The sequence below is a fragment of the Mytilus californianus genome, unplaced genomic scaffold (genome assembly GCF_021869535.1).
Source record: "Mytilus californianus isolate M0D057914Y unplaced genomic scaffold, xbMytCali1.0.p SCAF_43, whole genome shotgun sequence".
Lineage (NCBI taxonomy): Eukaryota > Metazoa > Mollusca > Bivalvia > Mytilida > Mytilidae > Mytilus > Mytilus californianus.
The window spans coordinates 150,202-1,282,639 of record NW_026262694.1 but is presented as its reverse complement, the minus strand read 5'-3'; the positions used below and the strand labels follow the sequence as shown (position 1 = coordinate 1,282,639).

At 32.1% G+C, this 1,132,438-nt stretch overlaps 4 protein-coding genes and 6 long non-coding RNA genes across 10 annotated transcripts; all 10 read right to left on the bottom strand.

Annotated features, from left to right (window-relative positions):
• Positions 1 to 33,758: 33,758 nt before the first annotated feature.
• On the bottom strand, positions 33,759 to 50,099 carry LOC127699884 (uncharacterized). The gene is made up of 6 exons (XM_052203289.1): positions 49,999 to 50,099; positions 46,837 to 48,081; positions 46,319 to 46,349; positions 43,690 to 43,976; positions 42,426 to 42,453; positions 33,759 to 36,903 (listed from the first exon to the last, which is right to left on the bottom strand). Exons 1-6 carry the CDS (start codon positions 50,044 to 50,046, stop codon positions 36,608 to 36,610), a joined length of 1,935 nt encoding a protein of 644 aa, XP_052059249.1. The 5' UTR covers positions 50,047 to 50,099; the 3' UTR covers positions 33,759 to 36,607.
• Positions 50,100 to 183,993: 133,894 nt separating this feature from the next.
• Positions 183,994 to 230,369, bottom strand: LOC127699885 (uncharacterized). Its single transcript, XM_052203290.1, has 5 exons — positions 230,074 to 230,369; positions 224,100 to 224,130; positions 210,380 to 210,466; positions 187,258 to 187,359; positions 183,994 to 184,444 (listed from the first exon to the last, which is right to left on the bottom strand). Exons 2-5 carry the CDS (start codon positions 224,121 to 224,123, stop codon positions 184,397 to 184,399), a joined length of 261 nt encoding a protein of 86 aa, XP_052059250.1. The 5' UTR covers positions 224,124 to 224,130; positions 230,074 to 230,369; the 3' UTR covers positions 183,994 to 184,396.
• A 73,772-nt stretch (positions 230,370 to 304,141) lies between these two features.
• On the bottom strand, positions 304,142 to 306,928 carry LOC127699902 (uncharacterized). The gene is made up of 3 exons (XM_052203295.1): positions 306,690 to 306,928; positions 304,493 to 305,347; positions 304,142 to 304,188 (listed from the first exon to the last, which is right to left on the bottom strand). Exons 1-3 carry the CDS (start codon positions 306,847 to 306,849, stop codon positions 304,142 to 304,144), a joined length of 1,062 nt encoding a protein of 353 aa, XP_052059255.1. The 5' UTR covers positions 306,850 to 306,928.
• Positions 306,929 to 333,625: 26,697 nt separating this feature from the next.
• On the bottom strand, positions 333,626 to 973,520 carry LOC127699901 (putative ankyrin repeat protein RBE_0317). The gene is made up of 12 exons (XM_052203294.1): positions 973,420 to 973,520; positions 960,884 to 960,985; positions 735,843 to 735,944; positions 427,985 to 428,086; positions 426,836 to 426,937; positions 412,933 to 413,034; positions 404,280 to 404,381; positions 365,174 to 365,275; positions 364,637 to 364,738; positions 359,354 to 359,455; positions 334,651 to 334,752; positions 333,626 to 333,754 (listed from the first exon to the last, which is right to left on the bottom strand). The coding sequence occupies exons 6-12, from the start codon at positions 412,984 to 412,986 to the stop codon at positions 333,626 to 333,628; spliced, it is 693 nt and encodes a 230-aa protein (XP_052059254.1). The 5' UTR covers positions 412,987 to 413,034; positions 426,836 to 426,937; positions 427,985 to 428,086; positions 735,843 to 735,944; positions 960,884 to 960,985; positions 973,420 to 973,520.
• LOC127699896 (uncharacterized) lies at positions 463,678 to 507,120 on the bottom strand. The gene is made up of 4 exons (XR_007981280.1): positions 506,989 to 507,120; positions 502,141 to 502,171; positions 467,461 to 467,491; positions 463,678 to 463,758 (listed from the first exon to the last, which is right to left on the bottom strand). It is a non-coding gene; the product is annotated as an uncharacterized LOC127699896 (long non-coding RNA).
• On the bottom strand, positions 468,418 to 474,693 carry LOC127699890 (uncharacterized). Its single transcript, XR_007981274.1, has 3 exons — positions 473,141 to 474,693; positions 472,190 to 472,287; positions 468,418 to 469,561 (listed from the first exon to the last, which is right to left on the bottom strand). It is a non-coding gene; the product is annotated as an uncharacterized LOC127699890 (long non-coding RNA).
• LOC127699888 (uncharacterized) lies at positions 477,325 to 486,402 on the bottom strand. The gene is made up of 4 exons (XR_007981271.1): positions 485,917 to 486,402; positions 484,005 to 484,180; positions 481,115 to 481,211; positions 477,325 to 478,398 (listed from the first exon to the last, which is right to left on the bottom strand). It is a non-coding gene; the product is annotated as an uncharacterized LOC127699888 (long non-coding RNA).
• Positions 541,696 to 544,010, bottom strand: LOC127699892 (uncharacterized). The gene is made up of 3 exons (XR_007981276.1): positions 543,742 to 544,010; positions 543,010 to 543,037; positions 541,696 to 541,834 (listed from the first exon to the last, which is right to left on the bottom strand). It is a non-coding gene; the product is annotated as an uncharacterized LOC127699892 (long non-coding RNA).
• On the bottom strand, positions 590,982 to 594,017 carry LOC127699893 (uncharacterized). The gene is made up of 3 exons (XR_007981277.1): positions 593,770 to 594,017; positions 592,843 to 592,870; positions 590,982 to 591,120 (listed from the first exon to the last, which is right to left on the bottom strand). It is a non-coding gene; the product is annotated as an uncharacterized LOC127699893 (long non-coding RNA).
• On the bottom strand, positions 862,184 to 867,042 carry LOC127699894 (uncharacterized). Its single transcript, XR_007981278.1, has 2 exons — positions 866,701 to 867,042; positions 862,184 to 863,020 (listed from the first exon to the last, which is right to left on the bottom strand). It is a non-coding gene; the product is annotated as an uncharacterized LOC127699894 (long non-coding RNA).
• Positions 973,521 to 1,132,438: the final 158,918 nt, after the last annotated feature.

Sequence of the window (1,132,438 nt, the reverse complement as noted above, 5' to 3'; positions counted from 1 at the left end):
AAAGAGCTTGGCAAGCCTCACGTTTTAAATATTAAAATTTGACTGTCTCGTGTGGACAAATTTCGTAAATCACTTGTTGCAGTGATGAAATCTATATGTACACCATTCGATCTTTCCATATACTTAATATAGTTGACCTATTGCTTATAGTATGGTGATGATGATGATAATGATTATGACAACAACGACGATGATGCATTGTGTGTAATTTCCAGTGGCAAATAGTATATTCATTTTAGGATGGGAAAATGTTAATGTGATATGGATATGAATTTGCTTTGTAGCAGACTGACACATCCCATTGGATTTTAGCGTGCTAGTTCACATAGGGAACAGGATGCAGGAAGACATGTCACCCTCTGCTAGCATCATTCTGCCTCTGAACCGACCAGTATTTGCTCTTTCTACTTTATCCTGCATGTGTAGCAGAAAGCATAATATAACAATATGAAGATAACGTGAAGAGGTATGATTGCCAATGAGACAACTATCACCAAAGTCTGCAAGGTATATTTTTGGCCCTGCAAGGGATCAAAACCTGTAAAATCTCGCACTTGAAACAAATTTATATATTTCAAAATGTTGTCTCATAAATAAAGCAAGAGAAACAAAATTCAATGATGTGCATCAAAACTGTATATTCAGAATGACTGGTTTTAATGCATAAATTAAAAAGTTCATAGCTTATATCTAGGGCAAAAATATAAAAAACAATGTCCAATGTGTTTCAAGCCACATAGAAGGATAGATTTATAATGTTCTGTTGTTCTAAAACTCTCCTGTGATGTCCATTGTTACGTACTCCTTATTTAAGCATGTATTAATAGATATTTCGAATTTAGACAGATGGTATGTAAATTGCAATCATCTTTTTTCCAAGATCCAATGTCTTAAAAAATTGTAATAGTCAGATCTTCTTAACATCAATTCTCTTTCTTCTCTTTAAGTTTTCTGGTCCTCAGTGGATTTTCTTTACATTTCTTGTAAACTGTGGGCAATTCAAAATCTCTGATGATGCTTTCCTGAAAAGAAGAACATATACATGAAGAATTTCTAGTATCTTATTGTATCAATCAGAATGTTGCCATATTTTTCAATTATCTCTTGGTTTTTTTTTCTTATAATCTTTATAGTATATGATTCCCTCAGTTTAAATTTCATTTGAATTTTCAAACAAAGCAAATTCAATATGGCTATCTGTAGGTATTTTTAAGAGATTTGTCTTTCAGGTTTATTTCTTTTCCTTGTTTGGCCTTATAAACTAACAACAAATAACTTGAACAAATATGAACAGCATTACTCATTAGTCTTTAGTTGTCTATGTTGTGTTTTGTGTACTATTGTTTGTGTTTGTCTTTTTCTTTTTTAGTCATGGCTTTGTCAGTTTTGTTTTCGATTTATAAGTTTGAATATGCCTCTGATATCTTTCGCCCCTCTTTCATAAAAGTTCATTTTAAATTTTGACAGACAAAAAAAGATTCTAGGTTTCAATCTATCACCAAAAGAACCTGTCAATAACGACGCAATGTACAATAGCTACGTCCGACTTCTGTGACATAAATGTTCCAGGCCTGACAAAAATCACAAAGGTAGGCATTGAAAGGGAAGATAGTGATTGTTCATAAATTTAGTTTCTACTTTTTTCAAGGATCTCATCAGAATATAAAGCCTAGGTGGGGCATAAAAAGGGGCACAGATAGTGTCACTAATAGCATCACATGATGGTATCATTTAATTTAATTTTCAAAAAGTTTTTATGTCTGGTAGATCTTACAAAATTTTAGACTTAAATTTACTTATATCTCTTCTCACAGTGCATGTTCAAAAAACTTTGAATAGATTGCTTGCACAAGTTGTTTGAATGTTTGCTGAAGCATAATACTCAATATCATCATGATTATCAACAATAACTTCCTATGACACAGATGGAATTGTAATCAAATTATAAAGATTATATTGGACCAAATTCTTTTATTTTCATGGGGACAAATTTTCTTGGATAGGTTTCGAAAGATTCTTCATACCAGCCTATAGGCAATTTGTACTTCGTGGAATACTTAAATCTATGGTTCACTAAATCCATGAATATTAAAAACCACAGTTACTAATGTGTTCAATTTAGATGCAACATATGAGTTAGTGTAAACATATTTTATCAAAGAATTTGTTATGTATAGCTACAGAGTAAACAAATATGGAATATACAAGAAATCTAAACATTGGGATTGAGAAACAAGAGCAGTGTTCTTATATAAATACCTATCCCTAATGAACTAACTTCCTAATTAAATTGGTATTTCACTTGGTACCCACATCTTACATAATATATTTTTCTTAAATGCCTTAATAAATCAAAGAATGATTACAAAACTAAGGTTCCATCCCCCTATGCATGCTAAGGCAAAGTTGATCCTAGATGAAATTGATTATTGCCAGATTTCAATGATGTGAATATAAATAAACTATAAATAATAACTATAAATATATCAAAACCTCTGTACATTCTTTGAAAGACAACCTTTAGTAGAAATCTATATAATCTTACCTTTGTCCAACATCTGGAAACTTTGCGACATCTATTTTACCAAATTTCAAATTTTCTAAACTGTAGCTGAAAAACAAAAATGAAATGCATTTGTCACAGGTAAGAACTAATGTTTTCATAGAAACAATCATATATACTTGGAAAACTAATTCTGAAAGTACTGTACATGTGAAATTTCTTCCAATGCTACCACCAACCCTAATGTTACCTGTGAAATGTCCCCAAGGATGCTACCAAACCCAATGTTACCTGTGAAATGTCTCCTAATGCTGCCACAAACCCAATCTTACCTGTGAAATGTCTCCCAATGCTGTCACCAAACCCGATATTACCTGTGAAATGTCTCCCAGTGTTGCCATCAAACCAAATATTAACTGTGAAATGTCTCCCAATGCTGCCACCAAACCCGATATTACCTGTGAAATGTCTCCCAGTGCTGCCATCAAACCCAACATTACCTGTGAAATGTCACCCAATGCTACCACAAAACCCAATATTACTTGTGAAACTTTCTAACGTTGCCTATACCATGTGTGAAACTGGGACATTAACTTCGGAATGATAAGAGAAATTATATTGAACTGAGTTTAGGCAACACATCATCGAAGTGTCGAATAATCATGCAAAGTTCATCCTTTAACTCCAAGAGATTTTAACCCGTATGTTGGAAAAAAAGTTTACTCCTTTTCATTTAAGTGCTTATAATACGGGAACAAATATTCCCGTTTCTGTAACACCTCACTATTACAATGAACTGTAAACAGTGTTTTCCTTAAAATAGAAATATTTAGGGTATTCCATAGATTCTGTTTAATTTGTTTATCAATATTTTCCAGGGCAATGTATATGAAGTTGGCTTATGACGTCATTGTTTTCTCACTCTACTCAACTGAGGAAATCACTATCAGTCGGAAAATTATCACACAAATAGAACGATGCAAAATTTAAGAAAAAAAGCAATAGACTTGTATCTCCTATCAGTGTGATCACAAAATATAGAAATAATATTTGTTAACAGATTCTCGCTTTCAACAAAGAAACTGTTCATTATTGTCTGTCTTAATGCTCTACAGTTGTTCTTTATCATTGACTAACAAAAACAGTAGGCATAATAACAATCACAGTAAACATAATATCAGCTACAATAGTCAATGCTATACTTACTTATTTGATATATCACTAAAAATAGAAGAAACAGACCCACATGGTGGAGACCAGAGAGCAAACAATGTTTCAACCCAAGTAATTCTCTTCTCTCTCTCTTATTCTTCCTGAAACATCTATTTATATATTACTTATTCACCGATATGTGTATAATCAGGTCTAATGATATAATAGTGAACTTATAGCGTTTTTGTTCTGTCAGATTTTCTCTTTTATGGTTTTCAAGATGTAATACAAACACTTGCATTTTAACTTTAAGTTCTATTTTTTCACATGGTGGTAATGTTGGTTTGTAAGATAGGACAAAACAGCATAATTTTAGTTTTGTCTTCATGCAAAGTTTGCTTGAAATGAATCATGTGGTTTCAACAGACATTTTGAAATAAAATTATGATCAAGGGAACATGACTGACACTAAATGATGGCAAGAACTAACATGGCTCAATGGACAAAGTAAGCCAGAATTGTTTCCCTAGTTTTAAACTTTTCACTTTAAAATGTTTCACCATGTTTTAATATTCTTCATTACATTTGCTTCTGTTTTCAAATTTACTGCTCATAAATTTGATGATTATGGGATAAAAACTTTACCTCAAGATGAGGTCCTCTGAAGTATGTAATCTGTTCAGGTTCTGGGAAGAAAATCATCTGCACTGAAATATCAACAGAAATAATCAAAGCACTATAAGTACTGTCAGCCCGCCAATCTGACTTGACCATACAAAACAATGTATCCATTCATGTATCATTACATTCAATCATTATTTTACAAATTATATATCAAAAGTATTAAAAAGCATCGACATGCACCACGGTTAGACAATTTCTTACTTTTGTTAATTCTCTTCTAACAAATAAATAAAATGTTTATTATTCTAAATGAAACATAATCAACGGGAGTTAAGTAAAGATATCAAAGGGATATTCATAGTTTATTAGTTGAAGAGAAACTAACATGATAGCAATACACTTTTTTCTTATATATTTACATAATAAATTACTGAGATTGAAATTAGTTCCCCTTTGTATTCTGTTGGAACTTATTTTATTTATAAGCATGCGTAAATTTGTTTGAATACTTAAACAGTTAAGCACAATATTACTATATTCATGCCACTTCTAGTAATATTGCAGTTTATGAATGGTTTCATTATTTCCAAATATATCCTATTTAGACTTCAGCTTAGTATTTAGCCAAGTCAATCTTTGTAGCAAATAATTAAACACCATTAACATTACAGCAGAAAGTACTTGTTGTGTTTAGGATGACATCATGCTTATAATATAAAAACTATATCAAGGAAATAATGATGGAATTTAATGAATTTTGATTACAATCGTCATGTTTTAATAAAATTCCATAAAAGATGAGACATTTTTATATTTATGTCATGAATTTAGCAAAATTTTAAATACAAGGTGAAATATTACAAACATGATTGTATAAGGAAACTGGCAAAATATCAAAACAAAAAATTATTATTTTAAGTTTAAAACTAAGATTGTTATCATGAAATCAGGAAACCAGAATATTTGTCAAATGAAATCTATTTGAAACATCACTGATATGATTGTATAAGGAAACACAAAATTGCATAACCATAAATAAGTAATTTGAACTGAAAAATATACGATTTTTATCAAAAGTCTCGGAAAACAGGAAACAAGACAATATTTCAAATATAGTGCAAATAAACTTAAAGAAATTTTAGTTAGTATTACCCAATATATATATATGTACTGAAAAATATGAAATAGTTAAAATTTCTGACAACAAAATATTTATAAGCTTCCTTTAGTCAATGATTAAAAGAATGGAAAATTGAAATACAATTTATCTATGAAACAAATATTGCATCAGATCTCTATGATTGAATTCTTTTGAGCATTATATAGGCATCAGGTTTAAAGGAATAAGAGAGAGGCGAAAGATATTGAAGGAACATTCAAACTCATATGTCAAAAATAAACACAATAGCTAAAAAAGAAAAAGACAAACAGACAAACAACAGTTCACAAAACAGATAACAGTATAGCAAATAATGCTCCTCCAACATGAGACCATAAAATATCTAAGTTAAGATGTCCTCAATTCAAATTATGCAGATCCTGAAATATTTTGAGAGGTCCCAAATGATTGATGAATATGTTTCAATAAGGATATGTTGGCCATGAAATATTTTAGGAGGTCTTTCAGTACAATAGTTTTGACTAATTCTGCGCTAAACAGACGAAATCAAACAAAAGATAAAAATGTCACGCACAATAAACAAATTGAAGAGCTTAAATAAAAAGAGGAAACAATACAAAAAAAAAAAAAAAAACAGAAAGAAGAAAAAAGATAAAAAACGATTGTATAAACAGGTGTCGTATCCCCATAAGAGACATCAAATTGAAACTATTCTACATATTACAAGAAAGAAAACATATATGCTAGGGATACCTGATGATGATAGGCCTAGGTCTACATGACCATAACCGAAACACCTTTTTTAGTATCAGAAACCCAGACCTGATCTGGTTTCCTATTCTAAAAATACACACACAATAATTATACTACAAACATGCAAGTGTGAAATTCTAGAAAAATATGAAAATAAATGCAGAAGAATGTATTCCATAACCAGAAATATTTATCATACACCGAGTTTACCAGCTCTAAATTACCTTAATGCACATAGAAAATGGAATTAATGACGAAGGATTATAATAAGATATACTGTTATAGACCCGATCGTGATGACCCTAAACATATATTTGTATTTTTCAGTGACAGTAACAATAAAGTTATATATGGTTTAATATATTTAGATGGACACTGACATACTTGTGATAATGTTATGCTTCCCTGTGAATTCTGTGATGAACATCCCAGCATCAGCTACAGAGTGCAAGCAGTAGTAACGGATGAAATAATGCACACTCAACATGCTCAAGTTGAACTTTTGTATAGCAAACCCATTTGGGGAAGAATTAAAAGATACACAACTTACCGCAGAACACTGTTCAAAAAACTAAATCTACCCTTCCTTTCAGTTGAAACATCCCTTGTCTTAGTAATAGAATAGATGAATCAAATATTGAATAGATCTTTTAAGTTGTTCTGAAGGAAAGTCATTTCTGTATTGTATAAGTAAGCAGGAGTACATGTAAAGACCTTATAAAGAAATGTGCTATTTTTTAATGGACGATTTATTTTTGTTTTACTTTCCTCGTTATAATTCAGAACTGCAGTTTGTGAAGAAAACATATATTGGGATAGTTTGTTTTCCAAATAATGTGTACTGATGCAGTGTTCGCCATTTGATGCTATTTAAGATATTTGTTTTGTTTTTAAATCTATATCCTTTTATATATTATTGTTTTTCTAGAGGACACATGATGTGTTTGCTATTGTAGAATGAAATTAGATTATCTGTGTCATTTAGTCTCGTGTGGAGAGTTGTCTCATTGGCAATCATATCACATCTTCTTATTTTTATATTTAGCATTAAAATTGATCTAATATATCCATCAAGTTCTAATTCCTTTCCATGTTTAGTTTATAAACTGTTATTATGTTCTAGTAGATGTAATTTAACTATTTGTGTATTCTAGTTAATTGAAAATTTAGTCATGTATTTCTTAAGTTACATTAATAGTTATTGAGATACAAGGACATCTTTCAGATTTCTTGCAAGACCACCTTGTTCTGGCATGTTTAACTACTTATATATTTTTTATCTCTTTTCCAATAAAAAAAAAGAATTTTTCTACCTTCCTTTCCTTACCCAATAGACAAAAGTAGAATACTTCAGTTACTTTAAAATCATTTTTTTAATGGGCTGTTTTATTTTACAATACTATGAACATTCAACAGGTACTCTCATCATTAATTTATGAAAAATTTCTGAAATCTTCACAATTTTAGCATTTGTGCTAATTTTAGACGTTTGTTGTCTAAAATGGATATGGCCACTTTTGTTCAGTCTTGATATTTAAATACATGTTGTATTTGATGATATTACATACACATATAAAAATTGAGACAGGGTGCTTCTTACCTAAAAAAGGGGATCCATTTAATCTTTATAAGCTTTTTGTCAAATATCAAGCAGATGCTGAGAAAAGTGTTACTTAAATTTTGTGATGCTGACATGAATGACAGATAGTGATCCCTATGTAGCTTCTGGGATAACAGTCGACATAACAACAATGATAAGTTTCCTCATAGAATGTAGTCTCCAATAACTTGAGGTATGTGAATAAGACATGTAAGATGTAGTTAGCCTATTACTACCACAGACAAACAAAAATATTTCAAATGGAAATAAAATTTATTTTATACCTACATGAATAAAAACAAATATACAGATACATGGTTCAACTGTGGTGCAGACATTTTCATTAAAATGGTTAATTATAATTATTCAGACTGTTTGTTTATAATTTTACTGTCATATAATATTAGCGAAGTCTGCCATAAAGAGAAACATGCAAAACGGTCTGAATACATGCAAACAGTGATAAGATCTAAAGCCAGGTTGGATGACTATCCAGGTCTAAGTTAGTAAGTAAGCATCAATAAGAGCTTCAGTCAAAACATCCTTGTTGTAATATTGACTGTGTTTCGTCTGTTTTCCTCTTTTCTACTACAGATCAGAAAACTTTATCGACTTGTATTGTGCAGGTACAATATAATTCAAAATCAAATCAATAATTTCTGATGATAATTTTGTAGAAAAAGCCGTTGTACTTTTGATACATCATCCCATGCCAGATTCAATTGGTTCCTAAATGGTGGATACTTTCCATTTCAAAGGAAATGCAAGCCTCTGTTGAGTTTCTCCCGGTCAGAAATGTAATATGTTTCCCAATCTGATGCTAAATATCATGAACAATTAGTTGATGCTGTGAATATACTCCTATGAGAACCTGAGCATCTTTAATTTGGCTTTCATCTCCATCTAAAAAGATAAAAAATAAATCTACAAATGTACTTTAAAAAAATAATATATCCCTTATTATTTTAAAGATGAATGAATTCTCAAATATACAATGTCCATGATATATGAGATAACTATGAAATCTATTTGGTTGGGACCCAATGAAAAAATATATAAGATATCTCAACTGGTGGAGTAAAATCATTGCTTTACCACATCTAGTATATCTGATAAAACCTCAATGTCTTAATGCAAAAACTTAACCAAACCATTCATGCAGAAATTGTAGGCCAAAGTGACCTTATCAATAGTAACCATGTTGTACTACCCAAGATATCTATCCACTAGCTTTAGTCAAGTATCAATGTAATACCATGTCTATTATCTTACAGAGAGACCTAAACACACAAAATTAACAAAGTTGCTCAAGTGGATAATGTAGGTCAACATTACCTTTATAAAAGTGAATCATGTTGGACTATCAAAAATCAATACACTGGTTAAGTGTCAAAGCTATACAATTTTGTACCCGAGATATTGATCTTAATGCAAACAACTTAACCATGTCACTCATGTGGAAAATGTAGGTCAAGGTGACATAATTTTTATCATTTACCCTATTTCTCTACCCAAAACCTATCCACTGGTCAAATATCATAGCTATACTACATGTTTTATGACTATATCTAGTGTCACTTAAGTGAAAATGTAGGTCATAATGACCTAATTATAAATGTTTATTAGGAAATTCTAATATGAGGTCCTTGATTGAATCCAAGTCCATGATAAAACTAATACAAAGCTATACCCAGTACTGTAAATTCAGAAATTATTGCGTCCATTAATAACTGCGATTTTATTATGTAATTTTAAGACTGATATGCGAATTTAATTTTTGCAATATTCAGAAAAATCCTGTTTAATTCATATAAATGATATAGTAAATTTCAAAATGCGAGTTTAAATTAGTGCGATTATAACCCTGTCATATTTTTCGCGATAATAAAAACATCGATATAATTTCAGAATTTACAGTAATATTTTTGACATAATCACTTTTTTGGTAATGGTTAAAAGTTTTACCACTGGTCGTCTCATGATTCCCTAACCTCCACCCATTCCAACTAAATGTATCTTTGTACATTTTACAATCAGTTTAAAATTTTCAAAATGCCTTTCAATAGCCCCTGTAAATAAACTATGTGGGGATGTATAAGAACCCTGCCACATCCGATCTCTGATTTTGTTAGATGTATTTATGCTTTGTGTCAATCTGATGAGTTAAGCCTCAACTGACACATGACCGATGTCTTATGTTGTACTGTTACACTACTGTCCCAGGTTAGATGAGGGTTGGTGCCTTCAAACGAATTTAACCTCAAAGTGATTGTTGTTTGTTGCTGTATACCATATTTGTTTTTCGTTCATTGTTTTGTACATATATTTACTCATTCTAAATAGTTTAACATTTGTGATTTCTGGGCCTTTGATAGCTGACTATGCAGTATGGGCTTTGTTCATTGTTGAAGGCCATACAGTGACCTATAGTTGTTAATTTTTATGTCATCTAGTCTCTTGTGGAGCATTGTCACATTTGTCATCAATTCAAATCACTACCTTTTTTTATAAATGCAATAACATTCTCAAACATGTATGTTTTCTTACCATAATCTTTTTTGTGTATCAAATATGATTCCTCCATCAGCTACTGTTTGTTTAATCTTGGTATAACACTGCTTGCAGAGACCTACAATGTATGCCTTTTTGAAAAATGGAATAATGCAGCCTGTCAATGGTACCATACACACTAAAGCATCAATAAAACACGATCATGTCAATGTCCAGATGAACAATGTTTCAGGTGTGACCAATCAATCACTGTATAAACCTGTTGTTCTACGGCATGATGATAGTGAATAAATTATAATAGACAAATCTGTTTTATCAAATTAAAGGTTAAAACTAATTTATTTACAAAAAGGCATGCCTCATTCGAATACATGGACAAGATGGAGACATTATTAAAGTCAGTAAGCAGAATGAATATCAAGACTACATGTAAAACGTCATACAACTTCAAGTGAGAAACTCACACCCTATAAAAACCTAGATTTTGTGCTTTCATTTCAGACAAATAAAAGGGGAATTGAGATTTTAGTGACAAAAACAAAACAAATTTAACCTCAATACATTTATGTGTGCCCTTTCCAACTAAGGAATATATTGTAGGTTGGTTTTTACATGTAGTACCGCCGGTATGTCCTTGCTTCAATAGAAATCTATATTTTACAATTTTTGGTATCTTGACCATATATACATGTACATGTAGTGCAAGTTGATATTTTTTTTTATTTAATGACTCATTTCTGGTAATGTACAGCTCGCAATTAGATGGTGGTTATGCGTGTTGCATATATCACATATCTACATGTATTAGAAATAAATGTCTTTTTCCATAATATACATGTATATATGCTCATTGTATCACATAATTATTTACCTTGCCACTACATGCACTATGTCATGCATATGTGGCAGTTTTAAAAATGAATCTTTATATAATACAGTGGTGGATCCATCCAGGTAGGGATTGGTGGTCAAAATAATTATGACGTCATGAAAGGCCATTTTATCTTATGGCTATGCCTATGGCGCCTGCGTCGCAGTAAGGCGTCAAACATGTCAAAGCAAAACAAATAAAATAGCCTTTCAAGACGTCATTTATATTTGGACTAGGGACCAGTTGGTTAGAACCTTCGGATCTCCTGTAGTTGGTGATCGCAATACTGGTATACTAGTATTGTGCACAATACTGGTATACAAATTTTGTACCAGTATTGTATTCCAGTATTGTACCAGTATTGTGTTTTTTTAAAATAAACAATACATATAGGTAATTAATTTTTTATTAAAGGTGTCACATATATATGCATAATGATATTAACATATGACATGACAATGTTATATTGAATAATTGTATGTTTAACTGATGATGCCATTGATGGTACACTGTGATTGTAATCAAAGAAAGTTTTAAATCTTTTGATGTTTTTTGTCGAGCCTGCGACTTTTGTCGCAAAAGCGAGACATAGCGATCCTACATTCCGTCGGCGTCGTGATGATTTAATTACAATAATCTTTTGTTTATTTGTACAAGTATAGTTATTATTTTTAACTGGTTGTTAATTGATTTGACAATTATCCTCTATAATCTTCAGAGTTCATTTAATCTCCCTTTGATCTTCAATATCGAATTTTGCTTAGAATTCATTTTTCATTATACACCTTAACGTATAGTGAACAATACAACTACATTACTGGTTATCAGTAATGTACCAGTATTGCTGTTTTTTTTTTTAAAGTTACAATACTGGTACAAAATTTATACCAGTATTGTCCACAATACTGGTATACCAGTATTGCGATCACCAACTACAGGAGATCCGAACCTTCCCTTTTTTTGCTAAGTAATGCTTTTGAATAGGGACATATGGATGGACCTCCCTGTCTATCCTGCTATGAACCACCCCCCCCCCCCCCCCCCCCTTTTTTTTAAATTGGCTAGATCCACTCCTGTCATAATTAACTTATTTATTTTTGTAGTTTACCTGACACTTTTGGAATAAGTTGTCATTACGAAAGTCAGTATTCCTATGATAGGGTTAGTGTGGTTCCACCATCACTATCAGCTTTTCGCCTTTTGGAGTTTTTCCTTAATATCAGCAGGACGATCTTTGAATCCATACTTTGTTGAATAGTCCGCAAATATATCCCAAAAAAGTCTCTGTGCCATCGGCATGGACATATTGATAATTTTATAGCAGCACGATCAACAGAAAACAATGTCACTTATGTGTATAAAATAGTCCTCCTGGAACATGTGAAAAGTTTGATAAACAGGCCTCACTGCCCTCAGTGCTGTGGATAAATTCAAGGTGGTGGTTGTGTCCTTTGTACAAAGATAAACCTTGTCTAACAGATGAGTTGCATAGTGCTTTGATTGTCCACAACAACCTCCAAGATTAGAAAAATCGGACCGAACAAAGACGTCTGCATTTCCTCACTGGAAGCTGCCATATTGCCAGCTTAAGGGAGACAGTTTAACCACAAATATAACATTGAGGCTACCTTTGGGTAACTTAATGTTAAATTTTGCAAATTAACAAGAAAAAAACCATACATTTAGCCAGAAATATTTTTCAACATAAAATAAATCAATTTTAGCCCACTTACCACCTACTTTAAGCAATTTTAATTAAATAACAAGAAACAAAAACTATTAGAATTATTGCATTTTATGGTTATTTTAAGAGTATTTTTGATCAACTTTCCATTATTTGCCAAGCTTAAATTTTTTACCTGTCTTAGAACTGATATACACCTTTCAAAATATTATAAAAGTTAAGAATACAAAATATGATCTTAAGAGAAAACTGCTATTGAGTACATGTAGTATATACAAGTTGTTTATTACATCTGTTGCACGAACTTTCTGGCAACCTGCCAAAAGATCCGAAATTCTCAAAAAGCTATTTTCTTGGTTATTAACAAATGTTACTTCAAAATATGATAAAAATAATATTTCATTTAAGAGCTATATCAATTATCCGGACCCTTAAAAAGTACCTAAATAAGGTGTATTTTTTAGCCATTTTTTTAAATAATTCATTAATATGCAAATTAGGCGGTTTAATGGAAAATAGCGCAAATTAACAAAAAAATTTTTTTTATCTTAACTCCTGAATACTTAAAGTTTTTGGAAATATATATAATTTTGGCAAGTTGTAACTACCAATTTGGACGAAATTTGGGATTTTGCATGGTTTTATGGCAGACTGGCTCTTAAATATGAACCTCATTAAATTCGAACCCAAAATTGTCATTTTAAAGGAATATAATTAAAAAGTATAAATAAAGTCTAAATAAATTTCATTGAGCCCATACCTAATCCAAATCCGATGTCAAATATTTGAAGATTCAAAAATACATTTATTTTTGGCCAGAAATTTACAACAAAATGATTATTTTTTTTGACATTGAATCACTGATTTAAGATAGATATTGTATACAAAATATCATAAACTATTCCCAATTTAAGAAATGAGAAACACTTTGTATTTCATATTTTGAACAAAGTTGTTAATACATGTAGATCATTTAAGTTGCAATTGCAAGGTCAGTGGCGGATTCAGGGGGTGAACAGGCCGTATGCTACCACTTTGATTGGAAAATACTTCATACATAAGCATAAAATCGTCAAATTTGTTTCAGCGTCATTACGCTCGGTGGTATTTTTCCTATGTATATTACAGCTAGTGAGTCAGTCTAAGTTTCCCTCAAATGTACATGTATAATTCTATTTCTTTTTCAAAACTTATTTATTTGTAATATATATTTTTTTCTATGTTCAAGCCCTCAGTAGCAATAACATCCTTTTGATGTTCAATACTTTATCGAAAAACTATAGCATCGACAGTGTTCAAGCATCAACACACGCATACTTGTTTTATATGACAGCTAATTGGATAAAAATGATTTATTACCACGCCTACATCACACTGATGTCCAATCAAATGCCTGTCAATGAAAAAATAATTACTACAAACATGGATAAGTTAGAGATTTGGTTGTGTAATCGATATTGGAAAAAATTCAAGATAGTTACTATGCGTTCAACATTAAATTGCTAAGAAAGTGTCGTGAAAAAAACACCTGACCAAGCCCCCCCCCCCCTTTTTCCAACCCACGCCTTTTTCGTTTCATACTATCTTAAACGAAAAAATATAAAACATGACTGTACTGCAAGTTTCGGATTTTTTAGAAGAAATTCTATACAACGACATGTGATTCCTGGGATCATCATAATTTCAAGATATGACAAACCTCTAAATAAAATTTTCCTCTACCATGTGCAGTAAAAAAAAATACCTTTTTTAATCAAATTGTAATAAGATTTAGAATAATTGTAAAACCGTACTAAAAATCTTCTGAAATGTATTTGAATAGAAAAAAAAGTATGCTATTGAAAAATGTTTTTCATTTTATTTTTTACCTATTTGCAAAAGACGAATAATGCTCCTTAACACTGTAAACTATTGAAAGACAGACTAAGGGTAAAATACAAGTTTGAACCACCATTTAGCAGGTTAGGAACACTACCTTATATGACAATGCATAAATTAGCATAGTTATGTCCTCATACAAGTCTGTAATTGTTTATTTACGAATGCATGATGGACTACTACGTGTTTACGATCAACCAAGAACTCGTTTTATTTACTGAAAAGCAACACATTTCTTCATGCATTGCGGGATTAACAATTTCACTTAGTTTTTCATTTTTTGTATCCACATTTATAGTCCGTGATATAAAGTATTTGTTCCATGCTCAGTTAACAAAGAGCTGTTTCTATGCGAAGAAACGAGTGTTTGAAATACCCGAAATATAGCCATTAATATGATTGATGATTACACGAAGATTTCAGGTATTCGTCCAGAAGACAGCAACGAAACAACATTGAAAACCACAATTACCCATAAAGCAAACTTTAATTCAGACTGTTAAGAAAATAAGGGATCCTTGAATTTTTGGTACGTAAAAAAAAGGGATACATATAGAGTGTGTCAAATGTTTGTTTGGGTCACTAACATTTCCCAACTTTTCACCAAAATTGATGTCATGATATTGTACCTTCTTTTATGACTACAAAGTCATTTAAATCGAGAAAGGGATTGTATTTATTAATTTGTCTTTAAGAAACAAACACGTGTAATCACCAATCGGGGCTTTTATAGCCGACCATACGGTATGTTTTTGTTTTCATTGTGTAAGGCCTTACGGTTGCCTATAATTGCTAACATCCACTTTTTTTTAAATTTGGTGGATAGTTGTCTCATTAGAAATCATACCACATCTCCTTATATTTATTTGTAAACACCCTTCAGAAAGATTGGTTTCCATAATCTTGAAAAGAGATATTTACTATAGGATACTGTGTTTAGAATTTGACAGGTACAGAACATGAATAAAACCTATATCATCTATCATATTTCATCATAACTGCTTTTTCTTAATTCTTGTCTTAGAATGTTGACAAAATCAATAAGTTTTGATTTTTTGGCATGTCATTTTTTTTATACTTTTTTTCTATTTCAAACTGTTCCCTTTGTTCTGAAGGTAATGAAGCAATATTTTCCTCAATCATTGCAAACAGCTGTAGTTTCATTTTGTTTTCGTCTTAGCAAAGTTCGTTTTCTTCTAAAGTGGATATTGGATTTTTTTGTAATTTTAACGGATTCGGATATTTGCTAATCTTGATAAAATCATTTATGATGCTATCCATGTTCATGTGCGACAAGGACGTGAACTTCGATATGTTTTGTGAAAATTGGAGCGTTGGATCTATACCTTTTATATTTCTCCCATTTATTGGATACTTTCTCTTCTCGTTTTTAATATAAATTAGGCCGTTTTTTTATGTTTGAATTGTTTTACACTTGTCATGTTTTGTCCCTTTATAGCTTACTTTTCAGCGTTGAAGATCGTCCTGTAACCTATGATTGCTTTCTTTACTAGATATAGTCTTGGATGGAGAGATGTCTTATTTGGTACTCACACCTCATCTTCTTATTTCTATATACAAAGCACGTTTTAGAAAACCTAAATGGGCAACATGGCACCCACTATGATCCGGAGTTTTTAAATGATTGAAGACATTGCACATAAGTCAAAAGGACAGCAGCCGAACGATAAAAATACCTCTTAGGTATATTTTGGGAGCCAAATTATTAACAGACGGACTTCATCGATGGACAAAAGTATACACAATATGTTAAGCTATTTACCGTCCCCGCTTTTTATAACACATTGTTTTGAGAATACTGAATATGATGTACTTATTTTTAGATCAGGTCCTGATAAAAAGTTTACACACCCAGTGCAGATATAAGTTTGCGTCTGTCGTTACATCCATATTGCCGGGCAGCCTGTAACGCCACAACGGGAACATGTTTGAAATTAAGCAGTGTTTTCAGTGCCATGATCTTTGTGTTTTTAGAAGCAGCAATGTTTTTGGAATGGAATTATACAGGTTTTAAAGAGCTACAATTAATTTTATCCTGGACAGTGATCACTTCATTGCCAATTTAAATGTTTCACGTGAAATTAAGCACAGGTACAATGCATATCAATGGACAAAACCTGTTCAACTACTTTTACAAGGCGAAAACGAAAGTCGAATAATGAAGTCAGTAAACAATATTTTTTCATCTGAGCATGCGAATTGAAGATTATGTTATATATTTTACATAAAACACATTCGCTGAACAAAAACATTTATTATGAGAGTCCCAGACACTATATTAGTTCACAGTTTTCCCACTAATTTCTCGTGTTTTTAAGTGGTAGTAAACTCGTAGTAGCCCACAATGCACTGTAGTTTATTGAGTCGATTGGTCAGCTTGTCAAGGCCCTGTTTACCTTCTATCTGGGAAATTACTATGTAAATATAGGCTGACGTCAGGAAATCTAGAGTTCCCGACCTGTTTAGGGAAACGAGTTTTTTTTCAAACCTCGATTGTGTTAGCAAAGATGAAACAAAAAATGAACTTTTTTTTCAAACAAGTAACAATTGAATAAAGAAATTAGATCGAAATTAGAATATATGCACAACTTTCTAGGAAAAGTGGCAAAAACTCGCATATAGAGTTACGAAGAAGAAAATTATTAATTATATTATGATAATACTTAACAAAAAATTTAAGATTGAAGAAATACTGGTAGAACACGACCTGACACACCATTCATGATTTCCCATTAAAAATAGTTATTTGGAAATTACCAGCATGCATAACTTTATTATAAAAATATAACTGATGCACTTATTCTATATAACAATCATCATTGGTAATCTCGGCAGCTGACTCTCTGCCGAGTGCGGGAGGTGTTTTGTTCAACAATCCAGCACTCATTCGAGATTGAAGTTTACCTCTTTTCCACACTCACGCATTATTTATGAATACAGTTGGAACAGAGGTCAATTTTGTTCGGATTCACAACAACTTCTTCTAGTAGACTTGACATATTGTCGACATGTGCTCACCGTATCATGTCTCTTGTGTCTTTTTGTCATCATCAATGATTTAAAAGATATAAATACAGGTTACAATTGCAGCATGATGAACTGTATTTGAACTTAATCTAACTCTCATTTTATGTTCCATCAGTTGAACATCTAAGTGGTCATCGATGTGTAATACTTGACACTGGATGTTAAATTTGCAATCGATAACATGCAGTTTATGTATGTCTATCAATCAAATACGTATAGTTTAAGACTTTTAATTGTAACATTATGATACAAGTGCCTTTAATTTACATTATTTGCATATTCTTTTATCAGAATAATATCATGTTTTCTATCGGTAAATTGATACAAATGTTACTGAACTAATTCTGGTTTGAATGGTTGTACATTTGACGTTTCGGGCTATTTATAGCTGACTAGGCGGGAAGGGTTTTACTGATTGTTGAAGGCCGTACGGTGACCTATATTTGTTAAATTCTGTGTCAGTTGGTCTCTTGTGGAGCGTTGTCTCATTGGCAGTCATACCACATCTTCTTATTTTTATAATGGTGCATTTTGTTATTTGACCGTCTAATCATCTAGTATTTAAATCATTGAAAACGTTGCTGTACATGATCTACATTGAGTAAGTTAGGATAGGTGAATACATCAATGTTAAATAAAAAAAAATACCCTAGGCCTATTCTCCCCAACAAGGCAGGCATAATTTTGTTTAGAAAACATAACTGTTGCTACTCTATCATTTAAACAACATAGTGTTATAGATAGTTGTTTTTTAACCTTTTCCTGCTTTCTGTTTGAAAGGAAGCGTCATATAACGGCTACATCTTTGCCTAATATTTTGGGAAAAAAGGGATACCATTTGGATACACAAACTCATTTTGAATTTGTCAAATCACATGCATATTGCACTAATTTGACAGCTGGTGGATTATAAGTGCCTTACATAACTATGAAGATACACATTTCATGTTTGCGTTTGTCCATGCATATGCTGGTAAAAAAAGGGAGTGTGTCTCAAGACATTAATGTACCGTACAATACAAACTCAAGTACGTACTACTAGGTTTCTTTAGATAAATATAACATGTTATAGATATAAGAAGATGTGGTATGAGTGCCAATGAGACAACTCTCCATCCAAGTCAAAATTTAAAAAAAGTAAACTATTATAGGTCAAAGTACGGTCTTCAACAGGGAACCTTGGCTCACACCGAACAGTAAGCTATAAAGGGTCTCAAGAATTACTAGTGTAAAACCATTCAAACGGAAAAACCAACGGTCTTTCATTGTTTTATCTCGTTCCTAGATATCTAAAATAATGGTACATCAACATAATACAAAAAGAAAAGACAAAAAAAGCAAAGGAGGACTTCAACACTGAGCACATAAATACTATGACCTCTCTGCAAGTTCAGACGGCCTAGCACTTTATTCAGTAGTTTTATCAAAATATCGTGCTGTTCGAATTACTTTGTGCCCTATTCATCAGTGAAAGAGAGACGAAAGATACCAGAGGTACAGTCAGACTCATAGATCGAAAACAAACTGACAACGCCATGGCCAAAAATAAAAAGACAAAGAGACAAATGAAATATGTGCCACTTGACATTACGTACTCAAACGTATATGTTAATTCAATACACAGTTTTAAATATCATTGCCTAGATACAATGTATAACACATTGCTGCATGTTAAAAAAAGCGAATATGTTTCTCTTCGGTTTTTTATATTTTATTTGTATTTCTTGATTTATGTCTGCCTAACAGCCTCTATGAAATGAATTGTGCATATTCAGGACGAAACAAAACCAACAGTTAAAACAATATATAAATTTTACAAGGTAGCTTTCTTACAACAACTTTGTGCGGGGTCTATATGTGTCCCGTTGAAGTAAAAAAAAATGACGCCTATCCGAGTTGTATTCAAGCGGGAGTTCTGCCTTCAAACCGGTAAGACCTCATTGCGGAACCTACTTTTTGGACTTGTTGTCAATTTGTTCTCGGTAAAAACTACATGACATATTTGTGTATTCTCGACGATTAGACAACAATCAATCATTTGCAAACATATTAATTTTAATAGAATGAAACTAAATGTTTTTGATTTATTTCAAAATACTTGATCGTTTCGGTCAACCAGGTTGTGATGGTGAACGTAAATCATTTGTAATGTCATCATAAATCTGTTGGATGAGATTTTGTGATAGGAAAAAGTAAATTAATGATGATACCGAACTCCAAGGAAAAATCAAAACGGAAAGTCCCTAATCAAATGGCAATATCAAAAGCTCAAACACATCAAACGAATGAATAACAACTGTCATATTCCTGACTGGGGAAAGGCATTTTCTTATGTAGAAAATGGTGGATTAAATCTGGTTTTATAGCTAGCTAAATTTCTCACTTGTATGACAGTCGCATACAATTCCATTATATTGACAACAATGTGTGGACAAAACAAACAGACATTATAGGTAAACATGTCAAAAATAGGGGTACATCAGTCAACATTCAGTTATACTCTTAATCACTATAAAAACAAACAAATATGTAAACAAAGAAAAACAAAAAAGGCATATAGACAAAGCACATTAGCAAAAACGAGAGACAAGAATACAAAAAATTACCATAGCAAAATAACACAATGACAGAATGTATAAGTACCGAGCCAAGTTAAATGGTTATTACCAAAAAAAGACTGAACAGTAAAAGTAATAATTTACAAAGGCAAACAACAGAACACTATAACACGTAATTAAGAAGATAAACAACGTCAGTACCTAGAATCTATACTTCAAGACCATCGTGTATTTTTTGTGAAGTTGATACGGAATATTCATCGACAAGGTCTTGGTATCTTCCAATAAACATTTTTACAACTTTCTGCTCAGACACGGGTGACGATTTACAAAGTTTGAGTACCAGCTGCAAGCCCTTGAATACCGTGTGAGTTGGGAAATGTATATCCCATATGCAGATAAAATTGGTATATTGCTACTCAGGTGGGGGAAATTGATAATTTCAAAATTAAATCGTCTTGTTTGTCGAAGATTCTGGTACTGAGATGACCGCTTATGTCAAATTCGAGGTATCACTCTAAAATTGAGGCAGAAGAAGCCGTGTCTGTTGTTTCTTTAATTTCTCAATGTATCTGAATGTGAAACTAAAAAATCTGGCTTCCTTGATATTCTAGTTTTTGACAAGTGTGTGAAGGAACTCCTACTCATATTAAAATAGGAAGAGGTCGGCACGGGAGGCGCACAGTTCGTTCCCATAGGAATGCCGACAATTTTTTTTTAAAAGTCTACCGTCAAATTCAACACATATGTTGTCAATGAGAAACTCCAGCATACTGATCACTTGTTCTTCTGTGTAGCATGTTTTACCTTTTTGTTCACTATTAACAAAATATGCCGTATGGTATCCCAAACTAATGAATTTATAGCGTATGTTACTATTTTTATGATGGAGAGCATTGTGGATTATTTCCTTTAGACATTTTTTTTTCAATTTCACATGGGGAATGGTGGTATACAGGGTTGAAAAATCAAATGTTTTGATAGAACTAATTTCAGAGAAAGATCGAAATTTAAAATTATCCAGAAGTTAATATACCTCTTTAACACGATGTGTCCAAAAACGCTTATCTGGATTTACATTCTCATCAATACTCAAACCAAAACAGGATGTTATCCAACATTGTATAAATAATTGATTACTTAAGGAGCTAGATAACCTATAAAATAGCAAAATCAATGTAGGTCTGTTTTGCCAGCGGAAATTAAAATCTTAATTTCTGAAAAATGTCAATACATATCAACAGAGAATAACAAGGTTTATTACAAAGCATGTCAGTGGCTTGCAAACACTGTAAGTTCACAAGTTCTTTAAGAATTATTTACAAATAAAAACTTATAAAAGTTCTTTATTACATTAATGTCATGCAATTTTGCATGGGGATTGGTACATCCATGCTGAAATTGTAAACTCCGTATTGCTGTGTGTTTGTTTATTCTACATAGGCTAGGCGTATAGGGACAGGGTTGATATCTCACAAAACATGTTTAACTTCGCCGCATTTTTGCGCCTGTTCCAAGTCAGGAGCATCTGGCCTTTGTTATTCTTGTATGTTTTTTTTTAATTTATGTTCATTTATATGTTTCGGAGTTAAGTGTGACGTCTATTTTCACTAAACTTGTACACATTTTTGTGTAGGGGCCAGCGGAAGCCCGCCTCCGGGTGCCGGGTTTTCTCGATGTGTTGAAGACCCATTGGTGGCCTTTGGCTGTGTTCTCCTGTTTGGTCGGGTTGTTGTCTCTTTGACACATTCCCCATTTCCATTCTCAATTTTATCCGCTATTGGCAATACCACTGAAAGCTATTTACTGCAATGAATTTTGTCAATCAGTAAAACAACCAATTTAAAAGGATCACCTTCACAGCATGATTAAGTCCACAGATGTGCTATCAGTGATAACCTATCTCTGACAGTATTTGTTTATACTTTACGTAAATGTGATCATCACTAGATCTTTATTTTCAATAGTGGAATGCTAATGTCTTTTTGTAGGCGGCTATCAACAGATTGGATAAAATTAAAAGTCCTACGGCATTTGTTTTATTCATACAAGTATCAATTTATTATGCATCTGTCGAGGAACTTTAACAGCTGTGTTTATATATTCGTTACTTTTTTTTTGTTTGACAACTTGTTAAGTTCTGGTATTATTACGTTCAATAAAGCATTACTTTTTTAACATCAAGATAAACAATACTTCTTCTACATGTTCTAGAATAGAACAAAAAATCGCTTTCACTATTTGTGTAGTGTTTTAAAAATCAAAATAACAATGCAATATTTGATTCAATGTAATGTATAGTGTTGTAATTCCTTGCGTCGGTATGTTAAGGCAATTTGTTAAATTGTATGTCAAGGACAGAAACCGAGTAAAAACTAATTACATATTCAAACTGGTGATAGCGATGATTTCAATGTCGGAATTCTATCAAATACGACATACCAGCAAAAAAATAGAAAATATGATTTATACGAGTATGATGCATTTTTTTTTTGGTTCAGCCATTTCTGTAATTTCTTGTGTTTCTGGAAATTTTATTTGAGGTGTAATATCGTGTTATTTATACTGTCTGTCTTTGTCGTAACTCCTCCCACTTCTGTTATTTGACCCAATAAGATAAAGATTGCTGTCAAATATGTGCTTTGTACATTGGTGGACAGAAAAACACTTGCTTGGCCATAATTTGCATTTTGTTTTCTTCAAAAATTAGTCCGTATTCACACCAAACGCTGCGTACTGTAAACCAGTTTACAATTAGTTCCATGTAATAAACACTGGTTTCACATTTAATTTGTTCTCATCTGTACATCGGTTTTAATGACATGTACATGGAAATTGTTCACACCAGTAAACAACATGTGCACGTAATTTACACGTAAAATAACAAAAAATATCGAACTCTGAGGAAAATTCAAATCGGAAAGTTCCATATCAAATGGCATAATGGAAAACAGCTGTCATATTCCTGACTTTGTACAGACATTTCCTTATGTAGAAAATGGTTGATTGAACCTGGATTTATAGCTAGCTAAACCTCTCACTTGTATGACAATTGCATAAAATTTCATTTTATTGACAACAATGTGTGAACAAAAAAAAAAACAGACATAATAGGTAAAAATGTCAAAAATAGGGATACAGCAGTCAACATTGTGTTATAATCTTAATCACTATAAAAACAAACCAAAATGTCAATAAAAAAAAAATGGCATTTAGACAAAGCACATCAGCAAAAATGAAAAACAAGAATACAAAAAATGACCACAGCGCAACAACACATTGGCAGGAAGCATAAGTACCGAGTCACATAAAAAAAGATATTACAAAAAAAAAAACTCAAATTATCTTTTTTTTATATCAAAAGTAAAGGTTAATAATTTACAAAGACAAATACAAGAACACTATAACATGTAATTAAAATAGAGGCGAAAAATACTAGAGGGACAGTCAAACTCATAAGTCGAAAATAAACTGACAACGCCATGGCTAAAAAAGAATGCATTTTTTTTTGTTCCGGCGTTTTCGTAATTTCTGTGTTTCTGGTTATTTTATTTATATTTGTTTCAGGAGGGAAGCGAGAAAAAATGTTCGATACCTTGAAAATGAAGGGCGGGGTTTCAAGAGGGAGTTAAAACAAATGTTCTTGTATGTTATTGAAAAAAATTGTTTGCTGTTTATTACAGTTATACAAAAACATGATTTGTCCAACGAGGATGAATGGTCGGTACCTCAAGTATTTGTATAGTAAATCTCACAATAAAAATCGTATTATTGATTGGAGAAGTTTGAGAGTTCAAAGATGTCACGATTACGCAGACTATACAGTGTTACAATAGGCGAAAAAGGAAGAAGATCCAAGTGACCATATTTCTCTTCCCCAGTCACACATGGGGTGATTTTTGAAATGCACAGTCTGGACTGGTACTACATGTAAAATAAACCTTGTCCAAGACATGATGAAAATGAATATTTTGTCCTACAAAATGCGGGACTTTGCAAAAAGTAAAATCACAAAAATACTGAACTCCGTGGAAAATTCAAAAAGGAAAGTCCATAATCAAGTGGCAAAATCAAAAGCTCAAACACATCAAACGAATGGATAACAACTGTCATGTTCCTAACTTGGTACAGACTTTTTCTAATGTAGAAAATGGTGGATTGAACCTGGTTTTATAGCTAGCAAACAACAGTTGTGAACAAAAAGTGAAAATAATTTCGCGCTCAAATAAATGAGCCGTACTATCAACCGGTATATCGTCCAGAACACGCATGAAATATTTGCCACCGGACATTATGCAACCAACAATCAATCAATCAACAAGGTGTTCTATCAGAAAAAAATCCCCACCCATTGAAAATCAAATGGTCCACCAGGGCTTTTAACTTCAATCATGTTTTTACGGCGCAATTTTTTAGTTTCTGTCATGTAGATAGGTACATAACTTAATTCATAAAAACATTATTATCAATTTTATCCAGTATATGTATCATCCTTAAATATTTACAATACAATCCTCGTTCTTTATATCTAGTTTGATGAACACGTTTAATCCCGCTGCAAATGTTTGCACCTGTCCTTAGTCAGGAATCTGATTACAGTAGTTGTCGTCCGTTTATGTAGTTCATACGTGTTTCTCGTTTCTCGTTTCTCGTTTCTCGTTTATATAGATTAGACCGTTGGTTTTTCCGTTTGAATGGTTTTAAATTAGTGTTGTGTGGGGCCCTTTATAGCTTGGTGTTCGGTGTGAGCCAATGATCCGTGTTGAAGGCCGTACCTTGACCTATAATGGTTAACTTTTATAAATTGTAACTTGGATGGAGAGTTGTCTCATTGGCACTCAAACCACATCTTCCTATATCTATTTAACCAGGTTTTAAGCCACCATTTCCTACATAAGGAAATGCCTGTTAGGAATATGACAGTTGTTTTTCATCGTTTGATGTGTTTGGGACTTTCCAATTAGAAGGCTATCATGTAGTCAAAACCTGTTGTAAACTACATGTAAACATTAAATAATGTGTATCAATGGGAACGTAATACAGTTTGCATTAAGTGTAGAGTACACATACACCACCCTGAGTTCTGCTCAATGTGAACACGGCCTTTGACCCATGTCGGAACGGTCATCGTAAACATGGTAAAGGCAGAAGAATATAAGAAAAGTACGAGACTAATTTTATGACATACCTGTTTAATGTTTTGTCCAGTAAATATAAATGCATGTTCTCAAAGATCTGTTATTCGTATTTCTATTTCTGATTGCACTTATATCAATACACATATTGTCAAATGAGGCGGAGCTAAACCCTAATAAGTTGTTATGTTATAATCAACATCACGTATATGACTACACATATTGTCAAAAGAGGCCGAGCTAAATCCTAATAAATTGTTATAATCATCATCACTGATGAATGAATCACAAAAAAAAACCAGCAATTCGCTTATTTTTAGTTTTTCAAGGATATTTCTCTGGTTTGTTTTAATAAGTTGATGATGTCAGTCCTATGTAAATCATTTTCAGACTTGAGCTCAGATAGTCATGTCATAACAACTCATTTAACGCTTCACCGTCATAATGTCCAGGAAAGCATCTGGACCCATCTTCAATAATGATACTATTTATAACCCCTATTTCTGAAACATGATGAAACAACACTCTTTTAATGTAATGCAATGTGTTTAGAGAACAAATAATTTCAATTACCTTCTTCTTTGAGGAGGGTTGAAAACTTGTTCATAACAGACGCTGATCGAAGATCAACAGTGATATATGTAGGTTTGTATGCCACGTTTTGCTACGTGAAATACCAGCTTCCTAAACATTGGGCATGCAGATTTTAAACAAGTACTTTCTATAACTTGTGTTAGCATCTCCACACATATTCATTCCTTCGGTTGGTTGATTTTGTTTCTGGTTGTAATTAAACGAGAAACTACGAGAACAATATTCTGACGTTTAAACTCTAGGAATCAAGATTCGAAGTAAGTAAAGATGCCAGTCTGAGATTTATAGCGTGTAAGCAGATACTTGAGACTGATCAGTGCCATTACAAAAATAATATTAATGTAGGTTCAAATCGAGTTAAAAGTGTCGCGAATATCAAACATATTTCAAGTGAGGAAATGCAAGGAATAAGTAATAACATAATAATAAACGCTAAAAAGGCATTGCCAGTAGCAATATTTCTGTCAACTTATATTGAAGTTACTTGTATATTCTTAAAATAAGAAGGAAATGCGATAGAATAGCTAACTATTAGCCAGACACTATAAGCGGTAGATTTGTTTTCTGTCCCAAAAGTATGTTTGAATCAAAGTGTTTGGGTGGAAATAGTGGACACTTTGTTTTACGATGACACACACAAAATAATAACGAGATAGATACACCATAGTTAGATTCCAATAACGCTATGTAACATTGGAATAAAAATGTATGAAAAGTATATACACTGAGGAAATAGGAAAGTAAATTACCGATGTTCGAATCTCGTAAATCGGATAAGAATAGACAAATCAAGGTAACAACCAAAAAATGAGGGAATAGATGAAATCCGAAAGCAGCAAGACCGGATGTGTCGACGGGGTCTGCGTCTCCAGCTCTGTCTAAATCACCCGCCATGCAATTTAGGTCTACGCACAAATTACAGATCACACGACTATACTGGTATCTAAAGATCTAAGTAAACTCATCACAGATACCAGGATTCAAATTGTATGACTATGACAATGATTAGACCACGACATTACGTCGTTAGTGTCACCAGCGATTTTAAACACAGTAACATGGTATCCTTCAACCAATGTGTGGTAGTGACCGCACTACTTCTGCAATGTCGAATTCTGTTGTTCTTCGTAATAACTCTGTTTGATAAATGTTTGTGTTAGAAGGACATCCCCTGTTAACGAAGTCTGCATAGTGTGAACATGCCTGAAATAAACGTATTAACTGTGATATGTATAACAAATAAGACCACGTTTATTTACAGATAAATGGTGAAAAGATCTGGATAAGGATTTGATTTTGATTTTTGGTGTTTTAACGCCACTTTTAAGCACCGCTTTTGGGCTATTTCGTGGCGGCCAGTTTATTTTGGTGGAGGAAGCCGGAGTTCCTGGAGAAAACCACCGACCTTCGATAGGAAAATCTGGATAAGAAAACTAGGTACAGGAATGCCATATGGTTGCAATGATAACATCAAAGGAGTTGGAAATTTGTCAAGTCCAGCCTGCAGTGATGTAAATGTAATGCGCTTATTTAATACTACTTTGAGATACCAGTGTAGTCATGGGCAAAAACATAAACATCGGCCCAATGTAAAGAAGTCCTCCAGATCTAGATCGCCCTCTCAGAGCTTTGGTGACCTTTTTTCATATCTTTTTCATCCGCTAGGGTTACCTTACATTACAACTATTCTTTATTCACTGACTGTTACTTTTCCACAATGTTTAAGAGATTATGTACATGACAACTGATGCATTTTCTCCAGTTTACAGACTGGACAGTATAATTTGTGATGTAGCTCATTTCCGTCTTTTTAAACCAGTAAGATCGGAACCTTTACATGATGAAAAGAGGACTTTTCTTCCAGTTAAATTTACGAATAAAGGAATTGATGCAATCAACATCAGCAACGTTTTTCATCACATCTAAAGTTTAACTTTATTTTCAAAATCAATCTGTTTTTATTATATCCTATAATTACAATAAAACCATTTCACCTAAAGTATTTAACTATAAGCAAGTATTGCAGGACTTTGATTTAAAACAGTACCTAAACAAACATCTGACATGTGACTATTCCCAGCCGCCTTATAGTTACAACCCCTCTGGCCACGTTATTAAAGGGATCTAAACATAATTCAACATAAACATCTCCGAAAAGTAATATCTCATGATTCTAAGTTCAAAGAACCTCAAAACATCAATTGGAACCATAACTTAAAAATAAGTATGGATTCCATTGAGGACTACGACAGAGCATGGGCTAAACGAGAAGAAGTTGAACTGGACTTTTTGTCAGAATGTGTAAAAACAATCAGGTCTTTGATAAAACATCGAATTTATAAGTTGAAAAACTGCGTGAATGATCGACCAAAGTCCGTTTTCAGAGACGAAGATGATGTGAAATGTCTATCAACTCTTCACGATCAATGTGTTATTGTTCCTGCGGACAAAGCTTCAAATACTATAATCTTTGTATGTAAATTGTACTTACTAACAGTGTTTTGTAAAGAAATAAGGAATAAATGAGCACTCAGGTAATCCCACATACAAAAACATATCATTAAACAAGGATGAGATTTTGGTAAATCATAAGTCCTTCATGGCTTCAGTGAACATTACAATGAACAGCAAATCTGAGGACTTACCTGCGGTGTTTGTATTGGATACCTTAGCTTCACTAAATTCCGTACACACAACGGTATATTGCCGGCTCATCTGCATGTTCTACAAAGGAAATGTCCATTAAATTGACAAAAAAATATGTCCGCAGTGAAAGAGGGTCTTCCAAAATACTGTGAAACTGTTCACCCCGTAATGTTATCAATCATATGTGGATTCTAAAAAACTTAAAGAACTTCCGGTTAGTTGTAAATTTCGATCTCTCTCTCTGAAATTAATTCAACCAAAACTTTTGATTTTCAACCATGTATACAACCACACCCTATGTGAAATTAAAAACATCTTCAAAAAGAAATAATCCACAATGCTTTTCAATATAGAAATGGTATCATACGCTACAAATTTATTACTTTTGGATACTAAACGACATATTTTGTTCATAGTGAACAAAAAGGTAAAACATGCTACAAACAGGATCAAGTGATCTGTATCTTGGAGTTTCTTATTGACAGCATATCTGCTGAATATGCAGGTATACTTTTCAAACATTTTTCGAAATTCCTATGGGAACGAACTGTTCGCCTCTCCTTGCCGACCTCTTCTTATTTTCACATGAGTGGGAGATCCTCAGACACTTGTCAAAAACAAGAAGATAAAAAAAGCCAGATCATTTAATTTCACATTCAGATATATTGATGATGTTCTATCCATTTACAATTCAAAATTTTCTGATTGGGTTCTATAAATATATCCTCTCGAACTAGACAAAACAACAGACACGGCTTCCTCCGCCTCATGTTTAGACTTATACCTTTAGCTAGACATAAGCGGTCATCTCAGTACCAGAATCTATAACAAACGAGACGAATGTAATTTTGAAAATATAATTTTCTCCAACTTAGTAGCAATATACCAACATCACCTGCATATTGGATATACATTTCCTAACTCATTCGGTATTCAAGAGCTTTCAGCTGCTACTCAGACATTATAAAACATCACCAGTGTCTAAGCAGAAAGTTGACAAACCAGGGTTATGTCAAATAATGTCTCGTCCTATTTCTACAAGAGTTCATCGGAAGATACCAATACCTTGTTGATAAATATTCCGTATAACTTCACAAATAAAACATGATGGTTTTGAAGTATAGATTATAAGTCCTGACGTTGTTTATCATCTTAATTACGTGGTATAGTGTTCTTTAATTTGTCTTTATAAATTATGAACATTTACTGTTTAGTCCATTTTTTGGTAATATCCTTTTGGCGTGGTTCGGTACTTATGCATCCCGCAAATGTCTTGTTTTGCAGTTGTCATTTTTTTTGTATTCTTGTCTTTCATTTTTGCTGGTGTTCTTTGTCTATATGCCACTTTGGTTTTTTTGTTGTTGACATATTTGTGTGTTGTTATAGTGATTAAGATTATAACACAATGTTGACTGCTGTACCCCTATTTTTGACATTTTTACCTACTATGTCGGTTTTTTGTTGTTGTTTTTTTGTTGGATTTTTTTTCACACATTGTTGTCAATATAATGTCATACATGTGAGAGGTTTAGCAAGCTATGAAGGCCGTACCTTGACCTATAATGGTTTACTTTTATAAATTGTAACTTGGATGGAGAGTTGTCTCATTGGCACTCATACCACATCTTCCTATATCTATGAAACCAGGTTTTAAGCCACCATTTCCTACATAAGGAAATGCCTGTTAGGAATATGACAGTTGTTTTTCATCGTTTGATGTGTTTGGGACTTTCCAATTAGAATGTTCCTTGGAGTACGGTATTTTTGTTATTTTTATCTTTATTAATATTAACTGGTATGTAAACTATTTGATTTTCAAGCAAGTGTGTTGTCTGCCATTTGGTTTAATACTATGTCAGTTCGCTAAAAAACTTAATTTAAAGTTTTAAAATGACTGATGATGTGTTAAGGGTATACAATACAGTTGAAGGGAGGTAATGACGTGCTGACAGACCTTCACATAAAAGTTGGTCATTCCTAACTGTAGAAAAAGTATGACATAGTTATGGTTCAGCACAGAGAGCAATATATGTAAAAATGACTCGTCTTGTTAAATGTTATTTAATTGAAACCTTATAATTGAAAATCCAAAGGTGAAAAATGCCATTGATATACAATACCGGAGGTATTTTTTTCTCTCTCGATTTTAGAATTTTTGCTTTCCAATGCTCTTCATATTTCTAATTTATTATGCCTTACAGCTGTTTAAAATCCAGCGGTACTGATGAGTCTTTTATTGATAAAATACGTGTCTGGGTATACACAATTATAAATCTGTTATATTTAATGCCCATGTACAACCACTGGGTTGATCCAGTGTTGGTGGACGTTTCGCACCCGTTGGTACCCCAGGCCAGTAGTCAGAACTCATGCACTGACATGAAAACGATTGACATGTCATTTTTAGTATATGCATTACTCATTCAAGCTTTTGAATTGTTCGATGCATGAACGATCTAAACCAGATTTAGAGCAACTTGTTTTAATTGTTCTTTCCATCAATGCTTTTAAAAATCTTCCTGGATTCACCATCAATTTGAATGCAATTGCATCTATTTCTTTTTTATATAATGTGATGTGTTTGGAATATCACAACCAATATTTATCTATGTATTTTTGTATGACGCTACGCTGTGTGCATACTTACGCCATCAGGACTTCATTCACACGGTATGCTTATAACACAATACTTGGCACTGAAGTTGGAGGAATAACGACTGATGTCGAAATTATATACGTTTTTGGTCATCCACACCAATGGAAATGACTTGTACGATGTATGGTCCTAAGGTACCAGAAACGTTTTCTGATTTGTTAACTGTTATTTACTATCGATACACTTTGACCTAGTCTGTATTTGCATGGGGGTGATGCATGAATAGCAAAACAGGTTTGGATCTTTTTAAATTTGACGCAATTCCATTCTTTGGATTGTATTTTCGATTTCGATTTAACTGATTTCAAAATGGGAAACCTCATATCACCTTTTATTTATCCAAGAATGTTATTTCATACAGTAACTGAAATAAGTATGGTTACATTTGTTTTTAAATGAGCGTGTATATTTCATTCAATAAACAAATCTGTATTTAAAACTATCTTCTATCTCAATTTGTGTTACATATTAGATATCGCCGATTTGTACTGCGGCGTCAAGCAAACACCATTTAATTAATATTAAATATGCATACGAACTGTGCTCGTTTTGTATGTTTCATTAACGTTTAAGCAATAGTGAAAACAATTTTTTGTCCCATTGATCGACAATTAGAAAATAGAAACAAAATGTTCGAATGAATAAAATGAGATGCAACACAGTATTTAAACGACAAAACACCACAAACATCAATATTGAGAGATGAAGTCTTCTTCTCCTCTACAGTTTTCTAATAAAGGTATAGATGGCCTACGCCGTATTTTGCACACAGTTTCGATATTTTTGGTTTTGAATGCTGTTCGACTTTGTATTTGACTTGACATGCAATCTAATTTGAATCGAGTGACTCTGATTAGTTTGAAGTATTAGTACACGTAACGCGCTTCTAAAATAACACTTTGAAAGTCTGGTATCTTGTGATATAATTGTTTGTATAATATGCCAAGCTTAACTATCACATGAATGAAACCGACCTTGCACCAAACACATTATTATTTATTTGTGGTATTTGCATTCATGACACATAGACCAGTAATTAATAGTTTATTGAAATCAGAGAAACCGATGGCAAGGATCAAGATTATCGAATACAACGGGTGCCCTAACATGCAAATTTCTAAATTAAGTCTACGCCTCTTAAGCTGTTTGTTTGATTTACACATTATGTGGTGAAGAAAATGCTTAGCACTCTTATTTATATCAGGTCATTTATTTAATACGTATCATTACGGAATGATCTGTTGAGAAAGATTATCTCTGTGGTAAAACTTATTTCTCAACCAACATGACCAACCTCAACGTCATTTGTTTTATGTTATTTAAGACTTGGGAGCTACGGTTCATTATCGTGTGTCTTCTTAAGTTGCAATAATATATGTTGTACTATAATGTTTGTGTCCACTAAAGAACAGTTTACAAATAACAAGACTAAGTAGAAGCCACACTTGTATTGCAAAATCTTATACAACATTTTAGGAGGGTTGAACCAAACTAGTCAAGTGGATATAACGTTCCTGATGAAGGTAAATCCAGAAAAGCGCTTCGGACGCATGAAATATTTAAACGTGTTGTTTTCAATTTTTTACATGTTCATTCAAAATAAGTTAATTTACTATGCAACTTTTCTTCAACAATTTTTTTGTTATCTAAATATATTGCAAAAGAATAAAAGAATATTCATTTAGTTATACTTTTCTTTCATTGTTTTCCCACCTACATTGTTGCGTCAATAGTTGTCAAAATCATGTATGACATTACGCTACTGTTTAATATGGGTGCAAAGTTTTACGATAAGATATGATACGGATATTGATAAATAAATTGAAATTCCATTCTGATCTATGCATGCTTCGCCATCATTCGAATCCAGAGTTCGAATAAGGAATAAAACCCATTTGGAGTATTGATTGTCGGCGGTTGAAACATCGTATTATTTATTCGTCATTGTGACGATTGAACTAGATTAGTTTTATTATTTCAATTGTGTTCATTTATCATGTTTATTGCTTAGATGATTAATTGAGCAGAAAACATTTAAGTCACAAAAATACTGAACTCCGAGGAAAATCCAAAACGGAAAGTCCCTAATCAAATGGCAAAATCAAAAGCTCAAACACATCAAACGAATTGACAACAACTATCATATTTCCTGACTTGGTACAGGCATTTACTTATGTAGAAACTGGTAGATTGAACCTGGTTTTATAGCGCTAAACCTCTCACTTGTACGACAGTCACATCAAATTCCATTATATTGACAAGGATGCGTGAATAAGACAAACAGACATAATAGGTAAAAATGTAAAATAGGGGTACAGCAGTCAACAAAGTGTCACAATCTTAATCACAACAAAAACGAACAAATATTTAACAAAGCAGCACAAAAAAGCATATATTACATTACATATAACACACACTACCTAATGAGGTCATAAAATGTTTTTAAAAACGTCCTTGCGAAATGATTCAATAAAACATGCAAACCCCAAGTACGAAAATGGCAAAATCTAATTTGTCACATTTGTCATATATTATAATTGAAAGTTATCAATCTGTGTCCTTTTCAACCAAATTATCATACTAATTTGCTCGATTTGATGGTATCAATCATGTAAAGATTAATTTGATATATATATAAAAAAAATATATATATATATGATATGCAAGCACTTATTGACATGTGAATTAGTATTTTCCTATTTTGTCCTGTTCTCTTTTGTGACAATTTAACACAGTGAAAATTTGCATGACTGATGAAAGATGCCTAGTAGGAAACGCTCGACCTGTCGTCGCATCCGGCCACGCTTCTTTTAATGAATGTGATTCTCTCAGTTTATAATCGTTACCTTGATTAATTTCTTTTCAATCGAATAACGAGAGTTGAACATTGGTTGACTGATTAGTGTATTAAGAAACAACACACAATCAATAGTGTGAACATTGATCCAAAGGACTTGCAAAATGCTTTTAGTTTTTGTTTTAGAAAACTTAGATGTTTTTTTTCAATTTTCAAAAACAGATAAATGTTTACTATTATTTTAAAAACGAAACAGGAAACCATGATGTCTGTATACTCCTTTTTTGTTAATATATCTTATATGCTAAAAATACATTAAACAATTTGTATGCTTTGATACTGATAGAGCTGTTACACTAAAATACATCTAAAGATCTTATACAATCTTGTTATGAACAAAAATGTGAAATTCACAAAAACAAGTCAATTTCTGTTAATAGTTAGATCTCATTTATGCAGACTATATCCGTGGTAGTTGTATGCAAATGTATACTAATCACTTGATAAGACTTATTTAAACATTGTTTGGTAAGACCTCGTAGACTCAAGCATATATTACAAATATTTACAACAATACAACTATAACTATAACTACAAAAACAGTACACTGGCTTTTATCTACACGAAGCATCATTCATGTTTGACAAAAAAAGGTCAGTTCATGACTTTACCTACTTTATTAATGATTTGATAATCTATTTGATAAAACAAACAAATTATTCTAGAACCGTGCAGTTCAATAAACGCCACCCGAATAAAGAATTATGCAAACATGAATTCACATCACTTAATTTAGTGTTAGTTAGTTTAATGAAAGATATTTTTCATTTGCTATTAAACGGTTGCACTTGTACCGCCAGAAGTCTCTCAGAAGTTTCATTAAACCTATTCGTAACTCATAGTTTCATCTTTTTTGTCTTAAACTTCATGTCAAATTCCAACGACAGTACCGAACAAGATGTATGGCTTTCATATATAATACTGATTACATTTTATCAATTTAATTCATACGAAGCGCTTTCTAGACTGACTTCGATAAATCCGCTCAAATAAAGCCAGCAACATGATTATGTAATAAAAAATGCATCCGTTCAAAGTATTAAGGTGGTTTTAATTAGCTAATTTATATATTTTGGCTCTTTTCAAATTATAAGTATTGTACAAATACGATTGTACTATACCAGATACGTATCTGGAGAAATGATATGATTTATGTGATGAGGCTAAAATATTGTCTATCAGAAACGGAAAACTCATACGACAGGTTATATGCTATAACCAAACAAGACTTATCAATTGGACAAGAAAAACAAAGCTATGCATATCATATACATTAAATCAAACACTTACACTTTCTTAGTGAAAGATGTTTTTTCTATCAAAAATTAAATGAGAATGTTAATACAAATATTTGTAATATAGTCTTTCAAAACCTGAATGACGGATGAACATAATATACCATCTTACATCATATTATTTATATTCAAAGTAAACAAACTATATACAAACAATTTAGACAGTTTCAACTTTCAGTGTTCATTCTGATCAGATTTTAAACCGAGCATGATTGGAACAAAAATATAAATGGACACCAGTTTGAATGTGACAAGAATGACATTAATTAATTTTACTTATGAACATAAAACAGATTCCTGCTTGTCCGGTTTTGGATTGTGCTTGGTACTTTAAGGTTAAATGAGCGATTCAACCATCATGTGTTGAGTCTCACTAAATATACATGGTTTCTTCCATTTATCATATGTTGCTGTACGAGTTGTACTTTTTGCATGTTATAATTATGTATTATATATTGTATACATATGACTTCAGTTATATTTATACACAACACAATTGTAGGTAAACAGAACAACAATCAAGGTACATGTTTCATTTGAACTTCGTACAACAGAGTATAGTAAAAGAATAAACGTTATCCCAAATAAAGAATTTGAAAACTTAACACAGACATACATACTGTTTCTCAATCTCTGATTGTACAAAGAATATATGTTCTGTTTTCCCATGTTCTTTATTTAACGAATACACTCGAATATACCCAGTAGTGTAAACAGCACTATATAATTATTTATTTTGTATTATAAATTTCTTAATTGTTTAATCTATACTGAATTTATTTTATGTTGAAATCTTACAAGAAGAAATACTATAGTAAATTATTTGACTTATATAGTATTGAAATATAGTAGAAACATAAAAATTAGAGGTTGGTTGATCATTTTCCTGGGTTTTTTTTCATCAAGGAGTTGTTATATTGCAATACCATATAGGCATAAACATAAAAAGTGTTTTCGCCTTCCACATTTTTATCAATTTTTATTATTTTTCAGTTATATTTTTCTGTAGAATTATTTGATAGATTTGACTTTTAATTTGATTGATATTAAAAACGGCATCTTGTGAAGTTAAGAGAGACATCTTATGATTAATATTCAGAATGTATTGAATATGAACACTAATTACTGTCCAATGTAGATACCCTTTAAATATTCCAACCCTCCAGTATGTACGCGTTCCAGAGCTAGCATTAACCTGTATATTGTAGGTTTTACTTCTCTTGAAGTTTTCCATTTTCTCAGGATGTCTTCTATCTGATTGTACATGTCCCTTGGATGCCGTGTCAATGTCTCCTCTATCGAACTTATACTAACTCCTAGCTCGATTCCGAGTTGTATGGCGCAGTTTCCAAGGTTTTTGGGCAGATCTTTCAAAACATTATCGTGTGGAACTTCTTGTAGTCGAATTTCTGCAATATCTGTCAAAATATATGCATACATTTTGATATGTTAAATTCATTGACGTTGTTATAGGAGGAATGTCGATGAACATATTTGTAGACAATACGAAACAACAAATCAGTTTCATATGATGCACTATCGCTACGATTTTTTTCATTGAATGTATTAATCAATATCAGAGGAGTAGTGACTAAAGAAGTTACTGGCAAAAACATTGACCAATGAATTAAAAGACAAAAGACAAAAATGCTAACGGACAAAGCCCCAGCTCAGGCACATACTCACTATATATATATATATATATATAATGGTATTTTCGAATTATCGTCACCATTTGAAGTTTTAGTGACAAATAAATGCCCACAAAAGTGTTTATACAGAGGTAAACCTGGAGTTGATATAATGGAATGGATTATTTATTCCATACAAATGCAAGTTACTGGCCACATGTGGAGCAGGATCTGCTTACCCTTCCGGAGCACCTGAGATCACCCCCAGTGTTTGGTGGGGTTCGTGTTGCTTAGTCTTTGGTTTTCTATGTTGTGTCATCTGTACTATTGTTTGTATGTTTGTCTTTTAATTTTTGACCATGGCGTTGTCAGCTTGTGTTCGATCTATGAGTTTGACTGTCCCTCTGGTATCTTTCTTCCCTCTTTTAAAAGCAGTGTTATTTCAAACTTCAAATACGACAAAGAAATAAAGTACACGCATGTTCAAATCTCACAGGTCGACTTATAAGAGACAAATCAAGGTAATAAATGCAAACTGAGGGAATCGCATGTACACCAAGTGTAGCAAACTGGGTACGACAATAGGGTAAACGTCTCCTGCTATGCATGCATCAGTCCTCATGCAAACCGGCAAGAAGTCATGATGGCGACGGTATAACTAATAAATGGATACTTTCAGTCACTCCTCCTGTAAACATTAGCACGTTCTATAACTATAAATTGATCCATCTTAATTTAATGCAAATCGTCTTGTCACTATTATGGTACATTGACAATACCACAAGTATTACGTTTACAGTTTATCAAAATGAATAATTTTATAGAGAGGTGTATTTCTGATATTGATATAAAAGAGAAAATATCAACGTTATTCGAAGAGAGAGAACTGAAACAGCTCGTATTATTAAAAAAAAAGAAAATAAACATTAAATTTAGTTTGATAGTCATCGCACTAACCATAAAAGCTGAAAATATAACATAGCTTGTTTTAATGGGAGACGAATCGCCTATATGCATTAATTCAGATTTGAAAAAAAACAATCATCAGCATATGTTCTGCTTTTTTAGTTTCAATTTGCATGGACACAGTTAGGCTGTGCACAAAAAAAATGTTGATTTCCTAAGATAAAATTCTCAACTTTATTGAGCAATTATGTTAAGAAACAATTATCTTTCCAGTTAAAATATACAATACCTTTTTATGTCAAATCTATGAATAGTTATGTCTAAATCAGTTCCGCGTTGTAAGATACATACGTTTTATGGTCACCATAAAACATTGGATGATCGATACGTTATGTATTCAGCTATTTGTCTCAAATCTATAGCTTAGATCTTTAGATACCAAAATGTTTGTTAGATCAATAACATGCAGAGTGCCTCCCGGTTTTGATACAATAAAAAGTATTACCCTTCAACTTATTGGATTTAGGATAAAATAATTGTGATGAAGAAAGAGAACTAGAGAAACACGTGTGTAGTGTAACTATTACTTTGCCGGGACTTAAACTGATACTCATGAGAAGCTGTTTTAATGCAGTGACTAAGAATTTTCCAACGAGGAATATTCATGCATTGTAAATATTTTGGGCTTGATTGTTCATGATGAAAGTCAATCCAGACATGCACTTGACATGCTCAAAATTTATGAAGTGCTATTTTCATTCGTTAGACTAATTAATAAGTCAGACCAGCAAACAAGTAGACAGCTGTGCTTTCAATAGGATCAGAGAAGCAACAATGTGTTAATATGGCAGGGTTTAACAAAGGGACAGTGGTATCAGTTTATTACCTCCTGACATACTTGTGTTATCATTAAAAGTGTCACTCTTCCACACATCAACATATATTTTAAATAAAATTTTATAAAACTAGTCTTTGATCTTACTGAAATAGTTTACTATATACATAGTGTGTTAAGCATTGGGAATATTGAACGTACTATCAGTAAACAAATACATGCACATTTATTACCCCTTTGTATTCAGGTAATCGTCATATTACTCATGTTGTTACGACCAGAAGAAAATTTGAATAAAAGATACAATCAATACACATTAAACTTAACTATCAGTATGTCATAACGAATCTAGCACATCCGTTTATTCAATATAAAGCTAATTTGGACTGTTGTGGAATATAAATTATATAAGCATTTCCTGATGTAGGAAATGGTGGATTATAATATGACGTGCTTCTTTCGCTTTGAAAACAACACCGTGATAAAATTCTCGATATACCTATACTGATCGCAGACTCAGAAATGTGCATATTGGTGGCAGTTATTATTTACCTCCCACGTAAATACACATGTTTCGAAACCTATGTGCAAACACTATGTTAATCTCGTTGTGTTCAATTTGAAATTGAAAAAAAAAACAACAACAACAGAACCGTTATTCCTTTTCTAATGCATAACACAAAGAATCAATGCACAAGAGCTTAAAAAATGTATAAAATCAAAATAAAATAAAATTCCGCGAAATTTCATGATTGATCTCGGCACATTTACGTCATGTCATAACATGACGTCATACGAATGAAAACTTTCAAGCTGAAGGTTTTCCGTTACGTATACGCCATAAGTTCGGATAATATTGCATTAAAATAGAGCTTCGAAGTAGGTGTTGTTTCACTTTCGGTTCTATTGCATTATTCGCACATTTGTGGATTTCAGCAAGCCAAAATGGCGGCTCACTCATTTGTTACGACATGTCAACTCTTGATTTGACAATAAATAGTAGCTATAGAAAACAAAATGTTTGGTTATGAATTATGAGAATTAAACACATTTTTGCTAGATGTTATTTGAGAAATAATTCATGTAAGACTTAGGTTTATTTGAAATTTGTATCTTTTTTAGCTCAGGATAAAATTCGAATATCACGGCTCTGGCCATTTGTAAATGTCCAACAAATCTATGGCTTCCATGAATTATTTCTTAATTAAAACTGGTTTTATAGCTAGCTAAACTTCTCATTTGTATGAAAACAACAATAACGTCACAAACCCGCAAATAAGCATGTAAATACTTTTGCATCCGTGTCCGTTATTGTCTTCACATATAAAGCTCCGGTAAAAGCTGCACCTGTGTCGTAAAATTTCCGGTCTCGTAATCCTCAGCTGTGTTCTGGTATGCCTTTGTAAACAATGTCTGTTATTTAACTTTTTTTTCAATAGTTAGTATTGCAATTGTTCATACATGCATTGATTCCTATTGAATAAAGTGTCAAGAACTATTCAATCTCTGTCTCCTTAAATTGATGTGTGGAAAAGTATTTCAAAAGAACTGTCAATGTTGAAGGCTGGGTGATAGTTCTACTGATTGGTCCTGATAACAAGTTCTCACCATTGAATGGACAGCGGTTTATCCTTACACATGCAAGTTTTGCTTACTTTATATTTACATGCTTTCACGTCAAATTCACCTCAAACGAGTCTATTCGTTAACCTTACAAGAATACTTTCACATGAATTTCACGTGATTTGAGTACTCTACAAAACAATGGAATTTCAGTTTTTTTAATCAAATTTGAAAATTGGATGTTATTTGAATAACGAATTTAACGTGAACAATTTGATGTGATTTCTAAATGAAATTCACGTGAGCTTCACATTAGAGTCACATCAGATTCATATTAGATTCACGTGAATTTCACATGATATTCACATGAATCTAAGTTCACATGAGTAGACTTTCTCTGTGTATCATTTAATAACTTGGTCCTTGGTAGTTTACAATAGTAGTTCGCGCCTATTAGTGAGTCAATTTCACAACTTTTGCTTTTTGCACAGAATGTGCAACTTGAAGTGCTTGTAATATGCGAAATTTTATCTGAATCGGGACTGCAACCTGTGTAACAATGGATGTGTTGATACGGGAATATTCTCATTGTCGGTCTGTAGTTGAAGTGTTTAAATGTTTAAGTTTGGAACATTGTGAGATAAATCCTCGAAAACAGACAGATATATGCAGAACCGTCGTTCATATTTCCAATAACCGCGTATTTCTGAAAAAAATCATTATACATCCTCGTCAAACAAGCTGTTAGATTCTACGTTATAATCGTTATACATAAATGGTGCAATATATATTTTAAGGAGCATTTTGTGACTTTGATTTGATGAATACATCAACACTTGCCTTGTCTGCGTTAATTGCACCTGTGTCGTACCTGTAATGCACTGAAATGGCATCTATTATTGTACACATGCGTGATGCATTCCGCTACACTTTGCATCGTATTATAAAATTACATACGGGCAATCGGTGTGACTCTTCATTAGTGCACTCTGCCGGAAAGTGTTAATCTAAAGAAAAAAATACACGTATGTGTATTTACTTTCTGTCATTCTTACGTGTTTCTGTATATTTGACCTTGTTGTATGATCTTTATTTTGGTTGCGTTTCAGTGAAAGATGTAGTGGCGTGCTATCTTGCCTGACTACTTGACGCATTGTCCTGCTTCGAGTAATTCAATCTCCAAACATCGCCAAAACCAATAAGATAAAAGGAGAACTCTTTCTATCAAATAAAAGATATCCTGGTATCTGAAAATCCAAGACTTCGAAATATTGTCTCTAGTGATTTGAGACACAGACATATGGGATTAACCAAGCAATTCCTGATGGTGACCGCAAAAAGTATATAGTACACATCATAGAACTAATTTAGATATGATTATTATAAATTCGATAACAACAAAATAGGATTTTTTTTATCACGCATAAATGGCTACCTGTTTCTTAACATAATGGCTCGATTCAGCTCTGACTTTTTTGTGGACAAAAAGTACCCTAGGTATTATATCACGTTTGTTTAAACAACCTATCTGTAATGCAAATTTAAATTAAAAGAGTGAAAGATATAATGATCAAACTTTTTGCTTTCATCTGTAAAATGTTAAATCCTAATTCATACATAAGTATAGACTCGTCTGCTATTACAGCTATATTCTCAACTTTTATATGAATGGTGTTTTAAACTAAGTATCAAACTTAATATAATGTTGCTTTTTTTGTATATGCATAGCAAAATGGTAGATTCGTCAAAGTGGTTCCACCGAAATAAAGGACGGAACTGTCACGTGAAAAAGACGAGATGGATAGGAGTAGATATATGGACTTGAAACAGGTCACTAACGAACACCTTACAAAGTTGTTGCAAGGCTTCTGTAGGCATAAAAAAAGGTATGTTTTACCCTCCAGTCAAGCATTGGGACTGAATGGAGAGACTGACAAGGGACTATGCGTATTGTATTATAAAACACATACAAAGAGATAATTGTGTTAACAATGCTTAATCTTACCTAATAAATGCGTGTCTTCTCTGAACACCTGAAAGGAAATGTATCGATACAGTTATTGGGTTAGTACAAAAACATGCGTGTATGATAATAAATCTGTTATGCACACTAAATATCATAATTACGACATGCAACCAAAACTATAAACTATATGTGTACCTGAACAAATATTGTGAGAACTAATTGCCTTTTTCCATACTTTAATTGCAGTTAAATATAGATCCTTAATAATACTTTTTTAACGTTTTTGATCTGAGCCTCACTGGTAAGTCTTTTGTAGAGGAAACGCGCATCTGGGGAACAACATTTTATCCTGCTATCTTTGATGAGTTTATTAGAAAAAATGCATTGCTGTTATAACCGATAATAGGTTCATTTAAGTTGTTGTTAAGTGCACCATCTTTGTTGTACATGCGTCAAGGAACCGTTCTTTCATAAATTGTATCTTACTCTGCAATCAGTTTTTGATTGAAGATGGTAAATTGATGAGATCATAGTTGTTATATAATTCCTGGTTTTATTGTTTTGATGACCTGTAGCAGACAGTCTGAATGACCGTTGCATTTAATGTATGATGCAGCTGTGTTTTTATTTTAATCATTTCTCATTCCAAGATGTATATTTCATTTCTTTGTTTGTTTATATCCTGTCCCTGTAGTTGTGTGGTCAAACATGAATGATCCTTTGATGTGTGTAAGAATGTGTTTAAAGGCTGATGTCGAAGAATGATAAAAAAATGAGAATGTTGACATCCAGATAGGAGGAATGAATAAGCGTAGAGAACAGACGTGTTTTTGTATAAATATGTTATAATAGTATTGTAAATATATATGGACTTGTATATAATAAATATACATACATTATGTTACATGATCATAGTTGTAAACATGTTTTTATTTCTCTCTTGATTATATTAACCACAAAACGAAAATATAATTATAATTAATTCTACAACAATCATCCACTAAGTTAATGATGATGGGTAATTTGTAACATGTCTTACATTTGTAAAATAAATATGCCTTATCAAAACGAAAATTGACTCAGAGGAACGAAACAAAATTTGTGTCCCAATCTCGCCAATGACCATCTGAAAGAGTGGTGCATATTAATTTGGGAAATCATTCTATATAGATCTGAAACGATTCAACGCCTAACAGAAATAAAAGGAATAGAAAAACATGGTAGTAAAAACTGTCAACACAGTATGATAAACATAGATGTACTTATTGAAAAAACTAGAAAACAAAATAAAAGCTGTCCAAACCTTGCAAAGCAAATGTCTTTCATCGCCCACTGCCTTAAGTGCATCCAGCAAGTCGTGGAATGACTTTGTGGGTTTACCCCTTATGCTTTTTGTTCTCCAGAAATTGAATGCCATGATTTTGATGACAAGAGGCATCCTTGTGTAACTGTAATCAATATCATTCCAATCATTCAGTTGTAACCCTAGATGAATCATCACCTCTCTACAACTATTAATATCTAGGTGATATGCAAGTCGTGAGAGATGTTGCTCGCTTGGTGACATTGTCAGGGCAGTGTTTCCAAGACCTGAATATTTTGAAAAGATGAAACAAGCTCATAAAAAAATAATCATCATGAGAATAAAATGAAAAATAATAATTCTGATTGCTATCGAACAATAAATAATAAGACCTCAATAAAAAAAAAAAACATGTTTTGCATAGCTAACAACAGTCATGAAACGATTTGAGATAAGACATATTATGTTCCTCCTAATGTTGTAAAGCCTCAATAGACTAAATAGCCACGCCCCCGTTAAAATAGCCGAACCCCTGTTAAATACTGTAATCTTCGTCTCCCCACGTCTTAGTAAGGAAAAACATCGTTAAGCAGATTAACTGATAACCATTGATTCAACTATATTTATATTAAGTCCAACAGAATTGATATTTATAACTAAAATTCGATACAATAAAATATTACACGGAGACAACATTACTCAAATTCAACATAAGTAAATTAAGACATTAAGGATTTTTTTCTTGTATGTACGATTTTTAAAATGGTTACTTGCTCTTAACATGAATAACATATCATGTGTAGGTCTTAACTATTCGTGTAAAACGTCGCTTAGACATCTTTGTGGCGTATCCTTATGGAAGCTAACAGGGCAGTGATTGAGCATGCAGGTCTTATTTGGATACATTGTGAATACCTTACAAAGTCCAACACCAAAACATTTCTATGACAACTGACATCCTCATGTGTTTACCCGTGCGTTTTCTTTTTCTTCTTCTTCCAAAACTACAGTTGACTTAGCACGTTTCAAATATCGCTATGGCTATATCGTTCATGACCAGTCCGTATAATTTCCCAAGAAAAACCTAAGGAAACCCCAAAATACCCTAAACAACTTTTATCTAATAGACTTACAAATTCAATGTATTGGAAAATATACTATACGGGTTTTAGTTTGAAATGTCAGGGTTGTCCAAGATATTCGTCCGTCTTTCTAAGTTTCGACTTATGTCCTGGTTCGTTAATACAATAAAACCAGATTTGTGGTTATTTGCCATGTCATTAATAAATAAATGATGTGATATCGCCAATGTACATACATGTACACGGAGCTAATTTACTGTGGATTTAAGCAAATTGGATCGATAACTTTTTGAAAATTACCCGGGCTTAAATAAGTTCAGTTGCAATTTGCCATACCTCACTGTTAAGCAATACAGAATGTTTTGGCGAATCTAAAAAACACCTTTTTGAAGAAAAAACAAAACTCATTTAAAACCAAGGATTGTGATAAAGTACTTCGTGTAACCTTTACATTGGCCAACATTTATGAAAAAAAAAATTCTGTAGACACTCCTTTCACCTAAAAAAAACCACGTTAAAACCTGTTCGTAGTATTGTAATTGCCTTCAATCTGGCATAAGTCTTTAAAATCTTTGCTGCTCACGCTAGGTTAGAGAATTACACGTACGCTGATATGAACGATTTCCAAAATTTTGGAGTGTTCCTATCCAACAGTTATTATATATATATAAGATTAACAGTTTGTTTTGCAATCACAGAACCGCTAGATATTTCTCAATGTTTTAATATTGATTTCAAAGTTTTTTCCATTATTTTGTTTTCCAATTTTTCGAAAAGACATTTTTTTAAAAGCGATGATTGCTTCTGAAAATGCATTTTACATTTTTATAGATTCAGAAAAAAAGTGGTTTCTGATAATGTGTGATTTGTATATCTGTGGTCACCAGAAATCGATTCGACATGTTCGATACTGCATGTGAATTTTTTTTGCAAATCAGAAAGAGAAAAACATGTCTATGCAATATACAAAATATTTGATATCCAAAATTTATTTGTCAATTTTCACAAAAATAATATACCTACTCTTCGTTTCATGCACAACGACTGTGTAAAATTGAATAAGTGTCATATCCATAATCTTGATTTGCTTTTAGAAGATAAAAAAAATAATCTAAAACTTGTTTCCACTCTTTTGCGGATATTGATTGAGTCAGATGACAAATCTAAGTGTCCGAAAAATCATTCATAAGACAACACTATTGGTTCAATGGTTCATTTATATATCCAACAGAACATCCTTGGAATAAGAACAAGAAGAAGGATGCCAATATTGGAGCATGATTTGCAGATATAACCGGAAAAGTTAAGTTATACAATGTACTCCACCAGTTTGTTTTAAATGTTTCTTGCTGCTACTTTTGTTTGTTTTCGGTTACTGTTGTTTGTAATTTGACTAGATGTCTATATACTTTGATTTATAATATTTGATTTACCCTCAGACTTTTAGGAGAATTTGCCATACATTCACCATAGCTGGGTATCATAAATTATACACCTTAAATGGATCCTAATTATGTATTATAAATGATGAACTGAAATAAATTTACCTGGACAATTGGATGGGCATTCTTCCTGTGTCTGAAAAACATTTATTAAATAATGAAACAGGGTTTCTCATGATCTATATTACAATATAATTCGATGTATCATTACCTAAGACAACATCACAATTTTTAATTGCCTTCGTTTCGTATCTTTTATCTTCTGTTTGTTTTTCCCTTTACATTTAAGATAAGTGACGAAGTTAAATAAAATGTTAGTTGGATACAGTCTTAATTTTACTGAACATAAAATATACTCTACAGAATCATATTATTGGTATGCCATACGGGCGTTTTTTCTTCTATATGCGGCTCATCAGTTGCACTCGAATCATCATAGTTGGAGATTCAGTACTAAGTTTAAGCGCACGGAACATAGATAATTTCAAATCATTGGTGCCAACTACGTCTAAAATAATACGTAAACAATGTTTGATACTTTGAGATAGAAAATATTTCATGCTATGAATAGTTCAATTGAAAACATCCTTCGTCGGTTTATATGGCTAACGTATATGGGATACCTTGTTAAAAAACCACAGTAAAGATCTTCTGGAGCAGTGTTTATTCCCACGCTCACACACCCAGTAGGAGGTTTGTTTCGCCTTTGAAATGGATATCACGCATGGAGATCTGCCACAAACCTCTCCTACTTCAATGCTAAAGAGATTTGTCAAATTCACTTTTTTCTGGTTCTTTCCAATGCTGATAAGATAAAATTTCAAAACAGCTTGTAAAGTCACGGTCAGGCATTCTTGAATGCTGGCAGCAATATCTGGGGAGATGTAAGATCTAGAAGATATGTTCGTAAGATAGACAACGACTCTCGTTTCTTCTACCATTATTCTAAACTCGGTGTTGCTGTCAACACATAGTACGGCTGATGAATGATATATTAATGGACGTCCGTTGACCTCCTTGATAGGCCAAATACCACTAACCGCACCAACCAGTTTAAAAGACAATGCTGATGGTATGGATGACTTCTGTATTTGATAGACCAACGCAATTGTCCTGTTTGCAAATGATTTGTCATCTAGAAAGGACATCGGCATCTTGTGTTTTACAGTGCATGGAACTAAGAAATAATCGACGAGCGTGACACTCTTGTCAACGTATTGTTTCGGTAGGACCAAAACATCGAGATGCACTAGAACCTGGATAATGAACTCTTTGGAGTCATCCTCTTGTATATGATGAACGAATGGTTCCTGTTGCCATAGTTGAAGGAGATCTCTTTTATGTAATTTTCCAGTTTCTCTCATTCTTCTTAGAATACCTTTAAGGGTCTCATTCTTGGGCCAAAATATTTCATCTGTGATGAATGATCGAAGGATGTTGACCAATGCAGGAGGATAAAGAATGACAAAATTGTTAAGTTCTGGTTGATTAAAGTACATTATTTTGCCTAAAGAATGTTGTGTTAAGAGAAAATCTTCCAGTTGTCTTTCTGACAGGGCTAGGTCTTTGTTCATTGTGTTTGCTTCAGCTAACTGTATTTTCGGTATTATATGGATGTTATCTTTGATCATATTATCAATCAGAAGCTCAAGGGGAACCCAAAGCATCGGTCGCCGTAGTCCCCAAGATGGCTGGTTCCGGGCAATAGTGACAAGTTGGTTTTTTAAATTCTGAATTCCATGATCGTCTTTGTCTGTACCATTTATAAAGAAAACTGGTTCGAAGACAATGTGTTTCTTCATTTCATGGGTACCAAACATTTCAGTGATTTTCTTTACAAATTTCATGTTCATCTTCTTCTGCATATCCTTGTGAGTAAATGATACAGAAAAAAAAACGATTAAAAAAACAACAACTGTATCCTATCGATACTTATATTTTGGCATTGCACAAGAAGCCTGTATACCACATACCTTTTATGTGTAACAATTGCTTATTTGGTTTTAGATACATGATATATTATACAATAAGCTGTTATTGGTTAACTACTCTGTTATTTGACTTGATAAGATGAAAACAGCCTGTGCTATATACAAATGTTAATTCGGCCAATATTGATTTTTTTTCCGTATTGGCCGAGTTCTGATCCGGGCAATTCAGGATTTCACAATGTGCCTGTTTTTTTTTTTTATAGAAAGTCATGATGAACACCAACGTAATGTAAAGTGTTATTTGGAAGAAGCTGTTTTATTTACACAATAAACATACCGAAACGTTTAGTGAGGCAACCATTTAAAGCTGAAGACGGTCACATTCATCTAAAAGGCTTTTTGTAAGCAAATAATTTACCTATTTCAGGTTTGGACAACAAGTCTGAGGATTATCACAGAACTCATATTCACTCGTCACCTCATTACTATTTAAACTATTTTATCAGTTTAACGGGTGCGAATTGGTTAACTGTTTACTTTTGCTTCTCATGTTTCTGTAAGGTGTCATTTATTTTTCAACCCGAACCCGGTAGTGAATTGTTAAAGAGTGACCTGTAATTGTTCTTTGGTCAGTTGGTCTATTGATTTTTGTCTCATTAGTAATCATATTCAACTCCTAGTTTTATTTAATCTTTTCGTTTCTGCATATCTCATGCAATGGCAGAACCTCTCCAATTACTATTTATGTGTTGCGTCAAAATATGATTTGTAACACTTGTAGTGAGAGCAAAGAGAGAACAAATCATTACAAAATGTAGAGAACACCTCGAAAAACCACCAGATTATTTGACATTGCAGCTTATAAAAGGAAACTCAGATTTGAATAGTTTCATTTCAAGATAAAATATGTTAAAGAAAAATAAATTATACAATAAACAGGGAAACACTGTAGTTAATAAATAAAGATATCATTACGTATAAAGATAAGAAGATGTATATTTGCTAATGAGAGACTAAATGACACAGAGATTAACTATAGGTCACTGTACAACATTCAACAATGAGTAAAACGTGACTATTTCTATATTGGCTTTCTTATTTGTCCTCGGCTAGCTACATTGGCCTTCGAAATCGTGAATTGCTTTGTTTCTCGTTTAATTCATTTTACATGTTGTCATTTAAGGGCATTTTATAAGATTTTAACTCCCTCAGGCAAAGTTGGCCTTAGACGGATTTGGCTAATTTTTAGTTCTTTTTTAGTTATATAGCTTTTCAACTGTTTCGGTTTTCTGCTTCCTTGACTTTCAAATATTCGGCTTTGAACGTTCTTGATGAAGGTAAATCGAGAAAAGCGCTTCAGACGCATGAAATTTATAATTTGTTGTTTTCATTTTGATAGCTTGCTATATGTTATGGGATTTACAGATTGTTGACTATGATCTTTACATGCTTCTTTCATTTGATCTGTGAAGGATAGTTGTCTTATAGGAAATCATACCACATCTTTTCTGCTTGTATTTTGTTATGTTTACTAAATTATACTGTGATCAACTGCAGAAGGAGATTTGCATTTGTCCCGTAATAAGTTTTATCCATCAATGTAAAATATAAAATGTAGTTAATATACTATATTTAGAGCCACATGATATGTTTGCAGCGGCAGATGTTAACTCTTCCACATTTAACGCGATATGTTGGCAACGTTGCCAACTATTTAAAAATATTTTGAACGTTATTCAGAGAAAAAAAAAGGCTAATTATGCCATGTGTACGAACTTATTTTACTTTTCTGTTTAAAAAATGCGTCTATGATATCAATTTAAGAATGCTATATGTAACTGATTAAATACTTACATCTGAGAGAAGGTCACTATGCGTTGCAGCAAACAATATTTTTGGCATGACATCATTATCATCCACACAGTAGGTAAGTATTGAATTCACCCAATGTTTCACAATAGCTTAAAGATAAATATGCATACTACAACAATGTCCTTCTTACCCTTTTTTATCTAAGAGATGATTACAAATGCAATTAGCATGTGTTCACCTAACATCTTTATATAAAATCTTACTATTAAGACACTTTAAAACTGTGTATGTAAAACTAATGAAAACATAACGTTTAGCCGCCTTTATTAAATTACAATTGCCAGTTGTAAATCTACCAAGGAAATTATAATAGGACACTTTGGAATATCGAATGAACTGGAAATATATAGGCACCGCTTTTGGGCTATTTGTTGGCGGCCAGTTTTTATTGTTGGAGGAAGCCGGAGTGCCCTGAGAAAGCCACCGGCCTTTGATAGGAAAACTGACAATCCTAGTCAATTAAGATTGGAGTCGAGTGCACCCGCACGAGCAGGGTTCAAACTCACAACCTCAGTGTTGACTGGTTGGTGATTACAGTAGTAACTACTTAGACCACTCGGCCACCGAGGCCCCCAGGGTAGATGGATGTCAAAAGAAAAACAGATGTAATTGTGTTTATGTTTTGCCAAAAATAAATTTAATGTCATGCTACTTAAAGAATGTATATAAAAAAGTCTGGGTATTTCGGATCTTTTTTATTGAGCTATAAGTTCTGTATCAGATTTTGTAAATATTATTCATAATAAAACATTTGTAAAAAGCTCTTTTATGTGATTTGAAAAAAAAACCTAAACGATATATTTTTTTAAAAATAAGATTAAAACACAAAATTAATTGAAACCCTTTGTTATTATAAGGAACTGTCCCAGAATATAACATGGAATGCTTATATGCTGTAACTAAACTATAATAGTATTTCTACTAACCTTGCAATTTTGTAAAATGTATATCGTCTACTAACATCTACTAACAATGATAATGCATTGTATCATACTAATGTAAATGAAACCTGGTGTAAGGTACCGGTATATTATGTGGGTATAAAAAATGTCAACTCTAAATAAAAAAAAAAAAGGATCGCATGAACTTCATTACCTGAGAGCTTATACCGTATACCTCAGTAATACAGCAAACTAACCACGCTTAATCATTTATAGTGACCTATAACTAAATAAGTTTCGTATTGCATATAGTTTGTTTATATAACACGTGGTAATTGTTTCTCAGGTAATGAAACCATTTCTGTCATTAAGGCTGGGGCAGTTTTTTTCGTAAATACAGGAATGACACTGACACTTTGAAATGTGTTGTATTCTAGAAGTATATGATTTCTTTATTAGTTGTTATTGGAGTTTAGTTAGCCTTTAAATAACTGCGATATTTCTTTAAGATCTGTAATTTGTGTCTGTTGTCTGTTAGTTAATTGCTGTTTGTGATTTGTGTCGATCTAAAGGGTGAATCCAATTCTAACTGATTTTTACTGTTTCGTCTGATATTGTGCTTCAACAGTTACTCTCACAGGTAAAAAGGATAGTTTTAGATAAAAAAAAAAACTGTTTAATCTGGCCACATTGTATATGTGACTGTCCCAAATCAGATGCCTGTAGTTCATTGGTTGTGTTTGGTCACTGTATGTCATATTTGGTTTTAGTCTATTGTTCCGATCATACTCCCACGTCATATGCTTTTTCTGAATGAGCAACCCGACGTCAATCGGTGTAAACATAAACGTTGTACGGGAAAATGCAAGGTACGCCAACAGATGTTAAATATGTGGTCAAATTACATAATGAAATGTATTTCTTGTACATATTTGTAAAATGAGATATTCTTCATTGTCATGCGGCTATACTTACAATCATTAGAAATATCCCCCGTAGGGTATTCTGTCAGCGGTTCTTGAAAATCCCTACTGCCATCAAACATCACCACAAATGTTCCGCCGTGCTGAACAAATAACTGATGGGTCATGTCATATGATCGTTGACCACCAAAGTCAACTAAATCTGAAGGTGCAATCTTAATTTTGTATTGACCACTCTTAACTTCTTTTAAAATGTCGTCATGTACTGCATATGCCTCAACTTTTTTTAACTGAGGCAGACTTATTGATGTATCCTTTTTCATTTCAGGTGTGGTTGTCTTTTCATTCTGTATGTGTTTAACTTGTCTAATGTAAGCCTCGGGTGACACAGAAGCTTTTGAACTAAAACTAGTACTTTTCTTTGTAACCTGTAGATTTAGTTTTGGATGATCCGTCAAATATGGCGCGATGCACCGCTCCTGTTTTGTATCAGCGCTTTGGCGTGTAAGTATCTCACGATTTGGCTTTCCGATGATTAACTTCGTCATTACATTATGACCTCTATCTTCTGCAAAATAGAATTATCATTATAAATTTCTCACTGAAAGGAAATTTAGTGATACAGAATAGGATTGTTCTAAAACAATTAAATATGTAATGCTTAACAAACAAATAAAGAGAAACAACAACGGAATGTGTTCCTTAAGGTTATTAGGTAGACTAAATATAAGAACATTTCAGGTAGACAAAACATAAATTACTATTCAACATAGAGGTAGTAAACACTTTTCTTAATACAAAGTACAGGCTTTTAGTATAAGATGTGTCAAGTATGTAAGTGTTATCAAGCCAACTATATACAATGTTTGAGGAACAATGAGAGAGAAAAAGAGAACCAATCAAAAACTATATATCAAGAAAAAACAGACAACACTATTAAAAAAAAAACAAAGACGAACAGTCTACCAAACAGTGCATATAGAAAGCAAATACAAACATTAACTTGACGGTGACCACCACGATATCGAGTTTAATCGTGCTGCATATTTAATATTCTATATAAAAACAACACGTCAATGCAAACAGAAAAAGTATAGAAATATAATTATCAAAAATAAATTATGTTAATGCATTTACAACGTGAGTTGTCTTTTTTTGTAGTAAGATTTTAGAAAATAATGTTCTGGTTGTTAAGAGTTCACTTAGAGTGCCATCATTTGTGAGATCACCAACACCGAGAAGGCCGACGTAAAGATTCAATACTGTTTAAGCTCACCCTACATATGAGAGTTGTAACATTAGTGTAAGTACCGTAACATAATTGAGTAGGCTGATATTTGCAGAAACAATGTAATATTAACGTCCAATATTTTTCAAATAAGATATTTGCTTTGCCTAATAGCATCGTCATCAAATTATAGTGTAGCGAGTATACATGTCTCAATCGCAAGCTAATATGCTAACCAGTACTGCTTTAAATGTATGGAACTATGGAATGAGCGCCAGTGTGACGACTACCAATGAAAACGAAAGGAGCAGGAAGTTTACAATCAAATGTAACTGTATGTAATAACTAGCAATAATTGAGGTTACCGTAACATTAGTCTAAATAAAAGTACTGTACATGACATTATAATGTATTTCTTTTTTCTTTACATTAAGTTAAAATAAAAAAATACCGACTCAATTACAATCAATTAACGAGTAAAAAGCAACTATCTGTGTGCCTATAATTTGTATGTGAGGCGATTGTTTGTAATTCTTCCCGATCTATTAAGTAATTTTCAACTGATTTTTACAGCTTGTTCTTATACTGTGCTGCTAAATTACAGTCCCAGGTTAGGGTGAAGATTGAGCGGTCACAAGCATGTTTAACCCTGCCACATTGTAGATTGTTAAACATTTGAATGCTTTTATGCTGTTGTTTGTAGCCAAATACTTTGATTTTAGGTTTGTAGTAATTTTTTATTGTACCACCAAAGTCAACAAGACTGTGTTTTCAAGAATCCACATATGTATGTTCCTGTCCAAAGTCGAGACTGTAGTTCAGTGGTTGTGGTTGGTTAATGTCTGGTAATTTGTTCTTCAGAAATTGTATTGCTATAAATTAGGTTGTTAATTTTATTGTTTGATTTTTTTTTCAAACTTATCATGTAGGGGCATTATTTAGCTGACTAAACGGCATGGGTCTTTTCATTGCTGAAGGTCGTAGTGAGTCCTATGATTGTTTATATCGACGTCATTTGAACTTTGGTAGATAATGCTCTCATCGACAATCATACCGCATCTCATATTTTTTATTTAGATCCCATTCCGGACATTATAAGAAAAAATGGTGTCTACACTATACCGACATATATAGTATACAATGTCATTTGACATTTTTTGTTCTTTCTGCAGCAGGTTCTACAGCAGCAGCATGCTGGTGGCCACTATTCAATGTTTCCCTTGATCATCTAGAGCACCTGCGATAATGTCCGTTTTTTTGTTGGGGTTCGTATTGCTCAATCTATAGTTATCTATGTTGTGTTTTGTGTACTGTTGTTAAACTTATTGTCGTTTTTTGTTTTTTGCTATTCTTTCTATTTTATGAAAAACTGCACCGCAGGAAACTGCTACGACCGGGCAAACAAGTAAGATTTGGGTATTGGCTTTAAAAAAAATGTAGCCTGCAGTTATGCCGGTCCATTAATGTCGTTAAATAAGCACCCTTTTTCTTGATTGGTCAACCCACTATATCGCATTTACAGTGTGTTTTCGACGTATGGGTTTGAATATCCACAGTCTCTCTTTTATAGTACACTGATTGAACCATGGTTGCTATATAAAAACAACATTCAATGCCCACAACAACAGTTGTATCTTTAGTGACACTCGAGACAAAAAACTTTTCAATGGTTATCTTCAGTTAATATTGTCGAGGGAATTTAATGTTTAATATTTTTATAATATTAATCTCTGCATGTCTTGTTAGTCAACAGGTTGCTATGCATCGTTGAAATTCCTATTTAAATTGAAGTAATATGCTGAAATAAATTAAGATCCTAAAAACGAATGATGTGCATTCGATATCAAACTAAGGAGATGTGGTTTCATTGCCAATATGGCAACTCTCCTTCACAGACCAAAAGGACGATAAGGCTAGCAACTATGGGTCACCCTACGACATTTAACAATGAACAAAACTCATACCGCATATAGCAAGCTATACTGAATTGACTGCAAGCAAATTGTCCAAACAGTACCGAATTTACCGTAGTGGATAAGTTTACTGAAAGACTGAACATCTCTTAATAATGTATTGTTCAAACTTTTCACATGACGTTCAGATTAAAATTACCATCTATTTAAGACTAATATTCGTTTATGTGTGTGATCCTCTCCTTCATAAATCATACCATGAAAAACAGAATTAAGCTTTACATTAAAAGAACATGTGAAATGCATGATAAAAACACACATTCTATATAAATAAAGGCAACAGTAGTATACCGCTATTCGAAATTCATAAATCGATTGAGAAAAAGACAAATCCGGGTTACAAACTAACACTGAGGGAAACACATCAAATATAAGTGGAGAACAACGATACAACAGAAACACATTACCCACAGAAACGAACTATAATATAACAATGGCCATTTTCCCGACTTGGTACAGGACCTTTAAAAAAAAAAATGGTGGGTTGAACCTGGTTTTGTGGCTAGCCAAACCTCCCGCTTTTATGGCAATGTTAAATATAACATTAAAATGACATGATTACATGACAGGACTACAATAAAAATAAATGGGAGAACATACAGGACAAAGACACACACAAATATTAGCTATCAAAAGGTACCACGCTTATAATTTAATCCGCCAGACGCGCGTTTCGTCTACATAAGACCCATCACTGACGCTCAGATAAAAAAAGTTCGAAAGCCAAAACAAGTACACAATTCAATATGAAAATATACATATAACGTGAAAGAATGTTAGATATATGTATCAGCTATATAAAAAAGAAATGCGAAACATACCAAAGGGACGCTCAAACTCATTAGTCGAAAAAAAAAATTGACAACGCCATGACAAAACACGAAAAAGACAAAAAGACAAACAGACAAAAAAAACGGTATACAAAACATAGAAAACTACAGACTGAGCAATATATAAACTATGTATAACACGGTTGTATTGATTAACCATTTCAATACTGGCCATTAGGCTGGTGATATCAACGGTGACTTACAGTCCACCATCAGAGGTATCGACCCAGTGGTAGTAATAACATTAACGGTACGTAGTTTTCTGCACCAGATTATTTTCTCGACATAACGTGTCACTTCTGTAATGCTCGAGGTTAAAATATATGAAAGAACAATTCTTTTATTTCTGCAACTGTTAATTAAATTGCTATATAAATATACTATATGATTTAACAATATCGACGTCCTAAATGTGCAAGTTATGTTACCTTCTTTTAAGGGAACCATATCATAAGTTTCCAAGTTGATACCGTTCCTTCCAAAGTGTATGACTAACCCATCTGTTGATTTCCACGTAAGCGGTATTGGACTACCAATTAGAACACTTGCAAGGGTAGATTTTCCACATGCACAACTTCCACAAAGAAAAACTCTATTTTCATACGATTCATATGTTCCAGTGGACAGTAATATGTGGAAATCTTCGGACGTACCAGCAAAAGGAAGTAAATCCTGATTTACTAAAAGCATAAACTGAGAATCATCATCAGTTCATTGTTTTGTGTAATTAATATGTCAATTTACGAAGAATCGAGTGTGCTATATTCATGAATTAATGTAAATTTTATATATTATAACGAAAGGCTTCTTTTATATAATAGTAAGGTTCGAAAACGGAGCCAAAAAATTGCTTGCAGTTGACAATAAATACACTATTTTATTACAAAACATTTATCTCAACAATAATGTTTCACACATTAAAATAAATAAAACGTTTCAGTAATTTGCATATGATGTTCATTGTATAGATTATGTCAAAGCTATATGTTTAGATTTAATATGAAGCGATACTTGGTGATAAGTTTATTTAAAAAAGGGCCTGTTTCTAAAATAAATATTAGAAAACCCGTAAGTCAGAAACATTTGATTGCATAATTAGATGTTGGTAAAAACCCTTACACAAAACATGTTGATAGATTAATGCGGCCGTTATTGCCTCTGGAATCTCTCATAATTCAGTTGAACCAATGATGACAAATTATGATATAATATGTAATAACATCGACATGATATTGGTCAGGGGATTAGCAATATGTTGGTCTTTGCAGATAGATGTTGCAAAAATGTTCACACATTATGTTTGGTTTTTTAAATTCTGATTAATATATAAATATCAACGACTTTACAGCCATGATCTCATACTTCTACTTTTCTATTTTTAGTTAATTTTTTGGCATAATTCCCAACCAAATCATTTTGTTATAGTTATGTTTCAATATAATGCTCATGCTATTTTTATTCTCTGGATACCACATTTGATGTGGCGAAGATTTATGAGTATGAAAGTGTTTTATTCCAAAGAGGAATATTCGTCTCTTTCGGGATTTATCTGAAGACTAAAATGTAATTCTTATAAGTGACATTATTATTTGAAAATTAAATAACAGTAATCAATCGTCTTCAATGGTTCAATGCAACATTTGGGTAAAACAAAGTTCTGGCAACTTTTTAGTAGCAATAAATAATTGTATGTTTTTTTTTGCCAGTCCAACAATTGAAAGAAAACAAAAGATTACACGCATCTGTTTTTTTTTTAAATACCAGAAGGTCAATGATGTCTTTATTCGAGAATAACATAGTCATGTCAATCAGAGACCTTACTTTTCTAGATAAGGTGAAAATGATTGTGTTTTGAAAATACCTTGCGCGACCATCAACTTACAACGTTAAATAACATATGTTTTCATAGACGTACACAAAGTATAGCCAACATATAGTTTGTAGTATTAGTTACTGCATTCCGACAGGGCATTTGCAAGCAATACCCTTATGTCTTGGTATATATGCAAAGACAACAGTACTGAACGAATCGATTTATATGCTACTCACGAAATGCAAATGAGACACAAATCAATCATTAAAAGGTAGATGTTGTAATATATCTTACCTCCTTCGTGTTCAGACGTCTCTTGAGGTGAATCGTCTTGTTCCAGAACTGTAGTAGTGTTTTTAGGGACACTTCTTTCTTTGGTCATATAAGTCTACAATAAATTGATATTTAGCTTAAAATCAGACCACACTTAAATGAGTAAAATCAATTTTGTTAAAACTATATATTTGGTTGAAATAAGGAGATGATGGTAATTATAAAGCATATAACAGAATGTGACCTACCGAATTATACTGATCACTGGGTTAGTACTTACGTAAGCAACACGATGGGTGCCACATGTGGAGCAGGATGTGCTTACCCTTCCGGAGCAGATGAGATCATCCCCAGTTTTTGGTTGGGCTCGTGTTGCTCAGTTTATTTTTCTATGTTGTGTTGTTTGTCTTTTTCGTTTTTAGCCATAACGTTGTCAGTTTATTTTTGACTCGTGAGTTTGAATGTCCCTTTGGTATCTTTCGCCTCTCTTTTACTGGTACCTGTTTCCAATTTCTTTTCTATCGCAAATACTTATTTTGTGGTAATACTCAACATTGTTGAGGTACAATAATTTACTTATACAACGGTTGTCTCTATTTTAGAGTAGTAACACATTTTAATTTTGTTCGTATGAACTCAAAGAAGCGACTTTGATAAAAGCAGTGACATGCATAATTACAGAAAATAGGCTTTAATACTACATCAAACTAAATGTTTAATATGGGTTGCGGTCAAAGTTTTAAGTACAATACAAAGACTTTGACTCTAATCCTTTCCCATATATACTAGTTTATAGCATAGTATTTTCTTTTTTACTCGCAGCAACATTCAACCTCAAGTTGAGCTAATGAAATGTCTTTCATCTTATCTTCTTTAATGAAATACATATACGGGTTCGTATGTGTAACTTTCTGATATACTAATATTTTCAGCATGATATGAATATTTGTTAAATGATTTGTAAAGATATTTATATTTGGTAGATATGCAATTGACAATTTTATTTTTACTTTTACTCCGATATTTATCTGATCTATGAAATCTATTGCATTGGTGTTCTTTAGCTGGTGTTTCGTCCCTTTTGAAGTAATTCACGATAAATTGCCCAAACGTTTAATTCCTTTGGGGTTTCTTTTTGTTGTAGTTCTGCATCATTAAATATAAATATATGGACAATGACATTGCATACATAAGTCATATTATTCAAGGCTATCAAAATAGTGCTAATTTCATTTTTTTAAAGAAACAGACCAATATGAGCCAAGGGATACTTATAACAGCCAAAACAATACTTTAGCGACAAAAAAGAGGCCAAATACACCAAAGAGACATTTAAAATCTAAAATAAACTGACACTTATATATTAACCAATATCAATTATAAGTCATAGTGCGAACCCTGGTGTTTCATCTGTTACATACGATATTAAGTAATTTCTAGTAATTAATACAAAAACAAACCAATTAAAACCAAAAGTTGATTATTAGTTGTCCTAACTTAAGAAATCACGAAGTTTACAATCGATCGGTCATACTATTTATATTTAACTGGAACTTGAAAGTTAACAATGGAACAAACAGCTTGCAACGATTGGGGAAATAACTTATATCTTGAAAAAATGACATAACATACATCATAAAACTTAAGCGAAACCAATCCAAACTCTTTAATATCAAACACGCGTTGGATCTAAAAGAGATACACAATTCATGTTTCAAAGTGGCACTTTTCGTACTCATCATACAACGTTAAATGCAGACGATAAGTAAAATTTGTTCTTACCAAATTCTTGGAAAAAAAGTACTATATATGGGTTACGACAAGTGGGACATATTCGTGGTTATGATTGACCTAGGTATTCCACAGCAATTGTCATGTCATGATTATGTCGGTCTTCAATGAGATCATTTGATCAGAAAATTTACCTTTCTTCAATTATCATTATTCACGAAATGAAACTTTTATTCTTTACAATACATTGCAAAACAAATTTTGCAAATAGCTTACTAGTATATTTTTTTCTTTCACTAAAACATACAGTTTTTAGATTGAAAAACTACCCATTTGTAATATCGATACAATAGTTTTAACAGTTGAACTTCAGACTATGATTATAACTTTAATTTATTTCCGGCCGACTAATAATATTAGAAGTGATGAGTTAACCACCATATAAATATTATAGCCATTTGTTATTATATTAGTCAAATAGTTTTATGTAATATAAAAACTTTCAACCATTTGAAGTTGCTGCTATACAATTTAGGAACATGATGGTGACATTGTCAGCCTTGATAATCTCCTGCAATTCTTCTCTCGGTAATTATATGTTAAACATGTAAATGTGTTTTTCTTATGTTAACAGGTTTTTTTAAGGTTCCAAAACTGACCATTTGTAAATAAAAAGAAATATTTCGAATAAAGCAGTTAAATTTCGGCATTTAAGATAACCTATTTTAAATTTAAACTGACTTTCTTACAAAAATGACATATGTATAGAGATTGAACCAATACTGTTTTTAGGCGATAAGACTATTCATAGTCCATGGATGTCAAGTATGTTTAATGAAACAATGGTCTGTCATAGATGTCATTTGATTGCGACACAATTTTGACAACTTGTATGTTAAAAAAATTATAATACTTTCTCGAACAGACTAATAAAACTACCAATTTTTTATGCCGGTCTAAATCGGCTAAATATTTTTAATCATATAATGACATATACAATGATATATATATATATATATAATGTATCTAAAAGAAAGTCCAAATAACTGTCCACTCCTGGGAAATAATGGAGCGGAGGCCTGTATTATAATATTTTCTGAAATAAAGTTTTCAGTGACAGTTTTTGTGGCTAGATATATATAAAAAATAGTATACATTTACTAAAGCTAGTCAATTTGCAATGACAAATCAATACTTTCAAATAAAACAGTTTAGAAAATTCTGCCTTTTTTATATGTTGAGCAAGCAATTGTCAAAATATCACCAAACTGTTTAAGGGCAATAACACGATTCATTTTAAATGCTAAGAAAAAAAAAAAAAACAATCAACTTTGAGATGTGTCAGGTGATTGCCTGTCTTTATCAGTCTAACTATTCCAATAAGAAAAATTGTCAATCTTTATACTCTGCTGCGATACTCTTTTGGCTGATTTTATGCTAAACAAATTGTTTGTCTAAAGCCAATCATTTTAGGTATCAAAACTAAGTCCATCATTTTAAATGAAGCATTTACATTCCAGCCTTTATAATGCCTTGCTAGTTTTTCATACAAATGATTTCAATTTAACGAAAACAGACTTATCTAGGGAAGCTATTTTTTTTTTAGCAATGATTTATTGGTTGAAAAAAGAGAACAAGTAGAAACACAACAAATCTGGTTTATCTTCAAAAACTTTAATAAAATTAACTCAAATAAAAAGTTTTATAATTAGTTCATGAAGATTGAGAAAAAAATCCTGGGCCTTAAATATGATGACTCAGCATACATTCAAAGTAAACGGGATAATTTACCTAAAGCCGTATATGGAAAGAAATTCCATAATATATGCATATATGTAATTTAAATTGTTAAGCAGTTCTTATATTTACTCTTCCCAGTCATTAAAACTCATTTGCTAAACATTGGTGTTGGTTTTGTTTTTTGTCCTTTGGAAAACCCATAAGTAAGCCGTTACACCTGACTGTGTTTTCTTGTGATTTCGGCATAAACAGATACAAGCTAGAGATACAAAAAATGCCTCCATAAAAATGATAATGGTGTGTTTTATCCTTAAAATATACTAAATATCCCATATTCGCAGAAACAGCAGAATTATTTAACAAATTTGAGGCCCTAATGGCAAAAAAAAAACAACAAAAAAACAACAGAAAACAATCCCTAACTTCTGGGTCATAAAACAGATAATTTAACCTGTAAAGGGTATGATTGTATTAGTATAAAGGTCTTTTTTTTTAAGAAAACGATTAACTTGTTCTGAAATTATGTAAACAAACAAACAGATTTTAGCAGTCAGTACTATAAAAATCTCTAACGAATTTAGATATCAAACTGGTAGCTTCATACATACAAAGTTTGCAAATATGGCTTTGTTTAAACACTTTTAGTTTATATATTAGCCAAAATATGTTAGATATATGGTTAGAGATGATATTATTGTGATAAGATTTCTAAACTGACCCTCTGAGGCAGAAATTGTGAACGATAAATGTGTATTCAGTAAGAAGTAGACAGGAGACAGAGGTAGGATTGGATACCTTATATAATCTTGAATGTTTGAATGATTAACTATTACACTTTACATTTATAGTTGAAGTTTTTAAAATAAAATAATGCATTTTCATGTATGCAGTACATTCTGACACAATTTCACCAACTTGTTTGTTTATAACATTATAAAGTTGTTCTCAAACACACCATTCCGGTGTAATAAAAGTATTAATTTGCCATGCCAGACTATGTTAGTGGAATATATGCATTCAGATAATAAAACATTCAGCCTTAATAATTTGTTCAGGTACTTTTTTGGCTAATGTTATGTTAAAAATAGGAATACTTTCCTAAAGCAAACCATGTTTAGGTATCAAAACTTCCAGTTTGCAATATAAATCCATTATTTTAGATAAAACAGTTAAAGATTTGTAAATATAACTATAAAAAAACTGGATTGTTCTTAAGCTAAAAACTATTAATTTGCACTGCTGTAAAGTGCTTTTAAAATAAAGCACTGAACCTTAGATGTGTGAGTTGATTGCGACACAGTTTAAGAAACTATCATGTTTAAAAATGAAAATAATATGTTCGCAAACAGACCATTATACGTAAACTGCAAATTGTTTATGCCGGTAACATATTTTAGATAACAAAATCTTTAGCTTTTATAATCTGTTGCAATGCTTTTTGGCTAATTTGATGTGAGAAATAGTAAACATTTTGAAAAAAGCAAACAATTTTAAGGTATTAAAACTACTCATTTGCATTATTAGTCCATTATCTTAAAAAAAAACAGTGTAATTTCAACCTTTATGATGACTTTTTCTTTTATCTTGAGTTAGTATTTTTTATTAAAATCTTATCAGTGTTAACTAAATAGACTGTTCTAGGGCCATTCATTTCATATGCTGGCAATTTTTTTAAATATAGTTATAAAGATTAGACCGTTGGTTTTCCCGTTTGAACACTGTTTGGTTTTATACTAGTAACTTTTGGGGACCTTTATAGCATTCTGTTCGGTGTGAGCCAAGGTTCCGTGTTGTAGACTGTACTTTGACCTATAATGGTTTACTTTTATAAATTTTGACTTGGAATGAGGGTTGTCTCATTGGCACTCATACCACAACTTCTTATATCTATATAAGTCATTATGTTACCTGTATTACTTCTTTTGCATCTCTTTTTTCTTCCGAATCAATCCAGTAGTTTTCGACAACATCGTATGGTGTGTTGCCCCGCTAAAACAGCAATGTATAAGTACGCAGGGATATCTATGTATGACATGCATACTGCAAGTACTGTAAACTACTAATTTTCGCAAACGCTTATTTTTGCGATAATGTGGTTGCTAGACAATTCAGCGCTGAATCATTTACATATTAATCTAATTTTAATTTTTATTCAAGACGAGATATACATTTACATATCAGTGACGAATACTATTTGAGTTATTTTCCTATTTGCGGAAGTAAAATCGCTTGCTGAAATCAGTTGACAAGACCCTTTCAGACCAAATAGCTGGTAAGAAACATATTTCAATAGCAAACAAATATTAGTCTTAATGTCATGCTGGTCTGTGTCGGCTAAATATTTTTAATCAGATATTGATATATTCAGACTGTATGTTATAGAGAAAGTAAAAACAAATGTCCGTTCCTGGTAAACAATGGAGCAGAGGGCTATATCATAACATTTTCTCAAATAGGCCATTCAAAGATAAGAAAAGTTCAACTGTATTATTCCGGTCTACTTCAATCAAATATTTGTATTAACATATGACATTTTCAGTCTTAATAATCTGTTGTGACTTTTTTTGTACCTAAAAACGTCATGTTAGAGTCCAAAAAAATTCAAATATTTTCTTGTTGTAAAGCTGGTTTAGTTTAGACATTCGAATTATCAATCTACAAACGAAAACTCTTCATATGTTTATAAGACATTAGCCTGTGATATATAGATATTTTTTAATTTAATCTTACATATTTGCAAAAAGGCTTCAATCTTTTTGAACAATGTGCAAATTGTAAAAGTGCAAACATTGTCATAATATTACGATAGGATTCAAAACTCCAAACTAATTGCGTTTTTTTACAAATTTTATAATATTATTTCAGTTGTTTTTTGCCTAAAATCTATGTGTAACATGGCCATTTTATGTCAAATATGTCAGCTAAACATTTCAATGTTACGAAACACTCAAGAGAATATGTGCAAAGATGGATGAAATCAACATAATTTTGAATGGCTTGAGTAGTTGGGTAATTTTGCTATTTCCATGGATTAATTAATGTTTCTTATCATACCTCCTCCTTTTACGAACAGATGTAGGTATAATACAAGGGTTTTAGTATCTTAAGTATACATATTCACACCTGATTTTTTTCAGTTGGATCCATATTTGTTCTCTCTAACAACAGTTTGACTATTTCGAGATTTCCTCTACGAGCACCCGAGTGTAGTGCGGTGTCACCATACTAAATATAGAAAGGTTGCAGTGTTCAGAGTACTAACATAAAATTAACAATGCACGCATAGAAGTCACATTTTGAAATTAAACAACAAATTGTTGATTTTGCATACATTGTTGCTTCTGCAATTAAACACATTAGTTTCCTAAAAAAGACAATAACAATTTGTGATTTGAGATACGGCATTTTGAAAAAAAATCATGTTCGGAAAACATATCTTAAACTGTGAGCCAAATCAAATAGGAGAGGACAACAATTCACTATTTTAAACCGAATATGGATTTGATATATCAGTAGAAAAAATAAATATTGATAAACATAGATGTTTGGTTCCAAATAACAACACATGTATACTAGTATATATTATACTTGAATGAAATATCCAGGCTAATCCTGCTTTTTGACAGGGTATATGAACCAATATATCCTGTGAACAAAAACAAATATCAGAATAGTAAATAATATTAAAATCAGGACAACAGTATAATATAATTGTTATTTTGGATTCAGAGGGGATATGAGCTCATATTCCTTGTCATAAGCCTACAACCCCTTTTGCTCGACGGCTCAGAAGATATAAATCACATAAAGGGAATATGAGCCCATACCCCCTGTGAAGATACCGAATTACATGAAAAGACATCCTTCAGTTTTCATTTTTATGAAAGTCATAGTTTTGTGGGTACAATATGCCATTTTAATTATTCTTTGACTCATCTGGTCATTGTTTTCACGCTAGTTAAAGTAAAGTACAAACGATGGCAATGGCATAACTTAATTGTGTTTATTCATGTTAAAAAATGACAGAAATAGACCGGACAGCCTGATCTGTACATGTAAACATTCTTTTGATTTCCTACGAAAGTATAAGCAACAGTGGTTTACCGATTTTCAACTCTCATCTATCGATTAACATGACACGTCAAGGTAATACACTACAACCGTGAAAATCGAACGAACTCCAAAAGGAAGGAAACCGGGTGCGTCGGCAGGGTATCCTATCCTGCTATGAATACATCACCCGCCATGCAAATCAATTCATCAAAGATATCAGGCTCATATTTATATACGCCAAACACGCGTTTCGTATTCAAGATTCTTCAGTGAGGCTTAAATAAAAATAATGAAGTATGAATTTGAAGATCACTGAGCACCCAAAATGCCGAAAAGTTCTGCCAACAAAAGAGCTAAGGAAATATTTTCCTTGTGTATGAAATCCTTTGTATTTCGCACAATGCAAAGTTTTGTGAACAGCTATTTTATAAATGTAATAATTTTTTTGACAATTAACAAACACTCAGTCCATATGTTGCAATTTAGTAGAAGACATACTCTGTAGATTAAACTACTATTCTAGTATCTAAAGATATAAGACTGCGCAAACATGTCGCACATACTTCACTTCTTACCATATTTTTTTCAGTTGGATCTACAACTGTTCTATCTAATATCAATTTGACTACTTCGGGATTTTTTCCAAAAATAGCTGACTGTAAAATAGTGTCACCGTTCTGAAATACAAAGGGTAAATTATTCATAACATTTACATTAAGCTTAACAATGTATGCACACCTTATAAATTGTGATAAAGAACGGGAAATCAAACATACATTCGTGCTGCTTCATATGCTAAATAAAAAAGTTAAGCTTCGCAATTGTGTGGAGCATAACATAACAATAAGAAAGGTCTAACACATTAGAAGAGACAGATGACATAAGATGATAAACAACTTTATTGAGATTGCAATAAGAAATGTGTTTTTATTAACATACAGTGCCAATAATTGTAAAAAACATCCACACTAGGAACAGTAATTGGTTTCATTTGACAATTCCCATTAGCATTGAATTTGTGATTCCATGCAGAACTATACATTGATTTGTGTTCAATGCCTATGTGTTAGCCTAAATGTTGATTATGAGCTTACATAATTTATATATCTGAAATCACAGAATTGAATATATATTCATTCATATGGTATCCAAAATAAGTTTTAAGATATTTTTTTTAAATCATGCTACTGACTACTGATATATGTTATATGCCATCGATGGTTGACAGATTATTACAAGCTTGCATACCGTTTTATGTTCTATTACCTTGTGACAGGTTAATATAAATATGGGGATGCTACAATTACTGTTTAAGATATCAACTCTCCAAGTTTTTAATTTCGATCTGTTAATTAAAATCAAATTTAGAAGAGTCGATATTGATGAGTTTGTTTCAATGTTATCATACCCGTTTTAGAAGTCCTTTGTTTTATTTATAAATGCACATACCGCTAGTATTTGATTTTTAGTCATTTTGGACTACAATTCATCTAAAAAGTCTGAACAATAAATTATCAAGTCATATTTAGTCTTGTAGTCGTATCTAAAGTGGTAAATTCAACACTGTTAAGACAATTCGCTTGCAGTCAATTCAGTCAAGAGCGATTCAAACATATTACAAAATTAATTGTATTGGCCGTTTATGATTGGAACACTACAGCTATGTAAACATCAATCTTTATTTTTTTTCATATACATTGCCATGGCAACAGTCCAGACAACATGGTATTGCATTTATAGGTGGAAGAAGTAACATTTAAAAATTAGGGAAAGTAAAAGTACTATGTAAATAACATTAATCAAAAAACACAATAACAAGGTACTTTGTTGAAATACAACACACTAACTTATCAAATGAATGTAAATAAATGTAGTTTATAATTAGTTTCCATAGCAATCGTTTATGAATATGTAAATAAAGGCAATAGTAGTATACCGTTGTTCAATAGTCATCAATCGATTTAACTGAAACAAATCCGGGTCACAAACCAAATCTGAGGAAAACACATCAACTATAAGAGAAAACAAAACGGAACAACAGAAACACTGAACTGCTTCAAAAAACAAACGCCAACATACATAGAAACGGACTATGTGATAATAACTGCCATATTCCTGACTTGGTACAGGACATTTTAAGAACAAATGGTGGGTTGAACCTGGTTGTATGGCTAGCCAAACCTCCCGCTTATATGACATTGTTAAAAATATCGCTGAAATGACAACATTACGTGACAGGAATAAAATGTGTATATGAATAAAAATAGAAAATTTTACTTTGTGTTGGTGTTTATCTCCAAATAGTGACATCAAGTTCAAAAATTATAATACATTTTGAAATACGACTGATTAGATTTTGTTTTCAGTAATGTATTCAAAAAAGTGCTGATTGACAAAAATAGAGATTGCCATACATACGAACAGTCAAACATCTTTGACTCGATAAGCCAATGTCTTCTATTAAATTACTATTCCTGACATACCTCCATGACAAATGTTATGTTGTTGACGCAGATAAAACCCCTTACAACTGTAATTTACATAACATAAGCTGCATGATAAAGGAATCATGTATTGGCAATTGACTTAGAAACTCAACCTAGCTTCCAACGACATTTACAAAAAGATGACATCGAGAAGTCATAGATTTTTCTATGTTCTTTGGGAATGTTAACCAAAGAAAAAACCTGGACCGAATACCTACATACAAATGTCTCTTTTAAAACAACGTCAAGCGTCTCGTGTACAGAGTTAAAAGCCTTGTATATTTGTTTTATATTTCTAGGTGTGCCAAATACGTACAACAATAAACCTCGTTTCAAACTATTCACATCAATTTATTAGCAATTAAAGCCGGGATTACGCGTTACTGTGAAACTACCTAATATATTGGCGGTGTGAACCAGATGTTGACCCTAACAAATTCGGTACATACAATATTGGTCTCTTCCCTCTTGCAATAGAATAAAACATTTGTCATTATTTCTGGTAAAAAATCGGTACATAAGTTAAATGAACAAAGTTAACAAAGAATCAGAGTATATACAAGGACAATAGTTTTGGACTTTAACTGTACTTAACCCAAAATGGTCACTAATTTGTTAGACAAGATGAGAAAACGTAAGGTTGGTAGCTCTACAAGACAGGAAACAGAACTATATATTTTTATTTATCCGTCACCATACAAAATGGGTATGATATTAACTGTTTTTTTCGTTTAAATTCTAAATAGTTACAATTGTATTGAGAATGTATCGAGACAGGATTAAGGAATTGTAAATTCTTAACTTTCTTTATATTTTGTTTAGGAATGATGATATGAGGTATGATTGACAATGAGGAACTATCAACTAGAAACTAATTTAGGCTTTTACATAATGAACATAAACCATATCTGAAAATAATCTTTAAAAGGCCCATGAACTGACAAACGTTAAAGCAATTAACAAATGAAAAGCAATTGTATGATTTGATGTATGTATATGCAAATAATCAAATATCAAATATAATTGTATTTAACTTTTATAGAAGATTACACTGTAATTATTTAAAGTCATATGACACTTCACAAACAAAACAAAGTTAAATATGTTTTATATACTTAAATTGCTAAGTTTTACTATAAAACAAGTGCATGACGTGTACGTGAACTTTCTTCTAAATATAATCCTTTATATTATCAAAATCTATATAAATGTACTGCTATTGAATTATTGTCTTCTAGTACACTAATTCGCAAATATTTTCCCGTATGCAGTGACCTTAACTACGAGATCTCTCGTTAAAACTGCGGCCACCGCACAGCGCAAGTGTAAAGGGAAACACATATATGAAATAATGTAAACAAAAGTGCATTGGAAGGTAAAAGATAAGAATTTATTCTTACAGAACAAATTTAATACACCAAATCAATTAACAACTTTTAAGAACAAAAAATAGAAACGAATGGAAAATATATATAAAAAAAATCATGACTCTATCAATTTACTTATGTTTCATGTGCTTCACGTGCTCTGTGTTGATTGTTTTTTAATGTCACGATCCGGTAAATGTTGGCAAAACTAAAATGTTAGTTAGCTTGCGATCAACAATCACTTAATGAAATAATATTTGTCGATAATACGTTTTAGATTCGTAATGAATGTAAGAAACTTGCATACAGGACTTAGTTTAGTGTATATGTATGCATTGGTTTGATAATTTTGATAACATTATATTTACAAAAAAACTCGTTTCAAATGCCTTTAAATTACAAAAAAACCTGGAAACATTTAAATCATCATTGCTACCTTGACAACAATGCCAGGATAAATAATAAACTATACAAGGAACGTTAGTCCTTCCAATACAATAATTATTAATAAAAAAAAAAAAAACAGAAGGGCTTGTTTTAAGATAAGAGGACAATTGTTTGAGATCATCCCTGCAGTCTATTCAAAAATTATTTGACACTTAAGTTGTCCCAATCACTCTTTATGGAAGTTCCGATCCCTTCGTACATCTATATTGACAATGTATAACAGACATTGCAGAATCACAGTAAAGAATAACAAAAGTATACAAACAGATCTCATCTGCACTTACAAATGCAACTGTCAGCTAAAGAATGTCCTAATCATTTAATTTTACTGATGCATTGGTTTATAAAATATATAAAAATGTAGGGTAAACCTGTGAACGGATCAACATTGTTAAAAACTGAGTAAACACATTCCGATTTGGCCATCTAAAATTGGATTCCAATAATATGAAATTTTATATTACTACTGTTCAACAAATGATCATTGATTAGGCTCAACAACAATTGTTCAATCTTATACGTGAAATGATGAATTTCTTTCATTATATTCATTAAGGTAGAAACCGGTTTTTGAGCTTTTGACTTTGCCATTTGCTTAGAGACTTTCCGTTTAAATTTTCCTCGGAGTTCGGAATTTTTTTATTTTAATTTTTAACACATTAACTGAAGCAAAGACCGTAAAAGAAAATCAATAATTGTCGTTGACGATTGAATCATCATTCCATCTTTAAAAAGCAACTTGATCACGTATACCTTTAAAATATTTAATCGTCCATACCTTATTCTTTTGATTTGGATCTATTTTATATGATTCCAATAACAATTTCACCATTTCGAGCTCTCCTCTTCCAGCAGCTTTGTGTAAAACAGTATTCCCATCCTGACATATAAAGGTTGGAATTTTCACATTACTTATATGCAACATGTAAAAATGCACTAACCGTACATATATCTTGTTAACTGTAATAATCAATTAACAGGTAGGGAACAGATCCATAAAAAATATTCGCACATGGTAGGAAGTTATACAATGTATTTGTACAAGCGTGGAAGCAGAGATATGGTCGCCGAGCTATTCTCCTGTTTCGTAGCCAGTACAAATACATTTTATTCTTTTCAATAATGCACACATGTTGTTTTTATCCTGCAAAAAAGCACTCACGATCAACTGTATAGTTGTATTCCCTTTTCAGCCGTTGGATATGTTTCTAAATGAAATCAGCATGACTTAAAGCGTACCGCGATGAGGACCCCGAATTTTAACTGTATTTGTTTATAGGAAAGTTAGTTTCAGGATAAATTGATAACGTATAATGTTATACAAACGTTTGTATTATGTCAGTAAGGTATGCACGTTATGTTGGCATTATTTTTTGGAAATTAAATTTGATGATTGTCTGAACCATATACGATTACTAAACCTGCTTCGAATTCTTAATTTTTTTTTTTTTATTTTTCATTTTTAAGACCACCTTTGTCCACCTTAAGCAACTGAGTTTAAAAGGTCCAGACATTGTGGACGCCTTTGCATTCTGCTTGTTTACATTGCGTCTTTTTTCGAGTGCAGTTTAAGGTTTACTTGAATGGTGGGAACACATGTTGATACGTGGACATTGATTTTGATATTTGTCTTGTTCAATTAAGCAATGGTTGAAAATCCTATCAAGTAACGTATAGCGGGTAATTTTTGCAAAGTGATAATTTTTCGATTATTTTGGCGGATAAATAGAAATGGCGAAAATAAATTCCACGCAAATGTATGCATATGTTGGGTACTTTCTAATAGGTAATTCTACACCCTTTTTAATTAGTGTCAAATAATATAAGAGTGATAGGTACTCTTTATAATTTAAGAACTTAATCAGTACATCAAAGGTCTGGTCAATTATGTAAATAATCATCCGTAACATTTACAAGAAGTTTGTACACCTGTGACAACTATCTTAGTTACGGTATTCTATTAATTAACTCCATTTTTTTTCTAAAGTTCAAAACAACTGTTTACCTCAAATATTGTTTTTCATTAACGATATGTAATTCTTTTTACTATTCAAATTATTTTTCTTCTAATTACTTTCTTGTATATACAAAAATACCCAAGTTTAACTGTTTTTATCCTGTCAGTTTTGACAACTTTGTAACTGCACTAATTTCAGTTTCGGCCAAAATATTTAATAGGGTATTAAGAATCCGCCAAAATAAAAAGCACCAAAATTTTTCGTATACTCTGTTGCTCCTAAATCGCGAAATTTCACACCCAGGAAAAAAAAACCGCATTACGGTAATATATTTCATACCTTATATACTCTTGATGGATCTATAGTTGTTTTTTCTAGTAACAATTTACATAGTTTGAATCGCTCTTCTTCAGCAGCTAGGTCAAATGCAGTGTTACCGTCCTTAAATAGAAATGTTACAATGTTCAGAGAACTAATAGAAAAGCACAAATTGTACGAATCGTAATCAAATGATATTGTAGACCACACATTATTGTTATATAATTTTTTAAAAGAAAAGCAAATAAAACAATAATTTAATTAAGAATAGTTGATACAATTTAAAAAAAAAACAGCAGTTTAATTAAATCATGAAGTCTTGTTAAGTCAATAATGGATGATCTATCAAGTCTACCAAATTAAACAAGAAGAGAAACCGTTGGGAATGTTTTGTAAAAAGGACTAGTAATTCAAGAGTGGGTTATATCAATGCATGGCACACAATCATTACACTCGCTTGATAACCAAAGTTAAGATTGGTGATATCATATATTGTTTAAGGGAAAAACACTATGTTATGATACTTTATATGTTGGATCAATTAGAAGAACTAATGTATAGCAATATTAAAGATAACTAGGTTTAAACGGACCATTATAGAACTTGACGTCTACCTTGTTAATAAAAGTGAGATATAAAGAGGTTAATTGTCAGTCATGACATTATGTTCTTGTAGCTAGCAATCCCCTTCACCACTCAGAATATGTAGAGTTGGAATAAAATATATATAAGAAGATGTGGTATGAGTACCTATGAGACAACTCTCCATCCAAGTCAAAATTTATAAAAGTAAACCATTATAGGTCAAAATACGGTCTTCAACACGGAGCCTTGGCTCACACCGAACAGCAAGCTATAAAGGGCCCCAAAAATTACTAGTGTAAAACCATTCAAACGGGAAAACCAACAGTCTAATCTATATAAAAAACGAGAAACGAGAAAAACTGTTGAACCAAATCAACAAACGACAACTACTGAACATCAGATTCCTGACTTAGGATAGGTGCAAACAATTGCAGCGTGTTTAAACGTTTTAATGGTACCAAACCTTTACCCTTATCTGCAACAATAGTGTAACATCACAACATAGAAAGACACACTATAAAATATCAACTGAAATGGTTTAACTCAATTAAACGACATATGAACACCAGTGAACATACACTGAACAAATAAATTTGATCTATGATACAATGTAAATACAAAATAAATAAGCAAAGGGAATAATAATAAAAGTAACATGTTATACCGCTGTGAAATGTTAAATAATTTAAGAAAAACAATATGTCCGAACAAAAATATCAGCCATTTACAATTTAAGAAAAACAATATGCTCGAACAAAAATATCAGCCATTTGCAATTACTTTAAACACAGGTAAATGAAAATAATTTTGTTGTTAGGTATACGTGTATAGTTCAACTAGAGAAAGGAAATATTTTTACAAAGTAAATAATTTTGATGTTCATAGTACGAAGTGAAAATATATAGTAATACCAAATACTTATCAAAGCTGATAAAACCATACATAAGGAACATGACAGTATGATCCAACGTTTTTTTGCGATACTTGCTTCCAATGAATTCAAAATATACCGTGTAATTAAATATATTGTCACGACCAATTGTTGAATGTATAAATTGGTAGATTTCAAGCCGATAAGGATATAAAAAGACTGCAACCAATTGATTATATACTTGCATTATATTAGAATCAAAAATGACAAATAGTAAGTAATTAGGTTATCATTGAAAGATTGCAAACAGAGAGTCTGTATTCCTATGTCAATGCATCTCTTCTCTTACAGAGTTGGTTCTGTACTTGTTCTGTACTTGTTCGAGGTAAATCACATACAAACATTTTATTCTAAATTATTACATAACATATTACTAGTAACTAACGACTGTGCAAAACTTACCGCTTAAATGACCGACGGTAATCACAGGTGCTCCAGAAAGTACATGAATAAGTTCATTTTCTTTCTTTTTTTTTTTATTGTGTTATATAACTTCGTTTAACCTTTGACATCCGATTAACGTAAGAAAGATTGATCAAGTTGTTATTGAAAGTTTTTCTTGATGTTAATGGTTGTCGTTGACAATTTAATCATCATACCATCTTAAACAAACCAAGTTGATCCAGTTTACCCTTGAAAAACCTAAATACCTTATTCTTTTGATTTGGATCTTTTTTTGATGATTCCAATAACAATTTCACCACTTCGAGTTCTCCTCTTCCAACAGCTTTGTGCAAAACAGTATTCCCATTCTGACATATAAAGTTTGGAATTTTCACACTACTTATGCAATCGTGTAAAAATGCACTAACCGTACATATATTCTGTTAACTATTATAATCAATTTACAGGTAGGGAACAGATCCCTAAACAATATTTGCACATGGTAGGAAGTTATACAATGCATGTGTGCAAGTCAAAGAAACAGATAAGTGGTCGCCAACTTTTCTCCTGTTTCGTAGCCAGTACAAATACATTTTACATTTTTCCGCAATGTACACATAATGTTTTTATCCTACAATTTAATATTCATGTTTAAACGTATAGTGTTCTTGTTCTTTTTAACCGTTGGATATGTTTCTTAATGACTTAATGCGGACCGCGATGAGGAAATGGTAATTTCTATATATCGGAAGCAGAATACCAGTAGACTATACAATTCTACTATACGCTTAACGCTTCGTGTTATCTGTCAACTGTATGTGTATATTATAAAGGTCGGTTACAGGATAAATTGATAAAGTACAATCGTATACAAACGTTTGCATTATTTTAGATGTTCACGTTATGTTAGCCTTATTTTGTGGACATTACATTTGATGGTTGTTTGAACCGATTTACGATGACTATACCTGCTTCGAATTTGTAGTTTTGTTTTATTCAAAAGACCTCCTCCTTTGCCCATCGTAAGCAACCGAGATTAAAAGGCATTTTGCTTGGTCACTGTGCGTCTTTTTTCGAGTGAGGTTCAATGTTTAATTTTTAACCTGTGGGAACAATTGGAAAAGGACAAGTTTTTAAAAAGTAGGTTGTATCAATGCAAGGCACAACCAACACTTAATAATAGATAAAATAAATTATATGCGATTAAATACAATTATTTGTATCATATACATTACATGTATACGTTATGCCGTCAACATTTTATTTGTGAATATCAAATTTTGATTCCACCTGACTCGAATTTTCAATTGAAACTTAACTTTTCTTCATAACGCCACTATTTGTCAACAACTCTTGAGTTTGAAAGGATCAAATAATGTGGATGACTGTACATACTTTGTCTGTTTCCCTTTAAAGTATATTTGTAAGGTTGGTACATATATGAAGAATAAGGTTGACGGTTGTTAAAGCCGACTAAGCAACGGTTGAAAATCCACTAAAGTAGTACATTCCATACCTTATATACTCTTTTTGGATCTATAGTTGTTCTTTCTAATAACAATTTGACTATTTTGAATCGTTCATGTTTTGCAGCTATGTCAAATGGAGTGTATCCATCCTAAAAAAAAAATGCAATACGATGTTCAGAGAACTAACAGAAAACGCAAGAACATGCACGAATCTTATTCAAATAATATTGTAGGTCATAATTTATTTCAATATTTCAATGAGTATAATAAATGAAATTCAAATTAGAATCACTTTTATATATGAAGTCTTGTTCAATCAGTAATGCTTAATGCATCCAAAACTATTGAAAAATAAGAAGATAGGCCGAAGGGATTTTGAAATGGAGTTGAAAAAAATAGGGTGTAGCAAAGCAGAGCACACAATCTCTACACACGCGTGATAACCAAAACCAAATAATTCTAGAATTATATTTTTGCCAAAAACATATGTGTTTCGATACGTCATATGAAATGCATAAGAATAACCAATGATTTTAAGAATAAAGAAATGCAAGACATAAACAAACCAGATGTAAAGTTGACATCTACCCTTTTAAAAAATTGAGAAATACAGAGGTTACTTGGCTAATCCAAAGTTTTTGCAAGATTGACGTTTAAGTGAAACTCAAGATGTCATTTAATAAAATGTCGTCTTACTATAGCTGGTCGGATGTAAATAGATATAAAGGCGTCTAGCCGCAAAGAGTCTCAAAATATTGTAGCCCAATATTTCTGTAATGATATTATATTAATTTGAATGAAATTGACAAACGTCGAATAAAGTGTGTCTAAATCCTTATCATGCATTGGATAAAATGCATCTGTGCAAATGAACAACTCGAAAAAAAAAACATGAAAAGGACTATTAACTAAATAACGCTTTTTAGTTACTTAAAAATTACCCTTTCACAGAGTGTAAATGGGATGAAGATATTTGTGTTGGAGCATTCTATTGAAATTATTTAGTACACCTTTTCCCTTTGAGTATTTAGGTATGTTGCCGATTAAACAAACGTTATGAATCCTGGTGAGAACAACATTCCGTACCTTATTCACTTTATTTGGATCTATATCTGTTATTCCTAATAACAACTGTACTATAGCGAGGTGTCCATCTTTAACAGCACAGTGTAAGGGAGTGTTACCGTACTGAAATAGAAAAGTTGACATTGTCATAGTATTTATACAAAAGTATAGAAATGAACGATTTTGAAGAAATAATTTGATAATGAAAAAATATTCACTCTTAGCTAACACTGTGTACAGCATACTGAGTTTCTCTTTGGATTTGGATTTTTCGCACTGGATAAGTAAGTATATAGTATGTGCACGTATGCACGTTGCGGTTGTTTTCAATATTTTCCGGATTGCATTCTACCAGATTTTTACAAACTCAATTTCCTTTATTGAAAAAATACATCCTTATAGTTTTTAATCAACAAAATCAGGTTCGCAAAAATGTATTGATAAAATGCGTAGGACTAGAAAGGTGTTTCAGTATCTTGCGAAATAAATTTATTGGCAACATTGTGTTGACATTGATTTGAATGGTTGTCAGAGATGATTTAACAAAGTTTGACAGTCCTGTTAAAAACTGCGTTCTTTACCCGATTGCTTTCCTTACCGCTAAGTAAGTTTATCGGTTTAAAGTTTATATATATTGTCTCTTGAAACTGTAAATTTTCATTAAGTTGATAACGTGTGTAAATAAAACATGCTCATGGTGAGGTGTTTTTGACTCTCGTCTAAATCGACAAAGAGTGTCAGTTTCCCAGCCGAAGGTCGATGGTTATTCTGTTACGCCGTTCCTCAATGTATATAGTTCGTTTGATTATATTCTTAATCTGGTTATGTGTTCTAGTTTAGGAGGATTATTCATTTCTAACCTTATAAGAGATTGTTAGAACTTTAAACATCGTATCATCGTTACCTTTCCCTTTCTTACACGTATCTCGAACTGAATTGCAAGGTCATCCCAGTATTGGAGAACATTCTAAGGACAAACAACATCTTGGATACAATTCGTGGCTAACCACAGAATGAGTTAATTTTATGACATTGTATCTGAAGCCTTTAAATTGCTCTTCATATAATTGAACCTTTTCACCGTGAAATACTGGAAATTTAACCGTTTTTGAAAGAACAACATGTTCTCGCATTCAACGGACTGTGCTATCAATTATATTTGACGTTTCGTTCATCTTAACATTTATTCTACACATTGTAAATTCGTATTTAATTTTGTATTTCAGCTTTTAACCATATGTCAGATGAGTTCATTATTAAAGTATCAACACCTGATAGTCTTTTCTGCTTGAGCCCAATCGTCGGTTATACTAGATGGTCAGGCCATTACAGTGGTTTTTACTCCAGCCCCATCCGCCTAATGAAATTGGTCGCAATGATAAAGCCAATGTCACTGAACGTGGCGTTAAAAACCAACAAACAAAAATATCAAGTCAGGGACCTGTAATTCAGTGGTTATCGTTGGTTTATGTTTGTCATATGTTTTTCGTAAATTGTTTTGTGATAAATTAGGCCGTTAGTTTTTCTCAATGGAATCGTTTCACCGTTATGGAATAACCGTTTCACAGATGATATCGGATATGTTCCTTGTGTCGTAACTACAATACCCTCCCTTTTCACGAATGTGACTTACCGAATTAGACTATTTACCGGATTTGTAATAACATAAGCAACACGACGGGTGCCACATGTGGAGCAGGATCTGCTTACCCTTTCGGAGCACCTTAGATCACCCCCAGTTTTTGGTGGGGTTCGTGTTGCATAGTCTTTGGTTTTCTATGTTGTGTCATCTGTACTATTCTTAGTCTGTTTGTCTTTTTTTTTTTGGTCATGGCGTTGTCAGTTTGTTTTCTATGAGTTTGACTGTCCCCCTGGTATCTTTCGTCCCTCTTTTTCAATTATTTCATGTCGGGGCCTTGTATAGCCGACTACAGGGTATGTGTTTTTCTCATTGTTGATGGCCGTACGGTTGCCTATAATTGTTAGCATCCACTTCATTTGAACGTTGGTGGATAGTTGTCCCGTTTCCAATCATACCACATCTCATTATGTTAACAATACCTTGTTTATACTAATATTATAATTGATGATATCACTACGGGCAGACGTCAAGACAGAGGTATCAGTGAAGCCAATACAAATAGTAGATACATGAATTATCAATCGGATTTGATGGTTACATTCATGTTACTATAAGTGAAACAACCATTATTTAAAATGAGTAATGATACAATATATGAGTCAGATGGTTTGTCAACAGACCTTTTATTTTTCTATTAAATGTTTTGGAAAGATTTTAAATCTTTCGGGTTTTTTTTTTAAATATTAAACAGACGAAGCAAATTAAGTAACGGTGGAGACCTTAACTGTATACAAAAATGGTTTAGAGGTAATTGCTTACACAATCAAAAATAACACATTGATTTATTTTGACCAGATTTGTTTAAATACTAGAAAACAGTAGATTAATATTACAGTACGTAGAACATAACGAGCATTTGCTCTTATTTGATTTGACAATATCTGGAATCCTAAAATTTCTCCGGAACAAAGGTAGAGCAATAGCAACACTCGCTTATCATGTTAATACAACTGCTTCCTATTTGGATAAAATATTAACATTGAGACCGTTAATGACTGCAGCTACCCAAAATATTGTAAACAAAAACATTAACGCAGCTCATTAAATTCGAAACTAAAACAAACAATTATAAAAAAGTGATCAACTAAGTTCCTTGATATAGAATAACATGAACTGAATCAGAATAGTACAGATAGAAATGTGATACCGATATGATGTAAGTTATCACATTTTGCTGATGATATAATTTTGATTTTGAATGAAGGTCCAAAATCCTTAACTGAAGCTTCAGTTGACCATTGGCACTGCTATTTTTGGCAGGTCCCTTTTTGTCATATAACTCTTAAACTGTGTTGGGTCTTAAACATCTTTAGCTTTCAAATATTCGGCTTTGAATGTTCCTGATGAAGGTAAATCCGGAAAAGCGCTTCAGACGCATGCAGTTTATGGTCTGTGGTTTCCTTTTTTACAGCGCTGGGTCGAAACCTCTGCTGAAGAGATATCAGTCTCGATGGTGTCATAAACTAGGTAGCCAGTTATTCTGTACTGCCATGATTTATACCAAACCTTTCTGAATTGTCCGTTTATAAATTTTAAAATTGTAAAGAAACTAAAGTGTCAAATCCCTCAAGCAAAGTTGACCTGAAATGGATTTGGTAATTTTGCAGTTTTTTTTTGTTATATTGTTCTTCCACTGTTTCGGGTCTTATACATCATTTGCTTTCAAATGATGTGGTATTTTCATTTTTTAGCTGATTTAAGATTGTATGCTTGATATTAATTCAAAAATTGGATTTTAATTAGAAATGTAGTAGAGATTTTCTTATTCCAAAGTTGATAATCAGCGTGGGCCACAATAACTCTCTAGATAATGGGTATTATCGGGTAAGTTGATCTGGATAACATTATTAAGTTTTACTGATTAAAGATCTAATTTAGATATAGCCAAAAAGAAATCATTCATTAATAAGTAAACAGATGTAAAAAAATTACCCTTTACACTTACAGATGGACGCAGTCCTAACCTGTACAACAAGTTAACTTGCTAACCAGTCAATTTGACTAGTCAAAGTAATCTAAGGCAGGATTTAAGACTGCTCCGTCCGGTCCTAGGACTACATTCAAATTGACTTGAAAAGCGGACTTGGTCCTAGGACTGTTCTCTGACTGCCAACAAAAGTTAACTTTAGGCAGGTTTGCAACTAAAGTTAACGTCGATACCAGTCCTGCAATAAGTTAACTTCGATTTTGACAACTCCGATTGAACCAGGCTTGAACAATATTGGTGTGCAGATACTAAAATTTATGGTCGGCTTAAATTCGGAGTACCAACAATTCTACTTTTTCTTTTTTTGCATTAATTTAGAGTGCCAGCATGTCCTATTTTTATTCAAAACAATGAATCGTAACCAAATATTAGAAGTTTTAATATCTCAGGCTGTGTCTTATAACAAAAATATTTGACCGCTTCCACCAAAACTGACCATATTTGTACTTTATTATGAAAATTAAATAGCCATATATTAAATCAGCGAATTTGTTAAGTCAGGATGGATAATATAATTCAAATTGACAGCAATATTCGAACACAATGACTACAAAACTGTGTCCGCATAAATTAAGAGTGCCAGCATGTTCTCTACTTTTTTTATAAAATATCAACCGTCACACAAAATCAGTAGTTTTAATAGCTCAAGCTAGCTCATATAACAAAAATATTTATCGTATCAACTAATACTGACCATATTTGCACTATATTAAGAAAATGTATATAGCCGCACAATTAATCAGTATTTTTTTATAACTAAGGATCTATTGTATGATACAAATGACAGCACTATTATAAAACAATGACTACAACATTTTGTTTGCATCAATTTAGAGTGTCAGAATGTCCTCTTTTTACTCAAAATACTGACTTGTCACTTAAAATCAGAAGTTTTGATATCACAGGCTGGCACGTATAACAAAATATTTGACCGCATGAACTAAAACTAGCCATCTTTGCACTCTATTATGAAAATGTATATAGCCGCATAATAAATCAGTACATTTGTTCACTCAGGATGGATTGCATAATTCAAATGACAGCAATATAGGAACACAATGACGACAACATTAGTCTGCGTCTATTTAGAGTGCCAGCATGTCCGTTTTATAAGTAATATTGACTCTTCATAAACAATCAGTAGTTTTGATATCTGAGGCTGGCTCGTAGAGCAAAAATATTTGAGCGCATCAACCAAAACTGACCATGTTTGCACTTTATTATGACAAGATATGTAGCCGCATAATACATCAGTAAAATTTGTTAACTCAGGATGGATTGTATAATACAAACGACAGCAATATTGGAACACAATGACTACAAAATTAGTCTGCATCAATTTAGAGTCACAGTATGTCCTCTTTTAATTCAAAATAATGAATCGTTAGCAAAAATCAGTAGTTTTTATATCTCAGGCTGGTTTGTATATCAAAGCCATTTGACCACATCAACAAAAACTGACCATATGCACTTTATTATGAAAATATATATATAACCGCATAATAAATCAGTAAATTTGTTAACTCAGGATGGACTGATTAATACAAATAACAGCAATATTGGAACACAATGACTACACAATTTTGTTCGCTTCAATTTAGAGAGCCAGTATTTCCTCTTAGCATATAACATATTGAACGTTCACTAAAGTCAGCAGTTTTAATATTTCAGGATGGTTTTTATAACAAAACTATTTGACCGCATCATCCAACACTGACCATATTTGTACTTCATAAAACAAAGTATTAGAAGGTATCATCTGGGAATAGTAAACTGACTGATTGTTAGTATATTGTGTCGGTTGATCGATTGGTTGTTGGTTACTAAACGTCCAGGGGCAATTTTCATTTATGTTCAAGATGAGTTTATTACTTCGGACGTCCTAGTAATCATTTATAATCGGTAATGATGAATCGGCGGAAATTGACGAGATGGTTCAAATATAATGGTAAATCAATGGCAAACAAAGAGAATTACATTTATAAATCCATGTAGTGCATAGAATTATGTTTAGGAAGAGACTGTACAAATAAGGGAACGAAGCAACGTATACAATGTATACAATAGAATTTCAAATGTGACGTCATTTTGTGCGTTGAGGCTTTGGCTGTGTATTTTTATATGTTGGATTAAGTTGCTCAGTCTGTTTCAGACAAAAACATATACTTGTATCAGTAAATATGAAACACAAATGTTAGCATAGTGGTTTACGTCTTTGTTAGTAATTGTCCAACAAAGCGTCGATTGTATGTCATATGAGACAGAAGTAATTAATATTTTTAAATGGTCCTGCTGCTACTAATTACGGATTATTGATTAAAGTCTAGTTGCAAATAGTACAAGCATATCAATATAACATGTGAATCAGGTTTGAATTTGAACACTATTTTGTTCAAAGCCGCCACACGGAGCCCGGTGTTAAACGTGCTAATATAAATTTGTAAAAGAGGATGGGACAATTTGTACTGACAATTATGTAAAGGGAAGGGGCGACTGTTTTAGTTTATGTGGATTGCAACATGATTTTCGAAAAGTAGGATCTATGAAACAAATATATAGAAACAAGGCACTGCTGTTTTGTTCACATAGTCTCCATATGTAGTAACTATATGGAATAGTTTTTTTTTGTTATCATAAATTCGAGAATTTTTCTTTTGTTTTTAAAGTGTATTTGCCAAACATTTTGAAAGGAAAAGTGCAGGACTGAGAGGATTGACCCAGAAATGTTTAAATACACAAACCTCTTGTAAATTGCATGGCATTTCTTATGAAAACCCCAGTAAAGATATTAATCTTATAATTTGGCACGCCATCCCGCATTTCGTCTACATAAGATTCAATTGTGGCCCTCAAATAAAAATAGTCAGAAGGCCAAATAAAAACAGATGTTGACGAGCATTGTTGAAAAACCACCAATTCTAAAAAGTTGTGCTTACACGCCTATGTTCATCAAAATAAAATCAGGAAAAATGAGGCATGATGACCCTGTATAGTTACACAAAATACAAGACAGCAGGGATGTTAGGTGTAATACCACCAATTCATTGTACGTCACATCCAGTTTTATACAAATAGGGTCGAACAAAAATGTTCTCTTGAATTTGACAAATGTAGAAAATTTACCTTGCAATTCACTCATGCAAAATATTTATTTATTTGAAAGAAAGATAAATTCTGGACAATTTTTTGAAAAGTGCAAATTTGACAAAAACTAAAAGGGGAACACATAATGGTAGTATTACTCCTAAAGTCTAGAATAAATCGGCATATAGTGTGTTAAAATACAATAAAAATAGCCTTTCCAATTTATACTTTTTGTACTTGTAAGCCAAGAAACTACAAAAAAAAAAAAAATCAAAATTAAAGAAATAAATATTACAGGATATAGAATAAAGACCGTTGAATTTGACCTATAACAAGTTTAATTCATATACCTATTTAAATATGTAAAAGGTGTATGTACAAACAAAAATGTATTTGACACAGATCATACTAGTACATACATGTACATGTACACATACAGAACATTTAAACTCCTTTTTTAGAAGGCGATGTTCCTTTGGTACCGTCTTACGGTGTTTATATATCCCAACTCGTTCGCTATGCCCGTGTCTGTAGTGACGTTTTGGATTTCAATGAGCGATTACCATGTTTACTATATTCTCACATAGATCCAAAGATTTTGTTGGTAAGTTTGGCTGTACTGTAAAAAACTTATTTCTAACGGAATAGCACATCCTAAATTTTACGGTGATGTTGTTAACCGACCCCGGAAATTAATATACGATCCGGGTAAACGTAACATTCCTTTAAATAAAAGAATTCTAAAAGATTACTAATTCAACACTGTAATTGAATCTTTGAATATTGTTTTATTGGTATAAATGTAGATTTTGTTATCAGTAAATTAAAACCATACTAAATATTACACATATGTACGTTCACGGTACCTATAGTTTGTCATTGCACAAGATCATGTTTTTCTCCGACTGTTAATGACGTATTTACACTAAATCCATTGGATGTTGGATGTGAACTGATTAATATTTTAGTCTTAGATACATGATTTTATTTTATTAGTTGTTATTGGCTTTGAACTAGCTGTCAGTAACTGCTAGTACTCTCAGATCTGTACTTAGTTTCTGCTTTGTTTTTAGGGATGATGGATAGATATTTACCCTGTCACGCCCTATCTATGTTTTTGTTTGATGTTTTTTTTTTGTATTGATCTGATGAGTTAAGCATTTTTTCAACTGCTTATCATAGTTTGTTTTTATGCTGTGCTGTTACACCACTGTCCCAGGTTAGGGGAGGGTTGAGCGCGTACAGATATGTTTAACTCCGCCACATTCTGTATGTGCCTGTCCCAAGTCATGAGCCTGTAGTTCCGTGGTTGCTGTTGGTTCATGTCTGTCATATTTGTATTTCGTTAATTGTTTTGTCATAAATTAGGGCGTTAGTTTTCTCAATTTTTCATGTCGGGTCCTTTTATAGCCGACTATACGGTATGGACTGTTCTCATTGTTGAGGTATTTGCATTTAAAATAGATTATGTGTTTGGTGACGAAAAATACAAATTACCCAAATAATGCCCCTTGCCTTTGTTAGTTTAGTATGTTTTTTTTTAAATTCTAGTTCATTTATATGTTTTGGAGTTTAGTGTGACAGCCCTTTTCACTGAACTAGCACACAATTTTATTTAGGGGCCAGCTGAGGACAGCCTCCGGGTGCGAGATTTTCTCGCTGCATTAAAGACCCATGGGTGGCCTTCGGCTGTTGTCTGCTCTTTGGTCGGGATGTTGTCTCTTTGACATATTCCCGATTTCCATTCTCAATTTTATGTAATTGGCCAATGGAATTTGATTTTTGAGACACATTTTATACAAGGACATACAAAAACAGGGAAAGACACAATTATTCAGTTAACATGAATAAATATTATAAAAGAAAAATAATAAATATGTAGGATCCTAAAGTGCGATTGGGACGCTACAACGCGGTGGTCACGCTTAAGTGCGATGGCCTACTCTTAAGTGCGACGGTTTGATACACTAAAGTGCGATGGTCTGTGCTATTTAATGGAACACGCTTAATTCCGATGCCGTGATACGCTTAAGTGCGTTTTTCCGCGAAAGTGCGTTTGTTTGCGAAATGATGGACGTTTGCAATGTTAGATAGTACTGCAACGCTACATACCGTTTGTGCAATCAAAAATGGACATGCCGGTAAACGAGAATGTATTTGCAGATGAAGGTTTTTTACTAGACAAGAAAATAGAAACAAATGATCCGAATCCGGAACATTTTTGGTCGGTGCTAAAAGAGTTTGTATGCGGAGGAGTTATTTCCCAAAAAATCATACACAGTAACAGAAATGCAAACGTTTGATCACGCTGTGTCGGCGGGGACAAACGTGTTTCTGTCAGGATACTGAAAAGAAATACTTCTCATAAACACAGAAACTGAAGATAGAAAGGGGAAGGTATATACCGTAAAAGAGAGCGAAAACGGCAGAATACACCAAGTGTCAAAGTATTTAATTCGTCCAAATTTAATTTAGAAATTCCTTCTATGCTTTTAATCCCATGTTATTTACTTGCATGACATAAAAGCTACTTTTGAATTTTCTAATTGAATTATTAAAAAAAAATATTTTACAATATGGTTTCGTCATGTCTGTTAAAGAGATGTATACTCGTCAACAAGACAGTAACATAACGACCAGAGGTGTAGTATTTTAATATGATTACGGATACTAATGCATTTTATGTAGATCATGTAATTGTTCAATAAAATATGCTTTATATATATATACATTTTACATGGTCACAATTTGTAAAAGAAACCATTGTAGGTCAAACTACGGCCTTCAACACGGAACCTTGGCTCGCACCGAACAGCAAGCTATAAAGAGCCCCAAACTGACTAGTGTAAAACAATTCAAACAGAAAAACCAACGGTCTAATCTATATAAAAACTGAGAAACGAGAAACATTTATGAACCACATCAACAAACCACAACCACTGAACAACAGGTTCCTGACTTAGGACATGTGCAAACAAATGCAGCGGGTTAAAATATACATTTTATGTACACCATATACTATTCAAAAGAATATAACTTTAAGCTATAACTATACATTTTATGTAGACTCTGTATTTGTTCAATAAATAATATCTATAAACATGTATTTGGTCAATAAATGTTGGTATTATACCATGCATGTATTTGGATATTACATGTTGGTAAGAAACCATGTATTTGATCAGTAGATGTTTTTATACCATCTTTTTGGTTATTACATGTTATTTACCGACCATGTATTTGGTTAATAACATTTGATATGTAATTAAACATTACAAGATCATGTTTTGGTCCATATCTGTTATACCAGATAACTTGTCAATAGATGTTATTTACAAACCATGTTTTTGGTCATTAGATGTTTTTTAGACCATGCTTTTGGTCAATAAATGTTGGTAACAGACCATGTATTCGGTCATTACATGTTACATATATACAATGTATTTGATCAATAGATGTTGGTAACAGATCATGTATTTTATCATTACATGTTACTTATAGACCATGTAGTTGGTCAATAGATGTTGGTAACAGACTACGAATTTGTTCAAAAGAGATGTTACTTATAGATCATGTAATTGGTACATATAATTTGATATTTAGTTATACATTGCAATGTACATGTATACAAACAATGTTTGTTGGTCAATATCTGTTATACCAGATAATTTTCAATAGATTTTATTTACAGACCATGTATTTGGTCAATAGATAGTACTGATATACCATGTGTTTGGTCAATTATGTTTGTAATAGACCATGTGTATTATCAATAGAGTATACTTTTTAGATAGATACATTGTATGTAGATCCGGTATTTGTTCAATAGAATATGATTTTTGGATTTACACATTTTAAGTGGACCATATACTTAAGATAGTTATGTTATGTAGACCATGTAAATTGTCAATAGGATATGGTTTTTTAGACATATACATTTTATGTAAACCATGTCCTTGTTCAATATAATATGATGTGTAGATATATTCATTGTATGTAGACCTTGATAAATTATCTAATCTGTAGTATATAATTTTTTCATGTAACATTTTATGTAGACCATGTATTTGTTCAATAGAACATTTAAGATTTGTAGAGATATACATTTCCGTTTAACCATTTATTTGTTAAAAAAGATATGATTATTTGTATATACGTTTAATGTAGACCATGCACATGCATTTTTTCAATAGATTTTTATTATAAATATGTATTTGTTCAATAGATTTTAATTATAAATATGTGTTTGTTCAATATATTTTAATTATAAATATGTATATGTTTAATAGATTTTAATTATAAATATGTATTTATTCAATAGATTTTAATTATGAATATGTATTTGTTCAATAGATTTTAATTATAAATATGTATTTGGTCAATACGTTGGTAACAGACCATGTATTTGGCCAATAAATATTGGTAACAGTCCATGTATTATTTATTTCTATTCCGTTATATTTGGATTTTCCCCTTTCTATTTCTATCGTTAGTAACTGTGGAACAAGTTGGTAGATCTAGTTTGTAGAACTAATTTGATTAGTATCTAATTATAAGTCTTTGATTAGTATTACACGGGGATTCTACCATTTAGAAATACAAGTGCTATTTTAAGAAGTTTGAAAAGTGGTGCAATTCATGTTTGCTTCAGTGTTCACCTGCGACGATCACAACAGTTTCGCTCTATTTAGGTGGACTAATTCAACAGGGATTCAGTGTCGCAATTTTAGATTCCAGCTTTTTCTCAATTAAATGGTTTCATGATTTGCATTTCAAATATAATCCTTGTTGAGATAAATTTCTAGGTCTTATTTATGAAGGAGGCAGGAGATTGTTAAGCAAATCTAAATTTAAAAAAGAGCCTATTACGCCTTATGTATTAAAGAGAATTGTTTGGAAATTTGGAGATTCCAATAATCTTACAAAATTGAGAGTAATAGTTTTATTTTTGTTAGGTTTTTCTAGTTTTTTTTGAGATATAGCGAATTAGCTAATATCAAGATAAACAATATTGAATTCAATGACAGTCATATACAAAATTGTATTGAGAAAACAGAAGGGGTAAGTCTGTTGTTATAATTATAACTTCTACGGGTACAGATTTATGTCCTGTTATATGGTTAAAAAGGTATATCGGATTAGCTAAGTTGGATTTGAATTCAGATAATTATATTTTCAGCGCGCTTTCTTTCTTTTAATCTTAAGCTTATACATTATGCAGTATTAATAATCCATTATCGTATACTAGAGCTAGGGACATTTTGTTAGAGAGTTTTGCAGACATTGGTCTAGGTAAGTCTAAGTTTGGGCTTCATAGTTTAAGAAGAGGTGGCGCCTCTACTTTTGCAAATCAAGGTGTTTCTGATAGGCTACTTAAAGCGCATGATATATGGACTTCTGATACAGCCAAAGATAGGTATATTAAAGACACTTTAAGAAAGCAGATGGCTGTATCTTTGAATATTGGCATATTATTCAAATAAAACATTTCTTTCCTTCGTTAAATCGAAGTTACTGCGAGCAAACCAAGCCTACATTTTGACTTGGCTCTTATTTAGCCATTTATATAGATTAGAAATGTTTTGAATTCGGACGAATTTATGAGGAAGATTTTAATGGTCATTACATGTTACGTATAGACCATGTATTTGGTCAATAGATTTTGGTAACAGACCAAGTTCTTGGTCAATAAATGTTACTTATAAACCATGTTTTTGGTCTACACATTTTGGTTATAAACTAGGTTTTTGTTCTGTGAATTTTACTAATAGACTGTGCATTTGGTCAATAGATGTAGGTAATGGACCATGTAACTGGTCAGTAAATGTTGGTAATAGACCATATATTTGATCATTTGATGTTACATATACACCAATGATGTATCTGGTCAATAGATGTTGGTAATAGACCAATAATTTACTTTTTTATGCACAAAAAATAAATCGGTCGTAGCAGAAGGCTATCATGCTAATATAATCAAACTAAACTACTTGGGCCGTTAATAGATATAGGAAGTTACAATTTATAGAAATAAACCATTATAGGTCAAGGTACGGCCTTCAACACGGAGCATTGGCTCACACCGAACAGCAAGCTATAAAGGGCCCCAAAAAATTACTAGTGTAAAACCATTCAAACGGGAAAACCAACGGTCTAGTTTATATAAAAAACGAGAAATGAGGAAAACGTATGAACTAAATCAAGAAACGACAACTACTGTAATCAGATTTCTGACTTAGGACAGGTACAAACATTTGCAGCGGGATTAAACGTGTTAATGGTACCAAACTTTCTCCCTTTTCTGAAACAATAGTATAACATCACAACATAGAAAAACCCACTATAAAATATCAATTGGAAGGCTTAACTCAATCAAAAAAACGTAAATTAACACACAATGAACGAATAAATTTGACCTGTGACACCTGAATGCAAATACACAGTTAATAAACAAATACAAGGGATAAATAATTAAAGTCTTTTTTACAAAATGCATGCTTAATTTAATCTCTTACCCATGCATTTGCTAATATTTATTGCTAGCCCAGTTCTTTTTAATTATGCGAAAGCAGCTTTATATTGAGGTTAATCAAATATCAAATATTATTCATTACATTCGGTATTTTCACTGTCTGTTTGTTTTATTTTGTTAAAAGCAGTTCATCATTAAAGGTGAATATTGTAATGTAGTTGCTGTAAATATGGCTGACATGGACATTGTCTCAACGTTTATTTTGCAGTATTTGCTTGGGCTGGTATTGTATCCCTACTTAAAACTGTTCAAATATTATCCATCACATCCAGTATTTTCACTGTTTGTTCGTTTTATTTATTCAAAAACAGTTTATTATTGAAAGTTAATATTGTGATATAGTTGTTGTAAAAATTGTTAAGAAGGACATTGCCTTAATGTGTATTTTGCAGTACTTGCTTGGGCTGGTATTTTACCACTACTTAAAACTATTCAAATATTATTTGTCACGTTCAGTTTTTTAACTGTTAGTTTAGACATAGATTGAGCTTGAACTAATTTAGCTAATATGACAAATTGATCAATTTGTTTTTGAATAAATCACTTTTGAACAGCAGTTATGACTGTCGTTTACCATATGGGTATGCATTAAGCTTTTTGCCAAGTGCTTGGCATGTGTGGGGTAGGACAGATTTATTGCATTATGTCTTTCCTGGTGGCTTAGTTGACCCCTTTCTAGGCAAAGCTATTGTATTCTGTATTATTGTATCATAATTTCGTTTTTTTTCATTCATTATTATCTTCTTGTACAAATGTAAATGAACACTGAATATATTGTTTATTTTTATATGAGAACAATTTTTACTCTGAATAAGTAAACATATCGCAATTCACAATCTTGACAGAGAGAATTAAATCTCATTTCCTTAAAAAATTAAGTAGAATGGAATAAAATTTGCCCAAAAGTATAATTTAAAGTATCAACTTTAAAGATTACATCACAGAAATTGCAGTTTTTTGTCTCTCAACTTGAACACGTAAACAACTGGGAACAAGTCAACGAAAAATGTAACGACCAAATAAGATCTTCAAACACATGTCATAACGGACATTGTTTGTTGACTCCTGAAGGAGTTATTGGGCTTGATTGACACTTTTTGTCTTTGCATATTGTTGATCAATGTCCTGAATACTGTTTTAGAAAGAGACAATTGTAATCAACAATAATGATCACTAAACCAAAATGTGTTTTGCAAATATAGAAACATTATCTTATGAATTATTGCCCTTAAAAGCCTATTTTGACAGAGAAACAGTAAGTAGCAATAATCATGACGTTGAACATCAGAACAAAGTTTTTAATTAAGTAAATGTGAAGAACAGACTTAATTCAAACTCTCCTACAAAAGTTAAATCTAATAACAGCTTGAGTTTCCTACGTTTTGTCTGATTAATAATGCTTTATTAGTTAAACATTTCTCAAGGATTCAGTTAACAACTTGTATACACAAAACATACTCTATCCATACGGTCTGATTTTGTTCAAGTATACAAATATCTCATATTTGTAAAAGAAAAAAGTAATTGAAATAAAAGTCTTTACTTATATAAACTCATATTTTATTATTTTTATTAACTTTGTAGGATAACATTTATTTCAAAATTTTATTTCTGCACTGCGACAAAGGCCATTATAATTTTAGTTGTAACGTAACTCTATTGTAACTTTTATTAGACATGTATACCAAATTACATTTTGAGTCTTTCAAGTTAGGACGTCATCATTCAATCGAATTGTAAACTACCATGTTACTGCTTTGTAGAAATAACGTATTCAATTCTTTCTAGATGATTTAACTTTGACAAATCAACCTTTGAGTAGTAGTGTCATTTGTAAGTACAACGTTGTATTAAAAGCAAACATACACTTTGAATTGCGATCAGTTGTGGTCCATCAAAATAAAAATCACAATAGCGGACTATAGAATTTGATATAATCATGTAGTAATTGTTTTCGTCATTGCTTAGTTATGTACCTCGTATATTGCAAAAAAAAAAAAAATTTGTTTTATGGTATTTTGACTTGATTAATGTTATGTGATAGAAAGTGATGACTAACATATACGTTTTCCGCTAGTCGTTGTGTATATTCTTATATATAACAGCTACGGCGTATCTATTCCTCATATACATTGTCACCACCTGCTTTTGGTGTGGTCCGTGTTGTTTTGTATTTTAAAGTTTTTTAAGTAGTGTTTATAAACCATTTTTTTAGGGAAAAGGGGGGTGGGGTGGGGGTAGAGGAGGGTTGATTTTTGGACGTACTCAGTGAGAGAAGATTTTTCATTTTTCCTTCGGATATATTGTTTTCAGTGTTCTTCCACTCAATGTGACATGATTCTAAGTTTTGTTTATGATACGTCCGAATTTATGAATCGAATTTGACAGCCTTTAAGAAAAATTTACCTGAACTAGATTTTTGTGCAATATGTTTATGTTTAATATATTTTTTTAGCATGATGAATGTACAAACATTTATTTTGGAACTGTTAACATATACAAACATGTATTTTGGAACTGTTAACATATACAAATATTTATTTTTTCAACTGTTAACATATGCAAACATTTATTTTGGAACTGTTAACATATGCAAACATTTATTTTGGAACTGTTAACATATACAAAAATTTATTTTGGAACTGTTAACATATACAAACATTTATTTTGGAACTGTTAACATATGCAAACATTTATTTAGGAACTGTTAAAATGTACAAGCATTTATTTAGGAACTGTTAGAATGTACAAACATTTATTTCGGAATTAGAATGTAAAACATTTATTTAGGAACTGTTAGAATGTGCAGACATTCCTTGATCAGATTGATTGGTTTCTTTTGTCAAATTGTATAAGTATTCAATTTACAATTAAAAGTTGCATGTTTGGTGATATTATAAAATCGTAAAGGACAGGCGATAATGTTGAATCGATTGTTTACTTAAAGGAATAATATAGTTTCAATTGTAAACCTTAAAAGAAGACAACCAATTGCTGTTAAAAATAAAACTGTAGAAGTAGTTTAACAAAAAGTTGGCTTACATTTGCCACAATTTCCAATGATTGATACGTTATTTTCATAATTAGGTATGTGCATCTAACATAGAAGTATATACGTTGGTCTATGTATTTGTTCAGGTATGAGAACTTATCATGAACATTAATCTAAACAATTAAAATTTCAAAAAATAGAAATAAAACAAACTTTTAAATAAACATTGTCCCACTTAACAACCTCTTTTTTTCAAGTCTGTAATAATATATGCATATTACTAACAAGAGAATATACTTTATTTTTACAAATATGTACAGATATCTAACTTGGTAATAGACACAAACTAATCACACATTGGTTCTCGAACGAGAATGTATTATACATTCATATGGGCAACTAAAAAAAAGACAAACACAATAAAGAAAAGGACTTAACAGATTAATATAATTTAGTACTTATACAAATTCTTATTCACAACTGAGTATTAATGAGCAGACGAAATAATATATAAGCTTGCGAAGGTGTGTACAAATGTTAGCGACATTATATTTATTTTGAATTAACTGATAGTCTGGGACAACATGGCTGGTTAACCGATACCATGTGTGGGTGTCTCAACTCGTTAGGGACAAGTTGTGTGGTTTTAGATCTTAAGGTAACACTAAATTCCATAAATGATTTATTGTGTTTGGATGTATGTCTGGTATTTATGGTGATAATTGGGCTATGTCGAAATGTCAACCTATAGCAGCATTGTGCGGGGTAGTGTTTCCAAACCTAAATAGAAAGGTTGTAATTTTCCAGCTATTTATAAACTAGTATAAACAATGAACAACTGTATCTAGTTAATTTGATTATGAATCTCATAAATAACCCAATGCTATATTAACATATGAAAAAAGCATCACAAAAATACCGAACTCCAAGGTAAATTAAAAAGAAGGGGAATTCCATAAGACTAGACAAAATCAAACGCTCGACTACATGTATATCAATCAATGGAACGGATTCAAAACAAGAATAGTTGGTTGAACCTTGTTTAATAACTAATTCAACATTTCTATGTCCTGACAGTTGTTTATAGTTAATTTATTTTTACAGTTCAGGTCTTGTTATCAAACTAAAAAGAAAATAACAAGAAGTTTGGATTTGTAATAAGAAATATAGGAGATAAAATTTAAGTCAACACAGAAATTTACCCTCGGCCAGAATAATTTTTAAAATATTGGGTATTATGTTTCTGTTGATTTGGATAAAATCATTACATATAATGAAATAGTTTCACAAATTAAATTGTTATTAAGAAACAGTCAAACAAAAATCTTACAATAAAAAGTAGATTTAAAAAAGAAGGTCTCTCCACATCAATTTTCTAAATAATTCATAAGAAGCTACTGCTTGTTTACTCAAAGTTACTATTGGCGTCCAATCATATGTTTATTCAAACTGATTCAATAAATATATGGTTCTATATACTTTTGCCTGAAATGAGGGAGATAAGTGCCAACTTCCGGTTTAGAAAATGTCACTTCCAGTCTCATATAATAGCTTTATTTACACTGGTTCCAAAAATATGGTTTATATATACTTTTGCCTGTAAAAAGGGAGGTTATTTGCTACTTCCCGTTTAGAAAATGTCACTTCCGGTCTCATATGATAGCTTTTTTACACTGAATCCAAACATATATAGTTTGTATATACTTATGCCTGTAATAAGGAAGATAATATGCTACTTCCGGTTTATAAAATGTCACTTCCAGTCTCAAAAGATAGGTTTATGTAATCCCATTTGAAAAATATTTTCAATTGCCTCTACCAAGTCAGGAATATGACAGTTGTTGTCCATAAGCTTGATGTATTTGTGCTTTTGATTTTGCCATTTGATTAGGGACTTTCCGTTTTGAATTTTCCTCTGAGTTCAGTATTTTTGTGATTTAATTTTTTTCAGACCAAATGTATCATATCTTCATCACAATAAAACAAACATTTTGCACTAGTTCTTTTATATATGCCGTTAAAAATATCTGAGAAAATGCAAAAACAAGCAAAAGACAAAATTCAGAACATGACCTTGACCTTTGACCTTTACCTCATTTTCTAAGTCAGGCCCCAAGAACCTCAGATAAAAGGATTATAGGTTTATAGGGTTTACGGTTTATGAGTTACAAAAAAATAACGACAAATTTATTTTATAAAGGTAGATAACTCCTATAAAATTTTGTCGGATCGCTTCGATCCAAATCAGCTAAAAATTACTGAGGATGTAAAGAACAAATATAAAAAAGAATTTTGTCGTTATCTTTTTTGGTTACGGAGGAGATACACTCACATGAAAAAACAGTGTTTGAGGAGATAACTCTTACAATAAAAAAAAGTCTTCGCCGTAAAGAGATAAGTTTAAAAAGCGCAATAACTGTTCGATATAATATTCAAAACATCTAAGCGACATCCTGTGAAACAACTTTATACCGCAATAAAAGGGTTTGGCGGAAGAAGAAAAAAAAACATTGGCAATCATACCACATCTTCTTTTTTATATTAACATATTTTATTTTCTCAAAGGAATTGAATTATTTTGTTTTTAAGCATTTACACTAAGGGTCAAACTTTGGATAAGTAGAACACTTAACAATAGTTGTATATATACATATAATTGGTGCATGGTTAATTGCACTTCTTTTTATTATTTAAAGAAAAATGTAGGCAAAGTGATTGATTTTAATCAAACTCAAAAACTGTAAATTAATGTATGCTGTTTTACAGAATACAGAACAAACCGACTATACAGTTTTATTTCAAGTTGAAAAAAAACCCAGATACTTATAGATAATTGGAATTTGTTCTTATCAGTATTATATGTTCAGTTTAGTGAATTTATATGGTTCCGTTAATGTTTTCTGCAACAGTATCATATCTAAACTATCTGTAGACTGTATGCCAATAAAAATTGGCGGTATATACATGACTTAATGAATGACGTATGCTTTGATATCGTCTATTTTTGTTTTGGTTACATAGCGTTTTTTCGCCTCCAATATTAAGTATTTTGCTGTGATGTGAATTGACTGTATAAGCAACATTATGTTGACATTTATTTTGATTGAAGATTGGAAAAAGTTGGACACTTCTGTAAATAACGTCATCCCGTACCTTATTTTCTTTATTTATATCTATATCTTCTCTTTTTAATAACAATTGAACTATGTCGAGGTGTCCATCTCTAACAGCTAAGTTTAATGGAGTGTAACCGTACTGAAATAAAACAAAGCTGCAATGTTCGAAGTATTATACGAATATATAAAATAGAAAAACCTGACAATAGAGAACAAAACATAGCGTTCGCCCACAATTTCTAAGGTAAACTTATCAATTTAAAGATCGTTTTTATAAATCGCATTTCTTTTAAAACTGTAAGTTTGCATTAGTTTATAACCATTTCAAATAAAACATGCTCATGATGATGTGTGTTAGACTCCCATCTAAATGGACAAAGATTTTAAGTTGTTCAGCCGAATTCAAATTTCAATAAATTTACAGTGGATATTTTACAGAATGGGTTTTTGCTTGTGAGAGAGTTTCTACTGTTAGTTTTTATTATGACATTTGTTCTATATTTTTAAATTTATCATAATAACCAACTTCTTCGGTTTTAATAAAACTGTGTTTGTTATATGTGTGGTATGTTTTACACATGGTTTAACGTCGGATAGTTGGTTCGAAGACACAGTTAACGTCCTTTGATTTTTGTTGTCTGTGCAAATGAACAGCTCGAAAAACAAAAACATAACAACACGAAGAAATGGACCATAAACTCAATAACTCTTTATAGTTCCTGAGAAATCACCCCTTTTACAACTAAGAGTAAATGGGCTGATGATAATAGTGTTTTCGCATTATATTTAATTTATTCATTACACCTTTTTCGCTTTGAATATTTAGGGATGTTGCGAATGTGTGTACACATTAATCTAAGAACATTGTGTGGATATTGAATTTGATTGTTGTCTGTTCAAAAACGTGTTAACTTTTATCTAAACAGATATTTATCTCTGCCTTTTGACTGAAGCAATGAATATTTAAATTAGTTCTTGGCTTTTTTAGTTGCACGAATGTTCTTTCCATCATTGTCCGTTATTATTACTCTGACAGAAAATTGAAAAACATTGCTTTTCAATATACAAATGGTAGCATACGCTTTAAATATATTGCTTTGGGATACCATACGGCATTTTTTGTTAATAGTGACCAAAAAGGTAAAACATGCTACACAGAGGAACAAGTGATCAGTATGCTGGAGTTTCTTATTTACAACATATTTGTTGCATTCAGAGGTAGACTGTTTCAACAAATTGTCGGCATTCCACGGGAACTGTGCGACACTCCTGGCCGACCCCTTCTTGGTTTCATATGTTATCAAAAACAAGAAGATCAGAGAAGTCAGATCATTTAATTTTACTTTCACTTTCCATTAACAATCCAAACTTTTCTTATAAGGTTATTTACATATATTCTCCAGAACTTTAAATATAAGAAAAAACAGACACGGTTTCCTCCGCCTCATTTGTAGACTTATACCTGGAATTTGATATAAGTGGTCATCTCAGTGCTCAGACTTTATAAAACGTCACTAGTGTCTGAGCAAAAAGGTTGATGAACCAGGGTTATGTCAAAGAACGTCTGGTCCTTTTTTCTAAAAAAGTTCCTCGGAAGATACCAAGACCTTGTTGATAAATATTCCGTATCAACTTCACAAGTAATACATGTAGGTCTTAAAGTATAGATTCTAGGTATTGACGTTTTTTATCATCTTAATTACATGTTATAGTGCAATGTTATTTTTATAAGTCTTTGTATATTTTTAACCTTTACTGTTTAGTCCATAGTTGGTATATGCTTTTGGCGTGGCTAGGTATTTATACATCCCGCAATTGTGTGATTGTGCTATGATCATTTTTTGTATTATTGTCTTTCATTTGTGCTGATGTACTTTGTCTATAGAATGGCAACATGCCATTTTGTTTTTCTTTGTTGAAATAGGTACGTGTTTGTATAGTGATTAAGATTATAACACAATGTTGACTGCTGTACCCTAATATTGACATTTTTACCTGTTATGTCTGTTTGTTTTACTCACACATTGTTGTCAATATAATTGAATTATATATGACTGTCATACAAGTGAGAGGTTTAGCTAGCTATATAACCAGGTTTATTCCACCATTTTCTTCCTAAGGGCATGTCTGTACAACGTCAGGAATATGAAAGTTTTTTTTCATTCGTTTGATGTGTTTTAGCTTTTGATTTTTGCCATTTGATAACGGATTTTTCGTCTTGAATTTCCCTTATACTTTGGTAGTTTTGTTTTTTTTACTTTTCTATAAAAACTGTTTTTCTAAAACGTTTTACGATTGATGTAAGATAACACAACTACAGTCGTTTACATTTTTCGTTGCTGATTCCGCATGTTTATAGAAAATTTAGAAGTTGGGTTGATATGTATGAATACTTCTAAATTTGTGAGTATAACTCTTATTTTCCTTCCGACTAGAACCGGCGAATTCGTCATTGTTACCCTTTTGCTCCCGTGTTGTATATACGACAAGCAATCGTCATAATATAGAAAGAATACATTTCTAGACTAAAACCTGTGATCGTGTCGATACTCAACTCTTTAATAAAGAAAAGGAGTCTATCAAAGAAATGTTGAAATCACTAAAAATAGAAAGGCTTTATTATGATAAGGGGCTGGAATGAATTTTTGAAAAGACTGTGGATATGAAAAAGGAAGGTTGTGCAATAAGAACCCAAAATGTAACAACATTTAATGGAATCCGACGCTTGTAAAAGCAGTTTGGGTCCATCACTGATATGGGTTGGAATTGGATCAAATTTTGTTAGAAACAAAATACAAAATAAAAAACTGCATAGAGGTTTACTAATCTAGAGATATCTCGTTTATGGAAAATCCTCAAATCTTTATTTTGTGTACAAAATTGAAATAAGAGGCATTCAAGATATATATGTATGAATATTTATAGGTAAAAACAAACAACATCTCAAGATATGCTGTTTACCAAAGAAACAGAAAGGATAGGAATTATGAATTCAAAACAGTTGAATAGCTTTTACAGTATTTTAAATTCAGACACATATCAATAGAATGCAATAGGTAAATACTGGTTAATTTTACAAGACGGAAAATTTGATAAAGACTACTTTTTCGTTCTTGTTCAAGCAAAAGCATTTGGCAAATAAGAATGGTCACATATTATAAAAATAGCACAGTTTACTTCTTGCGGAATAAATAAAGTAAACGATAATTAGGACTTTAGTACTAAATTGTTTAAAATTGCTGTCCAAATTTTTAACAATATAGCCGAATTAAGCTTCATGAACGCCTATACAAATCGACCAGATAAGAAAATAGAATTACAACCTTTAAAAAAAACTACGAAAAATGAAGTTCTTTTTTTATGATTCAGACTTTGGTAGATACATTATTGTTTGCTTTGTCAAGTTATTGTAATGACCACATCAGCAATCACCATTGTACTAGTATACTCCACACTCTTCATGTAATATGTCTATTCTATCATTTGCATAAATAACGTGTGTTGCATACTTGTAACAAAGGCACAGTATGCCAAAATGTACAAATTTAAAACAAATATGTATGCACGAAAGTTCTGAAATAATTCTTCTTAATAAAATAAAATAGAAATTCTGTGTTTTTTTTTATGAAAGACATACATTTCCTTCCAACTTAACATGCTTAACGATTAGCACTGGCAAAACACACTTCGACAGAAATGTGTAATAGTAATTAGCACCGCAACTGTAAGAAGATGAATGTTACTAAAGTGGAAAATATATATATAGATATATATATTATAATTAAGATCTATTTTGTTACATCTGGTGGTCCGTTTATTTGGCAATCGCCAATGGCAGTCAGCAGGGTTAAGGAACATCAGTTGTTCGACCTGCTAGTCAAATGCGTTTTGTTGAAATATACTTTTTCACTCATTTGGTCTTTTGGAAAATGTTGTGTGTGCTGTATTTAGACCCTTCTACCTAGAAATTTGTTTTGCATGAACACGTATAAAAATTACGGTTTTTATCCAACGCAATCATAGGTTTGAACGTTGTTTTCAATTAAGACTCGTATATATATATGTATATGTATATACTAGTATATAAAGTGCCTAGAAAATCAAACTAACGATGTTAGAGTAGATCTGTTTCTTTACTTCCTCCCCAGGCAGGACTGGAACCTGTACTTTTTTTATTTCTAACTTCAACGACAACACCGCCTAGCATTGCGGAGACACCTTATTCCCTCCTCTAACTATAGCTGATAAAAATCAGCTTTCGTTTCGGGAGGTGTTACCTTCTCGTAGGAATTACACAAGGATATCTGTTACAATACACGAATTATTCTTTTAGTGTACAAACATGATCATCTACTCATCTCTTCAGCATAAATACAGGATGCTAATCTATTTTTAGAAGCAAACAATTACTATAAATTAATATATGTATATGTCTGCCTATGTGTAGTGACAACTGCAAATTATACCTTGTCCGTCGGATTTCTCATGATTAAGAAATACCAGGTGTTAGAATATGTATAAAGTGCCTAGAAAATCAACCTAACGATATTAGAATAGATCTGTTTCTTTACTTCCTCTCCGAGCAGGACTGGAACCTGTACCTTTTATTTCTAACAACGACAACACCGACTACCATTGCGCAGATACCTTATCCCCTCTTGTAACTATAGCTGATTAAAATCAGCTTTCGTTTCGGGAGGTGTTACAGTACTTGCAACCTTAGGCGTTACTGTTTGAAGTGAACTTGACTGATCGATGACTGATCGGTGATCGATGACCCATATAATCCGTTAGATACGTCAAATAAGCTACTAGTATGTGAGAGTTACCGTGACAACGGTCATCGATCGAACAGTAAATTAATTATATGCCCGGATCGGACGGATCCGTATATAGTTAAAATTATTATGTAAAACGAACTCCAAAGTATTTACATTCGATAAACGCGGACCTCTACGAAGACACCTTCACTCGTTAATTTGTAATCAACTTGGTCGCAATAACACATATATAAATTACTTTTCACGCATTATATGTATTACTTCATATTCTCTTATTTTGATAGAGAATGCAATCATTTCTTTATTGTAATGAAAGTTATTGACCGCCATTGGATTTTTGTATTTTTTATAGTTTAGGATTGTGTTTTTTTTTCTTCATAAAAGTAAAAGAATATCAGAGAAAATATACTAAAATGTTGTTCGCGTTGTTCAAAATTACCAATTTTTCTTCTTTTGATAAAAAATAATGCAATGTTATTTGTAACTAGTTATTTCAAAGGCCTCAAGATAAGATTTTTTTATAAGAATTTTAATAGTGTAAGGAGAATAATACTTAAAATATGCTGAATTTAAGGGAAAAAATACTAATTTTTTGTTCGCGTTGCTAAAAATGCAAATAACTCTTCTTTTAAATCAGAAGTAATGCAACATCAATTGCAATCAGTCATTATAGATGCATTTAGATAAGTAATTTTGTATAAGATGTGAATAATTTATAGATGAATATGCATTGATTTTTTGTTTTTGTTGAATACAAATACAATCATTTCTTTTTTAATGGAAATTATTGACCGCCATTGGATTTTTGTACTTTTTAGGATTGGTTATTTTTTCGTAGAATTAAAAGAATATAAGTGCAAATATTCTAGAATGATGTTCGCATTATTTAAAATTACCAATTTTTCTTCTTTTGATAAAAAACAATGCTATGTTTTTTGTAACTAGTTATTTCAAAGGTCTCAAGATAAGATTTTTTATGAGAATTTTAAATATATAAGGCCTATACTTTTGCTTGTTTTGAATATGAATGCCATAATTTCTTTATTTTGATAGAAATAATGAACCGCCATTTGATTTCAGTACTTTTTGTACATCAGGATTGGTTGTTTTTCATAAAATATTCTGAATTGAAGGGAAAAAATACTAAAGTTTTGTTTGTGTTTCTTAAAAATGCAAATACTTCTTCTTTTATATCAGAAATAATGCAACGTCAATTGCAATCAGTCTTTATAAATGCCTTTAGATAAGTAATTTTGTATAAAATGTGAATAATTGAAGGATAGATATGCATAAACTTTTGTTTTTGTTGAATAAGAATGCAATCATTTCTTTATTTTAATAGAAATTATTGGCCGCCATTGGATTTTTGTACTTATTATAGTTCAGGATTGGTTGTTTTTCCTAAAATTAAAAGAATATCAGAGAAAATATGCTAAAATGTTGTTCGGATTGTTTAAAATTTTCAATTTTTCTTTTTTTGATCAAAAACAAAATGCAATATTTTTGTAACTAGTTATTTCAAAGGCCTCAAGATAAGATTGTTTATGAGAATTTTAAATATATAAGGCTTAAACTTTTGCTTGTGTTGAATATGAATGCAATAATTTCTATATTTTGATAGAAATTATGAACCGCCATTTGATTTCAGTACTTTTTGTACATCAGGATTGGTGTTTTTCATAAATTCTGCTGAATTTCAGGGAAAAGATATTAAATTTTTGTTTGCGTTGCTTAAAAAAGCAAATATTTCTTCTTTTATTTAAGAAATAATGCAACGTCAATTGCAATCAGTCATTATAAATGACTTTAGATAAGTAATTTTGTATAAAATGTGAATAATTGAAGGATAGATATGTATAAACTTTTGTTTTTGTTGAATACAAATGTAATAATTTCTATATTTTGATAGACATTATGAACAGCCATTAGATTTCAATATTTGTTGTACATCAGGATTGAATGTTTTTCATAAAATATGCTGAATTTAAGGGAAAAGATACTAAATTTTTGTTCGTGTTGCTTTAAAATGAAAATATTTCTTCTTTTACATCAGAAATAATGCAACGTCAATTGCAATCAGACATTATAAATGCATTTAGATCAGTACTTTTGTATAAGATGTGAATAATATAAGGATATTTATGCATAAACTTTTGTTTTTGTTGAACAAGAATGCAATCATTTTTTCATTGTACTGGAAATTATTGACCGCCATTGGATTTTTGTAAATTTTTTAATTCAGGATTAGTTGTTTTTCATAAAATTAAAAGAATATCAGAGAAAATATAATAAAATGTTGTTCGCATTGTTTAAAATTTTCAATTTTTCTTTTTTTTATCAAAAAAAAAATGCAATGTTTTTTGTAACTATTTATTTCAACGGCCTCAAGATGAGATTTTTTATGAGAATTTTAAATATATAAGGCTTAAACTTTTGCTTGTGTTGAATATGAATGCATATTTCTTTATTTTGGTAGAAATTATGAACCACCATTTGAATTCAGTACTTTTTGTACACCAGGATTGGTGTTTTTCATAAATTCTGTTGCATTTCAGGGAAAAGATACTAAATTTTTGTTGTGTTGCTTAAAAATGCAAATATTTCTTCTTTTATTTAAGAAATAATGCAACGTCAATTGCAATCAGTCATTATAAATCACTTTAGATAAGTAATTTTGTATAAAATGTGAATAATTGAAGGATAGATATGCATAAACTTTTGTTTTTGTTGAATAACAGTGCAATCATTTCTTTATTTTAATAGAAATTATTAACCGCCATTGGATTTTTGTACTTTTTGTAGTTCAGGATTGGTTGTTTTTCATAAAATTAAAAGAATATCAGAGAAAATATACTAAAATGTTATTCGCATTGTTTAAAATTTTCAATTTTTCTTTTTTTGATAACAAAAAATGCAATGTTTTTTGTAACTAGTTATTTCAAAGGCCTCAAGATAAGATTTTTTATGATAATTTTAAATACATAAGGCTTAAACTTTTGCTGGTGTTGAAGATGAATGCAATACTTTCTTTATTTTGATAGAAATTATGAACCGCCACGTGTTAACTTCGCGTAGGAATTACAAAAAGATATCTGATACAATAAACGACGTATTCTTTTAGTGTACAGAAATGATCATATACTCATCTAATCAGTATATATATATATATATATGTCACGATATCTCAGTAGCATGAGTTCGAATCCCAGCTAGGGAAGAACAAAAAAATTGCAAAAGCAAATTTACTGAACTAATATTGTTGGGCTGATGTTTAGACGAGTTGTATATACAGAATGAACACAGCCATGTATCACCATCACTGCTGGTGATCCGTTGATAAATCTGTTGTACAGTTGTCACTGGTTCAGATGTACTTATTAATATAATTATTTCTGTGGCTGTATCTTGCATTAATTTTTAGGATCCTTTACAATAGATATTTCAGCTGATCTGTAACAATTCTATCTGCTTGCCTTATATATCATGTACAGTACGCTAGATTAAAACTGACGAGGAAAGGTAACACCCGGCCACCGAAAGCTTTATTATGAAGTCTAGGTGGTCGAGTGGTCTAGCGCGTCGGATACAGTGCAGGCCATTTGTTGTCACGATAAATCAGTAGCATAAGTTCGAATCCCGGCGAGGGAAGAACAAAACATTTACAGATCTAACATTGTTGGGCTTATGTTTAGACGAGTTGTATATATATAGTCTAAATTGAAAACAACGTTCAAACCTATGATTGCGTTGGATAAAAACCGCAATTTTTATACGTGTGCCTGTAAAGCAAATTTCGGGGTAGAGGGGTCTAAATACAGCACAAACAACAATGTCCAAAAGACCAAAAAAAAGTGAAAAAGTCTATTTTAACAAAACGCATTTGACTAACAGGTCGAACAACTGATGTTCTTAAACCCTGCTGACTGCAATTGGCGATTGCCAAATAAATTGATCACCAGATCTAACAAAATGGATCTTAATATTAAATTTAATACCAAACAGAAAACAATAAACTTGTGGAAAAGATGGTATACCACAAACATGAGGTGCAAAAATTTGTACACCATATCCGGATTTCGACAATTAATGTCTCTTCAGTGATGTTAGGGATCGAAACGGTATTTGGAAGGCCATATAATATACCTCAATTTAGGAAAGACTCTTGAATTTTAAAGAGTCGAAATAGGATGAACGGATCATATAAACCTGAAGGAAAATATAATACAAGCCCAAACGAAAAAATATATAAAAGTCTAAATTGAAAACAACGTTCAAACCTATGATTGCGTTGGATAAAAACCGCAATTTTCATACGTGTGCATGTAAAACAAATTTCGTGGTAGAGGGGTCTAAATACAGCACAAACAACAATTTCCAAAAGACCAAAAAAAGTGAAAAAGTCTATTTTAACAAAACGCATTTGACTAACAGGTCGAACAACTGATGTTCTTAAACCCTGCTGACTGCCATTGGCGATTGCCAAATAAATTGATCACCAGATCTAACAAAATGGATCTTAATATTCATTTAATACCAAACAGAAAACAATAAACTTGTGGAAAAGATGGTATACCACAAACATGAGGTGCAAAAATTTGTACACCATATCCGAATTTCGACAATTAATGTCTCTTCAGTGATGTTAGGAATCGAAACGGTATTTGGAAGGCCATATAATTTACCTCAATTTAGGAAAGACTCTTGAATTTTAAAGAGTCGAAATAGGATGAACGGATCATATAAACCTGAAGGAAAATAAATACAAGCCCAAACGAAAAAATATATAAAAGTCTAAATTGAAAACAACGTTCAAACCTATGATTGCGTTGGATAAAAACCGCAATTTTTATACGTGTGCATGTAAAACAAATTTCGTGGTAGAGGGGTCTAAATACAGCACAAACAACAATTTCCAAAAGACCAAAAAAAGTGAAAAAAGTCTATTTTAACAAAACGAATTTGACTAACAGGTCGAACAACTGATGTTCTTAAACCCTGCTGACTGCCATTGGCGATTGCCAAATAAATTGATCACCAGATCTAACAAAATGGATATTAATATAATTCAATACCAAACAGAAAACAATAAACTTGTGGAAAAGATGGTATACCACAAACATGAGGTGTAAAAATTTGTACACCATATCCGGATTTCGACAATTAATGTCTCTTCAGTGATGTTAGGGATCGAAACGATATTTGGAAGGCCATATAATTTACCTCAATTTAGGAAAGACTCTTGAATTTTAAAGAGTCGAAATAGGATGAACGGATCATATAAACCTGAAGGAAAATATAATACAAGCCCAAACGAAAAAATATATAAAAGTCTAAATTGAAAACAACGTTCAAACCTATGATTGCGTTAGATAAAAACCGCAATTTTATACGTGTGCATGTAAAACAAATTTCGTGGTAGAGGGGTCTAAATACAGCACAAACAACAATTTCCAAAAGACCAAAAAAAGTGAAAAAAATCTATTTTAACAAAACGCATTTGACTAACAGGTCGAACAACTGTTGTTCTTAAACCCTGCTGACTGCCATTGGCGATTGCCAAATAAATTGATCACCAGATCTAACAAAATGGATCTTAATATTAATTTAATACCAAACAGAAATCAATAAACTTGTGGAAAAGATGGTATACCACATACATGAGGTGCAAAAATGTGTACACCATATCCGGATTTCGACAATTAATGTCTCTTCAGTGATGTTAGGGATCGAAACGGTATTTGGAAGGCCATATAATTTACCTCAATTTAGGAAAGACTCTTGAATTTTAAAGAGTCGAAATAGGATGAACGGATCATATAAACCTGAAGGAAAATATAATACAAGCCCAAACGAAAAAAATATATAAAAGTCTAAATTGAAAACAACGTTCAAACCTATGAATGGTTGGATAAAAACCGCAATTTTTATACGTGTGCCTGTAAAACAAATTTCGTGGTAGAGGGGTCTAAATACAGCACAAACAACAATTTCCAAAAGACCAAAAAAAAGTGAAAAAGTATATTTTAACAAAACGCATTTGACTAACAGGTCGAACAACTGATGTTCTTAAACCCTGCTGACTGCCATTGGCGATTGCCAAATAAATTGATCACCAGATCTAACAAAATGGATCTTAATATTAATTTAATACCAAACAGAAAAAATTAAATTTGTGGAAAAGATGGTATACCACAAACATGAGGTGCAAGAATTGGTACACCATATCCGGATTTCGACAATTAATGTCTCTTCAGTGATGTTAGGGATCGAAACGGTATTTGGAAGGCCATATACTTACCTCAATTTAGGAAAGACTCTTGAATTTTAAAGAGTCGAAATAGGATGAACGGATCATATAAACCTGGAGGAAAATATAATACAAGCCCAAACGAAAAAATATATAAAAGTCTAAATTGAAAACAACGTTCAAACCTATGATTGCGTTGGATAAAAACCGCAATTTTTATACGTGTGCATGTAAAACAAATTTCGTGGTAGAGGGGTCTAAATACAGCATAAACAACAATTTCAAAAAGACCAAAAAAAGTGAAAAAAGTCTATTTTAACAAAACGAATTTGACTAACAGGTCGAACAACTGATGTTCTTAAACCCTGCTGACTGCCATTGGCGATTGCCAAATAAATTGATCACCAGATCTAACAAAATGGATATTAATATAATTCAATACCAAACAGAAAACAATAAACTTGTGGAAAAGATGGTATACCACAAACATGAGGTGTAAAAATTTGTACACCATATCCGGATTTCGACAATTAATGTCTCTTCAGTGATGTTAGGGATCGAAACGATATTTGGAAGGCCATATAATTTACCTCAATTTAGGAAAGACTCTTGAATTTTAAAGAGTCGAAATAGGATGAACGGATCATATAAACCTGAAGGAAAATATAATACAAGCCCAAACGAAAAAATATATAAAAGTCTAAATTGAAAACAACGTTCAAACCTATGATTGCGTTAGATAAAAACCGCAATTTTATACGTGTGCATGTAAAACAAATTTCGTGGTAGAGGGGTCTAAATACAGCACAAACAACAATTTCCAAAAGACCAAAAAAAGTGAAAAAAATCTATTTTAACAAAACGCATTTGACTAACAGGTCGAACAACTGTTGTTCTTAAACCCTGCTGACTGCCATTGGCGATTGCCAAATAAATTGATCACCAGATCTAACAAAATGGATCTTAATATTAATTTAATACCAAACAGAAATCAATAAACTTGTGGAAAAGATGGTATACCACATACATGAGGTGCAAAAATGTGTACACCATATCCGGATTTCGACAATTAATGTCTCTTCAGTGATGTTAGGGATCGAAACGGTATTTGGAAGGCCATATAATTTACCTCAATTTAGGAAAGACTCTTGAATTTTAAAGAGTCGAAATAGGATGAACGGATCATATAAACCTGAAGGAAAATATAATACAAGCCCAAACGAAAAAAATATATAAAAGTCTAAATTGAAAACATCGTTCAAACCTATGAATGGTTGGATAAAAACCGCAATTTTTATACGTGTGCCTGTAAAACAAATTTCGTGGTAGAGGGGTCTAAATACAGCACAAACAACAATTTCCAAAAGACCAAAAAAAAGTGAAAAAGTATATTTTAACAAAACGCATTTGACTAACAGGTCGAACAACTGATGTTCTTAAACCCTGCTGACTGCCATTGGCGATTGCCAAATAAATTGATCACCAGATCTAACAAAATGGATCTTAATATTAATTTAATACCAAACAGAAAAAATTAAATTTGTGGAAAAGATGGTATACCACAAACATGAGGTGCAAGAATTGGTACACCATATCCGGATTTCGACAATTAATGTCTCTTCAGTGATGTTAGGGATCGAAACGGTATTTGGAAGGCCATATAATTACCTCAATTTAGGAAAGACTCTTGAATTTTAAAGAGTCGAAATAGGATGAACGGATCATATAAACCTGGAGGAAAATATAATACAAGCCCAAACGAAAAAATATATAAAAGTCTAAATTGAAAACAACGTTCAAACCTATGATTGCGTTGGATAAAAACCGCAATTTTTATACGTGTGCATGTAAAACAAATTTCGTGGTAGAGGGGTCTAAATACAGCACAAACAATAATTTCCAAAAGACCAAAAAAAGTGAAAAGGTCTATTTTAACAAAACGCATTTGACTAACAGGTCGAACAACTGGTGTTCTTAAACCCTGCTGACTGCCATTGGCGATTGCCAAATAAATTGATCACCAGATCTACCAAAATAGATCTTAATATTAATTTAATACCAAACAGAAAACAATAAACTTGTGGAAAAGATGGTATACCACAAACATGAGGTGCAAAAATGTGTACACCATATCCGGATTTCGACAATTAATGTCTCTTCAGTGATGTTAGGGATCGAAACGGTATTTGGAAGGCCATATAATTTACCTCAATTTAGGAAAGACTCTTGAATTTTAAAGAGTCGAAATAGGATGAACGGATCATATAAACCTGAAGGAAAATATAATACAAGCCCAAACGAAAAAAATATATAAAAGTCTAAATTGAAAACAACGTTCAAACCTATGAATGGTTGGATAAAAACAGCAATTTTTATACGTGTGCATGTAAAACAAATTTCGTGGTAGAGGGACTAAATACAGCACAAACAACAATTTCCAAAAGACCAAAAAAAAGTGAAAAAGTATATTTTAACAAAACACATTTGACTAACAGGTCGAACAACTGATGTTCTTAAACCCTGCTGACTGCCATTGGCGATTGCCAAATAAATTGATCACCAGATCTAACAAAATGGATCTTAATATTAATTTAATACCAAACAGAAAACAATAAACTTGTGGAAAAGATGGTATACCACAAACATGAGGTGCAAGAATTTGTACACCATATCCGGATTTCGGCAATTAATGTCTCTTCAGTGATGTTAGGGATCGAAACGGTATTTGGAAGGCCATATAATTTACCTCAATTTAGGAAAGACTCTTGAATTTTAAAGAGTCGAAATAGGATGAACGGATCATATAAACCTGAAGGAAAATATAATACAAGCCCAAACGAAAAAATATATAAAAGTCTAAATTGAAAACAACGTTCAAACCTATGTTTGCGTTGGATAAAAACCGCAATTTTTATACGTGTGCATGTAAAACAAATTTCGTGGTAGAGGGGTCTAAATACAGCACAAACAACAATTTCCAAAAGACCAAAAAAAGTGAAAAGGTCTATTTTAACAAAACGCATTTGACTAACAGGTCGAACAACTGATGTTCTTAAACCCTGCTGACTGCCATTGGCGATTGCCAAATAAATTGATCACCAGATCTAACAAAATGGATCTTAATATTAATTTAATTCCAACAGAAAACAATAAACTTGTGGAAAAGATGGTATACCACAAACATGAGGTGCAAAAATTTGTACACCATATCCGGATTTCGACAATTAATGTCTCTTCAGTGATGTTAGGGATCGAAACGGTATTTGGAAGGCCATATAATTTACCTCAATTTAGGAAAGACTCTTGAATTTTAAAGAGTCGAAATAGGATGAACGGATCATATAAACCTGAAGGAAAATATAATACAAGCCCAAACGAAAAAAATATATAAAAGTCTAAATTGAAAACAACGTTCAAACCTATGAATGGTTGGATAAAAACCGCAATTTTTATACGTGTGCCTGTAAAACAAATTTCGTGGTAGAGGGGTCTAAATACAGCACAAACAACAATTTCCAAAAGACCAAAAAAAAGTGAAAAGTATATTTTAACAAAACGCATTTGACTAACTGGTCGAACAACTGATGTTCTTAAACCCTGCTGACTGCCATTGGCGATTGCCAAATAAATTGATCACCAGATCTAACAAAATGGATCTTAATATTAATTTAATACCAAACAGAAAAAATGAAATTTGTGGAAAAGATGGTATACCACAAACATGAGGTGCAAGAATTGGTACACCATATCCGGATTTCGACAATTAATGTCTTTTCAGTGATGTTAGGGATCGAAACGGTATTTGGAAGGCCATATAATTACCTCAATTTAGGAAAGACTCTTGAATTTTAAAGAGTCGAAATAGGATGAACGGATCATATAAACCTGGAGGAAAATATAATACAAGCCCAAACGAAAAAATATATAAAAGTCTAAATTGAAAACAACGTTCAAACCTATGATTGCGTTGGATAAAAACCGCAATTTTTATACGTGTGCATGTAAAACAAATTTCGTGGTAGAGGGGTCTAAATACAGCACAAACAATAATTTCCAAAAGACCAAAAAAAGTGAAAAGGTCTATTTTAACAAAACGCATTTGACTAACAGTTCGAACAACTGATGTTCTTTAACCCTGCTGACTGCCATTGGCGATTGCCAAATAAATTGATCACCAGATCTACCAAAATAGATCTTAATATTAATTTAATACCAAACAAAAAACAATAAACTTGTGGAAAAAATGGTATACCACATACATGAGGTGCAAAAATTTGTACACCATATCCGGATTTCGACAATTAATGTCTCTTCAGTGATGTTAGGGATCGAAACGGTATTTGGAAGGCCATATAATTTACCTCAATTTAGGAAAGACTCTTGAATTTTAAAGAGTAGAAATAGGATGAACGGATCATATAAACCTAAAGGAAAATATAATACAAGCCCAAACGAAAAAATATATAAAAGTCTAAATTGAAAACAACGTTCAAACCTATGATTGCGTTGGATAAAAACCGCATTTTTTATACGTGTGCATGTAAAACAAATTTCGTGGTAGAGGGGTCTAAATACAGCACAAACAACAATTTCCAAAAGACCAAAAAAAGTGAAAAAGTCTATTTTAACAAAACGCATTTGACTAACAGGTCGAACAACTGATGTTCTTAAACCCTGCTGACTGCCATTGGCGATTGCCAAATAAATTGATCACCAGATCTAACAAAATAGATCTTAATATTAATTTAATATCAAACAGAAAACAATAAACTTGTGGAAAAGATGGTATACCACAAACATGAGGTGCAAAAATTTGTACACCATATCCGGATTTCGACAATTAATGTCTCTTCAGTGATGTTAGGGATCGAAACGGTATTTGGAAGGCCATAAAATTTACCTCAATTTAGGAAAGACTCTTGAATTTTAAAGAGTCGAAATAGGATGAACGGATCATATAAACCTGAAGGAAAATATAATACAAGCCCAAACGAAAAAATATATAAAAGTCAAAATTGAAAACAACGTTCAAACCTATGATTGCGTTGGATAAAAACCGTAATTTTCAAACGTGTGCATGTAAAACAAATTTCGTGGTAGAGGGGTCTAAATACAGCACAAACAACAATTTCCAAAAGACCAAAAAAAGTGAAAAGGTCTATTTTAACAAAACGCATTTGACTAACAGGTCGAACAACTGATGTTCTTAAACCCTGCTGACTGCCATTGGTGATTGCCAAATAAATTGATCACCAGATCTAACAAAATGGATCTTAATATTAATATAATACCAAACAGAAATCAATAAACTTGTGGAAAAGATGGTATACCACAAACATGAGGTGCAAGAATTTGTACACCATATCCGGATTTCGACAATTAATGTCTCTTCAGTGATGTTAGGGATCGACACGGTATTTGGAAGGCCATATAATTTACCTCAATTTAGGAAAGACTCTTGAATTTTAAAGAGTCGAAATAGGATGAACGGATCATATAAACCTGAAGGAAAATATAATACAAGCCGAAACGAAAAAATATATAAAAGTCTAAATTGAAAACAACGTTCAAACCTATGATTCGTTGGATAAAAACCGCAATTTTTATAAGTGTGCATGCAAAACAAATTTCGTGGTACATGGGTCTAAATACAGCACAACCAACATTTTCCAAAAGACCAAAAAAAGTGAAAAAGTCTATTTTAACAAAACGCATTTGACTAACAGGTCGAACAACTGATGTTCTTAAACCCTGCTGACTGCCATTGGCGATTGCCAAATAAATTGATCACCAGATCTAACAAAATGAATCTTAATATTAATTTAATACCAAACAGAAAACAATAAACTTGTGGAAAAGATGGTATACCACAAACATGAGGTGCAAAAATTTGTACACCATATCCGGATTTCGACAATTAATGTCTCTTCAGTGATGTTAGGGATCGAAACGGTATTTGGAAGGCCATATAATTTACCTCAATTTAGGAAAGACTCTTGAATTTTAAAGAGTCGAAATAGGATGAACGGATCATATAAACCTGAAGGAAAATATAATACAAGCCCAAACGAAAAAATATATAAAAGTCTAAATTGAAAACAACGTTCAAACCTATGATTGCATTGGATAAAAACCGCAATTTTTATACGTGTGCATGTAAAACAAATTATATATATATATATATAAGTAAGTCTTATGAAGTGACAATTCTACGACAGATCCATCATTAGAATACCAGTGAAGGTGATACACGGCTGAAAACACATATTATATTCATAATTCATAAATATCAGCACAACAATGTTAAATCTGCAAATTTGCGGAAGCAAATTTCTGTTCTTCCCTCGCCGTGATTCGAACTCATGCTATTTGGGATATCGAAACAACACCGCCTGCACTGCAATCTAGACCACTCGGCCACCTAGACTGAACTTACAATTCAGCTTTCGGTGGACTAGTCTAACCTAGAGTTCGAATATTGGCGACGGAAGAACAAAAATTGTTTCCGCAAATTTGCAAATTTAACATTGTTGTGCTGATATTTAGAGTAATTATGAATATAATATGTGTTTTCAGCCATGTATGACCTTCGATATTGATCCAATGGGTTGATATGTCGTAGAGTTGTCACTTGTTTAGAGGTACTTATCAAATAATTATTTCTGTGACTGCATCTTACGATCTTTTACGACAGATATTTTAGCTAATCTGCAATCAATTCCATCTTCATGCTTAATATATTATATAACCAGTCTAAAAGGGTACAACATCACCAAAAAATGACAATAAACGAACAAATGTAACTATAAATATTTCGGATAACAGATATCCTTCATCAATATGAGCACGATGTAAAATGAATCAGATAAATCTATTCTGTTATTATTAAACTATAACAATCTTGAATTCTATACAATAAAAAAAGTGAAACAGTTTCACCCGAACATCATATGTAGAGACGCTAATAATTTTAAGCTGTTTGTCATATTTTACCAGCTTATATCGATCAGTGCTGTTCTTTTGGGAATTTATTTACACGCAGTTGTTGTAACATCTTAACTGACGTCATTTTGGAATTTTAAAGTTGTGCCAGTTCATATCTATAATTACTATTTTCATTTTAGGCATGTCTTTGAGTCGTTTTTTGGAAATTTTAAAAATTTATTAGCGTCTCTACATATGATGTTCGGGTGAAACTGTTTCACTTTTTTTATTGTATAGAATTCAAGATTGCTATAGTTTAATAATCAGAATAGATTTATCTGATTCATTTTACATCGTGCTCATATTGATGAAGGATATCTGTTATCCGAAATATTTATAGATACATTTGTTCGTTTATTGTCATTTTTTTGGTGATGTTGTACCCTTTTAGACTGGTTATATATTATATTTTGTAGTGTACTGTATCATATTTATATGATCCATCGCCCCGTAAGATTTATCGTTGGCTATTATTCAGTCATTTTATATATATATATATATATATATATATATATATAAGTCTGAAAATTACACCCAACAGTGTTAGAATTAGACTTTTATGCTGACAAATTTTTGTCCCTCAACGGGATTCGAACTCACACCTTTGATACACTACAGCACCAATCGCTTAGCCTCATGTCCAGCGCTCTAGACCACACGACCACATCCGCTATATAAAAATATAACTTCAATAGTCGTAGTGTTACCTTGTCACGTAAGGCGAATCTAGAGATAGACATAAGACATGTGTTTTAAGCGTGTGAAGATGTTATATTATTATTAAATACACAATGTATTTGTTATTTGTCAGCAATCTAACTCAACAATTTTATATATATATATATATATATATATATATATATATATATATATATATATACTCTAAAAAATATACGTATACCAATGTTTATATATGATGGGATATAAAAATAAATACATCGGGAATGATTACTATAATGTGATTTTGTTTTCTTTCTTATTTTAATTTCCACCTGCAGATGAGAGTGGTTATAATACGTGGACCCTGTGATGATTTCAATTAAATATGTTTAAAGGATTTCAAATAGTACTCCATAAGATACAAAAGGGACAACCAAAAACCATAAGTCGGAGAAAAAACTGACAACACAATGGCATAAACTAAAGAAAAAAAAACACGTTTAAAAAACACTGCAAAGAAACTTAAGACTGAGGAAAACAAATCCAATTGAAAAAAGTGGTGGTAATCTCCGGTGCTCCTGAAGTGTTGTGAGTTCCATATTTTCCTTTTGTTACAAAATTTAAATTTAACCTGTGTTATCGTAAATACTTGGAAATGATTGGTACAGCTTTAATGAAAAGTCTTTTGAGCTGGCAATGGTTACCTGAGACGATTTTATAAACAAACCATGCGACACAGTGGAAGTTGACAACCCATGGAAATACTTTATACCTCATACATCATACCTTATTCCTTTGATTGGGATCTATAGTTGATGTTTCGAGTAACAATTGAACCATTTTGAAATCTGCCCTTCTAGCAGCTTTGTGTAAAACAGTGTTCCCATCCTGAAATACAGGGTTAAAGTGTTCACAGTTTTTACGGAAAAAATGTAAAATGCAATAATTACAGGTATGAAAAGAATAAAATAAATAAAATGCAATTACAAACAAAAGATTGTATTACATAAATTACGTGTATAAATTATGCTGTCAACAAATTGTGGATATTAAGTTTAATTGCTGATTGAAGGTGATTCAACCTGACTCGAATTTTCAATTAAATACTACTTTTCATTTATAAAACCATCATTGCCTAACACAAAATGAGTTTGAAAGGATTACACAATATGAATGAACTTGCATACTTTGTGTTTACTTTATGTCTGTTTCCCTCTAAGGTTAAACGTTTATTTGTAAGGTGGGTACACATATGAAGATCAAGGTTGATGATTGTTTAGACCGACTAAGCGATGGTTGAAAATCCTTTTTAAAAGTACATTTCATACCGTATATACTCTTTTTGTATCTATAGTTGTTCTTTCCAATAACAATTTGACTATTTTAAATCGTTCTTTTTCTGCAGCTATGTCAAATGGAGTGTACCCATCCTAAAAAGAATGTAACGATGTTCAGAGAACTAAAAGAAAAAGCAAGAACATGTACGTATCATATTCAAATAATGTTTTATGCATTGATTCAGTTTAATATTTCAGTATAATAAGGCAAATAGCACAATCATTTAATATAGAAAATATAATGAAAATCAAAATAGAATCCCTTTCATAAAATTAATGAAGTCTTGTTCAATCAGTAATGTTTAATGTATCCAAAACTATTGAAAAATACGAAGATAGGCCGGATGGATCAATGTTGAAATGGAATACAAAAGCAAATAGGATGTATCAATGCATAGCACACGATCACTACACACGCACGATGACCAAAAACCAATAATTCTAGAATTATGTTGTTTGCCAGAAAAAAATATGTGTGGATAATTCATATGCAATGAATAAGTATAAATAATGTTCAGAAGATAAGAAGAATGCAAGACATAAATAAACCAGAGTAATTTGTAAATAAACCCTGTTGAAAATAATGAGAAATAAAGAAAAAAAGAGGTTACTTGGATAAGCTAAGTTTGTGAAAGATTGACGGGTGAGTTAAACTCAAGATACCATTTAATAAAATGTCGTTTTAATTCAGCTGGTCGAATGCAAATATATGTAAACCTCGAGCCAAAGAGAGCATCAAAGGACTATTGCCAATTGATTCTGTAATGGCAGTGTGTTAATTTGAATGAAATTGTCAAACGTCAAAAAAAAAAACGTTTTTCTAAATCATTATGGTTGAGAGGTTCCAAATGTTTTTTTGTTTTTTTTTTGTTCGGTCCACTTGTTGTTGCTTTTTTTTCAGTTTTCAAGTTTGAACGTGCTCTTTATCCTTTGAGAACGTGGATTTTAGCATCTGGTGCGAGTGTTCTTTTAATGTGAACATGTTTCTTCTTTTTTTTATATGAAGGACTGGGCTGTGCTCATCAAAAACAAAAAATCTGAATCCTATTTTCATTGACATCTTGTCTGTTGTTTAGTCCCCTATGGTATGATCAACTCAGTAGTCGATTGATTTATTACACATTTAAATATTTTCCGTTGATAATTAAGATTGTTGTAAGAAACTATGGTTCAAACTCCCTTAGGCAAAGTTGGCCTTCATTGATGTTGGCCTATTTGTAGGTGCCTTTTGGACATATAAGATCTTACACATCCTTCTCTTTCAAATGTATGGGTTTGAGCGTTCTGTTCTGGTGAAGTTTATTTAAGAAAAGTCATTTGGACGCACGATTTTAATACTGTTATTTTTTAATCATCCAGTTAAGGCATTATTAAACAAACATGTTTCATTGGCAGGGAAAAGTAAAATAACCAAAACACCGAACTCCTTGAATGTCGCAATATTGGTTCATGATAATTTAGTCTTAGATGCATGATTTTTTTTATTAGTTGTTAGTGGCTTTGAACTAGCTGTCAGTAACTGCGAGTATTTTCAGATCTGTACTTAGTGTCGTTTTGTTGTTTGGATGTACAAGTACCCGGCCACGTCCACTTGTATTTGTAGTATTTGTATTCTTATCCATCTGATGAGTTAAGCCTCTTTCAAATGATTTTTATAGTTCGTTCTTATGATGTACTGTTACACCACTGTCCCCGGTTAAGAGGAGGGTTTGGATCCCGCTAACATATTTAACCCCGCCACATTCTGTATGTATGTGCCTGTACCAAGTCAGGAGCCTGTAATTCAGTGGTTGTCGTTTGTTAATGTGTTACATTTTTTGTACATAAATTAGGCCGTTAGTTTTCTCGTTTGAATTGTTTTACATTGTCATTTTGAGGCCTTTTATAGCTGACTGTGCGGTATGGGCTTTGTTCATTGTTGAAGGCCGTACGGTGACCTATAGTTGTTAATTTCTGTGTCATTTGGTCTCTTGTCGAGAGTTGTCTCATTGGCAATCATACCACATCTTCTTTTTCATAATAACGAAGGAGATTTTGATATAACTTGATATTACGTAGAGTTATTTGATTTCAATATAATGATAAACTGGCCTTTCGTGAGTATATCATTACAATTCAAATTAAATAACGAGAGTTGATATGAAGCGATATCCAATTCTAACGAGTTGTTTAAAATATTTGCATAATGGTAAACTTTCTATTTGTTGTTAAATAGAAGAGTCTGTGAATCATGGATCAGGTCTTTTGTCGATACAATTATGACGTCATATATCTGGTTACGTTGTCAAACTTTAATAACTGACATTTCAAATTTTTTTGTACGCTTTAGAATACAATGAATACAATGAAAATTGACAAAAGAAAGATTTTCAGGTGAAAATGGTGAGAGTTCTGTATACTTTTGAAAAAATCGCTTATTTTGGTTGTCATTAAGGAAATGTACAAAGTTTCGACCGTTGAAAGTCATCAATGACCTAACGATTAAGCAATGGGAACGTCGCAATATTGGTTCATGATGCTGGATAAGCCACGCAAAATAACGCATATTTCGAATTACTTTTTCGTACCACATGCACATGATGCACTCCGTTCAGTGTGACACGAAAAATATCTCCTCATGCGAGAAATATATAAAAGGCCAAAACCATAAAAGAACAGATTTTCCATTCTGAATGGCCTGTATAACTTGATTGCTGACAAATGTAGATGACTATTCTGATTGTTTATTATAGAAGTATAATCGATAAACTTTATATTTAAAAACCTGCACGTTCTTAGATTGTAACAAAATACAAACATGATTGTAAATTGCATTTCGTTCAATAAAATGAAGATTGATTTACCTTTTCCTTATATTGTGGAGTATGAAACATATTCGTACATTAGATTAACATACGTGTTTTGGCCGCTGTATGTTTATGCATACAGTATAGTTTGTGTGTGCAAAAACATTCTATATTATAGTGACAGTTCCTTATTTTCATAACCGGGAGAAACCTTCCACATTATGAAGGTATTAGCTTATTCAAAATCCATTATTTTTCCTTAATTTCCTCTTATCCACTGAACAAGGAGATACGTCTTACAAAACCAAATAAATATTATGTGATTTTGTCTTTTCGTCATTTTTCGTTTTTTGCTATGGCATTGTCAGTTCGTTATTGACTTATATTTCGGAATATCGCTTTGGTATCTTCCGCATCTTTATCATCCTTCCTTCTGAATACTTTCTACAGAAATTTTCAAATTCTGGACAAAATGGAATATGAAAATTTCTGATATCAATGTGAAACGCATTGCACATAAGTTTTCTCATTTTTCAGGTGACACTTCATTAATTTTGAATGGGGGTCAACAGCCCTTTAAGCTGTACCTGATTAAGTTAGTATGCAAAATTGTAAGGTCTTGATACAACTGTTTTTAAAACACGTAGTGTGGACTGGTAATAAGTAATAAAGAAAGGGTATTATTTGTGAGAACAAAGATATGTTCTATCAATCTATATTTCTTATCAATAACGTTGTATCAGAAAATAAAAAGAAAATATATGTTTCCAAGTTACAAGCAAAGTCTATCATTGACAACAAGCAATGGAATATAATAGCATTTTTACAAAACTTACTGAAAAGTGCGAAGCATAATTTTTTATAACCTTTTGTTTTCATTCGTTCTTGTATTCGTCAAATTAGTTTGAATAGGGCAAGGAGAATTACAGATATGTATTCACAACCTAATGAGTAACAATATAGTTGCAAACAGTGAGACAACAAGGGATATGATTTTACTTTAGAGTTACAAAACAGAAGTCTATAGTGGTTACAGTGAAGAATAAATCAGACTATTGTTTGTAAAAATACATTTAAAATAATCGTTTTGTTTTACAATCCAAACAGTGATTTTGCTACAAAGACGGGTGTATAAACAAACATGTATTTATGAAAAAGGGACGAAAGATACCAGATGGACAGTCAAACACATAGATCGAAAACAAACTGACAATGTCATGGCCAAAACTAAAAAGACAAACAGACAAATAATAGTACAGATAACACAACATAGAAAACTAAAGACTAAGCAACAGGAACCCCATGAATTGTTAAAATGAACAAATATTTATTGATGAGCTGCTCCCCATACTTTATAAAACGGCACCAGAGCAGAATGTTGATAATCCAGGGTTATGTCACAGAACGTCTGGTCCTTTTGTTAAAAAAGGTTCATTGGAAGATACCAAGACTTTGTTGATAAATATTCTGTATCAACTTCACAAATAATAAATGATGGTCTTGAAGTATAGATCATATGTTCTGACGTTGTTTATCATCTTAATTACGTGTTACAGTGTTCTTTTTATATGTTTTTGTATATTTTTAACCTTTACTGTTTAGTCCAATTTTTGTAATATACTTGTGGAGTGGCTCGGCATTCATACATCCAGCCGTGTGTTATTGTCCTATGGACATTTTTGTATTCTTGTCCCTCACTTTTGTTTATATGCCATTTTTGTTTTTTTGTTGTTGAAATAATCAAAAACAGACTTGTCATCCTACCCGATCACATTATTCTAAATTCGAACCAAACAGTCTTTGTTTCTACTTTCAATGTCGCATGTTAAGCAGAAATGTTCTCGGCCGTTGATCTAACACAACACTATGCACTCGAGGTATGCAGGTAAAAACTTAACCAACAAGGCCATTTTGACTTAATTAAAGTTAGGTCATATTCGATAAATTTATAGTAATATAAGTATTAATTCTTTAGGAAAGCTAATTGGTCGGTCCTCCCTATTCTTAGCATTATACTTATTTTAACATTTAAGACTCAAAAACGTATCCTTCCTCTCGAATGTGTCAAATCCCCAACAACGTCTCAAGTCGGCATCACTATATCGCAAAACATTGCTTTATGTTTGGAAGCTGCAACATAAGTCGACGTCACTGTCTCCAAACACATGGCTTCATTGTTTTTGATGCTGCAACGCGTCAACTCAAACATTCAATCATGGGTAAGTTTTGAACGCCAAAACATATCCATCTATTTAAAAGACGACTCCGTTATCATGACGTAAAAGCCAGAAAAGTGGATTTTGTCACTGGGGCAAAAATAAATCAATATTCTATATTTTATAACTTAAAGAAGATTAACATTATTAATTGAATGATCTTCCAAATAAATTGTCGAAATGATTAGCATCTGAACTGAAATTGTTCTTTCTTTTTTTGTTATGACACTTTTTCCCTAATTTGACATCTATTCATTAAAAAACAAAATCCCGTCTGTCATGAAACGATATGTGTAATAGCAAAATACATGGGCTATATTGGATTAGACTGTTCCCTTTCTGATGCATTTGGCTTCCAAATCTGCGACAGAGTTATGATAAAAACACGATTGAAAAAGTAACTGTGTATATTTTACAATCACAATCACTTATTTTTTTACCAATACAAGGTTTCAGTGTCTCATATCACTAGCACATGTTTTCGCGGTCTTAGATATGTATATACCAATATAGTCGTCCTATCTGAAATATTACCGATAGTGACATTTTGACTTAATGTGGATTCTAATATGACGTCCTTCTTTCGCTTTGGAAACAAAGCCATGTTCTAATTACAATAAAAATGGGCTGCACGTGAATGACGTCACGGAGGTCGAAATGGTCAGTTTTGTTGGTGTTGCTCGCTAGGATATTAAAAAATATCAATCGAAAAGTAAGTTAATTTTCTATCGTTCAACTGTTGATTTTCTTCAACGGTTTTGGTTCATCAAATCAAAATGGCTGCCTTTTGAATGTGTATCGTGGGTCCGCTACGAAGTACAAAAGTTGTAAATATTTCTATCAGAATCGAAATAATTCTAGCATGCCATGCTTTATGCTTATTTTAACATGGGTAGGCATTATATTTGTCAATATTTTTCACCTCGCTTACGCTCGGTATAAAGATATTGACAAATATAATGCCTACCTATGTAAAATTGAGCATAAAGCATGGCATGAAAGAAGTATTTCTTAACTAGAATGGCGGATGAAGCATGTATAGCAGAAGACGCTAACTCTGTCGAAATAACCAGTCTTGCTCCTTTGAAAGTTCATGCCATTCTCTCAGTTTTTGTATTGTCACCTTGATTTTCCTCTTCTACATTTAGTATCTGTTATGATTGTAAGCCCATTTTAAATTAAAGCCTCAAAATCGATTTTCTGTCATGTTGCATAAAGTGGTAATTTGTAATGGTGAATGCTAATTACTAACAAACATATCCACATACATGAACATATCCACATACATGAACATATCCACATCTCCTTATTCTTATTGATGATATGTTTACCAATATTTATTGGAACCTAGCATAACAGTAGAATGATCATTATCATACATTGTATGAGCAATAATTATTATTGCATCTGTGCAAATGAACAACGCTAAAAAACAAAAAACTAAAAAAACAAAGAAAAGAACTATTCACTTAATCACTCTTTCTAGTTCCTTAAAATAACCTGTAATTCTATAAAAAATTATTAAAGTCACTTTTCCCCCTTTGAATATTTAGGTATGTTGCGAAGGTGTGAAAATATTAAATTAAAGACATTGTTTGAAAATTAAATTTGATTGATGTCTGAGCCGGTCAAACATACGTTGAGATTCCTGGTAAGAAAAACATTCCATACCTGATTTACTTTGTTTGGTTCTATATATGTTCTTCCTAATAATAATTGGACTATGTCGATATTCCCACCTTCAACAGCATAGTGTAGGGGAGAGTAACCGGACTGAAATGGAAAGGTTGACATTTTCATAGTATTTATACAAAAGTATATAAATGAACGCGTTACCGGACTTAAGTTGATTATGAAAAAAATATTCATTCTTAGCCAACAATAAGCTAAGGAAACCTCTGAAATGGGAGATGTTTTTTATAAATCACAATTTCTCTGGAACTGTTTATTGGCATAAGGTTAACAGTTTGTGAACATAAACCATTCATTTAGAATAACCTTTTTTCAGCTTTGAAGGAATCACCTATTCAAGTCTGTACACTTTTTTCTTCTTTTTTTTGTTTTTTTGTGTTTTTTTTTTTGCTGTTAAACATCTCCCATCGCGTAGGAAAGGCATTTGCGAGTTAAAGTCTTCTCAACCGACAAATGTAAAATATACATTGTCGGCAAATGCGGTCCATAAGAAGAAGACGTTTCATGCACAATTATAGTGAATTACAGTTTATTATATTATAACTTAGCAAATGATATCACCATTTTTAAGAATTGTACTCACTTATTTTAGTCTCAAACAACGATATATATTAATATTATTAATTGTTGAACGTATGTTCATAACTCCATTTAATTTGATTTATCATACACCGTAAATAAGTTGATAACTAGAATAGTTTGCTTTTCGCTATCATTTAGTGATATTTTTATTGTAGTTTCTGATGTAGACAGTTTATCTGGAAAATGATTCTAAAACGGCCATATGAATAATAATCTGATCCTTATCAAAGCAATTACAAATACAAATTCAAATAAAACAAAGATAATGTGCCGTGTTAAGTTATTTGTATAACGATTTCTGTACAGCATACTGAGTTTCTCTTTTTTTTAATATTTTCCGGATATAATTCTACCATATTTTTACAAACTCAATTTAAGCCTGATAAGATGCATGGGCCTAGACAGGTCTTTCAGTATCTTGCAAAGGAGTGTAAAGAAATGCATGGGCAACATTTTGTTGACATTGATTTTGATGATTGTAGGAGATGATAAAACAAAGTGCTGTTAAAAACTACGTTCCGTACACGATTGTCTTTATTTGGATCTAACGCTGTTCTTTCTAATAACAATTGGACTATATTGGGGTGATAACCACTAACATCTGAGTGTAAGAGAGTGTCCCCATTATAAAAAAAAAGGGTTGTAATATTCATATAGTCATAGGAAGGTTTACAATGCCATCATTCAACAATTCGCAAAGTTAGTTAAAGACCGTTTTTTTATAAATAAAAATTTGCATATAGGTAATAACTTGAAGGTGCATACACCATTCTCATGGTAAGGTGTTTTAGGCTATTTTCTAAATTAACGAATATGGCCAGTTTCCCAGCCGATGATCGGTCGTGTTGTCTGTTAACTGCAGCTCCCTCCGTCGAATGAAACTGGTAGTCATGATGTAGCCAAATACATTGGTTATACTCGTATTATGACAGTTGATATCATTTTGGGCAGACTTCAAGATAGAGGTCTCAGTAAAATCAATGGACATATCATAAGATGTAACTTAAGCTGTCCGAAGTATATGGCAGAAACAGACACGTTGTTTTATCTACCTTATCTGGTTCTTGGTGGAAAGTTGTCGTATAGGCAATCATATCATATATTCTTATTTTCATATAGATCAGAATATGTGTATACTTAACATCATTTTACTTTCGATACATAACTGTATCTTCTTTTTTCAAACCCTAAGGTAGATTCATGGTATACCGCCATCTTGGATTGTACAATCGCAGTACAAAATAGTTCTAGTTATTTGTCTAAATCTGCAAATTTGGAGACAGATTTGCAATTTAATGGTTAGACTGTTTATTTATATAAAGAAAACATGGTGAAATATTGTATTATTCAAAATATTTAAACAAATATCATTTTATTTGTTTTTAGAATCATTTTTCTCAAATGAGCCATTTAAGGAGAGATAACTCTTTTAGTAAAAAAAATATACTAGACTGATAGGGAAATTTTTAATTTTTACTTGTAGCAAGAAAACAAGTTCGGTGACACCATTTTTTCTTTTTATTTTCTTAAAACGTATTATAAAACCTATCTTCTCACAATTTATTACAAAATTCTATCTCATAGAATTTTTTTTATGCACACAAATGTGTTTTTTCATGAACAATCTAACCAAATTAAGGCGATTTTCAACGACTCATAGCTTGAAAAATAGTACGGTGACCCATACTTTTTATTATTTTTTTGAAAAAAGCATAGTAAAATCGTCATTCTAACAAAGTATAAGAAAATTCTGTCTCAAAACATATATACTTATCATCTACCTTAAGTACATTAGGAAATTGGGTCCATATAATATTAATAACATTTTGATGGCTATATACAGTTGTCCTCTTCCATTTTCAGCAGCTATGTTTAAAACAAAGTTGCAGAAATGAAATGTAAATGTTGCCATATTCAAAGTTCCTACCCAAAGGCTTTGAAGTGCACGAACATAAATGATATACTGTCGTTATTCACATTTTAAGTAAAAGTTAATCACACATCGAAATAATAAAATACTATTTAAATATAGACATATTAAATATGAAGGTATGATGTGAATAGTAAAGTTGTTTTCATCTTAAATTATTCAATGTTAAATGCAAAGTAATTCCAAAATTAGAACGGAATGATGGGGAAAAATATTACAAATATTTCGATATTTCAGCTTTATACAAAATTGGTATGTAATTAAAGTTAGTGATTAAAAAAAAAACTGTAAGATTAAAAATTAAAATTTTAATACATTCCCGAGCGGATTTAGATGGTGACATACACGTAACTATAAGTGAAACAAACACTTAGCATGAGTAATAATACATTGCATGAGTCAGATAGTTTGTCAACAGACCTTTTATTATGTTAATGTTTTGGAAATATTTTAAATCTTCGTTTTTAGCATTTAACAGACGACTTAAATTTAGTTACGGTGGAGACTTTACTGTATACTTAAATATTTCAGAGGCAATTGCTTGCAGAATTATAAATATTTTAAGCAAATTGATTTATTTTTATCAGACTTGTGTAATTAATGGAAAACAAAAGTAGATTAATGCTACAGTCTTCTTACTTGTTCCGAGCGTTATCGATTTTAGTCAGATACGTACTTCTAACAAATATTCACAATTAAAAGGAAATAATGACAAATACACGTGTAAACTAAGTAATCTATAGTTTATGATTCCATATTTTTTAAATGCATCTAAAAAGTAATTAGTTATTTGTCTTTTATTTGTACACATGCAGTAGCTCTAGAGATAAAAAAAAAAGTGACTGTGATATGAAAACTAGCGTCATCTAAGTTATTTTGCTAAAAAAAAAAAGCGAGAAATCTGGGAGTTATTTAATAGCCAATAAATGGACTAATGTCAAAAGGAACAGAAAGTATTCATTATTTACATCAATCGATATATCTTATCTTTTAGGTTGAAAACATTTTTACAATTACCGACTAATAAAACAGTATTATCTAAAAAAAAAAAATGTTTTTTTTTAAATAAAAAAAAAAAATCGTGAAAATGTTAAAATTCTAGAGTTTATTCCGTCATCAGTTTAGACTTGTTGAAAGTAAGTTCTGTTAAATATGAAAATAAGAGGATGTGGTATGATTGCCAAAAGAGACTACTCTCCATCATACACTTTAACAACTAAAGGTTATCGTTAGGCCTTCAACAATTAGTAAACGCTAACCGTTAAAGTTGTTATATTTATCACTGGTGCAAAAAGTTGTGTACATGAGAAAAGGCTTTAAATATCAAAATGGAACTTTTAAAATTGAAGCTCGATTATAAGAATTTGGTTTGGGGAATGTCGTACAGGTTGTATGCAATCCTTTTTTTTCCAAACAGGTCTGCATACCGTTTTGTTAAGTGTCAGTTAAATGTTCAACCCAACATTTTTGTCGACACTTAAACCGAACTAAATTGACTTACGAACCAAATGTTTTATTAGATTTTTTCGGCGAACTCAACATGCTTGATAAATGCCACTGGATATTGTACGCAGACATTAATCTATATACAGGAATCGTCCTATCAAAAATGTAGTTTCATCATCTGTACTATTATTTGTCTGTTTGTCTTTTTATTTTTGGCCATGACGTTGTCAGTTTGTTTTCGATCTATGAGTTTGACTGTCCCTCTGGTATCTTTCGTCCCTCTTTTTTTCATCGAGAATATGCATAAAATATTTGCCACGGTACGTTAAGCAAATTTAATTGAACCAATTCCGTCTCGAACTTTTAAAAATTCAAATTTAAACACACCTTTTTTTGTTTGTTTAATTTACCTGGAAAATTAAAATTTCGTATAGCTTAAACAGTTAAATACGCCACGTACTATTATATCTGATACCAAATATACTGAAAAACTGTTTGTTTCGAGTCCGACAGTGATATGCTAGTCATTACTAAATTCATACGTGCAAAACTATAAAATTTTACTTATCTGCTCGAGAAATAAACAATTTCATTCTAATATAATACCTGAGACTTCTTTAGATCATATAAACGTGTTTAAGTTAGTGGTCTCGGATTGAACACACCGACCAAGGATAATTTAAATGACTGACGCCAAAATTAGATTTGAGAAAAACGTGCAACTATTTTTTCGTACAGTGTCAGTTAATAATATTTGTTCAACAAGTACATCTGGAAAAATTATCGACTAACAATTGTATACAATAAAATCGAAAATGTGTGTGTTTACCATTGTATTTTTTATTCGTCATTGTGAAACGTTAGAAGTGTGTTCTTTTTCTTTTTCTCAGTAGAGACGTACTTTCAATGTGCCACCCGAGCAAAAAAAAAAAAAAATAAAAAATGGAAATATCAGTATAAAAACGTTTAAAATTGAATAAGAAAGTGAAGTCATGTGTTATAGGACTAACTAACCCGGACACGTTATTCTAACTCCGAGCAGACCAATATTTGCTCTTCCTCTTTAATGCTGCTTTTTTAAGTTTCTGGTTTGATCCAGCCGGGTATCAAACCCACGGCCTCCTTAACTACATGTATCACATGTTTGTCACGCTTGATCGGGTAGACATGACACGTGCACACAGGTGAAAGACTTGTCGACAATATCGGCGCGTAACTACCAATTTACAGGGATATAGGTAACCTTACATAGACACATTCGGAAACCCGAGACAACACCGTCTCTTTCTTAACATAAAAGCAACAATCATAAATTGTAGTGAAATCTGATTTAACAGTGGCGGATTTACCAGGGGCACAGGAGGCACGTGCGTCCCCAGTTCATGTCACAAAAAAAAAGTGTTTCTTACATAATTATATTGCTACTAAATCTGCGTATCTAGAGGGGAAATTATTCACCTGTGTGTAATCTCTTTTTAGTAAAATACATGTACATGATGAGTGGTATAGTACGAATATTCATTGTTTTTAATACAATACACATTAAGGTCGATTACGAGGTGAAATCTTCTGATCAGGAAAGATATTATCCGGTACCTCTAAACACTGCTACGGCTCCTTAGTGCTCTAATAATTAATAATATGCCACTAAGGACTAGACGGGGTGCTGTTACATGTACATTGCTTTCATATTATGGTAGAGATTGATATTTAATACATAAATTCCAAAAGAACCACAAATAAATGAATAATTGAACACTATTGATGCACGTGCCGGTTTTTCTTTGATATTGCCGAAAATCAGTGAAGCGGTTGACACGAGCCAACTTAAGCCCCGGTACGATTTCTTGTCGTGGAAGATCTATACATTAGTTGTCGTGGAACACTGTCGTGCAAAATGTCAAAAAAAATATTTCGATTTTCCAAACATTCATTCCCGCCGAATTGTATTCTCCTAAATAAAACAAAAGTAATATTGCACGACGAACGTACCACTGTCGTACGACAGACAACCAATGTTGTGCGAGCATCGTACGAAATTTGGTATTCGTGAGACAATCGTGCGACTGTATCACGAGTGTTTTGCGCCAGTCGTAGGATTGTCGTGCGACAGTCGAGCAACAGTCGTACGATTGTTTTTATTAAAATAGTTTATTTTGGTACCCACGACAATGTGTTTATCGCACGACAGTCGCACGACAGTCGCACGACTGTGGTAAGACACTCTCACGACAGCCACAAGACAGTGAAACGACAAAAAATCGAAGAGCAAAAAAGGTGCATGTCCAATTTTCGTCCCGCGACACACGACAGCGCCACGATGCTCAAAATACCGTGCAACTGTCGTACGACGATCACAAATGACCCGCTATTTGACCAAATTGCATGTCGTGGCAATGCATAGATGTGTCGTGGGTTCGGTGTGACCAGGGCTTAACATAACAATCATAATATTTTTTTTTATTTTAAGTAATTAACAATTGTAAAGACTACTAATGCTAAATATGTATAATCAAATGTGTTGTACTTATTCAAAATGATTACAAGGACAAATAATTTTGCTTTTGTTTTATTTCTCTTCCGATAAAGTTATTTGCGGGATTTGATGTACGTCAACAAAGCTAGAAGTTAGAATGTTGTCAGCTTGTTAAAATGTTTATGTATTAAAAATGTTTTATCGAGATAAATGGAGTACAAATATCGACAGGTATAACATTTGATATTCTAAGCCCAAAAGAGAAGATGTGGTATGAGTTCACATATTACAGTTGAATTTTGCAATGAAGGAAAAAGCGTTCCTCATCATCTAAAATTTACAAACTTTACGCCGGGGGGGGGGGGGGGGGGGGGTTGTAGGTGGTGGGGGGTAGGGGGTTACTTTGAGATTTGTCGGTAGGGATGTGCCTTTGTTAATATAACATTCACTGAAATTCAGTTCCTATAATTATATAAGTATTTAAGAAAGATTGACCAACACTGATATACAAATCAGGACATAAATGTCCGGGGTTTATTTGGGAATTTATTTGAAAGGTGAACTTTCAAATAAATTGGTGTATTCAATAATATATTTACCATTAATATTTTTCGAATAGCATATTTATATATGAAATGAAGATCATACATACCCCAAATCAAAATACTGTTATCAAATGTGAATGCATTTTAATATGATATGTTATAAAAAGGAAGGTCATGTTTATATAAAACATCGCAAAATTATGACCCATATTTTGGCACATCCCCGTACACCCAATTATAGAAAGTGACCCCCAGGCTTTACACACTCAGTGTTCTCTTTGATTTTTTTAAATCGACCTATTTCAATTTACAAATTATGGTCATTTACGCTGAATTTTTTTAAAAGTTGACGAATTCTAAAATTGTTGATAGGCTAAAGTACTGCCTTCAACACGGAGCCTTGGCTCACACCGAACAGCAAGCTATAAGGAGCCCCAAAAATGACTAGTGTAAAACCATTCAAACAGGAAAACCAACGGTCTAATCAGTAAGAAAAACGAAAAACACTTTTGAACTACATCAATAAGCGACAACCACTGAACAGCAGGTTCCTGACGTAGGGCAGGTGCAAACAAATGCAGCGGAGTTCGAAATCCCTAATATACTAATAATTGTTGAGACTCAAGTTACAATGTTCTTAAAATGATCAGAACCATATTAATTTAAGGGAAAAGATATAATTTTGTCAGAAAAAAATATGACATGTCCATTTTAATAGCCAAGAAAATATCCATTTGCCAAATGATGATAACATTTTAACATTTGTTATACCTAATACTTCATAATCTATTTCTGAAACGACTTCTCGTCCTGAAAATGCATGAAATGTTTGCCACTGGACGCTAATCAACCAACAATCGATCAAACAAATCTTTCTTTAAAAATGAATTAAACAATATAAACCACAAGTATGTTAATAAATTCATAGGGTATCTTGTTCGTAGTCTGTTAGGCCTCGGTCTCCAAATTTAGCCCTCACTTAGTAAATGACCAATCATAAAGGGGCGGGGGGGGGAGGTATTCTCGGGACAAACATTTTTCTTTAAAAACAAAAATTAACAATTTTCTATAGTCTATCATTCAATTAACCGATGTACACTTAAGATTTCAACTACTGGTGTTGAATTAAAAAAAAAATAAAAACCATTATAAATCCCAAAGTATTTTGATGGCAACCATATCTAATTTTTCATTTTTTTTAAAGATAATAGAGTAATCAGATATGTAATTTGACACGTGTCTTACGGTTCACCGGTTTTCGTCAAAATCAAAGAAAACCAGCACGTACCTAAACATTGTTAAATTATTCAGTTATTTGTGATTCTTTTTCGATAATATTTTAAAAATCTGTGTTTTAAAGAATAGTTACAAATATATGTTTAGTGTTCAGAATGTTGATACTGTATTAAAATATGGAACATGTCTTCATACCAAAATAGAGTACTCACATTAAAATTTCTTGTAAATGAAATTTGGAATGGAAATGGGGAATGTGTCAAAGAGACAACAACCCGACCAAAGAGTGGAACACAGCCGAAGGCCACCAATGGGTCTTCAATACAGCCAGCAAATCCCGCACCCGGAGGCGTTCAAGAGCTGGCCCCTAAACACAAATGTGAACTAGTTCATGATCAGTGATAATGGACGTCATACTGAACTCCGAAATATATAAAAGAAAAACAAAATCATACAAGACTAACAAAGGCCAGAGGCTCCTGATTTGGGACAGGCGCAAAAATGCGGCGCGGTTAAACTTGTTTATATTTTTTTTTTCGAAATTGTCCTTTTTGTGAAATTATCTAGCAACAAATTAATCTATTTATTTTTTAATACCATACAAGATTTTTTTTAACGAACAGAAGTATTTTTTCCTCCCGTATTTTCAAAGGAAATCACCAATTTGTTTCCAAAAAAAAATACGTCCCCCCCTGGTACAGAAAAAAATGAATTGACATCTTTATGATATATATATATATATATATATATACATGTATATATTATGTATACATGTATAATCATAAATAAACTGCTATTGTCTTTTTTAAGATCTACATTTTAACAGAATCGGGGACTAATACATTTCTCTAAAAGCCCAAGCATACACTTATATTTGTATTTTTCTTGTTTCAATTACCATTTACATGTATGCGGCTATAAATGGGCCACCATTTATAAGTATATGAATGGGGTTTACAGATTTAAGAGTAATATGCAAAAAGGTTAGATTAGAAGCGAGGCCAAAAAAATATAGATAACAGAATATAGAGGTGATGAAATAAAGAAAAAAGATATTGATTAGATTTCCGGAAAGAAGAGCATGTTCCCTGATGTTTAAATGTTGTCATCCTTTCTTTAAACAAAGGTAGAGATATATGAAATTGTTGACCTTTTGTTTCTATAGTATGATATAGCATTGTTCCGGGTAACACATGATTTTACACTTGCTCCAGTACAAAAATTCAGATATTTATACGTCTTTTTCGTTTCAATTGACAATTTTGGGACAGAATTGACAATTTTATGAAAGTTGACATTAATAGCAATTTTTCCGGATAAAACAGTTTTAAAAAAAAAAAATTGTATCAAACTTTAACATCGTAATCTGAAAAATTCAACGAGCCTTTTTTACCTTGAAAATGCATCGTTAAGTTCGAACTGTTTCAAAATTATTAAGCAATTTAGAATAAAATACATTTTTTTACAAAAATTCCAAATGTCAAAAACACTTTAAGTATTGTAACAGATCATATAAAATTCAAACTAAATTAGAACTGTCGCATCTCAAATCGGTCAATGTTACTCATTAGATAAAATTGAGAATGAAAATGGGGAATGTGTCAAAGAGACAACAACCCGACCATAGAGCAGACAACAGCCGAAGGCCACCAATGGGTCTCCAATGCAGCGAGAAACTCCCGCACCCGGAGACGTCCTTCAGCTGGCCCCTAAACAAATATGTATACTAGTTCAGTGATAATGGACGTCATACTAAACTCCAAATTATACACAAGAAACTAAAATTAAAAATGATACAAGACTAACAAAGGCCAGAGGCTCCTGACTTGGGACAGGCGCAAAAATGCGGCGGGGTTAAACATGTTTTTTATTTCTACTTGAAATACTGACACACTACTTATAGTTTGCCTAACGCTAATTTGATTTGTAAGAAATTAAACTGACTTATAAAACTTGAAGTATCAAAATTGGATTGCATAAACTAAAAAAAAGTACATTGTGTATATATATTATTTTCATCAGCTTTGCAAATGACCTTAATAATCTATACCTTTCAAATAATTTTTCGATAGAATGTTATATATCTTCTCTCTGGTCATTAAATTGCCCTAAAGCTAAATGTCACCGTCAGATGTATAATAGAAAGCGAAAAACGCTTAGTTGTTAATTTCTGTGTTATTTGGTCTCTTGACGAGAGATTATATCACAACTCCTTATTTTTATATGTGTTTTTTTAGATTTATTTGTGTTTAATGTCTAAACAATGCAAACACAGAATGCAGAATCTTTAAAATGTCCTGCCTTGGAGCCTTTATATCAGGAGACTGATTTAACGGGAGCGTCTAAACACTACCTAGGCCGCCTTGGTGCACTAAGCCCGTGAAACTGCACTAAGCCCACGATGGGATGGTGTTATGAATAAAAAAAAAACCTACCGTCGAATGTAGTTTTTCAACAATATAATATATTATCTGATTTTGTTTGTCAGTACATATTGTTTTTTTGTCGTAATTTTATGTTTCTGTCGTCAAACGTTTTGTGCGTCGGCACGTGCCAGTACTTAACAGGTAATACAATTACTGATCAATGAAGAAAAAAAGTTACATGTCTATTACATAATTACATCTTTTTGTTTGTCCTGTTATATTTTGTTGATGCGTTTATGGGCGGAAGAGGTCAGTCTGAAACATACAAGTGTAAAAAATTGAAATTTCATGGTTAAAAAAAGTTCCAGGAACTTGAATTGGTTGACTTTTGCAATACCAACTCTAATAATAATAAAAAAATATGTTTGTTGATACAGTCATGTCAAACATATTGGATGAATATATTGATGAATGGAAAAGCAATGAGGAATGTCAATGCATCCTCTTCCAGCAGGGGGAAATGGGCGTACCATGTTGAAAACGTATACTGTTTTAAAGCAGAATTGTTTAGAAGAAAACTACTGCAAACTGTTGATACCTTTTAGAAAGATTGCCTTTGCAAACGTTAGATTTGGGTTGGCTCCTATTAGGCTTGAAACTGGAAGGTATGAACACTTGTCAATGGAAGACCGATGTTTTTTTAATTGTTTTGATACGGTTGAAGATGAATGTCATGTTATTTTACATTGTCCTCTTTAAAATTATCTTTGACAAGTAATTTTTACTGAATCTCTTAAAATTTTAATAAAGTGGTGCAACTGAGTGCATCCCTAAATAAATAATAATAACCATAAATCAGACAGCAACATACACATAAGGAGATGTGGTATGATTGCCATTTAGACAACTATTCACCAAAGTTGATATGAAGCGGATGTAAGCAATTATAGGCAACCCTACAATATAGGCAACCGTACGACCTTTAACAATGAGACACACCTATATCGTCGAGTCGGCTATAAAAGACCCGGACATGAAAACTATGAAACAACTTCAATTGAGAAAACAAACGATCTAATTTATATCAAAACAATTTACGAAAAACAAATATGGCAGATACGACCCAATGACAACCCCTGAACTGTATACTGGTCGATACTGACTTGTGATAAGCACATACAAAATGTAGGGGGGCTAAACATGTATGTGAGTGCTCAATCCTCCCCTAACCCTGGATAGTGGTTAAACAGTACAACATAAGAACAAACTATAAAAGTTAGTTGAAAAAGGCATAATGCTTGTTTGTTCTTTAATGTTATTCAGGGTTATATCTGGTCTATATACCAGCTTTGATAAGTGTTTGGTATTACTATAAATTTTCACTTCTTCGTACTATGAACATCAAAATTATTTATTTTGTAAAAAATATTTCCTTTCTCCATTTGAACTGTACACGTATGCCTAACAACAGAATTATTTTTATTTACCTGTGTTTAAAGTAATTGCAAATGGCTGATATTTTTTTTCAAGCATATTGTTTTTCTTAAATTGTTTAACATTTCACAGCGGTATAACATGTTACTTTAATTATTCTTCCCTTAGTTTTTTATTTTGTATTAACATTGTATCATAGATCAAATTTATTTGTTCAGTGTATGTTCACTGGTGTTTATATGTCTTTTGATTGAGTTAAGCCATTTCAATTGATATTTTTTAGTGTGTCTTTCTATGTTGTGATTGTACAGTATTGTTTCAGATTAGGGTGAAGGTTTGGTACCATTTAAACGTTTAACACGCTGCAGTTCTTTGCACCTGTCCTAAGTCCGGAATCTGATGTTCAGTAGTTGTCGTTTGTTGATGTGGTTCATAAGTGTTTTTCGTTTCTCGTAGATTAGACCGTTGGTTTTCCCGTTTAAATGGTTTAACACTAGTAGTTTTTGGGGCCCTTTATAGCTTGCTTTTCGATGTAAGCCTAGGTTCCGTGTTGAAGACCGTACTTTGACCTATAATGGTTAACTTTTATAAATTTTGACTTGGCGGAGAGTTGTCTCATTGGCACTCATACCACATCTTCTTATATCTATTAACTCTTCAGATCGATTAAAAAAATACATTCAAAAACACAGACCGGACGTGGCTGGGTATTTATCCATCCCTCATCTGTAACAGCAACCAAAAAAAAAACAGTAACCAAATAAAAAAGCGAACAGAAAATAGTGATCAATAATTAACATTCGCCAGCAATACGCGATGATTTTTTCGGTCTTTTCCGCCGCAATAAAACATGGTAATTAAGGAGATGTGAATACAGTAAAAGAGACTACCATTAGTTTGCTATCAATCCCAAATGCTTGATGGGTGAACATAGCGTATTCGGGTGTTACTTATTTTTTATTAAACAATTTTTCAAAAAGAAAATTTAATGATGAAGCCCGGAAGTATTTCCAAGAAACTGATTTCTCTGTTTTCGAAGCTTTCTTTCTTGCATGCACATTGACACCTGTATTAACTTTCAGGAATTCTGAGTTCTTATGTATAAAAGTTATCTGTATACTTCTTTCAACTTGATTTCAATAATTTCGAACACTTATTGATAAAGTATTCAGGATAGAACACTGTACTGTAATACTCTAGCTTTGTAGTATAGTTATAACTATATGTTCCGAGGGTATAGCCCGAGGAAAATATAATGTTTTTTTAGAGGAACAAAAATCTCTATAACTGGAGAAAAAACGATTTGAAATGGAAATATAACTCATAACAAGAATATGTTTAAATTACAGAAAGCATCCATTTAAATCATACAATTAATGCATTTTATTTATAAAATGATCGTTTGATATAAAATTTGTTTAAAATATATTAATGAAAATAATCTATTTACATAAGAAAAGCTAGGTATTCGTGTGCATGGCTGACTGAAAAACATGTACACTCATTTCCCATTTTTTCTGCCTCTTTACTGCAGTGTAAATGGTGTAAAGCTGCATTTGTTAAATGAAGCTTTTTATCTACACAATATAATAAAACTTGGATTAGATGGATTAATAATTTAATCGGTTGTTTAACGTCCAGTTGCAACTTTTAGATGACTTATTATGGAGAGAATACTAGTATTCGATATGATTTAAATATGAACAAAGATATATGTACGTGCAGTTTTTAACTTTTACTTTAAACGACAGCGTTCTCGGAAATTTGTTATTTTAATAATGAAATGCGTTCCGGATTCACTCCATATTTCTGAATTTATCCAAATTATGAAATCAAGACTAAAAAATTTCAAATGTTCAGGCAAAACTAGTAATATCTTTTAAAGTCAAAATGATCCTTATGAATGGATGCACACAAGAGCTAACAGTTCACCTTCTGTTATGTTATGTGGTTGAGTTGTCTCTTTGGTGTATCTATCACATCTCCTTTTAATATGTACGCGACTTAAATATCGTCATTCACACAATACTTCACTATTCGTTTTATTTTCTTATTTTGACATTATTAATATACAAATAAGAAGATGTGGTATAATTGACTAATTCAAGTATCTGTAGTATATAACATCGGTGGTGTCATGATCACAAAACTTTTCAATATATGTGACATTGATCTTCAGTTATATATCACAATTTTGGTAACTTGAGTTATAGAAAAAACAATCGCAGTTCTTTATTTGTAGCACGTTCCTTTGTTCACATTTCCGCAAAAAAAAGCACTTTAACTGCCCTTTTCCAGTATTATTTTCAAAAGAATTTAATAACAATTTATCTACATTATGAAATCAAGATGAAACAATTTCAGTAGGTCCCTGAAAATGGCGGTATTTGCTGAATACAGCGAGTTAACTTGTTTGTGCGATATTCACAATAAAACATCGTATTATATCACTCCTTTTTTTTGTAAGTTCCAATGTGAATGTACTTTTTGCACCAGTGACACATATATTACATGTTTAGCTGAACATTTCATAGTTAACTAATTTGTTACATGTAATAGCTTTAAACAAGACTAAATTGATTAAGAAATAAATTTTAAAATTTGATTTCAACCTTTTCAAAATCAATATTTCTATCTAAAAACGAATATTTTTTTGTTTTATAAAATACCAACAACAATAGATCGCACTGTTGCCTAATATGTTGATAGTCGTCTCATTTGGCAATCATACCACATTTCCTTATTTCTACTAGTACACTGTTTTCATTGGCGGTAATTGGTGATCTATAGTTGTTAACTTTTATATGTCATGTGGTCTGTAGTGGAGAGTTGGAAATCTTACTACATCTTTTTTTTTTTTTTTTTTATTTACTATTTCCTGTTATATGATTTCCCTGAACAGCATTTACGAAAAAGTTTGGTTGTGTGAGTAGAATCATTGAAATGTTATTTTTCTAAATTCTATTTTACTTTTACCAGAGACATATTACCAATGTATTTTCAACTGATCGGGCGGAGCTTACTTTTCAATTTGCATAAGGACAGTCTATTTGAAGATGTGTGTGTGATAAGGATGATTGCCGTTATAATTATTACTGATATCTAATCTTCTATCAGTGTCATCACAACATTACTGAACAACGACATATGTAAATTTTGCAACTTCTGTCGTAATAGTTTTACTCTCATATCCACAAATTCCAAAATGTGACAATGTTTACATGTTTTTAAACTGCGCTTTACAAGAAAATCAACGGCTGTGTCTCATTAATTATTTTGCAAATACACATATATTGTCTACAATAGAATCAAATACCACAAATATTTACTTCTATATAAATGTATGCGTATGGAAGCACAAATGTACCTAGTTCAAAAGTTTAAACTGAAATCAAATAATAATCTTTACTCCTTGAGAGGTGTCACTCAAGGTAATCTTATAGTTCCTAAGCCAAAAGCTGAGCTATTTAAGAAATTTTTTGTTTATTCTGGATCAGTGTTATGGAATGGACTACCACGCAAAATGCGTAAAGCTCAAAACACTTATACTTTTAAACAAAGTATCAAGAAGTACTTAACACAGTCTTGATAAGATTATGTTTTCTACAATGTATTTGTATATTTTTTTATTTTTTTATTTTTATTTTATTTTTTGACTACATGTACATTTTGAACAGCTTTATATCTTATCATGTTAACACTATTACATTGAACTACTTGACTGTAAATTAACTATGTGTAAATATCTGTTTTAGATTGTATTGTAATTTGTATGTGAGGGCCTCAGGGAAGATTAGTTTATTGTAACTAACTGAGTTTATCCTCTTTATTTAAAGAATATATTATTATTATTGTTACATATTCTAACCGGATCAATGACCATAACTGGACACTTCGTTGATGAGTTTATCCCAAAACACCTGTCTATAGATGAACTGGTCTATAATGAGCGAACGTGTCAAACTCCGCTCAGTCAAGTGAAATAAATCAAGTAATATATGTGTATTTAATTCTCTGCGTTGACACTTTTGTGTATCCGATTGAGACATGAACACGGACTTTAATGAGAACACCTGGATTGAAAGTTTGCAAACGTTTCGGCCAATGGAATTCATTTGAATATGTAACGCGAACTTCAACGAGAGCACCTAAATGAAATATTTGATATAGAATAGCCAATTTTTTTTAATTGCTAATTACCGCTAAAATATACCTTATAAAATTATATGACAGCAAGATTGCGGAAATGCCTGATTTTTATTCTTGCTTTACAATGTTTATGTTAACTTGTAGTCTGTATAATTATATTGAATGCCGCAAACATAAAAATAAGTTTTATTAAATGCATCAAAAGGCGTAAGCCATACACAATGAATACTTTCTGTTACTTTAATGTGCGTGTCTACATCAAAATAACGACTACGTCAATATAGGAAAACAGAAAAAAAGAGAAAAGGTAAATATTCAGGTATACATTAATTCTACGCATATAATAAGGACAAATTTAGACAGAAATATAAGTGATCATTTCACCTCACATATTTATTTCAATCTATTTATTTTCTATTGATTTTTTTTAAAAACATCTTTCACTTCTAGGCTCGCAATAAGTAAATTACGACCTTCTAATTATCTTTCCGATTTTTATTTTTCGCAAATATATTTACGAGACCTCACGTTACTTACATGCCACGAGTTTTCATATCAGTTAGCAATATTGGAAACGAATATGTGAGATAAAGAGCTACTGTATTAGGGCAATTTAAAATGATGTTATACATCTAACTAATTTATTTTTTAACAGATTCACAAGTTTTGCTTTTTTAAATCATGCATCAATAAGTTTTTTAATTTACTTATATGTATTGTTTATTCATTTTTTAGTTGTGAAGCATGCACGTTTATATCTAAAATCGATAAAGATTGAAACAAATAAACGATAGATACATCAAGGCTGTTCTGCTGGAGTTATTTACCTGTACAAAGATCGGGTCTCAACACTGTTTAAAAGGACTTATTGCCAGTTTGAAATGGTTTAACGGGGGCGTGGCCAATTAGTTTGACAGTTTAACCATATCTGAAACTAACTTGAATGACCGCAAGGGAATCTATTTGACTGGCATTAAAATAATTTGATATGGATTGAAACGGATTAAAAACAATTTTCAATATGTCAATCTTTATCTAATGTTCATTTATCTTTTTATAATAGCGTTAATATCTTTTTGGCCGTTTTAGCTAAATTCGGGTTACTAGTGTATGCAACAAGTTCCGGGTTTGATATCAATCTAAAAAAAAAAAATATTAGAATTCTAGTAGACATTGTCGTATGTCAAAATAGATGTTTACCGTTAGCCACAATGACTATTGTGTATGTTGATCTGGATAAAATTATCTAGTTTTACAGATTAACGATCTAATTTAGATGTGGTAAAAAAAAATTAAACTTATTCGAAATCACCACATGATAAACTATTACTATGCCTGTCCTTAATCACGTAATCATTAATTTGCCTAAAAAAAACAAAAACTAACTATGTCAGGGAATATGAATGAATGAGGAATGAAAGATACCAGAGGGACAGTCACACTCATAGATCGAAAACAAACTGACAACGCCATGGCAAAAAATAAAAAGACAAACAGACAAATAATAGTACAGATGACACAACATAGAAAACTAAAGACTAAGCAACACGAACCCCACCAAAAAATGAACTTTTGTTTAACGTTATTTGAAATTTTAAAACATGTAAAAAGACTTAACACAAGAGGATGCAAGGAATATCAATACATCTGTCAACCTATTTCGGGTTGAATACAATATCAATGGAAAACATGTTTTGGTTTGAAAATTAAGTTGTCACAGGAACCCTACACAACAGACAGAAAAAAATCCTCTTTTGTTTCGTATTTGATTGTTCCAAAATCAATCAAAGTTTTATATATATACATATTTACGTTTACGGGCATACGTGGAAATCCTAACCGGTGCATAACTAACTTATTCTGTTGCAAAACAACTATAGTGAAGGTAAGTTGAAAATGATAGCCCTAAAGAGTAAAACAGACAGATATATAATATTGCTTGACAATAAAGATATGTCCAGTAAACAAGTGACGTGTTAAAAGTAAGGTTATATTGTTTTGAATTAAACGATGTCTTGGTTTTATAACTATTTTGATCTGAGCGCCACTGATGAGTCTTATGTAGACGAAACGCGCGTCTGGCGTATTAAATTATAATCCTGGTACCTTTGATAACTAATTAAGCAAACATTTCCAAAATAAAAAAAGAGACAATAGGGAAACGTATTACTAACCATTTTTTTATTTGAAATGAGGAAAACATAGAAAAAACAAATAAAAAAACACATGGAAATGGATGTAAAATTGCGATTAAGAAAGAGCCTTATATATTTTAAGATATTTATTACCAGTGGTTCAACAGGTGAAAGAGGTAGGAATTTAAATGAAATTGTCAAGATTAAAAGTATTTAAACACCTGGGTCATATGATGTTTTATAAGACTCTTATTTTTTTTTTAGAAGGAATTGAAATATTCTGTTTTCAAACATTTACATGTAGGGTCGAACTTTGGATAAAGAGAGCACTTTACAATATATTGGTCTTTTGGAAAATGTTGTTTGTGCTGTATTTAGACCCCTCTACCAAGAAATTTGTTTTGCATGCACACGCATAAAATTTGCGGTTTTTATCCAACGCAATCATAGGTTTGAATGTTGTTTTCAATTTAGAGTTGTTTATATATATATTGATATATATAATTTGTTTATAGGTTGTTTAATTTAAATAAAAAAGTTTAGCCTATTTGATTGATTGTAATCAGACTCGTGCAATTATTCGAAAACAGATAACTAATTTATACTTTTCAACAGAATACAAAAGAAAACGAAATTAACGTGTGTTTTGTTTACATAAAAAGCATTTGCTTATAAAGTATGTTTTTTTAATATGTATCATATATTCAGTTTTGATGAATTTAATTTTCGTGTCAATGTTTGTTGCAACAATATGACATGTTCATTTATGTGGGGTTACTTTCTTTAGACTTTATTCAAACACGTAGTGGCGATTTTTATATGACTTCATGAATGACATTTGTCTTGATATTTGTGTTTTTGTTGTTGTTGCTCCATAGCCCCTTTTCCCCTCTGAAATTACATATTCTGCGGAGATATGTATTGATTTCATAAGCATAATTGTGCTGACTGGATTATTCAACAAAGTTCGACAATCCATAACAAATTGTATTCAGTACCTTATTTTCTATATTTGGATCTATATCTGCTCTTTCTAATAACAATTGAACTATGTCGAGATGTCTACCACTAATAGATGAGTGTAAGGGAGTATCACCATCCTGAAATAAAATGTTCTAATAAACTTATGAATTTAAAGACCGTTTTTATAAATCACATTTCTCATTAAAACTGTAAGTTTGCATTTAGTTAATAACTTGTGTACATAAAACATGTTGTGTGTTAGACACCGATCTAAATGGAAAAAGATTACAAATTGTTCAGCGAATGATCAGTTGCTATCTTTATTTACTACAGTTTATTCCACCAACAATAACTTGTCGTCATGGTAATAACCATTATAAATGAACGTGGCTTTAAACACGTACAGACAAATGAACAAACAATAGCATTGTAAGTTGGTATTCATATTATTAAACCACATTCTTGATATAAATTCCACTGCCGCTAATCGAAATGCACCTTCTAAATTTATAAATAAGAAGATGTGGTATGAGTGCCAATGAGACAACTATCATCCAAGTCACAATGTGTAAAAAGTAACAATTATATGTAAAAGTACGGCCTTCAACACGGAGCCTTGGCTCACACCGACCAGCAAAGCTATAAAGAGCCCAGAAATGACTAGTGTAAAACAATACAAACAGGAAACCAAACGGTCTAATCTATATAAAAAAACGAGAAACGAGCAACACTTATAAACCACACCAACAAACGACAACCACTGAAAAAACAGGCTCCTGACTTAGGACAGGTGCATACAAATGCAACGGGTTTAAACGTTTTAACATGCGCCAACCTTCATCCTAACATGAAACAGTAGTGTAATATTACAACACAAAAAGAAACACAATAAAATACCAATTGAAATGGCTTAACTCGATCAAGAAGACATATTCACAAAAACAAGTAAATATTTCACAATTGTGTTAAGGGATGTAATGCATCTGCATCTAGATTGTTCAACAAACGCGCAAGTGGATATCTACACATATTTTCGTGTAATGCCAGAAAATGACAAACCTGCTCCAGATCATTTTCAGATATGCTGTTAGGTCATCAGTGAACGGAAAAATCTTGTTTCCCTCTTTTTCATATTGCATTGCTCGAGAAACCCAAAACCGGAATGCAGTATTCAATATGTAGCGCAAACTGGACGCAGATTGTTTAAACGAACACAAGAACATCTATACCGCTTCCGCTGACTTAAGACATTCAAAAGTTTAATTTACCAATATTTAGAAAGAGCGCAAACATAATATCAAATTTATAGAATTTTAACCACTTCAGACTGTCCAAACACAACCAGGACAATCACATAAACAGTTTGAAGATTCCCATGAACATCGCAAACTGAATACAGGTAGTGTTTCATATTTGTTACGTTTGGAGAACGTGCTTTTCAACATACAATCTTCATTTCCATGGGAATCAACTGTTCCCCTCTTCTTGCCGACTTGTTCCTGTATTCATATGAGGCTGACTTCATACAGGAACTTCTTAGGAAAAAAGAAAAGAAGTTAGCAGTATCATTTAACTTTACTTTCCGCTATATATATGATGTTCTCTCACAAAATAATTCAAAATTTGGTGACTATGTTGAATGCATCTATCCCATCGAACTTGAGATAAACAGATACAGTTAAGTCTGCCTCATATCTTGACTTACACCTAAGATTAACAGTGAAGGGCGGTTGAAAACTAAACTTAACGACATAATGGACGATTGCAGCTTCCCGATTGTGATTTTCCATTTCTATGTAGCAACATTCCAGCAGCGCCTGCATACGGAGTATATATCTCTCAATTGATACGATATTCCAAGGCTTGCATTTCATATCTTGATTTCCATGATAAAAGGTTGCTGCTCACAAGGAAGCTATTAAACCAAGAGTTCCAAGTGGTGAAGTTGAACCCTAAGAAATAAGAGAACTCGAACTGAGTTCAATAAGAATGTAAATCACTAGTTAAACTACTAATAATTCTGAGATTTTATATTTTAAAACAGACAAAAATAATACCGCAGTATCAATTGATAAAATAATTACACAAGAGCTGGAGAAAATCACCTACGTAGCATTTATTACGTGGAACTAATAGTATTGCATCTATTAGTAAACAAACATTGAAGAGATAATTAAGAATTTTTTTTTTTCAAAAAGAAATATATTTTAAAACATATACTTTTCTGACACAGAGAAATAATCCAAAACATGGGCACATGTATTCCCTACCTAAACTTCACAATATGAACCCAGAGTTAGTTAAAGATATCATTAAACAAGGTTTTAGCCAGTCAAATGTTGAGGTTGCCTATAGACCCAGTGTCAATAAAATCAATTCCTCAACTTGTAGAATTGAAAAATCCTAAGATCTAATTGTAGACCATTATTGAGAAAAGATCCATTCTTCATTCAAGACTCTAAAGATTTTAATTTAAAATTAGAGAAAGAAAAGATAGAAAACAAATGTTTTCTGATTGCCTATGATGTTACTTCGATGTATACAAACATGCAAATAAAAGATTTGCAAGAAACATTAATCAACATATAGAAAGAATTGACAGACTATCATATGATATTTAAATCCTCTATTTAGCAGATTTAGCTCAGCTGATTAAAATAGTATTAGAAAAAAACGAATTTGAATTAAATGGACACATATGTAAACAGATAATAGGCGCCCCCATGGGATGCATTTTATCGCCTATATGCACAGATTTACATGTGGCCTGATGATATTAGATAAATTCCAGAACAGAACACTCATTAAATTGGAGTATCAATACAGAGATGATGGCTTTATAGTTTTCAGTGGTAATATGTTACAAATTAAGGAATTGTTTAGCATTGCTAATACGATCGACACTGTTAAAATTTTCATATGAAGTATCTAACGATTGAGAGGTTTATAAAGGTGATAGATTTCGTATAAATGGAATCATGGATGTCAAATCTCACATTAAGAAGACAGAAACTTATCATATTTTGCCACCTTATAGCTCTCATCCACAGATTACCATTAACAGTATCACCTTGGGGAAAACTAAACGGTATATAGGAAATATTAATAAAGAAATTGATTTTAACAAGCACCTGTTTAACCTTGAACAAACATTAGTAAATAGAGGATATAATGAACGCATTACTAGTGATCTAATTTCAGACACCCGCTACAAAGGGTTGCAATGCATTAACTAGACAGACCATTAAGAAATATATTCCTTTGACTCTAATAATTAAATATAACCCGGCAGCTAAAGGGCTGAGTAGAGCATTAAGAAAGTCCGGGGATAATTTACAGTCAGATGAGTTATGCAGACAAATATTTAAACAAGTGCCTATCATTGCATACAGTGCCTGCAAACGAAGTAAATATCCCCAGTTGATACGATATTTCAGGACTTGTATTTCCTAGCATGCTTTCCTTGATAGAAGGTTTCTTCTCACACGGAAACTATTAAACCAAGAGTTCTAAGTGGTGAAGTTGAGATCATCCCTTCGTAAATATAACGGACGCCATCATGAGTTGGTTGACCGTTATGAAATATCCGTTTAACAAATGATAGCGCACATGTTCCAAATGTCGTAACTATAATCCCGTCTCCTTTTCCCCAAATAAGACCTTCCGAATAAGACTTATAACCGGGTTTATACTAACAAACTTACCCTTCCGGAACATATGAGATCACCAACAGTTTTTGGTGGGGTTCGTATTGCTTAGTCCTCAGTTTTCTATGTTGTGTTTTGTGTACTATAGTTTGTCTGTTGGAATTTTTCTTTTTTAGCTATAGCGTTGTCAGTTTATTTTCGACTTATGGGTTTGAATGTCACTTTGGTATCTTTAGCCTCTCTTTTTACCCTAGGTCGAAATAACAATATCATGATATCGCTACTCTTGTTGACAACGCAGTCATAGGTCTCATGGTTATCAACGTAAAGAGAAAAATGACCAAAATATCGTCCACCTTCGAAAATGAACGATTAACAGGTCATTAACGGTGCTCTCTCATCCAATTGTAAAAATGTGTTTTAACGGGAGAAATCTGACAAAAAGTCTCTAATTTTACCTATTTTAATGAATGTCTTAATATTGTTAATGTCCGCATATCATATTTTGAAAATAATTAGGAAATAAAAAACACAGAAAGTAATACGCCTATTCATGGTATTAAAAACAAAATTCAAGTACTCGCAAAGCTTTTTGTGTTTGTACCGGCCGACAATGCAGCTAACAATGTGATAGTGATATGACTTAAATACTAAACCGAAGTCCTTAAAATGAAAGTATACATTTAACTACATTAAAATCCGTGCGCTCAACCGAGGTTTAAATAGTATACAATCATGTTACTACAACTTCTAAGCTAAAGGCCTCCTCTGAACATTTGAAGGTCCCCAATGTATTAGTTGCCTAAAATACAGAAAAAAAACCGTAAAAATTGTTTCATCTCGGCCTCTAGTAAATGCTTTACTGCTAATCTCTCGGTGATTTTAAATAGTTCCCTAACTACTACCAAGGAACGTGTCAATTTTGTAATAAAACATATACAACTAGTGGAATTAACTATTTTGTCAAGGTAAAACATTAACTAAATGTTTTAAATACATAACGTCCTTTCTATGATCTTTTTTGATTGGGTTGACAGTTTTGACTTTTCCTTTCTTTCTTGATACTACACTTTCACCCAATCTTAGTAAACAAACGTTTTCCTATTTAATAAAATGGTAGTTTGAAAAATCTTATTGCAAATTGTTTTGCTGCAACTAATCTAAAGCCTTTTTTCTTTAATGAGAAAGGTAAATATGCTAAATATACTAACCGGATGAGTGATGAGTTGATTAAAGCTGTAAAAGTTTTCCTTGAAGACATTTAGGTACGTCTAAGCAATACAGTGTATCGACAGGTTGTAGGTATTCCTGTGGGTGCAAATTGTGCCCCTTTACTAGCAGACTTGTACCTGCACTGTTGTGAATCACAGTTTATGGCCAAACTCAGTAAAATCCGTCTTAATTCCATTTAATTAATACATTCATCTACACTGAACGTTATCTTGATTATATTTGTTTGTTAAATAAACAAGAATTCGCTAAATATAATGCCGAAATTTACCAAAAGGAACTAACTTTTAATTAAAAACCAATTGTTCAGAGAACAATTGAAGGTCTTTCCACATCCGTTTTCAAAGTTATTGAAAAGAAGCTAGTTCCGGTTTACTCAAAGTTAAAATTGGTATCCAATCATAAGTTTCTTCAAACTGATGCGATAAATGAATGGTTTCTATATACTTTTGAGTGAAATAAGGGAGATAATGTGCTACTTCTTGTGAAGTGAACGTCCATTCCGGTCTCATTTGATAGTTTCTTTTACACTGATTCCAAAAATATATAGTTTCTATATAATTGTGCATGTAAAACAGGAGATAAGTGGCCACTTCCGGTTTATCGAAAGTCACTTCTGGTCTTTAGTGATAAGTTTATGTATTTATATTACAAAAAATATGGATTCTGGGTACTTTTCCATGAAAAAAGTGCAAAAAAGGCTATTTTCGGTTTTCTCAAGGTCACTTCCGGTTGACATTTTTCAAGGTCAAATGTCACTCAACCTTTTGTAAAAGGTCATATGGCTTTATAATGAACCAAGTTGAAGTAATAATCAATTAACCTTATAATTAGACATTTCAGGGGCACTAACTCCTATAAGATGCCATTAGATTGTTTCAAACCAAATGTAACATATCTTCATTACAATAAAGCAAACATTCTGCACTTGTTCTTTCATATATATCTTTAAAAGTGTTGGAGAAAATGCAAAAAAAAGGAAAAGTCAAAATTTAGAACTTGACCTTGCTTGACCTTTGACCTTCACTACATTTTCTAAGTTAGGACCTAAGGGCCTCAAATAAAAAGATTCCAGGGTTATACGGTTAAAGGTTTATGAGTTAAAAAAACATACCGACAAATTTGTTTGGTAAAGGTAGATAACTCCTATCAAATTTCATCGAATCGCTTCGATCCAAATTAGCATAAAATTCCTGAGGATGTAACGAACAATTTAGAAAAAGAATTTTGTCGATATCTCTTTTTGTTACGAAGGAGATGCACACACTTGATAAACAGCGAATAGGGAGATAACTCTTACAAAGATAATTGTTCGGCTTAGCAGGGTGAAATTTAAGCGCATAATTTATACGATACAATATGAGAAATATCTAAGCGAAATATTGTGAAACAAACATTTATCGCAAAAACAAAATTTTGCGGAAGAAAAAAAAAAAAAAAAAAAAAAAAATAATAATAATAATCAGAACAAATACAATAGGTCTTTCAACCGAAAAGTGGAAAGACCTAATAATAATAATAATAATCAGAACAAATACAATAAGTCTTTCCACCGAAAAGTAGAGAGACCTAATAATAATAATCAGAACAAATACAATAGGTCTTTCCACAGAAAAGTGGAAAGACCTAAAAATAATAATAATAATAATAATTCAAAGAACACTTGAAGGTCTTTCCACATCAATTTTCTAAATAATTGATAGGAAGCCACTTCTGGTTTACTCAAAGTTATTAATAGCGTCGAAGTATAGATTTCTTCATACTAATTCAATAAATAAATGGTATCTATATACTTTTGCCTGAAATAAGGGAGATAATTGCCAACTTCCGGTTTAGAAAATGTCACTTCCGGTCTCATATGATAGCTTTATTCACACTGATTTCAAAAATATATAGTTTGTATATACTTATGCCTGTTATAAGGAAGATAATATGCAAATTCCGGTTTAGAAAATGTCACTTCCGGTCTCAAAAGATAGGTTAACACTATGATCATTCAAAACATATATGGTTTCTAGGTACTTTTCCGTGAAATAAGTGCAAAAAATACTACTTCCGGTTCACTCAAGGTCACTTCCGGTTGACATTTTTCAAGGTCATATGTCAACCAACAGTTTGCAAAAGACCCTATGGCTTTATCATGTACCAAGTTGGAGTAATGATCAATTAACCTAAAATGGAATCATTTCAGGGACAATAAATCCTATAAGATGTCATTGGATTGTTTCAGACCAAATGTATCATATCTTAATCACAATTAGGCAAAAAATTTGCACTTGTTTTTTAATTTGTATTTTTAAAAGTGACAGAGGAGATCAAATAACAAGAAAAGTCAAAATTTTGAATATGACCTTGACCTTTGACTTTGGCCTCAATTTCATTTAAATGAACCAAGGAACTCAAATCAATAGACCTTAGGTCTCTATCACTTACCATTCATGCTATACATTTATATATCCCTTATGTCAAATACAGAAGGGGAAATAACTCTCATATGGAGTTTACGTATCGCTTCGGTCAAAATTGGACAAAACATCCTGAGGATATAACGAGCAATTTGTTAAAATAAATTTGTCGCTTTCTTTTACGGTTACGGAGGAGATGCAGTCACAAGGAAAACAATGTTCAGGGAGATAACTCCTACAAAGAAAATTGTTCGGCTTAGAATGGGTGAAAATAAAAAGCGCATAAACTGCATGATACTATATAAGAAATATCTAAGCGACATCTTTCGAAACAAAAATTTTACGCGAGAACAAATAAGGCGGAAGAAAAAAATAATAATAAGGTCTTTCCTCCCATAAAGATCAATGTTGATATAGAACTATTAAAATTCAGTTTGATATAGCATATCCAGCGTCAAATGATAGCTTATTGTACACTGATTTCAAAAATATATGGTTTCTATACATTTTTTTCTAAATAAGGGAGATAAATTGTTACTTCCGGTTTGAAATATGTCACTTCCGGTTGTATTCGATAGTTTACTTGATACTGATTCCAAAAATATATGGTTCACTATACTTTAACATTAAATAAGTACAAAACATAGCTACTTCCGGTTTACACCAGGTCACTTCCGGTTGGCTTTTCCATGGTCAAGTGGCTTGCAACGTAATGCAAAAAGTTCCATGGCTTTATCATGTATACATATGAGGTAAAAGCAATGGTCAAAATCTAGAACGTCAATTTTACCTATGACCTTGAGCTCAATTTCAAGGTCATAAACCAAGGGCTTCAAATCAAAAGACTATAGGTCTTAATTATACATGGTTAATGAGTTATATCACAATATGTCTAATTTTTAATATAAAAGGGGAGACAACTCATACGGTTTCTGAAAAGAATTGAAAATAAGCCAAAATCAAAATTTAAAATATGACCTTGACCTCTGACCTTGACTTAATTTTCTTATTTTTGGATCTAGGACCTCAAATCAAAAGATCCTAGGTCTCTATCACTTATGGTTTACAAGATAGAAATGAATATCACTTATATCAAATGCATAAGGGGAAATGACTCTCATATGGAGTGTTCCTATCGCTTCGGTCAAAATAGGAGAAAATCATGCACAGGATATAACGAGCAATTGTATAAAATAAATTTGTCGCTTTCTTTTACGGTTACGGAGGAGATGCAGTCACAAGGAAAACAGTGTTCAGGGAGATAACTCCTACAAAGAAAATTGTTCGGCTTAGAATGGGTGAAATTAAAAAGTGCATAAACTGTATTATACTATATAAGAAATATCTAAGCGACATCTTGTGAAACAAAAATTTTACGCGAGAACAAAATTAGGTGGAAGAAGCAAAAAAAAAAATATTAATAATCAGAACAAATACAATAGGTCTTTCCACAGAAAAGTGGAAAGACCTAATCATCAGAACAAATACAATAGGTCTTTCCACAGAAAAGTGGACAGACCTTATAATAATAATAATAATCAGAACAAATACAATAGGTCTTTCCACCGTAAAGTGGAAAGACCTAATAAATCAAAATTTAACAGCAATAACTGTCCTTTCTCAGATATTTCAGATTAACCATGTTTACACGAGTAACTTTACTATGACCGTGTATGTTGTGACGCTTTGGAATTCAACGACCGTAATATATGAACTACTGTCAAATTATCAAGTCGGGAATTTAATTACCACATTTACTTAAAACCTTTACTAAATTATTTAATAGATACACAAATTTGGTTTGGAAGTTTGGCTGTACCTGTATAAAAGTCATTTCATACGGAATACCACATTCTTCTTTGTACGGTGAATCGAAAATGGAACCGGGGAAGATGTCAGAGAGACAAAACACCCGACCAAAGAGCAGAAAACAGTCAAAGGCCATATATTGGTCTTCAACGCAGCGTGCACATTCCGCACCCAGTGTTTTTGACAATTCATATGAAATGTTTGATACGAAGATGGATGAAAAAATAATCATTTATTTCGGAACTGTTAGAATGTACAAACATTCATTTATCAGATTAATTGTTTGCTTGTGTCAAATTATATAAGTGTTCAATTTACAATGGAAAGTTGTATGCTTGATGATATTATAACATTGTCAAGAAGAAGGGGTGCTGTTTAATGGATTGTTTACCCAAACGAATAATATAGTTTCAACTGCAAATCGTAACAAAAGACAGAACATTGCAAGGAGTGCACAGAAAATCTGATCCCGTATGCTTTGCATTGAAAAAAAGATACTGTTTGAATAAAATAGTAGATGTATTTTAACAAACGATGATTTACATTAGCCACAATTGTCAGTGTTTTATACTTTATTTTTATAGGTATGTATGCAGTACTTGATAAATTGCATGCATATATTGGTGATTTTGAATCTGTTCAACATTTTGATTTTTCTACCCTATATACCACTTTGCCTCATATTCTTATTAAGAAAATATTCACACACCTAATTGAATGGGCATTTAAAAAGTCGGAATGCGAATACATATGTTCAAACTCTTTTAGGTCATTTTTTATTAGCAACAAACAAAAGAGCTATGTCAATTGGACATGCTTTGATACTATATCTGCCCTTGAATGTTTACTTGATAACATTTTTGTTCGCTTTGGAGATTCCGTAGATCGTCAAGTTATCGGAATTCCAATGGGGACTAACTGTGCACCACTTATTGCGGACCTGTTTTTGTATTGTTATGAGTTACAATGTATGACTAAAATCAGCAAAGACCCATCGAAACATCTGATACAAAAATTTAACAATACTTTTAGATATTTGATGATATATTGGTTCTCAATAATGACGACTTCAGTGTGTATACTAAAGAAATTTATCCTGTTGAACTTACTTTAAATAAAGCTAATACTAACAATGACCACTGTCCTTTCCTCGATCTTGATATCTCTATCATTAACGGGAAGCTTAATACAAACATTTATGATAAAAGAGATGATTTTTCATTTCCTATCGTTAATTATCCATTTTTAGATAGTGACGTTCCCTTGTCACTATCTTATGGTATTATATATCACAACTTGTACGATTCGCTCGTGTATGTAACAACGTATTAGATTTTAGCGAGAGAAATTTATGTATTACTGAAAAATTATTACACCAGGGTTTTCTATATCATAAACTAGTCAAAACATTTACTAAATTTTATCATCGGTATACGGACATCATTCTTAAATATAACTCAACATGCAGACATCTTATACGTTCGGGTATTTCACATCCAATCTTTTATGGTAATATTCTTTACAAAGCACAAAAATGTCAGTATTCACCTCAAAAGCTAACAAAACCTTTAAACAGACTTATTAAGAAGGGATATAGTTACGATACTGTTGTCGGGTCATTAAAGATTGCATATTTTGGCTTTAATATTGATTCACTTATAGGGTCTTTGATTCGGAATTAAACATATTTATTCTAAAACCAGTTGTTGGCATGACACGGGGTATGTTCTTCTCATATATTTTATGATGGTATAATACTAAATCCCTAACAGGAGGGATTGTGCCTGATATTCAGATGATGAAGACATAATCTTTCAATCAGTTTAATTGAGGTCTGGAGCTGGCATGTCAGTAACTGCTAGTAGTCTGTTGTTATTTATGTATTATTGTCATTTTGTTTATTTTCTTTTGTTTCCTATTCTGACATCGGACTCGGACTACTCTTAAACTGAGTTTTACTGTGCGTACTGTTGTACGTTTGTTTTATCTACATTGGCTAGAGGTATAGGGGGAGGGTTGAGATCTCAAAAAACATGTTTAACCCCGCAGCATTTTTGCGCCTGTCCCAAGTCAGGAGCCTCTGGCCTTTGTTAGTCTTGTATCATTTTTAATTTTAGTTTCTTGTGTATAATTTGGAGTTTAGTATGACGTCCATTATCACTAAACTAGTATACATATTTGTTTAGCGGCCAGCTGAAGAAGGACGTCTCCGGGTGCGGGAGTTTCTCGCTTCATTGAAGACCCATTGGTGGCCTTCGGCTGTTGTCTGCTCTATGGTCGGGTTGTTGTCTCTTTGACACATTCCCCATTTCCATTCTCAATGTTAGCATATAACATAGACGTAGGTACATAGTTAACGTTTGTTGTTCATTTATGAGAACTTATTATATATATTTTCATCTGAACAATTAAAAAAGGAAAAATTTAAAACAACAAAAAAAACCTTTGAAATATCCTTGCCCCATTTTACATGTTTAACAACCTCTATTTTTAAGATTAACAATGACCAACTTTATCGAACTTATTTGATTATGAAATTAATAAATAACCCTATGCTAAGACAACATATGAAAAAAAAGTATCAGCAAATTCAAAAGTAAAAACACAAAGGTGGAATTTCATAAAACCTGAAAAAATCAAACGCAATACTTAATCAACCAACTGAAAAACAATTCTGATATTCCTGACTTGGCACATACATTTTCCGAAATAACATTTGTTAAAGCTGGTTTTATAGCTTGTCAAACCTACCTATTTCATGGCAGTTGTTTTTAGTTTCGTAATATTGACAAAACTGGGTGTGCAACCAAAACAGACGTAATTGGTTAACATGACAATAACCAGTCGAAACTGTGTAAACATACATCACAGACATATATATTAAAAGTGTTGGAATAATCTAAACAAACATACAAAAAGATCTGACAAAGACACCATAAACAACCTAAAAAATGTCGATTTATGTTATAAATCACAATTCCTTTCAAAATGTAGATCGGGATTAAGTTAATAGAGTGTGTACGTAAACCATGGTATGTCCATAATGTTTACATTGTTACTTTAAACCAGTTGCTGAGTGTTTTTATTTCTAAAATAAATAAACTTGGATACAAAATCTGAAGCATCACAACTGACAGTTGATGTTTGTACACATTATATTCTGTATAATCATAATTAGATTTCAAACCTATTAATTGGCTACTTAGATATTTTCTTATATGCCCATTCGTATTTTAGTTCATATGACGTAAATATGTATGCCTTCTTAGTGACAAATATAACTTTTCACGTATCACATTTTACAGATGATATTTCATTCATTTTAAATGAAGGTCAACAGTCCTTTAAAAAACTTTTCCTGAAAAGATGTGTATGCAAAAAGTCCAGGTCTTGATATCAATTTAAAAACAAAATCAAGAAGCTTGAATTTGTAATAAGAAATATAGGAGATATGATTTAAGTCAACACAGTAATAGTATCCTCGGCAATAATAACTTATACGATATTGGGTATTATGTTTGATTTGATTTCGATAAAATATTTACATACAAGGAGATAGTTTCACAAATCAAAAATGTAATTAAGAAATACTCAAAAATAAATCATACAATAAAAAGTAAAACTACAGATGTGAAAAATCTATTTATACCAGTCTCAAATAACCGACGAGTTCGTTTTCATGTGGTGATGGCTAGACAAGATGATTCAGTGGGACCTCGATTCAACAGTTAAATGGATATGTTTTATCAATGAGTTAATTATATTGGCGAAGGCACTCACAATTCACATTTTTGTTAAAGCAGGTAGTTGCTTTATTTAAAAATAATCAGTATTATTTTTGCTTAAGTTAAGGAAGATTAACTATGGTAATTGAATGAAGTCCGAAATGGATTTGCATAATGATCAACACATGAACTGACATTTGTGAACAATAAAGGCAACAGTAGATTATTTTGAGAATCTTTTCCTAATTTGACATCTTTTCATCTAAAAACCAAACCCCGTTAGTGATGAAACGATATGTGTAAAGTCAGGTATATTGGTTAATAGTGTTCCCTTTCAGAAATTGTTCACTAAATCGTTCAACTGGATACATTGAGGCACGTTTGAAGTGTTCTGTAAGTCCATGTATAAGAACTTTTGAAATATATTTGACATCCAAAACTCCGACATAGTTATGATGGAAAAAAAACGATTGAAATCGAAACTGGATATGTTTTACGGTCACAATCACGTATAAGTTGACCAGTACAAGGTTGCGTTGTTTCATATCACTACCAACATATTTTCGCGGTCTTAGATATGTATATACCAATATAGTCGTCTGATTTGAAATATTACCGATTGTGACTTTTTGACTGAGTGTGGATTAGAATGGCGGATGAAGCATGTATAGCAGAAGACGCTAAATCTGTCAATGCAACCTGTCTGGCTCCTTTAAAAGTTCGTGTCATTCTCACAGTTTTCTATTTCTTACCTTGATTTTTCTCTTCTAAATCTACTATATGTTCTATGTGATTATTCTGAATGTAGACCCATTTCAACATAAAGCATCCAAATTGATGTTCCGGCATGTTGTATTAAGTTTGTAATTTGTAAATGATGGATGTATTTTACTTACAAACATAGCTACATATATAAACGTATCCACGTCTCCTTATTCTTATTTACGTTATTTTTACAAATATGTATGGATATCTAACAAAGCAGTAGAAACATACTAATCATACACAGGCACATGTATGAGAAATTATTATAAATGCATCAGTGCAAATGAACTACGCGAATTAAAAAAAAAATGGACTCTAAACTTAATAACTCGTTCTAGTTCCATAAAAATCATTTCTTCACAGCTGATTGTAAATGGGCTGATGATATTTATGTATCCGCATTCTATTGATTTTTTTTATTACACTTTTTTCCCTTCGAAGATTTAAGTAGGTTGCAAATGTGTGTAAATACTAAACTAAGAGCATTGTGTTGAACATGAATTTGACTGTTGTCAAAGTTGAGAATCCCGGTAGGAACAACATTGCATACCTTATTTGTTTTGTTTGGATCTATATCCGTTCGGTTTAGTAACAACTGGACTATACCGAGATGTCCATCCATTACAGCCCAATGTAAGGGAGTGTTACCGAACTGAAATAAAAAGGTTGACATTTGCATAGTAGTTATACAAAAGTATAAAAAAGAACGATTTTCCAGAAATAATTTAATAATGAAAAATCTATTCAATCTTAGCCAGCAATACAGTAAAAAAATTTCTGAATTTGGAGATGTTTTTTGTTTGTAAATCACAATACCTGTAAAACTGTTTATTGAAATAAGGTTAACAATTTGTGAATATAAACTACTGATTTTTTTAATCTTTGAAACAAAGATCTATTCGATTGTCTGTACATTGTTTTTGATCTGAAAAAATCTTCCATCGATGAGGAAAGGCATGTGGGAGTAGACGTCTCATGCACATTAATAGAGAATTTTAGTTTTTTTATATTATAATCTAGTAAACTATGTCACCATTGTTAAGTATTGTACTCACTAATTTTTCTCAAACAAAAATATCAGTACTTATTTTATCTTGTTGATGGTGGTTACACGTTATTGACTTGATTCATGTTATACAAATCATTAAAGTAACCAGGCTTATAATTTAGAACGCCAAGGTGCAAAAATGTGTTATACATATGTAAGCCTCAAATCTATGTCTTTTCCGCAAATCTATGTCCTTTTTAATATTGAATCATAGACGTTCCAGATGAATGTCTTTTATTGTCTCAAATTTATGTCTTTTATTGTGTCAAATCTATGTTTTTTATTGTCTCAAATCTATGTCCTATATTGTCTTAAATCTATGTCTTTTATTAACTCAAATCTATGGCCATTTTTGTCACAAATATATGTCCTTTATCGAAATGATTCGACGTAAGACATAGCAAGACGTAATCAAGTAAAACAATATGTGTAGTTTCATTCTTGAAGGCACATTAATAAAGTAACATGTATGCTCGTTATGCCAATTATTTGTACACAGAATTGTGATGTGGTTGTTGAATGTTGATGTCATGGTACACAATGGATTTTTAAAAATACATAGATTCGAAACCGGAGTAGTTTCGCCAGAAAAAAAAACCTTTTTTAATAAGATAGTGGCACAAAATGTCGTTGTTAAACCGGCAATAAATTATACCCTAAACATTTTTATGTGATACCTATATATTGAAACATTGAACAAATAGGTGTATGTGTTTACAGTTTACGATACAGAATAGGTTCAATTCATTGTTGAAGTCCATACATGTATCTTTTGTTGATTGTATACAGATGTCATTTTGTCTCAGGTTGTTTATTACCTTATATTTCGTATTTGTTTTCAAGACGTAATGAGTAAAGGGAAGTAACGATAATTACTACAGAACAATTAAACAAGGGATCAAGAAAAGCAAACAATTTGGAAATTTTGTAGTTTTACAATAAAATGTAAATCATACAATAATTACACACGCATGTAAAATTTTTAAACACACACATGGAGAACACATCCCAACTTAACATTGCATTATGGGAAATGACTTAATATGAGGCCGTATCTTTTTTAACGGACATAGATAAGCGATTGACGTCACGATGGGGCACAGATTTGAGAAACGGACACAAATTTGAGGCCGTACACAGATCTGAGGTTTACACATATGTAACCATTGGTTGGTGTAAATTATTGAATTGTCACCCCCGGTTTTAGCGGGGTTTACGATGTTCAATTATGATTGTTGTGTAGTATATGGAAAACTTAGTTTGTTTTTCTTTTGGTGTGTGTGTATTGTTTCCTTCTTTTCTTTCTTGTTTGTGGTGTTTCCTGTCGTATTTGCATTTTGAGTATTCCCCCATTTGTCGTCAATTTCATTATCCATTACTAGGGTACTACTTCAACAATTATAATTGAATACAGTTAATAATACTCAATTTCAAACACTATATTGTTTAATACTTCATATGTTGATTTGAGCATTAATGATTACGGAAATTGAAAATAAAACGATCGTTACTTTTGAATAAAACATATCATTCTTACGTAAAGTAGCCTGTGTCGGTCTGACAAATATGGCTTTCCTAATTTCTCAACGTATATTGATTACTCAACTTAGTTTGATTTTGTTATACAGACTGAAGTACTTAATTAGATTTTTTTCTATCATCTAGTGATTTTTACATTGCAGTTTTTGGTATTGGTAAATTTATCTGGAAATTAATGTAAAACGGAGGTATGAATTATTATCTTATCATTATCAAAACAATTGCAAATACAAATATAAATAGAACAAAGATGAGGAAACGTTTTAAGTTTTATGCACTACGAGTTGTGCACAGCATACTGCTTTTCTCTTTGGATTTGGTTTTTATTTTTACTGTTTTACTGGATAAGTAATTACATATTTTGCGTACGTATGTACATTGCGGTCGTTTTCAATATTTTCTAGACTAATTTTACTATATTTTACAAACTCAATTTAAGCCAAAAGATCCAATATCCCATAATGAAAAAAAAAAAAAAATCTTTTGAGTGTTTAATCAGCAAAAATAGATCCGCGAAAATGTTTTGATAACATGCGTAAAACAAGATAGGTCTTTCAGTATCTTGCAAAGGTGTGTAACTATGTTTATGAGAAATATTGAGTTGACATTGATGTTTATGGTTGTCATAGCTGATTTAACAAAGTTTGACTGTCATGTTAACACCTACGTTCCTTACCCGATTGACTGTATTTGGATCTATTTCTGGTCTTTCCAATAACAATTGAACTATGCTGAGGTGTTTACCACTAACAGCTGAGTTTAATGGAGTGTCCCTATTCTGGAAAAAATGTTATAATATCAAATGTATCAAACAAAGGTACAACAGCCAATGCAACAATTGGCAAAGTTAATGTATGAATTTAAAAACCGTGTGTATATATTTCATTTCTCTTGCCGATTTAACTTTGCATTAAGTTGATAATTTGTGTACATAAAGCATGCTCATTATGAGGTGTTTTCGACTCTCGTCTAAAATGACAAAGATTGCCAGTTTCATAGCCGAAGATCGGTGGTTTTCTCTGTTTATTCCATCCTCTTCAAACAAATAACACTGGTCGCAATGATGTCGCCAATGTCATTGGTAATACTCCTATTCTGACAGTTGATATACTAACGACTGACTTCAAAACAGAGGTCTCAGTAAAGGTAATAATATACAGTCCGCCAACAGTAAAGCACCACCGAAATATAACTGGCAATAATTTTTTAACTATTGCAAAAAAAATAATAATGTTTGGTGTTATGAATTGCCTTTAACATACACTAAGAGAATTCATTACGACCACAAAGATTGAACGCCGATAAACCCGTCAAGCAACTTTTTATTAAAGGTCAGCTGCACTGCTACGAATACACTGTTTCGATACCTTTAAATCATCTTCCTACTGTCCCACGTATAGGTGAATTTGACCTCCATCAAGTCATTGTGTTATATGGCAAGGCGTAAGTTATTTGTGGCTGAACGTTGGCAAGCAATTGGCATGTCAAAAACCGAAAGGATCACTAGGAGCATAGGTTATCATTCCAATGGTAAATTGAACCGTCATTGCCACACTTTTACAACGTCATGTAATTTATAGACAAAGGTCCGAAAGACACTGTTTAACTACCCGTCGTGATGACAGACTGCTTAGTTGTCGTGCTAAAGCCAATCCATTCACTCCTGCCCCACAATTTAGACACCACTGGCCTCCAGGTGGTCGTGTTAATGTTCAAAGAAGCAACATAAGAGCATGTCATGTTGTCAAGAGACCTGCCTCCTTAACAGCCATGCACTGTAAAATCTGGTTTCAATGGGCTAATGACCATCGATACTGGAACATGATAAGCTGACAAAAAAATCGTTGGTAAGATGAGAGTCGGTTTCTGTTACGACCAGTAGACGGCAGAATACGAATTTCGCGGGAAAATAAAACTGCCTATGACCAAAACAACATTTGCCCAACGACTGAATTCGGTGCTGGTGGTGTTGCAGTATGGGGTTGCTTCTCATATCGTTGTAAGCTGGTTTTGCATATTCTGCAGGGTAACATGAATGAACAGAAATAAAGGGATTTCGTGCTTAGAAACATTGTAGTCACTCATTTTGATAATCCCCCACTTACGTCAAGACCCTTGTACAAGGACGACAACACTAGACCGTACAGGGCAAGAATTATAACCGAGTACAAAGAGCAAGAAGCCATTGACACTATCTTTTGGCCTTCCGTGTCTCAAGACATGAACCTTTTCAAACATCTCTGGAGACCATTTTCAGAAATCTCAATCGCAGAGATAAACCTTTTCAAAATCTTGGCGATTTAAGTGTAGCAATTGTTGATGAATGGAATAGATGTCCTTAACTAAAGCTCAGAGGGAGTGTACAGAGTATGAGACGCCGTGTTAAGGAACTGTACCGGGAGAGGGGTTGTTACACACCCTATTGACTCAAACTATTTCTATGAACGCAAAACTTCAATTCATAAAACCTTCATTAATGACCAAACTTAAGTTTATGGTTTGTTTATGGGATATGTTAGCAAAATTGCTATATGAATGTTTTCTCTTTTTCGAGGAGTAATTGATTTTTTAAAATGAAAAAAATGTTGATGCAATAAAAATAGGTGGTGCTTAACTTTTGGCGGACTGTATATATAGCAGTTGGGTACCTGGTGCAAAACTGTCTCATTGATAATCATATCACATTTTCTTATTTTCATATAAATCAGAATATGTCTTTACTTTAACATTCGTTTTTATTTTAGTACATAACTTTATCTTCTTTTTTTCAAACCTTAAGCACATTGAATGAATGGGTGCATATTATGTTGACAACATTTTTATCGCTATTTTCATTTCTCCTGTTCCGTTTTCAGCAGTTATGTGTAAATAAACTCATCATAGATACCAGGATAAAATTTTGTACTTACGCCAGACGCGCGTTTGTCTTCAAAAGACTCATCAGTGACTCTCGAATCCAAAAAAGTTTGAAAAGCCAAATAAAGTACGAAGTTGAAGAGCATTGAGGACCAAAATTCCTAAACGTTTAGCCAAATACAGCTAAGGTAATCTATTTCTGAGGTAGAAAAGCTTTAGTATTTTAAAAATTCAAAAACACAGTTGCAGTCATAAAATATATATGTTGGCATGTTCTAAGTTTCTCAGCAAAAGCGTTTAAGTGTACAAACCTAAATGCTATACTGTTGTTATTCACATGTTAAGTATAGGTAAATCACACATACAAATAATTAAATACTATATACACATAGAAATAATAAGTATAAATGTTAGATGTGGGGAGTAAAGTTGTCCTCGTCGTGAATTATGCAATTTTAAAGCCAAATCATAAAAAAAAAACCAGAACGGAATGATGGGGACATGAATTACTAACTAATTCAATATTTCAAACGAGGACAACATTTTACAAAATTGGTATGGAGTTAAATTTATTGATTATAACACTTTTCCCCTCTGATATTAAGTATTTCACGGAGATTTGTATTGATTTTATAAGAAACAATGAGCTGACATTCACTAGTTGAAAGATTTTAGCCTGAAATTGTCATTTTGGTCTGATCAAGTCCGAATCGACCTGATTTACCGCAAGGGTAAAACGATAAGATTTTGTTCAGACTTTCAGACGCTGTTTCGATCTATAGTGATCAGTCTGTTCGGTCATGTCAAGATAAACAAGACGGAAGGCTCTAGCGTGCGAATAAGATCTGTTAAGACATTTTTCAGATTGGGTTAGATGCGTTCACTGTGTCAGTATGATATTAGGTGTTACGCCCCTTCTGGTTAATGCTACATTTTCAATATAGAAAATGGATAAATATGCTAGAATAAATGTGTAACTTTTGAATAATTAAAAATAAAATCATCTGTTGATTTTTTTATTTCTGTTGTTTCTTTTAAGACATAAGGGAATTAATCTATCTAAAAATAATGTTAATTTGTTTTGTTGAGGAAATAGATTATTCGTCTATAACTTTTCCTGGTTTTATTTTTCTAATTTAAGTTAATTTATCCATTAATCTACTTATCATTTATAATTGTATATTGTGGTGGTATAGTTATCTTAAATTATATTAACATGCGGTAATTGACGACTTATAATTGTATTGTAACATGAAAGGAGCTTGACGCATGGACCTATTTGTTCTTTTCTCTTGTTGTGTTTTAAATCTTCTCTTAATTGTTTTGATATTTCGAATTAGTATTCCTTTTATCTTACAATAAATGTAGTTTATACGTACTGCGAGACGAAAAATCCATAGTTGCCCTCTAGATGACGTCTGGATGTGTGTTTTTTTTTCATGGTTTGCTTGCTATATCGTTATCGTAAAACCGACAACTCAGATTATTCGTATATATAAGACGTACTTAAGAATGAAGTATGAGATTGCAGGTTTTATTAATGGTCATTACAGAGCCACACAATTAAAAACAAATACAAATATAATTGTTACAGTTACAGTCATGTAGTTTTTTTTTCTTGTATTGAAACATCCGTTTTTAATGTTTTTTTTATTTGAGCGAGCCCGATGCAAAATGACACCGCCTCTATGGTCTCGTGGTAACGTGGTTGCCACGAATGCAAGAAGTCGTGGGTCTGATCCCTGATCATGTCAAATAAAAGACTTTACAATTGATATGTTCGGCGACTCCGCTCAGTACGCGGTATTTAGGAATAAGAACAGATTGTTCGGTCTGGAGTAAGAATAATATGTCCGGGTATCGTCACATGTCTTCCTGTGGACTATTATCTTGTAAAGTAGCACGTTGAAAATCCGGCTCTTGTGTCGGTCTAGTACAAGGCAGGCTTTATGTTCATATCACATCAACATGTCCTCGTTCCGAATATAATTTATTTATTTTATTTATTTATTTATTTATTTATTTATTTATTTATTTATTTATTTATTTATTTATTTATTTATTTTTTTTTTATTTATTTATTTATTAAATTATTTATTAATTTATTTATTTATTTATTTATTTATTTATTTATTTATCTATTTATTTATGTATTTATTTATTTATTTATTTTATTAATTTTTTTATTTTATTTCTGTATTTATTTCTGTATTTTTCTTCTTTATTTCTTTTTTCATTTATTTGCGTGATGATTATCCTGAGGCACTTCAATGTTCTCCCTAACTTGAACCACACTATGTTAACGCACGTGTATTTTGAATATCCTGAAGCATAACATCTAGTCATAGCAGGGTACCATTTTGATACATGTGTCATTTTTTTTGTATTTCAGTTGCATAGGTGCAAAGACGTTTGAACATAACCGAAAAAAAGTCAACAGCGTCAACTAAAACATATTTAAAACTTTTTAGCGCTATTGTCATATATCGAAAATAAAATAAAAAATAATTGAAAATAACCACAAATAAGCTTTTTGCGATTTCCCCGTTTCACCATAAAAAAAGTTTTGACACATGCTATATGTATTGGTTATTGTTTTAAATACTCTTTTTATCCAAAACAATGACAAAATACTGGAAATTATTTTTCTGAAAGAGAATATTTCTACATGTATTAGCTTTGCCTCTAAATTTCAATTTTGCACTGCAGTAATTCGTAAAAACTAGTCAATCTTGTACTTGAAACCCATGGATTCGTAAATAATGTATTTTTCTTGGCTATACCGATCAGAAATTTGAAAAAAACAATGACAAGCCAAACTGTAGTTTTGTTTTCAATGTTATAACCAACAAATAAACGGGACAAGAAGCCGGGTCAAATGATAGGATTTTTTTTTTAAATGCAAAAACCGTAAAGTTTATCTTGGACATACTATTTTATACCATTCCTATAATTTATACACTTTCAATGTGAGGAATACAAATGTACATGCACAATGTATTTATCTATTCAATGAATCATAATATATATACATATAATTAAAGTCTAAATTGAAAACAACGTTCAAACCTATGATTGCGTTGGATAAAAACCGCAATTTTTATACGTGTGCATGTAAAACAAATGTCTTGGTAAAGGGGTCTAAATACAGCACAAACAACAATTTCCAAAAGACCAAAAAGGTGAAAAAGTCTATTTTAACAAAACGCATTTGACTAACAGGTCGAACAACTGATGTTCATAAACCCCGCTGACTGCCATTGGCGATTGCCAACTAAATTGATCACCAGATCTAACGAAGTGGATCTTTAATATTAATTTAATACCAAACAGAAAACAATAAACTTGTGGAAAAGATGGTATACCACAAACATGAGGTGCAAAAATTTGTACACCATATCCGGATTACGACAATTAATGTCTCTTCAGTAATGTTAGGGATCGAAACGGTATTTGGAAGGCTATAAACCCGAAGGAAAATATAATACAAGCCCAAACGAAAAAATATATAAAAGTCTAAATTGAAAACAACGTTCAAACCTTTGATTATATATATATATATAAAACAAATATCACGGCTTGCCTTTTTGGCACATTATATCACTTATTATTCCAGAGCTTCATTATGCGGTATGGGGTTTTGCCCATAGTGAAGTCCGTACGTTGACCCATGGTTGATAACTTCTGTTATGTCTACGTCATTTGGTCTCTTGTTGAAAGTTGTCTCATTTGCAATCACATGTGCACACCACGTCTACTTATTTTAGTACATTAAAAAACATAGATAACATTTCTTAGACTGTCTTCTTGTGTAGATATTGTAAAGATATATTTGTTGTTGTTGTTGAAAACTACATGTACATGAAGGTGTTGCTGCGGGGTTGTTCATTTCTGTATGTTTTTTTATTTTTCTGGCCATTTTTGTCTCTCATCTTTGTTTTTCTGTTCGTCCCTTTTTGTCTATCATTAATGTTTTGACCATTTGTTCTCTATTCTTTATTTTTTTGGCCTATTTTTCTGCAGTATTGACACATAATTCTCTATTCTGTCAACCCCATCCAGACATTCGTAGATGATGTTTTTTTTTTTAGTTGTTGGGTTGATTGCTCATCACAGTAGTTTACTTGATGCATGTTTTTATAATCATGTGAATAGTCATGGTTATAGTCTTTGTGTTTACTATCAGCGAAGTTGATATAGTAGCACTGCATTCACCAAGGATATCAAGAAGTTTACTTCTTTGTACGGTCATCAGAAGAAAATTCACACATTCTCATCCTTCCTCCCGAGGCGACTTTTTAAAGATCATTTTTTTTTATTTCTGGCTAATTTCTTCCTTTTGCTATAGAAACTTTCAAAAACAATAGCACAACATGAAAAATAAAATTCGCTTCTGCCAAAAAAAATAAATGAAATAAAAATTTTGGGGACATGACCATCTACGAAGTATAAGATCATAGCCTTAACTGATTCAATATTTATAAAAATGTGAATTGCGGCGCTACATGGTGACCTCTATCAACACTGGTATAGTCACTGGTTGTCTTCTTGTAATTATTGTTTGTCTCGCCTGCGACGAATTCCACTGAATGCGAGACTTATGTATTACTATCCAGCGCCGTTGGCGTAAGCTAGTTGTATGAACTAAGCTTTATATTTCAGAGGGTAGAATACCTAGATGATTCATTTGTATTCAGATTCCTTATGTTACTAAGTAGATGAGGATTTAGGAGGGACAGGGGGCTCGGCCCCCCTTATGGAGCCTTTTCAAAATCCTTGATCCGCACCTGCTAAGTTTCCGTCTGTCATATGTCCATTGTCTTCACTAGTAGCAAGCCTTCAATCTGAAACGGTCATTTTGGTCTGATCAAGTGTTAATCGACTGGATTTACCGCTAGAGAAAAACGTCAAGACTTTTTCAGACTTTCAGGCGCTGTGACGATATATCGTGTTAAGTCTGTTCAATCATGTCAAGATAAACAAGACAAATTATGCTTGCGTCCGTTTCAGTCTGTTAAGACGGTTTCAGACGAAATCAGACCAAACCTAAAAAAATCCTTTCAAATATGTCAGACCGTGTTTAGATCCGTTCAGTTAGCTGTATAATACTACGAGTTACGCTCCTTCTGATTGATGATACATTTTAAATTGAGAAATATTTGCTAGAATTAAAAGCGTAACTTTCGAATAAATAAATGAAGAAAATCATCTGATGATTATTTATTGTTGTTGTTGTTTTGTTGAGGACTTAAAAAAATATTTGACTATAAATGTCGTTGTTTTTTTCTTCAAATTAATCTTAGTTTATTTTAATTATTTATTAATTGTATATCGGCGAATAAAAGTTTACTATTATTTGCTGAAACTTGTTTTTAAAAATATAGTATTTATACATGTATATTTACTAAGGATTATAAAAATTACCCTCATAATTTACCATTTTAAACATATGTGAAATAGACGGAAATTGCGGGTATTTGAGAAATCGTTTTTTTTTTTGTATGCAATCGTTACATTGTTACTTACAAAACATGTATGTTATACACTTAGCCCTAACATGTTGTTAACCCGGCAGGTAACAAATGTAGTCGTTATCCCACATAAAATGTGTACGAATATTGATTTTTGTCTTTGAAAAAAAGTAACTGCACTAAAACATTTCAACTTAAAAATTTAAATTTAAGGAGATGTGGTATGTTTGCCAATGAGAGAACTATCTGTCATATTTCAAGTGAAGTCAACGTTAGCAATTTTTATTAGCACATATTTAGTATGTTTTATGTCAGTTGGTACAATTCGTTATCTGTTGATACTTTCCTCGTATTAAAAATTGAAATTTACTTTAGAGCATTTTAAACTTGTTACTTTCGTGCGGGTTACTTTGTAAAACTTGGACAATTTTCTATTTTCTTAGTTTGTATTGTACAATATTTTTCTTAACAATGATTTACATCACACAGTTGTGCATCTAAACGCTACTAAGGCCGCCTAGGTGCATCAAGCTTCTAAAACTGTACTTAGCCCGTGATGAGACAGTATTAAAATCATAAATAAAATAACACCGGATAAAGCTTTTCATTAAAACAATATTCTTATTTTTTTTTTTCAGTACCCATACTAATAATTAATCAATGATTCATATAGTAAGATAAAACGATAACACACGAGATTCTGATCCCTCTTACTATACAAATCCTTGTCGTAATTAAGTATGTTTTGTTTTAAAGATTGAGATCAATGGCACGTGCTAGTAATCAATCGGGTCAACAGGTAATAAATCCAATGATCCATAACGCATGAAAGATTGGCAATTACATGAAAATTTTACCATTACATCTATCATAGTATCATAGCTCAGTGTATGTAGTTTAAGGTTCGAACAATATTATAATTGCTTCTTTCTGAACACTACAGAAGAAGAAGATTTTATTTTTAATGATGGGTCCCAAAGGTCATAAACATTACAACATCAATAATTTGTATAATACAATACAAACAATGAGATAAAAAAAAAAGATTAATTAAAAATCAAGGTCTTTCCACCCCAAACGATATATTTTGTGATAAAAAAATATTGAAATACGGTTTAAAAAACCAGTTCCAGTGTCAAATGATATCTCATTGATTGCTGATTCCAAAAATATATGGTTTCTATACATTTTTGTTTAAATAAGGGAGGTAATTTGTTACTTCCGGTCTGAAGAATGTCATTTCCGGTATTATTTGATAGTTAATTTGACACTGCTTTCAAGCATATACATATACATTTTTAAACATATACTTTTACATGAAATAAGTACCAAAACTAGCCACTTCCGCTTTACAAAAGGTCACTTCCGATTTGATTTTCTAGGTCATGTCTTGAAACCTAATGCATAATATCCTTTTGGTTTATGATGTCTAAATATGAATTTAAAGCAAAGGTCAAAATCTAGAACGTCAAATTTACATATGACCTTGACCTTAATTTCAAGGTCATGAACCAAGGACCTCAAATCAAAAGACCCTAGGTCTTTATAATATATTATTAATGAGCTATATCATCATACGCGTAATATTAAATATACGAGGGGCGAAAACTCTAATAGAATGTTTACGTACCCTTTCAACTAAAATTTGCGAGTTACAACATGTTGCAACTAACAATTCTGCAAAATATTTTGTCGATATCTTATAAGATGTCAGAAAATAAGTGATAACAATCCAAAATCAAAATTTTGAACATGACCTTGACCTTTGACCTCGACCTTATTTTAATTTTTATGGACCAAGGACCTTAAATCAAAAGACCCTAGGTCTCTATCACTTATGGTTTGCCAGTTAGAAATACATTTCACTTATATCAAATACAGAAGGGGAAATAACTCTCATATGGATTCTCTATATGGCTTCGGTCAAAATTAAACAAAACATCCTGAGGTTATAATGAGCAATTTGGAAAAATAAATTTGTCGGTTTCTAATACGGTTGCGAAGTATTAGAAATAACAAGAACAACAGTGTTCGGGGGGATAACTCTTACATGGGAAAGTATTCGGTTAAGCAGTGTCAGTTTGAAAAGCATATAAACCATTCGATATCATATTCCAAATATCTAAGCGACATCTTGCGAATCAACAAAACATCGAAGGAAAAAAATTAGGCGGAAGAAAAAATGAAAATTATTTAAGTTTTAAAGAATATGTAGATACAGAATCCATAATATTGTTTTTAAATATCTTTGCAAGTGATTCGGACACTTTAAAACAACGTAATGGTAACATGTCATCTGACAGATGCTAAGTACATGTACTTAGACTAAATGTTTGTGTTCTTACAAAATACGGCATCTTAGGGAACAGGAATTAACAAATATATTAGTTTCAAATTTGCAAATCCAATTCACACGGAAAATCACTGTCATTATCGTTGACCACTGATTCATCACCTGATTTAACACAGATCACATGCATACGATTTTCAAAATAGAAATATATTCCAACAATATCATACAACTTAGGCACGCATATGATTATGAAGCCTTTTCGTTATTTTAAAAATACGTATTCAAAATTGTATGCAATACAAATATTGTATATTTGATACTACTGTTCTGGCATAGATACATCTCTTACTTATCCAAGACGTTTTTGAATCTCACTTCAAATTTGCAATTGTATTAATACGGATGACAACACAAGACTAAAGTAAAGACGATAAATTCCGGTGGAAATTTCAAGCCCAGAGGTGTTAATAAAAACAGAAAACTGTTCGTTTGTTACAAAACAATCTCGACACATTGGTAAGATAATACTGATTGATTGATTGTTGGTGTTTAACGCCACTTTCAGCGCTATTGTGCCATATCGTGACGGTTATTTTATTTGGGGAGGAAGCCTAAATGCCCGGAAGGAACCGCAGATCTTCGTTAGGAAAACTGACAATCCTAATCAATTAAGACTTAAGTCGAGGGCTCCTGCCAAGTGCAGAATTCGACAGGCTAGTGACACAATAGTCCGCCTACTTGGATTACTTGTCCACCGAAGCCGGTTATGTAATACGGAATGGTGACCCTAAAATTATTCTTATTTTGTTTTCATTTTTAAATTGCCATTCGCGACGTTTCCAACATGATTAAACTAGGTATGACGGCTGTGACTCGTTTAACGTTCAGCGAACAATATCACTTGCTATACAGTTTGACATCTATCTAAATGATAATACATTTATATAGATAGTCGCAATTTAGAATATATACATGTATATTGAATATAACAGAGAAACACCCAGAACCAATCTGATTTAAATACAGGTCGAAATCTAACTTGCGTTGGTTCGTCGAAGTTATGGACATAGTAAAATCACAGATTTATATTTCAATTAGATTGTTCTCGAACAGTTTAAGAAATTCGTCATCCTCCCAATTGATGGCTATAATGTATAATAATGTGAACATGGTTCTAACAGTACCAATTGTCAATTTTCCTGTTCCGACATGCATGTAATATATGCCACTGGACGTACAATGATCTCCAAAAAGCCTATTTGAAGAAATAAAGATACTTCACTCTGTATAGACTGATTGTAGATGTATTAACGTCTGATCAGCTAGAGGGTTAATTAATTTATTTAGTTACATTGTTAGGGAATAACTCATTCCCAATATTGCTCTTATGCATTAAATATTAAATGAGAGTAATAAGAAAAAATATAAATACGAAAAGTCGCGGATCTGTTATTTCTTGTATTTGTATAGTTGGTATTAGTCCCGAATATAAACTGAAACTTAATTCAAAGAATGAAACAAAAACGAGTATTTGATTTGATTTATGGACATGATGTACACTACATGTCGTACGAAATACCGGTATGTCCACCGGATTGAGCAGGTAAATAACATGAATAACGGGACAAATTATTATATTCTCCGCAAAAAATTACAATTTCCAAATTCGTTGATCATGTAGGAAAATTGTATAATAATTACAACTGTGTTTCAGTGCTCATTTTTATAATTTCGAACAACAGATTTGAGTGTCCAGGTGATGTTTACACCATAGATATAATTGCCATGGCATGGCTATTATATCTATGTTCACACCATGACGGACTAGTAACAAATGACACATATCACTGCGACCATGGAAGTATTATGTTGAAGGACGACACTCTGCGCGCAGATTTCTGTCGGTCGCAGCATGGAAGTACAATAGATATCTCTCGGTCGCAGCATGGAAGTATAATAGATTTATCTCGGTCGCAGCATAGAAGTATAATAGATTTCTCTCGGTCGCAGCATGGAAGTATAATACTTCGACCGAGAGAAATCTGCGTGCAGAGTGTCGTCCCTCCTCTGACTTGACATACTACACATCTATAGAGTCTTAATATTGCGACCATGACAAGTAAGTCAGGCACCTTATATTGTCCTACAACTGTTTGACACTATATTATCATATGAATCTAGGATCTAAATAAAGCTTTACCTCAAACAAAGACAAAATAAATAACATAAGATTATTCTTTTAAAAGAAAAAAGTTATGCATGTATATAGATATAAGAAGATGTGGTATGAGTGCCAATAAGACAAATCTCCATCCAAGTCAAAATTTATAAAAGTAAACCATTATAAGTCAAAGTACGGTATTCAACACGGAGCCTTGGCTCACACCGAACAGCAAGCTATAAAGGGCGCCAAAATTACTAGTGAAAACACATTTAAACGGGAAAACCAACGGTCTAATATATATTAAAAAACGAGAAATATGCCTTGATTTGGGACTATTATACTAAAAAATATAATAGTCCAAGCCTTGATTCTAAATTTCATGAACTTGTAGATACTTTACTTGTTTCGCTATATTGGTCAGAAATTCGAAGATAAATAACAAGTAAAAATTGTTTTTTTTTTAAATTTTATAACCAACAAAAATACGGGACAAGAAACTGTGCAACGAATACGATTTTTTACTGCAAAACCTTGAAAGTTTATATGAGGCATACTATTTTATTTTTTTCCCACAATTTATGACTTTAAAACACAGAGTTAAAATTTCTAAAACGGGTAAAGATATTTGGTGTTTGTCCAGTGGCGGATTTACCGGGGGCACAGGGGGCACGTGCCCCCTAGTCCATGTAACCAAAACAGTTTCTATTGCCACTGAATCTGCTTATCTAAAGCGGAAAGTAATCACAGCTTGATTTGACTTGTCGTTTGCAGTACTAGGTTTCAAAACGGTTAAATATACCGTTCATACGCTAATGTGAAAGATCGGAAATGTTTACACTAAAATCATCGTAAACAATGTTTTCCCTACGTGAAACGAAATAAGAAGATTTTTATCTATTTTTTTAAAAAACTTAATAGGCGTTAGTTTAATAATTTACAAACATGAATAAGGTCATTCATTTCTTTAATAAAGAAAACAATGCAAATTGATTGATGTGGATAACGAAAAAGATTGACACACAAATGTTTTGAAAGCTTAATATAATATATTCTTTTAATTTTAACCAGGTATAGCGACTGCCACTTAATTATGTTTCTGAGATACTTCGTAAATTTGTTCACGTCTTTCCGATGTACATCTCACTAACTAATATGAAGATTCCTAAGAAAAAATAAATAGAAAAAAATGACAATAGTAATAACTTTAGTAATAAAAAAGAATAATAAAATAAATAATGTGCGTGTCAAATTTTTTATACAAGTAATATATTTTTTTAAGAACTCGTATGACTAGCCGGCAAAAGAAGAGAAGATATTTTGATATTTAGATTGATCTTTATAGTCTTTCATAATTTATATATATATTTTTTATATTACTATTTATCTATTCATTTCAGACTTATCATTTTTATTTTAAAAGCAATAACGAAATAATGTTATGAATAAAACTATTCATTAACAAATAATGAGTAGTATAATTTACCGATTAACTTTAGTACAATTATTTGTTTCATTTGGAAATCTGAAAACTAGCATAATCGCCAAACAACCAATCAGGTTAGATAGTATCGTTTCTGAACGGAACATGTTTGTTTACACGGAATATACTGATCGTTTCGTTCGTTTCGTTCACACACACGACTTTGAGCGGCAAAACACGATTTGACTTCAATAAACGAAATGAGTGGAGATACACGATTCTGACTGATTTAACTCGTTCGTTCTCGTTTCATTCTATTCGCGTGTTCGTTCCGTGTTCGTTCCGTGTAAGAGGGAACGTTGAGTGGTTAAGTAGCTGTAAATGGCATTTTATTAGATGTAAACTATATACAGGTATATGTTGATTGGAAAAGTACGAATATTTTTATTGGTTTTTGATACAATATCACAGATTAATCTTTTGATCAGGAAAAAAATTACTAACTAAAATCTGTGTTTTAAACAAATATGTACAAATAAATGTTTAGTGTCAAGAATGTGAGTATCGATATATGGAATATGTCTTCATAACACAATTTTCACATTACCATTTTTGTGATTTTTCTTTCTTCAAAACTGACTTTTTAGTGACTTTATTCAACAATAAACTTTTTTTTCAAACAAGACTTTTTTTAAACTGAATGTCGTATTTTCATTTCACTTCTATTTTTAAAAAAAACCAACAATTTATTTTCATAAAACTGCCCCCTTCCTTCGTTCCATAAAAAAAATGAGTGTCATTGTCTAATATATAAACATTAATAAAACGCAAGTGTATGTTATAAAACATAATCTGGAACTAATGCCATAACTGTTATCCATTAGTCCAAGCATACAGTAATATATGACAGTAATTTTTCCTGTTTCAATTACCACGTACATACATGTATGAGGATAGGAATGGGTCACCATTTATAAGTATATGAATAGGGTTACTGATGGGGTTTACAGAAAAGAGAATAATGGGACCAATAAATATAAATAAATATAAATAACAGAATAAAGAGGGGATTGTTGGTTGCTTAATTTCCAGTGGCAAACATTGCATGAATGTTTAGGACAATTATAATACAGATCAATTGGCAGAAGAATAAACAACAAAAACAATTTAAAGATATAGAACTATACAAACGATGACCCCAAACCATTACCACCCACACTCGCATATATACATCTCTAAATAAATATTTAATTTTGGTCTCATGGTTCCCCCCAGACATCAAAATTCTGGATCCGCCCGTGTTTGTTGTTGATATAGGTCGAAGACACCAAATAAATGAATATTTGAAAGATGTTTAAGCACGTGCCGGTTTTTCTTTGATTTTGCCGAAAATCCGTGAACCGTAAGACACGTGTCAAATTACATAACTGGTTACACTATTATCTTAAATAAAATGAAAATTTAATGATTTGCATGAATAAATAACCCAGACATTAGATTTGTTTACCACAAAAATACTTAGGGATGTATCATTGTTTTTAAATCTTTTTTTTTAATTCAACTTCTATAGTTTAAATCTAAAGTATACATCGGTTAATGTACGATAAAATATAGAAAATTGTTTAGTGTTTTTTTAGTAAAGAACAAATGTTTGTCCCGAGAGAAAAAAAAATTCACCCCTATGCTTGGTCATTACTTAAGTGGAGAAAAAATTTAAAGATCGAGGCCTGACTGCCATAAACAACAGACAACGGACACATGAACAGCAAACAGTGGATACAACATTTGATATGCATGAAAGACGACGACGGACACAAAATGATTGCACTGAATAATTGGAACTACCACATAACCCTATGCATATATTTACATACTTGAACTCGTTTAAGGAATATATTTCTTGACAAAAACAAATTCAGTATGGTAACGGTACACACAGACAACAGACACCAAGTGATGGTTACAATTGTAGCTTATATTGTTAACTTCATTTTTAAGAGCAAACTTTGGTTGATTGAGTGTTGACTGCTTAATGTCAATCGGCAAACATTTCATGCATATTCTGGACGAGAAGTTGTGTCAGAGATAGATTATGAAGTAATAAGTATTACAAATTAAAAATAGTTTCTCATCATTTGGTAAAAGGATATTTTCTAAGCTATTTAAATTTGTATGAATCATATTTTTTTCTGACAAAATTATATCTTTTGCCCTCAATTAACACATACGATTCTGAAAATATCAAAAACATTTTAACGTAAGTCTCGTATATTATTCGTATAATAAGGCTTTTGAATATCTTTTTTAACTCGCTGCATTTGTTTGCACCTATACTAAGTCAGGAACCTGTTGTTCAGTTGTTGTCGTTTGTTGATGTGGTTCATAAGTGTTTTTCGTTTCTCAATTATACCGTTTGTTTTCATGTTTGAACTGGTTTTACACTAGTCATATGGGGCTCTTTATAGCTTGCTGTTCGGTGAAGGCCAAAATTTGACCGATAATGGTTTACTTTTTACAAATTGAGACTTGGATGGAGAGTTGACTAATTAGCACTCATACCACAACTTCTTATATCTATTTGAGCATAGAATATCATGTTGTTTTATTGTCGACATTTCTATTCTTTTTGTCTTGATAAGTCTTTAATATATAAACATTTTGAAAACTGACCACATTCTAATTTAATAGTTGATGCACATCAAAGCCATGCACGCATATAACTTTATCGGAAGAGAAATAAAACAAAAACAAAATGATTTGTCTTTTTAATCTTTGTAAATAAGAACAAAATATTTAGCACTAGTCTTTACAATTGTTAATTATTTAAAATGAAAAAGATTATGATTGTTTAACAGTTGTTATATAAGTTGGCTCGTGTCAATCGTTTCTCTGATTTTTGGCAATATCAAAGAAAAAACGGCACTTGCCACTATATATTGTTGAATTACTCATTTATGTGTGGTTCTATTTCTATAAAATTTGGAATTGATGTATTTAATATCAATCTCTACCATAATATGAAAACAATGTGCATGTAACAGCACCCCTTCTAATTGTTAATCACGTTTATTTATAGTTTCTATTATGGTGGGTTGGTCCATTGTGACTCTAGTTTAAAATACAAAATAGCTTGTTTCCTACTTTTGATTATGGTTATACACTAATAGCTTGTATTTAACTTGTAATCATGATTACACTAGGACAAATAGTCACAGGACAAAACATCACAAACAAAATGTCACGGACAAACAGTCATAATTCAGTTATAAGATTATTTTCAACTACTTCAAAAAAATTAAATGCAGTCATATCAAAAAAAAAAAATACTGACGAGAGAGAGAGAGAGAGAGAGAGAGAGAGAGAGAGAGGGGAAAAATACGCAATTTCACCTTAAGTGTCGATTCGCAATATTCTGTCCGCTGGACAACGTTTAATATGCTATAGTTATTGAGCAAGGAAATCGGTGTATGTCATTTAATCTGTATGGTTCTTATATGTTCATTAGTTGTTTTTGCTGTTCGATTGCTCTAATATTTACGTATATCCCACATCTCCAACAATTTGAGTTCCGTTTGATAACTTTTAAATCATAACTGTAAGGGTTATCGAGTTAATTTCCCTCAAGCCATGAATATACTCAGTGGAAGATAAATATAGGTATAAATGTTGTCTATTTTTATATGACAAGACCACAGTAGCAACAACATCCTTTACATGTAGAATTCATTATAAAAAAAACTATGCAGATAATAAATGACACTGTTCAATTCAAGCATCAGGTTTGTTTTATAAGACAGCTGATTGGATAAAAATGATACATTGCCACGCCTTCATTAATCTGATGTCCAATCAAATGCCTCCAGAAACTTGTCAATAAAACAATTACTGCTAAAAAATGACAAGTTAGAGATTTGATTGTGTATTCGATATTTGTAAAAAAAAGTAAGATAGTTTCTATTTGTTCAACATTTAATTGAGAAGAACGTATCGTGTAACAACCCTCCCCCTTTTCCCGTTTTCACCTTCTTATTTTAACACGTTCTTTTTAAACGGAGAGATATAAAATATAACCGTACTGCAAGTTTCTGAATTTCGCAAGAATGATATGTAGCAACGTGTGATCCACGGAATTGTTATATTTTCAAGACCTCTGAAAGAAGTTAGATCATACAATTTTCAATGTGCAAAAAAAAAAACCACCAAATTATATTTGCAAATAAGAAAAAATTAAAAATAGTGGTATATCCGTACTAAAAATCATCTGCAATTATATGAAATAAAACAAAAAATATGTTTCTCTCTGCCTGAATGCAATCGAAAACAAATTTTCTTTTTATTCTTTATCTATAATTTGCAAAAGATGAAAACATTATCAAAAGACAGACTAAGGTTAATATTACCATCCAGTTAAATGAGTTTTCCATAAAGTAACTAATCCTGAATTCACAGCCGTCAATGTACTTGCAAAACTCTCGATTTGATTTTTTGTATTTACCTGATAGATAGATTATAAAAACATATCTATCAAAAAATAAACAATAAATGTGTTTTTTTTAAGACGAGTAGCAAATTGAAGGAGGAAATTTTGTTGAAAGAAAATCGAAATATATATATATATACAAATGAGAATGACTGATGTAACAATTAGCATTGGTAGTCTCGTCAGCTTTCTCTCCCTGAGTGCGGGAGGTCATTTCTAACGGACACAGTTATATAGTCACAGAACAGAAAGTTACAAATTTTATAGGCCAAAAGTCACAAATAATTTGCTGACAATTGATTGAATGTATAAGAGAAAAATCTTGAACAAATTACGTTTTATTACACGTTTTTTTTTTTACAGTTTGGGAAATTGTTCATCAGCCTTGAAAATGAAGATCTATTAAATTTTAATTATTAAAAGGATATATTTTTTGAAGCACCATGAAGCCGCTTAGGTACCAAGCCACTTTGACATTTTTGTTTTTTAAATGAGAAGTAACACGGGTGCTATAAAAAACAAATCTGCTACGAAACAGAAATATAAACTGTAAACTAGATATATAATTATGTACATGTTCTTTTTACCAATCATTCCTTAACTTATTCCATTTTATATTTTACTATAATATAGTTTATTCTTTTATTAGTTCTTGCATTCTTGTTGCATTTATTTTGAAATAATGTTTAATAATGTGTAAATGTAATAATGTTATCCGGTGTATCCTTATATATGATAGAATATGGAAATATAGTTCACTTAACTTTCATGGATAAAACAGCCACAGCATTGCACGGGTATTTATAATTATTAAGATAGTGTTTGACAACCCGTTTTGGTTGACTGCTCAGATAATCCGTATATTGAAATGTAAATAACCTTCACCAAACATCTGTCATCTGTCAAACATTTAACAAATATAAAGTTAATATTAAAGATACTCAGAATATATTTTCCATGACAAATGTTATATGGCTTAGAACAATTAGTTTAAATCACAGACGAAATTTTTTTAAGATCATTTTTGATATTTATTACAATCTTTATATTTTTACAGACGGAATGAATAAAGTAAATTATTTAATGCCAGAAAGCACAACTGCAAAGTTTTTATGACTTACACATTTCTCCGGTTACAACAATTATTTTTTTGTATTATAACCAATTAAATGTTGACTTGAAACAAACATCAGAAAAAAATGAATTGCAAGTTTGCAAACGCTATGTAATTAATAGACATACACTATAACATTAAAAGACCACAACAGAATACCCTCCATTCTTTGCCGATGTTATCCATAAAGGAGGAACAACACCTGGTAAACACAAAGAAAATGTCGCCCGTTTTGCATGCGATTTTTTAAAATCTTAACACGATTAAACACGATCTTACATAATCTAAACAGCATTTTTACCTTTGGTCTGATTTGATCTGAAACATGGTCTGATCAAGTCGTAATCGGATGCAAGCGGAATCTGTCTTGTTTATCTTGACATGACTGAACGGACTTAACACAGTATAGCGTGACAGCGTCTGAAAGTCTGAAAAAGTCTTGACGTTTTTCGCTAGCAGTAAATCCAGTCGATTAAGACTTGATCAGACCAAAATGACCGTTTCAGACTTAAATATTGCTACTAGTGCTTTGATCTCATGTTTATGGTTGATCAACTGCTTGAACATTTTATTTAGCTTCGTTTAACATGTGAAGTACTCACTTATTATGAGTAATAGGATAACTATGTTTGGCATATGGAATCCATGCAAGGCTAACGTGTCCGTCAGACAGAGTTCACCTGACATCGACTAAATTTCATAGATCAGTGATCAAGGTTAAGTTCAGTGGTTAAGTCCGTATCTCAGATACTATAAGCAATACATGTATGTCAACTATATTTGGTGTATGGAATGATTGTAAGGTGTACATACTCGATTGGCAGGTTTCATCTGACCTTGAACTCATGTCCATGGTTCATTGCTAAATGTTACGTTTTCGTGGCTTTGTCTTGTAATCGGACACTATAAGTAATAGGTCTACTGTATTTGTTGAATGAAAGGAAAGGTAAGGGCTAGTTTTGGCCTAAAATTCGAAGTACATCTGATGAAAGATTTTTGACATTTTTTAAACACTTAAGTAGATATAAGAAGATGTGGTATGAGTGCCAATGAGACAACTTAATTGTCTACTTCAGTCGATTCAATTAGTTTATATCAAAGATTTGAACTGATTTGGTCATTAAAGACGCTCAAATTCAAGCTTTAATATGAAAGATCTATCAAATATGCCTTAAAACGTCATTTTTGTCTAAAATGCAAGTGGCCGCATTCGTGTTCAGTCTCAAACTTTTATATATGTTATGTATTATCATCAATTACAACATATATCTAAATATAAAGACTGAACACAAATGCGTCTTAAAATTAGCACAAATGCTAAAAGTGTGACGATTTCAGTGATTTTACATGAATTTATGATGCTAGTACCTAATACATGTGCATCGTATTGTCAAAAACACACAGTCCATTTTTATGGAACATAAGTATTCTATTTTCCAATAAATAGCTAAAAGTTTACATAACAACAAATTTGTAAAAATGCTAAATTTTGGGGCCAAAACGGGGTCTTACAGGGCCTACTCCTTTTCTGTTGAAAATCGGTTTTATGCAAGTTTGAATATACTATTATATATGTAACGTATTTCAACTAGAAGCGTTAGTTAACTTGACATATTGAAATGACAATTGCGTATTGCTGACGAATGCAAAATATTGATCATTTGATTTTTATTTTTTTTTATTAAGTTGTTAGTTGTCCGTTAGCTGACGCATACCCGCCATTTTATTGTTTTTATCTATTGTTAAGGGGTTATTTTAAGTCAGAATAATGTGTTCAGGTAAGGTTACATGTCTTCCTCCGGAATGTAAAATTGTGAACTAGCACGTTCAGACTCCGGCTAAGCGCGTCGGTCTAGTACACAGCAGGGTTTATATTTATGCTACTTTAACATGTTCTCGTCCTGAATATCCATTTAATTTGCCTCTAGACGTTAAGCAATTCATCGCCGCGACGTGGCCTTAAAATCGCAGTTACTTCAAATATACATGTTCTCCGAAAATTTTAGGAAAGACCAAACAAGTTCTTGTAATTGAATTCGGAACAATTGTGTGTTGAAAGGAAAGGGTTCTCTTTCGGTAAACTATGGCCTTAGATTTCAACTTTTTAGATTATAAAAGGCCACAATTTAATTCTTGAATATTAGGTCTTTTTTAAAGACCTTAATACTAGGTAAAACAATCTCCTGATATAGACCCCAAAGTCAGCACATGTTTAATGCTTTGTTAAATTACAATGATTTTGTGAACTAAAAGCTTTAGGAAAAACCTTGGCCGCAACGTACAATCCAAAATTTTCTATATAAATATATAGTATACATGTCTCTGGCTCTACGAAATAAAATACAGAGCGAAAAACTGTTTCAGAAGATATGTTCTTATAATAAAGCATTAGTTCATTGAAAAAATTAACATTAGGAGATATGTTTTCTCTTTTGTATATGCTTTGTCGTAAAAGAGACGTGGTCCTTAGATTTTTATTTTTTTTGTAATTTAATGTCCTCGCAATATAAGTTTAAAAGAAGAAAACAATCCCCTAATTATTATGGATTTATTGTGCAACGCATTTTTTTTTTTTATTCAACTATATTTAAAATTTTAATGACAATTAAATATCATCAAATTCGTTATAGGTACAGTTTGTTGAAAAATAAAAATAAAATTCAGTACGGGAAATTTTTAACATCACGAATAAATCGTAAACAAACAAATGTATTCTTGTCGTCAGATTAAAATATCTTTTAAAAACATTGCCAGTGCAGGAATGCAATTTAAATGTATATTCTACTGAAGTTACCAAATCGATAAATTTACATTCGTAATTATTACGTCATACAAAAACTTTTTAGATGTGTGCCAATGTAAGAAGTAAAAACAGATGGTAAATATTACAAAATGTTTATTGCCTTCCATTATACAAATGACGATGACATTAAGCATGAGGGCAATAGAGAAGATCAAATGTTAAAATGTAAAACATTTTGTTGAACAAAATAATTATACAGGTAAAAGTTATTACGGTCGCATCATTAAAAAATGATGAAAATAATGACATACTTAGAATGCAATGTTATATTAATAATTAAAGTTTTTTTTAAAATAAGAGTTTCATGTCTGACAATCTAAACTTTTTTAGTTAATGTAAATTGTTTTTCTCTGCAAAGAAATAAAAACATGACACCTTTTAGGCATCAAGATTTATTAGCGTAAGGAATAGTATACGTAATTGGCCAGTATTTCAAATGTTGATGAAACTATTATATATAGTGTCTAAAAATAGCAGCAATCAACATTCAATCTATGTAGGCGTATATATATATATATATATATATATATATATAAACGCCTAAAAAGTGTGCACAACAACACCAATAACAAAAAAAGGAACTATAAAATGTAATTATTTCTAAATATTTCGGATAACAGATATCCTTCATCAGTAAATATGATTGTGATGTTGAATGAATTATATATCAGTCTACTTAGATTAAACTATAACAATCTTGAAATGTATACAATAAAAAAAGTCCAACCGAACATCAGGTAAGACGCTTGCACAATTCTAAATATGTGTTAAACACGACATAGGTTATATGACTAGTTACAACAGAGAGTTCAAATATATGCTTTAAATAAAAATAATAATGTGCGATATGAACTAGCACAATTCTAAAGCTTTAACGGTGACGACAGTTATGATGTTACAAGAACGATTGCGTCAATAAGAATTCCAAATAAACAGCACTGAACGATCTAAATGTGTAAATATTTCAAATTTGACAACGGTAGAGTAGTTACAACAGAGTCTGCGTATTTAAACATCGCAAAGAAACGGCCGTTAAAATATAATAATATATTTTGACTAAGGTTAACTAGTTGAACGTGGCTTGGTACTTTTACATCCCTCAAAAAATTCAGCAATTTAAATTGGTATATTCACAGTGCTTCACATTTGGGTTATATTACTTCTTATTACAGTCTCTGTTTCTATTTCTTTACCTTACTCATCTCTAAAATAAATCTGTTGAATATACCAATTTAAATTGCTGACTTTTTTTAGGGATGTAAAAGTACCAAGCCACGTTCAACTAGTTAACCTTAGTCAAAATTTATTATTATATTTTAACGGCTTTTTGTTTGCAATGTTTAAATACGCAGACTCTGTTGTAACTACTCTATCGTTGTCAAATTTGAAATATTTACAAATTTAGATCGTTCAGTGCTGTTTATTTGGAATTCTTATTGACGCAATCGTTCTTGTAACATCATAACTGTCGTCACCGTTAAAGCTTACGAATTGTGCTAGTTCATATCGCACATTATTATTTTTATTTAAAGCATATATTTGAACTCTCTGTTGTAATTAGTCATATAACCTGTGTCGTGTTTAACACATATTTAGAATTGTGCAAGCGTCTTACCTGATGTTCGGTTGGACTTTTTTATAATACATTTCAAGATTGTTATAGTTTAATCTAAGTAGACTGATATATGATTCATTTAACATCACAGTCATATTTACTGATGAAGGATATCTGTTATCCGAAACATTTATAAATAATTACATTTTATATTTAATTTTTTTGTTATTGGTGTTGTTGTGTACACTTTTTAGGCGTTTATATAATTTATTTATTGTGTACATGTATCGTTACTCGTAACGATCCAGCGCCCTTGTGGGAAAAATCGTTGACTATTATTCAGACGTTTTATATATATAAACAAGTCTAAATTGAAAACGACGTTCAAACCTATGATTGCGTTGGATAAAAACCGCAATTGTTATACGTGTGCATGTAAAACATGTAAGATCAATTTATTTGGCAATCGCCAATAGCAGTAAGCAGGGTTTAAGAACATCAGTTGTTCGACCTGTTAGTCAAATGCGTTTTGTTAAAATAGACTTTCTCACTTTTTTTGGTCTTTTGGAAATTGTTGTTTCTGCTGTATTTAGACCCCTCTACCAAGACATTTGTTTTACATGCACACGTATAACAATTGCGGTTTTTATCCAACGCAATCATAGGTTTGAACGTTGTTTTCAATTTAGACACGTATTATATATATATAAATATATATATATATATATATATATATATATATATATATATATAGAGAGAGAGAGAGAGAGAGAGAGAGAGAGAGAGAGAGAGAGAGAGAGACTATTAATGTATATAAAGTATGTCGATTTTTAATATTCTGTCCGCTGGATTTTGTTTAATATGTTATAATTATTGAACAATCAAATCGTAATATTCCATCTTATCTGCACGGTTCGGGTGACCCTTTTCCTGTTTTAACACATGACGCCTTCAATTTACATAAAAGTTTGGGAAATATGCGGACGATATTCTATCCATGACTCATGGGAAAGTTCTCTCGTAGGGTAAAGAAAGGGGAAACCAGTAAAAGGAAAGAAGGGAAAGTAGTAAAAGATTGGTACTTTATAAATTATTATTTTATTTTTACATTCAGACTTTCTCCTAAAATGTTACATTATTTTAAGAAGTGCGTTTTAATGGCAGATCTTTGATTATTTTTGTTAAATGTATTCACACATTTTATATTAATTCGTGACGATTGAGAACTTGACATATTTTGTAGACACTTGTTTCTTGTTGAAGACTTTATGCTACCCTCAATCTGTTCTTATTTTGTTTGTGTCGTTTGATTGCTGTCACATTGACGTATAACCCACATCTCCTACTGGTTGAGTTCCGTTTGATGTACTTTTAAGTCGGTTTATAACAAATCATAACTGAAAGGGTGATTAAGTATAAATTAATTGCTTCTCTTTCCCTTGAGCCATGAATTTACTCATTAATTAGGAAAATTAATCGAAGAGAGATGTACCTTGATTTATTGTACAAAGTTAAAAGAAATCAAGTTTAACTTTTCAATCCTTAACTTCTCCCTCCTCCAACAATTTTTTAACTGTATAAATTGTAAAGACATGTCGCATCCACACGAAGTCTGGATGATTTGCAACTTATACTAGTATTTGTGTACCTGTTTTGTCACATACTTAAATATTAACCTCGTTAAATTCGATCACAAAATACTAGATATAAAGGAATACATGTTTTATTATATTTTAGTCTAAATAAATTCCATTGATTACAAAACTAATCAAAATCCGATTTCAATTATTTGCTGATTCAAAAAAACGTTTATTTTTTTTTTGCTGAAATTACAGAATTTGTTTTTTTTTCATATCTTGTTTGACTTTGAAACACTGGTTTTAAGATTTGCATTATCCACAAATTATCATAAAATGTTCCCAGTTTAAGGAATAAGAAACACTTTCTATTTCATATGTTTCTACAAATTGATCAACTATGTCATAATTGCTAGACAATGACGGATTCAGGGGGCGAACAGGGCATAAGCTCCCCCTTTAATTGGAAAATATATGTTTTTTTAAGCATAAAATCGTCAAATTCGGTTTAGCCTCGTTACTTTCGGTGTTATTTCTTTTTCTGTATACCACAGCCGGTTCGTTCCATAAAATGTATAGTAATATTTCACTTTCAAATTTGTTTAATTCTAACAATATATATAAGCGTTGTCTATTGTTTGGTATATGACAAGCCCAGCATCCTTTTGATATGACCATACTGCAAGTTTCGGAATTTTACGAGAATTCAATACTGAGACGTGTGATTCCCGGGATCGTAATATTTTTCAGACCTCTGAAAAAAAAGTTGAATAATACAATGTTTATCTACCATGTGCAGGAAAAAAAAAACAAATCATATATTCAAATTGGAACAAGGTTCATGTTAAATTAATATTAATACTAATACTCTTCTGTAATTATTTGAATTTAAAAGAAAAAAAAATGTTTCTCTCTGCCTGTATGCAATCGAAAAAGGGTTTAAATTTTATTCTTTATCTATTTGCAAAAGATGAATTACGCTCCTTAAACTGTAAATAATTAAGACAGACTGAGGATGAATTGCAAGTTTGTACAACCATCCACGGAAATGAGTTGTCATTACAGAACCTAATCCTTGATTCACATCCGTTCATTTACATGCAAAACTCTAGATTCTTTTTTGATATTTACCTGAGAGATCATAAAAGACATATCTATCAAGAACTTCGATGGCAAAAATGAAATAAAATATGTTGATTTTTTTTAAGACAAGTGTTAAATGGAATAAGGAATGCACATCTTTCTAAGTAAAGTGGCAAAAACACGCATATAGAGTAACGTCGATGCAAAATGATAATTATATTGATAATAGTTAACGTCAATCTAATAAATTAGATGATAATAGGTAGAACACGACACACGATTCATGATTTCCCATGTAAATAAATTAAAAACAGTTTGTATACTTGTATCTACACATTGCATTACGTAAACATGCTCGGCTTTGATCGCTGACCATTCAGCGAACAATAGTACATGATATGCAGGATGATATCAAGCGAAAACAAAAGAGAAAGATTGATTGGTAAAATCAGAGCATTCCTTAAATTCAACAATCAAAATAGTTTTTTTGAAAACACCACCATGCATATTCTGATTATATAAATATGACTGATGAATTAGCATTGGAAGTCTCGGTAGCTTTCTGTCCCCGTGTGCAGGGGATTTGTTGTTCAACAACCGAAACGCATTCTTTTGAGATTGATATTAACTTCTTTTCCACAAGCACGCATTATTTATGAGTAAAGTTGGAACATTGGTCAATTTGGCTTGGATTCACAACAATGTCTTCTGGTAGACATGACATATTTGGCTAGACCAAATCAATGCATATTCGTGTCACTCGAGTCTTTGTTCTCGACATGCATGTTTAAAAATATAAATAATAATTACAATTGTAGCGTAATGAACTGCATTAGAACTTTATCTAACTTTAAATTTCTGTTGAATCAGTTGACCATCTAAGCGGTCATCGATGTGTAATACTTGACACTGGACATTAATTTTACGATCGATACACTACAATCAATGTATTTCTATCAATCATTTACTTACAGTTAAAGACTTTTGAATGTAACAGCATGATACAAATTCCTTAATTTTACTTAATTTGCATTTTTTTTTTATCGAAATGAAAATTTTATAAACTGCTCCCGGTTATTGGTACACGTCAATTCTTTACATTATTTCATAGCTCTTGCATCAATTCCGAAGAATCACATGATTATGTACATTTTCATTTTATCAAACGTTTCTTAACTTATGCCTGTTTGTATTTTTCCATGATATCATTTAGTATGTAAATTTTTATTATGTTATTTAATAATGTACAATCAATATGTGACACAATAATAAAATAACATTTATTTATTTTATGCTGCACTGTGAGCCATGGTTATTTTTAATTGTTAAGATGGTGTGTGACAATCCATTTCGGTTTGACTGCTATGATAATCCCTTTATTAAAATGAAAATACCTTTCAGCAAACATCTGTCAAAAGTTAAAAACAAAAAGTAAATCAGATACCCAGAATATATTTTCCTTGAAAAATTTTACATGACTAAGAACAATTATTTTGAACTATTCATAGATAGGACGAAGTGGTTTGATAATACTTTTTGGAATTTGTACACGTACAAACAATTCCTAAAACAGTTATTTTCCATTCGATTGATGTGTTTTAGTTTTTGATTTTGCCGTTTCCCCTTGGGACTTCCGTTTAGTTTATTTCTCGGAGTTAGATTTTTTTTGTTATTTTACTTTTTTCCATAATGGCAAAAATATTAAAGATTAATATGCATTAAAGGATAAATAGAAATCACGCCCTTTTTGAAGCAGATTTTTAAAGTTTATATCGAATCGCAAAGGCGAAAATTTGTTAAAGAACATTTTTGTGATATATTACTAATCATTATATCTGTACAGACGAAATTAATAGATACAGGATTATTAAAATGTCAGAAAGAACGACTGCACAGTTCTTATCATGACTTACACACTTTTTCGGGTTATAACAACTATTCTGTCCTTATATAACCAATTTAATGTTAAAAATGCTATCGAAAATATTCTTTATTAATTGTAAATTTGCATACGTTATTTAATTAAATAGGCATACAATATTACACTAAAAGACCACAAAAGAACATTCTTCAAGCTATGCCGATTTTATTCATAAAGGGGGGATACTCCCTGATACACACAGATAACTAGTCGCCCGTGTTTCACCCGAATATTTAAAATCTTAACACGACTGCACACGATCTCAAAAAATCTAAACAGCATTTTTACCTTTGGTCTGAACGTGGTCTGTTTAAGTCTTAATCGAACCTAGAACAATCTGTCTTGTTTATCTTGACATGACTGAACGGACTGAACACTTTAGATCGGAAAAGCGTCTGAAAGTCTGAAAAAGTCTTAACGATTTTGTCTTGCGGTAAATTCAGTCGATTAAGACTTGATAAGACCAAAATGAACGTGTCAGACTGAAATCTTGCTAGTAGTAAATGATATTGATGGATGATTTTGCAAAGTCGGACAATCCTGTAATGAACTTCATTCCGTACCTCATTTTCTCTATCTGGATCTATATCTCCTCTTTCTAATAACAATTGAACTATTTCGACATGTCCACCTCTAACAGCTAAGTGTAAGGGAGTTGCATCATACTGAAATAAAAAGTAGAATTGTTCATAATACTGTACGTAGGTATAGAATAGAACACCATATAGCAATACTGTCAGAACAATAAATTATATTAGCCATGTTATTTGACCGAATCAACCAAAAACTGACCATATTTGCACTTTATTATGTAAATGTATATGGCCACATAATAAATCAGTATTTTTTGTTTATGTCAGGATGGATTGTGTAATAAAAATGACAGCAATATTGGAACACAATGACTATAAATAATTGTCCGCATCAGTTTAGAGTGCCAGCATGTCCTCTTTTTTTCAACATGTTTAAAATATTGACTCTCCACGAAATATCAGTAGTTTTGATATATCAGTCTGCCTTGATCACACATTATCATAAACCAAAACTGACCATATTTGCACTTTATTATGTAAATTTATATGGCCGTATAATAAATCAGTATTTGTTTATGTCAGGATGGGTTGTATAATACAAATGACAGCAATATTGGAACACAATGACTTCTAAATTTTGTCCGCATCAATTTAAAGAGTCAGCATGTCCTCTTTTTATTCAACATGTTCAAAATATTGACTCGCCTCAAAAAATCAGTAGTTTTGATATCTCAGGCTGCCTCGTATCACAAAATCATTTGACTCCATTAACCAAAACTGACCACATTTGTACTTTATTTTGTAAATTGATATGACTGCATAATAAATCAGTAATGTTTGTTATGTCAGAATGGATTATATAATGCAAATGACAGCAATATTAGAACCCAGTGACTACAAAATTTTGTCCGCATCAATTTAGAGTGCCAGCATGTCTTCTTTTTTATTCAAGATATTGACTCGTAATGAAAATTCAGTAGTGTTGATACCTCATGCTGGCTCGTATAACAAAATTAGTTGACGGCAACAACCAAAACTAACCATATTTACACTTTATGTAAATTTATATAGCCGCATAATAAATCAGTATTTTTTTGTCAGGATTGATTGTTCAATAAAAATGACAGCAATATTGGAACACAATGACTACAAAATTTGGTCCGCATCAATTTAGAGTGCCAGCGTGTCTTCATTTTATTCAAAATATTGACTTGTAACAAAAATTCAGTAGTTTTGATACCTCTGGTTCTTATACATCAATATTTGACAGCATCAACCAAAACTAACCATATTTGCACTTTATTATGTAAATTTATACGGCTGCATCATAAATCAGTGTTCTTTTTTTGATGTCAGGATGGATTATATAAAACTAATGATACAAATGACAGCAATATTGGAACACAATGACCACAAAAGTGTGTCCGCATCAGTTTAGAGAGCCAGCATGTCTTATTATTCAACATGTTCAAAATATTGACTCGCCATAAAAAAAATCAGTTGTTTTGATATCTCTGGCTGCCTTGAATCACAAAATTACTTGACCGCATCAACCAAAACCGACCATATTTGCACTGTATTATGTAAATTGATATGGCTGCATAATAAATCAATGTTTTTTTTATGTCAGGATAGATTGTATAATGAAAATGACAGCTATATTGGAACACATAGACTATAAAATTTTGTACGCATCAATTTAGAATGCCAGCGTATCCGCTTTTCATTCAAAAAATTGACGCGTCACAAAAAATCAGTACAGTTAATATCTCAGGCTGGCTCGTATAACAAAAATATTTGACAGCATCAATTAACACTGACCATATTCGTAATTTATAATAAACATGGTAAAACAAATTTATAGCCGCATCATACATCATAATTTTGTTAACTCATGGTGGATTGTACAAAACAAATGACAGCAATATTGGTACACAATGGCCATGATGAAAACAAAATACTATCCACATGAATTTAAAGTGCCAGCATTTCCTCTTCGTATTCATAATATTTAACCGTCACTTAAGTCAGTAATTCAGAATGGTTTGTATAACAAAACTATTTGACTGCATCATTCAACACTGACATGACTGATTATATTTGTACTTTATAATGAAAAGTATGAGAAGTTTTCATCTGGGAGTAGTATACTGACTGATTGTTAGTATATTATGTTAGTTGGTGGATTTTGTTGGTAGGTAGACGTCCAAGGGCAAATATTTTATTCAAGTTCAGAACGAGTATATTTTTTCGGACGTCCTAGATATCATTTATAATCAGTAAAGATGAATCTGCCGAAATTGACGAGATGGTTCATAACTATACAACACCGTGTATATCCGGACAATGCACAATTTTCGTTTGAACATTTTGTGAAAAACAGAATCGTAAATCCAAGGCAAACAAGGTGAATTACGATGAATAATCCATGTGATGCATAGAGTTTTATTTGGGAAGAAATTGTAAAAAAAATGGGAAACGAAGCAACGTAAACAATGATGTTTATATCTCATCATATACAAATATTTTTCCGATGCGTTGGATAACCTTTTTTTCCGCCTTCCAATTAAAAAAAAACTTTCCTTTTTTATGATAGCTGCATGTATATTTGTCGATCAACAAGTGTGAAGTTGTGTAGCCATTATTTAATGTATATAAGAATATGAAATGAAACAAGAAATTTTTAATGTGTTTAATACATGTAATATGTACACAGAGTCACTAACGAGTATAGTTATTTGCTATACTGGGGAAAAAGAACAATAAGATTTTTGTTTACATAATAAAAGCTAAGGTCTAATATGAAAAGTATTAAATACGATAATCTGTCATAAGCAGACCTGTCCTGAGGTCTGGTCAGTAGCAGACCTGTCCTCAGGACTGGTCCATAGCAGACTTGTCAAAAGGTCTGCAGCCGTCCTAAAAAAAGCAGACCTAGGTCTGATCTACCAACGACGAAGTTAACTTGATGTCTGCTTAAAATTTATCAAGTTAACTTGGAAAGTAGTCAAAAAGTCTGCTTCAAGTTAACTTTTGGACAGGTTGGGACTGCACCCATCTGTAAAACTAAAAAAAAAAACCAAAAGATAAAGAAGATAATATAAATTTCACCAACAAAGTCGTTACAGTATTAGACTTGGTATTTAGTATAAATAAAACAGAATGTGAAAAATAAAAATTGGAAAATAAGTTTGGAAAAGCAAAAAAAGACATCTTATTATTATCAGTAAAATTGTAATAATCACATCACCTATAATTCCACGATTTACATACGAAGCAAGTATGACAGTCATAAACAAAACGTATATTTGTAGTTTAAAAAGAGAAATGTTTAACTTCATTTAGAACGGAAAACATTATAAAGTAAAACGATCAACTCTAATATCAGATAAGGGTAAAGGGGGACTCATTACGATTGATATCGACTGTTACTTTATCACACTTAAGAGTCAGTCCGCCGTAAAACCTTGCAAAATCCCAAAATTTGTCCAAATTGCTTATTAATACTTGACAAAATTATATATATTTCCAAAAACCTTGGGTATTCAGGAGTTAATATACATTTTTTTTTTTCATTAATTTGCACTATTTTTCATTAACAGCCTTATTTGCATATTAGTGCATTATTTTAAAAAAATGGCGACAAAAAAAAACCATATTTAGATTCTTTTTACAGGTCTAGATTAATGATACATCTCTGAAATAAAATATTCCTTTTATTATATTTTACAAAGAACTTCATTTAATAACTAAAACAAATACTTTTTGAGAATTGTTAACCTTTTGGCAGATTGCCAGAAAGGTGTGTGCAACAGATGTAATACATAACTTGCATATAGTACCTGTACTCAATAGCAGTTTTCTTTTAAGATCATATTTTTTATTTTTTACTTTTATTATATTTTGAAAGGTACATATCAGTTCTAAGACAAGTAAACAACATTAGCTTGGCAAATAATGAAATGTTGTTGAAAAATGCTCCCAAGATATCCATAAATGACAATAATTCTCATAGTTTCGGCTAACTATTAGTTTTTTTTTTCTTTCTTATTTATAAAATATAACATTAAGTTATCCAAAGGTAGCCTCGATTTTTTTTTGTGGTTGAATTGTCTCCCTTAGTGGAAATCTTTTGGTGGCAAGATGACAGCTTCCAGTGATGGAAACGCAGACGTCTCTATTCGGTGCAATTTTTCACATCTTGGAAGCTGTTGCGGACAATCCAAGCACTATACATTTAATCTTTTAGACAAGGTTTATCTTTGTACAAAGGACACAACCACCCACCTTAACTTTCATCACAGCACTGATGCCTCTTAAAGAAACTTTCAAGAAGGACATTTAATTTGATATAGAAGATGCATTTTTTCTTTTGATCGTGCTGTTGTAAACTTGTCAATATGTCCATGGTAGACTTTTTGGGGATTTATTGGCAGGACAGTTCAACAAAGTGTAGATTAAAAGAACATCCTGCTGACAGTGAGGCAAAAGCTGATAGGGGAACCTCACCAACCTTGCCAAAACAATACTGGCTTTTGAAAAGAGAACTAATCCCAATAGGATCAGGTAAAAGTCAAATATAAAAGTTTTTTGCTAATTATGATGAATAGGTTCCCTTTTAAAACTGCCACACATGCAATAAATAGTTTTTTTTTCAAGGATATCGACCATAAACCTTAGCATTTGTAACATAAACATGTATTAATATACAAAAATCAGTTGACAAGGGCTTAACTCATTAGATCGATACACAGCAGAAATACATCTAACAAAAACACAGACCGGACGTGGCAGGGTACTTATACATATACAACATTTTTATCAAAAGGAAATTCCGAATAAAAACGCTAGGAATATTAGCAAAGTTCTCTGGAATCTTTTCAAATTTACTATCAATTACTTTCTTTTTTTTTTATTTTGAAGCTGCAGAAAAGAGTCATGAAGTTCTAGATTAAGATTAAAATGCCACTATATTGTAAAACAGAGTTTTTTTTTCTCTAGTCAATATAGTTGTGTACTGTGATACATTAGGTAGTATGAATTATAAGATTGCTTATTTTTTTACAGATTTGTATCTGCTACTGCAGATAAAAATGCTTATTTTTTTACAGATTTGTATCAGATACTGCAGATAAAAATGGCATGTACCATTAATGATGAGTAAGAGAAAGTTTGTGAAGAAAATGAATCGGGGACATGCGTATATAATCTAGTATATAAAGGCAACAATAGTATACCGCTGTTCAATAGACATAAATCGATTAAACTGAAACTAATCCGGGTCACAAACCAAAACCGAGGGAAACACATAAACTATATGAGGAAAACAACGGAACAACAGAAACACTCAACTGCTACAAAAACAAACGCCAACATACATAGAAACGGACTATTTGATAACAACTGCCATATTTCTGACTTGGTACAGGACATTTTAAGAAACAAATGGTGGGTTGAAAAATAATTGGTTAGGATTGAATTTTGATGATGAATTATGTTCTATTGACATTCAGAAGTTCAGTTGGGAAATTCTTTAACATTCTTTGTAAACAAAAATAATGGGGAATTTTCAACTTGAATGTGCTAAATTGCCCATGGGCCCCTATAATCACGATAATCCTAATTATCCTAATTACTGAAAAGTTTGTCCATGTTTGTCAAGGACATTTTATTTGCTGCTCATGAATTATATTTATTGGTGATTTCTAGTATTATCCATTTTTCTGAACTGCCTGATATATCCAATCTTAGTGGACAGGCCTTGATACCAAAAATACCAGGTCAGCTTCAAGGAAGGCATGGCATTGCAATACTTGACCTCATTCATTTATTATCATACTGTATTTTATGAATGAACAGAAAGGTACAACATTCACATAATTGTATTATATACAACCACACTGCCTCTGCTGAAATAGCCAAAATGATAGATATTCATTAAAAATAATAATTTGTTTAATAAAAAATAATTATAACTCAATTTCAAATTCCCAATTAAAGAAATATAGAAACAATGATAGTGTAAGATCAGATCCTTTGTTAAGCTACTAGACATGGCCAGTAGATATATCTTTAATATAACAACATGTGCACTATTAATTACGTCACCATGACCTACATTTTCCACTTGAAAGACTAGGTTAAGTTTTTTGTTCTAAGGTTAATTTCTCAGATACTAGATATAAACATGATAGTATAGCAATGAAATTTGACCAGCAGATAGGTTAGGTAGTGCAATAGGGGTCATAATATTAATTAGGTCACCTTGACCTACATTTTCCACATGAGTGACATGGTTAAGTTGATGCATTTAGGTCAATATCTCAGATACTAGACATGGTAGAGCATTGATACTTAACAGGTGGATAGATCTTGGGTAGCTCAACATGACTCACTATTAAACGGTCATGTTGATCCCTTTTTCACTTGAGCAACTTAGTTAATTTTGTGTGTGTAGGTCTCTCTTGCTAAGATAATATATATGGTATTGCATTGATACTTGACCGGTGGATAGATGTCTTGGGTAGTACAACATGGTTACTATTGATAAGGTCACTTTGACTTACATTTTCCGCTTGAGTGATTTGGTTAATTTATTTTTGCATTTAGTCGATTTAGGTCTTATCTTATAAACTTGATGTGGTATAGCAATGACTGCACTTGTTGATAGATTTGATATAGTTTGTCCAGTCGGCCTCGACCAAATGGATTTCATATTCTAAGGCAATATATAATGGACATTGTATCTTTGAGAATTTATTTAACTTTAATCTAATAAGGGATATATATATATTTCTAAAAAGTAGATTGATTTCGTATCTTTTTAGATGGAGATGAAAACCACAATGCAAATGAAGATTCAGAGAGGAGTATATTCACGGCATCAACTAATTTTTCGCAATCTTCTGCATCAGATCGGGATGCCGATAACATTTTTGACAAGGAGAAACTCAACAGAGCCTTTCATATCCTTTGTAATGGAAAGTTTCCACCCTTTAGGAACCAATTAAATCTGGCATGGGATGATGCACCAAAAGTACGAAGGCTTTTTATACAAAATTAGCATCAGAAATTATTGATTTAGTTTTGATTTATATTGTACCTGAACAAGTCGATAAAGTGTTCTCATCTGTAGTAGAAAAGAGGAAAACAGACGAAATACAGTCAAATTTGCAACTGAATGTTATGACCGAAGCTCTTATTAAAGCATTCATAGACCAGAATGGTCTTCAGACTCGGCTTCAGATCTTACCACTGTTTCCCCACAAATTCACAAAACAAAAACTCACGACTTTAATTCCCGGTTTAACTATGTCAAAAATTGATGCTGCCAGAAAGCTTGCAAATTTGGAAAAACCAGGCCAAATTCTCAACATTTATACAAAAATATATAGAATGCGCTTGAGTCAACCACAACTTATGCATTTTGTTGAGTTTATATCAATCCCTATGTATCACCAAGCTGTAGGCTATGGACCTAAAACATTACAGCTTTCTTCTGGCTTAGAGATGACAATTCCGAAAGTAGTGAGAAATATAGAACATCTAGATTAATCAAATGTTAAACTGCATACTGCAAGGACCGGGGTTATGAAACATTCAGTAGATCAACATGATTCAACATCCTGAATTGTTGTGTAGCTTCTCGGAAAAATAATCTGCATGGACTAGACAATATAACAGCTGATGGGATGAAAGCAGTTGAAAATTTATCAGAAGTGATATCTAGACTACAATATTTGGGCTAGAGGAAGAAAAGGCTGATAAACTAAGACAGATTGTTTTTTTAGTGCAAACCAACACTTAAAGTTTGAGATGAAAGGCCATTTGTCATCTGAATCAACATGTGTCGATCATTGTACAGTCCATAGTCTAAGTGATGCATCATCAGTTAACTTTAGGCCAAAGTGTAACCACGAACATACCGATGGATATAACGATTGCTGTCTTGTGAACAATTTCTTTAATATAATGGAATTTGATGCGACTGTCATACAAGTGAGAGGTTTAGCTAACTATAAAAACCAGGTTCATCCAATATTTGTCTACATAAGAAAATGCCTGTACCAAGTCAGGAATATGACAGTTGTTATCCATTCGTTTGATGTGTTTGGGCTTTTGATTTTGCCATTTGATTAGGGACTTTCCTTTTTGAATGTTTCTCAGAGTTCAGTATTTTTGTGATTTTACTTTTTAATCAGATTGAAACCACATTCAAAAGTCGAGCATCCTTACAAACTGATGTTGTTGATGGATCAACAGAGCATTTGTTTTGTTACTAAGCTCAAGCAGGATAGAAATGGCAGGCGATAATTCAAATTATACCTGTGTATATGCTTTGTACAAATATTTACTTTTTTTTATTTTGAGACCATGTACATATATATTTTATCTACAATGTATATTTAGCAACTACACACCTTGACCAACTTAACAATCACACCTGTGTCCTTATAATATATTGTTAGAGATCCTGTCAGTGGCAATCAAGTGGATATATTATAAGCAGGACTAAGCGGTATGTGTTTTGCTCATTGTTGAAGGCTGTACGGTGACCTACAGTTGTTTTAAAATTTCTGTATCATTTGGTCTCTTGTTGAGAGTTGTCTCATTGGCAATCATACCACATTTTCTTTTTTTTATAAGAAATGCAAATCAGTATGTGACATGTCTAGTCATCATATTATTCATACAAGGAAGGGGGTTGTAAATTGATGATATGTAATTTGTATCTTGTATTAAGATCTTTGATACAACATATACATACTTTACTCCATAAAGAAACTAAAATCCATGGATTTATATTTCAAAGACCTCCACTCTTGGTTTTAAATTTTCTAACGAAAGAAAACAAACAAACACTGTTTTTTTATGAATCATTGATCATAAACAAATATTAATGCAATTTTTTGACAATGAAGTATCTTTCATAATAACAGATGAATTGGGTCACAATAACTTGTGCTATAAACTACCTATTCATTGAGTAATATCAACTAAGAATGTCCAGTGTCATCTTAAAATTGAATTGTAGCCTGGTTTAATATATTTTTAAAGTGTAGCTTCAGTATGAAACATTTCATAAAAAATAACATCTGTACTACATGCATTAAGTTGTCCTAGTTCTTGATCCTTTTCATTAATTCTGTCTTGAATGTCACAGAGATTGTCTTTTTCTCCAGAGATGCGTCTTATTCTATCTGACCAGTGCCAAAGAAGTGTAAGAATATGAAATTTAGGCAACACATAGATCATTGTAAATAGTAACTGGGAAGGTACACTCAGGTATTGAGTAAAGCTGAAATAGAAAAAAAAAATACAACAATTGATAATCACATAAACTAGAACACAGAACATTATCCCACAAGCAGTAAACAGAATGCAAGTACAGCAATCTAAACATACAAGTAAAAATATAGGCAACAGACCAACTGTGTCAATAATGCATTTAAAAACAAACCCCAAACTGTTCGTGTTATGCCCCATTCAAAGAAGAGTTTGAGAGGGAAGTGATTGTCCTTCCAATGTCAGTCCACCCTATATAGGGTTAATGGTTTGTTCATTGAGCAAGTCCTCATTTTTAAGGATAAAACTTTTTACATTATAAAAGGCATCAGTAAATATATTACTGTTGTGCATTTTATCAGGATTCATTTTCTTTCTTTATATTTTCGTCAAAAGACGGAAATTTGAACTTTCAACTTTTAAAGTTGGTGAAATTGTTCATGCTAGGTACCTGTACATGGTTTTCCAAGCACACACTTGCAATTTTTAAATTATAATTTTACTACTTTGCAGGATGTTTGTTCTTTAACAATACATGCAGATCAATAGTTGGTATATAATCAGGATTTTTATTTTCTATTAATTTTCCACAAAATTAGAACTAGTAATTTTCCTCATGCAGTAATGAAAAGTTCTGTAATTTACCTTTGTCCTAGCTATACATGCTATAGCTAGTAAACAAACAAAAATATCATACAGATGCACATTTTTTAAGATGAAAGTATCCGAACTATAGAACACCAGAATCAAAATTGTAAATAACAAGCAATCTGTGAGTATTGCATGGCAATACATGTTTTATGTCCAAGGACCATAACTGTGCACAAAATCATCAGACCGGAACAAAATTCAAATTAGATCTGTAACTTGTCATGATGAAACTATATACCAATTATCAATTTAATATTTTCAAGCATTACGAAAAAAAGTGCGGAAAACTGATTATTTGAGTAAAGTTTCTAAGTCAAAGGACCATAACTCTGCACAAAATCATCAGACCGGAACAACATTTAAACTTGATCTGTAACTTGTGTTGATAAAACAATACACCAAATATCAAATCAATATCTTTAAGGACAAAGAAAAAAAATGAGGAAAACTGATTTGCCGGACTGACGGATGGACAGACAGACATACAGTCAGACAGACAGACAGACGGACGGACAGACAGACAGACGAATGGAGTGCAAACCTAAAGTCCCCTTCGACTTCGTCGGTAGGGGGCTAATAAAAACATTTTTCATAAATTGTTAATGTGCAAAACATGAAATATTGCTTATCATGTAAAATATAAAGTCCCATAACTCTTAAACGAAATTAGTGGAAATTAATACAATGCCTAATTCTTTATAATTTGGTCAATTTAACTGACTATAATGGTTGTTCATTGACGGACATATTAAAAAGAGCAGGGTGTCAGATAAAATACTCATTCACTGTAGTGGTGAAACAGGCTATGTCATTTGACCTGAAAAGTTCTCAATTCGACCCAAAAAAGACAAAATGTTTTTAAAGTCTTTTTCTTTTGTTGTCTGTATTTAATAACAAATAATTATGATAACATCACACTTTTGTTACAACCACGTACCCTGGAACAGTTACTGAGTCCAGATTATGGAAATGAATGCACTACTAGCCCATCTGACTCCTTATGTACATTTTTTGCAAGACCGCTCATCAATCATCAGGCTTTCAGATGAATTGAAGAGGGATACAAATCTACATTCATTCATATCTGTTTCCTAAATTAAAAAAAAAGATATAGATAATTGCAAATAACTGTAAAAAATCTTATCCTAATCCAGATTTGAGCATATCTATTACAAGAACCTATATATATATACTAATGTAAATTCAAAAATTATTGCATGCATTTATTATTGCAACTATTGAAAACAGAACAAAAATGCAAGATTAATTATTGCTATTTCAGGAAAATATGCATACAGTAATATGTATCGCGATCAGAATGTGATTCTCACCAAGTTGCATTTTATATTCAGATTTATAAAAATAATTTCTGAATTTACAGCATACACTATTCTTACATTGTAAGAAAACCAAAAAATATTTACACAAATTATAAAACAGGAAGAAAAGCAAGGTTTGCATAGCATTTCTCCTATTTCATAGCATTGGCTTTAATGTGGACTGCAAAGACCCAAAATTGAGCAAAATAAAAAGCAATTTGAACATAACTGTTTCCAAGCAACAGAAGCAGGATACCAGAAGATTATATATTCCTATAATATAGCTTTATTCTTTCAGATTATCTATACACCTGTTTTTGTATGATAAAATGTTCAATAATATTTAAATATGGGCTTCTGAATTTAAACGAAATCTATTGAATGTGTACCGATGATTTATTTTTTGTCTTAGAAACATGCCTCTTCCATAAGTTGTAATTAGATTTAAACTAGCTTTCAGTAACTGCATGTACTTTGTGCCTTTTTTGTGCTATATGTTGCTTTGACGAGTCAGAGTCTAGCCTTTTTCACTATCTTTTACCATTGTTTACAGTTTGTTCTTATGTTGTTATGTTACACTACTGTCCAAGATAAGGAGAAAAAGGAAAAGGGGGAGGAGGTGTTTGAATGGTATAACATTTTTGTCAAGGCCTTTTATAGCTTAATATGGTATGGGTTTTGCTTATTGTTGAAGACAGCAAAGCAACCTATATATACATGCATGCATCTAGATCACTTGGTCTCTGGTAGATAGTAGTCTCATTGACAGTCATACCACACCTTCTTATCTTTATATTAATAGATTTTCTTATGTAACTATTTGTTATATGAATGTGATGCTCCATATATGCATATATAAAAATAAGATGTGGTATGATTGCCAATGAGACAACTCTCTACCAGAGACAAATGGCCATAGAAGTTAACAACTATAGGTCACTGTACGGCCTGATTTATGTATAATAACAATAAATAAAAAAACAAATATGATATACAGAAACAAAGGATAACCAGTTTTAATAAGGACCAAAAAGAAAACATGTATCAATTTACCTGCTAAATAAAAAAGCTTTCCTAGTTCCAACCATTCCTTTAAATATTTCATTAAAGTGGGAATGACACTCTGTATCTTGTATTTGACAGGTCAACTAAAAATAAGAGAACGAAATTATTTAATACACATACAGGTACTTTTTTTTTACATAAGAAACAGATTAATTACAATGAATGATACATACATAAATATAATATATAAAATAAAGAAATTACAGCAACCCTAAATTGATATCTGAATTTCCTTCATAGAAATAATGCCGATTTGTTTCTTGCTTTTCTAGAACGTTTGCTTTATCATATTCAAAATACAAAGATGTGCAATGAGCGCATGATATGCCAGTCTTCCTTTTAGTTCGTCTTTATGCTTTAAATCAATTCTATGATCAAGTAGAAATAAACACTATCAACACTGCTCAAATACACACCCCCCCCCCCCCCTTCCAAAAAAAAAAAAGAAAAAAATAAAAAAAACATGCACACACAATGATACCCATTGACATGAAACATGAATAATTCTTATGAATAAAATCCCATAACTCGAAAACATAAAAATCAAAAATAGAAAAAAATCGAAAAGGAACTTAAGTTAAAAAAAATTAACATTTCACCAAAGTTTCAAGAAAATTGGTGAAAACAGTTTTGAGTTATTGTCCGAAAAAACAAGAAACCCCCCCCCCCCCACTTTTTCTATGAATAAAGTCCCAATACTCTAAAACGTGAAATCCAAAATTTTTAAAATGGAAAGGGAACCTATGTCAATAAATAATATGTATGAAATATACACAATTCACCAATTTTTTTTTTATAAAAATTGGTGAAAGCATTTTTGAAATTTTTGAGTTGTAGAAAAAAAACTGGAAAATCTCCTATTTTTTTATGATGAAATCCCATAACTTGGAAACGTAAAATATAAAATTTGAATTGAAAGAACGCTTATGTCAATAGATATAAACAATTCACCAATGTTGACGACAAACGGACGGACAGACAATAATAAATCATGTCGTTAAAGACAGACGTACATGTATAACGACTGCAGGCTTTATTTTGAACATTTCTGATTGATCCGTTTCAAATACCAACTTGTCTATTAAGAATTGACAGAATCTGATTTCATGGCTGTCATGGTTTAATTTAGATATTGACAACTGGACAAGGGAAACATGAGTTCTAGAAATCTTTTTTCCCTAGTGGTCCTTAAAGAAAATCTGCTGGTTCTCACTTTTATTTCTATTTCAAAATACCAAACTTGCGTCAGTCCTTTGAAAATAATTGGTGGTCAAAACCTGCAGACATTCACTTTTTTTAGAACTCTGGTATTTTAATGTTATTTGTAAAAACGAAACCCTACACCAACCTTTGTTTAAATATATATTAAATATAAAACAACGGCAACCATAAATAATTTGCTTATCAAAATATTGATGTTTCGACATGCTTTATGTTGCTTATAGTTTTTTGTGTTGTTGGGTTACTGGCTAATTAAAAAAAACCTTTATACATGTATATTCAGTATATGTCCAATATGGTTTCAGACGTTTCAAGCTCCATTCTGTTACCTTTCATATTCATCTAATACAACATATGCAAAGTAATCACAAACATGTTTTTGAATATACAGTTTTATTCTTATATCTATATATTTAAAAAATAGTGAGTTAATGTAATGTAACATAGACACCACGATTATTCTATCACGTTTTCATGAAATTGATATTGACAATTAATGTTGTGTAACTCTGCAACTAAAGAGCAGAACATCAACAAAATTGAGAGGGAGCTTCCTTTTACCAATAACAACAATAATGTAAACATGGTAAAGTACATGTATTGGGCAAACTTGGGTTAATGCATGATGTGTGAAAAATTACCTTAATTCAAACTGTTAAAGGAGGGTATATGAATACTCTTTATCGTCAAGCGTCAAACGTCTATTTTCCACAACCGTTAGCGTCAAATAAGCCTTAATTTGTTATCCTCATATCACATTTCGTAGCTACTTGGCATCAAATAGAGTAAAATGTTTATCTTCAACTATATTTAAACAAATATTCTATTCTCATTCGTCATGTGGGGTACCCAATTCCTACCCTTTTAAAGTCCTTTAACTCTAAAATGACAGCCACAATTTTTAAAAAATAAAAATCTTGATGTTGTGATCAAATTAGATCAAATTTAAGTTATCGTATACAGTGTTGACAGACAGATGGACATTGGTAAACAATTAATATGTCCTGTATTCGACAAGCGTAAAAAAAGGCATGTGTTTGAAAATTTAGTAACATGAACCATGTCTATAGAGATCATTTTGGAACAAAAATCACTCTACAATAAAAGAAGAATGTCTAAGGACACGAAGCCCCCGCTCAAGCTTTGCAATTTTCCAAGTGAAAAAGGGGCATAACTCTAGACCGGTAAACGACTCACAACCCAAATTCTGTTTGCGTGTTGTGGTTCTTAGCATTGTGTATGAGTTTTATAAAATTTGCATGAGACAAACCAAAGTTAGAGTGTGGAAACTAAAATTGGGCTAGACAGACAGTCAAGGGTAACACTTAATGCCCCCGTTGCCTAGGGCGGGGCATAAAAAACACCCACAGATATTTGCAATTCCTGTGTCCCAAGTAATTAGTATGTTCTTAGGGAACAACGTTAACCTTTACAAGAAACTCCAAACCTACATGTATAATAAAGTACTACATTTTTTACACCATTTAACAAAAAAATGAAGGCACTCATTTTATGTTTCATTGTCAAGTCCAAAATGGTCTGACTTTTGTTTTATTATATGGCAGCACAAATTCCATTTAAGGATAGTTCCTGGCCTAATGATTTAGGAAATTTTGGCGCCTGGTTTTGTTTTAATGTACAAATAATACATGTATGTGGTTTGATTACCGATGAGACAACTATCCACCAGAAACCAAATAACGTAGATGTTAGCAACATTATGTCACTGTATATCATGTACTTGTATAAACGTATTCTTTAATTTTGTCGTTCTCTATGGCCTATAGTGCTTGAGTTTTTCCAACAACTATATAAGATTAAGAAAAAACTACAAGCAATGTTTAGTGTTAATTTATAACTTCCTCAAATTAAGCAAGCCTAGATTGTTCATATTTAAGCCCAGACTTAACAGGCTGGTACATGTAGCTCTGCTGCATGATTCTACCAAAAAGAAATATATACAAAGAATACATTGTATATATACCCAGTTCAAAATTGATTGTACTTAGAAAAAACATACCCCTCCCCCCCTCCACAAAAATAATATAAAGATGAATGGTTGGTATATCAAATACTTGTCAAAGTAAAAAAATAAGCTTTCTCTTGACCTTTCCTGTTAATAAATCCTGTGGCTGAATTTTAGTGCCCTATTTTTCTAATTCAATATCAGATATATATATAAGAAAGTTATACATAACTAGTTATAATAGTTGTTTCTTAATTTTTACTGTAAATTCTTAAATTATTGTGCTTTTATAATTGTGATTCAAGAAAATCTGCATCAGGTACATATACTACAGATACATGTACATGCATCTGATACCAGAATGTGAGTTTTTATTATTGCAATACTCATCCAGCCGCATTATTCGCATTCATGAAAATCTCGCAATTCTTTCTGAATTTACAGTACTAAACAATATAAGTCCAAATAATTATGACGTCTCGGAAAGAATGCTGTTTTTAATATTGCTTTGACGCCTTCAACTTCACGTAAGGATCTATAAAAAATTGAGTGTTGAAAAATACCGACAGCACTCAGTACAAAATATTATAATCAGGACTTAAGACTAGAATTGGGGGATAACACGGCCTGTGGGCTCCAAATTAAAGGATCAGGGTTCCTTTTGAGCAAGTTGGTGTGCCCCAGGCTCCAAATTAGGGGCTCGTGATTAATTCGAACAAGGTTTTGTGCCCCAGGCTCCAGTGATGAGACTCCACGCTTTGGAGATTGGGATCCCGGCTCAAGCAACGTGGACTCAGTGCTCCAAAGGAACTATGAAGGCAGTGATAAAATTTACCCCGACATGATGCCTGCAAAACGTAAATTAGAAACAAATTTCAGGATGAGTATTGAGAATGGGATCTTGGCAAGATGCAGGGAACTTATTTCATTTACTGACTGGATTCTATAAATTATTTTAATTTCATATATTTTTTTGCAGACTAGTTTCGTTATGACCACGTGTATACCATGCTTGTCAACACTGAACTCGTTTTTTTTTCTTATACTGTGCCTTTTTTCGCCATCTGATACGAATGATTATCAAAAGAAACAACGTATGTTTCATAAATTTTACATATTTGGTGTCTTACACTTACTTTTCTTGTTAGATTTTCACGTAGAAGTGAAAATAATTTCCGCTGCAAGGTGCTTTCCATTCTGCAAACCACAAGCATCTTTCCGACGGCGATCGTATTCTGATTGGTTGATCCACAAAAGGAGGCGGGGTCCCGCAAGCCGACAATCTCGGCAAGAAGAAAAGCTATTGCAACCGTTTACGAAATAATTAAGGCACAAACATACAATATTCGCGTTTCGGTAAATAAATTACATCATATTAATACCCGTTTTTAATTCAAATGCATGTATGTAATATGTTATCATACATTTGTATCGATAGACGCAGCTTACGAGATCTCCGCAATTAATGAATATATGATTTTGTAATGAGGTCCTTGTAGGGTTACCTCCCCCTGACCACATCTAATCGAAATTGCCTTAACATCACTGCGGAAGCCCTTTCTCGATCCCAAATTCGAAGTCTCTTAGCACATTATGGTTAACTTTGTTCACCCGTAGTGGTAAAATCAGATATAAGTGAAGATGATGAGGATACTTACAATGTTCTGCAGGAAATCGAGACCCTTGAATACCATAATGAAATTTCAGAGTTGGTAACAACTATTGGTTCTCAGTTTGAGTAACCTTGAATTCACCATAGAACAATACCTGTTTATCTGTAATGTGAATTAATGGTATCACTTTGAGACCATCATTGTCTGTAGAGGTTGTTAACATACTTTTAAACTTCAGAATATCTTTCTCTTTGAAACTACTGATTTGAATGAAACCAATTATAAGCACATTCACTCAAAGGGTGATAGATTAAAAAGATGTGTCTATTAGTGTGTATGTAAAAGAACATGGCCAACAGTTCTTTCTTTTTGGAAATGAATATAGGTGCCATACAGAAGTTTTTGGCTTGTATATAAATTAATTTCAGATAAAAGAAAATTGAGGTGACCCTACTTCTTTGAAATCAAAAGCTCTTCCGAAATTATTGATCTTTAAATTTAAATAATTACCTCCCCAAGGACCTTCTATTTCCTGTTTGCCGATGCTTTGAAATTTTGAATTTTTCATCACACTTTTCTCAACTCTTATGCTGCAAAATTAGTTGATATTTGGTATATAGCTTTATAGTGATGACTTTTAATGTGTAAGCACTTTTCTATCAACCTTTTACTTCCTGTTTGCCGATACCTCCAGTCGTGACTAAAAACTTGTATTCAGATGATTTTGCATGCTTTTCTTAATGGTAGACTTCGTTAATATTATATAATCAGTAAAATTATAAGCAAACAGCCTGAATAATTATATAACCATTATAATGACAATTTCTGCATCACAGTTTAACTATTTATCTGTGTATATTTGTTTTTATTACATGTGGGTATAACATAAAATTAATGTAATTGCAATTTGAAATATTTTTGTTTATATATGATAGTAGTTTCTTGATATGAAGTAGACAATTAAGTGTTTAAAAACAGACTTGAAAGTGTAAGTAATTTAATATAGGATTGATTGATTGATTATTGAATTCTTTACCATGTTTACGCCGCATCGACACAAAAAGGCTATATCGAGGCTAGAGCGAATTCAAATATTTAAACAAAAGACAGTTTTTGAAATCAGACAAATGGTCCTTCAATTTACTAAAACTTTAGTTTAAAGCAAAATTATCTATGTACATAGAAAATTCACAAATAAGATAAATTAATAAAACTATAAAATCATATTACACTTATACAATATATTATAGTTTGGAATATATTCCAATTTCTTTTAGAACAAAAACAATATCTTCAACAGGAATATTATTGAATAAATCATACATATCATTTACATTAAAATGTTCTTTTCCGGATATCGGAAAAGTCAATACATTCAATTAAGATATGTTTAATTGTATACTTGCAATCGCAAGGTATACATACCGGTTGAATTGCTAGCATATCAAATACGGCATCTACAAATAACACACTGATATTTCCTGCATATACATTTGTTTAAAGGTTTGCATATGTTTGGTTTAATTTCATGCAATTTATTGCCGTTCCTTTTACTCCAAGCATTTTTCCATATATTTTAAACATATTCCCTTAAATAAGATTTAAAATCAGTATATTATATGTTATTTCACATTTAGATATTGGGTCGTGCAAGGCATTCTTTGCTTCCTGATCTACAACTGTATTTCCGTGGATGCCTGTATGATTTGGCACCTATAGAAATATAATTTCATTATTGAGAATTTTCAAATTTCTCATTACGTAAAGGATTTTTAGAATTAACGGGTTTTTATTTTTGGTATTTTGTATTGCTTTTAAACATGTTAACGAATCAGAACATTAGTTCAGCAGATCGGTGAGACAATTGTGGGTTCGATGATCAAAGCACCAAATACTGGTAATAGTTCTGGGTGTTTCAAACAATTTTTGCTATTGACCAACCATGAAATTTCAAAATGGCGGATAATTCCAAGATGGCCGCAGTAAAATATCAAAATCAAAATATATCCCTTATATAACGTCACATTTAAGGTCAAATGTGGCATGATAGTAGTGTTGGTTGTTTCGAAAAATATTAGCTATGAACCCACCTTGAAATTTCAATATGGCGGCATATTCCAAGATGGCCGCCACAAAATATCAAAATATCCCTTGTATTAGTTCAAATTTGTCATCTTAGTAGTGCTTGGTGCTTCGAACAATATAAGCTATGGACCCAAATTGAAATTTCAATATGGCAGTATTTTCCAAGATGGCCGCCATAAGTTATCAAAATCAACAAATATCCCTTATAGGTTATAAAGTGTTTTGTTTTGACGTACCTTCAGTAAAACTAAGTACCCTATAATAAAAAGCGTATGCCACTTTTATAACCTAAAGGCAAACTTTAAAAGATTTTGTGAGGAAAGTATAGAAAATCGTTACTACGGCACCATTCTTGCAGAATAGTAGCCTATAACGAGGGATTACGTATAGACACTAGCATAATTTCAAAATGTAAGCTAGACTTAATTAGAATGTATACTTCTCGACTCTAAAAGTGTTCTTCATGATCAACTGAAAGAGAACATAGTAATCATCTAAAAAATTGCAGTAATGTCAGGCTTGGCAGGCCATTTACAAAGCAGGTACTTGCTTCTTCTGTTTACTGATTATTTTGGTGTTACAATTAACAAGCAAGCGCTATAACCTGTTTAACAACGATACCTGAAAAATCTGCACATGCAGGTAGTTCAAAAAGATACGATGTAGGCTATAATTAGACAATTGTCTAACCAGAAATAAATGTTTGCCGACCTGGTATAATTAGACAATTGTCTAAACAGAAATAAATGTATGCCGACCTGGTATAATTAGACAATTGTGCAACTCTATCCTTACATGGTATAATTAAGTTAACAAAATGATTACGCAGACTACTTGAAGCAGTTTATAATGAAAACATTAAATATGTCTTGACAGCATTCCACGCATGTAGAGCCAAGATAAATGGTCACCCGCCTTTATACATCTGTCCGTATTGACCAATGTTTGAGGAAGGGATCAAATCTGTAACAACCATTCTACATTCCATGAAAAGAATCCAAATATGTGTTTTTTTTTTCCGAGACATGTATCAATTACCATAATGATCAATCTTTTTTTTTCCTTTTGCAAAATTGGAACAGCGGAACTGGGCACACATATTTCTAGCAGAACAAACAAATAGTTTTGTTTCAAGTCTTCATATTCATGATATAGAAATGATATCGAACCTTATGTGATTAGTTAGAAAACAGTGGGTGAACAAATATTAAAGAAAACATAGTACTTCATGAATAGCAGATTATTTTTTAAAGGCCATTATGCATCATCAACAAAACACTCCCATGAGGTTACAATCGGTGTACTTCTCATTCCTATGCAAAGATCCTAACTTAATTTTTACTTGGGGACGAGACCCTTGTAAGAACTATGTAACATTCAAAGAATGAATTTATTAGAGGGAAATTGAGAGTCCACTGAACCACAACTGGTCTGTAACATTAAATATTGAACTTGACATGCTGATGTGAAATCATTAAGAGAATGTTCCTTCTGGGTGTATTGAGATTCCATTATACAGCTTATTTATTGGTTCTTTGAATATTTTTTCCAAATTATCGCTTCCAGTACCCGTGCGCGATATAATGTCATTTAACCATACAGTTTAAGTGTTGCAAACGTAATTTAAAAATGGTACACGTAGATCAAGCCAATGAGTAGAATTACACACTTGTAAAAGGAGAAGGAAGGGCAATCCAATTGACCATCAAATCCGCACATCTACGGCATTTAATGGTGTTTTGTCTAGGAACGGCCTTAGTAATTAACAAGTTTCAATCCACCTTTGAATTAGTATAACGTCATCAGAAAAACCCAAATGATGTTCTTCATCAGGAACGGTTTAGAAGCAAACACACACCATTCTCAAAGCATGTGAAAGCTTGAGGCTGGGGAATGTTTCGGCCTTTTATCAAGAATGCTACTTTGAGTAAATGTGGATAGTATATACACTATTGGACATTTATCACAAAGGTATCAACATTTTGTAATGAGCTAATAAAATGTGATTGGCAAAAATAAAACGGATGTCACAGTAGATGGAAATGCTCGCGGACAATGATGTTATATACGGTGCTGTTTAAAGGGTAGTGGAGAGTGGGGCAAAAACTGCATGTGTTGTCTTTGAGAAACATGTTGAAAACTACATCGATAATATGTTCTGTTTAGATCATAAAAAAGAGGGATAAGATACTTAGGTACTCAAACATCATTAATAAAACAAAACAGATAAGAATATGGATAAAAAAAAAACGCAAGATTAGACTAACATCAGTCAGGAATCAAAACACACAAATCTAACAATTAAGCAACACCAACTCCACTAAAAAACGGGAATGATTGAAAGACTGGTCAGCAGTCCCTTTTCAACAAAAAGTAAAATAACAAAAATACCGAACTCCGAGGAAAATCAAAAGCTCAAACACATCAAACGATTGGATAACAACTGTCATATTCCAGACTTGGTACATGCATTTTCTTATGTAGAAAATGGTGGTTAAAACCTAGCTTTATAGCTAGCTAAACCTCTCACTTGCATGACAGTCGCATGAAATTCCGTTATATTGACAGCGATGTGTGAACAAAACAAACAGACATAATAGGTAAAAATGTCAAAAATGTCAACATGTTACATCAGAGTGGGTTCATAGCTTACATTGACTACCAATTATATATCTTCAATTGTGCAAAGCTTCATGCTTTAATCACCAAACCCACAATTCTTCTAAAAATATACAAGAATCAGCTGGACTACATATGATAAACGTTGACTTGTCAAAAGTAGCAATAAACTGCAAGGCCATAATTATTGCTTTAATTTCTGCAGTAAAGAATGATGTTGCAGGAGGCAAGCGGAGAGTTGCAGCTCTTTAATATCGGAAATGTCATTGCTATTGTAACAATGGTATTTATTTAACCACTGTTAACATTTGTCGTGTATTACGTTCAATCACAAATACACTTGCACAAAGAAGATATAGATACAATGTAGTTTTTTCTTCTCTTTTGAAGATGTTTTAAATAAGGTACGCACTCTTCCTTTTCTAACATTTGCATTATCATCTATAGTATTTTTCCAGTAAATCCTATATCTACTAATTCAAATATGTTCAACCTTTTCAACGACAAATTTTGTTTATATCAACATAAAAACATCTTAAAATATATACAATACTAGAATACCGAAAGAACTCATTACATTTGTGAGTGTCCATACTTGTGAACAGGGCTTGTTTAAACAAATAACCCTCTTCTAAATTAGTAAGTCTTTGTAAAACTTTTAAATTTAACAAATAAGGTCAATGTGCAATAGAGTACGCCCTAGCCTTTCCATAACAGTTAAATTGCATGATTTTTTTACTAACACCGAGAATGTTTTTGTAGAACTTTTAACTTAAGTTTTCGGAATCAAATTTACTAATTGTTTTTCTATTTTAAAAAAGACTGTCTGTTTAGCGTTTTAAAATTTGAAAGTACTATTTCTCCAGTTTCTGAGCTATATGATACAATCGGCGTTATCGTGTGGTCAAAGATATGTAAACAACTATCAATGTTCGGGATATTTTCACCGAAAGTACTTTATAACTTGAAGAACGCCTTTAACCCCTTTTGATACAAATCATATCGAGCCCTATAAAAATTCTCCTAGAAACAGAAAAAACACCCAAATATTTATAATTTCTAACATTTTCAATGGGGTCACCATCAAAACAAAAGTTACATTTAATTAGTGTACAACCTTTGTTAAAAATTACAATTTTTTTATTTTTCCATAATTACATACGATCATCAGTTGACCCCGAGAAGATCGACATTTCCAGAAAATTAGAATTATAGATGAAGTGTATAGGAAAAAAATAAGATTTGGACATTTGTTATTCATTATTCTTTGTCGTATCGTTGAATACCACTTTATTTTCTCATTGAACTTTTTATTATATGTTTCTCACCCACACACTATCGTTTATATCTGCACCTTCGACAAGACAATTTCTGACTTTTTCCAAATTCCCGGCTGCAGCTGCCTCACCCAGACCCTGTAAGAAAAAACATGTATATTCCATTTGACCAGTATTCTCAATTCTAAATAACAATGGTTTTGTACTTTAGTATCAAGTATGTCATTTAGATGTCTTTGTAAAATACAAATGCAATAGTTGACGATATGCTATCTAGTCTTTGTGTATAACATGTATAAATATATTAGAATACATAACAGTAGAGCATTTCTGATGATTTGATTTTCATCTTGACCTATATTGCATCATATTGATTATTGCCTTATATACTTCGTCTTAAAAGTTTGGTACGCACCAGAGAGATTCGGAGTAACACGACATGTGCATGCAATCGGATCGCAGATAAACAAAATGGCGGAAATGTAAATTGCACCCTGCTGCAGGCATCAGAGTTGCAGGAATTGGATGACAAATCATATATGTTGCTGAAATAGTTGGTACTATGTTAGTACTCGCAAACTCGTTCATTATGATATACTGATTGGGACAATATATCTCATTATTAATGCAATAGCTCTATAATATAAAAAACAAAAATTTTCAAGAAAAAAAAAAAGATGAAAGCGGGTATAAACATTATTCGTATTTAGAAGTTCAATTGCATTTTGGTTTAAAAGTGTCATCATGTACACACTAACCATATATCAACTGATTTTAATTAATAACAAGTGACAGGCAGATGTTTCTCTAGTGCAATTAACTGCGTACTCCTGAAGGCATAATTATCCTTCAATTCAGTCTTTCCTCTTTCATATCATCAAAACACAAATATCAAAACACGTATAAGTAAAGCATATATACATAAATAAGTTAGGTACTAACATTCGACTAGATTGTTACCTTACATTATTAACAACACATTCAGAACTTGTATGTCTAAAGAAATATACAAAGGCGACTGAGCATCCAAATTGTAGATTATAAAATATACTGTATGTTGGTAATAAACATACCTCTCTCCATATTTCATAATATTCCATGTAGGTTTGACAAAGTTATTGATGTCTAGAAAAAAGTTAACATCAGACTAAATCTGAATGTTATCTGTAAAAAAACTAAGTTCATTTATCAGTAAAATACAGAAAAATGAAAACTAAAAAGTTTCGCTTGTTTCTGTCTTGTAGTGATAAACAAGCTTCCGGGTAAATTTAATAAAATTCCATGAAGGTTTGACAAAGTTATTGAAAAACTTTAATCACACACTGAACCTAAATGTTGACGCCGCAGACACTGACGACGGAATCGAAGATCGCCATGTCTCGCTTTCGCGTAATAAATGTCGCACGCTCGACAAAAAATTAACAATAATTGGATCCAAAGTAAAAGCGTTATTTCTGAATAATTTATCGTATTATTTGCGATACACATAAGCCCGATAAAAGACTTTAAACGTGATGTTCGAACGATCCACAATGTTTAAGGAATGTCAGATATGTTGTTGATCTCCGTTAGTGAGAATGATCTGCCCGAGTCACGTTTAACCTTGGATTCGTTTAAATTTACAGCAAGACAGTTAAAGAATTGTCACAGTTTTCATAGTTGGGAAACCTCGTTATTTTAGATATATCAACATATTAAAAAAAAAGCAATTATATAGTTGACCTTCAGACTGAATATGTTTTGAAAGTTCTAAAAACGGAGCTGTTTGTTATATTAAGTCCTGGAATATAATAACGGTAGCAAAATTGTCTAATGCTGATTGTTAATACACGGAAAAGAAGGATACTCGTCAATGAAGATAAGACAAATACAACAAAATGTATCTAATGATATTTTTGTCAAACAACAATTTACAGTCCGTCTTTCACACAGTCTGATGAATCTCGGTCAGTAACCGAAAGCCAACATAATTTACCTGAAAACTGATTTTCAGTTCTGAATTGAAAACAACACATTATTTATTTCATGCGTCCGAAGCGCTTTTCTGATTTACCTTCATCAAAACCGAATACTTGAAAGCCAAGGATGTATAAGAATCGAAACTGTGGAAGAGTTATATGACATAAAAGGACATACAAGGATAGCCAAATCCATCTTTGTTATCTTTGCCTGAGGGAGTTGATACCTTAGTTTCTTTATAATTTTAAAATTTTTAACGGACACTTTTAGAAAAAGTTTGATATAAATCATGCTAGTACCGAATTAAATGTAACAGGTGCAATAAAGAAAAATCAGCAGGTAAGGCCAGACGTAGCTGATTAAGAGTAATAATACGTATTATCATACTTCACGTACAAATGCAATATTTTGATTGGCTTATACGAGGGTGTTTATTTACTCTATTATATGGTAAATACTCTATTACCCTTCACGGAGACGCTTGATCAAGTGTGCGCTTTATTAAATACGATTCTATCCTATGGCAAATGCTCTATCTCCCTTCACGGAGACGCTTGATCAAGTGTGCGCTTTATTAAAAACGGATGGTTGTTATGCTCAATACGTCATAGTTTATTACTTTGAATTTAGAATTTAATCGACAGTTATAACAGAACATTCAGTATAATAAATTAAATAACACATATCTGAGAGGGTGATAAAGCAGATTGTTGCCCCTCGAAAAGACATTGTCAACCTTGGCTTCGCCTCAGCTGACAATGTTTTCTCGGGGTAACAATCTGCTCTATCACCCTCTCAGCTATGTGTTATTTATATAATGAAGAATCTGGTATATCACAGGTAAAGTCACGTACTTGACAGGAAGAAAACAAATGCTATTTTAACTACGTATGTCATGTATGTGAAGGAAGCGGAAGGTTCGATATTTGTTATTTGAGATTTTAAAAGAATTGTATTCTTTAAAGTACAACATTTTATGGACAGATATGTATTTAATAATTATAGCCAGAACGGACATATCAATTTTGGAATACTATTCAAAATAAAGACTACCAGGCACGGCTTAAAAGACAGTTAGATCTTCGTTATCAATTATTTCAGTTATCTTTTCTTATAGAACATGTTTTTTTTATTTTCATTCGATAAAAAAAAATGTGTATGTAAAACAATATATATTTGCATGAGATTATATTATAATTTTTTTCTTTTTTCTTTTGAAAAGGAGTCCTACAAATTAATTTCAAATATCTCGACATGTGTTTGCAGCATTTTACAATCAAAGAATACTTCAGACACCCGATTTACCCTAAAACGTTTTTCAACCGACATAATTATTTAAACAAAACAATATCAAACCAGAACAATGACTCACCATAATCAGTCTCACAAATCAACACGTATACGGACGTGAAAGAAACTTCTGTTCACTGATGATACAAACTGTTGTATATAATTCCTTATTGAAGGAATTCAATATTTTGGTCGACAAATTGAAAAGTTAGTACCTTGAACCATATGCCAATAAAAAATCAGCACTATTTGCATATGTTACCTTCGAGTTTCCTTTAATCTTGACGTATCCATATTGATTATCTATATCTTACACACAACTCGTCAAAAATACAAGTTTTATACTTTGTTATGCCAGACACGAGTCTCATCAGTAATGATTCGAAACAGACGGAATGCCAAGTAGCGTTTAATTAAATCTTTGCCTAACAGTAAAATATCATCAGCCTTTCGAATAATTCAACGTTTCATAAATAGTTAATTTACCAACATATGGATATAGTACTATTGGATGATAGGTCAAAACAACTGAGCTTGTGATACCCTCGGTTAAGAAACGTCCATCAGCAGTGGCATCGACCCAGTGGTTATACAATGTCATCAAAGATACAAGGTGTGTTACTTGGTACGTCAGTAGCATGTTTCGTCTACACGCGTCAAAACAAAAAAGGCAGCCAGCAAAAATACAAAAACAAAACAAACAAAAACAAACTTGGGTGCAAGTCACTAGACAGAAAACAAAAGTCTGTACAATAAGAACTGTAAAGAAAAATCAGGATAAATTCATAATATCCGTAATGGTAAACATTACACGCTGCATTGCTGACCGCGTTCACTTTTCTTCTACTTGATTCGATATCAGAGTAGGATAAAATGCAGTATGTATAATTCTTTGATACCACTTGCTTAAGCGTACCATAATACCTGCGTGATCAAGACTTGTTAAGGAAACCGAGTGTTGAAGTTGTGCCAAAGGATAGAAACATACATTAACAAATAGATACGACATATGCACTGATAAATACAAAAATCTCATAATATGGACAGAAAAGTGGATTGCAATCTAAAAGCGTTAAGTTACATCTAGTGTTCATAAAGTACAACATGTATCTATTCCACAAGTGACACCCATTGTGTTGCTGACGAGTTATAGTCTCATGATAAGTCACATTTGGTTTTAATCATAAATTTTTCAATTTACATACCGTATACCGGGTTCTTTTCGCGGGTGTAAAATATCGAGATTTAGGGGCAACAAAGTATACGAAAAATATAAGCGGTTGTTAATTTGGCGGATTCTAAATTCCCAATTAAATATTTTGGCAGACACTGAATTGGTTGCTCTTAAAAAGTTGTAAAAGGTGACAGGAAGAAAACAGTGAAACATGTCTTTGCTGAATGACGTCTTATTTATTGATCATATTCAGTTACAGTTAATCAATAGAATATCGTTAACTTAGATATTTGTCACAGGTGTACAAACTTCTTTTTAATGTTAGTATGATTAGTTACGAAATTGAGTGGACCTTTGATGTACTAATTAGGTTATACAATTATCATGAGTGACTTACAACTCTTATATCATGTATATAATTTTACACTTATTAATCAGAGTACCTTACTCGCTTATATTATTTGACAGTAAATCAAAACGGTATGCATATACATTTTTTTATTAGCACTCATGACGTCTTTTTATAAAATACATGTATATACAGTGCCCTTTGGCACTATTGTTGTTCAAACAAACACATACTGTTATTGACCTGCCGACCGGAATAACATTGATCATTCACAAAACGATATATAACAATCAGAATGTACCAAATGTATGCATATATTTTCGCGATTTTCATTTATCCGCCAAAATAAGCGAAAATAAACGCCCCGCGAAAAAAAAACCCTGCTATACGGCAAATGGTCTCATTAGGACTAAATGGTGGCTTTGATGTAATTTCTGCTGAAATATGTCTGGAAATTTGACACAAGGATCATGTCCCCCCACCCCCCTCCCAAACTTATTTTCCATATTTTTTTTATGAACGTATTGTTGGGATCAACTGTGCAAAGTTTAAGAAAAATCTATCATATTTTATTCACACCCCAGTACTATTTTGGAGGTACGATAACTATTTTTCAATTTTCAACCCAGATGCAACCATCTATCCATGCAAGACGAGCAATGTTTGTTAAAGTGTACAAAAGAGAACGAAATTTATGGAGACTGCCTTCAAAGATTATTGCAATCAATGTTGGAATCACTAAAACTAATAACTAAAAAAAAAAAAAATAGAATTGAAGTCCTATGGAAGTTGCATATAGAAGATATGTTAATTGTGACAAATTACAATTGTAGAAATGGTTTTGTCCATGCTTTACCATGCATGCTATGAAAACTTTATATGTTTTGTGGGAGGCTCTATTTTGAATTAAATATGCAAAATATACATATGAAAATGGCAGGGAACTGGATATTGCAGCTGCCTATCCCTACCATATATGACTAAAGTGCCCCCCCCTTCCACAACACACACATAAACTGAAACCAGAAGATAGTTAACCATGTGGTAATACTAACCATCACAGCCTAACTACTGAACTGGATACGCAAATGCTTACATTAATCTATGCCTGTTCCATGTACTCAATGTCTTATTTACACCATATCACATGGTGGTACTCCTCAGAAAGGAGATATATTGAGAACACACAAATAGCTAAGTTCTTGTTTTACCACAGTTGCCCACAAAGTCAGTTTGGTAAATAACAATTCTATATGCTATTTGTTTATCTACAAATGATACTTAAAATAATCCTATGAGGTTTTAATTAATTCTTACAAATGGAAATACCAAGCGACATGTTGATGACATTTGAAATAGAGTAATCATGGCTTAGTCCGTGTTTTACCATGGGAAACCCCTAAAATCAACTTTTGTTTCTGCAAATCGTACCTAATTATCCTCCCAAATTTTATCAAATTCCCTTGGAAACCTAAACAGATATGTTGATATCAAACTTCTCAATTCATACAAATTGCCTTTTTTCTGAATTGTTACTTTTGGTCTGTTTCCATGGTAAGTCAGTCATCAAAAATAAATTATTTTTCTTATATTGCCGGTGACCCCCAATAATTTTTATCCAAATATATAAGTTAGAGGCATTAATCTTTTCAGTATGAAAAAATAAGCAACTTCTGTCATTTTTTTGCTGTGGATATTCAATCAAAGAGGTTTTATGTCCATTTTACCTATATATCCATTGAGAAATTAGCCTATTTGTACTCATTTTCAGAGGTCAAAAAATCTCTTGGATGACCAGTGACCCCCAAATTTTATTCAAATTTTATAAAATTTAGACATCAAGCTTTTCAGTATGAAAAAAAGAGCAACTTCTGTCATTTTTTGTTTGCTGTGAATATTCAATCAAAGATATTTTATGTCCATTTTTCCTAAATATCCACTGAGAAATTAGCCTATTTGCACTCATTTTCAGAGGTAAAAAAATCTCTTGGATGGCCGGTGACCCCCAATTTTTGTTTGCATTTTTTAGATTACCATGCTTCAAAGTTTAAGTTTACAAAGTATAAGAAAATTCTGTCATTTTTTTATATACCCCTGAACTACCTTAAATCATGTACATTCAAGTAAATTCATCTTCAGTAACACGCTGGACTGTTTAATGTTTCAATCGTGTACCGTTTAATATTGTTTTACCTTCATTACCAACAAACGCTCTGACGACGCGATAGGTACTCCTTGGAACAATTGCGGACAAAACTCAATTCCGGAAAAGTATAAATGCCGCGTATTTGAAACGATGGACTTTATACAATGGTTTTGTTTGTATTAACTTATATCGGAGATATATTTTTTTCGTTTATTCATTAAATATATATGTTTGCAACTTTGATCATTGTAAAAATAAAAAAATAAATAATTTGTTTTCACAACAGTATTTTCCAAGATCAGTCGGGAGTTTGCTTTTAGATGTGCATTTTTTTTTATTATATTGTTGGTGAATTTAATTCAATTAAAGTTAACATGGGATACATTTGTGAGAATAATTGTAGAGTCTCGCCTGTGATTGCAGTTATCAGTGTAAAAGTGAAATGTTGACTGCCAAAATTTAGGCTATCTCAGATCATGGCATCCATTGTTAAAATACAAAAAAAGAAAAGAAAAGCGATATCGAAATGTTCTTTACAAATGCTATTTCTTGAACTTGAAAAAAACTGGTGTCCAGGTTTCACAGCATTTCATAAAGCACCCTAATACCCCCATCCCTCACTCACCCCCAACCCCCACCCCCCTTCCACCCCACACCCCCCAACCCCCTCCCCTCTGCCCTATGTAGTAAAACGTAAACTGAAAAAACAAAGTCCATTTATCAGTAAATTTCGAACTTAAAAATAAAGTTTAAAACTGTGCTAGATATTATCTCATATATATCAATAACAGAGCTAATCTGCCAAATAATAAAAAGATATGAAGGTTGGAGACTATGTCATAATGTTAACGGTAAAAAAGTCTTCATCCGTTAAATAATTTTTTTTTTTTTTTTCAAAATTTGGCTATCGTTCTGTCCCAAGTTTCTTAAAACTCGGCTTTTCGAATTGTGCAACACCTACCTGAATCCAGTCATATTCGTATTTGTCTGAATATTTGCCTGGATTACAGTTGACCTGCATTAACATCATTAAAGTAGTCATATAGTCTGCATTTTTTAGACAATGTTTTTCAGCAGACATCACTTTCAAAGTCAGTGTGAAAAATCCTTTACTTTTGTAAATGTTTGAAGTGGCAGAAATTGACGCCACGCGATTATGGGTAATGGAAAAGAGAAATGTATGGAAGAATCACACAACTAAGCTAGGCTCTCAGAAAATATAAATTGTTTGCTGCACTATAAAACACCCCCGCAACTGATTCGGTTGTTCTTTTTAAATTATATTTTCTACTCCACTGATCCAGCAAAATTTACACTGCTCAAGAGTTTCATTTAATACACTGAAACTATGTGGTCAATATTCAAGTGAAATTTATATTGCAACTAATTTTTACAGTTTGTTCTATGCTGTGTTGCACTACTGTCCCAGGTTTGAGCACACACAAATATATTTAACCCTACCACATTCTTTATGTGCCTGTCCCAAGTCACGAGCTTTTGGTTCAGTGGTTGTCGTTGTTTAATGTCCGTCTTTTTTTTTAATTGTATCACATTTTCCAGGTAGGGGCCTTTAATAGCTGATTATACAGTATGGGTTTTTCTCATTTTACAGTGGTTTGAATATAGCAAAGTGCTCTCAACCAATGAAAATGTAGGATTTGATGTCTCTAAATTGTGAAGAATGAATGTGAATCATGTTCTTAGTAAAGGGGTTATCCTATTATTTGGGTCTTTTTACAGTTCAAAACAAAATGTTTATATACATGATTTACAACTGCCCTGAAGCACAATTATCAGATTGAAAGAATTTGGTGCAGTATAATTTGTACCTTTAATGTTATTATGAATATATTAATAACTTCAAATTACTAAAAACAAATAACAATATCAAAGCAATGCAAAAAAAAAAGAAAGAAACAAGTTTTAAAATAAAATAATAACCTAAATCTTTAGCTTTCAAAAACTCTGATTACTGGACCAGTAGTTGGGAAGAATACTTATTTCCAATATTCTGATAAAATGAAAAAAAGAAGAAGAAAGAACGGAAATTTGATTTCAGTTTTGAATATATTTAAAACTTTTAAAGGCATTTTATTAGAACATTTCCCTGACATATTAAAATAGTATTTGATTTAAAAAGTCGGAACAAAATATTGACTGTGAAATACAATTAGTCGTCACACAAATGCATTTATTGATTTAAACTGTAAATTAAAAAAGGATAGATCCACACTAAATTATTACATGATTTACATTTATACTCACAATCAGGAAACATATACAATTCCTACCTTTTCTTTGTACTGTTGTGCCACCTAATGTCTATAACGCATTTTTTTTAAAAATATTTCCCAAATACTAGTAATAAGAAAGTCCTTACATCTGACACTAAAACTAACCCATCAATGAAATGCTGAAAAATGAAGTCATGCATCGATTATAAACATTACACCGGCAATATAACTAATTCTTGAATACAACCAATTAAGAGATCATTTGATCCTTGAGCACTTTACAATATCTAAGTTTGTAAGATAAATTAAATCTACAATGTATATTTAGCAACTACACACCTTGACCAACTTAACAATAACACCTTTGTCTTTATAATATTTTTTTAGAGATCCTTTCAATCATATCACCTCATTATTTTTATGCCCAACCAATATCAATAAAAAAGTACAATGTGGACATACTATAAGCAGGACTAAGCGGTATGGGTTTTACTCGTTGTTGCAGGCCGTACGGTGAACTACAGTTGATTTAAAATTTCTGTGTCATTTGGTCTCTTGTGGAGAGTTGACACATTGGCAATCATACATGTTTTTCTTATTTTTATAAGAAATGCAGTTCATTATGTGACATATATGTCATCAAAGTGTTCATACAAGGAAGGGGGTTGAAAATTGATATGAAATGTGTATCTTGTATTAAGATATTTGATACAACATATACATGATATACCATTTTACTCCATCAAGAAAGAAAATCCATGGATTTATATTTCAAAGACCTTCACTCTTGGTCTCAAATTTTCTAAAGAAAATAAACAAACAAACACTGTTTTTCTGAATCCTTGATCATAAACAAATATTAATGCAATTTTTTCGACAATGAAGTATTTATCATAATAACAGATGAATTGAGTCACAATACCTACAGTTGGGTGCAGACCAAGTATTACATAAAGTAAACGCACGTTAGCCGCGTGCACATATTTCGTTAGTTAACTTCAAATTTCGCGTTTACTAGTAAACGCACGTTTACTAGTAAACGCGCGTTTATTATAATTACGTTAACGCGGTCAAAATGGAAATTTCTAATGTCTACCCGAGTAAACGCGCGTTTACTCTGTGTCCGTTTAGTCAGTAGTAAACGGGCGTTAACTTCAGATTTCACAAGTTTACTTTTACGTGCACTTAAAAGTAAACGGGCGTTTACTACAGATTTCACAAGTGTATATTTACCTACACTTGAAAGTAAACGCGCGTTTTCTTTTCGCGTTAACTGATTGTGTAAATTATGAAATACACTTCCAATTTTGTTCGTGTACATTCGTACATTTATTTTGTTTTTATTTTATTAAAACGACTTTTATCTTAATATTTTACGTATATGTGTTTAAAACCAAAACAATTCAAAAACACTTTTAATTCGAATTATTAACTTTTATTAATTGCAAAAAAAAAAAATCAGTTCCAATAACTTTAAGTAGCGGATTTTCAATATTTTCTTTTTAAAACTTACATGTACAAATATCGACTTACAAAAATATTTCCACTATGACGGAAACGTCGGAAAATGCATATAAACCCTTTCTAGAAACTTGAACATTATCTGATCGTACCAACTCATCTCTAACGTCTGTAATGATTTTGCCAGATTCTTCAGTTAACTGGAGAAATTTTAAGCAGACAATCAAGTTAACTTAGTCGTTGGTAGACTAGACCTATGTCTGCTTTTTTTTTTAGGAATATTGCAGACCTATCGGCAAGTCTTCTCCAGACCAGACCTATGGACAAATTACTATACTCGTTAGACTCTGTATAGATATTAAACACATTAACACATTCTTTTTCATTTCATATTATTATACACATTAACAATTGGCTATAAAATTACACACTTTTGATCGACAAATATACATGCAGCTATCATAAAAGAAAGGTTATCCAACGCATCGGAAAACTATTTTTATATGATGGGATATAAACATCATGGTTTACGTTGCTTCGTTCCCCATTTTTAACAGTCCCTTCCTAAATTTAACTCTCTGCATTTAATATATGAACTTTGCATCGTAATTCACCTTGTTTGCCTTTGATTTACGATTCTGTTTTTGCCAAATGTTCAAACGAAAATTGTACAGTGAAGGGTTATTAATAAGGTGTTGTATAGTTATGTACCTGTAACCATCTCGTCAATTTAGAAAGACTTGTCATCCCGATTATAAATGATATCTAGGACGTCCGAAAAAAAAATACTCGTTCTGAACATGAATGAAATATTTGCCCCATGGACGTTTAGCTACAAACAAAATCAAACAACCGACATGATATACGAACATTATACTATTCCAAGAAGAGAACTTATCATACTTTTCATTGTAAAGTACAAATCAAATCAGTCATGTCAGTCTTGGATGATGCCGTTAAATAGTTTCGTTTTAAATACAAAACATCCCAAACTACTGATTTTAGTGACGGTTCATTATAATGGATACAGAGAGGAAAAATATAAGATTTACCTACTAAAGTTCAAATATGGTCAGTTTTGGTTGATGCGGACAATTAATTTTGTTATACGAGTCAGCCTGAGGTATCAAAACTACCGAAATTTGTTTACGATCCAATATTTTGAATAAAAAGAGGACACGCTGGCACTCTAAATTGATGCAAACAACATTTTGTAGTCATGGTTTTCCAATATTGCTGTCATTTGTATTATACAACTCATCCTGACATAAACATATTACTGATTTACAATGCGGCTATATAGATTTACATAATAAAGTGCAAATGTGGTCAGTTTTGGTTCATGCAGTCAAATAATTTTGTAACGTGTTTTTTTGCTTATCAAAGATTAAAAAATCCAATAGCCCGACGCCCAGGACTGGAGCATTTACGCCTCGGGTAATCAAAACTTGGAACCCCATATACCCGACGGACTAGTAACAAAAACTATTGGTGTTTCCAAAATAGAAAGTGGAAAATCCCTTTATCACTGTTCTATCTTAGCCAATCAGATTCAATTACGTCATCCGGAATTCCAAGAATTTCAACTGATATTGTACATGTTTTAAAAATAGAACAAATAACTCTGGGTGGCCGGTAATATGTATTGATCGCAATTCCCATACTTTCAATATCGATTTCTTGGACAGCTGTTGAGCACGTAACCATGCAACAATAATGTAAACATGATAGAGTACATGTATTGAGCATAGTGGTGTTAGTGCATGTGTGAAAACTTACCACAATTTAAACTGTTAAAGGAGGGTATATGAATGCTCTTGATCGTCAAGCGTCAAACATTTATTTTTCGCTACTGTTAGCGTCGAATGAGCCTTCATTTTTTGTCCTCATATCTCATGTTGTAGCTACTTGGTATCAAATGGAATAAAATGTATATCTTCAACGTTATTTAAACACATATTCGTTACGTGGGGTGCCCCATTCCTACCCTCCTGTAACTCTGGAATGACACGGGCATTTTTTTCAAAAATAAAAATCTTGATGTTGTGATCAAATTACATAAAATTTAAGTTATCTTACAAAGTGCTGACAGACAGATAGACATTGGTAGACAATTAATATGTCCTGTCTTCGACAAGCGTATAAAAAGTCATGTGTTTGAAAATTTGGTAACAGGAACCATATCTATTGACATCATTTTGGAACAACAATCACTCTACAATAAAAGAAGAATGTCTGAGGACACGAATGCCCCCGCTCAAGCTTTGCAATTTTCCAAGTTAAACAGGGGCATAACTCCAGAACGGTACATGACTCAGAACCAAAACTCTATCTGCTTGTTGTGATTCTTAGCATTGTGTACGAGTTACATCAGATTTGCATGAGTGCGGAAACTAAAATTGGGCTTAACAGACAGTCAGCGGTAACACTTAATGCCCCCGTTGCCTTGTGCGGGGCATATAAAAAATATCCACATATATTTGCAATTCCTGTATCTCAAGTAATTAGTATGTTTTTAGGGAACAATGTTAACCTTTACTAAGATTATGAAAAACTCCAAGCACCTTTAAACATTTATAAAAAAGTACTACATTTTTTAAACCATTTAACAAAAAATTTACGCACAAATTTTATATTTCATTGTAAAGACCAAAACTAATTTCCGCTGCAAGGTGCTTTCTATTCTGCAACTTCTGCAAACCACAAGCATCTTTCCGACGGCAAGCGTCTTCTGATTGGTTGATATACAAAAAGAGGCGGGTTCCTTCAAGCTGACAAATCTCGGCAAGAAAGACAGCCATTGCAACCGTTTACAATATAATTAAGGCACAAACATACATATTCGCGTTTCAGTAAATAAATCACACTCGTTTTTATTTCAAATGCATGTATGCAATTTGTTATTATACATTTTAATCGATGAACGCAGCTTACTGGCTCTCTGTCATTAATGAATATATGAATATTTAATGCGGTCCTTGCAGGGTTACCTCCCCCTGACCAAATCTGATCGAAATTGCCTTAACTTTACTGCGCAAAACCAATGTTAAGTAAAATCTGAATTCGGAATACTATATAAATATGATTTTAATGAAGCAATGATATCGTTTCATGCTAAATACGAATAATATTATTTTCAGTTACTATAATATAATTACTTGATTTAGAGAGTCTTTGTCCATCTCCTACCTGTAAAAGAAAATACAACATTACTGTGTGTGTGAAATATTTTCAGAAAACCGTTTTGTTAGAGACGTACTTTAACATAAAGACCGGTTGACCCAAAAGACTAGTCTTAACTGTTAGCATACACGACGCTGTAGGAAAGATGAAGAGCATTGCAAACAAAAATATCTTAACGGTGTGCAAGACCTTACATAGACCTTCCATGCCTTAAAGTAAGGCACCTTAGTATGTTGAATGTTTTGTTCAGTTCGAATATAATCTCATCATAGATACAATGATTTAAATGTTCTACACCAGACACGTCGACAAAAGACTCATCAGTGACGCTCGAATACACAAAATTAAAAAGGCCAGACAGAGTACACAGTTGAAGAGCATTGAGGACATATAATTAACAGTTTGAACTGATATTTCATGTCAGCACATGAGTATAACTGATTACTGGGCTGGTGATATACTCGGGGACGAAATGTAAAAAAGCATTTGCATCAGCCCAGTTCTGTTAAAAATTTCCAAAGATACCATAACTTCTTAACCAACTAATCCTACTTTTTTCTCAGAAAGAATGGCCAACTTAGATAAACATATCTTATTAAATAATTGTAAGGATGTTCGCTAGTCTTGTTTTTTATTTTTTTTTTTTGGTATTCGAAATCCTCTGGTTTCATCTATGTAGTGTCATCAACAATTTTTCATGTAACACCTACTTTTCTTTTCATAATATTATTATATAAAAAAAATTATAGTTTAGATAATTTCATAAAATCTTTGCTATTTTATTTTATAGTTTTTTGAAAGACAAATATGCTTATGTTGAATGTATGAAAGATATATGAAAAATTTAGAGCAAATTATTTCCCGACAAATTGGCAATGGCTTATATCGCATGCAAGGATATGGATCTTTCATTTTCTTCTGCTTTTTTGTTCCCTTATTTATATACTATCAATGTATAACTGTCTTTTTAAAGCTTGTTATATTGAAACAGAGCAGCGAACATTCTTAAGGAAGTGGAAAATATACTTTTAAGACAATAACCCTTATTCAAACAAATTTAAGATAACAATGCTTGGTTTGTTTATTGACCATACATTCGTTACGTGTTGTTGACGTCAATCAACAATCGGTACTCGTATGGGGAACAACTATGCTTTTATTCTTGTTGACTTCTTTTTGGACAATCCATGGCTAACCAATGTGAGTTAGACCAATAACACTTCATCTAATGTGGTCACGTCATTTGTTAATCATTTATACATACTTTGTTTTATATATCACTGTGTTATTATTGCAAACTGTATTCCTCATTCACGGGGCCGTGATATTATTGTATTACTAGTACTTCTTTCAACATAACATTAATTGTAACATAGTTCCAAAGCTTATTTCAATATGTTCACCGTTAAACAGAATATCCTTACTCATCAAATTTGACTTCTCAAAGTATATTGACCTGAAAAACACGACAGTGCCATCCGTGGAGCAACAACTACTAACCCTGCATTTTTTTGGTGGGTAAATGTTGCTCTATCTTTTAGTTTTGTTCTGTCTAGTGTGTTTTACCTATTTTCTGCCACTGTGTTTTCTATAGGCCTTTGGGTTTTGATTTTCCTATGGTATTTTCACTTTTTACCAAGAACGATATTGTCTAAATTGCGTTAATAAAAATGTAATATGTAAACTATACTAGCGATATCAACCGGATGTGATTTTATCAAATTAAAAAAAATCTACTCCGAAATCTTCAATAATAAATTATAACCATTTTATCCTAATACTAAACTTTTGATTATTCAGCTCCCTACCTTTCTATTCTTCCTTTCCAATTACAATATAGGTTGTATCGTTTAATGAAACAATGCGATTTTATACATAATTTGGAATCGTAGGCGCAAGTTCTTTATCAAAATGGCATAAACATTATTACTTTGTGAAGAACCATAACAAATACTCCAAATATCATATTGTCTGAACACTGGACTTTTTAATCATGACATTAATTTTGTAAAAAGCAAAATGTTTCCAGTGGGTACTATATGTGCAAATCTTCTGATCGACTTTTTAATGTACTTATTTGAAACAAAATTCATACAAAATTTTCACTAACAATGCCTCTTGGCAAGGTTATTAGATTTGCATATATATCAGTAACTTGAAATAAATTTCAACACCCAAACAAAAAGCTCTGTTTAATAGCATACAGTTCTCTATTAGATTGATAGATAGTTTTAGTTTTCACATTACTCTAGTATTATCATCCCATTGCAGTAAAAAAACAAATCGTCAAAAGTATCAGACATTTACTAGTGTACGTCAGACGTGCGTTTCATCTACAAACAAATCATCATTTAACATTACAAAGGGACAAACAAAAAAGTGATTTTGAACAGCATACCATCTGTTACCTCGTAAAGTGTTTGCACTTGTCAATAACGTTACGCGCGTGTTTGTACAAAATACACGACCTCATTAACAGGAATATGCTCCTACCGCAAAATAATTCCCCTGTACGTAATATAACTCGCGGTCATCAACACGAATGAGTTAATCAATTCGATGTGAATGTATGTCACCTTATACAAAAGATATGTTTTGCTGTCTGCTAACCGCATCGACGTACTCGTTCTTGCTCTGTTGAGAGTTTAAGCGGTTCTCGCATATGTTAAGCCCTGTACATTCGGGACCGTAGGGACTGTAGGTTTGCACAATGTTTATTCGTTATTCCATCAGTACTACCGCTATTCCGAATGTGAGTGAGTCAATCTATATGGTATCTTTTCCGACCTTTTTATTGTATTGCTATATTCTATTGATAAGGTTTTTGTTTAGAGTCAAATAATGAGGATTTACAGAAAGAGTTAGATTTTAGTTCCAAATGACTGATTTTAAAGAGGTTGTGGACATAGAAGATAGAAAACTATTTTTACACATTTTCTTGTAGTTTTTGAACCGACTGATTAGGTGTTTGGCGATCATATATGAGAAAATGTTTAGTTTGGTTCCGTTTTAAAGATTGTTGCAAAAGTTATGTTTTTAACATAGGAAAAAGTTGAATCACAACAATATTGATCTCCGAGGAAAATTCAAAAACGGAAATTGCATTAGAATATCACAAATGTGTCAAAGATCAAACAGTAATAAACTTTAAACACACAGCAACATATACACTTTTTTCGAGAACTAACAGTTATCGGTTCAATCACGCTTTTCATATGAATACCCCGCCTAATTCTAATTCTTTCCAGAATTGTTTTATCCAATACGGATCTCGACAAAATAGAAGAGACAGATAACTCATTGTTTCTACAGAACAAAACACTGATGAATTTAAAAGGAGAGCTATAATCAGTAGTTTTGAAACAGAGGTAAACAAATATTCAACGCCCATAATTTTGTATTTCGCTACAATGTTTAATATGTTACCACTGAAACCATGAACAAACAATATAAAAGTTATTGAGAGATGTATTATGAATAAAAAAAACAATGACAGTTAAGGTAGATGGGGGTTTGAATTAAAATCCATAGAATATTTTAATGATTTGTCGAAATGTAGTTTACATCATTGTTTTTTTCTCAAAAATATATTAAAAAGTTCAACCGGGCTTTTTTTCCCGCTACAAACCCAATTTTGTGCGATAAAAAGAAAACTAAACAATAGAATGTTTAGATAAAATATGAGAAGATAGCTGTAATAATATGCTATCAGATAATAACAAGAACAAATGGGGTCATCAGACTCGTTTTTCTTGCTACATGATAAAATAGGTAAATCCATAACACATTCTATTATAAAAGTTACTTTATCTAGGTTATCTCCCAATCATAGGCAAGCATACATATTAAGTATTTCGATTGCATAGTAAACTAAACACTGTGATTGTGGTGCATATTTTAAGACTATTTGTATTTCGTCTTGTGTGTAAATTTTTATGCAATAATCATAAATAGTTTCTTACATACGGCGCGACATGCGAAAACCCCCCCTTTTTTTTACAAAAAAACTCAATATTTCTAAAATAAAATTTTGAATCAAAACCAAAAAGTATACAGATCTTAAGATTAATATAACTAAGAAGTGTGTAAAAGTTTAAGCAATAATCATAAATCTTTTTTGAGATAAGGCGCGACATGTGAAAAAAAAACACATACCTGTTTTAGTTACTTAGTCCCGTAACTCAAAAAGTTTTAATCTTATTTTCACCAAAAAGTATACAGATCGTTTGACCATCATAAAAAACAACTATGTACAGTTTCATGAAATTTGGATAAGTCGTTCTCAAGTTACGGTGCGACATGTTTACGCTGGTAAGACAGACGGAGAGACGGACAGACGGACAGACGACAATCGTATACTATAATACGTCCCATCAAAATGTTGACGGGCGTATAAAAATGACCTATTTCCCTCACACTTGAAGCCATTCGACAACACAATTACCAAAGTGATTGGTAACTTTACCGCCGATTATCAAATTATTACAATTACCTTTTTACGGCAATCTGAAAAATAATTATCTGTCAAAATCTAAACGCGTTATGAGTTCAAGATGAAAAGCAGAGTGTTGACAAATATGGGAAAAGTAAGAGACCACTGAATTAATAAAACAAATGCATAGAAACCATCAAACCATTAAAATGCTTTCGCTAAAAGGTTTCACCAGATTAGTTTCGCCTGAATTAAGTGTTTGCACAAAGTTGGATAAAGGCGACCTCTAACAATGTTCTTGATACATTGATTTTGATTGTACCACTTGTAACAGAAACATTGAACTGGTACAAAAACAAACGGCAACATACATAGAAACGGACTATTTGATAACAACTGCCATATTCCTGACTTGGTACAGGACATTATAAGAAACAAATGGTGGGTTGAACATGGTTTTATTGCTCGCCAAACCTCCCGCTTATATGGCACTGTTAAAAATACCGCTAAAATGACAACATTATGTGACAGGAATACAGTACAAATAAATGCAAGAACATTCAGGACAGAGAACTACATAAATAAATAAAAGTACATTTTTACATGTAAACCACAGAATAACAACGAACACCTAAAATTAATTTACGACAGAATATAAATACAGCACAATAGAATATATCAACGCCACAAAAAGTGACGTCCTAGGTAAAATTCTAAAAAAAGAATAAAAAATTGGGATTAAGTTTGTAATGGTGTTATTTGATGTATTTTCTAACCATTACACGAATATTATTAAAGAATTGTGTTAGTAATGGTGTAATTATTTGTATGTTATAACCATGTCGGTTTGTTTCTTCTAAATCAAATAATCAAACTGTGTAAAAACAAATAAATCCTGTGCAAATAGTTGCTTTAAACTAAAAACCACATAACTGAACTAAGTGATTAATATCTTTACTTTTACATGCATATAGAAAAAAAAGAATGAATTAAAACCACAAACGATAAGATATAAAACAACATCCAACCAGAATTACAAATGAAACATCATACCTATATACATGAATGTTGGAATAAACACAATGAAATAGTTCCGTCTTTATCTCCATTAAATCTATTGAAACATCGGAACTATAATCCTATCATGATAATCCATTTTTTTTTCTTCATTTTAGTATAAATTGCAGGTTGTTACAAGAATATATCCGTCTAAATATATCATTAATGTAATTAGAAGTCAAGAAAAATCATTTACAACATTTTTACTTGCAAACATTCACTTTTGCACACCGAGTTATTTCCAATATCCCTTTAAACAATGCATTCAAATTGTTTTAATAAAGATAATAACTTTTATCTCCCCGTCATCGATAATATAACACCATTATTGCACAATGAAATGACATATATAGACAATCAAAAACAATATGTCTATTATAAGTGTAATATTACCTTAAATATTGTAAAGTTAAGAAATGTTTCCTTCTTATATAAACTAAAATGAAATAAAAACTTACCTCACACTTTTATTTTCTAACTCATCTTTAAAAACTTGCTTTATGACTAACTATGTCTATGTAAGATTATTTTGTTAAATTCAATGTCGATCGATAAAAAGTTAAATCACAAAAATACTGAACTCCGAGGAAAATTCAAAACGGAAAGTCCCTAATCAAATGGCACAATCAAAAGCACAAACACATAAAACGAATGGACAACAGCTGTCATATTCCTGACTTGGTACAGGCAATAGATGTATGTACAAATCAAACTTTTGAAGTAACTTGCACCGTATGTGTGTAAAACTTTTAACTTGACCAAAAGACGACAGCAGATTTAAAATACATATTTATACTTTGTTACAGATAAGTAAATGTCTTTGTTAATTAAAATACTAGATCCTATAATTGGTGTGTTTATACGTGAATTGTCTTATGATTTAAAACCTGTTGTGTAGCAGGTCAAATGTGTTATGATAGATAAACTCGTGCAGATTGTATTAGTATTTAAAATACTAGATCCTATAAATGGTGTGTTCATGCTTGAGTTATGTAATGATTTAAAACCTGATGTATAGCAGGTCATATTTGTTATTGTAGAGAAACGCGTTCGGAGATTGTATTAGTCATTAGAATGCCGCACAACCAACAACTATTTATTGTTTCATCAGTGTTATCAGTATTCTGTCCAATAATCTTTAAGAACAACATAAAGTAGGATTGTTAGTACCTTTCGTCTTTGAATGAAAAGATATTCGGTGGATATATCAATTGCTTAGCAAGGTAACGACGCATACGCACAAAATGAAAAACATGTCTTTGTTGAAAATTTGGCAGACTTACTCCTTTTCAATTTGCCTTGCAGCTTGGTAGTTTTTAATACTTTTTTTTTAAATTAAGGTATAAACAAAGATTTGCTGAATAATTTTTTCCTATCAACACAAAATCTTAATGTTTTGACTTGACAGACGAAATACTTGGATTTAGAAAAAACATATGCGTCTTAAAAAAAAAGAGATACGAATAGACAATCAATTCCAAAGTCGTAGTGTGATAATAATAATTTCTTTATTTAAAGAATGTACACACAGTTAGTAACACTTACTATTACTAGTAAGACTGACAACGCCATGGTCATACGGAATCAAACAAGACAAGACAGACACAGAGACAGAAAGCACTACCCGTAAACATGTAACTATATATCAAGAAGAAAAAAAACCTCACCAAAATCTTGAAATATCTTGAAACTTGATGAGTAAAAGTAATTGATAAGTGATTAGTCTTCATGCTAAAGTGAATTGTGGTATATCTCAGTTTTTTTCGTCATTTGTACCAGTCACTATGTTGATATTGGAAAAGAGTGAAATCAAAGGACAAGTTAATCCTTTGAAAAGTCTTGGTTATATTACTCAGCAGTGTCCCTTACCTTTTCAAATATTTGACAAATTGAATTAATTTTCAGTTGCTTATTTTACTGTTGATGACAATGTCTATTAAACTTTGGTTGATTTTGAATACTACTACTACGGGATATGTATCGACATTGACAACCAATAAAAGAGGGACGAAAGATACCGGAGGGACAGTCCAACTCATAGATCGAAAACAAACCGACAACGCCATGGCCAAAAATAAAAAAGACATACAGACAAATATTAGTACAGATGACACAACATAGAAAACTAAAGACTAAGCAACACGAACCCCACCAAAAACTGGGGGTGATCTGAGGTGCTCCGGTAGGGTAAGCAGATCCTGCTCCACATGTGGCATCCGTCGTGTTGCTTATGTTATTACAAAGCCGGTAAATAGTCTAATTTGGTAGGTCACATTCGTGAAAAGGGAAGGGTATTGTAGTTACGACATAAGGAACATATCCGATATCATCTGTGAAACGGTTATTCCATAACGGTGAACCAACTCGTGATGGCGTCCGTAAAATTTACGAAGGGATGATTTAAACTTCACCATTTGGAACTCTTGGTTTAATAGCTTCCTTGTGAGCAGCAATCCTCTATCAAGGAAACCATGATAGGAAATACAAGCCCGGGAATATCGTATCAATTGGGAGATATATACTTCGTATGCAGGCGCTGCTGGAATGTTGCTACATAGAAATGGAAAGTTTACAATTGGGAAGCTGAAATCATCTCTTTTGTCGTAAAATTTTGTTTTCAACCGTCCCTCATTGTCAATTTCTAGATGTAAGTCAAGATATGAGGCAGACTTAACTGTATCTGCAGTATCCTTTATCTCTAGTTCGATGGGATAGATTCGTTCAACATAGTCACCAAATTTTGTATTATTTAGTGAGAGAACATCATCTATATAGCGGAACGCAAAGTTAGAGGATATTGCTAACTTCTTATTTTTCTTCCTAAGAAGTTCCTGTATGAAGTCAACTCATAATAATAAAGAAACAAGTCGGCTAGAAGAGGGGCACAATTGGTTCCCATAGAAATTCTGACAGTCTGTTGAAAAACTCGTCCTCCAAACGTAACAAATATGTTGTCAACCAAGAAATCAAGCATCTTGATAATGTCAGTTTCAAAGAATTTTTTGTTTGAATCAGAATGATTCTTTACAAAGTAGGATGTATCTCTCCCCAAGACAAGATACTTGTATCTACGTTCGCCATTCTTTTTAATGAAACAAAGTAATACCAACTCTTTCAATTTGTCTTTTAGTTTGGAATGGGGAATACTTGTGTAAAGTGTAGAAAAGTCAAATGTTTTAATACTATTGCAAGATGAGAGAGTCTTAGATTGTATGCATTCTAAAAGATCTTTGGAATTTTTTAGTATCCACATCTGATTCACGCCATCTCTAGTATAGGCAGTTTAACAATATCTTTGGAGCCCGGCTTTGATTGCTGATAAAGTAGATGTTAATAATTTTGAAAGAGGTTTCGTGGAGCACTTGGAAGACCCAGCAATATACCGTTGTTTGTAAGGACACTTATTTAGTTTAGGTATCATATACAGTGATGGCAGATCCAGTTCTTCATCTTTGGTTGAAATTCCAAAGGAACATAGAACAGACTTATGATTATCCAGGATTTCCTCTTTGGTAAATGTCGTGAGGGTATATGTTGAGTTTCCAAATGAATTGTCAATACCTAATCAAGCAGTTTATGTAATGATATTTACACACACAAACGATGTTGTTTGGGGCTTTATCTGCGGGGACAACAACAAATTTGTAATGGAAGTAAGAGAAGTGTTTTGCAACATTTGGGTCTTTAAAAATTGACGTGGGGATGCGTGGGTATTCGAAAAGAGTATCTACGTCTTATTTCTCGCGTTTCAGTGAATAAGTGTAACGCATGGTTGGTTCAAACACATTGCATAGAAGGAGGCTAACAAGATTTCAATCTGATTCATCAAGTCTGTCTACTCCCCTCAAACAGCAAGGTGTGTATACTTATGTCAAAGTAACATGTCATCATCATGCTATGCATGTAATATTTGTCGCTGAACATTTAACACAAATCATATCATCCGATTCATTGTTGTTGTAGATATAGAAAACATGATAAAACCCAATATCAGTACGTCAGATTGTTTGTTTGTTTTTTTTATTTTGTAAGCATTTCTGAGTTTAATTTTCAATGAGAAATTTTGAAGTGAACATATGAAAAGTAATTAAAAAATGTAAATATTTGAAAAAAATGGGTTTCGTATAGCGACCAAAACGAACTTGTCAAAGTTTTGTGTCAGAAAATAATGAGTGTCAGTACTGGGTAAATAATTAAAATGTGTGACAATGTTAATTGAATATAAATGAATCAGTAGCAACATGATTAGGCTAATAGTATGGATCTTAGTACAAACACATTTTCTTTTGTCATACAAGTCATATATTCTTGAAATATATTCCTCTTTTGCAGGACTTGTAGTAAATGTAAGTATAATATACAATGGTTTCTCTACATTTTTGGACTTATAATGTGAATGCATGCTAACTATGGTGAGCTCTACTTGAAACATTGGCATACGCAACTCAAGCTATGCAAGAAAGACATTATTCGCAGTTGTTTAAGTCATAGATTCGATCTGAATGCTTAGGAGACAATCTGCAAGTTCCAACCTGAAATAATTAGTTTGACCCGTCACGAGACAAACGAGGCACAAATGTCTTAAACGGTGACCTAACAGTTAAGTTTTGTTTCATTGCTCCGATACAATACTGATAAATGATTTCTACAGAATTTGATCTTCTTTATTTGGCTTCATTGTGGATCTTCGTATACAAAATATACTGTTAATCAAATAAAAGGACTGTTATTTTTCTTGCTATCCTTGATGATTTCATAAATGGAATCCCATTGCCTTTTTCGTATCTTCCACCTTTTTTCCTGTAACACGTTCAGATAGTCTCAAATTACTAAACTTAGTTATTTCGTGTTAGAAACTCATGATGGGTCTGTGTTTTGAATTTTCAATAGCAGTTGATGTTTTAATACTAATCAATCAGGAAATTAACGCACACGAAAAAGAGGTCACTAAATAATAGAAAAACACAAATATAGTAAAGACACATAGCTCTGATAGCTAATCTACATCTTGCTACACGATACAAGATTTTAAATGAAAATAACACTTTACAAATTTCGTGCGTACGAAGCGCTTCCCTGGATTAACTTTCATTAGGGACGCTTTAAGCTAATCAATTGACAGCCATGGGTGTTTAACCACGTAGAAGCGTAAGGAACTATTAGACTAAAAGTGATCTATAAAAAATAGCCAAATAATTTTATATGCAATAAAGACATGTGGTATGATTGCAAACGAGAAAAATATTCAAGAGAGAGACGAAAGATACCAAAGTAACATTCAATCTCATAAATCTTGCATAAACTGATACACAACGGCTCAAAAAGGGCAAAAGACATAACGACACACGACAGTACACAAAAGACAGCATAGAAACTTTACCCTTAGCAACACAAAACCCGCTAAAAACTTTGGGTGATCTCAGGTGCTCCGGCAGGGAATGAAAATATTGCTCCACTTGTAACACCCGTCATGTTACTCCTATGTCCAACAGAGTAAACTTAGACACTTAATGGAAAAAAAGTATAACCCTGTATTTTATAATAACTAGATATAAAACCCATATTTAAGGGAAAAAAGTATTATAAAACACTGATAGTTATTGCAGTTTGACGAAGATTCTAATGTTTAAACAATAGTTGCGTATATCAAACAGATATGTCTTGAGTAAAAAAAATGAAATAAAGTATAACCATCCAAAGCGTAAACTGAAAACGCACTCAATTATTGTCTGGTCCTGTTGAGTAATATGGGGTGAGTGGTTACATGGATGTTTCATAATCACAAACTGTGCATTAACTGCCAGTACAACTAAAGAAGATAATATATTCAAATCAGACTCCGATGGTACTGTTTTGATGGTAGATTAGCTGTTAAAAACTTGTTGCCAGAAACTTAAATTCACTTGTTTTCACCATCCGTCTCAAAACTTATCTCCGGATATAAAAGAGAGGTGAAAGATACCAAAGAGACATACAAACCCATCAGTCAAACATAAACTGACAACACTATGGCAAAAAAAAAAGAAAAGACCAAAAGACAAACAACAGTATACAAAACATATCATTGAAAACTAACGATGGATTAACACGAACCTCTCCAAAACAGGGGGTGATATCTGGTGTTCCTGAAAAGTTGGCAGATCCTGTTTCACATGTGGCACCCGTTGTATGTATCATGTAAGTACGAACCCGGTTATATGTATAATTCGGAAGGTCACATTCTTGGAAAAGAGGACGTGCTCATATTCGTCGTCATCTATGAAACAGATTGGCGTCCGTACAATTTACGACTTTGAACTCTAAATTTTAGCTATTGAAAATACATTTGAAATATACTAAAGCTCCATCACTCAGCACCAGCAAAAGTTGCCGTTACATCCCCTTTAAACATTTCTGTACAAACCAATTAAGTCTACAAAAAACTATGTGCTACAACACTTTATTTACACTTAAGACAATACATTGACAGAGAAAAGTTGAGACAATTAGCATGCTATCGTGTCATACAGAAGAGAGATCGAAGATTCCAAAGGAACATTCGAGCTTATAAGTCGAAGACACACTGACAACGTTTCAAATTTCATAAGGGACATGTTTTCGTCGTCGCTAAAATAGCCGTCATTTGATCTGTAATGTTACTGATTTATTATTATTCCATATTCTGACATTTTGCGTGAGATTAGATTTGCAAACAGATCGGCATGGGCATACATAGCAGGGAACAATTAAATAAATAATCCGTATCAACTTCACAAATAATACACGATGGTCTTGAAGTATAGATTCTGCGTACTGACGTTGTTTGTCATCTTAGTACGTGTTATAGTATTCTTTCATTTGTCTTTTTTAATATTATTTCGACTGTTTGGTCTGCTTTTGGTGATATTCATTTGACTTGGCTCTGTACTTATATATCCCGTCATTGTGTTGTTTGTATTATCTCTCATTTTTGCTTTGTCCGTGTGACGTTTTTTGTTTCTTTGATACATATGACGTGGCTCTGAACTTAAACATCGTTGTTCTATTATAATTTTTGTATTCTGGTCTTTATTATTTATATTGTGATCGAGAAAATTATTTTATATCTCTACCTGTGTGAATTTACATTCTGAAGTCAAACGCACGATTCTAAGCCAGAGTCAATGTTAATCTAATCAATCGGTCCCAGTACTTACAATATTTCAATCGTTTATAGGGGGATTCAACATATATAATTAAAATTCAAAAATAACAATAGACCAACATATATATGGTTTCTTTATGTTTGCTTGCACTTACGAGATAATGTGCTACTTCCAGGTTGCAAAATATCACTTCCTGTTCATATGATTCTGAAAATATGTAATTGTAAGGTACGTTACATCAAATATGTGCAAAAACAGTTACTTCCGAATTACACAAGGTCAGTTCTGGATGATCGTTGTCAAGGTCATGTGTTGTCCAGTCTAATGCAAAGAAAAAGTTGTGACTTTATCATGTTCCAGTAATATGATGCAGGTTTTACATGCGTAAGAGGACGAAGTCTTTTATCTAGCCAGGTACACCAGTCTTACTTATTTTTTTCAAAAATAATTTGATTAGATAATGTTGATCTCTATTTTTAAGGACATCATTAGTTTTTTAATGGCATTTAAAAAAAACAATAAACAATAACCAGATAAACGAACTAGAAATACCATATGTCATGATCGTCATAATTGAGGCCTAAATTAAAAACTTGAAGGTTTACCGAATTTCTTGCATGTTTGTTCAAAAGTAAGCTGAATCAAGAATATCGCCACTAATGTTGGTCTGTCAATTCGCATTTGACTTATGACGTCATTAGAAACATGGTCTACACTGTTTGCGATAACAAGTATATTTTAAAATTGATACCACGGCATTGATTTTTGAACCTCAATCTACTGCATATTAATCAAGGATATTATATCTAAAGCCTCTAGGTCTTTATGTTTTATTGTTGTTGTGTTACGTTGAAATACCATCAGTGTCAAACAATGACGGCTTCGGTCTAAATTTTAAAAATCCTCTCGAAAAAGTAACACAAATTTTGAAGACAACTATTGAGCGATAACTTTTACACTTTTTGAAGGGGAGCGATTACTAGAAGACAGTATACGGGGAGATTACTCCGACATGGAAAAATGTTCGGTTTAAAAGGGTGAGTTCAATAATTGTTTGATATCATATCGTAAATTGGGTTATTTTGGTTGTAGTTTTATTTTGGTTTATTTGGCGCCTCCAATGCAAGTGCCAAAATTAAACAAACAAAAAAAAAAGCAAGCGCTAAAAATTGAAACGCCAAAATCGTGTACCGATCTGACAATATCGTAATCTTAATTTGTTGGGAAAAATATTTTATGCTATTATATCTTCCGTATATTTCCTACAACTCTATACATAGCCAACTATTCAAATAGATACCGGATATAGTTTGACAATAACACTATATGATTTTAACTTAATTGTCAATTTTCTAATATTGTTAAGAAAACACAATACCGTATGAATTTCTACTGAAACATGTCATATATATGCCAGGCTTATTAACATTTCTGATTAGACGCCGTTATGATCACTATAATATCAACAGTTCTTATAATTCTTGATATTCCATGAATTAACATGTACTGCTAGATGTATAAGGGTTAGAATGGTCAATAGATAAACATTTACCGCAAAAGAGATGATGATTAAAGTTTATTTCATATGATATTTGTGATCAAAATAAATAATCTATTTTAAAAGTTAGTTTTATGTTTTAGATTTTATGGTCAATAAAATGTATAAATCTTATTTTCATATTTTCTTTCAGCTTTCAAACCCGGAGATACGGAATTATTTTCAATTACATTCGTATCCCATTCCTTCATTTAGTTAACTTTGTCGTGTTCCTATTTTGTGTAAGTCATTGATATGTTGTCAATAAACGGGTAAATAAAGGTTAATATGAATGACTTTACTCACTACCAATGTCCCAAGATTAAACACATCAATTGGACGAAGCACCAAATTTATACACATGCCTTTTGAGAGAAAACCGCCGAAATATCCCGACGCCAAAATTTCCCAATTTACCGTATACCAAATATCTTGGATATATGTTGCGAAAAAAAAGCCACATTTTAGAAACAAAAGTAGCCAAAAGAATGAAAAGTCAGATCCAAATCAAAAGGTTGGTCCAAGGAAAGGTGGAAAGACATGAAGAACAAAAACATAAAACAAAAGCAAAACAAAACAAACTTAGTGTTTAATGGCATATATACAATTACAAATATTTGCTAACACGAACTTGGCTCGATCCATTCAAACTTTTAAACTAAAAATAAGTACACAAAGTACCGATCTAGAAATACTCACAGCTACTGAAAGCTATTCTACAGCCGATTTCGAACTAATGAATGAGGTCAAGTTTTCCCAGACTGAAGTTTCATTTATCACACCGATGACGGATGAAGTGTGGAACTGTCATACACAGCCTGAGAAAAGCAGGATCACGTACACTACATTTTGAGAACAATTTATCGTATTGTGTATCCTAGTATAATCTACATTTAAGTTGTTGTCAAGGTTTTTAGTATCATCTTGTACTGTTTAAAATTATATCTCCCGCAGGCAATCGATTTTGCCAATTATTTGTAAAGCTTTAATAAATTCTATAACTGTTGGCTTTGGAAATTTTGTTTGGCTCCAAACTCGTAATATTTCTTTATTCTGATGTAACAGTTTACAGCTGAGATCGTTCTGAATTCATTCAATCTCAACGCTCTGCAATCCAAGTTCTACTCCCAGCTGTATGCCGCTATTTCCTATATGATTGGACAATTCCTGTTATGTAATGTTTGTTGGTGTTTTGTTCGTTTGATCTTCTAGAATACACGGAAGTAAGGGTACACTTCATAATAATTTCATTCATATCCTTACATTTGATATTTCAAATTATACAAATACTGTACTCCTGGAGAAATGTAATTTACCTTAAGAAATGAGCTGCGCCGGATAGAAATCGACCTTATGCGAGTATACGTACACATGTACATTTATAAGACTCTGATTGATTTCGAAACATTCATATTCGAAAAAAAAGATGAATTTTGGTCCGTTTTGTAGCGTTTCTTAACAACCCAATTTGCAAACAGTCGCAGACTTTCCGTTGATTTTTTTTTTTTTTTTTTCGAAACCGAAATAGGTTAACAGATGTAATGATGTTGATTTGCATCAGGTAGATTTCTATCCGACGCAGCTCAAATGAAGGCATTACTTGATAGATATTACGTGTCCGAAGCGCTGTTCTGGATTTAGCTCATAGCCGAATATTTAAAAGCAAAGGATATATAAGAACCGAAACACTTGGAAAGCTGTTTGACAAAAAAAGGACATACAAATAATAGCAAAAATTAATTTAAGATTAATTTTCCTGAATAAACGTCAACTTGATATACAATACATATTTAACAGTCTTTCCTCGATCAATCAAAATTCTAGTATTCATTGCAGCAGTTTGTGAACGGCTGATTATTATACCACAGTGTCCCGTTTAGGCACCTGCATGTAATGCTGCCAAATAAGTTGATTATATTTCAATGAAAAATACTAGAAAGATAAAAAGGTCAAATCAATACAAAGATTTTGATTATTTGAATTAAATCATTACATACCTGTTGCGTTTTTTTTTATTTCGGTGGACAAAGTGTTGTAGAATTTTATTCTGGTAAAGTGTTTTACCTTACATAGGAGCATTGTTGAATAACAAATAATTCCATGATTATCAGAAAACATAACTTAAATGATCACTACAGTTGTGCTACAGTTAATAACTATAATTTACACTACACATCGATACAAGTCAGAAATGGGCAGTATTTGCACTCGACTTTATTGATTTTACTCGACAATTCTCAATTGATTTGTATTTTTTTCTCGCTATTAATTGACTGTAGTCTGAACCATACTTAACTGTTTGAACCATACTCGACCAATTCTGAAACCTTACTCGACCAAATAACAACAATCCTTGACATATTTGCAATCTCTCTGTCTTATTTTTTTTTCTTTTTAGTCTACCTTTAGCAAAAATTGTTTGCTTTGAAAGGAAATTTTGATAACAGGTATTCTATCAAGTCCTATGGTCGAGTATTGTTAAGACATTGAAAACAGGTTGATAACTGTCTAAGTATTGGTCAAGAATGGGGTTAGACCGTTTCAACCTGGTCGAGTATGAGTTCTGAATTATCAGTAGCATGAGTAAGAGCAGGGGTCCAGTACAAATTCAGACTGTTTTGCAATGGTTAAGATTACAGTCGAGTAACATCAAGAACAATTCGGACCAATTCAGAATGGTCGAGTAAAAATCATTACATTCGAGTACAAAACGTGTCCATTTCAGACCTTTACTGGTTTGTAGTGTTATTGATAGTTCACCAATATAACTATGCAGGTCAAATACCAAGCGTATGTGCTTCTACATTATTACTTCTTATGTCATAAGCCTTTCAGTTACCTGTTTACGTTCTTGGTTTTCTTATATTCGGCTTTGAGTGTTCCTGCTGACGGTAAATCCATTAAAACGCTTCGGATGCATGCAATTATGAACTGGTATTTTTATTTTGTTTCCTTCAATAGTTGACTACCATGTTTTGGTGGTTTTATTAAATGGATGTTGAAGACATAATTTGTTTTTAGTAGACCATAACTAAATACCTCATCTGTACACCAACGAAGACTCAATCAAACAACGTGTCCACTGGATTAGGTGAGACATCAGCGTATTGTGTTTATCATTACAGAAATCAAATACCAATAAATAATGGAGTTTAAAATATCGCCTCCCCATAGGTACAAGCTGGTTAACAGTGCAAATAAACTCATATATACCAGAATGACAATGACGTATGCCAGACGAGCATTTTGTCTCCATAAGACTCATCAGTGAGGCTCTTATAAGAAAAGGTCCAAATAATGTATGAAGTCAAATAGCCAAAATTCCGAACGAATTTGTAAAATACAACTATTCAACCTTCATAATATGTTATGTCTTACGAATTAAAACCGTATTGAACTTAAATACAAATTATTTGCAATAGAATGTTACACACATGGCTCTTTGAATAGGTCGTGTCCACGAGTACGTAAAAGATTATTATTTTTTTCTATTTAGTCTACCTTTTGCAAAATTTGTTTCCACAGGTATTCTATCAAGTCCTATGGTCAAGTATTGTTGAGACATTGAAAACAGGTTGATAACTGTCTAAGAACAGATCGAGACTGGGTTAAGACCGTGTCAACCTGGTCGAGTATGGATTCTGATTTATCAGAGTGCGTAAGAGCAGGGTCCAATACAAATTCAGACTGTTTGGCATGTTTGGAATGGTTAAGATTACAGTTAAGTAATATCAAGAAAAATTCAGACCAATTCAGAATGGTCGAGTAAAAATCAGTACATTCGAGTACAAAAATTGCCCATTTCAGACTTTAACTGGTTTGTAGTGTTATTGATTGAACTACCCATGTCAAATACCAAGCTTCTGATATTCTACATGTTTACCGCTTATGTCATAAGCCTTCCTGTTTATGCCATTGGCTTTCGTATACTCGGAATTAAGCGTTCCTGCTGACGATAAATCAAGAAACTGTTGATTACCATGTAGTTGTTGTTTTAACATCGACGTTGAAATCATAATTTTTATTTTAATAACAGAACTAAATAGCTCATCAGTACAACAACGAAGACTCAACCAAGCAATGCGTCCAATTGATTATTAAGTGAGACCTCAGCTCATTGTGTTTATCATTACAGAAATCACATACTAATATATAATGGAATTTGAAATATCGCCTCCCCATAGCTACAGGCTGGTTAATAGTGCAAATGAACTCATCACCAAATTACAATGACGTATTTCAGACGAACATTTTGTCCCCATGAGATTCATCAGTGAGGCTCATATAAAAAAAGGTCAATGAGTCCAAATCATCTATGAAGTCAAAGATCTAAAATTTCGAAAGGATTTTTCAAATACAACAAGTCAACCTTCATAATATGTTATGTATTACGAATCAAAATCGTACTAAACTTAAATACAAACTAATTGCACTAGAATGTTATACATATTGCCCTTGGATTTTGTACTTGTCACGAATACGTAGACGATTATCATTATTATTTAGAGAACATGATGTCCGCAAATAAGCACATGGTCAACCCACTTTGTTTGTTAAGTTAGCTAGGATTTCTCCTCCATCTTGAATTGTATAACAGGAGACAACACTTGGTCCAGATCTTTAACGAAATGTGCAAATTTTTTTGCTCCTTTAGTACATTCTCCCCCTTTCCTTTGAATACCACTTCATATACCTTGAATTTCATAATCAACCAATGAAAACTGTATTTAATCAATTTTTACAACACATAGGCATGCATAAAAGGGGGTACAATGGCTCGATAACACAATTAATTTGTATTTATTTCTTTTGAATAATAATTGCAAATTAAATAAATCGTACTGCATTTTCTCAATAATATTTTTACAGTGTGTTGTACTACTTTAGGGAGAAATAATATCAAAATTAGAGGAAACTTCTTCTACTCTAACTCAAAATATGGATCTTTTCATGTTGAGGAGGTCATGAATTCAGTGTGACAGTTTATACATACTAATTGTTTACCATTTTTAGTTTACTTTACCTTAACAATTATTGCCCATTTTTTTTCACAATGTGATTTCATTCCTCTACACGAGGCATAACACATGAAGAAATAAATTAGTACTTAACCTTAACATGTATTGCCCAATTTTTTCAAAATGTGATTTCATCACTCTACATGAGCCATAAAGCATGAAGAAATAAATTCGGAAGATGAAATAAAAAATATCTGAAAGTAATACTCTGCCAACACTTGTAGGTAACGGTAGATAAGGGCAATATTTGTTAAGTCAGGCCCACCATCAATGTTATACCTATGCTAAAATTATCATATACTGTTTAGAATTAACATGTACAAACAAAAACCTATTTTATCTGGAATTGTCTTTTCGCGAATTGTTTACATGGCTGTCGAATTCTTCATGTGTTATTATGTAACGATTCACAAATTTTTCCTATATGTGCTAACAAAAAAATCCATACACAGTATAAATATAATTTAAAACTTAGTAAACATCGTCAGTACGTCATCTACAATCTACATTTACATCTCTAAACACCTGAAATTAAAGGAGCGAATTTAGAAATCAATTATGAAATAAACTTTTTAAATATATAAGCTGGTAAGAGGAATGTAATTCAAACAATATAAGTCGTTCTCCTGAAGAAAAAAGACGTCATCACATATGAAATAGGTAACGTGATAGATTTTACATGACATAGGAAAACGTTTGAGCATTATATCATGTGTCTTCGTACATTTAGTACAGTATGAAGAACAATCAAGGACATAGCACAAGTAAATATAGTCATGTTTGTAACAAGATGCACAATCGAAAGAATGAATTCATCGAAAGTCACCGCCTTGAGTGCGAGAGGTTGTGGGTTCGAACTATGGCAGGGTCACACCAAAGAATCGTAGATATGTATTGGCTGCTTCTACGCGAATCATGCAAGATTTACGAGTAAGAGCAAAGACGGGTCGGATCAGAGTCAGAATAATGTGTCCTTGAAGTATGACATGTCACTATAACCTGATTAATTAGCACGTTAACAACCTGGCTCAAGATGATATTCCAAAGAAGGTCCATATCTAATATCACACAATCTTATTCTGATTCTAAAAATGAATTTAATTTTACACTTGACGTTAAACAGCCATCCATCCATCATCGAAATTAAAAGACATGTTTTCCATGCATCTCTGCATAATTATAAGTTTGTGTTATGTCAATCTACAGGAATCACTCGCCCAAATAATCTATATGAAATTATAGGTTTCGTAAGTAAATTCAGAAAACCAAAACTCGACTTACTCATTTTTCGGAAATTGACATATGTAACAAACATAGCTACTTCTTTGCAAGCACAACCAAATACAATGAAAGTTCCAACTATGTACTGGCTTCCGAAGCTGCACAAAACACCTTACAAATATAGATTTATTACGCCTTCAAACCATTGTTCCACTACTTAACTGTCTATTCTTCTTACTAGTACACTTGGTACAATTAAAAACCTTGTAATAAATTGTTCAAATAAGGTATTTGAAAATAGTGAAATCAATTATTTTTTGAGTGTCAAAAATTCGTTGGAAGTATTTGATAAATTGCACGCTTATATTGGTGATTTCGAATCTGTTCAAACTTTTGAATTTTCTACTCTATATAACACTTTGCCTCATAATCTTATGAAGAAAACATTCACACACCTTATTAAATGGGCATTTAAAAAGACAGAATACGAATTTATATGTTCAAACTCTTTTAGGTCATTTTTTTAGTAACAACAGACAAAAGAACTATGTCAATTGCAATAGACCTGCTTTGATACTATAACTGCCCTTGAATTTTTACTAGATTACATTTTTGTTCGCTATGGAGATTCCGTATATCGTCAAGTTATCGGAATTCAAATGGGAACCAACTGTGTATAACTTATTGTGGACCTGTTTCTGTATTATTATGCGTTACAATGTATGACTAAAATCAGCAAAGACCCATCGAAACAACAGCTGATACAAACATTTAATAATTGGATGATATATTGACTCTCAATAATGACGACTTCAGTATGCACACTAAAGAGATTTATCCCGCTGAACTGACTTTGAATAAAGCTACTTCTAACAGTGAACCCTGCCCTTTCCTGGATCTTGATATTTATATTTTTAACGGGACGCTTAATACCAAAATGTATGATAAAAGTGATGTACTTTCATTTCCTATTGTTAATTATCCATTTTTAGATGGTGACGATCTCTTGTCACAATCTTATTGTGTTTATATATCTCAACTTGTTCGATTCGCTCGTGTAAGTAACAACGTGTTTGAATTTAACAAAATAAATCTCTGTAATACGGAAAAATTAATACACCACAAACAGGTCAAAACATTTACTAAATTTTATCATCGGTACAAAGACATCATTCGTAAATATAAATCAACATGGAGACGTCTTATACGTTCAGGTATCTCACATCCAATTTTTATAATTAGTTACAAAGCACAAAAATGTCGGCATTTACCTCAAAAGCTAACCAAACCTTTAAACAGACTTCTTCAGAAAGTATATAGTTACGATATTGTTGTCAAGACACTAGAGATAGCATATTTTTGTATTAATATTAAGTCATTCATAGGGTCTTTGCATCGGAAATAAACACATTTATTCTAAAACCAGTTGTTGGCATGATACGGGTTACGTTCTTCTCATATATTTTATGAAGGTAAGATACTAAACCCCTAACGAGAGGGATTGTGCTTGATTTTCATTTGATGAAGACATTATCTCTCAATCAGTTTAATTGAGGTCAGGAGCTGGCATGTCAGAAACTGCTAGTAGTTTTTTTTTGTGTTTGTTAATTTATGTATCATTGTCATTTTGCTTAGTTTGATGTGTTACCTATTTTGACATCGGACTCGGACTTCTTTTAAACTGAGTTTTACTGTGCGTAATGATGTGTGTTTGTTTGTTTTATTTTTTTTTTGTTGGCTAGAGGTATCAGGGGGAGATCTCACAAACATGTTTAACCCCACCGCATGTGTGCGCCTGTCGCAAGTCAGGAGCCTCTGGCCTTTGTATTTATGGTATGATGTGTAAGTTTAGTTCATTCATATGTTTTGGAGTTTAGTATGACTTCCATTTTCACTGAACTAGTACACATTTTTATTTAGGGGTCAGCTGAAGCCCGCCTCAGAGTGAAGGATAGTCTCGCTGTGTTGAAGACCCATTGGTTGCCTACGGCTAATTGTTTGCTCTTTGGTCGGGTTGTTGTGTCTTTGACACATTCCCCATTTCCATTCTCAATTGTATTACATGGCTTTCATTTGTATTTAAATGTAATCATATATATAGGTTCAACGAAGCTATTTCACTTTGTACGTATAAACCGTACTGTCTCGTCTATTCCAAGCAAAGCTTTGTAATCGAGTGGTAGTAGTAGATAGCTTTCTCTCATCAAGTTTTTGCCTTTCATAGTTTATCATGAAGTTTCAGTTTGTTCAATATTGAAGGCATTATCATGATCTGAAATTGTTCGAGTCCTTGTCTTTTGGTCTTTTTTTATATAGTTTTCGAATTTTCAATCATATCACATATCTTCACCACTATGCAATGGTTGCACACTGTGTTAATTGGAACGTTACTTTTGTGTTATGCTTATGAAAATTAAGAGGATTTTGTATGGTTGCCAATGAGACATTTCTGCACAAGAGACCAAATGACACTGAAATTAACATATATCGGTCACCGTACGGCCTTCAACAATTAGCAAAGCCCACATCGCATAGTCAGCTATAAAAGGCCCCAAAAGGACAAATGTAAAACAATTCAAACGAGAAAACTAACGTCCTTATTTAAATAAGATAATAAACAATACAAAAATATGTTACATATGCAACAAACGACAACCACTGAATAACAAGCTCCTGACAGACATATACAGAATGTGGCGGAGTTAAACTAATTAAATGGCGTCAAACCCTCCCCTTACCTGGGACACTGGTGTAACGGTACAACATAAGAACAAACTGTAAAAATCAGTTGAAAAAGGCTTAACTCATCAGATGGTTACACTTAGAAATATGTATAACACAGAGTGGATGTGGACGGGTACTTATATATCTACACAACAGAATGATACTGAATACAGATCTGAGAGTACTCGCAGCTACGGACAGCTAGTTGAAAGACAATATCAACTAATAAAAGAAATCAGGCATCTAAGACTAAAAATCCAACATCCATTGGATTAAGTGTAAAGACGTCATAAACAGTCAGACAACAAACATGACTTTTAGTCTGTATTCATCTATATTATATTTAGTTGTAAATGAGACGATACGTAGCTTACGATTATTCATTTCTCACACAGTAAGTGTTTGTCAGTTTCAGCAAACGCATCTTGAATTATCGTGAAGGACGAATCAGTCACACTTCACTTCCATCTTAACATGGCTGTATATTTGAAATCATTTTCGTGAAAACGAGAAGCAACAAATTTGTCTTGCACACCATGCAATACCTTTGCGTCTAATCCAAGTCTTATCAACAATTCCCGACAATCTTTAACTTCAAGATTAGAAGCCAGTCGTCTTAGGTGTTAGTTCGATTGAGATTGTTATATTTCAAGTCTGCCTAACCCTGTTGACAAATTAAAGACAAAGCAATATATTAGAGGCTTTATAATTTATGAATATGTGACTTTACAATTATCAAACCAAAATGAATACAGTTGTTCCTGTATAGAATGATTCTTATTAAAACAAAACGAAAATGAAAGTTAAATCCAGAATCAAAAAAATCTAGATTTTAGTAAGAGATAAGAGAAACACATACCTTACTTTCTCATCCGGTTACTGTCATTTTCGATTGTTTAATCTTTTAAAAGCTATATACAAATTGTATACGTATAAAACTATATTCAAATGCTAAACGTATAAATACTTGTTAGCCTATGCCTATGTAACAGATGATATAACATTCAAAGAGAACACAACCACGATTCAATCAACGACGATACAGACAAGCGCGATATAAATATAGAAAGAATGCACAATGTACAATGCAAGCACGATGAGTTATATGCATTACACGGACGGTGAACGATCGCTGAGGGATAAATGTAACATGAGTGATTTTCACGTACTGATTGAACTAGGCATCAACCTTAATCTTAAAAAATGTTTAATTTGAACCATTACATTATCAACTTTAACATGTTGAATCTTGGAGATATGATTGCGAACTATGTGATGTACTGCTCAGGTTTTCGGATAAATGACGTGAACTACACAAGGTTTTTGGATAAATAACATGAACGCAAGAGTTACCAAACTGGAAAGGACGGAGGGACGGAAGGGATATATATAATGTCATTCTCATTCGTGATTGCGTTATACAATCCTTACAAGTGGTTTATTAGGGCTACATTTGTTTTTTGAGATATGCTGTTTACAATTTAATGTGTTTTGTTTAGTTGAAACGACGTTCGGTCGATCTTGTGAAAGAGCAAAAAGTTTGATGCTTGGTGTACGTTGCCCTCTCTGTATCATTTTTATACCAGACCATGAGTAAGAATAAACATTTATGTAAACCTTGTCCTTCATTCTGACCGCTCCGATTATATTTCTTTTGGTCAAATTCTAAGGATAGTACATGTTTTTTTATTGTCAGATTTTGTCTCTTTAAAGTCTAATATTCCAAGATGTAAGTCAATAATCTGAAGATTAAACTTTTCAGTCGGAATATATTCAAGAAGAAGTTCGTTAATTCGGATATTAATGTTGATAAATTCGAGATTTAACGAGATAATATCAAAATTAATGTTGACGCTATCAAGAAACTATCAAGATTAAAGTCGATAATCGTAGACTATAGCTGATAATCGTGACTAAAGTTTAAAGTTTTTAGATTTAAGTCAATAATGGAATGATTGGAAATTGATGTTATCATGATTAAAGTTGGCAATTGCAAGATATAAGTCGACATTAGAAACAAATTTATACAATTGTGACCCTAATCCGCTTTGTAATTGTACCTGTCAGAAAGGAGACAAAATGTGACTCGTAATTGAGGAGCATTTATAATGATATTGATAAAAACTTAAGTTGAATAACATTTTGACAAAAAACCAAATGCACGTTTTAGAATAATTTCCCAATAGAAGTGATCTAATACTCGTACCTAAATCATAAGAACATGTCCAATAAAATGTGAAAACCTATGTTTTTAAAGTTTTTGCATCATTTATGTTAAAAGAGGTCCGTTACTCTGAATTGAAGAAAGGATTAGGAATTATCCGTTCCAATATTAACCGATTTTGTCCATTTTGGTTTTATCAGCTATTCAATATTTTGATGAATTTAAAATTTCAAACATTTTGGCCTCGAACATCATTGAAGAGACATTAATTGGCGAAATGTGGATCTAATGCAGTACAATTGATACCATTTATATTATTTTAATTGACTCCTTCATACTATGACCTCAGTAAAATAACGAGATCACATAATCAGGAAGACCAAAAACAGGGGTTATGCCCCTTACAGAAAGTTCAAATATCTTTGGTCAAACTGTAACAAAGTTGCGCCCTAATGACCCAAACATTTACCACTATTCAAAACTTCTGTAAGTATAATGATTTCTGAGATTATTTCATGACAACGTGTTAGGTCAAAGGTCAAGTTCAACATACAAATTTGACCTTGAGATATTTTTCAAAGTCACATCAATTGATGATCATTGGTGAAGATCCTAGGTGGCTACGACTTATGGTTTCTGAGTTTAAGTGGCCAACCGACATCGGTTAATTTTCACAGGGGCATATCCTGCCAATGAGCCGTTGAATCTTTTCGATCCAAATGTAACGAAGAACCAGGGTCTGGCCCAGAACAAATTTCACCCTTCGGTTTTTTTCTACCTATTACAGTTACGGTGTTTGAATGATAACACGGTTGTTAGGTTTTGGAGGGATAACTCCGGATCGACAAAATTTTACGACTGAAAGGGTGAGTTCTGGATAGGTATTTATGAAACCGAATACAAAGTATGAACCTCAAAGCGACACGTCTTACATTTAATGCTGCTAACTTCGTCAAAGTTTGGCTGAAAAAGAATAATAATAATAATAAGAAGTATAAGAGCAATTCCAAATAGATGGAAAAGTATGACAGGAGGACGCTCTAAATTGGATAATATTGATAATATTGATAATAAATTGGTAGATGAAATTAAAAAGGAACTAAAATCTTGTTAATTTTTCTATAAACTATTTTTGGACGATAATAACATGTGTTAACTTAATCTTCCCTTAATAAATGGAAAATAGATCTAGATATGCAGATTGAAGATTGGAATACTGTTTACTCCATGCCTTTTATTACAACCAGAAATTCGTTTTTACAAAAATTTCAGTTTAAGATTGTTCATAGGATTTTACCATGTAATTCATTTTTATTGAAATGTAGATTAAAAGAAACTGAACTGAACTGTGTACATTTTGTTCAGAAATCAGAGAAAATATTTTTCACAATTTCTGGCTATCTATTGTAGATTGGATTAAAAATTATGATATTTTCTTGTCCTTCAGCGCAAAAAAAAAGTCATTTTAGGTGTGTTTGAGGATTTTGTCAACAGTAAAACCGTTAATAATATATTGTTGTTATTTAAATACTATATATACAAATGTTGATGTAAGAATATATTCCCCACAGAATATGGTGGGATTGAATATTTGAAATATTGGATTAATATAGAAAAATACTCTGTATGTTTCTTAACCCCTGCATAAAAAATAAAAATGGATCAGAAGTGGCAATTTGTTGAAGCAGCTTTTAATTAACAAAATCAATTGTAATATTTTTATCTTATTATACCCTTACGATTTAATAGAACTTACACGTGTTACTTATTTTTTTTTGTGTCTGATATTGTATTACGTAATTTCATATGTTTCATCTTGAAAAATAAAAAAAAACATTACCAAAAAAAAAAAAACTCCAGAGAGTGAGTCCCTTTGGACAAAAGTCCAATTGAAGGCTGTCATTGTATTTTACGAACAGATTATACTGTATAATATAGTGATTTAATGGAAGGCGATCAGTTGTCAGATAAACTTATTTGTAAAGTTTAAAAAACGGCGGGAAAATCATAGTCAGTTCTTTGATTGTCACGTTTAATTAATAGAATTTATAGGTTTCCAAATTGTTCAATGTTCAAAATTCTGTTAAATTCACATACAGAATTGACAATAGAAAGACATGGCAAAATAATGTACTTTAGATAAAAAAAAATCTATTTCTTAACACAATGTGTAAGTTAAAAATCATTCAAAAATGAAAAGAAAAAATAATAAGAGGGGCGAAAGATAACAGAGGGACAGTCATACTCATAGATCGAAAATAAACTGACAACGCCATGGCTAAAAAAGAAAAAGACAACATAAATATATATCATTTATCCATGTGAACTTGAAATTAAGGATCCCACCAAAACTAGAGATGAACTTAATGTCTTGATGTGTTCATACATATTGACACAGATGGAAGACTTCATACTAGAATTATTGACAAACCTAATAATGTCAATTTTCCTATGTCAACTTCGCCTTTCTTTGCAGTATCATACCTTCTGTTCAATCTTATTGTGTTTGTATATCTCAATTGATACGTTACGCTCGTGTATGTTCACCACAACGAATTGGTTGACCTGTACGACCCGTTTGTGTCTTATCTCACAATATAGGTATCGGAAAAGCTTCAAATCTATAATTTTATCGATCGTGTCTGCCTCCCGATTGTGATATTTGGACTGAGTGTGGATTCGCATGGCGAGTGGACGCATGCATGGCAGTATAAGCATACCTTGTGAACGCACCGGTCGCTCCCCTTTTTGAGTTTTTGCGAGTTATTAAATTTTTGTTGGTTACCTTTATTTGTCTTCTTAATCAATTTATGAAACTTAAACCTCAATAAACTGCAGTTGCCTTGAATTGTTGTCGCTACTACAGATCTAAAACTGTGGTTGAGAACTTCAAATTCCTTTTGAAATCTAATATCTTACTTAAAAATTTGTTCTTTTATACTTGTTATCCATTTCATAGGACCATTTCACTCTGTATTTGTTTTACTCACACCGTCAAAATCGCTAAATTATTGAATAATATCGAACTTTAATTTTAGATACAATCATTACCTTAATTATATATCTTAAACACATTTTCAACAATATTGTATTTATATCTTTTAAATATTTAAGTTGTTTATCATCACCCATTGTTACTCCATGTACCTTTGAAACATTATTGCAAAATTACGTTTTTGAAAAATCTTTCATCGATCACGAAAAAGGCAATACAATAGCCTTGATGAGTTTATTTTGGTGTTATATTGCCACTTTTAAAAACCGCTTTCGGACTATTTCGTGGCGGCCAGTTTTAATTGGTGGAGGAAGCCGGAGTGCCCGGAGAAAACCACCGACCTTCGATAGGAAAACTGACGATTCTTGTCAATTAAGATTGGAGTAGAGTGCACCTACAAAACTTTGAATTATTGAAATACTAAGGCTTTTCTACCTAAGGAATAGATAACATTATGTGTATAAGGCAAAACTTTAAGAAACTTTTGGTTCTCAATGCTCTTCAACTTCGTACTTTATTTGGCCGTTTAACATTTTTTTTTATTCAAGCGTCACTGATGAGTCTTATGTAGACGAAACGCGCATCTGACGCAAATACTAAATTTCAATCCTGGTATCTATGATAAGTTTATGTACACGAAGCTCTTCAAAACATACACAAGGTCAATGTTTCAGAAGCCACAATTATACTACTTTTTTTGAAAATGAAAAAACATTAATAGTTATATATTTATCCGCCTAAAATACTGTCAAATATAAAGTAAAATCTCATATCACAATCTATTTGACAACATTCAAAAACAAATCATTTGCTTATAAAACTTACCTGCATAATGACATTCATTATAATGGGGCTGAATGCTTTGTGACTTATTTGAAAAGTTTTCAGACATGGCGAAAAAGGATAAGATTACCAATTATATATTAATTGGTGGGATCTGTTCCAGAATATGTTCATTTTCCTAAGGGTTAAGGTGACAAACAAAAGTTACAATTATCAAAGGGATTCATCTTTCTTAGCAAATTTAATACTCATCAATTTTATCATTTGATATTTTGGGTCATGGGAATTGTCTGTTTCAGAATCTAAAGAACTATGGGTAATTTAATTGTTCGTACCCCAAAAATATAATTACGTCAAATCATTGGTTGAATGTCCATTGTTTAGGACGTTTTTAACTAATCAAGACGTTTTTGTCCGTCCTTTGGAGTTCGGTAATATCTTTCTATATTTTGTGAGATAGGTTAATCCTGGTTTAAAATATTAATATGTATTATATTGTTTCAAAATATGAAATGTGGTTATTTTGACATGAATTACTAGCTGCTATTATTTTTGATGAATTGAAATGATTACAAATAATAGGTAATAAGTAATCAGATAATGAATATAAACTTGCTAATAGAAAGAAAATACATTCACTTTTTTTGTTTTTAGAATCTCTAACGAATGCAGCTTTGAAAATATCTTTTGAAGTTCCAATATGGAAAATATTCTAAAATAGTTACCAGGAATATAATTTAATACGCCAGGCGCGCGTTTTGTCTACATAAGACTCATCAGTGACGCTCAGATCAAAATAGTTATAAAGTCAAACAAGTACACAGTTGAAGAGCATTGAGGACCCAAAATTCCAAAAAGTTGTGCCAAATACTGCTAAGGTAATCTATTCCTGGGATCAGAAAATCCTTAGTTTTTCGAAATATTCAAAGTTTTGTAACAGGAATTTTATAAAAATGACCATATAATTGATACTCATGTCAACACCGAAGTGCTGACTACTTGGCTGGTGATACCCTAGGGGACGTAACGTCCACCAGCAGTGGCATCGACCCAGTGGTGTAAATAGTTATCAAAGGTACCAGGATTATAATTTAATACGCCAGACGCGCTTTTCGTCTACATAAGACTCATCAGTGACGCTCAGATCAAAATAGTTATAAAGCCAAACAAGTACAAAGTTGAAGAGCATTGAGGACCCAAAATTCCAAAAAGTTGTGCCAAATACGGCTAAGGTAATCTATTCCTAGGATAATAAAATCCTTAGTTTTTCGAAATATTCAAAGTTTTGTAACAGGAAGTTTATAAAAATGACCATATAATTGATATTCATGTCAACACCGACGTGCTGACTACTTGGCTGGTGATAACTAGGAACAAAATATAAATAAACAATAGGGGAGCTCATAACTGAGGAAATCAATAAAACCCGACAAAACCAAACATGCGACTATATCGACCAACGGAACGACTGGAAAACAACTCTCATAGTTTGTACAGGCATGTTACGAAGAAAATGGTGGTCGAAACACGAATTTATAGCAAGTTAATCATCTCACTTGTATGACAGTTGTTTATAGTTTCGTTATATACAAACACATTTATGTGACCAACCTCAGCAGATATAATTGGTGATAATTAAAAATAAGCTGGATCTCAAACCAAAATTATGTAAACAGACATTATCAATATCAAAAGCAACTTACTTAAAAAACCAAACAAACAACTTAATCGAACAAAGACGCCAACACATTTTGTTGTGAAGTTGATAGTGCAGTATAGTTATTGCAACTCTATCTTATCTTTAATCTAAGTAATGCATTGCTTTTATCATAAGTTTACTTTGTCGAGGGTTAATAGGAGGAGGTTGGTGGAGGGAGTCTAAGTTGAGGGCGGACGAAAAGTAGTATTTTCATGTACAGGTACGAAATGAAAAAGAGATTGGAAATAAGACAATAAAACAAGAAAAAAAATGTGTTGTCCGCATTTCAAGTCATTGTTGTATGTTTTAGATAAATATTTGCTTACTTCAAGACTGGCGTTAATTATAAAGTAGTTTTACTTCATAATATCAAACATTTATATAACTTCATTTGGAAAGAATGCATACGTGAATTCTAGAATAAGGCAGTAAATATATAGTGTACTAGTTTTTAATTAATAGTTAAATTATGAAAGTTAAAATGTTATCTCGCAATTTTTTTCAGTAAATCTTAGTTCCATCCTTTTGAAGTTTGAACTGGCTCTGGCTGTTCTTTGATTGATTTTTTGGTACATTATCTCACTGAAAATTGTACTAAGTATTGGCTTTATGGATGATTTTTCTTCGAGCATCACTGATGAAAATAATTTGTCATAATTCGCGTTTGTTTTAGTACAATGAATACCAATGTATTATTATTTGGATAAGTATATTGAAAAGAAAATTAGAATACATTTAACGTATAATTGATTCACTATAAAAAAAATATCTTTTGAGTATTTTGGGGAGTCCTTCGTGTCTTTCCGTTATGAACCAATTGGCAAAACAGACGACAGCGAGTGCATTGTGAATGTTCCGACAAATGTAGCCTTTAATTGGAAAAATCTAAATACTTAATCCCAGGCAAACATAGTTTAAAATGTGTGACCTCCCTCCTCTTTTTTTTAATGTGTTTTGAATGGTCCAGTAGCGGTCTCGTTGACACCACATGTTGGTTTTTTTTTTGTGAGTAGTTATGATGACTAGAACGTACCCTTGTTTAAATACAGTAACTTAGCTAGAATCGACAAATAGGCAGCATGTGAACATGAAGAACTATATAGCCCAGTATGAACATGGTAAATTAATTGGTTCGGTGTTGACATGTTCAACTAATAGGTTACGTTTAAACATGAAACAATAATTAGTTCAATGTGAATATGGAAGAACTAACTGGCTCAGCATGAACATGAATAACTGAATGGTTCAGTGGGAATATGATACTAATTAATTAAGTGTGAAGATGAAGAACTAATTGGTTCAGTGTGAACATGGACAACTAATTAGTTCAGTGAGACATGAAATCTAATTAGTTCAGGGTGAACATGCACAACTAATTGGTTCAGTGTGACATGAAAAACTAATTTGTTCAGTGTGAACATGCACACACAATTGGTTAAGTGGGAACACGAACAACTAATTGGTTCAGTGTTAACATGAAGAACTATACAGTTCAGTCTGAACATGAAGAACTATATGGTTCAGTGTGAACATGAAGAACACATTGGTTCAGTATGCACATAAAGAACTAAATGGTTCAGTGTGAACATGAAAAACTAACTGGTTCATTGTGAACATGAATAACTAATTGGTTCATTGTGAACATGAAGAACTAGATGGATCAGTGTGAAAATGAAGAACTAATTGTTTTAGTGTGAACATAAATAACTAATCAGTTCAGTGTGAACATGAATAACTATTTAGTTCAGTGTGAACATGAAGAACTAATTGGTTCAGTGTGAACATGAAGAACTCATCAGTTCAATAAATATTATCCCATTGAATCTTACAATATTTTATAAAAGAATAGAAATATATACACAGAGAATTACAATTTGCTGAGCACATATGAATAGCGGCATAATTATATTAATGTACATAATATGTATAAACGATAATATGTCAGACTGCTTCTGAAATTTTCAGATATGGAAAAGTCAGATATGTCCTTTCTAGAAAATATCTTTCTAGAATATATGATATTTGTAACGAATACTATATCCGTTTATCAGACTATTCAAAAAGAGAGGCGAAAGATACCAAAGGAACATTCAAACTCATAAGTCGAAAATAAACTGACAACGCCATGGCAAAAAAAGAAAAAGACCAAAAAGACAAACAACAGTATACAAAACACAACATAGAAAACGAAAGACTGAGCAACGCAAAACTCACCATAAACCGAGGGTGGTCTCAGGTGTCTTACAGTATTATCATATATATGTTTATATAATATGTATATATATGTCTCTGGTGTGAGGTAATAGTGAACATTGTAAAATTGTATTTAATTCTGCTGTCAGTATTTACGTAATATGTGTTTTTGTATATTAGAATACATGGATGGAAATGCAAAATAAAGCACTATTGTAATAAGAAGTAACACACATATATACAAAAACACCATTATTTCATAAATACTGAACTGTGAAAAAATACACTTTTCAATGTGAAGCAGATTTTAAATAGTGCTATATTCATTATTTCCGTGCATTTGACGTAATTTTACTTTTAGAAAAATATCATCAAATATTTTCATCATATATTGTATGATATTCACATGATACTGGTATATCCTGAACATGCATGACATATTTGCCACTGGACTTTAAGCAACCTTCAATCATCAATTGTTTTATTATGTTAATTCCTAATACAAAAGAGATAGCAACACACAGAGTTGCCTTCATTTTTACTATTACAAGTAACAAAAATAGTTGTGGGTACACTTAAACCTCAATGTTAAACTGGTTGTAAAATGATTAGCCCCCTATTTATTTTTTGTTTTTATAACACTTAATCTGTTATATTTTATTCAACCTATGCCAACACTTTTTCATACAATTTTATACCTAAATTTCAAAATGTTGGCATAGGTTGAATGAACCATTAAATGTTAGAACTAAATATACACAGGTAACTTTCAACCGACTGTAACATGTGATTTAAAGTCCGAGGTGGACATCCTTGATTGGGTTGGCGATTAGCTTTTTTGTTAATTTGTCTGATACATGCATGTATAGTGTGCGCCGATACGGGTCACCGAACACTAAACACCTGGTTATCGAATTAGCCTTATTCGGCCACTAACATTACGGTACGTCTAAATACCGCTCAGAACATAAAAAGTGCACTCAGGACATGTAATTGATGTTTTAGTGTGCGTTAAGGGTATGCATTCGATAGATAATTAAATTGTTGATCTTTTAATTTTTGTTTTCATAAAATCAATTCAATATTTGAAAAGTTATTTAAGTTTTTATCGACACGTGCCGTTTTTGGGGATATGCATAACCAATTATCATGTTGATTAGGTCGTTTGATCTTTAATAATTAGGAGTTTCACTGTGATAAGTGATGGTAATAAACACATACAAGTAAACTTGGCAAACAAAAAAGGTTTCCCTTTGAAAAATAATAAACATACTGTTTTTGCAAAAATGTTAAATAAACTTTTCATTTGCTTGTAAATATTGAAGCCAATTGATAAATCTTCACAAAGCCGGGAAATTTTCAATTCAATTTATTTCATTTGAAAACGTTAAAAAATATCGATAAAATTCATTGCAAAATGTGGCGTTCTTGGGGGTCAAAACACCCGTTTAAACAGCGTTTGTCTCTTTTTGTCTATTGCCGAACATTCTAAAAAATAATGAAACTCGTCGCCAATATCACCGGAATTACATAAAGTACAAATAAAGTTTTCTCTCTTATTATTTTGCCATCTACCAATTTCAATAGAAATTTTTGTGTTCAAAGTTCTAAATCTACAAAAAGAATCACTATTTTTTGTCATAAAGAATATCAAAGTAGGCTTCGCAAGTAAGACTGTTTTTGCATAGTCTTTAATCGTCTCCCCCCCCCCCCCCCCCACCCCCCTCTAAAATGAGAAGGTCCTGTAAGGGCTAATTTTGGCCTAAAATTTGACTTACATCTGATGAAAGATTTTTTGTATTTTTTAAACACTTAAGTGTCTACTTCAGTCGATTCAATTAGTTTTTTGTAAAATATTTTAACTGATTTGGTCATTATAGACGCTGAAATTCAAGCTTAAGTATGAAAATCTATCAAATATGCCATAAAACGTCACTTTTCAGATTTTTGTTGTTGTCTAAAATGAAAGTGGCCGCATTCGTGTTCAGTCTCAACCTTGATATATCTGATGTAATATCATCAAATACAACATATATCTAAATATTAAGACTGAACACAAGTGCGACCACTTTTAATTTAGAGAAAAACCGTCTAAAAATTAGCACAAATGTTAAAATTGTGAAAATTCTAATAATTTTGCATGAATTAATGATGCTAGTACCTGATGCATGTGCATTGTATGGTAAAAAACAACCAATATTTATGTAACGAAAGTATTATGCTTTCCAATAAATAGCTAAAAGCTTAAATTTTAACAAATTTGTAAAAATGCTATATTTTGGGGCCAAAATGGGGTCTTACCGGGTCTACTCCTTTCTTGTAACCCCTGATAGTGTTGAACATTATTAATAGACAGCTTACATATGTAAATTTTATCTAAAAAAATATTTCCTCATTAAATCTCATTCTTGTCCAGTAATACATTTCTTGAACTTGCTCTACTTATCAAAATTCGATTTTCATATGATCAAATCTCATATAGTAAGATTTAATTTCTTATTAAAATTGTTCTTGTCCAGTATTACAAGCCTTGAATGAATTTAAATAAATTCTGAAATATTAATTTATCTCCGTTTTCCTCTCAGTTTCTGTCATTTAACATATTTAGGTATTTTTCTAATAATCAAACTTTAAGTTTTTTGTATCACACTCCGTGCAGTGTGATACGAGAAATATGTCTTCATGCAAGAAATATATAACAGGTCACGATCATTAGAGAAACTGTATTAAAATGCATTGAAAGGGTGTTTTTATTTTTTACTTCATAATCGTAAAAATGCACTACGCATAAAGTAAATTTGATACATGTAACATTAAACAATTCCGAAACAACTTAAAAACATCGTATAACATATATTATTCAATTTTATTCAAAACACTGTTCTAATAACATAATATTTATAAACAATAAGGATAATCCAATCAATTTTGTTGATTTGATAATTCACGGCTGAGTAGTTGTGTAATCAGTGACACGTGCCCTCATTATTTTATAAATATAATAAATATCTCTCAAAGTTCGTTTTCAAAATCTACCAAAATTTACTACTAAAATAAATTTGCTAGTTGCTATTCAGCTTTATTAGTCTAAAGCTATATACATGTAGATGTATTTAGAATATCTTTAACAAATTTAATCATTCAAATATGAAAAAGGTCCAATTTGCTCATATAGCTCCTCGTGTAATTTGTTCATAGGGACAGATAATTAAAGGGGGTTATGTTTTTTTTTTCCTGAAAACAAAATGATCCGGGAGAAAGAAAAAGAACTAGTCAGATTGAAAGTATTTGCCATTCATTTTAATCTTTAATTTATATAAAAAAAAATCACGACATGAGGTTTGCAAAGTAAGTCAACCGTGATGAAGAGCAAATATTTTAACCGTCATCCGTCAAAGTATCCGTCAAAGTATTATGTGGGAAGTGAGTGCCCTGCAACATATCATTTTAGGACCCCTCAAAAGTGTTCTTGCAAAGGTTTGTATGTGTCCATGCACTGGCTTTACCCCGCCGGTGCATCAGGTGTAATGTCTCTGGCCATTTTATCCTGTTGATTAAAAATCAAGTGTATCAAATAAAGGAATCCCCTCTTTTACACACACAAACAAAAAAGTAATTTGCTATGAATAAAAAGGTAGACTTGTCCAGGATTTTAACACGCGTGATCATCCTATATACATTGTTTTTCATTATTATTATTAGTTGTTATTGGCTTTGAATTAGGTGTCAGTAACTGCTGAGTACAGATCTGACTTTTTGGGGGATATATAAATACCATGCCACGTCGAGTCTGTGTTTTTGTTAGATGTTTTTTCTACTTTGTATTGATCTGCTGAGTTAAGACTTTTTTGATTGATTTTTATATTTTGTTCTTATGTTGTACTGTTACACCACTGCCCTAGGTAAAAAAAACAGGGGGGGGGGGGGGGGGGGGGGGCTGTGTGGCACCTTCAAACACGTTTAACCCCGCCTGTAGTTCGGTGGTTGTTGTTGGTTCATGTCTGTCATATTTGTGTTTGGTAAATTGTTTTTCTCAATTTATTTATTCATATTTTTCATTTCGGGGCCTATTATATGGGTTTTTCTCATTTTTGGAGGCCGCGTGGTTGCCTATAATTGTTTACATCCACTTCCGATGAACTTAGGTGGATTGGTGTTTCATTGGCAATCATACCACATCTCCTTATTTTAAATATACCGTGCTTGGATGGATACAAATATATGTCCGACACAAAAACTCTTGTGAGTGATTTTGATAGACGTAAACCTGTTTCAAAGAAAGAAACTGACGATCGTCTCAGATTTTTGATTGTTTTTGTTTGACTTATGCACAATTTGATAATGACATTAATACACATTAAATTATTAACATGTTGTTGTCATTTTTTTTATAAACTTTGGACGATTTAGAGCTTGCTATACCGGTATTCTATCATGTCTATATACTCCGGTCTTTTGTTGGAATACTCCATGCTGCTCTCAAGATGTCTTTTGTCATTCGGTTGCTGCCATACTGACGTGTAACCCATAGAAATGCCGAACTAGCTTATACCGATATATTATTCATTCTGTTACATGTAACAGCGAACGGACAATTTTACCTTGTTTGGAATTTATTAAATTGTCACATATATTTGGTTATTTATTTCTTATTGTTACTCTTTGCGGATAATCATAGCCCGTGTCTTGTATGGATGGAAACAGATTTTAAAAGAAAATAGGATATGTCATCTATGTTATCAAAATATTGGCGACGAATATCATTATATGTGTGTTTGTTCACATCCTAGTGTGTCACTTCCTAGACAAAATCTCGTACCTAATTATTACTTACAATATCCTTCAAGGCAGAAATTAATCGGTTTACTTTCATTGTGCAACATAAAGGTGTAAAGGAAAGTACGTACTTTTCTTAGAAAGATTACTTATGTGTTGTAGATACAATTTTTATACATTATATATATATATATATTTAGGTACTCACAATCACTGAATAGATAGGAAGATATCTGTACAAATGTAATCCTTTAAACTTAATAGGGAACATATAATGTATATATCTCAATGTCATGAAAATCACGTGCTATTATACATTACTCTGCTGTCGATTTATGTGTATACTTTATCATGTTTTGACCTCTTGTACACGTTTGTGTCTTAGGAAATAAAATATTTTGTCTTTGTCTTGTCTTGTATTTATTGGGGTTTCCTTTCACAAATTATTTACAAAAAATAATTTAAATTCTGTTAACTGATTTCATTTGTTTTGCTTTTGGCATCCGATGGCATAACTGTAGTGAATATTAAGTTTGCGGCAAATTAAATGTGTTTAGTTTAAACAGTATTTATTAATGAAAAATTATAACAATTAAGGAGTACAATGGTACATGAAATTCAAATATGGGATTCGGAAACAAGTTTGGAAAAACTTTTATAAATCCGTCTCCCGAAAATGTGTTTGTTGTAGTTATAAGTGGTTTCTGTTAATATGGTTGACAAGGAAACAGATATTAACAACATATTTGTACATGATTAAAAATATATGCATAAATGCTTAAACACCATAAACCATTTGTAAACGTTTGGTGGTACATACAATTGTATTTTTAGGTGTTCGTTTTCGGTAAAAGAGTAAGGAGGAACGTGGTTACATGAACCGGTAAAATCAGATGAAAACTGAAATTTTATTCACTACAAATGCAAATTGAAAGGTCTATGTATCGTGTGAATCTCTACGAGACTCAAATAAGAAACACAGTGCATGTATAGTCCTATGATTAATGTAAGACTTCGGAGTTTCATATCATTTACATTCAACGAGAAACCCGTTTCAACATTGATAGTAAAACAAAAATTATCCGATAAAAAACGTTGAATGTAAATTATATGAAACTCCGAAGTCTTATATTATAGGACCAAGTGCATGTAATGAATCATAATCGAGATAAAATAGGTTATTTTACAAAATTACAGTCGGGGAGGTTCAATCAAGTTCGTGACCAACTTTTCTTTGGAGAAAATATGCTGTTTGGGTTTTACAAAGGATTTATATATACATTCTTGATTTGACTCACTGCTGTATGCCGTACGGTGAACTATATATAGTTGTCTGTTGGTAACTTCTAGGTCATCTAGTCTCTGGTGGGTTTTTGTCTCATTGGCAACTATACCACATCTATTTTTTTTTTATTCTCTAGTTAAAATTTCCAAAAAACTTTTTTATAAGTATGTGTTGACCTTAAGACATTTGTTAATTTTTGGTTGATGGGTAGATGTCTGCTTCTTTGGATTCATTAGTGTTTGGGATACCAAATATTGGATTTCATGGTAATAGATAAAGCACAAAATTAAATGTTCAACGAAGTACACATTTTCTAAAGAATTATATTTAGACTTGGCAAACCCACTAAATTAAATATCCACAAGAATACAATTTTTCCTGAAGGAAATTTGCTAAAAATATAAGACTCCGCAGTAATGTAGGTCTGGATGGGGTTAAATCAATCTAGAATAATGGCAAAAAAAATTACTACAGACTACAAGAAAGTTTTGGACTTCTTCAATCCGGTCAAATATTGGAACATACTATTACCATCTATGCATTACTGGTATTGTATCATAGCCTTAACTGAACTGTTTTTATAATGTGACTTCGACCCCAGCTGGTGACCTCTATTAACACTGGTATTCACATGTTTTTTTTTGTTTTGTTCCAATGAATGAAGGTGGCTTTACATCAATGGCAAACACTATGCATATTATGGACACCATTTTTATACATGTATGTAAGAAACTTGCTTTAATTTGTAGTAGACCGATCTAGGTTTAACTAGATTTTAAGCATGCTACCTCAAAACAGAAATAGTTTGCTGAAAGACATTCAGCTCTTTTTTTGAATGCTACATGCTTCGTCATGTATACTGAGGAGTAGCAAATACTAATTTTAAGTCTAGAATAAGAAACTAACTTACAATCACCCTTCCTTAAATTTGGTAGGCACATTTTTAGCAGTTGTTTGTTGCAACATCATATTTGGTCTCTGGTTGATAGTTATCTCACTGGCAATCATACCACATCTCCTTAATTTATATTATACAAGACTACAATATCATGAATATAATTACATGTACATGTAATTGAATATTTATTGTTGTCTGAATTTTGTTTAATAGCAAACATAGCTGTGATCAATGGTCATATTAATAAAGTGATACTTTGAAGTATTGTTTGACCAGAATAAAATGCCAGTTTGGTTATAAACAGTGCATTAGTAATTAAGATTATCAGAAATACATGTATCGGTACACATTTAGACTTTAAGCACAGTAAGCAGTCAATTGGCGGTAAACATTGCAACATATCCAGAAAATTCAGGTGTACTATAATATAAATATTCACTGAATCTATGAAATTTTATTATTCCAAGGCACGATTAAATTCAGATACATGTATGAGCATGATGATGCACTACAAATATATGCACTAAGACTTTGAATACTTATAATTCCAAATTGCTATTTCAAATGAATAATTATCCAAGGTATTAACAGCCATCCAGTTGTATGATCTTTCTAACAAATTATTAGTGTGCTATTTATTCAATGACATATTTGCTTCTTGTCCAGTTTAATCCCAACATTACTTCATGGTACTGTACAATGCTGTTTGAGCTATTCATTTTTCCAAAAACAATAAATAATATACACAAAATTATGAATTCATCCACAATTGACATCCGTCTATATTTCCTACAAATCATAAGCATGATAAGTGCACATTTATCATTTGTAGACTGCTTCATTTTTCTAGCTAGGAATCATCTACAAAGAGAACATATATATGATATTAAGAATGGACTTGTTTCTTTAGTTTATATATGTTTTGTGTAACAAATATTGTAAGTACTACTACTCTAAAATTATATTCCAAGAAGAAAATCACAATTACAACAACTTTTATTTAGGTAGGAGAAAGCATTCAAGCATGGCCCTTGAACACAGTTATTTCATACTGCATTTCAATTAGACAATAAATGAAAATTAAATAAAATGCTTCGCTGAGTGCAGCCTGATACGACCGCAGAGGTCGAACCCAGAACAGTTGGGGCAAGTTTGGACACAATATTCAAGCTGGATACTGTCTGAATTTGGATTGTGATCAAATGTTTGACATAATATAGGTTTCTGACACAAAATAAATGTGGTCAATGATCTTAAACATTTGAAATGGGACATTTAATTTACTTTGAATGGTCTGATATCCAAAATCTAACAACATGGTTAGATTCAGCATATAAAAAAATCACCAATAATTCAATTTTAGTTGAAATCAAATCAAAGTTTAATTTTGGACCCTTCAAACCTTCACTACAAACTGCTCTGAGTCTGAAAAGACCAGTTTTTGTGCTCGACCAGTAAAGTCGAGCACACATTTTACTCGACTAGTCTCGACATTGTCTCGACAGTACTTAACTGTATTTAATTGTACTCGACTAGGTCTCGACTTTACTTAATTAGTCTGATTCAGTACTTGATGATCTTGGTGTAGTCTGAAATGGTCTCGACCAAGGCTCGACCTGTCTCAACCAGTCTCGACCTGTCTCGACTAGTCTAGACCTTCAAATTTAGTCTTCACTGGTGTAAATCAGCTCATCTAACTAAATTATATATAGATCTTACAAAATACCAGTCTATTTGGTAGTTTGATTCATTGCTGTGAAATGAAAGATTTAATCAATAGGTAAAAAATAAAATTAAATTCAGATAGTACACTTTATTTTTTTTATAACTTTTTCAAATCAACTTGTTTTTTTTTTATCAAACTGTACAGCTATATTAGTAATATATCAATCTTACTGAAACCCAGGTCATTGTGTAGTTTGGTGTAATGCTGTCAAATTTAAGAATTTAATTAATCTAGATAAAAAAAGCTAGGATATTTGAAATATATCTGTTATTATAATTTGGGATAAAGAATATATGATATAGTTATATAATTTCTTAAATGTTTTATCCCTTTTTTATATATATAATATGAATATATCAAAAAGGGATCAAACTTTAAAGAAATTATTAAAATATTTCTTCTGATAAGTGGTGATGTATAAAGCAATACCTCCTGCTTGGGGAAACTTATTAAAAAGATCACACCTACCAGAGAGTTTTAAATTCTAAATAACATTCATTCAAAATTGCAACATCCTGTTAAACTTAAATCGCAGGGCTTTTTGATTTCACTAGATAAGTAATACACGAGTTTAAGAAAAGTAGGGCTTTCTTTTTACCTGTAAAACTCACTTGTACTGAGGTAATTAAACCATATCAAAGTGGTTCTCGTATGCCATGTCTTTAAATTTGACAAAAATTATTTTTAGATATGATTAAAATACATTTTTACTGTAACTTTGGAACACATTTCCTTTTTTTAAAAGGTTATCATGGATTGTTATGAAAGTTCATGATATTAAATTCTTGTTTTAACAAAAAAGGTGTCTTTTTTTTTTAAATTTCATAACCTTTTTCAAATCAGCTTGGTTTTTTATCAAACTTTTCAGCTATCTTTATTATATATTTATCATGCAAAAAAACAGGTTGTTTTGTATATTGGTGTATTACTGTCAAATTTAATGACCTAGTTAATAGGTAAAAAAAGGCTAAAATTTTCAGTTTTGACAAAATTCAGATAGATACCTATAATTTAGATATTTAAATTTGACAGCAATAAACCAATTTACCAAATAACCTGTTTTTTTGTAAGAATAATATATAATAAAGATAGCTATAGATTTGGATGAAAATCCAAGTTGCTTCTAAAGTGTACCATCTGAATATAGTCAGAATTGCAAATTCTAGCTTTTTGACCTAGATTAATTTAATCCTTAAATTTGACAGCAATACACCAAACTACATAATGACCTATGATTCAGTAGGATCAATATATTACTAAGATAGCTGTATAGTTTGATGAAAATCCTAGTTGATTGAAAAAGTTATAAAACAAATTAAAGTGTACTATCTCTATTTTGTCTGAACTGCAAATCCTAGCTTTTTGGACCTAGATTAATTTAATCCTTAAATTTGACAGCAATACACCAAACTACATAATGAACTATGGTTCAGTAAGATCAATATATTACTAAGATAGCTGTATAGTTTGATGAAAATCCTAGTTGATTTGAAAAAGTTATAAAAAAAATTAAAGTACTATCTGAATATAGTCCGAACTGCAATTTCAATCTTTTTTTACCTAGATTAATTTAATTCTTAAATTTGACAGCAATACACCAAACTACATAATGACCTGTGATTCAGTAAGATCAATATATTACTAATATAGCTGCATAGTTTGATGAAAATCCAAGTTGATTTGAAAAAGTTATAAAAAAATTAAAGTGTACTATCTAAATTTTGTCCAAAATTGCAAATCCTAGCTTTTTTTGACCTAGATTAAACTTGACAGCAATAAACCAAACTACATAATGACCTTTGATTTAGTAAGATCAATATATTACCAAGGTAGCTGTATAGTTTGATGAAAATCCAAGTTGATTTGAAAAAGTTATAGAAAGATTTAAAGTGTACTATCTGAATATAGTCCGAAATGCAAATTCAAGCTTTTTTTACCTAGATTAATTTAATCCTTAAATTTTACAACAATACACCAAACTACATAATGACCTATGATTCAGTAAGATCAATATATTACTAAGATAGCTGTATAGTTTAATGAAAATCTTAGTTGATTTGAAAAAGTTATAAAAAAAATTAAAGTGTACTATCTCTATTTTGTCCGAACTGCAAATCCTAGCTTTTTTTACCTAGATTAATTTAATTCTTAAATTTGACAGCAATACACCAAACTTCCTAACAACCTGGGATTCAGTAAGATTAATATATTACCAAGGTAGCTGTATAGTTAGATGAAAATCCAAGTTGATTTGAAAAAGTTATAAAAAAAATTAAAGATGCCTATCTGAATTTAATCATTTTTTATTTTACCTATTAATTAAATTCTTTCATTTCACAGCAATGAATCAAACTAACAAATAAACTGGAATTTTGTAAGATCTTTATTTAATTTAGTTAGATGGGCTGATTTCTTTTCAAGATAATTATGAACATGATGAATTTTATGACAAATAAGTAGATATCAAAGTTGTTTTACATATAATTGTTCAAGAAAATACGAAATATACTTAAAACATATAAATATGGTAAATCAAAGACAAATTATCTCAAAACTTAATGATCTCTTCTACAGTACCCTTTTGTCTAGGGCAACTGGTAATGAACATGGATATAGTAGATAAGGAGATGTTGTATGATTGTAAATGAGAAACTATCCACCCGAGACTAAAGGACGAGGATGTTAACAACTATAAGGCACTGTACAATAATCAACAATGACCAGAACCCATACCGTATTGTGTGGTGAGAATGAAAGGCACAGCATGACAAATTCTGAAATTTTCATAAGAGAAAACTAATGCCATGAGTTAAATTATGTTCTAATTTATTTGAAAATCTGGAGATGTGGCATGATTGCCAATGAGACAACCATAAACCAGAGTTCAAATGGCAAAGATATAAGCAATTACGTGTATAAGTCACCGTACGACCTTCAACAATGAAAACCCCCATAATGTATTATAATATATATAGTCAGCTATAAAATGTCCAACATGAAAAATGCGAAACAGTTTAAACATGTTAAATGAGAAAACTAAAGGCCTTTGATATTATGTTATAATTTAAATCATGCTTTATCTCAAGTGCACTATTTAAAATATTATAAAGAGATGTGGTATGATCTCCAATGAGACTATCTTCCAGACTGATCATTTAATAGCTAGTGAACAGATTGATGTACAGTTCGTCTTCACAGGAAATTCATAAATTTCAAAAACATATAAAGAATTAGGCGTGATGCTAAATTCTTCAATAAACTAAACAGCCTTCTCTTCTTCTGTGTATCATTGTGTGTTCTTTTCCTCATACAAATTTAAAAATCATCGAGTATTGAAAACACATAATTTCCTATAGGTTTAGATTAACAAACAAAATAGGTCAGTGTAGGTAAACAAATTCCTGAAAAGAATTATAGATATATTTTGATTGATTGGTGTTTAACGCCACTTTCAGCACTATTATGACTATTGTCATGATTGTTCTATTTCCTGGAGGTCTGTGTATATTGGTGGAGGAAGTTGGAGTGCCATGAGAGAACCACCAAACCTTTGCTAGTAAAACTGACAATCCTAGACAATTAAGATTGGAATATAATTTAGTAGCATGCTAAATAGACAGGTAGATCTATAGGTTAAAGTTGCCACTTTTACATAACAAAGTGATTTTTTTTACATCAAAATAGAGGACTATCGAGTTTATGCACTTTCCAGTAAATTTCATATGTCACAATGCTTATGTTAATATGTCACAGTAGGAACCGATTGCGCGGGGCAGCTGTTCGGTAACTCCTTCTTAAAAAAAACTTGAGATTGGTGTATAAAGATAAAACTTTGATTTCTGATATTGTATAAATAAAATGTTGAAAAACCATTGAAAGAAAATGCTTTACTTAATCCATATAAAACAATGTTAAGTTCTATTCGTCCGATTTTGGACTATTACACTAATAAAATAGTCTACATGGTCTAGGTCCGACAGACAGCTCCCTTGTTAAATTATGCTTGTCACTGATAATGTTACCCAGCTGAGCCAGAGGCGGATTTAGGGGGTGGGGGGCAGGGGGCCTGGGCCCCGCCTTTTGTGGGAAAAAAATTGGTTGATTATACATGTAAAGGGAATCACTGAAGCATGACTGGAGTGGAGCCCCCTCTTAGGCAGTCAGACTGGACCCCTACCTATGAAAATTTCTGGATCCGCCACTGTGAGCTGCCCAGTGTATCAAATTAATATGAGAATATGTTGGAACCCCCCTTTTTTGACGATCAATGCTTTTGAATGGGGACATAAGGTTGGAACCCCCTTTATCCTGAGTATGGAACCCCCTTTTAGAAATGGCTGGATCCGCCCCTGCTGTCCATGTTTATTTTGATGTTAAGGCTAAATTTTATACTATTAATGCTTGATATTGATCAGCTGCTCGTTTTAGATTATTTTCTTTTAAATGTCGAAGAACAGGAATTTCAATGAACAGATGTATTATAACCAAACCCCCTTTCTTGTGAAAGTCGTCGATATAAACAGATAATGATCATTCAACTAGTTCACAAATCAAACAAACACTCTTGTAAAGCAAGGATATGTATAGCAAATCCTTGTGTAAAGTAAGGAATGTATATCAATCGAAACTGTCAAAATGTTTTCAGAATATATACTTACGTTAATTCAGTCGGACACTGAAAAAACTACTAAAAGACCAGACAAACGGCGCGAAATCATAGCGTTGATATTTTCGAAAGCTATCGGGATTTTTCATCATTCTAATTTTTACGGAAATCGATTTACAGCTGTAGTCTCAGTTTACAGTCATCACTATTTTATATTTGCATAACCATTAAAGAATAATTATTAGAATGTTATTTGGTTATTGCTATTTTCATACAAATATTTTAACAGTTATTATCTATGTTATAAATTACCAATTTATGAAAATGAAACGCATGTTAACAAAACCGTATATCTACAGTCCCGTTGCCGATCATGTTTCTTTATATTTATTTATTCAATTTTTTTTTCGCTTTTTTTTATTTTTTTTTTTCGATTCCTCTGCTGATCAAAGGGAAGCTATCCTTATATTATTTTGATACACTGAAAAGTACTGGACAACGATTCTATCGATGAACTGAAGGTATACTAAAATGTACTTGTCAGTACTAGATTTAACGCTAGGCTTTTTTTCTTAATTACGTGAACCAGTACTGACTGGTACTTAATCGATCGCAGTAGTTAGTGTACTGAACATGAACTGAACAACTGAAAAAGATCTTGACATTTTTCCTTGCAGTAAATTCAGGCATTTAAGAGATGTTCAGTTTAAAATGACCGTTTCAGTAGTAAAACCCGTTACTTGTGCAATTTTGAGTAGATTATGAAATGGTAAATATAAGTACACTCATGCAGACACCTTTCAAATATTAAATATGCATAAAAGCTCTCAGAAAGTTTCTCTATAGTTATTATGTTATAATTGCTACTTACCGGGAGAAGCGTTTTTTACAGAATATATATAACTGAAAAATGAGTAAAGTCATCATTTTATTCATGTTTGTTCCTGTCCCAAGTCAGGAGCCTCTGGTCTTTGTTAGTCTTGTGTTATTTTCAATTTTAGTTTCTTTTATATATTTCGGAGTTATGTGTGACGTCCATTATCACTGAACTAGTATACATTTTTTTAGGTGCCAGGTGAAGCACACCTCAGGGTGCGGGATTTTCTCGCTGTGTTGAAGACCCATTTGTGGCCTTCGGCGGTTTTCTGCTCTTTTGGTTGGGTTGTCTCTTTGACACATTCCGTATTTCCATTCTCAATTTTATTGTGTACGCGTTTTCCACAGAGGATGTCTGAATGTAAAAGTCTACAGTGTCTTTATAATGGTGAAATTGGCAAATATTGTGATGTTAGCAGGACATAAAATTTACACGAAAAACAATAACAAATCATTAGTTAAAAAAATCATCATGACCACACACAAAAAAACGACAAAAATCCAAACAACAATACTGTCAAACATTATTTAATTACACGATCCTCAACATTAACCGGGTGTTCCGAAAGGGTATTGCAAACATTTGCATTTATAAGATAATGCATCGTCATGGAAAATATATGCATATGTATTTGAAGTATTTTACAAACAAACAACCAAAAAAGGCAAGACAAACGCACCTTATCCCATAATTCTAATGTGATCAATTGCGTCCTGGGTTTAAAACTAGGAATGCATACAGGTTAAACAAAACTCAATGTCTTTAATGTCACAAACTTGACCTGTTCATTACTGGCAATATCATGTATTGTAAATGCTTGTCTCGGTGTACTAACGACTAGTTGCATCCATTTTTATAACTCGGTTGCATCTTTCGAATTCAAATACATAATATCAATATCAAGATAATTTCTAAACAGGCTAAAACCAAAGGGTAAAACACAGTATGCATACAGCTACATGTAACGCTTACTATTAAATGATAATGTTTGTTGAATTGTTGCATAATTGCAGTAGAAGTATTCAACATTTGGACAGCTATGTTGTGTACTTACTATCGAAGGGGAAGCAAATATATCAATACACATAAGGAAATGCCTTTACCAAGTCAGGAATATGACAGTTATTTCAACTCGTTTGATGTGTTTGGGCTTTTGATTTTGTCATTTTATAAAGGACTTTCCGTTTTGAATTTCCCTTGGAGTTCGGTCTTTATGTTAATTTTCTTTTGACATACCAACAAAAATATCATTGATATGATAATCAAGACGTTTAATACAACACGTCTGGGATTAAACAAAATCAAGATCTCTATTCATGCATCAACATTGGAGTATTTCTAGATTAGCATTGTCCGCTTCACGTGTGCCTGACTTTGGTACTTCATAAGGGAAATAAATAGGTAGAAGTGCTATGTGCAAAGTCAGCGATTCCTTTCTTGTCAATGCAAAATGGTCTCATGTTGGCAATGGTATTCGCTGTACCCTTAAGATTTTAACATCAGTCCATTTAACCATCATACAATTACAAAATGCCGTACAAAATCAAATTGTGTTATGGTTTTTATTTCGGTTCGCATAAAAAAGGTTATAGTTTTACTTTCGGTTCGCATAAAATGCGTACTTATTTTCCTTTCGGTTCACATACAATGGGTAATTGTTTTGCTTTCGGTAGACATCCAATGAGTAATTGTTTTCCATTCGGTAGACATGCAATGAGTAATTGTGTTGCTTTCGGTACACATGCAATGAGTAATTGTTTTCCTTTCGGTAGACATGCACAATTTAATTGTTCTCGTTTCGGTACACATGCAATGAGTTACTGTTATCCAGTAGGTAGACATGCAATGAATGTTTTTTCTTTCGGTAGACATGAAATGGGTAACGGTTTTCTATTCGGTAGACATGCAATGAGTAATTGTTTTCTTTTCCGTACAAATGCAATCGGCAATTGTTTTCCTTTCAGTTCACATGCAATGAGTAACTGTTATCCAGTCGGTTGACATGAAATGTATGTTTACCTTTCGGTAGACATGCAATGGGTAACGGTTTTCCATTCTGTAGACATTCTGTAGACATGCAATTAGTAATTGTTTTCCTTTCGGTAGACATGAAATGAGTAAAAGTTTTCCTTTCGGTAGACATGAAATGATTGATTATTTTCCTTTCGGTAGACATGAAATGAGTAGAAGTTTTCCTTTCGGTACACATGCAATGGGTAACGGTGTCCCTTGGGTAGACATGCAATGAGTAATTGTCTTCCTTTTGGTAGACATGCAATGAGCAATTGTTTTCCATTCGGTAGACATGCAATGAGTAATTATTTTTCTTCAAGTATACATGCAATGTATTACGAATTTCCATTCGGCAGACATGCAAGGGGTAATGCATTTTCCTTCCAGCACACATAACATGAGTAATTCTTTGTGTTTCGGTAGACATGTAATGAGTAATTGTTTCCTTTCTGTAGACATGAAATGAATAATTGTTTTCCATTCGGTAGAAATGCCATGAGTAATTTTTATCCTTTCGGTAGACATGCAATGGGTAACGGTTTTCCATTTGGTAGACATGCAAGGGACAATAGTTTTTTTCTTTCGGCACACATGAAATGAGTACATTTTTTTGTTTCGGTAGATATGCAATGAGTTATTGTTTTCCTTTCGTTAGACATGCAATGAATAATTCTTTCCTTTCGGTAGACATGCAATGAATAATTCTTTCCTTTCGGTAGACATGCACTGAGTAATTATGTTCCTTTCGGTACACATGGAGTAGGTAACGGTTTTCCTTTTGGTAGACATGAAATTAGTAATTGTTTTCCTTTCGGTAGACATTTAATCGGTTCAAATTCAGAGATCAACGATCAAGCATCAATACACCAATAAATGAAAGTAATGTAAATCCGTTAGCACAATGTTTATACACGTGTCTGGTCTGGATGACAGCTGCATCTGTAAAAAATATAAAAAGACTATCGTTTTGGTGATGTCTGCTTCTTCGTGACGTTCCAACCGGGGAGAAACTTGATTCCCTATTTAACAGGTTTAACCCACTGTTTTTTTTTCGGAAATTGCCTGTACCAAGTCATAAATATGTCACTTCATTTTCACACGTTCCGTTGGTTGATAAAGCTTGATTTAGGCGTAATCATGGACTTTTTGTGATAATTCAGTAATACGGGAAAGAAAACAGCAAAAAAAATAATCATTATTATAAAGTAAACAAAAATTACAAACGCATAAACACCAATTCATCATAATGGAAAATTACCTTTTCCGTGGAAAAAATTGGTATTTTTTTTTTCTCTATGGTTCAATCAACCTTTATTTTGCAAACCAGATTATATACTTAATCTTAATTTGGCAGAAATTATGTAGAATTACTTATTATATATTTTTAACAGCTTTTACTATTTTGCAATTAAATTCACATCTGAAAAAAATATTGATGTTAAATGTAGTATTGCCGGTTCCGAATATACAATACATTTACTGTATTCTAAATAATCAGTTGTCATTGCTTTATGTATATAACCACTAAAGCAGTCCCGGTCAAAAAGTAGTACATTTTTTAAAACAAAATCGTTCCTTCGCATATCGGTAACCTTGTCAATAAGTACAAAATTGGGGTTATTTTGATATCAAATGTCAGCTTAAGGACTTCGGAATACCGTAGAACCCTTTCAAATATTTAAAATATTTATATATATATTGAATTTGAATAAAAGGTCACATTTGCCCTGTTGCTCAGATCAGAAGAACCAGATTTTGTACTACCAATCATCCGGAAACCAGTGTGCTTTAATATGCAATTAACGTTATGTTGACTTATTTAGTACAATTCAAGATAAGGTATTGTTTTGACATGAATTGAGTGTCATTTTATTTGAACTTTAGACAAAATAGCTAAGGATGCTTGATGTTGCAGAATTTAATTCAATTGCTTTGTAATGTCGTTAGTAAACGCAAATTAATACAACAATGTCTTACATTGGCAAACGAGATGACTTTTGTTTATGTTTTCTTGCGAACACTGCAAGTTCCGTAGTAGTTAACTGTTGTTTTTTTTAACACACATACAACATCCTTAAAATGAAATTATTTTAACAGTCGAATGTAATAAAATAGTTTTATATAGAATTATTTTAGTCTATCAGAATTCTTTTTTTTTTAATTGGATTAAATAATGTTATTGTACTTCTTTTTTTAACAACATTGTAATTTTATTCATCAAATATTCCTTGTTACAAAATACTAACACGATTTCAAGCTTCTCTTGACGTACCCTGTTACACTCCAATGACTACCCAGGGAAGAATCAGCTGATCAGATTTATTGACCTATTTTACATTTTGTAAAGTTAACATTAGAATAACAATACTATAAAATTATTCATTTTATTATGTTCCTTTTTATTTTTAATAACATTGGACTAATTATCTTATGATCATTTGTGTCTACTCTCTAAGTATATTCATTCCCAAAAATTATGTAGACATCTATATTTTTTGTTTTCTGTTTCCATTTGAAAATTTCGAATTCATTTCCAGTTAAATGTTCAAAAAAAAGTTATACAATGATCTCATATTTGGAGTTTCTTACAGTGATATAACTTAAAGCCACTTGTTTATCCCTACTGATGATTCCTTTATTTTGCTCACGAGTGAATCATATAACATTTTATTTGAAAAACATGTGGTCTCAAAATAACGATCTTTCCATGTGAACTTATTTCTCTGGACTTTTACTGTACTTTTACTGTACTTTTACTGTACTTTTACTGTACTTTTACTGTACTTTTACTGTACTTTTACTGTACTTTTAACAGAATCTTCTTTTTTAACAATATGAATCCAATTATGTGGAATAGAATGTTTCAATTTATGAAATTCAGCAATCCAGTTTACCTTACACTTTGATTGTTTAAAATTATGTTTTCTGATATTGACATAGTGTCATCCAGAATGTCATTTAAGTATATTATACTATTCTTAATCCAGTTTTCAAATATAGTTGGTTCTTTATGAAATGTAATAGATTTATTCTTCCATATTATTTGCTTTCTTATATCAAAATATGTAACTGGTTGCTTTGTTTGTCCACCCCCAGTCAAAATCCAAGACTTTATTACTTCTCTATAAAAATCTGGAACACTCTTGAAATATTCTAAATGTTTTGTATCATTTACATTCAATGTTTAATATAAACAAAATATTATTAGACACTTTTAGATATTTAAAAGGTATAAGCCTCCAGTTGGCAAATTTACCATTAACAAGTCTATATACCCATGATGCCTTTAGCGACATAAAATAACTTTTAAAATCAACCATTTGTAAGCCTCCTTTTTTATATGGACGTATTATCAGGTTTCTTTTTACTTTGTCAGGCTTCCCATCCCAAATAAGTTTAAAGCTTCGTGTTTCTAGTTCTTTAAAATAACTTTCGGGAATGATGCAAACGCTTTCCAAGAATGCAAATATAGGCAAGATAAGTGTTTTTATAATAAGTATTTTACCTAAAATTGAAAGATTTTCTTTTTCTTACGTCTTGAACATTTTTATCATTTTTTTTCTATTTTACAATCCTAATTTATTTTTTTTTCATTCCTCTTTATCATGCCCAAAAACAGCCCCAAAGCTTTGATTGGTTTATCCCCCAATTTATCTGGGCTGTTTTATCTTTACATGATTTCAATTTCCCAATCCATAATTCTTCTGTTTTATTTCTATTTATCAATAAACCTGAAAAAGAACCAAAAATTTCTATTTCATTCATTCCATTAAAACATCGTGTATATCTTTACAAAATAAGGTTAAGGTTGTGTCATCTGCTAATTGCGAAATCTGAATACTGTGACTTTTCCTATCTAATTTAATAGTGATGCCTTTTACTTCGTTGCTATTTCTCAATGCTAGAGCCATAATTTCAACCGCCAAAACATACAAAAAAATGATAAAGGACAGCCTTGTCGGATTACCCGTATTTTTTTCAAATTGTCTGATACCCACCGATTATTCATGACACATGTTTGAAAGTCTAAAATTGAGAATGGAAATGGGGAATGTGTCAAAGAAACAACAACCCGACCATAGAGCAGACAACAGCCGAAGTCCACCAATGGGTCTTCAATGCAGCGAGAAACTCCCTCACCCGGAGGCGTCCTTCAGCTGGCCCCTAAACAAATATGTATACTAGTTCAGTGATAATGGACGTCATACTAAACTCCAAATTATACACAGGAAACTAAAATTAAAAATGATACAATACTAACAAAGGCCAGAGGCTCTTGACTTGGGACAGGCGCAAAAATGCGGCAGGGTTAAACATTTATACATAGTTTTAACCCACTTAATAAATGATTCATTAAAACCAAAATGTTTCAAAATTCCAAGCATAAAATCCCATTCTAACGAATAAAATGCTTTCGGAAAATCTATAAAAACAATTTCTCCCTCAATTTTGTATGTTTCTGCGTAGTCTATAACATCTTGGATTTTTCTCCGATTAAACCCAATAAATCTAGTTTAAAAATAAGCAGTTTGGTCCTCATTTATAATTTTTGGAAGTACCTTTTTTAAACTATGAGCAAGAACATATAACTATATTTTAAAATCTATATTTAGAAGAGATATTGGACGAAAGTTTTCCAAAAGTAATAGGGTCCCTTTTTTGGAATATCAAAGTTAATAGACTAGTATAGTAGTTAATTGTTAAAGAATTATTTTCAAAATAATAACTTTCGTTTTTAACATTAATGTTATGTTGGTTTGCATGGGGATTGGTACATTCATGCAGAAAATATATGTATGAATCGGAGGTACGATGGGTCGGTCAAGTGTGATGGTCACGCTGAAAAGCAATAGTCTTCGCCAAAGTTTTGCATTCATTGTTGTCCATTATTTAAACAATTATGGACTTTCGGTATCGATGAAATATTTGTGTATGGTTGAAAATAAAAAAATCGATAAAATAGTTATTACCCTGCAATAAGTATAGATGATAACATGGGCATTTCCATATTGGCCCTGGTATCATCCCGAGACTCCCATATCGTTCTGAAGCTTAAGCCGAGGGCCGATATGGGTCGAGGGATGATACCAGGGCCAGTATGGAAAAGACACGTTATAATCTATGTATCACATATTTAAGTTCTGTAGAAAAGAGAAAAAAAAAATCAATTATAACAATGAAACATAACAGGTGAAATCTAAATGATGTATCACAAATGTTTTTAAATTAATTTTTTATCATTTACTCAGTGACATTTATTGTTATATTTCCACTTATTTTGGAATATGGTAATACACAAAAGCGTGAATTTGGCATAACTGCCTGGAGCTAAATCGATAACAGTTGGTTGTGCAATGTTACTAGTTCGCCATTGTCGTTATGGACGCAATGACGTCACGTCATTTGGAATCAGGGCACAATAACCACTAACCACTTTTTTGCCCCGGACAATTTTGAGGCTATTACATATGCAAAACCAACGTATTCGTAACAAATGTGTGATAAGCGAATTTAAAATAATGCGATAATCATATAATATTTCAATATCATCTTTAAGTACTCTGCTAATATTGAATTTGCATTTATATCTTGCATTCCTTTAATACGCATCCCTTTAAACTGCGGGTTTGCAAAATTTGAAATAAAACAATATTTTTCATGTTAGGTATATCCTTAGTTTCATTCTAAATGAGAAATCGTTCTATCTAATTTGACTGCCATCTCTCGAATATTTACTAAAAAATCTGAAAATATTCTTTGAACAGACGTCTATATTGACATGTGAACATGAAAGACATTGAAACTATAGTTTATGTTAACCATCGCACTTCAGCGGTACCACCAACCCACTTCGGCGTAGCTATCAACAAGATAGCGCCACCATGCCACCAGTGCACTTCAACGTGATTAAAAATAAGCTTCAGCGTCAAACCATCGCACTTCAGCGTGACCATTGCTGTTTTGGAGTACCATTTCGGTTCATAATCCTACATTTACTCCGCAGTTGACTTTAGCACTGAAAGCTATTTTTACAGAAAATTGTCCCCATCAGTAAATGTCAGCATGAAAAAAGCCTCCAACAGATGTGCGATCTGTAACATCAAATGTTATATTGTATTCGTTTAAGGTCATATAAAACGAGATATTTGTAATTTTGATGTTATCGTAATAATTGGACCAATGCATCCATATATACTAAACAAAATTTTGTATGCACGTTTTTTTTTTATATGTATGACGAATCTATAACATATTGGACAAAGAATATTTCATTCAGTGATTGTTGATCGCAAGCTTATTAACTTTCTAGTTTTTCGCCGAAGCTTACCGGATCGTGAAATTGATAAACAATCAACACAGAGCATGTGGAGCATATGACATATACATTAATATGATCTTTTTTTTTTTTCTCTGCATTTAAATTTTGTTATCAAATTTTTCCCTATCAGTTGTTGAAAGATTTGTTCTTGAAGAATCCGTTACTACGATTTACTTTCCAGTGCATGTTTGTTTACATTCTTTTATCACGGTTTACCCCTCGCACTTGCGCTGTGTGATGGTCGAACCTCTAACAAGAGTTCTCGTAGTGAAGGTCACTGCATTCAGGAAAATATTGGCGAATTGGTGTACGGCAAGACAATAATTCAATACCAGTACATTTATGAGGTTTTGATCATATAATGATTTGCTTTTACAAGAAAATTCACGTACACTTGTTTTAAAGTAAAACTTCAAGTACATAAAACATATTCAACTTGTTTTTTTGTTTATTTGAAGTTTCATATGACTTTAAACTTGAAATAAACATAAATATGATCATTGAATATAAAGTCATCATCGATACCACAATTAAAATTGTATACGCCAGACGCTCGTTTTGTCTTAAAAAAAAGTCATCAGTGACGCTCGAATCAAAAAAGTTAGAAAACAAAGAAGTACAGGTTGCACTTTGTTAATACAGCTGTTTAACAACCCACGACTCTTTTGGGGAGATATATTATATTCATAGATATTTTTTTTTTTTTTTTACGTTCTGGTTCCCTGATATGCTTTCTATGTTTGATCTCATAGACACATAATTTGGGAATGTTAGCGCTATAAAACCAGGTTCAATCCATCATTTTCTACACTAGAAAATGCCTGTACCAAGTCTGGAATATGACAGTTGTTGTACATTCCTTTGATGTGCTTTTGATTTAGCCATTTGATTGGGGACTTTCCGTTTTGAATTTTCCTCGGAGTTCAGTATTTTTGTGATTTTACTAACCAGTATAAATACATATGTATAGCGGCAAATTTTAATTCTGAAGAAGAATCAAAGTGAAGGGAGGGGTAGTATATAATTTTATTATAAGTTTAAACTCTTAGAAGTTTGACTCATATAAATGTTGAAAATATGCCTATGTTTTGACTTTGAAGAAGACCCAAAGTGAAAGGATATGTAGTACAGAATGTTATAATAAGTTTAAACTCTTAGAAGTTTGACTCATATAAATGTTGAAAATATGCATATGTTTTGACTTTTGAATAAAATAGTAGTGCATATCAAATTTCCATTCTGGGATATAATTGTTGACGAAACTGCATAGTTAAAGTTTTAGCCATGAAGGGAGTACCTATGGGAAATTGCATTGACTATATTTATTGAAGTGTAACCTACAAATAATCATATGTGTTCTATACCGGTATTGCTGTGTCTTTTTGTAGACGACTATCTAACATATTGGATAGAATGGTGATATCTTATGTTTTTGTATTTATCCACACAAGGATCAATCTAATAAGCATTTGTCGAGGAATTTTAACATATTTTTTTTGTATATTCCTGGCTGTGTTTGACAACTAGTAAAATTCTGATATAATTATTTTTTTCGATAGCATTGCTTTTTCTTGTAAATAAAAAAAACAAAAATACTACTGCAGAAGAACAAAATAAGTTGCTTTCTTTGTTATCGTTGATTTTTTATTATTTAGATTCTTTTTTGAAAATCAATTAGATTTGATGAACATGGTATGAACAAACAATGAATACAACATGTATTAACCCTCTTACATATATAATATTTCCACTTTTCAAGGAACCAAAGTAACAATACAATATGTAGTTCAATGTAGTGTACAGTATTATGATTCCTTACGCAGGTAGCTTAAGGCTATTTGTTAATTGTATTTCAAGGAAAGTAATTCACTCAAAACTAATTACATATTAAAAATTTCAGGATCGATAGTTTCAGCGTTGGAATTTGTTCGAATACGACATACCAGCAAACGAATATATAATAAAAGTATACTATATGATGCATGTATAACTCCTTTGCAATTTGTGTAGTTCAAACAATCATATTTAAGGCGTAATTCTGTGTTATACGTTGTGTTCGTTTTCGTTGTAACTCCTCTCATCTCTGTATGTTGAACCAACTAAATAAAGGGCGCTGTCAAATAGTTGTCGTGTAGACTTTAACTACAATATACAAAAACACCAAACTTCAAGGAAAATTCAAAATGGAAAGTCCATTATCACATGGCAAAACTAAAAGCTCAAACATATCAAACAAGTTGAAAAAAACCTGTCGTATTCTATTATATTGACAACAATGTGTAAATAAAATAAACAGACATAATCGGTAAAAATGTCAAAAATTGGGGTACAGCAGTCAACATTGGGTAAAAACCTTAATCAGTATGAAAACAACCAACTATGTCAACAAAATGGCATATAAACACCCTATAGACAAAACACATTATCAAAAATGAAAAACGAGAATACAATACAAGACTAAAGCACAATAACACAGTGTTGCTGTTTCTACTAAAAAACGGCCACACTAAAAAACCTGATTAGACTGCAGTAACCTTGGTGCACATCTGGACAACAAACTGTAAAAATACTTAGACTGCCTGAAGCACAACAATAAATTAAAAAGAAACAAAGCACATACACAATATACAGATTTTGGAGTATTCTCAGTAACTGAAAGCTAGATCAAAGGCAATTACAACTAGTAAGTAAACAAATTCAGATAATAAAATGTACATCGGTACATATCCAACAGAATAAACATGAAGACATTATAAACTGTCCTAGAAATGCATGACCTTGTCGAATATAAAGTAACATACATCAATCAACACAATGACAGCAAAATAAACATGCACGGTTCAAATAGTGTATCCGTAGCTGTGTATCATGATTATTTTCATTTGTTTAAGTTTAAAATGCATTTTTTCAAAATTCCAAATCAATAGAATTGAGAATGAAAACGGTGAATGTGTCATAGAGACAACAACCCCACAAAAGAGCAGAAAACAACTCATGGTCACCAATGGGTCTTCAACACAGCGAGAAAAGCCCACAACAAGAATAACAATGGAAAATTATACCAAACAGTGATAATTTGTTAAGATAACGGCAGATATCAACATTCGGCTCCAGTTTATCATTTTTAGTTTTTACATGTTTCAATAGTCTTGATTTCAGATGGGACAGAAAAATAAACAATGTGAGCCATAGTTAAAAAGTAAGTATGCGTTGTGGGTTTTTATCCTTGTTGAAGGCCGTACGGTGACCTATAGTTGTAAGCATTCTATTTCATTTGTTCTCTTGTGGAGCGTTGTCTCGTTGGCAATTATACCCCATCTTCTTAAGTAACGTTCAGGTATTATCAGTTTCATAAAACAACGAACAACGATTCTACTAATATTTACAGTCACCATTACAAACTAGAAAAAAAAAAACGATATTATATCTTTGTGTCTCAGTAAACGAGAACATTGTATCCTGGTCTGTGAATACCAATTTAATAACATTTCAGGCAGGCATGAGACACAAGTTATAGTTTTGCATAGTAGAAACACATCACGAATGATAATTTGTAAGCTTGTTTGAAATGATTTAAACAAACATGGGAATTTTCATGGCAGATGATGCATGCAAGAGAAGTTTAATCTGTCAACGCATCCGGTCTCGTTCCGTTTTGGGTTGCACCTGATTACCTCAGTCTTTGATTGTTGCCCTGATTTGTATCTCCTTATTGATTGTATCTCCTATTTGATTTGTATCTCCTTATTGATTGTATCTCCTTATTGATTGTATCTCCTTATTGATTGTTTCTCCTTATTGTTTGTATCTCCTTATTGATTTGTATCTCCTTATTGATTTGTATCTCCTTATTGATTTGTATCTCCTTATTGATTGTATCTCCTTATTGATTTGTATCTCCTTATTGATTGTATCTCCTCATTGATTTGTATCTCCCTGTTGATTAATGAGATTAGAACATCGATAAACAACTGTCGCCTAAGAACATCTTAATTGAACAAAACAGCTAGAATATTTAATTTCACATTCAGGTAGATTGGTGATCTTTGTATTAAGAATCTAAAATTTTCTGATTGGGTTCCCAGTAAATCCTTGTGATATAGATATAGATATAGATTTGAAAAAAAACACAGATAGAGATTCATCCCTCTCACTTCTAGACATATACCTTGAATTACTACAGCTGTCAGCTTTAGCAGCGATTTACCAACTTCAGCCGCGTAAGGAGTACATAATTATCAAATGATATGGTATTCAAAAGGTTACAGACTAAAACGTCATCACTGTAAGAGCAAACAATTCATGAGCCAGGGTTTTGTCAAAGAACGACAGGTCCTTTTTCTACAAAAAGTTCATTGAATCGTACCAAGACCTAATAGATACAATTTCAGGGTCTATTTCACAAATAACAAGAAGGACTTGAGTTATAAATTCTATGTGCTGAAGTTTTATATCATTTGTAACTTTAAAAGAGTGGCAATAATATTGAAATCGAAGAATTTTGATTACTTTATTATAAAAGCAGTTATGATAAATCAGCATATGCAAAAAAAGATGCAATGATATAGTATCATATCAAACAGCAAACCAACATCTAATCATATCATATGTTAACAATATATGCTTCAAAATACAAGAAGGTAGAATGACAAATAAAACAAAAATGTAAAGGATACATGGAGATTAGGTTTTGGTACAAATATCGATACAATTCTTTCACGCAGCTATTGTGGTTTACAATTAATTTTTGAAAATGAAAAAAATTAAAAATTAAAAAAAATACTAAATTGAAATTATATATTGTTGCCATCAGATCCTTAAGTGTAGATCAAAATATTGACCATGAATATTTGTATAAATGTGTCGAAATTATAGCAAATAACTGTTTACTTCAATTCATACGGTGGTACTTCCAAAAAAGAAAACCCGTTATTGAATCGGGATTCATTGCTGTGCACTTACTGACGATCGTATTAAGCGTGTTTCCGGATACACAATATAAGAGTGATAAAAAAAACGAACTTCATTCAGAATTTCTAAGAAATTTATAATAATTTGAAGATTTGTGGTTTGATCAAAATTGCTTATAAGTACTGTATTGAATAATGATAAACGAAAATAAGGTGTTGGAATTATGTAAATGAAAAAGCAACTTCAAGACAAAAACAACCAAAATACATCTATTGGGATACATACAGTGTTTGACATCGACAGGTTTCGATACAATAAACCTAGTTCTGAATCGTTCCTACCCAGAAATCAATGTAAATGAGCATCCAAAATATAAATATGAATCCAGTTTCTCAACAGATTTATTTCGTGAAACAAATGGTCTTCTGCAAAAGACGAGTGTCTATACTATTTGCAAGCACACATACGTGTTGAAAAACTGTGAGTCATTTAAATATAGGCCAAAACCCGATATTAAGAATAATTGTTTAAATGACAGTATTTCATAGAACAAACACATTCAATTATGACGGTCACGAGTTGATACACGTATTGTGTTATGCGGTATGGGATTTGATTCTATCAGTATGTTTAATACTGCATCTCCATACTGTTGAGGAAGATGCCAAAACAAAAAGACAAAGCGTATTTTACTCTAATATAACATTGACCTAACTTGAACTAAACAAATAATACAATTTATTTGAACTATTATTAGCATGATGTTGCATACTTATTGCAATCCTCTTTTGTTTTTACGTTGTCAAGATTTTTTACGAATTTGTCATTTAACCTAAATATAAATAATGTGGTTTATAGTAAAGGCGCCACATGGCTACTGTGAAATACACATACGGAGTGTCTACTCTTTTTACTGATGGTAGCTAACACGATTAATCAAAGCCGTCAAAGAACTTTATATTAGGAAAGATATATGTATGAAATATGAAAAAAAGTTATTTTTGCTCGAAAAATCTTCAAATCTTCAAATCGTTTAAACATTCACCACCAACAATAACAATAATTACCAATTATTTGGTTTAATTGATTGTGTACGCTATATATTTTAACAAGCAACAATTTTTGTCAGTACTCTTTAGTCGTCTCTGTACTTGTGTGATAGAAAATTATAGAACAACTTATTTTTTATCTTAGACATATTTTTCTCATTTTCGTTAATGTTGAATGCTGATCAGGGACGAAACATTCGGGTTTTGACGTCCTATTGCATTGATACGATAACCAATTAAAATTACATTTGTAAACTAGAATCCCCATTAACTTCTTTTCCGTTTTTGTCTGTTGTTAAACATCCGCATTTATCAAGTTATTGCCAACAATAGCTTTTTCATGTTTATTACCGTATAATTAATTCACCTTTTTATCAATTAAGAAATCTATTCTAGAAATTGCCAAAACGCAGACCCTACAAAATGTTTCAGGAAAACAAAAGGTTCCATTAAATAAATAAAATTCATATCTAAGAATTAGTAGAACAAAAGATACGTATATTCATCAAAAAGATTAAAAGAAATGGATATATATATATATAATGAAAATAACATAGCAATATAAAACAGATCAATACAATCTATCATGTAAACAAGTTGTATCTGAATGCACACAAAACATTACAGTTTTTTTTTTTTTTTTTTTTTTTTGTTTAGTTAACATTCTAATTAACAATACAAGCATGATGTCTGACTTAAACAAGTTATAAATTGTTAGCCCTATTCCTCGTAGAGTATATTGTGTTTACAGGATATCTCCCTACACTTCATTGTGTTCTGTTGGTTTTAGTTTACAGCCTATTACAGTACATTACAAAAATAACATTACAGTCTACAATACACTTCAAGGTCTGCACCTGGTATGTTCAGGTTATCGTCGTTCACTTAATTACACCTGTAATAGGTGCTGTTTATAAGGATCATAGATAATACTACAAGATTAATGTTAATATGTTATCATCCTTTATTTCTATGGTAAGAATAATAGGCTATAAAACAGGGAGTAAATTAACAAAGGTATATAATTATAGTCTATAATACATGGCGTAAAATGACAAAGGTAAATGACAATAAGCTATAATATATGGACTACAATGACAAAAGGTTAATGATAAAAGGTATAATACGTAGAGTACAATAACAAAAGCAGGCAAAGGGCCATTACATTGCAATGTAATGCATTACATTACAATTACTTTGTGATTCTTCCATTACAATTACAATTACAATTACATTTATTCTCACATGTAATGCATAACATTACAATTACTTTGCCTGTGTAATGCATTACATTACAGTACTTGCAACCTTAGGCGTTACTGTTTTAGCGATCAATCAGCGGTCATAGATCAGTCACCATACAGTCAAGTTCGCGTCAAACTCACATCACCAATCCGTCAGACTTATAGTAAAAGTAATTGACTGATCGGACGGATCGGACGGATAGGACCGATTGACCTATCTGACGGATTGAACTCTACTACGTCACATGATATACTAATACAAATTACGGAATCTTAGTTTCGTTTAATTTAATTAAAATGGCGACATGTACAATACGAAACGTTCAAGTACAACTGATCAACATTTTGTATTAATAATTCAGAAAAGTTTAATAAATTCAAGTGAAAAGAAAAATACAGATAAAACCTAAAGTTGAATATTATCATTAAAGAATGGTCCTTTGATTTTTATTTAGGTTATATATTTTCAAACTCGGAGAGTTCTAAAACGGTGTTTATATCGCGATTTTGATTTTATTAATTTCCGAAAATACTCCGGAAAATAAAACGAAACGATCCGTTATTGAAAATTTTGGTGTTTTATTTTCAATATCTTAAAGTTTTGTATCCTTATAATCTTAAAATTTAAAACAAAAACTTATCTCAATCGAGGCAATTAAAATAACAAATTACAAATAAAATTGCTGCGTTTTCTCTAAAGATAAGACATATTGGTAATTTTAAACAACGCGAACAACATTTTAGTATGTTTTCTCTGATATTCTTTTGATTTTATGAAAAACAACCAATCCGAAACTATAAAAAGTACAAAAATCCAATGGCAGTCAATAATTTCCATTAAAATGAAGAAATGATTACATTCTTGTTCAACAAAAACAAAAGTTAATGCATATTTATCCTTCAAAAATTCACATTTTATGCAAAATTACTTATCAAATGGCATTTATATATAACGAGTGATTGCAATTGATAATGCATTATTTCAATTATTAGAAGAAATATCTGCATATAGGCAACGCGTACAAAAAGTTCAGCATATTTTATGAAAAACAACCAATCCTGATGTACAAAAAGTACTGAAATCTTATGATGGTTTATAATTTGTATTAATATAAAGCAATAACCGCATTCTTATTTTACAAAAACAAAAGTTCAAGTATTGTAATTCTAACTAAATTCTACAAATAGACTTATCTTGAGGCCTTAAAATAACTAATCGCAAATAAAATAGCATCATTGTTTATCAAAAGAAGAATAGCTTTGGTAATTTTAAACAACGCGAACAACATTTGAGTATGTTTTCTCTGATACTCTTTTAATTTTATGAAAATCAATCAGTCCTGATGTACAAAAAGTACTGAGATCTTATGGCGGTTTACAATTTGTATTCAAATCAAGCAAAAACTGCATTCTTATTCCACAAAAACAAAAGTCTAAGTTTTTTTTAATTCTGTTTATATCTAAATTCGAAAAAAAAACTTATCTTGAGACCTTTAAGATAAGTAATCATCAATAAAATAGCTTCATTTTTTTATCAAAAGAAGAATAATTTTGGTAATTTTAAACAATGCGAACAACATTGTAGTATGTTTTCTGTGTTATTCTTTTAATTTTATGAAAAACAAATAATCCGAAACTATAAACAGTACAAAAATCCAATGGCAGTCAATAATTTCCATTAAAATGAAGACATGATTGCACTCTTGTTCAACAAAAACAAAAAATAAATGCATATTTATTCTTCAAATATTCACATTTTATACAAAATGAGTTATCAAAATGCATTTATAGAGACTGATTGCAATTGACGTTGCATTATTTCAAATATGATGAGAAATATTTGCATTTTAGGCAATACGTACAAAAATTTAGTATCTTTTCCCAAAAATTCAGCATATTTTATGAAACTCAACCAATCTTGATGTAGATAAAGTACTGAAATCTTATGGCGGTTTACAAATTGTATTAAAAGAAAGCAATAACTGCATTCTTATTCCACAATAACAAAAGTTTAAGTATTTCAATTCTGATTATATCTAAAATCTAAATAAAGACTTATCTTGACGCCTTTAAAATAACTAATCACAAATTAAATAGCATCATATTTATCAAAAGAGGAATAATTTTTGTAATTTTAAACAATGCGAACACACTTTTAGTATATTTTCTCTGATAATCTTTTATTTTATGAAAAAACAACTAATCCTAAACTATAAAAGTACAAAAATCCATTTGCGGTCATTAATTTCCATTAAAATGAAGAAATGATTGCATTCTTGTTCAACAAAAACAAAAGTTTATGCATATTTGTCCTTCAATTATTCACATTTTATACAAAATTACTTATCTAAAGGCATTTATAGGCACTTATTGCAATTGACATTGCATCATTGCCAATGTGAGAAGATAAATTTGCATTTTAAGCAACGCGTATACACATTTAGTATTTTTTCAATAAAATTCAGCATATTTTATGAAAAACAACCAATCCTGAGGTACAATAAGTACTGAAATCCTATAGCGGTTTATAATTTGTATTAAAACAAAGAAATAGCTGCATTCTTATTCCACAAAAAAAAAACAAAAGTTTATGCATATCAATCCTTCATTTATTCACATTTTATACAAATTGCTTATTAAAAGGCATTTATAACGATTTATTGGAATTGACGTTGCATTATTTCAAATATGAGAAGAAATATTTGCATTTAAGGCTATGCGTACAAAAATTTAGTATCTTTTCCCTAAAAGTCAGCATATTTTATGAAAAGCAACCAATCCTGATGTAGAAAAAGTACTGGAATCTTATGGCGGTTTATAATTTGTATTAAAATAAAGCAATAACTGCATTCTTATTCCACAAAAACAAAAGTTTAAGTATTCTAATTCTGATTATATCTTAAATTTAAATAAAGACTTATCTTCAGGCCTTTAAAATAACTAATCACAAATTAAATAGCATCATTTTTTATCAAAAGAAGAATAATTTTGGTAATTTTAAACAATGCGAAATTTTTTTTAGTATATATCTCTTATAATCTTTGTTTTATGAAAAACAACCAATTCTAAACTATAAATAGTTCAAAAATCCAATTGCGGTCAATAATTTCTTTTAAAATGAAGAAATGATTGCATTCTTGTTCAACTAAAAACTAAAAACATTTCAAAAACAGATTTTTTTATAAGAAATTGATAAATATTACCGGGGTATATGTACACATATATACACTGTTAGTGACATAGACTTCAAATACTGGTTTATTAACATGTCCATTGCACTTTATCATCATAAGTGTTTCAAACGTGCTGTCATTAAGAGAACAGCGATCTGTGGGTTGGTAAAATTTTGTTACTTTAGCTGATAATGATTTCTGTTGGGTTTCTTTATTTTCTATCACTGTGTTTTCTTTGAAAAATAAATAAATTATCATATAATTTTGTTTCTAACATTGTTCACTTAATCATTAAGACATCATAAAGGGATTTCAAAGGGATATAATAAATGTGTCTTTAAAGAATTATCTTGTTAAATGCCTAAGGGCTCTGTGAGGACAAACAGAAGTTGATTTGAATACAATAAACACATTTTGATATTAATTAGGTGAAATAACAAAACAGACAGGACCCAAACCACATTTTGGTGTAAAAATGTTGATTGACATATTCAATCTTTCATTGAAATGCATGTAAGGTGTGTATAGAATTATGAAAATTTCATCTTCATATTTTTTCCATTCATCTATATAGTTTTGTTTAATAATTTCTTTAGAAGATTTTTCATGGACCACCCAACACAACAAATAATTCCCGATATCAGTTTATACAAATATCAGAAATCAACATCAAGACTTGATAATTTACACCATCAACACCCCCCCCCCCCCCCCCCCCCCCAGAAAATGCATAAAAAAAAATGTAATATTACAATGCATTTGAATTACAAATTACCATTACCCCAGGCCTGAACAAAAGGCATATAATAATAGGCTATAATACATGGAGTACACTGACAAAAGGTAAATGATAAAAGGCTATAATACATGGAGTACAATAATAAAAGGTAAATGATACAAGGCTATAATACATGGAGTACACTGGTAAAAGTAAATAAGAATGCACTGTAAAACATGGAGTACAATAATAAAAGGTAAATAATAATAGGCTATAATAAATGGAGTACAATGACAAAGGTTATTAACAATAGGCTATAATACATGGAGTACAATGACAAAAGTTATTAACAGTAGGCTATAATACATGGAGTACACAGGCAAAGGTAAATAACAATGCACTGTAAAACATGGAGTACAATAACAAAAGGTAAACAATAATAGGCTATAATAAATGGAGTACAATAACAAAGGTTATTAACAATAGGCTATAATACATGGAGTACAATGACAAAGGTTATTAACAGTAGGCTATGATACATGGAGTACAATGACGAAGGTTAATAACAATGCAGTGTAAAACATGGAATACACTGACAAAGGTAAATAGCAATGTACTGTAAAACGCGGAGTACAATGACATAGGTAAATAAAAATAGACTATAATACACGGAGTACAATGACAAAGGTAAATAACAATAAGCTGTAATACTTGGAGCACAATGACAAAGGTAAATAACAATAGGCTATAATACATGGAGCACAATGACAAAGGTAAATAACAATGCACTGTAAAACATGGAGTGCAATGACAAATATCTACAAAAGAGGGACGAAAGAAGACTATAAAGATCTTACATATGGACACGTTTCGTGTGTTAATTTTATCTCTTAGCTTGGTTTGGTCACTAGCGTACCAGAATATTCTTTATGTGGATTTGAAATATCTATTTGATTTTTATGATACTAGTATGCAAAATGCATAAAACGCTTTGCCATTGAGAAGGAATTATGATAACCTTTTTATAAAAGGGTTATCGTTTTCACTTAAACGTTCGTGAACTTATCGTAGATTTTTGACAGATCACTAAGAAAAAAGTTAGCATACATTTATTTTCCTTACCGTATGGAGATAAGACGATTTGTTCACAAAAGGTTGTTTATATTTACCTCGGGCATCGTATTTTGCTCTCTTACTTGAAAATATAGTATTCATTTTTGTTCACAATATCCTTTGCATTTGTAACCAGTAAAAGATGCTCGCGGAATCGCGGTACAATTCAGAATTGGGCAAGTGTTAAAACAAAGAGTTTTTAAATTACGCGGGCACTACGACAGCTGAGCATGCCCGAAAGCGTATAAGACACGGATCGATAAAGGTCTCCGAAATTGGATATTTTCTGGAAAAAAGGCGTTTTCTGTGGAAAAATGATTGTTTCAAAGACACATTTAGGAAGTACAAACTGCTATATATATATATACGTCATATCACAACTATTTCCGACTTTGTATGGCTTCAGGGGAGTTGCGGCTCAATGAAATCGGTCTTTTCCTTTAGTAGTATAGATACAGAGCATACACTATATAATCACATATTTATCTATTGTATGTTTTTCCTTTTTATAATTTACATCTGCTGTAATAATAAACATGGTACAATTGCTATGTAAAATCGATGAAACGGTACACGAACCAATCGTGACGTCGTATGATATACCCCGAGGATCAGAGGCGAATTTTAGGCAGAACGGAATATTCAATTTTGTTTTCAGTGTCACGTTTGATAGTCTCAACTAGTCATATATTGGTTACGTTATCAATATGCACATACAGTGGAAAATTATTTGTAATCAATTGATGTTTATGTGAAATCAATACTATTGATAAACTTATATACACATAAAAAAGCAAAGAAGTAAATCGAGTCAGAGGGAGAGGGTGGTTTCAATAACTTTAACATCTTTTCCAATGTTTTTGTATGCTTGGGCGATCATCCGCATTGTTGGTCTTACGTTGTTTTCTTTACAAAACTTCAGCCATTTGTCCAAAATTTCCTTGTTCAGTTTCACTAAATCATTTTTCATCTCACAATGTCTCTGGTGTATATCTTCCCATATACAGAAATCCATACCAAGTTCAATCAGATACAGTAAGGATTTGTTTCCAATCAAAGGCGCCATTTTGTCAATATCTTTATCAGTTGGAACAAGGTCCCATTTCTCTGGGTCAGTCTCTATAATATCATTAAAACAATTGGTTAGTACATATGACCTTATACTCGAAATATTTATTTTTTATTACGACTTGTCAAAAATTTACACCAAAAGTTTACGAATCAATCAAACAACCCTAAAAAAAACTCAAACAAACAAACCGACAGGAAACAACAAAGAAAGATGAAAAAACACATTCACTTATATATACATGTATGTAAGCAATTAACAGTATTGCCAATTCAGAACGACGGCCTTGGTGATATCAGGTGCACTTAATATAAGGTCATATATCAAATCTTAATTGCTTGAAAATTGGTTTGAATTTAAACGAAAATACTACATTTATGTATTCAAAATATGTATTTGATGTAGCCAAAATCTGTATATGATGTAGCTAAATATTTATTTGATCTAGAAATTGACAATGAGAGTCGGTTGAAAAAAAAACGCTTTATGACAACAGAGATGTTTTCAGCTTCCTAATTGTGAACTTTCCATTTTCTTCACTTGTTCATCTCGAATGCGACCTACCGAATTTAACATATTACCGGGTTTGTACTTACAAGAGCATCACGATGGGTGCCACATGCGGAGCAGGATCTGCTTACCCTTCCGAAGCATCTGATATCACCCCCAGTTTTTGGTAGGGTTCGTGTTGCTCAGTCTTTAGTTTTCTATGTTGTGCTTTGTGTACTATTGTTTGTCTGTTTGGTTTTTCTTTTTTAGCTATGGTGTTTATTTTCGACGTATGAGTTTGAATGTCCCTTTGGTATCTTTCGCCCCTCTTCTATAACATGTACACACATGCATGGATATTATTAATAGTAGCTAAAAATTGCTAATATGAGAATGTTACATTGCAATTCGATTCAAAAATCTAATTTTGAGAGCTTTTACATATTTTTTATACGTACATAAGCAATCTCCTTATGATATATTTTGGGCAGACAACTTATATTCATACGTATCTTCTAAATATGTGGTGATATATTAATTGCTTACTTTCGCAATGTGTCTTGTTAATTTTTGGTCTTTGGAAAAATAATGTGATTAGATATCATTCATGCGTTAATTGTTTTTATTTGCCTTTGCATATCAGCTGAATATTTGTGAGGCATATTTACGAAATGAGGTTTTTATACCATTTACAATACCAGGTTTTTCAAACAGAAATACTGATACATATGTATTGTGGTGTTGCTGAATTACAATGTGTCGATAAGCACATGACAGTGTTGCATGTAAACATAGATGTGGTAAGGTGAAGCAAGGAATGAATGTCTGATCAAATACACAATTTGTTTTAAACAGACTTTCTTGGATTAATACCCAAACCACGATAATGTTTGAGATACTCTAGAATTACATGTGTTATACGTTCGATTTATCTTTTGGTAGTCTCAAATTTAAACGATTTATTTACAGATTCAGGTTTTTTGTAGAAAACCTATGATCCAAAGAGTGGCTGTTTCAATGAAGAAACCAGTTTTAGTGTCTTCATAACAAATTGATAGCATCAGTTTCGGTTTGCGTTTTTTGTACCCATTTGTATTGGTGTTTCAACTTATCTTATTCAAAAGCAAACGTTTTACTGACCACCACATGGTCACAAATTTCCTAAATATGTAGGATAAACATACAAAAATGTATTTATCTGCAATATGAAAATAATATATAATCAATTATTTACAGATGGGAGAATCTTTGCTGTACAAACATTTTGCTTAGAGTACTTCATTAAGTTAAATCGAGAACAATCTTCATTAGTAAACCAAATTTAACTTATATGGCTCGTTTTAAAGTCGGAATAGTTAATTATCATATCTTGTTCAGTCTTTCAGTCAATTTTCAGACTTTCCACTGCAATCAGTTCCATACAGTTCAATAAATTTCCCTGCAGTCAGTATTTCGACAACATTCTTTAGTTACAGATTATCGTTGGTGATCTCAACGATATTGATTATCTTGCCTGAGCGGCAAAAGTAAGAAAAGCAATCGAGTTAGGATGACCAATGATAATGTGTTCATCGCTATTTTGCCTATGACGACGTCGATGTTTAATTTGACAACGGCACGTGCGCCCTAAGTTTCTAGCGATAATTTTTCATACCACTCTACTGTGATGAGAAAGGAAATTAACGGTCACTAAGATCAAAGGAAAATTTCGTAAAATAGCGATAATAGTAGTTATTTTGGTGAACGAATCAAAACAATACTGAATTGTTTGAAATGTTACTGAACAGTACTGGATTTACTACAAGCAAAGTGTCTGCGTATAACTAAATTTACAACATGTAAATGTCTGAATAATACCTTAACTGTGTTTATCATTTTTTACGTTTAGATCGTTAAAGATCATAATTCGTGTACAAGACGCACTCGTGTACATGCACAAACAATTGGAAGCAGTCCTCTTACTTAGCGTAGTTCAAATAGTAGCTTTTACATACATGCGACATACAATCAAAAACAGTTCGGAAGGTTTACTTACCAAAGTCTACAGATGCTCCTTTCATTACCTATAAGAAACATTGTCCATGTTGTTAGTGTAGCAAATAACATTTTAAACACAATAACCAGTTGATAAATATGAGGTAAAAGTAATGTACTGAAGTTCAAATTTTATAAATCTGTTAAAAAATACAAATCAAAATAAAAAAACACATAAACCAAGAGAATCAGATAAACTGCAAACGTATTGAAAACATGTTTGACTGCCATCTAATAAAAATAGAGCTTGGACACCAGATCTGTATTGAAAATCAGATTGTCAAGAATTGTATGAAATCTCTTTTAAAACGATACAAATCAATGCTATTAGTATTAGTGTTACTATGAAAGTCTCTATTTAAGTCAGATGTGGATACTCAAAAATCCAAAGGTCAGTAATAATACATACAATTTAAATACCATGTATCTTGCAATAGAATTAACATATATGGGTTTTTACCCTTTACACCAGGGTGCTCAATTCAGAGCTTACATACATTATAAAGGAATATGTCAATTTTTAAGGCAACAGTAAATTACCACGATTTCTCAAAATGAGGGAGACTGGGGCACTCGTTCATAAATCTTTACTCAGTACTCGGAGTACAAAGATTGTGCTCGAAACACTAAATCGAGTATTTTGATTGGTTGTTTTCTGAGTCTGAGTATGATGATCGTGCTCGAAAGTTAAATGACCGCAAAACCGGACGCGTCGACAGGGTAAGCGTCTCAAGCTATGCAACCATAACATAATATGCAAATAAAGAATTAGTAAAAATGTCACAATCGGTAAATTACAAATCACTCAACTATATTAGTATCTAAAGATCTATAACCCCGAAAACATGTTGCGAGTGAGTTGAGACGCCAACAAATCATCGCGGTTGACCGTATAACTTGCGTAGTGTCGATTGTAGTCATTCTTCTCCGTACTAGTAACTCTGAGGGAGCAGTTTTTGTGTAAGAATCACACTCCTGTAAACGCGTCCGTATTTTGCGAAAAAAATTAAAAGGAAACTTTATAAATGTCATGCGTGCGAGGCACTTTTCTGAATGTATATTAATCAGAAAGTCAAATGCTTGAAAACCAAAGATGTATACGAACCGAACAGTTGAAGATCGAGTAGACAAAATGTACCTAAAATAATAGTAAAATCCATGTAATGCCATCTTTGCCGGAGGGAGTGAGGACAGATGACACGACAGCCAACAAAAACATTCAATAACGTAACGTATTAACTGAGATATATGAACGATAGAACAAAGGTGATGTAACCGTTGACAAATTTGCAGTTGACAACTGAAAAGTTGAAATCCTTACATTTTTCAAAATTCTACATGTTTTATTTAAAGTTGTCAATCTGTGTCAGTATCTTGAAAAATATCAAAAATAAAGCAGACACTCTTCCTACTGTTGTATACCTGATTTCAAATTCACTGGGTTATATAAAAAATGTAAACACTCCTTGAAATGTGAGTCATTGAGTGACAGAAAATCATCAATAAATCAAAATGTGAAATTAAAGAACTTTGTAAAAAAAAAATTTGTCGTTAAGAAATTTCTGTATGAACTCGGCTTCGTATGAATACAACAAACTAGTCGGTCAGTATTATAATACAAAAAATACTCATTGGATTACCGACTGTCGGCTGAAATATAATTCTATTAATCACTACAAATATGTTGTCAATCAAAATGTCTAAAAAATTTTATGATCTCACTTTCGGTGTGTTTGTTGTTGAAATCAGTATTGTTCTTCACATAGTAGGATTTGTCATGACCTTAAACAAGGAATTTGTTTCTACATTTCCATTGTTTATAGAAAAAGCTCTGTTTAATGAGATATTGGGGTTGATCTTTCAAATAAGCATGGGGAATAGTATTGTAAAGCTTGTAATAATGAAAGTTGATGGTAATACTGCAGAATTGTAATGTTTGTGATTTAGAAATGTAAACTAGGTCTTTATAACTTTTAAGAATGCACTTACTGAACAACATAAAATCATCATAGCCCTGAAAAAATAATAAAGGCAAATGGTAAGATACAAAACTTTTACCTTGCAAAGGGTATGAGGAGTTTGTATGTGTCCTTCCTCTACAGCTTCCTTAATTTTTCTGAATGTCAGAGTTGATTTCTCGTGACACCGACGCAGTACTTTGAATTTCAGTACTTCTGGTTCACTTTCAAATTGATAGCAATCGCTCCAGTTAATGTATGGAAGTCCAAGATAGGTAACCAATTCCCGAATCTCATTTAAATTGTACAATGAGGAAAGCCGACACAAATGAAGGGCTGTCGGAATTTCGCTCAAGAACGCTTCATGTGTAACTGTAAAAATATAGCATAATAGTAATATGAGTAAGGCGCAATTATAGTGTTTTATGATTGTGTCGGAGTAACAGGTTTTCTGTGTTTTTAAATTTTAACTCGTCCGAACATGTTCTTAAGAAAGGGTAAAAAGCCTACCTTTGATGTTAAAAAGGTTAAGACAGGTTAAGTCAGTACATACAGTATTTAGTATTTCACCTTTCTGCATTAAATGAGTTACTTATATGGCAGACTACAGAGAACAATTAGATCTATAATTAAGATATAACACATAAAACTGATAATTTGCGTGCTTTATTTCAATGCCGCCTAAAAACAAGAGACACAAATCACCGATATAAGAGTACTCGAATGTACTGAAATATAGCTTAACGCAAATAACAACTTACAAATAAATCATGTTTTCCAGGATTAAAGTTCAATACCTTATGCACAAGTGTGCTAAGTTTCATTTTGCTGTGAACACAATTAAAATGGAAAACTACTTTACCAATAGTTTGTCAATACAAGGGAACTATAAACAACTGCCATGCATGCAAATGGAATGTTTGGCTTGTTATAATACTAGGTTGAACAGAACAATTTTTCTCTGCGGAAAATGCCTGTACCAAATCAAGAATAAAGCAGTTGTTTTTCATTTGTTTCTTTGGTTGATAACTTTCTTTTTTGTCATTTTTATGGACTTAGGCCTTAGAGTTCGATAATTTTGTTTTACCTTTGTACCTAACAAGTTTAACCTTTAGTTAAAGGACTGTTTTCTTTGCAATTGATATCTATCACTATTGTTGAACAACCAGACCTATCGAAGAGTATTTCATTTTTATAGGGCTTTTCATTCGGTGTCAACAAACCTATTTAAAGAAGTATACACCCCAGTACAATGACCATTTATTATGAACTGTATAATAAATAAACGCTGACTTGTACTGGTAAGTTGGTAGCTGTACGGTTACCAGCTTGGTGCAGTATGCTTGGCGAAAATAAATCAGAGCGTACCTTATTCAGAAGGAAATCGCATTAACTCCAAAAGGAGCCAGAACGGTTGCGTTTACAAGCTCAGTCAGAATGTCTCAATCGGTAAAATTACAGATCAAACCATCAACCTGATATATAAGGATCTAATAAAAAACAAAAATATAATTTTGAAACTTTGGTTTTCTTTTTTTTTCTTTTTTATGCTGTTTTCTCTTGTTTGTTTGATAAAAATGGTCATTTAACACATATTTGTTTTTTTTTAAACAAAATCGATATGAACCAATGCTTCACCCACAAAAGTAGTTCATACACATGATTATCTATATAAAAGTGAGGCGAAAGAAACCAAAGGGACATTCAAACTCATCAATTTTGATAAGAAATACAAGCCCTGGAATATTGTATCAATTGGGAGATATATACTCCGTATGCAGACCTGCTGGAGTGTTGCTACATAGAAATAGAAAGTTCACAATTAATACATTCTAAATATAAACAATTTGTTCAGGTAGAGATTAATTTAAATGGTAAGATGAGGCTATTTTGTCAGTTTTCTACTTTTATGAACACATGAAGAATGATTTTTTGATTTTGTCGATTTCAAAGGGACAACATTTGCATGATCGAACCTTCTCCTTTGCAAATATGATTTATGTGTGAGCAAGTTTACGTAAAATTATTTCTAGAAAATACATTAGAAAACTGTTATATTGTCGGTGATGAATAAAAGCTGGATTTTTGCAATACCAGCTGTAAAAATAGGTAGGATAGTCTGCCTGCACTTCAAACTATGGCTGAATAGTTACCTACCTGGACAGTTTAATGCACACTGTATTTCTGACTCCTAAAATACAAGGAGAAATCATTGAAATTGTGCAATTTGTTAAATTGATAAAGAAAAGTGAAAACAAATCTTAAAAAAGGCGACACGTTCATTAAGACCATATATAATTAAAACTGTTTGCAAATATTATCGAAATGTTGCGCTCTCTGTTCATAAAATTGGTGTATTTTAAAAGATTGACTAAATAATGCGTACATTTCCAACCAACAGTTGTAGCAAAAGTTTTAAAAACCAGGTATGGAGTAATCGTAATCTGTAATCGTAACCGATAGTAATTGATTATTTTTTGTCCAGTGATTGACAGTAATCTGTAATCAAAGACATGTTTGATTAAATATAATCTTAATTCAATCCATTACAGCCAAACATATGATATAATCATCGATTATTTTTCGATACAATTCGATAACTTTAGTAAAATAGTTTGATGAAATACAACATAGTTTAAATGAAAATATATATGTATTCATCACTTTATAGTACAGATAAAATATTCATTTTAAAAAGAGTTTATGAAATGCCTTATTTCTATATATTGTCTCTTGCTGCATTATGATCAACCAGATCTCCTACCAAATTTTACTGTACATCCAGCTTTCGAAACACATGACTGTACTTAATCATCTATAATTTAAGACCTTTTATTTCCAAATAAGAAACAATATTTAAAGTAATAAAATATCCCCATTTTAAGTTCTGTACTACATTGAAGTAGTAAGCTTATTTGTATTCAAATTCCTTAAAGCATAATTTTCAATTACAAATGGAATGTTAGCTTAAAATAGATAAATAGTTGATTCGTCATATGGTATGATACAAATAACTATCTGCAGCATTACATGTATTATATGTAGCTTAATTTTCAGTATAACATTTGTTATGTGTAACTGAATCTTCAGTATAACATGTAGTATATGAGATAAATCGTCAGGATTATATTCATTACGTGTAGCTTAATCTTCAGTATAACATGTATTATGTGTATCAAGAACGCCTTAAACAAACCACTTGGCTTTAGTACAAAATAAATAGTTTAGATTTTCCTTATTCATCATTTATGTAACAGATATAGAATGCACTAAGAGTAGTTAATAGAAATATTTAATTACCTTTTCTGTTATCCAACGAGACAGCACAAACTGTTCGTGTTCTATTTCATGTTTTGGACATATCCAACTCTCATCGATGTTGTTTAATTCCTCAATGGATAGCACACATGGATCTTCAACAGCACTGCAGCAAATGTTCAGTTGAAAAGACCTTGCGTTAACATCACACTTCTCACTGCTGGTTTGAATATAAAGATGGCTGATGTTCTGAATGGCAGATTTCAAACATTCACAGATACTTGAAACCAGGTCTTTCATTATAAGAATTTTCTTTCTAGCATGAACAAGACGGACAAAAATCCTTTCATCCTCGCATAGAATATGGATATCTAATGACGGATCAATCGTAAATACTGCAGATCTATGGAAAAGCATGTCATCGTTTGTCTCGCCGTATTTCTTCACATCAAAAATACTGAGGCAGTAAGTGATAAACCTGAATGATAAAGCCGGAGGTATTATTGCAGTATTTGAATTGAATGATATTGCAATGTTTCTTTCACTGAAGGATGGAGACTGAAGGTACCCAGTATCATCTTTAGCCTGGACCATGCTTGCTACATAGTAAAAATCAGCCGGTATTCGATTGTGATTAGGATCATATCTTTTTGGTTCGACTAGTATATCAAAGTGAGTCATCACTGCTAATAAGTAGTCCTTGCGTTTTTCAAACATGCGATATTTCCTTTTTCTCCAAAGTTCTTCTATTGCAAATTTGGAGATGACTCCTTTCTGGCTCATCAGATTCCACAAATCCTCTCTTAATTTTTCGCCTTTACAGAAACTTTTATCGGTGATTATTGATTTAAAAGCATCAATGAGATACGTTGGCAAAAGTGTAACATGTTGATCCAACCCAGGTTCATCAAAGTATAGAATTTTGCCAATAGCATGCTGGAATTTCAGGAAAACCTTGAGTTCAGCATCTGTCAATGGTCTTATAGGATGCTGAGTGTTAATCTTTCTCAAATCGTCAAATGTTATTACATTTATATCCTTTCGGATAAGATTTTCGAATTCTAATTCTAGAGGGATAAAGCATTTTGGTAAGTTCTGCCCCCATGTTGGTTGGAGCTTGGACTCTCGTATAATACTTGTTTTGATCTTTGCCATTTCTGGGTCATTTTTGTTTTTAGCATTTACGAAGATTCTGTCTTCAATAACCAAATGTGACATCAGAGGGGATCCCTGAAACATGCTCTTTACATCTTCGAATAGTTGTCTTCTCGTTGTTTCAACTTCACCCTTAAAGAATGATACATTGTTTACTAATCATTTCCGTCTGAAATTAAAACTAAACGTAACATTAGGAATTTAAAATCAATCATTTGTTTCTTAAATTCTTACGTTTCTGTCAGTAAAAGGTATAAAACGTGCATATATTTAAATATCAATAAAAGAGCAGCATCACCTTTATTCACATAATAAACACATCTCTATCTATCAATAAATTAAATTAAAAGACAATGACGCTAAATATGATTAACCAAACAAGGAAAATGAATCAAATCAGTGAGATAAAAACCGCATTCACTTTCATTGCATAAACTGAAGTTGTGTATACTTACATGTTTAATCTTGTCTTTATGAGTAAAAACGATCATAATCTTGGGAAATCCATGCTTGCTGTCCTTGCAGTATGTCACAATTGTATTTATCCAGAATCGCAGGTAATCTGTAAACAAGGACATTTAAAATAATTATGAAAGATAGGTATTTTCATTCTTTAGGGAAAATTGCATTTTTGTTTGTATTTATCAGCTCGAAATAAAACAATTTGGCAATAATCATAATAAATAATACATGTGTTCATTGAAATTATAAATTTTCAGCTTCAACTGTCACTTCCAATGTAAAACCCATTAGTTGAGTATCAAGATACAACAACATGACAACATTAAATGACAATTAGAAAAAGAAGCAATTAAATGTGCAAACAATACTCGAAGGGAACAAAACGTTTAATGACATGAATGCCATAGTCTTTCTTATATACATTTCCTTCATTCTTATCGTCACATGGTTGGTAATAAACAATTCTATTAGCTCATCAAAGATATGTCAAAGGTCACTAAAAAAAACTAATATGGCTGGGGTTTGCAACATTATGTAAATGTACACTTTCAGCCAGTTAAATGTTGAACTGAAAGTTGTGTACAAACGTATACACTACAATACATTCATCAATAAACAGACATATCACTTGTAGTCAGTTAAGATCTATTCAGTCTATATTCAGACTTGATCAGTTTTGTTATTAATCTTCACTTCATACTGTTCAGATGATGTTAAGATCAATCTATCGTTAACGGCTAAACTTCTTTTAAATGTGCAAAATTGGACTGTGCATACAAATTTTAAAATGTTATGATACTTATGCTTTCTCATTTTAAAGAAACTTATATTTATACATAAACTTTCAAATAATGGTATACATGTACAAAAAGGTCGATGTGGTACAGTATGAATGCCAATGAGACAACTATTTCCAAATGATTTGGAAGTAACAAATTAAAGGCAACCATACAGTCTTCAATAATAAACAAAACCAATAATGGATAGTCGGCTGTAAAAGGCTAGATGATGGTTTCTATTAAAAAGTGGTCTCAATGGCGATCTAACAACAGCTTCTGATGTTATAAGGCATTGACAGCTGTCAATTTTCTGTAGCAGAGAGAGTGTTGACGTATTACATGTCTTTCTATTGATAGAGTTGTTGGACTTCTGTGTTAATGATACATTCATACATCTCCCTGTATTCCTACTAACTGTATAAGTTGGCTGTTGATCAAGAGTCAGACGGAAATTCTTTTTATCTTTATTTTGAAAAGGGTAGTTTCGGATGAGGTTGTTCATATGTACAGTGAAAAAACTCCTACAAATGTCTTCTAATATACTGGTGAATCAGTTAATACTTGAGCGAATTTATTGTTTTTCCCTTGACATGGTGTTATTTTTCAATCAAAGAGATCATGCTGCATATATTGAAAGCTGCCCCAAGAAACTCTCATAATTAGTCTGAATTGAAGAAAAAAAAAAAATCCTTTGTTTGGTTGATAACATATTTGAAAAACTACTTAGGGTCGCATAATTATTCGTTCGTTTGAAATTAAAAAAAATATTTTTATATGTTGTACATGTTGTAGTATACTTTTGAATGTGCATTACGTATAGATACATACTTTGCAGTGTTTAATCTTTAGGAAAAAAAATATATTTCTCTTCTGGTTATTTGTACAAACTGTTTACCTCTCGCTGTTTTCCGTCCACTTCTTCCAGGCAGATATTCATCAAATTGACAAAGGTCATCAAGGGTCCTACTTCCATCCAGTACAATCAAATATATAGCTCTATAGGACAGGAAACTTTGGTGCGTGGAGTAAAATATATCTTGACCCCCAAAGTCCCATATTATTACCGGAGCTACATGTCTTTGGTGCAATTTTTTCTTTCCTACCCTTAGAGACTGCTTCAAGATGTGTTCTTGTGTAACTGATACCTTTATTTCTTTCACTTCTTTTGAAACTCCGAAGAATCTTTTAAGTTTTGTAATAAATCTAGGGTTAGTAACAGATTCTACAGAATGTGTCAACCCAGTTGTTGCTTGCTCTGTTACAGATGACTTTGACAATGATTCCGTTTGTTCTTGAACGAGTGAATCGTTCATAGAAAAACTGCTTTGCTTTTTACCACCAGAAACCAATGGCGATCCATGATTTGGCTTATTTTCTTTTGATTCATCTTCTGTTGCAGCATTTACCTTAGTTTGGTGAACCGTCATCGGTATAGCATCCATGACGTCTTCCAATCGGGTGTCTTCGTGGGAATAATTCAATTGATCATCTGAACATTCTAGATTACTTGCCATTGCCTTGTTGTTGTGAAGATCTCTGTGTTGACTATCTATATCAGACAAAATATTTATCAGTATGTCGTATTGCAACATTTCGTTTTGCTTTTCTTCAGTAAAAATGAAATTTGGCATTGGTCTGTCATCTTTATTATATTCTTCTTGTTCATGTAAACATAACGGTTGATTTTGAAATTTATCTTTGTCCTTTGAGACCCTCGGTGGTGTATCTGAATCAAATAGGACATTTGGTATTGGTATTTCGTCTAAATAATGACCATGTTGTGTATCTGCATCAAGAAGGACTTTTGGCACAGGTCCTTTGTCCTGCCGATGATCTTGTTGTTTATTTAGATCCAGTGGCACATTAAGAACTAGCATTTCATGATCATCTTGTTGTTTGTCTCGATCAAAATAAGCTTTAGGCACTTGTTTTTTGTCTTTGGAATCATATATTGTTTTATCTAAATCAAGAGGGATATTCGGTAATTGTGTTTCGTCTTGAGGGTGGCCGTGTTGTTTTTGCACTGGTATTTCGTTTTCATTTGGATCACCTTGGTGTTTATACAAATCAAGAGAAACATTTGTGATTGCTTTGTCGTCTGGGATACGTTTCGTTGGTTTATTGACATTTCCTTGTTCTCTTAATCTGCTTGCATACTTTTCGGTTGGAACACGTGGCATTTTATATCTATCCTTATCGACTACTTGTTGTTCGTTAAATCGAACAGAGGCACTTGATGTCGGACTCTTATCATGCTTTTTGGTTAAATCAGTGTACAATTCAGTTGAATGACTGCTAATTGGAAGACCAAGTGGTTTCTGTCTTAACGACCTGCTGATGGTTAAGTCTGCTAAAGAGAAATCTGGGGAAAAAAAACTTCAATATAGTGTTATTCGTAATTGGCACAACGTTTGGAAATGTTGGGTTTGCAATATTCCCCAACTTAGTTTTTGATTTGGCTACCCAACTGTGTTGATTTGAATACCACTGATGAGTCTTATGTAAAAGGAACGCGCGCCTGGCGTAAAAAAGAAATGATAGGCCTGTAATCTATTATGAGTTTGTACCTGTCAAATAGATCCTATGTAATCGACAAATGGATACAGCTTAACGATAAATAGGATATTTATTTTAAATAAATTAAAATCCATGTGTTACATTTATTTTGCTTTTCAATAAAGGTGCAGAATTAACCTCAATATAACATCACCTCCTTTTTAGTATATTGCTATTTATAATATACTGTTGTGAACGTGACTTCGTATGTTTCTCTTTATTTGAATTTTGAGAAGACAGTAGTCAATAAACATTCGTTGAACTACCAATGATTCATTCAGACACATTCAGACACATTCTGTATTTCGGCAGTTTTTTATTTTTTGAATTTTTCTATCGACGTTTTCAGTTGTTTCCACAATCGATTTCATGTACTTTTGTTTTCAAATTGAATAATTAATTTTAAAGTAGTAGTACCAATTTTTATCATGAACATGTATTATTCGGGGTAAACATATCATAAGTGTCTTAAATATTTTAACATTGATTGAATAGACTATTTTCAGAGAATAACAGCATTAATAATTGTTTTACGTCAGCATAACAGTATGGACAGTTCTTGTGAAGTTCTGGCGAAGGCGATCCATGTCTGTGATAGAATACTTACAGCATAATTGATATAATAAAGCGATGCTGTTTTCAATATCTTAAAAGAATCACTTTTTTATATTGTATACAATAATACAAACATGATACATTGAGTTATTGCTCACACATTGCTATCTGCTAACATCGATGGTACAATACATATGTCATATAGCACGGCAATGCCAGATAAATCTAGATTCGTTGCTAAGAAAAAAAAACGACATAAAATATGTTACAGACAGATGAACGTACGGTGAGACGGACAGTCATACGCTTTGAGAGGGGTGTTGTGATAACTAAAAATCGCTCTGATTGCATATGATATCCTCTTTATAGTTCGACCTTACAAATCAGCAGTTTGAAGTTTTGTCTCAAATACATCTCTTGTGACATTGTTTTAAATATACTTAATTTGAAAAGATACAGTATCATCTCTATGTGTTATTGTACAGCCTGGTTTGGATCATTTAAACATTTATTTCATAGCATATAAACATATTCGTTTTAGAGAAAAGCAGTTGTATTACACTGCAACATATGTAATCATCATAATCATGTACCTTGTTTGCCATTCAACCATATCTCCGTTTCTCTGTCCATATACGACAAGCCTGTATATAGACCGATCCCGTCAGTGGATTTTCGCACACTCGTTGGTCCCTTGCCAACCAGATATCGAGCTATTGTTGTTTTTCCAGTTCCCGGCTCGCCCGCTAACATTACTCGTGATTCAAAATGAGGGTAACTTTCTTCCTCTAGTAAATGAGTGAACACTTTTGCTGAGTCTTTATCAAGAGCTCTGATTTCAGCTGGTAAACCTTTAACAATTTATAAGAATAAAAGATACTACTTAAATATCCTCACAATGCAAACATAATTCACACAATATACAGATTTGAATATAAATAAGATCTAGGTGTGTAGTTCACATGAGATATTCATAACAACTATATGATATTATAGACTTGTTGATTGGTGAATGTCTGGTGTCTGATAACCTAATATATGACTTAATGTAAATATGGCAACAGGCTTACGAAAAAAAAAAAACAGTTTTTCATACAAAGAATAAGATAAACTATACCAATAATGAAAATATTTCTTTCTAAATTTGCTGCATATGAATCGTTTTTCTGGATTAATGTTCATCAGAAACGCTAAACCAAAAAAGTAAAATATAAAGAATGTATAAGTACATAAACACAGAGAGAGCGACTTAACCAGCAAGGACCTAAAATAGTAAAATCAATCTAAGGTCAACTTTTTCCTATGGAGTCAAAACCTTAGATTTTTTTGATGATTTCTGACTTTTTCAACTATGAGTAAAAAAGTTGAGTTATACATGATGTCATCACGAACGCGCAAACCCCACTTATTACAAAGTATAGCGAATTTATTTCCTTTAAATAGTTAATGAGGAAATAAATATCATAACCACAATAGTTTTCCAGAAGAAAGCTAATTAAATGTTCCAGGTAAATTCATACACATATCATGGACGTTATAAAATACGTTCGTAAAACGGATCTCCGTATTACAGACGTTCGTATTCTTTCGTTTAACACACCTATTTTTTCAAACATCCGTATAACGGCTGTAAAACCACATTATTTTTTTTTCATTAAACAATATATTGTAAAATATTTACATTATACATTTTTTTCATTGTTATATTGATTAATTTGGAACATAAACGTGTAAAAATGATTATAAAGAAAATATAATGTTTCGATGTATTAAAAAGTTAGATTTTTGTTTACATCTCGTTATTAATTAAAGGTATACTACCCTGCAAAAATAACATGTACTTGTCTGTTGGGTTTTTGTATTACTGTTGTGCTGTCTCATAGTAAATTTGCCAGGCATGATGTGTATTCGAAGGTCAATACAAAAAGGTCAGATATATGTATATATTTGTGAACCTCATGTTTGCGGTATACCATCTTTTCCGCAAGTTTACTGTTTTCTGTATTGTATTAAATTAATAATTAAGATCTATTTTTACATCTGGTGATCCGTTTATTTGGCAATCGCCATGGCAGTCAGCAGGGATTAAGAACATCCGTTGTTCGACCTGCTAGTCAAATGCGTTTTGCTAAAATATACCTTTTCTCTTTTTTGGTCTTTTGGAAAATGTTGTTTGTGCTGTATTTAGAACACTCTACGAAGAAATTTGTTTTGCATGCACACGTATAAAATGTTGGTTTTTATCCAACGCAATCAGAGGTTTAAACATTGTTTTCAATTTAGACTTGTTTATATTTTTTCGTTTGGGCTTGTATTATATTTGCCTTCGGGTTTATATGATCCGTTCATCCTATTTCAACTCTTCAAAATTCAATTGTCAATCCCAAATTCAGATAAATGTTATGACCTTCCAAATACCGTTTTGATTCCTAATATCACTGAAGAGACATTAATTGTCGAAATCCGGATATGGTGTTCAAAATGTTTGCATCTCATGTTTGCGGTATACCATCTTTTCTGCAAGTTTATTGTTTTCTGTTTGGTATTAAATTATTAATTAAGATCCATTTTTACATCTGGTGATCCGTTTATTTGATAATCGCCAATGGCAGTCAGCAGGGTTTAAGAACATCCGATGTTCGACCTGCTAGTCAAATGCGTTTTGTTAAAATATACTTTTTTCACTATTTTGGTCTTTTGGAAAATGTTGTTTGTGCTGTATTTAGACCACTCTACCATGCATGCACACGTATAAAAATTGCGTTTTTTATCCAACGCTTCGTTTGGGCTTGTATTATATTTGCCATCGGGTTTATATGATCCGTTCATCCTATTTCGACTTTTCAATATTCAAGACTCAATCCCAAATTGAGGTAAATGTTATGGCCTTCCAAATACCGTGTCGATTCCTTACATCACTGAAGAGACATTAGTTGTTGAAATCCGGATATGGTGTACAAAATTTTGGCACCTCATGTTTGCGGTATACCATCTTTTCCGCAAGTTTATTGTTTTCTGTTTGGTATTAAATAAATAATTAAGATCCATTTTTACATCTGGTGATCCGTTTATTTGGCAATCCCTATGGCAATCAGCAGGGGTTAAAAACATCCGTTTTTCGACCTGCTAGTCAAATGCGTTTTATTAAAATGTATTTTTTCACTTTTTTGATATTTTGGAAAATGTTGTTTGTGCGGTATTTAGACCACTCTTTCAAGAAATTTGTTTTACATGCACACGTATAAAAATTGCGGTTTTTATCCAACGCATTCATAGGTTTGAACGTTGTTTTCAATTTAGACTTGTTTATATTTTTTCGTTTGGGCTTGTATCATATTTGCCTTCGGGTTTATATGATCCGTTCATCCTATTTCGACTCTTCAAAATTCCAGAGTCAATCCCAAATTGAGGTAAATTTTATGGCCTTCGAAATACCGTTTTGATTCCTAACATCACTGAAGAGACATTATTTGTCGAAATCTGGATATGGTATACAAAATTTGTCCACCTCATGTTTGCGATATACCATCTTTTCCGCAAGTTTATTGTTTTCTGTTTGGTATCAAATTAATAATTAAGATCCATTTTTACATCTGGTGATCCGTTTATTTGGCAATCAAACATCCGTTGTTCAACCTGCTAGTCAAATGCGTTTTGTTAAAATGTACTTTTTTTCACTTTTTTGGTCTTTTGGAAAATGTTGTTTGTGCTGTATTTAGACCACTCTACCAAGAAATTTGTTTTGCGTGCACACGTATACAAATTGCGGTTTTTATCCAACGTAATCATAGGTTTGAACGTTGTTTTAAATTTAAACTTGTTTATATTTTTTTTGTAAATTTTTAGATAATTTTGTTTTATATAACTTTAGATTTTCATTAAATGCAAAACAAAAGGATTTGTCTCAAAGTTTATCATCTGTTTATTTTAATCACACTTTGGACAACAGGATACACATTTGAATGTATTTATACCTATATGTATATACCTAGTTATTTCTTTTTTTAGAACGGCACGTCTGTCTTTTGACGAACCAACCCGGACGATACCAAGTTTCAATTGAATGTGCTTTAAGCCATAAAAAAATAACCTGGTTAAAATGTTAGCTACTGTTGTTTTAAAAAAAAATTAATTGATTTGTTAAATTGAAATTTTACTGTACAGTTTTCCATATTATGTACGCTTTAAGATTAATTGTTTAGGCATAAACAATCTGTTTCTCCGTTTATTAGACTAGTATACTTCCTTAATTCATAATATTTGAAACAGATAATCGTATTCAAATCAAACTATGACCTATGTATGTCCATGGGTCCAAGTACATTACGATGTTGTGCAGTCTTCGTGCGAAATCGTGATTGTTTTACAAGAATAAATACTTTTGATAAACCCTTATCAAATTGAGTGTCGTAGCTGGGCCCTTATTTTAAGTTTGGCATTTGATTTGAAGAGTGGGAATCAATGTCTCAGCGTGGTTCAAGACCATGGTGCGGCTTTACAGTGGATGTGCTCCCTACGGTTGGTCTTTTGTTTGATCTATCATGACACCCTTCGAAGTGTTTACGACAAGAAAAACATTAAAATATGCATTACTGTTATATACATTTTTTATACACCCAAACACAAAAGACGTTTCTCAAAATCTGCGATTTTTTTCTCTATCAAACACTTATTTTTTATTCTATATTTGAACAGGAGTAAAAATTTGTAATAGCATATTATACCTGTATATCAATTTTAAATCCTAACATACAAAGACGATTTTCAAAGTTACGGATTTGTAACAAAAACGGGTAGTTTATACCACTTACTTAAAGTTTGTGGTACCTTCGATCACTTTGAAATTATATATTAGCAACATGCGACACATTATGTTTTTGAGTTGCACCCATGTGAATCATTTAAAAAACATACAAGCATAAGAAGACATTTTAAAACAGATGTGATATTCTACAAAAAATAAGTTTGCCAACATTAAATGTTATCCACGCCTTTATATAAAAGACAAAACAAAACAAAATTTGACACCTTGAAACAATCTTAAATAGCATACTATACAAAAAATTCATATTTTTCTTGAAATAAAAACACAAATAAATTTCAAAAAATGTAAGAATTGTAACAGAATACATGTCTTTACCGTGCTTTAACATTTTAAGAAATTGTAAATTTAGAATAAAACAACCAGTATCTTTATTATTCATTAAATTTCATCCTCTTCTTTAAAAAAAACCCAACTAATTTCGACATTTGGAAACAATTCTAAATAGCATAAGCCACCTATGTATATATATATATCTCAATCGACTGGCCATTACAATCATTGACCACAACTCTGCTAAAATAGATCCAGTTTAACTTTAGAAATTAACTAATGTGCATGGAAATTTCTGTAATACGTTTTGCATACACATTCTTAAAAGCAACACTATATGAACGAACGCAAATACCTTTGTGTAGTGATTAAGCTTGAAACACAATGTTGACTGCTGTATCTCAATGTTTGACATAATTACCTATTATGTGTGATTGTTGTGCTCACACAACGTTGTCAATATAATGGAAATGTATGCGACTGTCATACATTTGATAGGTTAACCTAGCTATAAAACCAATTTTTCCCCACCGTTTTCTACATAAAGAAATGCCGGTACCAAGTCAGGAATACGACAGTTGCTTTCACTAAACATATGTATCGGTGTGACTGGTATTAAACACATACAAAAAAGAAAATCGAATTAAAAGCCATGCAATTTGTGACTGTTTTCAAAAGTTCGTTAAGGTTGGATAACACACAAGCAGCATTTCCATCCAAATACTTGTACTAGGTTAGTTGATGAGTATGTTATCTTATGATATGTATACACGGTCGTAAGACCAATAATACTTTTAAAAAATGGCTAATATCATTTATTCTCCACTTTGTGACTTTTTTCAAAAGTTCGTTAAGGTTGGATAACACACAAGCAGCATTTCCATCCACATACTTGTACTAGGTTAGTTGATGAGTATGTTATCTATGACATGTATACACGGTCGTAAGACCAATAATACTTTAAAAAAATGGCTAATATCATTTATTCTCCACTTTTTATTTTTATATTATTGTTTAGTTGCATAACGAGTTTACTTACCTAAGCTATGACACTGAAACAAAACAAAATGAATAAAAAGGCAAATTTCTACCGCTTGTATAGTCATGTGATCTTTGTTACAACATCTATAACTAAAAAATGGTCATGGTAAATTTTACGGTATCATATTTGCTCATTGTTCTGGTTTTAGTATAACTTATCTTCACAAATGATACATGATGGTCTTAAAGTATAGATTCTAGGTACTGCCGTTGTTTATCATCTTTATTGCATGTAAAAGATTTTACCAATTATATATGTTTGTTTTGCTCACACATTGTTGTCAATATGATGGAATTATATGCGACTGTCATACAAGTGAGAGGTTTTGGAAGCTACAAAACCAGGTTTATTCAACCATTTTCTACACAAGGAAATGTCTGTACCAAGTCAGGAATATGACAATTGTTTTCCATTCGTTAGATGTAATTGACATTCAGATTTTGCCATTATATAACGGACTTTCCGTTTTGAATTTCCTTTGAATTCGGAATTTTTGTTATTTGACTTTTTACCTCACACCCTATTATTCTATGATAATATAATTGGTAAACTTACGGTTATTACCTAACAAATAAACCATACCCTCATGGAGTTACAATTTACTGGGGATGTTCGTCACTCAATAAAAATAAAGGGCAAGTAAGACAAAGCAATATATTTTTTTTTTTACTCTTAATGCCCTTTCCTAAGATTTGTTCTCATCACAGGCAGAAATGTTAAAAGCAGAAGAGCCATAAACATCTCGTCTAAAACAAACAATATAATTGGTACTACGCTTCTAATTTTCCTGTGAATAACACATGTTACTCAAGACGGGTAGTCAACTTGCAGTAGATTCGAACTGTAGGTATAAAATTATTTGAGATTGACGTGTGTTTTAACATTTACATTGACATGTTCGTTCAGACAAAACGCTTGAAAGCCATTCTGAATGGATTGTGTGCAAAACTTGATCTTACAATGCCTCCACAACATATTTAGCGTAAATTCAGCTAATTTACAAAAAGTCAGAACATAATATGATATATTAGCATTTTTAGATCGACAGATATTACTATGACCAAAATACAAGTGACCAAAAAGAACAAACGCATAGTACACAAGTTATCCAATTAAACGGAACAACTAGAACCCAATCAGAGGCAATTAGTCGTTACTTTCATCGACGCATCGGCTCATGTTCCTTTCCTGAATTTGAATCATGAAACACATCAAACAGTGTGCTAAGCTATGATACAGGAGATTATACATTCGTATTCAATATTTTAATTATTTTCTTCTGTTTTCATATAATGCAGCTTGTTTTCCATTTTTCTATTCTTTTCCTAAGTATTTTATTATCTGTAAGTCCAACACATACTTTCATACCACCAGTGATAACTAAACAAGTGATCGCCAAGAACATGCGTGAAACTATTTCCAACGCATGAAATAAATAACAATTAAGTAAACCAAATGTAGATTAAGCTCTCATATGCTAAACTTCTAAAAAATGTTAGATTATAACATGACTCATCAATAATGCAGTATTTTAAACAACTATGTTTGATCGTGGTGATATAATAATTATGTATAAATGGAATAATTTTACAAATTTACCTTGAACAGTTCTTGCAATGCTTGTTTTGTTTGGACATCTTCTTCTATTCTCCGGTATCGTACCTCAAAAACATTGATTGCTGTCTTATTATCCTGAAATGAAATCAAGACACTATTACTGTGTAATAATCCCATGGTATAAATATATATGTGTGCATGTATTACACTACTATGGCTGTGTACTGAAAAGAGCAAATTTAATAATTCCGTTGTAAACTAAATTACACTGTATGTATCTGCAAGTCGTTAAATAAAAGGAAGAAAACAAATCGAATCCTCATACGATAGCAATCATAGATTACCATAAACTGACAAATGGCAAAGAGGTCAGTGTCAAGAACTGACAGATGATAAGACAAAAAGTCTGCATTTGATAAAATACAAACACAAGTTATTATATACTGACATTGTGTAAGATTAGGCTGTAAAGGAACGAACAACTACATGTACACCTGTGTTGAATGTCACAAATAAATATCCAATACAAAACGTGATCCAAATGAAAAGTAAAAACTGAAAGCAGATTGTCAACATATTGAATAAATATACCTTTTTGACCTTTGGACCTTTCTATGTACCAACACCCAAGCAGCTCTTACATATGAATCATATACTTAAAGGCAAATACGCTATTACAGGACTATCATGTTTATGCCTTTTTGTACATGTTACAGACTTTTTGTTTATTAAGGCATTTTGGTCAAATGACAGAAATTTGTTAAGCAAAAATTCACAAATTGCCTGTTAAGTTTCATGTTATTTGTAGAATACATGAGACACATTATCATGACCATAAACACTATACTGTGAAAAGAACTAAAGGTTCAGTTATATAAGTTCATTCTTTAGATACCAGCTTGGAAATCATTATTCATATAATATGATTTTATTTTTATGTTAAACTATGTTTAGTATGCATTCGCTCTGTATTTCAACAGTGCACCTACGAAACAGCAAATCAATTTTTAACATGCAGAAAGTGTGGTGTACTGGCTAAATTTGAGAACAAAAACATCGTTGCCTATGTTGAATGTTTTGGTAATTAGTTATATTCTATGATTCGATGCAAGTTACTCTCCTTTTATAGTGATGATTCTCGTAATGGAATTTGCACAAATTATGATTAGTGAAAATCTTTCATTTACGATGAAAATAAGGAATACTAGAGCCTATATGGTATGTTTTTTTGATCTATTTTGGATTAATTACATGTATCTTACTTGTAGTCTTAAAATGTTAAAAGTTCAACATGTTGAATTAAATAAATGTAATACTGAAAGAACTTGATATTTTAGCAATTATTTAGCGTACATGCTTATAATATTTATGTTTCGAAGGAGAACACGTGTATGTTTCTACCGTAAATGTTCTAATAGTTGCACTTGTGTATTATATTATAGTTCAGAAAGTGAATGTGAAGTTTGCAGTCGGTTCGTTATTCGTTATTCGATATTGAATATCCAACCGGCTGCTAGCAGTCGGTTCGATATTCAAATTTTCTAAGATGAATGTAAAAAAAATTAAACATTCGATAACATTCAAAACATGATAGTTATTAGTTAAACGTTGTAAAAATTAAGTGATATAGGAAATCTTTTTTTTTTACCAATTCAAGTTATCGTAAATTCTAGTTGTCCTCAAATATAAACCCTTATTTAAATCGAATATTTCTCTTTATAACCTATAGATTTTTATCAATAGAATATTATCAATATTGAACATTTAAAAGATGATATGTCAACAAAAAAAGAAACGACCCCTCTATGAAAACTTAAAAATATATAAATAGAAACAACTATGGAAAGCCAAACAAACTACATTTTCAATTGACTAAATATTCAGCTATATCCAGGAACGAGGGCCAAGGCTAGATCTCTCTGATCTCTCAGTCTTCATATCTTTATATTTACTAATTTTCTGCATAACTTTATGAAAATAGAGAGATCAGGGAGATCTATTCATCGACCAGTGTCCTTTTACCTAAATTTTTGACGATTTTTAACTGAAAAGTAACAATTTAAGCCCTCCGTACATATCGACGATGACATTATTCTAGGAAATCCTTTCGATACGATCTGTTTATATATAAGGATCATTGAACATCATGGACATTGAACGACCAGGGGGTCTCACCGTCATTTAAGCGGTCTCCTGTAGGTTTTCACTATATATTTTGTACATTAATTGGCACTTTGAGCCCCCCGTAAGCATATAAGACAAGAAGATTACCCATATCTTTTTTTTTATTTTGGCTATCCATAGTATTTATATTTACATTATTCAATGTGATGTTATTAGAGTGATCGTTTTTTTTTTGGGGGGGGGGGGGGGGGTTTCAAAAAATGTAATGTATAAACGTACATCTTTGACTGCATTTTATTTATAAAAATCTATATTTCATAAAACAAATGTGCAATTTACATAAGAGTTTACTCTTGACAATGAGACGTTAGGACAGCTTGGAGTGGTCTTAAAACTTGTTACTACATATCTTTTTACTTCCTTTTTTACTACGACTATCATGCTTTTAATGTTTTCGAGTATTAACATTTCTATCATTTTCAACTAAGAAATTAGAATATCGAACCGACTGCTAGCAGCCAGTTTGATATGGAATATCGAATAACGAATAACGAACCGGTCGCTAACTTCACTTCCATCTATAAATGAACCTAATATGACCATGGTATTTAGCATAACATCTCACAATAATATGAACAATTTACAGATTTAAGTGGATTCTGTCATTTTAATTGGCGAACATGCATATAGTGCAGCAATTCAACAGTTAGAAGAACGATATGGAGATACGATACCAGCCGTATATTGATAGGTTCTCCCTACTTTTGATTGAATGGGAAAACGCAGATGAAAGAATGGAAGCTATGTGTATTCTAGAATATTCTAAAAACATAAGAACATTAAACGGCTCCTGATTTAATTACCGTTTTACTTTCATGATCGATGGAGAAATGTAGTTATGCGAACACAGACAAAGAAAGAGTCAGTGGCATTTACACACTGTGTGCAGTTTGTGAAACAGGAAGCTAAAAAGGCCAATTCAAAACCGTTATTAACAGTTAATGCCATTGTTTTGGTTATCTCAGAATAGGAAACAGGACATTTAACTGTAGATTGCGAGACTCGTGTCTCATTTGTTACATAAAACATTTTACTTCACGGTATCAAGGGATATTACAATGAAACAGATGCAATGTTCTACAAAGATTGAAAACAAGATCGTGAAACAGAGAAAAAGTTCGACAGAAGTTGATTGCAAGACCATCGCATACACAAGCTATTTCTCACATACTAACGGCCAAATAGGGACCGGAGATAAGTCACAGCAATAACTATAATACCAGAAAGGATAGAACAAAGCACCTTTTGTATAGTCAAATGCATTCTTTGATTCAGGAGGTGTCGTGTCATTCTGTACAGAAAAAAACTGTTACATAAGATCGGCGGAAATGGTAAAAGAATAACACTAAATACTATGAAAGACCGTACAAGATGACTACTTATTCAGTTTCTGGAATAAAATTACTGGACCTAGAAATGAATGATCTTGTAGAAATCCCAAAAGTCTCCAACAAAGATGAGATGCCAGTATCAATGGATCAGATTCCGAAAAAAGAAGAGAAGAAATATTTTCCGGAACGAGATGGCCTCATTTTGATGCTAGTATTGGACTTATTGTAGTCAATAATGTCCCAGATGCATCAACATCGTTTGACTCAGTGAATCCCGACACGCGAGACGCACTACATTAGAAAGGATTATATAGGATCTGATTCGAGAATATCCCGGAATTAATAAAGTCGTTAATCGAGTACAGTTGTCTGCGATTCATGACAAAGAGCATTTAAGGCTTAACGAGCTAGTTGGAAAATCTAAAAACTTTGATTTCTAAGAAAGCATGATATAAAAAAGAAGGAGATGCGGTATGATTTTCAATGAGACAACTATCGACCTACATTCAAGCCAAGTGAATTTAAGCAGTTGAAGGCAACATAATTCCTTCAACAATGTGCGACAACCCATCCCATAAAGTCGGCTATAAGGGCCTCGACAGAAAAAATATGAAACAATTCAAATGAGAAAAAACTAACGGCCCAATTTATAACAAAACAATCTACAAAAAAAAAGCAAATATAATTGACATGAACCAACAACAACCACTGAACTACAAGCTCCATACTTGGTACAAGCACATACATAATGTGGCGGGGTTAAACATGTGTGTGAGGCTCAATCTTTTCCCTAACCTGGGACAGTGGTGTTCAGCAGAACACAAAACCAAACTATAAAAACAAGTTAAAAAGCATGACCTGTTGCAATGCCAACATGAAGTTATCGACAGCTTGGAGTACCGTGGAAGTGCTGATATGTATAACAATATTATCGTTTTGTTTTAATAACTGATACTACAATAAATATTTATACCAATAAAAACAATGTTCAAAGATTTATTTACAGTGTTGAATTGGGAACCGTTTGAAATAAGTTTATTTAAAGAATTGATAAGTTAACCCGGATTCCTTCTAGTCTGTATTTGTTTAATGTTTAAGTATTTGTTCTCACTTTGTTATTTTTTACCCATTATTTCCTAAATTTTTTTGTTTAAGCAACCCGTTATTATCTGTTCTTTATATTAAAACAACCAATTATTCTATGGTTTTTTTATTCTGTTTGCCCATTTTTCTATATTTTGCGTTATTTGTTGTCCCATTATGATCTATTCTGTTAACCCTTTCTAGACCATGATACAGTTTTGAGCTTGATTGTATTGTACACTTAAGATTATTGTTAAAAGAGACATATCAAGAGAGCTAAAATAATAATTGTTTGTGCATAATTAAAAAGGAAACGTTTAGGCGTCCTTTAGCAGCTAGACATGTTTGGTAGATCATTGATCTTGGACATTTTCTTGAGTGTTACATATTTAAAAAAAAAAAATCAAAACAAAATTGGAACAGAACCTGCCATTCAAACATTTTATGAAGTATGAAATGATTGTCGAAATTTTAATAATTAAGTCATAATTATTTATTATTATTACAATGCTTTAAATGGAAGTGTTCATATTCAGTAAATGTCACAGATAAAAGCTGCTCCATTATTTAGTACCAAAATCCTAATCCTATGCATTGAACATTATTTGAAAGTTTTACGTTTTTACAGAATCAGAACTATTACTGCATTACATATAAAGCATATTGGGTCGATTTGTTTAGAATGCTAGTTAACAATTGGTAACATAACCCAGCCATGTATATCTGTGATCGAACATCCTTTTAAAGATATCGATTTTAAAAAAAAAAACGTGTATTTGTGTACATGGTCATGTGATTATAAAAATCAAATATCATAGTTGTATTTGGCACAAAATTCCGTAATATTTAGTTTGTAATGACCTTCAATTTCGTGTTTGTTTTGTTCCTAAACTTTTCCAATCGGGCCTCCATTTATGACTAGCTAAACACACAGCTAAAATAATAAAGAACAACAACGTTAACTGAGGTCCTTTGATAAACATTTTCGTTTAGGGGACAGCTGAATCCCGACTCCATCTAAGTTGTTTTCCATTCGTTTGATGTCTTTTTAACTTTTGATAAGGGACTTTCCGTTTTGAATTTTCCTTGGAGTTAAGTATTTGTGTTAATTTACTTTTTATATATCACGTCTGTATATTAGATTAAAATATGAATTAACCATGTTAACAACTAATACGAAATAACATAGTGTCAACTGATGAGAAAAATAGAATATAATTGTACGTTCAAATGATACTGCTTAACATGAAATTTTAAAGTAACATGTTATAGTCAAAATACACAGAAATCTTCAGTTATTAGTGTATTCAATAAATCAGTTATTAAATGTACAAATACGTTTTGAAATATAATTAGTGTTTTTGACAACCTTAACTGTACTTTACATAATCTTACAATCAGTTTAATTGAGGTCTGGAGCTGGCATGTCAGTAACTGCTAGTAGTCCCTTGTTAATTGTATTATTGTCATTTTGATTAGTGTCTTCTGGTACCTATTCAAACATAGGACTCTAACTTCTTTTAAACTGAGTTGTATGGTTCATATTGCTGTGTATTTGTTTATTCTACATTGGCTAGAGGTATAGGGGAGGGATGAGATCTCAAAAACACTTGTTTAACTCCACCGCATTTTTGCACCTGTCCCAAGTCAGGAACCTCTAGTCATTGTGAGTCTTGTATGTTTGTTTTTAATTTCGGTTCTTGTACATGTTTCGCTGTTTAGTGTCATGTCGAATGTATAAAAGTTTTTTGATGAGATTGATTTTTGGTTTTTGTCTGCGTTATAAGTGTTAGATTGAAAAAAATACTATCATGACTATAAGAAAATTATATTGGGGAAATTTCAAAATCATTTTAGAGGAGGATAGCATAATAAACGTGCATCCGTTAAAGTTACTATGATTTCCTCTTTGCAGATATAAAACAGCAAAGAAAATAAAAAAGGACCTGTTTACTATTGAATTATATTTCGTTCCATTAAAAGCACCCTTTTGAAGCTGAATGTTAGAGACGATATGTGTATCTCAGAATAAAATTGTCAGCTTCATTTTGCCAAATTTCCCTTGAAGGATTTATAATAAAGGGAAAGTGTAAAATATCTAATTGGATAAATGTGTAGACATTGAATTTTATAACTGACTGAACCAATGTAACAAAGAATGATATACCTGATTTACTATGTTTGGATCTGTATCTCCTCTTTCTAATAACAATTTGACCATCTCGAGGTTTTGATCTTTAACAGCTGTGTGTAAAGGAGTATTGCCATTGGACTAAAATAAAAACATTAAGTCGATTTAGACTTTTAAATCAACATCATAATAACATGAATAACATTATTATCATAAAAATCGCCTTTTCAAAAATTGATATTCAAACATGAAAATGATCAAAGTCAAAGTAAAAGTATGCATTGATATACAGTCCCACATCTGGATAGTCATCAAACACAAAACTAAACATTAATTATTAATGTCATACATATGCATGTAAATTTAGAAACGTTTTGAAAAATACGTATTTGTCTGTATGCTTTTCTCTTAAGATATAATTATTCAAATTATAATTATATAAACTATGTAATTCGTATAAAATATAAGGGTATACATTATTATTTAACTAAGTGAATTTGGCATACAATTTGTTACAAACATTAAGAAATAGATATGTAAGAAAAATACAAAGCTTATTGTTCTTTATAAAACCATTGGAAAAACGCTTTAAGGGGATTTGGGGGTACGTATTTCACCTGTTGCGAAATAATGTATCCTCACCTTTCTATCATAATATTGTTTCAAATTAATTTGTACTAATGCAAATTTCCGCCCTTCTTCCCTGATATCCTACATGTCTTGTTGATAGAGGGAAATGTAAATTGCAAACATGGTCAGCCAGACTAGATCTTAAAATAAGTCAAAATGATCAAAAGATAGAAAGATAGAAATTTATAAAAACAATGTTAGCTAGATCTTAAAATAAGGATATGGCTTAAATTGTCTGTCACTTTCTTTGACGAATATTACCCATTTTGAATTCTTGGCTGCAAATTAGAGACAACCAGACACTTTAACAATATAATTAATGGTCAGCAAGACCAGGTCTTCAAACAGTTAAACGGCCATAATATCAGCTGATTCCTTTTTGAAATTATTTTCCTTAAAGACGGTTTGATCCTTTGCTACTTTTGATGAAAACTATATTATATACAGAGAAACTTAAATACAGGCAACAGAAGTATAACGCTGTTCAAAAGTCTTAAATCGATTGAGAGAAAACAAATCCGGGTAACAAACTAAAACCGAGGGAAACACATCAACTATAAGAGGAAAACAACGGAACAACAGAAACACTGAAGTAAAACAGCATTTTGTTTTCACCTAGAAAAGATCCGCAAATCAATCGTTATGACTTAGATCGTTATTCGAATCAATATATGACGAATTTGTCGGTTGTCCTTGTTTGCCTTGATAGGAAACATTGTAATCCTTGTTCACAATATTTTTCAAAAAGAGTTTGGGGGTAATCAAAAATACTACTACAATAATTTGACAACACATTTAACAGATGTTTAGGTCAATAAACGGGATCTGATGATAGACAAGTGTCAATACATATTTCAATGAGTAGACTACTTGTAAACAAATTGAACAGATGAAATGGACGTTTAACTAGCAAAACAAATTACAAAATGAAACATCACTACAGATGTCCTTGCTAATGGACACGATGGAGAAAAAAATATAAAAGGACATGCAGAGTTTAAAAACTATTTATCAATTATCCCATTTCTGGTCTTCAGTCACATTTAAATTAGTCACATTTTTTGTCGCTGAATACTCTTTTACTCATCGACATGTATATTTTAGAATTGGTACAGTTGAAAATCCGAAACAAAATAACCATTTTAATTGAGTTTTATATAATATTCAGCTGGTTGTTAAGGTCAAGGAACAGTTAATTGGCTATGCCACTGATTTTGGTAAGCTTTTGCTTTTTTTCGAAAAAATGATGCATTTATCACTTTTATGTTCTGAAATATTGCTGACGGAAATCTGTCACAATAAGTGAACATGTGTATAGAAAGCATGTACAATCGACCAACATTGTTCTTATATTTGTCTTAAAATAATGTAAATTCAAATTTCTAGTAAATAGATTTTTTTTAAATGCATGTTGTTGAAATATAAATGTCCATTTTAATGATAAAAAAAAAGGATAGGTTCGCCGACTTTGTTGTCGGTGCATTGACTAATCTGTAACCTAGTCGGTATTGAAAAACGTCAAAAATCGACGTTTTACGGCTTATCACTTAATGCCGTTACGCTTATTTCTACGTTCTGTTGTATTTTTTTTTTTCCCACCGAAAACACCACTTTGAATCTGCAACACATAAAACGAAGTCGGGGACCCAATTACTAGTAAATTGTTAAGTCAGGGATTTCTTGACCACAAAACCTCAAACCTAAATTAAATTCTGCCATAGATACACAAATTCGATTTGCAAGTTTGGCTGTACCTGTAGAACAATTATTGTAAACGGAATGGCACATCCTAATTTTTACGGTGATGTCAATGACCGAGGCTTGAAATTTAGATACGATCCGGGTAAACTGATAAATTCTTAAAATACAACTTTTCTAATATAATATTGTTTGTATTGGTATAAATATTGATTTTGTTATCGGTCAATTTTAAACCAAACTCAAGGTCATGTTTTTCTCTGACTGTTAATGAAGTCTTTACACTAAATCCGTTGGATGTTGGCTGTGAACTGGTTGATATTTCAGCCTAAGATAAATTATTTGTTATAAATTGTCATTGTATTTGAACTAACTGTCAGTAACTGTTGGTAAATTTAATTCTGTAATTTGTATATATAAAAAAGAAGATGTTGTATAATTGCCAATGAAACAACTCTCCACAAGAGACCAAATGACACAGAAATTAACAACTAAAGGTCACCGTACAGCCTTCAACAATGAGAAAAGCCCACACCGCATAGGCAGCTATAATAGGCTCCGAAATAACAAATGTTAAACAATTCAAACGAGAAAACTAACGGACTAATTAATGTACAAAAAAAAATGAACGAAACACAAATATGTAACACAGCAACAAACGACGCTTCTGACTTGGGACATGCACATACATACAGTATGTTGCGGGGTTAAACATGTTAGCGGGATCCCATCCCTCCCCTTTACCCGGGACAGTGATGTTACAATACAACATAAGTACGAACTATAAAAATCAGTTGAAAAAGACTTAACCCATCAGATTGATACAAATAGAAATACATATAACAAATACATTGAGTGGACGTGACCGGGTACTTGTACATCCCAACAACAAAAAGACACTAAGTACAGATCTGAGAGTATTGGCAGGTTGTGTCTTTTTTGGTTGTTAGGGATGGAGAATGGTAATCTACCATGCCACGTCCTGTCTGTGGTTTGTGTTTGATGGTTTTGTTTTGTATTGACCTGATGAGTTAATGTAAATAAGAAGATGTGGTATGAGTGCCAATGAGACAACTCTCCACACAAGTCATAATGTTTTTAAAGGTGAACAATTATAAGTCAAAGTAAGGCCTTCAACACGGGGTCGTGGCTCACACCGAACAGCAAGCTATAAAGGGCCCCAAAATTACTAGTGTTTAACAATTCAAACAGGAAAACCAAATTTCTAATCTACATAAAAAGTCGAGAAACGAGAAACAATAATGAACCACATTAACAAACGACAACCATCGAACAGAATGCTTACTTAGGACAGGTGCATAAAAATATTCCGGGGTGAAACGTTTTAACAGGCGCCAACCTTCACCCTCACATGTCACATTATTGTAATATTACAACATGAAAAACACACTATAAAATATCAATTTAAATAGCGATCAAAAAGACATATAGACAAAAACAAATAAACATACACTTAACGAATAATTTTGATCTATGACACAATATAAATACAATATTAACAAACAAGATCTAAAACAATGTCAAAAAGACAGCTCTAACCGGGACAAAATGGCGTAAAATAAACTTTGCAACTGATTTTTATAGTTTTTTCCTATGTTGTGATGTTACATTACTGTCCTCGGTTAAAGAGATGGGTGGGTTGAGCGCTTACAATCATGTTTAACCAAGCAACAAGTCTTTATGTGCCTGCCCCAAGTAAGAATGTTGTAGTTCAGTGGTTGTCGTTTGTTCTTGTCTGTCAGTTTTGTTTTCCGTAAATTGTTTTGTTATAAACTAGGCCATTTATTTTTCTCAATTGAATTGTTTGTTATTTTTTAAATCGGGGTTTTTTATAGCCAACTATACGGTATGGGTTTTTCTCATTAGGCCGCAAGGTTACCAATAATTGCTTACATCCACTTTATTTGAACTTTGGTGGATAGCGGTCTCATTCGGAATCATACCACATCCTGCTGTTTTTATTTTCATATGCAATTATAAGAAATTAATGCTTTTTTTTGTAATTTGATATGTATTTAAAATCGTTGATCGAGCGCTCATGTTTGTGTATGAAGCTCTTCCTCCTTAAATTTGTCCTATGATCAAAGTCTTATAAGCGTTAAAAGTCAACGTATATCAAATTAAATTTGTATGGTTAAATGTGTAATGTTGAAACAAACACAATTTGAACCGTAATTGTCAAAGATCAGCAGTTTATTGTGGATTTGCATGGCAGGTGATGCATGTATAGCACAACATCTAGCTCGTGTTTGGGTTCATACGATTCCTTTAGTCTTTATTTATTACATTGAGTTGTCTCTTCTCACTCGGTTTAAGAGATTCAAAAATGGAAAATCTTCTGTCGCCTAAACTTAATGATAATCAATCACTAGTCCAAGCACATCATCTTAATTATTTTGGGAGTTTGAATATATCAATCGGTTACAGATTTTAAGATAGCAATAACTGACATTAGTACACTGATCTTTAAAATAATCTTAAACTATCATTTGCATTCTAATATGATCATTATAAAAAAGTCTTCAAACAACATATTAAGTTTTGTTTAAAAATGAAAGTCATTATTGTCGAGCCTGCGACTTTTGTTGCAGAAAGCTCGACATAGGGATAGTGATCCGGCGGCGGCGGCGGCGGCGGCGGCGTTAGCTAACTTCTTAAAAGCTTTATATTTTAGAAGGTGGAAGACATGGATGCTTCATACTTTGTATATTGATGCCTCATGTTACGAAGTTTCCGTCAGTCACATGTCCAATGTCCTTGACCTCATTTTCATGGTTCAGTGACTACTTGAAAAAAAAGTTAAGATTTTTTATAATGTTAAATTCTCTCTTATTATATGTAATAGGATAACTATATTTGGTATGTGCGTACCTTGCAAGGTCCTCATGCCTGTCAGACAGTTTTCACTTGACCTCGACCTCATTTCATGGATCAGTGAACAAGGTTAAGTTTTGGTGGTCAAGTCCATATCTGAGATACTATAAGCAATAGGTCTAGTATATTCAGTGTATGGAAGGACTGTAAGGTTACATGTCCAACTGGCAGGTGTCATCTGACCTTTTGTGTTTTGGTCTGTTTTTCTTATACTGTATGCAATAGGTCTACTATATTTGGTGTATGGAATGATTGTAAGGTGTACATGTCTAGCTGGCAGGTGTCATCTGACCTTTTGTGTTTTGGTCTGTTTTTCTTATACTGTATGCAATAGGTCTACTATATTTGGTGTATGGAATGATTGTAAGGTGTACATGTCTAGCTGGCAGGTGTCATCTGACCTTGACCTCATTTTCATGGTTCATTGGTTATAGTTAAGTTTTTGTGTTTTGGTCCGTTTTTCTTATAGTTTATGCAATAGGTCTACTATATTTGGTGTATGGAATGATTGTAAGGTGTACATGTCTAGCTGGCAGGTGTCATCTGACCTTGACCTCATTTTCATGGTTCATTGGTTATAGTTAAGTTTTTGAGTTTTGGTCTTTTTTCTTATACTATATTCAATAAGTCAACTATATTTGGTGTATGGAAATATTCTATGATGTACATGTCAGTCTCGCAGGTTTTATTTGACCTTGACCTCATTTTCACGGTTCATTGCTCAGTGTTAAGTTTATGTGATTCAGTCTGTTTTTCTTAAACTTTAAGCAATAGGTCAGCTATGTTGTATGGAAGGATTGTAAGCTGTTCATGTCTGCCTGGCAGCGATCATCTGACTTTGACCTCATTTTCACGATTCATTGGTCAGTGTTTAGTTTTCTTGGTTAAGTCTGTTTCTTAGAAACTATAAGCAATAGGTCAACTATATTTAGTGTATTGAATGATTGTAAGGTGTACATGTATTTCTCGTTTGGTTTATATGACCTTGACTTCATTTTCTTGGATCATGTTAAGTTTATGTAATAGTTGTAGTAAAGCTTTCATTTAGGACTATCAACATAATATCAATGGTTAGTAAAGAAGGCGAGACATTTCAGCGTGTGCACTCTTGTTTTGATATTTTATAGAAAAAAGTCATGTTGCAAGAGACAATTTTGAAGCGTTAATTGTTCACTTATTAAAAAACACAGATTGAAGTGAATGTGTATTATACATTTGGTTGTCAAGTGTTATCAGACATAACACATATATTTTATTTTTCGTTTAAATACTTTACACACCATAAGCTTTTTATTTAGGGTTTGTAGAAATATGAGTTTTAAAGAATAAGATAAAAATAGTTACATGCTTTTCTTAGTTCTGTTGAAATGAACATATCTTCAGTAATTAATCTTAATACGTAGAATTGCGAACATGTATTGATAAAATTAGCAGATTTGAAAGGTCGTTCAGACTTTTCACGAAGTTATTTTAGAGCAATACAATTGTGTTCCCTACTTTAACTACATTGTTCTATTGAAACCAATAAACGGAACTGCTCCGAATAAGAACAATCTATTAAATTGACAATATCAAGATGCAAAAATTCAACGGCTCCAGCATGTAGAGTACATACTGTAAACCAACGCATATATATCGCTCAGAATATGTAAAACTTACATCTTTCCTTCATCAACTACATCAAGTAAATTTGAAAAATCGCTCGAAGTGAGCTAGAAAGGAATACACGCGAAATAAAGTATCCCCAAAAGAAGCTAGTTTACAGTAAAACTCCAAGTTGATACATAATTCTAGAGCTTGCGTTCCTCATATTCGTTCCTTAATAGTTAGTTGCTGCGTACAAAGAAGCTATTGAATCAAGAATTCCTTGTGACCAAGTTGAAGGCATTCTTTCGTTACACTGACGCCATCACAAGTTGGTTGGCAGTTATGGATGATCTGTGTCACAGATGACATAGGATATGTTCTAATTATTATTATAACCCCAATTTGGTACTCTGTTCTTTAAATGCAACATTGCCGAATGTGTACGTACATGAGCAGCATGAAGGCTTCAACGCGTAAAATAAATAGTGTCACCCTTTTTTGGTTGGTTTCTATTGGATTAGTCTTTAGTTTTTTTCATGCATTGTTTTATAGACTTGTGTATGTCCAATCTTGCTTTCGAGAAGGCACAGGAGTCACCTACTACCGTATGAGCAGTAGAGGAGCCTGAACTTATAGTATTAGACAATGGGCCTGACAGTTGACATTTCAACGCAGAAGATGCTACATCAAAAGCCGAAGAAATTTCCTCATAAAATGTTACTCTCACAGCTCTCCTGCAAAATTAATCTTGATGCGACAAGAAAAGAAAACCCTCGAAAAAAAGAAGAAAGAAACCTGTAAGTCAATTCGTTTGCTGTAACAGTGAAAAATATGACAAATGTAGTACAAAACAAGTTCCCATCTTATTAAACAGCATCAGTATTGATTTAGATTCGTTTGAAAGTTATTAAACTGTTTTCGTTCAATATTGTCGTTTCGCATATTTTAAGTCAAATTAAATAATGAAAACAACAACTCCTATAAAACATAGGTTTAATCCACCATTTTTTACATAAGAAATTTCCTGTACCAAGTCAAGAACATGACAGTTATTTTGCAATCGTTAGATGTGTAAGCGTTTTTGGTTTTGCCATTTGATAAAGGACTTTGCATTTTGAATTTTCCTTAGAGTTCGGTATTTTTGTTATTTTACTTTTTCCTATTTATTTATTACTAGAGAAAATGAAATGGAGAATTCTTAACATATCAATCATAAGCATTTAACCTATGTGTATTTGTTAAACGGTTCCTGTTTTCTGGAAGAACGATTTGCGAAAAGTAAAATACAAATACAGAATTCTTAATATTTGTTCCAAAAAAATAAAATACCAATTAGTATGGCTACATTTATCAAATGAAGTATTTTGCACTCAAATCACATTCGCCTACATGAACCTTCCGTGTTCCTCCTAAACACTATCTCATCCCGTACGTTTTTTTGATTCTTTCGTTCCTTAATATTTCATTTCGATCTATGTAACGGGTGATATATTGTCAATACTTTGCGTTTGTCAAGGTTTGTTTCGTTTGCTACTCAATTTTAGTTGTTTCTTCTGAAATTGTTTGAAGACATTCTAACAAAAGACACTCTTTCTTTTGATATTCAAATAACAAATTCTAAAATACAACTGCTAACTGAAAATATGAAATGTTAATGATCCAGTAGAATTGTATATTGGAAAAAAAGTGGAGCCTCGTATGTTTATCTGTCAGAATAATTTATGTAAACTTCAAAATTTAGACAAATAGATGCAAGCTAACTTGACAAGGATGATGATTGGAATGGTTTATAAGATTAACGAATCGAATATATGTCAATTGAATATTGAAAAGGATTCACATAGCATGGAGACAGTTCTTTCTCATCAAAATCAATGCAAACAGGAGTAAGAATTACAATTCGCTCGCAACAAAAACGTATATACCTACGTCAAAATGTTCAATGTTTGATGCAATTAGCAATTATTTAATTGAAAATGTTTATCCTGCCCTCCAAGACTAAATGTATTCACATATAAACAAATAGCACCCCTTCAAAAACAAAAAGAATAATAGTATAACCCAATTCCCATTTAAATAATTTTTCAGTTAGGAAATAGATATAAGAAGATGTGGTAAGGCCATTTAAGCTAAAAAAGGGATAATTATTTTAATGTAAAAGATTAAACTTATTAGACAACATGAGCAAAAAATTGCTGTTGTGAAAGTTTATAAGTTCGGAACATATCTAGAAGCGAACGTCAATGAAAATGGTTTTGTCCTACATTTATTACCACGCAAAGATTGAGCCCGCTAAAATCAATTAGCGTACACATTACTTTGAGATTGCCTCTACAGCTTATCTGTATAATTTGTAGTTTTTACTCGTACTCTGACTTGGGAGTCCAACAGTTATTGTAAAACTCTATTGATTAAGACAGCACAACTAACTGATTGCGATCATGCTGGTTTAATCAGTACAATAATCGTTCCAGTTATGAATATGACAATTGTTTCCATTCATTTGATATGTTTGAGTTTTTGATTTTTCTATTTGATTAGGGACTTTCTGTTTTGAATTTTCCTCGGAGTTCGGTATTTTTGTTATTTTTCTTTTTTCCTAAATAGATTTGTATGCCAAAAGCCTTGATATCAATTTAAAAAAAGAAATATTTGAATTAAGAAATATGGCAGATATAACTTACCTTATCACCATTTATTTTTGGCCAAAATCATTTATCAATTAATAAATTATCATTTGATATTTGGGATTATTTTTATGTTGGTTTGAATATAATTGGTATGTACAATGAGACTTTTTCATTGATTTCAAATATAACTATGATATAGTCAAATAAAAATCATATCATAAAAAGAAAAGATACAGGTGTGAAAGTTTAAATAATACCAGTTCAAATAACTTCATCGGTATATTGCCAATTCGAATGACTGCCCACTGCATTCACCAAAGAAAGTCTCTTAAAAATTAACTTTGATATGTATTGCAGTAATGGTACATTGCAGTAAGTGATAATTATCAACAATTTATAGACCGCAAAACCGCTAGAAATTGTGTGTGTTTTTTGTTTTGAAGAGGATCACTTTTTAAAAAAAAAACATGAAAATTGAATTCCAGTTGTTGTAGGAAATTAAGGTATTGAACTATTTGGTGCAAATACAAATCACCAAACAAACAACCAGAATCAAGCTTTGAGTCATTATTAAAGGAAAGTAATGGTTTATCATAAATAAAAACGTACAACAGTTAACTTGGATGGACAAGATCAATTGCAGGTGAACAAAATAGATTATATGTTGACTTGTTACAATTTTAGACCTAAAATTGATTGATCACGGAAAACTTCCTTTACGCAAACTTATCCTAAAAGGTTACATATTGAACACTGTAATTAGACCTCAGAATATTGCTTTTATTTGTATTAATATTGATTTTGTTATCAGTAAATTAAAATCAAACTCAATATTATTGCTATATACATATGAACTTTCATGACTCTACAATCTGTCGATACTTACATTCCCAGGTAAGAGGAGGGTTGGCGCCTCCAAACGAGTTTAACCCCGCCACATTATGTATGTGCCTGTCCCAAGTTAGAGCCTGTAATTCAGTGGTTGTCGTTTGTTGCTATGTAACATATTTGTTTTTCGTCCATTAGTTTTTACATAAATTAGGCCGATGGTTTTTTCGTTTGAATGGTTTTACATTTGTCATTTCGGGGCCTTTTGTAGCTGACTTTGAAGTATGTGCTTTGCTTATTGTTGAAGGACGTACGGTGCCCTATATTTGTTAGTTTCTCTGTCATTTGGTCTCTTGTGAAAAATCTGCTAATCTGCTTTGTCTGTATTCCCTTTTTGTGTTTCTTTGTTACATATGACGTGGCTCTGTACTAATACATCCCGTCATTGTGTCATTGTGCTATAGTAAAATTGTGCATCCTTGTTTTTCATTTTTGCTAATGTTCTTTACCTATATGCCTTTTTGTGCTTCTTTGTAACATATTTGTGTGTTTTTATAGTGATTAAGATTATAGCACTATGTTGACTGCTGTACCCCTATTTTTGACATGTTTATCTATTATGTGTGTTTGTTTTGTTCACACATCATTGTCAATGTAATGAAATTGTATACGACTGTCATACAAGTGAGAGGTTTAACTAGCTATAAAACTAGGTTTAGTCCCCCATTTTCTACATAAGAAAATGCCTGTACCAAGTCAGGAATATGACAGTTGTTATCCATTCGTTTGATGTGTTTGAGCTTTTTATTGTGCCTTTTGATTATGGCCTTGCCGTTTTGAATGTTCCTCGGAGTTCAGTATTTCTCATTGGCAATCATACCACATCTTCTTTTTATATTGGAAATTAACACGTCATAGATACCCAGATTTATATTTTGTTCACCAGACGAGCATGTTGTCTACCCATCAGTGACGCTCGAATAAAAAAAGTTATAAATTTTAAAACCTTTGAGAACCCAGAATTGTAAACTTTTTGCCAAATACAGCTAAAGTAATTTATTCCTGTGGTAGAAAATTCTCAGCATTTCATAAAACAAATCCAGATTTTAGAAACAGTTTATTTATAACTATGACCATGACAAACAAATTAATCCTGCAACGATTCAATATACTGATCATTTGGGTGTTTGTTTTTAAACGGATGCATCGGAAAAGGGTTTATTTTCTAACAGCAATAAACTTTGAAAAATAGAAATTTAATAAATAATTGTACTACTGACTTTTAAATCAAAGCTACACTAGACATATAAATTGCCGGTTTTTTTTTGTTCAATATTAAAACTTTAACCCTTAATTAAAAGCGATACATTAAGATATTACAAATTCAAACGCTAAATGAAAAAAAAGTGAAGTCTCACACATCTTAGAAAAAAAGCTATTGGTGCAAAAGTAAGAGCAAAAATAAAAGGGGTTACATTTGTAAAAAAAAAAATGCAATTTTTTTAAGACTAATTGAGAGATCGACAAATAGCAAATATCAATTCGACAGATAAACCAGTAAAAACAATTTGGAATTTATTTTGTGAACGATAGAGTAGAATGCAAGAAATTAATTTTGAAATTAAACATGTTAAAAAAGAGGAAATAGGCAAATTTTGTAATTTCTCTGGACAAAGCGAAATCTTACTGTTTTTTAACTATCAAATCTATGATAATACAATATCTAAACTTTTAAGCTGGCTCATGAGTATTTCCAAAAAAATGAAAAAGAAAGTAAAAAAAGGAAACGAATAAGATTTATCTGGATTGACAAACCAACTAAAATTAAATGCAAAACGGCGGTTGATATATCAAAGTTTTGGGAAAAGAAATGACGGAACATCATTGCTTATTATGTCACGCATTTCCCAATCTGATAAGTATTCATTTGAAAACAAAATACAGTTGGTTCAATTTGTGTAATAGTCAAATATATTGGATTAGAATTGTCATCTTTCATAGATTGTTCACTAAATTGTTACACTGTGTACATCGAGGTACGTAATTCCATGGTTAATTACTTTTAAGATATATCTGGCTTCCAAAACCCCGACAGAGATAGGATATCATATCAGTAGCAACATTTGTCCGTGGTCTTGTATATACAAATATAGTCGTCTGGTCTGCACAATTTATCTATTGTGACTTTTTCACTGAGTGTAGATTTGAATGGCGGATGATGCATACATCATGTACATAGAAGGAGACTTAAACTCTGTCGACGAACCCCGTGTTATTCCGTTAATAGTACACACTCCGTTTGTTTTGGATTTTTTACTTGATTTTGCTCCTTTACATTTATTTATGATTGTAGACCCATTCTAAATTAAAGCTTCTAAGTTCATTTCCAGGCATGTTGTATTAAGTTTGTGGTTCGTAATGGTGAATGCATTTTATTAACAAACATAGCCAGATAATAACCATACCCACATCTCCTTATTCTTATTAACGTTTCTTTTTACAAATATGTATGGGTATCTAACATAATAGTAGAAACATACTTATCATACTTTGGCTCATATATGAGATATTATTATTAATGCGTCAGTGCAAACGAACAACGCGACACACAACTAAAAAAGGACTATTAACTTCATAGCTCTTTTTAGCTCCTTTAAAACAGCTGAGTTTAGATGGGCTGATGATATTTATAAATTCGCATTCTATTTAATTTATTCTTTACACCTTTTCCCCTTTGAACATTTATGTATGTTGCGAAGCTGGGTAAAAAATTACACTAAGAACATTGTGTGGAAAATGCATTTGATTGTTGTCTGAGCCGATTATACGAACGTTAATTTATCTGGTCAGAACAAAATTCCATACCTTATTTACTTTGTTTGGGTCTATATCTGTTCTTCTTAATAACAAATGAACTATGTCTGAATGTCCATTTAAAACGGCATAATGTAAGGGAGTGTTATTGGACTGAAATAGAAAGGTTGACATGTTTATAATAATAATACAAAAGTATAAAAATGAACGATTTTCCAGAAATAATTTGAATATGAAAACATTTATTATTATTTTCACTTTTCTCAAACAATACGGTAATTAAATTTTTTTTCATAAATCACAATTCCTCTAGAACTGTTTATTTACATAAAGTTAACAGTTTATGAACTTAAATAATTTATTTTTAACACGCTTTATTCAGCTTTGAGGGAATCGCCTATTCAATTCTCTGTTCAATTTTGTTTTTGCTCTAAAAAGCCTGCCACCACGTAGGAATGGCATTTGCAAGTAAAATTCTTGTCAAACAACTATTGTTAAAATGTACATTGCAAATTGGGTCCAAAGGAGAAAAAGTTTCAGGCACAATAATATTAGATTATAGTTTGTGATATTATAATCTAGTGAATTTTATCACCATTGTTAAGTAGTCACCTATTTTGGTCAAACAAATATATCCATACTATATGTTTGTTTTATCTTGTTGATGATGTTAACACGTTATTGACTTGATTCAACTTATAAAAATCATCAAAGATACTACGCCAAGGTAAACAAATACGTCTTACACATATGTACCCTTTGGTTAATTCTTAACTTGTTACCCCATGATGTTGACGAGGATGTAATATAATTCTACCATATTTTGACAAACTCAATTTAAGCCAACAGTTCCTGATTTTGAAAACAATACATGTTTTGAGTTTTTAATCAACAAAAGCATGTTCTCAACATGTATTGATAACATGTATAGGACTAGTTATTTTGCGGAGGTTTGTAAACAATTGTATGAGTAACATCGTGTTGACATTGATTTTGGTGGTTGTGACAGAGCTGATGTACTAGTGTTCTGTAAACACTACTCTCCTTACCCGATTGTCTTTATTTGGATCTATGTCTGTTCTTTCTAATAATAACTGGACTATATCGAGATGTTTACCTCTAACAGCTGAATATAAAGGAGTATCCCCATTCTAAAAAAAAAAGAGTTGTAATATTCATATAATCATATGAAGGTATACAAACCCATCATTCAACAATTCGAGAAGTTAGTTTATGATTTTAAAGACCGTTTTTATATATTTCATTTCTCTTGAAAATGTAAATATGTTATAGATAATGCATATTTTAAGGTTTTTCTGTTGCATAACACGCCGTAGGGGCGTAATTATGTGGACAATCCGGGAGTAGTATACCGGTGTTCAAAAGTCATAAATCGTTTGAGAGAAAACAAATTCGGGTTACAAACTAAAACCGAGGGTAACACATCATCTATAAGAGGGAAACTGAAGTGCAACAAAAACAAACACCAACATACATAGACACGAACTATTTGATAACAACTGCCATATTCCTGACTTTGAACAGGGCGTTTTAGGAAAAAATGGTGGGAATATTACTTGCACATATATCTATTTATACTTTCTTAACTTATTTCTTTATATTTTATGCAGGAAAAATAAAGAAGGCCGATGAAATTATATGTTTTTTTATAACTTTCGGTGATGAATCATTATCTTTAGGTAAAGTAATGATCTGGTTTAGTTTAATAAGGTCAAAAGGTAGTATGCTTGAAAATGTCATAACAAATTAGATATCTCCGTTACATGAATTTGTCCATAGTTTTAGTCAGAGCTGGTAAATATCTTTTTGAGATAGAGCAGGAGTGATTTTTCTTATTTGAATTTATTGTCTTAAACAAATGCACAACGAAATGAATGTGTTCTAGGGTTAAATACAGTAAATTTCAGTTTTTATTAGAATTCTTCGACTGCAACACTTTTGTCTCTTCGTCCCTTAAATATGATCCGAATTCAAAGCTTTGACTTTCGGCATCTTTCATTTATCTACTTTGTAACAATATGATATCATCAATTCAAGAAACGGTAAAATAACAAATAAACTTTACACACTTGGAATATCGATTTTTTTTTTCGAATATCCACGTGCTTACAAAAACGCTTCCTAATATAGATTCAACTGCCGAAAATCGAAATTCACCTCCAAAATTTAGCACATCTCACACTTGTTTTAAAGGAAGCAATGCCTCTGCAGCTAGATTATTAAAAAAAAAAACGCACGTGGATATCCATAAATATTCCCGTGCAAAGCCAGAAAATGACAAACATGCTCCAGATTATCTTCAGATAATACCGTTCAGTCATCAGTGAATGAAATACTTGTTTCTCTTTCCTTTTCATATGACATTACTTGAAAAACTCAAAGCCCAATATATATTGTAACATGAACAAATCGAAATGTAGTATTCAATATGTAGGGCAAACTGGACGTGAATTTTTCAAACGAACACAAAAACATCTATACCGCTTCTGCAGACCTAAGAAATTCAAAATTTTAATTTCCCAGCATTTAGAAAATCACAAACACCATACTAAATGTAGAAAATTCCAACCACTTCAAACCGTCCAAAATCAACCAGGACAATCAAATAAACAGTTTGAAGATTCCCGTACAATTTCCGAACTGTCTTGGATTAAGCCAATACAGACGGCGTACCCCCTAAGTCATAATGAAAATATCATGGGCCAAGGGAACATATCTAAATATTCCTCTTTTGATATCATGACTATTGTTGATAAAAGATAACGCGATCATAGGTCTCATGGCAATTGCATTTACCGGAATCATTGAAAAAAAAAATCGTTCTAATTTTACACTTGATGATTATTTATCTATTTTTAAAAACAATCGTAGACATCAATTAGTATGCGTGTAGGTCAAATACCAATTAGTCAATTACATATTATGTATAACGTATACAAAAACAGTAGAATTTTTATTTTTAATTATACGCCAGTTACATCAGACGTCAATATAGAAAATAATGCTCCTTCAACATGAAACTGTGAAACATCGAAGTTTAGATATGATCCAAGAGCGAGAGGTTGTAAACTTTCAGAAAAAAAAAAATATATTGTCCACCGTCGAAAATAAATTTGGAAGAGTGTCATCAGGTTACTAAAGAAGTTCATTCATCCTTTTGTAAAAGGGAGAAATCTGACAAAAAGTCGCTTGATTCCCATCTAAGAAAATGTCGGAAAATTGATGAAATTCGCATATCACATTTCGAAAATAATTTAGAAATAAATAAAAGAATAAGTAAAACGCCCATTTCCCAAAATACAAAATTCAAGAACTCGCAAAGCCTTTTGTGTTCGTACCGGCCAACAAAGCATGCCGACAATGTGGTGCTGGTGTGACGTAAATACTACACGGAAGTCCAAAAGAATGAAATCCTACATTACACTACAACCAAGGCCGTACGCTCAACAGAGAGCCATATGGTAAATAATCATGTCACTACCATAGCTCAGATGAAGGACTGCTCTAAACATTTGAAGGTCCCCACTATGTATTGGCTACCTAAACTACACAAAAAAAAACGTAAAATATCGTTTCACCTCGGCCTCCAGTAAGTGTCCTACTTCTAATATTTCGGTTCTTTTAACGAGTTCCTTTACTACTATCAAAGAACTTCAAATTAATTTTGTAATAAATCATATGGAAATAGTGGAATTAATCATTTTTGGAGTGTAAAAAATACTTTGGATGCTTTAGATAAAATACGTGATCTTGATGGTCCTTTTGATTCGGTTGACATTTTTCACTATTCCACGCTTTATACTACACTTCCACACAATCTAATCAAACAAAAGTTATCCTATTAATTAAATGGGCGTTTGAAAATCTGATTTTAAATTTATCTGCTGCAACCCATATAGCGCCTTTTTCTCTAATGTGATAGGTAAATATGCTCCATATAGCTAATGGGGTTGTGAAGAGATGATTGAAGCCGTAAATTTTCTCTTTGGCAACATCAATCTGTAGTGACGTAATACCAACAAAAATTGTTATGTTTTTGTTTTGGTTCGTGACCCGGATTTGTTTCTTTTAAATCGATGCATGACTTTTGAACAGCGGTATACATTTTTTGCCTTTATCTATGTCACATCCGGTTTCATACGAACAAGGGTCAAAACAAATATTTCCTTGAATTTGACAGTTGTAGGAAATTTACCTTTTATTTCATTGCAGAAAAAAAAATATTTTGGAGTGATAGTATAATATAATATATGTTAGTCAAAGCGTCATTTTTTTTATATTTGGTGTTTCTATAAAATATTTTGGAGACTTGAGGTTATATGATTACTAAAGCTTGTAAACAGGAAAACAGTGGTAAACATTTGATTTGTTAACTTCCAATGATGATTATTATCTTATATGCAACGAAATGTTGTGTGAAATTTTGTCTGTCGTACCGAACAGTATTAGACTTTACTCATGAAAGTATTTATTTATTTGAAACAAAGATAAATTCTGACATTTTTTTGAAAAGTGAAAATATAACTAAGACTAATACGGAAAAAATATTGGTGGTATTACTTCCTCCTAAAATCTAGAACATATCAGCAAATACAAGTAGCCTTTCCAAATTGTACATTTTGTCCTTTTTTGCAAAGAAACTGATAAATCAAAAGTATCACACAAAAGTATTCAATTAAACAAAAATAATTTGACAATCGTAGCAAAAAATACGCGAAGTAAACCTGAAAATTAAGAGACTATTGTTTTATTCTGGCACAAAGGTGCTTTGAGTACTGTATCACGAATCTAAGTCTAATTAATTAAACAGTTGTAGGAAATTTATCCTGCATTTCATTAGAGAAAAAAGATATTGCGGAGTCAAACACATATATCCTTGATGATTCTCAAAGCACATTTTTTTTTTAATTTCAATTGGTGTTTCTATACAATATTTTAAAAACTTGAGGTTACATAATTACCTTAGAAACTGAAAAACCAAAAGAATCATACAAATGTGTTAAATTGAACGACTCCATCAGAATATTTTGACAATAGTAGCAACAAATACGCGAAGTAGACCTTTCTCTTTCATTCACTTTTCATTGCAGTCAACTGTGATCCTTCAAAATCTAAATCAAAATAGCGCATTATAGAATTTGATATAATCATTTGGTAATTGTTTTCATCATTGCTTTGCTATGTGCTACTTATATCGATAAAACGGATTTATCTTGTTGATTGTGTTTTGACTTGATTAATGTTTTGCGATTCAAAATCATGAATAACATATACACGCCTCCGGGTGCGGGAGATTCTCGCTGCATTGAAGACCCATTGGTGGCCTGCGGCTGTTGTCTGCTCTATGGTCGGGTTGATGTCTCTTTGACACATTCCCCATTTCCATTCTCAATTTTATTTATCCGGTAGTTGTCGTGTATGTTCTCGTATATTACAGCTACTGCGTATCAATTCCACATATGAGTTGTCACACGTGTGTTGGCGTGGTCCATGTTTTTTTGTATTTTAGAGGGTTTTTTTTTGGTATAGTATTTTTGAACTTTTTTGGGGGTAGGATTGATCTACGTACTCAGTTGGAGTAGGTTTTCATTTTTTCTTCGGATATAATGTTTTCAGTCTTCTTCCATTCGATGTGACATGAATCTAAGTTATAATGTTTTGCCAATGATACGACCGAATTAATGAATCGACTTCAACAGCCTTTAAGAAAATTTTACCTGATTTTTATGCAATATATATAGGTCTAATATCATTTTTAAACATGTTCGGATTTGTAATTAGAAATATAGCCGAGAATATATTATGCCCCAAAAAGTTGTGCTTAACACTATATCTTTTTTTTTAAGTTTTTTTTTTTTTTTTTATTTCAATGTGGATTTAAATAAACTTATTAATTAAAAAGGTTACAAGACAGTTTTGGAAAGTTAATAAAAAGTGTTCAAAAAGGTTTATTGGTTACAATGTTATAGTATACGAAAATGAACAATTCCAAGTTACAATCACAATTCCCGCAGGGCAACTAGTTTGTTTTTCATGAATCAACGCTTATTATTGTATCTATAACTTAAAATACTGTGTTGATGTCTTTTCAAAATTAAAGTCTCTTCTTAGTTAATATAAATAACCCTGTTATCATGTTCAACGATGCATTACAGTTCACAATTAATTGATTAGAGAAATACAAATTGAACATAACGCGTCTGTCTTTAAACTATTATGCATCTGAATATTATCCGTAGTTTACAAAATAAGACAAATTCGAACTTATTTTTAAAGATATTTTATAAGTATATTACCAATATTTCTAGCAAGAAACCTAATTCTAGGCACATCACAATTTACTCGCATAGGTATTTGCAAATAAACATTTGCAAAGATATGTAGTAAAACAGATGACATCATACTATATATATAAAACCAAAATACACAAATTGAATGTAATAATATTTTTTTCAAGTACATGAATTGGCCAATAATAATCCAAAAATTAACTCGAAAACCCGCTACTATTACAAAAATATCCACAGTAACATACAAAATAAGAAAAACGGAAAAACTAAAGTAAAGGGACAACAAAGAGAAAACAGGGATCCGAACCTAAAACGACAAGTCTCTATTTCTAACTTAACACTTTAAATCACGGATTTTAATCTCGCGGCTACCAACTTATACTATACGATTGTCTATTATGTATATATAAAGGTACAAACCCTGTGTGTCCGTTGTACCGATGTGTATCATATGTTCATTTATATATATACAATATACATTTAGATTGCAACCCATGGGTAGCCGAGAGGTTTTATCGATGTGTTGATGTCAGTCACACATAACATATTTCAAGGAGTGGTTCGATTCCCAGTTAAGGCATATACAAATTACAAAAGTTAAAGGTAAGTTTTTAAATTAATTCCATTAAGGAACGGAAATCAGTAAATTAGCTAATTCAAATTTTATAAAATTAGGCACAGAAAGGAAACAGTTGAATATGATTTGGTGAGTCCATTTCAGCGACAGATTTAGGAAGCGTTGATTCTAGAAAAAAGAATCAACGGTAAGTGAATAGGCTGACGTCACGGCAATGGTTTAAATGTTTATATACTTTTCTATTCATTTATTCCGTAATCGCCAAATTGTTTGTTTTGGTTTTTGTTTTGTTCGAACTACAAAAATATTCAAAACGGAAAGTCCTTAAAGAATATTGTGTTTGACATACCAATCTATACTGTTTTCTAAGAACAAGGATGAACCATTAAACATGTATTTCGAAACTGTTAAAATGTACAACCATTCATTGATCAGATTGATGGTTTGCGTTTGTCATATTATATATTAGTGTTCAATTTACAATGGAAAGTTGTATGTTTGGTGATATTATCAAATTGTCAAGGAGAGGGGGTAATGCTTAATCGATTGTTTACTCATAAGAATAATATAGCTTCAATTGTACACCATAAAAAGAGACAGAATATTGCAAGCTGAGCAAACATTAATTTAATCCCGTATACTTTTAATTAAGAAACCAATTGCTGTTAAAATAAAACAATAAATATAGTTTATCAAAAGATGACATATAATTGCCACAATTTTTTATTGATTAAGACGTAAATTATTTTTATCATTACGTATATGCATCTAACATAGAGGTAGATACATATTTATCGTATATTGGTTCATGTATGTAAACTTGTTACATATATTTATCGATCAACAGGAAAAGGAAAATTAGAAACAAAACAAACTTTTAAATAAACTTTTTCCCACTTAATAACCTCTATTTGTAAGTATGTAATGATAGATGCATATTACTAACAACAGAATATACTTTACACATATGGAAAGTAGACATATACAAATCAGACATTGGTTCTCGAATGAGAAATTAGTATACATTCAAATGGGCAATTACAAAACGACAAATCAAGACAAATCAATGAAAAGGACTTTACAGATTATTTTAGTATAGTTCCTATAAAAATCCTATGTTCACAACTGAGTATTAATGAGCAAAAGACATAATAGTGAAGTTTGAGAAGGTGTGTACAATTTTAGCGACATTGTATGTACATTGAATTTGACGATTGTCTGGGAAATAAAGCTGGTTAACCGATACGATGATTGGTTGTTTCAACTCATTAGCGACAAGTTTAAGCAGTCTAGGAATTGTAGGTAATACTACATTCCATAACTGATTGATTATATTTAGATGTATATCTGTTATTTCATGTGACAATTAGTCTTTGTCGACATGTCAGCCCATAGCAGCATTGTGTGAGAAAGTATTTACAAATCGAAATAGAAAAGTTGTAATTTTTAAGCTATTTATAAACAAGTATAAACAATGAACAACTATATCTAATTAATTTGATTATGAAACGCATGAATAACCATATGCTTAGTCAATTTGAAATTATATCGCGTCAGAACACTTCCGGTATAAGATGAGGTAGTATTGCGCAACTGCAACCTCAATGTGTTGCTAACTTGGCTATCGAGCGGATGTGGTTTGTCTCGATGTGCATCCTCTAGGGAAGATTTATATAAAGCTATATTAAGTCAATGTGATTGACTTGTACATATATATTATATATAATGAATAACAGTATATGTCTTTATAAAGAGTACTTTTTAACAATTTCGTTTTTGAAACGACACTGGTCATTTGACAAAGATGGCGGACACCATATTCAACAAGGAGAAAGTAGAAAAAACTCCTAAATCTTCTTTTGAAAATGATTTACTTAGGTTGAATGAAGAAGAACAAGCATTAGAAGGAAAGGGTAAAGGTATCGTTAAACGAAAATGCTCACAAAACTATTAAATGTAGTACAGTTAGAGGTTCAAAGATCAATAACAATGACGCTAAGTGGAAGAACGTTGTAAACAAAGGCCTAGAGGTGTCCTCTTCTACTTCAGATAGCAATTGAAATTATCAATTCAATCCAATGAAGAGTAAATTGTTGATATAGAAATCGAAAACTTTCTTAAAGTGAATGTTATTCAAGAAGGTGAATCTGAAGTAAATGAATTTATTTTCTCAATTTTTGTAAGACCAAAAAAGAATGGTGAATAAAGAATTATACTTATTTGAAAGAATTGAATAAACACATTGAATATAAACTTTTCAAAAGTGATTCTTTTGAAAGCGCTCTAAATTTAATTTAAAAAAACTTATCCATATCAAGTGTACATGTGCATCTTAAAAATGCTTTTTATTCTGTGAATATTGCTGAACAGCATTGAACATATTTAAATTTGTTTGCAAAGGAAACTGTTTTCAATATTCCTGCTTACCAAATGGTTTGGCTATTGCAAAAAAGCTTTTTTACGAAAATTATGAAAGTTGTATACGCAAGTTTGCGTAAAATAGATTGTGTTAATGTTCAATTGACGATTCACTACTATTAGGTGATACTGAATTTGAATGCAAAAACAATGTTACAGAAACTGTTAATTTGGTGTCAAGCCTTAAAATCATAGTACACCAATATCAGTCAGTTTGTATTCCCAAAAAGCACATTATTTTATTTTATATTTTTTCATTAACTCCGAAACAATGATAGTTACTTTACCAGTGTGAAAATAAAACACTATAGCCAATGAAAGCAAACTATTAAAAACAAAACTAAATGTAAAATTAGAGAAGTAGCTAGACTCCTTGGGATACTCATATCTGTTTTACAGAAAAATACAAAGCATTACATTTAGCTATGGAAGATTTTTATTCTGAAACATTTGTAACTTCAGAAAAAAAAAAAAAAAAAACTGCATTGGTGATCTGAACACATTCATAATCAAAAGAGGAAATTTAATAGAGCTAACCCACAGGTTACAAATCAGACAGACGCCTCAAATTTAGGTTCGAGAGCTGTTTTGAACGAACAAAAAAAATTTTATATCAGATTGAGCAAAGATGAACATGATAATTATATTAATTGTTTAGAATTTGTAGCTGTTTATTACTTTCCTTTTTGAATTTTCTCGGAGTTCAGTATTTTTGTGATTTTACTTGTTATGCTATCAAATCTTTTAAGGATAGTGTGCATACTGTTGAACATGCAAAAAGTCTTATAGACAATACAACTGCTTTAAACTGTATATATATGTATTGGTGGTATAAGGTCTATCTAATACAATAAAATTGCTAGAAAACTTGTATTTGGTGTATAAAACAACAAAGCTGGTTAACAGCTACTCACATAACAGGAAAGTAAAATACAGAAGCCGACTATCAGTCAAGAACAGTTGATGATCAGATAGAATGGCAACTGAATAGAAACAATTTTGAAAAAGGAAGTTTGTATTATGAACTAAATCAGAAATAAACTGATTTGCTTCACATATTCATACTCCGTTACCAATTGTTTTTTTTTATGGAAAGCTGATCCAGAATAATCTTTTGTTGATGCTGTTACTCTTGATTGGGGTTAATATTCATATAGTCATGTATCACGGATTACAAAAGTGTCGAGTTCTGTGATTGGATAACGACAAAGAGATGTCAGTATATATTCAGAATACCAAATCAGCATCATTGTCAGCAATTGTGAATATGCTTAAACCATCAACATCTCGTACCTTTGACGATTATTCTGATTTAGTATTCTGTCCTCACATTAGGAAACACCTGGAAACTGTAGAGTGGATGTAGTCTGGGATGCGTACATACACAATAGTTTGAAGGCTGCTACAAGAAGCAAGAGGGGAAGAGAATACGCAGACGAGTCCAAGGTCAAAACAAAATTCCTCAAAATTGGCAAAGTTTTCTGAGAGATGACGACAATAAGAAAGAACTTTTTATTTTTCTTTCACAGCAGCTTGCTCAACAAAATTTTGAGTGATGATGTTTCAAGTTTATCACCATATTCACATGAAGAGGCTGACACTAGAATCATGGTGCATGTGTATGATGCAGTGAAACACGGACTTTAACAAGTCATGATTCGAACAGTCGATACTGATGTTGCTGTCATTGCTGTTTCGCTACTCCGTGACATAGGGGCAGACGAACTATGGCTTGAGTTTTGGAGTGGAAAAGGCTTTAGATATATATCTATCCTTAACTTTTCAAATGCACTAGGCATTGAGCGATCACACACACTTCCTGTGTTCCATGTCTTTACCGGTTGGGATACGGTATCTTCGATTGCTAGAAAAGGAAAAGGCATGCACGGGAGACATGGATGGCATTTGAAGATGTGACTTTAGCATTTAGAATGATGATTAATCAGCCTACATCACCAGATATGGATTTGATAAGTTCATTGATAGAACGATACATGATTTTTATGAACGATCGAACAAACTCATCAGATGGGGTTAACGAAGCAAGAAAACAACTGTTTGCGCAAAAGGGAAGACTAATTGAGGTTATTCCGCAGACTCGGTCTAGTCTTTTCTAGCATGTAAAACGTCCATACCAAGGCGGGTGTGTATGGGGAACGAACTTGGAATTGGTTCCTATGCTACCTAGTCCAGGCGCTTATGGATGGGAAGGGACAAAGATGATCAGTGAGAACCCTTTTGGACAGCTCTTTCTGAGGCTTCGTCATCTTGTCATGAGATTGTACATTGTGGATGTAAGAAAGGATGCCGCGGTCGTTGTAAATATGGAAAATCGGGTCTCCTTGACATGTATTTGCGGCCATATAGTAATACTTTTAAAGATGTTTTAGTAATTTAGAGACTTTATCTTTTTTTAATCAATCTATCCAAAACTCTACATCGAGGATACAGATTGAGTACTCATCTCTGAAATTTACGCCATATTGTTTTTACCAGAAGTGTTAACTTTGTATTAAGTGCTTGTCTCACATAAAAACATGCAAAATTGTAAAAATTGTCCAGAAGGGTGGTTTGAAATTTTCCTACTTAGGTTGATTTTTCAGTTCATAGATGTCTAAGGAATTAAAAAAAAATATTTCAGACTTTTCTGAGTTGAGGCTATATATAGTAACAACCTAATTTGCATATTTCAGTGATAAAGGTCGGAAATACCATTAAAAATTGGTAATGTTTGAGACCTCTAAAATCACCAAATGCCATTTCCACCTAATTTTTAGTTTATGATTTGATTAAGATATATATTGTAGATTATGAAAAGCAATATAATGAAAGAATTCCATCATCAGTATTGTGTATAGGATGCTATTTATGAAGCCCAGATTTATATATTTCATTTTTACGTAAAGTTTTAGACCCTGGTTCTCCATAAATGTTGAAAAAAAATGAATGAAATATCTTTCGTATTAAATTTTGATCTTAGTTTTACAAAATATAAAAAAAATCTACCGATGGCAAATTGTTTAAAATACCTGAAATTTTCAGCTAAAATACCCCTCAACACCCATTACCACCTACTTTATTTTTGTTAAATATTTCCAAAATATTCAATAATAAATGATTTAAAAACATGAAAAATATCAGATTGCTTAAATATTAATTTTTATAAATCCGTATTTTATAAGTAAATAAGAATAATCAAAATAAAATAATATTTTGACACTTCACCTACATTGTATGTGCACCAAAATTTAGTTCCCCTGAATTAAATATCCAACTACAAGTACAGAAAGGCAATAATGACAACAGCAGACCAAAATGAGGAATCCATGTAACGTTTTAACATTATGTAACACAGTATGTTCTGGTCCTTCTATCCAACTATTCCACTGTGATAGGGACACAAGTTCTCATTTGTCACTTTTGCAATGCTCCGAGAAAAATCCAGACAGGTGCATGCAGTTTTATGACATCCCTGAGGCCTTTCTGATTTTGTATAGAACTGGAATATTCTCCATTGACAGTTCGGCATTGAAAGCTAATATGTGTGCGTCACATAGAGAATATTTTGGTATTCAATGGAGGAGGAAGCAAATCCGTTGCATTTACCAAAGCCATAGTGAGAAGAGCAGATCTAATGCAGATCGAGGAGCATGTCCTACTCTGTGCAAGCTGTACTGGTTGAATACAAGACAGATACTTCCAGTAGGAGCAGGTAAACTTATATTTTCATCACATTCTGTAGTAGGGGTTAGCCTACAGGATGCCTTTAACTCGAGATCCAACTAACCCCAGAACCGTAAGGGAGCAACCATTTCAGAGTTCTCAAAATCTTTTTATCTGCTTGACCACAATACTATTTCATCACATTGGGGATCAGAATATTTTTCAGGAAAATAACACAACCCCATCCCCTTCTTAAGTTAAATGGTCGTTCCCTAACTACATGTTTACATCACATATATATTACACAGTCACTACAATGTCAGAAGCATATATAGCACTCAATACGGAGCCATCCAAGAAGGCGGGTATACACTTTTCTGATCTGGACCTTTTTAGTAAGCCTTGCACTGCTTTACATATGAATATGTGAGCTTTTAAGTAATAATAAATAATGCCCCCCCCCCCTTTTGTGCGAAAAAAATGATTGATTATAAAGGGAATCGCTGAAGCGGGCCCTCTCTTAGGCAGTCAGTGGGCCCCACTTATGAAAATAATCTGTCACTACAATCTGTAGCCATGGATTTTGTTTATCGAACCGTTGTGAATTGGGGACTGGTAGGACTTGCCTATTTACAAACAGTATATCAATAAAGCACAATATTGAATGAAGTAAAATTGTTGTAAATTGTCAGAATGGTAAATATTTTATATTCAATTTCCTAATTACCCTAAATTTCAGATGATCAAATATTTAAAAAAGTATAAAAATCTAAAAGTTGACTATGGCTATACATGTATATATGTGCATTTATTTCCAACTAAAATGCCCTTTTCACCTACAAATGTATTTAAAATTAAAACTAAGTTTAACAGCAATAAACCAAAATGAAAATTATCTGTGCAATTTGTAATAACAGTATTATATAAATGATAATAGAAGTGACAGTTTTATGATTTGAAAAATTGACATAAAATTTTAAAAGTTGACTGATTTTCATGTGAACTAAAAAGTCTACCTTTTTCATATATTAATTGAAATGTTATTAATGACAGCTATAAAAATCCAAGGTGATTTGAATAGTTTAAAAGTTGACTTACCATCTATTTTTATTTGTTATCTGAGGACATCAAATTTAATTTAGTACCTTATCATAATATGTAGGATTGAAATAGTGCAGTTAATAACTTTTTTCCTTTTTAACATTTTCAGGATTATGCAAGAAATGTGCCACTTTATTTAGAAAAGATGTTTGTAATGAGCAATTGAATTTTGAGAATGAATTGGGTAAGTTAAAGATAATATGGTAATGTATTACAGATACAATTAAGAGATAACTATATTGTATTTGAAGCTTTGCGGACGTCCATCGGTAGTTTTACTGTCGCAAATTTAGTTTACCTGGCGAAGCGTAATTAATTCCTTTAATAAATGCCAAACAAAATATGCCACTGCTATAAACTCACTCACTTTTGTATTTTAAATGAAGTCAAATTTGGCAAAAAAAAAAGGGGGATGAGTAAGTAATGCGGTAGGTTGTTCTGCTTGGGTACATAGACAATAAGGATTAAAATTTGTATACAATACACAGAAGTTAGATTTAATGACTATAACTGGGTTTCACATTCATTAGTTATGTTCACTTATATTTTAGGACATATAACATCTCTATTAAGGAAGTTCATTTGGTAACCTCCATAAATGTACTACCATACAATTAATCCCCTTGCCAACGCATATACATATAGATCCCCTCAAGTAAGGTAGAGCTTAGACTTGTTACATGTCCCTTTCTTATTATTGTTTTTTCAATTTTGCCGCTTTAACAATTTTACCGCTTAACTAGGAGATTACCATTATACTGACATCTCCAAGGGCAATCAGTATACTGGCAGTTATCAGTGAACAAATAAATTAGTAAGAAAGAAATAAAAGTAAGGGAATTGTAGTATGTCTAGGTAGAGCTATAATGCCTAATCCTACTTTAAAGGACCCACAACATTTGTGCATTTTAATAAACAAACCTCATCTAAGATTACATATTGATCACAATATAGGAAAATTAACATTCATTTTTTTAAATCAAAATTAATTATCTGTCATTATTCCTTTTTTACAGAAGCATTTTATGAAGGAAAAGGGTTATTTGGTAGACCCAAAAGCAGAATAGAACAAGAGCATAACCAAGATAATTTGTTAATGTGTTAATATTATCAACTGGTTAAATTTGAGCTCAAATGGACTATTGACATTAAATTAGCATCAAAAACCACTGAAGTGTAGCATGATATATAGAAACAAGTTGATACTGAATTTTGAACCTCACATGGACACATTTGTGTGGCCTCGCTTATATAACATAAATTATGACAAAATTTGTTAAAGATAATTCATCTGAACTGATTTGAGTAGAAATGATCTCTGAAATCCTGTTATGTCAATTTAAAAATAGAACTTGTATAGCTGACTATGGGAAATGGGCTTTGTTCATTGTTAAAGGCAGTATAGTGACCTATAGTTGTTAATTTCTGTGTCATTTGGTCTCTTGTGGAGAATTATCTCATTGCAACCATTTGTTATCTTTATTTGAATGATGTAAATGTACACATCTATTTATACAAAAGTGTGTTGCTTTAAAGTTATACATTACTGGTATAATATATTTTTTCAGATGTTAACAGCAAAGATGATCAAGACATGGAACTTGCTTACAGTCAGTCCAGTGTGACAGGTAAAAACTTGCCCTGTATTGTATTTACTATAATATGTACTAAGAGGGGGAGGTAACTCTTTTAATATTATTATAACTGCCTTTAAAAGGAGGGGGTGTACTGTTTTACCCCTGCCTGTCTGTCAGTCTGTCAGTCTGTCCCCTGAAATCTTTGTTAAACTCTTCTCAGAAACTACATTTCAGGGCTTGCAAAAATGAAGAGTCATTTATGAGGAAGCTAAACCACATGATATGTTTCTAATGCATCACTCAACAACATCTTCATTACCGAACAATTATGTATTCTTACATTTAAAAGCCAACAAGAAAATTTTCATCCCATTTTCCTCAGGAATTACACTTGAAGGCTATCAGAAAATTAGAATCAAGGTTCATGAGACAAATTGTCCTGTACATGTGCCATGATTTAACCTTTAACTTTGATCTCAAAGTAAAACATTTTAGTCTTAGAACTAGGCATGTGCATGTATTTTTACAATCTTTCCATGAAACACAACTTTTTTACCTTTTGACATATGCTTTTGATATATTGAAGCAAGAATGCAGCATGGTAAGACGATGACTTTCTACCTTCAATGTCACAAAACTAATTTAAATGTAGGAAATATACTCGTTTTGGGTTCTAATAAGATAACGTCATATATTTAATGTGGAAATTACACAGCTTCATGAAAGTCTCTGATTTATTTTGTTAATCACTTCCCTTTTTTAACTCACCTGGCCCAAACGGGCCAAGTGAGCTTTTCTCATCACTATGCATCCGTCGTTCGTTAATTTTTACAAAAATTCTTCTTCTCTGAAACTACTGGGCATAAAAAAAACAAACTTGGTTTACATTATTCTTCGGATATCTAGTTTATAAAATGTATCCGATGACCCCGCCCATCAACCAAGATGGCTGCCATGGCTAAAGATAGAACATGGGGGTAAAATCAGTTTTTGGCTTATATCTCTGAAACTAAAGCATTTAGAGCAAATCTTACATTGATAAAAATGTTCATTGGATCAAGATCTATCTGTCTTGAAATTATCACATGCATCAGACAATCTGTTGTTGGGTTGCTGCCCCCAAATTAGTAAGTTTACAGAGATTTTGCAGTTTTTATTTATTATCTTGAATATTATAATAGCTAGAGATAAACTGCAACCAGCAAAATTGTTCAGCAAAGTAAGATCTACAAATATGTACAAAATTGTCAATTGACCCCATAAAGAGTTATTGCCCTTTAAAGTCAATTATAAATTTTTGTAATCTTTTACAAAAATCTTCTCCTCTGAAACTACTAGGCCAAATAAAACCAAACTTAGCCCGAATCATCCTTAGGGTATTGGGTTTTAAAATGTATCCAATAACCCCGCCCAACAACCGAGATGGCCGCCATGGCTAAAGATAGAACATGGGGTAAAATAAGTCGATTTCTCTGAAACTACTGGGCCAAGTTCATTACAAATAGAGATAATTGTAAACAGCAAGAATGGTCAGTAAATTAAGACCTACAAACAAGTTACCATCACCAAAACAGAGAATTTTGTCATGAATTCTATTCTTGTCTATAATGTGTGTCCTTTGTTTTATATGCACATAGACCAAGGTGAGCGACACAGCTCTTTAGAGCCTCTAGTTTGTAAGTATCATGCATTAATGAACACTTAACTATTGATGTCACAGATATATTGAATCTTTCTTCTCATTTAATTTGGTAATTCTTTTTTGCAGACAAATTTGAAGGATTTTCTGAGCTATCCTCACAAGCAGCAACAATGTCAAGCCAGGACTGGCTTGAAACACAAATGGACACCAAAGATAGATTTAATGCAGCTATGAAGATGTTATCACATTCATTTGAACCTCTTAATTGCCAGTTGTCAAAACCATGGAGTACACTTAGTAAAAGTTCAAGATCATATTATTCGAAAAAGACACAGGAGTCAATTAGCTTGATTTTAAATGTTATTGCACCTGGACAAGAGGATGTGCTATTAGATAATTTACAGCAAAAAGAGGTTTCGATTGATTCCACTACTAGATGCATAATTGATGCTTTCCACAATGCTAGTAACTCAAGAACACAGATTCAAATTCTTTCTCTAATTGTTAACAAATTTACCAAAATAGATTATCTGTGGCAAAAATTGATGGTGCTAGAAAACATTCATTTGTTGTTGGAGCAGGAAACCTTGTTAATCCACCCAAAATATACCGAACTTAATTAACAAAGCCAAGAGTAACACATTTCATTCAATTCGTTATGAATCCATTATATTCTACCATTATTGGTTTTGGACAAACTATGTTAAAGTTATCAACTAATGAAAAAATGGAAATTCCTAGAGTAATAAGAAATGTAATAAATGCAAGAATTATAAGTAACTACCAAAATTATTGTGAAGAAAATAACTTTGAATCATACAGCAGACCAACATTATACCAAATTCTCAAAGTATGTGTAGCATCTAAAAAAAAAGCTTTACAAGGTCTTGACAATACAACTTCTGGTGGAATGGGAGCAAATGACACATTGCTTCAACTGGTGACAAAACTTGAGACATTTGGTAAAAGTCATGAAAGTGTGGAAAAATTTAAAGACATTTGCATGTAATTAACCTGTTTTTGAAATTTGAATACAAACTGCATTTGAATAAATTAGATGGTTGTACAGATCACTGCACTACATACGCTTTAAGTTACCCTTCAGTTTTTTGCTTTGCTTCTAGTTGTGGACATCAGCATAATGCTAATTGTAATAAATGCAGTCTTGTTGACAATGTGCTTGACCTAATTACAACAGAGCTTTCTAACGTTCAAGTAAACGAATCGGTACAAGATGATATTGACTTTGATCTTAACAGTGCAACAAAGAATTTATTGAAATGGAAAAGGCACCTATTAAAAACTGTGCATCAAGATGCTGCAAGAAATGATATTTTGAAGAATTTAACACCTAATTAGAGTTTGATCATTATGGATTGGGCAATGAAGTTTTTGCCTGTACAATTCCGTGAGACTCAGTCAGAATTTTTCGGAAAGAAAGGTCTTAGTTGGCACATTTCATGTTCAGTTACAAGGTCAGCATCATCAGATGAGTTAGATCTCAACTGTTACATTCACATACTTGAAAATGGGACACTAGGCTGGTTTTCTATTGCAAATATTTTGCTCCATTTGCTGGAACAACTCAAGTGTAAGAAACAGTCTCTGGAAGAAATTTATCTCAAAAGTGATAATGCTGCATGTTACCACTGTGTGAACCTTATAAGCTTCATAAAGCAGAACAACTCAACCTTCCCAATAAGAATCAAAGAATACAACTTTAGTGAGGCTCAATCAGGGAAAGACCTGTGTGACAGTAAAACAGGGTCCTCGAGGTTGCACAGGTATGCAAATGAAGGACACAATGTTCTAAATGCAGGAGACATGAAAAAAACCCTTGAAAGCTATGGAGGTGTTAAAGGAACAAATGTTTGTGTTGTTTCGATTGACCAGGCTTCTGAGCCTAAGATTAAAAGTAAAATTCCTGGGATTAGTGTATTGAACAATTTTGCTTTCACTGAAATTGGAATTGTTGCAAGAAAGGCCTATCAAGTTGGTTCTGGACAGCTTATACAAACATCAGAACTATCTGACCAAACCCTTTCTACAGAAAGGGTGTTTAATCTGGAGGTAAGTGTTAGAAATAGATTTAATTAAAAATTATACAAAAAGGGTGCACTGAAAAGCAAATTAACTTCTGAAATGTTTTCCAAATTTTTTCTGGATTAAACAATATTATATATCTACCAACAAATGATGCGTTAAATAAGCATGGACTTTGAATGTAAAAGGCAAGACATTTCAATATTTATTCTAAGTTCAAGATATCTTATAAACTTTATAAAATATACCATATAGTTAATAACTTAAATATATTTAATATAGTTTATAAGATATATTATATATAGTTTATAAGTTATCTCTTATAAGTTATAAGATATCTTGTATAATTTTTAAGGTATTATAAAAATTACACATTATAAAATTATAAAAATTATATGAAATATTTTATAAACTATTATATGGGAAACCTTATAAACTATATAAGCTATCTTAAATTTTATGAGATATGATAAAGTATATAAAGTATAAAATATATCATCTAAAAAATATATTTATAAGATAAATTTATAATTAACTTTATAAGTTATCTCATATAATATATAAGATACAATGTATCTTATGTTACCTAGTTTATACGATATCTTATGAAGAAATTTATAAAAGAATCTTATAAATTGTATAAGATATCTCATGTATAATATAAGATATCTTATGAAGAAAATATACAAGATTTCTTAAAAATTGTATAAGATATCTCGTATATAATATATAAGATATCTCATATATAATATATAAGATATCTCATATATAATATATAAGATATCTCATATGGTATATAAGATATCTCATAAAATATATAAGATATCTCATATAATAATATATAAGATATCTTAAATATATGAGATATTTCATAATAATATAGTTCTAATGCCAACTTCAGATGGAATGTGGAATGAATAGTTTCTTAATATAACTATACATTTTGTTATTGTCCATCTTGTTAGCAGGAATTTTAGGAGCATTATCCTCACCATTGAAAGCGTAAGTATTAATTATTCACAACAAAATCTTCACAAGTTAGCAAGGAGAGTGTTGTGTTGAATATGACATAGATATTTGAGATGGTGTTGGGTAAGTACCACTTGATATATTTATGGACTGCAATAACCTAGGAACTATTGAAGCGGCTGAATGTAATGTTTGGTCTTCATTCATAGTTATTGTCTCAATTTCCATTCCAATTTATGGCAATAGTTAGCCAGATAGATTTGAAATAGCTAGCTGCTTGAATGGCTTCAGACATTGATATTTAAGTAATGAACCCTACACTTGATTCTCCCTGCCTTACTGTTTCCGTATGAATGATTATTCATTATGTTTTTTTGGCTGAAATATACGTCGTTTTCAATCCATGAAGAAGGAAGCAGGAATATTTTACCAAAGAAAAGACATGACAAAGGTTTTTTGAGAACAAGCAAATCTTCCTGGATGTCACAAATCAGGCAATGATAAGCTTTCTTGTAAAACTCATTGTGTAGTGTAGTGAATGGCATTGGTTTTAATAATAAATTCTTGTGAAAAAAAGAGTACTTTTAATTCTGAATCTCGTTTGTTTTCCGATAATATCATTAGTTTTCGGAGTATTTCATCAGCTTCGGAATAACGTAGATGTTTGTCGCGTTTGTACTATTTGCGCTTGCAGAAAATACAAGCAGTCCATTCAAAAGGTAAGGACATTATTCTGGTCAGAACCGACTAGAATCAACATGTTTGATCATCGGCATGGACAGAATCTGCATGACCATCTAAAATATCAGGCTGTGTTAACTTTTCTAAATTGACCATATTAGTGTATGATTTGTTACAAAATTTGTGATAATGATACCTTTCTATACCACCATCATCAAATGAACTATACAAACTTCATGGAGTCGGTGGTACACATCCTCTTTGCTTGTATTCACACAATTACAAAGTCTTATGGTTCCTTTTGCAGTTAGACATGAACGGGTTTTACTTGCTTAAATCAGATATTTAATTAAAAAAATCCAGATGTTTGAAACACGGTTTCGTTTAGCTTTCGAAGATGTCTGTAGTTGACTGGACTGCTTGTATGTTATACAAGCACACAAAGTACAAACGCGACAAACATCTACGTTATACTGAAGCTGATGAAGGACTCATAAAGCTGATAAAATTATAGTGAACAAACCATAAAATATATTTTAGACAAAATATATCAGTCAAAAACTTTTAAAAACATTGTTCAATAAACATGTGATACGCAAATATCACTTCTTTCATATTTGATTGACCTAAACACGAACAATGGTATATTGCAGTGCCGAAGCGATTTGTCAATAAAAAGTAAATTTTCTTCGTATCGGGTGGAGAAAATGATCAGGAAATTCACTGATTTATTATGTCTACTACAAATATGTAAAAAAAATTGTGAATTTATTTGAAAAACTGAACCGGAGTGGTCTTAAAACTTTACAAAAATGTAATTTTTGACTTTTTACCTCGAAAAAATTGAAAGATACGATGCAATTTAAATTACCAAATGTCTTTACAACTCTGTGGATATTAAACACAGTTCAAATTTTCAAAAGTGAGTGAAAACGACCATAATAAAGCTAAATAGAGAGAATTATAGTATTACAATATGGATACGCACTCAAACACTTCATTAAATGCCAAAATCAGGAGTTTGAGGACTATATCAAAGAAAGTAACTTAAGATATATCATCAAGTACATTTTCAATGAAAAAGAAATCAACATTTCTTTTTCTTTTATGAAAAACTGCACCATAGGAAATGGCTACCACCGGGCAAAAAAGGTAGTCTTATCACGAAGTTAACACTGATTTGCAAACAATCTTAAAACTATAACTTTGAAAAATCGACCTTTGAGTAGTTATATCATTTGAGAGTAAACGTTTGTAATGTTTAACTAAAGCGTAAAATGTGAATGACTGTCAATTGTGGTTCATCGAAAAAAAAAAAAATTACAATAGCGGATTATAGAATTTGATAGAATTATTTGGTAATAGTTTTCATGATTGCGTAGTTAGCTACCTACTTGTAATGCTAAAACGGATTTATCTCGTTGGTGGTATTTAGGCTTGATTTATGTTATGAGAAATAAAGTGGTGCCTAACATATACGTTATCCCCTGGTTGTCGTGTATTCTTTTATATATAACAGCTATGCTGTATCAATTCCTGAGATAAATTGTCACCGCCCTTTTTTTAACTGTTGTCCGTGTTGTTTTATATTCTTAAGCGTTTTTGTGTAGTGTTGAGGAACCTTTTTCGTCGGGAGGTGACTTTTTACTTATTCGGTGGGAGAAGGTTGTTTTTTTTTTCATTTCATCTTCTGATATAGTGTTTTCTGTTTTTCTTCCACCCACTGTGACATGATTGAAAATGATAATGTTTGCCGATGATACGTCCGAGTTTATGGTTCGAAGTCAACAGCCTTTTAAGAAAACTTTACATAAAAAAGTTTGGTATGCATCATGCTTGGGATACCGCCTCGGTGGTCTCGTTGCAGCGTGTTTGCTTTGAATGCGAGAGGTCGTGGGTTTTAACCCCGGCCGGGTCAAACCAAAGACTTCGCAAAGCAGAGTAAATATTCGTATTACATTAACATGTTCTCGTCCTAATTATGCATATTAATTTGCCTCTGGGCGTTAAGCAGCCATTCAACATCATCATCAGTATGCTTAGGTTAATATCCTGTTTAAACAAGTAGTTTTAATTTGTAATTTTAAATGTAGCTGAGATGTTTGATGCCAAAAATTTGTACTGAACACTTTAACTTGTAAGATGTTTTGTTCATTGTAATTTGGATTTGAATGAACTTATTAATGAAACATGTAAAAAGAAAGTGTTGAAAGTAAGTGCAAACTTATTCAAAGAAGTATATATTTTTTTTCAATTTAAATGAATCAGAAAATGAAAAAAATATTATTCACTTCCAAGTTACAGTCACTGTTATTTGTTAACAAAATGTTAAGGAATATATTCTATTGCTGTATAGTGTTTTGCATATTTTTTTATACACTTTCCAATGAATTTTCCAAACTGTTCTGTTTGGTACGAAGAAGGATGAACAATTAAACATGTATCTCGGAAATGTTAGAATGTACAAACATTTATTTTTTGGTTTTGTCAAATTATGTAAGTATTCAATTTACAATGGGAAGTTGTATGCTTGGTGATATTATAAATTCATCAAGTAGAAAGGGTGCTGTTGATTCGATTGTTGACCAAAACAAATAATATAGTTTCAACTGCAAATCGCTAAAAAAAAAACCAGAACATTGCGAGCAGTACAAAGTAAATCTGATCCCGTATACTTTGCATTGAACAGCCAATTGCCACAATTTTCAATAAATAATACGTCATTTTTACAAATCTGTATATACATCTAACATAGAGGTATATACATAGATATCGTATATTGTTTCATGTATGAGAACTAATTATATATGTTCATTTGAACAATTACAAAAAGGAAAAATAAAAGCAAAACAAACTTTTTAATAAATCATGTCCGACTGAACAACTTACATGTTTAACTATGTAATGTTATATGCATATTGTATAATTCTTTCGACTTAAACCGGTGAATTCGTCATGGTTCCCCTTTTGTTTCTATGTTATATAATTATACTGCAAGCAGATTCATTAACATAGAAAGAATACATTTTCCTACTAAAACCGATGATCCTGTTGATACTCAACTCTTTGATAAAAAAAAAGAGTCAATCAAAGAAATATTTAAATAAATACAAATAAAAAGGCTTTAGCGTGTTCAGGAGCTAGAATGAATTTCTGACAAAAAAAACTTTGGGCAGTTATTAGGGAGGTGGCGCAATACGAAACATAATTCAACAATATTAAATGGAACTTGCGACTTGTAACAGCAGTATTGGTTCAACACTGATATGGGGCAGATTTGGATCAAATTTGGTTAAATAACACATAACAACATAAAACGTTGCATAGAGGTTTAAAAATCAAGATATCTCTCATTTATGGAAAAACTATTAAATCTACATTTGTTGTCTTTGATTGTGTATCAACTTGAACTAAGAGGCATTCCAGATATTTATATAAAACAACTTACGCATATTTAGAGTTGTCCTTTTCAGAGACGGAAAAAACAAACAAAAGCTCAAGGTATGTTGTTTACCGATGTAAGAGGATGGATAGGCATTATCAATTTAAGGGACTTATAAAATCAAAACAGTTGAATAGCTTGTACAGTATTATGAATTCAGAAACATCACCAATAGAAAGCAATAGGTAAATACTGTTTTACTTCACTAGACGAACAATTTGACAAACCTACTTTTTGTATTCTTGTTCAAGCAGACGTTTTTGTTATACGTTCTTGTTCAAGCAGAAGCATTTGGCAAATATAAGTGGCCATAGGTTATACTAATATTAACATCCTTAGTTTTATATTATGCACAGTTTAATTCTTGTGGAATAAATAAAGTAAAAGATAACTAGGACTTGAATACTAATGATTACATATATAAACAGATAGAAGAAACTGAATAGTTCAATGTTGCCGATTATGCTTTATGAACGCCTGCACAAATTGACCTGATAAAATAATAGGACTCTAATCTTTTGAACAAAGTACGAAAAATGAAGCCCTTTCTGTTATGATTTTGACTTTGGTAGAAACATAATATTTTGCCTGGTCAAGTTATTGTAATGACCACATCATCTACCACTATTGTACAATTATGTACACAACACCCGCTATGTAATATGTCTACTATATTGTTCACATAAATAATACATCTCCTTTCAACTTAATAGGCTTAATTTGTAATAGTAGTTAGAATAGCAAAAGTACGAACATAATTGTTATTAAAGTTAAAAATATAAATACGCATAACACGATTGAATTAATGATGTATAGATAAATACACTTGGAATGATCAATATAATATGATTTGCTTTTTCTTTCTCGTTTTAATTTCCACACGGTAATGAGAGTGTTATAATACGTGGACCCTGTGGGTTTACGTAACAGAGGATTTAAAGTTGAAACAAAAGGATCTCAAATAGTTTTTCAAAAGATACCAAAGGAACAACCAAAAACCATAAGTAGAAGACAAACTGACAACACAATGTCATAAACTAACGAAAAAAAACCGTTTACAAAACATTGCATATAAACTTAGGACACAGCAACACGAAACAAATAAAAATACCGGGGGTAATTGCAGGTGATCCGGGATGGTATGGAGATCCACACACTTAAGCATAACTTTTCCTTTTATTATAAAATCTAATTGCACCTGTGTTATCGTAAAAACTTAGAAAAGATTGGTACATCTGTTATGAAAAATATTCTGAGACGATTTAATAAACAAACCATATGACACAGTGCAAGTAGACAAAACATACTTTATTCCTCATACTTCATACCTTATCCTCTTGATTGGGATCTATATTTGATGTTTCGAGTAACAGTTTGACCATTTTGAGTTCTCCACGTCTTGCAGCTTTGTGTAAAACAGTGTTCCCATCCTGAAATACACCGTTAAAATATTTACAGTTCTTACCAATATTCTGTTAGAAAATTAAATTTTATTACAGGTATGTAAGAGATTAAATCAATTCATTAAATAATAAACTCAGTTTTGTAATACATGAATATAAGTTACGTGTCAACAATTTGTGGGTATCGAGTTTGATTGCTGATTAAATTTGATTCCACCTCACTCGAATATCCAATTGAATGTGTATTTTTCTTCATAAAACCACCATGCCAAACAGCAACTGAATTACACACTGTAGATGACTTTGAATTTGTTGTGAATATTGTACGTCTGTTTCCCTTTGAGGTTTAAAGATTAGTTGTAAGTGTGTACTAATATGTAAATTAAGGCTGACAATTGTTTAGGTCGACCACGCAACGTTTGACAATCCTCTTAAGTGGTACAATCCATACCTTATATAATTTTTTTGGATCTATAGTTGTTCTTTCTAATAACAATTTTACTATTTTGAAATGTTCTCTTTCTACAGCTATGTCAAATGGAGTGTTCCCATCCTAAAAAAGAAATGCTACGATGTTCAGAGAACTAAAAGAAAATGAAGAAACATGTACGAATCTTATCTGAATAATGTTGTAGGCAATAATTCATTTTGATATTTCAATAAAATAAGGCAAATGACACAATCATTTAATTCAGAATATATAAAATAAAATCATGTTCACTTAACATGTTTTAATACATTGCATTTCTTTTGTATTAATCTAATTTTGTAACTTCTGTACACAAAACATGGTCATTGTGAAGTGTTTTCCCCTCTCGTCTAAATTGACAAAGATTGCAAGTTTCCCAACCGAAGGTCGGTGGTTGTCTTTGTTAAGTCCAGCTCTCTCCACTAAATAATACTGGTCGCCTTGATATGGCTACTATCACTAAACGTGGTATTAAACATGTTATTCACCAAAAAACTAATGAACCAACAAAACTTTGGTAACACTCATATTGTTGGTATCATTACGGCCAGACCTCAAGAAAGAATTATCAGTGAAGGCAATATAAATAGGATAAGATGAAACTTAAGCTGTCGAAAGTATATAGCAGAAACAAACAAATTGCCTTATCTACGTCATTTGATACCAGGTGGAAAGTTATTTCATTGAGAATCATATCACATCTTCTAATTCTAATATAGATTAGCATGTGTGTATATTTTAACATTATTTTTCTTTTGATATATAACTGTATCTTCTGTTTTTCAAACCTTAAGTACAGAAGGGAACGAGGTGCATATTATATTGACAACATTGTTTTTGCTATATCCAGTTGTCATCTTCCGTTTTGAGCAGCTACGTGTAGAATAATGTTGCAGTCATAAAATATAAATTTTACCATATTCAAAGTTCCTCCGCGAAAGCGTTGAAGTGCACGAACATGAATGGTATACTGTCGTTATTCACAAGTTAAATAAATGTAAATCCCACATCGAAATAGCAAAATACTATTTATTCATAGACATATTATATACGAAGATATGATGTGAAAAGTAAAGTTATCGTCGTCTTGATTTGACAAATTCTGGAATGCTAAAAGTTCTGCTGAAGAAAGGTAGAGTAATAGGAACACTTGATAAAGCATTTACTGATATTAGGTCTCTTGTGAAGAGTTGTCTCATTGGGAATCATACCACATCTTCTTTTTTATATATATACTTCCTTTTAAAACGGATTTATCACGTTGGTTGTATTAAGGCTTGATTTATGTAATGCGAAATAAAGTGATGCCTAACATATACGTTATCCCCTGGTTGTCGTGTATTCTTTTATATATAACAGCTATGGTGTATCCATTCCTGAGATAAATTGTCACCCCCTTTTTTTTGGTGTTGTCCGTGTTGTTTTCTATTCTTAAGTGTTATTGTGTAGTGTTGTGGAAACTTTTTCGTCGGGAGGGTGACTTTTTACTTATTCAGTGGGAGAAGTTTTTTATTTTTTTTCATTTCATCTTCTGATATAGTGTTTTCAGTTTTTTTCCTACCCAATTTGACATGATTCTAAGTGATATTGTTTGCCGATGATACGTCCGAGTTTATAGATCAAAGTCAACAGCCTTTTAAGAAAACTTTACATGAATTAGATTGGTATGCATCATGCTTAGGATACCGCCTCGGTGGTCTCGTGGCAGTGTGTTTGATTCGAGTGCGAGAGGTTGTGGGTTTAAATCCCGTCTGGGTCAAACCAAAGACTTAAAAATTGGTATTTGCTGCTTCTCCGCTAAGCAGGCGGCATTAAGGAGTAAGAATAATGTGTCCTGGTTAGGTGATATGTCTTCTTGCGGATTGTTACCTTGTGAACTTGCACGTTGAAAATCCGGCTCACCGTTTCGGTCTCATGCAAAGCAGGGTTAATATTCATATTACATTAACATGTTCTCGTCTTAAATATGCAAATTAATTTGCCTCTGGACGTTAAGCAGTCATTCATCATCATCATCAGTAAGAGGTTAATATCCTGTTTAAACAAGTAGTTTGAATTTGTAATTATAAATATAGCTCAGATGTTTGATGCCAAAAATTTGTACTGAACACTATACCTCGTTTTGTTTATTGTAATTTGGATTTAAATGCACTTATTAATGAAACATGTAACGAGAAAGTATTTAAAGTAAATGCAAACTTATTCAAAGAAGTATATATATTTTTGTTCAATTTAGATTAATCAGAAAATGAAAATATTAATCACTTGCTAGTTACAGTCACTATTATCTGTTAACAACATGTTGAGAAATATATTGTATTGCTGTAAAGTGGTGTGCATACACTTTCCAATTAATTGGCCAAACTGTTCTGTTTGCCATGAAGAAGGATAAACAATTAAACATATATCTCGGAAATGTTAAAATGTACAAACGTTCATTGTTTGATTTTGTCAAATTATGTAAATATTCAATTTACAATGGGAAGTTGTATGCTTGGTGATATTATAAAACCATCAAGGAGAAGGGCTGATGTTAATTCGATTGTTTACCAAAACGAATAATATAGTTTTGACTGCAAATCGCTAAAAAAAACCAGAACATTGCGAGCAGTACAAAGTAAATCTGATCCCGTATACTTTGCATTGAACAGCCATTTGCCACAATTTTCAATAATTAATACGTCATTTTTACAAATCTGTTTATACATCTAACATAGAGGTATATACATAGTTATCGTATATTGTTTCTTGTATGAGAACTTATTATATATATTCATTTGAACAATTACAAAAAGGAAAAATAAAAGCAAAACAAACGTTCAAATAAATCATGTCCGACTGAACAACTTACATGTTTAACTATGTAATGTTATATGCATATTCTATAATTCTTTCGACTTAAACCGGTGAATTCGTCAAGGTTCCGCTTTTGCTTCTATGTTATATAATTATACTGCAAGCAGAATCATTAACATAGACAGAATACATTTTCCTACTAAAACCGATGATCCTGTTGATACTCAACTCTTTGATAAAAAAAGAAAGTGTCAATCAAAGAAATATTTGAATAAATACAAATAAAAAGGCTTTAGCATGTTCAGGAGCTAGAATGAATTTCTGACAAAAAAACTTTGGGCAGTTATTAGGGGGGTGGCGCAATACGAAACAAAATTTAACAATATTAAAAGGAACCCGCGACTTGTAATAGCAGTATTGGTTCAGCACTGATATGGGGCAGAGTTGGGTCAAATTTGGTTAAATAACACATAACAACATAAAACGTTGCATAGAGGTTTAAAAATCAAGATATCTCTCATTTATGGAAAAACTTTTAAATCTACATTTGTTGTCTTTGATTGTGTATAAACTTGAACTAAGAGGCATTCCAGATATACATATAAAAAAAAAACTTACGCATATTTAGAATTGTCCTTTTCAGGGACGGAAAAAACAAACAAAAGCTCAAGGTATGTTGTTTGCGGATGAAAGAGGATGGATAGGCATTATCAATTTAAAGGACTTATAAAATCAAAACAGTTGAATAGCTTGTACAGTATTATGAATTCAGAAACATCACCAATAGAAAGCAATAGGTAAATACTGTTTTACCTCACTAGACGAACAATTTGACAAACCTACTTTTTATATTCTTATTCAAGCAGACGTTTTCGTTATACGTTCTTGTTTAAGCAGAAGCATTTGGTAAATATAAGTGGCCACATGTTATAAAAATATTAACTTCCTTAGTTTTATATTATGCACAGTTTAATTCTTGTGGAATAAATACAGTAAACGATAACTAGGACTTGATTACTATTGATTAAATATATAAACAGATAGAAGAAACTGAATAGTTCAATGTTGCCGATTAAGCTTTATGAACGCCTGCATAAATTGACCTGATAAAATAATAGGACTCTAATCTTTTGAACAAAGTACGAAAAATGAAGCCCTTTCTGTTATGATTTTGACTTTGGTAGATACATAATATTTTACCTGGTCAAGTTATTGTAATGACCACATCATCTACCACTATTGTACAATTATGTACACAACACCCGCTTTGTAATAGTCTACTATATTGTTCACATAAATAATAGATCTCCTTTCAACTTAATAGGCTTAATTTGTAATAGTAATTAGAATAGCAAAAGTACGAAAATAATTGTTATTAAAGTTAAAAATATAAATACGCATTACACGATTAAATTAATGATGTATAGATAAATACACTTGGAATGATTAATATGATTTGATTTGCTTTTTTTTTCTCATTTTAATTTCCACCCGGTAATGAGAGTGTTATAATACGTGGACTCTGTGGGTTTATGTAACAGAGGATTTAAAGTTGAAAAAAAAGATCTCAAATAGTTTTTCAAAGGATACCAAAAGAACAACCAAAAACCATAAGTAGAAGACAGGCTGACAACACAATGGCATAAACTAAAGAAAAAAAGACCGTTTACAAAACATTTTATAGAAACTTAGGACTAAGCAACACGAAACAAATACAAATACCGGGGGTAAACGCAGGTGATCCGAGATGGTATGGAGATCCATAGACTTATGCATAACTTTAATTTTGTTATACAATTTAATTGCACCTGTGTTATCGTAAAAACTTAGAAAAGATTGATACATCTCTTATGAAAAATATTCTGAGACGATTTAATAAACAAACCATATGACACAGTGCAAGTAGACAACACCTAGACATACTTTTTCCTCATACTTCATACCTTATTCTCTTGATTGGGATCTATATTTGATGTTTCTAGTAACAGTTTGACCTTTTCGAGTTCTCCACGTCTTGCAGCTTTGTGTAAAACAGTGTTCCCATCCTGAAATAAACAGATGAAATATTTACAGTTCTTACCAATATTCTGTTAAAAAAAAAATTTATTACAGGTATGTAACAGATTAAATAAATACAATAAATAATAAACTCGGTTTTGTAATACATGAATATAAGTTACGTGTATACGTTGTTGTCAACAATTTGTGGGTATCGAGTTTGATTGCTGATGCAATTTGATTCCACCTCACTCGAATATCCAATTGAATGTGTATTTTTCTTCATAAAACCGCCATTGCCCAACAGTAACGGAGTCACACAATGTGTGTGACTGTGCATTCCTTGTGAATATTGTGCGATTGTTTCCCTTTGAGGTTTAAAAATTAGTTGTTAGTGGGTACTTGTATGTAGATTAAGGCTGACAATTGTTTAGGTTGACCACGCAACATTTGAAAATCCTCTTAAGTGGTACATTCCATACCTTATACACTTTTTTTGGATCTATAGTTGTTCTTTCTAATAACAATTTTGCTATTTTGAGTCGTCCTTTTTCTGCAGCTATTTCAAATGGCGTGTTCCCATCCTAAAAAAGAAATGCTACGATGTTCAGAAACTAAAAGAAAATGAAGAAGCATGTACGAATCTGATCACGTTGTAGGCAATAATTCATGTTGATATTTCAATAAAATAAGGCAAATGACACAATAATGTAATTTATACTTTATAAAATAAAATCATGTTCACTTAACATGTTTTAATACAGTGCATTTCTTTTGAAACAGTACATTTGTATTAATCTAGTTTTGTAACTTAAGTAAACAAAACATGGTCATGGTGAGGTGTTTTCAACACTCGTCTAAATTGACAAAGATTCCCAGTTTCCGAACCGAAGCTTGGTGGTTTTCTATGGTTACTCCAGCTCTCTCCACCAACATGATACTGGTCGCCTTGATGTGGCTACTATCACTAAACGTGGTATAAAACATGTTATTCACCAACAAACCAATGGAACAACAAAACCTTGGTAACACTCATATAATGAGAGTCGGTATCATTACGGCCAGACTTCAAGACAGAGTTATCAGTGAAGGCAATATAAATAAGATAAGATGAAACTTAAGCTGTCAAAAGTATATAGCAGAAACAAACAAATTGCCTTATCTACGTCGTTTGATACCAGATGGAAAGTTATTTCATTGGGAATCAAATCACATCTTCTAATTTTTATATAGATCAGCATTTGTGTATACTTTAACATTATTTTTCTTTTGATATATTACTGTATCTTTGGTTTTTAAACCTTAAGTACAGAAGAGAACGAGGTGCATATTATATTGACATTGTTTTTGCTATATCCAGTTTTCATCTTCCGTTTTCAGCAGCTACGTGTAGAACAATGTTGCAGTCATAAAATATAAATGTAACCATATTCAAAGTTCCTCCGCGAAAGAGTTGAAGTGCACGAACATGAATGGTATACTGTCGTTATTCACAAGTTAAATAAATGTAAATCCCACATCAAAATAGCTAAATACTATTTAATCATAGACATATTAAATATGAAGATATGATGCGAAAAGGAAAGTAGTCTTCGTCTCGATTTGACAAATTCTGGAATGCTAAAAGTTCTGCTGAAGAAAGGTAGAGTAATAGGAACACTTGATAAAGCAGTCACTGATATTTGGTCTCTTGTGAAGAGTTGTCTCATTGGCAATCATACCACTTTTTTTTTATATATATACTTTCTTTTTAGAAAAATATCTAAAGTCAGAAACCGTTAATGACTACCGCTGTGCGCAATATTGTAAAAAAAAAATTAACAAAGTTTATTAAATTTGAAACCAGAAATAAAACATTATAAAAAGTGATCAATTTAGTTCCTTGAGATCAAAAAGATGAATTGAATAAGAACAACACCGAAAGAAACGGCACATCGAGTTATATCATATATCATAGTTTGCAGATATTACAATTTTGATTTTAAATGAAGGTCTTAAATCAATTAAGAAAGCTTTAGCTGGATAAGATTGTATGCAACAATTTCCGGGCTTGCAATCTATTCAAAAATCGGATTTCTCATTTGAAAACTGGTAGATATTTTCTATTCTCAAAATATATATATATATCGTGGGCATCAACTATTAAGTTTTACCTATAAACGATCTATGGTAAATAAAAAGAAACAATTCAGTAATAGTTAACAACATTTAAAAATTATATTCAAACTTATTCTAAATCACATCATCATAATGAATTAGAAATCATTCCTCCCAAACCATCATTTATATCCTATCTTTCTATTGCATTCTTATAATAGTTTGACATTTTTTCCAATTTTCCTTTTTTATTTTCAAAGATTTTGTGTAAATCACACATACAATAAACTAAATACTATTCAAACATACACATTTTAAAAATGAAGGTAAGCTACTAAGAGTAAAGTTGTTTTCGCCTAGAATTATTCAATGTCAAAAGCCAAAAATAATTCTAAAACAGAACGGAATGGTGGGGAACATTATTACTAATTCATTCGATAATTCAAATGTTGCCAATTTTATACAATATGATTATTGATGTTATAAGTGGATTTAGATGGTGACATTACTTTAAGTGCCGTAGGCATGATTCCAAATAAATTATAATACATCATGAGTCAGATGGTTTGTCAACTGACGTTTGATTGTTTAAATGTTCTGGAAAGTTGGAAATATTTCATTTTTAAGCATTTCGAAGTAAAACTCAAAATTCAAGTTAACATACCGAATGTTAGAGCCGTTTATCTGTTAAACAACACAGATACTATAATAAACTATGTTTGCATAATATGCACGGGATATAATTATTGATCAAGAAGAAAACAATATAAGTGAATATTGTTAGCAAGTCAACTGTGGATAACTAAACGTATAACAATTATATTCTGGCGGGTGATAAACATGTGGCGCTGAAATTATCCACCCTTAAGGAGCACATGATTTCAACCCCATTTCGTTGGTGAGGTTCGTGTTGCTCATTCTTGTTTTTTCTATATAAAGGCAACAGTAGAATACCGCTGTTCAGTGTTTTGTGGACTTGTTCGTCTTTCCTTTTTTTCCGTGTTTTGCCTTGCCATTGTTTGTTTTTCTTCGACTGATGAGTTTTTAATCACCCTTTGGAATCGTTCGCCTCTTTTTCATACAAAAATATGCACTTGTAGTAGTAAATATAAAAAACAAAATGTTATTATTGTGGTGTAAGTCGTTGTTAATAATCATCTAGATGTTTCAGATAACAAAACATCGATTGTGTGTCATATGAGACAGAAGTAATTGACATTTTTCAAATGACCTAATGCAACTTATTACGGACTATTGATTATAAAGACCAGTTGTACATATTACATGCAAAATAAAATGTTAATGAAATTTGAATAAGACCACTGTTTTTTTAAAGCCGATACATGGAGCCCAATGATTAACATGATAATAGATATGTTTAAAAGAGGTGGAAATAATTTTTACTGTCAATTATATAACGGGAAGTAGCGACTGTCAACAGCCTTAAAGAAAACTTAACCTGAACCAGATTGATATGCAATATGTTAAGGTCTAATAATATTGTTTAATTATTTCGGATTTGTTATTTAAAATAAAGCTGAGATATTTTATGCCAAAACCTTTTGCGCTGGATACTATAACTTTTTAGACAATTTTGTATAGTTAACTTGTTCAAAAAGTTTGTATTTATTAATTACAATGTACTAGTTTATCAAAATAACAAATTGTCGACTTCCAAGTTACAGTCACAATAATTTACTAATATTTAAAAAAAGATTATGAAATATATATTGTTTCCTCGCAAACCTTGCTGTAAAGTTCTGTGCGTATGTGTTTATACACTTTTCAATTCATTTATTCCGTAATCGCCAAATTGTTTGTGTTTAATAGTTCTAGGGACTTAAAATGTGTATTAAGTTACTTGTGAGAGATGATTTACATTTTTTTAGTTTCAGTTAGGCAAATAATAGGATATAAGTCTAGGTTCGGGTTAAACCGTGTATTTACCATAAATATTGAATTGAAAACTACAGGACATGTTTAAATGCTTAGGCCCCTTATACATTACAAAACATTTCGTATGTTTACCCCAGTAAGGATATTAGGCTTAAAAGTTGGTAAGCCAGGCGGGCATTTCGTCAACATACGATTCATAAGTGGCGCTGGAATCAAAATAGTTGGGAGGCCTAAAGAAGTTGACAAGCACTGCTTAAAAAACCACAAATTCCAAAAAGTTGTGCCTATTTTGCTTTGGCAATTAGAAAATAATGAGGTAAAATGAAATAGGATTTCATGTTCAGATACAACAACTAGAGAGAAAGTTCCGAATGATTTAGAATATACCATCATAGGTGTACACATACATGTTGAAAAAAAGGTAGCCTTTTTTATACTTTTTCCCAAGGAGGAGGAAAAATCAAAAGTATTACAAAGTATAAAAATGAACGACTTTATCAAAATAATTTGAAAATCTTAGCAATCAATACGCGAACTAAACTTGAACATTTTGAGACTATCACTTACTCGGTGCCATGGGTGGCTGAGTACTTTATGACGAAGCTACGTCTGAATTGCAAAAAAATCTTCTAAATATACTTGTTTCAAACTAACACAAATAAAAAAAGAATCATGCTTTTTTACGTTTTAATACAAACCACCATGTGTAGTATACAACTTGAGTCGAAATTTGTAAATGTTTTGCATCACTCATCAATAAAGCAGTATAAAATGCTTCTGGTTCTGTTTTGATACTGTAAACCAACATATTTTCGCGGATACTTTTTTTCGCGTTTAGCCATTACAAGCCCATTTTACGCTGATTAAATTCCGTTATTTTCAAATTTTCTTAAATAAGGAAAGATCCAGGTTTTACATATTCCCAACGATTTATATTCGCGCTATGTTTCTACTCGCGAAAGTCATGAAAAAAATTGCTCGCGAAAATAAGTTGATTGACAATATAACGTCCCACATTTTCATATACAAACGTACACCACAAGACGAACAGACACAACTTAATTCATGTTCCAATAGTGATCTCCCCTTACTTCTTTTCATAGTCTAAGTATGTGTTCAACAAACTCGACAAACTGGTCTGTTAAAAAGACTAATTGACTTAGCTATTCCAAAAGAGAAAAACAGAATTACGGCATTCATTTTTTTTTTTTTTTTGTAAACTTAAGTTCATTGCTACCATTATTTTTAAAAAACAAGGTTTGCTAAAAAAAACTGTTAGCAAATTTTGTTTTTCTCGTAATGAACGCTATTCTCAATATATCTCCTGCCGTAAAAAACAAAGATATTGGTAAGCTCAGTCTGTTCATCCATTATATTTAATTGAGAGTGTGAACTATTGTCATTATATTCCGTCCCACGTCTGGCAGTCCCTCCGTTAACTTAAAAACAAAATAGAATTCTCTAAAAGTAGAATTGAATGAAATTTGCCAAAAGGTATCTTCTTAGATATTATATAACAAAATATCCAGTTTTCTGCTCTCAACTTGAAAACGTAAGCAACTAGAAACTAGAGAGAACTAGCCAACGAAAAACTTCATTAACTTTGTAGGATAACATGGTCATTTATTTTTGCAGTGAGACATAGGCCATTATAATTTAAGTTATGATTGGTTGATTGTTGGTTGCTTAACGTCCAGTTGCAAATATTCCATGCATATTCAGGACGAGAACAAGTTAACAATAAATACAATAGGTAGGTCCTGTAATAGAGGCCGTCCTGGATGAAGGTCGGGGAAATTTGGACTGCCACGGGAACATGAGGGTATATTGGATAAGGACAGAAATTTAGCCATGCAACAGGCCACCTACGGACCCCTCAAAGAGTTGTTGCAAGGGTTCTTAACGTGCAAAGAACGTGGCACTCTCTTTACACGAGGCATCGGATTTAACGTCCCCGTTCTGACCGGACGTGACTGCAAATTTATACATCCCGCACAGCCAAACAGACGCCCCACTTTAGCGAGGGTTTTACCGCCGGTCGGAGGAAGACCAATGGTGACCATATTTCTATTCCACAGTCACCCTTGGGGGGAATTTAAGTTATGAAGTATATACATCTATGTACTAACTTTCATTAGACAGTATATGGTACACTGCATTTGCATAATCACGGATTATGTAGAAACCCTGATTTTTCAGGAAATTTGCATAATCACTAAAACATTAGTATTATATATAATCCATGAAAATGGCCCGTGATTTCTTATAATCCCTGAAAATGTTAAGAACTATTCTACAAATTCCCTGAAATGATTTCAGGGATTACCAATAATGAAAGAAGTTCTCTGTTCTGGTAAAAATATATATCAAATACTGACTAATAAATCCCAGGTATAACCCCTTTATCGTTTAAGTGGACAGTTTTCATTTTCTATGTAACTATCAAATCTTATTCAAGTAAAATGAACAGTGTTGCTGGTGATATTCTATTTAACAGTGTTAAACCACATTAACTCATAAACAAAAAACAATTTGAAATTAATAATACGAACATAAATTTCCTTGAAAGTTAAGTAACATGGAATTCAAACTAAGCACTAAGCAAAGAAATGCAACAAAACGTCGAGAAACACAAATAGAACACATGCTTGATAAATTGAACATAATTTTGGAGGAGGATGTGATACCGATTCGGCATATTGATCGTGTGGAAAGGGAGATCCCAACAATATAATGGTCATCCATCATAAAAGGGCTGAAAAGGATAATGACTGACTACGAAGTAGGAAATTATGCTCAGATAATATACAAGGAATATTTTTCATGGGTAGATGTACTTTGTCAACATTTGTTGTTTTCATTGTAAATATCGAGGTTGCAGTTGCGCATTACTACCTCATCTAACACCTCCAGTGTTATCCTATGTCTTCATAGAATTACACTTTAACTTCAACTTGACCAAGGTGAGTATAGTTTGGGAAGCAACCGTCATATCTTGACTTTGCACGAACATTTTCCGAAAAAAAAGTTGGTTTAACCTTGTTTGATAACTAGCTAAACATTCTACAATACTTGCAACCTTAGGCGTTACTATTTTAGCGATCAACCAGCGGTCATCGATCAGTCACCTGTCAGTCAAGTTCGCGTCAAACTAACGTCACTAATCCGTCAGACATATAGTAAACATCTTTGACTGATCGGACGTATCGGACGGATCGGACGGATTGAAGTTTCTGACGGATTGAACTCTACTACGTCACATGTTGAACTCTTACAAATTACGGAATCTTAGTTACGTTGCATTTAATTAAAATGGCGCCACTGAAAAATATGAAATGTTCAAGTACAGAAGCTCGACATTTTATTATTACATATTCAGCAAAGTTATAAGAATTAAAAGAGAAGAGAAATATGCAGATAAAACTAAATTTACACATTATTAAAAAATTATGATTGTCGTTTATATTTAGGCTATTTTTTTTCAAACCCGATGAGTGCTTTTACGGTGTTTATCGCGACTGTTTAATACATTTTCCGAAAATGCTCTAAAAAATGAGATGAAAAGATCATTCATTGAACAATTCGTTGTATCATTTTCAATAAAATTTAGAAATATGCATGTTGGACACTCACAAATAATGCAAACAAAATATAAAGTATATTTTCCCTCAAAATTCAACATATTTTTTTGGGGAACAACCCAACAAAAATTTATTATATCCAATGATGGTTTTTATGTAATTAAATCTTCATGAAATGAAAAAAAAATGCACTCTTATTCAACACAGAAAAGAGTTTAAATATCTTAATCTCAATATTATCAAAATATATAAAAAGTAACTTATCCAAATTCAATTAAAATAACTGATTGCTTACAACAGTGCATTAATTTTGATAAAAAGAAGAAATATTGGTACTTTTAAACAATGACATCATTGAAATAGAGAAATAATTGCATTCAATTCAACACAATATTGCTAATTTCAAACTATGCGAACAATATTTTACTATCTTTTCTCTGATATTCATTTCATTTTGTGAAAAACAACCTTTCCTGATGTACAAAAAGTACAAAAAAAAACAATGGCGGTCAATAATTTCTATTCGCATAAAGAAGTGATTTCATTTTTAATCAACAAAAACAAAAGTTTATGCATATTTTTCCTTAAATTATTCACATAAAAAAAAATATTCATAGGCATTTAAAATGACTGATAGCAATTAACATAATAGCATTATTTTGGATAAAAAGAAGAAATATTTGCATATTTAAATGATGCAAACACAATTTTAGTATTTTTTCTCTGATATATATCATCATTTGTAAAAAACAACCCATCGTGATGTACAAAAACTTCTAAATTCCAATGGCGGTTCATGATTTCTATTAAAATAATGAAATAATTGAATTATTTTTCAGCTCAAACAAAAACATAAGTATCTTTATCCTTATATTATTCACATTTTATACAAAATTGCTTATCTTAAGGCATTCATAATGACTGATTGCAAATGACTTTGCATTTTTTCTGACATACAAGAAGAAATATTGGCATGTTTAAGTAATGCAAACAACATTTTAGTATCTTTTCCCTAAACTTCAGCATATTTTATAAAAAAAAACAACAGCCAATTCTGATGTACAAGAAGTACTAAAATCAAATTGCGGTTCATAATTTCTATTAAAAAAAGAAATTATAACATTCTTATTCAATACAAACAAAATATTTAGTATTTTCATCCTTATTTTATTAAAATTTTATCAAAATAAACCTATCTTGAGGCCTTTGAAATAACCAGTTACAAATAACATTGCATTATTTTTGATGAAAAGAAGAAATATTGGTCATTTTAAACTATGCGAACAACATTTTACTATCTTTTCTCTGATATTCATTTAAGTTGGTGAAAAACAACCTTTCTTGATGTACAAAAAGTCAAAAAAAAAAAAAAAAAAAAAAACCAATGGCGGTCAATAATTTCTATTCATATAAAAAAGTGATTTCGTTTTTAATCAACAAAAACAAAAGTGTATGCATATTTTTCCTTATATTATTCATATAAAAAAAATATTCAGAGGCATTCAAAATGACTGATAGCAATTAACATAATAGCATGATTTTGGATAAAAAGAAGAAATATTTGCATATTTAAATGATGCGAACACAATTTTAGTATTTTTTCTCTGATATATATCATCATTTGTAAAAAACCCATCGTGATGTACAAAAACTTCTAAATTCCAATGGCGGTTCATGATTTCTATAAAAATAAAGAAATAATTGAATTATTTTTCAGCTCAAACAAAAACATAAGTATCTTTATCCTTATATTATTCACATCTTATACACAATTACTTATCTTAAGGCATTCATAATGACTGCTTGTAAATGATGTTGCATTATTTCTGATATACAAGAAGAAATATTGGCATGTTTAAGTAATCCAAACAACATTTTAGTATCTTTTCCCTTTCTTTTTTATAAAAAAAACAGCCAATCCTGATGTACAAGAAGTACTAAAATCAAATTGCGGTTCATAATTTCTATTAAAAAAGTAATTATTACATTCTTTTTCAACACAAACAAAAGTTTAAGTATTTTCATCCTTATTTTTTTTTAAATGTTATCAAAATAAACTTATCTTGAGGCCATTGAAATAACCAGTTACAAAAAAAAATCATTGCATTATTTTTGATGAAAAGAAGAAATATTAGTAATTTCAAACTTAGCGAACAACATTTTACTATCTTTTCTCTGACATTTCTTTAATTTAAGAAATGATTGTACTCGTAATCTATCAAAACCTAGCTTTAAGTATCTTTACTGGTATAAATTAATATTTTCATTTTCATCTTCAAGTGACATTAAAATGCATATTTGCTACATAAATAACAACATTTTATCTCTTTTTAGTGATACAGAACTGAGAAACATTCTGAGCATGACCTTATTCTACACTTATGTAATTTATTTGGCAGAAAAGAAAAAAAAAACATATAATGCGTGAAAAGTAATTTATATTTTGTTTTATGTGTTATTGCGACCAAGTTGATTCTTATTGCTTTCTTCCTTTCTTATGTATAAGCTTCCCTAACTTAGGAACACCCCTTACTGGGTAAAAGAGAATATTTACACGAATACGTAAGAGGGGAAAATTTTTTTAAAAAGATTAAGACATAAATTTAAAAATAAAAACACCGTGATCCAGCAGACGTGCTCTGTACAATTTGTGCAAATGCAAAAGATAAAACATTTGGGAATGAATATATGTTCAAGGGAGCTTAGATAATGTATATGTTTGAAATCTTAAAATCTAAGACCATCTTATTTATCATATGTTGATTACAAATTAACGAGTAAAAGTGTCTTCGTAGAGGTGGTGATGAAAGTGTTTAATGACCTTGACTGGCTTTACAGCCCTCGCACGGTTCGTAGAGGTCCGCGTTTATGGCATTTAAATACGGTGGAGTTCGTTTTACATAAGAATTTTAATTATATACGTATCCGACCGATCCGTGCATATAATTAATTTGCTGATCGATCGCTGACCGTTGTCACAGTAACTCTCATATAGCTTATTTGACGTATCTGACGAATTCTATGGGTCATCGATCACCGATCATTCATTGATCAGTCAAACATCCGTCAGCGATCATTCACCAATCAGTCAAGTTCCCGTCTAACAGTAACGCCTAAGGTTTCAAGTACTGTATGTCATGACAGTTGTTCATATTTATATTTATATTTACAAAATCGACAACAAATGCAGTCGACGATTCTATCAATTTGAAAACAACAACAAAAAAAAGAAGTTTGTAATAAGAAATATAGCAGATATAATTTAAGTCAACACAGCAATGTATTCTCTGCCAGAATAATTTATAAAATATTGGGTATTATGTTTATGTTGTTTTGGATAAAATCATTGCATATAAAATTTAAAAATGTAATTAAGCTACAGTCAAAATTAAATCGTATCATAAAAGGTTGAATTACAATTGTCAATCTCATATAACCTCATCTTTATATTGCCTAATCGAAACCAAGAACTTTGCATGCATAACAGTAAATGTTTTAAAAGATCTCTTCTGTGCATTAAACATTGTATTGATCAAAAAGAAAACTACCCATGTGAATATTTTCATGTCAATATTTTTGAATACATATTACTTTGTCTCATTATGATATTTTAAAATGAATCGTTGTTAATTGTTCTGTATCTGTCGTTCCCACTTCTGAATATGGATGGGTACGTCACAGATTCCTTTCGGCTATTGTGTGACAGGTTGGTCTGCGCACAAGTTAGTCGCGCTTGCTGAGGAGTGCTAATTTAAACTCCTCGGTTGTAGTGACGCACACTATTGAGTCCTCCAGATGGTTCCAATCTACTGCAGTGCGCACATAAATAGAGTTTGTGAACTGGTCGGTCTTACTATTTGGAACTATGACCGCTCGTTTGTTGATACGGACTTGTTGGTCTATAATGTTCTTAGTAACAAAGTTATTGTAAGTTGTTGCTCTAATTTCTTGTTTAGGTCTGTGGAATTTAATAAGGTTGTCCGGAGGGAGCGCTGGTATCTTCCCCTCAACCACTTTGAAAAAGAAAATCAGTCGTTGCTGTTGACGTCTTGATTGTAATGACGGAAGCTGAAGTTCTAATAGCATTTTTGTCATACATCCTTCATCTCTTGATTTTTAGTCTTTGGTGATAAATCTAGCCCCTCTCTTGTTGTTTTGTAATTTCAAATTACAGAAATCGTGGATTGTGTCTGATATAGAAGTTATTTAGAGTTTTAAAAATTGACCAACGATAATGATGAGGGATTGTGTTTAAGTCCAGTTGCAAGTGTTGAATAAACAGTCTTTATTTTTGCTTTCAATGTCGCTTGCACAATCAAACACCATGCACTGGAGGTAAGCACGTTACAATTTAACCACCAAGGCCATTTTGACTTATTTGAAATTAAACTTTGGAAGAAAGTCATAGTGACTTAAGTTACATGTTACATGTTAATGCCCTAGGAAAAAAAACACTTGGGCGTTCTTCTGCATCTTTAGCATTCTAATTTAATTTAACATTTAACACCTAGAAACGTTTCCATCCCTTCAAATGTGTCAAATCCCTCAAAATGTGCCAAGTCGACGTGACTGTATTCCAAAACATTGCATTCGTGTTGTCTGATCCGATTAAACGAACGTAGAGATTCCTGGTAAGAACAACATTCCATACCTGATTTACTTTGTTTGGATCTATATTTGTTCTTCCTAATAACAAATGGACTATGACGATGTGTCCATCTTTTACAGAACAATGTAAGGGAGTTTAACCGGACTGACATATAAAGGTTGACATGTTCATAGTATTTATACAATCATATAAAAATGAGCTATATGTCAGAAATAATTTGATTATGAAAAAACTATTCACTCTCAGCCAACAATGCGCAAATTCATCTTCTGAATTTGAAGATCCCTTTTTTTTTTTATTAATTACAATTACTATGAAACTGATTATGGCCGTAAGGTTGATAACTTGTGAACACGAACCATTTATTCAGAACAAGCTTTCAAAATATTATACTCAGAACGGAATGATTTGGAAAAACATAACTAACTAATTCGATATTTCAAATGAGGTCATATTTATTAAAAGAATGGTATGGAGTTAAAGTAAGGGATTACAGATAAACTTTGAGATTTACATTTTAATTTTTAATAAATTATCAAGCGGATTTAGATGGTGACATACACATGATATATGTAAAGACCTTTAATGTAAACACAAAAAATTCAGAGATAATTACTGCCACGGATTAATTCATTTAGATCCGATTGTTTAGATACTGGAAAACAGTAGATTTATGCTACAGTATACAGAAGAAATCAAATATTTGCTTAATCTGATTTGACAACTGGAATGCTAAAATTTCTACTGAAAATATACATAGGTTGAGTTTTTGGAACACTTGTTTATACAGCCACTTTGTATTGGAAACAAATCTGAATATAGAAAACTCCAAAATATTGTGGAAAAAACATTAACACTGTTCATTAAATTCGAAACCATATATAGAAAATTATAAAAAAAGTGATCAAATAAATTCCTTGATATAGAATACAATGAATTGAATAATAAAAGTACAGGTAAAAATGACACACCGATATAGTATAAATAATCACATTCGGTAATGATACAGTTTTAATTTTGAAGAAAGATCCAAAATCCTTAAGGGAATCTTTAGCTGAATAAAATTGTTCAGAGCTTGGTATACATTGAAAAGTAGGATTCTTAATTAGAAATCTAGTAGAGATGTTCTTATGTCACATTGAATATTTATAGTGAGCCACAATAACTATTATGTATGTTGATATGGATAAAATTAATTAGTTTTACCGGTTTATGATCTGATTGAGAAATGGTAAAAAAGAAACCATTTAGTAATAGAAAAAAAGATAAAAAACATATTTAAACTTATTCTAAATCACCTCTTCATAAACTCTAATTATACCTGTCCAAAATAACCTCATCATTGACTTGCCTATATGATATGAACACTATGTTTAAGACTATTAATGAACTTTTGTTCACATGATTTGAAATTAACCTGCAAACAGACTTAAACGAAAATCTGTTACAAAACAACTATAGTGCAGGTAGGTTGAAAATGATAGCTCTAAAGAGCAAAACATACAAATAATCAAATATTGTTTGAAAGTAAAGACATTTCTAGTATACAAGTGTCGTGTTCAGAGTCAAGATATATTGGTTTGAATTAAACGATGTTACAAGCAAAAATTTCCGAAAGAAAGTAACAACAAAGACAATGAGAAAACGTATTACCAACCAATGTTATATTTAAAATGAAGAATATATAAAACAAATAATAATGGATGCAAAATTGCGATTAATAAAAAGCCTTATCAGATTTAAATTTTAAGACATTATTACCAGTAGTTTAACAAGTAAGTTTAGGCCTAGGTACTTTTACAAATGAAACTGTCAAGATGTGAATTGAAATAATTTGTTTTGAATACAATTGAGAATGGAAACGGGGAATGTGTCAAAGTGACAACAACCCGACAAAAGAGCAGAAAACAGCCCAAGGACACCAATGGGTCTTCAGCACAGGGAGAAATCCCGCACCCGGTGGCGGGCTTCAGCTGGCCTCTATACCAAAATTTGTACTAGTTTATAGAAAATGGACGTCACACTAAACCCCGATCCGTATAAATGAACCGAAATTAAAAAAAAAAAACATACAAGACTATCAAAGGCCAGAGGTTACTGACTTGGGACAGGTGCAAAAATGCTATGAGATCCAAACGCTCTCCCTATACCTCTAGCCAATGTTGAATAAACAGACACACAGCAACACGCACATTAAAATTTAGTTTAAAAGAAGCTTCAAGCATTTACATTTAGGGTCTAACATTGGATAAATAGAACACATTACAATATATCTATCCATATGTATAATTGGTGAATGAGTTATAGCTAGTTTTTTGTTTAATTTAAAAACAAGTTGAGCCTAATTGATTGATTTTGATCAGACTCGTGTAATTATTAGAAACAGCTAATCAATAAATGCTGTTCTACAGACTACAAAAGAAAACAAAATTAACAGGTTTTTTTTTACTTTTAAAAAAAACATTTGCTTATTTCAGATAGGACTTGTTTATTTTTATTTGTATCATATGTTCAGTTTTGTAGAATTTAATTTGTTACGTTCATTTTTTTTTTTTGCAACACTATTACATCTTTAGTTATGCAGGGTTACCAACTTTAGACTTTAATCAAAAATGTAGTGGCTGTATATACATGACTTCATTAATGACGTTTGTCTTAGTTTTTGTTTTGTTTTTGTTGTTGTTGAAATATAACTGTTTTTACCCCTCTGGTATTTAGTATTTTGCGGAAATGTGTATTGATTTTTATAAGTAACATTGTGTTGACATTGATTTTGATGGACAATTTAACAAAGTCGGACGATCATGTAAAGAACCTCATTCAATACCTTATATTCTCTGTTTGGATCGATTGTTGTTCTTTCTAATAACAACTGAAGTATGTTGAGGTGTCTACCTCTAGCAGCTGAGTGTAAAAGAGTGTCACCAGCATGAAATAAATAGGTTGCAATGTTCATTGTATATTACGTTGGTATAACAAAATACTCGTAGAAATGATTTGAGAACACAAAATTAAAATAGTCATGCTTGTCATAGATTCTTGTACTGAGATGACCGCTGATGTCAAATTCGATGAATAAGTCTAAAAATGAGACAAATGAAGCGTATCTGTTGTTTCTTTAATTTCTAGTTCTGGAGGATATATTAATGGAACCAAATCAGAAAAGTTTGGACTGTTTATTGAAAGAACATTCTCAATATATCTGAATGTGAAATTAATGATCTAGCTTTTTATCTTCTTGTTTTTCACAAGTGTGTGAAGGAACTCCGACTCATATGAAACAAAGAAGAGGTCGACAAGGATAGGTGCACATTTCGTTCCCATAGGAATGCCGACAATTTGTTGAAGAAGCCAATCTCTAAATTCAACAAATATGGTGTCAATAAGAAACCCCAGCATACTGATCACTTGTACCTCTGTGTAGCATGTTTTACCTTTTTGTTCACTATATTAACATAATATGCCGTATGGTATCTCAAAAGAATACATTTATAGCGTATGCTACCATTTTTATATTGAAAAGCATTGTTGATCATTTCTTTTAGACGATTTTTCAATTTCACATTGGGAATGTGTCCTTCCACTCAAATGTGTCAAATCCCCTAAACCGTGACAAGTCGACGTCACTGTATCCAAAAAAAAAAAAAAAACATTGCATGCTTGTTTTGATGTTGCAACCTGTCCTTTCACTAACGTCCAATCATGTTTTTCAAAACAGTTAGACTTTCAATGGAAGTTAATTAATAAATTCGAAGGCACTTACAATTGACATTATTAAGTAGATGTTAAATGAGGTAGTTGCTTTGTTTCAACAAAATTCGATTTTATTCTTTTTTTTTTTTTACTGAAAGGAAGATTTATTATGGTGATTAAAGAACTCTGAAATTGATTTGCGTAATAATCAGCACATGCACTAAAATTTGTGAAAATATTTTATTATGAGACTATTTACCCAAATTGAAAAATCTATTCATTAAAAAATGAATCCCGTTAGACATCAAACGATATGTGTAATAAACAAAAACATTTGGGTAAAGTATTCTCTTTCGGGGATTGTTCCCTTAATTGTTCCATTGGATAAACTGAGGCACGCTTTGAATGTTTTGTAATTAATTCCATGGATTTGGCTTCCAAAAATCCGATAGAGTTATGTTAAAAAACGATTGAAACCGCAATTGTGTATATGTATTCTTATCATGTTTTCCTTGATAGGGGGTTGCTGTCCACAAGGAAACTATTAAACCATGAGTTCTAAGTGGTAAAGTTAAAATCATCCCTTCGTAAATTTAACTGACGCCATCTCGAGTTGGTTGACCGCTTCGGATTATCCGTTTTACAGATAATAGCGGATACGGACGCATAAAATTATTAAACGTCATGAACGTGTCGTTTTCATTTTGATTCCTAATGTCGTAACTACAATCCCGTCCCTTTTCCCCGAATCTGCCCTACCGAATAAGATTTATTACCGGGTTTGTACGAACATGAGCAACACGACGGGTGCCACATGTAGAGCAGGATCTGCTTACCCTTCCGGAGCACCTGATATCAACACGACGGGTGCCACTTATAGGGCAGGATCTGCTTACCCTTCCGGTGTACCTGAGATCAAAACGACGGGTGCCACATGTAGAGCAGGATCTGCTTACCCTTCCAGAGCACCTGAGATCACCCTCAGTTTTTGGTGGGGTTCGTGTTGCTCTGTCTCTAATTTACTATGTTGTGCTTTGTGTACAATTGTTTGTCTGTTGGTCTTTTTCTTTTTTAGCAATGGCGTTGTCAGTTTATTTTCGACTCTATGTCAATCACAATTACGTGTTTGTTTACCAATACAATGTTTCGGTGTCTCATATCACTAGCAACATGTTTCGCGATCTTAAAAGTGTATATACAAATAATGTCGTCTCTTCTGAAATATTACAGATTATGACCTTATGACTGAGTGTGGATTCGAATGCCAGATGACATATGCAAACAGTAGACGCTTACTCTGTCGATACACTCGGTTTTTAATCCTTTTAAATTTCCCGCCATTCACTCATTTTTTTTCTGACCTGGATTTGTCTCTTCTAAATTTGATATCTGTTCTATATGATTATTAGGGTTGTAGACCCATTTCAAACTTAAAACATCAAAATAGATTGTTCTGCATATTGTATATAGGTTGTAATTTGTAATGGTGAATGTATTTTACTAATACACATATTCACATACATAAACATATCCATCTCTGCTTATTTTTAGTTACGTTATTTTTACATATATATGGATTGGAACCTAACACAGCAAAAGAACGATAACTATCAATTGTTATAAGTGCATCTGTGCAAATGAACAAAGCATAACAAAACTGGACAAACACTTTTAAATTAATAACTTTTGTATTTTCTTGAAAATCACACTTTTACAGCTGAGTGTAAATAGGTTAAAGATATTCATGTCTTTGCATACAAGTGAGAGATATAGCTAGCTATAAAACCAGGTTTAATCTACCATTTTCTACATAAGAAAATCCTGTACCAAGTCAGGAATATGACAGTTGTCATCCATTCATGTGATGTGTTTGAACTTTTGATTTTGCCATTTGCTTAGGGACTTTCTGTTCAGAATTTACCTCGGAGTTCAGTATTTTTGTTATTTTACTTTTGATTTTATTTTTATACCTTTTTCCCTTTGAATATTTAGGTATGTTGCGAAGGTGTGTAAATATTAAGTTAAAAACATTGTGTTAAAAATTAATTTGATTGTTGTCTAAGTCGATTAATAAATAAACTCATCATAGATACCAGGATTGAAATTATGTATTTGCGCCAGACGCGCGTTTTGTCTACAAAAGTCTCATCAGTGACGCTCGAATCGAAAAAAGTTAAAAAGACCAAATAAAGTACGAAGTTGAAGAGCATTTAGGATAAAAAATTACTAAAAGTTTTGCCAAATACAGCTAAGGTAATCTATTCCTGAGGTAGAAAAGCCTTAGTATTTCAAAAATTCAAAGTTTTGTAAACAGTTGATTTATAATTATATGACCATATCAATGATAATTCATGTCAACACAGAAAAGCTGACTACTGGGCTGGTGATACCCTCGGGGAATAAAAACTCCACCAGCAGTGGAATCGACCCAGTGGTTGTAAATAAACTCATCATAGATACCAGGATTGAGATTTTGTATTTGCGCCAGACGCGCGTTTCGTCTACAAAAGACTCATCAGTGACGCTCGAATAAAAAAAAGTTAAAAAGGCCAAATAAAGTACGAAGTTGAAAGCATTTAGGACCAAAAACTCCTAAAAGTTTTGCCAAATACAGCTAAGGTAATCTATTCCTGAGGTAGAAAAGCCTTAGTATTTCAAAATTCAAAGTTTTGTAAACAGTTAATTTATAATTATGACCAAATAAATGATAATTCATGTCAACACATAAGTATTGACTACTGGGCTAGTGATACCCTCGGGGAATAAAAACTCCACCAGCAGTGGCATCGACCCAGTGGTTGTAAATAAACTCATTATAGATACCAGGATTGACATTTTGTATTTGCGAGACCTGCGTTTCGTCTACAAAAGACTCATCAGTGACGCTCGAATCGAAAAAAGTTAAAAAGGCCAAATAAAGTAGGAAGTTGAAGAGCATTTAGGACCAAAACTTCCTAAAAGTTTTGCCAAATACATCTAAGGTAATCTATTCCTGAGGTAGAAAAGCCTTAAACGAACGTAGAGATTCCTATTAAGAACAACTTTCCGTACCTTTTTTTACTTTGTTTGGACCTGTTTCTGTTCTTCCTAATAACAATTGGACTATGACAATGTGTCCTTCTTTTACAGAACAATGTAAGGGAATGTCACCGTATTTAAATAGAAAGGTTGACATGTTCATAGCATCTATACAAACATATAAAAATTGGTGATTTTCCAGAAATAGCACTCTCAGCAACAATACGCTAAGTCGACAACTGAATTACTCTGAAACTGTGTATGGCCATATGCTTGATAGTTTGTGAACACGAACCATTGATTTAGAGCAAGCTTTCAAAATATTTACTCAGAACGGAATGATTTGGAAAAACATAACTAATTCGATATTTCAAATGAGGTCAACTTTATACAAACTTGGTATGTAGTTAAAGTTAGTGATTAAAGAGATACTTTAAGATTAACATTTTAAATTTTAATAAATTATCAAGCGGATTTACATGGTGACATACGCATGATAAAGGTAGAGACCTTTAATGTTAACACAAATAATTCAGAGATAATTACTTGCACAGATTAATTCATTTTCGTCCGACTTGTTTAATTACTGGAAAACAGTAGATCAATGCTACAGTATACAGAAAAAAAAAAACAAATAATTGCTTTTATCTGATATGGCATTTTGAATGCTAAAACTTCTGCTGAAAATATACAGAACTTGTTTATACAGCCACTGTGTATTCGAAACAAATCTGAAAATAGAAACCGTTAATGACAGCAGCTGTGCAAAATATTGTGGAAAAAACATTAACGCTGTTCATTAAATTCGAAACCAAATATAGAAAATTATAAAAAGTTATCTCATAAGTTCCTTGATATAGAATACAATGAATTGGTTAGGATTAGTCCAGCTACATATACTATAAGTTAACACATTTTGCTGATAATACAATTTTAATTTTGAAGGAAAGTCCAAAATCCTTAAGGGAAGCTTTAGCTGAATAGCATTGTATGCAACAAGATCAGGGCTTGATATCAAATCTAAAATTGGATTCTCAATTAAAATTCTAGTAGAAATTTTCTCTTATGTCAAAATAGATATGTATGGTGGGCCACAATAACTATTGTGTATGTTGATATGGATAACATTACTTATTTGAACCGGTTTACGAGCTGATTGAGAAATGAAAAACCATTATGTTAAAGATAAATAAAAAAAAATTAAACTTATTCTAAATCACCTCTTCATAAACTTGTATTATACCTGTCCTAAATCACCTCATCATTAACTTGCCTAAATCAAATGTAAACTATGTTAGAGACTATTAATGAACTTATGTTCACATGATTGGAAATTAAAATGCAAACAGACTTAAACAAAATCTGTTGCAAAACAGCAATAGTGAAGGTAAGTTGAAAATGAAAGCCCTCAAGACAAAACATACAAATAATCAAATATTGTTTGAAAGTAAAGATATTTCGTGTATACGAGTGTCGTGTTCAGAGTAAATTTATATTGGTTTGAATTAAACGATTTTACAAGCACACATTTCCAAAAAGAAAAAAACAAAAGGAGACAATGGGAAAACGTATTAATAACCAATGTTATATTTGAAATGAGGAATATATAAAACAAATAGTAATGAATGTAAAACTGCGATTAAGGAAGAGCCTTGTCAGATTTAAAATTTAAAATTTTAATTACCAGTAGTTCAACAGGTGAGTTAATGCCTAGGTACTTGTACTAACTGTCAACATGAACAATAATAAACCAATGAGCATATGTTTTTTTTTTTTGTTTTTTTTTTGTTTTTTTTTATCAAACTAGCAAATTTTATGTTCTCGAATGAATTGAAAATGGAAACGGGGAATGTGTCAAATAGACAACAACCCGACCGAAGAGCAGAAAACATCACAAGGCCACCAATGGGTCTTCAGCACAGGGAGAAAATCCCGCACCCGGAGGCGGGCTTCAGCTGGCCCCTATACAAAAATTTGTACTAGTTTATAGAAAATGGACGTCACACCGATCCATATAAATGAACCGAAATAAAAAAAACATACAAGACTATCAAAGGCCAGAGGTTACTGACTTGGGACAGGTGCAAAAATGCTATGAGATCCAAACGCTCTCCCTATACCTCTAGCCAATGTTGAATAAACAGACACACAGCAACACGCACATTAAAATTTAGTTTAAAAGAAGCTTCAAGCATTTACATTTAGGGTCTAACATTGGATAAATAGAACACATTACAATATATCTATCCATATGTATAATTGGTGAATGAGTTATAGCTAGTTTTTTGTTTAATTTAAAAACAAGTTGAGCCTAATTGATTGATTTTGATCAGACTCGTGTAATTATTAGAAACAGCTAATCAATAAATGCTGTTCTATAGACTACAAAAGAAAACAAAATTAACAGGTTTTTTTTACTTTTAAAAATCATTTGGTTATTTCTGATAGGACTTGTTTTTTTTCTAAATCTGTATCATATGTTCAGTTTCGCTTAATTCAATTTGTTACCAAATTTTTTTTTTGCAACACTATCACATCTTTAGTTATGAAGGGTTACCAACTTAAGACTTTAATCAAAAAAGTAGTGGATGTATATACATGACTTAATGAAGGACGTTTGTCTTGGTATTTGTTTGTTCTTTTTTTTGTTGAAATATAATTGCTTTTCCCCCTCTGATATTTAGTATTTTGCGGAAATGTGTATTGATTTTTATAAGTAACATTGTGTTGACATTGAATTTGATGGAAAATCATGTAAAGAACCTCATTCAATACCTATTTTGATCTTTTTTTTGTTCTTTCTAATAACAATTGAAGTATGTTGAGGTGTCCACCTCTAGCAGCTGAGTGTAAGAGAGTGTCACCATCCCGAAATAGAAAGGTTGCAATGTTCATAGTATCAAACATGGGTATGAATAACCAACCTTGTTGAAATGATTGAAAACAAAAAATAGCATTCGCCAACCATTTCCAAAGTAAATTTATGGATTTAAGGACCGTTTGTATCAATCACATTTTTCTTAAAACAGTTAATTTGCATTAAGTGAATAACTTTTGTACACAGAAAATTCTTAGGAGGTTGTGTCATAAAATCCAATATAAATGGACACAGGTTGCAAGTTATTTAGCCGAAGATACGTTGTTCTCTACGTACACCACATCTTCCTCCACCAACAGAAACTGGTCGCCATGATAATAGCCAATACCATCGAACGTAGCTTTAAACACCAACAAACAAATAAACAAACAATATCAAGGTAAATTGTATTATACTCATATTATAGCATACAGTATAGTATAGGCAGACATCAAGACAGAGGTCTCAATGAAGGCAATATATATATAAGATTGACGTAAACGAGGGACATTCAAACTCATAGATCGAAAATAAACTGACAACGCCATGGCTAAAAAAGAAAAAGACAAACAGACAAATAATAGTACACAAGACACAACATAAAAACCTAAAGACTAAGCAACACGAACCCCACCAAAAACTGGGGTTGATCTCAGGTGTTCCGGAAGGGTGAGCAAAACGGATCCACATGAAAGCTGTCAAAAGTATATAGCAGAAAAACACACAACTTGCTAAATTCACGTCACGTCATTTTGGTACCTTGTGGAAAGTTGACTCATTGGAATCAAATCACATCTTCTTATTTTCATAATGATCAAAATATGTATATACTTTAACATCATTTTTTTGTTGTTGCATAACTTTTATTCTTTTTTCAAACCTCAGTATATTTAAAAAAAATGGTGCTTAGTTTTATTGCTATCAAGTTTGACGGTTCTCTCAAACGATTTATTAATGATACCACCCAACCTTTCAATCCATACCCTATATTTTGTATTCTATTCTTACGTCCTAACAACAATTATTGGACTACTTCAAGTGTTCCTTCTCTATTTTAAGCGGCTATGTGCAAAGTTGTAGTCATTACATATAGTTGTTGACATTCTCACAGTTTCTTTGCACACGCGTTGAAATGCACGACCATGAATGATGGACTGTCGTTATTCACATTTTAATTATACGTACAATTAATTACTTGTAAATACTATTTAAACATACACATATTAAATATGATAGTTAAGAGTAAATTGGTCTTCGTCTTGAATTATGCAATGTTTTAAGCAAAATAATTTCAAAAACCAAAACGAAATGCTCGGGAAAAGTATTGCAAACTAATTCAATATTTCAAATGAAGCTTACTGAACCACCGACTTTTTATTATCTAATGTTCTTTACAGATTACATTTCGCTCTTTTTCAAGCATTACACAGATAAGCCAATTTAGTTACGATGGAGATATTAACTGTGTCTACAATGCTAATATAATAAAAGACAAAAAGACCAATTGATCAATTTTGATCAGACTGCTTTAATCGCTGGAAATGGTAGATTAATTGAAACTGTTCACAAGTACACAAATACATTTATTACAGATTATTTATTAAAGTCCAGTTGTATATTTTGAAGATGCATATCAAACTAACATGTTAATGAGATTTGAATATGAATCAGTTTTTGTTTTGTTTAAAGACGATACTCGGGGCCGGATGTTTAAGGGGGTATACAACACCCAAGAAAGATAACCCTAACTCATGGTCTGTTTCATTGCAGTGTTTTTAAATCACATGCAATTTGCAAGAACTTGACAGATCCTGATCAGAATGTTTACTTTGTTTTTAAGAGCAGATGTATACCTATTGTTGTTCATTTAATCTTTAAATCCATTAATAGTTACACATTTTCCATAAATGAATCTTCAAAGAGACAAAAAAAAAGGAAAATTTCAAATTAAAATAAATTTACAAAAGAAAACCAGGAGGTTCGGTTTTTTCAAAGTGGCAAATGAAGGTAAACAGAAAGGACCATAACTGTTTTCGTTGTTTGACCTAGGCCTTACATATAATATAATAAAGTATACAGTATAAAAAGTAAAAAGCCTAACCATAAAATCATAACCAAATAAATAAATAAATCAAGGACAATTATGCTTCTATTCGTGCCAAATTGATTAAAACCAAACCAGAATTGATTCCACGATACTTTTTTTTTTGAAAACCACAGTTTTGAATGAAATACACTTCATAGTGTGAAATTGTAGGTTACGAATAATTTATACATGACATGTGTATTTGTTTGTTGAGAAAACACATAGCCAGATATAAAAGGCTCCGAAATCTTAGATGTAAAACAATTCAAACGAGAAAACTAACAGCATAGTTCATGTACGAAAAACAAATATGTAACACAGCAACAAACGACAACCACTGAATTACAGGCTCCTGTCTTGGGACAGGCACATACATAAAGAACATGGCGGGGCTAAACATGTTAGCTGGATCCCAACCCTCCCCCTAATCTGGGACAGTGGTGTAAAAGTACAAAATAAGAACGAACTATACAAATCAGTTAGAAAAGGCTTAGTTCATCAGATGGATACAAGTGGAAATACATATAACAGAAACATAGAGTTGACGTGGTTCGTTGCTCATTTTTGAATTGTTTATCTTTTGTTTTTAAATCTGTAGACCAACAAAATTGAGAAACTTGTTCATGCAAAAAATCTGCCGTATGTGAAATTAAGAAATACATTTTGTGGAGTAGTTAAATACGTACACTTCGCTTCACTAGAAACTAGCTTTTTCGAATTCTTTATGTAACTACATGTCTTTTATGTATTCTTTGTGCATGAAATTTGTTGATATGCCATAATGTGTGTCCATATTGTTGTATGGTAGATTAGAGCTTGCGTAGTATGTATTTGTTAACTAAATATTTACTCTAAATAAAACTTTGACTTCAATAGAATCGAATTAACAAGCCAAAAATCCCAGGCCTTGGTCAAAAGACAAATGTCATGGCCTGCACAAGTGTGTCTTGCCAAAAATACAGTTATCGTCCTCGAGGTCAAAGTTCAAGGTCACATAAAGGTCACAACTGTAATGGGCACAACACTTCATGATGATACATCCACATGCCAAAGATGTAAGGTATAGGTCAAAAGACGAAGAAGTTATTGCCTGGTTATGTTTCTTGCAAACACATACATTAAGTTGACCTCGAGGTCAAATTTGAAGGTCACATGAAGGATTCGTGATACAAGACACTTAACCTCATGACTATACATCCACATGCCAAATATGTATGGCCTAGATCAAAAGACAAGACAGTTTTGGCCCATATGTACTATCAGAACGGAACTTGCTCTTATTTATTGAGGGTGGGGGTATATTTTAATTTTGAATTTTAAACAATTTGACGTTCAAATTGTTATAAATCTTTGCGAGAATAACAGACTGATATAGTACTACAAATGGTTAGTTTAAAAAAAAAAAGAAACGACACATTTTTTTTTATAATTAACATTTTTATCTAACATTATTTGACCAATTAAAGTCATTTTTGGTTCCTTCATCTTAGACCCCCCTTTTTATTTCAAACTAACATTTAAATTCAGAAACACAAACTTACAAGTAAAGAGTATCAATCAAACTCAAAATTGCCTGATTCATCACTATTAACTATGCTTTTGTCAATTTAGGCTTAATTAAAAAAAAAAAATAACATGTATACCCCTATACCCATATTTCTGGAACTTCAAAAATCGACCGAAATTAGCATGTGATCGATGCCATATGTTGGTGGCCGTATCTTTTTTACCAACGGTTCAAATCTCTAAATATTTTTACATGATGTTCAGCTAGGCTTAACATGCTAGTTAAATCCGCTGCAATTGTTTGCACTTGTCCTAAGTCAGGAATCTGATGTTCAGTAGTTGTCGTTTGTTGATGTGGTTCATAAGTGGTTCTCGTTTCTCGTTTTTTATATAGATTAGACCGTTAGTTTTTTCCCGTTTGAATGGTTTTACACTAGTAATTGTTGGGGCCCTTTATAGCTTGCTGTTCGATGTGAGCCAATGCTCCGTGTTAAAGACCGTGCTTTGACCTATAATGGTTTACTTTTATAAATTTTGACTTGGATGGAGAGTTGTCTCATTGGCACTCATACCACATCTTCTTATATCTAGTAAATGTTATAAAAAGGGACAGGGGACAACGTGTACTGACTATTATTTAAAGGGAGGGAGCGCTTGTTCTTTGTGTTATGTGAATTGAAATATGACTTTCAAAAAGGTGGAACTATGAAACAAATATATAGAAATAAAGCATAGCTATTATTTTAAAATAGCCTCTGCATGTAACAACTATATGACAACTATATGACAAGGATGTGTTGTAATCATTCATTCGAGAACAAATCTGTTTTAAAAGTGTATTTACCATACGTATTTGAACGACAACTACAGGACGCAGAGGCTTGGTCCATAAATGTTTAAATAGATAAACCTCTTGTAAATTGCATGGGGTTTCGTATGAAACCACCAATATTGATATTAAGCTAATACTTTGGTACGCGAGACGAGGGTTCCGTCTACATAATATTAATTAAGAGGAAAACCACTAATTTTATAAAGTTGTGCTAATATTACTATGGTCATCAACAAATTATGAGGAAAAATGATAAATAATTTCAGGTTCAGATGAAATGACTGGAGACAAATTTCAAAATGGCCTTGTATAGTTACACAAAATACAAGACAGCCGGAGTTTAAGTCTAGAATATATCAGCATATAGGTGTACAAATACATGTTGAAATATAAGTAGCCTTTTTGTTACTCCAAACTGTATTTTTTGCAAAGGAGGATGAAAAATTAAAAAAAATATCATACAAAATATTAAATAATTTGACAATCATAGCAAATAATACGCAAACTAAACCTTATATTCAGAGGTTATTGTTTACTGAGGACCAAATGTGGTTTGAGTTCTCTAATCTCGAAGCTAAGTCTGAATTGCAAACAATCTTCAAACTATCACCTTGAACAATCGACTTTTGAGTAGTAATGTCATTTGAAAGTAACAGTTTGTTTAAACACAAGCGTAAGATTTGAATTGCCGTCAATTGTGGTTCATCGGGAAAAACTACAATAACGGAATATAGAATTTGATAAATTACTTTGTTAATAGTTTTCATCATTGCTTAGTGATCTGCCTATTGGTATTGCTAAAACGGATTTATCTTGTTGCTAGTGTTTTTGCTTGATTATGTTATGAGATAGAAAGTGATGCCTTAGATATACGTTATCCGCTAGTTGTCGTGTATTCTTTCATATATAACAGGTAAGTGTATCAATTCTTCAGATAAATTGTCACCACCTTTTTTTTTGTGTTGTCCGAGTTGTTTTGTATTCTTAAGTGTGTAGTGTTGAGGAATCTTTTTCGGGGGGATTTGATTTTTTACTTATTCAGTAAGAGAAGGTTTTTTTTCATTATTTTCTTCGCATAGAGTGTTTTAAGTTTTGATCCACTCAATGTGACATGATAATACGTTATTATGTTTGCCGATAATACGTCCGAGTTTATGAATTGAAGTCAAAAGACTTTAAAAAAACTTGAATTAGATTGGTATGCATTATGCTTATGATACCTCCTTGGTGGTCATTTTCTTCGCATAGAGTGTTTTAAGTTTTGATCCACTCAATGTGACATGATAATACGTTATTATGTTTGCCGATAATACGTCCGAGTTTATGAATTGAAGTCAAAAGACTTTAAAAAAACTTGAATTAGATTGGTATGCCTTATGCTTATGATACCTCCTTGGTGGTCTCGTCGTATCGTGTTCGCGAGTAAGGGAGGTCGTGGGTTCAAACCCAGGCCGGGTCAAACCACAGACTTGAAAATTGGTATTTGCTGCAGCACTCAGGAGAAAGAGCAACGACTGGTCGGCTCAGAGTTAGAATAATGTGTCCGGGTAAGGTGATATGTCTTCTTGTGGACTTTTACTTTGTGAACTGGCACGTTAAAGATCCGGCTCAGCGTTTCGGTCTAGTGCAAATCATGGTTGGTATTCATATTATATTAACATCTTATCGTCCTGAATATGCATATTAATTGGACGCTGGACGTTAAGCAACCATCCATCATGATCATCATTATGCTTAGGTTTAATATCCTATTTAAACATGTTGTTTTGATTTGAAATTAAACAAATAGCTCAGAGTTTGATGCCACAAATTTGTATTGAACACTATGACTTGTTAGATTTTTGTTTTATTGTAATTTGAATTTGAAAGATATTATTATCTAAACATGTAATATAACAGCTTTGAAAGTAAACTTAATAAAAAAATATATTTCCTATCAATTAAAATGTATCAGAAAATGAAAATATTTATCTTTTTCAAGTTACAGTCACAATTATACGTTCACAAAATGTTTAAGAAATATACATAAGTGCTGTAAAGTGCTGTGCATATGTTTGTATACACTTTCCAATTACAATTTAATTTGCAAAACTGTTCTGCTTGCTACGAAGAAGGATGAACAATTAAACCTATATATTGGAAATGTTAGAATGTACAAACATTCATTGATCGGAATAATTGTTCGCTTTTCAGTAGGACAACCGGAAGCGCCTGAGTAAGGATTTCGGTGCTCAGTGATACGGTTCACTAGACGACGTTGTCAACACGTAATGGTGGCCATTATTTGACGTTGGATTTAGCATTCCACTCTGTGTTTGCATTTATGCCATTCTTGGATGCTTAAACTTTATGCCACACAACATAAAAGGTAAAGGTTTATTTCAGATATTCAGTTAATTTTTTTCAAATAATTCGGATCCCAAGAAATGATTTACACGGCAAAAACAAAGTGTAAAATTATATGAAACATGAAAATTAAAATCCCATTTTTCATCATTTCCTTTTCATATATTGAATCCACTATTTACACCAATCACTGGTGAATTACATTCGGATTTCGGACTTAGGTATCCGCCCTTGTCTCCGGAAATATCATAACCACACAAGTTGTCAACATCCGTTTTCAAACTGGTCAAAGTGTTCCTCACGATCTTCCTGGAAAATATTCACGCTATCACTTCGTGCTCAGATAATAGAACATTGTAAACCTCTAACAGCAAATACGGACCAAAATGAATCAAATTTTAAAGCACGGATGATCACGTTTCATGCTTGACTGTAAGTTTTCTAAAAAGGGGGGTAATTTTTCCCCCAAATATACTGAGGCTACATGAATTTTGCTGAACTTCTCAGGTTCAACTAAAAAGTCCATGTAGCAAATCATTAGAATGTAAGACATATTCACTTTAACTGTTGGCTATTTTATACCTGGTCTAATATAAATAGATTCGTCCCATTTCATATACACCAAAATGTAATATTTATTAAAACTTCCATGAACATAAAATACAAAGGGAAAGCGATCACAGGCACTTGTTTCTGTCAATGGGCGTTCACTATCCATACTCGTACGAACAATTAAATTTTTATGTGGGAGGGTCATTTGGTTTGAGGAATTTAATGGGACATAATATTCATTTTTTTATTTTGCTATTATGGCTTGTTAATTTATTTTCAAACTGTACACAATTATTTCCTGCATTTCATTGGACATAATATTCATTTTCATCCTGTGTCAGCAATCTTGATTAAAGTTTATTTTATGTTCAGTTTTATGATTTAATACATGGACATGTACCAGATCAGAACATGCATTACCATTAGACTCCTGCCCTCCTCTTTCCCATAAAAAAAATAGATTAGATAGCCATCCTCTAAATGCATTTCTCTGAAATCACATTGAAATTAGCCAATCACCCACCCATTTAAAAGCTTACACATGCATTACATGTATCCCCAGAATCTAACAAATTTAAAATGCCTGTACAATTTCTTTATATCTGACATGTTATATTTTTCCAATAATTATATATACAATCTAATTAGAAATGATAATCCATTGACAATATTACTTTCTTAAACTTCATTAATATTATCAAATTCAAAGTGTCAATGTAGAGTCAATACAGTCATGACAGTGGTGGTTCCAGGATTTAAATTTAAAAAAAAAACTGGGTTGTGAGTGCCCCCCAGAATGTATGAAATTTCAACTTGCATTATTCAATGGTCATGTTATTATGATTATGTACACTATCAAATACAAAAATGTTATCAAAAAATTGGGTATAACAAAAATTTGCTCAATGTTAAACCTAAAATTAGTTTTCAAGAATTTGAAATGTTTTCTTTTAATACTTAATAAATACATGTACAGGTATTTTCTTTTTTTCTTTCAAATTTGTATTCATGTGTTGATAATAACAATGCAAAGTTCAATTCTGCTTTGAATAATTTAGTATATACATTTAGTAATCGTATATACATGTTCATTTGCTTCATATTTACAGGATGGAGAAAGATGTTCACTATGGATCAAAAATTCAAAACAGAGGATTTTTATATATAAACACAAACACTTGTGCATGTATGATATACAAACAACAAGAAAACAGTAATCAAATGGAATGTCGACGACGAGTGATGTTGGAAGCAAAATTGTTTTTGTTAATAGAAAATATTATATTAAGGGTAAGTAATACAAAAGTGTCTGTTTAGGGTTACAACAGTGGGTTATTAACAATATGTTATGATTTCAATCCCCCAAATATGAAACAAAAAACATAATATGTATGGTATTCAAACTGGTATTCATAAGGAAATAGACTGAAAATATTCTACATTTAACAGTCAGATATGAAAGTTGCCAATGGAATAAATTGGGACTGGAACTTAAAATTTATAGGATATAGGTCAAGGAATCATACACAGACTTTAACGTCAAATGGTATACTTTTAATAGTTTAAAGATTTTATTCTATTATCTATGCTGTATAAATGTCAAAATTGTTTTATTTGGATTTAAAACCTTATTTCAAGAATGAAGGGTACAGTAATTTAAAATTAATCTATATGATGAAAAACGATGTAAGGGAATTAACTTTTACATGATGTGCATCATATCCTAATGAAGCGTTTTAATTAATTTGACAATTTTTTTCAGTTAAGAGAATGACTTTAGCAGACCGTATTGAGGTCATAGATGGCCATAACAATGAATTACAATATATTATAATTATCATTCTTCATTACTTTTTGATTGAAATAACAAACTGAATTTAATAATATTTTCTTTTTTTCAGTACACAACACATCCTGTCAGAAGAATAATTTTACTGGAGGATAAACATTTTGATACCTGGAATCAGCAATTTATATGAAATTTGTTAAGAGAGATATATTCATGTACAGAATGGTAACCCACCAGATAACACAAGTGGTTCGAGTGATTATTAGCAGACATTTTTGTTGAACTAATGCAGGATTTAATAAATGAAACTTTAGCAGACTTTGGACTCAAAAGTGCAGTAATAAGAGGATTTTTAAATATGTGAGACTCATCAACATTAAAATGTGCATACGTGAAATGTTACAATATTTAGTTAAACAATTTAGATTATTGACTCAGTTGTTTTCATGAAATTTTTTCTCAAAGCAATATCATTGTTATATAATTAATAATATTCTATATGTTTTATTTTATACTTTTGACAACTGAATATATCTTCCCTCTGGCCTCAAGTGTTTCCCTTTTATTTTGCATGAGTGTAATTTAAAGAAAGCTTATTTTTGCTTTTGGCAAATTCAAGTTTTGCCATTCTAGAATTATTGGAACTCAATTTTGCTTTGATACTTTTTCAAGAAATTTATCACAAGGCTAGATTTGATAAAATAAGCTCACTTTTGAATATTTATCACATATCACATACTTAAATAATCTATAAAATTGAGAATGGGAATGGGGAATGTGTCAAAGAGACAACAACCCGACCAAAGAACAGAAAACATGAGCAGAACCAATAGTATGCTTAGATTGATTTCCTTCACTTTTTCCCTATTGTTGAGATTGAGTGAAAGAATTTAATTATTTTATCCCTATCAATTTGGGGGTGGGGGTCTATGCTCCATCGGGACAAGCATTCAACACTGCATAACTATATCCTATCACAATTTATGATACAGCCAACCATACAACATAGCCCCTGGCATCGAAAGGAGAAAAGAGGTGCACAACATACAAAAAATATTTCATATGGCTAGCTATATTGTATCCTTTAAAATATTTCGTTGATTTTTTTTTTATGTGTAATTGTTTTTTGTAAGTACCGGTAGTTATTTATTAAAAGTACTACAGATCCTTTTCAGTTTGCCTGCTTAAGACTTGATTACAGTTCCAATATAAAAATAAGAAGTTGGGATATGATTGCCAATGAGACAACTCTTCACCAGGTACCTAATGACGAAAATTTGAATACTGAATATCGGTCTCTGACAGCCTTCAATAATGAGCAGAACCAATAACGCATAGTAAGCTACATGTATAAAAGGTCCCTAAATAACATGATACAAGACAGGCTCAAAATGAAAAGTCTGCATCTGTATGCAGAAGTGAAAATATATTTAGAAATAAAAGCATGTGTAGCAATAGATGCACATAAATAGTCAATCCAGATAAAAATCCTACTACCTCCCACGTTATGGCTTATACGTTTTTTTCACGAAATTCTCAACAAACTTTTACGCACCTCATGCAAATAATTTAAATTAAACAAGACAACAAAATAAAAGAAAAGAACAGGGCGAATTGGTATAAGGGCAAAAGGACCAAGGGCGAACAAGTACTAGTGCGAACGGACCAGGATTCCCTTCCCACCACCTACCTAGAATAGCAAGTGGTCGTCCCCCCTCCCCTATGCATAGATATATAATAATACTAATAGTCATTATATAAATGCCCTAAGAAAATGCACATTGAATTTTTAAAAAGTAGTCCTGAAGAGTTTGAACCTACACTGCAAACCAGAAATTGAGAATCATGAGCCCCTAAAAATGACACATGCCTTTGAGTAAATTAAATTTAAAAGAGACCCCCCCCCCCCTCTCGCATTTTTTCAAAAAAGAAACGAAACATAAAAAACAAAGATAACTGTATTAACGAAAGGAAAATCGATAGCTTTTCTATGACCTATTCAGGTTAAATGTTCATTAAAAACTCATCGGCCGGTAACAATTTTCACGAAATAAATATGAATCAACGAAGTACGATGTCAAAAATATATATTGTTTATCAACAAATCAATCCAATGATGATGTAGGCCTAAAACTGTTAGTTTACCATGCTCGGCCTGTTTTGGTATAACGTTGATATGGATTCAATATATCGCATGACTTCCTTGACATTAAAATAAACAAAATTGCTACAAAGAAGAAAAGAATCCAACTTTTAATGACATTTTACGTTGACATTTTCGGCGCCGGAAATTGACAACGTTGATATATATACTGACACAACTTCGGTTGAGGTCGATTCCGGCAAAACTGCTTCAAAAAATCACAAGCAGTTAAAATGTATTGATGTCTTAAAATATATTTGTTATGTTTCAATAATTTTAAGTGGATAATTATTTTCGAGAGACAATAGCTATCGTGTACTTCAGAAACAAGGTTAACGGAGGATAACGACCCCATAGTGGGGACAGACACAATAAGGATGACCGTTCTCCATTTCTACTCGATAGAAGTGCCTAATGTTTTCATAACATATACATTATGTGCCAAAGATTATTATATGAAAGTATAAAAAAAAATCGAGGCGGAGATTTTTTAGAAACATCTAATAATTATATCAGATCAATAGACGTAAATGAAAAATAGACGAATAGATGGCCCTTCATCAATTTCGAAAAAAATCTATAATTTTACAATTTACTGACACATATTGTTATTTTTAAAGGGGTTCTATATCCAAGGATTCACCTTTTCATGATATTTGAATGAGTATTACCTTTAAAAACAAAAATTCATCCAATTTCTAAATCTACTGACCATGCTAGGAAAATCCTATTAAAATTGAGACAAAAAATGGGAACAAATATTTGCCCTGGCTTGAACACCCCTGTTCTTTACGAATTGCGATGTCAAAAACTAGCGAGAATAGGATGTAAAAATGTTTAGAAAATCGAAAGATATGCATTTTTGTGTTCCCATTTGTATTATAGCCATTTAATCCTACAGTGCAGAAAATCAAAATCCGAAATTCTATGTTCAAATATAAAAAAAATAAGATTTCCCTTTATTTTAATGTTCCAAAATGAAAAAAAAAAAAAAATATGTTAACTCATATATTTTTCTCATATAGACGTGCTTACAATCAACAGTATTTATCGTCGGTACTTTGCCGTAAACGAATAAAAAAAAATTAAAAAGCGCGCCATTTTTCAGTTGACGTCGGCCGACGCAAAATAGTCCAATTTTGCGCGTAGGACTACTGAGCGCCGCCGAATCACATTTTGGCCCAAAAGGCACATCCGGTTGTCCTACTGTTTGTCAGATTATATAAGTGTCCAATTTTCAATAGAAAGTTGTATGCTTAGAGATATTATAAAATCATAAAGGAGAAGGGGTGCTGTTAATTCGATTGTTTACCTAAACAAATAATATAGTTTTAACTGCAAATCGTTAAAAAAACAGAACAGTGGAAAGTAAGTTTAAGCCATTATACTTTGGACTGAACAGCCAATTTTCAATAATGAATACGTTATTTTTACAAATCTGTATATGCAACTAACATAGAGGTTGACACATAGTTATCGTATATTGTTTCATGTAAGAGAACTTATTGTATATATTCATTTGAACAATTACAAAAAGGAAAAATAGAAACAAAACAAAGTTTTAAATAATCTTGAACAACTTATATTCTAAGTATGTAATGTTATATGCATTGTACTATTATTCTTCCGACTAAAACCGCTGAATTCGTCATGGTTACAATGTTGCTTCCGTGTTATATACACTGCAAGCAAAACCCCTTATTACAACTAACCCTAACATAGAAAGGGTACACTTTCCTACTAAAACCGATGATCAATGAGTCAATCAAAGAAATATTTATATCAATACAAATATAAGCTTTAGCATCTTCAGGGGCTAGAAAGAATTTCCGAAAAAAAACCTTTTTTTCCAGTAATAAGGGAGGTAGCGCAATATGAAACCAAAAGTCAACAACATTAAATGTAATCCACGGCCTGAAAAAGCAGCAGGGGTCAGCCCTAATATGGGGCAGAGTTGATTCAAATGTGGTTGTAAACACAACACAGAATCAAACGGTGCATAGAGGTTTTGAAATGAAGAGATATCTGATTTATGGAAAAACTATCAAATATAAATAGAAGATGTGGTATGATTGCCAATGAGACAATTCTCCACAAGAGACCAAATGACAAAATCTTCATTTTTTTTTGTCTTTGATTGTGTACAAAATTGAAATAAGAGGCATTCCAGATATACACATAGAAAAAAAACTTATGCATAATTATAGTTGTCCTTTTCTGGGACGGTAAAAACAAACAAAAGCTCAAGGTATGCTGTTTACCGATGTAAGTGGAGGGATAGAAATTATCAATTAAAGGTAGATTCACTGCATGCCACTATCTTGGATTGTACAATAGCAGTACACAATCGGTCTACCTCTTTGTCTAAATCTGGAGATTTTGAGACAGATTTGCTATTTATGTGTAAGAATGTTTATTTGTATAAAGAAAAAACAGTGATTTATTGCATAATCCAAAATGATAAACAAAGACTAAATATTCGTGTTTTTTAGAATCAATTGTCCAACTTAGCCATTGAAGGGGAGATAACTCTTATAGTAAAAATTGTATACCGGAATGAAATTTTTATTTTCATTTGTTTACTTGTAGCAAGAAAATAAGTTCGGTGACACAATTTTGTCTTTTTATTTTTTTAAAAATAAAATTGAGAATAGAAATGGGGAATCTGTCAAAGAGATAACAACCCGACCAAAAAGCAGAACACAGCCGAAGGCCACCAATGGGTCTTCAAAGAGCGAGAAAATCGAGCACCCGGAGGTGGGCTTCAGTTGGCCCCTAGATAACAAAATGTGAACTAGTTCAGTGAAAATGGACGTCATACTAAACTCCTAAACATAATAAATGAACTAAAATTAAAAAAAAAAAAAAATACAAGACCAACAAAGGCTCCTGACTTGGGACAGACACAAAAATGCGGCGGGGGTTAATCATGTTTTGTGAGATCCCAATCCTCACCCTATATCTCTAGCCAATGTAGAATAAACAAACACACAGCAATACGCACAGTAAAACTCAGTTTAAAAGAAGTCCGAGTCCGATGTAAAAATAGGTAACAAAATAAACTAAGCACAATGACGATGATACATAAATTATCAAAGGACTACTAGCAGAAACTGAAATGCTAGCTCCAGACTTCAATTAAACTGATTGAAAGACTATGTCTTCATCATATGAAAAGCAAGAACAATCCATCCCGTTAGAGGTTTAGTATCATACCTTCATACATTATATGAGAAGAACATAACCCGTATCATGCCAACAACTGGTTGTAGAACAACTGTGTTTATTTCCGATGCAAAGATCCTATGAGATGAATCAATATAAACACCAAAATACGCCATCTTCAATGACCTGGCAACAGTATCGTAACTATATCCCTTCTGAATAAGTCTGTTTTAAGGTTTGGTTAGCTTGTGAGGTGAAAGCCGACATTTTTGTGCTTTGTAAAGAATATTACCATAAAAGATCGGATTTGAAACATCTGAACATATAAAATGTCTGCATGTTGATTTATCTTTAAGAATAATGTCCTTGTACCGATGATAACATTTAGTAAATGTTTTCACTAGTTTGTGATATTGAAAACCCTGGTGTAATACTTATTCAGTAATACAGAGATTTCTTTCATTTAAATCAAATACGTTGTTTCATACACGTCCGAATCGAACAAGTTGAATAATATATAAACACCATAAGATCGTGACAAGGGAACGTCACCATCTAAAAATGGATAGTTAACAATAGGAAATGAAAAATCATCTTTTTTTATTAAAAAAAAATGGTATTAAAAGAAGGGCGAAAGATACCAGAGGGACATTCAAACTCATTGATCGAAAATAAACTGACAACGCCATGGCTAAAAAAGAAAACGGCTAACAGACAAATAATAGTACACAAGACACAACATAGAAAACTGAAGACTAAGTAACACGAACCCCACCAAAAACTGGGGTTGATCCCAGGTGCTCCGGAAGGGTAGGCAGTTATTAAGGTATTAAGTTTCCCCGTTAAAGATATAGATATCAAGATACAGGAAAGAGCAGTGTTCATTGTTAGTATCAGCTTTTTTTAAATTCAGTTCAGCAGGATAATTCTCTTTAGTGTATATACTGAAGTCGTCATTATTGAGAGCCAATAGATAATCAAAATATCTAAAAGTGTTATTAAATTTTAGTATCAGGAGTCGGTTTCACAAAAAAACTTACGACTAAGATTGATCGTAAGTATACTGAATTGTTCATGACTTACGATCAATCTTAGTCGTGATTTTTTTTTGTGAAACTGACTCCAGATGTTTTTTTCGATGGGTCTTTGCTGATTTTAGTCATACATTGTAACTCGTAACAATCCAGAAACAGGTCCGCAATAAGTGGTGCACAGTTAGTCCCCATTGGAATTTCGATAACTTGACGATATATGGAATCTCCACAGCGAACAAAAATGTTATCTAGTAAAAATTTTAGGGCAGTTATAGTATTAACGCAGGTCCAATTGACATAGTTCTTTTGTTGGTTGTTTCTAAAAAAATGAACTTAAAGGGTTTGAACATATATATTTGCATTCTGACATTTTAATGCCCATCTAATTAGGTGTGTGATTTTTTTCTTAATATGATTATGAGGCAAAGTGGTATATAGGGTAGAACAATCTAAACTTTGAAAAGATTCGAAATCACCAATATAAGCATGCAATTTATCAAGTACTACCAAAGAATTTTTGACACTCCAACAATTAATAAATAAGGCATATAATAAAAAGAATTTAGAATGGAAATGGGGAATATGTCAAAGAGACAACAACCCGACCAAAGAGCAGACAACAGCCGAAGGCCACCAATGGGTCTTCAACGCAACGAGAACCTATCTTCTCATTTTTTTTTTTTTCAAAATTCTATCTCATAGATTACTTATTATTCGCAAAAATGTGCCTTTTCATGAACAATCTATGCAAATGTGGGCAATGTTGCCCGACTTGTCGCTTGAAAAATATCACGGTGACCCATATTTGTTATTATATTTATGAAAAAAAAGCATTGTAAAATCTTCGTTTTTGCAAAGTATTAGTAAATTGTATCTGAGGAAATATATACTGATGATCCACATTAAGGGACTTACAAAATCAAAACAGTTGAATAGCTTATACAGTACTATGAATTCACAAACATCACCAATAGAAAACAATAGGTAAAATCTGTTTAACCTCACTAGACGAAAAAAGTTGATAAAACAAAACTTGTTATCTTGTTCAAGCAGACGTTTGCTTTATACGTTCTTATTCAGGCAGACGAATTTGGCAAATGAAAGTGGCCATGTGTTATAAAAATATTCACTTCCTTAGTTTTATATAATGCACAGTTTACTTCTTGTTGAATAAATAAAGTAAAAGATAGCTAGGACTCAGTTTACTTCGATTACAAATATAAACAGATAAAAGAAACTAGATAGTTCAATACATCCGATTAAAGCCTGCACAAATTATATTTTGCCTGGTCAAGTTATTGTTATTAGAAGATCATCTATCACTATTGTACAATTACATGTATATAGACAACATCCGCTATGTAATATGTCTATTATATTGTTCACATAAATAATGTGTGTTACATACTCGTAACAAAGACATAGTATGCCAACATGTTCAAATGTAAAACAAATAGTTACGCACGAAAGTTCAGAAATAACTTCTTTTAATACAGTAACATAGAAATACTATATAAACATATATATATAAGAAGATGTGGTATGGGTGCCGATAAAACAACTCATAATTTGTAAAAGTAAACAATTATAGGTCAAAGTACGGTCTTCGACATGGAACCTTGGTTCACATCGAACAGCAAGCTATAAAAGGCCCCCAAAATGACTAGTGTAAAACCATTCAATATGTCTGTATGAATGACTAATACATTTTCTTTCAACTTTATATTCTTAACGATTGGATTGTGTGCAATAGTAATTATGATAGCAAAAGTACGCAAGTAGTTGTTATTAAAGTTGAAAATATAAATATGTATAAACAGATCAAATTAATGCTTGTACCAATGATCATACATAATGGGATGTATAGATAAATACATAGGGAATGATCAACATAATATAATTTGCTTTTTCTTTCTCGTTTTAATTTCCAAAAGGAATTTAGAGTGTTATGATACGTGGACCCTGTGGGTTTATGTAACAGAAGGTTTAAAGATATGAAATTGTTCTTCTAAAGATACCAAAGGGACGACCAAAAAATAAAAGTCGAAAACAAACTGACAAAAAAATGGTATAAACTAAAAAAAACAACGTTTACAAAACATTGAATAGAAACTTAAGACTGAGCAACACGGATCTCATTCAAAAGCAAGGGATACGCTCATGTGCTTCAGAAAATTATGATATCTACATAATTTAGCTTTATTTTACCTTTTTTGGCAACATTCAATTTCACTTGTTTAATTTATCGTAAGTACTTAGAAAAGATTGGTACAGCTAATATGAAAATCATTTTGAGATGTTAATGGTTGCCTCAACGATTTAATAAACATAACATATGACACAGTTACAACACATAGACATAATTTATTCCTCATACTTCATACCTTATTCGTTTGATTGGGATCTATATTTGATGTTTCGAGTAACAGTTTGACCATTACGAGTTCTCCACTTCTAGCAGCAGTGTGTAAAACAGTGTCCCAATCCTGAAATAAACAGTTGAAATATTTACAGTTCTTACCAATATTCTATATGTCGCAGGCATGATTCCAAATGAATTATAATACATTACATGAGTCAGATGGTTTGTCAACAGACGTTTGATTGTTTAAATGTTCTGAAGAGATTTGAAATATTTCATTTTAAGCATTCCAAAGTAAAACACAAAAATCAAGATAGCATACTGAATTTTAGAGGCGTTTATGATGAGTCTTATGTAGACGAAACGCGCGTCTTGCGTATCAAATTATAAGCCTGGTACCTTTGATAACTATTATCTGTCAAACAACACAGATACTATAATAAACTATGTTTGCATAATATGCACAGGATATAATTATTGATCAAGAAGAAAACAATATGAGTGAATATTGTTAGCAAGTCAACTGTGGATAACTAAACGTATAACAAGTATATTCTGGCGGGTGATAAACATGTGGCGCTGAAGTTATTCATCCTTAAGGAGCACATGATTTCAACCCCATTTCTTTGGTGAGGTTTGGGTTGCTCATTCTTGTTTTTTTCTATATAAAGGCAACAGTAGTAAACCGCTGTTAAGTGTTTTTATGGACTTGTTCGTGTTTTCCTCTTTTTTCCGTATTTTGCCTTGACATTGTCAGTTTTTCTTCGACTAATAAGTTTTTAATGTCCCTTTGGTATCTTTCGCCTTTTTTTTCATACAAAAATATGCACTTGTAGTAGTAAATATGAAAAACAAAATGTTATCATTGTGGTGTAAGTCGTTGTTAATAATTGTCTAGATGTTTCAAATAACAAAACATCGATTGTGTGTCATACGAGACAGAAGTAGTTGACATTTTTCAAATGGACCTAAAACTAATTATTACGGATTATTCATTAAAGTCCAGTTGCACATATTACATGCAAGATAAACTGTTAATGAAATTTGAATATGAACGCTGTTTTGTTTAAAGCCGATACATGGAGCCCAATGATTAACGTGATGATAGATATGTTTAAAAGGAGGCGGAGATAATTTGTACTATCAATTATATAACGGGAAGGAGCGACTGTCAACAGCCTTAAAGAAAACTTAACCTAACTTAACAAGGCAGTACTCGCACTCGCAAAGTGGAAAGGGGTTTATAAAAGTTGCAATAACTTGTTTCCCAATCCACTATAAATAAATATGTTTAAACTAAACTAAAACTTAACCTGAACAAGATTGATATACAATATGTTTAGGTCTTATAATATTGTTTAATTATTTTGGATTTGTAATTTAAAATTAAGCTGACATTTATTATGCCAAAACTTTTTGCGCTGGATACTATAACTTTTTAGACAGTTTTGGATAGGAAACTTGTTAAAAAAGTGTTTATTGTTAATTGCAATGTACTAGTTTGCCAAAATGAGAAATGGACTTCCAAGTTACAGTCACAATAATTTACTTATATTAAAAAAAAAATGAAATATATATATTGTTTTCTCGCAAACCTTGCTGTAAAGTTCTGTGCATATGTGTTTATACACTTTTTAATTCATTTATTACGTAATCGCCAAATTGTTAATTTTTAATAGTTCTAGGGACTTAAAATGTGTATTAAGTTACTTGTGAGAGATGATTTACATTTTTGTAGTTTCAATTAGGCAAATAATAGGATATAAGTCTAGGTTCGGGTAAAACCGTGTATTTATCATAACTAATGAATGGAAAACTACAGCACATAAACTCTTGACCTAAAGCTGTTTAAATACTTAGGCCCCTTGTACGTTGCAAAGCATTTCGTATGTTAACCCTAGTAAAGATATGAGGCTTAAAATTTGACCAGGCGAGCATTTCGTCTACATACGGTTCATAAGTGGCGCTGGAATCAAAATAGTTGGGAAGCCTAACGAAGTTGACGAGCATTGCTTAAAACACCACCAATTCCAAAAAATTGTGCCTATTTGGCTATGGCCATTAAAAAATAAATGAAATGTGATTTCATGTTCAGATAAAACGACAAGAGAGAAATTTCCAAATGATATAGAATTGTATTTTTTCCCAAGGAGGAGGAAAAATCAAAAGTATTACAAAGTATAAAAAATGAACGACTTTATTAAAATGATTTGACAATCTTAGCAAACAATACGCGAACTAAACTTGAACATTTTGAGACTATCACTCACTCAGTGCCATGGGTGGCTGAGTACTTTATCACGAAGCTACGTCTGAATTGCAAATAAATCTTCTAAATATACTTGTTTCAAACTAACACAAATAACAAAAAAGAATCATGCTTTTGTACGTTTTAATACAAAACACCATGCGTAGCATACAACTTGAGTCGAAATTTGTAAATGTTTTGCATCACTCATCAATAAAGCAGTATAAAATGCTTCTGGTTCTTTTTTGATACGGTAAACCAACATATTTTCGCGGATACTTTATTTCGCGTTTAGCCATTACAAGCCCTTCACGGAGATTCCGTTATTTTCAAATTTTCTTAAATAAGGAACGATCCAGGTTTTACATATTCCCAACGATTTATATTCGCGTTATTTTTCTACTCGCGAAAGTCATGAAAAAAAATCGCTAGCGAAAATAAGTTGATTTACAATATAACGTCCTACATTTTCATGTACAAACGTACATCACAAGACGAACAGACACAACTGAATTCATGTTCCACTAGTGATCTCATCTTACTTGTTTTCATAGTCTAAGTATGTGTTCAACAAACTCGACAAACTGGTCTGTTAAAAAGACTAATTGACCTAGCTATTCCAACTGAGAAAAAGAGAATTACGGCATTCATTTTTTTTTTTTTTTTGTAATTTTAAGTTCATTGCTTTCATTATTTTCAGAAAAAAAGGTTTAATAAAAAACTCTTAGCAAATTTAGTTTTTCTCGTTATGAACGCTATTCTCAATATATCTCCTGCCGTAAAAGACAAAGATATTGGTACATGTGGTAAGATCAGTCTGTTCATCCGTTATATTTAATTGACAGTGTGAACTATTGTCATTATATTCCGTCCCACGTCTGCCAGTCCTTCCGTTAACTTAAAAACAAAATAGAATTATCTAAAAGTAGAATTGAATGGAATTTGCCAACAGGTATCTTCTTAAATATTATATCACAAAATATGCAGTTTTCTGCTCTCAACTTGAAAACGTAAACAACTAGAAACTAGAGAAAACTAGCCAACGAAAAACTTCTTTAACTTTGTAGGAGAACATGGTCATTTATTTTTGCAGTGAGACATCGGCCATTATAATTTAAGTTATGACGTATATACATGTATGTACTAACTTTCATTGGACATTATATGTTACACTGCATTTGTATAATCAGTGATTATGTAGAAACTCTGATTTTTCAGGAAATTTGCATAATCACTAAAACATTAGTATTATATATAATCCATGAAAATGACCCGTGATTTCTTATAATCCATGAAAATGTTAAGAATTATTCTACAAATTTCCTGAAATGATTTCAGGAATTACCAATAATAAAAGAAGTTCTCTGTTCTGGTAAAAATATATATCAAATACTGACTAATAAATCACAGGTATAACATCTTTATGGTTTAAGTGGACAGTTTTCATTTTCTATTTAACTATCAAATCTTATTCAAGTAAAATGAACAGTGTTGCTGGTGATGTTCTATTTAACAGTGTTAAACCACATTAACTCATAAACAAAAAAGAATTTGAAATTAATAACACGAACAATAAATTTCCTTGAAAGTTAAGTAACATCGAATTTAAACTAAGCACTAAGCAAAGAAATGCAACAAAACGTCGAGAAACACATATAAAACACATGCTTGATAAATTGAACATAATTTTGGAGGAGGATGTGATACCGATTCGGCATATTGATCGTGTGGAAAGGGAAACCCCAACAATGTAATGGTCATCCTTCATAAAAGGGCTGAAAAGGATAATGACTGACTAAGAAGCAGGAAATTATGCTCAGATAATATACAAGGAATATTTTTCATGGGTAGATGTACTTTGTCAACAATTTTTGTTTTCATTGTAAATATCGAGGTTGCAGTTGCGCATTACTACCCCATCTAACACCTCCAGTGTTATCCCATGTCTTCAAAGAATTACACTTAAACTTCAATTTGACCAAGGTGAGTATAGTTCGGTAAGCAACCGTCATATTCCTGACTTCGCACGGACATTTTCCGAAAAAAAGTTGGTTTAACCTTGTTTGATAACTAGCTAAACATCCTACAGTATTTGCAGCCTTAGGCGTTACTATTTTAGCGATCAATCAGCGGTCATCGATCAGTCACCGATCAGTCAAGTTCGCGTCAAACTCACGTCACCAATCCGTCCGACTTATAGTAAAAATCTTTGACTGATCGGACGGATCGGAGGATCGGACGGATTGACCTTTCTGACGGATTGAACTCTACTACGTCACATGTTGAACTCATACAAATTACGGAATCTTAGTTTCGTTTTATTTAATTAAAATGGCGCCACGGAAAAATACGAAACGTTCAAGTACAGAAGCTCGACATTTTATTATTATTTATTCAGCAAAATTATAAGAATTAAAAGAGAAGAGAAATATGCAGATAAAACTAAACTTAGACATTATTAAAGAATTATGATTGTCGTTTATATTTAGGCTATTTTTTCAAACCCGATGAGTGCTTAGACGGTGTTTATCGCGACTTTTAAATAAATTTCCCGAAAATGCTCTAAAAAATGAGATGAAATGATTATTAATTGAAAATTTCGTTGTATCATTTTCAATAAAATAAAGAAATATGCATGTTGGACACTCGAAAATGATGCAAACAAAATATAAAGTATAATTTCCCTCAAAATTCAACATATTTTTTTGGGGAACAACCCAACAAAAATTTATTATATCCAATGATGGTTTTTATGTAATCAAATCTTCATGAAATGAAAAAAATTGCACCCTTATTCAACACAGAAAAGAGTTTAAATATCTTAATCTCTATATTATTTAAATATATAAAAAGTAACTTATCCAAATTAAATTGAAATAACTGATTGCTTACAAAAGTGCATTATTTTGTTACATAACTTTTATTCTTTTTTTTTTAAACCTTAAGAACATTCAGAACATTGGTGCTTATCATTTCAACAACATTTGTATTGCTATCAAGTTTGATGACTGTCTCAAACGATTTATCATTCATAGTACCCGACCCATCCATTCATACCCAATCTTTTTTATTCCATTCGTATGTTCTTATAACAATTGGACTGTTTCCAGTGTTCCTCTTCTTTTTTCAGCAGCTATGTGTAAAACAAAGCTGCAGTCATTGCATATTATTGTTGACATGCTCACAGTTTCTTTGCAAAGGCGTTGAAACACAGGAACTTTAATGTTGGACTGTTGTTATTCACATTTCAAGTATATGTAAATCACACGTAAGATTAGTTAATTCTAAAATAAGAACGGAATGATGGGAAAAAGTAATTATAACGAGTATTTTGAGTGAGGCCAACTTTATACAAAACAATAATTTATGTAAAGTTAGTGATTAAAAAAGAAACTTTACTTTTTAGATTTTAGTAAATTTAGTGGATTTAAATGGCGACATAGCAATAGAAAAGGGGGATACTATTCATAATGATTAATAATACATCACATGAGTCAGATAACTTCAATGAACTTTTCAACAGACTTTTTTTTCTATTTTATCATTCTTGATACTTTTAAATCTTTCGTTTTCTAGCTTTAACAGACAAAGCAAAATTACATAGTTACGGTGGAGACCTTTACTGTATACAAAAATAGTTCAGAAGCAATTGATTGCAGAATAAATAATATTTCAGATTTGTTTAAATACTGTAAAAACAGTAGATAAATGCAACGGAATACAAATGAAAACGAATGCTTGCTCATTTTAGATGTAATAATATCTGGAATGATATAATTTCTCCTAAAAAGTATAGAAAGGAAGAATAATAGGTAAAATGATCAAATTTGGTAAATGTTTGACAAGTTTGTGATATTGAAAACCCTGGTGTAATATGTTTTTTAGTAATACAGAGATTTCTTTGGTTAACATCAAAAACATTGTTACATACAGGAAAGAATCTAACAAGTTCAGATATATAAACACCATAAGATGGTGTCAAAGGAACATCATCATTTTAAGAATGAATAGTTAACAATAGGAAATGAAAAACCATATCTTTTATCGGTAATTTGATATTAAGCTTCCCGTGAGAGATATAGATATCAATATCCAAGAAAGGACAGTGTTCATTGTTAGTATGAGCTTAATTCAAAATCAGTTCAGCAGGATAAATCTCTTTATTGTACATACTGAAGTCGTCATTATTGATAGCCAATATAGCATCTAAATATTTAAAAGTGTCAGTAAATGCTGATGGGTGAATATGCACTAAATTATAATTTCAACGTAAAGGGTATCATTAAGGCTCTTAAATATTCGTTTTAAAAATATCAGATTCTAACCCTACACATGAAATAATTCAGCAAATAATCAAAGGGTGATATATTTTTCATCAATTTCAGATCTAAATATTATATGAGAATAAAACTGTCCGAAGTGAAATGAAAACGGTTTGTCACCAGCTTTCAGATAAGCGAGGAAAACCGGAGGAAAAACTCTTATTCATTCGTTTAATTATTATTATCTGTTAGAAATAAAGGCAACAGTAGTATACCGCTGTTCGAAATTCATAAATCGATTGAGAAAAAAACAAATCCGGGTTACAAACTAAAACTGAGGGAAACACATCAAATATAAGAAGAGAACTACGACACAACAGAAACTCAACATTAAAATGTAACACACACAGAAACGAACTATAATATAACAATGGCCATTTTCCTGACTTGGCACAGGACATGTTAAGAAATTACTAATTACAACTAACCCTAACATAGAAAGGATATTAAAATAATAATCAAAGACATATTTGAATCAATACACATATAAAGGTTTTAGCATGTTCAGGGGCTAGAATGAATTTCTGACAAAAACGTTGGGCATTAATTAAATGGAATCCGCGGCCTGTAAAAGTAGTAAGGGTTCAGCACTGATATGAAGCAGAGATTAATCAAATTTGGTTAGAAACAAAAAACAACATAAAACGTTGCGTAGAGGTTTTAAAATCAAGAGATCTCTCATTTATGGAAAAACTATTAAATCTACATTTTTTGTCTTTGATTGTGTATAAACTTGAACTAAGAGGCATTCCAGATATACATATAAAAAAAACCTTAAGAATATTTAGAGTTGTCCTTTTCAGGGACGAAAAAAACAAACAAAAGCTCAAGGTATGCTGTTTACCGATGAAAGAGGATGGATAGTTATTATTATTTTAAGGGACTTATAAAATCAAAACAGTCGAATAGCTTGTACAGTATTATGAATTCAGAAACATCACCAATAGAAAACAATAGGTAAATACTGTTTAACCTCACTAGACAAACAATTTGACAAAAAATACTTTTTATATTCTTGTTCAAGCAGACGTTTACTTTATACGTTCTTGTTCAAGCAGAAGCATTTGGCAAATAAAAGTGGCCATAGGTTATACTAATATTAACTTCCGTAGTTTTATATTATGCACAGTTTAATTCTTGTGGAATAAATAAAGTAAAAGATAACTAGGACTTGAATACTATTGATTACATATATAAACAGATAGAAGAAACTGAATAGTTCAATATTGCCGATTAAAGCTTTATGAACGCCTGCACAAATTGACCTGATAAAATAATAGGACTTTAATCTTTTGAACAAAGTACGAAAAATGAAGCCCTTTCTGTTATGATTTTGACTTTGGTAGATACCTAATATTTTGCCTGGTCAAGTTATTGTAATTCCCACATCATCTACCACTATTGTACAATTATGTACACAACACCCGCTATGTAATATGTCTACTATATTGTTCACATAAATAATACATCTCCTTTCAACTCAATATGCTTAATGTGTAATAGTAATTAGAATAGCAAAAGTACGAAAATAATTATTATTAAAGTTAAAAATATAAAAATATACCAAGATTAAATAAATGATGTATAGATAAATCCACTTGGAATGATTAATATAATATGATTTGCTTTTTCTTTCTCATTTTAATTTCCACCCGTAAATGAGAGTGTTATAATACGTGGACCCTGTGGGTTTACGTAACAGAGGATTTACAGTTGAAAAAAAGGATCTCAAATAGTTTTTCAAAAGATACCAAAGGAACAACCAAAAACCATAAGTAGAAGACAAACTGACAACACAATGGCATACACTAAAGACAAAAGACCGTTTACAAAACATTGCATAGAAACTTAGGACTAAACAACACGAAACAAATAAAAATACCGGGGGTAAACGCAGGTGATCCGGGATGGTATGGAGATACACACACTTATGCATAACTTTTCGTTTTATTATTAAACTTAATTGCACCTGTGTTATCGTAAAAACTTAGAAAAGATTGGTACATCTCTTATGAAAAATATTCTGAGACGATTTAATAAACAAACCATATGACACAGTGATGGTAGACAGCACATAGACATACTTTATTCCTCATTCTTCATACCTTATTCTCTTGATTGGGATCTATATTTGATGTTTCGAGTAACAGTTTGACCATTTCGAGTTCTCCACTACTAGCAGCTTTGTGTAAAACAGTGTTCCCATCCTGAAATAAACAGTTGAAATATTTTTAATTCTAAAAACAGAACGAAATGGTGGGGAAAAGTATAACTAATTCATTCGATAATTCAAATGTGGCCAATGTTATACAATATGATTATTGATGCTATAAGTGGATTTAGATGGTGACATTACTATAAGTGCCGTAGGCATGATTCCAGATGAATTATAATACATCATGAGTCAGATGGTGTGTCAACTGACGTTTGATTGTTTAAATGTTCTGGAAAGTTTGAAATATTTCATTTTTAAGCATTCCGAAGTAAAACTCAAAAATCAAGATAACATACTGAATTTTAGAGCCGTTTATCTGTTAAACAACAGAGATCCTATAATAAACTATGTTTGCATAATATGCACGGGATATAATTATTGATCAAGAAGAAAACAATATGAGTGAATATTGTCAGCAAGTCAACTGCGGATAACTAAACGTATGACAAGTATATTCTGGCGGGTGAAAAACATGTGATGCTGAAGTTATCCACCCTTAAGGAGCACATGATTTCAATCCTATTTCGTTGGTGAGGTTCGTGTTGCTCATTCTTGTGTTTTCTATATAAAGGCAACAGTATTATACCGCTGTTCAGTGTTGTGTGGACTTGTTCGTCTTTCCTCTTATTTCCGTGTTTTACCTTGACATTGTTAGTTTTTCTTCGACTAATGAGTTTTGAATGTCCCTTTGGTATCTTTTGCCTCTTTTTTCATACAAAAATATGCACTTGTAGTAGTAAATATGAAAAACAAAATGTTATCATTGTGGTGTAAGTCGTTGTTAATAATTGTCTAGATGTTTCAGATAACAAAACATCGATTGTGTGTCATATGAGACCTTAAGCTACTTATTACGGATTATCGATTAAAGACCAGTTGTACATATTACATGCAAAATAAAATGTTAATGACATTTTAATATGACTACTGTTTTTTAAAGCTGATACATGGAGCCCAATGATTAACGTGATAATAGATGTGTTTAAAAGGAGGCGGAGATAATTTTTACTGTCAATTATATAACGGGAAGTAGCGAGTGTCAACAGCCTTAAAGAGAACTTAACCTGAACAAGATTGATATGCAATATGTTAATGTCTAACAATATTGTTTAATTATTTCGGATTTGTAATTTAAAATAAAGCTGAGATATTTTATGCCAAAACATTTTGCGCTGGATACTATAACTGTTTAGACAGTTTTGGATAGTTAACCTGTTCAAAAAGTTTTTATTTATTAATTACAATGTACTAGTTCATCAAAATAACAAATTGTCGGCTTCCAAGTTACAGTCACAATAATTTACTAATATTTAAAAAAAAAAATTATGAAATATATATTGTTTCCTCGCAAACCTTGCTGTAAAGTTCTGTGCGTATGTGTTTATACACTTTTTAATTCATTTATTCCGTAATCGCCAAATTGTTTGTTTTTAATAGTTCTAGGGACTTAAAATGTGTATTAAGTTACTTGTGAGAGATAATTTACATTTTTGTAGTTTCAGTTAGGCAAATAATAGGATATAAGTCTAGGTTCGGGTTAAACCGTGTATTTATCATACATATTGAATTGAAAACTACAGGGCATAGACTCTTGACCTAAGGATGTTTAAATACTTAGGCCCCTTGTATGTTGCAAAGCATTTCGTATGTTTACCCCAGTAAAGATATTAGGCTTATAATTTGGTACGCCAGGCGGGCATTTCGTCTACATACGATTCATAAGTGGCGCTGAAATCAAAATAGTTGGAAGACTTAACGAAGTTGACAAACACTGCTTAAAAAACCACCAATTCCAACAAGTTGTGCCTATTTAGCTATGGCCATTAAAAAATAATGAGATAAAACAACTAGAGAAAAATTTCCAAATGATATAGAATATACCATCATAGGTGTACACATACATGTTGAAATAAAAGTAGCCTTTTTGATATTTTAAATTGTATTTTTCCCAAGGGAGGAGGAAAAATCAAAAGTATTACAAAGTATAAAAAATGAACGACTTTATTAAAATAATTTGACAATCTTAGCAAGCAATACGCGAACTAAACTTGAACATTTTGAGACTATCACTTACTCAGTGCCATGGGTGGCTGAGTTCTTTATCACGAAGCTACGTCTGAATTGCAAATACATCTTCTAAATATACTTGTTTCAAACTAATACAAATTAAAAAAAAGAATCATGCTTTTTTACGTTTTAATACAAAACACCATGCGTAGCATACAACTTGAGTCGAAATTTGTAAATGTTTTGCATCACTCATCAATAAAGCAGTATAAAATGCTTCTGGTTCTTTTTCATACTGTAAACCAACATATTTTCGCGGAAAGTTTATTTCGCGTTTAGCCCTTACAAGCCCATTTCACGGAGATTAAATTCCGTTATTTTCAAATTTCCTTAAATAAGGAAAGATCCAGGTTTTACATATTCCCAACGATTTATATTCGCGTTATTTTTCTACTAGCTAAAGTCATGAAAAAAATTGCTCGCGAAAATAAGTTGATTTACAATATAACGTCCTACATTTTCATGTACAAACGTACATCACAAGACGAACAGACACAACTGAATTCATGTTCCACTAGTGATCTCATCTTACTTGTTTTCATAGTCTAAGTATGTGTTCAACAAACTCGACAAACTGGTCTGTTAAAAAGACTAATTGACCTAGCTATTCCAACTGAGAAAAAGAGAATGACGGCATTCATTTTTTTTTTTTTTTTTTTTGTAATTTTAAGTTCATTGCTTCCATTATTTTCCGAAAAAAAGGTTTAATAAAAAACTCTTAGCAAATTTAGTTTTTTCTCGTTATGAACGCTATTCTCAATATATCTCCTGCCGTAAAAGACAAAGATATTGGTACATGTGGTAAGCTCAGTCTGTTCATCCGTTATATTTAATTGACAGTGTGAACTATTGTCATTATATTCCGTCCCACGTCTGCCAGTCCTTCCGTTAACTTAAAAACAAAATATAATTCTCTAAAAGTAGAATTGAATGAAATTTGCCAAAAGGTATCTTCTTAAATATTATATCACAAAATATGCAGTTTTCTGCTCTCAACTTAAACTTAAACGTAAACAACTAGAAACTAGAGAGAACTAGCCAACGAAAAACTTCATTAACTTTGTAGGAGAACATGGTCATTTATTTTTGCAGTGAGACATAGGCCATTACAATTTAAGTTATGACGTATATACATGTATATACTAACTTTCATTGGACATTATATGTTACACTGCATTTGTATAATCAGGGATTATGTAGAAACCCTGATTTTTCAGGAAATTTGCATAATCACTAAAACATTAGTATTATATATAATCCATGAAAATGACCCGTGAATTCTTATAATCCCTGAAAATGTTAAGAATTATTCTACAAATTTCCTGAAATGATTTCAGGGATTACCAATAATAAAAGAAGTTCTCTGTTCTGGTAAAAATATATATCAAATACTGACTAATAAATCACAGGTATAACCTCTTTATGGTTTAAGTGGACAGTTTTTATTTTCTGTTTAACTATCAAATCTTATTCAAGTAAAATGAACAGTGTTGCTGATGATATTCTATTTAACAGTGTTAAACCACATCATAAACAAAAAAGAATTTGAAATCCATAATACGAACAATAAATTTCCTGGAAAATTAAAAAACATTGAATTCAAACTAAGCACTAAGCAAAGAAATGCAACAAAACGTCGAGAAACACATATAAAACACATGCTTGATAAATTGAACATAATTTAGGAGGAAGATGTGATACCGATTCGGCATATTGATCGTGTGGAAAGGGAGACCCCAACAATACAATGGTCATCCTTCATTAAAGGGTTGAAAAGGATAATGACTGACTAAGAAGCAGGAAATTATGCTCAGATAATATACAAGGAATATTTTTCATGGGTAGATGTACTTTGTCAACAGTTTTTGTTTTCATTGTAAATATCGAGGTTGCAGTTGCGCATCACTACCTCATCTAACACCTCCAGTGTTATCCTATGTCTTCATAGAATTACACTTACACTTCAATTTGACCAAGGTGAGTATAGTTCGGTAAGCAACCGTCATATTCCTGACTTCGCACGGACATTTTCCGAAAAGAAGTTGGTTTAACCTTGTTTGATAACTAGCTTAACATCCTACAGTTTTTGCAGCCTTAGGCGTTACTATTTTAGCGATCAATCAGCGGTCATCGATCAGTCACCGATCAGTCAAGTTCGCGTCAAACTCACGTCACCAATCCGTCCGACTTATAGTAAAAATCTTTGACTGATCGGACGGATCGGAGGATCGGACGGATTGACCTTTCTGACGGATTGAACTCTACTACGTCATATGTTGAACTCATACAAATTACGGAATCTTAGTTTCGTTTTATTTAATTAAAATGGCGCCACGGAAAAATACGAAACGTTCAAGTACAGAAGCTCGACATTTTATTATTATTTATTCAGCAAAATTATAAGAATTAAAGGAGAAGAGAAATATGCAGATAAAACTAAACTTAGACATTATTAACATGATTAAAGAATTATGATTGTCGTTTATATTTAGGCTATTTTTCCAAACCCGATGAGTGCTTAGACGGTGTTTATCGCGACTTTTTAATAAATTTCCCGAAAATGCTCTAAAAAATGAGATGAAATGATCATTCATTGAAAATATCGTTGTATCATTTTCAATAAAATAAAGAAATATGCATGTTGGACACTCGAAAATGATGCAAACAAAATATAAAGTATATTTTCCCTCAAAATTCAACATATTTTTTTGGGGAACAACCCAACAAAAATTTATTATATCCAATGATGGTTTTTATGTAATCAAATCTTCATGAAATGAAAAAAATTGCACCCTTATTCAACACAGAAAAGAGTTTAAATATGTTAATCTCAATATTATTAAAATATATAAAAAGTAACTTATCCAAATTAGATTGAAATAACTGATTGCTTACAACAGTGTATTGTTTTGTTACATAACTTTTATTCTTTTTTTCAAACCTTAAGAACATTCAGAACATTGGTGCTTATCATTTCAACAACATTTGTATTGCTATCAAGTTTGATGACTGTCTCAAACGATTTATCATTCATAGTACCCGACCTATCCATTCATACCCAATCTTTTTTATTCCATTTGTATGTCCTTATAACAATTGGACTGTTTCCAGTGTTCTTCTTCTTTTTCCAGCAGCTATGTGTAAAACAAAGCTGCAGTCATTGCATATTACTGTTGACATGCTCACAGTTTCTTTGCAAAGACGTTGAAATACAGGAACTTTAATGACTGTTGTCATTCTCATTTCAAGTATATGTAAATCACACGTAAGATTAGTTAATTCTAACGAGTATTTTGAGTGAGGCCAACTTTATACAAAACAATAATTTATGTAAAGTTAGCGATTAAAAAAGAAACTTTACTTTTTAGATTTTAGTAAGTTTAGTGGATTTAAATGGCGACAGAGCAATAGAAAAGGGGGATACTATTCAAAATGATTTATAATACATCACATAAGTCAGATAACTTCAATGAACTTTTCAACAGACTTTTTACTATTTTATCTTTCTTGATACTTTTAAATCTTTCGTTTTCTAGCATTAAACATCCAAAGCAAAATTACATAGTTACGGTGGAGACCTTTATTGTATACAAAAATAGTTCAGAAGCAATTGATTGCAGAGTAAATAATATTTCAGATTTGTTTAAATACTGTAAAACAGTAGATAAATGCAACGGAATACAAATGAAAACGAATACTTGCTCTTATTAGATATGAGATCTGGAATGATATAATTTCTCCTAAAAAGTATAGAAAGGAAGAGTGAAAGGAACACTGGTTTATACAGCTATTTCCTATTGGAAAACAATCTGATTATAGAAAATGTTAATGACTGCAGATGTGCAAAATATTGTTATAAAAAGTAAAATCACAAAAATACTGAACTCCGAGGAAAATTCAAAAAGGAAAGTGCCTAATCAAATGGCAAAATCAAAAGGTGAATGACGACATGTTTGCGCTTTATATTGAATATTACCATAAAAGATGGGATGTCAAATAACTGAAAGTCTGCATGTTGATATATATTGATGAATTATGTCCTTGCACCGGTGATAAAATTTGGTAAATGTTTGACAAGTTTGTGATATTGAAAACCCTGGTGTAATATGTTTTTAGTAATACAGAGATTTCTTTGGTTAAAATCAAAAACATTGTTACATACAGGAAAGAATCTAACAAGTTCAGATATATAAACACCATAAGATGGTGCCAAAGGAACATCATCATTTTAAGAATGGATAGTTAACAATAGGAAATGAAAAATCATATCTTTTATCGTTAATTTGATATTAAGCTTCCCGTGAGAGATAAAGATATCAATATCCAAGAAAGGGCAGTGTTCATTGTTAGTATTAGCTTTATTCAAAATCAGTTCAGCAGGATAAATCTCTTTATTGGACATACTGAAGTCGTCATTATTGATAGCCAATATAGCATCTAAATATTCAAAAGTGTCAGTAAATGCTGATGGATAAATATGCACTAAATTATGATTTCAACGTAAAGGGTATCATTAAGACTCTTAAATATTCGTTTTAAAAATATCAGATTCTAACCCTACACATGAAATATTTCAGCAAATAATCAAAGGGTGAAATATTTTTCATCAACTTCAGATCTAAATATTATATGAGAATAAAACTGTCCGAAGTGAAATGAAAACGGTTTGTCACCAGCTTTCAGATAAGCGAGGAAAACCGGAGGAAAAACTCTTATTCATTCGAAGGATTCTAATAGTCTTGAAAAATCTAGAACGTCAAATTTAACTTTAACCTTGACATCAATTTCAATGTTATAAAGCAAGGACCTCAAATCAAAAGACCTAAGGTCCCTACTGTATGTGTTTCATGAGTTATAACAACATACATCTAATTATGAATACAAAAGGGGAGAAAACTCCCATTAAATGTCAACGTACCCTTTCAACCAAAAATGTATGTTTAAGGACATGTCGTAACTTACAATTAAGAAAAAAGTTATTTGTCGCTACCTTCTACGGTTTCTTATGATAAGTGATAATTAGCAAAAAATAAAAAAATATAATATGACCTTGACCTTATTTTCATTTTGATGAACCAAGGACCTCAAATCAAAAGACCCTGAGATATTGAGGATGGCGACAGGGCAGTGCGTACTCTTTTAGACACTGCTAGTTTTTGGACTTTTAGTACGTTTAAAACCACTTAAATCAGATATAGTGACCGATAATAGATGTAAACCTGAAGACTTGGGATATTACGCATGTACAAATCTATCCTTCTTGACGAAATGGGACTTAATCCTAAAAAACGTTTGCCCTGACCCTGTAACAGAACATAAAATTGCCTACAACAAGAATGACATACAAGCAACAAAAGCAACAAATATCTTTTTACAATGCGGTTTTACCTTACTTATCCTCATGAGCGGTGATATTGCACAAAATCCAGGCCCAATAAAATAACCATGTGGATATGCTGTAAACCAACAAAGCCAAATCAGTGGGCTATCCAATGTAAAGATTGTCTGTTCTGGCACCACATTAAATGTATTAACATGCCTATACGCGAATATAATGACCTATCTAAAAACATGATTTTGCAAATCATGTATATAACCAAACTTTACGAATTCTTTTTTCGAGCTGTCAATCAACGAGGAAACAGCTGATATGAATTATCTCCCCTTTCATTCAACCACGTTTTCCGGATCGACAGATGTAAACATTGGGAAATCATTTGCAAATGGTAACATGCATGAAGATGTTTTTTAAGACCTAAAGAAAGTTCGGAGCAGTAACATCAGCAACTTAATGTGTGGGTATTTGAATATCAGTAACCTTAGTTATAAATTTGAACCCATTAAAAACTTATTACTTCGAAATCTCGTAGTTAATCTCTTTTTATCAGAAACTAAAATTGATGAATCTTTTCCCAATGCCCAGTTTTGTGTCGATAATTTTACAACATGGCGTGCTGATAGAAATCAACACGGTGGAGGTCTTATTGCATATGCTGAACTGATCTTGCAGCTGATAGAAAAAATCAACTAGAATTCTTAGATGTTGAATCTATTGGTATAGATGTAGCGATTGGAAACAAAAAAAATCGTTCTTTTTTGGGATATATAAGCCTCCTAGTATGTCAACTGACCATTTCAAAACAGATTTTACCAAAATTATTGACAAAATATGACATTTATAGAACAAAATTCAGTGGTAGTAAGAACAGGGAAGCATATAGACGTCAACGCAATTATGTTACAAAACTCAAACAAATAAGTTTATTAACCAATATTTAGTGCTAAGGGCCCAAAATCTTAAGATTTCTGACCAACAGTGAAACCTCTTCTTACAAATAAAGGTAATGTACACCAAAAGGAAACTGTACATGTCCTCTCTGAAAATAATGTTTTAATAACAAAACAAGATAATAACTATTTTTGTTGATGATGATCACCCGAGTATTTTGGCCATTAAAGATAATCTTCCCGATCTTGACCAAAACAGTTTTACCTTTTCCCCTATTGATCAAGACTTTGTTGAGGAACGTTTACGTAAAATTAATGTTTAAAAAGCCACTGGAATAGATGGTATGTCACCCAAATTACTACATTTTGCTAAGCCCGCTATTGTAAAACCTCTTACAGATATTGCTTATTTATCATTATCATCATCAACCTTCCCTGAGCATCTTAAGAAAGCTCATGTTGCACATATTCACAAAAAGAATAGTGTATTAGAAAAAAGATATAATAGACCGGAAAGTATGTTACCGCCCATTTCAAAACTTTTAGACAATGCCATATAAGTACGAATAGTACAGTACTTTAATAATATCTTCAATCCATTTTGACAGCTTTTAGATCAGGCTTTGAATGTCAGTCAACTTTATTAAGAGTGATTGAAGATTGAAAATAAGCCTTAGACCAATAAAAATACCTTACTTATCAAAAGCTTTTGACTGTCTCCCCCATGACTTACTGCTACTGAAACTAAAAGCTTATGGTCTTTCAAAATCCTCACTTGATATGTTTTTTAGTTAATTAACAAAGAAAAAACAGTGTGTGAAAGTAAACCAAAATTTAAGTGGTATGCTTGACATATTTAAAGGGGTACCAAAAGGTTCCATCCGTGGACCCATCCTTGGACCCATCCTATTTAAAATGTTTATAAATGATTTGTTCTTTATATAATTTTGCTGATGACAATACTTTGTCAAAGTCTGGAAATTCCTTACAAGATGTCATTTCTGCTCTTGAGGAAGACAGACATTATTGAATACAGCGGTTTTCTTCAATTAAAATGCAGGCCAACCCAGAGAAAAGCCAAGCTATTTCTTTTGCCAAAACACAGATGATAACAAGATTGTGTTTGATTTGGATGGTATTTCTATATCATGTAATGATGAGGTAAAACTACTTGGAGTTACAATTGATTTCAAATTAAACTTCAATTTACATATTTCAAATATTTTTAAAAAGGCTGCAAGGCAATTAAATGGTTTGAAGTGAATTGGGGAAACACCTAAACAAACTGAGTAAACTTAAAATTTATTACTCATTTGTTGTGTCAAATTTTAGTTACTGCCCTTTGACTTGTCATTTCAGTGGGGAACAAAATACAATGAAAATAGAAAGACTACAAGAGCGATCGCTTTGTTTCATTTATGAAGACCATCAGAAGTCGTACGAAACACTCCTGCAGATTTCAAAACTTCCATCGCTAGTAGAATACGCTCAATTGCCTTGGATACCTTTAAAATAATTAATAAAAAATGATCCTGTATTTATTCAAGATCTAGTTGTTATAAAAAACAATTCATGCAATTTCAGGTATGTGAACACTGCTGAGGGACATAGATTAAGAACCTCGAGTTATGGTGAAAGATCTTTATCTGTTATTATGTATATATGTATTACTCAAATCTATGGTGGGTTCCAGATCTATGGCAAATTCCTAATCTATGGTAAATAAGACGTCACAAACGCCAAACAAATCATACATCTATGGCAGTTTTTTGTTTTTTCCAAATCTATGGCAGATTTTGATATTACGTAATTTTCCGATACAATTAAACAACGTCACGTAACGTCCAAACCGCCGCTAACGATGACGGTTTTGTTAAATAGAAGAATATTAAAGGCCAGTTTTCAAGGACTCTAATTCATAAATTAAATTATATTTCAGAATCCGAGTTTACGTTAACGGAAATCCCTGCAAATGAGAAAATGAAATCATCGGATTCGGATGAAATAAGAATATTAGCGAACAAACCCATAGTCATTCGTAGCAGCAAAATCGCTGGTGCAGGCAATTTCACACAAACGAATATGTTTTTAGTGCTTTCAGTGTTAATGTTTTGTGTTTGTTTTCTCTTGCTTGTTTTCTTGTTCTTATGTTCCTCGTGTTGTCCCTTAAAATTACGAATTTTTGCTGTGCATTTTGGTTTGCATTTTGCTTTTCTTTCATAATTTTTCGTTGTGATATGCTGTGTTCTTGTTATTTTTTTTATCCCTATGGTCTCTTTAATTTTTCTTTTACATGTAACATAACCCATAGCATTTTGTCAACTATATAACAGTGACTACCTGTACTATTGTAGCAAATACTCTTTCTTGAGATTTGGAAACAAACAAAAATCTGTCACAGATTTCTAATAAAACTGTACTGTTGGAGAAAGAAGGATTTTTTTAAGAAAACCACGTGTTTGAGGCAAGTCATTGTTCATTACAGGACTTCGACTTAAAATCCTCATCCGTTAAAAAAAGATTTATTAACGCTCATATAAATACTTGGTAAATGTCAAGCTGCTTTTTAGGTTGTTAAAGGACTTGGTTAAATGAAGGGTCAAACAGGTACCATGCACAGAGTAGGAAATGCTTATTTTTCCGGGGCACACCATTTCACCCCTTAAGTCTGTGTTCATTTCACAAATGCTTATGGGTATGCTTCCTAGTTGTACTCCTAATCCGTTTTTCTTATACTGGCTTTTACTTAAAAGCAGCTTTTTCGCTACCTTTGGACATTTCGACTTGTTTAAGGCAACTTGGAAATCATTGGTCAGATATGTACTGACTGGTCCTTCATTTGCAGAAAATCTGCCATAGATTTGAAAACTAGAAGTTCGCCATAGAATAGGAAAATAAAAAATTGCCATAGATTAGGATTCTTAACAATCTGCCATAGATTGGGGATGGCATGACGTCATATTTACCATAGATTAGGAATCTGCCATAGATCTGGAACCCACCTTAAATTTGAGTCCTACATATATATGCCGACTTTAAATAAAATTTACTTACTAACTTATCACTTATGGTTTGCCGGTTACAAATACATATCACTTATATCAAATGCATAAGGGGAAATAACTCTCATATGGAGTCTCCGGATTTCTAAGGTCAAAATTATTCTCCATATCCTTAAGATATAACGAGCAATTTGGTAAAATAAATTTGTTTTAATCTTTTACGGTTGCGAAGGAGTAGTCAGAACAAGAAAAACAGTGTTCGGGGAGATAACTTTTACAAAGTAAATAGTTCGGTTAAACATTGTCAGATTTAAAAGCGTATAAACTGTTCGATATCATATACCAAATATCTAAGCGACAACTTTTGAAACAACAATACTGCGCAAGAAAAAAAAATGGCGGAAGAAAAGAAAAAATAAAAACCAATTGTTAGAGAATAATTTAAGGTCTTTCCACCCCAAAAAAAAACAAATCTAGACAGGAAAATAGTCAATCAACTATATATCACGTAATTAAGATGACAAATAATGTCAGTACCTAAATTCTATACTTCAAGACCATCATGTATTATTTGTGAAGTTGATACGAAATATTTATCAACAAGGTCTTGGTATCTTCCGATGATTCTCTTTAGAAAAGGGACGAGGCGTTTTTTTACATAACCCTAGTTCATCAACTTGCTGCTGACGTTTAATAAAGTCTGAGGTAATCTAAAAATATCATAAAATCTAATCTAATCAGGTTTAAAAAGCATTTGATTATACACCATATAATGTATTATAATTTTGATTCTAAAATAGAACCTTTCTTATAAGAATTAAATTTTATGATATTAATTAGCAGTAATTCAACAGGTGTGAAAATTATGTAATATAAATGATATTTTCAAGATGTAAAACATTAAATCACCTAGGTCATATAGTTTTGTCATCAGACTAACATATTTCATTTCCTGGAAAGCAACAACAATTTAGATCAAACATTCGATGAATAGAACACTTTGAAATATATATATCATTGGTTAATGGGTTAAATCTTTTTATTTGAAAAGAAATTTAGCAAAATTGCTTGATTTTAATCAGACTCGGTCAATCATATGCTGTTCTTCGGGTTTAAAAAACTGTTGATTATTAAGCATGGAATGTATTATAATCGGCATCATGATGAATTTAATTAACTGAGTAAATATTTTTTTGCAATAATACTACATCTACAGTCATCAAGGATTCCCGTTTTCAGACTTTATTCAAATAATTATTGATTGTATATACATGCCTTCATGAATGACAAATCCTTGCTTTAATGTATCTGTGCAATTGGAATACAAAATAAACCTAAACTAAGAAAAAGTTTTAATCACAAAAATACTGAACTCCGAGAAAAATTCAAAAAGGAAAGTCCCTAATCAAATGGCAAAATGAAAAGCTCAAACACATCAAACGAATGGATAACAACTGTCATATTCCTGACTTGGTACAGGCTTTTTCTTATGTAGAAAATGGTGGATTGAACCTGGTTTTATAGCTAGCTAAACCTCTCACTTGTATAACAGTCTCATCAAATTCCATTGTATTGACAACGTTGCGTGAACAAAACAAACAGACACAATAGGTAAAAATGTCAAAAATAGGGGTACAGCAGTCAACATGTGTTATCATCTTAATCACTATAAAAACAAACAAATGTAAAAAAGAAGCACAAAAAGGCATACATCAAATTTAACATCCTCATTTTGCTTTTTTATTATACGATTTTATTTATCTATGTAAAATCCACCCATAAAGGATGGAAGGTTTAAGTACTGGCGTAGAATCGCGCGTTTGACGGCACACAGGTAGATATAAAATAATGTTGTCATTCAAAGTATGACGGGATACATAAGTACGGAGTCACGTCAAATGGATATCACAAAAAAAAAGACTTAACAGTAAAAGTAATATAAATAAAAAATAAATTTTTGTCGTTCAAAGTATGACGGGATACATAAGTACAGAGTCACGTCATATGGATATCACAAAAAAACAATCTCAATGATTTGCACTAAGTATGTCTTGGCATTTCGAATATTTTGGATACATAACGCTTTTTTCACTCTGAAGATTAAAGTATTTTGCCAAGATGTGTATAGATTTTATAAGCAAAATTATGTTGACATTGATTTTGATGAAAGATTCAACAAAGTTTGACAACTATGTACAAAACGTCAACTCGTACCTTATTTTCTCTATTTGGATCTATATCTGCTCTTTCTAATAACAATTGCACTATGTCGAGATTTCCACCACAAGCAGGATGTTTCAAACGATTTAGCAATTATACTACTCGACCAATATATTCATACCCTATCTTCTTTTTTTTTTGGGGGGGGGGGGGGGGGGGGGGGGGGAATGAGAAATGTGTATATTTTAATAATAATGTTTTAAGTTCTCTTCTTCTTTAGTTTTGATGGAAGATTTAACAAAATTGGACACTGCTGTGTAGAACGTCATTTCTTACCTTATTTCCTTTGTTTTGATCTATATCTGTTCTTTTCAATAACAACTGAACTATTTCGAGCTGTTTACCACTAACAGCTGAGTGTAAGGGAGTATCACCATACTGTAAAAATACCATAATACTGAAATAAACGGCTAAAAGACTATACATATGCATTAAGTATATAACTTGTGTACATACACCATCCTTATAGTGATGAGTAATGGAATCCCTTTTAAATTGACAAAGATAGCCAGTTTTTTCCAGGCGAAAGTTGGTTGTTCTGGCTGTTTACTCCAGCTTCCTCCACCAACACAAAACTGGTACCCATGGTATAACCAATATCACTGATAGTGGCATTCAACTCTATAAATCGCATGTTTGTTAAACTGTTAAATAAATGTGTTTTATGTTAGAAACTGGTGTACATAAAACATTGTCATGGTGATGTGTATTTGATTCGAATCTCATTTAAATTGACAGATTTCCAGTTTTCCAGAAAGTCGATTGTTATGTCTGTTTACTCCAAATTCTTCCACCAACATTAACTGATCGCCTTGGTATAACCATTATAATTATATGTGGCGTTTAACTCAACAAACAAATCCATGAACATTATCATGGTGAGTTGTATCACACTCATAGTATAACCAATGATCTCATTGCGGGCAGATTTCAATAAAGTGGTCTCACTCAAGGCAATTGAAATATGATATGATGTAGTTAAAGCTGTCAAAATAATATTGCAAAAACAAACAAACTGCTTACACCTACGTCATTTGTGACGTAGTTGAAAGTTGTCTCATTCGCAATCACCATTCGTTTGATGTGTTTGAACTTTTGATTTTGCCATTTGATTGGGGACTTTCCTTTTTGAATTTTCCTCGGAGTTCAGTATTTTTTGTGATTTTAATTTTCACATCACATTTACTTTTCCAATATGTATCAGGATATTTGTAATTTTAACATCATATTTCTTTTTTATTATTGGATATTTCAAACGATTTAGCGATTATACTACTCGACCAATATATTCATACCCTACCTTTTTTTTTTTGGGGGGGGGGGGGGGGGGATGGGAAATGTGTATATTTTCAGTTCTCTTCTTCTTTGGTTTTGATGGAAGCTTTAACAAAATTAGACACTCCTGTGAAGAACGTCATTTCTTACCTTATTTCCTTTGTTTGGATCTATATCTGTTCTTTTCAATAACAACTGAACTATTTCGAGCTGTTTATCACTAACAGCTGAGTGTAAGGGAGTATCACCATTCTGTAAAAATACCATAATACTGAAATAAACGGCATGCAATGTTCGTATTTTCCAACAGAGGTATAAAAAAATATTTCATACAAATGATTAGAGTACAAAAAAGCATTGGCCAACAATTCGAGATTAATGCATATCAAAATCGTTTTTTTAAATTGCATTTTGATGAAACTGTACATATTAAGTATATAACTTGTGTACATACTCCATCCTTATAGTGATGAGTAATGAAATTCCTTTTAAATTGACAAAGATAGCCAGTTTTCCAGGCGAAAGTCGGTTGCTCTGGCTGTTTACTCAGCTTCCTCCACCAACACAAAACTGGTACCCATGGTATAACCAATATCACTGAACGTGGCATTAAACTCTATAAATCGCATGTTTGTTTAACTGTTAAATAAATGTGGTTTATGTTAGAAACTGGTGTACATAAAACATTGTCATGGTGATGTGTATTCGATTCGAATCTCATTTAAATTGACAGATTTCCAGTTTTCCAGAAAGTCGGTTGTTCTGTCTGTTTACTCCAGATTCTTCCACCAACAAAAACTGATCGCCTTGGTATAACCATTATAATTATATGTGGCGTTTAACTCAACAAACAAATACACGAACATTATCATGTGAGTTGTATCACACTTATAGTATAACAAATGATCTCATTGCGGGCAGATTTCAATAAAGTGGTCTCACTCAAGGCAATTGAAATATGATATGATGTAGTTAAAGCTGTCAAAATAATATTGCAAAAACAAACAATATGCTAACATCTACGATATTTGTAACGTAGTGGAAATTTCTCTCATTGGCAATCATATCACATCTTATATTCATAAAGAGAAGAATATGTATTTACTTTAACATCATTTTTCTTTTTTAACTTGACTTTTGTTTCAAACCTTATGTATAGTAAGAAAAAAAGGAAAGCGATACTTTTTAAATTTCAATGCGTCCGATGCGAATTTCTTGATTTTCCTTCATCAAGAACGCTCAAAGCCGAATATTTGAAAGCTAATTATTGAACTTGTATTTCCTTGTAATAATTGGACTATTGTCAGTTCTCCTTTTCTATTTTCAACAGCTATAATATGTATGTGTAAAACAAAGTCGCAGTCAAAAAATGAATAGAAATAATAAGATGTTTTAAGCTAATACAAACATACATTGGAATATTCGAACCTTGATGATATGCTGTAGTTCACTTTTTAAAGTAAAAGTACTTCACATATATAATTAATTTAATACTATTAAATATAAACAAACTTAGATAAGAAGGTTACATGTTTACTTTAGTACTATAATGACATACAAGGAAAGAATACAAAACTGCAATAGCCTAATAACGACATTTAAAAGTGTACACACTTCAATTAAGATAAAGAGTTATAAAACATCAGTTGTGACATTAATTCAGCTCCAAATCCATGGTGTTTGATTGTTTGTTTATTTGGTAGGTGAGTGTTGTTACGCAAGTGTCTCTGTAATATACACATCTTCTTTTATTCATATGTCATTGTATGGACATATAAGTGTAAATGTCTTGGAAGATTAGAACTTACTATAATTAACATATGTTCATTCACGCGGCTTTCATTCATTAATTTTAAAGTTCAAAATTTGAACATGCAATATGGAGCCAATGCGTATGAACAGTTTCAATATTTTTTTAAATGTCATAGATAAATTCAGTAATTGATTCAGATGAATTGTTCGAAAACAAATCTGAACTTTCTTCTATATACAATGCAACTTAAGTAGATTTTTCATGTTGATGTATATTGAAAAAGGTTGAGACAAATTCACCAAAATATATTTTATGTCAGGGTCATCTTCAAAACGTTTTCAAATCTTTTCTTAAATATCCAGTTTCAAACAACATTAAGGGGTAATTCTTAACATATTACCAAATAATAGATCAAAGCTGCAGCTTCGCAAATATGAGTATTTACCGCAAACAAGGAGAATGGTTACCGTTTTCTTTTCAAAACCAAATTATTTTGTCTTTCAAATACAAATTAATTGATATTTTCCAATGAAGAAAAAAAAACATCTAAAAGTTAGTATATGGTATTGTCGACAGCAGTGAATATCGCTAAATAAAATTTGAATACAATTGAGAATGGAAACGGGGAATGTGTCAAAAAGACAAAAAAAAAGAAAACGACCAAAGAGCAATAAAACAGCCCAAGGTACCAATGGGTCTTCAACAAAAAATCCCCCACCCGGTGGTTAGCTTCAGCTGGTCCTAAACAATATTGTATACTTATTCAGCGAAAATGGACGTCACACTAAACTCCGAAACATATACATGAACCAAAATAAAATAAAAAAAAAAAAATACAAGGCGAACAAAGGCCAGAGGTTCCTGATTTGAAACAGGCGGAAAAATGAGGCGAGTTTACAATGTTTTGTGACATCTCAACCCTCCCCCTATACCTCTAGCCAATGTGGAATAAACAAACACACAGCAATACGCATAGTAAAACTTAGTCTGAGTCCGTTATTAGAATAGGTAACAGAGGAAACTAAGCAAAATGACAATAATCAAAAGGACTACTAGCAGTTACTGACATGCCAGCTCCAGACCTCAATTAAACTGATTTAACTGATTGAAAGATTATGTCTTCATGATATGAAAATCAAGCACAATCCCTCCCGTAAGGGGTCAATTCTCATTCCATTATAAAATATACGAGAAATACATAATCCGTATCATGCCAACAAGTGGTTTTAGAATAAATATGTTCATTTCCGATGAAAAGACCCTATGAGTGTCTCAATATTTATTAAAAGTATGCCATCTTTAATGACCTGTCAACAGTATAGTAACTGATTTGGTCTGTTTAAAGGTTTTGGTTAGGGTTTGAGATGAATGACGACATGTTTGCGCTTTGTATAGAATATTACTATAAAAGATGGGATGTGAAATACCTGAACGTATAAGATGTCTGCACGTTGATTTATATTTACGAATGATTCTTTGTACCGATGATTTTAGTAAATGTTTTGACAAGTTGTGATATCGAAAACCCTGGTGTAATAATTTTTAAGTCATACAGAGATTTATTTCGTTAAAATCAAATACATTATTACGTACACGACCGAATCGAACAAGCTGGGATATATAAACACCATTAGATGGTGCCAAGGAAACATCACCATCTAAAAATGGATAATTAATAATATGAAATGAAAAATCATCTCTTTTTATCGTAAATGTAGTATTAAGCTTCCCGTGAGAGATACAGATGTCAAAATCATTAGTTCAATAGCTGATCGCAGTTCAACCTTTAAAAACGAGATTGTTGGGTATGGATTAGGATTGATGACTTTCAATATGTTGCACGTTGACCACTAAAAGAGTATGATTTTAAGTTCAGACAGGCACTTTCATAACAAAGCATCACATTTTAAGATGATACATATATATCACACGAAGGATTCTAAAAGTCTTGCATTTACACTGAAGTTCTGGGGAAGCTGGATGTCTAAAAGTTTGTAGTTCGTTATTTTTATTCTCAAAATTACTGGCACTGACATTTCTGTTCATAGAAAAAAAATAATACAGTTTCTATTTAGATGCTAAAAGTGTTATCACGGCTTACAACTTTCTAATAATGAATATCAGTTTTGGGATCGTGAAATAAGCGTAAAGTCTAGGGGGGTTGCAAAATTTTAAGAAAATAATAATTTAAAAATCAACACTACTTTCCTGAAAATAAAAATGATTTCAATTATATTATTAGCGTACCAATAATAGGCACCCTGATCCCCCTTGGAAGGTAATAGTGTGTACATGATGTTCAGTTTTTCTTAACTTCGGTATAGATTGAATGAAATAACAAAGATAAAAAAAAAATATAGAAAATCATTTGTTCAGAGACATATTTTAATCGAAAAATATGCACTGTCCGATTAAAATGTCAATTCTTGTGTCAGAAAATACATTTTAGCTTAATTTACGTTGTTTCTAAAAAAATATATGATTTCTGTATATTTTTTCTAAAAAGAAAGGAGACAAGTAAGTACTTCCGGTTTACAAAATTATACATTCGGTTTTATGTAAACCTTTCTTTAAACTGATTTTAAAAATATAACGTTCTTGTTACTTTAACATGAATTTAATGCAATTTAGTAAAAGTTATTTGTCGCTACCTTCTACGGTTTCTTATGATAAGTGTTAATAAGCAAAAAACAAAATATATAACATGACCTTGGCCTTTGACATTGACCTTATTTTTATTTTGATGGATCAAGGACCTCAAATCAAAAGACCCTGAGACATTGAGGATGGCGACAGGGCATGGCGTACTTGTTTGGACACTGCTAGTTTTTGGACTTTTATTACGTTTAAAACCACCTAAATCAGATATACTGACCAAATAATAGATGTAAACCTGAAGGCTTGGGATATTACGCATGTACAAATCTATCCTTTTTGACGAAATGTGACTTAATCCTGAAAAACTTTTGCCCTCACTCTGTCGCAGAACATAAAATGGCCGAGAAGAAGAATGCCATACAAGCAACAAAAGCAACAAATAACATTTTTACAATGCGGTTTTACCTTACTTATCCTCATGAGCGGTGATATTGCACAAAATCCAGGCCCAATAAAATATCCATGTGGGATATGCTGTAAACCAACAAAGAAAAATCAGCGAGCTATCCAATGTGAAGATTGTCTGTTCTGGCACCACATCAAATGTATTAACATGCCTATACGCGAATATAATGAACCTATCTAATAACATAAGAGAGAGTTGGTTCTGCAAATCATGTATTTCACCAACCTTTACGAATTCTTTTTTCGAGCTGTCAATCAACGAGGAAACAGCTCATTTGAATTATTCTCCCTGTCATTCAAGCACGTTTTCCGGATCGACAGATGTAAACATTGGGATATCATTTGCAAATGACAACATGCATGATAATGTTTTTGAAGAGCTAAAGAAAGTTCGGAGCGGTAACATCAGCAACATAATGTGTGGGTATTTGAATATCAATAGCCTTCGTTATAAATTTGAACCCATTAAAAACTTATTACATCGAAATCTCGTAGATATTCTCTTTTTATCAGAAACTAAAATTGATGAATCTTTTCCCAATGCCCAGTTTTGTGTCGATAATTTTACAATGTGGCATGCTGATAGAAATCAACACGGTGGAGGTCTTATTGCATATTGTCAGATCTGATCTTGCAGCTGATATTGAATACATTGGTATAGAGGTAGCATTTGAAAACAAAAAAAATGGTTCTTTTGTCGGATATAAAAGCCTCCTAATATGCCAAATGACCATTTCACTACAGATTGTACCAAAACTATTTACAAAATTATATCCAAATATGACAATTATATGTTTATTGGTTACTTTAATTATGACATGTTTAACTGTGATAAGAGGGCAAAGATAAGAGAAATCTGTGATATTTTTAATTTGAAAAACATAATTAAGAAAGCTACATGTTTTACGAAAATTTCTAATGCAACCCTTTTAGATTTGATTTAAATGAATCATGACTGGGATTTTGAAAAGATATTCCGTTTCATCTCCGCATCTAGTAAGTGTTCTACTACTAATCTGTCAGTGCTTCTAACTACCCCCCTTACTACTTTGAAAGAACTTGTTGTTAACTTTTGTAATCAAGCTTATGAAAACAATGATATTAATTATTTTTGGAGTGTTAAAAATTCTTTAGAGGTTTTAGATAAAATACATGCTTTTGATGGTCCTTTTTTATTCTGTTGACATTTATGATTAGTCTACTCTCTACACTACACTTCCACACAATCTTATCAAGAAAAACAAATCATATTTTATTAATGTGAAGATATAATTGAAGCTTTACATTTTCTCCTGGACAATATATATGTACGTTTCGGCGATAAAGTGTATCGACAGGTAGTAGGTATACCTTTGGGCACAAATTGCACCCCTGTAATGGCAGATTTATTCCAGTATTGCTATGAATCTCAGTTTATGACCAAACTCAGTAAAGACACGTCATTATTACATTTGGTTGCTACATTCAACAATACCTACCGTTATCTTGACGATATTTTTTCGTTAAATAATCCAGAGTTCTCAAAATATACTACCGAAATTTACCCAAAGGAACTTACTTTAAATTAATCTAACATAAACAGCAGCAGTTGTCCTTCTCTAGATTTAGATATTTCAATTTCTAAAGGAAACTCCAAACTACAATTAACGACAAAAGAGACGATTTTTCATTCCCTATTGTTAATTTTCCTTTTTTAGACGGCGATGTTACTTTGGCTCCATCATACAGTGTTTATATATCCCAGCTCGTTCGTTATGCCCATGTGTGTACTGATGTCATAGATTTTAACGAACGTAATAAATGCATCACTGGTAAATTATTAAGTCAGGGATTTCGTTACTATAAATTACTTTAAACTTTTACTAAATTCGTTCGTACATTGTAGATACAAAGATTTGATTAGTAAATTTGGCTGTACATTGTAGAAAACTTATTACAAACGGTGTTGCACCTCCTAAATTTTACGGTAATATTGTACTAAAAGCGCGGAAATCACTATGTGATCCGTGTAAACTCATCGAACCTTTAAACAAACTTATTAGTAAAAGTTACCTTACCAATGTTGTAATTAGATCTTTGAATATGGTTTACATTGGCAAAAATATCGATTTTGTCATTAGCAAATTAAAACATAACTAAATTTGTATTCTTTTCAAACTGTTGATTTGGGATGTATCAATACACATTCACGTTCATTTTCTATATAGAGATTACTCTTACTATCTGTATATAACATTATACATATTTATTAAAAGGTTAACTCCTAACTATCCTACTGCCTGTCGATAATTTATTTTGGCATTGCACGAGGCATGTCTTCTTTGACTGTCCATGAAGTTGAAATACTTAATCCCTAGGATGTGTCTTAGTTGGTTTTAGTCTCTGATGCATGATTTTTTTTTATTAATTGTATTTTGGCTTTTAACTAGTTTTCAGTAACTGCGAGTACTCTCAATAAAGGCAACAGTAGTATACCGCTGTTCAAAAGTCATAAATCGATTGAGAGAAAACAAATCCGGGTTACAAACTAAAACCGAGGGAACACATCAACTAAAAGAGGAAAACAAAGGAACAACAGGAACACTGAAGTGCAACAAAAACAAACGCCAACATACCTAGAAACGAATCGTACTTTCGTGTTAATTTGACCTGTTGATACAATTTGTAATGCATTTTTGTTGTTTAATGTTTACTTATTTAGTGTTATAACTCATTTCACTATTTTAGATATATATCACCTTTGATAAGTGTTTGGTATGACGATAAATTATCACTTCTATTCTCGTACTATGAACAACAAACTTATTTATTTTGTCAAAAATATTTCCGTACTCCATGTATACCTTACAACAAAATTATTTTTATCTACCTCTGTACGCTATTTTATTTGGCGGCATTTTGTCCAAGGTTATAGTTGTCTTTCTGATATTGTTTTACATCTCACCCCTTTTTTTTTTTATTAATTTTGTATTTACATTGTGTTAAAGATAAAAAATAATCGTTCAGTGTATGTTCACTTGTTTTTGTTGATATGTCTTTTGATTAAGTTAAGCCATTTCAATTGATATTTTACAGTGTGTCTTTCTATGTTGTGATGTTACACTATTTGTTCAGGTTAGTGTAAACGTTTGCGCCTATTAAAACGTTTAAACCTGCTGCATTTGTTTGCACCTGTTCTAAGTCAGGAACCTAATGTTCAGTGGTTGTCGTTTGTTGATGTGGTTCATTAGTGTTTCTCGTTTTTTTTGTTTTTTTTTTATATAGATTAGACCGTTGGGTTTCCTTTTTGAATGGTTTTACACTAGTCATTTTTTGGGCCCTTTATAGCTTGCTGTTCGGTGTGAGCCAAGGCTCCGCATTGAAGGCCGTACTTTGACCTATAATGGTTTACTTTTACTAAATGTGACATGGATGGTGAGTTGTCTCATTGGCACTCATACCACATCTTCTTATATCTATGTAATTTTGGTACAGGAATTAGTGATGTGCACAACTTTATATCTGTGCAGCTAAAATGTGATTTACCAAACATTTTACCAAAAAGAAGATATGCAGTAGTTTTAAGAATGTTGATGATTCAAATTTTTAAAAAGATTTAGAAAATCAGAATTTTGATACATCTGAATTTAATAATGTAAATGCAGCATATGATCATTTTAGTAAACGTGTCATTGAGGTAGTGACACACATGCACCTTTGAAGGAAAGAAACATATTTCCAAATCAGGTACCACATATGAATACAGAGCTTAAAAGTGCCATTTATAGAATAAATAATTCAGTGGCATTAAGAACTGGGAAGCATATAGACAAAAACGCAACTATGTTACAAAACTAAATAAATAAGTCTATTAACCAATATCTTGTGCTGGGGGCCCTAAATCTAAAGATTTCTGGTCAACAGTGCAACCTTTTCTTATAAATAAAGGTAATGTACACCAAAAAGAAACTGTCCTCTCTGAAAATAATGTTTTAATTACAAAACAAGATAACAATAATTTTTAAAGTATGACAAGATTAATGGAAGCAATCAAATGAAAGTTGATGATGTTCACCCGAGTATTTTTACCATTAAACATAATCTTTATGATCTTGGCCAAAACAGTTTTACCTTTTCCCCTATTGATCAAGACTTTGTTGAGGAACGTTTACGTAAAATTATCGGTAAAAAAGCCACTGGAATAGATGGTATGTCACCCAAATTACTACATTTTGCTAAACCTGCTATTGTAAAACCTCTTACAGATATAGTTAATTTATCATTATCGTCATCAACCTTCCCTGAGCATCTTAATAAAGCTCAAGTTTCACCTGTTTACAAAAAGAATAGTGTATTAGAAAAAGGAAAGTATAGACTGGAAAGTATGTTACCGGCCATTTCTAAAATTTTAGAAAATGCCATAGAAGTACAATTAATACAGTACTTTGATAATATCTTCAATCCATTTTTTGGCAGCTTTTATATCAGGCTTTGGATGTCAGTCAACTTTTATAAGAGTGATTGAAGATTGGAAATTAATCATGGACCAAAATAAATACCTTGCTTTTGACTGTTTCCCCCATGACTTACTGCTACTTAAACTAAAAGCTTATGGTCATTCAAAATCCTCACTTGATATGTTACATAGTTATTTAACAAAAAGAAAACAGTGTGTGAAATTAAACGAAAATTTAAGAGGTATGCTTGGCATATTTGAAGGAGTACCAAAAGGTTCCATCCTTGGACCCACCTTATTTAAAATTTTTATAAATGATTTGTTCTTTTTTGTTAAAAAAATGTTCTTTATATACTTATGCTGATGACAATACTTTGTCAACGTCTGGAAATTCCTTACAAGATGTAATGTATCCACTTGAGGAAGACAGCAATTTTTTAATACAATTGATTTTAAATTTAATTTCAATTTACCTATTTCAAATATTTGTAAAAAGGCTGCAAGGCAATTAAACGTTTTGAAAAGAATTAGGAAACACCTAAACAAACTGAGTAAAATTGAATTTTTACACTCATTCGTTATGTCAAACTTTAGTTAGTGCCCTTTGACTTGGCATTTTTGTGCGGAACAAAATACAATAAAAATAGAAAAAAATAAAAGATCGAGCGCTTTGTTTTTCTTTAAGAATACCATCAGAACTCGTTCGAAACACTACTGCAGATTTCAAACCTTCCTTTACTAAAAACTAGTAGAATACGCTCAAATGCCTTGGAGATCTTTAAAATAATTAATAAAAAATGTCTTATTTATTCAAGATCTAGTTGTTATATAAAACAATTCAGAATACATTCAGAGGCAGCACAAGAATGGATTCCCTTCCCAATGAGGCTAGAACTATGATCTCTTTTGACCAATTTAGGAATTATATAAATTGCTGGTGTGGGGTCAAAAATACAACTGCAGTTCATGCCGTTTCCATCCAGTGCTGCCTCATAGCTGAAATTTCTTTTTTTTTTCTTGTCTGGCCTTTTGCTCTGCTTTTCTATGCACTGGTATATAGCTGCTATTAAATGACAGTGCTTAATTAATTTATTTATGTATGCTTTTTAGTCTTTTAGTATTTTATGATATTTAAGTGATTGCTGGTTCCCTCATTCAATGCACATAGAGGCGTTTGACGCATGGGCAGTGACCCTGGAGATTCAGAAATCAAAATTAATTTGCTTTCATTATATTTGCATTTTTTTTTTTTTTTTTATTTATTAGTATTTACATGAAGCTGCATGATTTTATATATGATAGTCGGTTAAAGAGCTCACCAGAGCTCCTATTGTATCTGCTATTATGTATATATATATGCCGACTTGAAATAAAATTTGCCTACTTACTTACTTACATATCACTTATATCAAATGCATAAGGGGAAATAACTCTCATATGGAGTCTCCGGATCTCTACGGTCAAAATTATTCTCCATACCCTTAGGATATAACCAGCAATTTGGTAAAATAAATGTGTCGTTATCTTTTACGGTTGCGAAGGAGTAGTCCGAACAAGAAATGGGTGTTCGGGAAAATAACTCTTACAAAGTAAAGGGTTCGGTTAAACATTGTCAGATTTAAAAGCGTATAAACTGTTCGATATTATAAACCATATAAGTCTTAGGTATAAGCCTAATTATATCATAAAATCTAATCTCATCAGGTTTAAAAAGCATTTGATTATACAGCATAGAATGATTTCTAATTTTTATTCTGCAAGTGATGGATGTAAAATGACATTTAGAAAGAACAATTCTTATAAGAATTAGATTTTATGATATCAATTAGCAGTAGTTCAACATGTGAATTAAGGAAAATTGTGTAATGTAAATGAAATTTTCAAGATGTAAAACAATAAATCACCTAGGTCATATAATTTTGTCATCAGACTAACATATTTCATTTCCTGGAAAGCAACAACAATTTAGATTAAACATTCGATAAATACAACACTTTGAAATATATATATATATCATTGGTAAATGGGTTAAATCTTTTTATTTAAAAATAAATTTAGCAAAATTGCTTGATTTAAATCAGACTCGGTCAATCATATGCTGTTTTTATATGGTACAAAAAAAACCCATATATTCTTCGGGTTTAAAAAACAGTTGATTATACAGCATGGAATGGATTATAATCGGCCTCATGGTGAATATAATTAACTGAGTAAATTTTTTTTTGCAATAATACTACATCTACATTCATCAAGGATTCCCGTTTTCAGACTTTATTCAAATAGTTAGTGGTTGTATATACATGCGTTAATGAATGACAAATCCTTGTTTTAATGTATCTGTGCAATTGGAATACAAAATAAACTTACAGACTTTTTCTTATGTAGAAAATGGTGGATTGAACCTGGTTTTATAGCTAGCTAAACCTCTCACTTGTATGACAGTCGCACCAAATTCCATTATATTGACAACGATGCGTGAACAAAACAAACAGACACAATAGGTAAAAATGTCAAAAATAGGGGTACAGCAGTCAACATTGTGTTATCATCTTAATCACTATAAAAACAACCAAATGTAACAAAGAAGCACAAAGAGACATACATCAAATTTAACATCCTCATTTTGCTTTTTTATTATACGATTTTATTTATCTGTGTAAAATCCACCCAACAACAGTTGGAAGTTTTTAACGACCTTGACTGGCTATACAGCCCTTGCACGGTCGGTAATCCACCCATAAAGGATGGAAGGTTTTAAGTTCTGGTGTAGCATCGTGCGTTTGACGTCACACAGGTAGATATAAAATAATTTTGTCGTTCAAAGTATAACGGGATACATAAGTACAGAGTCACGTCAAATGGATATCACACAAAAAATGACTTAACAGTAAAAGTAATATTAATAAAATAAAATAATTTTGTCGTTCAAAGTATGACTGGATACATAAGTACAGAGTCACGTCAAATGGATATCACAAAAAAAAGACTTAACAGTAAAAGTAATATTAATAAAATAAAATAATGTTGTCGTTCAAAGTATGACGGGATACATAAGTACAGAGTCACGTCAAATAGATATCACAAAAAAACAGACTTAACATTAAAAGTAATATTAATAAAACGAAATAATTTTGTCGTTCAAAGTTTGACGGGATACATAAGTACAGACTTCGGCTGCTATCTGCTCTTTTGTCGAGTTGTTGTCTCTTTGAAATATTCCCCATTTCCATTCTCAAATTTATTAACAGTGATTCGAATCTTAATTGATTATTTATCTTTGATTCCTATAAAATCTCAATGATTTGGGATTAAGTATGTCTTGTAGTTAAAAGTTGTCTCATTGGCAATAATATCACATTTTCTGTTTTTCCATATATATCATGATATGTGTAATTTTAACATCATTTAACTTCTTTTTTCTGATGTCCCAATGATACTATCCCACCAATCTATTTATACACTTTTTTTATTTGTATAATTCCTCTTTGATGGAAGATTTAACAAAGTGGGACAATACTGTAAAGAACGTAATCCCGTACCTTAGTTTGATTATTTGGATCTATATCTGCTTTTTCTAATAACAATTTAACAATGTTGATGAATCCACGGCTAGCAGCTGCGTGTAAGGGAGTAAAACCACACTAAAATAAAAAGTTTGCAATGTTCGTATTATCCTACAGAGGTATAACACAACAATGTCATACAAATGATTAGAGTACAAAAAGAGCATTGGCTAACAGTTGGAGATTAATGAATTACAAAACCGTTTTTATACATCACATTTTTTTATGAAACTGTACATGTGGATTGAGTGAATAACTTTTGTACATAAAAAAAACATGTTCATTGTGATGTGTATTCGAATTCCTTTTCAATTGACAAAGATTGCCAGTTTTCCAGAAAGTAGGATGTTCTGTCGGGATACATAAGTACAGAGTCACGTCAAATGGATATCACAAAAAAACAGACTTAACAGTAAAAGTAATATTAATAAAACAAAATAATTTTGTCGTTCAAAGTATGACGCGATACATAAGTACAGAGTCACGTCAAATGGATATCACAAAAAACAGACTTCGGCTGTTATCTGTTCTTCGGTCGGGTTGTTGTCTCTTTGACATATTCCTCATTTCCATTCTCAATTTTATTAACAGTAAATCGAATCTAAATTGATTACTTATCTTTGACTCCTATAAAATCTCAATGATTTTGGGTATAAGTATGTCTTGGCATTTCGAATATTTTGGATGCATAACGCTTTTTCACTCTGAAGATTAAAGTATTTTGCCAAGATATGTATAGATTTTATGAGTAAAATTATGTTGACATTGATTTTGATGAAAGATTCAACAAAGTTTGACAATTAAGTACAAAACGTCAACTCGTACCTCATTTTCTCTATTTGGATCTGTATCTGCTCTTTCTAATAACAATTGCACTATGTCGAGATTTCCACCAATAGCAGCTAAATGTAAGGGAGTATTACCACTAAACTGAAATTAAAAAGCTTGCACTGCTCATTGCATCATATGAACATGATTAAAGCTAAAACATGTTCATAGTGATGTGTATTCAAATTCCATTTACATTGACAAAGTTTGCCTGTTTTACAGAAGTTCTGTTGTTCTGTGTGTTTATTCCAACTTCCTCCACCAACAAAAACCTGTTCGCAATGGTATACCCAATATCACTGAACGAAGCTTTATATTCCAACAAAACAAATACACGAAAAATATCATCGTTATTTGTACCACACTAATTGTATAACAGTTGGTATCATTACGGGCAGATTTCAAGAAAGAGATCTCAGTCAATGCTATCGAAATAAGATAAGATAAAGTTAAAGTTGTCAAAATAATATTGCAAAAACAAACAATCTGCTAACATCTACGACATTTGTTACGTAGTTAATAGTTGTCTCATTGGCAATAATATCACATTTTCTGTCTTTCCATATATATCATGATATGTGTAATTTTAACATCATTTAACTTCTTTTTTCTGATGTCCCATTGATAATATCCCACCAATCTATTTATAGCCTTTTTTTATTTGTATTATTCCTCTTTGATGGAAGATTTAACAAAGTTGGACAATACTGTAAAGAACGTCATCCCGTACCTCAGTTTGTTTATTTGGATCTATATCTGCTCTTTCTAATAAAAATTTAACTATGTTGATAAATCCACGGCTAGCAGCTGCGTGTAAGGGAGTATCACCATACTGAAATGAAAAGTTTGCAATGTTCGTATTATCCAACAGAGATATAACACAACCATGTCATACAAATGATTAGAGTAAAAACAAAAACATTGGCTAACAATTGGAGATTAATAAATTACAAAACCGTTTTTATACATCACATTTGTTGATGGAACTGTACATGTGGATTGAGTGAATAACTTTTGTACATAAAAACAAAACATGTTCATGTTGATGTGTATTCAAATTCCTTTTCAATTGACAAAGATTGCCAGTTTTCCAGAAAGTCGGATGTTCTGTCTGTTTACCACAGGTTCCTCCACCAACAAAAACTGGTCGCCATAATATAACCAATATCACTGAACGAAGCTTTATATTCCAACAAAATAAATACACGAACAATATCATGGTACAATTATCACACTAATAGTATAACAGTTGATATTATTACGGACATATTTCAAGAAAGAGGTCTCAGTCAAGGCAATCGAAATATGATAAGATATAGTTAAAGCTGTGAAAATAATATTGCAATAACCAACAATCTGCTTACATCTACGACATTTGTAATGTAGTTGAAAGTTCTCTCATTGGAAATCATATCACATCTTATATTCATAAAGATAAAACTATGTATTTACTTTAACATCATTTTTCTTTATTAACTTAAGTTGTGTTTCAAACCTTATGTACAGTAAGAAAAAAGGGAAAGCGATACTTTCTAAATGTTCATACGTCCGATGCGAATTTCTTGATTTTCCTTGACCAAGAACGCTCAAAGCCGAATATTTGAAAGCCAAATATTGAACTTGTATTTTCTTGTATTAATTGGACTATTGTCAGTTCTCCTTTTGTATTTTCAACAGCTATAATATGTATGTGTAAAACAAAGTCGCAGTCATAAAATGAATAGAAATGATAACATGTTTAAAGCTAATACGAACATACGTTGGAATATACGAACCTTAATGATATACTGTAGTTATTCACTTTTTAAAGTAAAAGTACATCACATATTTAATTAATTAAATACTATTAGATATACAAAACTTAGATATGAAGGTTACATAGATATAAGAAGATGAGACAACTGTCCATCCAAGTCACAATTTATAAAAGTAAACCATTATAGGTCAAAGTAAGGTCTTCAACACGGAGCCTTGGCTCACACTGCACAGCAAGCTATAAAGGTACCCAAAAATTACTAGGGTAAAACCATTCAAACAGGAAAACCAACGGTCTAATCTATATAAAAAAAGAGAAACGAGAAACACTTATGAACCACATCAACAAACGACAACTACAGAACATCAGATTCCTGACTTAGGACAGGTGCAAACAATTGCAGCGGATTTTAACGTTTTAATGGTACCAAACCTTCACCCTTATCTGAAACAATAGTGTAACATCATAACATAGAAAGATACACAATAAAATACCAATTGAAATGGCTTAACTCAATCAAAAGACATATTAACACAAGTGAACATACACTGAACGAATAAATTTGATCTATGATACAATGTAAATACAACATCAATAAAATAAGGGATGAATAATTAAAGTAACAGTATTATACCGCTGTGAAATGTTAAACAATTTCAGAAAAAACAACAATAACCTTAAAAAAAAATCCGCCATTTACAATAATATTATACACAGGTAAATGAAAATAATTTTGTTGTTAGGTATACATTTTAAAAGGAGAAAGGAAATATGTTTACAAAATAAACAATTTTAATGTTCATAGTTTACTTTTATTCGTTTTTACAGAATCCGGAAACCAAACGTGTCTGCTGTAGGTATAAAAAGACGAAGTGATCATGATTACTAGTTCATGTTTATACAGCCTTTTCTTATTGGAAAACAATCTGACGATAGAAACCGTTAATGACTGCAGATGTGTTGAATATTGATTAAACCAATTACGTAAAAATAAGAACAGTACATCCACAAACGTATACCATTAGAAGGCATTATCAAACAAACACATACCTATGCCGAAACAAATTGTTCCATGTAGTATTGTAAATAAACAGTAGTTTGCAAATACCAATACAGATAACTAAGATTTTCGTTGTCATTGAAATCATGCTTTAAGATTATTAGATACAAAAAATGTACTAACCTAAATATCGAACTCCACGGTAAAATCAAAAAGGTGAAGTCCGTAAAAACTGACAAAAACCAAATTCTCGACTTTATTAACAAATGGAAAGACCTGACAACAACTGACATATTCTTGACTTGGTATTGGCATTTTCCGAAGAAAACAATGGCGTTAATGTGGTTTTTTAGCTCGCTTAACCTCCCACTTGTATGATAATTGTATATAGTTTCATTATATTGACAATATTGCGTGAGCAATCCAAACAGGCAAACTTGGTTAACGTGACAATAATTGGGATCCAGCAGCACATATTGCACATATACATCATATATATATACAATATCACTTTTTTTTTTTTATCTAGACAAACAAACAGATACATCTAGTAGAGACGTCAACAAACAACAACTGTTTCTAGACGATAGTTTATATAATGTAGTACATTATACTCAAACATAAAACAACGCGACATATACACACGTTCCCGATACAGTATGGTTTAAGTAAAATAGTAATACAAGGGTAAACACAATGAAATTACGCTATACAAATTTCATGCGTCCGAGTCACCCCTCTAGATCCAGCACAATCAGGAAAGCCATCAAGCCAAAAACATATACATAGTCACGTCAGGAGTCATACGACCATAAGGGACATAATAGTAAGAATACAAATAAACAGAAAACTGCAAAAGTAATGACATGATACACAACGTCAACACCTGAAATCAATAACTCAAGACCATCCTGTATTATTTGTGAGGTTGACACTCAATATTTGGCTTTAAGATCGTGGTACGTTTCGTGGATTTTTTTGAGACCATGGCTCATAAATGTTTCGCTAAGACACCATTGACGTTTTATAAAGCCTGAATAGCAGCTGAAAACTCTCGAAAATCGTATTAGTTGAGAAATGCATACGCAAAACGCGGGTAAATCTGATATATTTGCTGAAATGCATGCTTCGATGAAGGAAATATATGATTTCAAAATCGAAATCATCTTGTATGTCATTGACTTTGGTACTGAGATGACCTGCGTAGTCACATTCGAGGTATATGTCAAAATATGAGGTACAGGAAGCTGTGTCTGTGGTTTTTGAAATCTCTAATTGCGAACTATATATTAATGTGATCCAATTAGAAACAAATTTGAATTGTTAATTGAGAGAACATCATCAATATACATGTATATGAAATTAGAAAATGTAGCGTGTCTGATTTACTTGATTTTTACAAGTGTCTGAAGAAACTACGACTCATATGAAATTTACAAAAAGTTAAGAAGAGGAGGCGCCCAGTATGTTCCCATAAGAATGCCGAAAACCTCCTGGGAAATCTTAGCATTTACTCCACATTCAAATTATTTACAAGCATCAAGTGGTTAGATCCGTCTTCACTGCTGTCGGTCTATCAAACGGACCATTCCTTGGTAGAACATGACAAATTGATTTGTTGACTGTATTTTGCTTTACTCAACCTCAGCACAAAAAGACTATATCGTGTCTAGAGCTATTTCAAATATGTTTGCGGAGGTAGTTTTAAAAATTAGACATAAGGCCCTTCATATACTATAACTCAAGTGTAAAGCAAAATTAAGTGTTTACAAATAAAAATTCAACACTAAGATAAAGTGATAAAAGTTGTAATCTTTTTAAACTGAAACAACATATTTGTATTATATGTAATACATTCTATATTCTTTCAAAAATGAACCATCTATTATGTATGTTGGCGTCGGTTTTGTTGCAGTGTTCCTGTTGTTCCGTTGTTTTCATCTGATAGTAGATGTGTTTCCCTCGGTTTTAGTTTGTAACACGGATTTGTTTTCCCTTAATCGATTTATAGATATAGGAATATGTGGTATGAGTGCCAGTGAGACAACTCTCCATCCTTTAAACAGTATACTACTGTTGCCTTTATTTTGCATTCAAAGCAAGATTTAACTTCATTTTTTAGAAGATACTCGTGTGTTATTCTGACGCTTATAATAGTCACGAGTTGATCAGTTCTCAGCTCAACTTGTTGACAAAAATAAGAGGAAAAGTTTCATTATAACAAACCTTGTGAACTTGATTTTGTGTACTTGTTTAGTTATTTTCTAAATTTTCCGACTTTCCGAAAGTGCACTTGTTAACCTCTTTTGAACAAGTGTACTTTGACAAAGTGAACGAAAAATAAACACTCGCCTTGTGTACATTGTCTTTGTTCACTTGTAACATACAACTAGTCTGATAGTTGCATTGCAACAAACCTTGTATATTTCATTTTGTTTACAAGTGGAGTTATTATCTAAACTTTCCGACTTACCGAAAGAACACTTGTTAACTTCTCCTGAACTTTATATTAACAAAATTAAAGTGAACAAAATGTATATTCTCATCTTGTGGTGTTGTTTTTGTTCACTTTCCTTGCTAATAATGTTTACTTGTCGAGTTGTTTCTCATCTTTCTCATTTACTGAAAATATACTTGTATTGTTTGTATCTAGCTAATTGTACTTTTCACAAATAAACTTGATATCAAAATATTGCAAGTTATCTTGTTGAAAGTCAACTTGGTCTGAAATCTGTCGGCAGGGCTTAATATTTTAACCACGTGGTCTCAGTGTATATTTTGCTTACAACTCTATCCTGTCTGGAAGCATGGCAAAGAATTATATATTAAAGGTAAATATTCAAATGTCTGTATCACACCTTAGTTAGGAAATGCATGAGTGTTATATCCCTAATCTGTCATTTGTGCATTCAATTTTGAAATCAGAGCAATTGCTGAACGATTTGAGATAGAAATCATACTCGATGTGCTCGTCAACGAAAAATATGGCCACCATTGCGAAGACACATTTTAGTTATAGTCACATACATTTATCGCTTACCTATTCATGATTACATTATCTCGTTAAATAAAAATTATTATGCAGCCGCTAAGCAAGCAAGGCGGAATATGGGTCATTTTCAAAATCCGTCCTTATTCTTGTCCGGCTAACCTTTGAGAAAAATACGACTGTATCATTATTTGAATTTTGGTGTCCATGCAACGTAGATTTGTAGGTTCTACTACTTGCAGAAGAAAAATAAGGAATAGGTACCAGTATTTTCTTGGAACTCGAACTCACAGCTCTAAAATGACCGTAAATTGCATGTACCAAAAATACCAATTTATCGTTATAAAATAGACATCTTTATAATTATTACAAAAATCATACAATTTTCTGTTTAATGATATAAAATACAATGTAGAATGATATCATAAAGGCATTAAATAGTAGTTGGCAATGGTTTCAGATTTATTTTATTTGTTTATAGTGTCCTTGATATATTTTGTCAACTACATGTGAAATGAGCACGTTTTTGCTTGCCAAATATTTCTTCTGACACCCATTTTCAACTAGAAAGTGCATCAGCATTAACTTAACTTACATATCATAATAATAATGGAAGCATAAAAATATCAACAATTATTGGCATTTAAGTAAGTAGAGGTAGCCCCGTTTTTTTTTTTTAACTAAGAATAAAGAATGGAAACGGAGAATGTATCAAAGAGACATCAATTCGACCAAATGTACAAAACAACCCAAGGCCATCAATAAGCCCTCAACACAGCTAGAAATCCCTCACCCAGAGGCGGGCTTGAGAAGGTCCGAAAACACTAGTGACGTATACTAGATCGGGAAAATGAACGCCACTCTACACTACGAAGCATAGAGATGAACCAAAATAAAAAAAAACATGCAATTCTAACAAATTAAGGTTACAGGTTCCTGACAGGCGCAAAAATGCTGTAGGGTTAAACATGTTTTGGGAGATCTCACTTGGTAAAAGAGAGGCGAAAGATACCAAAGGGACTATCCAACTCAAATGTGGGAACACACTGACAAAGCCATGGCAAGAAATGAAAAAAAAGACAAACACCAACACACAACACAAACTATAAAAATAAAAACTGAGCAACACGAACCCCACAAAAAACCGGGGTAATCCCATGTGCTTCGAAAGGGTAAGCAGATCCTGCTCCAAATGTGGCAACCGTCGTATTGCTCAACATACGTATAAATTCGGTTAATACAAGTCTCATATGGTGCTGTCATTTTAAAGAAAAGAGTAGTTATACTTTCATAAATATATTAAGTGTAACGGCCAACTACAATTGTATTATGTTATGGTCATTTTTGTTGTGTGGTTGACAATATCGTTATGAAGGTGACAAAAAGCAAATGTCAAAATCGGTCGTTGAACACTGTAATAATCGAAGTAATTAGAAAAAAAAATATCTTATGATATTTAAGAAAGAGTCATCATTTATTAGTCCTTAACATTTAGATATCAACATAATATTACTATATGTAGTTGACAAATTCCGTAATTTCTAATATATTAAATTGCATTTAAAATAATCTTCCAAGTTTCATTAAGATTGCATATTTTAGATTTTGTTCATATACATAAGAGTTCATTAATAATATTAACATCGAATTAAATTGATAAAATATTTTCTCAATTTCTATCTCAAATATTGACAGATTTTGAAAATGACCCATATAGTGTCTCTGATGTCCGTACGTCCGTCTGTTGACCTCCTTTTTGTATCCATATTTTTTAGCCATACATTGAATTTACTAGTAATAGAAGTCGACCTGCGTGATTTTTGAAGATTCGTGTAGCATAACATTGACTAAATCCTATTTTAGCAAGTGGTACCAATATTGTAATTATCAATCTTTAAATATCGCTTTTCGGGATTTCTATGTAACTTTTACAGACACTTAGCCATATTTGGAATACAGATACATGTACTTCATATTTTTGATTTTATTCAACAAAGCAAAAATATTTTTGGGGGTCTTCTACAGCATAATATAGATCTTCATTATTTGAGCTGTGCATCAATAGTGATCTGTATTCACTGGATTTCTAGATTACATATTGTATCAGCACTATATTGAAAACAACTGTAACATTCATACAATACTCGGGTATAACTACCATGATTTTTTTGAGAAAAAAAAATCCAGTTACCGAAAAGGTGATGTACCGCTGGCGGATAGCTTGCAAACCTGCCCGCTCGATATCACATTGTACATAACTTTCTCAAAATATATCCTACAGTTCAGCCATTTCGCCCGTTTAACAGGGGTAGAATTAACCTAAGTCGTATAGGGTCAATGTACCTTGTTTTCATACTGATACTGAGTGCAAGTAACGCAGAAAAGTATCAAATCACATCACGAGGTTTCCCGCGTATTTCGAGGGAAGCAAACTCCAATATGCACACGTAATCAAAAGAAATCATGTATTAGTTCCTATTTTAAACTTTATATAAAAATTGCAGTATGTGTAAGGTTTGTTGTTTGTACTTTGTCTATTTAAGGACTATTTTATTGTAGAATCCCATATTCACATATCTCTTAAAACGTTTTCTCATAAAAGACACTACACAAGAAACGATAATGAACAAGAAAATTTGTCTATAGTACACTGATACCCTATTCCTTGACCACAATTTATATATCTTTATACTTTGTGGACTTTCTGTAATAATATATTTATACTTATTTTCAGGTTGTCGTAACAGTATTGATTGTCCTACACGGCGTTATTGCGTATCCTTATACAGGCGATGATACATCAACCGAAAATTTAGTTAAATATTATTTCTGTTGTTTATATACAAGAGAGATTTGTGGGTTTCTCATGCTGTGTCATGGTATTTTTGTAAGTGTGTCAACAATAGAACGAATCAAAAGAATATTAGGACTACGTAGACGCCAAAACCACAGTCCTACATTTCTTGTTCAGGAGAAGATATTAGAGCTCTGTTCGGAAGGTTATGCAAATCTTGGTAATAGATCCATGTGGAGATTACTTAACTCGCAGTACAATTTAACTGTCCCACAAGAAACTGTCAGACCTTGTTTACGTTCTATTGACAGTGTAGGTGAAGAATCCAGAAGAAGGCATCGATTACACAGAAGAAGTTATTTCAACAGTGGACCAAACTATCCGATACACATCGATAGCTACGATAAGTTGAAGTCATGTGGTATAGCGATTCATTGAGCTATTGACGAATATTCAAGACGAATCTTATGGTTAAAGGCAGGGCCATCAAATAACAATCCTAGATACATAGCCAAGTTTTATTTAAATTTTGTGAAGGAATCCAGAAGAATACCTCGTGTCGTACGAGCGGATGCTGGTACTGAGAATGTCATAGTTAGAGACCTACAAATAGCTTTACGTTTTGATCATGGTGATGCAATGTCTGGATTACGAAGTTTCTCAACTGGAAGGTCTACTGGAAATGAACGTATTGAAAGGTCATGGAGAAATCTTTCGGAAAGTCTTTCTGGAGGAATAAATTCGCGTACGTGCGTGATGCTTACATTTTTTGTACCGCCGAACCATTTCATATCGAGTGTATCATATACTGTTTCCTTCCACTGATATGTAGGCAGCTTCAAGAATTCATGGAAACTTGGAATGAACATCGAGTAAAAAGACAGCGTCAATTTCAAGCTCACACATGCATCCCTAACGTACTTCACTTTCAGCCTCAAATGTTTGTTACATTTGACTATTCATTTCCCTTATAATGTAGCGTAGAAACATTGGACGAATTGGCTGTTGAATATTCAGAGGAATGGCCCATAAGAGGATGTTCCGAAAATTTGTTAGAATTGATTCGATACTTTACAGGCGAAGAATCAACACTATCCCTTATCCCACAGGACATGCACGAATCTTTACAAAATTTCTGTGTATTGATATATATAAGTGATTCTATTACAAGTCGCATTCTCCAAATGATATGCATTTGTAACACGGTAGCAACATTGCATATCCCCGCGCCACAGTTGTTTCGAACAAATTATAAAATGAAATGATTTAAAGGAAATGACATCAAAATAAAAAACAAATCAGTTTAATTTTGGAAATATAATCATTTGCTATATACAGCTGATGTTGTTATATTGTTAACAAACTTGTTATATTTCTAAGGTATACTTTTCCAACAAATAAGGGTTTTAAAAATCTTTTTCCAAAGTTGGAATTCCATCTTTTAATATTGAATGATTACCTTAACTTTTGTGACATAATCCTTTTTCTTCTTCCAAGTAAGAAACCGAATTCATATTTAATGTGTATGGTCCCGCGAAAACTTTGCGTAGTGCTGGGCAACAAAGCAAGTCTTCTTAAAGTTATTTACATTTAAATCATTCACCAATTTACAATTGAAATTATATACAGGCTGTGCTGTTTACTTCCTTTCAGAGCCTGCTTACAGAGCAGCTCTGAATCCCTCTTTCGTGTCAGCCGAGGTTGTTTTAGATGGAAGTTGATTCCAATCCCTGATGGTCTTTGGGAAGAATGACTGTCCATAGGTGTCAGTTTTTGTTTTTTTTCTTGGTAAAAGCGGCCTATACCTCTGGTCCTGCTGTCGTTGGGGAATAGATATTGTTGTCTGTCTATATCGGTTAGGCCATGATGATTTTAAATAGCATACATTGTCTGTTGGCTTTCCTACGTTCTTCCAGGCTTTCCCTCTGTAGTTGTTTAACCATGTGTGTTACACAGCCATGTGTTCGGTCTGAGTAGTTGTTATGAGCAAATCTTGCTGCTCTTTTTTGAACTTGTTCTAATGATTTGATCTTTTTTTGGCTTGATGGGTCCCAAACTGTGCAGGCATATTCCACTGAAGGTCTTTCCATGGCTGTATATGCTGCTGCTTTTACTGGTTTAGTGCAGTCTTTCAGATTTCTTCGAATAAATCCCAATGTTGTATTTTCTTTGCCTACAATGTTATCTATGTGTCTATCCCAGGATAGGTTGTTGCTGATAGTTACGGCTAAGTATTTGTTGGCATCAACGTTGCCTTGTGTATGTCCGTGAAGCTTGTATGATGTATCTATTGCTTCTTTGTTCTTCTGTGTTATTCTGATAACTGTGCATTTTTTTTGCGTTAAAGCTCATTTGCCAATGTCTGCCATTTATTCTCCCATTCTTCTAATGATGTTAAGTCTTATTGCAAAAGGTCACTGTCTGCCTGGTTATTGATTGTTCTAAAGAGTAGGCTAACGTCTGCAAATAGTTTTGTTTTAGATGACGTTGATGTTTCTGGCATGTCATTTATGTAGGTCAAAAACAATAGAGGTCCAAGAACTGTGCCTTGGGGAACGCCTGATAGTACCGAGACTTGAGAGGAGACAGCTCTTTCTAATATTACGCTCTGCATTCTGTTTTCAAGGTTGATAATATGAATGGTTTCCACTCTATAAAAAGTCTGAGAGGCTTTCAGCAAAATTTAACAGAGTTAGAAGTATTTTTTTAATCCAATTTTGCTATTTAACAGCAATTGTTTTACTACTGTCTGAACGTATGGATCATTGATTATTTTCCCAAATCAATAATAGAATAGAAAATGGAAACGGGGTCAACAACTCGATCAAAGAGCAGAAAACAGCCCAAGGCCGACAATGGTCTTCAATGCAACGAGAAATCCCGCAACCAGAGGCGGGCTTGAGCTTGCCCCTCAAAAATAATGTATACTAAAAATGTAGTTCAGCAAAATGGACGCCACTATACGCTTTGAAGCATAGAAATGAACCAAAATTCAAAAAAGAACAAGACTACCAAGGTTATTAATAAGTTACTTTTCCAGAATATTTTGTTAGTCCCTAGGATTAATTTTAAAATGCTGAAACTTTCTAGGCAAATGTTAAAGTGCTATTGTAATGCACCATTTTTATGTTTCTATCGCTTAATGTGTAAGAGAAGTTCTAGGACAAAATATTTAGGATCTTGTACTCTCTTGTTGCTATGCCCCGAAATTTCAAAAAAAAAAAGATGATGCCACTGACTTTTGAATTTTGCATATGTTATTTATATACCATGTTTTTCAAAGTTGTTTGATTTTCAGCATTGTAGTCTGAATAGATTTGAAGATTTCACTATTTACTTGACATCGCGAAATCCATTTTTCTGCTCATAGATATGGCCAAAAGGCAAATTCGAATTTCGTGATTTATTGCTATAACTAACGTTACCGACAAATAAAAAGAAATGATTGCATGCAATCACTCAGACAAAGCCGTGAATCTTTAAAAAATGTATATTGTCAAGACTTTTTACGTGTAAATTACTTTCAATTGGTGTTAGGTACATCCTTCTACTCTGAAATCAGAGGTGTGCTTTTGGAAGGCAGGATATTGAAGGCTTGGAAAGTAAATTGAAAATCTTAAAGATCGCCATTAGAATCTATCTATGGTTAATTCTGTATAGTTGGTCGACCAGGCTGAAGGAATGAAAAACTATGACGGAAGCAGATTTTTCGGAGTCTTGAACATGTGCTTTAAAGTTTTATTATGTTCAGAGAGCGCGGAACTCCTTTTTCACAAGTCATTTGAAAAGCAGACCCAATTCTCCAATGACGTGGATGCCGTATTTATGCACTCTGAACAACCAAACTGCCGCTTTTTAATGGTTTTCGTGTCGTGTCTTGTCCGGGTTGTGACCATATTTCTATACAAGCGATAAATCATTGATAAATATTATAAACAGTAAAGGTTCTAATATGGAACCTTGTGTTACTCCTGATTGAACCTCTCGGAAATAAGATTCAATATCATTGATCATTATCTTCTGAAATCTTCATGATAAATCCAATCAATAGCATGATCATCACAATGATACATTTTTCAATTTGCTGAATAAAATATTATGATTAACAATATGAAATGCTTTGCTAAAGTCTAGAAAAAAAGTACACATGTCAAAATCCCTTTATCCATTCCACTTAGCCATTCATCAATTAATTTAAGTAGTGAGGTGTTACATGAATGTCCAGAACTAAAGCCCAATTACTGCCTTAAAAGAAGTTTTAATTTGACGAAATATGCATATGGTTGCTTAAATTTTAGAAATGGTCGGGAGTATAGATATATAGACTCTTACTTTGATACCAATGGATTATCGGATTTATCCAATCGAGATAGTTAAATTATTAATTTTTAAGTCCGAGCCTTATTATTTATAATTTAACTATCGAGATTGTATAAATCCGATAATCCACGAGTAAGAATATGTTTCTCTAATGATTAAAAAATAAATTTTACTTTTTTGCTAAACTGAAATCCCCTTTGAGTCTTCGAGTGCCTTTCACTTTCAACAAAGTTGTCAATTTCATTAACACCTGTTAGCATATTTTGATTTATCCAGTGAGCTGATAAAGGTTATGACCCTTAAACTTATCCAATCATCTTCTAAGATCACTCGCAACCACACGTTGATTAATTTTTTTTATACAATTAATTCGGAAAGGGATACATTTCCATAGAATTAGAGAAATTGGTCTATAATTGTTCGCATCAGTAGCGTCGCCACCCTTGTGAAGTGATATAACCCTAGCTTCCTTCAGCTCATCAGGAAAAATACATGTACAGTGCACGCGACTCGGGTATAATTGGCGAGGATAGTTTTAGGATACGAGGTCCAACTTCATCAAGCCCTGTTGACTTACTGACTTACGTCTAGTTTAATAAGTTTATTGTATACTTCAGATATTGAAACAGAATAGAGGTAAAATGATTCATTTCCATTTATCCTACTCTTTACACACGATGCTAAACAATCTGTAGAGAAAGTGGTTTTGGGTTTAGGCACACATTTATGACCGACAGAACTAAAGTTATCATTAAGATGTTGAAAAATATCTGTCAAATTTGTTATATAATCAAATTATTATTATTATAAGGTTTTGATGACAGAAAAATAGAGACAATTACAATTTCATTCTAAATTCTAAAACTATGCATCTAACTTCTTCTGCAAGTGTTTCTGCATCTGGAAAATTTGAGACAATAACACTTTTTCACGTTTTATCCAAACTACTTGCTGTTTTTAGAACAAGAAAAAAGAAAAAAAAAATTATTGCTTTTATTTAAATCAGACACCCTTCCGATATGAGAGGGTTACATACATCTAATACAAAGACAGAACATAATTTGGAAGCCATGTTGCATGTATTTTTCCCTTATCTTCAAACTTCAAGAAATTAGCACGGACAAGCAATACAATACCGGTTTGTAAATATTAGATACACAACGAAGCCGTTAGCCCAAGTTGGTGTATCTAATTTACACCCCAAATATTATGATCAATGTAAATGATAGATTTTTAATTCATGAGAGGGGGGGGGGGGGTCTTTCACCAATGTTACCTTATTGTATTGGAAAGCATGATAAGATTATAAGTAGTATAGTGACATAAAAAATACAATACATTATTCAAAACATAACTTCCCGGCCAAGTCGCAAAGATGTCGTGTGATGAAAATAAGTTTCTAATGTTTACATGATAGCGTATTGTCTACCCAATGATTACTTGGTTTATGGAAAACAATTATTTGTGTTATTGGGAGAAAACTCTAGCATAGAAGAATACCACATGTATTGCTGATTAAAGATGCTTTGTTATAAGGTCTTATCATAATGAAAGGATACCATTTTTTTAACTGCTGTGTCGAATAATGATATAAAGATAAGAAGATGCGGTCTTCAACGTGGCGCATTGACTCACACCGCAACGTAAGCTATAAATGTCCCTAAATGACTAGTGTAAAAGAGGGGCGACAGATACCAGAGGGACATTCAAACTCATAGATCGAAAATAAGCTGACAACGTCATGGCTAAAAAGGAAAAAGACAAACAGACAAATAATAGTACACAAGACACAACATAGAAAACTTAAGACTAAGCAACACGAACCCCACCAAAAACAGGGGTGATCTCATGTGGCACCCATCGTGTTGCTCATGTTATATGTTACAAACCCAGTAAATAGTCTAATTTGGTAGGTCACATTCGATCGTGAAAAGGGAACGGATTGAAGTTACGACATAAGGAACATATCCGATATCATCTGTGAAACGGATATTCCATAACGAGCAATCAACTGGTGATGGCGTCCGTTAAATTTACGATGGGATGATTTCAACTTCACCATTTGGAACTCTTGGTTTAATAGCTTCCTTGAGAGCAGCAACCCTCTATCAAGGAAATCATGATAGGAAATACAAGCCCGGGAATATCGTATCTATTGGGAGATATACACTCCGTTTGCAGGTGCTTCTGGAATGTTGCTACATAGAAATGGAAAGTTCACAGTTGGGAAGCTGAAATCATCTCTTTTGTCGTAAAGTTTTGTTTTCAACCGACCCTCATTGTCAATTTCTAGAGGAAAGTCAAGATATGAGGCAGACCTAACTGTATCTGTTGTATCCTTTATCTCTAGTTTGATGGGATAGATAAAACAATTAAGACGGGACAAACCAACGGTCAGATTTATATAAAAAAAAAAACGATACACGAAAAACGGTGTCAGTCGAGGCTCCACGTTGATCGCCGTACTGTGACCTATACTTGTTCAAAGAGATAAGGCCTTTTCCCACTGATGTTTTTTATTTGATTAGGTAGGTTAATCATTTTTTTAAATAGCCCGATAGATGCTAATTATAGTACATGAAAATACGTCACACCATCTATTTTCATACCTTGAACAGGTATTCTTACAATTAATAAGGCCAAGACTATTGATGTTTTGGTTTATCAAAACCAATATTGATTTTGTTTGTCAACGCCAATGAGGAGCATGAGATAACATACGGCATACCACGTAACCTGTCAAGAAGCCGTATAATATCCGCGATGCGTTTTCCGAGGATGTTGTTTTCCTCAATCTGGATGTATATTTGTTCCAATTTTTAAGGTTTTACAGTCTATAGGAACCGAACAACATCTTACACCAGTTGGTACTAGAACTCCTTGTGTTACAAACACACATAATCTGACCTTTTCTGGCATTGTAACAAATGGACCCTTTGTTGTGGTTTACCTACAGTCACGATTGGTAGTGTAATTGATTCGTTCAGTGGTGTTATTTTATTTTCTGATGACTTAGGTACCGGTGCAAGGACGGTGGTAACAATGTCAGTACTAGTATCTTCACATTTGGTGGATTGGCGATACGTTGCTGTGTACATTTGTTACATATAATACAATTTTCAAAAACGTTCTTGTTCAATGTTTCGAAAAATTGTTTGTGTTGTTTTGAATTTGTTCTGTTATGACCTTTTTTTGATTATGTGTATATTTACACACACATTTAGGCTTCATTGCTATTTAATCAATTATCGTGTTATAGGTTATGTACAGGCACCTTCTTCAGTTTGACGGCAATTGTTCCTTGCATATATATAATAAATGTAAACACAGGAATAGGAAATAAGAAAAAAGTATGGCAAGTAATAGGAGAACACACAATTAGCAACACATTATTTTCTTTAATGAAATAATATGGAGTCAAAATGATCCATGATGACTCTATGAATTAAACAAACATCCGATAAAATATGATAGAAACATTACAATTTGATATTTCAATGCAAAAAAATGCAAAAAATCTGATTTGAACCTCTTCCTAAAAGTAATCTACTATTTACAGTTCTATACCAATGAGACCACGGCGACTTTTGGAGAAAACAATGATATTAAGCAGATATATAGGTACAATTTAGTGAAGTTCCACTTTTTTGTATTAAAAACGTTGTTTTTAAGTATTAAGGACACACTAAACCAATTTTATTTTTGAAGAAAAAGGTTGTAAAAATTACAACAACAACAACAAACATCACTTTGTTTTGGTTTTAAATGTCCTTCTTGGGGGATTCCCTATTTTACCCATCTAAAAACACGGTAATTCCGCATATTTGACTTTCATCCTTTTATGGGGGGTTAATTAACTATTTTGCAGACATATCATGATATATAAAAATCGAGATATTGATAAAAAAACATTTTTATTTCTTGTTTTTATCGTAAATTTTATTCTTTCAGCCCTTTTTGAAGTTGACCCTTCTGTGAAAAAAAAAATCAAGGGAAATTGGCCCTACCTCTTGAATACTTTAGGAGTTTAGGTCTTGGAAGGAGAGTTGTCTCATTGGCAATCATACCAACACATTTTCGTGTTAACAATTGATCCATATTCTTTAAACAAAATTCTTGTTAGGAAATTTCAGAGAATATAAAACCACAGTGGCATAATCTTAAAATTCATCTGGAAAAATAGTGGAAAACAGTTCAATATTTGACAAAAGGGGCGACAAAAGACGACCCATCTTGAAATTTCCAGGTACCAAGTGGACAATTTTGAAGTTATTAAAAGCACAAAATATTATCGTTTGTCAGTACGTGTTTGCATAGAAAATTAAAGTTATTTACATCAGTTAAACATTCGATAAGCGTTAACCTCATCAAACCGATAGAAGTGGTTCAAACAAAGGAAATACAACTGTCTTTATCTTATTTTGTCTTTGCACTTCGCTGCGGTGGTACCCTATTTCTGATGGCGATGCTACACAATGTTTAACGCTGATTTCATTTCATCTCTTGTTACGTCTTTATTTTCATGGGGCGTGTTTGTATTGGATACTGCATCGCGTTTGGTATACGAACGCCATCATCTTGATGCGTCAAAGGTTTTACTGCCGAACAGATGGACCATGTACCACATTTAAAAAAAATAAACCAAGAGTGGTCTTTGATATATAGTTCAAATCATATCTAGATATGGATACCTTTTAACTATTCACAATTAACTAATTTCAACTTTTCATAATAAAGTAATAATAATTCCAACGATTCGTAATGATCTATATGAAAAATTGTTTACTCAGTATTGCGTAATAGTACGTTATTGCGCAACAGCAAGGTATTGCGCAACATCATGGTTTTTGCGCTATTACAAGAAATAAATACATAATTCTGTTAACAAATTTCAATGGGGATTGATTTGAAGACTTCAATTGTTTGGGTTCTTACCGTTTAGGAATTAGGGGCACAAAAGTTGGGAACAATGATTTTCAAGTTTCCAGACAATTCCTTGAGTTTAAGTCATTTGATCTCTATAAAATTGAACCACAAGGTTCTGAAAACTGATATACTCAGTAGTGCGCAACAGCACGATATCGAGCAACAACAAGAAATCTTAAATTGAATATAAATACAAATCTCTTAAAAATTTTCAATGGGGGATTAGTTTAAAGACCTAAATTGTTCAGGTTCTTATCGTGTTTTCGATTATGATATTGGGCCCCGTTTGAAATTAGTCCACATTGAGGTCCAAAGGGTTCAAAATTGAACTTCGTTTGATTTCATCAAAAACTGAATCTTTGTGGCTTTATCCCAGATACGCTGAATCTAACCGTGTATTTGGATATTGGACCGTAATAGGTAAATGCCTAATTTCAAATTTTTAAATTCTTCTTTCACATTCAGTCTGTACCAAAACCCTATGCTGTGTCAAACATTTAATCACAATCAAAATTCAGATCTTTATCAAGCTTGAATTTTGTCTCTATATTTGCCCCTACTTTTCAGGGTTCGACCTCTGCGGTCTTATCAAGCTGCGGCCGGCGGATCATTTTATTTATATTGTTGGAGGTGGTGTGGTTTGAATAGTTAAACACTGACACAAGGCTATAATTCATAAAAACTTGAATTTGTGGAACTTTTATCACGAAACAGGGTATTTTACCATGCCACTGAGATTCAAATTGAATGTATATGTGCTGGTTAAAATTCAAGTTTGGTACTCTAATCAAGACATTAATTACGAAGTCCAATGTACAGGGACACGTCATTCCCTGTGCATGTAAAAGTTATATACATTTCATGTTGTTCATGTTTTACTGCTGTCTCAGGTTAGGTTTAAGGTTGGTGCGCCTGTCAACACGTTTAAACCCGCTGCATATTTTATATGCCCCTGTCCTAATGAGTCAGGAGCCTGTTGTTCAGTGGTTGCCGTTTGTTGCTGTGGTTCATATGTGTATTTCGTTTCTCGTATTTTATATTATATAGTTTAGACCGTTGGTTTTCCTGTTTGAATTGTTTTACACTGGTCATTTTGGAGTCCTTGATAGCTTGCTGTTCGGTGTGAGCCAAATCTCCGTGTTGAAGGCCGTACTTTGATCTATAATTGTTAACTTAAAATACATTGTTACTTGGATGGAGAGTTGTCTCATTGGCACTCATACCACATCTTATTTATATATGTAAATAACCGTCGGATTAATGGTCACCTTTGAACTTTTTTTCAAACAAAATCATTGGCATCAGCTATGCCTTTATTTTATACATTTAGGTTTTTTGCAATATGCAAGGATAACCGTCGGATTAATGGTCTTTAAAATTTTTATGTCTCAATTCTCATTTTTGGACATTTATACCTGAAATGATATCGTTTATTTTTATTTGCGGCATTATACCCGTTTATTCATTGGTTGCTTACTTTATGATACATGGTACAGGTCTGATGAGTTAAACCTTTTTAAAAAGTGATGCAACACTGTCCCAGGTTACAGGGATGGTTTGGGTCCAGCAAATACTTTTAACCTCGCTGCATATATACTATATGTACCGGTCCCAAATTCAGGAGCCTGTAATGTTAGTGCTTGTCGCTTGTTGCTGTGTGTTATATTTGTTTTTCGTTTATTGTGTTTTAAATAAGTATGGCTGTTGGTTTGTCCCGTCTGAATGTTTTACACTAGTCAAATATTGTCATGTATAGCTTACTTTGCGGTGCGAGTCAAGGCTCCATGTTAAAAGCCGTACTGTATTTGCAGATCATGTTGACTTTTAACAAGTAAACTTGCAATATTTCCAAAGCAATGGTATTGGTAAAAAAGTACACTTAGTTAAATGCAAACAATACAAGTATACTTTCAGTAAATGAAAAAGGTGAGAAACAACTCGACAAGTAAACATTATTAGCAAGGAAAGTGCACAAAATACAACACCACAAAATGAGAATAAACATTTTGTTCACTTTGTTAATATAAACTTGTAGAGAAGAAGTTATCCAGTGCACTTTTAGAAAGTAGACAGTTTAGAAAATAACTCCACTTGTAAACAAAATGAAGTATACAAGGTTTGTTATAATGGAACTATCAGACTAGTTGTAGTATGTAACAAGTGAACAAATACCATGTACACAATGCGAGTCTTTGCGTTTTGTTCACTTTGTTAAAGTAAACTTGTTCGAAAGAAATTAACAAGTGCACTTTTGGAAGGTCGCAAAGTTTAGAAAATAACCAAACAAGTACACAAAATTAAGTTCACAAGGTTTGTATAATAATGCAACTTTACCACTTATTTTTTCAACAAGTTGAGCTGAGAACTGATCAACTCGTGACTATTATAAGCCTCCATAGTTTCATTTTATTATGTGACAAGAATACTTAACTAAGTGACAAGTAGACTAAATTAGCTGACAAGTCGGCTTATTTAGCTTATTATGACGACTTAACTGAGTGACAAGTAGGGGCAGATATATGCCACCATAGTTTCTCATGTACTGTAAGCAATAGATCACCATAATTTGTTCTCTCGAATGACAGTACAGTGTGCCTGTCCGTCTACTATGGTTCAAATTACCTTGACCTCATTGTCATGGTTCAGTGGTTAATATTTACTTTAATTGCGTATGCCTATTTCAGAAACTACTAGCAACAGTTCGTACGCTATATGTTGTATATGATTGTAAAGCTACATGTCCATCTGACCTTGACCTCATTTTCATGGTCAATGGGTCAATATGAAATGTTCCTGGTTTTAAACGACTGTTTCGCTCTGATACTTTTAGATATAGGCCAACTATTTGTATTGGAACATTATAAGGTGTACATGTCAGTGTGGTTGTATTGAACAGACCATGACCTCATTACCAATGATCATTGCTTATGGTACCTATAGTAAAATGTTGCCTATACTTTGAAATTTAATCGAGATGATAACAACTGCTAGACATTTCAGCAGTTGCACTATTGTTTGTTGTTTTTTGGTTCATTATGAAATTGTTTGGCTTGTCGTTCTAGAGTTATTGAAATCAAACTGTTAGATCAATGGAAATGTTTTACATATCACTGATCACTACGTAGAGTATGCTCTGATCGATTAACTTTGATGTTAACAACGTAGCCAGGAATGGTAACGGTACATTTATATTAATCAAACAGAACAGCAAGCATAATTCATGATAAGAATTGAAAACAAATTAACAACACATATCAACCTTTCTTAACAGACTTTACCATGTATTTTGTAGCAATTCAAATGAAGTTCTTATACTAAAATCTATCCATCTATGAAATGAAAAGAGACTATCACCGTCAGATAAAATATGTTACATTTTACATTAAATTATTCAAAATAGAATAAATACAAACATCTGTATACCTCATTACCGCCAAATAAAGAAGCTACATTTTGTCATTCCGGCATCTTTCAACAAATTGGTTAAAACCTAATCAATACGCATTAAAACATAGGTTTGAAGAATAATCTTTTTATGTAACACAATATGTATAGAAAAAAGTATAGAAACAATACCGAACTTAAAGGTAAAATCAAAAAGGGGAAAGCACATACAAATGACAAAATCAAACGCAATCAACCAAAGGAACGAATAAAAAAAGAACTGTAATATTCCTGACTTGGTAGAGGCATTTTCCTTAGAAAATGGTGGGTTAACTCAATTTGTATGGCTGGCAAAACATTCATATTGTATGACAGTTGTTAACAGTTGCATTATATTGACAAAATTGATTGAGCACCCCAAACATACATATTTGGTTAATGTGACAATAATTGGGATCCAGCACGACTGTGTAAACATACATCACAGACATATAACACAACTGACTGAAAATTCAAACAAACATACGAATATATCTAACAAAGACGCAAAAAAAAAAAGAAGGTTGCTACAGTTAATAATAAAATCGGCTACATATATAAAACAATTGTGGTGACGAATACTTATGGTCGTTGAGGTGAACGCAGTAAAAACAAGCTCAAACCTTCATTTGGCATTTTTTTTGTGTGTAGTAACTAGATAGTTAGTAAATATAACCTCAGTCGATATTGATTCTTAAAAAATAGAGAAACAATAAGAACAATTGTCTTGCTATTCTGAAATATCTAAAATCTGGTTATATACACCATTTACGCTTGCAAGCGACTGTTGCAAGTCATGGCCGTTATTATATTCAATCACCATTTGATCCCAAGAACATCGTAATAAAAAAAAAATAGAAGTATAGATGAATTATTGGGAAGAATGAAGATTAATACTATTTTCATTCTTTGTCAATTGCTTGTTATCTTGTTATCGTGTAATACAGTTTATTTTATTCATTCAGATGTCTATGATATTATGCTCACCCAGTCTACATCGTTAATATCTGCACCTTTGACAAGATAATTCCTGACCTTTTCTAAATCTCCGGCATAAGCTGCGTCTTGGAGAGCCTGTTAAAAAAAAAAAAAAAAAACCAGGTATATTTCATTTAACCACTTTTTGTACAATAGTATCAAATATATTTTGTTTCTATCTTTGGTAATACAAATGCAATATTTGCCGATATTTTTACTGGTCTATCTTATGAATAGTATAGACTTCCTAAACGTTGAGCATTTATTTTCATCTTGACAGATATTGCATTTTATGCTTTATCCTTAAAGTTTTGTACACACAAGAGATGTTCGGAGCAACACGGTATTTGCTCGCAAACAAAATTACTATTACATTTCAAACAATTAACCTGCACATCAATTGGTTTACAATTAACAATCTGCTTACCTTATCAAAAGACTTTCATTTGTTTGAGATATGTCTTACGTTTGCGGCATATGCATTAAAGCCAATGATTAAAGTAAACACAACGTCCGACAAGTGTGCTACGATATCATTGTTTAAATGATATAAAACAGAATCTCCATTCGAAATTATATCAACGCGTGTTATAAATGTTTATTTTGTCTTCACTATGACAAATAAAGGCAACAGCAGTTGAACGAGGTTCAAAATATACAAAGGCTGTTGATCATCAAAAATGTAGTTTATAAAAAGAGTAGGAATTAAACAACTGGACATTCAAAACTAATAAGTCAAAGAGAAACGGACAACGCTATGGCAAAACAACAAAAAACTAATAAATAAATAACAAGTCTACACAACACTACAAAGAAAACTAAAGGCTAAGCAACACAAACCCAAACAGAAACCGATGATGACCTGAGTTAAATAAGGATGAATAAGCACACCATTTCCTTCTGGTGACACCGTCCTGTGAGAGAAATCATTAAGACAGGAATACAAATGAAGAGTAAAAAGATCCAAGTACAAAGTGGTATATCTAACCATTAGTCGTATTATTTGCAAAAAAAAAGCCCAACAAAAGATTTTAAACATTTTGTTTGAACGCTCTATTATGTTTTTTTTAGATGTCAGATATGTGATGATGTTGATCTTCATTAATTAAAGTGATTTGTCCGAGTCATGTCAACACCTGTATTTTTATATTAAATTTATCATCAAGGCAGTATCAGGAGTATTAGTCTTCAAAGTTGGGGGAACTCGTTATTTTGAGAAAATCAGAATATATCAACATATTTAAAAAAAAAACAAAATAATTTATTTGTATTTCCCAAAACTGAACGTTTGGGATGTAAACTTTATAGAATCAAAGAAGACATATATGACCTGACTAACTACCAATGCTTGGATAGCGTTTGTTTTAATTAAAATAAACAGCTGATAATAAGATATATGCAATTAGATATAAAGTCAGGTAAGGCCAAACAAACGTATTAAGAAAAATAATGCGTATTGTAGGATCTGGATTATCACATGTAAAATCGCCAATTACGTAATGAACAGGAAGGAAGAAATACTCGTTTATTTCCATATGTAAAGTAAGAAGCCTATTCGTTATTCAAAATTCAAATATTCTGAGTAAAAGATAATAAAGATTAATATGTGTTTAAAAGAAGTGATCAATCAGAAACTGTATCCCTAAAATAGGACATTTTATGAACATGTATGTATTTACATATATTCCGGAATTAAGTGTGGCGTAACTCGCTGCGTTGAAGAACCGTTGGTGATCATGGGCTGTTTTGTGCTCCATGGTCCGGTTGTTGTATTTTTGACACATTCCCCGTTTCTATTCTCATTTCTTTCGAACAATTAATGCTAGAACGGACATTTTCATTTGGGTTTAATATTAAACACATATTGCAACAGACAACTAGAAATGGCTTAAATGACAATGAAATCTTCGTATTCAATTATTTGGGTTATATTTCATTTCTAGAAAAATTTGTATTAATTTTCAATCGATAAAATCAATGGGTTTTTTGTATTATGATATATATTTTGCTTGAGATAATATGATATTGCTTTTTTTTTAATGAAAAATCTTACAAATAAATTACACGTCAGTATACAATTTGTAAATTTCGGTTAAATCTCTACATTCATTTATTCGAATGTAACACGGTATCAAAAATATCTAACCAATAAACTGATAAATAAAATAAAACATAATATTAGACAAAGAAGTGAAGTGAAGTCAATTAAAAACGTCAAGTTACATCAAATAGTCTGAATGGACAACATTTATCTTGTTAACATGTGACACCCGTTGTGTTTCTAACCAGGTATATCCTAGTGATAAGTCACTTCGGTTTAAATCATAACCTATGAAAATTGTCAGAAAATTTACGATTAACATAATTGGATTTATAAACAGTTTGAAATAACACTGGTTGCGGTGTTTGTGACGTGGTTGTTTAAAATCAAATCAGAACAATTTAAGAACTACCCCAGTTCAAAAATTAGGATTGTACTTTTGAGGTTATTCTTATATATTTTGGGTCAGACTATCAGAACAACTTTAAAGTAGCATTGTAAAAATGGGATGGGTCTGAAAGGCTTTTCTGAATTTGCCTTCATCAGAAATGCTTAAATCCAAATATTGCAAAGGCAAGGGTGTATAAGTACAGAATCACTGACCTAAATCATAAGTTTAACCACATTGTTATTTCCACAAGCCATTCTGTTCACTAACTACTTTGTCACTAGAGCATATTTGACAGGCACCAATCCATGCAATAAGTCATACATTCAAAAATGCAATAAATTCTATTATTATACTGTATGTCAAAATGCCAGATTTTCATTCGGTAATACGAGGGAGACAATTTACTCTATCCCATGGCAAATACTCTATTACCATTCACAGAGACGCTTGCTCAAGTTTGTGCTTTGATAAATACGGAGGATTGTTATGTACAAGACAACATAGTTTATAACTTTGAATTTGAAATTTAACAGCTGAACATTGAGTATAATAAATTAAATAACACATATCTGAGAGGGTGATAGACCAGATTGTTACTCCTCGAACAAACATTGTCAACCTTGGCTTCGCCTCAGTTGACAATGTTTTCTCGGGGTAACAATCTGCTCTATCACCCTCTCAGCTATGTGTTATTTATATAATGACTTACACGGGTAGTTCACACGGACTGGATTGAATGACAAATGTTTCTTTAAAACGATAGAAATATAGCCAATCTTATTTGTTTCAAATTACAATAATGTGAAAGAAATTAATTGTTAGGAGTGTTTATAATTATAAACTTTTCAAAATCTAACTAAGACTAATAATACTTTTCCACATCTTTGTAACATAAACGTAATAACATGTTTCTTCAAAAAATTTCGTTAACTAAGCTTTTTACAAAAAATGTTGTGAATAAGGCAATCATGCATTTCAAATGATAACAAAATACACAAAGCAGAGTAATCATTTGGACAGCATCCAACAACATCTTGAAAGGGTTTTTTTTTTTAATTAATTATAATTGACCATGATACTCTGTTTAATATAATGTAAAATAATAATAACGATAATAGGAAGCAGCGAACACAATGTTATGGAATGAAAACGACACTTTATAAATAATATATAAATGTATGCCAATCTTTAGCTAAAATCAGATATATTGAATAGGTCTATAAACTCGGATAAATTGAAATAAAACTGATGTTACGTCAAAACCTGAATTCGGAATACATTATAACTGATTTTCTTTTTAATGAAAAAGGATAACGCTTTATAACAAATACGAATAATAAGATTTCTCTCATTTGATAAAACCTACCCGATTTAGCTGCCAACTTGCCATCTTCTATCTGTAAAATAAACATACACATTAATTATGAGTGTTAAATCTTTTCAGAAAACCGTTTTAATAGCAACAATAAAAACAATTTTTTGTTTGTCAATCAAGACGCTTTGAGGAGCAGAACAATTACAGTTTAATCAAAGTATACAAATAATTGTGATGTTTTTTTTTCACTTAAAATTACAACAAACCGAAATGTATTACTATATATGAAAAGGGAGACAATGCAAGTAGTGTATTCTCAAAGATAATGAGTGAGTGAACACAATCAGTACCGTTGTACTACTTAAGAGCCAATCTGCCAGAAAACCATGCAAAACCGTCCGAATGTCACTTTTTCCAAATGAGTTCATATTTGGCATATTGGTGCACCTTAGTAATGTAAATAACCACACAAATTTTTTTGGGAAAATATTAAACCGATCTGGATATTTTTTGAGCGCCATGTTTTAACAGATGAAATTGCTCGAAAACAGCAAAAATAAGCCTTTTTTGGCATATTTCGCTGGTTTAAATAAAGAAATATGGTAACATTTATAATTTTTTGATAGTTGTTCCTAGTAATACATCACTGAAAGTGTAAGAATGCATAGAATTAACAATGCTGTCTATTAAGTGTATGTATAATCTAACTGTTTCAATATGTCTTATTTAGCTACATGTCCAAAATGGCTGATTTTGGTCATTTTTCAGAGCCAAAATACTCCAAGACCCGTTTATTATTGTAAAACAACTTATCCACTTGCAAAGTATAACTATATATACCCAATCAAAAAAAATTTCAAGCTCGGCAAATAATGTTGGTTTCTGGTATATGCCACAACAAAATGGGGTAACCTGCATATTCAAATTTTCTCAATTTTGCCGTCTAATTTGTAACTACTGACATATGATAGGATCTGGACTTATACATAAGTATAACAACAAATGGAAAAGAATAATTAATGTTTCATTTAATACATTAAGAAAATAATCATACATAAATACAAATTATTCATTATAAATCTAGAGGCTCCCAGGAGCCGAAATAGATCCTATTGACAAATTGTGCACCTAAAACGATAACAAACACATATTTCAAATGCAATCAATTTAAATTAGAAGTTAAACAATTCAGAATAAGTTCAGACTGTAAAAAAAAAGTTTCTTCTGACCACTTTTGCAATTTATTCTTATAATATATTGATATAGTTGTCGGATAGTAGCAGAAAACTGTGAAAATTTGTAAATTTACACATTTCAGGGACAATAGCTCATAGATGTTATGTCCAATTTTTCAAAAAAAAATTGGGTATTTAGATCTTGTCATGTTGATAGTTTTTATCAATATATATATATATATATATATATATTGAAAAGTTTTTAAATTTTGTATACATATATATATATGTATGACACTTCTTCTAAAGTTATTAAGATGATGGTTTAAAAGTGAAAACTGTAAACAGATGATTTTAACAGACACTTAGTGATGGAAATTTTTTTATGACCCTTTGAGCCTAGTATGCTAACAAGGGAAGATTTGCCAGGTACCTATATCTAGGTTGCTGCAATGTGGTCAATACAAACATGAAAATCATAAATGCTTCTAAAAAAAATTCCATAACTAGACGAAAAACAAATTACTTAGTCTATATATACCAGTGCAAAATTTATAAGAATTTTGAATGAAATTGGATAGCTGTTAAGATTACTGTACCTATAATGCTCTACATCACATCCTCGGAGATAACAGAATTAAAATAAGTCATGAATCTTCAAATTTCAATAAAGTTGAATGTGTTTTTTTTATACTTGAACGGCTATAGGATTTACTATAAAACAAGTGTACATTAACTTTCTTGTAAAAGAAAAACCATAACATTAAAATCTCCATAAATGATAAACTGTTATTTTTTGAGACATCATCCCATGGAAGATTTAACTGATGTTTTAAAGTTGGAAAGTTTCTGTTGCTTGTTTGGTTGGTTGAAATTGTTTCTGTTAGAAGCATTATCAGTCTCCCAATCTGATGTTGACTGTTGTGAAAGTTCAGTTGTTGTTGACACTGACAGAAAGGTTAGCTGCGAGTCTAGATCTGAAAACCACAAAACATACATACATAAATCAGGCTGTTAGTTTTCATTTTCTTATTTTGGGGCCTTTTATGGCTGAATATATATGCAGTATAGGTCTTGCTCATTGTTGAAGGCCATATGGCATATGAAGACCTATAGCTTTACTTCTATGTCATTTGTTCTCATTGGCAATCATACCACATTTTTTTTTAATTTCATATATACCACTGACAGGAAATAAAATTGACAACTTTTACTGTAAGTGGATGCAGTTACAAAATTCTCCCAACTTAAAGCCAAATCATTTTTGCAGAATAGTTATTATCCACTCCTTTTAAGCATGTCCAAATAGCCCTTAACATCTTTACAACAATAAAAATTGCCTCCATTTGGATTGGCATGTCAAATTACCACTCAATATAATTTTACATTGAAAACAGACAATGGTGATAATTTGACCGCTTTTAGTGACAATCTTTGAAATGGTGGCCATCTTTATATCTGTTCTCTGTGTCAAAGTACAGCTAAATATCAATATTCTTTAAAATCAAACTCAACAAAATTGAAAATTTAACCCTTTATTTGCTGTGTCCATCTTTAAAAAAAAATTTCATTGTTTTGTTGGCATGTCAAAAGTGCTATAATTCCTTAATGTCAATTTTCATATAAGGCCATCTTGAAAATGTTTGCCATTTTGGAAGAAAAAACAACCTTACTTTGTTTAGCAAGTCAAACTACCACGACTATCCCTAATTAACAATTTTCATTAAATTAACCAGTGTTGAAATTTGTGCCATCCTTGGTGGCCATCTTGAAAATGTTTGACATCAGATAATCATCCACATATTGTGCTTTTCTTTTCACTAAAGTTTCATTAAAAAAGATAACACCAGTTATCTCAGAAAAGGACAAATTTTGTGGAAGATGAAGAAAAAATGCTATAACAGCTCTAAATTTGTAATGGGATTAAATATATGACAAAGAATAGGTTTCTAACACAGAATAAATATGGTATAAAGATAAAGTTTAATAGATTCAGCATATCAGAGAACCCCAAGATCAAATTAAGATTTGAAATTTAGTTTAATTTTGGACCCTTTGGACCTCAATGTAAACCAATTTCATAATAGGGCCCAAAAACTAAATACAGGTTAGATTCAGGCTGAATCAGCATCTTTAAAATTATTGTTGAAATCAAACACAGTTAAATTATGGACCCCATTTGAACCAACTTAAAAACTGGGACCAAAATCATAAATCTAAGTACATATTTATATTCAGGATATTTGAGTATTTCTATTTATCATTCAAAGAACCCTAATTCATTGTAATTAGAGTTCAAGTTTTGTTAAAATTAAACTAAGTTAACATTTGGACCCTTTGGACTTTAAAATGTGGACAAATTTGAAAACCGGACCAAAATTAAAAATCTAAATATAAAACATTTGCATTTTGTATATCAAAAGAACCTCAAGAATTCAAGTTGTGTAGAAATAAGAAAAAAAATTTTGGACCGTTTTGAAATCAATGTGAACCAATTTAAAATGGGGCCCAATTGCAACATCTTGAATTATTTAAATACATTGTTAGATTTAGCATATTAAGAACCCAAATAATGTATTTATTTTAATTTGTTCTTGTCCTAAACATGCATGAACTATTTGCCATTGGACATTAGCATTACCAACAACCAATCAATTAATCGAACAGGTGAAATATCTTCAAAAGTACCAATAAAAATCTCCCCCTTTTATATTTGAAAAAGTAAAATCACAAAAATACTGAACTCCGAGGAAAATTCAAAAAGGAAAGTCCCCAATCAAATGGCAAAATCAAAAGTTCAAACATATCAAACGAATGGATAACAACTGTCATATTCCTGACTTGGTACAGGCATTTTCTTATGTAGAAAATGGTGGTTTGAACCTGGTTTTATAGCTAGATAATAAACCTCTCACTTGTATGACAGTCGCATCAAATTCCATTATATTGACAACGAGTCTTGAACAAAACAAAAAGACACAATAGGTAAAATTGTCAAAAATAGGGGTACAGCAGTCCACATTGTGTTATCATCTTAATCACTATAAAAACAAACAAATGTAACGAAGAAGCACAAAAAGGCATACATCAAATTTAACATCCTCATTTTGCTTATATTATACGATTTTATATATCTATGTTAAATCCACCCATAAAGGATGGAAGGTTTTAAGTACTGGCGTAAAATCGCGCGTTTGAAATTCGCACAGGTAGACATAAAATAATTTTGTCGTTCAAAGTATGACAGGATACATAAATATAGAGTCACGTAAAATGGATATCACAAAAAACTGCTTAACAGTAAAAGTAATACGTATTAATAAATAAAATAATTGAAATGGAACGTATGAACAGTTCATTAGTCATTGTTAGTTATTGAATGGAAACTATAGGAGCCGCCCAATATAGTACTACAAATTAAAATTAGCAAAGTGATTTTTCAATGGGAAAACCAAGTTAACAAAGACCTGTTTAATAAAACTGATGTACAAATGTATAACATGTTATTGTATAATTATGTTATTATATAAGTGATTACATATACTTTGTATGATTACCATGTTATACAAACAGTTAAATTAATATATAAGTTAATAATAACTTACCAATATCTTCTTCTATACATGTATTTAGTTTGACCTGGCTATTGCAACTTTTACAAAAATTCATCTTAATTGAGCATTGCTTGCATATATATATAGCCCTACAAAATAAAAAGTGTTAAACTATAAAATAATTCTTCAAATTTGTTTTACATGAAATAAAATATATCAGACAGGAAATGTAGGGTAGTGTAGCATCACTGTGCATGTAGTTTAAATGTATGTTTTTTCTTTTAAAAAGGGCTCTATAAGTAATCTACATACATGTACATGTAGGGTCCTAAAATTGAACTTTACAAAAGTTTGCAATGCTTTTGATTTTTTTAGTCTCCATGGCCTATTAGTTCATTAAAAAAATATTATTCTCTGGATAAAGTTGTCTAGTGTTACATGTACAGTATGTTGTATGTAAAACATGTATTTGTAGGAGGCTTTTCCACGAGATAAAAGTTTTTTCAGTAGACAAAGAGCTGAACAACTTCCAGTAAGAACTGAAAATATAACTTAGGGGAAGAGAATAAAAACCTGACCTGCTAAACGTTGATTATGTTGAAATAGATTTTGATTATTATCATGATTCTGGTCTATAAATTGATTTTTTAAAGCAGAAAATAAATATATATTGTACTCTGGTTAATAGCTTGAAAATTAAAATTCTGTCCTAAGCTGACATGGACATAAATATTTTGACCATTCTAACCCTCCCCCTTGCTTTTTTAATCAAATGGTCCCAAGACAGAACAATGTATATACGGATATATATTATTTGCTTGCACTTTGCCATAGGAAATAAATAAGATGTCTTAGAAACAGGTCAGGTGTAAAAGAATATTCACATGCCCCTTCAACACCCACCCCCCCCCTTTTTTTAATCTAGCTAATGTATCAATTGTTGGTCCCCTAATTTCAGATTGACTATATGGAACAAATGAAAATTGATTGTAAGATTTGTACCTGTTCCTACTGGAATAACTCGTCCTGTATACAGCCTGTTTTGAAAGGGTGAAGATCCTTGGTCAGTTTTGGCTTTGCTGGAAGAGGGTTGGACGAGCTGTTGACATCTTGCTTGATTATCATGTCAATGAATTCCATAAAAGTCCCTGTACTTCGAGCATATTTAAAGACAAGATGATGTAACAACCATGGGAAAATAAACCACTCCTTGTCTTATATAAAATAAGGAGTCCTGTTGGAAATTCTACACCATAGTTTTCAGTATTATTCAGACTTCCTAAATGTAGATGAATGGTAGTCTGTATCTGTATGAATATGTTTGGTTACCAATGCTGGTTTCAATACCACGGTAGAGAGAGTGTCGTTGATTTATTGATGGTGCGCCAGAGCAGTTTTGACACTCTCAATCTCAATTTTGGTGCGAGCAAGGTGGTTCCACTCGCTCACTTTTTTTTTTTACGAAGAATGATTTAGAATACTTTTGTTTTGCTCGTTGAAATCTAAAAACACTTTTTGCTGTTCATGGACTTATTTTTCCAATCAATATTTATAATGTTTATTCACTAAATTATTGTCATGATTGTCAAATTTCTTGGCAGTAATTATTTTTTTTGGAAATGCTGTTTTGGTCTTTAGTGCATTCAGATATCTTAAATAGTTTGTAATATGTAGATGTATAAGGCTGGGATAGCCCACATGCTCATCCTAGGTTATTAAAGTCACAAACTTCACGGTAAACATTTGTCTGCCAAACCATCACTGGGAGCTGACATGTTTCAGATCTTACCCAAGGGAGATAAGTCAATGGAAGAGCATAAAAGATGGACTCCCTGGTTTCAGACAATTTATTGATTTTTGGACTTGCAGTACAAATACGTCTTATTTCATTTTTCAGACAAATTGATTTTACTTGTTCGAATGATTTTATGAGCCATTTTAGTACCAATTGTGTTTAGAATTTAATTAAAATCAAAATCAAAATGTGTCAATTTGGGACTAAAATCACCATTCTTCCAAGGCATAAATTAACATATAATAGTCATTTGCCAAGCTTAATATTTTGTTTTGATATAAAACATACCCCATAGTTAAAACCGATATAAGTTGCAAACAAATTCGGAATGGGTCTTGCAAGATAGAAGCGAATGAAAACCACGTAAATTCATGTATGAAAAACCCCGCCTTTGTCTCCCTGCTCCTGGCAATGTGCCAAATCGTTTAAATTTTCATTTGTATTGATCATAACATAGTAAAATGGATGAGTTTCAGCTGACATTACTCTAAAAACTCAACTACCCCATTTAATATGCTTCTGGGTCATTCTTAAAAGGCATAAAAAAGTTGGATTTTTCCTTGGTTTCATTATGAATTTACAGAATTATGCAAATGAGGCTGTTACTAAAAATAGATACGATTCTGGGAAAAATTAAGTGGTCAAATTCTTTTATTTTATGTCAAGGATTAAGATGATGTATAAAAATTTGTCAAGTTGTGATTGTCGATTTGGACGATTTTCTGAATATTGCATGGTTTTCTGGCGGATTGGCTCTTAAGAAAGATCTGACGGGTCACTCATGACTTATTACTTAAGTTTGCATTTCTATACTTAGTCACACTATTTATAATTTTTATCATAATAGCATTAACTATTGAATTTTTATTTGACATCAACCATATAAATTATTGATTTATCAGCAAATATGGATGATGGAACTAAAATGAAACTAGACCCTTTTAGTTTTATGCGACGGACATCGAAGAAGTCATGAATTTCATTCTCCACAATGTCATTGTAACGTAATTTACAAAATCTGTTGTTTAGAGGTATTACGTTGTGTCTTCCTTTTTCTATTTCAAGTTCATGAGCACTGATTCTAAATTTGGTTAACTCATTATTGTTTGACAACATTTTTTTAATAGAAAATATTTTTCAAGACCAATATCATTTTAAAACAATCTATATTCTTTACAAAGCACAAAAATGTCGGCATTCACCTCAAAAGCTAACCAAACCTGTAAACAGACTTATTCGGAAAGGATATAGTTACGATACTGTTGTCAGGTCATTAAGAATTGCATATTCTGGTTTTAGTATTGATTCACTCATAGGGTCTTTGCATCGGAAATAAACAATATTATTCTAAAACCAGTTGTTGGCATGATACGGGCTATGTTTTTCTCATATATGTTATGATGGTATGATACTTAACCCCTAACGGGAGGGATTGTACTTGATTTTCATATGATGAAGACATAATCTTTCAATCAGTTTAATTGAGGTCTGGAGCTGGCATGTCAGTAACTGCTAGTAGTCCTTTGTTAATTTATGTCTCATTGTCATTTTGCTTAGTTTCTTTTGTTACCTATTCTAACATCGGACTCGGACTTCTTTTGAACTGAGTTTTACTGTGCGTAATGCATTGTGTTTCTTTATTCTACATTGGCTAGAGGTATAGGGGGAGGGTTGAGATCTCACAAAACATGTTTAACCCCGCCGCATTTTTGCGCCTGTCCAAAGTCAGGAGCCTCTGGGCTTTGTTATATATATGTTTTTTTTTTAATTTTAGTTCATTTATATGTTTTGGATTTTAGTGTGACGTCCATTTTCACTGAACTAGTACACACTTTTATTTAGGGGCCAGCTGAGGACCACCTCCGGGTGCGGGATTTTCTCGCTGCGTTGAAGACCCATTGGTGGCCTTCGGCTGTTGTCTGCTCTTTGGTCGGGTTGTTGTCTATTTGACATATTCCCCATTTCCATTCTCAATTTTATAACATGTATAAGTTCTTAATTTAATTCCTTGCACAATGCCAAGTTTGTCATTATTTTAATTGATAAAACAAAATTCATCATATTTAATTCTGAGTCTTTTTCTGTTAATTGACCTTATATACAATTTGTGATTAAACAAATATTCTGGTGTTACATTAAAATTTTTAATAATGTATAGGTGTTACTCAACCAGTTGTCGCTACATTTGTTAAATTCTTCAGATGCCTCTTTAATGAGGAAGTTATTTTGTTCTGATAGTCTGACCATAAATATAGACTAAAGAATAACCTAAAGAGGGTATTGCCCGTTACTGCTATGTTAGTTGATCTTCTAGGTGCCTGTAGATAATATTTACAAAATTTAAAAAGCAATTTTTCAATAACTAAATCTTTACTGATTTGGAAAAATAGTTATTTCCTTTTGATTGTAACTAATTTTGAGAGAATTGTTACTAATTTTCTTAGCCATAAAATAAAATTAGCTTCAGTATGAAGACGTACTTTAACATAAAGACCGGTTGGCAAAAATAAGTGATCAAATATACCAGACAAATGTTAGTACATACTCATTTGTGGCGCTTGCATCAAAACAGTTAACATGTTAAGTCAACTAGGAAGTTGAGCAGCACTGAAAACCTCTAGTTTCAAATAATTAGCGAAATGCCAAAAAATGACTTGAAGTAAAAAACATATTGGCATTTCGAATGATGCTTAATATTTTGGAACATAAAGTTTACAACACCGAGGATTCATCAATATTTGTAGGTTAACAGCATACGTGGTTTTCGTGGATAAGGCAATCGACGATTTTTAATACTGGGTAAAATTAAATATGTTAAGCTTCTTTGATAGGTATATCAAGTGTTTCTTTAACCACAAACATGGATTTCAATATGATATACAGTTACGGCTTTCTTAGGAGGAGGATAATAAAAATTGTCAACCCTACTGAGGGTTATTTTCCCGAGGGTTTTCTTCCGACAAATAGAGCCGTTACTGTTTTATTATACCGAACAAATATTAATCTCATTGGCGTCGAATACTACATAGGAAAAATTGCAACATATGTTTTCATATGTTTAACATATGTTTTTCATATGATTGAAAACATATGTAAACATATGTTTAGGCCCGACATGAAAACATATGTTTTCGAACATATGAAAAACATATGGAAAACATATGAAAAACATATGTTTTTAAAATCATATGAAAAACATATGTTTTTAAAATCATATGAAAAACATATGTTTTTCATACATGTAAACATATGGAAAACATGTTTTTCATATGTTTTTTACAAACATATGTTTTTCATATGTTTTCATACCTGGCCTTAACATATGTTTTCATATGTTTGTCCTAAACATATGTTTTCACATGTTTGGCCCAAACATATGTTTTCATATGATTTAATCTTGGTCCTAAATATATATTTTTTATATGTTTTTAATTGTTCAAATGCATTTATTTTCTCATAGATTCTAAACATGGTTTGTATATATATGTATTTTTTTTTTTTGCGGTAGGTTTTTTAAAGTTATGTTTTGATGCTTTAATATGTTTTTCTTCGTTATTTTTTTTTTTCTGTCAGGAACTCATTTTGAGTGTAAATACTTCAGTGTGGTGAGTTGTTGCTTTAAAAAGTAAATAACCCAAAATACCAAACTCCACAGAAAATACATGGCAAAATCAAAAGCTCAAACAAATAAAAAACAACTGTATACAGGCATTCCTTTATGCAGAAAAATAACAGTGCTCCATAATTTTTATATCAAGTAGAATTCTTTTTTTATTAACTTGTTGTCTCTTCTATTTTCATATTTTTGTCTCTTTGACATACCACATTTCTATTGTCTAGTATATTTTATTTTGTTTTGTTTGTCTCTTCGACATCCACCATTTCTATTGTCTATATTCTATTTTCATATGTTTCTCTCTTTGACATGCCCCATTTCTATTGTCTATATTCTATTTTCATATGTTTGTCTCTTTGGCATACCCCATTTCTTTTGTCTGTATTCTATTTTTAATATTTTTGTCTCTTTGTCATACCCAAATTCTATTGTCTACGTTCTATTTTCATATGTTTGTCTCTTTGATATACCCTATTTCTATTGTCTATATTCTATTTTCATGTTAGTCTCTTTGACATACCCCAATTTTATTGTCTATATTCTATTTTCATATGTGTGTCTCTTTGACATACTCCATTTCTACTGTCTATATTCTTTTTTCATATGTGTGTCTCTTTGACATACTCCATTTCTATTTCCCTATGATGTATGTGATATTTCTATTGCTATATCACCATACACAGATATTTAATTGTCTCAACTGCTGGCTATTACTGGTGCATGTGTATGCAGCCGCTTTTTTGGAAATATCCTGTATGATTAAGAAAGATAACTAAATTGACTTTGAGTTCAATATTGTATTAATCCAAAATTAATGTTCTTTGGTTCTGTTTCTTTACTTTTCAGTTCCTGCAAGTAAACATAAAAGAACAGAGTTTCAATGTCCACCTAGTCGTACATTTTTTACCTATCAAGGGGCAATATTAAAAAAAAACCATGTTTTTTTGTTCTCAAAAATATTGATAAATAAAAAATGTGCTTGGGGGAAAAAAAGTTCTTTTTCTTGTATACTAAATATTTCAAACCGACCTTCAAGGGCATTACTATAATAGTATACTACATGTATAAGTTTAATAAAAAAAAAATGAGAGCATTTACGAGGCCATTTTCCATAAATTTATTATTTCCAAGGGGCAAAAAAGTTGAAAAAAGTTGATCGGCCAAATTTATAAAACTTGACTAGGATTATGCTGATATTAACCTATAGAATAAGTTTTAAAAAATCTGGCAAGAATTGTACCTGCAAGACAAATATAAACACCCTACAATTATTCCATAAACATTAAAGTAGTTCACCTATACTTTTAGTATCTAAAAAAAAGACCAAATCAAGAGAAATTTAATACTGACCAATGAACCATGAAAATAAGGTTAAGGTCAGATGAAGCCTGCAAGATAAATGTAAAGTTTAACCTAAACACCTTACAATTTCAATCTACAATCATTCCAGAAACCAAATATAGTTCACCTTTACCTTATAGTATCTGGAAAACAGACTAAGCAAGAAAAAGATATCCAATGAACCATGAAGATGAGGTCAAGTTCGGGTGATTACTGTCAGACCCACTGGTGGCCTTTGGCTGTTTTCTGCTCTTTGGTCGGGTTGTTGTCTCTTTGACACATTCTCCATTTCCATTCTCAATTTTACATCAGTACACCTTACAAACATTCCATACACCAAATATAATTGACTGAATGCTTATAGTATCCAAAAATTAGACCAAAACATAAAGACTTATTACTGAACCATTAAAATGAGGTCAAGGCCAGATTACAACTACCAGTTGGACAACTACACCTTACAATAATTCCATACACCAAATATAATTGACTGAATGCTTATAAGTATCCAAAAATTAGACCAAAACATAAAAACTTATTACTGAACCATTAAAATGAGGTCAAGGCCAGATTACAACTACCAGTTGGACATCTACACCTTACAATAATTCCATACACCAAATATAGTAGACTTATTGCTTATAATACCTGAGATATTGAATTGACCACGAAAACTTTCTGACAGAGTAGACAGACACTAGGACCTTGCAAGATATCCACATACGAAGTAAATATAAATATCCTATTACCATGAATACTATAAATAATATTAATAAGAGAGAAATTATGAGAGAAATTAACATTACAAAAAACCTTTATTTTTTCAAGTAATCACTGAACCATAAAAATGAGTTCAAGGACAATGGACAGTTGACTGACAGAAACTTCATAACATACATATGCATCTATAGACATTGTACATAGTATGAAGCATCCGTGTCTTCCACCATCCCTATGTCGAGCTTTCTGCAGCGGAAGTCGCAAGCTCATCAAAAAAACTAAGCCCATTTATTAGTTCAAATACGGAAAAATGAAAAAGAATATTTTCAAAATTTTGCCTTGGATACTGTAGTTTGGTCATTAAGAAGCTTCGAATATTCTGTCTCAATTTCACAAAATCCCATGTCTGTTTGACAAAGTTATCGATGTTCAAAAAAAATTTAACCTCAGACTGAACCTAAATTTTAGGACAGCGACGCCGCCTCTGGCAGAATCTAGGATCACTGTCTCGCTTTCGTGAAATAAATTTGCAAGCTTGACAAAAAGCAGAACATGTATTTCAGATATTGAAATTCTAAGCAATTATAAATACTTATATGCTGTTATGGTCCTACATATTCTTGTGTGTTCAATATTTTGGCATTACACAAAGTCATGCTTTCTTAGACTGTTTGAAATGACAAATGTTTTGTTGTTACATTAATTGATTAAATCTGTCGAAGGTGAACTGATAGATATTTTAGTTTGGGAAAACATAACTTTTGCATCTTTTATTATTTTGTTATTTCTTTTTAAGTGCTTGTTGATGAGTCCAGCCCTTTCTGGCTGATTCTGACATTTGGTTTTTATGTTGGGTGCTGTCTGCCATACAGTGTGTAGTTTTATTTTTTTCATTGGTTCACATTTTTTCATCCTTATACAAGTTATAGCCATAATAGATTACTTTATGGTATGGATTTTGATCATTGTTTATGGCTGTGCAGTGACCAGCAAATGTTAACATCTTCGTCCTTTGGTTTTTTAATTGATAGTTGTCACATTGAGAATCATACATGTACCTCATCTCCTTATACATGTTATATCTATATATATATATATGCTGGTTCATAAAAAAAACTTAAAGGGAAATTATTCAATTGTTATACATGTATGTTTAAAAAGTCATTCCTATAATGCAAAAACAATAATTGATTGAATTTTCTTGCTTATTTTAATGTTCAGTGGCAAATATTTTATGTATATTCAAGATGAGAACAACTTTTAAATACACAATTCATAATATAAGCAAATGCTATAATTATTTGAACTTCTGACATCTCATGCGTGTGTGTGTGGAGCAGAAGAAGGAGAGCAGGATAAGGATTTCTTGATGCATACTTGACATCAGAAAGAAATAAATAAACAACAGTATACATGCCGTAACATGTACAATTACACTTGAAAAAGTTTTCAATAGATAACATTAAATTATTTAAATTAACTGCAATTCTACAGATGAACTTACTTTGATACCAGTTCTTTTTGCCGGACATCCGCATCTACATGTACACCAGTGATTCTAATACTGCACTTTCCTTTAATTTGGCAACCATGGTAATAAGCTAAAATTTTAAATCTTAATTTAATCCAGAACTCCAGACAAAAACTAGATCATTTTTGTAGATGAAGTATGAACTGATGCTCAGAGAGTCACTAATTTATATTTTTACTTTTGATTGAATGGAAAAAATGTGTAAGCAAACAACAAAAAGATCAACAGCGTAACTAATATTAACTAGAGGCTCTAAAGAGCTGTGTCGCTCACCTTGGTCTAAGTGCATATTAAACAAAGGACACAGATGGATTCATGACAAAATTGTGTTTTGGTGATGGTGAAGTGTTTGTAGATCTTACTTTACTGAACATTTATGAAAATTGTATAAAATTGACTATAAAGGGCAATAACTCCTTGAGGGGTCAATTGACAATTTTGGTCATGTTGACTTATTTGTAGATCTTACTTTGCTGTACATTATTGCTGTTTACAGTTTATCTCTATCTATAATAATATTCAAGATAATAACCAAAAGCTACAAAATTTTCTTAAAATTACCAATTCAGGGGCAGCAACCCAACAACGTGTTGCTTGATTGGTCTGAAAATTTCAGGGCAGATAGATCTTGACCTAATGAACAATTTTATCCCTGTCAGATTTGCTCTAAATGCTTCGGTTTCAGAGATATGAGCCAAAAACTGCATTTTACCTATGTACTATTTTTTAGCCATGTCGGCCATCTTGGTTCACGGGCGGGGTCATCGGACACATTTTTTAAACTAGATACCCTAATGATGATTGTGGACAAGTTTGGTTAAATTTGTCCTAGCAGTTTCAGAGGAGAAGATTTTTGTAAAAGATTGCAAAAATTTACGAAAAATGGTTAAAAATTGACTATAAAGGGCAATAATTCCTTAAGGGGTCAACTGACCATTTTGGTCATGTTGACTTATTTGTAGATCTTACTTTGCTGAACAGTATTGCTGTTTACAGTTTATCTCTATCTATAATAATATTAAAGGTAATAACCAAAAACGGCAAAATTTCCTTAAAATAACCAATTCAGGGGCAGCAACCCAACAACGGACACATTTTTTAAACTAGATACCCCAATGATGATTGTGGCCAAGTTTGGTTTAATTTGGTCAAGTAGTTTCAGAGGAGAAGATTTTTGTAAAAGTTAACGGACGACGGACGACAGACGAACGACGGACGCCAAGTGATGAGAAAAGCTCACCTGGCCCTTTGGGCCAGGTGAGCTAATAATATATGTATAGCCTAAGCCCGTCTTAGTTTAGTATGAACTTTTTCTAATATAAAATCATCTATTCTGCTGTCTACAGTTTAAAAAAAACAACATTTAGGCATTAACTCTTGATGTCTATTAAATCTTGATTTCTTGTTACATAGGCAAAATTGTTTAAATACACAATTTAAAGGCATGTAGTGGAATCTCAATAAATACTCATGATTGCAATGTAAGTTTAATCGTTGTTGTAGCTATGAAATCTATACAATAACGTCATTCACTACAGCATTAGGGTTACAACGTTACCATAGTTCAATGTTAGTACTTCACGTATACTATTTTCAGACAAGGCAATATTAACTCATGAACATAATATGTTGTCATTTGTGTTACCATCCATACTTCATGCATTAAATAAAAGAATAGCGCTTCAATGTACCTCGCCAATTGATGGATATATAAAATTTGCTGTCAAAAAGCAAAAAATATGTATGTTCTTTTAACCTTTTTCATAAAATATAAATAATCTAAAAGAAACAAAGACATGTGTGGGATTGCTTGCAATGCAGTTTTTCTTACAATATCTATTTCCAAGAGGTATAACTACTGTAAACATATTTGATCAGCAGTTATTTTCTAACTCATAAAACTAAAAGACCATGCTGATATAGACCTATGGTATGAATTAGAAAAATATCTGACAAAAAAATGTAACCATAACAGTGCTTTACTGGTTATCTTCCATAGAATTTACATTTCAAAGTGAAGTAATTCCTGTATAAATAATTTATCCAAGACATTAATGGCATATAATAAACCTTTGGTATACATTAATATCATATGAATAAACTTTAGACATAGAAGTATGTCTTCTCTGTATGAAATCCTGTTAGTAGATTTCAAATGTTGATATTATAATGACAATGCTTAAACATCCAAAGTCACACACCATCCATGACCTGACAAAGTTTCAAAATCAATAGACCATGACTGAGGGGCTGGGCAAAATAAAAACAAGGGATATGAAATGCGCTAGTACTCTGACATATACAACTGCATACCAAATATCAAAGATTTATCATTATTGGTTCACTCAAACTGACCTAATCAGAAACTTTTCACATTTAAGTTAAGTAAAAATATCAAAGTCAATCAACCATGACTGAGGGATTTGGACCATATAATCTCAAGGGAAATGGAAATGAGAAGTGGATATCCTACTTCTACTGCAAAAAATATTATTGACTTATTTAACCATAACACGGCCATAACTTATTGTTTGGTTCCTCTTAAACTGACCTAATCTCAATTTTTAACAAATTGTTTATGACTTCGCCTCTGTTAAAACAGCATGCCCAAGACTCACTTTCATGACTGTTGTTGCAAGACAAAAAAAGAACAAGCAATGAAGTGTTAATAGAGCTTCCAACGCTATTTTCTATAAAATTGACCTGTAAAAAAAAATAATTTGTCACTGCTTATAGAAATAGCCCACAACAAGAAATCAAAACTTTCAACTCTATCATGTCTTTGACCTCAAAACTTGCAACATGTATACAGAGTCTGACAACAACAAAATATTTAAACAAAGTTATCCTCTTCATTACATACCTCTCATCACAAAATTATTCATTGACTACTGCTCCTTTTATGCACATAAATCAATATGACAATCTATGAATCCATTATATAATCTAGAAAGCAATGCCTCAAATGAATTCTGTTCTGTTGCTTAGATTCTTCTACTTCTTGAAGTACATGTACAAAATGTACTTTCATTGAAAATGCTAAAAGAAATAATGTATAACATGTTCAAATGTATAATAAAATGAAGTTACAATATATCTGCCAAATTGCCTTCAATATTTTTATATGGCAAAATTGGCTTATTTTGATCTTTTAAAACAAGAACAACAGATCTAGACTTGCCCTGAAAAAAAATTAACTATATCAAAAGTATTAAATTATTTGAATGTTTTAATCCATCTTATGCATGTTATGTTTATTAAATCCATAGTCATGACTGTTGTATGAAGTGATGAATCAAAGTGGTTAAATCTGCTTTGTACAGATCTGATGTCAGATGAGTTGAGCAGTTTCACACCACTATCCCAGGTTAAGGAGCTACCATTTTATTTTATAGGGGGGAGGGGTAGGATGAAAAATTTTGTCCTGCATTTTTATTTTTCCACTCTATTCAGTCCTGTTTTTTTTTATTTATAGTTTATCCTGACAATTTTTTTACATCAATTGTCATCCTGCCTTTTTTTTTTGGCAAAGTGTCTCATCCTGCCTTTTTTCAAATTTCATCCTAGCCCCACCTCCCCCCACATAAAAAACAAATTATAGCTCCCTAAAGGGGAGGGTCTGGCACCAACAAACTAGTCTGACTCTACCACATTCTGTATGTGCCTGTCCCAAGTCAGGAGCCTGTAATTCAGCGGTTCAAGTTGTCGTTTGTTCACTTTGTTGCTGTATGTCATATTTGTTTATTTGTTCCTTGTTTTGTTTATAAATCATTATCAGTCTGTTAGTTTCCTCATTTGCATGGTTTTACATTTGTCATTTCCATTAAATGTCTTTTATAGCTGACTGTGGTATGGGCTTTGTTCATTGTTGAAGTCATCTTGTACCATAACTTATACTTGTTAACTTCTATGTCATTTGATCTCTGGTGGAGAATTGGACCCTTCTCATTAGCAATCTTACCACATCTTCTTATTTTTATATTCACATTTTAAGTAGATGTAAAGTAGACCATTCATGCACTCGACTAGGGTCCACATCTTATAATGTACAACAAGGTGATAAGACCTGCCGCTGTAATAGCCTGGTTCATATTTTTCAGCTTAAAAATATGTGAATTGGTGTGGAAAACTATCAGAAGTATAATACATGTATGTTAAGGCTGAGAATTACTAGATGTTTATTGTTATAGTACTCAGTAATAGTAGTCTCAGACTCAGGATAATTAAGGCTTATTGTACTTGTCATATGCAAATTTAAGCCCTGTAATTTTCTTAGTTGCAAGTCTTGTTTTGCCTTAAGGTAACATAAAATAAGGAATTTGAGCCTCAGATTTGAGCTTTAATCAAATGTGATGATTTTCTCGGTAATGCCGGAATGTGATTCTTGTCCACTCCTGTATGTCCTGGAATCACGTGCACTCATAATTAAAATTGGGAAAAGGTTACATGTACAATATTACCTACGCGATGTATGAAAAGGTATAATACATTTTTTAAATCTAAATTATATGAAAAAGGGGGAGTAATTGCTCCCCAGGGGCACCCCTATCTATTAAGTGTAAAATAGCTATTAAATGCTAGAGAGATAATAAGATATACAGGTCTGCATCAGTTAAAGTAATTAAGTTCTGTTGTGACATTAGATAAACAATTTCAATTACATCAAGTATAAGTCTACAGTCAAATAGTTTTTCGTGAAAAATAAACTTAGTGAAAGCACACACATCTTCTGCTTTAATCCAATAATTAAACAACATGTGCATAATGATATTTACCTTTCGTTGCGCTTTTAGGGTACGTAAAATTATCCATCAAAACAAAAACACTTTGACTTTCGTTGCGTTGACTTTCGTTTCATAAATTTTCTATATTTCGTTCCCCGGTTTCTTCCAGTTAATCGACAAGTCACCCATTTCAATTTATCTGTTTATAATAAATTTTTGATTCGCCAGTTTGAAAAACCAAAGTTCCTTGTATCATCTATCTCTGTCCATTCTTAAAAACTTTTAAAAAGACAGCAGCAGATGGTCGCGTGAGAGTCCATGGATTTTGCGTCATAGTATAAAAAACGGTAACGGTGAAAAGATTTCCGGGTTTTCGTGTTCGACGTACCATGCAAGCTTTCGTACATTTACGTATATTTGAGGGTCTGGAATCAAGATGGGGGTTTAAGAATAGAAAATAATGACATAAAGTGCAAAATAAAGAACAGATAGCAAAAAAAAGCAGAAATATAGAATAAAGAATCATAGAGAATAATGGGATTATCAATAAAAAAAAGAATTGAGAATAAAGAACAAACTAAAAAAAGAATATTTATTCATATTATTATTTAATATTTTATAACTCATTCACTTATTTTACATTCTGTTCAATTCAAAATTAGATAGCTCTGCTGTGGGGGTGACACTGACAGGGCTGACCTGCTTTCAGCATCATGATCATGTGGGATTTCGTGGGAAGAGTAGAAAGTGAACTTTCCTGTTTGAGAAATACGCTATATAGATAATAAATGAACAAATGTATGTGATAATTAAATGACAAATTTTGACATTTTCTTAAAACATTTTTTTTAATGTCCTTTAAAACATATGTAAACATATTCTATAAAACATATGAAAACATATGTTTGCTTCCATATGTTTTCATATGTTTCAAAACATATGTAAACATATGTTTTTCATATGTTTGGGACAAACATATGAAAAACATATGAAAATCATATGAAAATCATATGTTTTGAAAACATATGAAAAACATATGTTGCAATTTTTCCTGTGTAGTGTTACTCACCGGAGTGTACAATTTGTCGAAGTTATTCACCGGCCCTGTCGATTTGGATACAAATATCAGAATCGATTCACACCACGTGATATTTTATTAGACAATACATTGTTCAATAATTCTGTGAGGTAAAATGACATAAACGAATTCATAGAATATGACGTTTTAATAATAGTTCATGCGACACAAGGCTGTTGATCTAAACAAGAAAGAAACGTCAACCAGCAGTTGCATTGATTATTATATAGAAAGTGTGGAAAAAAATATTCATCGAAAAGTTATATAATGAGGAACCTTGATTTTTATTGTCATCATATTTGTTATGTCGGGTTATGTGTTTTTGATAAATAAACGACATTCTTATTGGAACTAACCAAGCTCCTCTTCTTGTAGACATTTTTTTTTTTTGGATTGATGCAGACTTCATACAGGAGCTTCGAAAATATAATCTTTCCTATTTCAAAAAAGTATTGTCCCATTTAAGGGTACATGTATTTTCACCCGAAGTACGGCGATTGCAGTGCAAACGTGTATGTTGAGAGTCATTTTGGGGTTTTGAACATCCGTAAACTACAACTTATTTGTCATTTTTTTTTTTCATTTTGAAAAGCATTCGACACATTTAAATGGTCAGTTTTTTGCAAACATCTCTTTTTTTTAAGATTCTGACTTATACCTGTCATCAATGGATACAACTACAGTTTACATACATACAGATTTTAATTTGGAAAGAAATAAACAAGTTTATTGTTCTATGATCATATTTACAAGGCGATCAAATAACACTTTCTACTTTGTCTTGTTTTCAGAACTAATTATTGCTACATTTTAATTTGACCCAATATTAAAGTCATATGAAACGAGTTTCTTGAAATTTTAATGTTATCAAACTTATTTTTGATGTTTCTGTTATGGTTTTTTTTTAATAATCTGTTATGTCTTATCGTTTGTTGTCCAAATATTTATACAATTGCATTTCAATACCACCATTGTCATATTCCCGAATATAACTGTTATACCGAGTGTGAATTTGCAATGCTATACGACGTGTCTCGGTATTTTGTACATCCAACATTCATGTATTATAAACTCCAAGGAAATTTCTAAACGTAAAGTCCCTTATCAAATGGCAAAATCAAAAGCACATCAAACACTTCAAACGAATGGAAAACAACTGTCATATTCCTGTCTTTGTACCTGAATGAATGCTTACATTTTTTACATTTTTTACATTTTGAAATTTATTTTTCTTTTAGTTTGATTGTCCCTTTGGTATCTTTCGTCTCTCTTTTACATCTCAGTAAACATGGTAAATATGATATTAGGGAAAAGTAGAAGGTCTGCTTCATATCTTGATATTTGTTTTACCCGATATTGACACAGATAGACGAATTTATACTATAATTTATGATAAACGTGATGATTTCCATTTTTTTATTGTCATTTTTCCATCTCTCAGCAACAATGTACCCTCTGCTCAGTCGTTTGTTGTTTGCATATCTAGGTTAATACGTCACGCTGGTGTATGCTCGAACTGTACTGACTTCGATAACGATACCATGTATTGTAAAGACCTGCATTTATAAGTCTTCAAACGTATCGAATTAACATTCACGAAAATGTTTTATATTAATACTTTTTATAGTATTAGTCAGCGAAATAAAATTGAAAAAAATACCTATTTGAATAAAAATTGCATCGTGAAGGTAGTTATGTTTCGCATTTAAACAAAATTCTTCGACATTTTGCAACTAAATCGCAAGCTTTGCAATGTCATAGTACATAAAATATTCTACTACTGACTATCATGTTAAATGTTTAATAGACAGTGTAATGTTCTTTTAGATGTCCATGGTAAATTATTGTATTCAGAAATGTTAGTGTCACGTATGAGATTATTCATGTTGCAGATATGATTCCTTTGTTTTGTTCTGTATTTTAATTATCAATTACCTATTAACCATAGTTCTAAGAAACGATTAGATTTTGAATGATAGACATGATTATTCCAAAAGTTATATTACACTGGTGAGTACTTTATATCCTGGTAAATTATGATATAATATAAATAGGAAATATCTCTAAATTATGATATAATATAAATACAAGCTATCTCTAAATTCTGTTTTCCAGTTTTATTTCTTTACATTATTTCTTTTAAACAGGAACAAACAATTCATATTTCCACAATATAACTTTAAAATGAAATGATAAAAAAATAAGATTGCATGCATTAATTTGAAGGCAAAAAGATGTGCGTACAATGTCCAAAAGAGAGTTAGCCTTAGTGTTAAGTTTGTGTGGTTAAATTTTCTTTCTCGTACAATTTTAACAAGTGTATGTACACTTTTAATTAGTAAGTGTCCAGCTCTTCGGTTTGATACAAACAAAAAGAGGAAGATGGCTATTGAAAATGTCGCTCTGTTATCGTAATTTTCTATCTTAGAGTTTCAAGTTGAAGAAATTGAAGAAATTATTTTTCGGAAAATTAATTTAAACTTCCTTATAACAGGACGTTTACTCTATACTATTATGTTATAATTAAGTGAATGATGGGGAAAAAGTATTTGTATTCAGTAGATACATACATAAATACATATATGAAGTACCTGCAACTTAAGATATACATGCTTGATCCTAAGTACTGGTATATATAACCCTCACCCGATGAAAAGTCAAAAAGTGTTTTACATATTTGGAGTATCTACAACTTAATACGTAAAAGAAAGGCGAAAGATACCAGAGGGACATTCTAATGCATAACGCCTAGAAAGTAAGTCTGTTGCTTACATGATTTTAGTCGTTATTCCTAAACCCTAGGCAATAATCTAACGCCTAGACAGTAAGTCTGTTGCTTAAATGATGTTAGTCGTTATTCTTAAATCCTATGCAATAAACTAACGCCTAGACAGTAAATCAGTTGCTAAAATGATGTTAGTCGTTATTCCTAAATCCTAGGCAATAATTTAACGCCTAGACAGTAAGTCTGTTGCTTAAATGATGTTAATCGTTATTCCTAAATCCTAGGCAATAATATAACGCCTAGACAGTAAGTCTGTTGCTTAAATGATGTTAATCGTTATTCCTAAATCCTAGGCAACAATCTAACGCCTAGACAGTAAGTCTGTTGCTTAAATAATGTCGGTCGTTATTCTTAAATCCTAGGCAATAAGCTATTATATTATAATTAAGTGAATGACGGGGGAAAAGTATTTGTATTCAGTAAATAAAAACATAAATACATATATGAATTACCGGCAACTTAAGATATACATGCTTGATCCTAAGTACTGGTATATATAACCCTCACCCGATGAATAGTCAAAAAGTGTTTTACATATTTGAAGTATCTACAACTTAACGCGTAAAAGAGAGGCGAAAGATACCAGAGGGACATTCAAATTCATAATTCGAAAAAAAACTGACAAAAAAACAAAAAGACCAACAGAAAACTAAAGACTGAGCAACACGAACCCCACCAAAAACTGGTGGTAATCCTAAATGCTTGATCGGAACTGATAGGATCGATGAATGATTGGTAACTGATAAATGAATGATCGCTAATCAATGACCAATAGCTAATTTTAAGTAATGTCGGAGTGAATCATCACACTTAACGGTAAAACAGAGATGTTGTGTCTTCGAGAATGTTTTCATTTAAAAGCATTTGTACCGGTGTTTAAGGGCATCCGATACGGTTTCAAGGGAGTCACCTCTTGGTACGACGTTCACGGTTCGAATTATTCCAAAACGTCACTTTCGACGGGACGTCATGCGTGTGATGTTATGTATCAAGTTTAAATCATAGGCAATGATCTAACGCCTAGACAGTAAGTCTGTTGCTAAAATGATGTTAGTCGTTATTCCTAAATCCTAGGCAATAAGCTAACGCCTAGACAGTAAGTATGTTGCTTAAATGATGTTAGTCGTTATTCCTAAATCCTAGGCAATAATCGAACGCCTAGACAGTAAGTCTGTTGCTTAAATAATGTTAGTCGTTATTCTTAAATCCTAGGCAATAAGCTAACGCCTAGACAGTAAGTCTGTTGCTTAAATAATGTTAGTCGTTATTCTTAAATCCTAGGCAATAAGCTAACGCCTAGACAGTAAGTCTGTTGCTTAAATAATGTTAGTCGTTATTCTTAAATCCTAGGCAATAAGCTAACGCCTAGACAGTAAGTCTGTTGCTAAAATGATGTTAGTCGTTATTCCTAAATCCTAGGCAATAAGCTAACGCCTAGACAGTAAGTATGTTGCTTAAATGATGTTAGTCGTTTTTCCTAAATCCTAGGCAATAATCGAACGCCTAGACAGTAAGTCTGTTGCTTAAATAATGTTAGTCGTTATTCTTAAATCCTAGGCAATAAGCTAACGCCTAGACAGTAAGTCTGTTGCTTAAATAATGTTAGTCGTTATTCTTAAATCCTAGGCAATAAGCTAACGCCTAGACAGTAAGTCTGTTGCTTAAATAATGTTAGTCGTTATTCCTAAATCCTAGGATTTAAGCTTAAATCCTGAAAAATGTGTCCAGGAATTAATCGTAATGCCGAAAATGTAAATACAAGTAAATAAAAAGACATTTATTCAAAGTTTAAATACATTTTGTGCATATGAACTGAACTTTAAAATGTCAATTACCTGAATGATGTTAAAGGTGACTTATAGGCCCAAAGTGTTGGGTGTTCTAAATATTGTTTTTTTTATTTTATATTTTCACTGTATTACGTGAAAAACACATGTCACTATAATACATAATTTAGTTAGTTAGTTACTTAGGGTCACTAGTACTGGCCACTTAAGTTTTATTTGGATATAACCAAAGCTGTTAATTCAAGACCATTGGCATATTGCAGTTTAAGGATAACATAAAAAAATATGAAAAATCAATTAAATAGAAAAGCACCTTTAAGGCACATTTTAACGTTAGAAATCCTATTTTACATACTTTGGTTAGGTGACTGTGGTATACAATACGAAATTCATAGTTTCGATCTGAGTTAAGTTAAATAACGTTTTTCCCCTTTACTGTTGAACTCTTTGAATAAATTGGGATACGCAAGGACTCTTTCACCTAAATACTTATTCTTTATGTTACAATATTCCCAATGTGAAATAAATAGTTCTATGGAATCACTAGACATGTTTGCAAAGTCATTATTACATTGTTTGAATCACACGGTATTTGTCGCCATGTACAAAAGAGGGACGAAAGATACCAGAGGGACAGTCATACTCATAGATCGAAAACAAACTGACAACGCCATGACCAAAAATAAAAAGACAAACAGACAAATAATAGTACAGATGACACAACATAGAAAACTAAAGACTAAGCAACACGAACCCCACCAAAAACTGGGGGTGATCTCAGGTGCTCCGGAAGAGTAAGCAGATCCTGCTCCACATGTGGCAACCGTCGTGTTGCTTATGTTATTACATATTCGGTAAATAGTCTAATTCGGTAAGTCACATTCGTGAAAAGGGACGGGTATTGTAGTTACGACATAAGGAACATATCTGATATCATCTGTGAAACGGTTATTCCATAACGGTCAACCAACTCGTGATGGCGTCCGTAAAATTTACGAAGGGATGATTTCAACTTCACCATTTGGAACTCTTGGCTTAATAGCTTCCTTGTGAGCAGACATCCTCTATCAAGGAAATCATGATAGGAAACACAAGCCCGGGAATATCGTTTCAATTGGGAGATATATACTCCGTATGCAGGCGCTGCTGGAATGTTGCTACATAGAAATAGAAAGTTCACAATTGGGAAGCTGAAATCATCTCTTTTGTCATAAAGTTTTGTTTTTAACCGACCCTCATTGTCAATTTCTAGTTGTAAGTCAAGATATGAGGCAGACTTAACTGTATCTGTAGTATCCTTTATCTCTAGTTCGATGGGATAGATTCGTTCAACATAGTCACCAAATTTTGTATTATTTAGTGAGAGAACATCATCTATATAGCGGAACGTAAAGTTAAAGGATATTGCTAACTTCTTATCTTTCTTCTTAAGAAGTTCCTGTATGAAGTCAGCCTCATAATAATAAAGAAACAAGTCGGCAAGAAGAGGGGTACAATTGGTTCCCATTGGAATTCCGACAGTCTGTTGATAAACACGTCCTCCAAACGTAACAAATATGTTGTCAATCAAAAAATCAAGCTTCTTGATAATGTCAGTTTCAGATAATATACATGTACAGTGCCTTTCGAAAATTTTAAAACAGTTCCTCATAATTCTCTTTTACATTATTTGTCAAATAAATGCAATATTAGTATACCGCTGTTCAAAAGTGATAAATTGATTAAACTGAAACAAATCTAAAGGAAACACATTGCCTGTAAGACGAAAACAGCATAAAACAGAAACACTGAACTGCTACAAAAATACGTAAAAACGGACTATTTGATAACAGCTGCCATATTCCCGACTGGGTACAGGACATTTTAAAAAAACAATGGCGGGTTGAAACCTCCTGCTTATATGGCAGCATTACAAATGTCGCTAAAATAAAAAAAAAAATTACGTGACAGGAATACAATACAAATAAAACGTCAAAACACTCAGGACAGTGAAAGACATAAATCAATAATATAATAGTACATTACAACACGTAAACCATAGAATAACAACGAACACCTCAAATTGATTTACGACAGCACAGTAGAATTATCCACTGTGCGTCACACGAATGTATCAACGCCACAAAAAGGTACGTCACACATAACTTAAAATTAAAAATAGAATATAACATCAAAACCGTCCAATGCCTCCAGAGGTAAAAATGGCAAAACTTTTTAAATTGTAGTAGTCAATAGTTGCCGCTTTTCTGTGGATTATTAAGGTTTAAACTTCTTTCTGTGCCATGAGATCATTTTACTGTCTTGAGTAAATTATGTTCTTTGTTTTCTCTAAATAAATTTTGATCGGAAAGATTCAAGATATGTTTCTTCCGTATCATGTCCATCAAATATTAATAATCCAGATTAAGAAGTGGAAAATGCCAGATGTTCTACATGTGTCTACTTTTGACAAGACCAAAACCATCTCGCCCTGTAAAGTGTGAAATTTCTACAAATAATTTTCGACAGACTCTATAATTTACCCTACTTTCATTAGATACACTTGCTTGAAACATTTAATTTTTGAATACCCAACAAGAAATGCAAGTTAATTATGAAAACAAAAATCAAATTTGAGGATCTGTTATATTAATGTATAGTAATATTTGAAATATAATTTAAACTGGGTCTTCCAAGTGCTCCACGAAACCTCTTTCTTAATTATTAACATCTATTTAATCAGCAATCAAAGCCGGGCTCCAAAGTTATTGTGAAACTGCCTATTCTAGAGGAAGCGTGAATCAGATGTGGATACTAAAAAAATCCAAAGATCTTTTAGAGTACATACAACCTTAGACTCTCTCATCTTGCAATAGTATTAAAACATTTGACTTTTCTACACTTTACACAAGTATTCCCCATTCCAAACTAAAAGACAAATTGAAAGAGTTGGTATTACTTTGTTTCATTAAAAAGAATGGCGAACGTAGATACAAGTATCTTGTCTTGGGGAGAGATAAATCCTACTTTGTAAAGAATCACTCTGATTCAAACAAAAAATTATCTGAAACTGACATTATCAAGAAGCTTGATTTTTTGATTGACAACATATTTGTTACGTTTGGAGGACGTGTTTATCAACAGACTGTCAGAATTCCAATGGGAACCAATTGTGACCCTCTTCTTGCCGACTTGTTTCTTTATTATTATGAGGCTGACTTCATACAGGAACTTCTTAAGAAGAAAGATAAGAAGTTAGCAATATCCCTTAACTTTACGTTCCGCTATATAGATAATGTTCTCTCACTAAATAATACAAAATTTCGTGACTATGTTGAACGAATCTATCCCATCGAACTAGAGATAAAGGATACTACAGATACAGATAAGTCTGCCTCATATCTTCACTTACATCTAGAAATTGACAATGAGGGTCGATTGAAAACAAAACTTTACGACAAAAGAGATGTTTCAGCTTCCCAATTGTGAACTTTCCATTTGTATGTAGCAACATTCCAGCAGCGCCTGCATACGGAGTATACATCTCCCAGTTGATACGATATTCCCGGGCTTGTATTTCCTATCATGATTTCCTTGATAGAGGATTGCTGCTCACAAGGAAGCTATTAAACCAAGAGTTCCAAGAGGTGAAGTTGAAATCATCCCATTCGTAAATTTTACGGACGCCATCACGAGTTGGTTAACCGTTATGGAATAACCGTTTCACAGATGATATCGGATATGTTCCTGATGTCGTAACTACAATACCCTTCCCTTTTCACGAATGTGACCTACCGAATTAGACTATTTACCGAATTTGTAATAACATAAGCAACACGACGGGTGCCACATGTGGAGCAGGATCTGCTTACCCTTCCGGAGCACCTGAGATCAGTTTTTGGTGGGGTTCCATTTGCTTAGTCTTTAGTTTTCTATGTTGTGTCTTCTGTACTATTATTTGTCTGTTTGTCTTTTTTTTTTTAGCCATGGCGTTGTCAGTTTATTTTCAATCTATGAGTTTGACTGTCCCTCTGGTATCTTTCGTCCCTCTTTTAAACTGTATTTTTTTACATCAAGAATACTTCTTCGAATATACATGTACTTGGAAGATACAACAAAAATCTCAAAACTCACTTAACGCCTGAAATGATGTTTGGCAATAGGTGGAATAATCATCATTAGATTCCAGGAATACGCGTATTGTCTAAAATTTTCAGGAAGTCATTTAATGCCTGGGCGTTAGCTTATTGTCTAGCATTTAAGCTTAATGCATATTTTCACCTATTGCCGCCGCTAACATATACATCTTTGGACAATGAATTACATCTACGGTACCGAAAACTGTTAACATGTTTTCGGTCCTTCAAAGGTACTAATCATTTAATACCAACGAAACGTCATTAATGGACGAGTCTATGATTACAAAGAGCGTTTCACACAACTATTATTTAAAAGTCACGCTTGAGTAATAGGTGACATTTAATTTTTTTTTTCACAATGAACCATTCAGATCATATTTCAGGTTAAGTTTAACACGCTCGATAGAGCGACGTGTATTTGTTGGTTCCCGTGTGTGGGAGCAACACATAACAGTTTTTTGTGTACCCTAGATCAACCCGTTGAAATTAATCTGGGTACGTTCAAGAGCAATTCTTTGGAAATAACTAGAGAAATAGGTTTGTATCAATAACTTGTCATCCCTATCAATTTCTAATACAATTCTCTGCATCAGCAACCCTTAATTGTCCAATCAAATGTAGTTTTACATTCAATCTAAATGGCGACAAACTAGGTGACACCCCAACATATTGTTTACACCTCGAACCTGTAAGGACTTCTATCATTATGCGTAAATGAACTAAATTACTGTAACACGCTGTGATACGGAATATGTTCTAACTGTCATGCATTTCTCTTAAATTTGCGAACAACAGTCAACGCGTTGCACTAGCCAACATGTCAACTATTCATATATACATATAGTACCTATGTAATTTCATCAATGCATATGTCTTTCAAGCATGTATGATCAGTTTGTATTTCAAATTGTAAACATCATCAATATTAAAGACCTCAAATGAATAATGTATGGTATCGCATATTCACTAATAACATTAATCAACAATGAAAATTCATCGCACTCCCTAAAATCCTACATTAAAATTAATCGCACTCACACTTTTTTAGTTTTAATGAACCGCTATCAATAAAAGAAAGGATACATAAACCAAAGGGACATTCAAAGTCATCAGTCTAAAATCAAATAGGTTTTGTTCATTGTTGAAGGGCGTATGGTAACCTAAATTTGTAAACTTCTATGTCATTTGGTCTCTGGTGAAGAGTTGTTTACTTGTCAGTCATACCACATCTTCTTTTTTTATATTTACAACGCTATTGCAAAAACAAAAAGAGACAAAAGACAAACAGCATAATACAATAATCAAAATAGAAAACTAAAGACTAAGATACAAAACCTCTACCTTACATCAGGGGTGATTTCAGGAGCTCTGAAATGATAAGCAGATCCTGCTTCAAATGTAGCAACCGTCATGCTACTCATTTATATATAATCAGATCTGTGAAACAGATCTTCAATAAATAAAGGCAACAGTAGTTTACCGCTGTTCGAAACTCATAAATCGATAGAGATAAAAACAAATCCGGGTTACAAACTAAAACTGAGGGAAACGCATCAAATATAAGAGGAGAACAACGACACAACAAAAACACAACATTAAAATGACCAATTTGCTAGATTTTGTCGGTTTATTAACACACATTCGGATATAATTGTACATTAAAAATGCATATTTTCAAAATGTAAACAAACACAGTTTTCCAATCATCCTTTATTCTAGATTTTGTCGGATTATTTACAAAAATACGGAAGTAATGTACATTGAAATTTAAACAGATATGGCTGTAAAATCAAAAGGAAATTGTTCAAATTCCCGATAAAACTGAATACCAGATAGTATTAACTTCTCATATTAAGTGGTTCCTCTTACAGTGAGATTATCACTGAGATTAGGAAAAGTGTCAAAGCAGTAGACCATGACATACATATAGGGACAAGGTCAAATAATCTCCATTGAAATATCTCGTCAACGCAATTAAAAAAACTATGGGATATTTCATTGAGATATGAATTAAGTTCAACATCGCCAGAAAAATTTGGAATCTTAGTTCCTTAAACATTTCTAAATTCATAATATGATCTAAACAAGTTAGTAACTATACCTCACTGTGTAATGATGATTGCCTAACCCATCCTGAAAACATTGATGTGTAATTGCTATGTGTTGTTTAATTCCATTGTCATTGTTAATTACTATATATTAACTTGGAATAAAATTGATATAGACGTTGAGAAAAAACCTTGTAGAGGGCAAGGAAACGGGTGATCATTTTTGAAATCATTATTTTTAATCCCATTGTTTTTCTATCATTAAATATGTTTTACCTTTAGTATCAGTATAATCCCAATTGCTGTTCACAATTTTATTTTATAATTTTAAGCACCCCATAATTCAGTATTGTTTGGTCTTTTTCTTTCTATTTTTTGTCTTCTATTCTCTTAAATGTAATCCCGATAGAGACCCTCACAAAAGTGTGTAAAGTGGTCAATTCCTGAACCATACAATGCGTGTTTAAATAAAACCTTTTTATAGATTTAAGATTAGTTTGTGTGTTGTCTAATTAGTGTTTGATAATAATTTAGAATGTTATAAAGATTTAAACCAAACAATTTATCTGATTTTTGTTTATTTTTTCTGTTCAAAATATACCTTATTATGCAGTACACATATATGTCTGTTAAAACAAAACAAACTATTGTACATGTTATTAAGACTTTTAGAGATGACTTTATTTTTACTTTTAAGAAACTATGCTTGAATGACTTCCTCTATCATGGAAATAATAATCGGAAACTCATGCATTACAGTTATTGCAATAATTATATTTGCTGGGTATCTTTCAAAGGTTTAAGGATTTGGCAACCCATTAGGGGAAGAATTATAAAATTTAACAACTAACATCACAGAACACTTTTCTAAAAACAAAACTTGAGCTACAGTTACCCTTTATTTGATTTGAAGTATCCATTTTCTTAGTAAAAGAATAGGTGAATCAAAGATTGAATGGAACTTTTAAGTTTTTCTGTAGAACAGTCATTTGTGTTTGGCACAGGAGTGCATGTAACACATTTACAAAGAAATTTGATGTTTTTTATTGGATGATTTATTATTCATTTACTTTCTTCATTTTGATTCAAAACTCCATTTAACTGTGTTCACATGTATTGGGAGAGTTTGGACACCACATTTCCTTATTTTTCTCGAAACAAACACAATGAGGTTACATTTTTTAATCGAAATTAGAGGTGGTGGAGTCTAAATACAAATAGTTTAATTTTGGATGTAACAAATCTTCTGATTGGCTGACAGTGAGTTGTCTATCAGCTCATATAGTTTGTTTTCCAAATAATGTGTACTGATGCCGTGTTCGCCATTATATGCTATTTAAGATATTTTGTTTTTAAATCTATATCCTTTTAATGTTTTATATACTTCATAAATTTTATTTATAAAACAACATCTCCATTCAAAATTACATCGTCGCGTGTTTATGTGTAATTCATATTTACTCTGACAAATAAAAGGCAGCATATTTAAATATATACAAACTAGGCAAAGGAGGTTGATCATCAAAATGCAGTGTAAAAGATTTGGAATTTAACAACAGGACATTCAAAGCTCATAGGTCAATGAAAGACTGACAACGCCATAGCAAAACAACATGAACCCGTCGCATGAGGGAAATTATAAAAACAGGGGAAAATAAAGAGAATAAAAAGTTTTATATCTTACGATTCGTCGTAATGTTTGCGATATGCTGTATGTAGTTAATGCTAGGTAAGTCAATACATTATAGCGAGTACAGAATACGACAACTAGGATCGTTACATGTACCAAGAAACACCACCAAATTACACCAGTTCTTGTAATAAAAACTGCTTTTGATACTTTTACTATCTATCTTAAAGAACTAATTAACGCATATCAACAATCAAGACCTCTTAGATCGGAAAATGCAATGTAACTAATACAACCTCGTGTACGCACCAAAATTTACAGAGAAAGACATTTCGTCAAAGCTACTGTAACAATCTCCCTAGCCATCTAAGACATGAACACTCCATCTAATTTTAAGAAAAATTTGAAAACACATTATTTTAGACTCGCTTTCAGTGATTACATTTAACTTCTTATTCTGACAGTGACTTTTTATCTTTGTTCTGCTCGTTGTAATATATGCCTTTTTAATTATTATAGTTCTTTCAATTGTTCCTTTTCTTTTTTATATGTGTTCATAATTTTATTTCATTCTTGATTGATTATTTTAATGTTAAACACCTCTTTTAAGTGCATTGATTTTTTTTATGTTAAGCGCTTAGAGTAATTTTAAAAAAATAATGCGCTATTTAAACATGTTAAATATAATTGTAAATAATATAAAATAATTAAAAAAGTCATAATATCTGTAATGATACATATTAACTGCTGTATTGCTGGCTTTATTCATTTTTTTCTTTTTAGTGTATTCGATATCAGAGTCAGTCGAGATGCATTATATCTTACTCTTTAATATCAATTTCCTAAGCAGCGGATAGTACCAACTCATGAATGATAAAGACATGTTAAGGAAACCGTATTTTAAAAATGTATAGGTAATTAGAACAGGTGTATTGAGGAAAAATGGTAATCCAAGAAGTTATGAAATAGATTCAATCTATACACTGATAACTAAAATAAATCATAATACTCGACAGAAAGATAAACTGAAATCAACGCGAACCTTTTAAAAACTTTAAGGTACATCATGTTGTATGACAACTGATATGTATTCCACAAGAAGCATTTGCTGTGTATTTAATGAACAGTGAAAGTCTGGTGACAGTTTAATGACTTACATTATTGGTTCAGTAACAGTTTAAGACAACACTAAAAGGAGGCTTCGAAAAGATTTTTTTTCAATTTTCAAATGACATTTCACACAAGGACCGATTCTTATCGCGGTGTTCTTGGTGTGACTGTTTGAATCAAATCAAAGATATTCTAGAAAAATTGCCCAATTGTCTAATTTAAAAAAAAAGATGAAAATGAAAATAACCGTTTAGAAATGTTGTGGTCCGAAGTGCTTTTTAGCAATGCCTTATACCAAGTCAGGAATATGACAGTTTTGTTTGTCATTGGTTCTGTCAGATAATGTAGTCGACAGTTTGATATTTTCAGGTTTGGTGGACTTCCTCCATCTGAATTAACCTTCGAGTTCGGTATTTCTGTAAACAAAATTTTTATCTTTATCCGGAACGACCAAAGTCAAATATTTAGAAGTAAATAATGTATAAGTTGCGAAACAAATAAACATATACAAAATATTTATACAAAACATTCATGTTCACCATCAATTTAGTTATTTACTCTAACATATTTGACAAGGTACCAATTCATACAGTAAGCCGTACATTGCAATATTTTGTGTAGATTCCAATGACCGGTACTGGTATACCACATTTAAATGTAAAACATAGGTTAAACCTATTTTGATTTGTGTGAAATGATTGTTTAAATACGATAGAAGTTATTTTTATTTCGTGTATTCAAAATTTTAAAATATGCAATAAGAATTAAATTATAAAAGAGTCGCGAAAGATACCAAACTGAGATTCAAACTAATAAGTCGAAATTAAACTGACAAGGCCATGGCTAAAAACAAAAACAATAAAACATATAGACGATAATACAAAAAACACAACATAGAAAACTGAAGACTGAGCAATGATAAATAAAGGCTACAGTAGTATATCGCTATTCAAAAGTCATAAATCAACAGTTATAAGAGTGGTTCCAGCAGGATCAAAACTTCAATTCAACATTTATGAACTCATGTTATCTGGAATATTTCTTTTTACTTTCAGATGAACATAAGAACCCCGTATACAGGGAGTTATTTTGTTACTTAACTTTATAAACTAAGCTATGAACTAAATTATCGTATTGATTAGCCAATCTCTCATTTCAAGTATGTACATTAAACAGAAAAGCAGGGTTATTATTTGGACAACATCCAGCAACCATTAACCATAACTGATCCTACTTCTTTGTACAATTGAATGATAATAGTTATATTATCAAAAAAAAAATACAAAAAATAATACCAATAACAGTTGTAAAATGAGATAGAATACAATCTGGGTCTTATGAGAAAACGTCGAAGCAAAATGTGTTTACCATACCTAAGTTTATATATTCTAAATTGATTTCCATAATCTGTAAATACGATGGTAGTTAGACGTACAAGCAGAGTATACTTAGAATAAGATGCTATGAAAATTACACTTCATAAGTTATAAAATAGTATTATAAATCTGTTGGCAATTTACGGTAAAATAGAAAAAAAAACCAACCATTTAAAGAAGAGACATGTAGGAAAAGAATATATATATCGGTTATATTACAATAAACCAATGTTACGTAAAATTTGAATTCGGAATGATGAATAACTATCTTTGATGCAACAATGATATTGGGTAATACTAGAAACAAATAATATCATTTTCACATTTCAGTTATAAAAATTACCTTATTAAGCTAATCTCTGTCCATCTCCTATCTGTAAAAGAATATACAAAATTACTGTCTGTGTTAAATATATTCAGGAAACCGTTGTGTCAATCTGTCAACCTGGTAACTGGTATTAAATATTTTGTGATATAGATACAATGGAGAAGCGTTGATTCTTGAAAAAGAAACCATTAGCTCGGTTAAAAATTAACGCCTATTCTTAATTAGAAGGTATTGTAAGTGAGTAAGTGTCAAACGATTAATTACAATAAATTAAATATCACATTTAAATGGTTAAAAAATACAAATAAATTTTAAAACAACACATCTGCCCTTATAGATCGCTATATTATCAAGAATCTGAATATTATCTGTTTTTACAAAATAAGATACATTCGAAGTTATTTCTATTAAAATTGAAAACTGAAATGGAGAATGTGTCAAAGGGGCAACAACCCGACAAAAAGCATATATATAGTGCATATACTAAGTATGTTTCCGAAATTTGTAACAAGAAGCATAATTCTAGGCACGTCACGATTTTCTAGCATAGGAATTTGCGAATTAACATTTGTAAAATTATGTAATAAAACAGATGAAATCCTATCATATTAATTTATAAAACAAAAATGGATAAGTTTAATGTAATCATTGTTGTTTCAAACATGTGGAAAAGCCAACAATAGTTTGATAATAAACGAGCAAACTCGTATATATTACACAAAATATCCACATTAACATACAAAACAAGAACAAACTAGAGAATAGGGACAACAACGAAAATTCAGGGATTCAAACCTAAACAGACAAGTCCTTACCTTTAACTCATTTATCTCAACCATGAATCCTCGTGGCTACCAACTCATACTATACGTTTACCTATTATGTATATATTTAGAAAGGTACAAGCCCTGTGTGTCAGTTGTACCGATGTATATCCTATATTCATTTATATATATAAAATAGACATTTAAATCGAAACCGATTGGTAGCTCAGAGGTTTCGTCGAAATGTTGATGTCAGTAACACATAACAGAATTCATGGACGGGTTCGATTCCCAGTGAAGGCATATAGAAATTACAAACATTAAAGGTAATTTTTTTTAAATAATTCCATTAGTGAACAGAAATCAGTAAATTAGTCAATTCAAACTTACTGACATTATGAACACAAAGGAAACAATAGAATATAATCAGGTGAGTCCATTTCAGCGACGGATTTAGGAAGCGTTGATTCTAGAAAAAGAATCCACAATAGATGAATAGGCTGACGTCACCACAATGGTTTAAATCAATTAGGAAAGATGAATAGCATTGCAAACAATAAATTACCCAAACGTTGTGTCAGATCTGATTTTGATCATACGTGCCTTAAAGCAAAAGTCCCTAGGTATGTCGAGTTATATTTTTAGTTTATGACGTTTAACTGGTTTCTCTTGTCTTGTCACCACAGGAATACTACTGATAACTGGGCTGGTGATATAACAAGGAACGAAATGTCAACCAGCATTTGCACCTGTCTAGTTCTGATAAAAACTCACTAAAGATACCATAAATGTTAACCAATTAGTTAAATTGGTTCTCAAACAATGATGACCAACTTCAATATAAAGGAATTTTATGCGACTGTCATACAAGTGAGAGATTTGGCTCGCTATAAAACTAGGTATATTCCACCATTTTCTACATATGGAAATTCCTGTACCAAGTCAGGAATATGAGAGTCGTTTTCAATTGCTCTAATGTTGCTGAGCTTTTGATTTTTCCGTTTTAAATTTTCCTTGGAGTTCGGTATTTTTGTTGTTTTAATTTTTATATATACACATCTTGTTTACGGTTGTCACTAATCTTGTTTTTGTTTTTGATTTTGTATAAGGTATTCGGAATCCTTTGGATTTATCTATGTAGTCAACAATTTCAACCACTAACCCAGACTTTTCATTTCAAATATGATAACACAGAGTTCAATTTGCCACTTTTATAATTTGGTAAAATCTTTGTTATTTTTTCATAGATTTAAAAAGAAAAGAAGTGCTAATGTCCAATATATAAAAAAAAAATAGACCTAGTTAATTCCCGCCAAATTTCCAATGGCTTAAATCTAAAAACAAGGACATGGACCTTGCATTTTCTACTACTTATTAAGCTCCGTTATTTATCTAATTTCAAAGTATAACTGTCCTTTATAAATTTAAAAAGCTTGTTATTTTGAAGAGCTGCGAACATCTTTAGGGAAGTTGAAAATCAATATACTTTGTAAGACAATCACTCTGATTGTAACAACTTCTTTGATAATAACCATGCATATTTGTTTTATTCATAACACATTTGTTACTTTTTGTAGACGACAATCGGCATCTGTATGGGAAACACAAATGCTCTAATTATGGTTGACTTGTTTCTGCCGAAAAGGTGTTTTTGGACAACCCATGGCTAACCAATATGAGTAGCATTAATAAAACTGTATCTTATGTGTTAATGATTTTTGATAATAAATAATTTATACAGACAATGTTGTATATATCACTGTTTTATTATTGCAAACGTATATCCTTCATTTTATTTTATACTTTATACTAATACAGGACAAACGCGTTTTTCAATATTTTTCACCGTTGTTATGTTTGTTTACAGGATATGCTTAATCACGCAATATGAATTATATTGACATGAGAAATACATCCGTGTCACCAGTGAAGCAGCAACTGCAGACCCTGGTTTTTTAGCGGGTATACGTTGCTCTATCTTGCGTTTTAGCTACGTAGTATTGTTTAACGTTTTATTCTCTGACACTGTGTTTTCTACAGTCAAATGTGTTTTAATTCCCGATTGATATCTTTTTTCTTTACAAAGATCGATATGTTTATCACGATGTCTAAATGGCATATGTAAAAAGTATTAGAATGTTTACTATCAGATGTTATTTAACGAAAATTAAAAAGATCTTTCCATATAAAGTGTTACAATTTTCTTCCAATATCAAACGTTTGATGAGTCCGCCCCGTACCTATCTACTATTCATGTCCAATTGAAATATCGATTTTATAGTTTCAATAAACAGGGCTGTTTTATAAAAAAAATTATATCGTAGGCACAAGTTTCTGAGATTAGAGTAGACTTCAATAAAAAATTAAATAATACAAATGTATTATACATTTTGTCAGTATTGAAATCCGAAGGTTAAGCACATATAAACATTTTAATATTTCCGATATTCTGTATGTGTCTGTCCAAAACCTGAAGCTTTTAATTCAGTAGAACATTTTTTCATGAATGATTTTTGTTTTTGTTTATTGTTCTAGATTGATCTTTTTTAATTATTTCCGGTTTGTTATTCCGAGACCTTTTGTAGCTAAAGCCTCCACTAACAAGATGAGTTACAGTGTAACACAAACTACACTGGTTGCATCTTTTTTTGCAAAACAGGATATTTTTATTGTTTCATTTCTTTATTTATTTGTAATCAATGTTAAGCTCGCAGTTAGTTTGGTAATCAGAATTGTCAATTAATTTTTTTTCAAACTATAGTTGGGAGATGTGTTGTGAACGTAACGAATTGATTTGAAACACAGTTTTATATTTCCCACTGGATGCAGGTTTTGTTTTGTTATAAAGTTCATGTTAATCAAATTGATTTAATAAACACTAGCTCTGAAAACATATTTTTCACAGTATATTGTGTCTTTCTTTGCTCTTACTGCAATACATACCTTCATAGCATTCACTATATAGAAATGCGTATTGATCTATATGATTTTTATTTTAATAAAACATAGCCTTGTATCAAAATTATAAGTTTAATGTTTCAATTTCTTATGTACAGATACCTTAACTCATCTGTGAACATGTGTTGGTAATATTCTAACCAGCAATCATAGACAAGCATATATATCAAATATTTCGATTCCACAGTTAACATAACATTTTGATAGTGGTGCATATTTTAAGACTATTCATGTTTTTAAAAATCATGTAAAACGAATGAGCTGCACAATTTTTAGGAACAAATATAAAAACTGAATGTTTATAGTAACCAAAGTTTAAAAAACTTAAAAGAATAATGATTCATTGAGGTCCAACTTGAGCTATTTCACCACTAAATTACAACAGTTATTCGAGTTATTCATATTATACTTTACCGCCTATTTTCAAATTATTACAATTACCTTTTTACTGTCAGCTGATTATTAAAAGTCTGTCAAAATCTAAACGCGTTATGAGTTCAAGGTAACAAGCATTTGTTTTCAAATAAGGTGAAACTATTAAAGAGACCTCTGAATCAATAAAAAAGGGATAGAAACCATCGATCCATTGCAATTCTTTTGCTGACAGGTTTTACAAGTTATGATTTGTGTACAAAAATCGATAAAGACGACATATAACCACTTTCTTAATATATTGATTTTGATTGTAATATTTGACTATCTTCAAAGGATGCAAACAATAAAAACACTGAAATAGTTCCGTCTTTATCTCCATTGAATCTATTTAAAGATGGGAACTATAATTCTAACATAATCATCCTTTTTTTTCCCATTTTGGTCGAAATTGTAGATTGTGACAAGAATATATTCCTCTAAATATAGCATTAACTTAGCTATCTGTACAACATGTTTACTTGCAAACACTCAATTTTGCTCAACAAGTGATTTCCAAATATGTCTTAAAATATTAAAGTCAAACATTTATTATTAAGATACTAATTATTATCTCCCCGGCATCGATAATAATCAGTTTTGCACAAAAAACGAAGCAATACAGACAATTAATATAAATATGTCTACTTTAAGTGTAATATCACCTTAAATATTGTTAAGTTAAGAAATGTTTCCTATTTTATATAAACTAAAATGAAACAAAACTTACCTTAGACTTTTTCATCTTTCAAAACTATGCTTATGACAGATTATTTTGTTAAATTCAATGTCGATTAATAAAAAAGACGTATTTACACAACCCAATTTTGAAATAACTTGCACCTTATGTGGCAAAACCTTTACCATGACCTTGACATATGTGAAATTTGATAAGACCATTGCAGATTTAAATACACACTTATACTTTGTCAGAAAGAATTTGTTAAAAGTATTTAAAAAACTAGATCATATAACTGGCGTGTTAATGCGTGAGTTGTGTTATGATTTAAATCAGTTGTGTACCAGGTCATCTATGTTATTGGAAAGAAACGGGTTCAGGTTGTATTTAGTTATTATAATGCCGCAAAACCAACAATTAATTATTAAAAGTATAATTATCAATACCTTTCGTCTGTAAATGAGATTAGGTGGATATATAATATCTTATGGCGGTCAATAACTTTCAATACAATAAAAAAAATTCAGCATATTTTATGAAAAACAACCAATCCTGATAATAAAAAAATACTTAAATTATTATGTTGGTTCCTTATTTCTATCAAAGTAAAGAAATCCTCGCCTTCTTATTCAACACAAACAAAAGTTCAAGTATCATAATTCTTATTTTATTAATATTCTATAAACAAAAAATTATCTTGGGACCTGCAAAATAACTAATTACAAATATCATTGCATTATTTAAAATAGAAAGAAGAGGAAATATTGGTAATTTAAAAAAAAAAGTTAAAACAACACTTTTATTCAATATAAAGATCCATTGAAATTCTTAAATTTAAGTATCTTTACATTTGTACTATTCTTACGTTTTCATCAACCAGTGACATTAAATAGAGTACTTATTTAAATGATAAAATCTTATCGTTTTTTAGTGGCACAGAAACATTCCGAGCACGACGTAATTTTGAACTTATGTAATTTATTTGGCAGGAAAATAAGAGAATGTGAAGTAATACATATAATGCGTGAAACAGTAATTTATATAGTTGTTGATGTGTTATTGCGACCAGGTTGATTACATATTAACGAATTTATGTGTCTTCGTATTGGTCCGCGTTTATCATTTGTAAATACTGATGTGTCGTTTTACATAAGAATTCTTATTATATACGTATCCGTCTGATCCGTGCATATAATTGATTTACTGATCGATGGCTGACCGTTGTCACGGTAACTCTCACATTCCTTTATTTGACGTATCTGACGGAGTCTAAGGGTCATCGATCAGTCAAACATCGTCACCGATCAGTCAAGGTCACGCCAAACAGTAACGCCTAAGGTTGCAAGTACGGTAGTTCTTAAATTTCTCACACTTGTCCAATTATGCATCAACGAAAGCTAATCCATTGAATTTTCTTCTACATAGTATTCAATCAAAAATTAACACTAGTGAGGATTCTTTCCTTTTTTCCAATAGTAAATAAATTAAAATTTAGCCAACAAAAGACAAAGATCAATAATAAGTTTAACAAGTTTTTTATACAATTTTACAATATACGTTTTTTTTTTTATAATTTACTGCCAATAAATGCCATTGTATCGATTGTTTCGGGGAGCTTATTCTAATCTAATTAATTGGAAAATATACTTACTCTGATTTTTTTACGTTCTCCAATGATGAGCTCCCAATTTCGGTTAAAATTTCATAACACCTTCTTCTCACAAAATATATACCCAAAATTGGAAGATATAGAGTGTTAATAATAAGATCTTCATAAAAAATATGTTATTACATCATCTTTTTATTTAATATATTTGAAAATTACATTATATTCCTGTAACAGTAAACTCGCATCTATTCAACTTCTTTTTCACATTTTTTGCATGAACATGAATGGGTTATGATCTGTTTACACAGGAACATGATGCATGGTGGGATCCAAATGTACATCAAAATAATGAAGTGCAGACAACAGAGCCAAACACTCTTATTCAATATTTGAAGAATTTTTCTACAGTTTATATCTAATTTCCTAAAAAAAAAAAGTCCAAAAGAAATAATTCACAATGTTTTCCTTCAAAATAATGGTCTGATGCGTTACATATTTATTGTTTTTGTATATTTTTCGGCATATGAAAAAGAAGATGTGGTATGAGACAACTTTCCACAAGAGACCAAATGACACAGAAATAAACAACTATAAGTCACCGTATGGCCTTCAACAATGAGCAAAGCCCATACCGCATAGTCAGCTATAAAAGGCCCCGAAAGGTAAAACAATTCAAACGAGAAAACTAACGGCCTTATTTATGTAAAACAAATTGAACGGAAAACAAATATGTTACACCTAAACAAACTACAACCACTGAGTTACAGGCTCCTGACTTGGGACAGAAACATACATACAGAATTAGGCGGGGTTTAACATGTTAGCGGGATCCAAACCATCCCCTCACCTGGGGCATTGGGGGAAAAAAGTACAACATAAGAACGAACTATAAAAATCAGTGGTAAAATGCTTAACTCATCAGATGGATACAAATACAAATACTAAAAATACAAGTGGATGTGGCCGGGTACTCGTACATCCCAACAAGAAAAAGCGAGAAATCTGAGAGTTATTGCAGTTACTGACAGCTAGTTTAATGCCACTAACAACTAATAAAAAATATCATGCATCTTAGACTAAATTATCAATCAGTACACATCCAACATCCAATGGATTTAGTGTAAAGACGTCATAAAAAGTCAGAGAGCGTATTAATATCAATTAAAAAAGGCTTTCCCGATATTCAAGCACGGTTACAAAAGAGGAACGAAAGATACTAGAGGGACAGTCTTACTCATAGATCGATAATGACAACGCCATGGCTAAAAAGGGAAAAGACAAACAGACAAATATTAGTACACAAGACACAACATAAAAAAACTAAAGACGAATTTCACTAAAAACTGGGGGTAATCTCGGGTGATCCTGACGGGTTAACAGATCCTGCTCCACATGCAATAATATTGATCTGAAACGGTAATTTCAAAATGAATAGATCTAAAAAGACAAACAGACTGAAGAATAACGTGCTAGGTAATTTTCATTAATTCAGTAAATAAACTCTTTGTAGATACCAGGATTAAAATTTTGTATTTGCGCAAGACGCACGTTTCGTCTAAAAAAAAAACGTATCAGTGACGCCAGAATAAAAAAAAAAGTTAAAACCGGATATATAAAGTACGAAATTGAAGAGCATTGAGGACCAACATTCTTTGAAGTTTTGCCAAATACAGCTGAGGTAAAGTTTCCTAGGGTAGAAAAGACTTACTTTTCTGGAGCACCAGAGATCACCCCTATTTTTTTGCTGGGTTTCGTTTTGCTTAGTCTGTAGTTTTCTATGTTGTGTCTTTTGTACTATGATTTGTCTGTTTGTCTTTTTATTTTCGTTTTCTGAGTTTGACTGTCCCTCTGGTATCTTTAGTTCCTCTTTTAGTATTTCAAAAATTATCAATCCTATCTACTCTCGTATACATTACTCTTTGCTAATTTACTTGCAGACAACCATAATTAGTGCAGACTATGATTAAATGGTTGAGTGGTGTTTTTGTCCTGTACACATCAACAATATACTGTATTGAACTAAACTGAATTGACTACAAATGAACAATATTCACTTTTCCGCAGTGAACAAGTCTGAAAAGTGACTGATAGACAGAACATGATTAAATTATTTATTAAATTGGAAGTTCTTGCAGAGAATGAGATCAGATATTTAAAGGTGTACCCTAAGGTGCCGTTTATAGTCATGCTGATCATACACTGTACGCTGAGGTCATCATAATATAGATATATATATTAGATTATGAGTTATTGTGGTATGCCAGTGATTTCGTTAGATATCTGCCTGCCTCAATCTTGTTTATGTTTTAGTTTAGAAAGTACATATGTTTCTAAAATTGTGACTCTATCATCTATGATATCATTCATGAAAACCAAGTTGCATTGTTTCTCCGTAGGCGGTAATGGTAACGTTTTCTTCTGTAGCTCAGTCCATATCGTAAACTTAAACATGTAAAATATGTATGATGGCTCGTTTTGGAGCTGAGACATTTTCACATGTGTGGTTAAATTTTCGGGGTGCGAAGTGAGATTACTTTTCTCGTAAATTAGCATACCCCGACAATCCTTTCGTGATGCGGCTCCTCGTAGTAAAAAAAATCACTTTTTTAACTTGAAATAAATTAATACTTTGAACACATTTAATAGCTTTATAGTTTTATTACATTTATTTTATATTCCTCTACTTTCCAAAATCAACACAATTGGTTAAGCTCAGTCACTTGTTTAAAACAGAAACAATATCACTACAGAGAGAATTTTTGTTTACACGCAACTTTTGAGTTCCTCATTTTGAGGCGCATTAGGGATATTGACCCATATGGAAATCTATAGTTCTGATTTTTCCAAATATTCTGGTGTGATCTTCATCGGTATGACTTTCTGAGTAAATCTGTGTGTTTTTGTCCATTTCTGAAAATAAATAAAGTTGTTTCAGCACTATAAGGCAATTATCTTTTTATCGCTTTATTTATTTATTTTGGATACAACGTGTAGGTATAATTATTTCTTTCGGTATACCTTCACTAGTCATTTTTCGGACAAAACTTCTGATGATAACCTTAAATTACAACACAAAGACACTGTTAAAACATTTTATTAAATTTTCTGGTGCCTAAAAGTGCATTTTGACTGAGAAATTATGCAAAAATGTAGATTTCATAAAAGCAGCAAATACTTTATTATATTTATAAGTTGAAATCTGGTATTTTAAATCATAGAAACCACTCTAAACTACTGTGAATGTAATGTTAATCATATAATTAGAGTGCAAAGTAGTGCAAATTTTCAAAACTTGTCCTTTCACATAATTCTATTTGAAAAAAAAGGTTTTTTAAATGTTTTTCAGTGAAAATCCTTTAATGATTGAGAAATGCACATAAGGTTTTTAAGGAAACATTGCGACATAACGCGTATTATGATGTCATTAAATAACGACCGATCAAAATAACGCTGAGTACAGTCTGCAATGGTACACGAAGAACAGTTGCCTATTGGGTTAACTCGAAATATCGGGTCGATCAGATCAGTAACTAAGTATTGTTGTATAGTATCAAGACCATAACAACAGTTTTCATATCAGCATATTTTCAACATACTGACTGTAATTCCAATCGCAGAAATACCATAAATAAACAAATTAGACCTTGCCTAATAAAACAAAATGCTTACCAGTTATTCGAAACTTTTTTAAACCTCAAGTTTGCCGTCTCAGTTTAAATAGTAATGATATGTCTACAGCTGAAATAAGACAATAAAAATAATACTGAGGTCTTATTTGATTTAAATACATAAGTATTATTGAGAGAGAAAAAATCAAATTCTGGAAGGTTTTATCACAAAAAAAAAAAAAGAAATGTTTCTCACTTGTGGCTTATCAACCTTCATTTAAACCTTTTATATGAGGAGCAATCAGTAGAAGCTGAACAGCTTAATAGGTGCAGTACTATGTTTTCAAAAGGTTTAACCCTACCCCTTTTTCACTGAGAAATGACAATTATATCTCGCGATTTGCTCATAAAAATATAATAATTCATGATTTTCTTGAGACCTGTTTGTCTGTTTTATTTGCATATTCTGATGACCAGCTTATAATTATCATTCAAATTATTGGTGTAAAAAATCACATGTAATGATGTAGTGACTAATTTTTACTCGTATGAAGTGTGTTCTTTCCCTTGATTATCAGTTATTCCTGAAGACTGGAATGAAAATTACATAACAATGTATTTAGTGTGTCATGTTTAATTTCAATTTATTATATTAAGGCGAAGTGTACGTAATATAACTACTCCACAGAATTTTTTTATATTTTACATGTGGATTCTGCTTGTAAAATTACATCAGAATATAAAATAAAAAAAGGGGGTAACCGTTTTCGTTTTTTAGATACAAGCTGTTAAAACTAACAGCATGATACGCCTGAAATACAAAGGATATATAGGGAAAATCATAAAAATCGGCAGATATTTTTACTTTATCATGATTTTCTAATTCGTTGGTCAACAGATTTTTTTTAAATTCGAAATGCGATTCAAAAATAAACGACGAATCCATTGGTGCAAAAAAAGTCCTTAGCAACCGTGCTAGTTTTCAAGCTATATTCTCTTGAAGTTTGATTTTTAGCGGACAATTATAAAATATTCGGCGACGTTATTGATGTCTGCTGTAACGTCACCATAAATTCTACTCTATAACGCTATTATACCCATTGTACTGTACAGTATTGTCATACAAATCGTGAGTGTGTGAAACACATTTTCCTAAGTATTGGAAATGCTAAAAAAAAAGTAAAAGCGTGATCGGTGGACATTGTTGATAATGATACAAACTGAAAAATGTTTAAGGATATTTCTGCTGCCAAAATAATGCAAATTGGCAAATAAATATACTGCAAGTGAAAGAAAGTTACTGTATAGACTTTAACTCGATCTTTTCTTGATTAGACAGGGTTCCACATCTTTTTTTTTTTGAAATATTTGTATTGTTCTAATAATTTTAAATACAATATCGAGTTGTCCAAATTAGTACAGAATGATTATATACATATTTGAAAAATTCGGTTATAATATTGGGATCGGTTCTTTTCATCCTAACAATTCCGTCACTATGCGAGATATTGCGTACACAACCCATTCTATTTGTCAAGTTCACACACGTGCACGTGATTCTACAATTTTACTTGAAAATTTCCTGTCTCGATAGCTTTCCCTTTTCTTTAACTACACGACAAGGCATTATACATGGTATAATGTTTGCTGGAGATTCATTAACAGAGGAAATAATGTCTTGTACCATTATTTCTTAAATTTCCACATGTACGAATCATAACAAATAAGAAATCTGCAAATGCATATTATCTTGAAAATGGCTGTAATAAGGTCAAAAGAAGTACCCGTATATGAATTTCAGCAAAATAAAACAGATTGGAGTTTTTTATATAACTTCCCGTTGCATAGATCACTGCCTGTGTTATGCCTTAGCATTGTATATATTGTAATGCTAAAGCCGTATTGTTAAGTCTAAGTCTAACGCTTTGTGTATTATAGTTATATGCTGTAAATGTGCTGGTGTCATGATATAATGTACTGGTGTCATGATATAAATTTACTGGTGTCATGAAAAAAATGTACGTATGTAATGCTATACGAATGTACGTATGTAATGCTTTACGAATGTACCAAGGCCGATGTTATGAGAATATAATCAACCAGTATGATGCTAAGATATGTTTCTAGTGTAAATGCATTAGATTGTATCCAGTATAATGTAAGGAGACCACTTCTAAGCAAGGATCGAATATCATAAACTCGGCAATAACATTATGACCTCTAGAAAGTTCGGAGAGCCGACAACCTTGCTTCGGAAGTTGGCAAGGAGACTGTTCATAATGTAATGCTATACGAGTTTACCTTGCATATTGTGCCTGTATCTATTGCAAATAAATTGGGTTTTTTAATGTGATATAAAAATAAGGAGATGTGGTATCATTGCAAATTGGACAACTATTTGCCACAGTTTAAGGTAGATCTATCGGGTGTATTTTTTCTGAGCGTCCTCTCTGGTCATGTTGCAAAATTACTTATTTGTTTTACAAATAGTTTACCAAGTATCAATCAATATACAACAAAATACTTACAACTTGAAATTTAAAGATTGAACTATCAATATTTTTTTTTTCAAGAAAATTAGGCCCGTGACCCCATTTTTATATATATATATATATATATAAATATATTTCAGAAGTATTAATTAACGAAATTATCTCTTGGAATTTTAGACAATTCTTTCGTTTAATGTTTCTTCAATAAGGAAAACTTAAGTTTCCCCTATATAAACAAAATGAAATACCCTAAATGTGGTTAATTTCAATGTATTGTTACGAAAAAACAAGGTCCGCGATCCCCAGTTTTTATATTGAAATTTGAAATTACTTTGACCGAAAAGTCTTTTACAGAAGCTAACGAAACATTTATCGCCGAAAATTTTGACACCCCAGCTGCCTTATTGAATGAAGTGGATATAAGCAATTATAAAAGGCAACCATAAGGCCATCAACCATGAGAAAAATCCCTAACGTTTAGTCGGTTATAAAAGGCCCCGACATAATAACATTATTTTCTTCAACCTCTCCCTTCTTCCCTATACCTTATACTCTATAATTCTATAATACTAGTAATCTTCAACATGTTCAATATTGAGACTTGAGAAGAAAAAAATACTTCAAAATTGTATTCTCCACTTCTGAATGATACACAAAAGAACAAAAAAAGATTGCAAATTTCGCTATCCTTTCGAAATTGGAATTTGATCAAGAAAAAAACTGCATGTTCTATTTTTATCATACATGTGTAGTTTTGAACAGTTTCAACCATGGTTCTAAATTTAGATTTTACTTTCCCAAAACATTGCGGACGGAATAGAAGACACCTGTTTATTTTCTGCTCCTTGAGAACTGAGATTTGGATGAGATAGATGATTTACTTATTCTGAGATAAATGTCACAGTGCTAAATTCTTAGTTTCTGTGTAATGTTTTGTAGACGGAATCTGATTTTTTTGTTCGTTTTTTTCTGTAAGCTTTGTCCTTCCACTTATGTATACATGTTAAAAATGTTTCACTTGTGGTCGATTACCCTTTAGTATCGTTTATACTTTTCACACAAATATAAATTATCCTAAAATTTTCAATTGCTTAAAAAACGGGACATACCAACGCCTTTCTAGTTCAACATACATATTTACATGCAATTTACCGGCAATTATTCGTTACCTTCAAGATTACGCTACACTGACACTGTGAATTTCATTCAAATAATATTGTGGGGTCAATTCTGGATTGATTTTAACGAGTATAATACGACAAGAAACAGAATTGTCACTAGTTTATTTGTTTATTTTTAATTTCTGTTGAAATAAATACGAGCGGTATTATGTACCCGCTCCTGCGTGAGGCTAAAACAAAAACAGTTGCAGGCTAATACACAATAGGATACTAAGATTTCTGATTGGAGTCAGCTTATTTCTTTGAAATTTTGACATAGCACAGGAATACTTGTTTGGGTTCATGATAGACAGAACAAAGTCATTAAAATGAAGATTTCTCTTTTATGTGCCCATTTCCCGTTCTTGGACTAGGGGAGATAACTTGCGTAACTAACGACGCACGTTTTGTATCCCGAATTCCGCTAGAGGCGTACAATTACGTATACTTCGCCTTAAATGTTTCCATCAGAATTTAGTTCCTTTTCAATAACAAGTGACTTTCGGGACTCTCGGGTAAACAGAGTTTTGATTGTTCCTGAAATAAAAGAAGTTCTGAGCCCAGTGCTAGAAATGCATTTCAAAATCGAAAATTGTTGCTCATCTTTATAGGTAACGTTTATCTAGAACCAGCTATGATAACTAGGTATATATAAAAGACAACTTACCTTCACTTTCACAATTTTCTCTGGTGTAAAAGATGCAACCATGCCTAAATCAGTCTAGAAATTCAGAAATAAATCTTTTAAATTGGGTCGATATTTTAACACATGGTTAAGCTCAGTCAATTGTTAAAAACAGAAAACATGTCCAATATCACTACACAGAAATGTTTTGTTTACAAACAAATTTTTAGTTCCTCATTTTGAGGCGAATTAGGGATATTGACTTTGTTCTTATTTGCAGAAAGGCATGTGGGTATATCGATGCATCCCCTTTAACACAAATCCAAGTTTTAATTCATTCTTGGTAAAATTGTTTTATCTAGATCATTTATATTTTTTAATTCATTTAAAAAATATCAAAGTATTACATATTTTTTTTTGATAAAATCTTAGTACTACTGTCCAATTGTCCTTTTAATAATGATAAATAATAGAAAAAAATAACATATTAATGTCTATCATTTTTCGTCCCCCCTTTTATTGTACTCTGTTGTAGGTGTTGATCTTTTAAATTATTCTATTTTACCATTCCATATAAAATTCTATATGAGGGATTTAAATTTTGTGTAGCGAATCTTTTGGTACAAATGGCTGACAATATAATAAACTCATCATAGATACCAGGATTAAATTTTGTATTTACGCCAGACTCGCTTTTCGTTTACAAAAGACTCATCAGTGACGCTCAAATCCAACAAAAGATAAAAAGGCCAAATAAAGTACGAAGTTAAAGAGCTTTGAAGACCAAAATTCCTTAAACATTTGCCAAATACAGCTAAAGTAATCTATTTCTGAGGTAGAAAAGCCTTAGTATTTCAAAAATTGAAAAGTTATGATACCATGTATGTTAAGTTTGGTAGAGTTGAAGATTTAATGACTACTCTACTTCCTTGTATACTTAGTTTTCTTTTCTTCCAGTTCGCTATTATTTTTTCACATCTCAGTATTTGTTTTTTCAATATTTAGGAGACATTCTGATTTATAATGCCAAAAATAAATAATAAAACTTTTGATTTGATTATTACACCAGTTAATATTTTTTTTTTATTTTTCTTAACAGTGTTTTTATTTGCCAAGCCATATTTTTTCAGTTTTAGTTTTATTAAGTTTAAGATCAGACAAGTTGTCAAATGTTTCAATTAAATGTATGGTCCTGGGATAGAAGAAAGGAGTAGTATCATCTGCTAGTTGACATATATTTTTAGTATTCGTGGTAGTATCTAGTTCATTGTCTAGTCATTTGATCATTTTATTTTCTAGTCCTTTGATCATTTTGTTTTCTCTAATTTTTATTGCCATTATTTTGTACAGCAAGACCAAAAGGAGATAAGATAACGGACAACCTTGTTTAATTCCACGAAATGCTTTAAAACGATTTGAAACCCAGTCGTTATTAGTTAGACACCCTTTAATGTCTGAATACATTAGATGAATCCATTTAGAAAACATTCTTTAAAACACATTTTGTTAAGTCTTTCAGACAAAAAGACTATCTCAAGAGAATCAAAAACTTTGCTGAAATCTAAACAGTTACATCTATTCTGAAATTTTCTGAAATGAGTAGTCAATAGCATCCTGTATCTGTCTAATGTTGGAACCAATGTACCTCTTTTTTTTATATATCCTTTTTGATTAGAGTGTACAAGCTTATGAAGTAAAGATTTGAGTCTTTGCGCCAATGGATTTGCAAGAAGTTTCACATCATAATTCAAAATTGTTATAGGTCGATAGTTGTCATGCGACATAGGGTCATTTTTTTTTTCATAAACTAATGATATAACACATACCTCTTGTGTGTTTGACAATTGTCATCTAGTATAGCAATAATTAAATGTAAAATCAATTAAAGTTTTTAATTCTTCATAACGCGTTCTGTAAAATTTAATGTTTAGTGCATTTAATACTTTGGCATGGTTTAGTTTCATTTTAAAGATATATTTTGAGCATTATTCTACAGTTATTTCTCCTTCGCAAGCGTCACTTTCAATTTCAATTTCACTTAGTTTTTCATGTGTTTCTTCTAAGTTTGGATTACTTGACATGTATAAATCTTTATAATATTTTACTTCAAGGTTTAAATTTTTTTTATCTCTAGTTATCTCCCCTTTTTCATCATATAATTGTGTTATGGTTTTTTTTCTTTGCCAAGATTTCTCAAGACTTCGAAAATAAGCTGAATTGTTTTCATCCTCTTCCACTCATATGTATTTTGCTTCAGCTCTTATTTGGTCAAGCTTTAGGTTTTAAAAGTAAAGCTTACCTAAATCTTCTTCCTTTAACAAAAATCATATGCTGTGTTTAATTGGAGCATGGTATTATGTTTTAATAAACTGTATGAACTATCAGCTACATTAATTTTGTGTTGGTGTCTTTGTCAGATTTAATTATTTGTCTGTTTGTTTAATTGTTTTAGTCAGTGATATTTTGTGATGTATGTTTACACAGTTTTTTCTGCGGGATCCCTATTAGTGTCTCATAAAATAGTTCTGTTTGATTCGATTTCTTACCACATTTAATGAATATAGCAGAACTACAAGCATCTTTTTTACAAGTAGAAGTGTTTGAATTATCATATCAAGGTAACATGTCTTCATCAATATATGTATGTTATATTTGCCACTAAATATTAAACACAAATCATTTTATCAGACTCATTGTTGATGTGGATACAAAAACATGAAATATTGGAAAGGCTAGATCATTGATGCCTAGCAAAGAGATGACTTTATGTCTTAAATTGTTATCCAGCAAACTCCATCGTGCATGAATTCGTTTCCATAATTACTGTGAACTCGTTTCATGGGTCGGTGTTAAACGTTAAGCTTTACGTAATGAGGCTTTTTTTTTCTCAAATACAATACATGTACATTATGACTATTGCATTATTCTCTCATACAGGGTGTAATAGAGCTAAACGTCTACTTATGTACTTTGTCCAGATAATGTTTTTGAGTTTATACTTATTTCTCATATGTTTTAAATAGTAGGTCAACTATGTTTGGTATGTAATAATTGTAAGGTATAAATGTCTGGTTGGTATCCAAACTTACGTTACAAAAGTTATGCACTGTAAACAAATCAAACAGTGTTTTACTATCAAATATATCAAAGGTGAAAGTTTATTAATATTTGACAGATCTTCCCATTATGCATGAAAAAATTAAGCTTGGTCAATCTAAGGTTTATGGTACAAAAGTTGTGATACGCATGACAGAAATCTGAAAAGATTTTACTATTGTAAGGATCAAATTTTAGATTTATCTAATTTGGAAACCGAGAGTTTGGACTAGTTATTCAAGATCATGAATTGAAATCTAAGAACACGGATTAATTATCCGACATCAAGCAATCATGAATCAGATAAACTTAGTATTGCGAACCAAGTCCTTGGTATAAATGCCATATTATATACATAAATCAATTAATAGGCTCTACTCGTGAAGAACCATTATAGCGTTGCATTAATTTTTCGAATGAACTCAAATAAGGTTTTCTTCATTTTCCTACAATAAGATTCATCCTACACATGCACACTGGCATAACTAGTGGAATAGTTGCATCAATTACACATACAAAGTTGGCATAATCAGTGGAATGGTTGCATCAGTTACACATACATAGCTGGCATAATTAGTGGAATGGTTGCATCAATTACGTTTCTAACAGCTTTCACAGCTCTGAGAAAGTTCATAAACACAACGAGTAGAATTGCACATGTAAATATGATTTTCCTTTATTAGACACAGACAGAAACACACGTATATATAACGTTTATGTTTATGTCACGTAGTGTTTTCATTTCAGCGATAATTTTTAACATTGCCATATAAGTAGGAGGTTTGGCTAACCAATAAACCAGTTTCAACTCACTGTTTTGTTTCATAAATTAGCCTGTACCAAGTAAGGAATATTGCAGTTCTGAGCAAATTGTCCGTTTCTAAAGCTATTATCTAAAAAATCAAAAACAATGAGTCATTCTGAAACAAAAGACTTCACGAATGATTCATCAATATATTATTGTTATGAACAGATGGCTGGTCCTTGATAGTTTGATTAATTCACATATGTAACTGACAAATTAATAGTCTATTTAATTATTTTCCACATTCTGTCAAAACGGACGTTTTCTAATTGGCAGCTATGTTTAACCTGTAGATTAAGCTTAAGTATTTTGCACATTTCATGCAAAAATTAGAATTACTAAATACGTTATCAGAACATTAAAAATCATTGTACATCGTCTATAATTATTGACTCTTCCTACTTCTAGTGTTATCTTGCAAACATCTAACAACAATTTTTTGTTGCGATATTTGAGAATTCCAGATGATTCGATTTATATTGTACACTTTTAATTTTACCTTAAAATTGCAAGCTGTACAATTGAGTTAAATAACAAACATAATGAACATTTTTCTATTTTTCAGTCGGACATGACACTGACACTGAAATCAACAAAACAATTTCATCGCAACAATACATGGAGAGATGGCATAGAAATACAAACAACATTCCAGCTAGATGTCACATGACTCTGTCTTCTTTCAGCAATATTCCTTCCATTTCCAATATAATGGTTATAGAGAGACATTCACCAGAAGGAAAAAGTGACATGTTCATGTAGATGATTCCGAACTGTAAACTTGTTTACAAAACATCTTTGTGTTTGTTATTTGAATTGAACATTATCATGCAACTTGATAAAGCGTGTGTGTAAGTGTGTGTGTTTGTGTGTTTATAAAACAGTGTAATATTGAAATCCTCTTCAATAAAATTTGTTTTTCTTTGGACAAAGAGAAATTAAGGCGACAGATGTTAACCGATGTTCAAGTCTCGTACATCAGATGTTAACCGATGTTTAAATTTCGCTAATCAGATGTTAACCGATGTTCAAATCTCGTACATCGATTCTATTCTCATGCCGTGAATACAATCCCGTTCCCTTTTCAAAATTATTACCTACCGAATTGTATTGAGCAACACGACGGGTGCCACATCTGGAGCAGGATCTGCTTACTTTTCCGAAGCACCTAAGATCACCCCCAGTTTTTAGTGGGGTTCGTATTGCTGATGTACCCCTATTTGTTGCATTTTAACCTATTGTTTTTGTTTTGTTCACACATCGTTGTCATACAAGTGAGAGGTTGAGCTAGCTTTAAAACCAGGTTTAATCCACCATTTTCTACATAAGAAAATGCTTGTTCCAAGTCAGGAATATGACTGTTGTTATCCATTAGTTTGATGTGTTTGAGCTTTTGATTTTCCCATTTGATTAGGGAATTTCTGCTTTGAATTTATCTCGAAGTTCAGTAATTTTGTGATTTTACTTTTTTCTAGAAGGAGAAAAATAAAACCTGAGGGAACTGCATTATCTTTAAGAGAAGCAAGCTTACCGAGCGTGTCTACTGGGTAAACGTCTTCTGCTACGCGTGAATCACCCGCCATGTGAATTCACACGAAATAATTGTAGCAATCGGCAATATGACAAATCCGACTATATTGATATCTATCACATCTTAGACCGCAAGACTGCGACTACTTGCGGTAGTGATTTGAGACACCGACATATCGAATTATTCAACCAATTTGCAATGGTTACCACAATATGATGTAGTATCGATGTTCTGTAAAGATCACACCAAAGTTAATGTAATGCATAACGTGTTAAAATGCACCAGCTAAACTGATTAACTGAGATATGTAAACAACCTTGGAGCATACGGTATGCTCCTGTGACCAATGCAAGGTGTTGACAATTGGAAAGTTGAAATCATCTCGTTTGACATGTATTTATTTTTATTTCATCAATTTTGAGATATGATGCATACTTGCTCGGTAGTATCCTTAGGTTTCAAGCTTGCAGGTATAAACACGCATTGAAATGTTGGTAATGTATTCACAGACAATCATCATCATAAAGATAAACAAAGAAAAACATGATTATTGTGTGTTGTATAAACAAATGATTCGATCAACCATGTATAACAATACGTGTGTTGTGTTATCGTATAACTTTGTCGCACGTTACAAAACCGTTCGATCAGATCTTTATTAACTAGGGTTGCAACGTTTCCTACAGAACGTTCTCTTCGAGCACTCAACAACAATCACTCAGTCTATATTAAACCGACATATATGTCCTGAGATTAACTACTCTGTTTTGCTGAAGTGTAGGATCGATAAGAGGTAAAAAGTAAAAAAACAAAAATAATGAACTCCGAGGAAAATTACAGGCATTTTCGTATGTGTAAAATGGTAGATTGAAACTGGTTTAAAAGCGCTTAACCTTTCACATGTACGACAGTTGCTTCCAATTGGAATATGACAGTTGTTGTCCATTCGTTTGATGTGTTCGTTAAAATTAAATAAAACAAAAAACACAACAGACGGCGGCATAGCCAACCACTTGTGAAATTTAAACCCCGTAATATGGTGCAAAAGGAACATCACCACCCAAAAAAGGGAAAATTAACAATAGGGAACAAAACATCGTCCCTTTTGTCGTAAATTTTAGTGTGGAGTTTCCCCTGTAAAACCAAAATTCGACTGCCATTATATCCAACGATTTAGTAAGAGGACTGACGTTGAAGCCGTAATACCTGTAAATTTCTAATGATTTATTTTCAATTTTCATTTTTCATCTTGACAAAAAAAAATCGAAAGCTTTTTACTGATTAAATCTTGGAAAAGGATTCAAGGAAATGTTTAACGAAGAAAAAGTTCTCAACAAAAATAACGTATACGCTTTTAATTTCACGTCAGAAAATCGTGCAACGTCAAAATTCTGCAAGGTTTGATTGTCTGAGGAAATTCAAATGTTGATTTTGAGCATCATACTACACTCATAATCAAGTACAATTGAACGGTAAAATAAAAAAAAAATAATTTGAAAGGCATGACGATTTAAACATAGTACTGTCTACAGGTTGTACACAATCTAGCTAGGGTTATCTTTGTACCGGTGTATTAAACATACAAATGTACGTGGTTCCAATCTTTTTGATTAGCGTAAAGTTTACAGAATATGACCGTACATGTATCAATATAATTGTATATCAGTACGTGAAATTATGCCTACTGAGCTTAGGATGTCGATACCACTAAGGACAAAAAATGCAAACCCCTAACGGGAGTGATTGTACTTGATATTTATATGATGAAGACATAATCTTTCAATCAGTTTGATTGAGGTCTGGAGCTGGCATGTCAGTAACTGCTAGTAGTCCTTTGTTCATTTATGTATCATAGTCATTTTGTTTAGTTTCTTTGGTACCTATTCTGACATCGGACTCGGGTTTCTTGTGTACTGAGTTTTACTGTGCGTATTGTTGTGTGTTTGTTTTTTCTACATTGGCTAGAGGTATAGGGGGAGGTTGAGAATATACAAAATATGTTTAACTCCGCCGCATTTTTTGCTCCTGTCCCAAGTCTGGAGCCTCTGGCCTTTGTTGGACTTGTATGATTTTTATTTTTAGTTTCTTGTGTATATTTTGGAATTAAGTATGACGTCCATTATCACTGAACTAGTATACATTTTTTTAAGCTGAAGCACGCCTCCGGGTGCGGGGGTTTATCGCTGCATTGAAGACCCACTGGTGGCCTTCGGCTGTTGTCTGCTCTTTGGTCGGTTTGTTGTCTCTTTGACACATTCCCCATTTCAATTCACAATTTTGACATATATTTGTTTTACTTATTTGTTTCCACATGACATTACTATTGCAGTGTAAACATTATACATTATTCATTTCATCATGTAATTGCATTTAATTTTTTTTTTTTTGGGGGGGGGGGGATTCTCAGATCACTTGTCATTTATTATAATATATTAGATCTGACTGAAGAGGTTGCAGTATAACAAAAAAGGATTATGGTCAAAAACCCATCAAACATCAAACATTAATTCAGAGACTTGTATTTAAGGGGGTATCCAATACTTTGACTAAAGTAGATTTGGTCGTTTTGTTTGTGTTGACCCTTCCAGAGTACCTGAGATCCCCCCAAGTTTTTGGTTGGTTCGTGTAGCTCAGTCTTTAGTTGTCTATGTTGTTTCTTGTGTATTATTACCGTAAAGCGAGTTATTTTCGTTGGGTGTTAATGTATGATTAATTTCGCGGATAGAAAACAATTGCCAACATAAATTCCGCCAATATAAAGTGTACATGCAAAGGTATTGATAAAAGTTTTGAATCCGCCAAAATATTTCGTATACCTTATTCAATGAAAATCGCGAAATTTTACACCCGCAAAAATAATCCCCATTACGGTATTTGTTTTTTTTTTTTTCATTTTAAGCCATGGCGTTGTCAATTTATTTTTGATTTTTGAGTGAGTATTCCTGTGGTAAGTTTCGCCCCTCTTTTAATTTTCCAAAATTTTCGCAAACTTTTTACTCTTACCATTTGACAAAAATAAAAAAAACTCGAACAACCCACTTAATTGGAAACAAAGAAGTTTTACAAACACAAACTTGTATCATTGTGAGATCTCTCTTTACAAAAAACATGTGATTAAAACGTTCAGTTGATGATGAAGGGTAAACCCCTGTAGACGATCTGAACCCCCTTAAGACAAATATTAAAACTGTTTCAAAACACGATCATGTTATTGTACCGATACAAAATAATATATGTGTTTGAAATCAATTGGTTGAAAAAAAACCTTTTCATACTCGTATCTTAATCCCATTGTCTTAACACTAACATAGACACATGTCAAATAAAAAAAGTAAGGTGATGCTAACAAAAGACCCTTGTAGTGATTTATCTTTTATCAAGAACGACGGATTATTTTCATCTCGTCGTAACAGCCAGTTTCACTCATTTGGAGTTTATGCTAAATTACGGTTACTTCTAGTTTCCTTTATATAATTGTCGTATATGTATGTGACTTAACAAACGATGTATGCACACACGTTCCAATGGCGACCATGAATATGGAATATCACAACCGATATCAAACAAGGTGAAAAGAAATAAAATTCTTTTTTTCAACAAGTATTAAATAACTCATAACTATCTCTTTGATTAGAATTCCAAACGCACAGTATAATATCTTACAACCATTTCATTGTGATGGTTATAAAGAAGAATTGCGCAATTTTTTCGTCACAAACTTTATGTGGTATGCTAGAAATAGATAATTCTAACGACAATATGTTTTTGTTTTTTTAGCAGTAATCGTTAATATATCTTTCACTGAACATGCAAAATTCGGTATGTAATTTGTTTTGAACGGTCTCGTTTTCATAATCATGTTCCAGTAGCTGAATACAACTTCAGATTACAACGACACCGATAGGTAAAAAGTCAAGGGTCGTCTCAAAAATAGATGTGATGTCAGATGAAAGTTACTTGTTACTTAATAGCTTGGAATAAATGTTTCAGTACCACAACGCCACTTGTCTGAATTTTGGCAGTAAGTCGTTTGCTTATTTAAAATTGCTTTTTGGAAATTGAGTATAAAGAAAAGGCATGGTCTCTATATTCTACTTTTTCTTTTTTGAAGATGAGATTCTAGCTTTTTTAAGTTTTTTTAGTTCATTAACTTCAACCTAAATTAGTTTATGTAATGTATATACTATTACATTTACGACACTGTCTCGTCAAAAAGGAAGATAGAATAAAAGCTATAATTTTGTTCCTGAAATGGCAAAAATACTAAACCTAATAAATCCTTCATTTAACGCTATTACAGTGGAGGGCGTTGGTAGTGGCCTAATGAGCAAATACGTACGAAGTTGGATTAAGTAAGCAAGTATTACAGCCAACAGTAGGTTATCAATGTTCATTTTCATATTTTTATTCAGAAAATACAGATCAAAATAAAAAAAACAACAACTTTGAAAATCGCATGAACACCATAATGCACAGGACCGGGTGCGATGACAAGGTAATAGCAATCGCCTCCTGCTATACAGGCACTCCGTCATGTGAACTCCTAATTAGTAAAGATATAACATAAGGAAAAAGGGCACAACCGATATTCAGATCAGACGCTCTTTTTGGGTCTAAAATCTAAGACCATGAGAAAATGTCGCTGGTGTGTTCAAACATAAACACACGACCTGTGCTAGACAACTATTTGTTGATAAACTGCCGTCTACGATTACATGACGTGATGCGATTTGGATGGGTAATTATTGTTCAATAAGTTTTCAACTTGACATGCACATTGAGCTAGTAGGAGACACAATACCGCAACAAACTGACATATCTGAAAAAAATTCTTTTATAAACATTCTAATTTGTACTTTTCCGTTCTTTCGTTGACTATATCATGTATATAGATGTTATCTATAAACATGATATACGTTTATGAAGCGAAACATGCAGCTTGTGTTCATATATTAGTAATAAGAATGGACAATGCTTAATGTCCAGGGGTAAATAAAACATGCATATCAAGAGCAATATCATATTAAGCTAGAAGAATACACGATGTGTAGGTGTAGTACAAAACACACTGAATCTGTCTTTACATGCGTTGATCACAGTCGAACAGGAAGACATGTCGCCCTTCTGGTACTAGATATTGTGACTTGGTGACAGCCATTACTAGCTCTTGTTACTTATCCGAGTATGAATAAAAGGCAAGAATTAGAATCTAATACATGCTGCTAAAAAGTATTAGTGTGAAAGTACTATTATTCTAGGGTTTCAATGTTTGTTGATTGAGCAAAAGTTACATGTTCGTGGGTTCTTAATTTTGTTTTCTGAAAAAAAAATGGTTAAGAATTTCAACCCACCACATACCTTATAGTGTTAAATTAAAAGAAAAAAAAGAAAAAAATTCTGATTCAGTGAACCCCCCCGCTTTTGTAGTTAAATGGTTGCTCCCTTAATAGTGATTTGCTGATATTCTATGTTTTCTATAGATTATATGCCTGTATCAATGTAGCCAAACCTACAGGGTATCTTTTCATGTCTTGAATAGGACAATAGTTGTTATATTCCGTTGGACACTTAAATTAGTGGATATAGTCATCCACGAAAACCAAGAAAATTGGAAGCATACGAATACAATTACTTTTAAGTATAACAACCAATAACCCGCCGGTTATAGACCAACAACCAGCCGCACATGAGGAGAACAAGCTTTAACTATACTATTGAGCCATTTTTCCGTTTTGAAGATTACCCCAAAATGTTTGGATCAACTGAATATCCAATTACAATTGATAAACACTACTTCTATCTTATCATACTACGAGTAATTGTGTGTACTGTGCATGTTATTTTCTTTATTGTGTAGCAAAACATTTAAAATGATACAATTATTGTACTTGTATTTGTATTTTCTCTAACTTATTTCAACATTTCGGAATTACCTGGTTCGTCATCATCACGTATTATATCTACTTTTTTTTCGGGCCATGTGAGATTGTCACATCACTTGGCGCCCGTCGTCCGTCGTCCATTGTTCGTCGTTTACAAAAATCTTCTTCCCTGAAAATACTGATATAATTTATGACAATTTAGTTAATTTGTCAAATGTTTGCAAATTGTTTCGAGAAATATAAAAGTAAGAGAGAAAGTTTATACAGCAAAAATTATCAACAAGATAAATTCTACACATAAATTAACATTGTTGAAATCGTATGATGGCCGCGTATTGGAGTGATTGACCCTAAAGAACGAATTTTACTATTTTTTTTTTTTTTTTGTGTTTTTGCCCAATTTCTGATCTAGTAAAATAGCAAGATAAAACTCGAAAAGGCAAAAATGATCAGGAAATAAAGGGAACAGTAGTATACCGCTGTTCAAAAGTCATACATCGATTGAGAGAAAACAAATCCGGTTTACAAACTAAAACCGAGGGAAACACATCAACTATAAGAGGAAAACAAAGAAACAACAGAAACACTGAAGTGCAACAAAAAAACAAACGACAATGCAACATACATAGAAACGAACTATTAGATAACAACTTTCATATTCTTGACTTGGTAAAGGACATTTTAAAAAAATATGATTTACAAAAGAGTTGACTGGTTGAAATCGTCTGACGCCCCCTTAATTGGAGTTATTTCCCATTAATGATGGTCAGGACTATTTTTTTTTGCGTTTTTGACGTATATCAGAACTATAATAGATAGATATAAACCTAAATAAGCAAAATTGTTCAGCAAGACAAGATCTTCAAATAATTCAACATGGTTTAAATCGTTTGATGACCACGTTTTGGATTCGTTCTCTTGACTGTCATTTTTTATCATTTTTTTGACGTTGTTGGTAACTATCGGAAAAAATATATTCGAAACTTGTTAAAGCAAAAAATGATTAGCAAGACTAGATCACAGATCAACAAAATAGAGCTTTTTATCATGAATTATATTCTAGTCCACAAAGATAGAGAGTATCCATTGTTGAAGATGCAAAAGAGGGACGAAAGACACTAGAGGGACAGCCAAAATCATAGACAGGGTAAGCAGATCCTGCTCCATATGTGGCACCCGTCGTGTTGCTTATGTTATTACAAATCCGGTAAATAGTCTAATTCGGTAGGTCACATTCGTGAAAAGGGAAGGGTATTGTAGTTACGACATAAGGAACATATCCGATATCATCTGTGAAACGGTTATTCCATAACGGTCAACCAACTCGTGATGGCGTCCGTAAAATTTACGAAGGGATGATTTCAACTTCAGCACTTGGAACTCTTGGTTTAATAGCTTCCTTGTGAGCAGCAATCCTCTATCAAAGAAATCATGATATTGACCTAGGTTAGCCACATAGATCTTCATGTTCATTTACCTACTATTTGTTATATTCGACGATAAAATGTATTATTTCACTGTTTAAACATATTGATAGTTTAATTAATATTTGATTGGTTGATAATATCGCACGTGTCATTGAACAAATCTTCATATTCCATTCTGAGGACCATATTCCCCTCTTAAATGTCGGGATTACTTCGTGCAACGTTACGCGCGGTTAATGTACATAACGTTTTGAACTTCTTATTCTTCTTAAAATAGCGATAGCAAAAATCATTATCATGTTCAAATTTATTTCAGACGATAAAACAAAAATACTTATAATTAAATGTTGATCCTTACTGTTTATCAATGGGTATGTCGTGTTTAGTTTGACTTAAAAAAAACAAGCGGATAAGAAAAAAAATGTATGCAAAATAATATTTAATGTATTTATAGTAAAAAAAGCATAGGCAGTGGAATAAAACATTCATTTCCCTTTGCCTCGGGAGATATGAAGATTTGCTCACCCTCGAAAAATCATATTTTCCTCGGGCAGAGCCCTCGTGAAATATGAATATACTTGGGTGAACAAATCTTCATATCTCCCTCCGGCACGGGAAATAAGTGTATAATATTCTCTGAAAAAAATGTAATATTCACGGAAAATTCTCGGATATTTACATGACTAAGGCTTATGAAAGACTGATGTTCTAAGTAACGACTTCGGATAAAACAGTTAATGTGAAAATAAGTAGATGTGGTTTGATTGCCAATGAGACATTGAAATAAAGTGAATATTAGGATTTATAAGCAACCGTATGGTCTTAAAAAATGAGTCGGCAATAAAAAGAAATGACATAAAAATATGAAACAAGTCAATTGAGTAAACTATGGCCTAATTTATGACAAAACAATTTACTAAAATCAAATATGACAGACATGAACCAGCGAATACCATTTGAATTGAGACAGACACATATGTTTTAGCGATATTTATTAAAATTGTCATAAAGCGGGAGGTTTGGCATACCATTAAACCAGGTTCAACCCACCATTTTTTCTTAAAATGTCATATACCAAGCCCGGAATATGGCAGTTGTTATAAAATAGGTCGTTTCTATGTGTGTTGGCGTTTGTTTTTGTTGCACTTCGGTGTTCCTGTTGTTTTTTTGTTTCCCTCGACTTTGGTTTGTAACACGGATTTGTTTTTTTCTCAATCGATTTATGACTTTTGAAAACCGATATACTGCTGTTGCTTTTATTTGTCTCTTCAAGCAACACTAATGAAAACATATTTGTCGTAATGTGCATCTCTTTCAGTAAAATCAATGTTATTATTTGGATAAGAATATTGAAAATGTCGAGTTTGCATTTTACGCGTACATGTTGTAATTGATTAACTATGAGTATTTTAAGGAGTCTCATGTGTCTTTCCGTTTTGAACTAATTAGCAAAACTGACGACCGCGAGTGTATTGGTGATGTTCCGGAAAATGTAGCCTTTAAATAGAACAATATAAACACTTAATCCCAGACATACGATATTGAAAGTTTGTACACTTATGTCTATGATTTTGTTCATAGTTTTTTAACAGTTCAGTAGATGTCTCATTGACACCACATGTTGTGTTTGCATATGCGTAGAAATGACGACCAGAACGTACCCTTGTTTCAAATACAGTAACTTAGCTAGAATTGATAATTAGACAGCAAACCCTAAGCAGGTCATGAAACATGGCACGCTCGGAAAGAATTGCCTCTAGTTAGGTTTAAATTTGTTTAATTGTTAAAAAAACATGACATGTTTCTAATAAAATATTCATATAAGATAAAAATACTACAGGAAGCTATGTAGATAAAGATTGTATTGCTTGCAAATTGTCCTATTTTTAGAAATAACGGAACGACGACCGTATTGGCAAATATTTTGACACAAGCAGGACGTTATTACATTAAGCAACTTGCATAAACAATCACAAACCATTATTAAAAAAAAAAAAGAAAAGGAAAATAACATGGCCACACAAAAAAGGACACAAATTCAAAGAACAATAACATCAAATATTACTTAGTTACACGATCCCCAACAATAACTGAGTGTTGACTAAAGTGTTATATACTAAATAATGTTAATGCTAACATTTGCATTTATTAGATAACGCATTTACCTGTAGAATATATATGCGTATGTATTTGAAGTATTTTAAAAAATAAAAAAAGGCAAAACAAACGCACCCTAATTTATATGATTTTTTTATGTGATCAATTGCATCCTTGGTCTAAAATATGAATCAGTACAGGTTAAACAAGACTCATTGTCTTTAATTTCACGAACTTGACTAGAAATATCACATATTTAAATGGTTGTCGCGGTATCCTAACACCTAGTTGCATACATTTTAAAAAGTCGGTTCCATCTTTCTAATCCAAATACATAATATCAAGATAATATCTAAACAGGGCTTTTGATTTTGCCATTTGATAAAGGATTTTCCGAATTGAATTTTCCTTGGAGTTGTTTACTGTTTTACCAATTATACAACACGTCTAGGATTAAAGAAAATCACGGTTTTTATTCATGTATCAACTCTGGAGTATATTGTTATCAGTATTATCGGCTTCTTGTGTGCCTAGCTTTGGAACCTAAAATGGAATATAAATTGGTAGAACGCTATGTGCAAAGACTGCCATTTATTTCTTGTCAATACAAATGGTCTCATGTTGTTACTGTAATTCTATTCATTCACATCTCTATTCATCCATCTATGTATTTTGTACCTGTAAGATCTTAACATCAGTCATTTAACCATCATACAATTAACAAATACCCTACAAATATCTTTTTTTTTTTATTTGATCAACCTTTCGGTTCACATACAATGAATGATTATTTACCTTTCGATAGACATGCAATGAGTTATTGTTTCCCTATTGATAGACATGCCATGAGTAATTGTATTCCTGTCGATAAACATACAATGATAACTGTTTTCCTTCGGTTTACATACAATGGTAATAGTTTTACTTTTGTCGGTATACATACAAAACTAATGGCTGAATCCACAGTATGTGTAATGCTTGTGTATGTCCATAAGCTGGTATAATAATGAAGAAACATACTGTTTGACGTTTAAATATACTTTTAGTAAACCGGAAGTAGATTTTTGTCAATTATAAGTGCATATATTTGATTTGAAATGAAAAACAAAAAATATTGATCTTTGGCTATTTGTCATCATACGGTTAAAAGCAACAATTTATAATTTGGTTTTACCACAGAATAAAAGTTGCAACAGTTCAATGATATATCATAGGAGTTATTGAACCTGACATGTTTAATCTAAGGTTAATTGATTGCTTATTCAACTTGGTACACGATAAAGCCAAAGAGTCTTTGAAACCATAATACTTTTTTGAATCAGAATGAGGAAACCTACGATTTGATCAAAATCGAATGTCAATATAGATATTTACCTTTGTAAACCTTAAGTAGTTTCTCATGAATTATTTAGAAATGTAATGGTAGAAAGACCTTCAATCATTGTATAAACAATTTGATTTTTAATTAGGTTTTTCCACTTTTGATTTTCTTATGATTTTTATTTTTCTATCTTCTTGCGCCTAATTGTTTTCTTGCATATTGATAAACGTGTTGTAAAAATTACAAACTTTTAAATTTCACACAGGCATGGATTGCACGAACATAAAGGGATCAACCTTCAATTTAGCTGTAGAGATAAGAAAAATTAAATCCGTTAGCACAATGCATGTTTATACGCGTGTCTGGTCTTTATGACGGATCTAGAAAGAATTTAAATAGACTATCATTTTGACTATATCTGCTTATTCGTGACGTCACAATCGAGGAGGACCTTGATCCCCTATTAAACAGGTTAACCCACCATTTTTATTCGGAAAATGCCTATAGCAAGTTAGGAAAATGACAGGGTAGTTTTTTTCTCGATCCGTTGGTTGATAACGTTTGATTTTGGCGATATTTATGGACTCCCACTTTTTGAGTTTTCCTTGAAGCTCGGTATTTTTGTTATATTTTTGCACACCATCTTAAGCAAGTGCTATTTAATGAAAACAGGGTTTTCCAGACTCGAATAGAATTAGAAATGTACAACTAAATTCAACAAAAGCTATGATTTTCTAGTAAGTTTAATTTTACTTCATAAATTGAAAGAAAATGCACATACAACAAATACATATAAAATTAAAAACCAATTGTTCAGAGAACAATTGAAGGTCTTTCCACATCAATGTTCTAAATTATTGATGAAAAGCTACATCCAGTTTACTCAAAATTACTATTGGCGTCCAAGCTTTGGTTTCTTCATACTGATTCAATTAATATATGGTTTCTATATACTTTTGCCTGAAATAAGGGAGATAATTGCCAACTTCCGGTTTAGAAAATGTCACTTCCGGTCTCATATGATAGCTTTATTTATACTGATTCCATAAATATATGGTTTATATATACTTTTGCATGTAAAAAGGGAAATCATTAGCTACTTCCGGTTTAGAAAATGTCACTTTTGGTCTCATATGATAGCTTTATTCACACTGATTCCAAAAATATATAGTTTGTATATACTTATGCCTGTAATAAGGAAGATAATATGCTACTTCCGGTTAATAAAATGTTACTTCCGGTCTCAAAAGATAGGTTAACCTATGGTCATTCAAAAGATATATGGTTTCTAGGTACTTTTCCATGAAATAAGTGCAAAAATACTACTTCCGGTTCACTCAAGGTCACTTCCGGTTGACATTTTTCAAGGTCATAGGTCAACCAACAGTTTGCAAAAGACCCTATGGCTTTATCATGTAACAAGTTGGAGTAATAATCAATTAACCTCAAATTGAATCATTTCAGGAACAATAACTCCTATAAGATGTCATTGGATTGTTTCAGACCAAATGTATCATATCTTAATCACAATTAGGCAAACATTTTGCACTTGTTCTTTAATTTGTATCTTTAAAAGTGACAGAGGAGATCAAATAACAAGGAAAAGTTAAAATTTAGAATATGACCTTGACCTTTGACCTTGGCCTCAATTTCATTTAAATGAACCATGGAACTCAAATCAATATACCTTAGGTCTCTATCACTTACCATTCATGCTATACATTTATATATCCCTTATGTCAAATACAGAAGGGAAAATAACTCTCATATGGAGTTTACGTACCGCCTCGGTCAAAATTGGACAAAACATCCTAAGGATATAACAAGCAATTTGGTAAAATAAATTTGTCGCTTTCTTTTACGGTTACGGAGGAGATGCAGTAACAAGGAAAACAGTGTTCGGGGAGATAACTCCTACAAAGTAAATTGTTCGGCTTAGAATGGGTGAAAATAAAAAGCGCATAAATTGTATGATATTATATAAGAAATATCTAAGCGACATCTTGCGAAACAAAAATTTTACGTGAGAACAAAATTAGGCGGAAGAAAAAAATAATAATAATAATAATAATAATCAGAACAAATACAATAGGTCTTTCCACAGAAAAGTGGAAAGACCTAATAAATCTCGGGGGACCTTATTAAAAATTAAGACATTCTTCAAACCCTCATGTGCATCTTATTGATAGATAAATAAGTAAAAGATAAAGGAAAATGCAAGGATAATTTGTTAAGGAAGGGTGTTTAAATCAGTGCATGTTCATAGAAATATCGTTATTTAAAAACAAATAAATTTGTTGCACAGACAAATAAATTCGGGCCCTGCCTTTTCCTTTCAATCTGTTCCTAGAGACCAGGTATCATGTGTTAGATAAGGCATTCAGGCTCTCCCTTCTGTTACGGCCAGAAATAATTTTTAAATTGTAGCAAACAAAAGACAAAAATCAATGTTAAATTCAACAAGATTTATGATACAAATTGACAAGAAAGATTATACAAATTTAATTGTGATGTTAACTGTTAAAACATCTGAATGTCCGATCCTAGTCTTTTCTTAATCCGGAATTCTTTTCTTAACTGTTCCGGAATCCAAAAGGAAAATTATGTCAAATAAGTTCACAAACTTGTATGATGTTGTAGAATTTACCAATAAACAACTCTAGAGATCTTAAGATTTTAAGACATAATTTAATGTTCATAATTTTAAAATGTTCAATCAACTTACAATTAATAATAGAAATATAGATTCCACCACTGCATCAAGTGTGTAACGACATTTCTCCACTCGAGAATGTTAAATTTTAAAATTTCAAAAGCGAGGCTTACCGAGCTTTTTATATATTTAAAGGTCAACTGTTTTGAGTGGCTAAATATCGTAATACACTAGGTATAGTGGCGGAATCAGTTTCTTTAAAGATTTTAAGATGATATCAAAACAAAGTTTATCCTTCCCTTTCAAAGAATTGCAGAAAGTTGTGTTCTTTATATGCGACGTCATAAGGAATGGTCGCCTTTTTCATGACGTCACAAAAGGAAATTCAGAAGAAATAAAAAATCTTTGACGCCATTATTAAATTTTGACCAATATTTTGCCGAGAACGAAGTTTTCTATCGAGATGAGAAATATTTTTTTCACACTGACCGAGAAATAAAGGCAACAGTAGTATACCGCTGTTTAAAACTCATAAATCGATAGAGATAAAAACAAATCCGGGTTACAAACTAAAACTGAGGGAAACGCATCAAATATAAGAGCAGAACAACGACACAACAAAAACACAACATTAAAATGTAACACACACAGAAACAAACAATAATATAGCAATGGCCATTTTCCTGACTTGGTACAGGACATTTTAAGAAGAAAATGGTGGGTTGAACCTGGTTTTGTGGCATGCCAAACCTTCCGCTTTTATGGCAATGTTAAATAATGTGAAAATAGCATGAAGAATAGAGAAAATATTTTAAACAATAAAACTTTACTGGTTTGCTAACTTAATGAACAGTTATAATAAGTTCCTGTCACTAAATTGGAACATTGCAGGAAAATACATAGGTAGAACATGGAATAACCGGAGTATATTCGGAAATATTTCGCGGTTTACCGGAAGATATTTTCGAAAGTCTAAATTTTTGAAGTAAAAAATTTCACTGGATGTAAACAGGTTACCGATCATGCATCCTTATTGATTGTTTCAAATTTTACACGAGCGACAATAAATGATATTCATACTTGAGCTTGGATAGTTATGCCATAACATCTCCTTTAACGCTCCACCATCACGATGCCTAGGGAAGCTTGAATACTGATATAATTTCCAATATCAACTAATTCTTAAACTATTTTGGACACATGATGAAATAGCAACAATCAAATAATAGTTTCGTTGTTTGCAAATGATGAATTGGAATGTATTCACACTCTATATATGCAATGCAATGTGTTTATAGAACACCTCTACTTACTATAACCTGTGTTAGGATCTCTACAAATGTTCCTTCTTTCTCCTGGTTGTTTTTGTTTCTGTTCGTACATAAACGTAAAAACTATGAGAACACAAATTCTGACATTTAAACTCTAAAGGAAGCAAAATTTGAAGAAGCAAGTAAATATATCAGTCTTAGATTGTATATCGTGTAAACAGGTTACCGATCATGCATCCTTATTGATTGTTTCAAATTTTACACGAGCGACAATAAATGATATTCATACTTGAGCTTGGATAGTTATGCCATAACATCTCCTTTAACGCTCCACCATCACGATGCCTAGGGAAGCTTGAATACTGATATAATTTCCAATATCAACTAATTCTTAAACTATTTTGGACACATGATGAAATAGCAACAATCAAATAATAGTTTCGTTGTTTGCAAATGATGAATTGGAATGTATTCACACTCTATATATGCAATGCAATGTGTTTATAGAACACCTCTACTTACTATAACCTGTGTTAGGATCTCTACAAATGTTCCTTCTTTCTCCTGGTTGTTTTTGTTTCTGTTCGTACATAAACGAGAAACTATGAGAACACAAATTCTGACATTTAAACTCTAAAGGAAGCAAAATTTGAAGAAGCAAGTAAATATATCAGTCTTAGATTGTATATCGTGTAAACAGGCACGAGACTGATCTAAGATACTAGGCTTACAATTTTGCACGCCAGACTGTCGTTTCGTCTTCAACAGACTCATCAGTGTCGCTTCAATAAAAGTTAAAACATTTCTGTTCACTATAACTTTTCAATTTGATTAACACATTTTGTCTCATGTGTACTAGGCAACGTTAATTGCATGTACTGATCGTAAATAGGAGCCTTCTTTTCACTATCGCTGTACGTTGACTGCATCTTCTGATTTGTTGCCGTATCCCTTGATCGCTCGTATGACCCTTTGTCTGCATAGTAGTTGACTATACAGTATTGGTTTGTTCAATGTTGTACGGTGACTTACAGCTAATATCTCCGTTATTTTGACGTTGATGGATAGTGGTTCATTGGCAATCGTACCACATCTCCTTATTTGTATACTGTACATTTAAATCTGTTCCTTGTACCATGTAATGGTGTACGTCTGTATTGATAGAAATGTATTTGTAATATTTGTCGAAAATAACATAATTATTAGACGGAAGGAAATTAATACACCTAATTATTTTGATTACTTTATTTTGAAAGCAGTTATGATACATCTGGTTAAGCAAAAATAAATACAAAGGCATAGTGCTTCATCAATCAACAACATGTTATTTAATAATAAATCTAAACAACAAACACGCTAAAAAATAAAAGGTAAAATGACACATAAAGTTAACTGTTTGTGTTGAAAAAGGTTATGGAAACTTGGTGTTTAAAAATAGGTTGATACAATCGTTACCAGAGTGTTTTAATCATTCAAAAGGTTCCCTAAAACAAATATAACAAAGAAAATGATTTCTTGCTACCATCAGCTACGTGTGTGTTGATACAAAAGTCTGCGTTGAATATTTGTGTTTTCTAAATCACAGTGTATTTTATAAAACTTCAATTCACACTGAGGTTATACAACGAGAGAATCATTCCAGTTTGTTAGAATTTGCAGTACTTGACAATCCTTTTAATTTCTTTTTCCGTGTGACTACAATTATTTATTTTCCTAAACACACAATTTATTACCAGTTTATTCTGCGCTTGTATAAGTTATAAAGCTTCAAGGTAAACAAATTAATACGGACAGAAAAAAAACTATTTGATTAAAATTTATCAAACTATAGGAAAATCCTATAGTTTCATTTACTCTCGTGGGTACCTTTCTTCGTCCAGTGAAAACAAAATGTACTTTCATGAAAACATTTTAAATTTGAAAAAAAAATTTGCATTGACCAATAGTAAACTGGCATTCTTGGATTGAGTCCTGAAAGTATTGACGAACATCTACCAAGATAAGCCATCAAAAAAGTAAGCATCGAATAAAATTTATAACCACGGTTCTTAATGATTTTTTTAATTCATTTTTAAAGCCTCACCAACGAAAAAAGAGATGGTTGTCAATAAGACAGGAACCCCGACGAAAATACGAGATAAAAAAAAAACAAAAAAAAAACAAACAACTGTCTTCAAGAAGTGAATGTATTAACCATAATACAAGCAATGCATTGTCTAAGTATATTGTTATTCAAACAAAGTCCATCTAGTGACAGGCTATCAACATTATTCTCTTAAAAAGACATTGACCTCAAGAAATAATTTCAGCGTCAATGCTGACATTGCTTATTTTATATTAGTAAAGTTTCATGAGGCGGGCTACATTTCATCGAATCAAGTTTTAGTACTTCATCCGTATCATTTTGATATTGGCCAAAAACGTAATGGTATATACACATAAAAACATACGAAGTGTTGATAAAAGTCAAACAAGAACACGTATTAAAAAATGTACAACAACAAAAAAAAACCCAGCAAAATGATGAAAATTATTCATAGCATGAAGTAGAATACACATCTATCGAAGTATTATATCATATCAATAATCTTTTTCTTGAAACATAACGCATCTATCACATCGAACTTGAGATAAAGTAAAAAGTATAAAACAGATACAGTTAAGTCTGCCTCAAATCTTGACCTCCATCTAGAAATTGACAATGAGGGTCTGTTGAAAACAAAACTTTACGACACAAAAGATGATTTTAGCTTACAAATTGTGAACTTTCCATTTCTGTGCAGCAACATTCCAGCAGCGGCTGAATACGGAATATATATCTTTCATTTGATACGATATTCAAGGGCTTGCATTTCATATATCATGATTTCCTTGATAGAGGGTTGTTGTTCACAAGAAAGCTTTTAAACCAATAGTTATAATTGAAGTTAAAATCGTCCCTTCGTAAATGTTACGAACCCCATCACGAGTTGGTTGAACTTTATTGAATATCTGTTTCACAGATGACAATAGATATTTTCCAATATTCGAAACTACAATTTTGTCCCCTTTTCCACATGTGACCTACCGAATTAGACTAATCAACGGGTTTGTACTAACTTGAGCAACACGACGGGTGCTGCTTACCCTTCAGTCTTTAGTTTTCTGAGTCGTGTTTTTGTACTGTTGTGTGTCTGTGTGTCTGTGTGTCTTTTTCCTTTTTAACCATGGTGTTATCAGTTTATATTCGACTTATGAGTTCGAATGTCCATTTAGTATCTGACGCCTCCCTTCTTATTATAAACCATGTGCAGTGTGTACACATATATTTCCATCTGAAGATATATTATTCTAAGCATAACTACGACACGTGTGTCCACAAACTACCTGCATACTTAACAAATGGGTTTAAAAACCTGACAATTAGTATGTTGCTACTTGCAAAAGCACATCGTTTCTACTGTGTTTAACGTGCACTAGTTATCAATACACCTTGATTCTTATTCTTATGATGGCTGACGCAATTACCTAACGCAATCAAAATATTTATTCCATTTAATCATTGAGACGATACCAGATGGTAAGCAAAGCATTATAAGCAACTCACAGCCATTTGTTATTTCAAGTGCATTTTTGCCATTCATGAAGAGGATTAGATTACGATAGGTCATGTCAAAATTCGTTATTTTTATCTTATTATTCATAAAAGAAAATAAGGACATTGATATTTTTGGTAAATTCCAAAGGCTTATTCAAAAGACTGGTTCTCGTATCTATAAAATAACAATTCAAAATTGAAATACAGCATATACTTATGACTCTGTTATCATTGATCAATAATGAAATAATTCATGGCAGCCGTGTATTTGTTTTCTTTAACCATGGGTTAAGTATTTATATTCTATTATTTTATCTCGAGCGAAAGCGAGGTGAGTTGTTATCACCGTCTAGTTCATTTTATCTGGAATCCTTTTCAGAAAATTGCTCTTAACTATCGAATACGTAGATTTACGGAATATCCGATCATGAAAAAATTATACCAATAAATATTAACGTATATCTGAAATAAAAACTTTGCAATAAAAAAATTACGTATATACAATATCAATATAGGTAAACAAAAAAAAAAACATAATATGTAGTAAATGAAAAATAATCAAACAAAAAACTACATCGTGTTTCCAATACTTACAAACTTTGATTTTACTCCGTTTTGTATAATGTCCCAAGGATTTCATAAAGTGTACAGTCATACCTATTATCGTATTTAATGTCTACTCATGTAGCCCTATTATCCATTACATAAATCATCTTTGTCGTTTTCATTTAATCATGAAAAGAAGTTTTATATCTGCATCACACTAAATGTGTGTTATCCGACATGTACAAGTTACAGCCCAACATAACATTGCAAATACTGTGTCCGATGTTTTACAGGTTCTAAAGAATTTTTTGATATCATTTGTAAAGCGACACCAATGAACAAAAAAATAAATGGAGTTCAATGCAAAAGAAGTGGCTATTAAGATCTAACAAACATTAAATAGTATTCCGTAATTTTAATGTTTACATGTTACCTATCTATTTTGACTGTACATTGAGGCCTTTTGGATTAAACATTTAACAAGTTTTTTTTTTACTTTTCAAACTTTTGGGTTTTAGCGTACAAGATGAGGTTTATTTCGGGGAAAAGTTTTGTGTATTTAAGAAGTATAGTATTTCATTTGTATGATATGCAAAATATCAGTTGAGTAAAACCATAGAACAAGTCAAAAGAACTTTTTAAGTTTTCTTCTATCAATATGCAGCAATTTTTTGACATTACTACTCAATGTGTGCTAGATCTTCATAGCCAATCTTTTTCAAACTGTTTGGCATTTTACTCCATTTATTAATCAATTTTATTATATTTCTTAATTTCAGATTTCTTACAAATCTTTCAAAAAGCAATTAACGTCTTTGTGAACTCAATATTACTGTTAAACATATATGCATTAAACAACAGCAGGTTCACAAGAGAGCAAAGGGAATGTCTCTGGTCAGTTGAACAGAGTATTTTCAATAACTCGAATGTCTTTTCCAATACTTTTGTACGCTTGAGCAATCATCCGCATGGTGGGTCTGACATTCTTTGCTTTACAAATAAGCCTCCATTCATCTACAATATCCTTGTTCAGTTTCACCAAATCTCGTTTCGTTTGCCTGTGATTGATGGTATCCCATGTCTCGAGGTTCATACCAAGTTCGACCAGAAAAAATAAGGATTTGTTTCCAATCAAAGGTGCCATTTTATCAATGTCTTCACCAGAAGGAACCAGATCCCATTTCACTGGATCAGTATCTGAAATAACATGAAGTAACACTTGTGTCCTTATTATCTTTACTGTTTCGATACTTATTCATCATTGACTTTCAAATATTTATTTTTGAACGTTCCTGATGAAGGTGAATCAAGAAAAGTGCTTTGGACACATATAATTTACAAAATTTATGTAAATTCAGTCCTGCTTTTTTGCATGTTTTGCGAATCCATCATGTATGGACTCCACAAATTTCATAAAGGAATTAATGATCGAATCTTTGGCTGCTAATTAACTGACGGAATTTGGAACTAAAGTTTACAGATCGTCACATAAATATGCTTTCAACCCAGAATCTTGGAACACGTATATAATAAGTGATTTCATATAGCCATCTTTATGTTTTGCTTTTTGTGTGTGTGTGTGTGTGGGGGGGGGGGGGGGGGGTGCACACGAAAAATAGTCAGATGATAGAGCAATGTTAATGTGTTTTTCATATTATTTGTAAAGTAAGCTTAGGTTAAACAGTTGTTTACATATTGTGTGCATTAACATTTCATTATAGTGGTGTTGTCGTTAAATTCACTACATACGGAACAAAAAACTGTCATCGAAGTAGGAGGCAGGAAAAATTATTCAAAAGAAATACCTTTCAAAGAATTGTGATAAAATGAAGGAGTTTCACTGCAAAGAAACTCACTGTACACGTGTTTTATAGCATTTCAAGGATAAAAAACATATTCAACTTGTTTGGGTGTTAAATTGGAATCATATGACTGTAAGATCCCCAAAGAAATCCATAATCCCACACATATGCACATGACACTAATGAAAACTGTTAACCCTTTGCAAACAGTCAAAGCAATGCATTGTAGAGAATGCAAAGTAAACTTAGATAACCAAACTTGTGTTTTGCATAGTTTTCAAATGTACATCTTATATTGAACTAATAGGAATTTGTTATTTTATTAAAACAATCTAATCACTAGCTTCTGTACGTGAAATGAACCAAATACCACCAAGAAATGCAAGTTAAATGATGCGATGAATTATATGCAATATACCTATATATATAATAATTTTTCGTATAATTTTCTAGTGTGAAAAGAAACAAATTATTAATACTATGTATAGTTTATGTTCTTTTAGTTTATACATACACATTATCTATTCTATACAATAAACACAGACGATTTCATTGTAAAAATATGCTTACCAAAGTCCACAAATGCGCCTCTCATTACCTGTACAAAGCAGATGTAACTATGATTAATATTTCACAATGCAATTAAAACCACATCAATTCATGAGAACCCTTTTTCTTAACACGTCGTTCTAGAGAACAATGTTAGTCAACTATTTAACAATTTGATGTCATTTCGTCATTTTTTTACAACACTGAATAATGACACAAACAAGTCTGCTTCCTTGTATTTAGATCGACCCAATGACATGCCCACACTAATATCGGGAATTTTCTGAATTCATAAAGTTAAACGTGAATATATTTATGTTTTTATCTAGTGTAATGCTTTATGTGCTCATCACTTTGTTGTACACTATTTCCTTTACACAGAAACACGTTTTTCAAAACGATGTGGACAACTAAGATGAAAAATAAAACCTATATGACTTACTTCAACCAATGGATGACATAAGCAGAGATCTTCTATAACACACCACTTTTTCCTTGGATCCATAATTTAATCCAATTATTGCAACATGAATAAACACGACGTTAAATGTTTTGTTTTATAACTGCAAACTTCAAATAAAAAGAAATGACACTTCATGTGACGATAATATTCTATTGTAATTCACTACGTAGAAGTGTGATTTCAAACTACTTTAGATAAGAAAGGCCATTTTGTTTATAAATACATTTAAGCAGTTCAATAACACCTTACACAAGTAAACTATCAAATTGTGTTGTATAAAAAACATTTACCTTGCACAAAGTGTGTGGATTTTGTATCTTTCCTTCCACTACAGCTTTTTTAATTTTTCTGAAAGTCAGTGTTGATTGCTCGTGACAAAGACATAATGCTTTGAATTTCAGTAGCTGTGGTTCAGGTTCTACGATGAAGAGGTCTTTCCATTCGGTGTATGGTAGTTCAAGATGTGTTACCAATTCGCGAATCTCATCTACATTGTAAAGGATTGAAAGTCGACGAAGGTGAAGTGCTGACAAATCTTCACTTAGAAAATCTTCATTCGTAACTGTAGAAAAGGAATGCAATAATGTAATGTCAACAGAAAGCTATTAATTGTGAATAGTATCCAGATTTGAGATGAGGTTAATCTTAATGTTGAATTATCGATAGAATGTAATTGTTAATCCAAAGGTATAAACAAATAAGCAACATAGTGTATTAATTGTTCATCCACACTTTAGAAATGTTTGAGGCATAAACAGCCTAAGCCAGATTTAAAACACTTTTTTTAAATTATGTGTTTCAATGCTAATCTAATTGATGTAATCTTTCAGCTGTCTAGAATCGAGCGACCCTGCTTAGTCTATCGTACTAAACTAATAGCTTGATATCTTTGAGAAGTGTTAACAACCACTGGGACGATGCCGCTTTTGATGTATGTTTCGTTCCTAAGAGTATCACAAACCCGGTAGTCAGCACTTTTTCACTAACACGAAATATCATTGATATATTACTATTTTGTAAGTTAACTATTTCGTAAATGTTGAAATTATTCAAAACATAAAGGTTTGCAACCCCCATATAGAGAAAATACATAGCCGTATTTGAAACAATTTGTCGGAATTGTTTGGTTGCAATGCATCCTTACTGCAAAGGTCATTTGTCTAAACGATAATTTTAATTCGAGCGTCACTAATAAGTCTTTTGTAAATGGAAAGTGCATCAGGTGTATTAAATCCCAGGTTTGATATATCTGTTGAGTGTTGACGCATTAGATTGACACGAAGCATACACACAAACTAATATAAAGACAAAAGAAGCAATAACGGAACGCTAGTGTAAAACAAATTACAACTTAGTCATACATGATGTTCTGTATAGTCTTCAATTGAAAATGAGTGATGACAAAAGGAAAAATATAAGTAAAATGATGTTTTGTTCAGTTTTGGTTCAGTTTATCATCAATTTGATTTAAACAATACCCATAGAAAGTTAAATAGTCCATATTTAAAACAAAATAGTCCATTTGTCTAAAACTGTGTGATAAATTAAATTTGATATATCATTTTAACTTTTTTCTTACTATGTGTGGCATCTGAGATCTTGATAATATCATCCGATTCATACGAATAATTAATTCCGAGTTTAAAGAAAAAGAGAGGAATGGGGCTGGGTAGACTGGACTAGTTTTATAAACAACAAACTAATTTTTGTTCAGTAACAAGCAGTGACATGTTTTTTCTTCAAACCAACGTTTTTATTTTATTTCAACATTTTGTTTGCCACAAACCGTTTTAAAATCTTTTTTCGATTCTTTCACCTTGTTTTAAAATCAAACAGTGTATACAAAAACTATACTATAAAGTATTAAGAAATATTCGAAACACTTTTTTCTCTAATTTTCAATTAATTTTCAATTTTTTCGGTCGGTGTGAGATAATATTGCTCATCTTTAGTGAACACTTTGTTCTCGGCAAATTATTGGCCGAAATTCAATTATGACGTCAAATTGTCTTCTGAAGTTGCTTTCGTGACGTCATGCAAAAAGGCGACCATGTCTGATGACGTCACATGTACAGAAAACACAATCTCCTGAAATTATTTAAAAGGAAGCACAAACTTCGGCAAAAGGTCGGCAAGCCTCACGTTTTAAATTTTAAAATCAAACTGTCTGGAGTGGAGAAATATCGTAACACACTTGATGCAGTGGTGAAATATATATGTTTCTAAAATGAAATATGCTCAGTATGTTAACATTGTTAAGGTAGTATCAGAGTTTAGATTACGAAAAAAGTTTTAATTACAAGTAATAAAAAAATATAGAGAAAACAGTTTATTGCATTGAGGAAGAGAAAAAAAAAAACATGATTTATTGATTCGATGCATTAATTAACAAAGTTTGGAATTGAACAAAATTTTAAATAATTAGATAGAAACTAAAAACGAATGTAGGTGTTTTTTCACTGCTTTAGAATTTAAATCTAACAAACTGATATTTCGTCAGTGTATTTCCGCTTGCATAATTGTATTGCTTAGTTATCATGAATACATATAAAGCAAAAGAAGAATTATTATTCAACAAGTGTTCAAAACTTGTATTCAAACATTAGTCAAAAGAATTGTTTTTGACATATTGAAATGAACCCTTAAAAGAAATTAAAATCATCCCTTTGAAAAGTTTTCGGACGCCACCACGAATCGGTTCATCGTTATGAATATTTGTTTCACAGTTGACGACGGATATGTTACATTTGTCGTAATCTCAAACCCATTCTCTCTTCCTCAAATGTGACCTACTAATGTATATTATGTATATTGTACGGTATGTTTAATCAACTACAAACACTGTTTTGCCGTTTGCTTAGGGACTTTCCGTTTAGAATTTTCCTCGGAGTTCTGTATTTTTGTTATTTTACTTTTTATAGGCGTCTTTGTCAATATAATATCAACTAGTTGATCAATTAAATCATGTAAGCGTGTCTTTCTCAATAAAAAAATTAAAAAATGAGACAACAATCCACCAAGTTAAACGACAAGGATGTGAAGAACTATTGGTCTTTCATGCTCTACAGCGTTGCATTTTAGTTGTTTTTTAAACTGGTTTGTGTTGAACGTAACTGGTGTATCCTATCAAGAATGTCTTTCATTTGTAAAGAGAAAGAAACGTAGAAATTTTTTAATTATTGGATTACTTACACTAACGAATTCAGCGAATATTAGAATCCAAGAATAATGATGAATCTACAGTAAAATATGTATGTCATTGAAATATAAAGTTTAAAGATAGGATCAGAATGCACATAGTTGTATTTTTAAAACAAATGTTCTGATCTAATAGTTCAATTACCTTTTCTGTTATCCAAGAGGAAATAATAAATTTTGCATGGTTTAATTTATGTCCGGAACAAAGCCAGATACTATCGATTTTTCTGAATTCTCCAATGGATAGCAGGCATGGATCTTTTGCAACACTACCGCAAAAGTTCATTTCAAAGGTCCCTACGCTTAGTTCAGAGTTATCACTGCTGGTTTTGATATATAGCTGACTTATGTTCTCCAGGGCTGATTTCAGACAATCGCAGATACTTGAAGTCTTTCAATATCAAGACTTTAGTCTTAGCATGAACAAGACGGAAAAAAATTCGTTCATCTTCACAGAGAATATGACTTTCCAAAGATGAATCAATTGTAAATACTGCAGATCTATGGAACAGCATGTCGTCCTTTCTATCGCCGTATTTTTTCACATCAAAAATACTGAGGCAGTAAGTGATGAACCTGAATGACAAAGCTGGTGGTATTATAGCAGAACTGGAACTAAATGCTTTGGCAATGTTTCTTTCGGTGAGGAATGGAGACTGAAGGTATTCAGTGGTATCCTTAGCCTGGACCATGCTAGCAACGAAGTAAAAGTCGGTTGGTATTCGATTTCGCTTAAAGTCATATCTTTTTGGTTCTACTAAAAAATCAAGGTCATCACTGATACTAAGTAGTCTTTGTGTTGTTCAAAGCTCTGATATTTACCATTTGTCCAAAGTTTCTATTTTGCATACTTGAAGATGACCTCTTTCTGGCTCATCAGATTCCATAAATGCTCTTTTTGTTTTTCTCCTTTACAGAATCTTTTATCAGTGATTATTTTTTTTTATAATGAATTTTCTTTATTGTAACAAATAGACTAGCACAACATGTATGAACAAAAGGTATACAGAATGGCATATTCACACAAAGGAAGTATTAAATAATTAAACAACAATTGAATATATGATGGCGCAACAATAGGTTGAAAATAAATAATTTTCTTATAACATTGGAATCTTATTTGTTCTTGCAATATTTGTTAGTGGTGTTTTAATCAAAATTCAACATTTATTATTTATTCTATAATAGGGGCCCAGGGACTCCAGTATTTGTTATATTCATCTACAGAGAGTTTTTTTAAAATGAAATGTATTTCAATTAACTAAGTTCAAGTGTTCCTTTAAATAGTTTTTTAAAGCATTTAAATTTGGCAAAACTTCTTGTAATTTTGTTCGGTAAATTTAGTTTTTGAAAGCAGAATAATCTTATTTTTAATAAAATTCAATTTAACATTTTCGTAGATACCAAATAGAATAATCATTATATTCAAAGGCAGTTCAATATTTGTCATTTCAAAAATCCAGATGTTTAGTGCATGCCAGAGGGTGGCGACCATCGGACAACTCCAAAATAAATGTTCTATGGTCTCTTGTCCTTCTTTGCAAAATGTACTACTATTTATTTTCATCTTGTTAAGTAGTGAATTAGTTCCTAAAATGCTATGTATAATTCTATATTGGAACCAGCAAAGCTTAGTGCTTCTAGTATATTTTGTACACGAAGTGTGTATTTTTTTCCAGTTAATACCAGTCATATGGTTCTCCCATTTTTCTTTTGCAGCAAAAGTAATATATTTCTCATTCAATACTTTGTACATGTCCTTTGAACCTTTTTTTGATTCAAAGAAGATACTTATGTTAAAAGGTAGTATTGCTTGAATTTTTTTCTCCTTTACTTCAATATTGATCGTGTTATACCACTCATTAAGCGAGTGTGCTATTCCATAATAATGTAAAATATTTGGCCTAAATTGATATAATTGTTGGAAATTTTGAAATGACATAACTTTGCCCTGATAATCTAACAAGTCATGCACTGTCCAAATTCCAGCGTTTGCCCAGTTTTTATAGTAGACTCTTGAACCACCAATTTTAATGTTTTCTACCTCCCATAAAGAATAAGATAGAATTTCATCAATACATCTTGGTTTTCTAATTTGATTAAGGGTTTTCCATGCATCAAAAACCTCTTGCCAAAATTTTTGATGACCTTTTAATAGGCCCAATATAACTTAGTTCACTAAAATTTATTTGCTCCACAATAGAGACTAATCTCACCCATTTTGAATTCGAATTATACAGCCGTCTTACCCATGTAAGTTTCAGTCCCTGTATAAATGCTTTTAAATTTAGCATTTTTAAACCACCCATATAATAATCTTGACATAAAAGATCTCGCTTGACCTCATCAGGTTTATTATCCCAGATAAAAGCATACATTTTATTTGTTAAATTACATAACATGTTCTCATCTGGACTAGGGATAGATAGAAACAGATGATTTAATTTAGATATGACCAAAGTTTTTAAAATGGTAATCTTTCCAAAGGGGGTGAGATACTGTTTTGACCATTTTTTCAAAGTGTTGTCTATATTATCTAAAACTGGCCTATAATTTAAGTTAATCATTCTATCTAGGTCGACTGAAAAAGTAATTCCAAGGAGCTTAAATGTACTGGAGCCCCATTTCAATCCCCACTTTACACAAATTTGATCCTGGCTATGTTTTTTGCTACCTATCCAAATAACACTTGTTTTTTCTATATTAATCTTAAGTCCCGAGATTTCAGCATACAATTGGAAAACACGAAGAGATGCATCGAGCGATTCTGGCGAGCCATCTAATATCAATGATGTATCATCTGCATATTGAGAAAGTACAAATTCTGTATCATCTATAGTAATACCCTTTATCTCCTTACTATTTCTTACCAAAATGCCTAATATTTCTACACATAGCAAGAAAATATAAGGGGATAAAGTATCTCCCTGTCTACAGCCTCTCTCTACAGTGAAGAATTCTGACAGAAAACAGTTTTGTGTCACTGCAGATGTTATATTGTTATAGAAGGTTTTAACCCAGGATATAACTGATTCACCAAAATTAAAATATCTTAATGTATCATAAAGAAAGGACCAAGAAATGGAATCGAATGCCTTCTCAAAATCAATCAGCAAGAGAATTCCTGGGATATTATTTTCTTCAGTAAAATGTAGAATATCATATATTAATCGACAGTTTTCGCCTATATATCTACCTGGAACAAAACCAGTTTGATCAGAACTTATTAATTTTGACAAAACAGATTTTATTCTCTCTGCTATACAGCTTGATGCCAATTTATATGTAGAATTTAGAAGAGTAATAGGTCTCCAATTCTTAAGAAATTGTTTTGGTTTACCATCTTTTGAAATACATGTAATCACTCCCTGCCTCTGGATGACAGACATTTGGCCCTTCCCATATCCAAAATTTATAGATCTAAGGACAAATTTACCAATATCAATCCAAAAAAATTAAAAAAATTCTGCCGTGTAACCATCAGATCCCGGACTCTTGTTATTTTTCATTCTCTTTAATGCTGCAGTTAATTCAGAAAAACTAATCTTTCCCTCCAATAACTGCTTTTCATCCTCGCTAAGCTTCGGTATATCATTATAACAATTGTCCCGTGTTAAATCAACCCTTTTCAAACAATCTTGTTTTTTATAAAGTTTCTCATAAAACACCCTTGTCTGATTTAAGATTTCTTTTTGTTCTTCCACTTTGACACCATTTTCTAAAGTAAGTTTTTGAATAGTCTTATTAATATAATTTCTAGTCTCTAGATTTAAAAAAAAATTGATATGGTTTTCTCCTTCTTCAATCCACTGACTTCTTGACCTAACATATTGTCCCTGAACCTTCTTTTGTCTATACATTTTAAGTTCTGCTTTTTTCTGATCAATCTCTTCAAGATTTTCTTCTGTTAGTGCATTTTCTTCTAATTGTTTTAATTTTAAAATAATCTCATTTTCAATTTTTATACCCTCCTTTTTTTTATAAGAGGCGTATGAAATAGTTTTACCACGTATTTCTGTGAGTAAAGTTTCGAAAAATAACTGGTCATCAACAGTAAATTCAATTTCAGAGTTGTCAATATTTTGTAAATTTTCATCTCTATATATCTTGATGGCATATTGTTCTTTTACTGTACTTATGAGTTTTTTTTTACCTCTTTAACATAGTCAGTATCATGAAGAAGGGAATTATTAAACTTCCAAAGGCCTCTGCCTTTTATAAATTCATTAATCTTGAAAGAAAAGATCACTGGTGAATGATCAGACCTGTAACTATTATCCATTTTAACATCACTAACAAAGTGAAAAATATTATCAGAAATCAGAAAAAAGTCTAAACGAGATTGTTTAAAGGGTTTTTTTTTCCTCCAAGTAAATCTTTTCACATTGGGGTATAATTCTCTAAATGGATCAACTAGATTAAAGTCTTCCATTAGCTGTAATACTTTTTCTCTAGACTTTGGGTTGTTGATATTAACATAATTATGAGTGTCAAGATTGAAACTTTGAATTAGGTTAAAATCACCACAAAGAATACAAGATTGGTTATCAAATTCTTCAATTAGGTCTGCCACCTTTTGATAAAAGTAAGGAGTGTCTACATTTGGCCCATAGATATTAACTAAGGTAATTCTTTGTTCTTCAATTGTAATATCCAGTCCAAGAAGGTTTCCACCCTCATCTTTTTTAACTTTGTGAATTTGAAGATCAAAGTTTTCATTAAAAAAGATGCCCACGCCTCTCTGATTGGATGTAAATGAATTGAAAAGGCATTCTCCCTTCCACTGATTTTTAATGTTTAATTCGTCTTGTTCTGTAAAATGTGTGTCCTGAAGACAGTAGATATTAAAATTCTTTGACTTTAAATAATTCAAAACATCTCTCCGTTTCTCCTTTGTATAAAGACCTTGACAATTATAAGAAATTATTTTAAGAATATCACCCTTCATGCATGTGTTTAGCTTTATCAATATTTATAACTCTAATGATGAGTGAGTATACATGAATATACCATGATATTTGTGAAATCAGGGGACTTTTAGAATTCTTTTTCTTTAAAACTGTATAATTTTTCAAGATCTGTGACACCTTTAGACATATTTGTAATTTACAATAAATGCATATATATGAAAACATAAAATACAATAGCAAGACAGAGTCCAACATTAAAATCAAATATCAAATCTGCACTCTGAGACATTCACTGTTGTTGTGTAGGATATTCACTCTAAATGGTCTAAGGGAGATAACTCAGAAGAAATTTTAATAAATACATTGGATTCAGATGGAAATTTAATTTGAGCAAACCAAACAGTGAATATCTGTATAGTTCATGTTATGTACATATTTTGAAAGATTATTTCATTCCTATAATTTCATAATACATTTAATTTCCTTACTGTCATTCTTTCCAACACACAAAGACATTTTTTTCCATTCTATGTGGTTATGGCAAAAAAGAAAAGATCACACAAGAAGCACAAGTATACAAATGTCCATTGTTTTGCCTTCAAATCTGATCCAGTCAGATTTGTCAATATTTTTATAATAAGATGTTGTCTGTCTAACACGTTCATTCTTTTTGAAAAACATTTTTAGTTAAATGAACTATATATAATCTAAATAAGCCTTATATGTAAAATATTTCAAGACTGTCAGAGTTGTTCAATTTACTACATGTAGATATTAGAGTTTTTATGTTTGTCCTTTGTATATATGTATTAAAAACTCCCATGTCAAATTTACAAATTTATATGATCCTTTGTCTATTTAAGAAGGCAGAGATGTTTTATACTCATTATATCTCTGATACGATCAAAGATCAATATTCTTTATGAGATGTAGCTGTAAATATATAAGATTTATCTAAACATTAATATTTCTCGTTTAAAAGAATAATGCGTACTTGAGAGACACGCAATTTAAAAAAATTAAGAACACTGACCGACTTCAAATGAAGTATCCCTCTTAATAAAAAGCAATACTTTTGCATCACATTGCAAATCAAATTAATGCATGATCAATATATCATAAAAACTAACAAAACTATCTACCAATCGAACACAGACTGCACATCATGAGTTTGTGTATGCATATCATATTAATGAGTTAGTTTCAGCAGAGATTATGCAAAACTTATTATAGTATGGTCACTTCATTTTAATGTACATGTACCATAAACACAACAAGAAAAGATAATTTCAAACAAGCATCTCATTCTGAAATTTGGAATAAACATCACTTTAAAAGTGGTCTATACTTAACATATTCTTACTTCAACTCATTTGTGTCAGTCTGTATCTGATGAGTTAAAGTAAAACATATAGTAATAGCATTAAGCACATTACAGCAGTTCAGAATAATAATGAGTAACTAGCAAGAGCAAAATTATAAATAAGTATATAAGCAGCAGAAAATAAACATATAAATAAATTATAAAGGCAAAAATTTCAACACAGCAGATTGGAAAATGAATATATATATAAAGCAGAATTAGCATTTACATTTATATGTGTATGTTAATATATCGCAGACAATCAAGCAAAAAAGCATAGAGAGCAAGCAAAACTAAAGCAATAAAAAGCAAAAAAAAAAAAAAAAAGAAACCAACACAAAATAAAACAAAAAAACAAAAATAAAATATTTGCATCAATAGAAAATAAACCTGGAATAAAATTCCCCGTTCTATACCTACAATTTGGTATCAATTTAATAATGGTATCTGTGAAAATATGATAAAGAAAAAGGTTATACATATGCATTTAAACAATAGAGAAAAAAGAAAATTGATCAATTCTGTTTAGTATACATTTAGCTAACTTGCTTTAATTTTTTTTTTCTTAGGGTAAGTCTATAGTTGGTTATTAATGAATTATCTTATATGTATAAAATAGATATCTACATCTGCATATAAAGTTCTGTAGTTTCTTACAAATAGGTCACAACAACCTATATATATAAATATGCCTAATTGTTGTATAAGTACAATTTTGTATATATACATGTATATTGTTATGTATATGTATCGCTCATCATTCTCTTGCGCTCCATGGGTCCCCTCTATTTTTACGGGTTTCAAGTGCCATATGTGCCCCAACATCTCGAATACGTGTTTGCAATTTTTCTTTTTTGCGTATTTTGTAGGCTTCGTGAGACAGAAGGAATCTTTCCTCTTTCATGGATACCGGTAGATCATCTAGAATCCGAATTTGACTACCTTTCAGATTGTGGGCACTGGACATAATGAGTTGTTTATCTCCATAGTGTATAAATCGAACGATAATTGGTTTGGGTCCACTACCCCTTGTTGGTACACGGTGAGCATTAGCAATCGGAATGGCATTTGCTTTTCTCTGTTCAACTTTTAGATTTTGACTAAACAACTGACGAGTAACTGAATAGATGTTCTCATCTGCAATACTGTCATCAACCCCATAAATCATAACATTATATTTCCTTTCTTGCTTTTCAAGCAATGTTACCTGATCCTTCATTTCATTCATCTGGGTTTGAAGCTCATATTTTTGTTTTTGTAATTTTTCACCTTCAATTGCTTGTATTTGCAAATCCATACCTGCAACACCCTGTTCCAACTCTGTGAAGTCTTGTCTTAAACTAGTTATTTCTAATTGAGATTCATCATATTTTGTTTTCAATATATTGATGTCAGTTTTCACTTCATTGATCATACCTGTTAAGTTATGTTCAACTTTTTCAAGTTGCTGTGAAAAGTCACTTACTTTTTTATCAACTCCCATTATGAGGCTTTTGAGCTCTTTGAATTCTGCTGATGCCATATTAATATAAATATGTAATTTTGTATAATCTTAAAATCTAAAAAGAGTTGCTATATTAGTCTGCTTACTTTTATATTTTGTGAAACAAAATAGTTGCACACACTTGAAACTACATGTAAACAGTTGCTGCTACATGTATTTGAAGCTATATTGTTAATCTTTGTATGACACAGGAGTTTAGTCGTAGATATGGCTCGTTACTCAAAGTTATGTATACTATATATAATTCATATCAAGTCGTCACGAAAGTCAAGCGTAAAAAACAAAAACACTTTCAATAGTCATGATTGTGTACATGTAACATTGACATCGTAGCGATTGGGAATATCATTGAAAATCGTAAATTATGTCATTTTTTGTACTATATTGTTTTAACACGCACTGCCTTAACTGCACACAATGTAATCTAACACATACATAGTGCCTCTGCCCCACTCAACAGTATAAATGCCTCAAAAACTAACTCTTATAAAAATATCATGGGCGCATCCATTACAGGGGCGACAACTGAATTCCACAAATGCTCTCTTTGTTTTTCTCCTTCACAGAATCTTTTATCAGTGATTATTGATTTAAAAGCATCAATGAGATATGTTGGCAGTAGTGTTATATGTGTATCCAATCCCGGTTCATCAAAGTATAGAATTTTACCAATAGCATGCTGGAATTTCAGGAAAACCTTGAGTTCAGCATTTGTCAATGGTCTTATAGGATGCTGAAGGTTTATCTTTTTCAAATCATCAATTGTTATTACATTTATATCCTTTCGGATAAGATTTTCAAATTCTAATTCTAGAGGGATAAAGCATTTTGTAAGTTCTGTCCCCATGTCGGTTGGAGCTTGGACTCCCGTATAATACTTGTTTTGATCTTTGCCATTTCTGGGTCATTTTTGTTTTTAGCATTAACGAAGATTCTGTCTTGAATATCCAAATGTGACATCAGTGGGGTTCCCTGAAACATGCTCTTTACATCTTCGAATAGATGTTCTCTCACTTTTTCAACTTCACTCTAAAAAATTGATACATTGTATACTACTCATTTCCGTGAGAAATCAAAACTAAACGTAACGTAAGCATTCAAAATCAATCATTTATTTGGCCTTTTTTTACTTTTTTGGATTCGAGCATCACTGATGAGTCTTTTGTAGACGAAACGCGCATCTAGCGTAAATACAAAATTTAATCCTGATATCTATGATGAGTTTATTTACAACAACTGGGTCGATGCCATTGTTTGTGGACTTTTAATTCCCCGGCCCAGGAGTAATCACTTCTGTGCTGACATGAATTATCATTGATATGGTCATATTTATAAACAACTAGTAACTATTTACAAAAACTTTTGAATTTTTGAAATACTAAGGCTTTTCTACCTCAGAAATAGAGTACCTTAGCTGTATTTGGCAAAACTTTTAAGAATTTTGGTCCTCAATGCTCTTCAACTTTGTACTTTATTCGGCCTTTCTAACTTTTTTAGATTCGTGCGTCACTGATGAGTCTTTTTGCAGGTGGTTTAATGCAGGTCCAAATTGTAATTTTGTAAAAATTCTGTCAAATCGCTATTTCTTCTAAATATTGCTGGAAATCGTATATGAGAACATTCGAGGCGGTCATATATGGGTGATATCAATTAAATAGATTGTCAAATTTCATTTTTTTCTACTTTTACGTTCATTGGAATTTCCCCATGGTTGTCTCGTGACTTATTTGATATAAATACATCTCTGCACCTTTATATGATTTGCACAACCTTTTATCATCATATTTATACAGTAAATTTTTGATGTATCAACTCTTCCCTTTATATATTTTCCGGAAATTGCTGGCGATAACAGTACTGAGAGCGTGGTTGAATGTAAAAACGTATTTTAACTGGACGGAGGTGGAAATTTTACAAATGCTCCCACTTTCAAGGATGCTAGTGTACTATTACAAAATGTGACAACCAAGCGCTAGATGTGTCGCAATTGTTCAATTAATTCTGAAAAGATTGATTATATATACAAGAAGTCTAGAAGTTTCCGATAAAAGGTTTTACAGATTGAAAATACAAGACTACATAACATTTCCGACAAGGTCGTCATTGTTTAAAAACGCTCGTGTGATCAAGGAGAAAAACAAAGGGAAATAAACGATAATAAAGTATTCCTGGCGCAATTTTTCAAATTGTATGGACTATTCACTAGTACATTGTTCTGACTTATCAGTGTTCAATAAATGTATATAAAATAAAAACATGAATAATTGTTGTTTATTGTTAATTACTAGCACTGATATGAATAAAAAATAAAAAGGGGGGAGGGAGCAGTTCTTTTGTTTATCGAAAGTATTTTGCACATCTCCGCATACTGTACACAGCAGACACTACTTTAATTTACCTTATTAAAAACCATCACTTTTTTTTAAATTTCCAAACAAGAAGGAAACTAGGCATTTTTTGCTCTTAAAGTACATCACTGTCCATGTCTTTGTCCATTGAAGGATCCCATGGATTGTTCCCATGGTAACATTAGTGTAAAAAAACCTCCTTACAATTAAAAATGCATTTTTTTCCATGTTTTTTTAAAAGTTAATTCATCAGTTATGTTGTAAAAATCATTTTTTGTTGGTTATTTTTTTCCTGAAATATTTCTTAATAAAATAATAGTTTTTCACTTTGAAAATCTCACTCGACGCTTTTCATGATTTAAAAAAAAATCATGTATAACTCTAAAACGAAAAACCTGAATATATTTCTTTCATTTATTAACTTTCTTTTTCTGCATTACTGATCTTTACTGCATACCACTTCCTTTCCTGATCTTTCCTGAGAAGAAGAAGAATGAGGTAACAAGATTTTTTTCAATCTAGTTTATTAGACAACATCAATGAATACAACATGAAGAAATAGTCCTAATTACAGTTATATTTAAAAACATTTTTCTATTTGATAATTATTTTTGACATTTACAATGAACATCTGCAATTTTGCAAAATTGATAATTTCAATGTCAACAAAAGATTCCAAATCTATCAACTATTTCAATACCCACATAGCAGATCGGAGCAAAATACTTTGACCCCTGTATATAATTCATCTTTAGCACTGAAACAGCGTCATGAAAACTATTCTCTATTTATGCATAAATATCCATCTATGCAAATCAACAATTTTAAGTTGTATTGTCAAAAAACAGCAAGGATTCAGGAGTATGTAACAAATGCTAAATACTATGAAAATAGAAATCAAGGTGGAGAAAGGGAGACATTTATCAACCATTTTAATTTAATTCAATGTTTAAAAATTTCTGAAACAGAACGCAAACAGCACAAACTAGAAAACTGTATGCCTTGTAACACCACACATATAGATATTTCTAAAATTCATAAATCTGTCTCAGAGACATCCATTCAGATCTTGAATTTAAGTGAGCAGATAGTAGAAAATGTTTCATCTATATTACCAACCAGCACAGCAACAAAAGGTAAAAAGACAGCACAAGCTTTAATTAATGTTTTAAATCCATTGTTTGAAAACCAGTTCCAAAAATCTTTTGAAAAATCTACTGCAGAAGCATTACATTTGTCACCTATTGAAAAATCAGCTGATAAAGTTGAAAAAGAACTAACTTTACTGAAGAAAAACAAAATCCAAATAATTGAAGCTATAAGTGTCAATGACAGAGACGTTGAGAATTTCCTAGCATCAGGAAAGTTATTTAAACAGCATGATCGAGAGAGAATGCATTTGTACGAGAGCAAGGCGAATGCTGAGAAAGAAACTAAAATAAGATTGGAAAAATAACAAAAGGGTCAAGTTGTCCATAAGAAACATCATGGGAACTTTTCCAATTATACCTTTAACAAAGAAGAGTTCCTTGTAGAGATTAAGTCTTTAATGGAAATGGCATTGTAAATTGGACAAGACTTGCGAAAAAATATGACGTCACAAACAAGATTACAGGAAACAAGCCCCAAAATGCTGGCCAAGTTTTTTTTATGTTTGCCAAAGCAAATTGCATAGATATTATGTCTTTTAATAAACATAAAGCAGTTTCAGGCAGGAATATGTTAAGGAGGGTGAGACGACCAAAGAAAAAGATAATGAAAAAATTATCTATTCTAACACCAAGATCATAAAAAAAAATTTAAAGAAGTTATTAAACAAAAACTTGCCGATGGTACAATCTATCTTGGAAAATAAATTGCCCCAAAGACCATTATTTCAAGTTCTATTAGTATAGAGGGAAATCTGGCTGAAAATAAAGTAATTGTTTACAGTCGAATCATTGGGTTACAAAAAATCATCTGAAGCGAATTATTCCGTCTTCAGAAATCAGGAATTTTGTTAGTACATAATGATGAATACTATGACACTTTGACGGAGGATAAGATAAGACAAAGATTACAATTTCTAGGGGAAGGAAAGGAACGTCAGCTGTCAAGCTATCAAGATATGAGACTTAAGTTTAAATTTATTGAGAGAACCTTCAAGTTAAAAATGTGGCATGATCACTCTGATATTCTAAACCACTTCTATGACCACCATCCTGTATGATGCAGCCAATTTCATGACAGACAATGAATATCAAACACTGGCAAGGACAACACCAACAACTAATGTGCAGTCTATTGTAGTGAAACCCCAGTTATACATACTAGGGAGATCAGGTAAATTAATAAATATATTATAATAATATCAAAATTGAAGTAAGGATTTTTGTTGTTATAATAAATGTCAAAAACATAAGGCTTGGGACAATATAAACAAGAATGTGTCCATAGTACACGAATGCCCCATTCGCACTATATTTTCTATGTTCAGTGGACCGTGAAAATGGGGTCAAAACTCTAATTTGGCATTTAAATTAGAAGGATCATATCATAGGAAACATGTGTACTAAGTTTCAAGTTGATTAGACTTCAACTTCATCAAAAATTACCTTGACCAAAAACTTTAACCTGAAGCGGGAAAGAAATATTAGGGAGTGGGTATCAATGAAACCTGTGACTCAATTCATATACAAAATGTAGCATACAAATATTTATCAAAAAACCAAGAATGTTTGAATGAAATTACATGTATCTCCCCTTAAAATTATCAGGTCAACAAAATAAAAACAGTTAAGAGCTATTATAGTGGGAACACACTTCAATATCTTGTCCACAAGATTTCCCTGTTTCACACATTAATACATTAAAAATTGTCACTTTGCAATAATAATAATCCTAGGTGTATACCAACATACAATGTACCAAATTAGAATTTGAGAAAAAAATCCATATGATCTACATTTTTTTAGTACAGTGTAGATATTTATACTTTTTGTTCAAACAAAATATACATATTTTCTAATATCTGCCAAATGAATATAAGATATGGGTCTATACGACTATTAAATGGCAACCCTGATATCACAATAAGCATAATTTTTTTTCAAATACAGAAAAAGTGTACAAAGAAAGCAATTTTATTTTATTTTATTTTTAAGGGGTTGGGGGTACAGACAGCTTTTTAAATTTCATTTTTCATTTCAAATGAATATACAAAAAAAAAAGCTTTCAATTCTAAAAATAACAGATCATTAAGGATGTACTTAGGTGAAATTAAATAAATCAAGAATTTAAAATTGATACTATAACCCGGAAGAGCATCAGATAAGGATCAAAATGAGCTACAAATATTGATAGCCCATGGAGCAGATATTTGATTTTTAAAATATGGCGGTAAAAGACGGACTCGGACTTTTACCTTATATTTGCATTGGCATTATTTGGGTCTCAAATCAAAAGAAAAAAAAATCAATTATCTGCTTAAATTTTGGTAAATAACCTTTTATGAGCTATTACGTCTTATCTGAAAAAATTAATGGGTGTTATGGGGCAACATATTTTACATTGTACCGTAGGGAAAAACACCAAGGAGTCCGAACATCTGAAACAAATTCCAAAACCTCACCCAAGTACATCCTTAATACAAAAAAAATATGTATATAAAAACAAAAAATTGTGCAGAAAAAGCTTCGTGTTATGAAGGTGTTTCTTTTTCTGATTTATTGACCTCTTCATACGATATTCTGAATGAAATGCAGATTACATATAAACAACAGCATGAATGCGACACCTTATATAAATATTTCAATCTATTCATATGTGATAGCAGATAGGTTTTAAAATTGACCCTTCTTGATATTTACAGCTTCAAAAACACAGTTTACATACAATGCATTAAAGTTAATCGATACACCTAACATAGTCAACAATACAAATAAAGTGATATACTTCTAATAATTACAAAATCTAATAATTTAATTGTGGATTTAACACATCTTTTGATTGGCTGAGAGATTTTTGTCTATCAGCTCATAGACATAATTTTGTCATGTGACCGTTACATCTTCAACATTAATGATGTACCTCTTACAAATGCAATTTAGAATTAAATTATAAGTGATGACTAATATTTGTTCTGTCTATTCTAAACAACCTAACAAATTTTGTTCACACTTTTAAATAACCTGCTACGAGGGTTATTTAGTGTGCACTACATTTTTTATGTTATTTCTTCATAGACAGAAAAAATATTCTTTAAATAATTTTTGAAAATAGACAATAATGTACAATTTTTCATATTTTAGCCAGCAAAGATATTGATCAGATAAATTACACTGAAGCAAGGATTGAAGACCTAACACAATTGACAAAAAAAATAAGGTATGGAGACATTGATCTAATTTTCAAACTCAGGCTTTTCAGTGGTGATGGACCAGCCAAGCAATTTGAGGCTGGTCAACAGTGAGGGGGAAACTTCCGCTGTATTTGTGGTGTAGAAAGTAAAAGCCATATGAATTTGGAATGCTGCTATCAAATGATACCCTTAGATTTTGAGGATAGAAGAAAACTTGTTGTAGAAGGTTCCTCCTGGATTAAAATTAAGGACGGAATAATAAATCCATTTCAAAACTTGAAAAAGGAAGAAAGGGGTGTTGATACTTTTCATTCAAATTTAAAGTCAAGATTACAGGAAGAACTTACATCAGTGCTCCGTGGGATATGTAGACCCCCTGCGTTACTTATGACACACCCCGATAAAACATCAAAGGAAATGAATATTGAAAGCTATGAAGTTATGCCTTGTGAACCATTGCATGGTATATGTAACATTGTACAAAACATCATTACTGAACTACCCCACCATGTAGAAAACAAAGAAACAAAAGCTGAATTAGAAAATTTTTATTCCAAAACCATTGGTGATAAAAATCAAATTAAGGGTTCTGACGCCAAGCATTTTGCAATACAACTAGCACAATATGTATTAAATGAAAAACAGCATGACAAAATCTCTGAAGATACAGTTGACTTGATTCAAGTACTAGTTGAAATTATCAACATTGCATACAGCTCAGAGGAGAAAAGATCACCACGGCAGATACTACGGTTGTATAACCTTACTTTTTTATTTGGAGTATTAACAACATCTGTTAAAGGAACACCAGTGAAAATAACCACCAGAAAACTGTATGGTTGCCATTTCCATAGTTTAGTTGTTCATCTACCAGAAGTCTACAGGATTGTAAATCCAAAATCAATTTTATGTGAACAAGAAGAAAGATCATTTGGAAGCTTAGGGAGAATTGCTGAAACTACAACAAATAGGCAACCAGGTTGGATTATAGATAATAGAATCATTCGATATAATGCTCAACAGAATAGTAATGACAGAAGTGACTCATTTGCAAAGCAAGACTCAACCATCAGTCGCCAAGCCAAGCGTCTACCACACAGAAAAAATACCATCTTCACAAAGAAACTGTAATCTTGAAAATCATCAGTTGTGCAATCTCATTTAGCAAGAATCGCAGATTTCATTATCCCTGGTGATCAAATCTGGTGGCATTATGATGGTGAAAATTTTGTTTTTCATGACAGCATTGATGAACCAAACTTCAGATTGGAGGGTCCTCCACTGTCAAATTACCGTTCAACATCACTGAAAAAAGAAATCACCAATGTAAATAGCATCTGGGAAAGCTGTATTTCTTTAGTCAAATTACAGAAATTCATTGTACCAATACATAGATTTAAAACTAAGGAGAATTGAAAGCTTGTTTTCCACGACACACAGATCAGATCAGGTGTGTATACTTCTAAAACAAAGTATCGAGTGCTTTAAACACCAATTATTTACTAAGTAAATTTGACAGTACATTTTAGGCTATGTAAACATTGTTACATAAATGCATAAAAACTGTTGCTACACAATTGTCAGAAATAACAAATAACAAGAAAGTGTGTCCATAGTACACCAATGCCCTGATCACACCATCATTTCATCATTTCCCATGTTCAGAAAACCATGAGATATGAATACTGTAATTTGACATATAATTTAGAAAGATCACATCCTAATGAACATATACATGTACTATAAAGCTTCAAGCTGATATGGCTAAAACTTAATCATTTACCTTAACAAAATACTTTAAACTGATACAGGACTGAGAAGCAAACAAGCGCAGTGATTGGAAAACTTAACAACATCAGTTTTGGAAATTTTACCATATACTCAAGAAAAATTATCACTTTGAAAGTTAGAAACCTCTGAGAAACATGCTAAATAATTGGGTCATTAGTAGTAATATTTTGCAAAAAACAGAACATCTTTTCTATTGAAAGTGGATTTTTTTAAACATAAATTCTGCTTTATTTTTCAGCAACAGTCACATTCGTTGCAAACATCAGCAAAGAAAAAACAATACCACCAAAGAAACATAATGGTAAGCAAGTTATACAAGTGGCATGATCAAAATGCTTAAAAACTTTACAGAAATGTGACTGCAACTTTCTTAAAATATAAACCCTACATTAAATACTTTAATATCTATGGATGTAAAAGTTGAAGAATTTACTGATGAAAAAACCATGTAAACCATTTAATTCTTTAATTCATACCATTTATTATTCTAATATTATCCCCTTCTTATTCAAAGTTCTGCATTCTTGATGTCACACCAATACATTAACACTAGTCACAACATATGTCCACTGAAGTATAAGGGTAAGCATCAGTAATTATAAAAAAACATATTTGGTAAAGTCCTTCAACAACTGAACTAGGAAGTAAACATTTTATATCATGATTCATTGCTTGTGTTATTTTTTAAGTGAAAAATATTTGATCTGCTTCCATTTTTTCAGATGACATATTGGATGATCTCTCCACAACAGAGGAACCAATCGTGCAAGGTAATTCATAAACATAAAAATAAGATTTTAATATAACCATTCACTTATACTGATAATGCTCAGAGACAAGATACTGAAGTGAATTGGAACATTGATTCAAGTCAACACATTGCCCTTAGTTTTTTTTATATTACTGGTAGTTTTATTGCAAAAAAAAAAACCACTAACATTTAAACACTTAAAATACGGAACATCTGTACTAAAACAGTAGTCTTCATTTCTCTCTGTAAACATTTTGATTTTGATACATGATCACGTTTACGTTCTGTAAAAGGCATAACTCTAGAACAATAAAAGTGACATCCACAACATTCAAACTTGATTTGTATTTAGTGGTAATAAGCATTATGTATAAGATTCATAACATTTGGTTGAGGCTAACTTAAGTAAGAGAACGAAAACGAAAAAATTCAGCAATTTTTCCATTTGTAAAGGGGAAGAACTCAAAAACAGTAACTTTGCCATGGCGGGGGCATAAAAATGTTTCAGTTTACAATTATAACTATTAAATAGATTTTTGATTGGTGTATAAACTAGGTTACTGACTCACAAACTAAACATAAAATTATTTTTTACCAGTTTCAAGTTGTTTTTTTTCCGCCAGATAATGAGCAGGAAGTTGAAGAACCTGAATTCTGTCTGACAAGGAAAGCTGCAGCAATCATGAGGAGCAAACATCAATTCTCAGTGATATTTTGACAGGTATATACTGAAATAGATATTTGATAAGAATTCATGCATGCGTTTATTGCCAGGGAACATTAAATCAGCAGAATGTTGGTGGGATTTGAGATTGTTTCTACTATTTCAATAATTTAACTGAACAATCAACCAAATCTAGAATAAACTAGTTATAAAATTAATTGTACAAAATCAGACTCAATACTTCTTTCTTTACTTTTTAGAAAAACAGGAGCTGTCAGTAAATAGTAAAAAGACTTTTTTTTCCATTATTGGAATTTATTTAAATTGCATCAAATTTCAATCTTTCAAATACATGTACCATGCACAACTCCAGAACAGGAAAAGTGAAAATTGCCAATATTACCTTGACCTTCATCATTTAGTCAACAATCACTGAAAAGAATTGGTTGAACCTTTCATATGTTGGCAACTGCTCACACACCCACTGTACTTTACAAGTTTAATAACAAAATTTTTCCATTGGAAACCCAGCAACAAGTGCATTAACATTTCAGAGCAGAACAAATGCCCACCTATACAAGAAAGTGGCAAGAATATGATCACACTGATAGCTGAAGTTCATTATGCCTTTGGTAAGTTTTGTATAAACTATTTCAGTTAACAAACATTGTTTCAATCCTATACATACAAATTTATACTGATAGCAAATATACTGTAACAATGGACAAGGATAAATACTAAGCCAGGATTTGAACCTGGAACCTCCTCAACCTTGTTGAGTTGCTCTTCCATCTGAGCTACCTAGTGTTATATTAGGAACAAATTTACCTATCTATACAACTGATGTAGCTTATAAGAAGTATGGTATTTCAATTCAAAACAAAGTTGCAATGTACATGTATACTCCAAATGTTTTTCTTAATAAAAGTTTTTTTTTATATTCATCATCATTGGAAGCATGTGAAGGGATTGCAAATCCGAATATCTAATACAATACTTTTGTAATTTCTAATTTGAGTGGAGAACAATATAATTATTTGAGTGTTGCTGAGGAGTCTAATGTATGTCTGGTGTGCAACATTTAAGCTGGATTATGATATCTTTGATTTATATTTATTTTACTTCTTTCATATGAAGATCCAATTACCTTAAGAGGTGTACGGATTAATGTATTTCTATTGTTATTAATAAACCTTTAAAGATACTTATCTCCATTTCAGCAGCTGATCCATTTTCGACAAAGAGCTCAGAACAGGGAGTTCAGATTATCACTACTAGTGGAGACCATGGTAAGTTTTAATACAGTACAAAACAAGATTCTTTTTGGATATGTTTATTAAATACTTTTCATATTGAACAATTAAAATACTCTTTCTTTCACATTAAAATGATTTTGGACATTGAAATGATGATGTATGTCTTAATTGCTTTCTGAAATTTTCTTAGTAAGATTATTTTCTAAGTAAAAAACAATAATTCAATAATCAATGCTATATATATATATATATATATCTTCATTTCACCAATTTAACCAATATCATTGAACAGTACATTTGGGAAGATATTTGCATTCTGACTCCATCATACAAGTGTTTGAAGCAGAACCAGTTATAGAATACATTCCAACTAGTTTTAAGAGTTTCAACAGAACAGTTGAATAATTTATTCTTAACTGAATGAATGAATCTTTTTATTTTTATTTCATTTAATTATGAAGTAAATTTTAAGACACATTGCAATAATCTGTTTCAGATGCCAAACTCTCTAACAAAGAGCAGAAAGGAAGCATAGATAAAGAAATGAGAAGATTATATTTTATCAATGTCAAAGAGGAAGCTGAAAACAGAAAGGGAAAATTAGCATGTACCATTTCAGAACCTGTAAAAGCTATAAAATTTATTTACTATCATGCACTTTTTGCTAGCATAAATAAACAGCCACTTTTAACAATCATGATAATATTTTAAGTGTTTTATTCTTAAGAATTATAGAACCTAGGAATTATTTGCATTAACAGAAGTGCTATTTATAATACATGTAATAATGTTTGTTTTAATACAAAATTTTCTTTTAGATGTGAAAACGAGTTCAAAAACAATTGGCCTTCAAAAAAATCAGACAAATGTGAAGCCAGTTCATCCTACGAAATTGACTGCGAAACGGAGACTTTTTGAAACCAGCCAGGAAACAATTGGTAAGGATTTAATTAAGTGTTAAAAACAATTAGATTGTTGATAGACATACATTGCTGACCTTTATTGTAGATCCAAGTATTTTTTTTCTTTCTGTTTTGTGGTTGTTTCAAATGCTATATTACCACATCTTTTAATTTTCATAAATGATGTCGAAGAATATATATATATATATATATATATGTTAATTGACAGTTTTTGTTAATTAGTGACCATCTAGTAGAAAAAAGACACCACTGGATTTTGCTGTGCAGTTGCTGGGAAAAACACCAGAAGTATTAGAGTGCATCAAATATAAAGGACTGAAGCAAAACCATCCCTCTCATGCACCCTTCTTGATGAAGTATGACAAATTGTTTTCCAAACTCCAGATAGACATCAGCGCCAAGTACCATGAACTAAAAGAAAAATGTAACAACTCTAAGATGCATGGAAATATTGAAAAGGAAATCGCTGACTTGAAGATTGCACACAAATTACTAGACCACTGGGGAATGTATTACTTCTAATCAGAGAAAATTTAAATGAACAGAATTGAATGTTAATTATTATTGAATTTTAATTAAAAAAAGACCACATTGACTGCAACATGATTGATTGATAAATATCAATAATAACACGATTGATCGAAAACAAGATTGTATGATTGATAACTTAAGATTGATTGATAAATGACAATTTTGACTGATATAAATGACATCAATGATAACATGATTAATTGATAACAGTAGATTGATAAATGATATCATTGATAACATGATTGATTGATACATAACATCAATGATAACATGATTGATTGATAACAGAAGATTATATGATTGATAACCTAGTCTGATTGATAAATGACCGTTTTGACTGATAAATGACATCAATGATAACATGATTGAATGATAACTTAAGATTGAATGATGGATAAAACACATTATTGACTGAAGATCAAATTCAATAAAAGACAACAGGAATATTTACTGGTTGATAAAATGATACTTCTTCGGTTGATTGATTGATTTACATCCTTTTACCATTTTACTGATTGAAACTTTGCTTGATTTTTTGTCACCTGATTAGAAGTAGTATATTCCTCTACAGACAACATTATGGAAGCTAAAATGATTACATAACACTTTGATTGATTGATAACATGTCAGCTACCTAGAAGCAATTCAATGAAGACTGATGATTAATGATGAAATAATTTTTTTTGGATTGATTGATTGATTTAAAATTTTCAATTGATTGAATTACAACAACTAATTATTAACTGCTGAATTTGGAAATTACAGCATAACTTTCAACACCAAGAACCAAAGGCAAAGATAATTAAATAACAACCAAAGGCAAAGATACTTTTAAAGAGAACATAATTTGCAATTCAATTGTACAACATTCAACATGTGATTTTAAATCTGGAGATGTACATGTACAAAAACGATGCTGATGGTCAGGGTGGGATTCTCCACAGGTATCATCAGTATCAATTTAAACAGATTATTCATAGTTTTAGGTGATGATTGCATCGCCAAACTTCAACTACACTCCACTTAGAAATTGCTAAGTTTTGGACTCTTGAGTAGTCTACTCTTGTTTCAGAAATGATTGCATTTCCAAACTCTTATTACACTCGGAGTGAACTTAGCAAATGTTGAATTGAGGTGCTGAATTGTTGACAAGTTATGCTAACTATGCAAGAAGAAATCGTGCTATACAAACATTTACATTTAACCTTCATGAAGATAAATTTACAGCACTGCACATGAGACAATTTATAGCACTGCACAGCAGATACCATGTACTGCAATACTTACTTATCAAGTACAAGGAATTGAGGGAAAACAGGCCAATTGTAAATCCTCTATATCATCCTTCGTGTCCTTCGATAAATAATTTTCCATGCTTCAAATTGACATAAGCAAAAACTACTATCATGACTATTACTGAAAGACTAACTACAAAAATGAAATTGGAAACAAGAACAGGGAAAATCTTTTGGTCTTACAAATTCCTACTACCTATTGAGGTATAATTGCTTATAAATGAGAAAACTACCCTCTAAAGTCATACACGAAAGGACAATGCTGCGAACAAAAGATCACTGTACAGTCTTCAACAATGAATGAAACCTCTGTAAAGTCCAATATATTTATTACCATGTATGAAAAACATAAGGATAAATATAAGCACTTCACCATAGAATTAAAATACGAGCTCATATATAGATATAAGAAGATGTGGTATGAGTGCCAATGAGACAACTCTCTCATCCAAGTCACTATTAGTAAAAGTAAACCATTATAAAGTACGGTCTTCAACACGGAGCCATGGCTCACACCGAACAGCAAGCTATAAAGGGCCCCAAAAATTACATGTGTAAAACTATTCAAAGGGGAAAACCAACGGTCTATTATTTAATTGCTGTTCTTTTATTTGATCAAAAACACAGAGACTGGTCTTCAACAGCAGCAATTACTCATTATTTAATAAAACTTGGATTTTATTTTGATGAACTGTATCCCTGCCCCCTTTTTACAATTTATCTGTCGAAAAAGATGGATGACGTGAATGGATTTTTGTAGTTGATACAGCATATATCACAGCAATTTACTGGAGATGACCACCACATACTGAATATGACAACAATTTACTGGATACGAGCACCATATACTGTATATATACTGTAAATATACTGGATACGACAACAATTTATTGGATATGACCACCATATACTGGATATGACCAACATACATGTGTACTGGATACGAGCACCATATACTGTACATATACTGGATATTAAAAACAGATATACTGGATACGACAAAATTTAACTGGATGTGACCACCATATACTGTACATACAATGTATACTGGATATGACCAACAAATTACTGGATATAACATTTAATAGATACCAGAGCATTGTCATAAGGCAGTGAATTGATGTAGGTCTAAATTTTTATGGATATGACTTGACTCAATGTCACACTGACATTATCTGTAATCATGGTAATATTATTATTTTCCTTTCTAAGAAAAAGGTAATGCTAATCTATGCAATTTTAAAACTTTTATCCAGGTGATGGTTAAAATATCTGGTCATCTAAAATGTGTTATATAGTAAACAGTATCATGGTAGGTTGGCCATAGGGTTGGTCATGTGATTTATTATGATATGTACCATTTTGAACTAATTATGACAAGTGTTTTAGCTTCTCATCTAGGATTTCATAAATGTTCTGCTAAATTTCTAGCTTTTTATAACTAATTTTAATGTTTATAATCATTGATAAAGTTGACACATATTTAAGTTTTGTACACAGTTTTTGTGTGCATTAAACATTTCTTCTTTCAAAGAGTAAAGTTTAAAAAATAGTCTCATATAAACATGATAAATAAAGATGGATAAAATAATTCAAAGTGCCAGAAATTGCAAAAAGGGCCAACAATAAAATCAAAATGACTGGCAATATAACAAAAATATCCCGATTTTTTTGGAATTGCAATTTAAATTTGTTTTGTTTCAAAGAAGGTGTAATAAAAACAGTGGTTTCAAAGAAGAAGTAATAAACAAAGTGGTTTCAGACAAGATGTAAATGGCATTTAAGGATGTTCTTGCTGTGTAAAATTCTCCATGCTTCATTTCATGCCATATTTAGTATTGCATTATATCATCAGTTCAAGTTCAGCACCTTCAGGAAATTCTGATATTAAATGAAACTGAATTTTTTCTCTCCTTAGACAAAAGTTTTTTTATAAATAAAGTCAATGATAAATATGTGAATAAGTCATATTCTTTTTAAATCAAACAGGCCATTTTTTAAAAAAAAATCAACTAAGAGAATGTCTGCATGTCAACAATCTTTATTTCTTCAAATAATAACAAGCATTTAATTTGTTAAAACCGTTAAAATAACAAGTAATTGTAAACTGACTATACTTTTTTCAGACTAAAACAAAATAGGTGGGCAGCAAACATTGGAAAGTTATATAATCATTTTGTTATATAAATTTATAATTTATACATACATAGAAACCTAAATAATTATTACACAGCAATTTTGTTAAAAGCGGAAAGTAAAAAAAAAGGTTCCTCTTGGACTGAAATTTGAAATGTGGTGGTGGGTGGGGAATGCAGCCAAGATATGTTAAATCCTGCCAGTCACAAGCCTGGAAGGAAGGTACCTTCAATCAATATGAAAGTGACCTTTTGAATGCAGAGTGAACCACCATAAGAAGGAATAAACTACCAGCCCTGCTTTCATGAACTGGAATTATTCATGAATATTCCAGAATAATTCTAGAACATTCATGAATAATATTAATGAATATTCAAGAATATTCAAGTGACAATGCATGAATATTCATGAATATTCATGAATGTTAAATGGCACCTTGAATATACATGAATATTGTATGAACTGAATAACCAAAAATGAACATGAATATTTATCTACAGAATATTCTTGAATGTGAAAAAGGATGTCCATGAGTATTGAATAGTGGAATACTGACTAGGATAACCATACTGTGAAATTAAAATGTCCATGAAATTGAATGGTTGCATATTCTAGAATAACCATGAATGCAAAGTATCCGTTCATATTTTAGAACATTACTACGAATGTGAAATATCCTTGAATATTCTAGAATAACCATGAATGTGAAATACCCTTGAATATTTTAGAATAACCATGAATGTGAAATATCCTTGAATATTCTAGAATAACCATGAATGCTAAAAAGATGTTCTTGCATATTGAATGTAGAAATAAATTTAGAATACCATGAATACAAATATGAGGGGCAGAAGGTCTTTCTCTGGCTTTTATTTTTGCTGGAATTCAGGATTTGACCTTTCTAATGCAGTTCTAAATATATTTTGCTATTTTTGCATTCTTGATATAAAATATTTATAATATTAAATGACATTTTAAGAAAATCACTTTGATGCCCCTGGTGACGGTGACGGTGTCTGACCCTTTCGAAAATGGGTCAGGATATCACAAGATATCCCCATGATATCTCAGGATAATCTTGGGAAAAATCCCAGGGCAATCTTGAGATAATCCTTATCCCGAGATAGGGTTAAACATGGGACGGTATTGGAACAAGGATATTCCAGGGATATCCAGAGACCATCCAGACCATAAATATCATAGTAAAGAATCTTGTGATAATCCTGTGCTCAGGATTCATCAGGTCCTGGTCTCGGGAAATTATCCTGATGTCAGGATTTACAGATTTGCTTGCATTGAGTTGGCCCTTGGATAATCCTGTGAATATTCTGAGAATGTCCCTAGTTCCGGACCAATAATGTCTTGCATGTATTCTAAAAGGAATTAAAAATTTAAGTAAAATCTATTTGTAATGCACACATTTGTTCTTTTGCAAATATTTTCTTTTATTAGTTTAAATCCATATTCCTCATTATAAGGTAGATGATTGCCCTTGTTGTATCAAATCTGTCACGTATATATAAACATTGCGGTATGAATTACATTGACTAATTAATTTATTACAGCAAGATGTTACTGTATTGTAATAAGTAATGAGTATTTGTTTTGGCCATGTTTAATATTTTATTTCAATGGCTGTCAAGTTCCCATTTAAAAAAAGAATACTTGTATTTAATGTCTGATCCTTAAACTTCCATCAAAATTAGATACTAGTACTACTAGCAAACTTGTTTGCCATTTTTAATGGCTGCTTATATTGTTAAATTACCCATTAAAATGGTACCCATCCCCATCCCCTCCTCCCCATGTTCACTAACACCTTCAAGCATTTCATTGTCTTAATTGTATTTAGATACAAATTGTTCACCATAGCTTAATGATGCTCGCTGTTCAGTTTCAAATATAATAATATTCAGTATCATATTAAAATTGTGTGTCAGATATAAAGGATACATGTGAAGTTCTCCTCCTTTCTGTAATTAAATTTGCTGTCTCTGTACTTCCCACTAGTATTGTTGAGTAAATGTAACTCGAATCTGCATGCAATTCGTTTACTTTCAAAATTGGCAGCTCCATTTAATCATTTAATCCCATAAAAGTATAAAAAAAATCCACAAAGAATCAATTGTTCTAGACGTTTTGAAGCAATAAATTCTATTATGTATTATGTATACATTGAAAGCCATTTGGAATCAAATTAATTACCCTCCCCTTTTTTTACCCCCTGAAGATAATTAAAAAAACTAGCGACTTATTATTTTCACCAAATAACCATTCACACAATTCAATTAAATTTTTACATATCTACCAGTTATGCCTGGTATGTGACAACAAGATTATAATTCAATGTTGTTAAAAATGAATATAATTTCAGTTTATGCTTTCAGACTTTCTGATCATCAGTTGTTGATTTGTTCAAATAAAAACCATAAAAAATCATAGTTCCTCAATAAATTATATTTTATAATCTCATTATATACACATGTTAAATTAAATTTTTAATGCACTTATCTTTACTTTCATTAATTAATCTATCAGGTGCATTCAAATAATAATTCAAATTTTCTAGCCAAGAGGACATCTTTCATTTTTTTAAGAAGCAGCAAGTGGGAGAGAGGCATTTAAAAAGGGCATCCAATTTTTCAAAGCAGCAGTTTTAGGGTGGGGTCATTGAAAAAATCAAACATAAGGGCTTGATGTCACATGAAATATTCATGATTTTTTTCATCTAATTATTTAACATATTTCCTCAGCCAAAAAAAAGTCAAAATAAACAACAAAATCCTAGAACAAATTACATTTTTCATCGATATTATTAATGCAGTTGGTCACACATAATTCTGAGTCATTATCATGCAGATTTATTCATGCTTATTCATGTTTGTCACACAATCGAGAAATATTTTAAGTCCAAATTTCATTCATCATTATTCATCCTGATTCATGTTATATGTATTAGAAAAAGTCCAAACACTCAAGTTTATTCATGATTATTCATGTCCCAAAAAAAGGTTTCTTTTGTCCCCAAATTAGTTTTAGAAAGAAAAAAAAATCATTATAGTAAGCTTTAGGCATTTTAACAATTCTTTTTGGTTGTCTTCAGACAGTTATTAAGAATTCATGTATATTCCAGTATATTCATGAATAACTTTGACACTGGAATAGAACCCATGAATAAAACTGGAATATTCATGAAAATTCATGAATATTCTTCCTAATTCATGAATATATGAAGATCATAAAAGCAGGGTAGTTTAGTGTGATTTTTCTGAAAATAAATTTGTACAAATAAACAAAAGGCACTTTGAAAATGTTGCAGCGAGAACGATCTATACAGATTTACTTCAGATTGAGTTTTATATTGTCGGATATCAATTTTCGAAGATTTCATTAGTGAACCGAATTAAAAATTTTCAATGAAGAACAAATTCTCCTTCTAAGCCTAGTATGTAAACTGTTTCCAAACTATGAAATCAAATATCCCCAAACCACAAAAAAAGTAGTGAATCCATGTAGTATATTATAATTTCAGAATTTCCTTTTTAACTTTCACTTCATGAAAACTCTCACCAATTCCAATTTCAGAGTTCCCGTGCACGTTTGAATAGGAACAACCCTTACTTGCATTATTATGAAAAACTTTAAAATAAAATTAAGGAGATTTGGTATAATTGCCAATGAGACAACTATCCAACAAATTCCAAATGACTGGATTTAATCAATAATAGGTAAATATATGTCCATCAACAATGAGCTGAAACCATACTATGTAGCAAGAGTGCTTGTCATGGGCAAGTCAAATCAAAACTTTACTCATCTGGAAGAAGAATTAGTCGCCCAGAATTTACAAATGAATTTTGAAATGTTGAAACTGTTTTGTGACACAATAAAAATGTTATTTGTGATATTTGTATAATATATACATATAAAATCAGAAGATGTGGTATGCTACATATACATTTAATGAGACGATTCTCATTAAAAAACCAATTCACAAAGAAGTTAACAAGTTCAACTATAGGTCTTGGTTTGGCTTTCAACATTGAGCAAAACCCATACAGCATAAGGAAATGACAAATGTAAAACAATTCAATCGAAAAATATATGAATAAAGGAGCATAGATCAAAGAGATAGAAATCCAACAAAAGAATCAAAGGACATCAAGAGGGCATTTTTGCTATGTTTCCAATGCTATATGATGCTAGACAAACATGCTAGATTAATTATTACAAGTTCAGAAAGAGCTGCGTACATATATACATGTTTGTATCAGTTAACAGAATGATAATATTATTGAGATACCTATCCAGTCCCATAATTTGCCTAAATAGAACCTGACAACAATTTCTTAATTAACAGTATTAAATTTTAATTTGCACACAAATAAATGAAAATTTTTGTCAGTCTAGCAACAGTGAAAGTTTACAACAATTTAAAAAAAAAAATAAAAAATTTCAAAGTTTTTTTGTAATAGATAATAATCAGATCTCACTATATATCTAGTACATGTAGGAAAAAGGCCATCGTATTAAGAAATTCTCCCATACATTTATTTTCATACTTTTGATATTTTCTCCATGCTATTTCAATTTCTTGTCAAAACTAAAGTTGCCAGGATTCAACTTTTTTATTTTGTATACCAGTATACCTACCTAAACATGCTAAACTAACAGTTTTGTTTTCATTTATAAAAGGGGGCCTCGGTGGCCAAGTGGCCTGAGTAGTTCTACTACTGTAATCACTAGCCAGTCAACATGGAGGTTGCACTCGACCCTAATCTTAATTGTCTAGGATTGTCAGTTTTCCTATCGAGGGTCGGTGGTTTTCTCCAGCTTCCATCAATAAAAACTGGCCGCCACGAAATAGCCCAAAAGTGGCGTTAAAACACCAACAATCAAGCAACAATTAACAACACTTCTGGTGACTTTGATAAAACCTGATTACCAATCTGGGATCAATGAACATGACGAATAATGATAACTTTGCTTAAATTTAATGAAACAGGGACCCATATTCTTAATTATTGATGTTTACTTATCATGATTATTGATTCATTTAAAGTTTTGTCTTGACCATGTTGACCATTGATGATGTTACCACATCAATATCTCATTATAAATTAAAGCTAGTTAAAGACTAGGTACAGAAACAATATGTGTAGGGGTTAAACCCCTTTTTTCGTCTTTTCAGACCATATGGTACTAAGGATGCTAAATTTTGTATGTATCAAATAAGGAAAAGTAAATAAGACTGAACATAATTTGGTCAAAATGTGACAACCTTAATAAGGATCTGATTTTTGTGACAATATTATGTTCTGCATTTCTAGTACAATGTAGATTTGTTTTAATTGTTTTTGTGTCAATCAAAAATGAAGCAATATTTTGAATAGTCCATTTCCATGCTTACGTCCACTTGTATTTGTAGTATTTGTATTTGTATCCATCTGATGAGTTATGCCTCTTTCAACTGATTTTTATAGTTCGTTCTTATGTTGTACTGTTACACCACTGTCCCAGGTTAGGGGGAGGGTTGGGATCCCGCTAACATGTTTAACACCGCCACATTCTGTATGTATGTGCCTGTTCCAAGTCAGGAGCCTGTAATTCAGTGGTGTTCGTTTGTTTATGTGTTACATATTTGTTTTTCATTCATTTTTTGTACATAAATTAGGCCGTTAGTTTTCTCGTTTGAATTGTTTTACATTGTCATTTCGGGGCCTTTTATAGCTGACTGCGGTATGGGCTTTGCTCATTGTTGAAGGCCGTACGGCGACCTATAGTTGTTAATTTCTGTGTCATTTGGTCTCTTGTGGAGAGTTGTCTCATTGGCAATCATACCACATCTTCTTTTTTTTTTATTTATACAAAAGACACTAATCAGATATGTACATGTACAAGTTTTATTTTTAATTTTACACAGGCAAGTTAAGCAAATGGAATTATTTCCATAGATTTCCACTTACAATATTGAACCAAGTTAGTTTGCAGGTACCCCTAATGCTGTAAGGTAATGATCTATTACATATAAATTGACAAATTTTGTACTGTATTGAATTCTAATGTTATCATGTGACAGCACATCATCATGGTGCGTGTAAAAATGAAATCAAACCCGGGCAAAAACAGACAATCTCGAAACTTTATTACAACTTTTAGACAAGTTCAAACTTTTTCAAAATATCAATTTATAAAAAATTCATGTTTATCTATATCAAATATGTCCAACTGGTTTGTAATTTTAGTAAAATTTCAAAGATTATTAATTCCGATGCTCCGTATTTTATCAGCATGTGCAATAATTTCCCATCTTAAGCTACACGTTCTTTGATGGATTGTAGCGGTAAGCAACCCTCTTTATTTACAGAACAAATAATATAAAATATCATAGAAAAAAAATGTAGCAATTAGACTATATGGAAAAATAAGGTGATGGTGAATGACCGCCAATGAGGCAAATATCTGTCACCGTAAGGCCTTCACAAGTCAATATTAAAAAAAACAACATCATTTCCCTCAAGGCGGCCACTTTAATACCTTATAGGGGTGACGCTGGGATTCTGTTACAAAGACCTTATGATAAATGTTTAGATCTTAAAAATGTATGTATACTTTATAAAGTCCTTTTCATATATGGTCAGATCACATGTTTTTGTACAATGCATGCTTTTTCAATGGAAATCGTGACGCAATACTGCATTCTTAATAGCACGAAAAACCATTAGACAAGGATATTGCTCAGGTAAAAATGTAAACTTTTCCCATACTGGTTTGGTTTCGCGTGGAATATTTAGGGCCAAGATTCTGCACGTAATGTTTACTTACAGTAAGACTTTTGGGTGAGAAAAAATGACAGGGCTTTACATATATACGTGTACAAGAAATTGGAACTTTCATGACCTTATCACATATTTCTGATAGTTTTCCACACCTATTCATATATTCTCAAGCCGGAAAAAAGTTACCTATTCAGTCTGGACCGTTAGCCACTAGTCCGATGCCCTATACTATAGTAATATTTTGTTCGGACTAGTAAGTTTTTGAAAAACTTTGCTTGGACAAAAATGTCGGAATACTGGTCTTCTTACTAGTAGTCAGAAACTTTTTTGGTGCAGACTGCCTATTCCAGTGGCACATTCCATCACCGTGTATATAGTATATGATGATCATTACCAGGTACAGATGGGTGCGGTCCTAACCTGTACAAACGTTAACTTTGAGCAGACTTGTTGACTGCTTTTCAAGTTAACTTGGGAAATTTTAAGCAGACAAGCAAGTTAACTTTGTCGTTGGTAGACCAGACCTACGGTCTGCTTTTTAGGACTGCTGCAGACCTATTGACAAGTCTGTTCCAGACCAGACCTGTGGACAAGTCTGCTTTTGACCAGTCCTGAGGACAGGTCTGCCCCAGACCAGACCTGTAGACAGGTCTGCTCCAGACCAGACCTGTAGACAGAACTGCCCATGACCAGACCTGTGGACAAGTCTGCTATTGACCAGACCCGGGAACAGGTCTGCTTATGACAGATTACCGTGTTTATGACTTTTGATATCAGACCTGAGCTTTTAATATGTAAACAATAATCGCATCGTTCTTTTTTTCCTGTATAGCAAATGTCTTTACTCGTTAGACTCTATCGATATTATACACATTAAAAAAAAATTTTTTTTTTAATTTCATGTATTCATATATACATTAAACAATGGCTATAAAATTACACACTTGTGATCACAAACAGCTATCATTAAAGAAAGGAAAGTTTTTATTTAATCAGAAGACGGATAGAAAGGTTATCCAACGCATCGGAACAATATTTTTATGTCATGGGATATCAACATCATTGTCGACGTTGCTTCGTTCCCCATTTTTTACAGTCTCTTCCTAAATTAAACTTTATGCATTACATGGATATATTTCATCGTAATTCACCTTGTTTGCCTTGGATTTACGATTCTGTTTTCGACAAAATATTCTAACAAAAATTGTACAGTGTCCGGATACATAAGGTGTTGAATAATTATGAACAATCTCGTCAATTTCGTCAGATTTGTCTTTACGGATTAAAAATGATGATATGGGACTTCCAAAACAATATACTCGTTGTGCACATGAATGAAATAGTTGCCACTTGAGGTTTAGCTACAAACAAAATCAATCAACCGACATAATGTACCAACAGTATACTATTCCCAGAAGAGAACTTCATATACTTTTCATTATAAAGTAAAAATGAAATCAAACATGTCAGTGTTGGATGATGCAGTCACATAGTTTTGTTATACACACCATCCTGAACTACTAACTTTAGTGATGGTCTAATATTATTAATACAGAGATGAAATGCTGACAATCTAAATTGATGCGGAAAAGATATTGCATCCATTGTTTTCCAATATTGCTGTCATTTGTATTATAATACAATACATCCTGACATAACAAAAAACTTCTGATTAAATATAATGCAGACATATAGATTTACATACTAAAGTGCAAATATGGTCAGTTTTAGTTGATACGGTCATAACATTTTGCTATACCAGTCAGCCTGAGGTATCAAAAGTACTGACATTTTGTTAGATATCAATATATTGAGCAACAGGAGGACATGCTGGCACTCTTAATTTATGCGGACAACATTTTGTATTCATTGTGTTCCAATATTACTGTCATTTGTATTATACATTACATCCTGACATAAAAATATTACTGAATTATTATGCGGCTATAAAGATTAACATAACAAAGTGCAAATATGGTCAGTTTTGGTTGATGCGGTCTTATAATTTTGCTATACAAGTCAGCCTGGGGTATCAAAACTACTGAAATTTAGTTATGTATCAATATATCATATATATTAACCAAAAAGAGGACATGCTGGCACTCTAAATTTATGCAGACAAAAATTTGTAGTTGTCATGGTTGTTGTGTTCCAATATTGCTGTCAGTTGTATTATACATTAAATTCGGACATAAAAATAGTTGCTGATTTACTATGCGGCTATATAGATTTACAAAATAAAGTGCAAATATGGTCAGCTGTGGTTGATACAGTCAAACAATTTTGTTAGAGGAGTCAGCCTTGGGTATCAAAACTACTGAAATTTTGTTACGTATCAATATATTGAACAAAAGAAGGACATACTGGGACTCTAAATTAATGCGGACAAAAATTTGTAGTTGTTGTGTTCCAATATTGCTGTCATTTGTATAATACATTAAATCCTGACATACACATATTACTGAATTATTATACGGCTATAAAGATTTACATAATAAAGTGCAAATATGGTCAGTTTTGGTTGATGTGGTCTAATAATTTTGCTAAACAAGTCAGTCTGGGGTATCAAAACTACTGAAATTAAGTTACGTATCAATATATCATGTATATTGACCAAAAGGAGGACATGCTGGCACTCTAAATTGATGCGGACAAAATTTTGTAGTTGTTGTGTTCCAATATTGCTGTCATTTGTATTATACATTAAATCCTGACAAAAAAAATAGTTGCTGATTTACTATGCGGCTATATAGATTTACAAAATAAAGTGAAAATATGGTCAGTTTTGGTTAATGCGGTCAAATAATTTTGCTATACAAGTCAGCCTGAGGTATCAAAACTACTGAAATTTAGTTACGTATCAATATATCATGTATATTGAACAAAAGGAGGACATGTTGGCACTCTAAATTTATGCGGACAAAATTTTGTGGCTGTTGTGTTCCAATACTGCTGTCATTTGTATTATACATTAAATCCTGACATAAAAATAGTTGCTGATTTACTATGTGGCTATATAGATTTACAAAAGAAAGTGCAAATATGGCCAGTTTTGGTTGATACGATCAAATAATTGTGTTATAGGAGTCAGCCTGGGGTATCAAAACTACGGAAATTTTGTTATGTATCAATATATTGAACAAAAGGAGGACATGCTGGCACTCTAAATTTATGCGAACAAAAATTTGTAGTTGTTTTGTTCCAATATTGCTGTCATTTGTATTATACATTAAATCCTGACATAAAAATAGTTGCTGATTTACTATGCAGCTATATAGATTTACAAAACAAAGTGCAAATATGGTCAGTTTTGGTTGATACGGTCAAATAATTTTGGTATACAAGTCAGCCTGGGGTATCAAAACTACTGAAATTTTATTACGTATCAATATATTGAACAAAAGGAGGACATGCTGGCACTCTAAATTGATGCGGACAAAAATTTGTAGTTGTTGTGTTCCAATATTGCTGTCATTTGTATTATACATTAAATCCTGACATAAAAATAATTGCTGATTTACTATGCGGCTATATAGATTTACAAAATAAAGTGCAAATATTGTCAGTTTTGGTTAATGCGGTCAAATAATTTTGGTATACAAGTCAGCCTGAGGTATCAAAACTACTGAAATTTAGTTATGTATCAATATATCATGTATATTGAACAAAAGGAGGACATGTTGGCACTCTAAATTTATGCGAACAAAATTTTGTGGCTGTTGTGTTCCAATACTGCTGTCATTTGTATTATACATTAAATCCTGACATAAAAATAGTTGCTGATATACTATGTGGCTATATAGATTTACAAAAGAAAGTGCAAATATGGCCAGTTTTGGTTGATACGATCAAATAATTGTGTTATAGGAGTCAGCCTGGGGTATCAAAACTACGGAAATTTTGTTACGTATCAATATATTGAACAAAAGGAGGACATGCTGGCACTCTAAATTTATGCGAACAAAAATTTGTAGTTGTTTTGTTCTAATATTGCTGTCATTTGTATTATACATTAAATCCTGACATAAAAATAGTTGCTGATTTACTATGCAGCTATATAGATTTACAAAATAAAGTGCAAATATGGTCAGTTTTGGTTGATACGGTCAAATAATTTTGTTAGAGGAGTCAGCCTGGGGTATCAAAACTACTGAAATTTTGTTACGTATCAATATATTGAACAAAAGGAGGACATGCTGGCACTCTAAATCTATGTGGACAAAAATTTGTAGTTGTTGTGTTCCAATATTGCTGTCATTTGTATTATACACAAAATCCTGACATAAAAATAGTTGCTGATTTACTATGCGGCTATATAGATTTACAAAATAAAGTGCAAATATGGTCAGTTTTGGTTGTTACGGTCAATTAATTTGGTATAGGAGTCAGCCTGAGGTATTAAAACTACTGAAATTTTGTTGCGAGACAATATTTTGATTAAAAAGAGGACATGCTGGCAATCTAGATTGATACGGACAAAATTTTGTGTCCACATTGTGTTCCAATATTGCTGTCATTTGTATTATACAATACATCCTGACATAAAATATGCAAATATGGTAAGTTTTGGTTGATACGGTCAATTAATTTTGCTATACGAGTCAGCCTGGGGTATCAAAAATACTGAAATTGTGTTACTTATCAATATATTGAACAAAAGGAGGACATGCTGGCACTCTTAATTTATGCGGGTAAAAAGTAGTGATTGTGTTCCAATATTGCTGTCATTTGTATTTTATATTCTATCCCGACATAAAATTATTTCTGATTTACTTTACGGCTATATAGATTTACATTAGAAAGTGCAAATATGGTTAATACGATTTAAAGAATTTGATATGTATTAGAATATATATTCAGCTCGTTAGCATTGTAAGCATTATCGTTTGTTTAATATATAGAAAGGCGGATCACGGATATATTGGTATATAAACAAGTAAAGTTTTATGCGTACTTTATTTACAAATAGATCACTTCAACACGGAGCTACATGTATTTAATCATGTTTGTATCACGGAAGTATTAAATTGACTTAATTTTTTTATGTTTATACCAAGAAACAAAGACATTAAAAGATATTAAAAAAAATCGATGTAGAGCGGTCCTGGTTACAAGTTAACTTAGTGTTGAGCAGACCAGGCCAAAAGTTAACTTGAGATCAGGTCTGGTTCGATCGGAGTTGTCAAAAATCAAAGTTAACTTGTGTTAACTTATGACAGAACTGGTTTCGAAGTTAACCTATATCAATAGCGGACCTGTTTCCTAGTTAACTTTTTCGGCAGACATAAAAACAGTCCTAGGACCAAGTCCGCTTTTCAAGTTAACTAGATTGTGGTCCTAGGACTGGTCAGAGCAGTCATAAATCCTGTCACAGGTTAACTTTGACCAGTCCAGATGACTGGTTATCAAGTTAATTTGCTGTACAGGTTAGGACTGCACCTATCTGTATGGTTATTTATTGGCTAGAAACTTGTTAACAAATGAGAAGTATGCATTGATTTTCATTCAACAATATATATGATCAAGTCATTGTCATCACATATCAATGTTCTTTTTCCTTATACTTGTATTCTATATGCCCCTTGTGGGCCCTTAATTGGAAATAAAATATATCTTATCTTATCGTTTTCTGTCACAGGCACTTGTTTCTGTCAATGGGGGGTTTACAATCTACACTCGTACGAAAAATCGAGTGTGGATAGTTAAACCCCCCATTGACAGAAACAAGTGCCTGTGTTTTCTGAAAACACACATGTCATCGCCATCGCATTCGATGTCCGGGACAAATGCCACACGAAGGAGTCTCTCAAACCACTTCAATGATAATTCCCGTTAAATAATACTACTTATTCACTTAAATCAATCATATCTAGGGGACAGTTTGTCGTTTGATGATTAATCTGGCGACAACATGGCAAATCACACGTGGTTGCCCGTTGATTTTGACATTATGCGACTTTATTCTGGGTAAATACTATTATTTATCGCTTGAATTACAACTTACACATTGAAAATAATCATACTAGCCATCCACAGTCACTTGTCTGCCAACAAAACTACAAAACTGCATCAAATTTCACGTTTATACATGAACATTCTTTTCTGTATAAAAATCAGACAGGTGCTCGACTCATTCATACTGCAAACATCTTTAAGACCCCAAGATAATTTTGATTGGTCGTTTAATAAAAATAGGCAGGGCCTAATCTGCGATACAAAAAACGGCTAAATTTAATAAACTTTACGTAAATCTTTGAATATGAGGTTAAATGTCAGTCAATATGATATAAATGCATCATATTTCAATACTTTTATAAACAATTGGGCATCTCAATAAGTGCTACTAACAAATATAGCCTCGCGACGCCGAGATTTAATTGATGACGTCATGAATAATAATGAGGAAAATAGAGTTATCTGCGCTTGGTAAAAACTACGGGAAAAATGAAAAAAAAAGCTGCCTTAACGTACCCCTCCCTTATTTAGGCCCCTCAAAATACCCCTAAATAGACCCCAATGCACAAACGAAAGATTGATAACTCCGCTAGACATGTTAGTTCAACATTTTATGAAACCCTTTGTAAATCTGATAAGCGGTCCGAGTTGTCTTCTAAGACTGTCCGATTGGCCTCGGTCCGACTTGTCTCGGGGACGAGTTGTCCACATTTCTTAAAACATCCCATCAACGTCGATTTTTCGGATCTTTTTCATTCCTAAAAACAACATTCATAAAAACAACAACAACTGCCAAGGTCAGTGATAAACGGGTTTATATAATAAAAGAAAGGAATTTAAATGTGCATACATTTAATTGAAATAAATAAAATAATCACAATCTTCTTAAACGAAAAGAACATCATTATTAACAAAACTTATTTTAAAACATCAGAATACTTACCTTACGTTTCGTGTAAGTTAAAATTACCACCAATTTAGACTACTACATATAACTTTATTTCCTCTATCATAGAGATTTGGTGTACATGAACAATATTCCTGCGCCTTTGGCCATTTGGGAAATGTAAACGACTTGTAATTAGAGATTTTCGGCTATGAAATATTTGATACAATTGTTCTTTGACATCTTAGCCAAAAGCACATGGGATGATAAACTACGTACGAATTTCTATTGAGCACTACTTCCTATGTGCAACTTCAAAAGTTTTGGGTAGTTCGACGATCATTTACGTTTTTTCTGGTCATATTTTTTGTATTCCAGAATTGAAAGTATGAAAAAAGTGCCCAATTAGTTATTAATAATATATTAGCCAGCTAGATAACAACAATAGCACTTGTTACACCATTTATTGGGAAGAACACAAATCTAGGTTGGTAGCATAAGGCAGCTTAACTGCCTAAAAATAAAGGTAGCTGACTAGATCGTTTCTCCTCTCAGATGTAAATAACCGACGAATTAATGTATTTTTAATAGTTTTATTTGTATAAAGTGTGCATGGATAAACTAATATATAAACTTTCCTCAGCACTATTTAATCGGTTTCCTTTCACAATAGCATAAACTAAACATTGAAGACATTTAATCCGAATATATTGCTGAAGCAAAACTGCTCTAAACTATTATCCAACTATGAACATTAAATAAAGCCATATGATAAACCAAAAAGAAAACTTTTTTTTCTCGTAAGGTTTTATTTTTTCCGCATTCAACTCATCTATATAATGTCCGTCTTACAAATAAAATAGACTAATAGTATTAACTATTTAAATTGATGTGTTTAGGAGAACCTTAAGTCATATTGCAAAAAGGTACAACAAAACAATTGTGTCAAATAATAGAACTAATAAAAATAACGCACATGACAGCATACATATTTAAATATGGTTATAATCATTATAATGACAATTTTAAGCAAAATTGTATCTTCCACTTTGCTCGCTAAAAATGCTTGTCGCTCCAATAAGAGCTAAAACTGTCAAATAAGGGATCATGTTCAGATTATCTGTAATGCTTATATCTAATTATCCAAATAACACACTTACATACTGATTATATTTTCCTGACAAATATTTATGAACGGAATTCGAACATAATTTCGCGTTCATAATTTTAAAATGTTTAATCAACTTACAATTCATAATAGAAATATAGATTCCACCACTGCATCAAGTGTGTAACGACATTTCTCCACTCGACATTTTAAAATTTAAAAAGCGAGGCTTACCGCGCATTTTCTATATGTAAAAGTGAATTGTTTTGAGTGGAAAACTATCGTAATACACGAGGCGGAATCAGTTTCTTTAAAGATTTTTAGACGATATCCAAACAAAGTGTATCCTTTCGCTTCAAAGAATTGCAGAAAGTTGTGTTCTTTATATGCGACGTCATAAGGAATGGTCGCCTTTTTCATGACGTCACAAAAGTAAATTCAGAAGAAATCAAAAATCTTTGACGCCATTATTAAATTTCGACCAATAATTTGCCGAGAACAAAGTTTTCTATCGAGATGAGAAATATTTTTCTCACACTGACCGAGAAATAAAGGCAACAGTAGTATACCGCTGTTCGAAACTCATAAATCGATAGAGATAAAAACAAATCCGGGTTACAAACTAAAACTGAGGGAAACGCATCAAATATAAGAGCAGAACAACGACACAACAAAAACACAACATTAAAATGTAACACACACAGAAACGAACTATAATATAACAATGGCCATTTTCCTGACTTGGTACAGGACATTTTAAGAAGAAAATGGTAGCTTGAACCTGGTTTTGTGGCATGCCAAACCTTCCGCTTTTATGGCAATGTTAAATAATGTGAAAATAGCATGAAGAATAGAGAAAATCTTTTAAACAATAAAACTTAACTGGTTTGCTAACTTAATGAACAGTTATAATAAGTTCCTGTCACTAAATTGGAACATTGCAGGAAATTACATAGTTAGAACATAGAATAACCGGAGTATATTCGGAAATATTTCGCAGTTTACCGGAAGATATTTTTGAAAGTCTAAATTTTTGAAGTAAAAGATTTCACTGGCTGTAAACAGGTTAACCGATCATGCATCCTTATTGATTGTTTCAAATCTTACACGAGCGACAATAAATGATATTCGTACTTGAGCTTGGATAGTTATGCCATAACATCTCCTTTAAAGCTCCACTATCACGATGCATGCCCAGGGAAGCTTCCGGACCCATCTTGAATACTGATATTATTTCCAATATCAACTAGTTCTTAAACTATTTTGGACACATGATGAAATAGCAACAATCAAATAATAGTTTCGTTGTTTGCAAATGATGAATTGGAATGTATTCACTCTCTTTTTACGCAATGCAATGTGTTTATAGAACACCTGTACTTTCTATAACCTGTGTTAGGATCTCCACAAATGTTCCTTCTTTCTCCTGGTTGCTTTTGTTTCTTTTCGCTCATAAACGAGAAACTATGAGAACACAAATTCTAAAATTTAAACTCTAAAGAAAGCAAGATTTGAAGAAGCAAGTAAATATATCAGTCTTAGATTTTATATCGTGTAAACAGGCACGAGACTGATCTAAGATACTAGGCTTACCATTTTGCACGCCAGACTGTCGTTTCGTCTTCAACAGACTCATCCGTGTCGCTTCAATAAAAGTTAAAACATTTCTGTTCACTATAACTTTTCAATTTGATTAACACATTGTGTCTCATGTGTACTGGGCAACGTAAATTGCATGTACTGATCGTATATAGGAGCCTTCTTTTCACTATCTATGTACATTGACTGCATCTTCTGATTTGTTGCCGTATCCCTTGATAGCTCGAATGACCCTTTGTCTGTATAGTAGTTGACTATACAATATTGGTTTGTTCAATGTTGTACGGTGACTTACAGCTAATATCTCCGTTATTTTGACGTTGATGGATAGTGGTTCATTGGCAATCGTACCACATCTTCTTATTTGTATACTGTACATTTAAATCTGTTCCTTGTACCATGTAATGGTGTACGTCTGTATTGATAGAAATGTATTTGTAATATTTGTCGAAAATAACACAATTATTAGAAGGAAGGAATTAATACACCTAATTTGTTTGATTACTTTATTTTGAAAGCAGTTATGATACATCTGTTTAAGCAAACAAATAATACAATGGTATAGCGCTTCATCAATCAACAAAATGGTATTTGATAATAAATCTAAACAACAAACACACGCTAACAAATAAAAGGTAAAATGACACATAAAGATAACTGTTTGTGTTGATAAAGGTTATGGAAATTAGGTGTTTAAAGTTAGGTTGATACAATCGTTACCCGAGTGTTTTAATCATTCAAAACGTTTCCGAAAACAAATATAACAAAGAAAATGATATCTAACTACCATCAGCTACGTGTGTGTTGATATAGTTTCATTTACACTCGTGATTTCCTTTTTCGTCCAGTGAAAACAAAATGTATTTTCATGAAAACTTGCCCTTTTAAATTTGAAAAAAAGGAAACTTGCATTCTTGGATTGCGTCCTGAAAGTATTGACGAACATCTACCAAAATAATCAATCAAAAAAGTAACCATCGAATAAGAATGTATCCACGGTTCTTAAGGATTTATTGAGTTCATTTTTGAAGCCTTACCAATGAAACAAGATCGTCAATATGACAGCAACCCCGACGAGAATACGAGATGAAAAAAAAAACAAAAAAACAAGGTTATCAAACAGTGAATGTATTAACCATAATGCAAGCAATGCATCGTCTAAGCATATTGTTTTTCAAACAAAGTCCATCTAGTGACCAGCTATCAACATTATTCTCTTAAAAAGACATTGATCTTAAGAAATAATATCAGCTTCAATGCTGATATTGCTTATTTGGTATTAGTAAAGTTTCATGAGGCGGGCTGCATTTTATCGAAACTAGTTTAAGTATTTCACCCATATCCTTTTAATATTGACCAAACACGTAATGGTATACACACATAAAAACATTAGAAATATCAATAAAAAACAAACAAAAACACGTTTTATAAAATGTACAACAAAAAACAGCAAAATGATAAAACATTATTTATAGCAGTAGAATACACATCTATCGAAGTATCATATCATATCAATAATCTTTTTCTTGAAACATAACGCATCTATCCCATCGAGCTTGAGATAAAGTATAAAGTATAAAACAGATACAGTTAGGTCTGCCTCATATCTTGACCTACACACAGAAATTGACAATGAGGGTCTGTTGAAAACAAAACTTTACGACAAAAGATATGATTTCAGCTTACAAATTGTGAACTTTCAATTTTTATGTTACAACATTCCAACAGCGCCTTCTACGGAGTATACATCCCTCAATTGATACGATATTCAAGGGCTTGCATTTCCTATATCATGATTTCCTTGATAGTGGGTTGCTGTTCACAAGGAAGCGGTTAAACTAATAGTTTTAATTGAAGTTGAAATCGTCCCGTCGTAAATTTTACGGACGCCATCACGAGTTGGTTGACCTTTATGGAATATCTGTTTCACAGATGGCAACCTATATGTTCCAATTTTCGAAACTACAATCTTGTCTCCTTTTTCACTAGTGTGACCTAGCGAATTAGACAAATCACGGGATTTGTACTAACATGAGCAACACGACGGGTACCACATGTGGAGCTGGATCAGTCTTATGTATTGTTTTTTGTAATGTTGTGTGTCTGTTTGTCTTTTTCCTTTTTAGCCATGGTGTTGTCAGTTTATATTCGACTTATGAGTTTGTATGTCCCTTTGGTATCTTTCGCCTCCCTTCTAATCATAAATCATGTGTACACATATATTTCAATCTGAAGATATATTTTTCTAAGCTTAACCACGACACGTTTGTCCATAAACTACCTACATATTTAACAAATGGGTGTAACCTGACAATTGGTATGTTGCTACTTGCAAAAGCGCAACGTTTCTACTGTGTTTAATGTGCACAAATTATCAATACACCTTGATTCTTATTCTGATGATAGCTGACGCAATTACCTAACGCAATCAAAAAACGTATTCCACTTAATCATTGAGATGATACCAGATGATAAGCAAAACATTATAAGCAACTCACAGCCATTTGTTATTTCAAGTGCATGTTTGCCATTCATAAAGAGGATTAGATGACGATAGGTCATTTGCAAAATTCTTTATTTTTACCTCATTACTCATAAGAACAAAAAAGGACATTGTTATTTTTGGTAAATTTCAAAGGCTTCTTCAAAAGACTGGTTATCGTATCTATAAAGTAACAATTCAAAGTCGAAATACAGCATATACTTATGACTCTGTTATCATAGATCAATAAAGAAATAATTGATGGCAGCCGTAGATTTGTTTTCTTTAACCAGGGGTTGAGTATTCATATTCTATTATTTTATCTCGAGCAAAAGCGAGGTGAGTTGATATTACCGTATAGTTCATTTTATCTTGAATCCTTTTCAGAAAATTGCTCTGGAATTTCGAATACGTAGAATTTACGGTATGTCCGACCATGAAAAAAGTTATATCAATAAAATATAAATATATATCTGAAATAAAAACTTTGCAATAAAAACATACGTATATACAAGATCAATATAGGTAATAAAAAAGTCATATTACATGTATTATGTGAAATGAAAAATAATCAAACACAAAACAAAAAACTGCATCGTGTTTCCAATACTTAGAAATTTTGATTTTACTCAGTTTTGTGTGATGTCCCAAGGATATTATAAAGGATATAATCATACCAATTATCGTATCTATTGTCAACTCATGTAGCCCTACTATACAGTACATAAATAGTCTTTGTCGTTTTCATTTAATCATGAAAAGAAGTTTTATATCTACATCAAACTAAATGTTTGGTATCCGAGAGGAGCAAGTCAGAGCCCAACAGTACATTGCCAATACTGTGTCCGATGTTTTAAAGGTTCTAAAGAATTTATTGATATCAGTTGTGAAGCGACACCAATGAAAAAGAAAAAACGACCGGTGTCTGGTGTCAACAAATTGTTGCACTACATTTCTCGGGTACTGAACAGCGGACCATAACACATGAATTAATGAATGGAGTTAAATGCAAAAGAAGTGGCTATTAAGATCTTACACACATTGAATAGTATTCCTTGTTTTTAATGTTTACATGTTTACATGTTACCTATCTATTTCGACTATATATTGAGGTCTTTTGGATTAAACATTTAACGAGTTTTTTACTTTTCAAACTTTTGGGTTTTAGTGTAAAAGATAAGGTTCATTTAGGGGAAAAGTTTTGTTTATTTAAGAAGTATAGTATTTCGTTTGTATATTATATGCAAAATATCAGTTGAGTAAAACCATAGAACAAGTCAAAGGAACTTATTAAGGTTTCTTCTATCAATATGCAGCAATGTTGTTGACATTACTAGTCAATGTGGGCTAGATCTTCATAGCCAATCTTTTTCAAACTGTTTGGCATTTTACTCCATTTATTATTTAATTTTTATTATCTTTCTTAATTTCAGATTTCTTACAGATCTTTCCAAAAACAATTAATGTCTTTGAGAACTCGATATTACTGTTAAACATATATGCATTAAACAACATCAGGTACACCAGAGAGCAAAAAGAGTGTCTCTGGTCAGTTGAACAGAGTATTTTCAAGAACTCGAATGTCTTTTCCAATACTTTTGTACGCTTGAGCAATCATCCGCATAGTGGGTCTAACATTCTTTGCTTTACAAATAAGCATCCATTCATCTATAATACCCTTGTTTAGTTTCACTAAATCTCGTTTCGTTTGCCTGTGATTGATGGTTTCCCATGTCTCGAGGTCCATACCAAGTTCAACCAGAAAAAATAAGGATTTGTTTCCAATCAAAGGTGCCATTCTATGAATGTCTTCATCCGAAGGAACCAGATCCCATTTCTCTGGATCAGTATCTGAAATAACATGAAGTAACAATAGTGTCCTTAATATCTTTACTGTTTTGATGCTTATTAATCATTGACTTTCAAATATTTGGTTTTGAACGTTCCTGATGAAGGTGAATCCAGAAAAGTGCTTTGGACACATATAATTGACAAAATGTTTGTAAATTTGTTCCTGCTTCTTTGCATGTTTTGCGAATCCATCATGTATGGACTACACACATTTCATAAAGGATTTAATGATCGAAACTTTGGCTGCTAATTAACTGTTGGAATTTGGAACCAAAGTTTACAGATCGTTCCCTAAACATGCTAAATATGCTTTCAAGCTAGTATCTTACCCTTCCGGAGCACCTGAGATCACCCCCAGTTTTTGGTGGGGTTTGTGTTGCTTAGTCTTTGGTTATCTATGTTGAGTCATCTGTACTATTATTTGTCTGTTTGTCTTTTTATTTTTGGCCATGGCGTTGTCAGTTTGTTTTCGATCAATTAGTTTGACTGTCCCTCTGGTATCTTTCGTCCCTCTTTTTTGAGCCCGTATATAATAACTGATTTCATATAGCCATTTTTATGTGTTGCTTTTTTTTGGGGGGGGGGGGGGGGTTATATTTTCCATGCGCTCCCATTTGGTCATTTTAATATCGTCATAACATTTTTTATATAATTTGATGTATTTCTTTTTTTACAGAATCAGTAATAGCTATTTTCCTTCTACGTTTGTTTATTTCCTCTTTCATCACGTTTCCCTCCTTTAAACTTCCACTGCGCTATTGCCAAGTGGTATAAAGGTATAGTTAATTACACACAGAAAGAGAGGAAAGAGAGGCAAAGGATACCAAAGGACAATCGACTTTTTTAAACTGGAAGAATCATATGATTTAGAGACCCCAAAAGAAATCCATAATCCCACACATATACACATAAAAGCTGTTGTAACCTTGATAAAATATCACAAGCTCACGGAGCACACGAAAAATAGTCAGATGATAGACCAATGTTAATGTGTTTTTTCATATTTTTCGTTTGTAAACTAAACTTTGGTTAAACAGTTGTTTACATAGTATGTGCATTAACATTTCATTATAGTGGTGTTGTCGTTAAGGTCACTGCATACGGAACAAAAAAACTATCATCGAAGTAGAAGGCAGGAAAAATAATTCGAAAGGAAAACTTTTCAAACAATTGTGATAAAATGAAGGATTTTCACTACAAAGAAACTCACTGTACACTTGTTTTATAGCATTTCAAGGATACAAAACATATTCAACTTGTTTGGGGGTTAAATTGGAATCATATGACTTTAAGATCCAAAAAGAAATTCATAATCCCACACATATGCACATGACACTAATGAAAACTGTGAACCCTTTGCAAACAGTCAAATCTTTGTAGGGGATGCATAGTAAACTTAGATAACCAAACTTGTGTTTTGCATAGTTTCAAAACGTGCATCTTATATTGAATTAATAGGAATTTGTTATTTTATGAAAACAATCTAATTGCTAGCTTTTGTTTGTGAAATGAACCAAATACCACCAAGAAATGCAAGTTAAATGATGCGATGAATTATATGCAATATACCTATATATATAATAATTTTTCGTATAATTTTCTAGTGTAAAAAGAAACAAATTATTAATACTATGTATAGTTTATGTTCTTTTAGTTTATACATACACATTATCTATTCTATACAATAAATACAGACGATGTCATTGAAAAAAATTTGCTTACCAAAGTCCACAAATGCGCCTCTCATAACCTGTACAAAGCAGATGTAACTATGATTAATATTTTACAATGCAATTAAAACCACATCAATTCATGAGAACCCTTTTTTCTTAACACGTTGTTCTACAGAACAATGTAAGACACCTATTTAACAATTTGATGTCATTTCGTCATTTTTTTACAACACTGAATAATGACACAAACAAGTCTGCTTCCTTGTATTTAGATCGACCCAATGACATGTCCATAATAATATCGGGAATTTTCTAAATTCATAAAGTTAAACGTGAATATATCTATCTTTTGTTGCGACTACTTATCTATACAGATAGTCTATTTTTTTGCAATATTGTTCCGACTGTATTCTCAAAGAAGTGTTTGTTCGCCAACGAACTGACAAGACGCATTCAGCTAGTTACGTCGAATATTCATTATTTTCAGCTTCATTAAGGTTAACAAAATGTTACCATGTAAAATGAGGTCAAATACTGCTGGAAAAAAATATTGGGTATGTTTTTATCTAGTGTAATGCTTTATGTGCTCATCACTTTGTTGTACACTATGTCCTTTACATAGAAACGCGTTATTCAATACGATGTTGACAACTAAGATGAGAAATAAAACCTATATGACACTTCAACCAATGGATGACATAAGCAGAGATCTTTTATAAAACACCACTTTTTCCTTGGATCCATAATTTATTCCAACTATTGCAACATGAATAAACACGACCTTAAATGTTTTGTTTTATAACTGCTAACTTCAAATAAATAGAAATGACACTTTATGTGACGAAAATATTCTTTTGTAATTCACAACGTAGAAGTGTTAATTCAAACAACTCTTTTGTTTGGAAATACATATAAGCAGTTCAACAACATCTTAAACAAGTAAAATATTAAAATGTGTTCAATGAAATACATTTACCTTGCATAAGGTATGCGGATTTTGTATCTTTCCTTCCTCTACGGCTTTTTTAATTTTTCTGAAAGTCAGTGTTGCTTGCTCGTGACAGAGACATAATGCTTTGAATTTCAGTAGTTGTGGTTCAGGTTCTACGATGAAGAGGTCATTCCATTCGGCGTATGGTAGTTCAAGATGTGTTACCAATTCGCGAATCTCATCTACATTGTAAAGGATTGACAGTCGACGCAGATGAAGTGCTGACAGGTTTTCACTTAGAAAATCTTCATTCGTAACTGTAGAAAAAGTATGAAATAATTTAGGGTCAACAGAGAGCTATTAATTGAGAATAGTATCCAGATTTGATATGAGGTTAATTTTTATGTTGATTTATCGAAAGAATGTAATTGAAAATCCGAAGGTATGAACAAATATTCAAAAAAATGTATTTATTATTCATCTTCACTTTAGAAATGTTTGAGGCAGGATCAACCTAAGCCGATCTTTTGACGAGTGTTTACAACCACTGGAACGATGCCTCTTTTGCTGTATGTTTCGTTCCTTAGAGTATTACCAACCCGGAAGTCAGCACGTTTTTGCTAGCATGAAATATCATTGATATATTAATTTTTTTGTAAGTTAACTATTTTGTTAATGTTGAAATTATTCAAAACATTAAGGTTTGCAACCCCAATGCAGAGAAATCCTTATGCCTTATTTGAAAAAAAAAATTGTCGCAAGTATTGGGTTGCAATGTACCATTACTGCAAAGGTCATTTGTCTAAACTATAAGTTTTCACTCAAGAAACGAGAAACATTTATGAACCACATACTTGTCTTCAATTGAAAATAGGTGATGAAAAATGGAAATATAAGTGAAATGATGTTTTGTTCAGTTTTGGTTCAGTTTATCATGAATTTGATGTACACAATACCTAAACAAAGTTAAATAGTCCATATTTAAAAAACGATAGTCCATTTGTTTAAACTTGTGTGATAAAATGGAATTTAACATATCATTTTTTTACTTAGTTTGGCATCGGAGAAATTGATATTATCATCCGATTCATACGAATAATTGATATAATTTCCAGTTTAAAGAAAAATATGGGAATTGGTCTTAGTACTCTGGAATAGTTTTACCAACAACAAACTGATTTTTGTTCAGTAGCAAGCAGTGTTTTTTTTCCTTCAAACAAAGGTTTCTATTTAATTTTCAACATTTTTTTTGCCATATAACATTTTACAAACTTTTTTTTCGATTCTTTCAGATTTTTTTAAAATCAAACAGTTTATACAAAAATTATGCTATAAGTATTAAGAATATCCCAAAACTTTTTTCTATAATTTTCAAGCTATTTTCAATTTTTCGGTCAGTGTGAGATAACATTTCTCATCTCTATTGAGAACTTTATTATCGGCAAACGATTGGTCAACATTCAATTATGACGCCAAATTGTCTATCGTGACGTCATGCAAACAGGCGACCATACCTGATGACTTCACATGTAAAGAACACACATTCCTGTACATCTTTGAAAAGGAAACATAAACTTTGTTTAGATATCGTCTAAAAATCATTAGAGAAACAGATCCACCACCACTACATTTCGTCACTCTCAACAGTTAAATTTAAATATTTATAAAGGTCGACAAGCCTCGCGTTTTAAATTTTAAACTCAAACTGTCTTGAGTGCGGAAATATCGTAACACATTTGATGCAGTGGTGAAATATATGTGGTGTTTCTAAAATGCAATATACTCAGTATGTTAAAATTGTTTAGGTAGTATCAGAGTTTAGATTATGAACAAAGTTTTAATTATAAGTAATAAACAAATATAGAGAAAACAGTTTATTGCTGTGAGGAAGAGAAAAACAGAAATATGGTTTAATGATTCGATGCATAAATTAACAAAGTTTAGAATTGAACAAAATTTTAAATAAATAGATAAAATTAAAAACAAATGTAGGTGTGTTTTTCACTGCTTTAGATATAAAACTAACAAATTGATATTTCGTCAGTGTATTTCCGCTAGCATATTTGTATTGCTTAGTAATTATGAATACATAAAAGCAAAAGAAGAATTTTTATTCAACAAGTGTTAAAAACTTGTATTCAAACAATAGTCAAACGAATAGTTTTTGGCATATTAAAATGAACTTATGAAATTAATTCATCCCTTTGAAAAGTTTGCGGACGCCATCACGAATGTATTTACCATTATAAATATTTGTTTTATAGTTGACGATGGATATGTTACATTTTCGTAATCTCAAACCCATCCTCTCTTTCTCAAATGTGACCAACTGAACTAGATTTATCCACTTGTTTTAATTAACTCGAGCAACACGACAGGTGCTTCAAGAAGGGCTGGATCTGCTTCCCCTTTCGGAGCAACTACAGTTGGTCCTGGGGTGAGATTCGGACACAAGAGTTGTTTGCAGTGTTGTTTCCATTCTTTGTACCCTAGTATTTATATTTCACTTATTGTGTACTTTATTAGAATATTGTATATTGTACGGTATGTTTAATCAACTACAAACACTGTTTTGTCGTTTGTTTAGGGTCTTTCCTTAAAGATTGTTCCTCTGAGTTCGGTATTTTGTTATTTTATTTTTATCGACGTCTTTGTCAATATACTATCAACTACAAACACGTGTTTTGTCCTTGTCAAATTTGCTATTATGTACATCAACTTTTTTTTTGGGCAGATTTGCTAGATTTATTTGTATGTTTGTTTGAATTTGTTTTGCAGATGTGTTGCATTTCTGTGATATAGGTTTTCACAATTTTTGCTAATGGATTCCAATTATTGTCATATTAACCTTTTATGTCTGTTTGGGTTGCTTACCCAATTGTGTCAAAGGAACTATAAACAATTATAATACACGTTGCTATGAAACTAGGTTTAAAGTCCCATTTTTCTTCTGAAAATGTCTGTACCAAGTCAGTTAAGTTGGTTGAGAACGTTTGATGTTGTCAGTTATTTTAGACTGTTCCCTTTTTGAATTTACCTTGGAGTTCGGTATTTTTGTTATACATTTTTGTATGTCTATGTAGTGTTTTGTAAACTGCTTGTTTTTTTGTCGATGTTCGTGTTTTGCCAGTTTGTCTTTGTCTTGTGAGTTTGATAGTCGTTTTGGTATATTCCGCCTCTTTTATACTGCTTTCCTTTCAATAATCAGGTATATTTTATCTTATAGAAGTTGTTAATTACGAGGTTATGTGTCAATGTAGAGTAGATGAATTCATAAAATATTAGTTCGAATCTCTGTTTGTCTCTTTTTTCATTTTTCACTGTGTATGTGAAGGAAATATGCAAGCCTGTTTGAACAATTAAACCTCAAAATATTCTTTATAATGCATACCGTTTAGCTGTGTGAATCTAAAGTGTTCCTCTACTCTGGAAATTGACTCAATGATACATTAGTATATGTTATATTATATTTATTGGAATCAGGGAAGGGAATAAGACAATCAAAGCAATAAAGTCCGCTATTTTTTGGAATTAGTTTCTATTATTATTTTCACACGTCTAGACAACTAATTGCAATGCACTTTTGAGTGAATGCCTTCCTACCTGGACAGGTTATTTCACACTTCTTCGTCATTTCCTAAAAAACAAATGTAATTCATATTTTGTTTTGTAAAAAATAATGAAAAAGATTTGAAAAAAAAATCTAAATATTAAATATTCACCGAATATATCAGATAAGTCATCAAGCTTCAATTTTGAGTACATAACGTATTTCGTAACACATTATTGTACTTTATTGTTTCGGAAAGAGGTCAACTTACTCCGCCAAAAATGATTTGTGGGATGATATGCTTTTCACATTCGTCTTGATATCATATATCTATTTCCGACATTGTGTGAGAATGACGCTTTCCAATAGCTAAAATCAACATAATTATATGAAAGATCTGATGGACTGTTGCAATGCTCTTTGTTTGGGGTAAAATTAATGCTGTTAATATAATAAATACCACTGGGTCGATACCTTTGCGGGTTGACTGTAAGTCAATAAGGGTAACTTCCGCCAGGGAGTGAGTACTTCGGTACTGGAAGGGAACATCTAATATTGTTTTATCAAATAGTTTGCTCTTTGTTTTTAAGAATCATTTCAAGTTGCGAGATATATCACTGTCATGTAAAGCTCTGATTCAGCACATGAAAGTATGCAGAATGTTTAAAATATTATAGCCTCAGGCATTAATGAAGAAATATTATTTATGAGAATGCGCAACTGATGCAGTAAAGTTGGTCCCATTAATGAAAATCTCGTTTTTGTAGGATGCCTGCTGCTAAAGTTTATTATAAATATAAATTTAGCATAAAACACATGAAATATTCCATTTTTATAACAGAATGATTTATTAGGCTAGACGCGAGTTTCGTCTACATAAGATTCATTAGTGACAATCAAAGTAAAACAAGACCAAAGTAATGTATCCATTTATTATCTTTATTCGTTCTGTTTTACCGACAAATTGTATCATATCAATCATTCAATTATAAAAACAAGATTGGTTACTGGGTGAATCATTGACGGATAGCCAACCATTAGCGGCAATGACCCAATTGTACAAAAATGTAGGAAAACACATGAATGATACGATGTCCATCAACACACAATGCTTTCTGAGTAGTTTCCATTACGAATGCTTGAAAAGAAAAGCAAGCTGAACAAATAACAGTATGTATATGGTTTTAATTATTTAAAAAATGCCAATAAAGAAAGAAACTAATATAGGATAAAAAAAAGTTGGATTTGTATGAAGCATAAATGGATTTAAACCACATGTGTTGACAGGATGATTATGGTAAATAAATGCTATTTTGTTTCTATCGCCCGTTAGTGATTGCAACATTACATGAAACACCAGGTTTGAGGGCTAAACACAATGTAAAACGATTCTAACATCAAACGCATTACTGTGGATTTACAATTTCGATCAACACAATTTTTAGGATTTTGGTGGTATCGGGGATCCATGAATCTAAATTTCAATGATTATCTTTTTTCTATAAGCTTAAATATAAACTTTTGAAAAACCTAAAAATCAAATATCAACAAACATACAATCTACAAAAATTGATACACATGAAACTGGAATATATCACCAGGTACATGTTGTGTAAACGATTTCTGTAATGGCTTGACCAAGTGAATCATGTTAGCGTGTCTTTCTCAATAATAAAAAAAAAAATTAAAAATGAGACAACAATCCAACTAAGTAAAACGACAAGGATGTGAAGAGCTATTGGGCTTTCATGCTCTACAGTGTGCATTTTATTTGATATTAAAACTGTTTTCTGTCGAACGTCACTGATGTGTCCTATCAAGAATGTCTTTCATTTGCAAAAGAAAGAAATGTAGAACATTTTAAATTCTTGGTTTACTTACACCCACGAATTCCACGAAAATTGGAATCAAAGAATTCTACAGTAACATATGTATGTCATTAAAATATAAAGTTTAAAGACAGAATCAGAATGCACAAAGTTGTATTTTGAAAACAAATGTGCTTATCAAATGTTAAAATACCTTTTCTGTTATCCAAGAGGACATCACAAATTTGTCATGGTCCAATTTGTGTCCGGGACATACCCAGATACTATCGATTTTGTTGAATTCTCCAATGGATAGCAGGCATGGATCTTTTGCAACACTACAGCATAAGTTCATTTCAAAAGTCCCTACGCTTAGTTCAGAGTTATCACTGCTGGTTTGGATATAAAGCTGACTTATGTTCTGCAGGGCTGATTTCAGACAATCGCAGATACTTGAAGCAAGGTCTTTCAATATCAAGACTTTCTTCTTAGCATGAACAAGACGGACAACAATTCGTTCATCTTCACAGAGAATATGAATTTCTAATGATGGATCAATTGTAAATACTGCAGATCTATGGAACAGCATGTCGTCCTTTCTATCGCCGTATTTCTTCACATCAAAAATACTGAGGCAGTAAGTGATGAACCTGAATGACAAAGCTGGTGGTATTGTAGCAGAATTGGAACTGAATGCTATGGCAATGTTTCTGTCAGTGAGGAATGGAGACTGGAGATATCCAGTTTCATCCTTAGCCTGGACCATGCTAGCAACAAAGTAAAAGTCGGTTGGTATTCGATTGCGCTTGAGGTCATATCTCTTTGGTTCTACTAAAATATCAAGGTGTGTCATCACTGCCACTAAGTAGCCTTTGTGTTGTTCAAATCTCCGATATTTCCCATTTCTCCAAAGTTTCTCTATTGCACACTTGGAGATGACCCCTTTCTGGCTCATTAAATTCCACAAATGCTCTCTTTGTTTTTCTCCTTCACAGAATTTTTTATCGGTGATTATTGATTTGAAAGCATCAATAAGATATGTTGGCAGTAGTGTTATATGTGTATCCAATCCCGGTTCATCAAAGTATAGAATTTTGCCAATTGCATGCTGGAATTTCAGGAAAACCTTGAGTTCAGCATCTGATAATGGTCTTATAGGATGCTGAGTGTTTATCTTTCTCAAATCGTCAAATGTAATTACATTCATATTTTCTCGAATAAGATTCTCGAATTCTAATTCAAGAGGGATAAAGCATTTTGGAAAGTTCTGTCCCCATGTCGGTTGGAGCTTGGACTCTCGGATAATACCTCTTCTGATCTTTGCCATTTCTGGATCATTTTTGTTTCTAGCATTTACAAATATTTTGTCTTCAATAACCAAATGTGACATCAGTGGAGAGCAATGAAACATGCTCTTTACATCTCCGAATAGTTGTTCTCTCGTTTTTTCAACTTCACTCTAAAAGTGTGATACATTAAACATGTTTTAATTTCCTTTTGAGGTTAAATCTTAATGTTTCATGAAAATATTTGAAAAAAAACAAATTCTGCATTCCTTACACGGCTTTAAGCTTTTGATTTTCAAATGTGTTGAACTCTAGCTCCACTGGAGAGACATGTATTGTCAAAATGCGCATTTGGTGCAGAAAAATTGGACCAATAATTCTATTACGTTGAAATGTTTATAATAATGTCAGTAAAAGGTATAAAACATGTATATTTTAAATATCAACAGAGTAGCAGTATTACTTCTTTGTAAGACATATCTTTACGTATCACTTAACCAAAAGACAATGACAATGAATATAATCTGACAAACGAAAACAACGAAATACATCAGTAAGATAACCCATATCTGGTGTTCATTTAGTGCACTGACTAAAGATGTGTATACTCACATAGTTCAGCTTGTCTTTATGAGTGAAAACAATCATAATCTTGGGAAATCCATGATGGCTCCCTTTGCAGTAGGTCACAATTGTATTTATCCAGAATCGCAGGTAATCTGTAATAAATGAAATATAAAATAATAAATGGAAAAGGTTTAAAACTATTTTGAAAGATAGATATTTTATTGTTTTGTGTTAAAATTGCTCAGTTCAAATTATTTCGCAGCTCCCAATAATACACTTTTCCAATCATAATAACACATTATACATGTGGTCAACTACAAATGGCACTTCATGTGGAATAAACAGTACTTCAAGATCGAGAAACAACACCACGACAATATAGAATAATAATAACAACCACAACAACAAATCAAGCAATTATTTGTGCCAAAGAAAATTCAAGGGAAGGTAAATGTTTAGTCACACGAATCACACCCACATACAGTGTATTTCTTTGTCTTCTTTATTTACGATGCCTTCATTCTTAATTGTTCTCGTTCTTTGAAGATATGTTAAAGGTTACAGACAAAGATGGTATTTTCCGCCTTTCTTTTACTGAATGTACAACACGAAAATATCTGAATATTTTCTTGAACTTTTAGCAGGAATTATCGTTCTCAGATGATGCAAACATCAAATTTCCCAAAAAAAGAGTAAAAAAACAAAAATAACGAACTCCGAGAACAATTCAAAACGGAAAGTCCCTAATCAAATGGCAACACCAAAAGCTCAAACACATCAAAACGAATGGACAACAACTGTCATATTCCTGACTTGGTACAGGCATTTTCTTATGAAGAAAATGGTGGATTAAACCTGGTTTTATAGCTAGCTAAACCTCTGACTTATGACAGTCAAATAAAATTCCATTATGTTGACAACGATGTGTGAACAAAACAAACAGACATAACAAGTAAAAATGTTAAAATTAGGGGTACAGCAATCAACATTGTGTTATTATCTTAATCACTATAAACACAAACAAATATGTAAACAAACATTCAAAACATGTTCAGTAGTTGTCGTTTGTTGATGTGGTTCATAAATGTTTCTCGTTTCTCGTTTTTTTTTATAGATAAAACAGTTGGTATTCCCATTTGAATGGTTTTACACTAGTTATTTTTGGGGCCGTTTATAGCTTGTTGTTCGGTGTGAGCCAAGACTCCGTGTTGAAGACCGCACTTTGACCTATAATGTTTAACTTTTACATATTGTGACTTGGATGGAGAGTTGTCTCATTAGCACTCATACCACATCTTCTTATATCTATTTACCATGGCACAATAACATAATGACGGGATGTATAGGTACAGAGCCACGTCATATGTAACAAAGAAACCCTTAAAGGCATATAGACAATGCATATTAGCAAAAATGAAAGACACGAATACAAAAATTATCATAGAACAATAACACAATGACGAATGTATAAGTACAGAGCCACGTCAAATGGATAACACCAAAAACAGACTAAACAATAAAAGTAATATTCATAAAGACAAATAAAAGAATACTATAACACCTTATTAAGATGATAAACAACGTCAGTACCCAGAACCTATACTTCAAGACCATCGTGGACTATTTTTGAAGTTGATACGGAATATTTATCAACAATGTCTTGGTACCTTCCGAGAACTATTTTAGAAAAAGGACCATACGTTCTTTGACATACCCCTGGTTCATCAACTTTCTGTTCAGACACTGGTGAAGTTTTACAAAGTCTAAGTAGTTGCTGCACGCTCTTGAATACCGAATAAGTTGGGAAATGAATATCCAAAATGCATGTGAAGTTGGTATATTGCTACTAAAGTTGTACCATAGTCCATATGATATGAAAGTAACAAACTAAAGATAACCGGACGGTCTTCAAAAATTATCAAAACCTATTTAGGATACTAAGATATAACAGGCTGAATCATGGTCCTTGATGTATAGTTCTGTCATTGTCAATTATTCCACAGTATGTTATTTAGTACTGAGGCTTCCTTTATTTTCGTTGGTACCAATTTACTTTGATCAAAGAAACCTTGCAAATTCGTGGATATTTGATTTCTTAGTTTTGCTTTAGTCTGCATACAACCTTTTATCGCGCCTCTGGTAAATGAGTATGAGTTCAGTAAATTTCATAGGGGGTCAATGACGTCTTGTCTACTATTAATGATGACGTCATCTCTCAATGTCATTGTATTTCATTGTTTATGTTTACACAAAAGTTGCCAAGAAAAGTGCTTTACATTCGTTATACGGTTCACTACTGACCCCCTACGTATTTAACTTACCCCCTATGGATTTGTTGGGGGTCAGTAGCAAACCATGTATCTTATAATGGAACATTTGTTATTATTTGAACATTTAATTCGTGGTTCATCTGTTCCCCCGAAACCAATAAAAATTGGTATTCAACAAAACATTATGAATAAATAAATGTTAAATATGGTATGTTGATCTTAAGCTTTTATGTTTTTTTTTTTGATAATGTAAAATTTGGTTTCGGTTGAGGTTGTTTGCAATGTATAAACTCATATACCTAAGTTTTCTACTACTGTTTATTTATCGACAGCGACGTTATTGTTACCCCTATGTGATTTTCCAAACAAAAATATCGTAGAGTTTTAAGTGCAGTCACAACAGGCTCATGTAATAAAGCGGCTATGAAAACACAAGTTCCTTTTTTGGTTGATACTATATTGGAATGACTTTCAAGACTTGCACGGTGATTAGCTCGTTTGATATTTATGATTATTTTCAATGTTTAGTAGCAACATATACAAGACGTACATGAGGTATATATGAGTTCTTCCTAGTTTTTGTATATTTACGACCAAATTATTCAATTACAATTTTGGTACTTTTTGAAAATGGCTAAAAAAGAAAAAAAAAAACAAAAAAAACAGACAAACAACACTTCACACAACACAACATAGAAAACTTAAGACTATTATACCTCTTGCAGTTTTCGGTCCACTTTTCCCTGGTAAATATTGCTCAAATTGACATGGGTCATCAAGGGTCCTACTACCATCCAGCACAATCAAATAGATAGCTCTGTAGGACAAGAAACTTTGGTGTGTAGAGTAAAAGATATCTTGACCTCCAAAGTCCCATATAATAACTGGAGCTATATTTCTTTGATGTAGCTTTTTCTTTCCTACTTTTAAAGATTGCTCTAAAATGTGTTTTTCCGTAATTGATACCTTTATCTCTTTCACTTTTTTGGAAACCCGAAAGAATTTTTTAAGCTGTGTAATTAATCCTGGATTAGTTACAGATTCTACAGAATGTATTGATCCAGATGTTGCTTGCTCTACTTCAGATGATTTAGTCAATGTTTTCATTTGCTCGTGAACGAGGGAAGCGTGCCTAGACGAATATATGGGAAAACTGATATGCTTTGTATCATCTATAACCAAAGACGATATTTGATTTGGCTTATACTCCTCCGATTCGACTTTTTTTGCAGCTTTACCATTTGTGTCGTGAACTATCATCGGTAAATCATTAACAACATCTTCTAATTCTTTGCATTTGGTGTCTTTATTGGAATCAATTAGTTGATCACTGAAACTCAATAGATTACTTGCAATTGCCTTGCTGTTTTTGGTATCTCTGTGTTGGCTATCTACGTCACTCAAAATATTTCGAATTGGTACGTAGTTTTGCAATTCCTCGTTTTGTTTTTCTTTAGTAAAAAGGATATGTGGCATTGATCTGTTATCTGTGTAACCTCCTTTTTGTTCATTTAAAATGAAAGGTTCATTTTCAAATTTCATTGACGGTGAATCTAAATCAAATTGAACATTTGGTATTGGTATTTCGTCTAAAGAATGAACTTCTTGTTTATCTATGTCAAGAAAAACTTTTGGCTCAAGGCTTTTGTCATGCGGATAATCGAGATGAATACCTGGCTTTTGATATCCTTCATTTAATTCTTGTAATTCTTTGCATTGGGTGTCTTCATGGGAATCATTTTGTTGATCACTGAACTTCAATAGATTACTTGCATTTGTTTTGCTGTTATCGGGATTTCTGTGTTGGTTATCTACATCGCCCAAAATATTTCGAATTGGTACGTCGTTTTGCAGTTCCTTGTTTTGTTTTTCTTCAGTAAAACGGATATTTGGCATTGATTTTTCATCTCTATGATCTCCTTTTTGTTCATGTAAAATGAACGGCTCATTGTTTAATTTCGTCGATGGTAAATCTAAATCAAAATGAACATTTGGTATTGGTATTTCGTCTAAAGAATGAACTTGTTGTTTATCTATGCCAAGTCGGACTTTTGACTCACGGCTTTTGTCATGCGCATAATCGACATGAACACCTGGCCTTTTATATCCATGCTTTTTAACTATTTGTTTTTTGTTTGATGGAACAGGGGCATCTGCAGTTAGACTCTTCTCGTGCCTGTTGCTTAAATTAGCTGAAAGTCCTGTTGAAATATTGCTAGTGAGAAGACCTAATGCTTTCTGTCTTAACGACCTGCTGATGATTATATCTGCTAAAGAGAACTCTAAAAGAAGAGAAATTATCTAATATAGACTTAGCCGTATCTCGCAGAACGTCTCAACATTTGGTTTTTCAATGCACTCAACATAGTTGTTGGTCCGACATTCCAACGGTTTTGATTCGAGTGCCAATCTTGTGTAGCATGAACGCGCCTGTTGTAAAAATGGTATGTCTGTTTTCTTACGGGGCAAATGGATACATCTTAAAGATAAACAGAATAATCAGTCCGTAGCATCTCTTTTTTTATTTTGTTGTGTTTTTATTTGCTCGTGAACGAGGGAAGCGTGCCTAGACGAATCTATGGGAAAACTGCTATGCGTTGTATCATCTATAACCAAAGACGATCCTTTGACAGATTTGCATGTCTTTAATGTTATTCACAAACTATGTCAAAGTGGCTGAAGTTTTGCGTCAAATGAGTTTGAACCCAGAACAATCAAAATGTATTACTGACAGCTGGCACACTAATGAAATGTTTTGATATATAAGTAATAGTTATAGGTTTTTGATTGCAAAAAGCAAAACAAATAAAAAGATCTTCTCCAACCAACTTATTTCTAAAACATTTATTTTCAACGGACTTTATGTTGTTGAATTAACTTCAATATAGTATCATATATTGTCTTGGATATAGAAATACATGATGGACTGTTTTAAACGTGACTACTTTTGAAAAGGGAAAGCGTTTTTTTTTTTGTTCGTTTAATGTAGGTTGAGAAACCAGCAAAAGACAAACTTTCTGTCCAAGAGGCATTATTATGTCAATAGCTAATGATTCATAACTGGTACAGTTTGACAGATTTGCATGCCTTCAATTTTATTCACAAACTATGTCAAAGGGGCTGTAGTTTTGCGTCAAATGAGTTTGAACCCAGAACAATCAAAATGTATTACTGACAGCTGGCACACTAATGAAATGTTTTGATATATTAGTAATAGTTATAGGTTTTTGATTGCAAAAAGCAAAATAAAATAGCAGATCTTCTCCAACCAACTTATTTCTAAATGATTATTTCTAGTTCTAGTAAGGCCATGAAGTACAGGGATTGAAAAAAAAACCTTTATTTTTTTTTTATTTATTCTAACATTTTGTTAGTCAGAATAGAACATTCACAGATAATAACCTCATGAATTATGTTAATAGTCAAAAATAGATAATGAACTAATTGGCTAGTGATACTACCGACACAAACGTTTAACAGACCGAAGTACGCATTGATTTACAGAAAAAAAGTAGCACATCTCGCTTTTTTCGAGCCGTGTGTTACAATGGATGATATGAGAGAAAACAAGTTCTCTGATTGCATATGCTTTTTATATGTTGACTGCTGTACCCCAACTTGTTGTCAATATAAAGGAATTACATGCGACTGCCATACACGTGAGAGGATTAGCTAGCTTTAAAAGTGAAAGGTTAAGCTTACTAATACCCGGTTTAATCCACCATTTTCTACAAGGAAATGCCTGTACCAAGTCAGGAATGTGACGGTTTTTTTTCAATTCGTTAGATGTGTTTTCGGCTTTTGATTTTGTCGTTTTACAAAGGACTCTCCGTTTAGAATTCTCCTGGAGTTCGTTTTTTTTGTTTGTTATTTTACTTTTTATTAAAAACGTTCCTCGATATTCCTATTTTCGGAAGATTCACAATAATTCCAATGTTCTTTTTTATGACTTTCTTTGGGACATAAAATCACAAATTTCATTACATATAAATATATTTGTTACGGAAACATATTTTAACTTAACTGCAAAAGAGGGACGAAAGATACCAGAGGGACAGTCAAACTCATAGATCGAAAACAAACTGACAACGACATGGCCAAAAATAAAAATACAAACAGACAAATAATAGTACAGATGACACAACATGTCAAATCATCATAATTATATACCTTGTTTGCCATCCAACCATTCATCTGTTTCTCTGTCTATATACGACAAGCCGGTATATAAACCAATTCCATCGGTTGATTTTCTCATTCTCGTTGGCCCCTTGCCAATAAGATATCGAGCAATAGTTGTTTTGCCAGTCCCCTGTTCGCCAGCTAAGATTACTCGGGATTCAAAATGAGGGTAACTTTCTTCCTCTAGTAAATGAGTGAACACTTTTGCTGAGCCTTTATCGAGTGCTCTGATTTCAACTGGTAAACCTTAAATCATTAATAAGAATACAAGACACCATTCAAATGATTTCAAAATGCAAACATAATGCACACATTTATTCACACAAATAGTTTCAAATAGATGGGTTTATAGTTACTGATGAATTTTTTTTCACTTGAAACGACAATTTAAAATTTTGAAAAATACGAGTAGGTTTAAAAATACAGTTCGAATGAGAAAAAGCATAATCGATTACAGGATTTATAAAGAAACGCTTATTTTCAAAAGCATATTTATATTGTTCTTAAACCATTATATATAATTTTGTAGGAAAAAAAAAAAACATTATATTAAAACAAATCATTAATGATCAAACAAATGATAAGACAATAATTTGTCAAAATAGCTTGGCACTTAAATGTCTTCACGGTGCCAAGAAATTAGTCCTTTGCAGGAGAAAATTGGATAAATATTCATTTATCAAGGCTAATGCACAATTTCCTAAACTGTAAAATGAATGAATTTATCAAAAAGAAATATTTCAAGAACGTTTATGTCCCGTGATTTTTTATCCTGTGACTTTTTTCTCGTTTGACTTTTTGTCCTGTGACTTTTTGCCCGCTTAGAAAAGTTAATTGTGAAGGTCTTGTTTCTGACAATTTGACATAACCTGTTCACAAGTTCTAATATATAACTAAATGTGCAAGGCTTGAAATGAAGACAACCATTTGTTTGTTCATACAAAAGATTGGCTAAATCCTACCAAAAATGAAAATAACACTTAATAGATTTGATGACACTGAATCGGTTGTTTAGATTTTACTTTATCCGAAACATCAAACCCACACATTTGAATATCAATGTGTGTAGATAAATAATAAGAAGGACAAAAATAGCCAAATTAGAATATGGTCAACTTTGGCTAAGATTGGTTGAACCTTCGTTTCTTTATAATCTTTTAGTTTATGAACGAAGATTTCAAACAATTATTAAATGAAGCACTGTTAACGGAGCTCTTGATAGTCCACCAGCAGAGGTATCGATACAGTGCAATACAATTAGAATGAAAATTAATACATTTGTTGTCTTGAAATTCTTTTTATTGGATTGACTTCACCAAAAAAGATTAAACCCCGAAACATTAAAAGCTAAAAATGAGCATTCAGGACTAAAAGAGGATCTGAAGGATGCATTCTTCTGAGGTTTCAGTCTCGTTAAAAATATCATTTGGGAATTATTTCCAAAACATGTGATACAAGTGGAAAATATCGATGAATATAAAAAATATTATAATCAAACAAAAATCTGTGAAAACAGTGTGTACTTACAATTAGTAGTTTTTGAGTAATAAAATTTTCAAATGTCATCAGCCAAAATGTTGAGAAAATAGGTGAGGGTACAAAGACATGATTTTACCAAAAATATGTACATGGTTTTTAACAAAGAAGTTGAAAGAATATGCTTTTTGTTGTAAAAGATAGAGAAAATCCCAAATTTACAAAACTAAATTCATGGTCAATTTGACACGAAAAAGCAACAAGATATAATAAAACTTTCCAATATTAACACCAACATATAGTTTGTTTTTAGTGAACTTTATTCAGATTGGTCAACTTAATCTTTCGTAAAAGTATGAAAACAAGTTTAGTTTTGTGATTTTTGTCATGATAAATGGTTAAAAATGGGTAAAAATTTATGAAAAATGGGAAAATCATTAAAAATGGGGTACTTTCAAATTGCAGTACCAAAAAAAAAAAAGGTGCACATCTTCATCAGTTACTTTCTTACAGTCATATAAGCCCAAAAATCATGTTAAGACAAAAAGTTTAATTCTAGACATTTTTGGCTCCTCGGTGGTGTACATCCTTAACAAAATTAACAAATCTAATTAAGACCTTCTTGGGAACCTTTGGTTCTTAAATATTTCTGAAATTTATCAACGAAGAATTGAAAACGAGTGTTTTAAACCATTTCATAACGAACTCTCAATCACAAACATCTGAAAGCCAAAGTTGTATAAGTACCTTAACATATGAAAAAGTATATGACTGGATATATGTATAATATATGTGTACAAGTACGCTTCATTTGTCTCATCCTCGATGAGATGCTATATTTCTTGTCTATCACATAATCGGATCCAAATTACCACTGAAGTATTGCTTGATAAATGGAGCACGATGGAGATGTTTGTTATACTAAACTGCTTTAATACTTATACAGCTTATTTGTGTTCGGCTTCAAGGTCTTACTTGATAAAGAACATGCTGGTAAAATGTTTTTCCTTGAAGAAATTGTGCATCCGAATAATACCAGCTCTTCTTCGTTTCTAGTGATGAGTTTTTTTTATATACACGTTATGTGTGCATATTGACATTTATCAAACACAAGTAAGGTTATGGTTTTTTTGGTGACTCAATACGACATATAGAACATTATTTTCTATCAATAGTTTGTTGATGAGGAACTAAATGATTATCATTAAAGATACAATTGTTCGAGATGAAAGCTATCCTAACATCCCTGGTACAATTAGTTAATTATACGTTAATATCCGTATACCCGTAAAACAGGTAAAATGATCCGTGATTAACATTCTTAATTCAGTGTATCGAAACTTTTCTCAACTTTTCTTTTTTGCTAACCAAGACTTTTTCTATAATATCGTCACCGATATAGACAATTAAGGAACTACAAGCAACCTGATGTAAAAAAAAAGGAAAGTTTTTTTTCGTGTTTGCGAGCGATTTGAATCTTTAAACAACGTATAAGATGCTTAGTGATGACAAGTTACTGCTGATTAATAACGCATAAACTAGATTGTTTCCTTTTTCAAATCTTGACATTGTTAACTGAGTCGTCATTCTCTAAGTGACTGATGCATGCGAAGAATGAGACTGGTACTGGAGACTTTTCCAGTCTATCCTCGTCTGGAGTACCAGCGATATCATTATAGTTTTGTTCTCAGTATTATTGTTTCGAAAACGGATGTTAGTTTTTTAAATCGTCGACTAATGCTGTCTTATTGTTTTAAACAATTTATAAAACTTATGGAACATTTGAAGTTGATTGTTAACGCAATAATAACAAAACTTACACGTGAACCTTGATATAGAATTCAAAAGAATGAAGTTTTGTTTTTGCTTTCAGTTTTTACAGGCACATCGTAGTTCTATGACAGTGTCACTTATGTTATTATTGCCCTTAAAACCTTGTTCATCACCAAGTTGGATTCGATACCAGTGCAATTAAAGAAGATTACTTAAGGTATATAGATATTGTCATCGCTTGATTTCTGCCAACCGGTATTACAATCTATGCTTAAAAGGACGTCCTTTTGAAAGTTTGGGATGTATACATACGCAGCCATGCCATTTAATATTAGCAGATATGCCACCCTCCTTTCATCTTTATGAACTGTAAAAACAACTCTACAGCATGTCTGTTGATGGACAGCTGCAATACACATTCTAAAATTACACATACTCTAATGAAAGGCACATATTTTCCCTTCATGTTGGCCATCAAGTTTACTAATTATGCCTATTTGATTGCTTATTAATTTGTGCCTGTACTGGACATGTTCCTGAAGTATTGCACGATTATAAACAATAATCAATGAATTAATGGGTATAAGTAATAGCCGGACAAACCTTGTTAATATCGTCATTTCAGGCAAATTAATGACCTGGACTTTCATTAAGACTATGGATAATTATTTTAAGCAAGTTCACGATGGGGTAGAATTGGCCCTAAGCATTTGATGTTTGTTTTTAATCAGGCTAAAATACTTTAAATGTCACATATAAATCGTCTTGATGAAGCTATTTAAACAGAATAACTGTTTTTTCGTACATCAAATCAAAAATAGCGAAGAAATGCCCCTCACATATGCATTGTGTGTTGTAACGTAAGTTTTAGTCATATTGTCAATAAGTCGTTACAGTTTTTAATATAATTTACTTTGGCCACCAATCCAGATCAAGAAAGTATTTGTTTCTAGGGATTCAATATAATAATTTGCAATTTTTGGCTTTAGAACGTTTTGGATCCTAAGATGCGATCAAGGGTTTCCACAAGCTTTTACCTCCGAAAAATGCACAAAAGCATAGTTTGTTTTACAGTTAATCCAATATGTTCTGATTTTGAAGCCTAGAATGTATTTTAATATAGAGAATTGTCTTACCTTGTAGAAAGGCTTATGGAAAACATTCATTTAAAAACTAAGTTATGTCCATTTTGATAATTTACGGTAATGTTTGGTTTAAAATGAATATTGTTTAATATAAGCTTTGCTATGATATTTTGACGTACATGTTTAATCACCCTGCATTTGAAAATGTACCTTCACAAGAAAAAAATAAAAAAATAAACTATCATACAATTTAGTCATAGAAGAATAGTGGACACCATAAGCACCGTAAATTAAATACAGAAAAAAGTAACAAACTTATCTGAAAACAGTATTTCGAACACGGATGAAATGGTCTGTAAAGCATCAACTAAATTGGACACGGACAGTGAAATCAACGTAAATCCTAGACTGTGGAGAAATTCAAAGATACATGATCCAGAAATAACATTCTTTATGGTATGCCTCTCATGATCTATTTATGAATCATTTCTAGTAAATAGGCAGTACGCAATAAAGGGTTTGAAATATCTAGAGTTTAGCCCTTAGACAGTAACAAATGTGCATGGAAATAGCTGACTGATGTTTTAAAAGTTACGACCAGTAACCGGAGTCAACCAAAACATGAACTTTTGCAATGTTGGTAGTGGCTTCGCTAGTAATTCAATGTTGAAGTAAAACGGTAGATTTTATCTAAGCAACTGATAAAAGTCTGAACAATATATAACTCAGTCATTTTCAGTCTTTCCGTCTATTTGCAGAATTGTTTATTCTGATTAATTCAGTACTATTCCAATTATTGAGTTTTTTGCAATATTCTAGAAACAAAAATGGCACTTAATTGTCGGATACGCTACTGAACAGTACTGCTGTCATTTAAAGGTACAATGTCTAAACAGTACTGAGTTTACAACAGAACATATCTCCAATATCAAATTTTAAGATCAAAATGACAGTTTCAGACCAAAACTCATTTACAAATGCTTATAGTCCATGGAGTAATATAATACATTCCGCCGATTTATATTTCTATAAACGTACCCAGACAAACAAAATATAGATACACATGTGTTGTCTAACTATATTGTGCAAATTGAGATCGAAAGAAGACGAAAAAATCAATGATTTCGAAGGAATATATAGGTCTCGGTCTAAAAATTTGATGAAAAAAAACCTATCTGTTTTATGAACACTTTTGATGAAGAGAAACATAAAGTGGATAAGTCCTTTATATTATTTTGTACGAACAACACTTTTAAGTCGGATAATGCAATAACGTTACGCTAATTTGTCATACGATGAGATCCTTGGAAAGGATGCAATAGTCAACCATTGCGTTTTTATCATGAAATATATTTTGGAGTGTAGGTATATCAAAATCCTTTTAAAGGGTAGGGATGACATTGAATTGCGTGTTTATCGCATCAAATACTTCTATGTTTTGTACTTTATGTTATGCTTTGCATGTATTTAGTAAAAAAACGCGATTTCGTATACCACTACACGAAAACAGAAATATCACTAATCAGTCCTTCATGTCTTTCATTTCAATATAAAATAGGTCGATTGAAATCTGCTACTATTATACTAGATACCCAATCTTCAAGAACCGCTTTTTTAAAGAACAATATGTTGCAGGGTTGTCAAGGCATTCGACTAAACATCATTCTTAAGTTCATACTTTTATTATTTTCCCATTTAAATAGCATTACGATTGTGATGCGGTACATTCAAACAACGATGTCAACCCGATACATGTTCTTAAACAATCTAAAAATCTACTTAAAATCTTCGATTTCAATCTTTGCAATTTAACAGTTATATTTTTCTACTCTATATACTAAAAATCCGCCTGACCAATGGAAATCTAGTCCGTCTCTTTAAACTTTCACTAAACCGTAGATACAAATTCCTTGTTCTTAATCATCTAAAATCTTACTTTGTGAAGAACCTCACTGATGCCTTCAATAAATACTCTGAGTTAAAATATTTTTTGTCTAGGACATATCCTTCGTCACAAATCAGTTCGAACCATGACTTTCAAACACATTAACAGTTACTCGTAGATTTGGTCGAGGATCATGCTATAGAATGAGTTAACGTGACAAAGAAGATACCTTTTTTCGGATGGATTAAGATTGTCTTTGATACAAGTAAAAATAAAGAAATAATGGGTATATGAACATGCATACTTTAAAGACTCAACATGCACCTGTTCTACCTGTATGACAAATATGGTGTGTAAATCAAATAACATAAACTGCTTGATAACGAAATCAGGCAGTTACAATTCACTTTGAAACTAACTCATAATTTTCTCCAACAATACTTACCAAAGAGGACACCACGAACTCTTGGTGTGCTTTGAATTAGATGTAGATACTACAAAACCAATTTACCAATAAGAGTATACGCACTCTCGGGCTATTTTTTTCTAGTAATAATTGATAAACACATTTGACATTTGACTCTTCAACCCTTTACTCTAGTATTCTCTATTCTGAACTTAATAACAGATTAAAAGAATTGGTCCAATATTTTTCATAAATATACTAACCAAAGTAGTTACGGATAGGTGGTTATAAAGAGGGATAACTCAAACTTGTAAAAACACAAGACTGCACTAGTAACGGGTTTTACTACTGAAACGGTCATTTTAAACTGAACAACTCTTAAATGCCTGAATTTACCGCAAGGAAAAATGTCAAGATCTTTTTCAGTTGTTCAGTACATGTTCAGTACACTAACTATTGCAATCGATTAAGTACCAGTCAGTACTGGTTCCGGTAATTGGGAAAAAAACGACTAGCGTTAAATCTAGTACTATTAAGTACATTTTAGTACACGTCAGTTCATCGATAAAATTGTTGTTTAGGAATGTTCAGTAGCATCCAGTACCAGGTAATACTATCAATTTTGACATACAATTGTTTGTGCAGATTCATAAGGTTTGTCTCCCTTTATTCGAGCTTGCTTTAATACCCTGATTTGTAATTATATTCATTTCCTTCCGTGAAGATTTGTTTGCTTTGTTCAATTGTCCAAAATAAAATATATTTGAGAGTTAAATGAGCATAAATTACAACTAAAATGAAATATGTTTTCGGAATTGCGAACACATTCACCAAGCTTTAACGGCTTTTGGTAAAATTCTACAATTTTAACCTTTAGAAAATGTTTACTTAATTGATTGAATCGGACTTGACAATTAGACTTTGTTATTGTAAATATCAATTTTAACTGTAACTATGACGCGTAGTTTTATGAGATTAAAATTCATTGAATATCATTCAATTTGCAATATATATTTGTTCATGTTTTAATATGAAATATATTCTATTGCAATCATAAAAAATAAAGTTTTCAAATGGAAAGAAATATTGACGATCGAAAATAACTTTTACATAAAAACTGTAATGTATTTTTTACTTTTTTTTGGTAAATTGTATTTATAAAGATTATGTTCCGTAATGGCAGGAATTTTTATTCGAGGTCTGTAAAAATACTAGACACAAACTTGTATTAATACTTCGTTAGTTAGCAAGTAAAAACAAATCGAAATTTATAACAGTTAAAGAATATTGTTTATACAGAATTAAACATAAAAGTTTCCTTAAGTCTCCACTCGTTGTTGCATAATGAGTCTCTAAAAAAAACGAATAAAACAAATAAAATGTCCAAAAATAGTTGTCAAATCCGTGAATAAATACGTAAATACGTGAACCTTAGCAACAAATTCCATGTATTGCCGACAATTAAAGGGGGTTATGTTTTTTTCTGAAACAAAATTGAATCCGGGAGAAAGAAAAAGAACTAGTCAGATTAAAAGTATTTGCCATTCATTTTAATCTTAAGTTTATAAAAAAAAATCGCGACAAAAAATAAATCATTTGATGTTAGCCTGGTATGAAAAAAAAATCAGAAATCTTGATCTAGCTTATATAGTATCAAAGAGATATAACCTGTTATGTCGATTTCATGACGCGTCACTTTTTTCACAGTCTGTAGTTCGGTTTATAATGGTAAATATTTTGTATTCTTTGTTAACATATACCTTTTTGTCTACTATTTTTCTTCAATCGATAGAATTAACTCTTAACCATCCAAAATATTCATTTTTTTTTTAATAATTATTCAGTTTATTGCACAATTGGTTGTTAACAAATACCCTAAAAGGTACAACTATCCCAAATAGGTTTATCCCTGTGTGTGAATTATCAAATGAACCAGGGGATTTACAAGATAAACTTATTATAAGTTTCAAAAGTGGTTAATAGAATATTACAATCGATATAGTTTACAAAATCTGCATAGCCACAAATCCGGAAAACATACGTTCTCTCTGTTTACGTTTTTCTACTCATTTTAATTGTATATCACGTGGTATAGATGTTTATTATGTATCTCGAACACGTGTATTTTATTCATTCTTGTGTGTTAAAGACCCAAATGTTGCAAAACGCTTGTCCTACCTCCATGACAAATATGTTGTTGTCCCCGCAGATAAAGCTCCAAACAACATCGTTTTTGTGTGTAAATATCATTACATAAACTGCTTGAAACATGAATTAGGTATTGACAATTCACTTGGAAACTCAACCTATACCCTCACGACACTTACCAAAGAGGACATCCTGGATAATCATAGGTCTGTCCTATGTTCATTTGGAATTTTAACCAAAAATGAAGAACTGGGTCTTCCATCACTGTATTAGATACCTAAACTACATAAGTGTCCTTACACACAACGGTATATTGCTGGGTCTTCCAAGTGCTCCACGAAACCTCTTACGAAATTATTAACATCTATTTTATCAGCAATCAAAGCCGGGCTCCAAAGTTATTGTGGAACTGCCTATTCTAGAGGTGGTGTGAATCAGATGTGGATACTAAAAAATTCCAAAGATCTTTTAGAGTACATACAATCTAAGACTCTCTCATCTTGCAATAGTATTAAAACATTTGACTTTTCTACACTTTACACAAGTATTCCCCATTCCGAACTAAAAGACAAATTGAAAGAGTTGGTATTACTTTGATTAAAAAGAATGGCGAACGTAGATACAAGTATCTTGTCTTGGGGAGGGATAAATCCTACTTTGTAAAGAATCACCCTGATTCAAACAAAAAATTCTCTGAAACTGACATTATCAAGATGCTTTATTTCTTGATTGACAACATATTTGTTACGTTTGGAGGACGTGTTTTTCAACATACTGTCGGAATCCCAATGGGGACCAATTGTGCCCCTCTTCTTGCCGACTTGTTTCTTTATTATTATGAGGCTGACTTCATACAGGAACTTCTTAGGAAGAAAGATCAGAAGTTAGCAATATCCTTTAACTTTACGTTCCGCTATATAGATGATGTTCTCTCACTAAATAATACAAAATGTGGTGACTATGTTGAACGAATCTATCCCATCGAACTAGAGATAAAGGATACTACAGATACAGATAAGTCTGCCTCATATCTTGACTTACATCTAGAAATTGACAATAAGGGTCGGTTGATAACAAAACTTTACGACAAAAGAGATGATTTCAGCTTCCCAATTGTGAACTTTCCATTTCCATGTAGCAACATTCCAGCAACGCCTGCATACGGAGTATACATCTCCCAATTGATACGATATTCCCGGGCTTGTATTTTCTATCATGATTTCCTTGATAGAGGATTGCTGCTCACAAGGAAGCTATTAAACCAAGAGTTCCAAATGGTGAAGTTGAAATCACCCCTTCGTAAATTTTACGGACGCCATCACGAGTTGGTTGACCGTTATGGAATAACCTTTTGACAGATGATATCGGATATGTTCCTTATGTCGTAACTACAATACCCTTCCCTTTTCACGAATGTGACCTACCGAATTAGACTTTTTACCGGATTTGTAATAACATAAGCAACACGACGGGTGCCACATGTGGAGCAGGATCTGCTTACCCTTCCGGAGCACCTGCGATCAGCCCCAATTTTTGGTGGGGTTCGTGTTGCTTAGTCTTTAGTTTTCTATGTTGTGTCTTCTGTACTTTTATTTGTCTGTTTGTCTTTTTTATTTTTAGCCATGGGTTTGTCAGTTTATTTTTAATCTATGAGCTTGACTGTCCCTCTGGTATCTTTCGTCCCTCTTTGTGTGCTGTTTTTTGTTTTTTTCTTTTTTAGTCATGGCGTTTTCTGTTTATTTTCGATTTACGAGTTTGAATGTCCCTTGGTATCCTTCGCCTTTTTTCTCTTATAAAGTTATAAAATAAAATTTATAAGGGACAGTTTGGCACGTGTCCGGATCTGTAACGGTATTTATGTAAATTGTGATTATTGAACCAGAAAAAAAATGTGATATTTTATGAATGGTGTCAATATCAAAATCATAATATTTGTATTTAAACGATATTATTGTTTCCTGTTATTTCCGTATGAAATCAGGTCCCTGTCCTTAAATACATTTCGGCAATTAGTCTCGGAAGTAATACTAATTATTTCTTATTGTTACTCTATGCGGGTAATCATAGCCCGTGCCTTTGTTTGGGTTTCCTTTCACAATTATTTACAAAAAATAACTTAAATCCTGTTAACTGATTTCATTAGTTATGCTTTAAACATCCGATGGCCGAAGGATTTAACCAGTCGACGGCATAACAGTAGTAAATATTAAGTTTGCCGCAAATTAAATGTGTTTTGTTTAAACAGTATTTACTAATGAAAAATTAAAGCAACTAAGTAGTACAATGGTACATGAAATTCAAATATGGGATTCGGAAACAAGTTTGGAAAAACTTTTAAAAATCCGTCTCCCGAAAATGTGTTTGTTGTAGTTATAAGTGGTTTCTGTTGACATGGTTGACAAGGAAACAGTTATTACCAACACATTTGTATATGATTATAAATATATGCATACATGCTTAAATAACACCAAAAACGTCTAGTGGTACATACAATTGTATTTTTAAGTGTTCGTCGTCTGTAAAAAGCAAGGAGGAACGTGGTTACATGGACCGGTAAAGTCAGTTGAAAACTGAAATTTTGTTCACTACAAATGCAAATTGAAAGGTCTATGTATCATGTGAATGTCTAAGAGACTCAAATAAGAAAAACAGTGCATGTAATGAATCATAATCGAGATAAAATAGGTTATTTTACAAAATTACAGTCGCATTGGCAACTATACCACATCTTATTTTTTTTTTCTCTAGTTAAAATTTCAATATATGTTGACCTTCATGACCTTAAGACATTTGTTAATTTTTGGTTGATGGGTAGATGTCTGCTACTTTGGATTCATGAGTGTTTGGGATACCAAATATTGGATTTCTTGGTAGTAGATAAAGCACAAAATTAAATGTTCAACGAAGTACACGTTTTCTAAATAATTTTATTTAGACGTTGGCAAACCCACTAAATTAAATATCCACAAGAATACAATTTTTCCTGAAGTGAATATGCTAAAAATATAAGAATCCGCAGTAATGTAGGTCTGGATGGGGTTAAATCAATCTAGAATAATGGCAAAAAATATAAAGAATAGAGAATAATGGGGGTGCCAAAGTATAAAGAATAACGGCTGTAAATAAACATTACAAATCCAATACTGATTACAGAAATGAATGAAGTACAGAATAAAGAAATCATACACTTGTATAACTAATAAAATAAAATTCAATAGTAAACTGATTTTCAAAAGAATTTAACTGAATTAACATTTTTTTTCAAAGATGATGACAAATTTATAGAATACAAACATTAACATGTTTAAGGAGCCCCATCCAGGCTACAAGAAAGTTTTGGACTTCTTCAATCCGGTCAAATAATGGGACATACTTTTACCATCTATGCATTACTGGTATTGTATCATAGCCTTAACTGAACTTTTTTTTTTAAATGTGACTTCGACCCCAGCTGGTGACCTCTATTAACACTGGTATTCACATGTTTTTTTCTCTCTGTTCCAATGCATTAAGGTGGCTTTACATCAATAGCAAACACTATGCATATTATGCATATTATGGACACCATTTTTATACATGTATGTGAGAAACCTGCTTTTATTTGTAGTAGACCGATCTAGGTTGAACCAGATTTTAAGCATGCTACCTCAAAAAAAGACATTCAACTCTTTTCCTGAATGCAACGTGCTTTGTCATGTATACTGAGGAGTAGAACATAATAATTTTAAGTCTAGAATAAGAATCTAACTTACAATCACCCTTAATCAAATAAGGCAAATTTTCAGCGGTTGTTGTTTGTTGCAACATCATATTTGTTTTTCATACATATTGTACATAAACGAGGCTGTTGGGTTTCAGTTTTGAATTTTTTTATGTTTGTCCTTTAATAGCTTGCTATATATATGCAGTATCAGTTTTACTCATCCTTGAAGACGGTACAGTGACATTAAGTTGCTACATGTAACATCTATCTCATTTGGTCTCTGGTTGATAGTTATCTCACTGGCAATCATACCACATCTCCTTATTTTATATTATACAAGACTACTATATCATGAATTTAATTACATGTACATGTAATTGAATATGTATTGTTGTCTGAATTTTGTTTGATAGCAAACGTAGCTGTGATTAATGGTCATATACATAAAATGATACTCTGAAGTATTGTTAATATGCTTGACCAGAATTAAATGCCAATTTGGTTATAAACAGTGCATTTGTAATTAAGATTATCATAAATACATGTATCGGTACACATTTAGACTTTAAGCACAGTAAGCAGTCAATTGGCGGTAAACATCGGAACATATCAAGAAAATTCAAGTGTACTATAATATAAATATTCACTGAATCTATGAAATTTTGTTATTCCTAATTGCTATTTCAAATGAATATTTATCCAAGGCACGATTAAATTCAGATACATGTATGATCATGATGATGCACTACAAATATATGCATATTTCAAATGAATAATTATCCAAGGTATTAACAGCCATCCAGTTGTATGATCTTTCTAACAAATTATTAGTTTGCTATTTAATCAATGCACTATTTGCTTCTTGTCCAGTTTAATCCCAACATCACTTCATGGTACTGTACAATGCTGTTTGAGCTATTCATTTTTCCAAAAACAATGAATAACATACACAAAATTATGAATTCATCTACTCTTTCATTACAAGCAACTACCAAGCGATTGACATCTATATTTCCTACAAATCATGAGTGCACATTTATCATTTGTAGACTGCTTCATTTTTCTAGCTGGGAATCATCTACAAAAAATAATATATATATATATTAAGAATGGACTTAGTTTATATGTATTGTGTAACAAATATTGGAAGTACTCTAAAATTATATTCCAAGAAGAAAATCACAATTACAACAACTTTGATTTAAGTAGGAGAACACATTCAAGCATGGCATGAGAACACAGTTATTTCATACTGCATTTCTTTTAGACAATAAATGAAAATTAAAAAATAACCACCTGCGCTTTCGCAACAATATCATGAATATTTTTACAATAAGGTGTACTACTTTTGGGACAAATTATATCAAAATGATAGAAGACTTCATCAGCTCTCACTCAAAATATGGACAACTTCCGAAATACTAATTTTTAACCTTTTTTAGCTGAACCAAATCACAACTTTACTTTAAAATTCATGACCCATTTTTTTCACAGTGTAATTTCATCCCCCTACTTGCTATTTGAGGCATAAAACATGAAGAAATAGATTTTAAAGGGGTTTAAAAAAATAGCAAGTAACACAGTGTCCACACTAGGGATTATATGTGTAGACAACGAAAATCAAAGGACAATAACTGTGTAACTTTTGACATTAAAATTGAAAAATTTCAACTATCAACATTTGGGGCTTTAACAATTTAAAAATTGCAAAAAATAACTTTTTAAATGCCCTAATATCTAATATATCATGTATTAAAAGTAAAAGAATACGCATTTGATGTATCAGATTTATTACCATTATTCAAAAGTCAAATTTATATGAGCCTGTGCCTGAAAATAGAGATTTTGAATGAAGGGGGGCCTTACATGAAGATGTAATATTTTCCAGCAATTTTAAATTTGTGAAGTTTTTTTGTTATAAATAATCCTTTCATATGTATTTAATGTACTTCACATGGAAAAAAAAATTACAAATAGCATATCATATGATACAAAATGGTCTTAAGCCAAGTAAGACTGAAAATAATTTAGGGTTAATTTAGGCCATAGCACATTTTACATTTAAAAATCCATACTGAAGCTATAGAAAATAAAAAAATGTTTCTTTTTGCTCATTTCTATACTCAGGTGACATGATACAAGAAGTCTGAGTACAAAAGGACTCTTGCATTCACCTATTTTTGCAGACAATATGGTCTGATACAAAGACTTTTCACTTTTCAGTGAAAAACTTGTATGCAATTTTATTCATATATATGAACCACTTGATATCCTACCGAAGAAAAGAAAGATAGTATGTGAAATGAAACAGGTACAAAAGACATTGCAAAGTGCTTTTTATACAAATTTAGTGAAATCTTTATAATGGAATTCAACTTTTATGTACCAAGCTCCTCTCATTTTACTTGCTTCAATCAGGCCGTTAGACGAGGATCATTCATACAGCACATTTTGCTCATTTTTTTCTGTGATAATTTACTTTTCTCTAGACTCACAGTTCACAAATGAATAATACAACTTGATAAAAGCATAGAAACGCAAATATTGACACATGAAAACCTGTCAGATAGATAGTCAGAATGCCACTTATGCATAAAAATTGAAAAGGCTTTGAAATGCTTATTTCGTAGACAACGAAAATCAAAGGACGATAACTGTGTTCCCAGACCTAATAGCAACAAGAACAAAACAAAAGATTTTTAACTGTATTTTGTTTTAGCACTACTGACAAGAAGAAAGTGATTGCATGAAGATGGCGATTAGCTCGCTTCTTTCCCAAAAAAACATTTTTTTTAGTATATATATATATATTGAAATCTTTGTTTTTTTTAAGTAGGCTAAGTTGTAAAAGATTGTGCCTTTCTTTTTACATTCATGTTTTCCAAGCTGTGCACTATTATTTTAAGGTTGCTGTCTAATGAGTTGAGACTTACACTTTATTTTGTTTTTAATGATGAATCATCAGGTGATTTCTTTTTCAAATACTATCTTAAAATTGGCCTTTTGGCTGTAGTTACAGGAAATAAACTACTTAAAGAACAGAAGATTAAAGACCAGCAATAAATTCACTGTTGGTCATGAAAAATAAAATTGTCTCTGGTTAATTTTATGATCTCTGTCCTAGTACAAGTACATGTTATGGGAAAACTTTACCTCAAGTCGGCCAACTAAAATAGCTATAATTTCCTTCTAAAATTTATCAGAAAACCCTGGGTTTCATTTGAGATTTGTGTTTTAATTTCTTTCATCAATACATTTTGTAATAATTAATGTTTTGCAGTTTTTACCAATGTTTAAGTTGATAAATAAATACCCAATATAACCTTTAAAAATGCATTTCATAACATAATATAATATAGCATGTTGCTTCATACTTTCTTTTTCAAATTGTTTTAAATATCCAGTAAAATCATGTGAGCAGTTACATGATAAAGGATGCAATTTAATATTTTTGGAAGTCATAGTCGTGTGCAATACCTACAAGTATGACCCTTTGAAATTCACCCCTCAAGACAATTTACTGTTTTGTTGACATCTGTTTATTATCTATAGCATTTATAGTATGTACAAGTATATTCTAATTTCTGATAATTACAAATACAATGTTAACATCCTGATTATTACCTATACTTATTTCACATTTGTATGGTTATAAAATTGAGAATGGAAATGGGGAATATGTCAGAGAGACAACAACCCGACCAAACAGCAGACAACAGCCGAAGGGGTCTTCAAAGTAGCGAGAAAATGAACGTCACACTAAACTCCAAAACATATGAATGAACTTAAATCAAAAAACATTCAAGACTAACAAAGGCCAGAGGCTCCTGACTTTGGACAGGCGCAAAAATGCTTTGTGAGATCTCAACCCTCCCCCTATACTCTAGCCAATATAGAATAAAGAAACACATAGTAATACGCACAGTAAAACTCAGTTATGAATTCATTTTCAGTAAATATATAATACATCATAAATATGTGTACATGTATTATATGTAGAAATATTTTTGAAGAACAAATTAACTTTAAAATTAATATTGAAACCGACATTGTATTAATTAGCATATTTTCAAGATAATTATGAATTTTATGACAAATAAGTAGATATCAAAGATCTTCTACATATAATTGATAAAAAAATACATAATATACTTCGGCAAAAAAAAAAAAAATATGTGTGTTTCCTGTTTCATGACTGAAAAAAATAGGGTAGGTAGAATAGCCAATGTATGTTTGTGTGTGTGCCTATGATACAAATACAGCAATACAAGTGACATAAAGGTAAACCATGAATAGAACACCAATCATCAATCAAGTCTCACATATCAAGGTACTTAGACTACATCCAGGGATTGAGCCAACAAAAATTGAGCATGGACCAGGTGCACCGGTAGGGTAAATGTCCTCAACTTTTCTAGAAATGTCATAAGTGATGCATGAAGACAGATGCCAAGTGATTGCAAAAGTACAATTTGCACTTCTGACAAGATGTCAGGGCAAATATAATTTCAAAACAAAATAACTCTATCAACACCTTATTTTAATATATTGAACATTTAAACACATTTCCAACAGACGAGTTCAATTGAGTTTGCAAGACCTTAGCACTTTTTGCCATAGGATCTTTGTACAATTGGATATGTCCCATTGATACGACATTCCCCACATATTGGGAGCACAGTTTTATATTGTTTTTTTCAGTTCCTGATCCAAATCAGCATTTTCTTCACTACAGTAGGAACATAGATCTAAAACTCCTAAACCACTTGAGTAGTACTGTAATTCTATGAGCGTTTGACATGTTAAATCATTTCTACACGTCACATTTTAAGAATCTTAAAGCCAATAGACTAGTAACGTGTAGATTGAATGCGGATGCGGCTAGCATGTGTGCCGCCATGTTGGGTGATATAATAATGAGAAACGAGGAACGGTTGCCGGAACAAGATCCGAGTATTTCCGGAATTTCCGATTTTTGCAGAAAAAAATGCTAGGGTCGGCAAATCGGCTTTAAAAAGATAGGGTCGGTTGGGAAACCAGAAACACACATATATTTTTTTTTTGGGCCTTAAAACATATAAATATGGTAAATGAAAGACAAATTTATCTCAAAATTTAATGATCACTTTTCCTGTACCCTTTTTTCTAGGGCTTCCTGTCCTGCATTCTCCAACTGGTAATAAACATGGATAGAGTAGATAAGGAGATGTTGTATGATAATTGTAAATGAGAAACTATCCACCCGAGACTAAAGGACAAGGGTGTTAACAACTATAAGGCACTGTACAATAATCAACAATGACCAGAGCCCATACCGTATTGTGTGGTCAGAATAAAAGGTACAGCCTGACAAATTTTGAAATTTTTATAAGAGAAAACTAATGCCATGAGTTAAATTATTGTTTTAATTTATTTGAAAATCAGGAGATGTGGCATGATTGCCAATGAGACACCTATACACCAGAGTTCAAATGGCAAAGATATACATGATATAAGCAATTATAAGTCATCGTACGACCTTCAAACAACGAAAAACCCCATAATGTATTATATAGTCAGCTATTAAATGTCCAACATGAAAAATGTGAAACAGTTTAAACATGTTAAATGAGAAAACTAAAGGCCTTTGAGATTATTTTATAATTTAATTCATAATTTATCTTAAGTGCACTATTTAAAAGATAAAGAGATGTGGTATGATCTCCAATGAGACTATCTTCCAGACTGATCATTTAATAGCTAGTCAACAGATAGATGTTAAGTTCAACTTCACAGGAAATTCATCAACTTCAAAAACATATAAAGATCTAGGGGTGACGCTAAATTATACAATAAACTATACAGCCTTTTCTTCTTCTGTGTATCATCGTGTGTTGTTTTCCCCATACACATTTAAAAATTAACGAGTATTGAAAACACATAATTTCCTATAGATTTAGATTAACAAGCAAAATAGGTCAGTGTAGGTAAACAAATTCCTGAAAAGCATTACATATATTTTGATTGATTGGTGTTAAACGCCACTTTCAGCACTAGTATGACTATTGTCATGATTGTGATATTTCCTGGAGGTCTGTGTATATAGGTGGAGGAAGTTGGAGAGCCATGAGAGAACCACCAAACCTTTGCTAGTAAAACTGACAATCCTAGACAATTAAGGTTGGAGTATAATTTAGTAGCATGCTAAATATACAGGTAGATCGATAGGTTAAAGTTGAACAAATGTGATATTTTTTTTGTGTGCAAATGTAACATATGGTAATCCCAAAATTCGTGCAAATGTAATAGACCCGTTTTTTCAGTTTTAGACATGTACCTGTCAGAAATATAAATTGTTAAGAAATATCATGGGATATGACAAAATAATGTCTTACCAATGGTACATTTTGTATTGTTCCTACCAGAATTCATCTTTCTTATAAACAGTTAATGATCATTCAACTAGTTCTCAAATCAAACAAACACTCTTGTAAAGCAAGGATTTGTATAGCAAATCCTTGTATAAAGTAAGGAATGCATATCAATCGAAACTGTCAAAATGTTTTCAAAATATATACTTACGTTACTTCAGTCGGACACAGCAAGAAACTATCAAGAGACAAATGGCGCGAAATCATAGCGTGGATATTTTTGAAAGCTATCGGGATTTTTCATCATTCTAATCTTTAAGAATAAACTACTCGTGAAACGATTTACAGCTGTAGTCTCAGTTTACATCAGATATTTTATCTTTGCATAACCATTAAAGAATAATTATTAGGATGTTATTTGGTCATTGCTATTTCCATACTAGTATTTTAACATTTATTATCTATGTTATTTTTACCAATTTATGAAAATGAAACGCATGTTAACAAAAACGTGTATCTACAGTCCCGTTGCCGATTATGTCTCTTTATATTTATTTGTTTATTATTGTTTTTCATTTTTTTTTCGTTTTTTTTTTTATTTTGATTCCTCTGCTAAGGGAAGCTATCCTCATATTATTTTGATACACTGAAAAGTACTGGACAACGATTTTATCGATGACCTGACGTGTACTAAAATGTACTTAACAGTACTAGATTTAACGCTAGGCGTTTTTTCTTAATTACCTGAACCAGTACTGACTGGTACTTAATCGATCGCAATAGTTCGTGTACTGAAATGTACTGAACAACTGAAAAAGATCTTGACATTTTTCCTTGCGGTTAATTCTGGCATTTAAGAGTTGTTCAGTTTAAAATGACCGTTTCAGTAGTAAAACCCGTTACTAGTGCTGATTAAAACAGAAAAAATGCATGAAACATCAAGAATTTGTTATTGACAACAATTTGCTATATTTGTAAGACGGTTTATTAAAACAGACACTCAACATTCCTATTGATAACAAAGGTTCTCCTGTTTTTATCGACTTTTTCTTTCTTTCATCCATATGAGGCCGAATAAATACCGTAGCTGTTTATGATAAACACACATAATTTAACATTCTCCTTTAGCGTCGTTCGCTATTTAGATGATGTCCTCTCTCTTAATAAATCAGATTTGTGTGACTATGTTTTACGTATTTAACTTATTGAGCTATCACAGGCACAAGTAAGTCTGTCTCATACCTTAATATCCAAAAGCAATGAACAGCGAGGGTCGGTTGAGAACATGACTTTACGACAAAACAGATGGTTTTAGATTCCACATACTGAATATTCAACTCATATGTATCAACATTTCAGCAGCACTTGCATGTTATGGATGATGAAGATGAAGAACATGAATAAAAGCCCTGTTCATTGATATTTTTTTAATTTTTTTTCTATGTATTGTTTACAATTTTGTCCAATGTACATTTACTCCATATCCTTTTATTTTTTATGGAGGATATATAAATTTCCAAGTTGAAACGATATTCCAAAGTTTGCATATCCAATAGTGTCAAGTGATAACGTTGAATTCATCTTTCCGAAAGATTTACGGACGACATCACTATCTCGTTGGATGTCCTAGAGCATCTCTGTTACAAATGAACACGGATTTTTTCAAATGTTCATAACCACAATACCACCCTTAATATCGAATTAAACATTACCGAATTATACTGATCACAGAATTTGTACTTTCACGAGCAACACGACAGTACTTTGCGTAGAGCAGAAACAGCTCGAACAGTCGGAGATCCTCGGATCACCTCATGTTTTGATGGAGTTTATGTTCCTTAGTTTCATAATGTTTTGTTGGGCTTATTGTCGTTTGTTGTCTGTTGCTTTAGCGTTGTCAGTTCGCTTGCGTCTAATGATGTAAACGTGTTTATTTTCCGCCTCCATTTTTGTTGGGTTTGTTGGATTGATATTTCGATAGACAGTCGGTATTACAATGAGTATTTATCATGCATATCTACTGACCGAATTGTTTTTGTACTCATACAATATGTTGTTGGTGTCTGTCTTTTTCACTCAATAACCCACATTTCAGTGATATGATAAGTGTCATCTAATATATCCCAGTAAACTTGAGATAAAGGATACTGACTCTTGTGAAGGATTATCTTTAAATGATAATGCTGTCGTATCTTTGCATGACATTTATGATATAACATGTAAATATATGTTGAATTAAACACCTTTTCTGATCATTCTAAAGGTGATATTTCTTTCAGGTATCCTGTCGCGGATATTGATTTTATCTATTAGTATCTAAGCAATCAAACTTACATACACATTATTGTCCATTCTTGTCTTTGAGCATTTAATTTTAAAGTGACTGCTATTAAAGCAAGTTTGTTTGACTGTTCAGATATTGTCCATTAAAACGACGCTGATGACGAAAGAGTTTATGAACATTGCTTGGAATGTTTGAACGATTAAAAACCTGTTTCTGGTTCCAGGAATTTTTGTATGTATAGGAAATGAAACTAACAATGATGTGACTGCATGGAACGCACATTTATAATCCTTGACGACAGCTGATCTGCATGGCATATCATCTACTTGCTACTGTACATCATGTACTTTTTATAATCCTTATAAATGCATTACCCGACTAACAAAAGCAATATTCCATTGCCTAGTTGGTCGATAGGTCTAGGGTGCTGGACATAGTGCGGACGGCGTTGCCAGGACATCACAGAAGCATTGTTGAATTCGTAGTTCTAACATTGTTGGACTAAATTTCAAACAAAGTATCAAACATGGTAAGGCGTAATGTCAGACAAGGTATATATACTTGTTTATTCCACGGTAGATACAAGTCTAAATTGAAAACAACGTTCATACCTATAATTGCGTTGGATAAAAACCGCAATTTTTATACGTGTGCATGCAAAACAAATGTCTTGTTAGAGGGGTCTAAATACAGCACAAACAACATTTTCCAAAAGACCAAAAAAGTGAAAAAGTATATTTTAACAATACGCATTTGACTAACAGGTCGAACAACGGATGTTCTTAAACCCTGCTGACTGCCATTGGCGATTTCCAAATAGACGGATCACCAATGTAATAAATGGATCTTAATTATGAATTTAATACTAAACAGAAAACAATAAATTTGCGGAAAAGATGGTATACCGCAAACAAAATGTGCAACGGTTTTTGTACACCATATCCGGATTTCGACAATTAATGTCTCTTCAGTGATGTTAGGAATCGAAACGGTATTTGGAAAGCCATACAATTTACCTCAATTCAGGATAGACTCTTGAATTTTGAGGATTCATTATAGGATGATCATATAAACCCGAAGGCAAATATAATACAAGCCCAAACGAAAAAATATATATAAGTCTAAATTGAAAACAACGTTCAAACCTATGATTGCGTTGGATAAAAACCACAATTTGTATACGTGTGCATGCAAAACAAATTTCTTGGTAGAGAGGTCTAAATACAGCACATACAACATTTTCCAAAAGACCAAAAAAGTGAAATAGTATATTTAAACAAAAAGTATTTGACTAACAGGTCGAACAACGGATGTTCTTAGATCCTGCTGACTGCCATTGGCGATTGCCAAATAAACGGATCACAAGATGTGATAAAATAGATCTTTATCATTAATTTAATACCAAACAGAAAACAATATATTCATCACATAATCGTTACGAAAATATTGAGTTTTGCATATGTAAACGCTGATTTGCCTAAGTGGTATTGCTGTCCAGGTCCAATGTGGGTTTTTAAAGTAACCCTTTGTGCCGTTCATAAAAATTCTTTACTCATCTTAATTATTGAGGTGACGTCCTATATTATGACGTACTGTTTTGAAACAGTACGTCTTTGTTGATTGTCGGAGAAGATCAAATGTGGTTACAGTAGTTATTTAGGAAGTATGATTTCGTTATAAAATGGGGAAAACATAATCAAGGACAAAAAATTAAAAGCAAATTAATGAAATAAATAAAAATTCGATAGTTTTTTGTATTTTCTCGTTCCAAATTCATAGGCTATATTTCTGATAAATAGATCATGACATGCCATTTTCAATATTGGTCCTAGTATCTTCCCTCGACCCGTATAGGTACCTTGGGCTTAAACCTTCGGTTCGATATGGGTGTCTCTAGCTGATATTAGGGCCTATATTTAAAATGCCATGTGATAATCTATATATTTAAACCGTAGTTTTACAAATACAATGTACCATAAATGATAAGAATGGCTAAAAAATGCAAATTCATTTTGACAGTTAACTCCAAATAATAGGAAGTTATTTGTTAAGTCCTATAAACCAGGATACTCGGAACAAATCAAACCAAACGACAAAAAACCGAAGGTAATACATTAATTAGAGGAACACTGTTGAACAAATTGATATTTTAAAAAAGAGACTTTAACTAACGCTTTCACCTCGATTGACAAATCAAAATGATATTTCAGACTTCTGTCGGAATCTTCGACTAACAGAAGAATGATTTGATAATGGTTGTAACGATGATTAATTATTAAGAAACAAAGGAATATTATAAACGATTTGCAATACACTTTATATATGCATTTACTATTCAATTTAAAACTTCTTAGTTTTTTATATATATATAAAGGACTCACATCTATTGCGGGTTCCAGATCTATGGCATATTCCAAATCTATGGTAAATATGATGTCATGCCATTTCAAATCAATGGTAGATTTTTTAGATTCCAAATATGTGGCAAATTTTCTAGTTTTCTAATCTATGTCAGATTTTCTAGTTTTTAAATATATAGCAGATTTTCTTCAAGTAGGGGACCAGTCAGTACATATCTGACCAATGACTTGCCTTAAACAAGTGGCTTTCTAAAGAAATATTACTTTCTCCAACAGTACAGGTATTCGACATTAACATAGCTCAAAATAATTTAGTAAGTTATTAGAAATCTTTTTGTAGGTTTCTAAATCTCAAGAATGATTATTTGTAACAATGGTACAGGAATCGTTGATGTAGTACAGCTGAAAAAAGACTGTAGATAATGTTAAAAAAAAATCAAAAGTACAAACAGTAAACAAAATAACAAAATAACAGCATAGCATAACACAAAAATATGAAAGAAAATCAAAAAGCATTCCAAAGTCACAGTAAAAACTATTACAATCAACGGACAAGGCACCACCAAGAGCAAAAACGAGAACGAGAAAAGAAGGAGTTGAAAGAAACATAAAACACAAACATCAAAAACCCAATAAACCTAATCACAAACATTGCGAATTATCATAAAAACCGAGAGTGAAATTAGGTTCCCCAGAATAGTAAGCATTTCCTTCGATATAACAAAACAGCCATCTGGAACGGTATTCGAATATACATCCATTTATGTAATTGATATGAGTTCTACCAGCTAAAGCGGCGGCGACGATTTTATGTTAGTTAATATTGCGACGTTATAGTTTGCTTTTTTCCCGGAAAATTACGCAATAATCAAAATCTGTCATAGATTTGGAGAAAACAGAAACCTCCCATCGATTTTTGTTTTATATGGCGTTTGTTGCGTCATATTTGCCATCGATTTGAAATCTGCCATGGATGTGGAACCCACCATAGATTTGAGTCCTACACACACATATATATATTTATAGGCACTTATATATATATATATATATATATATATATATATATAATTACTCTCAATATCAGCACAACAATGTTAAATCTACAAGTTTGCGGAAGCAAATGTTTGTTGTTCTCTCGCCGGGATTCGAACTCATGTTATTTGGATATCGTGACAACACCGCCTGCACTGTGTCCAGCGCTCTAGACCACTCGGATATATAAAACGTATAGATATTAGTCAACGATCTTTCTTACGAGAGCGCTGGATTGTTACGAGTAACGATACATGTACACAATTAATAAATTATATAAACGCACAAAAAGTGTACAAAACAACACCAGTATTAAAAAAAGGAAACACTAAATGTAATTATCTATAAATATTTCGAAGAGCAGATCCTTCATCAGTATGATTATGATATAACATGAATCAAATCAATATATTCTGATTTAATTATAACAATCTCAAAATTTATACAATTAAAAGCTCACACAACATTTCGTGTACTATGACGTAGGTTAGGTATTTACAACAGAGACTGCATAGACATGCTACCAACAAAAATAGTAATGTGCGATATGAACTGGTACATTTCTTAAATTTCATAGGTGACAAAAGTTAAGATATTAAAACAAAGACTGCGTAGAAATACATTCCCAATGCACAGCACGGACCGATTTGAGCTGGTACATGTATAATACTCAAATTTCAAATTTGACGACGGTAAAGTGGTTACAACAGAGGCTGCGTATTCACTCATCCCAAATAAATAGCAGTTTGATAATGATTAAAACAAATTTAATTTTGAAAAAGGTTAATTAATTGAACGTGGCTGCGTACTTATACATCTCAAACGAATAGCACCCTGCGATTTAAACTGGTATGATTCTAGAATTTTAGAGTTGACAAAGGTAAAGGAATAGCAACACAGACTACGTAGTACTATGAAAAATAACCCAAATGATAAGCACTGCGCGAATTAGAACTACACCTTTTCATTGATCCCATTTGGTGCCAAAGTTTTTAATTTTCTTATCCAAAATCTTTCCAGAGCGAGTCTATCCTCCCTAGACCAAGCAGTTGTGTGGTCAATGATTTCAATGGTCAGTCGATTGAGTTCTGCCTTAGTGTGTTTTTAGAATCTCAAATGTCGACTGAGTACTGCCTTTGTGTGTCCATGGGATCTCAAATGTCGACTGAGAGGAACGTCTGGCTTGCATTCATAGTCGCTATGATGGCCGTTCATACGTTTGTGCAATGGCTGTTCTGATTCGCCATCATACTGTTTACTATATTTACACTGTAGAAGAGACACATCATTTGTAGTCTTGCAACTTCTGTAGCCCTGACTTTTTAGGTGACCGCGAAGTTCTTGTAGTCGCATATTCAGTATCATTGATGGAGCAAATCCGTTTTATTCGTATGACCGGGCTTTACATGTTAAGAGTATGCTCTTGGTGCAATGAAAAGGGTGACAACTCAAAGGAGAAAGATATTGATTTTTGTCTGTGGGCTTGTAATACAGATCTGTAAATATGATTCCATCCTTCTCTTGCGTAGCAGTGTCAAGAAATGTGATCTTAGAGTCAGAGATTTCATAAATGAATTTTATTGAAGGATGGGCATCGTCGGCATGTTGAATAAACACACTGAGTTTTTGTTATGTATTATCCCACTACATGTCAATATCGTCGATGAATCGGAACCAAGAGAGAGGTTGATAAAGAGAAGAATTGCGAATACGCGTAAAAGTGTTCAATGCAATACCAATATTATATAAAAGGAAACACAGAATATAAGTATCTATAAACATTTCGGATAACAGATATTCTTTTTTGAACTGTATATATATACAGTGTCTAATTCTAACACTGTTGGGTGTAATTTTCAGACTTATATAAATATTTGTATTAACCCTGCGTCTCAAACACACTGAGATCCAGTGGGCATATATATTGTATGGTTGTCACTTGCTTAGACTTGTTTGTATGATATACTTATTTATAGTGACTGTATAATGAATTGAATCATTATCCCATACGGTATATAAAAATGGTTGAGTTAGATTGCTGACAAATAACAAATACATTGTGTATTTAATAATAATATAACATCTTCACACGCTTAAAACACATGTCTTATGTCTATCTCTAGATTCGCCTTACGTGACAAGGTAACACTACGACTATTGAAGTTATATTTTTATATAGCGGATGTGGTCGTGTGGTCTAGAGCGCTGGACATGAGGCTAAGCGATTGGTGCTGTAGTGTATCAAAGGTGTGAGTTCGAATCCCGTTGAGGGACAAAAATTTGTCAGCATAAAAGTCTAATTCTAACACTGTTGGGTGTAATTTTCAGACTTATATATATATATATATATATATATAAAACGTCTGAATAATAGTCAACAATTTTTCCCACGAGGGCGCTGGATCGTTACGAGTAACGATACATGTACACAATAAATAAATTATATAAACGCCTAAAAAGTGTACACAACAACACCAATAACAAAAAAAGGAACTATAAATGTAATTATTTATAAATATTTCGGATAACAGATATCCTTCATCAGTAAATATGATTGTGATGTTGAATGAATCATATATCAGTCTACTTAAATTAAACTATAACAATCTTGAAATGTATACAAAAAAAAGTCAAACCGAACATCAGGTAAGACGCTTGCACAATTCTAAATATGTGTTAAACACGACATAGGTTATATGACTAATTACAGCAGAGAGTTCAAATATATGCTTTAAATAAAAATAATAATGTGCGATATGAACTAGCACAATTCTAAAGCTTTAACGGTGACGACAGTTATGATGTTACATGAACGATTGCGTCAATAAGAATTCCAAATAAACAGCACTGAACGATCTAAATTTGTAAATATTTCAAATTTGACAACGGTAGAGTAGTTACAACAGATTCTGCGTACATAAACATCGCAAACAAACGGCCGTTAAAATATGATAATAAATTTTGACTAAGGTTAACTAGTTGAACGTGGCTTGGCACTTTTACATCCCTCAAAAAATTAAGCAATTTAAATTGGTATATTCAACAGATTTTAGAGATGAGTAAAGTGAAGAAATAGAAACAGAGACTGTAATAATAAGTAATATAACCCAAATTGGAAGCACTGCATTGAGTCGAACTACATCTTTTCTTTTATCCCATTTGGTACCAAAGTTGATAATTTTCTTATCCAAAATCTTTCCCGAGTGATTCGATCCTCCCTAGACCATGCAGAGTTGTGGTCAATGATTGTAATGGTCAGTGGATTAAGATCTGCCTTTATGTGGCCAGGGGATCTCAAATGTCGACTGAGAGGGAGGTGTGGCTTGCATTGGTAGTCGCTACGATGAACGTTCATTCGTTTGTGAAACGGCTGTTCTGACTCGCCAACATACTGTTTACCACATTTACACTGTAGGAGATACACAACATTTGTAGTCTTGCAATTAACATTGCAAAATATGGTGTATTCTGTACCAGTGGAGTGACTGTTAAAAGTCTGGGTATTCAGTATGTGCTTGCAAGTCAGACATCGTTTGTTTCCGCATCCCTTGCAAGAGCCAAGAGACGAAGAGCCCGATTTAGAGGATAAATCAGCTCTCACCAGCAAGTTTCAAAGGCTATTGGCCTATGGAAAGCCAGTACAGGTGGCTCGGGAAAGATCTTAGATAGTTTAGGATGTTTTTCGATTTCTTTCCAATTTTTGCAGATTAGGTGAGATAAGTTGTCAAATTTTGGATGGTAAGTAAACACAAAAGGCACCCTCCTGTTGACCTTTTTGACTTTATATTGTAAAAGTTCATCTCGGCTGATGGGTTAACACGAGAAAAACCTTTATCAATGTCTTTTCTTTTGTAGCCCCGATGTTTTAGGTGACCGTGAAGTTCTTGTAGTCGTTTTTTTGCAATATCGTTGGTGGAGCAAATCCTTTTTATTCGTATGGCCTGGCTGTAGGGAATGCTCTTGAATGTAGTCACATTTGTCCATGACGACAACAGCGCTACCTTTATCTGCTGGTTTTATTATAATGTCGTCTCTGTTTTATCATAAAACCAGCAGATAAAGGTAGCGCTGTTGTCGTCATGGACAAATGTGACTACATTCAAGAGGCAGAACGTCAACTCTCTGATGAGAGATTTTATAAGAAATTAGACTCTGACCCCACCCCTCAATTCAACAAAGAGATCACCACAAACCTGAAAAAACATGTGTGAACAGGGACATATTGATGAAAACACATTTGAATATCTAAAACCTGAAAAATCAAAGCCAGGGCGTTTCTATCTTCTGCCCAAAATACATAAAGTCAATAATCCAGGTAGACCAATTGTTTCCGCCAATGACCACCCTACAGAGAAAATATCAGAATTTAATGACTTTCATCTGAGACCACATGTGGAAAATTTACCATCCTATATACAAGACACAACACATTATCTTATGAAAATGGAATCTTTGAACCCTCTCCCACCTGAAACGATCCTTGTCTCGCTTGATGTTACCTCCCTCTATACTAACATCCCCCATGATGATGGTATTGAAGCCTGTAGGGAAGTCTGGAACTCTCGTAACACCTTACATCCACCGACTGAATGTCTCATCCAGCTTCTAACTTTGGTATTACAATGCAATAACTTCACATTCAATGGTGAACACTTTCTCCAAGTTAATGGAACAGCAATGGGAACAAAGATGGCCCCGTCTTATGCAAATATTTTTATGGGGAAATTAGAACAGATAATTCTCAATTCGTCTCTTTATCAACCCCTCTCTTGGTTCCGATTTATCGATGATATTGACATGAAGTGGGATAATACTGAACAAGAACTAAATTTGTTCATTCAACATGCCAACGATGCCCATCCCTCAATAAAATTCACATATGAAATCTCTGACTCTAAGATCACATTTCTTGACACTACAACGCAAGTGAGGGATGGAAACATATTTACAAATCTGTATTGCAAGCCCACAGACAAACATCAATATCTATCTCCTATGAGTTGTCACCCTAAACATTGCACCAAGAACACTCCCTACAGCCAGGCCATACGAATAAAAAGGATTTGCTCCACCAACGATATTGCAAAAAAACGACTACAAGAACTTCGCGGTCACCTTAAATATCGGGGCTACAAAAGAAAAGACATTGATAAAGTTTTTTCTCGTGCTAACAACATCAGCCGAGATGAACTTTTACAATATAAAGTCAAAAAGGTCAACAGGAGGGTGCCTTATGTGTTGACTTACCATCCAAAATTTGACAACTTATCTCACCTAATCCGCGAAAATTGGAAAGAAATCGAAAAACATCCTAAACTATCCAAGTTCTTTCCCGAGCCACCTGTACTGGCTTTCCGTAGGCCCAAAAGCCTTAAAGACTTGCTGGTGAGAGCTGAGTTATCCTCTCAAGCAGGCTCTTCGTCTGTGGGCTCTTGCAAGGGTTACGGGAACAAACGATGTCTGACTTGCAAACAAATACTGGTTACCCAGACTTTTAACAGTCAGTCCACTGGTACAGAATACACCATATTTTGCAATGTTAATTGCAAGACTACAAATGTTGTGTATCTCCTATAGTGTAAATGTGGTAAACAGTATGTTGGCGAGTCAGAACAGCCGTTTCACAAACGAATGAACGGTCATCGTAGCGACTACCAATGCAAGCCAGACCTCCCTCTCAGTCGACATTTGAGATCCCCTGGCCACACTAAGGCAGATCTCAATCGACTGACAATTACAATCATTGACCACAACTCTGCTTGGTCTAGGGAGGATAGACTCACTCGGGAAAGATTTTGGATAAGAAAATTAACAACTTTGGCACAAAATGGGATAAATGAAAAGATGTAGTTCGACTCCATGCAGTGCTTCACATTTGGGTTATATTACTTATTATTACAGTCTCTGTTTCTATTTCTTTACTTTACTCATCTCTAAAATCTGTCGAATATACCAATTTAAATTGCTTAATTTGTTGAGGGATGTAAAAGTGCCAATCCACGTTCAACTAGTTAACCTTAGTCAAAATGTATTATCATATTTTAACGGCCGTTTGTTTGCGATGTCTATGTACGCAGACTCTGTTGTAACTACTCTACTGTTGTCAAATTTGAAATATTTACAAATTTAGATCGTTCAGTGCTGTTTATTTGGAATTCTTATTGACGCAATCGTTCTTGTAACATCATAACTGTCGTCACCGTTAAAGCTTTAGAATTGTGCTAGTTCATATCGCACATTATTATTTTTATTTAAAGCATATATTTGAACTCTCTGCTGTAATTAGTCATATAACCTATGTCGTGTTTAACACATATTTAGAATTGTGCAAGCGTCTTACCTGATTTTCGGTTTGACTTTTTTATTGTATAAATTTCAAGATTGTTATAGTTTAATTTAAGTAGACTGATATATGATTCACTTAACATCACAATCATATTTACTGATGAAGGATATCTGTTATCCGAAATATTTAAATAATTACATTTATAGTTCCTTTTTTTGTTATTGGTGTTGTTGTGTACACTTTTTAGGCGTTTATATATATATATATATATATATTTGTGTGTGTATGTGTGTATGCGTGTATATGTATATGTATGTATATTTATATTTGAATTCAACGACGAGGTATTTGTGTGACTTGTATTAAACATATTGAAAAAAATATATTCACACTAAAAGCCGTAAAGTTTTTGTTTGATTTTTTCAAATGATTGTTTTTCTACTTTAAAGTTGGTTACATATTATGTACTATGGTAGTAGATGAGTATGTACTTTAAACACTTTCACTTCAGTCTATCAAATGTAAACACAGTTTTAAGACCAATTAAAATTTAAAACACCATTATGACTCATATCAATTATTCTAGCCAGTATTGGTAAAGTTTTCGTTTAATTTTAATTTGTGTTTTATTGTTTATTTGCATAATGAGCCTACTTACCTAAGGCATGAAACTAAAACAAATAAAATGAATAAGATTACCAATTTCGTACGAACGTATTGTCATATGATGTTATTTACAACAGCTATATTGTATACCATATCAAAAGACCTGACATAAAACGGCAAAGTAAATGTAACGACTTTGTTTTCGCTCATTAACCTGGTTTTAGTAAACTGACCTAACATCCTAGTATTCATATGCGATAGAAAAAAAAAATTCGTAGCAACTTACGGTCATTGACAAACGGAAAGATACATTTTAAGGAACTAACATTTTACGAATCAAGGAAGCGGTCAGACAAAGCGGCATATTCACGCTCAATACCCTTTCTTAAGAGTCGAAATCATCACCGGCAAAAAATTGTAAAATGCCGAAGAGATGTAAACAACTCACCTAAAACAACAGTATATTAGTACAACGCTACTAATATTCGTGTTTATAATAATCGTTAATCAAGGAAAAATGGTCTAACAGCAGTAGTTCCGAACTATAGGTATCAATTTACGATTAACGTGCATTTGATTATTTATCAAAACATGCAAATTCAGATAAAAGCTTGATAGCCATCTACAATGGGTTTTGTTCAAAAAGGTACAACATAAATACTGAAATCCAAGGCTATTCAAAAAAGGGGAAGACCATACAAACTGACAAAATCGAAAGATATCAATCAATGGAACAAGTGAGAAACAACTTGATAGAGACTTTTCCCAAAGAAAATGGTGGGTTAAACCTGGTTTTATAGCAAACACAACCTCCCACTTGTATGAAAGTAGTTTATAATTCCGTTATATTGACAAAATTGGGTGACCAACCGAAACAGACATAATAGGTTAATGTGACAACAATTTGGATCCCCCAGTTAAAACTGTGTAAACATACATCACAGACATACAACACAACTGATTAAATAATGCAAACAAATAAACACGTTTATCTGACAAAGACGACAACAAAAAAGGTGTCGTAAATAGAAATAACTCATCATAGATGCTAAGACCAAAACTGTGGACGCCAAACGCGCGTTGCGACTACAAAATACTCATCAGTGACCTAAATAAGACAACTACTTCACCATTGTCGTTGATAGTACATACCGTATATAGTATATACTTTCTCGACAAAGTAAGAATCAAGTAATTAGAAACACGAGGGTAAACAAAATAAAAACAACATTTTAAAAACCCTTTAAGTCCAAATTGAAACTCAGGACCTACTTGCAACAGGAACACCCAAAGTAAGAAAGTAAAACACCCGATGGCGGAAGCATAAATACCGAGTCGTGTCAAAAGTCATACAACAACAAAAAAAAAACATAATAGCACGACGACAAATAACGGGGAAACTAAAGTAAAATAAAAATATAGATACATAACTTCAGCACATAGAATCTATAACTCAAGACCATCTTGTATTATTTGTGATGTAGACACTGAATATTTATGTATTAGGTCTTGGTACTTTGCGATTGGCCTTTTGAGAAAAAATAACAATACGTTCTTTGTCAAAACCCTGGCTCATCATGTTTTGGTGAGACACCGATGAAGAATGAATAGCAGCTGTAAGCGCCTGAATATCACATGAGTTGAGAAATGTATACCCAAACGCGGGTGAAGTTGGAATATTGCTGATAATGAGAGGAAAAGTTATAATTCAAAATTAAAATAGAGGTAAATTTCAAGAAATAATGCGGAGGAAGCTGTATCTTTAATTTCTTTAATTTTTAGTTTAGAAGGATATATAAATTGGACCCAATCAGAAAGTTTGATTTGTTAATAGAATGAATATCATCAATATACCTGTATGCGAATTTGAATGGTCTTGCTGCTTTGAGCCTCTTATTTTTTACAAGTGTCTGAAGGATCTCTGACTCATATGAAAATAAGAAAAGGTCGGTCAGGAGAGGTGCAAAGTTGGTTCCAATGGGAATATGGACAACCTGCTAGAAAATCTACCTCCAAATTCAACAAATGTGGTCAATGAAAACAACCAGCATACTGATCACTTGTTCCTCGGTGAAGCATGTTTTATTTCTGGCCCATTTTTATCATATTTTATAAAATTATATCCAATAACAATACATTTGTAGCGTATGGTAACATTTGTATGAAGGAAAGCAATGTGGATTATTTCTTTAAGACGGATTTTTAATTTTGCATGTGATATGGTGGTGGCAAACTTACAATGAATTCCTCATTCTATTGAGATCAAAAGTAAAATCACAAAAATACCGAATTCCGAGGAAAATTCAAAACGGAAAGTCCCTAATCAAATGGCAAAATCAAAAGCTCAAACACATCAAACGAATGAATAACAACTGTCATATTCTTGACTGGGTACAGTCATTTTCTTATGTAGAAAAATGGTGGATTAAACCTGGTTTTATAGCTAGATAAACCTCTCCCTTGTATGACAGACGCATAAAATTCCATTATATTGACAACGATGAGTGAACGAAACAAACAGACATAATAGGTAAAAATGTCAAAATAGGGGTACAACAGTCAACATTGTGTTATAATCTTAATCACTTAAAAGAAAAACAAACAAATATATAACAAAGAAACACAAAAAGGCATAAAGACAAAGCACACAAACAAAATTAAAGACAAGAATATAAAAAATTATCATAGCACAATAACACAATGACTGGATGTATAAGTACCGAGCCACGTCAAATGGATATCACCAACAAATATACTAAACAGTAAAAGTAATATTCAAAAAGACAAAAAAAGAATAACACGTTATTAAGATGATAAACAACGTCAGTACCCCTAATCTAGTTTGGCTGATTTGAAAAAAAAGGGGGAAAACACCAATAAAGAAACTATACAAATAACATAGAATGATTACTATGACCGAAACGCAAATGACAAAAAAGGATAAAGGAACAGCACACACATTATCAATTAAAAGTAAGCAATTAGAATCCGATCAAAAATATACGGTTGAGTTCGTCACAATTCTCACAGACGCATCAGCTTGCTTTCCTTTCCTGATTTTGTGCCGTGAAAGAAATTAAATACATTGCTACGTAATGATAGAGGATGTTCTGCATTAAAATTCAGTGGTCTTTATTTTATATTTAAAAACAATTGTTTTCCTTAGTATTTTAAAGTCTGTCCACCCAAAACGAAACCTTATACAACTAATGATAATTAAATATACGCTCGTCAGGTATACGCATGAAAATATTTCCTACCCATTGAATAAACAACAATCAAGGAAACAAAATGTAGATACAGCTCAATAATGCTGCACTTCAAAACAATATTAGATTATCACATGACTCATTACAAATGCAGGCATTCAATACATATTCATGATCGTAGAACTAAAAACAATTATGTATAAAAAAAAATATAATTTTAGAAATTCACCTGAAATAGTTCTTGTATTGCTCTTTTTATTTGGTTATCTATTTCCAAAATCCAATCTCGTGCCTCAAAAACATCCATTGGTGTCTCATTACGCTGGAATGAAATCAAGACACTATTGTTTATTCCATGGTATATATGTTTGCGCACTTATTACACAATTATGGCTATATACTGAAAAGAGCGAATTCCCTTATTATCCTGCCAGCAAAATTACACTGTAGGTATCAGCAAGTCGTTAAACAATTATGAATAGGAAAACAAATCAAATCTACATAAGATGAGATATCAGTCAAAGATTGCGATATCCTGCTAATGGTAAAATAAAGTGAGTGTCAAATATCTGACAGATAATAAGACAAAATGTCCATATCAGGAAAGATAATTTATCCACTGACTACGTAAAAGATATAGTGATAAGCGACAGATAAACTACATATATACCTGTGAGGAATTTCACAATTAAAGGTTAGAAAAAGAACATCAACCATAATCACAGACACTGACTTTAACACATGAACACAATGAAAATAGTGTCAATATTAGAAAAAAAGCTTCGACGATTCATTGACATATCGTATTCGTTGCCTATCAGTGATTTAAACGTGTTCTCTCAAAAAAATATAATCAAGTCACAAACAATATAAGGTAAATGTGACGAGACATACCCTTTTCTATGTACCAACTTTCAAACAGCTCTTGCATATGGATCAGGGCTATCGTGTTCAATTTTTGTTGTGTATGTTACAGGCTTCTGAATTTAGGCATTTTTGTAAAAAAAAACTGAATTTTCAGATAATTTATAAAATGCCTAACCTTGACAGGCATTATATAAAATGAATCACAATATCTAGTCATTTGTAAAATGATTGAAATTTTGAAACACAATTAATCAAATTTGTGATCAGTTTCAATCAGTGATTGTTGAAATAGGATATCATTTAGATATGTGATTATAACCAATAGCACAATATTGGGTAAAAAAACCCTAATGGTTCAGTAATTATATTAAATCTATTCTTGAAATACCAGCTGGGAAGGTATGTTAAACAATTTGTCTTTAATTAGAATTTTAAGTGAAACTATGTTAAGTGTGTACTAACTTTGTATTTCAGACAGTGAATTTATGATCTTTTATTCGTGATATCAGAAGGGCAAATTATTCACATTGACACAAAGTTTATAGACAAATTAAAAACACAGAAATATGAAATCAAAATAAAGTGTGTTATATGAAGCAGATGAAAGAAGAATGTTTCTTGATTGAGTAATTGTTATTTGTTTACGTTTACTAGCAAATATGTCAATTAAATTGAGGACGAGAACAAATTGATATTTAATGAAATATGTATTTTTTGCAATTAATTGACCTAGATAATGGATAGACATTTTGATGGCTAATTGAAATAAAGGAACGCTGGATATGGACATACGTGTTGCCTTTCAACACGCCACCTACGGAACAGTAAAAAAGGTTTTAACGTTCAGAAAGTGTGGCACTCTCCTTAAACGAGGCAACATATTTATTTAAGCGCATTCTGAAAATTTAAGAATTTAGACATCCTACAGATTCCCTTCTATATCGTGGGTTTCACCTTACAATGTTGTGTTTGGTTGTGATGTTACTGCCTTTGATAAGCTAGAGGATGTTAATTAACCTTACCATGCTAAAGTTACTTTTCATCTTTTTGAAACACATTAATGAGAAAATAGATATAAGAAGATGTGGTATAAGTGCCAATGAGACAACTCTCCATCCAAGTCAAAATTTATAAAAGTAAACCATTATAGGTCAAAGTACGGTTTTCAACACGGAGCCTTGGCTCACACCGAACAGCAAGCTATAAAGGGCCCCAAAAATTACTAGTGTAAAACCATTCAAACGGGAAAACCAACGGTCTAATCTATATAAAAAACGAGAAACGAGAAACACTTATGAACCACATCAACAAACGACAACTACTGAACATCAGATTCCTGAGTTAGGACAGGTGCAAACAATTGCAGCGGGTTTAAACGTTTTAACGGTACCAAACCTTCATTCTTATCTGAAACAATAGTGTAACATCGCAACTTAGATTGACACACTATGAAATATCAATTGAAATGGCTTAACTCAATCAAAAGACATATTAACACCAGTGAACATACACTGAACAAATAAATTTGATCTATGATACAATGTAAATACAAAATAAAAAAATAAACTAAGGGAAGAATAATTATAGTAACATGTTATACCGCTGTGAAATGTTAAACAATTTAAGAAAAACAATATGCTTGAACAAAAATATCAGCCATTTGCAATTACTTTTAACACAGGTAAATGAAAATATCTGTGTTGTTAGGTATACGTGTACAGTTCAAATGGAGAAAGGAAATATTTTTACAAAATAAATAGTTTTGATGTTCATAGTACGAAGAAGTGAAAATTTATAGTAATACCAAACACTTATCAAAGCTGGTTTATAGACCAGATATAACCCTGCATAACAATAAATAATAAAAAAGCATTTCAATTAGTATCAACAGGTCAAATAAACAAGAAAGTACGATTTGAGAGTACTCGCAGTTACTGACAGCTAGTTAAAAGCCAAAAAACAATTAATTATAAAAAATCATGAATCAGAGACTAAAATCAACTAAAACACAACCCAGGGATTTAGTATTTCAACGTCATGGTCAGTCAAAGAAGACATGACTTGTGCAATGCCAAAAATAAATGTATCGACAGGCAGTAGGATAGTTAGGTGTTAACCTCTTATAGATCAAAATGAACGTGGGTGTGTCTTTATACATCCCGTTTAAAAAGAATACAAATCTAGTTATGTTTAAATTTGCTGATGACAAAATCGATATTAGTGCCAATGTAAACTATATTTAAAATACTAATTACAACATTGGTAAGATAACCTTTACTAATAAGTCTGTTTAATGGTTCGATGAGTTTACACGGATCACATAGTGAACTCCGCGCTTTAAGGGCATACGATACAGTAGCAGGGGCAGATAATAACGTTTTCAAAACTTTTCGTGTTGTTTTCGCGACGTTGGTAATCGAAACGTTGTAATTTCGCGATGTTTCTGATAAGAACGATTACATTTGGCGACGTCGCTTCAGATGTATTCACATTGGCAGAAAATCCACTGACGTCATAATCCCGATTGTGCGAATTTGAAAAAAGTACCTGCGATTAAAATCGGCCAAATCACGAGAATTGTTATAATTATTCATTAACAAGGAAGTCAACAATATTAACTGCGAATGGGGAAAAAAATCAAATCCACATTCTTATTTTTGTATGTATATTGTTTCATATAGGAGATGAATACGAGATATGTAAAACATAAAATGTCGATGAGAGGGAAACCCAACTACACAAATAAAAACAATAAGTAATGTATATAGTAACTTTACCATTTGGCAAACTCTAAATCGTAATTAGAATTGTACGGATAAACAGAGACTATCAACAAAATGACATGAAACGTAATAAATATTGACAGTGCATCATACTGTTCCTGACTTTGGAAAGGTACATTAAAGAGTTTAACGGATTTTTTTTAGAATTTAACCCAGTGGAATATATATGTGTATGGAGAAACTGTCAGTTAAAATGACACAGTTATAAGCTCCGTATTATAGAACAAAAACAAAAACGCACCCGTTGATGTGCTAAGCATATCCCCATATGTCATATTGAAAGATGTAATATCGGCACACAGGAATTAGGTATTTGACAGACCAGAGTTGCAAGTCATTGATGTTAAGTTACTGACCAAATACGAAGTCTGTTTGTAATGTAATTTCTCAGATAAGAAACAAAATATTTGTTAGACCGGACAAACAATGTGGTTGCACTCACTCCTAGATTGAAGGTATAATACAGACAAGTAATTCAATGATTATATGTACCGTAATAAAAAAATGCCCCGAAGACAAGCTTAGGTAACTTATCTATTGATACAGAATCATTAAAGTTCATGCTCTAATATCGACTGCTGTACTTCCTATGAAATGTTATACTACACTGAAATCAGGTAAAAGACTAAGCTAAGCTAACCCGATTTAATGTGGGTATGATTTTGTGTTCATGCAATGCCTATAGAGTAGGTCGTTAGTTTTCTTGTTTGAATTATTTCACATTTTCATGTCGGGGCTTTTTAAAGCTGACTATACGGTGTGGCTATTTCTTTTTCTTTTTTTTTTGTGTTGAAGGCTGTAGTGTGACCTTTAATAGCGTTTATCTTCGTCATTTGAACTATGGTTGATATTTGTCTCTTTTGCAATCATACCAAATGCCCTTTTTTTATATCATCCCCCTTAATTTATAATTGTTGCACATTTTGTCATGTCGGGGCTTTTGAATAATTAAAACTATGCTAAAGCTTTCTTGTCTACATGAATTGTATGACTAATGTCGGACAGAGATGCAAATTAATTTTTTTATTAGATGTAACTGTTTCGTTTCCGAACATTTCTTTTCTAAAAGTAATTTACTAGTATACTTTTTCTATCCAAGTTTCGTAACAATTCATAAAGGTTGGCAAATATTCTACGAGTAACCAGCTTTATTAATTTTCATGATTTATATCATTGCTTTCAAAAAAAAACCTTGGCTCTACCACTGAAATTGACAACGTAGTAGTGAAAGGCGGGAAAGATTTCACGACGTTGTTGCGAATAAAACTTATTTCAACCTAGTTTGGCGCCTTATTGGCAAATGTCCTGTTTGCCATTACAAACTAAGTTTTATTGCTTTTATTGAAAAAACAAGCACATGGACCCCCAGTTTTTTCTTTTGCAATCTATCATGTTCTGTTTCAAGAACGCTCCGCCAAAATTTTAAGAAAAAATCAACGATAGAATTTTTTCTGCACTTCTGTGTAGACGCAACAATATTTTCAACTTCTTTATTTCAGTTGTATTAAAAGAATTCAGGATATAATTATTCATTTCAACCGTTATCTTGTTACAGTATGCTGATGCCATGGATCAAGGGAACATTTCACAAAAAACCCGGTTAAATTATGACTGCTCGTTCAAAAGTATTGGTACTTTCCTTAAAAGTCCTTATTCATGAAATTTCAGGGTTTTTCTTTCAAATATGCAAATTTCAAACCAAATTATCTCAAAAAGTAAGTCATGAAGGTATATTTTTCTTTGCATATTTCAAAAGTACACATCGAAATTGACCTTCTACCAAAATTTCAAGAAAAAATCAACGAGGGATCTCTATTGTATCGTATGCCCTTAAGTACAATATTACCGTAAAGTTTAGGATGTGAAATACCGTTTTTAATCAGTTTTCTACACGTACAGCCAAATTTACGAATCAAATCTTTGTATCTATGAAATAATTTAGTAAAAGTTTTACGTAATTTATGGTAACAAAATCCCTGACTTAATAGTTTACCAGTGATGCATTGATTACGTTCGTTAAAATCTATGACATCACTAGGGAATGAAAAGTCGTCTCTTTTGTCGTATATTTTAGTATGGAGTTTTCCTTTAGAGATTGAAATGTCCAAATCTAGAAAAGGACAACTACTGCTGTGTATGTTAGATTTAGTTAAAGTAAGCTCTTTTGGGTAAATTTCGGTAGTATATTTAGAGAACTCTGGATTATTTAACGAAAAAATATCATCTAGATAACGGAAGGTATTGTTGAATGTAACAACCAAATGTAACAGTGACGTGTCTTTACTGAGTTTGGTCATAAACTGAGATTCATAGCAATATAGAAATAAATCTGCTATTAAAGGGGCGCAGTTAGTGCCCATAGGAATACCTACTACTTGTCGATACACTTTATCGCCGAAACGTACAGATATGTTATCCAGGAGAAAATTTAAAGCTTCAATCATATCTTCACATTTCCAGTAAGTGTATCTAGCATACTTTCCTTTTTCGTTATAGAAAAAGGCTTTAAACGATTTACAGCAAATACATTTGTAATGCAATTTTTCAAAAGACCATTTAATTAAATATGAAAACTTTTTCTTGATAAGATTGAGTGGAAGTGTAGTATAGAGAGTAGAAAAATCATAACTGTTAACAGAATTAAAAGGACCATCAAAAGCATGTATTTGATCTAAAACCTATAAAGAATTGTTAACACTCCAAAAATAATTAATACCATTATTTTCATAAGCCTTATTACAAAAGTTAATAAAAAGTTCTTTGAAAGTAGTAAAGGGAGGTAGTTAGAAGCACTAATAGATTGGTAGTAGAACACTTAATAGATGCGGAGATGAAACGGAATTTAAATGTTTTTTTGTGCAATTTAGGTATCCAGTACATAGTATGGACTTTCAAATGTTCGGAAGAGGCTTTAAGCTGGGCAGTGATATGCTTGTTTACAATTTGACTCTCTGTGGAGCGTACGGACCTGAATGTAGATGAATTTGTAATTTCGTTTTGGAGAACTTCCGTGTAGTATATGCGTCACACCACCACTACATTATTTGCAGCTTTGTCTGCCGGTACGAACACAAACCGCTTTGCGATTACTTGGAGTTTATTTTTTATTCTAGAAATGGGAATATCATGGACCCTATTACTAATTTCAGAATTGTTTTCAAAATGAGATAAACGAATATTAACAGTATTCATAATTTTATTTAAATAACTGTCTAGAAATTTTTTATCAGATTTTTCACGTTTACACCAATTTTTACAGTAGACAGACAAAGCGTCTTTAATGACCTGACGACACTGTTTCCAATCTATTTTAGATGGAGGACGATATTTCGGTCCTTTCTTAAGAAAAGTTATGACCTCACGGTCTTCGACGATGTTGAGGTCTCCTGTAAGGACATGACCATAGGGAATTTATCTAAAACCAGATGTTTCACAGTCTCAAGTGGAAGGAACATTATTTTCTATATTGACGTCTGATGTAACTGACGTATAATTAAAAATCAAACTTCTGCTGGTTTTTTTATAAGAATACGAAATAATAGGGGTTTCTATATTAAAAAAATATGGAGGTATTTGGCTTTGGATGGTAGAGTCATTGAATACACTAGATAAGTTAATAAAATTAATACCTCTATTTATATATTTTAATTTAAGAAAATGCCGTTTATGATTTTCAGGTTTATCGATACTAGGAAATAGCCTATGATTACAACAGGCTGTAATAATACGGGTGCATTCATACATTTGGCTAAAAAAAGAAATTTTATCACACTCCAGAAAAATTGCATATAATTTACTTATTGGTATCTGACCCAGTTTGCATAATACTTGATGTCTGCCATTATTTTTTATTATAGATAACAGATCAGCAAGTGTATAATTTATACGATGTTTAATACGTTGATTACGGTTTTTGCGTTTGCCATGAGACCTTTTACTTCTAAGTCGTTTATCGACAATATTAATGACATCGATTGGAGTTTTAGTTATGTTCCCCTGTCCTAATATTTTGTCATCAAGACCGAGAGGAATAAGCTGTTTGAAGTCTTTTTATCCAAAATAATTCGCGGACTTCACGTGATTTTTCAAATTGCTTATGTGATTCTCCTGGTTGTTTCTGAACGGTTTCAAGTGGTTGGAATTTTATAAATTTTAGATTGTGATGATGCTTATCTAAATGTTGATATATCAAACTTTTGAATTTTTTAGGTCTACGAAAGCGGTAAAGGTGTTCTTGATTTCTTTTGTAATACTCTTGTCCCGTCTGTCCCACATATTGAATACCACACTTAGGTTGGGTTCAAATTACCACATATATAAGGTTTTGAGTTTTTTAGGTAATGTCACAGGAAAAGGAGAGCGAAAAAGCTCTCCCGTTCACTGTTGACCTTACAGTATTTTGTGAAGTTAATCTAAAACAGGTTAGTCACTTTTTGGCATTGCACGGGAACATTTGTGGATATCCACGTGCGTTTTTGTTAAACAATCTGGCTGTAGAGGCATTACACATACGTTTGTTAAAACACGTGGATATTGTAGAAGTTGTGTTGTTAATAATTTTCTTTCCATTACGTAAATCCGCGATAATTAAATAGGCATGAATGTACGTACTGTTTGTGAAACCACACGTTTTTTTTTTAACGTTTGGTGTTTTATCAGCATAAGTACCGACAGAGCTGAATATGTCATGGTCCGGGTTTCACCAAATGTTGTTGTAGTGATAAGATCAGATTTAACATATAACGATATCATTGTTACACTCTCAAACATGTCTATCTCCCTTAACGTTTTTATGTCGTCCAAACGAGTCCGTAAAATTACAAATTTCAATTAAATCTCTGTCTATTTATACTTGAGGCCAAATAATTTGAACAACAGCATACAAATGTTTAAGAACTGATGAAATCAAAAGGGACCGAAAGTAACGCCAAATCCGAAAAAAAAAGAACTAGCGCTATTCACAAGCAAATACAGATATGATTCATTGAGTGTGGTCAAGTTTTATTAGTGGGGGACGCCGGAGTGCTAGGAGAGAACCAACGAATTTTGGTAAAAAAACAATCCTAGACAATCAAAATTAAAGTCGAACGAACCTGTTTATTGTGTGGTTCGAAATCATAACCTCTGCGTTGATAGGCTAATAATACAGTAAATGAGGTATTGAGACCAGCTCGGCCACCGACGCCCTTCTTCACTTTTGATTTAAGTGTTACACTTGCATATCACATTTGTATGTAGATAAAAACATACATTAACTACTCATAGGAAATAATATAGTGTCAACTGGTGAGAAAAAAGGATATTTTTGTAGGTCCAAATTATACTGCTTAACACGAAATTTTAACGAAACCTTTAATAGTCACAAGATACACAAATCTGCAGTGATAAGAGTATACAATAAACCAGCTATTGCGTGTACAAATACGTTTTAAAATACAATAAAACTGACTTTAACAATCTTATCTGTACTTGTTAAACTAGTATATTTTCAACGTTGTTTTTAAAATCATGCTTGTGTATCTAACATAGCATTAGAAGCATAATTATCACTTATCCGTAAAAGTTATTATGCATTCCTTTTGCAGATATAAAACAAAAAATAAAATAAAAAAAGAATATTTTAACTATTGAATTATATTTCGTTCCTTTAAAAGTCCCCTTTTCAAGCTGAGTGTAATAAATTCATCATAGATACCAGGATTGAAATTGTATATACCAGACGAGCGTGTCGTCTACAAAAGAGTCATCAGTGATGCTCAAATCAAAAAGGTTGAATAACAGACGATATGTGAATCCCCGAATTTTAATTGTCTGCTTCATTACGCCATATTCCCTGCCAAGGTTAAACAATAAAGGACAAGTATATAATATTTAATTAGATCAATGTGTGGACATTGAATTCGATGATTGACTGGACCAATTTAGCAAAGAATGATATACCTTATTTACTTTATCTAGATCTATTTCTCCCCTTACTAATAACAATTTGACCATGTTCAGATTTTGATCTCTAACAGCTCTGTGTAAAGGGGTGTCGCCGTTTATCTGAAATAAAATAATTATTTTATAATTATAAAAAAAGAATCCTTCAATGCAAAGTCAAAGAATGAATTGATATAAAAATCCAACATTAGGATTGTTATCAAACTCGAACATAACTAGAATTAATAACTTATATATCTACATGTATATTAAGAAAAGTTTTGTAAAAAATAAAGTCGGATTCTCTTTTGATGTAAGATACAAGCTTTTCATTATTATTAAATGAAATAGATGGTTTTTTTTTATTATTTATGTGAAATATGTCGGTATAATTTATCTATCATTTAGCAAGTCAATTTGACAACAGTATAAAATCAATCATTATATTGTTTGTACAAATCCGTTCTAAAATGAAAATAGTGTTTTTTTACATCATTCAATGTACTTATTTGAAAAGGAAAAGAAAAGAAAATGAACTTTGGGCCCGTTTATTTAATTCTGTTGGTAAATAAAACAGTTGTTCATCCGTTAGTTATTATACATTCCTCTTTAAAGATATAAAACAACAAACAAATAAAAAAAACAAAACTTTTTACCCTTGAATTATATGTCGTTAATTAAAAAGACCCCTTTCCAAGCATAGTGTAAATGAGCAAGCGGAATTTGTATCTCGAATTCTAATTGTCTGCTTCATGTCCTGTACCAAGTCAGGAATATGGCAGTTGTTATCCAATAGTTCGTTTCTATGAATGTTGCATTGTTGTTTGGTTTTTGTTGCACTTCTGTGTTCTGTTTTTTCGTCGTTTTCCTCCTATAGTTGATGTGTTTCCCTCGGTTTTAGTTTATAACCCGGATTTGTTTTCTCTCAATCTATTTATGACTTTTGAACAGCAGTATACTACTGTTGCATTTATTAAGGACACAGGGACAGTGTACAATATTTCATTAGATCAATGTGCGGATATTAAAAGTGATTATTGACTGGACCAAATTATCAAAAGATGTTATACCCTATCTACTTTATTTGGATCTATATCTCTTCTTTCTAATAACAATTGGACCATTTTCAGGTTTCGATCTGTAACAGCTGTGTGTAAAGGCGTGTCGCCTTTGATCTGAAAAAAAATTCAAATTCAAATTAAAATCCTTTATATATCGATACACCAGAATTTAAAACCAATAAATCAATTCAGACTTTTAAATGAAATAAAAAAAAAAATCAGCATCACACAAATCTCCTTTAAAAAAATATCAAAACATAAAAACTATAAAGTCAAAGTCAAGAAATAAATTAATATAAAATCCAAAATCTTGATTGTTATCAAACACATATTTAAACAATGCGAACACAATATTACTGTCTTTTCTCTGATGCATAATACTATTTGTAAAAAAAAAACAACCTATCCAGATGTACAAAAAGTACTAAATTCCAATTGAGGTTCATGCTTTCCATCTAAATAAAGAAATAAATGCATTCTTATTCAACACAAACAAAAGTTCAAGTATCTGTATGCTTAAATTATTCACATCTTATACAAAATTAATGATCTAAAGGCAGTTATAATGACTGATTGCAAATGAGGTTGCATTATTTCTAATATTCAAGAAAAAAAATTGGCATTGTTTAACAATGCAAACAAAATTTTAGTATATTTCCCTGAAATTCAGCATATTTTATGAAACATAACCGATCCTCATGTGCAAAAAAGGACTAACATCAAATGGCAGTTCATAATTTTTATTAAAATAAAGAAATTATTTCATTCTTATTGAACACAAACAAAAGTTTAAGTATTTTTATCATTATATTAATAAAAGTTTATATAAAAAAAAAAAATATTTTGAGGCCTTTGAAGTAACTAGTTACAAATAACATTGCATTATTTTTATATAAAAAGAAGAGATATTGGTAATTCTAAACAATTCGAACAACATTTTAGTATCTTTTCTCTGATATTCATTTAATTTTGTGAAAAACAATCCATACTAATGTACACAATCCAATGCGGTCAAGTATTTCCATTAAAATAGAAATGATTGAATTCTTATTCAACAAAAACAAAAGTTTTTCCATATTATTCCTTAAACTATTCACATTTTATAAAAATAATGTATTCCGGGGCATTTAAAACAACTGATTGCCAACAACACTGCATTTATTTTTACAAAAAGAAGAAATATTGGCATATTTAAACAATGCGAACACAATTTTACTATCTTTTCTCTGATAAATATCATTATTTGTGAAAAAAAACAGCCCATCCTGATGTACAAAAAGTACTAAATTCCACTGGAGGTTCATGATTTCCATTTAAATAAAGAAATAAATGCATTCTTATTCACCACAAACAAAAGTTAAAGTATCTTTATCCTTATATTATTCACATCTTATGCAAAATTATGTATCTAAAGGCATTTATAATAACTGGTTGCATTATTTCTAATATAAAAGAAGGAATATTTGTATTTTTATGCAATGCAAACAAAATTTTAGTATCTTTTCCCTGAAATTCAGCATATTTTATGAAAAACAACCGATCATGATGCACAAAAAGTACTATAATCAAATGGCGGTTCATAATTTGGTAAATAACATTGCATTATTTGGGAAAGAAATAAGAAATATTGGCCTATTCAAACAATACGAATATGATTTTAGTAATTTTACTCTGATATTTATCATTATTTGTAAAAAAAACTACCGATTCTGATGCAGAAAAGTAATACATTCCAATGGTGGTTCACGATTTCCATTAAACATGTTAACATAAAGAAATAATTGCACTCTCAAACAACCTAAACAAAGTCTTCAGTATCTTTACTGCTATATTATTTTTTTATTTTCATCATCTAGTGACATTAAATGCATAATTGCTAAATAGAGTTCTAATGTCAAGTGATAACATTTTATCTATTTTCAGTGATACAGAAACATTCTGAGCATGACATTATTCTGCACTTATGTAATTTATTTGGCAGAAAAGGAGAGAACCAATAATGAAAAATACATATAATGCGTGAAAATTAATTTATATATATTTCTTTATGTGTTATTGCGACCAAGTTTATTTTCAATTTAACGAGTAATTGTGTCTCTGTAGAGGTCCGCGTTAATCGCATGCAATACTGTGGAGTTCGTTTTACATAAGAATTTTAATTATATATATTCGTATCCGTCCGAGCCGTGCATATGATTAGTTTACTGATTGATCGCTGACCGTTGTCACGGTAACCCTCACGTAAAAGAGAGGCGAAAGATACCAAAGGGACATTCAAACTCATAAGTCGAAAATTTACTGACAACGCCATGGCTAAAAAAAAGACCAACAGACAAACAATAGTACACAAAACACTACATAGAAAACAAACTAAAGACTGAGCAACACGAACCCCACCAAAAACTGGGGGTAATCTCAGGTGCATAACATTTTTGACTTAATTGAAGGATTCTATGGGTCATCGATCACCTATCAATCATCGATCAGTCAAACATCCGTCACCGATCATTCACCGATCAGTCAAGTTCCCGTCAAACAGTAACGCATAAGGTTACAAGCAATGTATACACCATGGACTGTTTTACAACTCTAGATAGAGATCACGAGGACAAGCATTACCCGACTAACGAAAGCTATAGTTTTATAGCCTAGATGGTCAAGAGGTTTAGGGCGCTGCACACAGTGCAATCGATATTACCTCGATGTCTTAGAAGCATTCGTATTTGCCACGATGTCACAGAAGCAGGGTTTCAAATCCAATAGAGAGAAGAATAACAATGAACTTACGCTTACGTGTTATAGTATTCTTGTATTTGTCTTTATGAATATTACTTTTACTGTTTAGTCTGTTTAATGGTGATATTCATTTGACGTGGCTCTGTACTTATACATCCCGTCATTGTGTTTTTGTGCTATGGTAAATGTTTGTATTCTTGTGTTCCATTTTTGCTAATGTGCTTTGTCTATATGCCTTTTGTGTTTCTTTGTTACATATTTGTTTGTTTTTATAGTGATTAAAATTATAACACAATGTTGACTGCTGTACCCCAATTTTTGACATGTTAACCTATTATGTCTGTTTGTTTTTTTCACACATCGTTGTCAATATATTGGATTTTTATGCGACTGTCATACAAATGAGAGGTTTAGCTAGCTATACAACCAGGTTTAATCAACCATTTTCTACATAAGAAAATGCCTGTACCAAATCAGGAATATGACAGTTGTTATCCATTCGTTTGATGTGTTTGAGCTTTTGATTTTGCCATTTGATTACAGACTTTCCGTTTTCAATTTTCCTCGGAGTTCGGTATTTTTATTATTTTACTTTTTACATGCTTCTCTGTACTTTATAAAATTGATAATGGAAATTGGGAATATTTCAAAGAGACAACAACCCGACAAAAGAGCAGATAACAGCCAAGGCCACCAATGGGTCTTCAACACAGCGAGAAAATCCTGCACCCGGAGGTGGGCTTCAGCTGGCCCCTGAATAAAAATGTGTACTAGTTCAGTGAAAATGGACGTCATACTAAACTCCAAAACAAATAAATCAACTAACAGAAAAAAAACAAACAAGACTGACAAAGGCCAGAGGCGTCGGGGTTGTTTGCCAGGAAACGGAAATGAACTTTCGATCCGTTTATGTAATTCTTTGGTATATAAAACAGTATATTTTCAACGTTTTTTTTTTTACAATCGTGTATGTGTACCTATCAAAGAATTAAAACATAATTATCGTTTATCCGTTAAAGTTAAAATTCCTGTTTATAGATATGAAACAACAAACCAAATAAAAAAGACCTTTTTACCATTGAATTATATGTCGTCATATTCCTATAGAAGGTTTAGGAACATAGGGACAGTGTATAAAATTTTACCAAGTACCAAGTCAGGAATATGGCAGTTGTTAACAAATAGTCCGTTTTTATGTATGTTGGCGTATGTTTTTGTAGCAGTTCAGTGTTCCTGTTGTTCCGTTTTTTTCCCTCTTATAGTTGATGTGTTTCCCTCAGTTTTGGTTTGTGACCCGGATTTGTTTTTCAGTGGAATCCGATTGATGACTATTGAACAGCGGTATACTACTTGTACTTTTGCCTTTAATTATGAAATCAATGTGTGGATATTAAAAGTGATTATTGACTGGACCAATTTAAGAAAGGATGTTATACCGTATCTACTGTATTTGGATCTAAATCTCTTCTCTCTAATAACAATTGGACCATGTTGAGGTTTTGATCTCTAACAGCTGTGTGTAAAGGCGTGTCGATTTGAAATACAAATAAAAGTTAAAATCCTTTATATATTGATACACCAGAATCTAAAACCAATAAATAAATTCAGACTTTTAAATGAAAATCAAAATAACATCAGCATCAATCACATCGCCCTTTTTTAACAAATAATTCTCAAAACTTAAAAATTAAAAAAAGTCAAAGTCAAGAAATGAATTAATATATATTGCATTTAAGAAAAGTATATCTATTAAAACCGAAAAGTCATTTCACGATATACTATTTTTGTACTCATACTATATATAAATACTTGTAGTATTTGTTATAATACAGAATATCGACAAAATGTGTATTGCTATCAAGTTTGCGGGCTGTCTCAAACGATTTACTTATCATAATACCCGACCCATCCATTCATACCCTATCTTGGCAATCAAATCACATCTTCTCATTTTCATAAAGATCAGAATAGGTGTATACTTGAACATAATTTTTGTTTTGTTACATAACTGTTATTCTTTTTCAAATCTTAAGTACATTCAGAAAATTAGTGCTTATCATTTCGACAAATTTTGTATTGCTATCAAGTTATACAATCATACTACCCAACCTATCTATTTATAAAATTGAGAATGGAAATGGGGAATGTGTCAAAGAGACAACAACCCGAACAGACAACAGACAACAGCAGAAGGTCACCAACAGGTCTTCAATGCAGCGAGAAATTCCCGCACCCGGAGGCGTCCTTCAGCTGGCCCCTAAACAAATATATATACTAGTTCAGTGATAATGAACGCCATACTAAACTCCAAATTGTACACAAGAAACTAAAATTAAAAATAATACAAGACTGACAAAGGCTAGAGGCTCCTGAATTGGGACAGGCGCAAAAATGCGGCGGGGTTAAACATGTTTATGATACTCTATTTTTATTATTCAATTCGTATGTCCAAATAACAATTTGACTATTTCCAATGAACAAAGTTACAGTCATTACATATATGTGTTGACCTGCTCACAGTTCATTTGCAAACGCGTTTTAAAAAAAATGAAAACATCACGTTATGAATGTGATGCGTCCGAAGCGCTTTTCGTGATTTACCTTCATCAGGACTGCTCAAAGCTGAATATTTGAAAGTCAAGTATGCGTTGAAATGCATGAACTTTAACGATGGACTGTTATTATTCACGTTCTAAGTATATGCAAATCACACGTAACGTTAGTTATATACTATTTACACCTATACATATGAATATTGAATTTGAAAGTAAGATGTTAAGAGTAAGGTAGTCTTCGTCTCGAATTATGCAATGTAACGATCAACATAATTCCAGAATCATTCTTTATTCACATTTTATTAAAAATTACTTATCTAAAGGCATTTATAATGACTGATAGGAATTGCATTGCACTATTTCTGATATAAAAGAAGAGATATTTGTATTTTTATGCAATGCGAATATAGAATTTAGTATCTGATCCCTTAAATTCAACATATTTTATGAAATGCAACCAATTCTGATGTACAAAAAGTACTGAAATCAAATGGTGATTCATTATTTCTATCAAAATGAAGATATTATTGCATTCATTTTCAACACCAACAAAAGTTTAAGCCTTATTCTACTTACAATATTAAAATTCTTATAAAAAAAATAATCTTGAAGCCTTTGAAATAACTGGTTACAAATAACATTGCATTATTTTTTAACAAAACAAGAGAAATTGTTATTCAAAATAATGCGAACAACATTTATAATGACTGAAAGCAATTCACGTTGCATTATTTCTGATATAAAAGAAGAAATATTTGTATTTTTAAGCAATGTGAACATTACATTTAGAATCTTTTCCCTTAAATTCAACATATTTTATGAAATACAACAAATCCTGAACCATAAAAAGTACAAAAAGCCATAGGCGTTAAATAATTTCCATTAAAAAAGAGAAATTATTGAATTTTTATTTAAAAAAACAAAAGTTTATGTATATTTATCCTTAAATTATTCATATCTTATATAAAAGTACATATTTGAATGCATTACTTATGACTGATTGCAATTGAAGTTGAATTATTTCTGATATTAAAAAAGGAATATTTGCATTTTTAAGCAATGCGAACACAAATTTAGTATCTTTTTCCTGAAATTCAGCATATTTTATGAAAAAAACCAATCCTGATGTACAAAAAGAACCAAAATCAAATGACGGTTCATAATTTCTATCAAAATAAAGAAATTATTGCATTCTTATCTAACAAAAACAAAAGTTTATGCATATTTATCCTTCAATGATTCACATTTTATACAAAATTACTTATTTAAAGGTATTTATAATGACTGATTGCAATTAAAGTTGCATAATTTTAGATATAAAAGAAGAAATATTTGCATATTTAAGCAATACGAACAAAAATTTAGTATCTTTTCCCTGAAATTCAGGATATTGTATGAAAAACAACCAATCCTGATGTACAAAATGTACCGAAATCAAATGACGGTTCATAATTTCTATTTATATAAAGAAATTATTGCATTCGTATTCAACACAAAACAAAAGTTTAAGTATAATTCTCCTTACATTATAAAAATTCTTACAAAAAAAATCTTATTGGAGGACTTTGAAATAACAAGTTACAAATAACATTGCATTATTTTTTTATCAAAAGAAGAAGAATTGGTAATTTTAATCAATGTGAACAACATTTTAGTTTATTTTCTCAGTTATTATTTTGATTTTATACAAAACAACCAATCCAAAACCATAAAAAGTACAAAAAGCCATAGGCAGTCAATAAATTAAAATGAAATAGAGGAATTTTGAATATTTATCAAACAAAAACATGTTTATGTATTTTTATCAGTAAATTATTTATATCTTATACAAAAGTACTTATCTGAATGCATTAATTATGACTGATTGCAATTGATGTTGAATTATTTCTGATACAAAAGAAGACATATTTACATTTTCAAGCAACACGAACAAAAATTTAGTATCTTTTCCCTGAAATTCAGCATATTTTATGAAAAACAACCAATCCTGATGTACAAAATGTACCGAAATCAAATGACGGTTCATAATTTCTATTTATATAAAGAAATTATTGCATTAGTATTCAACACAAAATAAAAGTTTAAGTATTATTCTCCTTACATTATCAAAATTCGTACAAAAAAAATCTTATTGGAGGACTTTGAAATAACAAGTTACAGATAACATTGCATTATTTTTTATCAAAAGAAGAAAAATTGGTAATTTAATCAATGAGAACATCATTTTAGTATATTTTCTCAGATATTATTTTGATTTTATAAAAAACAACCAATCCTGAACCGTAAAAAGTACAAAAAGCCATAGGCATTCAATAATTTCCATTAAAAAAGAGAAATTATTGAATTCTTATTTAAAAAAACAAAAGTTTATGTATATTTATCCGTAAAATATTCATATCTTATATAAAAGTACTTATTTGAATGCATTTATAATGACTGATTGCAATTGAAGTTGCATTATTTCTGATATAAAAGAAGAAATATTTGGATATTTAAACAAACACGAACAAAAATTTAGTATCTTTTCCCTGAAAATCAGCATATTTTATGAAAAACAACCAATCCTGATGTACAAAATGTACCGAAATCAAATGACGGTTCATAATTTCTATTTATATGAAGAAATTATTGCATTCGTATTCAACACAAAATAAAAGTTTAAGTATTATTCTCCTTACATTATCAAAATTCGTACAAAAAAAATCTTATTGGAGGACTTTGAAATAACAAGTTACAAATAACATTGCATTATTTTTTATCAAAAGAAGAAAAATTGGTAATTTAATCAATGAGAACATCATTTTAGTATATTTTCTCAGATATTATTTTGATTTTATAAAAAACAACCAATCCTGAACCATAAAAAGTACAAAAAGCCATAGGCATTCAATAATTTCCATTAAAAAAGAGAAATTATTGAATTCTTATTTAAAAAAACAAAAGTTTATGTATATTTATCCGTAAAATATTCATATCTTATATAAAAGTACTTATTTGAATGCATTTATAATGACTGATTGCAATTGAAGTTGCATTATTTCTGATATAAAAGAAGAAATATTTGGATATTTAAACAAACACGAACAAAAATTTAGTATCTTTTCCCTGAAAATCAGCATATTTTATGAAAAACAACCAATCCTGATGTACAAAATGTACCGAAATCAAATGACGGTTCATAATTTCTATTTATATAAAGAAATTATTGCATTCGTATTCAACACAAAACAAAAGTTTAAGTATTACTCTCCTAACATTATCAAAATGTTTACAAAAAAAAATCTTATTGGAGGACTTTGAAATAACAAGTTACAAATAACATTGCATTATTGTTTATCAAAAGAAGAACAATTGGTAATTTTAATCAATGCGAACAACATTTTAGTATATTTTCTCAGATATTATTTTGATTTTATACAAAACAACCAATCCTAAACCATAAAAAGTACAAAAAGCCATAGGCAGTCAATAATTTAAAATGAAATAGAGGAATTTTGAATATTTATCAAACATAAACAAAAGTTTATGTATATTTATCAGTAAATTATTTATATCTTATACAAAAGTACTTATCTGAATGCATTAATTATGACTTATTGCAATTGACGTTGAATTATTTCTGATACAAAAGAAGACATATTTACATTTTCAAGCAACATGAACAAAAATTTAGTATCTTTTCCCTAAAATTCAGCATATTTTATGAAAAACAACCAATCCTGATGTACAAAAAGAACCAAAATCAATTGACGGTTCATAATTTCTATCAAAATAAAGAAATTATTGCATTCTTATCTAAAAAAACAAAAGTTAATGCATATTTATCCTTCAATGATTCACATTTTTATTTATACAAAATTACTTATCTAAAGGCATTGATAATGACTGATTGCAATTGAAGTTGCATTATTTCTGATATAAAAGAAGAAATATTTGCATATTTAAGCAATGCGAACAAAAATTTAGTATCTTTTCGCTGATATTCAGCATATTTTATGAAAAACAACCAATCCTGATGTACAAAATGTACCAAAATCAAATGACGGTTCATAATTTCTATGAATATAAAGAAATTATTGCATTCGTATTCAACACAAAACAAAAGTTTAAGTATTATTCTCCTTACATTATCAAAATTCGTACAAAAAAAATCTTATTGGAGGACTTTAAAATAACATGTTACAAAAAACATTGCATTATTTTTTTTCAAAAGAAGAAAAATTGGTAATTTTAATCAATGAGAACAACATTTTAGTATATTTTCTCAGATATTATTTTGATTTTATAAAAAACAACCAATCCTGAACCATAAAAAGTACAAAAAGCCATAGGAGGTCAATAATTTCCATTAAAATAGAGAAATTATGGAATTCTTATTTAACAAAAACAAAAATTTATCTATATTTATCCTTAAATTATTCATATCTTATACAAAAATACTTTTCTGAAGGCATTAACTATGACTGATTGCAATTGAAGTTGCATTATTTCTGATATAAAAGAAGAAATATTTGCATATTTAAGCAATGCGAAGAAAAATTTAGTATCTTTTTGCTGATATTCAGCATATTTTATGAAAAACAACCAATCCTGATGTACAAAATGTACCAAAATCAAATGACGGTTCATAATTTCTATCAATATAAAGAAATTATTGCATTCGTATTCAACACAAAACAAAAGTTTAAGTATTATTCTCCTTACATTATCAAAATTCGAACAAAAAAAATCTTATTGGAGGACTTTAAAATAACATGTTACAAATAACATTGCATTATTTTTTATCAAAAGAAGAAAAATTGGTAATTTTAATCAATGAGAACAACATTTTAGTATATTTTCTCAGATATTATAAAAAACAACCAATCCTGAACCATAAAAAGTACAAAAAGCCATAGGAGGTCAATAATTTCCATTAAAATAGAGAAATTATGGAATTCTTATTTAACAAAAACAAAAGTTTATGTATATTTATCCTTAAATTATTCATATCTTATACAAAAGTACTTTTCTGAAGGCATTTATAATGACTGATTGCAATTGAAGTTGCATTATTTCTGATATAAAAGAAGAAATATTTGCATATTTAAGCAAGGCGAACAAAAATGTAGTATCTTTTCGCTGATATTCAGCATATTTTATGAAAAACAACCAATCCTGATGTACAAAATGTACCGAAATCAAATGACGGTTCATAATTTCTATTTATATAAAGAAATTATTGCATTTGTATTCAACACAAAACAAAAGTTTAAGTATTATTCTCCTTACATTATCAAAATTCGTACAAAAAAAATCTTATTGGAGGACTTTGAAAAAACATGTTACAAATAACATTGCATTATTTTTTATCAAAAGAAGCAAAAATTGGTAATTTAATCATTGAGAACATCATTTTAGTATATTTTATCAGATATTATTTTGATTTTATAAAAAACAACCACTCCTGAACCATAAAAAGTACAAAAAGCCATAGGCGTTCAATAATTTCCATTAAAAAAGAGAAATTATTGAATTCTTATTTAAAAAAACAAAAGTTTATGTATATTTATCCTTAAATTATTCATATCTTATATAAAAGTACATATTTGAATGCATTACTTATGACTGATTGCAATTGAAGTTGAATTATTTCTGATATTAAAAAAGGAATATTTGCATTTTTAAGCAATGCGAACACAAATTTAGTATCTTTTTCCTGAAATTCAGCATATTTTATGAAAAAAACCAATCCTGATGTACAAAAAGAACCAAAATCAAATGACGTTTCATAATTTCTATCAAAATAAAGAAATTATTGCATTCTTATCTAACAAAAACAAAAGTTTATGCATATTTATCCTTCAATGATTCACATTTTATACAAAATTACTTATTTAAAGGTATTTATAATGACTGATTGCAATTAAAGTTGCATAATTTTAGATATAAAAGAAGAAATATTTGCATATTTAAGCAATACGAACAAAAATTTAATATCTTTTCCCTGAAATTCAGGATATTTTATGAAAAACAACCAATCCTGATGTACAAAATGTACCGCAATCAAATGACGGTTCATAATTTCTATTTATATAAAGAAATTATTGCATTCGTATTCAACACAAAACAAAAGTTTAAGTATAATTCTCCTTACATTATAAAAATTCTTACAAAAAAAATCTTATTGGAGGACTTTGAAATAACAAGTTACAAATAACATTGCATTATTTTTTTATCAAAAGAAGAAGAATTGGTAATTTTAATCAATGTGAACAACATTTTAGTTTATTTTCTCAGTTATTATTTTGATTTTATACAAAACAACCAATCCAAAACCATAAAAAGTACAAAAAGCCATAGGCAGTCAATAAATTAAAATGAAATAGAGGAATTTTGAATATTTATCAAACAAAAACATGTTTATGTATTTTTATCAGTAAGTTATTTATATCTTATACAAAAGTACTTATCTGAATGCATTAATTATGACTGATTGCAATTGATGTTGAATTATTTCTGATACAAAAGAAGACATATTTACATTTTCAAGCAACACGAACAACAATTTAGTATCTTTTCCCTGAAATTCAGCATATTTTATGAAAAACAACCAATCCTGATGTACAAAATGTACCGAAATCAAATGACGGTTCATAATTTCTATTTATATAAAGAAATTATTGCATTAGTACTCAACACAAAATAAAAGTTTAAGTATTATTCTCCTTACAATATCAAAATTCGTACAAAAAAAATCTTATTGGAGGACTTTGAAATAACAAGTTACAGATAACATTGCATTATTTTTTATCAAAAGAAGAAAAATTGGTAATTTAATCAATGAGAACATCATTTTAGTATATTTTCTCAGATATTATTTTGATTTTATAAAAAACAACCAATCCTGAACCATAAAAAGTACAAAAAGCCATAGGCATTCAATAATTTCCATTAAAAAAGAGAAATTATTGAATTCTTATTTAAAAAAACAAAAGTTTATGTATATTTATCCGTAAAATATTCATATCTTATATAAAAGTACTTATTTGAATGCATTTATAATGACTGATTGCAATTGAAGTTGCATTATTTCTGATATAAAAGAAGAAATATTTGGATATTTAAACAAACACGAACAAAAATTTAGTATCTTTTCCCTGAAAATCAGCATATTTTATGAAAAACAACCAATCCTGATGTACAAAATGTACCGAAATCAAATGACGGTTCATAATTTCTATTTATATGAAGAAATTATTGCATTCGTATTCAACACAAAATAAAAGTTTAAGTATTATTCTCCTTACATTATCAAAATTCGCACAAAAAAAATCTTATTGGAGGACTTTGAAATAACAAATTACAAATAACATTGCATTATTTTTTATCAAAAGAAGAAAAATTGGTAATTTAATCAATGAGAACATCATTTTAGTATATTTTCTCAGATATTATTTTGATTTTATAAAAAACAACCAATCCTGAACCATAAAAAGTACAAAAAGCCATAGGCATTCAATAATTTCCATTAAAAAAGAGAAATTATTGAATTCTTATTTAAAAAAACAAAAGTTTATGTATATTTATCCGTAAAATATTCATATCTTATATAAAAGTACTTATTTGAATGCATTTATAATGACTGATTGCAATTGAAGTTGCATTATTTCTGATATAAAAGAAGAAATATTTGGATATTTAAACAAACACGAACAAAAATTTAGTATCTTTTCCCTGAAAATCAGCATATTTTATGAAAAACAACCAATCCTGATGTACAAAATGTACCGAAATCAAATGACGGTTCATAATTTCTATTTATATGAAGAAATTATTGCATTCGTATTCAACACAAAATAAAAGTTTAAGTATTATTCTCCTTACATTATCAAAATTCGCACAAAAAAAATCTTATTGGAGGACTTTGAAATAACAAATTACAAATAACATTGCATTATTTTTTATCAAAAGAAGAAAAATTGGTAATTTAATCAATGAGAACATCATTTTAGTATATTTTCTCAGATATTATTTTGATTTTATAAAAAACAACCAATCCTGAACCATAAAAAGTACAAAAAGCCATAGGCATTCAATAATTTCCATTAAAAAAGAGAAATTATTGAATTCTTATTTAAAAAAACAAAAGTTTATGTATATTTATCCGTAAAATATTCATATCTTATATAAAAGTACTTATTTGAATGCATTTATAATGACTGATTGCAATTGAAGTTGCATTATTTCTGATATAAAAGAAGAAATATTTGGATATTTAAACAAACACGAACAAAAATTTAGTATCTTTTCCCTGAAAATCAGCATATTTTATGAAAAACAACCAATCCTGATGTACAAAATGTACCGAAATCAAATGACGGTTCATAATTTCTATTTATATAAAGAATTTATTGCATTCGTATTCAACACAAAACAAAAGTTTAAGTATTACTCTCCTAACATTATCAAATGTTTACAAAAAAAAATCTTATTGGAGGACTTTGAAATAACAAGTTACAAATAACATTGCATTATTGTTTATCAAAAGAAGAACAATTGGTAATTTTAATCAATGCGAACAACATTTTAGTATATTTTCTCAGATATTATTTTGATTTTATACAAAACAACCAATCCTAAACCATAAAAAGTACAAAAAGCCATAGGCAGTCAATAATTTAAAATGAAATAGAGGAATTTTGAATATTTATCAAACATAAACAAAAGTTTATGTATATTTATCAGTAAATTATTTATATCTTATACAAAAGTACTTATCTGAATGCATTAATTATGACTGATTGCAATTGATGTTGAATTATTTCTGATACAAAAGAAGACATATTTACATTTTCAAGCAACACGAACAAAAATTTAGTATCTTTTCCCTGAAATTCAGCATATTTTATGAAAAACAACCAATCCTGATGTACAAAATGTACCGAAATCAAATGACGGTTCATAATTTCTATTTATATAAAGAAATTATTGCATTAGTACTCAACACAAAATAAAAGTTTAAGTATTATTCTCCTTACATTATCAAAATTCGTACAAAAAAAATCTTATTGGAGGACTTTGAAATAACAAGTTACAGATAACATTGCATTATTTTTTATCAAAAGAAGAAAAATTGGTAATTTAATCAATGAGAACATCATTTTAGTATATTTTCTCAGATATTATTTTGATTTTATAAAAAACAACCAATCCTGAACCATAAAAAGTACAAAAAGCCATAGGCATTCAATAATTTCCATTAAAAAAGAGAAATTATTGAATTCTTATTTAAAAAAACAAAAGTTTATGTATATTTATCCGTAAAATATTCATATCTTATATAAAAGTACTTATTTGAATGCATTTATAATGACTGATTGCAATTGAAGTTGCATTATTTCTGATATAAAAGAAGAAATATTTGGATATTTAAACAAACACGAACAAAAATTTAGTATCTTTTCCCTGAAAATCAGCATATTTTATGAAAAACAACCAATCCTGATGTACAAAATGTACCGAAATCAAATGACGGTTCATAATTTCTATTTATATGAAGAAATTATTGCATTCGTATTCAACACAAAATAAAAGTTTAAGTATTATTCTCCTTACATTATCAAAATTCGTACAAAAAAAATCTTATTGGAGGACTTTGAAATAACAAATTACAAATAACATTGCATTATTTTTTATCAAAAGAAGAAAAATTGGTAATTTAATCAATGAGAACATCATTTTAGTATATTTTCTCAGATATTATTTTGATTTTATAAAAAACAACCAATCCTGAACCATAAAAAGTACAAAAAGCCATAGGCATTCAATAATTTCCATTAAAAAAGAGAAATTATTGAATTCTTATTTAAAAAAACAAAAGTTTATGTATATTTATCCGTAAAATATTCATATCTTATATAAAAGTACTTATTTGAATGCATTTATAATGACTGATTGCAATTGAAGTTGCATTATTTCTGATATAAAAGAAGAAATATTTGGATATTTAAACAAACACGAACAAAAATTTAGTATCTTTTCCCTGAAAATCAGCATATTTTATGAAAAACAACCAATCCTGATGTACAAAATGTACCGAAATCAAATGACGGTTCATAATTTCTATTTATATAAAGAATTTATTGCATTCGTATTCAACACAAAACAAAAGTTTAAGTATTACTCTCCTAACATTATCAAAATGTTTACAAAAAAAAATCTTATTGGAGGACTTTGAAATAACAAGTTACAAATAACATTGCATTATTGTTTATCAAAAGAAGAACAATTGGTAATTTTAATCAATGCGAACAACATTTTAGTATATTTTCTCAGATATTATTTTGATTTTATACAAAACAACCAATCCTAAACCATAAAAAGTACAAAAAGCCATAGGCAGTCAATAATTTAAAATGAAATAGAGGAATTTTGAATATTTATCAAACATAAACAAAAGTTTATGTATATTTATCAGTAAATTATTTATATCTTATACAAAAGTACTTATCTGAATGCATTAATTATGACTTATTGCAATTGACGTTGAATTATTTCTGATACAAAAGAAGACATATTTACATTTTCAAGCAACATGAACAAAAATTTAGTATCTTTTCCCTAAAATTCAGCATATTTTATGAAAAACAACCAATCCTGATGTACAAAAAGAACCAAAATCAATTGACGGTTCATAATTTCTATCAAAATAAAGAAATTATTGCATTCTTATCAAACAAAACAAAAGTTAATGCATATTTATCCTTCAATGATTCACATTTTTATTTATACAAAATAACTTATCTAAAGGCATTGATAATGACTGATTGCAATTGAAGTTGCATTATTTCTGATATAAAAGAAGAAATATTTGCATATTTAAGCAATGCGAACAAAAATTTAGTATCTTTTCGCTGATATTCAGCATATTTTATGAAAAACAACCAATCCTGATGTACAAAATGTACCAAAATCAAATGACGGTTCATAATTTCTATGAATATAAAGAAATTATTGCATTCGTATTCAACACAAAACAAAAGTTTAAGTATTATTCTCCTTACATTATCAAAATTCGTACAAAAAAAATCTTATTGGAGGATTTTAAAAGAACATGTTACAAAAAACATTGCATTATTTTTTTTCAAAAGAAGAAAAATTGGTAATTTTAATCAATGAGAACAACATTTTAGTATATTTTCTCAGATATTATTTTGATTTTATAAAAAACAACCAATCCTGAACCATAAAAAGTACAAAAAGCCATAGGAGGTCAATAATTTCCATTAAAATAGAGAAATTATGGAATTCTTATTTAACAAAAACAAAAATTTATCTATATTTATCCTTAAATTATTCATATCTTATACAAAAATACTTTTCTGAAGGCATTAACTATGACTGATTGCAATTCAAGTTGCATTATTTCTGATATAAAAGAAGAAATATTTGCATATTTAAGCAATGCGAAGAAAAATTTAGTATCTTTTCGCTGATATTCAGCATATTTTATGAAAAACAACCAATCCTGATGTACAAAATGTACCAAAATCAAATGACGGTTCATAATTTCTATCAATATAAAGAAATTATTGCATTCGTATTCAACACAAAACAAAAGTTTAAGTATTATTCTCCTTACATTATCAAAATTCGAACAAAAAAAATCTTATTGGAGGACTTTAAAATAACATGTTGCAAATAACATTGCATTATTTTTTATCAAAAGAAGAAAAATTGGTAATTTTAATCAATGAGAACAACATTTTAGTATATTTTCTCAGATATTATAAAAAACAACCAATCCTGAACCATAAAAAGTACAAAAAGCCATAGGAGGTCAATAATTTCCATTAAAATAGAGAAATTATGGAATTCTTATTTAACAAAAACAAAAGTTTATGTATATTTATCCTTAAATTATTCATATCTTATACAAAAGTACTTTTCTGAAGGCATTTATAAGGACTGATTGCAATTGAAGTTGCATTATTTCTGATATAAAAGAAGAAATATTTGCATATTTAAGCAAGGCGAACAAAAATGTAGTATCTTTTCGCTGATATTCAGCATATTTTATGAAAAACAACCAATCCTGATGTACAAAATGTACCGAAATCAAATGACGGTTCATAATTTCTATTTATATAAAGAAATTATTGCATTCGTATTCAACACAAAACAAAAGTTTAAGTATTATTCTCCTTACATTATCAAAATTCGTACAAAAAAAATCTTATTGGAGGACTTTGAAAAAACATGTTACAAATAACATTGCATTATTTTTTATCAAAAGAAGCAAAAATTGGTAATTTAATCATTGAGAACATCATTTTAGTATATTTTATCAGATATTATTTTGATTTTATAAAAAACAACCACTCCTGAACCATAAAAAGTACAAAAAGCCATAGGCGTTCAATAATTTCCATTAAAAAAGAGAAATTATTGAATTCTTATTTAAAAAAACAAAAGTTTATGTATATTTATCCTTAAATTATTCATATCTTATATAAAAGTACTTATTTGAATGCATTACTTATGACTGATTGCAATTGACGTTGAATTATTTTTGATATTAAAGAAGAAATATCTGAATTTTTAAGCAATGCGAACACAAATTTAATATCTTTTTCTTGAAATTCAGCATATTTTATGAAAATGAACCAATCCTGATGTACAAAAAGAACCAAAATCAAATGACGGTTCATAATTTCTATCAAAGTAAAGAAATTATTTCATTCTTATCTAACAAAAACAAAAGTTTATGCATATTTATCCTTCAATGATTCACATTTTATACAAAATTACTTATTTAAATGCATTTATAACGACTGATTGCAATTGAAGTTGCATTATTTCTGATATAAAAGAAGAAATATTTGCATATTTAAGCAAGGCGAACAAAAATGTAGTATCTTTTCGCTGATATTCAGCATATTTTATGAAAAACAACCAATCCTGATGTACAAAATGTACCAAAATCAAATGATGGTTCATAATTTCTATCAATATAAAGAAATTATTGCATTCGTATTCAACACAAAACAAAAGTTTAAGTATTATTCTCCTTACATTATCAAAATTCGAACAAAAAAAATCTTATTGGAGGACTTTAAAATAACATGTTACAAATAACATTGCATTATTTTTTATCAAAAGAAGAAAAATTGGTAATTTTAATCAATGAGAACAACATTTTAGTATATTTTCTCAGATATTATTTTGATTTTATAAAAAACAACCAATCCTGAACCATAAAAAGTACAAAAAGCCATAGGAGGTCAATAATTTCCATTAAAATAGAAATTTATTATGGAATTCTTATTTAACAAAAACAAAAGTTTATGTATATTTATCCTTAAATTATTCATATCTTATACAAAAGTACTTTTCTGAATGCATTAGCTATGACTGATTGCAATTGAAGTTGCATTATTTCTGATATAAAAGAAGAAATATTTGCATATTTAAGAAACACGAACAAAAATTTAGTATCTTTTCCCTGAAATTCAGAATATTTTATGAAATACAACCAATCTTGATGTACAAAATGTACCAAAATCAAATGACGGTTCATAATTTCTATCAAAATAAAGAAATTACTTAATTTGTATTCAACACAAAACAAAAGTTTGAGTAAAATTCTCCCTACATATCAAAATTCTTACAAAAAAAATCTTATTGGAGAACTTTGAAATAACTAGTTACAAATAACATTGCATTATTTTTTATCAAAAGAGACTAATTGGTAATTTTAAACAATGCGAACAACATTTTAGTATATTTTCTCAGATATTGTTTTGATTTTATAAAAAAAGTACCAATCCTGAACCATAAAAAGTACAAAAAGCCATAGGCGTTCCAATAATTTCCAATAAAAAAAAAGAAATTATTGAATTCTTATTTAATAAAAACAATAGGTATGTATATCTATCCTTAAATTATTCATATTTTATACAATTTTAAGTAATTATCTGAATGCATTAACTATGACTGATTGCAATTGAAGTTGGATTATTTCTGATATAAAAGAAGAAATATTTGCATATTTAAGCAACGCGAACAAAAATTAGTATCTTTTTCGTGAAATTCAGCATATTTTATGAAAAACGACCAATCCTGATGTACAAAAAGTACAAAATAATGAAATGATTGCATCTTTAATCAACACACATTAAAGTTTAAGTATTTTAATACTTATTTTTTTTAAATTCTATCAAAGAAACTTTTCTTGAGGCCTTTTAAATAACTAATCAGAAATAACATTGCATTATATGTTATAAGAAGAAGAAATATTGGTAATCTAGAACAAAAATTAAAACAACACTCTAAATTAATTAATCCAAACAAAGCTGTATGTATCTTTACTGTTATACTATTTTTATTTTCATCATCTAACGACAACAAATAGAGTATTTCTTTTAAATGATAACATTGTATAGCTTTTTAGTGGTACATAATTAACGAGTAAAGGTGTCTTCGTAGAGGTCCGCGTTTATCGACTGTAAATACTGTGGAGTTCGTTTTACATAATAATTTAAATTATATACGTATCCGTCCGATCCGTGCATACAATTAATTTACTGATCGATCGCTGACCATTGTCACGGTAACTCTCACATAGCCTATTTGACGTATCTGACGGATTCTATGGGTCATCGATCACCGATCAGTCATCGATCAGTCAAATATCCGTCATCGATCATTCACCGATCAGTCAAGTTCACGTCAAACAGTAACGCCTAAGGTTGCAAGTACTGTACACTCCAACTTGGACACAGGGTTATAAAACATCAGTTGCGACATTAATTCAGCTCCAAAATCCATGTTGTTTGATTTGATTGTTTGTGTATTTGTTTTGTGTACGTTGTTACGTTGTTGTCTATGTAATATACACATCTCCTTTATTCATATGCCATTGTAAGGACATATAACTGTAAATGTCTTTATGAATAGAACTAACCATAATGAACATATGCGCATCCACATGGCCACATCTAGAAATTGACAATGAGGATTGGTTGATAAATAAACTTTACGACAAAAAAGTTGATTTCAGATTCCCAGTTGTGAACTTTCCATTTCTATATAGCTACATTCAAGCAGCGCCTTCCAATGGAGTATATATTTCGCAGTTGATACGATATTTCCGGGCTTGTATTTCCTATCATGGTTTACTTGATAGAGGGTTGCTGCTGACAAGAAAGCTATTAAAAAGTAAAATAACAAAAATACCGAACTCCGAGGAAAATTCAAACCGGAAAGTTCCTAATCAAATGGCAAAATCAAAAGCTCAGACACATCAAACAAATGGATAACAACTGTCATATTCCTGACTTAGTACAGGCATTTTCTTATGGAGAAAATGGTGGATTAAACCTGATGAAACCAAGTTGTAAGTGGTGAAGTTGTAAAATCCCTTCGTAAATTTCACGGACGCCATCACGAGTTAGTTGACCGTTATGGCATATCCGTCTCATAGATGATAATACATATGTTCTACATGTTCTAAATGTCGTAACTTCGATCCCGTCCCTTTTTCCTCGAAAGTGACACATCGAATTTGACTTATTACCGGATTTGTACTAACATGAGCAACACGACGGGTGCCACATGTGATGCATGATCTGCTTACCCTTTTGGAGCACCTGAGATCATCTCCAGTTTTTGGTGGTGTTTGAGTTGCTCAGTCTTTAGTTTTCTGTATAATGGTTTGTGTACTATTGCTTGTCTGTTTGTCTTCTTACTTTTTAGCCATCACGTTGTCAGTTTTTTTTCGGCATATGAGTTTGAATGATCTCTTTCATACATTAATTGTTAAGTCCAAAATTGAAATATGAAATATGGAGACAATGGACATGAACTGTTTCAATATACACTTTAGGCACAAATGTCCTAAAGTAAATTTAGCAATTGAATCAGATGCATTGTGTAAAAAGGAATCAGAACTTTTACCTATATACAATGCAAGTTAAGTAGATTTATTATGTTGACATATTTAAAGGTCGGGACAAATTCACAAAAGTATATTTCATGTCAGGGTCATCTTCAAAACGTTTTTCAATCTTTTCTTAAATTCACAGCTGTGGATTCGTTTATTTTCGTGGGTACTAATGTTCGTGGATCGAGGGAAACTATCATTTTCGTGGATCTTTGATTTCTCGGTTTTGTCAAAGTCCCCATGCAAACCTATAGATAATTTGTAAATCGTTGAACATTTAAATTCGTGGTTCACCTGTACCAACGAAATCAACGAAAATTGTTGTTCCACGAATGATAATGAATCCCCAGTATATCAAACAATAGTTCTTTACAAATTGTTAAGAAATTAAGTTCAAAGCTGCAGCTTAACAAAAATGAGTATTTACCGCAAACAAAATTATTTTAGGAGTATTTTGTCTTTCAAATACAAAATTAAAAAAGAAAAAACATTTAAAAGTTAAGATGTTGTATCTTCGACAACAATAAATAACTCTAAAATAACATGTTGAATAAATGAATATATGCAACGAAGTGTTATTTAAACTTTAATGGGTATTATTAAGAGTCTTACATATTCAATTCAAGTAGGTTTTAAAAATATAATAATCTAACCCTGCACTTGAAAGAATTCAGTAAATAATCAAAGGGTGATATATTATACTTCAATTTTTAATCTGAATATTATATTAGAACAAAACTATCAGAGTTGGAAAGAAAACACTTTGTCATTGGCTTTCACATAAACGGTGGAAACCGGAGGAAACATACTTATTGATTCGTTGAATTATCAATATCAGTTAACAAATCAAAACAAACATCAACAATACATCAACCATATGCAATCATAAGGTATTGTTGATATTACATTCATAATAATGCATCATCTATTGTTGTTTTCTGAATATCCCGAGGCAAGACTTCCATTCATATTCAAGTATCATATTATGCATTAGTTCAATAGTTGATCGCAATTCAAACTTAAAAAACGATTATGTTGGGTATGAATTAGCATTTGTGTCTTGCAATATGTACATACAGGTTAGCACTGTCATGACGGGGCATCAAATTTTAAGATTACATGTTGATACATATATACCACATCAAGTATTCTAATAGTTTTACATTTACTACTTAGTTCTGGTAAAGCTTGATGTTTGAAGAGTTTCCTAATGAATGTTCAAACAATGTTATTTTCATTCTCAAATTATTGGATGCCATTTGGCTCTGACATTTCTGTTGATCTAACAACCAATACAGTGTTTAATATTATTTAAGTTTTGCTTTATTTCTTTTTTTTCCTATTTAGATTGCTTAGTGTATCATCAGGTCTTACATCTTTCTAATATTGAATATCAGTTTCAGGATCATTGAACTAGGGGAAAGACTGATGGCTACATTTCATTAAAATTAAAGAATGTCTAATTGCAATAATAATCTAATGATTTACGTTTTTTTCTGAAAATATAATTTATTTCAAAAATGTTATTAGAGTAGGAAACATTTTTTAGAAGTAATAGGCAGCCTTCCCCATTGAAAGGTAAAAGTGTGAACATGATGTTCAGTTTTTCTTTACTACGTTCTAAATTAAATAAAAATAAAATAAACACTGTGCACGTTTTTCAAAAGGTGCTTTTGCATGACTTGTAGACCTATCCCGTATCGCAAGATAATATGTGTTCTCCAAATGTTCTTTTTACAATTGTGGAATGTATTCACAATGACAATGTTATTTTATAAAATAAAGTAGCTGAGGTTTGTCAAATGTTTGTAATTTGATGAAAGAAAAATATAATTAAAAACTTTCCAAATAATACTAGTATTTGATAACATGATATATAAACTGATTCTTATTTATAGAAATTTCTTGAAGCAACTTCTCACCAGTGTACTAAAGTTGCTTAACTTTGGAGAATCAATAATTAATTGGAATAAAGTTTTTTATAAAAATATTAAATTAGCTGTTAATCAGGGAGGACATCTATCAGAATTTTTCTATAGAACGAGGCTGCAGACAAGGTGATCCTTGTTGCCTTATATGTTTATTCTCTGTGCTGAGATATTAGCACTAAAAATAAGAATAATGATAAGATAAGGGGCATTACAGTGACTCAAGTTGAGCACAAACTTTCACAGTTTGCTGATGACATATCTCTTATTTTAGATGATATAGAAGAATCTTTGAATGAAGCATTAAATGAATTAGATTGGTTTGGAAATATATCAGGTTTAAGTATTAATTTTTCTAAAACACAAATTTTTTGGGTAGGAAATAAAAAAAAGTATAGTAATGAGGTATTATGCCAAAATAGAAACCTTTCATGGGGAGAAACATATTTTAATTTATTAGGTTTAAGCTTTGATGTCAATCTTGATAGAATTGTAAAAATTAATTATGATGAAAAAATTGTACAAATATAATGTGTAATTGAACATGGTCAAAACGAAATCTTACTGTTATTGGTAGAAATACTGTGGTAAAGACATTGATATTGCCCATTTTGAATCATTTGTTTATATCCTTACCAAATCCAAGTGATGATATTTAAAAAAAAAAGTTATTGAACTTATGTACAAATGTATATGGAGTTCATTAATTGATAGAATAAAGAGAGATGTTTTACAAAATGTTATTGAAATTGGTGGACTAAGTGCATTTATTATAGCATTGAAGTGTACATGGATAAGGAGATAATCTAAAACAGACAACAAATGGCAGAATGTTTTTTTTTTCAAATGTGCATGTAGAAATTGAAAAAAAATATGATTGTGGAAATGTTTATATACATAGAATACAACAAAGTATCAAAATTAAGTTTTGGCAAGATCTTCTGAAAGCAGGGCAACTTCCCAGAGAAAAAGATGAATATGACAGTTGGGAATGCATTCTTGCTAGTCAAATCTGGCCTAACAATAACATAAAGGTAGAAAAAAAACCTGTTTTATATAAAGATTGGTTTAAAAATGATATAAAATTTGTAAATGATATTGTAAATGAAGATGGGACTTTTCTCTCTCTTCAAAAATTAGAAGAAATGTATCAGATAAATGTGAATTTTAAGAGATATAATAATATCATATCTGCTGTACATCAAGCATCAAAATCATTTGTGGGAAAAAATCACAAATTAGAACTACCTTTAATTCCATCCGCTATTAAAAGACTCAAAAAGTTTAAAAGGATCTACAGATATGTATATTGTTTTAAACAAAAATAAAAGTGTTCTTACTAGTCAGTTAAGATTGACTGAAAATTTTGGTTTAGATAAAAATCATCGGAAAAGAATTTATAAACTGCCATTTGTTGTCACAAAAATACCAAGCTACAGTGGCTGCAGTATAGATTAAATCATCGAATCTTAGCTACAAACAAATTTCGTCATAAAATTAAGATTTATGATAATCCAAATTGTACATTTTGTAATAGAGAAATTGAAACATTAGAACAATTATTTTGGGACTGTGAACATAAACAGATATTATTAGAACAGATTGAAAATTGGTGTGTGACCAATGGAATTAGTGTACTTTTTATAAAAGAAATAGTTTTGTTTGGCAACATTGCAAAATATCAAAAGGCAATGCAGAAAATACTCTTTTTCTTATCATAAAACAACAAATTTATAATACCAGAAGTTTAAAAAAAAAACCTGTCAATAAACTCAGTAAAAGAGAAAATGAAATATGTGTATGCAATTGATAAAAATAATGCTATGAAAAAAAAAAGTGAATATCAGTTTCACAGAGAATGGAATATTTTTGATAAATTACTTAGTTACATGTAAGTATATACTTTAACGACTATAAATAAAAATGCAGGATTTACTGTACCAAATTAGAATTCAATGTCCAGATGAATTTGTATTGGAAACTCACCAGACGTTTCTCTCCAACTCTTTATCTCTCTATCGTTTTCAGACTGTTTTACTCTCTATCTTATATTCGTATATTTGAAAACAAGCTTTCTTAGAACAATGTATTGATTAGATAATATCAATAGATTTACATATTATATATTGCTATTACATTTGTGTATATTATGCTGTAAATTGGAAGTTATAAATAACAAAAATAAAAAAAAAATATTAAGCTTGATAGATCTCATTTAACTGCAACAATTTTAATATTTGATTGGTTTCTTGTTTTTGATCTGGAATATAAACATGATAAAGTTTGACATTTGCAGCAACATAATGTGAAGTTTATTATCGTGGTACAGTTGGTGTTCATGAATGTTTATGTCCTGAACAATCCCACGACATGCGATGTTCCTGTATACAAACATTCAAACAACTTGGCATCAGAAAAGAACAAGTATAATTGAAAACTTTCCAAATAATTCTAGTATTTGATAACATGATATATAAACTGATTATTATTTACCTTAATTTCTTGAAGCAATTGAAAAGTGGAAATTCATTTTCAGAGATCAAAATAGATATAGTCAAAAGTGGCCATAGGTTATAAAAATATTAACTTCCTTAGTTTTATATTATGCACAGTTTGATTCTGGTGGAATAAATAAAGTAAAAAATAACTTGAATACTATTGATTACATATATTAACAGATAGAAGAAACTGAATAGTTCAATATTGCCGACTAAAGTTTTATGAACGCCTGCACAAATTGACCTGATAAAATAATAGGACTTTAATCTGTTGAACAAAGTACGAAATATGAAGCCCTTTCTGTTATGATTTTGACTTTGGTAGATACATAATATTTTGCCTGGTCAAGTTATTGTAATGACCACATCATCTACCACTATTGTACAATTATGTACACAACACCCGCTATGTAATATGTCTACTATATTGTTCACATAAATAATACATCTCCTTTCAACTCAATATGCTTTATAAGTAATAGTAATTAGAATAGCAAAAGCACGAAAATAATTGTTATTAAAGTTAAAAATATAAATACGCATACCAAGATTAAATTAATGATGTATAGATAAATCCACTTGGAATTATTAATATAATATAAATAACTTTTTCTTTCTCATTTTAATTTCCACTTGGAAATGAGATTTTTATAATACGTGGACCCTGTGGGTTTACGTAACAGAGGATTGAAAGTTGAAAAAAAGGATCTCAAATAGTTGTTCAAAAGATACCAATTGACCAACCAAAAACCATAAGTAGATGACAAACTGAAAACACAAAAAGACAAAAGACCGTTTACAAAACATTGCATAGAAACTTAGGACTAAGCAACACGAAACAAATAAAAATTCTGGGGGTAAACGCAGGAGGGTATGGAGATCCACACACTTAAGCATAACCTTTCCTTTTATTACAAAATTTAATGGCACCTGTGTTATCGTAAAAACTTAGAAAAGATGGGTACATCTTTTACAAAAAATATTCTGAGACGATTTATTATACAAACCATATGAAACAGTGCAAGTAGACAACACATAGACATACTTTATTCCTCATATCTCATACCGTATTATTTTGATTTGGATCTATATTTGTTGTTTCGAATAACAGTTTGACCATTTTGAGTTCACCACTACTAGCAGCTTTGTTTAAAACAGTGTTCCCATCCTGAAATAAACAGATGAAATATTTACAGGTCTTACCAATATTCTGTTAAAAAATTAAATTTTAGTACAGGTTTGTAACAGATTAAATAAATACAATAAATAGTAAACACAGTTTTGTAATATATAAGTTACGTGTATACGTTATGTTGTCAACAATTTGTGGGTATCGAGTTTGATTGCTGATTAAATTTGATTCCACCTCACTCGAATATCCAATTGAATGTTTATTTTTCTTCATAAAACCACCAAGCCCAACAGCCACTGAATTACACACTGTAGATGACTTTGCACTCCTTGTGAATATTGTACGTCTGTTTCCCATTGAGGTTTAAAAATTAGTTGTACGTGGGTACTTATATGTAAATTAAGGCTGACAATTGTTTAGGTCGACCATGCAACGTTTGAAAATCGTCTGAAGTGGTACATTCCATACCTTATATACTTTTTTTGGATCTATAGTTTTTCTTTCTAATAACAATTTTACTATTTTGAAATGTTCTTTTTCTGCAGCTATGTCAAATAGAGTGTTCCCATACTAAAATAGAAATGCTACGATGTTCAGAGAACTAAAAGAAAATGAAAAAAACATGTACGAATCTTATCTGAATAATGTTGTAGGCAATATTTCATTTTGATATTTCAATAGAATAAGGCAAATGACACAATAATTTAATTCAGAATATATAACATAAAATCATTTTCACTTAACATGTTTAAGTACATTGCATTTTTTTTTAAAACAGTACATTTGTATTAATCTAATTGTGTAACTTCTGTACACAAAACATGGTCATGGTGAGGTGTTTTCCCCTCTCGTCTAAATTGTCAAAGATTGCAAGTTTCCTAACCGAAGATCGGTGGTTCTCTTTGTTAACTCTAGCTCTCTCCACTAAATAATACTGGTCGCCTTGATGTGGCTACTATCACTAAACGTGGTATTAAACATGTTATTCACCAACAAACCAATGAACCAACAACACCTTGGTAACACTCATATTGTGAGAGTTGGTATCACTACGGCCAGACCTCAAGACAGAGTTATCAGTGAAGGCAATATAAATAAGATAAAACGATACTTAAGCTGTCGAAAGTATAGCAGAAACAAACAAATTGCCTTATCTACGTCATTTGATACCAGGTGGAAAGTTAGTTCATTGGGAATCATATCACATCTTCTAATTTGAATATAGATCAGCATGTGTGTATACTTTAACATTATTTTTCTTTTGATATATAACTGTATCTTCTGTTTTTCAAACCTTAAGTACAGAAGGGAACGAGGTGCATATTATATTGACAAGATTGTTTTGCTATATCCAGTTGTCCTCTTCTGTTTTCAGCAGCTACGTGTAGAACAATGTTGCAGTCATAAAATATAAATTTTACCATAATCAAAGTTCCTCCGCGAAAACGTTATAGTGCACGAACATGAATGTTATACTGTCGTAATTCACAAGTTAAATAAATGTAAATCCCACATTAGCAAAATACTATTTATTCATAGACATATTAAATACGAAGATATGGTGTGAAAAGTAAAGTTGTCTTCGTCTTGATTTGACAAATTCTGAAATGCTAAAAGTTCTCCTGAAGAAAGGTAGAGTAATAGGAACACTTGATAAAGCAGTCACTGATAGTTGGTCTCTTGTGAAGATTTGTCTCATTGGGAATCATACCACATCTTCTATTTTATATATATACTTCCTTTTTAGAAAAAAATCTAAAGACAGAAACCGTTAATGACTATCGCTGTGCGCAATATTGTAAAAAAACACTAACGAAGTTTATTAAATTTGAAACCAAAATTAGAACATTATAAAAAGTGATCGATTAAGTTCCTTGAGATCGAATAAGATGAATTTAATAAGAATAATACCAAACGAAACGACACATCTAGCTAATATAGCATATCATAGTTTGCAGATATTACAATTTTGATGTTGAATAAAGGTTCAAAATCAATCGAGGAAGCTTTAGCTGGATAAGATTGTATGCAACAATTTCCGGGCTTGAAATCTATTCAAAAATCGGATTTTTCATTTGAAAACTGGTAGATATTTTCAATTCTCAAAATATATATATATCGTGGGCTACAACTATCAAGTTTTACATATAAACGATCTATGGTAAAAAAGTAACAATTCAGTAATAGTTGACAAGATTTAAAAATTATATTTAAACTTATTCTAAATCACATCATCGAAATGAATAATAAATCATACCCCCCAAACCATCAATTTATATCCTATCTTTTTTATGGCATTCTAATAATAGTTGGACTTTTTCCAGTTTTCCTCTTCTATTGTCAAAGATTTTGTGTAAATCACACATACAATTAACTAAATACTATTCAAACATACACATTTTAAATATGAAGGTAAGCAACTAAGAGTAAAGTTGTTTTCGCCTGGAATTATTCAATGTCAAAAGCCAGAAATAATTCTCAAAACAGAACGGAATAGTGCGGAAAAGTATTACTAATTCATTCGATAATTCAAATCTGGCCAATTTTATACAATATGATTATTGATGTTATAAGTGGATTTAGATGGTAACATTACTATAAGTGTCGTGGGCATGATTCCAAATGAATTATAATATATCACATGAGTCAGATGGTTTGTCAACAGACGTTTAATTGTTTAAATGTTCTGGAAAGATTTGAAATATTTCATTTTTAAGCATTCCGAAGTAAAACACAAAAATCAAGATAGCATACTGAATTTTAGAGGCGTTTATCTGATAAACAACACAGATACCATAACAAACTATGTTTGCATAATATGAACGAGATATAATTATTGATCAAGAAAAAAACAATATGAGTGAATATTGTTAGCAAGTTAACTGTGGATAACTAAACATATAACAAGTATATGCTGGCGGGTGTGATAAACATGTGGCGCTGAAGTTATTCATCCTTAAGGAGCACATGGTTTCAACCCCATTTCTTTGATGAGGTTCATGTTGCTCATTCTTGTTTTTTCTATATAAAGGCAACAATAGTATACCGCTGTTCAGTGTTCTGTGGACTTGTTCTTAAAGATGAAAAAACAAAATGTTATCATTGTGGTGTAAGTTGTTGTTAATAATTGTCTAGCTGTTTCAGATAACAACAAGTTGCACATATTACAAGGAAGATAAAATGTTAATGACATTTGAATATGAACACTGTTTTGTTTAAAGCCGATACACGGAGCCCAATGAGTAACGTGATAATAGATATGTTTAAAAGGAGGCGGATATAATGTTTACTGTCAATTATATAACGGAAAGGAGCAACTGTCAACAGCCTTAAAGAAAACTTAACCTGAACAAGATAGATATGCAATATGTTTAGGTCTAATAATATTGGTTAATTATTTCGGATTTGTAATTCAAAATAAAGCTGAGATATTTTATGCCAAAACTTTTTGCGCTGGATACTAAAACTTTTTAGACAGTTTTGGATAGTTAACTTGTTCAAAAAGTTTTTATTTATTAATTACAATGGACTAGTTTACCAAAATGACAATTTGTCGACTTCCAAGTTACAGTAACAAAAATTTACTAATATTTAAAAAAAAATATGAAATATGTATTGTTTTTCGCAAACCTTGTTGTAAAGTTCTGTGCATATATGTTTATACACTTTTCAATTCATTTATTACGTAATCGGGAAATTGTTTGTTTTTAATAGTTCTAGGAACTTAAAATGTGTATTTAGTTACTGGAGAGAAATGATTTACATTTTTGTAGTTTCAGTTAGGCAAAAAATAGGATGCAAGTCAAGGTTCGGATAAAACCGTGTATTTACCATAAATATTGAATGGAAAACTACAGCACATAGACTCTTGACCTAAAGATGTTTAAATACTTAGGCCATCTGTACGTTGAAAAGCATTTCGTATGAAAACCCCAGTAAAGATATTAGGCTTATAATTTGACTAGGCGCGGATTTCGTCTACATACGATTCACAAGTGGCGCTGGAATCAAAATAATTGGAAGGCCTAACGAAGTTGACGAGCACTGCTTAAAAAACCACCAATTCCAAAATGTTGTGCCTATTTGGCTATGGCTATTAAAAAATTATGAGGTTAAATGAAATGTGATTTCATGTTCAGATAAAACGACTAGAGAGAAATTTCCAAATGGTCTTGAATATATCATCATAGGTGTACACATACATGTTGAAATAAAAGTAGCCTTTTTGATACTTTAAGTTGTACTTATTACCAAGGGGGAGGACAAATTAAAACTATTACAAAGTATAAAAATGAACGACTTTACCAAATTAATTTGATAATCTTAGCAAACAATACGCGAACTAAACTTGAACATTTTGAGACTATCACTTACTCAGTGCCATGGGTGGCTGGGTACTTAATCACTAAGCTACGTCTGAATTGCAAATAAATCTTCTAAATACACTTGTTTCAAACTAACACAAATAAAAAAAAAGGAATCATGCTTTTTTACTTTTTAATAAAAAACACTATGCGTAGCATACAACTTTAGTCGAAATTTGTAAATGTTTTGCATCACTCATCAATAAAGCAGTATAAATGGCTTCTGGTTCTTTTTTTATACTGTAAACCAACATATTTTCGCGGATACTTTATTTCGCGTTTAGCCCTTACAAGCCCATTTCACTGGGATTAAATTCCGTTATTTTCAAATTTTCTTAAATAAGGAAAGATCCAGGTTTTACATATTCTCAACGAGTTATATTCGCGTTATTTTTCTACTCGCAAAAGTCATGAAAACAATCGCTCGCGAAAGTCATGAAAAAAATCGCTCCCGGAAATAAGTTGATTTACAATATAACGTCCTACATTTTCATGCACAAACGTATATCACAAGACGAACAAACACAACTTAATTCATGTTCCACTAGTGATCTCCCCTTACTTCTTGTCATAGTCTAAGTATTTGTTCAACAAACTCGACAAACTGGTCTGTTTAAAAGACTAATTGACCTAGCTATTCCAATAGAGAAAAAGAGAATTACGGCATTCATTTTTTTTGTAAACTTATGTTCATTGCTACTATTATTTTCAGAAAAAAAGGTTTAATAAAAAACTCTTAGCAAATTTAGTGTTTCTCGTTATGAACGCTATTCTCAATATATCTCCTGCCGTAAAAGACAAAAATATTGGTAAGCTCAGTCTGTTCATCCGTTATATTTAATTGACAGTGTGAACTATTGTCATTATTTCCTGTCCCTCGTCTGCCAGTCCTTCCGTTAACTTAAAAACAAAATATAATTCCCTTAAGTAGAATTAAATGAAATTTGCCAAAAGGTATCATCTTTAATATCATATCACAAAATATGCAGTTTTCTGCTCTCAACTTGAAAACGTAAACAACTAGAAATTAGAGAGAACTAGCCAACGAAAAACTTCATTAACTTTGTAGGATAACATGGTCATTTATTTTAAAGAATGTTTTTACAGTGAGACATAGGCCATTATAATTTAAGTTATGACGTATATACATGTATGTACTAACTTTCATTGGACAGCATATGTTCCACTGCATTTGTATAATCAGGGATTATGTAGAAACCCTGATTTTTCAGGGAATTTGCATAATCACTAAAACATTAGTACTATATATAATCCATGAAAATGACCCGTAATTTCTTATAATCCCTGAAAATGTTAAGAATTATTCTACAAATTCCCTCAAATGATTTCAGGGATTACCAATAGTAAAAAAAGTTCTCTGTTTAAGTAAAAATATATATCAAATACAGACTAATAAATAACAGGTATAACCTCTTTATGGTTTAAGTGGACAGTTTTCATTTTCTGTGTAACTATCAAACGAACAGTGTTGCTGGTGATATTTTATTTAACAGTGTTAAACCACATTAACTCACAAACAAAAAAGAATTTGAAATTAATAATACGAACATAAATTTCTTTGAAAGTAAAGTAACATGGAATTCAAACTAAGCACTAAGCAAAGAAATGCAACAAAACGTCGAGAAATACAAATAAAACACATCCTTGATAAATTGAATTCCTTTTTCACGAATGTGACCTATTGAATTAGACTATTTATCGGATTTCTAATAACATAAGCAACACAACGGGTGCCACATGTGGAGCAGGATCTGCTTACCCTTTCGGAGCACCTGAGATCACCCCCAGTTGTTAGTGGGGTTCGTTTTGCTTAGTCTTTAGTTTTCTATGTTGTGTCTTCTGTACTATTATTTGTATGTTTGTCTTTTTATTTTTAGCCATGGCGTTGTCAGTTTATTTTTAATCTATGAGTTTGACTGTCCCTCAGGTATCTTTCGTCCCTCTTTTTTGAACATAATTTAGGAGGAGGGTTGTGATACCGATTCGGCATATTGATCGTGTGGGAAGGGAGACCCCAACAATATAATGGTCATCCTTCATAAAAGGGCTGAAAAGGATAATGACTGGCTACGAAGCAGGACATTATGCTCAGATAATATACAAGGAATATTTTTCATTGGTAGATGTACTTTGTCAACATTTGTTGTTTTCATTGTAAATATCGAGGTTGCAGTTGCGCATTACTACCTCATCTAAGACCTCCAGTGTTATCCTATGTCTTCATAGAATAACACTTAAACTTCAACTTGACCAAGGTGAGTATAGTTCGGTAAGCAAACGTCATATTCCTGACTTGGCACGGACATTTTCCGAAAAAAAAGTTGGTTTAACCTTGTTTGATAACTAGCTAAACATCCTACAGTACTTGCTACCTTAGGCGTTCCTATTTTAGCGATTAATCAGCGGTCATCGATTAGTCACAGATCAGTCAAGTTAGCGTCAAACTCACGTCAACAATCCGTCCGACTTTCTGACGGATTGAACTCATACAAATTACGGAATCTTAGTTTCGTTTTATTTGATTAAAATGGCACCACGGAAAAATACGAAACGTTCAAGTACAGAAGCTCGACATGTTATTATTATTTATTCAGCAAAGTTATAAGAATTAAAAGAAAAGAGAAATATGCAGAAAAAACTAAATTTAGACATAATTAAAGAATTATGATTGTCGTTTATATTAAGCCTATTTTTTTCAAACCCGGTGAGTGCTTAGACGGTGTTTATCGCGACTGTTTAATAAATTTTCCGAAAATGCTCTGGAAATAATGCAAACAAAATATAAAGTATATTTCCCCTCAAAATTCAACATATTTTTTAGGGAACAACCCAACAAAAAATAAGTATATCCAATGATGGTTTTTATGTAATTAAATGTTCATGAAATGAAAAAAAATGTACTCTTATTCAACACAGAAAAGAGTTTAAATATTTCAATCTCAATATTATTAAAATTTATAAAAAGTCATTTATCCAAATTCAATTAAAATAACTGATTGCTTACAAACAGTGCATTAATTTTGATAAACAGAAGAAATATTAGTATGTAAACAATGACATCATTTAAATAAAGAATTAATTGCATTCTTATTCAACACAATATTGCTAATTTCAAACTATGTGAACAACATTTTACTATCTTTTCTCTGATATTTATTTAATTTTGTGAAAAACAAACCTTTTCTAATATACAAAAAGTACAAAAACACAATGGCGGTCAATGATTTCTATTCATATAAAGAAGTGATTGCATTCTCATTCAACAAAAACAAAAGTTTATGCATACTTATCCTTATATTATTCACATTTCATTAAAACAAAATATTCAGAGGTATTTAAAACGACTGATAGCAGCTAACATTGCATTATTTTGGATAAAAAGAAGAAATATTTGCATAATTAAATGATGCAAACACAAGTTTAGTATTTTTCCTCTGATATATCTCGTCAATTGTAAAAAAAAAACAACCCATCGTGATGTACAAAGATTTACATTCCAATGGCGGTTCACGATTTCTTTTAAAACAAGGAAATTGTTGTATTCTTTTTAAACGCAAACAAAAACATGAGTATCTTTATCTTTATTAAAATTTTGTCAAAATAAACTTATCTTGAGGCCTTTGAAATAACCAGTTCAGTTACAAATAACATTGCATTTTTTTTATGAAAAAAAGAAATATTGGTAATTTTAAACTATGCGAACAACATTTTACTATCTTTTCTCTGATATTCGTTTAATTTTGTGAAAAACAACCTTTTCTGAAGTACAAAAAGTACAAAAAACAATGGCGGTCAATAATTTCTATTCATATAAAATAGTGATTGCATTTTTATTCAACAAAAACAAAAGTTTATGCATATTTATCCTTATATTATTCACATTTCAAAAAAAAAATATTCAGAGGCATTTAAAATGAATGATAGCAATTAACATAATAGCATTCCTTTGGATAAAAAGAAGAAATATTTGCATATTCAAATGATGCGAACACAATTGTTGTATTTTTTATCTGATATATATATCCTCATTTGTAAAAAAACAACCCATCGTGACGTACAAAAAGTTCTAAATTCCAATTGCGGTTCATGATTTCTATTAAAATAAAATTAAACAAAAACAAAGGTATCTTTATCCTTATATTATTCATATCTTATACAAAATTACTTATCTTAAGGCCTTCATAATGACTGATTGCAAATGACGTTGCATTATTTCTGATATACAAGAAGAAATATTGGCATTTTTAAGCAATGCCAACAACATTTAAGTATCTTTTCCCTAAAATTCAGCATATTTTATATGAAAAAAAAACCCAGCCAATCCTGATGTACAAGAGGTACTAAAATCAAATGGCGGTTCATGATTTCTATTGAAAACAAGAAATTATTACATTCTTATTCAAAACAAACAAAAATTTAAGTATTTTCATCCTTATTTTATCAAAATTTTATCAAAAGATAAAAAGATGAAAAGAAGAAATATAGGTAAAATAAAACTATGCGAACAACAATTTACTATCTTTTCTCTGATAATCTTATAATTTATGAAATGATTGCACTCGTAATCTATCAAAACCTAGCTTTAAGTATCTTTACTGGTATAAATTATTATTTTCATGTTCATCATCTAGTGACATTAAAATGCATAATTGCTACATAAATAACAACATTTTATCTCTTTTTAGTGATACAGAACTGAGAAACATTCTGAGCATGACATTATTCTGCACTTATTTAATTTATTTGGCAGAAAAGAAAAAAAAACCATATAGTGCGTGAAAAGTAATTTATATATTTTTTTATGTATTATTGCGACAAAGTTGATTTTTCTTTCTTTCTTCCTTTCTAATGTATAAGCTTCCTATCTTAGGAACACCCCTTATTGGGTAAAAGAGAATATTTACATGAATAAGTAAGAGGGTAAAATTCTTAATTTAAAAATAAAAACACCGTGATCCAGCAGACGTGCTCTGTACAATTTGTGCAAATGCAAAAGTTAAAATAAATTGGGAATGAATATACGTTCAAGGGAGCTTAGATAATGTATATGTTTGAAATCTTAAAATCTAAAAATATCATATGTTGATTACAAATTAACGAGTAAAGGTGTCTTCGTAGAGGTCCGCGTTTATCACATTTAAATACGGTGGAGTTCATTTACATAAGAATTTAATCATATACGTATCCGACCGATCCGTGCACATAATTAATTTTCTGATCGATCGCTGATCGATGTCACGGTAACTCTCACATAGCTTATTTGACGTATCTGACGGATTCTTTGGGTAATCGATCACCGATCATTCATCGATCAGTCAAACATCCGTCACCGATCATTCATCGATCAGTCAAGTTCCCGTCTAACAGCAACGCTTAAGGTTTCAAGTACTGTATGTCATGACAGTTGTTCATATTTATATTTATATTTACAAAATCGACAACAAATACAGTCCACGTCTTGCTGTCAATTTGAAAACAACAACAAAACAAGAAGTTTGGATTTGTAATAAGAAATATAGCAGATATAATTTAAGTCAACACGATAATGTAACCTCTGACAGAATAATTTATAAAATATTGGGTATTATGTTTATGTTGTTTTGGATACAATCATTGCATATAATGAAATAGTTTCACAAATCAAAAATGTTATTAAGCTACAGTCAAAATCAAATCATATCATAAAAGGTTGAATTACAATTGTCAATCTCAAATAACCTCAACTTTATATTGCTTAATCGAAACCAAGAACTTTGCATGCATAAAAATAAATGTTTCAAAGATCTCTTCTGTGCATTAAACATTGTATTGATAAAAAAAAAAACTATCCATGTGAATATTTTCATGTCAATATTTTTGAACACATATTACTTTGACTCATTATGATATTTTAAAATGAATCGTTGTTAATTGTTTTGTATCTGTCTTTCCCACTTCTGAATATGGATGGGTACGTCACAGATTCCTTTCGGCTATTGTGTGACAGGTTGGTCTGAGCACAAGTTAGTCGCGCTTGCTGAGGAGTGCTGATTTAAACTCCTCGGTTGTAGTAACGCACCCTATTGAGTCCTCCAGATGGTTTCAATCTACTACATTGAGCACAAAAATAGAGTTTTTGAACTGGTCGGTCTTACTATTTGGAACTTTGACCGCTCATTTGTTGTTACGGACTTGTTGGTCTATAATGTTCTTAGTAACAAAGTTATTGTATGTTGTTGCTTTGATTTTTTGTTGAGGTCTGTGGAATTTAATAAGATCGTCCAGAGGGAGCGCTGGTATCTTCCTCTCAACCACTTTGAAAAAGAAAATCAGTCGTTGCTGTTAACGTCTTGATTCTAATGACGGAAACTGAAGTTCTAATAGCATTTTTGTCATACATCCTTCATCTCTTGATTCGAGTCTTTGGTGGTAAATCTAGCCCTCTCTTGTTGTTTTGTAATTTCAAATTAACAAATCGTCGATTGTGTCTATTATGGTAGTTATTTACAGTTTTAAAAATTGACCAACGATAATGATGACGGATTGTGTTTAAGTCCAGTTGCAAGTGTTGAATTAACAGAAGAGAGCATGTTAATGTGATATGACTATGAACACTGTTTTGTACAAGGCCAACACTCGAGCCGGATGTATAACGTGATAGCTGACAACGTAATAATCAACAAACAGACATGTCATCATACCGAAGACATTATTCTTACTTCAAATCAAACATTCTTTATTTTTGCTTTCAATGTCGCTTGCACAATCCAACACCATGCACTAGCGGTAAGCAAGTTAGAATCTAACCACCAAGGACATTTTGACTTATTTGAAATTAAACTTTGGAAGAAAAGTGACTTAAGTTACATGTTACATGCTAATGCCATAGGAAACAAAAACAATTGGGCGTTCCTCTGCATCTTTAGCATTCTAATTTAATTTAACATTTAACACCTAGAAACGTTTCCTTCCCCTCAAATGTGTCAAATCCCTCAAAATGTGCCAGGTCGACGTGACTGTATTCCAAAACATTGCACTCGTGTTGTCTGATCCGATTAAACGAACGTAGAGATTTCTGGTTAGAACAACATTCCATACCTGCTTTTCTTTGTTTGGATCTATATATGTTCTTCCTAATAACAAATGGACTATGACGATGTGTCCATCTTTTACAGAACAATGAAAAATAGAAATAATCTGATTATAAAAAAAAAACTACTCTCAGCCCACAATACGCTAAGTCAACATCTGAATTAGGAATTTTTTTTTATTAATTACAATTTCTCTGAAACTGTTTATGGCCATATGCTTGATAGTTTGTGAACACCATTGATTGAGATCAAGCTTTTAAAATATTATACTCAGAACGTAATGATTTGGAAAAACATAACTAACTAATTCGATAGTTCAAATGAAGTCAACTTTATACAAACTTGGTATGTAGTTAAAGTTAGTGATTAAAGAAAAACTTTAAGATTAACATTTAAAATTTTGATAAATTATCAAGCGGATTTAAATGGTGACATACGAATGATAAAGGTAGAGACCTTTAATGTTAACACAAAAAATTCAGAGATAATTACTTCCACGGATTAATTCATTTAGATCCGATTGTTTAGATACTGTAAAACAGTAGATTTATGCTACAGTATACAGAAGAAATCAAATATTTGCTTAATCTGATTTGACAACTGGAATGCTAAAATTTCTACTGCAAATATACACAGGTTGAGTTTTTGGAACACTTGTTTATACAACCACTTTGTATTGGAAACAAATCTGAATATAGAAAATATTGTGGAAAAAACATTAACACTGTTCATTAAATTTGAAACCGAATATCGAAAATTATGAAAAGTGATCAAATAAATTCCTTGATATAGAATACAATGAATTGAATAATAATAGTACAGATAGAAATGACACACCGATATAGAATAAGTAATCACATTTGGTAATGATACAATTTTTATTTTGAAGAAAGGTTCAAAATTCTTAAGGAAAGCTTTAGCTGAATAAAATTGTATGCAACAAATTCAGAGCTTGGTATTAATGAAAAAATAGGATTCTTAATTAGAAATCTAGTAGAGATTTTCTCTTATGTCAAAGTAGATATGTATGGCGGGCCACAATAACTATTGTGTATGTTGATATGATTAACATTACTTATTTGAACCGGTTTACAATCTGATTGAGAAATGGTAAAAAAGAAACCATTCTGTAATAGATAAAAAGATGAAAAAAAATATTTAAACTTATTTCAAATGACCTCTTTATAAGCTTTCATTATACCTGTTCTAAATCACCTCATCATTAGCTTGCCTAAATCAAATGTAAACTATGTTAGAGACTATTAATGAACTTTTGTTCACATGATTTGAAATTAACCTGCAAACAGACTAAAACAAAAATCTGTTGCAAAACAACTATAGTGAAGGTAAGTTGAAAAGCCCTCAAGAGCAAAACATACAAATAATCAAATATTATTTGAAAGTAAAGACACTTCTTGTATACAAGTGTCGGGTTCAAGGTAAATTTTTATTGGTTTGAAATAAACGATGTTACAATCAAATATTTCCAAAAAGAAGAAAACAAAAAAAGACAATGGGAAAACGTATTACCAACCAATTTTATATTTGAAATGAGGAATATATAAAACAAATAGTAATGAATGTAAAACTGCAATCAAGAAAGAGCCTTATCAGATTTAGAGTTTAAAATATTAATTACAATGTACTAACTGTCAACATGAAGAATAATAAACCAATGGGCATATGTTTTTTTTTTTCAGACTAACATATTTTATGTTCTCGAATGAATTGAAATGTTTTGTTTTCAATAAAATTAAGAATGGAAACGGGGAATGTTTCAAATAGACAACAACCCGACCAAAGAGCACAAAATAGGCCAAGGCCACCAATGGGTCTTCAGCCCCTATTCAAACAATTGTACTAGTTTATAGAAAATGGACGTCACACTAAACCCCGATCCATATAGTTGAACCGACATTAAAAAAAACAAAAACATACAAGACTAGCATTGGCTAGAGGTTGCTGAGTTTGGAAAGGCACAAAAATGCTGGGGGAGAGGGGGGTGTTAAGCATGTTTTATGAGATTCAAACGCTCTCCCTTTACCTCTAGCCAATATAGAATAAACAAACACACAGCAATACGCTCATTAAAATTCAGTTTAAAAGAAGCTTCAATCATTTACATTTAGGGTCTAACATTGGATAAATAGAACACATTACAATATATCTATCTTATTTATAATTGGTGCATGAGTTATTGCTAGATTTTTGTTTAATTTAAAAAAACAGGGTGAGCCTAATTGATTGATTTTGATCAGACTCGTGTAATTATTAGAAACAGCTAATCAATATATGCTGTTCTACAGACTACAAAAGAAAACAAAATTAACAGGTGTTTTTACTTTGAAAAAAACATTTGCTTATTTCTGATAGGACTTGTTTATTTTAATCTGTATCATATGTTCAGTTTCGTTGAATTTAATTTGTTACGTTCATTTTTTTTTTTTTTTTTTTGCAACACTATTACATCTTCAGTTATGCAGGGTTACCATCTTTAGACTTTAATCAAATACGTAGTGGCTGTATATACATGACTTCATGAATGACGTTTGTCTTGGTATTTGTTTGTTTTGTTTTTGTTGGAATATAATTGCTTTTACCCCTCTGGTATTTAGTATTTTGCGGAGATGTGTATTGATTTTGCTTTTTACTGCGGCTTCCGCCACAAACAAAAACTGGTCGCTATGCTAATAACTAATTTGACCGAACATGGCTATACTCACCATCATATAATTAAACAAACAATATCATAATAAGATGTTTGATACTCATGTTATAACAGAATGAAAGTTGTCGAAAGTGTATAGCACGTAGAAAGACACAACGTGCTAACATCTACGTTATTCTGGTATCTTGTTGAAAGTTGTCTCATTGGCAATCAAATCATAGCTTCTTATTTTCATTCAAATCAGAATATGTGTATACTTTAAAATATTTGTTTCTTTTGTTACATAACTTTTATCCTTTTTTCAAACCTTAAGTACATTCAGAACATTAGTGCTTATCGTATCGACAACATTTATATTGCTATCAAGTTTGATGACTGTCTCAAACGATTTACCATTCATTCTACCCGACCCATCCATTCATACCCAATCTTTTTTATTCCATTCGTATTCAGCAACTATGTGTAAAACAAAGCTGCAGTCATTACATATTATTGTTGACATGCTCACGGTTTCTTTGCAAATGCGTTGAGATGCACAAACTTCAATGATGGAGTTTTTTTATTCAATTTTCATGTATTTGTAAATCACACAAAATATTGGTTATTTAAATATAGGCATATTAAATATGTAAGAGTAAAGTAGTCTTCGTCTAGAATTATTAAATCTATACAATTCTAAAATCAGAACGGAATGACGGGGAAACGTAATTATAACGAGTATTTTTAATGAGGCCAACTTTAAGCAAAACAGTCATTTATGTTAAGTTATTGATTAAGAAAGAAACTGTACTATTTAAATTTTAGTAAATTACCAAGTGGATTTAGATGGTGACATACCAATAGGAGAAGGAGGAATTATTCAAAACGAGTAATGATACACCACATGAGTCAGATAACTTGTAAACAACTTTTTCCATTTTAATGTTCTGGTAGATTTTAAATCTTTCGTTGTCTAGCATTAAACAGACGAAGCAAATTTAGTTACGGTGAAAACCTTTACTGTATACAAAAATAGTTTAGAAGCAATTGCTTACAGAATTAATAATATTTCAGATTTGTTTAAATACTGTAAAACAGTAGATGAATGCAACGGAATACAAATGAAAACGAATATTTGCTCTTATTAGTGCTGACAACATCTGGAATGCTAAAGTATACAAATAAAAAGTGATATGAACACTCGTTTATGCAGTCATTTTCTATTGAAATTCAACCTGATTAGAGAAACTGTTAATGACTGCAGTTGTGCAAAATATTGTAATAAACCATTCACGCAGTTCATTTAATTCAAAACCAAAAACAGAAAACTATAAAAAGTGATAAACTAAGTTTCATGATACAAAATCAAATGAATGGAATAAGAATAGTACAGATAGAAATGTGACACCGATATCATATAAGTTATCACATTTTGCTGATGATACAATGTCAATTTTGAATGGAGGTTTACAATTCTTAAAGAAAGCTTTAGTTGAATACGATTGTGTGTCACAAGTGCAAGGCTTGATAACAATTAAAAAAAAAAAAATAATTAGAAATGTAGTATAGATTTTCTTATTTCAAAATAGATACTTATGTTGGGCCACAACAACTGTGTAGATAATGAATATTATTGTGGTTGTAGATCTGCATAAAATTATAAAGTTTTACAGATAAAAGGTCTAAAAAAGAAACCATTCAGTAATAGGTAAATTATAATGTTGAAGCAGACACTTCCAAAAGAAAGATGAGAAACGTATTACTTACCATTTTGATATTTGAAATATAGGAATATATAAAACAAATGGTAATGGATGTAGAAATGCGATTAAGAAAGATCCTTTTTCAACTGATTTTTATAGTTCATTCTTATGTTGTACTGTAACACTATTGTCCCAGGTAAGGGAGGGGGTTCGGATCCCGCTAACATGTTTAACCCGACTCATTCTGTATGTATGTGCCTGTCCCAATTTAGGAGCCTGTAAATAGTTATCAAAGGTACCAGGATTATAATTTAATACGCCAGACGCGCGTTTTGTCTTCATAAGACTCATCAGTGACGCTTATATCGAAATAGTTATTAAGCCAAACAAGTACAAAGTTGTAGAGCATTGAGGACCCAAAATTCCAAAAAGTTGTGCCAATTACGGCTAAGGTTATCTATTCCTGGAATAAGAAAATCCTTAGTTTTACGAAAAATTTAAAGTTTGTCAACAGGAAATTTACTAAAATGACCATATAATTGTTATTCATGTAAACACCGAAGTGCTGACTACTGGGCTGGAAATTGAGTGGTTGTCGTTTGTTGCTGTGTTACATATTTTTTTTAATTTTTTTTTTATGTACATAAATTAGGCTTTGAGTTTTCTCGTTTGAGTTGTTTTACATATGTCATTTCGGGGCTTTTAATAGCTGATTATTCGGTATGGGTTTGCTCATTGTTGAAGGGCCGTACGGTGACCTATAGTTGTTAATTTCTGTGTCATTTGGTCTCTTGTGAATAGTTGTCTCATTGGCAATCATACCACATCTTCTTTTTTATACTTATAAGATTTAGATTTCAAGATATAATTAACGGTGGTTCAGCAGGTGAATGTAGGAAGATGTAGTAATATCAAGTACAGTACAACCTGTGACTTTCTCTTAGTTATGTCCACCCTCTTGTATGCTCACCATCGAATGGTGGCCATTTATTGGGGTATTCAATCTTGAGATGTTGGCCATTTATTGGGGTCATAAAACATAGGTAAATCAATGTTTTATCTAATTATGTTACCTGTTGAAATCAATCAGCATTAAAGTTTTCAGCTTGTATGTTTCATTAAAATTTACCTGTACAGGTAACTCCGGTTTCTTGTCAAATTGACATTTCACCTTTTCTTGAAAATGTAGAATAGAATGTTGTTTTAATCTTTGATAAATCATATAATTTGTTGATTTTTCTGTCTATTTTCCTTTTTTTTCTAATGTTTTAATTTTTTTATGTTATTTTTTATTTGTTTTTTTGCTTCTTATTTTTTTAATTTCTTCTTTGAAATATTGAGCGGAAATGACAAAAATTCAAAGATAAGTTATTGACTAGCATTTGAAAACAAACAGAATCCTTTAAATAATTATTTTTTTTCAGTAAAAAAAAGTTATTGTACATGATGTACATGGTATTCAATTGTTCGTTTGAATTATTAAATGAATTATTATTAATTAATATAACTTATAATCATGCAAATGATATGTTTAAAGGACCCATGAAGCAAGTAATTTAACAAGCCTGTTTCTTACCAAATTAGAATTATCAATGTCATGAATATCAATCCTTTTACAATAAATTTTGTAAACAAAGTTGTATGATCTATTATCATGATTATTATTCAGAAAAACTACAAATATCATTATATGGTATAGGAATAAACTATTTTTGTTTATCTTTTATATTTTTCAAATCTCAAAACTCGAGTTGTGCATGAAGAATCACTAAAGAGACTTAAATTTTTCAAATGGCTACCTAGTTATCATCAAATTTTGATAAATGCTAATCATAATGCTAATCAAAATAAAAAATGTTCTTATCTCTGAATAAAGTAAATCTTACAAAAAGAAATTATTTAAAGAAAAAAATGTCTTGCTTTATGAAACAATTGTAAATTTATCAAATATGTTATCTTCAGTTTGACTAATTTTGTCAGTTAACAGACAAAATTTGTATCCAGAAAAAATAAAGTACACTCTATATAGATTGTGACATTTTTATGGTCTATTAATCAAATCACTTTTTGTTCTGTGTATTATATTGTCGAAACTGCAGGATTGGCATTTCATGATACATATTCTTGGGTATACATTTGCAAAGAATATTTTACTCAACTCAGGCCTTTTAGATAAAGTTAATAATTGCAGGGACTTGAATGAATTATATTCTTTAACAATGTTTAAAGCCCTTGATTAAAAATGAATTTTAAGGAAAAAAATAAGAATATTTTTGAAAATAAAATAAAAACTTATGATGAAAACAGTAAACTCAAATGCTTCACTAAGTAAAGAATTAGTGGTCATAATTTTGAAATAGAAAATGGTGGATAAAAATTCCTATAAAGGATAGAATTGTTTGTAAAAATAAACATAACAACTTAGAGATAATCTATTTGAAAATTGTTTACCTTCTCATAATAATGTCTCTGACCAGTTTATGAATGAAATCTTGAATCTTATAAATAAAATCTTAACCAAGAAAAAAAGGTAAAAGAAATGCTAAACCTCTATAACATGGAACATGTTTAAAATATTGGCTCCTTTATAAAAAAAAATCATTTGAACTGATTCAGCTCCAAATCCATATTGTTTGATTGTTTGTTTATTTGGTAGGTGATTGTTGTTACGCAAGTTTCTCTGTAATATACACATCTTCTGTTATTCATATGTCATTGTTAGGACATTTAACTGTAAATGTCTCGGAAGAATAGAACTGACTATAGTTAACATATATGCATTCACTTGACTTTCATTCATTAATTTTAAAGTTCAAAATTTGAACATGCAATATGGAGCCAATGCGTATGAACAGTTTCTACATTTTTTTAATGTCATAGATAAATTCAGCAATTGATTCAGATGAATTGTTTGAAAACGAATCTGTACTTTTATCTATATACAATGCAAATTAAGTAGATTTTTCATGTTGATATATATTGAAAAAGGTTTAGACACATTCACTAAAATATATTTAATTTCAGGGTCAACTTCAAAACGTTTTCCAATCTTTTTTTAAATTCACAGTATCAAACAACATTAAGGGGTATTTCTTAACATATTAACAAATAATGGATGAAAGTTGCGGCTTCGCTTATATGAGTATTTACCGCAAACATGGAGAATGGTCAATGTCTTCTTTACAAAACCAAATTATTTAGGGCGTGTTTTGTCTTTCAAATACAAATTAAGGATTTTTTTTTCAATGAAGAAAAAAACATCTAAAAGTTAGTTTATGGTATCATCGACAACAATGAATATCGCTTAATAACATTTTGAATACAATAGAGAATGGAAACGGGGAATGTGGCAAAGAGACAAAAACCCGACTAGAGAGCAGAAGACAGCCCAAGGCCACCAATGTGTTATCAACACAGCGAAAAAGTCCCCCACCCGGAGTTTGGCTTCAGTTGGTCCTAAACAATAATGTATATTAGTTCAGCGAAAAAGGACGCCACACTAAAGTCCGAAACATATAACTGAACCAAAATTTAAAAAAACATTCAAGACTAACAAAGGCCAGAGGTTCCTGATTTGGGTCAGGCGCAAAAATGCAGTGGGGTTAAACATGTTTTGTGAGATCTCAACCCTTCCCCTATACCTCTAGCCAATTTGGAATAAACAAACACACAGAAATACACATAGTAAAACTCCGTTTAAAAGAAGTCCGAGTCCGATGTTAAAATAGGTAATAGAGGAGGAAACTAAGCAAAATGACAATGATCAAAATTAATTAACAATGGACTACTACCCTATGAGTGAATCAATTTAATTCAAAATATGATCTTTGATGACAGTATCGTAACGATATCCCATCTGAATAAGTATGTTTAAATGTTTTGGTAGCTTTTGAGGTGAATGACGACATGTTTGCGCTTTAAATTGAATATTACCATAAAAGATGGGATGTCAAATAACTGAAAGTCTGCATGTTGATTTATTTTAATGAATTATGGCCTTGCACCGGTGATAAAATTTGGTAAATGTTTGACAAGTTGGTGATATTGAAAACCCTGGTAATATGTTGGTTAAAATCAAAAACATTGTTACATACACGAAAAAATCTAACAAGTTGAGATATATAAACACCATAAAATGGTGCCAAAGGAGAATCACCATTTTAAGAATGGATAGTTACCAAAAGGAAATTAAAAATTATATCTTTTATCGTTAATTTGATATTAAGCTTCCCGTGAGAGATATAGATATCAATATCGAAGAAAGGACAGTGTTCATTGTTAGTATGAGCTTTATTTAAAATCAGTTCAGCAGGATAACTCTCTTTAGTGTACATACTGAAGTCGTCATTATTGATAGCCAATATAGCATCTAAATATTTAAAAGTGTCAGTAAATGTTGATAGATATATATGCACAAAATTATAATTTCATCGTAAAGGGTATCATTAAGACTCTTAAATATTCAATTCAAGTAGGTTTTAAAAATATCAGATTCTAACCCTACACATGAAATAATTCAGTAAATAATCAAAGGGCGATATATTTTTCTTCAATTTCAGATCTAAATATTATATGAGAATAAAACTGTCCGAAGTGAAATGAAAATGGTTTGTCATCAGCTTTTAGATAAGCGAGGAAAACCGAAGGAAAAACTCTTATTTATTCGTTTAATTATCATTATCTGTTAGAAAATTGAAACAAACATCAGACGTATAAAATCATTAGGTATTGTCGGATTTACAACCAGAAGAATGTTTCAGCTATGTTCTGAATGTCCTAAGGCAATAATCATTAGTTCAATAGCTGATCGCAGTTCAACCTTTCACAGTGTTTCATGTTCAGGGCAGACAGGTTAGCACTTTCATAACGAAGCATCACATTTTAAGATGATACATATAAATTACACGAAGGATTCTAATAGTCTTGCAAAATCTAGAACGACAAATTTAACTTTAAACTTCACATCAATTTCAATGGCATATAAAGCAAGGACTTCAAATCAAAAGGCCCAAGGTCCCTACTATATTTTGTTAATGAGTTATAACAACATGCAGCTAATTATAAATACAAAAGGGGAGAAAACTCCCATTAAATGTCAACGTACCCTTTCAACCAAAATTGTATGTTGAACGACGTGTCGTAACTTACAATTTAGTAAAAATTGTTTGTCGCTACCTTTTACGGTTTCTTATGATAAGTGATAATAAGCAAAAATCAAAATTTATAACATGATGTTGACCTTTGACCTTGACCTTATTTTCATTTTGATGGACCAAGGACCTCAAATCAAAAGACCCTGAGATATTGAGGAGATGGCGACGGGGCAGGGCGTACTGGTTTGGACACTGCTAGTTTTTGGACTTTTAGTACGTTTAAAACCACCTAAATCAGATATACTGACCGATAATAGATGTAAACCTGAAGGCTTGGGATATTACGCATGTACAAATCTATCCTTTTTGACGAAATGTGACTTAATCCTGAAAAACTTTTGCCCTGACCCTGTCGCAGAACATTACATGGCCGACATGAAGAATGCCATACAAGCAACAAAAGCAACAAATATCTTTTTACAATGCGGTTTTATCTTACTTATCCTCATGAGCGGTGATATTGCACAAAATTCAGGCCCAATAAAATAACCATGTGGATATGCTTTAAACCAACAAAGAAAAATTAGCGGGCTATCCGATGTAAAAATTGTCTGTTCTGGCACCACATTAAATGTATTAACATGCCTATACGCGAATATAATTACCTATCCAATAACATGATTCTGCAAATCATGTATATTACCAAACTTTACGAATTCTTTTTTCGAGCTGTCAATCAACGAGGAAACAGCTGATATGAATTATCTCCCCTGTCATTCAACCACGTGTTTCGGATCGGCAGATGTAAACATTGGGAAATCATTTGCAAATGACAACATGCATGAAGATGTTTTTGAAGAGCTAAAGAAAGTTCGGAGCAGTAACGTCACCAACTTAATGTGTGGGTATTTGAATATCAATAGCCTTAGTTATAAATGTGAACCCATTAAAAACTTATTACGTCGAAATCTCGTAGTTATTCTCTTTTTATCAGAAACTAAAATTGATGAATCTTTTCCTAATGCCCAGTTTTGTGTCGATAATTTTACAACGTGGCGTGCTGATAGAAATCAACACGGTGGAGGTCTTATTGCATATGCTGGATCTGATCTTGCAGCTGATAGAAAAATTCAACTAGAATTCTCAGATGTTAAATCTATTGGTATAGAGGTAGCAATTGGAAACAAAAAATGGTTCTTTAGTGGGATATATAAGCCTCCTAGTATGTCAAATGACTATTTCAAAACAGATTGTTCCAAAACTATTGACAAAATATGACATTTATAGAACAAAATTCAGTGGTAGTAAGAACTGGGAAGCATATAGACGTCAACGCAACTATGTTACAAAACTAAAACAAATAAGTTTATTAACCAATATTTTGTGCTTGGGGCCCTAAATCTAAAGATTTCTGGCCAACAGTGAATCCTTTTCTTACAAATGAAGGTAATGTACACCAAAAGGAAACTGTCCTCTCTGAAAATAATGTTTTAATTACAAACAAGATAATAATTATTCTGTAAATGTTGACAAGTATAATGGAAGCAATCAAATAAAGGTTGTTGATGATCACCTGAGTATTCTGGCCATTAAAGCTAATCTTCCCGATCTTAACCAAAACAGTTTTATCTTTTCCCCTATTGATCAAGACTTTGTTGAGGAACGATTACGTAAAATAAATGTTTAAAAGCCACTGGAATAGATGGTATGTCATCCAAATTACTACATTTTGCTAAGCCTGCTATTGTAAAACCCCTTACAGATATTGCTTATTTATCATTATCATCACCAACCTTCCCTGAGCATCTTAAGGAAGCTCAAGTTGCACATATTCACAAAAACAATAGTGTATTAAAAAAAATATATAATAGACCGGAAAGTATGTTACCGCCCATTTCTAAACTTTTAGACAATGCCATAGAAGTACAAATAGTACAGTACTTTAGTAATATCTTCAATCCATTTTGGTAGCTTTTAGATCAGGCTTTGAATGTCAGTCAACTTTATGAAGAGTGATTGAAAATTGAAAATTAGCCCTAGACCAATAAAAATATCTTGCAGCTATCCTGATGGACTTATCAAAAGCTGTTACTGTCCCCCAATGACTTACTGCTACTGAAACTAAAAGCTTATGGTCTTTCAAAATCCTCACTTGATACGTTATATAGTTAATTAACGAAGAAAAACCAGTGTGTGAAAGTACACCAAAATTGAAGTGGTATGCTTGACATATTTAAAGGGGGTACCAAAAGGTTCCATCCTTGGACCCATCCTATTTAAAATTTTTATAAATGATTTGTTCTTTATATAATTATGCTGATGACAATACTTTGTCAAAGTCTGGAAATTCCTTACAAGATGTAATTTCTGCTCTTGAGGAAGACATCAATTATTTAATACAGTGGTTTTCTTCAATTAAAATGCAGGCCAACCCAGAGAAATTTCAAGCTATCTCTTTTGGCAAAAACACTCATGATAACAAGATTGTGTTTGATTTTGATGGTATTTCTATATCATGTGAGGATGAGGTAAAACTACTTGGAGTTACAATTGATTTCAAATTAAACTTCAATTTACATATTTCAAATATTTGTAAAAAGGATGCAAGGCAATTAAATGTTTTGAAAAGAATTGGGGAAACACCTAAACAAACTGAGTAAACATAAATTGTATTACTCATTTGTTATGCCAAACTTTAGTTACTGCCCTTTAACTTGTCATTTCTGTGGGGAACAAAATACAATAAAAATAGAAAAAAACACAAGAGCGATCGCTTTGTTTCATTTATAAAGACAATCAGAACTCGTACGAAATACGCTCAATTGCCAAGGAGACCTTTAAAATAATTAATAAAAAATGGTCCTTTATTTATTCAAGATCTAGTTGTTAAAAAAAAAACAATTCATGTAATTTCAGGTATGTGAACACTGCTCGGGGACCTAGACCAAGAACCTCGAGTTATGGTGAAAGATCTGATAGATTTGAGGCAGCACAAGTATGGAATTACCTTCCAAATGAGGCTAGAACTATGATCTCTTTTGACCAATTTAGGAATTATATAAATTCTTGGTGTGGAGGTCAAAAATGCAACAGCGGTTCATGCCGTTTCCATCCAGTGCTGGCTCATAGCTGAAATTTCTTTCTTTTCTTTTTTTTTTCTTGGCTTTTGCTCTGCTTTTTTATGCATTATTATATAGCGGCTATTAAATGACAGTGCTTAATTTATTTATTTATTTATGCTTTTTAGTTTGATAGTAGTTTATGATATTTCAGTGATTGCTGGTTTCCTCATTCAATGCACATAGAGGTGTTTGCCGCATAACCTTTGACCCTGGAGATTCAGAAAACAATATTAATTTGCTTTCATTATATTTGCATTTTTTTAAAATTTTTATTTATTAGTATTTACATGAAGCTGCATGATTTTTATATGATAGTCGGTTAAAGAGCTCACAAGAGCTCATGTTTTATCTGTTATTATGTATATATATGCCGACTTTAAATAAAATTTACTTTACTTACTTACTTACCTATCACTTATGGTTTAACGGTTACAAATACATATCACTTATATCAAATGCATAAGGGGAAATAACTCTAATATGGAGTCTCCGGATTTCTAAGGTCAAAATTATTCTCCATATCCTTAGGATATAACGAGTAATTTGGTAAAATAAATTTGTTGTAATATTTTACGTTGCGAAGGAGTAGTCCGAACAAGAAAAACAGTGTTCGGGGGGATAACTCTTACAAAGTAAAGGGTTCGGTTAAACAGTGTCAGATATAAAAGCGTATAAACTGTTCGATATCATATACCAAATATCTAAGCGACAACTTTTGAAACAACAATACTGCTTAAGAAAAAAATTTAGCGGAAGAAAAAAAAAATAAAAAAACAATTATTAGAGAATAATTTAAGGTCTTTTTACCCCAAAAAACATATCTAGACAGGAAAATAGTCAATCAACAATATAACACGTAATTAAGAAGATAAATAATGTCAGTACCTAAATTCTATACTTCAAGACCATCACGTATTATTTGTTGACACGGAATATTTATCAACAAGGTCTTGGTATCTTCTGATGATTCTTTTTAGAAAAGGGACGAGACGTTCTTTTACATAACCCTAGTTCATCAACTTGTTGCTGATGTTTAATAAAGTCTGAGGTAATCTAAATATAACATAAAATCTAATCTAATCAGGTTTAAAAAGCATTTGATTATACACAATATACTGTATTCTAAAAGTGATGGATGTAAAATGACATTTAGAAAGAACCTTCCTTATAAGAATTAGATTTTATGATATTAATTAGCAGTAATTCAACAGGTGTGAAAATTATGTAATACAAATGAAACTTTCAAGATGTAAAACAATAAATCACCTAGGTCATATAGTTTTGTCATTAGACTTACATATTTCATTTCCTGGAAAGCAACAACAATTTAGGTCAAACATTCGATAAATAGAACACTTTGAAATATATATATTTATCATTGGTTAATGGGTTTAATCTTTTTATTAAAAAATAAATTTAGCAAAATTGCTTGATTTTAATCAGACTCGGTCAATCATATGCTGTTTTATATGATACAAAGAAAAACGACATTTTTTTTTCTTCGGATTTAAAAACAGTTGATTATACAGCATGGAATGTATTATAATCAGGATCATAGTGAATTTAATTAACTGAGTAAATATTTTTTTGCAATAATACTACATCCACAGTCATCAAGGATTCCCGTTTTCAGACTTTATTCAAATCGTTAGTGGTTGTATATACATGCGTTCATGAATGACAAATCCTTGTTTTAATGTATTTGTGCAATTGGAATACAAAATAAACTTAAACTAAGAAAAAGTTATAATCACAAAATATGTATCAGGATATGTGTAATTCTAACATCATTTTTCTTCGTTTTTTTATGTCTCAAACGATAGCAATTACAAATGTATACTATCTAACCAATCTATTTATACCCTATCTTTTTTTATTTGTAGTATTTCTTTTCTTTGATTTTGATGGAAGATTTAACAAAATTGGACAATCCTGTAAAGAACATCATCCCGTACCGTAGTTTGTTTATTTGGCTCTATATCTGCTCTTTCTGATAACAGTTTATCTATGTTGTTGAATCCACCTTAAGCAGCTGTGTGTAATGGAGTACTATATATGAACTCATCATAAATACCAGGATTGAAATTTTGTATTTGCGCCAGACGGGCGTTTCGTCTACAAAAGACTCATCAGTGTCTAATGAAATTCTAGCGCTCGAATAAAAAAAATTAATAAAGTAGGCCAAATAAAGTTGAAGAGCATTGAGGACAAATATTCCTAAAGGTTTTGCCAAATACAGCTAAGGTAATTTATTCCTGAGGTAGAAAAGCCTTAGTATTTCAAACATTCAAAGTTTTGTTAACAGTTTTTATAATTATGACCATATCAATGATAATTCATGTCAACACAGCAGTGCTGACTACTGGGCTGGGGGTACCCTCGGAGAATAAAAACTCCACCAGCAGTGGCATCGCCCCCAGTGGTTGTAAATAAACTGATCATTAATATATGGATTGAAATTTTGTATTTGCGCCATAATACTGAAATAAAAAGCTTGCAATGTTCGTATTTCAGAGTTATTAACAGACTATGTCAACCAAAGATTAGATGTTCATGGTGATTTGTATCCGAATCCCGTTTAAATTGATAAAGGTTGCCTGTTTTCCAGAAGTTCTGTTCTTCTGTGTGTTTATTCCAGGTTCCTCCACCAACAAAACCTGGTCGCTATGGTATAGCCATTAATACTGTACGTGGCATCAGACTCAACAAACAAATACACGAACAATATTATGGTAAGTTATATCACACTCATAGTAACAAATGATCTCATTACGGGCAGATTTTAAGAAAGAGGTCTAAGTCAAGGCAATCGAAATAAGATAAGATATAGTTGAAGCTGTCAAAATAATATTGCAAAAACAGACAAACTGCTTACACCTACGTCATTTGTGACGTAGTTGAAAGTTGTCTCATTGGCAATCACATCACATTTACTTTTTCAATATGTATCAGGATATTTGTAATTTTAACATCATTTTTCTTTCTTTTTATTGGATGTTTCAAACGATTTAGCAATTATACTACTCGACCAATATTTTCATACCCTATCTCTTTTTTTTTTTGGGGGGGGGGGGGGGGGTGGGGGGGGGAGGGGTGAGGAAAGTGTATATTTTAATAAGAATAATTTCATTTCTCTTCTTCTTTTGTTTAACAAAATTGGACACTCCTGTGAAGAACGTCATTTCTTACCTTATTTCCTTTGTTTGGATCTATATCTTTTCTTTTCAATAACAACTGAACTATTTCGAGCTGTTTACCACTAAAAGCTGAGTGTAAGGGAGTATCACCATTCTGTAAAAAATACCATAATATTGAAATAAAAAGCATGCAATGTTCGTATTTTCCTACAGAGGTATAACAAAATATTTCATACAAATAATTAGAGTACAAAAAGCATTGGCCAACAATTCGAGATTTATGAATATCAAATTCGTTTTTATAAATTTTATTTTGATGAAACTGTACATATGCATTCTGCCTGTTTACTCCATGCTCCTCCACCAACAAAAACTGGTCGCCATGGTATAACCAATATCACTGATAGTGGCATTAAACTCTATAAATCGCATGTTTGTTAAACTGTTAAATAAATGTGGTTTATGTTAAAAACATGTGTACATGAAACATTTTCATGGTGATTTGTATTCGATTCGAATCTCATTTAAATTGACAGATTTCCAGTTTTTCAGAAAGTCGGTTGTTCTGTCTGTTTACTCCAGATTCTTCCACCAACAAAAACTGGTCGCCTTGGTATAACCATTATAATTATATGTGGCGTTTAACTCAACAAAAAAATACACGAACATTATCATGGTGAGTTGTATCACACTCATAGTATAACAAATGATCTCATTGCGGGCAGATTTCAAGAAAGAGGTCTCACTCAAGGCATAACTAATATATGTTTTTAATTTATAATTAAGATCCATTTATTACATCAGTGATCCGTTTATTTGGCAATCGCCAATGGCAGTCAGCAGGGTTTAAGAACATTTGTTGTTAGACCTGTTAGTCAAATGCGTTTTGTTAAAATATACTTTTTCACTTTTTTGGTCTTTTAGAAAATGTTGTTTGTGCTGTATTTGGACCCCTATACGAAGAAATTTGTTTTGCATGCACACGTATAAAAATTGTGGTTTTTATCCAACGCAATTATAGGTTTGAACGTTGTTTTCAATTTAGACTTGTATATAAATATATATGTCCAGAAATTAAAGAATACATTAACACACAATTATATACTGTAAAAATTAAGATATATGTAGGTTTTCTGATAAATAATCATGTTTAAAATTGGTGGTCACCTTACTATCGTTTGTACCAATTTGGATATATACGAAATTGAGGGTGGGTCCCTTAAAAGTTTTAAAAACTTTTCTATTTTAAAACATTATAAAGTAATTTTTGGTGTTTTGAAATTCTTAAATGTTGCTCTTTCGAATGGTGCATTTTTCAATGTATGGTCTTTTGGAATCATCTCTGGTGGATGCATTCTTAGCCATTTCCTTGTCCCCTTTAATGAATTGCTTTTTTATTATCTTTTTTTCGATTATTGGACTATAGGTTTATTCTTTGACGCAAATAACTATACATGTTACAATCTTAGAATCCTGATTCAAATTATTTCAGTTCCAGTTAAAATAGCCACTACATGTATATCATTAATTTTTTTTTATTTTTTATAATTGCGTGTTTCAATTTTTTGTGAGAAAATTGTATAAAAAATATAAGTTCTTTTATCAGGTAACACTTATCCAAAGGTAATATTCATTACGTAATTTTTTATTTTTTTTTGTATTTGTTGTGGTAAATCAAAAGAAGCATATTGCAACGTCTATTTCTCTCCGTCTGTTATAAATAACTTTTAATCGCAAATCTCAATTTTTCTTCTGGTGTATGCTATCCCTTATAATTGAACTGCATTTGTCAAGCTGTCAAAACAATATTGCAAAAACAAACAATATGCTTACGTCTACGAATCTACGATATTTGTAACGTAGTGGAAATTTCTCTCATTGGCAATCATATCACATCTTATATTCATTAAGAGAAGACCATGTAATTACTTTAACATCATTTTTCTTTTTTAACTTAAATTTTGTTTCAAACCTTATGTATAGTAGGCAAAAAAGGAAAGCGATACTTTCTAAATTTCAATGCGTCCGTTGCGAATTTCTTGTTTTTCGTTCATCAAGAACGCTCAAAGCCGAATAATTGAAAGCCAATTATTGAACTTGTATTTCCTTGTAATAATTGACCTATGCCTAAATAAATTGTTCTATGGAGTATTGTAAATAGGCATCATTTTGCAAATACTCATACAGATAACTGAAATTTTCATTGTCCATGACATCATGTTTTTATGATTATTATATACAAAGAATGTACTAATGCATATATCGAACTCCACGGTGAAATCAAAAAGGTGAAGTCTGTAAAAACTGACAACACCAAACGCTCGACTTTATTAACCACTGGAACGAATGGAAAACAGCTGTAAAATTCCTGACTTAGTATAGACATTTTCCAAGGAAAACTGGTGGCGTTAATTAGGAATATTAAGACTGTAGTTGAAGAGTTGCCACCGTCAAATAACGATTTGATGGTCGCAAATGCAGTTTTATGTAGACAGTAAAACGGAAATGTGCCACCGTCAAATCTAATTGACGGTGGCAACTCTTCAAATACTGTACTGTTATTCCGATTCTAGTGCATTACAAAAAGAAATCATACGTTAGAGCTTGAAAAAATGTAGAAATTTTAGATAAACTAAAATTCCGAGAAACTTCATGAAAGATTTTGAGGTAGGTGTTGTTTTATTTTTCATAATATTGTAGTAATCGAACATTTGTTGATCCAAGTAATTCAAAATGGCGGGTCCCTCCTAAGTTACGACATGTCAACTGTGGATTTGATGGCAACTTTTAGCCAATGAAAAAAATTGTTATATACAATCTCTAACAAATCTTATGGGTTGAGAAATCTACACTTCATATGAGGGTTAGTTTGATAAATTGCTGCTAAGATTGTCCACAAGGAGAGGCGCACAGTTAGTTCCCATAAGTATGCCGACAACCCGGTGGAAATGTCCAGCGTTCATTCTACTTTTCAATACTTTACCCTTTCGTTACTTCTACTACACGAGTAAACAATCTCAGAGTATTTGTCAAATCATTTTTCATTGTGGACAAACTGTTGGCCAATTCAACAAATGTTCCCTTGGTAGAACATGATTGATTGTTTGGTTTATTTGTTTTTGCTTTACGCCGCTTCCACTCAAAAAGACTATATCGCGGCGAGACCTAATTCAAATTTTGTTTCCAAGGGGTATATCTTTAAACCAGACATTAAGTCCTTCATATACTATAACTGAAGATTAAAACAAATTAAGATCAACACTACGACGACGTGATGAAAATATAAAATATCATTTTACACTGAACCAACCTATTTGTGTTATATATATTATATTCAAATTTCTTATAAAAATGAACCATTTTTGTAACAGGAATACTATCAAATAAATCATACATATTATTGATATACAAATTCTAAAAGAATATTAGTAAGGTCAATACATTCCAGTAAATAAAATTGAGAATGGAAATGGAGAACGTGTCAAAGAGACAACAACCCGACCAAAGAGCAGAAAACAACTGAAGGCAATCGATGGGTCTGCAACACAGCGAGAAATCCCCCACCTGGCCCCGAAACAAAAATGTGTACTAGTTGAGTGAAAATTGACGTCATACCTAACTCCAAAACATACACGTGAACTAAAATTAAAAATTATACAATACTAACAAAGACCAGAGGTTCCTGATTTGGAAAAAGCGCAAAAATGCGGAGGGGTTAACCATATTTAGTGGGATCTCAACCCTCCCCCTATACCTCTAGCCAATGTAGAAACAAACATGTTTAATAGTTTAGTTGCAATCGAAGCAAGTGATTGAACTTCATTTTACAGAAGATACTTGTGTATTATTCTAGTATGATCGATACGGGTTATAGAAATAACACACTGATCTTTGCTTAATATAAAACATTCGAAGCTTTGCTGTTCTTTGTTTTATGTTGTGTTGTTTAATATCCTTCCATTTATTCCACGTTTTTTTCTATTTATTACAACATTATCTCTAATATAAGATCTAAAATGGGTATCTGGTACTTCAAGATTTGAAATATTTCGTTTTCAAGCAAACTAAAGTAAAACACAAAATTCAAGAAAGCATACTGAATTTAAGGGGCGTTTATCTGTTAAACAACACAGATACTATAATAAACTATGTTTGTATAATATGCAAGGGATATAATTATTGATCAAGAAGAAAACAATACGAGTGGATATTGTTAGAAAGATAACTGTGGATAACTAAATGTAGAACAAGTATATTCTGGCGGATGATAAACATGTGGAGCTAAAGTTATTCATCCTTAAGGAGCACATGATTTCAATCTCATTTCTTCGGTGAGGTTCGTGTTGCTCATTCTTGTTTTTTCTGTATAAAGGCAACAGTAGTATACCGCTGTTCATTGTTTTGTAGACTTGTTCGTCTTTCCTCTTTTTTCCGTGTTTTCCTTGACATTGTCAGTTTTTCTTCGACTAATGAGTTTTGAATGTCCCTTTGGTATCTTTCGCCCCTTTTTTCATACAAAAATATCCACTTGTAGTAGTAAATATAAAAAACAAAATGTTATCATTGTGGTGTAAGTCGTTGTTAATAATTGTCTAGATGTTTCAGATAACAAAACATCGATTGTGTGTCATATAAGACAGAAGTAATTGACATTTTTCAAATGGACCTTATGCTACTTGTTACAGATTATTGACTAAAGTCCAGTTGCACATATTACATGCAAGATAGATGTAAATGAAATTTGAATATGAACACCGATAGATGGAGCCCAATGATTAACGTGATAATAGATATGTTTAAAAGGATGCGGAGATAATTTTTACTGTCAATTATAAAGCGGGAAGGAGAAACTGTCAGCAGCCTTAAATAAAACTTAACCTGAACAAGATTTATATGCAATATGTTTAGGTCTAATAATATTGTTTGATTATTATGGATTTTGAAATTCAAAATAAAGCTGAGATATTTTATGCCAAAACTTTTTGCGCTGGATACTATAACTTTTTAGAAAGTTTTGGATAGTTAACTTGTTCAAAAAGTTTTTATTTATAAATTACTATGTACTTGTTTACCAAAATGAAAATTTGTCGACTTCCAAGTTACAGTCACAATAATTTACTAATATTTAAAAAAAAAATTATGAAATATATATTGTTTTCTTGCAAACCTTGCTGTAAAGTTCTGTGCACATGTGTTTATACTCTTTTGAATTCATTTATTAGGTAATCGTTTGTTTTTAATAGTTCTAGGGACTAAAAATGTGTATTAATTTACTTGTGAGAGATGATTTACATTATTGTAGTTTCAAATAGGCAAATAATAGGATATAGATCTAGGTTCGGGTTAAACCGTGTATTTACCATAATTATTGAATGGAAAACTACAGGACATAGACTCTTGACCTAAATATGTTTAAATACTTAGGCCCCTTATACGTTGCAAAGCATTTCGTATGAAAACCACAGTAAAGATATTAGGCTTATTATTTGACCAGGCGCGCATTTCGTCTACATAAGATTCATAAGTGGCGCTGGAATCAAAATAGTTGGGAGGCCTAACGAAGCTGACAAGCTCTGCCAAAAAAACCACCAATTCCAAAAAGTTGTGCCTATTTGGCTATGGCCATTAAAATATAATGAGGTACAATGAAATAGGATTTCATGTTCAGATAAAACAGCTAGAGAGAAATTTCCAAATGATATAGAATATATCATCATAGGTGTACACATACATGTTGAAATAAAAGTAGCCTTTTTGATACTTTAAATTGTACTTTTTCCCAAGGAGGAGGAAAAATCAAAAGTATTACACAGTATAAAAATGAACGACTTTATCAAAATAATTTGACAATCTTAGCAAACAATACCCGAACTGAACTTGAACATTTTGAGACTATCACTTACTCAGTGCCATGGGTGGCTGAGTACTTTATCACGAAGCTACGTCCGAATTGCAAATAAATCTTCTAAATATACTTGTTTCAAACTAACACACATAAAAAAAGGAATCATGCTTTTTTACGTTTTAATACAAAACACCATGCGTAGCATACAACTTTAGTCGAAATTTGTAAATGTTTTGCATCACTCATCAATAAAGCAGTATAAAATGCTTCTGGTTCTTTTTTGATACTTTAAACCAACATATTTTCGCGGATACTTTATTTCGCGTTTAGCCATTATAAGCCCATTTCACCGCAATTAAATTCCGTTATTTACAAATTTCCTTAAATATCGAAAGATCCAGGTTTACATATTCACAACGATTTATATTCGCGTTATTTTTCTACTCGCGAAAGTCATGAAAAAAATCGCTCGCGATAATAAGCTGATTTACAATATAACGTCCCACATTTTCATGTACAAACGTACATCACAAGACGAACAGACTCAACTGAATTCATGTTCCACTAGTGATCTCCCCTTACGTCTTTTCATGGTCTAAGTATATGTTCAACAAACTCGACAAACTGGTCTGTTAAAAAGACTTATTGACCTAGCTATTCCAACAGAGAAAAACAGAATTACGGCATTCATTTTTTTTTTTTGTAAACTAAAGTTCATTGCCACCATTATTTTCAGAAAAAGGTTTAATAAAAAGACTCTTAGCAAATAAAGTGTTTCTCGTTATGAACGCTATTCTCAATATATCTACTGCCGTAAAAGACAAAGATATTGGTAAGCTCAGTCTGTTCATCCGTTTTATTTAATTGACAGTGTGAACTATTGTCATTATATTCCGTCCCACGTCTGCCAGTCCTTCCGTTAATTTAAAAACAAAATATAATTCTCTAAAAGTAGAAATTTTCCAAAAGGTATCTTCTTAAATATTATATCGCAACATATGCAGTTTTCTGCTCTCAACTTGAAAACGTAAACAACTAGAAACTAGAGAGAACTAGCCAACGAAAAACTTTGTAGGATAACATGGTCATTTATTTTTGCAGTGAGACATAGGCCATTATAATTTAAGTTATGACGTATATACATGTATGTACTAACTTCCATTGGACAATATATGTTACACTGCATTTGTATAATCAAGGATTATGTAGAAACCCTGATTTTTCAGTAAATTTGCATAATCACTAAAACATTAGTATTATATATAATCCATGAAAATGACCCGTAATTTCTCATAATCCCTGAAAATGTTAAGAATTATTCTACAAATTCCCTGAAATGATTTCAGGGATTACCAATAATAAAAAAAGTTCTCTGTTCTGGTAAAAATATATATCAAAACACTGACTAATAAATCACAGGTATAACCTCTTTATGGTTTAAGTGGACAGTTTTCATTTTCTGTTTAACTATCAAATCTTATTCAAGTAAAATGAACAGTGTTGCTGATGATATTCTATTCAACAGTGTTAAACCACATTCACTCATAAACAAAAAAGAATTTGAAATTAATAATACGAACATAAATTTCCTTGAAAGTTAAGTAACATGGAATTCAAACTAAGCACTAAACAAAGAAATGCAACAAAACGTCGAGAAACACAAATAGAACACATGCTTGATAAATTGAATTAACTTTGGAGAAGGATGTGATACTGATTCGGCATATTGATCGTGTGGAAAGGGAAACCCTAACAATATAATGGTCATCCATCATAAAAGGGCTGAAAAGGATAATGACTGACTAAGAAGCAGGAAATTATGCTCAGATAATATACAAGGAATATTTTTCATGGGTAGATGTACTTTGTCAACATTTTTTGTTTTCATTGTAAATATCGAGGTTGCAATTGCGCATTACTACCTTATCTAACATCTCCAGTGTTATCCTATGTCTTCATAGAATTACAGTTTAACTTCAACTTGATTAAGGTGAGTATAGTTTGGTAAGCAACCGTCATATTCCTGACTTTGCTTGGAAATTTTCCGAAAAAAATTTGGTTTAACCTTGTTTGATAACTAGGTAAACATCCTACAATACTTGCCACCTTAGGCGTTACTATTTTAACGATCAATCAGCGGTCATCGATCAGTCACCGATCAGTCAAGTTAGCGTCAAACTCACGTCACCAATCCGTCCAACTAATAGTTAAAATCTTTGACGGATCGGACGGATCGGACGGATCGGACGGATTGACCTTTCTGACGGATTGAACTCTACTACGTCATATGTTGAACTCATACAAATTACGGAATCTTAGTTTCGTTTAATTTAATTAAAATGGCGCCACGGAATAATACGAAACGTTCAAGTACAGAAGCTCGACATTTTATTATTATTTATTCAGCAAAGTTATAAGAATTAAAAAAGGAGAGAAATATGCAGATAAAACTAAATTTAGACATTATTAAAGAATTTGAGTGTCGTTTATATTTAGGCTATTTTTTCAAACCCGATGAGTGCTTAGACGGTGTTTAACGCGACTGTTTAATACATTTCTCGAAAATGCCCTAAAAAATGAGATGAAATGATCATTCATTGAAAATTTCGTTGTATCATTTTCAATAAAATAAAGAAATATGCATGATGGACACTCGAAAATAATGCAAAAAAAATATAAAGCATATTTTCCCTCAAAATTCAACATATTTTTTTGGGGAACAACCCAACAAAAAAATTATTATATCCAATGATGGTTTTTATGTAATCAAATCTCCATGAAATGAAAAAAAAAATGCACACTTATTCAACATAGAAAAGAGTTAAAATATCTTAATCTTAATATTATTTATATATATAAAAAGTAACTTATCCAAATTTAATTAAAATAACTGATTGCTTACAACAGTGCATTATTTTGTTACATAACTTTTCTCATTTTTTCTCAAACCTTAAGAACATTCAGAACAGTGATGCTTATCATTTCAACAACACTTGTATTGCTATCAAGGTTTGATGACTGTTTCAAACGATTTATCATTCATAGAACCCGACCCATCCATTCATACCCAATCTTTTTTTTCCATTCGTATGTCCTTACAATAACAATTGGACTGTTTCCAGTGTTCCTCTTCTTTTTTCAGCAGCTATGTGTAAAACAAAGCTGCAGTCATTATATATTATTGTTGACATGCTCACAGTTTCTTTGCAAAGGCGTTGAAATACAGGAACTGTAATGTTGGACTGTTGTTGTTCACATTTCAAGTATATGTAAATCACACGTAAGATTAGTTAATTCTAAAATCAGAACGGAATGATGGGGAAAAGTAATTATAACGAATATTTTGAATGGGCCAACTTTATACAAAACAATAATTTATGTAAAGTTAGTGATTAAAAAAGAAACTTTACTTTTAGATTTTAGTAAATTACCAAGTGGATTTAAATTGGTACATAGCAATAGGAAAAGGAGATACTATTCAAAATGATTAATAATACATCACATGAGTCAGATAACTTCAATGAACTTTTCAACAGACTTTTTACTATTTTATCATTCTTGATACTTTTAAATCTTTCGTTTTCTAGCATTGAACAGACACAGCAAAATTACATAGTTACGGTGGAGACCTTAACTGTATACAAAAATAGTTCAGAAGCAATTGATTGCAGAGTAAATAATATTTCAGATTTGTTTAAATACTGTAAAACAGTAGATAAATGCAACGGAATACAAATGAAAACGAATACTTGCTCGTATTAGATCTAATAATATCTGGAATGATATAGTTTCTCCTAAAAAGTATAGAAAGGAAGAATGAAAGGAAAACTCGTTTATACAGCCATTTCCTATTGGAAAACAATCTGATTAGAGAAACTTTTAATGACTGCAGATGTGCAAAATATTGTAATAAAAAGTAAAATCACAAAAATACTGAACTCCGAGGAAAATTCAAAAAGGAAAGCCCCTAGCTTTTAAAGCAGGTTAAATCCACCATTTTCTACTTAAGAAATTGCCTGCACCAAGTCAGGAATGTGACAGTTGTTATCCATTCGTTTGATGTGTTTGCGCTTTTAATTTTGCCTTTTGATTAGGGACTTTCCTTTTTGAATTTTCCTCGGAGTTCAGTATTTTTGTGATTTTACTTTTCATCATATAAGTTATTCCATTTTGCTGATGATACAATGTCAATTCTTAAAGATTGCTTTAGTTGAATACGATTGTGTGTCACAAGTTCAAGGCTTGATAACAATTGAAAAAATTAAGATACCTATCGTGGGCCACAATAACTCTGTAGATAATGGATATTATTGTGGATGTTGATGTGCATAAATTATAAAGTTTTACAGATTAAAGGTCTGAAAAAGAAACCATTCAGTAATAGGCAAAAAAGACAGTTGTGTAAATTATAATTATCAAGCAGACATTTCCAAAAGAAAAAGGAGAAACGTATTGCTTACCATTTTGATATTTGATATAAAGGAATATATAAAACAAATAGTAATAAATGTAAAATTGCGCTTAAGAAAGAGCCTTATAAGATTGATATTTTAAGATATCGGTGGTTCAGCAGGTGAATTTAGGAAGAGGTAGTAATATCAATTAAATTGTCAAGATGACAAATAATAAAACACCTGTGTCATATGGTTTTTCATCAGAATAACAGATGTTATTGTCACAAACGAATTGAAATATTTGGTTTCAAGCATTTACATTTAGGGTCAAACTTTAGATATCTAGAAAATTTTACAATATATTTATAGGATTTTGTTTTAATTAAAAGACATACACCTAATACAATTACTTTTGAAGTTTCTCTATAGTAGAAATACATTGAGACAATAATTTTCGTTTTTGTTGTTTGACCTTTGACCCAAGCATCAATCTCATTTCTTGGATTTTTTTTTTCTGTCGACATTCTAATATCCCATAAACCAGACTTTATAACCAACTAATATAACTAACAGTATCAGTCATATACAAAATATGCAGAAAGGGTGCAACAACTAATTTGATCTAGTAACTTATGCTTATTAGTAAACAGTGAAAACTTACATCTGCAGATATTAAGATTTTTCTTATCCTCCATGAACTATTTGACCAAATGATTTAAATAAATGTTTTCTTTCTAATCTTAGAAGTGTATACATAGTGTAAAAATCTTACCTTGGGAGGGGGCAGGTAAAAAACGGACTGTGTGTGTCAAAAGGTGGAGAGCCATCCTGTACCTTTGAATTTTGTTTGATTTAGGTCGAAATGGAAATGTAAGGCTGAACTCATGTGGAACTCACCACAAAAACTTATGAATTGTAGATCCGCACAAGTTATGTATAAATATAAAACGTTACGACTCATCACTTGAAGAATATACAGTATCGCATGTCAAGCTATTTTTTTTTCAATGATCAACACATAGTTGACAGATGAATGGATGGATAGCTGTTTAACGTCTAGCAGCATATAACATGTCTATTTAAGACAAACACATAATTATATGATTTGAAATATAATCCTTCTTTGTAACCTTGGATCCGGTCGAGGTTCGAACCCACTACCTCTCGCACTCGAGTCGAGCACTTTTACCATGAAACCACCGATAAGATATCATAGTACTATAATGACATACAAGGAAAGAATACAACACTGCAATATCATAATAACGACATTTAAAAGGTTACACACTTCAATTAAGACAAAGAGTAATAAAACAGCAGTTGTGACATTAATTCAGCTCCAAATCCATATTGTTTGATTGTTTGTTTATTTGGTGTGTGGGTGCTGTTACGCAATTGTCTCTGTAATATTCACATCTTCTGTTATTCATATGTCATTGTAAGGACATATAACTGTAAATGTCCCGGAAGATTAGAACTAACTATAATTAACATATGTGCATTCACATGGCTTTCATTCATTAATTCTAAAGTTCAAAATTTGAACATGAAATATGGAGCAAATGCGTATGAACAGTTTCTATATTTTTAAATGTCAAAGGTAAATTCAGCAATTGATTCAGATGAATTATTTGAAAACGAATATGAACGTTCTTCTATATACAATGCAAATTAAGTAGATTTTTTATATTGATATATATTGAAAAAATAAATTTCATGTCAGGGTCATCTTCAAAACGTTTTCCAATCTTTTCTTAAACTCACAGTATCAAACAACATTAAGGGGTTATTCTTAACATATAACCAACAAAAGGATCAAAGCTGCAGTATTTACCACAAACAAGGAGAATGGTTATCGTTTTCTTTACAAACCCAAATTATTTTGGGAGTGTTTTGTCTTTCAAATACAAATTAATGATTTTTTTCATTGAAGAAAAAACATCTAAATGTTAGTTTATGGTATCATCGACAACAATAAATATCGTTTAATAATATTTGAATAAAATAGAGAATGGAAACGGGGAATGTGTCAAAGAGACAAAACCCCGACTAAAGAGCAGAAGACAGCCCAAGGCCACCAATGTGTTATCAACACAGCAAAAAAGTCCCCCACCCGGAGTTTGGCTTCAGTTGGTCCTAAACAGTAATGTATACTAGTTCAGCGAAAAAGGACGTCACACTAAACTCCGAAACATATAACTGAACCAAAAACATACAAGACTAACAAAGGCCAGAGGTTCCCGATTTGGGTCAGGCGCTAAAATGCGGTGGGATTAAACATGTTTTGTGAGATCTCAACCCTCTCTTATACCTCTAGCCAATTTGGAATAAACAAACACATACAAATACGCATAGTAAAACTCAGTTTAAAAGAAGACCTAGTCCGATGTTAGAATAGGTAACAGAGGAAACTAAGCAAACTGACAATGATCAAAATGAATTAACAAAGGACTACTAGCAGTTAGTGACATGCCAGCTCCAGACCTCAATTAAACTGATAGAAATATTATGTCTTCATGATATGAAAACAAGCACAATCACTCCCGTAAGGAGTTAAATCTGATTCCATAATAACATATACGAGAAGAGCATAACCTGTATCAAGCCAACAACTGGTTTTATAATAAATATGTTTATTTCCGATGAAAATACCCTATGAGTGTATCAATTTAATTTAAAATATGATCTTTAATGACAGTATCGTAACGATATCCCCTCTGAATAAGTCTGCTCAAAGGTTTGGTTAGCTTTTGAGGTGAATGACGACATGTTTGCGCTTTATATTGAATATTACCATAAAAGATGGGATGTCAAATAACTGAAAGTATGCGTGTTGATTTACATTAATGAACTATGTCCTTGCACTGGTGATAATATTTGGTAAATTTTTGACAAGTTTGTGATTTGAAAACCCTAGTGTAATATGTTTTTAGTAATACAGAGATTTCTTTGGTTAAAATCAAAAACATTGTTACATACACGAAAGAATCTAAAAAGTTGAGATATATAAACACCATAATATGCTGCCAAAGGAACATCATCATTTAAAGAATGGATAGCTAACAATAGGAAATGAAAAATCATATCTGTTATCGTTAATTTGATTTTAAGCTTCCCGTGAGAGGTATAGATATCAATATTCAAGAAAGGACAGTGTTCATTGATAGTATTAGCTCTATTTAAAATCAGTTCAGCAGGAAAAATCTCTTTAGTGTACATACTGAAGTCGTCATTATTGATAGCCAATATAGCATCTACATATTTAAAAGTGTGAGTAAATGTTGATGGATATATATGCATTAAATTATAAATTCAACGTAAGAGGTATCATTAAGACTCTTAAATATTCAATCAAAGTAGGTTTTAAAAATATCAGATTCTAACCCTACACATGAAATATTTCAGTAAATAATCAAAGGGTGATATCTTTTTCATTAATTTCAGATCTAAATATTATAAGAGAATAAAACTGTCCGAAGTGAAATGAAAACGGTTTGTCACCAGCTTTCAGATAAGCGAGGAAAACCGGAGGAAAAACTCTTATTCATTCGTTTAATTATCATTATCTGTTAGAAAATTGAAACAAACATCATCCGTATAAAATCATAAGGTATTGTGGGATTTACATCCAGAAGAATGTTTCAGCTATGTTCTGAATGTCCTAAGGCAAAAATCATTAGTTAAATAGCCGATCGCAGTTCAACCTTTCACAGTGTTTCATGTTCAGTGCAGACAGGTTAGCACTTTCATAACGAAGCATCACATTTTAAGATGATACATATACATCAAACGAAGGATTCTAATAGTCTTGTAAAATCTAGAACGTCAAATTTAACTTTAACTTGACATCAATTTCAATGTTATAAAGCAAGGACCTCAAATCAAAAGACCCAAGGTCCCTTCTGTATTTTGGTTAATGAGTTATAACAATATACAGCTAATTATAAATACAAAAGGGGAGAAAACTCCCATTAAATGTCAACGTACCCTTTCAACCAAAAATGTATGTTTAACGACATGTCGTAACTTACAATTTAGTAAAAATTATTTGTCGCTACCTTCTACGGTTTTTTATGATAAGTGATAATAAGCAAAAATTAAAATTTATAATATGACCTTGACCTTTGACCTTGAACTTATTTTCTTTTTGATGGACCAAGGACCCCAAATCAAAAGACCCTGATATATTGAGGATGGCGACAGGGCAGTGCGTACTCGTTTGGACACTGCTAGTTTTTGGGATTGTAGTACGTTTAAAACCACCTAAATCAGATATACTGACCGATAATAGATGTAAACCTGAAGATTTGGGATATTACGCATGTACAAATATATCCTTTTTGACGAAATGGGACTTAATCCTGAAAAACGTTTGCCCTGACCCTGTCGCAGAACAAAAAATTGCCGACAACAAGAATGCCATACAAGCAACAAAAGCAACAAATATCTTTTTACAATGCAGTTTTACCTTACTTATCCTCATGAGCGGTGATATTGCACAAAATCCAGGCCAAATAAAATAACCATGTGGATATGCTGTAAACTAAACAAAGCCAAATCACCGGGCTATCCAATGTAAAGATTGTCTTTTCTGGCACCACATTAAATGTATTAACATGCCTGTACGCGAATATAATGACCTATCCAAAAACATGATTTTGCAAAACATGTATATTACCAAACTTTACGAATTCTTTTTTCGAGCTGTCAATCAACGAGCAAACAGCTGATGTGAATTATCTCCCCTGTCATTCAACCACGTTTTCCGGATCGACAGATGTAAACATTGGGAAATCATTTGCAAATGACAACATGCATGAAGATGTTTTTAAAGAGCTAAAGAAAGTTCGGAGCAGTAACATCAGCAACTTAATGTGTGGGTATTTGAATATCAATAGCCTTAGTTATAAAGTTGAACCCATTAAAAACTTATTACATCGAAATCTCGTAGTTATTCTCTTTTTATCAGAAACTAAAATTGATGAATCTTTTCCCAATGCCCAGTTTTGTGTCGATAATTTTACAACGTGGCGTGCTGATAGAAATCAACACGGTGGAGGTCCTATTGCATATGCTGGATCTGATCTTGCAGCTGATAGAAAAATTCAACTAGAATTCTCAGATGTTGAATCTATTGGTAAAGAGGTAGCAATTGGAAACAAAAAATGGTTCTTTTGTGGGATATATAAGCCTCCTATTATGTCAACTGACCATTTCAAAACAGATTGTACCAAAACTATTGACAAAATATGACATTTATAGAACAAAATTCAGTGGTAGTAAGAACTGGGAAGCATTTAGACGTCAACGCAACTATGTTACAAAACTAAAACAAATAAGTTTATTAACCAATATTTAGTGCTAAGGTCCCAAAATCTTTAGATTTCTGGCCAACAGTGAAACCTCAGTTTACAAATAAAGGTAATGTACACCAAAAGGAAACTGTCCTCTCTGAAAATAATGTTTTGATAACAAAACAAGATGATAACTATTTTGTAAATGTTGACAAGTATAATGGAAGCAATCAAATAAAGGTTGATGATGATCACCCGAGTATTTTGGCCATTAAAGATAATCTTCCCGATCTTGACCAAAACAGTTTTACCTTTTCCCCTATTGATCAAGACTTTGTTGAGGAACGATTACGTAAAATAAATGTTTAAAAAGCCACTGGAATAGATGGTATGTCACCCAAATTACTACATTTTGCTAATCCTGCTATTGTAAAACCTCTTATAGATATTGCTTATTTATCATCATATAATCAACCTTTTCTGAGCATCTTAAGAAAGCTCATGTTGCACATATTCACAACAAGAATAGTGTATTAGAAAAAAAAAATATAATAGACCGGAAAGTATGTCACTGCCCATTTCTAAACTTTTAGACAATGCCATAGAAGTACAAATAGTACAGTACTTTAATAATATCTTAAATCCATTTTGGCAGCTTTTAGACCAGGATTTGAATGTCAGTCAACTTTATCAATTGAATTGAGTGATTGAAGATTGAAAATTAGCCTTAGACCAATAAAAATACCTTGCAGCTATCCTGACGGACTTGTCAAAAGCTTTTGACTGTCTTCCCCATGACTTACTGCTACTGAAACTAAAAGCTTATGGTCTTTCAAAATCCTCACTTGATATGTTATATAGTTAATTAATAAAGAAAAAAACAGTGTGTGAAAGTAAACCAACATTTTAGTGGTATGCTTGACATATTTAAAGGGGCACCAAAAGGTTCCATCCTTGGACCCATCCTATTTTAAATGTTTATAAATGATTTGTTCTTTATATAATTATGCTGATGACAATACTTTGTCAAAGTCTGGAAATTCCTTACAAGATGTAATTTCTGCTCTTGAGGAAGACAGAAATTATTTAATACAGCGGTTTTCTTCAATTAAAATGTAGGCCAGCCCAGAGAAATTCCAAGCTAACTCTTTTGCCAAAACACACATGATAACAAGATTGTTTTTGATTTAGATGGTATTTCTATATCATGTGATGATGAGGTAAAACTACTTGGAGTTACAATTGATTTCAAATGAAACCTCAATTTACATATTTCAAATATTTGTCAAAAGGCTGCAAGGCAATTAAATGTTTTGTAAAGAATTGGAGAAACACCTAAACAAACTGAGTAAACTTAAAATGTTTTACTCATTTGTTGTGTCAAACTTTAGTTACTGCCCATTGACTTGTCATTTCTGTGGGGAACAAAATACAATAAAAATAGAAAAAAATACAAGAGCGATCGCTTTGTTTCATTTATGAAGACCATACGAATCACTCCTGCAGATTTCAAACCTTCCATCACTAGTAGAATACGCTCAATTGCCTTGGATACCTTTAAAATATAATAATAAAATATGGTCCTTTATTTATTCAAGATCTAGTTGTTATAAAAAAATAATTCATGTAATTTCAGGTATGTGAACACTGCTGAGGTACCTAGACCAAGAACCTCGAGTTATGGTGAAAGATCTTTTAGATTTGAGGCAGCACAAGTATGGAATTACCTTCCAAATGAGGCTAGAACTACAGACCTTTTAAAATTTAAACTGACCACACGCACAATACACGCACGCTCGATACACGCACGGTGAATGTACGGTACACGATACACGCACGAAGAGCGATGAGCGTTACACGGAGGATTAACGAAAAATGAATGATGAATGATGCATGCACGATACACGCACGATACACGCACGATAAATGATGAACACACGATACACGCACGGTGAATGATTCATTGACGAATGAACGATAAGCGCTTAATACACGGTTCTCAAAGCCATTTTATTTGGAATTGCATTTAAAATTGATGTATGATAATGTAATTTCTATAAGGGTATACAAATTTTAGATATCTTGCTTTCTGTGTTGATTGGTCGACAGTTTAACTAAACACTCCATGTATTAAATAAATTAATTGTAGTATAGTATTTCCAATATCAATGAGTGTTGTCAAATTATAAAACTCATCGATTTTATAATTCTACTTAATATAAATAATATATAAATTGCTACGTTTTAAAGAGTGGCGATTCCAGCCAATTTTAAAAAGAGGGTTCTCAACCCAGGATAAAAGGAGTGGTTTTAACCATATGTCCCCATTCAAATGCATTGACCCCCCCCCCCCCTTGTTTTATCTGTCTAAATTTGTAACCTTAATTAATTAATTATCATATGTTTACGTTCCGAAATTTAGGAAATATTTGTATGTTTCGAAGTTTAGTATGATGTCCATTATCACTGAACTAAAATTCATTTTTGTTTAGAGACCAGCTGAAAAACACCTTCAGTGCGGGATTTTCTACCCATTGGTGGCCTTCGATTATTTTCTGCCTGTACGTCTAAACACTGCTAAGGACTTATAATTTGCCACTAAGGACTAGAAAGGACGTGTTACTTGTACTCTGTTTTCATACTATGGTAGAGATAGATAGATTTTTATTACATACATTTCAATTTTTAAAGAAAAAGAATCACCATTAAATGAGTAGTTGAACAATATTTGGAACGTGCCGGTTCTTCCTTGATATTGCCGAAAATCAGTGATCCGACTGACACGAGCGAACTTACATAACAACTGATTAAACAATCATAATCTCTTTTTTTTACTTAAGTTACAATGTTCCTTATATTATCAGAATCGTATTAGTTAATTTAGAGAAAAATATATAATTTGTCAGAAAAATCTGATTCGTACAAATTTATTAGAAATAGCTAAGAAAATGAAATTAACCAAATAATGAGAAAATTTAAACATTTGTAATACCAAATACTTCATAATATACTTTCGTCCTGAATTTTTTGCCACTGGACGTTTAAACAACCACTGAATAATCAATCAATCAAATTTTGCTCTCAGTAAAAATGAATTAAACAATATAAGCCACAATTGTATCCATCACTTGGTGTCTGTTGTTTGTTTGTACAGTAAACATAATGAATCTTTTTATATTCCTTATATAATTTCAAGTATGTAATAAAATTCATATTCTAGGAGGTGAGATTCTCGGGGTTTTACCTGAAACTCTTTGGGAAATGCAATTTTTAATTCCAATTCCAATTCCAAACTGTAAAAGATATCCCAAGGTTTTTTAAAATGCATTTCTAATTTGATAAGGAGATTTGAAAAAAACGATCTCAATGGTAGTTGAAATTATTCAGTGCAATCATTTTGTGTCCGCCGTTGTCTTTCATACATATCAATTGGTGTATCCACTGTTTGCTGTTCGTTATCTGTTGTTTATGGCAGTCAGGCCTCGCGATCGGTCTCCAAATTTAGGCCCCCACTTAGGTAAATTAATGATCATTTATGGGGGGGGGGGTTTCTTCTGGGGACAAACATAATGTTCCTTCCTTAAAAAAACTTTACAATTTTCTATATTTTTCATTTAATCATAAACCGAGGCATATTAAATGGTTTTTAAAAAATTAAAAATATTTTTATTCTAATATATCTAAATATCTGGGTTATTTTCTTATCCAAATACTTATTATATTTTCATTTTTTTAAGGAAAAAGTGTTATCAGTTATGGCCCCCTCATTTTAGACATGACATTTTGCTTGATACTGTATGAAGATTATTCATTGCAACTTTTATGAAGAAATTACCGACTTTTTTTTAACTAGATAAATATACAACAAAAATACCGTTTTTTCTTCTTGTATCAATTTCTTTTCACAAAAATTAAGTATTAACAAAGAATTGTTACACAAATGTAGAGACCAATATTCCTAATCTCTTTAGCGAAATCCGCATATCTTTATCTTTTGAAACAAAAAAGTTAAGGATGTCTGTTCAAAGGACAAAAATGTCCAAGAAACCGAAATGTCATAAGTAAAAGTTTTTAATGTCGAATAATTCAAACCCATTTGTCTTTTAAATTTAGCACACGAAGAGATAATTTTTCTTACATATACAAATTGATTTTGTAAAAATTAGCTTGTATATATGTGAACTTTTGTAAAACAAAATCACTGTGGGTCTCAAACTGTATCACATGCCCATAAATGTCATCGTCAGATTATGAGGGTCTGAATAGGGATTCATTATTTCTGTATTCTATCATTTTAGGCATTTTTTTCTAATCGTTATACCTTTTGTCGATCATTCTTTATTCCATATATTCTAGTACCTCATCATTTTCTTTTCTATATATTTTTCTGGTTATTTTTTGTCTTCTTTATTTTTTGGTCAATACTTTTCTATTCTATAAACCCCCATCCACACCCTCATGTATAATGGAAGACGATAACCATTTTAGTATTCATACCACCCGTTGTCACTTTCACCTGACATACAAACCACAAATTGTTATTTTTACCTGGACACGGGACTTATATAATTACGTAATAATAACGGATATAGTAAATTCAGTAGAATATAACCTGTATCAACGCACTGGCTTGTTAAATGAATATTGATCTGACAACTGTTTATCATATTTTTAGTTATTTTAAAATTAAAATGGAAATGATAAATATGTCAAAGAGACAACAACCCGAAAAGAGCAGATGACAGCCGAAGGCCACCATATTTGATAAGGTTTTAGTTTCTAATGAGACAGTAACCATCGTATTTGGAGAAAATCTCTAAACGGATAATGAGAGTTTAGCGACCTTGACTGGCTATACAGCCCAAGCACGGTCGGTCTCTAAAAGTTGCCGAATTTAAGAGCCTATATAAAGAGATAGGCTTTACCTAGCTTTAGGTGTTTAAAAAATATCCATTTAAGAACCAAATGTGGCTTCTTTATATTTTTACCAAAATTGAGTTCAAGGCAGTATTTTGTCGAAGAGAACAATAACACTAAGTGCAACATGCGAGACGAGGTTTCATTTCCCTTATTTATTTTTTATTGAAGTGAGTAATCTTTTGAGATTACTTCACGGAAATATATTTTAAATGAAAAGGTGCAACTGGATGCATCCCTAAAAACAAATTTAAATATATATATATTACCTGAAGATCTGTAAAAGCAGTGAAAGCGCTAGTAAAAGTGATGAATTGAAACCGTTATTATCTTTTATTAATTTTCTTATATGTTACCAGCATACGGATTCTACTTAACTTTTCTTTATATATATATATATATATATATATAATTTAAATTTGTTTGTTATATATATATATATAAAATGACGGGTATTCGTCAATCAGACAGCAATCCAACATAAACACGAGTAAGTTACCTGACATCTAGAATAAGAGGTTTAAGCATACCCCGCGCTGGTCAACTTTCTGAGTTGTGGGTAAAATTCAATATACATGTAGGACTGTGAAACGGGAAATATACGAAAGATTTGTTTTTACGTACGATGAAGTGTCATTCCCTCAACACATACGGGTCCACCGTGAAACTATTCTTATGATTATATAACGGTAAATGATGATCTCATTAGAGGAACAAATTAAGTAAAGATACATGTTGAAGCAAAAATAATTTCCACATGCAAAACATTAGATAGGACGATCTCTAAATTAGTACGCGGCAACTTTAACTATTACATTCATAGACAATACACTAGTAGATGCTTTATATATTGACATTGAAACAAATATACTGCTCATAATAATTGCACATCTGTAGACTTTAATCTAGGTATCCCGCGTTATATAAACCATCGCAAACCATCGAACAGCTCATCGCACTTCGGCGCAGACCAGCGCACTTTACGCGTGGCCATCAAACGTTATGATCTCCATTGCACCTCCGAGTTATACACACATATATATTCCGATTTTCTAATAATGGTTTTTATTATTTTAATTCCCCTAGGTATTGCCCAAAGAAATAGGGTTTATTTAAGGGTTTACACATCTTCATAGCTAAAATATTTTGATACTTATATTACGAACAGATATCTATGACAAACATTTCTTAAATTGTCAGTATATAAATTATGATTTTTTTTTAAGAAACGTAGGTTTTAGCTACAGCTGACTAAATTGGCTTTTGATGGATTGAAGTCTTATGTAAAAATAAGAAAATGTGGTATAATTGCTAGTGAGTCAACTATTCAAGAAAGTTCAAATCAAGAGGAATGCTAGCAGTTATATCTATACGACCTTCAATAATGAAAAAATACGGAAACTGTAAAGTCGGTTCTTAAAGGCCCCGCCCCGACATGAAAAAAATATGAAACAATTCAATTGAGCAAACTAACGGCCTTCTTTATTTCAAAGTACATGTATCTTACCACAAAAAAAAAGCCCAAATACATGTATATAACAGAATTGATGTTACGAAAACCACTGAACTACGTGCTTTTGACTTTGGACAGACACATAAATACACAGAATGTTGTGAATGTGTATAGGCCCTTTATTGGTCATAAAGCTCTACACTCCTATCTATTTTATACATTCTTTGGCTTTCAAATATTTAGCATTGAGCGTTCCTGGTGAAAGTAAATTCAGAAAAGCGTTATAGATGCATGCAATTTATAAAGTGTTGTTTTGTGAGGGGATCAAAACGTAGGGATCGATGTTAATGTCTGTTTCATATGTGCAATACTATCGGCCTTCTAACTTTAGTGAAACTCTGCAGTTGTTCAGTGACGGATCCAGGAGGAGGGTTCAGGGGGTTGGAACCCCCTTTTTTTGGACGATCAATGCATTTGAATGGGGACATAACCGCCCCCCCCTTTTTTTGCCCTGGGTTGGGAACCCCCTCTGTTTAAAATGGCTGGATCCGCCCCTGTTGTTTCATGTATTTGATATGCAAATTATCACAAAACTAAAAAGATAAAATGGATGAATTAATAGTTGATCGTTTAACGTCCAGTGGCATATATTATAAATTCATTATTAGGGGGAGTACAATAATTATGATATAATGATGAACATTGGCAATCATACCACAACTTCTTATTCATAAGAACGTACATGTGTAGATTTTCGTCTTTTACTGTAAACGACAGTGTCCCCGGGAGTCAAAGCCGAAATCAAACTTGTGTAAATTTCTGAAACATACATTTCATCATTTAACCCAATGTAAAGCAAAACAAATGATACCGTTTTGAGCTATAAAACCAAGGCAACCCTTTATACTAGTCAAAAGTTGCTGGATCGTGATAGATGCATACGAAACTTCAATTAATTGTTTGTATTTTTCAATATTTATATCCGATAAAGATGAACACAAAATTTATCGGATAAAAACTACCGATTTTTCTATAAGATAAAATTTATCCTTATTGGAGTCAAATTTGTCATATGGATTCATAAAGGACAAAAAAATGTCCTCAGTAACGGAACAAAAAATACCCCCATGGTAAAATAATCCGTCATTCTTTAATACAAAGTACTATTGTGAATTATTATTTTTTCGGATATTAATCTTTTAGACATACATTAAAAACGGTGTCCTTGATATGCAACCATGAACACAATGAAAAGTGAATCTGTGAAAGTGTTCCATGTTCATTCCATTTAACTAAAGACTTGTTATGATAATACAATATATTTAACTATTTTATCAAAAAATTTAAATAAAAAAGAATATCTTAAACTCGTAAACACAATTTCAAGTTTAAAAAGTTCATCAATTTAAAATCCTTCTTAAGGAATACGGGATATATTTGCGTGATTTTATACTTGTTTAATTTAACAAATGCCTTCAAATACATATGTTTATTTGTATTCAATTTTCCACAAAACATATTTAGCTTATTTTAAATGAAAATAAAGAACAGAGAATAAAAACACTGTTGAAGAGAAAATACATATTCGTGTTAAATTCGCCTCAGTTTAATTTGTTAATCCAAGTTTGACATCTAAAATCTTAATCCGCAATCCACATTTACCCGACAATCTTGTATATTGTATTTTTTCAATGGAATAACCTTACCTGCACGTGACCATCAGAAACGAAGACAAAAATTATATTTGTAATGGTATTTATCAAAACTAAAATGTTTGAATATTAAGTAGAATATGAATTTGCCAAATAAGCGAAGAATTATAATCTTGCATTGTTCAACATTGGAGAAATGACTCAAGTTGAACAATAATCATGTTAATACTGATTCAATATTTTATTATAGTCTCACCACATACAAACTTAACATGATAATCACAGAAATAAACATAAAACATTAAAACATTTGCATTGTATGTACCAATCTTAAAAAGAAAAATGAGAGACTTTTAAGACACAATATTTTTACTCATTTACATTTAAAATGTACAGTGTCCACCTGTACTATATGAAAATAAAATATTTTTTCTATGAGAACTAGGAAATAAAATGCCGTTTCTTTTCAATGAAATATTGTTGATGCTTTTGGCAACTATAGCAGCAACATTGCCGTTATTAAATAAAAATATAAATTTTTCGCTATGTGATAATTAAAGGTTAAAATGTTCATTAAAATGTTTAGCTTAATGTATCATAATTTGTCTAAAATCTACATATAATGGGCATTTTAAAATGACATGAAGTTCATCCTTAATAGTAGAGCTACAACACATGTCATCTCGTGGACTTCTTTTCTTTCATACTTTCCAGTTTTTGTTTTCAGTGGAGCTACCCCACATCTAAATTTTGCAAAAGCACTATTGTTTTTAATTGGCGGAATATTTTTTAACAAATAACAGTTGGCCAACAGTATATTTTTAAGCCCATTTCGCTCAGTTGAATAGAAATTCCAATTTTAACTGTTCTGTCGTAGAAATGTCATCATGTTATTGTTTGTACGTAGAACATGTATCATTATATTAAAATGTGTCAGTCCCAGCCAAGATTCACTGAATAACCACGAAATGTTTACAGATGATAAATATATTTTACACAAAAATTCATGAATCTGTATGAACGTTATGTACGATGAAGTTAATTAAGTGTTCACAAGAAAGTAAGTATGATTGTAAATTTTATTTAAAGTCGGAACATATATATACACTTTAACCGTGAGATAAAATATAAGCTTTGATGAGCTCTATAACCGACTTACATATAATGAATGAACGTTACCCGATTAGAGATGAACGTTTGACAAATGCACGTTATCTGATGTACTCAGTTACATACACGATTGACGAACGCACGATACACGGTTAAGAATGAATGATTGATGAACGCACGATACACGCACCATACACGATTAAGAATACACGATGCACGCACGTTACACGGAAAATACACGGAACGATGAATGATGAGCGCATGATTGGTACACGCACGATACACGCACGCAACACGCACGATACACAACGAACGCACGGAATAATGGTCAGTTTGAATTTTAGAAGGTCTGTATGATCTCTTTTGAACAATTTAGGAAATATATAAATTCCTGGTGTGGGGGTCAACAATGCAACAGCAGTTCATGCCGTTTCAATCCAGTGCTGCCTAATAGCTGAAATTTCTTTCTTTTCTTTTTTTTTTCTTGGCTTTTGTTCTGCTTTTGTTCTGAATTATTATATAGCTGTTTTTAAATGACAGTGCTTAATTTATTTATTTATGCTTTTTAGTTTGTTAGTAGTTTATGATATTTCAGTGATTGCTGGTTTCCCCATTCAATGCACATAGATGTGTTTGCCGCATAACCATTGACCCATTGAGATTCAATAATCAATATTAATTTGCTTTCATTATATTTGCATATTTTTTTAATTTTTATTTATTAGTATTTGCATGAAGCTGCATGATTTTTATATGATAGTCTGTTAAAGAGCTCATAAGAGCTCATGTTTTATCTGTTATTATGTATATATATGCCGACTTAAAATAAAATTTACTTACTTACTTACTTACTTATCACTTATGGTTTGCCTGTTACAAATACATATCACTTATATCAAATGCATAAGGGGAAATAACTCTAATATGGAGTCTCCGGATTTCTAAGGTCAAAATTATTCTCCATATCCTTAGGATATAACGAGCAATTTGGTAAAATAAATTTATCTCAATCTTTTACGGTTGCGAAGGAGTAGTCCGAACAAGAAAAACAGTGTTCGGGTAGATAACTCTTACAAAGTAAATGGTTCGGTTAAACATTGTCAGATTTAAAAACGTATAAACTGTTCGATATCATATACCAACTATCTAAGCGACAACTTTTGAAACAACAATACTGCGCAAGAAAAAAAATTGGCGAAAGAAAACAAAATAATTAAAAACCAATTGTTAGAGAATAATTTGAGGTCTTTGCACCTCAAAAAACATATCTAGACAGGAAAATAGTCAATCAACAATATAACACGTAATTAAAATGATAAATAATGTCAGTACCTAAATTCTATACTTCAAGACCATCATGTATTATTTGTCAAGTTGACACGGAATATTTATCAACAAGGTCTTGGTATCTTCCGATGATTCTTTTCAGAAAAGGGACGAGACGTTCTTTTACATAACCCTAGTTCATCAACTTGCTGATGACGTTTAATAAAGTCTGAGGTAATCTGAAAATATCATAAAATCTAATCTAATCAGGTTCAAAAAGTATTTGATTATACACCATATAATGTATTCTAAACGTAATAGATGTAAAATGACATTTAGAACGAACCTTCCTTATCAAAATTAGATTTTATGATATTAATTGGCTGTAATTCAACAGGTGTGACAATCATGTAATATAAATGAAATTTTCAAGATGTAAAACAATAAATCACCTAGGTCATATAGTTTTGTCATGAGACTAACATATTTCATTTCCTGGCAACAACAATTTAGGTTAAACATTCGATAAATAGAACACTTTGAAATATATATATCATTGGTTAATGGGTTAAATCTTTTTATTCAAAAATAAATTTAGCAAAATTGCTTGATTTTGATCAGACTCGGTCAATCATATGCTGTTTTATATGATACAAAGAAAAACGACATTTGTTTTTCTTCGGGTTTAAAAAAACAATTGATTATACAGCATGGAGTGTATTATAATCGGCATCATGGTGAATTTAATTAACTGAGTAAATATTTTTTTGCAATAATACTACATCTACATTCTTCGAGGATTCCCGTTTTCAGACTTTATTCAAATAATTAGTGGTTGTATATACATGCGTTCATAAATGACAAATCCTTGTTTTAATGTATCTGTGCAATTGGAATGCACAATAAACTTAAACTAAGAAAAATGTATAATCACAAAAATACTGAACTCCGAGAAAAATTCAGAAAGGAAAGTCCCTAATCAAATGGCAAAATCAAAAGCTCAAACACATCAAACGAATGGATAACAACTGTCATATTCCTGACTTGGTACAGGCTTTTTCTTATGTAGAAAATTGTGGATCGAACCTGGTTTTATAGCTAGCTAAACCTCTCACTTGTATGATAGTCGCATCAAATTCCATTATATTGACAATGATGCGTGAACAAAACAAAGAGACACAATAGGTAAAAATGTCAAAAGTAAGGGTACAGCAGTCAACATTGTGTTATCATCTTAATCATTATAAAACAAACAAATGTAACAGAGAAGCACAAAAAGGCATACATCAAATCTAACATCCTCATTTTCCTTTTTTATTATACGATTTTATTTATCTATGTTAAATCCACCCATAAAAGAGGGACGAAAGATACCAGAGGGACAGTCAAACTCATAGATCGAAAACAAACTGACAACGTCATGGCCAAAAATAAAAAGACAAACAGACAAATAATAGTACAGATGACACAACATAGAAAACTAAAGACTAAGCAACACGAACCCCACCAAAAACTGGGGGTGATCTCAGGTGCTCCGGAAGGGTAAGCAGATCCTGCTCCACATGTGGCACCCGTCGAGTTGCTTATGTTATTACAAATCCGGTAAATAGTCTAATTCGGTAAGTCACATTCGTGAAAAGGGAAGGGTATTGTAGTTACGACATAAGGAACATATCCGATATCATCTGTGAAACGGTTATTCCATAACGGTCAACCAACTCGTGATGGCGTCCGTAAAATTTACGAAGGGATGACTTCAACTTCACCATTTGGAACTCTTGGTTTAATAGCTTCCTTGTGAGCAGCAATCCTCTATCAAGGAAATCATGATAGGAAACACAAGCCCGGGAATATCGTATCAATTGGGAGATATATACTCCGTATGCAGGCGCTGCTGGAATGTTGCTACATAGAAATGGAAAGTTCACAATTGGGAAGCTGAAATCATCTCTTTTGTCGTAAAGTTTTGTTTTCAACCGACCCTCATTGTCAATTTCTAGATGTAAGTCAAGATATGAGGCAGACTTAACTGTATCTGTAGTATCCTTTATCTCTAGTTCGATGGGATAGATTCGTTCAACATAGTCACCAAATTTTGTATTATTTAGTGAGAGAACATCATCTATATAGCGGAACGTAGAGTTAAAGGATATTGCTAACTTCTTATCTCTCTTCCTAAGAAGCTCCTGTATGAAGTCAGCCTCATAATAATAAAGAAACAAGTCGGCAAGAAGAGGGGCACAATTGGTTCCCATTGGAATTCCGACAGTCTGTTGAAAAACACGTCCTCCAAACGTAACAAATATGTTGTCAATCAAGAAATCAAGCATCTTGATAATGTCAGTTTCATAAAGGATGGAAGGTTTTAAGTACTGGCGTAGAATCGCGCGTTTGACGTCACACAGGTAGATATAAAATAATTTTGTCATTCAAAGTATGACGGGATACATAAGTACGGAGTCACGTTAAATGGATATCACAAAAAAAAGACTTAACAGTAAAAGTAATATTTATAATAAAAAAAAAATTGTCGTTAAAGTATGACGGGATACATTAGTACAGAGTCACGTCAAATGGATATCACAAAAAACAATTTCAATGATTTGGGTATAAGTATGTCTTGGCATTTCGAATATTTTGGATACATAACGCTTTTTTCACTCTAAAGATTAAAGTATTTTGCCAAGATGTGTATAGATTTTATATGCAAAATTATGTTGACATTGATTTTGATGAAAGATTCAACAAAGTTTAACAATTATGTACAAAACGTCAACTCGTACCTTATTTTCTCTATTTGGATCTATATATGCTCTTTTTAATAACAATTGCACTATGTCGAGATTTCCACCACTAGCAGCTAAGTGTAAGGGAGTATCACCATTATAATGAAATTAAAAAGCTTGCACTGCTCATTGCATCATATGAAAGCTAACAAAAACAATTCATACATATGAGTACAGTACAAAAAATTACACCACCCAACATTTTGAGAAGTTAATGAACTTCAAACCGTTTTTGTTTATCGCAATTTTGATGAATCTGTAATTGTGGATTAGATTAATAACATGTGTACATAAAACCTGGTCATTGTGATGTGTATTTGAATCATATTTATTTTGACAAAGATTGCCTGTTTTCCAGAAGTTCTGTTGTCCTGTGTGTTTATTCCAGGTTCCGCCACTAACAAACAACAAAACCTGGTCGCTATGGTATAGCCATTAATAATGTACGTGACATCAAACTCAACAAACAAATAATAATGGATAATGTGTATATTTTCAGTTCTCTTCTTCTTTGGTTTTGATTGAAGATTCAACAAACTTGGACACTCCTGTGAAGAACGTCATTTCTTACCTTATTTCCTTTGTTTGGATCTATATCTGTTCTTTTCAATAACAACTGAACTATTTTGAGCTGTTCACCACTAACAGCTGAGTGTAAGGGAGTATCACCATTCTGTAAAAAATACCATAATACTGAAATAAACGGCATGTAATGTTCGTATTTTCCTACAGAGGTATAAAAAAATATTTCATACACATGAGTAGAGTACACAAAAGCATTGGCCAACAATTCGAGATTAATGAATATCAAAGTCGTTTTATAAATTACATTTTGATGAAACTGTACATATGCATTAAGTATATATCTTGTGTACATACACCATCCTTATAGTGATGAGTAATGTAATCCCTTTTAAATTGACAAAGATAGCCAGTTTTTCAGGCGAAAGCCGGTTGTTCTGGCTGTTTACTCCAGCTTCCTCCACCAACACAAAACTGGTCCCCATGGTATAACCAATATCACTGATAGTGGCATTAAACTCTATACATCGCATGTTTGTTAAACTGTTTAATAAATGTGGTTTATGTTAGAAACTTGTGTACATAAAACATTTTCATGGTGATGTGTATTCGATTCGAATCTCATTTAAATTGACAGATTTCCAGTTTTCCAGAAAGTCGGTTGTTCTGTCTGTTTACTCCAGATTCTTCCACCAACAAAAACTGGTCGCTTTGGTATAACCATTATAATTATATGTGGCGTTTAACTCAACAAACAAATACACGACCATTATCATGGTGAGTTGTATCACACTCATAGTATAACAAATGATATCATTGCGGGCAGATTTCAAGAAAGAGGTCTCACTCAAGGCAATTGAAATCTAATATGATGTAGTTAAAGCTGTCAAAATAATATTGCAAAAACAAACAATATGCTAACATCTACGATATTTGTAACGTAGTGGAAATGTCTCTCATTGGGAATCATATCACATCTTATACTCATCAAGAGAAGAATATGTATTTACTTTTACATCATTTTTCTTGTTTAACTTAAATTTTGTTTCAAACCTTATGTATAGTAAGAATAAAAGGAAAGCGATACTTTTTTAAATTTCAATGCGTCCGTTGCGAATTTCTTGATTTTCCTTCATCAAGAACGCTCAAAGCCGAATAATTGAAAGCCAATTATTGAACTTGTATTTCCTTGTAATAATTGGACTATTGTCAGTTCTCCTATTCTATTTTGAACAGCTATAATATGTAAGGGTAAAACAAAGTCGCAGTCAAAAAATGAATAGAAATAATAAGATGTTTAAAGCTAATACAAACATACATTGAAATATTCGACACTTTTTAAAGTAAAAGTACTTCACATATATAATTAATTTAAAACTATTAAATATAAAAAACTTTGATAAGAGGGTTACATGTTTACTTTTATTCGTGTTTACAGAATCTGGAAACCAAACGTGTCTGCTGTAGGTATACAGCCTTTTCTTATTGTAAAACAATCTGACGATAGAAACCGTAAATGACGTAGATGTGTAAAGTATTGATTAACTCAATCACGTAAACATAGGAACAATATATCCATCAACCTATACCATAACCAGACATAAACAAACATAGAACTATGCCTAAATAAATTGTTCCATGAAGTATTGTAAATAGGCATTATTTTGCAAATACTTATACAGATAACTGAAATTTTCATTGTCCATGACATCATGTTTTTATGATTATTATATCAAAAGAATGTACTAACGCATATATCGAACTCCACGGTGAAATCAAAAAGGTGAAGTCTGTAAAAACTGACAACACCAAACGCTCGACTTTATTAACCACTGGAACGAATGGAAAACAGCTGTCAAATCCCTGACTTAGTATAGACATTTTCCAAGGAAAAATGGTGGCGTTAATTAAGGAATATTAAGACTGTAGTTGACGAGTGCCACCGTCAATTAACTATTTGATGGTCGCAAATGCAGTTTTACGTAGACAGTAAAACGGAAATGTAAATCTAATTGACGGTGGCAACTCTTCAAATACTGTACTGTTATTCCGATTCTAGTGCATTATAAAAAGAAATCATACGATAGAGCTTGAACAAATGTAGAAATTTTAGATAAACTAAAATTCCGAGAAACTTCATGAATGATTTTGAGGTAGGGGTTGTTTTATTTTCCATAATATTGTAGTAATCGAACATTTGTTGATCCAAGCAATTCAAAATGGCGGGTCCCTCCTAAGTTACAACATGTCAACTGTGGATTTGATGGCAACTTTTAGCCAATACACAAATTGTTATATAAAAGCTCTAACAAATCTTATGGGTTGAGTAATCTACACTCCATATGAGGGTTAGTCTGATAAATTGCTGCTAAGATGGTCCACAAGGAGAGGCGCACAGTTGGTACCCATCAGTATGCCGACAACCCGGTGGAAATGTCCAGCGTTCATTCTACTTTTAAGTACTTTACCCTTTCGTTAGTTCTACTACACGAGTAAACAATCTCAGAGTATTTGTCAAATCCTTTTTCATTGTGGACAAACTGTTGGCCAATTCAACAAATGATCCCTTGGTAGAACATGATTGATTGATTGGTGTATTTGTTTTGCTTTACGCCGCTTCCGCTCAAAAAGACTATCGCGGCGAGACCTAATTCAAATTATGTTGCCAGGGTATATATCTTTAAACCAGACATTAAGTCCTTCATGTACTATAACTGAAGATTAAAACAAATTAAGATCAACACAACGACGACGTGATGAAAATATAAAATATCATTTTACACTGAACCAACCTATTTGTATTATATATATTATATTTAAATTTCTTATAAAAATGAACCATTTTTGTAACAGGAATACCATCAAATAAATCATACATATTATTGATATACAAATTCTAAAAGAATATTAGTAAGGTCAATTCATTCCAGTAAAAAAAAAACGAGAATGGAAATGGAGAACGTGTCAAAGAGACAACAACCCGACCAAAGAGCAGAAAACAACCGAAGGCAATCGATAGGTCTGCAACACAGCAAGAAATCCCCCAACTGGCCCCTAAACAAAAATGTGTACTAGTTGAGTGAAAATGGACGTCAAACCAAAACATACACGTGAACTAAAATTAAAAATTATACAATACTAACAAAGACCAGAGGTTCCTGATTTGGAAAAAGCGCAAAAATGCGGAGTGGTTAAACATATTTAGTGAGTTATCATCTCTCCCCCTATACCTCTAGCCAATGTAGAAACAAACATGTTTAATGGTATAGTTGCAATCGAAGCAAGTGATTGAACTTCATTTTACAGAAGATACTTGTGTATTATTCTAGTATGATCGATACGGGTTATAGAAAAACACACTGATCTTCGTTTGATATAAAAACGTTCGAAGCTTTGCTTTTCTTTGTTTTATGTTATGTTATTAATTATCCGTCCATCTATTCCACGTGTTTTCCTATTTATTACAACATTATCTCTAATGTAAGATCAAAAATGGGTATCTGGTATTTCAAGATTTGAAATATTTCGTTTTCAAGCAAACTAAAGTAAAATTCAAGAAAGCATAATGCATTTAAGGGGCGTTTATCTGTTAAACAACACAGATACTATAATAAACTATGTTTGTATAATATGCAAGGGATGAACTTATTGATCAAGAAGAAAACAATACGAGTGGATATAGTTAGAAAGATAACTGTGGATAACTAAATGTATAACAAGTATATTTTGGCGGATGATAAACATGTGGAGCTGAAGTTATTCATCCTTAAGGAGCACATGATTTCAACCTCATTTCTTTGGTGAGGTTCGTGTTGCTCATTCTTGTTTTTTCGATATAAAGGCAACAGTAGTATACCGCTGTTCAGTGTTTTGTGGACTTGTTCGTCTTTCCTCTTTTTTCCGTGTTTTACCTTGACATTGTCAGTTTTTCTTCGACTAATGAGTTTTGAATGTCCCTTTGGTATCTTTTGCCTCTTTTTTCATACAAAAATATGCACTTGTAGTAGTAAATATAAAAAACAAAATGTTATCATTGTGGTGTAAGTCGATGTTAATAATTGTCTAGATGTTTCAGATAAAAAAAATCGATTGTGTGTCATATGAGACAGAAGTAATTGACATTTTTCAAATGGACCTTTTGCTACTTGTTACAAATTATTGACTAAAGTCCAGTTGCACATATTACATGCAATATAAAATGTGAATGCAATTTGAATATGAACACCGATACTTGAAGCCCAATGATTAACGTGATAATACATATGTTTAAAAGGAGGCGGAGATAATTTTTACTGTCAATTATATAACGGGAAGAAGCGACTGTCAGCAGCCTTAAAAAAAAATTAACCTGAACAAGATTTATATGCAATATGCTTAGGTCTTATAAGATTGTTTGATTATTTTGGATTTTGAAATTCAAAATAAAGCTGTGATATTTTATGCCAAAACTTTTTGCGCTGGATACTATAATTTTTTAGAAAGTTTTGGATAGTTAACTTGTTTAAAAGTTTTTATTTATAAGTAACAATGTACTTATTTACCAAAATGACAATTTGTCGACTTCCAAGTTACAGTCACAATAATATACTAATATTTAAAAAAATATTATGAAATATATATTGTTTACTCGCAAACCTTGCTGTAAGGTTCTGTGCATATGTGTTTATACACTTTTCAATTCATTTATCTCGTAATCGTTTGTTTTAATAGTTCTAGGGACTAAAAATGTGTATTAATTTACTTGTGAGAGATGATTTACATTATTGTAGTTTCAATGAGGCAAATAATAGGATATAAGTCTAGGTTCGGGTAAAACCGTGTATTTACCATAAATATTGAACTACAGCACATAGACTCTTGACCTAAAGATGTTTAAATACTTAGGCCCTTTGTACGTTGCAAAGTATTTCGTATGTTAACCCCAGAAAAGATATTAGGCTTATAATTTGGCTAGGCGCGCATTTGGTCTACATATGATTCATAAGTGGCGCTGGAATCAAAATAGTTGGGAGGCCTAACAAAGTTGACAAACACTGCTTAAAAAACCACCAATTCCAAACTGTTGTGCCTATTTGGCTATGGCCATTAAAAAATAATGAGATTATGAAATGTGAGTTCATGTTCAGATTTAACGACTAGACAGAAATTTCCAAATGGTCTAGAATATATCATCATAGGTGTACACATACATGTTGAAATAAAAGTAGCCTTTTTGATACTTTAAATTGTACTTTTTGCCAAGGGGGAGGGAAAATCAAATGTATTACAAAGTATAAAAATGAACGACTTTATCAAAATAATTTGACAATCTTAGCAAACAATACGCGAACTAAACTTGAACATTTTGAGACTATCACTTACACAGTGCCATGGGTGGTTGGGTACTTTATCACTAAGCTACGTCTGAATTGCAAATAAATCTTCTAATTATACTTGTTTCAAACTAACACAAATAAAAAAAGGAATCATGCTTTTTTACGTTTTAATACAAAACACCATGCGTAGCATACAACTTGAGTCGAAATTTGTAAATGTTTTGCATCACTCATCAATAAAGCAATATAAAATGTTTCTGGTTCTTTTTTGATACTGTAAACCAACATATTTTCGCGGAAAGTTTATTTCGCGTTTAGCCATTACAAGCCCATTTCACGGAGATTAAATTCCGTTATTTTCAAATTTTCTTAAATAAGGAAAGATCCAGGTTTTACATATTCTCAACGATTTATATTCGCGTTATTTTTCTACTCGCAAAAGTCATGAAAACAATCGCTCGCGGAAGTCATGAAAAAAATCGCTCGCGAAAATAAGTTGATTTACAATATAACGTCCTACATTTTCATGTACAAACGTACATCACAAGACGAACAGACACAACTTAATTCATGTTCCACTAGTGATCTCCCCTTACTTCTTTAGATAGTCTAAGTATGTGTTCAACAAACTCGACAAACTGGTCTGTTAAAAAGACTAATTGACCTAGCTATTCCAACAGAGAAAAACAGAATTACGGCATTCATTTTTTTTTTGTAAACTTAAGTTTATTGCTACCATTATTTTCAGAAAAAAGGGTTTAATAAAAAACTCTTAGCAAATTTCGTTTTTTTTGTTATGAACGCTATTCTCAATATATCTCCTGCCGTAAAAGACAAAGATATTGGTAAGCTCAGTCTGTTCATCCGTTATATTTAATTGACAGTGTGAACTATTGTCATTATTTTCCGTCCCACGTCTGCCAGTCCTTCCGTTAACTTAAAAACAAAATATAATTCTCTTAAATAGAATTGAATGAAATTTGCCAAAAGGTATCTTCTTACATATTATATCACAAAATATGCAGTTTTCTGCTCTCAGCTTGAAAACGTAAACAACTAGAAACTAGAGAGAACTAGCTAACGAAAAATTTCATTAACTTTGTAGGATAACATGGTCATTTATTTTAAAGATTATTTTTGCAGTGAGACATAGGCCATTATAATTTAGGTTATGACGTATATACATGTATGTACTAACTTTCATTGGAGAGTATATGTTACACTGCATTTGTATAATCAAGGATTATGTAGAAACCGTGATTTTTCAGGGAATTTGCATAATCACTAAAACATTAGTATTATATATAATCCATGAAAATGACCCGTGATTTCTTATAATCCCTGAAAATGTTAAAAATTATTCTACAAATTTCCTGAAATGATTTCAGAGATAACCAATAATAAAAGAAGTTCTCTGTTTTGGTAAAAATATATATCAAATACAGACTAATCACAGGTATAAATAAAGGCAACAGTAGTATACCGCTGTTCGAAACTCATAAATCGATAGAGATTAAAACAAATCCGGGTTACAAACTAAAACTGAGGGAAACGCATCAAATATAAGAGAAGAACAACGACACAACAAAAACACAACATTAAAATGTAACACACACAGTCACGAACTATAATGTAACAATGGTCATTTTCCTGACTTGGTACAGGACATTTTAAGAAAAAAATGATGGGTTGAACCTGGTTTTGTGGCATGCCAAACCTCCCGCTGTTATAACCTCTTTATGGTTTAAGTGGACAGTTTTCATTTTCTGTTTAACTATCAAATCTTATTCAAGTAAAATGAACAGAGTTGCTGGTGATATTCTATTTGAGAGTGTTAAACCACATTAACTCGTTAACAAAAAAGAATTTGAAATCAATAATACGAACATAAATTTCCTTGAAAGTTAAGAAACAAGGAATTCAAACTAAGCACTAAGCAAAGAAATGCAACAAAACGTCGAGAAACACAAATAGAACACATGCTTGTTAAAATTTAATTTTCTTTTCACGAATGTGACCTATCGAATTAGACTATGTACCTGATTTTAATAACATAAGCAACATGATGGGTGCCACATGTGGAGCAGGATCTGCTTACCCTTCCGGAGCACCTGAGATCATCACCATTTTTTGGTAGGGTTCGTGTTGCTTAGTCTTTATTTTTTATATGTTGTGTCTTCTGTACTATTAGTTGTCTGTTTTCATTTTATTTTTAGGCAAGGCGTTGTCAGTTTATTTTCAATCTATGAGTTTGGCTGTCCCTCTGGTATCTTTTGTCCCTCTTTTTTTAAATTAATTTAGGAAGAGGATGTGATACCGATTCGGCATATTGATCGTGTGGAAAGGGAGACCCCAACAATATAATAGTCATCCTTCATTAAAGGGTTGAAAAGGATAATGACTGGCTACGAAGTAGGAAATTATGCTCAGATAATATACAAGGAATATTTTTCATGGGTAGATGTACTTTGTTAACATTTTTTGTGTGCATTGTAAATATCGAGGTTGCAGTTGCGCATTACTACCTCATATAACACCTCCAGTGTTATCCTATGTCTTCATAGAATTACACTTTAACTTCAACTTGACCAAGGTGTGTATAGTTAGGTAAGCAACCGTCATATTCCTGACTTGGCACGGACATTTTCCGAAAAAAAGTTGGTTTAACCTTGTTTGATAACTATCTAAACATCCTACAATACTTGCCACCGTAGGTGTTACTATTTTAGCGATCAAGCAGCGGTCATCGATCAGTCACCGATCAGTAAAGTTCGCGTTAAACTCATGTCAACAATCCGTCCGACTTATAGTAGAAATCTTTGACTGATCGGACGGATCGGCCGGATTGACCTTTCTGACGGATTGAACTCTACTACGTCACATGTTCAACTCATACAAGTTACGGAATCGTAGTTTCGTTTTATTTAATTAAAATGGCGCCACGGAAAAATACGATACGTTCTAGTACAGAAGCTTGACATTTTATTATTATTTTTTCAGCAAAGTTGTAAGACTTAAACGAGAAGAGAAATATGCAGATAAAACTAAATTTTGACATTATTAAAGAATTATGATTGTCGTTTATATTTAGGCTACTTTTTTCAAACTCGATGAGTGCTTAGAAGGTGTTTATCGCGACTGTTTAGTAAATTTTCCGAAAATGCTCTAAAAAATGAGATGAAATGATCATTCATTGAAAATTTCGTTGTATCATTTTCAATAAAATAAAAAAAAAAATGCATGTTGGACACTCGAAAATAATGCAAACAAAATATAAAGTATATTTTCCCTCATAATTCAACATATTTTTTGGGGAACAACCCAACAAAAATTTATTATATCCCATGGTGGTTTTTATGTTATTAATTCTTCATGAAATGACTCTTATTCAACACAGAAAAGAGTTGAAATATCTTAATCTCAATATTATCAAAATATATAAAAAGTAACTTATCCAAATTCAATTAAAATAACTGATTGCTTACAACAGTGCGTTAATTTTGATAAAAAGAAGAAATATTAGTATTTCTAAACAATGACATCATTGAAATAAAGAAATAATTGCATTCTTACTCAACACAATATTGCTAATTTCAAACTATGTGAACAACATTTTACTATCTTTTCTCTGATATTTATTTAATTTTGTGAAAAAAAAACCTTTTCTAATGTACAAAGAGTACAAAAAAACAACGGCGGTCAATAATTTCTATTCATATAAAGAAGTGAGTATATTCTTATTCAACAAAAACAAAAGTTTATGCATAATTATCTTTATATTATTCACATTGAATTAAAACAAAATATTCAGAGGTATTTAAAATGACTGATAACAATTAACATTGCATTATTTTGGATAAAAAGAAGAAATATTTGCATAATTAAATGATGCGAACACAAATTTTAGCATTTTTCCTCTGATATATCTCATCATTTGTAAAAAAAACAACCCATCGTGACGTACAAAAAGTTCCTAATTCCAATATCGGTTCATGATTTCTATTAAAATAAAGAAATAATTGTATTTTTTTCAACGCAAACAAAAACATGAGGTTCTTTATCTTTATATTATTCACATCTTATACAAAATTACTTATCTTAAGGCAATTCATAATGACTGATTGCAAATGACGTTGCATTATTTCTGATATACAAGAAGAAATATTGGCATTTTCAAGCAATGCGAACAACATTTTAGTATCTTTTCCCTACAATTCAGCATATTTTATGAAAAACATCCAATCCTGATGTACAAGGAGTACTAAAATCAAATGACGGTTCATAATTTCTATGAAAAATTAAAAAAATATATCATTCTTTTTCAACACAAAAAAAAAATTAAAGTATTTTCATCCTTATTTTATTAAAATTTTATCAAAATAAACTTATCTTGAGGCCTTTGAAATAAACAGTTCAGTTACAAATAACATTGCATTATTTTTGATGAAAAAAAGAAATTTTGGTAATGTTTAATCATGCGAACAACATTTTACTATTTTTTCTCTGATATTCATTCAATTTTGTGAAAAACAACCTTTCCTGATGTAAAAAAAAAAACAAACAGCCAATCCTGATGTACAAGAAGTACTAAAATCAAATGGCGGTTCATAATTTCTATTAAAAAAAACAGAAATAATTACATTCTTATTCAAAACAAACAAAATTTTAAGTATTTTCATCCTTATCTTATAACAATTTTATAAAAATAAACTTATCTTGATGCCATTGTAATAACCAGTTTCAAATAACAATGCATTATTTTTGATGAAAAGAAGAAATATTGGTAATTTCAAACTATGCGAACAACAATTTACTATCTTTTTCTCTGATAATCTTTTAATTTAAGAAATGATTGCACTCGTAATCTATCAAAACCTAGCTTTAAGTATCTTTACTGGTATAAATTATTATTTTCATTTTCATCATCTAGTGACATTAAAATGCATAATTGCTACATAAATAACAACATTTTATCTCTTTTTAGTGATACAGAACTGAGAAACATTCTGAGCATGACATTATTCTGCACTTATGTAATTTATATGGCAGAAAAGAAAAAAAAAACATATAATGCTTGAAAAGTAATTTATATATTTTTTTATGTGTTATTGCGACCAAGTTGATTCTTCTTTCTTTCTTCCTTTCTTATGTATAAGCTTCCTATCTTAGGAACAACCCTTATTGGGTAAAAGAGAATACTTACACGAATAAGTAAGAGGGTAAAATTCTTAATTTAAACAAAAAAATTAAGACATAAATTTAAAAATAAAAACACCGTGATCCAGCAGACGTGCTCTGTACAATTTTTGCAAATGCAAAAGATAAAATATGTGGGAATGCATATATGTTCAAGGAAGCTTATATAATGTTTAAGTTTCAAATCTTAAAATCTAAGACCATCTTATTTATCATATGTTGATTACAAATTAACGAGTAAAGGTGTCTTCGTAAAGGTCCGCGTTTATCGCATGTAGATACGGTGGAGTTCGTTTTACATGAGAATTTTAATTATATACGTATCCGTCCGATCCGTGCATATACTTAATTTGCTGATCGATCGCTGATCGTTGTCACGGTAACTCTCACATAGCTTATTTGACATATCTGACGGATTCTATGGGTCATCGATCACCGATCATTCATCGATCAGTCAAACATCAGTCACCGATCATTCACTGATCAGTCAAGTTCCCGTCTAACAGTAACGTCTAAGGTTGCAAGTACTGTATGTCATGACAGTTATTCATATTTATATTTATATTTACAAAATCGAATGAGCAACAAATACAGTCCACGTCTTGCTATCAATTTGAAAACAACAAAAAAACAAGAAGTTTGGATTTGTAATAAGAAATATAGCAGATATAATTTAAGTCAACGCAGAAATGTATTCTCTGCCAGAATAAATTTATAAACTATTGGGTATTATGTTTATGTTGTTTTGGATACAATCATTGCATATAATGAAATAGTTTCACAAATCAAAAATGTTCTTAAGCTACATTCATAATGAAATCATATCATAAAAGGTTGAATTACAATTGTCAATCTCAATTAACCTCATCTGTATATTGCTTAACCGAAACCAAGAACTTTGCATGAATAACAATAAAAGGAAGAATGTTTTAAATATCTCTTCTGTGCATTAAACATTTCATTGATCAAAAAGAAAACTATCCAGGTGAATATTTACATGTCAATATTTTTGAACACATATTACTTAATTTCATTATGATATTTTAAAATGAATCGTTGTTAATTGTTCTGTATCTGTCTTTCCCACTTCTGAGTATGGATGGGTACTTTACAGATTCCTTCCGGCTATTGTGTGACGGGTTGGTCTGCGCACAAGTTAGTCGCGCTCGCTGAGGAGTACTGATTTTAAATCCTTGGTTGTAGTGACGCACACTATTGAGTCATCTAGATGGTTCCAATCTACTGCAGTGCGCACATAAATGGAGTTTTTGAACTGGTCGGTCTAACTATTTGGAACTATGACCGCTCGTTTGTTGTTACGGACTTGTTGGTCTATAATGTTCTTAGTAACAAATTTGTTGTATGTTGTTGCTCTGATTTGTCGTTTAGGTCTGTGGAATTGAATAAGGTCGTCCGGAGGGAGCGCTGGTATCTTCCCCTCAACCACTTTGAAAAAGAACTTCAGTCGTTGCTGTTGACGTCTTGATTGTAATGACCGATGCTGAAGTTCTAATATCATTTTTGTCATGCATTCTTCATCTCTTGATTTTCAGTCTTTGGTGATAAATCTAGTCCCTCTCATGTTGTTTTGTAATTTCAAATTAAACAAATCGTCGATTGTGTGTTATATAGTAGTTATTTACAGTTTTTAAAATTGACCAACGATGATGATGATAATAATGATGTCCAGTTGCAAGTGTAGAATAAACAGAAAAGAGCATGCTAATGTGATATGACTATGAAAACTGTTTTGTACAAGGCCACCACTCGAGCGGGATGTATAACGTAATAGCTGACAACGTAATAATCAACAAACAGACATGTCATCATACTAAAGCAATATTCTAAATTCAAGTCAAACAGTCTTTATTTTTGCTTTCAATGTCGCTTGCAAAATCAAACGCCATGCACTGGACGCAAGCACGTTACCATTTAACCATCAAGGCCTTTTTGAATTATTTGATATTAAACTTTGAAGGAAAGTCATAGTGACTTAAGTTACATGTTACATGTTAATGCCCTAGGAAAAAATAAAACACTTGGGTGTTACTCTACATATTTAGCATTCTAATTTAATTTAGCATTTAGCACCCAGAAACGTGTCCTTCCCCTCACACGTGTCAAATCCCCTACAACGTGCCAAGTCGACGTGCCTGTATTCCAAAACATTGCATTCGTGTTGTGTGATCCGATTAAATGAACGTAGAGATTCCTGGTAAGAACAACAGTTCGTACCTTATTTACTTTGTTTGGATCTATATCTGTTCTTCCTAGAAACAACTGAACTATGCCGATATGTCCATCTTTTACAGAACAATGTAAGGTATTTAACCAGACTGACATAGAAAGGTTGACATGTTCATAGTATTTATACAATCATATAAAAATGAGCAATTTTTCAGAAATAATTTGATTATGAAAAAAATATTCATTTTCAGCCAACAATACGCACAGTCAACTTCTGAATTTCGAGATCCCTTTTTTTTTTATTAATTACAATTACTCTGAAACTGATTATGGCCATAAGGTTGATAATTTGTAAACACAAACAATTGATTCAGAACAAGCTTTCAAAATATTATACTCAGAACGGAATGATTGGGAAAAATATAACTAAATAATTCGATATTTCATATGAGGTCAACTTTATAAAAGATTGGCATGGAGTGAGCCACAATAACTATTATGTATGTTGATATGGATAAAACTATTTAGTTTTACCGGTTTACGATCTGATTGAGAATTGGTAAAACAAGAAACCATTCAATATAAGATAAACAGATGAAAAAAATATTTAAACTTATTCTAAATCACCTCTTCATAAACTTTGATTATACCTGTACTAAATCACCTCATCATCTACTTGCCTAAATCAGATGTAAACTATGTTAGAGACTATAATGAACTTTTGTTCACATGATTTGAACTTAACCTGTAAACAGACTTAATCAAAAATCTGTTGCAACACAACTATAGTGAAGGTATGTTGAAAATGATAGCCCTCAAGAGAAAATCATACAAATAATCAAATATTGTTTGAGAGTAAAGACATTTTTAGTATACAAGTAACGTGTTAAGAGTAAAGATATATGGTTTAAACTAAACGATGTTACAAGCAAACATTTCTAAAAAGAAGAAAAAACAAAGAGACAATGGGAAAACGTATTACTAACCAATTTTATATTTAAAATGAGAAATATATAAAACAAATAGTAATCGATGTCCAATTGCTATTAAGAAAGAGCCTTGAATTACCAATAGTTCAACAGGTGAGACTAGGCCAAGGTCCTTGTACTAATAAAATTGTAAAGATGAACAATAGTAAATAATGGTCATATGGTTTTTTTTCAGACTAACATATTTAATGTTCTCGAATGAATTGAAAAATTTTGTTTTTAATAAAATTGAGAATGGAAACGGAGAATGTGTCAAAGAGTCAACATCCTGACCAAAGAGCAAAAAGCAGCCCTCGGCAACCAATGGGTCTTCATCACAGCGAGAAAATATCGCACTCGGAGGCAGTCTTCAGCTTGACCCTCAACCAAAATGTGTACTAGTTTATAGAAAATGGACGTCACACTAAACCCCGATCTATATAAATGAACAGAAATTTATAAAAACAACATGGCAAGAGGTTCCTGACTTAGGACAGGCGCAAACATGTGGCGGGGTTAAACATATTTTATGAGATTCCAACCCTCTCCCTATACCTCTAGCCAATGTCGAATAAATAAACGCACAGCAATACGCACAGTAAAATTCAGTTTCTTCAAGCATTTACATTTAGGGTCTAACTTTGGATAAATAGAACACATTACAATATATCTATCTATATTTATAATTGGTGAATGAGTTATTGCTAGTTTTGTGTTTAATTTAAAAACAAGTGGAGCCTAATTGATTGATTTTGATCAGACTCGTGTAATTATTGGAAACAGCTCATCAATATATGCTGTTCTACAGACTATAAAAGAAAACAAAATTAACGGGTTTTTTTACTTTAAAAAAAAAACATTTGCTTATTTCTGATAGAACTTGTTTTTTTTTAATATGTATCATATGTTCAGTTTCGTTGAATTTAATTTGTTTCGTTTTTTTTTTTTTTTTTTTTTTTTTTTTTTTTTTTTTTTTTTTTTTGGTGCGTTTAGTTTTTTGCAACAATATCAAATCTCCATTTATGCAGGGTTACCATCTATAAACTTTAATTAAATACGTAGTGGCTGTTATACATGACTTAATGAATGACGTTTGTCTTGGTATTTGTTTTTTTGTTGTTGTTGTTTTTACTATATAGCGCTTTTCCCCTTCTGATATTAAGAATTTTACATGGATATATGTATTGATTTTATAAGCAACATTGTGCTCACATTGATTTTTTGGACAATTTAACAAAGTTAGACAATTCTTGAAAGAACTTCATACCATACCTTATATTCGCTATTTGGAAAAGTATAACTTACTAATTTTATATTTTAAATGAAGCTTACTTCAGTTTAAATCTTAAAGTTTCCTTTTTTAATCAATAACATCCCTAACCAAATTGCATAAAGTAAATTTATACAATATGGTTAGGGATGTTTTTGATTAAAAAACGAAACTACTTTATACAATATGGTTAGGGATGTTATGATTAAAAACAGAAACTACTTTATACAATATGGTCAGGGATGTTATGATTAAAAAACGAAACTACTTTATACAATATGGTTAGGGATGTTACTGATTAATAACAGAAACTACTTTATACAATATGGTCAGGGATGTTATGATTAAAAAACGAAACTACTTTATACAATATGGTCAGGGATGTTATGATTAAAAAACGAAACTAAAAGATTTAAATTTTAGTAAGTTGCCAAGTGGATTTAGATGGTGACATTACTATAAGTCAAACAGGCATTATTCCAAATGCTTATTAATACATCACATGAGTCATATGGCCAATCGACTTTCATTATTCTTATCTTCTGAAAAGATTTATTTTCTCTCGTTTTCAAGCATTACAAAGATGAAGCAAATTTAGTTACGGTGGAGATCTTTAATGTGTAAAAAATGCTCATAGAAAAAAAAAGTATAGACAAATTGATTGATTTTGATCAGACTGGTTTAATCGCTTGAAACAGCAGATTAATTGAAGCTGTTCAGAAGTACACAAAAGAAGAAGACATTCCCAGATTTTCGCTTTTATTTGATTTGGCAAAATTCAAGATGCAAAACGTTTTGCTTAATTATACACAGTCAGCGTGATTACCAAAATCATTTATAATGGCACTTCCTGTTGGAAATATACTTGATGACTAAAACCGTAAATGACCGCAGTTGTGCAAAGAATAATTGTAAAAATCATTAACGCAGTTCACTCAATAGAAAATACAAAACCCCACCCAAAAAATTTTAATATATCAATTTTGAATGGAGGTCCACAATCCTTAAAGGAAGCTTTAGCTGCTTAAGACTGTATTCAACAAGTCTAGGGTTCGATGTCAATTTAGAATTGTATTTGTTAAAAAAAATGTATTAGAGAGTTTTGTCAATATAATCATTTATCGTGGGTCACAATCACTCTGTAGATACAGTATCATTATTTGTTAAAAAGTGTTTATTGGCAAAAGTACAGGAATACATATTATATGGTATAAGAACGGTTACAACGGCAAAATCAAAACATATGCATAAACATGTAATTGTTTCTTTTGATCATTTTATAAAAAAAAACAAATGCATAATTGATAATAGTAAAAAGAACCAGGCAGTCTGGATATTTTTATTATTTAAAATTTCTCAAGTATTCTGTCAGTTGGAACCAAGGGTTTCAGCAAGAATACGCTTTTTGCAGGTTTTATTTTTTTGAAAATATGATTTTTTTCCATTAACATAGAGAATATTATTGTGTATGTTAATCTTGAAAAAAAAATGTTGTACTTTTTAAGATTAGAGATATAATTCAGATATGTAAAAAATCAACTGTTTAGTAAGAGGTAAACAGATTGTTTCAAAAATTATAGTTAAACATGTCCTGACAAACCTCAACGTTATCTTACCTAGACCAAAGACAAAATCATTTGAGACTACTAATTAACTTTGGTTCAACTTTATATGAAACTAACCTTTAAAAAAACTTAACACAAGATCTGAGAAAAAACTGCTCTAATCAAGGTTACTTAAAAACAAAGAGTAAAACAGAAAAATCTAAATAACACAAGCGTTTATTTGTTAAACAACACAGATGCTATACTAAACTAAGGTTTGGATAATGTGCACGGGAAATCATCAGTGATCAAGAAGAAAACAATGCAAATAAATATTTCTAGTCAACTGTGAATAACTTAATGTATAACAAGTATTTCTGACGTGTGCCACATGTGGAGCATAAGGAGCACCTAATTTAATCCCATTTATTTGGTGAGTCTCGTGTTGCTCAGTCTGTTGTTACTCAGTTTTGTGTTGCTCAGTCTTGTGTTGCTCAGTCTTGTGTTGCTCAGTCTTGTGTTGCCCAGTCTTATGTTGCTCAGTCTCGTGTTGCTCAGTCTTGTGTTGCTCAGTCTTATGTTGCTCAGTCTTGTGTTGGTCAGTCTTGTGTTGCTCAGTCTCATGTTGCTCAGTCTTGTGTTGCTCAGTCTTGTGTTAGCTCAGTCTCATGTTGCTCAGTCTTATGTTGCTCAGTCTTGTGTTGCTCAGTCTCGTGTTGGTCAGTCTTGTGTTGGTCAGTCTTGTGTTGCTCAGTCTTGTGTTGCTCAGTCTTGTGTTGCACAGTCTTGTGTTTTTCAGTCTCATGTTGCTCAGTCTTATGTTGCTCATTCTCATGTTTCTCAGTCTTATGTTGCTCAATCTTTTGTTGCTCACTCTTGTGTTGGTCAGTCTTGTGGTGCTCAGTCTCGTGTTGCTCAGTCTTGTGTTGATCAGTCTCATGTTGCTCAGTTTTGTGTTGCTCAGTCTCGTGTTGCTCAGTCTCGTGTTGCTCAGTCTCGTGTTGTTCAGTCTTATGTTGCTCAGTCTTGTGTTGCTCAGTATTATGTTGTTCAGTCTCGTGTTGCTCACTCTTGTGTTGCTCAGTCTTGTATTGCTCAGTCTTGTGTTGCTCAGTCTTGTGTTGCTCAGTCTCGTGTTGCTCAGTCTTGTGTTGCTCATTCTTGTGTTGCTCAGTATGTTGTTGCTTAGTCTTGTGTTGCTTAGTCTTGTGTTGCTCAGTCTTGTGTTGCTTAGTCTCGTGTTGCACAGTCTCGTGTTGCTCAATCTCGTGTTGTTCAGTCTTGTTTTGCTCAGGCTCGGGTTGCTCAGTTTTGTGTTTTCTATGTAGTGTTTTGTGGATTTGTTAGTCTTTTCTTCTTTGTTTCATGTTTTGCACTGGCGTTGTCAATTTCAAATCGACTATTTGATTATAGCATTAGAGGTCCATTTGGTATCTTCCGCCTTTACTTTCAAACAAAAATATGCACTTGTACTAGTAAATATGAAACATAAATGTGACCATGATGGTTTTAGTCTTTGCTTATAATTGTCTCGAAGTTTCAGATACCAAATCGTCGAGTGTTTGTCATATGAGACAGAAGTAATGTACATATTTTAAATGGACCTTTTGCTTCTTATTATGAATTGTTGATTAAAGTCCAGTTGAACATATTAAATGCACTGTTTGTTCAAAGCCGATACACAGAGCCCGATGTTTAACGTGCTAATAAATATTTTTAAAAGGATGCGGGGACAATCTATACTATCAATTATGAAAAGGGAAGTAGCGACTGTTATTAGTTAAATGTGAATTGAAATATGATTTTCTAAAAGGTGGAACTAACTGCCTCTGTTGTCTCGTGGTAGCGTGTTCGAGACGAGTGCGGGAGGTCGTGGGTTCGAACCCCGGCCGGGTCAAAACAAACACTTTAAAATTGGTATTTGCTGCTTCTCCGCTAAGCACGCGGCAGTTAGGAGTAAGAGCAAATACTGGTCGGCTCGGAATCAAAATAATGTGTACGGGTACGTTGTCATGTCTCCCTGCAGAATGTTATTCTAGGAACTAGCACGTTAAAAATTCGGCTTAGCGTGTCGGTCTAGTAATAAGCAGGGTAAATATTCATATTACATTTACATGTTCTCGTCCTGAATATGAATATTAATTTGCCGCTAGACGTTAAGCAGCCATCCGTCATCATCATCTATAGGTGGAACTATGAATTTTTAGAAATAAAGCAATGCTATTTTTATTATAGCATCCATATATGTAGTAACTATATAAGAAGGATGTGTTGTTATCAAAAATTCAAGAAAAAATCTTTTTTAAAAGTGTATTTACCATAAATATTGCGAGGAAAACTGCAGAATGCGGAGTTTTGATCTAAAAAAGTTTAAATACTTAGGACCCTAGTAAATTGCAAAGCATTTTGTACGAAAACCCCAGTAAAGATATTAGGCTTATAATTTGGTACTCCAGAAGCGCATTTCGTCTTCATAAGATTCATAAGTGGCTCTCGAATCAAAATAGTTGGAAGCTCAAATCAAGAACGAAGTTGACGAGCACTGCTTAACAAATAACCAATTCCCCAAAAAACTTGTGCCTTTATGGCTATGGTCATCAAAATATGATGAGTTATAATGATTTCAGGTTCAGATGCAATAGCTAGAGAGAAATTTCTAAATGGTCTAAAATATATCAGCATATAGGTGTACAAATACATGTTGAAATAAAAGTACCCTTTTTGATACTCCAAATTGTACTTTTTGCCGAAGAGGAAATCAAAAATATTTGGAGACTCTATCACGAAGCTAAGTCTGATTTGCCATAAATCTTCAAATCATGCCTGTTTCAAACTTACACAAATAAAAAGAATACAAATCCTTTCTCATGTTTTAATACAAAACACCATGCTTAGCATATAACTTGAGTCAAAATTTGTAAATATTTTGAATCATACATCAATAAAGCAGTGAAAAAAATGCTTCAGGCTCTTTTCTAATATAACGTCCTACATTTTCATGTACAAACTCAACAAACTAGTCTGTTAAAAAGTCATCCACCTTGATATGCAATACAGAAAAAACAGAACTGCGGCATTCATTGTTTTTTTGTAATCTGTTAAAGTTCATTGCTACCATTATTTACAGAATTAAGGTTTAATAAACAATTTTATGCAATTTAATTTTTCTCGTTATGAACGCTCGTTTAAATATATCTCCTGCTTTAAAAGACAGATATAATAGTAAGATCTATCTCTTCATTCGTTATATCTAATTGACAGTGAGAACTATTGTCATCATTTTCCGTCCGTCGTCTGCCAGTCCTTCCGTAAACTTAAAAACAAAATATCACTTCCTCTCAAGTAGAACATACATATATGTTGCAAAAAGTAAAAATTACAAAAATACCAAACTCCAAGGAAAATTCAAATCGGAAATTCTCTTATCAAGTAGCAAAATTAAAAGCTCAAACACATCACACGAATGGAAAACAACTGTCATATTCCTGACTTGGTAGAAAATGGTGGATTAAACCTGGTTGTATAGCTAGCTAAACTTCTCACTTGTATGACAGCATAAAATTCCATAATATTGACAATAATGTGTGAACAAAACAAACAGAGTGGCATAATAGGTACAAATGTCAAAATTAGTGGCACAGCAGTCAACATTGTGTTATATATAATCTTAATCACTATAAAAACAAACATATATGTCAACAATGTGATAGCAATTTTCATTGGATATGTATACAAAACTATATTTTGAGTCATTCGAGTGGAAACGATATCATCTAATCAAATTGTAAACAATCATGTTACTGCTTTGTAGAAATAACGTATTCAATTCCTTGTAGATGTTTTTACTTTGAAAAATCTACCTTCGAGTAGTAACGTTATTTGCGACTACAAGTTAGTTTAAAAACAAGCATACAATTTGAACTGCCGTCAATTGTGGTCTATCGAAAGAAAATTACCATAGCGGATTATAGAATTTGATATAATCATTTGTTCATTGTTTTCATTATTGTTTAGTAATGTACCTACTTATATTGCTATAAAGGATTAACCTTTTTGATGGTGTTTTGACTTGATAAGTGTCATGGGATAGAAAGTGATCCCTAACATATACGTTATAAGCTGGTTGTTGTGTAATTTCGTAGAAATAACAGCTATGGTGTAGCAATTCCTCATAAAAACTGTCATCAAATGTTTTTGGTTGGTGTTCTTTTGTATGTTTAATGGTTTGTTTTGTGTAGTTTTGAGGAACCCTTTTATTTGGGGAGGGGGTTACTTATCCAGTGGGAGAGGATGTTTCATGTTTCTTTCGGATATAGTGTTGTCAGTGTTCTGCCGTTCAATGAGACATGATTTTGAATAATAATGTTTTGCCTATGATACGTCCGATTTTTTATTCAAAGTCAACAGCCTTTAAGGAAATTTCACCTGAACAAGATTGGTACACAATATGTTTGGGTTTAATATAAGTCTTTTAGATATGTTCGGATTAATAATTTGAAATATAGCTGAGATATTTGATGCCAAAACTTTGGTGCTCGACACTATAACTGTTTTAGATGTTGTGTTTTATCATAATGTGGAGTTAAATAAACTTAATGGTTTAACAGGTAGCAATACATTTTTGGAAAGTAAATAAAAACTTGCTGTAAAGTGCTATGCATATGTGTTTATATATTTTTCAATTCGTTGTTCCGTAATCGCCAAATTGTTTGTTATTAATAGTTCTAAGGACTTAAGATGTGTATGACGTTACTTGTGAGAGATGATATACTTTTTTGTGGTTTCTATCGGCGGGATAAATAGGATATAAGTCCAGGTTCGGGTAAAACCGATTGGAGAAACATTTGTATGCTGATTTGTAAAAAAGAGGCGAAAGATACCAAAAGTCGAAAATTAACTGACACCGCTATGGCTAAAAAAGAAAAAGACCAAAAGACAAACAATAGCACACAAAACACAACATAGAAAACTAAAGACTGAGCAACACGAACCAACCAAAAACTGGGGTTGATATCAGGTGTTCCGGAAGGGTAAGCAGATCCTTCTCCACATGTGGTACCCATCGTATTGCTCAAATTAGTGAAAACCCGGAAATAAGTCTAAATAGGTAGTCACATTCGGGGAAAAGGGGACGGGATTGTTGTTACGACATTTGGAACATATCCGCTATCATCTGTGAAACAGATATTCCATAACGGTCAACCAACTCGTAATGGCGTCCGTAAAATTAACGTAGGGAAGATTTCAACTTCACTTCGTTGTGAGTAGCAACCCTCTATCAAGGAAATCATGATAGGAAATACACGCCCTTGAATATCGTATCAACTGGGAGATATACATTCCGTATACAGGCGCTGCTGGAATGTTGCTACAAAGAAATTGAAATTTCACAATTGGGAAGCTGAAATTATCTCTTTTGTCGCAAAGTTTTCAATCGACCCTCATTGTCAATTTCTACATGTAGGTCAAGCTATGAGGCAGACTTAACTGTATCTGGTGTATCCTTTATCCCAAGTTCGATGGGATAGATGCGTTCAACATAGTCTCCAAATTTTGACATTTTTAGGGAGAGAACATCATCTATATAACGGAAAGTAAAGTTAAAGGATACTGCTAACTTCTTTTCTTTTTTCGTAAGAAGTTCCTGTATGAAGTCATCCTTATATGAATAAAGGAACAAGTCGGCAAAAACAGGAGCACAGTTGGTTCCCATGGAAATGTCAGTTGAAAAACACGTCCTCAAAACGTAACAATTATGTTGTCAATTAAGAAATCCAGCATCTTGATAATGTCAGTTTCAAATAATGTTTTGTTTGAATCAGAGAGGTTTTTAACAAGGTTGGATATATCCCTCCCTAAGACAAGATGCTTGTATCTACGTTTGAAATTCTGTTTTATGTAACAAAACAGGACTATTTTTTTTTCAATCTGTATTTTAGTTCGGAATGAGGAATACTTGTGTAAAGTGTAGAACAGAAAAATGTCTTGATACTTTTGCAAGATGAAAGAGTCTTAGGTTGTATATACTCTGAAAGATCTTTGGAATTTTTCAGTATCCACATCTGATTCACACCATTTCTGGAATAGGTAGTTGCACAATAACTTTGAAGCTTGGCTTTGATTGCTGATAGAATTGATGTTGATAATTAATAAAGAGGTTTCGTGGGAACATGGAAGACCCAGCAATATAGTTAAGGTATCCAATAAAGTGATGGAAGATCCAGTTCTTCATCTTCGGTTGAAATTCCAAAGGAATATAGAACAGACCTATGATTATCAAGGATTTCCTCTTTGGAAAGTGTCATGGGAATATATGTTGAGTGTTCAAGTGAATGACCAATACCTAATTAATTCTGCAAGCAGTTTATGTAATGTTCTTTAAACACAAAAACGATGTGGGTTGAGGCCTTATCTGCGGGCACAACAACATATTTGTCATGGAGGTATGAAAAGTGTTTTGCAACATTTGGGTCTTTTAATATTGATGTAGCATTCGTATTCACAAACCCATCCAGTTTCTTAATTCCGATTTGTATCAACGACCACACAGCATTTATCCATTCGGAAAGAGTATCTACGTATTCTTTCTCGCGTTTAACCCATTGCCTGGCATAATCATCGACTGAATCCCTCAGTATTTTGAAGTTGTGCTTCCAATGATTGATTTACGTTCACTATATTTCGGGCCTTTTGGATAACACATATCGCAGAGAAGTTTTATTGACAATGTTTCGGTCATCGGTAATAACGTGGCCAGCCGGATTATATATGAATGTGGGAACTAGTACAGGTGCAATCAGGAGATTAAGACTTGATATTATAAAATCCTCAATGTTGAATCGATCGTTTACCTAAAATAATAATATTGTTTCAATTGCAATCCGTAAAAAGAGACAGAACATTGCAATCAGAGCAAAAACAAATTTTATACCGCATACTTCAAATTGAAAAACCAAGTGCTGTTAAAATAAAACAATATAAGTAGTTTCAAAAAAGCTTGCATACATTTGCCACGATTTCCATTGACAAATACGTTATTTCAATAAATCTGTTTGTGCATCTAACATAGAAGTTGATACATAGTTATCGTATATTGGTTCATAAGGAAAAATAGAAACAAAACAAACTTTTTAAATAATCCTTGTTCCACTTAATAACCTCTATTTCTAAGTTTTTAATGTTTTACACATATTACTAACGAGAGCATATATTTTATTTTTACAATAATGTATAGGTATCTAACTTGGTAGTAGACACATACTAATCAGACATTTGTTCTCGAATGAGATATTAATTATACATTCGTATGAGCAACTACAAAACGACAAAGCACGACAAATCAAGGAAAAGGACTTTACATATTGATTTAGAATAGTTCTTATAAAAATTCTATTTCACAACTGAGTGTTAATGAGCAAAAAATATAATTATGAAGTTTACGAATGTGTGTACAAATTTTCGCGACATTGTATTTACATTGAATTTAATGATTATCTGGGCCCTTGTCAACCGATACGATGTGTGGGTTTTTCAACTTATTAGCGACATGTTTTAGCGGTAGAAGCATTCTAAGTAACAATTGGGCTTTGTCAAAATGTCAACCTATAACAGCACTGTGTGCAGGAGTATTTCCAAACCGAAATAGAAAGGTTGTAATTTTTAAGCTATTTATAAACAAGTATAAAAATATACAACTGTGTCTAATTAATTTGATTATGAAACGCATAAATAACCCAATGTTTAATTAACATATGACAAAAAATATCAAAACAACATCGAAAGTAAGGTAAATTAAAAAAGGGGAATTCAATGTAACAAGAAAAAATCAAGCGCTCAAAGGAGCGATGTAAAAAATGTTTGCGTCATAACACTTCGGTATTAGATGAGATAGTATTGCGCCACTGCAACCGCAAAGTGTTGCTATCTTGCCTATCGTGCGGACGTGGTTTGTCTTGATGTGCAACTTCTAACGAAGATATTCATAAAGTTATATTAAGTCAATGTGATTGACTTTTACATATATATTGTTTATAATAAATAGCAGTATATGTCTTTATAAAGAAAATTTTTTCGCAATAAAAATTAAACAATTTTGTTTGCCAAACGAGATTATTCATTTGACAAATATGGCGAACGCTATGCTGAACAAGGAGAAAGTAGAACATATTCTAAATCTTCTTTTGTAGATGATTTATCTTGGTTGAGTGAAGAAGAACTTGCATTAGAAGGAAAGGGTAAAGGTTCAGCTAAAAGAAAATGCTCACAAACTATTGTTAAAAGTAGGTACAGGTAAAGTTCAATAACAAAAACGCTAACGGGAAGATCGTTGTAAACAAGGGCCATGAGGTGTCCGCTAGTACTTCAGATAGCAATTAGAAATTATCAATTCAATTTAAAGGAAGAGAAAATTAATGATATAGAAATTGAAAAAAATGTTAGAAGTGAATGTTATTCATGTAGTTGAATCTGAAGTAAATGAATTTATTTCCTCAATTTTTGTAAGACCAAAAAAAAAAAAAAAAATGGCGAATACAGAATGACACTTAATTTGAAAGAATTAAATAAACACATTGAATATCAACATTTAAAAATGGAAACTCAGCAATGTCAAGTGTTGATCTTAGACATGCTTATTATTCTGTGAATATTGTTGAACAGCTAAGAAAATTTTTAAGATTTGTTATGAAAGGAAACTATTTTCAATATTCACGCTTACCGAATGGTATAGCTATGGCACCACAGCTTTAGATCACAAGTATGAAAGTTGTATATAGTTTGCGTAAAACAATGATAATTACTTTACCAGTTGAAAAACAAAACACTATAGCTAAAGAAAGCAAACAATTAAAAAACACAAATAAATATAAAATTAGAGAAGTAGCTAGAGTACTTCCGTTACCCATATCTAGTCTCCCTGGTGAGCACTATTACCGAAAAAAAAGAGACAGACAAAACATTTTGATTTTTGATTTTGATTCAGAAATGTTTGTAACATCAGAAATGAAACAAGACTTGGAGTGGTGGTCAGAAAACATTTACATCAAAATAGGATATTTAATAGAGGTAACCCAAAGGTTACAATTCAGACAGACGCCTCAAATTTAGGTTGGGGAGCATGTTTAAGGAACAACAATTGGTATCAGATAGAGCAAAGATAAATATTGTAATCATATCAATTGTTTCGAAATATTAGCAGAAAACACAACTACTGTAAGCTATATAAACAGTATGGATGTTATAAAGTCAATTGAATACAATAAAATTGCTAGAACAATTTAGATTTGGTGCATTGAACACCAAATTGGGTTTACAGCTACTCACATACCAGGAAAGTTTGATACAAAAGCCGACTTTTCGCAGTCGAGAAATTTTAATGATCAGGTAGAATGGCAACTGAATAAAATAAAATTGAAATAGTATGTTTATTATGCAATGAACCAGAAATCGATTTATTTGATTCACATCTTTTTAAAATACACAGTTACTAATTTTTTGGTTTATGGAAAGCTGATCCAGCCTCATTTTTTGTTGATGCTTTTACACTTGATTGGGGAAATATTCATTCAGTTGTATATTTCCTACTTTCTGCGTTATAGGATAATGTGTAAAAAAGTTTATAAAAGACAAGCCAGACGTGTTATTTGTGGGACCACATGGCTTAAGTAATGAAACTGCTAACAAACAATCCATACATACTATAGGCGAAGAAAAAGATATTAACACTACCGTACAGGGACTATCATTGACAAAAGTCATTGAATTTGATGATAAGTGGTCTATCCGGAAGCGATTACAAAACAGAAGTATTTCAGAAAAGAAAAAACTTCCATTATTATAATGGCATCATTCAGATCAGGGACTTAAAAACAATACAAAACATATATCAAGAAATATTTTGTTTTCCTGTCTTGAACAAAAGATTTCTCATAGTAGTATATCATTTAAGACCAATTGTATAAACAAGTGTAAATATTTGGGATGTATTTATTGTTTTGAGATTGTTGAGACACTTATCACCAGTTGCTGATATATCGGTGAAAGACTTAACTTTAAAACAGCTCTAATGAAGGGAACTTAAAAAAAAGTCAAACACAAAATTTAAAAAAACAAACGTCTGTATCTGTTAAACGCAGTAAATCTGTTTGGATAATGAGTACTAGATATCACTATTGATCATGAAGAAAACAATGCAAGTGAATATTTTTAGCATGTCAACTGTGAATAATGTAATGCATAACAAGTATTCCTGGCCGGTGCCACATGTAGAGCATAAGGAGCGCCTGATTTAATCCCAGTTTTTCGATGAGTCTCGTGTTGCTCAGTCTCGTGTTTTTTATGTAGTGCGGGATTTCTTCTCTGTTTTGAAGACCTATTGGTGGCCTTGGGCTGTTTTCTGCTCTTTGGTCGGGTTGTTGTCTCTTTGACACATTCCCCATATCCATTGTCAATTGTTAATGAGATTTGAATATGAACATTTTTTTTCAAGCCGATACTCGGAGCCGGATGTTTAACCTGCTAGTAAATATTTCAAAAAGGGACAGGGGACAATGTGTACTGACAAATATGTAAAGGGAGGAGCGATTGTTCCTAGTTTTATGTGAATTAAAAAATGATTTTTTGAAATGGTGAATCTAGGAAGCCAATATATAGAAATAAAGCACTGCTAATATTTTAACATAGCCTCCATATGTAGTTACTATTTGACAAGGATGTTTTGTTGATTATCATTGTTGGAAAATCACCAATTTTCAAAAGGTTTTGCCTATATGGCTATGGTCATCAAAAATGATGAGGAAAAATGAGATATGATTTCTACTGGAGTTAACAAGCCAATCAATTTTTGATTTTAATGGACCACCCTACCTACAGGCTTAATTATGATATTTCGTTTAAAGAAATGTTTGAACTTTAATTTTTGACTCGTCGTAGAATCGAAAAATGATGCATTTTTTTTTAAATTTGATGTTAAAGTTCGGTAGTTGAGATTTTCATTAGTGTTAAAACATTTCAACGAAGGGTTGTAAAGAGTCAAAAAATAATATCTGAATTATGTAATAGGCAAAAAATTCCTCTTTTACTGAATAAAGAGTAAACAATATCAAGTCATTTTAGAGTCATTTTGAAAAAAAGATGTAATCACCAAATACTAATTTTTAGGGAAATGCAGGTGGGCAACAAGAAAATGGCAGAGACGAAACAGGCAATTGCTTTCAATTGATTTTGTTTTACATTACATGAACATTTAAAGTATACTTTTCTGTTATCAGTAGGCCTCAGACCACAAATAATTCCCATTGTTCGTGGTCTAGGAATATAGTTCCCAATTATTATATGGGGTATTTCTCCCTAAGTATTCTGACTACTGTTTTCTTTGAAATGTTTACTATTTAAGTGGTCCTATCAGTTGCATATATATTGAAATAAGTAAAACATGTGGAAAAAATTTATTGTTGAAAGTGAAAGTAGTGATTTGGCCAAAATGAAAGTAGGGTAGAAATTAGACTTCGTCATTTATTCAAGATTCAAATCCTACCATTGGCATGTTAATATGGCTCTCAAAAGAAAAATCACTGATGGATTGTCCTTGGACAAGCATATTCTATTCAAATAATAATGGTCTATAAGCAGTTAAATTTATTTCATGTTTGATGCGGTGCATATTTTTTAAAATTCAATTTGACTTTTACCAAAAAATGCATTGTAACCAATGCGAAGAATAATTGTGGTCTGAGACCTAGGAGATGAGTTTGGAAAAAACACAATTATTGTGAATAAAAGGTCTTACAAGAACAAAATGATCTTTGTCAGATTACCGTTCAAGAAAGAAAATAGACATTACACAAAATCTATCAAAATAAGACATTTTGACCATATTTGGGCATATAAGGCAGGAATTGGCATTGTTTACAGTTAACATGATTTCTATTGAAAATTAAAGAAAACAAAATTGTGAGAATGCACCACATTACTTCATTGAATCAATGAGGGTACCTTATAAATGCAATTTCAATAAGTTTTTACAAAAATGAGTTGATCCTGGGACATAACATGACATACAAACACATTTAAAAATATGAAAAGCAAAATGTCTTAAAAGTTCAAAAGTGTCAAGTCTAAATAACGTTTAGTTGTTTAGAAGTAAATAACCAATAGAGAGGATAGAAAGATGAAAATAAATCAACTTTTGAGTGTGAATTTACCCACAGTTATGCTTTTTATGTCTGTACCCTTATCATATTGACCAATTCTGACTTAAGAACCAGAGAGATATAAATATAAAAAAAACTGGCACATCAGTGGCAGTTTGCTTTAACAGTTGTCTCATTTCAACTTAATACAAGTTATGTTTACTGGGTCAAGTCATATTTTGGTAAGAAATTACCAAACAAATATTTTCTGAATAAAATGTTGACTGAATTCTTAAAACTTTGCAAAACGCATGTTCCGCAGACAGAAAGGCTAATATAAAAACATTCCAAACTTTTTTAATAATTGTCAGAATGTAATAAAATTTGGCATTTATACTACTAAGATATCATGCTAAGTAATTGTAAAGTTTCAAAAGAATACTATACATTTTTGAGGTCTAATAGGCTTCAGACCACAATTAATTCCCATTGTATGTGGTCTAGGAATATAGTTCCCAATTATTATATGGGGTATTTCTCCCTAAGAATTCTGACTACTGTTTTCTTTGAAATGTTTACTATTTAAGTGGTCCTATCAGTTGCATATATATTGAAATAAGTAAAACATGTGGAAAAAATTTATTGTTGAAAGTGAAAGTAGTGATTTGGCCAAAATGAAAGTAGGGTAGAAATTAGACTTCGTCATTTATTCAAGATTCAAATCCTACCATTGGCATGTTAATATGGCTCTCAAAAGAAAAAGCACTAATGGATTGTCCTGGGACAAGCATATTTTATTCAAATAATAATGGTCTATAAGCAGTGAAATTTATTTCATGTTTGATGCGGTGCAAAGGTTTTAATTCAATTTGACTTTTACCAAAAAATGCATTGTTACCAATGCGAAGAATAATTGTGGTCTGAGACCAGTATGGGTAGGAATTTTGACATCAACAGCCTACTATAGATCCCTCAGAAAGAGTTGCTGCAAGGTTGCATTAACATGCAAAATGAACAAAATGATTAGAACACTGGGCTCCCCATTGTTAATTCCTGGGTTTGAACATTCCGCAAACTCAAAAAGTGGTATCCACACTCCATGAGTTATATACTGTAATACATTTGTACCAAATGATTTTCAAATATGTCTTACTTTTACATACATTGTTCAGACATCGTTTCCATCGTCGTCTTTTTCAGAAATTGCTTGGTGAGTCAGATGATTCCTACATCCCGCATACACTACCACACGATCAAATATTTGTACAAGTCAAACTCTATGTGTTGCATACATAGCTTTCATTTCAAGCTCTTTATCATTGCATGTACAAATAATGTCTTGAATGATCTCTGCTGACATACGTTCCTCGAAGGAAGCATAGGCTAGAAACTTAATTTCAAATTTGAATTATGATAGCCTTTTGTAAAAGCCGGCAAGAATTTGGACAATGTTTTCAGTATTTTCTGCAGAAATGGGAAATGGATCTAACTTTTGTCTTGAAATAAGTCGGGGAAACACGTTTCAATTCTGCCTATTTCCACATATTCTAAGCAAGTGAGATATCTTCGTACTTCAGAGTATGATGCCGAAAAGCTATGGGAATTTAGATTTTCATTCATATTTATCAGAAACTAATAATATATTTCTAATGCCAACTTCAGGTGGGATGTGGTAAAAATAGTTTCTTAATATAACTATACATTTTGCTATTGTCCATCTTGTCCGCAGGAAGTTGAATTTTGCTATTGTCCATCTTGTTGGCAGGAAGTTGAATTTTGCTATTGTCCATCTTGTTGGCAGGAAGTTGAGAAGCATTACCCTAACCATTGAAAGCGTAAGTATCAATTATTCACAACAACATCTTCACAAGTTAACAAGGAGAGTGTTGTGTTGGATATGACATAGATATTTGAGATAGTGTTGGGTAAGTACCACTTGATATATTCATGGACTGCATTAACCTAGGAACTATTGAAGCGGCTGAATGTAATGTTTGGTCTTCATTCATAGTTATTGTCTCAATTTCCGTTCCAATTTATGACAATATTTAGCCAGATAGATTTTAAATAGCTAGCTGCTTGAATGGCTTCTGACATTAATATTTAAGTAATGAACCCTACATTTGATTCTCCCTGCCTTCCTGTTTCCGTATGAATGATTATTCATTATGTTTTTTTGTTTTTTGGCTGAAACATACGTCGTTTTCAATCCGTGAAGAAGGTAGCAGCAACATTTTACCAAAGAAAAGACATGACAAAGGTTTTTTTAGAATAAGCAAAATTTCCTGGATGTCACAAATCAGGCAATGATAAGCTTTCTTGTAAAACTAATTGTGTAGTGTAGTGCTGGGCATTCATGATTGGTTTTAGAAAAGAGTGCTTTGAATTCTAAATCTCGTTTGTTTTTCCGATAATTTCATTAGTTTTCGGAGTCCTTCATCAGCTTCAGTATAACGTAGATGTTTGTCGCGTTTGTACTATTTGCGCTTACAGAAAACGCAAGCAGCCCATTCAAAAGGTAAGGACATTATTCTGGTCAGAACCGACTAGAATCAACATGGTTGATCATCGGCATGGACAGAATCTGCATGATCATCTAAAATATCAGGCTCTGTTAACTTTTCTAAATTGACCATATTAGTGTATGATTTGTTACACACTTTGTGATAATGATACCTTTCTATACCACAATCGTCAAAGGAACTATACAAACTTCATGGAGTCGGTGGTACACATCCTCTTTGCTTGTATTCACACAATTACAAAGCCTTATGGTTAATTTTGCAGTTAGACAGGAACGGGTTTTACTTGCTTAAATCAGATATATAATTAAAAAAATCTAGTTGTTTGAAACACGGCTTCGTTTAGCTTTCGAAGATGTCTGTAGTTTACTGGACTGCTTGTATTTTCTACAAGCGCAAACAGTACAAACGCGACAAACATCTACGTTATACTGAAGCTGATGAAGGACTCCAAAAACTGATAAAATTATAGTGAACACACCATAAAATATCTTTTAGACAAAATATATCAATCAAAAACTTTTAAAAACATTGTTCAATAAACATGTGATACGAAAATATCACTACTTTCATATTTGATTGACGGAAACACGAACAATGTTACATTGCAGTGCCGAAGCGATTTGTCAATAAAAAGTAAATTTTCTTCGTATCGGGTGGAGAAATAGATCAGTAAATTCACTGAATTATTATGTCTACTAACAATATGTAAAATAACGTGAATTTATTTGAAAAACTGAACCGGAGATGTCTCAAAACTTGACAAAAATGACATGTTTGACTACTTATCTCGAACAAATTGAAAGATACGGATGTAATTTAAATTACCAAATGTCTTTACAACTCTGTGGATATTAAACACAGTTCAAATTTTCAAAAGTGATTGAAAACGACCATAATAAGGCTAAATAGATAGAATTATAGTTTAACATAATGAATACGCACTCAAACACTTCATTAAATGCCAAAATCAGGAGTTTGAGGACTATACCAAAGAAAGTAACTTAAGATATTTCGTCAAGTACATTTTGAATGAAAAATATCTACATTTCTTTTCCTTCCATTTCATGAAACACTGCATCATAGGAAATGGCTACCACCGGGCAAAAAAAGTAAGATAAAAGTACTGGCTTTGCAAAAATATGATTTTTAGCCTGCAGTTATCCCGTTCCATGAAAGTTGTAAAATAAGCACCTTTTTCCCTAATTTGTCAATACACTATTCAGGTTCAGATGAAATGACTGGAGATAAAGTTCCAAATGGTCTAGTATAGTTATACAAAATACAAGACAGCAGGAGTTTGATAATCCAATTTGTACTTTTTGCCAAGGAGGGGGGGGGGGGAATCAAAAGAATTATACAATTAAAAAATGAACAACTTCATCAAACTAATTTGACAATCATAGCAAAAAATAAGCGAACTAAACCTGATATTTAGAGACTATTTTTTACTCAGGGCCAAGGGTGGTTTGAGTAGTCTTATCACGAAGCTAACTCTGAGGCAAACAATCTTCAAACTATAACTTTGAAAAATCGACCTTTGAGTAGTTATATCATTTGAGAGTAAACGTTTGTAATATTTAACACAAGCGTAAAATGTGAATGACCGTCAATTGTGGTTCATAGAAAAAAAAAAAAAAATTACAAAAGCGGATTATAGAATTTGATAGAATCATTTGGTAATAGTTTTCATGACTGCTTAGTTACCTACCTACTTGTAATGCTTAAACGGATTTATCTCGTTTGTGGTATTTAGGCTTGATTGATGTTATGAGAAATAAAGTGATGCCTAACATATACGTTATCCACTGGTTGTCGTATATTCTTTTATATATAACAGCTATGTTGTATCAATTCCTGAGATCAATTGTCACCCCCTTTTTTTAGTGTTGTCCGTGTTGTTTTCTATTCTTAAGCGTTTTTGTGTATTGTTGAGGGACCTTTTTCGTCGGGAGGTGACTTTTTACTTATTCAGTGGGAGAAGGTTGTTTTTTTCATTTTATCTTCTTATATAGTGTTTTCAGTTTTTTCTTCCCCCCACTGTGACATGATTCTAAGTGATAATGTTTGCCGATGATACGTCCGAGTTTATGAATCGAAGTCAACAGCCTTTTAAGAAAACTTCATGCTTAGAATACCGCCTCGGTGGTCTCGTGGCAGCGTGTTTGCTTCGAGTGCGAGAGGTCGTGGGTTTTAACTCCGGCCGGGTCAAACCAAAGACTTAAACATTAGTATTTGCTGCTTCTCCGCTAAGCACGTGGCATTAAGGAGTAAGAATAATGTGTCCGGGTAAGGTGATATGTCTTCTTACGGATTGTTACCTTGTGAACGCACGTTGAAAATCTGGCTCGTTGTTTCGGTCTCACGCAAAGCAGGGTTAACATTAATATTACATTAACATGTTCTCGTCCTAAATATGTATATTAATTTGCCTCTTGACGTTAAGCAACCATTCAACATCATCATCAGTATGCCTTGGTTAATATCCTTAAACAAGTAGTTTGATTTTGTAATTATAAATATAGTTGAGATGTTTGATGCCAAAAAATTGTACTGAACACTTTAACATGTTAGATGTTTTGTTTACGGAATCAGAAAATGAAAAAAATATTATTCGCTTCCAAGTTACAGTCACTATTATTTGTTAACAAAATGTTACGAAATATATTGTATTGCTGGATAGTGTTGTGCATCTGTTTTTATACACTTTCCAATTAATTTGCCAAACTGTTCTGTTTGGTAAAAAGAAGGATGAACAATTAAACATATATCTCGGAAATGCTAGAATGTACAAACATTCATTGTTTGGTTTTGTCAAATTATGTAAGTATTCAATTTACAATGGGAAGTTGTATGCTTGGTGATATTATAAATTTATCAAGGAGAAGGGGTGCTGTTCATTCGATTGTTTACCAAAACGAATATTATAGTTTCAACTGCAAATCGCTAAAAAAACCAGAACATTGCGAGCAGTACAAAGTAAATTTAATCCCGTATACTTTGCATTGAACAGCCAATTGCCACAATTTTCAATAATTAATACGCCATTTTTACAAATCTGTATTAACCTCTAACATAGAGGTATATACATAGTTATCGTATATTGTTTCATGTTTGAGAACTTGTTATATATATTCATTTGAACAATTACAAAAAGGAAAAATAGAAGCAAAACAAACTTTTAAATAAATCATGTCCCACTGAATAACTTAATTTTTTAACTATGTAATGTTATATGCATATTACTATTATTCTTCCGACTTAAACCGATGAATTCGTCATGGTTACCCTTTTGCTCCAATGTTATTTATACTGCAAGCAGAACCACTAATTACAACTAACCCTAACATAGAAAGGATATTAAAATAATAATCACAGAAATATTTAAATCAATACACATATACAGGTTTTAGCATGTTCAGGGGCTAGAATGAATTTCTGAAAAAAAACTTTGGGCATTAATTAAATGAGACCCGCGACTTGTAACAACAGTAGGAGTTCAGCACTGATATGGGGCAGAGTTGGATCAAATTTGGTTAGAAACACAAAACAACATAACACGTTGCATAGAGGTTTTAAAACCAAGAGATTTCTCATCTATGGAAAAACTATTAAATCTTTGATTGTGTATAAACTTGAACTAAGAGGCATTCCAGATATACATGTAGAAAAAAAACTTAAGAATATTTAGAGTTGTCCTTTTCAGGGACGGAATAAAACAAACAAAAGCTCAAGGTATGCTGTTTACCGATGAAATAGGAGGGATAGGAATTATCAATTTAAGGGACTTATAAAATCAAAACAGTTGAATAGCTTGTACAGTATTATGAATTCAGAAACATCACTAATAGAAAACAATAGGTAAATACTGTTTAACCTCACTAGACAAACAATTTGACGAAAACTACTTTTTATATTCTTGTTCAAGCAGACGTGTTCGTTATACGTTCTTGTTCAAGCAGAAGCATTTGGCAAATATAAGTGGCCATATGTTATAAAAATAGTAACTTGCTTAGTTTTATATTATGCACAGTTTAATTCTTGTGGAATAAATAAAGTAAAAGATAACTAGGACTTGAATACTATTGATTACATATATAAACAGATAGAAGAAACTGAATAGTTCATTGTTGCTGAGTAAGATTTATGAACGCCTGCACAAATTGACCTGATAAAATAATAGGACTCTACTCTTTTGAACAAAGTACGAAAAATGAAGCCCTTTTTGTTATGATTTTGACTTTGGTAGATACATAATATTTTACCTGGTCAAGTTATTGTAATGACCGCATCATCTACCACTATTGTACAATTATGTACACAACACCCGCTATGTAATAGTCTACTATATTGTTTACATAATAATACATCCCTTTTCCACTTAATAGGCTTGATTTGTAATAGTAATTAGAATAGCAAAAGTACGAAAATAATTGTTATTCAAGTTAAAAATATAAATACGCATAACAAGATTAAATTAATGATGTATAGATAATACACTTGGAATGATTAATATAATATGATTTGCTTTTTCTTTTTCATTTTAATTTCCACCCGGACATGAGAGTGTTATAATACGTGGACCCTGAGGGTTTATGTAACAGAGGATTTAAAGTTGAGAAACAGGATCTAAAATAGTTTTTCAAAAAATACCAAAGGAACAACCAAATACCATAAGTAGAAGACAAATTGACAACACAATGGCATAAACTAAAGAAAATAGACCGTTTACAAAACATTGCATAGAAACTTAGGACTAAGCAACACGAAACAAATAAAAATACCGGGTGTAAACGCAGGTGATCCGGGATGGTATGGAGATCCACACACTTAAGCATAACTTTTCCTTTTATTATAAAATGTAATTGCACCTGTGTTATCGTAAAAACTTAGAAAAGATTGGTACATCTCTTATGAAAATATTCTGAGACGATTTAATAAACAAACCATATGACACAGTGCAAGTTGACAACACCTAGACATACTTCATTCCTCATACTTCATACCTTATTCTCTTGATTGGGATCTATATTTGATGTTTCGAGTAACAGTTTGACCATTTTGAGTTCTCCACTTCTAGCAGCTTTGTGTAAAACAGTGTTCCCATCCTGAAATAAAAAGTTGAAATATTTACAGCTCTTACCAATATTCTGTTAAAAAATTAAATTTTATTACAGGTATGTAACAGATTAAATAAACACAATAAATAATAAACACAGTTTTGAAATATATAAGTTACGTGTATACGTTATGTTGTCAACAATTTGTGGGTATCGAGTTTGATTGCTGATTAAATTTAATTCCACCTAACTCGAATATCCAATTGAATCTTTACTTTTTCTTCATGAAACCGCCATTGCCCAACAGCAACTGAATTACACACTGTAGATGACTTTGCATTCCTTGTGAATATTGTACGTCTGTTACCCTTTGAGGTTTAATGATTAGTTGTAAGTGGGTACTTATATGTAGATTAAGGCTGACAATTGTTTAGGTCGACCACGCAACGTTTGAAACTCCTCTTAAGTTGTACATTCCATACCTTATATACTTTTTTTCGATCTATAGTTGTTCTTTCTAATAAAAGTTTTACTATTTTGAAATGTTCTTTTTCTGCAGCTATGTCAAATGGAGTGTTCCCATCCTAAAAAAGAAATGCTACGATGTTCAGAGAACTAAAAGAAAATGAAGAAACATGTACGAATCTGATCTGAATAACGTTGTAGGCAATAATTCATTTTGATATTTCAATAAAATAAGGCAAATTACATAATAATTTAATTCATACTATATAAAATAAAATCATTTTCACTTAACATGTTTTAATACATTGCATCATGCAATTCAATGATACGATTGTAGATGTTGGGATCCTAAAAAAGAGTAAAGCCGCATTCAAAGGACATAAATGCTGAAGTTTTTTGGGCACCATTACCGGAAATTAAAAAAGGAACAGAGTTGAAAGAAGAACATCCAAAATTTATTAGCATTAATTTGTTCAACGCCGGTTGTTCATATTTAGCATAATTGCAAGTTTGATTTGCAATATATAAATCAACTCTTTACTGTTGATTGCTTAATGTCCAATGACAAATATTTCATGCATATTTAGAGCGAACATAAACACATTGCAATTAATTAGTTTTGATTAGTTTTGTAAAGTTAAACTCATCGCTTACTATGTGAATTCTTTTTCAACAGTATAATCCGGTGATGTCTAACTACATGCATATTAATGACATTTGAGAATATTGCACTGATTTTCTTTTTATCAGCTCTTAAAAGCATGTGCTGGTATTATGTTTTTGGGTTCGAGCATCACTAAAGAGACATAAACAAGAGGAATAAATTTGCATGTATCATAAGCATCCCTGATACCAACCTTAAAATTCATAACCGTTATTACATAAAGGTATCGTTAACATACGTTAAAAACTGTATTCGTAAATTCCAATATTAAATGTAAGTAATTTTGAATGTGCATCATCCTTTTAACTGTCACATTACGTTAAATCAATTTTGAAAGAGGTAATAATCGACTAGGAAAAAGTAAAAGATTAACTGATTGTTGCTTGTGGCAACTATTTCAAGCATATCTAAGACAATAAATTGATTGATTGATGGTTGTTAAACGTCCAGTGGCAAATATTTCAGACATATTCAAGACTAGAACATATTAACAATAAAAACATTAGGTAGGTCTATCTCTTCCCACACGAGTTTTCAGGTTTAACATCCCCATTCTGACTGGACGTGGCTACGTACTTATACATCCCACATAGCCAAACGGACGCCCAACTTTCGCAAGGATTTAACTGTCGGTTGGAAGAAGACCTTATTAACCATATTTCTGTTCTCCAGTCACGCTTGGAGGTAGGACAATAGACGAAAGAGTAAATTAAAAGGAGAATACGTCAATAGAAGAACAATAACAAAATTATATATTTAATATTGGTGGACATTTTATTGTTACTTGAAGACCAAAAATTAACTTAATTAAATGGAGCGTTTAGGCTTTATATGGATACGTTTGGGGGAATGGACACTTTTGGGCGTTCTTTAAAAAATGGACACGTTTGGGCGTTCTTAATAATGACAGGTTTTGGCGCCCTTTATCACCTAGACATGTTTTGCAGTTCAGTGACGTCATATGGACACGTTTGGGAGAATCGGACACGTTTGGGGGGATGGACACGTTTCTGAGTGTTACATATATACTTCCTTTTTAGAACTAAACTAAGACAGAAACCGGTAATGACTACCGCTGTGCGCAATATTGTAAAAAAAAACACTAACGAAGTTTATTAAATTTGAAACCAAAAATAGAACATTATAAAAAGTGATCAATTAAGTTCCTTTAGATCAAATAAGATGAATTGAATAAGAATAATACCGAAAAAAACGACACCTCGAGGTAATATGATATATCATAGTTTGCAGATACTAGAATTTTGATTTTGAATGAAGGTCCAAAATCACTTAAGGAAGCTTTAGCTGGATAAGATTGTATGCAACAATTTCCGGGCTTAAAATCTATTAAAAAATCGGATTTCTCATTTGAAAACTGGTAGATATTTTCTATTCTCAAAATATATATATATATCGTGGGCCTCAACTATTAAGTTTTACATATAAACGATCTATGGTAAAAAAGAAACAATTCAGTAATAAGTAACAAGATTTAAAAATTATATTCAAACTTATTCTAAATCACATCATCATAATGAATTAGAAATCATTCCTCCCAAACCATCATTTATATCCTATCTTTCTATTGCATTCTAATAATAGTTGGACATTTTTTCCAATGTTCCTCTTTTATTTTCAAAGACTTTGTGTAAATCACAAATACAATAAACTAAATAGTATTCAAACATACACATTTTAAATATGAAGGTAAGCAACTAAGAGTAAAGTTGTTTTTGCCTTGAAATATTCAATGGCAAAAGCCAAAAATAATTCTCAAAACAGAACTGAATATTGGAGAAAAGAATTACTAATTCATTCGATAATTCAAATGTGGCCAATTTTATACAATATGAGTATTGATGTTGTAAGTGGATTTTGATGGTGACATTACTGTAAGTGTAGTTGGCATGATTCCAAATGAATTATAATACATCATCAGTCAGATAGTTTGTCAACTGACGTTTGATTGTTTAAATGTTCTGGACAGTTTGAAATATTTCATTTTTAAACATTCCAAAGTAAAACTCAAAAATCAAGATAACATACTGAATTTTAGAGCCGTTTATCTGTTAAACAACACAGATACTATAATAAACCATGTTTGCATAATTTGCACTGGATACAATTATTGATCAAGAAGAAAACAATATGAGTGAATATTGTTAGCAAGTCAACTGTGGATAACTAAACGTATAACAAGTATATTCTGGCGGGTGATAAACATGTGGCGCTGAAGTTATCCACTCTTAAGGATCACATGATTTCAACCCCATTTCGTTGGTGAGGTTTATGTTGCTCATTCTTGTTTTTTTCTATATAGAGGCAGCAGTATTATACCGCTGTTCAGTGTTGTGTGGACTTGTTCGTCTTTCCTCTTTTTTCCGTGTTTTACCTTGACATTGTTAGTTTTTCTTCGACTAATGAGTTTTGAATGTCCCTTTGGTATCTTTTGCCTCTTTTTTTCATACAAAAATATGCACTTGTAGTAGTAAATATGAAAAACAAAATGTTATCATTGTGGTGTAAGTCGTTGTTAATAATTGTCTAGATGTTTCAGATAACAAAACATCGATTGTGTGTCATATGAGACAGAAGTAATTGACATTTTTCAAATGGACCTTTTGCTACTTGTTACAAATTATTGACTAAAGTCCAGTTGCACATATTACATGCAATATAAAATGTGAATGCAATTTGAATATGAACACCGATATTTGAAGCCCAATGATTAACGTGATAATAGATATGTTTAAAAGGAGGCGGAGATAATTTTTACAGTGAATTATATAACGGGAAGGAGCGACTGTCAGCAGCCTTAAAGAAAAATTAACCTGAACAAGATTTATATGCAATATGCTTAGGTCTTATAAGATTGTTTGATTATTTTGGATTTTGAAATTCAAAATAAAGCTGAGATATTTTATGCCAAAACTTTTTGCGCTGGATACTATAACTTTTTAGAAAGTTTTGGATAGTTAACTTGTTTAAAAGTTTTTATTTATAAGTTACAATGTACTTATTTACCAAAATGACAATTTGTCGACTTCCAAGTTACAGTCACAATAATATACTAATATTTAAAACAAAATTATGAAATATATATTGTTTTCTCGCAAACCTTGCTGTAAGGTTCTGTGCATATGTGTTTATACACTTTGCAATTCATTTATCTCGTAATCGTTTGTTTTAATAGTTCTAGGGACTAAAAATGTGTATTAATTTACTTGTGAGAGATGATTTACATTATTGTAGTTTCAATTAGGCAAATAATAGGATATAAGTCTAGGTTCGGGTAAAACCGTGTATTTACCATAAATATTGAACTACAGCACATAGACTCTTGACCTAAAGATGTTTAAATACTTAGGCCCTTTGTACGTTACAAAGTATTTCGTATGTTAACCCCAGAAAAGATATTAGGCTTATAATTTGGCTAGGCGCGCATTTAGTCTACATATGATTCATAAGTGGCGCTGGAATCAAAATAGTTGGGAGGCCTAACAAAGTTGACAAACACTGCTTAAAAAAACACCAATTCCAAACAGTTGTGCCTATTTGGCTATGGCCATTAAAACATAATGAGATTATGAAATGTGAGTTCATGTTCAGATTTAACGACTAGACAGAAATTTCCAAATGGTCTAGAATATATCATCATAGGTGTACACATACATGTTGAAATACAAGTAGCCTTTTTGACACTTTAAATTGTACTTTTTGCCAAGGGGGAGGGAAAATCAAAAGTAGTACAGAGTATAAAAATGAACGACTTTATCAAAATAATTTGACAATCTTAGCAAACAATACGCGAACTAAACTTGAACATTTTGAGACTATCACTTACTCAGTGCCATGGGTGGCTGGGTACTTTATCACTAAGCTACGTCTGAATTGCAAATAAATCTTCTAAATATACTTGTTTCAAACTAACACAAATAAAAAAAGGAATCATGCTTTTTTACGTTTTAATACAAAACACCATGCGTAGCATACAACTTGAGTCGAAATTTGTAAATGTTTTGCATCACTCATCAATAAAGCAATATAAAATGCTTCTGGTTCTTTTTTGATACTGTAAACCAACATATTTTCGCGGAAAGTTTATTTCGCGTTTAGCCATTACAAGCCCATTTCACTGGGATTAAATTCCGTTATTTTCAAATTTTCTTAAATAAGGAAAGATCCAGGTTTTACATATTCTCAACGATTTATATTCGCGTTATTTTTCTACTCGCAAAAGTCATGAAAACAATCGCTCGCGGAAGTCATGAAAAAAATCGCTCGCGAAAATAAGTTGATTTACAATATAACGTCCTACATTTTCATGTACAAACGTACATCACAAGACGAACAGACACAACTTAGGTCATTTATTTTAAAGATTATTTTTGCAGTGAGACATAGGCCATTATAATTTGGGTTATGACGTATATACATGCATATACTAACGTTCATTGGACAGTATATGTTACACTGCATTTGTATAATCAAGGATTATGTAGAAACCTTGATTTTTCAGGGAATTTGCATAATCACTAAAACATTAGTATTATATATTATCCATGAAAATGACCCGTGATTTCTTATAATCCCTGAAAATTTTAAAAATTATTCTACAAATTCCCTGAAATGATTTCAGAGATTACCAATAATAAAAGACGTTCTCTGTTTTGGTAAAAATATATATCAAATACAGACTAATAAATCACAGGTATAAATAAAGGCAACAGTAGTATACCGCTGTTCGAAACTCACAAATCGATAGAGATTAAAACAAATCCGGGTTAAAAACTAAAACTGAGGGAAACGCATCAAATATAAGAGAAGAACAACGACACAACAAAAACACAACATTAAAATGTAACACACACAGAAATGAACTATAATGTAACAATGGCCATTTTCCTGACTTGGTACAGGACATTTTAAGAAAAAAATGATGGGTTGAACCTGGTTTTGTGGCATGCCAAACCTCCCGCTGTTATAACCTGTTTATGGTTTAAGTGGACAGTTTTCATTTTCTGTTTAACTATCAAATCTTATTCAAGTAAAATGAACAGAGTTGCTGGTGATATTCTATTTGAGAGTATTAAACCACATTAACTCATTAACAAAAAAGAATTTGAAATCAATAATACGAACATAAATTTCCTTGAAAGTTAAGAAACAAGGAATTCAAACTAAGCACTAAGCAAAGAAATGCAACAAAACGTCGAGAAACACAAATAGAACACATGCTTGTTAAAATTTAATTTCCTTTTCACGAATGTGACCTAACGAATTTGACTATGTACCTGATTTGTAATAACATAAGCAACATGATGGGTGCAACATGTGGAGCAGGATCTGCTTACCCTTCCGGTGCACCTGAGATCACCCCTATTTTTTTGTGGGGTTCGTGTTGCTTAGTCTTTATTTTTTATATGTTGTGTCTTCTGTACTATTAGTTGTCTGTTTTCATTTTATTTTTAGGCATTGCGTTGTCAGTTTATTTTCAATCTATGAGTTTGGCTGTCCCTCTGGTATCTTTTGTCCCTCTTTTTTTAAATTAATTTAGGAAGAGGATGTGATACCGATTCGGCATATTGATCGTGTGGAAAGGGAGACCCCAACAATATAATGGTCATCCTTCATTAAAGGGTTGAAAAGGATAATGACTGGCTACGAAGTAGGAAATTATGCTCAGATAATATACAAGGAATATTTTTCATGGGTAGATGTACTTTGTTAACATTTTTTGTGTGCATTGTAAATATCGAGGTTGCAGTTGCGCATTACTACCTCATATAACACCTCCAGTGTTATCCTATGTCTTCATAGAATTACACTTTAACTTCAACTTGACCAAGGTGTGTATAGTTAGGTAAGCAACCGTCATATTCCTGACTTGGCACGGACATTTTCCGAAAAAAAAGTTGGTTTAACCTTGTTTGATAACTATCTAAACATCCTACAATATTTGCCACCGTAGGTGTTACTATTTTAGCGATCAAGCAGCGGTCATCGATCAGTCACCGATCAGTCAAGTTCGCGTTAAACTCACGTCAACAATCCGTCCGACTTATAGTAGAAATCTTTGACTGATCGGACGGATCGGCCGGATTGACCTTTCTGACGGATTGAACTCTACTACGTCACATGTTGAACTCATACAAGTTACGGAATCGTAGTTTCGTTTTATTTAATTAAAATGGCGCCACGGAAAAATACGATACGTTCTAGTACAGAAGCTTGACATTTTATTATTATTTTTTCAGCAAAGTTATAAGACTTAAACGAGAAGAGAAATATGCAGATAAAACTAAATTTAGACATTATTAAAGAATTATAATTGTCGTTTATATTTAGGCTACTTTTTTCAAACTCGATGAGTGCTTAGAAGGTGTTTATCGCGACTGTTTAGTAAATTTTCCGAAAATGCTCTAAAAAATGAGATGAAATGATCATTCATTGAAAATTTCGTTGTATCATTTTCATTAAAAAAAAAAAAAAAAATGCATGTTGGACACTCGAAAATAATGCAAACAAAATATAAAGTATATTTTTCCTCAAAATTCAACATATTTTTTGGGGAACAACCCAACAAAAATTTATTATATCACATGGTGGTTTTTATGTAATTAATTCTTCATGAAATGACTCTTATTTAACACAGAAAAGAGTTGAAATATCTTTATCTCAATATTATTAAAATATATAAAAAGTAACTTATCCAAATTCAATTAAAATAACTGATTGCTTACAACAGTGCGTTAATTTTGATAAAAAGAAGAAATATTAGTATTTCTAAACAATGACATCATTGAAATAAAGAAATAATTGCATTCTTATTCAACACAATATTGCTAATTTCAAACTATGTGAACAACATTTTACTATCTTTTCTCTGATATTTATTTAATTTTGTGAAAAACAACCTTTTCTAATGTACAAAGAGTACAAAAAAAAACGGCGGTCAATAATTTCTATTCATATAAAGAAGTGATTATATTCTTATTCAACAAAAACAAAAGTTTATGCATATTTATTTTTATATTATTCACATTGAATTAAAACAAAATATTCAGAGGTATTTAAAATGACTGATAACAATTAACATTGCATTATTTTGGATAAAAAGAAGAAATATTTGCATAATTAAATGATGCGAACACAAATTTTAGCATTTTTCCTCTGATATATCTCATCATTTGTAAAAAAAAACAACCCATCGTGACGTACAAAAAGTTCTAAATTCCAATATCGGTTCATGATTTCTATTAAAATAAAGAAATAATTGTATTTTTTTCAACGCAAACAAAAACATGAGGTTCTTTATCTTTATATTATTCACATCTTATACAAAATTACTTATCTTAAGGCAATTCATAATGACTGATTGCAAATGACGTTGCATTATTTCTGATATACAAGAAGAAATATTGGCATTTTCAAGCAATGCGAACAACATTTTAGTATCTTTTCCCTAAAATTCAGCATATTTTATGAAAAACATCCAATCCTGATGTACAAGGAGTACTGAAATCAAATGACGGTTCATAATTTCTATGAAAAATTTAAAAAAATATCTCATTCTTTTTCAACACAAAAAAAAAATTAAAAGTATTGTCATCCTTATTTTATTAAAATTTTATCAAAATAAACTTATCTTGAGACCTTTGAAATAACCAGTTAAGTTACAAATAACATTGCATTATTTTTGATGAAAAAAAGAAATATTGGTAATTTTTAACAATGCGAACAACATTTTACTATCTTTTCTCTGATATTCATTCAATTTTGTGAAAAACAACCTTTCCTGATGTAAAAAAAAAACCAAACAGCCAATCCTGATGTACAAGAAGTACTAAAATCAAATGGCGGTTCATAATTTCTATTAAAAAACAGAAATAATTACATTCTTATTCAAAACAAACAAAATTTTAAGTATTTTCATCCTTATCTTATAACAATTTTATAAAAATAAACTTATCTTGATGCCATTGAAATAACAAGTTTCAAATAACATTGCATTATTTTTGATGAAAAGAAGAAATATTGGTAATTTCAAACTATGCGAACAACAATTTACTATCTTTTTCTCTGATAATCTTTTAATTTAAGAAATGATTGCACTCGTAATCTATCAAAACCTAGCTTTAAGTATCTTTACTGGTATAAATTTTTATTTTCATTTTCATCATCTAGTGACATTAAAATGCATAATTGCTACATAAATAACAACATTTTATCTCTTTTTAGTGATACAGAACTGAGAAACATTCTGAGCATGACATTATTCTGCACTTATGAATTTTATATGTCAGAAAAGAAAAAAAAAACATATAATGCTTGAAAAGTAATTTATATATTTTTTTATGTGTTATTGCGACCAAGTTGATTCTTCTTTCTTTCTTCCTTTCTTATGTATAAGCTACTTATCTTAGGAACAACCCTTATTGGGTAAAAGAGAATATTTACACGAATAAGTAAGAGGGTAAAATTCTTAATTTAAACAAAAAAATTAAGACATAAATTTAAAAATAAAAACACCGTGATCCAGCAGACGTGCTCTGTACAATTTTTGCAAATGCAAAAGATAAAATATGTGGGAATGCATATATGTTCAATGAAGCTTACATAATGTTTAAGTTTGAAATCTTAAAATCTAAGACCATCTTATTTATCATATGTTGATTACAAATTAACGAGTAAAGGTGTCTTCGTAAAGGTCCGCGTTTATCGCATGTAAATACGGTGGAGTTCGTTTTACATGAGAATTTTAATTATATACGTATCCGTCCGATCCGTGCATATACTTAATTTGCTGATCGATCGCTGATCGTTGTCACGGTAACTCTCACATAGCTTATTTGACGTATCTGACGGATTATATGGGTCATCGATCACCGATCATTCATCGATCAGTCAAACATCCGCCACCGATCATTCACTGATCAGTCAAGTTCCCGTCTAACAGTAACGTCTAAGGTTGCAAGTAATGTATGTCATGACAGTTATTCATATTTATATTTATATTTACAAAATCGAATGAGCAACAAATACAGTTCACGTCTTGCTATCAATTTGAAAACAACAAAAAAACAAGAAGTTTGGATTTGTAATAAGAAATATAGCAGATATAATTTAAGTCAACGCAGAAATGTATTCTCTGCCAGAATAAATTTATAAACTATTGGGTATTATGTTTATGTTGTTTTGGATACAATCATTGCATATAATGAAATAGTTTCACAAATCAAAAATGTTCTTAAGCTACATTCATAATGAAATCATATCATAAAAGGTTGAATTACAATTGTCAATCTCAATTAACCTCATCTGTATATTGCTTAACCGAAACCAAGAACTTTGCATGAATAAAAATAAAAGGAAGAATGTTTTAAATATCTCTTCTGTGCATTAAACATTTCATTGATCAAAAAGAAAACTATCCATGTGAATATTTACATGTCAATATTTTTGAACACATATTACTTAATTTCATTATGATATTTTAAAATGAATCGTTGTTAATTGTTCTGTATCTGTCTTTCCCACTTCTGAGTATGGATGGGTACTTTACAGATTTCTTCCGGCTATTGTGTGACGGGTTGGTCTGCGCACAAGTTAGTCGCGCTTGCTGAGGAGTACTGATTTTAAATCCTTGGTTGTAGTGACGCACACTATTGAGTCATCTAGATGGTTCCAATCTACTGCAGTGCGCACATAAATGGAGTTTTTGAACTGGTCGGTCTAACTATTTGGAACTATGACCGCTCGTTTGTTGTTACGGACTTGTTGGTCTATAATGTTCTTAGTAACAAATTTGTTGTATGTTGTTGCTCTGATTTGTCGTTTAGGTCTGTGGAATTGAATAAGGTCGTCCGGAGGGAGCGCTGGTATCTTCCCCTCAACCACTTTGAACAAGAAATTCAGTCGTTGCTGTTGACGTCTTGATTGTAATGACCGATGCTGAAGTTCTAATATCATTTTTGTCATGCATTCTTCATCTCTTGATTTTCAGTCTTTGGTGATAAATCTAGTCCCTCTCATGTTGTTTTGTAATTTCAAATTAAACAAATCGTCGATTGTGTGTTATATAGTAGTCATTTACAGTTTTTAAAATTGACCAACGATAATGATGATAATAATGATGTCCAGTTGCAAGTGTAGAATTAACAGAAAAGAGCATGCTAATGTGATATGACTATGAAAACTGTTTTGTACAAGGCCACCACTCGAGCGGGATGTATAACGTAATAGCTGACAACGTAATAATCAACAAACAGACATGTCATCATACTAAAGCATTATTCTAAATTCAAGTCAAGCAGTCTTTATTTTTGCTTTCAATGTCGCTTGCAAAATCAAACGCCATGCACTGGACGCAAGCACGTTACCCTTTAACCATCAAGGCCTTTTTGAATTATTTGAAATTAAACTTTGAAGGAAAGTCATAGTGACTTAAGTTACATGTTACATGTTAATGCCCTAGGGAAAAAAACACTTGGGTGTTACTCTACATATTTAGCATTCTAATTTTATTTAGCATTTAACACCCAGAAACGTGTCCTTCCCCTCACATGTGTCAAATCCCCTAAAACGTGCCAAGTCGACGTGCCTGTATTCCAAAACATTGCATTCGTTTTGTGTGATCCGATTAAACGAACGTAGAGATTCCTGGTAAGAACAACAGTTCATACCTTATTTACTTTGTTTGGATCTATATCTGTTCTTCCTAGTAACAACTGAACTATGCCGATATGTCCATGTTTTACAGAACAATGTAAGGTAGTTTAACCAGACTGACATAGAAAGGTTGACATGTTCATAGTATTTATACAATCATATAAAAATTAGCAATTTTTCAGAAATAATTTGATTATGAAAAAAATATTCATTTTCAGCCAACAATACGCAAAGTCAACTTCTGAATTTCGAGATCCCTTTTTTTTTATTAATTACAATTACTCTGAAACTGATTATGGCCATAAGGTTGATAATTTGTAAACACAAACAATTGATTCAGAACAAGCTTTCAAAATATTATACTCAGAACGGAATGATTGGGAAAAATATAACTAAATAATTCGATATTTCATATGAGGTCAACTTTATAAAAGATTGGTATGGAGTGAGCCACAATAACTATTATGTATGTTGATATGGATAAAACTATTTAGTTTTACCGGTTTACGATCTTATTGAGAATTGGTAAAACAAGAAACCATTCAATATAAGATAAACAGATGAAAACAATATTTAAACTTATTCTAAATCACCTCTTCATAAACTTTGATTATACCTGTACTAAATCACCTCATCATCTAGTTGCCTAAATCAGATGTAAACTATGTTAAAGACTATAATGAACTTTTGTTCACATGATTTGAACTTAACCTGTAAACAGACTTAATCAAAAATCTGTTGCAACACAACTATAGTGAAGGTATGTTAAAAATGATAGCCCTCAAGAGCAAATCATACAAATAATCAAATATTGTTTGAGAGTAAAGACATTTTAGTATACAAGTAACGTGTTAAGAGTAAAGATATATGGTTTAAACTAAACGATGTTACAAGCAAACATTTCTAAAAAGAAGAAAAAAACAAAGAGACAATGGGAAAACGTATTACTAACCAATTTTATATTTAAAATGAGAAATATATAAAACAAATAGTAATCGATGTCAAATTGCTATTAAGAAAGAACCTTGAATTACCAATAGTTCAACAGGTGAGACTAGGCCAAGGTCCTTGTACTAATAAAATTGTAAAGATAAACAATAGTAAATAATGGTCATATGGTTTTTTTCAGACTAACATATTTAATGTTCTCGAATGAATTGAAAAATTTTGTTTTTAATAAAATTGAGAATGGAAACGGAGATTGTGTCAAAGAGTCAACATCCTGACCAAAGAGCAAAAAGCAGCCCTCGGCAACCAATGGGTCTTCATCACAGCGAGAAAATATCGCACCCGGAGACTGTCTTCAGCTTGACCCTCAACCAAAATGTGTACTATTTTATAGAAAATGGACGTCACACTAAACCCCGATCCATATAAATGAACCGAAATTTATAAAAACAACATACAAGACTACCAATGGCAAGAGGTTCCTGACTTAGGACAGGCGCAAACATGTGGCGGGGTTAAACATATTTTATGAGATTCCAACCCTCTCCCTATACCTCTAGCCAATGTCGAATAAATAAACGCACAGCAATACGCACAGTAAAATTCAGTTTCTTCAAGCATTTACATTTAGGGTCTAACTTTGGATAAATAGAACACATTACAATATATCTATCTATATTTATAATTGGTGAATGAGTTATTGCTAGTTTTGTGTTTAATTTAAAAACAAGTGGAGCCTAATTGATTGATTTTGATCAGACTCGTGTAATTATTGGAAACAGCTCATCAATATATGCTGTTCTACAGACTACAAAAGAAAACAAAATTAACGGGTTTTTTTACTTTAAAAAAAAAACATTTGCTTATTTCTGATAGAACTTTTTTTTTTTCAATATGTATCATATGTTTAGTTTCGTTGAATTTAATTTGTTTCGTTTTTTTTTATTTCTATTTTTTGCTTTTATGTTTTTTGCAACAATATCAAATCTCCATTTATGCAGGGTTACCATCTATAGACTTTAATTAAATACGTAGTGGCTGTTATACATGACTTAATGAATGACGTTTGTCTTGGTATTTGTTTTTTTTGTTGTTGTTGTTTTTACTATATAGCGCTTTTCCCCCTCTGATATTAAGAATTTTACACGGAGATATGTATTGATTTTATAAGCAACATTGTGCTCACATTGATTTTTTGGACAATTTAACAAAGTTAGACAATTCTTGAAAGAACTTCATACCATACCTTATATTCGCTATTTGGAAAAGTATTAATAACTAACTTTATATTTTAAATGAAGCTTACTTCAGTTGAAATCTTAAAGTTTCCTTTTTTAATCAATAACATCCCTAACCAAATTGCATAAAGTAAATTTATACAATATGGTTAGGGATGTTTTTGATTAAAAAACGAAACTACTTTATACAATATGGTTAGGGATGTTACTGATTAAAAACAGAAACTACTTTATACAATATGGTCAGGGATGTTATGATTAAAAAACGAAACTACTTTATACAATATGGTTAGGGATGTTACTGATTAATAACAGAAACTACTTTATACAATATGGTCAGGGATGTTATGATTAAAAAACGAAACTAAAAGATTTAAATTTTAGTAAACTGCCAAGTGGATTTAGATGGTGACATTACTATAAGTCAAACAGGCATTATTGCAAATGCTTATTAATACATCACATGAGTCACATGGCCAACCGACTTTCATTATTCTAATCTTCTGAAAAGATTTATTTTCTCTCGTTTTCAAGCATTACAAAGATGAAGCAAATTTAGTTACGGTGGAGATCTTTAATGTGTAAAAAATGCTCATAGAAAAAAAAAAGTATAGACAAATTGATTGATTTTGATCAGGCTGGTTTAATCGCTGGAAACAGCAGATTAATTGAAGCTGTTCAGAAGTACACAAAAGAAGAAGACATTCCCAGATTTTCGCTTTTATTTGATTTGGCAAAATTCAAGATGCAAAACGTTTTGCTTATTTATACCAAGTCAGCGTGATTACCAAAATCATTTATAATGGCACGTCCTGTTGGAAATATACTTGATGACTAAAACCGTAAATGACCGCAGTTGTGCAAAGTATAATTGTAAAAATCATTAACGCAGTTCACTCAATAGAAAATCCAAAAACCCCACCCAAAAAATTTTAATATATCAATTTTGAATGGAGGTCCACAATCCTTAAAGGAAGCTTTAGCTGCTTAAGACTGTATTCAACAAGTCCAGGGTTCGATGTCAATTTAGAATTGTATTTGTTAAAAAAAATGTATTAGAGAGTTTTGTCAATATAATCATTTATCGTTGGTCACAATCACCCTGTAGATACAGTATCATTATTTGTTGAAAAGTGTTTATTGGCAAAAGTACAGGTATACATATTATATGGTATAAGAACGGTTACAACGGCAAAATCAAAACATATGCAAATACATGTAATTGTTTCTTTTGATCATTTTATAAAAAAAAAATGCATAATTAATAATAGTAAAAAGAACCAGGCAGTCTGGATATTTGTATTATTTAAAACTTGTCAAGTATTCTGTCAGTTGGAACCAAGGGTTTCAGCAAGAATACGCTTTTTGCAGGTTTTATTTTTTTGAAAATATGATTTTTTTCTATTAACATAGAGAATATTATTGTGTATGTTAATCTTGAAAAAAAATGTTGTAGTTTTTCAGACTAGAAATATAATTTAAATATGTAAAAAATCAACTGTTTAGTAAGAGGTAAACAGATTGTTTCAAAAATTATAGTTATACATGTCCTGACAAACCTCAACGTTATCTTACCTAGACCAAAGACAAAATTGTTTGAGACTACTAATTAACTTTGGTTCGACTTTATTTGAAACTAACCTTTAAAAAAACTTAACACAAGATCTAGGAAAAAACTGCTCTAATCAAGGTAACTTAAAAACAAAGAGTAAAACACAAAAATCAAAATAACACAAGCGTTTATTTGTTAAACAACACAGATGCTATACTAAACTAAGGTTTGGATAATGTGCACGGGAAATCATTAGTGATCAAGAAGAAAACAATGCAAGTAAATATTTCTAGTCAACTGTGAATAACTTAATGTATAACAAGTATTTCTGACGTGTGCCACATGTGGAGCATAAGGAGCACCTAATTTAATCCCATTTATTTGGTGAGTCTCGTGTTGCTCAGTCTGTTATTACTCAGTTTTGTGTTGCTCAGTCTTGTGTTACTCAGTCTTGTGTTGCTCAGTCTTGTGTTGCCCAGTCTTGTGTTGCTCAGTCTTGTGTTGCTCAGTCTTATGTTGCTCAGTCTCGTGCTGCTCAGTCTTGTGTTGCTCAGTCTTATGTTGCTCAGTCTTGTGTTGGTCAGTCTTGTGTTGCTCAGTCCCATGTTGCTCAGTCTTGTGTTGCTCAGTCTTGTGTTAGCTCAGTCTCTTGTTGCTCAGTCTTATGTTGCTCAGTCTTGTGTTGGTCAGTCTTGTGTTGGTCAGTCTTGTGTTGGTCAGTCTTGTGTTGCTCAGTCTTGTGTTGCTCAGTCTTGTGTTTTTCAGTCTCATGTTGCTCAGTCTTGTGTTGCTCAGTCTTGTGTTGCACAGTCTTGATTTGCACAGTCTCATATTGCTCAGTCTTATGTCGCTCAGTCTTATGTTGCTCAGTCTTGTGTTGCTCAGACTTGTGTTGATCAGTCTCATGTTGCTCAGTTTTGTGTTGCTCAGTCTTGTGTTGCTCAGTCTTGTGTTGCTCAGTCTCGTGTTGCTCAGTCTCGTGTTGCTCAGTCTCGTGTTGTTCAGTCTTATGTTGCTCAGTCTTGTGTTGCTCAGTCTTATGTTGTTCAGTCTCGTGTTGCTCACTCTTGTGTTGCTCAGTCTTGTATTGCTCAGTCTTGTGTTGCTCAGTCTTGTGTTGCTCAGTCTCGTGTTGCTCAGTCTTGTGTTGCTCATTCTTGTGTTGCTCAGTATGTTGTTGCTTAGTTTTGTGTTGCTTAGTCTTGTGTTGCTCAGTCTTGTGTTGCTCAGTCTCGTGTTGCACAGTCTCGTGTTGCTCAATCTCGTGTTGTTCAGTATTGTTTTGCTCAGTTTCGGGTTGCTCAGTTTTGTGTTTTCTATGTAGTGTTTTGTGGATTTGTTAGTCTTTTCTTCTTTGTTTCATGTTTTGCACTGGCGTTGTCAATTTCAAATCGACTATTTGATTATAGCATTAGAGGTCCATTTGGTATCTTCCGCCTTTACTTTCAAACAAAAATATGCACTTGTACTAGTAAATATGAAACATAAATGTGACCATGATGGTTTTAGTCTTTGCTTATAATTGTCTCGAAGTTTCAGATAACAAATCGTCGAGTGTGTGTCATATGAGACAGAAGTAATTTACATATTTCAAATGGACCTTTTGCTTCTTATTATGAATTGTTGATTAAAGTCCAGTTGAATATATTAAATGCACTGTTTGTTCAAAGCCGATACATAGAGCCCGATGTTTAACGTGCTAATAAATATTTTTAAAAGGATGCGGGGACAATCTATACTATCAATTATGAAAAGGGAAGTAGCGACTGTTATTAGTTAAATGTGAATTGAAATATGATTTTCTAAAAGGTGGAACTAACCGTCTCTGTTGTCTCGTGGTAGCGTGTTTGAGTCGAGTGCGGGAGGTCGTGGGCTCGAACCCCGGCCGGGTCAAAACAAACACTTTAAAATTGGTATTTGCTGCTTCTCCGCTAAGCACGCGGCAGTTAGGAGTAAGAGCAAAGACTGGTCGGCTCGGAATCAAAATTATGTGTACGGGTCACTGCATGAAATGATACGTTTACAAAATTTATTCATATATTAAATTTCTAGTTTTGAATTTAAGGTCTGATTTATGAAGAATTATTTTAGTAGTTTATGAAAATTTCATAATTTTGTTAAATTTCTTATTTTCTTAAGTTTAATTCCGATTTATGGGTTATTAAATTTGTTATTTATTTGAAAAATAATACCAGTTTAAATTTGTTATTTAAAAGGTTTAAATCTAGTTTATCACCGTTAAAGTTTTCGTTTAAATATACGTTTATTTTTTAACAAAACTACTAATATAAGACAATTTAACTGAAATTTAATTTAGATTAAAAAACAAGTTTATACTAATCAACTTTTATTCGGTAAATTTGAAATTTAATGCCAGTTTTCGTAACGTGTTTATGTATCTTGTTTTATTTCAATGATTACTTCTTCTTCTTAAGGGTCAACAAGGCTTCAATACTGTCAGATGAATACATATTGTAAAAAATAAAATGGAGCGTTATTAAGAAAACAAGACAACTTTACGATCGGGCTTATTATAATTGTCCAAAAAGAAGAAGAAAAAAAAAGAAACTTTCGTTGCAAATATATTAACAACTTACGTAAATAAATATTCAAATCTTGAAAATCCCCAAACCTTTAGAGATTGTCAACCAAGTATAGGTCTTCGTCAGATTTCCATGGACATTCTGGTTATCTTTTTATCTTTCTCAATAACAGAAAATACAAAACACAACAAATAACAAGAGCTTGAATAATGGCTAAATTTCATCGATTGTTTTTATCGTTTTTTAGAAGGAATAATTCAGTAATGAATAGTTTAAACAACATGTATTTATCGAAGTACATATGTACATATTAACAACACACATAGAATATATTTTTAGAAACAAGCAGTTTTGATTATCCCCCTTATTATAGACTAAATATATTTTGACATTTTGACATTTATCTTCCATTTGATAATATTTATGATAATCATATATATACGAAATGTACTTCTATACAGTGCACTTTGTCAGATATTTCTTAAATATCGTATTACTTTTTTAATAATATTTATGATGGAATGTAACTCTTTTTGTCAACAATCATATCTGTTTCAGAGGAAAATATTTATTTTTAAAATAAGTTATCTCCCATTACATCGGAAAAGCGTAAAGATTAAGATTACATTTTAAAATTTGTCTTTCTTTTTTTATATATTCAACACAACTTTACAGATGGATGGATAATTCTTAAAAAAAAAATTATCAAAATTTGCCGCATACTAGTATAAAAGGGCACAATAATAAAAAAGTAAGAGCTGTTTTAACGCAAATTTCATGAAGTAAATGGGATTTTTCTTTTTTCCAGTTGTCGTATTTTGCTCCTGACTCTTTCGCAAATAATGTTACCCGTTTGTACAACATAATTCGCTTTTCCGTAAGTGGAAGTTATGCGGGCGCATTTCATTTGCGCGCATTTTGTGATTAACTTTTTTACGTTTGCGCAATTATATAGGCGCGCATTAGTTTTTCAGAAACACTGTGACAGGTAAATTAAGATAATTCATATTAAAAATGACTGTAGTTATATTGAACTTGAACATGTTCAAAATTTGAATTATATATTTTTCATAATTCTGTATTTTTTTGAAAGAAATCGAAATGATTTAAAAGCAGACCGCAATGAGGACCCCAAATTGGATGTATCATTCATTGTTATTTCAAATAGATATAGGAAGATGTTCTTCTACAACGGAGATCTATGAACATGCACTGATATGCCTAGACTGGGAAAAGGATACCAATGTTGGGGTAACCCTCCTTTTTTATTCTGTTTTATTTAGTAAACATTTTTTTCTATTTGCAATTGTTTCTATCGTAAACACAATCTTTCGTTTGGGGCAGGTTACACGTGCCTACCTTGTTCTCTTATTTACTATGAGTTAAAAGTCGACGAACATTTAAAAAAAAATCGTGCAATATGACGACCTGATTTGAAAAAAAACAAAAGGAAACAATAAATTCAGGATCTTCTTTGGAATCATACAGTGGAGATCACTTCTGACCTCTCGTTAGAACTGTCAGAATAATCTGTCATACAACTGTTCTAAACTCTCCTAGAACAGTTCTACCTAGAACAGTTCTACCCTAGAACTGTCCTAAGTAGAACTGTCAGAATCAGTTTTAGATAGAACTGACCAAATCAGTTCTAGGTAGAACTGTCAGGATCAGTCTTAGGATAGAACTGTATTTAACTGTTATATGTAGAACTGTTCAAAACAGTTCTAGTCGTAGAACTGTGAGCAGACCTGACCAAATCAGTTCTAATCGTGGAACTGTCGGCAGAAGTGACTAAATCAGTTCTTACCGTAGAACTATCAGCAGAACTGTCTTAAACTGTTCTAGCCGTAGAACTGACCAAACCTGTCAGGATTGTAGAACAGTTCTAACTGACGTCACTGCAGTTATGGGCATATATATGTAATTTGTTTAAACATCAGCCCAACAATTTTAGATCTCTCAATTTGCTTTCGTAAATTATTTGTTCTTCCCTCGCCGAGATTCGAACTCTATTGAGATATCGTGACACCAAATCGCCTGCACTGTATCCGACGCGCTAGACCACTCGACCACCTTGGCTTCACAATAATAAAGCTTTCGGTGACCGGGTGTTACCTTTCTTCGTCAGTTTTAATCTAGCGTCGTAATACAGTACATGATATATAAGGCATGAAGATGGAGTTGTTACAGATCAGCTGAAATATCTATATACAAGTCTAAATTGAGTCTAAATTGAATATATATATTATTATTTAGACTTATTTACATTTTAGACAAAGAGTTCTCAAAACTGTTCTATGGATAGAACTGACTAAATCAAATCAAGCCAATTGCAAATCAGTTCTAATCGTAGAAATGTTCTAGTCGTAGAACTATCTGAAACTGTTCTAGGGTAGAACTGTCAGGATCAGTTCTAGGTAGAACTGTCTAAATCAGTTATAGGTTAGAACAGTTCTAGCTAGATCTAGAACTGTCTAAAAGGTGTCAGGATGACAGTTCTACATAATGTCCTAGAACAGTTCTCCTGACAGCGTCAAGCGTTATTTTGTACAACATGTATTCATCTGACAGTTGTGGTGAAAGGTTAGAAGTGATCTCCACTGTAGATGTCTACTGAAGCCAATAATCAATGGCCCGATTCTTTACCTTATAGGAAATTCATAGGTAGAACGTTTAAAAGAGAGAGAGTCATTTTTGCCCCTCCCCCAGCCACCACCCCCCACCCCCCACCCCCCCCACCCCCACCCCCCCCACAATTCCTTTTACATGCATATTCAGAACATTATAGCTTGATACGTTCAAGCTGAGTCTGTATAAATAATATTATAAAAGTCGGATTGGTGATCAAATCAGCCACCGAGTTTGTATTTCTCTTTTTATTCCAATGAGTTCCTTTTCATAAAACTACTATGGTATTTAATCTGTCATTACTACGCAGCCATTATGTATCTCCTTAAAAACACGGTGTTATATCTTCATCATTATATTTTTGTCCGGACAAATAGAAAAATACCGTAAAAATGCAATTTGTCCTCTTTGCCGGAACAATAAGACATTTTTGACTATTTGACAGAATGCAAACCTACAATCTGTCTGGCTTTCCTGGTTGAGGGCCGGAATTATTTTTAAATAAGGGTTCAATTCTGACGTCTCCAAGAAGGCCCTTCAGCACTTCATATATATATACATGTATATGCATGTGTGAGTCAAAATGTGTTCCCGTGAAAAAAGTTCCAGTGGAACTTATATCACAGGAAATATGTTCTGGGAGAACTTTTTTCACAGGTAATTTCTATATAATTTGTTCCATCTCATAAATACAAAATAAGTTCCACACTTTACCTGGTGGAATAAGTACCGGGTTGGTGAAATTTGTTCCTTACCTACTGAAATAAGTTCCGGGTTTATGAGATTTGTTCCTTACCTGGTGAAATAATTATATACTCTGTAAAAAATATCTAAATGATACTTTTGAACCAGAAAAGATTAGAATAAGAAAAATCATTCAGAAAAAAGTATAGTTTAATATTAAAAGGAACATATGTATTAATTTGAAAAGGACAAAGTGACTTGATCATTTATAAATATCAAAAGACATGTAGAAAAAAAAAAGACACACTATTTTGAAACTGTGCCATGTCCTAAGTACATGTATGACTAGAACACGGGGCCATGACAGTTAACAGGAACCAAGGAGGAATACCGCATAAAACATAAATACAAATTATGATACATTACCATCGCTTTTATTTCTTATCTTCATCCTATAGTTACAGTCATGCCTTCAATTGCAAATGTATCCCATGCAAGTACACTCAGTACAGCATTTAGCTTGCATTATAATTTAAGTGTAACAAGAAAATGTTTCGGTGTGCAATAATGATTGAGCGGAACTTATTCATTAGTTTCTATGAAATATTAAATGTCACAGGAACTTATTTTAAACGTTTTGATATTAATTGAAACAAAATTCATGGAGCTATTATTTTTGTTCCGGAACTTATTTCACATCTGGCCAAAAAGTTTGTTCCGGAACAAATTTTACAGTGCTGGAACATATTTTCTGTGATACAAATTCCAGTGGAACATATTTCCTATGAAATTTGTTCCATCGGAACAAATGTCACGCCGGAACAATTTTTTTGTTACACATGTATATACAATTCAGTCAGGGATAAAACTTATACAATTAAATTTTATTTCTTTAAAGAGGTAAGCATTTTAATATACTTAAATAAGTCAATTTTTAAGATTTACATTTTTTATTTTAATATTCGGGATCTCCCCTTAAAGGGAAAATTCGTGATTTTTTACTTATCATCTTTTTATGTTCATAATACCATAAAAAACATATTCACCAAGTTTTATCTAGATATGAACACTAATAAAGAAGAAAATTGGGAATTATTAATTTTATTTATTCGAACTTCCTGACTTCTGTGACGTAGTTTAAGTCTTTTTGCATGCCGGGAGTGGATTAATCTGATTTTAAGTCTTGTTCGTTAATCATCTTATAACGCGATTTAAAGCGCATCGACGACTTATGGCGTAGCTATTAACCAACTAATAATTCAGAAAGAAAAGTGATCAGCCGTGCAACTTTTAAAATTAAAATGCACCTTTTATATTTTAAGGATTTCTGATATGATTATAGTAATAAAAGTAAATCATACAATAGAATTTTTTTATGATTTTTTTTCCGACGGGTATGTTGAACAAACATATATAACTGATAGTGTAATAAAAAAATACATGTTTGTATTCTCACCTATTACTTCAGTCGAGGATTTGTCTTACTATACAAATCCTTGCTTCAGTCTAGTACTGTGTAAATACAATGCATGTGTATTATACTGACACCACCTGGTAAAGGCGTGGTTAAATTCACGGTTATTAAAAGATTAGCATTATGTAATTTTAATCTTTTGATCTTCACAAGCGTTTTGTTTGGCCTCAAGGGTTCACCGTTGTAAGTATGAAAAACATGGGGAAAAAAGGGATAAAACAGAAGTGCGGGTTTGAGACAGGATATTTTTATTATTATTTGGGGAGGAATATGGTGGCAAAATAACTGAATAGCCGTTATATATTTTTTAATATTTTGCGTTAGCTCAATTTTTAATAAATAGGTGATCATTTTGTTGTAACATCGAAATTCTGAATTACTTTCAATTAAATAATTTTATAGATACATATGGCTCACGAAAACGAGCGTATAAATCAAAACTGTACTATTTCAAATTATCATCGGTAACCTTGAATATTTATTTAAATGTGCAGAGAAAATTATCAGTAACATTAATATAGTTTGGTCCGTCCAAAGCGATCTACATTTACCTAATCGGGAATGCCCTGATTAAAATATTCTAAATCTCACAACGTATAAATTCTTTAGCTATTTGACCAACGATGTTTTAAAAAATTAACAGAATCAATCTAATGTCAACTTTCCTTTTTTGAATGGAGAAAGACCGGAGGAATCAATTTTCAATGTGCTTTATATCTTGTACCTTTGCAAGACTTATCATTCATTCATAAACCCACTCTAAACCAGATACATAAATACGTCTGTTTAAACTGACAAGAATACTCCTAAAACGGACAAGCAGTATATTCTTTAAATTTCTGTGATTTAATACCAAGAAAGTAAAAATCCCGAAATTAATTTGATACTCAATATTTTTCCTGGAAAATATTCACATCCTCATTCGGTCTGAAAAAAGATAAGAATTTGGTATACAGAACATGCAGAAGTGTGAATGTCATAAAACCTTATTGTTATATCAGAAACCATTATAAATGTGAACCTGTATACGTAAGACCTCATGGGACGTCACCTAAGATCATCTAACCACATACAGGTAATATACAAGTAGCTCTGTTATACCCAGAAATGTCAAGGTTAATCACTACTGATACAGAATATACCAATGCAACGACAATTCTGATGATTGTGAAGCATGAACATTCATTATTTTAGAGGCGTCTTAGGTGGGGGATTGCCGGAACGATTTAATTTAAATTCTGACTAGATTTTTTTTTTCTCAATTTGAATAACTGAGCTAAAAAAAAAAAGAAGAAAACTACGCCCAAGAACAGAATTCTTCTTGCAAATTCATAAATACACCGTTCTTATTTTGTAACTTTCGATAGACATGAACTCCAACCCCCCCCCCCCCCCCCCCCCCCCCTCCCCAAACCTGGGAACAGTATATCTTACAATGTATATATTCCTGCCAAAATAACAAAAAAGGAGAAAAAGAGAGACATGAACGGTAAATCGCATCAGATTCAGATATTTATATAGTTGATTGTCGTTAGCTAGAGATGTATACATGTGACTTTGTCTCTGTGTTAACTTATTATAAAATGCTCCGCAGGGCGCAGCTTGATACGACCGCAGAGGTCGAAACCCTGAACAGTTGAGGCAAGTATGGACACAACATTCAAGATTGATACAGCTTTGCATTTGGATTGTGATTAAATATTTGACACAGCATAGGTTTCTGACACAGAATGAATGTGGTCTAAGAACTTAAAATTTTTAAATTGGACATTCACCTATTATGGTCCAATATCCAAAATCTAAATACATGGTTAGATTCAGCATATCAAAGAACCCCAAGAATTCAATTTTTGATGAAATCAAACAAAGTTTAATTTGGGACCCTTTTGACCTCAATGTGGACAAAGTTGATAACGGGGCCCAAAAATCAAAAAATTTAAATACATGGTTAGATTTAGCATATCAAAGAACCCCATATATTCAATTTTTGTTGAAATCAAACAAAGTTTAATTTTGGACCCCGATTTGGACCAACTTGAAAACTGGGCCCATAATCAAAAATCTAAAGACATGTTTAGATTCAGCATATCAAAGAACCCTAAGAATTCAATTTTTGTTAAAATCATACTAAGTTTAAATTTGGACCCTTTGGACCTTAATGTAGACCAATTTGAAAACGGAACCAAAAATTAAGAATCTAAATACACGGTTAGATTCGGCATATCAAAGAACCCCAATAATTCAATTTTTGATGAAATCAAACAAAGTTTGATTTTGGACCCTTTGGACCTCAATGTGGACCAATTTAAAAACGGGACCCAAAATCCAAAAACTAAATACACGGTTAGATTCAGCATATTAAAGAACCCCAAGAATTCAAGAATAAACCCCATTGAAATTGGTCAAGAAATAAGCAATTTATACGAAGTATTTTCTTTTGCACAATACTGTGCAATTAAATATTTCTTGCTATTGTGCAATACTGTACAATTGACAATTTCTTGCTATTGCGCAATTTTGTGCTATTGGATATTTCTTGCTATTGCGCAATACTGTGCAATTGAAGATTTTTTGCTATTGCGCAATACTGTGCAATTGAAGATTTCTTGCTATTGTGCAATACTGTGCAATTGAAAATTTCTTGCTAATGCACAATACTTATTATATAATAATTTACACATCCTGTTTGGTGTGTATCTCCTTCCATATCATTATTATTTGCTTTTAAATATAAATCAGAAATAACCAACTTAAAATGGAAAATTTTAAAAGAAAAAAAAAAAGAAAAAAAAAATCCCCCCCAAATTTTTTTGAACCCCCTAATGATTCATCACCCCCAACCTCAATCCCAGCCTTCCCTTTGTGGTATGGTACCTTGCAGTACAATTTCAGAGAGATCCATACACTTGAACACAAGTTATTGTCTGGAAACTAGAAAAATGTGTTTTTTGGCCCCTTTTTGGCCCCAAATTCCTAAACGTTTAGGGCAATTACCCCCAAACTCAAACCCAGCTTTCCCTTTGTGATATGGAACCTAGTAGTACAATTTCAGAAAGATCCATACACTTACACACAAGTTATTGTCCTGAAACTAGAAAAATGCTTGTTTTTTGCCCCTTTTTGGCCCCTTATTCCTAAAATATTGAGGCAATTACCCCCATTATCAATCCCAGCCTTCCCTTTGTGGTATGGTACCTTGCAGGACAATTTAAGAGAGATCCATACACTTGAACACAAGTTATAGTCTGGAAACTAGAAAAATGCTTATTTTTGGCCCCAAATTCCTAAACGTTTCGGCAATTACCCCCAAACTCAATTCCAGCTTTCCCTTTGTGATATGGAACCTTGAAGTACAATTTCAGAAAGATCCATACACTTACACACAAGTTATTGTCATGAAACTAGAAAAATGCTTGTTTTTTGCCCCTTTTTTGGCCCCTAATTCCTAAAATTTTGAGGCAATTACCCCCAAAATCAATCCCAGCATTCCTTTTGTGATATGGAACCTTGTGGTACAATGTCAGAGAGATCCATACACTAACACACAAGTTATGTCTGGAAGTTACAAAAATGCTTATTTTTGGCCCCTTTTTGGCCCCTAATTCCCTTACTGTTAGTACCATAACCCCCAAAATCAATCCCAACCTTCCTTTTGTAGTATTGAACCTTGTGGTAAAATGTCATAGAGATCCATTCACTTAAACTAAAGTTAGAGTGGGAAAACCAATGTGTCTTCGGACGACGCCGGACGACGCCAGACGACGACGACGACGACGACGACGACGACACCAACGTCATACCAATATACGACCACAAAAATTTGTTTGCGGTCGTATAAAAATAACAGGAAAGTATAAACTTGAAATAGATTGATGATGAATACTATGCAACTGCGACACCCCTTTTTATCACAGCGTACATGCATGTATTTAAATGACTGTCCGTTATTTCGATTAAGAATGACAATCGTACGTAAAATTCTATAGTTCATGGTGAGACTTTTTGTACCAGATATGCGACTTTTCGTATTTATATTTTCTCTTATATTACTCTCATTTGATATTTTATGCATAAGTGCAATATTGGGAATGGTTTATTACCACCACAAGCTAACTAAATAAATTAATCAACCCTCTAGCTAACCAGACGTTAATCCAACTACTATCAGTCTATCCGCAGTGAAGTTTCTTTATTTCTTCAAATAGGCTTTTTGGGGATCATTAGTGTACGTCCAGTGGCATATATATTACATGCATGTCGGAACAGGAAAATTGACATCAGGTACTTTTAGAACCATGTTCACATTATTATACATTATACCCAACAATTGTGATGATGACGAATTGCTTAAACTGTTCAAAATAATCTTATTGAAAAATAAATCTGTGATTTTACTTTGTCCATAACTTCGATGAACCAAAGCAAGTTAGATATCGAACTGTATTTAAATCAGATTGGTTCTGGATGTTTCCCTCGTATATTCAATTTACATGTATATATTCTAAATAGCGACTATCTATAGTTCCGTAACCTTCTATCTATGCGTATAAACAAATGATCGACAAGTGCGTACATTCTGTTAAATCAATAGTTGTATGTTTCAAGATGTCCATACTTATTGACAACGAGTATATACTTACATTTTCCCCAATTTACCCTTGGAGAATATGTAAATAGATTTTTTATTTCATCAAATCTTTTTTTTTTTGGAATTATTTAGATTTTCATAAATATCATTCTTTACACCAGAAAGGTTATTTACAAACAAGCGTATGAGTTTAGTAATGACTAGTATATCACTATCGGACACGCAAGACAAAGATGTATATTACACCTGATAGTTTCAAAATGTAAAGTTACAAGTTATCGGCCGTGTACACTGATCAATACCCTCAGAAGTGAAGTGATGCACGAACTTGCTTTATGTAATTGTGTAATAAGAGTTTTAAAGCCCGACAGGAAATCGCTTGAATACCTGGACGTGTCACCTCACAATACCTCTGGGATTTCTTAAGCCATGCTAGTGATCAGATAAGGGAAGGTCCGAATCTATTTAAATAAGTTTATTACATAAAAGAATTATGAACAAACTAGATTTTCGAAAACAATTTTACACGGAACACTGATTTATGACTTTGAACTTTGACTATTAACTAATTTCCATTAAAATTTCTTGTTTCAAAAACTTAGTTAAAAACAAGTTTTAAAACGACAGACTAGTTATTTTAAAAAAAAATATATAATTACATTTTCCGTATCAAGTTAGTTAGGAAAGGTTGCACAACCATGTCTATTAAAATCTTTTTGTGACCCGGGAAACTGTTTATGCTTTCCTTGTCGGATAAAACAACCGTACGCTTTGACAAGATATATATCGATACTCAATTACGGCTACGTTAGGTTACTGCTTGTTTTGGACCTTTGTGGTGTATAGATATATTGTGGTTTCTATTCAGGGAGGATGTCAAAATGGCCGCATGCGGAGAATTGATACTCTAAATCTAAAATCGATGGTGATCTCTTATCTAGCAGAATAAAACTTTAATATTTATGAATTTGTGCTTTTTTATACATAATGAACATAATGTCAATTTTTCATTTTTTTGCGAAATTTCCCTTTAATCTTCTGGAAAAAAATAAATCATTCAAGTAATTTTGTTACAACCCCTAACATTCTCAAGTTTTGGATTATAAAAACAAAACTTTTATTTTGCCAGGTTTGCTAACATTTTTTAAATAGAGTTCAACCTTTCATCTCATGATTTCAACAAAGAAACTATAATTGCACAAAGATGTTGAGTAACTAAGCAAGGCCTTCAAAATTACAACCTGGAGGCTTGTAAATAAGCAGTACTTGAAGAGAACAGACAAATCCATGAAAATATACTAATACATGTACATGTATGTTTTTGGTTAATAAAGACAACTGCAAACGAAAAAACAATTAAACACTCTATTAGATCAAAGCTTCATTAGCAGTCAAACGAATTTCAAGGAAAGAAAGAAGTATGCCTTTTTGACTTGTATAAGTAAAAAAAATCTGAAAATATCCAACATTGTCTCAGGGATATTACTAAACCATTAAGATAATTTACCTTTGCCAGTAAATAAAATACATTTAAATATTAGAAAAAAAACCTGACTGCAATTAGATAGATCTTTGCAAGTTATATTAATTTCATGAAGCTACATATATGTACATGTGTACAATGTAATTGCTCTCAATTCAAAATTTGTCTGAAAGAGTTTTTAGAGATTCACCTATTTTTTTACAAAATAAATCAAAAAGTTTTTGAAGGTACTGGTATACTCAACATGCTCAACATAACATTTGTAATTATGACTATCTTAATCTAATCTATAGGGCTATTTATATAGGAAAAAGGGCTATTTAATGCAAAAATATAGAGATTGTAGCCAATAGGACATTTTAAAAAAATAAGGATTTTATTATAGCTTAAGAAGTCCTGCACTATTGACATGAATAACTGAGATTGAGCATCTGATTTTAAAACACATTTTCTTTTTTTAAATTGTTTAAATGAAGTCAGTTTTCTATAAAGTTGTTCTTCTACTGTTCAGTGCATGTGTGACTTGATATGCATGTGCTAGCAGATATTATATATTGTTGTTTGACTCCAATGATTGTAATTGTGAATGATTTTTACTAATCACACCAAAGTTGCTGATTTGATATATTCTACATTAATTTTGTGAAGGTGTTTGTCAATAATAGTGTGGCCATGAATGCAGCTGAACAATTTCTGGTTTGACAGTCCTCATAAGGAATCAAGGATACATGACTCCTCCCTCTGGGCATCAAAATTGCAGCTGTAGCAAAAAAGTATATTAATTTACTTAAAGCTTTAAATTTGTAAACTAAATTTCACATTTAGCTTTCATTGAATACATATTTTGATTATATTTATACAGCCCTCCCTATTATTAAGATTAACTACATGTATCAGTGGACCAAACATGATATTTAAGAGATTGAATTTTAGTTCCTATACCATAATTTGAGAATTTCTCTCTAAAACACAGTTGTAATAAAAATTTGTACCTGAATATTATTTTCATCACTGTCTTAATATGTCGTCTGGAAGCTTCGCTAGTCTCTCAAGTTCTGAAGATGATGATATTCCTCAAAGTAAAATCATTAATACCAGTACTGCCAGTTTCCATCTCCAAATGGAGAACTCAGACTCCGGGTCTGATGAAGGTTCTAAAACAGTGGAAGATACATCTATACAGGAAAAAGGTCCTTCTGAAAGTCCTCTCCGTAAGAAGCAAAGGAATGCTCTGTTGGCGCCTCTGGATTTGTCGACCCCTTCAGTACAGTTTATGCCTGGAGCATGTGGTGGACCAGCAGATATCGACACACCAACTTCAGTTATTCGAAGAAGAACTTCAACACCTATCTCATTTAACACCAGCACTGCACACAATTATGTCAACATGGAGTCAGTAAATGAGGTAACATTAAGTTAAATTAGTTGTCACTATCTTGGATAATTCTGACTTCTGTTTACAATGTGTGTAACTCACTAACTGTTCGTAATGCATGTATTGTATATATCAGTCACTGTATACAAATTATCAAGTTGAGTATAAGTTTTAACTTGCAATTTAGTCATTAATTTGAGAAAAATCTATCCAGGGGCATACTGATGTGTGAATGAGTCCAGGTAACTCGATCAGCTTGATTTGTGTATGAAAGATTATATCTGTTTATATCTGGTCATGTCCCGTGGTTTTTTGTAATGTTGTTATAATAACAGTGTAAGTTAAGACCAAAAAGTAGACAAGGAAAACACTTTATTATATTTACTTGTCAATTTCTGAAGATACTATTTTCTGTCATTTATTTTATAATTCACATCCATTTAACAATTATAATAGTGTATAGTATATGCATCATCTCAATTTATCAAATAGGATACATTATCTTATTGGGCTGAATGATAATATTTTATTGGTATTTAGTTTGACTTCGCACCTTTTCGGTTGCCTCGCGGTTTTTCCATATAGCACTGTTCAAATCGTCATTACGGGATTTTCAAATTCGCAAAGAAGAAATTTTCAACAACACTGTCAACACGACAACAGTCACTTCAAGTTCAACATGAGACTGATTTTCGATTTGGTGACCGTATTACTTATAATATTCTAGACATAACACAATCATATATCTTTTGAAGCTCATTCTGACATTCATGCCCAGTTTTCTTCCCAAAAGGCAAAACCCAGTCTAAATAATTACGACGTCTTGAAACTTTCAATGAAAGGCTATTATACTTTTTGCTTTGACGCCTTACAGCGGTTGTTGTAAGTCGTCAAAGAAAAAAAGTAAAATACACTTTCAAGACGTCATAATTATTTGGACTACCCAAAATCTATCAAAGGAGGCCGGCTAGGGGACACTTAATTGTTTTGAAATACCTGGGAACACGTTACAGTATATTTTGTCAATATATATGTTCCTGGAAATACGGAAGCAATGTCACTGACCACAATAACGATTGGTGTCTTTTTTATGTGATGGTGTAAAAGGGGGGAGGTCGCGCAAACCCACTCGTTTTCTGTGGGAAACGGGTCTGGAGCAAATACATGTTGGAGTAAGTCTGTAAACAACTATAGAAACAATCAGCTACAGTACATTGCATTAATGATTAAAGACTTTAAAGTCTGAAGATGTATGCGGATGCTGATATTGGAATATTAGCCACTTAGGCACTTGGTCAAATTGGCACCCAAAATACATGCTCACAAACATGTTTTTTAATTAAGGTAGATGGGGTGTCTAAATCATAATCCATAGAATTTTTCAATAATTTGCCAAAATGTAGTTTATATCATGCTTTTTAAAAAAAATAATAAAAAGAATGGGTCACAGGGCTTATTTTCACGCTACAGGTTGTGCAACATTGACAGATTTTGTATAGATTATGCATGGAAAACCCAATTTTCTGCCTTAAAACGAAAACTACACCATAGAACTTAGAGATAAAATATGAGAAGATAGCTCTAGTATTATGCTTTCAGATAAGAAAAAGAAAAAATAGGGTCACGGGACCCGTTTTCTTGCTACATAATAAAATAGGTAAATTCCTAACACATTCTATTGTAAAAGTTACTTTATCTGAATTATCTGCCCGTACATTTGAGTTGCCTTCCCTTATGTGGCAAAGATGGAAAAAATTGAATCAAACAAAAGTATTCTGTTTTTTTTTGTAAAATACAACCATAAATATGATAAAACATGTCATTTTCTATATTAAAATGAAAATTCTTACACATGAATTACCTACTACTCTCAAAATTTGCACATTTTCTTAAAGATCTAGACCGATTGTTTTCTGGTATTTCAAAATCCAAGATGGAGGAAGACACCCTATCTACCTTAAACCTGCCACATTCTTTATGAACGTGTCCCAAGTTAGAAACATGTAGTTCAGTAGTTGTACATGTATAGTTGGTTCATGACTGTCATATTTGTTTTCGTAAATTGTTTTGCTATTGATTTATGCTGTTATTGTTCTCAATTGAATTGTTTCACATTTTTCAAGTTTGGGCCTTTTATAGTTATAGCCGACCATAGAGCATTGTTTTTGTCTCACCTTGACGGAGTCAAAAAGCGAGACATAGGTATGCTGTTTCAGGTGTCAGCGGCGTCAGCGGCGTCAACAATGTATTAGTTTGTGATTAGGTGTAGTTTATGGTGAACCACAAGTGACACATTTGTAGGTCAATCATATTTGGTATACAGTTGTATCAGCATTAGCACATCTCATTCCCGTGAAGATTATTTGGCCCTGCCCCCTCAGTCATGGTCTATTGACTTTGAAACTTTTGCTTTTTTTACATGCATTAGTTTGTGATTAGGTCAGTTTAGGGAGAACCATTAGTGGTAGGCCAATGTTAATTGGTATTCAGTTGTGTAAACATTAGCACATCTCATTTCCCTTGAAGAATATTTGGCCCCATCCACTGATTAGATCAGTTTAAGATGAACTGCTTATGTTAAGTCAATGATAATTGGTATGCAAATTTATTGGCATTTGCAAGTATCGTTTCCCATTCCCTCTTCATGGTTCATTGACTTTGAAACTTTAACATACAATGTATATAGTTTACAAGTTAATGTTTGTGTTTAGGTTTCGGTTTAAAGGGAATGACTTATAATAAGTCAATGCTATTTGGTATGCAGTTGTGTTAGCATTGGTACATCTCATTTACATGGAGATTTTTTAGCCATGTACCTCAGTCATGGTTCATTGACTTTGAATATTTGCATAACTTATTCAATATGATAAAGATTGCTATTTTAATTTCCACATTAGCATAATCAAAATTACAAAAAGGTGTGACATATCTCTGTGATAACAGTTTATTTCTTGTTGAAGGCTTATGGTTGCCTATAATTGCTTACATCCACTTCATTTGAATTTTTGTGGATAGTTGTCTCATTGGCAATCATCATGATCATATCTCCTTATTTTTGTATTATGGTTTGCAAGTTAATTATTGAAGACACCATTTTTTTGCCATAAATTTTTCAAAAATAATTCACTTTGTTAAAAAATATTTGTTTGTAATATAATATAAAAGTTCATAAGTTTTTAACGATGTTTAAAGTGATAACCAATCAAAAACATTTTTAATAGAGTAATCATACAAATGAGAAAACTTAAAACAGAAAGCCAATTATTGTGTATTTTGAATTCTTACTTTTAATTACAAGTGCTGAAATTTTAAAGATTATTGGATAATTGACTTTTTCTATAGGTACCTAATTGACCAGGTGACAATATGACTTGTACCCTTGATATTGGTATACATTCAAATTCATAGTGATATTTATTTATAGATTAAGAAGATTAAAATCAACAATGTGGTATGTTTACAAAAAACAAAGGTATCCTCCAAAGACCAACTGATGTCTATGCAATTACACATGTACTAGCCATAGGTCACCATACTTCCTTCATTATAGAGTAATTTTTGGAAACAGTTCAAAGCTATATAGTACATGATATATATACATGTATATTAACAGTAAATCAAAGTTAAAAAGGCATTGATATGACAGAATTTTAGACTATTATATATAATGTATATTTACAATCTCTCAAAAAGTTTCATTTTATTTAGCTAATGAAGAAGATGATGGATTCTCAAACCGAAATTTTGATGAAGACCTTGACTGATCAAGGTGAAAAAATTGAAGAATTACATCAATTGTTACAGAGAATCGATTTGCATGCAGGAACTCAGAGAAAAGGAAATAAAACAGCCATCCATGTTCCTGCACATATAAAGGTACATATATATATGTATAAAAATGTAGACAATATATTTATAAGAATAAATATATTGTCTACATTTTCTGATTTAATTATTAAAAAAAATCTATCAAATGATATACATGTACATGTAAGTCATGCAATTCACTTAGAGACATGCCATTGATAGATTGAGGAACACATACATGTACATGTATGTCTTTTTAGTTTTCTCCGCTTATTTACTTGCTTAACCTGCTTAAAATCTGTAAATATACCTTATACATGTTATATGTATGTTCAACTGTCTGGCAAAATATATACATGTAATCATAATGTTTCAAATAGCCAAACATTGCAAAGTATATATTTCAAGTATTGGAAATCCTGGATCCCCCTGTCCACCCTTCCCTTTGCATAGACCAAGTTTTACAAATATAATATGCAATGTTCCTGATATAGACCCGTTTGAAAACATATAAATTCCACATATGATTTCCTGTCAGTACACATTTATTCAATCAAAATAGTTTTTAGAACTTTTTATGTTTTATTTTTGCAGCAAGCTGTTCGTGATGCTTATAGGCATAGCACTACAGAAAACAATTTAGTCTGGACATGTAAAACAGCAGCGGGTTCTATTTTGAAGTAAGTTATAGTAATTACATGAATTTGACACGACTAGGCTGAGTCTTAGGATAATGGTACTCAATGTACTATCTTTTAATTGTTTACAATTTTATGGAAAATAATGTAAGTTAACCACTGCCAATATGAATTAAGGAGATGCAGTGTGATTGCCAATGAGGAAACTAACAAATAGAGTTCTAATGAAGTGAATTTTACCATCAATAGGTTACCATTTATCAATTCTTAAACCTTGAGCAAAACCCATACCATATAGTATGCCACATCTTGACAAAATGTGAAGCAATTGTCCTGATTTATGAGAAAGCAATTAATGAAAACAAATTTGACAGACAGTAACCAAGGACAACAATTAAAATCTGGCTCTTGAATTTTTACTGGCAGATATAGTAAGTCAAGTTTAAAAAAAAAAAAACATTAAAGCAAAATATTTTCGACGATTCAATAGTCCATTTTAAAAATACAATATACATGTATTATAACACCTGAGTACATACATTTTTAAACAGCTTACATTCTTGAGTGAAAGCAAATTTGGTACTTATTTAAGATAAGAGCAACTCAATAAAGTAGAACCAAACTTACAATTGGTGTAATTTGAGAATAAAATGTTAATGTTTTCTATACATGACAAAATCATCAGAAAATAAATCATGTTTTCCCAAATTGCACAAATTTTTTGAGGGTTACTTGACAGAGGCTCAGAATTTCCTACCATAGAGTAGGTAACCTGTCCTGTAGTTAAATAATTCTAACCCAAACAACAGTTTTTCAAATAAGCTTTAATAGTAATAGTCCATTTTCATACTTGTTTACTCCTGTTCAAAAGTGTTGTTAGGCTTAGGAGTAAAAAAAGTATGAAAATGAACTATTACTATTTGTCAAAAGCTGATTTTTGGTAAAACACATTTTATGATACTAGATGCCTACACCATGCATGATTGAAAAATTAACTACATTTGTACTTTTATCCCTATAAATACCATTTATTGGTTTAAACTGGTATTTCCTCAAACCATTAGTGTTTTCTGAATATGCAATTACTTGGCCAATATATATTAACCTTTAATTTTCTTCTAGGTATTCCTCAGGAGAAAACAAAGAGTTGTCTGAGGCTATATGTGTCTATGTCAAAGGACAATATCCCACAACAGAAGAAGGTGTTATTAAAAGTAAGTACATGTGTTTTACAATAATAATGCAAATTTACTATGATATTTATGGTATATTTAAAATAATGTATGCCCTTGCTGCTAGTCAAGGGGCATAAAAGTTTAACCCTGTCACTAAGCTACAATGGAATTTAGTTTTAATCAAATGGTATGAAAAATTTACAAAATTTTTTTTACTACAAAACATAGTTCTTGTTCTAATTTAAATGGCATCCCTTTCACTTTTCTCCAGGTATTCCCCTTTATTACATATATGCAAGTGGGAAGTGGAGCATCTTTGTCCCATTCTTTTATTTTATATGGAATTCGAACATGTTAATCATTTAAACAGTTAAATTTTTATATGAAATCCATTCTTTGATATCTGGTAATTTTCCCGCACTTTAATCAAACGATTGAAACCTTCATTTATGTAATAGAGACGAAAAATAATTGCAGGAGGAAAAAACAGAAAAATAATTCAAAACAATTTTATATTTGAATGAGTTAGCCAATCAAACAATGACTGACTTATTTTCTGTTTGACATTTTGCATATTTATATTGATTTAATATTATTAAATAGATTAATTAGTAAATAGATAGATTAAGTTAGATTAAAAGGGCAGTAATTCAGTTTCTGATTATTTTTTTGGTTATATTGTATACAGCTGATTGTGCTATTTACAAATACTTCTTAAATGTCAAAAGAAAACAAAATGGGAGTACTCAATATTGTCATTAATATTGAAATTGAAAAAGACAAAAAACTCAATGATGAGCTATTCCAATAACAATTCCCCTTGGGGGGAAAAGGAGGAATGCTATTTAATTGTTAGACCCCTCCTTTAGGAAAAATTAAAAAATATATGCACCATCAAGTAAATGTCTTTTCTTCCAAGACTCGCCACCTAGAGGAAAGATTCTGTAGTAATACCACTGTAATGACTGTCATTTAATCTAATTTACACCGGCATCAAACAGAAAATGAGCTGTGACTACCCCCACAACCTTTAATTTCACATTAAAATTTTACCAAACCCCCAACAGAAAAAAAAAAAATTGTTAGTGTTCCACCCTCAGGTGGGAAATTTAAATGGACTAGTCCTATTACTGACTTGTGCATTATATTCACTTTTCAGCTGGTATTGAGACATATTTCAATACCATAAAACAGAGGAGACAAATGGAGGAGGATGGAAAAAAGGCCTCACACAACAGAAAAATGGTTTTGTATTGGAGAAAGGACAGGGTAAGTACAAAACATTATTGTCATGCTTGAGGAAAAAACTGTAGAATGATAAACAAGCTTATCTATACTTTTCTAGTGTTTTGACTTCACAATGCATTTTATTCAAACCATCTTATTTCTAAAAAAAAATTTTTGTCTTCACTTTCTTTTTTAGATTAGACAGATTTTTATAGTCAACATGTTAAAGTTACATTTATTTGAAATTGAAATTCTGCTGCATTTTTTTCAAATGATATTGAGGTTGGTAAAGGGTTATTTTTGTGCAGCATAATTTGCCCTTTTTATTTCAAGTGTTTCCATTCATGAAGCTCCTTAGATTATGTGATTTGTGAAATGGGTAGAAACAGAAATTGTTATTTGTTTTTTTCCCCCATGAAATGGTCATTTTATTTTGCGCTCTTTCATGCACATAATCCCCTTTGCGACCCTCTATAATGGTTAAGTACAAATGATTACAGTTGTATATATTCTACACCGTAAGACCAAACAATGATAGTAGAAGTTAGTTAATATAAATGAAAAATTAATTAATATAAACTGATACAAAAAAAAAAACAACATGTATTTTGGTGTTGATGAATAAGTCTCAAAATGTGTTATTCAGATAATTAGATTGAATTGTAATTTACTCACATAAATTATTATGCCTGGCCTACGATAGTAGAAGGGATTTATGTTTAACCATCTATGCATTCGTTTGGACATCCTTTCCTCTGTTTCACTTCAGGTTAAAGTTTAGGTTAAAGTTTTTGGTCAAGATAGTTTTTAATGAAGTCCAATCAACTTAAAACTTAATACACATGTGCCTTATGTTATGATCTAAAATTTAATGCCAAATTAAGAGTTTTGACCCCAATTTCATGGTCCACTGAAAATAGAAAATCATAATGGGAGCAGAGTATAAATGTACTATGAACCCATTTCTTGTTTTCTAATGCAGCTTAATGTCATGCATAATCACAGGGATAATCACACCTTTTAGTTATTCTTTTAATATTAATTATTCCACAGGATATTTTTGGGTCATTCATTAGAATATATTTTAACATATGAAGTTAGAATTACTGCATGCAGAAAATTTTGCTTTTGTCTCATAGATATCACTTGTCAAGTTAAATCAAATTAAACAATTTTTTATTACAGAAGCTTCAAAATAGAGTTAAGGCCCTTCAAGCCAAGAAACTGCCAGTGTCGGAAGAGGACAAATTAATGAAGGCCATGAAAATCGACTTCATGTCTAGTGAGGACATCGATTCCGAAGATGAAACTCGCCTAATCACAAGACCTCTGACTTGGCTGTCTAAAGATTTTAAATCTTACATGGATAAACTAGACAGTAAATACCAGAGACAGCTCAACGCACAGGGCAAAAAGCTGAGGTCTAAGAGAGTTGTTGGCAGGCCATCAGAGAGGCCGTGTCCCAAGAAATCTCCAGACCTTGCATGGGTTTTTGCTTAAGGGCATTTGACAAAAAAATAATCTTTAAATTTTGAATAGGGCCAATACAAATGTACACTTTTGGAATTTGCAAAGAAAAAAATACCTTCATGATTTACTTTTGAATTATAGTTTACATGTTTTATATAGACTACCGGTAGATCAGTTTAAGGGGAACCTCTGAAAATAAGTCAAACGGAATATTATGGTTTATTGAATTTGACTTTGATTATTTTTTTAAGTATACAAGATAAATTATTGCTATTTAATTTCAACATTTGCATTTTACTATCAAAATTATTTACAGGTGCAACAAATCTGTGTCATCAGATTATGTTATTGTGTTTGGTTAACCTACATATTTTTTTTTTCAATTAACTTTCTTTTACCTTTTCTAATTAATTAAATGCTGAATAATAATTTGGGTGTGGCTCATTTGAGTGTCTCTGGTATTTGCTGTCTAGATTTTCCATGTAAGATTTCACCACATTATTTATATCTCTTGGTCAATGGGAGATAACTTTATATTTTTAACAGTTTACCAAATGTTATTTCTATTTAAGAATTAATGAACATTTCATATTAATAAACTTATTATTTTCGTTCAATTGTCCTAGTACATTTAATATTTGATAATTTTGTGCTTGAAATCATATAATTTTGTCGATAAAAGTTTATTTGTGTGCTATTTTATTCAATTGAACATATTTGAAAAATTTACTTAATGTTTAATTATTTTTGACTTGCATACAGCATTTGGGATGAGATCCCATAAAATTTTAATTAATGTCTGAGCAGCCTGATTGGTTTTGAAATTAGCAATTATGTTTATGTTTGTTGTTTTTTGCTTTTTGATGTATTTGGTTTTTTTTTTAAACTGACAAATAATGCTAGCAAGGGAGATTATTCATAAATATTTTTATGATGCCAAACTTGAAAAAAAAGCTGCTTATGTTTGCTATTTGTTATAACTCTATTGTAATGATTCTGAAACAAGCAAACTTAACTAGTAAGCATGTTGCTTTGCCACATACCATTATTTTATTAACTAGTTTGAATTTGATGTAGAACTGAACTTATTTAAAAAAAAAAGTGTTTTTTATATTTGTTTGCATAGTAAAATTGTAGTTCATTGATATAACAAACATTTTGACAGTTTTTTTTATTGATAATCAAAACAACTCTGTTTTGTCAGTATCTGAATAAAATTCATTTGATAAAGACTTTGTTTCTTTTATTGAAGTATATACAAAGGGAGATAATTCAAAATTGTTTTTTATTATTCTAACTTGGTTAGAATTGATAAAAATAGCTATTCCCAAGACAGGATGACAATAAGAAAATGCAGGAAATTGTTGTGTATGATTATGCTTTGTCCAAAAGTTTTTGTTATCTCCTGTATTATATATTGTAAAAATCCAAATCACACATAGAGATAGCCTTGTCCTGTAGTTTATATCTAGATTTTGTGTTATTTGTATGTCTTAAATTCTAAACCTTCAAGTTCTTATATAAATTCAGAGGCATTGGCATTATTTACATATTGGTAAAGACATACTTACAAACTGGTATTTAGCTTTGCAAATGAATGACTTATATTCTTTGGATTATAGTTGTAGTTTCATCTTTACAGGCTTCAATGGTACTGACAAATCATACATTTGCACATTGCCATTTGAAACCACAAATATTATTCTATTGCTATTTAACAGAGGAACAATCCATGCCTTTCAAGTCTTATACTTTGTAAATATGGATAAGAAAAGTTGGAGGATCCATGATTTGTTTCAATAGTTTTTTTTCTTCTTTATTTCGGTTTTTTCTTTAATAAGATATTTCCAAACCAGATATTCGAGTTAAAGTAAAAAAAAAAAAACCCACACCTATCCTCCAGTAAAAAAAATCAGGCAGAGAGAAAAATTCTGCCTTTTTTTTTTTTTTTTATTTCCACGATTGTTTTGTAGGTACCTCAGATATACAGGATTTATGTTGACTTTACATTGTATTAAATTTGATGGAAGTTCTTATCTAAATAAGTCATAAACAAAACTAGAAATTTATTTGAATTTACATATAATTGAATTTTAAAAATATTTCATAAATAATCTTGAAATTTATTTGAATTTAATTTTTTTATTATACTGCAAATTTAATTCTAATTAAATTCTATATTTATTCAAATTTAATTTATATTAAAAATTCTTTAAATTTGAAATTTATTCAAATTTAATTTATATTAAAATTTCTTTAAAATTGAAATTTATTCAAATTTAATTTATATTAAAAACTCTTTAAATTTGAAATTTATTCAAATTTAATTTATATCAAAAATTCTCTAAATTTGAAATTTATTCAAATTTAATTCATATTAAAATTCTTTAAATTTGAAATTTATTCAGGTTTAAAAATATCTTTAAACTAGGTTGAATTTTGGGAATTTATTTGCTTTATTAAATTTAGTTTAAACTTATGTTAAATTAGAAATTTTCCAGTGAAGTAAATGCATATAATTTTTTTCAATTTGAAATTTAATATGCATAAAATATGCATTTAATTTCCTATTAAATGCATCATTTCATGCAGTGGGTACGTTGTCATGTCTCCCTGCAGAATGTTATTCTGGGAACTAGCACGTTAAAAATCCGGCTCAGCGTGTCGGTCTAGTAATAAGCAGGGTAAATATTCATATTACATTTACATGTTCTCGTCCTGAATATGAATATTAATTTGCCGCTAGACGTTAAGCAGCCATCCGTCATCATCATCTATAGGTGGAACTATGAATCAAATTTTTAGAAATAAAGCAATGCTATTTTTATTATAGCATCCATATATGTAGTAACTATATAACAAGGATGTGTTGTTATCATAAATTCAAGAAAAAATCTTTTTTAAAAGTGTATTTACCATAAATATTGCGAGGAAAACTGCAGAATGCGGAGTTTTGATCTAAAAAAGTTTAAATACTTAGGACCCTAGTAAATTGCAAAGCATTTTGTACGAAAACCCCAGTAAAGATATTAGGCTTATAATTTGGTACTCCAGAAGCGCATTTCGTCTTCATAAGATTCATAAGTGGCTCTCGAATCAAAATAGTTGGAAGCTCAAATCAGGAACGAAGTTGACGAGCACTGCTTAACAAATAACCAATTCCCCAAAAAACTTGTGCCTCTATGGCTATGGTCATCAAAATATGATGAGTTATAATGATTTCAGGTTCAGATGCAATAGCTAGAGAGAAATTTCTAAATGGTCTAAAATATATCAGCATATAGGTGTACAAATACATGTTGAAATAAAAGTACCCATTTTGATACTCCAAATTGTACTTTTTGCCGAGGAGGAAATCAAGAATATTTGGATACTCTATCACGAAGCTAAGTCTGATTTGCCATAAATCTTCAAATCATACCTGTTTCAAACTTACACAAATAAAAAGAATACAAATCCTTTATCATGTTTTAATACAAAACACCATGCTTAGCATATAACTTGAGTCAAAATTTGTAAATATTTTGAATCATACATCAATAAAGCAGTGAAAAAAATGCTTCAGGCTCTTTTCTAATATAACGTCCTACATTTGCATGTACAAACTCAACAAACTAGTCCGTTAAAAAGTCATCGACCTTGATATGCAATACAGAGAAAACAGAACTGCGGCATTCATTGTTTTTTTGTAATCTTTTAAAGTTCATTGCTACCATTATTTACAGAATTAAGGTTTAATAAACAACTTTATGCAATTTAATTTTTCTCGTTATGAACGCTCGTTTAAATATATCTCCTGCTTTAAAAGACAGATATAATAGTAAGATCTGTTCATTCGTTATATCTAATTGACAGTGAGAACTATTGTCATCATTTTCCATCCGTCGTCTGCCAGTCCTTCCGTAAACTTAAAAACAAAATCTCACTTCCTCTCAAGTAGAACATACATATATGTTGCAAAAAGTAAAATTACAAAAATACCAAACTCCAAGGAAAATTCAAATCGGAAATTCTCTTATCAAGTAGCAAAATTAAAAGCTCAAACACATCACACGAATGGAAAACAACTGTCATATTCCTGACTTGGTAGAAAATGGTGGATTAAACCTGGTTGTATAGCTAGCTAAACTTCTCAGTTGTATGACAGCATAAAATTCCATAATATTGACAATAATGTGTGAACAAAACAAACAGAGTGGCATAATAGGTACAAATGTCAAAATTAGTGGCACAGCAGTCAACATTGTGTTATATATAATCTTAATCACTATAAAAACAAACAAATATGTCAACAATGTGATAGCAATTTTCATTGGATATGTATACAAAACTATATTTTGAGTCATTCGAGTGGGAACGATATCATCTAATCAAATTGTAAACAATCATGTTACTGCTTTGTAGAAATAACCTATTCAATTCCTTGTAGATGTTTTTACTTTGAAAAATCTACCTTCGGGTAGTAACGTCATTTGCGACTACACGTTAGTTTAAAAACAAGCATACAATTTGAACTGCCGTCAATTGTGGTCCATCAAAAGAAAATCACCATAGCGGATTATAGAATTTGATATCATCATTTGTTCATTGTTTGCATTATTGCTTAGTTATGTACCTACTTATATTGCTATAACGGATTTATCTTCTTGATGGTGTTCTGACCTGATAAGTGTCATGGGATAGAAAGTGAGGATCCCTAACATATACGTTATAAGCTGGTTGTTGTGTAATTTCGTAGAAATAACAGCTATGGTGTAGCAATTCCTCATAAAAACTGTCATCACATGTTTTTGGTCGGTGTTGTTTTGTATGTTTAAGTTTTTTTTTTTTTAGTTTTGAGGAACCCTTTTATTTGGGGAGGGGGGTTACTTATCCAGTGGGAGAGGATTTTTCATGTTTCTTTCGGATATAGTGTTGTCAGTGTTCTGCCGTTCAATGAGACATGATTTTAGATTATAATGTTTTGCCGATGATACGTCCGAATTTTTTAATCAAAGTCAACAGCCTTTAAGGAAATTTCACCTGAACAAGATTGGTATTCAATATGTTTGGGTTTAATATAATTCTTTTAAACATGTTCGGATTTATAATTTGAAATATAGCTGAGATATTTTATGCCAAAACTTTGGTGCTCGGCACTATAACTTTTTTAGATGTTGTGTTTTATTATATTGTGGATTTAAATAAACTTAATGGTTAAACAGGTAGCAAGACATTTTTTGGAAAGTAAATAAACACTTGTCCTAAAGTTTTTTATTTGATTAATTACAATGTAATAGTGTAATAACATAAACAATTCGCGGCTTGCAAACCTTGCTGTAAAGTCCTATGCATATGTGTTTATATATTTTTCAATTCGTTATTCCGTAATCGCCAAATTGTTTGTTATTAATAGTTCTAAAGACTTAAGATGTGTATGACGTTACTTGTGAGAGATGATATACTTGTTTGTAGTTTCAATCGGCGTGACAAATAGGATAGAAGTCCAGGTTCGGGAAAAACCGATTGGAGAAACATTTGTATGGCGATTTGTAAAAAAGAGGCGAAAGATGCCAAAGTCGAAAAATTAACTGACACCGCTATGGCTAAAAAAGAAAAAAAGACAAACAATAGCACACAAAACACAACATAGAAAACTAAATACTGAGCAACACGAACCAACCAAAAACTGGGGGGTGATATCAGGTGCTCCGGAAGGATAAGCAACCATCATGATGATCAAATAAGTGAAAACCCGGAAATTAGTCTAAATACAGATGGGAGCGGTCCTAACCTGTACAAAAGTTAACTTTGAGCAGACTTGTTGACTGCTTTTCAAGTTAACTTGGGAAATTTTAAGCAGACAAGCAAGTTAACATTGTCGTTGGTAGACCAGACCTACGGTCTGCTTTTTAGGACTGCTGCAGACCTATTGACAGGTCTGCTCCAGACCAGACCTGTGGACAAGTCTGCTTTTGACCAGTCCTGAGGACAGGTCTGCCCCACAGGTCTGCTCCCGACCAGACCTGTGGACAGGTCTGCTCCTGACCAGACCTGTGGACAGGTCTGCTCCTGACCAGACCTGTGGACAAGTCAGTTATTGACCAGACCTGGGAACAGGTCTGCTTATGACAGATTACCGTGTTTATGACTTTTGATATCAGACCTGAGCTTTTAATATGTAAACAATAATCGCATCGTCCTTTTTTCTCTGTATAGCAAATTTCTTTACTCGTAAGGCTCTATCGATATTAAACACGTTAAAAAAAATCTTTTTTTCATTTCATGTATTCTTATATAAACACTGGACACTTTTAATTTGCAAAACACTCATTTGCAAATCCGCCGCCGCCTCTCCTTAGACCTACAGTGTCATGTATATAACCAAAATGTGCGGAATTACATGGGATTCAATAATTTCATTGCTTTTCTGCTGTTATTATTATATATATTTTGTAATTGATTTAGAAAAGCATGGGATTTTAAATATCCCATGGGATACGGCAAATCCCATGCGATTGACCATTATCCCATGGGATTTTGGTTAAATCCCATGGGATTTTTGTTAAATCCCATAGGATTTTTTTGGGTCCCATGGGATAATTGTAGTCCCATGGGATATTTGTTGTCCCATGGGACTATAATTATCCCATGGGATTTTCAATATCCCATGGGACAAAATAAAATCCTATGGAATTCAAATTATAAATATACAGTAATGTGTATGTTACAATGAATTCTGTTTGGTAGTAAAAAGTTTATAATATAAATATGAGTGTATTTTAGGTTTTTTCATTTTGTCACAAACATGTTTTTAATTTGTTTATATGACAATCAAGATTATTATTATTTTGGAAAGTATAATAATATTTAAAGTCAAAAAATAAAATCCTTTAACTGAAATAAAATGATGACATGTCTTACTAAAAGAAAAACATATTGATTTGAAATCTTTGTCTTGTTTGTTTTATTATGAAAAATAGAACTGAAAAAAATATTTCATATTCTGACTGAATAAATTGACAAAGCACAGTTAATTGTTTACTCTTTTAATGAGGTAAAGTTTTCTTTGTTAAAGTTCCATTGCAATACATGAATATGCAAACAATTTGAATCTTATACAGTACAACCTGTGACTTCCTCTTAGTTATGTCCACCCTCTTGTATGGTCACCATTGAATGGTGGCCATTTATTGGGGTATTCAATCTTGAGATGTTGGCCATTTATTGGGGTCATAAAACATAGGTTGATGTTTTATCTAATTATGTTACCTGTTGAAATCAATCAGGGTTGAAGTTTTCAGCTTGTATGTTTCATTAAAATTTACCTGTACAGGTAACTCAGATTTCTTCTCAAATTGACATTTCACCTTTTCTTGTAAATGTAGAACAGAATGTTTGTTTTAGTCTTTGTTAATTCATATCATTTGTTGATTTTTCTGTCTTGAAATTTACATATTTTCCTTTTTTTCTAATGTTTTTATTTTTTTATGTTATTATTATTTCTTATTTGTTTTTTGCTTCTTATTCTTTTAATTTCTTCTTGGAAAGAATATTGAGTAGAAATGACAAAAATTCAATTATAAGTTATTGACAAGCATTTGAAAACAAAAGAGAGAAGCCTTCAAATAATTATTTTTTCAGTTAAAAAAAGAGTTATTGTACATGATGTACATGGTATTCTATTGTTCATTTGCATTATTAAATGAATTATTATTAATTATAACTTATAATCATGCAAATGATATGTTTAAAGGCACCATGAAGCAAGTAATTTAACAAGCCAGTTTATTCACAAATTTAAATTATCAATATCATGAATATCAATCCTTTTACAATAAATTTTGTTAACAAAGTTGTACAATCTATTATCACGATTATTATTCAGGAAAACTACAAATATCATTATATGGTATAGGAATAAACTATTTTTGTTCATCTTTGATATTTTTCAAATCTCAAAACGAGTTTTGCATGAAGAATCACTAAAGAGACTTACAAAGAAATTATTTAAAGAAAAAATTGTCTTGCTTTTTGAAACAATTGTAAACTAATTCAGTTAACAGGCAAAATTTATCTCCAGAAAAAATAAAGTACAATTCTATATAGATTGTGACATTTTTATGGTTTATTAATTAAATCACTTTTTGTTCTGTGTATTATATTGTTGAAACTGCAGGACTGGCATATGCATGATACATATTCTTGGTATACATTTGCAAAGAATATTTCACTCAACTCAGGCCTTTTAGGTAAAGTTAATAATTGCACAGACTTGAATGAATTAGATTCTTTAAACCCTTGATTAAAATTAATTTTAAGATAAAAAAATAAGAATATTTTTGAAAATAAAATAAAAACTTATGATAAAAACAGTAAAGACAAATGCTTCACTAACTAAAGAACTAGTGGTCATTATTTAGAAATAGAAAATGGTGAATAAAAATTCCTATAAAGGATAGAATTGTTTGTAAAATTAACATAACAACTTAGAGATAATCTATTTGAAAATTATGCTTACCTTCTCATAATAATGTCTCTGACCAGTTTATGAATAAAATCTTGAATCTTATGAATAAAATTTTAACCAAGAACAAAAAGTAAAAGAAATGCTAAACCTCTATAACATGGAACATGTTTAAAATATTGGCTCCTTTATAAAACTGAGGGCAGAAACCTAATAACTTTTTTCCATGTGTTTTGATTTTTTATAGAATTGTTATTTCTTTGCATTATAATGTTTGTTTTGGGTTTTTTTTGTCAGAAACTTGATTAAATTGTAATATGTTTATATGACAATAAAAAAATTATCAAATTTTTCTGTAATGAATATTTTGAATATACATGTATTTATTCAATAGAGAAATAATGAATTGCCTAAATTTTATTTAGAATAAGTCCTAAAGACAATCTTAAACATTTGTTAAACAATGTTAAATGCAGTACCGGTAAGTATAAACAATTTTGATTTTAGAAACACCTTTTCAATGGAAAAAGGCAGGCGTTGTGAAAGTTTGCATTATATTAGAAGGTGATATTCATTTATTATTCACTTGCCAAAAAATACTTGTAAAAAATAACTTAAATTGATAGAATTATTTAAAAGTTATAACATCAAAACAAACATTTGCAAACAGTCATGAGAAATTTTTTACAAAAAAAAAGTTAGGAAGCTATATGTTCAACTAGTTTTATTATTTCATTTTATTTTAGAATTTTCTTCTCATAATCACAGTTATTAAATTTGACAAACACAAAAAGTCATATATTTTCCCTGAGACACTTTACCTGTAAGTTATGTAATTTTAACACTTCAATGCAGTCATGATTTCTCTTTATCCTTGACTAGTTTTTGATTAATACCTTGTGTATTAATTAAGCAGCAAGGGGTATAATGATGGACATTTAGGGCCATCATGGTGACCATATTTTTTATGGCCACCATTAATAAGATAATGTCACAGGTAGTACTGTACCTTTGTGGTGTTCATAATATTACGTTTATATTTGCAAATTTATAGAATAAACACTTTTCCTGTTAAGTTTTAGTTTTCTTGTTTTAGCTTGCTATGTACAATTATTCAGTCCACTATATAAGAGTCAAGTAAATAAATTATTTCATCCACTAGAATATTCCTACAATTCTTAGACAAAACATTTTTGCAATCTGTTCTTCAAAAATCTTCCTCTGTACATCTTTATTGGATGGAGCGATTTAAATGAGTGGACAAAGTTCATTTAGACAACAAAATACTAATATATTTTTTCATTCCTCCCTTCTTTCAATTGATAATTACGTTGTTGCATTTACATGATTAAGTTCTTGTGCATCTATGATCATGATAATATGACTCCTTTTTGTGTAGTCATTATGTTGAAATTGCCTCTTTCTTATGTAGGAAAAAAACTCATTCCATTTCAAATGAATAAAAAAGTCACACTATGTAGAAAAATATCAACTTTAAGTTTTCTGTTCAGTATTGACCTGTTGAATGATGATCATGAAAACCAAGATGTCTGACCTACAAATACACAAAACTCAAAAATTATAAATGAAGAGAAATACAGCAATAAAATGGCTACTTTATCATGTTTATGTACATTTTGATAAAACTTTCATTTGAATATTTAAGATTGTAAGAACTCTTATTTCAGTGCTTTGTGTCTATGGTTTTCTTATTAGTTGTTTTTGTACCTTGTTGCAGTCTTTTGAGTTAAGCCAATTGCAACAAATGTTTACAGTTTGTTCAAAGGTTGTGCTGTTATTAAAACCACTGTCCTAGGTTAGGGGTGGGATGGGTGCTCACAAAATGTTTATTTTATTAGTTGATATTTGCTATGAATTAGCTGTCAGTAACTGTAAGTACTAATAGATCTGCATGTTGAGTCTTTTTTGTTACAGGGAAAGAATAAATTTCCAGCCACATCCGGTCTGTGTTTTTGGTAGCTGTTTTTCTGCTTTGTTGCATTCTAATGAGTTAATAAAATTGAAAATAAAAACGGGAATGTATAAAAATAACCTGACCCAAGAGCAGAAAAAAGCCCTTTTCAACTGATTTTATAGTTTTTATATTGAACTGACACTTACACCACTGTCCTTAATTAGAGGAGGATTTGGTGCCAGCAAACATGTTAAACCATGCCACATTTTGTAAGTGTCTGTCCCAAGTCAGGGGCCTGTTATTCAGTGGTTGTCAATTGTTGCTATATTTCATATTTGTTTTTTGTTTATTGTTTTGTGCAAAAATCAGGCACTTAGCTTTCGCCTATGTGGTGTTTTCCCAAAGCATGTTTAGCATGGATAGACATAATGCCCTTTTTAAATGACGCCATGTCCTTTTTGAATTGTTTTACATTTGTTTTTTGAATTTCATGGCTTTTTATAGATTACTATGCAGTATAGGGTTTGCTCATTTTCGAAGGCTGTACAGTGAACTAATTTTGTTAAATTTCATGTCATTTGATCCTTATTGGAGAAAAGTCTCATTAGCAATCATACCGCTACTTATTTTTATATCAACCCTGCCATATTTTGCCTGTCCGAAATCAGGAGCCTGTACATAGTTCAGTGGTTGATGTTGGTTCATGTCCGTCATATTTGTGTTTTCATAACTTGTTCTTTTTTTATGAATTAGTCTGGTATATTTGATATTTGAATTGATGTTTTGTTCCAAATTTTGTTTGTGGTGTCTTTTATAGATGACTATATCATGTATAGGTTATGGGTTTTCTCATTATTTACAGGTCATCATTGGCCTCTAATAAGTAATTGCATTGCTTTCATCCACTTAATTGAACTCTGGTGGATAGTTTTCTCATTTATCATACCACATCTTATTTTCATAATAATCATTATTCAAGGGCAATAACTTTTATAGAAGTGGACTTACCATTTAGGCTTTGTTGACGTCTGTAAATCTATTTTTGTTGATAATCTCTTTTGTTTATAGTTTATATCATTATTATTTGCTTTTATACATAAATAAAAAATAACCAACTTAAAATGGAAAATTTTAAAGAAAAAAAATAGGAAAAAAAAAAATCCCCCCCATTTTTTTAACCCCCTTATGATTCATCACCCCTAAACTCAATCCCAGCCTTCCCTTTGTAGTATGGTACCTTGCAGTACAATTTCAGAGAGAGATCCATACACTTGAACACAAGTTATTGTCTAGAAACTAGAAAAATGCTTGTTTTTTTGGCCCCTTTTTGGCCCCAAATTCCTAAACATTTAGGGCAATAACCCCCAAACTCAAACCCATCTTTCCCTTTGTGATATGGAACCTTGTAGTACAATTTCATAAAGATTCATACACTTACACACAAGTTACTGTCCTGAAACTAGAAAAAGGCTTGTTTTTTGCCCCCTTTTTGGCCCCTTATTCCTAATATTGTAAGGCAATTACCCCCAAAATCAATCCCAGCCTTCCCTTTGTGGTATGGTACCTTGCAGTACAATTTCAGAGAGATCCATACACTTGAACACAAGTAATTGTCTGGAAACTAGAAAAATGCTTATTTTTAGCCCCTTTTTGGCACCTTATTCCTAAACGTTTTGGGCAATTACCCTCAAACTCAATTCTAGCTTTCCTTTTGTGATATTGAAACTTTTAGTACAATTTCAGAAAGATCTATACACTTACACACAAGTTATTGTCATGAAACTAGAAAAAATGCTTGTTTTTTGCCCCTTTTTTGCCCCTAATTCCTAAAATTTTGAGGCAATTACCCCCAAAATCAATCCCAGCATTCCCTTTGTGATATGAAACATTGTGGTACAATGTCAGAGAGATCCATACACTAACACACAAGTTATTGTCTGGAAGTTACAAAAATGCTTATTTTTGGCCCCTAATTCCTTAACTGTTGGTACCATAACCCCAAAAATCATTCCGAACCTTCCTTTTGTGGTATTGAACCTTATGGTAAATTTCATAGAGATCCATTCACTTAAACTAAAGTTATTGTGCGAAAACCAATGTGTCTTCGGACAAAGACGCCAATGTCATACCAATATACGACCGCAAAAATTGTTTGCGGCCGTATAAAAACTGGACATTTTTACCTTGGAATAGTGATGTCTTGGACTAGGAAAATTAGTCTGAGGACATAAATTACTGACATCGAACTAAATATACTAGTAAATTCTGTATACATGGACTTTTTATACTAGTTATATTTGTCTGACCAGACAATTTTTACAAGGACTAATTTATCTCTTACACTAGTTCTCAGAGAGACATGTCACCTTACCTTGACACATAATTCTGACTCTGAACAAACCAGTATTTGCTTTTACTCCTTAATAATAATGCGTGCTTAGGGGAGAAGCAGCAAATACCAACTTTAAAGTCTTTGGTTTTACCCCGTTGGGTTCAAAATAAACAACCTTCTGCACTTGAGGTGAACACGCTACCACGAGACCAGGCAGTATAATATAAGGAGTTTACCCAAGATTTAAAGTTTCCAAGTTTTTGCAAAAACTGGATCAAAATCATCATTGAAAAGCAATAACTTTTTAATAAGATTTACAAATGTAAGTTTCTCTTTAAATATTTCAGTTTTAGAGATAAAAAGGCAAATTCAAGAAATATGAAGAGAAAAAAAAGGTAAAAATCTGTATTGAAGGCAACAACTCCTATGAGTCAGCTGCCAGTTTTGATGCCATTTAAAATGGACAGTAGATTTTTTTTTCAACATTCTGAACATTTCTACCCTTGTCAGATATCGTCTCTCCTATTTGGCCTTTTGTAGCTTATTACGCAGTTTGGCTTTTTAGTCCATTGTTGAAATCTGTGACCTATATAGTTGTTAACTTCTACGTCTTAAGTTTCTGTTGAAGAGCCTACAGTGACCTATATAGCTGTTAACTTCTACGTCTTTAGTTTCTGTTGAAGAGCCTACAGTGACCTATATAGTTGTTAACTTCTACGTCTTTAGTTTCTGTTGAAGAGCCTACAGTGACCTATATAGTTGTTAACTTCTACGTCTTTAGTTTCTGTTGAAGAGCCGTCACATTGGCAATGTCCAATGATGCCATATTTGTATATGTTTTTGTCATGTAGGTGTAAGGGAGTTACCATTTGATTTTTAGGGGGGGGGGGGGGGGGGGGGGGTAGGATGAAAAATGTTGTCCTGCATTTTTTTTAAGTTGTAATCTCTGTCCTGCCTTTATATTGTTCACTCTATTCGGACCTGCTTTTTTTTTTATTAGTTTATCCTGACTTTTTTTTACATAAATTGGAGACAGATTTTTTATCACCTGGCCTGGTTAGTTTTTCAGGGTTTTGTAAGGATAGAAAATCCTACAAATTGTAACAAACCCCTGTTGTACGACCATATTTGCCAAAAGATTAGTCCAAATAACTATGACGTCTTGCAAGGCTATTTTAACTTTTTTTCTGGCCACGTAATAGTCAAAGTTGTGACTGAGTGCGGAAATATGAAGATAGATAGATAGATAGAAAAAAAATTAAAATAGTCTTGCAAGAATAGGTCACTTTTTCCAGCTTGAAAATATGGGAATAGGTGGGGAAAACTATCAGAAATATATGATAAGGTCGATAAAGTTCCAATTACTTGTATATGCAAAGCCCTGTCATTTTTTCACAGCCGAAAGTCTCGCCGTAAGTAAACATTACACACATAATCTTAGCCTTAAATATTTCACTTTTCCAACACACCCCACGAAACCCAACCAATATAAGAAAAGGTTACAATTTTACCCACGCAATATATGAAAAGGTATACATTTTTAAGATCTAAATTATATGAAAAGGGTGGGGTAACAGAACCCCAGCGACACCCCTATCAATTAAGTATTGAAGTGCCCCCTCCCTCTCCCCACCCCGATGTATTTTACTGCTACAATCACGCACCCGTTGCTGAGCAGAGAACCATACTTTCAAGCCAGGGACAGTCTATACTAACAGTTAGTATAGAAAGTCCCTGTAAAAAGGCAGGCAAATCTTAACAGTACTGTAACTTATTGATACATGTATATCAAGTTACAGCACCTCACCCAGCACAGTTAGCACACTGGTGTGTGTCAGTCTTATAATATAAAACTGTGTAGGTTCATATCGTTTGATTCAACGTTTTTTTTTTTGGATATTTTTTAGGACCGTTGTCAATATGGTCAAATCCGACCTGCCACTTTGCAACCTGACCTGCAAAAATATAATTCGACTAAAAACAATGCCAGTCAAAATTGCTTTTTGAGACTGGGCGACTGAAAAAGTTTTAAAATGTGACTTTATGACCCTACTTGGAATTCTCCATTCATCGGCGTGTGTCGGTTAGGCTAAAAAGGGGGCATTGTTTTTTTTTCTTGGGACAAAAAATTGTTTCTATCTTTATTAAAAAAAAATCAACACCAATCATGAACTTTTTCTTCAAAACTCAGTGTCGTATTTTATTGTTTTCCAAACAATGTTTAATAAAAGCTTAAAATGTTTGTTTCACTTCCCTCTGACTTCCCTCCTGATTTTTTTTTCTCAAGAAATAATGGAATCAGTAAATGGATATATATTTATATGTCTGTAGTCACGGTCATGCATTTAGATAAGACATTCCAGCATGCATCATCAAATAATTCATATGTATTTGCGACATCAACATAACTGAAACATTATATTATTTCCCAGTAATTATGTAAATCATTTTGATTTACAAGTATATATGTCTGGGACTTATGCATGTATATATCTCACAGGCACTTGTCTCAGAAAAAAAAATTCTATATACTTTAATTAAGGTATATATGGGGGGGGAAATCTGAGACAAGTGCCTGTGATATATCTGTCAATCCCATAATAATAAATATAATTGCATCTTAATCTTTGGAAAAATCCAATTATTAAATTATTAAATTCTTTTACTTCATAATTATGTCAAAGTATACTTTTTAAAGTTTTAAATTTTAAAGTTAAAATAAATATTCCGTTTTGATCTAAGGAAAACAAAATAAACTGTAATGACATGGTCAGTCAACTGATTTGTTGCATGGCTGATTACAGGTAATTAAGGCATGCAGTAATTTTCCATTACGACAGTGCGTGTACCCTGGGGTGTGTATAACGTTTTAGAAATACCATAGTTTTCGAGAACATCCTGTCGATGTGTAATACAGATTGATGACATTACACAAAATTTCTTTCGTTAAATGTAGTTAAGTATCTGTGTCCATTCCCTGTTGCAACACTACAAATTTTTCGAAGAAAAAAATGTTAAAATTTGAAGAAACAAAAAATCATTAATATAAAATAAAGAAAAAAGTAGCAAATAAACTTATGTTATTTGCCTATCCTGCAGTAGACAAGAAATTGAGGATGAATACCATTTCTTCTCAGTCTGTCCATGCTATACATCATTGAGGGATACCTATATACAAAATATTAATAAAAATCTTAATTTCAATTTTATTAAATTGCAGTCACCTATTACACTGGGGCATATGACCGCACTTTTAAATAGCAGTCTGCCAGTCATTATAAAAATCACCATAAAGTATATTATGATTGTTTTTTTATTGAGAACATCTGTATAACTTATGTTTCTTTTAATATATATCCTAATTTTTGTTTTTGTTTTTGTTTTTTTCATGAACATTAATAATGTGTTAATTGTCGATACACACATATTTATAGTCTCCCCCCCCCCCCTGTGAATACCACTGCCACTCTAATATAATTATAGTTTATTTAACTATTGTCAGTTTCTTGTCTCAATACTGTATGCCATAACCATTTAATGTAAATGTGTTTGTGCTTATAAATATTGTCTATTGTCTATTGTAACTACGCATTGAGTAAAAATGATGTGTTTAAAAAGGCCAATTCTCAGTGGATTTATTTCACACAAGGACCACTGGCACTTTTCTCAGAATTTTTATTCCTATATACCTTAATACAAGGAATTGTATATTTAAAACATTAAAAGTATAGCAAATTTTTTTTCTGAGACAAGTGCCTGTGACTAGGACATAAGATAACTAGAACTAAGTTCATTGGAAAGTCTTTTTGTCTGATACATGTATACCTATAGATAATGTACATAATTTAAGAACAGCTTCAAATATATATGCCTATAAATTAACGGTACGTCTAAAAATCGCTCAGGAACTCCTGAGTGCAGACAGGACATAAACAGTCACTCAGGACATGTATATATCACTGTATATGTTTTAGTGAGCGTTGAGGGTATACATTCGATAGACAATTTAATTTTTGATCTTATAATTTTGGTTTTGATAAAATCAACCCAACATTAAAGAAGTTATTTGGGAAACGTCATGCATGACCGATGATCATATTCAATACCAATCATCATTTTGATTAGGTCGTTTGATCTTTAATAATTAGGACTGATTGGTGATGGTTATAAACACATACAAGTAAACTTTACAAACAAACAAAAAAAAAACGTGTCCTTGGAAAAATTATAAAAATACATGAATATTGTTTTTACAAAAAGAAGTTTAATACATTTTTCGTTTTGTATGTAATAATTGAAGCCATTTAGAAATATAAGAAATCTTCACATAGTCGGGAAATTTTCAATTCAAGTTATTTCATTTGAAAACGTTAAAAAATATAGATCTTATTCGATGTAAAATGTGGCATCCTTGGATATCAAAACCCCGTTTAAATAGGGTTTGTCTACTTTCGTCTATTGCCAAACATTCTATAATCAAGGATTTGTACAAATCCTTGCTATAATATAATGAATCGCGTCGCCAATATCACCACAATTACATAAATTACAAATACAATCTTCTCCTTAATATTTGGCATCTAACAATTTCAAAAGGAAATTTTGAGTCGAAACTGAAGTACTAAATCTACAAAAAGAATCACTATTTTTTGTAGTAGTAGCCGTCGAAAACTAAACTGTTTATAATCTTTTTTTTCCCTCCTAAATTAATTGAAACTCTTGAACATTATCTATAGACAGCTTACAAATTCAAATCTGTTTAGAAGTATATGAGTGTATAGTAATAATTTGTTCATTAACCCCCCTTTTTTTCTTCTATAAAATTACATTGTAATCGATTTTATTTCCAAATTTGTGTTTGCTAGGATTGACACTTAGAACGTACAACATAAAGTAACAAGTAAAAAGTCACGATTCAGTTTTGGGAAATTTTTTTCCTTGAATAAACTTAATTTTAAAAACGTTTCCGCATTTTTCTGAAATATTTTTAAAAGGAAACGGACTTGTAAACAAAATTTATTTTTGAATATTAATATTGAACAATGATTGTTAAGAAAACAATTTGCCAAAGTAGTTTGGTAATTAACTGGCTTCATGCTGTCAAAAATGTCTCCTTTTTATAAGTTTTTGATAAAAAAAAACTATTTGAAGGCGAATTAATCATTTCCTCAACTAAATACATTTATCTATGAATAAAGTCAATTCGTCAAGAACTTTCTCTCATATATTTAAACAATTGTAAAATAATTAATTTAAATTTTTGTACTGCGACTTTCTGTCCGTTAACCAATACTTATTCCTTGTTAGGTTTTTTCATATCCATTTACGAATACTTATAATGTGATAATTTTCGGAAGTTTTGTCCTATTTTCATATCAAACAACCATGTTACCCGTAGAACGGAGTTAAGTACAAATTTAGGAATTTAGTACTTGAAATTTTCAACAACAAAATTTCATTTACCTGGATTTTGTTCTACGCTTCGAAGCCGCCACCCTGTATCAAACATAGCCAACACCTCGCATGGCGTATTCACGATGTTGAGGGATTGACAATATACAATCAAAGTTAGCAATATACAGCAAGTAAGTAATTGGGTGTTGAATGTCAGTAGATCTGAATTTGTAAATTGAATTTAACCTGTTTAGAATGTGTTTTGTTGAATTGTTTAATAAAATTACACACATATGATAATCTGGGCTGATATGCATAAAACCACTTTAAGTTCAAAGTATCAATGAAACTGGGTCTGCATGAAAAAATGACTTATCACATAATACCAGAACCTATGTTTACTGTTAGATGATAAGAAAATATAGCTGTAGGCCTAGTTTACAAATTATTTATTCTTTTAATTTCTATTTGACTGTCTGGGTGCTTCTTATGTGTTTTAAATGTTTGCGTTTTGTATGCTATAGTTAAGTTTTATAGACTGTTGTACGTCATTTGGTCGTTTTTAAGATTTTGCCATGGCGTTGTCAGTATGTCTTCGACTTATAAGTTTTATATAATCTGCATCTCTTGTGCTGTATTTTAAAATGTATCTTTACACATTCATCAACACACCAAAAAATATGAATAAAGCTTTCGTATATATAAAAAAAAAGGAGATGTGGTATGATTGGTAATGAAACAACAATCCGGGATATTTTGAGACAAAGTGCACGTCTTAGTAGTCAGCCGAAACCACTAAGCGTTTTGCATCCATACGTTGTTTTTTTTTTCGGGATACTGACTGCATAGTAAATTATCAATGTACTATTTAATGTTCTCGAGGGATGACCCTATTACAGAGACATATATACACATATGTGTATATATGTCTCTGCCCTATTACGCGTCAGTAGCCTCCTCGACTCGGTTCATTTTACGGCGGCTAATTTTTGTCTGAAGAATAAACATAATTGATAAGTTTCTTTCCCCTGCATTCCTCGATCGCACTTGTAAATAGCACATTGGCCTCAAGACATTGGTACACTATACGTTACAACTCTTGCCGTCAGTACTTAAAATATTAAATAAGAAGGTATAGAAAATTAATGCACACACACTATTATCAACCACAGACATGATGTTTTTCTCAATTGGCCTAAATCGTTATTCCGCAATAGCCAATACAACGAGGGTGAACGGGAATTAATCTGAAAACCCACCACTTTGAACATAGGCACCGGCATGGTGTGAATTTGAAAAAATCCCAAATGAATAACTATCCATTACTTTTCTACTGTAAAGTTTTATTAAATACACATTTGATTTGAAATGGCATATCAGAGAGAAATATAAACATATATCATAGGCTGATCCAGGGGAGGGGGAGGCTTCGGGCCCGGGCCCCTCCTTTCTTGGGAAAAATTTGGTTGATTATATAGGGAATCACTGAGGCATGACTGGAGCTGGCCCTCCCTTATGAAAAGTTCTGGATCCGCCACTGAATATTCATAAAAAAAACCTAACAAATTATCCAAAAGATGAATAAATAGTCTTAAAGGACTCCAGGAGTCAATTTCACAAAAATACTTACGACTAAGATTGATTATAAGTATACTTGAGTCGGTTTTACAAAAAAAAAACTTACAAGTAATCGTATTGTAAGTATACTGTATTGTACATGACTTAATGACTATCAATATTATTTGTAAGTTTTTTTTGTGAAACTGCTGAATTGTTTTTCCATGCTTATGGTACATCTAAGTTGTAAGCTTTTTTTAAAACCACCTCAAGGGTATAATGTCTGCTCGCCCATAGAATTCGTTTGCCCTATTTTTATCAAAAATGAAATATATTCATGATATTGATATTAATAGTATAAAGGATAAATAATTTAAAAAGTGACAAAAATAAAATTTATATATAAGAGGGTGATACAAATGAGAAAAACTCAAGAAATTGTTTTCAATTAAAATAAATACATGCAGTTAATAATGTTTTTCAGTTGTTTTTTAAAGCAGAGGCAGATTTAGTGGGTGGGGGGTTCGGGGCTTCCTTTTCTTGAAAAAAATGGGTTGATTATAAAGGGAATCACTGAAGCATGACAGGAGCAGGCCCCCTCTTAGCTATAGGCAGTCACTTATGAAAATTTCTGGATCCGCAACTGTAAATTCGTCTTCAGTTGTATTATATTAAAAACTGTATACCTGTATTCTATAGTGCAAATCAAAGGAAAATAATGTAAATTTTCTGGTAGTAGCAATATAATATAAATATTATTCAAAAATAAACATTATACATCAAGATAACAAAATAAAATTTAAAATCAGGGCGAATGGACCCAGGGCAAACAGATATTAACTTATTCAGGCGAACAAGTAATTAAGGTTGAATGTGAATCAGGGCGAACGGACCTGGATCCAAACTCCAGTAAGGTAACTCCTATAGGTCAAAAGTTCATGTTTATAAATTTCGTCAGGTCACCAGTACCTCACTTATCAAAATGAAACAACATGTTACAGACAATTTACATCTTTAATTTCAACATAATTTAAGTTATAAATTATCTTTCTTCTACATTTTTGGATAAATACTCAATTATCCGGCAAATTCCAAGTTGAAACTTCTTCAGCAGACCTATCCCCACCAGAGACCAAACGATGCACAAGTTAGGTATAGGTAACGATATGAATGTAACAATGAGCAAAAGCCATACCATCTAGCTAGCTATAAAAGGCTTTGAATAATAATAATAAATATAAAATAAATCAAACAAGGAATTAAATGGTTTTGGGCAACTGTTTTGAATTTAAAAAAAGCTTTAACAATGTTAATTTTTGTGTGCATTTACTGTTGCTAATTTTGAATAATTGACAAACATGTGAGATTGATTATTGTGATTTAAGAAAAACCTGCATACATAAAATTGAAAATGGAAATGGGGAATATGTCAAAGAGACAACAACCCAACCAAAGAGAAGACAACAGCCGAAGGCCACCAATGGGTCTTCAACACGGCAAGAAAATCCCGCACCCGGAGGTGGTCTTCAGCTCATAAATATGTATCAGATATAAGAATTCAATACAGCTCTCAGTCGCATTAAATAATAAAAACCTCACAATAAGTTCTGAAAATCAGAATGAACAGTATTGTAAGATTCTCAAAGTGTACACATGGAGTTATGAAACTTAAATTAATCATGCTAATTTAACATGTTAAAGATTGGCATACAACTTGGAGTAGCCTTATGGCATTTTATAGTGTAATGAATTCAGGTGATAATGGCACTACCTCTTTGATTTTAAAGTCCTCAGAATCAATCTTTAATATTAATATGCATACTCTTGTACAAAGGAATATAAGTATGCAATAGACATATGGTCTTCAAAAATAAGAGGTATCGATGCTATACATTTATGACAAGATCTTAAGTATTAATTTTGGTTTGTTTAAATATTTCCGAGGTTAGTATGACTATGACGTCCTTTTTTGTGATGATGTTTTCATTTAAATTTGAAAAAATTGTTTGTACCAACAAAAAAATATACACGAAGTTATTTCAGAATTATGTGTTTATCATTTTTTTTATGTTTAGGTTGCCAGCAAGATGAAAAGAACAATGGAGTTCAAAAGTTAAAATGTGGATAAGCTGATGTACAAGGTCCTACTTTTGCAGATTTTCATATTTTGCATGAATGAATTTGAAGTTTATATCATGGAGGGCAGAGAAAGAAAAGAAACACTTCAATTTTCCTGCTTCTGAAGGATAAATGTAAAATATCTTGTTCGGTAAGTGGTATGCTCTGTTTTGATACTGTTTGTGCATCCATCTGTCTTTCTCTAGATTATATTCACTTAAAGTTTTTGGTTACAGTTCACCATGAACTTCAGTTAGTAACTTGTGGTTTTACATGTATATACTCAAAATTTAGTACTTTAAAATGTTCATGTATTTTTGTCGAGCCTGCGACTTTTGTCGCAGAAAGCTCGACATAGGAATAGTGATCCGGCGGCGGCTACGGTGGTGGCATTAGCTAACTTCCTAAAAGCTTTATATTTTAGAAGGTGGAAGACCTGGATGTTTCATACTTTGTATATAGATGCCTCATGATACCAATTCTGTCTGTCACATGTCCATTATTCTTGACCTCATTTTCATGGTTCAGTGACTACTTGAAAAAAAAAGTTCAGATGTTTTGTAATGTTAATTTCTCTCTTATTATGAGTAATAGGATAACTATATTTGTTGTGTGCGTACCTTGCAAGGTCCTCATGCTTGTCAGAGAGTTTTCACTTGACCTAGATCTCATTTCATGGATCAGTGAACAAGAACTTAGTCTTAGATGCATGGTTTTTTTATTAGTTGTTAGTGGCTTTGAACTAGCTGTCAGTAACTGCGAGTACTCTCAGATCTGTACTTAGTGTCTTTTTGTTGTTTGGATGTACAAGTACCACGTCCACTTGTATTTGTAGTATTTGTATTTTTATCCATCTGATGAGTTAAGCCTCTTTCAACTGATTTTTATAGTTCGTTCTTATGTTTTACTGTTACACCACTGTCCCAGGTTAGGGGGAGGGTTGGGATCCCGCTTACATGTTTAACCCCGCCACATTCTGTATGTATGTGCCTGTCCCAAGTCAGGAGCCTGTAATTTAGTGGTTGTCGTTTGTTTATGTGTTACATATTTGTTTTTCGTTCATTTTTATACACCTATTTACGGGACGTATTATGGTATACCGTTGTCCGTCCGTCCGTCCGTCCGTCGTCAACATGTCAGACATTAATTCAAGACGCTTTAACCAATATTCATGAAACTTTGGTGAATTGTTTATATATGACGTGAGCTCCCTTTCGTTTTTTTATGAATTTCGGATTTACCATTTCCGAGTTTTGAGGTTTTATTCATTAAAAATGGGGGATTTTCCAGTTTTCGGACAAAAACTCAAAAACAATTTCACCAATTTGCATGAAACATGTGTTAATTGTTTATATCTATTGATGTGAGCTCCCTTTCGTTTCTTATAAATTTCAGGTTTCCGTTTCCGAGTTTTGGGGTTTTATTCATTAAAAAAGGGGGGATTTTCCAGTTTTCGGATAATAACTCAAAAACAATTTCACCAATTTGCAAGAAACTTTGGTGAATTGTTTTTTTCTATTGACATGAGCTCCCTTTTGATTTTGATAAATTTTAGACTATATATTCCCGATTTATGGGGTTTTATTCATTACAAAAAGGGGGATTTTCCAGTTTTCGGACAATAACTCAAAAATGCTTTCAGCTTTATGAAACTTTGGTAAATTGTTTATAACTATTTTTGTAAGCTCCCTTTTGATTTTTATAAAGTTTCGATCGTACGTTTCCAAGTTATCAGATTTTATTTGTTTATAGTCTGACAACAGATTTACTAAGTATTGCGCAACAGCACAGTGTATTGCACAACAGCAAGAAATCTTCAATTGAATATAAATTCAACTCATATAACCAATTTCAAGTTCTTTGACTACATTTATTCAGAAACCCATAATATGTCAAATATTTAATTACATTCCAAATTCAGACCTGTATCAAGCTTGAATATTGTGTCCATTTTTGCCCCAACTGTTCAGGGTTGGACCTCTGCGGGCGTATCCAGCTGCGCTCAGCGAAGCAGTTCATTTGTACATAAATTAGGCCGTAAGTTTTCTCGTTTGAATTGTATTACATTGTCATTTCGGGACTGTTTATAGCTGACTGTGCGGTATGGGCTTTGCTCATTGTTGAAGGCCTTACGGTGACCTATAGTTGTTAATTTCTGTGTCATATGGTCTCTTGTGTTTTAGTCTTTTTTTCTAATACTAAATCCAATAGGTCAACTATATTTGGTGTATGGAAACATTTTATGATGTACATGTCAGTCTCGCAGGTTTTATTTGACCTTGACCTCATTTTCACGGTTCATTGCTCAGTGTTAAGTTTTTGTGTTTTGGTCTGTTTTTCTTAATCTATAAGCAATAGGTCAACAATATGTGTTGTATGGAAGGATTAATTGTAAGCTGTACATGTCTGCCTGGCATGGTTCATTTGACCTTCACCTCATTTCCATGGTTCATTGGTCAATGTTTAGTTTTCTTGGTTAAGTCTGCTTCTTAGAAACTATAAGCAATAGGTTAACTGTATTTAGTATATTGGATGGTTGTAAGGTGTACATGTATTTCTTGTCGGGTTTATATGACCTTGAATTCATTTTCTTGGATCATGTTGAGTTTATGTGATAGTTGTAGTAAAGCTTTATATTTAGGACTATCAATATGATATCAATGATTAGTAAAGAAGGCGCAACATTTAATAATTAAGTATTAAAAAAAGAAGATTTAGGATATATGTATAACCATATATAAAAATAAGACAGCAACCGAACAACACAAAAATAAGAAAAAAAAAAACAATATAATTTTTTGTATCAATGTTATAATTTCCAACATGTCCAAAGAATTCAAGGTATTTTCTCATTGAAATAAAACACAAGTGGAACTCTTTCAGAACTTCAGAAGTTTAAATATGTTTCGTTTGTTGGCGTTTTGTGTAATATATTGTAAATTCTTGTGACAAATGGAATGTTATTGTAATTGCCTAAAGTTTTAACATTGATCTATATATATATATATAACTGGGGAAAATACCCAAATGTTATAAAGAAGAATACATAAATTGATTGTTATATAATATTAAAATAGGAAGATGTGGTATATTGCTAATTTGACAACTCTCCATCAGAGACCAAAGGATGTAGGAGGTTAGCAACTGATGACACTGGACAACCTTCAACAATCAGTACCATAGCTATGTTTATTGAAAATCATATGTTATTGCTACATGTATGCAAACAATTTTTTATTATCCATAACTTTGGATTTTATTGGTTCTTTTTCAGAAGGATTGAAATTCATCAATTAGAATAAAAGGAGAAAACACAGAAACAAGACCAGAATAAATTCAAAGACAAAAGTCAGATCAGTTATTATTTTCATCACTCAGTCAATGAATTGAAGTTCTATTAAATATCTAAAGTCAAAAGATATTAAAACCACAATAATGACAATGTTCTGTGCTGAATGGCCAAAAAGTGGACTATACATTACAATCACACAATGCTGGATGATAAGAAACTATTATTTTTTTGGGTGGAGGGATATCCTGAAAAAAAATAGATTTATGTAAAAAGCTACTAGTATGTTAAGCCTAATAAAAGAGTTTTCATTGATTTCAAATGGGAAAAAATTGTGTTTCAGAAAAGTATTCTAGAATTCATAAATAAACATATATTGATACTTACATTATCTGCTTTGTTGTTTAAAAGTTTAGTTTTGAACAGTTATAAAATAATATAATTGCATTATCATTTCCAAGGAAAAAAAGATATACAACTAAAAAGATTCATCTTAAAACAATTTACTACCAAACAGAATTCATTGTAACATACACATTACTGTATATTTATAATTTGAATCTCATAGGATTCTATTTTGTCCCATGGGATATTAAAAATCCCATGGGATAATTATAGTCCTTTGGGATTTTTTATGTCCCATGGGACAACAAATATCCCATGGGACTACAATTATCCCATTGGACCCCAAAAAATCCTATGGGATTTGCCTTATCCCATGGGATATTGAAAATCCCATGTTTTTCTAAATCAAATTACAAAATATATATACTAATAACAGCAGAAAAGCAATGAATTTATTGAATCCCATGTAATTCCGCACATTTTGGTTATATACACGACACTGTAGCTGTAAGGAGAGGCGGCGGCGGATTTGCAAATTGAAAGTGTCCAGTGTTTATACATTAAACAATGGCTATAAAATTACACACTTGTGATCACATACAGCTATCATTAAAGAAAGGAAAGTTTTTATTTAATCAGAAGGCGGATAGAAAGGTTATCCAACGCATCGAAACAATATTTTTATGTCATCGGATATCAACAGCATTGTCGACGTTGCTTCGTTCCCCATTTTTTACAATCTCTTCCTAAATTAAACTGTATGCATTACATGGATATTTCATCGTTATTCACACTGTTTGCTTTGGATTTACGATTCTGTTTTCGACAAAATATTCTAACGAAAATTGTACAGTGTCCGGATACATAAGGTGTTGACTAATTATGAACAATCTCGTCAATTTCGTCAGATTTGTCTTTACGGATTAAAAATGATGATGTGGGACTTCCAAAACATAACAATGCATGTTGTGCACATAAATGAAATAGTTGCCACTTGAGGTTTAGCTACACACAAAATCAATCAACCGACATAATGTACCAACAGTATACTATTCCCAGAAGAGAACTTCTTATACTTTTCATTATAAAGTAAAAATGAAATCAGACATGTCAGTGTTGGATGATGCAGTCAAATAGTTTTGTTATACACACCATCCTGAACTACTAACTTTAGTGATGATCCAATATTATTAATACAGAGATGAAATGCTGACAATCTAAATTGATGCGGAAAAGATATTGCATCCATTGTTTTCCAATATTGCTGTCATTTGTATTATAATACAATACATCCTGACATAAAAAAAAAATCTGATTAAATGTAATGCAGCCATATAGATTTACATACTAATGTGCAAATATGGTCAGTTTTAGTTGATACGGTCATAACATTTTGCTATACCAGTCAGCCTGAGGTATCAAAAGTACTAAATTTTGTTACAAATCAATATATTGAGCAACAGGAGGACATGCTGGCACTCTAAATTTATGCGGACAAACATTTGTAGTTGTTGTGTTCCAATATTGCTGTCATTTGTATTATACGTTAAATCCTGACATAAAAATATTACTGAATTATTATGCGGCTATACAGATTTACACAATAAAGTGCAAATATGGTCAGTTTTGGTTGATGCGGTCTAATAATTTTGCTATACAAGTCAGCCTGAGGTATGAAAACTACTGAAATTTTGTTACGTATCAATATATTGAACAAAAGGAGAACATGCTGGCACTCTAAATTTATGCGGACAAAAATGTGTAGTTGTTGTGTTCCAATATTGCTGTTATTTGTATTATACATTAAATCCTGACATAAAAATAGTTGCTGATTTACTATGCAGCTATATAGATTTACAAAATAAAGTGGAAATAGGGTCAGTTTTGGTTGATGCGGTCAAATGATTTTGTTATAGGAGTCAGCCTGGGGTATCAAAACTACTGAAATTTTGTTACATATCAATATATTGAACAAAAGGAGGACATGCTGGCACTCTAAATTTATGCGGACAAAAATTTGTAGTTGTTGTGTTCCAATGTTGCTGTCATTTGTATTATACATTAAATCCTGACATAAAAATAGTTGCTGATTTACTATGTGGCTATATAGATTTACAAAATAAAGTGCAAATATGGTCAGTTTTGGTTGATACAGTCAAATAATGTTGTTAGACAAGTCAGCCTGGGGTATCAAAACTACTGAAATTTAGCTGCGTATCAATATATCATGTATATTGACCAAAAGGACGACATGCTGGCACTCTAAATTTGTGCGGACAAAATTTTGTAGTTGTTGTGTTCCAATATTGCTGTGATTTGTGTTATACATTAAATCCTGACATAAAAATAGTTGCTGATTTACTATGCAGCTATATAGATTTACAAAATAAAGTGGAAATATGGTCAATTTTGGTTAATGCGGTCAGATAATTTTGCTATACAAGTCAGTGTGAGGTATCAAAACTACTGAAATTTAGTTACGTATCAATATATCATGTATATTGACCAAAAGTAGGACATACTGGCACTCTAAATTTATGCGGACAAAATTTTGTAGTTGTTGTGTTCCAATATTGCTGTCATTTGTATTATACATTAAATCCTGACATAAAAATAGTTGCTGATTTACTACGCGGCTATATAGATTTACAAAATAAAGTGCAAATATGGTCAGTTTTGGTTGATACGGTCAAATAATTTTGTTAGACAAGTCAGCCTGGGGTATCAAAACTACTGAAATTTTGTTATGTATCAATATATTGAACAAAAGGAGGACATGCTGGCACTCTAAATTGATGCGGACAAAATTTTGTAGTTGTTGTGTTCCAATATTGCTGTCATTTGTATTATACATTAAATCCTGACATAAAAATAGTTGCTGATTTACTACACGGCTATATAGATTTACAAAATAAAGTGCAAATATGGTCAGTTTTGGTTAAGGCGGTCAAATAATTTTGCTATACAAGTCAGCCTGAGGTATCAAAACTACTGAAATTTTGTTACGAATCAATATATTGAGCAAAAGGAGGACATGCTGGCACTCTAAATTAAAGCGGACAAAAATGTGTAGTTGTTGTGTTCCAATATTGCTGTCATTTGTATTATACATTAAATCCTGACATAAAAATATTACTGAATTATTATGCGGCTATAAAGATTTACACAATAAAGTGCAAATATGGTCAGTTTTGGTTAATGCTGTCAAATAATTTTGTTATAGGAGTCAGCTTGAGGTATCAAAACTACTGAAATTTTGTTGTGAGACAATATTTTGATTAAAAAGAGGACATGCTGGCAATCTAGATTGATACTGACAAAATTTTGTTTTCACATTATGTTCCAATATTGCTGTCATTTGTATTATACAATATATCCTGACATAAAATATTACTGAATTATTATGCGGCTATATAGATTTACATGATACAGTGCAAATTTGGTAAGTTTTGGTTGATACGGTCAAATAATTTTGCTATACGAGTCAGCCTGGGGTATCAAAAATACTGAAATTTTGTTACGTATCAATATATTGAACAAAAGGAGGACATGCTGGCACCCTAAATTTATGCGGGTAAAATGTTGTAGTGATTGTGTTCCAATATTGCTGTCATTTGTATTATATATTCTATCTCGACATAAAAATATTTCTGATTTACTTTACGGCTATATAGATTTACATTATAAAGTGCAAATATGGTTAATACGATTTAAAGAATTTGATATGTATTGGAATATATATTCAGCTCGTTAGCATTGTAACCATTATCGTTTTTTTAATATATAGAAAGGCAGATCACGGATATATTTGTATATAAACAAGCAAAGTTTTATGCGTACTTTATTTACAAATAGATCACTTCAACACGGAGCTACATGTATTTAATCATGTTTATATCATGGAAGTAATAAATTGACTTTATTTTTTTATGTTTATTCCAAGAAACAAAGACATTAAAAGATATTTAAAAAAATCGATGTAGAGCGGTCCTGATTACAAGTTAACTTAGTGTTGAGCAGACCAGGCCAAAAGTTAACTTGAGATCAGGTCTTGTTCGATCGGAGTTGTCAAAATCAAAGTTTACTTGTGTTAACTTATGACAGAACTGGTTTCGAAGTTAACTTATAACTTGCGGACCTGTTTCCTAGTTTACTTTTTCGGCAGACATAAAAACAGTCCTAGGACCAAGTCCGCTTTTCAAAGTTAACTAGATTGTGGTCCTAGGACTGGTCAGAGCAGTCCTAAATCCTGTCACAGGTTAACTTTGACCAGTCCAAATGACTGGTTATCAAGTTAACTTGCTGTACAGGTTAGGACTGCACCCATCTGTAGGTAGTCACATTCGGGGGAAAGGGAAAGGGATTGCTGTTACGACATTTGGAACATATCCGCTATCATCTGTGAAACAGATATTCCATAACAGTCAACCTACTCGTGATGGCGTCTGTAACATTTACGGAGGGATGACTTCAACTTCACCACTTTGAATTCTTAGTTCAATAGATTCGTTGGGAGTAGCAACCCTCTATCAAGGAAATCATGATAGGAAATACACGCCCTGGAATATCGTATCGACAGTGAGATATATACTCCGTATGCAGGCGCCGCTTGATTGATGCTACATAGAAATTGAAATTTCACAATTGGGAAGCTGAAATTATCTCTTTTGTCGAAAGTTTTCAACCGACCCTCATTGTCAATTTCTAGATGTAGGTCCAGGTATGAGGCAGACTTAACTGTATGTGGTGTATCCTATATCTTAAGTTCGATGGGATAGATGCATTCAACATAGTCTCCAAATTTTGACATATTTAGGGAGAGAACATCATCTATATAGCGGAAATAAAGTTAAAGGATATTGCTAATTTCTTTTCTTTTTTCCTCGGAAGTTCCTGTATGAAGTCAACCTCATATGAATAAATGAACAAGTCGGCACAGACAGGAGCACAGCTGGTTCCCATGGGAATGTCAATTGTTTTTTGAAGAAATAGTTGTCAATTAAAACATCCAGCATCTTGATAATGTCAGGTTCAGATAATGTTGTGTTTGAATCAGAGTGATTTTAAACAAGATAGGAGTTATCCCTCCCTAAGACAAGATGCTTGTATCTACGTTTGAAATTATTTTTTATGAAACAAAGCAGGACACTTTTTTTTTCATTTGCATTTTAGTTTGGAATGAGTACTTGTTTGAAGTGTAGAAAAGTAAAATGTGTTAATACTATTGCAAGATAAAAGAGTCTTAGGTTGTATATACTCTGAAAGATCTCTGGAATTTTTCAGTATCCACGTCTGATTCACGCCACCTCTAGAATAGGTAGTTGCACAATAAGTTTGAAGCCCGGCTTTGATTGCTGATGAAATTGATGTTAATAATTAATAAAGAGGTTTCGTGGAGCACTTGGAAGACCCAGCAATATAGTTAAGGTATCCAATAAAGTCAAGGAAGATCCAGTTCTTCATCTTCGGTTGATATTCTAAAGGAATATAGAACAGACCTATGATTATTAAGGATATCCTCTTAGGAAAGTGTCGTGGGAATATATGTTGAATGTTCAAGTGAATGGTCAATACCTAATTCATTCTCTAAGCAGTTGATGTAATGTGCTTTAAACACAAAAACGATGTTGTTTGGGACCTTATCTGCAGGCACAACAACAATTTTTTTTTAAATGAAGGTATAACAAGCGTTTTGCAGCATTTGGATCTTTTAATATTCATGTAGCATTCGTATTCACAAACCCATTCAGTTTCTTAATTCCGATTTGTATCAACGACCACACAGCCTTAATCCATTCAGAAAGAGTATCTGCGTCTTCATTTTCGCGTTTATCCAGCGTTCATGTATTTAGTTACGGAGTTTTATTTGTAATTCTGATCGGGTATTGTTTTGTGTCTTATCGTTTGTAGTTGTGATTCTATCTTTTATTTTCTATTCGTATGTGAAAGTAAAGATAAATAATCACCCAGTTCATTTGTATGATTTTAGTTTAAAGCATTTATGTGCACAGGATTTATTTGTTTTACAGTTTGATTTGGAAGAAAGGCCGACATAGTTTGTTGCACTAGTACTAACACAATTCTATATTAATATTATTGTAATTGTTATAAAATACATCAAATAAAATATGATTAGAAACCTAATCTTGATTTATATCCACTTTTTAGAAATTTACCTCTGACGTTATTTTTTGTGGCGTTGATCCATTCGTGTTACAGACACACACACTTCGTACTTCTATTAAGCTGTTTTTGTGTACTGTCCTTACTTATTTTATTTATTCGTTGTTATTCTGTGGTTAACATGTCGAAATGTACTATTATTTCATTTATGTATTGTTCTGTCTTTGGTGTTTTTTGCATTTATTTGTACTGTGTTCCCGTTATGTAATGTTGTCATTAACACTGCCATAAAGCGCGGCGGTTTGGCTAGCCACAAAACAAGGTTCAACCCACCATTTTTTTCTTAAAATGTCCTGTACCAAGTCAGGAAAATGGCTAATGTTATCTTATAGTTCGTTTCTGTGTGTATTGCATTTTAGTGTTTCTGTTGTGTCGTTGTTCTCCTCTTATAGTTGATGTGTTTCCCTCAGTTTTAGTTTGTAACCCGGATTTGTTTTTTCTCAATCGATTAATGAATTTCGAACAGCGGTATACTACTGTTGCCTTTATTCAACCCATTGCCTGGCACAATCCTCGACTGAATCCATCAGAATTTTGAAGTTGTGTTTTCAATTGATTGATTTACGCTCACTATATTTCGGGCCTTTTGGATAACACATATCGCAGAGAAGTGTTATTGACAATGTTTTGGTCATCGGTAATGACGTGGCCAGTCGGATTATATATGAATGTGGGAACTAGTACAGGTGCAATCAGGAGATTTAGACTTGATATTGTAAATCGTCAAGGAGAAAGGGTAATGTTTAATCGATTGCTTACCCAAAATAATAACATAGTTTCAATTGCAAACCGTAAAAGGAGACGGAACATTGCATTCAGAACAAAAACAAATGTTTGTACCGTATACTTTAAATTGAAAAACCAAGTGTTGTAAAAATAGAACAATAATAAGTAGTTTTAAAAAAGCTTGCATACATTTGCCACAACTTCAATTGATAAATACGTTATTTTAATAAATCTGTTTGTGCATCTAACATAGAAGTTGATACATAGTTATCGTATATTGGTTCATAAGGAAAAATAGAAACAAAACTAACTTTTAAATAATCCTTGTTCCACTCAATAACCTCTATTTCTAAGTATTTAATGTTTTACACATATTACTAACGAGAACATATACTTTATTTTTACAATAATGTATAGGTATCTAACTTGGTAGTAGACACATACTAATCAGACATTGGTTCTCGAATGAGATATTAATATACATTGGTATGGGCAACTACAAAACGACAAAGCACGACAAACAAAGAAAAGGACTTTACTTATTGATTTATAATAGTTCTAATAAAAATTCTATTTCACAAATGAGTGTTAATGAGCAAAAAATACAATTATGAAGTTTACGAATGTGTGTACAAAGTTTAGCGACATTGTATTTACATTGAATTTGATGATTATCTGGGCCAATAAGGCTTGTTAACAGATACGATGTGTGGGTGGTTCAACTTATTAGCGACATGTTTTAGCGGTATTAGAATTCTAAGTAACAATTGGTCTTTGTCAAAATGTCAACCTATAACAGCACTGTGTGAAGGAGTATTTCCAAACCGAAATAGAAAGGTTGTAATGTTCAAGCTATTTATAAACAGGTATAGACAATATACAACTGTGTCTAATTAATCTGATTATGAAACGCATACATAACCCAATGTTTAGTTAACATATGAAGACAAAAGTATCAAAACAACATCGAAAGTAAGGTAAATTAAAAAAGGAGGGTTTCAATATATCAAGAAAAAATCAAACGGTCGACTATATCAGCCAAAGGAACGAAGTAAAAAATGTTTGCGTCATAAGACTTCGGTATTAGATGAGATAGTATTGCGCCACTGCAATATCAAAGTGTTGCTAACTTGGTTATCGTGCGGACGTGGTTTGTTTTGATGTGCAACTTCTAACGAAGATATTTATAAAGTTATATTAAGTCAATGTGATTGACTTTTACATATATATTGTTTATAATAAATAACAGTAAATGTCTTTATAAAGAAAAACTTCTACGCAAGTAAAGATTGAACAATTTCGTTTGTCAAACGAGATTATTCATTTGACAAATATGGCAAACGCTATGCTGAACAAGGAGAAAGTAGAAAAAACTCCTAAATGTTCTTTTGTAGATGATTTATCTTGGTTGAGTGAAGAAGAACTTGCATTAGAAGGATAGGGTAAAGGTTCGGCTAAAGGAAATGCTCACAAACTATTGTTTAAAGTAGGTACAGGTAAAGGTCAATAACAAGAACGCTAACATGAAGATCGTTGTAAACAAGGGCCATGAGGTGTCCCCTAGTACTTCAGATAGCAATTAGAAATTATCAATTTAATTTAAGGGAAGAGAAAATTAATGATATAGAAATTCAAAAAAATGTTAAAAGTGAATGTTATTCATGTAGTTGAATCTGAAGTAAATGAATTTATTTCCTCAATTTTTGTAAGACCAAAAAAAAAAAAAAAAAAAAAAATGGCGAATACAGAACGATACTAAATTTGAAAGAATTTAATATACACATTGAGTATCAACATTTCAAAATAGATACTTTTGAAAGCGCTCTGAATTTGATTAAAGAAAACTCATCAATATCAAGTGTAGATCTTAGACATGCTTATTATTCTGTGAATATTGTTGAACAGCATAGAAAATATTTAAGATTTGTTATGAAAGGAAAGTATTTTCAATTGTCATGCTTACCGAATGGTATAGCTATGGCACCGAAGCTTTGGACCAAAATTATGAAAGTTGAATATAGTTTGCGTAAAACAATGAAAATTACTTTACCAGTTGAAAAACAAAACACTATAGCTGAAGAAAGCAAACAATTAAAAAACACAAATAAATGTAAAAATTAGAGAAGTAGCTAGAGTACTTCCGTTACCCATATCAAGTCTCCCTGGTTAGCATTATTACCGAAAAAAAAGAGACAGACAAAACATTTTTGATTTTTGATTTTGATTCAGAATGTTTGTAACATCAGAAATGAAACAAGACCTAGAGTGGTGGTCAGAAAACATTTACATCAAAATAGGAAATTTAATAGAGTTAACCCAAATGTTACAATTCAGACAGACCCTCAAAGTAAGGTTGGGGAGCATGTTTAAGGAACACAAACTGGTATCAGATAGTGCTAAGATAAATATTGTAATCATATCAATTGTTTCGAGATATTAGCAGAAAACACAACTACTGTAAGCTATATAAACAGTATGGGTGTTATAAAGTCAATTGAATACAATTCAAGTGCTAGAACAATTTGGATTTGGTGCATTGGACACCAAATTGGATTTTCAGCTACTCACATACCGGGAAAGTTAAATACAAAAGCCGACTTTTCTCAGTCGAAAAATGTTAATGATCAGATAGAATGGCAACTGAATAAAATAAATTTGAAATTGTACGTTTATTGTGGAATAAACCAGAAATAGATTTATTTGATTCACATCTTAATACACAGTTACTCATTTTTTGGTTTATTAAACGCTGATCCAGATTCATCTTCTGTTGATGCATTTACTCTTGATTGGGGAAATATTCATTCAGATGTATAATTCCTCCTTTCATCGTTATAGGATGATGTGTAAAGAAGATTATAAAAGACAAGCCAGACGTGTTATGTGTGGGACCACTTGGCTTAAGAAATGAAACTGTTACTAAACAATCCATACATAATATAGGCGAAGAAAAATATATTGACACTACCGTTCAAGGACTATCATTGAGAAAAATCATTGAATTTGATGATAAATAGTCTATCAGGAAGCGATAGCAAAACAGAGGTATTTCAGAAAAAGAAACTTCCATTATTATAATGGCATCATTGAAATAAGGGACTTACAAACAATACAAAACATATATCAAGAAATAGTTTGTTTTCCTGTCTTGATCAAACGAAGGATACTTTTCACAGGTCTGTAAAACTTGTTTTATAATTTGCATAGCTTGTTTAATTTAGGATTGAGTTATTCAGTACTATCTGCATTTGGTTTGACATTTGACAATCTGAATGTTGGAAAGGATCCACTTGTGATACGATTGATCATAGGAGTATATCATTTGAGACAAATTGTACATACAAGTGTAAATATTTGGGATGTTTTTATTGTTTTGAGATTGTTTAGACAATTATCACTAGTTGCTGATATATCGGTGAAAGACTTTACTTTAAAACAGCCTTAAAAAAAGAGTAAAACACAAAATTCAAAATAACACAAGTCTGTATCTGTTAAACGTGGTAAATCTGTTTGGATAATGAGTACTGGATATCACTAGTGGTCATGAAGAAAACAATGCAACTGAATATTTTTAGCAAGTCAACTGTGAATAACGTAATGCATAACAATAAAATTGAGAATGGAAATGGGGAATATGTCAAAGAGATTGCTGGCCGATGCCACATGTGGAGCACAAGGAGCACCTGATTAATACCCAGTTATTCGGTGAGTCTCGTGTTGCTTAGTCTTGTTTTTTTTATGTAGTGCAGGATTTTCTCTCTGTTTTGAAGACTTATTGGTGGCCTTGAGCTGTTTTCTGCTCTTTGGTTGGATTGTTGTCTCTTTTACACATTTCCCATATCCATTGTCAATTGTATATCAAACTAGCATGTTAATGAGATTTGAATATGAACATTGTTTATTGTTTTCAAGCCGATACTCGGAGCCAGATTTTTAACCTGCTAGTAAATATTTCAAAAAGGGACAGGGGACAATGTGTACTGACAAATATGTAAAGGGAGGAGCGATTGTTCCTAGTTTTATGTGAATTGAAAAATGATTTTTAGAAATGGTGAAACTAGGAAGCAAATATATAGAAATAAAGCACTGCTAGTATATTAACATAGCCTCCATATGTAGTAACTATTTGACAAGGATGTTTTGTTGATTACCATTGTTGGAAAATCACCAATTTTCAAAAGGTTTGCCTATATGGCAATGGTCATCAAAAAATGATGAGGAAAAAAGAGATATGCTTTCTACCGGAGTAAGCAAGCCAATACATTTTTGATTTTAATGGACCACCCGACCTGCCGGCTTAATTATAATTTTTTGTTTAGAGAAATTATTAAACTTTAATTTTTGACTCGTCGTAGAATCGAAAAATGGTGCATTTTTTTTTTAATTTGAGGTTAAAGTTCGGTAGTGGAGATTTTCATTAGTGTTAAAAAATTTCACGAAGGGTTGTAAAAAGTCAGAAAATAATATCTGAATTATGAAATAGGCAAAACATTCCTCCTTTAATGAATAATGAGTAAACAATATCAAGTCATTTTTGAGTCTTTGGAAAAAAAATGTAATCACCAAATACCAATTTTTAGGAAAATTCAGGTGGGTAACAAGAAAAAGGCAGAGACGAAACAGGAAATTGATTTCAATTGATATTGTTTTACATTACATGAACATTTAAAGATATATTTCTGAACTTTACGGTTTCATATAAAGAATCGAAGATAATTTAGTTTCTGTTTAATTATATACCAGCGGCAAATACTTCACTAGGTAACTGAATAAAATGGTTAAAATGAAGTACTGTTGGTTAGCATATAGTTTTCTGTTATCAGTATGGGTAGGAATTTTGACATCAACAGCCTACTATAGACCATTCAGAAAGAGTTGCTGCAAGGTTGCATTGACATGCAAAATGCACAAAATGATTAAAACACTGGGCTTCCCAATGTTAATTCCTGGGTTTAAACATTCCGCAAAGTCAAAAAGTGGTATCCACACTCCATGAGTTATATACTGTAATACATTTGTATCAAATGATTTTCAAATATGTCTGACTTTTACATACATTTTTCAGACATCGTTTTCATCGTCGTCTTCTTCAGAAATCGCTTGGTGAGTAAGATGATTCCTACATCCCGCATACACTCCACACGATCAAATACTTGTACAAGCCAAAATCTATGTGTTGCATACACAGCTTTTATTTCAAGCTCTTTATCATTGCATGTACAAATAATGTCTTGAATGATCTCTGATGACATACGTTCCTCGAAGAAAGCATAGGCTAGAAACGTATCTTCAATTTTGAATTATGGTAGCCTTTTGTAAAAGCCGGCAATAATCTGGACAATGTTTTCAGTATTTTCTGCAGAAATGGGAAATGGATCTAAGTTTTGTCTTGAAGTAAGTCGGGGAAATTTCCAAGATATGTCAGATGTATCTCATGTTTCCTTAAAACAAACCTCAATATGACCGTTAGCAAGTAAAACAAGGTCGATATAGTTTTTTTATCATTTCGATACGTAAGCATGCCATAAGTTTGGTATTGGAATTATCAGGCGTCAAAGATCTTTCTAGTTCAAGTTTAACCTTAAAGGAACTTTGAAAAGCGTTTGCTGTGCCTTTTTTTTTATACTGAAAGACAGCCATATGTATGCAGTGAAATTCTTTTTTTAACCATGAATTGTCTCGGCATTGATGTCAATATTATAAGATCCCTCCTGTATTATATGAACACGTTCTTCAAACGCAGCAATACCGTGAGGTAAATATTGGATAATTCCCCGACTTATTTCAAGACAAAACTTAGATCCAATTCCCTTTTCTGCAAAAAATACTAAAAACACGTTTGAATTCTGCCTATTTCCAAATATTCTAAGCAAGTGAGATATCTTCGTACTTCAGCGTTTGATGCACAAAAGCTATGGAACTTTGGATTGTCATTCATATTTATCAAAAACTAATAATATAGTTCTAATGCAAACTTCAGATGGAATGTGGTAAAAATAGATTCTTAATATAACTATACATTTTGCTATTGCACATCTTGTTGGCAGGAAGTTGAGAAGCATTACCATCACCATTTAAAGCGTAAGTATCAATTATTCACAACAAAATCTTCACAAATTAGCAAGGAGAGCGTTGTGTTGAATATGACATAGATATTTGAGATGGTGTTGGGTAAGTAACACTTGCTATATTTATGGACTGCAATAACCTAGGAACTATTGAAGCGGCTGAATGTAATGTTTGGTCTTCATTCATAGTTATTGTCTCAATTTCCGTTCCAATTTATGACAATATTTAGCCAGATAGATTTTAAATAGCTAGCTGCTTCAATGGCTTCAAACATTGATATTTAAGTAATGAACCCTACATGTGATTCTCCCTGCCTTCCTGTTTCCGTATGAATGATTATCCATTATGTTTTTTTGTTTTTTGGCTGAAACATACGGCGTTTTCAATCCGTGAAGAAGGTAGCAGCAATATTTTACCAAAATAAAAGATATGACAAAGGTTTTTTGAGAACAAGCAAATTTTCCTGGATGTCACAAATCAGGCAATGAGACACTTTCTTGTAAAACTCATTGTGTAGTGTAGTGAAGGGCATTGGTTTTTATAATAAATTCTTGTGAAAAAAGTGCCTTTAATTCTAAATCTCGTTTGTTTTCCGGTAATTTCATTAGTTTTCGGAGTCCTTCATCAGCTTCAGCATAACGTAGATGTTTGTCGCGTTTGTACTATTTGCGCTTGCAGGAAATACAAGCAGTCCATTCAAAAGGTTAGGACACTATTCTGGTCAGAACCGACTAGATCAAACATGGTTGATCATTGGCATGGACAGAAGCTGCATGATTATCTAAAATATCAGGCCGTGTTAACTTTTCTAAATTGACCATATTAGTGTATAATTTGTTACAAGATTTGTGATAATGATACCTTTCTATACCACCAGCATCAAGGGAACTATTACAAACTTCATGGAGTCGGTGGTACACATCCTTTTTGTTTGTATTCACACAATTATAAAGCCTTGTGGTTCCTTTTGCAGTTATACAGGAACGGGTTTTACTTGCTTAAATCAGATATATAATTAAAAAATCCAGTTGTTTGAAACACGGCTGCGTTTAGTTTTCGAAGATGTCTGTAGTTGACTGGACTGCTTGTATGTTCTACAAGCGAAAAAAGTACAAACGCGACAAACATATACGTTATAATGAAGCTGACGAAGAACTCCAAAAAGTGATAAAATTATAGTGAACACACCATAAAATATCTTTTAGACAAAATATATCAGTCACAAACTTTTAAAAACATTGTTCAATAAACATGTAATACGAAACTATCACTACTTTCATATTTGAGTGACCGAACAATGGTATATTGCAGTGCCGAAGCGATTTGTCAATGAAAAGTAAATGTTCTTCGTATCGGGTGGAGAAATACATCAGGAAATTCACTGAATTATTATGTCTACTAAAAATATGTAAAAAAACGTGAATTTTTTTGAAAAACTGAACCGGAGTGGTCTCAAAACTTTACAAAAATGAAATTTTTGATTTTTTATCTCGAAAAAAATGAAAGATACGGATGTAATTTCAATAACCAAATGTCTTTGAATTTCTGTGGATATTAAACACAGTTCAAATTTTCAAAAGTGAGTGAAAACGACCATAATAAGGCTAAATAGAGAATATTATAGTTTTCAGGTTCAACCCGCCATTTTTTTCTTAAAATGTCCTGTACCAAGTCTGGAAAATGGCCATTGTTATATTATAGTTCGTTTCTGTGTGTTTTACATTTCAATGTTGTGTTTTTGTTGTGTCGTTGTTCTCCTCTTATATTTGATGCGTTTCCCTCAGTTTTAGTTTGTAACCCGGATTTGTATTTGTATCTATCGATTTATGAGTTTCGAACAGCGGTATACTATTGTTGCCTTTATTTACAATATGAATACGCACTCAAACACTTTATTAAATGCCAAAATCAGGAGTTTGAGCACTATATCAAAGAAAGTAACTTAAGATGTTTCGTCAAGTACATTTTGAATGAAAAAATCAACATTTCTTTCTTTCCATTTTATGAAAAACTGCACCATAAGAAATGGCTACCACCGGGCAAAAAAGTAAGATTAAGGTATTGGCTTTGCAAAAATATGATTTTTAGCCTGCAGTTATCCTGGTCCATTAAAGTCGTACAATAATCACCTTTTCCTTGATTTGGCAATACACTATTCAGGTTCAGATGAACTGACTGGAGATAAACTTCCAAATGGTCTAGTATAGTTATACAAAATATAAGACAACAGGAGTTAAAGTCTAGAATATATCAGCATATAGGTGTACAAATGCATATTGAAATAAAAGTAGCCTGTTTGATAATCCAATTTGTACTTTTTTCCAAGGAGGAGGAAAAAACAAAAGAATTATACAAGATTTAAAAATGAACGACTTCGTCAAACTAGTTTGACAATCATAGCAAAAAATAAGCGAACTAAACCTGATATTTAGAGACTATTTCTTACTCAGGGCCAAGGGTGGTTTGAGTAGTCTTATCACGAAGCTAACTCTGATTTGCAAACAATCTTCAAACTATAACTTTGAAAAATCGACTTGAGTAGTTATATCATTTGAGAGTAAACGTTTGTAATATTTCACTCAAGCGTAAAATGTGAATGACTGTCAGTTGTGATTCATCGACAAAAAAATTACAATAGCGGATTGAATTTGATAGAATCATTTGGTAATAGTTTCATGATTGCTTAATTAGCTACCTACTTGTAATGCTAAAACGGATTTATCTCGTTGGTGGTATCTAGGCTTGATTTATGTTATGAGAAATAAAGCAACAAAATGGTAAGAAATATATTCTATTGCTGTATAGTGTTGTGCATATGTTTTATACACTTTCCAATTAATTTGCCAAACTGTTCTGTTTGGTAAAAAAAAGGATGAACAATTAAACATATATTTCGGAAATGTTAGAATGTACAAACATTCGTTGTTTGGTTTTGTCAAACTATGTAAGTATTCAATTTACAATGGGAAGTTGTATGCTTGGTGATATTATAAATTCATTAAGGAGAAGGGGTGCTGTTAATTCGATTGTTTACCAAAAGGAATAATATAGTTTCAATTGCAAATCGCTAAAAAACCAGAACATTGCGAGCTGTACAAAGTAAATTTAATCCCGTATACTTTGCATTGAACAGCCAATTGCCACAATTTTCAATAATTAATACGTCATTTTTACAAATCTGTATATACATCTAACATAGAGGTATAGATAAAGGAAGATGTGGTATGAGTGCCAATACATAGTTATCGTATATTGTTTCATGTTTGAGAACGTATTATATATATTCATTTGAACAATTACAAAAACGAAAAATAGAAGCAAAACATTTTTTAAATAAATCATGTCCCACTGAACAACTAACATTTTTAACTATGTAATGTTATATGCATATTACTATTATTCTTCCGACTAAAACCGATGAATTCGTCATGGTTACCCGTTTGCTCCCATGTTATTTATACTGCAAGCAGAACCACTAATTACAACTAACACTAACATAGAAAGGATATTAAAATAATAATCAAAGAAATATTTAAATCAATACAATTATAAAGGTTTTAGCATGTTCAGGGGCTAGAATGGATTTCTGACAACAAACTTTGGGCATTAATTAAATGGAATCCGCGGCCTGTAATAGTAGTAAGGGTTCAGCACTGATATGGGGCAGAGTTGGATCAAATTTGGTTAGAAACACAAAACAACATAAAACGTTGCATAGAGGTTTTAAAATCAAGAGATCTCTCATTTATGGAAAAACTATTAAATCTACATTTGTTGTCTTTGATTGTGTATAAACTTGAACTAAGAGGCATTCCAGATATCCATATAAAAAAACTTAAGAATATTTAGAGTTGTCCTTTTCAGGGACGAAAAAACAAACAAAAGCTCAAGGTATGCTGTTTACCGATGAAAGAGGATGGATAGGCATTATTATTTTAAGGGACTTATAATTCAAAACAGTCGAATAGCTTGTACAGTATTATGAACTCTGAAACATCGCCAATAGAAAACAATAGGTAAATACTCTTAAACCTCACTAGACGAACAATTTGACAAAACCTACTTTTTATATTCATGTTCAAGCAGACGTTTACTTTATACGTTCTTGTTCAAGCAGAAGCATTTGGCAAATAAAAGTGGCCATAGGTTATAAAAATATTAACTTCCTTAGTTTTATATTATGCACAGTTTCATTCTTGTGGAATAAATAAAGTAAAAGATAACTAGGACTTGAATACTATTGATTAAATATATAAACAGATAGAAGAAACTGAATAGTTCAATATTACCCATTAAAGCTTTATGAACGACTGCACAAATTGACCTGATAAATTAATAGGACTTTAATCTTTTGAACAAAGTACGAAAAATGAAGCCCTTTCTGTTATGATTTTGACTTTGATAGATACATAATATTTTGCCTGGTCAAGTTATTGTAATGACCACATCATCTACCACTATTGTACAATTATGTACACAACACCCGCTATGTAATATGTCTACTATATTGTTCACATAAATAAAACATCTCATTTCAACTCAATATGCTTAATGTGTAATAGTAATTAGAATAGCAAAAGTACGAAAATAATTGTTATTAAAGTTAAAAATATAAATACGCATACAAAGATTAAATTAATGATGTATAGATAAATCAACTTGGAATGATTAATATAATATGATTTGCTTTTTCTTTCTCATTTTAATTTCCACCGGAAATGAGAGTGTTATAATACGTGGACCCTGTGGGTTTTTGTAACAGAGGATTTAAAGTTGAAAAAAAGGATCTCAAATAGTTTTTCAAAAGATACCAAAGGAACAACCAAAAACCATAAGTAGAAGACAAACTGACAATACAATGGCATGAACTAAAGAAAAAAAGACCGTTTACAAAACATTGCATAGAAACTTAGGACTAAGCAACACGAAACAAATAAAAATACCGGGGGTAAACGCAGGTGATCCAGGAGGGTATGGAGATCCACACACTTAAGCACAACTTTTCCTTTTCTTATAAAATTTAATTGCACCTGTGTTATCGTAAAAACTTAGAAAAGATTGGTACATCTTTTATGAAAAATATTCTGAGACGATTTAATAAACAAACCATATGACACAGTGCAAGTAGACAACGCATGGACATACTTTAATCCTCATATTTCATACCTTATTCTTTTGATTAGGATCTATATTTGATGTTTCGAGCAACAGTTTGACCATTTCGAGTTCTCCACGTCTTGCAGCTTTGTGTAAAACAGTGTACCCATCCTGAAATAAACAGTTGAAATATTTACAGCTCTTACCAATATTCTGTTAAAAAATTAAGTTTTAGTACAGGTATGTAACAAATTAAATAAATACAATAAATAGTAAACACAGTTTTGTAATACATGAATATAAGTTACGTGTCAACAATTTGTGGGTATCGAGTTTGATTGCTGATTAAATTTGATTCCACATCACTCGAATATTCAATTGAATGTTTATTTTTCCTCATTAAAACGTCATTGCCCAACATCAACGGAGTTACACAATGTGCATGACTTTGCATTCCTTGTGAATAGTGTACGTCTGTTTCCCTTTGAGGTTTAAAGATTAGTTGTAAGTGGGTACTTATATGTAGATTAAGGCTGACAATTGTTTAGGTCGACCACCCGACGTTTGAAAATCCTCTTAAGTGGTACAATCCATACCTTATATACTTTTTTTGGATCTATATTTGTTCTTTCTAATAACAATTTTGCTGTTTTGAGTCGTTCTTCTTCTGCAGCTATGTCAAATGGAGTGTTCCCATCCTATAAAAGAAATGCTACGATGTTTAGAGAACTAAAAGAAAATGAAGAAACATGTACGAATCTTATCTGAATAACGTTGTAGGCAGTAATTCATTTTGATATTTCAATAAAATAAGGCAAATGACACAATAATTTAATTCATACTATATAAAATAAAATCATTTTCACTTAACATGTTTCAATACATTGCATTTCTTTTGAAACAGTACATTTGTATTAATCTAATGTTGTAACTTAAGTAAACAAAACATGGTCATGGTGAGGTGTTTTCAACTCCAAATTGACAAAAATTGCCAGTTTCCCAACCGAAGGTTGGTGGTTTTCTCCACCAAAATAATACTGGTCGCCCTGATGTGGCTACTATCACTAAACGTGGTATTAAACATGTTATTCACCAACAAACTAATGAACCAACAACACCTTGGTAACACTTATATAATGAGAGTTGGTATCATTACGGGCAGACTTCAAGACAGAGTTATCAGTGAAGGCAATATAAATAAGATAAGATGAAACTTAAGCTGTCAAAAGTTAATAGCAGAAACAAACAAATTGCCTTATCTACGTATTATATCACATCTTCTAATTTTTATATAGATCAGCATATGTGTATACTTTAACATTATTTTTCTTTTGATATATAACCGTATCTTCTGTTTGTCAAACCTTAAGTACAGAAGAGAACGAGGTGCATATTATATTGACATTGTTTTTGCTATATCCAGTTTTCCTCTTCCGTTTTCAGCAGCTACGTGTAGAACAATGTTGCAGTCATAAAATATAAATGTTACCATATTCAAAGTTCCTCCGCGAAAGCGTTGAAGTGCACGAACATGAATGGTATACTGTCGTTATCCACAAGTTAAATAAATGTAAATCCCACATCGAAATAGCTAAATACTATTTAATCATAGACATATTAAATATGAAGATATGATGCGAAAAGTAAAGTTGTCTTCGTCTCGATTTGACAAATTCTGGAATGCTAAAAGTTCTGCTGAAGAAAGGTAGAGTAATAGGAACACCTGATAAAGCAGTCACTGATATTTGGTCTCTTGTGAAGAGTTGTCACATTGGCAATCATACCACTTTTTTTTTAATATATATATATACTTCCTTTTTAGAAAAGATTCAAAGACAGAAACCGTTAATGACTTCCGCTGTGCGCAATATTGTAAAAAAAAACACTAACGAAGTTTATTAAATTTCAAACCAAAAATAGAACATTATAAAAAGTGATCAATTAAGTTCCTTGAGATCAAATAAGATGAATTGAATAAGAATAATACCGAAAGAAACGACACATCGAGTTAATATGATATATCATAGTTTGCAGATATTACAATTTTGATTTTGAATGAAGGTCCAAAATCAATTAAGGAAGCTTTAGCTGGATAAGATTGTATGCAACAATTTCCGGGCTTGAAATCTATTCAAAAATCGGATTTCTCATTTGAAAACTGCTAGATATTTTCTATTCTCAATATATATATATATATATTACGTGGGCCTCAACTATTAAGTTTTACATATAAACGATCTATGGTAAAAAAAAAAAGAAACAATTCAGTAATAGGTAACAGGATTTAAAAATTATATTCAAACTTATTCTAAATCACATCATCATAATGAATAAGAAATCATTCCTCCCAAACCATCATTTATATCCTATCTTTCTATTGCATTCTAATAATAGTTGGACATTTTTTCAATTTTTCTCTTTTATTTTCAAAGATTTTGTGTAAATCACACATACAATAAACTAAATACTATCCAAAAATACACATTTTAAATATGAAGGTAAGCAACTAAGAGTAAAGTTGTTTTCGCCTGGAATTATTCAATGTCAAAAGCCAAAAATAATTCTCAAAACAGAACGGAATAGTGGGGAAAAGTATTACTAATTCATTCGATAATTCAAATGTGACCAATTTTATACAATATGATTATTGATGTTATAAGTGGATTTAGATGGTAACATTACTATAAGTGTCGTGGGCATGATTCCAAATGAATTATAATACATCATGAGTCAGATGGTTTGTCAACTGACGTTTGATTGTTTAAATGTTCTGGAAAGTTTGAAATATTTAATTTTAAAGCATTCCGAAGTAAAACTCAAAAATCAAGATAACATACTGAATTTTAGAGCCGTTTATCTGTTAAACAACACAGATACTATAATAAACTATGTTTGCATAATATGCACGGGATATAATTATTGATCAGGAAGAAAACAATATGAGTGAATATTGTTAGCAAGTCACACTACTGGACAAAAAAACAACTGTCCATACCAGTAACAGTCGTTCTAAGACTGATAATGTTTGTTAAAGTTGTAACAGTTGTTAAATTTCACTGTTGCAGTTATTTTGTAACTGTCCCAACTTTAAAAGTGTTTGTCTAAAACATAAATCGACTGCAACAACGCTAGAAATAACTGTCACAGTCATTAAAGGACTGATACAACTATTTCAAAGTTGTAACAGTTGATTTACATCTGTCCCAACTCGAAAAACGTTGCAACAGTCATAAATAAACTGATTAAACGCCTAAAAGGTTGTCACAGTCATAATAAGACTGCTGCAACCATTTGAAAGTTGTAACAGTTATTTAATAACTGTCCCAACACGGAAAACGTTGAAACAGTCATAAATAAACTGTTTAAACGCTGAAAAGGTTGTAACAGTAAAAATATGATTGCTACAACCATTACATAGTCATAGCTAATTTATAAGTGTAGCAGCTTCCAAACATTGATCGTCATTAAGACTTAAAAGTCACGGATACAAAATTTCTGACAGTCAGGGATAGGTTAAATTATTTGTAAAACAATTTTACCGTGTGCAATATAAGGTTGTGACAAAGAGACACAACTATCAAACCCATTTAATACATTAATTTTAGATAGAAATTGATTTAAAAAAAAAATATTTTGAAATATTTGCCACTGAACATTTTGGTATTCCCCGCTTATTTAGTGAATGAGCTAAATTTATATAATTATTAACACTCCCTCGCCTCTCATCTCATCGAACAAAATCGGAACCAGCACTAAATACCTGCAATTTCACACAGGACGGTTTTATTCGCATTTAAAACTAACCAAATGTATCTTTAACTGTATCACATTAACAGTTGACAATTTTCATTTCAATATTATCTAAATAAAAACTTTTTAATTTTTTTAAATTAGTTAGGTGTGAAATCATTCATGCATACAAGGTTGTCTTCAATACCCGTAGTTTTACGAATCACATTACTTCATAATAACGGTCAATATACACGATATACTGTAAACACAGCGGGGAACTCCGAATATACACCCTTGTCAAACTTATCCCCATATTAAACTGCTTAATTTTTTCCCCGAGGGTTTATTTCACACACTTATTTTGAGCTTTTATTTCTGGCTACATTTTTTTTCTTGCAAAATTATAAATATTGCCGTATTAACCATTTTGATTTCTATACATATAAAAAAAAATCAAAGCTATGATGAACATTTAACGCATCTTTTGCAGCTATGGAAAAACAAAAATAATCTTAAATCTATCTAAATTTAATTTATTTTACTGTATTTTATTTTTGAATAGTTCAATATTGACTCGACTTTGTACTGTATATTGTAATGAGTGGTCTATTTGAAGTTCAAATGTCCTTGATAAATAGCACTTCGGCATTCATTCATGATTGATTGAGGTAAAAATATTATCACTCGAGATCATTCATATTTTCACCGGATTTTTCTCAACCAATTTACCAAAAGTATTTATAAACAGATGGGCGTACTGTACAAGACCGACAAAATAACTAGCGCCAGTGAAAGTTGAAATGTTCAAAACAAGAAAACTCGCATTGTTTCAGACAAGGAAATCAAATCTTCTTTTATTTATTCACATAACGGTTTAGAACTTGTTGTATTCTTTAGACTCCGGTCTTGTTAAATTCTACAGACTGACATCGGATTCTCCTTTGTGGTTTCAGTTGATCAGATGTCGTACTAACCATGCTAACATTTATCTAAAATATTTTCCAATTTCCATTTTTTAAATTCAATTTATTTAATCATATAAATGCTTGTCCAATATTGATATATAATTCAAATAGTAAAGAAACCAAATGGGTCCATTATTCTAATTATATTCATCTTCAATCAGTGATGAAAACAGTACATATGTATTACCAGCAGAACTTATTTGGGCGCCCCTTAGAAAAAAAAAATCATTGATTAATTAAATCACACAAATAGTTTTGACTCACTTTAATAGAAGGATGGACTGAAAATAAGTATTCTGGCCCTGGTCTGAGTGAAAATATATAATCTGGCTGCCTATATGTTGGAAATTAATATTCTGACCATATCAAATTTGCCAATTCAGTTGCTAACTTCTATGTCATTGGATTTTAGGTGAAAAATTGTCTAATTTGTAAACAAGTACCACATCATTTTATTAATCAAATAATGATCTTATTAAAAAAAATGAAGTTCTATTTAACATTGTTGTGTCGATATTTTGAGCAATTATGATTTCAGCCGTGTATCACCATCAATGATCACTTGTTCTCCAGTGGATGAATCTGTCGTAAAGTTTTCACGTGTTTAGACGTATAGATATATGTTGACCTCTAGATTGTTATTTAGTTGTTGTTGGGTTGATGTCATATAGTAGCAGTTTACTCAATTTCACCAATTTATTATCATATGTTTTAGTCTATTTGTCATGTTTGTATTGCATAGGCTTTTCACACCATGCTATATATATATGTCAATGTATGTATAATGTATATGTAAATTATAACAAACAGCTCACCAATAGTGCATAATACATGTATGCCTTTGTAATGCTTATTGTGTATATTGAAAATGTTGCTAAACATCTTGGGATATATATTTAGAAGGCATTTATTCAAAAGCAGATATAATGGTTTTGTAGAAAAACATGAATAAGGGCAGAAGCCTGTTAATATTGGATCACCTATAAGCATGATAAGCCTTTGGTAAACCATGATACATTTGTCATCACTCATGTTTCAATGGGTCTGTAAACATGATAAAAATGGGAGACATCAGAAATGATCATCCAGGAACTATTTTTTCAAATTCTAAACATGCTTAACTGTAATTTTGAGGCCCTATATAACTTGCTGTTCGGTGTGAGCCAAGGCTCTGTGTTGAAGACTGTACTTTGACCTATAATGGTTTACTTTTTCAAAATTTTTGACTTGGATGCAGAGTTGTCTCATTGGCAATCATACCACATCTTCTTATATCTATTAACTGACCCAATTTTATCGCCAACAGATTGTTTGTTGCTTTTGTATATAAATCAAACTTGGGTTTCTCATCTCAACTTGTTTACATTGTGTAACATCATTCAATATGGCTAGGCCTGTTATAGGTTTTTCATTATCATGATTATGTGGTACTGATTTTGCTCATTGTTGAAGGATGTGCAGTTACTAACAATTACATCACTTGGTCTACGGTTGATGGTTGTCTCATTGAAAATCATACCACATCTCCTTAATTTTTGTTATTGTACATTCATGACATTGTACATGTTATACAAGACTACAATATTATCAAATGAATTATAACAATTGTTAATACTTGTCCGACTTTTGTTAACAAAAAGCAGCTATAATCAACATGGTAGACATGATCAATGGTGATGTAACAAGAGTGACTGTGCACACGCTGGAATGTCAAGTCTGCTTTGCCTACATGTAAAATTGAATTTATGTTGAATGTAAAAAATGTAATACATGTATATATGAAGGTTTTACTACATGTACAAGTATCACATAAACTTTCCATTATCAATTACCTTTGAAAATGAAGTCATGGTCAAATTAACCATGCCAAACAGATGATGTACACCCTACAAACTGACATTCCATACCCAAAATTTAGTGGTTTATAGTATCTGTGAAATAGACTTAACATCCAAACCATGAAAACTAAACATTGCCCAATGAAACATGAAAATGAGGTCATGGTCAGATTTAAAACCTCCCAATCAAACTTGTACAACTTACGAAGATATCCAATACGCCAAAAATAGTGATCCTATACATGTCATGCATGTACATGTACATGTAGTTTATAGCATCTGAGAAACATTGGGAAATAGACCAAACCACAAATTGTTCAATGAACCATGACATTTTCATTGAGGTCAAAGTCTGATGCAGGTCTTGCAGTCAGATATATTCACCTTACAATCATTTCATACACCAAATATAGTTGACCTATTATTCCTCTGAGAAACAAACTTGACAAAGTAACTGAAATAACCTTAATCACTGATCCATGAAATGAAGTCAAGGTCAGGTTAACCCTGCCTGACAGACAATGAGACATGTAGACCTTTCAAGATACCTATATATATATACCATATAAATTTATTCAATTACTCATTATACATGTACATGTTATACATGTAAGAGAGTATTTCACTGTATGACTGTTCAAACAGTTATATTTTTTTTCAAACAGTCAGTGAACCATGAAAACAAGGTAAAGTGCAACGGACAAGTTACTAACAGAAACTTCATAACATAAAGAAGTATCCAGGTCTTTAAGCTTCAAAAATGTACCTAGTGAAGCTTTATACAAATAGGTTACGCTGTCAGTCAGGGATACTACTTGTACAAGTAATCTTTATTTACTTTAAGAGGTAAAAAAAATATACTTCTATACATGATATAAGTTAACTATAATGTTTGAATAATCTCCCCTTAATTTTCTCAAAAATTCACTTGTATAAGTAATTTTTTTTTACAACCCCACAAAAATTCTCAAGTTTGAGATGTAAAAACATGCCTTTAATGATTTTTCCCAGGATAGCTCATAATTTTTTATTAGAGCTCACTGTTTCATCTCATTAATTCAACAAAGAAACTGATTGCACAAAGATCTTAAGTATTTGCGCAAGTCCTTCAAAAATTGCTCCTTGGGGGCTTGTAAATGAGCAGTGTTCTGAAGATAACAGACAAATGAGATTTTCATTGTTCATGAAATTACACTTAAATGATTAGTTAAGACATCTGCAAAAGACAGACAATTTAAAATTCTATTAGAGCAAAGAAGTCCTAAGAATTCAAGAAAAGAAGATAGGATGACTTTTTCACTTATATAAGTAAAAAAATCTGAATGTCTAAGGGACATAACTAAGGCAATTTTTTTTTTACCTATACAAGTAAATAAAATACACTTGTATAAGTATCCTACAAATTTACTTATATAAGTATATTAATATCACTTCTTCAAGTAAATAAAAATTACTTGTACAAGTAGTACCCCTGACTGGCTGTAGCCGCTGCCAGATTGTAATACCTATTTCTTGCATACATCAACTTTTGTTGTAGGCGGGACTATAAAATTATACTTTGAAGTACATGGTTTATTTGTTTAATATGCTTGGGCACTAATTTAGATTTTTATTTAATTCTAATTCAGACTTTAAGTACAGCAAGCAGTCATTTGACACTTAACAACTGTGACCGACTACGAGAGACCCTCATGGGTGGTTAAGGTCTTTTTACACACCCTGGTGGTAGTTAACAATTGCAATGCCAACATAAACTTCGGATGCGATTTATACATGCACTGTTTTGTAAATTTCACTGAAACTAGAAATTCACATTATATCCAAATTGTTATTATATTAAAATGACTGATTATCCACTAAAGTATTCATGAATTCAGATATTATGCACTATTATTATTAATATTCACTGAAACTAGGAATTTTCATTATTCCAAATGGCTATTTCAAATGAATAATTATCCAAAGTATTCATGGAATTCAGATACAATGTATGATTGCACTATTAATATGCACTGAAACTATGAAATCTTGTTATTCCAAATTCATTATTGATATACCAAATGAATAATTATCATGATTATCCAAATTATTTAGTCATCCAGTACTGTGGTCCTCCTTTAATACAATTTGTAAGTTTCCTATTTGTACAATGCACAATTTTTTTTCTCGTCCAATTTAATCCTAACATCACAAGTCATCATCATCATGGAATAATGCTGCAAGTGCTATTCATTATTTCCAAAAACAATAAATAACTAGCACAAAATAATGAATTAATCCACTGTTTCACAATTTGCAGCTATAAGAGTGACTCAGTGACATCTATATTTCCTATGCATCAAAGTGCACATGTAGCAGGCTTCATATTCTAAGTGGGAATCATGCTCAAGCCAATACGAATCTACAAAAAAAAATATACATTGAGACTAAAGTACAGTAAAATTTTAGCTAACATAATACTATATACATTGTACGGTACTTAGAAGAAAGTCAATTACAATAACTGTATCTACCTAGATGAAAACTAGCAATCCTCATTTGATTGACGAAAAAATTTCTAGGACTTATACAATTATATTTTTAAGTCCCAATTTTAAACAAGAAGAATAAATCTTTTTAGTGGGTCTAAATTCTATGTATGGTCTTTTTTCTACATTAATGATTTTTTATGTGTGACTGTGTACTTTCATTGAAGGGTTACTGTCTTATTGAGGCTCACACCATACTTAATTTCATCAATTCTTTAAAGTCAGACATCATGGACATAGTTTTTCCTCACAACAGGTTATTGCTTTTGTTCATGTTAATATGAAATAAATTGATACTACAGAGAAAAGTTTAAAGAATGAAAAAAATAATTAAATAAATAAATGCACTGTTACTATATAGATGCTATTGACTTTCCCTTTGTCAAGTGCATATAATGAATAAACCTTTGTGATGTAAATGTAGAATCTTTGTCCTAAGGTTAATCAGGATGATATATATACTGTTCCAAGGCTTAACCCTCCCTGTTAACAGTCAGGGGACTTACTTAAATGAGCGCTTTTCTAAATCACTGATTCAAGTAACATTATGACCATAAAGGTTGGAAGTAAGAGTTGTTTTTCTTTAATAATCACCTATTTAAGTACATGTAGTACAAATTAATCACTAGCCTAAGTGATTTAATTTTATTGTAGCTTTAAATATAGAATACTATTGATCCAGGGGCTAATTATGTTGCTAAATTTATCAAAACCAACATCTGTGTTGATAGGATGACCCGGTCATGTCAGGTGATGACCTTGTACTAAATCTAGGATAATGACATAAAAATCACTTGTTTAAGTATCATACCTCAATTTCCTTCCAAAAAATCATTTCTTTTAATAAGTATCATTATTTTAATAACCCCGACTAATTCCAACACCCCCCAGTGAAATTTTTATCGTGAACAGTAGAATTTTTTTACATAATCTATAAGATGAAACCTTGAATTTTACAGGGCAAATACTCCCACAGTGGCACTGCTGAGAAAAATCTGTTAAGAAAGTATCAGTTCATTATGTAAAGCCATTTTTATAGCATTTTTTCAACTAAAATAGAATTTGCAGCTAAATGATTGCATCAAAGGCATAAACCTTGCTGCTTAAAAGAAGCAAAAAGTTCATTTTTTTTCAATTTTACTAATGAAAAGATATTATGTAAACCTATGTGTTTAAAATTTTGGTAAAACTACAAAATCACAATTTGTGACAAAACTTCGAATTTGCTACTTGAATAAGTGACTTAAAAATCACTTATTTCAAAAAGTCCCCTGACTGGTTAATGTTTTAAATCCTTGAGTTTAATTTTACATCTTTTGTGTTACCCTGTATACTTTTTCCTTATTACAGCTTGTATTAAATAATGCTTTGCAGCTCAGACAACACTTTCTTTATTTTATTTTAGTTATTTACCCAATTTTATTTTGATAAATCAATACTCAGATAACTTTTAAAATATGCATTTTTTGTATCCAAAATAATATTATATCCTGCTGATTCATATTTTTCTTAAATTACAATTTATTTTGAAATATTTATCAAAATTTTGAAGAGGACAATTATAATTTGTGAACATCATTATAAAATCATCTTCAATATATACCCATGACAGTTTAAAATTCCTCCCCAAGGCAATAAACTATTGTGTGTCTTAATCTGTATATTAGCTATAACATGTATATAAGAATTCCTGATTATTACCTATCCAGTGTTAACATCCTGATTATTACCTATTTTAATGTCACATTTGCATGGTCATGAATTCATGTTCAGTAAATACATAAATTTTAATTATTTATTTTGAATTTGAATAAAAGGTATTTTTAAACTAAATTATTGGACATACAATGCAGTTAACACAGTAAATTTTATGACAACTTACTTGATACTACAATATCTATAAAAATATTTTGAGCTTCATAAAATACTTTAAAAAAGTTTATACCATGTTTAGATAAAAAAAAATATGCTTACAGATAGATATTTTTGTTATGTTTTCCCCACATATTGAATGTTAAACATAAAATAATTATGTAGAAAAGGCAAAAAATCTGCAGTCAGATGTGAATGCACATGATGAAAGGAGATGTGGGATATAATTATATATCAATGATGCATCAACCCAACAGTAAGGCAACAATAAAGTAACCAAAACACAATTTAACACACAAATTTGACTCATGAATAGAAAGTCCTTTAATCATTTTAATGGTGGAATAAATAAAAAGACCCTTGAATGTTACTACTAAATAACATTTATGGCATAAATGAATTTTGACTAACCAGAGGGCACAATTTATATAAAAATTTCACATGAAAATATATAGTTTAGGTTCAAAGTATTTACAAATTTATAGTGATTTAATATTCTATGTTAAATCTAAAAAGAATATAATTACGATGCTCACTTTGCTCTTTTAATATGTTTTTTATTTCTTTTTAACTTAAAATCATGTACATGTAGCAATTAACATGATGACATATTTATAGATATTTTATTCATTGTAATTATTCATTTTGAGAAAAGATGCAACAACCTCCACAACCCTTGTTCAATATGAATCTTTAAGTACATAATGAAAGAATTACTAATTGAATTAGCACATTTTGTTTAATCAACTGTGTTTAAATGGCAACTGTTTTGAATCTGTGCATGGTTTCAGGAACATTAATTTAATAATATTGTTTTATTTTGATGATTAATGTTATTTTGAACCATCTAATCAATGCTAATACATATTCACTTTCAATGCCTTATATTATCAAATATATTCATGTTTTGTTGTCCATGATTTGGGAATTATTTAAAAATTGATTGAAAATGCATACTTGCTAAATAAGTCACTAAAATTAATACTTTTCATAAAATTTTATGGTCAGATCATATGTTTTCATACACCGTCATATTAATTTGTACTATGCATGTTTTTTCAATGGAAATTGTGACGTCACAATGCATTCTTAATAGAACGAAAACTATTAGCTGATAAAGCAAAACCAGGGAAATACTTGTAATCCAGCATTAGTAACACAATTATATGGATATGTACATGTAAAGATTGGTTGGTTTTTGGTTATAAGAAGTCCAGTGACAAGTATTTCATGCAAATTTAAGACAATACATTAACATACAATATGTACATGATGTATAGGTCCTGTAAAAGGTCATCCCGCACAACAAAAGTTAACCAATGCCCCACATGTTAGAGTTCAACAGTAAGACGATGAAGATCAAGAGTAACCTTTTTTTATTCCCTTGACCTTGTCACCCTTGGGGTGATGTATGCAAAGTAAATAAGGGATTAAATGACATACACATGATAAAAGGGGGAGGGGGAATGGTGTCAAACATGAATTTCAATGATGCACAACTTTTCCAAGCCCAAATCCTAACTTTGCCTTGGAACATGCAACTATGCACGAGTGTGGTGATATAGATCGTCGATTCATAGCCTGTCTGTAGGAAGAACAAATGTGCACATTTTCCCTTCAAAATCTTGGATCCATGATTATTCGATAGACATGCTTTAAAATATTATTCATTTCTACTCACCGATTGTAATTTCCAGCTCCGCTTATATTGTACATGTGGTCTAACATCTGTAGTTTCCTGTGTAAAATATAGTTTGCCGACCTCCAGGTCCAGTTTGCCGACAAGAAAATAAAGAGGGTAAATCGTCCACGGTGAAGAATTGTTTTCCGTTTTTAAAGAAACTTGACAGATTTAATTAATTATTTTTTTTATCATCGGAAAATATTCCTCATGGAGAGTAATTCAAATTAAAAATGTTTTATTATGCTGTACAATATTGATAACTTAGTCATATTCTTTAAATTTACTTCAGGTACACCGACGGTACATTTTCTATTCCTCAGAATTTATCAAAACTTTTTCAAATATAAATTTGAACTGGGAACAGTATATCTATCAGGTAGTGTCAAGTCCCGTCAATATATATGTTCCTGATTTGAATGAATTCATTAGCATCTTCTGCAATAATATTAAAACTCCATTTTTAAACGAAGGCTTCTGGTGTGTAAAACCAGTTATGAACGAATCTGAATAGATAAAATAAAAAGTAAAGATACCTAAAGGAAAGTAAAATGCACATGTCAAAAATGAACGGACAATGCTATGGCAATAAACGGAAAGCGACAAAAGACAAACAACGATCGCAAAATAAATAAATAAAAAACAAAACAAGTCAACAACCGCACAATAGATGATAATAGTATAAATTATGGGCTATTTCACAACTATATCAAATCTTGAGAGCCGGGTGAAACGTAAATTTTTTTTATACACTGAGTTGCTACAGTGACGCTAAAATATTTGTCGACTGCAACAACCTATGAAATGTTTGTTTTAAACATTTAACGACTGTAGCAACCTTTTAAAATTTGTAATAAACATTTTATGACTGTAACAACCTTTAAAAAGTTTTAACAAACATTTTACAACTGTCCCAACTCTAAAAACGTTGTAACAAACATTTTTTGACTGCATCAACGTCTAAAAAGTTGACACAAACAAATTTCAACTGTCCCAACTATTAAAAGGTTGGGACAAACATTATACAACTGCCACAACTTTTGGAAAGACTGTAATAAATAGTATTTGACTGTGACAACCCCGTAGACCACTGCAACAGTCCTTAAATGACTGTTGATAACATATTTTGATTTTCACAACCCATAAAAGTGTTGGGACAGACATTAATCAACTGTATCAGTTTCTTTGACAGTCATCTTCAGTCTTCCACAGACTAAGACAGTCGTAGAACGACTGTTACTGGTATGGACAGTTGTTTTTTCGTCCAGTAGTGTCAACTGTGGATAACTAAACGTATAACAAGTATATTCTGGCGGGTGATAATCATGTGGCGCTGAAGTTATCCACTCTTAAGGATCACATGATTTCAACCCCATTTCGTTGGTGAGGTTTATGTTGCTCATTCTTGTTTTTTTCTATATAGAGGCAGCAGTATTATACCGCTGTTCAGTGTTTTGTGGACTTGTTCGTCTTTCCTTTTTTTTCCGTGTTTTACATTGACATTGTTAGTTTTTCTTCGACTAATGAGTTTTGAATGTCCCTATGGAATCTTTCGCCTCTTTTTTCATACAAAAATATGCACTTGTAGTAGTAAATATGAAAAACAAAATGTTATCATTGTGATGTAAGTCGTTGTTAATAATTGTCTAGATGTTTCAGATAACAAAACATCGATTGTGTGTCAAATGAGACAGAAGTAATTGACATTTTTCAAATGGACCTTAAGCTACTTATTACGGATTATTGATTAAAGACAAGTTGTACATATTACAAGCAAAATAAAATGTTAAAATGAAATTTGAATATGAACACTGTTTTTTTAAAGCTGATACATGGAGCCCAATGATTAACGTGATGATATATATGTTTAAAAGGAGATAATTTTTACTATCAATTATATAACGGGAAGTAGCGACTGAAAACAACCTTAAAGTAAACTTAACCTGAACAAGATTGATATGCAATATGTTAAGGTCTAATAATATTGTTTAATTAATTCGGATTTGTAATTTAAAATTAAGCTGAGATATTTTATGCCAAAACTTTTTGCGCTGGATACTATAACTGTTTAGACAGTTTTGGATAGTTAACTTGTTCAAAAAGTTTTTATTTATTAATTACAATGTACTAGTTTATCAAAATAACAAATTGTCGACTTCCAAGTTACAGTCACTATAATTTACTAATATTTAAAAAAAAAATTATGAAATATATATGGTTTCCTCGCAAACCTTGCTGTAAAGATCTGTGCGTATGTGATTATACACTTTTCAATTTATTTATTCCGTAATCGACAAATTGTTTGTTTTTAATAGTTCTAGGGCCCTAAAATGTGTATTAAGTAACTTGTGAGAGATGATTTACATTTATGTAGTTACAGTTAGGCAAATAATAGGATATAAGTCTAGGTTCGGGTTAAACCGTGTATTTACCATACATATTGAATTGAAAACTACAGGACATAGACTCTTGACCTAAAGATGTTTAAATACTTAGGCCCCTTATACATTGCAAAGCATTTCGTATATTTACCCCAGAAAAAATAAAAAATATTAGGCTTATAATGTGGTACGCCAGGCGCGCATTTCGTCTAGATACAATTCATAAGTGGTGCTGGAATCAAAATAGTTGGGAGGCCTAACGAAGTTGACAAGCACTGCTTAAAAAACCACCAATTCCAAAAAGCTGTGCCTATTTGGCTATGGCCATTAAGAAATAAATAAAATGTGATTTCATGTTCAGATAAAACGACTAGAGAGAAATTTCCCAATGGTCTAGAATATATCATCATAGGTGTACACAAAAATGTTGGAATAAAAGTAGCCTTTTTGATACTTGAAATTGTACTTTTTCCCAAGGAGGAGGAAAAATCAAAAGTATTATACAAAGTATAAAAATGAACGACTTTATCAAAATAATTTGACAATCTTAGCGAACAATACGCGAACTAAACTTAAAAATTTTGAGACTGTCACTTACTCAGTGCCATGGTTGGCTGGATACTTTATCATGAAGCTACGCCTGAATTGCAAATAAATCTTCTAAATATACTTCTTTCAAACTAACACAAATAAAAAAAGGAATCATGCATTTTTACGTTTTAATACAAAACACAATGCATAGCATACAACTTGAGTCGAATTTGTAAATGTTTTGCATCACTCATCAATAAAGCAGTATAAAATGCTTCTGGTTCTTTTTTTATACTGTAAACCAACATATTTTCGCGGATACTTTATTTCGCGATTAGCCCTTACAAGCCCATTTCACTGGGATTAAATTCCGTTATTTTCAATTTTTTTTAAATAAGGAAAGATCCAGGTTTTACATATTCGCAACGATTTATATTCGCGTTATTTTTCTACTCGCGAAAGTCATGAATAAAATCATGAAAACAGTTGATTTACAATATAACGTCCTACATTTTCATATACAAACGTACATCACAAGACGAACAGACACAACTTAATTCATGTTCCACTAGTGATCTCCCCTTACTTCTTTTCATAGTCTAAGTATGTGTTCAACAAACTCGACAAACTGGTCTGTTAAAAAGACTAATTGTCCTAGTTATCCCAATAGAGAAAACAGAATTACGGCATTCATTTTTTTTTTTTTTTTTTTTTTGTAATCTTTAGTTCATTACTACCATTATTTTCAGAAAAAAAAGGTTTAATACAAAACTCTTAGCAAATTTAGTTTTTCGCGTTATGAACGCTATTCTCAATATATCTCCTGCCGTAAAAGTCAGAGGCATTGGTAAGCTTAGTCTGTTCATCCGTTATATTTAATTGACAGTGTGAACTATTGTCATTATATTCCGTCTCACGTCTGCCAGTCCTTCCGTTAACTTAAAAACAAAATATATTTCTCTAAAGTAGAATTGAATGAAATTTGCCAAAAGGTATCTTCCTTATATATTATATCACAACATATGCAGTTTTCTGCTCTCAACTTGAAAACGTAAACAACTAGAAACTAGAGAGAACTAGCCAACGAAAAACTTCATTAATTTTGTAGGATAACATGGTCATTTATTTTAAAGCAGTGAGACATAGGTCATTATAATTTAAGTTATGACGAATATACATGTTACACTGCATTTGTATAATCAGGGATTATGTAGAAACGTTTGCATATTCACTAAAATCATTAGTATTATATATAATCCATGAAAATGACCCATGATTTCACATGATCCTCAAAAAGTTGAATTATTCTACAAATTCCCTGAAATGATTTCAAGGATTGCCAATAATAAAAGAAGTTCTCTGTTTTGGTAAAATATATATCAAATACAAACTAATAAATCACAGGTATAACCTCTTTATGGTTTAAGTGGACAGTTTTCATTTTCTGTTTAACTATCAAATCTTATTCAAGTAAAATGAACAGTGTTGCTGGTGATCTTCTATTTAACAGTGTTAAACCACGTTAACTCATAAACAACAAAGAATTTGAAATTAATAATACGAACATAAATTTCCTTGAAAGTTAAGTAACATGGAATTCAAACTAAGCACTAAGCAAAGAAATGCAACAAAACGTCGAGAAACACAAATAAAACACATGCTTGATACACTGAACATAATTTTGGAGAAGGATGTGATACCGATTCGGCAGATTGATTGTGTGGAAAGGGAGACCCCAACAATATAATGGTCATCCTTCATAAAAGGGCTGAAAAGGATAATGACTGACTAAGAAGCAGGAAATTATGCTCAGATAATATACAAGGAATATTTTTCATGGGTAGATGTACTTTGTCAACACTTTTTGTTTTCATTGTAAATATAGAGGTTGCAGTTGCGCATTACTACCTTATCTAACATCTCCAGTGTTATCCTATGTCTTCATAGAATTACACTTTAATTTCAACTTGACCAAGGTGAGTATAGTTCGGTAAGCAACCGTCATATTCCTGACTTGGCACGGACATTTTCCGAAAAAAAAATTTGCTTTAACCTTGTTTGATAACTAGCTAAACATCCTACATTGTTGTATGTCATGACAGTTGTTCATATTTATATTTATATTTACAAGATCGACAACAAATACAGTCCACGTCTTGCTATCAATTTGAAAACAACAAAAAAACAAGAAGTTTGGATTTGTAATAAGAAATATAGGAGATATAATTTAAGTCAACACAGCAATGTATCCTCTGCCAGAATAATTTATAAAATATTGGGTATTATGTTTATGTTGTTTTGGATACAAATCATTGCATATAATGAAATAGTTTCACAAATCAAAAAATGTTATTAAGCTACAGTCAACATTAAATCATATCATAACAGGTTGAATTGCAATTGTCAATCTCAAATATATATTACCAAGACTTGTGCATGCATAAAAATAAATGTTTTAAAGATCTCTTCTGTGCATTAAACATTGTATTGATCAAAAAGAAAACTATCCATGTGAATATTTTCATGTCAATATTTTTGAACACATATTACGTTGTCTCATTATGATATTTTAAAATGAATCGTTGTTAATTGTTCTGTATCTGTCTTTCCCACTTCTGAATGTGAATGGGTACGTCACAGATTCCTATCGGCTATTGTGTGACAGGTTAGTCTGCGCACAAGTTAGTCGCGCTTGCTGATGAGTGCTGATTTAAACTCCTCGGTTTTAGTGACGCACCCTATTGAGTCCTCCAGATGGTTCCAATCTACTGCAGTGCGCACAAAAATAGAGTTTTTGAACTGGTTGGTCTTACCATTTGGAACTATGAACGCTCGTTTGTTGTTACGGACTTGTTGGTCTATAATGTTCTTAGTAACAAAGTTATTGTATGTTGTTGCTCTGATTTGTTGTTTAGGTCTGTGGAATTTAAGAAGGTCGTCCGGAGGGAGCGCTGGTATCTTCCCCTCAACCACTTTGAAAAAGAAAATCAGTCGTTGCTGTTAAAGTCTTGATTGTAATGACGGAAGCTGAAGTTCTAATAGCATTTTTGTCATACATCCTTCATCTCTTGATTTGTAGTCTTTGGTGATAAATCTAGCCCCTCTCTTGTTGTTTTATAATTTCAAATTAAACAAATCGTCGATTGTGTCTAATATGGTAGTTATTTACAGTTTTTTTTTAAATTGACCAACGATAATGATGACGTATTGTGTTTAAGTCCAGTTGCAAGTGTTGAATAAACCGAAGAGAGCATGTTAATGTGATATGACTATGAACACTGTTTTGTACAAGGCCAACACTCGAGCCGGATGTATAACGTGGTAGCTGACAACGTAACAATCAACAAACAGACATGTCATCATACTGAAGACATTATTCTAACTTCAAATCAAACTTTTTATTTTTGCTTGCAATGTCGCTTGCACAATCAAACGCCATGCACTGAAGGTAAGGACGTTAGAAATTAACCACCAAGGCCATTTTGACTCATTGGAAATTAAAACTTTGAAAGAAAGTCTTAGTGACTTAAGTTACATGTTGCATGTTAATGCCCTAGGAAAAATACACTTGGGCGTTCTTCTGCATCTTTAGCATTCTAATTTGATTTAACATTTAACATCTAGAAATGTTTCCTTCCCCTCAAATGTGTCAAATCCATCAAAATGTGCCAGTTCGACGTGACTGTATTCCAAAACATTGCATTCGTGTTGTCTGATCCGGTTAAACGAACGTAGAGATTCCTTGTAAGAACAACATTCCATACCTGATTTACTTTGTTTGGATCTATATATGTTCTTCCTAATAAAAAAATGGACTATGACGATATGTCCATCTTTTACAGAACAATGTAAGGGAGTTTAACCGGACTGACATATAAAGGTTCGCATGTTTATAATATTTATACAATCATATAAAAATGAGCGATTTTTCAGAAATAATTTGATTATGAAAAAAACATTCACTCTCAGCCAACAATACGCAAAGGCAACTTCTGAATTTGAAGATCCTTTTTTTTTTATTAATTACAATTACTCTGAAACTGATTATGGCCATAAGGTTAATAATTTGTGAACACAATTCATTGATTCAGAACATGCTTTCAAAATATTATACTCAGAACGGAATGATTGGGAAAAACATAACTAACTAATTTGATATTTCAAATGAGGTCAATTTTATTAAGAAAAATTGGTATGGAGTTAAAGTTAGTGATTACAAATAAACTTTGAGATTTACATTTTAATCTTTAATAAATTATCAAGCGGATTTAGATGGTGACATACACATGATACATGTAGAGACTTTTAATGTAAACACAAACAATTCAGAGATGATTACTTCCACGGATTAATTCATTTAGATCCGATTGTTTAAATACTGGAAAACAGTAGATTTGTGCTACAGTATACAGAAGAAATCAAATATTTGCTTAATATGATTTGACAACTGGAATGCTAAAATTTCTACTGAAAATATACACAGGTTGAGTTTTTGGAACACTTGGTTATACAGCTACTTTGTATTGGTAACAAATCTGAATATAGAAACTCCAAAATATTGTGAAAAAAACATTAACACTGTTCATTAAATTCGAAACCAAATATCGAAAATTATAAAAAAAGTGATCAAATAAATTCCTTAATATAGAAAACAATGAATTGAATAATAGTAGTACAGATAGAAATGACACACCCATATAGAATAAGTAATCACATTCGGTAATGATACAATTTTAATTTCAAAGAATGGTCCAAAATCCTTAAAGGAAGCTTTAGCTGAATAAAATTGTATGCAACAAATTCAGAGCTTGGTATTAATTGAAAAATAGGATTCTTAATTAGAAATCTAGTAGAGATGTTCTTATGTCACATTAAATATTTATAGTGAGCCACAATAACTATTATGTATGTTTATATGGATAAAATTAATTAGTTTTACCGGTTAACGATCTGATTGAGAAATGGTAAAAAAGAAACCATTCAGTAATAGATAAACAGATAAAGAAAAATATTTAAACTTATTCTAACTCACCTCTTCATAAACTTAAATTATACCTGTCCTAAATAACCTCATCATTAACTTGCCTATATCATATGAAAACTATGTTAAAGACTATTAATGAACTTTTGTTCACATGATTTGAAATTAACCTGCAAACAGACTTAAACTAAAATCTGTTGCAAAACAACTATAGTGAAGGTAAGTTGAAAATGATAGCTCTGAAGAGCAAAACATACAATAAATCAAATATTGTTTGAAAGTAAAGACATTTCTAGTATACAAGTGTCGTGGTCAGAGTCATGATATATTGGTTTGAATTAAACGATGTTACAAGCAAAAATTTCTAAAAGAAAGAAACAAAAATGACAATAGGAAAACGTATTACCAACCAATTGTATATTTAACATTAGGAATATATAAAACAAATAGTAATGGATGTAAAATTGCGATTAATAAAAAACCTTATCAGATTTAAATTTTAAGACATTATTACCAGTAGATCAACAGGTGAGTTCAGGCCTAGGTACTTGTACAAATGAAACTGTCAAGATGAGCAATAAAAAACCAATGGGAATATGTTTTTTTTTGTTGATCAGACTAACATATTTTATGTTCTCGAATGAATTGAAATATTTTGTTTTCAATACAATTGAGAATGGAAACGAGGAATGTGTCGAAGTGACAAAACCTGACCAAAGAGCAAAAAACAGCCCAAGGACACCAATGGGACTTCCACTCAGCGAGAAAATTCCGCACCCGGAGGCGGCCTTCAGCTGGCCTCTGAACAAAAATTTGAACTTGTATATATAAATGAACGTCACACTAAACATCGATCCATATAAAAGAAACTGAAATTTAAAAAAAAAAAAACATACAAGACTAACAATGGTCAGAGGGTCCTGACTTGGGACAGGTGCAAATATGCGGCTGGTTTAAACATGTTTTTTGAGATCTCAACCCCCTCTCTAAACCTTTAGTCAATCTATTATAAATAAACGCACAGGAATACGCAGAGTAAAATCCAGTTTAAAAGAAGCTTTACGATTTTCATTTAAGTTCTAACTTTGGATGAATAGAACATCTATATATATATATAATTGGTGCATGTGTTATTGCTAGTTTTTGTTTTTTAATTTAAAGACAAAGTTGAGCCTTATTGATTGATTTTGATCAGACTCGTGCAATTATTAGAAACAGCTAATTAATATATGCTGTTCTACAGACTACAAAAGAAAACGAAATTAACGAGTTTTTTTGTTTTGTTTTGTTTTTTTTATTTAAAAAGCATTTGCTTATATATGATAGGACTTGTTTTTTGAATCTGTATCATATGTTCAGTTCCGGTGAATTTAATTTGTTACGTTAGTTTTTTTTTTTTTTACAACATTATTACATCTTCAGTTATGCAGGGTTACAAACTTTAGACTTTAATCAAATACGTAGTGGCTGTTTATACATGACTTCATGAAAAACGTTTGTCTTGGTATTTGTTTTTTGTTGTTGAAATATAATTGCTTTTCCCCTCTGGTATTTAGTATTTTGCGGAGATTTGTATTGATTTTTATAAGTAACATTGTGTTGACATTATTTTGATTGACAATTTAACAAAGTCGGACAATTCTGTAAAGAACCTCATTCAATACCTTATTTTCTCTATTTGGATCGATCTCTGTTCTTTCTAATAACAATTGAAGTATGTACAGGTGTCCACCTCTAGCAGCTGAGTGTAAAATAGTGTCACCGTCCTAAAATAAAAAGGTTGTTATGTCCATAGTATAATACGTTGGTATAAAGAAAAAAACAACCTCGTAGAAATAATTTGAAAACACAAAACAGCATTTGCCAACAATTTGCTAAGTAAACTTATGAAATTAAAGACTTTTTTTCAAAAATCAAGTAAATAACTTGTGCGCATAAAAAATGCTCAGGGTGATGTGTGTTAGAATCCTATCTGAATGGACACAGATTGCAAGTTATTAGGAAAGTCATAGACTTAAGTCACATGTTAATACCTTAGGAAAAACACTAATTCGCTCCTCTAATTTTATTTAACATTAAACACCCAGAAAAAAGTAAAACAAAAAAATATACCGAACTCCAAGGAAAATTCAAAACGGAAAGTCCTCAAACAACTGGCAAAATCAAAAGCGCAAACACATCAAACAAATGGACAACAACTGTCATAATTTCGACCCGGCACAGGCACACTCCCATGTAGAAAATGATGGATTAATCTTGGCCTTAAAGCTAGCTAAAGCTCTCACCCGTATGACAGTTACATAACATTACATTATATTGCCAACTATGTGTGATCAAAACAAACAGACACAATAGGTAAAAATGTCAAAAATAGGGGTACAGTAGCCAAAAAGTAAAATCACAAAAATACCGAGCTCCGAGGAAAATTCAAAACGGAAAGTTCCTTAACAAATGGCAAAATCAAAAGCTCAAACACATCAAACGAGTAGATAACAACTGTCATATTCCTGACTTGATACAGTCATGTTCTTATGTAGAAAATGGTGGAATAAACCACCATTGTATTATAATCTCAATCACTATGAAAACAAACAAATATGTCAACAGAGAAAAACAATAAGGCATATAGGCAAAGCACATACGCAAAATTGAAACCCAAGAGTACAAAAAATGACAACAGCACACCAACACAATGGCAGGATGTACAAATACCGATCCACGTCTTTAGGATAATACCATTAAGGGACCAAACAGTTAACGTTGATAATTTACAAAGACCAATAAAAGAACACGATAACACGTAATTAAGATGATAAACAACGTCAATACCTAGAATCTATACATCAAGACCATCATGCATTATTTGAAAAGTTGATACGGAATATTTTTCAACAATGTCTTGTATCATCCGATGAACTTTTATAGAAAAAGTACGAGACGTTCTTTGACATAACCCTTGTTCATCAAACTTTCTGCTCGTACACTGGTGACGTTTTACAAAGTCTGAGTAGTAGCTGCACGCTTTTGAATACCGAATAAGTTGGGAAATGTATATCCCATAGGCAGGTGCTGTATGTATATTGCTACTAAGGTGGGAGACATTGATAATTTCAAAATTAAAATCGCCTCGTTTTGTCATAGATTCTGGTACTGACATGACCGCTGATGTCAAATTCGATGCTTAAGTCTAAAAATGAGACGAAGGAAGTCGTGTCTGTTGTTTCTCTAATTTCTGGTTCTGGAGGATATGTTAATGGAATCCAATCAGAAAAGTTTGGATTGTTTACGGAAAGAACATCCGCAATACATCTGAATGTAAAATTAATGATCTGGCTTCTTTGATCTTCTTGTTTTTGACAAGTGTCTGAAGGAACTCCGACTCATATGAAAATAAGAAGAGTTCGACGAGGAGAGGCGCACAGTTCGTTCCCATAGGAATGCCGACAAATTGTTGAAAAAATCTACCTCCAAATTCAACAAACATGTCGTCAATAGGAAACGCATTAGTTGTTACTCTGTGTAGCATAACAACAATAACATAAACGGTACTAATTTTTTCTAACCCAGATGCGCATTTCGACAATAAATGTCTCTTCAGTGATGCTCGAGACTAAATAATTTGAAAATCCAAAGCTTATTAAAAAGATGAAGAACTATAAACCAAAAAGGACAAAAAAGTATAGCCAAAGCCGGACAAGGAATCAGAGCTTTGCATGAGGGAGATACATTCTTTCATTTTAAATAATTTCAAAAATTTTGTAACAGCAAATTTTTATAACACAAAAGCCGTATTTTCATGCCAGTACCAAATGCTGGCCACTGGCATGTTTTACCTTTTTGTTCACTATTAACAAAATATGCCGTATGGTATTCCAAAGAAATATATTTATAGCGTATGCTACCATTTTTATATTGAAAAGCATTGTTGATTATTTCTTTTTGAAGAATTTTAAATTTAACATTTGGAATGTGTCCTTCCCCTCAAATGTGTCAAATCCCCCAAAACGTGCCAAATCGACGTCACTGTATCTCAAAAACATTGCATGATTATTTTGGATGATGCAACCTGTCCTTTTACTAACGTCCAAGCAGGTTTATTTTTCAAAACAGTTAGACTTTCAATGGAAGTCAGTTAATAAATTCGACAATTATTTAGTAGATATTAAATAAGGTAGTTGCTTTGTTTAAATAACATTCGATATTATTCATTTTTTTAACTTAAAGGAAGATTTATTTTGGTAATTGAAGAACACCGAAATGGATTTGCGTAATGATCAGCACATGATCTAAAATTTGTGAAAATATTTTATTATGAGACTATTTACCAAATTTGACATCTATTCATGTATGTGAAATACACAAATACATTGGGGTATAGTGTTCTCTTTCGGGGATTGTTCCCTAAATTGTTCCATTGGATAAACCGAGACACGCTTGAAATGTTTTGTAATTAATTCCATGGATAAGAACTTTTGAAATATATTTGGCTTCCAAAATTCCGACAGAGTTATGTTTAAAAGTAAAACCACAAAAATACTAAACTTCGAGGAAAATTCAAAAAGGAAAGTCCCTAATCACATGGCAAAATCAAAAGCTCAAACACATCATACGAATGTACAACAATTGTCATATTCCTGACTTGGTACAGGCATTTTCTTATGTAGAAAATGGTTGATTGAACCTGTGTTTATAGCTAGCTAAACCTCTCACTTGTATGATTGAAATTTTGTATACGTATTCATATTATGATTTCCTTGATAGAGGGTTGCTGCTCACAAGGAAGCTATTAAACCAAGATTTTCAAGTGGTGAAGTTGAAATCATCCCATCGTAAATTTTACAGATGCCACTACGAGTTGGTTGACCGTTACGGAATATTCGTTTAAAAGATGATAGCGGATATGTTCCTAATGTCAAAACTACAATCCCCTTCCATTTTCCCGAATGTGACCTACCGAATTAGACTTATTACCAGGTTTATACTAACATGAGCAACACGACGGGTACCACATGTGGAGCAGGATCTGCGTACCCTTCGGGAGTACCTGAGATGACCCCCAGTTTTTGGTGGGGTTCGTGTTGCTCAGTGTTTAGTTTTCTATGTTGTACTATTGTTTGTCTGTTTGTCTTTTTCTTTTTCAGCCGTGGCGTTGTCAGTTTATTTTCAAATATGAAATTGAATATTCCTTTGGTATTTTTTGCCTCTCTTTGGCTGTCAACTACGTGTTTGTTGACCAATACAAGGTTTAGGTGTTTCATACCACTAGCAACATGTTTCGTAGTCTTAGAAGTGTATATACCAATATAGTCGTCTGATTTGAAGTATTAGAGATTATGACCTTATAACTGAGTGTAGAGTCGAATGCCAGATGATGCATGAAAACAGGAGACGCTAACTCTTACTACTGGACGAAAAAACACTTGTCCATACCAGTAACAGTCGTTGTAACAGTCTGTGGAAGACTGAAGATGACTGTCAAAGAAACTGATACAGTTGATTAATGTCTGTCCCAACACTTTAATGGGTTGTGAAAACCAAAAAAATGTTATCAACAGTCATTTAAGGACTGTTGCAGTGGTTTACGGGGTTTTCACAATCAAATACTATTTATTACAGTCTTTCCAAAAGTTGTGGCAGTTGTATAATGTTTGTCCCAACCTTTTAATAGTTGGGACAGTTGAAATTTGTTTGTGCCAACTTTTCAGACGTTGATGCAGTCAACAAATGTTTGTTACAACGTTTTTAGCGTTGGGACAGTTGTAAAATGTTTGTTACAACTTTGTAAAGGTTGTTACAGTCATAAAATGTTTATTACAAATTTTAAAGGGTTGCTACAGTCGTTAAATGTTTAAAACAAACATTTCATAGGTTGTTGCAGTCGACAAATATTTTAGCGTCACGGTAGCAACTCGGTGTAAAAAAAAATTACGTTTCACCCGGCTCTGAAGATTTGATATAGTTTTGAAATAGCCCATATTTATACTATTATCATCTATTGTGCGGTTGTTGACTTGTTTTGTTTTTTATTTATTGTTTTTGCGATCGTTGTTTGTCGTTTTCCGTTTATTGCCATAGCATAGTCCGTTCATTTTCGACATGTGCGTTTGACTTTTCTTTAGGTATCTTTACTTTTTATTTTATCTATTCAGATTCGTTCATAACTGGTTTAACATACCAGAAGCCTTCGTTTAAAAAATGGAATTTTAATATTATTGCAGAAGATGCTAATGAATTCATTCAAATTTATATTTGAAAAAGTTTTGATGAATTCTGAGGAATAGAAAATGTACCGTCGGTGTACCTTTAGTAAATTTAAAGAATATGACTAAGATACCAATATTGTACTGCATAATAAAACAGTTTTAATTTTAATTACTCTACATGAGGGATATTTCCGATGATAAAAAAATAATTAATTAAATCTGTCAAGATTCATTAAAAACGGAAAACAATTCTTCACCGTGAACGATTTACCCTCTTTATTTTCTTGCCGCAAACTGGACCTGCAGGTCGGCAAACTATATTTTACACAGGAAACTACAGATGTTAGACCACATGTACAATATAAGCTGAGCTGGAAATTACAATCGGTGAGTAGAAATGAACAATATTTTAAAACATGTCTATCGAATAATCAAGGATCCAAGATTTTGAAGGGAAAATGTGCACATTTGTTCTTCCTACAGACAGGCTATGAATGATTCAGAATGGTGCATAGTTGCATGTTCCAAGGCAAAGTTAGATTTGGGCTTGGAAAAGTTGTGCATCATTGAAATTCATGTATGACACCATTCCCCCTCCCTCTTTTATCATGTGTATGTCATTTAATCCCTTATTTACTTTGCATACATCACCCCAAGGGTGACAATGTCAAGGGAAATAAAAAAAAGGTTACTCTTGATCTTCATCGTCTTACTGTTAAACACAAACATGTGGGGCATTGGTTAACTTTTGTTGTGCGGGATGGCCTTTCACAGGACCTATACATCATGTACATAGTGTATGTTAATGTATTGTTAACTCTCTGGTCTTAAATTTGCATGGAATACTTGTCACTGGACTTTTTATAACCAACAACCAACCAATCTTGACATGTACATATCCATATAATTGTGTTACTATTGCTGGATTACAAGTATTTCCCTGGTTTTGCTTTATCAGCTGATAGTTTTCGTTCTATTAAGAATGCATTTTGACGTAACAATTCCCTTTGAAAAAACATGCATAGTACAAATTATTATGACGGTGTACGAAAACATATGATCTGACCATAAAATTTTATGAAAATTATTAATTTTAGTGATTTATTTAGCAAGTATGCATTTTCATTCAATTTTTAAATAATTCCCAAATCATGGACAACAAAACATGAACATATTTGATAATATAAGGTATCGAAAGTGAATATGTATTAGATGGTTCAAAATAACATTAATCATCAAAATAAAACAATATTATTAAATTAATGTTCCTGAAACCATGCACAGAGTCATACCAGTTGTCATTTCTTAAAACACAGTTGATTAAACAAAATGTGCTTATTCAATTAGTAATTGTTTAATCGTGTACTTAAGGATTCATATTGAACAAGGGTTGTGGAGGTTGTTGCATCTTTTCTCAAAATGAATAATTACAATGAATAAAATATCTATAAATATTTCATCATGTTAATTGCTACATGTACATGGTTTTAAGTTAATTATAGAATAACTAATCGAAGAATTCAAATAGAGAAAAATAATCAACGAGTGACCGAACAACACATTAATTCACGAATGCGCGTAGCGCATGAGTTAATTATCAATGTTGTTCGGTCACGAGTTGAATATTTTTCGATATTTGAATTCTTTGATTAGTTATTCTTTTTATTACATTGGCAAATGGCTTTTTTTAATGAAATTAATGTAGAAAATGTAAGGAACTATATCTTTTTTCTACGCATTCATAATTTGTTTTGATCCGACGTTATCGACGTCTTGACAACGCCTATTGTTGTATGACGTCAGAGAGTGAAATAAGCACGTTTATTTCACATGTGAAATTATCGGTTTTTATTTGACTGGGAAATCAATATAATTCATTGCTACCAATGTAATAAAAAAAAATAAAAAAAATATTAAAAGAGCAAAGTTAGCATCATAATTATATTCTTTTTAAATTTAACATAGAGTATTAAATCACTATACATTTGTAAATGCTTTGAACCTAAACTATATATTTTCATGTGAAAGTTTTATATAAATTGTGCCCTGTAGCATGGTTAGTCAAAATTAATTTATGCCATAAATGTTATCTAGTAGTAACATTCAAGGATCTTTTTTTTTATTCCACCATTAAAATGATTAAAGGACTTTCTATTAATGAGTCAAATTTGTGTGTTAAATTGTGTTTTTGTTACTTTATTGTTGCCTTACTGTTGGGTTGATGCATCATTGATATATAATTATATCCCACATCTCCTTTCATCATGTGCATGTTTATTGACTGTCACAATTACGTGTTTGTTGACCAATACAATGTTTCGGTGTCTTATATCACTATCAACATGTTTGCGCGATCTTAGAAGTGTATATACACATATAGTCGTCTCTTCTGAAATATTACCAATTATGACCCTCTGACTTAGTGTGGATTCGAATGCCAGATGACGCATGAAAACAGGAGACGCTAACTATGTCGATACACCCGGTCTTGCTCCTTTGAAATTTCCCGCCATTCACTCAGTTTTGTTTTCCGACCTGGATGTGTCTCTTCTAAATATGATATCTGTTCTATATGATTATTATGGTTGTAGACCAATTTCAAACTTGAAACATCGAAATAGATTGTTATGCATATTGTATATAGTTTGTAATCTGTAATGGTGAATGTATTTTACTAATACACATATTCACATACATCAACATATCCATGTCTGCTTATTCTTAGTTACATTAATTTTACATATATGCATCGGAACCTAACACAAAATTGAACCATAACTATCATGTATTGGCTCATGCATGAATAATTATTATAAATGCATCTGTGCACATGAAAAAAGGTAACAAAACAGGAAAAACACTCTTAACGTAATAAGTTTTCCATTTCCTTAAAAATCACTCTTTTACAGCAGAGTGTAAATGGGTTGAAGATATGTATGTCTTTGCATTCTTTTGATTCAATGTATGACACTTTTTTCCCTTTGAATATTTAGGTATGTTTCGAAGGTGTGTAAATATTAAGCTAAGAACATTGTGTTGAAAATTAATTTGAGTGTTGTCTGAGGCGATTAAACGAACGTAGCAATTCCTGGTAAGAACAACTTTCCATACCTTATTTACTTTGTTTGGATATATATCTGTTCTTTCTTCAAACAATTGGACTACGACGATGCGTCCTTTTTTTTACAGAACAATGTAAAGTAGTGTAACCGGACCGAAATAGAAAGGTTGACATGTTCATATCATCTATACAAACATATAAAAATGAGTGATTTTCCAGAAATAGTCTGATTATAAAAAAAAAGTATACTCTCAGCTCGCAATACGCTACGTCAACATCTGAATTAGGAAATCCCTTTTTGTTTATTAATTACAATTACTCTGAAACTGTTTATGGCCTTACGCTTGATAGTTTGTGAACACACACCATTGATTGAGAGCAAGTTTTCAAAATATTTTACTCAGAACGGAATGATTTGGAAAAACATATCTAACTAATTCGATATTTCAAATGAGGTCAACTTTATACAAACTTGGTATGTAGGTAAAGTAAGTGATTAAAGAAAAACTTTAAGAAATAACATTTAAAATTTTAATAAATTATCAAGCGAATTTAAATGGTGACATACACACGATAAACGTAGGGACCTTTAATGTTAACACAAATAATTCAGAGATAATTACTTGCACAGATTAATTCATTTTCACCTGACTTGTTTAATTACTTGAAAACAGTAGATCAATGCTACAGTATACAGAAGAAAACAAATAGTTTCTCTTATCTGATACGACATTTTGAATGCTAAAATTTCTGCTGAAAATATACAAAGGTTGAGTGTTTGGAACACTTGTTTATACAGCCACTTTGTATTGGAAACAAATCTGAATATAGAAACCGTTAATGACAGCAGCTGTGCAAAATATTGTGGAAAAAAACATTGACGCTGTTCATTAAATTCGAAACCAAATATAGAAAATTATTAAAAATGATCTCATAAGTTCCTTGATATAGAATACAATGAATTGATTAAGATTTGTCCAGCTCCATATACTATAAGTTAACACATTTTGCTGATAATACAATTTTAATTTTGAAGGAAGGTCCAAAATCCTTAAGGGAAGCTTTAGTTAAATAAAATTGTATGCATCAAGATCAAGGCGTGATATCAATTCACAAATTGGATTCTTAATTAAAAATCTAGTAGTCATTTTCTCTTATGTCAAAATAGATACGTATGGTGGGCCACAATAACTATTGTGTATGTTGATATGGATAACATTACTTATTTGAACCGGTTTACGATCTGATTGAGAAATGGTTAAAAAGAAACCATTCTGTAATAGATAAAAAGATGAAAAAACGTATTTAAACTTATTCTAAATCACCTCTTCATAAAGTGTTATTGTACCTGTCCTAAATAACCTCATCATTAACTTGCCTATATTAAAGGTAAACTATGTTAAAGACTATTAATGCACTTTTGTTCATATGATTTGAAATTAACCTGCAAACAGACTTCATCAAAAACTGTTGCAAAACAAATATAGTGAAGGTAAGTTGAAAATTAAAGCCCTCAAGAGCAAAACATACAAATATTCAAACATTGTTTGAAAGTAGACATTTCTTGTATACAAGTGTCGTTACAAGCAAACATTTCCAAAAAGGAGAAAACAAAAAAATAGACAATGGGAAAACGTATTACTAACCAATGTTATATTTGAAATGAGGAACATATAAAACAAATAGTAATGAATGTAAAACTGCGATTAAGAAAGAGCCTTATCAGATTTAAGATTCAAAATATTAATTACCAGTAGTTCAACAGGTGAGTTAAGGTTTAGCCAATTGTACTAACTGTCAAGATGAACAATAATAAACCAATAGGCATATGTTTTTTTTGTTTTATTTTTCTTAGACTAACATATTCTATGTTCTCGAATTAATTGAAATATTTTGTTTGCAATAAAATTGAGAATGGAAACGGGGAATGTGTCAAATAGACAACAACCCGACCAAAGAGCCGAAAATAGGCCAAGGCCACCAATGGGTCTTCAGAACAGCGAGAAAATCCCGCACCCGGAGGCGGGCTTCAGCTGGCCCCTTTACAAAAATTTGTACTAGTTTATAGAAAATGGACGTCACAATAAACCCCGATCCATATAATTGAACCAACATTTAAAAAAAAACCCTACAAGACTAGCATTGGCCAGAGGTTCCTGAGTTTGGACAAGCGCAAAAATGCTGGGGGAGAGGGAGGGGGTGTTAAATATATTTTATGAGATCCAAACGCTCTCCCTTTACCTCTAGGCAATGTAGAATGAACAAACACACAGCAATACGCACATTAAAATTCAGTTTAAAAGAAGCTTCAAGCATTTACATTTAGGGTCTAACATTGGGTATATAGAACACATTACAATACATCTATCTATATTTATAATTGGTGCATGAGTTATTGCTAGTTTATTGTTTAATTTAAAAACAAGTTGAGCCTAAGTGATTGATTTTGATCAGACTCGTGTTATTTTTATAAACAGCTAATCAATATATGCTGTTCTACAGACTACATAAGAAAACAAAATTTACAGGTGTTTTTACTTTTAAAAAACATTTTCTTATTTCTGATAGGACTTGTTTTTTTTTTTAAATCTGTAGTATATGTTCAGTTTCGTAGAATTTAATTTGTTACGATATTTTTTTTACAGCACTATCACATCTTCAGTTATGCAAGATTATCAACTTTAGACTTTAATCAAATACGTAGTGGATGTATATACATGATTTCATGAATGACGTTTGTCTTGATATTTGCTATTTGTTGTTGTTGTTACTATATAGCACTTTTACCCCCCCCCCCCCCCCTCCCCCTGGTACTAAGTATTTTACACGGATATATGTATTGATTTTATAAGCAACATTGTGCTGACATTGATTTTTTGGACAATTTAACATAGTTAGACAATTCGTGAAAGAACTTCATTCCATACCATATTTTCGCTATTTGGAAAAGTATTACTAACTAATTTGATATTTCAAATGAAGCTTACTTTAGTTTCAATCTTACAGTTTCTTTTTTTGATCAATAACAACCCTAACCATATTGCATAAAGTAACTTTATACAATATGGTTAGGGATGTTTTTGATTAAAAAACGAAACTACTTTATACAATATGGTTAGAGATGTTAGTGATTAAAAAAAGAAACTATTTTATACAATATGGTCAGGGATGTTATGATTAAAACACGAAACTAAAAGATTTAAATTTAATAAACTACCAAGTGGATTAAGATGGTGACATTACTATAGCTCAAACAGGCATTTTTCCAAATGCTTATTTATATATCACATAAGTCATATGGTTTGTCGACAGTTTTTCATTATTCTAATGTTCTGAAAAGATTTAATTTCTCTCGTTTTCAAGCATTACAAAGATGAAGCAAATTTAGTTACGGTGGAGATCTTTAATGTGTAAAAAATGCTCAAAGAAAAAAAAAAGTATAGACAAATTGATTGATTTTGATCAGACTTGTTTAATCGCTGGAAACAGCAGAATAATTGAAGCTGTTCAGAAGTACACAAAAGAAGAAGATTTTCCAAGATGTTCGCTTTTATTTGATCTGACACAATCCAAGATGCAAAATGTTTTGCTGAATTATACAGAGTCAGCGTGATTACGAACATCATTTATAATGACACTTTCTGTTGGAAATATACTTGATGATTAAAACCGTTTATGAATGCAGTTGTGCAAAGTATAATTGCAAAAATCATTAACGCAATGCACTCAATGGAAAATACAAAACCCCAAAATTATTTAATATATCAATTTTAAATGGAGGTCCACAATCCGTAAAGGAAGCTTTAGCTGCTTAAGATTGTATTCAACAAGTCCAGGGTTCGATGTCAATTTAAAATTGTTTTTGTTAAACAAAATGTATTAGAGAGTTTTGTGAATATAGACATTTATCGTGGGTCACAATCACTCTGTAGATAGAGGATCATTATTTGTTTGAAAAGTGTTTATTGGCAAAAGTACAGGTATACATATTATATGGTTTAAGAACGGTTACAACGGCAAAACCAAAACATATGCATAAACATGTAGTTGTTTCTTTTGATCATTTTATAAAAAAAACTAATGCATAATTAATAATAGTAAAAAAAATCCAGGCAGTCTGGATATTTGTATTATTTAAAACTTGTCAAGTATTCTGCCAGTTGGAGCCAAGGGTTCCAGCAAGAATACGCTTTTTGCAATTTTTTTTTTATTATGAAATATGATTTTTTCCATTAACATAGAGGATATTATTGTGTATGTTAATCTTGAAAAAAATGTTGTAGTTTTTCAGATTAGAGATATAATTTAAATGAGTAAAAAATCAACTATTTAATAAGAGGTAAACATATTGTTTCAAAAATTATAGTTAAACATGTCCTAACAAACCTCAACGTTATCTTACCTAGACCAAAGACAAAAATGTTTGAGACTACTAATTAACTTTTGTTCAACTTTATATGAAACTAACATTTAAAAAAACTAAACACAAGATCTAGGACAAAAATGCTCTAATCAAGGTAATTTAAAAACAAAGAGGAAAACACACAAATCAAAATAACACAAGCGTTTAGCTGTTAAACAACACAGATGCTATACTAAACTAATGTTTGGATAATGTGCACTGGATATCATTAGTGATCAAGAAGAAAACAATGCAAGTGAATATTTCTAGTCAACCGTGAATAACTTAATGTATAACAAGTATTTCTTACGGGTGCCACATGTGGAGCATAAGGAGCACATAATTTAATCCCATGTATTTTTTTGAGTCTCGTGTTGCTCAGTCTGTTGTTGCTCAGTTTTGTGATGCTCAGTCTTTTCTTGCTCAGTTTTTTGTTGCTCAGTCTTGTGTTGTTCAGTCTCATGTTGCTCTGTCTCGTGTTGCTCAGTCTTGTGTTGCTCAGTCTTGTGTTGCTCAGTCTCATGTTGCTCAGTCTTATGTTGCTCAGTCTTATGTTGCTTAGTCTTGTGTTGCGAAGTCTCGTGTTGCTCAGTCTTGTATTGCTCGGTCTTATGTTGCTCAGTCTTGTGTTACTTAGTCTCATGTTGCTCAGTCTCGTGTTGTTCAGTTGTGTGTTGCTAAGTCTTGTCGTGCTCAGTCTTGTGTTGCTCAGTCTCATGTTGCTCAGTCTCATGTTGCTCAGTCTTATGTTGATCAGTATTGTGTTGCTCAGTCTTGTGTTGATCAGTCTCATGTTGCTCAGTTTTATGTGCTCAGTCTTGTGTTGCTAAGTCTTGTGTTGTGCAGTCTTGCGTTGCTTAGTCTCATGTTGCTCAGTCTCATGTTGCTCAGTATCGTGTTGCTCAGTCTTGTGTTGCTCAGTCTTGCGTTGCTTAGTCTCATGTTGCTCAGTCTCATGTTGCTCAGTATCGTGTTGCTCCGTGTCTTGTGTTGCTCAGTCTTATGTTGCTCAGTCTCATGTTGCTCAGTCTCATGTTGCTCAGTCAATGTTGCTCAGTCTTGTGTTGCTCAGTCTTGTGTTGCTCGTTCTTGTGTTGCTCAGTCTCATGTTGCTCAGTCTAATGTTAATAAGTCTTGTGTTGCTCAGTCTTGTGTTGCTCAGTCTCGTGTTGCTCAATTGTGTGTTGCTCGGTCTTGTGTTGCTCAGTCTTGTGTTGCTCTGTATCGTGTTGCTCAGTTGTGTGTTGCTCAGTCTTATGTTGCTCAGTCTCGTGTTGCTCAGTTGTGTGTTGCTAAGTCTTGTGTTGCTGAGTCTTAAGTTGATCAGTCTTGTATTGCTCAGTCTTGTGTTGCTTAGTCTCATGTTGCTCAGTCTCGTGTTGCTCAGTCTTATGTTGCTTAGTCTTGTGTTGCTCAGTCTTGTGTTACTCAGTGTTGTGTTGCTCAGTCTTATGTTGTTAAGTCTCGTGTTGTTCAGTTGTGTGTTGCTCAGTCTTGTGTTGCTCAGTCTTGTGTTGCTCAGTCTTGTGTTGCTCAGTCTCATGTTGCTCAGTCTCATGTTGCTCAATCTTATGTTGCTCAGTCTTGTGTTGCTAAGTCTTGTGTTGCTCAGTCTCATGTTGATCAGTCTTATGTTGCTCAGTCTTGTGTTGCTCAGTCTTGTGTTGCTCAGTCTCGTGTTTCTCAGTTGTGTGTTGCTCAGTCTCATGTTTCTCAGTCTTATGTGCTCAGTCTTGTGTTGCTAAGTCTTGTGTTGCTCAGTCTTGCGTTGCTAAGTCTCATGTTGCTCAGTCTCATGTTGCTCAGTATTGTGTTGCTCAGTCTTCTGTTGCTCAGTCTTGTGTTGCTCAGTCTTGTGTTGCTCAGTGTTGTGTTGCTCAGTGTTGTGTTCCTCAGTCTTATGTTGTTAAGTCTCGTGTTGTTCAGCTGTGTGTTGCTCAGTCTTGTGTTGCTCAGTCTTGTGTTGCTCAGTCTTGTGTTGCTCAGTCTCATGTTGCTCAGTCTCATGTTGCTCAATCTTATGTTGCTCAGTCTTGTGTTGCTAAGTCTTGTGTTGCTCAGTCTCATGTTGATCAGTCTTATGTTGCTCAGTCTTGTGTTGCTCATTCTTGTGTTGCTCAGTCTCGTGTTGCTCAGTTGTGTGTTGCTCGGTCTTATGTTGCTCAGTCTCGTGTTGCTCAGTTGTGTGTTGCTCAGTCTTGTGTTGCTGAGTCTTATGTTGCTCAGTCTTGTGTTGCTTTCTCTTGTGCTGCTCAGTCTTGTGTTGCTCAGTCTTGTGTTGCTCAATCTTGTGTTGCTCAGTCTCATGTTGCTCAGTCTCATGTTGCTCTGTCTCGTGTTGCTCAGTCTTGTGTTGCTCAGTCTTGTGTTGCTCAGTCTCATGTTGCTCAGTCTTATGTTGCTCAGTCTTGTGTTGCGAAGTCTCGTGTTGCTCAGTCTTGTATTGCTCGGTCTTATGTTTCTCAGTCTTGTGTTGCTCAGTATTGTGTTACTTAGTCTGATGTTGCTCTGTCTCGTGTTGTTCAGTTGTGTGTTGCTCAGTCTTGTGTTGCTCAGTCTTTTGTTGCTCAGACTTGTGTTGCTCAGTCTCATGTTGCTCAGTCTCATGGTGCTCAGTCTTATGTTGCTCAGTCTTGTGTTGCTCAGTCTTGTGTTGCTCAGTCTCATGTTGCTCAGTCTTATGTTGCTCTGTCTTGTGTTGCTCAGTCTTGGTTTTCTCAGTCTCATGGTTATCTGTCTTATGTTGCTCAGTCTTGTGTTGCTCAGTCTTGTGTTGCTCAGTCTTGTGTTGCTCAGTTTCATGTTGCTTAGTCTTATGTTGCTAAGTCTTGTGTTGCTCATTCTTGTGTTGCTCAGTCTCGTGTTGCTCAGTTGTGTGTTGCTCGGTTTTGTGTTGCTCAGTCTTGTGTTGCTCTGTATCGTGTTGCTCAGTTGTGTGTTGCTCAGTCTTATGTTGCTCAGTCTCGTGTTGCTCAGTTGTGTGTTGCTAAGTCTTGTGTTGCTGAGTCTTATGTTGATCAGTCTAGTATTGCTCAGTCTTGTGCTGCTTAGTCTCATGTTGCTCAGTCTCGTGTTGCTCAGTCGTATGTTGCTGAGTCTTGTGTTGCTGAGTCTTGTGTTGCTCAGTCTCATGTTGCTCAGTCCTATGTGATCAGTCTTGTGTTGCTAAGTCTTGTGTTGCTCAGTCTTGTGTTGCTCAGTCTTGTGTTGCTTAGTCTCATGTTGCTCAGTCTCATGTTGCTCAGTATCGTGTTGCTCAGTCTTGTGTTGCTCAGTCTTGTGTTGCTCAGTCTTGTGTTGCTCAGTCTTATGTTTTTAAGTCTCGTGTTGTTCAGTTGTGTGTTGCTCAGTCTTGTGTTGCTCAGTCTTGTGTTGCTCAGTCTTGTTTTGCTCAGTCTCATGTTGATCAGTCTCATGTTGCTCAGTCTTATGTTGCTCAGTCTTGTGTTTCTAAGTCTTGTGTTTCTCAGTCTCATGTTGATCAGTCTTATGTTGCTCAGTCTTGTGTTGCTCAGTCTTGTGTTGCTCAGTCTCGTGTTGCTCAGTTGTGTGTTGCTCGGTCTTATGTTGCTCAGTCTTGTGTTGCGAAGTCTAGTGTTGCTTAGTCTTGTATTGCTCGGTCTTATGTTGCTCAGTCTTGTGTTGCTCAGTCTTGTGTTGCTCAGTCTCGTGTTGCTCAGTTGTGTGTTGCTCGGTCTTATGTTACTCAGTCTTGTGTTGCGAAGTCTCGTGTTGCTTAGTCTTGTATTGCTCGGTCTTATGTTGCTCAGTCTTGTGTTGCTCAGTCTTGTGTTACTTAGTCTCATGTTGCTCAGTCTCGTGTTGTTCAGTTGTGTGTTGCTCAGTCTTGTGTTGCTCAGTCTTGTGTTGCTCAGTCTCATGTTGCTCAGTCTCATGGTGCTAAGTCTTATGTTGCGCGGTCTTGTGTTGCTCAGTCTTGTGTTGCTCAATCTCATGTTGCTCAGTCTTATGTTGCTGTGTCTTGTGTTGCTCAGTCTCATGTTGCTCAGTCTTATGTTGCTCAGTCTTGTGTTGCTCAGTCTCATGTTTATCTGTCTTATGTTGCTCAGTCTCATGTTGATCAGTCTTATGTTGCTCAGTCTTGTGTTGCTCAGTCTTGTGTTGCTCAGTCTCGTGTTGCTCAGTTGTGTGTTGCTCGGTCTTATGTTGCTCAGTCTTGTGTTGCGAAGTCTCGTGTTGCTTAGTCTTGTATTGCTCGGTCTTATGTTGCTCAGTCTTGTGTTGCTCAGTCTTGTGTTGCTCAGTCTCGTGTTGCTCAGTTGTGTGTTGCTCGGTCTTATGTTACTCAGTCTTGTGTTGCGAAGTCTCGTGTTGCTTAGTCTTGTATTGCTCGGTCTTATGTTGCTCAGTCTTGTGTTGCTCAGTCTTGTGTTACTTAGTCTCATGTTGCTCAGTCTCGTGTTGTTCAGTTGTGTGTTGCTCAGTCTTGTGTTGCTCAGTCTTGTGTTGCTCAGTCTCATGTTGCTCAGTCTCATGGTGCTAAGTCTTATGTTGCTCGGTCTTGTGTTGCTCAGTCTTGTGTTGCTCAAACTCATGTTGCTCAGTCTTATGTTGCTGTGTCTTGTGTTGCTCAGTCTCATGTTGCTCAGTCTTATGTTGCTCAGTCTTGTGTTGCTCAGTCTCATGTTTATCTGTCTTATGTTGCTCAGTCTTTTGTTGCTCAGTCTTGTGTTGCTCAGTCTTGTGTTACTTAGTCTCATGTTGCTCAGTCTCGTGTTGTTCAGTTGTGTGTTGCTCAGTCTTGTGTTGCTCAGTCTTGTGTTGCTCAGTCTCATGTTGCTTAGTCTCATGTTGCTCAGTCTTATGTTGCTCAGTCTTGTGTTGCTCAGTCTTGTGTTGCTCAGTCTTGTGTTGCTCAGTTTCATGTTGCTCAGTCTTATGTTAATAAGTCTTGTGTTGCTCAGTCTTGTGTTGCTCAGTCTCGTGTTGCTCAGTTGTGTGTTGCTCGGTCTTGTGTTGCTCAGTCTTGTGTTGCTCTGTATCGTGTTGCTCAGTTGTGTGTTGCTCAGTCTCGTGTTGCTCAGTTGTGTGTTGCTAAGTCTTGTGTTGCTGAGTCTTATGTTGATCAGCCTTGTATTGCTCAGTCTTGTGTTGCTTAGTCTCATGTTGCTCAGTCTCGTGTTGATCAGTCTTGTGTTGCTTAGTCTCATGTTGCTCAGTCTCGTGTTGCTCAGTCTTATGTTGCTAAGTCTTGTGTTTCTCAGTCTTGTGTTGCTCAGTCTTGTGTTACTCAGTCTTGTGTTGCTCAGTCTTATGTTGCTCAGTCTTATGTTGCTAAGTCTCGTGTTGTTTAGTTGTGTGTTGCTCAGTCTTGTGTTGCTCAGTCTTGTGTTGCTCAGTTTTGTGTTGCTCAGTCTCATGTTGCTCAGTCTCACGTTGCTCAGTCTAGTGTTGCTCAGTCTTGTGTTCCTCAGTCTCATGTTGCTTAGTTTGATGTGCTCAGTCTTGTGTTGCTCAGTCTTGTGTTGCTCAGTCTCATGTTGCTCAGTTTTATGTGCTCAGTCTTATGTTGCTAAGTCTCGTGTTGTTTAGTTGTGTGTTGCTAAGTCTTGTGTTGCTCAGTCTTGTGTTGCTCAGTTTTGTGTTGCTCAGTCTCATGTTGCTCAGTCTCACGTTGCTCAGTCTTGTGTTGCTCAGTCTTGCGTTGCTTAGTCTCATGTTGCTCAGTCTCATGTTGCTCTGTATCGTGTTGCTCAGTTTTGTGTTGCTCAGTCTTGTGTTGCTCAGATTTGTGTTGCTCAGTCTTATGTTGCCCAGTCTTGTGTTGCTTTCTCTTGTGTTGCTCAGTCTTGTGTTGCTCAGTCTTGTGTTGCTCAATCTTGTGTTGCTCAGTCTCAGGTTGCTCAGTCTCATGTTGCTCTGTCTCGTGTTGCTCAGTCTTGTGTTGCTCAGTCTTGTGTTGCTCAGTCTCATGTTGCTCAGTCTTATCTTGCTCAGTCTTATGTTGCTCAGTCTTGTGTTGCGAAGTCTCGTGTTGCTCAGTCTTGTATTGCTCGGTCTTATGTTTCTCAGTCTTGTGTTGCTCAGTATTGTGTTACTTAGTCTCATGTTGCTCAGTCTCGTGTTGTTCAGTTGTGTGTTGCTCAGTCTTCTGTTGCGCAGTCTTTTGTTGCTCAGTCTTGTGTTGCTCAGTCTCATGTTGCTCAGTCTCATGGTGCTCAGTCTTATGTTGCTCAGTCTTGTATTGCTCAGTCTTGTGTTGCTCAGTCTCATGTTGCTCAGTCTCGTGTTGGTCAGTTGTGTGTTGCTAAGTCTTGTGTTGCTGAGTCTTATGTTGATCAGTCTAGTATTGCTCAGTCTTGTGTTGCTTAGTCTCATGTTGCTCTGTCTCATGTTGCTCAGTATCGTGTTGCTCAGTCTTGTGTTGCTCAGTCTTGTGTTGCTCAGTCTTGTGTTGCTCAGTCTTATGTTGTTAAGTCTCGTGTTGTTCAGTTGTGTGTTGCTCAGTCTTGTGTTGCTCAGTCTTGTGTTACTCAGTCTTGTGTTGCTCAGTCTTATGTTGCTCAGTCTTACGTTGCTCAGTCTTGTGTTGCTCAGTCTTGCGTTGCTTAGTCTTATGTTGCTAAGTCTCGTGTTGTTTAGTTGTGTGTTGCTCAGTCTTGTGCTGCTCAGTCTTGTGTTGCTCAGTTTTGTGTTGCTCAGTCTCATGTTGCTCAGTCTCACGTTGCTCAGTCTTGTGTTGCTCAGTCTTGTGTTGCTCAGTCTCATGTTGCTCAGTTTTATGTGCTCAGTCTTATGTTGCTAAGTCTCGTGTTGTTTAGTTGTGTGTTGCTCAGTCTTGTGTTGCTCAGTCTTGTGTTGCTCAGTTTTGTGTTGCTCAGTCTCATGTTGCTCAGTCTCACGTTGCTCAGTCTTGTGTTGCTCAGTCTTGCGTTGCTTAGTCTCATGTTGCTCAGTCTCATGTTGCTCTGTATCGTGTTGCTCAGTTTTGTGTTGCTCAGTCTTGTGTTGCTCAGTCTTGTGTTGCTCAGTCTTATGTTGCCCAGTCTTGTGTTGCTTTCTCTTGTGTTGCTCAATCTTGTGTTGCTCAGTCTCATGTTGCTCAGTCTCATGTTGCTCTGTCTCGTGTTGCTCAGTCTTGTGTTGCTCAGTCTTGTGTTGCTCAGTCTCATGTTGCTCAGTCTTATGTTGCTCAGTCTTGTGTTGCGAAGTCTCGTGTTGCTCAGTCTTGTATTGCTCGGTCTTATGTGTCTCAGTCTTGTGTTGCTCAGTATTGTGTTACTTAGTCTCATGTTGCTCAGTCTCGTGTTGTTCAGTTGAGTGTTGCTCAGTCTTGTGTTGCTCAGTCTTTTGTTGCTCAGTCTTGTGTTGCTCAGTCTCATGTTGCTCAGTCTCATGTTGCTAAGTCTTGTGTTGCTCATTCTTGTGTTGCTCAGTCTCGTGTTGCTCAGTTGTGTGTTGCTCGGTTTTGTGTTGCTCAGTCTTGTGTTGCTCTGTATCGTGTTGCTCAGTCTTATGTTGCTCAGTCTCGTGTTGCTGAGTCTTATGTTGATCAGTCTAGTATTGCTCAGTCTTGTGTTGCTTAGTCTCATGTTGCTCAGTCTCATGTTGCTCAGTATCGTGTTGCTCAGTCTTGTGTTGCTCAGTCTTGTGTTGCTCAGTCTTATGTTGTTAAGTCTCGTGTTGTTCAGTTGTGTGTTGCTCAGTCTTGTGTTGCTCAGTCTCATGTTGCTCAGTCTTACGTTGCTCAGTCTTGTGTTGCTAAGTCTTGTGTTTCTCAGTCTCATGTTGATCAGTCTTATGTTGCTCAGTCTTGTGTTGCTCAGTCTTGTGTTGCTCAGTCTTGTGTTGCTCAGTCTCGTTTTGCTCAGTTGTGTGTTGCTCGGTCTTATGTTGCTCAGTTTTGTGTTGCAAAGTCTCGTGTTGCTCAGTCTTGTATTACTCGGTCTTATGTTGCTCAGTCTTGTGTTGCTCAGTCTTGTGTTGCTCAGTCTTGTGTTACTTAGTCTCATGTTGCTCAGTCTCGTGTTGTTCAGTAGTGTGTTGCTCGGTCTTGTGTTGCTCAGTCTTGTGTTGCTCAGTCTTGTGTTGCTCAGTCTCATGTTGCTCAGTCTCATGGTGCTAAATCTTATGTTACTCAGTCTTGTGTTGCTCAGTCTTGTGTTGCTCAGTCTCATGTTGCTCAGTCTCTTGGTGCTAAGTCTTATGTTACTCAGTATCGTGTTGCTCAGTCTTGTGTTGCTCAGTCTTGTGTTGTTCAGTCTTGTGTTGCTCAGTCTCATGTTGCTCAGTCTCATGTTGCTCAGTCTTGTGTTGCTCAGTCTTTTGTTGCTCAGTCTTGTGTTGTTTAGTCTCATATTGCTCTGTCTCGTGTTGCTCTGTCTCGTGTTGCTCAGTCTTGTGTTGCTCAGTCTTGTGTTGCTCAGTCTCATGTTGGTCAGTCTTATGTTGCTCAGTCTTATGTTGCTCAGTCTTGTGTTGCGAAGTCTCGTGTTGCTCAGTCTTGTATTACTCACTCTTATGTTGCTCAGTCTTGTGTTACTTAGTCTCATGTTGCTCAGTCTCGTGTTGTTCAGTTGTGTGTTGCTCAGTCTTGTGTTGCTCAGTCTTGTGTTGCTCAGTCTCATGTTGGTCAGTCTCATGTTGCTCAGTCTTATGTTGCTCAGTCTTGTGTTGCTTAGTCTTGTCTTGCTCAGTCTTGTGTTGCTCAGTTTCATGTTGCTCAGTCTTATGTTAATAAGGCTTGTGTTGCTCAGTCTTGTGTTGCTCAGTTTCATGTTGCTCAGTCTTATGTTAATAAGGCTTGTGTTGCTCAGTCTCGTGTTGCTCAGTCTTGTGTTGCTCAGTCTTGTGTTGCTCAGTCTCATGTTGCTCAGTCTTATGTTGCTCAGTCTTATGTTGCTCAGTCTTGTGTTGCGAAGTCTCGTGTTGCTCAGTCTTGTATTGCTCGGTCTTATGTTTCTCAGTCTTGTGTTGCTCAGTATTGTGTTACTTAGTCTCATGTTGCTCAGTCTCGTGTTGTTCAGTTGTGTGTTGCTCAGTCTTCTGTTGCTCAGTCTTTTGTTGGTCAGTATTGTGTTGCTCAGTCTCATGTTGCTCAGTCTCATGGTGCTCAGTCTTATGTTGCTCAGTCTTGTATTGCTCAGTCTTGTGTTGCTCAGTCTCATGTTGCTCAGTCTTATGTTGCTCTGTCTTGTGTTGCTCAGTCTTGTTTTGCTCAGTCTCATGGTTATCTCTCTTATGTTGCTCAGTCTTGTGTTGCTCAGTCTCATGTTGCTCAGTCTTATGTTGCTAAGTCTTGTGTTGCTCATTCTTGTGTTGCTCAGTCTCGTGTTGCTCAGTTATGTGTTGCTCAGTTTTGTGTTGCTCAGTCTTGTGTTGCTCTGTATCGTCTTGCTCAGTTGTGTGTTGCTCAGTCTTATGTTGCTCAGTCTCGTGTTGGTCAGTTGTGTGTTGCTAAGTCTTGTGTTGCTGAGTCTTATGTTGATCAGTCTAGTATTGCTCAGTCTTGTGTTGCTTAGTCTCATGTTGCTCTGTCTCATGTTGCTCAGTATCGTGTTGCTCAGTCTTGTGTTGCTCAGTCTTGTGTTGCTCAGTCTTGTGTTGCTCAGTCTTGTGTTGCTCAGTCTTATGTTGTTAAGTCTCGTGTTGTTCAGTTGTGTGTTGCTCAGTCTTGTGTTGCTCAGTCTTGTGTTACTCAGTCTTGTGTTGCTCAGTCTTATGTTGCTCAGTCTCACGTTGCTCAGTCTTGTGTTGCTCAGTCTTGCGTTGCTTAGTCTTATGTTGCTAAGTCTCGTGTTGTTTAGTTGTGTGTTGCTCAGTCTTGTGCTGCTCAGTCTTGTGTTGCTCAGTTTTGTGTTGCTCAGTCTCATGTTGCTCAGTCTCACGTTGCTCAGTCTTGTGTTGCTCAGTCTTGTGTTGCTCAGTCTCATGTTGCTCAGTTTTATGTGCTCAGTCTTATGTTGCTAAGTCTCGTGTTGTTTAGTTGTGTGTTGCTCAGTCTTGTGTTGCACAGTCTTGTGTTGCTCAGTTTTGTGTTGCTCAGTCTCATGTTGCTCAGTCTCACGTTGCTCAGTCTTGTGTTGCTCAGTCTTGCGTTGCTTAGTCTCATGTTGCTCAGTCTCATGTTGCTCTGTATCGTGTTGCTCAGTTTTGTGTTGCTCAGTCTTGTGTTGCTCAGTCTTGTGTTGCTCAGTCTTATGTTGCCCAGTCTTGTGTTGCTTTCTCTTGTGTTGCTAAATCTTGTGTTGCTCAGTCTCATGTTGCTCAGTCTCATGTTGCTCTGTCTCGTGTTGCTCAGTCTTGTGTTGCTCAGTCTTGTGTTGCTCAGTCTCATGTTGCTCAGTCTTATGTTGCTCAGTCTTGTGTTGCGAAGTCTCGTGTTGCTCAGTCTTGTATTGCTCGGTCTTATGTGTCTCAGTCTTGTGTTGCTCAGTATTGTGTTACTTAGTCTCATGTTGCTCAGTCTCGTGTTGTTCAGTCTTGTGTTGCTCAGTCTTGTGTTGCTCAGTCTTTTGTTGCTCAGTCTTGTGTTGCTCAGTCTCATGTTGCTCAGTCTCATGGTGCTCAGTCTTGTGTTGCTCAGTCTTGTGTTGCTCAGTCTCATGTTGCTCAGTCTTATGTTGCTCTGTCTTGTGTTGATCTGTCTTGTGTTGCTCAGTCTTGTGTTGCTCAGTCTCATGTTGCTCAGTCTTATGTTGCTAAGTCTTGTGTTGCTCATTCTTGTGTTGCTCAGTCTCGTGTTGCTCAGTTGTGTGTTGCTCGGTTTTGTGTTGCTCAGTCTTGTGTTGCTCTGTATCGTGTTGCTCAGTTGTGTGTTGCTCAGTCTTATGTTGCTCAGTCTCGTGTTGCTGAGTCTTATGTTGATCAGTCTAGTATTGCTCAGTCTTGTGTTGCTTAGTCTCATGTTGCTCAGTCTCATGTTGCTCAGTATCGTGGTGCTCAGTCTTGTGTTGCTCAGTCTTGTGTTGCTCAGTCTTATGTTGTTAAGTCTCGTGTTGTTCAGTTGTGTGTTGCTCAGTCTTGTGTTGCTCAGTCTCATGTTGCTCAGTCTTACGTTGCTCAGTCTTGTGTTGCTAAGTCTTGTGTTTCTCAGTCTCATGTTGATCAGTCTTCTGTTGCTCAGTCTTGTGTTGCTCAGTCTTGTGTTGCTCAGTCTCGTTTTGCTCAGTTGTGTGTTGTTCATTCTTATGTTGCTCAGTTTTGTGTTGCAAAGTCTCGTGTTGCTCAGTCTTGTATTACTCGGTCTTATGTTGCTCAGTCTTGTGTTGCTCAGTCTTGTGTTGCTCAGTCTTGTGTTACTTAGTCTCATGTTGCTCAGTCTCGTGTTGTTCAGTAGTGTGTTGCTCAGTCTTGTGTTGCTCAGTCTTGTGTTGCTCAGTCTTGTGTTGCTTAGTCTCATGTTGCTCAGTCTCATGGTGCTAAATCTTATGTTACTCAGTCTTGTGTTGCTCAGTCTTGTGTTGCTCAGTCTCATGTTGCTCAGTCTCTTGGTGCTAAGTCTTATGTTAATCAGTATCGTGTTGCTCAGTCTTGTGTTGCTCAGTCTTGTGTTGCTCAGTCTTGTGTTGCTCAGTCTCATGTTGCTCAGTCTCATGTTGCTCAGTCTTGTGTTGCTCAGTCTTTTGTTGATCAGTCTTGTGTTGTTTAGTCTCATGTTGCTCTGTCTCGTGTTGCTCTGTCTCGTGTTGCTCAGTCTTGTGTTGCTCAGTCTTGTGTTGCTCAGTCTCATGTTGGTCAGTCTTATGTTGCTCAGTCTTATGTTGCTCAGTCTTGTGTTGCGAAGTCTCGTGTTGCTCAGTCTTGTATTACTCACTCTTATGTTGCTCAGTCTTGTGTTGCTCAGTCTTGTGTTACTTAGTTTCATGTTGCTCAGTCTCGTGTTGTTCAGTTGTGTGTTGCTCAGTCTTGTGTTGCTCAGTCTTGTGTTGCTCAGTCTCATGTTGGTCAGTCTTATGTTGCTCAGTCTTGTGTTGCTCAGTCTTGTGTTGCTCAGTCTTGTGTTGCTCAGTCTCGTTTTGCTCAATTGTGTGTTGCTCGGTCTTATGTTGCTCAGTTTTGTGTTGCAAAGTCTCGTGTTGCTCAGTCTTGTATTACTCGGTCTTATGTTGCTCAGTCTTGTGTTGCTCAGTCTTGTGTTGCTCAGTCTTGTGTTACTTAGTCTCATGTTGCTCAGTCTCGTGTTGTTCAGTAGTGTGTTGCTCAGTCTTGTGTTGCTCAGTCTTGTGTTGCTCAGTCTTGTGTTGCTCAGTCTCATGTTGCTCAGTCTCATGGTGCTAAATCTTATGTTACTCAGTCTTGTGTTGCTCAGTCTTGTGTTGCTCAGTCTCATGTTGCTCAGTCTCTTGGTGCTAAGTCTTATGTTACTCAGTATCGTGTTGCTCAGTCTTGTGTTGCTCAGTCTTGTGTTGCTCAGTCTTGTGTTGCTCAGTCTCATGTTGCTCAGTCTCATGTTGCTCAGTCTTGTGTTGCTCAGTCTTTTGTTGCTCAGTCTTGTGTTGTTTAGTCTCATGTTGCTCTGTCTCGTGTTGCTCTGTCTCGTGTTGCTCAGTCTTGTGTTGCTCAGTCTTGTGTTGCTCAGTCTCATGTTGGTCAGTCTTATGTTGCTCAGTCTTATGTTGCTCAGTCTTGTGTTGCGAAGTCTCGTGTTGCTCAGTCTTGTATTACTCACTCTTATGTTGCTCAGTCTTGTGTTGCTCAGTCTTGTGTTACTTAGTCTCATGTTGCTCAGTCTCGTGTTGTTCAGTTGTGTGTTGCTCAGTCTTGTGTTGCTCAGTCTTGTGTTGCTCAGTCTCATGTTGGTCAGTCTCATGTTGCTCAGTCTTATGTTGCTCAGTCTTGTGTTGCTCAGTCTTGTCTTGCTCAGTCTTGTGTTGCTCAGTTTCATGTTGCTCAGTCTTATGTTAATAAGGCTTGTGTTGCTCAGTCTTGTGTTGCTCAGTCTCGTGTTGCTCAGTTGTGTGTTCCTCGGTCTTGTATTGCTCAGTCTTGTGTTGCTCTGTATCGTGTTGCTCAGTTGTGTGTTGCTCAGTCTCGTGTTGCTCAGTTGTGTGTTGCTAAGTCTTGTGTTGCTGAGTCTTATGTTGATCAGTCTTGTATTGCTCAGTCTTGTGTTGCTTAGTCTCATGTTGCTCAGTCTCGTGTTGCTCAGTCTTATGTTGCTTAGTCTTGTGTTGCTAAGTCTTGTGTTACTCAGTCTTGTGTTGCTCAGTCTTATGTTGCTCAGTTTTGTGTTGCTCAGTCTCATGTTGCTCAGTCTCATGTTGCTCAGTCTTGTGTTGCTCAGTCTTGTGTTGCTCAGTCTCATGTTGCTCAGTCTTATGTGCTCAATCTTGTGTTGCTAAGTCTTGTGTTGCTCAGTCTTGTGTTGCTCAGTCTTGTGTTGCTCAGTTTTGTGTTGCTCAGTCTTGTGTTGCATAGTCACATGTTGCTCAGTCTCATGTTGCTCAGTATCGTGTTGCTCAGTCTTGTGTTGATCAGTCTTGTGTTGCTAAGTCTTGTGTTGCTTAGTCTTGCGTTGCTTAGTCTCATGTTGCTCAGTCTCGTGTTGCTCAGTCTCGTGTTGCTTAGTATCGTGTTGCTCAGTCTTGTGTTGCTCAGTTTTGTGTTGCTCAGTCTTGTGTTGCTCAGTCTTGTGTTGCTCAGTCTTGTGTTGCTCAGTCTTGTGTTGCTCAGTCTCATTTTGCTCAGTCTCATGTTGCTCAGTCTTGTGTTGCTCAGTCTTTTGTTGCTCAGTCTTGTGTTGTTTAGTCTCATGTTGCTCTGTCTCGTGATGCTCAGTCTTGTGTTGCTCAGTCTTGTGTTGCTCAGTCTCATGTTGGTCAGTCTTATGTTGCTCAGTCTTATGTTGCTTACTCTTGTGTTGCGAAGTCTCGTGTTGCTCAGTCTTGTATTGCTCAGTCTTATGTTGCTCAGTCTTGTGTTGCTCAGTCTTGTGTTACTTAGTCTCATGTTGCTCAGTCTCGTGTTGTTCAGTTGTGTGTTGCTCAGTCTTGTGTTGCTCAGTCTTGTGTTGTTCAGTCTCATGTTGCTCAGTCTCATGTTGCACAGTCTTATGTTGCTCAGTCTTGTGTTGCTCAGTCTTGTGTTGCTCAGTCTTGTGTTGCTCAGTTTCATGTTGCTCAGTCTTATGTTAATAAGTCTTGTGTTGCTCAGTCTTGTGTTGCTCAGTCTCGTGTTGCTGAGTTGTGTGTTGCTCGGTCTTGTGTTGCTCAGTCTTGTGTTGCTTAGTCTCATGTTGCTCAGTCTCGTGTTGCTCAGTCTTATGTTGCTTAGTCTTGTGTTGCTAAGTCTTGTGTTACTCAGTCTTGTGTTGCTCAGTCTTATGTTGCTCAGTTTTGTGTTGCTCAGTCTCATGTTGCTCAGTCTCATGTTGCTCAGTCTTGTGTTGCTCAGTCTTGTGTTGCTCAGTCTCATGTTGCTCAGTCTTATGTGCTCAATCTTGTGTTGCTAAGTCTTGTGTTGCTCAGTCTTGTGTTGCTCAGTCTTGTGTTGCTCAGTTTTGTGTTGCTCAGTCTTGTGTTGCATAGTCACATGTTGCTCAGTCTCATGTTGCTCAGTATCGTGTTGCTCAGTCTTGTGTTGATCAGTCTTGTGTTGCTAAGTCTTGTGTTGCTTAGTCTTGCGTTGCTTAGTCTCATGTTGCTCAGTCTCGTGTTGCTCAGTCTCGTGTTGCTTAGTATCGTGTTGCTCAGTCTTGTGTTGCTCAGTCTTGTGTTGCTCAGTCTTGTGTTGCTCAGTCTTGTGTTGCTCAGTCTTGTGTTGCTCAGTCTTGTGTTGCTCAGTCTCATTTTGCTCAGTCTCATGTTGCTCAGTCTTGTGTTGCTCAGTCTTTTGTTGCTCAGTCTTGTGTTGTTTAGTCTCATGTTGCTCTGTCTCGTGATGCTCAGTCTTGTGTTGCTCAGTCTTGTGTTGCTCAGTCTCATGTTGGTCAGTCTTATGTTGCTCAGTCTTATGTTGCTTACTCTTGTGTTGCGAAGTCTCGTGTTGCTCAGTCTTGTATTGCTCAGTCTTATGTTGCTCAGTCTTGTGTTGCTCAGTCTTGTGTTACTTAGTCTCATGTTGCTCAGTCTCGTGTTGTTCAGTTGTGTGTTGCTCAGTCTTGTGTTGCTCAGTCTTGTGTTGTTCAGTCTCATGTTGCTCAGTCTCATGTTGCACAGTCTTATGTTGCTCAGTCTTGTGTTGCTCAGTCTTGTGTTGCTCAGTCTTGTGTTGCTCAGTTTCATGTTGCTCAGTCTTATGTTAATAAGTCTTGTGTTGCTCAGTCTTGTGTTGCTCAGTCTCGTGTTGCTGAGTTGTGTGTTGCTCGGTCTTGTGTTGCTCAGTCTTGTGTTGCTCTGTATCGTGTTGCTCAGTTGTGTGTTGCTCAGTCTCGTGTTGCTCAGTTGTGTGTTGCTGAGTCTTGTGTTGCTGAGTCTTATGTTGATCAGTCTTGTATTGCTCAGTCTTGTGTTGCTTAGTCTCATGTTGCTCAGTCTTGTGTTGCTCAGTCTTATGTGCTCAGTCTTGTGTTGCTAAGTCTTGTGTTGCTCAGTCTTGAGTTGCTTAGTCTCATGTTGCGCAGTCTCATGTTGCTCAGTATCGTGTTGCTTAGTCTTGTGTTGCTCAGTCTTGTGTTGCTCAGTCTTGTGTTGCTAAGTCTTGTGTTGCTCAGTCTTGTGTTGCTCAGTCTCATGTTGCTCAGTCTCGTGTTGCTCAGTTGTGTGTTGCTGAGTCTTGTGTTGCTGAGTCTTATGTTGATCAGTCTTGTTTTGCTCAGTCTTGTGTTGCTTAGTCTCATGTTGCTCAGTCTCGTGTTGCTCAGTCTTATGTTGCTTAGTCTTGTGTTGCTCAGTCTTGTGTTACTCAGTCTTGTGTTGCTCAGTCTTATGTTGCTCAGTCTTATGTTGCTAAGTCTCGTGTTGTTCAGTTGTGTGTTGCTCAGTCTTGTGTTGCTCAGTCTTGTGTTGCTCAGTCTCATGTTGCTCAGTCTCATGTTGCTCAGTCTTGTGTTGCTCAGTCTTGTGTTGCTCAGTTTTGTGTTGCTCAGTCTCATGTTGCTCAGTCTCATGTTGCTCAGTCTTGTGTTGCTCAGTCTTATGTGCTCAGTCTTGTGTTGCTAAGTCTTGTGTTGCTCAGTCTTGAGTTGCTTAGTCTCATGTTGCGCAGTCTCATGTTGCTCAGTATCGTGTTGCTTAGTCTTGTGTTGCTCAGTCTTGTGTTGCTCAGTCTTGTGTTGCTAAGTCTTGTGTTGCTCAGTCTTGTGTTGCTCAGTCTTGTGTTGCTCAGTCTCATGTTGCTCAGTCTCATGTTGCTCAGTCTTATGTTGCTCAGTCTTGTGTTGCTAAGTCTTGTGTTGCTCAGTCTTGTGTTGCTCAGCCTCATGTTGCTCAGTCTCATGTTGCTCAGTCTTATGTGCTCAGTCTTGTTTTACTAAGTCTTGTGTTGCTCAGTCTTGAGTTGCTTAGTCTTATGTTGCGCAGTCTCATGTTGCTCAGTATCGTGTTGCTTAGTCTTGTGTTGCTCAGTCTTGTGTTGCTAAGTCTTGTGTTGCTCAGTCTTGTGTTGCTCAGTCTCATGTTGCTCAGTCTCATGTTGCTCAGTCTTATGTTGCTCAGTCTTGTGTTGCTAAGTCTTGTGTTGCTCAGTCTCATGTTGATCAGTCTTATGTTGCTCAGTCTTGTGTTGCTCAGTCTTGTGTTGCTCAGTCTCATTTTGCTCAGTCTCATGTTGCTCAGTCTTGTGTTGCTCAGTCTTTTGTTGCTCAGTCTTGTGTTGTTTAGTCTCATGTTGCTCTGTCTCGTGATGCTCAGTCTTGTGTTGCTCAGTCTTGTGTTGCTCAGTCTCATGTTGGTCAGTCTTATGTTGCTCAGTCTTATGTTGCTTACTCTTGTGTTGCGAAGTCTCGTGTTGCTCAGTCTTGTATTGCTCAGTCTTATGTTGCTCAGTCTTGTGTTGCTCAGTCTTGTGTTACTTAGTCTCATGTTGCTCAGTCTCGTGTTGTTCAGTTGTGTGTTGCTCAGTCTTTTGTTGCTCAGTCTTGTGTTGTTTAGTCTCATGTTGCTCTGTCTCGTGTTGCTCTGTCTCGTGTTGCTCAGTCTTGTGTTGCTCAGTCTTGTGTTGCTCAGTCTCATGTTGGTCAGTCTTATGTTGCTCAGTCTTATGTTGCTCAGTCTTGTGTTGCGAAGTCTCGTGTTGCTCAGTCTTGTATTACTCACTCTTATGTTGCTCAGTCTTGTGTTACTTAGTCTCATGTTGCTCAGTCTCGTGTTGTTCAGTTGTGTGTTGCTCAGTCTTGTGTTGCTCAGTCTTGTGTTGCTCAGTCTCATGTTGGTCAGTCTCATGTTGCTCAGTCTTATGTTGCTCAGTCTTGTGTTGCTCAGTCTTGTCTTGCTCAGTCTTGTGTTGCTCAGTTTCATGTTGCTCAGTCTTATGTTAATAAGGCTTGTGTTGCTCAGTCTTGTGTTGCTCAGTCTCGTGTTGCTCAGTTGTGTGTTGCTCGGTCTTGTATTGCTCAGTCTTTTGTTGCTCTGTATCGTGTTGCTCAGTTGTGTGTTGCTCAGTCTCGTGTTGCTCAGTTGTGTGTTGCTAAGTCTTGTGTTGCTGAGTCTTATGTTGATCAGTCTTGTATTGCTCAGTCTTGTGTTGCTTAGTCTCATGTTGCTCAGTCTCGTGTTGCTCAGTCTTATGTTGCTTAGTCTTGTGTTGCTAAGTCTTGTGTTACTCAGTCTTGTGTTGCTCAGTCTTATGTTGCTCAGTCTTGTGTTGCTCAGTTTTGTGTTGCTCAGTCTCATGTTGCTCAGTCTCATGTTGCTCAGTCTTGTGTTGCTCAGTCTTGTGTTGCTCAGTCTCATGTTGCTCAGTTTTATGTGCTCAGTCTTGTGTTGCTAAGTCTTGTGTTGCTCAGTCTTGTGTTGCTCAGTCTTGTGTTGCTCAGTTTTGTGTTGCTCAGTCTTGTGTTGCATAGTCACATGTTGCTCAGTCTCATGTTGCTCAGTATCGTGTTGCTCAGTCTTGTGTTGATCAGTCTTGTGTTGCTAAGTCTTGTGTTGCTTAGTCTTGCGTTGCTTAGTCTCATGTTGCTCAGTCTCGTGTTGCTCAGTCTCATGTTGCTTAGTATCGTGTTGCTCAGTCTTGTGTTGTTCAGTCTTGTGTTGCTCAGTCTTGTGTTGCTCAGTCTTGTGTTGCTCAGTCTTGTGTTGCTCAGTCTTGTGTTGCTCAGTCTCATTTTGCTCAGTCTCATGTTGCTCAGTCTTGTGTTGCTCAGTCTTTTGTTGCTCAGTCTTGTGTTGTTTAGTCTCATGTTGCTCTGTCTCGTGATGCTCAGTCTTGTGTTGCTCAGTCTTGTGTTGCTCAGTCTCATGTTGGTCAGTCTTATGTTGCTCAGTCTTATGTTGCTTACTCTTGTGTTGCGAAGTCTCGTGTTGCTCAGTCTTGTATTGCTCAGTCTTATGTTGCTCAGTCTTGTGTTGCTCAGTCTTGTGTTACTTAGTCTCATGTTGCTCAGTCTCGTGTTGTTCAGTTGTGTGTTGCTCAGTCTTGTGTTGCTCAGTCTTGTGTTGCTCAGTCTCATGTTGGTCAGTCTCATGTTGCTCAGTCTTATGTTGCTCAGTCTTGTCTTGCTCAGTCTTGTCTTGCTCAGTCTTGTGTTGCTCAGTTTCATGTTGCTCAGTCTTATGTTAATAAGGCTTGTGTTGCTCAGTCTTGTGTTGCTCAGTCTCGTGTTGCTCAGTTGTGTGTTGCTCGGTCTTGTATTGCTCAGTCTTGTGTTGCTCTGTATCGTGTTGCTCAGTTGTGTGTTGCTCAGTCTCGTGTTGCTCAGTTGTGTGTTGCTAAGTCTTGTGTTGCTGAGTCTTATGTTGATCAGTCTTGTATTGCTCAGTCTTGTGTTGCTTAGTCTCATGTTGCTCAGTCTCGTGTTGCTCAGTCTTATGTTGCTTAGTCTTGTGTTGCTAAGTCTTGTGTTACTCAGTCTTGTGTTGCTCAGTCTTATGTTGCTCAGTCTTGTGTTGCTCAGTTTTGTGTTGCTCAGTCTCATGTTGCTCAGTCTCATGTTGCTCAGTCTTGTGTTGCTCAGTCTTGTGTTGCTCAGTCTCATGTTGCTCAGTTTTATGTGCTCAGTCTTGTGTTGCTAAGTCTTGTGTTGCTCAGTCTTGTGTTGCTCAGTCTTGTGTTGCTCAGTTTTGTGTTGCTCAGTCTTGTGTTGCATAGTCACATGTTGCTCAGTCTCATGTTGCTCAGTATCGTGTTGCTCAGTCTTGTGTTGATCAGTCTTGTGTTGCTAAGTCTTGTGTTGCTTAGTCTTGCGTTGCTTAGTCTCATGTTGCTCAGTCTCGTGTTGCTCAGTCTCGTGTTGCTTAGTATCGTGTTGCTCAGTCTTGTGTTGTTCAGTCTTGTGTTGCTCAGTCTTGTGTTGCTCAGTCTTGTGTTGCTCAGTCTTGTGTTGCTCAGTCTTGTGTTGCTCAGTCTCATTTTGCTCAGTCTCATGTTGCTCAGTCTTGTGTTGCTCAGTCTCATGTTGCTCAGTCTTGTGTTGTTTAGTCTCATGTTGCTCTGTCTCGTGATGCTCAGTCTTGTGTTGCTCAGTCTTGTGTTGCTCAGTCTCATGTTGGTCAGTCTTATGTTGCTCAGTCTTATGTTGCTTACTCTTGTGTTGCGAAGTCTCGTGTTGCTCAGTCTTGTATTGCTCAGTCTTATGTTGCTCAGTCTTGTGTTGCTCAGTCTTGTGTTACTTAGTCTCATGTTGCTCAGTCTCGTGTTGTTCAGTTGTGTGTTGCTCAGTCTTGTGTTGCTCAGTCTTGTGTTGCTCAGTCTCATGTTGGTCAGTCTCATGTTGCTCAGTCTTATGTTGCTCAGTCTTGTCTTGCTCAGTCTTGTCTTGCTCAGTCTTGTGTTGCTCAGTTTCATGTTGCTCAGTCTTATGTTAATAAGGCTTGTGTTGCTCAGTCTTGTGTTGCTCAGTCTCGTGTTGCTCAGTTGTGTGTTGCTCGGTCTTGTATTGCTCAGTCTTGTGTTGCTCTGTATCGTGTTGCTCAGTTGTGTGTTGCTCAGTCTCGTGTTGCTCAGTTGTGTGTTGCTAAGTCTTGTGTTGCTGAGTCTTATGTTGATCAGTCTTCTATTGCTCAGTCTTGTGTTGCTTAGTCTCATGTTGCTCAGTCTCGTGTTGCTCAGTCTTATGTTGCTTAGTCTTGTGTTGCTAAGTCTTGTGTTACTCAGTCTTGTGTTGCTCAGTCTTATGTTGCTCAGTCTTGTGTTGCTCAGTTTTGTGTTGCTCAGTCTCATGTTGCTCAGTCTCATGTTGCTCAGTCTTGTGTTGCTCAGTCTTGTGTTGCTCAGTCTCATGTTGCTCAGTTTTATGTGCTCAGTCTTGTGTTGCTAAGTCTTGTGTTGCTCAGTCTTGTGTTGCTCAGTCTTGTGTTGCTCAGTTTTGTGTTGCTCAGTCTTGTGTTGCATAGTCACATGTTGCTCAGTCTCATGTTGCTCAGTATCGTGTTGCTCAGTCTTGTGTTGATCAGTCTTGTGTTGCTAAGTCTTGTGTTGCTTAGTCTTGCGTTGCTTAGTCTCATGTTGCTCAGTCTCGTGTTGCTCAGTCTCGTGTTGCTTAGTATCGTGTTGCTCAGTCTTGTGTTGCTCAGTCTTGTGTTGCTCAGTCTTGTGTTGCTCAGTTTTGTGTTGCTCAGTCTCATGTTGCTCAGTCTCATGTTGCTCAGTCTTGTGTTGCTCAGTCTTGTGTTGCTCAGTCTTGTGTTGCTCAGTCTTGTGTTGCTCAGTTTTGTGTTGCTCAGTCTTGTGTTGCATAGTCACATGTTGCTCAGTCTCATGTTGCTAAGTCTTGTGTTGCTCAGTCTTGTGTTGCTCAGTCTTGTGTTGCTCAGTTTTGTGTTGCTCAGTCTTGTGTTGCATAGTCACATGTTGCTCAGTCTCATGTTGCTCAGTATCGTGTTGCTCAGTCTTGTGTTGATCAGTCTTGTGTTGCTAAGTCTTGTGTTGCTTAGTCTTGCGTTGCTTAGTCTCATGTTGCTCAGTCTCGTGTTGCTCAGTCTCGTGTTGCTTAGTATCGTGTTGCTCAGTCTTGTGTTGCTCAGTTTTGTGTTGCTCAGTCTTGTGTTGCTCAGTCTTGTGTTGCTCAGTCTTGTGTTGCTCAGTCTTGTGTTGCTCAGTCTCATTTTGCTCAGTCTCATGTTGCTCAGTCTTGTGTTGCTCAGTCTTTTGTTGCTCAGTCTTGTGTTGTTTAGTCTCATGTTGCTCTGTCTCGTGATGCTCAGTCTTGTGTTGCTCAGTCTTGTGTTGCTCAGTCTCATGTTGGTCAGTCTTATGTTGCTCAGTCTTATGTTGCTTACTCTTGTGTTGCGAAGTCTCGTGTTGCTCAGTCTTGTATTGCTCAGTCTTATGTTGCTCAGTCTTGTGTTGCTCAGTCTTGTGTTGTTTAGTCTCATGTTGCTCTGTCTCGTGATGCTCAGTCTTGTGTTGCTCAGTCTTGTGTTGCTCAGTCTCATGTTGGTCAGTCTTATGTTGCTCAGTCTTATGTTGCTTACTCTTGTGTTGCGAAGTCTCGTGTTGCTCAGTCTTGTATTGCTCAGTCTTATGTTGCTCAGTCTTGTGTTGCTCAGTCTTGTGTTACTTAGTCTCATGTTGCTCAGTCTCGTGTTGTTCAGTTGTGTGTTGCTCAGTCTTGTGTTGCTCAGTCTTGTGTTGCTCAGTCTCATGTTGGTCAGTCTCATGTTGCTCAGTCTTATGTTGCTCAGTCTTGTCTTGCTCAGTCTTGTCTTGCTCAGTCTTGTGTTGCTCAGTTTCATGTTGCTCAGTCTTATGTTAATAAGGCTTGTGTTGCTCAGTCTTGTGTTGCTCAGTCTCGTGTTGCTCAGTTGTGTGTTGCTCGGTCTTGTATTGCTCAGTCTTGTGTTGCTCTGTATCGTGTTGCTCAGTTGTGTGTTGCTCAGTCTCGTGTTGCTCAGTTGTGTGTTGCTAAGTCTTGTGTTGCTGAGTCTTATGTTGATCAGTCTTGTATTGCTCAGTCTTGTGTTGCTTAGTCTCATGTTGCTCAGTCTCGTGTTGCTCAGTCTTATGTTGCTTAGTCTTGTGTTGCTAAGTCTTGTGTTACTCAGTCTTGTGTTGCTCAGTCTTATGTTGCTCAGTCTTGTGTTGCTCAGTTTTGTGTTGCTCAGTCTCATGTTGCTCAGTCTCATGTTGCTCAGTCTTGTGTTGCTCAGTCTTGTGTTGCTCAGTCTCATGTTGCTCAGTTTTATGTGCTCAGTCTTGTGTTGCTAAGTCTTGTGTTGCTCAGTCTTGTGTTGCTCAGTCTTGTGTTGCTCAGTTTTGTGTTGCTCAGTCTTGTGTTGCATAGTCACATGTTGCTCAGTCTCATGTTGCTCAGTATCGTGTTGCTCAGTCTTGTGTTGATCAGTCTTGTGTTGCTAAGTCTTGTGTTGCTTAGTCTTGCGTTGCTTAGTCTCATGTTGCTCAGTCTCGTGTTGCTCAGTCTCGTGTTGCTTAGTATCGTGTTGCTCAGTCTTGTGTTGCTCAGTCTTGTGTTGCTCAGTCTTGTGTTGCTCAGTTTTGTGTTGCTCAGTCTCATGTTGCTCAGTCTCATGTTGCTCAGTCTTGTGTTGCTCAGTCTTGTGTTGCTCAGTCTTGTGTTGCTCAGTCTTGTGTTGCTCAGTTTTGTGTTGCTCAGTCTTGTGTTGCATAGTCACATGTTGCTCAGTCTCATGTTGCTAAGTCTTGTGTTGCTCAGTCTTGTGTTGCTCAGTCTTGTGTTGCTCAGTTTTGTGTTGCTCAGTCTTGTGTTGCATAGTCACATGTTGCTCAGTCTCATGTTGCTCAGTATCGTGTTGCTCAGTCTTGTGTTGATCAGTCTTGTGTTGCTAAGTCTTGTGTTGCTTAGTCTTGCGTTGCTTAGTCTCATGTTGCTCAGTCTCGTGTTGCTCAGTCTCGTGTTGCTTAGTATCGTGTTGCTCAGTCTTGTGTTGCTCAGTTTTGTGTTGCTCAGTCTTGTGTTGCTCAGTCTTGTGTTGCTCAGTCTTGTGTTGCTCAGTCTTGTGTTGCTCAGTCTCATTTTGCTCAGTCTCATGTTGCTCAGTCTTGTGTTGCTCAGTCTTTTGTTGCTCAGTCTTGTGTTGTTTAGTCTCATGTTGCTCTGTCTCGTGATGCTCAGTCTTGTGTTGCTCAGTCTTGTGTTGCTCAGTCTCATGTTGGTCAGTCTTATGTTGCTCAGTCTTATGTTGCTTACTCTTGTGTTGCGAAGTCTCGTGTTGCTCAGTCTTGTATTGCTCAGTCTTATGTTGCTCAGTCTTGTGTTGCTCAGTCTTGTGTTACTTAGTCTCATGTTGCTCAGTCTCGTGTTGTTCAGTTGTGTGTTGCTCAGTCTTGTGTTGCTCAGTCTTGTGTTGTTCAGTCTCATGTTGCTCAGTCTCATGTTGCACAGTCTTATGTTGCTCAGTCTTGTGTTGCTCAGTCTTGTGTTGCTCAGTCTTGTGTTGCTCAGTTTCATGTTGCTCAGTCTTATGTTAATAAGTCTTGTGTTGCTCAGTCTTGTGTTGCTCAGTCTCGTGTTGCTGAGTTGTGTGTTGCTCGGTCTTGTGTTGCTCAGTCTTGTGTTGCTCAGTCTTATGTGCTCAGTCTTGTGTTGCTAAGTCTTGTGTTGCTCAGTCTTGAGTTGCTTAGTCTCATGTTGCGCAGTCTCATGTTGCTCAGTATCGTGTTGCTTAGTCTTGTGTTGCTCAGTCTTGTGTTGCTCAGTCTTGTGTTGCTAAGTCTTGTGTTGCTCAGTCTTGTGTTGCTCAGTCTCATGTTGCTCAGTCTCGTGTTGCTCAGTTGTGTGTTGCTGAGTCTTGTGTTGCTGAGTCTTATGTTGATCAGTCTTGTTTTGCTCAGTCTTGTGTTGCTTAGTCTCATGTTGCTCAGTCTCGTGTTGCTCAGTCTTATGTTGCTTAGTCTTGTGTTGCTCAGTCTTGTGTTACTCAGTCTTGTGTTGCTCAGTCTTATGTTGCTCAGTCTTATGTTGCTAAGTCTCGTGTTGTTCAGTTGTGTGTTGCTCAGTCTTGTGTTGCTCAGTCTTGTGTTGCTCAGTCTCATGTTGCTCAGTCTCATGTTGCTCAGTCTTGTGTTGCTCAGTCTTGTGTTGCTCAGTTTTGTGTTGCTCAGTCTCATGTTGCTCAGTCTCATGTTGCTCAGTCTTGTGTTGCTCAGTCTTATGTGCTCAGTCTTGTGTTGCTAAGTCTTGTGTTGCTCAGTCTTGAGTTGCTTAGTCTCATGTTGCGCAGTCTCATGTTGCTCAGTATCGTGTTGCTTAGTCTTGTGTTGCTCAGTCTTGTGTTGCTCAGTCTTGTGTTGCTAAGTCTTGTGTTGCTCAGTCTTGTGTTGCTCAGTCTTGTGTTGCTCAGTCTCATGTTGCTCAGTCTCATGTTGCTCAGTCTTATGTTGCTCAGTCTTGTGTTGCTAAGTCTTGTGTTGCTCAGTCTTGTGTTGCTCAGTCTCATGTTGCTCAGTCTCATGTTGCTCAGTCTTATGTGCTCAGTCTTGTTTTACTAAGTCTTGTGTTGCTCAGTCTTGAGTTGCTTAGTCTTATGTTGCGCAGTCTCATGTTGCTCAGTATCGTGTTGCTTAGTCTTGTGTTGCTCAGTCTTGTGTTGCTAAGTCTTGTGTTGCTCAGTCTTGTGTTGCTCAGTCTCATGTTGCTCAGTCTCATGTTGCTCAGTCTTATGTTGCTCAGTCTTGTGTTGCTAAGTCTTGTGTTGCTCAGTCTCATGTTGATCAGTCTTATGTTGCTCAGTCTTGTGTTGCTCAGTCTTGTGTTGCTCAGTCTCATTTTGCTCAGTCTCATGTTGCTCAGTCTTGTGTTGCTCAGTCTTTTGTTGCTCAGTCTTGTGTTGTTTAGTCTCATGTTGCTCTGTCTCGTGATGCTCAGTCTTGTGTTGCTCAGTCTTGTGTTGCTCAGTCTCATGTTGGTCAGTCTTATGTTGCTCAGTCTTATGTTGCTTACTCTTGTGTTGCGAAGTCTCGTGTTGCTCAGTCTTGTATTGCTCAGTCTTATGTTGCTCAGTCTTGTGTTGCTCAGTCTTGTGTTACTTAGTCTCATGTTGCTCAGTCTCGTGTTGTTCAGTTGTGTGTTGCTCAGTCTTTTGTTGCTCAGTCTTGTGTTGTTTAGTCTCATGTTGCTCTGTCTCGTGTTGCTCTGTCTCGTGTTGCTCAGTCTTGTGTTGCTCAGTCTTGTGTTGCTCAGTCTCATGTTGGTCAGTCTTATGTTGCTCAGTCTTATGTTGCTCAGTCTTGTGTTGCGAAGTCTCGTGTTGCTCAGTCTTGTATTACTCACTCTTATGTTGCTCAGTCTTGTGTTACTTAGTCTCATGTTGCTCAGTCTCGTGTTGTTCAGTTGTGTGTTGCTCAGTCTTGTGTTGCTCAGTCTTGTGTTGCTCAGTCTCATGTTGGTCAGTCTCATGTTGCTCAGTCTTATGTTGCTCAGTCTTGTGTTGCTCAGTCTTGTCTTGCTCAGTCTTGTGTTGCTCAGTTTCATGTTGCTCAGTCTTATGTTAATAAGGCTTGTGTTGCTCAGTCTTGTGTTGCTCAGTCTCGTGTTGCTCAGTTGTGTGTTGCTCGGTCTTGTATTGCTCAGTCTTTTGTTGCTCTGTATCGTGTTGCTCAGTTGTGTGTTGCTCAGTCTCGTGTTGCTCAGTTGTGTGTTGCTAAGTCTTGTGTTGCTGAGTCTTATGTTGATCAGTCTTGTATTGCTCAGTCTTGTGTTGCTTAGTCTCATGTTGCTCAGTCTCGTGTTGCTCAGTCTTATGTTGCTTAGTCTTGTGTTGCTAAGTCTTGTGTTACTCAGTCTTGTGTTGCTCAGTCTTATGTTGCTCAGTCTTGTGTTGCTCAGTTTTGTGTTGCTCAGTCTCATGTTGCTCAGTCTCATGTTGCTCAGTCTTGTGTTGCTCAGTCTTGTGTTGCTCAGTCTCATGTTGCTCAGTTTTATGTGCTCAGTCTTGTGTTGCTAAGTCTTGTGTTGCTCAGTCTTGTGTTGCTCAGTCTTGTGTTGCTCAGTTTTGTGTTGCTCAGTCTTGTGTTGCATAGTCACATGTTGCTCAGTCTCATGTTGCTCAGTATCGTGTTGCTCAGTCTTGTGTTGATCAGTCTTGTGTTGCTAAGTCTTGTGTTGCTTAGTCTTGCGTTGCTTAGTCTCATGTTGCTCAGTCTCGTGTTGCTCAGTCTCGTGTTGCTTAGTATCGTGTTGCTCAGTCTTGTGTTGTTCAGTCTTGTGTTGCTCAGTCTTGTGTTGCTCAGTCTTGTGTTGCTCAGTCTTGTGTTGCTCAGTCTTGTGTTGCTCAGTCTCATTTTGCTCAGTCTCATGTTGCTCAGTCTTGTGTTGCTCAGTCTTTTGTTGCTCAGTCTTGTGTTGTTTAGTCTCATGTTGCTCTGTCTCGTGATGCTCAGTCTTGTGTTGCTCAGTCTTGTGTTGCTCAGTCTCATGTTGGTCAGTCTTATGTTGCTCAGTCTTATGTTGCTTACTCTTGTGTTGCGAAGTCTCGTGTTGCTCAGTCTTGTATTGCTCAGTCTTATGTTGCTCAGTCTTGTGTTGCTCAGTCTTGTGTTACTTAGTCTCATGTTGCTCAGTCTCGTGTTGTTCAGTTGTGTGTTGCTCAGTCTTGTGTTGCTCAGTCTTGTGTTGCTCAGTCTCATGTTGGTCAGTCTCATGTTGCTCAGTCTTATGTTGCTCAGTCTTGTCTTGCTCAGTCTTGTCTTGCTCAGTCTTGTGTTGCTCAGTTTCATGTTGCTCAGTCTTATGTTAATAAGGCTTGTGTTGCTCAGTCTTGTGTTGCTCAGTCTCGTGTTGCTCAGTTGTGTGTTGCTCGGTCTTGTATTGCTCAGTCTTGTGTTGCTCTGTATCGTGTTGCTCAGTTGTGTGTTGCTCAGTCTCGTGTTGCTCAGTTGTGTGTTGCTAAGTCTTGTGTTGCTGAGTCTTATGTTGATCAGTCTTGTATTGCTCAGTCTTGTGTTGCTTAGTCTCATGTTGCTCAGTCTCGTGTTGCTCAGTCTTATGTTGCTTAGTCTTGTGTTGCTAAGTCTTGTGTTACTCAGTCTTGTGTTGCTCAGTCTTATGTTGCTCAGTCTTGTGTTGCTCAGTTTTGTGTTGCTCAGTCTCATGTTGCTCAGTCTCATGTTGCTCAGTCTTGTGTTGCTCAGTCTTGTGTTGCTCAGTCTCATGTTGCTCAGTTTTATGTGCTCAGTCTTGTGTTGCTAAGTCTTGTGTTGCTCAGTCTTGTGTTGCTCAGTCTTGTGTTGCTCAGTTTTGTGTTGCTCAGTCTTGTGTTGCATAGTCACATGTTGCTCAGTCTCATGTTGCTCAGTATCGTGTTGCTCAGTCTTGTGTTGATCAGTCTTGTGTTGCTAAGTCTTGTGTTGCTTAGTCTTGCGTTGCTTAGTCTCATGTTGCTCAGTCTCGTGTTGCTCAGTCTCGTGTTGCTTAGTATCGTGTTGCTCAGTCTTGTGTTGTTCAGTCTTGTGTTGCTCAGTCTTGTGTTGCTCAGTCTTGTGTTGCTCAGTCTTGTGTTGCTCAGTCTTGTGTTGCTCAGTCTCATTTTGCTCAGTCTCATGTTGCTCAGTCTTGTGTTGCTCAGTCTTTTGTTGCTCAGTCTTGTGTTGTTTAGTCTCATGTTGCTCTGTCTCGTGATGCTCAGTCTTGTGTTGCTCAGTCTTGTGTTGCTCAGTCTCATGTTGGTCAGTCTTATGTTGCTCAGTCTTATGTTGCTTACTCTTGTGTTGCGAAGTCTCGTGTTGCTCAGTCTTGTATTGCTCAGTCTTATGTTGCTCAGTCTTGTGTTGCTCAGTCTTGTGTTACTTAGTCTCATGTTGCTCAGTCTCGTGTTGTTCAGTTGTGTGTTGCTCAGTCTTGTGTTGCTCAGTCTTGTGTTGCTCAGTCTCATGTTGGTCAGTCTCATGTTGCTCAGTCTTATGTTGCTCAGTCTTGTCTTGCTCAGTCTTGTCTTGCTCAGTCTTGTGTTGCTCAGTTTCATGTTGCTCAGTCTTATGTTAATAAGGCTTGTGTTGCTCAGTCTTGTGTTGCTCAGTCTCGTGTTGCTCAGTTGTGTGTTGCTCGGTCTTGTATTGCTCAGTCTTGTGTTGCTCTGTATCGTGTTGCTCAGTTGTGTGTTGCTCAGTCTCGTGTTGCTCAGTTGTGTGTTGCTAAGTCTTGTGTTGCTGAGTCTTATGTTGATCAGTCTTGTATTGCTCAGTCTTGTGTTGCTTAGTCTCATGTTGCTCAGTCTCGTGTTGCTCAGTCTTATGTTGCTTAGTCTTGTGTTGCTAAGTCTTGTGTTACTCAGTCTTGTGTTGCTCAGTCTTATGTTGCTCAGTCTTGTGTTGCTCAGTTTTGTGTTGCTCAGTCTCATGTTGCTCAGTCTCATGTTGCTCAGTCTTGTGTTGCTCAGTCTTGTGTTGCTCAGTCTCATGTTGCTCAGTTTTATGTGCTCAGTCTTGTGTTGCTAAGTCTTGTGTTGCTCAGTCTTGTGTTGCTCAGTCTTGTGTTGCTCAGTTTTGTGTTGCTCAGTCTTGTGTTGCATAGTCACATGTTGCTCAGTCTCATGTTGCTCAGTATCGTGTTGCTCAGTCTTGTGTTGATCAGTCTTGTGTTGCTAAGTCTTGTGTTGCTTAGTCTTGCGTTGCTTAGTCTCATGTTGCTCAGTCTCGTGTTGCTCAGTCTCGTGTTGCTTAGTATCGTGTTGCTCAGTCTTGTGTTGCTCAGTCTTGTGTTGCTCAGTCTTGTGTTGCTCAGTCTTGTGTTGCTCAGTCTTGTGTTGCTCAGTCTTGTGTTGCTCAGTCTTGTGTTGCTCAGTCTCATTTTGCTCAGTCTCATGTTGCTCAGTCTTGTGTTGCTCAGTCTTTTGTTGCTCAGTCTTGTGTTGTTTAGTCTCATGTTGCTCTGTCTCGTGATGCTCAGTCTTGTGTTGCTCAGTCTTGTGTTGCTCAGTCTCATGTTGGTCAGTCTTATGTTGCTCAGTCTTATGTTGCTTACTCTTGTGTTGCGAAGTCTCGTGTTGCTCAGTCTTGTATTGCTCAGTCTTATGTTGCTCAGTCTTGTGTTGCTCAGTCTTGTGTTACTTAGTCTCATGTTGCTCAGTCTCGTGTTGTTCAGTTGTGTGTTGCTCAGTCTTGTGTTGCTCAGTCTTGTGTTGCTCAGTCTCATGTTGGTCAGTCTCATGTTGCTCAGTCTTATGTTGCTCAGTCTTGTCTTGCTCAGTCTTGTCTTGCTCAGTCTTGTGTTGCTCAGTTTCATGTTGCTCAGTCTTATGTTAATAAGGCTTGTGTTGCTCAGTCTTGTGTTGCTCAGTCTCGTGTTGCTCAGTTGTGTGTTGCTCGGTCTTGTATTGCTCAGTCTTGTGTTGCTCTGTATCGTGTTGCTCAGTTGTGTGTTGCTCAGTCTCGTGTTGCTCAGTTGTGTGTTGCTAAGTCTTGTGTTGCTGAGTCTTATGTTGATCAGTCTTGTATTGCTCAGTCTTGTGTTGCTTAGTCTCATGTTGCTCAGTCTCGTGTTGCTCAGTCTTATGTTGCTTAGTCTTGTGTTGCTAAGTCTTGTGTTACTCAGTCTTGTGTTGCTCAGTCTTATGTTGCTCAGTCTTATGTTGCTAAGTCTCGTGTTGTTCAGTTGTGTGTTGCTCAGTCTTGTGTTGCTCAGTCTTGTGTTGCTCAGTTTTGTGTTGCTCAGTCTCATGTTGCTCAGTCTCATGTTGCTCAGTCTTGTGTTGCTCAGTCTTGTGTTGCTCAGTCTCATGTTGCTCAGTCTTATGTGCTCAGTCTTGTGTTGCTAAGTCTTGTGTTGCTCAGTCTTGTGTTGCTCAGTCTTGTGTTGCTCAGTTTTGTGTTGCTCAGTCTTGTGTTGCATAGTCACATGTTGCTCAGTCTCATGTTGCTCAGTATCGTGTTGCTCAGTCTTGTGTTGATCAGTCTTGTGTTGCTAAGTCTTGTGTTGCTTAGTCTTGCGTTGCTTAGTCTCATGTTGCTCAGTCTCGTGTTGCTCAGTCTCGTGTTGCTTAGTATCGTGTTGCTCAGTCTTGTGTTGCTCAGTCTTGTGTTGCTCAGTCTTGTGTTGCTCAGTCTTGTGTTGCTCAGTCTCATGTTGCTCAGTCTTGTGTTGCTCAGTCTTGTGTTGCTCAGTCTCATGTTGCTCAGTTTTATGTGCTCAGTCTTGTGTTGCTAAGTCTTGTGTTGCTCAGTCTTGTATTGCTCAGTCTTATGTTGCTCAGTCTTGTGTTGCTCAGTCTTGTGTTACTTAGTCTCATGTTGCTCAGTCTCGTGTTGTTCAGTTGTGTGTTGCTCAGTCTTGTGTTGCTCAGTCTTGTGTTGCTCAGTCTCATGTTGGTCAGTCTCATGTTGCTCAGTCTTATGTTGCTCAGTCTTGTCTTGCTCAGTCTTGTCTTGGTCAGTCTTGTGTTGCTCAGTTTCATGTTGCTCAGTCTTATGTTAATAAGGCTTGTGTTGCTCAGTCTTGTGTTGCTCAGTCTCGTGTTGCTCAGTTGTGTGTTGCTCGGTCTTGTATTGCTCAGTCTTGTGTTGCTCTGTATCGTGTTGCTCAGTTGTGTGTTGCTCAGTCTCGTGTTGCTCAGTTGTGTGTTGCTAAGTCTTGTGTTGCTGAGTCTTATGTTGATCAGTCTTGTATTGCTCAGTCTTGTGTTGCTTAGTCTCATGTTGCTCAGTCTCGTGTTGCTCAGTCTTATGTTGCTTAGTCTTGTGTTGCTAAGTCTTGTGTTACTCAGTCTTGTGTTGCTCAGTCTTATGTTGCTCAGTCTTGTGTTGCTCAGTTTTGTGTTGCTCAGTCTCATGTTGCTCAGTCTCATGTTGCTCAGTCTTGTGTTGCTCAGTCTTGTGTTGCTCAGTCTCATGTTGCTCAGTTTTATGTGCTCAGTCTTGTGTTGCTAAGTCTTGTGTTGCTCAGTCTTGTGTTGCTCAGTCTTGTGTTGCTCAGTTTTGTGTTGCTCAGTCTTGTGTTGCATAGTCACATGTTGCTCAGTCTCATGTTGCTCAGTATCGTGTTGCTCAGTCTTGTGTTGATCAGTCTTGTGTTGCTAAGTCTTGTGTTGCTTAGTCTTGCGTTGCTTAGTCTCATGTTGCTCAGTCTCGTGTTGCTCAGTCTCGTGTTGCTTAGTATCGTGTTGCTCAGTCTTGTGTTGCTCAGTCTTGTGTTGCTCAGTCTTGTGTTGCTCAGTCTTGTGTTGCTCAGTCTTGTGTTGCTCAGTCTTGTGTTGCTCAGTCTCATTTTGCTCAGTCTCATGTTGCTCAGTCTTGTGTTGCTCAGTCTTTTGTTGCTCAGTCTTGTGTTGTTTAGTCTCATGTTGCTCTGTCTCGTGATGCTCAGTCTTGTGTTGCTCAGTCTTGTGTTGCTCAGTCTCATGTTGGTCAGTCTTATGTTGCTCAGTCTTATGTTGCTTACTCTTGTGTTGCGAAGTCTCGTGTTGCTCAGTCTTGTATTGCTCAGTCTTATGTTGCTCAGTCTTGTGTTGCTCAGTCTTGTGTTACTTAGTCTCATGTTGCTCAGTCTCGTGTTGTTCAGTTGTGTGTTGCTCAGTCTTGTGTTGCTCAGTCTCATGTTGGTCAGTCTCATGTTGCTCAGTCTTATGTTGCTCAGTCTTGTCTTGCTCAGTCTTGTCTTGCTCAGTCTTGTGTTGCTCAGTTTCATGTTGCTCAGTCTTATGTTAATAAGGCTTGTGTTGCTCAGTCTTGTGTTGCTCAGTCTCGTGTTGCTCAGTTGTGTGTTGCTCGGTCTTGTATTGCTCAGTCTTGTGTTGCTCTGTATCGTGTTGCTCAGTTGTGTGTTGCTCAGTCTCGTGTTGCTCAGTTGTGTGTTGCTAAGTCTTGTGTTGCTGAGTCTTATGTTGATCAGTCTTGTATTGCTCAGTCTTGTGTTGCTTAGTCTCATGTTGCTCAGTCTCGTGTTGCTCAGTCTTATGTTGCTTAGTCTTGTGTTGCTAAGTCTTGTGTTACTCAGTCTTGTGTTGCTCAGTCTTATGTTGCTCAGTCTTATGTTGCTAAGTCTCGTGTTGTTCAGTTGTGTGTTGCTCAGTCTTGTGTTGCTCAGTCTTGTGTTGCTCAGTTTTGTGTTGCTCAGTCTCATGTTGCTCAGTCTCATGTTGCTCAGTCTTGTGTTGCTCAGTCTTGTGTTGCTCAGTCTCATGTTGCTCAGTCTTATGTGCTCAGTCTTGTGTTGCTAAGTCTTGTGTTGCTCAGTCTTGTGTTGCTCAGTCTTGTGTTGCTCAGTTTTGTGTTGCTCAGTCTTGTGTTGCATAGTCACATGTTGCTCAGTCTCATGTTGCTCAGTATCGTGTTGCTCAGTCTTGTGTTGATCAGTCTTGTGTTGCTAAGTCTTGTGTTGCTTAGTCTTGCGTTGCTTAGTCTCATGTTGCTCAGTCTCGTGTTGCTCAGTCTCGTGTTGCTTAGTATCGTGTTGCTCAGTCTTGTGTTGCTCAGTCTTGTGTTGCTCAGTCTTGTGTTGCTCAGTCTTGTGTTGCTCAGTCTTGTGTTGCTCAGTCTCATTTTGCTCAGTCTCATTTTGCTCAGTCTCATGTTGCTCAGTCTTGTGTTGCTCAGTCTTTTGTTGCTCAGTCTTGTGTTGTTTAGTCTCATGTTGCTCTGTCTCGTGATGCTCAGTCTTGTGTTGCTCAGTCTTGTGTTGCTCAGTCTCATGTTGGTCAGTCTTATGTTGCTCAGTCTTATGTTGCTTACTCTTGTGTTGCGAAGTCTCGTGTTGCTCAGTCTTGTATTGCTCAGTCTTATGTTGCTCAGTCTTGTGTTGCTCAGTCTTGTGTTACTTAGTCTCATGTTGCTCAGTCTCGTGTTGTTCTGTTGTGTGTTGCTCAGTCTTGTCTTGCTCAGTCTTGTGTTGCTCAGTCTCATGTTGGTCAGTCTCATGTTGCTCAGTCTTATGTTGCTCAGTCTTGTGTTGCTCAGTCTTGTCTTGCTCAGTCTTGTGTTGCTCAGTTTCATGTTGCTCAGTCTTATGTTAATAAGGCTTGTGTTGCTCAGTCTTGTGTTGCTCAGTCTCGTGTTGCTCAGTTGTGTGTTGCTCGGTCTTGTATTGCTCAGTCTTGTGTTGCTCTGTATCGTGTTGCTCAGTTGTGTGTTGCTCAGTCTCGTGTTGCTCAGTTGTGTGTTGCTAAGTCTTGTGTTGCTGAGTCTTATGTTGATCAGTCTTGTATCGCTCAGTCTTGTGTTGCTTAGTCTCATGTTGCTCAGTCTCGTGTTGCTCAGTCTTATGTTGCTTAGTCTTGTGTTGCTAAGTCTTGTGTTACTCAGTCTTGTGTTGCTCAGTCTTATGTTGCTCAGTCTTATGTTGCTAAGTCTCGTGTTGTTCAGTTGTGTGTTGCTCAGTCTTGTGTTGCTCAGTCTTGTGTTGCTCAGTTTTGTGTTGCTCAGTCTCATGTTGCTCAGTCTCATGTTGCTCAGTCTTGTGTTGCTCAGTCTTGTGTTGCTCAGTCTCATGTTGCTCAGTCTTATGTGCTCAATCTTGTGTTGCTAAGTCTTGTGTTGCTCAGTCTTGTGTTGCTCAGTCTTGTGTTGCTCAGTTTTGTGTTGCTCAGTCTTGTGTTGCATAGTCACATGTTGCTCAGTCTCATGTTGCTCAGTATCGTGTTGCTCAGTCTTGTGTTGATCAGTCTTGTGTTGCTAAGTCTTGTGTTGCTTAGTCTTGCGTTGCTTAGTCTCATGTTGCTCAGTCTCGTGTTGCTCAGTCTCGTGTTGCTTAGTATCGTGTTGCTCAGTCTTGTGTTGCTCAGTCTTGTGTTGCTCAGTCTTGTGTTGCTCAGTCTTGTGTTGCTCAGTCTTGTGTTGCTCAGTCTCATTTTGCTCAGTCTCATGTTGCTCAGTCTTGTGTTGCTCAGTCTCATGTTGGTCAGTCTCATGTTGCTCAGTCTTATGTTGCTCAGTCTTGTGTTGCTCAGTCTTGTCTTGCTCAGTCTTGTGTTGCTCAGTTTCATGTTGCTCAGTCTTATGTTAATAAGGCTTGTGTTGCTCAGTCTTGTGTTGCTCAGTCTCGTGTTGCTCAGTTGTGTGTTGCTCGGTCTTGTATTGCTCAGTCTTGTGTTGCTCTGTATCGTGTTGCTCAGTTGTGTGTTGCTCAGTCTCGTGTTGCTCAGTTGTGTGTTGCTAAGTCTTGTGTTGCTGAGTCTTATGTTGATCAGTCTTGTATTGCTCAGTCTTGTGTTGCTTAGTCTCATGTTGCTCAGTCTCGTGTTGCTCAGTCTTATGTTGCTTAGTCTTGTGTTGCTAAGTCTTGTGTTACTCAGTCTTGTGTTGCTCAGTCTTATGTTGCTCAGTCTTATGTTGCTAAGTCTCGTGTTGTTCAGTTGTGTGTTGCTCAGTCTTGTGTTGCTCAGTCTTGTGTTGCTCAGTTTTGTGTTGCTCAGTCTCATGTTGCTCAGTCTCATGTTGCTCAGTCTTGTGTTGCTCAGTCTTGTGTTGCTCAGTCTCATGTTGCTCAGTCTTATGTGCTCAATCTTGTGTTGCTAAGTCTTGTGTTGCTCAGTCTTGTGTTGCTCAGTCTTGTGTTGCTCAGTTTTGTGTTGCTCAGTCTTGTGTTGCATAGTCACATGTTGCTCAGTCTCATGTTGCTCAGTATCGTGTTGCTCAGTCTTGTGTTGATCAGTCTTGTGTTGCTAAGTCTTGTGTTGCTTAGTCTTGCGTTGCTTAGTCTCATGTTGCTCAGTCTCGTGTTGCTCAGTCTCGTGTTGCTTAGTATCGTGTTGCTCAGTCTTGTGTTGCTCAGTCTTGTGTTGCTCAGTCTTGTGTTGCTCAGTCTTGTGTTGCTCAGTCTTGTGTTGCTCAGTCTTGTGTTGCTCAGTCTTGTGTTGCTCAGTCTTGTGTTGCTCAGTCTCATGTTGGTCAGTCTTATGTTGCTCAGTCTTATGTTGCTTACTCTTGTGTTGCGAAGTCTCGTGTTGCTCAGTCTTGTATTGCTCAGTCTTATGTTGCTCAGTCTTGTGTTGCTCAGTCTTGTGTTACTTAGTCTCATGTTGCTCAGTCTCGTGTTGTTCAGTTGTGTGTTGCTCAGTCTTGTGTTGCTCAGTCTTGTGTTGTTCAGTCTCATGTTGCTCAGTCTCATGTTGCACAGTCTTATGTTGCTCAGTCTTGTGTTGCTCAGTCTTGTGTTGCTCAGTCTTGTGTTGCTCAGTTTCATGTTGCTCAGTCTTATGTTAATAAGTCTTGTGTTGCTCAGTCTTGTGTTGCTCAGTCTCGTGTTGCTGAGTTGTGTGTTGCTCGGTCTTGTGTTGCTCAGTCTTGTGTTGCTCTGTATCGTGTTGCTCAGTTGTGTGTTGCTCAGTCTCGTGTTGCTCAGTTGTGTGTTGCTGAGTCTTGTGTTGCTGAGTCTTATGTTGATCAGTCTTGTATTGCTCAGTCTTGTGTTGCTTAGTCTCATGTTGCTCAGTCTTGTGTTGCTCAGTCTTATGTGCTCAGTTTTGTGTTGCTAAGTCTTGTGTTGCTCAGTCTTGAGTTGCTTAGTCTCATGTTGCGCAGTCTCATGTTGCTCAGTATCGTGTTGCTTAGTCTTGTGTTGCTCAGTCTTGTGTTGCTCAGTCTTGTGTTGCTAAGTCTTGTGTTGCTCAGTCTTGTGTTGCTCAGTCTCATGTTGCTCAGTCTCGTGTTGCTCAGTTGTGTGTTGCTGAGTCTTGTGTTGCTGAGTCTTATGTTGATCAGTCTTGTATTGCTCAGTCTTGTGTTGCTTAGTCTCATGTTGCTCAGTCTCGTGTTGCTCAGTCTTGTGTTGCTCAGTCTTGTGTTGCTCAGTCTTGTGTTACTCAGTCTTGTGTTGCTCAGTCTTATGTTGCTCAGTCTTATGTTGCTAAGTCTCGTGTTGTTCAGTTGTGTGTTGCTCAGTCTTGTGTTGCTCAGTCTTGTGTTGCTCAGTCTCATGTTGCTCAGTCTCATGTTGCTCAGTCTTGTGTTGCTCAGTCTTGTGTTGCTCAGTTTTGTGTTGCTCAGTCTCATGTTGCTCAGTCTCATGTTGCTCAGTCTTGTGTTGCTCAGTCTTATGTGCTCAGTCTTGTGTTGCTAAGTCTTGTGTTGCTCAGTCTTGAGTTGCTTAGTCTCATGTTGCGCAGTCTCATGTTGCTCAGTATCGTGTTGCTTAGTCTTGTGTTGCTCAGTCTTGTGTTGCTCAGTCTTGTGTTGCTAAGTCTTGTGTTGCTCAGTCTTGAGTTGCTTAGTCTCATGTTGCGCAGTCTCATGTTGCTCAGTATCGTGTTGCTTAGTCTTGTGTTGCTCAGTCTTGTGTTGCTCAGTCTTGTGTTGCTAAGTCTTGTGTTGCTCAGTCTTGTGTTGCTCAGTCTCATGTTGCTCAGTCTCGTGTTGCTCAGTTGTGTGTTGCTGAGTCTTGTGTTGCTGAGTCTTATGTTGATCAGTCTTGTATTGCTCAGTCTTGTGTTGCTTAGTCTCATGTTGCTCAGTCTCGTGTTGCTCAGTCTTATGTTGCTTAGTCTTGTGTTGCTCAGTCTTGTGTTACTCAGTCTTGTGTTGCTCAGTCTTATGTTGCTCAGTCTTATGTTGCTAAGTCTCGTGTTGTTCAGTTGTGTGTTGCTCAGTCTTGTGTTGCTCAGTCTTGTGTTGCTCAGTTTTGTGTTGCTCAGTCTCATGTTGCTCAGTCTCATGTTGCTCAGTCTTGTGTTGCTCAGTCTTGTGTTGCTCAGTTTTGTGTTGCTCAGTCTCATGTTGCTCAGTCTCATGTTGCTCAGTCTTGTGTTGCTCAGTCTTATGTGCTCAGTCTTGTGTTGCTAAGTCTTGTGTTGCTCAGTCTTGAGTTGCTTAGTCTCATGTTGCGCAGTCTCATGTTGCTCAGTATCGTGTTGCTTAGTCTTGTGTTGCTCAGTCTTGTGTTGCTCAGTCTTGTGTTGCTAAGTCTTGTGTTGCTCAGTCTTGTGTTGCTCAGTCTCATGTTGCTCAGTCTCATGTTGCTCAGTCTTATGTTGCTCAGTCTTGTGTTGCTAAGTCTTGTGTTGCTCAGTTTTGTGTTGCTCAGTCTCATGTTGCTCAGTTTCATGTTGCTTAGTCTTGTGTTGCTCAGTCTTGTGTTGCTAAGTCTTGTGTTGCTCAGTCTTGTGTTGCTCAGTCTCATGTTGCTCAGTCTCATGTTGCTCAGTCTTATGTTGCTCAGTCTTGTGTTGCTAAGTCTTGTGTTGCTCAGTCTCATGTTGATCAGTCTTATGTTGCTCAGTCTTGTGTTGCTCAGTCTCGTGTTGCTCAGTTGTGTGTTGCTCAGTCTTATGTTGCTCAGTCTCGTGTTGCTCAGTTGTGTGTTGCTCAGTCTTGTGTTGCTGAGTCTTATGTTACCCAGTCTTGTGTTGCTTTCTCTTGTGTTGCTCAGTCTTGTGTTGCTCAGTCTTGTGTCTCAGTCTTGTGTTGCTCAATCTTGTGTTGCTCAATCTTGTGTTGCTCAGTCTCATGTTGCTCAGTCTCGTGTTGCTCAGTTGTGTGTTGCTGAGTCTTGTGTTGCTGAGTCTTATGTTGATCAGTCTTGTATTGCTCAGTCTTGTGTTGCTTAGTCTCATGTTGCTCAGTCTCGTGTTGCTCAGTCTTATGTTGCTTAGTCTTGTGTTGCTCAGTCTTGTGTTACTCAGTCTTGTGTTGCTCAGTCTTATGTTGCTCAGTCTTATGTTGCTAAGTCTCGTGTTGTTCAGTTGTGTGTTGCTCAGTCTTGTGTTGCTCAGTCTTGTGTTGCTCAGTTTTGTGTTGCTCAGTCTCATGTTGCTCAGTCTCATGTTGCTCAGTCTTGTGTTGCTCAGTCTTGTGTTGCTCAGTTTTGTGTTGCTCAGTCTCATGTTGCTCAGTCTCATGTTGCTCAGTCTTGTGTTGCTCAGTCTTATGTGCTCAGTCTTGTGTTGCTAAGTCTTGTGTTGCTCAGTCTTGAGTTGCTTAGTCTCATGTTGCGCAGTCTCATGTTGCTCAGTATCGTGTTGCTTAGTCTTGTGTTGCTCAGTCTTGTGTTGCTCAGTCTTGTGTTGCTAAGTCTTGTGTTGCTCAGTCTTGTGTTGCTCAGTCTCATGTTGCTCAGTCTCATGTTGCTCAGTCTTATGTTGCTCAGTCTTGTGTTGCTAAGTCTTGTGTTGCTCAGTTTTGTGTTGCTCAGTCTCATGTTGCTCAGTCTCATGTTGCTCAGTCTTATGTGCTCAGTCTTGTTTTGCTAAGTCTTGTGTTGCTCAGTCTTGAGTTGCTTAGTCTTATGTTGCGCAGTCTCATGTTGCTCAGTATCGTGTTGCTTAGTCTTGTGTTGCTCAGTCTTGTGTTGCTAAGTCTTGTGTTGCTCAGTCTTGTGTTGCTCAGTCTCATGTTGCTCAGTCTCATGTTGCTCAGTCTTATGTTGCTCAGTCTTGTGTTGCTAAGTCTTGTGTTGCTCAGTCTCATGTTGATCAGTCTTATGTTGCTCAGTCTTGTGTTGCTCAGTCTCGTGTTGCTCAGTTGTGTGTTGCTCAGTCTTATGTTGCTCAGTCTCGTGTTGCTCAGTTGTGTGTTGCTCAGTCTTGTGTTGCTGAGTCTTATGTTACCCAGTCTTGTGTTGCTTTCTCTTGTGTTGCTCAGTCTTGTGTTGCTCAGTCTTGTGTCTCAGTCTTGTGTTGCTCAATCTTGTGTTGCTCAGTCTCATGTTGCTCAGTCTTATGTTACTCAGTCTTATGTTGCTCAGTCTTGTGTTGCTCAGTCTTGTGTTGCTTAGTCTCATGTTGCTCAGTCTCGTAGTGTTCAGTTGTGTGTTGCTCAGTCTTGTGTTGCTCAGTCTTGTGTTGTTCAGTCTCGTGTTGCTCAGTTTCATGTTGCTCAGTCTTATGTTGCTCAGTCTTGTGTTGCTCTGTATCGTGTTGCTCAGTTGTGTGTTGCTCAGTCTTATGTTGTTCAGTCTCGTGTTCCTCAGTCTTGTGTTGCTCAGTTTCATGTTGCTCATTCTTATGTGCTCAGCCTTGTGTTGCTTAGTCTCGTGTTGCTCAGTTTCATGTTGCTCAGTCTTATGTTGCTCAGTCTTGTGTTGCTCTGTATCGTGTTGCTCAGTTGTGTGTTGCTCAGTCTTATGTTGTTCAGTCTCGTGTTGCTCAGTCTTGTGTTGCTCAGTTTCATGTTGCTCATTCTTATGTGCTCAGCCTTGTGTTGCTAAGTCTTGTGTTGCTCAGTGTTGTGTTGCTCAGTCTTGTGTTGCTCAGTCGTGTGTTGCTTAGTCTGTTGTTGCTCAGTCTTGTGTTGCTCAGTCTTGTGTTGCTCAGTCTGTGTTGCTCAGTCTCGTGTTGCTCAGTCTTGTGATGCTCAGTCTTGTGTTGCTCAGTCTCGTGTTGCTCAGTGTGGTGTTGCTCAGTCTTGTGTTGCTTAGTCTGTTATTGCTCAGTCTTGTGTTGCTCAGTCTCGTGTTATTCAGTCTTGTTTTGCTCAGTCTCGTGTTGCTCATTTTTATGTTTTCTATGTAGTGTTTTGTGTATTTGTTAGTCTTTTTTTCTTTGTTTTTTGTTTCGCACTGGCGTTGTCAATTTCAAATCGTCTATTTGATTATAGCATTAAAGGTTCATTTGGTATCTTCCGCCTTTACTTTGAAACAAAAATATGCACTTGTACTAGTAAATATGAAATATAAATGTTATCATTGTGGTTTTAGTCTTTGCTTATAATTGTCTCGAAGTTTCAGATAACAAATCGTCGAGTGTGTGTCATATGAGACAGAAGTAATTTACATATTTCAAATGGACCTTTTGCTTCTTATTATGAATTATTGATTAAAGTCCAGTTGAACATATTAAATGCACTGTTTTGTTCAAAGCCGCTACATAGAGCCCGATGTTTAACGTGCTTATAAATATTTTTAAAAGGATGCAGTGACAATCTATACTATCAATTATGTAAAGGGAAGTAGCGACTGTTATTAGTTTAATGTGAATTGAAAATGATTTTCTAAAAGGTGGAACTAACCGCCTTTGTGGTCTCGTGGTAGCGTGTTCGAGTCGAGTGCGGGAGGTTGTGAGTTCGAACCCCGGCCGGGTCAAAACAAAAATTGGTATTTGCTAAGCACGCGGCAGTAAGGAGTAAGAGCAAAGACTGGTCGACTCGGAGTCAGATTAATGTGTCCGGGTACGGTGTCATGTCTCCCTGCAGACTGTTATTTTGGGAACTAGCACGTTAAAAATCCGGTTCAGCGTGTCGGTCTAGTAATAAGCAGGGTTAATATTCATATTACATTAACATGTTCTCGTCCTGAATATGAACATTAATTTGCAGCTAGACGTTAAGCAGCCATCCATCATCATCATCAATAGGTGGAACTTTGATTCAAATGTTTAGAAATAAAGCACTGCTATTTTCATTATAGCATCCATATGTTGTAACTATATAACAAGGATGTGTTGTTATCATAAATTCAAGAAAAAATCTTTTTTAAAAGTGTATAAATATTACGAGGAAAACTGCCGGATTCGGAGTTTTGATCTAAAAAAGTTTAAATACTTAGGACCCTAGCATTTTGTATGAAAACTCCAGTAAAGATATTAGGCTTATAATTTGGTACGCCAGAAGCGCATTTCGTCTTCATAAGTTTCATAAGTGACTCTCGAATCAAAATAGTTGGAAGGTCAAATCAAGAACGAAGTTGACGAGCACTGCTTAAAAAATAACCAATTCCCCAAAAACGTGTGCCTATATGGCTATGGTCATCAAAATATGATGAGTTAAAATGATTTCAGGTTCAGATGCAATAGCTAGAGAGGAATTTCTAAATGGTCTAAAATATATCAGCATATAGGTGTACAAATACATGTTGAAATAAAAGTCGCATTTTTGATACTCAAAATTGTACTTTATCGCCGAGGAGGAAATCAAAAGTATTTGGATACTCTATCACGAATCTAAGTCTGATTTGCCATAAATCCTCAAATTATACCTGTTTCAAACTTACACAAATAAAAAGTATACAAATCCTTTATCATGTTTTAATACAAAACACCATGCTTAGCATACAACTTGAGTCGAAATTTGTAAATATTTTGCATCACGCATCAATAAAGCATTGAGAAAATGCTTCAGACTCTTTTCTAATATAACGTCCTACATTTTCATGTACAAACTCAACAAACTGGTCTGTTTAAAATTCATTGACCTTGATATGCAATACAGAGAAAACAAAATTGCGGCATTCATTGTTTTTTTGTAATCTTTTAAAGTTCATTGCTACCTTTATTTTCAGAATTAAGGTTTAATAAACAGCTTTATGCAATTTAATTTTTTCTCGTTATGAACGCTCGTTTGAATATATCTCCTGCTTTAAAAGACAGATATAATAGTAAGATCTGTTCATTCGTTATATCTAATTGACAGTGAGAACTATTGTCATCATTTTCCGTCCGTCGTCTGCCAGTCCTTCCGTAAACTTCGTTCTTATGTTGTACTGTTACACCACTGTCCCAGGTTAGTAGGAGGGTTGGGATCCCGCTAACATGTTTAACCCCGCCACATTCTGTATGTGTGTGCCTGTCCCAAGCCAGGAGCCTCTAAGTCAGTGGTTGTCGATTGTTTATGTGTTACATATTTTTTTCGTTCATTTTTTGTACATAAATTGGGCCGTTAGTTTTCTCGTTTGAATTGTTTTACATTGTCATTTTGGGGCCTTTTATAGCTGACTGTGCGGTATGGGCTTTGCTCATTGTTGAAGGCCGTACGGTGACCTATAATTGTTAATTTCTGTGTCATTTGGTCTCTTGTGGAGAGTTGTCTCATTGGCAATCATATCACATCTTCTTTTTTATATTAAAAACAAGATCTCATTTCCTCTCAAGTAGAATATACATATATGTTGTAAAAAGTAAAAAAAAAAAAAAAAAATAACAAACTCCAAGGAAAATTCAAATCGAAAATTTTCTTATCAAGTAGCAAAATCAAAAGCTCAAACACATCAAACGAATGGAAAACAACTGTCATATTCCTGACTTGGTAGAAAATGGTGGATTAAACCTGGTTGTACAGGTAGCTAAACCTCTCACTTGTATGACAGCATACAATTCCATAATATTGACAATAATGTGTGAACAAAACAAACAGAGTGACATAATAGGTACAAATGTCAAAATTAGGGGTACAACAGTCAACATTGTGTTATATATAATCTTAATCACTATAAAAACTGTTGTAAAAATTGACGCGAGTCTTTTCGTTTATGGGGAATTTGCACAATATTAATCACTTGAACTAGTTTGATCGGGTTCTCTTTAACTGACATGATAAACGAAATAAAGTGGAACTTAGGTGTATTCTTGAAACTTACTCTAAAGGGATATTTATCACTCAATTTACATAGTTTCATGTTCGTGTTGAAAATTCCGCCAATCTACATCTTGAACTCTTGCGCTTGAGTGATCGTTCTTTGGAAACATTAATCTCTTGACCTTTTATTATTAGAATGTATGTGCTCATTGTAAAGTTGTATATAATTATTTCTGAACTGCATGATAAGGTAATATTCTATGATAAAACTTAAAGACCTTATTATTGTTTTACTTTGTTTTCACGGCTATTAATTCCGCGAAACAATTTGCATAGCGGGAAACGGGGCGTGATTTACGTTGTCAATCAACGGAGGAAAAACAAAACGGTAAGCAAAGTTTAGATTGCCCAGAGCTCGGACGTGAAACTTTGAGCTCCTCACCTTTTTAGAATTTGGGTTAAATATTGGATAAAGAATTAATATAAGGTTAATATTTTTAATAAATAATTATTGCCTATATTCTTATATATTTTTAAGTCATAAAGCGATGTAGTTCGCGACTTGGAATTAACGGAATCTAAGTATTGTACATTGAAAGTTATTTTAGAGTCCGGGGATTTGTCCTTTGTTAAAATTGTTGTTTCTGTTATTTATATGTAATTAATATTTAATACCGGGTTGGGCAAAATTCACTGACACACAGGTTAATTATTTTATTTTGTATTTCGTCAGCTGTACTGATTTATTTCTTAAATATTCGTTTATATTCATGTGAAGAAATTATATTGATATTTGTACTTTGATTTCGTGAATAATTTGCCATCAGATTCTTTTCTTAAATTATTCAAACCGTTCGGAGGCAAAATTGCACGACAAAAACAAACAAAAATGTCAACAATGTAATAGCAATTTTCATTGGATATGTATACAAAACTATGTTTTGAGTCATTCGAGTGGGAGCGTTATCATCTAATCAAATTATAAACAATCACGTTACTGCTCTGTAGAAATAACGTATTCAATTCCTTGGAGATGTTTTTACTTTGAAAAATCTACCTTCGAATAGTAACGTTATTTGCGACTACAAACTAGTTTAAAAACAAGCATAAAATTTGAACTGCCGTCAATTGTGGTCCATCGAAAGAAAATCACCAAAGCGGATTATAGAATTTGATATCATCATTTGTTCATTGTTTTCATTATTGCTTAGTTGTGTACCTACTTATATTGTTATAACGGATTTATCTTGTTGATGGCGTTTTGACCTGATTAGTGTCATGTGATAGAAAGTGATCCCTAACATATCAGATGGTTGTTGTGTATTTTCGTAGAAATAACAGCTATGGTGTAGCAATTCCTCATAAAAACTGTCATCACATGTTTTTGGTCGGTGTTGTTTTGTATGTTTAAGGGTATTTTTTTGTGTAGTTTTGAGGAACCCTTTTTTTGGGGAGGATTGTTACTTATCCAGTGGGAGAGTATTGTTCATGTTTCTTTCGGATATAGTGTTTTCAGTGTTCTTCCATTCAATGAGACATGACTTTAAACTATAATGTTTTGCCGATGATACGTCCGAATTTTTGAAACAAAGTCAACAGCCTTTAAGGAAATTTTCCCTGAACATGATTGGTATACAATATGTTTGGGTTTAATATAATTTTTTGAACATGTTCGAAATAATAATTTGAAATATAGCTGAGATATTTTATGCCAAAACTTTGGTGCTCGACAATATAGCGTGTTTTTTTTTGGTATTGTTTTGTGTCTTATCGTTTGTAGTTGTGATTCTGTCTTTTATTTTCTATTCGTATGTGAAAGTAAAGATAATTAATCACCCAGTTCATTTGTATGATTTTAGTTTAAAGCAACTAAGTGCACAGGATTTATTTGTTTTACACAGTTTGATTTGGAAGAAAGGCCGACATAGTTAGTTGCACTATTACTAACACAATTCTATATTAGTATTATTTTAATTGTTATAGATAATTAGAAATATAATCTTGATTTATATCCACTTTTTAGAAATTTACCTGTGACGTTACTGTTTGTGGCGTTGATGCATTCGTGTTACAGACACACACACTTCGTAATTCTATTAAGCTGTTTTTTTTGTACTGTCCTTAATTATTTTAGTTATTCGTTGTTATTCTGTGGTTAACATGTCGAAATGTACTATTATATTATTTATGTATTTTGCATTTATTTGTACTGTGTTCCCGTCATGTAATGTTGTCATTTAAGCGGTATATTTAACATTGCTATAAAGCGCAGAGGTTTGGCTAGCCACAAAACCAGGTTCAACCCACCATTATGTCTTAAAATGTCCTGTACCAAGTCAGGAAAATGGCTATTGTTATCTTATAGTTCTTTCTGTGTGTGTTGCATTTTAGTGTTTCTGTTGTGTCGTTGTTATCCTCTTATAGTTGATGTGTTTCCCTCAGTTTTAGTTTGTAACCCGGATTTGTTTTTTCTCAATCTATTTATGAATTTCAAACAGCGGTATACTACTGTTGCCTTTATTTAACCCATTGCCTGGCATCATCCTCGACTGAATTCATAAGAATTTTGAAGTTGTGTTTCCAATTGATCGATTTACGCTCACTATATGTCGGGCCTTTTGGATAACACATATCGCAGAGAAGTGTTATTGACAATGTTTCGGTCATCGGTAATAACGTGGCCAGCCGGATTATATATAAATGTGGGAACTAGTACAGGTGCAATCAGGAGATTTAGACTTGATATTATAAAATCCTCAAGGAGAAAGGGTAATGTTGAATCGATTGTGTACCCAAAATAATAATAAAGTTTCAATTGCAAACCGTAAATAGAGACAGAACATTGCAATCAGAGCAAAAACAAATTTTATACCGTATACTTTAAATTGAAAAATCAAGTGTTGTAAAAATAGAACAGTATAAGTAGTTTTAAAAAAGCTTGAATACTTTTGCAACAACTTCCATTGATAAATACGTTATTTTAATAAATCTGTTTGTGCATCTAACATAGAAGTTGATACATAGTTATCGTATTAATTCATGAGGAAAAATAGAAACAAAACAAACTTTTAAATAATCCTTGTTCCACTTAATAACCTCTCCTTCTAAGTATTTAATGTTTTACACATATTACTAACGAGAGAATATACTTTATTTTTACAATAATGTATAGGTATCTAACTTGGTAGTAGACACATACTAATCAGACATTTGTTCTCGAATGAGATATTATTATACATTCGTATGGGCGACTAGAAAAACGACAAAGCACGACAAATCAAAGAAAAGGACTTTACATATTGATTTAGAATAGTTCTTATACAAATTCTATTTCACAACTGAGTGTTACTGAGCAAATAATACAATTATGACGTTTACGAATGTGTGTACAAATTTTAGTGACATTCTATTTACATTGAATTTGATGATTATCTGGCTCATCAAGATTAAAATCAAACGCTCGACTATATCAGCCAAAGGAACGAAGTAAAAAAATTTGCGTCATAACACTTCGGTATTAGTTGAGATAGTAATGCGCCACTGCAACATCAAAGTGTTGCTAACTTGGCTATTGTGCGGACATGGTTTGTCTTGATGTGCAACTTCTAACGAAGATATTCATAAGGTTATATTAAGTCAATGCGATTGACTTTTTACATATATATTGTTTATAATAAATAACAGTATATGTCTTTATAAAGAATTTTTTTACGCAAGTAAAGATTGAACAATTTCGTTTGTCAAACGAGATTATTCATTTGACAAATATGGCGAACGCTATGCTGAACAATGAGAAAGTATAAAAACTCCTAAATCTTCTTTTGCAGATAATTTATCTTGGTTGAAAGAAGAAGAACTTGCATTAGAAAGAAAGGGCTCACAAACTATTGTGAAAAGGAGGTACAGGTAAAGGTCAATAACAAGAACGCTAACGGGAAAATCGTTGTAAACAAGGGCCATGAGGTGTCCGCTAGTACTTCAGATAGCAATTAGAAATTTAAAACTAATTGTTTTGAGAACAATTGAAGGTCTTTCCACCCAGAAAGATCTATTTTGATATGAAAATATTAAAATTTGGTTTAAAATGTCATTTCCAGCGTCAAATGATAGTTTATTGTACGCTGATTCAAAAAATATATGGTTTCTATACATTTTTTTTTAAATAAGGGAGATAATTTGTCACTTCCAGTTTGAAAAATGTTACTTCCGGTATAATTTAAATGTTTACTTGACACTGATTCTAAATATATATGGTTCTAAATACTTTTATATTAAATAAGTACAAAAAATAGCTACTTCCAGTTTACACAAGGTCACTTCCGGTTGGATTTTCCAAGGTCAAATGGCTTGCAACCTAATGCAAAAAGTCCCATGGCTTTATCATGTATACATGTGAGGTAAAAGCAAAGGTCAAAATCTAGAACGTCAAATTTACCTATGACCTTGAGCTCAATTTCAAGGTCATTAACCAAGTACCTCAAATCAAAAGACCCTAGGTCTTAATTATATATGGTTAATGAGTTATATCACCATACACATATTTTTAAATACAAGAGGGGAGAAAACTCTAATTTAATGTTAGCGCACCCTTTAAACCAAAATATATGTGTTACGACATGTCGCAACTAACTATTTAGTAATAATATGTTGTCGATATCTTATACGGTTTTTGAAAAGAAGTGAAAACAAGCTAAAACCAAAATTCAGAATATGAACTTGACCTTTGACCTTGACTAAATTTTCTTTTTGTTTGGACCAAGAACCTCAAATCAAAAGACCCTGGTCTCTATCACTTATGGTTTACCAGTTAGAAATGCATATTACTTATATCAAATGCATAAGGGGAAATAACTCTCATATGGAGTCTCCGGAACGCTTCGGTGAAAACCAAACTCAACAGCCTGAAGATATAGCGAGCAATTTGGTAAAATAAATCTGTCGTAATCTTTTACGGTTGCGAAGGAGTAGTGGCCACAAGAAAAACAGTGTTTGGGGAGATAACTCTTACAACGTAAAGTATTTGGTTAAGCGGTTGTCAGTTTCAAAAGCGTATAAACAGTTCGATATCTTATACCAAATATCTAAGCGACATCTTAAGAAACAACAATACTACGCAAGAAAAAAATTAGGCGGAAAAAAAAAAAAATAATAATTAAAAACCAATTGTTCAGAGGACAATTGAAGGTCTTTCCACCAGTAAAGATTATTTTGAAATGAAAATATTCAAATTCGGTTTAAAATGTCATTTCAAGCGTCAAATGATGGCTTATTGTACACTAATTCCAAAAAAATATTGTTTCTTTATAGAAAAAATTAAATAAGGAAGATAATTTGAGACTTCCGGTTTGAAAAATGATACTTCCGGTATAATTTGATAGTTCAATTGACACTGATTCCAAAAATATATCGTTCGATATACTTTTACATTAAATATGTACAAAAAATAGCTACTTCCGGTTTACACAAGGTCATTTCCGGTTGGCTTTCCAACGTCAAATGATAATGCATAAAGTCCCATGACTTTATCAGGTATACTTATGAGGTAAAAGAAAAGGTCAAAATCTAGAACGTCAAATTTACCAATGACCTTGAGCTCAATTTCAAGGTCATAAACCAAGGACCACAAATCAAAAGACCCTACGTCTTAATTATATATGGTTAATTAGTTATATCACCATATGCGTTATTTTAAATATAAGGGGGGAGAAAACTCCTATTTAATGTTAGCGTACCCTTTCAACCAAAATGTATGTGTTACGACATGTCACAACTAACAATTTAGTAAAAATAATTTGTCGATTATTATACAATTTTTGAAAAAAGGTAAAAATAAGCCAAAATCAAATTTTAGTATATGACCTTGAGCTTTGACCTTGACCTAATTTTCTTTTTTTTTGGACCAAGGACCTCAAATCAAAATACCCTAGGTCTCTATTACTGATGGTTTACCAGTTAAAAATGCATATCACTTATATCAAATGCATAAGGGGAAATAACTCTCATATGGAGTCTCCGGACTGCTTCGGTGAAAACCAAACTCAACATCCTGAAGATATAACGAGCAATTTGGTAAAATGAATTTGTCGTAATCTTTTACGGTTGCAAAGAAGTAGCAAATACAAGAAAAACAGTGTTCGGGGAGATAACTCTTACAAAGAAAAGTATTCGGTTAAGCAGGGTCTGATTTGAAAGCTCACAAACTGTTCGATATCATATACCAAATATCAAATCGACATCTTGCGAAATAACCAAACAGCGAAAGAAAATAAAATTAGGCGGAAGAAAAAAAAAATAATCAGAACAAAATCAATAGATCTTTCCACGGAAAAGTGGAAAAGCCTAATAATAATAATTATCAAAACAAAATCAAAAGGTCTTTCCACGGAAAGGTGGATAGACCTAATTATCAATTCAATTTAAAGGGAGAGAAAATTAATGATATAGAAATTGAAAAAAATGTTAAAAGTGAATGTTATTCATGTAGTTGAATCTGAAGTAAATAAATTTATTTCCTCAATTTTTGTAAGACCAAAAAAAAAAAAAAAATGGCGAATACAGAATGATACCTTTGAAAGAATTAAATAAACACATTGAGTATCAACATTTCAAAATGGATACTTTTGAAAGCACTTTAAATTTGATTAATATCAAGTGTATATCTTACACATGCTTATTATTCTGTGAATATTGTTGAACAGCATAGATTTAAGATTTGTTATGAAAGGAAACTATTTTCAATATTCATGCTTACCGAATAGTAAAGCTATGGCACCAAAGCTTTAGACCAAAAATATGAAAGTTGTATATAGTTTGTGTAATACAATGATAATTACTTTACCAGTTGAAAAACAAAACACTATAGCTAAAGAAAGCAAACAATTAAAAAACACAAATACATGTCAAATTAGAGAAGTAGCTAGAGTACTTCCGTTACCCATATCTAGTCGACCTGGTTAGCACTATTACCGAAAAAAAGGAGACAGACAAAACATTTTTGATTTTTGATTTTGATTCAGAAATGAAACAAGATTTGGAGTGGTGGTCAGAAAACATTTACATCAATATAGGATATTTATTAGAGGTAACCCAAAGGTTACAATTCAGACAGACGCCTCAAATTTAGGCTGGGTAGCATGTTTAAGGAACAAAAATTGGTATCAGATAGAGCAAAGATAAATATTGTAATCATATCAATTGTTTCCAAATATTAGCAGAAAACACAACTACTGTAAGCTATATAAACAGTATGGGTGTTATAAAGTCAATTGAATACAATAAAATTGCTAGAACAATTTGGATTTGGTGCATTGGACACCAAATTAGATTTACAGCTACTCACATACCGGGAAAGTTAAATACAAAAGCCGACTTTTCTAAGTCGAGAAATATAAATGATCAGATAGAATGGCAACTGAATAGAATAAAATTGAAATAGTACGTTTATTATGGAATAAACCAGAAATAGATTTATTTGATTCACATCTTAATACACAGTTACTAATTTTTTGGTTGATGGAAAGCTGATCCAGACTCATCTTTTGTTGATGCTTTTACTCTTGATTGGGGAAATGTTCATTCAGATGTATATTTCCTCCTTTCAGCGTTATAGGATGATGTGTAAAGAACATTATAAAAGGCAAGCCAGACGTGTTATTTGTGGGACCATATTGCTTAAGTAATGAAACTGTTAATAAACAATCCATACATAATATAGGCGAAGAAAAAGATATTAGAACTACCGTACAAGGACTATCATTGAGAAAAGTCATTGAATTTGATGATAAGTGGTCTATCCGGAAGCGATTACAAAACAGAGGTATTTCAGAAAAAAAACTTCCATTATTGTAATGACATCATTGAGATCAGGGACTTAAAACAATACAAAACATATATCAAGCAATATTTTGTATTCCTGTCTTGAACAAAAGAAGGATACGTTTCACAGGTCTGTAGAACTTGTTTTATCATTTCTAAATAGCTTGTTTAATTTAGGATTGAGTTATTCAGCATTGAAGAGTGCTAGGTTAGCACTATCTTCATTTGGTTTGATATTTGACAATCTGAATGTAGGAAAACATCCACTTGTGATACGATTTCTCATAGTAGTATATCATTTGAGACCAATTGTACAAACAAATGTAAATATCTGGGATGTTTTTATTGTTTAGAGATTGTTGAAACACTTGTTACCAGTTGCTGATATATCGGTGAAAGTACTTAACTTTAAAACAGCTCTAATGAAGGGAACTTAAAAAAAAGAAAAACACAAAATTCAAAATAACAAAAGTCTGTATCTGTTAAACGCAGTAAATCTGTTTGGATAATGAGTACTGGATATCACTAGTGATCATGAAGAAAACAATGCAAGTGAATATTTTTAGCATGTCAACTGTGAATAATGTAATGCATAACAATTATTCCTGGCCGGTGCCACATGTGGAGCATAAGGAGCGCCTGCTTTAATTCCAGTTCTTCGTTTAGTCTTGTGTAGCTCAGTCTCGTGTTTTTTATGTAGTGCGGGATTTTCTCTCTGTTTTGAAGACCTATTGGTGGCCTTGGGCTGTTTTCTGCTCTTTGGTCGGTTTATTGTCTCTTTGACACATTCCCCATATCCATTGTCAATTTTATATCAAACAAACATGTTAATGAGATTTCAATATGAACATTTTTTTTTTTTTTTTTTTCAAGCCGATACTCGGAGCCGGTTGTTAACCTGCTAGTAAATATTTCAAAAAGGGACAAGGAACAATGTGTACTGACAAATATGTAAAGGGAGGAGCGATTGTTCAAAGTTTTATGGGAATTAAAAAATGATTTTTCGAATTGGCGAATCTAGGAAGCAAATATATAGAAATAAAGCACTGCTAATATTTTAACATAGCCTCCATATGTATTAACTATTTGACAAGGATGTTTTGTTGATTACCATTGTTGGAAAATCACCAATTTTCAAAAAGGTTTTGCCTATATGGCAATGGTCATCAAAAAATGATGAGGAAACATAAGATGTGATTTCTACTTGAGTGAACAAGCCAATATTTTTTTTTATTTTAATGGACCACCCTACCTGCAGGCTCAGTTATGATTTTTTGATTAGAGAAATGTTTAAACTTTAATTTTTGACTCGTCGTAGAATCAAAAAATGGTGCATTTCTTTTACATTTCAGGTTAAAGTTCGGTAGTTGAGATTTTCATTAGTGTTAAAAAAATGTCACGAAGGGTTGTAAAAAGTCAGAAAATAATAACTGAATTATGAAATAGGCAAACAAATCCTCCTTTAATGAATGATGAGTAAACAATATAAAAAAAAAGTAATTTTAGAGTCATTTTGAAAAAAAGATGTAATCACCAAATACCAATTTTTATGGAAATTCAGGTGGGCAACAAAAAAAAGGCAGAGACGAAACAGGAAATTGCTTTCAATTGATATTGTTTTACATTACATGAACATTTAAAGATATATTTCTGAACTTTACGGTTTCATATAAAGAATCGAAGATAATTTAGTTTCTGTTTAATCATATACCGGTTGCCAGCGGCAAATACTTCACTAGGTAACTGAATAAAATGGTTTTAATGAAGTACTGTTGGTTAGCGTATATTTTTCTGTTATCAGTACGGGTAGGAATTTTGACATCAGCAGCCTACTATAGAACCCTCAGAAAGAGTTGCTGCAAGGTTGCATTAACATGCAAAATGCACAAAATGATTAGAACACTGGGCTTCCTATTGTTAATTCCTAGGTTTCAACATTCCGCAAACTCAAAAAGTGGTATCCACACTCCATGAATTATATACTGTAATACATTTGTACCAAATGATTTTCAAATATGTCTGACTTTTACATACATTGTTCAGACATCGTTTTCATCGTCGTCTTTTTCACAAATCGCTTGGTGAGTAAGATGATTCCTACATCCCGCATACACTCCACACGATCAAATATTTGTACAAGCCAAACTCTATGTACTGCATACACAGCTTTTATTTCAAGCTCTTTATCATTGCATGTTCAAATAATGTCTTGAATGATCTCTGATGACATACGTTCCTCGAAGAAAGCACAGGCTAGAAACGTATTTTCAAATTTGAATTATGATAGCCTTTTGTAAAAGCCGGTAAGAATTTGAACAATGTTTTCAGTATTTTCTGCAGAAATGAGAAATAGATCTAACTTTTGTCTTGAAATAAGTCGGGGAAACACGTTTTAATTCTGCCTATTTCTACATATTCTAAGCAAGTGAGATATCTTCGTACTTCAGAGTATGATGCACAAAAGCTATGGGAATTCAGATTGGCATTCATATTTATCAGAAACTAATATTATATTTCTAATGCCAACTTTGGATGGAATGTGGTAACAATAGTTTGTTAATATAACTATACATTTCACTATTGTCCATCTTGTCGGCAGGAAGTTGAATTTTGCTATTGTCCATCTTGTCCGCAGGAAGTTGAGAAGCATTACCCTCACCATTGAAAGCGTAAGTATCAATTATTCACAACAAAATCTTCACAAGTTAGCAAGGAGAGTGTTGTGTTGAATATGACATAGATATTTGAGATTGTGTTGGGTAAGTACCACTTGATATATTTATGGACTGCTATAACCTAGGAACTAATGAAGCGGCTGAATGTAATGTTTGGTCTTCATTCATAGTTATTGTCTCAATTTTTGTTCCAGTTTATGACAATATTTAGCCAGAAAGATTTTAAATAGCTAGCTGCTTGAATGGCTTCTGACATTGATATTTAAGTAATGAACCCTACATTTAACTCTCCTTGCCTTCCTATTTCCGTATGAATGATTATTCATTATGTTTGTTTGTTTTTTGGCTGAAACATACGTCGTTTTTAATCTGTGAAGAAGGTAGTAGCAACATTTTACCAAAAAAAAAAAGACATGACAAAGGTTTTTTTAGAATAAGCAAATTTTCCTGGATGTCACAAATCAGGCAATGAGAAGCTTTCTTGTAAAACTAATTGTGTAGTGTAGTGATGAGCATTGGTTTTAATAATACATTCTTGTGAAAAAGAGTGCTTTGAATTCTAAATCTCGTTTGTTTTCCGATAATTTAATTAGTTTTCGGAGTTCTTCATCAGCTTCAGTATAACGGAGATGTTTGTCGCGTTTGTATTACTGTGGATTCATTTATTTTCGTGGGTACCAATTTTCGTGGATTGGGGAAACTTTGTATTTTCGTGGATATTTGATTTCGTGGTTTTACCAAGGTCTGCATACACTTCTATAGAAAATTTGTACTTCGTTGTACATTTAAATTCGTGGTTCACCTGTAACCACGAAATCCACGAAAATTGGTATCCAACGAATAATAATGAATCCACAGTTATTGCGCTTACAGAAAATGCAAGCAGTTCATTCAAAAGGTAAGGACATTATTCTGGTCAGAACCGACTAGAATCAACATGGTTGATCATCGGCATGGACAGAATCTGCATGATCATCTAACATATCAGGTTCTGTTAACTTTTCTAAATTGACCATATTAGTGTACGATTTGTTACAAGATTTGTGATAATGATACCTTTCTATACCACCATCATCAAGGGAACTATACAAACTTCATGGACTCGGTGGTACACATCCTCTTTGTTTGTATTCACACAATTATAAAGCCTTGTGGTTCCTTTTGCAGTTAGACAGGAACGGGTTTTACTTGCTTAAATCAGATATATAATTAAAAAATTCTAGTTGTTTGAAACACGGCTTAGTTTATCTTTCAAAGATGTCTGTAGTTGATTGGACTGCCTGTATTTTCTACAAGCGCAAACAGTACAAACGCGACAAACATCTACGTTATACTGAAGCTTATGAAGGACTCCAACAACTGATAAAATTAAAGTGAACACACCATAAAATATCTTTTAGACAAAATATATCAATCAAAAATTTTTAAAAACATTGTTCAATAAACATGTGATACGAAAATATCACTACTTTCATATTTGATTGACCGAAACACGAACAATGGTATATTGCAGTGCCGAAGCGATTTGCCAATAAAAAGTAAATTTTCTTTGTATCGGGTGGAGAAATAGATCAGGAAATTCACTGAATTATTATTTCTACAAACAATATGTAAAAAAAACGTGAATTTTATTTGAAAAACTGAACCGGAGTGGTCTCAAAACTTTACAAAAATGAAATTTGTGACTACTTATCTCGAACAAATTGAAAGATACGGATGTAATTTAAATTACCAAATGTCTGTTACAACTCTGTGGATATTAAACACAGTTCAAATTTTCAAAAGTGAGTGAAAACGACCATAATAAGGCTAAATCAATAGAATTATAGTTTAACAATATGAATACGCACTCAAACACTTCATTAAATGCCAAAATCAGGAGTTTTTCAGGACTATACCAAAACAAGTAACTTAAGATATTTCGTCTAGTACATTTTGAATAAAATATATCTACATTTCTTTTCTTTCCATTTCATGAAACACTGCACCATAGTAAATGGCTACCACCGGGCAAAAAAGTAAGATTAAGGTATTGGCTTTGCAAAAATATGATTTTTAGCCTGCAGTTATCCCGTTGTATTAAAGTAGTAAAGTAAGCACCTTTTTCTTGATTTGTCAATACACTATTCAGGTTCAGATGAACTGACTGGAGATACATTTCCAAATGGTCTAGTATAGTTATACAAAATACAAGACAGCAAGAGTTTGATAATCCAATTTGTACTTTTTGCCAAGGGGAGGAAAACTCAAAAGAATTATACAAGGTTTAAAAATGAACGACTTCATCAAACTAATTTGACAATCATAGCAAAAAATAAGCGAACTAAACCTGCTATTTAGAGACTATGTTTTACTCAGGGTCAAGGGTGGTTTAAGTAGTCTTATCACGAAGCTAACTCTGATTTGCAAACAATCTTCAAACTATAACTTTGAAAAATCGACCTTTGAGTAGTTATATCATTTGAGAGTAAACGTTTGTAATATTTAACTAAAGCGTAAAATGTGAATGACTGTCATTTGTGGTTCATCGAAAAAAAAAATTACAATAGCGGATTAAAGAATTTGATAGAATCATTTGGTAATAGTTTTCATGACTGCCTAGTTAGCTACCTACTTGTAATGCTAAAACGGATTTATCTCGTTGGTGGTATTTAGGCTTGATTTATGTTATGAGAAATAAAGTGATGCCTAACATATACGTTATCCACTGGTTGTCGTGTATTCTTTTATGTATAACAGCTATGCTGTATCAATTCTTGAGATAAATTGTCACCCCCTTGTTTTAGTGTTGTCCGTGTTATTTTATATTCTTAAGCGTTTTTTGTGTATTGTTAAGGAACCTTTTTCGTCGGGAGGTTACTTTTTACTTATTCAGTGGGAGAAGGTTTTTTGTTTTCATTTCATCTTCTGATATAGTGTTTACAGTTTTTGTTTGCCCCCACTGTGACATGATACGTCCGAGTTTATGAATCGAAGTCAACAGCCATTTAAGAAAACTTTACATAAATAAGTTTGGTATGCATCATGCTTAGGATACCACCTCTGTCGTCTCGTGGCAGCGTGTTTGATTCGAGTGCGAGAGGTCGTGGGTTTTAGCCCCGGCCGGATCAAACCAAAGACTTAAAATTTAGTATTTGCTGCTTCTCCGCTAAGCACGCGGCATTAAGGAGTAAGAATATTGTGTCCTGGTAAGGTGATATGTCTTCTTGCGGATTGTTACCTTGTGAACGCACGTTGAAAATCTGGCTCATCGTTTCGGTCTCACGCAAAGCAGGGTTAATATTCATATTACATTAACATGTTCTCGTCCTAAATATGCATACTAATTTGCCTCTGGACGTTAAGCAGCCATTCAACATCATCATCATTAGTATGCCTTGGTTAATATCCTTAAACAAGTAGTTTGAATTTGTAATTATAAATATAGCTGAGATGTTTGATGCCAAAAATGTGTACTGAACACTTTAACTTGTTAGATGTTTTGTTTAAATGAATCAAGTTACAGTCACTATTATTTGTTAACAAAATGTTAAAAAGTATATTGTATTGCTGTATAGTGTTGTGCATATGTTTTTATACACTTTCCAATTAATTTGCCAAACTGTTCTGTTTGGTAAAAAAAAATATTAAACATTTATCTCGGAAATGTTAGAATGTACGAACATTCATTGTTTGGTTTTGTCAAATTATGTAAGTATTCAATTTACAATGGGAAGTTGTATGCTTGGTGATATTATAAATTCATCAAGGAGAAGGGGTGCTGTTCATTCGATTGTTTACCAAAACGAATATTATAGTTTCAATTGCAAATCGCTAAAAAACCAGAACATTGCGAGCAGTACAAAGTAAATTTAATCCCGTATACTTTGAATTGAACAGCCAATTGCCACATCTAACATAGAGGTATATACATAGTTATCGTATATTGTGTCATGTTTGAGAACTTATTATATATATTCATTTGAACAATTACAAAAATGAAAAAATAGAAGCAAAACAATTTTTAAATAAATCATGTCCCACTGAACAACTAACATTTTTAACTATGTAATGTTATATGCATATTACTATTATTCTTCCGACTAAAACCGATGAATTCGTCATGGTTACCCTTTTGCTGCCATGTTATTTATAATGCAAGCAGAACTACTAATTACAACTAACCCTAACATAGAAAGGATATTGAAATAATAATCAAAGAAATATCAAAATCAATACACATATAAAGGTTTTAGCATGTTCAGGGGCTAGAATGAAAAAAACTTTGGGCATTAATTTAATGGAATCCGCGGCCTGTAAAAGTAGAAAGGGTTCATCACTGATATGGGGCAGAGTTGGATCAAATTTGGTAAGAAACACAAAACAACATAAAACGTTGCATAGTGGTTTTAAAGTCAAGAGATCTCTCATTTATGGAAAAACTATTAAATCTACATTTGTTGTCTTTGATTGTGTATAAACTTGAACTAAGAGGCATTCCAGATATACATATAAAAAAAACCTTAAGCATATTTAGAGTTGTCCTTTTCAGGGACGAAAAAAACAAACAAAAGCTCAAGGTATGCTGTTTACCGATGAAAGAGGATGGATAGGCATTATTATTTTAAGGGACTTATAAAATCAAAACAGTCGAATAGCTTGTACAGTATTATGAATTCAGAAACATCACCAATAGAAACAATAGGTAAATACTGTTTAACCTCACTAGACGAACAATTTGACAAAAAATACTTTTTATATTCTTGTTCAAGCAGACGTTTACTTTGTACGTTCTTGTTCAAGCAGAAGCATTTGGCAAATAAAAGTGGCCATAGGTTATACTAATATTAACTTCCTTAGTTTCATATTATGCACAGTTTAATTCTTGTGGAATAAATAAAGTAAAAGATAACTAGGACTTGAATACTATTGATTACATATATAAACAGATAGAAGAAACTGAATAGTTCAATATTACCGATTAAAGCTTTATGAACGACTGCACAAATAGACCTGATAAAATAATAGGACTTTGATCTTTTGAACAAAGTACGAAAAATGAAGGCCTTTCTGTTATGATTTTGACTTTTGTAGATACATATTATTTTGCCTGGTCAAGTAATTGTAATTCCCACATCATCTACTACTATTGTACAATTATGTACACAACACCCGCTATGTAATATGTCTACTATATTGTTCTCATAAATAATACATCTCCTTTCAACTCAATATGCTTAATGTGTAATAGCAATTAGAATAGCAAACGTACGAAAATAGTTATTATTAAAGTTAAAAATATAAAAATATACCAAGATTAAATAAATGATGTATAGATAAATCCACTTGGAATGATTAATATAATATGATTTGCTTTTTCTTTCTCATTTTAATTTCCACCCGTAAATGAGAGTGTTATAATACGTGGACCCTGTGGGTTTACGTAACAGAGGATTTACAGTTGAAAAAAAGGATCTCAAATAGTTTTACAAAAGATACCAAAGGAACAACCAAAAACCATAAGTAGAAGACAAACTGACAACACAATGGCATACACTAAAGAAAAAAGACCGTTTACAAAACATTGCATAGAAACTTAGGACTAAACAACACGAAACAAATAAAAATACCGGGGGTAAACGCAGGTGATCCGGGATGGTATGGAGATACACACACTTAAGCATAACTTTTCGTTTTATTATTAAACTTAATTGCACCTGTGTTATCGTAAAAACTTAGAAAAGATTGGTACATCTCTTATGAAAAATATTCTGAGACGATTTAATAAACAAACCATATGACACAGTGATGGTAGACAGCACATAGACATACTTTATTCCTCATATTTCATACCTTATTCTCTTGATTGGGATCTATATTTGATGTTTCGAGTAACAGTTTGACCATTTCGAGTTCTCCACTACTAGCAGCTTTGTGTAAAACAGTGTTCCCATCCTGAAATAAACAGTTGAAATATTTTTAATTCTAAAAACAGAACGAAATGGTGGGGAAAAGTATAACTAATTCATTCGATAATTCAAATGTGGCCAATGTTATACAATATGATTATTGATGCTATAAGTGGATTTAGATGGTGACATTACTATAAGTGCCGTAGGCATGATTCCAGATGAATTATAATACATCATGAGTCAGATGGTTTGTCAACTGACGTTTGATTGTTTAAATGTTCTGGAAAGTTTGAAATATTTCATTTTTAAGCATTCCGAAGTAAAACTCAAAAATCAAGATAACATACTGAATTTTAGAGCCGTTTATCTGTTAAACAACAGAGATCCTATAATAAACTATGTTTGCATAATATGCACGGGATATAATTATTGATCAAGAAGAAAACAATATGAGTGAATATTGTTAGCAAGTCAACTGCGGATAACTAAACGTATGACAAGTATATTCTGGCGGGTGATAAACATGTGGCGCTGAAGTTATCCACCCTTAAGGAGCACATGATTTCAACCCCATTTCGTTGGTGAGGTTCGTGTTGCTCATTCTTGTTTTTTTTCTATATAAAGGCAACAGTAGTATACCGCTGTTCAGTGTTTTGTGGACTTGTTCGTCTTTCCTCTTTTTTCCGTGTTTTGCATTGACATTGTTAGTTTTTCTTCGACTAATGAGTTTTGAATGTCCCTATGGAATCTTTCGCCTCTTTTTTCATACAAAAATATGCACTTGTAGTAGTAAATATGAAAAACAAAATGTTATCATTGTGGTGTAAGTCGTTGTTAATAATTGTCTAGATGTTTCAGATAACAAAACATCGATTGTGTGTCATATGAGACCTTAAGCTACTTATTACGGATTATTGATTAAAGACCAGTTGTACATATTACATGCAAAAGAAAATGTTAATGAAATTTTAATATGACTACCGTTTTTTAAAGCTGATACATGGAGCCCAATGATTAACGTGATAATAGATGTGTTTAAAAGGAGGCGGAGATAATTTTTACTGTCAATTATATAACGGGAAGTAGCGACTGTCAACAGCCTTAAAGAGAACTTAACCTGAACAAGATTGATATGCAATATGTTAAGGTCTAACAATATTGTTTAATTATTTCGGATTTGTAGTTTAAATTAAAGCTGAGATATTTTATGCCAAAACTTTTTGCGCTGGATACTATAACTTTTTAGACAGTTTTGGATAGTTAACCTGTTCAAAAAGTTTTTATTTATTAATTACAATGTACTAGTTCATCAAAATAACAAATTGTCGGCTTCCAAGTTACAGTCACAATAATTTACTAATATTTAAAAAAAAATTATGAAATATATATTGTTTTCCCGCAAACCTTGCTGTAAAGTTCTGTGCGTATGTGTTTATACACTTTTCAATTCATTTATTCCGTAATCGCCAAATTGTTTGTTTTTAATAGTTCTAGGGACTTAAAATGTGTATTAAGTCACTTGTGAGAGATGATTTACATTTTTTGTAGTTTCAGTTAGGCAAATAATAGGATATAAGTCTAGGTTCGGGTTAAACCGTGTATTTATCATACATATTGAATTGAAAACTACAGGACATAGACTCTTGACCTAAGGATGTTCAAATACTTAGGCCCCTTGTATGTTGCAAAGCATTTCGTATGTTTACCCCAGTAAAGATATTAGGCTTATAATTTGGTACGCCAGGCGGGCATTTCGTCTACATACGATTCATAAGTGGCGCTGAAATCAAAATAGTTGGAAGGCCTAACGAAGTTGACAAACACTGCTTAAAAAACCACCAATTCCAACAAGTTGTGCCTATTTGGCTATGGCCATTAAAAAATAATGAGGTTAAATGAAATAGGATTTCATGTTGAGATAAAACGACTAGAGAGAAATTTCCAAATGATATAGAATATACCATCATAGTTGTACACATACATGTTGAAATAAAAGTAGCCTTTTTGATACTTTAAATTGTATTTTTCCCAAGGGAGGAGGAAAAATCAAAAGTATTACAAAGTATAAAAAATGAACGACTTTATTAAAATAATTTGACAATCTTAGCAAGCAATACGCGAACTAAACTTGAACATTTTGAGACTATCACTTACTCAGTGCCATGGGTGGCTGAGTTCTTTATCACGAAGCTACGTCTGAATTGCAAATACATCTTCTAAATGTACTTGTTTCAAACTAACACAAATTAAAAAAAAGAATCATGCTTTTTTATGTTTTAATACAAAACACCATGCGTAGCATACAACTTGAGTCGAAATTTGTAAATGTTTTGCATCACTCATCAATAAAGCAGTATAAAATGCTTCTGGTTCTTTTTTGTATACTGTAAACCAACATATTTTCGCGGATACTTTATTTCGCGTTTAGCCCTTACAAACCCATTTCACGGCGATTAAATTCAGTTATTTTCAAATTTTCTAAAATAAGGAAAGATCCAGGTTTTACATATTCGCGACGATTTATATTCGCGTTATTTTTCTACTCGCAAAAGTCATGAACACACTCGCTCGCGAGTTGATTTACAATATAACGTCCTACATTTTCATGTACAAACGTACATCACAAGACAAACAGACACAACTGAATTCATGCTCCACTAGTGATCTCATCTTACTTGTTTTCATAGTCTAAGTATGTGTTCAACAAACTCGACAAACTGGTCTGTTAAAAATACTAATTGACCTAACTATTCCAACAGAGAAAAAGAGAATTACGGCATTCATTTTTTTTTTTTTTTTTTTTGTAATGTTAAGTTGATTGCTTCCATTACTTTCAGAAAAAAAGGTTTAATAAAAAACTCTTAGCAAATTTAGTTTTTCTCGTTATGAACGCTATTCTCAATATATCTCCTGCCGTAAAAGACAAAGAAATTGGTACATGTGGTAAGCTCAGTCTGTTCATCCGTTATATTTAATTGACAGTGTGAACTATTGTCATTATATTCCGTCCCACGTCTGCCAGTCCTTCCGTTAACTTAAAAACAAAATATAATTCCATTAAAGTAGAATTGAATGAAATTTGCCAAAAGGTATCTTCTTAAATATTATATCACAAAATATGCAGTTTTCTGCTCTCAACTTAAACTTAAACGTAAACAACTAGAAACCAGAAAGAACTAGCCAACGAAAAACGTCATGAAAAGTTATGACGTATATACATGTATATACTAACTTTCATTGGACATTATATGCTACACTGCATTTGTATAATCATGGATTATGTAGAAACCCTGATTTTTCAGGAAATTTGCATAATCACTAAAACATTAGTATTATATATAATCCATGAAAATGACCCGTGATTTCTTATAATCCCTGAAAATGTTAAGAATTATTCTACAAATTTCCTGAAATGATTTCAGGAATTACCAATAATAAAAGAAGTTCTCTGTTCTGGTAAAAATATATATCAAATACTGACTAATAAATCACAGGTATAACCTCTTTATGGTTTAAGTGGACAGTTTTTATTTTCTGTTTAACTATCAAATCTTATTCAAGTAAAATGAACAGTGTTGCTGATGATATTCTATTTAACAGTGTTAAACCACATCATAAACAAAAAATAATTTGAAATCCATAATACGAACAATAAATTTCCTGGAAAATTAAATAACATCGAATTCAAACTAAGCACTAAGCAAAGAAATGCAACAAAACGTCGAGAAACACATATAAAACACATGCTTGATAAATTGAACATAATTTAGGAGGAAGATGTGATACCGATTCGGCATATTGATCGTGTGGAAAGGGAGAACCCAACAATATAATGGTCATCCTTCATTAAAGGGTTGAAAAGGATAATGACTGACTAAGAAGCAGGAAATTATGCTCAGATAATATACAAGGAATATTTTTCATGGGTAGATGTACTTTGTCAACAGTTTTTGTTTTCATTGTAAATGTCGAGGTTGCAGTTGCGCATCACTACCTCATCTAACACCTCCAGTGTTATCCTATGTCTTCATAGAATTACACTTTAACTTCAATTTGACCAAGGTGAGTATAGTTCGGTAAGCAACCGTCATATTCCTGACTTCGCACGGACATTTTCCGAAAAAAAGTTGGTTTAAAATTGTTTGATAACTAGCTAAACATCCTACAGTATTTGAAGCCTTAGGCGTTACTATTTTAGCGATCAATCAGCGGTCATCGATCAGTCACCGATCAGTCAAGTTCGCGTCAAACTCACGTCACTAATCCGTCCGACTTATAGTAGAAATCTTTGACTGATCGGACGGATCGGAGGATCGGACGGATTGACCTTTCTGACGGATTGAACTCTACTACGTCACATGTTGAACTCATACAAATTACGGAATCTTAATTTCGTTTTATTTAATTAAAATGGCGCCACGGAAAAATACGAAACGCTCAAGTACAGAAGCTCGACATTTTATTATTATTTATTCAGCAAAATTATAAGAATTAAAGGAGAAGAGAAATATGCAGATAAAACTAAACTTAGACATTATTAAAGAATTATGATTGTCGTTTATATTTAGGCTATTTTTTCAAACCCGATGAGTGCTTAGACGGTGTTTATCGCGACTTTTTAATAAATTTCCCGAAAATGCTCTAAAAAATGAGATGAAATGATCATTCATTGAAAATATCGTTGTATCATTTTCAATAAAATAAAGAAATATGCATGTTGGACACTCGAAAATGATGCAAATAAAATATAAAGTATATTTTCCCTCAAAATTCAACATATTTTTTTGGGGAACAACCCAACAAAAATTTATTATATCCAATGATGGTTTTTATGTAATCAAATCTTCATGAAATGAAAAAAATTGCACCCTTATTCAACACAGAAAAGAGTTTAAATATTTTAATCTCAATATTATTAAAATATATAAAAAGTAACTTATCCAAATTAAATTGAAATAACTGATTACTTACAACAGTGTATTGTTTTGTTACATAACTTTTATTCTTTTTTTCAAACCTTAAGAACATTCAGAACATTGGTGCTTATCATTTCAACAACATTTGTATTGCTATCAAGTTTGATGACTGTCTCAAACGATTTATCATTCATAGTACCCGACCCATCCATTCATACCCAATCTTTTTTATTCCAATTGTATGTCCTTATAACAATTGGACTGTTTCCAGTGTTCCTCTTCTTTTTCCAGCAGCTATGTGTAAAACAAAGCTGCAGTCATTGCATATTACTGTTGACATGCTCACAGTTTCTTTGCAAAGGCGTTGAAATACAGGAACTTTAATGTTGGACTGTTGTCATTCACATTTCAAGTATATGTAAATCACACGTAAGATTAGTTAATTCTAAGATAAGAACGGAATGATGGGGAAAAAGTAATTATAACGAGTATTTTGAGTGAGGCCAACTTTATACAAAACAATAATTTAAGTAAAGTTAGCGATTAAAAAAGAAACTTTACTTTTTAGATTTTAGTAAATTTAGTGGATTTAAATGGCGACAGAGCAATAGAAAAGGGGGATACTATTCAAAATGATTTATAATACATCACATGAGTCAGATAACTTCAATGAACTTTTAAACAGACTTTTTACTATTTTATCATTCTTGATACTTTTAAATCTTTCGTTTTCTAGCATTAAACATCCAAAGCAAAATTACATAGTTACGGTGGAGACCTTTACTGTATACAAAAATAGTTCAGAAGCAATTGATTGCAGAGTAAATAATATTTCAGATTTGTTTAAATACTGTAAAACAGTAGATAAATGCAACGGAATACAAATGAAAACGAATACTTGCTCTTATTAGATCTAATAATATCTGGAATGATATAATTTCTCCTAAAAAGTATAGAAAGGAAGAGTGAAAGGAACACTCGTTTATACAGCCATTTCCTATTGGAAAACAATCTGATTATAGAAACTGTTAATGACAACAGATGTGCAAAATATTGTTATAAAAAGTAAAATCACAAAAATACTGAACTCCGAGGAAAATTCAAAAAGGAAAGTGCCTAATCAAATGGCAAAATCAAAAGGTGAATGACGACATGTTTGCGCTTTATATTGAATATTACCATAAAAGATGGGATGTCAAATAACTGAAAGTCTGCATGTTGATATATATTAATGAATTATGTCCTTGCACCGGTGATAAAATTTGGTAAATGTTTGACAAGTTTGTGATATTGAAAACCCTGGTGTAATATTTTTTTTGTAATACAGAGATGTTTTTGGTTAAAATCAAAAACATTGTTACATACAGGAAAGAATCTAACAAGTTCAGATATATAAACACCATAAGATGGTGCCAAAGGAACATCATCATTTTAAGAATGGATAGTTAACAATAGGAAATGACAAATCATATCTTTTATCGTTAATTTGATATTAAGCTTCCCGTGAGAGATAAAGATATCAATATCCAAGAAAGGGCAGTGTTCATTGTTAGTATTAGCTTTATTCAAAATCAGTTCAGCAGGATAAATCTCTTTATTGGACATACTGAAGTCGTCATTATTGATAGCCAATATAGCATCTAAATATTCAAAAGTGTCAGTAAATGCTGATGGATAAATATGCACTAAATTATGATTTCAACGTAAAGGGTATCATTAAGACTCTTAAATATTCGATTTAAAAATATCAGATTCTAACCCTACACATGAAATAATTCAGCAAATAATCAAAGGGTGAAATATTTTTCATCAACTTCAGATCTAAATATTATATGAGAATAAAACTGTCCGAAGTGAAATGAAAACGGTTTGTCACCAGCTTTCAGATAAGCGTGGAAAACCGGAGGAAAAACTCTTATTCATTCGAAGGATTCTAATAGTCTTGAAAAATCTAGAACGTCAAATTTAACTTTAACCTTGACATCAATTTCAATGTTATAAAGCAGGGACCTAAAATCAAAAGACCTAAGGTCCCTACTGTATGTGTTTCATGAGTTATAACAACATACATCTAATTATGAATACAAAAGGGGAGAAAACTCCCATTAAATGTCAACGTACCCTTTCAACCAAAAATGTATGTTTAAGGACATGTCGTAACTTACAATTAGGAAAAAAGTTATTTATCGCTACCTTCTACGGTTTCTTATGATAAGTGATAATTAGCAAAACATTAAAATTTATAATATGACCTTGACCTTATTTTCATTTTGATGAACCAAGGACCTCAAATCAAAAGACCCTGAGATATTGAGGATGGCGACAGGGCAGTGCGTACTCTTTTGGACACTGCTAGTTTTTGGACTTTTAGTACGTTTAAAACCACTTAAACCAGATATAGTGACCGATAATAGATGTAAACCTGAAGACTTGGGATATTACGCATGTACAAATCTATCCTTCTTGACGAAATGGGACTTAATCCTAAAAAACTTTTGCCCTGACCCTGTAACAGAACATAAAATGGCCTACAACAAGAATGACATACAAGCAACAAAAGCAACAAATATTTTTTACAATGCGGTTTTACCTTACTTATCCTCATGAGCGGTGATATTGCACAAAATCCAGGCCCAATAAAATAACCATGTGGATATGCTGTAAACCAACAAAGCCAAATCAGTGGGCTATCCAATGTAAAGATTGTCTGTTCTGGCACCACATTAAATGTATTAACATGCCTATACACGAATATGATGACCTATCTAAAAACATGATTTTGCAAATCATGTATATAACCAAACTTTACGAATTCTTTTTTCGAGCTGTCAATCAACGAGGAAACAGCTGATATGAATTATCTCCCCTTTCATTCAACCACGTTTTCCGGATCGACAGATGTAAACATTGGGAAATCATTTGCAAATGACAACATGCATGAAGATGTTTTTAAAGACCTAAAGAAAGTTCGGAGCAGTAACATCAGCAACTTAATGTGTGGGTATTTGAATATCAGTAGCCTTAGTTATAAATTTGAACCCATTGAAAACTTATTACTTCGAAATCTCGTAGTTAATCTCTTTCTATCAGAAACTAAAATTGATGAATCTTTTCCCAATGCCCAGTTTTTTGTCGATAATTTTACAACATGGCGTGCTGATAGAAATCAACACGGTGGAGGTCTTATTGCATATGCTGAACTGATCTTGCAGCTGATAGAAAAAATCAACTATAATTCTTAGATGTTGAATCTATTGGTATAGAGGTAGCGATTGGAGACAAAAAAATCGTTCTTTTTTGGGATATATAAGCCTCCTAGTATGTCAACTGACCATTTCAAAACAGATTTTACCAAAACTATTGACAAAATATGACATTTATAGAACAAAATTCAGTGGTAGTAAGAACAGAGAAGCATATAGACGTCAACGCAATTATGTTACAAAACTCAAACAAATAAGTTTATTAACCAATATTTAGTGCTAAGGGCCCAACATCTTAAGATTTCTGACCAACAGTGAAACCTCTTCTTACAAATAAAGGTAATGTACACCAAAAGGAAACTGTACATGTCCTCTCTGAAAATAATGTTTTAATAACAAAACAAGATAGTAACTATTTTTGTTGATGATGATCACCCGAGTATTTTGGCCATTAAAGATAATCTTCCCGATCTTGGCCAAAACAGTTTTACCTTTTCCCCTATTGATCAAGACTTTGTTGAGGAACGTTTACGTAAAATTAATGTTTAAAAAGCCACTGGAATAGATGGTATGTCACCCAAATTACTACATTTTGCTAAGCCCGCTATTGTAAAACTCTTACAGATATTGCTTATTTATCATTATCATCATCAACCTTCCCTGAGCATCTTAAGAAAGCTCATGTTGCACATATTCACAAAAAGAATAGTGTATTAGAAAAAAGATATAATAGACCGGAAAGTATGTTACCGCCCATTTCAAAACTTTTAGACAATGCCATATAAGTACGAATAGTACAGTACTTTAATAATATCTTCAATCCATTTTGGCAGCTTTTAGATCAGGCTTTGAATGTCAGTCAACTTTATTAAGAGTGATTGAAGATTGAAAATAAGCCTTAGACCAATAAACATACCTTACTTGTCAAAAGCTTTTGACTGTCTCCCCATGACTAACTGCTACTGAAACTAAAAGCTTATGGTCTTTCAAAATCCTCACTTGATATGTTTTTTAGTTAATTAACAAAGAAAAAACAGTGTGTGAAAGTAAACCAAAATTTAAGTGGTATGCTTGACATATTCAAAGGGGTACCAAAAGGTTCCATCCTTGGACCCATCCTTGGACCCATCCTATTTAAAATGTTTATAAATGATTTGTTCTTTATATAATTTTGCTGATGACAATACTTTGTCAAAGTCTGGAAATTCCTTACAAGATGTCATTTCTGCTCTTGAGGAAGACAGAAATTATTGAATACAGCGGTTTTCTTCAATTAAAATGCAGGCCAACCAAGAGAAAAGCCAAGCTATTTCTTTTGCCAAAACACACATGATAACAAGATTGTGTTTGATTTGGATGGTATTTCTATATCATGTAATGATGAGGTAAAACTACTTGGAGTTACAATTGATTTCAAATTAAACTTCAATTTACATATTTCAAATATTTTTAAAAAGGCTGCAAGGCAATTAAATGTTTTGAAAGGAATTGGGGAAACACCTAAACAAACTGAGTAACCTTAAAATTTATTACTCATTTGTTGTGTCAAATTTTAGTTACTGCCCTTTGACTTGTCATTTCAGTGGGGAACAAAATACAATGAAAATAGAAAGACTACAAGAGCGATCGCTTTGTTTCATTTATGAAGACCATCAGAAGTCGTACGAAACACTCCTGTAGATTTCAAAACTTCCATCGCTAGTAGAATACGCTCAATTGCCTTGGATACCTTTAAAATGATTAATAAAAAATGATCCTGTATTTATTCAAGATCTAGTTGTTATAAAAAACAATTCATGCAATTTCAGGTATGTGAACACTGCTGAGGGACATAGATTAAGAACCTCGAGTTATGGTAAAAGATCTTTTAGATTTGAGGCAGCACAAGTATGGAATTACCTTCCAAATGAGGCTAGAACTATGATCTCTTTTGAACAATTTAGGAATTATATAAATTCCTGGTGTGGAGGTCAAAAATGCAACAGCAGTTCATGCCGTTTCCATCCAGTGCTGCCTCATAGCTGAAATTTCTTTCTTTTCTTTTTTTTTTTCTTGGCTTTTGTTCTGCTTTTTTTCTGCATTATTATATAGCTGCTATTAAATGACCGTGCTTAATTTATTTATTTATTTATGCTTTTGAGTTTGTTAGTAGTTTATGATATTTCAGTGATCGCTGGTTTCCTCATTCAATGCACATAGACATGTTTGCCGCATAACCATTGACCCTGGAGATTCAATAATCAATATTAGTTTGCTTTCATTATATTTGCATTTTTTTTTTAAATTTTATTTATTAGTATTTACATGAAGCTGCATGATTTTAATATGATAGTCGGTTAAAGAGCTCATCAGCGATCATGTTTTATCTGTTATTATGTATATATGTATTACTCAAATCTATGGTGGGTTCCAGATCTATGGCAAATTCCTAATCTATGGTAAATAAGACGTCACAAACGCCAAACAAATCATACATCTATGGCAGTTTTTTTGTTTTTTCCAAATCTATGGCAGATTTTGATATTACGTAATTTTCCGATACAATTAAAAAACGTCACGTAACGTCCAAACCGCCGCTAACGATGACGGTTTTGTTATATAGAAGAATATTAAAGGCCAGTTTTCAAGGACTCTAATTCATAAATTAAATTATATTTCAGAATCCGAGTTTACGTTAACGGAAATCCCTGCAAATGAGAAAATGAAATCATCGGATTCGGATGAAATAAGAATATTAGCGAACAAACCCATAGTCATTCGTAGCAGCAAAATCGCTGGTGCAGGCAATTTCACACAAACGAATATGTTTTTAGTGCTTTCAGTGTTTATGTTTTGTGTTTGTTTTCTCTTGCTTGTTTTCTTGTTCTTATGTTCCTCGTGTTGTCCCTTAAAATTACGAATTTTTACTGTGCATTTTGGTTTGCATTTTGCTTTTCTTTCATAATTTTTCGTTGTGATATGCTGTGTTCTTGTTATTTTTTTTTATCCCTATGGTCTCTTTAATTTTTCTTTTACATGTAACATAACCTATAGCATTTTGTCAACTATATAACAGTGACTACCTGTACTATTGTAGCAAATAATCTTTCTTGAGATTTAGAAAAAAAAAAAATCTGTCACAGATTTCTAATAAAACTGTACTGTTGGAGAAAGAAGGATTATTTTAAGAAAGCCACGTGTTTGAGGCAAGTCATTGTTCATTACAGGACTTCGACTTAAAATCGTCATCCGTTAACAAAAGATTTATTAACGCTCATATAAATACTTGGTAAATGTCAAGCTGCTTTTTAGGTTGTTAAAGGACTTGGTTAAATGAAGGGTCAAACAGGTACCATGCACAGAGTAGGAAATGCTTATTTTTCCGGGGCACACCATTTCACCCCTTAAGTCTGTGTTCATTTCACAAATGCTTATGGGTATGCTTCCTAGTTGTACTCCTAATCCGTTTTTCTTATACTGGCTTTTACTTAAAAGCAGCTTTTTCGCTACCTTTGGACATTTCGACTTGTTTAAGGCAACTTGACAATCATTGATCAGATATGTACTGACTGGTCCTTCATTTGCAGAAAATCTGCCATAGATTTGAAAACTAGAAATTCGCCATAGAATAGGAAAATAAAAAATTGCCATAGATTAGGATTCTTAACAATCTGCCATAGATTGGGTAATGGCATGACGTCATATTTACCATAGATTAGGAATCTGCCATAGATCTGGAACCCACCTTAGATTTGAGTCCTACATATATATGCCGACTTTAAATAAAATTTACTTACTAACTTATCACTTATGGTTTGCCGGTTACAAATACATATCACTCATATCAAATGCATAAGGGGAAATAACTCTCATATGGAGTCTCCGGATTTCTAAGGTCAAAATTATTCTCCATATCCTTAAGATATAACGAGCAATTTGGTAAAATACATTTGTTTTAATCTTTTACGGTTGCGAAGGAGTAGTCAGAACAAGAAAAACAGTGTTCGGGGAGATAACTTTTACAAAGTAAATGGTTCGGTTAAACATTGTCAGATTTAAAAGCGTATAAACTGTTCGATATCATATACCAAATATCTAAGCGACAACTTTTGAAACAACAATACTGCGCAAGAAAAAAAAAAATGGCGGAATAAAAGAAAAATTAAAAACCAATTGTTAGAGAATAATTTAAGGTCTTTCCACCCCAAAAAAAACCAAATCTAGACAGGAAAATAGTCAATCAACTATATATCATGTAATTAAGATGACAAATAATGTCAGTACCTAAATTCTATACTTCAAGACCATCATGTATTATTTGTGAAGTTGATACGAAATATTTATCAACAAGGTCTTGGTATCTTCCGATGATTCTCTTTAGAAAAGGGACGAGGCGTTTTTTTACATAACCCTAGTTCATCAACTTGCTGCTGACGTTTAATAAAGTCTGAGGTAATCTAAAAATATCATAAAATCTAATCTAATCAGGTTTAAAAAGCATTTGATTATACACCATATAATGTATTATAATTTTGATTCTAAAATAGAACCTTTCTTATAAGAATTAAATTTTATGATATTAATTAGCAGTAATTCAACAGGTGTGAAAATTATGTAATATAAATGAAATTTCAAGATGTAAAACATTAAATCACCTAGGTCATATAGTTTTGTCATCAGACTAACATATTTCATTTCCTGGAAAGCAACAACAATTTAGGTCAAACATTCGATAAATAGAACACTTTGAAATATATATATCATTGGTTAATGGGTTAAATCTTTTTATTTGAAAAGAAATTTAGCAAAATTGCTTGATTTTAATCAGACTCGGTCAATCATATGCGGTTCTTCGGGTTTAAAAAACAGTTGATTATTAAGCATGGAATGTATTATAATCGGCATCATGATGAATTTAATTAACTGAGTAAATATTTTTTTGCAATAATACTACAACTACAGTCATCAAGGATTCCCGTTTTCAGACTTTATTCAAATAATTATTGGTTGTATATACATGCCTTCATGAATGACAAATCCTTGCTTTAATGTATCTGTGCAATTGGAATACAAAATAAACCTAAACTAAGAAAAAGTTATAATCACAAAAATACTGAACTCCGAGAAAAATTCAAAAAGGAAAGTCCCTAATCAAATGGCAAAATGAAAAGCTCAAACACATCAAACGAATGGATAACAACTGTCATATTCCTGACTTGGTACAGGCTTTTTCTTATGTAGAAAATGGTGGATTGAACCTGGTTTTAAAGCTAGCTAAACCTCTCACTTGTATAACAGTCGCATCAAATTCCATTGTATTGACAACGTTGCGTGAACAAAACAAACAGACACAATAGGTAAAAATGTCAAAAATAGGGGTACAGCAGTCAACATGTGTTATCATCTTAATCACTATAAAAACAAACAAATGTAAAAAAGAAGCACAAAAAGGCATACATCAAATTTAACATCCTCATTTTGCTTTTTTATTATACGATTTTATTTATCTATGTAAAATCCACCCATAATGGATGGAAGGTTTTAGTACTGGCGTAGAATCGCGCGTTTGACGGCACACAGGTAGATATAAAATAATGTTGTCATTCAAAGTATGACGGGATACATAAGTACGGAGTCACGTCAAATGGATATCACAAAAAAAAAGACTTAACAGTAAAAGTAATATAAATAAAAAATAAATTTTTGTCGTTCAAAGTATGACGGGATACATAAGTACAGAGTCACGTCATATGGATATCACAAAAAACAATCTCAATGATTTGCAATAAGTATGTCTTGGCATTTCGAATATTTTGGATACATAACGCTTTTTTCACTCTGAAGATTAAAGTATTTTGCCAAAATGTGTATAGATTTTATAAGCAAAATTATGTTGACATTGATTTTGATGAAATGGGAAATGTGTATATTTTAATAATAATATTTTCAGTTCTTTTCTTCTTTGGTTTTGATGGAAGATTCAACAAAATTGGACACTCCTGTGAAGAACGTCATTTCTTACCTTATTTCCTTTGTTTGGATCTATATCTGTTCTTTTCAATAACAACTGAACTATTTCGAGCTGTTTATCACTAACAGCTGAGTGTAAGGGAGTATCACCATTCTGTAAAAATACCATAATACTGAAATAAACGGCATGCAATGTTCGTATTTTCCAACAGAGGTATACAAAAATATTTCATACAAATGATTAGAGTACAAAAAAGCATTGGCCAACAATTCGAGATTAAAGCATATCAAAATCGTTTTTTTAAATTGCATTTTGATGAAACTGTACATATTAAGTATATAACTTGTGTACATACTCCATCCTTATAGTGATGAGTAATGAAATCCCTTTTAAATTGACAAAGATAGCCAGTTTTCCAGGCAAAAGTCGGTTGTTCTGGCTGTTTACTAAGCTTCCTCCACCAACACAAAACTGGTACCCATGGTATAACCAATATCACTGAACGTGGCATTAAACTCTATAAATCGCATGTTTGTTCAACTGTTAAATAAATGTGGTTTATGTTAGAAACTTGTGTACATAAAACATTGTCATGGTGATGTGTATTCGAATCGAATCTCATTTAAATTGACAGATTTCCAGTTTTCCAGAAAGTCGGTTGTTCTGTCTGTTTACTCCAGATTCTTCCACCAACAAAAACTGATCGCCTTGGTATAACCATTATAATTATATGTGGCGTTTAACTCAACAAACAAATACACGAACATTATCATGGTGAGTTGTATCACACTTATAGTATAACAAATGATCTCATTGCGGGCAGATTTCAATAGAGTGGTCTCACTCAAGGCAATTGAAATATGATATGATGTAGTTAAAGCTGTCAAAATAATATTGCAAAAACAAACAATATGCTAACATCTACGATATTTGTAACGTAGTGGAAATTTCTCTCATTGGCAATCATATCACATCTTATATTCATAAAGAGAAGAATATGTATTTACTTTAACATCATTTTTCTTTTTTAACTTGAATTTTGTTTCAAACATTATGTATAGTAAGAAAAAAAGGAAAGCGATACTTTTTAAATTTCAATGCGTCCGATGCGAATTTCTTGATTTTCCATCATCAAGAACGCTCAAAGCCGAATATTTGAAAGCCAATTATTGAACTGTATTTCCTTGTAATAATTGGACTATTGTCAGTTCTCCTTTTCTATTGTCAACAGCTATAATATGTATGTGTAAAACAAAGTCGCAGTCAAAAAATGAATAGAAATAAAATGATGTTTTAAGCTAATACAAACATACATTGGAATATTCGAACCTTGATGATATGCTGTAGTTCATTTTTTAAAGTAAAAGTACTTCACATATATAATTAATTTAGTACTATTAAATATAAAAAAACTTAGATAAGAAGGTTACATGTTTACTTTAGTACTATAATGACATACAAGGAAAGAATACAAAACTGCAATAGCCTAATAACGACATTTAAAAGTGTACACACTTCAATTAAGATAAAGAGTTATAAAACATCAGTTGTGACATTAATTCAGCTCCAAATCCATGGTGTTTGATTGTTTGTTTATTTGGTAGGTGAGTGTTGTTACGCAAGTGTCTCTGTAATATACACATCTTCTTTTATTCATATGTCATTGTATGGACATATAACTGTAAATGTCTTGGAAGATTAGAACTTACTATAATTAACATATGTTCATTCACGCGGCTTTCATTCATTAATTTTAAAGTTCAAAATTTGAACATGCAATATGGAGCCAATGCGTATGAACAGTTTCAATATTTTTTAAATGTCATAGATAAATTCAGTAATTGATTCAGATGAATTGTTCGAAAACAAATCTGCACTTTCTTCTATATACAATGCAACTTAAGTAGATTTTTCATGTTGATGTATATTGAAAAAGGTTGAGACAAATTCACCAAAATATATTTTATGTCAGGGTCATCTTCAAAACGTTTTCTAATCTTTTCTTAAATATCCAGTTTCAAACAACATTAAGGGGTAATTCTTAACATATTACCAAATAATAGATCAAAGCTGCAGCTTCGCAAATATGAGTATTTACCGCAAACAAGGAGAATGGTTACCGTTTTCTTTTCAAAACCAAATTATTTTGTCTTTCAAATACAAATTAATTGATATTTTCCAATGAAGAAAACAAACATTTAAAAGTTAGTATATGGTATTGTCGACAACAGTGAATATCGCTAAATAAAATTTGAATACAATTGAGAATGGAAACGGGGAATGTGTCAAAGAGACAAAAAAAAAACGACCAAAGAGCAATAAAACAGCCCAAGGTACCAATGGGTCTTCAACAAAAAATCCCCCACCCGGTGGTTACCTTCAGCTGGTCCTAAACAATATTGTATACTAATTCAGCGAAAATGGACGTCACACTAAACTCTGAAACATATACATGAACCAAAATAAAATAAAAAAAAACATACAAGGCGAACAAAGGCCAGAGGTTCCTGATTTGGAACAGGCGGAAAAATGAGGCGAGTTTACAATGTTTTGTGACATCTCAACCCTCCCCCTATACCTCTAGCCAATGTGGAATAAACAAACACACAGCAATACGCATAGTAAAACTTAGTCTGAGTCCGTTATTAGAATAGGTAACAGAGGAAACTAAGCAAAATGACAATAATCAAAAGGACTACTAGCAGTTACTGACATGCCAGCTCCAGACCTTAATTAAACTGATTTAACTGATTGAAAGATTATGTCTTCATGATATGAAAATCAAGCACAATCCCTCCCGTAAGGGGTCAATTCTCATTCCATTATAAAATATACGAGAAATACATAATCCGTATCATGCCAACAAGTGGTTTTAGAATAAATATGTTCATTTCCGATGAAAAGACCCTATGAGTGTCTCAATATTTATTAAAAATATGCCATCTGTAATGACCTGTCAACAGTATAGTAACTGATTTGGTCTGTTTAAAGGTTTTGGTTTGGGTTTGAGATGAATGACGACATGTTTGCGCTTTGTATAGAATATTACTATAAAAGATGGGATGTGAAATACCTGAACGTATAAGATGTCTGCACGTTGATTTATATTTACGAATGATTCCTTGTACCGATGATTTTAGTAAATGTTTTGACAAGTTGTGATATCGAAAACCCTGGTGTAATAATTTTTAAGTCAAACAGAGATTTATTTCGTTAAAATCAAATACATTATTACGTACACGACCGAATCGAACAAGCTGAGATATATAAACACCATTAGATGGTGCCAAGGAAACATCACCATCTAAAAATGGATAATTAATAATATGAAATGAAAAATCATCTCTTTTTATCGTAAATGTATTATTAAGCTTCCCGTGAGAGATACAGATGTCAAAATCATTAGTTCAATAGCTGATCGCAGTTCAACCTTTAAAAACGAGATTGTTGGGTATGGATTAGGATTGATGACTTTCAATATGTTGCACGTTGACTACTAAAAGAGTATGATTTTAAGTTCAGACAGGCACTTTCATAACAAAGCATCACATTTTAAGATGATACATATATATCACACGAAGGATTCTAATAGTCTTGCATTTACACTGAAGTTCTGGGGAAGCTGGATGTCTAAAAGTTTGTAGTTTGTTATTTTTATTCTCAAAATTACTGGCACTGACATTTCTGTTCATAGAAAATAATTAATACAGTTTCTATTTAGATGCTAAGAGTGTTATCACGGCTTACAACTTTCTAATAATGAAATATCAGTTTCGGGATCGTGGAATTAGCGAAAAGTCTAGGAGGGGGGGGGGGGGGGCGGCAAAATTTCAAGAAAATAATAATTTAATAATCAACACTACTTTCCTGAAAATAAAAATGATTTCAATTATATTATTAGCGTACCAATAATAGGCACCCCGATCCCCCTTGGAAGGTTATAGTGTGTACATGATGTTCAGTTTTTCTTAACTTCGGTATAGATTGAATGAAATAACAAAGATAAAAAAAAAATATAGAAAATCATTTGTTCAGAGAACAATTGAAAGTCTTTCTACCGCAAAAAGCACATATTTTAATCGAAAAATATGCACTGTCCGATTAAAATGTCAATTCTTGTGTCAGAAAATACATTTTAGCTTAATTTACGTTGTTTCTAAAAAAATATATGGTTTCTGTATATTTTTTCTAAAAAAAAAGGAGACAAGTAAGTACTTCCGGTTTACAAAATTATACATTCGGTTTTATGTAAACCTTTCTTTAAACTGATTTTAAAAATATAACGTTCTTGTTACTTTAACATGAATTTAATGCAATTTAGTAAAAGTTATTTGTCGCTACCTTCTACGGTTTCTTATGATAAGTGATAATAAGCAAAAAACAAAATATATAACATGACCTTGGCCTTTGACATTGACCTTATTTTCATTTTGATGGACCAAGGACCTCAAATCAAAAGACCCTGAGACATTGAGGATGGCGACAGGGCATGGCGTACTTGTTTGGACACTGCTAGTTTTTGGACTTTTATTACGTTTAAAACCACCTAAATCAGATATACTGACCAAATAATAGATGTAAACCTGAAGGCTTGGGATATTACGCATGTACAAATCTATCCTTTTTGACGAAATGTGACTTAATCCTGAAAAACTTTTGCCCTCACTCTGTCGCAGAACATAAAATGGCCGAGAAGAAGAATGCCATACAAGCAACAAAAGCAACAAATAACATTTTTACAATGCGGTTTTACCTTACTTATCCTCATGAGCGGTGATATTGCACAAAATCCAGGCCCAATAAAATATCCATGTGGGATATGCTGTAAACCAACAAAGAAAAATCAGCGAGCTATCAAATGTGAAGATTGTCTGTTCTGGCACCACATCAAATGTATTAACATGCCTATACGCGAATATAATGAACCTATCTAATAACATAAGAGAGAGTTGGTTCTGCAAATCATGTGTATCACCAACCTTTACGAATTCTTTTTTCGAGCTGTCAATCAACGAGGAAACAACTCATTTGAATTATTCCCCCTGTCATTCAAGCACGTTTTCCGGATCGACAGATGTAAACATTGGGATATCATTTGCAAATGACAACATACATGATAATGTTTTTGAAGAGCTAAAGAAAGTTCGGAGCGGTAACATCAGCAACTTAATGTGTGGGTATTTGAATATCAATAGCCTTCGTTATAAATTTGAACCCATTAAAAACTTATTACATCGAAATCTCGTAGATATTCTCTTTTTATCAGAAACTAAAATTGATGAATCTTTTCCCAATGCCCAGTTTTGTGTCGATAATTTTACAATGTGGCATGCTGATAGAAATCAACACGGTGGAGGTCTTATTGCATATTGTCAGATCTGATCTTGCAGCTGATATTGAATACATTGGTATAGAGGTAGCATTTGAAAACAAAAAAAATGGTTCTTTTGTGGGATATATAAGCCTCCTAATATGTCAAATGACCATTTCACTACAGATTGTCATCATAATAATTTCTAATGCAACCCTTTTAGATTTGATTTAAATGAATCATGACTGGGATTTTTAAAAGATATTCCGTTTGCATCTAGTAAGTGTTCTACTACTAATCTGTCAGTGCTTCTAACTACCCCCCTTACTACTTTGAAAGAACTTGTTGTTAACTTTTGTAATCAAGCTTATGAAAACAATGGTATTAATTATTTTTGGAGTGTTAAAAATTCTTTAGAGGTTTTAGATAAAATACATGCTTTTGATGGTCCTTTTTTATTCTGTTGACATTTATGATTAGTCTACTCTCTACACTACACTTCCACACAATCTTATCAAGAAAAAAAAATCATATTTTATTAATGTGAAGATATAATTGAAGCTTTACATTTTCTCCTGGACAACATATATGTACGTTTCGGCGATAAAGTGTATCGACAGGTAGTAGGTATACCTTTGGGCACAAATTGCACCCCTTTAATGGCAGATTTATTCCCGTATTGCTATGAATCTCAGTTTATGACCAAACTCAGTAAAGACACGTCATTATTACATTTGGTTGCTACATTCAACAATACCTACCGTTATCTTGACGATATTTTTTCGTTAAATAATCCAGAGTTCTCAAAATATACTACCGAAATTTACCCAAAGGAACTTACTTTAAATTAATCTAACATAAACAGCAGTAGTTGTCCTTCTCTAGATTTAGATATTTCAATTTCTAAAGGAAACTCCAAACTACAATTAACGACAAAAGAGACGATTTTTCATTCCCTATTGTTAATTTTCCTTTTTTAGACGGCGATGTTACTTTGGCTCCATCATACAGTGTTTATATATCCCAGCTCGTTCGTTATGCCCATGTGTGTAGTGATGTCATAGATTTTAACGAACGTAATAAATGCATCACTGGTAAATTATTAAGTCAGGGATTTCGTTACTATAAATTACTTTAAACTTTTACTAAATTCGTTCGTACATTGTAGATACAAAGATTTGATTAGTAAATTTGGCTGTACCTTGTAGAACACTTATTACAAACGGTGTTTCACCTCCTAAATTTTACGGTAATATTGTACTAAAAGCGCGGAAATCACTTTGTGATCCGTGTAAACTCATCGAACCTTTAAACAAACTTATTAGTAAAAGTTACCTTACCAATGTTGTAATTAGATCTTTGAATATGGTTTACATTGGCAAAAATATCGATTTTGTCATTAGCAAATTAAAACATAACTAAATTTGTATTCTTTTCAAACTGTTGTTTTGGGATGTATCAATACACATTCACGTTCATTTTCTATATAGAGATTACTCTTACTATCTGTATATAACATTATACATATTTATTAAAAGGTTAACTCCTAACTATCCTACTGCCTGTCGATTATTTATTTTGGCATTGCACGAGGCATGTCTTCTTTGACTTTCCATGACGTTGAAATACTTAATCCCTAGGATGTGTCTTAGTTGGTTTTAGTCTCTGATGCATGATTTTTTTTTATTAATTGTTTTTTGGCTTTTAACTAGTTTTCAGTAAATGCGAGTACTCTCAATAAAGGCAGCAGTAGTATACCGCTGTTCAAAAGTCATAAATCGATTGATAGAAAACAAATCCGGGTTACAAACTAAAACCGAGGGAACACATCAACTAAAAGAGGAAAACAAAGGAACAACAGGAACACTGAAGTGCAACAAAAACAAACGCCAACATACCTAGAAACGAATCGTACTTTCGTGTTAATTTGACCTGTTGATACAATTTTCTAATGCATTTTTGTTGTTTAATGTTTACTTATTTAGTGTTATAACTCATTTCACTATTTTAGATATATATCACCTTTGATAAGTGTTTGGTATGACGATAAATTCTCACTTCTATTCTCGTACTATGAACAACAAACTTATTTATTTTGTCAAAAATATTTCCGTACTCCATGTATACCTTACAACAAAATTATTTTTATCTACCTGTGTACGTTATTTTATTTGGCGGCATTTTGTCCAAGGTTATAGTTGTCTTTCTGATATTGTTTTACATCTCACCCCCTTTTTTTTAATTAATTTTGTATTTACATTGTGTTAAAGATAAAAAATAATCGTTCAGTGTATGTTCACTTGTTTTTGTTGATATGTCTTTTGATTAAGTTAAGCCATTTCAATTGATATTTTACAGTGTGTCTTTCTATGTTGTGATGTTACACTATTTGTTCAGGTTAGTGTAAACGTTTGCGCCTATTAAAACGTTTAAACCTGCTGCATTTGTTTGCACCTGTTCTAAGTCAGGAACCTAATGTTCAGTGGTTGTCGTTTGTTGATGTGGTTTATTAGTGTTTCTCGTTTTTTTTGTTTTTTTTTTTATATAGATTAGACCGTTGGGTTTCCTTTTTGAATGGTTTTACACTAGTCATTTTTGGGGCCCTTTATAGCTTGCTGTTCGGTGTGAGCCAAGGCTCCGCATTGAAGGCCGTACTTTGACCTATAATGGTTTACTTTTACCAAATGTGACATGGATGGTGAGTTGTCTCATTGGCACTCATACAACATCTTCTTATATCTATGTAATTTTGGTACAGGAATTAGTGATGTGCACAACTTTATATCTGTGCAGCTAAAATGTGATTTACCAAACATTTTACCAAAAAGAAGATATGCAGTAGTTTTAAGAATGTTGATGCATCAAATTTTTTAAAAGATTTAGAAAATCAGAATTTTGATACATCTGAATTTGATAATGTAAATGCAGCATATGATCATTTTAGTAAACGTGTCATTGAGGTAGTGACACACATGCACCTTTGAAGGAAAGAAACATATTTCCAAATCAGGTACCGCATATGAATACAGAGCTTAAAAGTGCCATTTATAGAATAAATAATTCAGTGGCATTAAGAACTGGGAAGCATATAGACAAAAACGCAACTATGTTACAAAACTAAATAAATAAGTCTATTAACCAATATCTTGTGCTGGGGGCCCTAAATCTAAAGATTTATGGTCAACAGTGCAACCTTTTCTTACAAATAAAGGTAATGTACACCAAAAAGAAACTGTCCTCTCTGAAAATAATGTTTTAATTACAAAACAAGATAACAATAATTTTTAAAGTATGACAAGATTAATGGAAGCAATCAAATGAAAGTTGATGATGTTCACCCGAGTATTTTTACCATTAAACATAATCTTTACGATCTTGGCCAAAAACAGTTTTACCTTTTCCCCTATTGATCAAGACTTTGTTGAGGAACGTTTACGTAAAATTATCGGTAAAAAAAGCCACTGGAATAGATGGTATGTCACCCAAATTACTACATTTTGCTAAACCTGCTATTGTAAAACCTCTTACAGATATAGTTAATTTATCATTATCGTCATCAACCTTCCCTGAGCATCTTAATAAAGCTCAAGTTTCACCTGTTTACAAAAAGAATAGTGTATTAGAAAAAGGAAAGTACAGACTGGAAAGTATGTTACTGGCCATTTCTAAAATTTTAGAAAATGCCATAGAAGTACAATTAATACAGTACTTTGATAATATCTTCAATCCATTTTTTGGCAGCTTTTAGATCAGGCTTTGGATGTCAGTCAACTTTTATAAGAGTGATTGAAGATTGGAAATTAATCATGGACCAAAATAAATACCTTGCTTTTGACTGTTTCCCCCATGACTTACTGCTACTTAAACTAAAAGCTTATGGTCATTCAAAATCCTCACTTGATATGTTACATAGTTATTTAACAAAAAGAAAACAGTGTGTGAAATTAAACGAAAATTTAAGAGGTATGCTTGGCATATTTGAAGGAGTACCAAAAGGTTCCATCCTTGGACCCACCTTATTTAAAATTTTTATAAATGATTTGTTCTTTTTTGTTAAAAAAATGTTCTTTATATACTTATGCTGATGACAATACTTTGTCAACGTCTGGAAATTCCGTACAAGATGTAATTTATCCACTTGAGGAAGACAGCAATTTTTTAATACAATTGATTTTAAATTTAATTTCAATTTACCTATTTCAAATATTTGTAAAAAGGCTGCAAGGCAATTAAACGTTTTGAAAAGAATTAGGAAACACCTAAACAAACTGAGTAAAATTGAATTTTTTCACTCATTCGTTATGTCAAACTTTAGTTACTGTCCTTTGACTTGGCATTTCTGTGGGGAACAAAATACAATAAAAATAGAAAAAAATAAAAGATCGAGCGCTTTGTTTTTCTTTAAGAATACCATCAGAACTCGTTCGAAACACTACTGCAGATTTCAAACCTTCCTTTACTAAAAACTAGTAGAATACGCTCAAATGCCTTGGAGATCTTTAAAATAATTAATAAAAAATGTCTTATTTATTCAAGATCTAGTTGTTATATAAAACAATTCAGAATACATTCAGAGGCAGCACAAGAATGGATTCCCTTCCCAATGAGGCTAGAACTATGATCTCTTTTGACCAATTTAGGAATTATATAAATTGCTGGTGTTGGGTCAAAAATACAACTGCAGTTCATGCCGTTTCCATCCAGTGCTGCCTCATAGCTGAAATTTCTTTTGTTTTTCTTGTCTGGCCTTTTGCTCTGCTTTTCTATGCACTGGTATATAGCTGCTATTAAATGACAGTGCTTAATTAATTAATTTATTTATGCTTTTTAGTCTTTTAGTATTTTATGATATTTAAGTGATTGCTGGTTCCCTCATTCAATGCACATAGAGGCGTTTGACGCATGGGCAGTGACCCTGGAGATTCAGAAATCAAAATTAATTTGCTTTCATTATATTTGCATTTTTTTTTTTTTTTTTTTTTTTATTTATTAGTATTTACATGAAGGTGCATGATTTTTATATGATAGTCGGTTAAAGAGCTCACCAGAGCTCCTATTGTATCTGCTATTATGTATATATATATGCCGACTTGAAATAAAATTTGCCTACTTACTTACTTACTTACTTATCACTGATGGTTTACCGGTTACAAATGCATATCACTTATATCAAATGCATAAGGGAAATAACTCTCATATGGAGTCTCCGGATCTCTACGGTCAAAATTATTCTCCATACCCTTAGGATATAACGAGCAATTTGGTAAAATAAATTTGTCGTTATCTTTTACGGTTGCGAAGGAGTAGTCCGAACAAGAAAACGGTGTTCGGGAAAATAACTCTTACAAAGTAAAGCTTTAGGGTTCCGTTAAACAGTGTCAGATTTAAAAGCGTATAAAGTGTTCGATATTATAAACCATATAAGTCTTAGGTATAAGTCTAATTATATCATAAAATCTAATCTCATCAGGTTTAAAAAGCATTTGATTATACAGCATAGAATGATTTCTAATTTTTATTCTACAAGTGATGGATGTAAAATGACATTTAGAAAGAACAATTCTTATAAGAATTAGATTTTATGATATCAATTAGCAGTAGTTCAACATGTGAATTAAGGAAAATTGTGTAATGTAAATGAAATTTTCAAGATGTAAAACAATAAATCACCTAGGTCATATAATTTTGTCATCAGACTAACATATTTCATTTCCTGGAAAGCATCAACAATTTAGATTAAACATTCGATAAATACAACACTTTGAAATATATATATATCATTGGTAAATGGGTTAAATCTTTTTATTTAAAAATAAATTTAGCAAAATTGCTTGATTTAAATCAGACTCGGTCAATCATATGCTGTTTTATATGGTACAAAAAAAAACCATATATTCTTCGGGTTTAAAAAACAGTTGATTATACAGCATGGAATGGATTATAATCGGCCTCAGGGTGAATATAATTAACTGAGTAAATTTTTTTTTGTAATAATACTACATCTACATTCATCAAGGATTCCCGTTTTCAGACTTTATTCAAATAGTTAGTGGTTGTATATACATGCGTTAATGAATGACAAATCCTTGTTTTAATGTATCTGTGCAATTGGAATACAAAATAAACTTACAGACTTTTTTTTATGTAGAAAATGGTGGATTGAACCTGGTTTTATAGCTAGCCAAACCTCTCACTTGTATGACAGTCGCACCAAATTCCATTATATTGACAACGATGCGTGAACAAAACAAACAGACACAATAGGTAAAAATGTCAAAAATAGGGGTACAGCAGTCAACATTGTGTTATCATCTTAATCACTATAAAAACAACCAAATGTAACAAAGAAGCACAAAGAGACATACATCAAATTTAACATCCTCATTTTGCTTTTTTATTATACGATTTTATTTATCTGTGTAAAATCCACCCAACAACAAATAGAAGTTTTTAACGACCTTGACTGGCTATACAGCCCTTGCACGGTCGGTAATCCACCCATAAAGGATGGAAGGTTTTTAAGTACTGGTGTAGCATCGCGCGTTTGACGTCACACAGGTAGATATAAATTAATTTTGTAGTTCAAAGTATAACGGGATACATAAGTACAGAGTCACGTCAAATGGATATCACACAAAAAATGACTTAACAGTAAAAGTAATATTAATAAAATAAAATAATTTTGTCGTTCAAAGTATGACTGGATACATAAGTACAGAGTCACGTCAAATGGATATCACAAAAAAAAGACTTAACAGTAAAAGTAATATTAATAAAATAAAATAATGTTGTCGTTCAAAGTATGACGGGATACATAAGTACAGAGTCACGTCAAATGGATATCACAAAAAAACAGACTTAACATTAAAAGTAATATTAATAAAACGAAATAATTTTGTCGTTCAAAGTTTGACGGGATACATAAGTACAGAGTCACGTCAAATGGATATCATAAAAACAGACTTCGGCTGCTATCTGCTCTTTGGTCGAGTTGTTGTCTCTTTGAAATATTCCCCATTTCCATTCTCAAATTTATTAACAGTAAATCGAATCTTAATTGATTATTTATCTTTGATTCCTATAAAATCTCAATGATTTGGGATTAAGTATGTCTTGGCATTTCGAATATTTTGGATACATAACGCTTTTTTCACTCTGAAGATTAAAGTATTTTGCCAAGATGTGTATAAATTTAATGAGCAAAATTATGTTGACATTGATTTTGATGAAAGATTCAACAAAGTTTGACAATTATGTACAAAACGTCAACTCGTACCTCATTTTCTCTATTTGGATCTATATCTGCTCTTTCTAATAACAATTGCACTATGTCGAGATTTCCACCATTAGCAGCTAAATGTAAGGGAGTATCACCACTAAACTGAAATTAAAAAGCTTGCACTGCTCATTGCATCATACGAACATGATGAAAGCTAACAAAAACAATTCATACAAATGATTACAGTACAAAAAATTACATTTGCCAACATTTCAAGAAGTTAATGAATTTCAAACCGTTTTTGTTAATCACATTTTATTGAAACTGTAAATTTGTGTAATCGAATCCAATTTACATTGACAAATTTGCCTGTTTTCCAGAAGTTCTGTTGTTCTGTGTGTTTATTCCAACTTCCTCCACCAACAAAAAACTGGTCGCCATGGTATAACCAATATCACTTAACGAAGCTTTATATTCCAACAAAACAAATACACGAAAAATATCACGGTTATTTGTATCACACTCATAGTATAACAGTTGGTATCATTACGGGCAGATTTCAAGAAAGAGATCTCAGTCAATGCTATCGAAATAAGATAAGATAAAGTTAAAAATGTCAAAATAATATTGCAAAAAACAAACAATCTGCTAACATCTACGACATTTGTTACGTAGTTAAAAGTTGTCTCATTGGCAATAATATCACATTTTATGTCTTTCCATATATATCATGATATGTGTAATTTTAACATCATTTAACTTCTTTTTTCTGATGTCCCAATGATACTATCCCACCAATCTATTTATAGCCTTTTTTATTTGTATTATTCCTCTTTGATGGAAGATTTAACAAAGTTGGACAATACTGTAAAGAACGTCATCCCGTACCTCAGTTTGTTTATTTGGATCTATATCTGCTCTTTCTAATAACAATTTAACTATGTTGGTAAATCCACCTCTAGCAGCTGCGAGTAAGGGAGTACCAAAATACTGAAATAAAAAGTTTGCAATGTTCGTATTATTCTACAGAGGTATAACACAACCATGTCATACAAATGATTAAAGCACAAAACAAAACATTGGCTAACAATTCGAGAAGTTTATGAATATTAAAACCGTTTTTATACATTACATTTTTTTATGAAACTGTGCATGTGGATTGAGTGAATAACTTTTGTACATAAAAAAAACATGTTCATGGTTAACCCGAATAATTCAGTCCCTCCCCGTGATCGACTCGACCACTCGCGAGGGCCTGAATTCTTTATACGATAAAAACGCGTCACGAATCCAGGATTTTGTTTGGTGCCCTCTGGGTGAGAGAGCCAATCAGCTAATAGCTCAATGTTATCTAGATAGGTAAATCCCGAGCTAATTCCGAATGATTATTCGACATTTTTTTATTGACAAGGCCTTCAGGCGTTAATGTAGCCATCGTAGAGCAGTGGAATATAACGACTGAATTATTCGGGTTAGTTCATGGTGATGTGTATTCGAATTCCTTTTCAATTGACAAAGATTGCCAGTTTTCCAGAAAGTCGGTTGTTCTGTCTGTTTACTCCAGCTTCCTCCACCAACAAAAACTGGTCGCCATGGTATAACCAATATCACTGAACGAAGCTTTATATTCCAACAAAATAAATACACGAAAAATATCATGGTTAATTTATCACACTCATAGTATAACAGTTGATATCATTACGGGCAGATTCCAACATTTCGAGAATAAATGAATTTCAAACCGTTTTTGTTAATCGCATTTTATTGAAACTGTAAATGTGGGTTAAGATAATAACTTGTGTACATAAAACATGTTCATAGTGATGTGTAATCGAATCCCATTTACATTGACAAGTTTGAATGTTTTTCAGAAGTTCTGTTGTTCTGTGTGTTTATTCCAACTTCCTCCACCAACAAAAACCTGGTCGCGATGGTCTAACCAATATCACTGAATGAAGCTTTATATTCCAACAAAACAAATACACGAAAAATATCATGGTTATTTGTATCACACTCATAGTATAACAGTTGGTATCATTACGAGCAGATTTCAAGAAAGAGATCTCAGTCAATGCTATCGAAATAAGATAAGATAAAGTTAAAGCTGTCAAAATAATATTGCAAAAAACAAACAATCTGCTAACATCTACGACATTTGTTACGTAGTTAAAAGTTGTCTCATTGGCAATAATATCACATTTTATGTCTTTCCATATATATCATGATATGTGTAATTTTAACATCATTTAACTTCTTTTTTCTGATGTCCCAATGATACTATCCCACCAATCTATTTATAGCCTTTTTTATTTGTATTATTCCTCTTTGATGGAAGATTTAACAAAGTTGGACAATACTGTAAAGAACGTCATCCCGTACCTCAGTTTGTTTATTTGGATCTATATCTGCTCTTTCTAATAACAATTTAACTATGTTGATAAATCCACCTCTAGCAGCTGCGAGTAAGGGAGAACCAAAATACTGAAATAAAAAATTTGCAATGTTCGTATTATCCTACAGATGTATAACACAACCATGTCATACAAATGATTAGAGCACAAAACAAAACATTCGCTAACAATTCGAGAAGTTAATGAATATTAAAACCGTTTTTATACATTACATTTTTTTATGAAACTGTACATGTGGATTGAGTGAATAACTTTTGTACATAAAAAAAACATGTTCATGGTTAACCCGAATAATTCAGTCCCTCCCCGTGATCGACTCGCCCACTCGCGAGGGCCTGAATTCTTTATACGATAAAAACGCGTCACGAATCCAGGATTTTGTTTGGTGCCCTCTGGGTGAGAGAGCCAATCAGCTAATAGCTCAATGTTATCTAGATAGGTAAATCCCGAGCTAATTCCGAATGATTATTCGACATTTTTTTATTGACAAGGCCTTCAGGCGTTAATGTAGCCATCGTAGAGCAGTGGAATATAACGACTGAATTATTCGGGTTAGTTCATGGTGATGTGTATTCGAATTCCTTTTCAATTGACAAAGATTGCCAGTTTTCCAGAAAGTCGGTTGTTCTGTCTGTTTACTCCAGCTTCCTCCACCAACAAAAACTGGTCGCCATGGTATAACCAATATCACTGAACGAAGCTTTATATTCCAACAAAATAAATACACGAACAATATCATGGTAAATTTATCACACTCATAGTATAACAGTTGATATCATTACGGGCAGATTTCAAGAAAGAGGTCTCAGTCAAGGCAATCGAAATATGATAAGATATAGTTAAAGCTGTGAAAATAATATTGCAATAACCAACAATCTGCTAACATCTACGACATTTGTAATGTAGTTGAAAGTTCTCTCATTGGAAATCATATCACATCTTATATTCATAAAGATAAGACTATGTATTTACTTTAACATCATTTTTCTTTATTAACTTAAGTTGTGTTTCAAACCTTATGTACAGTAAGAAAAAAGGGAAAGCGATACTTTCTAAATGTTCATACGTCCGATGCGAATTTCTTGATTTTCCTTGACCAAGAACGCTCAAAGCCGAATATTTGAAAGCCAAATATTGAACTTGTATTTTCTTGTATTAATTGGACTATTCTCCGTTTGTATTTTCAACAGCTATAATATGTATGTGTCAAACAAAGTCGCAGTCATAAAATGAATAGAAATGATAACATGTTCAAAGCTAATACGAACATACGTTGGAATATACGAACCTTAATGATATACTGTAGTTATTAAAGTAAAAGTACATCACATATATAATTAATTAAATACTATTAGATATACAAAACTTAGATATGAAGGTTACATAGATATAAGAAGATGTGGTATGAGTGCCAACGAGACAACTGTCCATCCAAGTCACAATTTATAAAAATAAACCATTATAGGTCAAAGTACGGTCTTCAACACGGAGCCTTGGCTCACACTGCACAGCAAGCTACAAAGGGCCCCAAAAATTACTAGGGTAAAACCATTCAAACAGGAAAACCAACGGTATAATCTATATAAAAAACGAGAAACGAGAAACACTTATGAACCACATCAACAAACGACAACTACAGAACATCAGATTCCTGACTTAGGACAGGTGCAAACAATTGCAGCGGATTTTAACGTTTTAATGGTACCAAACCTTCACCCTTATCTGAAACAATAGTGTAACATCATAACATAGAAAGATACACAATAAAATACCAATTGAAATGGCTCAACTCAATCAAAAGACATATTAACACAAGTGAACATACACTGAACGAATAAATTTGATCTACGATATGATGTAAATACAACATCAATAAAAAAAGGGATGAATAATTAAAGTAACAGTATTATACCGCTGTGAAATGTTAAACAATTTTAGAAAAACAACAATAACCTTAAACAAAAATCCGCCATTTACAATAATATCATACACAGGTAAATGAAAATAATTTTGTTGTTAGGTATACATTTTAAAAGGAGAAAGGAAATATGTTTACAAAATAAATAATTTTGATGTTCATAGTTTACTTTTATTCGTTTTTACAGAATCCGGAAACCAAACGTGTCTGCTGTAGGTATAAAAAGACGAAGTGATCATGATTACTAGTTCATGTTTATACAGCCTTTTCTTATTGGAAAACAATCTGACGATAGAAACCGTTAATGACTGCAGATGTGTTGAATATTGATTAAACCAATTACGTAAAAATAAGAACAGAACATCCACCAACGTATACCATAACCAGGCATTAACAAACAAATACATACCTATGTCGAAACAAATTGTTCCATGTAGTATTGTAAATAAACAGTAGTTTGCAAATACCAATAAAGATAACTAAGATTTTCGTTGTCAATAAAATCATGCTTTAAGATTATAAGATACAAAGAATGTACTAACCTAAATATCGAACTCCACGGTAAAATCAAAAAGGTGAAGTCCGTAAAAACTGACAAAAACCAAATTCTCGACTTTATTAACAAATGGAAAGACCTGACAGCAACTGACATATTCTTGACTTGGTATAGGCATTTTCCGAAGAAAACAATGGCGTTAATGTGGTTTTATAGCTCGCTTAACCTCCCACTTGTATGACAATTGTATATAGTTTCATTATATTGACAATATTGCGTGAGCAATCCAAACAGGCAAACTTGGTTAACGTGACAATAATTGGGATCCAGCAGCACATATTGCATACATACATCATATATATATACAAAATAACTATTTTTTTTTAAATCCAGACAAACAAACAGATACATCTAGCAGAGACGTCAACAAACAACAACCGTTTCTATACGATAGTTTATATAATGTAGTACATTATACTCAAACATAAAACAACGCGGCATATACACACGTTCCCGATACAGTATGGTTTAAGTAAAATAGAAATACAAGGGTAAACACAATGAAATTACGCTATACAAATGTCATGCGTCCGAGTCACCCCTCTAGATCCAGCACAATCAGGAAAGCCACCAAGCCAAAAACACGAAAGCCGTATCAACATATACATAGTCACGACATGAGTCATACGACCATAAGGGACATAATAGTAAGAATACAAATAAACAGAAAACTGCAAAAGTATTGACATGATACACAACGTCAACACCTGAAATCAATAACTCAAGACCATCCTGTATTATTTGTGAGGTTGACACTGAATATTTGTCTTTAAGATCGTGGTACGTTTCGTGGAACTTTTTGAGACCATGGCTCATAAATGTTTCGCTAAGACACCATTGACGTTTTACAACGCCTGAATAGCAGCTGAAAACTCTCGAAAATCGTATTAGTTGAGAAATGCATACGCAAAACGCGGGTAAATCTGATATATTTGCTGAAATGCATGCTTCGATGATGGAAATATATGATTTCAAAATCGAAATCATCTTGTATGTCATTGACTCTGGTACTGAGATGACCTGCGTAGTCACATTCGAGGTATATGTCAAAATATGAGGTACAGGAAGCTGTGTCTGTGGTTTTTGAAATCTCTAATTGCAAACTATATATTAATGTGATCCAATTAGAAACAAATTTGAATTGTTAATTAAGAGAACATCATCAATATACATGTATATGAAATTAGAAAATGTAGCGTGTCTGATTTACTTGATTTTTACAAGTGTCTGAAGAAACTACGACTCATATGAAATTTACAAAAAGTTAAGAAGAGGAGACGCCCAGTATGTTCCCATAAGAATGCCGAAAACCTCCTGGGAAATCTTAGCATTTACTCCACATTCAAATTAATTACAAGTATCATGTGGTTAGATCCGTCTTCACTGCTGTTGGTCTATCAAACGGACCATTCCTTGGTAGAACATGACAAATTGATTTGTTGACTGTATTTTGCTTTACTCAACCTCAGCACAAAAAGACTATATCGTGTCTAGAGCTATTTCAAATATGTTTGCGGAGGTAGTTTTAAAAGTTAGACATATGGCCCTTCATATACTATAACTCAAGTGTAAAGCAAAATTAAGTGTTTACAAATAAAAATTCAACACTAAGATAAAGTGATAAAAGTTGTAATCTTTTTAAACTGAAACAACATATTTGTATTATATGTAATACATTTTATATTCTTTAAAAAATGAACCATTTATTATGTATGTTGGCGTCGGTTTTGTTGCAGTGTTCCTGTTGTTCCGTTGTTTTCATCTAATAGTAGATGTGTTTCTCTCGGTTTTAGTTTGTAACACGGATTTGTTTTCACTTAATCGATTTATAGATATAGGAATATGTGGTATGAGTGCCAGTGAGACAACTCTCCATCCATTAAACAGTATACTACTGTTGCCTTTATTTTGCATTCAAAGCAAGATTTAACTTCATTTTTTTAGAAGATACTCGTGTGTTGTTCTGACGCTTATAATAGTCACGAGTTGATCAGTTCTCAGCTCAACTTGTTGACAAAAATCAGAGGAAAAGTTGCATTATAACAAACCTTGTGAACTTGATTTTGTGTACTTGTTTAGTTTTTTTCTAAATTTTCCGACTTTCCGAAAGTGCACTTGTTAACCTCGTGTGAACAAGTGTACTTTGACAAAGTGAACAAAAAGTAAACATTCGCCTTGTGTACATTGTCTTTGTTCACTTGTAACATACAACTAGTCTGATAGTTGCATTGCAACAAACCTTGTATATTTCATTTTGTTTACAAGTGGAGTTATATTCTAAACTTTCCGACTTACCGAAAGAACACTTGTTAACTTCTTCTGAACTTTATATTAACAAAATTAAAGTGAACAAAATGTATATTCTCATCTTGTGGTGTTGTTTTTGTTCACTTTCCTTGCTAATAATGTTTACTTGTCGAGTTGTTTCTCATCTCTCTCATTTACTGAAAATATACTTGTGTTGTTTGTATCTAATTAAGTGTACTTTTCACAAATAAACTTGATATGAAAATATTGCAAGTTATCTTGTTGAAAGTCAACTTGGTCTGAAATCTGTCGGCAGGGCTTAATAATTTAACCACGTGGTCTCAGTGTATATTTTGCTTACAACTCTATCCTGTCTGGAAGCATGGCAAAGAATTATATATTAAAGGTAAATATTCAAATGTCTGTATTATCACACCTTAGTTAGGAAATGCATGAGTGTTATATCCCTAATCTGTCACTTGTGCATTCAATTTTGAAATCAGAGCAATTGCTGAACGATTTGAGATAGAAATCATACTCGATGTGCTCGTCAACGAAAAATATGGCCACCATTGCTAAGACACATTTTAGCTATAGTCACATACATTTATCGCTTACCTATTCATGAAAAAATTACCTCGTTAAATAAAAATTATTATACAGCCGCTTAGCAAGCAAGGCGGAATATGGGTCATTTTCAAAATCCGTCCTTATTCTTGTCCGGCTAACCTTTGAGAAAAATACGGCTGTATCATTATTTGAATTTTGGTGTCCATGCAACGTAGATTTGTAGGTTCTACTACTTGCAGAAGAAAAATAAGGAATAGGTATCAGGATTTTCTTGGAACTCAAACTCACAGCTCTAAAATGACCGTAAATTGCATGTACCAAAAATACCAATTTATCGTTATAAAATAGACATCTTTATAATTATTACAAAACTAATACAATTTTCTGTTTAATGATATAAAATACAATGTAGAATGATATCATAAAGGCATTACATAGTAGTTGCAATGGTTTCATATTTATTTTATTTGTTTATAGTGTCCTTGATATATTTTGTCAACTACATGTGAAATGAGCACGTTTTTGCTTGCCAAATATTACTTTTGACACCCCTTTTCAACTAGAAAGTGCATCAGCATTAACTTAACTTACATATCATAATAATAATGGAAGCATAAAAAGATAACTCTGTAAATGTATCAACAATTATTGACATTTAAGTAAGTAGAGGTAGCCCCGTTTTTTTTTTTTAATTAAGAATAAAGAATGGAAACGGAGAATGTATCAAAGAGACAACAATTCGACCAAATGTACAAAACAACCCAAGGCCATCAATAAGCCCTCAACACAGCTAGAAATCCCTCACCCAGAGGCGGGCTTGAGAAGGTCCCGAAACACTAGTGACGTATACTAGATCGGGAAAATGAACGCCACTCTAAACTACGAAGCATAGAGATGAACCAAAATAAAAAAAAACATGCAATTCTAACAAAGTCTAGAGGTTCCTGACTTAGGACAGGCGCAAAAATGCTGTAGGGTTAAACATGTTTTGGGAGATCTCACTTGGTAAAAGAGAGGAGAAAGATACCAAAGTGACTATCAAACTCAAATGTGGGAACAAACTGACAAAGCCATGGCAAGAAATGAAAAAAAGACAAACACCAACACACAACACAAACTATAAAAATAAAAACTGAGCAACACGAACCCCACAAAAAACCGGGGTAATCTCATGTGCTTCGAAATGGTAAGCAGATCCTGCTCCACATGTGGTCCCCGTCGTATTGCTCAACATACGTATAAATTCGGTTAATACAAGTCTCATATGGTGCTGTCATTTTAAAGAAAAGAGTAGTTATACTTTCATAAATATATTAAGTGTAACGGCCAACTACAACTGTATTATGTTGTGGACATTTTTGTTGTGTGGTTGACAATATCGTTATGTAGGTGACAAAAAGCAAATGTCAAAATCGGTCGTTGAACACTGTAATAATCGAAGTAATTAGAAAACAAAAATTATCTTATGATATTTAAGAAAGAGTCATCATTTATTAGTCCTTAACATTTAGATATCAACATAATATTACTACCGTAATTTCTAATATCTCAATTTGCATTAAAAATAATCTTCCCAGTTTCATTAAGATTGCATATTTTAGATTTTGTTCATATAAATAAGAGTTCATTAATAATATTAACATCGAATTAAATTGATAAAATATTTTCTCAATTTCTATCTCAAATATTGACAGATTTTGAAAATGACCCATATAGTGTCTCTGATGTCCGTACGTCCGTCTGTTGACCTCCTTTCTGTATCCATATTTTTTAGCCATACATTGAATTTACTAGTAATAGAAGTCGACCTGCGTGATTTTTGAAGATTCGTGTAGCATAACATTGACTAAATCCTATTTTAGCAAGTGGTGCCAATATTGTAATTATCAATCTTCAAATATCGCTTTTCGGGATTTCTATGTAACTTTAACAGACACTTAGCCATATTTGGAATACAGATACATGTACTTCATATTTTTGATTTTATTAAACAAAACAAAACATATTTTTGGGGGTCTTCTGCAGCATAATATGGAGCTTCATCATTTGAGCTGTGCATCAATAGTGATCTGAATTCACTGGATTTCTAGATTACATATTGTATCAGCACTATATTGAAAACAACTGTAACATTCATACAATACTCGGGTACAACTACCATGATTTTTTTGAAAAAAAAAAATCCAGTTACCGAAAAGGTGATGTACCGCTGGCGGATAGCTTGCAAACCTGCCCGCTCGATATCACATTGTACATAACGTTCTCAAAATATATCCTACAGTTCAGCCATTTCGCCCGTTTAACAGGGGTAGAATTAACCTAAGTCGTATCGGGTCAATGTACCTTGTTTTCATACTGATACTGAGTGCAAGTAACGCAGAAAAGTATCAAATCACATCACGAGGTTTCCCGCGTTTCTCGAGGGAAGCAAACTCCAATATGCACACGTAATCAAAAGAAATCATGTATTAGTTCCTATTTTAAACTTTATATAAAAATTGCAGTATGTGTAAGGTTTGTTGTTTGTACTTTGTCTATTTAAGGACTATTTTATTGTAGAATCCCATATTCACATATCTCTTAAAACGTTTTCTCATAAAAGACACTACACAAGAAACGATAATGAACAAGAAAATTTGTCTATAGTACACTGATACCCTATTCCTTGACCACAATTTATATATCTTTATACTTTGTGGACTTTCTGTAATAATATACTTATACTTATTTTCAGGTTGTCGTAACAGTATTGATTGTCCTACACGGCGTTATTGAGTATCCTTATACAGGCGATGATACATCAACCGAAAATTTAGTTAAATATTATTTCTGTTGTTTATATACAAGAGAGATTTGTGGGTTTCTCATGCTGTGTCATGGTATTTTTGTAAGTGTGTCAACAATAGAACGAATCAAAAGAATATTAGGACTACGTAAACGCCAAAACCACAGTCCTACATTTCTTGTTCAGGAGAAGATATTAGAGCTCCGTTCGGAAGGTTATGCAAATCTTGGTTATAGATCCATGTGGAGATTACTTAACTCGCAGTTCAATTTAACTGTCCCACAAGAAACTGTCAGACCTTGTTTACGTTCTATTGACAGTGTAGGTGAAGAATCCAGAAGAAGGCATCGATTACACAGAAGAAGTTATTTCAACAGTGGACCAAACTATCCGATACACATCGATAGCTACGATAAGTTGAAGTCATGTGGTATAGCGATTCATTGAGCTATTGACGAATATTCAAGACGAATCTTATGGTTAGAGGCAGGGCCATCAAATAACAATCCTAGATACATAGACAAGTTTTATTTAAATTTTGTGAAGGAATCCAGAAGAATACCTCGTGTCGTACGAGCGGATGCTGGTACTGAGAATGTCATAGTTAGAGACCTACAAATAGCTTTACGTTTTGATCATGGTGATGCAATGTCTGGATTACGAAGTTTCTCAACTGGAAGGTCTACTGGAAATTAACGTATTGAAAGGTCATGGAGAAATCTTTCGGAAAGTCTTTCTGGAGGAATAAATTCGCGTACGTGCGTGATGCTTACATTTTTTGTACCGCCGAACCATTTCATATCGAGTGTATCAGATACTGTTTCCTTCCACTGATATGTAGGCAGCTTCAAGAATTCATGGAAACTTGGAATGAACATCGAGTAAAAAGACAGCGTCAATTTCAAGCTCACACATGCATCCCTAACGTACTTCACTTTCAGCCTCAAATGTTTGTTACATTTGACTATTCATTTCCCTTACAATGTAGCGTAGAAACATTGGACGAATTGGCTGTTGAATATTCAGAGGAATGGCCCATAAGAGGATGTTCCGAAGAATTTTTAGAATTGATTCGATACTTTACAGGCGAAGAATCAACACTATCCCTTATCCCACAGGACATGCACGAATCTTTACAAAATTTCTGTGTATTGATATATATAAGTGATTCTATTACAAGTCGCATTCTCCAAATGATATGCATTTGTAACACGGTAGCAACATTGCATATCCCCGCGCCACTGTTGTTTCGAACAAATTATAAAATGAAATGATTTAAAGGAAATGACATCAAAATAAAAAAAAATCAGTTTAATTTTGGAAATATAATCATTTGCTATATACAGCTGATGTTGTTATATTGTTAACAAACTTGTTATATTTCTAAGGTATACTTTTCCAACAAATAAAGGTTTTAAAAATCTTTTTCCAAAGTTGGAATTCCATCTTTTAATATTGAATGATTACCTTAACTTTTGTGACATTATCCTTTTTCTTCTTCCAAGTAAGAAACCGAATTCATATTTAATGTGTATGGTCCCGCGAAAACTTTGCGTAGTGCTGGGCAACAAAGCAAGTCTTCTTAAAGTTATTTACATTTAAATCATTCACCAATTTACAATTGAAATTATATACAGGCTGTGCTGTTTACTTCCTTTCAGAGCCTGCTTACAGAGCAGCTCTGAATCCCTCTTTCGTGTCAGCCGAGGTTGTTTTAGATGGAAGTTGATTCCAATCCCTGATGGTCTTTGGGAAGAATGACTGTCCATAGGTGTCAGTTTTTGTTTTTTTTCTTGGTAAAAGCGGCCTATACCTCTGGTCCTGCTGTCGTTGGGGAATAGATATTGTTGTCTGTCTATATCGGTTAGGCCATGCTGATTTTAAATAGCATACATTGTCTGTTGGCTTTCCTACGTTCTTCCAGGCTTTCCCTCTGTAGTTGTTTAACCATGTGTGTTACACAGCCATGTGTTCGGTCTGAGTAGTTGTTATGGTGTAACACCACTAATTCGGCCCGGCCAGAAAGCACATACCAGAAAGTAGTACATATTTAACACAAAATAGTTCCTACGCATGAGTGTAACTTTCAAAATTATAGAATATTTCGGTATTGTTGGTATCAAATGAAAGCTGAATGACTGGTGATTATTGTAGAACACTTTTTGACTTATAATTTTGAATATTAAAAAAACTGCACCAAATTTTATAAAGAGGGTACTTTTTGCCTGTATGTCAGATCTGAAGTACCTGTTTCGGTACATCCGAAGTTGCGGGAACCAGTTCTTTCTTATATGCCATTAAAGGTATGTTGATTTTTCCAGTACAAGACACCATAAAGTGTTGCTTTGACATGCAATGATTGTCACTTTATTTGAACTTGAAACAAAATAGCTGTGTCTGCTTGAAATTGAGGAATTTAACATAGAAAGCAATGGGGCGATGAATTAGTGGTGTACTTCCTTATAGGTGTAACACCACTAATTCGGCCCGGCCAGAAAGCACATACCAGAAAGTAGTACATATTTAACACAAAATAGTTCCTACGCATGAGTGTAACTTTCAAAATATGTAGAATATTTCGGTATTGTTGGTATCAAATGAAAGCTGAATGACTGGTGATTATTGTAGAACACTTTTTGACTTATAATTTTGAATATTAAAAAAACTGCACCAAATTTTATAAAGAGGGTACTTTTTGCCTGTATGTCAGATCTGAAGTACCTGTTTCGGTACATCCGAAGTTGCGGGAACCAGTTCTTTCTTATATGCCATTAAAGGTATGTTGATTTTTCCAGTACAAGACACCATAAAGTGTTGCTTTGACATGCAATGATTGTCACTTTATTTGAACTTGAAACAAAATAGCTGTGTCTGCTTGAAATTGAGGAATTTAACATAGAAAGCAATGGGGCCATGAATTAGTGGTGTACTTCCTATTACAGAGAATCATCAGAAATTCAATTTTTAGAAGTTGTACCTATTCCAATGAAAATAAGTCATATTTGATGTAAGTAAACATGTTTAATCATCTTTTTTGGATGAACAATTCTGTTTATGGGAAATTTCAGCTCTTAAATTGACATAATCAGGTATTTTAGCCTTTTATGGTCACACAACATGCATGCAGTTAAGACTTGACTCCAAATTCTTATTTTTGCATTATTTGGGATTGCAATCAATAAAACATGTATATAATGACTTGTTTATGGTAAAAAAAATAGCTCTTGGTCAAATAATCCTATGATTTTTCAAGTTTTATTGGTTTTCTTATGATAGCCTTTCACAATCTAGGCAATTGGTATATACTCATATAAGAATTCCAAAATCTCACTGTACATGCAATTTTGAACCAGTTTAGCAAGTTATCCAGCTGAAAAATATATAAATTGCTCTTTATAATCTATGTTGTACCACAGAAGTATGGTTTATACCAAAAATGTCCCTTTTCCAATTTGAAGAAAAAAGGGGGGACAATTTTCTCAATTATGTCTTAGGTTTGGTCTAATATATTTTTATTAAATGAACAAACTCTGGTGAAATATGACTATTGGTAAGCACATTGTTTTCCTAACAGAAATTATTAAATACAACAATGATATTGAGAATAAAATAAGTATATTGGCCATTTAAAATATCCATATGCAGTTTTCTTTGAATAACCTATATGTTACTACCAGTCCAATTTGAGCTTAAAATTAGTAAAATAGTATTTGGACTTAAGCCTTATGTGTTTTTTATTGCTTGAAATAGATCATAGAATGAAATAAAGTGATGCTGAAGTCAGTATAGCAAGTTTGGTTCTGTTATAGGTGTAACACCACTAATTCGGCCCGGCCAGAAAGCACATACCAGAAAGTAGTACATATTTAACACAAAATAGTTCCTACGCATGAGTGTAACTTTCAAAATATGTAGAATATTTCGGTATTGTTGGTATCAAATGAAAGCTGAATGACTGGTGATTATTGTAGAACACTTTTTGACTTATAATTTTGAATATTAAAAAAACTGCACCAAATTTTATAAAGAGGGTACTTTTTGCCTGTATGTCAGATCTGAAGTACCTGTTTCGGTACATCCGAAGTTGCGGGAACCAGTTCTTTCTTATATGCCATTAAAGGTATGTTGATTTTTCCAGTACAAGACACCATAAAGTGTTGCTTTGACATGCAATGATTGTCACTTTATTTGAACTTGAAACAAAATAGCTGTGTCTGCTTGAAATTGAGGAATTTAACATAGAAAGCAATGGGGCCATGAATTAGTGGTGTACTTCCTATTACAGAGAATCATCAGAAATTCAATTTTTAGAAGTTGTACCTATTCCAATGAAAATAAGTCATATTTGATGTAAGTAAACATGTTTAATCATCTTTTTTGGATGAACAATTCTGTTTATGGGAAATTTCAGCTCTTAAATTGACATAATCAGGTATTTTAGCCTTTTATGGTCACACAACATGCATGCAGTTAAGACTTGACTCCAAATTCTTATTTTTGCATTATTTGGGATTGCAATCAATAAAACATGTATATAATGACTTGTTTATGGTAAAAAAAATAGCTCTTGGTCAAATAATCCTATGATTTTTCAAGTTTTATTGGTTTTCTTATGATAGCCTTTCACAATCTAGGCAATTGGTATATACTCATATAAGAATTCCAAAATCTCACTGTACATGCAATTTTGAACCAGTTTAGCAAGTTATCCAGCTGAAAAATATATAAATTGCTCTTTATAATCTATGTTGTACCACAGAAGTATGGTTTATACCAAAAATGTCCCTTTTCCAATTTGAAGAAAAAAGGGGGGACAATTTTCTCAATTATGTCTTAGGTTTGGTCTAATATATTTTTATTAAATGAACAAACTCTGGTGAAATATGACTATTGGTAAGCACATTGTTTTCCTAACAGAAATTATTAAATACAACAATGATATTGAGAATAAAATAAGTATATTGGCCATTTAAAATATCCATATGCAGTTTTCTTTGAATAACCTATATGTTACTACCAGTCCAATTTGAGCTTAAAATTAGTAAAATAGTATTTGGACTTAAGCCTTATGTGTTTTTTATTGCTTGAAATAGATCATAGAATGAAATAAAGTGATGCTGAAGTCAGTATAGCAAGTTTGGTTCTGTTATAGGTGTAACACCACTAATTCGGCCCGGCCAGAAAGCACATACCAGAAAGTAGTACATATTTAACACAAAATAGTTCCTACGCATGAGTGTAACTTTCAAAATATGTAGAATATTTCGGTATTGTTGGTATCAAATGAAAGCTGAATGACTGGTGATTATTGTAGAACACTTTTTGACTTATAATTTTGAATATTAAAAAAACTGCACCAAATTTTATAAAGAGGGTACTTTTTGCCTGTATGTCAGATCTGAAGTACCTGTTTCGGTACATCCGAAGTTGCGGGAACCAGTTCTTTCTTATATGCCATTAAAGGTATGTTGATTTTTCCAGTACAAGACACCATAAAGTGTTGCTTTGACATGCAATGATTGTCACTTTATTTGAACTTGAAACAAAATAGCTGTGTCTGCTTGAAATTGAGGAATTTAACATAGAAAGCAATGGGGCCATGAATTAGTGGTGTACTTCCTATTACAGAGAATCATCAGAAATTCAATTTTTAGAAGTTGTACCTATTCCAATGAAAATAAGTCATATTTGATGTAAGTAAACATGTTTAATCATCTTTTTTGGATGAACAATTCTGTTTATGGGAAATTTCAGCTCTTAAATTGACATAATCAGGTATTTTAGCCTTTTATGGTCACACAACATGCATGCAGTTAAGACTTGACTCCAAATTCTTATTTTTGCATTATTTGGGATTGCAATCAATAAAACATGTATATAATGACTTGTTTATGGTAAAAAAAATAGCTCTTGGTCAAATAATCCTATGATTTTTCAAGTTTTATTGGTTTTCTTATGATAGCCTTTCACAATCTAGGCAATTGGTATATACTCATATAAGAATTCCAAAATCTCACTGTACATGCAATTTTGAACCAGTTTAGCAAGTTATCCAGCTGAAAAATATATAAATTGCTCTTTATAATCTATGTTGTACCACAGAAGTATGGTTTATACCAAAAATGTCCCTTTTCCAATTTGAAGAAAAAAGGGGGGACAATTTTCTCAATTATGTCTTAGGTTTGGTCTAATATATTTTTATTAAATGAACAAACTCTGGTGAAATATGACTATTGGTAAGCACATTGTTTTCCTAACAGAAATTATTAAATACAACAATGATATTGAGAATAAAATAAGTATATTGGCCATTTAAAATATCCATATGCAGTTTTCTTTGAATAACCTATATGTTACTACCAGTCCAATTTGAGCTTAAAATTAGTAAAATAGTATTTGGACTTAAGCCTTATGTGTTTTTTATTGCTTGAAATAGATCATAGAATGAAATAAAGTGATGCTGAAGTCAGTATAGCAAGTTTGGTTCTGTTATAGGTGTAACACCACTAATTCGGCCCGGCCAGAAAGCACATACCAGAAAGTAGTACATATTTAACACAAAATAGTTCCTACGCATGAGTGTAACTTTCAAAATATGTAGAATATTTCGGTATTGTTGGTATCAAATGAAAGCTGAATGACTGGTGATTATTTTAGAACACTTTTTGACTTATAATTTTGAATATTAAAAAAACTGCACCAAATTTTATAAAGAGGGTACTTTTTGCCTGTATGTCAGATCTGAAGTACCTGTTTCGGTACATCCGAAGTTGCGGGAACCAGTTCTTTCTTATATGCCATTAAAGGTATGTTGATTTTTCCAGTACAAGACACCATAAAGTGTTGCTTTGACATGCAATGATTGTCACTTTATTTGAACTTGAAACAAAATAGCTGTGTCTGCTTGAAATTGAGGAATTTAACATAGAAAGCAATGGGGCCATGAATTAGTGGTGTACTTCCTATTACAGAGAATCATCAGAAATTCAATTTTTAGAAGTTGTACCTATTCCAATGAAAATAAGTCATATTTGATGTAAGTAAACATGTTTAATCATCTTTTTTGGATGAACAATTCTGTTTATGGGAAATTTCAGCTCTTAAATTGACATAATCAGGTATTTTAGCCTTTTATGGTCACACAACATGCATGCAGTTAAGACTTGACTCCAAATTCTTATTTTTGCATTATTTGGGATTGCAATCAATAAAACATGTATATAATGACTTGTTTATGGTAAAAAAAATAGCTCTTGGTCAAATAATCCTATGATTTTTCAAGTTTTATTGGTTTTCTTATGATAGCCTTTCACAATCTAGGCAATTGGTATATACTCATATAAGAATTCCAAAATCTCACTGTACATGCAATTTTGAACCAGTTTAGCAAGTTATCCAGCTGAAAAATATATAAATTGCTCTTTATAATCTATGTTGTACCACAGAAGTATGGTTTATACCAAAAATGTCCCTTTTCCAATTTGAAGAAAAAAGGGGGAACAATTTTCTCAATTATGTCTTAGGTTTGGTCTAATATATTTTTATTAAATGAACAAACTCTGGTGAAATATGACTATTGGTAAGCACATTGTTTTCCTAACAGAAATTATTAAATACAACAATGATATTGAGAATAAAATAAGTATATTGGCCATTTAAAATATCCATATGCAGTTTTCTTTGAATAACCTATATGTTACTACCAGTCCAATTTGAGCTTAAAATTAGTAAAATAGTATTTGGACTTAAGCCTTATGTGTTTTTTATTGCTTGAAATAGATCATAGAATGAAATAAAGTGATGCTGAAGTCAGTATAGCAAGTTTGGTTCTGTTATAGGTGTAACACCACTAATTCGGCCCGGCCAGAAAGCACATACCAGAAAGTAGTACATATTTAACACAAAATAGTTCCTACGCATGAGTGTAACTTTCAAAATATGTAGAATATTTCGGTATTGTTGGTATCAAATGAAAGCTGAATGACTGGTGATTATTGTAGAACACTTTTTGACTTATAATTTTGAATATTAAAAAAAACTGCACCAAATTTTATAAAGAGGGTACTTTTTGCCTGTATGTCAGATCTGAAGTACCTGTTTCGGTACATCCGAAGTTGCGGGAACCAGTTCTTTCTTATATGCCATTAAAGGTATGTTGATTTTTCCAGTACAAGACACCATAAAGTGTTGCTTTGACATGCAATGATTGTCACTTTATTTGAACTTGAAACAAAATAGCTGTGTCTGCTTGAAATTGAGGAATTTAACATAGAAAGCAATGGGGCCATGAATTAGTGGTGTACTTCCTATTACAGAGAATCATCAGAAATTCAATTTTTAGAAGTTGTACCTATTCCAATGAAAATAAGTCATATTTGATGTAAGTAAACATGTTTAATCATCTTTTTTGGATGAACAATTCTGTTTATGGGAAATTTCAGCTCTTAAATTGACATAATCAGGTATTTTAGCCTTTTATGGTCACACAACATGCATGCAGTTAAGACTTGACTCCAAATTCTTATTTTTGCATTATTTGGGATTGCAATCAATAAAACATGTATATAATGACTTGTTTATGGTAAAAAAAATAGCTCTTGGTCAAATAATCCTATGATTTTTCAAGTTTTATTGGTTTTCTTATGATAGCCTTTCACAATCTAGGCAATTGGTATATACTCATATAAGAATTCCAAAATCTCACTGTACATGCAATTTTGAACCAGTTTAGCAAGTTATCCAGCTGAAAAATATATAAATTGCTCTTTATAATCTATGTTGTACCACAGAAGTATAGTTTATACCAAAAATGTCCCTTTTCCAATTTGAAGAAAAAAGGGGGGACAATTTTCTCAATTATGTCTTAGGTTTGGTCTAATATATTTTTATTAAATGAACAAACTCTGGTGAAATATGACTATTGGTAAGCACATTGTTTTCCTAACAGAAACTATTAAATACAACAATGATATTGAGAATAAAATAAGTATATTGGCCATTTAAAATATCCATATGCAGTTTTCTTTGAATAACCTATATGTTACTACCAGTCCAATTTGAGCTTAAAATTAGTAAAATAGTATTTGGACTTAAGCCTTATGTGTTTTTTATTGCTTGAAATAGATCATAGAATGAAATAAAGTGATGCTGAAGTCAGTATAGCAAGTTTGGTTCTGTTATAGGTGTAACACCACTAATTCGGCCCGGCCAGAAAGCACATACCAGAAAGTAGTACATATTTAACACAAAATAGTTCCTACGCATGAGTGTAACTTTCAAAATATGTAGAATATTTCGGTATTGTTGGTATCAAATGAAAGCTGAATGACTGGTGATTATTGTAGAACACTTTTTGACTTATAATTTTGAATATTAAAAAAACTGCACCAAATTTTATAAAGAGGGTACTTTTTGCCTGTATGTCAGATCTGAAGTACCTGTTTCGGTACATCCGAAGTTGCGGGAACCAGTTCTTTCTTATATGCCATTAAAGGTATGTTGATTTTTCCAGTACAAGACACCATAAAGTGTTGCTTTGACATGCAATGATTGTCACTTTATTTGAACTTGAAACAAAATAGCTGTGTCTGCTTGAAATTGAGGAATTTAACACAGAAAGCAATGGGGCCATGAATTAGTGGTGTACTTCCTATTACAGAGAATCATCCGAAATTCAATTTTTAGAAGTTGTACCTATTCCAATGAAAATAAGTCATATTTGATGTAAGTAAACATGTTTAATCATCTTTTTTGGATGAACAATTCTGTTTATGGGAAATTTCAGCTCTTAAATTGACATAATCAGGTATTTTAGCCTTTTATGGTCACACAACATGCATGCAGTTAAGACTTGACTCCAAATTCTTATTTTTGCATTATTTGGGATTGCAATCAATAAAACATGTATATAATGACTTGTTTATGGTAAAAAAAATAGCTCTTGGTCAAATAATCCTATGATTTTTCAAGTTTTATTGGTTTTCTTATGATAGCCTTTCACAATCTAGGCAATTGGTATATACTCATATAAGAATTCCAAAATCTCACTGTACATGCAATTTTGAACCAGTTTAGCAAGTTATCCAGCTGAAAAATATATAAATTGCTCTTTATAATCTATGTTGTACCACAGAAGTATGGTTTATACCAAAAATGTCCCTTTTCCAATTTGAAGAAAAAAGGGGGGACAATTTTCTCAATTATGTCTTAGGTTTGGTCTAATATATTTTTATTAAATGAACAAACTCTGGTGAAATATGACTATTGGTAAGCACATTGTTTTCCTAACAGAAATTATTAAATACAACAATGATATTGAGAATAAAATAAGTATATTGGCCATTTAAAATATCCATATGCAGTTTTCTTTGAATAACCTATATGTTACTACCAGTCCAATTTGAGCTTAAAATTAGTAAAATAGTATTTGGACTTAAGCCTTATGTGTTTTTTATTGCTTGAAATAGATCATAGAATGAAATAAAGTGATGCTGAAGTCAGTATAGCAAGTTTGGTTCTGTTATAGGTGTAACACCACTAATTCGGCCCGGCCAGAAAGCACATACCAGAAAGTAGTACATATTTAACACAAAATAGTTCCTACGCATGAGTGTAACTTTCAAAATATGTAGAATATTTCGGTATTGTTGGTATCAAATGAAAGCTGAATGACTGGTGATTATTGTAGAACACTTTTTGACTTATAATTTTGAATATTAAAAAAACTGCACCAAATTTTATAAAGAGGGTACTTTTTGCCTGTATGTCAGATCTGAAGTACCTGTTTCGGTACATCCGAAGTTGCGGGAACCAGTTCTTTCTTATATGCCATTAAAGGTATGTTGATTTTTCCAGTACAAGACACCATAAAGTGTTGCTTTGACATGCAATGATTGTCACTTTATTTGAACTTGAAACAAAATAGCTGTGTCTGCTTGAAATTGAGGAATTTAACATAGAAAGCAATGGGGCCATGAATTAGTGGTGTACTTCCTATTACAGAGAATCATCAGAAATTCAATTTTTAGAAGTTGTACCTATTCCAATGAAAATAAGTCATATTTGATGTAAGTAAACATGTTTAATCATCTTTTTTGGATGAACAATTCTGTTTATGGGAAATTTCAGCTCTTAAATTGACATAATCAGGTATTTTAGCCTTTTATGGTCACACAACATGCATGCAGTTAAGACTTGACTCCAAATTCTTATTTTTGCATTATTTGGGATTGCAATCAATAAAACATGTATATAATGACTTGTTTATGGTAAAAAAAATAGCTCTTGGTCAAATAATCCTATGATTTTTCAAGTTTTATTGGTTTTCTTATGATAGCCTTTCACAATCTAGGCAATTGGTATATACTCATATAAGAATTCCAAAATCTCACTGTACATGCAATTTTGAACCAGTTTAGCAAGTTATCCAGCTGAAAAATATATAAATTGCTCTTTATAATCTATGTTGTACCGCAGAAGTATGGTTTATACCAAAAATGTCCCTTTTCCAATTTGAAGAAAAAAGGGGGGACAATTTTCTCAATTATGTCTTAGGTTTGGTCTAATATATTTTTATTAAATGAACAAACTCTGGTGAAATATGACTATTGGTAAGCACATTGTTTTCCTAACAGAAATTATTAAATACAACAATGATATTGAGAATAAAATAAGTATATTGGCCATTTAAAATATCCATATGCAGTTTTCTTTGAATAACCTATATGTTACTACCAGTCCAATTTGAGCTTAAAATTAGTAAAATAGTATTTGGACTTAAGCCTTATGTGTTTTTTATTGCTTGAAATAGATCATAGAATGAAATAAAGTGATGCTGAAGTCAGTATAGCAAGTTTGGTTCTGTTATAGGTGTAACACCACTAATTCGGCCCGGCCAGAAAGCACATACCAGAAAGTAGTACATATTTAACACAAAATAGTTCCTACGCATGAGTGTAACTTTCAAAATATGTAGAATATTTCGGTACTGTTGGTATCAAATGAAAGCTGAATGACTGGTGATTATTGTAGAACACTTTTTGACTTATAATTTTGAATATTAAAAAAACTGCACCAAATTTTATAAAGAGGGTACTTTTTGCCTGTATGTCAGATCTGAAGTACCTGTTTCGGTACATCCGAAGTTGCGGGAACCAGTTCTTTCTTATATGCCATTAAAGGTATGTTGATTTTTCCAGTACAAGACACCATAAAGTGTTGCTTTGACATGCAATGATTGTCACTTTATTTGAACTTGAAACAAAATAGCTGTGTCTGCTTGAAATTGAGGAATTTAACATAGAAAGCAATGGGGCCATGAATTAGTGGTGTACTTCCTATTACAGAGAATCATCAGAAATTCAATTTTTAGAAGTTGTACCTATTCCAATGAAAATAAGTCATATTTGATGTAAGTAAACATGTTTAATCATCTTTTTTGGATGAACAATTCTGTTTATGGGAAATTTCAGCTCTTAAATTGACATAATCAGGTATTTTAGCCTTTTATGGTCACACAACATGCATGCAGTTAAGACTTGACTCCAAATTCTTATTTTTGCATTATTTGGGATTGCAATCAATAAAACATGTATATAATGACTTGTTTATGGTAAAAAAAATAGCTCTTGGTCAAATAATCCTATGATTTTTCAAGTTTTATTGGTTTTCTTATGATAGCCTTTCACAATCTAGGCAATTGGTATATACTCATATAAGAATTCCAAAATCTCACTGTACATGCAATTTTGAACCAGTTTAGCAAGTTATCCAGCTGAAAAATATATAAATTGCTCTTTATAATCTATGTTGTACCACAGAAGTATGGTTTATACCAAAAATGTCCCTTTTCCAATTTGAAGAAAAAAGGGGGGACAATTTTCTCAATTATGTCTTAGGTTTGGTCTAATATATTTTTATTAAATGAACAAACTCTGGTGAAATATGACTATTGGTAAGCACATTGTTTTCCTAACAGAAATTATTAAATACAACAATGATATTGAGAATAAAATAAGTATATTGGCCATTTAAAATATCCATATGCAGTTTTCTTTGAATAACCTATATGTTACTACCAGTCCAATTTGAGCTTAAAATTAGTAAAATAGTATTTGGACTTAAGCCTTATGTGTTTTTTATTGCTTGAAATAGATCATAGAATGAAATAAAGTGATGCTGAAGTCAGTATAGCAAGTTTGGTTCTGTTATTACAGAGAATCATCAGAAATTCAATTTTTAGAAGTTGTACCTATTCCAATGAAAATAAGTCATATTTGATGTAAGTAAACATGTTTAATCATCTTTTTTGGATGAACAATTCTGTTTATGGGAAATTTCAGCTCTTAAATTGACATAATCAGGTATTTTAGCCTTTTATGGTCACACAACATGCATGCAGTTAAGACTTGACTCCAAATTCTTATTTTTGCATTATTTGGGATTGCAATCAATAAAACATGTATATAATGACTTGTTTATGGTAAAAAAAATAGCTCTTGGTCAAATAATCCTATGATTTTTCAAGTTTTATTGGTTTTCTTATGATAGCCTTTCACAATCTAGGCAATTGGTATATACTCATATAAGAATTCCAAAATCTCACTGTACATGCAATTTTGAACCAGTTTAGCAAGTTATCCAGCTGAAAAATATATAAATTGCTCTTTATAATCTATGTTGTACCACAGAAGTATGGTTTATACCAAAAATGTCCCTTTTCCAATTTGAAGAAAAAAGGGGGGACAATTTTCTCAATTATGTCTTAGGTTTGGTCTAATATATTTTTATTAAATGAACAAACTCTGGTGAAATATGACTATTGGTAAGCACATTGTTTTCCTAACAGAAATTATTAAATACAACAATGATATTGAGAATAAAATAAGTATATTGGCCATTTAAAATATCCATATGCAGTTTTCTTTGAATAACCTATATGTTACTACCAGTCCAATTTGAGCTTAAAATTAGTAAAATAGTATTTGGACTTAAGCCTTATGTGTTTTTTATTGCTTGAAATAGATCATAGAATGAAATAAAGTGATGCTGAAGTCAGTATAGCAAGTTTGGTTCTGTTATAGGTGTAACACCACTAATTCGGCCCGGCCAGAAAGCACATACCAGAAAGTAGTACATATTTAACACAAAATAGTTCCTACGCATGAGTGTAACTTTCAAAATATGTAGAATATTTCGGTATTGTTGGTATCAAATGAAAGCTGAATGACTGGTGATTATTGTAGAACACTTTTTGACTTATAATTTTGAATATTAAAAAAACTGCACCAAATTTTATAAAGAGGGTACTTTTTGCCTGTATGTCAGATCTGAAGTACCTGTTTCGGTACATCCGAAGTTGCGGGAACCAGTTCTTTCTTATATGCCATTAAAGGTATGTTGATTTTTCCAGTACAAGACACCATAAAGTGTTGCTTTGACATGCAATGATTGTCACTTTATTTGAACTTGAAACAAAATAGCTGTGTCTGCTTGAAATTGAGGAATTTAACATAGAAAGCAATGGGGCCATGAATTAGTGGTGTACTTCCTATTACAGAGAATCATCAGAAATTCAATTTTTAGAAGTTGTACCTATTCCAATGAAAATAAGTCATATTTGATGTAAGTAAACATGTTTAATCATCTTTTTTGGATGAACAATTCTGTTTATGGGAAATTTCAGCTCTTAAATTGACATAATCAGGTATTTTAGCCTTTTATGGTCACACAACATGCATGCAGTTAAGACTTGACTCCAAATTCTTATTTTTGCATTATTTGGGATTGCAATCAATAAAACATGTATATAATGACTTGTTTATGGTTAAAAAAATAGCTCTTGGTCAAATAATCCTATGATTTTTCAAGTTTTATTGGTTTTCTTATGATAGCCTTTCACAATCTAGGCAATTGGTATATACTCATATAAGAATTCCAAAATCTCACTGTACATGCAATTTTGAACCAGTTTAGCAAGTTATCCAGCTGAAAAATATATAAATTGCTCTTTATAATCTATGTTGTACCACAGAAGTATGGTTTATACCAAAAATGTCCCTTTTCCAATTTGAAGAAAAAAGGGGGGACAATTTTCTCAATTATGTCTTAGGTTTGGTCTAATATATTTTTATTAAATGAACAAACTCTGGTGAAATATGACTATTGGTAAGCACATTGTTTTCCTAACAGAAATTATTAAATACAACAATGATATTGAGAATAAAATAAGTATATTGGCCATTTAAAATATCCATATGCAGTTTTCTTTGAATAACCTATATGTTACTACCAGTCCAATTTGAGCTTAAAATTAGTAAAATAGTATTTGGACTTAAGCCTTATGTGTTTTTTATTGCTTGAAATAGATCATAGAATGAAATAAAGTGATGCTGAAGTCAGTATAGCAAGTTTGGTTCTGTTATTACAGAGAATCATCAGAAATTCAATTTTTAGAAGTTGTACCTATTCCAATGAAAATAAGTCATATTTGATGTAAGTAAACATGTTTAATCATCTTTTTTGGATGAACAATTCTGTTTATGGGAAATTTCAGCTCTTAAATTGACATAATCAGGTATTTTAGCCTTTTATGGTCACACAACATGCATGCAGTTAAGACTTGACTCCAAATTCTTATTTTTGCATTATTTGGGATTGCAATCAATAAAACATGTATATAATGACTTGTTTATGGTAAAAAAAATAGCTCTTGGTCAAATAATCCTATGATTTTTCAAGTTTTATTGGTTTTCTTATGATAGCCTTTCACAATCTAGGCAATTGGTATATACTCATATAAGAATTCCAAAATCTCACTGTACATGCAATTTTGAACCAGTTTAGCAAGTTATCCAGCTGAAAAATATATAAATTGCTCTTTATAATCTATGTTGTACCGCAGAAGTATGGTTTATACCAAAAATGTCCCTTTTCCAATTTGAAGAAAAAAGGGGGGACAATTTTCTCAATTATGTCTTAGGTTTGGTCTAATATATTTTTATTAAATGAACAAACTCTGGTGAAATATGACTATTGGTAAGCACATTGTTTTCCTAACAGAAATTATTAAATACAACAATGATATTGAGAATAAAATAAGTATATTGGCCATTTAAAATATCCATATGCAGTTTTCTTTGAATAACCTATATGTTACTACCAGTCCAATTTGAGCTTAAAATTAGTAAAATAGTATTTGGACTTAAGCCTTATGTGTTTTTTATTGCTTGAAATAGATCATAGAATGAAATAAAGTGATGCTGAAGTCAGTATAGCAAGTTTGGTTCTGTTATAGGTGTAACACCACTAATTCGGCCCGGCCAGAAAGCACATACCAGAAAGTAGTACATATTTAACACAAAATAGTTCCTACGCATGAGTGTAACTTTCAAAATATGTAGAATATTTCGGTACTGTTGGTATCAAATGAAAGCTGAATGACTGGTGATTATTGTAGAACACTTTTTGACTTATAATTTTGAATATTAAAAAAACTGCACCAAATTTTATAAAGAGGGTACTTTTTGCCTGTATGTCAGATCTGAAGTACCTGTTTCGGTACATCCGAAGTTGCGGGAACCAGTTCTTTCTTATATGCCATTAAAGGTATGTTGATTTTTCCAGTACAAGACACCATAAAGTGTTGCTTTGACATGCAATGATTGTCACTTTATTTGAACTTGAAACAAAATAGCTGTGTCTGCTTGAAATTGAGGAATTTAACATAGAAAGCAATGGGGCCATGAATTAGTGGTGTACTTCCTATTACAGAGAATCATCAGAAATTCAATTTTTAGAAGTTGTACCTATTCCAATGAAAATAAGTCATATTTGATGTAAGTAAACATGTTTAATCATCTTTTTTGGATGAACAATTCTGTTTATGGGAAATTTCAGCTCTTAAATTGACATAATCAGGTATTTTAGCCTTTTATGGTCACACAACATGCATGCAGTTAAGACTTGACTCCAAATTCTTATTTTTGCATTATTTGGGATTGCAATCAATAAAACATGTATATAATGACTTGTTTATGGTTAAAAAAATAGCTCTTGGTCAAATAATCCTATGATTTTTCAAGTTTTATTGGTTTTCTTATGATAGCCTTTCACAATCTAGGCAATTGGTATATACTCATATAAGAATTCCAAAATCTCACTGTACATGCAATTTTGAACCAGTTTAGCAAGTTATCCAGCTGAAAAATATATAAATTGCTCTTTATAATCTATGTTGTACCACAGAAGTATGGTTTATACCAAAAATGTCCCTTTTCCAATTTGAAGAAAAAAGGGGGGACAATTTTCTCAATTATGTCTTAGGTTTGGTCTAATATATTTTTATTAAATGAACAAACTCTGGTGAAATATGACTATTGGTAAGCACATTGTTTTCCTAACAGAAATTATTAAATACAACAATGATATTGAGAATAAAATAAGTATATTGGCCATTTAAAATATCCATATGCAGTTTTCTTTGAATAACCTATATGTTACTACCAGTCCAATTTGAGCTTAAAATTAGTAAAATAGTATTTGGACTTAAGCCTTATGTGTTTTTTATTGCTTGAAATAGATCATAGAATGAAATAAAGTGATGCTGAAGTCAGTATAGCAAGTTTGGTTCTGTTATTACAGAGAATCATCAGAAATTCAATTTTTAGAAGTTGTACCTATTCCAATGAAAATAAGTCATATTTGATGTAAGTAAACATGTTTAATCATCTTTTTTGGATGAACAATTCTGTTTATGGGAAATTTCAGCTCTTAAATTGACATAATCAGGTATTTTAGCCTTTTATGGTCACACAACATGCATGCAGTTAAGACTTGACTCCAAATTCTTATTTTTGCATTATTTGGGATTGCAATCAATAAAACATGTATATAATGACTTGTTTATGGTAAAAAAAATAGCTCTTGGTCAAATAATCCTATGATTTTTCAAGTTTTATTGGTTTTCTTATGATAGCCTTTCACAATCTAGGCAATTGGTATATACTCATATAAGAATTCCAAAATCTCACTGTACATGCAATTTTGAACCAGTTTAGCAAGTTATCCAGCTGAAAAATATATAAATTGCTCTTTATAATCTATGTTGTACCGCAGAAGTATGGTTTATACCAAAAATGTCCCTTTTCCAATTTGAAGAAAAAAGGGGGGACAATTTTCTCAATTATGTCTTAGGTTTGGTCTAATATATTTTTATTAAATGAACAAACTCTGGTGAAATATGACTATTGGTAAGCACATTGTTTTCCTAACAGAAATTATTAAATACAACAATGATATTGAGAATAAAATAAGTATATTGGCCATTTAAAATATCCATATGCAGTTTTCTTTGAATAACCTATATGTTACTACCAGTCCAATTTGAGCTTAAAATTAGTAAAATAGTATTTGGACTTAAGCCTTATGTGTTTTTTATTGCTTGAAATAGATCATAGAATGAAATAAAGTGATGCTGAAGTCAGTATAGCAAGTTTGGTTCTGTTATAGGTGTAACACCACTAATTCGGCCCGGCCAGAAAGCACATACCAGAAAGTAGTACATATTTAACACAAAATAGTTCCTACGCATGAGTGTAACTTTCAAAATATGTAGAATATTTCGGTACTGTTGGTATCAAATGAAAGCTGAATGACTGGTGATTATTGTAGAACACTTTTTGACTTATAATTTTGAATATTAAAAAAACTGCACCAAATTTTATAAAGAGGGTACTTTTTGCCTGTATGTCAGATCTGAAGTACCTGTTTCGGTACATCCGAAGTTGCGGGAACCAGTTCTTTCTTATATGCCATTAAAGGTATGTTGATTTTTCCAGTACAAGACACCATAAAGTGTTGCTTTGACATGCAATGATTGTCACTTTATTTGAACTTGAAACAAAATAGCTGTGTCTGCTTGAAATTGAGGAATTTAACATAGAAAGCAATGGGGCCATGAATTAGTGGTGTACTTCCTATTACAGAGAATCATCAGAAATTCAATTTTTAGAAGTTGTACCTATTCCAATGAAAATAAGTCATATTTGATGTAAGTAAACATGTTTAATCATCTTTTTTGGATGAACAATTCTGTTTATGGGAAATTTCAGCTCTTAAATTGACATAATCAGGTATTTTAGCCTTTTATGGTCACACAACATGCATGCAGTTAAGACTTGACTCCAAATTCTTATTTTTGCATTATTTGGGATTGCAATCAATAAAACATGTATATAATGACTTGTTTATGGTTAAAAAAATAGCTCTTGGTCAAATAATCCTATGATTTTTCAAGTTTTATTGGTTTTCTTATGATAGCCTTTCACAATCTAGGCAATTGGTATATACTCATATAAGAATTCCAAAATCTCACTGTACATGCAATTTTGAACCAGTTTAGCAAGTTATCCAGCTGAAAAATATATAAATTGCTCTTTATAATCTATGTTGTACCACAGAAGTATGGTTTATACCAAAAATGTCCCTTTTCCAATTTGAAGAAAAAAGGGGGGACAATTTTCTCAATTATGTCTTAGGTTTGGTCTAATATATTTTTATTAAATGAACAAACTCTGGTGAAATATGACTATTGGTAAGCACATTGTTTTCCTAACAGAAATTATTAAATACAACAATGATATTGAGAATAAAATAAGTATATTGGCCATTTAAAATATCCATATGCAGTTTTCTTTGAATAACCTATATGTTACTACCAGTCCAATTTGAGCTTAAAATTAGTAAAATAGTATTTGGACTTAAGCCTTATGTGTTTTTTATTGCTTGAAATAGATCATAGAATGAAATAAAGTGATGCTGAAGTCAGTATAGCAAGTTTGGTTCTGTTATTACAGAGAATCATCAGAAATTCAATTTTTAGAAGTTGTACCTATTCCAATGAAAATAAGTCATATTTGATGTAAGTAAACATGTTTAATCATCTTTTTTGGATGAACAATTCTGTTTATGGGAAATTTCAGCTCTTAAATTGACATAATCAGGTATTTTAGCCTTTTATGGTCACACAACATGCATGCAGTTAAGACTTGACTCCAAATTCTTATTTTTGCATTATTTGGGATTGCAATCAATAAAACATGTATATAATGACTTGTTTATGGTAAAAAAAATAGCTCTTGGTCAAATAATCCTATGATTTTTCAAGTTTTATTGGTTTTCTTATGATAGCCTTTCACAATCTAGGCAATTGGTATATACTCATATAAGAATTCCAAAATCTCACTGTACATGCAATTTTGAACCAGTTTAGCAAGTTACCCAGCTGAAAAATATATAAATTGCTCTTTATAATCTATGTTGTACCGCAGAAGTATGGTTTATACCAAAAATGTTCCTTTTCCAATTTGAAGAAAAAAGGGGGGACAATTTTCTCAATTATGTCTTAGGTTTGGTCTAATATATTTTTATTAAATGAACAAACTCTGGTGAAATATGACTATTGGTAAGCACATTGTTTTCCTAACAGAAATTATTAAATACAACAATGATATTGAGAATAAAATAAGTATATTGGCCATTTAAAATATCCATATGCAGTTTTCTTTGAATAACCTATATGTTACTACCAGTCCAATTTGAGCTTAAAATTAGTAAAATAGTATTTGGACTTAAGCCTTATGTGTTTTTTATTGCTTGAAATAGATCATAGAATGAAATAAAGTGATGCTGAAGTCAGTATAGCAAGTTTGGTTCTGTTATAGGTGTAACACCACTAATTCGGCCCGGCCAGAAAGCACATACCAGAAAGTAGTACATATTTAACACAAAATAGTTCCTACGCATGAGTGTAACTTTCAAAATATGTAGAATATTTCGGTACTGTTGGTATCAAATGAAAGCTGAATGACTGGTGATTATTGTAGAACACTTTTTGACTTATAATTTTGAATATTAAAAAAACTGCACCAAATTTTATAAAGAGGGTACTTTTTGCCTGTATGTCAGATCTGAAGTACCTGTTTCGGTACATCCGAAGTTGCGGGAACCAGTTCTTTCTTATATGCCATTAAAGGTATGTTGATTTTTCCAGTACAAGACACCATAAAGTGTTGCTTTGACATGCAATGATTGTCACTTTATTTGAACTTGAAACAAAACAGCTGTGTCTGCTTGAAATTGAGGAATTTAACATAGAAAGCAATGGGGCCATGAATTAGTGGTGTACTTCCTATTACAGAGAATCATCAGAAATTCAATTTTTAGAAGTTGTACCTATTCCAATGAAAATAAGTCATATTTGATGTAAGTAAACATGTTTAATCATCTTTTTTGGATGAACAATTCTGTTTATGGGAAATTTCAGCTCTTAAATTGACATAATCAGGTATTTTAGCCTTTTATGGTCACACAACATGCATGCAGTTAAGACTTGACTCCAAATTCTTATTTTTGCATTATTTGGGATTGCAATCAATAAAACATGTATATAATGACTTGTTTATGGTAAAAAAAATAGCTCTTGGTCAAATAATCCTATGATTTTTCAAGTTTTATTGGTTTTCTTATGATAGCCTTTCACAATCTAGGCAATTGGTATATACTCATATAAGAATTCCAAAATCTCACTGTACATGCAATTTTGAACCAGTTTAGCAAGTTATCCAGCTGAAAAATATATAAATTGCTCTTTATAATCTATGTTGTACCGCAGAAGTATGGTTTATACCAAAAATGTCCCTTTTCCAATTTGAAGAAAAAAGGGGGGACAATTTTCTCAATTATGTCTTAGGTTTGGTCTAATATATTTTTATTAAATGAACAAACTCTGGTGAAATATGACTATTGGTAAGCACATTGTTTTCCTAACAGAAATTATTAAATACAACAATGATATTGAGAATAAAATAAGTATATTGGCCATTTAAAATATCCATATGCAGTTTTCTTTGAATAACCTATATGTTACTACCAGTCCAATTTGAGCTTAAAATTAGTAAAATAGTATTTGGACTTAAGCCTTATGTGTTTTTTATTGCTTGAAATAGATCATAGAATGAAATAAAGTGATGCTGAAGTCAGTATAGCAAGTTTGGTTCTGTTATAGGTGTAACACCACTAATTCGGCCCGGCCAGAAAGCACATACCAGAAAGTAGTACATATTTAACACAAAATAGTTCCTACGCATGAGTGTAACTTTCAAAATATGTAGAATATTTCGGTACTGTTGGTATCAAATGAAAGCTGAATGACTGGTGATTATTGTAGAACACTTTTTGACTTATAATTTTGAATATTAAAAAAACTGCACCAAATTTTATAAAGAGGGTACTTTTTGCCTGTATGTCAGATCTGAAGTACCTGTTTCGGTACATCCGAAGTTGCGGGAACCAGTTCTTTCTTATATGCCATTAAAGGTATGTTGATTTTTCCAGTACAAGACACCATAAAGTGTTGCTTTGACATGCAATGATTGTCACTTTATTTGAACTTGAAACAAAACAGCTGTGTCTGCTTGAAATTGAGGAATTTAACATAGAAAGCAATGGGGCCATGAATTAGTGGTGTACTTCCTATTACAGAGAATCATCAGAAATTCAATTTTTAGAAGTTGTACCTATTCCAATGAAAATAAGTCATATTTGATGTAAGTAAACATGTTTAATCATCTTTTTTGGATGAACAATTCTGTTTATGGGAAATTTCAGCTCTTAAATTGACATAATCAGGTATTTTAGCCTTTTATGGTCACACAACATGCATGCAGTTAAGACTTGACTCCAAATTCTTATTTTTGCATTATTTGGGATTGCAATCAATAAAACATGTATATAATGACTTGTTTATGGTAAAAAAAATAGCTCTTGGTCAAATAATCCTATGATTTTTCAAGTTTTATTGGTTTTCTTATGATAGCCTTTCACAATCTAGGCAATTGGTATATACTCATATAAGAATTCCAAAATCTCACTGTACATGCAATTTTGAACCAGTTTAGCAAGTTATCCAGCTGAAAAATATATAAATTGCTCTTTATAATCTATGTTGTACCGCAGAAGTATGGTTTATACCAAAAATGTCCCTTTTCCAATTTGAAGAAAAAAGGGGGGACAATTTTCTCAATTATGTCTTAGGTTTGGTCTAATATATTTTTATTAAATGAACAAACTCTGGTGAAATATGACTATTGGTAAGCACATTGTTTTCCTAACAGAAATTATTAAATACAACAATGATATTGAGAATAAAATAAGTATATTGGCCATTTAAAATATCCATATGCAGTTTTCTTTGAATAACCTATATGTTACTACCAGTCCAATTTGAGCTTAAAATTAGTAAAATAGTATTTGGACTTAAGCCTTATGTGTTTTTTATTGCTTGAAATAGATCATAGAATGAAATAAAGTGATGCTGAAGTCAGTATAGCAAGTTTGGTTCTGTTATAGGTGTAACACCACTAATTCGGCCCGGCCAGAAAGCACATACCAGAAAGTAGTACATATTTAACACAAAATAGTTCCTACGCATGAGTGTAATTTTCAAAATATGTAGAATATTTCGGTACTGTTGGTATCAAATGAAAGCTGAATGACTGGTGATTATTGTAGAACACTTTTTGACTTATAATTTTGAATATTAAAAAAACTGCACCAAATTTTATAAAGAGGGTACTTTTTGCCTGTATGTCAGATCTGAAGTACCTGTTTCGGTACATCCGAAGTTGCGGGAACCAGTTCTTTCTTATATGCCATTAAAGGTATGTTGATTTTTCCAGTACAAAACACCATAAAGTGTAGCTTTGACATGCAATGATTGTCACTTTATTTGAACTTGAAACAAAATAGCTGTGTCTGCTTGAAATTGAGGAATTTAACATAGAAAGCAATGGGGCCATGAATTAGTGGTGTACTTCCTATTACAGAGAATCATCAGAAATTCAATTTTTAGAAGTTGTACCTATTCCAATGAAAATAAGTCATATTTGATGTAAGTAAACATGTTTAATCATCTTTTTTGGATGAACAATTCTGTTTATGGGAAATTTCAGCTCTTAAATTGACATAATCAGGTATTTTAGCCTTTTATGGTCACACAACATGCATGCAGTTAAGACTTGACTCCAAATTCTTATTTTTGCATTATTTGGGATTGCAATCAATAAAACATGTATATAATGACTTGTTTATGGTAAAAAAATAGCTCTTGGTCAAATAATCCTATGATTTTTCAAGTTTTATTGGTTTTCTTATGATAGCCTTTCACAATCTAGGCAATTGGTATATACTCATATAAGAATTCCAAAATCTCACTGTACATGCAATTTTGAACCAGTTTAGCAAGTTATCCAGCTGAAAAATATATAAATTGCTCTTTATAATCTATGTTGTACCACAGAAGTATGGTTTATACCAAAAATGTCCCTTTTCCAATTTGAAGAAAAAAGGGGGGACAATTTTCTCAATTATGTCTTAGGTTTGGTCTAATATATTTTTATTAAATGAACAAACTCTGGTGAAATATGACTATTGGTAAGCACATTGTTTTCCTAACAGAAATTATTAAATACAACAATGATATTGAGAATAAAATAAGTATATTGGCCATTTAAAATATCCATATGCAGTTTTCTTTGAATAACCTATATGTTACTACCAGTCCAATTTGAGCTTAAAATTAGTAAAATAGTATTTGGACTTAAGCCTTATGTGTTTTTTATTGCTTGAAATAGATCATAGAATGAAATAAAGTGATGCTGAAGTCAGTATAGCAAGTTTGGTTCTGTTATAGGTGTAACACCACTAATTCGGCCCGGCCAGAAAGCACATACCAGAAAGTAGTACATATTTAACACAAAATAGTTCCTACGCATGAGTGTAACTTTCAAAATATGTAGAATATTTCGGTATTGTTGGTATCAAATGAAAGCTGAATGACTGGTGATTATTGTAGAACACTTTTTGACTTATAATTTTGAATATTAAAAAAACTGCACCAAATTTTATAAAGAGGGTACTTTTTGCCTGTATGTCAGATCTGAAGTACCTGTTTCGGTACATCCGAAGTTGCGGGAACCAGTTCTTTCTTATATGCCATTAAAGGTATGTTGATTTTTCCAGTACAAGACACCATAAAGTGTTGCTTTGACATGCAATGATTGTCACTTTATTTGAACTTGAAACAAAATAGCTGTGTCTGCTTGAAATTGAGGAATTTAACATAGAAAGCAATGGGGCCATGAATTAGTGGTGTACTTCCTATTACAGAGAATCATCAGAAATTCAATTTTTAGAAGTTGTACCTATTCCAATGAAAATAAGTCATATTTGATGTAAGTAAACATGTTTAATCATCTTTTTTGGATGAACAATTCTGTTTATGGGAAATTTCAGCTCTTAAATTGACATAATCAGGTATTTTAGCCTTTTATGGTCACACAACATGCATGCAGTTAAGACTTGACTCCAAATTCTTATTTTTGCATTATTTGGGATTGCAATCAATAAAACATGTATATAATGACTTGTTTATGGTAAAAAAAATAGCTCTTGGTCAAATAATCCTATGATTTTTCAAGTTTTATTGGTTTTCTTATGATAGCCTTTCACAATCTAGGCAATTGGTATATACTCATATAAGAATTCCAAAATCTCACTGTACATGCAATTTTGAACCAGTTTAGCAAGTTATCCAGCTGAAAAATATATAAATTGCTCTTTATAATCTATGTTGTACCACAGAAGTATGGTTTATACCAAAAATGTCCCTTTTCCAATTTGAAGAAAAAAGGGGGGACAATTTTCTCAATTATGTCTTAGGTTTGGTCTAATATATTTTTATTAAATGAACAAACTCTGGTGAAATATGACTATTGGTAAGCACATTGTTTTCCTAACAGAAATTATTAAATACAACAATGATATTGAGAATAAAATAAGTATATTGGCCATTTAAAATATCCATATGCAGTTTTCTTTGAATATCCTATATGTTACTACCAGTCCAATTTGAGCTTAAAATTAGTAAAATAGTATTTGGACTTAAGCCTTATGTGTTTTTTATTGCTTGAAATAGATCATAGAATGAAATAAAGTGATGCTGAAGTCAGTATAGCAAGTTTGGTTCTGTTATAGGTGTAACACCACTAATTCGGCCCGGCCAGAAAGCACATACCAGAAAGTAGTACATATTTAACACAAAATAGTTCCTACGCATGAGTGTAACTTTCAAAATATGTAGAATATTTCGGTATTGTTGGTATCAAATGAAAGCTGAATGACTGGTGATTATTGTAGAACACTTTTTGACTTATAATTTTGAATATTAAAAAAACTGCACCAAATTTTATAAAGAGGGTACTTTTTGCCTGTATGTCAGATCTGAAGTACCTGTTTCGGTACATCCGAAGTTGCGGGAACCAGTTCTTTCTTATATGCCATTAAAGGTATGTTGATTTTTCCAGTACAAGACACCATAAAGTGTTGCTTTGACATGCAATGATTGTCACTTTATTTGAACTTGAAACAAAACAGCTGTGTCTGCTTGAAATTGAGGAATTTAACATAGAAAGCAATGGGGCCATGAATTAGTGGTGTACTTCCTATTACAGAGAATCATCAGAAATTCAATTTTTAGAAGTTGTACCTATTCCAATGAAAATAAGTCATATTTGATGTAAGTAAACATGTTTAATCATCTTTTTTGGATGAACAATTCTGTTTATGGGAAATTTCAGCTCTTAAATTGACATAATCAGGTATTTTAGCCTTTTATGGTCACACAACATGCATGCAGTTAAGACTTGACTCCAAATTCTTATTTTTGCATTATTTGGGATTGCAATCAATAAAACATGTATATAATGACTTGTTTATGGTAAAAAAAATAGCTCTTGGTCAAATAATCCTATGATTTTTCAAGTTTTATTGGTTTTCTTATGATAGCCTTTCACAATCTAGGCAATTGGTATATACTCATATAAGAATTCCAAAATCTCACTGTACATGCAATTTTGAACCAGTTTAGCAAGTTATCCAGCTGAAAAATATATAAATTGCTCTTTATAATCTATGTTGTACCACAGAAGTATGGTTTATACCAAAAATGTCCCTTTTCCAATTTGAAGAAAAAAGGGGGGACAATTTTCTCAATTATGTCTTAGGTTTGGTCTAATATATTTTTATTAAATGAACAAACTCTGGTGAAATATGACTATTGGTAAGCACATTGTTTTCCTAACAGAAATTATTAAATACAACAATGATATTGAGAATAAAATAAGTATATTGGCCATTTAAAATATCCATATGCAGTTTTCTTTGAATAACCTATATGTTACTACCAGTCCAATTTGAGCTTAAAATTAGTAAAATAGTATTTGGACTTAAGCCTTATGTGTTTTTTATTGCTTGAAATAGATCATAGAATGAAATAAAGTGATGCTGAAGTCAGTATAGCAAGTTTGGTTCTGTTATAGGTGTAACACCACTAATTCGGCCCGGCCAGAAAGCACATACCAGAAAGTAGTACATATTTAACACAAAATAGTTCCTACGCATGAGTGTAACTTTCAAAATATGTAGAATATTTCGGTATTGTTGGTATCAAATGAAAGCTGAATGACTGGTGATTATTGTAGAACACTTTTTGACTTATAATTTTGAATATTAAAAAAACTGCACCAAATTTTATAAAGAGGGTACTTTTTGCCTGTATGTCAGATCTGAAGTACCTGTTTCGGTACATCCGAAGTTGCGGGAACCAGTTCTTTCTTATATGCCATTAAAGGTATGTTGATTTTTCCAGTACAAGACACCATAAAGTGTTGCTTTGACATGCAATGATTGTCACTTTATTTGAACTTGAAACAAAATAGCTGTGTCTGCTTGAAATTGAGGAATTTAACATAGAAAGCAATGGGGCCATGAATTAGTGGTGTACTTCCTATTACAGAGAATCATCAGAAATTCAATTTTTAGAAGTTGTACCTATTCCAATGAAAATAAGTCATATTTGATGTAAGTAAACATGTTTAATCATCTTTTTTGGATGAACAATTCTGTTTATGGGAAATTTCAGCTCTTAAATTGACATAATCAGGTATTTTAGCCTTTTATGGTCACACAACATGCATGCAGTTAAGACTTGACTCCAAATTCTTATTTTTGCATTATTTGGGATTGCAATCAATAAAACATGTATATAATGACTTGTTTATGGTAAAAAAAATAGCTCTTGGTCAAATAATCCTATGATTTTTCAAGTTTTATTGGTTTTCTTATGATAGCCTTTCACAATCTAGGCAATTGGTATATACTCATATAAGAATTCCAAAATCTCACTGTACATGCAATTTTGAACCAGTTTAGCAAGTTATCCAGCTGAAAAATATATAAATTGCTCTTTATAATCTATGTTGTACCACAGAAGTATGGTTTATACCAAAAATGTCCCTTTTCCAATTTGAAGAAAAAAGGGGGGACAATTTTCTCAATTATGTCTTAGGTTTGGTCTAATATATTTTTATTAAATGAACAAACTCTGGTGAAATATGACTATTGGTAAGCACATTGTTTTCCTAACAGAAATTATTAAATACAACAATGATATTGAGAATAAAATAAGTATATTGGCCATTTAAAATATCCATATGCAGTTTTCTTTGAATAACCTATATGTTACTACCAGTCCAATTTGAGCTTAAAATTAGTAAAATAGTATTTGGACTTAAGCCTTATGTGTTTTTTATTGCTTGAAATAGATCATAGAATGAAATAAAGTGATGCTGAAGTCAGTATAGCAAGTTTGGTTCTGTTATAGGTGTAACACCACTAATTCGGCCCGGCCAGAAAGCACATACCAGAAAGTAGTACATATTTAACACAAAATAGTTCCTACGCATGAGTGTAACTTTCAAAATATGTAGAATATTTCGGTATTGTTGGTATCAAATGAAAGCTGAATGACTGGTGATTATTGTAGAACACTTTTTGACTTATAATTTTGAATATTAAAAAAACTGCACCAAATTTTATAAAGAGGGTACTTTTTGCCTGTATGTCAGATCTGAAGTACCTGTTTCGGTACATCCGAAGTTGCGGGAACCAGTTCTTTCTTATATGCCATTAAAGGTATGTTGATTTTTCCAGTACAAGACACCATAAAGTGTTGCTTTGACATGCAATGATTGTCACTTTATTTGAACTTGAAACAAAATAGCTGTGTCTGCTTGAAATTGAGGAATTTAACATAGAAAGCAATGGGGCCATGAATTAGTGGTGTACTTCCTATTACAGAGAATCATCAGAAATTCAATTTTTAGAAGTTGTACCTATTCCAATGAAAATAAGTCATATTTGATGTAAGTAAACATGTTTAATCATCTTTTTTGGATGAACAATTCTGTTTATGGGAAATTTCAGCTCTTAAATTGACATAATCAGGTATTTTAGCCTTTTATGGTCACACAACATGCATGCAGTTAAGACTTGACTCCAAATTCTTATTTTTGCATTATTTGGGATTGCAATCAATAAAACATGTATATAATGACTTGTTTATGGTAAAAAAAATAGCTCTTGGTCAAATAATCCTATGATTTTTCAAGTTTTATTGGTTTTCTTATGATAGCCTTTCACAATCTAGGCAATTGGTATATACTCATATAAGAATTCCAAAATCTCACTGTACATGCAATTTTGAACCAGTTTAGCAAGTTATCCAGCTGAAAAATATATAAATTGCTCTTTATAATCTATGTTGTACCACAGAAGTATGGTTTATATCAAAAATGTCCCTTTTCCAATTTGAAGAAAAAAGGGGGGACAATTTTCTCAATTATGTCTTAGGTTTGGTCTAATATATTTTTATTAAATGAACAAACTCTGGTGAAATATTACTATTGGTAAGCACATTGTTTTCCTAACAGAAATTATTAAATACAACAATGATATTGAGAATAAAATAAGTATATTGGCCATTTAAAATATCCATATGCAGTTTTCTTTGAATAACCTATATGTTACTACCAGTCCAATTTGAGCTTAAAATTAGTAAAATAGTATTTGGACTTAAGCCTTATGTGTTTTTTATTGCTTGAAATAGATCATAGAATGAAATAAAGTGATGCTGAAGTCAGTATAGCAAGTTTGGTTCTGTATTACAGAGAATCATCAGAAATTCAATTTTTAGAAGTTGTACCTATTCCAATGAAAATAAGTCATATTTGATGTAAGTAAACATGTTTAATCATCTTTTTTGGATGAACAATTCTGTTTATGGGAAATTTCAGCTCTTAAATTGACATAATCAGGTATTTTAGCCTTTTATGGTCACACAACATGCATGCAGTTAAGACTTGACTCCAAATTCTTATTTTTGCATTATTTGGGATTGCAATCAATAAAACATGTATATAATGACTTGTTTATGGTAAAAAAAATAGCTCTTGGTCAAATAATCCTATGATTTTTCAAGTTTTATTGGTTTTCTTATGATAGCCTTTCACAATCTAGGCAATTGGTATATACTCATATAAGAATTCCAAAATCTCACTGTACATGCAATTTTGAACCAGTTTAGCAAGTTATCCAGCTGAAAAATATATAAATTGCTCTTTATAATCTATGTTGTACCACAGAAGTAAGGTTTATACCAAAAATGTCCCTTTTCCAATTTGAAGAAAAAAGGGGGGACAATTTTCTCAATTATGTCTTAGGTTTGGTCTAATATATTTTTATTAAATGAACAAACTCTGGTGAAATATGACTATTGGTAAGCACATTGTTTTCCTAACAGAAATTATTAAATACAACAATGATATTGAGAATAAAATAAGTATATTGGCCATTTAAAATATCCATATGCAGTTTTCTTTGAATAACCTATATGTTACTACCAGTCCAATTTGAGCTTAAAATTAGTAAAATAGTATTTGGACTTAAGCCTTATGTGTTTTTTATTGCTTGAAATAGATCATAGAATGAAATAAAGTGATGCTGAAGTCAGTATAGCAAGTTTGGTTCTGTTATAGTACAGAGAATCATCAGAAATTCAATTTTTAGAAGTTGTACCTATTCCAATGAAAATAAGTCATATTTGATGTAAGTAAACATGTTTAATCATCTTTTTTGGATGAACAATTCTGTTTATGGGAAATTTCAGCTCTTAAATTGACATAATCAGGTATTTTAGCCTTTTATGGTCACACAACATGCATGCAGTTAAGACTTGACTCCAAATTCTTATTTTTGCATTATTTGGGATTGCAATCAATAAAACATGTATATAATGACTTGTTTATGGTAAAAAAAATAGCTCTTGGTCAAATAATCCTATGATTTTTCAAGTTTTATTGGTTTTCTTATGATAGCCTTTCACAATCTAGGCAATTGGTATATACTCATATAAGAATTCCAAAATCTCACTGTACATGCAATTTTGAACCAGTTTAGCAAGTTATCCAGCTGAAAAATATATAAATTGCTCTTTATAATCTATGTTGTACCACAGAAGTAAGGTTTATACCAAAAATGTCCCTTTTCCAATTTGAAGAAAAAAGGGGGGACAATTTTCTCAATTATGTCTTAGGTTTGGTCTAATATATTTTTATTAAATGAACAAACTCTGGTGAAATATGACTATTGGTAAGCACATTGTTTTCCTAACAGAAATTATTAAATACAACAATGATATTGAGAATAAAATAAGTATATTGGCCATTTAAAATATCCATATGCAGTTTTCTTTGAATAACCTATATGTTACTACCAGTCCAATTTGAGCTTAAAATTAGTAAAATAGTATTTGGACTTAAGCCTTATGTGTTTTTTATTGCTTGAAATAGATCATAGAATGAAATAAAGTGATGCTGAAGTCAGTATAGCAAGTTTGGTTCTGTTATAGGTGTAACACCACTAATTCGGCCCGGCCAGAAAGCACATACCAGAAAGTAGTACATATTTAACACAAAATAGTTCCTACGCATGAGTGTAACTTTCAAAATATGTAGAATATTTCGGTATTGTTGGTATCAAATGAAAGCTGAATGACTGGTGATTATTGTAGAACACTTTTTGACTTATAATTTTGAATATTAAAAAAACTGCACCAAATTTTATAAAGAGGGTACTTTTTGCCTGTATGTCAGATCTGAAGTACCTGTTTCGGTACATCCGAAGTTGCGGGAACCAGTTCTTTCTTATATGCCATTAAAGGTATGTTGATTTTTCCAGTACAAGACACCATAAAGTGTTGCTTTGACATGCAATGATTGTCACTTTATTTGAACTTGAAACAAAATAGCTGTGTCTGCTTGAAATTGAGGAATTTAACATAGAAAGCAATGGGGCCATGAATTAGTGGTGTACTTCCTATTACAGAGAATCATCAGAAATTCAATTTTTAGAAGTTGTACCTATTCCAATGAAAATAAGTCATATTTGATGTAAGTAAACATGTTTAATCATCTTTTTTGGATGAACAATTCTGTTTATGGGAAATTTCAGCTCTTAAATTGACATAATCAGGTATTTTAGCCTTTTATGGTCACACAACATGCATGCAGTTAAGACTTGACTCCAAATTCTTATTTTTGCATTATTTGGGATTGCAATCAATAAAACATGTATATAATGACTTGTTTATGGTAAAAAAAATAGCTCTTGGTCAAATAATCCTATGATTTTTCAAGTTTTATTGGTTTTCTTATGATAGCCTTTCACAATCTAGGCAATTGGTATATACTCATATAAGAATTCCAAAATCTCACTGTACATGCAATTTTGAACCAGTTTAGCAAGTTATCCAGCTGAAAAATATATAAATTGCTCTTTATAATCTATGTTGTACCACAGAAGTATGGTTTATACCAAAAATGTCCCTTTTCCAATTTGAAGAAAAAAGGGGGGACAATTTTCTCAATTATGTCTTAGGTTTGGTCTAATATATTTTTATTAAATGAACAAACTCTGGTGAAATATGACTATTGGTAAGCACATTGTTTTCCTAACAGAAATTATTAAATACAACAATGATATTGAGAATAAAATAAGTATATTGGCCATTTAAAATATCCATATGCAGTTTTCTTTGAATAACCTATATGTTACTACCAGTCCAATTTGAGCTTAAAATTAGTAAAATAGTATTTGGACTTAAGCCTTATGTGTTTTTTATTGCTTGAAATAGATCATAGAATGAAATAAAGTGATGCTGAAGTCAGTATAGCAAGTTTGGTTCTGTTATAGGTGTAACACCACTAATTCGGCCCGGCCAGAAAGCACATACCAGAAAGTAGTACATATTTAACACAAAATAGTTCCTACGCATGAGTGTAACTTTCAAAATATGTAGAATATTTCGGTATTGTTGGTATCAAATGAAAGCTGAATGACTGGTGATTATTGTAGAACACTTTTTGACTTATAATTTTGAATATTAAAAAAACTGCACCAAATTTTATAAAGAGGGTACTTTTTGCCTGTATGTCAGATCTGAAGTACCTGTTTCGGTACATCCGAAGTTGCGGGAACCAGTTCTTTCTTATATGCCATTAAAGGTATGTTGATTTTTCCAGTACAAGACACCATAAAGTGTTGCTTTGACATGCAATGATTGTCACTTTATTTGAACTTGAAACAAAATAGCTGTGTCTGCTTGAAATTGAGGAATTTAACATAGAAAGCAATGGGGCCATGAATTAGTGGTGTACTTCCTATTACAGAGAATCATCAGAAATTCAATTTTTAGAAGTTGTACCTATTCCAATGAAAATAAGTCATATTTGATGTAAGTAAACATGTTTAATCATCTTTTTTGGATGAACAATTCTGTTTATGGGAAATTTCAGCTCTTAAATTGACATAATCAGGTATTTTAGCCTTTTATGGTCACACAACATGCATGCAGTTAAGACTTGACTCCAAATTCTTATTTTTGCATTATTTGGGATTGCAATCAATAAAACATGTATATAATGACTTGTTTATGGTAAAAAAAATAGCTCTTGGTCAAATAATCCTATGATTTTTCAAGTTTTATTGGTTTTCTTATGATAGCCTTTCACAATCTAGGCAATTGGTATATACTCATATAAGAATTCCAAAATCTCACTGTACATGCAATTTTGAACCAGTTTAGCAAGTTATCCAGCTGAAAAATATATAAATTGCTCTTTATAATCTATGTTGTACCACAGAAGTATGGTTTATACCAAAAATGTCCCTTTTCCAATTTGAAGAAAAAAGGGGGGACAATTTTCTCAATTATGTCTTAGGTTTGGTCTAATATATTTTTATTAAATGAACAAACTCTGGTGAAATATGACTATTGGTAAGCACATTGTTTTCCTAACAGAAATTATTAAATACAACAATGATATTGAGAATAAAATAAGTATATTGGCCATTTAAAATATCCATATGCAGTTTTCTTTGAATAACCTATATGTTACTACCAGTCCAATTTGAGCTTAAAATTAGTAAAATAGTATTTGGACTTAAGCCTTATGTGTTTTTTATTGCTTGAAATAGATCATAGAATGAAATAAAGTGATGCTGAAGTCAGTATAGCAAGTTTGGTTCTGTTATAGGTGTAACACCACTAATTCGGCCCGGCCAGAAAGCACATACCAGAAAGTAGTACATATTTAACACAAAATAGTTCCTACGCATGAGTGTAACTTTCAAAATATGTAGAATATTTCGGTATTGTTGGTATCAAATGAAAGCTGAATGACTGGTGATTATTGTAGAACACTTTTTGACTTATAATTTTGAATATTAAAAAAACTGCACCAAATTTTATAAAGAGGGTACTTTTTGCCTGTATGTCAGATCTGAAGTACCTGTTTCGGTACATCCGAAGTTGCGGGAACCAGTTCTTTCTTATATGCCATTAAAGGTATGTTGATTTTTCCAGTACAAGACACCATAAAGTGTTGCTTTGACATGCAATGATTGTCACTTTATTTGAACTTGAAACAAAATAGCTGTGTCTGCTTGAAATTGAGGAATTTAACATAGAAAGCAATGGGGCCATGAATTAGTGGTGTACTTCCTATTACAGAGAATCATCAGAAATTCAATTTTTAGAAGTTGTACCTATTCCAATGAAAATAAGTCATATTTGATGTAAGTAAACATGTTTAATCATCTTTTTTGGATGAACAATTCTGTTTATGGGAAATTTCAGCTCTTAAATTGACATAATCAGGTATTTTAGCCTTTTATGGTCACACAACATGCATGCAGTTAATACTTGACTCCAAATTCTTATTTTTGCATTATTTGGGATTGCAATCAATAAAACATGTATATAATGACTTGTTTATGGTAAAAAAAATAGCTCTTGGTCAAATAATCCTATGATTTTTCAAGTTTTATTGGTTTTCTTATGATAGCCTTTCACAATCTAGGCAATTGGTATATACTCATATAAGAATTCCAAAATCTCACTGTACATGCAATTTTGAACCAGTTTAGCAAGTTATCCAGCTGAAAAATATATAAATTGCTCTTTATAATCTATGTTGTACCACAGAAGTATGGTTTATACCAAAAATGTCCCTTTTCCAATTTGAAGAAAAAAGGGGGACAATTTTCTCAATTATGTCTTAGGTTTGGTCTAATATATTTTTATTAAATGAACAAACTCTGGTGAAATATGACTATTGGTAAGCACATTGTTTTCCTAACAGAAATTATTAAATACAACAATGATATTGAGAATAAAATAAGTATATTGGCCATTTAAAATATCCATATGCAGTTTTCTTTGAATAACCTATATGTTACTACCAGTCCAATTTGAGCTTAAAATTAGTAAAATAGTATTTGGACTTAAGCCTTATGTGTTTTTTATTGCTTGAAATAGATCATAGAATGAAATAAAGTGATGCTGAAGTCAGTATAGCAAGTTTGGTTCTGTTATAACAGAGAATCATCAGAAATTCAATTTTTAGAAGTTGTACCTATTCTAATGAAAATAAGTCATATTTGATGTAAGTAAACATGTTTAATCATCTTTTTTGGATGAACAATTCTGTTTATGGGAAATTTCAGCTCTTAAATTGACATAATCAGGTATTTTAGCCTTTTATGGTCACACAACATGCATGCAGTTAAGACTTGACTCCAAATTCTTATTTTTGCATTATTTGGGATTGCAATCAATAAAACATGTATATAATGACTTGTTTATGGTAAAAAAAATAGCTCTTGGTCAAATAATCCTATGATTTTTCAAGTTTTATTGGTTTTCTTATGATAGCCTTTCACAATCTAGGCAATTGGTATATACTCATATAAGAATTCCAAAATCTCACTGTACATGCAATTTTGAACCAGTTTAGCAAGGTATCCAGCTGAAAAATATATAAATTGCTCTTTATAATCTATGTTGTACCACAGAAGTATGGTTTATACCAAAAATGTCCCTTTTCCAATTTGAAGAAAAAAGGGGGGACAATTTTCTCAATTATGTCTTAGGTTTGGTCTAATATATTTTTATTAAATGAACAAACTCTGGTGAAATATGACTATTGGTAAGCACATTGTTTTCCTAACAGAAATTATTAAATACAACAATGATATTGAGAATAAAATAAGTATATTGGCCATTTAAAATATCCATATGCAGTTTTCTTTGAATAACCTATATGTTACTACCAGTCCAATTTGAGCTTAGAATTAGTAAAATAGTATTTGGACTTAAGCCTTATGTGTTTTTTATTGCTTGAAATAGATCATAGAATGAAATAAAGTGATGCTGAAGTCAGTATAGCAAGTTTGGTTCTGTTATAGGTGTAACACCACTAATTCGGCCCGGCCAGAAAGCACATACCAGAAAGTAGTACATATTTAACACAAAATAGTTCCTACGCATGAGTGTAACTTTCAAAATATGTAGAATATTTCGGTATTGTTGGTATCAAATGAAAGCTGAATGACTGGTGATTATTGTAGAACACTTTTTGACTTATAATTTTGAATATTAAAAAAACTGCACCAAATTTTATAAAGAGGGTACTTTTTGCCTGTATGTCAGATCTGAAGTACCTGTTTCGGTACATCCGAAGTTGCGGGAACCAGTTCTTTCTTATATGCCATTAAAGGTATGTTGATTTTTCCAGTACAAGACACCATAAAGTGTTGCTTTGACATGCAATGATTGTCACTTTATTTGAACTTGAAACAAAATAGCTGTGTCTGCTTGAAATTGAGGAATTTAACATAGAAAGCAATGGGGCCATGAATTAGTGGTGTACTTCCTATTACAGAGAATCATCAGAAATTCAATTTTTAGAAGTTGTACCTATTCCAATGAAAATAAGTCATATTTGATGTAAGTAAACATGTTTAATCATCTTTTTTGGTTGAACAATTCTGTTTATGGGAAATTTCAGCTCTTAAATTGACATAATCAGGTATTTTAGCCTTTTATGGTCACACAACATGCATGCAGTTAAGACTTGACTCCAAATTCTTATTTTTGCATTATTTGGGATTGCAATCAATAAAACATGTATATAATGACTTGTTTATGGTAAAAAAAATAGCTCTTGGTCAAATAATCCTATGATTTTTCAAGTTTTATTGGTTTTCTTATGATAGCCTTTCACAATCTAGGCAATTGGTATATACTCATATAAGAATTCCAAAATCTCACTGTACATGCAATTTTGAACCAGTTTAGCAAGTTATCCAGCTGAAAAATATATAAATTGCTCTTTATAATCTATGTTGTACCACAGAAGTAAGGTTTATACCAAAAATGTCCCTTTTCCAATTTGAAGAAAAAAGGGGGGACAATTTTCTCAATTATGTCTTAGGTTTGGTCTAATATATTTTTATTAAATGAACAAACTCTGGTGAAATATGACTATTGGTAAGCACATTGTTTTCCTAACAGAAATTATTAAATACAACAATGATATTGAGAATAAAATAAGTATATTGGCCATTTAAAATATCCATATGCAGTTTTCTTTGAATAACCTATATGTTACTACCAGTCCAATTTGAGCTTAAAATTAGTAAAATAGTATTTGGACTTAAGCCTTATGTGTTTTTTATTGCTTGAAATAGATCATAGAATGAAATAAAGTGATGCTGAAGTCAGTATAGCAAGTTTGGTTCTGTTATAGGTGTAACACCACTAATTCGGCCCGGCCAGAAAGCACATACCAGAAAGTAGTACATATTTAACACAAAATAGTTCCTACGCATGAGTGTAACTTTCAAAATATGTAGAATATTTCGGTATTGTTGGTATCAAATGAAAGCTGAATGACTGGTGATTATTGTAGAACACTTTTTGACTTATAATTTTGAATATTAAAAAAACTGCACCAAATTTTATAAAGAGGGTACTTTTTGCCTGTATGTCAGATCTGAAGTACCTGTTTCGGTACATCCGAAGTTGCGGGAACCAGTTCTTTCTTATATGCCATTAAAGGTATGTTGATTTTTCCAGTACAAGACACCATAAAGTGTTGCTTTGACATGCAATGATTGTCACTTTATTTGAACTTGAAACAAAATAGCTGTGTCTGCTTGAAATTGAGGAATTTAACATAGAAAGCAATGGGGCCATGAATTAGTGGTGTACTTCCTATTACAGAGAATCATCAGAAATTCAATTTTTAGAAGTTGTACCTATTCCAATGAAAATAAGTCATATTTGATGTAAGTAAACATGTTTAATCATCTTTTTTGGATGAACAATTCTGTTTATGGGAAATTTCAGCTCTTAAATTGACATAATCAGGTATTTTAGCCTTTTATGGTCACACAACATGCATGCAGTTAAGACTTGACTCCAAATTCTTATTTTTGCATTATTTGGGATTGCAATCAATAAAACATGTATATAATGACTTGTTTATGGTAAAAAAAATAGCTCTTGGTCAAATAATCCTATGATTTTTCAAGTTTTATTGGTTTTCTTATGATAGCCTTTCACAATCTAGGCAATTGGTATATACTCATATAAGAATTCCAAAATCTCACTGTACATGCAATTTTGAACCAGTTTAGCAAGTTATCCAGCTGAAAAATATATAAATTGCTCTTTATAATCTATGTTGTACCACAGAAGTAAGGTTTATACCAAAAATGTCCCTTTTCCAATTTGAAGAAAAAAGGGGGGACAATTTTCTCAATTATGTCTTAGGTTTGGTCTAATATATTTTTATTAAATGAACAAACTCTGGTGAAATATGACTATTGGTAAGCACATTGTTTTCCTAACAGAAATTATTAAATACAACAATGATATTGAGAATAAAATAAGTATATTGGCCATTTAAAATATCCATATGCAGTTTTCTTTGAATAACCTATATGTTACTACCAGTCCAATTTGAGCTTAAAATTAGTAAAATAGTATTTGGACTTAAGCCTTATGTGTTTTTTATTGCTTGAAATAGATCATAGAATGAAATAAAGTGATGCTGAAGTCAGTATAGCAAGTTTGGTTCTGTTATAGGTGTAACACCACTAATTCGGCCCGGCCAGAAAGCACATACCAGAAAGTAGTACATATTTAACACAAAATAGTTCCTACGCATGAGTGTAACTTTCAAAATATGTAGAATATTTCGGTATTGTTGGTATCAAATGAAAGCTGAATGACTGGTGATTATTGTAGAACACTTTTTGACTTATAATTTTGAATATTAAAAAAACTGCACCAAATTTTATAAAGAGGGTACTTTTTGCCTGTATGTCAGATCTGAAGTACCTGTTTCGGTACATCCGAAGTTGCGGGAACCAGTTCTTTCTTATATGCCATTAAAGGTATGTTGATTTTTCCAGTACAAGACACCATAAAGTGTTGCTTTGACATGCAATGATTGTCACTTTATTTGAACTTGAAACAAAATAGCTGTGTCTGCTTGAAATTGAGGAATTTAACATAGAAAGCAATGGGGCCATGAATTAGTGGTGTACTTCCTATTACAGAGAATCATCAGAAATTCAATTTTTAGAAGTTGTACCTATTCCAATGAAAATAAGTCATATTTGATGTAAGTAAACATGTTTAATCATCTTTTTTGGATGAACAATTCTGTTTATGGGAAATTTCAGCTCTTAAATTGACATAATCAGGTATTTTAGCCTTTTATGGTCACACAACATGCATGCAGTTAAGACTTGACTCCAAATTCTTATTTTTGCATTATTTGGGATTGCAATCAATAAAACATGTATATAATGACTTGTTTATGGTAAAAAAAATAGCTCTTGGTCAAATAATCCTATGATTTTTCAAGTTTTATTGGTTTTCTTATGATAGCCTTTCACAATCTAGGCAATTGGTATATACTCATATAAGAATTCCAAAATCTCACTGTACATGCAATTTTGAACCAGTTTAGCAAGTTATCCAGCTGAAAAATATATAAATTGCTCTTTATAATCTATGTTGTACCACAGAAGTAAGGTTTATACCAAAAATGTCCCTTTTCCAATTTGAAGAAAAAAGGGGGGACAATTTTCTCAATTATGTCTTAGGTTTGGTCTAATATATTTTTATTAAATGAACAAACTCTGGTGAAATATGACTATTGGTAAGCACATTGTTTTCCTAACAGAAATTATTAAATACAACAATGATATTGAGAATAAAATAAGTATATTGGCCATTTAAAATATCCATATGCAGTTTTCTTTGAATAACCTATATGTTACTACCAGTCCAATTTGAGCTTAAAATTAGTAAAATAGTATTTGGACTTAAGCCTTATGTGTTTTTTATTGCTTGAAATAGATCATAGAATGAAATAAAGTGATGCTGAAGTCAGTATAGCAAGTTTGGTTCTGTTATAGGTGTAACACCACTAATTCGGCCCGGCCAGAAAGCACATACCAGAAAGTAGTACATATTTAACACAAAATAGTTCCTACGCATGAGTGTAACTTTCAAAATATGTAGAATATTTCGGTATTGTTGGTATCAAATGAAAGCTGAATGACTGGTGATTATTGTAGAACACTTTTTGACTTATAATTTTGAATATTAAAAAAACTGCACCAAATTTTATAAAGAGGGTACTTTTTGCCTGTATGTCAGATCTGAAGTACCTGTTTCGGTACATCCGAAGTTGCGGGAACCAGTTCTTTCTTATATGCCATTAAAGGTATGTTGATTTTTCCAGTACAAGACACCATAAAGTGTTGCTTTGACATGCAATGATTGTCACTTTATTTGAACTTGAAACAAAATAGCTGTGTCTGCTTGAAATTGAGGAATTTAACATAGAAAGCAATGGGGCCATGAATTAGTGGTGTACTTCCTATTACAGAGAATCATCAGAAATTCAATTTTTAGAAGTTGTACCTATTCCAATGAAAATAAGTCATATTTGATGTAAGTAAACATGTTTAATCATCTTTTTTGGATGAACAATTCTGTTTATGGGAAATTTCAGCTCTTAAATTGACATAATCAGGTATTTTAGCCTTTTATGGTCACACAACATGCATGCAGTTAAGACTTGACTCCAAATTCTTATTTTTGCATTATTTGGGATTGCAATCAATAAAACATGTATATAATGACTTGTTTATGGTAAAAAAAATAGCTCTTGGTCAAATAATCCTATGATTTTTCAAGTTTTATTGGTTTTCTTATGATAGCCTTTCACAATCTAGGCAATTGGTATATACTCATATAAGAATTCCAAAATCTCACTGTACATGCAATTTTGAACCAGTTTAGCAAGTTATCCAGCTGAAAAATATATAAATTGCTCTTTATAATCTATGTTGTACCACAGAAGTATGGTTTATACCAAAAATGTCCCTTTTCCAATTTGAAGAAAAAAGGGGGGACAATTTTCTCAATTATGTCTTAGGTTTGGTCTAATATATTTTTATTAAATGAACAAACTCTGGTGAAATATGACTATTGGTAAGCACATTGTTTTCCTAACAGAAATTATTAAATACAACAATGATATTGAGAATAAAATAAGTATATTGGCCATTTAAAATATCCATATGCAGTTTTCTTTGAATAACCTATATGTTACTACCAGTCCAATTTGAGCTTAAAATTAGTAAAATAGTATTTGGACTTAAGCCTTATGTGTTTTTTATTGCTTGAAATAGATCATAGAATGAAATAAAGTGATGCTGAAGTCAGTATAGCAAGTTTGGTTCTGTTATAGGTGTAACACCACTAATTCGGCCCGGCCAGAAAGCACATACCAGAAAGTAGTACATATTTAACACAAAATAGTTCCTACGCATGAGTGTAACTTTCAAAATATGTAGAATATTTCGGTATTGTTGGTATCAAATGAAAGCTGAATGACTGGTGATTATTGTAGAACACTTTTTGACTTATAATTTTGAATATTAAAAAAACTGCACCAAATTTTATAAAGAGGGTACTTTTTGCCTGTATGTCAGATCTGAAGTACCTGTTTCGGTACATCCGAAGTTGCGGGAACCAGTTCTTTCTTATATGCCATTAAAGGTATGTTGATTTTTCCAGTACAAGACACCATAAAGTGTTGCTTTGACATGCAATGATTGTCACTTTATTTGAACTTGAAACAAAATAGCTGTGTCTGCTTGAAATTGAGGAATTTAACATAGAAAGCAATGGGGCCATGAATTAGTGGTGTACTTCCTATTACAGAGAATCATCAGAAATTCAATTTTTAGAAGTTGTACCTATTCCAATGAAAATAAGTCATATTTGATGTAAGTAAACATGTTTAATCATCTTTTTTGGATGAACAATTCTGTTTATGGGAAATTTCAGCTCTTAAATTGACATAATCAGGTATTTTAGCCTTTTATGGTCACACAACATGCATGCAGTTAAGACTTGACTCCAAATTCTTATTTTTGCATTATTTGGGATTGCAATCAATAAAACATGTATATAATGACTTGTTTATGGTAAAAAAAATAGCTCTTGGTCAAATAATCCTATGATTTTTCAAGTTTTATTGGTTTTCTTATGATAGCCTTTCACAATCTAGGCAATTGGTATATACTCATATAAGAATTCCAAAATCTCACTGTACATGCAATTTTGAACCAGTTTAGCAAGTTATCCAGCTGAAAAATATATAAATTGCTCTTTATAATCTATGTTGTACCACAGAAGTATGGTTTATACCAAAAATGTCCCTTTTCCAATTTGAAGAAAAAAGGGGGGACAATTTTCTCAATTATGTCTTAGGTTTGGTCTAATATATTTTTATTAAATGAACAAACTCTGGTGAAATATGACTATTGGTAAGCACATTGTTTTCCTAACAGAAATTATTAAATACAACAATGATATTGAGAATAAAATAAGTATATTGGCCATTTAAAATATCCATATGCAGTTTTCTTTGAATAACCTATATGTTACTACCAGTCCAATTTGAGCTTAAAATTAGTAAAATAGTATTTGGACTTAAGCCTTATGTGTTTTTTATTGCTTGAAATAGATCATAGAATGAAATAAAGTGATGCTGAAGTCAGTATAGCAAGTTTGGTTCTGTTATAGGTGTAACACCACTAATTCGGCCCGGCCAGAAAGCACATACCAGAAAGTAGTACATATTTAACACAAAATAGTTCCTACGCATGAGTGTAACTTTCAAAATATGTAGAATATTTCGGTATTGTTGGTATCAAATGAAAGCTGAATGACTGGTGATTATTGTAGAACACTTTTTGACTTATAATTTTGAATATTAAAAAAACTGCACCAAATTTTATAAAGAGGGTACTTTTTGCCTGTATGTCAGATCTGAAGTACCTGTTTCGGTACATCCGAAGTTGCGGGAACCAGTTCTTTCTTATATGCCATTACAGGTATGTTGATTTTTCCAGTACAAGACACCATAAAGTGTTGCTTTGACATGCAATGATTGTCACTTTATTTGAACTTGAAACAAAATAGCTGTGTCTGCTTGAAATTGAGGAATTTAACATAGAAAGCAATGGGGCCATGAATTAGTGGTGTACTTCCTTATGAGCAAATCTTGCTGCTCTTTTTTGAACTTGTTCTAATGATTTGATCTTTTTTTGGCTTGATGGGTCCCAAACTGTGCAGGCATATTCCACTGAAGGTCTTTCCATGGCTGTATATGCTGCTGCTTTTACTGGTTTAGTGCAGTCTTTCAGATTTCTTCGAATAAATCCCAATGTTGTATTTTCTTTGCCTACAATGTTATCTATGTGTCTATCCCAGGATAGGTTGTTGCTGATAGTTACGGCTAGGTATTTGTTGGCATCAACGTTGCCTTGTGTATGTTCGTGAAGCTTGTATGATGTATCTATTGCTTCTTTGTTCTTCTGTGTTATTCTGATAACTGTGCATTTTTTTTGCGTTAAAGCTCATTTGCCAATGTCTGCCATTTATTCTCCCATTCTTCTAATGATGTTAAGTCTTATTGCAAAAGGTCACTGTCTGCCTGGTTATTGATTGTTCTAAAGAGTAGGCTAACGTCTGCAAATAGTTTTGTTTTAGATGACGTTGATGTTTCTGGCATGTCATTAATGTAGGTCAAAAACAATAGAGGTCCAAGAACTGTGCCTTGGGGAACGCCTGATAGTACCGAGACTTGAGAGGAGACAGCTCTTTCTAATATTACGCTCTGCATTCTGTTTTCAAGGTTGATAATATGAATGGTTTCCACTCTATAAAAAGTCTGAGAGTCTTTCAGCAAAATTTAACAGAGTTAGAAGTATTTTTTTAATCCAATTTTGCTATTTAACAGCAATTGTTTTACTACTGTCTGAACGTATGGATCATTGATTATATTCCCAAATCAATAATAGAATAGAAAATGGAAACGGGGTCAACAACTCGATCAAAGGGCAGAAAACAGCCCAAGGCCGACAATGGTCTTCAATGCAACGAGAAATCCCGCAACCAGAGGCGGGCTTGAGCTTGCCCCTCAAAAATAATGTATACTAAAAATGTAGTTCAGCAAAATGGACGCCACTATACGCTTTGAAGCATAGAAATGAACCAAAATTCAAAAAAGAACAAGACTACCAAGGTTATTAATAAGTTACTTTTCCAGAATAATTTGTTAGTCCCTAGGATTAATTTTAAAATGCTGAAACTTTCTAGGCAAATGTTAAAGTGCTATTGTAATGCACCATTTTTATGTTTCTATCGCTTAATGTGTAAGAGAAGTTCTAGGACAAAATATTTAGGATCTTGTACTCTCTTGTTGCTATGCCCCGAAATTTCAAAAAAAAAGATGATGCAACTGACTTTTGAATTTTGCATATGTTATTTATATACCATGTTTTTCAAAGTTGTTTGATTTTCAGCATTGTAGTCTGAATAGATTTGAAGATTTCACTATTTACTTGACATCGCGAAATCCATTTTTCTGCTCATAGATATGGCCAAAAGGCAAATTCGAATTTCGTGATTTATTGCTATAACTAACGTTACCGACAAATAAAAAGAAATGATTGCATGCAATCACTCAGACAAAGCCGTGAATCTTTAAAAAATGTATATTGTCAAGACTTTTTACGTGTAAATTACTTTCAATTGGTGTTAGGTACATCCTTCTACTCTGAAATTAGAGGTGTGCTTTTGGAAGGCAGGATATTGAAGGCTTGGATAGTAAATTGAAAATCTTAAAGATCGCCATTAGAATCTATCTATGGTTAATTCTGTATAGTTGGTCGACCAGGCTGAAGGAATGAAAAACTATGACGGGAGCAGATTTTTCGGAGTCTTGAACATGTGCTTTAAAGTTTTATAATGTTCAGAGAGCGCGGAACTCCTTTTTTCACAAGTCATTTGAAAAGCAGACCCAATTCTCCAATGACGTGGATGCCGTATTTATGCACTCTGAACAACCAAACTGCCGTTTTTTAATGGTTTTCGTGTCGTGTCTGAGAAGTCCGGGTTGTGACCATATTTCTATACAAGCGATAAATCATTGATAAATATTATAAACAGTAAAGGTTCTAATATGGAACCTTGTGGTACTCCTGATTGAACCTCTCGGAAATAAGATTCAATATCATTGATCATTATCTTCTGAAATCTTCATGATAAATCCAATCAATAGCATGATCATCACAATGATACATTTTTTAATTTGCTGAATAAAATATTATGATTAACAATATGAAATGCTTTGCTAAAGTCTAGAAAAAAAGTACACATGTCAAAATCCCTTTATCCATTCCACTTAGCCATTCATCAATTAATTTAAGTAGTGAGGTGTTACATGAATGTCCAGAACTAAAGCCCAATTACTGCCTTAAAAGAAGTTTTAATTTGACGAAATATGCATATGGTTGCTTAAATTTTAGAAATGGTCGGGAGTATAGATATATAGACTCTTACTTTGATACCAATGGATTATCGGATTTATCCAATCGAGATAGTTAAATTATTAATTTTTAAGTCCGAGCCTTATTATTTATAATTTAACTATCGAGATTGTATAAATCCGATAATCCACGAGTAAGAATATGTTTCTCTAATGATTAAAAAATAAATTTTACTTTTTTGCTAAACTAAAATCCCCTTCGAGTCTTCGAGTGCCTTTCACTTTCAACAAAGTTGTCAATTTCATTAACACCTGTTAGCATATTTTGATTTATCAAGTGAGCTGATAAAGGTTATGACCCTTAAACTTATCCAATCATCTTCTGAGATCACTCGCAACCACACGTTGATTAATTTTTTTTATACAATTAATTCGGAAAGGGATACATTTCCATAGAATTAGAGAAATTGGTCTATAATTGTTCGCATCAGTAGCGTCGCCACCCTTGTGAAGTGATATAACCCTAGCTTCCTTCAGCTCATCAGGAAAAATACATGTACAGTGCACGCGACTCGGGTATAATTGGCGAGGATAGTTTTAGGATACGAGGTCCAACTTCATCAAGCCCTGTTGACTTACTGACTTACGTCTAGTTTATTAAGTTTATTGTATACTTCAGATATTGAAACAGAATAGAGGGAAAATGATTCATTTCCATTTATCCTACTCTTTACACACGATGCTAAACAATCTGCAGAGAAAGTGGTTTTGGGTTTAGGCACACATTTATGACCGACAGAACTAAAGTTATCATTAAGATGTTGAAAAATATCTGTCAAATTTGTTATATAATCAAATTATTATTATTATAAGGTTTTGATGACAGAAAAATAGAGACAATTACAATTTCATTCTAAATTCTAAAACTATGCATCTAACTTGTTCTGCAAGTGTTTCTGCATCTGGAAAATTTGAGACTATAACACTTTTTCACGTTTTATCCAAACTACTTGCTGCTTTTAGAACAAGAAAAAAGAAAAAAAAAATTATTGCTTTTATTTAAATCAGACACCCTTCCGATATGAGAGGGTTACATACATCTAATACAAAGACAGAACATAATTTGGAAGCCATGTTGCATGTATTTTTCCCTTATCTTCAAACTTCAAGAAATTAGCACGGACAACCAATACAATACCGGTTTGTAAATATTAGATACACCACGAAGCCGTTAGCCCAAGTTGGTGTATCTAATTTACACCCCAAATATTATGATCAATGTAAATGATAGATTTTTAATTCATGAGAGGGGGGGGGGGGTCTTTCACCAATGTTACCTTATTGTATTGGAAAGCATGATAAGATGATAAGTAGTATAGTGACATAAAAAATACAATACATTATTCAAAACATAACTTCCCGGCCAGGTCGCAAAGATGTCGTGTGATGAAAATAAGTTTCTAATGTTTACATGATAGCGTATTGTCTACCCAATGATTACTTGGTTTATGGAAAACAATTATTTGTGTTATTGGGAGAAAACTCTAGCATAGAAGAATACCACATGTATTGCTGATTAAAGATGCTTTGTTATAAGGTCTTATCATAATGAAAGGATACCATTTTTTTAACTGCTGTGTCGAATAATGATATAAAGATAAGAAGATGCGGTCTTCAACGTGGCGCATTGACTCACACTGCAACGTAAGCTATAAATGTCTCTAAATGACTAGTGTAAAAGAGGGGCGACAGATACCAGAGGAACATTCAAACTCATAGATCGAAAATAAGCTGACAACGTCATGGCTAAAAAGGAAAAAGACAAACAGACAAATAATAGTACACAAGACACAACATAGAAAACTTAAGACTAAGCAACACGAACCCCACCAAAAACTGGGGTGATCTCATGTGGCACCCATCGTGTTGCTCATGTTATATATGTTACAAACCCAGTAAATAGTCTAATTTGGTAGGTCACATTCGATCGTGAAAAGGGAACGGATTGAAGTTACGACATAAGGAACATATCCGATATCATCTGTGAAACGGATATTCCATAACGGGCAATCAACTCGTGATGGCGTCCGTTAAATTTACGATGGGATGATTTCAACTTCACCATTTGGAACTCTTGGTTTAATAGCTTCCTTGTGAGCAGCAACCCTCTATCAAGGAAATCATGATAGGAAATACAAGCCCGGGAATATCGTATCTATTGGGAGATATACACTCCGTTTGCAGGTGCTTCTGGAATGTTGCTACATAGAAATGGAAAGTTCACTGTTGGGAAGCTGAAATCATCTCTTTTGTCGTAAAGTTTTGTTTTCAACCGACCCTCATTGTCAATTTCTAGAGGAAAGTCAAGATATGAGGCAGACTTAACTGTATCTGTTGTATCCTTTATCTCTAGTTTGATGGGATAGATAAAATAATTAAGACGGGACAAACCAACGGTCAGATTTATATAAAAAAAAACAAGAGTGCACACGCTGAAATGTCTCGCCTTCTTTACTAATCATTGATATTATGTTGATAGTCCTAAATATAAAGCTTTATTACAACTGTCAGATAAACTTAACATTAACCAAGTAAACTAAACATTGACCAATGAACCATGAAAATGAGGTCAAGGTCAGATGAACCATGCTAGGCAGGCATGTACAGCTAACAATTCTTCCATACAACAAATATAGTTGACCTATTGCTTATAGTTTAAGAAAAACAGACGAAAACACAAAAACTTAACACTGAGCAATGAACCTTGAAAATGAGGTCAAGGTCAAATAAAACCTGCGTGACTGACATATAGATCATAAAATATTTCCATACACCAAATATAGTTGAACTATTGCATATAGTATTAGAAAAAAAGACCAAAACTCAAAAACTTAACTTTGACCACTGAACCATGAAAATGAGGTCAAGGTAAGATGACACCTGCCAGCTAGACATGTACACCTTTCAATCATTCCATACACCAAATATAGCTGACCTATTGCATGCAGTATTAGAAAAAAAGACCAAAACTCAAAAACTTAACTTTGACAACTGAACCATGAAAATGAGGTCAAGGTCAGATGACACCTGCCAGCTAGACATGTACACCTTACAATCATTCCATACACCAAATATAGTAGACCTATTGCATACAGAATAAGAAAACAGACCAAAACACAAAAACTTAACTATAACCACTGAACCATGAAAATGAGGTCAAGGTCAGATGACACCTGCCAGCTAGACATGTACACCTTACAATCATTCCATACACCAAATATAGTAGACCTATTGCATACAGTATAAGAAAAACAGACCAAAACACAAAAACTTAACTATAACCACTGAACCATGAAAATGAGGTCAAGGTCAGATGACACCTGCCAGTTGGACATGTACACCTTACAGTCCTTCCATACACCGAATGTACTAGACCTATTGCTTATAGTATCTGAGATATGGACTTGACCACGAAAACTTAACCTTGTTCACTGATCCATGAAATGAGGTCGAGGTCAAGTAAAAACTGTCTGACGGGCATGAGGACCTTGCAAGGTACGCACATACAAAATATAGTTATCCTATTACTTATAATAAGAGAGAATTTAACATTACAAAAAATCTGAACTTTTTTTTCAAGTAGTCACTGAACCATGAAAATGAGGTCAAGGACATTGGACATGTGACTGACGGAAACTTCGTAACATGAGGCATCCATATACAAAGTATGAAGCATCCAGGTCTTCCATCTTCTAAAATATAAAGCTTTTAAGAAGTTAGCTAACGCCGCCGCCGCCGTAGCCGCCGCCGCCGCCGCCGCCGGATCACTATCCCTATGTCGAGCTTTCTGCGACAAAAGTCGCAGGCTCGACAAAAACGATACACGAAAAACGGTGTCAGTCGAGGCTCCACGTTGATCGCCGTACTGTGACCTATACTTGTTCAAAGAGGTAAGGCCTTTTCCCACTGATTTTTTTTTATTTGATTAGGTAGGTTAATCATTTTTTTAAATAGCCCGATAGATGCTAATTATAGTACATGAAAATACGTCACACCATCTATTTTCATACCTTGAACAGGTATTCTTACAATTAACAAGGCCAAGACTATTGATGTTTTGGTTTATCAAAACCAATATTGATTTTGTTTGTCAACGCCAATGAGGAGCATGAGATAACATACGGCATACGACGTAACCTGTCAAGAAGCCGTATAATATCCGCGATGCGTTTTCCGAGGATGTTGTTTTCCTCAATCTGGATGTATATTTGTTCCAATTTTTAAGGTTTTACAGTCTATAGGAACCGAACAACATCTTACACCAGTTGGTACCAGAACTCCTTGTGTTACAAACACACATAATCTGACCTTTTCTGGCATTGTAACAAATGGACCCTTTGTTGTGGTTTACCTACAGTCACGATTGGTAGTGTAATTGATTCGTTCAGTGGTGTTATTTTATTTTCTGATGACTTAGGTACCGGTGCAAGGACGGTGGTAACAATGCAGTACTAGTATCTTCACATTTGGTGGATTGGCGATAAGTTGCTGTGTACATTTGTTACATATAATACAATTTTCAAAAACGTTCTTGTTCAATGTTTCGAAAAATTGTTTGTGTTGTTTTGAATTTGTTCTGTTATGACCTTTTTTGATTATGTGTATATTTACACACACATTTAGGCTTCATTGCTATTTAATCAATTATCGTGTTATAGGTTATGTACAGGCACCTTCTTCAGTTTGACGGCAATTGTTCCTTGCATATATATAATAAATGTAAACACAGGAATAGGAAATAAGTTAAAAGTATGGCAAGTAATAGGAGAACACACAATTAGCAACACATTATTTTCTTTAATGAAATAATATGGAGTCAAAATGATCCATGATGACTCTATGAATTAAACAAACATCCCATAAAATATGATAGAAACATTACAATTTGATATTTCAATGCAAAAAATGCAAAAAATCTGATTTGAACCTCTTCCTAAAAGTAATCTACTATTTACAGTTCTATACCAATGAGACCACGGCGACTCTTGGAGAAAACAATGATATTAAGCAGATATATAGGTACAATTTAGTGAAGTTCCACTTTTTTTATTAAAAAAGTTGTTTTTAAGTATTAAGGACACACTAAACCAATTTTATTTTTGAAGAAAAAGGTTGTAAAAATTACAACAACAACAACAAACATCACTTTGTTTTGGTTTTAAATGTCCTTCTTGGGGGATTCCCTATTTTACCCATCTAAAAACACGGTAATTCCGCATATTTGACTTTCATCCTTTTATGGGGGGTTAATTAACTATTTTGCAGACATATCATGATATATAAAAATCGAGATATTGATAAAAAAAACATTTTTATTTCTTGTTTTTATCGTAAATTTTATTCTTTCAGCCCTTTTTGAAGTTGGACCTTCTGTGAAAAAAAAAATCAAGGGAAATTGGCCCTACCTCTTGAATACTTTAGGAGTTTAGGTCTTGGATGGAGAGTTGTCTCATTGGCAATCATACCAACACATTTTCGTGTTAACAATTGATCCATATTCTTTAAAAAAAATTCTTGTTAGGATATTTCAGAGAATATAAAACCACAGTGGCATAATCTTAAAATTCATGTGGAAAAATAGTGGAAAACAGTTCAATATTTGAAAAAAGGGGCGACAAAAGACGATCCATCTTGAAATTTCCAGGTACCAAGTGGACAATTTTGAAGTTATTAAAAGCACAAAATCTTATCGTTTGTCAGTACGTGTTTGCATAGAAAATTAAAGTTATTTACATCAGTTAAACATTCGATAAGCGTTAACCTCATCAAACCGATAGAAGTGGTTCAAACAAAGGAAAATACAACTGTCTTTATCTTATTTTGTCTTTGCACTTCGCTGCGGTGGTACCCTATTTCTGATGGCGATGCTACACAATGTTTAACGCTGATTTCATATCATCTCTTGTTACGTCTTTATTTTCATGGGGCGTGTTTGTATTGGATACTGCATCGCGTTTGGTATACGAACGCCATCATCTTGATGCGTCAAAGGTTTTACTGCCGAACAGATGGACCATGTACCACATTTAAAAAAAATAAACCAAGAGTGGTCTTTGATATATAGTTCAAATCATATCTAGATATGGATACCTTTTAACTATTCACAATTAACTAATTTCAACTTTTCATAATAAAGTAATAATAATTCCAAAGATTCGTAATGATCTATATGAAAAATTGTTTACTCAGTATTGCGTAATAGTACGTTATTGCGCAACAGCAAGGTATTGCGCAACATCATGGTTTTTGCGCTATTACAAGAAATAAATACATAATTCTGTTAACAAATTTCAATGGGGATTGATTTGAAGACTTCAATTGTTTGGGTTCTTACCGTTTAGGAATTAGGGGCACAAAAGTTGGGAACAATGATTTTCAAGTTTCCAGACAATTCCTTGAGTTTAAGTCATTTGATCTCTATAAAATTGTACCACAAGGTTCTGAAAACTGATATACTCAGTAGTGCGCAACAGCACGATATCGCGCAACAACAAGAAATCTTAAATTGAATATAAATACAAATCTCTTAAAAATTTTCAATGGGGGATTAGTTTAAAGACCTAAATTGTTCAGGTTCTTATCGTGTTTTGAATTATGATATTGGGCCCCGTTTGAAATTAGTCCACATTGAGGTCCAAAGGGTTCAAAATTGAACTTCGTTTGATTTCATCAAAAACTGAATCTTTGTGGCTTTATCCCAGATACGCTGAATCTAACCGTGTATTTGGATATTGGACCGTAATAGGTAAATGCCTAATTTCAAATTTTTAAATTCTTCTTTCACATTCAGTCTGTACCAAAAACCTATGCTGTGTCAAACATTTAATCACAATCAAAATTCAGATCTTTATCAAGCTTGAATTTTGTCTCTATATTTGCCCCTACTTTTCAGGGTTCGACCTCTGCGGTCTTATCAAGCTGCGGCCGGCGGATCATTTTATTTATATTGTTGGAGGTGGTGTGTTTTGAATAGTTAAACACTGACACAAGGCTATAATTCATAAAAACTTGACTTTGTGGAACTTTTATCACGAAAAAGGGTATTTTACCATGCCACTGAGATTCAAATTGAATGTATATGTGCTGGTTAAAATTCAAGTTTGGTACTGTAATCAAGACATTAATTACGAAGTCCAATGTACAGGGACACGTCATTCCCTGTACATGTAAAAGTTATATACATTTCATGTTGTTCATGTTTTACTGCTGTCTCAGGTTAGGTTTAAGGTTGGTGCGCCTGTCAACACGTTTAAACCCGCTGCATATTTTATATGCCCCTGTCCTAATGAGTCAGGAGCCTGTTGTTCAGTGGTTGCCGTTTGTTGCTGTGGTTCATATGTGTATTTCGTTTCTCGTATTTTATATTATATAGTTTAGACCGTTGGTTTTCCTGTTTGAATTGTTTTACACTGGTCATTTTGGAGTCCTTGATAGCTTGCTGTTCGGTGTGAGCCAAATCTCCGTGTTGAAGGCCGTACTTTGACCTATAATTGTTAACTTAAAATACAATGTTACTTGGATGGAGAGTTGTCTCATTGGCACTCATACCACATCTTATTTATATATGTAAATAACCGTCGGATTAATGGTCACCTTTGAACTTTTTTTCAAACAAAATCGTTGGCATCAGCTATGCCTTTATTTTATACATTTAGGTTTTTTGCAATATGCAAGAATAACCGTCGGATTAATGGTCTTTAAAATTTTTATGTCTCAATTCTCATTTTTGGACATTTATACCTGAAATGATATCGTTTATTTTTATTTGCGGCATTATACCCGTTTATTCATTGGTTGCTTACTTTATGATACATGGTACAGGTCTGATGAGTTAAACCTTTTTAAAACGTGATGCAACACTGTCCCAGGTTACAGGGATGGTTTGGGTCCAGCAAATACTTTTAACCTCGCTGCATATATACTATATGTACCGGTCCCAAATTCAGGAGCCTGTAATGTTAGTGCTTGTCGCTTGTTGCTGTGTGTTATATTTGTTTTTCGTTTATTGTGTTTTAAATAAGTCTGGCTGTTGGTTTGTCCCGTCTGAATGTTTTACACTAGTCAAATATTGTCATGTATAGCTTACTTTGCGGTGCGAGTCAAGGCTCCCTGTTAAAAGCCGTACTGTATTTGCAGATCATGTTGACTTTTAACAAGTAAACTTGCAATATTTCCAAAGCAATGGTATTGGTAAAAAAGTACACTTAGTTAAATGCAAACAATACAAGTATACTTTCAGTAAATGAAAAAGGTGAGAAACAACTCGACAAGTAAACATTATTAGCAAGGAAAGTGCACAAAATACAACACCACAAAATGAGAATAAACATTTTGTTCACTTTGTTAATATAAACTTGTAGAGAAGAAGTTATCCAGTGCACTTTAAGAAAGTAGACAGTTTAGAAAATAACTCCATTTGTAAACAAAATGAAGTATACAAGGTTTGTTATAATGGAACTATCAGACTAGTTGTAGTATGTAACAAGTGAACAAATACCATGTACACAATGCTAGTCTTTGCGTTTTGTTCACTTTGTTAAAGTAAACTTGTTCGAAAGAAATTAACAAGTGCACTTTTGGAAGGTCGCAAAGTTTAGAAAATAACCAAACAAGTACACAAAATTAAGTTCACAAGGTTTGTATAATAATGCAACTTTACCACTTATTTTTTCAACAAGTTCAGCTGAGAACTGATCAAGTCGTGACTATTATAAGCCTCCATAGTTTCATTTTATTATGTGACAAGAATACTTAACTAAGTGACAAGTAGACTAAATTAGCTGACAAGTCGGCTTATTTAGCTTATTATGACGACTTAACTGAGTGACAAGTAGGGGCAGATATATGCCACCATAGTTTATCATGTACTGTAAGCAATAGATCACCATAATTTGTTCTCTCGAATGACAGTAAATGTGTCTGTCCGTCTACTATGGTTCAAATTACCTTGACCTCATTGTCATGGTTCAGTGGTTAATATTTACTTTAATTGCGTATGCCTATTTCAGAAACTACTAGCAACAGTTCGTACGCTATATGTTGTATATGATTGTAAAGCTACATGTCCATCTGACCTTGACCTCATTTTCATGGGTCAATATGAAATGTTCCTGGTTTTAAACGACTGTTTCGCTCTGATACTTTTAGATATAGGCCAACTATTTGTATTGGAACATTATAAGGTGTACATGTCAGTGTGGTTGTATTGAACAAACCATGACCTCATTACCAATGATCATTACTTATGGTACCTATAGTAAAATTTTGCCTATACTTTGAAATTTAATCGAGATGATAACAACAGCTAGACATTTCAGCAGTTGCACTATTGTTTGTTGGTTTTTGGTTCATTATGAAATTGTTTGGCTTGTCGTTCTAGAGTTATTGAAATCAAACTGTTAGATCAATGGAAATGTTTTACATATCACTGATCACTACGTAGAGTATGCTCTGATCGATTAACTTTGATGTTAACAACGTAGCCAGGAATGGTAACGGTACATTTATATTAATCAAACAGAACAGCAAGCATAATTCATGATAAGAATTGAAAACAAATTAACAACACATATCAACTTTTCTTAACAGACTTTACCATGTATTTTGTAGCAATTCAAATGAAGTTCTTATACTAAAATCTATCCATCTATGAAATGAAAAGAGACTATCACCGTCAGATAAAATATGTTACATTTTACATTAAATTATTCAAAATAGAATAAATACAAACATCTGTATACCTGATTACCGCCAAATAAAGAAGCTACATTTTGTCATTCCGGCATCTTTCAACAAATTGGTTAAAACCTAATCAATACGCATTAAAACATAGGTTTGAAGAATAATCTTTTTATGTAACACAATATGTATAGAAAAAAGTATAGAAACAATACCGAACTTAAAGGTAAAATCAAAAAGGGGAAAGCACATACAAATGACAAAATCAAACGCAATCAACCAAAGGAACGAATAAAAAAAGAACTGTAATATTCCTGACTTGGTAGAGGCATTTTACTTAGAAAATGGTGGGTTAACTCAATTTGTATGGCTGGCAAAACATTCATAGTGTATGACAGTTGTTAACAGTTGCATTATATTGACAAAATTGATTGAGCACCCCAAACATACATATTTGGTTAATGTGACAATAATTGGGATCCAGCACGACTGTGTAAACATACATCACAGACATATAACACAACTGACTGAAAATTCAAACAAACATACAAATATATCTAACAAAGACGCCAAAAAAAAAGAAGGTTGCTACAGTTAATAATAAAATCGGCTACATATATAAAACAATTGTGGTGACGAATACTTATGGTCGTTGAGGTGAACGCAGTAAAAGCAAACCTTCATTTGGCATTCATTTTTGTGTAGTAACTAGTTAGTTAGTAAATATAACCTCAGTCGATATTGATTCTTAAAAAATAGAGAAACAATAAGAACAATTGTCTTGCTATTCTGAAATATCTAAAATCTGGTTATATACACCATTTACGCTTGCAAGCGACTGTTGCAAGTCATGGCCGTTATTATATTCAATCACCATTTGATCCCAAGAACATCGTAATAAAAAAAAAATAGAAGTATAGATGAATTATTGGGAAGAATGAAGATTAATACTATTTTCATTCTTTGTCAATTGCTTGTTATCTTGTTATCGTGTAATACAGTTTATTTTATTCATTCAGATGTCTATGATATTATGCTCACCCAGTCTACATCATTAATATCTGCACCTTTGACAAGATAATTCCTGACCTTTTCTAAATCTCCGGCTTTAGCTGCGTATAGGAGAGCCTGTTAAAAAAAACCCAGGTATATTTCATTTAACCACTTTTTGTACAATAGTATCAAATATATTTTGTTTCTATCTTTGGTAATACAAATGCAATATTTGCCGATATTTTTACTGGTCTATCTTGTGAATAGTATAGACTTCTAAACGTTGAGCATTTATTTTCATCTTGACAGATATTGCATTTTATGCTTTATCCTTAAAGTTTTGTACACACAAGAGATGTTCAGAGCAACACGGTATTTGCTCGCAAACAAAATTACTATTACATTTCAAACAATTAACCTGCACATCAATTGGTTTACAATTAACAATCTGCTTACCTTATCAAAAGACTTTCATTTGTTTGAGATATGTCTTACGTTTGCGGCATATGCATTAAAGCCAATGATTAAAGTAAACACAACGTCCGACAAGTGTGCTACGATATCATTGTTTAAATGATATAAAACAGAATCTCCATTCGAAATTATATCAACGCGTGTTATAAATGTTTATTTTGTCTTCACTATGACAAATAAAGGCAACAGCAGTTGAACGAGGTTCAAAATATACAAAGGCTGTTGATCATCAAAAATGTAGTTTATAAAAAGAGTAGGAATTAAACAACTGGACATTCAAAACTAATAAGTCAAAGAGAAACTGACAACGCTATGGCAAAACAACGAAAAACTAATAAATAAATAACAAGTCTACACAACACTACAAAAAAAACTAAAGGCTAAGCAACACAAACCCAAACAGAAACCGATGATGACCTGAGTTAAATAAGGATGAATAAGCACACCATTTCCTTCTGGTGACACCGTTCTGTGAGAGAAATCATAAAGACAGGAATACAAATGAAGAGTAAAAAGATCCAAATACAAAGTGGTATATCTAACCATTAGTCGTATTATTTGCAAAAAAAAAGCCCAACAAAAGATTTTAAACATTTTGTTTGAACGCTCTATTGTGTTTTTTTTAAATGTCAGATATGTGATGATGTTGATCTTCATTAATTAAAGTGATTTGTCCGAGTCAAGTCAACACCTGTTTTTTTATATTAAATTTATCATCAAGGCAGTATCAGGAGTATTAGTCTTCAAAGTTGGGGGAACTCGTTATTTTGAGAAAATCAGAATATATCAACATATTTAAAAAAAAAACAAAATAATTTATTTGTATTTCCCAAAACTGAACGTTTGGGATGTAAACTTTATAGAATCAAAGAAGACATATATGACCTGACTAACTACCAATGCTTGGATAGCGTTTGTTTTAATTAAAATAAACAGCTGATAATAAGATATATGCAATTAGATATAAAGTCAGGTAAGGCCAAACAAACGTATTAAGAAAAATAATGCGTATTGTAGGATCTGGATTATCACATGTAAAATCGCCAATTACGTAATGAACAGGAAGGAAGAAATACTCGTTTATCTCCATATGTAAAGTAAGAAGCCTATTCGTTATTCAAAATTCAAATATTCTGAGTAAAAGATAATAAAGATTAATATGTGTTTAAAAGAAGTGATCAATCAGAAACTGTATACCTAAAACAGGACATTTTATGAACATGTATGTATTTACATATATTCCGGAATTAAGTGTGGCGTAACTCGCTGCGTTGAAGAACCGTTGGTGATCATGGGCTGTTTTGTGCTCCATGGTCCGGTTGTTGTATTTTTGACACATTCCCCGTTTCTATTCTCAATTCTTTCGAACAATTAATGCTAGAACGGACATTTTCATTTGGGTTTAATATTAAACACATATTGCAACAGACAACTAGAAATGGCTTAAATGACAATGAAATCTTCGTATTCAATTATTTGGGTTATATTCCATTTCTAGAAAAATTTGTATTAATTTTCAATCGATAAAATCAATGGGTTTTTTGTATTATGATATATATTTTGCTTGAGATAATATGATATTCCTTTTTTTTTAATGAAAAATCTTACAAATAAATTACATGTCAGTATACAATTTGTAAATTTCGGTTAAAATCTCTACATTCATTTATTCGAATGTAACACGGTATCAAAAATATACAACCAATAAACTGATAGATAAAATAAAACATAATATTAGACAAAGAAGTGAAGTGAAATCAATTAAAAACGTTAAGTTACATCAAATAGTCTGAATGGACAACATTTGTCTAGTTAACATGTGACACCCGTTGAGTTTCTGACCAGGTATAGCCTAGTGATCAGTCACATTCGGTTTTAATCATAACCTATGAAAATTGTCAGAAAAGTTACGATTTACATAATTGGGTTTATAAATAGTTTGAAACAACACGTGTTGTGGTGTCCGTGACGTGGTTGTTTAAAATCAAATCAGAACACTTTAAGAACTACCCCAGTTCAAAAATTAGGATTGTACTTTTGAGGTTATTCTTAATAAGTCTATATTTTGGGTCAGACTATCAGAACAACTTTAAAGTAGCATTGTAAAAATGGGATGGGCCTGAAACGCTTTTCTGAATTTACCTTCATCAGAAATGCTTAAATCCAAATTATGCAAAGGCAAGGATGTATAAGTACAGAATCACTGACATAAATCATAAGTTTAATCACATTGTTATTTTAACAAGCCATTCTGTTTACTAACTACTTTGTCACTAGAGCATATTTGACAGGTACCAATCCATGAAATAAGCCATACATTCAAAAATGCAATAAATTCAATTCTTACTTCGTGTCAAAATGCCAGATTTCGATTGGGTAATACGAGGGAGACAATTTACTCTATCCCATGGCAAATACTCTATTACCCTTCACGGAGACGCTTGCTCAAGTGTGCGCTTTAATAAATACAGATGATTGTTATGTACAAGACAACATAGTTTATAACTTTGAATTTGAAATTTAATAGCTGAACATTCATTATAATAAATTAAATAACACATATTTGAGAGGGTGATAGAGCAGATTGTTACCCCTCGAAAAGACATTGTCAACCTTGGATTCGCCTCAGTTGACAATGTTTTCTCGGGGTAACAATCTGCTCTATCACCCTCTCAACTATGTGTTATTTATATAATGATCATCACGGGTAGTTCAAACGGACTGGATTGAATGACAAATGTTTCGTTAATACGATAGAAATATAGCCAATCTTATTTGTTTCAAATTACAATAATGTGAAAGAAATTAATTGTTAGGAGTAATTATAAGTATGAACATTTCAAAATCTAACTAGGACTAATAATACTTGAAAAGTTGTAATGATCCACATCTTTGTAACATAAACGTAAAAACCTGTTTCTTCACAAACTTCCGGTAACTAAGCTTTAAACAAAAAAATGTTGTGAATAAGGCAATCATGTGTTTCAAATGTTTACAAAATACACAAAGCAGAGTAATCATTTGGACAGCTTCCAACAACATCTTGATATGAGTTTTTTTAAATAATTTATAATTCACCATGATACTCTGTTTAATATTATGTAAAATAATAATAACGATACTAGGAAGCGGGGAACACAATGTTATGGAATGAAAACGACACTTTATAAATGATATATAAATGTATGCCAATCTTTTAGCTAAAAAAGAGATATATTGAATAGATCTATATACTGGGGTTAATTGAAATAAAACTAATGTTACGTCAAAACCTGAATTCGGAATACGATATAACTAATTGTTTTTTAATGAAAAAGGATCACGCTTTATAACACATACGAATAATAAGATTTCTCTCATTTGAGTAAAACTTACCTCATTTAGCTGCCAACTTGCCATCTTCTATCTGTAAAATAAACATACACATTAAGTTTGTGTGTTAAATCTTTTCAGAAAACCGTTTTGATGGTAACAACAAAAACAATTGTTGTATGTCAGACCTCTTGAGGAGCAGAACAATTACAGTTTAATCAAAGTATACAAATAATTGTGATGTTTTTTTTTTCATTTAAAATTACAATAAACCAAATTGTATTACTATATATGAAAAAGGTGACAATACAAACAGTGTATTCCCAAAGATAATAAGTGAGTGAACACAATCAGTACGTTGTACTACTTAAGAAACATCTGGCGGGTCACTTATGACTTATTACTTACGTTTACATTTCTAATCTTAGTTACACTATCTATAAATTATCTATTGATTTTGCCTTTGACATCAACCAACAAATTATTGATTTATCAGCAAATTAGGATGATAGAACTAAAATGAAACCGGACCCTTTTAGTTTTATGCAATGGACATCGAAGAAGTCATGAATTTCATCCTCCACAATGTCATTGTAACGTAATTTACAAAATATGTTGTTTGAAGGTATTCCGTTGCGCCTTCCCTATTTTTTTATATTTTTTTTAATAGAAAAAGGCTATAGTAATATACCGCTTTTCAATAGTCATAAATCGATTTAACTGAAACAAACCCAGGTCACAAACCAAAATTGAGAGAAACACATCAACTATAAGAGGAAACAAAACGGAACAACAGAAACAATGAACTGCTACAAAAACAAAACCGCCAACATACATAGAAACGTACTATGTTATAACAACTGCCATATGCCTGACTTGGTACAGGACATTTTAAGAAAAGGTGGTAGGTTGAACCTGATTTTATGGCTAGCCAATCCTTCCGCTTATATGACAATGTTAAACATACCGATAAAATGACAACATTACGTGACAGGAATACAGTACAAATAAATGCAAGAACAGTCAGGACAGAGAAATACATAAATAAATAATATAATAGTCCATTTTAACATGTAAACCACAGAATAACAACGAACACCTTAACATTAAATTGATTAACGACAAAACACATATACAGCACAATAGAATAATGAACTGTGAAATATTTTTCAAAACCAATATCATATTAAAACACTCTATAACATGTATAAGTTCTTAATTTATTTCCTTGCACAATGCCAGGTTTGTCATTATTTTAATTGATATAACCAAATTAATCATATTTAATTCTGAGTCTTTTTCTGTTAATTGACTTTATATATAATATGTGATTTAACAAAAATATTCTGGTGTAAAATTAAAATTTTTAAATAATGTATAGGTGTTACTCAACCACTTACATTTGTTAAACTCTCCAGATGCCTCTTCAATGAGGAAGTTATTTTGTTCTGATAGTCTGACCCAAAATATAGACTTATTAAGAATAACCTCAAGAGGATATTGCCCGTTACTGCTAGGTTAGTTGATCTTCTAGGTGCTTGTAGAAAATATTTACAAAATTTAACAATTAATTTTTCAATAACTTAATCTTTACTGATTTGGAAAAATAGTTATTCCCTTTTGATTGTAACTTATTTTGAGAGATTTGTTACTAAATGTATAAGCCATAAAATAAAGTTGGCTTCAGTTTGAAGACGTACTTTAACATAAAGACCGGTTGTCAAAAATAAGTCATCAAAGATACCAGACAAATGTTAATAATACTCATTAGAGGCGCTTGCATCAAAACAGTTAACAGTTTAAGTCAACTAGGAAGTTGAGCAGCACTGAAAATCTCTAATTTCAAATAATTAAAAAAAATGCCAAATTATGACTTGAAGTAAAAAAAATTGGTTTTTCGAACGATGCTTAAAATTTTAGAACATAAAGCTTACAACACCGTGGATTCATCAATATTTGTAGGTTAACAACATATGTGGTTTTCGTGTACAGAGCAATGGTCGATTTTTAATACTGGGTAAAATGAATATGTTAAGCTTCGTTGATAGGTATATCAAGTGTTTCTTAAACCACAAACATGGATTTCAATATGATATACAGTTACGGCTTTCTTAGGAGAAGGATAATAAAAATTGTCAACCCTACTGAGGGTTATTTCCCCGAGGGTTTTCTTCCGACAAATAGACCCGTTACTGTTTTATTATACCGAACAAATATTAACCTCATTGGCGTCGAATACTAGTGTTACTCACCGGAGTGTGCAATTTGTCGAGGTTATTCACCGGCCCTGTCGATTTGGATAAAAATATCAGAATCGATTCACACCACGTAATATTTTATTAGACAATGCATTATTCAATTATTCTGTGAGGTGAAATGACATAAAAGAATCCACAGAATATGACGTTTTAATGATAGTTCATGCGACACAAGGGGTGACTACTGAGCTGTTGATCTACACAAGAATGAAACGTCAACCAGTATTTGCATTGATCATTATATAGAAAGTGTGGAAAACAATTATTCATCGAAAAGTTATATAATGAGGAAGCTTGATTTTTATTGACAGCATGTTTGTAATGTCGGATTATGTGTTTTTAATAAATAAACGACATTCTAATTGGAACCTACCAAGCTCCTCTTCTTGTCGACATTTTTATTGGATTGATGCAGATTTCATACAGGAGCTTCAAAAATATAATCTCTTCTATTTCAAAAAGTATTGTCTCATTTAAGGGTACACGTATTTACATCCGAAGTACAAAGTCCAGCGATTGCATTCCAAACTTGTATATTAAGAGTAATTTTGGGGTTGTGAACATCCGTAAACTACAACTTATTTGTCTTTTTTTTTTTTTTTCATTTTGAAAAGCATTCGACACATTTAAATGGTCAGTTTTTGCAAACATCTCTTGCTTTTAAGATTCTGACTTTTACCTGTCATCAATGGATAAAACTACAGTTTACATACATACAGATTTCAATTTGGAAATAATGATCAATTTTATTGTTCTATGATCATATTTACAAGGCGAACAACTAACTCTTTCTACGTTGTCTTGTTTTCAGAACTAATTATTGCTTCTTTTTAATTTTATCCAATATTAAAGTCATATGAAACGAGTTTCTTGAAATTTTAATGTTATAAAACTTATTTTTGATGTTTCTGTTATGGTTTTGGTTGAATAATCTGTTACGTCTTATCGTTTGTTGTCCAAATAATTATAAAATTGCCTTTCAATACCATCATTGTCATATTCCCGAATATGACTGTTATACCGAGTGTGAATTTCCATTGCTATACGACGTGTCTCGGTATTTTGTACATCCAACATTCGTGAATTTATTTTTGATGTTTCTGTGATGGTTTCGGTTGGATAATCTGTTATGTCTTATCGTGTGTAGCGCACATAATTATAAAATTGCATTTCCATAACATCATTGTCATAACAATTGTTTGGACGAGTATTGTGAAATAATTGTATAAAGTTTAAGATTCCATGTCAGTTACGTAAGCGGGTCACTGTTTTTGATATCCTGTGGTCTTTGTCGTTGATGGAATATGTTCGTTGTTGTTCTGCGGTTGGCATGTTGTGTCGACTAATATATTATTTGTTTGTGCGTTTCTCTGTGATGAATGTTCTTACCTGTGTTTGTGCTGTATTTCTTTTACGTAGTGTTGTCATTTTAGCTATAGATATTTTTTTTAACATCGTCATAAAGCGGAAGGTTTGGCATGCCATTAAACTAGGTTCAACCCACCATTTTTTCTTAAAATTTCCTGTACCAAGTCAGGAATATTGCAGTTGTTATTAAATAGTTCGTTTCTATGGATATTGGCGTTTGTTTTTGTTGCACGTCAGTGTTCCTGTTGTTCCTTTGTTTTCGTCTTATAGTTGATGTATTTCCCTCGGTTTTAGTTTGTAACCCGAATTTGTTTTCTCTCAAACGATTTATGACTTTTGAACACCGGTATACTACTGTTGCCTTTATTTGTTGAACCAATGCATGCATATATACTAAACTAAGTCTTGCATGCATGTTTTTTTATATTTATTTCACATCTATAACGTATTATCGACAAACAATATTTCATTCAGTGGTTGTTTATCGCAAGCTAATTATCTTTCGAGTTTGTTGCCGAAGTTAACCGGATTTAGACATTGACAAACAATCAAAACAGAGCACGTGTAAAGCGTGACAGATAAGTGAATTGAAAGAGCCATGACATTTGTTTTTATATTTTGCATGCGTTCCCATTTGTTAATTAAACTTTTCCTTAACAGTTGTTAAATGATTTGTTGTATTACATTTGTTCTTTGAGAATCTGTTGTTTTTATTTCCCTTCAAGAGCACGTGTGTTTACATGCTTTCGTCACGGTTTTCCCCTTTCACTTGCGCTAAGGGGTGGCCGAAGTTATAACGAGAGGTCTCGTATTTAAGGTCACTGCATACGGAAGAATACGGCCAAATAAGTGTCCGGGAAGTCAATAATTTAATATCGGTACATTTATGAAGATTTCAATAACATATATAAAGGATTTTCTTTGAAAAAAAAATTCACGTTCACTTCTTTTAGTGTAAAACTTGGCCATTAAAGTACATAAAACATGTCATTTTTTTTTTTAAATTTGACGTTTCAGATGACTTTAAGATCGTAAAGTTTGACAACTGGGGATGCAGATGATGTTTCACTTATTTTGCATGTTAAAGATGCGGATACTTTATCCTTCCGTACATATTAACAGAACGTACGAGACCTAAAGCAATTATGAAATTTCCCAAATGAATTTGATGTTTAATCCGACCGGCTCGTTCAAAAAATTAGATTTGGATAGATTTTCATTTTTTTTTCACGAATGTTTCAAAGATCAAACAAAAAATAACTTTAAACTCACAAGTAGCAAATAAAAACCCATTTGAAACCATGATTTTCTTTTTCGAGAACTAGAAAATATCGGTTGGAAACAATTATGAACGCAGTAGTCCTGTTCCATTCTATTTCGTTCTATACCTTTTAAGTTATCTCTCAACCAACCAAAAGATAAAAGATTTAGAGTGATTATATATGAATTTCTGCAGAACAAAACCCCTGCAGTTAATAAATAAGTTCTAATTAATAGCTATAAAATAGAATAGACACAGAAGTAATATGAATGATACACAATGAGAGATGTAGCGAATTCTGAAGTAATACTTTGTTTTTTGCCATTGTTCTATCGGTCTTTCTACGATTTATAAATTTCGTTTTTCCCTTTTTGTATCGGCTGCACCGTTGTTTAAGAATAATTGTAATTTTAATCAAACATAATGTTATTTTACAATATTTGGTGTGAAATATGCTTTTTATCGAATCCATGCACGTGAAATCATAAGTTTGCAATCTGCATTTGTTATACATTTTATTAAAGGTTTCGACAAAGTTGTATATACTCATATGAAGCGGAATTAAACAAAACTTCTCAAAGAAATAAAGAAAAAAAAACATCATGCAAAGTTCTTTAATTTAACATTTCGATAATTTGATATTCCTGTCACTCGATACCCATAGTTTAAAGATGAAATAATGAAAATACCGATATCCAAGGAAATTTCAAAACGAAAGTCCCTTATCAAATGGCAAAAGCAAAAGCTCATCAAACACATCAAAAAGTAAAATCACAAAAATACTGAACTCCGAGGAAAATTCAAAAAGAAAAGTCCCAAATCAAATGGCAAAATAAAAAAAAAAAAACAAACACATCAAACCAATGGATAACAACTGTCATATTCCTGACTTGGTACAGGCATTTTCTTATTTAGTAAATGGTGGATTGAACCTGCGTTTAAAGCTAGCTTTACCTCTCACTTGTATGACAGTCGCATCAAATTCCATTATATTGACAACGATGTGTGAACAAAAGAAACAACAATATATAGGTAAAAATGTCACAAATAGGGGTAACTAGTCTAATTCGGTAGGCCACATTCGTGAAAAGGGAAAGGGATTGTAGTAACGACATAAGGAACATATCCGATATCATCTGAGGAACGGATATTCCATAACGGTCAACCAACTCGTGATGGCGTCCGTAAAATTTACAAAGTGATGATTTCAACTTCACCATTTGGAACTTTTGGTTTAAAAATGAAAATTCACAATTGGGAAGCTGAAATCATCTCTTTTGTCGTAACGTTTTGTTTTCAACAGACCATCATAGTCAATTTCTAGATATAAGTCATAATCAAATGGCAAAATCAAAAGCTCAAACACATCAAACGAATGGATAACAACTGTCATATTCCTGACTTGGTACAGGCATTTTCTTAGGTAGAAAATGGTGGATTGAACCTGGTTTTATAGCTAGGTAAACCTCTCACTTGTATGACAGTCGCATCAAATTTCATTATATTGACAACGATGCGTGAACAAAACAAACAGACACAATAAGTAAAAATGTCAAAATAGGGGTACAGCAGTCAACATTGTGTAATCATCTTAATCACTATAAAAGCAAACAAATGTAACGAAGAAGCACAAAAAGGCATACATCAAATTTAACATCCTCATTTTGCTTATATTATACGATTTTATTTATCTATGTACAATCACCCCTTAAAGGATGGAAGGTTTTAAGTACTGGCGTAAAATCGCGCGTTTGAAATTCGCACAGGTAGATATAAAATAATGTTGTCGTTCAAAGTTTGAGGGGATACATAAATACAGAGTCACGTAAAATGGATATAACAAAAAACAGACTTAACAGTAAAAGTAATATTAATAAATAAAATAAAATAATTGTGTGGTACATACGAATGGAAAACAACTGCCATACTCCTGAATTTGTACCTGAATGAGTGCTTACATTTTTTTACATTTTTTACATTTTGAAATTTATTTTTCTTTTAGTTTGATTGTCCCTTTGGTATCTTTCGTCTCTCTTTTACATCTCAGTAAACATGGTAAATATGAAATTAGGGATAAGTAGAAGGTCTACTTCATACCTTGATATTTTGTTACCCGATATTGACACAGAATTTATACTATAATTTATGATAACCGTGATGATTTCCATTTTCCCATATCTCAGCAACAGTGTACCCTCTGCTCAGTCGCATGGTGTTTGCATATCTAAGTTAAAACGTCACTCTCGTGTACACTCGTGTATGCTCGAACTGTACTGACTTCGATAACGATAATTTTGTACCATGTAGTGTAAAGACCAGAATTTTAAAGTCTTCAAACGTATCGAATTAACATTCGCGAAAATGTTTGATATTAATACTTTTATAGTATAAGTCACCGAAATAAAATTTAAAAAATAACAAATTGAATAAAAATTGCATCGTGAAGGTAGTTATGTTTTGCATTTAAAAACCTTTCTTCGACATTTTGAAACTGAATCGCAAGCTTTGCAATGTCATAATACATAAAATATTCTACTACTGACTATCATGTTTAATGTTTTATAGACGGTGTAATGTTCTTTTAGATTTCCAAGGTAAATTATTGTAATAAGAAATGTTAGTGTCCCATTACAGATTATTCCTGTTGCAGATATGATTCCTTTGTTTTGTTCTGTATTTTAATAAGCAGTTACCTATTAACCATAGTTCTAAGAAACGATTAGATTTTGAATGGTGAACATGTATATTCCAAGAGTTATATTACACTGATAAGTACTTCATATCCTGGTAAATTATGATATAATATAAATAAAAGCTATATCTAAATTTTGTTTTCTAGTTATATTGCTTTACATTGATTTCTTTTAAACAGGAACCAACAATTCACATTTACACAATATATCTTTAAAATGAAATGATATAAACAAAAATAAGGTTGTATGCATACATTTGAAGGCAAAAACATTTGCGTACAATGCCCGAAAGAGAGTGAGCCTTAGTGTTAAGTTTGTGTGGTTAAGTTTTCTTTCGCATACAATGTTAACAAGTATGCACACTTTTTGCAGTAACTGTCCACTTCTTCGGTTTCATACGAACAAAAGGAGGAAGATGGCTTTTGAAAATGTCGCTCTTTTATCGTAATTTTATATCTCCAAGTTTCAAGTTGAAGAAAAGGAGGTAGTTATTTTTCGGAAACTAACATGACGTTTCCTCTATACTATTATATTATAATTAAGTACTTGTATATTTAACCCTCACCCGATGAATGATGGGTAAACAGTATTTGTATTCAGTAATTAAATACATAAATGTGTGGGGATTTATGAAAACCTTACGTTTATGCACTGTCCTTATGAATATATATATATATAAATAAAAATCGTATACGTAACGAACTGCAATACATACACGAAATAAACGAGGATCTCGACGGAAACAGCTTTACCAATCAGTCCAATGATAAACGAGGACCTTGATTTAGACACCTTTTCTAATTCAATAATAAACGATGACCTTTACATCTGGTGATCTCTTTATTTGGCAATCGCCATGGCAGTCAGCAGGGTTTAAGAACATCCGTTGTTCGACCTGCTAGTCAAATGCGTTTTGTTAAAATATACTTTTTCACTTTTTTGGTCTTTTGGAAAATGTTGTTTGTGCTGTATTTAGACCAATCTACCAAGAAATTTGTTTTGCATGCACACGTATAAAAATTGCGGTTTTTATCCAACGCAATCATAGGTTTGAGTGTTGTTTTCAATTTAGACTTGTTTATATTTTTTTGTTTGGGCTTGTATTATATTTGCCTTCGGGTTTATATGATCCGTTCATCCTATTTTGACTCTTAAAAATTCAAGAGTCAATCCCAAATTGAGGTAAATTATATGGCCTTCCAAATACCGTTTCGATTCCTAACATCACTGAAGAGACATTTATTGTCGAAATCCGGATATGGTGTACACATTTTTGCACCTTATGTTTGCGGTTTCCGCAAGTTTATTGTTTTCTGTTTGGTATATTATTAATAAATTAAGATCCATTTTTACATCTGGTGATCTGTTTATTTGGCAATCGCCATGGCAGTCAGCAGGGTTTAAGAACATCCGTTGTTCGACCTGCTAGTCAAATGTGTTTTGTTAAAATATACTTTTTCACTTTTTTGGTCTTTTGGAAAATGTTGTTTGTGCTGTATTTAGACCACTCTACCAAGAAATTTGTTTTGCATGCACACGTATAAAAATTGCGGTTTTTATCCAACGCAATCATAGGTTTGAACGTTGTTTTCAATTTAGACTTGTATATATATATATATATATATATAGAAGTCTATAAAAAGGACCAACCAGCAAATTTACTATGTACCGGATCGTCTAGAATAGACGATACTGTGCAGATAAGGAAAAAAATTATATAAGTCTAGAGATTTGCACAACGATACTAATATAAGATGGTATTATACGAAGATGTTGTTAATAAATCGTGTTGACAAATATTTCGGCTTAACAAATAGCCTTCTTCGGTGTCAATTATTTTAACAATACTGATAATATGTATAAAAATAGCTCAATAATACAGGTAAGTTTTGGTCTATTGATTTAATCCAAAATCCTGAACATCATAATATAAAACAAAACTCAATACTCAAATATACGTGACTGTGTATATTTACAACCCAAAATGAGTGAAAAATAAAACTTAGTATTTTTTATTGATGCCGTTTGGATGATGTACATTTAGTTCCTTTGTCCAAAAGCTTTCCCGAACCTGTCGCTGGGCATCACTCCAGTGAATGTTCTGTTCAATCACTAGGATCTTCATGCGGTTAAAGTCATCAAGTGTGTGACCAGACTGTCTGAAATGCTGAGAAACTGGGAGAAGTGGCTTCTTAGAGATATCACTCCTATGGCCATTGAGGCGTTTGTGGAAAGGCTGCTTTGACTCACCAACATATTGGAGGCCACAAACCGAACATTCTAGAATGTAAATAACATTCATACTTTTGCAGTTAACATTGCAAAATATCTTATAGTTATTTTCGGTTGCCTTACTGTGAAAAGTTGATGAGTGATGCATCTGTAGGCAGCATTTGCAGCGTTTTTCATCACACGAACGACATTCTCCAGAATTACTTCTATTATCAGACACTTCAGCCCGCACCAGCAGGTTACGCAGACTATTGGGTTGCCTAAAAGCTATCATGGGAGGCTCGGGAAAAATCTTGGATAGTTTGGAATTATTTTCAACTGTTTTCCAATGCTCACGAATGACACCGAAGCAGTTTTTGAGAGATGGGTGGTAAGTAAGAACACATGGAGTCCTTTTATTTTTCTTTTTATATTTGTATTCTAACAGTTTACTCCTTGGAATAGTTTCCGCTTTCTGAAAGCCTTTTTGGATAGTTTTGTGTTTGTAACCCCTTCTCTTCAAGCGGGTTTCGAGTTGACGTAGTTGTTTTTTAGTTGTTTCTGAGTTGGAACATATTCGCTTGACTCTGAGTGCCTGACTGTACGGGATGCTCTTAGTACAATGAGCAGGATGGCAACTTTTAGGGGACAGATATTGGTGAGTGTCAGTAGGCTTAGAATATAGATCAGTGGATATGATGCCATCTGTGAGCGAGCTGGAGGTATCGAGGAAGGTGATTTTGGATTTAGATTTCTCATGAGTAAATTTGATACTTGGATGTATGTTGTTGGCATGAGTGATGAATGTATCTAAATCCTCGTCACTTTTATTCCATTTCATATCCACATCATCTATAAATCTAAACCAGGAAAGCGGTTTTTCGATGGAAGAATCAAGGAGTTGTTTTTCTAATTTGCCCATAAATATGTTGGCATATGATGGAGCCATTTTGGTGCCCATAGCAGTTCCATTAACTTGCAGATAATGGTCTCCATCAAAAGTGAAGTTGTTGTTTTTGAGTACCAGCGTGAGCATTTTGACCAGGCATTCAGTAGGTGGATATTTCACTGGTCGGGAATTCCAAACTTCTTTACATGCATCAATGCCATCTGCATGTGGAATATTCGTGTAGAGGGAGGTGACGTCCATAGAGACAAGTGTCGTGTCGGAGGGGAGTGGATTTAAGGCCTGCAATTTTCTAAGATAATCGGTAGTATCTTTGATGTGAGATGGTAAGTCCTCAACATGTTGACGAAGATGGAAGTCAACGAATTCCGATATTTTTTCTGTCGGATGACCGTTCGCTGAAACTATAGGTCTTCCTGGGTTATTGGCCTTATGAATTTTAGGTAAAAGATAAAATCTACTCGTTTTCTCTGTCGGAAGACCTTGACAGATGGTAAAGAAGGATTGATATGTTCGATGCCATCCCTACGGAATTTTCTTTTCTGCCTTTCACTCAAATTTTGAGATTGTATGGTTGTTATGTCTAACGACAATATCGTCATTAAACCTGCAGACAAAGGCAGTGCAGTGGTTGTCATGGATAAATCTGCCTATATTCAAGAGGCTGAACGACAACTTGGCGATGCAAGGTTCTACCAAAAACTAGACTCTGATCCTACAACATCTTTTAGCAGAGAAATAACTGATAGTTTGGTAGAAATGCACAACGATGGTTTCATCGATGAAAAGACTCTAGAATATTTGAAACCAGAAAATCCAAAACCGGGCAGATTTTATCTTTTACCTAAAATTCATAAGGCCAATAACCCAGGAAGACCTATAGTTTCAGCGAACGGTCATCCGACAGAAAAAATATCGGAATTCGTTGACTTCCATCTTCGTCAACATGTTGAGGACTTACCATCTCACATCAAAGATACTACCGATTATCTTAGAAAATTGCAGGCCTTAAATCCACTCCCCTCCGACACGACACTTGTCTCTATGGACGTCACCTCCCTCTACACGAATATTCCACATGCAGATGGCATTGATGCATGTAAAGAAGTTTGGAATTCCCGACCAGTGAAATATCCACCTACTGAATGCCTGGTCAAAATGCTCACGCTGGTACTCAAAAACAACAACTTCACTTTTGATGGAGACCATTATCTGCAAGTTAATGGAACTGCTATGGGCACCAAAATGGCTCCATCATATGCCAACATATTTATGGGCAAATTAGAAAAACAACTCCTTGATTCTTCCATCGAAAAACCGCTTTCCTGGTTTAGATTTATAGATGATGTGGATATGAAATGGAATAAAAGTGACGAGGATTTAGATACATTCATCACTCATGCCAACAACATACATCCAAGTATCAAATTTACTCATGAGAAATCTAAATCCAAAATCACCTTCCTCGATACCTCCAGCTCGCTCACAGATGGCATCATATCCACTGATCTATATTCTAAGCCTACTGACACTCACCAATATCTGTCCCCTAAAAGTTGCCATCCTGCTCATTGTACTAAGAGCATCCCGTACAGTCAGGCACTCAGAGTCAAGCGAATATGTTCCAACTCAGAAACAACTAAAAAACAACTACGTCAACTCGAAACCCGCTTGAAGAGAAGGGGTTACAAACACAAAACTATCCAAAAAGGCTTTCAGAAAGCGGAAACTATTCCAAGGAGTAAACTGTTAGAATACAAATATAAAAAGAAAAATAAAAGGACTCCATGTGTTCTTACTTACCACCCATCTCTCAAAAACTGCTTCGGTGTCATTCGTGAGCATTGGAAAACAGTTGAAAAGAATTCCAAACTATCCAAGATTTTTCCCGAGCCTCCCATGATAGCTTTTAGGCAACCCAATAGTCTGCGTAACCTGCTGGTGCGGGCTGAAGTGTCTGATAATAGAAGTAATTCTGGAGAATGTCGTTCGTGTGATGAAAAACGCTGCAAATGCTGCCTACAGATGCATCACTCATCAACTTTTCACAGTAAGGCAACCGAAAATAACTATAAGATATTTTGCAATGTTCGGTTTGTGGCCTCCAATATGTTGGTGAGTCAAAGCAGCCTTTCCACAAACGCCTCAATGGCCATAGGAGTGATATCTCTAAGAAGCCACTTCTCCCAGTTTCTCAGCATTTCAGACAGTCTGGTCACACACTTGATGACTTTAACCGCATGAAGATCCTAGTGATTGAACAGAACATTCACTGGAGTGATGCCCAGCGACAGGTTCGGGAAAGCTTTTGGATAAAGGAACTAAATGTACATCATCCAAACGGCATCAATAAAAAATACTAAGTTTTATTTTTCACTCATTTTGGGTTGTAAATATACACAGTCACGTATATTTGAGTATTGAGTTTTGTTTTATATTATGATGTTCAGGATTTTGGATTAAATCAATAGACCAAAACTTACCTGTATTATTGAGCTATTTTTATACATATTATCAGTATTGTTAAAATAATTGACACCGAAGAAGGCTATTTGTTAAGCCGAAATATTTGTCAACACGATTTATTAACAACATCTTCGTATAATACCATCTTATATTAGTATCGTTGTGCAAATCTCTAGACTTATATATATATATATATATATATATAACATTCGCATTTTTGTGTTGATACCTATTTGATCAGCATGATAGCAAACGGTTGTGTGAATGAAGTCGCGTGCATTTCATTAATACATTGATGCTGATGAACTTACATTCGTGACTTTGATGCACTATGTGTGACGTCATTGCTTAATATTTACATTTTAACGTTGTGTTTCTGTTGTTTCGTAGTTCTCCTCTTATAGTTGATGTGTTTCCCTCAGTTTTATTGTGTAACCCGGATTTGTTTTTTTCTCAATCGATTTATGAATTTCGAACAGAGGTATACTACTGTTGCCATTATTTATTTACGAGTATCAGGTCCTGTCTAGGATCTTAAAAAATATTAGGCAGTGAAATAAAGAAAAAAGGAAAGGAAACATGCACAAATTACCGATACAAATGCATACCAAATATTAGTTACCTAACATAAGTGGGTCCCCTAACTGTGACATTATCACAACCTTTGATATGCAAACTAAGGAAAAGTTTCGAAGTCAGTAGACCATGGTAAAGGAGACAGGGTCAAATAATATCCTTGGAAATGATTTGCGCGGATGCTCATACAACTGTACATGATATATCATTGGTTTACCGTTAGTTGTTCACTTTATACTAAACTAATCAAAAACTTTTACAAATAGTTGACACCACCACCATTGCATCCACCGCCAGTTACAGCATGCCCTTAGTTTTGGTTTTTAACTTCGTATAGACGAGTTAATTACAAAACCTATGTGATATTCCTTGTAATAGTTGTCGATGAAGTTCAACATTGTCAAACAAATTTGGCATCTTATTTTCTTCTAAATTAATTTAATTTCATAATGTTATCTAAACAAGACAGAAACTAAACCCTACCTTGTAACGATGATTTTCTAACCCATTTTGAAAAACTTGATGTGTAATGTGCTATGTGTTGTTTAAGTCCGCTGCCATTGTTGACGAAATTATATTAAGTTGGAACAATTTGTATAAAGAATTTTAGGGGAAAAAAAAACATCCTTGTAGAGAGCAAGGAGAATGTCGTCATGTTTGTATTCATTATTTTTACTGCCATTATTTTTCTATCCTTAAATATGTTCAACTATTTTTATCAATACTTTATTTTAAGCACCCCATTATTCTTTATTTTTTTGTCCATTATTCTATTCTCTGTAACCCCGATAGAGGCCCTCATAAAAGTGTATAAAGTGGTCGATTCCCATACTATAAAATGCGTGGTTAAACATTTGATGGATTTAAAACAAATATGTGTGTTATCTAATAAGTGTTTGATATTAATTTAACTTTTTTTTAAGGTTTTAACTTTTATTTTTTAATGTTCGTCGGTGTATCATTTCAAAATATATCATATTAGGCGGTTCACATATGTTTCTGTTAAAACAAAGTAAAATAAATTATTGTAAATGTCATTTTAAAGACTTTTTGAGGGATAACTTTAGTTTTACCTTTAAAAAACTTGCTTCAATGGCTTCCAAAACTTTTGATTTTTCAACCCTGTATACCACCATTCTAGATGTAAAATTGAAAAATCGTCTAAAAGAATTATTTCACAATGCTTTTCAACATAGAAATGGTAGCATACGCTTTAAATTTGTTACTTTGGGATACCATACGGCATATTTTGTTAATAGTGATCAAAAAGGTAAAACATGCTACACAGAAGAACAAGTGATCTGTATACTGGAGTTTCTTATTGACAACATAATTGTTGAATTTGGAGGTAGACTTTTTCAACAAATTGTCGGCATTCCTATGGGAACGAATTTTCCTTGCCGATCTCTTCTTATGTTCATATGAGTCGGAGTTCCTTCAGACACTTGTCAAAAACAAGAAGATCAAAGAAGCCAGATCATTTAATTTCACATTCAGATATATTGATGATGTTCTTTTCATTAACAATCCTAACTTTTCTGATTGGGTTCCATTAATATAACCTCGAGAACCAGAAATTAAAGAAACAACAGACACGGCTTCCTCTGCCTCATTTTTAGACTTATACCTCGAACTTGACATACGCGGTCATCTCAATACCAGCATCTATGACAAACGAGACGATTTTAATTTTGAAATTATGAATTTCCCCCACCTTAGTAGCAATATACCTGCATATGGGATATCTATTTTGCAACTGATTCGGTATTCAGGAGCTTGCAGCTGCTACTCAGACTTTGTAAAACGTCACTGTTACTGATTAGAAAGTTGATGAACCAGGGGTATGTCAAAGAACGTCTCGTCCTTTTTCTAAAAAAAAGTTCATCGGAAGATACGAAGACCTTGTTGATAATAATTCCGCATCAACTTCACAAATAATACACGATGGTCTTGAAGTATAGATTATGGGTACTGACGTTGTTTATCATCTTAATAACGTGTTTTAGTATTATTTTATTTGTCCTTATGGATATTACTTTAACTGTTTAGTCTTTGTTTGTTGATATCCATTTGACGTGGCTCTATACATCCCGTCATTGTGTTATTGTGCTATGAAACATTTTTGTATTCTTGTCTTTCACTTTTGCTAATGTGTTTTGTCTATATGCCTTTGTTATGCCTTTTTGTGTTTCTTTGATACATATTTGTTTTTTTTTTATATATAGTGATTAAGATTATAACACAATGTTGACTGCGGTACTATTTTTGACATTTTTACCTATTATGTATGTTTGTTTTGTTCACACATCGGTTGAAAACAATACTATACGACAAAATAGATGATTATAGCTTCCCAATTCTGAACTTTCTGTTTCTATATAGCAACATTCCTGCAGCGCATGCAGACGGAGTATGCATTTTCCAGTTTATGCTATTTTCCAGGGCTTGTATTTTCTATCATGATGTCCTTGATAGAGAGTTGCTAGCTCACAAGGAAGCTATTAATCCAAGAGTTTCTATTGGTGTAGCTAAAATCAACTTTTCGTAACTTTTACGGACGCCATCAAGAGTTGGTTGACCATTATGGAATGTCCGTTTCACAGATGACAATAGATATGTTCCAATTGTAGAAACTACAATCCTGTCCCCTTTTCTCCGAATGTGACCTACCGAATTTGACTTAACACCAGGTTTGTACTAACATGAGCAACACGAGGAGTTCCACATATTTAGCTGGATATGTTTACCCTTCCGGAGTACCTGCAATCGTCCCAAGTTTTGATGGGGTTCGTGTTGCTCAGTCTTCAGTTTTGTATGTTGTGTTTTGAGTACTGCTGTTTGTATGAAGATCCCACTTTATCTTGTCAGGCTTATCATCCCAAATGAATGAATAAATTTTACTATAAAGTTGACGTATCATACTTTCATCTGGACCTGGGATGGACAGGAACAGATGATTAAATTTTGATATAATTAGCGACTTTATAATTGTTATTTTACCAAACGGGGTAAGTGACTGTTTCGACCATTTTGTAATATTTGTTTTCTATTTCTTGTATGCGAGGAGCATAATTTAGTTTTAAAATTCTATCTAAATCAACACAGAAAGTGATACCCAATAATTTGAAGGTACTGGAACCCCACTTCAGTCCCCACTTTACACATATTTTGTCTTGACTATGTCTTTTACTACCTATCCATAAAACGTTTGTTTGTCTAAATTATTGTTCAGTCCTGATATCTCAGCATAGAGTTGTAATATACGGAGAGATGCATCCAGCGAGGAAGGTGACCCATCTAAAATCAGTGATGTGTCGTCTGCATATTGAGACAAGATATACCCTGAATCATCTATCGTAATACCCTTTTTCTAATAACTATTTCTTACTAAAATGCCTTATATTTCTGCACATAGCAAGAAAAGGTAAGGAGACAAAGTATTCCCCTGTCTACAGCCTCTCTCCACACGGAAAAAGTTTGACGAGAGACAACAGTTCTGGGTGACAGTTGATGTAATATCAATGTAAAATGTTTTTTATCCAGTTTATAATCGAATTTCCAAAATTAAAATACTTAAGTGTTTTAAAGAGAAGTGCCCATGATATAGAGTCAAAGGCCTTCTCAAAATCAATAAGTAATAATATACCAGGGATATAATTTTCTTCTGTAAAGTGTGAAAATATCATATATATGTCTACAGTTCTCCCCAATAAATCTACCCGGGATAAAGCCTGTTTGATCAGAGTCAATCATTGTATTTAGAACTGACTTTATCCTCTCAGCTATACAACTAGAAGCTAGTTTGTATGTTGAGTTCAAAAGTGTAATTGGACGCCTTGGACTTGCCTTTTTTCGGAATGCATGTGATAACTCCCTGCCTCTGTGTGACAGACATTTCCCCTATTTGATATGCATAATTTATTGACCTCAAGACAAATTTTCCAATGTCTATCCAAAATACTTTAAAAAAATCTGCAGTAAAACCATCTGACAATGGACTTGTATTATGTTTCATCCTTTTCAAAGCTTGTGTTAATTCGGTAAAGGAAATGTTACCTTCTAAGGATTCTCTTTCATTATCTTTTAATTTAGATGTCTTAAATGGTAATTCCCTTGATAAGTTTACTTTTTTTAGACATTCTTGTCTTTTGGAAAGTTTCTCATAAAATATTTTTGATTGTTTTAAGATCTCTTTTTGATTTTCTACTACAGTATTTTCATCAATAACTAGATTTTTAATAGTTTTATTGACAAAGTTTTGTGTTTCTAAATAACAAAATTTTAGTTGGCCTCTCTCCTTCTTCAATAAGAAAGTTCTAATCATTCCATCAGTTTCTATGATTGTTCCAGTGATTTCTAAACTGCACAGTTACGAAATTATTTTGTAACCAACAACAAATTTTATGTAAATATATTATAAGGCCACACAAATTAGGCCAACTAAATAAATATGATTGTTACAGTATCATAACAACGTAAATACAAGTGTCAATCACACAACTCCAGAGATCTTCTGATAATGTTTCTTTATTTATGCATATTAGTACAATTCAGCATCTGTATATATAGTTACCACGGAAACTTCTAGAACACTGTAGAAGTTTAATTACGCAATGTAGATAGTGACCATTCTTGGATTATAATGCAAATCAAATAGAAAATTCTAATCATCCCATCAGTATCTACGATTGTTTCAGTAATTTCTAAACTGCACAATAACATTATTTTATCAACAACTATAACAAAGACACAACCCAATTACGTAAACATCCCACACACAACAAATTAAGGCCAAGGTAGATAATTATGATAAGTACATTCTCATAACCGTATATGCATATGTATCTTTGGTTATCTGTCATAATCGTAACGCATGAGGAGTTCAAGGTAAAAGGCCGAGTGTTGACTGATAAGGAAAACAGTCAGAGGCGTCTAAATTGATAAACAAGACAGATACCATTATAATTATTTGGCTACACGATTTCGCTATTATTATTTTGTTTTGTCTCAATTTTTTTCCCAAAAAACTTCAATGCTGGCGAGTTATACCTACTATCTGAGTACATTGACTCTGATGATTACACTTGATTATACTCAATAGTGCATTCTTGTTTGGTCTATTATGTCAACTATGTCGACTCAATGATGTAGTTGTGTAAATCAGAACTAGAATCTTATAATGATCATCCAATTTTCATTTTACAGAAATGAAAGGTTGTAACAAGAATATGTCCGTCCAAATATTTTTTAAACGGAATTAGAGAAATCCCGGTATGCTCTTTTCTACATGTTTACTTGCAAACGATCACTTTTGCCCACAAATAGATTCCCTAAGCTTTATTTGGCAAAACCTGTCAGAATATTTGCTCCTTAATGCTTTTCACTTTCGTCTTTGCTTTGACTTTTTTAAGTGTTTTTTTTCTACCGTCACCGATGAATGTTTTGTCCACGAATCGCGCGTCTGTTGAACACAATTTCAATCCTGGTATCTATGATGTGTTTATTTGCAGCACACTTTATATCCAAATATTCATAAAATTATCGATGTCGAATTGTTCAAATAACACAAATTAACTGTTATATTCAAGGCATCGTTAATTTACACATCACCAGTATTGCACTTAGAAATAAAGCAGTATAGACAATCTCAAAAACCTGTTTACTATAAGTGTAACTTACATTGAACATTGCATCATTTAGAAATGTTTCATTATCATTCAAACTGTTATGAAATTACAACTTACCTTGAAATTTATTTTTTCTAGCTCATCTTGAAAAACATTGTTTTAGACTCATTATGTCTATCATGCCTATGTCAGATTAAATAGAATAGACATATTTTCCAACCAAATTTTTAAGTATTCAACATCTTCCAAATTTGGGACAAATATGTTTAAAAATCACTAACATGACAATGAAAACACATACAATTTGATAGAAAGACGGAAAAATTTAAAATACACATTGACGATTTGTTAAAAAGAAGTACAGTACTTTGTTAAAAGAAATATAACAATAAGTATTATGCATGAGTTCGTGCATGAGTTGTTCTTTTTTTTATTTAAAAACAAACTGTTTTGTATCAGGTTATATCGGTTTTTGTTAAGAAATACGTCCGTTCAGATTGTATCAGTTATTAAAATGCTGCAAAGCGACACTTATTTTGTTATTTATTTTATCAACATTCGATCAAAATATCTTTCAGAACAGCTCAACTAATGACTATCAATATCGTTGTTTTGTAAATGAAAAGATATTTGACGAAAATGTTAATTACATAGCTAGCTAACTACAAAGACGTACACACATAGAAGACACTAAGTGGATATACCTTAGATACCTTAGGTATGGAAAATAACTCTTACAAATGTATTGGAAGTCATTTGTGCATTTTAAACTAACACAAATTGTAATAGTAATCCGAGGCAAGGTTCACTCAATTCATCATTTTGACGTGCCTTTTTACTTATTTCTCCGTTAATCTACAACGATTGAAGACAATCTTACATCTCACATTCGAAAATAGTTATATGTGTATTTATATTCTTCAATTTCATAAAAATAACAAATAAATAAACAGAAATCCTACCTTTTATTTGTCTATAGATGGTCCGTCACCGTACCTGATATTAGATACTATTGAGTCCAAGCATTTTTTGCCGGGGTAGTTTAGACACAATGTATAATTTACTTAAATTAAACCTGTGTTATACAGTCTACTGATCATCAAAGTGTATTTCTAAAATTTAAGCCATGGTTATCAGAAAGAAGAAATGGGTATTGGAAAACAAAAGACTCAGTATAACAAAATAATAATAAACAAGAACTTATTAACTACTTGATTGATAAATATTTATCTTAAAGGATACATTAGATTGTAGACTTTTATGGGATGGTTTTGAAATCGGGGTAAGGGAGATAACTACAACTTACTGTAGAAATAAAGTGAAGTTAACTAGAGAGCAAAGACGTAGTTTAGACAAGGACCTGGAACAAAAAGTAGAACGTATAGATAAGAGATATTGTGATGAAAATTATAATGTGGAAAAAGAAATTAATGATTTAAAAAAGTAAGTAAGATTTATGATGAAAAGGCAAAAGGGGCACAAATTAGATCAGAGAAAAATGAATTGATTTTGGGGAAAAGGACAATTCCTATGTCCTTGGTATAAAAGAAGAGGCAACTGAAAAAATCTATAAGTAAGCTTAAGGACTAAAGACTAATTCAAGATTTTATAGATTTTGCAGACCCATAGAATATTGAGGGGGCAATAGTTTTTGTAGATATTACAAAAGCACTTGATTCAATGGAATGGGATTTTATGTTTAGAACTTTGAGGCATTTTTGTTTTAACGAAGAATTTATTAACTGGGTTAAAACAATGTACACAGATATTCAAACATGTGTTATGAACAATGGCTGGGTATCAGAAGCTTTCAAAAATTCACGTGGGATATGACAAGAATTCCTGTGTCAGCTCTTTTGTTTATTTGGCTGTTGAAATTATGGCCTAGAGATTAAGAAATAATAAGAATGTGAAAGGTGTAGATGTAAAAGTAGATTGGAAAAGTCATAGTATTAAGATTTCAAAATTAGCAGAAGAAACAACACTTTTCTGCAAAAATGAAAACGATGTGGTAACTGGAATGACCGTAATATAAATTGTTGGTTCTTTTCAGGTTTCTTATTAAATAGAAATAGCGGGATTAATGATTGGGAAATTGAAATCGTGTAAAAATAAAAATTAAGCGGGGAGATAAACCTATTGAAGCTTTAGGGGTGTTTTTCGGACAAGATAAAGAGGAATGCCAAAAATTAAAGTTGGATTAAATTATTTGTGATATGGACAATAAACGAAATCTTTCAATTTTAGGAAAAATCCTAATTATAAAGTTTGTTTTATTAATATTGCCTTTGTTTACATTCATTGGAAGCGTCTCTCTAATGTCAGAACATTATCTTAAAGAAATAGAAAACAGAAGCTTTAAATATATTTGGCATGGGAAACCAGACAAATTTAAAAGAAACCCGATGAAAGGTCCATATAAAAATGTGGGTTTAAAAATGGTTAACTAAAAAAGTTATTCTGTTGCTTTAAAAGCATCATTTGTAAATAGTTTGGTTCATGGTATACTTTCGACTAGGAAGCTTATACCATTTGAATACTTAAATGTTTCAAACATAATTCTGTCAATATTTGAATGAATTTGATTGATATTAAATCTCTAAAATATCTTTAATAGTTTTTAAGTTTTAATATTTATTTCTTTTTCTATGTATTAGCTTCCTATAGACAGGGACACCTCTAATAATATAGTATAACGTTAATTTTGTGGAGACATTTTTGTTGTTTTGTTTCAGACAACTATGTACAATGATGTACAGTACACTATGTTTTTAGTATATATTTTTTTATGAATGTGACTTTAAAAGTTATATATACAATTTTGGCTTTTATTATGTTTAATATTACAAACTTCGCTTATTTACATGTGTGTGTGTGTGTTAGGTATGTCAACAACAATAGCAGTATAAAAATAAGAGATACTCATAAGAGTTTAATTAACATAAGGAGTTTATGTTCTTTTTTAAGTATACATGTGTTAATAACTTAAAAAGAAAGTTTCTTTTTTCAAAAAATCTATCCCAGAAGAATGGATCGAAGTTGTTCAAAAAGAAAATTCGGTTAAAATTACAGAAATAGGGTTATATGGAACAATCATTATACTGAGACTCCATTATAAACAAATAAAATGTTATATAACTCTTTAATAAGTATAAAACTAGCGCCATCAATAGGGATAAACAAATGGCTTAGAATCCTAGAAATACAAGAAATTCTAAATATGAATTCATTGTACCAATTTATTTTTTAATTTCTGACTAAAAATAAATTGAAACTATTTAAATGGAAATTAAAACAATACATTGTTCCAACGAAAAAACGTGTATTGCAGTGGAAAATAACAATAAAAGACAGATAAGTGTTATATTTATTACCAAGAAGAAGATTATGCACTTTTTTCTATATTGTTCATCTGTGACTATATTTTGGCAAAACAAATCTATGACCTCTTTAAAAGAAGTAAAATAGATTTTGTTATTTATTCTCATTATGAAATCAAGAAGAAAGAATCATCAAATGCTCAGGCAAAACAAATAATACCGTTTTGAGCTATAAAGCCACAGCTATCCTAAGGTTAGGATACACACAAGACCTCACGTACTACATTTTATTTTATATGCCACAAAACGTATCTAGCTTAGTTTAAATTAAAATAAAGAACAGAGAATAAAAAAGTTGCTAAAGAGAAAATACGTATCCGTGTTAATTTTGCCTCAGTTTGTTTATTCAAGTTTGACATCCAACTTCTTAATCCGCAATCCACATTCACCCGACAACCTTGTATATTGTATATTCTTGATGAAATACCCTCATGTACATGCATGTGACCACCAGGAACTGGGACAAATCTGATATCTTTCATGGTATTTATCAAAACCTAAATGATTGAAAATATCTAAGTAGAATATGAATTTGCCAAATAAGCGTTCAGAATTTTTTAATCTAGCATAGTTCAACATTGGAAAAATGACTCAAGTTGAACGTTATTAATAAGATGTCCAAAATATATATATACATGCATATTGCGATTGGTGCTGCAGTGTATCAAAGGTGTGAGTTCAAATCCCGTTGAGAGACAAACATTTGTCAGCTTAAAGATCTAATTCTTACACTAATGGGTTTAATTTTCAGACTCAATTATAGACGTAAGTAAAGTTTTAACCCAAAATCGAGAACAAGAGATTTGATATTTGCTGTTTCAAATATATTGCAATTGAATAAAGATAAAGTTACATAATAGTAAACCCACTTCTATAACATCATGATACACATGTACAAGAAGATGAAAAAATGAGTATCTCGCAATTAAAAAAAAGTTTTCCAATCAGTTATGGTTATACAAGACTGTAAAGTCATCTTACAAAATGCACTAAAGACTGAATGAATATCATCCGATTTAGAATTAACACACGTTGAGTGCACATTACACGATTAGGAATGAATGAACGTTGAGCGCACTAAACACAATTGAGAATGAATGAACGTTGAACGCACTTAACACGATTAAGAATGAATGAACGTTGAGCGCACGTTGAATGGAAAACTCACAGAATGACGAACGATGACCGCACGCACGTTGAATGCACGATGAATGAACGATGCACGCACGCAGAACGGACGATGCACGATGAATGCACGGAAAATAGGTCAGTTTGAATTTTAGAAGGTCTGTATATATACATGTTTTATTCCACGAGTTTTCCGATGCAAGAATATTTTATTAAATTTCATATTGTTTTTTTTCCGTTTAGCCTGAATGGAGAATTTAGAAATAAAGTAGGAAAATAGATTATAGCCTAGCGTGCTGTCGAAATATACCTTGTGCGCTAAATTGTAGAAAAGGGAATTTGGTCCTATAAAAATTACAAATACGGAAATGAAGAATTTTTTATAGTGGCGGGAATTTGTGTTCGATCTCTGTAAAAATACAAGGCACTTATTTTTGCTAATATTTCTTTAGTTTACATGTAAAAATCATTTTAATTTATACTAGTAAAAGAATATATTGTTCATACAACCTTGATCATAACAGGTCTCATTAAATCATTTTCGTTGCTGCATAGTAAGCCGATAACACGTTTTTTTGGTGTTTTGTTTTGTACTGATAAATGAAACAACTCCAAAATTGATAATATCGTATCAAATAAAATGTTGTCCCGAATAAAAACTGAAACTCAATTTAACGAATAAAAAAAACCGAGTATTTGATTTATGTACATGTCGTACGAAATAAGTCCACCGGATTTAGCAGTTAAATAACTGGAAAAATCAATTGAACAGTAAAAGCTACAATTTAATCCATCACTTGGTGTATGTCGTCTGTTTGTATTGTAAACATACTGAATTCGTTTTTTTCCAGAAATATATCTCTTAAATGAGTTCAAGTATATATATATATAAATAAATCCATAGGGTATCTTGTGGTAGTTGAAATTATTCAGTGCAATCATTTAGAGTCCGTCGTCGACTGTCATACATTTCAAATTGTTTGCTGTTGGTCGTCTGTTGTTAATGGCAGTCGGCCCTCTCTCTCCAAATTTTAGCCCCCCACTTAGGTCAATGACCAATATTTTTTGGAAAGGGGGAGGGGGGAGGGTATTTTTTTCGAGACAAACATTTTCTTTACTTAAAAAAAAAACCTAAACAATTTTCTATGTTTTATCATTAAATTAGCAGATGTATACTCAAGTTAGATTGCAACTATAGATGTTGAATTAAAAAAATCATTTAATCTGTATGGTTCGGGTGACCCTACTTCTGTTTTAACACATGACGCCATCAATCTACACGACCGTTTGGAAAATATGCGGACGATATAATCCATGGCTAATTCTCTTGTGGGTTAAAGAAAAGGAAATTTATGCCTTGAAGTAGTAAAATATTGTTACCTTTCAAATTTTATTTTTTTTTTTATATTCAGATCTTTAATTGTTTTGGTTTTATGTATTCACAATTTTATAGAAACTCGTGACAATTTAGAACTTGATATATTGTGTAAACACCTGTTTCTTGTTGAAGACTATACATGTATATGTTGCCCTCTTGATGTTCTTATGTTGTTTTTGTCGTTCGATTGCTGTCATATTGACGTGTAACCCACATCTCAAACAGTTTGAGTTCCGTTTGATTACCTTTTAACTCAACTTTTCAATCAGTTTATGACAAACTGAAAGGGTTATCAAGTTAATTTATTGCTTTCTTTCCCTCAAGCCATGAATATACTCAGTGGAAGATATATATATATATATAGGTATAAGCGTTGTCTATTTTTATATGACAACACGGCCACCAATCCAACTAAGTCATACACAATTAATATGAAAACAAGTGCGTTAATCCGACTTCCGAGTATGCAGTAGAAGTAATAAACAATCAAGAATTGCTATACATTCACAAGGTAAGTCACCTATTTATGTCATAAGCTTTATATTTTTAAAAAAACCGAGAATGTCATTCGACCCTTTATTTTGTTTTCCTTCATGTGTTATCACAACTTTGTTGTACATTGAGTAGTATTTTTACTACAGCTTTTCTCCCGGTGAATAACGATACAATCTGCACGAAATTCTTACCGACATCTTATGTTATTTGTTAATAAGACACGTTATGCATGAGTACTGGTACATTTATTGATCTGTGTGATATATAAATTAATTCTAGAAAGCAAAATACTTTATAATTGTATTTATTATCAAATTATCGCAAGAAAATTAAGAATGTATGGTTAAGAAGGACCATATATGACTTAAAAGTAACGAGTATGATTAAGTGAGAGATATTTTAGTAACCAACATGATGATGTTCTTTTACACAATGTCAATGTTAATTATGAATAAATTCATCTTTAGGTACCGTCCTTCCTTTAGGGGATATATATCTAACAGTAATAATTAGCCAGTAAGCATGAAGGTTTAAATTCAACCCTTTTAAGGCGGATGCGCTCGATTCCTATCTTAGTTGACTGGGATTGCCAGTTTTATTAACCGAAGACCGGAGTGTCTACTGGAAGCCTTCAACAATAAAAGAAAACTAATAGTCGAAAACTGAGCTAGCAAAACAATCCATTTAATGAAACACGCAGATCAAAACTATTTGCCTGGAAATGCAAATAATTATTGTACGCATCTATTTGCTATTTATCGTTATAAACAAGTTAGCAACCTGCATATCATATATAAATATTCTCGTCCTAAATTCATTAAATGAAGTAATCTAAGTTTAACAGCTTCTAACAATCTAACAATGTTTATAAAAATAAGAATACTTGCTCGGAATAGTAAATAACCTCTCAACCAGAACCTTATATAAAGAAATGGATGTCTTTGATGAAACGTTAACAAAATGAGACAGCAAACAAACGATAAAAATAATCAAATAACCAACATTGGACAACAAACACACAGTTTCAGCTCTCTATAATTATAAAAGAAGGTTGAATACGAATGTATTAAAATAGAATTCTAGATTAAAACGGAATGAGGCAAAATGTAAAGCGAAAACTAGTGACGGATCTTAAAAAAAGGACGGGGGGGGGGGGGCGATGATTGAAATTGCCTTTTTCTTTGACGACCAATTCATCAATATTGTATCTGTAATAGTGCGAAAAGAAAATAAATCTGTATTTTTTGCAAAAACGTCAAATTAATCCCTTTAACTTTTCCCATTTGGAACCTGCAAAGACAAGAAAATAAATTAAGAGGAGAGCTTTTTCAGCAAGCATTACACATATAAAGATGTTTTTTTTATTAGAAAGCTGGATTATTGAGATGTGTAACTACATTATACTAAGAGCAATTTTATGATCTAAATTTTTCGTAGTGTGTTCTTACGTTACCACCAACTCATACTTGGTACGTTTTAATCATATATGATACCTTCAAACCATATCCTCCTAGGTTTATATCGTTAAAATGATAATAAAGACATATATACACATCTCGCAACGTATAATTAATTTATATATCACACCGATCAATAAATGTACCAGTACTCATGCATAACGTGTCTTATTAACAAATAACATAAGATGTCGGTAAGAATTTCGTGCAGATTGTATCGTTATTCACCGGGAGAAAAGCTGTAGTAAAAATACTACTCAATGTACAACAAAGTTGTGATAACACATGAAGGAAAACAAAATAAAGGGTCGAATGACATTCTCGGTTTTTTTAAAAATATAAAGCTTATGACATAAATAGGTGACTTACCTTGTGAATGTATAGCAATTCTTGATTGTTTATTACTTCTACTGCATACTCGGAAGTCGGATTAACGCACTTGTTTTCATATTATTTGTGTATGATTTAGTTGGATTGGTGGCCGTGGACAAGACCACAGTGGTAACAATATCCTTTTTTTTTATCCTTTTAATGTAGAATTCTTTATAAAAAAAACTATGCCGACAATGTTCAAGCATCATCGCATACAGGTTTGTTTTATAAGACAGCTGATTGGATAAAAGTGATACATTCCCACGCCTACATTAATCTGATGTCCAATCAAATGTCTCCAGAAACCTGTCAATAAAACAATTACTGCAAAAATTGATAAGTTAGAGATTTGATTGTGTATTCGATATTTGAAAAAAGTAAGAAAGCTTCTATTCGTTCAACATTAAATTGCGAAGAACGTGTCGTGTAACAACCCTCCCCCTTTCATGTTTACACCTTCTTATTTTAACACTTTCTTTTTCAACGGAGAAAATATAAAATATAACCGTACTGCAAGTTTCTGAATTTTGCAAGAATTCTATGTAGCAACGTGTGATTCACGGAATTGTCATATTTTCAAGGTTTAACAGACCTCTGAAAGAAGTTAGATCATACAATTTTCACCAACCATGTGCAAAAAAAAAAAAACCCACCGAATTATATTTGCAAATTGGAAAAGATTAAGAATTGTTTTATATCCGTACTAAAAATCTTCCGTAATTATTTGAAATAAAACAAAAAAAAATATGTTTCTCTCTGCTTGAATGCAATCGAAAACAAATTTTCATTTTATTCTTTATCTATAATTTGCAAAAGAGGAAAAATTATCAAATTATTAAAAGAAAGACTAACGATAATATTACCATTCAGGTAAATGAGTTTTCCATAAAGTAACTAATCCTTAATTCACAACCGTCAATGTACTTGAAAAACTCTGGATTCATTTTTGATATTTACCTGATAGATAGATAAAAAAAACCATATCTATCAGGAAGTTCGATGGCAAAAATGAAATAATAAATGTGGTTTTTTTTTTGTAGACGAGTAGCAAATTGAAGTAGGAAATTTTGTTGAAAGAAAATTAAAATATATTCACATCTTTCTGAGTAAAGTGTCAAAAATGCAACAGTATAATTGTATTAATAGTAACTGATGACTATTTTATAGATTAAAGGATTATAAGTCGAACACGACACTCGCACAATGTACATAATTTAAAACTGGTTTATTTTTTTTTCTATAGATTGCATTACGAAGTGCACATGCTTGGCTAAGATAGTTGAATGTTCAGCGAACAATATTACATGATATGCAAATCATATCAATCGAAAGCAACAGAGAAAGATTTAAGTTTTGAAATCAGAGCATTCCTTTAATTCAACACTGAAACAGATTTTTTTAAGCACCAGCATGCATATTTTGATTATATAAATATAAAATTGAGAATGACTGATGTACTTATTATTCTATCTAACAATTAGCATTGGTAGTCTCGGCAGTTTTCTCTCCCTGAGTGCGGGAGGTCCTTTTTAACGGACAGCGGAAAGAAAGTCACAGGACAGAAAGTTACAAATTTGATAGGACAAAAAGTCACATATAATTTGTTGACAATTGATTGATTATATAAGAGACAAATCTTGAAATAATTACTTTTTATTACATATTTTCTTTTTACAGTTTGGGAAATTGTTCATTAGCCTTGATAAATGAAGATTGATTAAATGTTAATCATTAGAAGGACATGTTTTTTGAAGCGCCATGAAGCCATTTAGGCACCAATCCACTTTGACATTTTGTTTTTGAAATGAGAAGTAACACGGGTGCTATATAAAACAAATCTGCTACGAAACAGAAATATAAACCGTAAACTAGATTTATAATTATGTACATTTTGTTTTTAATAATTGTTTCATAACTTATTCTATGTTATATTTTTCTATAATATAGTTTATTCTTTTTTTTTTAGTTCTTGTTAAAAAAGACTTGATGCTTAAAAAGGTCAGAGAAGTATCAAAATCGGGTTTTATAGGTACCTATACTAAATATAAACTGTTACCTAGATTTTTGAAATATGCTTGCATTCTTGTTGCATTTATTTTGAAATAATGTTGTATAATTTGTAAATGTAATAATTTTATCCGGTGTATCCTTATATATGATAAAACATGGCAACATATTTCACATAACTTCCATGGATAAAACAGTCACAGCGTTGCACGGGTATTTATAATTATTAAGATAGTGTTTGACAGTCCGTTTCGGTTGAATGCTCAGATAATCCGTATATTAAAATGTAAATAACTTTCACCAAACATCTGTCATCTGTCAAAAATTAGAAAAATATAAAGTAAATAAGATACTCAGAATATATTTTCCTTAACTAATTTTATATGGGTAAGAACAATTATTTTAAATCACAGACGAAAATGTGTTTAAGAACATTTTTGATATTTATTACTAATCATTATATCTTTACAGACGGAACGAATAAATACTAAATTACTTAATGCAAGAAAGCACGACTGCAAAGTTTTTATGACTTGCACACTTTTCCGGTTACACCAATTATTCTTTTCTTATATAACCAATTAAATGTTTACGTGAAATAACATCGGAAAAAAATGAATTGCAACTTTGCAAACGTTATTTAATTAATAGACATACAACATAACATTAAAAGACCACAAAAGAATACCCTCCATTCTTTTCCGATTTTATTCATGAAAGGGAAACAACCCCTAATAAACACAGAGAAAGTGTCGCCCGTTTTGCATCCGAATATTTAAAATCTTAACACGACTGAACACGATCTTACAAAGTCTAAACAGCATTTTTACCTTTAATCTGATTTGATCTGAACATGGTCTGATCAAGTCTTAATCGGATGCAAGAACAATCTGTCTTGTTTATCTTGACATGACTGAACGGACTTAACACGGTATATCGTGACAGCGTCTGAAAGTCTGAAAAAGTCTTGACGTTTTTCTCTAGCAGTAAATCCAGTCGATTAAGACTTGATCAGACCAAAATGACCGTTTCAGACTCAAATATTGCTACTAGTGTTACAACATCTCATATTTGGATATAAAATCATAGATAGTCAATATAACATTTTTGAATTTTCTAATGACGATAGTTAGTTTTTTCTATCTATAAGTTAAGTCATAATATGTATCCGAGCAGAGAACAAACATTGTTGATGTCTATAGTACTTTTTAAAATGAATTTAATAAGAAAGAAGACACAGATAGACATAAAACAACATACCCAATGTCATTGTCAATTAAAAAAGAATTTTAGCAATAATTAGTTTTTGTATGGGACATTTGTACATATTTATAAGTTCATAAGTTGAATCAGCTGTTTATTTTCCTGGATAATCAGTGGAGTGTAACAGGGTAAATCAAGAGAAACTTGGACTCTTGGTGAGATTTTTAACACGCAAGATTTGATGAATACATATTATTATGCTGTCAAAAAAAAAGACATTGATAAACAATCAATAAAGAGCATGTGGAGCATGTGACAAATACGTCAATGATATTTTTTATGTTTCATTGCATTCCAAATTGTTAATTATTAAAGGCAACAGTAGTATACCGCTGTTCAAAAGTCATAAATCGATTGAGAGAAAACAAATCCGGGTTACAAACTTAAACCCAGGAAAACACATCAACTATAAGAGGAAAACAAAGGAACAACAGAAACACTGAAGTGCAACAAAAACAAAACGCCAACATATATAGAAACGGACTATTTGATAAAAACTGCCTATTCCTGACTTGGTACAGGACATTTTAAGAAAAAAAATGGTGGGTTGAACCTGGTTTTAAACTTTTCTCTAACAGTTGTTCAATGATTTGTTGTATTAATTCGTTCTTTCAGAATCATTTATTACGAATTACCCTCCAGTGCACGTTTGTTTACATTCTTTCATTTCGGTGTACTTGCCCTGTGCAATGGCCAAAGTTCTAACGAGAGTTCTTGTAGTTGAGGTCACTGCATACGGGTACATATCGGCGAATTAGTGTACGGGAAGGCAATAATTCTATAGCAGTACATTGATGAAGATTTTCATCATATAAATGATTTACTTTTACATGAAAGTTCACGTACACTTGTTTAATAGTAAAACTCAGCCATTCAAGTATATAAAACATATTCAACTTTTTTTTTAATTTGAAGTTTCATGACTTTAAACTTTAAATACACTTAAATATGATCATTGAATATAGAATTTTGTACGCCAGACGCGCGTTTTGTCTACCAAAAACTTATCAGTGACCTCGAATGAAAAAGTTAAAAGGCAAAAGTAAGTACGAATAGACCTTATGTTTTCAATACTGGTATTACTTTGTCTTTTTGTAGACGACTATCAACAGATTGGATAGAATAGTGAGATCTATTGTATTTGTATTTACCTATACAAGGATCAATTTAATGAGCATTTGTGGAGGAATTTAGCAGAGTTTTTTGGGTATATTCCTAACTATGTGTTTGACAACTTGTAAAATTCTGATATAATTAATTTTTCGATAGCATTACTTTTTCTTGTACATAAAAAAAAACATACTCCAGCGAAAAAATCTTATTCATTGTTTTCGTAGTGTTTTTACTATATAGATTCATTTGAAAATTAATTAGATTTGAGGAACATAGTATGAGCAAACAATGAAATAAAACATGTATTAACCTTCTTACTTATATAATATTCCCACAATTCATAGAATCGAAGTAATACAATATTTAATATAATGCAGTGTTTAATGCCAGGTAGGTTAAGGCAATTTGTTAAAATGTATTTGAAGAACTCATTCAAAGCTAATTACATATTCAAAATGGCAATATAGATAGTTTCAGTGTTGGAATTTGTTCAAATACGACATACCAGCAAATTAATAAATAATAAAATATATACGAGTATGATGCATGTTTAATTCCTTTGTTATTTGTGTAGTTTAAACAATCATATTTAAGGTGTAATATCGTGTTATATGTTGTGTTTGTTTCGTTTGTGTGTTTCCTCTCACTTCTGTATTTTGATCCAACTAAATGAAGGTCGCTGTCAAATAAGTGTTGTGTAGAATTCTTTGACTACAATATTCTCCTCCTATTTAAACTACCCTTCTGTAAGTTTGAACAATAAACAAAACAAGGTTTATTTCAGTCAAAAATAAAATAACAAAAACACCGTACTTCAAGGAAAATTCAAATTAGAAAGTCCCTTATCATATGGCAAAATCAAAAGCTCAAACACATCAAACAAATGGAAAAAACCTGTCGTATTCTATTATGTTGACAACAATGTGTGAACAAAAAATAAACAGACATAATCGGTAAAAATGTCAAAAAATGGGGTACAGCAGTCAACATTGGGTAATAATCTTAATCACTATGAAAAAAAACAACTATGTCAACAAAATGGCATATAGACAAAACACATTGTCAAAAATGAAATACAAGAAAACAATAAAAGACTACAGCACAATAACACAGTGCTGCTGTTTCTACTAAAAAACGGCCACACTAAAAAAACTGATAAGACTGCAGTATCTTTGGTGCACAGTTGGACAGGTAGTTTAACTGATGTTAACCATGTTTAAAGTTAACGTTTGAAAAACAAAAAACAGTTATCAAACTATACCTCTGCGAAAAAAAAAATGCGAATATATACACAAATATTTACAAAAAAAAATCGTTACTGCTAGTGAATTTTAAAGTTATTTTTTTTATGACTAAACTAAACAATCTGTTGCACTTTTCATCGATATCATACTGTTGCCAATGTGACAACTATCAACCATAGTCCAATAGACGTAGAAGTAAGCAACGGTTAGTCATCATACGACCTTCAGCAATAAGCAAAACTCATACCGTATACATGGTTAAGTAAGCTTTATGACAAAATGACAAAACAATTAAAACTAGAAAACAAAACCAGCCTGATTTTCGTACTTGGGACATGCACAGACAAAATGTGGTTGAGGTAAACATGCTCTGCATACCAACAAACTGTAAAAACACTTAGACTGCCTGAAGCAGAACAATAAATTAAAAAGAAACAAAGCACATACACAAAATACAGATTGTATTGTATTCTCACTTACTGAAAGTTAGATCAAAGGCAATTACAACTAATAAGTAAACAAATTCAGATCATAAAATTTAAATCGGTACATATCCAACAGAATAAACATGAAGACATTATAAACTGTCCTAGAAATGCATGACCTTGTCGAATATAAAGTAACATACACCAATCAACACAATGACAGCAAAATAAACATGAACGGTTCAAATAGTGTATCCGTAGCTGTGTATCACGGTATTTTTTATTTGTTTCGATGTGCTATTATTTTTAATTTTTTAAGTTCAAAATGCATTTTAAAAAAATTCCAAATCAATAGAATTGAGAATGGAAACGGGGAGTGTGTCAAAGAGACAAAAACCCCACAAAAGAGCAGAAAACAACTCAAGGCCACCAATGGGTCTTCAACACAGCGAGAAAAGCCAGCAACAAGAATAAAAATAATTGTCTGATGGCAAATTTTACCAGACAGTGATAATTTGTTAAGATAACGGCAGATATCAACATTCGGCTCCAGTTTATCATTTTTAGTTTCTAAATGTTTCAATTGTCTTGATTGAAGATGGGACAGAAAGATAAACAATAAGAGCCATAGTTAAAAGGTAAGTATGCGCTGTGGGTTTTTATCCTTGTTGAAAACCGTACGGTGACCTATAGTTGTAAGCATTCTATTTCATTTGTTCTCTTGTGGAGCGTTGTCTCATTGGCAATTATACCCCATCTTCTTAAGTAACGGTCAGGTATTCATTATACCTTTTATCAGTTTCATAAAACAACGAACAACGATTCTAGTAATATTTACAGTCACCATCACAAATTAGAAAAAAAAAAAACAATATTATATCTTTGTATCTCAGTAAACGAGAACATTTTGTTCTGGTCTGTGAATACCAACCTAATAACATTTCAGGCAGGCATGAGACACAAGTTATAGTTTTGCATAGTAGAAACACATCACGAAGAATAATTCGTAAGCTTGTTTGAAATGATTTAAGCAAACATGAGAATGTTCATGGCAGGTGAAGCATGCAAGAGAAGTTTAATCTGTTTTGGGTTGCAAGTGATTCCCTCAGTTTTTGGTTGTTGCCTAGGTTTGTATCTCCTTATTGATTGTATCTCCTTATTGATTGTATCTCCTTATTGATTGTATATCCTTATTGATTGTATATCCCTGTTGATTGTATCTCCTTATTGATTGTATCTCCCTGTTGATTATATCTCCTTATTGATTGTATCTCCCTGTTGATTGTATCTCCTTATTGATTGTATCTCCCTGTTGATTGTATCTCCCTGTTGATTGTATCTCCCTGTTGATTGTATCTCCTTATTGATTGTATCTCCCTGTTAATTGTATCTCCCTGTTGATTGTATCCCCCTGTTGATTTATGAAATTAGAACAGCGATAAACAACTGTCACCTTAGTACATCTTATTGAATTTTAATTGAACGAAACAGCTAGAATATTTAATTTCACATTCAGGTATATTAGTCATCTCTCTATTAAGAATCCAAAATTTTCTGATTGGGTCCCCAGTATATCCTTGTGATATAGATATAGATATGGATTTGAAAAAAACACAGATAAAGGTTTATCCCTCTCACTTCTAGACATATACCTTGAATTACTACAGCTGTCAGTTTTAGCAGCGATTAACCAACTTCAGCCGCGTATGGAGTACATAATTATCAAATGATATGGTATTCAAAAGGTTACAGACTAAAACGTCATCACTGTCAGAGCAAAAAATTCATGAGCCAGGGTTTTGTCAAAGAACGACTGGTCCTTTTTCTAACAAAGTTCATCGAATAGTACCAAGACCTAATAGATACAAATTCAGGGTCTACTTCACAAATAACAAGAAGGACTTGGGTTATAAATGTTATGTGCTGAAGTTTTATATCATTTGTAACTTTAAAAGAGTGGCAATAATATTGAAATCGAAGAATTTTGATTACTTTATTATAAAAGTAGTTATGATAAATCAGCATATGCAAAAATGATACAATGATAGCGTATCATATCAAACAGCAAACCAACATCTAATCATATCATATGTTAACAATATATGCTTTCGAAGACAACAAGGTAGAATTAGACATACAAACAAAAAATAAAGAATACATGGTAGGTTTTGATACAAATATCGATACAATTCTTTCACGCAGCTATTGTGGCTTACAATTAATTTTTGAAAAAAAAAAAATACTAAATTGAAATTATATATTGTTGCCATCAGTTCCGTAAGTGTAGATCAAAATAATGGCCATGAGTATTTGTATACATGTGTCGAAATTACAGCAAATAACTGTTTACTTTAATTCATACGGTGGTACTTCCAAAAAAGAAAACCCGTTTTCTGTATAGAATCGGGATTCGTTACTGTGCACTTACTGACGATCGTATTAAGCGTTTTTCCGGGTACACACTATAATATGTATACATACAGACTGCCTATATAAGCAGCATGTCATAATATTGTAGGATATATAAAACCTGATAGTAAACAATATAAGAGTGATAAAAACCGAATTTTCATCAGAATTTATAAAACCTGATAGTTAACAATATAAGAGTGATAAAAACCGAATTTTCATCAGAATTTATAAAACCTGATAGTTAACAATATAAGAGTGATAAAAACCGAATTTTCATCAGAATTTTTAAGAAACTTATAATAATTTGAAGATTTGTGGTTTAATCAAAATTGCTTATAAGTACTGTATTGAATAATGAATTAATGAAGATAAGGTGTTGGAATTAGGTCAATGAAAAAGCAACTTCAAGACAAAAATAACCAAAATACATCTATTGTAATACATACAGTGTTTGACATCGACAGGTTTCTATACAATATACCTAGTTCTAAATCGTTCCTACCCAGAAATCAATGTAAACGAGATTCCCACATATAAATATGAATCCAGTTTCTCAACAGATTTATTTCGTGTAACAAATGGTCTTCTGCAAAAGACGAGTGTCTATACTATTTGCAAGCACACATAGGTGTTGAAATACTGTGAGTCATTTGAATATAGGCCAAAACCCGATATAAAGAATAATTGTTTAAATGTCAAAATTTCATAGAACAAAAACATTCAATTATGACGATCACGAGTTGATACACGTATTGTTATATGTGGTGGGGGATTTGATTCAATCAGTATGTTTAATACTGCATCTCCATACTGTTGAAGAAGATGCAAAAAAAAAAAAGACAAAAAGTATTCTACTCTAATATAACATTGACATAACTTGTACTAAACAAATCACAATTAATTTTCATACAATTAATTTGAACTATTTTTAGCATGATGTGGCATACTTATTGCAATCCTCTGTAGTTTTTACTTGTGTGCAAAATAAATAAAACATGTAGACTACATTGTCAAGATTTTTTACAAATTTGTCATTTAACCCAAAAATAAAAAATCTGGTTTATATTAAAGGCGCCACATGGCTATTGTGAAATACACATACGGAGTGTCAACTCTTTTTACTGATGGTAGCTAACACGATTACTCAAAGACTTCAAAGTACTTTATATTAGGAAAGATATATGTATGAAACATGAAAAAAGTTATTTTTGTTCAAAAAATCTTCAAATCTTCAAATCGTTTAAACATTGACCACCAACAATAACAATAATTACCAATTGATTGTGTACGCAATATATTTTAACAAGCACCAACTTTTGTCAGTACTCTTTAGTCGTCTCTGTACTTGTGAGATAGAAAATTATAGAACAACTTATCTTTTATCTTAGAAATATTTTTCTCATTTTCGTTAATGTTGAACGCTGATCAGTGAAAAAAACATTCGGGTTTTGACATCCTATTGCATTGATACGATAACCAATTAAAATTACATTTGTAATCTAGAAACCCCGACAACTTCTTTTTCGTTTTTGTCTGTTGTTAAACATCTGCATTTATCTAGTTATTGCCAACAATAGCGTTTGCATGTATATTACCGTATAGGTAATTCACCTTTTTATCAATTAAGAAAACTATTCTAGAAATTGCCAAAACGCAGACCCTACAAAATGTTTCAGGAAAACAAAAGGTTCCATTAAATAAATAAAATTTATATCTAAGAATTTGTAGAACAAAAGATACGTATATTCATTAAACAGATTAAAAGAAATGGATATATATATATATATATATATATAATGAAAATAACATAGCAATATAAAACAGATCAATACAATCTATCATGTAAACAAGTTGTATCTGAATGCACACGAAACATTACAATTTTTTTTGTTTTTTGGGTTAAGTTAACATTCTAATTAACAGTACAAGCATGATGTCTGACTTAAACAAGTTATAAATTGTTAGCCCTATTCCTCGTAGAGTATATTGTGTTTACAGGATATCTCCCTACACTTCATTATATTTGTTGGTGGTAGTTTACAGCCTATTACAGTACATTACAAACATAATATTACAGTCTACAATACACTTCAAGGTCTGCACCTGGTATGTTCAGGTTATCGTCGTTCACTTAATTACAACTGTACTAGGTGCTGTTTATAAGGATCATAGATAATACTACAAGGTTAATGTTAATATGTTGTCATCCTTTATTTCTATGGTAAGAATAATAGGCTATAAAACAGGGAGTAAATTAACAAAGGTATATAATAATAGTCTATAACACATGGCGTAAAATGACAAAGGTAAATGACAATAAGCTATAATACATGGACTACAATGACAAAAGGTTAATGATAAAAGGTATAATACGTGGAGTACAATAACAAAAGCAGGCAAAGGGCCATTACATTGCAATGTAATGCATTACATTACAATAACAATTACATTTATTCTCACATGTAATGCATTACATTACAATTACTTTGCCTGTGTAATGCATTACCTTACAGTACTTGCAACCTTAGGCGTTACTGTTTTAGCGATCAATCAGCGGTCATCGATCAGTCACCGATCAGTCAAGTTCTCGTCAAACTCACATCACCAATCCGTCAGACTTATAGTAAAAGTAATTGACTGATCGGACGGATCTGACGGATAGGACCGATCGACCTATCTGACGGATTGATCTCTACTACGTCACATGATAAACTAATACAAATTGCGGAATCTTAGTTTCGTTTAATTTCATTAAAATGGCGACATGTACAATACGAAACGTTCAAGTACAACTGATCAACATTTTGTATTAATAATTCAGCAAAGTTTAATGAATTCAAATGAAAAGAAAAATACAGATAAAACCTAAAGTTGAATATTATCATTAAAGAATGGTCCTTTCTTTTTTATTTAGGTTATATATTTTCAAACTCGGAGAGTTCTAAAACGGTGTTTATATCGCGATTTTTATTTTATTAATTTCCGAAAATACTCTGGAAAATAAAACGAAATGATCCGTTATTGAAAATTTTGGTGTATTATTTTCAATATCTTAAAGTTTTGTATCCTTATAATCTTAAAATTTAAAACAAAAACTTATCCCAATCGAGGCAATTAAAATAACAAATTACAAATAAAATTGAAGCGTTTTCTCTAAAGATAAGAAATATTGGTAATTTTAAACAACGCGAACAACATTTTAGTATGTTTTCTCCGATATTCTTTTAGTTTTATGAAAAAAAACCAATTCCGAAACTATAAAAAGTACAAAAATCCAATGACAGTCAATAATTTCCATTAAAATGAAGACATGATTGCATTCTTGTTCAACAAAAACAAAAGTTAATGCATATTTATCCTTCAAAAATTCACATTTTATGCAAAATTACTTATCAAATGGCATTTATATATAACGAGTGATTGCAATTGATAATGCATTATTTCAATTATGAGAAGAAATATCTGCATATAGGCAACGCGTACACAAATTCAGCATATTTTATGAAAAACAACCAATCCTGATGTACAAAAAGTACTTGAATCTTATGATGGTTTATAATGTGTATTAATATAAAGCAATAACTGCATTCTTATTTTACAAAAACAAAAGTTCAAGTATTGTAATTCTAACTAAATTCTACAAATAGACTTATCTTGAGGCCTTAAAATAACTAATCGCAAATAAAATAGAATCATTTTTTATCAAAAGAAGAATAGCTTTTGTAATTTTAAACAATACGAACAACATTTTAGTATGTTTTCTCTGATATTCTTTTAATTTTATGAAAAACAACAAGTCCTGATGTACAAAAAGTACTGAAATCTTATGGCGGTTTACAATTTGTATTCAAATCAAGCAAAAACTGCATTCTTATTCCGCAAAAACAAAAGTTTAAGTTTTCTTTAATTCTGATTATATCTAAATTCTAAAAAAAGACTTATCTTGAGGCCTTTAGAATAAGTAATCATCAATAAAATAGCATCATTTTTTTATCAAAAGAAGAATAATTTTGCTAATTTTAAACAATGCGAACAACATTGTAGTATGTTTTCTCTGTTATTCTTTTAATTTTATGAAAAACAAATAATCCGAAACTATAAACAGTACAAAAATCCAATGGCAGTCAATAATTTCCATTAAAATGAAGAAATGATTGCACTCTTGTTCAACAAAAACAAAAAATAAATACATATTTATACTCCAAATATTCACATTTTACACAAAATGAGTTATCAAAATGCATTTATAGAGACTGATTGCAATTGACGTTGCATTATTTCAAATATGATGAGAAATATTTGCATTTTAGGCAATACGTACAAAAATTTAGTATCTTTTCCCTAAAATTCAGCATATTTTATGAAAATCAACCAATCCTGATGTAGATAAAGTACTGAAATCTTATGGCGGTTTACAAATTGTATTAAAATAAAGCAATAACTGCATTCTTATTCCACAAAAACAAAAGTTTAAGTATTTTAATTCTGATTATATCTAAAATCTAAATAAAGACTTATCTTGACGCCTTTAAAATAACTAATCACAAATTAAATAGCATCATATTTATCAAAAGAAGAATATTTTTTGTAATTTTAAACAATGTGAACACAATTTTAGTATATTTTCTCTGATAATCTTTTATTTTATGAAAAACAACCAATCCTAAACTATAAAAGTACGAAAATCCATTTTCGGTCATTAATTTCCATTAAAATGAAGAAATGATTGCATTCTTGTTAAAAAAAACAAAAGTTTATGCATATTTGTCCTTCAATTATTCACATTTTATACAAAATTACTTATCTAAAGGCATTTATAGGCACTTATTGCAATTGACATTGCATCATTGCCAATATGAGAAGATAAATTTGCATTTTTAGCAACGCGTATACACATTTAGTATTTTTTCAATAAAATTCAGCATATTTTATGAAAAACAACCAATCCTGAGGTACAGAAAGTACTGAAATCCTTAGCGGTTTATAATTTGTATTAAAACAAAGAAAAAACTGCATTCTTATTCCACAAAAAACAAAAGTTTATGCATATCTATCCTTCATATATTCACATTTTATACAAATTACTTATCAAAAGGCATTTATAACAACTTATTGCAATTGACGTTGCATTATTTCAAATATGAGAAGAAATATTTACATTTAAGGCTATGCGTACAAAAATTTAGTATCTTTTCCCTAAAAGTCAGCATATTTTATGAAAAACAACCAATCCTGATGTAGAAAAAGTACTGGAATCTTATGGCGGTTTATAATTTGTATTAAAATAAAGCAATAACTGCATTCTTATTCCACAAAAACAAAAGTTTAAGTATTTTAATTCTGATTATATATACAAATTACTTATTAAAATTAATTATTATAAGAAATTGATAAATATTACCGGGGTATATGTACACATATATACACTGTTAGTGACATAGTCTTCAAATACTAAATTCTACAAATGGACTTATCTTGAGGCCTTAAAATAACTAATCGCAAATAAAATAGCATCATTTTTTATCAAAAGAAGAATAGCTTTGGTAATTTTAAACAACGCAAACAACATTTTAGTATGTTTTCTCTGATATTTTTTTAATTTTATGAAAAACAATCAGTCCTGATATACAAAAAGTACTGAAATCTTATGGCGGTTTACAATTTGTATTCAAATCAGACAAAAACTGCATTCGTATTCAACAAAAACAAAAATTTAAGTTTTTTTTAATTCTGTTTATATCTAAATTCGAAAAAAAGACTTATCTTGAGGCCTTTAAAATAAGTAATCATCAATAAAATAGCATCATTTTTTTGTCAATGGAAGAATAATTTTGGTAATTTTAAACAATGCGAACAACATTGTAGTATGTTTTCTGTGTTATTCTTTTAATTTTATGAAAAACAAATAATCTGAAACTATAAACAGTACAAAAATCCAATGGCAGTCAATAATTTCCATTAAAATGAAGAAATGATTGCACTCTTGTTCAACAAAAACAAAAGTTTGTGCATATTTGTCCTTCAATTATTCACATTTTATACAAAATTACTTATCTAAAGGCATTTATAGGCACTTATTGCAATTGACATTGCATCATTGACATTGCATCATTGCCAATATGAGAAGATACATTTGCATTTTAAGCAACGCGTATACACATTTAGTATTTTTTCAATAAAATTCAGCATCTTTTATGAAAAACAACCAATCCTGAGGTACAAAAAGTACTGAAATCCTATAGCGGTTTATAATTTGTATTAAAATAAAGAAATAACTGCATTCTTATTCCACAAAAAACTAAAGTTTATGCATATCTATCCTTCATTTATTCACATTTTATACAAATTACTTATTAAAAGGCATTTATAACGACTTATTGCAATTGACGTTGCATTATTTCAAATATGAGAAGAAATATATGCATTTAATGCTATGCGTACAAAAATTTAGTATCTTTTCCCTAAAAGTCAGCATATTTTATGAAAAACAACCAATCCTGATGTAGAAAAAGTACTGGAATCTTATGGCGGTTTATAATTTGTATTAAAATAAAGCAATAACTGCATTCTTATTCCACAAAAACAAAAGTTTAAGTATTTTAATTCTGATTATATCTTAAATTTAAATAAAGACTTATCTTGAGGCCTTTAAAATAACTAATCACAAATTAAATAGCATCATTTTTTATCAAAAGAAGTATAATTTTGGTAATTTTAAACAATGCAAACAAAATTTTAGTATATTTTCTCTTATAATCTTTTATTTTATGAAAACAACCAATCCTAAACTATAAATAGTTCAAAAATCCAATTGCGGTCAATAATTTCTATTAAAATGAAGAAATGATTGCATTCTTGTTCAACTAAAAACTAAAAACATTTCAAAAACAGATTTTTATAAGAAATTGATAAATATTACCGGGGTATATGTACACATATAACCACTGTTAGTGACATAGACTTCAAATACTGGTTAATTAACATGTCCATTGCACTTGATCATCATAAGAGTTTCAAACGTGCTGTCATTAATAGAACAGCGATCAGGTCTGTGGGTTGGTAAAATTTTGTTACTTTAGCTGATAATGATTTCTGTTGGGTTTCTTTATTTTCTAGCACTGTGTTTTCTTTGAAAAATAAATAAATTATCATATAATTTTGTTTCTAACATTGATCACTTAATCATAAAGACATCATAAAGGGATTTCAAAGGGATATAATAAATGTGTCATTAAAGAATTATCTTGTTAAATGCCTAAGGGCTCTGTGAGGACAAACAGAAGTTGATTTGAATGCAATAAAAACATTTTGATATTAATTAGGTGAAATAACAAAACAGACAGGACCCAAACCACAGTTTGGTGTAAAAATGTTGATTGACATATTCAATCTTTCATTGAAATACATGTAAGGTGTGTATAGAATTATGAAAATTTCATCTTCATATTTTTCCCATTCATCTATATAGTTTTGTTTAATAATTTTTTTAGAAGATTTTTCATGTACCACCAAACACAACACATAATTCCCGATATCATTTTATACAAGTATCAGAAACCAACATCAAGACTTGATAATTTACATGATAAAATACTATAATACATGGAGTACAATAATAAAAGGTAAATGATAAAAGGCTTTAATACATGGAGTACACTGGCAAAGGTAAATAAGAATGCATTGTAAAACATGGAGTACAATAACAACAGGTAAATAATAATAGGCTATAATAAATGGAGTACCATGACAAAGTTTATTAACAATAGGCTATAATACATGGAGTACAATGACAAAGGTTATTAACAGTAGGCTATAATACATGGAGTACACAGGCAAAGGTAAATAACAATGCACTGTAAAACATGGAGTACAATAACAAAAAGTTAATAATAATAGGCTATAATAAATGGAGTACAATAACAAAGGTTATTAACAATAGGCTATAATACATGGAGTACAATGACAAAGGTTATTAACAGTAGGCTATGATACATGGAGTACAATGACGAAGGTTAATAACAATGCACTGTAAAACATTGAGTACAATGACAAAGGTAAATAGCAATGTACTGTAAAACGCGGAGTACAATGACATAGGTAAATAAAAATAGACTATAATACACAGAGTACAATGACAAAGGCAAATAGCAATAAGCTATAATACATAGAGTACAATGACAAAGGTAAATAACAATAAGCTATAATACTTGGAGTACAATGACAAAGGTAAATAACAATAGCCTATAATACATGGAGCACAAGACAAAGGTAAATAGCAATGCACTGTATAACATGAAGTGCAATGACAAATATCTACAAAAGAGGGACGAAAGAAGACTATAAAGATCTTACATATTGAAACGTTTCGTGTGTTAATTGTATCTCTTAGCTTGGTTTGGTCACTAGCGTACCAAAATATTCTTTATGTGGATTTGAAATATCTATTTGATTTTTATGATACTAGTATGCAAAATGTCTAAAACGTTTTGCCATTGAGAAGGAATTATGATTACCTTTTTATAAAAGGGTTATCGTTTTCACTTAAACGTTCGTGAACTTATCGTAGATTTTTGACAGATCACTAAGAAAAAAGATAGCAAACATTTATTTTCCTTACCGTATGGAGATAAGACGATTTGTTCACAAAAGGTTGTTTATATTTACCGCGGGCATCGTATTTTGATCTCTTACTTGAAAATATAGTATTCATTTTCCTACATTTTTGTTCACAATATCCTTTGCATTTGTAACCACTAAAAGATGCTCGCGGAATCGCGGTACAATTCAGAATTGGGCAAGTGTTAAAACAAAGAGTTTTTAAATTTCGATGGCACTACGACAGCTGAGTATGCCCGAAAGCGTATAAGACACGGATCGATAAAGGTCTCTGAAATTGGATACTTTCTGGAAAAAAGGCGTTTTCTGTGGAAAAATGATTGTTTCAAAGACAAATTTAGTAAGAACAAACTGCTATATATATATATATACGTCATATCACAACTATTTCCGACTTTGTATGGTTTCAGGGGAGTTGCGGCTCAATGAAATCGGTCTTTTCCTTTAGTAGTATAGATACAGATTATACACTATATAATCACATATTTATCTATTGTATGTTTTTCCTTTTTATAATTTACATCTGCTGTAATAATAAACATGGTACTATTGCTATGTAAAATCGATGAAACGGTACACGAACCAATCGTGACGTCGCATGATATACCCCGAGGATCAGAGGCGAATTTTAGGCAGAACGGAATATTCAATGTTGTTTTCAGTGTCACGTTGGATAATCTCAACTAGTCATATATTGGTTACGTTATCAATATGCACATACAGTGGAAAATTATTTGTAATCAATTGATGTCTATGTGAAATCAATACTATTGATAAACTTATATACATACAAAATACACATAAAAAAGCAAAGAAGTAAATTGAGTCAGAGGGAGAGGGTGGTTTCTATAACTTTAACATCTTTTCCAATGTTTTTGTATGCTTGGGCTATCATCCGCATTGTTGGTCTTACGTTGCTTTCTTTACAAAACTTCAACCATTTGTCCAAAATGTCCTTGTTCAGTTTCACTAAATCATTTTTCATCTCACAATGTCTCTGGTGTATATCTTCCCATATACAGAAATCCATACCAAGTTCAATCAGATACAGTAAGGATTTGTTTCCAATCAAAGGCGCCATTTTGTCAATATCTTTATCAGTTGGAACAAGATCCCATTTCTCTGGGTCAGTCTCTATAATATCATTAAAACAATTGGTTAGTACATGTGACCTTATACTCGAAATATTTATTGTTTATTACGACTCGTCAAAAATTTACACCAAAAGTTTACGAATCAATCAAACAACCCTCTAAAAAACTCAAACAAACAAACCGACAGGAAACAACAAAATAAGATGAAAAAAACACATTCACTTATATATACATGTATGTAAGCAATTAACAGTATTTCCAATTCAGAACGATGGCCTTGGTGATATCAGGTGCACTTAATATAAGGTCATCTATCAAATCTTAATTGCTTGAAAATTGGTTTGAATTTTAAACGAAAATACTACATGTATGTATTTCAAATCTTTATTTGATGTAGCCAAAATCTTTATTTGATCTAGAAATTGACAATGAGGGTCGGTTGAAAAAAAAACGCTTTATGACAACAGAGATGATTTCAGCTTCCTAATTGTGAACTTTCTATTTTTATGTAGGAAAATTGCAGCGCCTGCATACGGGATATATATCTCCCAGTTGTAACGATACTACAGGGCTTGTACGACCTTTCATGATTTCCTTGATAGAGGGTTGCTGCTCACAAGGACGCTATTAAACCAAGAGTTCCAAGCGGTGAAGTTAAAATCATCCCTTCGTAAATTCTACGGACTCCATCAATAGTTGGTTGACCGTTACGGAATATACGTTTCATAGATGATAGCGAATGTGTCTTGTTTTGAGAGCTTTTACATATTTTGTATAAGTACATAAGCAATCTCCTTATGATATAGGTTGGGCCGACAACTTATATTCATACGTATCTTCTAAATATGTGGTGATGTATTAATTGCTTACTTTCGCAATGTGTCTTGTTAATTTTTGTTCTTTGGAAAAATAATATGATTAAATATCATTCATGCGTTAATTGTTTTTATTTGCCTTCGCATATCAGCTGAATATTTGTGAAGCATATTTACGAAATGATGTTTTTTTTTTCCATTTACAATACCAGGATTTTCAAGCAGAAATTTAATTATGTACTGATACATATGTATTGTGGTGTTGCTGGATTTTCAGGAATTACAATTTGTCGATAAGCACATGACAGTGTTGCATGTAAACATAGATGTGGTAAGGGGAAGCAAGGAATTAATGTCTAATAAAATACACAACTTGTTTTAAACGGACTTTCTTGGATTAATACCCAAACCACGATAATGTTTGAGATACTCTAGAATTACATGTGTTATACGTTCGATTCATCTTTTGGTAGTCTCAAATTTAAACGATTTATTTACACATAAATTTTTTTTTTTTGGAAAACCTATGATCCAAAGAGTGGCTGTTTCAATGAAGAAACCAGTTTTTGTGTCTTCATAAAAAAATTGATAGCATCAGTTTCAGTTTGCGCTTTTTGTACCCATTTATATTGGTGATTCAACTTATCTTATTCAAAAGCAAACGTTTAACTGAACACCACATGGTCATAATATATTTCCTAAATATGTAGGATAAACATACACAAATGTATTTATTTGCAATGTGAAAATAATATATAATCAATTATTTACAGATGGGAGAATCTTTGCTGTACGAACATTTTGCTTAAAGTCCTTCATCAAGTTAAATCGATAACAATCTTCATTAGTAAACCAAGTTTAACTTATACGGCTAGTTTAAAAGTCCGAATAGTTAATTGTCATATCTTGTTCAGTCTTTCAGTCAATTTTCAGACTTTCCACTGCAATCAGTTCCATACAGTTCAGTAAATGTTCCTGGAGTCTGTATTTCGACAACATTCTTTAGTTACAGATTATCGTTAGTTATCTCAACGATATTGATTCTCTTGCTTGAGCGGCGAAAGTGAGAAAAGCAATCGAGTTGAGATGACCAATGATAATCTGTTGATCGCTATTTTGCCTATGACGACGTTGATGTTTAAATTGACAACGGCACATGCGCCCTAAGTTTCTAGCGATGATTTTGCATACCACTCTACTGTGCTGAGAAAGGAAATTAACGGTCACTAAGATCAAAGGAAAATTTCGTAAAATAACGATAATAGTAGTTATCTTAGTGAACGAAGCAAAACAATACTGAATTGTTTGAAATGTTACTGAACAGTACTGGATTTACTGCAAGCAAAGTGTCTGCGTATAACTAAATTTACAACATGTAAATGTATGAATAATAACTTAACTGTTTTTATAATTTTTTACGTTAAGATCGGTAAAGATCATAATTCATGTACAAGACGCACTCGTGTACATGAACAAACAATTGGAAGCAGTCCTCTTACTTAGCTTAGTTCAAATAGTAGCTTTTACATACATGCGACATACAATCAAAAACAGTTCAGAAGGTTTACTTACCAAAGTCTACAGATGCTCCTTTCATTACCTATAAGAAACATTGTCCATGTTGTTAGTGTATCAAATAACATTTTAAACACAATAACCAGTCGATAAATATGAGGTAAAAGTAATGTACTGACGTTCAAATTTTATAAATCTGTTAAAAAATACAAATCAAGATAAAAAAAACATAAACCAAGAGAATCAGATAAACTGCAAACGTACTGAAAACATGTTCGTCTGTCATCTAATAAAAAAAAGAGCTTGGACACCAGATCTGTATTGAAAATTAGATTGTCAAGAAGTGTATGAAATCTCTTTCAAAACGATACAAATCAATGCTATTAGTATAAGTGTTACTATGAAAGTCTCTATATAAGTCAGATATGGATACTCAAAAATCCAAAGGTCAGTAAGAATACATACAATCTAAATACCATGTATCTTGCAATAGAATTAACATATATGGGTTTTTTACCCTTTACACCACTGTGCCCAATTCAGAGCTTACATACATTATAAAGGAATTTGTCCATTTTTAAGGCAACAGTAAATTACCACGATTTCTCAAAATGAGGGAGACTGGGGCACTCGTTCATAAATCTTTACTCAGTACTCGGAGTACAAAGATTGTGCTCGAAACACTAAATCCAGTATTTTGATTGGTTGATTTCTGAGTCTGAGTATGGTGATCGTGCTCGAAAGTTAAATGACCGCAAAGCCGGACGCGTAGACAGGGTAAGCGCCTCAAGCTATGCACCCATAACATAATATGCAAATAAAGAATTAGTAAAAATGTCACAATTGGTAAATTACAAATCACTCAACTATATTGGTATCTAAAGATCTATAACCCCGAAAACATGTTTCGAGTGAGTTGAGACGCCAACAAATCATCGCGGTTGACCGTATAACTTGCGTAGTGTCGATTGTAGTCATTCTTCCCCGTACTAGTAACTGTGAGGGAGCAGTTTTTGTGAAAGAATCAGACTCCTGTAAACGCGTCCGTATTTTGCGAAAAAATGAAAAGGAAACTTTATAAATGTCATGCGTGCGAGGCACTTTTCTGAATGGATATTAATCAAAAAGTCAAATGCTTGAAAACCAAAGATGTATAAGAACCAAACAGTTAAAGAACGAGTAGACAAAATATACATAAAATAATAGTAAAATCCTTTTAATGCCATCTTTGCCGGAGGGAGAGAGGACAGCTGACACGACGGCCAACAACAACATTCAATAACGTAACGTATTAACTGAGATATATGAACGATAGAACAAAGGTGATGTAACCGTTGACAAATTTGCAGTTGACAACTGAAAAGTTGAAATCCTTACATTTTTCAAAATTCTGTGTCAGTATCTTGAAAAATATCAAATATAAAGCAGACACTCTTCCTACTGTTGTATACCTGTTTTCAAAGTCACTGGGTTATATGAAATGTAAACACTCCTTGAAATGTGAGTCATTGAGTGACAGAAAATCATCAATCAATCAAAATGTGAAATTAAAGAACTTTGTAAAAAAACATTATTGTCGTTAACAAAATTTCTGTTTGAACTCGGCTTCGTATGAATACAAAAACTATTCGGTCAGTATTATAATACAATAAATACCCATTGGATTACCGACTGTCTGCTGAAATATAATTCTATCAATCACTACAAATATGTTGTCAATCAAAAGTTCTAGCATTGTTCTTCACAGAGTAGGATTTGTCATGACCTTAAACAAGGAATTTGTTTCTACATTTCCATTGTTTATAGAAAAAGCTCTGTTTAATGAGATATTGGGGTCGATCTTTCAAATAAGCATGGATAATAGTATTGTAAAGCTTGTAATAATGAAAGTCGATGGTAATACTGAAGAATTATAATGATTGTGATTCAAAAATGTAAACTAGATCTTTATAACTTTTAAGAATGCACTTACTGAACAACATAAAATCATCCTAGCCCTGAAAACTTAATAAAGGCAAATGGTAATATACAAAACTTTTACCTTGCAAAGGGTATGAGGAGTTTGTATGTGTCCTTCCTCTACAGCTTCCTTAATTTTTCTGAATGTCAGAGTTGATTTCTCGTGACATCTACGCAGTACTTTGAATTTCAGTACTTCTAGTTCACTTTCAAATTGATAGAGATCGCTCCAGTTAATGTATGGAAGTCCAAGATAGGTAACCAATTCCCGAATCTCATCTAAATTGTACAATGAGGAAAGCCGACACAAATGAAGGGCTGTCGGAATTTCGCTTAAGAACGCTTCATGTTTAACTGTAAAAATATAGCATAATAGTAACATGAATAAGGCGCAATTATAGTTTTCTATGATTGTGTCGGAGTTTTTAAATTTTAACTCGTCAGAACATGTTCTTAAGAAAGGGTAAAAAGCCTACCTTTGATGTTTAAAAGGTTAAGGCAGTACATACAGTATTTAGTATTCCACCTTTCTGCATTAAATGAGTTACTTATATGGCAGAATACAGAGAACAATTAGATCTATTATTAAGATATAACACATAAAACTGATAATTTGCGTGCTTTATTTCAATGCCGCCTAAAACAAGAGACACAAATCACCGATATAAGAGTACTCGAATTTATTGAAATCTAGCTTAACGCAAATTACAACTTACAGATAAATCATGTTTTCCAGGACTAAAGTTCACTACCTTATGCACAAGTGTACAAATATTCATTTTGCTGTGAACACAATTAAAATGGTAAACTACTTTACCAATAGTTTGTCAATACAAGGGAACTATAAACAATTGCCATGCATGCAAATGAAATGTTTGGCTTGTTATAACAGTAGGTTTAACAGAACATTTTTTCTCTTCGGAAAATGCCTGTACCAAATCAGGAATAAAGCAGTTGTTTTACATTCGTTTCTTTGATTAATAACTTTCTATTTTGTCATTTTTTATGGACTTAGGCTCTAGAGTGCGATATTTTCGTTTTACTTTTGTACCTAACAAGTTTAACCCTGAGTTAAAGGACTGTTTTCTTTGCAATTGATATCTATCATTATTGCTGAACAACCAGACCTATCGAAGAGTATTTCATTTTTATAGGGCTTTTCATTCGGTGTCAACAAACCTATTTAAAAGAACTATACACCCCAGTACAATGACCATTTATTATGAACTGTATTATAAATAAGGCTGACTTGTACTGGTAAGTTGGTAGCTGTACGGTTAAAAGCTTGGTGCAGTATGCTTGGCGAAAATAAATCAGAGCGTACCTTATTCAGAAGGAAATCGCATTAACTCCAAAAGGAGCCAGAACGGTTGCGTTTTCAAGCTCAGTCAGAATGTCTCAATCGGTAAAATTACAGATCAAACCATCAACCTGATATATAAGGATCTAATACAAAATAAAAATATGATTTTGAATCTTTGGTTTTCTTTTTTCTTTTTTGTGCTGTCTTCTCTTGTTTATGTGTGTGTGTGTGTGTGTGTATTAAATAAAAGAGGTAGGACAAGAGCAAACAATAGTACATTTATTGAAAACTATCGAAATGGTGATAACTGATTAAGTTGATTTAATTGGGTCATAGTAGTGCAAAAAAGATATGTGTGTTCTTACAATGTTGAAATTAACTTATTTGATAAAAATGTTCATTTAACACATGTTTGTTTTTTTTTCTAACAAAATCGATATGAACCAATGCTTCACCCACAAAAGTAGTTCATACACATGATTGACTATATAAAAGAGATGCGAAAGATACCAAAGGGACATTCAAACTCATACATTTTGATAAGTAATATAAGTCCTGGAATATTGTATCAATTGGGAGATATATATTCCGTATGCAGACCTGCAGGAACGTTGCTACATAGGATTATAAAATTCACAATTAATACATTCTAAATATGAACAATTTATTCAGGTAGAGATTAATTTAAATGGTAAGATGAGGCTATTTCGTCAGTTTTCTACTTTTATGAACATATGAAGAATGTTATTTTGATTTTGTCGATTTCAAAAGGACAACATTTGCATGATCGAACCTTCTCCTTTGCAAATATTATTTATGCGTGAGCAAGTTTACGTAAAATTATTTCTAGAACATGCATTAGAAAACTGTTATATTGTCGGTGATGAATAAAAGCTGGATGTTTGCAGTACCAGCTGTAAAAATAGGTAGGATAGTATGCCTGCACTTAAAACTATGGATGAATAGTTACCTACCTGGACAGTTTAATTCACATTGTATTTCTGACTCCTAAAATACAAGGAGAAATCATTGAAATTGTGCAAGTTAATAAATTGACGAAGAAACGTAAAAACAAATCTTAAAAAAGGCGACACGTTCATTTAGACCATATATGATTAAAACTGTTTGCAAATATTATCGAGATATTGCGCTCTCTGTTCATAAAATATGTGTATTTTAAAAGATTGAATAAATAATGCGTACGTTTCCAACCAACAGTTGTAGGAACAGTTTTAAAAACCAGGGATGGAGTAATCGTAATCTGTAATCGTAACCGATAGTAATTGATTATTTTTTTCCAGTAATTGACAGTAATCTGTAATCAAAGACATGTTTGATTAAATATAATCTTAATTCACTCGATTACAGCCAAACATATGATATAATCCTCGATTATTTTTCGATACAATTCGATAACTTTAGTAAAATAGTTTGATGAAATACAACATAGACAACCAGATCTCCTACCAAATTTTACTGTACATCCAGCTTTCAAAACAAATGACTGTACTTGATCATCTATGATTTAAGACCTTTTATTTCCAAATAAGAAAAGATATTTAAAGAAATAAAATATCCCCATTTTAAGTTCTGTACTACATTGAAGTAGTAAGCTTATTTGTATTCAAATTCCTTAAAGCATAATTTTCAATTACAAATGGAATTTTAGCTTAAAATAGATAAATAGTTGATTCGTCATAATTTTATGATACAAATAACTAACCGCAGCATTACATGTATTATATGTAGCTTAATTTTCAGTATACCATTTGTTATGTGTAACTGAATCTTCAGTATAACATGTAGTTTATGAGATAAATCGTCAGTATTATATTCATTACGTGTAGCTTAATCTTCAGTATAACATGTATTATGTGTATCAAGAACGCCTTAAACAAATCACTTGGCTTCAATACAAAATAAATAGGTTAGATTTTCCTCATTCATCATTTATGGAACAGATATAGAATGCACTAAGAGTAGTTAATAGAAATATTTAATTACCTTTTCTGTTATCCAACGAGACAGCACAAACTTTTCGTGTTCTATTTTATGTTTTGGACATATCCAACTCTCATCGATGTTGTTTAATTCCTCAATGGAAAGCAAACATGGATCTTCAACAACATTGCAGCAAATGTTCAGTTGAAAAGACCTTGCGTTAACATCACACTTCTCACTGCTGGTTTGAATATAAAGATGGCTGATGTTCTGAATGGCAGATTTCAAACATTCACAGATACATGCAGCCAGGTCTTTCATTATAAGAATTTTCTTCCTAGCATGAACAAGACGGACAAAAATCCTTTCGTCCTCGCATAGAATATGGATATCTAATGACGGATCAATCGTAAATACTGCAGATCTATGGAAAAGCATGTCATCGTTTGTCTCGCCGTATTTCTTCACATCAAAAATACTGAGGCAGTAAGTGATAAACCTGAATGATAAAGCCGGAGGTATTACTGCAGCATTTGAATTGAATGATATTGCAATGTTTCTTTCACTAAAGGATGGAGACTGAAGGTACCCAGTATCATCTTTTGCCTGGACCATGCTTGCTACATAGTAAAAGTCAGCCGGTATTCGATTGTGATTAGGATCATATCTCTTTGGTTCAACTAGTATATCAAGGTGAGTCATCACTGCTAATAAGTAGTCCTTGCGTTTTTCAAACTTGAGATATTTCCTTTTTCTCCAAAGTCCTTGTATTGCAAATTTGGAGATGACTCCTTTCTGGCTCATCAGATTCCACAATTCCTCTCTTATTTTTTCGCCTTTACAGAAACTTTTATCGGTGATTATTGATTTAAAAGCATCAATGAGATACGTTGGCAAAAGTGTAACATGTTGATCCAATCCAGGTTCATCAAAGTATAGAATTTTGCCAATAGCATGCTGGAATTTCAGGAAAACCTTGAGTTCAGCATCTGTCAATGGTCTTATAGGATGCTGAGTGTTAATCTTTCTCAAATCGTCAAATGTTATTACATTTATATCCTTTCGGATAAGATTTTCGAATTCTAATTCCAGAGGAATAAAGCATTTAGGTAAGTTCTGCCCCCATGTTGGTTGGAGCTTGGACTCTCGTATAATACTTGTTTTAATCTTTGCCATTTCTGGGTCATTTTTGTTTTTAGCATTTACGAAGATTCTGTCTTCAATAACCAAATGTGACATCAGAGGGGATCCCTGAAACATGCTCTTTACATCTTCGAATAGTTGTCTTCTCGCTGTTTCAACTTCACTCTAAAAAAATGATACATTGTATACTAATCATTTCCGTTTGAAATTAAAACTAAACGTAACAATAGGAATTTAAAATCAATCATTTGTTTCTAAATTCTTACGTTTCTGTTAGTAAAAGGTATAAAAGGTGCATATATCAAATTACCAATAAAGGAGCAGCATCACCTTTATTCACATAATAAACACATCACTACGTATCAGTAGATTAAATTAAAAGACAATGACGCTAAATATGATTAACCCAACAAGGAAAACGAATCAAATCAGTAAGATAAAAACCGCATTCACTCTCATTGCATAAACTAGAGTTGTGTATACTTGCATGTTTAATCTTGTCTTTATGAGTTAAAACGATCATAATCTTGGGAAATCCATGCTGGCTGCCCTTGCAGTATGTCACAATTGTATTTATCCAGAATCGCAGGTAATCTGTAAACAAGGACATTTAAAATAATAATGAAAGATAGGTATTTTCATTCTTTTGGGAAAATTGCATTTTTGTTTTTATTTCTCAGCTCGAAATAAAACAATTTCGCAATAATCATAACAAATAATACATGTGTTCATTGAAATTATAATTTGTCAGCTTCAACTGTCGCTTTCAATGTAACACCCATTAGTTGAGTATCAAGATACAACAACATGACAACATTAAATGACAATAAGAAAAAGCAAAAAAAAACAAAAAATCAGAAACAAAAGAGGAATTAAATGTGCAAACAATACTCGAAGGGAACAAAACGTTTGGTGACATGAATGCCATCATCTTCTTTATATACATTTCCTTCATTATTATCGTCACATGGTTGGTAATAAACAATTCTACTAGCTCATCAAATTTATGTTACAGGTCACTAAAAATAACTAATATGGCTGGGGTTTGCAACGTTATGTAAATGTAAACATTCAGCCAGTTAAATGTTGAACTGAAAGTTATGTGCAAACGTATACACTACAATAAATTCATTAATAAACAGACACATCGCTTGTAGTCAGATAAGATCTATTCAGTCTATATTCAGGCTTGATCAGTTTTGTTATTAATCTTCACTTCATATCGTTCAGATGATGTTAAGATCAATCTATCGTTAACGGCTAAACTTCTTTTAAATGTGCAAAATTGGACTGTGCATACAAATTTTAAAATGTTATGATACTTATGCTTTCTCATTTTAAAGAAACTTATATTTATACATAAACTTGCAAATAATGGTATACATGTACAAATAGGTCGATGTGGTAAAGTATGAATGCCAATGAGACAACTATGTCCAAATGATTTGGAAGTAACAAATTAAAGGCAACCATACAGTCTTCAATAATAAACAAAACCAATAATGGATAGTCGGCTATAAAAGGCTAGATGATGGTTTCTATTAAAAAGTGGTCTCAATGGCGATCTAACAACAGCTTCTGATGTTATAAGGCATTGACAGCTGTCAATTTTCTGTAGCATAGAGAATGTTGACGTATTACATGTCTTTCTGTTGATAGAGTTGTTGGACTTCTGTGTTAATGATATATTCCTACATCTCCCTGTATTCCTACTAACTGTATAAGTTGGCTGTTGATCAAAAGTCAGACGGAAAATCTGTTTATCTTTATTTTGAAAAGGGTAGTTTCGGATGAGGTTGTTCATATGTACAGAGAAAAAACTCCTACAAATGTCTTCTATAATACTGGTAAATCAGTTTATACTTGAGCGAATTTATTGTTTTTCCCTTGACATGGTGTTTTTTTTTCAACCAAAGAGGTCATGCTGTATATATTGAAAGCTGCCCCAAGAAACTCTCATAATTAGTCTTAATTGAAGAAAAAAATCCTTTGTTTAGTTGATAACATAATTGAAAAACTCCTTAGTGTTGCATAATTATTCGTTCGTTTGAAATTAAAAAAAAATATTTGTATATTCTGTACATGTTATAGTATACTTTTGAATGTGCATTACGTATATATACATACTTTGCAGTGTGTAATCTTTAGGACAAACATATATTTCTCTTCTGGTTATTTGTACAAACTATTTACCTCTTGCTGTTTTCCGTCCACTTCTCCCTGGCAGATATTGATCAAATTGACAAGGGTCATCAAGGGTCCTACTACCATCCAGTACAATCAAATATATAGCTCGATAGGACAGGAAACTTTGGTGCGTGGAGTAAAATATATCTTGTCCCCCAAAGTCCCATATTATTACCGGAGCTACATGTCTTTGGTGCAATTTTTTCTTTCCGACCCTTAGAGACTGCTTCAAGATGTGTTCTTGTGTAACTGATACCTTTATTTCTTTTACTTCTTTGGAAACTCCGAAAAATCTTTTAAGTTTTGTAATAAATCTAGGGTTAGTAACAGATTCTACAGAATGTGTCAACCCAGTCGTTGCTTGCTCTGTTACAGGTGACTTTGACAATGATTCCGTTTGTTCTTGAACGAGTGAATCGTTCATAGAACAAATGCTTTGCTTTTTACCACCAGAAACCATTGGCGATCCATGATTTGGCTTATTTTCTTTTGATTCATTTTCTGTTGCAGCATTTACCTTAGTTTGGTGAACTGTCATCGGTATAGCATCCATGACGTCTTCCAATCGGGTGTCTTCATGGGAATAATTCAATTGATCATCTGAACCTTCTAGATTACTTGCCATTGCCTTGTTGTTGTGAAGATCTCTGTGTTGACTATCTATATCAGACAAAATATTTATCGGTATGTCGTATTGCAAAATTTCATTTTGTTTTTCTTCAGTAAAAATGAAATTTGGCATTGGTCTGTCATCTTTATTATATCCTTCTTGTTCATGTAAACATAACGGTTCATTTTGAAATTCATCTTTGTACTTTGAGACCCTCAGTGGTGTATCTGAATCAAATAGGACTTTTGGTATAGGTATTTCGTCTAAATGATGACCATGTTGTGTATCTGCATCAAGAAGGACTTTTGGCACAAGTCCTTTGTCCTGCCGATAATCTTGTTGTTTATTTAGATCCAGTGGCACATTAAGAACTAGCATTTCATGATCCCCTTGTTGTTTGTGCCCATCAAAATAAGCTTTAGGCACTTGTTTTTTGTCTCTGGAATCATGTATTGTTTTATCTAAATCAAGAGGGACATTCGGTAATTGTGTTTCGTCTTGAGGATGGCCGTGTTGTTTTTGCACTGGTATATCGTTTTCAATTGGATCACCTTGGTGTTTATATAGATCAAAAGAAACATCTGTGCTTGGTTTGTCGTCTGGGATACGTTTCGTTGGTTTATTGACATTTCCTTGTTCTCTTAATCTGCTTGTATCCTTTTCGGCTGGAACACGTGGCATTTTATATCTATCCTTATCGACTACTTGTTGTTTGTTAAATCGAACAAAGGCACTTGATGTCGGACTCTTATCGTGCTTTTTGGTTAAATCAGTGAAAAATTCAGTTGAATGACTGCTAATTGGAAGACCAAGTGGTTTCTGTCTTAACGACCTGCTGATGGTCAAGTCTGCTAAAGAGAAATCTGGGGAAAAAAACTTCAATATAGTGTTATTCGTATTTGGCACAACGTTTCGAAGTATTGGGTTTACAATATTCCTCAACTTAGTTTTTGATTTGGCTATCCAACTGTGTTGATTTGAATACCACTGATGAGTCTTGTATAAAAGGAATGCGCGACTGGCGTAAACAAAAATGATAGGCCTGTAACCTATTATGAGTTTGTACCTGTCAAATAGATACTATGTAATCGACACATGGATACAGCTTAACGATAAATAGAATATTTATTTTAAATAAATTAAAATCCATGTGTTACATTTGTTTTTGCTTTTCAATGAAGGTAACCTCAATAAAACATCACCTCCTTTTTTGTATATTGATATTTATAATATACTGTTGTAAACGTGACTTCGTATGTTTCTTTTTTTGAATTTTGAGAAGACAGTAGTCAATAAACATTCGTTGAAATGCCCATGATTCATTCAGACACATTCAGACATATTGTGTATTTCGGCAGATTTTTATTTCTTGAATTTTTCTATCGACGTTTTCAGTTGTATCCACAATTGATTTCATGTATTTTTGTTTTCAAATTGAATAATTAATTTAAAGTAGTAGTACCAATTTATATCATGGACATGTATTACGTGGAGTAAACATATCATAAGTGTCTAAAATATTTTAACATTGATTGAATAGACTATTTTCAGAGAATAACAGCATTAATAATTGTTTTTTGTCAGCATAACAGTATGGACAGTTCTTGTGAAGTTCTGGCGAAGGCAATCCATGTCTGCGATAGAAAAATCACAGCATCATCGATATAATAAAGCGATGCTGTTTTCAATATCTTAAAAGAATCACTTTTTTATATTGTATACAATAATACAAACAAGATACATTGAGTTATTGCTCACATATTGCTATCTGCTAACATCGATGGCACAATACATATGTCATATAGCACGGCAATGCCAGATAAATCTAAGTTCGTTGCTAAGAAAAAAAAAAGACATACAATATGTATCAGACAGATGAACGTATGGTGAGACGGACAGTCATACGCTTTGAGAGGGGTGTTGTGATAAATAAAAAGGAAAAACACCAATCGCTCTGATTGCATATGATATCCTCTTTTTAGTTCGACCTTACAAATCAGCGGTTTGAAGTTTTGTCTCAAATACATCTCTTGTGACATGGTTTTAATTATTGAAACCGTTCCACAGCATACTTAATTTGAGAAGATACAGTATCATCTCTATGTGGTATTGTACAGCCTGGTTTGGACCATTTAAACATTTATTTCATAGCATATAAACATATTCGTTTTAAAGAAAAGCAGTTTTATTACGCTGTAACATATTTAATCATCATAATCATGTACCTTGTTTTCCATGCAACCATTTCTCTGTTTCTCTGTCCATATACGACAAGCCTGTATAAAGACCGATCCCGTCTGTGGATTTTCGCACACTCGTTGGTCCCTTGCCAACCAGATATCGAGCTATTGTTGTTTTTCCAGTTCCCTTTTCGCCCGCTAACATTACTCGTGATTCAAAATGAGGGTAACTTTCTTCCTCTAGTAAATGAGTGAACACTTTTGCTGAGTCTTTATCGAGAGCTCTGATTTCAGCTGGTAAACCTTAAATAATTTATAAGAATAAAAGATACTACTTAAATATCCTCAGAATGCAAACATAGTTCACACATTATACAAATTTGAATATAAATAAGATCTAGGTGTGTAGTTCACATGAAATAGTAATAACGACTATATGATAGTATAGACTTGTTGATTGGTGAAGGTCTGGTATCTGATAATCTAATATATGACTTAATGTAAATATGGCGAAAGGCTTAAGAAAAAAAAACCCAGTTTTTCATACAAAGAATTGGATAAACTATACCAATAATGAAAATGTCACTTTCTAAAGTTGCTGCATACGAATCGATTTTCTGGATTTACGTTCATCAAAAACGCTAAACCAAAAAAGTAAACTATAAAAAATGCATAAGTACATAAACAAAAGGAGAGCGATGTTACCAGCAAGGACCTAAAAATAGTCAAATCAAACTAAGGTAAACTTTGTCCTAGGGAGTCAAAACCTTAGATTTTTTTGATAATTTCTGAATTTTTCAACTATGAATAAACAAGTTGAGTTATACATGATGTCATCACGAACGCGCAAACCCCAATATTTGAAATCCAAGGTTGTATTAGAACTGTGACAAGTGAAGAGGTTTATGACCAAAGAATACATCAAAAATAAAAATTAATATTGAAAAATGAATATTACAAAAAATACTACAAAGAAAACTAAAATTCAAATCAAACCTCTAGTAATGCACGTACATGCTCTTTTTTTAATGTTCGAATGCCATTCATTCTTTAACTTATATATCTGTGTAATTTTTGTAAAATGTATTGATTAAACATTGTCATGGTCTTCTCTTCCACTTTCATAGTTTTGGTCAGATTTAAACGTTTGAGAAACGGTTGTAACAGGATTTTTTGAACTCTGGTTGATAGTTGTCTCATATGCATTTATACCTTATCTCCTTATTTTTATATAAATTGACGGGTGTGTAAAGTGAAACACATGCGTACCCTTCTGGCTTCTGGTTAGGTTGGCGTTGTTCATTATTTTCTGATTTTATTTCGTCTGCTCGTCATTCTTTTTTTGTTTCTTTACCATGAGATGTCTTTTATTTTATTTGTACTGTTTTGCCTTTTTTGCAATGTTTTTACGCTTACACATTTGATTTTGTATATATGTTTTCAAGGCCATATATGATAAAGGTTAATTAAGAAACAAGTATTGGTCGCGCTGAACGATGTTTATGTAGCAAACGTTCGTAAGAATCCCGCTGGTAAACTGTTCGTCATTCAAGTTACCATGAATCCGGATACCAGCTTCTTCGTACCTGGTGATTATTATGTCATACAAATAAAGGGTGTCCATAGCAGTATTATTCAATAATAAAATATTTATATTTAAATAATAAATATTTTATTATTAGATAATTAATAACATTATTACATGTTTTATTTTTTTGTCACTTAATACAATGTATAGCGTATGTATTTCCTTAAATAGTTAATGAAGAAATAATATCATAAACACAATAATTTTCCAGAAAAAAGCTAATTTAATGTTCCAGGTACATTCATGTTAAAATGGTTATAAAGAAAATATGATGTTTCGATGTATTAAACAGTTAGAGTTTTTTTTGACATCTCGTTATTAATTAATGGTATACTGCCCTGCAAAAATAACATGTACTTGTCTGTTGGGTTTTGTTATTACTGGTGTGCTGTCTCATAGTAAATTTGCCAGGCATGATGTATATTTGAAGGTCAATACAAAAAGGTCAGATATATGTATATATATATATCCATTTTCGGCTCTTTAAAATTCAAGAGTCTATCCTAAATGGAGGTAAATTATATGGCCTTCCAAATACCGTTTCGATTCCTAACATCACTGAAGAGACATTAATTGTCGAAATCCGGATATGGTGTAAACATTTGTGCACCTCATGTTTGCGGTATACCATCTTTCCGCATGTTTTTTTGTTTTCTGTTTGGTATTAAATTAATAATTAAGATCCATTTGTTACATCTGGTGATACGTTTATTTGGCAGTCGCCAATGGCAGTCATCAGGGTTTAAGAACATCAGTTGTTCAACCTGTTAGTCAAATGCGCTTTGTTAAAATATACTTTTTCACTTTTTTGGTCTTTTAGAAAATGTTGTTTGTGCTGTATTTAGACCCCTCTACCAAGAAATTTGTTTTGCTTGCACACGTATAAAAATTGCGGTTTTTATCCAATCCAATCATAGGTTTGAGCGTTGTTTTCAATTTAGACTTGTATATATAAATATATATAAATATCGAGTGATATGCGTAAATTTTTAGATAATTTTCTTTTATTTAACTTTAGATTTTCATTAAATGCAAAACAAAAGGATTTGTCTTAAAGTTTATCATCTGTTTACAAAATATGAGTTTTAATGACAATTTGGACAACAGGATAAACATTTGAATGTATTTATAGCTATATTTATATTCCTAGTTATTTCTTTTTTTAGAACGTCAGGTGTGTCTTTTGACGAACCAACCCGGACGATACCAAGTTTCAATTGAATGTGCTTTAAGGCTTTAAATACTAACCTGGTTAAAATGCTAGCTACTGTTGTTTTAAAACATTTAATTTATTTGTTAAATTGATATTTTACTGTACAGTTTTCCATATTATATACGCTTTAAGATTAATTGTTTAGGCATAAACAATCTGTTTCTCCGTTTATTAGACTAGTATTCTTCCTTAATTCATAATATTTGAAACAGATAATCGTATTCAAAAACGAACTATGACCTATGTATGTCCATGGGTCCATGTACATTACGATGTTGTGCAGTCTTCGTGCGAGATCGTGATTGTTTTACAAGAATACATACTTTTGTTAAACCCTTATCAAATTCAGTATCGTAGCTGGGCCCTTATTTTAAGTTTGGCATTTGATTTGAAGAGTGGGAATCAATGTCTCAGCGTGGTTCAAGACCATGGTGCGGCTTTACAGTGGATGTGCTCCCTACGGTTGGTCTTTTGTTTGATCTATCATGACACTCTTCGAAGTGTTTACGACAAGAAAAACATTAAAATATACATTACTGTTATATACATTGTTTTACACCCAAACACAAAAGACGTCTCTCAAAATCTGCGATTTTTTTTCTCTATCAAACACTTATTTTTTATTCTATATTTGAACAGGAGTAACAATTTGTAATAGCATAGTATACCTGTATATCAATTTTAAATCCTAACATACAAAGATTTTCAAAGTTACGGATTTGTAGCAAAAACGGGTAGTTTATACCACTCTCTAAAACATGTTGGTACCTTCGATCACTTTGAAATAATATATTAGCAACATGCGACACATTATGTTTTTGAGTTGCATCCATGTGAATCATTTAAAAAACATACAAGCATAAGAAGACATTTTAAAACAGATGTGATGTTCTACAAAAAATAAGTTTGCCAACATTAAATATTATCCACGCCTTTATATAAAAAGCAAAACAAAACAAAATTTGACACCTTGAAACAATCTTAAATAGCATAATATACAAAAATTCATTTTTTTCTTGAAATAAAAACACAAATAAATTTCAAAAAATGTAAGAATTGTAACAGAATATATGTTTTCACCGTGCTTTTACATTTTAAGAAATTGTTAATTTAGAATAAAACAATCAGTATCTTTATTATTCATTAAATTTCATCCTCTTCTTTAAAAAAAACCCAACTAATTTCGACATTGGGAAACAATTCTAAATAGCATATGCCACATATATATATTATTTTTATACAATTCTAGCACATCTTGGGATAACAATTATGAATATATACTGTTAAGGGGTGATTATATGAATCATTTCAAAATATTTCATGATATATAACCCACAGAAGATGGTAAACTCTCAGTTGCACTGAAAAAATCGTGCCGTAGCAAGCATGACTGTATATGTTTTTTTTTTTTTTTTTGGGTTAACATATACAAATCAAAACTTTGACATTAACAAAGATCAAAGTCAGAGGTCATCTTCCATGGAATTCGACACATCATATATAGGAGTTCCACTCAAGTGCCAACTAGCAAAGCCTATGTCAACGCATTGATAAGTTATGTCACGGACAAAACATAATGCAAACAAATCTATTATCTTAATAAAGTTCAAAGGTCAAAGTCAGATAAAGATCATGGCAATATGCACTACACTGTCTTATAGAAATATAACTTCACATCAAATATTGCAAACACTGGTCAAAAGATAAAGTAGTATTAATCTGGACAAGGTTGTTTATGTGTGAGAAGAACCAAGGGAATATGAAACAGAATTAACACACATTTCATGCCGCTTTCTTTATCCAAAGGGGGAAACAATTGCACAAATGTTAATACTATGTGTATTCTATATTTGTGTTTCATATAATGGCTATACTTAACTATGTAACTATAATTTAAAAGTCCGTAAATAGACGAAATTTAGCAATCAGTATAATATATAATGAGTCAGGAATATGACAGTTGTTGTCCATTCGTTTGATGTGTTTTATCATTTGATTTTGCCATTTGATTAGGGACTTTCCGTTTTGAATTTTCCTCGGAATTCAGTATTTTTGTGATTTTACTTAATACGTACATAAATATTGGATCATATGGAAAGCAAGCACGGTTTCATACGTCTTGACAACGATTTAGCAATATAAAGCATGTAAATAGCAGTAACTAACCTAAAAAGACGATAGTTAACAATCAATATAATTGAAGTGATACAGGTGAATACGGATATAATGCGGATGAGAACAAACGGACGTTGAACGCCTGTGGTACTAAATATCCGTTAAATAAGGTCGTTTTACCTCCGTAGATGTTTTAACCAGTGCATTTAATTGCATTTTTATATTCTTGAATGAGTTAATCATATGCAACAGATCAACATTTTCATTTTAGGGGATAGAAACTTTGTTTACAAATATTTTCATCTCTAAATCAAAACAAAACAGTCAGAATTATTAGTCGAAGAAGAACAGACTACAGCATGATCAAAATAGAAAACACAGAAAAGAGGAAAACAAACGATATAAAAAACACAAACACAGATGCTAAAGTCCATTAAGCATTAACTGAAATTAGACACAAATGTGAACTAAACAAATAGGATAAGGAAGAGTAATCATAGGTGCCGGTACGCTTCCTAGAATCTATCGCTGTGTCATTTCTGGCTATTTGGCAAAACGTAATAACATGGTCTAAAATAGATCTAGTTTAACTTTATAAATTAACTAATGTGCATGGAAATTGCTGTAATACGTTTTGCATACACATTCTTAAAAGCAACACTATATGAACGAAGGCAAATACCTTTGTGTAGTGATTAAGATTGAAACACAATGTTGACTGCTGTATCTCAATGTTTGACATGTTTACCTATTATGTCTGATTGTTGTGCTCACACAAAGTTGTCAATATAATGGAAATGTATGCGACTGTCATACATTTGATAGGTTAACCTAGTTATAAAACCAATTTTACCCCACCGTTTTCTACATACAGAAATGCCGGTACCAAGTCAGCAATATGACAGTTGTTTTCACTAAACATATGTATTGGTGTGACTGGTATTAAACATATACAAAAAAAAAGAAAATCGAATTCAAAGCCATGCAATTTGTGACATTTTTCAAAAGTTCGTTAAGGTTGGATAACACACAAGCAGCATTTCCATCCACATACTTGTACAAGGTTAGTTGATGAGTATGTAATCTTATCATATTTATAACACGGTCGTAAGACCAATAATACTTTTAAAAAATGGCTAATATCATTTATTCTCCACTTTTTATTTTTATATTATTGTTAAGTTCCATAACGAGTTTACTTACCTAAGCTATGACACTGAAACAATACAAAATGAATAAAAAGGTAAATTTCTACCGCTTGTATAGTCATGTGATCTTACAACATCTATAACTAAAAAATGGTCATAGTAAATTTTACGGTATCATATTTGCTCATTGTCCTGGTTTTAGTATAACTTATCTCTACAAATAATATATGATGGTCTTAAAGTATAGATTCTAGGTAATGACGTTCTTTATCATCTTTATTACATCTAAAAGATTTTACCAATTATATATGTTTGTTTTCCTCACACATTGTTGTCAATATACTGGAATTATATGCGACTGTCATACAAGTGAGAGGTTTTGGAAGCTACAAAACCAGGTTTAATCAACCATTTTCTATACAAGGAAATGTCTGTACCAAGTCAGGAATATGACAGTTGAATTCCATTCGTTAGATGTAATTGACATTCAGTTTTTTTCATTATATAACGGACTTTCCGTTTTGAATTTCCTTGGAGTTCGGTATTTTTGTTATTTGACTTTTTACGTCATACCCTATTATCCTATGATAATTTAATTTGTTCTCATCACAGGCAGAAATGTTAAAAGCAGAAGAATCATAAACATCTCGTCTAAAACAAACAATATAATTGGTACTACGCTTCTAATTTTCCTGTGAATAACACATGTTACTCAAGGACGGGTAGTCAACTTTTGGTAGATTCGAACTGTAGGTATAAAATTATTTGAGATTGACGTGTGTTTAAACATTTACATTGACATTTACGTTCAGACAAAACGCTTGAAAGCCAATCTGAATGGATTGTGTGCAAAACTTGATTTTTCAATGCCTCCGAAACATATTTAGCGTAAATTCAGCTAATTTACAAAAAAGTCAGATAATAATATGATATATTAGTATTTGTACATCAACAGATAACACTATGATCAAAATACAAGTGACAAAAAAGAACAAACGCATAGTACACAAGATATCCAATTAAACGGAAAAACTAGAACCCAATCAGAGGCAATTAGTCGTTACTTTCATGGACGCATCGGCTCGTGTTCCTTTCCTGAATTTGTATCATGAAACACACCAAACAGTGTGCTACGCTATGATACAGGAGATTATACATTAGAGGTATTTATTTTGTATTCAATATTTTAATCATTTTCCTCTGTATTCATATAATGCAGCTTGTTTTCCATTTTTCTACTCTTTTCCTAAGTATTTTATTATCTGTAAGTCCAACACATATTGTCATACATCCAATGATAACTAAACAAGTGATCGCCATGCGTGAAACTATTTCCAACTCATGGAATAAATAACAATTAAGTACACCAAATGTAGATTAAGCTCTCTTATGCTAAACTTCTAAAAATTGTTAGATTATAACATGACTCATCAATAATGCAGTATTTTAAATAAATATGTTTGATCGTGGTGATATAATAATTATGTATAAATGGAATAATTTTACAGATTTACCTTAAATAATTCTTGCATTGCTTTTTTTGTTCGGTTATCTTCTTCTATTTTTTTATTTCGTGCCACAAAAACATCGATTGCTGTCTTATTATCCTGAAATGAAATCAAGACACTATTATTGTGTAATAATCCCATGGTATAAATATATATGTGTGCATGTATTACACTTTTATGGCTATTTACTGAAAAGAGCAAATTTAATAATTCTGTTGTAAACTAAATTAATTACACTGTATGTATCCGCAAATCGTTAAATGAAAGTAAGAAAACAAAATCAAATTATCATACGATAGCAGTCATAGATTACCATAAACTGACAAATGGTAAAGAGGTCAGTGTCAAGAACTGACAGATGATAAGACAAAAAGTCAGCATTTGATAAAATACAAACACAAGTTATTATATACTGACATTGTGTAAGATAGGGCTGTAAAGAAACGAACAACTACACGTATACATGTGTTGAATGTCACAATTAAATATACAATACACAGTGTGAACCCAACGAAACAAAGTAAAAACGGAAAGCAGATGGTCAACATATTGAATAAATATACCCGTTTGATCTTTGGACTTTTATATGTACCAACACCCAAACAGCTCCTACATATGGATCATATACATCAAGGCAAATATGCTATTATAAGACATTCATGTGTATTCATTAATGTACATGTTACAGACTTTTTGTTTATTAAGGCATTTTGGTAAAATGACTGAAATTTGGTAAGCAAAAATTCACAAATTGCCTGTTAAGTTTCATGTTATTTGTAGAACACATGAGACACATTATCATGACCATAAACACCTTACTGTGAAAAGAAAATAAAGAACTAAAGGTTCAGTTATAATTAGTTCATTCTTCAAATACCAGCTTGGAAATCATTATTCATATAATATGATTTTATTTTTATGTTAAACTATGTTTAGTATGCATTCGCTCTGTATTTCAGCAGTGCACCTACGAAACGGCAAAACAATTTTTAACATGCAGAAAGTGTGGTGTACGGGCTAAGTTTGAGAACAAAAACATTGTTGCCTATGTTGAATGTTTCGGTAATTAGTTATATTCTATGAATAGATGCCAGTTACTCTCCCTTTATAGTGATGATTCCCGTAATGGAATTTGCACAGAAGATGATTTGTGAGAATCTTTCATTTACGATGAAAATAAGGAATACTAGAGCATTATGGTATGTTTCTTTGATCTATTTCAGATTAATTACATGTATCTTACATGTTAAAAGTTGAAAATGTTGAGTTAAATAAATGTAAAACCGAAAGAACTGGATATTTTAGCAATTATTTAACGTAAATGTTTATACTATATATGTTTGAAGGAGAACACGTGTATGTTTCTACCGAAAATGTTCTAATAGTTGCACTTGTGTATTATATTATAGTTCAGAAAGTGAATGTGCAAGAATGTGTATGTGAAGTTTGCAGCCGTTTCGTTATTCGTTATTAAAATTTTCTAAGTTGAATGTAATAAAAAATTAAACATTCGATAACATTCAAAGCATGATAGCTATTAGTTAATAGTTGTAAAAATTAAGAGATATAGGAAATCTTTTTTTTTACCAATTCAAGTTATCGTAAATTCTCGTTGTCCTCAAATATAAACCCTTATTTAAATTGAATATTTCTCATTGTGACCTATAGATTTCTATCAATAGAATATAATCAATAATGAACATTTAAAAGATGATATTTCAACAAAAAAAGAAACGACCCCTCTATGAAGATTTAAAAATATAAATAGAAACAACTATGGAGAGCCAAACAAACTACATTTTCGATTGACTAAATATTCAGCTATATCCAGGAACGAGGGCCAAGGCTAGATCTTTCTGATCTCTCAGTCTTCATTATAGTATGCATATAGTTAGTTAATATATAGGTAAACTATATGGCCATCCAAATACCGTTTCGATCCCTTACATCACTGAAGAGACATTAATTGTCGAAATCCGGATATGGTGTACAATATTTTGCATCTCATGTTTGCGATATACCATTTTTTCCGCAAGTTTATTGTTTTCTGTTTGGTATTAAATTAATAAATAAGATCCATGTTAGATCTGGTGATCAATTTATTTGGCAATCGCCAATGGCAGTCAGAAGGGTTTAAGAACATCAGTTGTTCGACCTGTTAGTCAAATGCGTTTTGTTAAAATATACCTTTCACTTTTTGGTCTTTTGGAAAATGTTGTTTGTGCTGTATTTAGACCCCTCTACCAAGAAATTTGCTTTACATGCACACGTATAAAAATTGCGGTTTTTATCCAACGCAATCATAGGTTTGAACGTTGTTTTCAATTTAGACTTATAAGTTAATATATAGATATAAATGACATCAAAAGGAATTTGGGTAAAGTCTCTTAGTTGATGGAGGGCGTCTTTAGGTTTTCACTAAATATTCTTTATCAAACTGGCACTTTCAGCCCTTCATAACCATAGAAGACAAGAAGTTTACCCAAATTCCTTTTAATGTTATTTATATCTTTATATTAATTTTCTGCATAACATTATGAAAATGGAGAGATCAGGGAGGTCTATTCATCGACCTGTGTCCTTTTACCTGAATTTTCGACGATTTGTAGCTGAAAAGTAACACTTTAAGCCCTACGTACATATCGAAGATGACATTATTCTAGGAAATCCTTTCCATACGATCTGTGTATATATAAAGTCTAAAATATCATTGAAGATCATGGACATTGAACTACCAGGGGGTTTCATTGTTTTATTTTGGCTCTCCATAATTATTTATATTTACATTATTCAATGTAATGTTATTAGAGTGGTCGTTTGTTTTGGTTTTTCAAGAAATGTAATGTATAAAAGTACATCTTTGATTGCATTTTATTAATAAAAATCGATATTTCATAAAACAAATGTGCAATTTACATGGGAGTTTACTTTTTGACAATGAGACTTTAGGACAGCTTGGAGGGGTCTTAAAACTTTTTACTACATATCTTTTTACTTCCCTTTTTACTACGACTATCATGCTTTTAATGTTATCGAGTATTAACATTTCTATAATTTTCAACTAAGAAATTTGAATATCGAACCGACTGCTAGCAGCCGGTTTGATATGGAATATCGAATAACGAATAACAAACCGGTCGCTAACTTCACATTCATCTATAAATGAACCCAACTTAACCATGGTATTTAGCATAAAATCTAACAAGAATATGAACAATTTACAGGTTTAAGTGGATTATGTCATTTTAATTGGCAAACATGCATATAGTGCAGCAATTCAACAGTTAGAAGAACAATATGGAGATACGATACCAACCGGATATTGATAGATTCTCCCTACTTTTGATTGAATGGGAAAACGCAGATGAAAGAATTGAAGCTATGTGTATTCTAGAATACTCTAAGAACATTAGACTACTTATGATTTAATTACCGTTTACTTTCATGTTCGATGGAGAAATGTAGTTATGCGAACAAAGGTAAAGAAAGAGACAGTGACATTTACACACTTTGTGCAGTTTGTGAAACAGGAAGCTGAAAGGCCCAATTCAAAACCGTTATAAACAGTTAATGCCATTGTTTTGGTTATCTCAGAATAGGAAACAGGACATTTAACTGTAGATTGCGAGACTCGTGTCTCACTTGTAACATAAAACATTGAATTTTACTTCACGGTATCAAAGGATATTACTCACATGAAACAGATTCAATGTTCTACACAGATTGAAAACAAGATCATGAAACAGAAAAAGTTCGACAGAAATTGAATGCAAGACCATCGCATACACAAGCTATTTCTCACATACTAACGGCCAAATAGGGGCCAGAGATAAGTCAAGTGCGATGACTATAATACTAGGATAGAACAAAGCACCTTGTGTATAATCAAATGCATTCTTTGATTCAGGAGGTATCGTGTCATTCTGTACAGCAAAACTTTTACATAAGATCGGCGGAAATGGTAAAAGAATAAAGATTACACTATATACTATGAAAGACCGTACAAGATGACTACGTATGCAGTTGCTGGAATAAAAGTACTGGACCTAGAAATTTATGATCTTGTAGAACTCCCAAGAGTCTCCAAAAAAAAGATAAGATGCCAGTATCAATGGATCAGATTTCGAAAAAAGAAGAAATATCAAAATGGAGTCACTTGTCGGGAATGAGATGGCCTCATTATGATGCTAGTATTGGACTTACTATAGGCAAGAAGGTCCCAGATGCTTCAACACCGTTTGACCCAGTGGATTCCGACATGCGACACGCACTACATTAGAATGGATTATACGGGATCTGATTCGGGAATATCTCGAAACTAATAAAATCGTTAATCGAGTACAGATGTCTGCGATTCATGACGAAGAGCATTCAAGGCTTAACGAGCTAGTTGGAAAATCTATAAACTTTAATTTCTGTGAACGCATGATATTGAAAAGAAGGAGATGCGGTATGATTTTCAACGAGACAACTATCGACCTACGTTCAAGCCAAGTGAATATAAGCAGTTGTAGGCAAACGTAAGTCCTTCAACAATGTGCGAAAACAAATCCCATAAAGTCGGCTATAAGGGCCTCGACAGAAAAAAATATGAAACAATTCAAATGAGAAAGCTTACGGCCCAATGTTTAACAAAACAATCTACGAAAAAACAAGTATGATTGGCATAAACCAACGACAATCACTGAACTACAAGCTCCATACTTGGTACAAACACATACATAATGTGGCGGGGTTAAATTTATACCAATCAAACCAATGTTCAAAGATGTAATTACAGTGTTGAAATGGGAACCGTTTGAAATAAGTGTATTTAAAGAATTTATAAGTTAACCCGGATCGTATATAAAGTGCTAGGATAGGTAAGAATATCACCGCAAACTTAAGAATGTGTCAACAAAGGGGTGTTGGATGTGTACTGATTAAGTCTTAGATGCATGACTTTTTTTTTATTATTTTGTTATTGGTTATTGACTAGCTGTCAGGAACTGCGATTACTGTCAGATATGTACTTAGTGTTTGTTTATTGTTGAAATGTACAAATATCCGGTCACGTCTACTCTGTGTTTTTGTTATATGTATTTCTATTTGTATCCATCTGATGAGTTAAGCCTTTTTCAAGTGTTATATTTCGTTCTTATGTTGTACTGTTACACCACTGTCCCAGGATAGGCGAGGGTTGGCATCCCGCTAACATGTTTAACCCTGCAACATTTTGTATGTATGTGCCTCTCCCAAATCAGGAGCATGTAATTCAAAGTGTGTCGTTTATTGCTGTGTTACATATTTTTTTCATAATGTTTTTGTACATCAATTAGGTCGTTAGTTTTCTCGTTTGAATTGTTTTACATTTGTGATGTCGGGACCTTTTATAGCTGACAATGCGGTATGGGGTTTGCTCATTGTTGAAGGCCGTACGGTGCCCTACAACTGTTAATGTCTGAGTCATTTGTGGAGAGTTGTCTCATTGGCAATCATACCACATCTTCTTTTTTATATTCCGTCTGAAATATGTTTTACAGGTACAATTAAACTTGCAAACCAACTCTCTGTATCTATGGAAGTATTTAAAAAAAAATTGAGATGACGAAATCCCTGACTAAATAATGTACATGTTATACATACATTCAAATGTAGTGCATATGAACTTTCAATTTTAGACTATAACTTTTTTTATGAAATTTCATAGAAAACGTGGCACAGTTTTAGCCGTTAAAGGAGTATATTTGGGAAATTGCATCGCCTATATTTAAAAAAGTGCAACCTTAAGAAGTCTTCTAAACTCGTTAAGCTTGATCCATTCATAAACGATGGTTTGTTAAGAGTAATTGAAAAATAGGAGCGTGCTGATTTGCTGATTTGCTGTATGATGCGAAAGATCTAATAATAGTACCAAAGACTCAAGCATTTCAAAGTTGATCATTGAAGACATTACCGTTCAGTCGGACACTATAGTAAACACTCAATTTTGACAGAATTTACGCAAACGTTTTGAATTATACGTGCTAATTCTAATAGAAGAAGTTTAGTGAAACGATATGGAGTCATTTTTACTTGTCTTTCTTTCCGTGCCGTTCTCGTGGAAATCGATATTCTATGAAATCTGTTGTTTGTATAAACGCAATCAAGCGCTTCATATCTCGTAGAGGAAATCCAGTAAAAAGGTAAACAGTAAAAAATGGACATTCAAGCCTCCAGCCGCTTCACATTTCGGCGGTATGTGGGTTATGTTATCGAGATCAGTTCTATAAAAAAAATAAAATCGGAGTGAGACCGTGGTATGGTCGGCTTAAATATTCAATATTTCATAGTTTTCATATTCATACCACGACCATGTATGCTCCTGATAAGACCCTGCTACCATTCAGCTACGATAGTAGCAAGTTCTATTTAAGATTTTATCACGCTCTTGCTACATCTAATAAGACCTTAAAAACGTCTTACATGATCTCTGTACGCGTCTACCAAGACCTTCCCGATCGCATTACGATCTCAATACGAATCTACTACGATGGAACGACGACTCCACTACGTTTCCACTTCGTTGTCACTGTACTCTTCGTCCCTATAAATATCTTGACTTTCCCGTTGTACACACAACAGTTTTCTTGAGAACACTATCGCCAAAGGTGTTAAAAACACATTGCATCCATTCTTGTATAGCCACAGAATGATGTCGTGCAATTATCGATGCTAGGACGTAGTAGTATCTAGTAAAGTTGTACTAAGGATGACAAGCACGTAGTAGCAGCATACTATTGTCTTCCTCATCGAAGTATAATCATATCAATATCGTAGTATAATAGTATGATAAAGACGTAGTGAAATCGGGATAGTCGCAGACAAATCGTATTAAGGTCCCAGCAAAATCTTTTCCATTGGATTCCCGATTGCACCACGTTTCCAATTCAATGCTTCTACGACCTCGCTGACCTTACTCTACGTCCGTACTGACGCTTTCCTACGATTCTACTTCGACTAGTTTTGACCATGACTGCACTACAAATGTTTTGAGCATGTTCAAAATCGGTCGTAGACTTCAACGATAATGAAGATATTGGCACATCCTTTCTACGACCACCACGATCTTACTACGACTCCTAACACAATTCATCATTTCCGAGGTCATAGCTGGATTCTGGTTTTAGTTTGATGGGGGTATTACATGTTACAAGTTCGAAATTTTGAGTTAAGTTAATGTAAAATGTGAAAGAATTTGCCCTTGATATTTTGGCAATTATTTACCGTAAATGTTTATAATATTACTGTTTCGAAATAGAACACGTATATTTTTCTACCGTAAATGTTCTAATAGTTGCACTTTTTGATATTGGAATTTAGTATGTTTTATCTCTAGATGTTAGTCAAGATATGAGGCAGACTTACCTGTATCTGTGGTATCCTTTATCTCTAGTTCGATGGGATGGATTCGTTCAACATAGTCACAAAAGATTGTATTATTTAGTGAGAGAACATCATATATATAACGTAAAGTTAAAGGATATTGCTAACTTCTTATCTTTCTTCCTAAGAAGTCCCTGTATGAAGTCAGCCTCATAATAAAAAAAAAACAAGTCGACAAGAAGAGGGGCACAATTGGTTCCCATTGGAATTCCGACAGTCTGTTGAAAAACACATCTTCCAAACGTAACAAATATGGTCATGATGTTGTCAATCAAGAAATCAAGCATCTTGATAATGTCAGTTTCAGAGAATGTTTTGTTTGAACCAGAGTGATTCTTTACAAATTAGGATTTATCCCTCCCCAAGTCAAGATACTTGCATCTACGTTCGCCATTCTTTTTAATGAAACGAAGTAATACCAATTCTTTCAATTTGTCTTTTAGATTGAAATGGGGAATACTTGTGTAAAGTGTAGAAAAAGTCAAATGTTTTAATACATTTGCAAGATGAGATAGTCTTAGATTGTATGTACTCTAAAAGATCTTTAGATTTTTTTAGTATCCACATCTGATTCACGCCACCTCTAGAATAGGCAGTTTCACAATAACTTTGGAGCCCGGCTTTGATTGCTGATAAAATAGATGTTATTAATTTAGAAAGAGGTTTCGTGGAGCACTTTGAAGACCCAGCAATATACCGTTGTTTGTAAAGACACTTATGTAGTTTAGGTATCCAATACAGTGATGGAATATCCAGTTCATCATCTTTGGTTGAAATTCCAAAGGAACATAGAACAAACCTATGATTATCCAGGATTTCCTCTTTGGTAAGTGTCGTGAGGGTATATGTTGGGTTTCCAAATGAATTGTCAATACCTTATTCATTTATCAAGCTGGTTATGTAATGATATTTACACACAAAAACGATGTTGTTTGGGGCTTTATCTGCGGGGACAACAACATATTTGTCATAGAGGTAGGACAAGTGTTTTGCAACATTTGGGTCTTTAAAAATTGACGTAGCGTGGGTATCGATAGACCCATTTAGTTTCTTAATTCGGATTTGTATAAACGACTTCACAGCCTTAATCCATTCGGAAAGAGTATTTACTTCTTCTTTCTCGCGTTTAGCCCATTGCCTGGCATAATCCTCGACTGAATCCATCAGTATTTTGAAGTTGTAATTCCAATTGATGGATTTAGGCTCACGAAGGACTGAAGGATGGTAGAAAATTACAAATTGAATTGAACAAGAATCCAGTGAAAATCATAATGTTTGTCGGTGTTGCATATTGATGACGAACATGCCAATTTAAAATGAATAGACTATTCTATATTAGATATTAATCATAAAGGAAGGTGTAGACGGGGAATCCTTTCAGTCTGTATTTGTTAAATGTTAAGTTATTGGTTCTCACTTTGTTAGTTTCTACCCATTATTTCCTATTTTAGTTATTTAAGCAACCTGTTATTATCTGTTCTTTCAATTAAAACAACCCATTATTCAATGGTTTTTTTATTCTGTTTGCCCATTTTTCTATATTTCGTATTATCGGTTGTCCCATTATGATCTATTCAGTAAACCCTTTCTAGACCCTCATACAGTTTTGAGCTTGATGTTATTGTACACTTAAAATCAAGGTTTAAAGAGACATCTCAAGAGAGCTAATATAATAATAGTTTGTGCATAATTAAAAAGGAAATGCTTAGGCGTCCTTTAGCAACTAGACATGTTTGGTAGTTCATTGACGTCGGACACGTTCTTGAGTGTTACATATTTTCCCAAAAAAAAAAATCAAAACAAAATTGGAAAAAGAACCTGCCATTCAAACATTTTATGAAGTATCAAATTATTGTCGAAATTTTTAATAATTAAGTTATAATTATTTATAATTATTATCATGCTAAAAATGGAAGTGTTCATATTTAGTAAATGTCACAGATAAAAGCTGCTCTATTATTTAGTATCAAAATCCTAATCCTATGCATTAAACATTATTTGATAGTTTTACGTTTTTTCAGAATCAGGTCGATTTGTTTAGAGCTCTGGACAAAGTACAGGTGGTGTTGCTACGATGTCACAGAATCAGGGGTTCTTATCCTGTCGCAAAGCGTGAACATGTATTTAAAATTGCACTCCGCTTATTACTCCTTTTGTTATAATGTATTTGAAGATTCGTTAATTGTTTAACTTAACTCCGTTCTTTGTTTAAAACTCCTTCCTTTGTTTAATATGATCCTGTAATTGTTAAATGCGCTCCTTTCATTGTTTCATATTTGCTTTATAAAGCCAGAAGAGCTTAATCAAAGAGAATAATGTTATTGTGTATGTATCGATGTTACTGATGGAATAAATAATCAAGAAAGTAATGTGAGTTTTTTATTCTACCAAAATATACAATTTCAAATGCTTGTGTGACAAGGACTTCACAACATTGTATGGTGCCGGATCCGGGAATAGGAAAAATTCTGTTAACTTCAAACGAATACAAGATGACGACTTTGAGCCATATGAAAGGTGTTAGAACCAGATATAGGAATACGTTATACACGGAAATTCAAGAAGGGAATTCAATTCTACATGCGGAAATTTCTAATTCGCAACGTCAGGAAATGGTGCACAAATCCACCAAGTGTATTGAAAAATTTAAAGTTTATATTAACAAATTGGAAATTCAAAATATCAAAGTTGCTAGTTCATTAGAAGAAGATCAATCTGGAACAGCAGATAAATTGGCAGATGAAGATTGCAAGTTATGTTCAGACGCAACAGACTGTTATTTGGAACTAGAGAACTTCAAAGAAAGGTTAGTCGATAATATTAAATTAGAAACTACAGAAAATGTAGAGAAAATCAATCCGTCAGATTTAATTCAACTTCAGCAAGAAAAGAAAGATATAATACAAACACGATTCAAACAACAAGAAGAATTCATAAAGAGCCAACAAAAGGGTGAAAGTACAGAAACAAATTGGAAATTGCCAAAAATTGATATAATTTCCTTTAATGGAAACAAGACAAAATGGAATGAGTTCTGGAATTCTTTTGAATCTACTATTGATCAAAACAAAAGGCTTTCAAACATCGATAAATTTAATGACCTGAAAAGTAAACTGGTAGGTACGCAGAATATGCGATTTCTGGGTTAAATGTGTCGCATGAAAACTATATTGTGGCAGTAAATATTCTTAAAGAAAGGTGTGGGAATGCCCAAGATGTGATTGATTTGCACTACTGTGAGATGATAAATTTGCAATGCCCTTCGAATAAAACATATTCATTGAGGTTATTCCTAGATAAAGTGAACCGTCATTTAAGAAGTCTTGAAGTATTGAAACAAAGTGTAGACCAAGATATATTTGTGTCAATGGTGCGTTCAAAACTACCACAGGAAGTGATGCTGCAACTTGAAATCCAAAAAGGAACTAAAGAAAAATGGTGTGTGCAATCTTTATGTGATAGATTAATGGATTATGTAGTGGCAAAGGAAAGGTCGGATAAAAGTGATGTTGAAAAGGATCGTCAAAAATAGTCAAAACAATAACGGAGCAAATTCTTTGTCTAAACGAAATCAGTTTCAAGGAAATGTTTCTAAATTCCAAAACGGATCACGTCAGTTTCAAAACAGAAGTACAGCCGAAGCACTTGTGGTGAACGGAAATGATACCTCGCAGAACTCATCTTATTTTGATAAGTGTAGATTTTGTCAAGGAAAGCATTGGAGTGATGCATGTCCTAAATACAAAACCATTGATGAAAGGAAAGCTCAGTTGAAAGGTAGCTGTTACAAGTGTTTACGTAAGACACATAAATCAGCTGATTGTAAGAAAGGAAAATTGTGTATACATTGTGGTGTTTTGAACAGTCATCACCGGAGCTTATGCCCCAAAAAATTCAGATCAATATTAGCAAGTGTCCATTTGAGTGAGGAATATGATAATTCTCCTAGTGGATTAAGTATTGGCGTGGAACAATCATTAACAAGTTTAAGTGAACAGATAGAAACAACATCGGAGAATATGTTAATATCATCTAGTGAAATTGTTCTTATGTAGACCGCTAAAGTTGAAGTGAACAATCCAAATGATTCTTTAAAACAAACAACCATATTGTTGTTTGACTCCGGATCTCAGAGAACCTACATTTCTCAAAAGTTAGCCTCAAAGTTGAAATTGAAATCTGAAGGAGACGAGGAAATGACAATCGTTACGTTTGGAAGTGAGAAGGCCAGAACCGTGAAAACCGCATCAACTAGTTTATGTATTCGATTGAATAATGGAAAAGTTTTGAAAATTTCGGCTAACATTGTGCCAGTTATCAGTGGAACTGTTCAACGGAGACGATTAGATACATCTTCGATTGAAAATGTGAGACATTTTGTAAAGGACGTTGAATTAGCAGATGTCACACCAACCCAATGGCAAACGTCTACTGTAGATTTGTTGATTGGGAATGATCACTATTTTGATTTCATTCTTAGACAAAGGATTGAAATTCAACCTGGCTTGTATCTACTAGCTTCTAAGTTGGAATGGATAATCACAGGAAGAACTAAAGAAATTGATTATTCACGAGAGGATATTGAGAGTAGTTTTCTGATAATGTCATACACAGGATCAAATCTACCGAAGACTGATACATGTATTACGTCTGTCCCTAACGTTGCAGATCTGTGGAATTTGGAGTCAATAGGAATAAGTGACGATGACAACTCGACGGAAGACTTTAGAGCCTTAGAAATGTTCAAGGAAACGTTAGAATATTCAAATGGGAGGTACTACGTGACATGGCCATGGAAGAATGACAATGTTGACTTACCAGTGAATAGAGTTTTAGCTTTGTCTAGACTAATATCGTGTTTAGCAAGGATAAACAAGAAACCAGAATTACTGAAAAAATATAATTCTGTTATTCAAGATCAATTAGATAAAGATATAGTTGAAAAAGTGGAAGAACATAGTACAGAGGGATTGAAACATTATATTCCACATCATGCTGTTATAACGCCAAATAAAACGACGACGAAGTTGAGGATAGTCTATGATGCGTCGGCAAAACCGAATAATGAAGTCAATAGTCTAAACGAGTGCTAACATCGCGGACCAGTCCTTTTAAAGAATCTGTGTGGAATAATCTCAAGTCCATTTCTATTAGCAGCTACAGTCGAAAGTCATTTAGACACATATCAGTCGCCTATAGCCAGGAAAATAAAAAATAACATTTATGTTGATAATTTGATCTCTGGTTGTACATCGGTAGCTGAATCATTGGAGTTTTATTCAGAAGCTAAACATATATTTCAAAATGCTTCAATGAATTTAAGAGAATGGGATTTCCAGTAGTAAAATGTTCAATGAATTATTGCCGACCAAAGACAGGACGGATGTAATTGAAACATGTGTACTTGGTCATCTCTGGAATACTGACATTGATGGTATATATGTGAAATCAGCAAAAAATACAATGTGTTCTGGAATTTTACCAAGAAAAAATCATTGAGTGAATTAGCAGAAGTGTTTGATCCAATGGGTTTCTTCTCGCCTGTCATAGACAGTGGTAAAATCTTTCTTCAAGATTTATGGAAAAGGAACTTAAAATGGGATGATGAGATATGTGGATATGATAAGTTGAAATGGATTAGTATAAGTGCCGAATTAAGGAAAATCTCAGAAGTCTTTATTCCAAAATTCATAGGATTAGAAGCTAACCAAAATAATGTGAAACATAAGTTATCATGTTTCTGTGATGCATCGAAAAGAGCCTATTCAACTGCGATTTACCTTCATCAATCAAGCGAAAACGCAACAAAATGTGATTTGATTTTCTCAAAATCGAGGCTAGCCCCTATTAAGGGTATGACCATCCCTAAGTTAGAAATGATGGCAGTTCTCATTGGTGTTAGAAGTCTGAAGTTCGTAAAAACAGAACTGACACTAGTGATTGACAAGACGTTTCTATGGACAGATTCACAATGTGTGTTGAAATGGCTATCAACAAAGAAAAGTCTTAGAGTTTTTGTTGAAAATAGAGTGCAAGAAAAAACAAGCCATAAAGATAAAAGTTGCATGTATGTCTCTACAAAAGAAAACCCAGCAGACGTCGCAACGCGTTGAACGTTAGTACAAAAACTCAGAAGTGATCACCTTTGGCGGCACGGTCCTAGTTGGCTGAAACAAGACGAGAATACTTGGGAAAAGATTCGTGATGATGATGCTGCTAAAAAAAAATTAATGACCAATTAAAAAGTGAACTTAGAGCAAGTGAAAACCAAAAGGAAAGTGCATTTGTTAGTGAAAATGGACAAGAAATCACGAGTAATAAAATGCCATACAGCATAGATATTAGAAGATTCTCATCATACCCCAAACTTATTCGAGTTACTGCCTGGATTGAAAGATTCATTTCAAAGACCAGAAGAATTTCCTCGAATAGTGAGAAATATTTATCTGTTAAAGAAACCAGGAAAGCTGAGAAAAAGTGGATTCAAAGTGTTCAAAGAAAGAGTTTTGCTGATGTGTTTAAATCAATTCATACAGGTCAGAAGAACAATTTAAAAGTTCAATTAGGAGTTTTCTTAGATAATGATAACCTGTTGCAGTGTTGAGGAAGATTTCAAAATGCTGATATTAGTGAATGTGCTAAATTTCCTATTCTTCTTCCTCGTGGGGAGACGTTCATCCGACTTCTTGTTGAACAAACTCACAAAGAACTATCTCATAGTGGTGTTTCTCATACATTGTGTAGGATCAGGAACAAGTTTTGGATTCCACAAGGAAGAGCTACTGTTAGGCAAATATTACGGCATTGTAAAATATGCAAGAGATTTGAAGGTGGTTTTTTCAAAATGCCAAATATGGCTCCTTTTCCAAGATCAAGAGTCTCCAGAAGCTTGCCTTTTCAAGGAGCTGGTCTTGATTACGTTGGTCCAAGTAATGGCACTGTGATAAAGAAAAGATGGATTTGTTTATTTACATGTTTTGTGACACGGGCCATTCATCTGGAAATTGTGAATGACATGACAACTGAGGAATTCATTTGTGCATTTCGTAGATTTGTATCGACAAGCGATACACCAAGTAAGGTTATTAGTGATAACGCTTCTCAGTTTAAGTTAGGAAGTGAAACCATGAAATCAGTCTGGGAAAATACAATTATCAAAATTTGAAATAGTACAAAATTACCTGTCCAGCTATGGAATTCAATGGAAATTTATAACAGAACTTGCACCTTGGATGGGTGGATTCTATGAGCTTATAGTTGGGCTCGTAAAGCGTTGTCTAAGGAAAACATTGAGAAAACGTTCCGTTTCAGATGGTCAGTTATTGACCCTGTTGAAAGAAATAGAAGCTGTGATAAATTCGAGACCATTAGTGAATGTCGATGAAGAACTGAAATCGAGAACAACGTTAACCCCAAATCATTTCCTTGCGATTAATTCACAAAACGGAATTCCTGATGTCGATTATGATCTGAAAGATCCTTCTCACAAAACGTGTGAAACATCATCTGAAAAACTGAAGAAGCTATGGCGAAAAGGACCAAATATATTAAACTCGTTTTGGAAAACTTGGAGAGAAGAATATCTTCTATGTTTAAGAGAAAGAAAACAAATTGAATTAAAGTGCGGAAAAATAAAGTCTGCAATATCTCCAAGTATTGGGAGTGTAGTAATAATAATAGAAGATATACCAAGAGGAATGTGGAAATTGGGGAGGATTGTAAAGTTGATTCAAAGTAATGATGGCCAGTTGAGGTCGGTTAAAGTGAGATTAGCCAATGGAAATATAATTGGTCGTCCACTTAATTTGTTGTATCCATTAGAAATAGATGAAGTTTCAAACGATGATCCAAAATCACAAGACTTGGCAATCATTCCCAAAGAAAGAGAAATTCCAAAAAGACCTATCCGGACGTCGGCAGACATTGCCAAAAAGAAAATTCAGGAGTTAAATTTATGATCGATATATATGTGTTGTTGTGTTGATAATATTTGTATAAAGTTATATTTAGAAATAATTCAAATGAATAGAGTGTGCCAAAATGTTATATTGTGTTCAATGAAGCATTCAATTTCTGAAATTTAAACGGAGCTGAAATCTAAATGAAGCTTGATTTTCATAGTTACCGTAGCCACGATGTATACTTGCTTAATTTGCTACAAGGAATATAAATACGAGAAGAATCTCATACGACATATCAAAGAACACCATGCTGGCCTAGAGTTGTATGACTGCACAGAAGATAACTGCAGTTCAACATTTATCAGAAGAGGTTACTTGTTTAATCATTTAACTACCATTCATGGCATCGAAGAAGAGTTGGCTAGATGTAAATCGTTTTTGCAGAAAGATGGTCAAGTAGCAACAATGAACAATATTATGATGATGTTAGCGAGGATGATACCATTCTAGACCTGATTAACGATGCTATAGAAACGGAAAAACAAAAAGTAGTACCATGAATGAGTGTTGAAAAATTTCTAGACAGTTTGGACAATATCAGTGATGATGAAATAAATGGCTGTACTGCTACAGATGAGCATGAAGAAGAATGTGAAAATACAAGCAAAGATGTTGATTTGTGTGGTACGAGTGATGCGGAGAGCAGTTCTTATGATAACATTTCTGATTGCATAGTGACAATACCAATAATACAAATGATATAATTATAGTCAGTGATGATGACGACGATGATATAAATGATGAGAGATCCCTGATGACCATCGGCAACTCAATTATTCAGCAGACATTGATTCTTACTTTTCAAAGAACTCTTACAATTATTGATGGACAAATATATGTGTCAGACTTTAATATAGACAAGGACATTTATGAACATTTAATTCAGTGACACTTATAACTGTTTAACTTGGAGTGGGGAGTGTCGCGAAGCGTGAACATGTATTTAAAATTGCACTCCGCTTATTACTCCTTTTGTTATAATGTATTTAAAGATCCGTTAATTGTTTAACTTAACTCCGTTCTTTGTTTAAAACTCCTTCCTTTGTTTAATATGATCCTGTAATTGTTAAATGCGCTCCTTTCATTGTTTCATATTTGCTATATAAAGCCAGAAGAGCTCAATCAAAGAGAATAATGTTATTGTGTATGTATCGATGTTACTGATGGAATAAATAATCAAGAAAGTAATGTGAGTTTGTTATACTACCAAAATATCCAATTTCAAATGCTTGTGTGACAAGGACTTCACAACAAATCCTACTACTGGTAGAACTAAACTTTGCAAACACAATTTTGCTGAATTTGAGACGAAGTGTATATAAACTATGGTGTAACCACATGTTATACGATAGAAAATGTGTGTTGTAAAGTTGTCACATATTTAAACGAATAGATCACCAAGGGTTTGTTGGGGTTTGTGTTCAGCAGTCTTTAGTTTTCTTAGTTGTGTTTGCATACTTTTAGTTGATCTTTCCTTTTTTCCCTGGCATTTACAGTTTATTTTCGACTTATGCTTTTAAATTTTTCGTTAGTACCTTTCGCCTCTCTTTGATATGATAAAACTAAAATTTGATTTTACTGAATGGTAGGTAAACATTTCACAAAAAACATGCGGATCTGCAAAGTAAACCAGCAGCTTGCCCCTAATCAACAATCCTAGGTATATACCACGAGGAACGACATAACTCGACTAACGAAAGCGTTATTTCATATAGCATAGTTGTTCTAGTGGTATGTGGCGCGTGCTGGACATGAAACAGGTGTTGTTGCTACAAAGTCTCAGAACCAGGGTTCGATTCCGCTAAGGGAAGAACAAACATTTCATATGGCAAATTTGCAGACCTTACATTGTTGGGATCAATTTGAGTCGTATATAGTATATAGTGTATATAGATAACCTCATTATAAATTCATAATGGTATAAATATAAGATAACACTTATTAAAAAAAAGTATCCATCAAGTCATATGTGTATCTTCCAACCGGGTTTATATCTGTGTATCTCTGTATTGCGAAAGAAGTTGACTAGCGATACATAATGTCATGGTCACAATGATTAGCAAGTGAAAGTAATGTCACGATTAATGTTTGAAATAGGATATAGTTTGGTAATAGAATGAAAAGAAATGACTTGATTGGCAATTGGTGACATAACCCACCCAAGTACATCTGTGATCAATCATCCATTTAAAGATATCGATTTAAAAAAAACCGTGTATTTGTGTACATGGTCATGTGATTATAAAAATCAAATATCATAGTAGTATTTGGCACAAATTTCAGGAGTGTGTGGTTTGTAAGGACCTTCAATTTCGTGTTTGTTTTGTCCCTAAACTTTTCCAATCGGGCCTCCATTTATGACTAGCTAAACACACTGCTAAAATAAGAAAGAACAACAAAGTTAACTAAGGTACTTTGATAAACATTTTCGTTTAGGGGCCAGTTGAATTCCGAATCTGGTTGCGGGATTTTCTGGTTGCGGTGGTGACCTTGGGCTGTTTTCTGCTCTTTTGTCGGGTTGTTATCTCTTTGACACGGTCCTCGCTTCCATTCTCGATGTTTTTAAAGTCAGACAAAATTAGTCGGATGACAAGTGTTTCTCCGGATGTTTTTTGTTTGGAATTAGGGTTGATAAAGTACAAAATGTGCATAAGCTATTCTAGTAATATATTATCTTAATTGTATCTTGCAAACATTTGGAAAGTTTGAATCCTCAATGTTCTTGATTTATTTGAACATCACTTATAGGTCTTTTTCGGACGAAAAGCGCGTCTGGGTACATAATTTCAATCATGGTATATATGATAAGTGTATGTACAAATCAGGGTTCATATTCATATGACAATGGTCTGGTCTTGTCCTGCGTATTCATTTTATTTACCACTGATGACAGTTGGCAGTGACCATCAAAATTATCTGTTTGTAAGAGTATGAAGCAGAACTCAACATGAACAATATATTATGAAATTATATAGCCATTTTGTTGACATGCAGATTATAATATTGATAATGTTTTCCACTTTAAAAATGTCTTTGAGTAGTTGAAATATTCTAAAGGCACCCGCGTCAATGGTCTTGATGAAAATTTCCGGAATTTTTGGTTTTAATGACCTTCAACTTCGTGTTGTTCAATATTTGTCTGTCGATTTATACTTGAGGTCAGATGCTATGGAAAGCCACAATCTCATATGAGTGTTAAAAAAGTGAGAGAAATCAAAAGAGACCAAAAGTAAAGTCTAACCCAAAAAACGTATCACAGCTAGTCAAAGGCAAATACAGATATGATTCATTGTTTGTATATTGGTATTTAACACCCCTTTGAGCAGTCAGTTTTTATTGATTTAGGAAGCTGGGGGGCTTGGAGGGAAACGGAAACTGTCAATCAGTAGATGCACTATTGAAACCACAAGGCCATCGAGGCCTCCTTTCATTTTTGATTGAACTGTGTCCATTTTCGACATACAAAATTGTTAACATGAAATTTTAAAGTAACATTTTATACAGGTATTCAAAAGACACACACATCTTCAGTGATTAGTGTATTCAATAAATCAGCTATTGCATGTACAAATAAGTTTTAAAATATAATTAGTATTTTTGACAACCTTAGCTGTACTTTATATAATCTTACAATCAGTTTATGTGAGGTCTGGAGCTGGCATGTCAGTAACTGATAGTAGTTGTTAATTGTAGTATTGTCATTTTGATTAGTGTCTTCTGATACCTATTCAAACATAGGACTCGAACTTCTTTTAAACTGAGTTTTACTGTTCGTATTGCTGTGTATTTGTTTATTCTGCATTGGCTAGAAGATATAGGGGAGGGTTGTGATCTCAACAAAACTTGTTTAACTCCACCGCATTTTTGCACCTGTCCCAAGTCAGGAACCTCTAGCCATTGTAAGTCTTTTATGGTTTTTTTTTAAATTTCGGTTCTTGTACATGTTTTGGTGTTTAGTGTCATGTCCATGTTCTTTGATCTAGTATATATTTTTGTTCAAGGGCCAGCTGAAGCCAGCCTCCGGGTGCAAGATTTTTCTTGATTTGTTGAAAACCAATTGGTGGCCTTGGAATGTTTTCTGTTCTTCTGGTCTGGTTGATGTCTCTTTGACACATTTCCCGTTTCCATTCTTATTTTTATTTTGTTTCTCATGAGAAACGTTCACCTTTGTCAGAACTTTCGAATGTACAAAAGATTTTTGATGAAATTGATTTCTGGTTTTTGTCTGCGATATAAGTGTTAGATTAAAAAAATACTATCATGACTATAAGAACATTATGTTGGGGACATTTCAAAATCATTTAAGGGGAGGATAGCATAAAAAACGTTCATCCGTTAAAGTTACTATAATTGTCTCTTTGCAGATATAAAACAGCAAAGAAAATAAAAAAGGACCTGTTTACTATTGAATCATATTTCGTTCCATTAAAAGCACCGTTCTGAAGCTGAATGTAAGAGACGATATGTGTATCTCAGAGTAAAATTGTTCGCTTCATTGGGCCAAATTTCTATTTAAGGATTAATAATAAAGGAAAAGTGTAAAGTATTTACTTGGATAAATGTGTAGACATGGAATTTGATAATTGACTTAACCAATGTTACAAAGAATGATATACCTGATTTACTTTATTTGGATCTATATCTCCTCTTTCTAATAATAATTGGACCATCACGAGGTTATGATTTTTAACAGCTGTGTGTAAAGGAGTGTTGCCATTAATCTGAAATAAAAGCATTCAGTCGATTTAGACTTTTAAATCAACATCATAATAACATTATTATCATAAACATCGCCTTTTCAATAATTGATATTTAAACATAAAAATGATCAGAGTCAAAGTAAAAGTATGCATTGATATACAGTCCCACATCTGGATTGTCATCAAACACAAAACTAAACATTAATTATTAAAGTCATACATATGCATGTATATTTAGAAACGTTATGAAAAATACGTATTAGTCTGTGTGCTTTTCTCTTAAGATACAATAATTCAAATTATAATTATATAAACTATGTTCTTCGTATAAAATATAGGGGTATACATTATTATTTAACTAAGTGAATTTGACATACAATTTGTTACAAATATTAAGAAATAGATATGACGTCTCTTGTAAGAAAAATGCAAAGCTTATTGTACTTTATAAAACCATTGGACAAACGCTTTAAGGGGATTTGGGGGGTACGTATTTCACCTGTTGGGAAATAATATATCTTCACCTTTCTATCATAACATTGTTTCAAATTCAAATTAATTTGTAGTAATGCTAATTTCCGTCTTCTTCCTTGATATCCTACCTATCTTGTTAATAGAGCAAAATGTAAATGGCAAACATAGTCCGCTAGAATAGATCTTTAAATAAGTCAAAATGACTAAAATCAAGAAAAATAGAAATGTAATAAACAAAATGTTAGCTAGATCTTAAAATAAGAAACGTGGCTTTAATTTTCATTGACGAGTATTACCCATTTCGATTTTTAGGCTGAGAAAATTAAAGACAACA

Coding starts and splice junctions, on each gene's coding strand:
- LOC127699884 (XM_052203289.1), bottom strand. CDS start 50,046: ATGCCAAAAATATTGTTTGCTGCAACGCATAGTGACCTTCTCTCAGAT. Junction 46,350..46,836: donor TACTGTGGTTTTTTAACAAG/GTATCCCATATA, acceptor AATGTTTTTCAG/ACACAGGAAGAATGCCCATC. Junction 42,454..43,689: donor AAAGACATTTGCTTTGCAAG/GTTTGGACAGCT, acceptor ATTTCCTTTCAG/GTGTTCAGAGAAGACACGCA.
- LOC127699885 (XM_052203290.1), bottom strand. CDS start 224,123: ATGGACAAAGACTCTCTAAATCAA. Junction 187,360..210,379: donor ATATAAACGATAGTGTGTGG/GTGAGAAACATA, acceptor TTTTTATTTCAG/TATGATGCAACTCCCTTACA. Junction 184,445..187,257: donor ATCCAGATAGAGAAAATGAG/GTACGGAATGAA, acceptor CTTTTTTTTCAG/AGGTCTGAAAAATATTACGA.
- LOC127699902 (XM_052203295.1), bottom strand. CDS start 306,849: ATGTTAGCGGGCGAGCCGGGAACTGGAAAAACAACAATAGCTCGATAT. Junction 305,348..306,689: donor ATGGTTGAATGGCAAACAAG/GTACATGATTAT, acceptor TTTTTTCCCCAG/ATTTCTCTTTAGCAGACTTA. Junction 304,189..304,492: donor CAACAACAAGGCAATGGCAA/GTAATCTAGAAT, acceptor TACTAACCCTAG/ATTTATTACAAAACTTAAAA.
- LOC127699901 (XM_052203294.1), bottom strand. CDS start 412,986: ATGGTCAAACTGTTACTCGAAACATCAAATATAGATCCCAATCAAGAG. Junction 364,739..365,173: donor ATCCAAAAAAAGTGTATAAG/GTATGGAATGTA, acceptor TGTTTATTTCAG/GATGGGAACACTGTTTTACA. Junction 359,456..364,636: donor ATCCCAATCAAGAGAATAAG/GTATGAAGTATG, acceptor GGTGTATTTCAG/GATGGGAACACTGTTTTACA.